Raw genomic sequence first — 1,110,488 nt, 5'->3', positions numbered from 1 at the left:
GGTGGTGTTCCCAGGCCCCTTAAGGGTTAGGGAACATATTTGTGTGTGTCAGTGTGAATGTGTATTTACACATTTGTATTGATTTTATTTTTGTATCTATGGTGATCAAAAATTATGAGTTCACATTGATAATCTCAAATGTAACCCAGTAGTACATGCTGGCTTTTCCATTTCCGTACTTGTTGCTTCTTTCTCTAGCAGTGAAAGCCTTCTCCATGTACCTACTTATTTTCATAGCCCCCCCATATGTCACCCACCTCCTGCCTTCGCTCGGCCACCATCCCCACGTTGGCCCTGCTTAGTGGCTTTGTGACTCGATTTTTTTTTTTAACTTTTCATTTGTTTATTTATTTTAAGAGAGAGCATTATTTTGGGAGGGGCAGAGAAAGGGGGGAGAGAGAGAACCCCAAGCAGGTTCCATGCTGTCAGTGCAGAGCCTGACTCGAGGCTTGATCACCCGAGTGATTGGGGCTTGGGCCACCCAGGCACCCCATTGGACATTTAAGCATGTATTGTAAATATAAACTAATTAAATTGTCTAAAACCTCTTAAAGTGTGATTACAGGTTTAGTATGCCTAATTATTTTGAAACCTTCAAGCTCTTGAAACAGGATGTGAACCATGCTTGATGTATCAAGGGTTTTTGGAGAAACAGAGCCAAGAGGAAATACCAAAGATTTAGTGGAAGATCTGATTGGTTGACTGATTGGCAGACAGGCAGGCAGACAGACTTATGAGGAATTAGCTCACGCAGTTGTGGAAGCTGAGAAGTTCCCCTGTCTGCTGTCTGCAACCTGGAGACCCAGGAGAGCCAATGGTGTGAGAAAGTTGGGTTTTGAAGGCCTGATGACCAGGGGGAGCCGATGGATGATGTGACTCCTAGTCTGAGAGCAGGAGAAGACTGATGTCCCAGCTCAGAAGTCAGGCAGAGAGAGAAAGGGAGTGAAACCTCCCTTCCTCTTTTCTTCTGTTCTGCCAGGACCTCAGTGCCCTCCGCGGATTGGACGAGGTCCCCCACCCTGGGGAGGCTAGCCTGCTGAGCCCACTGACCCAAATGCCACTCTCTTCTGGAAACACTCTCATGGACAAACCCAGAAATAATGTTCAATCTGGGTGCCCTGTGGCCCGGTCGAGTTAACACGCAAAATTGACCATCACACTTGAGTATAGTGATTAACACATTATTAAAAATAACTCCCATATTTCACAAATCAATTTGTGAGCTTTATGTCGAAAACCATTTACTTTGGAAATACTTTCCTACTATTAGGGCTGTATTTAGTTTCATATCCTCCTAGGGAATTCAGTCCTATCTCACTATGTTTCCTGGGCTTTTAATAATCTTACACACAGCCTAGGAGAACAGGAATTCCTCAGACTGACTGAGAGCGCCATCTAAGGACATGGAGCCTGGCTGCATAGTCCAAGCCAATTAAACCACGAGCCCCAGGCCTTGCGTTAAGTCTTTTTATAATTCTTACTTCCTTTGTCATGGGATTTTTAAATATCTTACCATGTATGTTACTTTAATTTTTTGGAACTTGATGTCTTTCCCAGAATTGAAGTTTGTTTATTGATGGATTGATTGATTGCACGAGTAGGGGAGAGGGACAGAGGGGGAGAGAGAGAATCGCAAGCCGGCTTCACACCCATCATAGAGCCCAACGTGGAGCTCCATCCCACAACAGTGAGATCATGACCTGAGCCGAAATCAAGAGTCGGATGCGTAACCGACTGAGCCACCCCGGTGTCCCATCAGAAACGAAGTATTCTTTAATTTTGCATGGCCAGCATTGCCTAATTCATCCTGCTTGTATGAGACATTGATCTTGTCCATTAACATTATTGAAATTCAGATATGTCTTATCAATATCACGTAGGATCCTTGGGATATATTGAGGTTAATTAGTAGGATCATGTTGAGATTTTGTCTATAAAGAATCATCAAGTCTGTGATGAATTCTTTGAGACATCTGACTATTATCTTGGGCGTACTGTTATATCCATGTAAGTTTGTGACTATCTGATCAGTGACTCCTTTTCTTCTTGGTTATTATATGTGACATATGACCACTGATGATGATCAGTCTTAACTTCTTGTACTGCTTTTTCTAGTTTCTTAATCTTTCAGATTTCCTATATTTATTCTTTACTGTATGCATAGCTAGAAATAAGCACATGCCCATGCTTTATGAAAATATATATTCTTAAAACAAAATACTCTCATTGGGGATGTGGAGAAATAGTTACTGTTATATAGACACCTTTGGTGGGAGTGCAAATTGGTAAAGCCAGCTCTAAAACACACATGTCTTCACATCCTCTAGAAGATAATCAAAAAGACAGGTGTTGACTAGGATACTGGTGAGAATATAACATGGTGCAGCCACTTTAGAAAAGTCCAGGAGTTTCATAGAATGTCAAACATAGATCTATCATGACTCCACAGTTCTGCTCCTAAGTATACCCCCAGGGAAACAAAAACATACATCTGTGGGTGCAAAGTCTTGCACGCAGATGTTCACGGCAACGTGATTCATAGTGGCTAAAAAGTGGAAACGTCCAAAATGTCTATCAGCCGGTGAGTGGATAGGCAAATTGGTATATCCCAATGGTGGGATATTATTGAGCAATGAAAAGGAATGAAGTATTGATACATGGATAAAGTACCACATGGATAAACCTCAAAAAAAGCAAGCTAAGTGAAAAAAGGCAAACACCAAGGACCACACAGTGTGTGGTTACATGTATGTGCCATGTCCAGAGTAGATACAGGAAGTGCTGTAGTGGTTGCCTAGGGCGGGGGATGAGCACGATGGGAATGGGGCTGCAAATGGGCATAAGGTTTCTTTTTGGGGGTGAAGGAAATGATTTAAAATAAAATTATGATGGTCGTGTAACTCTTTAAATATACTAATAATCATATTAACATAAATATTCTAATACCCACCCCGAACTTTTAGGGTATGTGAGTAATCCATCAATAAAGCTTTTAAAAGCACACATATCCTGTGACACACAATTACATTTCTAGGAATTTGGCCTTCAGGAATATTCATGTGCACAAGGGTGGTTGGCCATCTGCAGCAATTCTCAGGAAAACAACCCAACTATATAGTTGTAGCTTACTAGATTAAGTATAATACTTCCCTATTTGTGTCTATGGACTATTATTATATTATTGTACATATATGGAAATAAGACTTTGAAGCTATCCTGTTATATATAAAAAAAAGCTGTAGAACAACACATAGTATAATTTCATTTACATGAAAATATTAATATATATTTAATATATATGTATATATAGCAATATGCCCATATATATAGATATAGATATAGATATAGATATATATATATGAATGCTTACAACTAGGACTGGAAGTCTATCGATCATGTCAACAATGGGACAGGGAAGGCAACTGGAATCAGAAGTAAAAGGGGGCATCCATGTTTCACCTGTATATTTTTATATTCAAAAAGTTTTATACAATAAGAATGTGTTCTTGAATCGCTAGTATTTAAAAGGGCATAAGAAGCAAAGAGTTGGAAAATATGTCTACTTCATACAAAATTATCTCTTAAAATTTAAATGCGATTCATTTCATGATTATTTGCATGGAGAGCGTATGTATGGTGAGAGATTACAACAGAATGATTTCAGTGTTCCAAAATAGCAGAGTAAAAGGGAATCCGTTTTAAGAAACTGTCAAGAATCCAATTATTTTAAGCACACAGGCCTATAATTGATGTAGAGGCAAAGAGAAAAAGAGTCCAGTGAAGGAAGAAAGAGAAGCGTAGGCTCCAGAATGGCAGTGAGGAAGCTTTCAGCTCTATGTCGACCCCCAGTGATGGAACAGAGACCTGAGCCATGGCTCCTTGTAAGGGATCCACCTGCAGGCTTCACCATGAAAACAACTTTGCCCTTTAAAATATTTGCCCTGCCACTGGAGTTTTAAGGTACTGTGGTCATAGGATTAACTACATTTTTCCTCCTGTTATTTTTATTGGCCAAGGCCAAGGTGCTTGGGAACGTGAGGAAACGCAGTTCACTAATGAACTTTTAAGGCGCCCTGTGCGCACAGCACCTTCCTGGCCCCTATTCTCTCTTGGATGATGGCGAAACTTCTGTTCACCTCCTCCCTTGACTCCAAATGGGGCCTCCGTCATATTGCTAAGAATACTTCCATGTCTCTTTCTGCTCCTGAATAATGCTCAAGATTTAAGCTTGGAGGAGGAGCTAGCCAAGGACTGAGGAATGGTGACTCTTGGCCTTTGATGGAGGCCTGGTAGAAGCTGGGCTAGAGGTGGGCTGAGGATGGAAGGCACCACAGAGAACACAGGTGGCAGCTGTTGCGACTTTGCCATCGAAACTGGACGTGCACTCCCCTGGGTACCTCCTTGGGCATTTGCAGATGGTTATGTGTTCATTCTAGAGATTCCAGGGGAATGACTGCACCTGTGTCAGGCAGGTGCCAACAAGGAGGGAAGAAGCATGATTAAACCATCACATAACCAGGCGGCCAGAACGTTACACAAGGAACCAGGAACCAGAATCAGGCTTCATAGGGAGCCTCTCTGGAGCTAACAGCCACACCAGGACGTTAACACAGAGAATATTCACTGTGTAACCTCAAATGAGCAAAGACTATTTTCTGGCTACTGTAAATTGGCTTCAGGGTGATGAGTTGGTGCCTTTGTTATCCAGAGATGGTTGTTTTCAGTGTGTGCTCGTTCTTTACATTCCCCTTTCCTTCCTTAATGATTTCAGTGTTTCCTAAAGATAAGCAGCCAGATCAACCAACTAAAATTACTTACTGAATATGTTTAGGAAATATCTTGCTGGGAGGTGATCCCAGCTCTTGAGGGGTTTATAATCTTGTTCAGAGATAAGGCATTGCATAAGACGTAATAAATAATAACAAGCATTAAATAAAATGCCACATCAACACCTACAAGGTAAGAGGCATAGGAGCAAATTAAGAAAATATATACACTAAGTCAGATGGTTTTATTGCTGTGTAGGTGGTCACATAAATGTTCTCTGAGGGAGGCAGTGGAAATGACCAGTTCAGATAATGTTTTTTTTTTTAATTTTTAGTTTTTTAAAATTTATTTTTGAGATAGAGAGTGTGAGTAGGGGAGAGACAGAGAGTGAAGGAGACACAGAATCTGAAGCAGATCCCAGGCTCTGAGCTGTCAGCACAGAGCCCGACTTGCTCCAACCCACAAACCACAAGATCATGACCTGAACTGAAGCTGGAGGCTTAACCGACTGTGCCACCCAGGTGCCCCAGTTCAGATAATGTTTTAAATTAAATGTGAATCTTCTTTATCCTTGATCTTCCCTTCTGCTTCACAGACATTTCTTCCAAAAATAAGACCAGACAGTTTGAAACCTCTGTTTCTTGTGAGTACCAGCAGCGGGAGGGAGATTGTGGAGGGGGGTGATGGCGATCAGCCCACAGTCTCCCCAGTGACAGTAGTATTGCCAGGTAACATCTTTCCTTGTTTCTTTCATTCTTTTTTAAAATTTAATTTATTTAATTAATTTACTTTTTTAAAATTTACATCCAAGTTAGCATATAGTGCGACAATGATTTCAGGAGTAGATTCCTTACCCATTTAGCCCCTCCTCCCTCCCACAACCCCTCCAGTAACCCTCTGTTCTCCAATTTAAGGGTCTCTTATGTTTTGTCTCTCTCCCTGTTTTTATATTATTTTTGTTTTCCTTCCCTTGTGTTCATCTGTTCTGTGTCTTAAAGTTCTCATATGAGTGTCTTCGAAGCCATATGTTATTTGTCTTTCTCTAATTTCACTTAGCATGGTAGCCTCCAGTTCCATCCATGTAGTTGCAAATGGCAAGATTTCATTCTTTTTGATTGATGAGTAATACTCCATTGTATGTATGTACACACACACACACACCACATATTCTTTATCCATTCATCTGTTGATGGACATTTGGGCTCTTTCCATACTTTGGCTATTGTTGATAGTGCTGCTGTAAACACTGGGGTGCATGTGCCCCTTTGAAACAGCATTGGATATTCGTTCCTGCTTTGTCAAAGATTAGTTGGTCATACGTTCTGTGGGTCCGTTTCTGGGTTCTCTATTCTGTTCCATTGATCTGAGTGTCTGTTTCTGTGCCAGTGCCATACTGTCTTGATGATTACAGCTTTGTAATACAGCTTGAAGTCCGGGATTGTGATGCCTCCTGCCTTGTTTTTCTTTTTGAAGATTGCTTTGCTTTGGCTATTCAGGGTCTTTTATGGTTCCATACACATTTTAGGATTGTTTGTTCTAGCTATGTGAAGAATGCTGGTGTGATTTTGATAGGGATGGCATTGAATATGTAGATTGCTTTGGGTAGTATTGACATTTTAACAATATTTGTTCTTCTTAGGAGCATGGAATATTTTTCCATTTTTTCGTGTCTTCCATTTCTTTCATAAACTTTCTATAGTTTTCAGTGTATAGATTTTTCAGCTCTTTGGTTAGATTTATTCCTAGGTATTTTATGGGTTTTGGTGCAATTATAAATGGGATTGATTCCTTGATTTCTATTTCTGTTGCTTCATTGTTGGTGTATAGGAATGCAACGGATGTCTTTGCATTGATTTCATATCCTGCAACTTTGCTGAATTAATGAATCAGTTTTAGAAGTTTTTTGGTGGAATCCTTTGGGTTTTCCATATTGAGTATCATGTCATCTGCAAAGAGTGAAACTTTGACCTCCTCCTGGCCGATTTGGATGCCTTTTATTTCTTCGTGTTGTTTGATTGCTGAGGCTAAGACTTCCAATACTGTGTTGAATAACAGTGGCGAGACTGGACATCCCTGTCTTCTTCCTGGCCTTAGGGGGAATGCTCTCAGTTTTTCCCCATTGAGGATGATATTAGCGTTGGGTCGTTCATATATGGCTTTTATGATCTTGAGGTATGATCCTTCCATCCCTACTCTCTTGAGGGTTTTTGTCAAGAAAGGATGCTGTATTTTGTCAAATGCTTTCTCTGCATCTATTGAGAGGATCATGTGGTTCTTGTCCTTTCTTTTATTAATGTGACGAATCACCTTGATTGTTTTGTAGATATTGAACCAGCCCTGCATCCCAGGTATAAACCCCACTTGGTCGTGGTGAATAATTTTTTTAATGTATTGTTGAATCTGGTTTGCTAGTATTTTGTTGAGGATTTTTGCATCCTTGTTCATCAGGGAAAGTGGTCTGTAGTTCTCCTTTTTAGTAGGGTCTTTGTCTGGTTTTGGAATCAAGGTAATGCTGGCCTCATAGAAAGAGTTTGGAAGTTTTCCTTCCATTTCTATTTTTTGGAACAGCTTCAAGACAATAGGTGCTAACTCTTCTTGAAATGTTTGGTAGAATTCCCCTGGAAAGCCATCTGGCCCTGGACTCTTGTTTTTTGGGAGATTTTTGATTACTAATTCGATTTCTTTACTGGTTTTGGGTCTGTTCAAATTTTCTATTTGTTCCTGTTTCACTTTTGGTAGTTTATATGTTTCTAGGAATGTGTCCATTTCTTCCAGATTGCCCATTTTATTGGCGTATAATTGCTCATAATATTCTCTTATTATTGTTTGTATTTCTGCAGTGCTGGTTGTGATCTCTCCTCTTTCATTCTTGATTTTATTTATTTGGGTCCTTTCCTTTTTCTTTTTGATCAAACTGGCTATGGTTTATCAATTTTGTTAATTCTTTCAAAGAACCAGCTTCTGGTTTCATTGATCTGTTCTACTGTTTTTTGTGGGGGTTTGTTTGTTTGTTTGTTTTTGGTTTCTACAGCATTAATTTCTGCTCTAATCTATATTATTTCCTGTCTTCTGCTGGTTTTAGGTTATATTTGCTGTTCTTTTTCCAGCTCTTTAAGGTATAAGGTTAGGTTGTGTATCAGAGACCTTTTTTCCTTCTTTAGGAAGGCCTGGATTGCTATATACTTTCCTCTTATGACCACCTTTGCTGTGTCCCAGAGATTTTGGGTTGTGGTGTTATCATTTTCATTGACTTCCATGTACTTTCAAATTTCCTCTTTAACTTCTTGGTTAGCCCATTCATTCTTTACTAGGATGTTCTTTAGTCTCCAAGTATTTGTTACCTTTCCCAATTTTTTCTTGTGGTTGATTTCGAGTTTCATAGCGTTGTGGTCTGAAAATATGCTCAGTATGATATTGATCTTTTTGTACTTATTGAGGGCTGATTTGTGTCCTAGTATGTGGTCTATTCTGGAGAACGTTCCATATGCACTGGAGAAGAATGTATATTCTGCTGCTTTAGGATGAAATGTTCATCCGGTCCAGTGTGTCATTCAAAGGCATTGTTTCCTAGTTGATTTTCTGATTAGATGATCTGTCCATTGTTGTAAGTGGGGTGTTGAAGTACCCTACTATTATGGTATTATTATCAGTGGGTCTCTTTATGTTTGTGATTGATTTATATACTTGGGTGCTGCCACATTTGGCACATAAATGTTTACAATTGTTAGGTCTTCTTGGTGGATAGACCCCTTAATTATGATATAATGCCCTTCTTCATCTCTTGTTACAGTCTTTATCTTAAAGTCTAGATTGTCTGATATAAGTATGGCTACTCTGGTTTTCTTTTGTCAACAATTAGCATGATAGATGGTTCTCCATCCCCTTACTTTGAATCTGAAGGTGTCTTTAGGTCTAAAGTGGGTCTCCTGCAAACAGCATATAGATGGATCTTGTTTTCTTATCCATTCTCTTACCCTGTGTCTTTTGATTGGAGCATTTAGTCCATTGACATTTAGAGTGAGTACTGAAAGATATGTATTGCCATTATGTTGCTTGTAGAGTGAGCGTTTCTGGTGGTGTTCTCTGGTCCTTTCTAGTCTTTGTTGCTTTTGGCATCTATCTATCTATCTATCTATCTATCTATGTATCTATTTATTTATTTATTCATCTTTTCTTCCCTCAAAGAGTACCCCTTAAAATTTCTTGCAGGGCTGGTTTAGTGGTTAAGAACTCCTTTAATTTTTGTTTGCCTGGGAAACTTCTAATCTCTCCTTCTATTTTGAATGACAGCTTTGCTGGATAAAGCATTCTTGGCTGCATATTTTTCTGATTCAGCACACTGAATATATCCCGCCACTCCTTTCTGGCCTGTCAAGTTTCTGTGGATAGGTCTGCTATGAACCTGATCTGTCTTCTCTTGTAGGTTAAGGACTTTTTTCTCCCTTGCTGCTTTCATGATTCTTTCCTTGCCTGAGTATTTTGTGAATTTGACTATGATATGCCTTGTTGATGGTCGGTTTTTGTTGAATCTAATGGGGGTCCTCTGTGCTTCCTGGATTTTGATGCCTGTGTCTTTCCCCAGGTTAGGAAAGTTTTCTGCTATGATTTGCTTACACAACCCTTCTACCCCTATTTCTCTCTCTTTCTCTTCTGGGACCCCTATGATTCTGATGTCGTTCCTTTTAATGAGTCACTGATTTCTCTAATTCTTAAATAATGCTCTTTTGCCTTAGACTCCCTCTTTTTTTCTGCTTCATTATTCTCTATAAGTCTGTCCTCTATATCGCTGATTCTCTGTTATGCTTCATCCATCCTTGCCACCACGGGATCCATCCGTGATTATAGCTCAGTTATAGCATTTTTTATTTCATCCTGACTACCTTTTACTTCTTTTATCTCCTCAGAAAGGTATTCTAATCTATTTTCGACTCCAGCTAGTATTCTTATTGTGATTCTAAATTCTGGTTCAGACATCTTGCTTGTATCTGTGTCGGTTAAGTCCCTGGCTGTCGTTTCTTCCTGCTTTTTCTTTTGGGGTAAATTCCTTTGTTTCATCATTTTGAGGGGAGAAGAAGAATCAATGAGGTAAAAAAAAATTAAAATTAAAGAAGTCAAAATGAAAAAATTAAAATTAAAAAATTAAAAACAACACACACACACATACATACACAAATCAAATAAATGATGCTAGATCCTAGGTGTGTTTTGGTGGTGCTGAAAGGGGCTTGTTAGATTAGAGAAAAAAGGGGGGGGAGGAAATCGTTTGAAAATTTGAAAAAATGAATACACTGAAATACAATAAGATGAAATGATGGAAGTAAAATAGAATTTGAAAATTTTACAAAAATAAAAAATAGAGTAGAAAAATATTAACGAAAAATATTTTTAACAAAAATTGAAAATAAAAATAAATTTTTTTTCTGTATTCAAGAAAAAGAAAACAGAAAAGAAAAAAAAAGAAAGTTGAATAGATGGACCAGCGAACAGACTGAAATACGATTGAAATTACTTCGTTTTCCCCTAGAAGTCCAACTACGAAGCACTTTATAGTCCACAAACTAAGTAGGAGGAAAGACTTGTGTTCCTGAAGCGCGAGGTTGGCCTAGTCTGGCGGGGCTTAGTGTAATGGCTCCGTTCTCCACTAGATGGCGCTGCGAGCCTACTGGGGTGGATTGCTGTGGCGCTTGTTGGTGCGTATGCGCATGTGCGGAATTGGTGAAAAAGGCTTCACCCAGCTATCCTGTCTGTAGTGTTGGAATCCTGTTCTCCCAGATCAGCAATCGCGCACCTGTCCTTTGCCTCCGGCTTCCATCCACTCCCCACTTTTACACCGTCCGTGACCAAGCCCCAGGCGGCACCTCCCTCTTGACTTTTCTCTCAGATGCGGCTGTTTTTCCTGACCCCTTATCTCTGAGGGACTGTGGCTTTGACCCTCTGTGGGAGGGTCTCACCGAGCCATGGCCGGTCCGTCTGCACCCAGGGATGTCCGCGGGACCGTGCTTCTGCCCACGCCCAGAGACTGGTGCCAGCCCGCCCCAGAAAAGGTTCACGCTATTGTGAGCAGCGGTGTTTCAGGGATTGGGGCAAATCACAACACACATCTGGCACCAGGCTTCACCCTTAAGGACCTTGCCCCAGAACCAGCGAATGTGGTTGTTCTCCCGGGTCCACTGGAGCTTTTGCCTTTGAGGGAGCTACACAGCCTCTTCCAGATGTCCTCCCAGCAGGGGAGCCACCTCTCCCCGGGTGGCCCGGAGCCTGGACGTCACGCTGCTCCTGGGGATTCGCCCTTCCCACCAGAGCACCGCCAGGTATCAGATGCAGAGTTTCCGACTCTGCGCTCCCCCTGTTAATAGAGTCTTAATGGGATTTAAACCCTCTCCTTTCTCCCTTTTTAGTTCAGCCCCTGCGGCTGTTTCCACTCTTCTACTTTCTCTCCAGTTGCTTTGGGCGGGGGTGCTTTTCCCGTATTCTCCCCTCCTCCCCAGTCTCCGTCCTCTCTCCGCTTGCAAAAGCTGCTCCCTGCCTTCCGTGGCTTCTCTCTCCCCCAGTTCACGTCTCCGTGCTGCGTACCTGCTGGGTTCTGTGGTTCAGGTTGTGCAGGCTGTTGTGTTAATCCTCAGATCGGTTTTCTAGGTGTGCAGGATGGTTCGTTATTGATGTGGCTGTATTTCACGGACGCGAGACACACACAAAAAGTTCCATGCTGTTCTGCCATCTTGCCTCGTCCTCCTTATTTATTTCCGAAGACCTTCCCGGAGTGCTCGGGGTTAGGCTGTGGGTGCGTTTAGGTCTTCTTTCTTCATGAAATCTGAAGCACCGTGTGGGTCGCTGAGGCATGCTTAATACCCACCACCTGGCAGGCTGGGCCCCCCACCCCCACCCCCCGTACCTGAAGTGGGTCCACAGCATCGAGTGGAGCTCGGGTGACAGGTGCATTTCCTGTCGGAGCTGTTGGTCCCTTTTATCACGAGGTTCCGTGTGGGGGATACAATGCTGAGCAAAATCATGTCCGGTCCCTGCCTTTCTGACAGCCGGGGTGAGTGCTCCGAAGGTCCAGCAGGGCTGCAGGAGCCCAGAAAGCGTGAGTGGGTCCACAGGGTGTGTCCAGCCAACAGATCTAGCCAACCGGAAGCTACCGGACAGTCAGGAAGGCCCGGAGGAGTCTGACTGGTGCGAGTGGGAGTGCAGTGATTGCCCTCGGGCTTCCACATATGTTTCGGAACAAGGGGGCTGAATCTATAATCAGGGCTTAGATAAACCCAAATGTAAGCTATTTATTTACACTTGTCGATAAGCTATTATTAGTCTTCAAAAATAAGTCTCTGTCCTCATCCCCAATACAACTCATTGTGTCTCCGCCCCCTCCTCCTCACTCTCCCTGCAATCTGTCCCTGCTTACTGCAAAGCAAGGCACAAGAGATATCTTGACTGCTGCTCATAAATTATTTAGCCAGGTGAAGTCTTTTTTTGCGAACCTGGAACCTTGAGGCTCTAATGAATCAACTTTCTGTGGTGACTACTTTCTTTACCTTATTTTCTATAATGGCCCACGTTTCTAATGTTTATTTATTTTTTGAGACAGAGAGAAAGAGCATGAACAGAGGAGGGTCAGAGAGAGAGGGAGACACAGAATCTGAAACAGGCTCCAGGCTCTGAGCTGTCAGCACAGAGCCCGATGCGGGGCTCGAACCCATGGACCTCGAGATCACGACCTGGGCCGAAGTCAGATGCTCAACCGGCTGAGCCACCCAGGCGCCCCTAATGGCCCACGTTTCTTATGCAGGATCTGGAGGCCTCTTGCCAATGTTGTATTTAGCCAAGCTGTGCTGGCCTTTTCTGCAGTGTTTAGTTTTCCTCCTATCTTACTCTGCACGTGGTAGCTTTTGCCAACATGTGTGTTCCAGAGAAGACTCATTCCTTCCCGAGGCCACTGTCTCCTCTCCCTAGTGTGTTCTCACACTTCATTTTGTGTCGACTCACATTTATTGAGCACCCACTGTGTGTGCCAGTCAGGATGAAGATCATACGGGACCAGAACACAGTCCCCATTCTTGAGCTTATATTCTTGGGAAGAAGACTCTACCAGTAAACAAGAGAGTCCCCCACATGCAAGGAGACTCCCCTGTGTTGACCTTGATGAGAGTGGCTATGGAAAGTGTAGGAGCCATGAAAATGCACATACATTTTTATAAGTGTGAAGCAAGTTCAAATTCAGGTGTCACAAGGTAGTACCATGGCCTTGTCTGGGTCCCCATAGGAACACAATTATCTGCTTATGTAAGAGCAAAATGCCATGAGCCAAAAGCAACAGCCAACTCCTGGTTCTCTGTGACTTCCTTTCCCCAGCTTGCCACTAATTGTTGGACTAATTCTCACTGGCTGACAGCATGAACCAGGAGGTATTTGGGGCTGGCCGCCTTCACTAGAAGGGCTGTGTGTGTGTGTGTGTGTGTGTGTGTGCGCGTGCGCGTCCGTCCCAGGGGAGGGGCTGCTCTCCATAACCAGTGTTTGATGGAGTTTATACTGGGTGTTGCTTTGAAGTTTCGGAAAAATTGAATGGACTATAGAGTAAGGTTAGGTGTGCAGGCTCTGGTTTAAGTTTTAGCCCCACCACCTTCTAGCTCTGTGATCCTGGGAAAATTAATTCTCTGGCGTAGCACCTCATCTGAAAAATGGGGTAATGAATGTACTTGAGTCCGTGAGTTTCTGTAGCAGTTAAAGGAGATCATCCATGCAAAGTTAACATTAGCGATTGTTACTGTTGCCCTTCTTTGTTTATGTTTGTTATCTGTGTGTTGTGTTGCTGAGGTTTGAGTAAGTGGAGGCTCAGTCATCAGAGACCTATGTGGGGTAGAATTGCTGTGGGGCTGTGTTGCCTACAGAATCAAGATCTGCGGCCAAGGCGACGTTCCTTACAAGACCCTCCTAGGCATAGTAGGATTTCTAGCCATACCTACCTGTCCCGAGTTCCTCCTCTAAAAGCCTCTAGCATTAACCTTTAAAATGCCAAACAGTTTAGATCTGCAAAGTTCCAACATGTCAGTACCTGGGGAGACACAACACATTTAACTACTGCAGAGCAGAGGCCTCTTGGTGCATTCTCAAGCACGGGGAACAGTCAGGACAACCCCTCTTGGCCAGGCCATGAGCAGTCAGGCCTGGGGAGGCTGAGCAGGAGCCCTGAGACGCCAGGAACAGGAGTGTGAACGGAAGTGGGTGGTGTGGATGTAAAGGCACTTGAGGGTTGGAGGCTGGTGTTTGGGGCATAATGCTTGGTGTAGAGTAGGTGCTCAATAAATACTCGCCATGAAACAACAGGACCTGGAGAGAGGCAGCTTGGGTACTGGCTGGCATCGGCTGTCTCTCGTGTGCCCTATGTCAGCCCGGCTCAGCAGATGTCAGGGGCCAGGAAGGAAGGCGGCTGGTAGAATTGCTCGCAGCCACACCTTCTTAACTCAGATGAACCTCTAATTTAAAGGCTTGTAGGAGTTAAGGCTTCCTCTGAGGGGCTGCTTTAGTGATGAGGCAAGACAGCCAAATGAAACCTCTTTCCAGTAGGAAGGTCGGTGACGTCAGGCTTCTGCAACTCGGATTAACTCCTTTTTGCTAGTATATTTTAATGTACAGTATTGAGTGGTTGAGAGGCTTAAATAAAATAAATTCAAGCCCTTGCCTCTGTCTATACAGCCCCTCCAAATAGCAGTCAAGTTGCTCTTACTGTCCTGAAAACAATGCAAGATGCTGCCACCTAGTGTGCGTCAGCAGAACTTTAAAAAATTTTAAATTAGCATTGTACTTCATGAATTCCTTTGTTATTTTTATTATCATTTGCCCTGTTGGGCTCAGATTTTTTTTTTTTTTTCGGAACCTTAATCTGTTCTTGGTCTCAGATGAACCAAATGTAAACCAGTCCCCCCCAGTTCGATATGCCGGGTTTTCCAGCTCCAGTGCTGGAGAGGCAGGGGGTGGGTCACGGAGCCTCCTGATGTTCAGTTTTCCTCATCCGGGAAATGGGCTGACCAGATGTGGCCCGTATTATGAGGCTCGCAGCTTCACCCCCTCGCTCCTCCCAGCCGGGGATCAGCCGTGCAAAAGGCTGCCTTCAGCACTGGATCCCCCGGTGGGCAAGGAAGGGAGGCGCTGCCCGCTGGGAGCTGGCGATGCGGGGAGGAAGTCGACGCGCACGGGAAGTGAGCAGCCACACCTTTCCCCACGTGGACTCATCCAAGGCTCTCTTACTCCATTCTCTGCTCACGTCTTCACCCTTTCATAGTAAGAGTTCTCTCCGGAAACCCGAACCTGAGCATATTACTGCCTTGCTCAGAAATCTCTCTGGCACTAAGAGCGGTCACCCCTTATCTGCGGGGACACGTTCCAGGATCCCTGGTGGGAGTCTGAGACCGCAGACCGTGCAGAGCCCAGTATAAATAGCCTCAGACAGTACCCGGCCTATATATAGGGCTCGGCACTGTCTGAGGCAGGTTCTGTTTTCTATTTCTATTTATGTTCAATGTTTTTTCCTATACACACCTACCTACGATTACGTTTAATTTATAAATTAAGCACAGGAAGAGATGAACAGCAATAATCAGTGATAAAATAGAACAATCATAACAACACGCGGTAATAACACTTCTGTGAATGGGTCTCTCTCCGAATATCGCATGGTGCCGTACTCACCCTTCTTGTGACGATGGGAGATGGCTAAATGCCCACGTGATGAGATGAAGGCTGGAGAGCTGGGGGAGGGACGTAGGCACTGTGACAGCCCGAGGCTCTGCTCGGCCTTCCGACGATTCCGAAGGGAGGCGATCTGCTTTCGGACCTGGTTGACCTGGGGTAACTGAAGCTGCAGAAAGCGAAACCAGAGGTAAGGCGGGGCTGCCGTGCGATCAAAGTGCAATTTCCCTGTGGCGGCAGCTAGCGCTGCAGTCGCACCGGCGGGCTTCGTCCGGCTAGCGGCGGCCTTCTGAAGTAACGGCAGCTGATCTTCACCGTGTGTCCGCTCTTCTGCCTGGTGTGGCATCTGCTAACTTTCGCCGCAGCCCTGTTATTACCCTCCCGTTCGTCTATGGGGAAACTGAGGCAGAGAGAGGCGAAAGAACATGCCTGAGGTCACGCGGTCACGAAACAGCAGCCCCGCCAACTGAAACCCAGGTCCACCTGCCTGGAGAGCCCATGCCCTTAAGTCACTCCTATGTCACACACGCTGCCACGTTACTTCCTGCCTCTGCAGGAATGGAAAGGTGCTTGCTTTTCCATTGCCACCTGGTTGAGTCTCACTCATTGCTCATGACCCGGCTCACATATTCTGGCCACCAGGCTGCTTCTAACATCTGTACTCTGCTCCTGCTCTGCCACCCCCAGCCCTGGAGGGGTCACTGCATGCGTCCTGCCCTCTCCTGCCAGGCAGAGGTCGTGCCTATATCTGCTTCCCTTGATGCAGTGCAAGTATCTTTTTTTTTTAATTATTTATTTACTTATTTTGAGAGAGAGGCAGAGAGCGTGAGTGGAGGAGGGGCAGAGAGAGAGAGACACACAGAATCCAAAGCAGGCTCCAGGCTCTGAGCTGTCCGCACAGAGCTGGACGTGGGGATCGAACCCGTGAACTGTGAGATCGTGACCTCAACTGAAGTTGGATGCTTCACCCACTAAGCCACCCAGGCACCGTTGGGTTTTTGCTAAATTGGAGTAAAGGAACAAACAGCACAGGAGAAAGTGCTCTGAAAATGTAAAATGCCACAAGTCAGCACACACTTTGAAAATTTCTTTATAACATATAAACAGATTTAGAATATAAAATGTTCATTTGTTTCTGAGCACGTTCTTTTTGATTTTAGTCCATATTCTACACCAACTAAGGATTACTTCTACCCTTCTAACCAGGGGTCACTACATGGGGAATTATTCCCATTACTTACTGAGAAAGAGATTTGAAACTGTCCCTATGAAGACCTGGCAGAAAAGCAAGCCTGATCTTCCCTGCAGAGCTTCAAGAAACTTCAGTGAAGTGACTCCTTGGGGGGAAAACCTTGCCAGGAAATGGAAGGGACCTGGCTTGGAGTCAGGTACTTGGTTCTGGCTGGAGCCCTGCCTCTCACTGAGGCAGAATTTCATTAACCTTCTCAGCAGAACGAAGGAGTCTCAACATTATTTCTGAAGTCTCTTGCAGTCCTCTGGTTCCTATGTTCAGGTCTTGGCTGTGCAGCCTCATTACTGAGAGTTACTTAATTGATTTTGAAAATCAATTTCCTTGCCTATAAATTAGAGCTGGTCTAACTTATAGTAAAATTGGAGGCATTGCAGAGAAATATGAATGTTAATTGCTCATGCAGTTTAAAATCTGATAAATGTAGAGAAGAATGGAGGAGCACAGTGTTGCCAGAGTTAAGTTAAAAGGGATGGCTCCCTAACCGTGGCCAGTTTGCTCTTTTTGGGAAGACGAATTAGGTAGATGAAACCTGAAATCTTCTTTCTTTAGGGTGACAAACAGATTTATATCCTCTGTGACATCAGAAACTATGTCTCTCATTCTCTAAAAAAGACTGTCTTCCTCTTCCTTTGGTAGCCACCCCCCTCATTTCTGGGCACATCTGTCTCATGGCTCTTCTGACCTTCCTGTGCAACAATTCCAGACTCAAAGTCTAGCAAGCCCAAGGTTTTCTTTTGCCTGTTCATTTGGTTGCTAATAAAAATTGCTTTATATGAAATAATTTGTAATTATAGGGGAAATATCACCTTAAAAAACCAAAATACTCTTCAATAATATGTGCTTTGAAATTTGTTGTTAAGTTTATTTATTTATTTTGAATGCCTTGCAGGCTCCACACTGTCAGCATGGAGCCCAACGTGGGGCTTGATCCCATGAACTCTGAGATCATGATGTGAGCCGAAATCAAGAGTCAGATGCCTAACTGATTCTCAACAAAGATCACTGTTGATCTTTGATCACTTGGATCGCTGTTGAGTGATCTTTGATTCTCAAAGTAATCTCAATAGGTGTGTGTGTGTGTGTGTGTGTGTGTGTGTACGCGCACGTGCACGTGTGTGTTTGTATAATTCAATAAGTAGACTCAATATTTATATGTAAGAATAAAGAGCCAACTGTAACCAAGGCGAAGAGGTCATCCTAGGATGGCTCTTACCAAGGCAGATACCGAGACAAAGTGTAAACTAGACAGCTGACCCCTGAACAACGCAGGTTTGAACTGCAGAGGTCCACTTATACATGGATTTTTTTGGATACAGTACAGAACTGTAAATGTATTTTCTCTTCCTTAAGATGTTCTTAATGACATTTTCTTTACTCTGGCTTGCTTTATTATAAGAATACAGTATATGATAGATATATCATGTAAAATATTAATCGACTGTTGATGTGACCGGTGAGGCTTCTAGCCAACAGTAGGTTATTAATCATTAAGTTTTTTGGGGAAAAAAAGTTATGCATGGATTTTCAATGATGCCCCTAATCCCTACATTGTTCAAAAGTCAAATGTAATAACTAAGATTGTGTGATTATGTGGTATGGATGTAGAAATTAAAAAAAAAAAAATAGAACAACGGAACAGAATGGGTTCCAAAAAACATATCTGCAACAGATATTGTCATTGGTCATACAAGATAGCTGATTTACAAACCTGGAGGGGGAAGGATTGACATTTTAATAAATGTTGCCGAAACAATTATTTATCCAGGTGGGAAAAATAAAATTGGATTCTACATCATACCATACACAAAAATCAATTCCTGGTGGATTAAAGAACCACAATATGAAAGCAAAAGTTTAAAGCATTTTTAAAAGAATATTTTCAGGACTCTAGAATGGTGACATGTTTCTTAAGACAAAAATTGTAAAAAACATATTTGGGAAATAATAATTGACCAAGGGCTCACATTCAGAATATATAAGGCAATCTTATGAATCAATAAGAAGACATGTGGCGCCTAGGTGGCTCAGTCGGTTAAGCATCTGACTGGCTCAGGTCGTGATCTCATGGTTCGTGGGTTCGGGCCCCACGCTGGGCTCTGTGCTGACGGCTCAAAGACTGCTTCGGATTCTTTGTCTCCCTCTCTCTCTGCTTGCTCTTTGTCTCTCAAAAATATAAACGTTAAAAATAATTTTTTTTAAAAAAAGAAAAGACAAAGAACTCAGAAGAAAATTGCATTAAGGCTGTGAACAAATATTGCACAAATCAAGGAAAATTCAGCTGCCAGAAAACATGAAGGACAGCCAGCCTCCTTAGTAATTATAAATGCAGTTAAAACCATAGTGTTATGCCATTGCACGCATGCTAGGTTTGGAATTTTAAATGACTGACAACATCATGTTTGGCGAGACTGTGGAGCAACCAGAAAACTACTGTATACCAGAGTGGGAGTGAGTTTTGCTGCTGCAGTTTGGAAAACAGAGGCTATTGCTTTGTAACACCGTGCAGGTGCCCACTCTAGGACCTAAGAACTTCACTGGTGTGGACGTGTATTAGTTTTGCAGTGCTGCATAACAAAAACCACCACAAATAGATAGCAGCTTAAAATATCACACACTTAGTAGCTCACCGCTCTGTAGGTCAGGAGTCTGATGGGTCGGGCTGGTTTCTCTGCTTAAAGCTCTCGCGAAGCCAAAGCGAAGGTGTCAGCTGGGCTGGGCTGTTGTCTGGAGTCTTGGGGAAGAATCCACTTCCACGCCCATCGAGGTTGTTGGCAGGATTCAGTTCTCTGTGGTTGTAGCCCTGAGATCTCGTTTCCTGTTTGCCGTCAGCGGTGGGAGGGTCCACTCGCAGGTTTTAGAGCCCTCTTAGAGCACACCATGTCCTGCTTTGAATTTCTCTGACTTTTCCTTCAGCAAGCAGCTGGAGAAAACTCTGCTTTAAACACTTGAAAGGTCCATTTGGTTAGGTTAGTCACCCTGGGGTGACTGCCTTTTGATTAATGCAGAGACAAGTCCTTAGGAACCTTAACTACATATGCAGAATCTCTTTTGTCATGTAACTTAACATAATCACGGGCGTACTATCTCCTGACAGTCCCAGTCTCAGGGAATAGGGTGGGAAATCTTGGGAGGGATTTTTTTTTTTAATGTTTTATTTATTTATTTTGAGACAGATAGGCAGAGTGAGAGGGAGAGAGAGAGACAATCCCAAGCAGGCTGTGGGCTGCCAGCACAGAGCCCGAGCTGGGGCTCGATCTCACCAACCGCGAGATCATGACCTGAGCTGAGATCCAGAGTCTGGACGTTCAACCAACTGAGCGATGCAGGTGTGCCAAGAGGTATTTTAGACTTTTGCCGGCCCCATATGTATCTATGAGAAACTTTCCTGTCCATGGGTACCAGGAGCCAAATACAAAAATGTTCATAATAGCCCCCAAATGAATACATGCCCAATGTGTATTGCCATTGGATGAATAAATTGTGATACAATCATGAGGTGAAATTCTATACAGCAGTAAAAATAAGTGAACTACAAGTACATTCATCAACAGGGACGAGCCTCACCAATGATGCTAGGCAAAAGAATTTTTCACAAAAGAATGCATACAGTGTGGCTCTTTTCATACAAAGTACAGGGGGAGGCAAAACAAGACTATTGTGTGGCAAAAGCTAGTGAATGGTGACGTGCTAAAAGGGAATAAAGGACTCTTAACAAAAATCAGGAAGCAGTCACTTCACATACCTCTCTGGTGGGGAAAAAGGATGCCTCAGGGAGAGGATGCTGGGAGTTTGTAAGTGTTTCTGATGTTCTGATTCGACTTCATAACCTGGGTCATGGTTGTATGAGTGTTTGCTTTATGATTATTTATTGCGTAGGCATGGGTTTTATACACTCTTCCATAGGAGGAAGTATTTCACATTGAATTTCTTTTAAAGGGTGAATTTTCAGTGAAGCCTTATGATTGGTGTTATAAGAAGAGCCTCAGCGATCTAGGAAGTGGACACTAACATGTCTGGGAAGGAGAAGGAGACCAGGGTAGTGCAAAGGAGCCAACCAGGAGGCTTTCCCCAAACGATGGCCCCAAAGGCAAGGATCTCGTTTCATCTCTGAGCAGGGCGTTGTCCGCTGCTCTGTAATCATGTCTCGCCTGTCACCCAGGACTCCCAGTGGGTTCTAGCCACTGCCCGCACACAGTGGCAGAAATGCAGAAATGCAATTTTACTGTTCCAAGGAGAGAGGGGGGACAGTGTGGGCACACCAGTATTGCAGCAAAGGGATTCAGATTAGATTTGCTTCACCTTTTAGTTTTTAAAAATCGATAGCACTGGCAACGCTTGTAATAAATCTGTAGCAAATATACTGGCCTTTGATGTTTGTCATTGCAAACCTAAGACCCCTCATCCCCCTTTCACTGGCCCCCTGTTGTGAGGCTGAGAGAGCAGTGCAAGCACTTCCTTCTAGGAAAGTTCACTTGGAATTTTCTGGAAACACCAGATCCCTATAAAAATGAAACAAACAGAAGTGAAGGGGAGGAAGGCCATGCCTAACAATTGCTTATTACCCTCTCTTTATCCATTGTAATTTCTTTTCGCCCTAACATCTATTTCCATGTCTCAGTTAAGTGTTCAAGAGACTTTTCTGCCTACAAGAGCAATGAGGCACTGGACCATGTGGCCATTCAAAGTTGGAGCCTCCTTTGTTCTTTGAAGGTGAACTTTGGATGTTCCCAGTAGAAATGTGGCAAAGGGCCCTCAGTGTACATCATTTGGGGAGATAAAATCCATGTGGCAACGTCTTAATTCAGTCAGTGCCATGCATAAAGGAACTCAGGTCATGATCTCCAGGTTCATGGGATCGAGCCCCACGTTGGGTTCCATGCTGACAGTGCAGAGCCTGCTTGGGATTCTTTCTCTCTCTCTCTCTTTCTCTGTCTCTCCCCTGCTTACGCTCTTTCTCTCTCAAAATAAGTAAATAAACCTTTTGTTTTTTTCAAAGACAGACTTGTTTTCCAGCTTGCCATTCTGTGAATTTTGAATGAAAAAGAAAAAAAAAGTAACAATTTTCTATTGCACCAAGCACGGAGGTCGTAAAAACCCTTCGCTTGAGTTTATGGTACTAAGATCTTCAGGGCTCAGGATTCTGAGTCGTTTCTGTATCAGAAATGAAAAGTGGAGTTGTGCTAGTTAATGCGGAGCAGCACAGCACATATCTTTCCCCCTAAAATGGGTTTATTAAATGAAATGCAAATATAGTGGGTGAGTGGGGATGGCCTATGAAGGTAATGTAAAGACATGTCCTGTACTGCTAGGCTCCAAAACCTTGCATTAGGTCCGAAGAGTATTAAACCTCGAAACTTCCCCTTGATGGTTGTAAAAGCAGATTCCCGTGTCATGAGGAAAAAACAAGCAAGCAAGCAAGCAAACAAGCGCCTGCCTATAGAGGTCACTCATCACATTTCAACCATAGATTTCCTTAATAAACACAGGAAAATCAGAATTTAAGCCAATGAACAGTCAGTGTGAAATATATATGTATTTCCTGCCTGGCTCCTGCCTCCCGCTGAGGGCTGTGGCTCCTCTTGGGCTGCCTGAGCACCTCTTTGGCCTCTCAAACATCCAAGTGCCCAGGAATCAATACCTGTGCTGCTCCACAGAGCCCACGGGACCAAGGTCCAATTGCATCAGTAAGTAAACTTCCTAGAATATATGGCAGGTGAGCCTTATCCCCTGCCCCCTCCCTCCCTCCTCTCCTTCCTTTCCTTCATTTCCTTCCTTCTCTCATGCTCTTGCTTTTTGTTTTTTAATTTTTTTTAATGTTTATTTCTGAGAGAGAGAGAGATAGTACAAGCAGGGAAGGGGCAGAGAGAGGGAGACACAGAATCCAAAACAGGCTCCAGGCTCTGAGCTGCCAGCATGAAGCCCGATGAGGGGCTTGAACTCGTGCACTGCGAGATCATGACCTGATCCCAAGTCGGACGCCCAACCGACCGAGCCACCCAGGCGTCCCATTTCATGCTCCTGTTTTGATTCATAAAGACAAGAGTGTTGTGGCCAAATCTTCTGAATCTTGATTCTACAAGCATTTGATAAAAACGCCACCTCAGCCTAGAAAATCACCTGTCATCTTTTGCATGACATGTGCCAGTCACAGCTTCCCCTTTTATTGGAAAATGGCTTCAAGCCAGCTAGAGGTTCAGGGAGCACGCCGCAGTGAATGTGACCATGCGAGGGCATTTCACGCCTGAGTGAAGTGCTGGGCAGCCCGGAGGCTGTGGGAGGTCATAGTTTTCCAAGTACGAAGATCTAGACTCAAATCCTGCTTCATTTCTGCATTCACTTCACAAACATTTGAGTGTCTGCTCTGGGCCAGGTTCTGATCAGAGAGGGAGGGAAGAAGGCTCACTGGCTGCATACTCTAGGAACTTTACTCACTGATGCAGTTGGATCTTGGTCCCATGGGCTCTGTGGAGCAGCACAGGTATTGACATATCGGTAGACAGACAAATTCTTTGTCTTTATGGAGCTTGCAAACTAGCAGAGGGAGCGTGTAATAGACAAAGCGAGTAAATTCCCGTACTTTGTTATTGTTGATTCTGGGAAATACAGAGTTTCCCTTAAGCAGTTCTGAAGTTGAGATGCCTTCTACAATCACTGGTACGCTGGAATTTCTGTTGGCCAGGCAGCTCTCCCTTTACGTATTTGTCATTGCCTGTGAATGTGCAAGCCCGTGGATAGCTGTTCATATGGTTACTACTTCAGTTCAGGTATGCATGTTGTTTGTATGTGTAGGACTTAATGCACCATTTAAAATGTCTTCAGGGGGTCACCTGGGTGGCTCAGTTGGTTAAGCATCAGACTTCAGCTCAGGTTTCACCATTCATGGGTTCAAGCCCCACATCGGGCTCTGTGCTGACAGCTCAGAGCCTGGAGCCTGCTTCGGGTTCTGTGTCTTTGTCTCTCTCTCCTCCTCCCACACTTGTACTCTGTCTCTCTCTCTCAATAAACAAACAAACAAACAAACAAACAAAGACATTAAAATGTCTTCAGGGGCACCTGGGTGGCCCGGTCAGTCAGTTAAGCGTCTGACTTCAGCTCAGGTCATGATCTCACGGTTTGTGGGTTCGAGCCCCATGTCGGGCTCGCTGCTGTCAGCCTGTCAGCATGGAGCCTACTTTGGATCTCCCCTCTTTCTCTGCCCCTCCCTTGCTTGCGCTCTCTCTCAAAAAATAAAACATTATAAAGATAAAATAAAAGTATAAAATAAATAAAATAACATAAAATGTCTTCAAAAAAGATTCTATGATAATTGTGCATTAAAACAAAATGTTATCATGCACCCAGAAAGGTGTGAACACCAAGAAGCAAATACTCATTCTTGGAGAATGATCACAATTTCATATTTTCTAATAAACAACCAGCAGTGTTTTGACACAATAAGAAAGTGGGGGGGTACCCCCAAGTGGAAGAAGCTGTGTCCCATCTTATTAGTGAGCTATATTTGCAGAAGGATGGGCTGTCACATGCCAAGGAATTCAACCAAAGGCAGGAAAAGTCTCGTAAAACCTCTAAATTGCTAAAGGAAACTTGAGAGTTTTGACCTCACGTTAAGGCCATGACTCACTGGTAAGTCTTAATGGCACACAACATATAGTGTGCCCTGAAATTCATGCTGCCTCAGCTGAAATAAGATATTTTGTGTGTCAGATGCGTCGTGCAGGAGAGGACAACAGGGGGTGATGCAGGGAGTGGTGTGCAGGTTTCAGTGGTGTGGATGTGCTCGCTGAGAAGCTGGCCTTTGAACCAAGACCTGGAGCTCAAAAGAGCCTTGCTTCCTTCCAGCGGAGGACTGTGCCGGGAAGAACAACTGAAAAAGCAAACTTACTTAAGGCTATACTCCAGCCAAACTCGAAATAATTTAAGGCTCTCGCTGGCATGTAAGCTCTACGAAAGACAGAGACATTGTCCCCTTGTTATCACTAGATCTCCGTGTAGCGTGTGTCCGAGGCATTCAGTATTTGTGGATTAAGTGAATAAACTCACCAAAGGGAAAGAAATGCTACCGTGACCAGTGAAACTATTAATACTTGACGTTACATTTAAATAATAGCTGTTAATGTAGTTGTGAGGTTTAACACTGTTGTAGTCTGAATATTTGTGTCTCCCCAGATTCATATATGGGAACCCCAATGCCCAAGGGGGATGGGATCAGCAGGTGGGGCCACGGGGAGCACTCATGGATGGGATTAGTGCCCTTGTAAGGAGACCCCACTCAGCTTTCTATGTTTTTCTGCCACGTGAGGCAGACAAAAGTGTGCAACCCAGAGGAGGGCCCTCACGTGGCTGTGCACACACTCTCCTCGGACTTTCAGTAGGTGAACGGGTAAATAAACTGTGGTGCATCCACACAGTGTAATATTATGCAGTGCTAAAGAGAAATGACCTATCGAGCCATGAGAAGACACAGAAGAAACTGAACATGCATGTTCCCAAGTGAAGGAAGCCATCTGAAAAGTCTACCTACCTTATCATTCCCACTATATCACATTCTGGGAATGGCAGACTATGGAGAGAGTGAAGGATCGGTAGTTGCCGGAGGTTGGCACGGTGTCGGAAGGGATGAACAGGCAGAGCACAGAGGATATTTAGGCAGCGAAACTACTCTAAGGACACTGCAGTGGTGGATTCATGTCATTATACGTTTGTCCAGACCCACAGAGCACAATATACCACGGGTGACCTTGAGGTAAACTAATAATGCGTCAATGTGGGTCCATCCATTGTCACAAATGCCCCACTCTGGTGGGTTACGCTGATGATGGGGGAGGCTGCGTATGTGTGGGGGCAGGGGGCATATGGGAACTCTCTGAACGTAACCCTCAATTTTCCTGTGACACTGAAACTGCTCTAAAAAAATAAAGTCTATTTGGGGCACCTGGGTGCCTCAGTCAGTTTGAGTGTGTGACTCTTGATCTCAGTTCAGGTCACGATCTCACAGTTCATGAGATTGAGCCCCACGTCAGGCTCCACACTAACAGCATGGAGCCTGCTTGGGATTCTCTCTCTCTCTCTCTCTCTCTCTCTCTCTGCCCCTCTCCTGCTCATGCGCGCTCTCTCTCTCAAAATAAAATAAACTTAAAAAAAAGTCTATTAGAAATAAAGGAAAAAACAGTACAGAAAAGGCCTACCAATAATATTTATAATATTAAAACTAAAAGTCCACATGATTTCAACAAAGCTTAAGGGCCAGGGGCCAGTAAGACCAGGAGGACGTAGGGGTGCCCGGGTGGCTCAGTCGGTTGAGCTTCTGACTCTTGATTTGGGTTCCCCTCACGATCTCATGGTTCATGAGTTTGAACCAGGCCTTGGGCTCTGTGCTGACAGTGTGGAGCTTGCTTCTCTCTCCCTCTCTCTCTCTCTCTCCCCCTCCCCCATTTTCTTTTCTCTCAAAATAAATAAATAAACTTTAAAAAGAAGATGAGGGAGTATAAGCAGTTGTGAACATCTCATCTTGTTTGAGTAGAAGAGAGAGGTTATAAACACTATTCAATTATTGATGTTGCTAGAAAAATGCGGGTTGAGTTAGTTAAAAATTGAAGTAAAGCTAGTGGAATAGAAACAGAATGTAGAACTTCAAAGAAAAGTACAGAAAAGAATAAAGGAAAACTTAATGAATCCAGTGTATGTTAGGAAAGTAAAAGGAAAATACTGGGAAAATATAAATTGAAAACACAACCGGCAGGCAAGAATAGCATGACCCCTCCTAGCAGGGCAAAGGCGAATTCCCCCGTTAAGGGAGACGGACAGGCCAGTCCTGGGTGTGGTGAGGGAAGAGGAGGGGACTGCAGGGGACATCCCTTAGGGCTCCTCCTCGGGAGCGGGTGCTGGCAGGGGGACGCTCTGGGGGTGAGACCCCTTCATCTGAGAAAGCTTGCAGGTAGCAAAGGAAGGGAGTTTGCAAAACCTGGTTCATCCCTTCCCAGCGCCCGCCCCCCTCCCCCACTTCCCAACACCCACCCCGCCCCTTGGGAGGTGTCCGGATGTTGCTAGTGGTGGGAAATCCGGAAGGCCTTAACTCACGGAAGCAAAGACATTATCATCACCTTTCCCTCCTGTGCACGGTGTAACGCACACGGCTCCCCCTTGGGGACCGCATACTCTGGCTCGCTGGTCCCCCATCGATGTTGGTATTCTGTCCAGCAAATCCTCCCTCGCCCGGCGAGCTGTGGGCCCTGCGTGAAGCTGACGGTGTGGACCCGGCGCCCGTACAATCACAGCAGTGTTTCTGTCTATCCCCCGCCAAATGTCCCTTTGGCACCGTCTTGTCCCGGGCAGCTCTGAGCTGGAGGACTTTGCGGGGCTGTGTTGGGGAAGGGCTTCTGCTTCTCAACCAGGCTTCGCTCTGCAGGTGCTGACTCACGGTCCCTCAGCCCGGATTTGTTTTTCCGTCGGTCCTGCCCCATCTGCCCCACACCTCTCCACAGTGCTCCCAAAGTTTCTGGCCTGCTGATGGTCCGCTTGGCTATTTCCCAGCACTCTGTTCTTTGCTAATTTTTATGCCCTCTGGTCATTTCAGTGGGAGTTTGAGAGGAAGGGGATGTGAATGGCCATCTGAAGATGTAAGTTACAGTTGCAAAACGCAACCTTGTTATATGGAGTGTATTCTGCTTACTTTGAGGGTGGCAGCACTCAGTGGGGTGTACCAAGTCTGGTACAATATGTTTGTTAAGAAACAAAGCCCAGTCTTGTGAGCACACCAACCGTGCTTCCCCAGGGCCTTTGCATAACTCTTCCCTCTGCTGGGCTGACCTTTCCACCACGTGCTTGCATAGCTTATTTCCTCTTCATTCACTTCTCTGCTCAGATATGCCCTCCTTGGAGAGACAGTTTCTGAGTACTTTTATCCTCTCTCTCCTTCCTTGCTTTATTTTTACCCTCTGTCTCATTCCTTGCTTTATTTTTATTTCTTAGCACTTATCGCTCCTTGACATAGTATATATTTATCTGTTTGCTTTTGCCTTTCCTGTCAATAGGTATAAACTCCAAAAGGGCAGGGGCTTTGTTTACCAACTTCTCTATCCCTAGCATCCAGAACAGTACCTGGCACACGGACGTACTCCATCCACATTTGTGAATATAAGGATCTGTGATCCTGGAGGAGGGCAACTAGTCCATCTGGGTTGGCTGGACCGCAGTCCCCACTTCCCTTTCTGTAATATCACATTCACACAACAGCTTGCCTTATAGTTTTAGTAGTTTTTCATTTCTGGATAAAAAAAGTATCTTGCATTTCACTGCATAATAATACATCGACATTGTGGTTAACAAATCAGCCCTCTGTGACACTGAGTTACAGAGCCCAGAGATGTCACCATGTCAGAGGTCTAAACCCTGCCGCCAGTCTTCCTGGTGTCTGTGGTGTCCCTCTGAGTATAACCTTTTGTCTGTGAGCACGTAGCTCGGATCTGCCAGCTGGACAATCAGTCAGAGATAATAAGGCGATATAGCAGTTCCCAATGGCTATGTTTGGCTGGTTCTGTCCTCGGCCGACATGATTTTATTAATACCAGCCATCACTCTTTACCATTCTATTATTTTCCAGTGTGATTAATGGTGAGACTATGGATGAAAGGAGCTTTACAATAGTAAATGATTATTTAAGTTATGCTTTGACTACCTCCAGCTGCCTGTTCAAGTGGAAACCGACTGTTCAAGGTGGAAGGTAATTGCTAGATGTAGAATTTAAGTACCAAGAAGTGTTCAAGTAGGAAGGAAGGTCCTAAAGAGGGCTGTGCATTGTGGCACACGGCAGGCTGGCCTTCCAGGACAGCAGTCAGCCATCCTGCCAGCAACCTGCAGGCACCACAGTCCTCCAGGAGAGAGACATAAGCCAGGAACAATAATCGTTGTGAAGGAGGAAGGAGGGAGCAGAAGAGGCAGAGAGGAGGAATAAAGAAGAAATTGTTTTGGTTGGGAAGTAATAGAATATCATCACAGAATTTTGCTCTCTGACCTCAGTATAAGCACTTCTATCCAGAACGCTTATCGAGGAGGGCAAGAATCGGTCCTCACTTTTCTATTGACTTCTGGAGGTAATACAGAAACCAGTGGAAGTGCTCAGATGTTGTCAGAATTGCTCTGGACATCTTCAGCCTGGAAGCAGCATTTCAGGACACAGATAGCAGACACCGAGAGGCTTCCAGTTGTGACGGGAAGCTGGTACTGAGGGAGAGAAGTGATAAACATGCGGATGGCTTCTCCCAGAATTCCTCCTTTTTCCATTAGTAATTCAGAGTCTTGGGTTAATGTCAAGAAGCCAGAGTCTGCCCTGGCTCTCAGAATGACTTCCAGGATATGTTATTGATCTCTAATGATGCCATATTGGAGCCAAATAGGGCTATAGGTTAAGACTAGCTTAGGGGCAACTGGGTGGCTCAGTTGGTTAAGCATCTGACTTTGGCTCAGGTCATGGTCTCACAGTTTGTGTGCTGACAGCTCAGAGCCTGGAGCCTGCTTCAGATTCTGTGTCTCCCTCTCTCTCTTTCCCTCCTCCACTTGCACTTTGTTTCTCTCTCTCTTTCTCAAAAATAAATAAACATTTAAAAAAAAAAAAGACTAACTTAAAGGGTAGTTTTAATGAAAGCTCTGTTACAGGAAAATCCCACCTCTCATTGGAACAGTCCATAATTCCCTCTTGGTTGATCGCCCCCTGTTGGCACCAAAACCAGATGTGATGTTAACAGATGGGCTATCATCAGGGAGGATGGAAAGATTCCCACAATACAAGTTTTGCCTGCAGTTCAGCCTTAACGTTGCCTTCTTACATTCTTCTGGTTTGTGCTCAGCCTATTCAGACGGGTAACACTCCACCCCCAGCCCTTAACGCTTTCCAGACTGCGTTTAACATGTTGGCAACAAAGATACTCCTTGAATCCTCCCCCACCGTGTCTAGTGGCAATATCTGAGGAAAATAACGCAATTACATAGATTTTAGCAAAAGGGGTACATCATCAACAAGGGGCCTTGATTAATGACTAAAAAAGGGGAAGACTGTACATGGTTAAAAACATGGACTTGGGAATCCCAAAAATCCAAGAGTTCCTACCTACTTGGTGGCATTGTGAATTTTAGCTAATTACCTGGTTTCAGCAAACTTCAGTTTCTTTATCTGTGAAATGGGAGCCTCTGTCATGTGGGTTCTCAGATAAAGGTTCTCAGTGCCAGGCCTTGCATATTCTAAATGCACAATAAATAATTGCATTTACAATCACTGCCATTGCCATTAATTCCAGAGAATAATGGAAAGAAATTTTAGCCTAAACAAAGTTGACTGGAAATCTTCTCTGGCCAAATTCCCCAAAATCGAATTGAAGAATCCCTGAACAGGTTGTAATTGTGATCAATGCAAACTGGGCGATCTTGTGTCCCCCCAATCCATCTTTCATACAGTCTCCAGTTTTTATTTAAACAGTGAAAATCTTACCACGGAGACCTCTGGAAAAAGGTCTCCAGATCTCTCCATGGGGCCCTCTGTATTGGTCCCCCTGTAATTCTGTAGTTCTCACTTGCCTTTAAGAGAGACCGCAGACTCCTGAGCGGATTCTGATCACACGGAGCCATTTGTAGTGGTGCCTGTAGATGCCGGGCTTCCCCCAGAGTGGCCCCCTCTTCCTCCCTCCCTGCCTTTGTCCACTTCCGGCACCACCATTCATCATTCAGGTACAACCCATAGGTGACCCCCTCTGAATCCTTGGCTCAGACCCGGCCATTCGTTCCCTCCATTGTGCTGGAGCCCTGGGCGTAGCTCTCTGGTGGCATGTATTTCATGGGTTAGTGGGTGGTGGCCTTCCTGTCTCCTTCCCCCACAAGACTATGAGTTTCTGAGGCGTTCAGGCCATGTCTTGCTTGCCTTGGAGGCCTCTGTGCAGGACCTAGTGCCCAATAACAGAAGATGCTCAGCAAGGTAGTGGAGTGAAACAACGAATGACAACCAGTGGCAAGCGGGATGGGCTTCCCGTCGATCTTGACGCGCTAGCTAGAAGCGCTGCCATTTTTTAATACGGTTCAGTCCTAGGTGCCATGTGCCCCCTTGCCCTGATTATCTGTTGGTCCCTGAGACAGAGACTATATCTTCCCTCTCTGTAGTTTGGAGCCCGATCGAGTGCCTGGAACATGGGATTTATTCCATAAATGTTTTTTGAGCATATAAGTGAAAGATATGCACTTAATATTCATTTGGGACTTACTTGCTATTGGTATTTTTGTTGACTTCTTAGGTCTTAGACTTCTCGAAATCACTTTTAGTTTCAATCCCAGGCATGAAGATTTAATAGGCCCTTAATAAATAGCATTTGGTTGCTTAAGGCTTTCCTTAATATTGTATGTTACCACTTATATTCTGTCACTATTACATTTCTTAAAATTATCCCGGAAGTGAAAGACAAACGCTTCTATTAAACCTTTAAAGCCAGGCTTGCCCCGAGAAACAGTATTGTGATAATCCTAGATAAATAGATAAATCCGCAAGTAGTCCTGCTGGGTAGCAGAAAAGTAGCTCAACACTAGAGGTCCCTCTCTGCATATGATCCAGTGGCCCTTCCCAGGATCCTTGCCAACTTCGGTGGCTTCTGGCTTGGAACAAAAAGTGAGGAGCAGAGGAAATTTGAACCAGTAAATTCTTTGTGGCATCGCAAATTAGATCTTACACATCAGGCCTGCGTTGCCGAGGCTCTGGCGGACCCACAAGAAAAGTACTATTTTCTGCCCCCAAATCCTAGGCCCAGTTTAATTTTATTCTATTTATATCTGGCTCTTGAATTAGCCATGTGACTTTATTCAGCTCTTTTTATCTCATCCCCATCTGGGAGGCAATCTGGGTTTGGTTGCTAGTTTTACACTGAATTATCACGGTGGCATATAAGGAAGGAACGGTGTTCCCCCGTCCCTCATAGTGGCAAATGACAAAACTAGGACAGTGTGATAACGACTTGGGCATCCTTACTCAAGGGAAAACATGGATGGAGGAGAATGGAACCTCACAAGCGGTAGCACACTCTTCCCGGTAACCGTATCCATTCTCCCCTTTGAGAGTATTGATCTTCCCGAGGGATTGTGGACAAGAGCAAGTTTTAGAGTCTTAGAAGAGGCAATGTGGAAACAGGGCATGATAGACTAGGAGGTCAGGGATTTCCTCTTAAGGTAGCAGAAGGTGGCCAGCAGAAGGTGAGCTAGCTAAAGCTATCATAGAGGATTGTGATTGGTGTGCATCAGCTGTCCTTGACAGCTGTTTTCTGTAAGCCAGGCTCACTTGGGTTTAGATTTGCCATGTGGGCCAGGCCACTGGGGTGGCCTCCATTTTGTGGGGTCCAGTATATGAAATGAACTGTATCAATTCCCCCCTTTGAGAGTCTTGGTCAAAATTTAAGATATTAGTGCCGCTCTGAGCTATCACTTTTTGTTGATGTTGGAGTCGGGTTGGATCCCCAACTGGAAATAATGGGTTCGGATATCAAGGTCTCTGTCCTTTAAGTGACCATTTTCTTCATCTTGTTTTTGGCATTCTAGGTGAAGGGAGATCATTTGTCTGGTCACCAGTGGCTGCACATATGCATATAAAACTTTTGAGAGAACACAGCGTATCAGGGAGACTATTCAAATGACCATAAAGAGGATAATAGCCAATGTTTGGAGGGTATTCTGAAGCCACAGTGCCTGTGACCCAAACTAACTTAGATCAAAGAAAGGCCCCTGTTGAAGGAGTCGCTTTTGGGTTTTTTTTGTTTTTTTTTAATTTTTTTTTTTTTTAACATTTATTTATTTTTGAGACAGAGAGAGACAGAGCATGAATGTAGAGGGTCAGAGAGAGGGAGACACAGAATCCGAAACAGGCTCCAGGCTCTGAGCTGTCAGCACAGAGCCTGACGCGGGGCTCGAACTCACGGACCACGAGATCATGACCCGAGCCGAAGTCGGCCGCTCAACCGACTGAGCCACCCAGGCGCCCCCGAAGTAGTCGCTTTTGTAAGCCAAACGGCCTGTCCAGTGATCTCATTTAGTGGACTCTCAACCTCCCCAGATGTGTCACTCCAAGTGCAGTCAGACGTGTTGGCCACAGCACAGACACCCCTTTGCTCAGCTACAAGACAGTCAAAGGCTATCCTATTGTCAAAGACAACTCTGGCCAGAGAGTTTAGGGATTTTTGTTGGACACCTATTACTGCAGCAAGAGATTCCACAATACCTTCAAGAGTTAAGGAGAGGTTCCTACTCATAGCCTCATAGATACTTACTCTGAGCCAGGGTAGTAGGGATCTGCCAAAGGAAGTGATTTTTGAACCATGAATGCCTCCTGGCAGTTCCCATTTGAGTCTGTGAAATGGGTTGAGAAGTGTAAGCCCATCACGAAGGTTTGGTTGTGGACCAACCTTCCAACCATTTCCATCTATTTAAACATCGAGCTGCCCATCAATGGGAGGTAGGGGGGAGATAGTCCTCCACAGATAAAGGTAAGCCCAGGAGGAGCACAGTGCCTAAAAGTGTCCCATGGTGGAGGCTGTTGAAACAGCGGAGTGCATGGCAACCAGCCGACGCTCTGAACTGGAAAGATTACAGGCCCTGGAGGCAAGTCCGATCGAAGGGTCTATAGGCCACAAGACGGCATTGTACCAGTTTCTCTTTCTGTTACAGAGACGGGATGGGAAGTTTCTCAAGTTCGGAGTTTTTAACTGGAAGCAGGGGCATTCACTTACAGGGGACAGGGTTGGGGGGTCTGACACTATAGAGAGTGGGCTTGGTGTGGACCGGGAAAACAGCCATTGGAAATCAGACAAAAGTGTGTAACAGGCAGAACAACAGGATCACCAGCATTATGGACTGACCGGGGTGTTTGGTGGCAAACCCATCAAGCAGATAGGTTTCCCCCTCTCTGTGAGCTCCAGAAATGTGGATGACAGCATTAATTTTCCAGGTGGTAGAAGGAGAAAGAACAGCAAAGCAGATACCAAAAGGAGAAGGGGTTTTGTGATGAGAGGGGAAGGGACCAGGATTCTTGTTCTAATGTCTTGGGTGGAAGGAGGCTACTTTGTGATTCCAGTGGATTCTCATCCTAGTGAGCCTGATTTTGAGGTCCCCTCCAGTGTTTGCACCAGACCCGGTGTCACGTGGGGCTTCTTCAGCTGCGAAATATGTACCTAAGTTTCAACGTCTTGTAATTTGGCAGGGAGTCAGGGCTCAGGAGCTCTTGGTAGCGTTCTTTCCATGAATGTCACTTTTGCAAAAGCATTACAGTGAAACAGTAACTGTCTGTAAATGACAAATGGCTTAAAAATGCCCATGGTTAAAAATCTGAGGGAGATGGGGCACATGGGTGTCTCGGTCGGTTAAGTGGCCAACTCTTGATTTAGGCTCAGGTCATGATCTCATGATTCGTGAGATTGAGTCCTGCATCAGGCTCTAGGCTGACAGCATGGAGCCTGCTTGAGATTCTCTCTCTTCCTGTCTCTCTGCCCTTCCTACACACACACTCTCTCTCAAAAGAAATAAATACGCTTAAAAAAAGGTAAACTTTATTAAAAAAAATCTGAGGGAATTCATTTGATAAGGAAGTATAGTTATTTCTGTGGCATAAAATAATTTAGGGTAATAGTTGGACAGTAAGAATATTGACAAATTTCTAGACTTTAACCAATTTTTGGAATACCCATATTAGGAACATATATCCAAACACATGTAACCTAAAGTTTATCATCACTTCTTATTTGACAATGCTACCAATGAAATTTAACATACCAAATAAATTTAATTAGTTTGACATCTCTCCTTTACAAGGTGAGAGGCAAATCCTTTGACATTTTCCAGGGACTCTCTGGGATATCTCAAAGTTACTTTGAGGTCGAAAGACTCCGTTCAGAATTTGGTTTGGCGAAGCTATCAAATGGCAGAAGGTTTGAACATTTGACTAAATAGGATCACAGATCATTAGAAAGTAATACTTAATTGCCTATTTAATCAAAGTGACAGTAGAAGATGTTAGAGGCAAATGCAGAAGGTTACGTAGTGATGAACAAAACTCAGCTCCTTTAATATTGAGAAGATTGGATTTTGTTAAGTAATCCCACCTAAGAAAGACAATATGAAGCCCAGTCAATTATTTTGCTAAGACACAAAATCTTTGTTGTCCAAGTAGATTACTCAAAAGGTTAAAAAAAAAAAAAAACTTTCACAATCTCTTATGCAGAACAGACTAATAGTTCAATAGTTCAATAATTCAAGAACTTTGTCCTTTTAACAGAGAGAAAACCAAATTCTAATTTTGTTCCAGTGTACTTTTTATATTAAACTCGTTTTTAAAAACTTAAATAAATCCATTCCAACCTTAGCCAGCTTAGCCACACCTAGCATTCCTTTCCCAAGATTCCTTTCTCATAAATACTTTACAGTTTATTTTTAATATCCATTCAAGTTTGTCTTCATTTTCCCCTCTTTCTCATTCTGGATCAGTAATTTTACTTTAGCACAAAATTACTCTCTTTTCCCCTTAACAAAAAACACATACCCATACGTCAGACATTTTCTTACCAAAAACACATCTTACTTTCCTTGCATAAAGTTGCTAACTTTATTTTTTCTAGTAGTTTTAATTACATATATTGATGAGAATTCTTAACCCTTAGAATCATTAATTTCTAGTGAAAACCAGAAAGTAAGCACTTATAGACTGTCAAACTACAATTCTGTTTATTGGCAAATTGATATATATATAATTTCTAGAAGTACATTCTTGTAGTAAATTTTTCAATGTGGCATAAAACATGTTTATGAATAGACTCAAATATCTTTAGTTCCTCTGTAAAAGGAAACCAAAAAGTGGATAAACCTATGTTTTGTAATTAATGTTTCAGTATTTTATCTTATGTGGAAATCATCTAGATATTCAATGAATATTCATTATTTAACTTATTTCAGTATAGAGGTGCCCGGGTGGCTCAGTCGGTTAAGCGTCCAACTTCAGCTCAGGTCACGATCTTGGTGTTCGTGAGTTTGAACCCCACATTGGGCTCTGTGCTGACAGCTCAGAGCCTGGAGCCTGCTTCAGATTCTGTGTCTCCCTCTCTTTCTGCCCCATCCCTGCTCAGGCTCTGTCTCTCTCTGTCTCTCTCAAAAATAAACAAACATTAAAAAAATTTTTTTAATGAATTCATTTCAGTATAACTTTAAGGTTTCAAGTTACCATATTTTTAAAGTAGACATCCCAAGAGCGTAATTATTGCTGAAAAGTTTATAAACTTTGTATCTTACTTATATCTATTTGATTTACTTGTTCTTAACAGTTATGTTTAGATTACTCATGAAAGACTCATGAGACATTAAACAGCTAAACACTTTAACTCATCTTTCTTGCTGACAAATTTTGTAACAGAGATAACATGAACTTATTTGATTGTTAGTTAACCTACAATAAAAGTATCATGCAGGATTATATTTAATATTGATAGCTCTAAAGACATGCCTGTTTTAATTAAACTAACAAACTAGCTCTTATTTACTGAAGATTATACTAGACCATGTGAACTTGAACATTGGCATTAGTTTCTACATTTCTAAGAGTATACTTGATTTTTTTTTTTTTAAGTAGGCTTCATGCCCACCGTGGAGCCCAACGTGGGGCTTGAACTCATGACTCTGAGACCAAGACCTGAGCTTAACTGACTAAGCCACCCTGGTGCCCTGAGTGTATACTTAATTTATATAAATGTTTAATTTCTTTAAGCTAATCAAATAGAATTCTTTGCAAATTAACTTTGACGATAGCGGGTAGAAGAAAAATCACATGTTTATAACATACATACATAGACATACATAAGTAGGCAAATGAAAATAGATCTGATAGCCTTGTTTTAAATTTTTAACCCTGAGACAGGTACGATAATGTAAAACTCACTAATTTATAAAACAACGGTTGGATCCAAATTGTGTTCCTAGCAAATAGAATAAATTAAGCTTATTTGCTCAGATGGCTTCAACTTTATAAGGATTTTTCATTTGCCAAGTTTCCAAATTGCCTTTTCCTTTTCTTCTCTTTTTTCCTTCCCATAAGAATTACCTCCCTGAAGTTTGCATTTCAAAAAGATGGTCCTCAGTTCCTGAAGAAAACTGGGTAGAAGATTTACATCTCAAAGGCACAGGGAAATAACACTAGCCCCTCCAAGAAGGATTTTGTTTCCTAAACTCAGAATTTTATAACATCTCCAAGCCTTTAGAGATGAATTGGGGAGGTTTTGGGATTGGTAAAAAGCATAGGTGGGCTCAAAATGAGCTGAATTTTAATCTTAAGGTGATGCAGTAAGATAAGGACAGTTATTTTTAATTTCTCAGGATTGAGTTGTTATCTGAGTGACATCACAGGTGGACCCACCGACTCCACATTTAATCTTTAGTTTGCTTCTTTATATCAGAGAGAAGATCTTCAAGTAAGATGGAGATCAAAACATTACTATGTTCTCGATTTAGAGCTGTTTGTCTTTGGAATGTTGTTTTCGTTTTGTTTTGTTTTTTGTTTTTTCTTTTTTTTTCCTTCTGGGTGAGTACATAGCTTAATTTAGCTTAGGGGAAGAAGATGTAAAAAAAGTTCCTATTAGGCTCTGATTATCAGCTTTCAATCTGGCCAATTTCTGACCATAGAGCTATTTAAAAATCCTTTCAAATATCTTGTCAGGTTTCACCCAAAACAAATGTCAATATTTCTGGCAGTATTGAACAACCCCTTGGATGCAAGAGGCATCCTCAGAGAGGGTGCACAAGTTCGTACCTTCTCGAGATCCAGAGACGCTGCCCAAGATCACCTGAAGAAAGAAAGATTTAGACAATTCCCCCAAGAACCAGAAAGAGTTGAGAGGACGCCAGCCACAAATGGAGAAAAATCCACATTTCTGTTTGGCCAAATCTAGCCGCAGGCGGGCTGTGACCCACATTTTTGTCTGGTCTTATATTTGGAGCCCCCAACGTGATGTTTGCCAAGCCAAGTTCTCAGGACACAACACGAGACAAACCAGAAGGCAACAGTGTTCCTGGGAGAGAAAGGATCAATAGCCAGTGGGTCTGAATTTGGAAGGGAAGGGATGTGAAATTTTACCTTCCTCTTCACTGGGTACAGCAGAGGTTTGAGAGAGCTGGCTCTCGTAAGGATTCTCACCCTTTGCCCACTTCTGCCAGTTTTCCCAGGATCTTGCCTATAGGGTGTGGAGCAAGTGGGGGGTAGAGCGGAGAGTGTGGCCCTGGTATCTACCAGAATTTGGCAAGGTTTTCCATTAATTTTAATTTGAGTTTCCCCTTGGCTGTGTAAGGGAATAACTGGTAGCAGTTAAAAGAGAATCCCTTGGAGTCCTCTCAGTCTGAGAAGGGCTCTTATGGGGCCCCTCCATTGAGTGTAGATATGGGGTGCCTGTAAGACCACTAACTGGGCGGACTTCTAACTACAGTCATGTATCTCTGCAGAGTAGAAAGACAGTTGAGATAGAGGATTAGTAGTCTGTAAGTACTCAGGCAAAGGAGGATAAAGGGGGGTTGGGAGTCACATCGGCCCTATGGTCTTTGGTTTTAGATACCTCTTGTGTCTTTAATTTTTCATTAGCTTTTTGCAATGAGTTTTTCCATGAAGCTATTTTGGAATTTTGAAGCCTTTTGGAAACTTCTTCATGCCAATTAAAATAGGTACCCCATTCTGTTGTTGATTTGGGAACAATTTGTAATTTTTCCCCAGTACTTAAGGGGCCACTTCCCCCCATACAAAACTAATCACAGCAAAATTTTACATTCTTCCATCAAATTAAAAAGGTAATCAAGGTCATGTTTCAGGCCATGAAAAATAATGTAAAGACCTAATTTAGGATTTGACAACCTGAGAGGATTTTACTCTGTATCCAATGTCTCCTTTTATAGATAGGGAAATTGAGCCCCAGGGTGGTTCAACGGATTCTCTAAGTCCATATAGTCAACTGGGTTAGAAGGCTTCAAAGGATAGAACTAAGATCAAAATTAAGAACTAGGTCTCCTGGTCTCTAGGAAATTGCTCTACACTGAGAAAGAATGACTTGACAGCTATTTGTGTGGATTCTTTTATAGATTCAGATTCTTTCTGAACCAAGTTTCTTTCTACTATTTTCAGCAAAAGATAAAGTTTTTTATTTTATTTTTTAATGTTTGTTTATTTATTTATTTATTTATTTATAATGTTTATTTTTGGGAGATAGAGCAACAGAATGGGGGAGGGGCAGAGGGAAGGGAGACACAGAACCTGAAACAGGCTCCAGGCTCTGAGCCCATCAGCACGGAGCCCCACATGGGGCTCGAACCCACAAAGCGCAGGCTTATGACCCGGGCCGAAGTCGGATCCTCAATGGATAAGTTTTTTAAATCACTGGCCACTCTCTGATTCATTCTCTCTGTCTCAGCATCACTATTAAGAAAATTTTTATTTTAATTTGAAAACATCCCTAAGCTAAGTAGAATTATTTAAGAGAATAAGTTACATTAATTTCATTGGTATTCTTGAAAAAAGGTAGAAAACCTTTTTAGTGAATAAAGTGACGATGTAAACCGATGAGGCACTGGACAATGTCAGTGTCAAAATAAAAGACAAATATACAGATGGAAAGAGAAGAAAAGAGAGAAAAAAGAAAGCAGAATAGAAATCTCACAGAATATTTTATTTCTCATTTTTGAAAAATGTTTGGAGGAAAATTTTAAGAAAGTAGAGTGAAATGAATCAATCTATAAAGCAGGAAACAACCAAAAACCGAGCAGTATTTTGACTTCAACCCACTCAGACCAGCGGGGCCAGAATGTCTTTATTGCCAAAAAGCAGCTGGTGTCTGAGTATAACCACCACTGCCCTTTTTAAAAAATTGGGGTATAATTGACATATAATATTGTATTAATTTCGGGTGTACAACATAGTTATTCAGTATTTGGATACACAGCAAAATTATCACCACAATACATCTACTTAGCATCTGTCATCATACATAGTTACAAAAAATTTTTTTTCTAATGGGAACTTTTAAGATCTCTTTTAGGAACTTTCGAACATGCGATACAGTATTATTAACTATTGTTGCCATGCTGTACATTACATGCCCATCACTTACTTATTTTATAACTGGGAAGTTTGTACCCTTCACCCATTCCATCCCTGATTCCTGCCTCTGGCAGCCAGTGATCTGTTCTCTGTGTTTATGAACTTGTTTTTTCTTTTTCTTTTTTTTAAGATTCTACTTATAAGGGAGATCATATGGTATTTGTCTGACTTATTTCATTTAGCATAATACCTTCAAGGTCCATTCATGTTGTTGCAAATGGCAAAATCTCATTCTCTTTTTATGGCTAAATAATATTCAATATATATTGAATAATATTTATATATTATGTAATATTCAAAATACTGTGTAAATATACCGCATTTTCTTTATCCACTTATCCACTGATGGACACTTAAGTTATTTCCATGTTTGGCTATCATAAATAATGCTGCAGTGAACATGGGGGTGCATATATCTTTTTGACTTGGTGTTTTTGTTTTCTTTGCATAAATACCCAGAAGTGAAATTGCTGGGTCGTATGGTAATTCTATTTTTAATTTGTTGAGGCACCTCCATACTGTTTCCATAGTGGCTGCACCAATTTACATCCCCACCAGCAGTGCATAAGGGTTTACCCTTCTCTACATCCTTGCCAACACTTATTTCTTGTCTTTTTGAGAACAGCCATTCTAACAGGTGTGAGGTGATACCTCATTGTGGTTTTGATTTGCATTTCCTTGATGGTCATCTTTTCAAATGCCTGATGGCCATCTGGATGTTTTGTTTTTGTTTCATTTTGTTCTTTTGAATAACATCTATTCAGATCTTCTCATTTAAAAAAAATTTTTTTTAATATTCGTTTGAGAGAGAGAGAAAGACAGAGTGCGACTGGGGGAGGTGCAGAGAGAGAGGGAGACACAGAATCCGAAGCAGGCTCCAGGCTCTGAGCTGTCAGCACAGAGCCCAATGTGGGGCGTGAACCCACGGACCATGAGATCATGACCTGAGCTGAAGTCAGATGCTTAACCAACTGAGCTTCCCAGGTGCCCCTCTTCTGCCCATTTTTATTGGGATTATTTATTTTTTTAATATTGAGTTGTATGGTTTCTTTATATATTTTAGATATTAACCCTTATCAGATGTATGATTTGCAAATATTTCCTCCCATTCAGTAGGTTTTAAATGTACTTCTGAAATGAACGTGTCTAATTAGAACATTCCGCATAATAGCCATTATAATTCTGCTAAGATTTTGCATTTTGTAGATCTGTACAACTTCCAGGACCACAGTTCTTAGACATAAAATAAGCAGTTGTGCTCAAAGGTGACACATTTAATTCTTTGAAACTTGGGGACCTCATTTCTTTAGCCAAGCCTTGGGTCTGTTGGAGCCAAATTAATACATAAGGGGATGTGCCCTTGAGTTAGGGATTTTGTGGTGTTTTAGAGTGTACCCTGTTGCACAAAGACTTTCTTGAGATTGGCGGGTAACCTACTGTCAATGTAACCCATTTCATGAGCAATTTATTCTAGCACAGAGACCTTAAAGTTAGGTGGCAAACACTCTAACAGCTTTTAAGTTGTTGACCCATGCCCACCAATTCTGCAGCTGTGGCTGTCAGACTCCCATGAGCAATAGATCTATTATTTCTTTCACAAGAAGATTTCTTTATAGTGGTGGATGCCCTCGTGGCTATTAATAGTCCTGACTTAGGCCTACTTAGATTTTGACATGGTCAAAAATGTCTAGATTTCTCCTCTAAATTTATTTCTCCAAGTCCCCCAACAGTTTATGCTGTGATCTTAGCCTCAAGTCTCTGTGAGTCCTCTGATGGCTGCCATCTTGTTTTCTTAGACCGAGGGGTATCCATGATTTTCCGTGTTGAAAGAATCCTCTCTAATTCAACTAGATTTACTGTTTGTGGCTGCCTGCGCACAGTTTCTGAGATCTGTGAGGACCTCTTGAAGGCATTTACCTGGTAGATGAGATTCAACACAAACCCAATGTTGTGAGTTCACTACATCTCACCTGGAAAATCTGGAGTTGGAAGGATTAAGACAAACTCAAGGAGCTCAGAATACAAATTAAACAGAGCTCGATCTGAGAGAAGCTTTTGGGAGATCCTGGAAAGCAGCCTAAAAGGCAGAGAATCAAAAGGGCTTTGTAGGTGCCTTCACCTGTATCTAAGAGCGGTCCCTGGGAACTTCAGCAGCCGTTTCTGAGTCCCATCTTGTCACCAAAACTGTCCAGTGACAAGACTAAGACAATTAGTAATGAGTTTGATGTCCTTTATTCAAGGCAAAACAGTCCATGGATGGGGGAGTACAGTGCCTCACGAACAACAGAACATGCTTGCTGAGGGATTCGGGGCAAGAACAAGTCGTATGAAGTGTTAGGAAAGGGCGTGACAGGCTAGCAGGTCCTATCTTCTACAGCAAGGTGAGCTAGCCAAAAGCTGAGTCACAGGAGTGAGACTGGTGTATGTTAGCTTTCCTTGACAGGTGTTTCCCATAAGTGAAAGCTGACTTAGGTTTAGGTTTGTGATGTGAGCCAGCCCACTTGGGTGGCGGGTGAGGGAAGGAAAGCTCCATTTTGTGGGTCCCGACATACAAGTTAACTTTCTTAGACAGGAAGGATATAGGAATAAACTCAAGGGTTGCCAGGGTCTCATAGCTCAGGCTGTGCCTTATCCAGGGCTGGTTTCACACCTTAAGAGTCAGGGCTCCTCACAGCCATGGAACACTTCATTATTAAAAAAAAAATGTTGTTTGAAATGTTTATTCATTTTTGAGAAGGGGGGGGGGATGGGTAGGGGCAGAGAGAGAGGGAGACACAGATTCTGAAGGAGGCTCCAGGCTCCGAGTTGTCAGCACAGAACCTGACAAGGGGCTCGAACCTACGAACCGTGAGATCGGGGCCTGAGCCGAAGTCAGACGCTTAACTGACTGAGCCACCCAACTGCCCCTGCACCTTCCTTACTGACATACAACTGTATGTGCTGCAGAGGAGAATCAAGGAAAGAATCCTTATTCTTTCCACCAAGGATCAATGACTCATAACAAGAAACCCGTAGAGGAGCACACGAAAAGGATAAACACTGCTTTGAAACGACGGACACGTTGGAACTTACGTTATAAAGACTAGAAAGACGACTTTCAAGGAAAGAAGAAAATTAAGTTTCAGGTTTTTGCCTCAGTGCTGATGGAGTCAGTAAGGAAGAGAAGGCAAAGGTGAAGAAGGAAGGGTTCCCTGGAGCCTCCTTGTTGCTAAAGCAAACACAGCTTTTTCGGGACTGACTTTGTATGATCTCCCAGTTGCACCACTGCAGGCCTGGGAAAGAGGCCACCCCCTTCTCTATCTGTACCACAAGGGGCCTTCACCCCCCTTTCCCTGTGTGCACCTGCCCCTTGGCACTGTGTCCCCGGTGATGCACACGGGCAGCGCGGGCTACCCTGTAGAGCCCAGAACTGGGGAAGAAGTTAGTGGCAGCCCTTCATGTGGGCTCTGGGCAATCTGATCATGGAATTCTGGGGCCTAGAAGTTGCGAGGAGCTATGGTCGCTGATGGGGTGATATCCTCTCAGCCTTGTGGTCCCCTGTCTCAGGGCCTGGACCCTGACTGTCCAGGTCTAAAGGTGATCTCAAGGTCTCCATTCTTTTCTGGTTCTACGTTCAGTGCTCCCTGACCTCAAGCCTTCCCGACTCAGGGCCAGGGAATATCCCATGACTGATCTAACCACATCCGGTGGCTGAGTTCTTAAAGATTTTTGCCAAATCCGGTGGCTTTGGGCTTGGCATGATATGTGTCACTAAGGAAATACAAACCAGCAAATATTTGGTCAAGGCGAGCTTTCTTCTGATGGAGAGTTGAGAAGGGGTGGGAAGTGTTAGAAAATTATACAACTTTTCAATGCAATTCTGTATCCAGGCAAAACTCATTTTACTGCACTTTGCAGATGTAGCGGCAAGGGAGGGTCACCCCAAGATGAGCCACTTTGGCATGAAGGTTATTTTGAGTTAAAAAGCAATCAAAACCCAACAGAGTCAGGAAAAACTCTTCCCCTCTTCCCCCACAACTGCCTAAAAACAATTTAGAGGACCTGCTCCGGGAAGAGAGCGATCACCATAGATAGCGACATTTTGATAGAAACCAGGTATGCTGGACAGGGAGAAGCCTAGCATGGCCGCTGATCTAAGTTCTCTCTTTGTCCCATGGGTTGTGAGTGGCCCAGCAAACATTCGTTTGCCAAACACTTGCTCTTTTTCAACTACCTATGAATTGCATTTCTTCCCTTTAAAGTCCCAGGCCCCTATTTCCTTCCCCTTAGATCAGAATAGCTTACATATCTCGTTTTACCTGTCTTTGAAATTTCCAGGTCTGTGTGGATTGTGGATTCCCTGAATGTATACTATTTTTTTTAAGTTTATTTATTTATTTTGAGGAGGGAGTGAAGGGCAGAGAAAGAGAGAGAGAGAGAGAGAGAGAGACAGACGGAGAAAGACAAGGGGACAGAGGATCCAGAAGGGGTTCTACATTGACAACAGCAAGCCCAATGCAGAATCCCAAGCAGGTTCCGTGCTGTCAGCGCGGATCCTGACACGGGGCTTGAACCCACCAATGGTGAGATCTGAGCCAAAATCAAGAGTTGGATGTTTCACCGACTGAGCCACCCAGGAGCTACCCACCCCACCCCCCAGCCCCGCACTCCTTTGTGCCTTATGTATGCTATTAAATTTGATTTTCTTCTGTTAATCTGTGCCAATTTGATTCTTAGTCCAGCTAGAAGGACCTTGAAGGGGGACAGGAATTTTTGCTCCCTGACACAGATTCTGTGTTCTTTCACAAACGGAAGTTTTGTGGCATTGTGCAACCCTGCATTGTGCAATTTTATTGGTGCCATTTTCCCAACAGTATTTGCTCTATTTGTGTCTCTGTGTCACATTTTAGTAATTCTCACAACATTTCAAACTTTTTCATGATTACACTTGTTATGGTGATCTGTGATTAGTGATTACTAATCCTTCACTGAAAGCTTGGATGATGGCTAACATTTTTTTAACAATATTTTGGACATTAAGGTACGTGCATTCTTTTTTTAGACACAGTGCTATCGCACAATTAATAAACTACAGTATAGTGTAAACATAAATTTTTTTATGCACTGGAAAAGCAAAAACTTCATTTGACTTTCTTTATTGCGACACTTGCTTTACCGGGGTGGTCTGGAACCGAACCCGCGGCGTCTCTGAGGTGTGCCAGTATATCACCAGTGCCCTGGCTTGTTCCAGAGGGATTCTTGACACTTTCAAACCAGGCTACATCAAGAGAATGCTGAGGGTCTGCAAGTGGAATTTAGAACCCCCTTGAAGCCAAACCCCTTTGCCTGGAGTGTGGCCAACCAAATTACAAAGGGTCAGGGTGGGGGTGACGCCACAGACACAGCCTCTCATTGGGAATGACGTTACATTTCTGACGCCTTAGTTTCAAAGGCTGTGTGTCAGATTATAGACGTGTTAGTTTGCCACCCTGGAATTCTGCTTGGGGTCTTGGCAGAGTCTCTTAGCTGGCTGTGACCTGGCCACAAACTGGGAGGAAGTTAATGTGTTTCACATGTTATTGGCAACCCTGGGCCCTCCTACAGTAGTGAAATAACTCAGGAAATTCTTTTGCTGACTCCTTACTGTTTTTTTTTTTCCCTACAGAGACACAACTCAGGGGCCTCTGTGATTTCCAAATCAATGAGCAAGAACACCTGTGAATTGCTAATGGCTTGAAACTTTGGGGAAAGAAAGCTCCAAATGTGACAGTGGCATTCTGATTAATTTAGGGAGGGGAAAGGTGCAACCTTGGATCCAGAACGAGCTGGATTTTCCCAGCATCTTGTACCTTGTTTGGTTATGAACACGTACAACCTCCTATGAGGTGCGCAGATTCTGAAATGGAATCCAATTAACCTTTTGCAGAGTTTCAGCTAGGAGGCTGTAAAGCACATTTGTTTCCCCTAATTCTGCTGTTGTCATGATGCTAATCGATGATAGCACATTGAGGGACCTAACAGTCATTGCGTTTTTATAGTCTGGCAATTAACTTCTCCATTTTCCTGCAGGCTGGAAGGCTGGAATCCCAAGGCAGGGTTCTCCCTCACAGCTTCCCTTGCTTCTGAGCTGTGTGTTTGGCAGGTGCTGGAAAAGCCCACCATACTCTCCCCTCACTGGGATTATAGCAGAGCAACAATTAAGCCTCAGTAAGAAGAATGTTGGCTTCAAAACATTACAAACTCTTTTTATATGGAATGCTTATATTTTGGAATCATAGAGCCTCTACTGTGCCGGTAATTTGAAAATTAGTATTTCTAGGGCTCCTGGGTGGCTCAGTTGGTTGAGTGTCTGACTTTTGATTTTGGCTCACGTCATGATCTCAGAGTGGTAGGATCGAGCCCCACGTCTGGCTCAAGGTTGAACATGAAGGCTGCTTCGGATTCTCTGTTTCCCTTTGCCCCTCCCCCACTCGTGCACACACTGTCTCTCTCTCTCTCTCTCTCTCTCTCTTTCTCTTTCTAAAATTAAAAAAAAATCACTTCTGAGAGATTAGGGTATTCTGGTTATAAATTGCTATGTTGCAAATTACGCCAAAAACTTTAGTAGCTTAAAACAAAAATATTCATGTATCACCACTGTACTGGTGTGCTGGGCAGCCATAACAAAGTACTGCAGACTGGTGGGTGAAACGAAGACATTTTTTTTATGTGTGTGGTTCTTGAGGCTGGAAGTCAGAGATCAAGGCGTAGGCAGGGTTGGTTTCTTCTGAGGCTCCTCTCCCTGGCTCTTCAGTGGCCATCTTCTCCCTGTATCCTCACATGGCCAGTCTCCTCTCCACTTGTCAATGTCTTAATCTCCTCTCCTTATAAGGACACTAGTCATACTGGATTAGGGTCCACCACAATGGCCTCATGTTAACTTAATTACCTCTTTAAAGGCCCTGTCTCCAAATACAGGCATATTCTTTTTTTTTTTTTTAATGTTTATTTTTGAGAGGGAAAGAGAGAGAGAGAGAGAGAGACAGCATGAGCCGGGGAGAGGCAGAGAGAGAGGGAGACATAGAATCTGAAGCAGGCTTCAGGCTCTGAGCTGTCAGCACAGAGCCTGACATGGGGCTCAAACTCATGAACCGCAAGACCATGACCTGAGCCAAAGTTGGACACAACTGGCTGAGGCACCAGATGCCCCAAAATACAGGCATATTTTCAGGTACTGGGATTTGGGGATTCCACCTGTGAATTTGGGGAGAACACAATTTAGCCTGTAACAGTCATGCGTCTACCATTTGGACATAAGTCAGTAGAGACGACTCATTTGTGCTCCACAACATCTGGGGCATCAGCAGGGATGACTAGAACAGCTGAGGCCGTCCAGGATCTCTCTCTTCATTGGCTCTCTCCCTATGTGCCTTTCCATTACTGGCTGCTTCAGGATGGCTGACTCCTTACTTACTTGCTGGGTCTGGGATTCAAGAAATTGAGGGAGAAGATGCTGCGAGACCTTTTACAACCCGGTCTTAGAGGTCATTGTTAGTACTCCTTTAGTCAAGGGGGTCACACAGGGCCAGCTCCAATTCAGCATGAGAAGGGTTTGGTAAGCATGTGAATACTGGGAGGTCTGAATCATTGGGATGCCGTCTTGGAGGCTGGCTCCCACGGGAAAGAATATGGGTCTAACACACAGAGCTGAAAGGAGGGTAGACTCTTGGGACAGACAAGATGATCATGAGTCCGGTCATGGCAAAGGGAGAAGGGAGAGATTTGAGGAATGTTTTAGAATTAAAATTGAGGGGCGCCTGGGTGGCTCAGTTGGTTAAGTGTCCAACTCTTGATTTGGGGTCAGGTCATGATCTCAGGGTCATGAGATTGAGCCCTGTGTGCTTGGGATTCTTTCTCTCCTTCTCTCTCTGCCCCTCCCTTCCCCTCCCTTGCTCTCTCTCTCTCTCTCAAAACAAATGACTAAACTTAAAAAAAAAAAGCATTTTTCAAAAAAAAATGTACAGGGCTTTGCCACTGGCTTGAGTATGAGTGTGTGTGTGTGTGTGTGTGTGTGTTGGGGGACATCATATCAACAAAATCTCCATGGAACACTTGGGGCCAGATTGGTCTCAATCTTTAAATTACCCTAGGACCCCAGAGATCTCTAGCTATGGAGAAAAGAACCTTAGTGCTGTGACAATGACCCCTTGGTAGGGTTTTCAGGAGGATTAAATGAGGCTTATTTCATTCCTATGAAGGGCCTGATAGCTGGTAAGTGATAAACTGAAGTTCATTTCTTTCCCTTTATGGTCTTATGATAATTTATGGTCTTAAAAATTTTTCTTAAAAAAATAAGGTTTTAAAAATAGTAATTCCACTTCCTTAGTAATTTCAGAAAGTTTATTTCTGGCTTAGGCAGTTTCTAACTCTGTGTAATAGATGAACCAAGGCACTATAGTTTAGCAGGGTGTCAAGCCAACAGTCACCCCAAAGGTATTTGAAAACCAACTTGTGAAAAATCTTTCCATGATTATAGCAACTGTATTTTTTTTTTTTTTTAGTTGGCTGGGAAACAAGTCCCAAGAAAGTGCATAAAATGGTTCCCAGAGAAACGATAAAATCCATAGGGAAAGACGTCAAGAGGCTATTCTTCCGACTTGCCCACAAAAAAGAATAAACACTATGGTCTGCCCTGAATCCAAAGCACAGCTTTTGGAAAATAAAGATTTATGATCTGGGTATAAATGGTGATGAATCACTTGGCGATACATGTTTTCTGGCACAACCTGTCAAAAGTAACGAGCCGTAGTCTGTTCCAGAGTTCATCTGTTTGTAAGTGTTCCCTGTAAAATATGGAAGAGAGTGGAACACAATTTGTCTGAGTCTTTGTGCGACTCTCGTCCAATTACTGCACTTCTGTCCCTGTCACCAGTAAAAATAAATGGGCTGATAATTACAGCCTCAGATAGTCTCATAGCCTGCATTTCCCTGAGCTTCACCAGCCTGTGTGTCTAATGGGGTCACATTATAAGGCATAACTCAGATTTTATTATGTCCTACCGATGCCCCCTTGCCCCTCTGCTCCCCCCGCCCACACTGACCTCCATTTCAGTGCAAGGTTCTCCCCTTCTCCCTGGGGTGTGCCATACTTGCCCTTGGATTAAGTCTGCTCCTTGGATACCGTCTCTGTTCTGGGCATGCAGTGTCCTCCTGGGTGCATCTGAGGTCCTACTATTTTTGCTGGGCATTATGGTCTTCCTTTGTTACCATCACATCTTTTCCTGGGTACTGCCCCTAATTCCTGGGACCCTCCTGGTGCCAAAGCTGTGTGGTGGTCTGTGGCAAGACAGGCTAGAACCAACACCTCTCTCTTTGTTATTGTGTGGGGTGTGTGTGTGTGTGTGTGTGTGTGTGTCTTTAATCTATAATGCTTGCAACATAAAGGTTTACAAAGATATTAATGAAAAAGGCTATCTGGTTTGACTTGTAGCCTTCTTTCTCCCTCAGACCCAAGTAAGAGCCAGTGTGCCCCTCCTAGAACCCTTGCTTTCCATGCCTGGCTCCTTCTCCCCCCACCCCCCACTCCAGAATGAATTCTCTCCCGGGAAACGCTTCAGTACCCAGTGCAAATAGTGAGTCTGTCTTGCCAGGTCACCATATAGGTTCAACAAATATAAACCCCAGATCAAGCTGGGACTTGCATACATTTTCTTTTTAATGAAATATTTGTAGTTCTTTTGTGAAGGTTTTCATGGTTACCCATGAATCCCTTCTTGGGAGGTGGAGGAAGGAGCCATGTGAAAAGTGGGGCACTATAGCACTTCTCCAGGCTGGCTCCCAGGGCGTGCTTGACCATTTCGTGAGACCTTGACCCTGGCTACGTTGCTCTGTCTGTCCAATAGGTAGTGGACACCACTCGTTCTCTTTGATTTCTAACTGGCTCTGTTAGCAATGCTGTGTCCTAGGAAAGCCACTGTGAACAATCACAGGTATGACATTCCTGCTGGCTGTTCGGAGGAACAATGAGGACAGAAGGATGCCTGTTTGGCATATTCTGATTTTTATTGCTTCTATTTTTAAAAGAATATTAGTGTTTATTATTTTTTTTGAGAGAGAGAGGGAGAGAGAGAGGGAGAGAGAGAACAAGCATGCGGCACAAGTAGAGGAGGGGCAGGGAGCAAGGGAGACACAGAATCTGAAGCAGGCTCCAAGCTGTCAGCACAGAGCCCGACATGGGGCTTGAAATCAGGAACTGCAAGATCATGACCTGAGCCAAAGTTGGAGGCTTAACTGACTGAGCCACCCAGGCGCCCCTGATTTTTAATGCTTTTAAATCAATTTTGTTTACGTATCTAACTTCAGATAATGGATAATGGTCCTTTTTTTTTTTTTTTTTTTTTTTTTTTTTTTTTTTAATTATGAATAGGGAAATTGAGAAAAAAAAAATCCAGGAAGTTAAGAAAAACCTCTGAGCCCTTCCAGGGCGTCTTTCTCCTAATCTTCAGTGACCTGCCCTGGAAATGAACTTGCAGCAGGGCTTGAAAATGGAGAAGACGTTAGTACCAAAGCAGACCGATGCTCCCTTCTAAAGTTTGGGCCCCATTCCAGGGTTTCAGCACACATGGTCTGTCTTCTTCCAGGATGACTTCATGACATACTGTTGATTTTCACGAGCCATGAAGGACACCAGTCCAGGTCACAGATGGCTGGTCCTAGTGAGTCACACTTGCAGTTCCAAAGATCTCTCTCTGAGAGCATGATTGATGGGAGCTTAGGGAAGACGGCACTTAACCTTTCCAGAGGTGACCATGGAGCCACTCAACTGAGCTGAGATTAAAAAAAAAAATCTCATGAACCACGTTACAATAGCAGTAACAGGGATTTGAAAAAATAAGTACCCAGAATCCCAATATACCAATAAATAGCTATTTTATTTTTTCTGTGTTTACCTAAAGTATAAGAAGCAAAAAAAAAAAAAAAAAGTATTAAAAAGAAGGGGAAGGCTTTGAGTGAATGTACAAAATTGACTAAATATACATGTAAAGAGAGCTACTTGGGTAAAAGCTATAGTTGCTATTGGATACCCCTAATTTATTAAAAAGGCTTTAAAAAGCCAAAATGGGAGAAAGCTGTATTATTTTCACATATCCTGCCTGAGTTCCCTTTTGTCTAAGAGGAAGAGGTATCTGAATGCCTTTTATTTTTAAAAGAAACCAATCAGTTTATTGCTTGTTAAGAACTTTTTACTAATGATAAAAGTAATATACACTATGGCAGAAAATCAGTAAAAATAATAAGAAAGTAAAAATCACTAGTGATTTCACCACTAGGGACAATAGCTGTATTTTGTTTATTATTTTTTTAATAGTGTCTTCTCTGTGCATGTATGTGTACTTTAGAAACTGAATTTGGTTGGTCATGCTCTCCTGACAATGTTTATTTCTGCTATTTTTACTTACTGTTATATGTACAGTGTCTCTTCAGTGCCATTAAATATTACTTGAGGGCATCATGTTAAATGGCTGTATCAGCATCCATCCCAGAGACTTCTATCACTGAACATTTGATCCAACGTTTTTCATAATCACTTCAGTGAACAAGTTTGTACATTGACCTTTGCTTGGATTTCAGGAAAATTCCTTAGGGAAGATGCTTAGAAAACATCCTGCCATTAGCATGAACAGTGACATTCTTTGTTTCATACTTTTTATTATCGTTTTGGTGGTTATTTTAGGTTTTACAACATAATCTTTGACTTCTCAAAGCCTAATTAATATTTGGTGATTTTACCTTTCTTTGGGTAAGACAAGGTCCTTATAACACTTTCCAGCTTATAGGTGATCATGGTATCCTATATGAATTCTCTATTTTCTATCCCACAAAACTTTTTTTGGGTTTATAACTTGTCAAAAGTTACTCATATTTACTCACAGATTTACCCTTCTCTTAAAAAAAACTTTTTTTAATGTCTATTTTTGAAGGAGAGAGATACAGAGTGTGGGGGGGGGGGTGGTCGGCAGAGAGAGAAGGAGACATAGAATCTGAAGCAGGCTCCGGGCTCCAAGCTGTCAGCACAGAACCCGATGCAGGGTTTGAACTCACAAACCACGAGATCATGACCTAAGCTGAAATCGGACGCTTAACCGACCAAGCCACCCAGGCGTCCCAGATTTACCCTTTTCAACCTGCCTCATTTCTTCCTACACCAGTGAACTTTATCTGGGATAACTTTTCTTCTACCTGGAGAACACTCTCGGTGTCTCTCATAGTGCGTGCCTGCTCGGGGTGAGTTCTCTGCTTTTTTTTGCAGGGAAATGTCTTTCTTCCCCTTATCAATGGATGCTTCCACTGGACAGAGTTGGGAGCTCTTTCATTTCTTTATTTTCTACCTTACTTTTCTTTTTCTTTCCCGTCTAATTATTGCTCCTTTAAAGATAATTTGCCCTTCTTTTCAGACTGATTTTAAGATTTTAATTTTTATATAGTGTTTTAAAGTAGTTTTACTAATATGTACCCAGGCAAGTGTTTCTTCCTTCCTTCCATCCTCTTGTTTGGAATTTGCAGGGCTTGAAATTTGTGGCCCCATATCTTTTATTAGTTTGAGACAGTTTTACCCAAGTATTTCTTCTCTCCATTTTCTTTCCAATCTCATTCTGAGACTCCACTTACATGGCTATAGACCATTACCCAGCAACCTGTATGTTTCCTACCTGTGTTTTTTTTTCTTCCTGTATTTTTTGTCCTTCTCTGTGTTTCATTCTGGAACTTTTGTTGTCAGCTACGTGTAATTTGTTAATTCTTGCTTCACCTACCCCATCTGCTGTTACATTCTCTGAGTTTTCAATTTAAGTTATTGCAGGTTTTAATTCTTTAATTTTAATTTTTTCCTTTTACATTTCAAACAGTTTTGCCTTCTCTGTTGAAATTCTCAGTCTTGTTTCTCCCCTTGAAAGGTTTTATCCTAAAGTCTGTGTCTGGTAACTCCAGTGTCTAGAATCCTGTAGGTCTGCTTCTCTTGTTTGTTGTTTCTGCTCATTTTTATTCATGTTGCCTCATCATTATCTGTGCTGGGTTATTTCTGATTGTGAATTTAGACTTGTTCGCAGAAATACTGTGAGGCCAAGAGGGATTGTATCTTTCTTTGCCACTAGGATGGGTGACATGAACCATCTGAGAGTTTCTCCATATGATTTCAGGGATTGGGATCGTTCAGATGACTCAAAGGGCCTCCTGTGTCTCCACATTATTTTGCTCTGAAGCTGGAGCCTTTTACAGCCCTGACCCAAGAGAGGGCATTCACCAGGACATCCCTGTTGTCAGACTCTGGATCCCAGCCCTTTTTCTCCGTCAAAAGCAATGCTCAGTCTTCCAGTGATGGCCATAGAAGTTGGCAAATACTTCTAGGGGAAATCAGCCCTAAATACCAGCTGATGTCCCTGGACCTCTACCCTCTCCCAGGTCCTGTCCCAGTAATTCCTCACTCTCTTGTCACCTCCCTTTTCTCCCACAAGGCCAAGAGCAGAGTTGGGAGGGCCCCGATGGGTCCCTCTGCCTCCTTTGAAACCCAGAACAGCAGCTGGGGAGGACATTGCAGACAAATCGGTGACACCACCATCACCCCAGCGCCAAGACAGAAAATCCATTTCATTACCTACCTGAAATAACTTCCCTTCTTTCATTCTGAATTTCAAGTGTTATTGTTGGGGTTTTGTTTTCTGCCTTAAAATTAAACCCAGTGAAATGCCATTCTTGATGACAGTATCTTGATGCTTATGTCTTTGGCAGATCTGCTTTAAGTGGGAAGGGAAATTTCTGGTAGGGCTTGGGTCCTTTTTCATCCTCGTATTTCTTGAAGAAGGTGTATCAGATAACAACCCAGGATAGCAAAAACGGAAAGTGTGAGGCCAAAGCCAGCCATCTCCCTGGCTGATCCCAGTTCTGATGCGTTCCAGATCCTCAAAATACCATGGCTTTATTTTCCCCCATGCCTATCAGCCAAGTCTGACCTTCAGATTGACAGAGAAAATAAGCATACTCTCAGGAAGGGAATGATGTCAGCTCGGTCTTTGTTGCTTTTCATCCCTGGGGGGCGGGATGCACAGCACATTTCCCAGGAAACCACCCTGGTGCTATCTTAGCCACAGTCTCACAAGCTTTACAAATGTTAGGGCCCGAGAGTGCAGGATTGCTCACGACTTCAGGGTAGGCACGACCTGACTTCTCTCACTCGTGCTTGACAAAATCTCAGGCTGTCAATGGGAATGAAAAGAAGAAAGTAAAAGTTAGAGCGACCGCATTTTGTACTCTGCTTCCTTTTCTTTAACGACATTTATCCAGCTAGAAATGACCAAGGGGGAGCTGGGAGCTTGCGGAGCTGGGCGGAGAGGCCTGGCCACACTGGGGAAGGCCTGTGTGATGACGTCTGAGGAGCCCCATTGCTCTGCTCAGAACTTTGCTCCCCGTGCCACCTGGCACATTGGTTCCTGGCCTGTGGCGAGTGCCTGACAGGAGGGGAGTTGGCAGCGTGGGGTGCCCTGTGCAGGGTGGATTTTGTCCTCATCCTTTGGGGATGGAGACAGAGGGTCACAGCGGAGCTTTTCCAATGGTGCTCTTCATTCCTCTGCTTCTAGACCCAGGAGCCTTTCCCATGTTCTGGTTTCTATCTTGTTCTCCACTAGTCCCTAACTAATGGTTAGCTGACTTAAGTGTAATCCCAGATCTACTATAAGTGTCATCTCCGTCCAGCCCCCAGCCTCTGGGATTTGCCCGCAGGAAGGTGCAGCCATGCGGCCTCTACGATGTGGCAGACACGTGCTATATGCTGGGGGTACGTGAGTGAGCAAGACGCTCCCTACTTGTACGTTCTAGTGGGAGAGATGGACGAGTGAGGGATATATGAAGGCTACAGGAAGTACTCTTAGGACACATAGTGTTCTCACGGGAGACGGAGTCATGGAAGACTGGCACTTTCTACAGGGAGCTCAGGCGGGGCTCTCTGATAAGGCCACGTGTGAGCAGAGACCTGAGGGGAATGGGGGAGCAGAGATCGTGGGCATATATGCAGGGAGGGTGTTCTCGGTGAGGACCCGAGGCCAGACCTTGCCTGGGGACCGGAGGCCCTACGGGGAAGCAGGTGGGGCTGGAGCAGGATGGGTGTGGTCGTGTGGGAGCCAGGGTTATGGGGGTCAGATGGCGCCGGGCCCTGAGGGCCGCGGTAAGGAATCTGAATTTTACCCTGCCAGATGGAGAGCCTTGGGAGGGCCTTCGGCAGGGCAGTGACAGGATCCAGGGTGTTAAGCCGGCTCACCACGTCTGATGGCTGGAGAAGGCACCAGTGGGCAAGAGGAGCAGCAGGGACACCGGTTGGGAGATTATCCCAGCAGTTCGGTGGCTCCAGCGTTCTGGGGATCAGCATCCAGTGATCTTCCCTGCTAGTCCTCATGACTGTAATTTTTTCTTGTTTGAATCCTGCCTCTCTTTGATTCTCTGGGGACTGGCCCCTCCAGGTCTCTGTGCCTGGACACTGATTTCATACCTTACCTGGAGCCACAGGGCTTCCTTTTCTTACTCATCCCTCCTCCCCACCCCAGGGAGGGGGCCTGTCCTTGGAGCCCTGGCCTGTGGCATCAGGTTCTTCCTGCTTCTCTGTGCCAAGAACTGTGCAAGAACCTGGCGATTCCGAGCTGGACAGGACAGACATGAAGCCCGTCCACAGAGGGTTATAGTCTCACAGGGGAGACACAACATCAAAACATCAAGGAAACTAACAAATACACAGCTGAAACCAATGAACACCTTAATTATATGTTTATGAATATTTAAGTCCTGTGAAAAACCAAAGAGACATGAGAGGGTGAGTATATTAGTCAAGGTTCGCCCAAGAACATATATATATAATGTATTTCTGTAGTATAATATACTGTATTATAATCATAATATTATATCATATAAATATATTATATGAATGCCTTATATTATATAAACAATATATAATATATTATGTATAATATATAAATATTATATTATATATGATATTCTATTTAAAATTTTTTTTAATGTTTATTTACTTTTGAGAGACATAGAGAGACAGAGTGCCAGCAGGGGAGGGGCAGAGAGAGAGGGAGACACAGAATCCAAAGCAGGCTCCAGGCTCTGAGCTGTCAGCACAGAGCCCGATGCAGGGCTCGAATCCATAGACTGTGAGATCTTGACCTGAGCCACCCAGGTGCCCCTATGTATAATATTCTATATATATGTTATATATGAAGGGAGGGAGGAGAGAGGGAGAGAGAGAACGTATTTATGCCTTTCATATATATGTTAGATATAGATGTATAATATATATACTATTGAGAGAGAGATTGTCAGGAATTGGGTCATGGGATTATAGAGGCTAGCAAATCCAGAATCCACAGAGCAGGTCAGCATGCTGGAAACTCAGGCAGGATTCCTATGTTACAGTCTTGTGTCAGAATTCTTTCTTTTCTGGAGATCCTCAGTCTTTGCTCTTAAGGGCTTCAACTGATTAGATGAGGCTCACCACACCAGGGAGAGTAATTTGCTTTACTTAAAGTTAATTGATTGCTAATGTTACTCGTATCTAAAAAAAATACCGTCACAGCAACATCTAGACAGGCGATGGACCAAATAGCTAGGCACCATACCCTAGCCAAGCTGACACATAAAATGGACTTATGTGGGGGCTGACTTTAGTAAAGGAGACTTATTTTAGACAAGGTGAGTGTGGAAGCTTTCTGTGAGGAGAGGACATTTATATGTGGATTAAAAGAATGAGGAGGATGTAACCATGTGAAGGAACGGGAGAAAGTCCCCAGGGAGGGGAAGTCATGTGCACGGGTCTTGAGGCAGAGAACCTGGCGTGTGCAGAGCAGTGGAAGCAAATCTGGACAGTGATGAGAGGACGGAAGCAGAGTTGGAGAGAGAGATGGGGGCCAGGGGCTCACTTGTGCAGGCTCTTGTAGTCCTGGGTAAGGGGTCTAGATTTCATTCCAAGTACATAGGGAACCTAGTGTGAGGTTTTAAGCATAGGAATACTGTGCTCTTACTTAATTTTGAGAGATTCCATCTTTCTACTCTTTGGAGAGTGGCGTGGGTGGGGAGGGCTGTGATTTGGGTGAGGTGAGTGAGGGGCCTGCCTCAGGTGCAAAACGTAAGGAGGTACAAAAAGCTCAGTCATCAGGATAAATGATATTTTGATGCAATAATTTCAAAACTCAAAATTAATGCCCCCCAAAACCCAGGATGTGCAATGTATACAAATTGTAATTTTTTTAATGTTTATTTTTGAAGAGAGAGAGTGCAAGCAGGGAAGGAGCAGACAGGGAGACAGAGGATCCAAAGCAGGTTCTGTGCTGACCGCAGAGAGCCTGATGTGGGGCTCATACTCACAAACCGTGAGATCGTGACCTAAGTCGGATGCTTAACCGACTGAGCCACCCAGGCGCCCCACAAATTTTAAGTAAAGATAGGATCCAACGGTGCCACCCTGAGCCATACTGAGGCCTGAGGCAAAAGGGAAAACGTTGCTCTGATATACATGTTTATATATATATATATTTTTTTTTTAATTTTTTAATATATTTTTTAATGATTAGGTTTTCAGGACATTATAGCAGTTGCAAAATGTTGAGAAGTGGGCAAGTGGGTGTGCTAAAACTCACATGATTATTTTAGATAGAAATATTTGGAAAATTTGGAAAAAAAGATATCAATATATCTTTTCTAAAATTTAACATTCACGGAACACTCTTTAAAAGTCACTTTCTCCCATTTGGTGTCGCTTACAACTCCCGACAGAAAAGAAAATGAACAAAGAAGTAGATTTGGAAAATACTACAGATGTGTTCACTTCCAATATATCTAGAAAGCTAAAACGATAATAAATTCTGTTTGGGATAGAAGTAAAATAGTTAAACTTTAAATAGCATTGCAAGTTTTAATTCCTCTAACTTTCCAGTGTTTCAATATTTTCAACTACATTAATGTTCTGATAAACATTACTATTGACACTTTTCCATAAAAACCTGTGGATAGAGGTGAACATTTTTCCTTCTGCCCTGACTTCCAGTATAACTTCGTGTGGCTGTTATGTTATGTCTTTATTTATAATTCTTGTATTTTGTTCCTCATGAATACATGTGATTTTTAAAAAATGTTTATTTATTTTGAGAGAGAGAGAGAGAGAGAGAGAGCACGGGGGAGGGGCAGAGAGAGATAGAGGGAGAGAGAGAATCCCAAGTAGGCTTCACATTGTCAGCACACAGGCCGACACGGGGCTCGATCCCACGAACCGTGATCATGACCTAAGCCAAAATCAAGAGTCAGACTCTCAACTGACTAAGCCACCAGATTTTTAAAAACTGTTGCACTGAAATAGAATTTATCCTGATCCCTGCATTTTTCAGTATGTTTCGCATCCAAGGTGAGCACCTGCCTCACCTAATTTGGACCCTTATGGGGAGTGGGGTGGTCAGTGAGAGCCTCCTGTACAGCCCAGGTGAGGGGGGTGGTGGCTTGGGCCTGGTGGTGGAGGTGGAATTGGAGAACAATCTGAAAAGTGTAAATGAGTATAACCACGTGGACAGCAGTGTTATGGTTCCTTGTTGCTCTAAGGATAATCATTTGCTGGTTCTTACTCTGCCTTCCTTGGCCATGTGGAGTCAGGATGTAATTTTCCTCTAGCGGTATAGTTTTCCAAAGCCGTATTTCAACATCACATACTCCTAGGCCAACGTTTTACATCAGCAATTTTCTTTTAACACTTTGGACATTGGAGTAAGAAGGAAATATATTCTATAGGCAGTTCTGTTTCACAGTCAGGCTCTGCAGACTGAATAAATGTGGCACCAAAAGCAGCTGACCATAATCACATGAAGGAAATAGTACCTTCCCTTCAAGAGACCCGTGCGATGAATAAACCAATGTGGCCTCTGCGGCCTTACGGGACCGTCTCCCATCTGAGACTCACAGATGTGGATGGAAACTCAGCCCATGGTGACTGCTATGAGCATCTGATGAGTGATTTTTATTAAGTCTTCTAAATTTTAAATAGTGACAGGTGTAGGGGGTATAATAATGATACTCTGAGCATAGTTCCTATGGATATGATGATTCTGGCATGGATGGGGGAATCTTCCAGTGATGGTTTTTTTTTTTCTGAATGTCTCATTAATTTTCTTTCTTTCATTTCCTTTTTAATTTTTTTTAAGGAAGCTTATTCTAGTTTAAACGATATTCTCCCAAGGAAAGAGCATGTGCAAATTATCTTTTGTTAGAAGTAAAAGGGCATGTCATGAATGCTTTTCCACTGTAGGGTTTCGAAGAATACATTCACTCTTCTGGACAGAGAAATAATTGACTCTGAATTAATTATGCAATGAAGATTAAAATGTAATTTTCATAGCCGGGGTCCTCTGGGTACTTTACCTTTCCATCACAGGTGAGGCAAAACTGCTGGGTTTTCCTTCTCTCTGAGGTACCACGTATCGATATGGGCCATGTGTCAAATCTAAGAGGAGATCCCATTTGGGGGGCACAATGGCAGTCATCAAAGTGACAGTGACCGTATTTTTTTTATTTTTCTACACTCACTTGGGATCTAGTTTTGGAGCTAATGACCATAAACACCCCAACTGTTGTGTCTTAGGAGAACTGGTGACGTTAAACGCCTCTCTTTATTGCATTCATTCAATATGTGTCATGTGCCCACATGTGCCCTCTGTGGTGCTAGAGCTGAAGGTGTAACACTGAAAGGAATGTTTTGTTAAACACCTGTGGATTTAAAGCCTTACGGTGTATGTTTTGAGTGGTCAGTCAGACTGTGCCTTGTAGGGAGAATCCTTGGTTTCCAGATGGCAGAGAGGTCCCTGTCTTAGTCAGCTCAGGCTATTATAACAAAATACCACAGATTGGGAGGCTTCAGAAACAGACAGTTTTTCCTCATCGCTCTGGAGGCTAGACATCCAAGGTCAGTGTGTGGGCAGATGTAGTTGGCGAAGGCCTGTAGATGGTCACCATCTTGTATGCCGCATGCTCACATGACCTCTTCTTTGTGTGTGAGGAGAGAGGGAAATCCTCTTCTCATAGGGACATTTACCCCATCATGGGGGCCTCACCCTTGTGACCACATCTAAACGTATTTTCTCCCAAAGACCCCAGTTCCAAATACCGTCACCCTGGGAGTTAGGGCTTCTACCTATGAATTTGATGGGACACAAGCATTCAGTTCACAACATTTCCCTTGAAGAAGGAACCAGCCCAGGAAGTGCTGCTCGAAGGGAGGTATGTCTGATCCCTGCCTGATCTCAGAGGAACCTGAGGAACGAAGGGGGAATTGTGTGGGCAAACCCCTTCCTCCTTCTGTCCCTCAGATTCTCCACCCTGAGCAGGCCTGTTGACAATTCTCTCCACAAAGTGAGGAGATTTAGTCGCGGGCATGCTCCCCAGGCCCAGGCTTGCTGGTGGCTAGAGTTTTCTCCACCCTCATTTAGCTGGGGTGCATTGGGCCACTCTGTGATCTGAGGTGCCCTGTCAGCTACTCACTAATTTCCCCCATACTTCCTTTCAATTCCAGCTTACCATGTCTTTGCTCATAAAGCCTTTTACTTTTTTAAGTTTATTTATTTTTTAAGTTTATTTATTTATTTTGAGAGACACAGAGAGAGAGAGAGAGAGAGAGAGAGAGAGAGAGAGAGAGAGAGAGAAAGCAGGGGAGGGGCAGAGAGAGAGGGAGGGAGAATCCCAAGGGGGCTCCGCACTGTCAGTGAAGAAGCCAATGTGGGGCTTGAACCCACAAACTGCGAGATCACGACCTGAGCTGAAATCAAGAGTCAGACACTTAACTGACTGAGTCACCCAGGCTCCCCATGCCTCTCAGCCTCTTTCCTTAGTCTTCCTAAAACGGAAAGAGGCCATGCCATAGCCCACGTGACCAGCACCCTTTAGAAGAAGAGTGGGATCCTTGCTTTCTCTCAGGAGCCGTCCTGCTTGCTCCATCACCAGAGGCTTCCAAAGAGCATCTCAAGGCACCTGGGTGGCTCAGTTGGTTAAGTGTTCAACTCTTGGTTTCAGCTCTGGTCATGATCTCATGGTTCATGACTTCGAGCCCTGAGTCAGGCTCCACTCTGACATCATGGAACCTACTTGGGATTCTCTTTCTCCCTCTCTCTCTCTGCCCCTCACCTGCTCACTCTCAAAATAAATCAATAAACGTTAAAAATAGCAACAGAAAACCAAAGAGTGTCTCTATTGTGAATGAGGAATGCCCGAAGGAGGAGTTTCAGATGTTGGAACTCCCATGGATAGAATTCAAATCCCAGCTAATGGGATGGCCTCAGGCAGGTCATTTAACACTCTGAACCTCATTTTTCTCTTTTTGTAAAGCAGAGAAAATAGAATCTACCAGGATGAATTGTTTTTAGGATGTAAGATTATAATCTCTGTGAGATGTAGGTATAGACGCACACATACTTCCCCTAGAGGCAATGAATTAGTATTCACTAATTCAGAGGTCAGGTGACTTTCTAGAGCATACCCACTCTGAATAACCAGTATTGACTGTAAACCAAAATGCTGAGCTGGCCTGGAGATTGGTTAGCTGACCTCTCTCAACCTGGAAGGGTGTGCCTTCCAGGCAAGGAAGCTAAAGCCACAAGTCCTCGACATGTGACTTTAAAAAGCTCCTTTGTCCTTGTCCTGCTGGGTGGGCTGGGCCCTCCATGTCTGAGGGGGAGACTCTGCTGGACGAGCCAGGCAGGACTGGTCCACTTGGAGGCTCACAAAGACTTGTTCCTTCCTGAAACAGATTTCCCACACAGCTCTTCCAGGGAGGTCTCAGCTGAATCAAAAGGACCCATTTCTATTCATGTGGTTGGGATATCAGATCCAGAAACTCCTCTGCATTTGGCTTTCTCTTCTGTTTCCTTTACTGGAATGAAGTGTGATTGAGCATTAAATATCACAGTATGTGCGTATGCACCTATTTGTGTATCTCTTTGTGTGTGTGTGTGTGTGTGTGTGTGTGTGTGTTCACGTATGTGGGTACGTGTATGTGCTTGAGGGATTATGTGTACATGCATGTACACATATTATGTGTATGTGCGTGTGCATGCATTAATGTGTGACCCATGTATGCATGTGTTTTCTTGCACGTATGCACACATGTGTATTTGTGTGTGTTTATGTGTTTTTGTATGTCTCGTGTATGTGTGCATGTGTGAGTATGCGTGTGCCTGTGTGTACGTGTGTGCGCGTATGTGTACTGGAGGTTGAGTGTTAAGATTCAAGGCAGGGGAAGGCAACCAGCGCAAGTAGTGAATTTAAAGGTGGCAGAGAGACAAGTGACATGAATTTCTGCAGCGAGGCAGCTTCCGGGGCTGGAATGAACTTGAAAGATGTCAACATCCTTTCCTAGCTCAGCGTTTGAACCACAGCCCAGGTGGCGTCTTCAGCATGATCAAAGGGAGACAGACACCCCCCTCCCTTTTATCGTTCCTCTTCTCTCCTCCTCCTGAGCCTCTCCCTGTCCTGCCTGCTTCCTCCCCTGTCGTCCCCTCTCTCACCCAGCCCGTGACTAGATCTCTCTGTCAATTACTATGGCTTTAAAGCCAGCTCCTGTCACACGTCCCTGCACCCGTGCCCAGCCTCACTGACCTATTCCAGTCGAGAGCAGAACGTTCACTCACCCCCCGCAAGCCGGTGGGGGTCGTGGGCCAGCAGCACCAGCCTCCCTCGTCCTTCCCAAGGCTCTGGGAGCCGTCACTCAAAGCTCCGACACGGGAGGAGGTGGCGGCCATAAGGTACCACGAGCGAACGAACACATTCAGCATCCGTGAAGGAAAGCATCCTCCAATGCGGGGACACCTGCTTCCACACCCCAGTGTGAAAAGACATATGGGGCGTCCTGCTTTCACGTTCATTCGCCCGGTGTAAACACTGCAGACTGGCTATGAGAGGGTCCAGGGCTTAGGTGCCACGTGGGGGAGTGGGGAAGGTAGCTCTGCTCCCTCAATACTCGTTCATTCGCTGGTTTGTTTGTTCACGGTGGATAATCACGGAGTGCCCACTCTGCCAGGCACCGCTCCAGGTGGTCAGACCCTGGACTCTGCCCTGACTCAGCCACCCAGCCTTGAAGATAGTGACTGCGTGTTTGGGAACAACAGAACATCATAACATTTGGGACCCGATTCCCAGGAGATCCCCCGACTTAGGCCTCCCCCTCACTTTCAGCAACCTTCAAGGTCAGGAGGAGTCTCCAGGTGTGGCCATCGGTCCCCCTTTGTCAGGGCAGGGACGGAGCTAACAGTCCCCAAATCCTCTACACTCCAGCCAGGGTCGCTCAACTTCTATTGGACTTGTTAACACTTTGCAAGACTTTAATGCACAAAGAGTTCTGGGGCTTGCTTTATTTTGTTTTTAAAGATTACTTTTTCAGCTTCAGATCTGGAAGGAGACTTGTACATACGTTTCTAACCCTGAAGCAATGTCTAACCTATGGCAACTCACTTGCCTTGGTTTGGCCTCACTGTTTTACCCGGGGGATAGGGGGAACAATAATTGGGAATAGCTTACATAGCTATCCCTTTATATATTCAAAATAATTTATATACAGTATGCCATTACATATACATTTCCTTTTTCTCGTGGTTGTAGAAACAACGGACAAAATAGTTATTGCTGTTTCTGGAAGAAAGAGTTCAGAGCACGTCTAAATGGATGGTTTCTGTGTAATGACAGAGTAGGCTATAAGGATATATTTTTTTTTTCCATAGCACACATTATTGAAAAAGAAGTCTGTATACATTTGGGTCTTCAGCATATCAATAATTAAAGAGGATCATCAAATAAATATTGCAGCCATCTCCCCTTTCCCCTCTTTCTTTCCACATGGGCACCCTGACATTTGTGCTATAGGAATGGCTGACAAATCTGTTTGCTGTTGAGAAATAAACTGCTTTTCCAACCCAAAGGGGCGCCCACACAGGGTCTGCTCTTATAAGGAGACGTAAAATATATATTTTGATTAAAAGAAAATGTCAACGAGGGGAAATATTGGGCTTTTCTCCTGCCTGCAGCCAAGAGCCCTAAAGCCAAGGTTGAGACTATGAGAAATTAAAAGTTGTCTACAGAAAAAGCCCCAAGCCCCATAGCACTTTGTAACAAAATGTTCTCAAGGTAGGCTTGGTACAGAAGTGAAACTTTTCTGATCCATCTAAATTCCATGGCTATTCATTTCCTCCTTCATTTCAAAAAATACTTTTGTTTGCTAATTTAAAAGTTATTGTGATGGGGCACCTGGGTGGCTCAGTCAGTTGAGTGTCCAACTTCAGCTCAGGTCATGATCTCATGGTTCACAAATTCGAGTCCCTCATCAGGCTCTGTGCTGACAACTCAGAGTCTGGAGCCTGCTTCGGATTCTGTCTTCCACTCTCTCCCCCTCCCTGCTGGTGCTCTGTCTCTCTTTCTCCCAAAAATAAATAAACGTTAAAAAAATAAAATAAAAAGTGTGATATAGTTTAAACATAAAAAAGATTTTCTGTATCCATGTTTAAGATATGAAGGATGATTAATAACTATATACCCATCGTCCAGTTTGAGAATATTATGAGAACTCGGGGTGCCTGGGTGGCTCAGTCAATTAAGCATCTGATTTCAGCTCAGATCATGATCTCGTGCTTTGTGGGTTTGAACCCCACATCAGGCTCTGTGGTGACAGCTCAGAGTGTGGAGCCTGCTTTGGATTCTGTGTCTCCCTCTTTATGCCCCTCCCCTGATCACACTCTGTGCATCTCTCTCTCTTTCTGAAAAATATATAAACATAAAAAAAAATTTTTTTAAAGGAGCATTATGAGAACTCTATGATCATATTCCTCTGTGTTAGCCCCTAGCAATAAATACTATTTTAATGTTTGTGTTCACCATTCCCTTGCTTTTGATTACAGTTTTACTAAGTATGAATCCCTAGACTGAATGGCTTCATTTTTGTATTTTTGACCGTTTTATGAATAGTATCCTACTGCTTTCATTCTTTGGTGACTGCCTTTTTTGCATTTCATGTTTCATAGATGCATTCTTTAAAAAAACTTATTTATGTATGTAATTGTAATTAGTTAATTTTAACTGGTCTATATTCCATAGAATGAAGGGGCCACCATTTATTTACCCATTTTCCTTTGGAAGGACATTGATTCTAGTTTCTTTGTTTTGTTGTGTGCATTTGAATTACAAATAGCGCTATTAGGAGCATTCTTGACCAGGCTCCCTGGTGCTCCCGTGCCAGAGTTTCTCTAGAGTAGATTGTCTAGGAGTAGAATTAATCACAGGAGCATACAGCGTGTGCCTCTCCAGCTTTAGCGAATAATGTCAAATTGCCTCCCAAAATATAACAATTTACACCCTAGCAGGGTATAAAAGTTTCCATTGCTCTCCAAACCTGCCAACACTTGATATTCTGTAACTTTAAAAATGTTTGGTTGGGGTGTGTGTGTGTGTGTGTGTGTGTAATACATTGGTATTCATGTTGTTTCTATTTATATTTCCTAGGTTACTATTTAAGTTGAGTACTTTTGCATGCTCAAGCATTGATCGTTTCTGTTTTCATTACTGGGAAAATGTTCTTAATTTTGTCCATGTTTCTGTCCTCTCTTTGTTAATATTGTGTCACTTCTTTATAGATGCTGTTATATAGTTTACATAGTTCTTTTTAAAAATTTTTTTAATGTTTATTTTTGAGAGAGAGAGAGAGCGCGCGCGCGCAAGTGTGAGTGGGGGAGGGCAGAGAAAGAGAGGGAAACACAGAATCCAAAGCAGGCTCCAGGCTCTGAGCTGTCAGCACAGAGCCCGACGTGGGGCTCAAACCCGCCAGACATGAGATCATGACCTGAGTTGAAGTAGGACCCTTAACTGACTGAGCCACCCAGGTGCCCCTATATAGTTCTTTTATAGATGCTGAGCACTAATTGTCAGTTATACTGCATATCCTCTGGCTTGTGGTTTGATGTTTAATATCTTTAGACTGTTGTTTGATAAAGAGATCATCTTAATTAGAATGTCAGCATTGTCAGTGTTCATTTTATGGTTTGTCCTTTTTGCATATTGAGCCAGAATGCCTTCCCTGCCTAAAGCTATGGAACTGTGTTCATTACAGTTAATTCTCTATTCTACCTGGGATTAATTTTTCTGTATATTGTGAAGAATAGGTCAAATGTTATTCCCTAAATGGATAACAGATGTTCTACCACCATTTTTGAATAATCCGTTTTGTTTCCATGATCTGCAATAGCATGTCTAGGCTTTTATATATATATATATGTACATACATATATATATATGTGTGTGTGTGTGTGTGTGTATGTATACACACACATATATACACATATATATAATTTTTATATATTTAATTAATATATAATTAAATGATATATAATTATTACATATAATATAAATTAATATTTAATTAATAATATATATTATTGGTTCATGCAAACTCTTCTATTATCTACCTCTCTTCCCGCCACCCTTTCTGTTTTTCTGTTATTTTTACTTCTATTTCCCCACTCCCATTTGCCTCATTTTCTCATAGGCAACCTTTCTAAACAACATAATGTGTATCCTTTTGCTTTTGTTTTGCACATGTACTTATCACATTGCATGTGTGCACCATGGGCTTTATTGAGCTGTGATTTATATATAATAAAAATTCACCTATTTTAAGTGTATACTTAGATGAGTCTTCGCAAATGTATATAAGCATGAACTACCACCACATTCAAGATACAAAATGTTTCTAGCACTCCAAAAAGTTCCTCCATGGGTCTTTGTACTCAATTCCTCCCCTCCTCCCCAGCCTCTGGCAGCTGCTGATCTGCTGTCTCTATATTTTTTTCTAGAACTAAATATAAATGGAGTAATATTATAGTCTTGAGTATCTGAGCTTTTTGTACTTTGCATGATGCTCTCAGGATTTCCCCATGTTGTTGTATGGCTCAGTAGTTCATGCCTTTTCACTGCTGAGCAGGATTTCATTGTATGGATACATCACTATTTGTTCCTTAACACCATGACGGATGTCTGAGTTGTCTCCAATCTGGGAGGCTATTGTGAATGAAATAGCTATCAACATTGTATACGAGACTTTGTGTGGAATGCATTGTCATGTTTTAGGTGAATAGCTAGAAGGAGGTTTTCTAGGTTGTATGACAGGTGTATATTTACCTTAATTAAACCCTGTCAACCGTGTTTTCCAAAGTGGGTATGTAAAGTGATTTCTCAACAGCAAAGAATGAGAATTTCAGGTTGTCTGCATCCTCACCAGTAAAAATATTGTCAGTTTTTAAAGATTTTTGCCATTCTAATGGCCATGTTGTGGTACCTTCTTGTGTTTTAATTTGCATTTCCTCAATGACTTGAGATGTAGAACATTTTTCCCCCTCTTTGGGCTGTTGGCCATTCTTAAGGCTGTGAAGTATTTGTTCTCATCTTTTGCCTATATTGTTTTTTACTAGTTGATTTTTCTCATTGCATTGTAAAAGTTCATTATATATTCCATTAAAAGTCCTTTATCGGATATATTTTTTGCATATATTTATTTTCTCCAGGATATGACTTGCCTTTTTATTTTCTAATAGTGTCTTTTAAAGAGTAAAAATATTAAATTTTGATTTATTGGGGGACCTGGCTGGCTCAGTCAGTAGAATATGTGACTCTTGATCTCAGGGTTGTGAGTTTGAACCCAACACTGGGTGGGTTGGGGAACACTGGGGAAACCTACTTAAAATTAAAAAAAAAATTAACTTATTAAATCAAATTATCCTGTAGTTCTTTGATGGTTTATGTTTCTGTGCCCTACCTGAGAAATCTTTTCATTTTTTTTGACCAAAGTTCACAAATAGGTTTTTCCTATGTTTTCTTCAGTAAGTTTTATACTTGAGATTTTACATTTTGGTCTTTGATTCATTTTGAGTTGTTTTTTTAATGGTATGAAGTTGAGTTTTAGATTCAGCCTACTGGGATTTTGAGTAAGGTATGCTGAAGAATCTCCTGCAGGAGACTGGTACATGATTTTTGTGTTAATTGTAATCTAAATTCCCTCTTGCAGGGGAGACATATCCTAGGTCATTTTGCTTTTTCATTAAGGAGCTGATATTTCACTTCAACTTTCCAATCCTTAAAGTTCAAACAGTGCAAGTAATTTTCACTTTTGAAATGAAAATTTTTTATACTGTAAAGTGCATGGTGAAAGGCTATATAACGATCTTGCATTTTAAGACAAATATTCTTTTATTTCTGTTAAAGCAAATATATAATTATTGTTCCCTCGGCAACTAACTTTAATTTAATTTCACGTTAACCAAACACAGACAGTGAGAAGACAACTCTGTGAAGATCTAATTATAATAATAAATAAAATAATTTATGCAAGGAAAAAAAGAGGATACTTACATTTATTTATTTAGTTAGTTATTTAAATTGTCAATTTTTTTTTAGCTTTATTAAGGTATAGTTTACAAAATTGTAAGATTTTTTAGGTTAAGCCAGCTCTAGTTGGTTTCTCTCTTTACTCACTGAAAGTGTCCTAGAAATGGTCAGGGGAACACTAGTACTTTGTGGAAGGGTAAGGTTGATATTATGTTTCCAGGTAAGTCCAGATAATCGAAAAGGTCCAGGAGTCTGAGGATGATGGAAAAATATAGTAGAAGGCAGAAGCCAAGTGTTATGGGTTGAATGTGTCCCACCCAATTTCATGTGTTGAAGCCTTAACCCCCAATGTAATGGTATTGAGAGGTGGGGCCTTTGGCAATAATTAAGGTTAGATGAGGTCATGAGGATGGGCACCCATGGTGGGTCAGCACTGAGAGAAGGCCACGTGCAGACAGGAGAAAGTTGCTGTCTGTAAGCCCAGATGAGAGCCCTCCCCAGGAACTGAATCAACTTGCACCTTGACCTTGGACTTAACAGCCTCCAGAACTGTGAGAAATAAATGTGTATTTTTTAAGCCACCCCATCTGTGGGATTTGTTATGACAGCCTAACCCGACTAAGACGGCAAGTCATATGCTTTCTGCTCCATTCACTCTACTCAAGCCTGATCAGGGCAGACTCCACCCTGGGGGTTAAGCAAGGCCAGAGGAAGGATGTAGGAGAGACACTGAGCACGAAGGAATAGAACTAAACAGTCTGCACACTCGCTTCCTTTCGACTTTGCCATCTTCTTAGCTTGCCTCTGTAGGTCTAGGCATCACTGCCCTCTCTCTCTCTCTCTCTCTGCCTACTTTTCTCCCTCCTTTCCCCAAGACACAGGTGTACCCCTCCACTCCCCCCACACCACCTACACACACCCATGTGCCCACACTCCCTACACCCCCACAGGCCCCCCCCCATTGCCCTCGTCCCTCCTCCTACATCCCTCCTGCCTCCAACTTTGCCAACATGCCTTCAAATGCAGTAGATTCTGTGGTGATGAAGAAAGTCTCTATTTATGTCCCCTAACTTTATTAAAATATAAAGCAATGAAGATTAGCTCAGACACAGTGTTTACTTCCAACTTAAGTTTTTCTTTGTAGCAACTGATAGACATCCTCAACTTCCCTGACTCGGCTCTCACTTCGAACTTAGAGGGTTTAATGGGACGGTTTAAGTCTAAGGAAGATGTCCCCATGGTGCTCCCGGCCAAATTTGCCTAATTCATTGCTGTTGCTCTGAGGTCAGCCACCAGCTACCAAATCTTGCAAATTTGCAAAGAATTGAAAAAATCTCTGGAGAAGAAAGTCAAGGAAAGTAAACGTGTCCTCCCATGGCCCTTGCTCACTCGATCTGACAAGTGTAGATGATGTTGTTTGAAATACTTTCCAGTCTGCCAAGAAGTGTCCCCTAGTGGAGTCTATGGAGGGAATAAAGTCCTTGAATTGTTACACACTGCTTTGCTATTTATGAAATGGCATAGATTTGAAATGAAAGACTTATTAAGTCATTGGGTCCGCTATGGCAGCACAGGCCTCTTTCTTTCTAGTATTTCATTCAGCCTGCAGTGTTTGGCTATTTTATGTCTATAATTTAAAAAAAAAATTTTTAATGTTTATTTATTTTTGAGAGAGACAGAGACAGAATGCAAGTGGGTTAGGGGAAGAGAGAGAGGGAGACACAGAATCCGAAGCAGGCTCCAGGCTCTGAGCTGTCAGCACAGAGCCTGACATGGGGCTCGAACTCACGAGCTGAGATCATGACCTGAGCCGAAGTCGGATGCTCAGCCGACAGCCACCCAGGAGCCCCTATTTTATGCCTATAATTATAGCAAAGTAGCACAAGGCCTAGGTCAAATCAAATTCATCTTCGGATCTGCGGTACCTATGTTGGTAAAGGCAGCTCATAGATATTTAATGAATGTTTGTTGAATAGAATTAAATCGACATTTTATCTAAAGCCCAGCCTTTGGCATATTGAATTTTTCTAGTTTGCTTATTGAATGAACATTTGTTATCTGCGATACCTGAAGCACTGGTTACTTATTTCTTGATAATTCTTTGATATACGCACAAAAACAGATTCATCCATCTTCACAAATAAATACAATGAAACACATGGTACAATGGAATTCTTAACAACCAACCTCATGCTGCCTAGCTAAAAAAAAAAAAAAAAATAGCATCAACTCTCTTTTAAAAATGAGCGAGAACTGTGTGTAAAGAATGTAAAACAGATTCTGTTTTGTTTCTTTTTTCATTTGAAAGCAAGTCTTAATAGACACCACAGGCAAACAAAAAAGACTAATGAGAAACTGAAAACTACAGAACTTATAAAATGTTCTTTGTGATATGACCAATCTTACAGAAAAACAGGAAAGATATAAACGGCTCCTATAAATGGGGAGAGTGAAATAACTAAGGGGCTTACCTTTCGTGCTGTACATTACTGCTCAATTTTTCATCGACAGGATAAAAAATTTTTTTTTTCAAAAACAAATACATAAACTTATGCTGTGTGCAGACTATTTTTAAAGACATGCTTATGGGTAATGCCTGCATTTACCTTCTATGATTCTCCAAAACCGTTCTTACAAGGGATTGTTATAAGGTGACTTCTCTGTGCCCAAGTTGTTACTTTGTGTATTTGTTGCTCTCTGGAAATGACGAGGGAAGAATAGAGAATAAGGAGTATGATAAAATTAAACATTGCAGAAGCAGGGCACCTGGGTGGTTCAGTCGGTTGAGCGTCCAACTCTTGATTTCAGCTCAGGTCATGATCCCACGGTCATGGGACTGAGCCCCATGTTATTGGGCTCTACTGAACGTGAAGCCTGCTTAAGATTCTCTTTCTCTCTCTCTCTGTCCCTCACCCCCACTCACACTCTCTCTCTCTCTAAAATTAAAGAAAACATTTTAAGAAATTGCAGAAGCAGAGATTTTCCCACATGTTAAGCATCCCAGAGCTATTTGGCATTCCTTGCTGTTGTCATAAAACGGTGCTATCAGTTTTAAAGAGAATTCCTTTCCTTGCGTCAATGGCTTTCCTCAGAGTCCCTGAAGGAAAAGCACAAGGTCCTGAAGAACCATAAGCTTTCCCAGAACTGCTTTCCTTTTTGCTAATTCGAACCCGGTTGGTTTCACCTGCAACTTCAGTTCTTTTCACTCTTGCTATGCCGCCATTTGAAATCCTTGGTGATACCTGGTGCCATCACTTGATTATAGTTAACAGTGCTTGGGAAATTCAAATCCTTAAATCATCAGCTCATGTCATGCTTCATTATCAATCTGAGTTTGCACTGAATATTCTTCCGTCTTATTTTCATTTGCAATAAGAAATGTGAAGGGAGAAAACATCTCAGTGCATCACCACCCTGCAGGGCTGGCTTCACGGCCACGCTCCCCATAGTTCTTTTAATGCTCTCTTTTGCCATCTTGAAACTCTTCATGCTTATTGAACAAGGGACTCGCGTGTTTATTTTACTCTGAGCTCCTCAAATGATGGAGCTGATCCTGTCACCAGCTGCCCTGATCTGTTTCTCAGAGAAGCAGAAAGCTGGAATTAAGTGAAACACTCTAAAATGCACTCCCTCAATGAGGCTGAGAACACAGTGGATTTTGCTCTGTTTGTTCATATTTGCTGAACACAGCATCTTGGCGGGAATCCCAATTCTTCCAGGGAAATGGAAGTAGGGGTCCTCCAAGCCGTTGGTTATTATTCCTTAAAATGTACTTGAAGTCTAGCATGTGTTGCCAGCAGCATGAAAGGCAAAAACAGAGTTGCATATGAACACAGGGTGGTACAGGAGGAGACTGGTGTTGTTCATGCTGCCATACTTTTGCCAGACATTTGGCTACTCTAGAGCACAGAGTACGGCCAACTATTTTAATGCACTTTGTGTTAAACTGTGATATTAAAGTCAAGTCAATCCGTGTTTCTGAGTCATTTATTCCTAACTCATTGAAATATTATTCTTAAGGCCCTTTGAAGTCTAGAAAAACCTCAGAAGTTCACAGATGCATTCTCAACTCCTTTTTGCTAACATTAAAAATAGAAAATTGAGATTAGAGAGAAAGGCACACTTGGGTGCTGTTGGTGGAAATGCAAACCAGTGCAGCCACTGTGGAAAACAGTATGGAGGTTCTTCAAAAAGTTGAAAATAGAACTATCTTATGATGCAAGTATCACACTACTGGGTATTTATCCAAAGAATACAGGAGCCCTATTTCAAAGGGATGCATGCACCCCGATGTTCATATCAGCATTATTTACGAGAGCCAAGATATGGAAGCAGCCCAAGTGTCCATCGATCAATAAACAGATAACAAAGATGTGGTATACATACATATACAATGGAATATTATTCAGCCATAAAAAAATGAAATCTTGCCATTTGCAACAACATGGATGGAACTAGAGGGTATAACGCTAAGCAAAATCAGTCAGTCAAAGACAAATACCACATGATTTCACTCATATGTGGAATTTAAGAAACAAAACAAATGGAAAAAATAAAAGACAGACAGAGAGAGAGAAAGAGAGGAGAGAGGACAGAGAGAGAGGGAGAGAGAAATCAAGAAACAGACTCCTAATTGGAGAGAACAAACTGAAGGTTACCAGAGGGGAGGTGGGGGGTGGGGAATGGGTGAAGTAGGTGATGGGGATTGGCGCACTTGTGATGAGCGCCAGGTAATGTGTGGAAGTGCTGAGTTATTATATTGTACATCTGAAGCGAATATAACACTGTATGTTAATAGACTGGAATTAAAACTTAGAAGAAATACAAAAATAAAAAATTGAAGATTATGCCATATAACTGAAAATAAGAAGTTGTGGAATGTGGTTTGGGACTCAAAAAGTGGCCAAGTGTTTTCAGTTAACCAGGGTATCTGACTTCATGCTCTCCTGCTTTCACCTCCAGCACAAACTCTGTCACTTCCTGCAAAAACATGGCCACTCTCTTTAGCTCTGGCTGACTTGCACTGCATGTAAACCAAGATAACCCAGTCACCTCCTCCAGGACTGCCTTTTGTCATAGAGCATAGTTCTCAATGATGGATCTAAATAGAATTATATCTGGTCTCAGATGATCAGATGCCACAGGAAGTATGCATTTCATTTCTGTCTCTGGATTTTTGGTGACCTTGGGTGGGTCTTCACTCTTGTAGGACCTTGAGTCTCAAGAGTAGACTTAAATGTTCCTCCATCCAAACTGCCACCAAGATTGCCATCTGCTCTTTGATTCCCATTTTGGTTCCCATCGTGCACACATCTGAACCACAAGCACCACTCTCTGCAATTCAGTGGAGGTGCTGTTGATGGTATGACGTGGCCCAGCTATTGTAACATAGAGATGACAGTATTTTCCTTTGAAACCATGGTGTGGGTGTAAACACCAAAGGGTACGTTTGCAGATGTCTTATACATGTTTATATCCCCTCACGCTTCTTAGCATAGTTCCTTACCACAGAAAACTCTCTCATTTTACATTTCCGGTACGAATACAATGCTTTTAATATCGTGAGTAGAAACTCAGATGAACTTCTAGTGGTGATTTCTAAGTACGTGCCAGAAAAAATTTGAAAACCCTTTTGCGATCCTCAACACTATGGCAAAATTTTCTGCTAAACAGAAGTAGGTCGAATAATCAAAAGGAGTCTAAAATAAAACTTTATAATTTCCTCCAGAATGGAAGCCCCCGGAGAACAGGGCTATTTGTCCGTTTTGATCGCTGATGTGATCTATCAGCTTGATGGGTACTCGAGAAAAATTTGTTGAATGACTGTCATTAGGAATGGATGGGGGACACTTAGAGAAGCCGTGACTTCTCCGCAAGGATGAAAGCTACGCTTCACTACCTACCTTAATCCCTTTTTGCCCTCATCCCAGTTAAAAAAAGAAATCCTCAAAGGAAAAAATCTCCCTCTGCTGCAGATGACTAGAAGCAGGTCAAAGTGGTCTCTGGACCAAGCACATAATAGCTTTGGAAAATGTTACAATTATTAATGAAACATAACTATTTGAATCATAATTATTTATAGGAAAGTGCAGTAAAGAAGGGATTGAGGCTTTGGAAATATATTTTGTTTTTCACCAGGGCCCAGTTATGTTTTTCTGATACATGTCCACTCATGTCTGAATTAGCCTACTTCATACTTTGTACCAAGATGGACACTGGTCCCTGAAGCAACATACAAACACTTTCATGTAATTGACGTGGCTTTGGAGATGAGATTTCTTTCAACCTTTTGGTTGCAGCTCCATTCTCAGCCTTTTCATTTATTTTCCCAAATAGGAGGTTTTAAAATCCAGAAAAAATTACAGGACTGTTAAGAGCTCAACTGGAGCATAACTGGAAGCCTGGGTGACTCATTTGGTTAAGCATGAGCCTCTCGATCTCTGCTTAGGTCATGATTTCATGTTTGTGTGTTCAAGCTCTGCATCGAGCTCTGCACTGACAGTGCAGAGCCTGCTTGGGATTCTTTCTCCATCTCCCCCTCCCCTCTGCTCATGCTCACATTCTCTCTCTAAAAAAATTAAGGAAAAGGCTCTTCCCATTCATTTTCTCTTTTAATGGGTCTCTATGATGTAGTGATAATGAGCCAAGCCCAAGTACTTGTGGCCACCGCTTACTAATTACTTCATTATTCCTGTATGTTTCTTAGAACAGTTTGCAGTTAGGCTGGGCCGTATGACTAGTTCTGGCCAATGGACTGTGTCAGGGCTAGGACAGTCAGGATGATCCCTTTCTTTCCCTAGTACAGTGACCTTGTCCACTGTTGAGATGGCAGCGCCATAAAATAGCAGAATCCTTAATCCCTGAGTCACCAGGTGAAAAAGAGTCCCTGGCAACCTGCAGTGGTCCTTTATTCTGTTAAATCGCCAAGGCTCTGGGCCTCATCTGTTAATGCAGCCAACATTTAAAAAAAGCTTTTTTTTTAATGATAAGTTAGATTTTATTAAAATGTAAAACTGCTTTTGAAAAGACAATGTCAAAAGAATGAGAAGACAAAACACAGATTGGGAGAAAATATTTGCAAAAGGCTTATCTGATGAAGGAATGTTGCCCAAAATATGCAAAGAACTCAACAATAAGAAAACAAAACAAAACAAAAAGACAGTTAAAACATGGGTCAAAGACCTTAACAGACACCTCACCAAAGAAGATACACAGACAGCAAATAGGCATAGGAAAAGATGCTCCACATCACATGTCAGCAGGGAAATGCAAAAATTTTTTTCTTATTTATTTATTTATTTATTGTTTAATTTCCATCTGAGTTAGTTAGCATATGGTGCAACAATGATTTCAGGAGTAGATTCCGTAATGCCCCTTACCCATTTAGCCCATCCCCCGTCCCACAATCCCTCCAGTAACCCTCGTTTGTTCTCCATATTTAAGAGTCTCTTGTGTTTTGTCCCCCTCCCTGTTATATTATTTTTGCTTCCCTTCCCTTATGTTCATCTGTTTTGTCTCTTAAAGTCCTCATATGAGTGAAGTCGTATGATATTTGTCTTTCTCTGACTAATTTCACTTAGCATAATAGCCTCCAGTTCCATCCACATAGTGGCAAATGGCAAGATTTCATTCTTTTTAATTGCCAAATAATACTCCATTGTATATATACCACATCTTCTTTATCCATTCATCCATTGATGAGTGGCCCCTTACATACTTTGGCTATTGTTGATCGTGCTGCTATAAACATGGGGGTGCATGTGTCCCTTCGAAACAGCACACATGTATCCCTTGGATATGCCTAGTAGTGCAATTGCTGGGTCGTAGGGTAGTTCTATTTTTAGTTTTTTTGAGGAACCTCCATACTGTTTTCCAGAGTGGCATCACCAGTTTGAATTCCCACCAACAATGCAAAAGAGATCCTCTTTCTCTGCATCCTCACCAATATCTCTTGTTGCCTGAGTTGTTAATGTTAGCTGTTGTGACAGGTATGAGGTGGTATCTCATTGTGGTTTTGATTTGTATTTGCCTGATGATGAGTGATGTGAGGCATTTTTTCATGTGTCAGTTGGCCATCTGGATGTCTTTGGAGAAATGTCTATTCATGTCTTTTGCACATTTCTTCACTATATTATTTGTTTTTTGGGTGTTGAGTTTGATAAGTTTTTATAGATTTTGGATACTAACCCTTTATCTGATATGTCATTTGCAAATGTCTTCTCCCATTCCGTTGGTTGCCTTTTAGTTTTGCTGATTGTTTCCTTCACTGTGCAGAAGCTTTTTATTCTGATGAGGTCCCAATAGTTCATTTTTGCTTTGGTTTCCCTTGCCTCCAGAGACGTGTTGAGTAAGAAGTTGCTGCAGCTGAGGTCAAAGAGGTTTTTGCCTGCTTTCTTCTCGAGGGTTTTGATGACCTTACATTTAGGTCTTTCATGCATTTTGAGTTTATTTTTGTGTATGGTGTAAGAAAGTGGTCCAGATTCATCATTCTGCAAGTCGCTGTCCAGTTTTCCCAACATCATTTGCTGAAGAGACTGTCTTTATTCCACTGGATATTCTTTCTTGCTTTGTCAAAGATTAGTTGGCCACACGTTTGTGGGTCCATTTCTGGATTCTCTATTCTGTTACATTGATCTGAGTGTCTGTTTTTGTGCCAGTACCATACTGTCTTGATGGTTACAGCTTTGTAATACATCTTGAAGTCTGTGAGTGTGATGCCTCCAACTTCGGTTTTCTTTTTCAAGATTGCTTTGGCTATTCTGGGTCTTTTCTGGTTCCATACAAATTTTAGGATTGTTTGTTCTGGCTCTGTGAAGAATGCTGGTGTGATTTTGATAGCTATTACATTGAATATGTAGATTGCTTTGGGTAATATCAACATTTTAACCATGTTTGTTCTTCCAGTCCAGGAACATGGAATATTTTCCCATTTTTTTGTCTCTTCAGTTTCTTTCATTAGCCTTCTATAGTTTTCAGTGTATAGATTTTTCACCTCTTTGGTTATCCTAGGTATTTTATGGTTTTTGGTGCAGTTATAAATGGGATTGATTCCTTGATTTCTATTTCTGTTGCTTCATTGTTGGTGTATAGGAATGCAACAGATGTATTTGCATTGATTTTATATCCTGCAACTTTGCTGAATTAATGAGTCAGTTCTAGAAGTTTTTTGGTGGAATCTTTTGGGTTTTCCATATTGAGTATCATGTCATCTGCAAAGAGTGAAAGTTTGACCTCCTTCTGGTCAATTTGGATGCCTTTTATTTCTTCGTGTTGTTTGATTGCTGAGGCTAAGACTTCCAATACTATGTTGAATAACAGTGGCGAGACTGGACATCCCTGTCTTCTTCCTGGCCTTAGGGGGAATGCTCTCAGTTTTTCCCCATTGAGGATGATATTAGCGTTGGGTCGTTCATATATGGCTTTTATGATCTTGAGGTATGATCCTTCCATCCCTACTCTCTTGAGGGTTTTTATCAAGAAAGGATGCTATATTTTGTCAAATGCTTTCTCTGCATCTATTGAGAGGATCATGTGGTTCTTGTCCTTTCTTTTATTAATGTGACAAATCACATTGATTATTTTGCAGATATTGAACCAGCCCTGCATCCCAGGTATCAACCCCACTTGGTCGTGGTGAATAACTTTTTTAATGTATTGTTGAATCTGGTTTGCTAGTATTTTGTTGAGGATTTTTGCATCCTTGTTCATCAGGGAAAGTGGTCTGTAGTTCTCCTTTTTAGTAGGGTCTTTGTCTGGTTTTGGAATCAAGGTAATGCTGGCCTCATAGAAAGAGTTTGGAAGTTTTCCTTCCATTTCTATTTTTTGGAACAGCTTCAAGACAATAGGTGCTAACTCTTCTTGAAATGTTTGGTAGAATTCCCCTGGAAAGCCATCTGGCCCTGGACTCTTGTTTTTTTGGGAGATTTTTGATTACTAATTCGATTTCTTTACTGGTTTTGGGTCTGTTCAAATTTTCTATTTGTTCCTGTTTCACTTTTGGTAGTTTATATGTTTCTAGGAATGTGTCCATTTCTTCCAGATTGCCCATTTTATTGGCATATAATTGCTCATAATATTCTCTTATTGTTTGTATTTCTGCAGTGCTGGTTATGATCTCTCCTCTTTCATTCTTGATTTTATTTGTTTGGGTCCTTTCCTTTTTCCTTTTGATCAAACTGGCTATGGTTTATCAATTTTGTTAATTCTTTCAAAGAACCAGCTTCTGGTTTCATTGATCTGTTCTACTGGTTTTTGTTTTGTTTGTTTTGTTTTGTTTTGGTTTGGTTTGGTTTCGATAGCATTAATTTCTGTTCTAATGTTTATTATTTCCTGTCTTCTGCTGGTTTTAGGTTTTATTTGCTGTTCTTTTTCCAGTTCTTTAAGGTGTAAGGTTAGGTTGTGTATCGGAGAACTTCCTTCCTTCTTTAGGAAGGCCTGATTGCTATATACTTCACTCTTATTACCACCTTTGCTGCCTCTGAGAGTTTTTGGGTCGTGGTGTTATCATTTTCATTGGCTTCCATGTATTTTTCAATTTCCTCTTTAACTTCTTGCTTGGCCCATTCATTCATTATAGGATGTTCTTTAGTCTCCAAGTATTTGTTATCTTTCCAAATTTTTTTCTTGTGGTTTATTTCGAGTTTCATAGTGTTGTAGTCTGAAAATATGCATGGTATGATCTCGATCTGTTTGTACTAGTTGAGGGCTGATTTGTGTCTTAGTATGTTATCTATTCTGGAGAATATTTCATGTGCACTCAAGAAGAATGTGTATTCTGCTGCTTTAGGATGAAATGTTTTGAATATATCTCTTAAGTCCATCCGGTCCAGTGTGTCATTCAAAGGCATTGTTTCCTAGTTGATTTTCTGTTTAGATGATCCATCCATTGTTGTAAGTGGGGTGTTGAAGTTCCCTACTATTATGGTATCATTATCAATGAGTTTCTTTATGTTTGTGATTAATTGATTTATATACTTGGGTACTGCCACATTTGGATCATAAATGTTTACAACTGTTCGGTCTTCTTTGCTGATAGACCCCTTAATTATGATATAATGCCCTCTTTGTCTCTTGTTAGAGTCTTTATTGTAAACTCTAGATTGTCTGATATAAGTATGGTTACTCTGGCTTTCTTTTGGCGACCACTAGCATAATAGATGGTTCTCCATCCCCTTATTTTCAGTCTGAAGGTATCTTTAGGTCTAAAATGGGTCTCTTGTAAATGGCATATAGATGGATCTTGTTTTCTTATCCATTCTGTTACCCTGTGTCTTTTGATTGAAGTGTTTAGACCATTGATGTTTAGAGTGAGTACCAAGAGATATGAATTTATTACCATGATGTTGCCGGTAGAGTTGGAGTTTTCTGGTTCTTTCTGTTCTCTGGTCCTTTCTAGTCTTTGTTGTTTTTGGTATTTTTTTTCTTTTTTCTTTTCTCCCCTCAGAAGAGACCCCCATAAAATTTCTTGCAGGGCTGGTTTAGTGGTCATGAACGCCTTTAATTTTTGTTTGCGAAACTTTTTATCTCTCCTATTTTAATGACAGCCTTGCTGGATATGGCATTCTTGGCTGCATATTTTTCTGATTCAGCACATTGAATATATCCTGCCACTCCTTTCTGTCCTGCCAAGTTTCTGTGGGTAGGTCTGCTGTGAACCTGATCTGTCTTCCCTTGTAGGTTAAGGACTTTTTTCTCCCTTGCTGCTTTCACGATTCTTTCCTTGCCTGAGTATTTTGTGAATTTGACTATGATATGCCTCGTTGATGGCCAGGTTTTTTTTAATCTAATGGGAGTCCTCTGTGCTTCCTGGATTTTGATGCCTGTGTCTTTCCCCAGGTTAGGAAAGTTTTCTGCTGTGATTTGCTCACATAAATTTTTGTGCTCCTTTTCTCTCTCTTCATCTTCTGGGACCCCTATGATTCAGATGTTTTTTCCTTTTTAATGAGTCACTGAGTTCTTTAATTCTTAAATTGGTGCTCTTTTGCCTTAGTCTCCCTCTTTTTTTCTGCTTGATTATTCTCCATAATTTTGTCCTCAATATTGCTGAATCGTGCTCTGCCTCATCCATCCTTGCCACCGTGGCATCTATTTGAGATTGCAGCTCAGTTATAGCATTCTTTATTTCATCCTGACTACCTTTTACTTCTTACATCCACAAAAAGGGATTCTAATCTATTTTCAATTCTTATTTCAATTCTTATTATTGTGATTCTAAATTCTGGTTCAGACATCTTGCTAGTATCTGTGTTGATTAAGTCCCTAGCTGTCACTTCTTCTTGTTCTTTCTTTTGGGGTGAATTCCTTCATTTTATCATTTTGGAGGAAGAAAAGGAATTACTAAACTAAAAAAAAATTAAAAAATTAAAAACAACACAAAGAAATAAAATAAAGGATGTTAGATCCTAGGTGTGTTTTGGTCTGGTTGTTGAAAAAAGCTGATAGATTAGAGATAAATGGAAAGATAAGAAAATTAAAAAAAAGAAAAAAGGAAAAAAGGAAACTGTTCGAAAAGTTAAAAAAATTAATACAATAAAATAGAATAAAATTAAATGATGAAAGTAAAATAGAATTTAAAAATTTACAAAAAAGGAAAAAATATAGTAGAAAAAAATTTTAAAAAAGCTTTTTAATAAAAATGGAAAACAATAATAGTCTTTCTCTTTCTGTATTCAAGAGTAAGAAAAGAAATGAAAAAGAAAAAAAAGTTGAATAAAAGGAGCAGCAAACAGAATGAAGTACGATTGAAATTACATCTGGTTTTCTGGAGAAGTCAAACTATGAAGCACTTTATAATCTGTAAACTAAGTAGGAAGAGAGACTTGTATTTGTCAAGAGCGTTGTTGGCACAGTTGGGTGGGGCTTAGTGTAATGGCTCCGTTCTCCACTAGATGGCACTGCTCAGCTTACTGGGGTGGATTGCTGTGGTGCTTGTAGGCGTGTACACCTATGTGCAGGTGGGGTGAAAATGGTGTCACCCAGCTACCCAGTCTCTAGTATTGGAACTGTGTGCTCTCCACGACTGGCAGTTGAGTACCCTTACTTTGTCTCTGGCTTCTTCTCACTCTCTTCTTCTACACTGTCTGTGACCAAGCCATCAGGCTACCAGGTGGCACCTCCCTCCAGAGTTTTATCTCAAACGCAGCTGTGTTTCCCGACCCCTCACTTCTGAGTGATTGTGGCTTTGACCCACTCAGACCTTCTGGGGGAGGGTCTTACCGAGCAATGGCCTGGTGCTTGCCTGCCCCCAGGAACATTCACAGGACCATGCTGCTGCCAATGCCAGAGACTGCAGCTGGGTGCTGGCCCAGCCCAGAAAAAGTTTAGCCATCTTGTAGCAGCAGTGTTTCAGGGTTTATGGAAAATCACAGCACATATCTGGTGCCAGGCTTCCCCCTTAAGGACCTTGTTCCAGTGCCAGAGAATGTGGTTGTTCTCCCAGGTCCGCTGAGAACTTTGCCTGTGGGGTGGCTGCACAGCCTCTACCAGATGTCCTCCCAACAGGGGAGCCTCCTCTCCCCGTGTGCCTTTCCCCATGTCCGGGCCCACCCGGACTTCACTCCGGTCCTGGGGATTCACCCTTCCCACCAGAGCACCACCGGGTATGGAACTGTGGAGTTGCAGACCCTGTGCTCCCCTGTTTATAGAGTCTTAATGGAATTTAAACCCTCTCCTTTCTCCTTTCTCCATTTTTTATTCAGTCCCTGTGGCTGTTTCCACTTTTCCACTTTCTCTCGAGCTGCTTTTCCCGTACTCTCCCCCCATCTCCATCCTCTCTCCACAAGCAAAAACAGCTCCCTGCCCTCTGTGGCTTCTCTCTCCCCCAGTTCACCTCCCCGGGCCGCGTACCTGCCAAGTTCTGTGGTTCAGGTTTTTCAGATTGTTGTGTTAATGCTCAAATTAGTTTTCTAGATGCGCAGGATGGTTTAGTGTGGATCTGGCTGCATTTAAAGGACAAGAGACGTAAAAACAACTTCCCTACTGTTCCGCCATCTTGGCCCCTCAAAAAGGATTTTTTTTAATGTTTATTTATTTTGAGAGAGAGAGAGACAGAGTGTGAGTGGGAGAGGGGCAATGTGAGAGGGAGACTGAATCTGAAGCAGGTTTCAGGCTCTGAGCTGTCAGCACAGAGCCTGATGTGGGGCTTGAACCCATGAACCATGAGATCATAACTTGCGCTGGTCAGACACTCAACTGACTGAGCTACCCAGGCACTCTGATGCAGCCATTAACTCCCTACATGAGTGAAACATCACTACCATGTGAAAGGGGAAGGATTAACCATAGGTTCAAAGTCTGATTGATCTTTTCCTGCCAGTAGAATTCATCACAAGTCTTGAATGTGAACCTATAGGCTTTAAAAACAAAAAACAGAGGGTAAATACCAAAAGAAGTTACAAATATTTGTTTACTCATGTTCACAGCAGCATTATGACAATAGCCAAAAGGTAGAAGCATCCAGGTGTCCACAGATGAATAGATAAACAAAATGTGGTGAATACATACATTCGAGTATTATTCAGCCTGCAAAAGTGGTGGACTTGTGATACAGGCTGTGGTACAGATGAACCTTGTAGACCTTGTGAGACGTGAAATAAGCCAGTCCCAAAAGGAAAAATAGTGAGTCCACGTGTATGAAGTACCTAGAGTGGTCAGATTCACAGAGACAGAATGTAGAATGGGGGTGGCCAGTGGTTGAAGGAGGGAGTTGTTTAACGAGTACAGGGTTACACTTGGGAAGATTAAAAAAACGCTCTGGAGATGAATGGTGGTCATGGTTGTACAACCATTCGGATATGCCTAATGCCACTGACATGTACACCTAAAAAGGTGAAAATAGCACATTTCATGTTAGGTGTATTTACCACAGTTAAGAAAAAATTGAGAGAGGGAAAAAAGAAGAAAGGAGAAGATTATTTAACTTCTGTTCAGGGGAGAGCTCTCTGATTCTTTAACATCTCTGGGCCAGAAAATTCTCACATTTTCTCAACTCCCCTTCCTAGGTTCTCCACGCACTCTTCTCTTGTAATCCTCCTCTCCAAGCCGTCATCTCTATGACTGAGAGGTTTAGGGCTAGCTCGTATCCCCAAGTCCCTGCCTCTCCCACTTGCTTCCATGTGGGAGTCACCCAGCTAGTCGCTGGGTTATTTTTCTGAGAAAATTGTTCTGCAGGCAGTTGTAGATTTGGTGTGTCTGTGAGACGAAGTGAGTTTGGGACCCTCCTAGTCACCACGTTGAAGGGCAGTTAAGTTCTGAGTGAAGGTGCCATTTTATTTTAAGTAGTCTCTACACCCAACGTGGGGCTTGAACTCATGACCCCGAGGTCAAGAGTCCACAGTGCGCTACTGAGCCAGCCAGGTGCCACCTGAAGGTGCCATTTTAAATGGGCCGATCTGAGGGACCTCCAGAGAAGCGGAGTTTCCACACAGCGTGATGAAGGTGAGTGAACCCCTGGTGCTCACCTGGGAGGAGAGCATCCTAGGTGGAAGCAGGAAGGACAAGTGCACAATTCTTTGTTTCTAAACTATATTTCCATTGGGACCACAGTTCTTATGGACATCGTGTTATGAAGCAGTACTTGCTTTTACTTGTCTATCATCTTCTTTTTTTTTTTTAATTTATTTTTGAGAGAGGGAGAGAGAGAGAGAGAGAAAGAGAGAGAGAGAGAGAGAGAGAGAGAGACAGGGAGGGGCAGAGAGAAAGGGAGACACAAAATCTGAAGCAGGCTCCAGGCTCTGAGCTGTTAGCACAGAGTCCGATGAGGGGCTCGAACTCATGAACCGTGAGATCATGACCTGAGCTGAAGTTGGATCCTTAACTGACTGAGTCACCCAGGCATCCCTTGTATAACATCTTCTAACTAGCGCCTGGACCAGCCAGTGCTCACAGTGTCAGCTTTCAGTGATGCTCTGAGCCTTGGTATTCCAGGATGGGCTACAAAGGTGCATTCACCCTATGTTTCTGAGGTCATGAGCTTCCAGGGCTGCTGTTCCTATCCCCCATCCTTAGACCAAGGCCTGTTTTCTTCTTAGTGTCTCTTACTGTGCCCTTTATCAAAGGCTAACTTTACCACCTGCCTGTTGATTTCAGTTGTCATCACCCACGTTCAGTGCAGGATTTTGTACAAGACTAGGAGGATAATATCTTAGGTTTCATTTCCAATCATCATGCCTGATGAAGCAAAGAGCATCACGTTTGCTTTCTGAGATAGATAACTCATATTATTGAGTTGAGTGCTTTGGGGAGGAATTAAAATGATTCTGCTCTTCTTATATTTATTAGCCACCATCTTTATCAGGAATTGTTTCATTGCAATGAATGGGAGCCAATTTATCAAAAGTCAAGATCCATGGGCAGCCTTCTCCTGCCACCCTGGGGTCATTTGGAAATATGTAGAAGACATTTTTTTGTTTGTTTGTTTTTAAAGTAGGCTCCACACCCAGTGTGGAGCCCAACAGGGAGCTTGAACTCATGACCCTGAGGTCAAGACCTGAGCTGAAATCAAGAGTTGGACATTTAATCTACTGAGCCACCCAGGCACCCTGGGGGCACTTTTAATCATCTTATCTCTGTATCTCCTATGGTCCCTGCTTTGTTAACCTTCTTTCTCAGCCAGCCTCCTAGTTTATGCCCTCCATAGCTGCAATAGACTGAATGGGTCCCCACAATATTCATGTGTTGAGACCTAACCTCCAATGCGATGGTATTAGGAGATGAGGTCTTGAGAGGTGATGATTAGGTATTGGGAGATGATGAGGTCATGTGGATGATACCCTTGCATGGAATTAGTGCCCTTGGAAAACAGATAGTAGAGAGCTCCCCTACCCCTTCCAGCACGTGATGTGAGAAGGCTGTCTATGAACCAGTGGCTCTCACCAGACACTGAATCTGCCAGCATCCCTGTCTTAGACTGCCAGCCTCCAGAACTGTGCGAAATGAGTTTCTGTTGTTTGTAAGCTACACAGCCTATAATGTTCTGTGGTAGAAGCCCAAGGCAACTAAGACAGTAACTTTGGTGGGTCTAACTTGACATGAATGTTAGTTCCAACACCATGTGACTGATTCAAGCTCTGTTTGTCAGTTGCACATGCCTTTGTGGTGTGGGAGGAGCTGATGGCCATAGATCAGGTTCTGCCTTTCCCAGTCCAAATGGTGGTGGTGAGTGGAGTGGCATCTTCCAAGCTGCAGTGAGGTAGATTCTTTAAGAAGGGGCTATTGATGGGGAATGAATGGTGGGTGTCTTTGGCTCAGCAACATAAGTCCATGTAGTTCATGGGGACACTTAGTCAATATTAGTAAATTCCAGCTTCAGGTTAAGACATTATCTTGAGCTCATTATTCTTCTAAAGCAACTAAACTAATCCTGCCAGCAGATTAGCATAGAAGTAGAGAAGCTTAACCTGATGTGCTTCCTTTATTTCTGGCCCTTTATGATCATAAAGCAGGTTCAAAGCTGAGTTTTAGTCTTCATTTTGAGTTTTTCTGGGTTTTCACCTAGCTTGGTCAGAATATTAATATTTAACTTATAATGTCAAAGGTAGTCAAATCATAAACTTTAAGAAAATTTTAGAGATAGTGCAGAGTTTTAAAATGGAGATAAGCCACTTACTTTGTAGTGATGCATAAACTCTGGGGCACTGGAGATGTTAATTAATTTTAATAGCTCCAAGGACATTAATTAATATTTATTGAGATCCAGCGAGGTTTATTCAATTTGGTGCAATTTAAAAAACAGTAAAGTTCTTTGCCTCTAATATTTGTTGAATGTTAATCACATGAGACAACTATCATTGCCATCACTGAATTAGGAATAAAAGTAAAACCATTTTTACATAGACAAAAAGTTTTAAATGTCTGTTTTTCTAGTTATTATTCCCTTAAATCAAATTGAAGACTTCAGAAGTGCTTCTAATACAATTAAAATTCTTCTTTCATTGAAATATAGAAAGATAGAGTCAATTGTTACCTTATAGACTTAATGGTAGTCCCTGGTTGTTTTATGAGAAAAATGAAACCTAATGAAGGGGCTAAGTGACGAGTTTTAAGTCACATGGCTAATGGGATATCTTTCCTGATTAGTTTATTCCCTTAATAACTATGCTGTGAGCTTGTTGGATGCTCTCTAGGAAGAGGGGAAAGTTGCTTGGAAAAAGGGCCCATCAGTATTGCAAACTGGAGACAAACAAACTGGTGTTTCCTTAATGAGATGTTTTATGATTCCAAAAACACTGAATGATGATCAACTTTATATATATATATATATATATATATATATATATATATATATATATTGACGGGGAGGGGGCGAAGAGGCAGAGAGAGATGGAAAGAGAAAAGAGAGAGAAATCCCAAGCAGGCTCTAAGGAGCCTGACTTGGGGCTTGAACTCATGAACCTGTGAAATCATGACCTGAGCCAAAGTCAAGAGTTGGACATTTGACCGACTGAGCCATTCAGTTGACCCCAACTTTATATTGTTTTTAAGAAATCTGTTGTAACATATCTAAATGTGCTTGAAAATTTATGTACTGATGTTCTTTTAGGTTTTTATTTTGAATCTTCAAACTGTTTCCCCCCCTCCCCAGAAAAACAAAACAAATTCAAAGTTATCAGGGAATTATCAATCATGTTACGGAGGAACTAGTGGGAAATAGGACCAATATGTAAAAACTAATCAAATCGATAAATAGGTTCAAGAATAAAGGATCCCCCTGAAACAGTAGCAAAGAGTCTTCTGAATGGAGAACAAGGCAGATTTTCACAGAGATCAGAAGCATAATGCTGTAATCATTTACTTTTTTTTTTAAACTGAGGCTATTATAGATATACATAAAATGTAATACTAATCTGAAGCATTCATCTGGATGAATTTTTGTACATATAGTGTGTGTATTTCCATGTAACTACTACCCAGATCAATACCTCCAGCATCAACCAAGATGCCTGTTCCCAGTCTATACTTTATCCCTGCTAAGGAAACTACCATCTGACTGCCAGCATCATTGGAGCATTATATTTCTTAAAGTTTGAAACTAGGAAATTATCATAATTTATTTGCCATTCATTAATTTAATAAATATTTAACGACTATAATAAACTTTACACAGGCATTGGACATCACTGGTGAAAATGACAGACACCATTTCTCATTAGTGTAAATAATGCTGTGATCATTTTTACTGCATTTTGAAAGTCTTTTTTCCCTTAAATTTCATTCCAATTGTGTATCTTTAGGAAAGATATTACATATATCATTTTATATTATCTCTTATAGTTTTAATATGTGATTTGAACTTTAAAAAAATTTTTTTTGAGAGAGATAACCAGAATGAATGGGGAAGAGAGGGCAAGAGGGAAAGAGAGAGAGAGTGAGAGAGAATCTTAAGCAGGCTCCAAGCTCAGTGTGGAGTCCGATGTGGGCCTTGATCCCACAATCTTGTGTTCATGATCTGAGCCAAAATCAAGAGTCAGATTCTCAACCAACTGAACCACGAAGCACCCTTAAAACTTTTTTTTTTTTGAAGTGTAAAGAAGAGAATTATGAGAACAAGAGGATATAACTTTCTTAGTTGACCCACTGGGAACACTGGCTCTCAGGACCAAGCAGCTATAGCACTTTTACCAACTTGGGGCAGCACCTCTTAGTGAAGGTAAAGCGCCCAAACAGAATAAAATGCACGGACCTGTGCATTATGCCCTAAGTTGCTGTGATGCAGGAGAGGGGCCAAGGCCAGCTGTAGGAAGAGGAAGACAGAATGTCCCAGGGGAAATGCATGGGCTCCCGCTGTCTGTAGGTGGAACTAGATCTCCACAGCTGATTTCACTTTTGAAATATATTAGTTGTACTCAGAGGGCAAAATGGGCAGGTGAAACTCTTTTTTAAAATTGAGTATAATTAACATGCAGTGTAATATTAGTTATAGGTGTACAATAGAGTGATTCAACAATTCTATACATTACGCATCTAGTTAAGTGTGCTCTTTAATACCCTTTATCTATTTCACCTGTTCCCTATCTACCTCTCCTCTGGCAACCGCCAGTTTGTTCTCTGTGTTTAAGGGTCTGTTTTTTTTCCCTTTTTTAATTTGTTCTGTTTCTTAAATTCCACATATGAGTGAAATTATATGGTATTTGTCTTTCTTTGACTGACTTACTTCACTTAGTGTTGTACACTCTAGGTCCATCCATGTTATTGCAAATGGCAATATCTCATTTTTTATAGTTGAGTAATATTCCATTGTGTATATATGCCACATCTTCTTTATTATACATCTATGGATGGACACTTGAGTTCTTTCCATATCTTGGCTGATGTAAATAATGCAGAAAGACATAGGGGTGCATATATCTTTTCAAATTAGTGCGTTCATTTTCTTTGGGTAAATACCCAACAGTGGAGTTACTTGTACACTGTTCGGAATGCTAATTAGAGAGTCTTGACTGTTCTATCAGAAGTCTCCCTGCAGTCCCTATATCTAAATGATGACTAAAAGCTTGCTGAGTGTATTTCCCAGAAAGAAACACACTCCAAAGTTTACTTAATTATATGTACTATTCTGTGCCAGTATTCTTGGATATTTCAGCCCTATCATAGGGAGTCAACTTATGACTTTCATACGTGAGAACTGAAGTTAGACACAGTTGTTTTTGGAAAGGGGAAACACACCTTTCAGTTTTTTAAAAACAATTTTGAAAGAGATGTCCACTTTCACTCTTTCTAATAAACAATTGGCACCAGTGAAAGCTAACCAATCTATCTCCATAGGAAATGGCTTGTAGAGAGTGGGGCTTGATCTATATAGATTTATGGGGTCTCCAAAGCAATCAACAGACAGCCATTTACCATTTACCAAAAAGGCTTGGGAAGGAAATAGTAGACAAGTTCACAGACTAATGTCCCAAAGAGCTGTTGAGTTTGCTCTTTTTTCCTTCCTGGAGGGAATGGGAGACTTCCCAGATGAACATTTATTTCAGACAATTAAATACAAGGTCATGATTGACATGTTTTCATGTTTTCTTTCTTGGCTTGACATAGAAAATCTACTGGAATCAGGCTAATTTACAAATGAAGGGGTTGATTTTCCCTTTGGTTTGTGGGCATAATTGTCTCCATTAACTTTAATGGGAGTTTCGGGGCCTGGTCTGAAGGGAGAATGGATGGTTTATAGTGAGTGCCGGCTCTGTGCTATTAAATCCATGGGGAAGAAATGCAGTGTATGTTTCGACACCCAACTTCTATACCGTGAAGAAAATAGAAGCTGTTTGAAAGCATTCACATTTTTCTCTATCAATGCCTTACAAAGAAATGAAATGAAAGCCCAGCGTGCACAAGAGCGATTTTATGTGGCCATTGAAAAGATTAAGGATCATCTTAAAAACATTGCAAACATTTTGTCTGGAGTAATGGGGTTGTGTGCAGCAAATAAATGCACAGCAACAGAAAAGCCCAGCTTCTGCATCTTCTAACCAATGCAAGTTCAGGTTGGCCAATAGAAACTTCCATAAAATTCAGAGAGTGGCAATCTAATCCTCTGAGAAATGAATGTAAGATATTATCAGGGAGGTATTTCACAAAGAGGGTCTCTGTTTCACTCTTTTAAGATTGTGTATCAAGAGTCCTCTAGGCATCTGGACAAGACACTGAATTCACAATTATGACGCCATTAGATTAATGGTATAACCATCACATGGCATTGTGTACTATGTGAAAATGACAAAAGGGCTCTGGGTGAGTGGAACTCTACTCTGGATTTAATTTATTTTCTGAAATGTTAATTGTCTTCTTCAGTGCCTGGCACATAATTGGCACCCAGTAATATTTTTTGAATGAAGAATGAGTGATGGAGTGTTTACAATGCAGAATACAGTGTCTTAATCAAGAGAATCAGATATGGTCCTTGCTGTCAAGAAACCACTGTCTAATAGTTTCACATACACAACTAGCGTGTCCTTTTTTCAGCTCTTATGTGTAATCCAAACACAAGGCTTATTATCTTGACTGCAGTATTTTTTAAAAAGTATAATCCAGGTGTAATGGGAGAAAACAGAAGGAGTGGTGAATTTTGCCTGGGAAGTTTTCATGAAGGAAATACCAGTTGACTTAGGCTCCTGTGATAGGAAAAGGGATGAGCAGAGAATCAGAGATGTGAAGATGCACATCCTTTACAGGGAATAACAAACAATCTAGTATGGACAAAGCTAACTTGGTCTGTGTGGGAGGACAATGGATGGTAGAGGTGCAGTTGTAAAGAATCTTGAATATTATAGGAAGGACTTTGGGTATTTGTCTTTTATTAAATGCTGGAATCGCTGGCTCATTTTTAAAATTTTGCTTTGTTTTTTCAGAGAGAGAGTGCATGTGATCGGGGGAAAGGGAAAGAGAGGAGAGGGGGAGAGAGAGAGAGAGAGAGAGAGAGAGAGAGAGAGAGAGGCAGGCAGAGAATTCCAAGCAGGCTCCATATTTAGCATGGAGTCTGATGGAGGGCTCGATCCCATGACCCCAGGATCAGGACCTGAGCCAACATCAAGAGTTGGACACTCAACTAACTGAGCCACCCAGGTGCCCCGGACTCATTTTTAAAAGAAAATTAGGGTGATGTCATGATTAAGTCTGAATTTTAGAAGGACGACTCTGACGTCAATATAGAGAATATATTGAGAGGGAGAAAAAAAGATTGTAGACAGTGATGTTCATTACAGCGATCATTGTAATTTGATGATAATGAGCAAGAGTAGGGTCAAAGGCAATGGGGCTGGGTCTGCCTAACCATTCATTCACCCTTACACTCCCCCACCTGTCTACCCGCTCATCCTTTGAATCATTTACTCAATCAATAAGTATTTATGAAGGGCTGGAGTCAACACGGGTGCTTCCTTCACAGGCACTTTGTCTCCTTCACTCTCTTAACAAACCTTGATTTCTTTCTGATACTGAGTGGCCATGTGCTTTTGGAGAGACTGAGCTCTTCCTCAGTCCCACGCTATTGATCTTAATTAGTATAAATTATTCATTAATTTATTCAGTATTTATGGAGTACCTTCTAGGTTATAGGTACTGTTTTCAGAACTGGGCATATAACAGTGAGATGAAGAATTATGATTTCTCCAGTTAAGATGCTCACACTCTGTTGCTGGAGACATTTACCATGACTGGAGTACATAAAAATTAACGTTAGTCAGACTTGTTTTTTAAAATTATCTTTTAAATGTTTATTTATCTTTGAGAGACAGAGAGAGACAGCATGAGCAGGGGAGGGGCAGAGAGAGAGGGAGACATAGAACATGAAGCAGGCTCCAGTCCCCTAGCTGTCAGCACAGAGCCTGACGCAGGGCTCAAACTCACAAGCCATGAGATCATGACCTGAGCCGAAGTCGGACACTTAACCGGCTGAGCCACCCAGGCGCCCTACTCCAGTCAGACTTGTAATGCTTATCCATATCTTTTCCTGGGCATACCCACTCTCTTACAGTTAGGCAGGACCAAAGTGACTCATCATTTCTTAGCCAGGATCTCTGAGTTTGTGTGGTGGACCAGTATCCTGCTATTACCTGAGTAGGCTTTGCTTGAGCGGTAAATAAGTTTCTGCTTATACAATAACCAAGATTTTCAGAGTTCATTGTTAGTGTAGCATAACCTAGCCTAACCCCACTGATACAACGATTAATGCTAATATTCAGGTCTGAGTTAAGTGCTGTGGAAGCCCAGAGAAAGGAGAAAATGATTGGGAGTTAGCTGAGCAGGTAGGCAAGCAAGAGGCTTCAATGTAGCAGAACCGTCCTGGGCAAGGCTTGGGGGCTGAAATGGCCTGACAAGTGGGGAGATTACTTTGGCTGGAGGTAGAGTGTGTGGCCTAGAGAACGGCTTTTGTCAGTCCAGGAGTGCAGCTCATTACTGCAGAGTGCCTTCCCAGCATGCTGATTGTGAATGGTGGAAGACAGCAAGAGTCCCCAGTATACAGAGCAAATCAAATGTCAGAGCTTTTACTGAATCATAATAATTAGGGGTAGAATTAAGGGTTTCCTTTCCACTTCAGACTTTCAGCTTTTGCTGCCACTAAATAGCATTGAATGAAGTGATACAACCTATTAGGGTCTTTCACACAACTCCCTTTGGGCCCATGGAGATCCCTTTAGAGAGATTAAACTTTGGAACCAATGGTGTAAACAGGAATTATTCAGGCAGAATTAATAAGAGTGGGCGGATGCCATTTGAGTTGTACATATTTATAGTTTTAAAAAAAAAGGAGACCTAAAAATACCCTTAGAGCAGTGACATGTTTTGTGGCAGATGTAGTTTGATAGTGAGCGACAATTACACCATTCACCAGGCGTAATTATTTTTTAAATGTCTCCTCTATGGCTCATAAACTAATAAAGAAGTACATGCTGTCAGAGAACTTGTTAGACGTCTCAAGAAAACGCATAGGCTAGAAAATACTCTTTAGTTACTTTGCAAAACTAAAGAGAATTTTGCTTTTCCCTCCGTAGTTCTTGACGTTAAAAAAAAAAAACAACCCGGTAAGTAATCAGTGATTTCTTAACACTCAAGACTATAAAGTCTTCTACTTGAAAGCAGGAACGTGCGAGTTGTTTTTATATTTCTCCCAAAGTGTAATGCAAGCCAATACAATAAGTGAGTTTATTCAGTTGCACAACAAATATTTGCCAAGTGCCTACTCAGAGTCGGGCAGTACCCTAAGTGCTAGACGTACAGCGGTCAACAAGCTGGACTCATTGCTGCCTGAAGAAACTTGCATTTGAGTGGAGGAAGAGACTAGAAGCCAACAAATGAATAAATGTAAATAATGTCAGGTGGTGGTCAGGCTACAGAGAAAATAAAGAAGGGGTGGGACATATTGAGGGTTGTTTGCTATATCATGTAGAGTGGTCAGGGAGGGCCTCACCTTGGTAAAGTGACATTTGTTCAGAGACCTGGAGGAAATAAAGACCATGTGGATATCTGGGGAAAGATAGATCCTGGCAGGAGGGGCAGCCACGCAAAGACCTTGAGGTGGGGTGTGCTTGGCATGTCGTAGGAGCAACGAGAAGGCCGGTGTGGCAGGAGGGCAGTGAGCAAGGGGGAGACTGAGTTCAAAGGGATCTTGGGTCATATCCCATAGGACTTGTAGGTCGTGCTAGGGACTTTGGCTTTTGTGCCGAGTGGTCAGGGAAGCCACTGAAGACTCCAGAGGAGTGTGTAGTCTGGCTCTTAAGGGCTGAGTTGTGTCCTCCTGAAATTCATTTGTTAAAGTTCCTAGCCCTCCAGTCACAGAATGTGGCTGTATTTGGAGCTAGGGCCTTTAAAGAGTTAATTTACGTAAAATCACGTTATATGCATGGACCCCGGTTCAAGATGAGTGGTATCCTTACAAGAAGAAGAGATTAGGACACAGATACACACAGAGGAAAGGCGATGTGAAGACACAGGGAGGAGACGGCCATATGCAAGCCAAGGAGAGAGGCCTCAGGGGAAACCAATCCAGCCTGCACCTTGATCTTGGATGTTCTGCCTCCCGAACTTTGAGAAATAAATTCCTGTTGTTTAAGCTCTGTAGATGGTGGTACTTTGTTATGGCAGCCCTGGCAGACTAAAGCACTGACCTTCTTTTTAAAACAGATTATTCTGGGGGTGCCTGGGTGGCTCAGTCAGTAAAGTGTCCGACTTCTGCTCAGGTCATGATCTCGCAGTTTGTGAATTTGAACCTCGCATGGGGCTCTGTGCTGGCAGCTCAGAGCCTGGAGCCTGCTTCAGATTCTATGTCTCCCTCTCTCTCTACCCCTCCCCTGCTCTCTCATTCTCTCTCTCTCAAAAATAAATAAACATAAAAAAAATAAAAAAAAATAAAACAGATCGTCCTGTCCTCTGTGTGAGTACAGAATGTGGGGGGCAAGGGTAAAATCTGGAAGAACAGGTAGATGTTATTTTAATAATCCAGGTGGGATTTGCTGGTGCTCAGTTCTGAGAGGTAGGAATGGAGGAGGTGTGAAATGGTTAGATCTGAAATATATTTTCAAGGCAGAAAGGAGGGAATTTGTTCTTGGCTTAAGTGCTGGGTGTGAGAAGAAGAGAGGAGTCAAGGCTGTGTCCTAGGTTTTGGCCTGAACAACTAGAAAAATGACATTGCTGTTTACTGAGATGGGAAAGACAGAAAGGAGCAGTTTGGGAGGGCGGTGGGGTGATCAGGGAGTATCACTGGGGTGTGTGAGTCTGACAAGTCTATCAGAGAGCCGGTAAATGCATCTTCAGCCAGGTAATGGGAAAGAGAGTTTCAAGAGCCTTTGTCTACTGACCACTCGCTAGGTGATTATACAAGCTCATTGACTAAATGAGTGAATGAATTTGAAGATGAAGATGTTAGCTGTGCTTTTTCTGACTTTGGGAAAAGCATATTACAACTCGGCATTTGAACAAAATGTCAATGCTACTGCAGAGACATTTTGTCGTAAGCTATATTTTTACAAGTTATGTGAAGGCAGCTTAGGGATTCCATTGTAAAGATACGGGCTACATTATTGTCTTGAGGGTATTTTCCAAATGTATTTAAATGAGACATTTAATTTGAATAACAAGACGTTTGATATTCTATAACCTCTCTGGAATAGTTCTTTGTGCTTTCGTCTAATAGGTGTTTAGTCCATCCTGTCCCCTTAGGTCTGTCCACATCGTGGCCTCTAGGAGAAGCCTGGAGAAGTGTTACCCTACACTGACATGGCTAAGAGTGTCCACTTAGTGATTCTACACATCTTTCAGATGATGTGTAGTGTCCTCTAAAGGAGATAGAGCACATTAGGGAAAATTTAAAATTTCATCCAGTGGGCATACTGTGACACCTATAAATATTTGTGAATGTAATTGGTTTTTAGCTGTGACTTCTTCCTTGACACTATTTTCATAACATTTCAAACTTAGAGATAAGTTTCAAGAATAGTGCATGGAATTTCTGAATACCCTTTGCCTGAAATCACTAATTATTTCCAGTTTACCTATTCCCTCTTTGACTCTTTCTCTCTCCATGCATGCACATGTGTACATTTATTTATTTATTTATATTATTTATTTTCTTTATTTAGTATTTATTTATTTTATTTATTTATTTTTTTAGCTATATGAAATTTATTGTCAAATTGGTTTCCATACAACACCCAGTGCTCATCCCAAAAGGTGCCCTCCTTAATACCCATCACCCACCCTCCCCTCCCTCCCACCTCCCATCAACCCTCAGTTTGTTCTCAGTTTTTAAGAGTCTCTTATGCTTTGGCTCTTTCCCACTCTAACCTCTATTTTTTTTTTTCCTTCCCCTCCCCCATGGGTTCCTGTTAAGTTTCTCAGGATCCACATAAGAGTGAAAACATATGGTATCTGTCTTTCTCTGTATGGCTTATTTCACTTAGCATCATACTCTCCAGTTCCATCCACGTTGCTACAAAGGGCCATATTTCATTCTTTCTCATTGCCACGTAGTACTCCATTGTGTATACAAACCACAATTTCTTTATCCATTTATCAGTTGATGGGCATTTAGGCTCTTTCCATAATTTGGCTATTGTTGAAAGTGCTACTATAGACATTGGGGTACATGTGCCCCTATGCATCAGTACTCCTGTATCCCTTGGGTAAATTCCTAGCAGTGTGCAGATTTTTTTAATTACACGAGAAAAAGTTGGAAACACCATCCTCTTTTATCCCTAAATACTTCAGTCTGCATTTCCTTAAAATGTGAATATTCTGTTACATAATCATACATTATCAATATCAGGAAATTTACCATTTATATAATGTTATTTAGTCCATAGTCCAAACATACTCAAATTTTTCATTAGTGGCAATAATGTCCTTTATAACCATTTTCTCCCCCTGGCATGGGATCTGACGATCCAAGGACAAAGATGGCCTTTATTTGTGCTAGCTTCTTTTTCTATAATCTAATAGTTTCTCAGCCTGTCTTTATCTTCTTGATTATGACATTTTTGAAAAATAGAGGTCATTTATTTGATAGAATGTCTATTTGGCTTGTTTCTATCTCTTCATGACTAGATTTGCGTTCTGCATTTCGGCAGGAATAGCACAGAAGTGATGTTGAGACCCTCTTGGTGCATTGTATCAGAAGGCACATGCCTTTTTGTCCCAATTTTGGTGATGGTCATTTTGCTCGCTTGTTAAGGTGAGGTTGCTCCCTTGAATGTTACTTTTGCTCCCTCTGTAGTGAATAAATAATTTCTGGGAGATACCATGAGACTTCTATAAATGTCATGTTTCTCATTAAGCTTTTGCCTACCACTTTTAGTATCTGATGATGAGTTTCTGTCTCCAGGTTGATTAATCTATAGGACATCTATTGAACTAGACATTTATAGGGTTATTACTTTTTAGATCTGCCTGTGGAGTTCAGTGGATCATCACTGAGCATACATGTACTCATGGCTTTCTTTGGTCATAAAGGTCATGATTAATTAAAATGCTCTGGCAAGGTGTCACATCCTGGGAAGTCAAAGGGATCTGTTCTAGCACTCATTTAATATTTGAAGACCGACCATCTTACAGAGTTGACAGTTCTGGATATGTGGAATGTGTATGACGTACATGTACTTCTGGGTAGTACAGAATAAATGTTATAAAGTAAGTCCCTGATATGAGCTTTGTTTTCATTTGCCCTTCCATTCAGAAGTGGAATGAACAACATTCCGTTACTTGAAGGTTTCATTGATGTTTCAGTAAATTAAAGTATTGCATAGCTAAATGTAAAAAGACCATCTTCCAAGCACTTTCAGGAATCTGTATTTCTTATGACAACATGGGAAGTTTATAGATGTCGTCACCCACACATGTCGGATACCGTCCTCCTCCTCTTCCTGTTATGTAAGTTTTGTGTTTTAGGTCACATGCATTGCAATTTTTTCCTCAGTTTTTTCATGATTAGCAACCATGTAATACCTCAAAACCCAAATTAGGGTACAAATTATGTGTTTAACTGATAATCCATACAAAACAGTGAATATCATTGCCCCAAGAGTATTGGATCAATTCACAAACAATGTCACAAATAATAAAATTTGTAAATATTCAGCAAAAGGAAACAAAATACTCAGAGATTCTCAGTTTCCTGTGTATGTCAATGGCTTTCAGGTTACCAGGTTTTCTCAGGTGGCTGTGATACTTATATGTTAATTCTGCCTTGGCATGGAGCCCATCTTACTGGAGTGGTCCTGGCCTAGCCAGGATGTTCACCAAGATCTGGCCCCTTCCCAGCCTCTTTCTAGCCCTCCTAGGTACCCATACAGACTCAGGGGCTTGTGGGAGACATGTGAATAAAAAAAGAACAGAACAAGGATTTGCCACCACGAGTAGTGAGTGCAGTGTGACTGGACACTCTCACCCCGCCATTTGCTAGCGGCTTTCTTCAGGACCCTGTGCTGAGTGAGGCAGAACCGAGTTTCTGTTTGCGCGCTGTCGTGGGTTTCATAAACAAGTCTCAGGCATCACTTCCAGTGAAGAATGTTTTAGATTTTTTTAGAATTTTAGATGTGAATTTTTAGAATTTTAGAATTAGAAATTTAGAAACTTAGAATTTTTAATGTGCTCTTATATTGCAAGACCGAACTCGCAGTCTGTTCAGAGGCAGCAAGCGACAAGTTATTAAACTCTGATTTTTGTTGTGTGTGCTTAAAATGAGGACTCCTAGGTTTCGGTTTCATTTTAGTGGAAGGAATGGGAGTATAGAAACCTAACAGAGCAGGGGAGACTTTCATTATGATGATGGCCCAGAGTTACATCTTTTTGTAGGATGTGAGCCCAGTAAACTTTCAAAGGGAGAAAATACACAGACCTTGAGCTCATGCCGAGATGATCACTTAAGGAACCCCTAATCTCCTTCGTGGGGACTGAATACTCTTGCATCCCCAGCGGCTTTCTTTTCCTTGTGTTCTGTGTTTACCATTCTTTATTTACAGGAGCAGGATATCTAGCACCGCGTGAGTAGATTACTTCTATTGTAGTATTTGGCTTGGTGCTGGGACATTGAGTAGCTCATAAGATGAATATACTCTTTTTACATATGTGTATATAAACCTGGTAACATTTTCAGCAGTGTTCTTGAAGCTTTCAAATGTTCGCTGCTATTTAGAGGAACTAAGAGTTCAATCACACAGTCATTTCTTTATGTAAATTCAGATGAGGCACCTATAGATCCACAGTGAAATCTTCACCCTTTTGGGGAGATAGCTCATGCGGCCGGGGTAGTCTGGCTGCCTCATGTTAGTTGTGCCCACAGGTACTGCTCCCCTTCAATGCTTGTTTATTGAACTAGAGCGGGCTAATAGCCCACTGTTTTATTAAGTGGAAGGGTTTATGGGCAGTTAGACGGTCAATAACATTGACCATTCATAAATCAAATAATTAAGTCAAATGAAGCCCACACAAGGTAAGCTGACACTTAGATAGAAAGTAACTTCCCAAGGGCACTTCACCTGGTACAATTTATTTTGCTAGACTTCAGGTTATTCTGGGTGTAGCTGGGAGTGGTAGTTTTGGTTTGGGGAATGCGTAGTAATACACAGAGCGCAGCCTGAACCTGGCAGTTGTTTTGATTCTCCCACTACTGTGCAATGGCACTGTCGCATTTAGCGAGCTGTTCATTCCCCAAGGGTACTCTACAAGGCTCTTGTGAACCTGCCAGGACTCAGACCGGGAAACTAACGTCACCACACACACCTCACCTTCCTACAGAGATTTATCTGTTCCAAAGAGGAGTTCTCACTGGCTGCTTCCTCTAGGGAAGAGCAGGAAAGTTCTCAGAGCCTTCTCTCAAATGCCCTCCGTGCAAGATCAAGGGGAGGAAATCAGGGAAACAAAAGAACTCCCGTTAAACTAAGTGCCATCTTTAGCTTTAGAAATCGTAATGATAATAATGCTATCATTTGCCATTTACAAAGCACCTGTGAGATGCCAAGCATTGCACCGTAATCTTCGCACACATTGACTCACAAGCTCGAAACAGCCTTATGGGGCAGGTCCTGTCCTCCTTTAACAGATGAACTGGGCTCCGAATATGGAGCAAGAAGGCCGAAATTTAAACCCAGATCAGACTGCCTTCAATAAACATTTAGTTGGAAGAATAAGCCAAGGCCAGATGACCCTGGGGGTGGAGTAAACCAACTTCTCTGTAATACAGATTTCTAGGGCTTATGCCTGAGCTGGGAGTGTGAGTAGGGGATACTGAGCTGTGGAGCTTTGTGGTTCCAACAAGACAATAACGACTACTCATGCAGTGCTTAGTAGGTGCTGGTCGTTATTCTGAGCTCTTGTGTGTATAATTACACAGTGATTGCTCCCCCTGATCCTGTGAGATAGGTACTGTTGTGATCCCTGATGCACTTCCATAGGTAACCAGCAGGCTCCTGAGTGCTCTGAATCTTTTTTTTTTTTAATGTTTATTTTATTTTTGAGAGAGAGAGAGAGAGAGAGAGAGAGAGAGACCGCATAAGCAAGCACGAGCAGGGGAGGGCAGAGAGAGAGAGGGAGACAGAGAACCCAAAGCAGCCTCTGTGCTGACAGCAGACAGCCTGATGTGGCGCTCGAACTTGCGAACCATGAGATCATGACCTGAGCCAAAGTCAGATGCTTAACTGACTGAGCAACCCCGGCGCCCCAGTGCTCTGAGTCTTAATGGCACAGTAGACACACACTGAGATCTGACAGGAGTAAAGACAACAGCTTTTTCTGTTAACAGTCCCTATAAATTCCATTTGTTGTAATATTTTGGGGTCAATGTGTGCATTGTCTGAGAAAACCTGAGACAACTGTCTGGTATATACATTTTGAATTTAACATTTTTCTGTTTTGATTATAAGCACAGTTTTTTATTTTATTTTATTATTTTTTAATTTTTTTTAATGTTAATTTATTTTTGAGAGAGAGAGAAAAAAAGAGAGAAACAGAGCGCAAGTAGGAGAGGGGCAGAGAGAGAGGGAGACACAGAATCGGAAGCAGGCTCCAGTCTCTGAGCTGTCAGCACAGAGCCCAACACGAGACCCGAACTCACGAATCGCGAGATCGTGACTTGAGCCAAAGTTGGACGCTTAGCCAACTGAGCCACCCAGGTGCCCTCAAGCACAATTTTTAAAAAAATAAAGTAATTAAAAAAATTTCTAATCATAAGCTTTTCAACGGGAGGGCACAGAATCTGAGAAAATCCTCACTCTTTGAGTAAGTCAGGTCATTTGGGAGAAATCCAAAGGAAGACATGGCATCTCAAATGTCTGCTCAGCCCTGAAATTACCTGAACAGGGGGAATAATTGCTGTCAGTGGGGATTGTTCCCAGGCCTTTAACTGTAGCAAAGGGAACAGATAGGCACTCCAAATGCTCTTGATTAAAAACTGTGTTTCTGGGGCACCTGGGTGGCTCAGTCGGTTAAGCGTCTGACTTCAGCTCAGGTCACGATCTCGCGGTCCTCGAGTTCGAGCCCCGCGTCGGGCTCTGGACTGATGGCTCAGAGCCTGGAGCCTGCTTCTGATTCTGTGTCTCTCTCTGTCTCTGCCCCTCCCCCGTTCATGCTCTGTCTCTCTCTGTCTCAAAAATAAATAAACGTTAGAAAAAATTAAAAAAAAACAAACAAAAAAAACTGTGTTTCTGAGTTCTGCCATAATCAGAACACACCCACAGGATGTCTGAGGGAGACTCAGAGGCCAGTAGCAGTTCACCTGTCATAGGTGTAATAACCAGGTTATTTATTTACTTAAAATGATGTATAGTTTAGAATAGAACTGTGATGACAAAAAAAAAATCACAAACCTCCATTATCCGAAAACTTCAGATATTCTGAAATCTGTCATAAAATTATTTACAGTTTGTTTTGAATTAGAAAATTCAAATCCACAAGGAGAATACATATTTTTTCATGGTCCATCATCCCCTGACTCTGAAAAAACAAATCTCTGGTTGTTGTTTCGCCATGGTTTTATTTCCAAGGACATCTGTGTTTTTCGGACACAGGCTGGCACCTGCGTGATGGTGTGGCTGATGGCTCTTGCTGGTAAGGAGCCGTCCCGATTTGCTACTCACTCCCGGCGATCTCCCTGCTGAAGGTGGCTCAGCCGAAGGTAGGGTGGGATGGTTGTACCATTTTTGCCCGATGGCCGAAGGGAAACGGAGCGAGAATAACAAATGTGTTGGTACTAAAGATGATTTAATTCCACGAGATAAGCTGCTGCCTGGACAAGTGACACTGCTTCAAGGACAAAGCTAGGACAAACCAGAGCCTGACACTCCACATCCTTCATGGCTGGTTCTCCACCCTCTTGGCTGACACCGGGAATTCTGGCAGTGACAAATTCTTCACCTTGGCTTAACCTCTTTTTGTCTTCATCTCAACTCAAAGCAGTAACTTTCTCGCTTTGTAGCGCAGAGAAGTGGGTTTTCTGGCTAGGAGCGTCTCCACTTAAAGTTTTAGTGTTTTTAGCAAAGAATTTTAGGTGAAAATGTAGCTACGGTTTATATTTTTGTTTTTAGTATCTGTTTTACCTTAAATCTCGTGGGAATATGCTAGGGACATAGGGGTCACCAGAGGGGACGAGACCAAAGGGGCAGACAGAGAGAAGAGAGAGATAGTCACCCACAGGAAGTCAGATGGGTTGAAGACCTTGGATGGGGTGAAGGACAGGGAGGTGAGAAGCATTCACAAGAGTGGTGTAAAGGTAGAAATCAAGGAAATAAGCAACATATGGGAACAACGCGCAGCAAGAAGCCAAATGAGAGGGTCTGGGCTCCAGAAAATTTAGGTCAAGACATTTCTTCCATTTAGTTTTAGAATTTAAAAATAGCAGTAGGTTATTGGTTTTTATTGAAAAAAAAAAACTGGGGGGGGGGGGTACTGTTTACACACACCTGTGACTATTGTCATCATCTCCCTTGCCAATTAACGTAATGAACAAATCTAAATTTTCTGTGATATTTTTAGTCTACAAGCTTGTTCCCTGTGGTGTTGGCATGTTGAGTAACAAATATTTTTGTTTCATAAAGTTCAGCACGGCTATATGAAGAGTGGAAAATATGTTTCCAGTTAAGATGGAAAAGGAGTCCTTGGTCAAATGACTGTTAAAATATAAATAAGAATTGGAATGAAAAAAATCCAGAGAGTGTTGTAAAATGCACTGTGTTGGCTGTGACACTAGTTATGATTTTGATGGCCAGGAAAAAATTACAGTGTTTCCCATGCCATCGAAGGGCTAATATCACAATTTATGGACCATATAACATGTTTTATATAAACTCCTGGGAAATTTAAAAACTATATATAATACCAGGATGATACTTGAGAAAATAAAGCATCTTGTTTTAATTCTCTAAGATGGTTTAAATGTTATTAATGTGTGGGAGTTCACAACTCCCTGACCTTTTCCAACCCTGCTTTTCCGAGGAAGAAAAGGACAAAAGCCACATGCAGAGGTTCCTGTGAAAATATTTCTTGGAGGTGGTGGGAATAGAGACAATTTTTATGGAGGAACAAGGGAACTGGGGGCAGAAAAGGGAGCAGGAGGGGTGAATTCGGTTAGTGTGAAAGAAGAGTGAATCTTGGGAGATTTGGTAGCCTATTAAGAGTTGATGGACTAATTTTTTGACCTGCCTTAAATGTTTGAGAGAAAAACAAGGATAGAAATTCCTATCTGGTTATTCTTCTTTCATTGTGACCCTGATCCAAAGTTATACAGTGAGGGACAGGACTATGTAAGAATTGTTAAATCAAAGTGACAGGAGACTAGCTCTGCTGTAAGCTAGATCCATGTTGGAGGACAAAAGCCCATCGGTTCCATCCTTAATGTATTCAATCTTTATAACAACTGTCTAGTGATGATGCCATTTAATCTCATTTGCAGGCAAGGTACTCAAAACTTAGCAAGGCTGCTTAAGTTAACCAAGTGCTGACAGCTCGTATCCCATACCCCATGTCCAGTGGGCTGACCCCAAGACCTGACACCTTTCCTCCCATCCTAAACAGCCTTTGGGTTCAGGATCGCTTCTCAATTCCTTCCATCTGGGGCCCGATCACAAGTCTCTCCCATGAGATGTTCAGCAGAAAAGGTGAGGGACAAAATGCCAATTTAGGTGTAGCTTTGCTGCGACTGGCTTGTTTGAACTCAAGGGGCTTAAAAATCTCTTGGATCTCCCTAAGCAAAAAAAACCAGACATAAGAATGTTATTATTCTAAGTCTCGCAGGGAGTTTGTGAAGATCCAGAAGTCAAGGCCTGCTATAAAACTGCTCAGGAGAAAAGGACTTAGTAGAGTCACCCAGAATCAGAGTCCTTTCCGTGATCATCCTGAGGTCTTTCTCAGGACCTCAGTAAATGAGTGCCATGGCAAGTCTAGAGTTCACTGGGACCTGGGTTACACTGCTGAGATAGAACTCAAAATCTGAGCTGCACTTCTGCTGTGTGAGAATTGGAGGTGAGAAGCGATAGGGCCAGAAATGCTTTCCCAGGTGTCTACTTAGCAGGTAAGGTTCTTTGAGTTCGCATGATGATTTGTGGACTGGTGTATCAGACTCTGTAGAAGGCACCCTCTCTGAACACAGGTGCATGACTAGATGGAGGCTGGCCACGGACACCTTTGCTAGCCTCCTTTCCCTGGGATAAGTGTCATTGGCAATAATATGGAATTAAATTCTAGACCTTTCGTCAAATACATTCAGAACGCACTCACTTGCCCATATTGATTTCAGAATAATTACACCTCCAGCAGAGGGTGAGCCTCCCAGTGATTCATGTATTGCTTGGAAGGTAGCGATTCTTTTGATGCCAGGAATTACTCAAAACACATCTTAAAATAAGGGAATTCAAAATACTGGACAGTGGGAAGGCCACTGGATCTTGTGTCTTTGTGCTCAGGCAGCTGTGTGGGGGGTAGATGGCCTGTCCTCCCCACAGCCATCTGAGCCTGAGAAACTGGGCAAGTAAAGCCATTCCATCAAGAGAATAATAACAATTTGAAAGAAGCTTCTTTGCTTTTTGTTAGATCCGAGCCATGGCAGATTGGATCCAAAAGAAGGGATGTATCGATTCGAGATTTTCTTCCGCAGTGCGGTGACACGATGAGGGTGACCTCATCTGCTAGACCAGATCCCGGTATCCTAGCAAAAGACAACAAGGCATAACAATAGAACAGCATCCAGGTTGACCCCAGGCTATCAGTGGGTAGTCCTGGGCATTCTGTCCAGGTGAGGGAAAGAGCTCATTTCAGACATAGCGTCCTTTCTTTAAGGCTCTAGAAACTCTCTAAAGGGATACTTCCTCTCCTCGCCCAGAACCTCTAATTCTCCTGCAGGCCGACTTTGTGCCAGATCCTAAGAAGAGAACGTTGACAGGAAATTCAGTGTCTCCTTACATTACCCCTTTATTTAAACATTTAAATGTGTTTCATTTGTTATTGTTGTTGAGTAGTTATTTTTAAGCCAGAATGCGTCTCCATCCTTCCACCATCTATTTTGGGCACCCATGAGACAAGGAGCGCTGTTAGAAATCAGTGCTGTCTGTGGCTTTCTAAATTAGCTTAAGGGATCCAAGAATCCTTATGTGCCCTAAGCGTTGTGAGTTGCCTGGATAATAATGACTTACGTACATATGTGAGATTTATGGATTTTGTTGTAAGAAATCAGATACAAACTTGTTTATAAACATTATTAAATTTATCGTAGCCTTTTGCCTTATTCACTGTGTACTAAGAATATAGTGGTGACCATGTATTTTTTGGAGAACCACAAAGGGATTCTAACGTTGAAAAGGCTGGAAGTTAGTGGAGTAGCAGAGTGAGATTCAGAAGAGCACCCACCTCTCCAGACTTTCTACCACTTTGGTTTCTGAGACTAGAAGCTGTTTCCCTTACAGGAACCATCCAGGAAGGACCATGCCTGGAGTCAAATGACCTGTGTTTGAATTCCGGCTCTACTCTTCTATGCCTAGCTATGCAACCCTGGCAAAGTCTCACCTGTAATATGGGGACAATTATAGGGCTACTTAAAGTATTTATTATAAGGCTTGGAATATAGTTAATATTCAATAAACAATAGCTATTGCTTTTCTTTTTCTTTTGAATATAACAGCTGCAACTTTAAGAAACCAAGGCTGTGTAGTTTCTTTTTTTAAATGTTTGTTTTATTTTTCAGAGAGAGAGAGAGAGAGAGAGAGAGAGAGCCAGACGCAGGGCTTGATCTAATGAACCGTGCAATCATGACCCAAGTCTAAATCAAGAGGTGGAATCTCAACCGACTGAGCCACCCAAGTGCCCCAAGAATGTGCAATTTCAATTTGATCAGACAGAACCCCTGTAGGTGGTCAAGTGCTCTCATGAGGAGGCTTTGATGAGCTCTGTAGTGGGGAGTTCCTTCTGTGGAAGAGGCTGCTTTCCTACAGAGGATAAGATACTAACATGATCCCCAGGAAACAAAGCTGATGGAAATGTTTAGTTTTGTTCTAATTGAACCAACTCAGCCCATATTTATGAGTTTCTTTATTTTTAGGGGCGCCTGGGTGGCTCAGTCTGTTGACCATCCAACTTCAGCTCATGTCACGATCTCATGGTTTGTGGGTTCGAGCCCTGCATCGGGCTCTGTGCTGACAGCTCAGAGCCTGGAGCCTGCTTTGGATTCTGTGTCTCCCTCTCTCTCTGCTCCTCCCCCACTCGCACTCTGTCTCTCTCTCAAAAATAAATAAACATTAAACATTTTTTGAAAAATTACAAAAAGGGTTCTCTTGTTTTTCAAATAAAAAGAAGCCAAACTCTTCCAGATAGACATGCCTGACAGAGTGGGATAACCAAGCAAGGGTAGCATCCAGGCTCCCGTTGGGCTGTCTGCCTGTGTCCTTCGACATTGACGGCAGGTTCTGGAAGACAACCTGGCAGCCCTCGCAGTCCATTAAGACAGCAGATGCAAACACACTCAGAAGCCAACTGCTGCAATCAGGTTAATTTCAGCCTCATCCTGCGGCTGTCCCCTCACAGCCAATGCCAGCTCAACCCAGAACTGTGCAAGGTTAGGTCACGGTAAAGCTCCCGCTAATGGGCATTTCTCAGTAGGGTGTGTGCTAAATAAATGAAAAACTGGGTGTCTGTGTGGCTTCTGCTGGGAATCGAGCTTGCCGGCCCATCAGCAGGAGATGAAAGCAGGGTAGAGCACACATAATGGGAGACAAACGCACAGAAGTGGAGTCGGGTGACAGAAGTCTTCGGACTTGATCTGTGTTCATTTCCTAGAAGATCAGATTGTTTCAGGAACAGCGGACTTAATTGGGTTCTGTGACTGAACTTTTTATGAAGCAATAAGGTTTATTTGTATTTTGCCATGGTGACAGCAGTGTGGCCATGTGGAGAAACAGGCAGACGGAATCAAGTGATTCAGCGACCCAGTAACAACTCAAGTTGGAGTTTAGATCATCTGTCCTTACCTTTGCTCTCTGTACTCTCTTTTGCCTACTTGTGGACCCAAGTGTGTACTTAAGATTGAGAAAATTTGCTGTTAGCCATGCTGTGTGTGTGTGTGTGTGTGTGATTCAGAGTAAAAAATAAACTTTGGGAAAATGAAAGAATTGAAGGCTGCCATCGTTCTGGTAATAGCTTTTCTACTACTGGAAATGTGCTTTTTCTCTCTCACCATTAAATTTCTGATGATTGTGGTCCTCTGATAGGCAGGTCCTCCTGTTTACCGTGGTGGTGCCCCTCCTTCTCTTCCTTCTTTTCCTGGTGCCCAAGTCAGGGTAGCCCAACACTTAGCTGTGTGCACCTGCTCTTTGCCGGGCATGTGGCAGAGCTTTGGGCACGGGAGACAAATGTCTGGTCCTTGCCCATAAAGACTCCAAAGTCTAGGAGTGTAGGCTTGCCACCCCCAGAGGGAAATGGCACAGCAAACAGAGCGGGAGAATCTCAAGCCCATGTTCTTTGCTCTGCGGTTCTTACCTAGCCTGTACCCTAGGCTCATCTGGGCTCATGGATGGGTACGAAAGGTGAACAGAAGCTTGTTTAATTGCACATTTTTAGGAATGATGATTTAAATAGCAGTGCTGCCCTTGATGAAGAGCCTGGGCACTGAAATTAGCATAGACAGAACTGGAATGCTGATGTTGCCATTAAGCGCTGCGTGACCTTGCAGAATGCACCTTACGCTCTCTGAGCATCAATTTTTATATATGTCCAAACAAGCGAATAATACCTACTTTGTCATGCTGTTGAATGACAAAGTGACTAGCACATAGTAGGCACTTAATAAATGGTAGCTGCTGTTATTTTCTAGTTATGTGTGCTCGTGGCCGAGTTCGTTAATGTCTGTGAAGGGTAGGACTGCAGTACTGGGGGGAGAGGATAGCACGGACAGGTGACACAGGAGCCATGGATGGCTGCCCAGGAATCACGGTGGGTGTGAGGAGGTGGGGGACACTGACAACATCTTTGCTTTGGCAGCAGCTGAGTTTTCTCCTATGGGAAGGAAATGGCATGTTCAGCCAGCCAGACAACCAAGCTGCTACCATCAGAGAGCCTTTGAAACAGAGCTTTGCAAATGTGTTCCATGCAGCCTGAAGTAATGAGATTCATGCTTCTTCAGTGGTAATCCTCTACTAGACAGCATTTTAAATCTTTTCCTATTTGGTGCATAGAACCGAGGCCCAGGATATACATATTTCCAAGTGTCATTTTTAATTTAATGCATGATTGAATGTATTACCACTGGCACAGCTAAATGGTTAAACTAGAATCCATCAATTTGTCCTGAACTGTTGACATGCAGGGTAATGCTACGGTTAAATTAAATTTAAATATAAGAATGAGAGGCAGCTTGGTTTCCTGGCAATCCTAGGGCTTTGTCAGTGAGGCCTGGCTGCAGCGGAAGAAGGACATTTTAAAATATGAGGTACATTTCTCCCCTCCCCTCCGTATGGCTTGGAAAATTGCTGATTCTTTTGCATTTCTGGTTATTTTCCCTGAGTGGCAAAGCAGACCAGGTGTCCAGATTCTGGCAGGAGGGCATTGTGCAAATGTAAAAGCAAATCACTGTTAATAGGAAAAACCTGGTTTGCAAATCATAACATTTCAGAACTAGAACAGATTTGGGAGACCCCCGAATGTCAGAATCAGGGAGATGGGCCAGAGTTTCAGCCTAGCTCAGAGAGGCTGGGAAGCCTGCCCAAGGACATCTGAGATGAGAACCAGGCCCTCCAACTCAGAGAGAATGTTCTCTCCCTGGCATTTCTTTATACTTGATACAAAGATGTGGCCGAGTGTCCTCTGTTGCTCACTTCTGTGAGAACTTGGGCAAGTGAGTGAACCACTCTGAGCTCAGTTTGCTTGTCTGTATAATGGAGACAATATCACCAGCTACCTCATAGGATTGTCGAGAAGACTAAATGAATTCTAGGTGTGAAATGGTTCAATCAGTGACTGGTACTTGATAAGAGCTCAATAAGTATAAACTATTCTGTTCTGTTGTACTAATAAAAATAACTTTTATTATTGACTCAACATTTTCTCTAATTGTTTTTCCAGGATTGGGGACTCCCTAGCCACCAAGGGTAGCCCGTAGTTCTGTAGCCTGGGTTCTCCCATGTTCTCTTTGAAATATTTAAGGTAGCCTGTGCTATCTTTTTTTTTTTTAATTTTTAATGTTTATTTAATTTTGAAAGAGAGAGAGAGAGAGAGAGAGACAGAGACAGAGTGTGAGTGGGAGAGGGGCAGAGAAAGAGAGGGAGACACGGAATTGGAAGCAGGCTCCAGGCTCTGAGCTGGCAGCACAGAGCCTGACACAGTTTCAAACCCACAGACTGCAAGATCATGATCTGAGCTGAAGTTGGACACTTTATCGACTGAGCCACCCAGGCGCCCCGGCCTGTGCCATCTTAAATTAGTCTCTTAGGGCTGTCCTAAGAAATTACAGCAAAGTTGGTGGGTTAAAACAACAGACATTTATTCACTGATAGTTCTGGAAGCTAGGAGGGAGGCTGTGCTCCCTCTGAAGGCTCCTTCCTTGCCTCTTCCATTTTCTGGTGGTTCCAAAATTCCTTGGTTTGTTCCCACATCACTCCAAACTCTCTTTCCATCTTCTCATGGCCTTCTGTTCTCCATGTGACTGTCCTGTGTATATCTCTTATAAAGACATTTGTCATTGGATTTAGGACCTACCTGGATAACCCAGGACTTATTTCCTCTGTGATTTTATTGTGACATGCTCAGCTTAATTATGTCTGCACAAACCCTTTTTCCCAAATAAGGTCATATTCACGTTCACAATTCTAGAACATGGACATAACCTTTTGGGGGCCACCATTCAACTGGTTGGGGTAATATCTGGGCACTGGAAATGGAACAAAGCTGGAAGAGATTCAACCCATAGACTTGACTTTGATTGAACTTTGTACTAACCCACCATAGTCTCTGGTACTTAAAGGGATGGAAAATGGTAGAAAGAGAGAGATGATGTGATTGGAAAAACTTCACTTGACTGATCAAAATGAAACATGTATTGTGACTGGTAAATAAGTTGGGCCCTCATTCATTCATTTATTCATTCAGCAAACATGAATTGATGACATACCTAGTCCCCAGCTTTATTGTGTGCCATATGCCAGAGGTAGAGAGTTTAAAAAAGACAATGTTTCTGTCCTTGTGGAGCCATTAGTCTGGAGAGGAATAGATATAAAATTTAAAAATTATAAAACAACATAATGAGTCCAAAGCTTGAGCTGTTTTCAAAGTATTATAAGTTTAGAGAGGGGTGGGGTGGGGGTAGAGAAAAGAGAAGGGTTGAGTGGTTATGTCCTTTCAGGCTTCCTGAGGGAAGTGACAGTGAGTCAAATCTCAATGAAGGAATCAAGTTGAACACAAAAGGTTCATGAGCAACCAACTGCATGAGCAAAGGCACAGGGGCAAGTCAACAAATATAGGGACCTAGAGTCAATACAGGCTCCTTGCAGTACAGAGAGGGAGACGGGGAGAGTTCACGGAGTCCCCAGAGTAAGGAGGGCAGATTATGAAGAGCCTTGCTCTGCTAATTATAGAGCATGATGCTTATCCTATAGGATATCCTTGAGGGTTCTTGACTATTATAAGCAATGTAGAGTCAGACTTACTTTGTACAGGACGCTCTTGACTATTGCAGAAGAGACTGAATGGAGGGAGCAAGAATGGGGGCAGGAGATCAGACAAGGGGGATTTTGTAGAAACTCAGTCAAAAGATAATGAAGACCTGAATTTATCTACTAAATACTGTGAGGAAAAAGTATATTTAAAAATTGCCTTCCATATCTCCAGCCTGGGTGACAGGAATAATGGTGGTGGCACCGAATGGATGAGGGGTAGAGAGAAGAGCAGATTTTGACAGGAAGATCCTGATTTCTGCTGGGGATGTCCACATATAGGACATTCAGGTTGAAGGAGCCAGGTGAAAACAAACATGAGTTGGAAACATGAGTTTGGGGCTTGGGGAGAGAACTAAGGTGGTGATAATAGCTTTGTGAGTTACTAACATCTATATTCCTTTCTGAGAACTGCTGTAACAAAGAACCATAACCTGGGTGACTTAAAACAACTGAAATTTATTCTTTCATGGTTCTGGAGGCTAGGACCCCCAAATCATCAGGATTGGTTCCTACCAAAATCTCTAGAGAGAACTTGTTCTATGCTTCTATGCTAGCTTCTGGTGTTTACCTACAATCTGTGGTGTCCCCTGGCTTGTAGAATCATCCCTTCAATCTCCCTCTCATGGCCTTCTCCTCTACATCTGTATCTGTTTCTTATCCTTCCGTTATAAGGACACCAGTCATATAGGATTTAAGCCTCTCCCACCCCAACTCCCTATGATCTCATCTTAACGAATCACCTCTGCAAAGATGCTATTTCCAAATAAGCTCACACAATGGGAGTAGATTAAATCATTTGAAGATAAGAGCAAGTTGAAGACAAAACACCTACTTTTGTCATTGAAGTATAAAATATTATGTTAGTTTCAGGTATACAGCATATTGTTTTGACCTTTGTAGATGCTGCATAATGATCAGACCAGTAAGTCTAGTTACCATCTGTCACCATACAAAGTCAATACAATATTATTGACTATTTTCTCTATTGTATACATTACATTCCCATGACATCTTCATTTTATACCTGGAAATTTCTACTTCTTGATCCCCTTCACCCATTTCACACTTTACCTCCCACAACCTTTCTCCCTTCTGACAACCACAATCTGTTTCCTGTACATCTGGGTTTTATTTTGTTTTGCTTGTTTTGTTTTTTAGGTCACGAGCATAACGAAAAACATGTGGTATGTGTCTTTCTGTCTGACTTATTTCAACTAGCATGGTACCCACAAGATCCATCCATATTGTCACAAATGGCAAGATTGCATTCTTTTTTATGGCTGAGTAGAATTCCATTGCATGTGAGTGTGTGTGTGTGTGTGTGTGTGTGTGTGTGTGTGTGTATTGCATCTTTTTATCCATTCATCTACTGATAGACACAGGTTGTGTCCATATTTTGGCTATTGCAAATAATGTAGCAGTGAACATGAGGGTGCATATATCTTGTCCAATAAGGGTTTTCATTTCCTTGGGGTAGATACCCAGAAGTGGAATAGCTGGATTATATGGTAGTTCTATTTTTAACTTGTTGAGAAATCTCCATACTGTTTTTCCCAGTGGCTGCACCAATTTACATTCCCACCAACAGTGACAACTGTTGAGTATGGAATATCTTTCAACTTATTTGTATTGTGTTCAATTTCTTTCATCAATATCTTGATAGTTTTCAGGGTACAGGTTTTTACCTTCTTGGCTAAATTTATTCCTAAGTATTTTATTCTTTTTGATGCAAATGTAGATGGAATTGTTTTCTTAATTTCTCTTTCTGATAATTCATTGTTAGCATATAGAAATGAAACAGATTTGTGTATATTAATTTTGTATCCTGAAACTTTACTGAATTCACTTATTCTAACAGTTTTGTGTGTGTGTGTAGAGTCTTTAGGGTTTTCTATATATAGTATCATACCATCTGCAAATAGTGAAAAGTTTTATCTCTTCCTTTCTAATTTGGATGGCTTTATTTTTTTTGTCTTGCTTAATTTCTGTGGCTAGGACTTCTAATAGTATACTGAATAAAAGTGGGGAGAGTGGGCATCGTTTTCTTATCTGATCTTAGAGAAAATACTTTTAGCTTTTCACCATTGAGTATGATATTAGCTATGTGTTATATATGGCCTTTATTAAGTTGAGGTACATTCCTTCTCTATCCACTTTGTTAAGGGTTTTTTTTTTTAAATCAAAAATCGATGTTGATTTTTGGCAAATGCTCTTTTTTCATGCATTGAGATAATTATATGACTTTCGTCTTTTATTTATTAATGTGGTATATCATGTTGATTGATTTGTGGCCATTGAACCATCATTGCATCCCTGGAATGAATCCCACTTAATCCTGGTGTATGATCTTTTTAAAGTACTGTTGAATTAAATTTGCTAATATTTGGTTGAGGATTTTTACATCTATGTTAATCAAGGACATTAACCTGTAATTTTCTTTTCTGTAATATCTGTGTTTAGTTCTGGTGTTGGGTTAATTCTATCCTTGTAAAATTAGGTTAGAAGCAAGATCTCCCATCAGTTTTTGTTTTTGTTTTTGTTTTTGTTTTTTTTGCAAGAGTTTGAGAAGAATAGGTATTAAATCTTTTTTGAATGTTTGGTAGAATTCACCAGTGAAGCCATCTGGTCCTTGACTTTTATTTGTTGGGAGTTTTTGATGACTGATTCAATCTCCTTACTAGTAATCGGTCCATTCAGATTTTCTACATTGTCTCCCTTAATCCATGGTTTTGCTGTCCACAGTTTTAGTTCCTGCAGTCAACCACATTCCAGAAGCAGATGATCCTCCCTCTGATGTCAAAAGGTCAGTAGTAGCTTAATGCTATGTCACGATGCCTGTGTCTTTCACCTCACTTCATCTCATCACATAGGCATTTTGTCTTCTCACATCATTACAAAAAGAAGAGTGAGTACAGTAAATAAGGTATTTTCAGACAGAGATCACATTCACATAACTTTTATAATCGTATGTTGTTATAATTGTCCTATTTTATTATTATTGTTGTTAATCTCTTACTGTGCCTAATTTATCAGTTAAACTTTATCATAGGTTTGTATGTATAGGAAAAAAAATAGTACAGATAGGGTTCGGTACTACCTGTGGTTTTAGGCATCCACTGGGGGTCTTGGAACATATATTCCTGTTGTGCGGGCAGAGGAGCCTGCGAATGACAGAAATAGAGTCAGAGGACTGAACTGGGAGAAGATGTATAGTAAGAGTCAAAATGGAGAGTTCTGGAGGAGGAGGATGTGAGTGGGTATTGACAAGCTTCTTAGTGAACAGGGCTGTCCTTTGGAACTGTTAACTGAGGGGAAAGGAAGTGAGCCAACAAGTAAAGGACTGATTGGCCGAGCTAAGGACCTTCTTCAGGTGTAGATCATGAGAAGGCAGACACACTGTCCAATCTTCATTCTTCCTAACTGTTACCCTTTGTGCTTAGAAGCAGAGAAGGTAGAGCATGGTACCTATGCAAGGATGAGGGTTTGGCGGGGAAGTAGGCAAGAGGCGCTGGGTGAAGAAGAACTGAGTGAAAGAGAGAAGAGCTCAGGTGACCAACCATAGAGTTGAGACCAGTAGAGAGGAAGTGAGACTTGGAGGCACTGATAGACTGGGGAGAGAAAGGCAGCAGTTGATTAGATTATGCAAGGTAGCACACAGTGCCTAAATATGGGTGCTAAATAGCTATTAACAGTAACTTTAATTTTCTCATTTCAACCAAGGTAACAGCATTTCACAAGTTCTCCATCAACCCCATGTTGATGAAAGTGAAACATGTAAGCTGAGTGAAGGTGTTGTGGGTCAAGAATTGTGGCTAAACGGAAATTTAGTGGGATAGGAAAATGCATGAGTCCACAGGATTATTGATGGCTCATAAAACCTTTCTTGACCTTATCCAAAGTCACACTGATAATCAGCGGTGGAGCAGGGGCTAGAACCAGGGCAACATTGATGTCAGTCACTGTGACTCCCATATGTAATCCATTACCAAAACCTGATGACTCTCACTTCTCAGTGCACCTTGTCACCCATCTTGTCTTTTCCTTTCTACCACCTCTACCTTACCTCACAACCTCATCATCTTGTGCTAGACTTGAGTGGGAAATGTCTAGGTGCTGTCCACAGCTCAGTCCCCTCTGTCCCTGATTTTGTTTCATAAGCCATAGAATCAAGGAGTTTCCAGACAATAATATGGGACTTCCAATGGGTCAGAATGTCTCTATAGACTCTATACCTTTCCCCTGTTGAAAATGCTTTGTGACTCCCCATTTTCTACAAGGCCTTTGCTATCTGACCCTCCTCACTTTATTCTCCTACAAATTGTTCTTTATGACTGGACTGGCCAAGTGGTTCCTTACCAGCTTGAAATCGCTCTCATTGCCTTCTTGCACACCAGAATTCTCTACTTGTCTCCAGCTCTACTTATTCTACACATTTTCAAGTCCCAACTTATGTTCTGTGTCCTTCGTGAATTCTTCTTGTGTGATTTCAGCCTTCCACTGGCTTTGTTTCTTCTGATGTCCTTTGGCTTCTATTAACTGTACTGTTCATGAGGCATATTTCAAAGATTTGTCTTATCATTATTATTATTATTTTGCATTTCTTTTACATTCTGCCAGATTGAAAAATTCTTGGGGAAGCAGCTTGGTGTGGTGGATGGTTCTGGAGAGAGAGTGAGATAACCTGTGTTATAAATCTAGTTTTGTTAAGTTGGTAAGTTGGTAACTGTGATTTTGAGGTAACCATAGAGCATTTATTGTTGTTTCTGTGTATTGTAGGACTTAAACTCATCTCTCCTGCCTTCATCACAAGCTTTCTGAGATCAGATGAGGTAGTGCGTGGGAATGTGCTGCTCTGGTAAAGTCCCTTCACTTGTTAGGACTGAATAAGTGACTGGAACTTCATTCAGAAATTCCCCTTTTGGTAATTATCAAGTAAGTGAGAGCCGGGGGTGGGAGGCCATTATTTTTGATGTGGCTCATAACACAATAGTTGGCCAAGTGAAGTTAAGCCCAGAATACATCCATAAGGATGGTCTGTTTTAAAGTTTTAAAAGAAAATGGACTCAGATGTGTTTATTACTAACTTTCTTTCACGTGTTTGCCTGGTACCAGCTGCTACAAACAAAGTAACCCCCACTTACATATCTTACATAAAGAAAGGAAGCTTCATGTTTTCATGAAAATGAACCAAACGTTTTTCATCGAACCTCCTTCAGGACTCTCCTACGAGAAAGTCCCCTCATTGCATGGGGCAAGACATGGTGCTAAATCCTCTCGTTTTTGTACTGTTTGAATTTGTATCTTAATTTCTTTTGAAGCCCAGACTCGATGGGTGGAGGCAAAAGAAAGGTGGGCTCCATCCACAGCAGCGACATCAGATACAGCCGGCTGGCCGGCCTTGCCAGCCTCGCTCAGCCTGCTGTAGGCAGTGTTCCACAGCAGGGGAGGTGGCTGTCCAGCTCCTGGCATGACATCATCAGCTGTGCAGCTGTGAGCCTGGCACATCATCGCGTGAGCTTGGTGGTAGACCGCCAGCCACTGAATTAGAACAGCTGCTGATTGGGATGGAGAGCCCAGCAGATGGGTCAGTTAAGCCTGCTGCTTGTGGTCATAGTGTCATTTTTATCACTGTCTTGTTGATGCAGATTTAAGTACTCAAGTGATTCCTTCCTTCCTTCCTTCCTTCCTGACCCCTGGCCTTGAAGATGACAACCACATTTTGTAAGACCTCAACACTTTTCTTTTTACAGTCACTTTCCCCAGGCCCGTGCTTTCTTTCCACTCTTCTCCAAAAAGGGAGGGAACCATTGACGTCATCAGTTCTGCGACTGATTATGCCATGATTAGAATCCAGGAAACTTAGGAAGCTGATTTTTCTTGCTGTCCTTCTTCTATGATGCCAGAACTTGGAGCCTTCGGGATCTTAGAGGGAACTTCAAAGCTGATGTAACTAATAACACTGTGAGTTGGCTGGTGAGGGAAATGGATACCAGACAAGTCAACATGAGGATGATAGAGTATGGGGCCTCCTGAAGCGTGGTGCCAGAGTCACCAGGATGTCCATTCCTGGCCACCATATATCAAGGACTCCTGAAATTTGACCAGCAAAGGATCATTCTTTTAACCTAAACCTGTTCTTTTATCAAAGAGCAAGGGCACCTGGTGGGGGGTGACCAGTTCATCTGCTTTCAGGCATGTCTACCTAAATGTGCATGAGTTTATCCGATCACTTCCTGAGATTGGATTTTGTTGGAAGGATGAAAGAGGGAAAACGATAGCATGAGACATCTGAGTCGTGTGAGGAATGAGGAGAAGGGACATCGATAAGAGAGGGTAAAGAGAAGGAGGCTAAGTTCATATACATTGCTAGGCTTGGCACTGTGAATGAACAGAATGATGGAAAATCAGGACATTTTGATGGAAAATGATCATCAGAATACTGGTCTCCTGGAGAGAGACAGGAAGCCATCCAGCCAACACAGCAGTATATTGATTGGGTTCCAGGGATCCTTTCTTACACGATTTTCTTCTGAGGGTAAAACACAGCCTGATACTTTTCAATATATTTTCCTTTTCCCTACTATCCCTGCACTGCCCAACAAAGCATTCCCTAGATCATTGCTGGACACTTAGCCTCCTTCCTCAGCTCTCCTGATGCCACATGAAAGTCAAGCAAGACTTTTCCAGAAAGTCATGCTATGCAGGTTAATTAGTGGAAAATACAATGTTGCAGCTCTTTTTAAAATAGCAGGTACAAACTGTTCTAGAGCCCTTAGGGTGTAAATATCATGTCTCCATTGTTTCCTCAAATTAAATTAAAACTAGCCTGTGGAAAAAAAAGATCAACTTAAAATTGCATTATTTCAGTCTTGGTTAAAACTAGAAGACATAGAAATAAAGTTGTAAGAATAAGAAATAAGGTTGTGATGGCTTTGATGGGGTCAAAACTTGAAATGGAATGAACTTTATTGATAAAACTGGTTCAAGAATTCAAAGTGCAGGGCTAAGCAATTCCATTTCTCAGCAAGATAAGAAAGATTGAATCAAGCAATGCTTATATTTGGTGGTTCTTAAAATACAATGGACCAATGACCCTCAGTCAAGGGAAGAAATCTTGTCTTTTAGTTTAAATTTTCACATGCTCTGACTCTTGTAGATATAAAGATGATTCTTCCTAAATTTTGATGAATGAAGGGCATAGACTCCTTTAGGTGAGATCTGGCTTTTCCTTCAGAGATTATTTATTTTTGGATCATTATTATCCAAGGTTGAAACCTAAAATCATCAGCCTGCATAAACTTCAAAGTTGAAAGATAATTGTTAAAGGAAACTTGGTTTGTTCCTTTAAACTTATAAACTCTGTCATAGGAAATTTCACTTAATCACTAGTAACTAAACTTCTCTGGTTTTACCAGCCACAATAATATAAACTACGTAAGTTCTCTTGCTGGTCAGAAAAACATTTCAGGGGCTCCTGGGTGTCTCAGTTGGTTGGGCGTCCAACTTTGGCTCAGGTCATGATCTCACGGTTGGTGAGTTCGAGCCCCACATCGGGCTCTGTGCTGACAGCTCAGAGCCTGGAGCCTGCCTTGGATGTTGTGTCTCCCTATCTCTCTGTTCCTACTCCACTTGCACTCTGTCTTCCTCTGTCTCAAAAATAAATAAAGATTTTAAAAAAAAAGGAAAACATTTCAGAATCGACCTCCTTGAATCCAGAATTTCCTCCTTGAGAGGCAACTGTATAAGTAAAATAATATCTTGTTTATGTCCACAATCATAAATGCTCATTATTTCACAGGTAGCCTGTCACCCCAAGACAGGTGGGAAGTCTAGACTTTCTTGGGGGTACTCCTCTCTCCTGGATGATAGGAGGATATAGGAGAGTTTACATGGTTTAAGATGAGGACTGTCAAACTTTGCTCTTAAGCTTACATGAAAGTACTCTATTTATAGGATGCATTCTACCAATCAGAACCCAAGACACTGATACCTGGTTTTATGACTGCCATCGAGCAGACGTGGGTGACTAAGGAGATGCATATACTTCCTGTTAAATCAGACACAACAGCCTCACTGAAACCCAGTGAGTTTAATATTTGCGGATAGGTCTATTGTCTGTCTACATCCAACTGGAACTCTGATTGATTTTACTCAGAATACAGCAGGAAGTCAAGGTTACATGATGAATATAGGGCATTTGCTATAATCAGCTAACATCTTTAGGACTACCATGTTCTAGACCTTTTAGCATAAATATAGCCTAGTAAATAGTGTGTATGTGTGCTGGTGTGGAATGAATTCCTTCGAGGACTCCTGTGGTCCTCGGGACTCAATGTCATTTATACGGTGCGGTGTGCATCCTGAATTCTTGACCAATACCCATCAGGCTTACTAAACCCAAAAGTGATCATTGCTAGAAGCTGATATCTTAATTTCCCTGATGAATCCAGTTCAGCAAAACATATCAAGATAGCCTTTGCTTACCCTGAGCTGCTGAAGATACACTAAATTGGAGAAGTATGCATTTGACAAACATTGAAGTTGAGTTTTTGACTCACCACCCTCACCTGAGGCTTCTTATTGAAACATGTCAAGGTCAGTGACCTGAACCAACCAGCCCACCAAATTCTGTTAACATTTTTTGGATCCCATGGTCTAGGACTAGGGGTTTGTGCTCTATCTTTTCACACAAAGTGCTTCCCTATTTGAAGAAACCTCGTAAATCATCCCCCCTTTAATGAAATGCTATTGATTTATTCATTTATTCATTCAGTTCTTTATTTATAAAAGAAATAATGCCTACACTATTCTTGGCTGTTAGTACAGAGTTGGTTGACATATATTTTTTAAGCTCTAGGGATACAGGATGAGAAAAATAGACATGTTTTCAGTCTCACAGAACTCACAGTCTAGTAGGAAGGACAGACATTAAGTACATAATGGCAGCTAATTAAATGCATGATTACTGGTAGGTAAAATGCCCTAAGGAAGAACCGGAGTGCTCTGGGATCATCTAGCAGGGAGACTGGAGTCAGGGAAAGTTTCCTTGAGGAAGTTTAACCTGAAATAGGATGGAACCCTCTGTATATCAGTATGTAGCCTGGATGCTGGTTTTACTGGGTGTAAAAGCAGACGTGCCTGGAACCCTGACTCTTGTTACTATGCCCTCGTGGCCTCATAGTCGGCCATAACACTGTTTCGCTTGGCATTTCGGGAGCCAGTCATTCCAAGGGACATACGTGAAACTATGAGGCTAGAAGGAAATCTTACAGGCTTTCTTCAACTTTGAATCATGACCATTATGGATTTTTTTTATCCCCAAGTATCCTAAGTTTCCGAACAGGTCAATGAATTAATGAGGAATCTTCCTTTCTACCCTAAGGCAATTCAGGTTTCTGCTCCTATAGCCGTCTGAGGGGGGACATGAAACAAGAATGGGTTTTATTAACAACAGCTTCTGCTCAACAGCTCCCTCTGTGAACACAGTCCACACATCCTTCCTGTGCCAGCCAGGGATCCTTGGGGTCTCCTCCATCTACTTCTGAGTGCCTACCAGGGCTCTTTTCTGATGATCTTGGAGTGATCCCCTCGCTTTGCTTGCTGGGTGGTCTCTTAACTGTTAGAAGGTGGAGGAAGGTCAGTAATGTATCTCCCAGACTGAGAGGGCACTTTAATACTGAAAAACAAAACAAGCTACTCCATGCCATGTACATGGTTTTATTCAGGTTAACTTATTGACAGAGATGGGCAGACAGACGATCCAGACTGTACTACACAGCTATTCTCTGCCCAGTCTGGACCTTAATCCCCAGCTTTTATGGAGTGAGGGGCATGGTTGGTGGGGCCACAGGATAGTTATCTAAAGTGGCACCATCTATATGCTAGAGGGGAGAACACGATGGTGGACCAGAGATGGAGTCAGTGTTGCCAGCACTCCTACATTTAACCGTGTTGATGCTTTTGCTAGGTATAGTGCTAGGTGGTGCCTCAATATTTTGATGTCAACTTGGGTCTATGTTTTCCTGTTTTGTTGAAATACAGCAACCATGTGCTTTGGGCTCCTGACAGCACCCATGCTTGTAGTATTCATTCCTTTGAGTCAGGTTCCAGTGTACCCCAATCAACCCGCCACGCCTCCAGAAATCGGATGACTCTCCTGGAAGAGAAAGAACAAAGAAGGAGAGTAAATGATGCCACCTGGTGCTGCCCACGGTGGGTCCCTTTCCCACCATTGTGCTCCTAACGTGTACTTCATGAGTGGCAACGTGAATTCTTTAGTTTGGAGAAAGGGGATCAACCCAAGTGAGGGAACATCATGTCTCTGAATTCAACGCAGACAATTTGGAGGAGGAGGGGCCCAGTCTATTACACCCAAGTTTAAAATTTCCAAAGCTCTGTGTGGGAGCTGCTGTTATAAATCCTGCTATCTGTTAATGGGATTTGAGCCTGAAACGCCCACATGCTGCTTTGAAATTTTCCTCCATCTGTTCATTTCTGCAAAGCTTATTTATTTATTTAGGACAAGAGAAGTGGCCTACTAATGCCGCCAGCAGAACAATTGGGATTGTAGATCTGAGGAGAAAATAAGCTGTTTGCTGAGGGCTTTTTTGACATGTATCTTCTTACGCCCACTCCTCTGGTGTCTTTGGGCGAGAAGGTTCTGGTAGAAGTGGAGTAGATGAGTGGTAGACATCACCGTTGGTGCCTTGTCTGTCCTCAACGTGGCAATTCCTGGAGATTAGCTGTGTGGTGTCAACATGGTCACTGGGAAGTGTGGTAAATGGGTTTTAGATCACAACACTGCGTGGATTGAGAAGTTATGGGCGAGAGCTGTCCAAGCGGCCTTGGAAAAGAAGATCAAAGAAATACCTGAGAGTCTCATTTATGAATTGACCCAACTTAGACCTGGTGCGGGAAGGACTTTGTTTTTTAATTTGCCTTTGGGAAATTTCACCATCAGTGTTGGCTTTTCTTTTAAATTCAACTCCTGGAGTTTTTCTCTCCTCTCTTTTTTAGTTATGACTGCACCTAGGGGGCTTCCCTTCCCTTTCATGCCAGGTGGGATTTTGGCCCTGATTTCCACTCACAGCCTTTTTGGCCCACCTCTCAAGCTATTGCAGACAAAATGAGGCCAAAACTTCCATGATCTTGGCCCTTTCTCTCAGTTGTCTGCTCCTCTTGGCTGTGACACTTCTATAGACCCAGTGTTCTTTTCAGAAACAAGTGGATAACTAAGTCTTGTACCTATTTCATAATTATAACAATCTTCTTGGATGTGTTTTTCCTTTAGCAGATGTTTACTGAGTGCCCAATATGAACCAGGCACCTTGGGGATACAGAAGCAAAAATATGGACAAGGTTTTTGCTCCCAAAGAGCTATGGTTGGATAGGAGAAACCTATATTAAACAAGGAAATAGACAAACACACATAATTTACTATTGTGGACAGTATTGTTAAAAAAAGTGAAGAGAAGGATTAAGAGTAGGGGGCCTGGTTGAAAGGGGTGGACTTCCCTGAAGAGGTGACTTTCTCTCATGGAAGGACTTCATTTCTCCGTTCGTGTTACATTGGGACTGCACTTCCATTCAGGACAGGATTGAGGATTAAAACAGGCCTCGTCTCTATTAAAACCCAGTTTGGGCGGGTATTGCTTTCCATCCACATCACCTTTGGTGCTTGATTGCTGAGATCAGGATACTACAAAACATCCAGAGGAAATTTTTTTTTAACATCGTGTTTTCAGTGTCCGAGCAACTCATTCGGAAAGCGTCAGATTCACAGTTTTACGTGTCAGCCTTTGTGCGGAGGTAACAAGGTCCTGGGGGAGGCAGTAGGGTAGGTAGAAAGATGGGAGGAAGACATTGCTGGCAGTTAAGGGCCCAAGCAGCCAGCAGAGAATCTTCCTCCTCCATTTCTTCAGGAAATCCCAGCGGCCCCGTGGGGAGGTTGGGGAGGAGGACTGATGTAGAGGAGAACGTGTGGTAGTAACCGGCTGGCAGGTCTCCCATGGAAAGCTTTGAGATCCACTCCTCAGAAACCCCGGGCTTAGATGAGCATTTCCCCAAGACTCTGCAAAGAGGGACAAGTGTCCATTAGGAGATAAAGTGCTGCCATATTGACCACTTGTATTTCCCTCAAGTTCCCAGGCGATGCTGATGCTGGTGATCCTGCGAGCCACCCCCATCTCTCTCCTTGTTTCTCTCCCTGGTCCCTGTCTGCTTCCCTCAAATTTCTCATTTCTCATATGAACACTTATTTTCACCCACACTTCTTATCACTGTTTCCTCTTTTCTGTAATTCTCCCTGGTCCCAGCCTTCAGCTCAGCTCAGACTTTGGTCCTTGCTGAAATCAGTGAAACACAAGGTCAATATTGTCCTCGCTTTCCCCTAACACAGATATGCCATCTGGGACTTGGGAGAGCAAATAGGGCTACCCCCTATCTAGAAAAGGTATCCTTTTTTCTGGGATCATTCACGGTCCACATCAGGATTGTGTCAGCCTTACAGTTTTTCCATTGCTTAAGGTGTTTTCCTTTTCATTAATAGTTTTGACTTAGACTGGTTATGAAACAGAACTGGGTACTATCTACATGGGCACACATTTCTAATGGAGTCCCATTACAGATACCTATACTTTGGTACACCTCTTTTGGATTTGTTTGACAAATAATCTGGGAAACTCAAGAAAGGATATAGAAACAATGATCTATGCATTTAGTTTGGATTGTGTAGCTGGATTACAGTATAAACGGTGGCACAGAATGGTGTGGTCTGCAATGCAAGTCACATGTGTGATTCAAAAATTTCTAGTAATGACATTTACAGAAGTACAGGGGCACCTGGGTAGCTCAGTTGGTTAAGCATCTGACTTCGGCTCAGGTCATGATCCCACGGTTTGTGGGTTCAAGCCCCACATTGGGCTCTGTGCTGGCAGCTTGGAGCCTTGAGCCTGCTTCGGATTCTGTGTCTCCCTCTCTCTCTCTCTCCCTCTCTCTCTGCTCCTCCGCTCATGCTCTCTCTCCCTGTCTCTCAAAAATGAGTAAACATTAAAAAAAAAATTAAAAAAAAGAAGTACAAAGAAGTGTGTACAATTAGTCTTGAAGGTATATTAAATTTACATCTAAAATATTATCATTTCTACCTGTAATCAATATAAAAATTATTGAGATATTTACTTTTTTCCCCCTATACTAAATCTTTGAAATCCAGTGTGCATTTCATACTTACCACATATTTCATTCTGGACCAACCCCATTTCAAGCACCCCATCACCGCATGTGGTTAGTGGCTTCTGACTTTGCACAGAGTATTGTTCTCGATTTCTTCTTTGGCTTCCCGGATTTAAATAATGTCATTTTAAAATTAAAAGTCTTTCAATGCTGTTTAGCCCAAATCCCCCCCCCCCTTTTTTTTTCTTTTTTTTACAGACAAGAGATTGAGTCTGGGAGAGATAAGGTGAGTTGCCAGAGGGTGTACAGTGAGCTAGAGACCAAGTGGGCTCTGAGCCCATGTCTCCTGCTCCCCCCGCTGGGGCTCTTTCCAGACTACGCTCCATCCCTGGGGTGCGGTGACTCATGAAACTCGTCTAGACGAGGAATAGGCCAAACTTTGCAAATGCTGCATTCTGTGCTCTGCCTCTGCCTTGAGATTAAATCAGTCTCACATCCTTTTGTTGACTGCCTCCTACATGCTAGGCACTGAGAATGCAGATACACGTGTGGACAAATTCAGTGTGAGGGGGACAGACAGCTGGGTCACGAGCTGCAGCATTATGAAACAGCGTGTTAAATGGTTCGCCGTTAAGGGATGACCATCAAGGAGAGGACTGGTGAAGACACGTTCTGTAAAATGGCATGAGTGCAGAGGAGAGTCTGACAGAAGGGACAAGTGCCACTGACATCTAGGCTGGAATTGAGACCTTTGTTCATTCGTGCAGGTTGTGCTATTGTGTCCTGCTGTATGAGGCAGCGGGAACTAGGGTAACAATCCAGACGCACAGTTTGCATATCTAGTGGGAGAGACATGCCAACATCACTGTGTTAAAATGAATAAATAAATTACAAAATGCAAAAAGAGGACGAGAAACAACACGGTGATCCAGAGAATGGTGGAGGGGTAAAGCTTTCTGTCGTTGGGACAGAGAATACCCCTGAGAATAAAGATTAGTGTTTTAACCATAAGAGGAATACTCCAGATTATGTAATGGCTCAGAGACTTTTTTTTTTTATTCATTCACATAAAATCCAAATGATTTAATCGGCAGGTGACTCTTCCCTGCAGTGATTCAGGGACCCTGGCCCCTTCCATCTTGTGGCTCCTCAGTTTTCAACACAGCTGTCAGAGGTCACCGTGCTCCTCTGCAGTGTGGTTTCCTCAGAGGGGGTGGTAAGCCCGTAAATGATGGCTGCTTTTTGTGCCCTCCATCATCTGACACATCTAACTGCAAGGGAGGCTGGGAGGTAAAGTCTCCCTCTGCCCCCCAGAGGAAGGTGAAGCAGCTTGCTGAACCTCTAGCAAGTTTCCACCATGGATTCAAAGGAATAGAAGAACTTATAGCTGCAAAGAATTGTGGGAAGAACATTCTTGACAGAAGAAAAGACACGTGCAAAGACTCTGAGGCGAGAAAGAGCTCGGCATGTTTGAGGAGCTGAAATAAGAATGGAGTGGCTGAAGCATGGGGAGCAGGGAGAGAGTGGTGTGAGAGAGTGGTGAAGAAATGGGCAGAGGTCCAATTAGGAGAGGATGTCAGGTTTAAAACTTTTTATTGTGATGAAATATTCATGATGTCAAATTTATCATTTTAACCATTTTTAAGTATACAGTTTGGTGGCATGAAGTACACTCACATTGTTGTGCAGCCATCACCACCATCTATCTCTGGAACTTTCTCATCTTCCCACACCGAGACTCTATCCATTAAGCACTAGCTCCCCATTCCTCCTCCCAAGTTCTGGTAACCACTGGTTTACCTTCTTTATTTATGAATGTGACTACTTTAGGAAACTTGCATAAGAGGAATCATGCGGTATTTGTCCTTTTGTGTCTGGCTTGTTACACTCAGCATGATGTCTTCAGGGTTAATCTGTGTTGTACTGTGTATCAGGATTTCATTCCTTTTTACAAATGAGTAATATTCCATTACGTGCATATACCACATTTTGTTTATCCATTTCTCATCTGTCAACGGATATTTGAGTTGTTTCCACCTTTTTGTTCGATGCTGCTTTGAACAGTGGTGTTACCAATATGTGTCTGCATCCCTGCTTTCAATTATTGTGGGTGTATATTATGAATAATTGGTGGGTCATATTGTAATCCCATGTTTAATTTTTTGAGGAACCACCATACTGTTTTCCATAATGGCTGTACCATTTGATATTCTCACCAGCAATGTACAAACGGTCCAATTTCTCGCCAACATTTACAATGTGTTTTTTTTTTTAAATAATAGTAACCATAGTAATGGGTGTGGAGTGGTATCGTACCATGGTTCTGATTTGCATTTCTCTAATGATTAGTGACATTGAGTATCTTTTCACATGCTTATTGACCATTTGTGTATATTCTCTGGAGAAATGTCTATTTATCTCCCTGGCTAATTTCTTTTTCTTTTTTAATGTTTATTTGTTTTTGAGAGATGGAGAGAGACTGAGCATGAGCAGGGCAGGGGCAAAGGGGGAGGGAGACACAGAATCTGAAGCAGGCTCCAGGCTCTGAGCCGTCAGCACAGAGCCCGACGCAGGGCTCGAACTCACGAACCGTGAGATCATGACCTGAGCCGGAGTCAGATGCTTAACCCACTGAGCCACCCAGGCGCCCCCTCCCCCCTTGCTGATTTTTGAACTGGGTTGTTTTGTTATTGTTGAGGATTTGAGGATTTTATTCTAAGTGCAGTAGGAAGGCATTGTGGGTATCAAGCAAGGAGTGACATTTTAGGAAGAACCTACGCCTTACTCGGGGCGATCGTGTGACATTCTTCAGCAGCATTGGCTCCTGGGTCCAGAAGTGGTGTGGGTGGATGCTGATGACATCATTAACCGCAAAAGTCCCTGTTCACTATGAGCTAAAAATGTAGTGTGACTAGAGCAGAAGGCCTGGGTTCTGTCTTTCCTCCCACAAACTTCGGCAGTGGCCTATATTTTCATGCCGCTCCCGTGGTGTCCCATATTTCCCATATGCTGAGGCTGGAATGGGGTGGGGGTGGGTCTGAGACAGCTCTGAGCCTGTGAAAGGCGATTTAATTTCCAGGGCCCCTTTGGTCCCTGTGATTCTTAAAGGACCCGACAAGGGCAGGCCAACTAGTACAGGCAGTAAGAAGTGGTTGCTGTGATATGGCAGAAATGCCGGTTCCTTGGGAAGCTGGTGACACTGTGAATTCATTGCACACCAGCCCGACAGGAACAGCTGGGTAGGGGTAAGAGATCAGTGAGGGGGAAGCAATAGGGTTTCTGCTCTCCTGAGAGCCAGTTCCCCTCACCTCCCGATGCAACTGCACTTTTATACAGCCTGATACATGCAAGTCAGAACGCGACATTAGACTTAACATGGCACTTGACAATTTTACATGCTTTTTACACGTTTTGTTCTTCTCATATGCTCCTGTTTACCCACTAAGGCAGCGGTTCTCAAACTTCAGTGCGTCAGAAGCACCTGGAGGGCCTGGTAAAATCTAGAGGGCCCGGCCCAATCCCCCAAAACTTCCGAGGCAGCGGGACCGAAGCGGGTGCAAGAATTCACATTTCCAGCAAGTTCCCAGGAGACGCGGCTCCCGCTGCTCATCTGGGCCTGTTCTTTGAGAGTCTCTGCACGAAGACACTAAGCGCAGCTCTTCAGGGTCATGGAGCAAGCTGATACAGAGTTCTTAAAATAGCATTAATTGTAGCTGCTGCTCGCTGTGGCCTGGGAATAGACTGCCTACCCCCTTTTGCAAGCTTTTTGTCTACAGACTATGGTATGGCAGGGTGTGCGTGTGAACCCAGACATGTGAGCCCATGACCTCTGGGGATTCGTTAAAGGCCACTGCTGTTTTGTGCAGAAGCAGCAGCTGAAAAGTCCCTGGTCCTGATGTGGCTGGGAGACAAATCATTCTTTCTATTGTTTTGTGTGATCACAAAGAAAAAGAATATTGTCTCTGTTACTCAGGAGCACATGGCAATTCAATAACGCCCATAAACACCTTGATTTCCTGCATACAACTCATTAAAAGTATTAATTGAATGTCTATTTTATGTTCACTTTGTTTTATGTGCTGGAGATACAGCAGTGAACAAAACAAAGTCCCTGATGACGTGGGACCTTTTTTTCTAGTGGCAGGGATAAGAAATAAACAAAAAGAAAGTTAAATATGGTGTATGTCCAATGGCAATAGAGGCTATGAAGGAAAGAAGTAGACTGGAGATAGGGTGTAGTGGGAGTGAGAGAACTTGCCATTTGTGTGTGTGTGTGTGTGTGTGCACACTATGGTCAGGGAGACATCTCTGAGAAGGTGGCATTTGGGCATAGATTTGAAGGAAGTAAGGGAGTGAGCCATGTGGAAATCTGGAGGAAGAAGGAACGGCATGTGCAAAGGCCCTGAGGTAGAGCACCCATGGTATTTCAAAGAAGAGCTAAGAAGCCAGTGTGGCCGGTGTGAAGAGAGAGAAATTCAGAGGTAACCAGGGTCAGATCGTGTAGGACCGTGTAAGCCGTCATAAAGATTGTGGTGAGGGGCGTGTCATTGGAGGGTTTTGAGCAGACGAGGGGCACAGTAGGATCTATACATTAAAAGGCTCTTCATGTCTGCTGAATGGAGCGTGCTCAGTAGTGGAGTGGCGGGGGAAGCAGGAAGGCCAGTCAGGGTGCAGTTTCAGTAACTAAGGCAAGGGCGATGGTCAAGTGCATCCGAATGCAGAGGTGAAGGTGGCGACGAATAGTGGTGTTCTGACGGAAGAGCCAACAGGATTTACTCATTTAGATGTGAGGCGGGAGAGACAGGACCACGCCTGACCGCAGGTGTTTTGGCTGGAGCCACACGGTTGCGTTCACTGTGACGGGACATCTGCAGAAGCAGCAGGCCTGTGGTTTAGCGGTGTGCCCAGGAGAAAGAGGAAACGGCAGAAGAAAAGGAAAACAAGATGGAATACGAAAGAAAACCACCCAAATCCTACGACCTGAGCAGAGCTGCTATTTTTATTTTTTCATGATTTTTTTTTTCCATTTCACAGTCCATATCCATGTCTAGTTTACAAATAGGAATAGCTAACATTATCGGGTGGTTAATATAGGACAGGCACCGTAAGAGGCATTTCTGTGGCATTATCTCATTGAATCCCCACAACACCCCGGAATCAAGGTAACAGACACCTGACAACTTGAGCAACACCCTGCTTACTAGTAAGCCAGGGAACTGGACTTTCACGCAGACTCCAACCCCCCCTGGTATATTACAATAAAATATTGTATATAATACGTCTTGCATCCTGTCTCTTGTACCGAGGGAATGCTTCACCTTCTGCGATATTCCTGTGTACTTTCAGGGATTGCTTTCCCTGGAATGTCGGAAATAATTAAGCTAAAGATCACCAGGGAAAAATGTGTAGCTCACAGTGAGATTTGCTGACGATGAGGCCGGGGGGGTTGCTCCGGGGGGGGGTCCAAGGAGGACCTCATCACACAAATGAAGTGGGGAGGTTATAATAAGACTTGGGGAAATGGTAGGATTCAGCTAAAATTCAAGCAACACGGGGTTTTGATGGGCTCAAAGCAAAGTAGGACTGTGGGTAAAGAAATTCACATCAGCCTGGGCTGAGGTGCAGACTCAGGCCTGTTTCCTCAGAAACTACAGGGTTAAGAGAACCGTAGAATGTTGTTGTATCCAAAAACCCCCATCGGAAGCTTGAGGGGAGCTCGAGGCTGTCTTCGGTGCGCTCATGGGGGAGTCCCCCTCCCCTAATGCCAGTCCTGCCACAGTGAGGGTCTCCCAGGATGCACACATGGGGGGAGCAGGTTTCTAGGGAACACACATGTTTTTCTTGCAGTTAAATAGCATCACGTTGGGAAGGTTCACCTGCTGTAGAATTGATGAGCCCAGCATGGGGATCCGGTGCCTTTCATCACTGAAGGCAGGCTTCCGAGTAGTGGTTTGGAGAGCTTGAGCAGTGGTGTTTTCGACCCAAGCAGGGAGCGGGGGAGGTCTCCAGATGGGGCACATGCTTTAAGTAACTGAGGGGCTCCAGCCAGAGCTACGGGGCCGACCTAATAACCAAGGGGAGGAATCCCGTCCTCCTGCGCTCCGTAGTCCTGTGGCTCATTTACTGAGTACGCTTCTTACTGAGGCTTTCCTCCTGCCAGACCCTGTGGAAGCCCCCCGGGGAGACAGGGGATTCAAATACAGACTTGCCCTCCAGACACATCACGGAATGGGGCAGACAGGTAAGAAAACACGCAATTTAAATAAAATGCACAATGGAAGCAACCAGAAAACACCTTCAGCAGCATTATGTTGAGGAACCACCGGACATCAGAGAAGGAAGGGGACTTAGCCCAGATTGAAAGGTTGGTACACTGGGGCGCCTGGGTGGCTCGGTCGGTTAAACGTCCGACTCTTGGTTTCGGCTCAGGTCATGAGCTTGCGGTTCGTGGGTTTGAGCCCCACATTGGGCTCTGTGCTGATGGCGCAGAACCTGCTTGGGATTCTCTCCCTCTCTGATGCTCCCCTGCTTGTGCCATGTCTCACTCAAATAAGTACACTTGCAAAAAAAAAAAAAGGTTGGTAACAGTCACAAGATGGGGTTTGGATGGAGGCTTTAGGGACACAAGGGAGTGAGGGGCAGAGCAAATGGAGTGGCTCAGGTGGGTTGTGTGGCCAGAAAACAGGCTGGATAACTGAGCAGGGGCTGCCTGAGAAAGACTGGGGCAGCCAGCAGCACTCATCACACTGTCGTCCTTGAAGACAGGGCCGTCTCTGATTCCTCCTTAACATCCACTGCACCTCGCTCGACACCTGACTGAGGTGAGGGAAGAGGTGTCCTTTGTCCTTTAGGAAGGTAATTCTGGATGCACATGGATGAGGTACGAGAGGCAGGGTGGACAGCCGGGTGAAGGCTAGGGAGAGCCTGCATCAGGGACGGGGCAGAAATGAGCGCGTCAGAAAGCACAGGTGAGGGGGGGAGAGGGGCCGCTGGGAACCTTGTGAGGTAGGAGCCAAAGAGTGGGGTAGGAGCCCCAAACCGTAAGAGGGCAGCACATGCTGCGTCCCCGGGGAGCCACAAGGAGACGCTCCAGTCTGCCCAGGTCAAGGCCGGTTCAGGGAGATAGAGCCCATTTTAGGGGTGTTTTCTGTTTTGTGGGGCTTGTCCCTGTGACTTGGTAGGAGAGCTCATTTCACGTTGCCACTTTGGCTGTAAGTGGGGATGCCCATCTGGGGTGTGACGGATGCTCTCCTGGGGCCTCCCGGGGCCATGAAGGGGGGCCAAGTGGTATATAATTAATAACTGTTAATGGCTCTGTTATAACGTACCCTCAATAGTAAACCGTCCCATTTATCTTCACTGCGTGAATAAAACACCATTTAATGAGATACTAGGAGAATTTATTGAAAGAAATGCCCACCATGTAGTGTGAGGAGGAAGAACAAAAGACCTGGGTGCGTTTTTGTTTGTTTGTTTGTTTGTTTTAGGTGCCTGACATCACTCACTCAACAAATAATTATCGAGCACCTACTGTGAGCCAGGCACCGTGCTAGGCATGGATAGAGCAGTAAAGGAGGGAAACAGGACTCCCTCTGACGGAGTAGACACTGGGTACAGGAGGCAGGCCACCAATAAGTCACAAACAAGCCAGGTAATCCGTGAAGAGCACGGATTAACAGGGCAACGTGATGTAGCATGTCACCCGGGGTGGCCGGGACAGGCCTTTCTGATAAGGTGATGCTGTGCCCAGAACAGTGAGCCGTGGTCCACTGGCAAAGAACCAGTGGAAGAGGAGAGCCTGGGAGGATAGGGGTTTGTGCTGGAGCAGGGCAGAAAGCGGGGACATCGGACAGGAGGCAGGCTCGGATCGCAGAGCCCTCCACACGCTCGTGAATGTTAGCTTTATTCTTGCAGCGCCTGGGGGCCACCGAAGGGGGAAAGCAGAAGAGAGAGCTGGTTTGCACTGTTAGAACATTGCTGTCTCACTGAGGGGAGAATGCACTTAAGGAAGGTGGGAATCAGAACAGGGGGCTCAGTGGGGAGGAAGAGGCCGTTGTTCAGAGCAGACGGGTTGGTGGCTTGCATTAGGCTGGTAGTCACGATGCCGGGGGGAATGGATGAGGCTGGGACATGTTCTCGAGGCAGAGTTGACCGGGCTTGTTGCTGAATTTAGTGTGCAGTTTGGGGTAAAGAGGGGCCCGGGAATAACCCCCCCACCCCACCCTGAGGTTGAGCTTAAGTAGGTTTGAGTGGAGGGTATGGCATTTCCTACAACGGGACATCTGGGTAAGGCTCAGATACTCATTGTGCCATGTAGAACGACTGAAGTCTGAGAGGCCCCTGGGCTGTCCAGGTGGAGACATCCAAGGGGCAAAGCTGGGCTGTGAGCCTGTTGCCCAGAAGCGAGGTGTGGGGTAGGAATTGGAGGGCCCCTGTCTGTAGATGGTTTCATTCAGACTATAGGACTGAACAGGAATGCGTCACGGGGAGAGGCTCGGAGAAGAGGATCCCTCCAAAGGACCAGTCACTCAGGTAGGAGGGGAATCCTGGGCAGACAGCACTCAAAAAGGCCTGAAAAGAAAGGACTTCCGGAAGGAGAGGATCGAACGTGCTGACACAGCCAGTCAGAGTGGGTGCTGAGACTGAGCCGGGGATTTGCAACCTGATGGTTGGGGACCCGGACTTAAGTGTGCGGAACTTTAGCTCTGGCATCCCTTGCTTGGAGAATGCAGGAAATGGCTGACCTTGGAGAACTTTTATTGCATTTCACATGGATAGTGGCACTTCAAGCTTCCCGGGGCCACGGATCAGATGAATGTAAATAGTTCGGTAACCACGACTGTGGTAGGAGCTGGGGAGTGGCTGGCTATCCATATTGTGAAACAGACCTAGGCTTTTACCATCAATTCCGTCCTTTCTCTAAACTTGGGTCAGAGCAGACAGCAAAATCTGAACTCAGACTGGGTTCCAGAGATCTAGTCCAAATAACCGTTCAGATCGGACTATTAATTTGGCTCGTATCCCGGAACCTTCAGAGGAAGGCAGTTGGGAAGTTCCCTGGTGTTCTAGGCTTCAGGCAACTTTGATCTGGAATATCATCAGAGCCCATAGAATCATCATCTTTTTATTTTAGTGTTTATTTTTGAGAGACAGTGAGTGGGGGCGGGTGTGGAGAGAGGGAGACAGAATCCCAAGGAGGCTCTGAGCTGTCAGCCCAGAGCCTGATGCAGGACTCGAGATCGTGAACCGTGAGATCACAACCTGAGCTGAAATCAACAGTCGGACGCTGAACCGACTGAGCCACCCAGGTGCCCCACATTTATTTATTTTTGAGACAGAGAGCATGAACAGGGGAGGGTCAGAGAAAGAGGGAGACACAGAATCTGAAACAGGCTCCAGGCTCTGAGCTGTCAGCACAGAGCCCAACGCAGGGCTCGAACCCACAGACGGTCCGCAAGATCATGACCTGAGCCAAAGTCGGACGCTTAACAGACTGAGCCACCCAGGTGCCCCCAGCCTTGCACTTTCTAGAAAAACCATGCAGTGATCAGCATCGAAGGCACACAAAATAATATATGTATGCATATTTTACATGAGCATGAGCGCATAGACCGTATGTATCTCTACCCCTGTGTGTGTATATAGAAGTATATTTATATATCTAAATGTATTTCATTATATAATGTGTATTGTTTGTGACAGTATCAGCAGTTAGGTCACCATGGAAATGAAATGTTTCATAAGTGACTGTCATCTGGGCCTTGATGCACATTACAAGCCAAGTAGGACAGAATGGTACAAGTAGCCGGAGAGGAAAATGTCCCCTGTGTTTGCTCACTAAGGCCACAGCACTCAAGTTTACGGGTTTAAGGCTTATTTGTGGCAGAGTTGGAGGCACTGACTCTCTTGACATCTTTTTTTTTTTAATGTTTATTTTTGAGATAGTATGAGCAGGGGAGGGGCAGAGAGAGAGGGAGACACGGAATCCAAAGCAGGCTCCAGGCTCTGAGCTGTCAGCACAGAGCCCGACACGGAGCTCGAACTCACAGACAATGAGATCATGACTTGAGCCGAGGTTGGACACTCAACTGACTGAGCCACCCAGGCGCCCCTCTTCTTAGGTCCTTCTAGACCTCAACACATGTTTGTCTTTGGTCTTTTTATGACCTTGGACACGCTACTAAATATATATATGCTCCCTGACGACCAGCTTTTGTCAGGAGGGTGTTTGAGCTGGGGTGTCTGTGCTCGTTCGAATGGGAGATGGGGGCTCTGGGCTCACAGACGGTATATGTTGGGCAAATGCTGGTGGACGTGGGCCACAGCCTCGCCCCAGCACGTTTGCTGAGGTCCAGAGAGGCAGCTCCCGTCCCTTCGCACCCAGGGACCCCAATCCACGGATGGCCCAGCAATGTGACGTGCTGAGATGTGTTCAGAGCTCCCGGAGTGGCATGTGTGGCTGCATTGAACGTTTCCACAAAAGTGCCTCCAGTGTGGGGACTTTGTCATTTTGTCTGTAGCTCTGCTAAAAAGCTTTGTACTGGTACGAACCCCAGGCAGAAATGGCCTTTTTTTGTAAATGCCAAGAAAATCACTGGGTTCAGATGCACTGTGTTTGTAAAAAGAGCAAAGCCAGAGTGAGTTTTCACACCTGGTGCTTCCTGTGGTCCACTGTGAGTGTGACATATCATTCCACTGACAGTGATCTCATCTGCCCCGGCTGTCTTGATGGTCTGTTTCCTTAGAAAAGATGCTTTTTTTCAATGCACAGAAGATAACCTTCTTTAGGCTTGGCTTTCTTTTTCTTTTTCTTTCTTTCTTTCTTTCTTTCTTTCTTTCCTTTCTTTCTTTCTTTCCTTTCTTTCCTTTCTTTCTTTCCTTTCTTTCCTTTCTTTCCTTTCTTTCTTTTCTTTCTTTTCTTTCTTTCTTTCTTTTCTTTCTTTTCTTTCCTTTCTTTTCTTTCTTTTCTTTCTTTTCTTTCTTTTCTTTCTTTCCTTTCTTTCTTTCCTTTCTTTCCTCTTTCTTTCTTTCTTTCTTTCTTCCTTTCTTTCCTTTCTTTCTCTTTCTTTTCTTTCTTTTCTCTTTCTTTCCTTTCTTTGTTTCTTTCTTTTCTTTCTTTCTTTCTTTTCTTTCTTTCTTTTCTTCCTTTTCTTTTCTTCTCTTTCTTTTTCTTTCTCTTTCTTTCTTTATTTCTTTCTTCCTTTTCTTCCTTTTCTTCCTTTTCTTTCTTTTCTTTCTCTTCTTTCTTTGACAGGCTTCCGACAATGGCCTTGGGAGGTGCAAAGAGTTGTGATAATCACATAAATTTTGAACAGCAATCTGTGGCTGGCAGGGGCTGGGACGGGGGGGCTCCAGAGGGAGAGATGATCGGAGAGCTGCCCGGAAGTGTGTGTGCCTAGCGGAGGGGGCAGGTGAATGAACAGCTGGTGACAACACATTGTACTTGTAGCCACAGGAGGGGAAAGTACCGGATGTGTGGCGCTCAGAGGAGCGGCTGCTAGTTGTTGACGTGGGGTTGGTGGGATGTCAAAGACAGGAGAGGAGTGACCCGTGCTTAAAGGCCCTGATTGGTCATTCTGTGACAGACGGTGCTTAGCGTGCTACCAAAGTCTTTCTTCCTTTCTCCTGTCTCCCATCTTTGCTTAGCACATGGCCTCTTGGAATAAATGATATTACCCCTCCTCCTCTGCGAATGAATCCATGTGAGTGAGTCCTGGCCGATGGGATATAAGTGGAAGTGATGTGTGAAACTTCCAGGAAGTTTCCCTCCTTCAAGGGAGGGGGTGTGTCTTTTTCTTCCTTTCCTTCTTCCTGATGGCTGGGATGCAAATACAATGGCTAGACTCTGGCATCCATCTTGGACCCGATGGAAAACACATGTGTAAGTGAGCAGAGCAGTGAGACTTAAGTGCCTATGTTTATGTAAGGGAGAAATAAGTTTATGATGTAGTATAAGTCACAACAAGAATTTTTTGTTCTGGGGCCCCTGAGTGGCTCAATCGGTTAAGCATCTGACTCTTGGTTTCGGCTCAGGTCATGATCTCACCGTTGGTAAGTTTGAGCCCCGTTTCAGGCTCTGTACTGACAGTGCAGAGCCTGCTTGGGATTCTCTCTCTCTCTGCCCCCCTCCTGCTTATGTGCGTTCCCTCTCTCTCTCTCTCTCTCTCTCTCTCTCTCTCTCTCAAAAATAAATAAATACTAGAAAAAAAGAGGGTGTTTTTTTTTTTGTTGCTGTTCCACACAGGCAAATCCAATACCAGTTAATTTGGGTTTTACGTTTTCACTGTGTGTTATCCTCAGTGGTTTGGGACTGTGTTTCTCAATATCTAACTTCTCTTGACCAGCCCTATCTCAAGCTAGGAACCCCGAGGTTAGCCTGTGAATATTTCCAGTCTGCGCAATGGTTTTGAGTGGATATCTCTGTATCCTTCCTGTCTGTTTGGTACAAGGTTTTGGTTTTGGAATCATCAAAAACCCACTCGTTCAGCCTTGGTATCATGTGTTTCAATCAAGCCCATATTACAGAATGGCTGAAAGTGACCAGCTCTGTGACATCAGATAAGCTATTGGTTCTCAGTAAGTCCCACTTTCCCATCTTTAAGATGAGGAAACTCGTAGTCCCTTCTTCACAGCCTGTTGAGAGGATCGCCCGACAATATGTAGGAAGAGCAAATAGCATCCTTCTTGGCAGTTGTAACTGCCCACTAAGTATTGACTGCTCTTGTGTGTCTGGTCTTTCGTTCTTGAGGGTCTCCCAGCACATGTGAAACATCGGCTCATCAGTATGCACATCCTCCCCTCCAAAAGTCATGTGAGTGAATTATGTTTACCTTCTCTATTTATAGGTATGGAGAAGTAAAATTGTATTTGCCGCAGAGCACAGACAGAAGCAGAAATCAGATCTAGTTTTGTCCCCAGATTAAAGATAACACATGTGAAACGATTTTGCTAGTTGTGCAGAGATTTGTGAGGGAAAGACTTTGGTATGATTTCCTTTTCCTTGTTTGCCCTGAAGGCCAATAGGCCAGCGTCAAAGCACTTGCCTCTTACCTCTTATGTTAATGCTACTGCCTATCTTTTCCCCATCCTCGGATGATGGAAGCATTGTTCCCCACCCCCACCCCTACCCCCCTTCCCCCCCCCCCCCCCCGCCACCGCCTGGCTACTGTCACCTCCAGACACTGAGCTCCCATCCGGTGCCTCTCCTTACCTGCCGCCCCCAGAATTGGTGCCGCAAAAGGGGATTTGGCATTTACTCTCATCGGCAGGAAGAGTGAGATGAGTTTAAAGTATTCGTTACGTGATGACAGGGCGGCTCCTGGATGCACGTGTCTCACAGCTGACAGGCAGGCTACCAGAATGGCCTGGAAGGCGCATGTGGGATTTTGCGTGCCTTGCCCCTGAATTTAGGGCAACTATGGATGCAGACTGGGGGTCCTGGAGTGCGGCTGCCTGGAGTTAAACTCTGGCTCTGCGCTTTCCTCCTGTGCGAATTTGGGCGTTGCTTAACCTCATCTGCAAACGGGGGTGACAGCGCTGCCCTGACCTAGAAGATGTGGTGGCAGGACAGGGCTCCACACGACGTTTGCCCTCAGGCCAGCGCCTGACCCTGTAAAACACACGGGCAATGTCGGCTGGGTTGACAAAGTGGTGAATCTTGAGGACAATTCAAGTTCCCCCTTCGCTGAGAGCTTCACCCTCGTTTGACTCTCGGCTGTAATCTGGTGTGCCTCGACCTGCACAGATCTGAACTCCCCAGCTGGATTACCGGCTCTGGAATTTCTTTTTTCTCTCATTTGTCCCAGGAGGTCCTCTGCAGAACCCACCCTGTACCTGTCTCAGCTTTTGCTGCCTAACAAGCTACCCTAAAGCTTGTTGACTTAAAACAATAACTGCTTATTGAGTTCATCACTTTGCAGGCAGGCAACTCACGCTCAGGGAGTCGGGTGATTCTGGTCCAGGCTGGGCTGTGCTGAGCTCATTGGGGTTCACACAGAGCAGGTGCCTAAAGGCAGGGGGACAGGGAGGTTGCAACAGTCTATCACAGTCCCTCAGAGTAGAGTCTTCATAGTTGTTCACTAACTGGGTAGTTACAATGTGGCGCTTGCCTAGCTGAGTAGCTATCTGAAGCCACTCAATCTCTACTTTGTTTTTGGAGGCCAGTGTGCGAGTCAGCTCTCTGCAGCATCACACCTGGCTGCCAGTGTGAAGTATCTCTCCCTCTTGTTGGCTCTACCTAAGAAGAGAAGGTGTATCCCTCTCCTCTTGGAAAATTCTGGGGATCCATGGATCAAAATTCCAGAGGTACTATTCACCCAGAGATACTATTCACATAGTTTTTTGTATGAATGCCCTTCCTTAATTGTGCAGTGCACAGCCTGTGCAACCATATGTGGCAGACCTCAAGCAGAATCTTTCTGGTGGATGTGAAGGTTTCCAACTATAGTGGAGGAGCTAGGTCACCCTATAGTCAAGAGGGAGGGGGAGAGTTTGCATGGGCACAAATTCTTATGTTTTAGGAGGCGGTTGGTGTCTAGGCCTCATCTACGTCACCGATTAACTAAGCAGCATGCACCAAGAGACTCAGTTTGAGTAAGAGTCTGACCCTTTCAGTCATATGTTAATGATACCAGTTAATGCCACTGTAGTTGAAGGGAAGGATTCCTGGAAAGGGAGATTTATCTAAGGCCTATTATGTGCCAGGCACTTTATATATAGGGCATCTCATTTCATCTTTATACCAAAAAGGCTGTGAGATGGGTAGAGTTAGGTCAGTTTTTGCTGAAACGGAAACTGGAATTCAGAGAGGATTGCGTAGATTGCCTGAGGTCACACAGGTGGTCAACAACAGGCCTAGGATTTGAACTCTGGTCTGTCTGGCACCAAAGCCCTTTCCTCTCCGCGGTGCTGTAGCCGAAGCCTGGCAAGTAGCAGTCCGCTTGTCTATGACACCGTCCCTGCGTATTCCCCCCGGCACCTGCAGGGTGCCCACGGGGAACAGCAGTCGTGAACACCAAAACCTGCCAGCCGTGGGGGCCTCCACCATTGGCCAGGGGCTCCGACAGCGTTTCGTAGAAGGAGGAAGGAGCAGAGCTGACCAGCCAGGCTGGAGGGCAGACCACTGACTGGAAACGGATTCTGTTCAGGGGACACCGGCTGTTTCCTGGACGTGGTAAAACAGGAAATATTTCAACATTAAGGTGTAGGAGTTTGGGCAGGGAAAGATTTGATGACTTCAGAACGGCACTGGAGACTAATCTGAAAACAGCAGATACCTCCATCTGTCCCTCAAATAGTGGACTGAGCTGCATTAAAACGGACTGTGCCGACCGGCCTGGAGGCGGCATTATGTAGATCGGATGAGACCGAGAGTGCTCGGCACCAGATGATGGCTTTTATTTCTATTTATGACTGATGACGAGGGGCTCGGCCTGTTCAGCTCGGTGGCCTGGCTGTGTGGGTGCCACCTCCTGAGGGCTCAGTTGACGGGAAGCAGCTGTCAGTCCTGCCGGAAGGGTCCTCCCCCTTCAGGAAGGGAGGGGAGGAGCCGGAGCGATGAGCCGCCCCATGTGACCTCCGGACACCTGCAGGCCCCCTTTCCTAGTCTGCCCTGGGCTCCAGGAGCCAACTCCCAGCTCCCTACACGGAGGAGGAGAGCGTGGGCAGTCCACAGAGCTCAGGTTTTGACCAGTGCTGCTGAGGCACCAGGACGGCCTCAGGGCTGGGTTTGCAGATGGATTAAACCCCTTCCTGCAGTGTGGTTACAGGGACCTTAGGGGGTCGTACCTGGAGTCCTGAGGACATCTGGTCGCCTGTGTGCAAGAATTGTCACGAGGGCGGTCCCCTCCTTCACCGCTCTCCAGCTAAGGAGCGTCGTGGGGAGAGGGAGCTTGGGGCGGCGAGGAGGGGGTACTTGGTGGTCCTGGGGCAGCAGCCCTTTACCAAGCAGACAATGTAGACACGTGTGATCTTTCCACTGGGCTTGAGCCTGGGCCTTCAGGGTCAGTGCCACACAGGAAGAGCACCCAGGGCACTGGGGAGAGAGAACACACACGGGAAAGGTGAGCTGAGCATTCTAAGAAGAGAGATTCATTACGAGAGCCATAGGGTCGGGTGGGGACTGTGACTGTGGCAGACGCAGACAGTGACGAGGCTGAGGACACAGGTGGGGCAGGCCTTGAGTGCCATCCCAGGGAGCTCCAGGTACTTTCTGTTGGGATGGCCTGCTCTTGCAGGGTTTTAAGTAGCCAGTAATAATGATGGCCTTTTTTTGAGTACTTAACTATGTGCTCTATAATGTACCGTTTCTAGATTTAATTCTGGAAGTCACCTTGTGAGTTAGGAGTCACTCTTCGGTTTTATAACAGAGGAAACCAAAGTACTGGTGTGTTAGCTTTCTATGGTTTCTACAGTCAGTGACCAGAACGGGGATTTGTCTTTAAAACCCATCCGCATAACCAGTTTCCTCTACTACCTCAGGCCGAAAAGGGCTTAGACTAGACCACGATGGATGGGACGTGAAAGAGGACAAGGGTGTAGGCTTTTGTTCCCTGAGCCTGTGCCCGTTCCTTCACAAGGACCTCGTTAAATAAGGACGTGATTGGAGGCAAGGGGCCGGTTAGAAGTCTACTGTGATGGTTCATGTGAGTGAGGAAGTCTTGAATTAGAAGATCATCCGGCCCTCTGGCCAGATTTGAAAGCTGTTGAAAAGGTAAAATTCTTTACCCCTTGATAACTGAGTGTTTAATGAGAGGCGTGTTTTGGTCACAAGTAGGTGTGTGGAAGAACGGAGGAAAAATGTGCAGGTATTCTGCGGTCATGTGTCCAAAGCTCATGGGGCATTTGAGACTACAGATGGAGACTTGGGGTCATCAGACATATGGTTGAAATGTCATGGGTTTCCACGAAGAGGACTAGAAAGGAAAGATCAGCAAGGGAGACCAGGAGAGAGAGTGATGAAGACTGAAGGGGAGAACGTACCGTGAGGACAGGAGAAGCCACCCATGGCTGCCAGAGAGGCAAAGGTTTCCCTTGTGTGATGCTCTCCCGGCCCTGCAGGCTCAGTGGGGCTCTTGGTCGCTCCTTGGGCAACTACCAGGGGTTGAAGGAGAAGAAAATAAGTAGAGAGCATGTGTAACTTATTTTAAGTATCTCATTTGGAAGCCATGCTTGGGGAAATCTGACGTAAACAGCAGTTTCCATGGGTTTCCGCTGACTCATCTGTTTCATCAGGGGGTGGTGTTACATCAAAGATCTTCTAGTTTGAGCTTCCTAAGATTGATGTGCGATACCAGCCTTTGTGGGGAAGCGCGTCTTCAGACTCATATTAATCCATTTGTCACTTAGTGACATTAGATAAGGTGCTAGCAATTCACCCTTCTCCGGGGTCCTTCTTTTGAAGAACATCCTCCCTCAGCTCCATTCTCTTGCCTTCACATTGGCATCTGATGGTGGGGGAAAAGAGCAGGGATGGAAAACACCTAGAACGCCCTGGAGTTAAGGCTTGGATTCAAATTCTGACAAAATTAGTTTGATACTTGCATTATGACCTACTTTCTATCATTATGACCCTTAGCAAACTGTTCAACCTCTCTGTCTCAGTTTCTTTATCTAGAAAACAGACATAATGATAATAACTAGCATTACTATGTAGAAGTCATGTTACACTAATTAGCTGGTGAGTCTTGGCAACAATCCAAGAATTTTTAGTATACGTCCTCTGGAAAAACTATTCTTTTTTTTTTTTTTTTTTTAAGACTTGTTAATTTTTGAGAGAGAGAGAGAGAGACAGAGCACAAGCACGGTAGGGGCAGAGAAAGAGGGAGACACAGAATCCGAAGCAGGCTCCAGGCTCTGAGCTGTCAGCACAGAGCCCGACGCGGGGCTTGGACTCAAACTGTGAGATCACGACCTGAGCTGAAGTCAGACGCTTAACTGGACTGAGTCACCCAGGTGTCCCTATAGAAAACTATTCTTTACAGTGATACTAGGACATATTTGCCTTTTTCAGTATCTTTCTCCCATGAGTATATGGTGAAGTTTTCCAGAAAAGCTCCATGATGTGTAGTATGGCAACTGCCAGAATGCAGCAGCGGGTAGGAGAATTTAGCTGTCTCCTTTTAAGGCAGACATTTAAGAGGTTTTGTAAAAAATGTAAAGCTGTACCACTGTTCTCACTGAAATATATTTGCATTGAAAAATAGAGTCATTGGGATAATAGAAAATTTTCATTATTTTAAATAAATTAATAAGTAGCTATTTTTTAAAAAAACGGTCTCAGTTTGAAGTTCTATGGAAAATATTATGGAAACTCAGTAGCCATTTTAAAAAATTTCTCTGTTTTCAGTTCTATTATGGAAACTCCACATAAACAAAAGCTCTCTGGGGCCCTCAGTTATTTTGAAGGTGTGCAGAGGGGTCCTGCCCTGAAATGAAATGAAAATGTTGGGGAACGTGGGTTGATAGCATAGAATTTGAATGGATGTGTTTGCAGAGTGCTTGGACATTGTCTGGGATATGGCAGCTCTCCAGCCGTAGTAGTAACAGCAGTAATAGTAACAGTAGCAATACTAGTAATAGTAGTAACAGTAGTAACAGTAGCAATGGTAGTAACAGTAGTAATAGTAGCGGTAGTAACACTGGCAACAGTATTAACACTAGTAATACTACCAACACTAGTAATAGTAGTAACAGTAGCAACACAAGTAACAGCAGTAACAGCAACAGCAGCAATGGTAGTAACAGTAGTAATAGTAGCAGTAGTAACACTAGCAACAGTAACACAAGCAACAGTAGTAACAGCAGTAACAGCAACAGCGGTAACAGTAGTGACAGTAGTAGCACAAGCAACAGTAGTAACAGTAGTAACATCAGTAACAGTAGTAACTGTTGTAGTAACACTAACAACAGCAGTAACAGCAATAACAGTAGCAATGGTATTAACAGTAGCAATAGCAGTAACAACAGTAATAGTAACAGTAGCAATAGTAGCAATAGCAGTAACAGTAGTAATAGCAGTAGTAACAGTAGTAACACTAGCAACACTAGTAATAGTAGTAACAGTAGTAGCACAAGCAACAGTAGTAACAGCAGTAACAGCAGTAACAGTCGTAACACTAGCAACAGCAGTAACAGTAGTAACAGTAGCAATGGTAGTGATAGTAGTAATAGTAGCAGTAGTAACACTAGCAACAGTAGTAACACAAGCAACAGCAGTAACAGCAGTAACAGTAGTAACACTAGCAATGGTAGTAACAGTAGTAATAGTAGCAGTAGTAACACTAGTAACAGTAGTAACACAAGCAACACAAGCAACAGCAGTAATAGTAGCAACAGTAGCAACGGTAGTAACAGTAGTGGTAGTAGCAGTAGTAGTAATCGTCGTCGTGGAACCAGGAGCCGCAGCTCTGTGACAGTCACTGTGGTGGGGACTGCTGTTGTGCCGCCATGCTTGTGGTCCGTCACAGCCTGGGTGGGTCCCGACAAAAGAGCAGCAGAGACCCAGCCGTTGCCGAAAGCAGAGCCTCCGACGCGCAATACTTGGGGCTGCCTGGGTCATTCGGGCTCTCCAGAGAAAGAACCGGGACACTATATAGAGATTTGTGCAGAGACACGTCTTATGGGAGCTCGCTCTCATGATTATGGAGGCTGAGCAGTCCCCCAGTCCGCATCTGCAAGCTGGAGGACAAAACATTTGGACAGTAGGAGAGAGTCACGATGTGTTTGTTGTACCAGATGGGGATGCTAGTGAACGTTATTTCTTTAAGAAGATGCAACAGGGGCACCTGGGCGGCTCAGTCAGTGAAGCATCAGACTTCGGTTCAGGTCACGGTCTCGCCGTTCCTGAGTTGGAGCCCCCATCGGGCTCTGTGCCGACAGCTCAGAGCCTGGAGCCTATTTCAAGTTCTGTGTCTCCCTCTTTCTCTGCCCCGCCCCTGCTCATGCTCTGTCTCTCTCTCTCTCTCTCAAAAATAAATAATAAAACATTTAAAAAAAATGAAAAAGAAAATGCAACAGAGGACGATGGAGTCTGCAGAGTTCAGGCTTCGCTGGCAGTGATGAGCCCCTGTGAGCTCCAGATGGCTTTGAACCCAGCCTACAGATGGGGAGGCCAGTCCTGAGGCCCACCTCTGCTGGAGGAAAAGGCTACCCTCCTGGTAGAGTAAACATGCTGTTTGCAAACTGAGTTCCAACTTAACTTCTAGAGGGAAGCTCAGCGCCCACGACCTGACTGTGGCGAACCCCATTTTAAAGCAAACAATCCTTTCGGACAAGTGCCTGTTTCAGGTTTCACGCCCAGTCACGTCACTTGCTGCGAACCCATGGAGAGAAAGGCTTCATTCTTGGAGGCCTGACAGGGGCATGGATTTCAGAGTTGGTTTGTAAAACACTGCTGTAAGTTGCGGGTGGAAGTTGCAAATCAGAACGTGTTGATTTATTCGGTTTCCAGGGGCCTCTTGGTAATGACCGCAATAAAGACAAATCCAATTAGTCGGGTGTGGAAAGGTGGCCACGCGTAGTAAGTTGTGAGAGGGACGATTCAAGAGGAGGTCAGGCCAGTAAGAAGGAGCTGATAAGACGGGAGAGGGGTAATGTCCGTTGCTATGAATGACGGAGAAATTTCGGTCCTAGATGAATGCAAGCTTCGCTGAGACAAACTCTCCCGAATCGGGGGCTGTTTCTCCCTCTGCGCTAGACTGAGAGGCTCCTGAAGGACAGTGGCCAGAACTTTGTCACACTTGTATTCCCCAGACATGGAGTGTAGGAAGTTCTCTGTGACGGTCTGTTTCCTAAACTCAAGTAGGGCTTAACCCATCTCTGAGTTGGTAATAATTTTGAACTTACACAGTAGATGAAAAAAAAAAAAAGTCCAGAAAACACCCGTATGTTCTGGACTCTGATTCACCTATTGGTTGGCACTTGCTTTGTCTGTGCCTCTCTCTGCCCCTCCCCTCCTCTCTGTGTTCATAATATTATTTTTTCCTGAATCATCTGAGAATAGGCTGTTTATGTCACTGCCATGGACCCTTAAATACTTGAGTATGTGTTTGCTAAGAATAAAAATCGTCTCCACAAAACTGTACAGTTGACCTCAGTAGATTTGACATTGATACAATCTTCGCATCTATCCTAGCATCTGTATTCCAATTTTCTCAATTATCCCAATATTGGCCTTTATAGTTCATGCCCCTTCCAATATAGGATCCTGTCTATGATCAAGTGTTGTGTTTATTGTCATGCCTCTTTAGTCTGTTGCATCTAGAACATTTCCACAGCCTTTTTTTTATCCTTTATAACACAGATATATTTTTCTAGAATACAGTCATCACTTCTTCTGGGTTGCTGTGGACATATATTCTAGATATGTGTTTGCCTTTTCTGCCTGTGGTGCCTCACACATTACATTTCTCCAAGGGCTTCCTCAGTGTCTGGTGAACTGTCTTGGGATCTTGAGTAACCTGAGAATGAAGGACCGATTTTATTGCAAAGGAAGTGACCCAGGATCCACTGGTCCTGCTGTCCTGAATCTGCCAGAGACTGCCAGCCCGAATTTTGGTGTGGTCCTTTGAAGTGGCAGCTAAGGTACCAGCCTGGAGATCGCACCCTGCGGGTTTGGGGAGATTTCTTTCAAGATGTAATATGTACTTTGAACCAATGGTTATTATATGATGCTCTGTCCTTGGAAGATAGAATCAGGACTGGATGTAGAATTAGCCCCTCTCTAACTGTCAATCTCCGTGATCTACTGGGGAATTTCCTTCCTAGTCCCACAACTTCAGGCTCTTTTGAGGGTAAGGAGATTCTTCTAGAGCACGCCTGGAAAGGACACCACCAAAACTAAAGGTATGGCTCCCTCCTGGTCATTTGGGGCTCCTCCTGCCAATTGTCCTGCAGGCAAAGGAATTACTGTACAAGTGATCTTGACCATGATTATCAAGAGGAGATAGGGTTGTTCTGACATAAGGAGGCAGGGAAGGGTGTGTCTGGAACCCAGGGGGTTCACCAGGTATCTCTCGGTGCCTCATAAGTGGTGATTACTATAAACAGACAATTGTGACAAGCACAGCCTGACAAAGGCACTGTGCCCAGGGGCTCAGATCCCTGTAGGGATGAAGGCCGGGGCTTCCCCCCTCTCCCCACGCAAGCAGACTCGAGCAGCTGAAATGCTGCCCAAGGATGAGAGGAATCTAGAACAGGTGGTGGAACAGGGAGAAGATGAAAATTAATTTGCTTTGACACCAACTGCGATGATGTTGCCTCTTGTCCCGCTGACCCTCACGTCGAAACCCTCTTTTGTTGTTTTTAATTGTAGGTGGCCACCATCTTAAGGACACCGGCAACTTAACTTGTGGTTTGAGTGGATCTGAATGATGTAAATGCTAGACTGAAGCAGACACTCCTAGTGAAGCCCCCATATCCCTTGGCATTCCTTCATACAGCAAAGGCTGCCTACACGTTCTGTCTGAACTTCTTCCTGGTCTTGGGCACACACTCAGCCTCCTTTCAGGGCAAGGCAGAAATGTCCAAGAATTACTGGGCTGGGGCGGGGGGGTGGGTACCTCTGAACCCATGACAAATGGGAGTTGGTGAGAAAACATTGGCTCTCTTGCCCCTCACTGTCTCTCTGAGTATTTTCTGGAAATAGCTTTGGTTGATCTTAGTCAGAACTTGTTTGATACTGGGTCCTTTATAGCCTTCCTTCCCTTCTCTGTCTCACTTCCCTATTCCTTTATCAGTGTTCCCTGGGCCCACTTGCTAAATATCGCTGACACAGGATCTGCTTCTTGGGACACCCAAATTGGGACACCTGGGATAATGTCTCTAGGCTCTGAAGTCCTCGTGACCATCCAGTTAGGTCCTTCAAGTTTAGGGGCTTTTGCTTGGCAGCATCCGAGAGGGCTATTGAGGGGGAAAAAAAAACTTTTCGGAGGGAATATTTGTAAAGGAAAGTACACGTAGCAAAGTTATTCAGCTCATGAATTGTCCTGAAGTCAACACCTAGATCAAGGTCTAGAGTTATTACTAGCCTCCCAGGAGTGTTTGTTGTGTGTTCAACTTAGTAGATACTCTGAAATGGTTTTCCACATGGCTGTTTGAATTTACATCGTCTTCAGCAGGGTGCAAGGGATTCACTTGCTCAGAGTTGTTGTCACTTCTTAATATTGCCCGTTTTTCTTGCTTTAGCCATTTTGGTGGGTGTGTAATGACAGCACAATGTAGCTTTCATTTGCGTTTCCTGGACATCTAGTGATAGTGAACACTTTCAGTACATTTCTAGCCATTTGGAATTTCTCTTTTGTGAAGCATTGGTATCTAGTCTTTGCCAGCTTTTCTACAAGGTCATCTTTTTCTTTTTTATTTATTTTTCAGAGAGAGATTGAGAGACAGAGACAGAGAGAGAAAGAGAGAGAGAGGGAGACAGAGAATCCCATTCAGGCTCTGCACCACCAGCCAGAGCCCAATGCAGGGCTTGATCTCACAAACCACAAGGTCACGACCTAAGCCAAAAGAATTGGATGCTCAACCAACTGAGCCACCCAGGTGCTCCTTATCTGTCGTTTTCTTACTGATTAGTAAGAATCCTTTATATGTTCTGGAATGAATCATTTGACACAGACATGTATGGGAAATAACTTCTCTCTGTGAATTGTCTTTTACCTCTTTACAAAAACATTTTTTAAAAATTTTTTTTTTAATGTTTGTTTATTTTTGAGACAGAGAGAGACAGAGCATGAATGGGGGAGGGTCAGAGAGAGAGGGAGGCACAGAATCTGAAGCAGGCTCCAGGCTCTGAGCTGTCAGCACAGAGCCCGACGCAGGGCTTGAACTCACGGACCGTGAGATCATGACCTGAGCCGAAGTCGGACGCTTAACCGACTGAGCCACCCAGGCGCCCCTTTACAAAAATTTTTAAAATGTTTATTGTTGAGAGAGAGAGAGAGAGTGCGAGCGAGGGAGGGTCAGAGAGAGAGGGAGACACAGAATCCGAAGCAGGCTCCAGGCTCTGAGCTGTCAGCACAGAGCCAGACACGGGACTCGAACCCGTGAACTGTGAGATCATGACCTGAACCAAGGTCAAATGCTTAACCAACTGAGCCACCCAGGTGTTCTGTCTTTTTACTCTCTAGACAGTAACTTTGATGAGCAGAATTTCTTAATTTTACTACAGCCCAATTTATCAATTCTTCCTTTAGTTTCAGTTTCTTTTGTGTCTTAAGAAATCTTTGCCTGTTTGAGGTCATGAGAATGTTTTCATGGGGCTGTCTATATAAGGCTCTGTCTCGACCTTCTGCCCCATTGGTTGGTTTTTCTATTCTTGGATTTCTTCTATTCTTATGTTATCTTCATTACCATAGCTTTAAATAGGTCTTAATGTCCAGGGGTGGAAGTCGTGAAGCTTTATCTACCTTCTTCAAGATGGCTTTTGCTCTTTTTGGCCTTTTGTATTTACATTAATAATTTTAGGATCAGCTTGTCAGATTCTGAAACAGAAAAGAAAATTCTGGGCTTTTCTTTGGAATTGCATTAAATCTATAGACTCGTTAGGGGAAAAAATGATGTTTATAATATCACGTCCTATAGTTCACGAACATAGCATGCTCCCTGATTCATTTTTCTTTATATTCTCTCAGTATCATAGTTTTTAGTTTTGAGTGTAGAGTTCTTGCATACCATAGGGGGCTTGGGAACGTCTGAGTTGTTTCAAAGGCAACAAAAGGATAAATTGAGACGCTGGACACATTCTACTGAGTGAAAGTTGAAATGTTTTTCAACTCAATTAACTCAGCGGCCACAGACTACACAGCCATTCCAGTAAGGCTTTGGAGTGAAGCGTAATCCTCCCTTAAAAAGGAAAAAGGACCGACGTGGATTAAATTGTGTCCTCTAAAAAGATACGTTGAGGGTCCAGATCTCCTTTACCTGGACGTGGGAGGGTCTGAGAAATGCAGTTTTTGACATTTGAGTCTCTGTGATGCGGGAAGGCGCGAAAGGAAGCAGGACTGAGTGTCGAGCCAGCCAGCTTGTGGCATCTGCTGGGGGGAGGGCGCGTCTTGCCTGCCTCGTGTCAGGAAGAGAAAACCTCCCAGGTCAATTGGGAGAGACCGCATCTCAGCACTTCTCTGGAGTTTCTTGGTTGGCCTATGGTTGAATCCTGCCTACCTCTTACTCCTCGCCCTCTGGTAGTCCTGGGTTTTGAGATTTAACTCTTTCATGCCCTTTGTGAAGGTGGCATTCGTACTCTGGTTTCAAAAGCTCTGACCATGTAAAGTAGCTATTTTCCCGTCCACAGGGGAAGCCACCAGACAGCCGCTTTGTCTGTCTTCCCAACACGTTAGAGGCAGACGGCGGCTCTCGGAACCTCCGGGCACCACTTCTCTTTGCCCTCGCTTTTGTTCTCCCGGTTCTATTCCTGGGACTGGCTGCAGCTCTCAGGATAGCACCACACGCATGGCATTCTGCCTCTACATGTACCTCTGACGGGCGATACGTGTTCCGCTCCCCTGGTGCAGCCGACTGTCGGGCGCTTGTGAAATAGGATCAACAACACATGCTGCTAATTGGCACTGGTACGCACTCACACATCCGTCATGTGTGTGGTCTGGCCACTCCCTCCCAGTATGGCGATCGGGGCCCACGCCTTCCAAGATTATCAGCACAGCCGCTGCCGCCAATGCTGTGTGCATGGCCTCTGGCAATGGGCATCCGTGTGATCTGGTGAGGACCAGGAGAAGGTGGTGGTAGGGCCCAGACCCCGCTGCCATCTTTCCCCGGCTCTTCAGGTGGGAAAATGGCAGAGAAGCTGACCCTGTACTTGGGTTGCTTTGGTGTGAGGTACAGAGGTGGGTTTTCTCGGGCTCTTGTGACTCTTGGCCCCGTGCTGTCCTGAAGAACAACGTGCTTCACCGAAAGCTTGCTCCGATCTTTTCTAAGCTCTCTGCCGGATATAAATTTGCTGCTGCAGCTGCTCAGACCATATTTAATCTTGGGAGAAGGAGGCCCTGGCCCTTGCATCAGACAACAGGGTATGATGGACTGAGTCACACTGGCTATTACTTTCCTGATTCCTCAACCTGAATCGAGGTTACTGTTTGTATCAGTCAGGGTCCTGCAGGAAATAGATGGAATATTCCAGTGGAAAAATTGTAGAGAGTTAATTAAAGGGACTTTTTATCTTATTCAAAATTTTTTAAGTTTATTTATTTCTTTTAAGAGAGAGAGAGCGAGAGCAAGCGAGAGGGAGGCAGAGACAGTGAGAGAGAGAGGCAGAGAGAGAGAATCCCAAGCAGATTCTGCACGGTCAGCTCATGGAGCCCAGTGCAGGGCATGAACTCATGAACCGTGATGTTGTGAGCTGAGCTGAAATCAAGAGTCTGACGCTCAAGCGACTGAGCCACCCGGGCGCCCCTTTTTATACAGTGTATGTGGTACAGGGGTCACAAGAGATGGTGAAGCCCCCTTGGGTGAGTTGGGAGCTATTTTGGCCTCTGAAGGGACAAGGGGAGGGAACCATCTGAGATCCTGGGAAGAACAGTCATAAGGGGAGGGGTCGGTGCAGAGACTCGACCTTCAATTTGGAGACACAGCCGCTCCATGGCCACCGAGCAGGGAGGGACTGGGGAGCCATACCTTGACCTCATTCTTCCTGCCTTGCAACCTTTAACCGCTCATTGACCTAATGCAGCCAGAAACCAGAAGGCAAGGGAATCCATATGCAGCCCACATAGGTTAGCTTTCTGGGGTGTCAGTGAAGGGTGCCAAGTGGATGTGGAGAGATGGAAAGTCACCAGCAGCTATGGTAGAAGTGAATATAGCCCACTCTCTTGGATCTGAGAAATGTCTCATTGCTTTATTTTTCTAAATCAAGAGAAAACTGGCTCAGTATGCCGTTATTACAGTAGGTCACAAAGCAAACATCAGCCATTAGGAGGCTCTCCATATGACAGTGGGTCATAGAAAAATCCTGGCTCTGGGATGCCTCGGTGGCTCATCCTGTTAAACATCCAGCTTCGGCTCGTGATCATGATCACGGCCATGCTGGGATCAACAACACATGCTGCTAATTGGCACTGGTATGCACTCACACATCTGTCATGTGTGTGGTTTGGCCACATGATCATGATCATTTGGGTCATGATCTTGGAGTTTGTAGGTTTGAGCCCCACGTAGGGCTCTGTGCTGACAGCTTGGAGCCTGGAGCCTGCTTCGGATTCTGTGTCTCCCTCTCTGTCTGCCCCTCCCCCAATCATGCTCTGTCTCTCTCCATCACTCAAAAAGAAAGAAATGTTATTATTATTATTTTTTAAATCCTGGCTCTATGTGACTATGGCAAAAACCGGAAGGGGCCTTTTCCTTGGATCACAGGGCCCCATCCGTAGTGGACACCTGTGGTTTTGCCAGCATGCCGCCTTGTTTTAGCAAATAGTCTATTGTGTTTATTTGGGAAATGACTCTCCATCAGAGAGATGGGTGGGATTGTCAACGAACTGTCCTGCTTTTCCTTGGCCAAAGAGCATAGGCATTGAACCCACTGAGCCAATCACGCTCCATGTTCTGGGAGTTTGAATGGGAGGTAAACACTCAACATCTGAACAGAAAATAGGTAGAACGAAAGAGTCCCAATAGTGGAGTCCCACGGAGAATGGATGTTGCTGGTTATCTGCGTACCCCGAACTGCCTTGATTTCTATCCTTCGAGAGACCTGGTTTTTCAGTTTTCTCTTTGATTGTGTGAGACACCCTTTATCTTTTTTTAATCACCAGCGTTGCTTTTGTGGCTCGTGACCAAAGCACCCTGATAGCGACACCATTGTTGCCATGGTTATGTGTGCTACCTGGTGCCTTTGCTGCCCTTGTCTCCAGCCAGTGGCCCTGGGAGAGCTGCAGGGAGCTCCTCCCGGAGGTCTCCCCAGCCACCACTGGCTTGTCCGTAGCTGCAGCTGGTAATGCTGTGGCTTTGACGTCCAGCCTCCCCGCCACCCTGTCTCCAGGGTGCTGCCTGGGGACACAGGGCACATTCCCATCACTTACGCAAGGTGACGTCTTTTGTGCTTTCTCTTCCCCGCCTTCCTTTCTTGGGAAATCAAGACTGAATTGGGGGCAGTTCCCTCTCTTCCAGTCTTTAGAGCTCTTTTCTTTCTGGACAAGTCTCCTCTATTACCTAGGCAACCTTACCCTACATTCTAAATGTACCCTAACCTACATTTAAAAACAAAACAAGTCTGCAGGGTGCCTGGGTGGCTCAGTCGGTCATGATCTTGTGGTTCGTGAGTTCGAGCCCTGCATTGGGCTCATTGCTGTCAACGCAGAGTCTGCTTCTCTCTCTGCCCCTCCCCTGCTTGTGCCCACTCTCTCAATAATAAATAAACATTTTTTTTAATTAAAAAAAATAGGGGCACCTGGGTGTCTCAGTTGGCTAGGCATGTGACTTTGGCTCAAGTCATGATCTCACAGTTAGGGAATTTAAGCCCCGCTTCAGGCTCTGTGCTGACAGCTGGGAGCCTGAAGCCTGCTTCAGATTTGTGTCTTCCTTGCTCTCTACCCCTCCCCCACTCGTGCTCTGTCTCTCTCTCTGTCTCTCAAAAATAAATGAACAATAAAAAAAATTTTTTTTTCAAAATTAAAAAAAAAAATAAACAAGTTTGTTAACTCTTCCCAAATGATAAATCTTGATTTCTAGGGTTCAAACACCTTGGGACTGTGTTCCTAAATGATGGAGTGGTGAGAAAATTCATTATTTTATTGTGGGAAATTGTCAGTACAAAACCAAAAGAATATAAAAAATAGTTCATTTCTCTTTCCTGTAATATTTCTTTCTATATCTTCTGACAGAACGGATCTAAACCTATAGTGCATGTCTATGGGATCTCCTCCCTACCCTTACCCTTTCTTTCTCCCTCCCTCCCTCCCTCCCTCCCTCCCTCTCCATATTTAATTGTCATGAATATAATTTACTAAGCTATCAGGGGTTTCTCTATATGCAAATGAACGATATTCATAATTGAGTATGTCGTTATATATAAACTGTATTTCTCTTGAAACTGCTAGAAAAATGAATGACATAATATCTACAATAAATGGATTCCTACTAATTCACTGGCACTGAACTTCAATGATTTTAGTCAGCATAATTAAGAATACTACTCACTGTTTTTCTCTGACTTCCCTCTTAGTGCCTGTTTGTCATTACTCGTCATCTTACTACAGGGCTTATTACAGTTCCCTCCCCAACCCTTTTTTTTTTAATGTTTTTATTATTATTACTATTATTATTATTATTATTATTATTGATTGAGAGAGAGAGAGACAGAGCACGAGCGGGGGAGGAGCAGAGCAAGAGAGGGGCACAGAATTGGAAGCAGGCTCCAGGCTCTGAGTTGTCAGCACAGAGCCCGACGTGGGGCTTGAACTCACAAGCATGAGATCATGACCTGAGCCGAAGTCAGATGCTTTACCTACTGAGCCACCCAGATGCCCCACCCTCCCCAATCTCTCTCTCTCTGACTAGGTAATCTCTCTCTAGTAAATGTGTGGTTCTTCTATTCTTTTTCATCCCTATCTCACCTCTTGTAAGAACATTTCCAAGCTTGATTGGAATTTTTTCCTTATGTAACATACAGTATACAATTTAATATATACAATATGCAATATAATATATACAATATACAGTAATATATATATACTCTATAAAAATTTAAATACATGTGCACCCTCTCTTCCAATCATGTGTATTTGTTTGCCTATAATCTGTCAATCTCTGTTATGTCCGTGCTTAAGTAGAGAATATGTCCATATGTTAAAACTTCATTATGAATTAGAACCTATTTATATGTAATCAGCAGAAGAAAATGGAAGACAAAACTTTTCTTTGCATTGATTATGCCAATTTGCATTTATTAAACTTCAGACAAATAGCAATAATTTTCTCTGATATGTTTTTTGAAGAAAAGGAATTGAAACCACCATCTATAATAACTTAATGGTAACAGGTTAGGACTCGACATTGACACAAGAATCATGAGAGTACAAAAGGGCGCAATGGCAGAGTAAGCAAAGTTGAGCTAAGAAGAGCTTATTGTCATAAGGAATTAGTAATAATTCTGGTAATCGGGAGACAGAATGGAGAAATTTCTTGAATTGCTGAAAGTTCAAGTTTGTATTGGGAGGAGACAAAGAATACTGTTTTGTGACTTATGGTTATGAATCATAAAATGTCAAATTTTAGTGTAAAAGAGAGAAAATTAGTTACGTTTATGTTTTGTGTCCCAGGAAGCAAAGACTAACTAACGTAAGTTCCTTTGGGGTGTGTGTCCCTCGAGTACCTTTCAAAGGATGCTTATAAATTTATGCATGTCTGCAGAAGTTGATGAGGCCCCCCAGGAGAAGAATTCTAGGTTCAAAAAGTTCTTTTTCATTACACTCAGGCATCACAGAGATTGAAATTCTCTTAGAGGCGATTCTTCTGAATTTCGTGTTGCCCAGTTTTTCATGTGTTTATAAATTTTGCAAGCCTTTGTTGAGTATGAACGTCTTCAGGGAACGGCCGGGGAGCAAACGATGCAGAAGCCTTGGTTCTGCTAAAGGTAAACAGCTTGGTGGGCTCCATAGGCCTGATAACAAATAACTATGGCAAAAGAGGACATGTGCTTCAAGAGGATATAAATGCAGTTGTGATGGAGGGCGGTCAGGGAAGGAATGAGGAGTGCCCAGGGAGAGAACATCCTCAGGGGTCCTGTGGAGGGATCGCCTGTGGAGGGTTATGGCCAACGATGGAATATCGAAGGGTCAGAGGGTCACCAGAGCTTAGGGGACACAGTGTGCTCAGCAGACTTGGCTTAGGATTGATTTTACAGTCACAAATGGAATATAAACTTGTGAACACGCGCCTTGACATTTGAAAGCTGGCCTTCTTGGATGGAGTTTTGTGCGACCTCGCTGTGTTTTCTGGGCCTCTGAGTCCAGGCACAGAGGTGTCATTAGGCAGTCGGACATGTTGAGTTCTCAGCTTGACCCACTGCTTCCCTTTTGCTCTAGGGGCCCCGTCTCTTCCTTTCAGAACTTTTGTGAATTCCGTGCGAGGGTTCCTTCTTGCTGCCCCTGCCTCTTAAACTTGTCCTCATCCTAAAATGTCAGTGCACTGACCACCTAAGACCCTGGGGAAGTCATGCAGCCTTACAGATAGCTTTCATTTCAGGTCATTGGTTCTAATCCCATTGAAGACACTTCAGTCCCTTTTATTTCTGCCCACTGTATGTGCCCTTAGAACTTCCCTGTCACTACAGGAATCCATACCAACAAAAACGGGTGAATCAAAAAAGAAAAATCAGTTATATTATTTATTCCTTAGATGGCCAAAAGTCTACCAGGCCATCAGTAGTTCTGGGCCTTCAGGCCAGTATTTCTTTTTATGTTTGGGTTAAGGAGTTGCATTTGGACCGTGGGAATAAGAAGGGGTCTGCAGCTCAGCACTGGTTACTGCAGCAGCAAAAAGAATGCTGTTTAAATGACCCCAGTACCACCAGGATTGATGACTCAGCGGTCCTGGCTCCTGCCTCCTGTTCAAAGCTGTGACAAGGGACTCCTCCCCGGGCAGTGAGCCAGGACCCCACCTGACTGACAGATGCCCCTTGCCCAGACCTCTCCGCTCCTCTCCCCAGGCAGAGGGGCTGCGGTGTTCCCAGGAAGAAGAAGTTGCACGACCCAGTATGTAAATGAAATTCTTGGAACAGATTTTGGAGACTTGGCAGTCCTGTCTCTTTGCTAAAAGAAATGCTCATCTTCTTTAGAAAGTGTGTGAACCTGGGAGTGACCGTATAGGGCCCTGATGAGCAGATAATTGGGACATAATGAGACTTAACCTGGTCACTTTGATGGAAAATGAGAGAGGTGGATAGATACTATAAAAAATTCATCCGGGGGCGCCTGGGTGGCTTGTCGGTTAAGCGTCCGACTTCGGCTCAGGTCATGATCTCACGGTCTGTGAGTTCGAGCCCCGCGTCGGGCTCTGTGCTGACAGCTCAGAGCCTGGAGCCTGCTTCCGGTTCTGAGTCTCCCTCTCTCTCTGACCCTCCCCTGTTCATGCTCTGTCTCTCTCTGTCTCAAAAATAAATAAAAATGTTAAAAAAAAAAAATTCATCCGTCTTCATCACATTCTATTCACATCCTCAACACCTACCCCCAACAGCTAACTAAATGGACAAAATTCTGGTAACTAAAGTGGAGCTCTCAACATTGATGTATTTTCTCTCATTCTGTGTGAACAAATGGTGTATAGGACCGTTAATATTTAACCTAACTGCATGATGAAGATCGTTTCACCATAATTGGCTGTAGGGGTCTGATATTTACTATCTAGATACTGACCTTTTGGGCATCTGGTAGTTAATGATTTCATGTTGGACATTCTCTGCATTTTTTAAGGGTCTAATTAGGTTGCATGCATGTTTCCATTTGGGAAACCTAACGGAGGAAGGGGGCATTTACTGGACATTGTTTAATTCATTCTCTTAAAGCTCTTCTTCTCGCAAAAGTAGGGTGTGAACCTACTTCCCTCGCCTTCCTGTTGTCTCCTCAGCTGTCTTTTGTTCTGGCCTTGGGGCAGGTTCAGGGTCCCTGAGCCCCTTCTTGTGAACAACCGAGAGGAGGTGCTCAGCAGCTGGTTTCACTACTTCTCAACCAGAAACACAGTATTTAAATTCTATATTAATACTGGACCTGCCCATATGCAGCCATGGGAGAAATCACCAAGATAGGACTTAACGTGGGGAAAAGCAAGTGAGAATAAAGGTAACCATTTCCTAAGACAGTGTGACACTTTAGGAGAAAAGGAGGAGAGCTGCTTTGTACTCTTTCCCCTTGGATTATTTATATTTTTCGGTTAATTTCTATATTACTTGAATGGTTTTGTTTAAAAAAATATTCTGCAATAGAAAATTTCCCTATATTGCACACAGTAATTTATTAACTAGTTCCCCCCTAAGATTTTCAGTCTTCTTTTTCAAACACTTGTAAGTGTTTATTTATTTTGAGAGAGACCTAGAGAGCGGGGAGTGGAGGGGCAGAGACAGAGGGAGAGAGCGAATCCCAAGCAGATCCACACTGTCAGCACAGAGCCTGATGTGGGGCTTGAACTCAAAAGCTGTGAGATCGTGACATGAGCCGAAATCAAGAGTCGGATGCTTAACTGACTGAGCCACCCAGGCGCCCCAATATTTTCATTATTCTTAAGTAAACTTCTTCCTGAGAACTTTCATAGAAATATCATATTTAGTATATTCCTATGAAAATGTAATGTTGCTGTCTTTTTACATCGGTGAATATTCAAAATATGAAAACATTTAAAGAACAAGTCAGTGGTGGTTTGCTCATGGTCATGGAAGCTAGACCTTTGGAAATAACTCCCGAGACTCATTCCCAAACCCCCTTTGCTCCCTCTTTTATGTTAAAACACGTTGCTGGGGAATGTTTGGTTTCAGTTCTCCTGTGGAAAATCAGAAGTCGATCCTGAAAGATACAGACACAGAGAATTGCAGGTTAGGGTTTGTCTTAACTTCGTAGTAACGCTCACTTTATAAACTCAAAATTGTCTCTGCTTGCAGCTCTTGGCTTGACTTTTCTGTCTTGACATTAGCTCAGGGAGAAGGGACAGAGTGCCAAGTGCCTGCTGTGGTTCTGTTCTCAGCTTGTTGACCCGATAGGGCCCAGCCCTGTTAGTTCCCACGGGAAGGTGATGGATTGATCATTTGTTGTCAAGTCGCAGGGATTTTTCCTGCTGGCTGATGCCCTGTTTGCAACTGTGCGCTTAGGGCCAGAGCTCTGTGACCTTTGCGGTTATTACTAGCCTGGCTGACACCTGTTCCCGGTCATATATCTTACAAAGAGATCCTCACTTGTGAAAAAATATTTTTCATTCTGTTTTTTTTTTTTTTAAGTGGGATACATATCTGTTATTTATTTACCATCCCACTTACCAGTGAGAACCAGTGTTGCTATCTTCTTTGTTTGGATTTTTATGAAGGGAGGCTCCTTTCACAAATATAGCCAATGTGGAGTAGGAAGATCATCGTCTAAGTTATTCAAGCCAAAGATTACTTAGATATTTTCACAGAATACAGGAGGAAAAGAATACCTCAATCCACATTACCACGTATCTGTAAAATATCTTACTTGAATTTGAATTTTTACAGACAGGTTTGGAACTCTTTTTAGCATCAATTATGAAAACACATCACAGTAATAATTAATATATTTGCCTATGTTTTAGCCATGTTCACAAATCTCTTTTTTAAGATAAACCTTTTAGGGGAGCCTGGGTGGCTTAGCCGGTTGACCTTCCGACTTCAGCTCAGGTCATGATCTCACGGTCCGTGAGTTCAAGCCCCGCATTGGGCTCTTTGCTGACAGCTCAGAGCCTGGAGCCTGCTTCGGATTCTGTGTCTCCTTCTCTCTCTGCCCCTCCCCTGCTCACGCTCGGTCTCTGTCTCTCTCAAAAGTAAATAAAGATTAAAATATATATATCTTGGGGCGCCTGGGTGGCGCAGTCGGTTAAGCGTCCGACTTCAGCCAGGTCACGATCTCGCGGTCCGTGAGTTCGAGCCCCGCGTCAGGCTCTGGGCTGATGGCTCGGAGCCTGGAGCCTGTTTCCGATTCTGTGTCTCCCTCTCTCTCTGCCCCTCCCCCGTTCATGCTCTGTCTCTCTCTGTCCCAAAAATAAATAAAAAACGTTGAAAAAAAAAATTAAAATATATATATCTTAAATAAATAAATAAAATAAAATTACAAGGCTGTAGGGGCACCGGGGTGGCTCAGTCGGTTAAGTGTCCGACTTTGGTTCAGGTCATGATCTCACGGTCCATGAGTTCAAGCCCCGTGTTGGGCTCTTCGCTGACAGCTCAGAGCCTGGAGTCTGTTTCAGATTCTGTGTCTCTGTCTCTCTCTGACCCTCCCCCATTCATGCTCTGTCTCTCTGTCTCAAAAATAAATAAAAATTTAAAAAAGATTTAAAAAAATGAACCTCTTATTTTTAGGAAAGTTTTAGATTTATAGACAAATGGAGAAGATAGTGCAGAGAATTCTCTTACTGTCCCACATGCAGTTTACCTGTATTATTAATGTCTTACATTAGTGTAGTGCAGTTGCCAAAGTCAATATTGATACATAGTTTTCTTTTTTTAAAAATTTTAACGTTTATTTTTGAGAGAGACAGAGCGAGAGAGCGAGCGAACGAGAGCACAAGCTGGAGAGGGGCAGAGAGAGAAGGAGACCCAGAATCCGAAGCAGGCTCCAGGCTCTGAGCTGTCAGCACAGAGCCCGATGCGGGGCTGGAACTCACAAACCCCGAGATCATGACCTGAGTGGACGTTGGACGCCACCCAGGTGCTTTGATATTGATACATAGTTTTAACTGAGATCCATACTTCATTCAGAGTCCCTTCATTTTTACCTAATGACCCTTTTCTGCTGCAGGCTCTCATTCAGGGAACCACATTACATTTGATTGTCACGTCTTAGGCTCCTTTTGGCTATGAAAAAAATTTTTTTTGGAGACTTCCCTTGTTTTCAGTGACTTTAACAGTTTTGTTTTAAAGAGAGAGAGTATGCAAACAGGGGAGGGGGGCAGAGGGAGAGAGGAACAATCTCTCAAGCAGGCTCCACGCTCAGTGTGGAGCCAGATGTGGGGCTCGATCCCACAACCCTGGGTTCAGAACCTGAGCCAAAATCCAGAGTTGGACGCTGAAGCGACTGAGCCACCCAGGTGCCCCGACTTGAGCAGTTTTAAGGAACACTGGTCAGGTGTTCTTTAGAATGTCCCTCGTGTGGGATTTGTGTAGTGCTTTTCTCATGAGTAGCCTTGAGTTATATAGGTTTTGGGGAGGAAGACCCTTTATTTCAAGCGTCATTTTCATCACATGGTATGAAGGGTGCATTGTATCAGTCTGACTTATCACTGTTGATATTAACCTTGCTCACATGGCTGAGATAGTGTTGGTTAGGCATAGAACTTTTTAAAAATTAATTACTTACTTAAAATCAATGTTATCTTGGTTTTAGGTGCACAACAATATAACGATTCAACAATTCTATACATTACTCAGTGCTCATACAGATAAATGTACTCTTTATCCCCTTCAGCTATTTCACACACCTCCCCCCGACCTCCCCTCTGGCAACCACCAGTTTGTTCTCTGTACTTATGAGTCTGTTGTTGGTTTTTTTTTGTCTTGTTTTTAATCTGTTCACTTATTTTGTTTCTTAAATTCTACATATGAGTGAACTCGTGGTATTTGTGTTTCTTTGACTTATTTTGCTTAGTATTATACTCTCCAAGTCCATCCATGTTGTTGTAAATGGCAAGATTTCATTCTTTTTTGTGGCTGAGTAATAGTCTTGTGTATGTGTGTGTGTGTGTGTGTGTACATTTTCTTTATCCATTGATCTATGGATGGACCCTTGGGTTGCTTCTCTATCTTGGCTATTGTAAACAATGCTGCAATAAATATAGGGTGCTTGTATATTTTTGAATTTCTATATTCATTTTCTTTGGGTTAATACCCAGCAATCAAACTACTGGGTCTTATGGTACTTTTATTTTTAATTTCTGAGGAACCTCCATACTGTTTTCCATAGTGGCTGCACCAGTTTGCATTTCTATCAACATTGCCCAAGAGCTGCTTTTTCGTTACATCCTTGCCAACACTTAATGTTTTATGTTTTTTATTTTACCCATTTTGACAGCTGTAAGGTGATTGTAGTTTTGACTTGCATTTCCCTGATGAGGAGGGATGTTGAACATCTTTTCATGTGTCTGTTGGCCATATGCATTTCTTCTTTGGAGAAACATCTATTCAGGTCTTCTGCCCATTTTCAGTTGGACTACTTGGTTTTATTTGGTGTTGAGGGTTTTTTTTTTTAACATATTTTAGATATTACCCCCTTACCAGATACATCATTTACAAATATCTTTTCCCATTCTGTGAGTTGCCTTTTTGTTTTGTTGATAGTTTCCTTTGCTGGGTAGAGTACTCTTTTAAATGGCAAATTTCCATTGCATATTTGAAAGATGATAAAGAAATTTATTTCTGTGTCCCATGTCAGGAACACTGCTTTTACCTGAAACAAATTATGGCCACCATATTAATCTTGTATAGTGAGAGATTGAATGGACATGGAATGAACCAAAACTACCTAAAATTGATACAATATTTGAATTTCTAACCAGGTTAAGATTTCACTGAATTTTTTAATATTTGCAAGTATAAAAACAGCTCAAAAATATTTCTAAGTATTCTGAGTTCTATAGTATTTTATTCTGCAGTGAACACCAGATTTTTACCACTGAAAGACAAAGTTTAATGTAATTTATTCATTAAAATAGTTGAACACTTCTCTGCGCTGTCATTACAGATACATATGTTAGAATTGGAAGTTACATTCTGCTTCTTACTTGCGGGGCTATTTGTGGGAAATAGTGGGGAATAAGGAAACTGCCAGATGTTGACAAAAGAGTCAGGTAATCAAGGAGGTTAAACGAAATGATAACTCATGGGCTATGTAATATGACTGAACTAAACTGCATAAAACTAGTTGTTGATAACTGCAACTCCCATCAAGTAACCCAGACACATTCATTAATCAATGTTACGTACACAGACAATAAGACGTATTCACAGGGGTCAATTTGAAATATGTCAGCAAAGCACTTTGTCCTCATCTTGGTTATTTTTCATGCTGGCTGAATCATTAGAATTTCCTCTTTGCTCTCTGGTGGATGAACCATTGGTCTGCATCCATGAAAAGGCAGTGAGTTCAGTTGAACAATATATTCGTTATTTTTAGGAATATCCCTAGAGATTAATTTCATTTAATCCTTCAAAGGAGAAATATTTACCAAAATGCATTAACCCTGTGTGGGATGGCAAGCTATATAAAATTACACCTGTCTGATGAAGTCTTTAGTAAAATTCAGTACCGATTCCTAATCAAAGCTCTGAAAACAAAGGAATAAAATTATTCATCCAAACTGTGATTTAAAAAAAACTTCCACTTATTATCATAGGTAAGAATCATACTGAATTTAGATATTTTCAGAGTGATTTATCTTCAAATTGATGCAAAACATAGGTGTGCTTTCATTCAGTACAATTTTTTTTATTGAGCATCTCCTTCCTAATACTGGGGATACAGTAATGGGTAAAACATATAGGAATCTTTGCACTGTGAATCTTATATTTTAGTTTGGTGCTAAGCAGGGTGGAGTGGGAAGGATATGGGTAGGGAGATGAAAAATCAGCACACATAGGTAATGTCAGGTGGTGAAAAGTGCAATGGAGATAGATAAAGCAGGAAAAGGTTAGGGAGCATAGGAGAGGAGGATATGTTTTTTAAATGAGGGAGTCAGGAGAGGCCTCCCTCAGGATCTGAAATTTAAGCAAACACCTGGAGGATATGAGGGGGTGAGAGGTGCAAATACCCAGGGAAGAGATTTCTAGGTATCCACAGCAGCAAGTGCAAAGGCCCTGAGGCAGAAGCATATCCGATATATTTAATGAATAGTAGAGTCTACTATAGCTGGGGAAAAGTTAATGAGCAGAGTAGGTTAGATGGGTAGAAGGGACAGACCATACAGGGCTTTGTGAGAAATATTGGGCCCTTGGAGAGTTTTGAGCAGAGGTGTTAGAATTTCTAACCTAAGTTCTGAGATCACTCTGGCTGCTCTTTGGGGTTGTGATTAGGAGGCCACTGTAATAACAATCCATGTGAGAGAGGATGGTGGAGCAGAGATGTTGAGAAGCAGTGGGATTCTGGAAGTATCTTGAAGGTAGAGTCAGCAGGTTGTGCTGACTGACCAGATGTGGTGTGAATTTCTTTTCATCATCAGCAGCAGGAAGGATGGAGTGGCTGTCACAAGGAATATTTTGTAGAGATTTATATTGTCTTGTCCATGTAATAAAGTACAAAAAAGAAATGAGCTTTAAAGGGAACTCCATTAGGAAACTATGATTATACACCTAGAAGAGCTAAAATAATCAACCAGAAGCTATTAGAGATAATAGAACAGTGGAGAAAAACTGCTGGTCAAAAGATAGAATAACACAAATCAATCCCCTTCTCAAATGCCTTTATTATCTAGCTAAAAATATAATAGTCAAAAGCCTTTTAATTTATGACAGCCACAACATTGAATTATATGTTAATTAAACTTGTGTAAGGGCGTATAGCACCAATCCAAAAAAAAAAAAAAAAACAAAACTACAAAATTGTAATGGTGGAAAAAGGCTTGAATATATAGAAAATCTGTCCTACTCCTGGGTAGGAACAATAAATGTAAGTGGAAATTGTTTCTGGTTTAATTTGCAGTTTTAACACAACTTCAGTTAAGATACCAGTGAGGTCATTGGCATTATACAGAATTCAAAATAATTGATTCTACAGAATACTTGGAAAGAAGACAATAATATTAAAGTGTTAACGAAGGAATAATAACTATCTTGCAAAACAGACTGTTTGAAAAAACAAACTGAGCCAGCGTAACATTGGATTAGAAGGAGATATGTAGACCACTGAAATAAAATAGAGCATGCATAAATAATTTTAAGTACACCTGAAAACATAATATATGGCAAATGAGTATAATAGAATTATAGAGAACCTAATGATTTTAGACAGGCTGCTAGAGTAATTTCATTTCAATGCGGCAAAAACCAAATTTACCTCAAAAAATCAAAACAGAAAATGAAACTATATACAAAGAGATAGTTTATTTATTTAACTGAAGAGGGAAACCATTTTAGATTTTTAAAGAAGTTATGAAGATGGGCAAAGGTATTTAAATAAAATTCAAGCATCTGTACAACTAAAATAAATTACAAATAAAATAGCAAAATAAAGAAAACATTTTTAAGTATTGGCAGAAATGTTCTTTAGAGTTACTGATATTTTTATTTATTATTTAATTATTTAATTAATTAATTAATTTATTTATTTATTTTAAACGTGTATTTATTTGAGAGAGCTCGAGCATGAGCAGTGGGAGAGGCAGAGAGACAGGGAGAGAATCCCATGGGGCTTGAACCCACAAGCCCTGATCCATGACGTGAGCCAGAATGAAGGGTGAGATGCTTAACTGAGTCACCCAGGCACCCCTTTTATTTATTTATTTAAATTCAAGTTAGTTAACATACAGTGTAGTCTTGGTTTCAGGAGTAGAACCCAGTGATTTGTCACTTACAACACCCAGTGCTCATCCCAACAAGTGCCTCCTTAATGCCCGTCACCCATTTAGCCGATCCCCCCACCCACCTCCCCTCCGGCAACCCCCAGTTTGTTCTCTCTATTTAAGAGTCTCTTAGGGTTTACCTCCTTTTCTGATTTTATCTTATTTTTCCTTCTCCTCCCCTATGTTCATCTGTTTTGTTTCTTAAACTCCACGTATGAGTGAAATCAGATATCTGTCTTTCTCTGACTGACTTATTGCACTTAGCATAATACACTCTAGTTCCATCCACGTTGCTGCAAATGATAAGATTTCATTGTTTTTTCATCGCCGAGTTGTATTCCATTACGTATATAAACCACATCTTTATCCATTCATCAGTTGATGGACGTTTGAGCTCTTTCCATAATTTGGCTATTGTTGATAACACTACTATAAACATTGGGGTGCATGTGCCCCTTTGAATCAGCATTTTTGTATCCTTTGAATAAATACCTAGTAGTGCAGTTTCTGTGTCGTAGGGTAGTTCTATTGTTAATTTTTTGAGGCACCTCCATACTGTTTTCCAGAGTCGCTACACCAGTTTGCATTCCCACCAACAGTGCAAAAGGGTTCTCTTTTCTCTGTGACTGATAACTTACAACAACAGATAGAACTTTAATATAGACAATATATAAAGAGCTCGTAAAACAATATTTTTGAAAGTTTTTATTTATTTTTGAGAGAGGTGCGAGAGAGCTGGGGATGGGCAGAGAGAGAGGAAGAGAGAGAATCCCAAGCAGGCTCTGCACCATCAGCATGGAGCTTGATGCAGGGCTTGATCTCACAAACTGCAAGATCATGACCTGAGCTGAAATCCAGAGTCAGACACTTAACCGAATGAGCCACCCAGGCACCTAATAAAAGAATATTTCACTGCAACAGATAGAAATTCAGTATGTGTAATATCTAAAGAGCTTCTAAAATCTCTAAAATTAGCACCAAATCTCAAATAGGCATAGATATGTTTGTGTGTGTGTGTGTGTGTATCTATCTATCTATCTATATATATATATTTATATATAAATTAAATTAGTTCCAAAGTAAATTACACACACATTAAATGATCCCATATCAGAGGGACATGCCAATAAATCTTAAAGTGAAGGTGCCTCATGCAGTAGATAAGACCCTGTCAATGGGTTCATTTCCTCATTGGGTAGTATTTTAGGCAGCATTCAAGTAAGCTTAATTCTAAGAATCTCATGATGGGGATGCTTTTGCATGAAAATAATCTAAGTATTATTATACTTAGTATAGTAGTATGGTAGTTATAGTGTATTACCTGTGATAATAACTGGAAACCAAATAAATGTTCGACACTTGGAGAGTGATGATGTAACCTATAGTTTAGTAATCTTCCGCGAGACTGTGGATTGAGTCTGAGATGGGAAATTAGAAATATATTATCAGAAAAAAAGATCATAGGGAAAAAGAGCCAGAACACAAAATTTTGACCCTGATCCAAATACTAGAAAGCATTTACCTGTGGTTAAAGGTGGAAGAGGCTATCGAGAAAGGTAGTTAAGCTAGGTGAAGGAATTTGGGATTTAATTTACGTAAAAAAAGAATGAGTATAAACACATATATTAATGGATTAATTGGGAGTATTAGGAGGTTCCAGGAAATGTACCCATTGGCCCGTTTCCTGTGGTTTGACTTCCTTAAGCATGTCGCATGTTTCCTTTGGGAACTGGGGTGGGCGGAATCACCTTTATTTTGAGGGTCCTTGGAGTAAAGGAATCCTGGGCATGGGTGAGGCTGGGAAAGGTGACCTAGGCTGCTCTTCTGCATGTGGTAGCATGTGACCTAGAGTTTGGGACAGGATTGGAATGTTGTGGAACTGGACTGCTCAGCAGAAGACAGAGAAACTAGCCAGTTCTATGGATGCAGCTACCCCAGCAAGGATGTGTCAGAGGAAGGCTGCGGGGACCAGGTCCCCTAGGGACAACACAGGATTGCAGTGGACTCGGTGCCCTGCTTTATAGCTGAGGACAGTGTGTCTGCTAGTGAGAGACATCTGTAACCCTGGGTGGGGGGGGCCCCAGGGGAGGTAGCGGTGGATCTACTGTCCACAGGTCTGCTGTGACGACCCAGCAGCTTCCAGGGCTTTGTGTTGTGTGGAGAAACACGGGAGAGGGACGGGAACATGAAGAGCATCTACTGAGATCAAGACCCTCGAAAGAAGGTGCTTTGCGCCCTCCTGAGCCGATTATAGTATCTGTTTCCGCTGCTCCACACTTGCGTGACATTTCTCTGCATTTTCCCCTTTCCTTCCTTCTCATCTCACGGGAATAAGCTCCCCGCTTCCCTGTGAAAAATAACCCCTCCGCCTGGACCCCCTTCCCCACTCCTTTGGTGTTTGTAGAATCCTTCTGTCTTTTCATCTCCTTGCTGGTGTCTTGTTTTGTGCCTTAAGGTACACCCAGGCTCTTCTGCCCTCGCCAGCAACAAAAAACCAACATCTTCTCCCGACCCTAATGGCTCCTCAGGCTGTGCTTTCCTTCTTTAGGTAATAAAGGATTTCTACAAACATTGCTATTTTAGTTATTGAAAGTACAATAGAAGGGGAAGTCAAAAATGTGAAATGGGGAAAAATCACTCAATTCCACCCGCTAATGGAATTTATTTTTTTGGTAAGTATCCTACCATCTGTGAGCCTTAAAAACCAGCTTTTGTGACACAAAGTGAACATAGAATAACCTGCATATATTTAAAGCACACCGTGTGATAAGTTTTGGCACATGTGCACATCCATGAAACCACGACCGTAAGGAAGATGACGGACGTACTCATCACCCCCAGGTCTCCTCGTGCCCCATGGTAAGCCCTTCTTTCTGACTCTTTGACTCACTTTAATGATTTTGAGATTCATCCATGTTGTTGCCTGTGTCGCTAGTTCATGCCTTCTCTTTCAAAAACCCCAGGGTTTTTTTTCCATGCAGTAAGGTATAACTTACATACAATAAAATTCACCTATTTTTAGGTATACAGTTCAGTTAGTTTTAGTAATTACATTTATAGAATAGTGCACCTCATCATCATCACCATCCAGTTCTAGAATATGCTTTGTGCCCATTTGCAGCCACTGTCATACAGGCAGTCACTGATGTACGTTCTGTCTCTAGAGGTTTGCCCTTTTCGGATGTTTCTTATAAATGGAATACAAAATATATGGTCCTCGCATCTGCCCCCCCCCCCCCCCCCCGCCACTTAGCGTAATGTCCCTGAGCTCATCCATGTTGTAATATGTGTCACCAATTCCTTCATTTTAATTGCTGAATAGGATTTCATCATAGGGCTCTACAATTTGTTCAGACATTCGCCCACTGATGGACATTTAAGTTTCCAGGTTTTGACTTATTACAAATAAATCTGCCGTGAACATTCACGTTCAACTCTTTATATGAACCTAGGCTTTCATTTCTCCTAGGACGGCTGGCTCAGGAGGTAGATGTGTGTTTAACTTTATAAGAAACTGCCAAACTGTTTTCCAAAGCACGTGTTCTATTTTATGTTACCGCCAGATCACCACATGCTGCCTAAAACTTGGTGGGGCCAGTCTTTTTAATTGTAGCCGTGTAATAGGTGTGTTGTCTCATTATGATGTTAACTTGAATCTTCCTAATGACTGATGCCAGGCACCTTTTCATATTATTTGCCATACATATATATTCTGTGAAGTGCTTATTCAAATCATTTGCACAGTTTTCATTGGGTTGTGTCCTTAGTATTAAGGATTAAGAAGCTTTTTTTTAAAAAAAGTTTTTAATGTTTATTTTTGAGAGAGAGAGGAAGACAGAGAATGAGTGGGGGAGGGACGAGAGAGAGGGAGACGCAGAATCCGAAGCAGGCTCCAGGCTCTGAGCTGTCAGCACAGAGCCTGACACAGGGCTCGAACTCCCAAACTGTGAGATCATGACCTGAGCTGAAGTTGGGTGCTTAACCGACAGAGCCACCCAGGTGCCCCTAAGAAGCTTTTTATATGTCCTGGCTATAGCACCTGTACCGAACATGCTTTGCCAATATTTGCTGCTATTTAATGTTTTGCTTTTTTTTTTTTTAACATTTATTCATTTTTGAGAGAGAGAGAGAGACAGAGTGCAAACAGGGGAAGGGGCAGAGAGAGAGGGGGACACAGAATCCAAAACAAGCTCCAGGCTCTAGGCTGTCAGCACAGAGCCCCACTCCGGGCTCAAACCCATGGACCATGAGATCATGACCTGAGTCGAAGTGGTATGTTCAACCAACTGAGCCACCCAGTCACCTCCAGTGGGTTGTGTTTTTACTCTCTTAATGGTATCTTCCAAATAGCAGAAGTTTTAATGAAGCCCAGTTTATTGATCTATTCTTCTATCAGTTGTGATGTGGGTGCCACATCTAAGACATTTTTGCTCTACCATAAGTCACAAGGATTTTTCTCTCCCATGTTTTCATCTACTGATCTTAGAGTTTTAGGTCTTGTGATTAGGTCTGTGATATATTTTGAGTTAAATATTGTGTATGGTGCAAGGAATGCATTGAAGTTAATTCTTTTGCGTGTGCATATTCTCTTATCCCACCATCATTTCTTAAAAAGACTATCCTCTCTCCAGCGAATTGCCTTTGCACCTTTGTCAAAAATTAGTTGTCCATCTATGTATGGCTCTCTTTCTGGATTCTCTGTTGGTTTTGTTGAACCACTTGCCTTTCTACTACACTGTTTTTACTACTGTAAGTTGCTAGTAAATCTCTAAGTTAGGCAGAGTTAGTTCTCCAAAGCTGTTTTTCTTTTTCAAAATTATTTTGGCTATTCTGTGTCCTTTGCATTTCCATATCACTTTAGAATTAGCTTGCTGATTTCTGCAATAAAAGTCAGAAGGGACACGGGTTGGAATTCTGTTGAATCTATGAATCAGTTTGGTGAGAATGGACATCTGTTTTTTTGTTGTTTTTTTTTTAAGTTTATTTGTTTTGGAGAGAGAGAACGCACACAGGAGGGGCAGAGAAGGAGGAAGAGAGAGTCTCAATCAGGCTTTGCACTGTCAACATGGAGCCCAACGCGGGGCTTGAACCTGCGAACCATGAGATCATGACCTGAGTTGAAACCAAGAGTTGTACGCTTAACCGACTGAGCCATGCAGGTGCCACCCAGGCGCCATGAGAATGGGTGTCTTAAGAACACTGAGTTTTCTGACCCATAAGCCCCATCTGTCTCTCCATTTAAGTCTTACTCCTGGCAGTGCTTTGTCCTTTTCAGCATACAGTTCTTTTGCATCTTGGTCAGATTTTTCTCTAAGAATTTCGTATGGTCTGATGCTATTGTTAGTTGAACTTTTAATTTAAATGTCTTACTGTTGTTGGCATATAGGAATACCGTAGATTTCTGAATATTGGCCTTGTATCCTTCAACTTGACTCAACTTTCTTATCCTAGTAGCTTGTTCGTAGATTCCGTCAGATTTTCTACACGAAAAATCATGTTGGATGTGAAAAAACCACTTTTTCTTTTCCCATATGAGTAGACTTCCCCCCCCCGCCTTGTCCTATTGGACTGTCTAGAATCTCCCTTACCATGTTGAAGAGAGGTCCTTAGAGTAGATAACTTTGTCTTGTTCCTGATCTTAGGGGGAAAGTGGTCAGTCTTCCACATTAAGTATGGTAATAGCTGTAATTTGTTGTAGGTGATCTTTTTCAAAAATTTTTAAAATACATATATATATATATATATATATATATATATGTATGTATTTTTTTTTTTTTTTTGAGAGAGAGAGAGAGCCCGAGCACAAGTGGGGGAGGGGCAGAGGGAGATGGAGACATAGAATCAGAAGCAGGCTCCAGACTTTGGGCTGTCAGCACAGAGGCCGACAAGGGGCTTGAACTTAGGAACCGTGAGATCATGACATGAGCCAAAGTTGGACACTCAACCAACTGAGCCACCCAGGTGCCCCTGTAGATGCTCTTTATTAGACTGAGAAAGTTTTCTTCTATTCCTAGTTGCTTGAAAGTTTCTAAAAATCAGGAAGAGATGTTGAATTTTGACAACTGCTTTTTATGTGCCTTTTATGTTGATGGTGTGGTTTTTCTTTTTTTAGTTTGTTAATATGGTGAATTCCACTGGTTGTTTTTAGAATATTAAACCAACCATATATTCCTAAGGCCTGGCTGGTCATAGTGCATTACTTTTTTAATATATTGTTGGATTTTATTTTCTATAATTTTTTTGTTTAGAATTTTTGTATTTTCATTCATGGGGGATGATGATCTATAGTTTTCGTTTTTTAATATTCTCTTTGATATTTATGCTGGCTTCATGAAATGAGTTCAGAGACATTTCTTCCTCTTCAGTTTCTCAAAGAATTTATGGAGAATTGGTATGATTTCTTCCTTGAATATTTACTAGGACTCATCACTGAAGCCTCCTGGGGCTGGAGTTTTCTTCATGGGAAGTTTTTCTCCTTCCTTTCCGATCTGTTTTCATTTTATTTACTTTGTATGTCCAAAAAAGTATTTATCTTGCTTTTATTTTTAGAAGATACTTTTGTTGAATGTGGAATCCGAAATGGATGATAGTTTTTCCTTTAAAATTTTGATTAAAAAAATTTTTTTAATGTTTATTTTTGAGAGAGAAAGCGATAGTGTGCACATGGGAGAGGGGCAGAGAGAGAGGGAGACACAGAATCTGAAGCAGGCTCCAGGCTCTGAGCTGTCAGCACAGGTCCCAACGCAGGGCTTGAACTCATGAACTGCGAGATCATGACCTGAGCTGAAGTCAGACGCTTAACCGACTGAGTCAACCAGATGCCCCATCCTTTAAGTTTTTTAAAGGATGTCACTCCACTGTCTTCTGGCTTTCATTCATCCCAGCCAGAAATCTGTTGTCATCCTTATCTTTGTCCCTCTGTGCATGATAGATACATCTGTCTGCCTCTGATTGTTTTCAAATTATTCTCTTTATCACTGATACTGAGCAATTTGTATTTGACGTCCCTTGGTGTAGCTTTCTTCATGCTTAGAATTTGTTCACTATATTATTTGAGGAAATTTTGGTCTTTAATTCTTCCCATATATTTGTGTCTCTCTTCAGGGATACAAGTTACATGGACATTTGGAATAGTTTTTATGTTTTCAAGTTCACTAAGTTTTTCTTCTATAATGTCTAACCTCCATTAATTCCAACAAATGTGGCTTTTCTTTTTCTTTTCAATATTGTAATTTTTAATCTCTGGAAGCTCAGATTAGTTCCTTTTTATATCTTTCCTATCTCTACCTGACTTTTTGAATAATGTATAAAATTATAATAACTTTTAAAATTTTTTAAAAAGTTTTATTTATTTATTTTGAGAGAGAGCATGAGCAGGGGAGGGGTAGGGACAGGGAGAGAGAGAATCCCAAGGAGGCTCTGTACTTCTAGCTCAGAATTCATGAACCACAAGGTCGTGACCTGAGCTGAAATTAACAATTGGACACTTAACCAATTGAGCCACCTAGGTGCCCCTATAATAACTGTTTTAATGTGGTTTTTTCCCCCTGACTCTAAAATCTGTGTTAGTCCTGGGTGATTTTGATTGTTTTGTCACCGTCATCTTCTTCTTTTCATGGAGCACAACACAGGGCTTGAACTCATGACCTTGAGATCAAGACCTGAGCTGAGATCGAGTCGGACACTCAAATGACTGAGCCACCCAGGCGCCCTGAGTGACTTGTCTTCTACTTAGTGGTCATATTTTCCTACTTCTTTCCATACCCAATGATATTTTTTAGGTGCCAGACATTGTAAATTTTACTGTCTTGCATTTTTGTGTTTTGATAAATGTTTTTTTAACATTGTTTTGGAGCACAGTTGAGTTACTTGGAAACAGTTTGATCCTTTCGGGTCTTGATTTTCAAATTTGTTAGGCAGACTTATGGGAGTGATCCATCTAGGGCTAATTATTTCTCACTCCCAAGGCAAGAACCTTCTGAGCATCCCATCTGATGCACCGTGAATCTGTGAGGCTTTCCTGTCTGGCTGGTGTGATCAGGTGCTACTTCTAGCCTTGTGTGAGCCCCAATCACCAACCTTTCTAATTATTTTAGATGGTTCTTTCCCCAACTTTGGACAGTTTCCTCCTGTGCATATGGTGATTAGACCCAACAAAATGCTCAGAGGGGACCTTTTCACAGAGCTCTGATACTCTCTCTCTCTCTCTCTGTACCACTGTCCTCTCTGGTGTTCTGCCCTGTGAATTCTATCCACCTTTGTCTTCCCCTGACTCTCGGTTCTTCTTAATTTAGAGAATACACTTTTAAAAATGCTTTTAAATTAATTAACGAATTATTTTGAGAGAAAGAGCGAGCGAGCAGGGGAGGGGCAGAGAGAGAGGTAGAGAGAATCCCTAGCAGGCTCCAAGCCGTCAGTGCAGAGCCTGACGTGGGGCTCGAACCTACAACCTGCAAGATCCTGACCTCAAGTAAAACCAAGAGTCAGACACTTAACCTGCTGAGCCGCCCGGGCACCTCTGGGAATCTGCTTGATTCTACCTGGGTTTCCTTCTCTGTTCTGTGGCCTGGAAACACTCTGAATTCAATAACCTGGGATTATTGTAAGTCTTATCTTTGTCCTTTGTTGTCCTGTGTCTTGAAAAGTATTGGTTCAGATATTTTGCCCATTTTGTTGTTGTTGTTGTTGTTTTTTTCAGGGTAAACTTTACCCAGTTACTCCATCTTGGTGGAAAGCAAAAGTTCCTTCCTGTTCTCTTAAATACAAATATTTACATGGTTGCCATTAAAGTATATGTATCATTTTATGGTCAAACAAACATTGTAGCTCAGAAAGTTTCCATATTTCCTAAATGGTTTTCCTAATTGCCACTTTAGTAGCTGCGAAATATTTCACAGTGTGCCAAATTTATTTGAGAGCAGTTTATGCATTAAAGAATGATTTATGTTCTACCTCTTTCCAAAAAAGAATTTCAGATGGCTTACTGACAAAAAGGCCTACTAAATAAGACTAATACATTATGAATTAGAAGGGAAAACAAGGTTGAGAAAAACCAAGGAAGTAATAATGCCAACTATGATAATGTGCTGTGGGTATTCTGGCAGCCAAATGTGACAACTGTGATTAGTTCTGTTATTTTCATTATCAGAATGAAAAAGAGACTTCTAGGGAATAACAGTTACAGAATGCCTACTGTGTGCAACTTAACAGAAGGCGAGTTTGATTTTTACCTCACCCTCATGGTATTTGCTCGGGGCGCAGAGTAAATCAATGACACAGTAGACATTCTGGTTCCTAGGAGTCAAATGCCTCAGCAGGGAGCCCGAGGATAACACCAGCCATCACACAGACCACCTCAGGAGGGACAGACACTTTTCTTGTACTGAGTTCTGGTGGAAATTTTGAGTCATCTGGTGATCGTGTCTTCACAACAGCTTCATAGTAAATACAGAGGAAGTTTAATTTTCATTCATTCATTCATTCATTCATTCATTCAGGTACTGGCTTTTGATAGCTGTGACACTGCACTGCCCCTTGGTTGAGCAAGGGATTACGTGTCTTGAGAGGTAACACCAGCCAAGGATGGAATTTCCTTCCTTGGAGGAAAGGACTGCTTGCTGTCCTGCATGCCTCCTTCTATGATCTGGATTGCTTTTGAACAAGGTTTTGAAAAGACCTAGGGAACTCCTATCTCACTTTTTTTTTTTTTTTTTAATTAAGGTACGAGTCTATTTTATGCTAATTAACTCCTTTTCCTCACATGCTGCTCCGTAATCCTTTGCACTTGGACTTCCTTGTCTCTAACTCTACTGAAGGCTCCAGGCATCTTTGTGGAGACACCCTCGTCCCTGGAATCCTGGGGCTCCCTCGTTCTCTGTCAGACGCTTACTTCTCACCAACTCCCTGTGTTCTAGCTGCCTGCCCCCATCCCCGGGTTGCTGTCCTGGCCCCCTTGCTCTGTGTCCTTCACATTTCAGCACCTCCCCTCATGCCCATTGATAGGACTGAGTACCCACTGCTGTCTGAGCTCCGTGCTCAGAGCCGCTGGGTGCACAGAGGCAGCTGACAGTAGGTCTGATGTCGGGTTTCTCACTCTCTAGGGCGGGGATAATAGAGCAAAGTGAATAGCTGTTATATATATATTTAAAAAAAGCAGCAACTTAGAAGTTGTCCAAACAAAACAAATAGAGTACTCAAGTGGAAAATCCAGGGAATATTTCATGGAGGGTATAACTTCAGACATTGGAAAGTGTGTAAGCCTACACACTTTGACCACACTCACTTCATCCACCCCCCAGATTCTCCTGTCCCCTCCCCCCCCACTCCTCCCCCGGATTTAGCTATTTGCTCGGTGGGGCCTACGGGCCGCCACTGAGTTTTCAGCTCCTAGCGCTGCCCGCCCCTGCAGACCTCTCCAGGGTGTGGGCTGCCTTTGGGACAGTCTCTAGAACAGCCGCCGAGGATGGAGCCTCAGAAGCTCCCGTGCCAGCGCCCTGTCTGACTGACCCACCGAGTCTGTGGCGCCTCCTTCCATTTCTGGTCCAGACCCCAGGCCTTTCTGAACTTCCCACGCTTCCGCGTAGTACCAGGCGTTTCTCTGAAGCGCAAGGGACTTCGTGCCCGACGGGGTCAATCTGACCAACAAGACGGAGACAGGAACAGGCTAGCGAGGCCCTCTGTCCCTGACGGAGTGGGCCAAGGCATGCAGCTCCGTGCCCGTCCGAAGCCTTTCCCCCTGACTGCGCAGCTCAGCGGGCAGCACTGTACCTCTGCTCGCCCCTCCGGGCCCTGCCTTCCCTGCTCCTTCTCTCGCCGCCCTGATAGGGCACCTCCCAGTCATGTCTAACCGAGGTCGGCTGCAGACTGTTTTTTCCTAAAGAAGCTGGGCAAAGGTTCAGCATGACGTTTTTTGGGTTTTTTTCTTTTTAAATATAATTTATTGTCAAACTGGCTTCCCTACAACACCCAGTGCTCATCCCAACAAGTGCCCGCCTCCCTGCGCATCACCCACTTCCCCACCCCCCCATCCACCGTCAGTTTGGTCTCTGTATTCAGGAGTCTCTTGTGGTTTGCCTCCCCCCCTCTCTGTTTGTAACTGTTTTTCCCCCTTCCCCTCCCCCAGGGTCTTCTGTTCAGTTTCTCAAGATCCACATGAGCGAAAACATAGGATATCTGTCCTTCTCTGACTGACTTATTTCACTTAGCATAATACCTTCCAGTTCCATCCACGTTGCTTCATGTGGCAGGATTATATTCTTTCCAGCATGAGGTTTTCCAAGCAAAGTAGGGAGAAAGAAAGGCAGTTATGCTGACGCCTGGCACCAGCAGATGAGGTCAAGTCTCCCAGGCCTGCCTGTGCAACCCGGGCGAGTCCTGTACCCCTGGGCCTGCAAAGGCTCCTGCTGGGCCCTCGATGGGCACACCTTCCCCTTCCCACCACACCCACCAGCTGCAGTAGCACAGTATTAATTTCTCCCTGTGCTTTCTGTGTTTTACAAGCTCATGGTCCGTGTAGAATTATAAAACACAGGTCATAAGAAAGACATTCTGCTTATTCCTCAAGTTCCAGCTTAAAAACTGCCATGTTCTTGAAGCCAAAAGTAAACGCTCCCTACTCAGCATGGCCCAGACTGTTTTAAAAACATTTTTAAAATTATTTTTTAAATGTTTTATTTCTTTTTGGAAAGAAATGAGGGAGGAGCAGAGAGAGAGAGCGAGAGCGAGAGAGAGAGAGAGAGAGCGAGAAAGAGAGGATCTGAAGCAGGCTCTGCACTGTCAAGTGAGCCAGATGTCAGGCTCGAACTCATGAACTGTGAGATCATGACCTGAGCTGAAGTCAGATGCTCACTGACTGAGCCATCCAGGTGCCCCCCAAACGAATTGTTTTTAAGTCACTTTCCAGCATTTATCACATATTGTCATGTATCATAGATGATTGTTGGATATCATTGTATCTGTCAGATAAAAAGCTCCTTGAGGGCAGGGGCCATGACTTAGCTTTGCATCTTCTACAAAACTTATCATAGAGTACTGTATACAGTAGGCACTCAGCAGTTATCATTTGAATACATTTAGAAACATACCTGCAAGGTTAAGGGAATGCTATAGATATGTTCTTTAAATTATTGTAATCAAATAACGAATTATTGTAAAAATCAAAAATTCTTTTGTGAAACCCACCAGCAACTCTAGAATATTCCCACAGCTCAGTGCAAGGTCACGTTCACATGACTCCGGTCATGCTGTGAATCTCCAAGCACCTGACAGTACAAAGATTCTCAGAGGTTCCTGAGGTCAAGGGCATTAGAATCCAATCAGACACCATGGAATAAAGCTTTAACCGCATTGGGCCACAGGATAAACGATTAGAGAGGGATCTTCTAATTCATTCAATGAATATTGTTGAGCATTTTGTGATAATGAAATAAATGCTTTTAAAATATGAACGATATAGGGACCACAGATATAGTTGTCCATAGGAACATGTAAAGGTGATGAATTTCCTCCCCCCGGTTTCTTATTTACAAAGTTGGTTTCTCTTACATTTCACAGCGTCCAGTTAATTGCAAGGAATTTTTGGAGTCGTTACAGCAGGTGAGTGAAGGAAGAAATTGAAAGAGAACGTGAAAACTGTTACTAGAAGTATTAGTAATTGCCATGTGTAGATGAATAATTAGACTCCATAAGACATAGAAGCTTGACGTTGCTCATAAAAAAAAAAGTGTTTTAATTTTCTCAAATCTTTGACTCTGAGAAGCCTTTTCAGCCTCTCATTATGTAACAAGACTGGGCAGGCTTCCTTTTTTTTTTTTTTTTTTTTTTTTTGCCATTGACATCTTCCAAGGAAAATGCTGCATGATATGATTTTCAAGGCTAATTTGCCTTATTGTCTTAAGCAGTGTCTCTTACTACAAATTAGCCTCCTGTACCTCTGTGAGCTAGAGAGGCTCCTTCAAAATTCCTAACAGGCAGCCTGGTGGAGAGATGGGAGGGAAAGGAAGGGAGGGAGGAAGGGCGGGAGGAAGGGAGGGAGAGAGGTAGAGGGTGCCTGTCTGCTTCGTACATGTGGTACAGCCTGGGAGATGAGAACGCTAACAGAACAGGCAGTGTAATTACATGTTCCTTGTAAGTATGTTAGCCCCACGGGGAACTAAGCTGGCCAGTCCACTTGGAGAGGGAAAGTAGATTTAAGGATGATGGAGGGGTCATTGCATAACTGACTTATTACTCGGTGGTGATGAGGGCATTTGCTGATCTCCAGTAACTGCCTGGTGCTTTTGGTCAGGCTCGGCTCTCTCACTCCCAGATACTTGATTTTTGCAAAAGGGACACACCTTTCTGCAGGAAGAGAAGATACTGACCAGATTGCAAGCGGTAGGTAGTGACATTCAGCATGTTTATGCAGCAGAATTGCTGAGAGATTGTGGGGTGGGAGTTTGGGGGGGGGGGCTGGTGGTAGTGGTGGTGATCGGGTTGGTTGATTTATCTGCAATAGGGAATATGTTTTATTTTAATTATGAGTTAAGAGTTGCTGCTGCCTAGGCTAAGGGATCAGTTAAAAATTCTGTGTTCCCAGCTTTCATATTTGTGTTTGATGTGGTTTCTGTGCTCATGCAGCTTGGTGAAGCTAGGGAGGGCTCACCTTTAAATAACCTGCAGCTTCCTATTTTCGTTCTTGTTTTTTCTTTTTTTTAAATCCTTAAGCACTGTTCCCACCCTTTCTTCCCAATATCCGCCTGACCGCCCCCCCGCCCTCCGACCCATATGAAATGTGGCCTGTCTTCATTCTGAGCCTTTTGCGCCCTGAGTCTGGATTTCTGGCTGGTTTGCTGTAGGTATTTGTGGATGCTTCGCAGTCACCCAGGGCCCAGGCAAACTGACTGTGCATGGGAATCGGAGACCATGGCTGTGCAGCTGGTGCCCGACTCTGCTCTCAGCCTGCTGATGGTGAGTGCTCCGGGAGGAGGTGGGGCCCGGGCAGCGCCCAGCTCCAGCCTTACCCTCCCGCACCGTGGGCTGCCGCTGCAGTGCTGCAGACATGCTAAAAATCGCTCCGCTTTATCCCGCAGGCTTGTTGCAAATGATTTCTTGGGTGAGAGCATCAGCCATGACAAAGCACTCTCAGGGAAGAGAAGCCCTAGATTTGCCATTTTAGAAACTTGTTGCTTAATGCTATTTTGAGAGAGATGCTTGCAAACAGGTGCTAAGAGCCCCTGGAAATAGATTCCCACCGACGCCTCCCCCTGGCTCCTCAGCATCCTTCCCCCTCCCTCCCCTCCCCTCCCCTCCCCCGCTGCCTTTTGCATCTAAGTTGAGGTGATCCTGTTTGTTGATTTGTTTTTCTGTCATCTCATAGCAACTGTGGAATTTTTTTTGCCCACGGAACAATTGAATAGGATCTTCTTTCTAGGTGCCCACGTGTTTACTCCGATTTCCCCGGGGAAGTGGCCAAGGAGGTTGTCTGTGGCCTTTTTAACACTGGGACTGCAGAGCCACCTCCCAACTGTGACTGCGGGGGAGACTCTGGCAGGCCTTGTCCAGGCCCTTGCCCGCGTGTAGACCACTGACCTCCTTTAAGCCTCTCTGTGATTTCCATCATGTTAAGAAGGCCTCCGCTCTTAGCCTGTCTAAGCAATACAGGGACAGTGGCGTCACCTTGTTTTAACCTGATTGACTTCGGGCTAGGCTCTAGATTCAAGTTTGCTTTCGCTGTCGTGTTGCCCCCCTTCTCCTCGCTGACTAGCTCACATGCCAGGGTAATGCTGACGGAAATAGCCCGCATCAGGCTCCGCGTGTGAATGTTTCTAATAGTTCCGCAGGAGATTTTTACGGACAAAGCCTAAGTGCTTCTGCTGAGTATATTGATCTGTGTTTTCTGACTGAGAGGGGGAAATACAGCTTTGTGAGGCCTGATGAGTTTGTTAAGAGCACTTGGAAGAAGAGCCAGTGGGGAGCCTGCCTCTTGAGCAATGAGCTGGGTCAAGTTAAGAGGGACGGAGATCATGGTTCTTTTTCGCCTCAAATGTCGTTTCGGCCCCAGAGCCATTTGAAACGCCCGGGATCTTCTGCTGACTTCCAATTCCACTGCAAGAGAAGTAGTCAAAAGAATTAAAGTTGTTTTCTGGAGAAATTACCCTGGTCTCCTCTCCCTTCCTTATACTTATATTGTCCAATGATGCTGTATCCGATGATACTGACCATTGATATGTCCAGTGGTCACATACGTGGATGGTTAGGGTCTGAGGATTTCTGACTGTGGCAGGTGACACAGTGGCAGTGTCTCTGAGGACCAAGAGACTCTGGGAAACCGGGGTCTGAGTCATGTGCAAAAAAATAAGGGCACATAGGCTCCTGTTCAGGTAGGCGTGTGCGTATAATCTAGTATTGCTTGACAGAAATAAATCTTGCATTATGTTAAAATAGGGAAGAAATGTGTTCTTAACAATCAGCTGTAGGGAGAGCTGGGCCTGTTTGCCTCCACATTTCTGTCCTGATTTCTTCTCCATGCTTCTGAGCGTTCGGGCGTGCACCTGTTTTACTGGGAGCCCTAAGGAAAAATCCCCTCGGCATGCTGGTCCAGCTGCTTCTGAGACATACGCACTGAGGTTCCGTTCCTGGTGCTCCCAAATATTACGGTTGCTGTCCGGGAGGTCTCCGTGGCTCAGACTTTATCCTCTGTGTCAGCGGCCTCTGCCCTCAGATCTCTCCCTAGTGCTCACCTCCTGCCCAGATTAAAGGATTACATGTGTGTCTCCCTCAGAAGCCGGGGGAAGTGGCTCTTGACATCACAATGGGCCATTAGATTAGAGAACCTTGGAGCACCATGTGTAACCATAGTCAGGGTGTGTTTTCCTGTTCACAACCGGTTCAGGGGGAATTTTCCCCTATGGACTTTGTTCCTTTTTTCATTGTTAAGAAGAAACCTCAACATAATTGCTTCCTAACTATTGCAGGATGAGTCTCAAAATGTATATAAGCAAGTCACTGAGGAAGAGAGGAGGAAAGGAGGCCATTTAGCAGAGTTGCTTTGGCCGTGAGTTCTGGAAGGAAGCTGTAAACATTATTATTTGTTAGCTACTCAAGCAGCCAATCAATTCTCAGTATTTATGGAGTGCCTCTGCTAACTGAGGAGGGTAGCATAGTATAAAGGCCAGAGCTCATAAGCACCCCATCTGGGGGGAGGTCAATATCAGATGGCTTGATGGGAGTTCTGCACTTTCGTGGTATCGAGTCATTGGGCTGCAGGGAACCAGCGGGGAGCGGCGGGGAGCGACTGGCCACACCCCTTGGTTTTGGATAAGGACACAGTCAGAGGTTATACTCGGTGTAGACTCGACATGATTCAGGGCAGAATACATTTATTTGGTTCTGCAAAGTGGCACCAGATCTGGAATTGGAGAGCCCTACGTTCTGTTCCCAGCTGTTCCCCACTCCCTGGGCGGTCCTGGATATGTCGCTTCCTTTTTCTGTGCCTTAGTTGCGTCATTTGCTTTCTGAGGGGGTCATGGTCCTCTGTAGGGTCCCTTTAAGCTCTGTTAAACATAACATAAGACCTCTAGGAATAGCGTCTAGAATAGAGGTCCTTGACGGGCAACTGTAACGCTTTATTCAGCATTATGTCTTAGTTGTACCCTAGGATATGGGCAGTGCTGCTTTTAGATGGTAGAATTTGTTCCCAACCATATGGCTTTTATGCCAGAAGAAGTGTTTTGTGTTATTTACTGGAAGGGGTGATCATTTGCATTTGTTCACACTCTGTTGTCTGGAGACCTACCCCCCACGGGAGCCTGATTTATTCTGCCGGACTAGAGCAGGTGACCTTTGAAAAGTACCAAAGGTGACTTGTCCAAGCTGGTGCTGGGCTTAGAGCCTCTGGAAGGGGTCCTGGGTTGTAAGCATGTGCTGACTGCCTTGAGGTGAGTGCATTTCACTGATTCTTTCAATGAAGAGTTAGTATGGGGGGGGGGGGGTGGTGATGATCATCTATGCCACACGGAGGTCCTCAAACAACGAAGGGTGGACTCAGACAGAGGACAGATACTGGTGGTGAAGACCACATGCCATTGAAAAGCCCACCTCCTTCATTTTTGCAGAAATTTTGGGAAGCAAGAAAAGACACTGTTGGGAGCCTCCAGCAGGATGTCACTAATTATAGAGCAGGAAGCTCTTGGCTATGTGTCATTTGCTGAAATCACATGAGTTTGGGGAACCCTTTAAAGGCTGGAATGCGCTAGGGCCAAGATTTGTTGATCATTTCTCTAATGACAGCGTAGAGACGGATAGCCATGGGGCTACAGAGGTGGTATTAGGATATTTTGGCTCTTAGATTCTGAAAGCTCAGATTACAATATTTTAATGTAAGTTAGCTAGCGAGGCTATAGTGCAAATTACGATTTTCTGCAAAGCATCTTCACCTGTATTATCTCACTTAATCCCGTCAACAATCCTAGTTTTAAGACAAACTTATTTGGTAATCAGAATTTGAGAAACTGTCAATGGTCCCACGACTGAAAGTGATGGGGCAAAGTCTCACGATCAGGGTCCTCTGACTCTCAAGCCAGGGCTGACTTGGATGTCATGTCAAAGGTCGAGAACTTCACCACCAGGATCTTCTAACGCTTTGGATTTAGCCCATCAAGGGCGCCTCGTATCTGAGCCATTCTGCGTTTTTCACATTTTAAGGCGAGTAGTTCTATCGTCTTGTTTATCTGCATTCTTTTCCATATTGCAATTTAAAATAAAAGGTGATACCATACATCTGGCTCAAGACATCTGCTTTGACTCTAGCACAAAAAAATATTTTTATATCCATAAGAGATTTTCCACGTTTTTGAGGTTCCATTTTCTTGCACATTGTTTGTAAGAAAATTGCCAAAAGTCAAGTTTTTGTAATAGGAAAATTAAATATGCAAAAACTTCAATTCGTAAGTCAGAGAAATTAGTGGGTGACTATTCTCAGTGAATGAAAGATGTGAATTAGATTATCTTGAAGAGTCTTTGTATTTCTAAAAATTTGATTTCAGATTTCTGGGATTCTCTTGAACAGACTAGCTCTCTGGTCTGTTTGAATAGATTCTAGCTGATAACCTGCTCTTGTAAAACTTCATCTCTCTAGTTCATTTCATTTTATTATGGATTCGTCTTTCCTCAGACAGTTTCCTCCTTTGGAAATTTTCTTTTTTAATTACCCAACCAATATTTGCTGAGTATCTACTCTGTACAGGGAGAATACAAGCCAGTCCATGGCTTTAGTGAACTTAAAAATTAATTGAAAAGATGTATCACTGACTATTAGAACGGGAAAACTGGTTTAAGTTTAAGTAACATGTTGAAGAATAGAGGAGGGTAAATCTGAGGTGAGAAGACTGAATGAATTAGGGTAGAGTCCAGGCTGTTGGGAGATAGAAAGTAGACTGGCTTGGACAGAGTTCCTAGAGGTGACAAAGGCTTCGGTGGCCAGAAAGGCAGGTTAGGGGTATGACCAAGGTCCTAGTTCTATAACTATAACATAATTTTCCTCTGAATTTGACCTGTGACAAGTCTCTATTTGGAATCTCTAATAGACCATGGATTTTCTGGGGCACCTGGGTGGCTCAGTCGATTAAGTGTCAACTCTTGGTTTCGGCTCAGGTCAGGATCTCATGGTTTGTGAGAGTGAGCGCCGCATTGGGTTCTGTGTGGATAGCATGGAGCCCGCTGGGATTCCCACTCTCCCTCTCTCTTTCTCTGCACCTTCCCTGCTAGTGCCCCCTCTCTCAAAATAAATAAGTAAACTTAAAAAACAAAAAAAAGACCGTGGATTTTCTCCAGATTGCGAAAGGCAAAAGGCATAGGATAAAATTAAAGTCTGTCCTAAGAAATCTTGCTCTTGAGTAATAATAATAATCCTTTTAATTTTCTTTCTTTTTTTTTTAATTTTTTTTAACGTTTATTTATTTTTGAGACAGAGAGAGACAGAGCATGAACAGGGGAGGGACAGAGAGAGAGGGAGACACAGAATCTGAAACAGGCTCCAGGCTCTGAGCTGTCAGCACAGAGCCCGACGCGGGGCTCGAACTCACGGACCGTGAGATCCTGACCTGAGCCGAAGTTGGACGCTTAACCGACCAAGCCACCCGGCGCCCCTCCTGTTAATTTTCAAAGTGCTTTTGTGCCTGTTGTCAGGACAGGTACTGTATCTTTCTATTATATGGTAAAACTAAGATCCAGAGACGCTAAACAGCTTGCCCAAGAAGACTTGGCTAATTGTGATGGTTTCCATAACGTTTAACCAATACATTTGAAAAAGTAATTTGACCCCTTTATAGAAATTTAAAGAATAATAATTACGTGGTAAGAGAGCATAGTCACCTGAAGCACTGTGCACAGAGTGGGGCCATGTAAGCTTGGGGCCCAGGGCAGGGGTCCTAGATATTCAGGTCTATAGTGGGTAGTGTTCTTAGTGTCATTTATCTTTCTGGTTTATTTAAAGTAGGCTGATTGTGGGGGAGCCTGGGTCGCTCAGTCAGTTAAGCGTCCGACGTCACCTCAGGTCATGATCTCACGGTTCGTGGGTTTGAACCCTGTGTCGGGCTTTGTCGAGCTGACAGCTCAGAGCCTGGAGCCTGCTTCAGATTCTGTGTCTCCCTCTCTCTGACCCTCCTCTGCTCACTCTGTCTCTCTCTGTCAAAAATAAATAAGCATTTAAAAAATGAAAATAAAATAGGATGATTATCAAAACATCCCTAGAAAATGTTTCTGTAACATTATATCTAAGTCAGTAGCTAAAATCCTTCTTAAACCCAATTATCCACCTTCTAAAATGGAATTTCCTAATGGGTATGTTTGAAATCTTGACACTAATAATTTTTGTAGTTAGTGTTTAGTGTACAGATTTCTCTCTCTCAGAGGGTGAAATTTAAAATCAATGAGTCATACTGCCTCTCTCAGATAAGTTTTTGCTGACCATATTTTTTATTTCATTTTATGTCTTTCTGGTTTTAAGGGACAGAGTTCACTCACACCAGCATTAAGAAAGAAGGGAAACGTATTGACTGATGAAACGTACTGACTCGTTCCAAGGAGTGAAGTGGTTCCAGGAAAAGCTGGACTGAGGACTTTGGGTGACAGAGTCCAGACCCTGTTTCTCTGTTTCTCTCTATGTCTTTCTAATCTAGCAAAGATTCTACTTTGCTCTGTGTTAACTTTAGGCTCTAGCAGATTCTTTCTCTCAGCAGCTCCGGGATAACTTGTTCACAGAGCTGATGGGCCCAGATAAATAAGTGGGACTTTCCTTATGAGGTCATTTCTCAACATCCATTAGGCCTTGTTGGGTAATAGGTTTTGCCCCTGGCCAATCACTGGTTCTCTGACCAAGCGTGTTGGCGTCTGTGTCTAGACCTGTGGGGAGAAAGGAGTTGGGTCACTTGACTGATAAGTTCACCTGAATCACATGGAGTGAGAATGGCAAGTTCCAGAAGGAGAAGAGCTCTTTTACTAGGAAGGAGGAAGGGGTACTACCAAGGTAAAAACAATACGTACTCATTACAGTGGTCTTTGCAACGTGTGTATCATTATAAGACTCCTATAAAACCAGTTGGGGGTCGGGGAGGGGGTGGGTAAAGCATCAGTGAACCCTAAATCATTGGTTCAGTTTTCCTCAAAAATGAATATAAGTGGAAAAGCCCAATTGTCTAAATAGTTTATGCTTGTTTGAAAAGGTCTCACCATCTGTAAAATGGGATAATAGTAGCTACCGTGTAATACTTGGGATAATTCAATGAGATATGCAGGTAAAGTACTTAGCATTGTTCCTGGATCAAAGTAAATACACAGTAAGTATTAGCAGTTGTTTCTTTACATTAAAATGATATGGAACTACCATCCCCCAAACTCATCTCACTGGACTCCTGCATGAGCCAGAGTCCATCTAAAAGAAGTTGCCCAAGCCTGTCTGCATTCCAGTTTCTGAAATCAGGGACCACGTTGGACAACCAGCCAGTTGTTTTGGAAAACAGATGGACCTAGGATCAGGTGAACTGCTCCTGTCATGAGCAAATTTAAATTTGCATTCCTGTCTTGAATAACTAACAAAATTTTCTTACCCTCTAAGGGAAGATGACTAAAATATGGGCTGCAATATGTTCTCTCTGGCAAATGCAAAATGCATGCCATCCAGGCTTGCTATACATGATTGGGTGGCTATTAGTGGATCTCTGCTAAAAATTAATTGTGTGGCTGCTTTGCAAAGTTTAATAGTCATTTGGAGACCATATGTTACTGGTGCAGGTAGCAGTATTTCACTGAATTCTATGCCAAAATGTGAAGTCACATGGAACATATGGTATTTTGGCCTGGTCATAATCAAAGGTCCTGGAAACGTGATTGACTGAAACCATGGGGTACATACAGAGTTAGAAGACTAAGTTCCAGTGTCAAGGTAATATTGGCCTATAGTAATGAGTGCTTTTTATAACCCTGGATATTGAAATTTTAGTCTCACTTTCCAGACCTGGAGAAGCACTTTCCTGAGCCATAGATCCAGTCCCACTCCCCAAGCAATGTCATGCATGCCCATGGTTTTAACTCTTGTCTGTACATTCACGACCTTCTAATCATGGCTTTGGCTCAGGCCTTGCTCCCAAGTTTCTCATGACTGCCAATCCAGATGCTTATCAGATTGACCCTCCTGTTTGTCCCATGGATGCCTCAAATTGACCTTCCTCCTGGTCTACATGTCTTACTTCCATTGGTGGTAGGACCATTTTGCCTGTCATCCCAGAATTCATTGTTGACTCCTCCTTCTCCCTCATCTACCTTGTTCAGTTATCTCCAGGTTCTTTTGCCTCTGCTCCCTCATTTCTCTGTGATCTGGCCCCTCCTCCCTTATCCCTCCCACTGACTGTCAAGTTTATAATCTCACCCACCTGGGTCTCTGTTTCTACTCTCTTTTCACTATGTCTAATCTTCTGTACATACATTTTCCGGAGTGATATTTATAAAATGATTATGATTTCTCTAGTAATTAGACCTAGGATTTTCTTCTAAAATGAAGGTCTAAAATCCTCTGATTATACTTGATTATACCTGGAATAAAGCTCGAGCTTTTTATTTTTTAATTGAGGTAAAATTGGTATATAACAATATAGAAGTTTCAGATATACAACAATACAACTTGATGTCCGTATGCACTACAAAGTGGTCAAGCTTTATAACAAACCACATTAGTTACTTCAAGCTCCAACCTCTGCCTCCCTGTCCAATCTCACTCCCACTGTTCCCGCCACCACCCCTCAGAATTGGTGCCCTGGCCGTGTTGGGCTCTTCCTGCTCCCCATAAATAACATGCTGGCTCAAGCCTGTGCACCTGTGAGTGTGCTCTTTCCACTACTTGGACTATGGCTCTTTCTACCTTCCTCACTTTTTCTTGTACTTCATTTATATTTATATTTTCTATCATTTCACTTATTGATAACACTGCCATATGATATTTGACTTTTGTATCTGTTTTCCTTAACAGAGTAAGAGTACATCAACAATATGGAGTATTTCTCATCCATTCATCCAACAAATATTTATTGAGTGCCTACTGTCTTTTGGACACTATTTTAACATGAGGGATACGGTGAAGTGAACAAGACAGACAAGGTTTTTGTTGTCCTTGAGCTTACCCAGGGAGAGGTTAAAAAAATAAATACATTGAAAATACATAGAAATATCAGGGAGTGATAATTTCTCTAGAGCAAATTGAAAATGATGGTGGGGAAACCGTGGCTGGGTGATAGCTTTAGAGTGGGTGATCAAGGGAGCCTTCTGAGGAAGCTAAAAGGTGATTGGCAAGAAGAAGGCAGTGGTGGAAAGTTGTGGGCAAGGCATTCCAATCAAGGTAAAAGCCATAGAACCTGAAGGAATTTATCTGGTCCCAACACCTTGCACTGTTCTCCATATATTCAGTGAATTAAAGTATTGATCCATCACTTCTGGCAGTTTAGCACAGGACCAGGCTTTGGGGAGGAAGTTGAGGTGAGGAAAACACACGAGTCTTGTTCCAGAGCTTCTATATCACAAAGAAATACAATTACAGAATACGTTGAGGTAACACCTCACAACCTCGTGAGAGGAAATGGTCCCACCTTATGGGCCACAGTACCAACAGTGCGTGGGAAGGAATTCAGAGAAGTGGTCTGGGAGGGGTAGGGGAGGGCGACCTAGAGATCTAGTTATGACAGGGTCTGTGGAGGAAGAGGACATCAGGCCATTTTGAAGGATGCAGTTTTTTTCCCCCTTTATTGAGATATGATTGACATATACATTGTGTAAGTTTAAGGTGTACAGCATATTGATTTGTTACACTGATATATTGCATTATGATTACCACTTAGCATTAGCTAACACCTCCATCAAGCACATACTTATCATTTTTTTTGTTGTGCTAAGAAAATCTAAAATCTCTCTCAGCAACTTTCAAGTGTATAATACAGCGTCATTAGCTATAGTCACCATGCTGTATATTAGATCTCCAGAACTTACTCATCTTCCAACTATAAGTTTGTACCTTTACCAGTAATCTCCATTTACCCCACCCCCAGCCCCTGATAACTGATACTGTACTATTTTCTGTAGGTTTAGCTTTTAAGACTCCACATTTAAGTGATGCCATACTGTATTTGTCTTTCTCTGTCTGGCTTACTTCACTTAGGGTAATGCTCTCAAGATTCATCCCAGTTGTCATAAATGGCAGAAATTCCTTCTTCCTTGTGGCTGAATAATATTCCAGTGTGCGTGTGTGTGTGTGTGTGTGTGTGTGTGTATCACATCTGCTTTATCCATTCATCCATACACGGAAAGTTAGATCGCCTCGGTCAGCCAATGTCTTAGGTAGGTTGTTGTGGTTAGCCAATGTCTTGGTTATTGTGACTAATGCAGCAATGAACATGAGGATATAGATACCTCTTAGAGATCCTGTTTTCATTTGCTTCAGATAAATTCTTAGAGGTGAGATTGGGGCGTGTTTCTTTTTGATGAGGGAGAGAAGGGACGGAGTATCTTTCTGGGAAAAGAAAAAAGGGATCAGGGAGATTCAGGAGGAGAGGATTATGAACCACTGTGGTAGATGATAGAGATCCCATGAGGGCTGAGGTAGAGGTGGGGAGGAGGGACTGGTAGGAGAGGATTTGCCTTGTGGAGGAGGAGGAGGAAAGCTTTTGGAGCACGTTGGGACCAGATGAGGGAAGACATTGCAGATGCTCCCATGAGCACCTGTATTGGAGCCACAGGCATTTAGGGGCCTGTCTGTGTTCTCGCATGGGGACTGACTTAGCCGGTGTAAGGGTTGGGAAATTTCATTTGGTGGTGGTATGTAGGGGAGACAGGGGAGAGAACACCTATTTAGAATCATATGCTTGGGGGTGCCTGGGTGGCTCAGCTGGTTAAGCGTCCAACTTCAGCTCAAGTAATGATCTCACAGTTCATGAGTTTGAGTCCTGCATTGGGCTCTCTGCTCTCAGCACAGAGCCCACTTTGGATCCTCTGTCTCTCTCTCTCTCTCTCTCTCTCAAAAATAAATAAACATTAAAAATATCAAATGCATGAACTCTGGTGGAGAGTGAAGAGGCAGCATGGTGGTGGCTATGGGAAAAGTGGAACATGGATGAGTTCAAGGGACATTCTGAAGGCAGCATCATCAGGACCATAGGATAGATGGATGGTGGGACCCACGCACAGGGAGCAGTCAGCCAGGACTACAGAGTGTTGGATCTGGAGCTTCACGGAGTGGTGCCAGGAACAACTTCAGAGCCAGAAATACATTTGCAGAAGAAAAGGGCTGCACTTAGCTTAGGACCACCCAGTTGAAGGTGTGGAGGAAATAATGGGATTTCCCAGCAGAGATGGCTGATGGGCAGTTGGATATCGTAGGCACTTAGGTCAGTGATTCGATTCAGAGAGGCAGATCTGGGAATGAGACTAGACGCACAGGAATCCAGAAGAAAGATCGTAGAGGGAAAAGACCAGAAAGCCACACTTGGGCAGGGGGAGATTTAGAAGCCATGATCAGAAAAAGTTCATATTATCTTGTGATACAGGCCACATTTGTACCAGGTCAGTGTTACCTTGACTTTGGCATTAATTTTCCTCACATTAAATGTACCACGTGGTCTAATTGAAGCAACCTCAGAACTTTTTAAAGTTTGTGTATTTTGAGAGAAAGAGAGAAAGTATTAGCACCAGAGGGGCAGAGCGAGAATCCCAAGCAAGCCCCTCACTGCCAGCACAAAACCCGATGCAGGGCTTGAACTCACAAACCACGAGATTATGACCTGAGCCGAAAGCAAGAGTCGGATGCTTAACTGACTGAGCCACCCAAGCGAAGCAGCCTCAGAATATACTAGATGCGGGTTAAATGCAGTTCCATTAGATGACTGCTTCTCCCAGATTGCTGTAGGGCACAGGTGAGCTGAGATTGTGCACATGCCCACTGTCACCACCCCTATGATGCAACCAGACGTATCGCGCGTGTGTGTGTTCTGCTCACTACTTACTGCTACGTAGCAACTACTCCACATTCTGTGACTTAAAACAACCATTCTGTTATGCTCACCAATTCTGTGGGTCACGAGTTCCAACAGGTGGCCGTGGTAATGGCTTATTTTTGCTCTATAATGTCTGGAGCCTCACCTGGGATGAGTGAAAGTCTGGGGTGACTCAACAGCTAAAGTCTGAAATCTCCCGGAGGCATCTCCATTCACTTGTCTGGCACTGGGTGTTGCCATCCGCTGGACCGCAGCTGGTTTTTTGACCACAGCATTCTTGTAGGAAAACTCCACATGACCTGAGTTTCCTCACAACATGGCTGCTTCAAGGTCGCTGGACTGTTTATGTGTAGCTCAGGGCCTCAAATTGAGCATCTAAGCTCACAAGGCGGAAATGTATCACGTTTTGTGAGCTAGCCTCGGAAGTCACATGGACTCACTTCCGCTGCATTTTTTTGGTTACAAACAAGTCACTGAGGCTGCATTGGAAGGGAGAGGATATAGACTCCACCTCTTGGTGAAAGGGAGTTAACATGGTTTGTGACATGTTTAAAACGACCACAACGAGCATTCATTCTATGCAATTTAATTTCGTGGTCTTTGAGGGTCTTAATTACTCACAACTTGGCTATGGAATTTTGCTCAGAGGGAGCATTCCATAACTATTGATGGAATATTACGTTGGTATCAGAAGTCCATTAAAAATTTTTTTTTCCTACTGGCAGGAAGTTACCTTTGAGTTTTTAGATGTTTATCCAAACTCTAAGCATTTAGAGAGTAACACACGTTTAGCATTTCTCTGTTATGCCTTCAAAGAATTCCCAGAGAAGGTATGAATCAGGAACATCTTCATCTGCCTTCTCTGTGACCTCCAAAGTTCTCTGATTTTGTCCCCACTGATGATTGGGACTAATCATAGTAGTAGTTCCCGTAGTGTTGCCTCTTTTCCATGCTTAGTGTTTGAACTCATAATTTGTTTTGTATCTTTATTGCCCATGTGTCAAAGCAAAAGGAGGGACATAGCTTGGTATTAGGACTGAAGTGGTTTCTTTTCTCATGAGGAGTGTGAACATAATTGAGCTGTAATGAACATAGCTGAGGCCATTTTATAGGGATTAATGACAAGGAGAATGTGTTCATGGCCCGAGGCTTAGTCTTCGGTCATTAACCTAGTTGGTCATTAATATTGTCTGGGAATGCTTTATGTTAGGCCATTACAACTACGCCATATGCTGCTGGGATTGGGAACATGAACATTACCTGTATCAAGTGTTATTTGTTTCCTCTCCATTCCCCACGATTACTGAACAAGGCAGCCTTTTTAATACACACTCCAAAGGCATGAAGTACCAAGGGCAGAACAAATTTGAAGCGTCCCTTCCCTCCTCTCCCCTCTTCTTCTTTTTAAAAAAAAATCATTAACGGAGGACTACAATCAGAGAGACGTTATGGTGAGCACTGAGGATCTGTGGGCATATGTGGAAATACCACCTGGTCATTGATCTCAAGAACTTTAGAGTGTAATTGGAAAGGCCATTAGAAAAACAATTCCAATGTAGTGAGATAAATGTTATGACAAAGAAATCATCAATGTGCTATGGAGTTGAGCATAGAACAAGAACCACCACGCGGCACTGATGTTTCAGGTGAGTTTTGAAGGATTAGAGGTGGATAGGTGGATGATGGTGGTGGGGAGTCCCAGGTCCGGGAAAGAGCCTACACAAAGGCAAATGGAAGAGTTGCATGTTCCAACAACTATGTAACATTTTTGAAGGGGGAAGGCAAAAGGGAATGGAGGAGAAGAGGCAAAAATCCTGGCTAGGGGTAGACACAAACTATTTTCTGAATAAATGATAAGGAGTTTGGACTTGACCGTAAATTTTACTAATAGGCATCGATGATTTGAAGCAAAAAATGACACGTTCGGAGTTGAGATGTGGAAATACCGCTCTAGAGGTAATACGGAGAATGGATTCAAAGAAGGGATGACCTGAGGAGAGGAAACCGGGTAGGAAGATACGGAGGTCGGCCAGGCCAGCAGTAACGTGGGCTTGAAGTAGTGGTGAGCCAATGGGAGTGGAGAAAAAGGCAGGGATGAGCAGTTCAAGTGGGAGACAGAGGTGGGTGGTTTGTAATGACTCCCATAATAAGTAAAATGCCTGCTCAAACAGGCTTTATTTAAGATAGGGAAATTCTTTAGTTCATACTGAGTCCAGAGGGGAAGCCAATTCTAGGATCTGCCTCTGGTCCCACATTCACCCTCAGTCCCCTTAAGTCTTTTGGCTCTGTTCTTATCTGTGGGCTATGTCTTCAGGATGGCTTCCCTCACGTGGTCACAAGTTCACTGCCATTGGCAACTTCCTTGTTCAAGCCTGGTGGGGAGAGAAGAGTCTTTCCTTAAAACAGGAACCATGATTTCTTCCTTTATTTTTGAATGGGTCAACTCAGGTCATCTCCATAGGAAAGCCAAGCACTTACTGGCTTAAGCATGAGATCTTGAACTAGTCATTAGCCAAGAGGCATGGAATCACCGTGCTTCGCTTGATGTATCTGCATCTACCACTGAAGCTTGAAATTGGGTCAATTCTTACTACCCCACATAAGAAGGAAGGAAGAAGGGAGTGTGGTTGCTGCACAGACAACCTACATTATCTACAACTGGAGCACAGAAGAGGGCACTCAACCCACTCAGGACAATGGGAAGATGAGGGAGGTCGTTATGTAGATGATAGGTTTCTTTAGAGCGGCAACTGTGTCTCATTCACCATTGATTCTTTAGCTCTTAGCTCAGTGCCTGGCACATAGCAAGTGCTCAGTAAGCATTTGTTGAATGAGTAAAGCCTCCAAGAAGTGGTATCTGAGCTTGAAGATGCAGATCAGGTGACAAAGTAGAGAAAGGGTTTCAGGCAGAGGTCAAAGTATCAGCAAACGTAAAGGACCATGCAATTGCATGATACATTTCAGAAAAGTCAACGAGTTGAGATGCAATAGCAACTAAAATCCAAGACAGGGACAGGCAGAGGCCAAGGTTGGAGAGGTTAGGAAGGACTATACTCTTGCTGAGGAGCTTGAGCCATATCCTATAGATACTGGAAGGTATCTGAACAGTTTTGGGCAAGAGAATGAAATAATCATGCTGTGTTTGTATAGATCACTCTGCCAATGATGTGTAGAAAACGGCTGTAGGAATATGAGTAAGAAATGATGAGATGAGATCATCAGCTGATGAGATTTTAATTTGGCAGGTGACGCAGGGCAGGAGTCAAGGATGACCTCAGATCTTTATGTTGGGAAAGGAAGCAGGTGGCAGTCACAGGGGAAAAACAGATTTAAAAGCAATAATGATAACTTCATTTTGGACAGTTTCATCTCAGGGGCCTGTGAAAACTTCTAGTAGAGGTGTTTAGCCATGGTTGGATGTATGTATGTGAAGTTGGGGGAGATTTCTGGACTGGACATACATATTCAGAGTCATTAGTATGCAGACAACAGAATAAGGGTGAAGGCCACCAGGGGGAGTGTAGACCAGGTGAGGCCATGAGTCATGGATGAGGCAGTGGAAGGATAGGGGATGGAAAGAAAGCCCATGAACGAGGCAAAGAAAGAAAGTCAGAGAGGTGGAAGGAGGTCCAGGAATGTATACTATCTTGAATGATAAGACAGCAGAGAATTTCAAGAAAGAGGAACGATGATCCTGACTCCCAGAAAAATTAAAGAAGTGAAAAGCTGAAAAATCCTCATTAGATTTGCCAGTCAGGAGGGTAGCAGTGACCTTCTGGTGAGATGCCTCATAAATGTGGTAAAATCAGGAGCCAGGTTGCAGTGAACGAAGGCAGAATAGGAGGTGAGCAAGTAAAACAGAGAGGAGAACGTAGGAAAGCAGGAAAGCAGACATCGGGTAGTAGCCGGAGGAGGGGTAGGGAGCAAGGAAGATATCTGGGAGATGGGGAAAGCAGGAGCATTGTTAGAGACTCGAGGAAACACGCTCAGAGAGATTGGAAGGTGAGCACTAGGAGGGGGTGGGAGGGAATGTTGGCCATGCTTCCCCTGCTGGTTCCAAGATGGCTGCCCCAACTCTAAGCTTCACGTCCTTCACTCCTGTGTCCAAAAGCAGAAAGAAACGGAGCAGTAAAGAAAGCTCTCCTTTGTCTCTGTGTTTCTATCAAGGAGGAAAATTTCTCCCAGAAGCTCCCCAGAACACATCCCATTATTTTTAACTGGCCAGAACAGAGTGACTTACATGACATGTTACTGATAGGTTTACTCGGCCCCCGCCCCGACAACCCCTCTCTAGAAAGTCTCCTAAACTGTAGAGGTGGGGGGTCTCAGGACTGCATTTCCCAACCTCGCTGCATGTGACTCAGCTCCTACCAAGCAAGCTCACCAGCACCAGATCGGGGAAGGTGAGGCGACTGATGTGAAGTGGCAGTTGCAGATCAAACATTCTTGCAAGCAAGGTGACACAGTGTTGAGGTTCTCGGGGATGAGCTTTGGCGGAGCTGCTGGCGTTCAGGCTCCAGGGTCAGAGGCAGCGGCTCAGTGACGCCATAGGTTTCGGCTGTAATGGCCTCTGGGTGCACTTCAACATTCACCTTGGTCTGTGGGGAATGGAACCCCTTTCTACTTAGGCTATATTTGGGTGGGTTTTGTTGTCTGCAACAAAGAACCCTGAAAAACACACGAGATCACCCCGGCTGTAAGGGAGGCTAGGGAAGAGAGCGGCTGTCGTTTTTAGGCTCTTGCAATAGAGAAGGTGGCTCAGGGTAATGGCTGCTGTGTAGTGACCCGAAAGAAATGTGCTAACAGTAAGCGTGGATGTAGATGAGTTTGTAAGGAATTCGAATAGACTAGCTGAATGTTTGGTTTGGTACATGAGGTTTTTAGGGGCATACCAAAATATTTAAAATATAACTGTCATTCTCTCGAAGTGGCCTATGTGAACGAGACATTAGTACAAAGCCTAAACCTTTTCACCCTCCTGTCGTTGCTGACAATAGCCTCTGAAACCCCAGTCAGGCTACCAGTCCAAATCCAACGATGACAGTTAGGACACAGGATCCGCGGAACAACAGGGAAGGGAGGAGGGAAGGAATAACCATTGTGTCTTTTTAATAAATACCAGAATCTCAATCATGGGTAATTTTTTTTAAGTTTATTTATTTTGAGAGACAGAGAATGCAGAGGAGGGGTGGAGAGAGAGAGAGAGAGAGAGAGAGAGAGAGAAAATATCCCAGGCTGGCTCTGCACTGTCAATGCGGAGCCCAATGCGGGGCTTGAACTCACAGACCATGGGAGAGTGACCTGAGCCAAAACCAAGAGTCAGATGCTTAACTGACTGGGCCACCCAGGTGCCTCCCCAATCATGGTTATTTGAACAAACCGGCAATATGGCGAAGATGTTTTTGAAGCTCTTGGTAGATACCTAGCCGTGCGATTTTTCATTCCCAATCCTTCCGACCACTAACACCATTTTATTTGCAAATTAATTTTTTTGGCTGGTTTTTAAAAATAGAGATACTTTTACATGTTATATACGTATGTGCTACCCTAGTTCCTTACTCCTTTAGACTCTCGTGTATCCTTCCAGAAATTCTGTATCCATCCTTCCTTGTCATTCCCTATAGTGCTACCTCATCCTTTTTAAAGGTTGTACAATATTATATTGTCTGAACGACTCATAATTGGTTAATCAATCTTCCACTGATGAACATGAGGCTATTTTCAGTGTTCTGTATTTACAAACAGCCCTGCAGTGATCATCCACGTGCCTCCATCATTTTGTAGATGGCTTGAGTATACCATACATAGGATCTATCCCTAGGTAGAGAGTGCTCAATCAAGAGGATGCCATTTACGATTTTTACAGATACTGTTGTATTACTGTCTCCAAAAAGCCATGTTGTAAATTTGTTTTTAAAAATTTTACTTCCTTGGGGGTGCCTGGGTGGCTCAGTCAGTTAAGCATCCGACTTGGTCTCATGTCATGATCTCGCGGTTCGTGGGTTCGAGCCCCGCGTCGGGCTCTGTGCTGACGGCTCAGAGCCTGGAGCCTGCTTCAGATTCCGTGTCTCCCTCTCTCTCTGCCCCTCCCCTGCTCATGCTCTGTCTCTCTCTGTCTCAAAAATACATAAAACATTAAAAAAAAATTCTACTTCCGAAGCTCTAGGAATATAAGAACCAATTCTTATCTGCTGGTAGGGAATAGAAGGATTGGAGGCAAAGTAAACTATTCTCTAAAGGGTATTTAGAGTGTTACTGTATAAACAATTGCAGCATTAAATGTCTGCAAAATTCAAGTGGCAAATGAGCAGTGAATATCAATTACGCATCTGCTGCATTTCAAAGGCAGATGGCCTTTTAATTTTATATCCCAAGAATTATACCCAAATTTCATTCCCTTCTTCAGATTGCTCCCCCCCCTTTTATTTACTTGCACTGAGAAAATGGTTTATTGCGCTTCTCACATATTACATTACTTTTGACGTAAAGCACAAAGAAACCAACTTGTGCGTTTACTAAGTAGACATCTGAGGTTGGGATTTAAACCCAGTTTGTATATATTGAGTCCTCATAATTGTCTAATGCTAAGGAGTGCCATCTAAGAAAACCGTCCCTACTTTCAACGACCTTACAGTCAGATGGAGAAATCAACCTATAAAACTTGAATGGTTAAAGGCCAAATAAAAAAGGAGTATCTAAGTGCTCCGCTGTATAATTGACCTATTCTTTTATGGCAATACAAAACCCCCAGCATGAGAGCTGTCAGGGATTCTAAGAAACGTGGGTGTTGGCTTGGTTTTGAGGGGCAGGAGGGAGAAATAGAAAAGCAGGGGGCAGTTTAAGGTGCCACCATGAACAAATGGAAGTAGGTAAGAACTGGCAGCGGGAGAGCCTGTGGGGGAGACACCTGAAGCAAGGTTGGGTGGAGGGGGGGGCCACGTGACAAAGGGCCATGCCTGGTGGGAAGAGTATAGGAAATAGTGGAAAATGAGCGTGATGTACAGGAAGGAACATTTGCGGGGAGGAAGACAGGTAGTGAGTATACGCCGAAGAGCTCTGTAGAATTGAAAGGGCTCATGCTCCGTGGGCTCTCACATTGGAGGTGAACCCTTCTCAGTGTCCCACATGTAAAACGCCATCTTTCTTATGTTCCCAAGTTTTGTGAATTTATTTAAGTTTGCCCAGTCTTGAGAGCATAAGACAGCTATTTTCCAGGACCTGGACAGATACTCAAGAAACATTTCTTCATGGGCAGTGATGGGAGGAAGGGATTGGAGTTGGAGTGTAGGTGGGGAGCCCAGACAGTATTTCAGGTGCCATTGTAGCAATGCACTGACGGGGACGGAGCTCAGAAATTTCAAAGCCAGTAAGCACCAGTCTTGGTGATCATGAAGAGGGTGAGGGATGAGTCTGTTAAACAGTGCAATAAATATTAGTGGGGGGTCTGCCGTGTTCACACCCCATGCTGGGTGCTATAGGGGAGGAAAAAGCTGATAAGAGATCTCCTTCATTCAGTACAGGGTGGGCAAGTTGAGTGCAAGAAAGGATGAGGCCACATAAGGTGAGAGGCCAGGACAGGTATGAACAAAATGCTGCAGAGGTTCAAAAAGGAAGCATCCTGGCTTGTCGGGGGACTCAGGTTGACATCCGAGGACACGTTGGAGTTCAGCTTGCAGGCTGGAGGAAGAGGGGCTGGGGAGGGGGTGTCCCACCGAGAGATGAGCCAGAGCAAAAGGAAGGATGTGGACACATCACTGGCAAGAGGAATCTATCATTCGGGGACGCTAGATACATGGAGTACAGGGAAAGGTAGGAAATCAGGCCAGAAATCAGTCTTTGAATTCTGGGCTGGAGAGTTGGTTTCAGTAAGACATGAACATTTAAATTTGAGTGTCTGAATTTGTAACACATCACAATCTACTACAGATTCGTGAGCAAGGGAGTTTTACCAGGGTGAGAAGATTGTAGTGAGCCAGTCAGTGGGGAAATGATCACGACGGTTCTGAAAGACAGAAGTAACCTGCGTAGTGAAAGCAGGGTAACCTCTGTTGGGTATGGAACTGGAAAGAAAGGCCAGGGTGTTTGGACTTTCGAATGCCCACCCAGCAATACTCTAAGGACAGTAGATTTTACCCTGCTTTGGAGGTTCTCAGACCTTGAGACGACCTGAGAACCCCGTTGGGTGTTTGTTTAAAATTCAATTTTCAGGGCCTTAACCTCTGAGATTCTAATTCCCTGGATCTGGTGTGGCTCCAGAAATGTGAGATTTTTAGAAACCACTCCAGATGATTGTGTTTTGGGTAGCCCAAGAATCACATACGTTGACAAATTCTCTGTTCCCTAACGTGCTTATCTGTGAACTGGCTGTGGTTTGAATATAGGTTGGCTAAAGCACTTTTTTTTTAAGGAAGAAGGGAATGGAAGAAAAGGCCGGTGTCAGGGGGGAATAATACTGAGTCCTTGAATAGCTCCTCAGGTACATAAAAAGTGCGCATCGGCTGAATGCGTTTTTGCCATTCTTCCAGATGTTAGCTGTGAGAGGACGTCTTCTAGGATAATTGATCTAAGGTCATATTTTCAGTTTATGTGAAAACAATTTATCTGGTTTCTTGAATCCCACACTGATCTTGTCAGTATCCTCTAATTAAGGGGTGGTGGTCTCTTGTCCCTATCCACTGGAATGGCACCGATATTTCGTAACAGTGGTGGCAGTGGTCATGAACACACTTCCCATCAGCACTTGAACGTTTTCAAAGAGTCTGCTCGTTGTTCAACCTGAAAATCAACTTAAAAGAAGAACAGTCACTCCTCAAACATGAAAGATACGTGCAGAGAGAGAGAACCTTTGAATTTAAAAAAAGAGGTAGCAATTTCATATAAAAGCTGAGCTACATTTCCTCCTCAATCTGCTCCTGCATAATTTTATCCTACTTCCTAATTATGGTAACAGAACAAGAAACATCCAGACTGCTGTTCACATTCTCACTACTTTCCTCAAGGAAAAAAAAACAAAAAACAAAAAAACCCACAGTATCTATGCCAGAGAAAGGGAAACAAAGACAGGATGTAAATTTTCTTTGTGTGAGTTATCCTTGGCACATTTCTCTCCTTTCTCTTCCTAAAGTCATTTAAAAGACTGACACTCACGTCCAATTAAAGGGATTTGGATGAGAAACTTGGAGTTTACAGTCGGTTCCAATCAATAGTTCAATTTGTCCATCAATAGACTTTGAAATGCTCTTCAAAAATAGTTGCATTTAACCGTGGCTGAATGATTAGAAAACGAAATTTCATTGAGCAAGATCTCCTTTGTTTGAAAGACTGAGCTTCAGAGCCCTGAAAAATCATTTTTTTCCCTTTATTATTTGTGTCCAAGTCTGTCGATTGGCCAAGGAGAAATTGTCGGATGCATCTTAGATACTCTCTAACACAGGTTTTGCCACTGACTTTCAGCATGTGTTCTGTAAAGAATCCTGTATAGAGAAGTGAGGAATAGGAGTCAGGACTCCCATGAAGAGCTAGGAACCAGAATTAGAGTTAGTTGCAAGATGCAGTTGTGGGCCAATATGTCTTTCTTACCCAGACAGTATGCTCCTAAGTTAAGGCTCCATGAGGACTAATTCTTTATGTTCTCTGGAGTTTGGGAAGGCAAATAAAAGTTGCTAAACAAAAAATGTCCGTGGGATTTCTCCCATATGATCTCCTCATTTTTGAAAGAACCTCTGTAAAGTCACTGGTCCCTGCCACACAAGTTGTCACTCTGGGAAGGGATCACTTTTGTTTGTTCCCTTTGGGTTTTCTTCTCAAGTTATCAATGTAGATGGAACAGGGCAGAGAGGTGTTTTCTCACCTCCACAGGAAGGACAAAGGGTGGGGTGTTTAGTTCTGGCTCTGGAAGGTATGGAGTTAGAAGGAGAAGAAACAGAGGATTAGCATTTGTTCTTGAAGGTAGATCTCAAAAGCACTGTGTAAATGACCCTAGTGACCACCTCAAGCCAGAACAAATGGAAGGTGTCTTATACTCATGTTCTTTTACTTTCCATGGCTCATTTTTGGGGAGAATGATTTCTCGTTGGGGGCCATTTTCCTCGATGGGTATATTAGTTCAGGCTGTCATAACAAAGTATCACAGACTTCGGGGGCTTGGCCGACAGAAATTTATCATTCACACTTCTGGAAGCTCAAAGTCCAAGATCAAAGTGCCAGGCAGTTGGGTTTCTGGTGAGAACTTTGTTCCTGGCTTGCAGATGGTGACTTCTCACTGTGTTGTCCTCACATGGCCGGGAGAGAGGAAGAAGGCTCTTGGAGTCTCCTCTTCTTATACTAATCCCATCAGATTAGGGGCCCACCCTTCCAACCTCATTTCACCGTAATAACTTCCATGGAAGCCCCATCTTCAGAGATAGTCGCTTTGGGGGTTAGGGTCTTGACATATAAATTGGGGAGACATAAGCATTCAGTCCCTAACAACTGGTTAACATAGCCATGCAAGGCCCAACCCCTTTCTGATGTGTTGATTTTTCATCTTTGTAGAATTGTCTCTGATTCGTTGTTGGATTCAAATTTGTAGTTTTTTTGTTTTTTTTTTAAAGCACATTTTGTTTCTACTGACAAATGGATGCAACTGTGGTCTTTTTTTTTTTTTAATTTTTAATGTTTGTGTATTTTTGAGAGACAGAGTATGAGTGGGGGAAGGGCAGAGAGAGAGGAAGACACAGAATCTGAAGCAGGCTCCAGGCTCGGAGCTGTCAGCACAGAGCCTGACGCGGAGCTCAAACTCACAAACCGTGAGATCATGTCCTGAGCTGAAGTCAGACACTTAACTCACGGAGCCACCCAGGTGCTCTGCAAATGTGTTTTTTAAATGTTTATTTATTTATTTTTGAGAGACACTGTGTGTGAACGGGAGAGGGGAAGAGAGAGAGAGAGAGAGAGGGAGAGGGAGAGAAAGAGAGAATCCCAAGCAGGCTCTGTGATGTCAGCTCACAGCCCAACATGGGACTCAATCCCACAAACCTCGAGATGGTTGACCTGAGCTAAAATCAAGAGTCAGATGCTCAACAGACTGAGCCATCCAGGGACCTTATGGATGCAAATATTTTATCAAAGTGAAATGTTAGAAGTCAGAAACTAACAAAGAAAATCAATAAACCATGTTAATGGCTAATAAGTGTTAATGAGTTTGTACCTAATAAAACCATTTTACCTCTTACCAACACAATCACATTTAAGCTGTTTTGTTTTTTCCTGGCTCCTACCTTAGTCATAGGAGTGGGTCTTATTAGAAGTTAAAAATGTTTTCTTCAAAGGGTTATGATTTTGCTAAATGTTGGCCACTCTCCCTGGTTCCCCTACCCTTCTCCATCCTATGCCCCCACCTACACACCCTGAAATTGCTTTGGGTTCAGAGTTTCACATGTATAAAGTACATGACTTTTGAATTATGGATAAATCATTTTGCCTTTTCAAGAGCTGGAGAAATTGAAAATAAAAATTTTAACCAGTGGACCTTAAGCCAGGCAAGACTCTATTGAATGTTTACCGAGTTGTTATCTCTATATTGCTTGTTTTTTGTAACCTGTGCATTCCCCTGTAGGGGCTTAGGTTCAAGTTAGGGATTTATATTAAAAATACTAGAACAGACTCCCTTAACTCTTTTCCATGGAGAAAACGAGCAGATGCCTCTGATCCTGTGTACCCCCATTTTGAAATTCGGAATTGGTTGGGTATTAGCATTGCCTGCTATTATAATGGCCATAACCTTGAAAGGTAATGTTGGATCTTTCTGATTTCGTCTCCATTTACTCAACTGTTTGCTACATTAGAAGCATTAACTGATTACTATTTCTGTCTCCCAGTTAGAGCAGCCACTGGGTTTCACTTGGGTAAACGTTTGCTTTTTTCCCCACAAGGATAGCTCAGTGTCGGGAGCAGATATTTTCCGCCTTCTTTCCCTCTTTTTCATTTTGAACTTGGCTCATTTTAATTTTCACTCTCCTGCTTTAAAACGTGCATTTAATTCCCATCAGGAAAAACCTTTATGTGTCTCATATAACAGTTAACTTTCCACAGTCTCATTCTCTGTGTAACGGTTATGAACCAGATATTTATGAAGGTATAGCTAAGCACCAAAGGGAACCCAGCAGAGAGAACATCTGGCATTCAAGATTCCATGATTACTAAATGTATTACCTTATTACTAGGATTAAACTCTATGAAGACGTTTCCTTGGCATGAGGTGTATGTGAATTCTGATACATGCTACATTGTTATACTCGGGCCATAAATAGTTGTAATAGGTCAAGGTACAAACTTTATTACTTAAATATGCAAACTGCTTTGCTATTTTGCAGCAATTTCCAGGGTGCAGTGTGCTACCTTGGAGTATTTTACTATTAGAGGTAAGTGGGACATATGAATCTCCTTCAGACACATGCATATTTTGGGGAAATGTAAACAATGGAACCTGGTCGATTGATGAAAGAAAAAGAATAGACTCTTCTTCGCTTTTTTTCACACCAACCAAGACTAGCCAGGTGCTGTGTTTAAGTATTTGTAGCTGAAGGAGATACAATATTGCCTTCATTGATTTGAGTTCTCCCAGAAACAGCCCCTGAGGCAAGGTCGGGAGGGCAGGTTGTTTATTTAGGAGGCAATTTGAGGAAATAACTTGCAGGGAAGCTGGGAAAGAAGGCAGGGAAGGAAAGGCAGCCGGAAAGGAAGGCATCCTCAAACCAGTTTCCACAATAGGCATCTGCCACTCAGTGGGGAAACTCTTGGAGGCAGTGTGGAGGGCACTTTAGAATTATCCCAAGGCTGGGAGAGGCAGCTGGGGGTATTGATCTCCTAGTTCTCCATTTGTCAGTGGTGGGGGGCTTCTGGGGTCATTCATTCTTCTGCACTTCTAATATCCTCTGTGGGGAAAGAGCCTTCTCCCGCTGCCGGGCACAAAATCCTTAGGCAGAGGTTTTAAGCAGGTAGCAGTGATGGAGGAGGGGACCTGGTGGGACACGGAGAGTGACTACCACAGTACCCACGAACAGAGCAGGCACTCTGGTAGCTGGACTCGACACGTTCTGAGGCCACAGGAGAAAAATGCCACGTCTCCTTCATTGATGGCAGTCTTCGCCCAGCTGGAAGCTAGGATTCCCACCCGTGAGTGGTAAATAATGAGAGGCTGCCTATAAATGCTGAGAGTGAGATTATCCATTTTTATTAAAGCCACTGCTGTCAACATCACTAATCGTTAAAGAAATGCAGGTCAAAACCACAAGGAGATAAGACCTCGCATTCATTAGAATGGCTACTATTAAAAAAGAAAGACAGAAAATAACAAGTGTTGGAAAGAAAGGAATAATCGGAAGCCTTGCGGGGGGGGGGGGGGGTAAAATGGTGCACCTGCTGTGGGAAACAGTGTGGCGGTTCCCCTAAACACTGAAAACAGAATGACATGTAATCCAGCAATTCCGTTTGTGGGAATATACCCCGAAGAGTTGAAAGCAGGGTCTCGAGGAGATGCTCTCACACTCACGTTCACAACAGCTTATTCACAACAGCCAGAAGGCGGGCGTAACGTAAGTGTTACTGACGGAAGAATGGGCAAACGGAACGCGGTCTGAGCATACAGGGGGACACTAGTCCATTCCCTAAGGAAATTCTAGCATGTGCTCTGACACGGATAAGCCTTGAGGACATTGTGCTATGTGAAATGAGACGAGTATTGTAGTTTGCCACCTCTGTGCAAGGACCTCGAAGAGTCACATTCGTAGAATGATGGCTGCCAGGGGAGGGGGAGGGAAAATGGCTTCTGTTGGCCGCACACCTAGTCCCTCTACCTTTTTACTTTTAAGTCTTAGACCTTCGCATTCTGACTATAAACGCTGCCTGTGTCAGCCCCACACAGTTGAATTCGCTAACTGCCCACGTGTGCAACCTCAGACCTACCCCAGAGTCCTGACCATCCTGAGAAGCGCCTGACGGGTTTCAGTGCTTCTTCCTTCTTGCCCAGGAGGGCTTGGGATCGAGGCACCCTTCCCAGTCCAAGGACCCAGTAGTCAAGTTGCCGTTACTGTGCGCCCACTTCGGGTTTCTCTCCGAGCGCTCCCCGTGTTGCCAGGCCCAAGCATCCACAGTCCACGGACCAACAGCAGCATCAGCACCTGGGAGCTTCCGAGAAATGCAGAGTCTTGGGTCTCACCCTGACCTACCGAGTAGGAATCTGCGTTTCAACAAGAACCCCGCTGATTCCTGTGCCCGCTAACATGTGAGAAGCAGTTGGGTAGACTCTGAGAGCAGTGGTTCTCAACCCCGGTTTTGCGTGAGAATCACAGGGTTGGAGGAAGATTTTAAAACATTGCCAGTACCCTGAGATTCTAATTGTGTTGCCGCGGGGTATTGCGTAATCACGGCTTGACCATTTATTGAATAGTGAATATGTGCTAAGTGCTGTTCTAAGTAGACGTCCGTACGTGTTAAATAATTCAGGCCTCACGAAACCCTATTGTTTATCCGGTACATGCTGGAGGCACGAAGTAATGCAGTAATTTGTTCAAGGTGCCTGGTACAGTTGGGCCTAGAGTCTGACTCCAGAGCCCGTGTTCTTAACCATTATGCTGTTTTTGAATAAAGTCAAAATACAGAGAGGATCTCAGGGAATACATTACATACAGTCAGGTTTTACTCTGTGGCCCCTTTGCTCAATCCAGGTTGACTCTGCATAACATAGAAGTTTGGTTTTTTGATGGTTAAGACTTGTCCCCACCCCTACCCCCTAAGCCAGCTAGTTTGGCCTCTGGTGGCCAAGCCAGAGTAGGCTTCCAGCAAGAAGAAAAATTGGGAGACGATGAGAACCCATGAAGGGGCCTAAGAAGGATCATCAGAAGCCCTTGTGTGAAAGTCAAAGCTTTACCTCCTAGGCGAGCTCTCTTCTCTAGCCGCCTGGCCTCTGAAGCAGCCACCTGGCGGTCTTGTTTCCCTACTTTTGTTGGGAAAACACTCCTGCAAATTACTTTTCTCTCACAAGCCTTTCCTTACAGGCCTCCCTGGATCAGTTGATGCCCTGCTTTTGCTACTTGGTGAATTCTGCCAGCCGATACCCAATCATTCAGGGTTCTACCTCCTACCTCTGCAGGCAATTTCTAGTTGCCATTTTTAAATCATTGGCTCAATTCCTCCCCCTTTTGAATTACCTCATTGATTTTACTGCCCATAAATCTTTTCTGATCCACTGTGAATTTAGCATTTCTAAAGCCCACCCTGATGTTGGAACACATGAAAATGATTTCTTACGGGAAAATAAGAACTATGCATTGAGCGTGGTTGTATCAATTAGTCTTAAGATTGTAGGAAGAAGAAAATATTTTCAAAAGATGATAGGATGCACTAGGCACTGGGTGTTTTTTATAGTAGTCAATATAGTTGAGTGAGAGTGAGGCCTGGGGGTATACACAGAAAACAATTACGGCTACTAAGAGGAGACCTCTGTCTCAAACTCTGCCCTCTGCCTAGGGGACTTTGCCTCTTTGGGCACTTGGGAGAGGGACAGTCCCCACCACAGGCCATCCCAATTCTGACAGGAATTGCAAGTTCAAAGTGTTCCCCAAACGGCACTCGGTTTCGAGAATTCTATAGTAGGACTTAGAGAACTCACTGCAAACTCTTACTTATAGTTCGGGTTTATTTCAGTGAGAGGATAAAGCTGAAGACCAGCCCAGAGAAGACACTCGTAGGGCAGAGGCCAGGAGGAAAGGTACCAGAAGTGGAGCTTCCATTGTGGTCTCCCCTCCCCCCAGCCCCCAACTTTATTGAGCTTTAAAAAATTTTTTTTCACATTTATTTTTGAGAGAGAGAGAGAGAGAGAGAGAGGGAGGGAGGGAGCAGGGGCAGGGGCGAGGCAGAGAGAGAGGGAGACACAGAATCTGAAGCAGGCTCCAGGCTCTGTGCTGTCAGCACAGAACTCAACACAGGGCTCGAACTCATGGACTGCGAGATCAAGACCAGAGCCCAAGGCAGATGCTTAACTGACTGAGCCACTCAGGTGCCCCCCTTTATTGAGATTTAGTCGACAGGTAACATAGCGTAAGTTCAAGGTGTCGATTTGATACCTTTGTATTCATTGCAAAATGATTACCACCATAAAGTTTGCAAACACTAGGGGTGCCTGGGTGGCTCAGTCGGTTAAGCGTCCGACTTCAGCTCAGGTCACGATCTCGCGGTATGTGAGTTCGAGCCCCTTGTCGGGCTCTGTGCTGACTGCTCAGAGCCTGGAGCCTGTTTCAGATTCTGTGTCTCCCTCTCTCTCTGACCCTCCCCCATTCGTGCTCTGTCTCTCTCTATCTCAAAAATAAATAAACGTTAAAAAAAATTAAAAAAAAAAAGTTTGCAAACACTTGTGTCCTTTTGCACCATTACATTTCTTTTCTGTGAGGAGAACATTTAAGATCTAGTCTCTTAGCAACTTTCAAGTGTGTAATACAGTTTTATTAGCTATAAACCCCATGCTGTACATCAGCTCCCCAAAACTTGTTCATCTTGGGACTGGAAGTTTGTACCATTTAACCAACATCCCCCCATTTCTCCCACCTCCCAGCCCCTGGTAACCACCACTCAATTCTGTTTTTCTGAGGATGGTTTTTGTTGATTCCACAAAGTGTAAGTAATATCTTTGTCTGAGTTATCTCACTTAGCGTAATGCCCTTGAGATTCATCCCCCTTGTCTTAAATGGCAAAATTTCCTTCTTTCTCATGGCTGAATAATATTCCTGTGGGTGTGCGTATGAAATATATCTCACATATTCTTTATCCATACGTTCATTAATGGACATTTAGGTTGTTTTCATATCTTGGCCATTGTGATTAACGCTGCCATAAACACAGGAGTGCCAGTATCGCTGGGAGATCCTGACTTCAATTCTTTTGGCTGTATGTCCAGAAGTGTGATTGCTGGATCATGTTCTTTCGTCCTTTCCGTGGAGTTAGGACGGTGTTACTCTCTTGGTGTTGATGTTTGATAATATGCACTGAGTATTGCCAGCTAGGGAAGATCACCTGAGCCGTTGGTCTTGAGAGGTTTTACTGGAGGAGTGCGGTCACATGCTTCCATTGGTTGACCTTTAGTCTCCAATGCTTCCAGAGGTAGAACTAAGAAAGGGTGGCCCATGGCTCCCATCATAATCATACTGTTGGACTGTCCATTGGTCAAAGCCCCCAGGCAAATAAAGGCACTTGTACCAAGCATGACAGTCCAGGACCTGGAGATGACTTCCCAGGAGCCGAGGGCAAAGGCAAGACCGCTCTTTCGGTAAGGGTAATTCTTCACTACACGGCACCTCACCTCCTACCTAACATCCAGGCCTTAGTTTCCCCATCTTTTCTTCAGGGAAGACTTTCCTTCTCCTCAGATTGAGGTATCCTTTTGTTTGATGATCTCATAAACACCTTTTCCTTTATAGTATTTCACACCATGCTTGACGTGAGCAAGTGTCACGTGAGTACCTGTCTTTCTAATCAGATTATACATCCCATGAGGGCAGGAATCAAGCTTGCCTTGGTCCCCAGTACAGGGCCAGCCTTTAGCACAGTGCTGGGCTCTTAAAATGACATGAGAAACAATTAAGTATCGTTTGAGCCTGAGTTAAAAAGAAATGCTTTCAGACTGGCTAAGCACATAACGTGACATAAAGTAATTAAAGGGCTGAAGTTTTATGCAGTGCTTGGCATCGGGCCTGGCAAAGTGGGTGCTGATGTTAGCCCTCCACGCCCCCAAGCCTGCTTTCTCATGAGGAATTGAGAATTGATGGTAGATGGAATAAAGCCGTTCTATTCCAGATGGGAAAGGCCCGGGAAGATCAGGAGGCTGGAGAGACACAGGAATGACCTTGAATATAACTTGGCTAAGGAAATGCTTTCCATTTGGAAAGTCATACTTTCACTGACTCTGGTCAAGGAGGTCTTTCTGGACTAGATATGCAACATGGGTACTAGACCAGTTTCCTCTCTGGATTCTGGGGCAAAATTTGTTCCTCCGAAGATCACTCTAGAACCTTCCCCTTGGGCTTCCTGTTTCTCATGGCTTCCTCTCAGCTCTGCTTTCTAGGGCCGTCCAGTAGAAAGCCCATCTATTCTGTAATGACTTTGCTTTCTTGCTCCGCCCGCCCCCCAGCCTCTCCCTCCCTCAGTGTCCGCCAAACTATGCATATCGAATTCTTCTAATCTTTCCTGACAGATCAATCCTTCTCAGCCCTTAATTATTCATGTGGCTCTCCTCTTCATTCCCTTCAGGCCACTGGCTCTTTTCTGGTGGTTGACAATTCTCGTCTGAGATAGCTCATTTCATTCCCAGGGGGTGGGCATTGTTGCTTATGGCCAGGACCCCCCTCAAAGGACAGAGGAGGTGACGACTAGGGTGTGGGAGGTAAGGCGTGCCGCAGGAGTAGGGGTTAGGATGACCCTCGACTTAAACTCTGGCTCCCACACTTAGTAGCTGTGTGACTTCAGGCAAGTCAGCTATTCGGCTTCCTCAGTTGCAAGGTGGCGTGAAAATAATACTTAGTTTGTGTGGGTTGTTATAAATATTAAGTGAAGTACTGAGCCACAGCAAATGCTTTCTCAGTGGGAGCCTTTATTATTAGCAACAGTGCAAATTTCCCTCCTCTTCCTTACAGGCCCCTGCCCAGTAGCTCCTCCGTTGGCCAGCCATCTGCCCACATTCCTGCCACTAAGTGGGTGTAGTCCTTCAGGATTAGAATTTCCTGCCAGAAGGTCCTGGTGAGAATGTACCCGGAACCAGGCATATGCAGAAAAGAGGAGGCCATTCCTTTCCATGGAAACTGCCAAGAAGTCGTCTCTCACTATGTAACGGATTGAAGATTTCTTAGTTTAGGAGTCTGGTCACCTTGTGCTGGGACTACAGGCATAGCCTCCAGACAGGTCTCCTTACCTCTTCAAGACTGAGATGTCCGTTTCCCCATTTCCCCTGTCCTAGTTTAACCACCGAAAGTCCTGTGACCCAGGAACTCCTTAGTCCTCAGCAAATGGAAACAGCAGGTTATCCCAGAGAGAACCCCCCTTTTCCCAAATACCTTTGATGATGCCACCATAGTATCGATCTCAGAACACCATTCGTCCTTTGAATAACTCAGAGGCTCCGCCTTTTGGTTAGTCTTGGAATTGCACACTTCCCAGTACAGTCCCACCTTGCCGCCATGCCTCCGCTGAATGTCCTCCCCTCCCACACTTTGCTCCCGACCGTGGCTCCTCCATCCATATGCCTTTGTTGGGCGGGTCCTCCCGAATTTCTGCAGTGCTTTTCTCTATAAAGCTCACTAACACAAATCCAAGCGTTTGCAGTGATTTTCCTTAAATTTGGTGCATTTCACTGTTTATGTGATTTGTCTCCTTCATGTAGGCATCTGAGCTTGGGTGTTATGATCTAGTACGGGGTTGGCCTGTATTCCCTTAACCTATCGGTCCCTGTCCACTGTCACCTGCAGGCAAGAGACACACGACAAGATGAAATCAGGAAAATGAGGCCTGAAATAAAACGCGAAGTTTAATGAAGAAATAGAAACCATAAAAATGAGCCGAACAGAAATACTACATCCCATGAAACCTAAAGTGTTTATGGCTTTGTGGAACATCAATTTACTCTTGCAGCCGTTTCACTCTGTCCTGGGGGCGTGAAAACAATCAGATAATATTGTAAGCGACTGAACATGGCTGCGTTCTGATAAAGCTTTACAAAAACAGGTGCTGGGCTGGATTTGGTCGTTGGGCTACCTCAGTTCCTGATCCTGTTTATTTCCCTTAGTTCACAGATGAGGAAACCAGGCAGATAATGTCACTTGCTGGTTTATACAGCACTGATGCCAAGATCTTAGCCTTTCAACTCTTAAGGGCCTGATACAAATACCTCCATTCCATGCTGGCGTTGGCCCCCTTCTGGGGCTGCCTCCCTCCTGGGCTTTAATCCTGTCCTGCTGGATGGAGTGATCTGATTAGAGCTTTAGGAATACGGATGGAAGATAGAGGTGATACGCTTTAGTACAGTGTATGGTAGAGGGATCTTTCTCCCCTGGGTACCCTGTAACACCCGACACCTCTTAGTGCCTTATTTTTTAAGTGTTTTTTTTTTTTTTTTATTAAATCTTTATTTATTTTTGAGAGAGAGAGAGACAGAGTGCAAGCAGGGGAGGATCACAGAAGGCACGGAATCTGAAGCAGGCTCCAGGCTCTGAGCTGCCAGCACAGAGCCTGATGCGGGGCTCGAACTCAAGGACTGCGAGATCACGACCCGAGCCGAAGTCACATGCCCAACCGACCGAGCCACCCAGGCGCCCCACGAGTATGATTTCTTAAAATGGAGGCCTGGGTGATATGCAGATTCTTTATGTCTTCTTGGCCTTTCTAAAAAGAATTTAGAGAAAGAGCATCTGAAAAGCATATGGGGAGCTGGGGTTCTCTGTGTCTGGCAGAACTGTCGTTGGTGGAGTTAAGGGGGAGATGATAAGTAGGTTTTATCTTGTGGGCTGTTTCTGTCCACTGGTTCCTGGATGCCTGCAGCACTGTGATGGGAAGTGCTATGAAGTTGTCTAAGCAAGGAAAGAGGGAGTGAGGGAGGGAGGGGCAGAAGGAGAGAGGGAACTCTGTGATCGACCAGCGATGTCTGCCATGGCGCAGAATGGAAGAAGGGGGTATGCGGGCTCCATGTGTCCACCACTAATTCGGGACAAGAAGATAAGTGGGGAGTGAGAAGTTTCATTAGCCGTCTTCCCCCTTGCTGCTCCTCTCTGGGGCAGGAATGAAGACAACGCTGTAAGGAAGGAAGATGCCATGATGGAGAGATGTCCAACAGGGGGCCGAGGCAGGGACGAGAGTGCGTGTAATTAATGGTAACGCCTCTCCAGAAAGTAAACGAGAAAGTAAACAGAATTCATCATTCATCCTCTTTGGGCAGGAGGCACATGGTCTCCTCCTCATTTGGTTTCCACATGAGCATTTTGTATCAATAAGCCGCCAGAGGTACCAACCCATTTCGTTGGTGTGTCTGAGAGCATCTGAGTGGTACAGACATGGCGGGGAGATGATCTCGCTGAAACCCGAGGGCAGATGGGGGCTGATGACGAAGGTGTGGGGATGAGAACCATGATCTCTGGGAGGACAGCGCCGTAGGCCTGACGAGGCAGGGACAGGAAAGCCTTTCTGAGCAGTTGGCAAGTGGGATGCAGGGGAGCAGTGACTTCCTATTGTGGGTCACAGGGCACGTTGCACACCCCCCGCCCCCATCTTGGAGCAGAGGGTCAAGCATTAGCTCTTTCTCCCGAACACTGGCCCCTGTTTTTGCATCTGCGTGTTCCTGCCTGTGAGCAACCTTGTCAGGTGAGGGCAGGATTTTATTGCTTTGGCTCCAGGTCTCTATAGGAAATATTCTCATCTGCCAAGTGTTCATGACGTTGTATATTCATCACCCACTACTCCCTCTCGGCACCATTTTCCTGGCGGGAGCGGGAGGTGAGGTGTGACCGCAGCAGGTCCACTGCCGTGCCAGGCAACTCAGTTTTGCATCTTCCCTTAGAAAGAGACTTCTTGTCAAGTAATTAAAAGTAGAAATAGTAATTGGAAAAAAAATTTTTAATGAAGTGCTTGGGCAAAGAGAACTGTTACCATGCCACCGCACTTCCAAAAGGATCATTTCCTTTTGTTTATATTTTGACCTAATTTAGACTGTTGTATCCCATTTTTTTCTACCTTTTAAGAAATGTTTATTTATTTTCAGAGAGAGAAAGAGAGAATGTGTGAGCAGAGGAGGGGCAGAGAGAGATGGAGAGAGAGAGAGAATCCCAAGCAGGCCCTGCGTTGTCAGCACAGAGCCCATTGTGGAGCTTGAACTCAGGACCGTGATATCATGACCTGAGCTGAAATCAAGAGTCAGATGTTTGAGCCACCTAGACACCCCAAAATTATTTTATCTCATTTTCCGAAATTATTTTTGAGATAGCTTTTTGAAAGCTATTGAATTTTTGTACATTTTAATATATGCAGAGGCTTTTCATACTGAGCAGTAAATTTTATTCTTTAAAACATGGGGGCGCCTGGGTGGCTCAGTCAGTGACGCGTCCGACTTCGGCTCAGGTCATGATCTCACAGTCCGTGAATTCGAGCCCCGCGTCGGGCTCTGTGCTGACAGCTCAGAGCCTGGAACCTGCTTCACATTCTGTGTCTCCCTCTCTTTCTGCCCCTTCCCTGCTCATGCTCTGTCTCTCTCTGTCTCAAAAATAAATAAACATTAAAAAAAAATAAAAAATAAAAAAAGAATAAAACATGAATTAAACTAGGGGTGCCTGGGTGGCTCAGTGGGTTAATGATTTCAGCTCAGGTCATGATCTTAAGGTTGGTGGGTTCAAGCCCTGTGTCGGGCTCTGTGCTGGCAGCACAGAGCCTGCTTGGAATTCTCTGTCCTTTCTCTGCTCGTCGCCACTCAAGCATGCGCTCTCTCTCTCAAAATAAATAAATAAACGTAAAAAAAACCCAGGAATTAAATGAAGATGTCTGTATCCCTGCCCACCACCTTCCTCTCCCAGACTCCTAAGGGAGAGCTGTGAATTCGTGGCCTCTGTCGCAGCCACATTTTATATGCCCTTCCCGCTCCTCTCTCCCTGGCCCCACTGACAGGGGGAGCCGAGAGTCCAGACACTGCCCGTGACATGTGACTCTGATTGGTCCGCCACAAAACGTGAGCTGGGTGCAGCACATTCCCTGGTCTGGGATTGGGAAGCACGAAGAGGCTGAGGCAGCAGGAGCCGAAACGGAAAGTTCGAGTAACATATGGGGTCAGAGGCACCACGAGGAGCCTCTTCTTTGCACCCGAAAAGCAAAGCAGAAACAAAATCAGCTTATACTTTCTTCTTCTGTTTTCTTTTTTTTTAATCACTTGACTTTCTAGAAAAATCAGAGCTTCCCAGTGAGTGTGAGAGAGAGAGAGAGAGAGAGAGAGAGAGAGAGAGAGAGACAGCGCCTCAGTGGAAGTGAGGTGTTTCAGCAACGAGAATGAATCTTCCTGGTAAACCAGGGCATCGCTCGGAGGCAGGTGTGAAATCCCAGGGCAGATTTCGCACACCTCCTGCTCAGGGCTCGGTCCCTGGGGTATGTGGATGGGGCACGCCATGTTGATGCTGCCCTTTCTTCAACTGTTCCACCCATGTCATTTTGTCCCAGAGCCCGAGTTTATAGAGCCCGACCCTCGTTGGAATTACTGTCTTCAAGAGAGAGAGAATAATTTCATGACCAAAAGTCCTTTGCGTGGGACTCTATTTCCCCATTTGCCAAAAGCAGGGAACCCGGCTCCCCCCACCCCCATGTTGCCAGGGTAGATAGAAGATGAATGTGACGCCCTGAATGATTCAGAGGGCAGATGCGATGCAAATGAAGGACACAATAATAGCCGGGCGCGGCACACCTGCACCCACGGTAACCTTTAGATGGCCTTTTTGGAAATAAGATGAGAGCTGATATTTAATAAGGCTTATGTTTTTGAGAAGATTGTGGGGAGAATCTCGCCTGGCAGATTTAGGCTTTGGTGACCTTTCTATGCCATTACAAATCGTGTCAGCAGGTTAACGCAATGCAGAATGTGTTCACTGTTGTAGAGAAAAAGCCTTTACGTCTTTATTAGACTTTCTTCTTCTTCTTTGAAAGATACTAAAGGCCTCAATTTCACTGGGTTTGTCCTTTTGAATCTGACTGAGTTTGGGGCCAGTGTACGTTACGCATGAGGGAAGCATGGTAATCAGGCCTGCATCAAGGGTCAGTGAACTATGGATTGCAGTACTTTGCAGAGATATTGCATTTACCGCAGAACCAGCGGCATGGCCTTATTATTTTATCTAGCTGATGTAGAGGACACCTAATACATTTTTTTTTTTATTAGTCCCCACTAGGCCATTTGGACATCTGGTTTTCAAAGCCCTGATTTTTAGCATTGCTGAGGGCTTAAACCAAAGCATGCCTATTCCTTTTATTAAAAAGTAGGTATTAGATCATACATGTAAAAGACTACATAAAACACACGTCTAGAGGTGCCTGGGTGGCTCGGTTGGGTGTCTGACTTCGGCTCAGGTCATGATCTCATGGTCTGTGGGTTTGAGTCCTGCGTCAGGCTCTGTGCTGACAGCTCAGAGCCTGGAGCCTGCTTCAGATTCTGTGTCTCCCTCTCTCTCTGCCTCTCCCCAGTTTGTGTTCTCTCTCTCTCAATAATAAATAAATAAAAACTTAAAAAAACGTTTAAAAAACACGCGTCTAGCTTAAAGAAGAAGAATAAAATAAACATCAATGTGTCTACCAGTGCGAGTGGGAAACAAAATGGCAGCATTTGGAAGTCCTGGGTGCCTGTCCTTGACCAGACCCTCTCCCGCCCCACCTGGAGGTATGAACCCGCCTGCACTTTTATGTTATTCGCTCCATGGCTTTCCTTGGTAGTTGTTCTGTGTAGCTATTCCCAAGTATACGTTCATTTTTGCTTACGTTTGAATTTTCTTTAGATGGAATAATCCTGCATGTATTCCTCTCTGACTTTCCTCCTTTTATTAATGTTTGTTTATTTTTGAGGGTGAGAAGGGGCAGAGAGCAAGGGGGACAGAAGATCCAGAGCAGGCTTCGGGCTGACAGCAGAGAGCCCAACGCGGGGCTCGAACTCACAAACCACGAGATCGTGGCCTGAGCCAAAGTCGGAAACTTAACGGACTGGGTGACCCAGGTGCCCCTCTGACTTTCTTCTTTAATTTGAGTTTCCTTCACATTGCTACAATGTTCAATTCCAAACCGGCCACAGTTGATTCATTGGACTGTTGCAGAACACCTCTGGGCCATTTCTGGACTTCAGCCTGTATGACACTGCTGGATGAATATTCTTGAGTATGTTTCCCGGTGCATGCTTGCAAGAGTTTCTGCAGGGAATATATCAAGGAATGGAATTGCTGGGGCTTGGGATAAACACAACATATGTAATGCAAAATGCTTCCCATGAGGTTACGGTAATTTAACCTCTAACCAGCAGTAGATAAGCATTACCTGTTTTTTTTGTTTTTGTTTTTGTTTGTTTGTTTGTTTGTTTGTTTTCTGTATCTTCCTCAACTCTTAGAATTACCAACCTGGTAGTGTGACATGATTTTTATTATTATGCCTTATTGTCAGTGAAATAGGGCATTTTTGTTTGTTGGCTTTTTGCATTTCCTCTTCTGTAAAATGCCTATTGTCTTTTGCACATTTTCTGTCGATTGGCTTTTGCTTCTTACCTTTTGTCAGTTTGTTACATACTCCTAATACTTATCCTTTGTCAGGGCTAAGTGTGATATCTCTTTGGCGGCTGATATTTTCGCTCTTCTTTAGATAATAGCTTTTAGTGAACAGAGATTCTTGATTCTAACGTACTCAAATTTATAAATCTGTTACGTATTCCCCATTGGTGTGCTATTTAAGAACCTAGATGTGCTGTTTCTTCTAAAGGTTTTATCATTTTTCCCTATGGAGTTTAATAAAATCTGTCAGGGGCTTATTTTCGTGTAGCGTGTGAGGAGGGTTTGCAGTTTACTTTCTTTTCATGTGGAATGATGATGTTCCTGCATCATTTATTGAATTGTGTATCCTTTCTCCACCTGTCCTTCAATGCCATTCTGTGATAAATCTCCATATATGCTCAGACATACTTCTGTGCATTCTGTTCCATTCTCTTGGCCTGTTTCACACCAGTGCCAATATCTTACTGTCTAATTACTATATCTTCATGGCAAGTATGATATCTGCAAGACCCGTCCTCCTTCCAAGTTGTTCTTCTGGAACATCCTGGTTGTTCCTGGCCCTTGATGTTTCCACATAACTTGCGGAATCGGCTCCTCTGGTTCCATAAAATATGCCTTTTGGTATTTTCAATAGTATTACATTGAACACTTGGGTCAATTTGGGGAAGATTAACATTTTTACTACTCCAGTCTTCTTATCCATGAATTATTTAGACCTCCATTTATTTAAGTCTCTGAAGTCTTTCATTAAAAATGTCTCATTTTCGGATGGACCCAGAGGGTATAATGCTAAGTGAGATAATCCAGACAGACAAAGACAAATACCGTATGATTTCATTCATATATGGAATTTAGGAAAGAAAATAAAATAAACAAAGAAAAAGACAAATGTGAAGAACACTCTTAAATACAGAGAACAGGCTAGTGGTTGCCAAAGGAAAGGTACGTGGGAAGATGGTTGAAATAAAGAGGAAAAAAGTAAAAAGGAAAAAAAATCTAATTTTCTTTATAAAGCAGCCATACATATTTAGTTAGGTTTATTCCTGAGAAATGTGTACATGTGTGTAACTTCTGAGACGGTAGCTTTAACAAATAGCATTTTAAAATTATTAAATTTAATACATTAAGTTCATCTTTTATTAATCTTTATTAGTCATCGATTAATCATTTATCTGTGGATTCTTTTGAGTTTTATATCAGTGGTAAATGATAGGTTTTTTAAAATTCCAACCTATGTGTGTGTGTGGGGGGCGTGTATAGTGTATATATATATATATGTGTGTGTGTGTGTATTTTTTATTCTTACTGTGTTAATTAACAATTCCAGTAGGAGTAGTTATAGTGGGAATTCTTAGTTTGTTCCTGCTCTTAACAGTGTAACAGAGTATTTTTAACAGTTCACCTTTAAATATTTTATTTCCTAAAGATTTTTGTGTAGGTAAACTTTATTAGGGAAATGAAATTCTTTTTTATTCCAAATTTGCTAATATTATTCTTATCATGAATACATGTCAAATTTTGTAGAATTATTATTATTTTGCATCTATAGAGATGATCAGATAGTATTTATTCTTTAAGTTGTTAATGGTGTGAATTGCATTAGTCCTTCAAGCCAACCTTGCATTCGTGACATGCAACCAAGAAAACATGATGGGTATCCTTTTCAATGCATTGCAGGGTAGTAGAAAGATCTGAACCTTGAGTCAGGAAACTTACATTGAAGTCTCCATCTTGCTTACTTTTTTTTTTTTTTTTAATAATGAAGCCCATGTCTCAATGTTGTTGTTGGCCACCAGATTTTAATTGAATAAACACTAGTTTCCTTCTCATTTTCAGTTTCCTCATTTGTAAAACACTAGAGACTTTATTAAAAATTGTAGATGGTATTACAAATATGTATAATTTGGGGGTGCCTGGGTGGCTCAGTCAGTTAAGCCTCCAACTTCGGCTCAGGTCATAATCTCGCAGCTGTGAGTTTGAGCCCCACATTGGGCTCTGTGCTGACAGCTCAGAGCCTGGATCCTGCTTAAGATTCTGTGTCTGCCTCTCTCTCTGCCCCACCACTGCTCACTCTGTCTCTGTCTCTCTCAAAAATAAATAAACATTAAAAAAAATTAAAAAACCCAAATATGTGTAATTTGTATATCTTATGATTTGTTATATTTTTATTATTCTGAATATTATAATTGCAATATATAATTTGTTATTATTATTATTATTATTATTATTATTATGAATCTATGTCCAGGAGAAAAGCATCTATGTTCTTCATTCTTACTATCTTGATACAAGTTGAAAATAGCAAGAAACTCCCTGATTTAATTTGCATCTTCCTTTTCTTTAAGTCTCAGAGGAAGTAACAGTTGAGTGTAAAAGATCTCAATCTGGGTTTTCTCATTTATTTTTCTTCCCAACTTGCTGTGGATAAATCTCACATTCCTAAAGCATCAATTAATTGTTATGGAGTCAAAACTCAATTTCACTAGTAGTAATAGATACCTTTTATTGTGTTCCTGTGTGCCAGGCACTGCACTAGGAATTTTTCATGTATTTTACACGTTTGGAACCCAAGACCCCAGGGGTTATCATCATTCCCATTTTAAAGATGAGGAAATGAGTTTCAAAGAAGTTGAGTAACTTGCCCAAGATGCTACAAGATGGAACCATGCAAGACTATCCTCCTTCCACACCAACCCGCTATTTTTCTCCATTTATTGGGGTATAATTAAGACAAGGTGATGGCTTGCTTAGACTGTGGAAAGTCCAAGTTCCCAGTGTAAAACTGTATTTATTCCTTCTTGTATGCAAAATTGCAATTTAGATAGAGCAAACCTATCCCCCACTCCTCCCTTCTCCCCCAAACTCTAGGAAAACCATACCAGTATATTCCAAGATGGCTGGAGTTTGACTTTAAGATAAAATTCTGTAATTTCTTTTTGGGAATAATGGGATATCCTACTACTTCACTATTGGGGAGTTGGACTTTGAGCTTTGCTATGAATACCTCTGTACTTACGTACTTGTTTAAACACTTCAGGGCATACATTTCTTGAAAAAAGTAATAGTGAGTATGAAAAGTTTGATGAAGGGTGTGGTTTGGCATAAGTCTTCCTTCTTGGGAACAGCCTTACCATCCCGACTTCTTCACTGGTGAAAGTCATTTCATCTCGAGAATCAGCTACCTCTGAAAATGGAAGATAAACACTTGGCTTCTCCGTGGGAGTATAGGGAGAATTCCTGTGGTTAATTTTTATGGCACTTGGATAAGAGTTATTCTGTCATTTCTGACATTAAGCAATTATCACCTTACCCTGTTTCTCTCAAACCTGAAATTTACCATTCTTCCTAGTTGCCAGGTCTTTGCAAAGGAAACCCCAAGAACTGGCAGCATGGAAAGCCTTAAGAAGGTCGAGAACACTGCTTCATCAGGGTGGGCAGTATGTAGCAAGAGAGGGATAAGGGCATGTATGAAGAGGGACCTTGTTTCCTCATTAATGAAAGGACAAATACTTTGATGACAGTGACTGTCTTATTTATAAAAGTTGTTGGGATCTACCAATAGAATTGGGTCTAAGAAGGGTTCAGTGGGGGTATCCTGCCCCCCTGACCAACAGCTCACTCTTGCGATCCCAGAGGTTGTGAACATTTTTAGTCTCTTTAAACATGCTTATATGTCTAAGAGGAAATATAGTGAAGGTGTTATCAACTAGTATCTTACCAGTTTATTCAATTGTTTTTAAAAGATACATTCAGTAACTACTAAGTGCCATAACCAATGCTAAGATCAGGGGATATAAAAAGGAAGGAATCAGAGCCTTCCCCTTTTAAGACCTTGTAGGCTGGAGCAATACATATAAGAAAGCTGTAATTGTAGCAGTGGGATCACTGTCGATACAAACACACGCACTTTGCATAGAATCACAGAAGAGGGACATCATAATGACCAGGCTATCCCTCGGCAGGGGTGACCTGATGGCCATCTGGGGGCATGAATGGGTGGCAAAGGAGTCATGTCACAGAATAAGATGACAGCAAGAAGAAAGACTGGGATACTGGTAGGTGAAACTAGAAGATAAACTTTGCCTGCTTTGCAATTTTATCACAGAAGAGAACCCTACAGGCAACTTGAAATAGTTTGTGAGACTGAAAACGTGCTGTTCCTCTTGCGTAACAGCAACAGTGGGACCTCCACCATTTCAATTCTTTCACTGTCCCCACCAGTGCCAGCAACCAGCTGTTTGTCCCTTTACAGCCGTTGGCAAACTTCCCATGTGGACTGGGTCACTCCCTCCACCTCCTTTGGCCTCGTCCCCACTTCCAAACCCAGCTGAGGTCTTGATGGGTTCATTCGTGCTCTGAGCAGATTGAACGCTATCCGTGTTCTCTGTGCTGGGGATAGATTGTGGCCTCCATACAGCTCATTTGCAACAATGCAAGTGACTTGGTGGCATTGAGGCAGGCATGCTCCTGACCTTGTGCTGGAAAATGCAGCTGCTTGACTTCCGGGTGCTGTTAGATGCACAGTGTCACTGGGGAGTGGAGAGTTGGGTTTCTCTTTGTGTAGCTCTTTCCCCATCATAAAAATTTTGGTTTTCCTGGCACCTTTTTTTCTCAAGCTGTTACTTAAGAGAGAGCATCATGAATATGAATAATGCAGTTTGAGCACGAATCCTATAATGGCAAGAATCTGAGTTTCTGTGGCTCGTTCAGCCTGGAGATTGGACGATATTGTTCAAGAGCATAGGGCTCCAGCCCGTGATTTCATTTAAGGGATAGTTAGGAAATAGTTGAATGAGGATAAGCCAAGGCTATGATATCCTTTCTTTCTCTTTTTGACTGTTTCACAATGCCGAGAGGAGGAGGGGAGAACTGAGCGTTTGCAATTCCTTTTCTCAGCCAGCCACATACAAGTCCATGTATCGAGTCCAGGGAGAGCCGGGGCTTTGAGGACAATGCCGACGCTTTGAAAAGCAAACTACAGAAGGGCAATTTCTGATCTTAAATTAGCACCCTCAAGTACGAGGAGAATTCTAATGATCCCCTTGCTGGGCTGCACAGTTTTATTTTAGGAACTCTGGAGTCCTTTCACGGATCCACCATTTTGCAGTTTTGATTAGATTTGTAGGAAACTGGTATTTCCAAACCCACAGTATTCAGACCAAAACATCATCATCATTTGATTAGTTTACTGGTTCCTGAGGCAAATGGGGACTGTTTGACTGATTGCCAATCAGCTGGCACTGATCCGTGATCTTAAGCCACGAGATGAGAGTTAGATGACTTTAGAGGAGAAGCTGGTGTTGGAGACACAGAAAGGGAACTTGACTATTTATTGAGCGCACTCAGTGCTGTGACCTATAGTAGGTGCTTGATGGGAAGTGCTTTCTATTATAATCCTGACAGCCTGAAGGTGTATTATTACCCCATTTTACAGATGGCCAAAAAAGTTGAGTAAGTTGGTTAGCGTGTGGTAGAACTAGGGGACAGACCAGTGTCACTCTGTAACTCCCCTTTTTCCACTATACCAAGGCAGAAATGGGACCAACGATATAACCTGGGATCCGCTTCCCATGTGCCACCATGCGTGGGCAGTGTTTCCCTAGTGAAACCTTGTAAAACTACCTTCAGGGTAAAGGGAGAGCCCACCTCAAGGCCTCCCATGTTCTCTGGAGGTGCCCCAGTTGGACCTTGCTGTTCAAACTAATGTTTACCACCCACATCCTTTCTCACGTCTAGAAACGTGGCAGCAGCACAAGTGCGGTGCTTGGAGCCCCAGTGCAACTCTGAACCCAGAAAGGGCTTTGGAAAGACAAGAACGGGGCTCAGACCCAACAATGTGAATGTAGAAACTAGGCAGGTGAGGGGCGCCTGGGTGGTTCAGCCGGTTGAGCGTCCAACTTCAGCTCAGGTAATGATCTCCTGGCTTGTGAGTTCCAGCCCCACGTCGGACTCTGTGCTGACAGCTCAGAGCCTGGAGCCTGCTTCGGCCTCTGTGTCTCCCTCTCTCTCTGCCCCTCTCCTGCTCGTGCTCTGTCTCGCTCAAAATAATTAAACCTTTAAAAAATTAAAAAAAAAAATAAAGAAACTAGGGAGGTGAGGCGGGGGAGCCCCGGTGGGTGGATTCTCTCTGAGGGTCTGCAGTTTGCTTTGTTAACTACTCTAAGTCTGACCCTTGGCTGTAGGTATCCTGTGAAATGGCATCTGTTGTTCTAATGTGGAAAGCCTAATGAATACTAGATTTTGAAATACTTACATTTTAAACCCCATTTTACACTACCTTAGATATTCAGGTTATTAGGAATTTAAAATCAGTACAACGTGTTCCTTCAGCAAATAATTATTGTGCACCTTCTGTATATCAATCAGGTCCCGTGTTGGACCTTGGTAGCAAGATTTCCCAAGGTGTAGTCCCTGCTCTAGAGTACCATCTAGTGGGGTTCTGTAGTAGTACAGAGGAGAGATCCGTTCCCTCCTGTGGGTGGAAGAGAAGACTCCAGAAGAAAAAGCATTTGAGATGGGCTTTCAAGGATGAGTAGGAGTTTTCCAGGAAGAGAAGGGAGGAATGAGGACTGGAGATAAAGTACCATCACACAAGTACATAGAGTAAGTACCAAACAGATACCTATAGCACCATACAAGTTTTGCAGTCACTACACATATTTTATTGCTGAGAGATCCTAACATATTTAACTCTGCAACAGCCTTTTATCATTGGTTTTTTGTTGCTATCTATCCAGTTACCACCATCACTATCTAAAAGTGTTATTTGGGGGATACCTGGGTAGCTCAGTCAGTTAAACATCTGACTCTTGATTTTGGCTCGGGTCATGATCTCATGGTTTGTGAGATTGAGCCTGGCATGAGGCTCTATGCTGACAGCACAGAGCCTGCTTGAGATTTTCTCTCTCTCTCTCTCTCTCTCTCTCTCTCTCTCTCTCTCTCTCTCAAAATAAACAAATAAAATTTTTTTTAGAAATAGAATTGTTATTTGGCATGCCTACATTAGGTTCAAGTAAGTAGAAAGGTGTACAATATTAGCAACTTAGTATTTATTGGGTACCTAATTTGTGCCAGCCTCTGTGGTATGGGTTATGTATACAATCTCTTTCAAAGTTTACAACAATTCTATGAGCTGAGTTATTTTTCTCGTATTTCACAGTTGAGATAGCTAAGATTCAGAGAGGTCAAGGAATATAGTTGGACTTTTCAGGTTTAGACGGGAACTCTTCACTAGCTACTTGACCACGTGCAAGTTACTTAACCCCGCCAAGTATCAGTGTCGTCATCAGAGAATTGGGAGTAATAATTGCATACTTACCAAGGGTTGTGGAGGGATTAATTGACCTTGGCACAATGCTCAATGAAGTATAGCTATTTTTGGTTATTACTACAGAGGTTAAAAAATTTGCCCAGAACTGCTCACTCTTCTGATTCCAAAGCCTATACCTGCCTGTTTTAAAATTAGAGCTCAGATTCAGACCTATGAGGAAGATTCACAAAATAAAGTTGTTGAAACAACACATATCATAAATAAGTGCATGAAGGTCAACATTACATACAGCCAAAAGAATCCCAGTAGTAATGAGGTGGTGAGTAAATGAATGTGAACACAAGCGAAAAGAAATACTTAAGGTTTTGAATACCCATACAGGGGGCCAATCCAAAAAGTTTCTCTTCTTGGATGTTTTTTCTAGTCTATGTGTTTGGTTTTTAAAAAAAATTCAGTCCTTTTCATCTTTACCATGGTTACTATGGATATGTAGGCTAAAGCAATACCGTTAAGTCTGTAATTAGGTGTACTATATAATTTCTTTTATATCTAGTCTTACTTCCTTTCAACAATCAACTTTTTGGCTATTATCAATTTGAGCTCTGCTGCTTTAACAGTCGCAGACTTTGGCAGAAGTCATCCCGATTTGAAGCCATTCGAATTCTGAAATCTTTCTAAGTTAAAGTCAGCTCCTACTTGGAATCCAGATCTGAGGTTGGGAGATGAATCTGAGAACTTTAGTTGGAGGAGAAGCTTGTGAATGACGTTTAGCATGTTCTGCTCTTTGCTGATGATGCTGTTTGATAATCCCTTCAAATTTGTGAGTTTGGGCTGAAGGCTCCCAACTGAAACTCACAAGAGACAATAACATCTTTTGAAAACACAGCTGTAAGTGTCCAGTGGCAATGTTACTTGGACATGAGCTTCCACATCGCCTTCTGAAGAGATGTGCTTTGATGTTAGCTCAAACCCCAAGAAACTGCTCTATCCGGTTGTGGCTAAGGCAAGCTGTGTCTCCTAAGGAAGGGAAGGAGGACCCACCAGTCTGTGTAACAGTTGCTCTTAGAGAGCAGTGGATGGAAGGGAGGAGACCACGTATACAAATTTTTGCTCGGAGGACCCTGATTCTCAGCACCGCTGAGCGATCGATCAAAGGGTGAACCAACTTGTACATATCCCTTTTCAGATGTGTTCTCATCATGTACCTTTCCAGTTATAAATCTGTAAGTGACCTCCCATCGGAGCCCTTCAATTTCTCTATTTCTTTATATAGTTTATTTCTACACTTTGTTCTGGAAACTCCCCATACTTACTTGGATTCTGGTTGCTTCCATTCAACTCCATCTAACATTGGGAGTAACCAGAGAGGATTTTCCTGGAAGCCCATGACAGGGCTGTATTAGAATGCATTAGTTTCCCTGTCTCCCCTACCTTTATTTAATCTGCTGAGTTGTGCTTCCTTATGGCTAAAGCAAAGACGATTACTCATTTTATTAGAGTACTTGTCTGCAGACTACTGAGCCTTCTGGAAGGATAGATGAGTCACAATTGCTAGTTTATCTTGTCTGCAAGCAGGAGAGTTGACTGGGAAGGCCATGAGCTACTTGGGATCAGTGTCTGGATCAAGCCCCAATACCTTTCCAAAGGGCGCTCGCCTGCTTCTGATAAATATCCTCACATATATTGCCTTTAATTTATTGACTAACCTGTCCCTACATGTCCCCATGTGAGTTTCCCATTGTAGGCGTGGGAAGAGGTTGTGCTGGCTTGGAACAGGCAGACGGTCGCATTGCATAAGGTTAAAAATGGATCAGAAAAGGAAGTTAGTGCTTCATGGATACAGAATTTCAGTTGGGAAGACGAAAAAGTTCTGGAGATGTCTACACAACAATGTGAATGCACTTAATGCCACTGAACTGTACACTTAAAAATGATTAAAATGACTGGGCACCTGGGTGGCTCAGTTGGCTGAGCATCCAACTCTTGATTTCAGCTCAGCTCCCCATCTCAGGGTCATGGGATGGAGCCCTGCTTTGGGCACCATGGTGAGCGTGGAGCCTGCTTGAGATTCTCTCTCTCTTCCTCTGTTCCCTCCCCTACTTGCGTGTGTGCTCTCTCTCTCTCAAAACTTTTTTTTTTAATGATTAAAATGGTAAATTTTTTGTTGTATTTTACCATAGTTATATTTGGGCTCCCATAATAAGGTACCACAGACTGAGTGGTGCTTAAAGAACAGAAATTCCTTTTGTCACTGAACTGGAAGCTGGTGATCCAAGACCAAAGTGTGGCAGGGTTGTTTCTCCTCAGGACTCTCTCCTTGGCATATAGATGACTCTCTCCCCCCTTGTTCCTTCTCCAGGTCTTCCCTCTGTGTCTTAATCTCCTCTTCTTAAAAGGATGTCAGCCATACTGAAATAGGGCCCATCCTAATGATGTCGTTGCAATATAATTACCTCCTTAAAGACCTTATCTCCAAATACGGTCCCATTCTGAGGAAATGGAGAGTGGGTTAGGACAACATACGAATTTGAAGGGACGCAGGTGAGCCCATAAGAAAAATAAAATTTTTAAAAAGTAAATTGAACTTGGTTATTAGAAGGAATGCAGGGGTGGGTGGGGAAGGGGGGGGGCAGTGGATCCAAAGCCGGTTCTACACTGACAGCACAGAGCCCAATGCGGTTTCAAACCCACAAACTGGGAGATCGTGACCTGAACCAAAGTCAGACGCTCAAGTGACTGAGCCAACCAGGTGCCCCAGGGAGTCCACAACTTTTAATTACTTACTCAGTGGTTCCCAAATGACACATGATTGCCTTTAATCTTTTTTCAAAATTCACATACCTGGGGACTTTCAGAAGCTTGACACATGGGCCTAGATATTTTTGAAATACCTCCCTGGGAGAAAAATCTGGCACGACAGAAAGGAAGGATGGATCTAGTTGCTTACTTTAATAGCTAAAACTAGAGCTCTTTGTCACTGGAGTCTGTTTAGGAATGATTATTGTATTTAATTTAAAAAAATTGATTTATGTAAATTTGGATCATGTTGTTATACGTGTAAATCACGTAGTGACCTTGGTAGGTCTGAGACACAAGGAATTTCATAATGTGTATGACCAAGTTCAGGGAGGAAAAAAACCGGCCCACCGGCAAGGGGTCTCCATGATCCTTCCCACCAAACGGAGGTGATAGGGAAGGTGCACAGCTCCCTCCTTACCCCTCCTTACCCCTCCCTACCCCTGTCCGCTTTGCCCCACCACCATGTTGCATTCTCAACTCCTGGCAGTATTGTCCTTAAAATATAAATGGCCAATTATGTCCTGCATGGGTCAGATTCTACTCAAGATAGGCAAAGAATTGTCAGGAGCCCTGAGGTGGCATAGTTACTCTACCACTACTTAACATGGTGGTATGGAAAAATGGCACCTCTCTGGGCCTCACTGTCTTCATTTGTGAAGTGTGGGACGTGCACTAGATAGCAAGGGCATGTAGCGGTTATGAGTGTGGGCTTCAGTCAGGCAGACCTGGGTTGGAAGATGATGTCAACTTGAACAAATTACTTTGTTTTTTTACCCTCAATTTCTTCACAATGGGAAAAACAACAGACTGTCTATCTTGGTGGTGTTGTGAGACAAGGCATGTAAACTCTAGCATATCGTAAGCAGGCGCCCATTATTATCATCCACATCTGAGTTCCTGCTCCGAGTTTGGAATGTCCTGGTCTTGTGATTCTAACTCATGTTGGAGGGAATTCTGTCTGATCAGATGTGTAACTGTCCCTCTTGGAAGAAGTACGAGGAAATAACATTATAAGCAGTAAATTCAGATCCTTTGCCTAAGTTTTTTGAAAGTTGAAAAATCCCACTTCCTCAAGGGAATGGTTAACTTGGATGGTGAGTTTGGGTTGAACCTTCCCCCCACTTTCTAAATGCCCACAGACACATGCTGTGATGGGGCCCAGGTCAGGTGGTCAGCACACTCTGTAATGGCTCCAACCCTGCCAGGTGCCCCTGCCTCTGCCTCCCCCCGCCCCCCCCCGCTGATGAACAATGGAAACCAAAGACTATAGGGAAAAGGGAGAGTTATGGCAGCACAGCTGTGATTAGCTGGGGAAAAGAAACCCATACAATTCATCCCGAGAACACAAAATCACATACAAAAGCAGAAAATAAAGATTCCCGCACCACCCCCCCAACTCCATCCCTCTAGCTATCAATGTCCTGTAACATCTATCAGACAGGATGGAATCAATGGCTTTATTTGGCCAACCACAAAGCTCCTTGAACAATAATGACTACACGGCCTCTTCCACATGGTCAGTCGGGAGAACCCCGAGGCCGGGGAGGGCAGGATTCTTTTCCCCTCTTATCCGGAGAAGCTCTTGATGTGTGCCACCACTTTGGGGTTTCATTTCTATTTCTAAGAAAATGGAGTCTGGCCCTACTTATTTCTTTCAAAAAAAGGTTGTAAGAATAAATGTTTTCGAAGCTGTTTGGAGGAATGGCTAACATTCTGTGTGTTCTCGAGTGTTCTGTGAATGTGGGGAGACTGTTGGGTTTTCATGTTGGATTATGGTGACCTTAGACAAGTGTTTTCAAAATATTTGCGGGGGTGGGGGTGGGGAATTACTTTGTGCGCTTGAAGCTGTATTCAGAGCTGAGCCGTAGCCGCCCACTGGGGATTGTGGAGTCTCTTTGGGCGTTGGGGGGAGTAGTGTGGTGGAGGAATTAAATCTTGATTTGGGAGACTATTGGTAAGTTAGAGGAACAGGGGAAAGGGGAAAAGGAAATCTATAAATAAGTTAGTTTGGCCTTCTTTGGTTAAGTCCCTATAAAGAGCGCTTTTAATCTTCATCCCTTGAACTCAGTAACTAATGTGACCCAAGAATGGGGATCCAGCAGGGTAGACCTCTGCTCAGGGGATCCCCAATTTCAAACTCTGAGAGCCTCATGACTCATTTGAAATGTAGGGCCGCAGCCTGTCAAAGAGGTCTCTGCCGTGAGACTATCACAAAAGATGATTGGCATTATGGCAGAGGGCCCTGTTGGTGGAGGCCAGGTGGGCCGACGGGCCAGGTATTTGCTGAGGAACGTGCACTGGGGTGATTGGGTGCCATTGGGAAACTGGCAAGTCATGATATGCTCCCTTGGTGTTGAATTTAAACTGCCAAGTTTGCTACCAAATGGCAGTGTTCATAGAGTGGAACTCAGGCCGCTGTGAAGAAATGACCTTGACAAGTCAGAGAAAGCCTGAGCTTTCCTGTGCCTGGGCCCTGCTGGGCTGGAGCTCCCTTCCCCGCAGGCAGAGAACTTATGACTCAGCCCAGAGTGTCCTCAGTAGGCAGTTTGGCGTGTGGGGAGGGGAGACCAGAAGGGGAACCAAACTGAGAAGATGGTAAGGGCATGCGGGTAGGACGTTCTTCCCCATCTGCCTCTTTTCTGTCTTCTTCCCGGCTCTCAGATTAGAGTCTGACCTTCATTCCTGACGACTGCCACGCCTTCTGAGGCCCTCAGCTGGTCTGGGCAGGCAGGGCATGGTGCCCCAGTGCAGATGAGGGAGCTGTGGCAGGAAGAACGAAGGCGGCAGGCACCCTGCTGACTGCGTCGGAAGGGAAGGTTGAAGCTTAAAACCAGAGAGAAGCATACACACAAACAGAAAAAAAAAAAAAATAAAGCTCTCTCTGGCTCTGGGGATGTGCACATTCTCGCCTCGTCCTCCTGCCCAAGGGAGCCTGTGACGTGGGGGCCAGCCTTCTTCACACGATTTTACACAACTTCAAACTTCGCTGGGCAGGAATGGGAGCCAGAGGCAGGGGGCCAAAGTGGCAAACTGGACCTTGAAAATGGGGCACAGAGTTCCTGAGCTGAAAGGCCAGAAGGCTGGGGCCTTCTCATTGAGCGGTTCTGAAGGGAGCTCTCCTTGAATGGGTTTCCCAAGGGATGGGGAGGAAAGCAAAAGAGGAGGTGAGGTTTGCGCCAAGTGGCTCTTTGTGGGGGTCTTGGGAAGGCTCCTCAGAGGAAGTGTCCAAGTTGAGTCCAACTGGGCCGGATTATAAAGCTGGTCACATTTTACTTCTGTCTCACTATTCTCCAGCTCTCAGGGTGCACAGCATCCTTGGATGGCCGCTGTTTCAGGCACCGTTGGAATACTCACGACACCGAGGCACGAACAGTAGAGCTCCAAGGGTCCTTACAGGTTAACTAATATAAAATACTGGTTTCTGCTGGGGAAAAACTATCCCCTAGAGGTTATGTGACTTGGCTACATACGAGCCAGGGCCAAGGCCAGAGCCAGGGTCTCTTGATATACTCTGCCATTTTGTATTTTTGGAGACCAAGGATGGACTCCTGGTGGGAAAGACAACATTTTACTTAAATACTGAGGTATTAGCATTCAACCATTTATCAATTTATCATTGAATGGCAGTGTGCTTGTCTATAAGAAAAGGCAAAAGCTTCAGAATCCACTGAACCAATTTAAGAAATATCACCTGAGGATCCCCTGGGTAGCTCAGTCAGTTAAGTGTCTTGACTCTTGATTTCGGCTTGGGTCATGATCTCCCACTTTGTGAGACTGAGCCCTGTGTTGGGCTCTGTAGTGACTGCGTGGAGCTTGCTTGGGATTCTCTCTCCCTACCTCTCTCTCTGCCCCTCCCCTGCTCTTGCACGTGCATGTGCACAGTCTCTCTCAAAATAGATAAATAAACATTAAAAAAAAATAACACCTGAAAAGATAAATTGGCTTGATTCTCAGCTCTTGGACATTTTCCTTTTTTCGTTTTGTCCTTTCTATATTCCTCATCTTTGCATCGCCTAACATCTTTGCATAGGCTCAGCATATTCAAATAGCCAACAACCATGTGGTTGCTTATGAAAATACAAGTTGTGTTTGCATATTTTGGCTAAAAAGAAAGGCAATATTGCTGTGCACGCTTCCAATAAATTTTGTCCATTGATGCCATATAACATTGTGCATTTTGATACTTCCCTTGTTAAATTTAAGTGGATTTTATTATCCTTCAGTGGTCTTGAGATAGTCTCTCCTATTGGGAGAGACTGAGATTTTAGAATTAGTATTAACTAGTTTTCAGTCAGTCTAGTTGTCACGACCTGATTGTAAGTCTGGGAGGTCCATGATCCTCAAGAGGTTTCCTTGATAGTCTCCATGTGCCTGGGATGGGGCAGAGAGCCTGGCACCTGGGAAGTCAGACCCACCCTTCCTGGAGACAGGGTAGAATGACTTGGCATCACTTGCTTATCTGTGAAATGAATTCACCCATGTGAAGTGCTTAGAGCTGAGGTCAGTCCTCAAGAATAGTGGTGTTCATAATCTGAAAAGAGATGGGGCGGAAAGGTGGTCCTCAAGTTCCGTCATCCCCTCTAGAAGACTGCTCACCCTTGTGTCTGCTGTGGTCTGAGATGGTGGGCCAGCTGACACTTCCCCTGGCTCTGAATCTAGAGCAGGACACCAGCCCTCCATCCATGCTATCTTCAGGGGCTGCTCCTCATTTATGCACAGGACTCCCCTCTGGTATTTTCTGCATTCGTACCCTGTTTCCTTTCTCTACGGCAATCAGAAGTATCCACAGTTATTTTATAGGAGTTTGTTTCTTCTTCATTTCCCTCACCTTTCTGTTCACTAGACCCTCATGCTGAAAAGCCAGGATGATGTCTTTCTTGTCCATTTTTGTATAACATATTTCAGTACAATGCAAGGGCAATAGTAAGGGCTCTACAACCTTTATTGGATAACTGAATAAATCTCAGATTTTATAGGAGAGTCTGAATCTTGAATCTAGAGATTTTATCAAGGTACCTAGAGTCCCCATTCCCATTCATCCAGAGTACATGGCACCCTTTCTGGAGTTGACTCTCACCACCCTGAGACAAAGGTATATGGAGATTAGGTCACTCCATGACTCTTACCGTTTGTGTCTCGTGTTGGCATTTGGAAGAGACAATGAAAAGGCAGGAATTCCCTTTTGCCTTTCATGTAGGCTCTGTTTTAATTTAAAAGTGTGAGCAGGGAGGACCACTCAGTTCATTCACTCAAAGTCACAAGCTTATATGAGCTGATAAATTTTATATCACCTATTTTACGTTTTCATTTGCAAAAATAATTTTGTTCAATTTTCTGGGAAGCAAGTTTTATAACTAATAGGCAAAGATTGAAAACTTGAACATGGATCAAAAGGATAATAACAGGGAATGCTTAACCTGGAGAACTGGCATTTCTTCATCTGGCTGTGGAATGTCAAATCGTGGTTCTCTACTGTGGCAAAATTGGTGAGTCCATTGCCTGGGAGTCCACTGCCTGCTTTGAAAAAGCAATGGACGGGTGTCTCAGAGCCTAAGATGTCTTTTTGAGTAAAATATTTGCAAGTCACATTGATTAAAATATTAACTTCAAACACCTGGGAAAGTGGCATTCAGGCCCCTTTGTGATGTGTGAGCTTTGAGTGAGTCAACATTATTGACCATCCTAAAGGTAAATCATTCAGGGAAAGACAAATGTAGTGGATTTGAAGTGTCAGTCACTGCAATTGCCATGACTTTAATAGAAATTAGTCGTATTAGACAACCTTGAGGGACCCTGTCTTAGACATACCTTCAAAAAACTCCAGAACTGCAAAATGGCAGAACACTAGTAGAAGCGTTAGAACAGAGGGTGGCTTGGTTGTTCAACCACAGATCACATTCTCTTCTATTTCCAGCCTCCTCTGAGGTCCAGTCAGAGTCATATGACTCTTTCTGGCCAGTGGCTTAGGAGAGGAAGTGACATGTGTCGCTTTCTAGCTGAGATACTTGAGAGCAGGGATGCCTTATTCATGTCTTTCCTCCTGCCTATACCAACCTTGGCAACACTACTTTCCTGATGGCATAGCTACATGATGCGGTAAGGTTAACTGAGCTACACTGGGCTCTGCATGACAAAAGGATAAATCTTTATTTCATTCGTTGTGGGTTTGTTTTTGAGATACCAAGATTTATTAGTTGCCATAGCATAGCTCATCCTAACCTCATCATTATAGTAGGACTCTTTATGACTTTTCTGCCAAGCAGGTTGGGTAAAATAACAAATAAAACATTTTAATTATTAATTACATTTCATTATTATTAAAATTAATTGTAAATGTACTAATTAAGCTAATTCCTACGTAATAACCATAAGAGTTCCACTGGTTAGTAATGCCATGATGTTGGCCACTCTGCAGTTTCCAGAGCATAACAGTTGAATTTTAGCCTAGTTAACCACTTATAAAGAACATTTTAAAGAATGCAGATCGTGTCAGAGAAAATCAGGAAAATGCCTCACTGCCCTCTCAGCTAAAAATTTTTACAGATGTTGATCATTAAATGAAACAATGCGTAAAGCAAAAATATCCCAAATCCATTATTGTAAGATGATGTGACTTTTAAGAATAAAGATGGGAGGCCTGTGTGGCTCAGTTGGTTAAGCGCCAACTTCAGCTCGGTTCATGATCTCGCAGTTTGTGAGTTTGAGCCCCGCATTGGGCTTTGTGTTGACAGCTTACATGGCAAAAAGGACTTTTCAAATATGATGCAGGTTAAGGACCTTGAGATGGAGAGAGTATTCTATATTATCTCCATGGACTCCATCTAACCTCTAATCCTTAGAAGTGGAAAACTTTTCCTGGGTCTGAAAAAGAGATGTGACAACAGAATTGGGTCAGAAAGATGCCTCTTTGCTGGCTGTGAAGGTGGAGGAAAGAAACAGGAGCCAAGAAACTGAAAGCCTCTAGAAACTGGAAAAATCAAGGAAACAGATTCTCACCTAGAGCCCCCAAAAAGGAACACAGCCCTGCCAACAGCTTGATTTTACCCCCTTGAGACCCATGTCAGACTTCTGATCTATGGAACCATAAGGTAATAAACTTGGGCTTTTGAAGTTACTAAGTCTGTAATAATTTATTACAGCAGCAGTAGGAAAGTAATAAAACTGTGGAAGACTTTATTTAAAATAATTTTTTTAATGTTCATTTTTTTGAGAGAGAGAGAGGGAGGGGCAGAGAGCGAGGGAGACACAGAATCGGAAGCAGGCTCCAGGCTCTGAGCTGTCAGCACAAAGCCCGATGCGGGGCTTGAACCCATGAACTGTGAGATCATGACCTGAGCCAAAGTCAGCTGCTTAACCGACTGAGCCACCCAGGTGTCCCAACCATGAAAGACTTTAAATCTCATAAAGCAGCCAGTCTCTAGTCCCACCGAACTATGGTGTGGTTGGCTGCTTCAAACGTGTTCTTTGGTGAGCTTACAATTAATGTGGCGTTAGTGACACTGCCCACCCATTCTTCGGTCCTTCACGAAGAGCCATCACCCTGCCTCAGCCTGGCCCCACTAATGGCATCCACAGAGCCATCGTAGCTTGACTTCACAGCTCAGCATATAACCATCTAAACACAAAGAGAAAGGAGTTTATTTGACATTTCCCCTCTCTTGCTCCCTAATTCTTTTACTCAAACCTTAGTTTTGTTACTGACTACTTGTCCCTTTCTCGCAAGGGACACACTTAGTGGACAACTGTTTCCTCACGGTTGCTTCAAGGATGGGGCTATTTTTAAAGGCAATTGCTATTTCGTTTGGAACTTTTATAAACTGAGGATAAGCACACACTGTGCAGAAACTAAAAAATTAGCCTTGGCTCCCTGGGTGGTTTGACATCACAGGAAATGCTGACTGGCTTTTGTTGGCTGTTGGCTTAGCTTGGGCAGAAATTTCCTCTATCTTGTGCCTGCACATGAATTGCAAATGAAGAGCCACCAAGCTTTGCATTTCCATAGGGATGTCGTGTAGATTCCATAATGCATCAAGTATTTCAGACTTTAAGTGGTTTTCTCCAAATATTAGTTAATCTTCACTAGTTTGTTGAAGCCGTTGGCAGGTAGGTAGCGCATGAAGAACTATAGCAATTTCATCGCTGTATTTTTTTTTTATGAAGATGAATGAAAAAGTAAATGAATCGAGGGAGTCTTACAGTATATTACATTTGCAATGTTTTAGGCCTATTTGCAGAAAATAAATGGATCTAGGGCTGAAGCATTATGGATGAAGAGAGTCCAAAGGTGTCCGCTGATTAGATGAAGACTTCTGCAAAAAGAAATCATGTTCAGTGATCTGTTGCGTGTGGTATTGTGGGCAGTACAGGTGACCTATAACGTCGCGAGCAACTGCCCTTTGCTGCGTGCCGTTTTGATTGACAAGTGTCATGTTTTCTTAATTTCCTGCTATGCCATAAATTGATAGTTATATTTTAGACTTAAAGCACAAAGCCAAACAAATCAAAACACATAGGTAACACAGTAATTATTTTTTCTGTTTTTAGCTGAAAACACACAAGCACATTTAAGCAACAACAATGGTAAAAATGGCACCTTTCTGATCATTTTCTGAAGCACTTTGACACATGCCATCCCATTTGATGTTCCTTTCAGAATTGTGATAATGTAGGTGGAGTAGGTATCATTGTACAAATTACGAAACCCGGACATTATGCCACTGATGAATGGCTAGATATGAGTTGGATACTTAAAACACACACAAACACAAGGATCCTCTATTTCATGTGAGGTTGCATTCTAACATTTGTAAATCTGTTTTTTAGAATCCAGAAGGCATTATTTAGTATAAAATGATCCAGTGTAGTGATTAGGTGTCTAGGCTAGGCCACAAATGACTATTATGTCATGAGGCATTTGAATCTCCATGAGGCTAAGTGACATTCGCCAAGATACACAGCTAATAAACTGACGAGCCAGGATTAAATGTAAATTCTAAAAATGTGTTCATCGGCTCCTATTTATTTATGCCAACGCATACATGATTTATAAACATTGAACCTAAATTATTTGGAGTTTTAAAAGAGGTTATTTGTTAACTTAAATAAACTCCTCATTGGTGGAATTGCCAGACATTGAAAGAAAATGGAGAGAGTAGTCCATTCTCAAAATGAAAAGAGATATTTTGGCCAGAGAGGTTACTTTAAGCGGCTTATGAGGAAGAGGAGGACCTTAAAACTCAACGGAGCTGAGCTTGGGCTATGGCATCTTTGTTTTGTCACTTGACATTGGACAAGTTACTTACTGAGCCTCTGTTTTCCTCATCTTGAAAATGGGTCAATAACATACACTTCCCAGGGATATTATAGGGATGAAATGAGACAATATATGAAGATAAAACTTTGAGCTGTGTTTTTCCTTCTTCTCTTCCTTCTTTTAAACCTCCAAACATGTTCACGAGGACCACAATGCACACAGAGCTCCATTTGTGTGGAAGAGACATGTGTTACATAAAATAATAATTTAAAAAATCTTAAGGTCTTGACTTCTTACCTTTTTTAACCTCTCTTTCTCTCTTCAGCCGTAGACTGGCTTTGTAGAATTCTAGCCAATTATGTCTTCTCTGTGTGCTTTTGTTCTGACTCTGTTCACTACATCTATCTGCCTGCCCCAGGCATCGAGTGTCTCAAATAAAACTTGTTTTGTCAATGCACAGTGCTAGCAACACTAAAACTTAAAAGCTTCTTAGGAATTCCAAAGGAGAAGTAGTTCCGTTCTTGATTACTTCCATGGCACAGAGTGGGAATTCATTATATTTAATACTAGCTAGATGATATAAATTGTATATTGGCTACAACATGAACATTTATACACATCTATTCACCCTAAAATTCTTAGTGTTCCCCAGAGAGTAGTAAAAGGATATAATTTATAATAGTGTAATTAGCTTTTGACAATATTTGCAATTATATTTCTTAGAGTCTCTTCATGATAAGAAAGAAAATAAAGGCAGTTCAACTAATGTGTACCTTCAAGTACAGAAATGATTTTTTTCCTTCCCCATTTTTTCTCTTGTGTGAATGTATTCTATTTATGTCGTTAATCTTTTGAGGAACATAGCCTTAAACGCGTGTGCGCGCGCGCACACACACACACACACACACACACACACACACACACGGAGTTCTTCACTTCAGATGAAGCCAAAATGGGATCATTTCATTCAGTAGTCCAATGGCATTGTACCAGAAAATATTATTAATTCTCTTAAGGCCCCTCCCCAGTCTATCTGACTTCAAGAGAAACTACTTTTGGGACATGATAAGCAGTGGTTTCCCATTTGGGGCTATTTTGTCTCCTACTGATCCCACCCCCTTGACCCCAACAGAGGACATTTGGCAATGTCTGGAGAGACTTTTGCTTGTCACAACTCGGGGGGAGTTGCTGCTGACATCCTCCCAATAGACAAGGATGCTGCTAAAAATGCAACAATGCAGAACTGCCCCTTTAGTGCAAAGGATCAACCTCCAATGTCAATAGTGCCAAGAACCCTGCTCAAAGCCTGCAGCTAATTCAAGTCCCTGGTTCCAGTGACCCAACGGTATTTTTATCGGCCATCTGAAGTTTATCTTCTTTGCTTGCAAGTCTTAAGACTTTTGTTGCAGTAGACATGGGGTGAAATGTCCAGACACACTTGGGTTCTTCTGTATTTTCAGAGCATATCATAACCTCCCGTCCACGTCTCCCTCCCACAAACTGTGGCTGTCTTCCCATTGACATCTTGATCATTCATTCAATTACTATATGTTATAAGGTCTGTTATTCATCATGGTTCGCCTTTCTTGGGGGGTGAATGAATAACTTCTGTTGAGATAATAGGAGAAATAGACATAGGTCAACTCAACAAACTGTCATTATAATGGCTTTGGGGCATTTAGAGACGCCTTTGCCTCAACATGGGTAGAGGGTGCGGGGGTGGGGGCAGCTTCAGGTGGGATTTATGATGAATGATTCTCTTTTTCTTCTTGGCTGCTCTGGCACACACATGTAAAGTCACATTCACAATCTATCTGGTGGGGACTGTTTTGGGGTTTTGATAGGTAGATGTGAAAGAAGCCTGCTTCTTAGAATTCCATAGCCATATCCTATCACTTAGAACGGTCACCAAATCCTTAGTGTCTTGCTAATGGGCCACTCAGGGATTATCAGAAATCACTATCAGATAATCAGCTTTGCTTTTGTACCCCTAGACTGCACTGAGTGTTCAAAAAAAATGTATATTCATATTTATTCTTTCTGGCTTCTCCTTTTCACATATTTGGGTCCTTGTTCCAAAGTTTGTATGATTTATTTAAAAATTTTTCAATGTAATAAGTGATGGGTTTTTCTGAATATAGCATAAATCCAAACCCCCCCGGAACCTTATCGTTAACAAAAGTTTGCCCTTGGAAACTTTAAAAAAAAGATTACTGTGGTCCTACAGCTACACCTAAGGATGAAATATCATCTGATCAGTCAGGCATAACCTTAAACTAAGGACACTGAACGAGAAATCTTTTTAAAGGAAAGTAACAATGAAGATTAATATATCTTGTTATAATTTTTAGCTCACTTTAAAGTTTAGAAATCATAGTGGTTTATGATTATTTTAGGTTAATATGGTTATGGTTATTTTAGGAATATTAGGGATCAGGCGCACCGAACATTTTGTGTGGAGTATGTCATTTACTCCTCACCACCAGCCCATGAAATGTCATAGGGATGAAGAAACTGAAAGCCTGGGGATGTTAAGTGGTTAAGAGGTGATGGAGGGGGGACTGGAACCCAGACCCACCTGCCCAGAATCTGGATTCCTAGCCACATGCTTTCAGAAGCACCATCACACTGGATTACGGAAGGCCTGGCATCAGGAGCACCACCCCCGGCCCCCCAAGATGCATCTAGGTGGCCTCCCTCCTGTTTTCTTCCTGACGTATATCCAACTTATCTCTGCTACCCAGAGCCTTGACATCCATGGTTGAGGCCACAGGCAGTGATGTCTACACTAAGTGGCGCCTTTGATCAATGGGCCTCTAACTCTAACCCTGAGCCTTGCCAAGATTCCCTCTAGTGCTGGCACAGATCTCCTCACAGTTGGACATAGATGCGATGTGGTCCTTAGACCCACAGGGCACCCCTGCCACTGTATCTCCCAAGCATCTCAAGGCACTGAGCCAGCTGAAGGTGGGCCACGAGCTTGATATTTGTTTAAGGTCTTGTGTTTGAGTGTACTCCATTATATGGCCTTGCTTATTTTATTAGAAAATCAATATTTTAAATTACTTACCAGGTAATTTACTTAGCTTCCACCTCCGAATCCTTGACAAGAATGGACACCCTGGGAAGTTGCACAGTGGTTCATCAGAGGTTTCCTACCACTTTAAGTTTTCCTACCCACTAAGGGATGCCTGCTATGCTCTGGGAACCAGGGGGCAGAACGCCCATTTTCTCCAACAGAAGAATCGGCTACAGAGTAAGTTCAGAGCCATTAATGGGCAAAAGTCTCCTTTCTTTTCCAGGACTCAGGATAATGTTGGTGGATTACAGTATTAAGGGGTTAGTTCTTTCTTTGTGCCAATGAAATTTAGAGGATGCAAAAGTTGGAGGTGGGGGAAATACGGAGCAACAGGTATTTCAATTTTACAGGAATTGCCTATATTCAGGTTAAGTAATGTTACAACAAAATGGAAGGGGCATCCACGTTATTTTTTTAAAACTAAGTTAGCACTGAGTGCAGTGTGTGCTGTAATGTTTGAAACATAGAAGCATTCATCTGCTAATTCGATTAATAATTCATTGTTTTGAATGTGCATCGGTCATTTGCAAGAGTCTAGCAATATGTCAGCTATAAGAGAGTAACTTTTTTCCCCCTGGTAATGACTATTTTACGGGGAATTGATCAGTAATTGCATGACACGAAGATCCAGCTCATGTATTTTCCACCCCGATTCAGGGAGCCTCCTGTCGGTGAGAGGCTGGGCTGAAAGGAGACAGGGACAATGCAGCTCGAAGACCTGTGCTCTGCTGTGCATAACAGGAACGACTGCGCTGTGCCCAGGGGCTCCAGGCAGTAGCTTCCTCTCTGCTCAGTTACCCCATCTCTGAACTGGGCATAATAATAATTACCAGCTTCACAGGAGGGCGATGTGGATTAATGAGCTCATCTTGTAAAGTGTTTGGCAGGTGAAAAGTTCCTGAGAGGTGCTGTGATTGTGCTCATTAGTTTCCGTAGATATTCCGGGAGTGAATCTTTAGCAAGGAGACCTGTAATTAATGCAGCAGCTCTTTGTGGCTAGCATGATGCTCACTCAGGAGAGAAGAGCTTGGTGCTATTTTGACCAGTTTCTTCCTGTTGACGTCTGCTGCCTGCTTTTTCCCCGGCTCCGGTCCACCTCCGTGTACCTTCTCTGGGTTGTCTTTCCTGACAGCCGACCTTGCTGCTGGAGTGCCTTAATTAGATTTGAGATTTGCTTATTGTCTCAGTCCGTACAGGCTGCTGTATAACAAAGTACCATAGAGCGGGTGGCTTATAAACAACACATTTATTTCGCACAGTTCAGGAGGCCGGGAGGCCCAACATCAAGACACTGACAGGTTTGTCTGGCAAAGAAAGGTCTTCTAGATTCATAGACGACGTCTTCTCACGTGTCCTTACGTGGCAGAAGTGGTGAGGGAGCTATCCGGGGTCTCTTTTATAAAGGCGCTGGTCCCATTCATGAAGGCGCCATCCACCTTCATTTCTCAAGCAGCTCCCCAAAGGCCACACCTCCTAATACCATCACTTTGGGGGTTAGGTCTCAAGCTGTGAGTTTTGTGGGGACCAAAAGGTTCAGTCTGTAGCCCTTTTCAAGGGTAGGCGTGAGTCACGGTGGACATTAAGTGTCATATAGATCTGCTGATGAGTCTACGGGCCTCCTTGAACATTATTCCCATCCTGCCTACACACAACATAGGAACTCAGCCGCCCCTGGCATCCAAAGGTCCTACCATTGACATTGGTGCTTTCACGTCGGACCCAGCAGCCTCCTCCAGGGCAGTGGGCAGATGGCGTGTGGTACAAGAACAGATTCAGGAGACTCAGAAACCATTGAGGGCAGGGATGACGTTCTGGTGAAGGGTAAGGGAGATTTGCAGTGAACAACCTAGATATTTTGAGGTTCCAAAGCACGTGGAATGGATCCACTTATTTAATTTTTTATTTGTTTGTGAAACAAAGGAAGAAGGTGGAAATGTTGGGTGATTCTTAGCCAGCCTGTCCAGTGGCTTCATGAGTGATTTATGCGGCCTGCCCTCACCTCCTCCCGAACTGGCTAAGGTCAAGGCCGTGTGCTCTGTTTTTGTGCAGGGGCCTTAAATCTGCCAAGGAGCAGCTTTGCTCGGATGGGGCCAGAGTTGGGGTGGGGGAACCAAGCTGGGCCGTGGGGCTGTCAAGCCAACTCCTAAGAGTGGTATCATTGTTCTGCTTTCTCAAATCAAGTCGGCCCAAACTTTATGGCTCTCTGTCCTTTAACACTGCCATTAGAAATGAGCACACGGTCCCCTCCAGGCCATTTGTCCTGCAAGGAACTTTCTGAGCAAGGGTGAGACGGGGCTCCAGGCCAGAGGAACACTGTGCTGATTTATTTACCCCTCTCACTGGCTCTGACTGACAGAATGAGCACAGCGTGGACTGGATTTGCAGCTTCCTTCTTCTATGGCTCGCCCTCTGGTTTTCCTGATGAATTGGAAAGCTATTCAGTATGCCCACTTGTTTAATTAACTAGTGAAGGAAAATGTTCTTTAGGGTAGGGGCTTCCTCACCACAATGCTTATTAGCACACCTGAGATCCTTATTAAATAACACAGTGGTCTGTGGCCCCTCACGACCACCCCTGGGTTTGTGACGTTCTGTCTGTAATTTTTTCCCTGTCACTGGAGCATTACCGTTTGTCTCTCAACCCCTCAAAGAAAGAGAAAAGGCTCATTCCAAATTCTCTCTGCTGCTCACCACCCAGGAGCCTTTTGTGTAGTTTTAAATCCTGAGCTCTGGCGAGGGTCTGAGCAGAACGAGGTGAGGGCACTTTAGCTCTCTGAGGAAAAGCACTCCGCTCCCGCCCCTTTGTGCCTGTCTGGCCCTGCCGACAGCCCCCTACATACTGGCCTTCCAGAGCCTTCTGGATAAGCCTCATTATACTAAATATCATTACTAATATTTATACATAATAATTACTGAGAACTTACGCTGTGCTGGGCACTGAAATTTTAACACAACAATTGAATACAGTAGGTATTATTTTAATCCCATTTTACAGAACCAGAACTCGAAGAATGACACAATTTGCCCAGGGTTGCTTAGTGGTGGGGGCCAGGAGAAGAGATCAGCACAGAAGGTAGGGAGCAGAAAGCAATTTCCCAGCCTCGCTTTTCATAGTGAAGTTTGGAGAAAGCCACGGACTGAGATACGACATGTGTTTTGTGGCTCTGCCGTGTAAAGGTAGATTTTGCCCCAAAGTCTTTCCACGTAGGAATCAAAGACTACTCTTGAAGTTTTGGAAGTGTGGGGAGATAGAGGAAGTATGCTGAGGAACGATAGAAAGAGGTGGCCAGAGAGAGAGAGAAGTAGAGTGGGAACGGCAGGTTGAGGGGGGAATGAAGGTGACGAGGGGAAGAGTGCGAGGGGCTGCCTTTCCCCAGCTGGATTGGAGCCTTTCGGTTACTTTGCTTTGGATACAAGTGGGCAAAAAGAACCCAGCAAACTGAGTTTTAAAAGTTCCTTAGTAACTACATGGATGTTGGGAACAAAGCTCCTTCCTGGCTCTTCCCCTCAGGGTAGAGATGGGAGGGACTCAGGTGCAGAGGCGTTAAATGATTTACCCAAGGCCACACACCCAATGGTCAGCGGAGCTGGGACGAGAGCTCAGGCCTCCCCTCACCGCACAGGGTGGCATTGCGATGGCATGCTCCTTGGAAGGGAAACCATCTAGAAAAGGCAGCTGGCAGGAAGCTGCTTCTCTGACAGCTGTTTCAATGATGGAAGTTGGCAGCTTCGATCCGAGCCCTCGAAAGGGAAGAGGTGAGCATCCCTTGCCCAGGAGGTCATTTTTTTTCAGTTCAGGACTACCTGGATGGGGAGAGAAGAGGGACGCAGTGTCACGGTCAACTTTGCAGCAAAATCCACTCTGGGCACCTACCATAGCATTGTCTAATCACTCTCCAGGCCTGTGACTGGGGATACGTAATCACCAGAAAAGGATTTGCTCTTAAGTGACTGGAATGTCAGACAGGCACTTCGTGGTGCCTTGGGGATGTCTGTTCCCTTCGGGCTTCCAGCCTGTTTTGTTTCTTTTTATTCTTCTACCAAATCTGGAGCTGCTAGATGGAGAATAATATTTACAAAGAAATACCTCCTCTCCATCCCCTGAGATGGGGAAGTCCATGGAGGCAGGGGCTAAGGATGTGGACTTGGAAGTCAGACTCTCTGGGTTTGAACCCTTGCTCTGTCTCTTACCCTGTATCTACTTAACTTCTTTACCTCACTTTTCCAGTCTATAAAAAGGGCATTGGAACAGTAGTACCCCCTGCGATTGTTTGTAAAGATTAAACAAGTCGACATTTCTAAAACATTTCAAATCACGTGACACACAGTCGGGGCTACACAGACACAAGTATTTGTTAAGTAAACAAAAGTAATTAAGAACCACACTCCAAACAGAAATGCAGAGGTGGGGTCAGGAATCAAATATAGGTGACGACTTCATGTGGTTATGACATGGTCTCAGTTCCCTTAGAGAAACTGAGTGTGGCCTGTGTGTTGGTGCCTTAGCCATCAAGATAAATCCATGCTTTTTGACAGTTGGGGTGAGCGATGCAGATAGCGGGGCATATACCCGCCTCAGATTAGTGCGTACCAGTCACCCCTTTTTGATACCCACAGTATGAAGGCACGGGTTTCTACCAGCTTTGCACCTGGAGTTAGCTTCCCTTGATCATGCCTCTAAGACAGGCTGGGAGTTTCTCCAGGGAAGCGTCTCCCATGATCTTACAAACCTATCAGTCCCTCCCTGCTCCCACGTGCCCAAGGCTGCTGACCTCAGAGCTGCTCGGAGCAGCCTCATCCCTGCCCCTGCCCCTCAAGGGAAAGTGAGTCTCCATGCTAAAATAAGTCAGTCCACATAACTTACATCAGTCCTGACAGGCAACAAGTGCTCAGAAACTGCATGCTATTATTAATAATACTAAGACTATGATTTCTGGATGCCTCCCAGGCTTCCACTTTTCAAGGTGCTGTAGCATGGTCAGTTTCTCTGCAGATCTGGAGACAATGGATGCCTCCTGCACAGAAACCATTTATCTTCTGGGCTTGCTATGCCTAGCATTTTATGAAGTTTTTCTTGACTACTTGGGTCTGTTTCTGGCTCAACCCCTCACCCAGACTCTCATTAAGTCTCTGCTGAAAACCTCTCTCTTTTTCCTGACCATATGGGTTCAGACTCAATCCAAGAGGCTGGCCATTGTAACAGCCCCCATTTACTGAGCTCTTACCCTACACCAGGCACTTAAAAATTTTTTTTTTAATGTTTATCCATTTACTTTTGAGACAGAGCACAAGCAGGGGAGGGACACAGATAGAGAGGGAGACACAGAATCCGAAGCAGGCTCCAGGCTCTGAGATGTCAGCACAGAGCCCGACGTGGGGCTTGAACTCACAAACTATGAGATCATGCCCTGAGCTTAAGTCGGACACTTAACTGACTGAGCCACCCAGGTTCCCCTACATCAGGCAATTTTAAGTGCCTGGCAACTTGATATCATTTAATCTGTGCAGTAACCCTATAAGGTTGGATTATTAGCACCTGTTTTACATATGATGAAGCTGAAGCCCAGACAGCATCACTTTCCCATGGTTACCCAACTAACAGATGATGTGGTAAGAATTCAAACCAGCAATCTCCTTCCGGATCCTAGCTCCTCACTAGGACACACACTGATGGGCAACAGATGTCATGCTACCTTCATCAAACTCTGGCCCTCCTTTCCTTCCTACCTTGCCCAATGGTACCAAAAATCCTTTTTCGCTTTTTGGTTCCAAAATGAATCTTTCCCTGTATCTCAAATTGACATAAACATTTACTGGGTTGGGTTCTGTTGGAGGAGTTGGTTACACATTTGGAGCCCCAGCTAGCTATCAAAACTATCTGTTAATAGGGGCCAGTGTCATGAAACATAAACAGTTGATTCAAATGGCAGGGGTCTTTATCCCAGGATTGTGCGAATATCTCTTATATGTTAGCTTTAAAGACTCTGTCACTTGTTCCATATGTATCACTATGTTCTTTTAAGAATGGTCTGGTAATGCTCACTGGTAGTTACTACATATCTGTTAGTAAGGCTTACTAAAGATCTGTTGTTCACTTTTCAATATCTGTTCTCTCGTTTGTTTTCTGCTGATGCCCACATAGGCAAGAGCAATAAAGTTAGCTAAAAGGTGGTCCACAGAATTCTCATTTCATATGTTCATTCATTAAGTCACTCACTAAATATGCATTTAGCCTGTCACATGTAAGGAATCCATAAACAAGCTTATGAGCAAAGGTAATTAGGATAATGTTTCCAAGTATTTAACCAATATGTTTTATGCCCCCTTAAATCATGATTCCGTGTAGCCTCTACTTCCAAGGCTGGGTCATAAGGCGCATTGCCCTAAGGAAGGAAAGGCTGTGGACACTATCTAGAACAAAGAGACCATGGACCACTTTTATGGCTCAAGACTAAGCTCTAGTCTTTCAGTGCCAGGTTTCTACTGACGAGCTGCCATCTTGTATGAGGATTCTCAGCAGATGGTTAAGCATAATGCTTTTAGAGGTCATCTACTTCAACACACTTCTTTTACCAGTGTGAAAACTGAGGCATAGAGAGATGAACGAGATGCCCTGAAAACTTAATGGCAGAACCAAACTTTATCCTACAGCTCTACTTGGAATCCAACATTCTGACTGATTTTCTTTGTTACTTGGGGAGATGTCTAAGTTTTCACCCATACTCATTTAAAAAAAAAAATTGTAATGTATTTTTATGGTCCAGAAACGAGTTTGCTTTGACAAAATCCACGTTTCACTATTGCTGTGTATGTCTCTCAAGAACAAAGGGGAAGTTTGTGAGCATTGCTGCGAATGTTTTCATCGGTTCCACCAATTGATTGGAGGTAGCCTGGGGTGGCCAATTTGAAGCGGTTAAGACCAGCCTGCGCCTTGAATGGTAATCATTCTGGCTTTAGTGTTCTAATCTTAAAAAAATGATTCAACACGGTCATTAAGATGTCAGGCCATGAAAGAAAACCCTCCTTACTTATGATTTAATGAGTATTTAGGACAACCGATAATCCTCTGATTGGATCAGCGTGTGAACCGTGAGCCCAAGAGTACATTTCATGCCTTGTCTATGTTGTTGCAGCTGTTCTGCAGCTTGACCCCTTGACACAGTCACTGTTTGGTGTCAGTATTTGCAGACTGGACAGTCTCCTTCTGCTAGATGGTCTGCTTTGTGGGGACTTAAACTCCTTTATTAGTTTACTCAAAGATACATAGATCTCCATCCAACACTTGGATTGCTCTGAAAGCAAGTGGGAGTCCACATAGTATAGAAAGGAGAGAGAGCAGTAGTTGGAAGTTGGATCATGGGAGGCTGGAATTTAGGGCCTTCCGTGATCTGCTGAGGTCTGCTACATCTTAGACCCCCTTCATTCAGTCCCCTATGTTCCTCTTTCTGCGTGATGTCAGTGACAATATGCCCTTTAAGTCTGGCTTAGCTGCCAAGAGGAAAAAGCATGGCTGCTTTTTTTTCCCCCCATCCATGGACATAAAGATCCTTAGAGATTAATTTTTTCTTGAGAAGCTAGTATTAATTTCCTCAGAGATTTAAGACTGCAAAGAGGTTGATGCATACAGGAAGGAATAAGCTGGAGCCATAGGGCTGGGGCACCGTGGTTGTCATTGTGGTGTCCATTTTATGAGCCACGTGAAAGAGGGATCCCGTGGTGACAGTGATCCCCTGGTGACAATGACCATGGGAAATAAGCAGTCAATAGAGAGTCAGTAGCTGGTCTTAACCGCTTCAAAAGGAAGGTACAATCTACCCTTTGTGCATGTGCGTTCGCGCAATGAAGTTAATTCACATATTTTCCATCTTGTGAATATTTTCTCTGATTAAAAAAAATTGTGGTTTCTGTTAAAAATGTAAACAGAGGAAATTATAAAGGAAAAAATTAAAATGACTTCAGGTTGCAACACCCAGAGATATGAAGATTTTAATGATATTGGCAAATGGCTTCTCTGAAAAGTTTTTCCAATTATATTTCCATTGATTGCTGGAATATGAATGCTTATCTTAGTTTATCAATACCAGCATTAATCTTTAAATTTAAAAAATGCCATTTTATAAATGAGAATTGGCAGGTAAATTATTGTTTTAAACATTATTATTAATTATCAAAAAATTATATATTTTTCAGTTGTGAATGGTTTGTTTACACTTTTGACTTTTTAATTCATTTATCTGTTCTTATTTATTTGTAAGGCCGCTTTATACATTTGGTACATTAACAATTATATATCACTGTTATTGAAAATATTCCACCTTATTCTTTGCCTTTTACTTTTTTTTATGGTTCTGTTCTTTTCCAAAGGGTTACTGAAGTAAAATGAATGTACAGTAAGCTGCACATATTTAAAGTATATATCACCACAGTCAAGATCATGGACATAGCCATCATTCCTAGCAGTTTCCTTGTGCCCCTCACAATTCCTCTCTCAATTCCCTCTCCCTGTCCCCAGTAACATCTGCTCTGCTCTCTATCACTACATCTCCATTTACACTGTCTAGAATTTTCTATAAATGGATTCATACAATATGTCTTTTTTCATACAGCTTCTTGGGCTCAACATAATTATTTGAAATTCATCTATGCTGTTGCATGTATCAATATTTCATCTCCTTTTATTGCTGAGTAGTATTTCACTGTATGATCGGTTATACCACAGTTTACTTGTTTTTTCACCCATGGATGGACCTGTGGGTTGTTTCATGTATTACCTGTATTACAAATATCTACAAAAGCTGCTGGGAACACTTCTGTTCAAGTCTTTGTGTGAACGTATGCTTTCATTTCTCTTAAGTAAATACCTTGGTACAGAATGACTGGGTCACATGCTGGGTGTAGGTGTAACTTTTTAAGAAACTGCCAAGCTTTTCCAAAGTGATTGCAACATTTTACATTGCCATCAGCAATGTAGGAGGGTTCCGGTTGTTCCTTACCACCAGCAGCACTTGGTATGGGCAACCTTTTAAATTTTAGCAATTCTAGTGGATGTGTGGTGATATTTCATTGGGATTTAATTTGACTTTTTCCTAGTAAGTAAGGATACTGAACACCTTTTCATGTGTTTGTTGCCGTTCTTTTCTCTTCCTTGGTGAAATGTCAGTTACGATTATTTGTGGATTTTTTTGTTTGTTCTATTATTGAATTTTGAGAGTCCTTATGTATTTTAGATAAAATCTCTTTGTCATATGTGTTTTGAAAATATTTTCTCTCCAGCCTGTGGCTTGCTTTTTATTTTGTAACATGTTTTTTGAAGAGTATAACTTTTAAATTTTGGTGAAATCAAATTGATTGACTTCTTTTTTAACAATCTGTGCTTTTTGTGTCCTACTTTAGAAACCTTTTACAAACCCATGGTGACTACTATTTTCATCTTTGTTAAGTGGATTTTGAGTTAATTTTCATATATAGTTTAAAGTAAGGGTCAAGTTTTATTTCTTTTTCCACTTGGATATCCAGTATTTCTGGTACCATTTGTTGAAATGGTTTCCTTTTACCCACTGAAAAAGATTTCTTTTTTACCAACATATTAGGGCCCTAAGACTGCCATTAACAAATTACCACAAAATGGTGGCTTAAAACAACACATTTTTTCCTTATGGTTCTAGAAGTTAGAAGTTCAAAATCAAGGTGTTGACAGTGCTATGCTCTCTCTGGAGACTCCAGGGGTGGATCCTTCATTCCTCTTCCTGGCCTCTTCTGGTTGCTGGAAACCCTTAGAGTTCCTTGGCTTGTGGTGGTCAATTTCTTTATCCATATTCACATGGCTGTCTTTCCTGTGTGTGTGTGTGTGTGTGTGTGTGTGTGTGTGTGTGTGTGTGTGTGTGTGTTTTCTCTTCTTATAAGGACACCAGTCATATTGGAGGAGCCACCTTATTCTATATGAACTCATCTTAACATAACTAATTGTGTCTTCAAAGGCCCTATTTCCAAATAAGGTTACTTTTCTGAGGTTTTTGCTAGACTTGACTTTAACTCAGTACCAAATTACTTTGGTATTTTTGCTGAAAATCCATTGACCGTTTTTGTGATTGCACTATACTTTAAAACCCTTGCTCATCTTGAGATCAGTTTAAACATTAACCTCTGTTTTATTCCAGTTTGTTAAATCATTGAACCTTAAAATCTGGAGTAAATTTTCAAATATGGTAGTTGATTGCACTGTAAGTTTCCACCCCCCCCCCCATAACCAGTTTCCTTCCTTCCCCTCTTAGTATTTATTTTGTGTTTTAAATTCTAAAGATACATACATAATGTCATGTAAATGCATATATATGATCACATATACTTAAAAATAGCCATTTTCCACTTGTGAGATAATTCATCTCATACCCTCTTTGATGCTTCCTCTAAGTTTTTGTAAACATATATATGGGGCCACTTTGCTCTATTACTTTTTTTGAGATTTGGGCTAGGCTAATCGTAATGTTACAATTTGCTTTAGTTATTATTAAGGAAGGTCTCTCATTGCTTTAATTTTTCCTGCTTATTCTTCATGATAAACTTCAAAATAATTTGTTCAAAAAGTTTGAAGTCCATTGCAGTTTCTAGTGGCCTAGCATTGTACCAAAACATAATTTTGAGGCGAACTGTCACTTTTTCAATTTTGGTCATCTCATGGAGAAATATGCCTTCTTTTACCTAAGTCTTTGCTATCTTTCATTAAAGCTTTATAGTTTTCCTCATGTGGGTTTCTAGTACATGTTCTTATTAGCATCATTCCTAGATATTTTCCACTTACTGCTTCTTATTATTTGCAGAGCCTTTATTTTTCTTGTTTTATTTTCCTAACCAGTTTCTGCTGATATATAGGCACATAAATACTTTTGGTAAATTTATATTCAATATGGTTGCTTACGAAAACTACTTGTATTAATTCGGTAATTTAAAAAATTACTTTTATCCCCTTTTGGCATCCAGAATTTAAACCCTGTAGGTTTGTTTTTTTTATTTTTCCCTTTTGGCTCCTTCGATGATTGTTTTCTGATGGCTGGACTGAGCTCCTTTTCAGATCTGCAATTTGAGGACAGGTTTGTGTCTTCCGCTCATAACTAGATTCCTATTGTCGGGGGAGTGTTATTCTGCTAGTCTGATTGTCTCCTGCCTTTGCTGCTTTGCTCCCTGAAATTTTCAACATGGTGGTGCATTGAAATGTACAACTTCCTGTAAGCGATACTACCTGGGCTCTTGTGTCCTCACCTGCATCTCCTTTTGGACATCCTACGTTGATGCAGTGTCCCAATACCAGTTTCGATGCCTGATTTGTTTTGCTGAGGATAGCTCTGGCCAGTCATGTGGAAGAGATCTGGTACAAGCACAATTATGCCTACTTTAGGAAGTAGCAATTAGGCAATAGAGAAGACTGCTCAGCTTTCAGCTTATCTCAGAATTATAAATAGAGGAAGCAGACAATGGGAGAAGCAGGAAGAGTCGTCCTCCCAACTTTAGGAGGACGGCTTGGTTCGTTTGCTAACATTTTCATACTCTCTGCAGATAATGGAAATATTTCCTAGATTTTAGCACCAAATCGACGGCCACTTCTAATTTTGAAATGGTCGTAAGCTCTTTTTTTCTTTTCCTATACATAGGTTTCTCAGTGGAAAGCCAGGGAAGCTTGCTTCTTGGGCTCCAAACCAGATGCCATTTTTTAAAAATTGTTTAATGTTATTTATTTTTCAGAGAGAGAGAGAGAGAGAGACAGAGCGTGAGTGGGGGAGGGGCAGAGAGAGAGGGAGACACAGAATCCGAAGCAGGATGCAGGCCCTGAGCTGTCAGCACAGACCCCAACGTGGGGCTCAAACCCACAAACCGTGAGATCATGACCTGAGCCGAAGTCTGACGCTCAACCCACTGAGCCACCCAGGTGCCCCCAGCTGCCATTCTTAATAGAAAGTTAAGAAGTTTGGAGGCAAATGAAGTGAGTCTTTGGAAACTAGTGTTCTATAGATTGGGATCCTCCATCAAGAGGCCTTCATAGAAAAAGGAAAGTTTCTTAAACATTTGTACAAGCCCTTCCTCACCCACCTGCCCTTCCTCCTTGAAACTTAGGCTCTACCATTCTTATAAAATGTATTTGGCACTGTGGAAAAATACAGTTCACAAAGCATTTATTTTATAGCATGTATCAGACAAATAAGGTGACAAGAGCCCTCATATCCTAAAAAAAGGTGCTTACTAAAACTACTTGTATTCTGTAATCTTAAAAATTACGTTTATCCCCTTTTGGCATCCAGAATTTAAACTCTGTTTTTTGTTTGTTTGTTTGTTTGTTTGTTTTGTTTTGTTTTCCTTTTGGCCCCTTTGATGATATTTACAGGAAAACAAGGGCCTGAAACTGGTCCTTCTACCCTAGCCAGATCCCACTTCAAGCCTGTATATGAGAAAGCAGGATTCAGATGGTAAAGGAGTCAGCATTTCTTTGAAGAGAGTTGTCAGGTTGTCCAGTGTTTTCCCTCCTGAGAGGGATGTCCTTCTTCCACCCCAGACCAAGTGAAGGGCACTTCCAAAGAGTCATTTGAAGAGGGTGGGGTTATCTTCTGGGAGAAGAAGCTGACATATCATCCTCATTAAATGCATTCTGAACTGGAAAGACCTGTAGGTGCACCCCAGGTCGTGTATGATGAGTTTTTGGAAGAAATTGACTTTGGTTCCCTGGAGTCAAGGTAGCAGAAAGGTACCATGTTGTTGCATGGATGTTCCTGGAAGAAGGTCTAATGGTGAAATTATGATTAGAGCTCAAAGAAGGGCTGACTGGTGGAAAGTGGTTTCACCAGCACTTAGGGGCAGAAACACTGAATCTTTTCTTGAGTCATTGTGTGCTACAGAAGTCAACAGAGGAGCCTCATCATGAGAGGTTAATGAGAAATTGCATTACCTGAGAAGGGAAACTGTAAGCTGGAGGTGCCTGAAATGGGCCCTCTCAAATGGACCCACAGAAGCATCTGGTGAGAGAGGGAGAAAAACAAAGAGCTGCCCCACTGAGGACACATAGCTAAATTACATTACCAGTCGAGTAAGATTTGGCTTACTTAATCCAGCTCCCCACCCTACCTCCCATCCCATCCTTGGTCCTGTGTGGGTTGAGGGAACAAAGAACAATGAGCAGAGTGATAAGGAAAAGACCACCATTCTCTCTCACCTTCTGCAGGTCAGCGATGTTCAGGTGTTTATTCTGAGCTGGGAAGAAGCTTTTTTTTTTTTAAGAGACAGAGAGAGAGTGTGTGCGTGAGTGTGTGATTTGAGAAGGAGCAAAGGGAGAGGGACAGAGAGAATCTTAAGCAGGCTCCGCAGGGTATAGCTCGACCCCAACTTGGGGCTTGTCTCACAACCATGAGATCATGACCTAAGCCAAAATCAAGAGTCAGATGCTTAACAGACTGAGCCACCCAGGCGCCCTATGAAAGAAGCTTTAAATTGAATGAGAGATTCAAGTGCTTATTGAGGTTCTTCGGACACCAGAAAGAATGCACAAAGCTTCAGATCTGTTCAGGGCTGGGAAAGAGAAATTAGAATTTTTTAAAGGTGGTAGTTTAAAAAATTATTTTCCCATTTTGCACCCTATAAATTCAGTCCATTCTCAATGTTGATTATACTTGTACAAAAATCTATATGAAAAGGTAAAGTTGTGTTGAAATTCTTTGCCTAATTGCTGAAAAAATATTGGGGTTGAACCTGGTTTCTTAAGTTCTTAGAAGAGATGCCCACTATTTATCTTGAATGTTCCTTGCTTTCATGTTTTGCAGGAATGATTAATAACAATGCCAACCCAGTTTCTCAGTCTTCAGTAGTAATAACGTTGACCAGAGCATAGGCAAAGACAATGAAAAAATTTTAACATGAGCTGAATCTCTGCTCTAATAAGAGAAAACATACCTGTGTCTTTTTTTTTTTATTTTTTTTTTAACGTTTATTTATTTTTGAGACAGAGACAGAGCATGAACAGGGGAGGGGCAGAGAGAGAGGGAGACACAGAATCTGAAACAGGCTCCAGGCTCTGAGCTGTCAGCACAGAGCCCGACGCGGGGCTCGAACTCGCGGACCGCGAGATCATGACCTGAGCCGAAGTCGGACGCTTAACCGACCAAGCCACCCAGGCGCCCCTACCTGTGTCTTTTAGAGATGAGCATATCTTTTCCTGGCCCATAAGTGTTGTCAAAGGAGTCTATTTGACTTAGAGCTCTTCAGATTTATATTTGGTTTTAATAAAAATTATGGGTAGTAAAAGATTAATAAGGTAAGAACCCATGAGTCAACACAGATATAAATAAAGGAATAAACAAGTAAGTGAGGAAGCAGGGAATGGGTTTTCCTTATAGTAGGATGCTAACTAATAAATGTAAAATAGGTTAAGGAATTAGAAAAACACCATCTGCCAACCAGGATAGTGTTCATTGGTTTTAGCATCGTGGATCAAAGTTTGAGTAATGAAGGGATATTCATGTAGTCTCAGACTGTACTTTTTGTTACAAACAGTAAAATAGTAACATTAGAGTCACCTGGCAGGCATCGTATTAACCAATGATCAAAGCTAACATTGCCAGAAATGGCACTGGTCAACAGTAGGTCCGCCTGATATCATGCCCTGACATCTCAGCATCACTTATGGAATATTCTTGCCAGACGGTGTAACTTGAATCTCATTTTGAGGAAACAGTGGACAAACTCAAACTGAGGAATATTCTCTAAAATAACTAGCCTTTGTTCTTCAAAAATATCAGTGTCATAAAATACAACAACAACAAAAAGAGTCAGAAACTGTTATAGATTATAGAGACTAAAGAGACATGACAACTGAATTCAGCACATGATCTGGGATCTTCTTTTGGTATAAAGGACGTTATTGGAACAATAGACAAAAGGGAAACGTCAAGATCTGTGGAGTAGATGATAATGTCGCTTCAATGTTCATTGCTCTATTTTGATGATTTCCTGTGGTTATGTAAGAAAATTCCTTGTTTCTTGAAGACACACTGGAGTATTTAGGGATGCATTTTTCTTTAAGTCAGTCTGAAAAAAATATGAAAGAGAAGGCTAAAGCAAATAGGACAAAATGCTAACATCTGAGGAATCTGGAAGAGTTTCTGATCATTCTTTTTTCCTATTCTTGACGCTTTTGTGTAAATCTGAAGTTTTGTCAAAATAAGATATAAAAGAAATAAAAATTAAAAATTACAGGGTATGATACTGATGTCTCATTTTTTTATTATATGTTTTAATAGTCATAATAATAAGCATGTATATATCACTTACTCTTTGCCAGTCACCATTGTAAGTGCCCCCCCACACACACACACACAGTCACTTGATCTTTATCCTATGAACTAGGTGGTATTATTATTCCCATTTCACCAGGAAATTGAGGGACAGTGAGGTTAAATAATCTGCCTATAGTTACATGCCAGTAAATGGTGGAACTGGGGTATGAACTCCCAGGAATATGGATCCAGAGTCCACATAAGAACTCAGTGAATCATATTTCAAAGCTCATTAATACCACCTGGAAGCTCTTTTTGGAAGTTCTATTTGGAGTCTGTATTAGTTATGTAGATAACTAATCCATGTAACACATTACCCCAGAATTGAATGGCTTAAAACATCAGACACTTAATATCTCTCAGTATCTGTTGGTTAGAAGGTCTGGGAGAAGCTCACCTGGATGCCTGTGGTTCAGGATCTCTCAAGAGACTGTAGCTGTTGACTGGGGCTGTGCTCTCATCTGAAGGCTCGACTGGGGGGATGTTTGCTTTCAAGCTCCCTCACTTGGTTTTGGCAGGCCTGGATCCCTCACCACATGGCCTCAACAGATTTTCCTTGTGACATGACAGTTGGATTTCCCCAGAGTAAGGAAAGAGAGAGAGAGAGAGAGAGAGGGGGGGAGAGAGAGAGAGAGAGAGAGAGAGAGAGAGAGAGGGAGGGGGAGAGAGAGAGAGAGAGAGAGAGAGAGAGAGAGAGAGAGAGAGAGAAGATGCTTAAGATAGAAGCCACAATCTTAGAATTGAATCTCAGTTGTGATGTGCCATCACTTCCTCTGGATCCTATTTATTAGAAATAAATCAGTAAGTCCACCCCACTCTTACAGAGAGGGAATTATCCTAGGGAGTAAATACCAAGAGCTGAGAATCATTCAGGGCCATCTTAGATGCTGCCCACCACAGAGTTTACATATGAGTTGTGTACATGTTGTTTTTGTTGTTGTTGTTTGTTCTCGTTGGGCATTATGATCTCTTGAAAGAGGCCAGTTTTTAAATATGGCCAGAAATCATGTGGCAGGGGTGTAGAATGGTAACTTTCTAAAAGGCAGTCTTGTTTCTACCTGGCAATGAATACAAATTGGACCTCTATTACCTTTTTCAGTCATTACTCCATTAGCTCTCCAGGTACTGGACATTACTCCCAGATACCAGCAAGTGACCGGCTGTGACTTTTGGGCCTTCCCCAAAGAGTGCTCATTCCTGTTCTGCTCACTGTGTCCATGTCTTCATCAACATGTCTTTTGCTGGATTAGTGGACTCCCCGAGGCTAGAGAATGTGCCATTTTTGCTAAATCTGTTACTTCCCACCTAGTATATGCCTGAGCCAGGGGCTGAGTTAAAAGAGCACTGGCTAATTCTCTAGGAGAGCTCGCTTGATTTTTGGCCATGGCCGAGGGTCTGACATATGGCCAAGTCATTTGTACACTTAGTTGATTCTGTAAGACAGGCTTTTATACCTGTGCAGTTGTAATAGAGAGACCAAACAGATTTTGGACTTGATAACTTCCCAGGATTACAACCTTAATCTTTCCCCCTTAATTGGAAAATCCTTTGGCAGGGCAACACCTTTGTGAAAGTGGTGTAGGCAACAGTTTATGAACTAAGACACCATTTTCACCCGGGTTTTTCTCTTGTCATTCCATGTGGACACATTTCCTCTCTCTTTGCTGCCTAATTCTCACTGTTGGACTTCTTCTTTTGGAGGAGGCATAATGTTTTGGAGGAGAGGGTATAAAACAGAAAAATGGAAATAAAATAGCCATGAAAAAAAAAGAAATAAAATAGCCATCTCATTTGATTCCATCACCCACTAATTAACCAAGTTAACATGTTGTTCCTTTCAGTCCTCTTTGATGTATATATACTGTTTAAAAAGATGAAACTAGAATCCTATTATACAACTTCTTATTTTTTCCACTATTTCATGAACAGTAAACAAGGCTGTGAGCATCTAGTTAGACACATTGCTCATTGTGGATGTTCAGTGTGTTTCCAAGTTTTTTTCCCTGAAAAGTAATGCTATCACAATTTCCTTAGGCTGAATCATTGTGAATCTTTCTGATTATTTCCTTCAGATGATTTCCTGTAAGTGAAATGATGGGATCAGAGAAAGAAGTGAGAATTGGCATGGATTCTGAAAGCCGCTGGGAATTTCTGGAAGGGGAATTAGCTGCAGAAAGTGGACAGGAGGTCAGGGGCCATACTGGGGAGACCATGGGCAGTGCAGTCGGTGGTTCAACAGATGGCCCCCTAGCCTGCAGTCCCAGCTACATGTTATTCAGACACTAAGTCTTTGATCTTAGCAAAATTACTTTCACTTCCGAACCTGTTTCATGATCTGTAAAATGGGATTAATGATGTTATATAAAATGGACCAAAGGTACAGGGGCTTTTATGAAAATCACCCCTTAGAAAATAAAGCATATCTGGGGTGCCTGGGTGTCTCAGTCTGTTGGGCGTCCGAATTCAGCTCAGGTTATGGTCTCCCGGTTTATGAGTTTGAGTTCCGCATCGGGCTCTGTGCTGACAGCTCAGAGCCTAGAGCCTGCTTCAGATTCTGTGTCTCCCTCCCTCTGTCTGCCCTTCCCCTGCTCACGCTCTGTCCCGCTCTCTCTCAAAAATAAATAAACGTTAAAAAAAGAAAAAGAAAAGAAAGCATATCCACATATTGTAATCCTTACAGAGTGTCTCACATTTTGGGATACTGTCTTGTTTACTTTAACTGAAAAAAGCACGGTGTTGTCTAAAGAAAATACATTGGCCTGACATGAGTTCAATCAGTGCTGGTTTAGGATGCTTACAGAAGCTTCACGACAGAATCAAGAACCAGAAAGAAGGCAAGTGAATCGAACACAGATTTAGCAATCATTTCTGGGAAAATGACCTCCTGAATGCAAATATTGGATCCATTGTAAGCAAACCTTCTGAGGATTCCTGTAAAAGGCACAGAGGTGAATGACTACATTGCAGAGCTCGTGAATAGACACCTAAGGTTTGAATAACTGGAACAACTGTCCTAATGTTATATTAATGGGTATTTGTGGCTTGGGATAAAATTTCCAGTGACAGTGTGCTACATCTCATACAACTGAGATGGAAATGAACGTGACCAGTCGGGAACAAGATGAACTGAAGGACTCCAAATGTGGCTGTAGAGAAAAAGAACACGTTGGTGAATAAATTATGTAATGATTCGTAAGACCAGAAAAAAGCAATATTTCTACAGTAATGTATAATTCAAATATGATGTGAATTTAAATAGGTATGCGCGACTGAATTAATAAATTGAATTTTATAAGTCATATTTATTTTAGCTCCTGTCCTAAGAGTTTATGTAGTTAACTGGATAACAAGTGGTATTCAGAGGGTCTTTTCGTTGGGTAAGATGGGTCTCCTTACATCTGGGCAGTCTTAATTGGTTATCTAACTCGTAACGTTGCGTGAGAATACAAACGTGACCTTGATGAGGTGCTCGGCCCTCTGCCTGGCCCATTGCGCATGCTCATTTAACACCAGCTCACGTTATGGGGGGGGGGTCAGATAGCAGATGCCAACTCTGCACGAGCACCCATAGAGGGGGTGGGGGAGGGGAGACCAGGAAGCAAACTTGACTTACTTTTATCATTTGGTTTAGGGTAAGGTTTCACCATGTACTGTTGCCTGTTTCCAAAAGTAATTGTTTTTTTAAACTCATGAAAATGATGTTTCGTATGGGGACCCAAGAGAGCTTTCTGACTCCAGTGCCTAAGGTGTTGTCCCTGGGCTGATCAGCCTCCATACCTCAGCCCCCCACCCTCCTCCAGCACCACTACTCCTGACCCTATGAGCCTAAGAAAGGCTCATGACTTAACTTCCTCCTCAGGACACAACCTAAGCTCTTGTGCATCGTCTTTGACAAACTTGTCATGAGAATGAGCACAGGGGTTATCATCGTCCTCATGTTACACCTTGGGTGCTATGATGCTAAATCTTTTGTGCAAGATCCTGTAAAACGGTATAAGAGCTAGGAAGGTCTCTGCGTACCAAAGACTGTTCTTCTGGAAAGATAGTATGTATTTAGATGTTAATAAAGTGAGGCAGAGAAATCGTTTCTTTAATCTTTTTTTTTTTCCTGAGAGAGAGAGAGAGACAGAGACAGAGTGTGAGCGGGAGAGAGACAGACAGAGAGGGAGGCACAGAATCCGAAGGAGGCTCCAGGCTCTGAGCTGTCAGCACCTACTGAGCCACTCAGGCATCCCTTGTTTCTTTAATCTTTTTTTTTTTTAAACGTTTATTTATTTTTGGGACAGAGAGAGACAGAGCATGAATGGGGGAGGGGCAGAGAGAAAGGGAGACACAGAATCGGAAGCAGGCTCCAGGCTCTGAGCCATCAGCCCAGAGCCTGACGTGGGGCTCGAACTCACAGACTGCGAGATCGTGACCTGAGCCGAAGTCGGACGCTCAACCGACTGAGCCACCCAGGCGCCCCTCTTGTTTCTTTAATCTTAAGGAGAAAGAACATTAGAGCCACTGAGGGGTTCTAGAAAATGACTCATAATGGTTCTTATTGGTCAAATGAGGCATGAATATTAAAGGAACATTATATTACAGTGAAAGAGAATCATAAGTCTGTGGTGTTTTAGCCTTAACTGCTTCACCTGAAAAATGGAGGCATAATATCTCCTTGCAGGGTCATTGTAGGATTAGAGATTATATATGTAAGGTGCTCAGTTCAGCATCAGGTTGTTTATTTGTTTTTATAGCAAAAATAGCCTAGGCTAAATAAACCACAGTAACACTTTACTTTCCCTTTTAACGGTTTATGACTGCAAATATTTACACCTCATATAGTATGTCTGCCCATACTTCTCACTTTATGCGTGCGTGGAATTTTGTCAGTGTTTGTGTGTCGCGGGAATGGAGGTGAAGTTCAGAGATGGTCATTTTTTTATTTGAGATTTTACTTAAGATTGATGTTTGATGCTACTTTCGTCACTGACCTGATTATACTTAGATTGCAGTCTCAGTACCAACTTTTCCCTTTCCCCCATTAAAAAAGAAAAAACTGTGGTAAAGTGCTCAAAACATGAAATTTACCATCATAACCATTTTTAAGTAATTAGTTCAGTCACATTAATTACATTCACACTGCTGTGCAACCATCACCACCATCCATCTTGTAGGGAAGAAGAATTTTTCCCTTCTTCCATTCTAGGTTCTTTGGCTAGTCTAATAATCAAATTGACATAAGACAGATTAACAGTAGAAAAATACGTTTTTATACCTATGGGAGCCCAGTAAAAATACGAGAGCCAAAGGGCAGATAGGTGATTGAGGCTCATATAACACTCTGAGCCAAGGAAACAGATAGGGGTCTGGGGATATAAAGAGGAGGAAGGCCATTCACAGGAAGCCAGAGGATATGCAGACACGGTTCTTAGGTAAAGCTATCTCTGCTAATAACTTTCTTCCCGGTACAGGACACCCTTCTAATGTAAATTTAGACATGTGAGGGGTAGGAAAAGAGCCTTTCCTGAATCTGCTGGGGTTTGATCGCCTTCAGCTCACAGTAATCCTCATGCCGAAGACGCACATTTCTAGGGCGACAAATTCTTCTCCCCTGCAGTCCCATTTCAGGAAGCAGTGTCTCATTTCAAGAAGCGGTGATGCAGCAGGACTCCCAAAGTTAGGCCTATATTGTGCAAGCGACCAAGTAATTAATAAGAGACGTTTCTATAGGAACAAAAGAAAAACAAAGTTTTGAGTCCCAGGAGCTGCCGGTCGAGATTTCTAGATGTCAGGCTCGAGGCATCTTTAGATGGCATGGGGTCAGGCAGTGGCAATCTGATGGATTTTCCTGGTTTGCAGTTTGAACGTCTCTGGTGATATTTTTGGGTACACCAGTAAAGTTCATGAGTAGCCCATCCAGGAGCAGGTGTGCAGAAGATTGGCTCAAGTGAGCGATTGTGGCTTCAGATTTTCTTTGAGGTTTGTATCACGTCATCTAGCTTCAGTTTACAGGGCTTCAGGAAAAAAAAGTAGTTTTAGTTGTCAGTGATTCCAAGTCAAAGGATTCCTAATCAAATTGGAAATGTTAGTTTGGAGATTTGTAGCTAGATGAGGAAACCAAAAGAATTGAGGATCCAGTCCAGTCTATAGGTAAACAGTAAAACCTCAAACACAATTAAGAGAACTTGAATCTAATATCCATACGTGGGTATTGTAGTTGCTGTTGAAACATTTTTTTCTCTCTATAATCGCCCTCATTCCTACCAGAGACAGCAGAATTAAAACTAATATGTTTACAAAGTAAGCCTAGTTTCTGTAAGTTTGGCCGGATTATTTCTAGAATAATAGAATAGTGATTGCAGCAAGAATAGTGATTGATCATATAGGCTCTTTTAAATCTGCTTTGCTGGAACTTTTCAGAAGGAATCACAAATTGAACTTTTAAAAGTCTCTTGAGGGGCGCCTGGGTGGCTTAGTTGGTTAAACGTCTGACTCTTGATTTCTGCTTAGGTCGTGATCTCACGGTTTGTGAGATGAAGTCCTGCATTGAGCTCTGTGCTGGCAGCATGGAGAGAGGTTCTCTCTCTCTCTCTCTCTCTCTCTCTCTCTGCCCCCTCCCCTCAAAATTAACAAATGAACTTAAAAAGTCTCTCAAGTCTAGGAAGCCAAGCCAGGGAAAGTTGCAGACTTTCCCTGCAACACCTATAGATTTTGGTGAATTCCTCTTTTTTCCGAGACCCACAATATTCTGAGGTTCTTGCACCTGCCAGGAAGTCACCATTCTTACTCACCTTATTCACCTGGTTACGCTGATAGGAATCCTATGAGCAAGTACTAGGATTTATTTTTTCTAAGAGGCTTTATTGGCTGTAAAAAGTCCATCTTAGTTCCTTAAAGTTGTCTGGCATATCTGATTTTATGTACATTACTGTCAGATATAACATACCGGTCATATTATATCAGTGGCAGTGTAACCAATCTTTCCAGTTGTGTCTTGTTACAAGGAGAACAGATTCTTCCTGAACTTATGCAAATAAATATATTGAACTAAGATTACACACTCACTAAGAGTTTCCAAATTCTGTAGGGATCAGGTAGGGAGAAAAATTATTTCATCTTTGTTCACATAAGTACACTTTAACAAATGGCTGTAAGTCATAATTAGCTTCAGAAAAAAAGAGAAAAGTGTTCTTTACATCTGGAAAAACAAAACATTAAAGAACCAGCAACGTTTTAAACAAAAAGTCATAAAAACTATAATCATCATAGTTCATTTGGTCCCATTTAATTAATTCTTGTTGATCTTTCGTTAACAGCTTTATGAATCCAGTTTTTTCATTGGAGCTTCATAAGTTTTTACAGAGTGCAATGGTATGATCTTAAAGTGATCAGAAACCTGTACTTGGAATTCTTTCTTTGAGTCTCACTAAAGATCAAACACTTTTGCAAAAACATCAGAGTAAAGCAATAACTAAATGCTAAAAGACTTAACAATGGCCATGATTAAAGATCTGATGAGAATTCATTATAATATGGCTGACAAGGAAATTTGGTTATTTCTGTAATGTACAACATTTCAAGATAGTAACTAGAATTACAGGGGATAACATTCCAGGACATATCAGGTTTCTAGGCACTTTATACAATTTCTGGAACACTTTTATTAATAACGCTTACCCATACAATATAACCTAAGAATGTTTATCATCATTTATTTGACATTGCTTGCCACATGATTTAACATATCAAATAAGTCCAATTATTGTGTTGTTAGAAGGAGAAAGAACAAATATTTTGCAGTGTTCTAGGGACCCATCTGGCAAATCTCAAAGTTAGTTCCAGGTCAAACAGACTTCATTTAGAATTTGATTTGGGGATGTTTGTCGAATGTCAAAAGGCTTGGATACTTGGCTAAATAAGGATCACAGATGATTATGAGACAATCCTCAGTTATCTATTTAATCAAAGTGGCAATAAAATATTTCAAAGGCAAATACAAAAGGTTACATAGTCATAAGTAAAATCTAGCCCTTTTAATATTGAGAAGACTCAGTTCTTTTAAATAATCAAAGATCAGATGATGTCAACATGAAGCCCAGGAAATTACTTTGGTAAAACACAAAAGTTTTGTTTTCTAGACAGATTACTTAAGAAGTAAAGAAAAATATTTTATAATATATTATTATCAAGGGCAGACCAGTGGTACAAGGAAACTTTGTTCTTTTTGCAGGTGAAAGAAAATTATTATAGTTTTATGTAAGTACGCTACTGATTTTAAAGCCTAATTTTATAACCCTTGTAATACACTCAGTTTTAGCCAACTTGACCACACAGGGTAAGATGCTCTTTTTTCCCAACTTATTTGATTTTTTGCTTTATTTCTACCTTTCCCATTTTGAAATAACAAATTTTACTTTAGGACACATGCGCTTTCTTTTCTCTTAACAAAAATACATTTCCTTATTTCATATCTTTTCTTTGTCTAGAAACATACTTCTATCCCCTTTACATACACAATTCTTTCCCTTACTATTTTTGGTAGCTCTAATCACATATATTAATTGGAATACTTACCCCTTAGAACTGTTACACCAGCATTCTGTAGATTGAAGGTTTATGAATATATCTCATAATTTCTGGAAACACGTTTCTTCATAGCTCCATCCTTTAATGTGGCACAAGACATGCTTACGAATAGACCCAAATTTATCTTTAGTTTTCTGCAATAAGAAGGCCCAAATCCATAAGGCTATGTTCAGTAATTAATGTTTCAGTGTCTTATTTGGAAATGATCTAGATATTCAATGAATTTTGATGGGGTTTGGGGGTGATGGTGAGGGGATTCGGAGCTGACAGCCAAGAAAGAAGTCTTGAAGATGTCTTTGGTGCAAAAAGGTGTTTTTATTAAAGCACTGGGACAGGACCCCCATGGGCAGAAAGAGCTTCACTGGGGTCATGACGGGTAACTGTTCATATATCTTCAGGTTGGGAGGGGGTTAGGGATAGAGTAAATTTCTAAGAAATTTTGGAAGCAAGGTTTCCAGGACCTTGAGGGGCTAGCTGCTGTTAGGAAAATGTCACTTATTACTGTTTAGTAAAACCTCAGTCATGAGACCCTTCACATGTACATCAGGGGCCCATAGAGTTTGGGGCATGATTGCCAGCATATATCTTGGGGGAGTTGAGATAAAGGAAGTCTCCAAAGGAATTTTTATATGTTAAAGTAGACTTACAGGATCCTGGGGGGTGAGGATAATGTTAAGCCAAGATTCCCTTTTGCCCCTAGACAAGTGTCATCATCCAGGCCGCTGAGCTCCTAGAGGGAGGTCACTCTGCCGGTCTCAAGGATTTGCCCGTGGGCTGTAGGCAGTAAGGGAATTTAATGTTTCATTTGCCTTAGTTTCCCATATTACCGTGGCAAGCACTTAAACCCCTTTCCTTTGTTCTTGGGTGGCCAGGAGTGTCCAAGGAATATCACACATATTCCACCTCCTTCATCAAATTTTCTATCTCTTTATTTAACTTAGCGAAACTTTAAGGTTTCAAGTTACCAAAAAGATTTGAGAAACTATTTTAAGTACACATTTCATAAAAACATAATTTGCTAAAAAAGTTTACCTAAAAATTCTTGTCCCACTTACATCTAAATCATGTGCTTGGAACAGTTATATTTCGATTACCCATGAAACTTCATGAGACACGAGACAAAGTCAGCCATCATCCCATTTTGCTGACGGATCCATAAGAGAGATAACATGAAGTTTATTAGCAAACCCAGGTGCTTATGTATCTGAATTATAATCAGTGTTGATAACGCTGAAGGCATACCTATTTTAATTAAACTAACAAACTTCCACCAGCTTTTATTTACCAAAGATTATCCCAGATTGTGTGGATTTGAAAAACATTTGGGTTTATATTTCTGGAAATTTTGGAATATCCAATTCTTATATAAGTACTTATTTGTTTTTAAGCCAATTAAATAGAGCCCTTTTACAAATTAATTTTGGCAAACCGAGACCCCCATAGCCACTGCCTTAACATTTTAGCCATGAGTCAGACGCAACAACACAAAACTCACCAGTTTACAAGAGAATAGTCATATCCAAATTTTATCTTGGCAGTTGGAATAAGTTAAGTTTACCTGTTGAGATGGCCGAAGCCCCATTTCCAAATACTACCCTCCCTCCTTGCTTTTCCCCCTGAAGGAAATAATGTCTCCAAAGTTTGCATTTCAATATTTGTTTTTTAATGTTCTACTTATTTTTGGGAGAGAAAGAGACAGAATACAGGTGGGGGAGGGGCAGAGAGAGAGAGGGAGACACAGAGTCCAAAGCAGGCTCCAGGCTCTGAGCTGTCAGCACAGAGCTCAATGCAGGGTTCAAACACGTGAACCATGAAATCATGACCTGAGCCGAAGTCAGATGCTTAACCAACTGAGCCACCCGGATGCCCCTCCAAAGTTTGTATTTCAAAGAATGGCTCCTTGGTCCTAGAAAAGGGGAGTTTGAAAATCTACATTAAAAAGGCACAGAGAAAGTATCCAAGTTTTCTCCAAGATGTTTTTATAAAGGAACTATTTTCCTTTTATCAGAGGTCTAGAGTGGTTTAAATGTTAGCTTTTTTCTTAGCTTCAGGACAATTCTGTTTTTAATATCCCAGTGTCAACAAGCATGTTTAGATGCATACGTGAAGTTAAGGGGACTGGTGAGGATGGACGAGATCGAATTGCCTCTAGAGTCACATTTCTGGTTTTGTAGAAATTGGTTATTTCCAGTTCCCCCCCACACAAAATTGAGTTGTAGCCCGAACGATATCCAAAGGCTGACTGGCCCATCCGACTACATTTCCTTTAATTTGCTTCTGTATCCCAGGAAGATTTCCAACAAGTATGGAAATTAAAAGATGTGTGTGTGTGTGTGTGTGTGTGTGTGTGTGTTCTAGAACTGTGGGATTTAATGCATTATGTCTTTTTTTTTTTTAAGTTTATTTATTTTTGAGAGAGACAGCAAGAGCATGACAGAGAAGGGGGCAGAGAGAGCGAGGCAGAGGATCTGAAGCAGAGCCCGACACGGGGCTCAAACCCACAGACCATGAGATCATGGCCTGGGCCAAAGTCGGACACCTAACCGACTGAGCTACCCAGGCACCCCTAATGCATATGTCTTTAAAGTATGTATAAAGTGTTTAACAAAATTCTTCTGTTTGAATGTACATTCCGACCTTGGACTAGTTCAGCTTAGGGGGGAACCTCTGCCATGGCTTCTGTTTGCCCCTGAACATGAGCCTCCAGCTTAGAGATCTTTCCTGGTCATTTGTATGAGGGCCTGGGAGAGATTATGGCCCTCTGTTTTCTCTGTGAGAAAACAGGGTTTTTTCAAGGGGGCCGGCTGGCTTACCCGATAACTACCATATACTCATGGATGGGAACAATACCCCTTGATAGCCAATCTAGGTCCCTCTGAGTGGGGTTGTGAATGGCCACTGATCCTTTTAACTCCTAACTTCGGTAGGATCTTCTGAAAGTGGAAGTAAAAAGACTTTATAATTTATAAGATGTGCTGCTGTCCAGGAGGCCTGAGTTCTTTGCAGTGGGGAATCTAAGTAAGATACATCTGCCAGGGACATTGTATAAGAAGGCCTGAAGCTGCCCGAGCCTGATTAGAGAGCCCTGGAAAGTTGGGAGAGTTAAGCAGAACAGCAAAATGAGCCCTACCCCCTGTCTGGGGTGTTTCTGCTAAATTCACTTCCCGACTTACAACATTTACATGAGCACACTGTATACTGTGACACTGGAGATTAGGCTGGAGTGTTCTGTGTAAATCTCACAGGGAAAGGGAAGTTGAAACAGGCAGATGGGGCCAGATTTTGAGAAGAGGAGTTTATCTTGGATTTTAATTTTTTGTTATAAGTCTGATTTCCGTCCTTTCATTTTGCTATCCCTAAGGCTAGCCATTGTATTCCTTTGTGTCCACTTTTTAACTTGGTGTTTCCATAGGTACCAATAGGACAATTGTTCAGGATGGGACTGTCTGATATTTTTTTTAAGTATAGCCAATTCAAAGGATCCATCATCTGGCCATTGATGAGTAACATATTAATCTCAATAGCAACTCAGTCCAATAAGCCTTTTACAGCTTAGCCACAGACATAAGAGTGTCCCAAAAGAAGGTGCAAAAGACACAGTCCCCGTAGGAGCCAGAAAGCTGGCTCCCAAAGATAGTCTAAGAAAGTAAAGCCCTCCTTCTGCCTCCAGTCAGAGTTGCTAATCTGTGACCCTGGGAAGGCATGACTGGGATGGGGCTTTTCTCGTACTAATAAAACAACGAAGATTGAGATGACATAAGGCCCTTATGGACCAGGACCCCCTATGACAAGTTCCCCCGAGAGCTGGCATGGTGAACCAGAGAGAATTGTGCTTGGAACTTCACGTAGTTGAAGCCCAGGTGTACAAATATCTGATCAGGTCCTTGCTTTCGATTCTTTTGGGTGTATAGATCCTTAAGGAGAATTGCTGGAGCCTATGGTCTTTCTATTTTTAATTTTTTGAGGAGGTGAAGTATTGTTTGCAATATTGCGTGCCACTTCACCTTCCCACCGACAATGTCCCTTTTACTCTTTGCTCCCTGGCTGGCCTCTCCATGAAGGGCTTGGGAACATTAGTTGCTTTTCTCACATTATCGTACAAAGGACAGGGTCCCCTCTTGCATCCCGTCTATCACAACTTAATTTGGCATTTATTGCCTCTTTATCCTTGTTTTACTTGGTAATTTTGTTCAGAGGTCATGGGCTAGAGGCTTAGGTGTAAATCCTTAAAAAGGACACGTGAACATACAAGTTATCCTTTGTACATCTTTACTGGACTTTTGTCATTTTTTTATTACCGTTAATATACTACCTGTACCTATGGGCTATCTATCACTGAATTTCTCCAACATCCTTAGCAAGGACACGTCATAAATATTTGCAAAAGCTAATATAGAAATGCAGCCCCTTAGAGATTTGTGGGAGTAAAATTAATCTGGGGAATGTATTTGATGTTTGGTTAGTGTCTGATTCTTAGGTGTACTAGATGTGTCTGACTACATGCTGTTATACTGGAATAAAAACGCTTGGGCAGTATAGTGAAATCTACAGATGGTCTCCTCCACCCGGTCCGCTCCCCATGACTCCGAATGATAATAAATATCACCAGTGGAGTTCCTCCCCCGTTTTCTCAGTATGATCTGTCCCTTTCGCTTTTGAAACGGTGGCGGTTTTCTCCACATCTCTTAGGTCCCCAAACCTGAGGGGGTTTTAATTTCCTAAGATTGTGTGTTTAGCCTGTGAGGAGAGGTACAGATGCCTTAAGGAGTAAGAGAACAGATAAAGCAACAAGTTCTCCAGGGTTCTTTCTGATCGTCCCTTCTAGAGTCAGGCTCTTCTCCACCAGCATTGTCTTGGCATGTGGCAGCCCCCTCCTACCTGTGTGCTTACTAGCATTCCAAGACAAGCAGCGTGGTGTTGAAGCAAGCTTAGGGAGCCAAAGACTTTCCAACTATGGCCTTGCTTCCTAAGTCAGCCAGAATCCTACATGGGTGCTCCCGGAGTCCTCAGGAAGCCGTCTTCCCATCGAAATGGGCAGAGATGCACCTACAAGTGGCAGTAGCTCTGTGATTTTATTTTATTTTTGCAATTTCTGTTCCTCATACCACCCCTGTTTAATTCTCCATTGATTTTTTTTTTGAAAGGAGAAACAAATCCCCTCCAGTACTCTGTAGAAGGCGATTACGATCACTGCTGAGGAATAAAGTAATTTTAATGTAAATCATATAAACTCTGAATGTAAGTATCTGAACTGATAGGGTCCTTCAAACCATTGCAATTTTTTTGTATTTCCACTCTTGGGAATGGAAGACTTTTTAAAAACCGAGACTTAAAAACAAACTCATCATTGCAATCTCTCTTATGCTAAGTAGGAATCTTAATTATCGTTGAATAATTAGCCTCGCCTAAATCTAAAGGTTATCCTAAAACCGCTGACAGTAGCAAAAAGCCTAGTAGTTCTTTTGAATGACAGGTTCAGATAGTTCCAACTGAGTCGCTATGGAGTTGTTCGGTACAAAGAGCTCAGGTCAAAGGAGAGTTTTGTTTGATATATTCTTTTTTCTCTGAATGGGGACTGACTGCCTATTTTATAAATATGGTGACATGGAATTAAAGTTTATATTATCTGGCCGTTTTATTATAGGCTGCTTTTAATATAGGCTCTTTTTTAGGGCTCTTTTATCATATACTTTGAAAGCACATCTTTTGGTGGGAGATATTCTGTGCTAATTAAACCAGCAGAAATCTATGTAGACTGAATTAATAGCCAATGAAACTGGGGTAACTGCTTCTTCATTTGCAAAATGCTGAGCCATTAGGAGGATCAATCAGTAGGGGGTGGTGTAATCCACAAACACAGACATGCATCTGAATGCAGAGTTGTTCCTTTTTTTTTTTTTTTTTCCATTTTGAAATGCATTAAGAGAAAAAAGCATCCCAGTGGGGGCTTAATAAAGGACTTTTTTCTTCTTTTTTTACCTTTTATTTTTATACCAGGCTTCACAGTTTGGACACCACTGTGAAGTCAACATTGTGAATATTAAGCAGGAAAGGGAATGAGGCCAAGCTGTTACCTGGTTGTAAGAATCAGATACGAACCTTTTTTCCATTGCCTGTGTGGAAGGTGTGATATGCTCAGAATGACCATTTTGATCTTGTTAAATCGGCAAATTTAGTAATAATGGTTAAGTCTTATGCAAGCACGAGGGGGGTTATAACTGGTATGGATTTATGATGGGGTTCTAATCTCCAGGGCATAAACTTGAATCTCCCTCAGGAGACCAAAGCTGTCCTGTTGCCCGGCATTAAACTAAACACGCTGGTGTTGCCCCTAACAACAGTTGCTAGGAGACCTTTGCCAGCATGTGGAGGGGAGGGAATCACTGCTGATCATGGCACTATTTATCATCATACACCAGCAGTCTTGTTTAGGGAAAGGCCTGACACACACTGACTGTGCCACATGATAGAAATATCATACACACGCTGGGAACGGAAAGCATCTGGAAAAGGTCTGAGAAATCAGACATAGTTGTCGTGCGACTGATATCTCATCCTGTGTGGTTTCTGACTGTGACTGCCAACACGGCATCAGTTGTATGACAGTATTAGATTTACTGTGTGACCATCCTGCCTCTGCTGGGGGAGGCTTGGAAGGGATGGGGAGGGGGAGTGGGCAAGAAATCATGACGATATTGTTGCTCTGTCCGTATTAGGATTGTAACTCTGGTAAAAATCAACACCTACCCTATATTATCAGTGGACAGCCCAAGTAAGGATATATTTGGAGCCTTCTCTAAATCATGACATGATTTGATTTATAGATCATCAAATATCTCATGATGTAACTCACTTTCTGAGGCGCAAAGGGCCCCTACTCCAGACTAGTTCCTCGTGTGAAGGTATTACATGCATTCTAGCACGGCACCACTGTTCATGGAACGGATGAGCTCGACCCAATCAGAGCCCGAGCGGGTGTTCCCAGGAAAGCACGCCACTCTTTGAGTTGAGCGACTGCTTGGAACATCATCTTTTTTTTCTATTCTCTATCCCTGTGGCCAGTCTGTGCAATCACAGCTTGGGCTGGGATTCATGTGGTTGGAGTAGTTACACTGCAGACCAATAGAAACCTGCCTGACCCCACCCACCCTACTTTTATCAGCTTTAAAGGAGCAATTCTCAACAAGACTTTTTCTTTTCCTTTTTTCCAATTAAAAAGCCATTTTTAATGATAGCACATTAAGGTGGTGCATACATTTATTAATGCCTGTAGTGTTCCACTACCAAATAGCATCCCTGCTCTCGAGGCTTCAACTCTTAAATGATCCAGCAATGTTACCACCAACGAAAAGAAAAAAAAAGCATCTCCCAGAGATTTTTCTATGAATGTGCCAGATAATTAAAATGACAGTAGCTTCAGGGTGAAATGTTGTACCTGCCTTCCTGTGTTCTCAGTGTTAGAATCGCATTTTTGAAGACATTTTTATAGGTCACCAGCAGAGAAGAGTAGAAATAAATCAGTGAATAAAAAAAGTACATTTTGCTCAGAAAAGAAGAGGGGAAAAGCTATAGATATATAAAAGGTCCTTTGGCAAAGTGATGGGTGAGAGTATGTTATTATTTCCCCATGGAAGAAATAAAGTGGGTGATGATCTGACTTTGGGACAGACTATCACGTAGTGTTCCAAGCCTCCGGCTCTGGCTCTGGGATCAGACCTGAATTCATTTACTGTCGCTCCTTCTTGTTGCTGAACCACTTTGGGCAAGTTGTATGTATGTATGTATGTATGTATGTATGTATGTATGTATGTAAAAAATTTTTTTTGAAGCTTATTCATTTTTGAGAGAGAGAGAGAGATACAGAGTGTGAGTGGGGTAGGGGCAGAGAGAGAGGGAGGCACAGAATTCCAAGCGGGCTCCAGGCTCTAAGTGGTTAGCACAGAGCCTGACACAGGGCTTGACTTCACAAATTGCAAGATCGTGACCTGAGCCCAAGTCGGACACTTAACCGACTGAGCCACCCAGGCACCCTGGGCAAGTGTTTAAATTTAGATGAGCTCTCTTTTCTCCCATAAATTTAGGATAATAGTTATGTATTACATGCATACAATATACAAACACGATTAGATGGCACAAGGTATGAAAGGCCTTCAGTACAATGCCTGACACATGGCAAATTTGCAATAGATGACAGCCTTATTTTCTGCTGTAAATTCCTGGGAAAGAAGATCTTAAGGCAGAACTCTAGAAGGAAGAATTGAGTGTTATTTGCATGCGGGGAGTGGTGATTCCTGCTCACCTGTCCCATTAAAGACACTCGGCTGAAAGGCAGGTGTCCACGGCACAGACCTACCCCAGGATGCTGGAACGACACGGCCGGAGAACGGAATGAACGCTCCTAAAGCAGATGAAACCAAGGCCACATCTGCCCCACTGCTAGGAGAAGCTCAGAGGGACCCTCACCAGTAACCTTAGCAGAGCCTCATGGTGTCCGATGCTCACAGACCCAGAGCAGATAATGGATTCCCAGAAGGGACCGGCAGTGGTCAACATAATGAATAGCATTTGCCCAACACGGTATCCTTTTTGATCCCAGCAACAGCCCTCTGTCACACAGAGGGCTGGGACTCTTTCCTTCCTCTTTCTCTCCAGAGAGAAATTGATCCTCAAAATCTGTGACTTGTCCCTGATTAAATGGGTCAACCTAAAAACTATAAGGCACAGGGCCTCATGCGTGTCTTCTGCCCTCAAATCCCACATCCTAGAGTAGAGTCTTGACTTACTGGGGCAATGCTTGTGCCCATATCCCTGTGTCTCATCGGCCTTCAGTGCAGCTGTGGGGACAGTGCCTACATATGCCCATAAACTCACTTTAAGCACAAAACTTTGTTTTCTCTCTGTTTCAACCTGTAGGATTTCCCCCAGAAGCCTCCTGACCTTGACCTGACCTTGAAGTAGGAAAAGTAACACCCTTGGAGGCCACCCTCAAGGAATGGAGGTGGGAGTCAGTGGATAGATGCCCCAGGTTCTGGTCTCTAAGAGGACAGTTTTGGGAGACACTCTACTAGGCTCCTCAGAGGGTCCCCCATGAGCCTGAGCTGTTCTTTCCATAGTGGTAATCAGCTTAATCATAAACATTGGGTTTTTTTGTTGTTGTTGGTTTGTTTTGTTGCTTTTGTTTTTTGGTTGTTGTTTGTTTTGTTTTGTTTTGTTTTTTGCTTTTTACTTTCCTTCCTTCTGTTTCACTTGCCTGCCCTCTCACTGCTAATTCTTAAGATTTCCTCTCAGATAAATTGCTCATACCTTGTATTCAGGGAAAACCCAAGCTAAGAAAGCTTTGTAGTCCTATAACAAAAGAAGCTCTCACACCAACAGAAAGCTTTAAAAAATTGTTTTTAACTTAATTTATTCATTAAAAATAAATATTTTTGAGAGATAGAGTGTAAACGGGGGGGGGGGGGGAGGGAGGGCAGAGAGAGAGGGAGACACAGAATCCCAAGCAGGCTCCAGGCTCTGAGCTGTCAGCACAGAGCCCAACGTGGGACTCGAACCCATGGACCATGAGATCATGACCTGAGCCGAAGTTGGACACTAAACTGACTGAGCCACCCAGGTGCCCCTCACCATAGAGCTTTTGTAACCAGGAAGGACAAAAGTCATATCCTTAGGAAGGTGCCAGTTTAACATTCAAAGCTGCTCATTTTGTAAATTTGAGGAAAATGAAAAAAATCTTATTAGAATTCAAAATTCCACTGGGCAAAAGGAAGACTGGTTTTTGCTGTGGTTGTTAAATGGGTTTGTCTTCCGTGGAACCAAGTGGCCTGGGTCCTCTTGGATTTGCTGTCCCCTAACTGCGGGCCTGTCCAAATGCAGGATGTCCTGGAACACTGCTCAGGGCCCTTTTGGCTTCCATACAGTCCATTCCTTTTCCTGGGTTCACGCAGAATGGGAAAGATCTTCACCCACCCACCCTACCCCACCCCTGAAATCCCACCACAGAGCTCTGTGTGGAAGGCCAACAAGGGCCAGCGGAGGATCAGGGAAGGCTGAGCCCCCAGATCCGGGCACCTCCCCCTGGCTGGGCTCTCCATCATCACTCATATGGGATGCACATGGGATGTAGGCTTGGAACTTCCAGGTTTGAGGGGCACCTGGGTGGCTCAGTCGGCTGGGCGTCCGACGTCGGCTCAGGTCATCATCTCACGGTTCGTGAGTTCAAGCCCCACCCTGGGCTCTGCACTGACAGCTCAGAGCCTGGAGCCTGCTTCGGATTCTGTGTCTCCCTCTCTCTCTGCCCCTCCCCTGCTCACTCTGTCTCTCAAAAATAAATAAACATTAAAAACATTTAAAAAAAAAGAACTTCTGGGTTTGAGTTCAGGCTCTTTTTCCCATCTGCTGTGTGGATGTGAGCAAGCCTCTTAGGCTCTCCGGGCCTCGGGTCCTCATTTGTGAAAAAGGAGCTATGGTCATAAAGATGGGTGTGTATACCCTCTGGGATTGTTGCAGGCGCAAAGCTGGATACGTACGGAGGAACGTGCACAGAAAACCAAAGGGAATGAAACAAGTGTTAGTTATTAATTTTTAGGAGGTGGGGAGGATGGATGGGAGAAACAGGGCAGAGAGGTACAAGAGTCCCGCTCGCTAAGTAACTTCCGCCCCCTCAGGCTGCTGCTCCTTCCACCTGACCAATCCCATCCCCCCTCTGCCTCCAGCCCGCCTCTGCCTGGCACACTCCTCTTTTCCTTCAGGTCTTGGCCTAAAGGTCACTTCCTCCAGGAAGCCCGCGCTGACTTCTCCTCCCCTAAGACTCGGACGGGTGCCGCTGTGCCCTTGTGCTGCCCTGCACTTGACCTGTCACAGCCCTTCCTTGCGTGTGGTTTGTCTGCGTTCTCTACAGAGCGCCATGACGACAGTGTCTCCAACCACAGCATCTCGGTACCTGCCCCGGTGCTCAGCACGCAGCATGCTCAAAACCGGGGATACACGACTAGCTTGAGAGTGGACGCGCTCTTTTCATCACACCCTAGTTGAGGTTTCGGAGACCCAAAATAGCTGGTCTGAGTCACCGTAACCTTGTTAGTAATTAAATACTACAGTTACCAAATTACCAGAAAGCAAAACCCACTGGGTGGAATATTTCTCTAGTAGAGGAACATGTCACTTATTTATGTGTGAGCATTAGAGTTCTTAACTAGTTAAGTTCAGGATGAGGAGCTCCAGCCTTTCCCAAAAGCTGAGGAAGCCCTAAATTGTGCATTCCTGGAGGTTTGACGTGCGGTGTAAACACTGCCTCTCAAAAACATGTCAATATACGAAACAAATGCCATCAACAATTTATCAATGTGCTAAGTAGTAAACTTTAAAAAGTAAGTTCCCGCTCCCTCTAATTCACTAGGCGGAAGGAATATTTTTTCTTTATTTAGTGCAAAAGGCACAATTAGCATTATGAAAGGGAATGATGGAATCTTGAGGAATTTTGGTGGCTATGTCCTATGCATCTTCTAAAAATATCTGAAAACTTAAATTTGGAATTATTATGACTCTCTACTTAGCATCTAAATCTTTTCACGGATTCTCTTCAGGGCAAACCACACTGAGCGCAGTTATAGCACGGTAGCCAAGCTCTGCGGTGATTTAACACACACGGATGGTCTCTTGTCACTTTCACCGTAGCTCCTCTCACTGTGTGCATTTGCTATGTACTGCTCCTAATGACGGAAGGACACCTCGTGGTCTTTGCCGCCCAGTGAAGTAACACGGAGTAAGAAAGGTGTGAGGTGAGTCATTGAGGCAGTTGATGTCACATTATGGTCGGTGGGTATCGCTAAAGCCTGGGAAGGCTCCAAGTTTTAAATGGGTCAGGGCTCCACTCCTATGCTCATTGCAACACTGTTCACAATGGCGGAGATGTAGAAACAATCCAAATGTCCATTGACAGAAGGCTGGATGAAGAAAATGTAGTATGTGTGTGTACATATGTACATGTGTACATACACACACACACACACACACACACACACACACACACACAGTGGAGTATTATTCAGCCATAAAAAGGAAGGAAGTTCTGCAAGGTGCAACAACGTGGATGAGCTTTGAGGATATCATGCTAAGTGAAATAAGCCGGTCACAGAAAGACAAATACTGCATGATTCCACTTAAACAAGGTGTCTAACGTAGTCGAATCCGTAGCCTCAGTGGTGGAATTGTGTTCCCCATTGCTGGGGGGATGGAGAAATGAGTTGCCAATCAACCAGTATGGTTTCAGTCAAGCAAGATAAAAAAAGCTCTAGAATAAAATAGAGTTTAAAAACAAACAATCCTACCTCATGGTAGGCTCCAGATACGAAGCGTTGTAGTAATACTTGGGATTTGCAATTCCCTGTGGTCCTTCTTTATTTTCTTTACCAAGACAGAGAAGCAGGTTTAGAAGAGTAAGGAGGGTATCCGATCAAGAGCTCTGTGTTGGTTTAAGATGCCTGTTAGACTTCCAAGTGGCAATTATGCACGTAGTCAGATGTATGAGCCCAGCTTAGGAGAAAGGTCTGAAGTGGATAAAAATATTTGGGTGATCATCAGCACATCCATGCCATCCAGAGCATAGCCTGGGGGCAGTAGTCTAGGGAAGGTAGCTCGTGAAGAAAGGAGGCTCAGCCAGGCACTCCAGCATTCAGCGTTAGCTAGGTATTTCTGGTGCGTCTGCCCCCTGAAACAACTCTGCGTAGCAGGAGAGCCCCCCTCAGAACTCAGGGTTCCTCTTCAGTGTGGGAAGAGGCCAAGGTGTTCCCAAGCACAGTAACCTCAGTACCTAAAGGTTAGTCACCCACCACGAACCAGACACAATAATTCTGCTGCCGCGGGACACTTTGCTACAAAGATCACTCCCAGGCCCAGCAGGCATGGTGTTTCCTCAGTCCTCTCCTGAGTTTGCTCCTGGAAAGAGGAGCCTCTGAAGGATTGCTTCTACTTCACCTCTGTCAGAATACCGTGGCCACTGCAGGAGGTGGCCGGTGGCTGTCCTCTGCCTCTATCCCAGCCCCTGCCACTGCCTATTTGCTCTGCTTCCGCTTGGAATTTCCCTCAGAGATCCATGACAGCCGGGTGACCCCCTCATCCCAATTTGCCTGGAAATTCCCACCTTATAGGGAACCCCTTCAGTCCAGGACAAACTGGGACTGTTGGTCACCCTAACTGGAAGGAAATCCGGGAAATAATTACCATCCTCTAAGCAATTCTTAGGTAGCTGCATCCCTGGCTAGGACCTAAGCCGTGGACTTCAGGGTTCCTCCCTGCTTTCCAGCCTCTCCTTGTAAGAGGTCTCTCCCCTCTGCCCCCAACCCCACTCACTCTCCCACCCCTCAGGACTCTGGAGCTCTCGCCTTGTCTGTCTCTTCGACAGCAGGCTGGCCCAGGGTGGGGAAGGTAGCTGAAGAAGTCTATCCCGGACCCCACTAGCTACTCCCTTATTCTTCTGCAGACTTTCCGAATTGTTAAGCATCATCTGTTCTGAATGTCTGCCTCTTGGATTGTTCGTCTCTTGGTTGGTTGGCTATCATCTGAGCTCCTGGCCCATTTAGTGGAATGTCCCACCTGGTGTGTAAGACAGGGTCCCACTGCCCAGGATGGAAGCAAAGTAGGGACCGATGTTTCCTCTCCTTGCTCTTTGGCAGCTAGGGGCAGGCGTGTGACCCAGACCTGGCCACCCGCTGTCCCTGCCTGCTTCTTTGCATCTGCAGAGTCAAGGCACCAACACAGGGACAGTCAGAGGTTGTCGGGGGTGCTTCGGGCTTCGGAGGCGGCATCAGGCATGCGGGGTTATGGGGCCGGCTGTCCTAACTGACCGACTGTGGGAGACCTTGGCTGCCTCCTCTGCTACACCCGTAGCTCTTGCGCGTTCTCTGACTCTGGTCCTCCACGCCCCCCTCTCAGTTCAGCGCACTCCCCGTATCTTTCCAGTAATGCTTTTTTTTTTGGCTAGAATCACCTAGAATTGCTTCCTTGGGTGACAACCATGACCTCTCACTGATGCTTCTGAGAAACTGAGGCCACATTTTACCGATGGGTGTTCTGCCCAGGAGAAAAAAATGTTCCCCTGAAGATCTATCAACAGAGGGGGGAGGCTCAGAGTGGAATGGGACTAAGGAAAAGGGTTCTCCTTTGCTCCTCTACCATCAGATCGAAGGCAAGTAGAGCAGGAAGACCTTTCCTTTTAGAAAATCTAAAGAATACAAAAGAAAGATTCAGGGAGACCTTGTGGAAGATAGGCACACACGAGACTAGGTGGCCTTCTTTCTGTTTTACCTCCTTTCTGGCTCTATGGGATTCTGGGTGAGACTCAGATACTCTCTCTTTTGTCCTGAGCTGTTGGGTCTTTAAGGGTGAAAGGTTAGCTTTGCAGCCTGATTCTCGGAAGAGACAGGGGTGACTATAGTTTGGAACAAGGACTACAATCTGTGCTCATGCTATAGAGTGCTTGCACATTCACCCAGAATCATTTCTTTTCCTACCAGATGGCAAACCCAGCACATGGTCCCAAGGGCAGAATATATCCTGCCGCACTCTGGGATTCCCCGTTCACTTCTGTGATCTTTGCCACAACACGGCAGTCCCAGGCGGACCAGACAGTGGTTGGGAGGAAGCTTCCCTATGGCACAGTGGCTGAGCCCATCACACACGTGTTTACAGGCGTAGGAAACATTCAGTAACAAAACCCCACGGAAGAAACAAACGTGCAGGTGTTGACGTTGGTGTGGAAGACGTGTTACGGTGTGGGACAGGAAGTAGCTGTAAAGTAAAGCACTTCCTGGCAATGCAGAGATGGGCGTGTATGGGAAGATGGGGTTGGTGCCAAAAGACAGCTTCTGCTGCCCAGAAATCCCTCCCACGGAAGCCGTGTAGACCCAGAAAATGGCACTGCGGCGAGCACGCCCTCAGGTGGACGGACTGCCGAGGGGAATACACCTCCCACTCCTGCGTGTGTTTCTACAGTAGCGAAGGGAGAAAGAGAAAACAGAGCTGCAAAAGGACAGTGGATGAAGGTAAATGCTTTAAGCCTGAGCTTGGAGCTGGTTTGGCAAGATGCTGAATATTCCCTAAAATCCATGGGCTCTGCGTGAAACACAGAAATTAAACCCAACGTGGAGCCGTGAGGGCCATTAGCAAATGTGGGACCATGGAGGCTGCAAAATTTGATCGTGAAAGAAGATATGGGGCACCTGGGTGGCTCAGTCGGTTAAGCGTCCACCTTCGGCTCAGGTCATGATCTCACAGTTTGTGAGTCTGAGCCCTGCATCAGACTGTCCGCTGTCACCACAGAGCACATTTCAGATCCTCTGTCTCCCTCTCAGCCCTTCCCCCTCTCTCAAGCCCTCTCTCGTTCTCTCTCTCTCTCTCTCAAACATAAACATTAAAAAAAACAAAAAAGATGATGTAAATGCCCAGTGTGGAGACATTTCCCTGGCTGCTCTTGGCTGACAGTTCAGGCTGTCTTAATAAGAAAGTAGTAGTCTTAAGGTTGCCTGGGTGGCTCAGTCAGTTAAGTGTCAGACTTCAGCTCAGGTCATGATCTCCCCGCTGTGAGTTCGAGCCCCACTTTGGGCTCTGAGCTGTCAGCACAGAGCCTGGAGCCTGCTTCAGATCCTGTGTCTCCCTCTCTCTCTCTGTCCCTCCCTCACTCGCACTCTGTCTCTCTCTCAAAAAAAATTTTTTTTAATTTTTTAAAAAATAAAAAAAAAAGCAGTGGTCTTTAGCATCAAGGTTCAGTTACTGAGTTCTGTTTCTAGAACAAGATGAGGGCCCTTTTGACTGTGGTGCACATCCTACGCTCACAGTCTATAGCCACACAGACCTGCCTTGGCATCAAAGGTGCCTCCAGAATGCCCGAGCCCAGCCCCCAGGGGCTCCTTTCCAGGCCAGTAGGTCTGAGACAGGCTCAGACACGGGCTCGTTGCCGCCTGTGAGGGATTCCCTCGTGCCTAATTCGCATTAGCCCTGAGCTTGCTCCGAAAGCTCCAGAGGACCAGGCGACAGGAGGAAATCGCTGATAAGAATTTTATGTGAACACAGGTAAAACACAACCAGTCTCTGATGTTTTGATCAGGGGGACGAGCTGCCTCAGAACTTACAGACGTTTTACCAGGGACAGACACAAACCCACCCAGAAACCTAGGATTGCGGTGGTTTGCTCCAACCAGTGCTGAATTTTCCCCCCTCTCTGAAGTCCTAGCAAACAGGCAATCAATATACTAGACGCGTATCTTCAGAGATGCTGTGTCAAGGGCTCAGATGAGAAAGATGCATTTCATTTATCCGCTTGTCTGTTTCTGAGCACAGCGAGGGCACCAAGTGCTCCGTGCTTAGTCTCAGGAGGGAATCCTGTAGATTTCGCTGCCATGAGCTTGGGATTTCTTTCTCAAGACTTACTTTCAACAACATCTTTCCAGCCTTTAAATGTTGAACTAAAACCTGAAATGGGTTCTGATTCTGACTTGAGCTCTTCAAATTGCAAAACCAATCAACTGCCCGAGTGTGCGGCGATTTGCGGCTCCCTCTGCCTCTGCCTGTGTCAAGCTCCCTCTTTTGTAAGGAAAGCAAAGCCAGTGGGTCTCCTCCAGCTGTTTTCATTCCCCTCTAGTCTGTTCTTGTGAATTTGCAAAGCTCTTGCCTCCTGCCCTGAACTGACTAGGGTCACAAAAGTGCCCATGACAATCGTGTGTTATGTGAGGGGAATGCCGTGAAATCAGATGGTTTTGAGGACGGATATTTAGAGGCTTTGTTGGACGTAGAAGACTCATACTAGCAGTAACAACCATTTCCTGAGTGCTTGCTCTCATTGTCCCAATCATCTTTCTTTAGATTACCTTTAATTCACAATTATCCTGTGAGGTAGGTATTATCCCCGTTTTACAGAGAAGGAAACTGAGTCTCAGAGAGGTTAAGAAAATGGCAGAGGATTGCCTGACTAGTACGTGTCAGAACTGGGTTGGATTGCCGATGTGGCTTATCACCAAGCCTGTGTTTTTTTTTCCTCCTCTTCCAATCTATCCATACAACTCACAATTATGACCTGGGTTTAGGAGTGCCAGTACTCACTCTTATAAATAGAAATAATAGTAGCCACAACAGAAACAACAGTAATAATAACTAATATTTATTGAGCACCAATGGATGCCAGGACCTTTGTGATTTATATCCAGGGTTTATTCCTGATTTATGAACAGAGAGACTAAGTCCTAGAACAGCTAAGGAAATTTGCTTGAGGACAGATTATCGTTGGTGGAACTGAGTGTTAGACCCCGGTCTACAGAACGCAGATTTGAAGTTCTTAACCATTTCTTGGCGAGGACAGCAGGCAAAAGAGTCCCTACATTCGGTGTTTGTGTCCCATGATGCCTGGAAGAAGAGGGCCCCGCGTTTCTAGTTTATCAAATGAGCAATGGTAATGGACCTTCTGTGGATTATACAGATCTCCTTGTCTTTGCTTGTGCTTATTCAGGGTTGGGTACACCCTGCTGCCATCAGAAAGTCGGGCAGTGACTGTATTTACAAGAAACTCCCTGAGCACGTGGGATCTGAAACCTGTCTGACAATTAGATCAGCCTGTCTCTGTAGACGGCGGTAGAATGAAGCAAATTGGATTTTCCACCAATTCTCAAAGGGCACGAACTCAACTTTTATAGTTCATAGGACAATTCAAGTCTTGATAGGGGGCAGAATGACCCCATGTAGGGAGGACAGGCGAGCCAGATGGTAAGAGAGTTCAGTTCTGTTTCGACGTGGGAGCTCTGGGGAGTTGGAATCTTAGTTTTGTGCTTTAGATAGAACCCGCTGACATTCAGTCACTTGGTTTTTTGAAATAACAATGTGTGTGTTTGTGTATGTGTGTATTTAGCATTTACTAGGACAGCCCTATGTTGTTGGCCTGAGAAAAACAAGATATTTGAATTCAGTTTATAAGAATATATCAGTTTCTCTGGTTGCCATATTTCCATACCTGATTTTAATTTTGAAAACAGTACCACTTAGGGGCGCCTGGGTGGCTCAATTGGTTAAGCATCCAACTCAGGTCCTGATCTAATGGTTCGTGGGATCGAGCCCCATGTCAGGCTTTGTGCTGACAACAGGGAGCCTGCTCGGGATTTTGTCTCTCCCTTTCTCTCTGCCGCTCCCACATGCATACTTTCCGTCTCTCTCTCTCAAAATATATAAATAAACTGTTTGAAAAATGGTAGCACCTAAAGAAGTGCAGTATTTCTAAAATTTTTTTAATGTTTATTTATTTTTGAGAGAGAGAGATACAGAGCGTGAGCAGGGGATGGGCAGAGAGAGAGGGAGACAGAATCTGAAGCAGGCTCCAGGCTCCGAGCTGCCAGCACAGAGCCCGACATGAGGCTTGAACCCATGGACCGTGAGATCATGACCTGAGCCAAAGTCAGCTGCTTAACCCCTTAACAGATGGAGCCACCCAGGTTCCCCTAAAGAAGTGCAATATTTCAAATAGCACAAGTTTAAACGGTGGTGTAGACACGTGCATGCAACCCCTCACCCCCACATCCACTGATGTAACCAACTTGGCTTTAATATGTTTAAAACCTGTGTTGATGCTTCTGCAGTGAGTCTTTATTACCTCTATTAGAACTCACCTTTCTGAATATGCATTTAAATTTGAGTCGTGTTCATCAAAAGATGACGAAGTAATTTTATCCTGGAAGTAAATCTAGTCTACCCTCCCCTCATTAAAAAGGTTCATTTTTATCATTAAGACCATTTCCCCAACGTTGCTAATATGCAGGAGAACAAAGACAAGGAAAATCCACGTGAATAGTGCCTGTATTGGGCTGTGGGGTGTATTTTCATGCTCCTGTTACATGCTTATGTTAAACTGATGCTGTGGCATACTCAGCACTTGAAACTGAATCATAAAGCAATCTCAGGCAATCTGATAAGGGAGTTCTAGAAACCAGACCTGCATTCCTCTCCAGATTTCTGCTTTTGAACTGTGAGGATTTGAGCATAATGTATCTTAATATAAGCAATTATTTGGATATATTTCTCAATGACTAAAACAACAACAACAACCCCCCCCCCAACTCAGACATTAGTGTTTCGTATTAATTAATCTAAGACCTAACCTGCTTTAACTTCATTACTCCCAACACCTGAAGTCCCTGTCTGCTTGATCACAGGTTGACTCAAACGTGTCTCATTGTTTGCTTTATGGCAAAAGTCTGTGTCTTACGAATCTGAGTTACTATCATCCCTTTGTTTTTAAACCCCATTTTCTCAAACAAATCTCATTCGTATTTTGGACCATAGCTGTTTATTTTCCCCTAAGAAAGCAGAGTTAGGAACACACTGTTTGTCATCTATAAAATGAAAAGTTTGTAAACTGGTTTATGAGTAGGTGACCATATAATTAATCATCGGAAGCAGTGTGCTTGTAAGAATGACCAGGAATGTCAATAATAATTATGCTTGGAACAATAGGCTTAAACTGGGCAGTCCCAATCAAATGGGGACATATGGTCACTGCACCCATGTGAGCATATTGTCACGTATACTGTCTGTGAGGATATAAATGGGATTTGAATTACTAGGCCTGGAGTTTTGCAACTGAAACCACAGAAGTCTTCCAACCTTATTGTCTACTTTGAATCTAAATTGATTCAATTAAAATCTGATCTGACTAAAATTTTTGGTCAGAAAGCTTTGTTAGAAAAAAAGAGTTGTTATTTTCTTTTTTAAATATTTTTTAATCTTTGTTTTTGAGGGGGGGGGTGGGGCAGAGAGAGAGGGAGACACAGAACCCGAAGCAGGCTCCAGGCTCTGAGCTGTCAGCACAGAGCCCGACGTGGGGCTCGAACTCATCAACCGTGAGATCGTGACCTGAGCCAAAGTTGCACGCTCAACCGACCGAGCCACCCAGTCGCCCCAGAAAGTTGTTACTTTCAACAAATATCTGGCAATGCTCTTTAATACCTTGCTATCAGCCAGGAATGTGCGAGGCACTCCAGGGATGCAATCGTGTGCCAAGTAAGTGGAGTCAAGCCCATCAGGAAGTTTATAGTCTGTGGAGAATGTGGACGAATACGTGGACCATTTCAGTACTTTATGATTAGTGAAGGAAGGAGGTCGTGAGAATACGCAAGGAGGACGCTTCCCACAGCCGTGGTATGAGGAATAGCCAAGCACAGAGCTAATGGATGTGCAGAAGTTAAAAGGGTGGAAGAGAGGAGCCAAGTGTTCTAGGCTGGGGGGAGAGCGTGTTCAAAGGCCAGGAGATGAGAGAAAAATAGAGGCAGAGATGGACCACTCTTGCTGGGTTCGCAGCCCCGGGTAGGGAGCAGTCTGGCAGTGAGGCTGGGTAAGAGGTCCCAGACCTTAAAAGTCCTTAAAAACTCCGATAGGGAATTTTAACTTTATACCGAGGGCAAGGGCAGCACCACTGAAGAGCCTTAAAGGCAATAATAGCGAGTGCTTTAGAGAAAGACCTCTCAGTCTAGGGGTGAGGAGTAGATTAGGGGTCTGGGTTGGGGGAGCAGGAGGGCAGGAAAGCAAACCGGGGCGCCTAGAAGAGAGCAGTGGCAGTGATGGAGAGTTGCTTAGGGTCCGCAGGACTGGGCAACAGCTTTGAGGTGGGGACAGGGAATTAGGATTTTCTTATGGGTTGAATTATCTTCCCCTTAAATTCATATGTGAAATCCTAACCCATGATGTTCTTATACAGGGGGGAAGTTTGGACACAGGCATAGAGGAGGGACAGTGAAGACACAGGGAAAAGACTGTCCTTATGAGCTAGGGAGAGAGGCCTGAGACACACGCTTCCCTAGAAGCCCTCAGAAGGAGCCAACCCTGCCCGCACCTTGGTCATGGACTTAGAGCCTCCAGAACTTTGACACAATACGTTTCTGTTGTTTAAGCCACCTGGTTGGGCTACTTTCTGTGTCGCAGCTGCCCTAGGCAGCCCATACAGATGGCTACTCGGGTTTTAAGCTTGAATACGTGGGTACTTCTCTCTAAGTGGTTTTAAGCAAGAACAAAGAGGCAGAAGCCCACCGTGGCGGATGGTAGTGACTCAGTGTTGACATGTTGGCTTTGGGGCAGTTGTCGGATCTCCGTGCCGAGAGCTCCAGCTGGCCACTGAACGATCAAGGCTCAGGAGAGACAGCAGAAACGGAGTTCCAGGTTCAAGAGTCATTGCGTGTAGGCAGGAACTGGCACCTTGGGGGTGTATGTCAGGGAAAACCTGGGAGGGGGGTGAACTGAAAGTAAGCCCTACCGTCACCTTGGTTCTGGACACTTCCCCACACATCAAGTAGATGAGAAAGGCTCTGTTATGTGTTGCTTTAAAATATTTGCTTGCAGGAGGGTGCCTGGGTGGCTCAGTCGGTTGAGCGTCTGACTTCGGCTCAGGTCATGATCTTACAGTTGGTGAGTTCGAGCCCCATGTCGGGCTCTGTGCTGACAGCTCAGATTCTGTGTCCCCCCACCCCCTCTCTGCCCCTCCCCCACTCATGTTCTGTCTCTCTGTTTCTCAAAAAATTAATAAACATTAAAAAATTTACAATATTTGCTTGTGGGAATTACCACACATAGAGTTTGTAGCAAGATTGGGATATCAAGTAGGCTAGCCTTGGCTACCCCTCAGGTTAAGGAATTACCCCCTTTAGGACTGTCCCAGAACAGACCAGAAATTCTGACTCAAACTCACAAAGCTTAGAGAGACCACAGCTAGCCCTCAAATACCCAATGATTAATTTATAATAAATAGAACTGGCAGATGGAACAGATATGCCCTCTGCCTAACCAGCCTCTTCTATCATTTACAAAACCGCTACAGTGGGAAACAAATTCTCAGAAGGTTGTTTGGTAGCACGGACTCAGAACAAGGGGGTTAGTTTAATGATTTTAATTAATAATGAGGTCAGGTTCCAGTTGCCTGATGTGGGGCTCCCCATAATCAAGAAGGGATGGTCGGCTGGTCTGCAGCCCATGCACCCCCAGCCACATCCGCTGGCTGCCCTCCACCCTGGACAGTGCTTGGGGGGCCAACTTTCATTTCTACAACTTCCCCAGCTTCCATACATGATCCACCCCATTTTCATGAACACACGATTTGTCTTTGGAATATGAATATCTCCGATCAGATTAAACACCCTAGGACCGACTCACTTTCTTTGAAATAACCGTGCATCTCTTTGCTTTCATCCATCACATGTTAATTTTAAAGTTTCTTTCCCCTTGTTTCTACATGCTTGGCCATGGGGGGTGGGAGTAGGGGTTGGAGATGAGAACTTGCTGTGGCTCTCATTTAAAATTTGTTTAGGGACACCTGGGTGGCTCGGTTAAGCGTCCAACTTGAGCTCGGGTCATGATCTCATGGTTCGTGGGTTCCAGACCCGCACCCAGTCCCACGTCTGGCTCAGGCTGATAGCTGGAAGCTTGAAACCTGCTTCGGATTCTATGTCTCCCTCTCTCTCTCTGCCTCTCCCCTGCTTACGCTCTTTTTCTGTCTCTCAAAAATAAACATTGAAAACAAAATTTTTAAAAATTTTTTAACGGTTATTTATTTTTGAGAGAGAGAGAGAGAGAGAGAAATGTCCCACGCAGGCTCCACACTGTCAGCACAGAGCCCCATGTGAGGCCTGAACCCATGAACCATGAAATCATGACCTGAGCAGAAATCAAAAGTCGGACGCTTAACTGACTGGGCCCCCTGGGTGCCCCTCTCATTTAAATTTTTTAAGTAGGTATGGACATAATAGTTTCAGAACAATGATTTTGGTAATGATTATTTCAGGATAAATGTTTTTCAGCAAATTTTTGTAGGAGTCAATTTGTGAAGTATTATTAACTGTTTTGTATGTAATGGTTCACTCTTCTCTCTAATTCTAACAAGAAAGCCAAGCTTCTCTGGAGTCAGCTGACTCTCTTACTATGGGGGCACCTCTGCTTTTAGGATTTTTTATAATTCAGATGATATGGTATCATGATGGGGAGGGCAGCGCACATTTATTTGAGGTTTGTTGTTTGATTTCTTTGAGACCTTTTGAATACTTTCCCTTCACTTAAATATTTTTTTACATTTATTTATTTTTGAGAGACAGAGAGAGAGCACAGCTGTGGGAGGAGCAGAGTGAGAATGAGACACAGAATCTGAAGCAGGCTCCAGGCTCTGAGCTGTCGGCACAGAGCCCGATGTGGGGCTTGAACCCATGAACCGTGAGATCATGACCTGAGCCGAAGTCGGGTGCTAAACCGACTGAGCCACCCAGGCACCCCTCTGGTGTTCTTTTTAAATGTTTATTTATGTTTGAGAGAGAGAGAGAGAGATTAATCGGTTCTCTCCTGTTAACACAGTCTGTCATCCAAAGTCGTATGTTCTACAGAGATAAACACGAATCTCTTTTACGCATCCTCTCTTTTGTCTTTAGCTGCTTCTCGATGGTGATCTGGGTGGGGCCCTGGATGGGCGAACCTGAGAGTTGGGATTTATCCAGGCAGGTTTGCTTGCACGATGCAGCTCTTCGCAGGAAAAAAAGATTTCAAAATGTAGTCAGGGTGCAATTTGCAGTCAAAAATGTTTCCTCTGACATATGTGAACCGGCATTTGCATTGGCTACACCCCCAAATCCTCCTTATTGGTCTGAGTAGGGGTGGAGATGAGGGCAGAAAGACCAAGTGAAATGAAACACAGTCCTGTTCCCAAAGGGCCCCCGATCTGCTGGGGAGGCGGACATGTATGCAGCAGTCGCACGGTGGCGGGTGTTCTCAGAGAGCCGTAAGATGTTGCAGAAGAATGAGGGTGTGTTGAGAAGCCCATTGGATGATGGGGCAGTAGGCGTGGGCCACACATTCGGAAACCAGGACCTTGATTTCATAAGACATTGCTCTTTCTGTGGAGTTGGCTTTCTGCACACTTTGGGGGAGCCATGGATTGGAAAGAGAAGGGCGATCCCTTTCCATCAGAGGGACCAGAGCAGGAATGCAATGGCGACACTTCTTGAGCAGAACAATGGATAGTGGATGTCACCTGAGTACAGTGCCAGCTTTCCACAGGGAGCAACCTGCGGGGGTGTGGGACCAAGCCCCCCTGCTGTATGTGATCAGTCTTAGAGAAGAATCACCTAAAATCTTTTCAGCGAGCCCCTTAGCAGGAATGAGTTAATGGCGGGGAGGGAGTCCATGGCACAGGTGCCTGGGGGGTTGAAGAGGAGAGTTCAACAACGGGGAGTTAGACGGTTGCCACGGTGTCCCCTCCTGGCCACACCCGCCTCTGTCCATAGCTCACATTTGTCTCTTATCAACATTTCTCCAAGAACCCCAAAGAAAATGCATTGGAACCAATGGCAGTGGAGTCTTGTCTTCCAGAGAGCAACTCCTCCCAGAGGCGAGCATGGATGTGGGCTCCAGCCTCAGTTTACAGGAAAGACAAAAGTGTCTCCTCACGCTTCACAGTGGGGGCCCAAGTATCTCTTCTACCCGTGGAGAAAAGGAGGTGTTTAGGACAGGGTGTTATGCTGACCTTACTGAGCAGGTGGCTGGATCCCCTGGGAAATGTGAGGCATCACTTCATCTCAGAGGAAGTGAAAATCCCCAGACCAATGGTTCCCGCTAGTTTATTAACTCTGAAGCCCCATTGCAGTCCCCAACAGCCAGCGGTGCCACCTGGAAGCAATACTGTTTATCTTCTCAAAATGCTTTCACCCCAGTGATGAACCTCTTCTACTCCCAGACGTACCTATTTCAATATCACGGTCTAATTCTGCAGTGGGGGCTGGAGGGTGGGTGGGGCATAGCACAAGTTGAATGGGAAGGGGTCACTTGTGATGAGCATCACATTTTGACGTCACTGTAAGAAGGCTCTTCTAATTTTCAAGTATCTGTTCTCTTAATTTTTTTTGATGTTTATTTATTTTGTGGGGGGGGGAGGGGCAGCAAGAAGGAGACACAGAATCCAAAGGAGGTTCCAGGCTCTGAGCTGTCAGCACAGAGTCCGACACGGAGCTCGAAGTCATGAACCGTGGGATCGTGACCTGAGCCGAAGTCGGATGCTTAACCGACTGAGCCACCCAGGCGCCCCTCTGTTCCCACTCTTGATTCAGAATATCTGCTGTTGCAGATGACTTAGTTTCTCTCTTCTCCCTCTACTCAAATCAGATTCTCCTATCTTCTCTCCAGAGATATTCCTGATTATTTGGCAACCGGACAACCATTGCATACCTTTTTAGGTGTGTAAGTTGAAGTAGGTATTTTGCATGCCAGGGAGCACCCAGCAAAGCTGTGCTCACGCTGAATAATGAGACCTTTGCTAAGTGCAGCTTACTGAGATTTGTTGATAATTATTCTACGCTGCTAGAAAAGAACCCAAACACACAGGAGTTTCGAATGATTTCACAGCTGATTTATATGCACAAAGAATAATTAGCATCATGTAATTTTCCTTGCCAGATTGCCAGATTGATTCTCGTTTGAATATCGAAAGATACGTCATTTAAAAATAATTTCATACTTCACTGATGAACTAAAATTGAGACATTGGGCACACATGGTTTGGTATATGTTAGGGGGCAAGGCAACAATCATTCTCTCTCTCAGGAAGCAGGGACAGCAAAACCCACAAAAAGTAATTACCTACCTTGGAGAGAAACAGCCATCGTTTCCAAGCCTGTTGTCTTGCAACATGAGCCTGGGCCTCACTACTCAGGGGCTAACTGGGTCCCCTCCAGTATTACAGAGGAGTTCGGAAATAACACCATGACATCAAGACTCCACAAATTAAGGAAGACAGATACGGTGAGGGTTTTCCACTCATCTTTTTCAGGGTGAACAATTGTATTTTTAATTTTTTACGTTTATTTATTTTGAGAGAGAGGAAGAGAGAGAATCCCAAGCAGGATCCATGCTGTCTGTGCAGAGCCCCGTGCAGGGCTCCAACTCACCAACCTGGGGGTCATGACCTGAGCCAAAATCAGGAGTCGGATGCTTAACCAACTGAGCCACCCAGGTGCCCCAGGGGTGAATGACTTTAGGGCCACAGCCAACTGACTTGGTTTTGAAGAAAGGAGGGTGTTGGGAGTCAGGTGCACGGATCATGCTGTCCAGGGCCTGCCCTGTGCCCACACGGCACTTTCTCTGTGGCATTCCGTTGAATTCCCCGGGCCTTCTCGTCCACAGTTCTCCAGACTTTGAAAGGCCTCCACTGCCACCAAAATACCCGACTTGGGTCCCCGCTGGTGAGCCCCCCAATCCTATGCTTAAGCAGTTAGCCCTGACTGCCCAGGCCAGGCCCTGAGCCAAGCCCCCACAGCGGTGACGGTCTAGTCAAGAGTATAGAAGGCCCCACGGGTCGGCAGGGCCTCACCAGAACCACGGTCTGGGACCAGCTTCGCCTCGGCTCTGTTCCATCCGGGAACCTGGTCAGTACCTTGCTTCCACACTGCCTGAGTCTTGCCACCATTGGCTGCACGATCCCTTGTCTTTCAGGAGGGCTGTCCTCAGCTTTCCTGCCCCTCGCTCCAGTCCGTGTCCAGGATTTTCAGGACCAGGTGGTCATCAAGGACAGCAGCTATGCCGGCTAGAAAAGCTGTCTCTTGCTTCACAGATGGTCTCTGTGGTGAGGTTCATAACAGATCACATAAAAATTTATTCCAAGAATTCCTACATTTCACCTCCTGTCTTGAAATAAAGGGAAAAGTACTTTTATTGCTCTCAACTGCAGGCGCTTGCATATTAGGAAGGACCGCTGTGACTAATCTAAAAAATTCAGGCTCTGGCCCAAACTGGATTTCCTCCTCCTGCACTCAGGGGTTGCTCCTGAAAAGAGTGCTTGCCCACTTTCTGTCAGCACTTCAGAAGTTCTCAGAGCCCCTGTCCGAATATTCCATTTGGCTTAGCAGCTTGCTCCTTGGGTCTTAAAACACAAAACAGAATGGTTAGTGGAGGCAGTCAGGATTCCATGGGGTGGCACAAATCAGTAGAAGGAGCAAAAATTTGTAGCATGAGACTTGACAGAACCCTGGGTTGGCCATGACCTACTCCTGTGGTCTCAGATAGATGTCTTACCATCTTTGGGCCACAATTTCCTCAGTGACTAAGAAGAGTGATATCCAAATACAAATAGGACTAGTAATACCTACTTTGCAGATTTAGTGGAAGGATTAGAATGTGCCGGTGTGTAATATGTGCTCGGTAAATATTTGTAAAATATGGTGGATTAGCAAATTTCACACACATCCTTGGGGATATATGTTCCAGGACATGCAGGGCCTCATCACAAGCATTGGGCAGAGAGGACAGAGAGGTGTCCTTGAACAGTGAAGAATGGTTCCTCCCACAAAGGGCGTCCCCACCCTGTCCCAGCCCAAGGTGCCCCCGGTCACTAAGAGAACACACCTTAGTACCCAGACAATGCCAAACAGCCTTTGGGATGTCTTTATTATTCTGTTTCTCATTCTCTCTCTCTTTTGGAAGTAGTGTCTATGTGCATCATGGGACTTGAATTTATAACTCAGATCACGAGTCACATGCTCTACCAACTGAGCCAGCCAAGCACCCCTGTTTCTAGTTCTCTTGGTCACATGGTCTGAGCCCCATACATCTGGCTTTCTCTTGCTTTCTTTTCCACTCCTTCTCACCTTCTATTTTCCTGCCCCCTTTCTTATTCTCCTTTCCATCATGAGCAACTCCATAGCTAAGATTCATCTTAATCCAGCCCTATGACCTATCACAACTCGGGTCGATTGTGTGAGATGGCGTGAGATTCTGTATACAAAAGAAGTCTAAAATCTTATACAAATGTAAAGAATTATGATCTTGGTGGTGGGGATAATGCCTGTAATGATGACCAAAACCCAGGGGGTTAATCCTGAGGATGGTGACTCCGCAGTTTTGAGTTCTAATCTGGGACAGTTAATGAACTCTGAAAGCGACTCTGCCTACTGGGTGAAAGAAAAAATTAGCCCAATAATCAATTAAATTCTCTGTTGGTGTGAAAGAGCATGTGGAGAAAAAGAGGACCAGTGTACGTAATGTTTAGGAAAGTCTCCAATTGTATTTCACACCAGTTCAACAAGCGGAATCATCATGGAGTTGGGAAATGATTGGATGTAGATTGCAGAAGAAAGAGAGACAGTAGGGATAAATGATCCTGATTTTGGAGGACTCCCTGTGTGTCCACAAAGCACCTTTTCGAGAATTTTCAAAAGGTGGTCCTTCCTGCAGGTGGAGGGAGTCTGTCCCAGGAGAGGGGGCCTGGCCCGCAGAGAGCAGTTGGAGTTCAGCCCCAAGGCCACTGGGACCAGGCACTCTCCTGCAGACCACCACCCGGCCGTCCTGCTGGGGGCTCCAGAGTGGGAGTCACGGGGTCCTCTACTGAGGGGCATTTGAGACGATTTTGTTTTAAATCTATTAAAATAATCTGAGCTCCTGTTGAAGGCCTGTTTCCTAGGCTACAGATGGGGGACTTGGGGCGCCTGGGTGGCTCACTCGGTTAAGCATCCGACTCTTGGTTTTGGCTCAGGTCATAATCTCACTCCCTGCATCAGGCTCTGCACTAACAGCACAGAGCCTCCTTGGGATTCTCTCTCTCCCTCTCTTTCTCTGCCCCTCCTGTGTGTTCTCTCTCTCTCTCAAAATAAATAAATAAACGTAAAAAAATAAAATAAAATCGTCTGTTAAAGAGAGTGTATATTCCTTTTGAAAACTTATCCTGTATAGCAAAATGTTGAATCAGAAAAGAAGCATACACCCAGCATGATGACAGAAAAGTGAGGCAGTGAAGGAAACACTCGAGTAAATCATGTGGACCACATCTCAGGAAGAGATGAGCACACTCCCGTGATCCTGGCAGCCAGTCATGTCTCAGACACACTACAGTCACCTAGGAAATTTATGGGAAAGAACTAAAGGGAGGATGGGAAGTTGGAAAAAGGGGAAAATTGGAGAATGGGGGTCACGACTAATTGTGAATGCCACTTCCTTGAAAGCCACACTCACCTTGTCCTCCCCATAGTGAAGTTAAGAGTTCATGTTGGCAACTGATTTTATTTTTTGGAGGTTCGGGTGTCAGCTGTTTAAGGATCTGATCCCTGTCTCCGGGATATCATAATCTCACCATAGAGTGGGACTTGTGGGCGAAGAGGTGACAGGTGCAAGACTGACAGTTTGCATCTTCTTTGAAAAACTTGAAGCATCCTCTTCCTATGACCAAAGATATTTATTTTTTTATTAAATTTTTTTCAATGTTTATTTATCTTTGAAAGAGAGAGAGAGAGAGAGTGCTAGTGGAGGAGGGGCAGAGAGAGAGGGAGACACAGAATCCAAAGCAGACTCCAGGCTCCGAGCTGTCAGCACAGACCCCGACACGGGGCTCGAACCCACGAGCCATGAGATCGTGACCTGAGCTGAAGTTGGACGTTTAACCGACTGAGCTGCCCAAACACCCCTGACCAAAGATACTTAAAAAGAAAGAAAAAAAAAAAAAAAGCCCATTCGAATTTTGAGCAAACCCAGGCAATATCCCTACTTGGAATTGGGAGTGAGATTCCTGTGGCATTGATCTGGAGAAGATTAAAGAAACAAGGAAAGAGCCCTAAAATGTTGGGGTGTTTAGGAAGAGAGGAGAGAAAATCGAACTGCATTTGATTATGTTTGGAATTGATTCCATCGCGAATGGTAGTAAGGACGGGATGAGTGCTTTTTCAGCAAATCTCACCATCCCGGAAGGAATTTTGAATAACCACATTGTATGGGAAGCTGGTGGGCTTTCCTAAACCCAAACCTAAGAGTTCAAGTCCAAAAGCGGCAAACATGGTCTCAGATGTCACCGTCAGAAAGCATGGTTGAACTTCTTTTCCTGATGGGGATTGCAATGTTAGCAAAACAGGATTTTAAAAAGGAAAACAAATCAAAGCATTTTTTTTTTTTCTTCCAAGAAGAAAATGGAATGGCCTGCTCAGGAGCGTAAGGCTTTCTAGCAGAGGATACAAGGCAGCTGGGAGGCATGGAAAGTAGCAGCGAGGCTCCCATGACTAACTTCTTAAAAAGTGTGAAATGGTTCATTTCACAGTAGGCTTTCCTCGTTCTTTGGTAAAACTTGGTGGATTTCCCGACTGATTTGTTAATACAGACTTTCACTCACATGTTTGTACTATTCTTTCAAGCTTTCCACCCAAGCTCTTCAAATAGAACCTCTAAGAAAAGCTTTCAACCTGAGTGGGAGAAACAGCTGAATACCTTGCCGTAGTATCCTGTGGGGAATTGTATTATTATACTCAATTTTATTAAATCTTCTTTTCTTTCCATGTAATGCTCATTTTCTCCAAAAGAGGGAAAGCAAAAGGAGAAACACTGTCTGAAAATCACTTTTGTACTTTTGGTTTACGAAGTTAAAAAAATTACCATAAAAAAAAGAGAATCGTTCTTTAATGCAGGGGCTAAGATTAGGCATTCTATAGTCTGAATAATTATATTCTGCTGTTAAATTAACTTTTGAACAATGCTCTGCAATTCAAGCAACAGAAGGCCAAGAAACCAAATTGCACATTATTTCATTTTTTATGAGTAAGAAATATAGGTCCCTTTCAAACCTGAGTAGTTCATATTGATGGCTTTAATTATTTTAGGGCCTGGCTTGTTTTTCCCTTAAGTGTACACATGGAATTTAAAATAACTTTTGAGTCCCCGAAGGTTATTTATTTTCCACGAATTTTTCCATTAACATTAAGACATTGGCTTTAGAGTTGATGGCATCTACCTTTTTCCAACCTGACTGGCTGCTATCATGACATGTCAACTGTCCAACTGTTGGCATTTTTAAACTTCACACTGTTTTGTCTTTAATCTAATTAAATGGCCCAGTTCACCATGCTTGCCCTAATTCAGCCACAATAACAAACTGCAAAAAATTGGGATAGTGTGCTTTTCATTACATGCCTGTTAACTTTACTGGTGTGATTCAATCGTACAAATTATGATATTAATGTGTAAATTAGCAAGGGGCTATTACTTAGGTAATTCTTTGTTTACACTTAGGCACAGTACAAGGAAGATTTTTAAAAATCACAGTTGGTTTCCTTCCTTTCTGTTTCTCCCAGAATGCTACAGTTTTTGTTCTGTCCGGCTGGTACGATGACAATGGACTTGCAGACCAGGGGAAAGATGTCAAGTAGAAGGTTATCTGTGGGCCGTGGAACTCTGAACATCAAAAATCAATGAAATAGTGATTGAGAGTCTAGGGAGACCCTACCTCTAAGAAATGCACACTCTTTAGAGAAATATGATAGAAATGGGGATGTTGGAAATAATTGGAATAAATTATTAGTTGGAATAAATAAATATAAATAAATAGGAGATGGAGATATTAGAAATATGATAGAAATGGAGATAATGGAAATAATAATGCTGTATGAGATAATGTATATTAAGCACTAAGTTACAAATATTTTGAGTTCAAAAGTGACAAGTTATAAAATTTTGGAGCTAGCGGGAAATTTAGGCCTTCTGAGTCCCGCTCCCTTATTTTGCAGAGAAAAAACCGAGGTCCAGAAAGGGCAAATGATTTGTCTAGGGTCACTCAGCTTACACGTAGCAGAGTGGAAGCTAGATTCAGTGTCCACTAACTTCCCGCCCAGCCCCTTAGGTACCATCACTGCCCCCCCCCCCCGTCATCTCCAAAGGGCAATCAGGGAACACTTCATAGCAGACATGGGTTTGAATCACACTTTAAAAACCCCAATTCAGGGCCTCTCAGTAGAGTTGTGCAGGTTGGGAACTGCACATCTCTAGCAGGTGCCAGCCATTCCCATAGGCTCTGATGACCACCTCCCGGAGAGGAAGACATAAGGCAGGATTTATAGAGGCAGAGAACATGAAGTGGTGGTGGGTTGGGGTGCTTTGACTCCTTCTGGCTCTCCTGTTCCCTGGGTGTGTTTCTGTTTGAGTCGACCACCTTAGCCCCAGGACACCCCTCAGGGAGGTCAGGTTGGATCTGTAAGGCATCACTTCAAGGATGGGCACTTCAGGAATCCTTGGCATCACTAAAACCTCCACTAGGGCTTGAGTACTGGTTCTATTGTCTGTGTGATCTTAGGGAAGTTACTTAACCTCTCTGAGCTCAAAGATAATGGTAGCACCTACCTAACAGGATTCTTGTGAACCTTAAATGAGAGCATGTTTATAAAGCAATTATCAGAGCACTTGGTCTGTAGAAAGTGACTTGGTTCATTCCAGCTGCCATAACAGAAATACCACTGGCTGGGGGGCGTAAACAGCAGTCACTTTTCACTAGTTCTGAAGGCTGGCGAGACCAAGATCAAGGCACCGGTAGATTCAGCTTCTGGTCCATGAACAGATGTCTTCTCCTGAGTCCTGATATAGCTGAAGGGAAGGGGGCGCTCTGTGCAGTCTCTTTTATAAGAGCACTAATCCCATCACTGAGGGCTCTATCTTCTTCACCTCCCAAAAGTTTCACCTCCTAACACCATCACCTTGGGGATGAGGTTTCAATGTGAATTTGGGGTGGAGGGTTGGGGTATACAAACACTGAGTCTGTAACAGTGAGTATGTTCACTATTTTAAACACTAGGGTTCTAATCCACCCTGAGATTGTACATCCAGCCCTTGGTTTGCCCTGAGCAATCCCTCTGAGGACGCTGAGGCCGTGGGGGAAATCAACTCCACTTTCTTCCTCGAGGCAACAAAGTCAAAGGCATGTATCTGGGCCATCTTGAAAAACACACTCATGAGCAAAGCCTTCTGGCATCTCTCCCTCGGTGACCATAAAGCACTGTGCATTGATTCAAGGAGCATTAAGACCATTCCAGTTTTCAAATTTTGAAACACCTTCTCTAAAAACAGCTCACCGTGTTGCCCATGACAAGCGTCTGTCACAAAATTCCCAAGAATCATTCTGCTCTCCTACTCTGGTTTCAAAGCATCTGCATGTGCTGTAAGGGCACACAGATATATTTCTCTTCCTGGTCTCCAGCGTCCAGAGTAGAAGATCTGGCTGAGCTGGCAGCTTGGCATCACAGGGACTAAATGATTTTCAGTATCAGGAGTGCAGATCTGTGCTTCCATTAAGGGGGAAATACAATCACTGGATGCTGGGATCTCAGAGCAGACATCTGATACAGCCCCGTCTTCTCTGATAAGGTGGCATTGTGGGTGTGGGGGGCATTTAGGCGAAGCTACAAGGACAGCTGGGGCCAGCCCATCTCTCACTAGAAGCAGGAGGGTCTAGAGACACTAAAGGGTAACAACGCACTGTCGCTTATAATTAATATTCTCCCAAAGGCATTCCTTCCTGGGCTGCTAATTCAAAGACCTCTGCGCCTCTGAATTTTGGTGTGGGCACTGCTGAGTGCTCCTTGTTAGTGGGGGTCCCCTAGGGAAGGCGAGGGGGTGATATACTTCAGAGAAGGGCCCACCCCCTTTCTCCTCCTGCAGGAGAAGGGCCAATTTGGAGCTGTCCTGGGGCACTTCTTCAGCCCAGACAAAGACTTACTGTCTGGAAGCTTTCAAAGGGGATGTCTATTTATATCCTAGGTGTCATTTTGGAGCTTGATTCTGCTTACTTATACCACACGGGTTTCCACTAGAGATGAGGAAAATCCCACAGTCTGTTTCTCCGTGCTAAGCATCACTGAGATACAGAAGTGAGGCTTTTAGGCACTTTAAATTTAAATCTCTCCCATGGCAGTCTGTCTACAACTTCCATTAGGAAATTGGATTATAATATGTCCTAATGTCTGACAGTTTTTCATTCACTTAATCTGACTCATTCTTGTGGTTCTTACTTAAGTGTTAAATCCCAGCTCTAAACACTTTGTGGTTTGGGGAACACCAAAATTCATTATGATCCAGCCTGGCCCATCCAGACACTCAGTTGTCATTTGCTCTCTCTAGGGGACAGTTGGTAAATCTTCAGGGGGACCCAAGATAAGTAAAATACAATCTTTGCCTCCACAGAACTTATCGTGGCAGGGGAGAGAAGGGGGATTTAAGAGAAAAAGTCAGTAATCCTTTATAAGTAATCTGCATAATTTGGTCTGGTTATTTCTGGAGCACTGTAGAAATATCTATGAACCTTGGTTTCCTTGTCTGTGAAATGGAGACTGATGACTTACGGGGCTCTTGTAATAACACAGTAACTAAGAACATAGTGATTAAGAGGGGTAGCCCCCAACCAGACTGTGTCAGTTTGAATCCCAGATTTGCCACGTGGATCTAGCTGGTCTGAATACTAGTTCTGGAACTCCGAGTGAGTTATCTTACTTCTCCAAGCTTCTTTGTTCCCTCCCCTGTCCAGTAGGGTTTATGACAGTACCTGCCTCTGGGTTGTTTAAACAAAAGATTAAACGACCAAAGTACTCAGAGTAGATTTGGCACAATGTAAGCTGCTGCTGAAAATTAGCTATTGATATTATTCATGTTCTCACACATTACAAATTAATTTATTTCAAAAGGACTGATGAGCCAGGGAAGTGTGGCTGGAATAGGAACCCAGTTCTTCTTTTTTTAAAAAAATAATTATTTATTTTTGAGAGAGAGAGAGAGAGAGAGAGAGAGAGCGAGCGCATGAGCAGGGCAGGGGCAGAGAGAGGGAGAGGGAGACACAGAATCTGAAGCAGGCTCCAGTCTCTGAGCTGTCAGTGCTGTGGGGCTTGAACCCACGGACTATGACTCAAACCCCAGGCCAAAGTTGGATGCTTAACCAACTGAGCCACCAAGGCACCCCAGGAACCCAGTTCTTCCAAGATAAAATTCCTGTTTTTCTCTCCCCTATATAATAACACTTCCCTAGAATATGAATAACAATACTTCAAGACCCAACATAAGTCCTCTCCATGCTGTTGGAGATCTACAGACTTGCTGAGGAGCTGGGACCCTGACTTCACCATCCACATTTCTCTCACACTTAAGTCAGCACATGGTGAATGCTCAGTAAATGGTAGTTAAGGACACTGCTGCTGAATATGAACACATAATAAGGAGGCAGGACATCCCCTGGCATGTTCAGGGGTGAAAATTCAGCATGTCTGGAGTTTAGGGGCTGTATTTGCTAAGACGAGAACAGATTTTCACAAGCTTGGTGTCTTAAATTTATTCTCTCATGGGTCTGGAGGCCAGAGTATGAAACTGTAGGGGAGGAAAAAGTTTTTCTTCCACCCTGTTAGGTTTCCTCCACCCTGTAAATTAAAGTAGCAAAAGTCACATTAACATAACAATTTTATTCGATATTAACATTTTAACATTTATGTGTATGCCGGGGTCTCATAGAAAAGGAAATGAAAACCCATAAAAGGGGGTTAGGCCTGAAAGCTTGTATACTACTTTAACAAAGAATGATAAATTTGTGAAGAAATGACAGGACGAAGGAGAAGTGTTTAGGATCTTAAGGGGCAGTAATTGTGAGAAAGTAAATATATGGAGAGAAACTAATGGAAGATAAGGATTATTTATTTATAAGGTGTGTGTGAAGATTCAAGTTGGTGCTATCTTCAGTGATAAGAGTTGTCTCCTATTCCTGGTACAGGGGAGAGGAAGGAGGACACCTCCACAACGGGAAATTTATACTCTACTCTTATGCAGAAGGAGGGGAAGAGTAGAGAGCTTTTCCTGCATCTGCAATTTCTTGATTGCCTCCAGCTCAAAATAGTCTGTATGCCAAAGTGGTATATTTTGGAGGAACATAGTTTGATCCCATTCAGAACCAAGTTGTGTGCAAGCTTGGTTCCTCTTGGATGTTCAAGGGACACATCCTTCCTTGACTCTTCCAGCTTATGGTGGCTCCGTGTTCTCCTTGGCCTGGGACCACATCAGTCCAGTCTCTGACTCTGTCTTCACATGGCTTCCTCCTCTGTGCGTCTTCTCCCTCACTCTTCTCTTACAAGGACACTTGTCATTGGATTCAGGGTCCACTCTAAGCCAGGATCATCTCCTCTGAAAATGTTGAACTTCATTATATCTGCAAAGACTCTTTTTCCAAATAAGGACACATTCACAGTTTCCAGGTAGACATACCTTTTGAGGGACCACCATTCAACCCACTGCAAGAGTGTTAAAAGGCACCAAGGAATCGGGGCACCTGGGTGGCTCAGTTGGTTAAGTGTCTGACTTCAGCTCAGGTCATAACCTCATGGTTTGTGGGTTCAAGCCCCATGTTGGGCTCTGTGCTGACAGCTCAGAGCATGGAGCCCGTTTTGGATTCTGTGTCTCCCTTTGTCTCTGCCCCTCCATGGCTCACTCTCTCTCTCTTAAAAATGAATAAACATTAAAAAAATTTTTTAGAGGCACCAAGGGATCAAATTATTATGGAAAATAATTTGCTTTCTTTTTTTATTGAAGTATAATTGACATACAATGTTATATTAGTTTCAGGTGTATGACATAGTGATTAAATGATTCTATACGTCATTCTATACTCACCATGATAAGGGTAGTTACCATTTGTCAGTAAACAATGTTATGACAACATTATTGATTATATTCTCTATGCTGTACTTTTCATCCTTGTGATTTATTTATTTTATAACTGGAAGTTTGTACCTCTTAATTCCCTTCACCTATGTCAGCCCCCCATCCCTCTGCCCCCACTGCTCTGGCAACCACCAGTTCTCTGTATTTATGATTCGGTTTCTGTTTTGTATTTGTTTTGTTTTTTAGATTCCACTTATAAGTGAAATCATATGGCATTTGTCTTTTTCTTTCTGACTTATTTTACTTAGTATAATACCCTCTACATCCATCATATTGTCACAAATGGCAAGATCTCACTCTTTTTTATGGCTGGGTAATATTCCATTGTGTATGTATGTATTATGTATGTATGTACACACACACACACACACACACACACACACACACTCCACATCTTTATCCATTCATCTATCCATGGACATGGGTTGTTTCCATATAGTGGCTATCGTAAATAATGCTGCAATAAACATAGGGGTGTATATATATTTTTGATTTAGTGTTTTCATTTTCTTTGGGTAAATACCCAGTAGTAGAATAACTGGATTATATAGTATTTCTATTTTTAATTTTTTGAGGAATCTCCATACTGTTTTCCACAGTGACTGCACCAATTTACATTCCCACCAACAGTCCACGAGAGTTCCTTTTCCTCACCAAAGCTTTTTATTTCTTGTCTTTTTGATACTTGCCATTCTGACAGGTGTGGGGTGATTGTTAAGGTTTTGATTTGCATTTCCTTGATGAGTGATGTTGAGCATTTTTTCATGTATGTGTTGACCATCTGTATGTCTTCCTAAGAAAAATGTCTATTTAGGCCCTCTGGTTATTTTTTTAATTGGCTTATATTGTTGTTTTCTGTTGAATTGCAAAGTCCTTACATATTTTGGATATTAACTTCGTAGCAGATATATCATTTGCAAGTATCTTCTCCCATTCACTAGGCTGTCTTTTTGTTTTGTTGATAGTTTCCTTCGCTGTCCAAAGCTTTTTATTTTGGTGTAGTCCCAATTGTTTATTGTTGCTTTTGTTTCACTTGTCTAAGGAGACATATCTAGAAAAATATCACTAAGGCTGATGTCCATGAGGTTACTGCCTATGTTTTCAGTTAGGAGTCTTAGGATTTCAGGTCTCACATTTAGGTCCTTAATCCATTTTGAGTTTAATATTGTGTATGGTGTACAAAAGTGGTCCAGTTTCATTTTTTTACATGTAGCTGCCCAGTTTTCCCAGCACCATTTATTGAAGAGACTGTCTGTTCCCTGTTAAGCATTCTTGTCTTTGTTGTAGATTAATGGACTATAGAAGTGTGGGTTTATTTCTGGGTTCTCTATCCTGTTCCATTGATCTATGTTGTCTATTTTTGGACCAGTACTGTCCTGTTTGGATTACTATAGCTTTGTAGTATGTCTTGAGATATGAGATTGTGATACCTCCAGCTTTGTTCTTTCTCAAGATTGCTTTGGCTATTCAAAGTCATTTGAGCTTCTATACAAATTTTTGGATTATTTGTTCCAGTTTTGTAAAAAATAGTGCTGGTATTTTGGTAGAGATCATGATGAATCTGTAGATTGCTTTGAGTAGTATGGACATTTTAATAATTTTCGTTTTTCCAATCCATGAGCATGATATATTTTTCCATTTGTTGGTATTATCTTCAATTTCTCTTATCAATATTTTATAGTTTTCAGAGTACATGTCTTTCATCTCCTTGGTTAAATGTATTCCTAGGTAGTTTATTCTTTTTGATGCAATTATAAATGAGATAAATTTCTTAACTTCTCCTTCTGTTATTTTGTTATTACTATATATAAATACAACAAAGTTTTGTACATTAATTTTGTATCCTGCAGCTTTACTGAACTTTTTATTCTAATAGCTTTTAGGTGGAGTCTTTAGAGTTTTCTATATACTGTATCATGTCATCTGCAAATAGTGTCAGTTTTACTTTTTCCTTACCCATTTGCATGCCCTTTCTTTCTTCCTTTCCTTCCTTCCCCTCCCTCCACTGCCCCTTCCTTCCTTCTTTCCTTCCTTCCTTCCTTCCTTCCTTCCTTCCTTCCTTGTCTGAATGCAGTCGCTATGATTTCCATTATTATGTTGAATAAAAGTGGCAAGTGTAGACATCCTTGTTTTGTTCCTGATTGAGGATGATGTTAGGTGTGGGTTTGTCATATATACCCTTATGATGTTGAGGTACATTCCCTCTAAACCCATTTTGTTGAAAGTTTTTAAAATGAATGTATGTTGAATCTTGCCAAATGCTTTTTCTGCATCTGTTGAGATGATCATATGGTTTTTACCCTTCATTTTATTAATGTGATATATCACATTGATTGATTTGCAGATATTGACTTATCATTCTATCTCTGGAATAAATCCCACTTGGTCATGGTAAATGATCCCTTTAATGTAATGTCAAATTTTATTTACTAATATGTTGTTGAGGATTTTTGCATCTGTGTTTATCAGGGATATTAGCCTATAGTTTGCTTTGCTTGTAGTTTCTTTATCTGGTTTTGCTACCAGGCTAAAGCTGGCCTTGTAGAATGAAGTTCAAAAGATTTCCTTCATCTTATATTTTTTGGAATAATTTGAGGAGAATAGGTATTAAATCTTTAAATATTTGGTAGAATTTACTCGTGAATCCACCTGGTCCTGGTCTTCTGTTCATTGGGAGTTTTTTGATTACCAGTTCAATTTTGTTACTAGTAATTTGTCTGTACACATTTCTATTTCTTCCCAATTCAGTTTTGGAAGATTTTGTGTTTCTAGAAATGTATCCAGTTTTTCTAGGTTGTCCAGTTAGTTTGCATGTATTTTTAATAGTATTCTCTTACAATCTTTTGTATTTCTGTGGTGTCAGTTGTTACTTCTTTTCTTTCATTTCTGGTTTTATTTATTTGAGTCCTCTTTTTTCCTTGATGAGTCTGGCTAAAGGCTTATCAATTTTGGCTACCTTTCCAAATAACTATCTATTGGTTTCATTGATTTTTTTCTATTGTCTTTTTAGGCTCTGTTTTATTTATTTCTGCTCTGATCTTTATTATTTCCTTCCTTCTACTAACTTGGGCTTTATTTCTTCTTCTTTTGTTAGTTACTTTAGGCAGGATATGAAATTGTTTATTTGAGACTTTTTTTGTTTCTCGAGGTGGGCCCATATTGCTATAATCTCCCTGTTTAGAACTGCTTTTGCTGTGTCCCAAAGATTTTGGACCACTATGTTTTCATTTTAATTTGTCTCCATATTTTTTTTAAATTTCTTCTTTGATTTCTTTATTGGCCCATTGTCTGTTTAGGACCATGTTATTTAGCATCCACATAGTTGTGATTTTCCAGCTTCCTTTTTGTATTTCTTTATTCTCTGTATATCATATCTAATAATAATTATATTAATGTATATTAATAAAACACATTATATAATATATATTACACACATATGTAATCCAACTCTTGTTGGATTGTTCTCTTTACCATTATGTAATGCCCTTCTTTGATTCATGTTACATTCTTTGTCTTAACATCTGTTTTGTCTGATACAAGTACTGCCACCCCAGCTTTCTTTCTCTCTCTCTCTCTCTCTCTCTTTTTTGCTTCCTTTTGCATAGAATATCTTTTCCATCCTTCACCTTCAGTCTAAATGTGTCTTTAGGTCTGAAGTGAGTCTCTTGTAAGCAGCATATAGATGAGTCTTGTTTTTTTAATCCATTCAGTCACCTGTGTCTTTTGATTGGCACATGTAGACCATTTACATTTAAAGTAATTACTGAGGGAAGCCTAGGTGGCTCACGTTGGTTAAGCATCTGGCTCTTGACTTCAATTCCGGCCATGATCTCACAGTTGATGAGTTCAAGCCCCACATCGGGCTTTACATTGGCACTGTGGGACCTTCTTGGGATTCTCTCTCTCTCCCTCTCTCTCTCTGTCCCTCCCCTGCTCATGTGCTGTCTTTCTCTCTCTCTCAAAATAAACTTAAAAAAAATAATTACTGATAGGTTTTTGTATTCTTCTCTCTTTCTTTTTTCTTCTCTATCTCTCTTTCCTTGTGATTGATGACTTTTAGTGTTATGCTTGGATCAAATAATTTGCCTTTAATGTAATTACCTGTGAGGTTAGCAAGTGACTACTTTGTACATGTACAAGAAGTGCCTCCTGCCTAACTTCTTCTCCCACCCACCCCTCACAGAACTTCCATGAGGGAATCCCCCACTCCAGAGTGTCAAGAATATTGAACATTGACCATTCTAAATATTGAAGACCTCAGGATGGGGAAGGTGGGAGAAATGCAACTTGTTGGTACACATTACCCTTTACTATCTCACTAACACGGATCTTCCAAAGATCTAGGAACAGGGGACAGGACAGAAGAATGTGAACAGAAAGAGGCCAGCGTCCCAATCTGTGCCTTTTCTGAGTAGGACATTTCACTGAATCAGAGATGAGCATTGTTACAGGAAAACATATGTTAATAATATTAAACATAGAAAATTTATCAGGTCCTTACTATGCCTGGGATTTCTTTTGAGCACTTAATCCTTTTCACAATCCTTTGATGTAGGTATTATTATTATCCCCGTTTTATACATAAAGAAATAGACCCAGAAAGGTTAAGTCACTATACAAGGTCACACAGTCACAACTAGTAAAGGCAGAATCGAAGTCCAGAAGGTCTGGGTTCAGAGTCTGTGCTCTTACCCAAAATAACAAGTAATAACTTTAATAAAAGGTACACAATAGCCCCTCCTCCACCACCACCTGCAAACACAACCTTTAAGCCTGGGATCTGGGCATTGAGTCCATTTTTCCTATATTCACCCACCCAGGTCTTAATCCTGCATTCCGTGAAGTCCTACTATGGAAGTATCAACACAAAAGGTACAAGTGGGTCATTTGTAATCCTTTCTCACATACTGGAGGATGACCAATGGAGATAAATAGCTTTGCTTTCTGTGGGCTCGATAGGTAGGGACTGAATAAGAACTGCAACTTTAGTCTGACGTTTCACGCAGTTTTTTCAGCTAAAGAGATATTCATGTGGCCTCATATATTAAGTCATTTGTTTTTGCATCCTTTTTTTTTTTTTCCTTTAAGAAGATCTTAAATTTTTACCGTTGAGAGCTGGGAGGTCATAGGGCGGTGTCCCTATTTCTAAAGGGAGAGCCTGGGGCCACAAGTGGCAGCTGACCACAGTCACAGTTCCGTTCCCTGCAGATGGCCCAGAATCTCCTGCCCCCATGATGGGGGAGAGAGGGCGAGGGTTCGGCCACCAGCACAGGCACTGGCTCGCAGAGCAGTTGCTGCTGTTCATGGTGCTGATACAGGGTCCTGAGGTCTTCTCCTCAGCTTCCTAGTTCTTTGAATTAGGGGGATCTGGGGCTGCTGGGGAAGGTGCTGCAGCAGAGGGTGGGGCGGTCAAGCCACTGACTCTTTTTCCATCCACCCTGGGAGAACTTAGTATTTTAACCCCAATTTGGCAGATTCTCTACGTGCTGGCTGAATGTCAGCCCTACCCTGGGCCTCAGTTTTCTACTTGTAAGAGGAACATTCTGGATTCAGGGATGACCAGGGTCGTTCTGGCCCCTATATTCCAGCCTGTAGGCCTGATGGGCCCACTGGGAAAACAGAGGCTGGGGTAGGAGAAGGGGGAGAGGCAAGCGAGTATCACAGAGGCACCCCTTCTCCAGCCCCCCGGTGGGATGTATCAGAACGAGCTGTAGGCTGTCAGGCTGTTGGGATTAACTAGCATCCGTGCAGCAGGTAAAGTGACAGTGAACAAGCGTGAACACGAATGGGTGTGTGTGCGGGTCCATGAGCATGTTAATGAAATTCTCTGGTATGGGGTGACATTCCTGATCAGAGACCCAAGGTAGGCCAAGAGCCATGGACAGCCTGATCAGATTTTCTTCCTTCAGCAGCTATGGCCAGAACCCTCACCTGTGACCTCTCCAATATAGCATGTGGTATTTCAACAAGTATTTTATTATATTACAGTGAGGTTCATACTATCTTCTTCAGACTACAAATGTAATATATGCTCATTTTGTAACCCTGGAAATGCAAACAGTTTAAAGAAGGAAATAAGAAAGGAAGGAAATAAAAATCACTAGTAATCTCATTGTCTACTGATACTCTGTGTATTGCTAACTAGATTCTCGCTCGTGTGTGTGTGTGTGTGTGTGTGTTTGTGAGAATGTGTGTTTTGCCACATATAATGATGATAGCTAACATATATGGCTCTCCTGCCTGTGTTAAACACTGTGCTAAGAATTTACAGGGTTGTTTCATTGAACCCTTATAGAAAACCTAAGGTGAAAAGGCACCATAATTAATAGCAGTTTACAGGTAAGGAGACTGGGGCCTCCAGTGAGTTCACATTTCATATGCAGGTTTATATTATATTATATATTATACATGTTATTATGTTAATATAACATGTATATAATATATATTCTTTTCTATCCTGTTATCTTACCTACTATAATGTATATTCCATTATGTAACATAGTAACATGAGCAGCTTTCATGATATTAAGTTTTCTTTAAAAGCCTGATCTTTAATGGTTTCATAACATTCCAGAGTGTACATATATGGTTCATGTCACCAAATCTCTCTTGAACATTTTTGGTCCCCTCTCTAGCTTTCAGCATCAAAAGTAACACCGTCATGAACATCCCGGCACATAACTTTTGGTGGGATGTCTGACTGGTTCTTTAGTTCCCCCAAAATAAAACATATTAGGTCAAAGGTTGGGAGCCATTTTAAAACCATTGATTGGTCTGGATGAAATTGCCTCCTAGAAATATTGGACCATTTTGCATTCCCATCAGTGGAACATGAATCTGTTGATCTTACCTCCGGTGTTTTATGCAATTTAAAGATTTTTATTTCTCCTTTTAATGATTGGGTTTCAAACTGAGGGTTGATGGGGGGTGGGGGCCCAGGGGTGGCAGGGAAAATGGGTGATGGGCACTGAGGAGGGCACTTGTTGGGATGAGCACTGGGTGTTGTATGTGAGCGATGAATCATGGGAATCTACTCCCAAAGCCAAGACTACACTGTATACACTGTATGTTAGCTAACTTGACAATAAATTATATTTTAAAAAAATAATAAAATAAAATAACATTGATTTTTAAGAAAAAAAATAAAGATTGGGTCTTGAAATAGCTCTTTAATAAGAAACATTTGGGCTTACAAATAAGAGACAGAAAAAAGAAACAGGGATTAAAGGGGGGGGGGCAACCAAGCATGCAGTTGTTGAAAATCTATTAAAATTCAAACCACAGGCCTCTAGTACGGAGGAAACAGCTGCAATCTTTTTCGTTTTAAACATACATGGTGGGTTCTCCTTTTAATTCCTTTTTCCCCCAATTTAAATGCTGGATGGTTGTCAGTATGTTGCTGGGAGGGAAGAAAAAATGTGAACTTCCCTGTTGAGAAGGTTATGAGAACGTGTGTGTGTGTGTGTGTGTGTGTGTGTGTGTGTGTGTGTGTGCATGCACACAAGTCTGTTAGATTGTTCTGAATATTTCGCCTCGAGAATAGTCAAACAACCACTCAATTGCTGGGCTTCTGTTAGCAGTAGCTAGACATGCTGTACCTCAAATAGAGAAGCAGACTGATCACTGTCACAAGGGCTGCTCTCTGGGAAAACCAGCCGAGAGCCAGCTTTTATCTGTCTGAACCCACTCCCTCCAGATTACAGTATAAATCGTGGCAAGGGGCAGCTGGGTGGCTCAGTTGGTTAAGCTTCTGACTCTTGATTTTGGCTCAGGTCATGATCTCACGGTGCATTGAGTTTGAGCCCCGCATCCGGCTCTGCACTGACAGCACGGAGGCTGCTTGGGATTCTCTCTCTCTCTGCCCCTCCCCTGCTCACATGCACACACGCTCTCTCTCTCTCTCAAAAAAAAAAAAATTGTGGCAGGAAATAAGAGTCTGAAGGAGTGACAAGTTCTGGGGTTAGTCATTTGCATCGTTAATAATCTCAGAGTAGATCCAAGCCATGCAGACCAGACCAGATGTGACACACGGCTGTCTCCCAGGGAAGGGTGCTGGAGGCTCGGTGGCCCCCAGTACTCGCTCATTACTCTTACCCTGTGTATCCTTGGCATTATCTTTGTTGCACTTCCAAGACTGGAAGTGTGAACCCTCCAACCACTAAGCGTTAGCTGGTGCTTGTGCCTGGAGCCTGGGCCCTTTCCCGGAGGAGCGGTCTGCCTGTGTTTCATGTCTGGGGGGGTTGGAACTAGCTCACGTGATTAAGGAGTCTGCACACTCCCATGATCCGCGTCTGGATACCCAGGAAAGCCGGTGGTGCGATTCAGGTCGAGTCTAAGGGCCTGATGGGAGCTGATGGTGTAACTCCCTCTTCAAGGGCAGAAGGTGAGATGAGATGCCCCAGCTCATGCAGGGAGGCAGGGAAAAGAGGGGTGAATGCTTCCTTCCTCCACCTTCGGTTCTCTTCAGGCCCCGGATGGATTGGATGAAGCCCACTCACACTGGGGAGGGTCACCTGCTTGCCTGACTTCACCCATTCAAAGGCCAGTCTCATTTGCAGACGCCTTCACGGACACATCCCGCAGCAACGTGTAGTCAGGGCACCCCAAGACCTAGTCAGGTTGACGCACACTAGTAGCCATCACGGTGACTGTGGGAAGCCGCTACAAAGATCAGGAAGAGAGGTTTCCCTTTTGTGTCCCACAAAACAGAGGCCTCATAGCCTGCAGGACTGAACAGTTTCTACGTAACCTGAGTCACCTAAGCCCCGAGGCTCTTCTGGCATCTGAGCCCACATCGGTAGGAATATCAGGAACTCTACCAGGAAGCAGGTAGAGCCAATCCTCGGAGGGTCAGAAAGCTCATAGGAATCGAATAAATTGCGTTCTGGGAGGGGAGCCCCGTTTCCTGGAGGACTTTCTGCGGTGATGGGCACGTTGTCTCCACACTGGCTAGTCTGGTAGCCGCTCGTCACGTGTGGCTGTTGAGTACCTAAAATGTGGCTGGTGCATCTGAGCAGCTGAATCCTTGATTTTATTTCATCTTGACTAATTTTAATAGAAACGGTCACCCGTGGCTGTTGGCTGCCACGTTGGGTAGCACAGAGGTTGCAAACAATGAAAAAAGCTTTTTAGTTTTATGGCTAACCACGTTGAAAGCCCGAATCCTGTATTCAGAAAACTTTCGACTTATACAGTCGCAAGGAAGTAGGTGTTGCCATCTATTCAAAAAAGAAGAACCAGGGGAGCAGGACTGAAATAGAACGGCTGAGTCTGAGACACATCACAGGGGTGGAGAGACGGTCATGAGTTTGTTTGAAATGCAGCCGGGTCTGCGTCACTGTCTGTGCTTTGCTGGGGCATTTATTCCCTTCCTTCCTGGTTTTAAAGCAGTTATTTTGGTGGTTCAGTGCTTTCGTGTTCAATAGACTTGATTTTTCACACAGCTGGGTTATCTCGGGCATGAAAGCTCTCTGCCTAATCTTCTCGATTTCTCCCTGTTCATCCCAGCTGCACAGATGTGAGCGTGACGTTTTCATCTTTCTCTCCAGGCGCTGATCAAGTATGACAGTTTCTGTGATGTGCCCACACAAATATAAAAATGCAACTTTATGAAGGAAAAAGAAGGCCCCGTAAAAGGAACCCAAAGGCCCCAGATGTGGTTTATCTTCCCTGTTCCTTGGCCAAGTGGGGCCTCGTTGACTCATTTTACAGTTGGGGGGAAAAGGTTGAACCCTGACTCTGGCAGCTCATCTTGATGTAAGATCATTTAGCATTTCCACTCTTACCTGAAGCCTCAGTTTCCTAATGAATCGTTATTTCCGGATGGACTTAGTGATGTCTTCCCAGGAACCTCCGTTTCCTCTTTCCAGTAATTTTTCAAAGCAAAGGCACCTGGTTACACGAGAGAGTTGACTATCTAAAGTGTAACACTCGTTTCCCCGTTGCCAACAAGAGATTTTCCATCCACTTCTCCTCCCGGTAAATGCAAACACAGAAGAAAGGGGAAAATTGCAAAGGTTTCTAACGATGGTGGAACAGAGCCAAATGGCAAGTTGATAGACGAGGCATGTGACGCCTGTGGGAAGCCCTTACTGGTTCACAATCCAAATGATCAAGACTGTAAGGAAATAGAAGTAAATGAGCTGAGTCAATATCTGTTCTTTATGTGACTGAAGAGTGGAAGGGACCACTTGGTGTTGTTACTGTTGATTCACTAATACCATCGCTTCTAGGGTCTAGATTCTTTCCAGAATCCGGTGTTATCTTGAGTCAGATGTTTATTGGGTGCCCCCTGTTGTGCGTGTGATATTGCAAAAACATTCTGTGCCAACCGCAGGAACACAGGCCTGTGTACTATAATTAGGCTCATTTTAGGAGAGCCCATCCCTACCAGATTTTGAGACAGAAAATGAGAAAATAGTGATGTCACTTGCCAGCTTCTTTTACATGACGTCACATATTCAAACCCCTGGTTGTTCGATTCGTTTTAAAAATGTTTACGTGCCGCAGCACAAACTTAAATTTTTAAAAAGGGAGGAAATGGCGTTAAAAGGAAAGCAAGGGACGTGACGCCTGGTGGTTCAGTCAGTTCAGCGTCTGACTCTTGTTTTCAGCTCAGGTCATGATCTCATGGAGATCTTGAGTTGGAGCCCTGCCTTCAGCATGGAGCCTGCTTGGGATTCTCTCTCTCCCTCTCTCTCTCTCTCTCTCTCTCTCTCTCTCTGCCCCTCCCCTGCTCACTCTCTCTCAAATAAATAAACTTTAAAAAATTAAAAAAAAAAAAAAAGGAAAGCAAGGGAGATGACATGTGAATGTTTAGCATGCCACCACCCTTCCACAGGCTTGGAAGTGTCAGGCCCAGATTTGGCTCTAAACTATCCAGTGGCCACTGCAAAGTGAGACATACCCGGTCATAAGCTGCACAGTGAGTGTATGGTCAGAACCCACCGGGTGCTTGGGATGAGGACAGCTGTCATCACACAGACACGTCAGAGCACATTCCTCTGCCTTCGCGCGTCCGAGGGGCACCGCCGCCCTCTGCTTCCTCACCAAAGTCGGGCCCTGGACCGCCACGAAGTCCGCTCCCGGCTGTCCGCTCCCGCCCACCACTGCCTTGTGTCCAGCCACTGACCTGGTTTCCAAAGTCCAGTGGCTCCCCCTGGATTTCAAAAACAGCAGGTCCCCCTACGCGGAGCAGTTAGGGTGAGGTGTCGGGAAACAAGCCTGTTGCAGTAATGCCCTGTGACACCGTGTGGAGAGAATCGCAGCTCTGGGGGCGGGTGGGTCTTGGTCAGGGGCCCCCTCGTTTCTCAGCGTGGTTTCAGGAGCAGCTGAAGAGAAAAACGGCAGCTTCCTCGCTTTGGTGAGAAGCTTCCCTCCTCTAGGACCACACTTTTTGCCGGACATTATGATAAATAAAAAAAAACTTTTTTAAGGCTTATTCATTTTTCAGAGACAGAGAGAGACAGAGCAAGAGCAGGGGAGGGGTAAAGGGAGGCAGACACAGGATCTGAAGCAGGCTCCAGGCTCTGAGCTGTCAGCACAGAGCCCGATGCGGGGCTTGGACCCCTGACCCGTGAGATCATGACAGAGTCAGATGCTTAACCGAATGGGCCATCCAGGCGCCCCAAAAAATAAATTTTAAGGGAGTGGAAATGAAAGGTAATCGAAGGGGTGGGCACGATGAGGATAACTCAAACTGTCAGCCTCTGAGATGCCTGTACGATTTCCTCCCCCAAGCCCGATCCCAAAGCCTTCCCTCCAGAAGAAAATGTGCTTTTCATATGCTAATAAATATATCAGTCCTGGTCCACTCAGAGGACAGAACCCAGGCCACTTATTCTACCAGTGAGAATTTGATATAAAGAATTAACTGGGTAGCTCAGAGGGCAAAGAGGGGAAATCAAGAGATCGAAGAGGACGCAGTTACCTCTCCCTGGGCAGGGGGCCAAGAGAGGAGCTGGGATCACTGAGTCTGAGAAGGTTGGAGGCAGAGCCCTATGGAGCTGAAACTTAGACCTCTAAGCGGGGGGGCCCTGTGGTGCCAGGACATCTGGGCGCCAGGACCTCCATCCCTGTGGAGCGGGCACTGGTGTCTCTGAGCTTGTCATCACAAGGCTCCTTCCGCCGGTGCTGGAAAGCCTGGAAAGCAGATTCAGCTACTCCTGTTGTTAGACCCAAACGCTGTGGCAGGTGGACCCAGCCGGGCTGCAGTGATGTAGACAGGACAAGAGGCAGACAGTAAGAAATGAGTCCTTCTCCCCCTCCCCCTTTGCAGGCTTTCTCTGGTGGCTGCTGCACTCAGAGCCCCACAGAGAAGTGGAGGGCCAGGCTGGACTGGGAACTAGCCCAAGCATCAGGAAGAAGTGTCTGGAAGGGTGGGTTTGAAACTGAGAAACAAGAGGTTAATTACTGGCCTGGTGAATCGTACAGATTTTATTGAGGGGTCGGTCTGTGGTTCTGAGAGGGGACTTAGATTGTAGACTGGTCAGCACCGAGTGATTTCTTTCCACCAGGATCAATCCCCTGGAAATCTCTCTGTCCTTCCACCAGTCCTTCTCCCTGACCCCTTCTACAGCTGCCTCTTCTTTTTAGAGCGAGCCGCACCGAGTTACCTGCTCGCAGATCTTACCTCCCCCTCACCATTGCTCTGTAAATAAAAATGATCATTGGGGCGCCTGGGTGGCTCAGTCGGTTGAGCGTCCAACTTCAGCTCAGGTCATGATCTTGCGGTTTGTGAGTTTGAGCCCCGGGTCGGGCTCTGTGCTGACAGCTCAGAGCCTGGAGCCTGCTTCCGATTATGTGTCTCCCCCTCTCTCTCTGCCCCTCCCCTGCTCATGCTCTGGCTCTCTCTGTCTCAAAATTAAAGAAAACATTAAAAAAAATTTTTTTAAATGATCATTCTCTTGGGGCGCCTGGGTGGCTTAGTCGGTTAAGCGTCCGACTTCAGCTTCAGGTCATGATCTCACAGTTCACGAGTTTGAGCCCCGATCAGGCTCTGTGCTGACAGCTCAGAGCCTGGAGCCTGCTTCCGATTCTGTGTCTCCCTCTCTGTTCCTCCCCCGCTCATGCTCGCTCGCTCGCTCTCTCAGAAATAAATAAACATTAAAAAAAAATTTTTTAAGTGATCATTCTCTCCCCTAGAAGGCGGAAGAAGTTTACACAATATATTTTTTCTGTCAAAAATAGTGTCTTTTCTTCACATCATTGAAAGATAATAAAGAGTGAAAAGTTAAGGTTAAAATTTAAAAAAATTGGAATGAGATAAGAGTAAATTAAAAGAAACAAGACTACAAGAATAGAGAATTGTCTGAAATAAGAAAATTAGTGAAATAAGCCAGACAAGCGCAAATACTGGGTGGTCTCATTTACATGTGGGAGTAAAAAAAAGAAAAACACATAGGAGTCAAACTCAGAGAAACAGAGTAGAAAAGTGGTTGCCAGGGGGTGGGGGAGATAGAAGGAGTAAAAGGGGACACAGCCTTTCTGCTGTAAGATGAATTAGGTCTTGAGGAGCCCGTGTCAAGCAGGGTGACTGTCATTGGTAAGACTAGGTTAGGGGCCCCCGGGTGGTTCAGTCGGTAGCATCTTGATTTCAGGTCAGGTAATGATCTCATTGTTCGTGAGTTCGAGCCTCTCATCAGGCTCTCTGCTGTCAGCATGGAGCCCACTTCGGATCTGCTGTCCCCCTCTCTCTCTGTTCCTTCCTCATTCATATTCTCTCTCTGTCTCTCTCAAAAATAAGCTAAAAAAATAGTTTGGGACTATTTGTTTCTCAAAGCTTGTGTACCCGATATGCTCATTTTCTAGGGTTAGTAAACTATAGACACTCAGGCATCAGCCTGAAGTCGCCATTTTAGTTTACATGTATTACAAATACCTTTAAAGCAGGACCATGGCCCTAGACAGGTATGGGCCCTGGGGGGCACCCCTACTTTCTCTGTTCTACTCAGCATCACTTGCTGCTTCTCTCACTGCAAAATACTAAAAATATAAAAATAAAGCAATGTAATGCTATAAACTAATAATAATATAAACCTTGCCATAACTAGGCTGTGTATCCTACTTGCCCTGAATAGTGTTGGTTTCACTTTTGCTCCATTATTATAGTGTCTCCTTTCACCCTTAAAAATTATCATAACACAATAGCCATAACACAACAAATGGGGTCCTAATTTGTCCATTGTATAAAATACGAGGTTCCTTAGTTGTGAGGTTAACGAATCGAACAAGGGAGCGGCCAGACGGCAGGGAGCTTCTGAGTTGGGCTCTTGGGCCCAGTCTTGTTGTGGCGCCACCTGGTGGCAGATTTCTGAATTGACTTAAATGTCCATGGGGACCATTCTGGGTCTTGCTGAGACCATTAATGGCCGAGACCATTAATGACAGTAGCAGCCATGCTAGGATCCTCCCATTAGTTGGTTTCCAAGTCATGGCGACTGGGCTGGCAAACTGCTGAGATCGCATCAACTCACCCTCCACAGGATTGCCTGCCTTTGCTGTCTGGCCTTGTCGTCCCTCGACATCATGCCTCCCCTAGACAAGAACGTCGCCCACCCCATTTAGGCAATTAGAGCTGGACACGGAGGATGGGGGCGAATTGCCTCCCACTTGGTATTTGAGTTCAAGTTATCATAGTTAGCATTGCTAATCACAATAATAGTTCACATGTGTTGAGGGATTTCTCTGGGTCAGCAATTTACATTAAGAAAGGCATTTCTAATCAAACACCAAATAAAGACAGGCAGAAGTCACTGTAGGCTCTACTGTGCCACATATCTGCCAACTCCACTGAGGTCAATGTCTCTACGTATCTATGATGTATTTTATGAGATATTATTTTGGTTTGCACATGATTTCCTTTTGTTCTTTTATAAAAATAGAGCCTTCAGATTTTGGTTTAAATTGAATTTTAGCTTTTGATTCAAAACTTCCACGTTTGTCATGTGCCCCAGAGCACAAAATAGGTGCATTTTAGTGTTTGACAACTTATCTAGAACTCTGAAAGTTTGGGCTATTGGGTCCATGGCTGAAGGCCAGTCCGGTAGGTGACTCTGGGATCAGTTCTTGGAGGGTAGGTCATATTTGAATAGGTCAAGTCTGAGTTGATGTTAATTTCTGGTTGACCCCAGAATCTCAGTTGACCCCAGTTATCCCCGGTTTCTACTAATGAGACCCCTGCCATATTTCCCTTAGGTTTGTGCATGTGCCTCGTGTGTGTGTGTGTGTGTGTGTGTGTGTACATGCGGGTGCATATGCTCGCTCGTTGGCATGCTGGAAGGGTTTTAACATTAGAGTCAGAACATGTTTTTGCAGTTTCTGCCATTTTGATTGACTTGTATTCCTTGGGAAAGTCTTCATTGAATCTCTGCCTCTCCACTGATCTTTCACACAAAGCTAATAAAGAAACAAAGTAGCTGCTCCCTGATTATGCTGAATGAAAAATTTTGGTGTTGCAAAGTGGAAAATAACAACTTGGTTCCGATTCTTGGTTTGTATGTGTTGAATGTGGGCACCAGAACCTATGACAGTGTAGACGATGGCTGCCTTCCTCTGGGTCACTTGTCCTGGGCTATACATGTGTTAGAGGGTGTACCTAATCCCAGGAGCTGCTACTTTATTTTTATAATTGGATACACCCTCAGAAAATACTATCAGCTCCCTCCCTGGCAGTTGTGTAAGGAATTGACTGGCCCCAGCTTGAATCTGCCCGCAACAGAGGAACCCCTGGAGATCACGCGGCCGGAAGAGTCAGACTCCATGTTTAAAACTGAGCAAGTTTATTTATTACCTGAGGAGAGAACAGAATAAATGGGGAACCTTAGGGAAATAATTTTTACAGGTAGTTTTCAGTCTGTAACTGCAGCCCTGAGCCCCTCTGCTATTTACTGATGGTAACTGATTTTTTATGCAAGGGAGCACAGGGGAGACGTTTTACTTTTGTGAGAAAGATTTACTATCTCACAAAGAGAGGCTTCTCTCCTAGGTATGTTTTTCTTTTCAAATCTCACTGAACTGCTGGGCCAGATTTTGAAGATTTGGTTTCCTGGTCTTGCTCTGTTTCTAATTTACTGGATTATAATAGGCAATATCCTTAACCCCTCTGGGTTTTTCCACTCAGGCAAAAATAAAAATTAGGACATCTAGCCTACATAAAAAGGGATGTCAAGGGAATATGGTAGATTATTTTTGATGTTTGGAAGAAATAAATAACAGATACTACTAATAATTCTCATCGCTCTATTTAAACCTGCCCTGAGAATAAGAATTGCTATTTCACTCTTAGGGAATGAAGGAAAAATAAAACTAGGCAGAGAGACGGCTGTTTAATGCTTTGGAAGCATCTAAAGAAGAGATGGGATACTCCTCTTCAAAACCAGATATGGTTGGGGCACCTGGGTGTCGTCTTAGTTGTTGAAGTGTCAGACTCTTGATTTTGGCTCAGGCCGTGATCTCATGGCCGTGAGATCGAGCCCCATGTTGGGTTCTGTGCTCACAGTGCGGAGGCTGCTTGAGATTCTCTATCTCCCCGCCCCCCTCGCCCCTCCCCAGTTTACCCACGTGTGCACTCTCACTCAAAAAATAAAAATTAAAAAATAAGAGAAATAAAAAGTTCCTAAAAGTAAGAACCCTCCTTGTTTTTTTTCCACCATCCCTCCCACATTGCCCAGCCCAACTCTGTGGGGAGAAAAAGAGCTCAATATGTGGTCGATGAATGAATGAAGAAGGGTGGAGATGGATGAAACACTGAAGAAACAAGTGGATATTAGGGAATCATCTCCGTGCTTTGTTGTTTGTTTGTTTTGTCATAGCATTTTGCATGGTAGGAAATCTGGAAAATGGAGATAAACATGAAAATGACAATCATAATCACAGAGGATCCCATTGTAAATATTTTGGCACATTTCCTTCTGTTTTTCAGACACATATGGAGAGAGACACATACACTCATACACAGACACACACAAACACACACATATGTGTTTGTATATAAATCTATAGCATCATTTTTATAACTTGACGTCATATTATGCAGTTGTGATTAACTGTTTCTTCAGTGAATAGCCTATCGTGAACACTTTCTCAGATAAAATGTTGTTTAAAAGTTGATTGCGTGTACCTTGATAGAATTACATTTTCTTACAGATTGGACCTTTAAATTTTCGCTATGAAAATAATTTCGTAATAATTTCTTTGAATATAAATATGCTATCTTGGGCGACTTTCTCAGGGTAATTTCTATACATCAAAGGGAAGGTCATTCTTGAAGCTTTGGTTGAGTTTGCCACACATTCATTGACCTCTTGTATTTCTCTTTTTACCTACTCGTGGCCTCTGCTTACAGGTGCCTGTGTTCCTGGAGGAGATGAAACCTGTCACTCTTTTTTTTAAAATTTTTTTTAATGTTTATTTATTTTTGACACAAACAGAGAGAGAGAGAGAGAGAGAGAGAGAGAGCGAGCATGACAGGGAGGGGCAGAGAGAGAGGGAGACACAGGATCCAAAGCAGGCTCCAGGCTCTGAGCTGTCAGCACAGAGACCGACGCGGGGCTTGAACCCATGAACCGCGAGATCATGACCTGAGCCCAAGTCGGACACTCAGCCGACTGAGCCACCCAGGCGCCCCAAAACCTGTCACTCTTGTCAGGAAGCACACATAGCCAGTTCTGTCCCCCGGATACCTGCTAGGGGATAGGATGGGTCAGAGAGCAGCTTGAGAAATCTACATAAGATTTTCCGGGGTTCTCAATATTTTCCAGCTTAAATGTGGCTGTTGGTTCAGTCTTGTTGAGAATAATTGGGGGGTTCCTCAAAAAGTGAAGCGTAGAATTACCCTAGGACCCTGCAATTCCACGCTCCGATATATACTCCCCAAAACTGAAAACAGGTATTCCAACAAATATATACACATGCATATTTATAGCAGCACTGTTTACCGTAATCAAAAGCCAGAAACAACTCACATGTCAACTGCTGATTGGATAAACAAATTATGGTATATACATATCATGGATACCATTCATAAAAAGGAATAGAGTGCCAATGCATGCTGCAATGTGGATGAACATCAAAAACATTTTGTGGGGCGCCTGGGTGGCTCAGTCGGTTAAGCAACTGGCTCTTGATTTCAGCTCAGGTCATGATCTCACAGTTTTTGAGACTGAGCCCTGCATTGGGCTCTGGACTGACAGTGCAGAGCCTGCTTAGGATTCTTTCTCTCTCTTTCTCTCTCTGCCTCTCCCTTATTCATGCACATGCTCGCTCACTTGCGCTCTCTCTCTCTCTCTCTTTCAAAATAAATAAGCCTAAAAAAATAAAGATTGCTTTAAAAAATTTTTGTTATGACAAAGAAGCTAGATGGAAAAGGGTCACATGTCACATGGTCCCATTTATATGAAATGCCAGGGTGAGTGACTTTTTCGAGACAGAACGTAGAATGGTACTTGCCGGGGGCTAGAGGTATAGGGGAGCAGCTGCTTACTGGGTACAACATTTCCTTTTTTTTATTTTAATGGTTAGGAATCCCCTTTTTCTTTATGTCTAGGCTTAAAGGAAAAGAAATTAATAAGCGCTGATGAGGTCACAACTGTTATGCTGTGTTTTCCCATGACTGTAATTTTTCAATATAGGACTTGTTTTTTTATTGAGATATAATTGACGTATAACATTATGTTAGTTTCGGGTATGCAACGTAACGATTCGGTATTTTTATGTATTGCGAAATGATCACAATCAGTTCAGTTAACATCCCTCCCATGTAGTTACAGCCTTTTTTCTCTTGGGATGAGAACTTTGAAGAGCTACTCTCTTGGCCACTTTCGAATATGCAGTGCGGTTTTATTGACCATGGTCACCACGTTGTACATGACATCCTCATGACTTACTTATTTTATAGCTGGAAGTTAGTGCCTTTGACCCTTTTCATCCATTTCACTCACCTCTCCCCCCTCCCCCACCCCCCAACTCTAGCAGCCACCCATCTGTTGTCTGTATCTGTGAGTTTGGCTTTGTTTATTGTTTGTGTAGAAGTAAGATCCTGCGGTATTTATCTTTCTCTGTCTGACTTATTTCACTTAGCATAATGCCCTCTAGGTCCATCCGTGTTGTCGCAAATAGCAAGATACCATGTTTTCTGTACCCCTTCATCCACCGATGGACACTTAGCTTGTTCCCATGGCGTCTCGGCTATTAGAAATGACGCTGCAGTGAATACGGGAGGGCAGATCCCTTTTCAAGTTAGTGTTTTCATTTTCCTTGGATACATATCCATAAGTGGAATTGCTACAGCACGTGGTGTTTCTATTTTTAATTTGGTGAGGAACCTCCGTACTGTTTTCCACGGTTAGTCGCCCTCATTTACATTCCCACCAGTGCACGAGGGTTTCTCTTTTTCCCAATTCTTGCCTTGCTATTTCTTGTCTTTTTAATAACAGCCATTCTAGTAGGTAGGAGGTGACATCTTGTTGTGGCTTTGATTTGCATTTTTGTGATGATTAGTGATGTTGAGCACCTTTTCACGTTATGTGTTGGCCATTTGTGTGTCTTCCTTGGGAAAAATGTCTACTTCGATCCTCTGCCCATTTCTTAATCAATTTTGGTTATTGAGTTGCACCATTTTCTTTTATGGTGACGACAGTTTTGGAACTAGAGAACAGTGGTGACTGCACAACATTATGAATGTACGAAACGTCACTGAACTGTTCCCTTTAAAATGGTTCATTTTATGTTATGTGAATTTCACCTCAATAAGAAGAAGGAAATCTAAATGGCGAGATGCGGCATTATGCACATACCTAAATGATCCTGGATCAGTCTAACAGCAAACTGTGAGGTTGGGGCACGTGGCAGGGGTGGAGGTGAGGGTTGAGCAGGAGGATGGACTCGTGTGTGAAATGGGAGTAATCGTTCCTTTGTGAATAATGGGAAAGGATGTTTGTAAAGGTCCATATCCTGAAAGTAATTTTCTTCCTGTAAAAATTCAGGGTCTTCAGTGTTTCCCCTTACCCACCCAACACACACACACACACACACACACACACACACACTGTACCACACACGCACACACGCACACACGCACACGTGTCTTTGCATGACCAGAGAGGGCAGGAGCCTTCCCTGGGCATCAGCAGATGATTTTACAGAGTGCGTGATGGAGGGCATGAACTTCCCCGGGGTCTGTACATGTTTGTGCTTTACCAACGTGTATAGCTAGTCATATAAATCTAACTCATAAAAATTCTATTTCTTAGAGTGTCATCTTCAAGGCGTAGAGGAAGAGTGGGAATTTCCATAGCGTGTGCATATCCACCTTTACATGGGGGAAATTTCAGATAAGTATGGGACATGGGCAGGGGACATTCCACGTGTTCAACATCCACAACAGAAAAATTGGGGAACAGAACAAAGAGGCCCCGGAAAGCAGCAATACATTTCCCTCAGTCTCACCAAACTGAGAAATGTGCCAGTGGCTTCGTAAGAGGAGTCTGGGGTTGACAGCACAACTTCATAGCAATATTTCTAAGCATACATGTTTGTTCAAAAAACTATGCGGGGCGCCTGGGTGGCTCATTTGGTTGAGCGCTGGACTTCGGCTCAGGTCATGATCTCACAGTTCGTGAGTTTGAGCCCCGCGTTGGGCTCTGTGCTGGCAGCTCAGAGCCTGGAGCCGGCTTCAGATTCTGTGTCTCCCTCTCTCTCTGCCTCTCTCCTGCTCGTGCTCTCTCTCTCTCTCTCAAATAAATAAATAAACATTAAAAAAAACATGAATAGCAATCTAACTATGACTACATCAGTATGTCATTTCACATATGTCTATAGTATATATACATGTATGTGTACTTTTTAGTTTATTGCTTATGTGCTATACTTAAGAAAATTGATTAACAAGGTTTCTACTGTTCATTCCGTGGTATTCAGGGTTTTTTCCCCCACGAATCCTATGCCTTTATAAAGCCTCAGGTTTAAAGAAGCTCTTGAATTATTGCTGACCAGGCAAACTAGATACACAGAGATCTAGGTGACAATTTCTGACGAGCAGTACCCACGCGCAATGGTATCTAAGCAAGAACTATCTTCTATCACTCTTGCCCTGCATAAATTACCCTGTGAGGTCACCCACTCTGTCTTTCACTGTTTGGTCTCTGCCCCTGTCTCTGATTCTGCCTATTTGGAAAATCCCAAGCCACATCTCTGGGGAGCCATAAGGTTTCCCCCCACGCATTCTCCTCTTTAACTTATGTGTCTCTGCATTCTTATAGCACTGCTGGTGTCTGCTACATCTTGTCCCATGTCATAGGCCATCTTCTACTTATTATGACTTCTCGTTTCTTCCCTGCCCAACAAATTTGTATGCTTTTTGAAGACTCACCTGGGTCTGGTTCTGCACGCATCCCTATGCATTCACTCCCTCAGTGGTTATGTCAAAGTTGGAACATGATAAGAGACCTATGCAAGTTAAATGGCAAGGCACGGTGCCATTTTTGTTTCTTGGGAGTTTGGTGTCTCATTGATAACAGAAGGTCTGCAGACCTGGAACAGTTAAGTAAAAGTACCAGTAAGGGCTCTCTCATTGCCCCACAGCATAGTTATCGATGCAAGGCACATCCCTTGGTGCATTATTCTTGATTGGCTGGTTGATTGACTGAGAGCCAACCTTTCAGGAAAAACCAAGGTAGAGTACAGTCCATTGGTTTGTAGACAATAGAAACATGTTTAAAAATCACCTGAAGCAAGAGCGTGTTCTTCGCCAGGTAACGATCGCCAGAAATTGTATTCAAACGCCAAACAAAATTAGCCATGGTTGCCCCAGAGTAGAATTTCTGAACACAGTATTTAACTTGACCTAGATATTGACAAGGGCACAATGCAGTCCGTGAAGTAGGAATCAACAAATCAGGCTGTTACTCTTTCTCTCTTTTTGTGGCATTGCTCTCTGTGCAAATATGTTTCGCTCACATTGCTCCATACAGCCCTGGCAAGTGCAGTGTTTTTTTTTTTGGGGGGGGGGCAGATTATAGTTGTAGTAGTGAATAAATAAATCATCCTCTGGAAGAGTCTGGTGACCCCTGGAAGAAAAAGGTGACTCAAAAATGCTGAAACGCTCTTTCTAGGAATTCATTATGCTTTTAAATTCAGTAACGCAATGGCAGAGACGTCAGTTCCTGGAAATTCACAGATGAAAGTCACACCTTGGTAGTGCCACGCTCACCAATGTGCTGGAGCTTATCTAATACTGTGGAGAAAACAAGAAGGCATTTCTTTGGAGAGGTTTAAAGAAGGGAAGAAAATAAATAAGTCTAAGAGAGCCTGAAACTCTCTTAAGCAAAGGGGTTCAAAGGAGAAGGCTCTTAACAGAAACCCGAAGGTGTGAAGAGGCTGGTGCTGGGTGAACAAAATAGATGTGGAGGACACTTGTCACACAACAGTGTACTAACTTAACAGCTTTCCTTGAGCAGAATTTGTATTTCCCGACTCTATATTCAGAATTTCCCTTTTTCTTTCTTCTAAGCTAACTAGGTTATAAGAGTCGTCTTTCACGGCCGATTAAGCTCTTTTAACCTCTTTAAACAAGATAAACAATGTATTAGTGAGCATGTGTGTGCGTGTAGACACATATATCCAAAATGTGGAGTATACAGAGTTAAACCAAATACTGTTAGCAATTCTCCTAGGGGAAAGTGGAAATGACATACCTACGATTCCAGATCCGGAAAAAGATTTTACACAAAGCCTGGAAAAGTCAGTAAATGGGGATCACCTTGAATGATAAGGGGATGGCAACCTGAGAGATAATCACCAGGGAAGCAGCCGTGCCCCTCTGGCTGGGACTCAGAACAGTTCATTATTAGCAGCTAAGGCTTAAAGTGTGATCGGTTAAAACCAGTGGGGATTAAGACCTAGATGACGTTTCCACTAGGGAAATGAAACATACAACTAGGGAGAGTCTGGTGGAAGAGGAGATAGGCAGCCAATGAGAATATAATTTTAATTATAGAGTCAAGAGAAAATAAGATACACGACTGAAGCGACATCTAGGAAATAATGTGTATAAAGAGCTGCACTCTCTCTTAAGGAGACGGCACATTTCCTAGAAGAAAAAAAAAATTCCCGTCAGTTGAACTGAAAAATCCCATCTAAATATGAAAGCGGGGAATGTATTCTGAAGCTGGAAATACTCATCAGTGTGTTAAATGTCACACATTCTAAAAATATGAGGTAGATTTCAACAGCCCTGTGGTTAAAGGCTGATGATTGGAATTTTGCTTTTATGATGCCATAGCAATTCAGATGGTCCTTAGGTTTCCATAGCAACAGCCTGATGCTACTTTTTGTTCTGTGTAGTCACATGATGCCTCATGTACTGCTGCATAGGAAGCATAGAGAAGCAGTTGGTTGTATTTTCTAATTAGTGACACAGAGACCAGGGGCCACGATGAAGGACTTCCATTCCCATTGGTTCTGAGCCTTACAAACAAGAGCCATCTTGTGACTGTTTTTTTCCTGCCAGTTGGCCCTTCTACTTGCCTTGAGGAGCCACAGCTCTATGTCAACAGTATTATTGTTTCAGGAATTGCATATCCATCTGGATAAAAGTCCCTTCTCCTACGTGTGATGCCCAATTGTCTTAGAAGTTGCCACCAATATATGAGTGGTGGTCATTAGCCATGAAAAGTGTACCATTTTCACCCTAGGTGAGTGGCAGCCTAGCCCACGAGAGCCAGGCCATAATAGTGTGTCATGAAAGGCTGTCACTGTAGTGATCTGTACCTCATTTTTACCATCTGTGAAAGCGGAGTGATGACCAAAGTGATGACCCTTTTCTTACTCAAAAGGTACTATCTATAAAACATTTAGACAAGTTTTGGGGCACTTGAGTGGATCAGTTGGTTGAGTTTCCGACTCTTGATTTTGGCTCAGGTCATGATCCCAGTGTTGTGGGATTGAGCCCCGCAATGGGCTCCATGCTAAGCATGAAGTCTGCTTAGGATTCTCTCTCTCTCTCTCTCTCTCTCTCTCTCTCTCTCTCTCTTTCTTCTTCTTCTTCTTCTTCTTCTTCTTCTTCTTCTTCTTCTTCTTCTTCTTCTTCCCCCCCCTCTCTCTCCATCCCTTCCCCCTAAAATAAAATTTTAAAAATTTAGACAAGTTTTTTCAAACCTGTTTGGAAGGTGTTGTCATATCAAGAGAACCCCAGCTGCCCTGGGTTTATGTATGAGAAGTATCAAGGTGCTACGTGGCCTCACTTAGAATCAGAGAGAACACCACGAAGCTTGCAAGCATTAAGTAATACAGATAGAAATCTCTCCAGAGCTCTCATTAAACTTATAAGTGTTTTCTTACTGAGGCCGACTTAAGTTCCCAACATTTGTACTACCGTTCTCAGTACTGAGCATCAGGTTAAGATCCATCTAAACTAACCTTGATGTTGGCTGTTTTTCAGTGGGCATTGGAAATTTATGGGTTCTAGGCCTAAGTGATGACAGCAACATTTGTTATCCTGGCAGAATCAATTCATTCCTTTATATTATTTTTTCTTTATATGGGAGGACATTCATAAAAGAACCAAAAAAATGGTACCTTGTATAAGAAGGTAGCCAATAAATACATGTTCACCTTCCTCCTCTTATCCCTTTCTTCATCTAAAATTCTTGCATTTCTGGAATTTTGCTGCGTGGTGGTTAAAAGGTGAGCCAGTGATGTAAGCATGTTTGGAGCTAAGGACCACATTCTGGTGATGCCACAGTATCATCAATGTGAGGGATTAAGCTCTTACTATCTATGGGACAGGATGCTATACATACTGATGGAAACACAGAGCTCTGATAGCCTGTGCTTGAGGGTTACAATGAGGTAAAGGTTACAAGATAACAATAAAAGATAACCTAAACTAGATGTCCAATAGCCATTACAGAAGAGAAGCGGATTGGATTGAGGAGGAGAAGCTTCTTGTAGGAAGAGGAGTAGATGTGGACTTTGAAAGGAGCATTTAATATTTATGGAGTACTTACAAAGTTGTGGGTATTGGGCTCTTTATCACTTGATATCATTGATTAAAGGGGAAATTCTTGATATGGGAGTAAATGTGGGAAGGTGGGGGGCACCCGGGTGGCTCAGTCCATTAAGTGTCTGACTCTTGATTTAGGCTCAGGTCATGATCTCATGGTTTGTGAGATTGAGCCCTGCATTGGGCTCTGTGCTGACAGTGTAGAGCCTGCTTAGGATTCTCTCTCTCCCTCTCCCTCAACATAAATAAACATTTATAACAATGTGGGAAGGTGGGAATGGTAGCTTCCAAGTGGGAATAATTGAACAATGTGTTTGGCAGGAGGGGAGGTAAGTAGGAAAAAGGGTGGTGGATGCCTCTGAAAGCCAAATTAAGGAGTTTGGACTTCACTGTCATGTAGTGGGGAGCCATTGTACATTTCTTAGTAGGGACTGCTATGCACGCAATTGTACAGTTTAAGAAAGAAACACTGGCCAAAGCAACCAAGAGACCACTGACACAGCCCAGGCATCAGGCGGTGGGAACTTGGCACATGAGGAGAGGCAGCAGACAAGGATGTGGATAACATTGGCCGTAAGAATTAGTACTGTTGATGACAGTGTTTGGAAAGTCTGGAGAGGGATCTCATTTGGGAGAAAGAAGGTGCTGGGATGTATAATATTTGAGGGAACTACAAGCATATGGGGGTATCTTTCCTGGAAGGTATTAGACATGAAAACTCGCATTATGGGATACATATCTCCTCACCTTCCTTGTGGGCAAATGGGGAGCCCGTGACCATACAGCCCATGAGGCCAATGGCACACATCATCCTCCCTCTTCAAGCAGTAGAGAGATTGGCCACCACCAGAAACTACTTTCTGCCTCCTTACTGGACAGAATCATACCTGGCTTTCATTTTCCAGCCAGTGCCCTAGGGGAATGCATCATATGTTTCGATTTAGCTCCCTTTCTCTTTGTTTTACCTTTCTTTTTTCCTAGCAAATTATGGACTCAAATAAAAACCAAGTTGTCTATTGCTAACCCCCAAATAGGTCATTCAGCAAGTGTTCTTGACTACTTCCTAGTAATGGGCCCAAGTCCCCTCCAACTCTACTGCCCACCACACTTGGCTGGCCTTTTCCCCACATACGCTGAGGGTGAGCAGAGAAATGGTTGGATGCAGGTCAAAGCAGATGTCTACGGAGAGTTTCCAGGTCATTCTATCAGCATTTGTTAGCCTGGTCTAAACAAAATACCTTTATTTACAAAGGGCATATAATAGACAGTATGTTGGAGTAAGAGGAGTATCGGATTTTTTCTAAGGACTTGTGTAATCTAAAGAGATTCACTGAGCTCCCTGGGACTCAATACCCATCTGTGAAATGAGTGGATAAAACACTTGATATAGAATTCCATTCCAGTATCCTTTGCTTTTATATCATGGAGTTAGGCTTACCATGCCTTTGAGAAGTAGCATCATTGTATTAATAGAATATAAGCTGTTTCTTTTTTGTAAATTAGTCTTTGAGGGTAAAACTTTCATCCAGGGCCACCTTGACCAGGTGAAGGCCACAGCTCCCTTTCTGCATCCTCTGGTCAAAACTCCTGGGCTCAACCCAACAGCTGCAGCCTCAGGCTGAATAACCCTTTCCTCTCTTAGGAGGCTATGAATATCATTAAGAGGAAAGAAGATGCACGGTCTATTCCTGTGGGTCACACGTGGGTGACATTGAATAAAAGAGCAGCAGGGTTTTCAGACCATCGTGTTTCCTTACATGATCACGTGGGCCCAGCGCACACTCCTACCTACTCCACTGCTCCATTGACCATGGATTCTGTGCAGCCAGTGCTCTGACTGACCTCCTATCCTTACCATTGACCCAGGTAACTCTGCTCTGGCTTTACTTTTGCCCGTTGCTGTTTTGGAGCCACTGCTGAGGCTATCTGTGCCTCACTGCTGTTCCTATCCTGTCCCACTCCATACAGAACCTGGCCAGTCCTGCTGCTGCTGGGTCTAGCCCAGCTCAGCCCGTGACTTCCAAGACTAGGCTGGATTTCACCTCCCTGTTGTTTTGACTGGTACCAGCGTTCTCTCCTGTCAGCCACCACCACATCCCTCTAGAACTGCCTTGCTGTCATGTGGCCACTGGAGATACTCCATGTGGCTGCCAAGTCCTGGTTCTGCTGCCAGTCATACGCACGTCCAACTCTGGTTCCAGGGCCACCCTATCACTCTTCTGGCAAGCGTATTACGGATATGTGCTGCAACATCAATGCCATACCTATGTGGCTATGATTACCTTCACCTATAATGCTGTTACCCTTGTACCTTCTTACGCATGAGGTACGTTCCCTCTGCATACATGGAGCCTTTTTTTTTTTTTTTTTTTTGTCCTGCCACAATAGGTCCTTGAGGTTTTAGTGTTCTAGTTCTGTTTTGGTAGACTTAACCCTAAGTCCTCAGGAGGGTCAGGAAGGCTGCACATAGTGCTGGGGCTTGCCAGGGTTTTGGATTTTTGCTTTCGTTGTGGGGTTCTGATCTTTAGTACCTCTCCTTCTGCTGAGGATGATCCCTCTTTCCCCAAGAACACCCTACAGATGTTGAGGTTAAGTCACAAGCATCTCTCATGTGGATGTCTAGAACTAAATGAAAAAATGAAAAGAATCCATCTCTAAGTCCTTCTTCCAGGGTCTCCCAGGAAGCAAGAGCCTTACGCAAACAGCATCTTCTAGGCTTCTTGAAACAGACATGCAGATTCGACCCCATAGTGGCTTTGGGCTACACCATATCATACACATCATAGGAAAAGGTGGGTGGAATGTTCTTGCAGAGATAACTGCCTAAGAAAGACCTGTCCAGACATAGACTCTGGCAAAGGATGGCCAAAATGTGTAATAGGCCCAGGTTGTTTAACAAAGAAGAAGTGAAATCAAGGTCCAGCGACCCAGATTCAAAGCATTCCTCTCTCCTGGGCATTGTTTTCTTTCATTCCAAGCTCTCTGGTTGTGTAACTATGTAAACATATTCAGACATGAAAGGGAGACACCCCACACTACTTTAGTGGTCATGTTTGTTTGTGCTCCACTATGCCCGCAGAGTTACATCCTGGCCATCCATGCATGAGGATACAGCCAGGAAAGCCAGCATTTCCTTTAAAAAAAAATGTGGCTTTACTCACCAAACTTCTCTCCTCTCTATTCTGACACATAGCCTGTGTGCCATACATCTGAGTTTCTTTGGACAGAAGCTTCAGGAGATATTTATTTCCTTGAGGTGAAAAAAAAGTTGTGTCTTGTCCAGCCTGGGCCTGTGCTTCTATGAATATTCAGACTGTCCCTTGGGAGCTGGGCACGGTGCCTTGCACCGAGATCTTGAATCTTTGTTGAGCAAATGAATGCACTTAAATTGGAAAGAAAATACCATTTTTTTCAGGAAGGTTTTGGAACATGTGGGAACTAGTGATTTTCCCATTTTACATTTAATGGACTAGAAAGCTGGCCTTGAGAAGCCAGGAAAGATCATCAAGATCATTCCATAAGCTAGATAGAGAAAATGAGTTCAGGTAGAAGAGTTTTGACGATCTGCTCCATTTCCTTTCCCTTGACCATGGCTGGGTGATCATTCCGTGACCACGCTTGGAAACCATAGCAAAGTTTTCAAGCAAAATCTTTTTTTCTGCAGCTGTGTTTCATACCTCAACATTTCTCTTGGTTCGTGTGATTAATTGCCATTATGTTTAAAGTCAATACTGTTCGCATTCAGAATTTGGTTTCTCAGGTGCAGGCAGAGGTTCTGAATCAGAAAAATCATGTTTTATTAGAATTGAGGCAGAAATATTCCTCACGTCTGATTGATCCAAAAGTCAATGACTTTGTGACCTCGGGCACTGGTGCCTCTTTTTCCATTTGTGAGAAAAAAACAGTTCTGCTTCTAAGGCACATACTTGGATATCAAGGTTAAGATATCGTTTGCAAAACAGAGCATGCTTCCAGGTTTTTGGATAAAAGAGGCCCATCAGTATCTACCATTAACTTCATGATTTTAACACAAAGAAATTGAGGTGAGCAATTATTTTCCTTTGTGCCTCAGGTCAAAACTGGCCAATGAAATTTAAGATGCAGAATTAATCTGAAAAACCCCTCAGAGCTATGAAAATAATGCACGTGGAGGCACATTTATTGTTTGAAAGGTCACATTCTCAACATAATTCCACTATTAAGTAATCCCACTACTGTCAATTAAAGAGACAAGCAAGTACGGTTCAGGTAGGCGCACTTCAACTTGCGATATTAGATAACTTAAAAGAATGAGGCTTCGTAATATAAAAGAACTTCCCGTGGAATTTTAATAAATTAACATGCAACTTTTCATAAGAACACTGACAGTATAAAGTGAATTATGCCTATTACTTGTGCATGTTGTGTAGATTTTTTTCAAAGGAGGAAAGGTATAAATTAAGTTTTAAATTAAGAAAAATAGCGTCAGAGATCATACAACCTGGAGATTGTTATCAGCACTCTGCACACCTCAGAGTTCTTACCTCTGCCCTCACATATCATGCTACTTTCAGCCCCCAGATTTCCTTGGCATGTGTTTCTTTCTTGGCCTGAAATCCACTCTTCAATCCCATACTTCAGCACGCCCATCCCGCCATCTTAATGGCCCCAACATAGTGATCTTCTCTAGATAGCCATGAAGCCACAAGAGTAGCCCCCTCTAGGAAGCCTTAATCCAGAATGCCGGGTGAATTGTACTTCCTCCCACCTTTGGTTCCACTTTGTGGTCCAACCCTCTGTGCTAGTTCTCCCTCCCCAAATTGGGATTTTCATCTCCAATCCTTGGAATTTTTCAAGAGCCATCACCCACATTCATTACCTTTGTAACAACCTCAGGGCAGAGCCTCTGACTGGGCCTGACATCCAGTGGGTTCTTTCTATAGACTGAATGTTTGTGTCCCCCTAAATTCATATATTGAAACCTAATCCTCAGTGTGATAGTATTGGGAGGTGGGTCTTTGGAAGGTGATTAGGTCATGAGAGTGGAGTCTTCATGATGGGATTAGTGTCCTTAAAAAGGCCCCAAAGAGCTTCCTTTCCCTTTCTGCCATGTGAGGAGACCGGGAGAAGGAGGCTGTCTGTGGACCTGGAAACAGGTCTTCACCAGACACTGAATCTGTTGATGCCTTGATCTTGGACTTCCCGGCCTCCAGAACTGTAAGAAATAAATGTCTGTTGTTTATAAGCCCCCCAGCCTATGGCATTTCTGTTATAGCAGACTGAATGGACCGAGACATTTCTTAACACATATGTGTGGCTTGAAAGAACCCCACAGCACCCCAGTGCCAAGCCTAGATGAGCTCAGTGGTTAATGATGTGCTTTTAGGATATAAGATGGAGAGGGTTATACAAGATGACCACAATCACACCCCCAGCTTGCAGGATTGGCCCTTTAGAGAAAAAAGCTCTCCTTCTGTTTACACAGCTTCAGGATTCCAGCAAGTCTCAGAAGCAGAAACTGCTTGGATTCCCATCTCTTTGGATCGCTGTCATTCTTATCCCATCCAAACGCACGCTTCGATAAACAATTGCAAGCCAGTTTTTGAAAGGGACTTGTCTGAGGCCTGACCTTCCTGAACATTTTGAGGGAGATCTCAAGAAAAAAATGTTCCCCGTTCATGACACCCTTTAGCGCCGTACTGCCTTATTTCCAGCAGAAACAGGAGACCTTATAAAATGCTAACTGAATGCCCTCTTTGAGGGAAGGTGGGTGGAGAGGATTAGAGGAGCATCCGAGCGATTCCGGCTCTACAGGGATGGGAAGGAAGGAAAGTGCCAGCAGCTTCCTCAGCGCTTCTGCCTGCATGCTCCTCTCAGCTTTTTCCTTGTCTCTGCTCCCAGAGGTCTCCTAAGCAAACACTGGAGTAATGATCTGAGGCCAGGGCAGCTGTTGGTTGCCTCCCTCTTCACAAAAGCGCTTAAACCAGAAACCCTGAAAGCAAGCAAGCAATGGAAATACCTCTTTCCAAACCCTTTGCAGAGTAATGTCACTCTGTTCCTCATACTTCTTCATAAAACACAGGGGTAGGTAGAGACCCATTTCCAGCTCAAGCATGCACAATAATGCAAAAAAAGAGGCAGGTTTGTTCTTCCCACCATACAGCACTTTTTCAGAAAGACAAGAGCTGCTAAGGAAGTCTCCCAGGGCTAGAATCCAATTAACTGCTGTACTGATTGCTGATAACTTTAGGCAATCACTTGTGCTTTAGAAAATGGGACAGAGAATCTGAAAGATCATAAAGACAAGATGACTGATCAACCAAGACATAGAACCTAACACCACTCTTTCCCCTAGTCGTCCACCATTTTCGAATGAAAATAAGGGAAGAAGAAACATGGGGAATGAAATGCCGTAGGTCTTATACTTGGTGTTTTGTAACATGAAAGTGCCAGTCTGTATGTCTGGAAGCTCAGATTCTGATGTGGAGCTCTGGGAAATACTTGAATAACCATTAAGTATTTCCATCACTCTACATGACTTGCTCTCAGAGCTGCAGTAGAGTAGGAAATCTTGACATAGGTGGAGTTCTAAGTCTTCCTGTGTCAGGTTCTGGTTCCTGTGTGACCACTTAGGAACTCTGGTCTTGGATTAGTTATGATATCCATTAGTTGCATAACAAACATACCGCCGGGTGCCACACAGTGGTAGATGTTGGGTGTTCAAAAGTTTGCAGTTTTACTGATCTATCCTGGGCTCAGCTGATGTTGGCTGAGCTTGCTCCCAAGTCTGTAGGTTGGATTTCTTTCATCCTCCTCCAGGAATCAGCAGGACATAATTCCTATGTCCTACCCAGGAACATCTTTAAGCTTCTGTTTGTACCATATTTGTTAACATCCACTCCATCAGTCAAGGGAAGTCACATAGCCATACCCAGAGAAAAGTGAGAAAAAGAGTGCATGACCAAGTCTGAATGGCAAGTGGACAGATGACAAAATGCATGAATAACTGAGGCTACATGATGCAACCTACCACAACACTAATTCTCTCAATCTCAGTTCTTGCATCTGTTAGATGGGAATAATAATATTATTATAATAACATATCATAACATACCTTTGAAAATGAAATGAGATGGCGCTTTAAAGGTCAAGGCTGGAACAAAGCTGGTGCTCAGCAAACATTATTTTCTTCCTATTCATCTCCCTACTCTTGCAAAATGGAAATTAATACCTGCCACACACACCTAACAGAATTATTGTGAAGTTTTAAAAAGATAACACATGTGAGCGCCCTTTCAAAAATGCCAGTCACTGTAAAATCTCTGTTTTACAATAACGTATAGAATGCTTATCCTTACACAGGTAAAACATAAATTCAAGCGCTTAGAAATTAAATCACAACTTTCATTGAGCACTTTAGTTTAGCGTGTAGTAAGCGAAAATTTTCTCCGGAATCTGTTTTGGCAGTTAAAGTATGAAGCAAAACCAATACATGTGGCTCAAGGTGAGGGGCAGAGGCCAGGGGGGGTTGAAAGCAGGAGGAGATTTATAGCCTCAGCTAAATAACTCCCTTAGTGCTGCCCAAGATACCTGGAACCAATCCAGGAATAAGGTCTTTTCTATCCTTTATCACCCCAAAGCTTAAGTCTTAATGAAGATGTTTCCCAGTAGGAACTCAAGAGTGATGAGTCACAGAGGAAAAGACCTAAGTGGTTGTCAGGTCACAATCCTCTTACCTTAATGAATCGAAAACCATTTATGAAGCAAGGCAACCCAATCCTCAGATAATGAACCTTAATTGTGCAACTGGCTGTGGTCCCCAGAGACTACAAGGGGCCTAAAGAAATTAACCTTGAAGATGGTGAAGATGTGAGGAAGAAAGGGTCACTGTTTTCATGCAGGAGAGATGGGAAATCTGAGCCTCTGACCACGTCCTATCTAATGGCCTTTGTGACATTTCCAAGTGCTCCTGGTCTAGAGAGGTTTATTATAAAGGTCATCCATCCATCCATCCATCCATCCATTTCTCCTCTCCTTTTTTTGAACATCAAAATGGGGAAGAAGAATGGCTCAAATGCAAGGAGATTTGCTAAAAGAGGTTGCTTGGAACAGGGACACTCCCTCTGTAAGTCAGAAGCCCTCACCACCCAGTGGGAATTTGCTGAGTTGGATTGCAGCTAAGACTCCCTTTCCTTGTGGTACACACTTAATTGATATTTCACCAGTTTCTATATATTTGATATTCATTGACTTTTTCTTCCAAGGCTGAGTTAATCCCAGATTGTAAATTCTGCCCTTTTTGAAGCTGAAGGAACTCTCTTAAAACGTGAAGTTGCAAGCAGAGAGCACCCCTACATAAGGGAACCTGGGATGTAGAGCGGTGAATGGGGTTTCCTGTTTCTGACTGTTTTGGCAACAGTGATCATTCTCCATGGTGTTAGGACACCTAATGATCCGATGATTATTTTCATTGACACGGTACATCTGTTGCCTAAATTAGAGTATTTCATAAGCCCTCCTGCAACTACCACCTCTCCTCCTGCCCCCTCCCATCGCTAAATAAGTCTAACTACTTTAGGTGTAAGACATGGAGTGCTCAGTAGGTAAAGGACTTGGAGATGCTAGTAACAAATTTACTGGCACATTCCACTTTACAAATAGCTTTAATAAATACAAGACTTGTGCTTGATAAGTGTCTTCCATGGTACCTGGCTTGAGACGGGTGGCCAATGAATATTGGTTCTGTGAACAAGTCAATGAATGAGATACAGAAAGTTAACACGATGGCCTAAAATAATACACTTTCAAATGCTTAATTTGAAGCCCCTGACTAATAAAGAATAGAGGATGAAATATGCATTTAAGTCTTTGTATGTTGGTGGAGATGAGAAGGAAATAGCATTCTCACTATGTGTGGCCTCATGGAGCTAAATACAGGTCCATTGTGTGCAAATTAACCAAAGCTTCTGCAAAATAGCCAGAAGAATGGTACCTCCTTCATAGGAGGAGCTAATCCATGAAAATCTCTGAGTGCAGTGCCTGGGACAAGGCACCTGTTGCCACCTTCATCTTGATCATCACCATCAGCATCATTTCAAGATCCTAATATGATCCTGAATCCTGTTGATTCCCAGGGGGTTGCTTTAGTCAGGGACCTTGCAGACCACTATAAAAACACGATGAACAAACCCAGACTCCAGGGGCTGGGGGACTGGAATGTAAACAACCAGAAAAGCTAAACCTTCCTTATATGGTGTGATGATCTAGGATATTCGCAATTCCTTGCTAAAGGCCCTTCCCCTAGCTTTGGAAAGTAGTTTTGGTTCCAGAAGCTATGTTTAGAGTTTGTCAGAAAACAACCAGTCTTACACATGTAATTAGTCTGATTTTTTTTTTTAACCTTGACACCATCCCAGTCTGTTCTACCCCTATAACTAAAGTTTAGGGTCAGACTGACAAGCAGCAGGGGGTGATCCGTTGTGCCACAGACAAAAAAAGGTCAAGGAGAAAACTCTAGAGGAGTGATTCTGATTGATAATTCTGGTGAGAGGGTCTCTGGGACTAGGAAGGGACAAAGACCAGAATAGAATGGCTCAGGAAAGAGTTGCCAAAAGTAAAAAGCAAGTAACAGATATATCTTGTTCAAATCAGGACCAATCAAACAGGATGAAACCTGAACGTGGTATGTGGGATGAGTGATGTCTCTACAACGGCCAGGGTAAAAAGCCTGTCCGAATATCTGGGGCTAGTAAGTCAGGCAGAGGAGGAATGATACCTTGAACATACAAAGAGTGATTTCCTCCCCCAACCCCAAAATAAAGCCTTTGAGAAGATGGAGGGAGGGCTGAGGAAGAGGAAAGGAAATAAAATTAAAGATGGCAGTGAAGGAATGTAATTCTTGTGAATAAATTAGTTTTTAGTCGCCTCAAAGAAAGTTGATAATGGGTACCCAGTTAGGAAGAGGGCCAAAAGAAAGCAAAGCTCTAGGGGAAGGGACAGTCTCCTAGTAGGGTTTGCAATCCTCTAGAGAAACACAATATCATGGGTAGAGGTTGAAGTAAAAAATGAGATGACAGATGAAAGGGCTTGGTGAGTTGGTTGAGTTTTGTAGCAAACAGAATATAAGGGCATGGGGGTAAGAGCTTTCTCTACCTTACTCTCCACTCTATAACCTGAAACTAAAACCTCCTGGCACACAGTAGGTGCATTATATCTCCTTATTGAATGATTGAATGAATAAAACAAAAGACTAAGGGACCCCACACACTAGGATACTGTGTAAGAAAACGTCATGGTTAAGCCAATAGCAAGAGATAACGAGGTCCAGAGGCCCCCAGAAATGGCAAAGATATTTTATATAAAGACAGAGTATTACTTTCAGTAGGTTGGAGCCATTGAGGATTTGTCAGGACGTTAAGACTCTGGTCAGAGGAGGTAAGCGCCTGGTTAAGTATGAATGAGGCTGTAGACATGCACCTAAGATAATAGGGGGAAAACGTTAAGAATAGAGAACTGGGGACTAGCCAAGGAAATGAATCAGTGCAATGTAGTTGGTGTAGAAGCTGAAGTTCCTTAGATACAGATGAATGAACTGGAAAAAAACTTGAGGTAATCAAGGATTAAGAACTAGAGTAATGGACCATCCTAGGACACCATCTGGAGAACCAGCATAGATGGCCCCATCTTCAAGACGTCTTGGGAGTCATGGCAGATAGAGAGAGGGACAAGTGCCATCCAAGGAACAAAGGACACAGGATGTCAGCCTTAAATATCATCGGTGAGTTCACGTATGGTCTGTGTGTGTCACATTATATAATGTGAAATCCCTTATAATGGTATAGATGTTCTTAGCTACAATTAAGGAGTCACCTGCTGAAGTAGAGATGTTGAACTATTTTCATATAGAAAACTCCTTAAACATAAGAAAGTTCAAAAAAAAAATCTGTTTTCAACTTCATTATGCCCTGACCCAAGTCTTTGCAGTATTTTCTCACTGGCTACTTTTTACAAGTGACTGGCAATGCCGAATGAGAGAGTCAATCCTGGTTTATCTGGAGTCCTGGAGAGCTACACGTGCTTATTATTTTATGCTCCGCTGTTAGGCACTGAGTCTATAAATCAGTGTTGAAACTTTTCCTAAGAAGAGGCTTTGCTTATATGCTCTTAAACATCTGGTCAGACAGGAAAAAAAAATCCAGTTAACTATCCAGATGCTGTGTCAACAACTGGGCTAAACAAATGAGCATTTAGAAATATCCGAGAGGTGAGATTTCTTTTTCAGCTTTCAGAAAAACAGCTGAGTAATGGTGACACCTGGATCCACTGCTCTCAGGGTCCTGTTCCTTAAAAGAGAAATGAATGGAGAACCAAAGCAGTGCCTTCAGCTGTCCGCTCTAGAGAGAGCGACTGCACAGCTGAGCTCGGGAGCCCAGGATGCCCGGGCAGAGCTCAGCCCCCCTCGCCTCCTTTCCTGGGTGAGCCGCCCCTGTGGTTTGGTTCAGATCACTTTTCTTGGCTCAAATGTGGTACCTAAGACAGGGATCATTTGTCAAGTGAGCACGGTACACAGAGAGCTCTAGGCAGATTATGGAAAGAGAGGGAGGAAAGGGAGGGAGGAGAGAGCTCGGGAGAGAGAGAAGCAAGAGAGGGAAGAGGGCGAGGAAGCGAGCGGGCTGCTCTAGGAACAGCGCTTTCCAGGCACTGGAGATTCAAGTTAGACAGGGTGACGGTGCAGAGGCACCGCCCGGGAGAGGGGAGAGACCAGGACTCCCCGCATGGCTCTTTTCGTGTGGGATGCTTAAGGACAGCACACACACAGAGTAACTTGGAGAGGACAGCAACTGGCATGAGAATTCCGCCAAAATGGAAGGGCTCCTGTCTCCGATGAGGACCAAGGTAAGGAGAGTGAATCTCGATTTCTTTTGATTCTGCTTGGATGTTGGAAAAAAAAAAAAAAAAAAAGGCAGCTGAGGTGCCCGGAGCCTCTGTGAATGGGAGGCTCACTGAGCTTTTGTCTTCTTTCACAACTAGGCTGGATCTCTGAAAGAATAGGCTAGCCTCAAAGGCAGTGGGAAGGGGAAAGCAGGGGGGAGAGAACCATCTGTCAGTGCGGACAATGGGAATCCTGGTAAATGAGTTCCCCTCTCGCTTGATTAGACAGCCATATTTTAGCAGGATTTCCAATCACTCTTCTTGGAGGCTGTGCAGCCCCGGGAGCTGTTCGTTGCAGGAAGTACCAATTTCTCTGGCGGCATTGCTGTGTGTAGCAGGAGGAGTAACACGTTTAAAGCAGAGCGTGCCCAGCTCTTACTGGAAATACCCTCTTTCCTCCTCCTCTTCTTCAGAGCAAGAGGGTCAGGGAATCCTCTGTGGAAAGTAGGTTAATGCATTCTGGAAGCCAGTGTGTTCTCGGAGAGCTCCCAGACCTGCAGAAAAGAGCCCAGAGCACCGGACTCGCCTGACATCTTGGTCAGAACTTGGTACTGTAACATTTAAGGGTGCACCCAGGGAGCTGCTTACAATCTCCTGGAGGCTCTGGGAACTTGTTCTCCTTGGCTGGAGTTTGCTTTTTCAGTCGAGATGCCTTGGAGCTGGGGCTTTCCATTAAAAGCTCAGATGATGGGGAGTCTGTGTGGTATTTGCTGCATCCACAGAGAACTCTACATGGGTGGGCCAAAAGTTCTAAATAACGCTAAAAATAGTACTTTCTTTATTCAGAAATTTCCAAAAATATCAGGGGGAAATTGGCTATATAACCACACAGAATAGTTACAGCCAATAGAGTAAGGCTTTGATTTACCTCATCTCTTTGATGCGCCGTTCAGTGGTTCCAACACAAATAGACTCTTTTGTTGAGCAGGTTTTTTTCCTGCTAGTTAATGAGCACGACCACGAAGTCATAAGGGAATGTTAAAACTAGGGTCTCAAGCATGAAAGCATCCCATCCTTTGGGAGAATTCGTGATCTCCCAGTTGTCTGATAGTCACTCATTAGAAGGATCACCCCAAGAGAGTTTGTTACCAGAGGTTCTAATTCCAGCCCTCCGGCTGGCTGGCTGGCTGTCTGATCTCTGGTGAGATCCCCTCAGTGACCTGTTTGCACTCCCTGAGCATGTAGCCGAGTCGTGATGGGTGCAGGCAGCATGTCTCAATCCAAGGGGCCGTGGAAACGGCGGGTACCAGTTCATTTATCTTCTGCCGCTGCAAAGAGAATGGCAAATGGCGCCCTTTATTGACAGGGTAGGGTATGGATGCCTTAGGGGATGGCGTGATAATCTGTTTATTCGGCTAGCTTTTGAAATTGCTGCCTCAGACCTTCTGTCCTGGTATCGTGCAGTTTCATGCTCCCATCAGATCAGTGGATCTGAGCTCATAACCTTAGGTGAGTACAACTCTGCTAGACTTGGAAGGCAGGTCCCTATGCAAATGAATAGGACCCAGACACTGTATAAATCACACTGTGGGCCCATGAAAATGGCATGCTGTGATAGCGGAAAAATAGATATCAGGGGTCAGACTGCTCGTATATTATATTTATCATTTAATTCACATCGCAGCTTGTTCCTTAACTGTCACGTCACCCAATGAACAATGAAACTATGGGGGTTTGGGTCCCACCAAACTTCAAACATAAAATCTCTCCATAGCAAACTGAGTCTCATTCAAACCCTTTAATTTTTAGACTTCAAGCTGTGTGTGTGTGTGTGTGTGTGTGTGTGTGTGTGTGTGTGTGTTAAATTGTTTCTGTGGATTCTTCTTTAATCTCCTTATTTCTGACGCTGGAAATTTATATTTCCATATTGAAGATTCAAGTTACACTTGAATTTGGTCACCTACAGAATCATCATACTTAGGAAACAAGACCTGACTGTGAAATAAGATCCCTCGGTGAGACTCGGCTTTAGTTTCTAAATTGTTATGTCCTGTGTTGTTGAAGTTACCCAACGTTTCTCAAAAATTTACCCAAAGACTTATATCAGTGGCAATGTGTTGTCATTTTTAAACCTTATCCCACATTATGCCTCATTAAGCCTATTCTGGAATATTCTCCCCCTTTCGTAAGGCTTCAGCTTGAAGTTTCTGATTTCAGGGTATCATGATGGGCTGGACAAAGAAAGCCTCCCAGAGCTAAATTTTGCCGTGTTGTGGGGACTTAATAACTTACTGACAGTTTAAAGCAAGTGTTGAGGTAAATTGGACATCATGCAGTAATTTCATTATGCCATGTAATAGACTTAACCAGTCTAAATCATGGGTGCTTAATGCATTTTTATCTGGGGATTTGCATAATTGGTACATAAATATGCATGAGATTAACTGGAAGTGGCAAAACGGGGTGGAAAAATGTTCACGAGTGTGAAAATTAAGGCAGTTGCAGAGGGGGCACCTGGGCACACGCCGTCTCCTGGGTGGTGGCCACACTTGACGTACCTAGAGACAGACAGGACGGCAGCTGGCCTCCGCATGGCCCAGGCCGTGTGTTGTCAGTGATACACGGGCTGAGCGTAGCTTTTGGCTCTCGGCTGGATTCGCTTGGGCACACTACTTATTCTTTCTTTTATATATAATGCAACGTAGAGAGTCTCTAGGCTGATGGATATACTTCTGACTGGCCTCCTGGCAGGCCGTGACACAGGCCTCAGGATTCTAACCATAACAAATGATGTTTGCAGAGGCAGGGGGAAAGAAAAAGAAAAAAAAGAGAGAGAGAGAGAGAGTCGCTGATTGAGTCATTTCTCCTAGGAGGGTAAAGGAAAGAATTTGATAATTAATCATTCTTTGGGCACGTTTTAAAACGTGTCCTTTTCTGATTCGAGTTTTAATCCTCCAACCTTCATGATTCTCTTTAATCCTCCGTGCATTGCCTCCAAGTGCACGAGGCCGCCAAAACCATTGCCCTCATTTTCGGCCCCTCGCGAATCCTGCTTGCCAGTGCCTACTGGGGCATCGGCAGTGAGCGCCCAGCTTGGGCCACGTGCGGTCAAGACGAGTCTGTACTTTGCACGGAGTAGGTTCTGGGTCAGCCGCAGCATCAGGTGCGAATTTATCCTTCTCCACCACACTGCAAGAAGAGAGGGAGGAGGGGGGGGCCGAGGACGTCTCGGTTGGACGTCCATCTTTTTATCTTTCCGTTTTCTTGAGATATGATTGACATGCAGCACTGTACCAGGTTAAGGTATACAACGCCACATGAGTTTATTTAACATCCATCTCCTCCTGTAGTTACCAAAAAAAAAAAAAAAAAAAAAAAGTCTCTTTCCTTGTGGTGAGAACTTTTAGGATTTACGCTCTTAGCAGCTTTCAAATATACCACATGGGAGAGTTAGCTGCGGTCACCACGCATACCTTCCGTCGTAGGACCACCTGATGTTACAGCCGGAAGTTTGCACCTTTTGACCACCTGTCTCCAGTTCCCTCACCCTCGCCCCCATCCTCGCCTCTGGCAACCATAAACGTGATCCCTTTCATTAGGAGTGTGGTTTTTTGGTTCGTTTTTAACTTTTTAGACTCTGCGTGTAAATGAGATCATGCAGGATTTGTCTTTCTCTTTCTGACTTCTTTTCACTTAGCATAATGTCCTCCAAGTCCATCCATGTTGTTGTAAATGCTAGGATCTTCTTGGTTTTTAATCAAATGCTGCCACAGGAAATGGTGAGTGGACCTGAAGTAACCTCTCTAGCAAGGCTGCAGTGTTAAATTTACCAAGTTTAACTTGACAACTCAGTAACCATTGTGTGTGCTGACTAGGCTTTTTAGTATACTGTGATACTATTGTCTTTAATATCTGCTGTCCATTTACGATTAGCTAACTCTCCAGAGAAGATGCTTTTCTTTAAATTGTTAAAAAAATTTTTTTTGCTGTTTATTTTTATTTTTGAGAGAGAGAGAGAGAGACGGCGAGCATGAATAGGGGAGGGGCAGAGAGAATCCAAAGCAGGCTCCAGGCTCTGAGCTGTCAGCACAGAGCCAGATGCGGGGCTTGAACTCACGAACCGCGAGATTATGACCTGATCTCGGCAAAGTTGAATGTCCAACTGACTGAGCCACCCAGGCGCCCCCGGATAAGATGCTTTTTATCTGTCCAAGCTTCCCTTATTTCTGCTGCAAAGACATTGTGTCATTAATTGCATGGCAGTGACCTTTTCTGAAGGAATGACTTCAGATTTGTGGCATAAAGTAGTTTTTCTAAAGGAAGTCTTTCTAAAAGGATCATCCCTTAAAAAAAATTTTTTTTTAATGTTTATTTTTGAGAGAGAGAGAGACAGAGACAGAGACTGTGCATGAGAGGAGGAGGGGCAGAGAGCGAGGGAGACACAGACTCTGAAGCAGCTTCTAGGCTCTGAGCCGTGATCACAGAGCCCGATGTGGGGCTCGAACCCATGAAACGTGAAACCATGACTGGAGCCAAAGTCGGATGCTTAACCAACTGAGCCATCCAGGCAGCCCAGGATCATCCTTTGTTCATGAAAGGGACATTTCCAGGGAAATGAAAGCCGAGAGAATAAAGGATGAGCATTTGGCATGAACATCAGAATAGTGTCCTGTGGGTCCAGCTCTCATGTACTCACAGTAAGTGCCACACGTAGCTACAATCAGTTCAAGATTTATCCTTCTTCACCCTACTGCAATTTTGGAAGTACATTCGATATAGATGTAAGATGTAAAAATTCTAAAATTACAGACAATATAGATAGCAAAAGAAAGAATCAAAAGAGTATAATCATTTGTTTTCTGGTTCCTTAAGCCAATTATCAGACAGTACCTGAAACCCTTAAAGTCGCTTAGAATTATGCTAAATCTGCTTGAAATTTTGCCAGGACTCCATGGAGAGTACTGCCTGAAATGATCCACTGGGTTCTATCTACTTGATACGTGGATTCTGATAAAATATTGGACTCTCCCTTTCACAGAGCTCTGTGAACTAGAAATCATTAAGGCCTCCAGAATGGTAGCACCTGAGCAGGGAAGACTAAGGAGGGCTTGACAATTACTTTCAAACACATTAAATATCCACAAGATTATTCACGGGCTAATGACAGGCTATCCTTTATCTTAATGGAGGCTTAAATAAGAGGAAACCTTCAGGAGCTGGTGCATGACAGGTTTAGATTAAATTCAATGCACCGTTTCTTGACATCAAAATGTTTTCCTGAGGAAGGTTGATATGGTTTCTAATCTGGAGACCTCTGAGACGGCTAAGGATGATCCAACTTCAGAAGCCAGAAGCCTTTTAAGACATCCCATGTTTTTATGGCGCCATGAATTTTTACCATAAAGCCAATAACCAGAAATAGGTTTATGAGACACGCATCAGATTACTTTACAAAGAGCTACTGTAATGCATTTATTGAACCACTGACCTCAGTTGCATACAAACAGGAAACAACTTGATTCATTTTCAAACAACCCCTTGCAAGGCATCTGTGAACCGTGCCAAGGAAGGTAGGGACTATAGGACCATTTGTTTGGTGAGTCTGGAAAAGGAGATGTGCGAGGCACCATAGCCTTGTTTGAATCAGACTACAGACTGCGCAGGTTCAAACCCTAGCTCTGTCACTTCCTAGGGTATAACTTTTCTGGGCCTCAGTTTCTTCACGTGTAAAATGGCATACAATAATAGGATTTCTATTAAGTGTTGTTGCAAGAAGTAAGTGTGTTAATGCCTGTGAGGTCTTGGCACACCACAATAAAAGTTAGCTATTACTAGTATGAATGTATGAGCAAATACATAAATGGATATATGCAGAAATATAAGTTGAATGACAAATGTTTGGAATGAATTGTCATAGTCATGAGTCCAAGTAGGGAAGGCAGGCCATCTGTCTTCAAGATGATGCTGTTAGCTGAGACACAGAGAGAGAGCTCCTCCTCCTGCAAGACCCCTGTGAAGTTGGGTCCTCACCTGTCCAGGTGCAGACTCAGCTCAGAATAAAACAGATGCCTCTGTAGCATGAATCAGCTCTCATTATAATAAAGCCTTTCATGACAAATAATTATGGTAGGTAGAAGGTTTAGAAGAAAGGATTATAGACTCAGCCTAAGCCAAAGATTTCCTCTCCAGGACCTTAAGAAAATTACTTTTCTCTTTTGGTCCTTGGTTTGGCCATCTCTTAACTGACCTCTTAGTAAAAGAACAATCTTCCTTTGGTGCTTTGGGTCTTGCAAAGTTGAATATACATCATCTCATGTGATCTTCACTATCATAGTTATAATCTACCTGGGAGAAGAGGACCTGGAAAAGGCACAGGCACCAGGGTGCCTCTTCTTGGCTTCTCCAGATGGAACAGCTCATACATTGTCCAACAATGAAAGTTTGGGCCTCTAAGACTAGGCATGGGTAAGTTCAGGATGCAAGGCTTGTTCCACACCCCAGCAGATAGATAAAAGAACCGGGAACAGACCACAAGTGCCAGCCTGGCCACTGTTGGGCTTTCAAAGCCATGGTTGGTTCAAAGCCCTTTCTGTCATGTGTCAAGAAAAAATTCTGTTGACCTAGAAGATTTTATGAAGTCATGTTGAAAGCCGTCTGGATGGCCCTGTGGAATGAGAAGATACATGGGCCACTGGCTTCATCAAAGGGACCCCAGGTGGCCACTCCCAGGGGCTGGGAGGCCAAGCTGTACTTACAGGGGGAGATACTCAGTTAGTAAAAAGAAGATGGATGAGAGTCCCTAAGCCACCGACCTCATGTTGTATAATTAAAAACGGATAGGAGTGTGGTGAGTGAAGCATAACATGACTGAGGGAGGGGAGGGAAGGACGTGAGGATTTTCGAGGATTTCCGATGGCTAAAAAAATTGAGGAGTTGATTAATTCGTGGTAATTCCCTTCATGCTCTGGTCAGATCTGTTTGCTACATCCCAAGCAGGGGAGGAAGAGAACTCTGAGCAGCCAAGCTGTTGGGAAGGGAAAAGTCATCACAGCAGTTCTTCTATCTCATTTACTTTTTCATCCAGTGGGGATTTATTAACTGCTCATATCGAGTGTCAGGCAATAAATGCTTCCTTCTGTCACCGTTGTACAAACACAAGGAAAAGTGTTGAAGGGTCCACAAATAAGACAAAGCAACCCAATCACTTTCTCTTGAAAACAAGGTGGGAGTGCACACTCTAGAAGCTACAAGCAGGAGAAAATGATTTTTCCAAAGGCCACATTCCTTTTCACTAAATGTGATGCTTTTAATACAAGAAGATGATAGCAATTGGGTAAATTAACTCCGCATTGATATTCAGAGGGAATTACCTTAATGGTAATAACTGAGTGTCTTCAAAGGGATAAAAATGCCTGAAGGAGGACCCTATTTAGTCTTGGAAGGTCTACTTTATCTTAAACAAAGAGCATGAACTCGGACATATTTCCTAAATGGGAAACCAAAGTGTAGTCATTTCTCCTCAGATTTCAAAATAAAACACTGTACTTAACACTAGGGAAGCCAGTTTAGGAAACTATAGGAAACTATGAAATTATATAAAGACCAAAGTCCTTATTCCGACAATTAACTTTGAGAACTAAAATAACCCCAAGGACTTTCTACGATTCTGTAGTCTCTACAAATTTTTGGTGAAAGATTCGTATTTAGTGCACATGCATGTGCACACTCACACATGGAGTGTGTGTGTGTGTGTGTGTGTGTGTGTGTGTGTGTGCATGTTTGTGTAGCTGTCATTCACTTCCAAAATCGATGCTTCTGAAGTTGATTCCAATACCAGTGTATGTGATAGGAACAGCACAGGATTTAGATATTACCCTACAACCTATAAAGCAAGTCTTTACTTTATAGGTTGAGTAAAGCATGAATACTTCTCAGATAGAGCTCTTGGGCAGGTTTCTCATTGGTAGATTGGAAAGAGATGAACATTTACTCTGAATTGCTTTGTTTTCAATTTGGGGAATAAGTAAAACAATGAAGCCTGGTATGTGCCTACGACATGCCTAGAATATGCTAAGGAGTGAAGGTTATTTAGGTTCTAGAACTCAGTGTTGGCCAGTCGAAATAGAATTCAAATCACAATGGGAGCCACATGTATAATTTTAATTTTTCTAGTAGCCACATTGAAAAAGTTAAGAGACACTGGCATATGTAATTTTAATAATATATTTTATGTAGCCAAATGTATCCATTATTATCATCTCCTCACGTAATCAATATAAAAAATATGAATGAGATATTCTATGTTCTTTTTTTTTTTCAAACTGTCTTCAAAGTCTGGTGTGCATGTTGCCCTTACAACATGTCTCAATTCAGACTGGCCACATTTCAAGTGCTCAGTAGAAACACATGGTTAAAAAATTAAAAAAATAAAAAATAAAAAAATAAAGGGGTGCCTGGGTGGCTCAGTCGGTTAGGCATCTGGCTTCAGCTCAGGTCATGATCTCACGGTCCGTGAGTTCGAGCCCCGTGTCGGGCTCTGTGCTGACAGCTCAGAGCCTGGAGCCTGTTTCAGATTCTGTGTCTCCCTCTCTCTCTGCCCCTCCCCTGTTCATGCTCTGTCTCTCTGTCTCAAAAATAAATAAAGGTTAAAAAAAATTTAAAAAAAAAAAAAAAAAAAGAAACACATGGTTAGTTGGCTGCCATGTTAGATAGGCCAGCTCTACCTGACTTATTGGTACAACCAAAGAAGCCATAAAGCTGGGATTTGTCTAATACTGGTAAATTGCTATCACTCTCCTAATAGCTTATTTTGACCATGTAGTCTCTCCCCAGTGCTATTTTGTAGTTGGATTTTGGCACAGCCCGGGACCTCTGGTACAAGCACATTTGGTCAGATGAATACCCCGAGCGCTTTGACCTCTGCAGTGAAAGCTGATGATCACACACAAAGAATGAATTAGCTCAGTGCTTCCATTGTGCAGGAGAGACACAGGGTCAGGTCAGAGGGCACATGTGGATACAGGGGAACGGAGCAGTTCTAAGCAGTTAACTTGGTTGTTTTCCACACTTTCTTCCCAGTCAATTTAACACTGGTTTTGAGTGTTTCTCAATCTCTCTCTCTCTTCCATTCCACGTATTGTTTCAGAGCTTTTTCTCCTTTAGTTGCATTCCCGTAGGGATTTTCTGAACCAGTTGCTGCAGATACCAAGGCACTCTGTGTAAAGGTATTGTGAGCTGAGGGAGCATTTCCTTCCACTCTCCTTGGATAACAAGGTCCAAGTTCTTGGCCTTGCTGACCACTGTTATGTGAGGCCTCCACACTCTCCACCCCTGGCCTACACCTCTCTCAAGTTTCATGGCTACACACCTGAGTCCCTGTTGGCTTTTGTTGTTGTGTTCAACAGCCCCTGTTATAAGAGGAGATATATCCCTCTGGGATATATCCCAGAGACGTATTTAACTTACTCTAAGCCTGGACTCCTTGTTATGCCCCAGAAGCTACTCCTCTTTCTGGATCCATTAACTCACTGAGTGACAGACCCCTCTCTCCAGGCCCACATCAGACACCTGGGTCTCTGCACCCCTCCCCTTGTCCCTGACTCTTCATATGTCTTCAGTTTCCATGTCATGTTATTTCCTCTCTTCACCCTATCTTGTGCCTTCCCCTTCCCCTTCCCCTTCCCCTTCCCCTTCCCCTTCATCCGCATGATCACAGTGTTGGTGCAAGTGGCCATCTTCGGACTGGATTCTTCCCATAATCTCCTGGCTGGGCCTCTGGTCTCCCAGCAAGACTCACCCCCTCCAATCCATCAACTCATGGCTGATAGAGCCCCTGTTCCAAAACACAAACCTAGTCATGTAATTTTGCTTTGCAGAATTCTCCCCTAGCCGCTCTCATTGCCAGAGAAGAAAGTTCTACCCTTAGTATGACGCTCAGGTCCTTCTTGATTGGTCCCTGCCTCCCAATTCCATCTCTGCTGCTACCACCACCTTCTGGGATGTTATGCTCTAGCGTTACTGATGCTTCATCAACAACCCATGGCTTGCCTGGCCTCTGTGCCTTTGGATGTCCTGCGTATTGCATCTGGATTCTGCTCTCCTCCTTCTCTGCCTGGAAATTCCATAGTCTCTAAGAGCTGATTGTCTCTTCTTCCATGAATCCTTCCCTGACCTGAGGGGCAGACTCATGTCTCTTTTTCCTGTGTCTCCACTGCCACGTCCATTACCTCCTGTACACACGTTGCACCTGCTACAACAGATCATTCACACAGCGTTCACTGGATGACTGTTCAAAAGGCAAAACCATCATCTAAGGATTAAGCCCTTAGGCTTGTCCCATGTAAATGGCAAGTTTGGCTTAATGCAGAGTTAACATTTCATTCATTAAATATTGGCCTCATGTCCTGTGCATGCCACGCCATAGAAGACTAATATTCATCTACAGATGTGTGGGTTCCGGTTGCATAGGATCAAGTGGCCTTCACCTCAGCCAGAGCACCAGGGCTCACCTGTAGCAGGAGTTGTGTGTAGATGCTGGTGTTGGCTGGGCTTCAGAATGATAGGGACGATGATGTCATCTGCTGAGTTCCAGCCACTGTGATTAGTGCACGGATTAAGTGTTTTCATCTCCATTGTAATGCTGAGAAAACTGAGGGTCAAAAAAAGTCAGGTAACTTTCCCAGGGAAGTTCCGCGGCCACAAAGGGGATAAAGGCAGGGTCTGAACCCTTGTTTGGCCAAATATCTCACACTCCCTCCTTTTACTACACCAAATGCCTCCCAAATTTATCCTGTGGTTTTGGTATTCTGATTATGATATACAGATGCCAAAGTTCCTCTGGAAGAGGAATGAAGGATGGGCCAGATGGCAGTAGGTTTTAGGTTCCACTGGGATGCAGAGGTAGACAAGGAGCCATGGAGAAGGCCCAAAGACTCTACGCAAGACCCATGTCCCACAGTGTTGGAACAGTTGTCATATGCTCCCTTATGACATGAGTGTGATGTATGGAAACTCTTTCAAGAACCCCAGGGGAGTTTTTTTTTTCCAACTTGGTTTTAGATTCAGTTTAGACTTTGCTATAGCTTTCAGACCTGAACCCCAAGGCTCCCAAAGGGTGGTAAGTTCTGTCAGATGAAAATATACATGTTCCTTCGCTCTGCTCCTGGGAGCCTTTTCTCTATCAAACAAATGAACCGCCGAGAACAATCAAAGCAACTCCTTTAACATGGGCACATTTGCTTCAAGAAAAACACTTATCCAGATTGCTGCAAAGTTTCTTTTACTTTCCAGACTAATGTTTTCACATAGAGAGCCTTGATAGAATAACAAGAGGGTAAATAAGCCTTTTTGATGGAGAAAGCCAATGAGGTCATCAGGCAAGTCTTGAGCTCAGGTTTACAAGCTTTGTTCCAGGCATGTCTAGGAGTCTATGGAAGCTTCAAAGTTTCCATTAAAGTTTTTTCCAAGCAGAGTTGTGTTTTATGTGAGATGACTGATTCATTAAGATGTTTTCTTTATCATGACTTATTTCACGTACACAAAAACACATAAAGAATACAGACCGATATATATATATGTGTGTATATATATGTGTGTGTGTGTGTATATATGTGTGTGTATATATGTGTGTGTGGGTATATATGTATATATGTTATATGTGTTTGTGTGTGTGTATATATATGTATATATGTTTTATGTGTGTATATATGTATATGTGTGTATATATATGTATATGTGTATATACATATATATATATATATATATATATATATATATGTATATACACATCAGTCAGTGTAAGAAATAAAACTGCTGATGGAGTTGAAGCCCCTGTGTACCTTCCACAATCACACCCCCCACTTCCCTCCCAGAGGTAGTATCTATCCTGAATTTATCATCTCATACTCTTCTTTATATTTTTATTACAAATATTTTGTGCCTGTGTGTTTGTATTCTAAGTGTATGAATCTTCTGCACTAGTTCTTCTCACTCATCAGTTTGTGTGGGGTGGGGGAGGGGGGAGCATCACCAGCATGAATGTACATAGTTGTAGTTCATGCATTTTCCTCCCAGGGGAATTGCTTGAGCACAACAGAGCATTAATATACTGTCAGTCATATATCTGTCCTCTTGTGGGTAAACATCTCTCTCTCTCTCTCTCTCTCTCTTCAATCATTACAAACAATATTGCCGTGTCCATTCTTATACATGTCTCCTCTTAGACGTGTTTCCCCAGAGTCTCCACCTGGGAGGGGGACAGCTGGACTGTGAGGTGTGAGCCTCCTGACATTGACCAAATTGCTCTCCAGGGACCATGACTATTAAAACTTGTCTTACTTCCCTGTGCTACAATTCTGTGTTCTGTGGTATATGTATCTGTGCACAATTAAGGATGCCAGAAAATGAGCAGTGTGAGTGTCCTGTCTACACGCAGAGCATTTATTACACTTGTATCGCATCCTGAGAATGAAAGTAAGAGTGAATTTGGTCACTTCCTTCCAAAACCTCTGTTCACTATCGTTCCACTCAAACGTGTACTTACTTTTTTTTTTCAGTTTATTTTGAGAGAGGGCACCCAAGTGGAGGAGGGGCAGAGAGAGAGAGAGAGAGAGAGAGAGAGAGAGAGAAAGGGAGAGAGAGAATCCCAAGCTGGCTCCGTGCTGTAAGCACAGAGTCCAATACAGAACTTGATCTCACAACCATGAGATCATGCCCTGAGCTGAGACCGAGAGTCTGACATTTAACCGACTAGGCCACCCAGGTGCCACAAACACATACTTTCAGTATCATTCCAATGTCTCAGCGTCTTCCCTGATGCTCACTGCATTATCGAGATGCTCATGACATCGATATATGTCATTAATTGATGTATTAATTAATTAATGGATGGCATCCATCAACATGGCTGGATAAGGGATCACCTGATTTTATTTTCCTCATGCAAACTTCATAAAACCATAAGAAAGCCTCTTAGACTATTACTAAAACCAAGCCCACATCTTTTAAGGCTGTCACACAAAGGAGAATCTCCACGTGGAAAGGGACGGCAGCTAATTCCTCGAGCTTCCCTTCCCTTCCCTTGTGGTCTTCCTTCCGTGGGATCATTCATGATTATTGCTACCACTACTAGGCTGGCCTCAGGGACAATATTCCTAGTACTGTTTCTCAGGGGGCCTTTATAAGAATTTTTATTTTGTGGTTTTAACACAATAATCTTCAAAACACAAAGGGTAGGAGAGAAGTGTGCAGCATCTGATGACCACCTCACAGCTGGGCACTGGTCCATGATTGTACTGTCCACCATAGTTCTTTCAGGCTAATGAGGGAAGAGCAGAGATTTACTTTGTAATAAATGATGTGGTTCTGACAAATGTAGGCCAAGGGCATCACCTTGGATTATTAAAGTTTGTGCAGAGGTTTGAGCCGGAAGAAAACGATAGGAGAAGTGACTCCTTATCCAGCACGTGATAATATAGGCATGCCACACTCAAAAGAACCTACTGTATGGGAGTCAGAAACGTATTCAGTTTAGTGTCAGTAAAAAAAAAAGAGAAGACATATATATCTATATATACACGTACATACATATCATCAGATTACACACACACACACACACACACATCAGGTTAAATCAATTGTGTTCATTTTGATTTTTCACATATGTATATATTTAATTTACAAATTTGATTTAATAGTTATGTAAGAACTTGAGCACAAATGGATTTTTTTTTCTGGCTGTACACATTTAAGTAAGTAAAATTACAGTAAAAATAAGTTAGGCCAGCACTCGAAGCCTGGGAGTAGGCTGCCCTCGAAAGAGGTCCACACATTTCTGAAGTGAAATCAAGCCTCGCGGTACAGCTGAGACCCAGCTGGCATCGTCCCATCTGACTTTCTGAAGTCTCAGTGACGGCAAAGGGAGGCAGACAGAATTGCAATGGTGATCTCTATTAGGAGGGGTGATTTTTCCATCTCCAGCTTCCGGCCCTCCTGCGGTCTACTCTTTGCCCCTCTCTTTCTCAGAGGCCCTCCTTCTTCACCGCCCTGCCCTTCTTACAGAGCTGATAGAAGCTCTTGACATCCGTACCCTAGTGCTTGAGGTCAAGAGAGAACGTGTCTGCCCTGCCTATCTGGGGTCATTTCCTGTTTCAGTCAGGCTCCAGTCAAGAATTTCAAACACAGATCATTTCAGACAGGGAATCGGTGACCCAGGTGCTGGGAGAGCTAAGAGACCCAGCAGGGGGGTTGGTGAAGTGACAGCAGGAACTCACTGTCCCCCAGAAGGCTGTAGGGACACAGGAGGGAGTGGGGGTTACCTGCCATCTGTCAGGAGTCAGCCTCACAGCAGGGACTTCCTGGCAGGGGCTGAGCTCCTGGAGGAAGTGACAGCCCCCAAGGGAGGCAGCACTACAGGAAGCAGAGAGAAAGGTGTCTTCCTCCAGCCTTTCCTCACCACTTCCCACTGGGAAAGCAAACAAGCCTGGGAATGTACTTCCCTATGACACGGAGCTAGTGGAAGGGGAGAGAAACTCGAACGTGAAGTCATGCCCCCCAAACTCTGTTTTCATGTCTAATGACCCTCCACTCCTCTCAGATGACTAACGCTGGGAACCACCTTTATGAATGACCACCTTCTACACGCTGACGTGGCCTCACCCTGTGGAAGGAAAGGCAAATGGGATTCCTGTTCTGTATCAGTTCCGAGTGGTTGCTGTGGCTGCCTGAAGCCCTGTGTTGAAGTTCCTGTGACTCCATCTGTGTGTGTGTAAGGTTAATTTTATTGAATGTGTGTGTGTGTGTGTGTGTGTGTGTACTTAATTTACAATGAAAAGTATGATGATTTGATTAAGAATGTCTGCCATGAGTGCAGAAGGTGAGGACCAACACTCACATGTGGTCCATACCATCCCTGTCTTCTGGCTTCATCAGAAAAGTCTTTCAGGAGACACATACAAGGGGCACCTGGGTGGCTCAGTCAGCTAAGCGTCCGACTTCGGCTCAGGTCATGATTTCGCGGTTCGTGGGTTCGAGCCCCAATTCTGTGTCTCCCTCTCTCTCTCTCTGCTCCTCCCCAACTTGTACTCTGTCTCTTTCTTTCTCTCTCTCTCTCTCTCTCAAAAATAAACATTTTAAAAAAAGGACACGCATACAAACATTAGCATCTTTGTAGCACATGCGAATCTCAGTCTATCTACAAACAGGTGTGAGAGAATGTCTATTTCTCTATTCCTTAAATGGAGTTAATTTGAGCCTAAGTCTTCACCCCTCTGGATGGGTGGGGATTTCAGTCTCGATCTCATTACTCTTCTCATGCAGTGCCTGGAAAATGGGTACAGACCTTGCCATTCCCATCCATCGTGACACCACTGACTGTTCACTGTCAAGCCTGCATGGGAGAAGTGGAATCTATCTGCTTTCCTTCCTTGTGTGGGGCCCAGAAATCTTTGCCACGGTCTGGACCTTTAGTGCTCAAGGTCCAGCATTCCCAGCAGGCCCTTGCTAACATTTTTCCCTTGGATCACGTCTCCTTCCTGGGGCTGTGCCAGAGAGTAGGGTAAAGATCTCTATTGCTCATGGAGCATGGAACCACCTGACCTTTACCCCTTCCCAGACTGGATTCCCTCTTCTCTCCATTCTCAAATGCAGATGATGCTTAATAAAGGGGGTCCAGAAGGAGAACCTTTGTCCTCAGGTGTCCCCTTGATAGACACAACCCAGATGCTAGCCAGATACCATCTTTAGACTTCTCTAATGAGAGTACATGAATATATCCTGGTTTAGCTACATATTGATTTATTTTCTGGCAAGTCCTAGTGCATTGAGAGACAGCATAAATGCATTGCATAGCCTTCCCTTCATACTGCTCCAAGTCCCACCCCATCTCTGATCCCCACTGGGATTCCCGACAACAGCTTTTCAGTGAGCTTGGTTTGAGGAACTTCTGCCTTTGGCCTGGGGTGGAAACATTCCTTCAGTGAGGAGCACAAGGGCCTTCTGCCTTTCTAGCGAAGGAAAGGAACATACGAGAAAAGAAATGAATTAAACACGTCCAAAAATTAGCCTATAGCATTTCCAAGAAATGCACCCTGGGGGTGGAAGGAGGGGTGGGCTATTCTCACTACAGATTGAAGGTTCTGTTCCTTCAATCAGACATTGGTTCTCCTGCAGTGGACACAAGATGTATGCTACCAAATAAACTACCAGAGCCACCCCTGGAGCTTAGGACTGGGAAGTCGAGGTATTTCAGTAACCTCAGTCTTAGTCCTCTGAGCAGCCTGTAAAATCCCTGCGCCTGTGACAAATCCTATACTTAGGATACTAGGTATGATTCTACACTGAGACTTGTCTAAAAAAAGCCCATAGTCTGCAATTACATTTTTTTTCCCCATGAATGAGTATGAAATCAGTGGAGTAATTTGTAGAGTAATTTTTAAAAGTGCTGATGTAGTTTCACCTTGTTTCACTAGCTCAAGCTTATTAGGAGAGGAGGTGGGGAGGAAAATGGAAATGCGTAGTGTGGGGTCCTGGCTGTGAGCACATCTCCTAGGAAACCACCTGTGATAGAGTGCCATAGCTCTCCGAGGCATGAGATGTAAGAGGGTGAATATGTGCGGGGAAAGGAAAAAAGAAATCGTTGGCTGAGCCCCCCAGTCTTTAATTAATAAAGAAAATGTTCTTGGCGAAAGCTTTTGGAGCTGTCGATGAGGCCAAAGCAGGGGTAGGGTGGAAGGAGTAAAAACAGGTCTGCTGGCTGGACATGAATACAGCCTTGCCCCATTCACATGCAATAAATTAAGCAAGTGTACAAATGAACTAGGAATGTGTCTGCTTCAGCTCTGCAGTGTAAATGAAAATCCCAGCCTAGTTATCCTCTGACAATAAAGCTGATACTACTCGCTGTCATTAGGTCACAGGTGTTGGTTTTTACCAGTGGAGGCCATGTATTAAATGTTTTGGGAGCCTCTGCTCCTCATCTACTTCTTTTTATGGTCAACGGTATGGACCTAGGACCTCAATGAAAGAGAGCTGGCTAGGATGGGATGTCGCTTGGGGACTGGAAGCATGTAAGCTAACCATCTGCACATGCCTTCTTCCTCTGCCATTCCTGAGGGTAGGAAACGGAGCTGACTCCATATTTAAGGTGATGAGGGGGAATATTTAAAAGACACGTAGATTAAACCCACTGGATATTTTTGTGCCTCTGGCATAATTAATATTGAAATACTACGCATCTTATGGGAGGCATCCAGTTGCCTGATGAATATTGCGCCTTATTTTTCGATTGAAATTCTTCTGGGATGTGAGTTTTCTGTGAAAGCAATGGTCTGTGAAAGAGCACATTTAAGCTATAAACACGTGCAGCTTGGCAAGTTTTAAGAACTTAGCTTTTGACCTGCTCATGATGTTTATGGGTTTCTAGAATCATCCTTATCCATGTTTTGTCTTTCTGTGCTTTGGTGTGTGATTTAGGTTTATTTTCAGTGATATGTATGTAATCCCATATTATAGCTTGGTTGTAATTACAAGCATGTGAGCATTTGCGTATGTCTGGCTATGTATGTGAGAAGTAACTCTTCTCTCAACTCTTAGTGTAAAACTCTAATAATGTAGGAAACACATTAACACTGTAAGATCTTGACCCAGATCTTAGTCAAACATTCCCGGATCTATAAGTCCTCACAGAAACAGGGGAGCGCAGGGTTATTTTCCTTATTTCTTAAATTTTTTTTTCTTTTTTTTCCCCCCTTACTTCTTAAAAAAAAAAAAAAAGAAAAAGGTTTCCTCTTGATTCTTAACCTCTCTGAGCATGTCTCCTTTGTCCATTCATTGTTTGTAAAGGAAAATTCCCGGTTGAGGCCATGGTTAACTCTTGACCGTGAGCTTTGGTCAACTATGTTGAAAGATGGTAATTTCTATAAAACAATCATGACGTGTAAACTTGCGGAGCTCATTGAGGAAGGGAAGTTACAATCTTTTATTTTCTTCAATTATCTGACTACATCTCCCGGACTCCAGAATGGTAAACATTGCATGTATGCTCATCAAATGCATGGTGGTCTGAGTTTCTTCAACACCTTCTCTATAACATTGTGCCACTAGCATAATACACATTTATATAAGGTGTACTTCTTAAGGGAATGATAATACCCAATGTGATTGAGAGCATGCACTGTTCCAGATAGGGTTTCTGAGAACTTATTATAATTAAATTTTATTTAAACACCTTGAGGAAGGAATTATTTAGGCCATCGGCTCCTTTACAGACCAGAAAACAGACACAGAAAAATTAAGTAACTGTCCCAAGATTACATGGGAGGAGCCAGAATGTGAACCCAGACAATGTGGGTAAAGAGCCCACAATGTTAGCACTGAGCTCTGGCTCTCTGGTCTGGACATGTGGTTTGGCCCCAACATCTCCAAATGGCCAAATGACTTACTTCTGGAACACAATGACACCCCCACCCCCCATCCCCTGCTCCAGAAGTTGGCCCTAGACTGTCTCACCCCCTACCTGTCCTATAGACTCTCACCTACCCTGGCTCATAAGTCATCCTTCAGCCACAGGTTGGCATGAGGAAAGACAAATTTGTATCTTTTCCAAAGATAGTAAGTCCCAGGGCTCCCGAATGTGCAAAATCCAGGCCATCTTTCAATGAAATGGCCTATTTGGCATTTTGTTTATTTATTTATAATTTATACCTGTGTCCAAAAAGGTGTTGAAGCCACTTACAATAAAGACATGTGCACACGTGCTTATGAAATAAACACAGAAATTGCAAACCTGAAAAGGTTCTGAAGCAAATAAGTGATTATATTTACTGTGATTTAGCATTATCTTTAGCTCTTACCCTCTGATTTGCCCTAACGGATCACCGAACCACATATTCATTTTCAACTCATCAATGTACTCATTTTTTCCTGGCCATGTGCCTGGCCAGTGTGAGGTGTTCCAGGTGATTCAAAAATGTTTAAGACAAGGCCGGATGCTGACGTTCAGCCTCAGGGAAAGTCGGGCACGCAGGCAGGTAGCTGGCGACTAGATTACATCTAACACAGTGTCTTACTGTGTCATAAATGGTATCAGTAAGCGTTCTGCAAGGTTAAGGACCAGTCAATGTGGGCCAGCTACTCCCTAGATTTTTAGGATTCTCAGGTATAGTGACCCCATCATCATATGTGGATAATGGCCATGATAGGAGTCAACAGCGGTACTGAATAGGGCGCTGATCATATGTAAGACATTGTTTTGCTGTGTGTTGCATTGAATTGCAATGTATCCTGAGGTTACTGGACTCACAGATCTTAAGAAATGCGCATCCTGACTCCTTTCCACACTTTGTAGGAATCTTTCTCTCCCTGTATCATTGCTGTCACGTGATTGTCTAGCCGCCACAGTCAACATAGTACCTTTACACCCTCCTTATTATCAACTCGGTCCTTACAACAGCTCTCAGACATAGGTCCCGCGCCTAGCCACATTCCTGAGAGGAGGCAACTGAGGCACAAAAGCTGAGGGGCTAGGTCACGCCACCAGATAGCAGAGCTCTTAACCACCACACCTGTTGAGATGATTGTCTTGTTTCTACATCTTATTGTTGGGAAAATATTCTCAGTTTTGTCTGAAATCTGCTTTCAAGTGCCCCAAAGCCACTGATCCTATTTTATTAGACTCCGTACAGAATAAGCCCACTCTTATTCCAAAATGAAAATGCTACTAATCCCGTGTCAGAGACCTTAAGTCCTTGCCTCTACGGAAGGTGAACACAATCCCCAGTGTTTTGGATCAGTTTTTGTCTCTCAGGGCAGCATAGTGACAGACGGAGAGCCTGTGTTCTGGGCCCAGGCAGCAGAAGTTCAAATCCCAGTTCTGCCAACCATCAGCTTTGTGACCCTGGGTATGTTACCTGACCTCTCTGTGTTTCAGTTTCCACACATGGTAGGAGTAAAGACACATTTTGCAGATACAATTGCTAAACTAATAAACTACTAAACTAGTAACTGGATCTGAAAAATAGCCTTGTCGTAACGTACTAATCACTTGTGTACGTAAAAGAGGGCCTAACACAAGACAAGTGGGTGTCATTATTGCTGGCACCCTCCCCCTGAACCTGGGGGACAATGTCTCAGAGCAGTGCTCAGAACTGGACACAGTCCCTCCGTGACCTGTAAATAGAATTCATTTTTTAACTCCAGGAACATTAGTTAATTGTATACATTATCTTGATCTAAAGAAGAGAATGATGAGTTGGATCTGGGGGAGGTTAATTAAGTGACTCTTCCGAAGCAACTCAGTAAATCAGTGATAGAATTAGATTCGAATCCTAGTTCCCCATGGCTTTCTTGCTTACTGAGAATTTCGGTTCTATGGTTGCCATCCTCTTCCAAAGCGTGATCTTTATGCTTCTTCCTGTTGTTTTTGGACACACATATTTGCTGTCTTTCTGTTTCAGTGTAAGCTTATATCTGTCCACGGTGAACACCATTCCCCAAGTCACCCCAGAAATGAACCTTGCGGGGACCTTGGGTTCCCTCCCCTTCTCTGCCACCAAAATCCAACCAACCACCAGCAGTTTCTCCAGGCCTCAGTAAAATGAAGGAACAACCCTGCATGGTTCAAAGAAACTTTTAGGGTCAGACGGTAGTTAAAACAGTAAATACATGTTTTTATTAAGACCTAAGGCAATAGGGGAAAAGAGACTCAGGGAAAATGGAACTGGGCTCCATTCTGAATATGGTGCGGGCAAGTGAGGATCGAGAGCCAAGGGGCAGGGTGGGGGTCAGTGGGTGGGAAATTACTAAGAGAAGGTACAGGCATGGGGGGCCAGGGTTATCAGACATCACCTGGGGGTGGAGAGGGATGAGAAATTTGATCAGATATGGAGGGTGGGGATTCTGTCTAAACCAGCTTGACCGGATTCTTGCTCCCTCCAACTGGGCGATGCAGACACCATGCAGGGTGATGTCCTCCACAGAGGGCATGAAGACCCACCCTGGATGTCAAGGCCTAGAGGAGGGTGACTGCAGTTTAGTCAAGTACAACGTCTATGTTAGTTTCCATGTCTGAGTCTTCATCCGGCCATTCCTGCCTCTTGTACCCGTCTCCTCTGCCATTTCACCAGCTCATTCTGTGTTCTTCACTACTTAGCCCTGGAGCCAAACACAAGAGGAAACAGTCTGTAGGTTTTTCTCTTTCTGAAGCCACAACCTGTTCCACCCACGGCTTGGGAAACCGACCTCCCTTTTTCAGGCTCATAGGTGGCCATTCTATCCACTGGAACAAATTCCCACATGGCGCCCCAGCATGATGATACCCTTTGAGTGACACACATGCACTGATGACATTACCAAACTTATGATAATGCCGCCGACAGCAGAGAGAAAAAATGCTGTAAAGACACATTTATTGCCACTGGGGTGGTTTAGAGCAGAAACCCATCAGGGTTTTGTGCTTTTCAATTTGGAGAATGTAAATTGTGTATGATGCGGAGCAAAGATAATTGTCTGTGCTGTTTAAAAGATTCACCTGAACACACAATAAATTTAAAAAAAAAAACACAGACAGGAACAAGAGAAATAAGAAAGAATTCATGGGGTTATTAGACACCTGCTTCCCCTCTTCCCTCCTCCCCTCCCTGCCTCAGAACCAGCTCACAGGGGAGAGCCCGACCCTTCTCTCCAAAGGAAGGCACTGGTGACCATGACTGATTGTGCTGTAGCTCCCAGGAGCAGTGCTGGTTTGCATCTTAACACAACCTCAAGTCAAATGAATGAACTTCCAAGGAGGAAGTTTTGAGTATCAGCCAGCACATGGGGAGGACTAGAGGGTGGGGGGGGAGGACTTGAGTCCTCCCCAGGGGCATGTAGGGACCTCCTCCTCCACTCAGTTATGTTGTTCCACATTTCAGCATCTTTTTAATGTGGGGCCTTTTATTCCAGCTCTTTTAAACCCTCACTCTTTGTCCTCATTTACCAAAAGTGATACATATGTTCCATCTTCGTGCACCATTTTTATTACACCAACAACAAGACCTTGGCAGTTAGATACAGCAGGCAGACCCACGGTCAGATATCTATAATGCTTGGGCTGTTATTCTACCCACTGAAATACTCTCTGGCTTGAAGAGCTTCTGACCCTGTTCTCAGTTTCCCTCATCTGTAAAGGTGGCTGTTGGATTACATCATCTCTCAAAGTCTCTGGCAGGTTTGGAAAGTCCCGGATGCTAGTTACGATTCAAACATTAGTTTGGGGGAGGGGAACATATTGTATGCAAACTCTTCAAACCCGTATCCTAGAATCAGATTTCCAGTGAAGGATGCATTTCCTCCTTCTGCTTCTTTCAATTCTCTTAGGGTATATGATGGGTTTTTGACAGTATTTGTACTCTGAGAAGCAGTCACCATGAGATGACAGCTTCTGAAGGGTCAGCATTTTACGAGGTCACATTTTCTGCTTAAATTGCTTGACAGTTTCCCTTAATAGCAGAGAGTATACTCCACTTAGGAAACCTGTGCTCAACAATTTAGAGAATGTCACCAGAACATGTATATAAATGATGCACACACTTGAATAACCAGTATTGCATAACAGAGAGGAAGCCTCCTCCAGGGGTTAAAGATGAGAAAGTTGGAAGTTTCTGACAAAAAAAAAAAATCTTTTCTGTTAGTTGCACCTTTGTTTAAAAAAATATTTTTTCGGTTTCTAGTACTCTCTTCATCTATAATAGGGCTTTTATCACATATTAGCGATCCTAGTAAAAGCATTCACTTGAACCCTGCTTTAAAAAAAAAAGTTTATTTATTTTGACAGAGAGAGAGCACGAGGGGAGGGGAGGGGCAGAGAGAGAGGGAGAGAGAAGATCCCAAGCAGGCTCTGTGCTGTCAGCATGGAGCCTGATGTAGAGATCGAATGCACGAACCGTGAGATCATGACCTGAGCTGAGATCAAGAGTCAGAGGCTTAACCATCTGAGTCACCCAGGCGCCCCTCGAACCCTGCTTTTTGCCTGGACCTTCCTTTGTGACGATAGAGCCTATTACTGCCAATACGTATTTTGTGATGTTTCAAGGGAAGTGAGATTTTTCACTCAACCAATCTTTATTCAATTCAGTCACTATGTCAGGCATCAGAGGGTCCAGAGACACAAGAAGCTGGAAATATTGTGGGTCCACACACCCACCAAACTCTAAAGCACAAAGACCACATGGTGAGAAAAAGGTAGAGAGAGAAGAAAGTAGAAGCAAGCAAACTCAGTGTGAAAGTGGAGAGGAGGGAAGGAATTAATCTTGCCTGTGGGTGAGAGGAGTAGGAGGAAGGCTGGGAGGATCACAGGTGAGGCTTCACAGGAAAGGTAACCTCAGAGGTGTTCCTTCATGGAGAAAGGGCATTTCACTAAGTAGATGGGACAAGGATAGAGGTGTGGAGGAAAGGATTATGAGTAAGAGGAGCAGCTCACGTGTTAGAGTTCTCCAAGGAAACAGAACCAGTAGGATGTGTGTGTGTATGTGTGTGTGTGTGTGTGTGTACTATATATATGCATATATATGCATATAGTATATGCATATACTATATATATATATGCATATATATAGTACACACACACACACATATATACTTTTATAGATAGATAGATAGATAGATAGATAGATAGATAAAGGGATTTATTATAAGGAATTGGCTTGTCCAATTATGGAGGCTGACAAGTCCCAAGATCTGTAAGGTGAGTCAGCAAGCTGGAGACCCAGGAGAGCCAATGGTGTAGTTCTAGCTCAAGTCTGAAGGTCTGAGAACCAGGAGATTCAGTGCTGTAAGTTCTAGGCCAAAGGCTGGCAGGCTTGGGACTCAGGAATTGCCACTGTTCCAGTTGCAGGGGAAAAAGCTGATGTCCCAATCGTAAGGGAGTCAACCAGGAAGAATTTCCTCTCCTTCCAGGGAATGTCAGCCCTTTGTTCTAGTCAGGTTTTCAACTGATTGGATAAGGCCCACCCACATTCAGGAGAGCAATCTGCCTTACTCAGTCTACCAATTTTAATGTTCATTTCATCCAAAAACACTCTCGCAGACACACTCAGGATAATATTTGACCAAATATCTGGGCACCCCATGGACCAGTCAAGTTGACACATAAAATTAACCATCACAGACTGGGCAAAGGCAGAGCAGTGAGTAAATGTTCAGCATGTTTCGGGATGAGTCCCTCGAGGGAGAACACTGGGTGATGGTTGGTTTTACAGGAAGAAATGGGAGATAAAGTTGATAGCACAGGGTCCTATGGTAAAAGGGCTTGGGTGCCCTGCCCTCTGGGCCTCTTTTTCTTACTTATAACATGATGATAAAAATGCTTACCTCACAGCCGCGGTGAGAATGCATGCGTTACCTGAAGTGGTTTGTGCGACAGTTGGCACCTACTTGGTGGTCACTAGATATTCATACCTTCCCTTGTGTCTTCTAAGGGAGACTGTTAAAGGCTCCTCTTCTGCCCATCCCTAGGCCTCCAGGCTCCTGATCAAATATCAGATGACCACTGCCTCTTAAGCTCAGAAAACATGTCCAGACTCCGTCTCTTTGACATTTTCCGTCTCCCTGGAGCATGTCTTCTTGCCAGTGCCCGCTCCCTTTCGGACGGATGCTTCTTTGGGACAGTCACGGCTTCTCCCATTGCCCTTTGTAAGTTGTGGCTCTGTTGTCATTGGGCAAGTGCCGGCCAGTGTCATTTTGCCCGATCCTGGCCCCAGGAAAACCACACCCCAAGCCAGACCTACCACTGGGCCTCTGCTCTCTCTGAGAGGGATCGTGACAAACTACCTACCTCACCGAGGAGCTCAGGCCTTCCTCTATGGAAAATGGGAGAACTGAAGGATGATGAGTAGCTCCATGGCATGATTATATATTTATATTTAATGAGGGTGAGGTTTCCCATAAATGTTTGAGGAACAGGAGAGAGATGAACCCACAGCAAGGTAAGGTCTAAGGAGAAAACTCTGGGGCCACCAGCACTTTTTCCTTCAGAAAAGGAACCCAGAATAAATGCACAGAGAGAAGAGGAACCAGGGGTGGTACTGAGGAAGGAAGGGAAGAAAGAGTTTTAAGGCGAGGGGGGTGATGCCCGGCTTCAGAGGTCAAGTATAAAGGAGACATAAAATTTTCATCTCTCAGGTCCCCCTAAAAGATAATGGGGAAGTTAATGCCCATCTCAGCAGGTTGTGGTGGGTATTAAATAACATTTACAAAGCGCTCCGAACACACCCTGACACAGGGTAGCTTCTTATATCCTTGTTGAAAAGTTCTTGATGCTATTCTGGAGCTTTGGATGTAGGTATCCTTCAAAATATAGAGGCAAACAATTTAATATGAATAATAAGGAAAATAAATAATATATTTGTAAAAAGCTATCTTTCCGTCATAGGGTGTCATAGTTTTTTCAGCAGTGTGTGAGCACATACAAGGAGTGAAGCACATATAGCCTGTGTAGGAAAGTCACAGAGATTACTATTTGAGGGGTTTCCGGAAGGGCTGAATCAACACCGATGGCCAAGAACAAGAATGACAATGTGTCTTGTGAGAAACATATGTTTGATAGAATTTATTAACTTTCTTGGTCAGTAGAGGTAAGAGTAATGCCTAGTCCATAGCTTCAGCGACCTTTAATATGTACCATTTAAGAAACAGAATGATAGTTGACTTGGACACATACTCTGGGGAGCAAGTGATGCTTTTACGGTGCTGCTTATTTCATGACCATGTATCTCCAACTTCCTAGTATTGTTACCTTTGCACTTTGCCAATTTTCAAACAACCATTGTCTTTATTTGACGTAACTATCTATTCCTGTTTCTGCTATTTGTGTATAATAATATATAAACAGGGTGATTATAAAAATGTCTAACAACCAATAGGATATAGGTATTTGCTACTCAGAATGATTGCTGGTTTTCTTTTAAATGTTTAACTCTTTATTTGAGAGAAAGAGAGAGAGAGAGAGAGCTGGGGAGGGGCAGAGAGAGAGAGGAGAGAGAGAATACCAAGCAGGCTCCACACTGCTGGTGCAGAGCCTGATGTGGGCCTCGAACTCATGAACCGTGAGATCATGACCTGAGCTGAAATGAAGAGTCGGATGCTTACCAACTGAGCCACTCAGGTGCCCCAGAATGATTGCTGTTCATAGTATTGGAGCAGATCCCAGAGGCCCCAGGCATCTGGATCACAGGAAGGTTCAGAGGTCCCAGAGCAGAGGCAGAGTGGTTCCACAGTCCAGGCTAAGAACACAAGGACACTATGGCAGTTCAGGCTCTGGGGCTCAAGGTCATGGCTTGGGAAGTGTGTCAGTATTTTAACAACCAGTATAGCCGTGGTGGTTGTACTAGCTGAATATCATGGATGCTAGTAGGTAGGTTGAAATTACTAGGTCTCCAATTTTCTACTGGTTGATCCTCTCAGTAGCATTGGGAATTTAGGAAAGCAAGCTGAATTTATTTATTTTGCTAGTATTGCCATCAAACATTGACTGCATTACTGGAAATAGACCATTACGTTAGGGAGAAGATGAGCCCCTTAAAAAACTATAGAGATTCTTTTCTACTGGACATAGTTGTATTCAGCTGCTTTGTCCTACCTGCCATATTATGAAATCTTGGAGATCAAAGGCGCATACATCTTGGTCACCTCAGTGTTTTAAACATCTAACACGGAGCTAGGCACATAGACAGTGATCAACAAAAGTTTGGGAATGAATGAACAAGCTTGGTTTTGATTCCTTCAGGCTCCAGAGCTAGTTGAAAACTTGATGAGCCGTTTTCCATTCCCTTCAAGTAAGTATGTTTGACCCCTTTTAGTCTTTTGGCTTCCCTGCCAGGATGCTGAGGTGGCCTTTGTGCATAACAACTAGCTTCTTCTTGGGAAGAGCTTGCCCACACTTGCTTACCAGTGCAGAGTGCAGAGTGGCTTTCTTCAAAGTATTTTGGAGTGTGCCCAGCCCCAAAGTGCGTCCCAGAGAAAAAGCACTTGGGGCTTAAATAATTCCATCTCATAAGAGAAGGAAAAGAGACAGGTATGCAAATGTGATCAGACAGAATTAAAATTAAATTAAAGAATGGAGAGAGGGGCAGCAGGGCATCCTTGCATATTCAGAGGTGAGAAAAAAATACATAAGCAATTGGCAGCTAATGAGAAGAGAGATGATCAAGGCTAGGCAAGGAAGCCAGGGGTAAGGAGGTGCAGGGAACAGGGAACCACATCTCAGAGGTGTTTATCTTCAGTGGAAGCAGATTTTCCTGGGCTACGCAGCATGAATTTTTATCACGCCTCTCTATTCATCTCTCCTCAACTTCAATCAGTTCACTCCTATTAGGCAAACAACTTCTTGATGTCGAAATCAGCGTGCACTGCTAGCTCTCCAGTCGCGAGGCAAAATTCAAAGGGTGGCAGTTTCACTGGGAGAGGAAGAAAGAGAGAAAGACACCAGACCAACTCAAAGCTTCCGTTCAGCCAAACCCAACATCTTTTTGTCACTTTTCATCGCTTCAAAACCCACACATTCCCAGACAGAATCAAAAACCCGGCTCGAACGGCTCACCGTTCCTGCATGTAGACTGTGAATCTCATTTCAGAGTTGGAATGCATCCTTCCACCGGGGAGGGGGAGATGTTCCTGCAGCAGAAGATGATTGATTTTTAATGACTTAGGGTCCAAATTATACCTGTTCTCTTCCCGTGAAAGGGAAACAAAACTGAAGTAGTGAGACCCTCCCTGTAGGAGGCACCTGATGAAAATTCGCCCATGTCTGCTGGCTTTTGGGAGCTCAGGATAGCAAGGCCCTCCGTGACTTCACCTGATGACGCAGCTCTTGTTGCGCTGCCATAATGGGCAAGTGCGGATAGTTGAGGGGGCAGGAGAGTGACACCAATCACGACCTATTGCCTGGCAGGGAGGTGGACGAGACATGCGTCCCCCTGGAATTTTGCTGTGATTCAGCATTGTTTCACTTAGCGGTGCCTCATTGTCTCTCAATCTCACACTCCTGCAAAATGCCTGGTGCTAATTATGAATGCTAGAAACCCACCATTTCCTAGGGATTAATTAACAATGAGATGATAGGGAAGTCTTGAGTAGCCTGGCTAGAGAGGGCAGTGAGAGGGTCAGGGCCGACCTTGATAACTAAGGAATCAGAGTTGAGGGAAGGGGTGCAGGGACCCAGGGTATAGTCATAATGACTTACCATTTGGAATTTATCCCTTGGCCCCATACCTCTGAGAACTTGAAAAGGTGAATCTGAAAGCCAAATTTTCAGTTTAATACTGATATACAGAGTGCTTGTTTTCTTATTTTGCAAAAACAAATTTCCATGGAAATAGAGTGGCAGATTACCTTTATAGCCTCTAGTTAAAAAAAAAAAAAAAAAAAAAGCCCCTCCTGTGCTGACAGCATAGAGCCTGCTTGGGATTCTCTCTCTCCCTCCCTCTCTGGCCCTCCCCCGCTCCCTCTCTCTCTCTCTCTCCCTCTCTTTCAAAATAAATAATAATTTTAAATAATAGCACCTCAAATCTTCTCTATTTCCTTTTTACACAATTGTCAAAGGTAACGTGTTCTGGGCATTGCCACCACAGGGTTTGTGACTGTTTTCTCTAACCTTAGTTGAGTCCTCAGCCTCAGTTGGCCTCCTAGTTTTTCTTTGATCTCCCTCGTCAGCAGCCAGACAGCGTGCACTCTTTCCCTCACCGCCTAAATCTCCAGCATTATCTCCAACCCGTTCATCTTTCCATCCACGTGATGGTCCATCCGCCCATCTCTTCATGCTTTCCAAGTGTCATCCCAAAGACATGTCAAGACATCTTATGAAACACGTGTCTTATAACAGAAAAGGAACAAAGAAAGACAAAGAGAAAATGCCAAAAGGAAGCCCAACATGAAGTGGCCCAGCCATGGCCATCAGACTCTCCCTACGTGACCCATGGTCCTATTTCTTGTTGAGATGGCCAAGCATCTAGAGACTGCTGCCCCGGTGTGAGAGGCACAAATGCTTTGAAAACATATGGCCAGATACCCTCACCCTTTGTACATTCTCAAACATTGCTTTGTCACCTAGAATTAAACTGTTCCATTATTGACTTATTTTCATACACTGGCTTTATACTTAAAAGCCTATGGACTCTCAAAAAGTGGCATTTTCTTGGCCCCAAATAACATCGTCCCCAGGACCCCTTGGCAAGACCTCCTCTTTTCCTGCTAACTTGACATCGGTTGACTCTGCAGTAGGTATGCTGAATCAAAATCACTTATATCAGCAGCGCCGTTCCTTCCACGGCCAGAATCTTGAACCACATCTTCTCAAGTTTGGTAAGAATGAACTTACTCAAATTTCAGTGACTTTTTCACCCATTTACTCTGTTCTCACCGATCAAGGCATGAGCATTAAAGAGGCTCTTTATAAATTAGCTAACCAGGGTGGTTGCCCTGTATTTAGACGTCTAATGGTACAAGAAAATACTTGTACATTGTTGAATCTTCTTGAGACGATGATCGGAGCTCAACTCCTGTTCAGTAGGTCACATCAGGGCGAGACTGTGCCTGGGGCAGAATAAAGCCAGTTTCCCTCCATCCATAAGGAAGACTCACAGAGAGCAGGACTGGGCTGGCAGTCGGTGCGCCTCACTTGGGGCTTCCCACAACGGGGCCCCCTTATGGTCGGGCCTACGACTGAGCCCCACGACGGCTGTGACGGCTCTGGTGTGTCCTTCTCCTCGGCTCACCAGGCAGCCACTGCCCGCCCACCTGCCAGGTGCAGAGAAAACTCCCCACATCAAATGGAAGGTTTTAGAAGAGAGGAATGGCGGGTGGTGGGAAAGACTCAAAACCCGGCTGCCTGCGATCAGGCTGCTACGACACAATGATCACAGAAGGGGAAGTTTGAACAACACACATTTATTTCTCACAGTTCTTGACGCTGGGAGGACTCCAGTCAAGGTGCGGGCAGAGTCAGTGTCATGGTGAGTCAACTGCCTTCTCATTATGTCCTCACATGGCCTCTCCTTAGCTCCTGCATGCAAAGGAGGAAGGAGGGAGGAAGGCAGAGGAATGAGGTGGAATTTTGTGTCTCTTCCTCTTTTTATAAGGACATCGATTCCCATCACAGGGGTCCTAGCCTCGTGACCTCACTTCACCTTACCCTAACCATCTCCCCAAAGGCCCATCTCCAAATACCATTCAACATAGGAATTTGAGGGAGATGCAAACATTCAGCCGAGCGCACCAGCTTTGTCCTCCCTCCTTTCTGTGACGAGAGCCTCAGAAACTTCCCGAGCGCCCGTGGGGAGGCTCGTAGCAAACAGGGTCCAGAGTGGCCGGCCACAACCACAGCACGGTCAAAGACATTATGAGGGGAACACTGCCTGCTGGCAGTTCCCGTGAACCCTTGACAACCTCCACTAGCCACAGCACACTTGCTCCGTCCTCCTTTTCCCTCAATATTTCTCGGTCTATTTGGTTGACAACTTGAAATGCGTGGCTCTCTGGGAGCCCTCCCCCGCCCCGACTGTGTGTTTGAGTTTTATGCCCCATTGGTCAGGGATACAAAATTGGAAATTGCCTGTGTGCCTGCAGACCAGAGGGTCACTGCCAGAGAAGCGGGGGGGGGGGGGGGTCTTCCGCCGGGAGAATGGAGGCGGGGTGTTTTGATCGAGAGTGAAGGGGTCATTTCAGGGGAGAAAGGGATAGGACAGAGGTCTGTGGTTTCAATGGCCCTGCTCCCAGCCCTCGCGGCATTTTGCAGACCTTGCTGAGGAGGAAGAATGAGCCCTCCTGGCTCAGTAAAGTGCAGAAAAGGATCCCATCCATCTCGTGGTGCTGCGTCTTGTTTGCCTCTATCTCCTGAGCCAAGATTTTCCAGTGCATTCTTATCGGCGCCCAGATTTCTTGTAATGGACTGACAATGGATCAGGAACTTCAGATGAAAGTCTTAGACATCTGTTACGGGAGCCAAAGCAGCCACACAACTGAGCCACAGACACTTAACTAAGTGACGCTGTCTGTTCACTTGATGCTTTGGATCCGTGTCCTTTCAAACAGTCACACTTAACTGGATTGCATCCCCAAGGCTGAGTTGTGAGCCAGCGTGACCCAGGAAAGACACCAGACAGAGGAGGCAGTGGGGCGTCTGGGGGACGGTACTTTGGGCTAATTGGCCCAACAGCCAGAGGTCAGCTCTCCTTCTCGGCTTTCAACTTCGACCGGCTCTGGAAGTCCCGCGGTGCCTCCACGTCACCTGAGCCTCTCGTCTCTCTGGTGGTTTTGTCAGTTCTGGTGTTCCGGGTGTGGCACAATTAGAGGAGAAATTTGTGAACTCTGCAATTCACTGTTTCCTTTGTTCTAGCAAAAGTGTAATTTGGGGATGTGCGTGGGCAACTTGCATAGTACAGCCGCGGGTAGGTGCTTATGGTGTAACAGGGCCAATTAGAGGAGAGCCGTGGACCTGGTACGCAAGAATTTAAGGCTCCCTGGCACGGGTGACCTTTTCTAAAGGAGCCAGTGCTGCCCTTTCATCAGGTGCCAGGCGTACAGACCGAGGCGAGATTCCAGCACGGTGAATCACACCTGGATGGGAGCTGCAGCCCCAGCCTGGGTCACAAGTTGAATGGCCCACTGGGGAATTTAGAAATCAGAATTTAAAATTTAGAATTAATCCCAGGCCACACAGGCTTCAGGACCTAGCAGGAGCCGGAAGTTAGGGGTTTCGAGATAAATGTATAGAAAGCCTTATTTCCGATGTCAAATAAATACACACATATTAACAAACGTGTGTGTGCGGATAGGTAGCAATGCCTCTGTCTAAGCTGTGCAGCTCATATTCAATATTCAGATGTGTGATCGTCGCACCGCTTTTCCAGTGCGAATGAGAAACAAGAGTCGTGTGTTAGTCGTGCATCTGATAGTATCACCTGCAAGCGTTCACAGACCAAACATTGCAGCAAACCCCAAGGAGGAAACGTGGAACTATTGACTGTGGCACGTGTCACAGAGAGAGGACTCTGGTTTAATGGAGCAAAGAAGGCCTCTGAATATAGCAAAGACACAAATGGGAGGTATCTGGGGGGGGCAGGGCAGAAAGAAATGTTAGCGACAGCAAAACGTCATGTGCATCTGTGGCCGTCGCCCGGGGCACGGGGGAGAAGACGACTAAGGCTTGAGAGCAAGCAGGGCAGGTCCACGAGCCCCGAAGCAGCCTGAATGCAGTGGTTGGAGCCCAGCCCAGGGAGGTTGGCAGTGAGGACAAAGCACCCCCCCCCATCCCCGGGAGCCACGAGAACCGAGAAGGCGAGCTGCAACATGGAAGGAGCTAGACGGAAAGTCTCTCCAAAGCTTCAGCCACAGAAAAGCCAGCTTCCAGGTGCCCGCAAGATGGAAAATCTGGCAGCATTGTTGCAAAGACGTTTGCCAACTTCAAATATCAACCACTGACTTCCTGTTGTTTAATGTTAATTAAAGCTGTTAATATCACCCACCGGTAGAGACTTCCTGTCTTCTATTTCAGATATTTGCCAGGAGGGCTGACAGAAGAGGTAACAGGAAGAGGGCAGTCGGGCAGCACTACACAGGGTCGACTATACAGGGAGATCCACACGTGGCTCCACCCGCAGACGTGTTAGAAGTGGCCCCCCCTCCCAGGCTGGTAGTGTGCCGATGCCTCTGTTTCCAGGGGCCTGGCCTCCTGCCCAGCAGATGGGTCGCCTGGGAACCTCCTTCCTAGCAGGGCGCTGTCTACAGTCAGCCTTTTGTCCTGAGTGCTGATTCCACTCTGGTATTGACCCTCTCTGTGCCCTCAAGCTAGCTTTTAAATTTCTGGTTCTAAATTGTGTTCTACAGTTCACACACATGGAGGAATAATAATGGCATTGTTGGAAACCAGCCGTGATTTTTAATCAGGGAGCAACCCAGAGGTTCTCGGAGGAACTGTTTTCGTTTGTTGGTTTTCTCCCGATTGAAATCAAATGATCAAAGAAAAAAAAAAATGCCTCTATACTTTGGTTTCCTTTGAGTCATTAACTGGATATACCATGATAAGATGCTTCACCAACCATTCGCAGTGGTGGCAAAAGAGAGAGTGGGATGGGGCTGCTATCGGTGGAAAGTCCAGCCCCATCAGGCACGGCCCGGGTTTGCAGAGGCCAGGCCAAGGGGGGAGGGAACTTGGTGTCGTGGGGGGTGGGGAGCAGGGGGCGCGGTGCACCTTCGGACGAAGCTTACTTTTCTCAGCTAGAAAATGAGCAGTGTAGCTTCCATTCATGTACCAGTCACTTCTCACATCTGATCTTTATCCACTGCTCACGGTCCAGTGACGAGGAATGCAGGGCAGGTGAGAAATGAGGCCAAGAGGGCGTTGGGTCACACTGGAGATGGGGTCAGGCCAGGAGTGGTGGAGACCGTGCCAGCCACGGACGTAGGGATGATGATGATGATGACGGTAGTAATTAACATGCATGTAGTCCTTGACCATCCCCAGAGCCACTGCCTGCCTTTTTCTCATCACAAACTGGAGGACTCATCTGCAGTAATGTTTGGGACACTGAGTTGGGAGGCAGAATACCTTAGGGGCTGGATTGGCTCAGCTACGATATGCAGAGCCGGGTACAAACCAGCAAATTTATTTTATTTTCACAGGGAAAACATACCACAATTGGCATCAGATTCGAGCGCCTGGGATCTGGGGGGAGACGACGATGATGCACATGGCCCTTGCCTTCCATAACATCACATTTAAGCAGAGGGAAGAATCACACGTGCCTATAACCCCCAAGAAAGCGAGAGACGAGAAATGACAGGAAACCTGACCCAGTGCATAGTAGGGAGGCCGGAGGGAGCAGAGATGGCTAGGGGTAATTGAGGAAGGCTTTCGGAGGTGGAATTTGAATCAGTTTGGGGATGGATGGGTTGGATTTCAATAGGAGGTGGACGACAGTTATTCTGGGGAGAGAAAATGCCTTGAGCAAAGGCAGAGAAGAGAAAAACATGAGCCAGTGGAGGGAATCATGGGTGACCCAGGTAGGAGCTGGCAGAGGGCATGGGAAAGTGGGTTCGGAGTAAAGGCTGAAAAGGGAGGCAGTTGGTCCAATTGCAAAGGGTCTTGGAGACGGAGGCAGATGCTATTATTATCCTATTTTACAGATGAGAAAACTGAGGCAGAGAGAGGACACCGTCCTAAAGCCAGGAAATGAATCTGCGTGGCCTGGCTGTGGAAGCCATCCTCAAACGCACATACTAGGGCTCTTATCCGGGTGCTGGAAAACCCTTCCTTGTCGTTAGCTTCCCCAGAGCGTGGTGAGGTCTCCTCTTTACCTCACAGGGTGGTGAGCTCAGTATCTGCTTTTGGCTGCAGCAGACCCCAACCCAAGTGGGCTTAAACAAAGAGGAAGGTATAACCTCACAAAACAAGAAGCCCAAAAGTTAGACAAGAGCCGTCACTGGTAAATGCAGCAGCTCAACAGTAATTTGGAGACCTAGGGTTTCCCTTCACTCCACTCATGGGCCACCCTCTCGGGTCAGCTTTACCCCCTGCCTCGTTACCTTCTCAGTCTCAGCTCAAGCGCCCCCTATTCAGGGCAGCCTTTCTGACGCTCTCCCGGCCGAGGCAACACTGCTTCCCTAGGCTCCTCCTATGTGTGCACATGGGTCTCCTCCCGGTCGCCCAGCTGCCCTTTCCCTTATTATCGGATCCTTTCAGCCCTCCTGGTTCAACCCCAGGCTCTGTGAGGGAAGGAGCTCTGTGGATTTTTGTTCACTCTTGTGTCCCTAGTGCCTGCCACTTAAATACTTGTCAGGTGAACAAATGATAGCTTTGTGTACTGCTTCGGAACTCACGAACTACAGTAAATATATAATATGGCAAATGACGAATTACGAGTTATTCTCCTACGGTGCCTTTTCCCTGAGGCAAATTGCTATTGGTTTCTTCCCCAAGAAAGCTTTCTCCTTGGGGCGCCTGGGTGGCTCAGTCAGATAAGCGCCTGACTCCAGATTTTGGTTCAGGTTACGATCTCATGGTTCATGAGTTCGGGCCTCGCATAAGGCTCTGTGCTCCCAGTGCAGAGCCCACTTGGGATCTTCTGTCTCCCTCTCTCTCTGCCCCTCCCCGGCTGTCTCCCTCTCTCTCTCAAAAATAAATAAACATAAAAAAAAGAAAAAAGCTTTCTCCTCTTTCCCCTTCCTGTAAAACCCACATTTTGTTCAGACATCTGAGCAACCCCCTGTTCTAGAGAGAGATTGTGATTATTCCACCACCGTGTGGCAATTGCGGTTGGCCCAGGGGGGCCCATGGCCTCAGCTGCCCAAGCAGACCAAAGGAGAGGACATATTCTCGTAGGTGAACAAGGCTATTGGTTGCCCCAGCAGCTGGTGACCATCTTGTAGCCAATGTCGTGCTAGCAGGTTTGGAAAAAATAGGGAGATATTTAGTGGGTAAAAGTGAACAGGATTCAATGATGTTTAGGGACATCGGATGAGCAAGAAGACAGTCTTAGGGAAGAATTCTCATTTCCCAGCTCGGACCTCTGGCTGGCGGCCCCAGTCATCGTGATGGAAAACGTTGGACAAACTGAGAGCCGTTCAGACCAGACTTTCACGCAACGCATGAAAGTGTGCCTGGTTGTGCGTGAGATTGCATTCCCCGTGGCAAGTGATTGTTGTGTCCCTAATAAGTGGTAGATAAATAATTCGGTGGATTTAACTGGCCTGCAGCATTTGTGAAGATCAGATAGTCTCACTTTGGTGGGGAAGTTGCCTTCTACCCTCGGAGCCGACAAAGCCTGCCTCGCCAGTAACCCTTGCTCCTGATCATGCCTCCGGTGGCTGCCTGTTTAAAGAGTTCATCCAGCAAGCTTCTTCAAAATGCATTTGAATCTTTGCAAGCCTCGGGCTGTTGGGCAGGGTGATGGCATCTCTGAGTGTCCTGGAAGGAGGGGACTTGTTACCCTTTTGTCTTTGAAAGGTAGGGGCATCTGCTCCCGCCATCCTGGTTAATAGGTTTCCAATTATTTGGGCAGATCTAAAATAATATTCCAGAGGCAGTGAAGAAGCAGCTGGGCGACATTACTTGTAATTGTTTAATATTGTTATCACATGTGCTTACAAGAAAAGCGAGGCAACCGGCCATCAATCAAGGGAGGGAATATTCATAGATGGTGATCACGGTGCCCGCGTTGGAATGTCATGGCAACCGTCCCGCGGTCCCGGGCTTGATTACTTCCTGCTGCAGCCCTGGTCGGAGCTGCGTTGCTTCATTAACTTTACTTTCTTCAACCTCATTTGTAAGAGGAAAGCTGGAAACAGCCCCACATCGGGCTTCATGCTCCCCTGCTCTGAAAATCTGATGTTACAAAACAAGCCGCGTTTCTTCTCTTCCTCTCTCTCCTTCTAATATGGTCTCTAATTGTATTCAGAGTCTCACAGGTCCTACTGTGACCACCAGGGAAGGACTCACCCAGAGGCGACAGAGAATTATACCCTCTCCACACCTGCCGTTTCACGGGTGGGGAAAAAGGGAGCCAGGACAGGAACATGCTGGTATTGGATAGAGTCCTGTTGGTGATCAGGTACCCCTGGGTTCAATCCTGCTCAGGTTGCTTACTGCCTCTTAGGACATTTGACTCCACCTGAGACTCCGTGTTCTCCTCTGCGAAATGGGGATGTTACCGCCCACCTTGCTGGGCTTTGGTGGGAACCACAGATCAAGCAACCATCACGGTACCTGGCACAGAGCAGGTGTTCAGCACGTATACATTGTAATAATTACCATATCTAAAGTCACAAAAGGAGTTTTCAGAGAAGTTGGAACTTAGATTCTGTCTCTCCGGAGTCTGATCTGACTAGACCACACTGCTCTGCTTGAGTAAAGAGGCCTCGGAGTCTCTTGGGTGAGGGCATTTGTAATATCTGCTCAGGACACAGTTTTACCATGAAACTCCAGAGACTGGCTTTGTCCGGGTCGCTGGGGGATACCGGTGTGGGTTGGTGGTCTTTGGGTCAAATATTTGCCCGATACCCCGCCCCCGCCGTGGCATTTGATAGAACCTCCATGCCCTCCTAAGGCACACTGGCAGAGTAAATGGGTTGTATGGCAAGTTGCAAATCAAATGGCCAGTCTGAAAGTCAACAGGGCCACCTAACACAAGCAAACGTCAGTGAGCGCTGAGCATGAGGAGGAGAAAACATGCCACACGAGGTGTAGGAACAACGACAGATACTTAAACTTCAGCCCCCAACAGCCTAGCGGCCTCTTCTGGAGCAGAGCTGGGGGTCCGGGGCAAGCCTACGCTCGTGGCGGCGCCCACGAACAGGGTGCCACAGACCCACCGCTGCTCCGCAGACCAGAGACGCTGCAGCCCCAGCTGCCTGCCTGCTGCGGGGGACAGGGCAAGAGCAATGCTGAAATCTGCCCCAGGTCAAGGGTGCTTTTACTCGATTTTAGCATTAGCTACCGTTGAATCGTGCAATGCTTTCTCTGCATTTTCTCATTGAATGCCGCAGCCTCCCTATGAAGCAGGAATGGTTATTTCCATTCGGCAAATGGAGACCACGAAGGTTAGAGACTAGGTCAAGTAATCTGCCCAGGAACAGAGCTGGTAGGTAGATGAGTGAGGATCGGAACCCGGTCTCTCTCCCTCTGAAGTCCACACGCGCACGTGCTAATCATGTAACAGCAGCAGCTACCCCTGACAGAGACCCATCCTGTGCCAGGAACACACTTTGCACGCATTAACATAGTGCTTATGACCACCTTATAAGGCAGATACCATTATGAGCATCGGCTCCATTTAGCGGATGAGGAAACGGAGGCACCAGGAAGTCAATTTGCTCAAGTTTGCGCAGCGAATGAACGGCAGAGCCAGGCTTCAAAGTCGGCGGAAATGGCTCCCAAGTGCACAGTTAGCCATGGAGCTAGTGGCTGTCACCACGTGGTCCCTGGAACTGCGGCGTGAACCTCCCCTCGGAACTTGTTGGAAATGCCGAGTCCCGTCGTCCCCCCAGAATACCCGGAATGAAGGCACCGAGCGGGCTAGCCTTGCCCTGTCACATCTGGTATTCTCTCTGGGGAGCGTGAGATGGTAGCTGAACCAAATTCTTGCTCTTCAGAGTGTGGTCTGTGAACAGACCCCTTGCGGGCTTGTTAGAGCTGCAGACTCTCCCAGACCTCCCGAGTCCGAATCCGTGCTTTCCTCAGACCCCCACATGATGTGTGGGATGTCATCATGGGGATGTCCCACGGCTTCCAAGATAGGGGGAGGGAGGAAAGTGACCTTCCCCAGTGTCAGATGAAGGGGCATCAGCCAGGAGACACAGTCCTTGGAGAAGAGGTGTGGATCCACTAAGGTACCAGTAGCTGCTGTGACAGATAAACTAAGTTTCCATGACATGACGTCCTGGGCACTTACTTCTGGTTCGTGTAAAATCAGATGAGTGGGGAGGGCTCTGCGCCCCCGGCGAACCAGAAGTGATGTCTGTTACTTCCCCCTCACCCTCCGCGGCCACCTCTACCTGCAAGGGAAGGTGGAAAACGTGGCCTCGCTGTGGGCTCAGGAAAACCGTTCGGTGACTCCACCACCGCTCCCTGGAAACTTTTAGCTCTCAGCCGTTCGTTTATCCACTCAACATAATACTGAATAACGAATTAGAGTCATGTATTCACCCATTCATTCTTTTCTTCACTCAACAAGCATTTGTTAATGCCTGATATGTGGAGGAACTTGGAGCAAAAGGGGGAGTAAAATTGTTCCTCTTCACAAAGGAGCCCCATGTCCAGAGGGGAGGATGAGCAGGGCGGTGACTGGAGACTGTGGGTTATTAATACGCAGCAGGGCTCTGAGAACGTAGGAGAGGGAATGAGCATCAGGTAGGGACATCAGGGAAGGCTTCCTGGAGGAAGTAACCCTGACCTGAGCTTAGACAGACGGGAGGAATAAAGCAGGCAGAGTGCAGTTGGAAACCTCGAGCCTGCAGAGCAAGCCCTTGCATGAGGTGGCAAGGGGTTTTCGTTCGGGAGGCAAAGATACCATCCGGCTGAGGGCTGGGATCAGAGCACGATAAGGGATAGGCAGGAATACAATTCAAAGTGGCTCAGTGGCCCGTCTCCTGGGACATGGGGGGAAAGTGGACCCATGGTCTGGCCCGTGCTTGGAAAGAAAGGATGCAGATAGTTCTGTCCACACACGTGCATGGTGCCCAGGCGCCTAGAAGATAATACACACCTTCCCGTGAGTTCCTCACTGAGATGCCCGTCATAACCCTGCAAGAATGGAGGCGCAAGCTGCTTTAAATTACCCCGCATTTTATATTCCTGGAACAGCTGTCACCTGCCTTGCCCCGGGGACCTCATTACCTAAAGAGGGATATGCAGATTTCACGCTTCCTCCGAACCTTGGGTAGTGCTGGGCTTTCTGAAAAGCCGGAAGCTATACCCTCCACCAAACTGTCAGCCCAAAATATGTCCCTTAGAAGGGCCGTGGGACAGGGAACAAAGTTCTGTCCTTCATAATTAAGGCGTGATTAATAACTTAATCAGAACAGAGAGCGGCCCACGCGATGTCGCCTCCCCTCATTTGTTGGGCGACGAACCCCCATTAATCACAGGACGTGCCGAATGTAAAAGAGACAGGTTGATTTGAAGCCTAGCGTTGGGGTAACCTCGCCACCACTCCCTGATCTGCTTCAGAAGCGCTGCCGATATATCGCAACAAGCATCACTGTCACTGGCCCAGCCTCTTCCTGAAGAGCATTTTGGGCAAGGGAATGCAAAATCTGCGTGTCAGGGAAGCGTGCTCCGCCCCACCTCCTCCCCCTGTGGGTCCTGAAAACTGCTTCACAGCAAATGCACCAGCGAGGAAGTTCCCCGGGGTGCAGTCCCACCCAAGGGACCTGGAGCCCTGCCCTCGCTGACAACTGTCCCCCGCAGAGTGCAGGTGCTACCACTGCAGGATCAAGTCTTGTTGCAAAGGATCTTCCCTTCCTCTCCGAAAGACAAAGACGGTCCTGCAGAGAAGCCTGTAACCTTGGTGTCAGCGGGGGTGAGAATGAGCCCTCCTCTGCCACATCTGTCACAGCCCTCACGGCCTTGCCCTGGCTGCTGGCAGTCAGCACCTGTGTCCCTGAGCCCTCTCACGGCCACCTCCCTGAGCAGCACGCCCAACTGGAAACCAAGACCTCCTGCAACAAAAGACCACTCAGTCGGCTGGGGTACTTAGTTCCTTGCTACAGAAACACATCCGCAAGAAGGAAGTTTGTTAAAAGCGAGGTCACTCAGGAGGTTGGTGAATTTCCAGAGAACCCAGCCAGAGGATCGCTGGGTTTCAGGGTTACGGGAAAGAAGCCCCAAATCCCACCACCAGACGAGTCCCTTGAGGGGACCGCTGCCTTCCCACCAAGCCCGGATCCTGCAGCTTGCACCCCAGATGTGCTAACCCTGGGTACCACACATCCTCCCTAGGTTTCCCCAGGGCCACACACTCTGCCACTGTGGTGCCCCTAGGGATGCCTCTTGGTGCCCAGGACTCCTCGACCCCAGCGCCTGACTCCAGGTCGGAGGTCCCTGCACATGCCCAGGTCCGGGGCCCACACCCGACAACAGGAGGCTGGGAAGGCCAGTGAGTGCCATGGATTTTCAGCTTGTGTAGTGGGAAATTACCTCTGGCCCACCAAGACTCATCCGGTGGGCTTGCCCCAAACAGGAAGGAGGTTAGTTGTTGGGCTTTTTCTCTTTCATGCTTCTGTGGGGTGAAATGAGGCTTAAACATATCAACACTGGGGTGGCTTATAACATTATCCACAACAGGCAGTTAATGCTGTCAGATTCTGACAATGGGCCCATTGTCCAACCCTCCAGCCACCTCCCCAAAGTCTTAGCTTGTACACATCTGCGGTCCTTCCTCCTGCCTCCCTGCTAACAGGCGCTGGTGGCCTCCAACGCTCTGGGCGTTCCGAGGAAGAAGGACCTAGGAGTTTTGATTCTATTTGACTCACGGTGCAAGTTCTTTTGGTTCCTTTTCTCTTTGCAGTCTCTCTACTTTTTTGGTTTGCTGCCCCAAAAGGGCCTTATCTCTCTCAAGATCACCACTTATAGCATCACGTAGACTATATCGAGGGCCAATAATTTCTTGGATGCGTGTTAAAATTCACGTTCCTGGGTCCTAGATCCAGAGATTGTGGTGTAGCAGGTGCTCAAAGTTTAAGTGCTTAGAGAATTCGCTAGCTCTCCTTATGCTGTCATCTCACAAGGAACTGCACTCACCACTAACTGCTTGAGTATTTGGGGCACCTGTCCTCACCCCAGATTCTAGACAGATCACACATCCGCAGCCAAGGAAACGCATCGCAGCTGTCCTAGACTTCCGGGTTACCCTCATGTGCTCCCGTGAGTCACAAGGATGTTGGGGATGAGTCAAGGTCTCCACGGCATCCATAGGTGTTCGCACGATTCTCAGATAGCCGCTACCTCCTCAAACTCTCCTGTATTTCCTTCTATCCTCCCCTTCTCCAGGATGACCAGCCTGTCTTGCTTTCCGTTAACTTCAGCCTTTACTTGGCAATGCTGGCTTCTTGACGGGATCTCCTTTCTCTGGCCCCACTGGGTAGAAGGGAGGTGCTCATTGCCTGATGCCCTGAGAACATGGAGCTCAACCAAGTAGGCTGCTTAAATTCTAAGTTAGAGTCTCAGACACCCAGAGTCACTGCAGCCCCCGTGGCATGAGAAGAAGTTCCCATCACCTTCAGAAAATGGGACTTCTGCTTCCTCAGGTGTGGGGGCAGTGGCCCCCACGATAAGGAAGCCAGCGGACTGTCACTGGGACAATGTCATAAAAAGATTCATCTTCATAGCTAGGGCTACCTCCTTTGAGCGTAAGCGTCTTTCATTCATTCGTTCAGCCAATATGGCTTACGGGCCTTCTGTGTGCAAGGCCCTGTTCAGGCCCTGCCTTATAATGGACTCATGACTTCTCTTGGGGTGCCGGAAAGGAGCCCACGTGAGTCTAGGCCTTGTAAGAAGCAGATGCCAAGACCGAGTTTACACAGCAAGGATTTTATTAGGGGAATTACCCGCATGAAAGGAGATAGGGAGAAACTGCGAGAGACTGAGAGAGCCCTTCTCCAAAGGCCAAGTAAGTCTGACCTTGAGTGAAGGGGAGGGCACGCAGTGGTCTGAATGTTTGTGTCCCCCCTCCCCCTGTTCAAAATTCATATGCTAAAATTCTCCCTGTGTAAGGATAGTAGAAGGTGGAGCCTTTGGGAGGTAATTGAGTCAAGAGGGTAGAGCCCTCATGTATGGGATTAGTACCTTATAAATGAGGCTCCTGAGTGACCCCCAGCCCCGTCCACCATGTGGGACTACAAGGAGAAGTCCGTGACCCAGAAGAGGCTCTTCACCCGGCCATGCTGGCATCCTGATCTCAGGCTTTCAGCCCCCAAAACTGTGAGACGAAAACATCTGCCGTTCAGTTTGGGTGGAAGCATCCTGAACTGTTTTGCAGACATGCAGTGCCTAAGCCACGGTGAGCACTGGTGCCCAGACTGGCCGTAAGAGAGTACAGCGTCACCCAGCAACGGGTCCCTGTTACTGTCTGCACTGCACTCGGTCACTGGGGGGGAACAGCCTGCACGAGGTGAGGCCTCAGCGCATGCGCAGCAAGGGACTTCGACGGCCCAGCAGACGGCCCCCCATCATCTGTGCTCTTGGCTGTAGGGGGTCTGCCGGGCGCACTCTCCTGACGGCCCCAGGGCCATGCTTTTAACCAAAACCAGAATGAGGAAGGGAGCCCGAGGAAACTTTGGCATGAAGTCGGATCTAATGAGAGAGCAATTGCATCCACGTTCCTGAGGTGGCTTAGGTCGGCTTGGCCAATAGCCACTACCTACCTTCTAAAGACCGGGAATAATTTACGGCAGGTGGCTATAAACCGTGCCAGGCGCTGGTCTGAGTTCACCCTCATATTTATGGGGGAAGGGTGAGCTGGACAAATGTTTTTAGGAGATGGCCTTTGTTTACTGCTTGTTTACAAGGCTGCAGTAAATGGGGCTTTTTCACGGTGAGGAAGCTGGGTTCGAGGACCCCCAGGCTTCCTTCTGTCTCAGGATCCCGCCATCTGAGGCTCCCTTTTACCCATCTGCCACTGGGGCTTCTCACAGCATCACAGCGGTGTGGATCCCGTTATTGGGGTAATTCTCAACATGAGCTTTCAGCGGAGATAGAACACACAGGGGTGTAACTCCTGATGAAGTGTGTTCAGCCCGCCGGTTCCAGCGGGTCCAATTTGATCTTGACAGAGACACGGACATGCAAAAACCACCCACGATGTGCATCCTTACCTTGAATCTGAGGCGAAAAGCAAGCTGTCACGGCAGTGTTTTGGGTCTTCCTAATGGATGCCGCACACGTTTCTGGGGTGAAACATGTCCCTGCTTTCCTGTGTCGGCTCTGCTTCCTAATAGGACAGAGCAATGAGGCAGGGCATGAAATTTTCATAACCAACCCCTGCATTTACATGCACGAAAGCAGTGCTCGCCTGGGGAGACAAACAGCCAAGTCTCCGAGATCTAAAGTGATTCTGAATACTGGTGCCGTTTTCCTGGTGCTTTGAAATCGATAAGTGCGGATAACATTCACAAAATAATTTCTTCAGTCTTTCATTCGAAGATATTTATTGAGTGTCTGTTGTGGGCAAGGTATTTCCTTTTTTTTTTTTTTTAAGAGACTATGGTATAGCCAGAGATGCCGATAGACAGTGGGCTGGGGTTCGGGGGAATTTTATATCGATTTCTGTGGGTGTGGTAGAGGAGAGAAAAGTCATAGAAGCAACACCTTAGTCTGCGGTAGGAGGACTGGAAGGTTCATCACAGTACATCTAACTAGGTAAAACAGTAATTATTTGTGATTTTTCCTACGTAGTTTGTGGCTTTATGAGGGCTGCGAGGTAAGCTACAAACAGACCGATCAAAAACGGGTTGGGACCTTTGTATATGCAGCGATCAAGGCGCAGCCAGCTACGCCCAGGCCTGCGTGTGCCGTTCGGCACAGCGGCCACTCACACGCGCGGCTGAGGTACACTGCAAAGTGCTTCATCTGAACTAAGGGGCTTTAAGTAAAAACTGCACCCTGGATTTCCAGACGGAGCTGCTGTAGACTATAAGCCTCCCGGAGACAGGTTCTCATACTGTAGCCCCAGAACCCAGCACGATTCCTGGGACGTGCAAGGTGGTCTAAGATGTTTGCCGGGTGGGTGAGTGCATGAGTCAAGTACACGTCAAGACTGTCACAGGCAGGTAGGTAGGTGATTATTTATCATCTCCCTCTGCACCCACTCGTTCTCCTTCCGTAGTTCCTTCGTGCCTTCTGACCAGTGCTTTCAGAGGTCTTCCTAAGGCATCAGTGTGCAGATGACATCACAGGTCCTGTGCTAATCGTGGCAGCTTCCAGGGGGCGCTGGTAAGCCCAGACGGCGGCCAGTGGATCTGTGGCATTCAGAGACTCTCTGAAGGGGCCTTGACTCTGTATATTCAGATTTCCCTCCCCGCTTTCTTACCTCTTATATTTCTCAAAAATTTTAGTCGACGCAAAGAAGTATGTGGTTATCCTTTCTTCCAGCTGATAGTTCTATGACCGTTGTTCCCGCTTGGAAACATTCCTCTGGCTGCTCCCTCGTGGTCCGTGGTCATTCCTTCTGCTCTTTGTGGATCTGTTTCCCTAAAGAACAGGTTATAAATAGATAAGGACTAAGGAAACAAAAATGGGCTGTTTAGAATTGCATCTAAAAATAAGAATAAACCAGTTCCAAGCGAGGGCTTGAGGAGTCCCCCTGTAGACAGTCTTTGGAGCACGGATTTAGGCTACTTCTGTTGGTTATTATCACTAGTCCCCGGCTGTGTTTGAGGTGTGTGTGTTTCCAGAGAAGTGAGCTCTGAAAAGTGAGGTTAAGGAGTATCCAGGATAATGCCATATGTGGAAAGTTACAAGCAACTGGGGCAAGGTCAAGATAGTACTTGGCCGGGGAACTCAGATTTACCCAACCACACCTCCAAATGAGCATCTCTAGGAAAAGATATGCACAGAGAGCCAAGGACAAAGAAGGAATATGTCACTGCCAGTGGGGCTGTGCTCTCCTGTCCCACTGCAGAGCTCTAGTAAGCTGAGTCACCTGCCTCAGAGGACTCTTGTACTCAAGCCAGGCTGCTGTGAGTGGTGTCGGACGGAAGCCAGTCCGGAAAATGCTCTCAAAATCTGACCTCCATCTTGGAGAGCGGGACCCGGCTTGTGGCAGCCCAGAGCTCACGCACAGAGAGAAGAGCCGAAGCAAAGAAAGAGGGAGAAAGGGGAGCAAATCTCCCCAAGGCTGAGGGGAGCTGAATCTTTGTTAGGACACACAGTAGGCAATGGGCAGGGGTTAACTTTCAGAGAAGCCACGGGGACAAGACAACATGTCCCAAGGACACCATACCCAAGCATGCTGTACCTTTGAAGGCACCGCCTGCTGAGACTGTAGCCCAGTCCACACTCTGGAGTCTGGCTAACCCATAGTAGCCCTCAGCATCCTTGGAGATAGGATGAGTTGGGGGCTATGTGGGGTACAGAAGAACAGACCTTCTTGACCCCAGAGGTCAAGGACGTCTGACTCCCAGACTATTCAGCTAAGAAAGAAGGGTGATTTCTTCAATTATAGAAACCTGCTGAAAAAGAAGAAAAACTAGCATATATATATATTTATATATATTATATATATTATATATATATTAGAAATATATATTAGAATATATATTCGAATAATATATATTAGAATATATATTAGAAATTAGAATTTCTAATGAGGGCTTTACTAATTAGTCTTTGATTTGGATCATTTGAAGGAAAGGCAACAAATGATTTCTGAAAATGGGTTTCTTACGTATAGTTGTATTTTTTTTTAAAAAGGCACATATTTTTAAAGGAACATTTTATTCAATAATGATGGCAAATGGGATGAAAATCAATGCACCTCCCTCACAGCACCCTTTGAGCTGGTTTTCCCTGAACGTATCGCCGAACATAAGTGTCATTAAAAGGGCTAAGTACAAATCTATACGGATATGCGAGCTCCTCTCCCCCTCCGCCTCCCCTCCGCCACGACAGGCCATCCATGGCCGCCCTCTTGGTGTGTATTTCACAATTAGCACGCACTTACACAGACCCACTACTTAATAACCCCTTTGTATGTCTCCCTAGTTACAATAATTACACCCATTGAATGAAGGTGGAGAAAGAAGGTGCAAAATAGGATGTCCTTTTGGATTTGGAAAGAAGTAAAGTTTAATCATTTCCTTCCTGTAAGCCTAACCCAAAGTATAGCGATGGTGCAGTCCCAGGACAGTCACAGTTATCTCTTCAAGGCCATCTCATTCGTTTGACGTTGACTGAGAAGAAACGCAGACATGGCCACAACTAGACCACGGCAAAGGTTCTTAACGTCCCTGTCTTCCACCCTTTTCCCTGCACTAATCCATCACAAACACCTGACAGATTAATTCTGCTAAAATGCCACATTAATCATGTTATTCCTGTTCGCCGATCTTCCTAGCTCCTAATTACTTAGATAATTAAATTCAAGAACAGATTTGGCTTGCCCCAAGCCCTCCCCCACAGGGCCCACATCCTCCTATCCGGCCTTGGTCTCAGGCACCTCCATGGCTGTCCCCTTCCTTCTGACAAAACCGTCTGCTTAGCGTTTCTCAGATAATTCATGAGCTTTCCCACACAGAGCATTTGCTCACGCCGGTCCCCAGGCCACAAACCTCTTACATCATTCTCTCTGCCTTTTCAAATCCTAGCCTTCCTTCCTGCCTTCAGTAATCGTTGAACACCTACAGTGTGTCAGGGGCTTCGTGGCAGCCCCGGTCTCAGCTCTGCCTGCCTGCAGGACGTCCTCCTTCCCCAGAGCACAGAGCGATTCACTTTTAGTCATCAACCTGCCAATTAGCTGTAGAACCCTGAGACAATCTCTTATGCCACTACTATAAACCGTCTGTGTCCATTTAGGCTGCTGTAACAGAACACAAGCACCTGGGCAGCTTATAAACAACAGAAAGTTACTCCTCACAGTCCTGGAGGCTGGGAGTCCAAGATCAAAGTGCAGGCAGATTTGGCATCTGGTGAGGACCCTCTTCCTGGCTCATACACAGCCGTCTTTCTGCTGTGTCCCCAAGTGGCTGGAGTGCGGGCAGGGGAGCTCTCAGGGATCTCTTTTACAAGGTCACTCATCTCATTCATGAGGGCTCCACCTGTATGACTTAATCACCTCCAGAGGCCCACCTCCGCGTGCCATCACTGTAAGGTTAGGATCTAATGTGTGAATTTGGGGGGGAAGCAAATATTCACTCTACAACATACACCTGATTTTTTTTATTGTGTTTACCTCTCTCTCAATGAGATTTCCATTTTCTCAGTGCAAGGATCATGCCTTATTCTTTTTGGTACCTGACGTAATGGCTTTGCCTGTGGTAGATACCTACCATGCTCAGTAAAGATGTCTTCTACGGATGACCTAATTAATTAATAGATCGATTTTATTAGTAATCTCTATACTCTGATATTTCCTATAGTAGACCCAAACATAGCCTTTCAAGCTTAGGGATCCATTCAGGGAAGGGGCAGCCATGCTTTGTAAGTAACCCTTGTCTTGGAGGAAAGGCTATGTAAACCAGAGCAGTCCCTGAGCTGGACATCGGACACGTGTGCATTTCCTAGCTATCCCATGGCAACAACAAAATCACGAGCCAGATCACGGCGTGGTATATCCTATCATCATTCTCAATGGATCCACGCCTCAGGGAACCCCACAGCCTAGAGGCCTGTGATCTTGTTAAAACAGAAGTAAATAAGAGTTAAAATATTGCTTCTGCACCTGGAGGATATTATGCTCAGTGAAATAACGCAGTCGCCAAAAGACAAATACTATACGATTTCTCGTACCTGAGGTTGCCAGAATAGTCAAACTCACAGAGACAGAGAGTAGAATGGTGGCCGCCAGGGAGGCCGTGGGACAGAGAAATGGGGACTTGGTGTTTAACGTGTATGGAGTTTCAGGTTTGCAAGATAAAAATAGTTCTAGGGATTGGTCGCACAACAATGTGAATGTACTTAACACTACTGAACTGTATATTTAAAAACAGGATGGCAAATTTTATGGTATGTGTATTTTACCACAATTTTTTTTTTAATTAACCATCAAACAGAAAAAAGTAACTGCTTATGAGAATTCTAAGATGTATGTTTGGCAGATTAAAATCATTGCAACAATGGCAAAAAAATTTTTTTCCTATGTATTGATTTTCAGAATAACAGAGATTCATAGGTGTTTTTCAAAATAACTGAGAAATCTGCTTCGGTGTAGTTCAGGTAACTGATGAGCCCTTCCTTGGAAGGTCTTCCAACCTTGCCTTAAAAAAAAATAGATGCACATTTCAGTTGTCCAGAATGTATATTTCTGTTTTCTCTTCTTGAATAATAAAAAAGAGGGGAACCTTACAGATCACTTTACAGTTTATAAAATCTCTCACATTTGCTGTTCTCAAAGATAAGAATGTCACTGACATCTTCACCACCTCGTTTCCATGTTTGATCATGGGCGAAGGACATTTTTCTCTTCCTTTCAAGTGAATTACTTCCATTCTTTTTATAAAGCCATTTCTTCTTATTTGGCCTTTTAAGCTAGGTTGAAAAATCTTAGCAGCCTTCTCATAAAATCCTTCTTATACATTTGAAAGCAATGTTTGTGCATAGTTGTTTTTATTTTTCTTTACCACATCTACTTTCTTTTTAATGTTTATTTATTTATTTTGAGACAGAGTGGGGGGGGCGGGGGGAGGGGCAGGGGGAGGGGCAGAGAGAGAGAGGAAGAGAGAGAGAATCCCAACCAGGCTCCATGCTGACAGCCCCACCACATCTACCTTTGATGAGACTTTCAGTGGCTCATGGGTTGAACACTTAAGCATAGAAGAGAGGCCATTTGTAAGAATTTACAATAGTGAAGGGCCACCCGGGTGGCTCAATCGTTGAGCATCCAACTCTCGATTTCAGCTCAGGTCATGATCTCGCGGTTTGTGGGTTCAAGCCTTGCCTTGGACTCTGTGCCGTCAGTGTGGAGCCTGCCTGAGATTCTCCCTCTCCCTCTCTTTCTGCTCCTCCCCTGCTCAAGCTGTCTCTCTCTCTCTCCTTCTGAAAATGAGTGAATAAACACTGAAAACTTTTAAAGAGAAAGAATTAAAAACAGTGAAGACCTCTATGTACCTCCATGAGCAATTTACACCACTTGTCGAGGAATCTTGCTACAAGTTTTTCTGGCGGCTTAGACACAAGAGGAAACACACTCGGTTATGTGTTCTGTTTTCCAGCAACAGAACGTGTTCAATTTTAAGTGAACTTGAAAACAGTAACGGGACACCTCCTGGTTTTACTTTCTCTAGAAGAGTCGAGTATAATTCCATCTGCCTTTCCTTATAAATACTAATTTCCCGGGGCGCCTGGGTGGCGCAGTCGGTTAAGCGTCCGACTTCAGCCAGGTCACGATCTCACGGTCCGTGAGTTCGAGCCCCGCGTCGGGCTCTGGGCTGATGGCTCGGAGCCTGGAGCTTGTTTCCAATTCTGTGTCTCCCTCTCTCTCTGTCCCTCCCCCATTCATGCTCTGTCTCTCTCTGTCCCAAAAATAAAATAAACGTTGAAAAAAAAAATTAAAAATAAATAAATAAATAAATAAATAAATAAATACTAATTTCCCATCCTTTTGTTAAGTCCTTCTCCTCATTTACAGATCTTCCACTTTGTTTGCAACTTCCATAACACAGTGAGCCCAACTAGACATTATGCCCTTATGCCCTGCTAATGAGTTGACTGGATGAAAGAATCAATGAATGAATCCTTCCCGGCCTGTGCAGGGTGTAATATCTTACCCATTGTTATGGCCTCCAAGGTGTTTTCTGAGATGCTTTTACTGAGCTAGCATTTTCTCAGCCCATATTTCCTATTCAATTCAGAAAGGACATGAATACCTACTAGTCTGGAGGCTGTGAAGCTTGAAGCATCTTGCACTTGGTAGAAATATAAATTGGTGCCACCACTATAGAAACGGTATGGAATTCCTTCAAAAAATAAACATAGAACTACCTACCTTTCACCCAGCAATCCCCCTTCTGGGTACGCATCCGAAAAAGATGAATTCGCTTTCTCAAGAAGTTATCTGCACCCCCCATGTTCATTGCATTAATCACAGTAGCCAAGACGCGGAAACAACCTAGTGTCCACTGAGGGGCGAATGGATAAAGAAGTCGTGGTGTAGACACACGACGGAATACTATTCAGCAGTGACAAAAAGGAGAGCCTGCCATTTGTAACAACACGAACGGAACTTCAGGGAGCTATGCCAAGTGAAATAAGCCGGAGAAAGGCAAATCCTGTATGATTTCCCTCTTACGTAGATTCTAAAAATGTCGAATTCATAGCAACAGAGAAGAATGGCGGTTCCCAGAGGCTTGGGGTGGGGTAAGGGGATGTTACAGGGAACAAATTTCCAGTTATAAGATGACTAAGTCCTGGGGATTCCATGTATAGCATGGTGACTATGGTTAACAATATATATTATATACTTGACGCTTGCAATGAGAGTAGGGCATCCATGTTGTTACCATAACGACAAAACAGGAACTACGTGATGTAAAGGGTAAGCCATATATATATATGTGTGTGTGTGTGTGTGTGTGTGTGTGTGTGTGTGTGTGTATTTAGTGGCAAACATTTTGCAGTACATAAGTGTATCAAATCATCCCACTGTACATCTTAAACTTACATGATGTTATATGTCAGCTATATCTCAATAGAGCTGGAAAAAAAATTGTTTTAAAAGAAGACCCAAGGTGGGGCACCTGGGTGGCTCAGTCACTTAAGCGTCTGACTCTCGATTTTGGCTCAGGTCATGATGTTGCAGTTTGTGAGATGGAGCCCCACATCAGGCTCTGCACTGGCAGCACAGAGCCTGCTTGGGATTCTCTCTCTGCCCCTCCCCTGCTTGCATGCATGAGCGCTCTCTCTCTCTCTCAAAAATAAATAAACATTTTTAAAAAGGAGGCCCAAGGAAAAGAGGTAACTGTAAAAACGCTCTTAAGAACACTCTTAGCTCTTAGTATGCCCCATTTCTCATGGGCCAGGCTCAGTGGGGGGTAAGTGGGACATTCAAGCTGAGACTGTGAAGATGAGAGGGAGTGAGCCATGTGAAGATCCGGAACGATGGGAGGAACACCCCACGGGGAGGGCGCCAGAAGTTATGGGGAAGGGCTTGGTATCACCGAGGTCAGGTCCGTTAAACCCTAAGAATGCTTGGTCGTCCTCCCTCGAGATGTAATCTAAGGACACCTTTCTCAGCCCTGCTCCTACAGCATATGCAACTTGGAGAATTTTTAAAGATCGCTGTTCTGATAGGATGGTGTGAGATTATTTTGTTTTACTGTTCACAGGAGAGAAGCAGACAGTGAGAGCCAGAGTAGTAAGCTGAACCACATGGACTTGCCAGCTTCATGGGTCAGCAGAGGTTGGCTAAAGGCAGTTTCAAATGCTCTGACCTCATCATTCTCAGTATTGAGACCGGCCCGTGGCCCAAGAGTGGTCAGAGAAAGTCTCTTGGCTTTATATCTCCTTTCACTCTTCTGCACATGCCAGATTGGGGTACCTGCACAGACTTGGGCCCTGGGCCGGGAGAAGAAGGAAAGGAAGAAGGAAGAAAGGAAGGATGGGAGGGAGGAAGGAAGGAAGGAAGGAAAATAAATAGCTGTTTACCTGTTAACCATTCCAATGAAAATCCTGGCCCAAAGAGTGGTCAGACATGGTAAGCCTCCCCCCTCCCCACCCCTGCCCAGAGGTGATGCCTTAATTTATCAATTGTGTACTAACTGGAACCTGACATTGGAAAGACACTAATTATAGCAGTTAGGTTGGCATTCAGCTGCCTATAATAGAAAAGTAAGGTCTGCCAGGGTTACTAATAGTGGCTTAAACGGGACAGATCTTTATTTCTTTTTCGTGAAACATCCATCTGCACGTGGGGAATCCAGGACTGGCTTGCAGGCTCCATGGTCAGCAGGGACCCAGGCCTCTTGTATTTCACTGTCCCATCATCCTCACCGCATCACCTCATGACCCAAAAAGCGTCCTTGAGATTGAAGCATCCCCTCTGTATTCCCAACTGCTGTAAGGGAGAAGAGGGAGAAGGCCGTCGGAGAAGACTGTCCTTGGCATCCCACTAGGTGGCAAAGCATAGTCACAGAACATACCTGCATGAGAATGCCTTTGCCTGCCCTTTTGGATGGGCTCCTTTGCTGGTCTGACTAGGTGGCAAAGCATAGTCACAGAACATACCTGCATGAGAATGCCTTTGCCTGCCCTTTTGGATGGGCTCCTTTGCTGGTCTGACTAAAATGCACCTTTGTCAGAAAGGCAGAAAGCATGTTGGGGTCAACACTGCATTTTCCAACCCTTCTGGGGTGGATCCCGCTGTTGGCCAAATCACCTGCATAAAGGAGAAGCGGATGTTATTTTTTTTTTTAATTTTTTTTTCCAACGTTTTTTATTTATTTTTGGGACAGAGAGAGACAGAGCATGAACGGGGGAGGGGCAGAGAGAGAGGGAGACACAGAATTGGAAACAGGCTCCAGGCTCCGAGCCATCAGCCCAGAGCCTGACGCGGGGCTCGAACTCACAGACCGCGAGATCGTGACCTGGCTGAAGTCGGACGCTTAACCGACTGCGCCACCCAGGCGCCCCAGAGAAGCGGATGTTATAAATGCAGATATACAAGACACCTGAAGAGAACAAAGAGTAAATCCTAGCATGCCCCACACCCTAACTTTTTTTAAAAAGCTCTTGATTTTCTCGAGGCTGGGTTTGGAATTTTAGAAAATAAGGCTTCAGGAAAATAAGGACAAGTTGCCCCGTGTGAAACCTCCGTGCACATAATCATTGTACCGGCTATAATTGGGAGCTAATTTCATATTTCCCGCATATCATATTGGAAAATTGAGCTGTCAGATCTATTTAAGGGCTACATGCTGAATGGGAACACCCAAGCCCCACTCTCTCCAAGAATTCAATTCTGCAAAACGTTTTCTGTCTCTTTCTAAGACTTAACAATATTGTACTAGAAGCCAAATCCAATTGAGTAAGCTTTTGAAGTTCAGGTATCTGGTGTGTATAAAATTTAGAAAACTTACAGCAGACAGTGTAGCTGAGGGAAATCTTCTCTGAGGCATCCTTTTCCATGTAAGTCTCTTAATTTCCAAGGTTTTTAAAGCTGTGGATTGTAATACGGTAGGCTGATGTCTTAAGCATTATGTGAGGTTCAACTGGGTCTTGATAATCCTTGGTCAGGGTGCCCTGACATACCCATGGAATCAAATCTTGGTTAATAAGAAATGAGTAGGGAATGATTCAGCCTTTCTCTCTCGAGAGATTAAACAACATGCTGTGAATGTTTATTACTGAAGCCTAGTGCAGGACCTTCGGTCTGTCACTCATCAAAGCATCTTCCACTTGGTGGACTGCCCCACCTGTGTTCTTTCCCCATTGCTTTTTCTGAGCTCTTTTGCATTTCCCCCCCCCAAATATGCTTAACTGGGGGAAACCTGCATCTTCTGTTCCCTAAAAACGTGTGAGTACATGGATTGGTCCATCCAGTAAAAGCAGCTTGATTTTCTCATTCATTCTAGAAATAGTTGAGAGATGATGGTCATCCAGTATCTGGTGGGAGATATGCTTTAAATAAGATAAAATGACCTTGATGAAGAAGGGAAGAGGAAGAGAATATACTTCTGTGATTTGCTCTGTGAATAGTTTGTGGACATTATTCTCAGGGAGAGTGTGCTGTGCTGTGTTCGCTTTAGAGGTCAGGCTTAAGTCTTGCAAGTAGAAATTCTCAAGCAAGGGGATTGCAGCCATGCTGAGCAGGTGCAGATATGAATAGGACATCAAGTGGGAAAAATGCCTCCCTGGTGTCCCCTGAACCCCTTCACCTGAAGTCCTTTCCCCTTCAATCCCTGGTCACTATTTCCTGTCTTAACCTGTCTCAAAATGATCTGCTGAAACCAATTCACACCTCACTTGGAATCAAGTGTAAATGGATTTCATTGGAGTTTCAGTCACCGGTAAGGATCTGAGGAACGATCTTTTGAGTAGCTGATTGCATAGGCCTTTATTTTTACCTTCTCATAAGACTAACTGTGTGGCAAGTGACTTTGAAGAAAAAACCTGGGAAGCGTTTCAGCAAGATTAATGATTGCAGGCCCATTCCCCTGATTTCATTGCCCCCAAGAAGTATCAAGGTGGGAAGTTCTGGGCGAGCCTATAGCCTGCCAGAGATCTCGCGTGGCCAACAGGATTATAAAATCACCAGTGAGAAGCAATCTAGCTTCACCAAGCTGTCACCTAGCCCAGAGGTTTTCGACCATTTTGGCTTTTAAGTGGAATATTTTTTAACAGTAACGTTACGGGGATTCTTACTATGTGAAACATTAAGCAGATCTGGCAGAGCGGTGTTTAAATTTTTTTAACGTATATTTATTTTTGAGAGAGAGAGAGAAAGAGAGAGAGGGCATGAGTGGGGGAGGGGAAGAGAGAGAGACCAATATGTAAAATCTGAAGCAGCCTCCAGGCTGTAAGTTGTCAGCACAGAGCCTGGCGCTGGGCTCCAACTCAAAAACCATAAGATCGTGAACTGAGCCGAAGTCGGAAGCTTGACCGACTAAGCCACCCCAGCAACCCTAGCAGAGCTGTTTTAGTAGAAACCTGGGTGGATATCAGGGGGGTGGGGGAGGGAGAAGGAAAGTCAGAAGCTCTTGCAGGAACCCCTAGAATTTGGGGTCAAGAGTCTAAACCCCACTGCCCTGTCCGGATCACATAATGAAGATCCAGAAACTTGAGCTCTGAGATGCTTAAAGACTTGCCCAAAGTTACACGGCCCACAGGGTATCTAGGTGGCTCAGTCGGTCCAACATCCAACTCTTAATTTCGGCTCAAGTCATGGTCCCAGGGTCAGGGGACTGAGACCTGTGTGGGGGCGCCATGCTGATTATGGAGCCTGCTTAAGATTTTCTCTGTCCCTCTGCCCCTTCCCCGCTATCGCATGCGCATTTCATCTGTCTCTCTCTCTCTCTCTCTAAAATAAAAAAAATTAATTAAAAAATAAAAGTTATATAGCCCAGAGTTAAAAAACCAGATCCAACACCCCACACTTGTACTTCAGAGTTCTATAATAATGTACAAATGACTGATTCTCCCTTAGAAATTTATTTTTTTTCTGATTTTTAGAAAGTCTGTAAAGTGTAGAATCAATCAAAGAAAAAAAATATGCTCTATTTCCAGCAAAAAAAATCTTCAAAAATTTCAACTTCAAAATCTTAGAGAGATTTAGATCTTTCTCATGTTGATTCAAAACTGTGGCAGATCATGAGACCCAGTAAGTATTTGAAATCAAACATCCCAGATCTTAGGTGGTCACTGCATATAGAAAAAGTGAGTTATTTCATTTATTCTGATTTTTAGGGAGGCAAAATATATGGTAGGGCAGTCTTCTTAAAATATCTTGTCCTGAAACCTCCCCATCTCAGGTTCCCCAAACCCAGACCCAGCCTGTCCTTGCAGATAATGACAGAACGATCTGGAAATACGTGCAGCAGGGAATTTTGGTCAGCATTTCTCCCCAAGTGTCCAGCATTTCTCACAAGCTCTGGCCACACCTGAAGGTTTCTAATGAATTTTCGGAAGCTCCAATACGGATGTTACTTCAAACAAAAAAGTGATGGCAAATGAAGTGTTTCCCTTGCCACATGCATTAAGTGGTTTTAAATTCATGAGTTCAGATGAAAGGCTGAGCTGACTGTAAAACAAGGACCCAAGGCTGGCACCTGTGGGGTGATAACCTGAGAGTCTGCGTAAATGGCAGCGATGGGGAATTGAAGGGAGAGCCAGACAATGGATGGAGGAGAAGCTGGCTTGCCTTGGCTCAAATCAGGCTCTGTCACTTAAAAGTTACATACTTTCTCTGACCTTGACCATGCCCTATCTACAAAAGAGGGCTAATAAAAAGTATACCAATCTTTTGAACATTTTTGAAGTACATACATCTACATCACCTAAAGCAGGGCCTGACGCATCGTGTAATATTAGCTATTTTGATCATAATTGTTATGCAACTTTCTGATTTTTACCCTCTTTTGCCTCTGACGTCTCTACTGGCCCTGCCCTGTAAATTTAGACTATACAGACTGTTTTACTGGATGCCATCTGGAAGACCAAGGGAAAGCTGAACCATCGATGTGGGTTTGGGGCTTAAGCCAAAAGTCAGGTCACGAATCTGACATGAATGGAGCATGACACTTCATGGAGCTAGAGCGAGGTACCCCCTGAAACACAGATCTAAGTAAGAAAGGGCAGAGAACTTCCCAAGGAGGAAAAAATGGCTTCCATTTACCAGATAGAGTGTGCTGGATACTGGATGCTTAACTCTGCTGAGTACAATGCATCTGTTCTTTCATGTGATGCTTCAACAATGCAGGTTTTCAGATGAAGGAAGCAAGGTTTAGAGATGTTACACAACTAGTCCGAGGTCACACAGCTGGTGGGAGGCAGAGTTCAACTCCAGGGCTCATATTCATGCCCACTGTGCCCTACTGCCCAGCAGAAGACAAGCCACACTGGGGGCCAGAACATGCGCAGAAGTCTTAGACGTTTTGTACATTGAACAAAAGTGTTCAGATGGATATGAGAGATGCAAATAGGGCGTGGGGCTGGATCAGGGAGATCAAATTCAGAAGCTTCAGATTCTTGAAGACCAAATTCAGAAGTTTTTACTTTATTAGTCAAGCGAAGGGAGCCATGGAGATCTTTTGGATATTGGAGAGAGTGATATGATTTGCATTTTTAAGAACATTACTAGTGGCAGCTTTGGGCGATAGATTTATTGGAGCAGAGATAGAAGTCAGGAGCCAAAGGTAACCAGTTTAAAGACTATCCATTGTGGGTTTCCTGCACTAGGAAAATGGGAATAGAAAAGAAATTTTATATATGTAATGAAATATCTAAAATATAATATATCCATAGTTTTTTCAATCAAGGGCACTGACTTTGAGATTGTATAGTTCAAAGTTGGAATCTCCGTTCTGTTGTGTATTAATTGGTTAGCCTTGGACATTAACCTTCTTCCTTTGTAAAGCAGAGATAATGATTGCCTTAGCTAGTTCGAGCTGCTGTAACAAAATACCATAGACTGAGTGGCTTATAAACAACAGAGATTTCTCCCAGTTCTGGAGCCTGGAGGTCTAAGATCAGAATGTCAGCACAGTTGGGTTCTAGTGAGAAGCCCCCTCCATGATACAGACTGCCAACTTCTCGTTCATCCTTTCATGGCAGAGAGAGGGCGTGCGAGCTCTCTGGGATCCCTTTGATAACATCACAAATCCCACTCATAAAGATTCTACCCTTGTGATCTAATTACTTCCCAAAGGTCCCACCTCCTAATACCATCTACTTGGGGGTTAGGATTTCAAATACATGAATTTGGGGGGAATACAAACATTCAATTCATTGCAGTGGTATTATCTTAAAGCATATTATAAAAATGAAGACTAATTATAGAGATGAATCACAAAGAGATGAATCACAAAGGAATTATAATAGAGTTGCCTAGCCCATAGTTAGTGCTCAATAAATAGTAGCTGCTTCATTGTCTTTATAATAATTAATGTTCCTTACTGCCTTAGTCCTTCCTGTCAACCAGAGAACAGAAGACTGCAGAGAATCAGAATGGAGGAGTTTTTGAAATTTCATTAGGCTCTCTTTTAAACAATTAAGATTTTTCCAAAGTTGCATTCCTAACATTTCTTCTAACCCATAAAGAATCTGTGGTAGGTACCATGGTGTGTTGCTAATGACCTCCACTGGATGAGTGGTAAATTGTGTGTTGCTGTTATGTTTCTGTTTCACTACCTATTTGGCTCAGACCAATGTGTCCCCCCTGGGTCCCCAATCCCTGGGCAGCAGAATCCAGACCTGCCTCTTTTCATGGGCAGAGTGAGTCCCACACAAAATGAGTTGCTTAAAACTTATTCTCTTTAAGTGAATTATCTTTTGTTACTTTGGAGGGAAATGTCTAATATTTAAGAGCTTATTTGAAAAGTTGGGTTAAAAAGTAATTTTTCCCAGAGTGCCCAGAAGATTTCTAAGTCAACTCCCTACATACATCTAGTGGGATTTGGAGATCACAGAGGCCCTCTACGTAATTGCTGCTAGGAAAAGAACTAATTAAGGATTGGCACTATTTTTTCCCCAAGAACAGGATGGTGTGGGTTATTTTTACAGCGACTCTCAATTGGACACAGATGATCCAAATTCACGGCAGTGCTAGAGTGTTCTAGTTTGTCATTTTTACTCCCCAAATCTTCCTGTTCTCTTGGTTTTATTGATCCATGGAGAACTGGTGCTCTGGCCATTGCATTCGTGTACTTTGATCTTGCCCTGTGATGGGACCACCAACCTCTGGAAGACGTCCAGTGTTATTAAGCTCTAGAAAAGTTGGTTATTGTTTGGAAAGCAGGTTAGCTATGCTTAATTATGTGCCACACCATGTATGGGCTAACACCTACAGATGTGGTCTTCGTTTCATTCCTTCGTATTAAATAAGGATTTGATCCACCAGGTAGGATAGGAACGATGAAATGGAGAAATGGATCCAGTGAACAACACTGGCCCATAGACTGCAAAGTACTAACATTGAGATTATGTTTACAAGTGCGTATGTAAGATAACTCAACCTGAGTGCCTCCTGCAATACATTTAGGCTCTTTAGACATCGCTCTGTTAATAGCTTATGTCCCCACGGACAGTGTAAGCATTCCGTTTCAATTGACCGTTGTAATTACAATACAAATATCATCAAATCAGTGAATGGCCCCATGCCAAATGATCTCGCCATTTTTTTCAGTGGGGCAAATCCCTTTAAGTGTGAAGTGGTGGCTGCCAGGAAGCACTCAGTTACAGGTGGAATCTTTAAAATGTGAACCAGTTCCTAGGGAGACAAGATTTTCTCTGGAGGACGCCTGGGGAACGGATGTCATGAGCTGCATGGTCAGCGATCACCTAAGTGAACACATAAATCTGGAAGTTTCATGTTGGTCTCATTTAATTCTTAAACCCATTGGGTTCTTTTTCTTAGTTTCTGAGCCAAACAGCCTTACTCTCTTGTCAACTATCATAGTCATTAAAACTCACCCTTCAGGGGCACCTGAGTGGCTCCGTTGGTTAAGCATCTGGCTCTTGGTTTCAGCTCAGGTCATGATCTCACAGTTCGTGGGTTCTGTGCTGACAGTGACAATGTGGAGCCTGCTTGAGATTCTCTCTCTCTCTCTCTCTCTCTCTCTCTCTGCCCCTCCCCTGCTAGTTCTCTCTCTCTCTGTCTCAAAATAAACATTTTTTAATAAAAAAATAAAACTCGCCCTTCAGAGACATCGTACAAGACAATAAATGACTCAGTGTCATTATCCCATTAGTGTTCACATACATACATGCATGCACATGCACGCGCAAGCACACATATACAACCATGCACACCCACGTGCACGTATACACACACACACACACGTGCACACACACACACTCCAATGGCAGTATCCACTGCAGTTCTTTAGTGTTTCTTTCCAGGGACCAGCACAGGTGTTACTCCCTGAACCTGAGCAACCCACTTCTCCTGCATGTACGCAGACACTGGGCAGGGCTGAAGGCTCCCACATAGAGAGCAACCAGGTAGATTCAGAAAGAGGAGGCATATTTCCAGGATGGCCAGATGGGGCCATGCAGCGCTCAGTACGTCAGCCCCGTGCCCGCCTCTCTCCTGCCGTCTTGTGTGTGGAGTGATGGAGGAAGAAGCGCCGACTGAGTCTGGGTTTGGGGCGTAGGAGGTTACCCTGGCCTGCTCTCGATTCACGAGATCACAGCCTCCGTGTTCCCAGTGAGGGAAGGCTGGCCGAAGACAGAGTTGAGGATGGGGGGAAGCTGCACATGATGACATTTCCATTCTCATCACATCTCCTTCACTTCTGTGATCGTCCCCCCAGGGGGCCTCGTTCACAAAGTTTCAATGCCTCATTTGCCCACTGGAGCTTCTGCACAGACATCCAAAACCCCTTTTCCTACACCCAGCACCTAACATCTGCACGGGGTGGGCAGCGCCACATGCCCTGCATTTGGGGTCAACCAAGGGGCAATCAAAGGAACAGATTGATTCTGTCCGAGCCAGACTGTCCTGATCAGAAGCCCTGTGTTGTCATGGCTTGCTGACTTCAACCCGCACTTTTCAGAAGCCTCCACTGGACCGTTCATTTATGTGTTCTCCTCTGGTGGGTTGACTTCATTACCTCAGCCGTGGCCACTTGGCAAGAGCCTTCACCTTCGTACTCCAATACGCATTAAAATCTGCACTAGAAGGCCCCCCATAAAGCCGTTTCCTTTCCAGCCTTGGTTTCTTTCCCTTGTAAATTCACTAGGTGGCAGTGAGCAGGAGGGAAAAGAGGACAGCTCTTGAAAGGCATTCAGAGGCAAGTGCAGTTGAACATTCCAGGATATCGAACAGCGAATTAATCCCTCCTCGATCTGTGGGCTCAGTTGCACCTTCCTAATAACTAACTGCAGCTTAAGGAAACACCTTGTTTTCACTAAATGATGAAATGCAAGATTTATTGTCACACCTCCTCCGAACGCTCTGCCGATCACTTCTATCCTGGTTGTATTCGTCATATTGTCGAAACCAGAGACATTTTATTATTGGCTATAAACATATTTCCTCTGCAGAAAATAGTGGTTACAACCAGGTCCTACTCATTCAGACCCAACTTTGTGTGTGTGTGTGTGTGTGTGTGTGTGTGTGTGTGTGTAAGTGTGAGTGAGTGGGTGCATGAGTGGATCCGTCTCATGATGACTTCAAAGAGTAACTGTCATTGTTTTTGATTAATTTCTCTCTATAAATGTCATCTCCCTTTCTCAATCAAGAAGGACCCTCCTTCCACCCTTTTAAACCCAGGGTCACTTTTCTAAGCAGGTAAAGCCTGGGGTCTACACGGCCTCTGCTTTGGGAAGACTCTAAAACTTCAAATTTATGAAAGGACACTAAAATCTGAGTGCCTATGCTGTCAATTAGTTTATTTATATGCTGCCTGGTTTTTAACCTAAATGCACTTTGTTCAGAGGGGAGGAAAACAGTTGTAGTAGTCAAGTGAAAAAGGTAAATCAAGTTCTGTAAACTGCTGAGTCTTGCCTGCAGCTGAGAGTTGACCTCGCGGGGATCAGGAGTGCAGACGCTGTCACATCGTCACGTTGCCCTCCCCCCCTTCCCCACTTCTCCCCGTCCACGGTGCGTCCCGGGCCCTGGCCCCAGGACCTTAATGGACGTGGTGCCAGGAGCTCTGTTTCCAGCAAACACTCTTGGACACAGCGACAACGTGTCCGTCATGTTGTGCTTCGAACGCTGATCTCATACTCCAGCTCTCAGGGCTGGAGTCTCTCAGAGCTGGAGGGCTCCAGCTCTCAGTCTCTCCTGACTTCTGGCTTCCTCTCCAAACAAGGGTCTCTGCCATTCCCTAGACCTGAGCCCCCGTCCTGGTAACCGGTTGACACCCTCTGGTCCCACCTTGCTCTTGCCAGATACCCTCCAAGGTAAAGTGCTGCCGTTGTAGCCCAGCTGGTCCCAGGACCCCACTGTCTGATAACAGACTCCCTCCCCCATGCCAGCTGCACACCTCTGATTGCTCAATATTGTTCGTGGACCCCAGTAGCGTCCTCCACTGAGCTGTTGAGGAACCACACGATTCCACATTGAACTAGGAACAGTGAGGGTCATCATTAAAAACTCTAGCTTTGCTGAGGTTTGCACTCAACGACACATACTGTGAGCTAGGCTCCAAGCTGGGTGGAAGAGAGACAGTGGACGTAAGACACGGTCCCTGTCATCGGAGAGCTAGAGCCGGCCTGCCGAGTCTGTTCCCATCCTGCCCACGTTTGCAGGAAGATGCTTTCCTGGGCCTCAGTCCCTCCCAGTCCCGTTGGAGAAAACTGGACTGTGACTGGCTGTGCCTGAGGTCATCAAACTGTCCAGTATCACCTGCAGGTAAAACTCTCTCAGCAGCTGTCCACGGGCAGGTTGGAGCCACCTTGTCAACGCGATCAAGAATCACAGTGCTGAATATTCAGCTAGCCTCTGTCTTCCTGGGTCTGCACAGACTACTGCCCCAATAGCAAATACAACACGGAACACACATGAGGGACCTGTGTGTCTTGGGGTGTGAAACTGTGGGCCAAGTTCTGCCTGATTAACTTGCTGTAAGACAGATGAATGTGTCAGTATAAAATCACCCTGCCTTAGCTTTTAATTGTGGAGGAGATCAAGAGATCCCGACGTGGTGGCGAGCAGAAGACAGGCTCTCCCCTGCTAGAAAAGGAAATCGTCTGAGGGTGAGTTTACTGGTGCAGGGGACAGCTGTCCCTCCTAGAAGAGCTGTGCTCCCGATCCTGTGTTAATTATCTTGTAAGTGAGTGTGAATAACAATGGCGATTCCAGATGGGGACTTAAAGACACGCGTTGAATATCTTAGCGATACGGTAGCTGGAAAGCAAATAAGTAGAGGCCAAGTTCCTCTTCAGCTACTGAGAGAGTTTGATCTGAAACCGAGACGGGACACTTTGATGACCTCATTGGAATGAGGTAGACATAGAAAAATCTCCCAATAGGGGAACTACGGCTGGAAAAATCAGCTCAGGAAAAGATGCTCTTCAGAAAAAAAAAAAAAAAAAGAAAGAAAAAATCTTAACATGCACAGTGCGATGTTTTCATGCAGCTGTTTTCTCTTTCAAGTTATGGTAGCATTTTTTTTGAACGCCATATGCAAGATACCTTTTCTAGTGGATACTATGTATGTACATACATACACATCAGCTGATTGTTTTTTTTTTTAATTTTTTTTAATATTTATTTTTGAGAGAGAGACAGACCGAATGTGAGCAGGGGAGGGGCAGAGAGAGAGGGAGACACAGAATCTGAAGCAGGCTCCAGCCTCTGAGCTGTCAGCACAGAGCCCGACCCGGGACTCGAACTCATGAACCGGAAGACCATGACCTGAGCCAAACTCGGATGCTTAACCGACTGAGCCCCTTGGGAGCCCCTGACTGCTTTTGAATGCATTTTTAAAAGATGAAATTACTTAAGAAATTAAGTATGTAAGGATATCCTTTTAAGAAGACTTTTAGGAGTCCAAACTTCTTCCCTCATTTTCTGGAAGTCTCATGCCTCAAAATTCTGATACATTTGGTGTCATTTCATGTTTTGCTAATCTATGTGGTCAGAACCCAAGGGTGGTGATTTCCTTGTTACTTAATTTGGGTACTTCTCTTTAGTAAAACTGGGAACTCAAGGATTTAAAACAATGACAAAATGATTTATTGCAAAGGTACCGAACCCATGCTATAAAGAAAAACTTGGCATAGTTCGTAAAGTTACAAATACAGAAAAAAACAAAAAACCCAATACCCAAGCCTGATTGAAGTATGACTCCGGCATTAACTAATAACCTACTTTCTGGGCAGTTGGTGAAGACTTTAGCACAGAGTGGCTGGGTTGGCGCATCCTGATTTGGGCCCTGACCCCCTCTCCTTGGCCTGATTCTACATTTCCTGCCCAGGTCTTGCTCCTCGCAAAGTAGCCCCTTGCTGATGCCCGTTATCATGCTGATTGCGGCGTCCTCAGGCTCTCTCTCTGCAAGTCTGCAGTGCCCAGCACAAAATTCCCTAATTAGGCTCCTGATAATCTCACCACTTCCTTTGCTGTTTCCACTTCCTGTCATATCTGTGCGGCACAGAGTACCCGAGGTATGAATTTTGTGCGCTCTGTGAACATAGCGCATTTTCTCTCCTGGGTGACGGTGGGCCCTCAGGCCTCCGGGACTTCAGACAGGAGCAAGAATACCTCCTCGATGGCGTGCCCCCTGGAAGAGCTGTCTGTTACTACTCGAGAGGCTTCTCCTTTATAGTTATTTCTGGGCCCCTGCTATAAACACGCCCCCAGCAGCCATCTGTGCCCGCAGCCGAGTTTTACTATTTATGCTCGCTGTTTGGGTTTTACAATCACAGTTCTGCCATCCATTCTAGAGCCATTTCGACTGTTCCCCTCTCGCCTAGAGAATGGCAGCCCTCCTCTGTCAGGACAGAGCAAGATTTATTCCAGTTCCATGAAAAATCTGTGCAATTTATACCAAGCAGTCAGGAGCTTGTTGGCTCATGAGGTTTAATCCTGGGCTCCTAAAGAGGACGGATGGAACAAAACAAGGTCTGGAAATTACCTGAACATCTGCGCTGTCCGTGAGTGAGCTCCGGCCCCGTGGAGCTGGGCCAGTCCCCTCCCAGAAATCCAAACTGTGCGCGATGGCACCTCTCAAGAGGCCAAGTAGATATTTTCCCACAAGTGAAAAATTTCCAGTAAAACTATCGCCTGGTTTTTCTTTGTTTTGTTTTTTACTTTTTAAACCTGCAGAGGATAAACTCTTTTCAGTCCATCATAAAAAAAGTGTTGTGAGGCCAAGACCCTAATGAGATAATCACCACAAAAGCTGCTGCCGAAATGAACGTGTTTGGAAACTTATGGAAAACATAAAATGGGGCTGGCCCTGTTCCCAGCTTACCGGCTGGAAGGTTGGGGGGAGAGGGTCTTTGTTTTCTCTGTAAGAGGTGACAGTTCAGCGTTGGAGCAGCCATGCTTTCCGGGAACCGGGCTGATACGTGCGCGCATGGGGCTGTCCGGCCGGTCCGATGGGGAGAAAAACGAGTAACAGGTGGGGAGTCGGCCCGTGGCAGTCACACCGCTCGCTCTTCTCTCCCCGTGGACACAGAGCCTCCAGAGAGCCATTGCCAAGGGCCTGTGGGAAAAATAGGTAGAGTTGGGAACAACCTTTGTGACAGTAAAACCAGCTGGGGAAGTAAATGGACTTCAAATGCTGGGGACTTTCCAAGAAAGAGGCTTTGAAGTTGCTGGTCGAGAGCCACCGGCTCCCTCATAAATGAGCTTTATCTTATAGGCTTTTCCCAACACCTCCCAGCTTCACCCCTGCCCTCCCTTTTTGCCCTTTCCAGACAAGCGAGGAGACTCATCATCAGAGCCCGGCCCCCCTCCTCACTCCTGGACCCACGTCCCCTGCTTTCCCGCATCCCCACTGTGCGAACCGGCACTGTGACCCACCCTCCCTCTGCCTCCATTTCCTCGTGTACAAAACTGAGTTCCCGGTTGGGCTTCCCAGAAGCAGACCCTGAACCAAGGATCCTAGTGAGAGTGATTAATTAAGGAAGTGCTCCCAGGAAAACCTAGCAAGGAGTAGGTAAGCAGGATGGGTAGGCGTAGAAGACGATTGAGGGTTAGACTTCAAGTGGAGTCCCCGCTTCAGCCTGACCCTCCGGGGAGCTCTGGAGTGTAAATTGCATCTCTGAGCTCACCCTCTGTTGAGGAAAGGGATCCAGGCCTGCGTACCCTGGCAGCATTCGGATCATTGCAACGGTGGCAGGGTGGACTTAAATTTCTGCGCACCTCTGGCTCTCTCTCTCTTTGGCAAAACAACTCTGGCAGCCCGAGGGCAACCCTCTGAAGCAGACAGCGGGTGCCAGCTGTTAGCAGCAAAGCCCACAGAGGCTGGGTGTGGGCACCAGCAGAGGGGTCTGCTACGCTGGGGACGATAGTACCTATTTCATAGGGTTGATGTGAGGATTGAGTGAGTGGATTCCTATAAAGTGCCGACCTGGAACTTTCCACATAGCAAATGCTCGGTAACTGTTTCCTTTTTGGCCAATGAGCATCACGTCTGTTATTCCTCGGCTTCCCACCCAGCGTGTTGGGAACGGGGTCACTCCTCTCTGTGGTTTTACACGTGCTGGTTTCCGTGGCAGCTTTCACAGTGATTAGCTCACACGCTCATAGGACCACTCCTCAGTGGGGCAATACCAGTGGGTAGATGAGTCAAAGCCTGGACAATGGGGAATCTCTTGATGACAGAATGAGCAACCAAAAGGACCAGAGGAGCTGGAGCAGTGGGTGAGCCCAAGAGAGAAAAGCTAACCACCCGGGTGTGTAGGAAACTGGGGAAAAGGCACAGAAGACTTAGCCAAAAATACACTCCCCTTGAGCCAACACACAGCTCAAACTATCAAGAACATGATACAGACTTTAGCTCCCCTCCTGGAACTATAATTTTTTGAACTCTATAAGCAGCAGTGCTGTCTGAGTCCAAGCTCACTCAGCCATCTCTGGAGTCATGAGCAGTTCCTGTCACTGCCCTCCAGGAGAAGCATGGGCAATCTGGAATGTGTACTTAGATCAGAGGGCATTGAAGGGACCAGCAGTGGTTAGCCAGGCAAGAAAAGTCGAGGCAGGAAAACATCTTCAAATATTCAGAAAACTGTCGTATGAAAGAAGACGTAAAGCTAAGAAGAGAAGGGCTAATGAGAGGAAATTACGTGGACATTCTTTGTGAACTTTCCTTCCGTCACTGTGTTCCAAAGACCACCTGAACTCCTGGAGGGCTTGTCAGGACAGGGCTCTTCCCATCACACAGGATACTGGTGCCAATGCAAATGATCGATAGAGGGGACTCCAATGTGCAAGGAAGACCCCATCCTTCCCCTGACTTTCAAGAGCCATCATGCTTATCAAGGGTCAACAAGGAATAGATATATAGATGATAGGTAGTCAGACTGATACGTATATGGATAAACATATAGATAGGCAGGCAGATAGATGATGATAGATACATACATATGTACATAGATAATAAAGAGACAGATGGATAGATGCACAGACAGAAAGATGGATGGATGGATGGATGGACGGATGGATGGATGTAGGACACAGGGTCCAATACATGGAAATAAATACCAAAAAAAGTTCTACTGGAATTAGCCTTGCTTTGGGAAGACAAATGAGTGGAAACTTAGCTATACCTTTCATAAGCTTTAGAGCTAGTCATGGCATGCTTCCTAGAGGCAGAATAGATGGGTGAGCTCTGGGCTTAGAGAGATGTATGAGCAGGTGGGAGGCAATGTCCTGAATGTCAAGGCCATGTTTGGTTTACACATGTTTGTTTTGGGTTCTACTTTACAATTATCCTTCCAGATACCATGAAAGTAAAGGAATCCACTTCTGTCTCTTGTGAGTGACAGGCAGCCCCTACCAGCATTTACTGTTTACCATCCAACAGAAGCCACTGCATCACGAGCCTTCGATGGGAATTTGCTTAGTCTCCTTTCTGTTTCCTCTTCTGTTTAACAACGTAGCACACACAGCACTGTTGTTTAGATTAATTATCGATTGCGAATTACTTTGAAATCTATGCTGCATATAGGCTCTTTAAATCACAGTCATCTTCCAAGTTAGAAGGTTTGCTTCAACTCAGAAGGTTTGCTTTTCTCTCTGGATTCCACCAGGACCTACAGCACCGACAAAGTCATTACGCCTTCTCGAGTCGAAGAGCTTCTGCCTCACACACAGAATTGCTGTGAAAATGAGAAAGAAATTGTGGAAATGCTTGAGAAAGATAGTGATAATGAGTAACGTCACATGACAGGTCATATGCTGACACTTTACCCGTATCTCTTTTCTTCCGCACCTCAGCCCCCCAAGTCAAAGGCCATCAATAGCACATCGTATAAATCAGTGCCTGTGCTCTCACACAGCACATGCCACACACCCACTCCCCACTAAGTGGCCACCTTGTCCCAGTTGGGATGAGAACTTTCCCAACGGTCCCACTAAAAGTCCCAAGTCCTGGGAATGCTTCGCAGTTCCGGGCAAACTGGGATGTTTGGTCATCGCCCGTGCACGTGTATGCACACACATACACACATCCTACTAGTATAATGTGCCATGCAATTCCAGCATTCTGTAGTTGGGGGGACCTCAAGATGACCCAAGAAAGCAGGAAGCTGGGGTGGAGGGCCGTGGAATCGTTTATCCTGCTGGGTAGTGCTGGATGCAGGCCCAGGGAGCTTCTAAAGTCAGAAGACCAAGAATCAGTCCACTCAGGGGTGTTTCTTTACACCATGGTGACCACTCATAATTCTAAGAAAATATACATCATATAAATAAACTCATAGGGGTTTTACACATAAAAGATTGTCAAGATAGGCTTTTGCTGCAACTGTTGGCTGGTTATGGAGGGCCACAAACTGTGCCCACAATAGGACCTGAAAAAATGGCAAATCCGTTAGGTCAGGGTTGGAAACAGCCATTTCCCCTTCGGCTGAAGGGGAAGGGGAGGCAGTTTATGATAAAATACTTTTTAGCCCAAACAGATTCTCGCAAATTTCCATCAGTGGGAAATAGCCGTATTTTCCATTTGTAGAAAGTATGATGAAAATCATTAAAAAGTAAACTATGAAGAGGGACGCCTGGGTGGCTCAGTAGGTTGAGCAGCCAATTCTTGGTTTCTGCTCAGGTCATGATCTCACGGTTCGAAAGTTTGAGCCCCGTGTCAGGCTCCGTCCTGACAATGCTGAGCATGCTTGGGATTCTGTCTCTCCCTCTCTCTGCCCCTCCACTGCTCACTCTGTCTCTCCCTCAAAAATAAATAAACCAACTTTAAAAAAAAAAAAGGTAAATTATGAAGAATTTTTTAAAATAATTTTTTCTAAACTTTGTTTAGAATACATAAAAATTGATTTAAATATTTTGTACTGGCAAAGTTGAGGTTTATATTAGTGAATCTGAAGCACCATCAGAAGCTGAATTATCAAAGATTCATCAAATGTTCAGTCCACCAAGGCAGGAAAAGCAACCTGGCACATTTGAAAGATTTTTTTTTTTTTTTCTAGCATGGTGGAAACGAAAATGAGCCTTCTGTCTAACCTTTAGTTAAACAGATAATTAAATTAACCAGTACACTATAATCCCCAAGCTACCTAATTAGTTTTATATCTAAGGAGTTAAATAGAAACGTGTATCACTTTCATTTATTTTATATGTATACTGAATTATACATTTACTAGAGAAATATATATCTAGAGTGAAAATACATGCCTTTAAATATGACAGAGGTTTCTTAAAAGACATAGATATGCAAGGATTATTGCCAATCACATTAAAGTTGAAAGCAGAGGATTTTGAAAAAAAAAAAAAAAAAAAAAAAAAAGGTTTCAATGCTAATCCAAAAAAAAAAAAGCCAGAGTCCACGCATGCCTGCTACAGTATGAAAAAGATTCAGATCCTCACAGCTGTGAATTGAATTGATAATTCCTCCTGCTGAAAGAAACGGTTAATGCAAATCCCTCCAAGTTCATGAATCACATTGGGGACCAGGCAGATGGTCCATCCCCAAAATCACGACCGCACCAATCTCACCGAGAGGAGGTTTTCACAGGACAGGGAGCGCAAACGAACAGATGGGAAGATAGCCACCCCCAAGTTCCCACCCTGTTCTGCAGGCTGAGCTCTCTGGCTGGTGTGGGGCGGTGCCCAATGTGTGAGATGGTCTTCCTTTCCCAGCATACCCATGGGCATTGGGTTGCAAGGCAATCTCACCAAATATGAGCTGCTGAGACGTCTGTGATCTCTCCGCGGCAGAAAGAATTTATAAGGGAGCATATATTCCCTGTGGCATCAGAGCCTCACCCAGGGGAGGTCAGGAAATTGTACCAGGACCGTTGGTTGGAGAAAACAAGAACTGTTAAAAGCCATGCTTCATATAGAACTAACTGGAATCCAAAGAGCCTCCTGGGTCCGTATACCCCATCTCTGGTAACCCCACCCCCTACGAGACGGAGGTTCACAGCAGCATTTACGTTGAGAAGACAGAGACTTAGAGGTAATAACTCACACAAAGTTGCACAGCTAATAAATAGTTTGAATTCAACCACTTTTCCATCTCCATACACTTAGCCACTGTCCTATAATGGCGTGAGGTAACCTATGATGTGAGGAGGTTTTCGGAGCACGCGACCAATGCTTTTGTACAAACAGATGGGGGAGTGATTCCCTTAAGACAAAGGAGGAGAATTGATTCTGCTTTTTAGTTTAAGGAGGCATTTCGAAATGTACCTGGGATCTTGTTTTCATTCAGGTTCAGGGAGGCCAACTTTGGGAGATCATTGCCATTGAAAAGGAACTTTGTGACTCACAATTCCCCAGAGGAGAGGGCATTGGGCACCATGCAGGGCCACCCAGGAAAGCACCAAGGTTGGCCAGGAGGCAGAAGGAGCCAGGAGAAAGCATGAGCCAAAGCCTTTATTGTGGTTTTTCACAGAAAACAACAGACAAGTCAGGGTTAGCAGTTGAACAGGTTTAGGATTGAACACTAACTAATTTGGGGCGGATTCTGGGCAATGGAGGTGATCCCCAGTTGTCCTCTGCCTGGCCCCAGGCTGATTTAGGGTAGGGGGAGAGTGTGCTCGCCAGCAGGAACCTGATAAAAGGAGGCGGCTAGGGGTGTGGACTTTGAACTGATCCGTTTACCTACCGAGGTGTACCCGCAGGCCAATCGCTTGCTATCTCTAGGAATTAGCTCATCCTGGGAGAAGCAGTCTGTCCTCATAGCCACAAGGCACCAAGACGTCAAAACTTCATCAGCGGGGCGCCTGAGTGGCTCAGTTAGTTGAGCGTCCAACTCTTCATTTCAGCTCAGGTCACCATCGCACAGTTCATGAGCTCGAGCCCCATGTCGGGCTCTGTGCTGACAGCACGGAGCCTGCTTGGGATTCTCTCTCTGTCTCTGTGTCTCTCAAATTAAATATTAAAAAATCGTAAGACGTACGAAATAAAAAATACGACTATTACGAGGGAACACCTAAAAAACCTTCTGTGCCTGTACCTTTTTTCTTTTCCCGCATGACAGCAGAAGCAGCAGTTATGGCTACAGACATTTTACGGGACAGTTTTAACGTTGTCAACGCACACTGTGTATGCACTGTCTACAAGTCCATGAGGTCTGAAACATGGGCCCCCGGACTGCTTTTCTCTGGGCATAACCTCTTGTAAATGAGGCTTTATTAGCTCCAAGGCTTGACTCATGGAAATATTTCTTTAGCAACATGGTGATCTGCTTCTTTACCGGTAAAGTTTTCTTTACCTTCCATTTCAGCTGGGCAAAGTGGGGGGGGGGGGGGGAGGAGGAGATACTTAACACAGTTATTGATGTCATAGTGTGGGCTTATACTGAGTTTTCATTTTATTTATGTCTTTTGCAATTACCTGCCTGCTTTGCTGCCTCAAGCAAAGAAATTGTGGCTAAGAAAGGAATCTCCTCGAAATGTCTCCTCGTCCACTGGTGAGCACAAAATGGTAGCAGTAATGCGGGCAATCAGAGACACTGTGCTACTCCTCTGTGACTTCCTAGCTTAGCTCTCCCCCCCTGGTTTGTCCCCAGACGGAAGCCATGTCTGGAGGGGCCGCTTTGTTGGCCTTCTCCTCATGTGGAGGTGCCCGGGGACCCAGTTCCTTTTATGCAAAGACAGAACCCAATGGACACCATCGCAGCCCGTCACACTCCACTCTCGCTCCTTATTCGCCCTTTTGTAGAGGCTGATGGCTGAACACAAGCGCTCTGTAGCATAACAGTTGGCTCCATACCTTACCAACTCAGGGACCAGAGCTGGTCACCTAATCTCTCTGTGCTTCCAAGAGATTTTTTCCTCATCTCTGGGATGCAATGACCTACTAGATAAGTTGGTAAGAGGAAAGAATTAAATAACTATTCCAGGGACAGAGTAAGGGCTCAAAATATCAGCTGCTATTAACGATCTTTCAAACAGCCTTGTGTATATAGTGGGCTGTATATTCAGCCCACTAATGTGTGAGAGCCCCACCCTAGAGTGTAGGGTTGCACGGTGGTTGGGATAGGGACTTTGCAGACAGACACATGCAACTTCAAATTTTCGCCTTATGTCTTAGACAGATATGATGCAGAACAAGTTACTGGCTTTAGCTTCTGAGAACCAAGTAAATTGAAATATTAATATCTCTCTTGTTCAACAAATATTTATCAGTCATGCTATATGCAAGATATCCTGCTAGGTTCTGGGATATAATAGTGAACATTCTTGACAAATCTATTTGTTTCCATCTTTGTCAGAACTTTGCAGGTGGCTGTAGTAAATTCACAACCAAACCGACCCAAATTAGTGACTACCTGTCATGATCATTGGTAGGTCTGAAAATGCCCTGGGAGAGGAGACTTGAAGAGTTAGCTTTTGGGCTGCTAAGCTACTCCATCTGTATTTTAACAGTGCCCATAAAGACCAAGTCAAATGCACTTGAGTTGCAGATGCCTCTGCCTCACCCAGCCTTAGCCCCACCTCTCTGCAGCTTGGGTCACAGTGAAATAAATGCCAGAGCAGTGAGCCATAGGCTGTACCTCTTAGCCCAAGAGATAGTGCGGCATGGAGGAAGGAGCATTGTGGGTTAGAGTAACTAACCCAGCTCTGCCACCAACTAGTCAATAACAGTGGACATGGTACTCAAACTCCTTAAGCTATAGAACCCCATTCTGTACGGTAAGGATGTTGGATTCAAAGGACTCTATAATCTTTTCCAATTTGAGTGGCTCATGAGAAATCTATTCCAAATGCCACTAGGAGTTCTAGTCCCTCCTTGAACAAGCAGTTTCCAGGATCCCCCACTGCCTCCCCACCCTTTATCTCCCACCCTCCAAGTCTATAGGGCTTCTATAATCACTCTTGGGAAAGAAAGGCTAACTTCTGTAGGAAACCTCTTAAACACTGGCTATCAGTAGAGATTGCACATCTTTTGGAGAATCCGTGCCTGGAAGATTAATAAAAATATGCTGGATTGCATCTGTGTTTTTAACAATTAGTAGAAAATCTTTCCAACGTGTGGTCGGAAATAAGATGGATATGCCTTAGTGAAAATTACGTGTTGAATGGTCTAGGGCAGTTGCACCAACATGAGCGGAGCCAGGTGACCAGCCCTGGAAGTTTGAGCCTGCCACACTAAGCTAGTTGTGTCACCCCAAACAAGTTACCCGTCCTCTCTAAGCCCGAGGAGAATGATGCTTGCCTCCTAAGAGTACGGTAGGGATTGAAATCAATAAAGAATGTCTAGCATGTGGCACACTGCCTTGCATGGTAGAAAACACCCTGTATACAGTAGTCACTTACTGTGATTATTATCGTATTATTGCATTTATAGTCTCCATGACATAGAGCTTGCTATTGAACGTTTGCTCCTTTTATCCTCAGTCAGCCCCCATAGGGTCTGCAGAGCTGGTATTAGCATTTTTAGATGAGAAATCACTTGCTGGTCAGCCATGGTTCCCACCCAATTCTGCTTCAGAGGCCCTCAAAAGCTTTGCTGTCTGTTCTTCACCCGAGCTATCCAGCTGGGCGAGCACCCGGGCCCCCGGGGAGGCACATCAGCCTTCATCCAGGTGCCTACCACAGTAAGCTGACAAATGTCTCGTGGCCTAATTTCTGTCTTGTTATTGGCCCTTCCACCTTCCACGAACACACACGTACAGAAGGAAGTCGATATCAGAAATGGCCCTTCAGGGGCACCTGGGTGGCCCAGTCCATTAAGCATCCGACTTTGGCTCAGGTCATGAGCTCATGGTTCGTGGCTTCGAGCCCCGCATCAGGCTCTGTGCTGAGCGCTCAGAGCCTGGAGCCTGCTTCTGCTTCTGTGTCTCCCTCTTTCTGCCCCTCTCCCACTCACCCTTGTCTCTCTCTATCGCTCAGAAATAAACATTAAAAAAAATTTTAATAAAAAAAAAAAGGAATGGCAGTTCAGCACAGACCAAAAATTGACTACTGTGGTTTTACGAGTCATGGAGAGTTTATTAAAAATTTAATTGACAGCTAAAAAGAACTCTGACTAGGAGAAGCCCATAAACTTAATGGCATTTATTAATTTATGGGCTATTATTATAAAATGAGTGATCATGCTATAAAAGCAGCGAAGTGCTGTGATTTTGTTAGGATGACGCTGCCTGTCTCCCCTTCCAGAGATAACGACTCACCCTCACCCGCGTCTGAGCCTTAGGCTCCACACTTCAGATGAAGTGCCTCTTTCTCCAAGCCTCTCTTTGACTCGTCACATCTATCTCCTTGAGATCAGCCCCTCATGCTGATGACTAAGCCTGGCAAATGATCAGAAAGACCACATAAGGGGCTGAAGGGGTCCCGACTAAGGATCCTCAGGTCCTTTTCCAAACTCAGCCTCTTGCCGACAGGACGTGCCCTCTCCAGGCTTCGGTTTCTTCACTTGCAAAATGAGGGCCTTGCACACGTTGCTTCCTGTGGCCTTTAATCATCGCAAGCCATGCCCCCCGATCCAAAAGGTCTCTGGTCCAGCAGAGTGTTGGCTAACAACCCCCAGCCCAGGGGGGGGACTCATCACCTTGGCCCTGGTGCCAACATGGCAGGAGGAAAGGGCGAGGCACCAACACAGGACACCCCCTGCTTGTCAAATTTCTGTTCCCATGAGGCCCAAGAGGGTGTGAACTACTGAAGGGCTTAGGACATTGTGGGGGGAGGTGCCTTTCTAGACTAATCCATGCATAGGAACTAGTTCCCGTGTCCACAGGCTGGGAAAATATGGAGGAAAAGAGAGGGGAACGCAGAACATCATAAAAGCCTCAGTTGGTATGTAAGGACCAAATTAAAGAATGTGAAAGTGGCAACAAAAGGGGATTATTTGGAAATAAATGTCTCTCCCTGGGACGGTGCAGGGGAAGGAGGCAATATTCAAGTTGCAACACGAATATCACAGAGTATCACACCATCTCGCTGAGTGTCATAGGTGTTCAAGGGACCAAAGGATGCACAGAAGCAAGCTTGTTGCTCTCTGGCCAGTAAATATGTTGTCTCAAGGCTCTGTGTATTTCACCCACTTCATTACATAGCATTACTATTTCGGCTTGGTTACCTGAAAAGTAGTGCCGGATGTTAAAAAAAAAAAAAAAAGGTGATGGAACTGGGAACCATAATTTTCATTAATGGAAATACTAGAAACCACTTTCATTTTTACCTCATTTACTTTCCTTGCATTTTTGAGTTATAAATATGCCTCACGCGGTCGGAATGCTTCCTGGACTCTGACCCCCATTTTAAGTGCTTCCGAGGCACTGGGTGTGCAGTCTTCATGTTGACCTCATAGGGTGTTTGCTCTCATCATCACCAGTGTGCAGACGGGGCAGGTGAAACACAGGAAGTTTCCCTCCATAGGTGGCGAGGGGCAGAGTTGGAACTTGAACCACCTATGAGGATCCACCCTTAACCTCTGTGCCACATGAGGGCTGTAGTGCTTGATTGCTGGGGTCAATGAGAAGGAAACTGAGGGGTCTTTTCCTGGCCCTCCAGGATGACGAAATTCTTCAAGACCTAGAGGCAGTCTTCCTTCCTCGTTCCTGGGAAGCCTTCTTAGGACTCATCCAGAATACGGAGCTTTAAGAAGCAGCCAGCCAGAAGAGGCTGAATGCCAACCCGCCCATCTCCACGGAGGGGGATGACAGCTCAGAGTCGCAAGAGGTTGATGTGGTGGAACAGGAGACGCGGGTTGGGAGGCAGAAGACCTGAGTTTGACTTCTCCTGTCTTTGGACTTTGAGTAACTCACGTAACTTGTTCGAGCATCAGTTTCTTTATCCATCAGTTAGGGGTCACAACCCCCACCGCGCCCTAACACAGAACGTGGCTGTGAGGGTCCTGTGAGAAAACACGTCAAACACCGTAAAATGCAGCATGTCTCAAAGAGCACTTTGCGCATAATAGGTGCTCAATGAATGATGAGTGAGGCAGTTTCCACTCCGGCCTTAGGTCACCCAAGGCATTGCCTGTATGTCCTCTGCAGGGGGAGAAAAGGCAGCTTTCTAAAGTGTGCCACTGTAAATGAGCCCCATTGCCCCTGACTAAATGTAAGACACATGTAAGATTCCACATACAGTAGGAAGACTTCTCAGAGCCCGGGTTTTAAAGCCTTGAACTTGTTCTCACAGCCTATCAAGGTCATTCCCACACCATTTGGTTTGGTTTGGGGGCTGTCTTGCCTGAAGACAAGGGACAAAGCAGAGTGACCCTCTGGCTCCTTTCTATCCTCGGGATTCCAAAAAAAGACCCCGAGAATGCTACAGACGGGGCTGTTATTTCCTCAGGGTCCTGCGAAGCAAACAAGATGAACCTCTGGCTCCTGTTTATGGGAATTATTCACTCAAGGAAGTGGTCCCCTGCAATGAGAATGCTGTCTGCCTCTGAAATCTAATGACAAGGGTCATTAATCCTCGAAGCCAGAGTGATTGTCAGGTGGATTGGGGCTGTCACCATCGTGTTATATTTTGCACAACTGGGTTCATTTTATACGCCCTTCCGCCCCTTCCCCCTTCCCTACCCTACTCCCTGATCACATGTGGGCGAGGGCACAGGTGCACACTCAGCCACGTGACACGTGTATCACCTCCAACCAGCGACAGGACTATGTGAGATATTGTCCCTCCATGAGAACGGACTATTTCTGGGCATTTCAGGAGATAAAATCTATTATGTAATTTTAAAATCCTCTGACCAGTAGACGTAAACCTCAACTCAAACAGGTCTGCTTCGCCTTGTGTTTGCTTCTAAAACTTCAGGCGCTCATCAAACCTTCAGAAGTGCTTGCTCCAAATGGATCGCTCCCCGCGAGGTGCGCACCAAACTCCCGTGTTGCAAAGAACCTCTCCGAATTGACCTGCGTGACCTCCTAATAGCAGGGAGAGGAAAAGGCTCCCCATTCAGGTGGAAGGGGTTGCAGAAATTGACATTTTGCCAATACGAATCATCATCACTGCAAATCCTTCGGGCGCGGCTTGGAGTTTACAAAGCACCTTCACATGCATTATCCCCTCCGAGCCTCATAACAACCGGGAGAGGTCAGTGGACGAGGCATGAATATCACGATTACGATTACTATCCTCACGTGACAAATGAGGAAGTCAAAGCTCAGAGGTCACAGCCATCCAGAGGCGGAGGAAAAGCCTGCCTTCCAGCCGACCAGGGTCACATCTTCTGCCCCAGTAAGTGAGAAGAGTCTGGAATAGGAACAACAGTTTGGGGCCCGGAGTACAGCTCGTGCAGCATATGTTTCAAGTCTCATGGACCGTCCTCGGACGCAGCACAATTTTCGCTCCGTTGCAGTGCCGACCTAAGCGCATGGCAGAACCTGGGATTCCCGGCGTCTCCTCGCTTCTCTCCGTGTTTGAATGACACTGGCCCTCGTGGGAGCTGCGAAGTGCTCCTAGACCCAGGCTGCTCGGCGAGAGGGTCGAATGTGGAACTGCCTTTTCCGCAAGCCCGGGGTTGCTTCCCGCCCCCTGCGCAGGGCATACCTCCTCGCTCAGCCCCTGCATCTCACCGTCACTCTTGGTGCCCCCTCTGCTCCCTTACCTGAGCGCACAGGGAGGACAGGGCCCGCATGGTCTTCAGCTTTGCATTCCAGGGCGAGTTGTCACGTTCCGGGAATGTGTGTGGAATGGACGCGCGGAGAAATGAATGAAGTGATTAATTCTGAAGGGGAAAGTACAGACAAGTGTGGGCAAAGTCAAGCTGGTGGATTTTAGCCATGTTGATGCTTTATCTCCCCCCAGACAAACAGTGATGTGTTTCCAGCCCTCCACCTTTTGGCTTAAGAAGCCTGGCGATAACAAAGCAAACCCCAGCACGTTTCTTTCCTTGGCCGTGCTCAAGACGTCCCAGGTCCTTAGTAAGCATGCGGGTAGACTGGGAGGGAGTGGCAGGGATTCATAGGCAGCTTTCCATGACACAGCTGCTGGGTTAGACCCACACTGGGTGGATGGCTGTGCCTGGTGGGCTGGCCTCACAGTCATCGGCTCAGCAGTGGCAGATGGTCTCAAGACCAGGTAGCCGCGCAGCTAAAGTCAGATTCTTCTAATAAGTATTAGTGCCCTCCTGTGGTTAGAGATAGGTGGTGTATGAAAAGGAAAACAAGTCTGAGGCCAAATCCTGCCCAACGTGCATTTATCAGCAAACAGACACAAACACACAGACACACAGCCTTTCCCTGTAAGTTGGGGGAGTCCCACTCTCTGTCTTTATAACAATACAAGAGCATCGCTAATGCAGGCTTGTTATCTAATAAAATATAAATATATATCTAACGGCATCTGTATGTATTAATTTATTTACTGGAATATATATATCCAATATATATTCCATTAAACATTAATATATATGTGCACACATACTACCTACACGCACATGCACACACACAAATGTATATAGACGATATTTAAGAATTCGCATCACACAGGGGCGCCTGGGTGGCTCCGTCGGTCGAGCGTCCGACTTCGGCTCAGGTCATGATCTCACAGTTCGTGGGTTCGAGCCCCACATGGGGCTCTGTGCTGACAGCTCGGAGCCCGGAGCCTGTTTCAGAGTCTGCGTCTCCCTCTCTCTCTGCCCCTCCCCGCTCACGCTCTCTGTCTCAAAGATAAATAAACATTAAAAAAAATTTTTTTTTAATTAGAAAAATAAAAAAAAGAATTTGCATCATACATACCCGGTGAAGCTTCACTCATTCCTAGAGAAAATATTTCAGCCCACGTTGGGCTAAAATCTACTTTTTCACTGTTGGTTTAGAGAAGCAACGCGCTGTACCAGGAGGAGCGATGGCATTGGAAGCAGTAGACACGGGTTCCGATTCTGTCTCTGTTCTTTGTTTTTGGTTTGTGTGTGTGTGTGGGGGGGGGGGTTGTTTGTTGGTTTCTCTGTGGTTTTTGTTTCTTGGGTGTTTTTGTTTTTGAGAGGGGGGAGGGGCAGAGAGAGCGGGAGAGAGAGACTCCCAAGCAGGCTCTGCACCCAGCAGGGAGCCGGACACAGGATTCCATCTCACAACCATGAGATGGTGACCTGGGCTGAAGTCAAGAGATGGTGGCCTGACCGAGCCACCCAGGCCCTCCCCTCCGCCCCCATCTCTATGCTTAGTGGCTCGGGAAAACTACATAAACTCTTTAGGCCTTTCTTAACTTGAAAAATAGAATTAATAATAAGTAACGCATGGTGTTGTTCAATCTGATAATGGACGTAAAAGTATTTAATATGTGCCTCGATTGATTAGGTGCAAAGGAAATAACGTTTCTTCCCCTTCTTGCCTCCCCTCTTCCCAGTATGGTAAAATAATCACACGAGCAAGATTTCATGAGGACATAAAGTACTTACTGGAGAGGAGAAAACATTTTTGAGAGTTGTAGACCATTTATTGTTTGCTTGCAAATGCGAGCGTGGTTTAAATAAGCCACATCTAGTCCCTGCTGATGACCTTGCAGAACCTTTTCTTGGCCGTGTTATAGTAGCTAGAAGTCGGCTCTGGTTACTGTAGCTTTTTTGCCTTTTATTAAGGGCATCTTTCTCTGACTATCTTCTATGGAATATGCAGACTGTCACCTAATTCTGGAGACTCTCCTCTACCTGTCTGCAGGATTTGTTATAGTATAAGCTTCTATAGGATCCAGAGTAAGCCAGCTAAGTCCCTAGAAGTCAAGACCTGCAAGCTTTTCTCTTACACAGCCTTCCATTCCCTGTCCCAGGTGGTTACCCAGAGCCTACCAGTGTTTCCTCCATAAAACCCCCTCCTGCCTGCCCTGGGTGGGTCTCCTCCGCTCCCCCGATGCGGTCCCTCCAAACCAGCTGTGTGTAACTGCATGTAAGCGGACGGACTCATTCTCGGGTGCTTCCCCAGAATCTGTAGGGACTGAATACATTTCTAAGGGGAAGGAACTGGTTTTATAACCAAACGTGTATGCAGATCAATCCAACCCCTTGCTGGCTGAGCATTTCCTCTCCTGTGTGTTCATTAGGCATGGACTCAGAAAGCATTACTTTCCAGGGGCAGTGTATCGGGACACAGAAATGCTGTCTCTCCACACAGCACTTTATAGCTCTCGCAATGGCTGTGATGTCTTCTCAGCTATTGGTTTTGGTTGCCTTTGCTTTTTCTCATCTGTTTATATCTAACATTCCAGCCATGAGACAGCTGATGATTCGTTTTGTTGAAGACCCAGGTCTTACACATTTGCACTGCCTGGATCTGATCCTCGGTTCCTGGACACATGGAAGATTGGAGCACAGAAACTAGGTCAAAGGGCAGTTGGCACACCCTTGAGACACATGCCCTCCCTACCCCCTTTCACTGCACCCTGTTTTGCTCTTTCCACTGAGGCCCTGTTCTGTGACCTGTACCCTCGTGATTCACCTTGACCGCATTCTGCTAATCACCTAAGTATGATGATGCCATGGTACTAACTACCCAAAATGTAAAAGGGACTTTTTCATGACCCAGCTTGTACAGGGCAGCTTTCAGTCTTCCAGAATCTGAGTTTTCAGGGACTGCAACTTGCCCAGTTGGGTGGTTCTAACAGCATCATGAAGCACCCAAGAAGATGGCTTACTCCTTTCCCTGAACTTCCCCTTGCTCCACCTCCTCCTCCAATGGCCCTTGGGCAAGACAAGACACCACCAACCGCATTCGCCTTCATGCAAGATCTTTCCCATCATGGATACCAGCCATGGAATATCTGACCTCAGGCCCCAGTTATATATTGACTTGGAGAGAATACTCAAGGTCCTTTGTGTTTAGTTTGAGTCACACAACCTCAAAACCAACCATGCAAAGATGGTGGGCAAGTCAAGTGAATCGCCCGGGAACTTGAAGAATGTTACATTTCTTGCAAAGAACCCAATGGGTTTAGTTTCTTCGTTCTTAGAACACCTCCTTTTATACCAAGATGCTTTCAGACTTTATCCCATCAATCTTCTGACAGCCCTTCCCTCAGTTCCAGTAGGCATATCACCCCCATTCCCAGTCTATTAAATGAAATGTAAGAAGTATACCAATCAGCAAGATCCCCAAGCAAGGCAAATAAATAGAAGGTACTGCCTAGTACCAACATCTGAGCCAAGAAATGGGGGCACCCTTGAGTGGCCTGGGCAGCTGGTGTGGGTGCAGATAACAGAGTGTCCTCAAAGAGCAGGCATCGTCCTTGTTTCTTTTCTCTTTGTCTAATACTATGCTATTTTTCTTTAGTCGTTTTTCCCTTTGGCGCTTTCTTTCTTTCCCTTCACATAAATTATAAACATATGTATATATTTTCCTAGTAATCCGTATCCCTAGCTATACTTTCCCAAGACTTGCACTGAAGAAACAACTCTCATAAGTGGGAGGTGCAGGGTTGGGGAAGGGTGGAAAAGCTATTTTCCAGAAGCATGTTTTATTACTTTCATGACTCAAATATCTCCATCTCACCTCATTTTCCTTTAAGGGTAAATATGTAACAAACTGAGACACACTGATACGGGGTCTCAGTGAGGAATGAGTACAGACAAAAAGCTTATTAGCGTAGTTTCCTCTCTTCTAAAAAATAACTGATAAGTGATCCTTTGTGATGATGGCTGTGGGGTTGCTTCTCGTGCTGTCGAACGCCTACTTCTTGCCGAAAATTAGAGCTTCGCAGATCTGGGACAGCAAATGTGGATGATTGCAGGATGGGGTAACAGTACCGAGGCTCAGAGTATACTCAGCTTTAGAAAGCCAGAGGTGACTTCAACTCACAGAATTTAAATCTTAAAAATATTTGAGAGTTTTCATTTTCCAAAGAATGCTTACAACTTAGAAGAGTTAGGGTTATGTGAATTCTACATGATGCCAAAAATTACATAGCCACAGTTATTATATTTGGCTCATTCTTCCTAGTGCCTCCCTCACTGGGCACTCTGTGGACATTACCCTGTACGTCTGACTTCCCAAGGCCCAGTATCTCCTTAACCCAAATTGCCTTGCCTCTTCTTATCTACTTGACCATCATACTCTTGTTGTTCAGCTGATCTCAACTAGATATCCCAAAGAAATTTGTCTTATTAAACATTCATTGTAGAGAATGAATGGTCAGTTGACTCAGAACTTCCCAAGAGAATTTTCATTTTGTGGAGGAAGTTGTTGGCATAAGCCAGTGTCTGATGGGTAGAATTTCAGGTGTAAACATCCGCTTTTATTTAGAAGTTATTAGATGTTGGTCACAGTCTTTTGTGCTTTGTGGCAAAGCCACAAAACTAAGAGAAGCAGCCTTGCTTGGGAGAGGAGTTCTTCCCGGCACCCTGTTTCCCCCTTCTTCCTCTCATCCCAGCCACCAGCTCCCAGTGGACCCATCCAGTGTCCACCCCAGTGTCCATCATCTCCTGGTACTCTCCCTGGACCTGGCACCCCAGTGTCCCCATCTCTCGGTGCTCTCACCCAGTCTTACCCTCCTTCACTCAGTGCTTGAAGAAGTGCTAATCTCCCCACACATGTGTTTGGTCATCTTCTCCGCCCCATTACCACCCATATCCTAAGGCACCAAGGGCACCCAAGTTCCAGTCATCTTACCTCCTAACAACAGAGTTTAGGGGCAGTAATAACTTGGGTGTTACATTTTGTTTCCTCTGATAATAGAGAACTACTGGATCATTTACAAAGAAAATTTTTCCATTGAAATATGTTTCATGTAATTTGTCCTAAACCAAAGTTTTCTTCTGTGTTTTGGTAACATGGGCGTGATGTATGAAGGGTGAACTTAACTTTCAGCTAAAAAAGCAGGATTTACACAGTGGCCAGTGTTAATATGAACTTTGTTTAAAGGTCATCTGCATTAAATAGACTTCCTCCCCAGCCAACTCAGATGTCAGCCTGATGTAATTTTGGTCTCTTAGAGAGTTGGTTTCCTTTCTGAATGTGGCATGGAGTACACATGTTTCAGGGGGCACTAAATCAGCCCTGGATTTATATTTGCCCTTGACTGGCTTCTGAGAACCTGAGGTCTAAATGTTCTCACCTGTGGAATGGCCACAGGGAGCAGCAGAAAGGCACATCAAGAAACTGAGGAAGACACAAATGTCCGGGGATCCTTTCCTTAGAAAGGAGTATTTGCTCTGGTATATCAGTGACCTTAGCCTATGCCTTTTTTTCTAGAGAATAATTACTAAAGATTCGCTGGTATGGATCTTGTCTTGCAACTCTTCAGTTGCCTTTGATTAGATGCATCACTCTTGGTCTGGAATCCTGGCGCTTCCTTTTAAGAAGTGGAGGAAACTTCCTTGGGCAGCGCATCTAACTCATTGATCTTAAAGCGTACCCTGCTCCCTAATCCTGCGGATTCAGTATCAGTACGAGCTGCCCGTGTTTGCAGAAACCATATCTGCATTTGTTCATTGTGGCATCCTCAGTGCCTCGCAGTGTCTAGTACACAGCAGGCATTCAATAGACAGTTGTTGAATAAGTGAATGAACCCAGATCCAGCACTACAACAGGGATAGCAGTTCAAAGGCACTTCAGAGCCCTGGGGTAGACGAGTCGTCCGGTGCTTCGGAAGCCTCACGTGAATAGCACTCTGTTACCAGGTCCATTCTTGCTTATACTGAAGACCGGATCTTCACTTCTCTGCCTCTCTTCAAGACGTTCCCTCTTTGACCACATGTTGTACTTCCATCCCATTCTTCTCCAATGAGCCGCTCTTCTATAATGCTAACAAAATGTTGGTAGAAGATAGAGACTGGAGGTGGGGGGGGGGGGCGGGGAACAAATAAAATGAGAGATTAAGAATGAGGAATGTAGTTTATAGCTGTCACTTTCAAGTCTCACTTCTTTGAACTGGAACTTCTGTTGCAAGATGGATTTTATCTTCCAAAATTCCAGAAAGGTTGCTTGGGGGAGGAGGTGATGGAAAGGAGGTGGATGCTGGCTCGCCCATCCTGGGGGTCTGGCCAAGGTGGAGGGTCCCCAGGGAGAAGCAAGGCGTGGGACGCATCCCCATGCTCAGAAGCAGGTGGGGAATGCCGAGGGGAGTTCCCAGAGCTGAGGGAAAGAAACTGAGCAGTTCAGCTCGACATGAGAAGTGAGGGGAAGAAAAGTCCAGATGAACTGTGTTGTGCGTGAGAGTCACCCTTCAATAACACCTAAGATGAAGACCTGTTTGTCCCGCAAGGCTGATGACTGTCAATTGGTATTGAACAGTCTCGCCCTAGAGGCAGTCCAGTGATACTTGATTAAGATTATTCTCAAAGGAGCCAAAGATAGACAGCAAAAGTTAGAAGGGAAAACAAAGGGCCAGGACAATCCTCTCTAAAATCTGTAATTCCTAAATATTCGGTTTCACGGGCCATGAAAATATTAAAAAGTTTTTTGAAGCTAACTTAAATTTTGCCAAGGGAAGTCACTGGGGCACAGGTGGCAGTGGGGGTGGGGGGGGGGCTACCCTACATTAACATGACCATAACAATAGTGTTAAACACCAACAAATTAGAAAATACATGCCTTTAAGATGAAAGGCAATTTTTAACATCGAATACATTTTTAGCTATGTGGAAACTCCCTTACACCTGTTCTTATTTTTCACATTTCATCACGGGCCAATGAAAATTCTTCATGGCTCCCAAGACCAGTGTTTTTGAACAGCTGCCCCAAGGTTCCAAGGCATACAGGCTCTCCTGAACCCTGAGGAAATTTAAGAACTCTCTCCCAAGAAAACACATATATGCACACGAGCTTTTGCAGAGAACTTCAGGGAGTCGTCTCTAAACTAAGCACTTGTGCCCCAGAGAACCCATTACACTAATAGAGATCAGTCATTTGAATTACACGTACCACGGCCAATGGTTTTTGCAATCTTATCTTAATTTCATAGCAGCACATACCAAGGCATGGCAGTTCAATAACTTACAGTCTCTTACCGTGTGAATTAGTAGCAGACCAAGGAATAAAACTCACATGACCTCAGTTCAACATTGACTTAGCCAAACTACCTCACACTCTGAGAATACAACAGAGTAAGCAAATGACATTTCCCCAACAGTACTGAAAAGCAAATCAGCAAATCTACTTCCCTACTACCCTGGAGGCAGGAATAGGGAGTGGGAGTAGAGGTTGGGGGGGAAGAAGGTAATTGGAAACAGCGACAATAGAGAGAACAAAAGCCTAGCGCATTGACATGAGAGACTAATATACCCACAGATCATTCGGGATATTTTTAAGAGGGAGAACAGAGTAAATAAGACAGCTTCCTTCATCTCGCTTAGCCTGGGAGGGGGGGCGGAATCCAGGAAATAATTTCAATTAGCCCTAATAAAATTAACATTCTAATATGTAAAAATCCTGAGTTCAGCTGCTACCCAGCAGGCTATGATAATGTGTGCGTGAGAATTTTGAACTCACACATATGGAAGTGATATCAAATGTAAGGTATTTTTGTTTCTGTACCATGTAATTCTTTTCAATTTTCAATGGTAAAGAAAGGACAAGCCCCCTCCCACCCTCCGTAACCATTTTTAGATCCCAAGATTAAGAACTCCAAGTACAGCTACTTAGCACAGCTCAAAGTCAGCTCTCAATATATACATAATGAATAAGATACAGTAATACAGAAATGTACTAGATTATATATAAATGTATGGATATGTAAAACTATAAACATATTCGAATTAATCAAATTTTTGCCGAACTACATTTTTCTGTATCACACTTGAATGATAAAGTCACAGGAAAACAAATAAATATTGGAGATCTGATATGTATTATTTGTTCTTGATCATAACCGGTTCGCTCTCTCAAACATTTCGCTCAGATAGTTGGCCTAGAATCAACCGGGAAAAACCATCAGGGAAATGACACGCGGTTCCTTCCACTGACACCAGCAGAAACTTCACTCCTCCCTGGGGCCCGAACGTGGAAAAAGTACACTTTATAATACCTGAAACTCCTGCTGGGGTGTTCATGACTACCTTCAGTACCTCCTCTCTGAAAGACGATCCTAGAAAGCACATTGCTTAATGTATTAGAGTGAGTTTCTAATGGTAGAATTTCAGATGACATGACACCTGGTCAGGGCATATTTGTAGTGGAAGGAAACTGTCCCAGTACAAGTTAAATCTTGCTTTGTTAGTTATGAGTTTTGATACCTAGAATTGGCCCCAGCCCCGCTACCACTATGACTAGTAGTGAGTTGACTCTGTGTCTATACACGTGGGCGTGTGTTCATGCCGATGTTACTAATAAGGCAGCGGGCCAGGGAGCTGATACATTTGTGTTACTTCCTATTTCTGCTTTCGTAAACAGGCTGATTTTCCCATGGTTACCTTTTGTTCTTTCTGTCTTGTTTTATAGAGTTTTAGTTTCTCTTTTTCTACCCTCTCCTGGTGATTATTGTTTAAAAATGTACGAACTTCCATGAGAGATGTACTGAGATTTTCTATGTGATTTACTATATCACACGTTTTTGTATGGGTTCCTGAAAAGAATTAATCCCCTGGTTGATTAATTAATTAGTTAATTCCCAGGTTAATTCCCTGAAGGATAGGAGGTTAGATGTACATCTGTTTGTACCGCTCTATGATCGTCAACATCCTTCCATGGTATTATTTGGTTTTGCCTATTTGATCATAGGCTGAAAGATGTGCATTTAAGTGTCTTATAACAACAACAATCCTGTTTCTCCCAATTTCTCTTCGTATTTTCAATGGTTTTTGCTTTATGTATTTTTATGCTGGGTTATTTACTACATAAACTTTCTTCACACTAGTTGTCATTGTGGATTCTGTGTCATTCGCCAATATACTTTGTTCTTCTTAGTCTTTTGTGAGCTTTTTTGCCATGACTTCAGCGTGCAGCACACAGACACCGGCTGTACCTCTGAATCCCTCAGATGGTGGTTGCTCCCTATTGTACTTCTGTGCGCTTTTCGTATCGTTCTTTCTACACTTCTGACACACATACGTGTAATTTTTATCCTCTTTACTCATCCTCTATCTCCAGATCCAGAGCCTTCTCCTGTTTCTTTACCAGATACCAAGTGCCTACCTGAGCTACAATCAGCCAGTTTCCTGATCTTAAGGCACTCAGGAAATAGACACGCACTTACCCATACCCTGAGCACACAGGTGGGTTCCCCAGTTGCCTTCAGCGGAGGAGGTATGTGGCTTTGGCTCAACTGTCCTTGCAGGGAGGCCAGTCCCCCATTCTGATCTCCAATAAGAGCAGCAGTTTGAGGTGCAAGAAATCCCACCCAATTCCTAATGGAGCTCTCCTGTACCAAGTTGGGTCTCCTCCTCAGTTGCCCGGGTCTCTGCAACTCTGAATCGGTACGGTATTTCTGAACATTCTCTTCTTATGTATGTCTACCAGTCTCCACCCATCATGCTTCGTGTCCAAAGGCGACACCTCCCAGAAGGCACTGAACCGTCACCAGTCTCTGTCCCTGTCCCAACCTCCCTCAACACGTACACACGTGTCCCACATTCCTTCCACTTCACATTTCTGCCTTTGCTATTTCCTAGAAGTCCTAGGATGCTTATGCCAGTATAATTATGTTAGGGACAATTAAGGGCTAGGACTCTGGTCACCTTTAAATTATTCCATGTAGAAGAGAGTACTCTAGTCCTTTTCATGCTCTATCCAGGCCCTGAGTCTGAGCCAGGCGGACATACAAATAAGGAGGAATGATGTGTTCCTATCTTTTTTTCATGGGGGTAGGGCCTCTTCGTTTCATAAAAGTAAGCGTGGCTAGGCTACTGTTTAGTTTTTCTTAATTCCAACAGCCTTTCTGATAGTGGAAATTTCTTCCAGATTCTGTTTCTTCATGTTTCTGCTTGGGGTACTTGAGGGAGTTCTTATATTCTGTGACTTACATATTTCAGTGGGAAATGGAGATAGAGGCTGCACAGAGGTCTCCACTCAGACAGTACTTCAAATGTGAACTAGAAAAACGAAGTTCAACTGAATGAGGCAAGGCCACTATTCTCCATGTGCCTCCTTCTGTTATTGGTAGAACATCAATAAAAAAATAAACAATGAATTAGTGATGCATGTGAACAAGGACCCTATGAGCCAAAATCATGGGTCTAGGGCTGAGCACACTCTCTCTACCACTGAAATTAGGCAGTGCTATGAAAATGCTTAGAAATGGTGTGGCTAAGCATCTGACTCTTGGTTTCGGCTCATGATCTCACGGTTTGGTGGGTTCGAGTCCCGCCGAGGGATTCTCTCTCTTTCTTTCTCCCTCTCTCTACACCCCTCCCCCACATGCATTGTCTTTGTCTCTCTCAAAATAAATAAACAAACCTAAAAAAAAAAAACGGTATGGTATCAGGCAAATGTTGGTGGCTTCATTACCATATGTTATTATCAACACAGTTTTGCCATCTAAAATTGCCTCAGCGGCTCCGTCCATGAATGATCCATTTCTTTGGTGTTCAAAAAAAAAGCGTAATATCCTGATCCCTGAAGTTCATCAGAGCACCACAGTGACGGGCACCAGGAAAGTGCCTTTAAAAGTTCATGCAGAAGCAATCATAGTTTCCCCTAGAAGAAGCATTTATTGTTTTCCAAAGGCTAAAAGCAAAGCCTTCCCCTCCGGTGGCCATGGCAATGTCGGGTGCAGGAATCAGGCACTCAGAAGGCAGCCTTCACAGGACGCTGTTTTACAATAAGGATTTCTGGGAAGGCTGGAAGTGGCCGACACGGCATGTAATTTACAAGCACTATGAAAGGGAAAGTGGAACTGTGAACACTTGCATTCTTTCCTGGAGGCTGTAGTGAGGGAAAACACCAATATAAAAATAAGCTATTTTTAGGGCCTCAATATCTCAGCTCTGTGAATGCTTCTGAGTCATATTTTATGAGGAAGACACACTCAGTACTGTTGGGCCACCGCTCCCATCCAGCTGGAGGGATTAAGTGGCATTCCATTGTTGAACACTTCCCAGCAAAATTGCCAGTGAGCCTCTGATTGCAAAATCTTTACCCCTCGTATTGACTTAAGCAGCGGAAAGAACATGACTTGATTTTTTCAAATCCCTGGTTGATACACTGCTGATCTTAAGCTTTCGAATCAGTCGTTTCCCCCCAAAGTCCTGTGGAAGCTGTACAATTTCTATTTCTGATTCTTAATGATTCTTAATTGTTTTAGTGAGCTAAAAACCTGTGGGGCAATTTTTCAATGACACATATATAGCAAGTAGACTTACTTCTCGTGTTTTGACTATAGTGTCTTTTGTACTGAGACAGATAGGAAATTCTAAGTCGTTTGGAATGCACCGGCAGGAGAATGCATCCCAGCTGGGAGTCAGCTCAATTCACACACAAGATTGTGTGGTTTAAAGCGGCGATCCCCTGTTTACCCTAGTTCGATTGGATAATGGCCAGGTAATTATTAAGATATAACTACCTGCTCAGCATTTGGTTGAAGCCTGGTAAGTTTCAAAAGAACAGTTAAGGAGTTTACTGCTAAATTAAGGATATGCAATTAAAGCATATAACATAAGCCTTTTTTTTTTTTTAAGAGAAAAAGGAGCCTAGCGGAAAGAATTTTGGCTTTTGTTATCTTTAATTTTGGGTATGTTACTAGAACTTTCTGAGCCTCAGTTGCCATATCTATAAAATCTCCCAAGATAATGTAATCAACCTAACAGTGTCGTTGAAAGAATAACTTTATAAATTACATATTGAATCTCTGACTCAGTTTGATGAGGCAAATCAGGACTAAAGCCAGAAGAAGCATCTGGATCTTGCCTCTGCTTTGAAGAGTCAGAGATTGACTTTTGTCAATTCCCAGAGTAAATGAGGCTGGAGACATGAGCACATGATAATCACAGCACCCAGGAGACTGAGGTGGGCACCAAGGTGCTGTTAATTTTAATGCATTTTTATAATTTTATTTATTTTTATTTTTTTAACATTCATTTTTGAGAGAGAGACAGACAGAGCATGAGTGGGGGGAGGGGCAGAGAGAGGGAGACACAGAATCCGAAACAGGCTCCAGGCTCTGAGCTGCCAGCCCAGTGCCTGTTGCCGGGCTCGAACTCATGAACTGCAAGCTCATGCATGACCTGAGCCGAGGTCAGATGCTTAACCGACTGAGCCACCAGACGCCCCTGCATTTTTATAATTTTAGATTGATTACTTGGAATGGAAAAATAAGTTCAAAAACAAGTACATCTGCCAAATAAGTACGTTGTCTCCTTCGTATGTGTGAAGCTCTTAAAATCGTGTCTGGCATGTGGTAAGTGCTTCGTTAAATAATAACTAAGACGTAAGTTATCAAAAGAAGTTATATGTAATTAATTAAAGTTATCATAAGAAGCACTTTATAATTAAAGTTATCGTAAGAAGCACTTTCCAAGAAACAGGAAACATACGATGCCTGAAAGATCAGCACATTATGCCCCTGTAGACAAAACCACTGGGGATTAAAACAAGGAAGCTGGAGTAAGAAACTAAGGACCATGGCAGTGAGTTAGTGGACACTGTAGAGTGCCCACCCATAACCCAAATACCTGCCCTACATTTTTCTTAACATCCTGTTCAGGTACCCGCCACCCAGGAAAAGCCAAACCAGCCTCAGTTCTGATGGAAGATGTAGTTGGGCTAGAGCAACATTACCCTTATCGTAAGCAGCTTAGTCCCAGTGCAGCGGAGGGAATGTGGCTAATGGGATAAGAGGGAACTCTACTGGGATGCTGGAGGAGGACTTGCCTCCCTTCTTCCTCTGGATGGTGTCTTTCTTGCCTCCACGCTGAGCAGGAAGCCCGCACTGCAGACAGCAGAGAAGAAAGATGAAGAACGCTGGGTCTCTGATGAGTCAGTCACACCGCAAGTCCACTCTGACGCAGGACTTGAGTTAGGCGAGATAATCATTGCCTCACTACTTAGAGATGAGGATTCTGTAACTTGCGGCTGAAGGCACCCAAACAGAAACAGAGGACACCCGCTTTGATGGACGCACCATCTCACAAGAGGAAGCCTTGCCAGTGAGACCAGAAGTATTTGAAGTTCCTTGGCCGCAATTACAATGCCTTATCCTTATCCCCCGCCCCCCGCCGCGCCCCCCGTCTTAGGGACAGCCTTGCCATTGGTAAAAAAATACTTGAAGTCCAATGGCTGACACTCACTTTCCCAGCAGCATTGGTCTATCAGACTCTGCCTGTGTTTGCTCTGGGAGAGTCATTTTCTATGCCTCCATGGCTTAACAACCCTACCCTCACCCTCAGTTTGGTGAATATCCTTCTACACATCTCCTTAATCAGACACACATTACCTTAAATCAATGATATCTTCCCTATATATGCTCTTTTGTAACCTGATTTTCTCCCTGAATAATATGTCTCGAATAACATTTTTTGTATGTAAATATAGATCCGCATCATCTCTTTTTGGCTGTGTAAAAGTGAGCTATTTAGTTGTGTATTTAACTAGTTTCTCTTTGAAGGGCATTTAAGTGGTTTCTGAGTTTCTCATTGCTTATAGAATGTTGTATGTACATCTCTTTGTACTTGTCTAGTGATGCTTTGGGATGAAGATCTAGAAATTACAGTTTGGGTTCAAAGCATATAGACAGGATTCATTTTATCAGGATTCTTTCAGTTACAAAATGTAGGAGAGCCAATTAAAGAAGTAAAAACATAAGGAATTGAGTAAGTTACCTGACACCAAGTTTGGCAGTTGGGACATTCTAGGGGTAAGAGAATAACTCGGCAATGTCACCACAATACAAATTTTTCCGTCTCGTTCATCTGGTACCTTCAATGTATTGGCCCAGTTCTCAAGCTTATCCCTCATGGTTACAAAATGGCATCAGGGTTCCAGGCATCACACGACAATACCGGTACGAAAAAGCGGGGTATTTCCTCCCGTACATTCCTTTTTATCACAAGGACACTGTTTCCCAGCAGCTCCGAGCAAATCCCCTCTTGTATCCCATAGCCAGAATTGGCTGGACACCTAATGTGTTAGCTAAGAAAAGTCTAGGGATAAGGAGGATACTGACAACATAGTCTCTGGAAAGATTGTATCCACTATATTGTCACCAACAGTGCCTGTTTTCCGCCTTTTGTCAATCTGATAATACATAAAAAAAAGATACTTTGTTTTTATATTAATTTATCTGCTTATTGAACATCTCCTCGTATATTTACTGGCTATTTTGGGCTCTTTTATGAAACTGCCTGATTATATCCTCTGCCTTTTGTTCAGATGTTTTTTCCTATTGGTTTGTAGTGCTCTGGGTACATTAGGAAAAGTAAGTCCTGTGCATTAGAATCTTCGATGCCTGCTAATTGTTCTACTAATGGGCTATCTGCCTATTAACATTATTTCCAGTGAATTTGGCCATACAGAATTTTTAATTTTTACGTAGTCAAATTTATCGAGTTTTCCTTTATGGTTTCTGGCTTTGTTATTAAGCTTGGAAGTCCATGCCGACTCAAAGATCAAAACACATTCACCTGTGTTTTCTTTTACTATTTCTTCTTTTAAGTGGCTAGCCATCTGTCCCAGCAAACACTGAGTAAGTAATTCATCTTCTCCCCGCTAACTGGAGAATGCCATCTTTATAACATGCTAATTCCCACACGAAAACTATTTGTATACACCAGTATTTAAAATGAAGCATTCGGGGACGCCTGGGTGGCTCAGTCCCTTGAGCGTCCGACTTCGGCTCAGCTCATGATCTCACGGTTCATGAGTTCGAGCTCACAGCTCAGAGCCAGCAGCCTGCTTCCGATTCTGTGTCGCCCTCTCTCTCTGTTCCTACCCCGCTCGCACTCTGTCTCTCGCTCTCAAAAATAAAGATTAAAAAAAATTTTTTAATGAAGCATTCAGCCAACATTTACTGTTTTTTTTTTCACAACCAGTAAAAGCACCTTGCTTGTGGTTGAAAGTAGAAACAGAGATGAATTAGACCCAGTGTTTGTCTATAATCATGCACATGCCTATTACTGAAAAGTACAGGTACTAGACCAAGAGTGATTGGTTTGATTCCCAAGTTGTCCACTTATAAAAAGCTGTGACCTCATAGGACCTTGAGCACAAGACTTGGGTAAGCCCCATTGCCTCAGTTTTCTCTTGTGCAAAATAGGATAATAATAATAATAGTACCTATTCTCATAGAATTGATGTCATAGTTGAGTGAGTTCATGTAAAATGCTCGGAGTCTGGCACAGAGGGAGGGCATAATAATGCTTAAACTTGGAGGGAGGGTATCATAGGGTTAAAGGTATAGACTTTGGAACCACACTGCATAGGTTGGAATCCTTCTCCCAACACTTACCAACTGGGTAAACTTGGGCTACTAACTTAACCTCGCCATGCCTAGAGTTGCTGTAACTATTAAACAGATTGATACATATAAAGTCTTTAGGGTGGTGCCTGACTCGTAGTAAGTGCAAAATACGTTAAAGCTATTTTTAGCATCCATGGGATATCCTCACTGGATCTCAGACCGTTTCAGATCCTGACAATAGACAAAGGATGGAAAACAATTTTGGGGTGCTCGCGGGGACCTTCCATTCTTGAACCACCCAACTGAATAAAGAGAGGGATAGCTTCCAAGAAATTCCGCCTCTAGCTTCTCCATTGTTGTTTTGAAGCAGTGCATTGGAACTCTAGACGAAACAATAGCCACATGGTTTCATCTACAAACATTAGACTCTGCAATGACTTTCAGAAAACATAATTATATTTCGACCAGGTTTGCTCTTTCTGTCCTGATATGATTTGAAATAAGCTCTTCGCTTTTTCCTTGTTTTTTTAACCATAATGATCGGAAAGTTGATATGCATTGCATTTTGGTTTTTGCTTCCTCCTCAATTATATCCAAATCCATCATTATTGCCTTGACTACAAGAAATATTTTTAGTTTGACCGGGGCATTTTTTCCACTGCTCCCACCCACCTTCTAAAGCAAGGGTAGGCATTATACATGATGATGGCAATCTCAAACTCCACATGTGGCCTCTGAGTGCTGCACGTTGCGTTTGGATCTGTGGCTTAGCTGGTGGGCGGGTATAAATGTGCGCCGCCAGGCCGGTCCCTGGAGACTCTGCATTTGCAGAGAGCTCTGTGGCATGTGGCTTCACCAAAAGGCTGCATGCTGTCCTTGAAGACCGTCATGCTGAGAGGTCTGCCGTTTTCCAGCCAGGCTGTACCCTTCTGGTCATGTGGGGGCGTAGAGAAAGGACCAAGAGAATCTATGCGATGCTCACCTAGATTGGGTTCTCAGTCAACACTGGATGTCTATATTTATCCTTTTGAGGAAATGTAATCATTTTTTCCCTCCAGTTTCAACTATGCTATAGGAAATGGAAAGTCCTGGATATGAATAGCAACATAGAATGTCAAAAAAAAATTACTCTTCGCATGTTTTCTCACTCAGACTCTTCTTTTTCTGCCAATGTTTTATCGATCCAGTTCGACAATGGAACGTAAATGATAAATGGGGAAAAGATTCTTAAGATGAGAAATGAAGATTTCAAAGAGTGCATTTCAAACTGCATTCATCTATGTGCAATTTGTCCTTTAAAAAAGAGCAAAATGTATGTTAAGTTCACACTTCAGATTGACCCTAAGCCAGTGAATTCTATGTGATGGGTGAATTCAGTATGAACATAGCCAAATCTGTCTTTCTCATCCCTGGGGCTTGAGAAAAGAAGAAGAAGCAGCTAGAATTTGGGGACAGGGTGTGTTTGGAAAAAGGAACCTACCCTACCTCTCCCTTCAACCAAGCTCATTTGTCTTCTCTTCCATCCATCAATGGAACCAGAAAATACACCCATTTACACTGAGCTTAACTTAAGACCTAAACAAAGGTGAACGGATGGTTTCATTTGTAACTAGATAGTACTTCCGTGATCAAATACTCTTTTATTTCTGGGTGAGTTTATTTTTTTAATAAACTATCAAGCAAACCGACACAGTCAAGGGAACTTGACTTTAATTCTAAAAACTTTAATGCGTCAAATGAGAGCAAGAGTATAAATAAACACAGTGGGAAAGGGGTCCTTTGGTTTCAAACTTGCCTTGTTTCAGACAAGACCACATACCTTGTCTTTTGTGTTGTTAGATTCATGCCTCCCTTTCCTTGAAATTTCTCAAATTAAAGAAATCGTACCAAATAGCCCCAGAGCCTGACATTTATTATTTTCTCGTGCTTGTCAACATGACATAGTCTCATAAATCCAGCTTGAAGGTGGAGATGACATGTGAGGGAGATACTATATTCAGATGATGCCAAGGAGGAAAAAAACAAAAGCAAAAACCAAACTGTCTTTCGTTGCTTTCATTTAATTAAGAACTTCACTGTACTCCTTGGAATCTGAAAAGTAAAGCACCAGTATGTTTTCTGCTTATGTTGCCTCATGTGAGAAGCAAATACCCTAAGAGTCTAGGGTCCATATGGATAATAGTACATTGTGTAACTTCCACGGACTCCAAAGCAAAATGCATTAATTGCCAAGCGCTTTGAGGCCTCTTCCCCTAAGCCTGACTGAAGAAGATTCTTAGGTTTCTATTGTCTGCTGCTTCTCCAATATGGCAAGCCCAAAGAGAGGCAGAACGTGTCAGTCTACCTATGGCTTCCAGGTTTTGTGACGAAACGTCAACTGCCAGACCTGGCAGGGCTACGTAGAACCATAAAAAACTCACTTGCTACTGGGGGAAAGGTTGGGAACTGTTGACTCTTTTCCCAAATATCCCCTACACGACACCTTTTCTTTCTCTGTTGAGTGCATGAGGGGCAGAAAGCAAGGGCTCAGGAAGGCAAGAACACAAGTTCTTTTCTCTCCCTAGAGGAGACAAAGAAGCAGCAGCAAAGAGCTTAGCTTGCATGTGAAATGCATGAGTATTTGTGGCTGAATGAACGGGCCCGCAGATGGTGGGGAGGTCTCCCAGGGAATGTGGGTTTGGATAGGGTGTATGATGTGTGAGTAGCAGCTTAGAAAGCCAATCCTGAATTAATGACGCCATGCACACGGCGGGGGGTGGGGGGGTTGGGGGGGGAGGTCTGGGGAATTGGTAATTGGGACAGAGACTGGTACTGCAGAAATGCTGGGATAAAATATTTTTGATTTTTATTTTTTCCATTTAAAAGAAACTAATGAGTTTGGCATGTAAAAGCTGAAAGGAACAAGTCTCTTCAGAATGAAAGCAGGCATTATTTACAGTCTTTTTAATCCTTCAGTTGTTGTATCAGAAGCTTTGTGACAAAGCGAATAATCTGGGGATCATTGAGTGCCTGCTGTGTATACACAATTCAGGATTTTAGGTCTTGGGTGTGGGTGTGGGTGTGGCTGGAACAGCATAGGGATGGAGGGGATAGGAAAGTCAGGAGAAAGGGAATACAGCCCTTTCTCTCTATTAGAGAATCTCTAAGATTCTTAGAAAATCTTATTGTCTAGATGGGAACACAGATCATACAGACCTCAAGATAAACGTTGCATCTGCCAAGAACAGGGCCACTAATGCCTATTCATGATGCAACCTGATAACTTGAGTTTCTCGCATCTTCCTTGGAAGGAAATGGAGCACTGATGTATTAATTCATTTATTAGCAAAGTGAGCGTGGTTGACTTGCTGGGGACAGAGGATCAGATGGTACTTTTGTGGCCAGAGGTGAGTTTTTCTCTGGAGTCAATCAGTACTCTTGTTCCTTACCTTCCTGGGAAGAGGCAGAAATTGAAGACACAGCCAAGTGGACTTTGAGATGACGGTTAGAGGGAAATACTCCCTCTCATGGGATCCAAGAAGGTTGTTTTTCCGGACAATGAAGGCTGGAGAGAACTGGGCAGCCTCCCTCACACGTTGAAGACTATCCAGACACTGGGTGGGACGCTGGCTGTGTAGCCGACTCCAGGATGGGTCTACACTTGTAGAGCAATTTTAAGTCTTTCTTTGGGCTGTTGCTGAATCTTCAACAAGAACTTACAGGAGTTTAAGCTTTGTCTCAGTTGTGGTTTGGGAAATTAGGGCAAAGTGTGTCTCCATTCTTAGGACAGAGTTATACAGGCAAGAGAGAGCAGCGTCCCCTGTCTCAAAGCTAGAATTAGGGTAGCAGTGGCTAGACCAGGAGAGACCATTTCTCCACGGCCACCAGGAACAGAGGAGACGGCAGGAGCATAGCAGTTGATAGAAGGGCCAAAGCCTAGGGACCAGAGCCGTTTGCCCCAGAGCGAACTGAAGACCTGTGCTTCAGGAAGTGCTCACAAACAGCAGCGGTCTTTTTGATGGAGGCAGGCTGATTGCATAATAATTTGGGTATCAAAAGCAAATGTAACCTTGCTTAGAATTCAAAGGTGGTGAATCCTAGGCTGTGGGGGTGGAAAACCAACAACTTAAAAGTAAGCACTCAAAGACTGAATGCTATGTCCCCCCGCCCCCCCGAATTCATATGCTGAAACTCTACCCCCCAATATGATGGGATTAGGAGGTAGGGCCTTTGGGAGGGAATTGGGGCTAAATGAGGTTATGAGGGTATCTCCCTTATGAAGGGGATTGGTGCCCTCATGAGTCACAAGAGCACTGGCTTCCCCCGTCTTCTCTCTGCCATGCAAAGATCTAAGGAGAAGGCTGCATCTGGATGAGAGCCCTCGCTGGAACTGTCATCCTGGCACCCTGATCTCAGACTTCCCTGCCTCCAGAGCTGTGCAATAATTTTCTCTTGTTTTAAGCCATCCAGTCTACTGTATTTGTGTTATAACAACCGAAAGAGACTAAGACTAAGACTGGAAGAGACTAAGACACTAAGACTAACTAGAAGAAAGGAGTTGCCTGTGTTGGATGAGGATAGTAAGCTGAGGATCATGGGAAAGGTACATTTGAAGTAGAATTTTAGGGACATAAGGGACATGGAAAAGAAGAGCATTCCAATTTCCAGCCAGGGGGAGATTTTCAGGGCTGAGCTCTGCTGATAACAAAGCCATATGATTTACATGATTTCCAGGCTGTGCAAGGTGCTTCCTGCATAGTCTTGGCCCCAAGATCCTCACATTTCACAGGGTGTCACTCAGGCAGGTCCAGAATTACTCACAGTGATCTGGTCCTCCTTGAATACAGCTCCTCAGCTGTACTCTGCTATCAGTGGCCATGGGTCTCTGTTTGCCACCGTGGAGAGAGATAGAGTTCCGTGACCTCCTTTCCCTCATAGCTGTTATTAGCCTGAGAGAGAAACCAAAAATCAAAGAATCCAAAAACAGTCTTCATGTGATTCCTCCTCCACAGTCTCTACAGGAATCCTTCAAAACGTTTCCCCCATGTACTTTGGGAGTGGCCAAGGGAGAGGTTTAAGTTGTGCGTATTAGTTTCCGAAAGCTGTCGTGACAAATCCCCACGGGGTGGGTGGCTTAAAACAGCAGAACTGTCTCTCTCATGGTTCTGAAGCCTGGAAGTCCAAACCCAAGGTGTCATCAGGGTTCTTTCCGGTGGCTCTGAGGGAGAGTCTGTCCCGTGCCTCCCTCCCTCCGAGCCCCTGATGGTGACCAGAAATGCTCGGTGCTCCTTGGTTTGTAGATCTCTCCAGTCTCAACCGCCATCATCACATGGCCTGTTCCCCTCTGCGTGTCTGTCTCTGAGCCTTTCTTCTCTTCTTACAGGGACACCAGCCATGTTGGATTAAGGGCTCACCCTAGCGTGACCTCATCTTAACTAAATACATCTGTAACAACTCTATTTCCAAATAAGCTCTTATTCTGAAGTCCCAAGGACATGACTCGGGTGGGAGGCACTAGTCAATGTGCAAGTGAAATGTTTCTCTCGGCAACTACCTGGCGACTCTTTCCTTCCCGCCCTGCTCTGGGCCCTCTCCCTGGAGAAATTGGAATGCCAAGGCCGCCGAGGCTTCACCAAGCTGCCGCTGCCCTGTGCCAACCCACACCCCCCCGTGCATCCACTGAAAGTTTTGGTGCCACTCCCCTCCCACAGTGCCAAGCCCCGCTGTGAGAAAGCATCTCTGGCTGATCCCCAGGCTGGTGTCAACCAAGGAAGTTTGAGGAAAACTGCCTTTTGAGTTCTGACTCCCTTTCATTCCCAGCTTCCCACTCTGGGACCCAAGCAGGAGTCTTTGGGATAGAGGCACCAGGGCAGGCTGAGCAGCAGACTTGCTATCCTCACACTTGGCCCACCCTCCCAATGCTAGACCTCAATCTTGTGTAGCACTTGACTCTCTCCTTCTCTAGAGCTGGTGGCAAGAGGTACCCACTCAGGGACACCGGGCAGGGCTACGCTGTGGATCCTCCCAAACGTGTTCAGATAGGGCTGAGTCCTCACAGGGACACACAAGACACAGTTGAGATAATACGGCCACCGAGTAGGCACATATGACCTCGTCATGGGACTGCAGAGATAAGGATGGGTGTGTGATGTTCAGCAAGGAGAATCCTTCCAGAGTGGGACAGATGAAGATTCAGGTCAAAAAGAGAACAAGAGGGGCACCTGGGTGGCTCAGTCGGTTGAGCATCTGACTTCGGCTCAGGCCACGATCTCGCAGTCTGTGAGTTCGAGCCCCGCGTCGGGCTCTGTGCTGACGGCTCAGAGTCTAGAGCCTGCTTCAGATGGATTCTGTGTCTCCTTCTCTCTCTACCCCTCCCCGGCTTGTGCTCTCTCTCTCTCTCTCTCAAAAATAAATAAACAGTAAAAAATAAATAAATAAAAAGAGAGAAAGAGAGGACACCTGGACACAAGAGCTTTGAGTCAGACCAATACTTCTCAACTCTTGATTCTCAAACACCGGCTAGGTGTCCAAAAACTCAATTCAATTCTGCCACTAACTTCCTGGAGTTAGTGTCAGATCCCACAAGTTAAAGTCCTCAGTCCTATAGACGGCCCTCACCTCAGGTACCAGTCACGGGCCCCACGCCTTCCATATTTCTGCCCAACTGGCTATAAACCAAGGGGTCATATGATGCCCTCCTCAAGTTCGATAATTTGCTACAACAACTCATAGAACTCAGAAAAACACTTTGCCATGTCTACTGGTTTATTACAAAGGATGTAACTCAAGAACAGCCAAATGGAAGAGGTGCATAGTGTAAGGCTTGGGAGAGAGAGAATACAGGTCGGTACCCACCCAGCACCTGGAGGTGTTGGCCAGCCCAGAAGCTCACTGAACCCCACTGTTGAACCGTTTAGCAAGGTTTCATTATGTAGCCATGATTGCAACTAAATCACTCGCCTTTGTGACTGAACTCAATCTTCAGCCCGTCTCCCCTCCCCAGAGGTCAGGGGGCGGGGCTTAAAGTTCCTTCCCTTCTAGTGGGGCTTGAACTTTCTGGAGATCAGCCCCTTCCTTTAGCTGTAGGGTCCTCAGACCCTCCTCCCCAGTGAATCATTTCGTCAGCATACAAAAGAGTACAAAGGTCGTAGAAGCTCTGTGTCAGGAAGCAAGGACTAAAACCAAATATTTATCTTTTTATTATACCACAATACTAATTTATATTTTCTTATGTCCCTGACGATACTTCGATCATTTCTGTTAGTGTGCCAAACGTCTGAGCCTTAGTTTCATCATCCATAAAAGAGTAGGATAGTACCCGCCTCACAGGGCTCTTGGAGGAATTAAATAAGTTAATTCATAACTTATGAATAAGTTAAGTGCTCAGGGCAGCAGCGCCTGGCACAAGGGCACATCAGTGCATGACAGCACTTTCTGCTGAATGTGCCTTTCATACATGTTCTGAGTGTTTTACGTGCATTAATTCATCTCATCTTCACCGCAACTCGGTGGGATGCATACCCTTAATTCCACTTTACGGGTGAGAAAACTGAGGCAGAGAGGAGTTGTAAAGTGGTGCCTGACACTAAGCAGTTTGTAAGTGGTGAAGACACAGCCTATGCTCAAAACCAGGACTCTTTGGTGGCACCTGCACGGCTCAGTCGGTTAAGCCTCAGACTTTGGCTCAGGTCATGATCTCAGGGCTCATGAGTTCAAGCCCCATGTCAGGCTCTATGCTGACAGCTCAGAGCCTGGAGACTGCTTCGGATTCTTTGTCTCCCTCTCTGTCTGCCCCTTCTCTGCTCATTCTCTCTCTCTCTCTCTGAAAAAATAAATAATAGACATTAAAAAAAATAAAACCGGGACTCTTTTGTCTCCATATAGTAGGTGCTCAGTAAACCCTTGTTGGCATGAGAGTCTGGGCTACACAGAGGTGTGCTGAGCATGTGGAAGGACAACTGTGAAACCATGGCCAATGCACAAGAGCAAAATACGTCCTTGTGTTTGACAAAATCGTTGGCCCAACTTAATTTATTTTTTTAAGTTTATTTTATTTTTTTGAGAGAGAGAGAGAGAGAGAGTGCATGTGTGCACACATGCAGATTGGGGAGGAGCAGAGAGAGAGAGAGAGAGAGAGAGAGAGAATCACAAGCAGGCTCCATGGTATCAGCACCCAGCTGGATGCAGGACTCTAGCCCATGAACCATGAGACCATGACCTGAGCCAAAACCAAGAGCTGGATGCCTAGCCGACAGAGCCATCCAGATGCTCCAACAAGGCCCAACTTAAAAAAAAAAAAAAAGGAAAAAGATAAATCCAACAACCTCGAAGGAAACCTGAGAGGAAAAAAGATTTAGACCACTACGAATTATGAGGAGTGGAAGGAAATAGTTTGACCTCTTTCGTAATGCTCCAACAACCGCACTGGGGGATCTAGTTGTAAAAAGTCCACCTTTGGTTCTTAAAGTTCTAGAATGCTTGCCAGCACGTTTCTTCCACTTCCTGTCCTCACCTTAGTTTGAAGACTCTGTCCTGGGTGAAACTACACACTTCACCATAAACTGCTTACTTATAAGGACAGTTATCTCCTCACCCCAAACTCTCCAGTGCACATCTGTGATTCTAAACAGCTTAACTGCTCCATTTACTATCTTTAAACTTCTGTACTTGAAAGAAGTACGAGAAAGGTCTCAGGTACAAATGAAACCAGCACATCAGTCCATCAGGAATGCAGCCCTGGGCAAGACAGACACTTCTTTCTCAGAGAGACCAGCTTCTTTTCCCAGGATTCTGTGAGCCCCAGGTCGTTCCCCCATGTAAACCCTGGGAGCCATGGTCGTCTGCTTTTTGAAGCAGAAGGGGGGTTTCCACATTCTTGGAGGAAAGGATTTTGTTGTTCAGGTCAGCTCCTGTCACCTGTCTGAGCGTACTTGAAAAAGTGGAGGTACACTGAATGGAAATATGCAGGTGTAACCGAACTAATGTGAGTTTGCTCCTTTAGTGAATCAAAGATAGAAACTCTACGAGGTGAGTTGTGACACAAAGGAAACTTTATTTGCAGCAAATATGGAAATCACGGGGAATAACTTCCAAAGCTGTGACTCCTTGAGCAAGGGTGAATGGAGTCCTTCTCTTCAGAGTCAGGAGGACTATTCAAATAGGGAAGATTTGCATCGTATGTACAGGCGGGTCTAAGATCATGCATGTGCCTTATGGAAACATGCCTATACATACGTTGTATGTTATGTAAATGAGGTTTGTGCTCTTCCTTGGGTGGAGATTTTAGTGTCTAATGAGGTAAAGGTAATTGTCAGTCATTCCAGAGGTCACTCCATGGTCCATCATGCAGGTGTGAGTCAGGGGGTTAGCTCAAGCTGGTCTGAGGTGGTCTGGGCCATGAGAGTTGGGCAGTTGTTATTGCTCGAGGGGTAGTTTCAATTTCCATCATGGGATATTATACCCATAGGGTCCTTTGCCCGAGTTAGGAGACAAGCTGGAAAAGAGAGCTTAAGGGAGATTGTGGGACAAAGGTTGGTGGGTCCAAGCAGGTGAGCAGTAAAACTCAGGTCTTGGGGTCTAGCTGGTGACACAGGGCCAGAAGGAGAGAAATGTTTTTGTCTTCATAACAACCAGAGAGTCCCGTTCTGTGAACAAAAATTACTCTTGTTTTTATCACTGTAAAACTCGGCCATAATGTAATAAGTGGGGAGTTCCCCAAAAAGCCAGTCATGCAAAATGAGAGGATTGTGCTATTAAGAGGCAAACGCCAGGAATAAGGCGGTCTCAAAGCTCACCAGCCACACTGTCCCAAGTTCGTGCTTCACCATCCAAATCCATTCCAGTCCCAGCCGTGCTGGCTCTGGCTTGAATGTCTACAGGGAGCTTTCCAGTCCTGTAGCTGGCTGGGACTTTCAGGAAAGCGGCAGCCATCCTAGTCATATCTTGGTAGGCAGGTTCATTCTTTATGCTGATCCAAGGCCATGGGCTACTGACTCGTGTCCAGCCATACCCTCTTCCTCAGTTTCCCCTAACTTCCTCCTCTTCTGTGAGATCTCTACTTCCCTCCTTCCCATTATCTCAGGATCTTAGTGAGAAAGAAAACAGAAATAATGTCTATCGTTTATAGAGTGACTACGTGGTAAACTGTGTGCTAAATGCCTTATACATTTTTCATTAAGTGGTCAACACAGCTCTATGTGGTGTCTACTGTTGTCCCCACTGGTGGAGAAGGAAGCTGAGGGTTGACTTCAGGGGTCTGTCACGGGCCCCACAGTGGGAGGCAGCAATGCCCCATTTCTAACTGTTTTGCATCACTCTAGAGCCTCTTTCAAGTTCATGCAGCTACCTTGCCACTCACTGGTATTAAAAGCCCAGAACCACATTCCCCTGTACTTCTTGGACTTGGAAATTCCTCAAAGGGGACATTTCTAAGACGGAAAGTACTTTTCATCCCTAAAGTTTCACGTTTCATGTTATAGTCAGTTTTTCTTTCTGTGTTGTTGGGCACTAACACAGCAGGGTTCTTCTTTAGGTTTTCAGGGCACAGCCAGGAGAGGAGTAGACAAGAGTGTTTAAATTCACTTCCCCACTGGGGCACCTGGGTGGCTCAGTTGGTTGAACATCCGACTTTGGCTCAGGTCATGCTCTCCCAGTTCGGGAGTTCAAGCCCCACATCAGGCTCTGAGCTGTCAGCTCAGAGCCTGGAGCCTGCTTCAGATTCTCTGTCTCCCTCTCTCTCTCTGCCCCTCTCCCACTCGTGCTCTGTATCTCTATCTCTCTCAAAATTAAATAAACATTAAAAAATTTAAAAAAATTCGCTTCCCCATGAACTGATAATCAGCTGATTAAAGACTGAGTCTGAAAGATGATGCAGAGTTCACATCAACCCCCTTGACTGTCTGGCGTCTGAAATGACTGAAGCTGACCACACTCCAGTTTGAAAGGCTGAAATTCAAACTCTTTCTTTCCTGTACATATATTGACCCACATTTTATTTACAGTCTTTGAGGCTTCCCAGTCCTCTTGAAGCCAAGGCTTCTCAAGGGAAAGATCCCTGAAAGATGACCAACATTGAATCAACAACCTTTAAAGGGAGATGCTCCAAAAGCCTTCAAGTGGTCAATCTTAGACCCAGGCAGTGGTTACAGTGTGACTCTAGCTTTAAGATCCTCTTTCCTTCCCAACCATTTGCAAAGCCAGTGCCATGTGAGTCACCTCGGGCTTGGGCTCCAGAAGACAACTTGCCCCTTTGTCCTAGATGGATGGGATGTCTAGCTGTGGGCCAACTTCTGGTGTGGTCTGCAGTGTGCCAAGTCTGGACCTTCTGCATCCTGCAGACCCATTTAGCTGCCACTCCAGAAATCTCCACAAAGGCCAATTCTTATAGAGCTCCTTGAGGGTAAATGTTACATTCCCATCAAACGACAAGAAAAATAGCCAGTAGATGAGCATATAAAGAACTTCTTTTACCTCCAAGACAGTGATACCGCTTGGGGACTTGGCTGTGAGATGCTGGTCTACCACAGCCAAAGCGCATCAGCATCTGTGGGCAACCTACCCTCCCAAGGAACTAAGGAGCTCTTCTTCCCATTGTTTCCACGAGGCAAGGGCAACAATAAAAACAAGATTGCAAAGGATGAAGAAGCCGAAACAAAACAATTTGCAATGACACAGTTCCACCATGAAGAATCTATTCCCTACTCAATGGATCCTGTTTAATGGAATTAAAATGTTAATGTAAGTCATCAAAATTCTGTTCATATCAAGACATCACTATGCCTCACAGATGGTTGTCCCACAATATTCTGAGAGTGATGTTGGAGATGGAAGTCCAACCACTACATCTCTTGACAAATTGGAAGGAATATGGATAGCCTAGTCCCAGGATGTAACTCCACAGTCTATGAAGACATCGCTCTTTCCCTTCTCCAGATAATCTCCAGCAGGCAACCCTGATGAACGTGCTTCACGACAGTGGCAGTTACCACTTTGTGGGATTTCCCTCATTAGGGCAGCCACAAAATCACCCCCTTCCCCAGTGTTCAGGCTGCTCTGGGGCAAAAGCAGACAGGATACTGAAATTCCGTTCATTAAAGCATTCTAGCTGTGAGCACGAAGGTCAGGGCCTGATCGTGGCCCTGAGCAAAGGGAAATGATTACCTCTCTCAAGTCAGGAATCAGAAAGGCTGGGGGGCCAGGAATAAGATCACCAGAGAAACCAGTAAGGCTGAAAATGACCTCCACCTTGGCATTAACGAGTAGTAGAATAGTTCTGCCTTGTGTTTTCTTAAAAATTAAGCCCTATGGACTCCATTGATCTGGGAAAACACTTTTTTCAAAAAAAGTTACAAAACAGCTCTGTATGTTGCCCTGTGTCTTTTCATTTTTATTTTTTGTTGTTACTTTTATTTTATTTTTTTTAATATGAAATTTATTGTCAAATTGGTTTCCATACAACACTCAGCGCTCATCCCAACAGGTGCCCTGTGTCTTTTTAATAGTATGTTAAGGAGCGCCTGGGTGGCACAGTTGGTTAAGAGTCTGACTTTGGCTCAGGTCATGGTCTCACTGTCTGTGAGTTCAAGCCCCACATTGGGCTCTGTGCTGACAGCTCAGAGCCTGGAGCCCGCTTCGGATTCTGGGTCTCCCTGTCTCTCTGCCCCTCCCCTACTCATGCTCTGTCTCTCTCTCAAAAATAAAGAAACATTAAAAAAAAATAATAGGCTCAAAACATTCCTTTAGCCAAACAGAGAAGAAGAAAATAGTGCCTCTGTAGTCCATTCACAAGCTTTCACCCCACAGTTTTATGTGGAGGAAAGTGTTACAACTCCCAATCAGTGCAATGACTATAGAGCAGTAGAGATCGTAAAGTCTGATTGTGTCTTAAGCAAATATTTTAATTATTTCAACAAATGTGTCAAGGAAAGTGAATTATAATTTGTGTGCATGCCAGGATATGTCAGAGCTAGTGATCCAAAAGATGTACAGTATTCAGTTAGTGAACTTGAAAGTATGTTTCAGCGATCCAATTAGCTAAATAGCATTTTTTTATATTTATGCCATAAACATTTCATAATACATTTGTTTAAAATACAGGAATCACCATAAGACAAGAAAAATGCAATCTGTATATAACAGAGGTGCTAACTGTGGATGTTAACAAAGGGAACAGGGGCCCCTTGGTGGCTCAGTCTGTTAAGTGTCTGACTCTTGGTTTCAGCTCAGGTTATGATCTCATGGTTTGTGGGATCGAGCCCCATATCGGGCTCTGCACTGATAGCATGGAGCCTGCTTGGGATTCTCTCTCTCCCTCTCTCTCTGCCTCGCCCCTGCTCACACTCATGCATATTATCTCTCTCTCTCTCTCTCTCTCAAAATAAATAAAATTTTTAAAAAGAGGGAATACACACACCTCACTGAGGAATGCTTTATGAAGATAGTGGCATTTGAATGCCTTGAAAAAGTAGCACAATTTCTACAGGAGGAAGTCAAAGGGAGAAGTCCCATCAGATGTTGTGCACATGGCGTGGAAAAGGCAGGTGGGTGCTGGGAAGAGAGGAAGCTACAGATTCTGTAGCAGAACTCACATGAAGTTATAACGGCAGGACTGACTGGTAAAGGCATCACTTAAATTAACCTAGATTAATCACTTAAATTAACCTAGTACACACGAGGGAGGCATTGAAAATCCTGGAACAGAGATGTATCATGGTTAAAAGCAGTATTTTATGAAGGCTGCGGTGGCGGCTTTATTTCTTTACTAAGACCGTCATAACAAAGTACATAACTGGGTGGCTTCAGACAACACAAATTTATCCTCCGACACTTGTGGAGGCTGGAGGTCTCTGAAATCCGGGTATCGGCAAGGCCGTGCTCCCTCTGAAGGCTCTTGGGGGAAATCTGTCGTGTGGCTCTCTTGTGGCTGCTGTTTGTTGGCAAATGTTCAGTATTCCTGAGCTTGGACACACCACTCCAATCTCTGTCTCTGCCTTCTCAAGTGTGACAATGTCTCCCTGTCAAATTTGCTTCTTCTAATAAGGACACCAATGGTATTGGATTTAGGTCTCGCCTACTACGGGATGATTTTGACTTGACTCACGTCTGTAATGACTCTGTCTCCAAATGAGGTCACATTCACAGGAACCTGGTGGACATGAACTTGAGGGGGGACACGACTCAACACAGTCAAGTAGCCAAAAGTAGGAAGAATTAGCATGGGAAGAGACTTGTGATAGTGAGATCAGTGAGGAGCTCAACGCAGCTGATGAAACCACGAAGGCCCAAGATGGTAACAACACTGGAGACGGAGACTGGAGATGGTTTGGTTGGGTGACCTATTGGAAACGGGGAGGAGGGAAGTTCTAGGCGACCCAGAGATGGGGGACTGGGGACCTGAGTGAGTGGTGGTACCATCAACCCAAATAACCAGGCAGAAAGCCGCAGGCAGTTGAGTGAGAAATTAGTTAGATGTTATGTTTTATTAGGTAATTCTGGCAAAAGATGTAGCCATCTGTGGCTGTCCAGGCAGCTGTGTGTTCGAGGCTGGAGGGCTGGACAGGAGTTCAAGTGAGGAGTGGGGATTTAGGAACGACGCAGCAGAAAGAGGTAGAGAAACTGTCATCAGAGTGGGTAAAATCCCAGGTGGTGAGGGGACGTGTAGGGAAGGCAGATGATGGAACTGGGAGAACAGCTCGACTGCACCTCAGACGGGAAGACAGGGATGCAGGAGACAATGGGAGACTTCAGGAAGCCAGTGGGCAGGAACTGAGGTGGAAGAGGGAAGGAAAAAATAGTTGTGTGGATAAAGCTCGTGATTTAAGCCTTTGCTAAAATATAAACGTATGTTCTAGGGCAATTCCTTTGAATATTAACTTTTATCCCCACAGCAGAGCAAATTTTAGAATTTCTTCGCAAAATAACATGGAATGGGGTGCCTGGGTGGCTCAGTTGGTTGGGCGTCTGACTCTTGACCTTGGCTCAGGTTATGATCTCACCTTGAGTTTTAGCCCCGCATCAGGCTCTGTGATGACAGCTCAGAGCCTGGAGCCCGCTTGGGATTCTGTCTCCCTCTCTCTCTGCCCCTCCCCTCTGCGCACACTCTCTCTCTCTCTCTCTCTCAATAATAAGTAAACATTAAAAAAAATTTTTTTAAGAAAACATTCTTTTTAATACATAGATAACATGGTAACACGTTCAAGTAGAAGTATCCTTTTTCAAAAACTTTTCTGGGGCACCTGGGTGGCTCGTCAGCCAAGCCTCTGACACTTGATTTCAGCTCAGGTTGTGAGCTCACAGTTCATGGGGTTGAGCCTCACATGGGACTCTGCACCAACAGTGTGGAGCCTGCTTAGGATTCTCTCTCTCTTTCTCTCTCTCTCTGCCCCTCTGCTCTCTCAAAATAAATAAATAAACTTTTAAAAAATAAATAAAAAGGGGTGCTTGGGTGGTTCATTCAGTTGAGCATCCGACTCTTGGTTTCGGCTCAGATCATTGATCTCGGTCTCATGAGCCAAAGCCCCACATTGGGCTCTGTGTTGACAGTGCAGATCCTACCTGGAATTCTCTCTCTCCCCCTCTCTCTCTCTACCTCATGCTCACACTGTCTCTGTGTGTCTCTCTCAAAATTAATAAATAAACATAATAATAAATAAATACATATATAAATACAAAAATCAATCAATCAATCAATCAATAAAGGTTTTCCGAGTCTTATCCTGTCTCTATACATTTAAGATTTTCAGTGCTTTCGAACTCTATGTAAATATAACCACACTATGCGTACCATTTTGTGTCTAGCTTCCGTCACTCAAAAATAAAAGATTTACCCATGTTCTTGAATGCAACAGAGGTTAATTCATTTTTATTGATATATTTTATTCCAATATATGATTCTTCGACGTGAATAAACTATGTATTTTTCTCTTCGGCCTCTGATGGGCATCTGGATTGTTTTCACTCTGGAGCGATTATGGATAACACTGTTGTGAAAATCCCCGGGCATATCTTTTGGTGCCCACGTGGACATGTTTCTTTTGCGTGCATGCCTAGATATGGAACGTATTTGCAAATGTTCCTAATTTTACATCTTGTGTAACAAAATAACTCAGGTGTGAACACTATGCTGTGTTTCCCTTGGGGTGCAGAAAACTAATTGATAAACGGACAGAAGGACTTTGAATTAGTCCAAATTGTAAGGATGGAACTTTGATCTGTAAATAAAATGTTGGAATTTTGGAAGTGCTACAACACAGCAGGGCTTCTCGAAGAATGTCATAAGAAGAAAGGCTTTTTGGAAACCGTCGTAAGGAAGCTGTTAGGCTCTGAAGAATTTGAAGGACAGAAAGAGCTCTGTTTCATTTGGAGAAAGAAGAAGTGTTCTAATTGCCCAATTTCAGCATGAAAACAAAACAAAACAAAAAAAGGAATCGAGTATAACTCCACAGACGCCATGACTTTTTCAAAGCACTGCAAGTTGCTGTTCGAAAAGCTTAATTATGATAAAATAAGTCATTTTGCTTCTTCGCAAGGGAGTCATATAATTCTTTTAATTAAGAGGAAGCAAAACAGTGATTCCACTCTGAATGCCTGGTGCATGCTTCTTCGAAGCCCAGAGAAGTGTGTTTCTACAGGCTTGTTGGTAAGACACCTTGCCATTCCTGCCCCCTCAACTCTGGGCATTTCTGTGTCAGCCACCTTCCCGTCAGCACCTCGTTACAGGAAACACCTGCGCGAGGAAGACGGAACGCTGTGGCCACCGCAGGGCTGAACTCCGTCTCCCGCTGACCTCAGTCAGTGCCTGGGAAGACGCACATTTGCGGAGAGCGAAAGGAGACGCCTGAGTTCATGTGTGGTGTCTGAGGAGTCCGCAGTCCTCTTAACCAAGGATGAAAGCAAGATCAGGGACCTGGAGATAGAATTTCTGGACCCGGGGCCACTGGATCCGCGCTGGCCTTAGGCAGACAGGCCAACTGAGGCCAAGGCCCGGAGGCTGTTCCCTTGACCCCAGTCTCACATGAATGTTACACTCCTCCCCCAACTTCAAGAATTACATCACTGTATGTTCTTTGCTCCAACACTCACTTCAACTAAATTCCTTTGGTACCATTATTGAATCTCTCCATGACACAATGGAGAAGCTCTTAAGAGCATCTTGTAAATGGGAACCAGATATTTTCCAGTAAACCCGCCCCCCACCACACACACTTTTTAACCAGCTCTGCTTCCTCACGAGAGCTCTCTCTGTTTCGTTCAATAGAAGAATGATTTTCCCTCAGTGACAGGGGACACGTGATTGCTCACAAATCTAGAATATCGTACACACACAGGCCCAGTGTCTGGTCGTATCATGGATTCTGGGGCCAGGAGACTTGAGCTCACGTCCAGACTGCACCACTGAACTGCTGCGTGACTGTGACTGAGTGACTTAACCGCTCTGTTCCTGATTTTCCCCATCTGTGAAATGGGACGGAAAAATGATAGCTACCTGGTGAGGCTACTGTAGGAATTAAATAAGTTCATATCTGTAAGGCATTTGAAATAGTGCCTGGTGCAGAGACTAGATGAGTGATAGGGAGGGAAGGAGATACACAGATAACAGATGATAGATAAGCAAGGGAGCAAACAGTAACATCTTCCTTAGAAATTAGAAATGCGGGGGCGCCTGGGTGGCTCAGTCAGTTAAGCATCCAACTTCAGCTCAGGTCATGATCTTGCGGTTTGTGAGTTCAAGCCCTGCGTCGGGCTCTGTGCTCATGGCTCAGAGCCTGAAGCCTGCTTCGGATTCTGTGTCTCCCTCTCTCTCTGCCCCTCCCCTGTTCACGCTCTGTCTCTCAACAGACATTTAAAAAAACTTAAAAAAAAAAAAAAAAGAAATTAGAAATGCAAATTCTTAATTGTGAAAGACCTGCTTCACCTGTCATATATACAATTTCGACCCCCTTGTGAGAAAAAGGATATTATTAAACAACAAGAGCAGTAAGTGGTCTAAATGCAGGTCATATTCTATAAACTAGCCTCACGATTCACGAGTCTACACATTTCCAGCCACAGGATTAACAGCTCAGTGCTTGCAGTATTATGACAAAAATCACAACAGCCTCAATGCAAATTCAATAGAAAACAAGGTTGGTAGATATTGAATGTGCTTAAATGAAGTTAAATGAATTAAATTAACTATTTTGTTTGTTGGCCTCTATTCTCAAATGATTTCTTTCATATCCAAGAAATCAGCGGTGTCGACACTGCCCCTTTCAAAAATGCTCAAGAAATGGTATCCTGAAGGTCAGTATTATTATCGTTTTGTGCAAACACAGCTCATAACCTTGAGAGTAAGTGGAAACCTAAGCAGAGATTAGTGACGGAGTAAAATAGAGACCCATCATAAATTTAGTGAGGCAGTAGGATGAGCCTTGCCAATAAAAGTCACAGGTAACAAGTCTGTGCAACAAAGTCACGGGCAACCTGCAGCCGTGCTTCGAGGTGTTGACGCTCATATATCTTGGCACACAGTGGAAATTCTGAGGACCTTTATTGCCTACACTGCTGATCCTCTATGAGATTAGCTTCAGAGTTTGGTAGATTTGAAATTGAGTGGCTGACAACTGATATCAATTTTGTACAGTCCACATCTGATCAGGTGTCATGGTCCAAAGTCTGTCAAGATTCAACCTTTCCACTGCTTTGATATCCCTTCTCAAGGCCGAAGAGGACTATTTGGATGAATTACCCTTTGTTCTTGCTTAGTGTGGTTTTAATTTTCATTCACCCTAACAGGTGTGTTTTGGCGTATGTCATCCAGAGATGCATAAGGGAACCATTAATAGAGATTCTCTTAAATTGCCTTTGAATGTGGACTTCAGTGGGTAGATGGGTCGAACATCTTGTTGGTAATCATTAGTGTATGCCCATTACTGGAATGTTTATGAGACACAGCTGGACCCATTTGGATCGATGAAGCCTGGGTTTAAAACAGGGAATTAGTATTAGGGCATTGGTGTGAACAATATTTTCACTTACTAACGGAGATTTTAAGTTGAAATAAAATGTGATGCCGTTTTTCACATTACAAGATTCACGTCACCCCTGTGGCTGAGGGTGTCAGGAATCAGGCACTCTCTATTTTGTGGGAATATAAATTGGTACAAACTCTATAGAGAATAAAATTTACGGTATCGGTTTTATAAAAAATGTATATGACCTTCGAGCCAGCAATTCCACTTCTAGGAGTCTATCTTACATATATGTTGGCATGTGGGCAAACTGCATGTTCGCGTTGCCTTAGCAACCATTCAAATACCCATCAATAGGGAATAGGTTAAATGAAACCTTCCAGACAATGAAGTACTATTTACAGTTGTGAATATTTGTGGTATTTATTACATATATACATATCACATACCCAAATGGTAATATTTTGTGCCTGAATCTGATTGGAACATCTGCAGAAATAATAAAGGTGGTTGCCTCTAGTAGGAACTGAGTGGCCATAAGTCAGAGGTATAAAAGAGACTATTTATCGGTACTCTCCTGTTAGTTTGTAATGTTGTATCATCTGCGTATACTACCTATTCAAAACCACTAACAAAATGAGTTTCCAAAAAGAGGGTCTCGTTCTGTAGAGAGAAACCAGGGTGCTCCTTCTTAGGCGCTTGCTTAGAGAAAAGTCTTCATCAAGGTGAGGCTTGTAGCTCCCAGAGAACCTTGCTGGTTCCAGAATAAGCCTGCAAGGATGTGTGTTGATCAAGAAGTGAAATAAGCATTACTCTCCTCTCCCTTGGTCTGGCTTCATCCCTTCTCCACGCCTCTCAGAGTGAAGGCAGAGTGTTCATTTAGGCTTTCCCGTCTGCCTCCCCGGTGTTATTTTCAATGGTAAGAGAGTTGGGGAGGGGTAAGTCACATGGTTCTGCCTCCCATGATTCGCCATCAGCTCACTCCTGAGTGTCTTCGGTCTGTTTTAGTGGCAAGTATTAGTGAGAATACCCTGAAAACTAGGGATAAAATGACAGGCATAGAGCTGAATTGCAGCTGAGGACCCTCCCCTTCTGTGGTTCCAGGCTCCAGTCCCTGATCTGCACAGGCCTGAAATAAAGTCCCTGTGGCACAGCAGAAAATACACACAGACAACAGACATCCAGCTGACTTCCATTTTAAAATTTGAGATGATATCTCTTCCGTTTTTGCTGTGTGTTGAAATGTCTTTTCTTTAATATAATCATGTTGACAGCAGATGATAATTGGCTTGGGATTTTTTTAACATTTATTTATTTTGAGAGAGAGAAAGAGAGCCTGTGCACGTGCACATGCGGGCATGTGCACGAGTAGGGGGAGAGGCAGAGAGAGTGGGAGAGAGAGAATCCCAAGCAGGCTCCGCATTGACAACGCAGAGCCCGGTGTGGGGCTCAAACTCATGATCCATGAGATCATGACCTGAGCCGAAATCAAGAGTCAACACTTAACCCACTAAGTTAATTGGCTTGTTTTTGTTACTTTTTTTATTTTTTAATGCCCCAACTTAGTATATTGACAACCCTAGCTTGGTCCTCCCAATATTTAACTTGATGTGCAAATTGTACTGTTCCATAATGCCCAACATCTAGAAACCTTTGTCTAGTCTCTGCCTGGAATTGGACCCATGCGGAAACTGAGCCAAAGAGGCTGAGATCCTAAAGTATAGAGACTGGGGACCCCAGTGTCACTCCTGCCTCAGCTGTGCTGGGACAGCCTCCCTGTGCAGGAAGAAGTATAGACTTGACATTGAGAATACCTCCCTGCCCTCACTGTGCCTCTTACTTCCAGTTCCAACCAGCCAGCCCGCTGGTCGCCACATGGAAACCTAGTTACAGCAAATCCTGGCTTATCCAATGGGATAAGCTCTTAGGTCATTCACTCTCCATCTTAAGCCAAAGGTCCTCATGTAAAAAGTGAGAGAAGCAATATTAATTATGGAGGCAGCCCTACTAACTTGGGATAAGTCGTGTAGCAAGTGGAAATTTTCATATTTATGTATCATAGTTAATACACAGTTTACTCAACAGAGCAACTGCTACTCAAGTTTCCATACTTTAATGCCTTGTTGTCTTGATGTGACCCGTGGGCTTTTCCCCATACCATTTTTAGGAAAAGAGTTCACTCCACTCTTATCAGTGCACAGTGTAGCATGAAATGGGATTCAGAAGAGAAGTAGACTCTAAGACACCTGGATGTTTTGGACTCCTTTCTGAGGCTCAGGAAGATCGATGAAGAGTTCCTCCATCCACCTGCCTTAGCCAGCTCATCTCCCTATTACGAAATCACCCCAGGAACTTTAGTTTTTGCAGAAATGTCAGAGAACCCGTGAAGAAACAAACCCTCTTCTCTTCAAGGGTGTCTGAGTGAGGATGTCAGAGCCTGGTCTCTGGAGCAGTCCTGCCACTGAGAGATAAATTCAGGTCATTTTACCTCCTTCTCTTGTCTGGTTCAGCACTCTAGCTAACCTTGATTAGAGCTGTAAGGTGTGGATAGAGGCCACCCAAAGCCCAGCATCCATCCCCTTCCGAGTACCTCTAACAAAAATATATGTCTTGTTTTGTGGAAGCTTCATTTTTCTCCATGATGGGACTATATTAATCGCATGAGAGTACAAGGTCAACGGCCATCCTGTCATTGCTATTCCTTGGCCAGCTGTACCAGGAACACTCTTCCAAGTTCTGGAGATGATGTGTGGAAAACACAGGGTCCTGCCAAAGGACGGATGGAGTCCAGCCAGGAGCCAGCCTCTCCGGATTCTGATGACCTATGAACTCCCAGAGAGCCTCACTTGTGTGATGCTAGCCTGCCACAGCTGGCTGAGTGCCCATTTCCTCTGCGGCTTGAGTAAGGCCAGGACATGCACAATACAGCAGGTGGATTCTGATGAGCACCTGGGAAAAGTAAAAATGCAAAGTCAAGCCCAAGTGCCATAGACCCCTGGCCTGTCCGCAGTGGAGAGCCCTAGGATCCAAATGGAAAAATGTTCAAGTTACACTAGATAGCTCCTGCTAATCAGGGACATAATATCTCAAGAATATGCTGGAGATGAGGAGACATGCAGTTCCATCCCAGGCCTGTCTGGTAGCAATTACAGCCGCTCAAATCACTCTTGAGTTGGTCTGGAACGAGAGGCTGCTAAGTTACTAAGACTGATCAGAATGTGCATGAATCCCAGACACTGTTCTCTTCTGCTCAAACACACACAGCTGCGTTTCCTTACTTCCAGATTTCTCCTCTCTCCTGTTATCACTGTCAAGCCCAGGGAGGCTGTCCTCCAACAACAGACGAGGGCGGGGAGGTGGTGGGAGGCAGACCACCACACCGACATCTTGGGGAGCAGGCTGATGTCAGTTTGGGTTTGGTCTGTTGAATCTCCAGTGAGTACGTTCACCACGTTTCCTGGAGTAGTGGCATCATACAAAGACATTTACGTGCAGTGCTCTGTGTTATTTCTTTATCGATTACTTTCATCCTATTGCTTGTTTACATAGCAGAGTTGCGTTGGTATTTTTTAAATAACGTGTAGGTAGGTTATAGTATCCATGATTTCACTTGAGGGCAGTAAGGGACATTATACAAGAGTCATAACAAAAGGCCATTGACTGAAAGCATTAAGAGTCATTCATCATTCTAGGGCAACACAAGAAAGGCTTTTGGGGAGAGAAAACCCAGTCCAAGTCAGAGTTACTTAAAATGGACAGTGGTTCTCCCTGGGATATTCTCTTACCACCAGCAGACTCACTTGTTTGGGCAATGACATAACCGAGCCAACTTCTCATTCACGTAATATCTGTAACGGTAGTGTCTTCGTGTGTTCAGGCGGCTTTAACAATATACCACAGACTGGTAGCTTCTGAGCAACAGAAATTTACTTCTCATGGTTCTAGAGGCTTCTAGAGGATGTCCGAGGTCAAGGCGCTGGCCAGTTCAGCCCCTAGTGAGGACCCATTTCCTGCTTCATAGTCTTCTCACTTCTTGGTTTATAGACAACCTTCTTCTAGCTCTGACCTCATATGGCGGAAGGAACGGGCGAGGGAGCTCTCTGGGGAGAGAGCTGTGAGTTTGGGGAGGACATAAACACTCAGTCCCTAGCAACTAGTATCTCATGGGCCCTGTGCTCACAGCTTCTCATTCCAGACAAGGAATGCATGGAAGGCATGGAAGTCTTTAAATCCTGTGCAACTTTCACAGAGGAGAAACGGTCATTGAAAACATCCATAAAAGATTTGGGAGAATGTGGTAAAGATCTGTGTCTCCAAAACTGCCTCTGAACCCCAGAAAGTGAGGTGGCTGAGAGAACACAGATGGAGTCGCTGAGGGGGTTGCTTTGGCGTCTCCCCGATGTGCCCCACTGGCGCTGATTTCCGAACCTCCTCAAGCTTCTGTTACTCCAAGTTGTAGAGCAAGTGACAGGTGGCAAGACTGAGCGATCAAGCGAGTCATTATGTGTTTCTCTGCATCATAAACCCAAGGCACTCCTGCATGTGCCTGACACGAATTTCACTGCCTGTTCGTTTTGAAAGTCTTCAAATTCATCGTTGTGACCAGGCAGGGGATGCGGGTGGGGGGAGACGGGCAGATTGGGGTTGGGGGGGGGGGGAGGGGGAGACAGATGTAGAGGAATAGAGCCTTTGTACTTGTCAGGCTGTCAAAATCGAAAATGCATTGTGAACGGGGAAGACAAGGTTGGTTGTGTTAACCGTCTGACGCCAACACGGGAAGGATGAACAGACCCTGAGAGCGTGGTCTGCTGATACCATTGCCCTGAGCCACTGCTGTGCCAGCCTGCCAGGGGCCCTATAGAGACAAACCTTTAAATTAACACGTCTGTCCTCCGAGAGACAGCTCGAGGAGACAGGCGAGCCTTTGTAACTAGACCCAGACAGGCAGCTGTCTGTAGGGCCATCAAGAGAGTCTCGTTTACTTAAACAAGCACAATCTCTTTAAAAATCCTCTTTTTCTGGTTTTAAGGTGAGGCAGAAGCTTGACAGAGAAGTACATCGATAAAGACATTGATATGAGTCACATTTACACATGTTGTCGGGGGTTTTTTGCCCTAGAAACTGGGTGTGTGGGACACAATTGAGTGATCAAAATAAAAGCCCGTGATTTTGCTTTTAAGAAAATCTTAGTAATTAATTCATTGTTGGACCAAATTTCTGCTTAGATTCACCAGTCGAGGCACTAAAATGGTGTCTACGTTGTCTCAGTGACCAATTCTGATCAACCGGATGGGGGTCTGATCTACTCCTTTGTGCCTGACCTTTAAATGAAATGGTTTTACTGAATAGAAAATCATTGCTCTAGGGTGGAGAGAGGGACCTTCCCGGAAAAACATTTTTGCCTATTCAATTACCTATTGCCTTGGGCTTGCTCGTCATTGTATGTAATAGATTGTTTGATATGAATTGGACTGTGATCTGGTTGAACCACAGCGCTCGCCTCCATAGAGACTCATGCTTTTGAAGTAGACAATTTGTTTTCAGGGCTGCAGAAAACACGGTACTCTCTAGAAAGATGGTTTGCCCACAGCTCCCCTGGGGAGTCTGAGGGGTGCCTATCTACGTGACTGTACAAGGAATTCGGCCAAATTCCCACTTTCCAAAAACTTTCCCTTTATTGACTTCTATCACCAAAATGTTGAGCCCTGCTTGGTGGGGGGGGGGGGGTTTCATAGACAGGGGGGAAGAAGATGGTCACTGAAGATTCAAACTGAAAGAAACTCGAAATTTACAACCCTATGCACCAAAGTTTTTATTCAAGTGGCAGAACAAATTCTAGCATTTGCCTCCCATATCAGGTGTATTGCTGACTCCTTGTTCTTACTTGGGGAGCCCCGGGACAGTGGTGCATGTCAGGTCCTTCTCAGGTGGCCAAGAAGCTTTGATCAACTGCTCAAGGTATTTTTTTTTTTCCAAATGAGATTTGTACCATCCAAGGCATGTCTGTGGGATGGTGTCATAATCCTGTGTTGAGAATCTTGAGATCTTGGTTGCCACCTTGTCAAATGCAATTCGGTCTTTGGGCTCAGACCCCTAGCATCCATCACTGCCCCCGGCCGTGCCCCTACCACTTATTGCTATAAATCCATCTGAAGGGGTACTCTATACCTCACTTATTCTTGCCCTTGCCTTTCCCATAGGGTGGGGGTGACACTCTTTTTTCTCCCTTTATCACCGAGCTCTCCTGCACATTCAAGTCCCAGAATAAGTGCACCTGACAAGGAAGTATACTCTTCTCTCATAGCCTCAGAAAAGAATAGTATAGAATTACGCCAGCACATCTCGCCGTGTCTTCTCAAGACTCTAAGGTCTTGAAGAGAGAACTGTGTCTTTATCTTCCTACCAGCACTAGCACTCATCACCCCACTCTCTGGCCCTGGTGCTGATTAAGTGTTCGTAGAAAGGATGCGTGAATAAATGAACACATAAATGTTCAGAGTTGATATTAGCATCAGTAAAACTCCATCATTAACAAAAATACATCTTATATAGAGAGACTATAGTTGCTTCAAAAAATCTCCCCTTCAGGTACCAAAGCCATCCTTCACCAGCTTCTCATAAGCATTGACACTAGTGAACTTGCCTTATAAGCACCGTATGAACAGTCCCCCGGCCCACCCACCTGAAGAGTGGTGTGGTCCTCTGTGTCTAGAATACCCACCTACCCCACATGGCTGATATCATCCACTAACGCTGGAACTCATAATAATTGTCTCTTACGGGTGATATCCACAACCCGATACCGATTTCCTTATTCCCTTCGTGCTAACTCCCTTTTGGTCAATTTCTCCTCTTTGAAACTGTGAAAGTGATTTGTTCCTAAAATCAGGGTATTCTCAACAAATCCTCCTCAGAGCCCTCGTTCAAGAATACTAACCACTCACATGGCTCAAACTAAGCACAGCTTCTTGTCCCTGAAGTCTGCTGTTTATATTCTTGAGAAGCCACTGCCTGCTCCTTAAAAAACATGTAAACTCATCACTGGGGCTGGGAGACTGCCTGCCTTGAGTGAAAAACATTAACTGCTCTCCATTGGTTGATCCCTTGTCCATGTCAGGAAGAAAATTAATGAAAGAAGCAAGTATACCTTTTACAAAATTCCAGATATTCGAAACACTTTGCCCAAATTCCATTCATAAAGAGGGGGGCTACAGAAAACCTGACCTTGAAAGCTCTCCTGTGATTGCTGGGAGACCAGACCGTACTGCATGTATGTCTACACCTGTCTTCCCCAATGGTCTCCTGGTCATATAGCTGATTGTTTGCCCAGTGCTCTCACCTGGTGAGAGAAGGCACCTAGCCTTTTTTAGTATTTTCCGGACGGCCATAGTTTTAACAAAAGATGGCAGCTCCATGGCAAGAAGTCAGCTTGTGCTGAGTCTTTGTTGCTGACATTGGTTGCTCTACTCACTGTACCAGTTGCAGACATGGTAAACACATTAGCTGATAGGAAGTTCTGTGAATACGAGTTCACCCATCCGGGAAATATATTTTCTGTACATTCTTGGCTATTGGAGCCATTCATCACAGCATTGCCTCCCCCTCCCTGGTGCCGTTGCCTAAACAGAGATGCCAGTCATGAAGTCACTCGAATTCCTCCATGAAAGACCCCAAAACAGAATTGAAACCATAACTCAGAGAACATTTATGTACAATTTATGACCAACTGTCAAGCTAAACTACTGACAGATTCCAAATCCGCTTTAGAAATAGTATGATGCTTTTTATCAACTTTTTTCCTTTGTCCTTTACTTTGTAGTTGCTTTGTTTAAATGTTAAATGCTGACTCAAGGGGGTCTGTATCTCCTTTGGGAAAATGGAAATTCATGGAAAGATACTAAATTGGAGAGTTTCGATTGTTCCCACTTGAGACCAGAGCTCTGCCAACAGAAAGTGGGGAAAGTTTTATTGTAGAGCAGAGACTTCTTGTAATTCCTCAACTTCACCCGGGGCACCCTCTTCTCTGCCGTCAGTATTGACTGTTAAGTGGTCACATTCTGTGTGGAGTCAGAGACTAGACTCGCCATGGATCATTCGGCTTGTTTAGGGAACAGGACAGAACTCACTTGCAGACCAAGGCTGTCTGGGTTAGGACGTCACAGCAGGAATGGCCACTAAAGAGTTGACAGCCAAGTGTTCCTGAGAGATTTTCCCAGGCCTGAAAAATTGTCCAAACCAGGAGTCTTTCTTAGGATATAAGATTTCAGCCTTATAAGGGAAAGAAATTCTTACATAGGCTACAACATAGATGAACCTTGAAGACATGCTAAGTGAAAGAAGCCAGACAAAAAGGACTGGGTACAAACTACGTACTGTATAATCTCACTTATATGAGGTACTGAGAGTAGTCAAATCCATAGAGACGGAAAATGGAGTGGTGGGTGCCAGGGGCTGGGAAGAAGGGGGGTGACGGCGATTTGTCTAATGGGCACAGAGTTTCAGTTTTGTAAGATGAGATCGGAGACTGGTCCTACAGCAATGTGAAGGCACTTAACAGTATTAAACTTTACACATGAATGCAGTGAAGATGGTGAATTTTACGTTATGTGTGTTTTGCCACAATGTTAAAATCTTTTAGGCAAGAAAAAAAAAATGTCAGACTTTGAAGGCCAAAATGGAGAAATGACATTTGCAAGATATAGTGGATGTTCTTTACTGGCAGAAGCTTGAGGAGTTGACACAAGAGATTAAATTTTTTTCCTTGATGTTTATCTACTCTTGCAAGAGAGGGGGTGGGGAGGACAGAGGACGGGGGAGAGTGTAAGGATCTAATAATATTCTGAGGAAAAATTTAGTACCCCCACAACTTTCGTTTCCTTGTTTTTCACAAGACTATGTGCTTTTCTGTCGTCGTGTACAGAACAAGGTCTGATGGGTTTTTCACAAAGAACTATTGATGGCGTGTCTGTGTGAATTGCCCCAGCATTGGTCACAGCCAACTTCTGTGGGACCCACTGCCCCCGCTCTACAATACACTCCAGTGTGCTTGGCCATTTATGAAAGGTCAGAAATGAACTGAGAAATGGGCTAGAGTCAAAAACATGTGGCCCTATAAATATCAGAGTCAGACGGCTTCCTCCATTCTCCCGCTGCTGCCTGGCATCATCCCCCTGGCGCCTTCTCTTTCACCCATTTTTGGGGTTTCACGCAGCACCTCACACCAGGAAGCTTGCGAAGAGCAGGCGGTGGCTGGATTCTTTACCTGGTGACATCACTTTGCACCCAGGGTGGTCCCCTCGTGCCATTAGTGCAGCCTTTTTCTTTTTAACCCTTAAGGATCTCTGGCTACGGAGCTCCATCGGCGCGGTCTGCGATGCTCTGTTCCGCGTCCCACTAGTGCCCATTCCGCCTGTGCCTAAATTTGACACCGGCCGTGTTTTCTGAGCTGAGGAGTGTGCAGGTTGGGGCCACCCCCGAGGCCTGAGCGCAAATCGGAGCGTTCGTTATGACTCTAGCCGCCAAACTGGAAGACTTTGAAGTGACGCTGGAGCACCTGCTCATGGATGTGTTTGTAAGTAAAGGCTTCCATTTATTCCGCACAATGGGTCCTCCTCTGCCACCCCCAGCGTCTTTACGACTCTGTCCCTGCTGCTGAATAGGATTCTATTCCACAGTTGTCCAGTTCTCACACAGCGTCTTTATTTCTCGCTCGTGTGCCTCGGGGGAAGAAAACCATAAAGTGGCTAAATTTGCCTGAGTGGCGCGGAATGGTCTGTATGGATGACATAGCGGAGAAATGGCTTCTCAGGACAAGTAATGTCCAGACGTCTGAATGAATGGGCTGAAGGAATAGAAAACACCTGCCCAAAGACACAGAAGCAGCCACAGTAGGTACTCCCGGGGAGACTTAGATGTGTTTGTGAAGTGGAGTGATCATTCCAGAAAACAAAGGAGAGGGTGGGCTCAACATACTGTATTTTTCCCATGGAGCGTGCAGAGGGTGGGAGAGAGAGAAAACATCACTCTGTACAGAGCACCGGTGTCTCAATCTTGTCCACTCTCCTAGGGATTAGGTTACTAAGACTTCCTCAGGAATTGATTTTATGGGATAAGGCTGTTTGAGTGACTGGTTTTTTTAAAGCAGCAGCAGCTGACAAGGATACTTCTATTCCTGTGATGGTTTTAGAAACACAATCTTTGAAAGCCCCCATCATCCGTAGCAACCTAAACATCATTTCTACCCCAAACCAACCACGGTCATTCTTACTCTTTTCTCGGGGTTTTCTGTTGGTGATAGGTCTGTTTTGTATTACTGATGGGGGCGTAGGGAGCTACAGACTGTGTGAAGCATGCAGGGGGTAATACAGCTGAAAGAAAAGTGTTCTCCTTCCAAGAACAACACTGGCGCTCCCCTGGGAAAGGCGGTGGTGGTACATTTTGAGGACCAGCCAGTCTGTGTCTCGAATCTGGAAAAGGCTGTGGGGGGTTGGCCCTTTCACTATACATCACTAAGTCCCTTTCAGGAACCTCACAGGGAATGGTGTGTTTTGGCAGACGTGAGAGTCTGGGGTTTCTTTTCTTTATTAATTTATAATCTGTCATCTAATTGAGGCAACATTATACTGGCAGGATTCCCGAAGGGAATCACCCTTTGCAGGCTGGATACTGGGGTCCCAATACCTCGCATTCATTCTGACTAGAGGATCAGGAAGTTATGCCTTCAGGAGGAATGTGTCAAGAAAGGAGAGCGACCTTCTGGATTTCCAGTGACGGGAGGTTCATGGCCAGCATCGCTATTTTCTGAAGTATACATAGAGACTGAGCCGCAGGATGGGAAGTTTCTTTGACAGCTGATACCCTCTGCCCAACCACCATGGTCTGCCATGGTCAGGTGGCTGTAGGGTCTTGTCTGGGGGATGGTCTGTGTGTGGCATACCAAAGGGTGAGTGTGAGCTTGGTCACCTCAGGGAAAAATTAAGCAAGAAGTTGTTTTATTTAAACACCACCAAGTCGTTAATGTAGTCCCTTTCTGTCCTTAGCTGCCCCTCCCCCCAACACACACACGCTTTTCCAATTACTTCCAATAATCTTGTTTGCACGTTCCTAGATATACTCTCCCCTAGAAGGGAACGGGATCACATACTCCACCCTTTTCTGTAAATACAACCCTTAATTTCATGGGCCCAGTTTAGGTCCTTAGTACCTCTCGCTTGGACTAACCATCTAATTATTCTCCTGTATCTATTATTTCCCTCCAGTTCATCCTATCACTATCATCTCCAGATCAGCCTCTGTATACTCTATTTTATTAATTGCTGAAAAATATTGTTCAGACTAATTTGAGGTTCACAGCAAAATTGAGCAGAAAGTAAAGAGATTTCCCCTGTACTCCGGTTCCCGAACACTCACAACATCCCACACTACAGCGATATGTTTATCACCATCAAGGAACCTATACTGACACATCATTGTCACTCAGTAGTTTACATTGTGGCTCACTATTGGTGCTATACATTCTGTGGGTTGACTATGGGTGACTAACATATGACATGTATCCACCATTGCAGAATCATGTAAGATGGCTTCACTGCCCTAGAAATCCACTTTGCTCCATTGATCCCTCCCCCCTCCCTCCTGCCTGGCAACCACTGATCTCTTTACTGTCTCCTTTCCTATTTTGCCTTTTCCAGAATTCCATATAATTAGGCTCATACAGTATGTGGCCTTTTCAGATTGGTTTCTTTCATTTAACGATACGCATGTAAGTTTCCTCCGAGCCTTCTCGTGGCTTGATAGCTCATTTCTTTTTAGTGCTTAATAATAGGCTGTTGTTTGGATGTGCCAACATTTATTTATTCAGTAACCTACTGAAGATATCTTGGTTGCTTCCAAGTTTTAGCAATTAGGAATAAATGGCTATAAACATCTGTGTGTAGGTTTTTGTGTGGACATAGGTTTCAATTCATTTGAGTAAACACCAAGGAGTTCAATTCCTGGATTGTATGGTAAGTGTTTAGTTTTGCAAGAAATGACCAAAGTATCTTCCAAAGTGGTTATGCTATTTTGCCTTCCCATCGGCAATTAACAAGCGCTCCCGTTGCTCCGTATCCTTGCCAGCATTTGGTGTCATCAGTGTTTTGGATTTGGGCCATTCTAATAGATGTGTAGTGGTATTTCATTGTTGTCTTAACTTGCCATCGCTCAATGACATATCACATGAACATCTTTTTCATACGCTTACTTTCCATCTGTATATCTTCTTTGGTGATGTGTGTTAAGGTCTTTGGTCCACTTTTTAAACCGGTTGTTTGTTTCCTCATAGCTGAGTTTTAAGAGTTCTTTGTCTCTCTGGGATATCAGTCACCTGTCAGATACATCTTTTACAAATATTTTCTCCCAGTCTATGGCTCTTCTCATTCTCCTGGCAGTTCTTTGCAGAGTAGTTTTTCATTTTCATGAAGTCCAGCTCATCAATTATGTCTTTCATGGATCTTGCCTTGGTGTTATGTCTAAAAAGGTATCACCACATCCAAGGTCATCTAGATCTTGTAGGAGTTTTATTGTTTTGTGTTTTACATTTAAGTCTGCAATCCATTTTGAGTTAATTTTTGTAAACGCTATCAAGTCTGATGTCTAGATTCTTTTTTTTTTTTTTTTTTTTTTGGCATGTGAATGTTCAGTTGTTCCAGAACTGATTGTTTGAAAGATTGTTTTTCTCCATTGTACTACCTTTTCTCCTTTGCCAAAGATCAGTTTATTTTATTTATGTAGGTTTGTTTCTGGGCTCTCTATTCTGTTTCATTGATCTATTTATCTATTCTTGCACCAGTACCATACTGTCTTAATTAAAGTAGCTTTATAGTAAGTCTTGGAAGTTAAGTGGTATCAGCTTTCTCCAACATTTTTACCATCAATATTGAATTAATTAATCTGGATCTTTTACCTCTCCATATAAGCTTCAGAATCAGTTTGTTCATATCTACAAAATAACTTGCTGGGATTTTGACTGAGATTGTGTTAATCTATAGACAAATTTGAGAAAAACTGACATTTAGATAATATCAAGTCTTCCCATCCATGGACATGGAATTTTTCTCCAATTATTTAGATCTTCTTTGATATCTTTCATCAAAGTTTTCTCATGTTCCTCATATAGATTTTGTGCATATTTTGTTAGAACTTTCTATACCTAAATAGTTCACTTTGGGAGTGCTAATGTAAATGGTAACATATTTTTAATTTCAAATTGCACTTGTTCATTGCCGTATATAGGAAAGCAACTGACTTTTGTATATTAACCTTGTATTATATAACCTTTCTATAATCACTTACTAGTTCCAGGAGTATTTTTGTTAATTTTTTCAGATTTTCTATATTAACAATCATGTCATCTGTGAACCAAGACAGCTTTATATGTTGTATGTTCTTTCTCAATCTGTATACATTTTATTTCTTTTTCTTGTCTTATTGCATTAACTAGGATCCCAATATGGTATCGGAAAGCAATGATGAGAAAGACATCATTGCCTTGTTCCTGATCTTAATGGGGAAACTCCCAAGTTTCTCACCATTAAGTATGGTGTTTAGCTGAAGGCTTTTTGAGGATATCCTTAAGTTGGGAAAGTTCTCTGTTTCCCAGATTATTGAGAGCTTTTATCATGAATGGGTGTTGGATTTTGTCAAATATTTTCTCTACATCTATTGATATGATTGTGTGAGTTTTCTTCTTTAGGATTTTTTTCATTGCATTTTTGTTTCATTAGTTGATTTTTAATGTTGAAACAACCTTGTATACCTGGAACAAATCTCACTTTTTATCCTTTTTATACATTGTTGTACTCAATTTGCTAATATTTTGTTGAGAATTTTTGCATCTGTGTTCATGACATATATCAGTCTGTAGTTTTCTAGTAATGTGTTTGTCTGGTTTTGATATTAGAGCAATGCTGACCTCATAAAATGAATTAGGAAGTATTTACTTCTGTCTTCTGGAAAATATTGTGGAAGATAAGTATAATTTCTTCCATAAATGTTTCACAGAGTTTAGCATTGTACCTATCTGGGCCTAGGGCTTTCTGTTTTGCAAAGTTATCGATTATTGGTTCTGTTTCTTCTTATGTGAGTTTTGGCAGATTGTCTTTCAAGGAATGGATCCGTTTCATTTGGGTTATCAAATTTGTGGGCACAGAGTTGTTCATAGTGTTCATTTATTATCTTTTTAATGTCCAAAGGATGTCTCCTCTCTCACATCTGATGGTAGTAATTTGTGTCTTCTCTCTTTTTTTTAATTATCCTAGCTAAACATTTATTGCTTTTATTGATCTTTTCAAAGGACCAGCTTTTGATTTTATTGACTTTCGCTATTAATATCCTGTTTTTACTTTCATTGATTTTTTGCTCTAATTTTTATTTTTTTTCCTTCTGCTTACTTTAGATTCAATTTGCTCTTCTTTTTTCTACATTCCTTAATGGGAAGCTTGTATTACTGATTTTTAGATTTCTCTTCTAATTTATGCATTTAATGCTATAAATTTCCCACTGAGAACTTCTTTCACTGCACTCCACAAATTTGATAAGCTGTGTTTTCAGTTTCATTTAGTTCAAAAAACTTTTAAAAATTTCTTTCTAGATTTCTTATGCGATCCATGTGTTATTTAGAACTATGGTGTTTAATATTCAAGTATAATCTATCTTTTTTGTTATTGATTTCTAGTTTAATTCCATTGTGGTCGGAGAGAAGACATCATATGACTTTTAATCTTTTAAATTTGTTAAGATGTGTTTTATGTCTCAGGAAATGGTTTATCTTGGTGAAAGGTCCATGTGAGCTTGAGAAGAATATGTATTCTGCTTTTGTTGGATGAAATAGTCTATAGATGTCCATCATATTCAGTTGTTTGATGGTGTTGTTGAGTTCAACTTTGTCCTTACTGAATTTGGGCCTGCCGGATCTGTCCATTTCTGACAGGACAATATTGACATGTCCAACTATACTAATAGCTTTATCTTTTTCTTCTTGCAGTTCTATCAGTTTTTGTCTCACATATTGTGACACTCTGTTATTAGGAGCATATATGTTAAGAATTGTTATGTCTTCTTGGAGAATTGGCCCATTTATCATTATGTAATACCCCCTTTATTCCTGATAGTTTTACTTGAAGTCTGCTGAGTCTGAAATTAATATAGCTATTCCTATTTTCTTTTGATTAGTATTGGCATAGTATACCTTTCTCCATCCCTTTGCTTTCTACCTATATGTGTCTTTGGGTTTCTTATAGAAAACATGTAGTTTGGTCCTGTGTTTTGATCCACTCTGATAATATCTGTCTTTTAAGCTGTATATTTGGACTATTGACATTTAAAGTGATCATTGATATTGTTAGATTAACATTTAATTATATTTGTTACTATGTTCTTATCATCAAGCTCAGAGATTTTTTCTTCATCTGTGTCCAGTATACTAATAAACCTATCAAGTCACTCTTCTTTTCTCTCACAGTTCCTGATCTCTAGAATTTCTTTTGAATCCTTAGAATTCCCATCTCTCTGTTTTCATGTCCATCTGTTCTTCCATATTGCCAACTTTTTCCGTTAAAGCCCTTAGGATATAAATTTTACTTGATTGTTTTTTTAGTTCCTGGTCTAATAATTCAAATTCCTGCCATATCTCACTCTGTTTTTCATGCCTGTTCAGTCTCTTCAAATTGGTTTTTTTTTTTTTTTGCCTTTTAGTATGCCTTGTAATTTCAAGGTGGACATGATGTATTGTATGAAAGGAACTATGGGAAATAGGCCTTTAGTAATGTGGTGGTAAGGTATGGGAGGAGAGGCATTGTATAGTCCCTTGCTCGTTCTCAGTCTTTTAGTGAGCCTTCGGGACTTCATTTTCACCTGTGTTTTTCAAGTTTTTTTTCCTCCCCTAGGTGAGACAGGATAGGTGGAGGGGCTGAAGTTGGGCTTTTTCCTTCCCTCACTTGGAAACCTAGCACCAGCTGCAGTTGTGTATTTCCCTTCCCCAGTAGGCTCCCCAGGCAGGCTTCCCTTCCCCATTGTTTAGGCTTTCATAAAATAGTTTCTCCTGAGGGCAAGCCTTGTTAAGAAGGACAGGATCCTCTGATGTATTTCCATTTATACATCCCTAGAGAATATTGAAAATGAGCTTTAAAGTTGCATGAGCTTGGGTCTCAGTCCCAGCTCAGCGCCACTTCCTACTTGTGTGACTGTCAGCAGGCTGGCAAGCATTTAATCTTTCTGAGCTTTGATTTCCTTATCAATAAAATGTAGCTAATTCTACCCAGTTTACAGGATCATAGTGAAGATCTCAAAGAGGTAATTTAGAGCAAGTGCCCAGGGCCATGCCTGATGCAAAGGAGGTGCTCATGGGTTAATCCGCATCTTCCCTTTGCCTTCCCCTATAAAGGCATCTGTTTCAATCCCCAAAGTGCAATAAGTCATTTTCTGTTTCTTTACTCCTATGTTCACTCTTACCACTCCCACCCAACACTCTCCCTGGAATTATCAGGGGTTTTGGTTCTGTGGAAGCACAGCATTTACTCCTGGCCTTGACTTCATCAATCTGTGGCCATTTCTCCTGACTTCTCCCAAAATGGCAAGAGGTACCCAGTCCTGAGCTCTGCAGCCAACAGGGGCGTGGAGCCCTGGGGACAGGCTTCTTCTGCTTTCCAGCAGGGTTTTCCTGGGTAGGGCCTCTGAGCAAGCTAACTCTGGGCTGCCTTTCCAGAACCACCTCCCAGGAGAGAACCAGAAAAAAGTGTCCAACATCCCATAGGGCTTGAGGACTTGTCATTCATAGGTCACTGACTCTCCTCTCAGCACTGCTAAGGAATATAGGCTTTCTCATGTGAGTCTAATTGTCTAGAAAAAATATTTGCATCACAGTCCCATCAGCCTTAGGTTTCCTCTGTTGCTCATAGTATGCTCATCAGGATGTCATCCCACTATCTGAAGAACAGCTGTTTCCAGATTGACACTTCCTTTCCAGGATTACAAAGGGCCACTGGGGGATTTTGTGGGAATGCAAGGCTTCTGCAAGATACGATAAAAGGGACATATCAGACCTGGTGTTTCATAATTAGTTGTCACCACTCTGGGGCTCCTGTAGCCGCTACAGTGCTGTTGGGTTCACGAGAGGAAATAACATACATGAGTGTGTACATGAGTGTATTCATGCAAACACACACACACAATATCACAGCAAAGTGAAGAACACAGAAGGTCCAGTCAAAGTGCATGAATGCCTCTCCAGGAGAATCTCCAGAATTTGTGGCAATGCCCTTACTGATGTATTTGTCTTCCTTCCTTTTGTCCATGTGTCCTCATCTTGTTTCAAAGGATTTAAGGTTCTTTTCAAGGTGGTTTGGAGGCTTCTCATTCAGTAGCCATTTCCATAGCAGATCCATAGACCAAGAGCTCTGAAACGTACACCGAAGGAAAGGAAAACGGAGGAAATCAAGCAGGTCTCCTGAAACATTACTTGTCAGATCGAATAACCCAGTATCAAGGCTCGAATCTGTCCATCCAGAAGGAGGCCAGGCGGCTCCAGCTCTCCCTTCTGCTGCCAGAGAGCTGCACACACTTTCTCAAGGCCATCAGTGACCCCATAATGCCACCCACTGCTCCCAGTCCTTGTCTGTTCACACTGCCCGGAACATTGCTCCTCTGTTTACAATTCAGTTCTCATTTTTATCAAAATGATGCATGTGCATGGCAATGTTCACAACATTTTAAAGGTGAAGAGGGACTAGAAGGCTTATAAAGAAAAACACCAGGCTTCAGACCCTTTCTCCCCATCTCCGGGTCCTCTCCCCAGGGACATCCTTTGTAAGATGAGGCTTCCTCCACATCCCTACAAATACTTATCTCTCTCCGTCCACCTTTACCAATATATCTATACCACGGTTTAAATCAAAATTCAGTTTTATTACGATGGCCAATGTATTGTTTACACTGGAGAAATGGTGTGTATTATGATCACATCTCCTGGATTTTACAACTTTCTGTTTTTCCAGGTGGCAGTAATTGCCTTGTTTCATTGTTTGCTTGATTTTCTGTGCACCTATGAGTCATTTTTCTCTAAGATCTTTAATCTTTAAGGAGCTTTGTATCTGCTCTCAATTTGGTGCACTCATCAGATACTCAATCCATGCGTTGTTTTTTTTTTTTTTGAGACCTCCTTCCGGGGCTCCTCCGTGCTCCTGCCCCTCTTGGGCGAGCTCCTCTCTGAGTCCCTAGCACGACTGTGTTCTTGGGGCTCCTCTTGTCATTATTCTGAGAAACCCCTCTGTCAGCTCTCCTAGGATTCATTCTCCTTTACTTGGAATTCAAATACCACCACCACCCCCCACCCCCGCCTTGCAGGCTTAACTTTCTTTTACCGGAGACTATCTTCCAGTAAACTCTTGAGAAGAGGTGTGTGAGAAGTATATTTTGTGTTCTTGAATGCCTGCCCTCACACTTAACTAATAACTTGACTAGTGGTTACTTGTCTGCAGTTGAAATCCAAAGCAACATTTCTAGGTTCGACTCCCCTCTTACGTTCCAGGTCAAAATGTTTGGTCACCAGGAGCTCTGTGTGTCCAGAACTACTCATTATCATCTCCCCAAACCTGGTCCTCCTTCTGGGTACTTGGCTAATAGGACCATCCTTCCTCTACTCCATCATGATAGAGGATCACTGTACCATTTATTTTTCCCCAGTATCTTGTATTCAGCCTCGCACTGCTGTCCTGGTTCTGGGCTCCATCCCCTCTCACTTGGATGATGGCAATAACCTTGCAACTGTTCTCTTGGCTTCTGATACACCTGGGCTCTCCATCCTACCACTCAGCCTTTACCACTCAAGCTCAAGAAGTTCAGGCTAGATGGTGTCACTTCCTTGCAAGAAGTAGCTTGTAATGACTCCTGTTGCTCATGGATAAGTTCTAAAATATATTTTTCTATAATCTGCATGTCAGAATCCGGCTCTACTGTCATTTCTTACCGCCTTTATTCCCACACGTGATTCCACTATGTCACTTAATTTTCACACGTCTATTATCTGCATTCGTGCTATCAAGGTTTAGAATTCAAAGAGAATGGAGTACGCCAAGTACAGTAACAGTGAGAGTCCCCTATGCATCTTCGTTCACATCTTAGCACGTGTCCGTGGTAGGTATTTTGCCCATTCTGGCCTTGATCATCTACTGTGTATCCCTTTTGCATTTTGACCTATGGGATGTTAGGAACCATCTAGGACACGCTCAAGATAAACCCTATGCTTATGATGGGAGGTTTCTCAGCACCCATCTTTAAACAGATCAAGTGCTTTCCTTTCCCACGTTGGTAAAATACAGACCAGGTGGGTTATCCCAGAGAACCATGGGCAATTGGGCACCTGCCCTTGGGAGTGACACTGTCCTGGGCACAGGACAGAAAGCAATCTGACGACCCCAAAGAAAGCCACCGTCCTTTGCAACACCAGAGGGATTACTTAAAACAAGGTAACCATTCTCCTATTAAAGAAAATCATGTTAAACTTCTCCTGGAAAAAAAGGTAGCATGGAAATTAGTAGCAGATTTAAAAGTTGATCATTTGCCACCCAATGCTTATCTAAGACACCTGAAATTTGAGAGCTGCGCCTCGTAAAAATCAAAAGCCAACATCCATTGACTCTGTTTAGAGGTGTACTATATATATTCAGCTAATCCTGGGTCGTCAATACCATAGATAAGAACATTATTTATTTTGCCATTCTGGGTGCAATTACACAGTTTACCCTGTGCAAACGGCACTTCATAAAAATGGCGAATCAATGCTAGTTATCAAAATCCATCCACATGGATGGATAGCCCATGAAAAAGAGCTTTGCAAAACGGTCTCGCAAGCCAATCCACACAGCCAGCCCCACACGGGTCAGCTTATTACCCAATTAATCACACAGGCATCCTGGCAATCTTATCGATTCTTCAGGACCTGGACATGACATCACTTCGAATAGCACATGCAATAAGCCATTACCACCATGCAGAATAGCCATTATCCCAGGCTACAGCCATTGATTGCCTGACTTAGCCTCATGCTGGGAAGGGCAAGTGGAGCTCTGATGGGGGCAAATCATATCCAGGGCAGATGTGAAGGACTTTTATGTGGAGGAATGAAATTCGTCTGCTGCTTGCAAGCTGGATCTCTGCCTGCTCCCTCCTTCTCTGGGTGAAGAGTTGAATAATCCCGCCAGCAGGCTGATGAGCTGGCATTTGGTGCCCATGAAGCAAAGGGCGCTAAGACAGAATCTAGACTAATCCTCCGCACAGGCCGTTCGTATTTTCTACTTGACATTCCCTACAGCTTGATCATTGCCATCAAGATTGAGTGAGATTCTCGGATCCCTGATTAGCACATGAGGTTTCCAAGCAGCAAATGCTGTATTTTCTCCCCTACCCTGGAAGAATGTAAGGTCTGGGTTCCTTTGTGACCAGATGTGTATTTTTGAGTGGATGGGGAATGGGGTTGGGGGGGGTCTTCTTCTGGGCAAATTAATTCTCTACTCCTAGTTACCCCAATGAAACCTACCGAACAGGGCATTCTCAAAGGAGCCTCTTTACCACCCAGTGTATGTGGCTAAACTGTGTGACCTTTAAGGAATTCAGATGGATGAAACATGTATGTCCTAGGAAAATATGTATGAAGAGGCAGAGAGGTAGATGGTGAGATCCAGGGAGGCTGTTATGTTGAAGCAACAGGAAACAGTGTACCAAAGTGAGAGTGGAAATTGTGTGTGTGTGTGTGTGTGTGTGTGTGTGTGTGTGTGTATGTGTGTACCATTTCCAAAGAACTTGGACAGATCGCATTTTATCCTATTGGGTAGCTCTTCAGCAAACTTCCAGGTTTCACTATGAATACCTCATCACAGGGGGGAACTAAGCGTGAGGAACAAAAACAAATGCTTCCAGAAAGCAGAAGTTCCCTTGTGTCCTCCCTTCTTGGAGCAGCACCTGATCCATAGCAGGCATCTAGCAGAGTCCAGCAGTTAATGAACCCCGAAGCCTCTTTCGGTGTGACCTGGGCCAGGTGACTTCATGTCTCTGGGCCTCAGTGTCTTCATCTTCATGTAGGGAAAAGGCAAAGTGCCCATTTGACACGACGTTACGAGAATTAAAGAATTAATACATCTAAAAGCTTTTAGAATGGTGCCTGCGGCAGACTGTGCCTTGAAACGGGGTTGCCATTATTCTATTCGACCCTCAGTAAAATAAGTGCTAAATGAATGATGCAGCGTAAGCAATAGAAGGATGTTTTAAAAATTGGTTTAGACGGGGGCAAAGCCAATATCGTAGAGCTTGGCGTGGAATACAAGGAGAGCACAGACAATGTCATATCAGAAGCAATTAGTAGACTCATCCTGGCCCACCAGACCTCTACCAGTAACAGTGATTAGGAGCCAAACTGAACAATTCGGTTCAAATTCCTTTTATTTTCTTTGCCTGGCTGGTCATGGAGGCAGACTATTCAATAAAGCCCAGAATGTAGCCTAAATAGGCAAGGGAAGTTAGAGACAGACAGAGGGGAAGGAAGGAGGGAGGGAAGGAAAGAAGGAAGGAGGGAGGGAGGGAGGGAGGAAGGGAGGAAGGAAGGGAGGGAGGGAGGGAGGGAGGGAGGGAGGGAGGTTGGAAGGAAGGAAGGAAGGGAGAGGGAGGAAGGAAGGAAGGAAGGAAGGAAGGAAGGAAGAGAGAGAGGGAGGAAGGAAGAGAGGAAGGAAGAGAGAGGGAGGAAGGAAGGAAGGAAGGAAGGAAGGAAGGAAGGAAGGAAGAGAGAGAGGGAGGAAGGAAGAGAGGAAGGGAGAGGGAGGAAGGAAGGAAGGAAGGAAGGAAGGAAGGAAGGAAGGAAGGAAGGAAGGAAGAGAGAGAGGGAAGAAGGAAGAGAAGAAGGAAGAGAGAGGGAGGAAGGAAGGAAGGAAGGAAGGAAGGAAGGAAGGAAGGGAGAGAGGGAGGAAGGAAGAGAGGAAGGAAGAGAGAGGGAGGAAGGAAGAGAGGAAGGAAGGAAGGAAGGAAGGAAGGAAGGAAGGAAGGAAGGAAGGAGGGAAGAGAGAGAGGGAGGAAGGAAGAGAGGAAGGAAGAGAGAGGGAGGAAGGAAGGAAGGAAGGAAGGAAGGAAGGAAGGAAGGAAGGAAAGAAGGAAGGAAGGGAGAGAGAGAGGGAGGAAGGAAGGAAGGAAGAGAGGAAGGAAGAGAGAGGGAGGAAGGAAGGAAGGAAGGAAGGAAGGGGGAAGGAAGGAAGAAGGGAGGGAAGGAGGGAAAGGCAAGAAGCAAAGAAAATTTTATCTGCCCACCCCCCTGGCTACAATTGTCCCTACAGTTTCCTCCAGATGCCACACGAGGAAGAAGAGACTGTCCAAAAATGGACACTGCCAATAGTGTCCTGCATCAGGCCAAACCTGCATTAAAACCAAGAGGCCCCTCAACCATCCTCCCTGTGTGACCTGTGAATAGTCTCACCGGCCTTGGCCCTTTGAGGTCTGGTGATAACTGTGTTGCTTGATATCTTCCTCCTGCTCTTGGGGTATTAGGTTTCATATTTGGCCTAAATTCCGGCCTCTTTTCAAACAGAAAATTATGGATGTGGGTAGCACTTCTGTTCGCGTCACCTCAGCCATAGCTTACTCTAATAAGACGTGACATGAATGACCCAGGTTGGCTGAGTCAGGAGCTAACGGGAATGGTGACGGAACATTGAAGAAAGACAGGGCTTCCCTCCCAAACTCCTCTCACCCCGGCTCCAGGAATGTTCCAGATTGCTGAGGAATTCTTCGTGTGTGTCTTTGGCTCAGTCTCATCCCGGTTATCCTCCCACCTGGTTTGCATGACAGCAATTAACCCCAAACTTCGTTCAAAGCCAGTGTTCCCTCTCCCGGCTCAGGGCTACCGTGGGTTCCTCGTCCCTGTCCCTCCGCACGAGCCCTGCTCACCGAGCTGCCTCTACTGCATCCGTAGTCTCTCTGTGGGACTGGCCTGGCCTCTAAACCCAGCTCTTGTCCTGTGGACGGAGTCCCTGGTGGGGTCTTTGAAGACCCTGCCTCCTTCACGCTGCGGTTCCCTGGTGTAAGTGACGTGTTTCTTCCACTTAGTCGTTTAAGATCTCCTCTTTCCCTGGCCTCCCTCTTGTTCTCTGCCCCTTCCCCATGGCCGCTGGGCTGATCCGTGAGTGGCCATGGCGCCCACGCGCACACCCAGCCGGTGGAGTCTCCCCCTCTTCCACGGCTGCCTCCCACTATCTCCGTGTTGTCGAATGCTTTCTCTCCGACAGGCCGTTATCCCCAAGCCCCCCGCCCCCCGTTCCCACCCCCCCCCCGCTATCGGTGACCAAGAACACCCATTTGATCTGATACATCTTACGTTGGCGTGTCAAGACCATTGATTTTCCAGAAATATGGTTCAATCGATCCCCATGCATTTTCATTCCAGAGTTTGAATGTAAACAATTCTCACTGAGATGAGGAGGAAGTGTTCAAAATAAACAAACAAAACCCCACTCCACCCGCCTTCAGTGCTCTGCTCCAAGAGGCATCCAAAGCAGGGGCTTCAGAGGCTCTAGAACAGAAGTGTGTCTTCTCCACCCCACGTCCCCGGGTTCACTGACACCGCACCCCCATGGCATCCTCCCCATCTGTCCCGTGGGCCATCACCCTGAGCCCCGGATGTGCGGGGAAACTCCGTGCCCGCCATCCTGGCAAAAACGTGCTTTCTCCAAGTCGTGTGCTATTCGAAACGTTCTCCCCTTGCTTTTCTGTTTTCTTTTAGTTACTCCTTATTCACCATGTCCCAGTCCTTTGGTCCCCCGTCTCTGGTCTCAGTGCCGATCCTGGTTTACCCTCAGATCTCTTCCTTCTCTTTCCGTCCCCCACCCCTATGGCTGTTTCCAAGGCTCCCTGTCAACTGTCATCAGCGCATGGAGGCTGGGGAGGGTAGGCTGGAATGGAGGAGGGGAGGACCAGGGCCTTCCCTACTCCACCTTGGCCCGTGGCTCTAGCAGTGATCAGGTCTCACCCAGTGGGTCCACAGGGTTCCAGCCTCTGCAAGGTGACCCTGGCCCTGGTGCTGGTAATCTGGCTCGTCCCTTTACCCCCAGGCCGGGGACTGTGTTGGCTCCCACTGGGCTACCTGCACAGCCCCTGTGAGCTTCTGTGCTGCTCCTTGCTGCTCACCAAGGGACCAGAGACTCGAGAACTGCTCCTTCAAATGCCATTTCCTGTACTTAAATTCTCTCTCTTTCTTTTTTTAATGTTTATTTACTTTTGAGGGAGAGAGAGAGAGAGAGAGAGAGAGAGAGAGAGCATGCGTGCATGGGAGGGGCAGAGAGGGGAACAGAGGATCTGAAGCAGGCTCTGCTCTAACTACAGCGAGCCCAATGCGGGGCTCGAACCCACGAACCGCGAGATCATGACCTGAGCCGAAGTCAGAGGCTTCACCAACTGAGCCACCGAGGTGCCCCTAAATTCTCTCTTTTTCAAAGACAGGGAATTTTCCCTTATCTCTCTTGGGTCCCGTGGATATATCTCCTTTTTGAATTTCTAACCTGCTATAATCTAATAGAGTCCTCGTGTTATGTGAGAGTGTAATGGATCAAGTCAGGCCCTGATACGAAACAGCTTGACTCTGGTTTCATCTTCTGTCTGACAGTTCTAGCTGTGTTACATTGGTTAAGTTATCAAACCTCTCTGAGCCCCAGTTTCATCACCTGTGAAATATGGACCGTGAAGCTCATTTCTGCCATCGAGATAGCCTTGAGTAACCTAGGCTAGGCACTCAGTAAATGTGAGTTCCCCTCACCCCTCCTAAAGTGGTCCTATCTGCAAAGGTACGAGTGCACATCCCTTCCTGGGAAACATATTTGTGTTTTAACAATGGCTTTCTGAAATTAAATGCTTTCGTCTCAGCAGTTAGTTCTAAATGTATAAATCTTAACTCCCCACAGCAAAACTATCAGCTTGTATTTTTGGACAAGCTGACCTTTGAGAGCCTTCAGATCTGTCTGTGAAGGTGGCTAGTTACTCTGTGGGGGCTGGGGAAAGCTCCGGAGACACCTCCTCGTCCCCATCAGCTGGGAGAAGGCCCTGGGGCTGATATGGGAAAGGATCCTGCACCTCGCCCCCCTGGGGGGTAGAGCGTATGGGGCTCAAATGTGTGGGAGTCTGGCTTAGGGTTATTTTTTTTCCATTAACATTCTCTTCTATATGTATTTTAACCTTAATCAAATGCATATGTTTTTGTTTTATTTGCACTTAGCTCATCAAAGTGTCCTTTATGATCTGAACTATGCCATGAGGCCTTAACTCGTCAGCGAAACACTCATTAATACCCCTGGGAAACAGGAAGTTGCATTTAGTCAAATATAAATAAATTCAGCTCCCAGGGGCTTCACCCGGCCTGGGTCAGGAGAGAGACAGTGACTTCTCTCTCAGCTGTTCTGATCCAGCGCCCCCCCCCCTTCCCTGGCCCCCCACTCAAACTGCGCTGGAAGGAAGACATCCCGGGACTCTGGACAGATAAGTGTTTTTGAAAATGTGCCTGTCCTTCATTCAAAACCCTTACGTCGTCCAGTGTGGTTTTATCAAGGAAACCGGATGCCTTTGGCCAAATAATTGGATACCATTCCGGATTTATTTCCATCCCCAGATAGTTTGAAGCCAGGTTTGAAACCAGGCAGTGCAGGAAGGAGGTGAGAAAGAGGGAAAAAGGTAAATCTAAACCACCTCCTTGCAGGAGCCGCTCCGCAAGCCGGGCTGAGTAACTTCCTTCCCGTCTCTCCTCCTCGCTCGCCTTCTCTCTCACCCTTTCCCTGGCTCTCCGATGCACATATGGAACCCATTACGAACAAAGCCCGATTGTTGTATATTTGGAATTTCCCACATCAACTTGATGCTTTCTTTAACTGCCTCTTAATGCGTGTCTGCGCTGGGTGACCAGGCCCTGCTTCCGTCGGTCCCACCCCGCCCCCACGAGCACCCACCTCGGAGAGGCTTTCCTGGTTCATTTTCCAGCCGTGTAAACCTTTGCTCCTTCGCCTTGCACCCCACCCCACTTCCTATTAGAGTCTTTGAATAAACAGAACTTTCTTTTCCATGGTTTGCAATAAACTGGCCCGCAGAGAATAAATAAAAGCCAGATCCCAAAGCACGTAAGTGATATCAGGCTAACACCAAAAAGCATGGATTACTACAAAGGAAATGGCATCCCTTTCTGAAAACCCAGCACAGAGAGGACCAGTGGATGTAGAAATATATTAACAACAAGAAAACAAAAAGACCTCCAATTCAGGAAGCCCCTGACTTGTTTTTATTTATCGTTAATTTTTCTGCTGGAGAAATAAGCAGATTTGGCGGAGGGTGGGGGGCAGGGAGCAGAGAAAGGTAGCCATAGATGAAGAATATATCAATTACAAAATATTACAGAAAAGTTAACATTTTAGATCACGTGTACCATCCTTCATAGGGTTGTCTGATCTGGAATCATACGCTGTTATCAGAAAAGAATAGGAAATATGAGGGATGAATCTGAATCTAGTCCTTTTCAGAGCCTTGTAAAATCGAACCTAACTGCTTCATGTTAACTGGCATGCGTAAAAATAAATGTCCTCTGACACAAACATTTAAACGAAGACGTGCCAAACGCGAGTCTGTCTGGTGTATTTGATTTGATTCATCGGAACCATATGATACCAACATTTTTTCCTTCACTCACACTCTATCTTTGCGGACTACATCCACATATATAATTAATTGCACTCCCACGTTTATTTTCTATGCATTGGAAAGCGAGAGAGAAAAACCAGATATGCACATCTGATGCTCAGGGTCATATGTGTAATTTACGACTGTGAAGAGGGATTCCCCAAGTCCCCAGTGCGTTATGTCACTGGTCTGCAAACATTTTTCCTGTGCTCGGAAAAGAGTGAAATCAGAATGCAGGATTTCACATTAATCTCCGCACCAGATGGTGATATTCCAAATAGTCTTTTTAGGGGGAGCATGTGACCTACTGTACGGCCGAGGGGCTTTGGAGTCACGTGATGGAATGAATACTACGTCTGATGGAGCTTTGATTAGACCACTGACCTGGTTACCGTCCGTAGCCACGAGAAGCAAAGTTGACATTTCTGGATCACTCTCCCCAGAGGCGTCGCTTGCCAACTTCTGGGACATGCAGTCTCACCGAGGGGACTGACAGGCAGGGACAGACAAGAGGCAGCTAAATCCGCGCTGCTGAAGTCAGGCTGAAGTTACAGAACTTGGGCTATTTTTCTGCTCCCCCATCCCCCCGCCTCCCTACGAACCACATCTTGACTCATACAGTCAAAAGAAAAAGCTCTTTTGGTTATTTGATATTTGGGAAACCTCCAGGAGACCATAACTTAGTTTTGAGGAAGCCTTGTCTCTCACTTTGCTGGGAGCACACACACTCACACACACACACACACACACACACACACACACACACACACACACACACACTTGCTCACACGGCTCCAACACCATGGTGGTTCAGGCTGCAGTGGCTCCGAATAGATCTCAAAGACTTTTACTGAAAATTCCGTATGGATCTCTGAGAAGACGCAGCGTGGAGAGGGTAAGCAACGTGGCGGGCGGCTTGTTTTGCATCGAGCAATTGCTCCAAAGAAAGGGAGATGTTTGTTTGCATTGTACACAACATCCCTTCTGGTAGCCCTATTTTCCTGAAAATTCTGAATTCCTGGGAAGGTAGAACACTCTATGATGTGTAAATTTTTTTCTTAACAGGTAACTGATGAGAAATTTGCAGTAAATCTGTGCTGTGCATGGGGGGGAGGTGCTGTCAGAGATGAGATAGGAGGGAAAGAGATGGGGTGGGGACTGACTGCCCTTTGGGATGGGGAGAGAAGAAGTGAGCTCCTGGGGAGAAGAGCAGGGGCTACAAACAGATCCATTAGTCGCACAGCTGCAAATTTCCTCTGTGGGGTGACGGAGTCTTCAAAGGAGGCGCTGATGATGTTAAGGAGCTTTGATGCCTGGAGGGTTTGAATTATGCCCCCCCACCCCCATTGATGCAAACCGTCCTCTGTCGCGTTGTTGTTGTTTCAAATACCTCGCCATCATTTTGGATTTTTTTTTAATACTACGGATTTCGGCTCAAAACTACTCTGTTAATTTTCTGAAACATGCTTACTTTATGGTAGCCCCTGGCAGAGATGATCCTGTAAAATAATAAGGATTTGTCCTTCTTTGGAGTGACTAATGCAGTGTGGGGGATGACTAAAGTTAACGCAAAGCTAGCTGTCCTCGGGATGTTGGGCTCGGTGCAGGGACAAAATGCCTACATCCCTGCAGGGGGTGGAATGCTTTGTGGGTTTTGGAAACCCAGAAGCTCCTGTTGGAATCATGGCATTCCTCTCCATGAGCTGTGGAGTCTATTTAGATGTCCTAGACTAAAGTGCAGTGGAAAAGCCATAAGGCAAATAGCATCACAAAAGCTCTCTTGAGAGATAAGCAACCTGCTGTATCTTACGAAGAGGAACAGGGTTGAATTCGAGGAACTTGTTCTGGCTGGAATGCTTACAACTCAGTGATTTTCTTTTTTCGTTTAAGGGAAACGCAGTTGAAGCGTTAAAAAAATATATGAGGGTCTATCTAGACTTTCAGGTGGACTTGATTTCCTGACTCGTGATGAGTTGCGTTCTTTCTGCCATTTGAGTACTGATGAAAAAAACCCTTCACTTCCTATTCTGGTTGTGTGTAGGTCTTTATTTTGAGACATATCTCTTGTGTCACTCTTGTGTCAATAACAGAGTCACCAGCTAATATACAGTCAGTGCCTCCTGTATGCTCCCTTCTATCCCAATAGCTCTAGAACCTAAGATTAATAGTTACGGCTTATACTGAATATGATTTTAGGTTCTGTGGAAAATATTTTGACTTTTACGATAAGTCGATGTAAGATGTTCTGTTCACAACCAATCATTTAGAAATGCGAATTGTGCACCCTGGAGTTGTAGAACCTGGTCACAGTAAGGAGAGAGTTATCTGGGCATGGGCACAAAAAAAAAAATCCATAGTAACCTGGAAACTTCTATTTAACCATTTAACCATTAGAATCTCCAGATGGATGCTTGATAGATCATGGGTGGTTAATAAATCCGAACGTATGTAGTTACCACTTCTGTTATTCACTGTTTACCAATTTAAGAAAAACCGACAGACTATGAACATAGCATCATACATAAAACATGGTCGTATGTGTTGGTACGTACTTACATTCAAAACACACAGACCTATTTTCCACTTGTGGGCCCATACCAGTGACGCGATCTTAGATCTGCAAGCTGCTGGGCCTGCAGGAGAAGCAGACACCTCACCGGACCATCAGGTAGCCTATTCGTCTTGGTTGCTAGATGTGAAGAAACGGGGCCGTCACCATGGCTCACAGGAAGAGAGCCCTTGCACTCCTTATGAGCCCCCCCGTGTCACCCTCCCCTGTAAGGGAGAATGACACTGATTGCAATGTATGGCGAATGTGTGAATTCCAACCGGACGTTTTACCCTGTTGTCGACTTTACGACCGTTTTCAGAATCGGAGTCAAACATTTATGTAAAAGGAGGGCAGGAAAAGTGAGAAATGGCATCTGCTGTTAAGGGCAGACACTGGGGACCAGCACTCTTTTCAGGGGACGCCTTGACTTAAAAGCAACAGCACCTTTCCCAGGTCTACCAGCCGCCTAGAGGGTGACAGGCATTCAGGTGGGTTTCCATTGCCTTGTGATGCGCAATGATCTTAAGGCCTCGCAAGCCTGTTCCGTCTTTACTCCAGTGCATTTTTATATTCGTTACTTCGTAGTGTGATCCTGAGTTGCTGGGGAGGCACAGAGAATGGGGGTCATTGCCCTTGTCCTGTAGGAGCAGGGAAGCCGTGACATAGAGAGGTTTAATCTTCTGCCCAGGAACATACAGTCAACCACAGAGTAGGTCCCATGTCTAGGGACGCAGTATCTTCTGTCCCTGCCATTGGGTTCTCGTCCCTTTACCTTTGCTCTCTGGGGGAGCCTCAACATTGCAGCCTGGCCCTGAGCAAAGGGTGATCACCAACCTGTCACCAGTACTTTGCATGAAAGGGAATATAGTAGACTCATAGGCAGGGAGAATAGTTCGTGATCCCCGGGGCCGGCTGTATGCACAATTACACAGTTGCTTCTGTTTTCCAACAGGAAGCATTTTTTTGGAAAACAAAATGCACCTTTGAACTGTGCTATCTAGACATGCATCAAATCCTGATTTCCAAAGCACTCACTCGGGCCAGGAGCCCATCACCGTGCTAGGCAGGGCAGGAAAAACATCAGAAATATAAGATGCTTTGCTTGGTAAGACAGGGGAGATTTGGGATCCGGGTTTATATAAACAAAAGAGTTACAAGCTTTGACGTCACAGGGCACTCATTTAGCTACAAAACAAGATATGAAGACAAATTAGGTGCTACAGGAAGCAGCCAGGTGGGGTGAAAGGGCAGGGCTGGCAGTCACACGGTCCCCAAAACTGAGAGCCTCATCTGTTGCTAATTGTGTGACCTTGGCCGTGTGACCAGGCTTTCTCCACATTCTTAGTTTCTACATCCGCAGTATCCACCCTTGAGGGCAGTTATTAAGGATTACAGATAATTGCCTTATGTAAGGACCTAACACAATAACCTCACATATAGAAATCCATCATTAATGATAGGGTATTTTTTTTTAAGTTTATTTATTTTGAGAGCAAGAGAACCAGAGGGGGAGGGGCAGAGAGAGAGGGAGACAGAGGATCCCAAGCAGGCTCTAAGCTGACAGCAGATGGGGCGCCTGGGTGGCTCAGTCGGTGAAGCGTCCGACTTCGGCTCAGGTCACAATCTCACGGTCCGTGAGTTCGAGCCCCGTGTCGGGCTCTGTGCTGACAGCTCAGAGCCTGGAGCCTTCTTCGGATTCTGTGTCTCCCCCTCTCTCTGAACCTCTCCCGTTCATGCTCTGTCTCTCTCTGTCTCAAAAATAAATAAACATTAAAAAAAAATTTTTTAAGCTGACAGCAGAGAGCCCGATGTGGGGCTCCCACTCACGAACCATGAAATCATACCCCAATGATAGGGTATTTTTAAAGTTTGCTTATCTTTGAGTGGAGGAACAGTGGCTTGTATTTTTAATAACTGGTGACCTTTACACACACACACAGTCTTGCGCACAACTTGCTATTATCTGGAGAAGTCCTTTAAGGATAGTCACTCAATAAAGCCAAGACAGACAGTATTTCCTGGTGATAACTTGCCCTGGACTCCCAATTTTAGGCAAGACACATAGAAAACAGAATGTTTCCAATTCGCTGCATGCAAACACCAAGTACCTAAACTTGTACAAGCCCGTATCCCTCTATAGGGTCTCTTCCTTCCAGGGCCGGATGTTGTGACTCCAGAGGTAAAAATGAACTTCATGGAAAATTCTAATGAGTGTTAAGAGTGTCGCATGTAAATGAGTGAAGGGAACAGCAGATGTGGACCTTTCTCCTGGGAGTTTGCCTTGGAGAGGGGACAATGTTTTTATGAACCTACTATGACCCTACACTATGAGAAAATGGTTTCATGTCAGAGATTACCTTTCCTTCTAGTTCCAAACCCCAAGAATAAGTCGGCTAAAGCTTTCTGTGGCCGGGCCCGAGCTGTCTCAGGGTGTGCATTTATTACGGATGCTCACCTTCCCATTGATTTATCTTCTCTACCGCTCAGCCCCACATATCCTGAGAAGGAGGGACATCTCTGTTCTCCTGGGTGTCTCAACACCTCAAATTCAACATGTCCAAAATGCAATTGGTCATCTTACAATCCTGCTCCCCCTCCAGTCCACCGGCTACCAAGACACCCGGAGCAGAATCCAGGCACCCTCCCTGCCACTTCCCTTCCCTGGGCTCAGGCCACTGTCATCTTTCACTTTCAAACAGTTGCCATTCTTATGCCCCCCAAGTCCGCGTTCTGTGTTACAGCAGTGTGATCTTTCTAAAACATAGGCTTGGTCAAGTCACTGGTTTACTTAAAACCCTTAAGTGGTTCCCTACTTCAAGATAAGTACTTAGATAAATGCCTCAATGTAATGACAAGGCTTTCATGGTTAGGACCCCACCGCCCTCCCCAGCCTCAGCTCTTCCCCTAATTGACCCTGAGCAAGTTAGACTCCAACCACACTGAACATATCTGTGGTCCCCCCAACTACCATGAGCTCCCTTGCCTCAGGGCCTTTGCACATGCTTTGGTCTGCCTGACACACACTGCCTCCTCCCTCTACCTCCTTAACTTCCAAGTCATATCCTTCGGTCTAAAAGTAACACACTTAGGAAGGCTTTTCAGAAACCCTGCCCCTTCCCCAAGTCTGAATAAGTACTCTTGGCTTTGGGCTCCCCCAGCCCTCTGCATTTTCCTCATAGCACCCCAGATCACACTGCATTGGATGCCCCTGTTTCCATCTTATTTCCATGATGTCAAATCTCCACACGATGATGAGCTCCCCGACGCAGGGAGCACATCTTGGCCTCTGGTTCACAAAACAAGTGTGATATTCACTAGATGAGCAAATAAATGAAATCTGAAAGCTCTTACAAACTTCCCTCAGTGAGAAAATTTGGGAGGAAGAGAAGAATTAAGATGTAAACAGAAACAGCCTCCTTTTTCACATGACGTTACCCCAAGCCCAATTATTGCTGATGGGAAGTGTGTTCACTCTTACATGTTGACAGAAACTAAGGAGACAAATGCTCTAAACTCTAAGAGTAGAACAAAGCGTGTGTGTAAACAACTGACCAGACTCATCTCGCATGTCTCTTCGCAGAGTAATGTAAATTTGACATTTTTATTGGTGAGGGGGGAAAAAAAAGAAACAAGAAAGCATTCTCTTCTACCACAATTATTTGAATATTTAAGTAAAAGGATTTTTTTTTTTTTTTTTTTTTTTTTTTTTGGCTCGGAAAGACTGAAATGGTGTGATATTTCTGGAGCAGTATTTTTAACACGGTATAAATTAAACCTCTTCGCACCCACATTATTCATTATTTGATGTGTTATTTCAGGTTGACGTATTGCCAGTCTATTATTTTGCAAACCATTACATTATCGCAGCTGCTAAGCTGCATAACTTAAGAATTCAGAATACAACAGAGTGTCTGTAGTCCAGCGTGTGGTGCTTACGTTCTGAATGTATTCATGCAGGGAAGTGCGAGACTTTACCAGAAACACATATAGCAGACGGCTTTTAGTGGATATTTATTACCATTGAAAGCAGACAGCCAAGAAACTGTTCAGACACATCAGTGTATTCACACATATTATTATCCAACCCCTCATCCTGCATAAAGGTTTTGTTCTTTCTATAAATATACGCCTCTTTGGAGAAGAACACGGCCTCTGGGGGACTCCAATGCCCTGGTTCACAGGTGGCGTTAAAGGCCATTTTCCCCATATTGGCTAGTCCCGTGCCATTTTAAGTGACCCCCAACTTGGTGAACCGATGTGTGTTTTATTTCTTACAGTAGCTTATGTCCAGTTAAACCCATGACTTCACGTCTTGGCCAGGATGAGCTCGCACCGTGGAAAGGCTGTCCTTCCTGGTACCAATCTGGAGGTTTTATTCCTTGGGCTAGTGTGGAAAACAGGACAGGAAACCTCGATACAAATGGTCGGGACCCCCTGGAGCTTCATCTTACACCAAATGGCATTATCCCAGCTGAACATGAAACCAAGCGATGGTATCTCTCTCTAGACCGCGTGCCTCCAAGTCCTGACTCTTTCTCAGGACTCTCTCTCCCCGATGTCGTGGGTCAAATGCCATGATGACTCATCCTAAAACGGCACTTTTCAACCTTGGTTTCACATGGGAAGCTTCCGAGGAGCTTTAAAAAGTCCCAATGCCCAGGCTGTCCCCCAGATCAGCGCTTATCAGAATCTCTAGAGAGGGGTCCCGGCATCGGTATTTAAGCCCCAGGAAATTCTAATGTACAGCCACATTGAAGTAAGATTATGGACAACATGGGTCGTCCGAGTAAGGTGGAGCTTAAGGAAGTTAGCTAGTTTCTATGCTTTCTGGTGTCTTCATGTGAAAAAAATAATAGAGTTGATTGTGTTGGACTTTTACTCAAAAGTGCTATTCTCAACGGGGAAAAAAAATCATTTAAACCCTTTGCGAGTTGGGTCCATCTTGCTGGGACATCTTGGGCAGCGCTCAGCACTTTGAGGCCGCTTTCTGGGTAATTAAACACAACCTTCTGAAGTCACAGTGGCTAGTTTCATGCAGGACTTCCAGACAATTTAGAGATCAGAAACACCCCATCCAGCTAGCCCTGCAGAACTACCCTCCCCCCCCAAAACGGAGCACAGACAAAGCCCCCTCCGAGTTTTCCAACCTGCTGTATTGCAGCTATGTCCACAAAATCAGTCATGTAGTCTCAGAACACTTTCTGTAGGTGTTTTGAAAACAGATCTCTTACAAATTGCACTAGCAAAGCGAATACTATCCACCTGTGTGACAGAAGAGCTTCTTGGAACACACAGTTACAAACAGTGAGCTTTTATTTGTATTGATTCATCAATGCACCTCTGAGAACACTGTTATCTTATGTGTATAAAACAATGTGGAAGACGTTATGGCCCTGGGTCTTTGTTTTCTTACCTGGGAGTGGAGAAGCCACATCAGTGGATTTTTCTTTCTTTCTTTCTTTCTTTTTTTTCTTTTCCTTTCTGGTGGCTCAGTAGCTAACTGCTTCAAAGGACTTGGTCAGTTTTTCTACTAAGCTCCAGAACCTAGAACAGTGCCTGGCGTGTATATTGGACAAATAAACATTACTTGAATGCCTGTGACATAAAAAGAATGTCTTCATGGTCAGACACTCAGACCTTGAATCAAATAGAATTGTCACCCAAAGGATAGGGTTGCAAAGTGCCTGCCTTTGTTATGCAGATGAACATTTGTGTCATTGTTAGCCCTAAAAAATGCCAAGGTCACATTTCCACATGGATAATGCTTCCAAAGGGTCCCTCTCTATTACCTCTATTGGAACATGAATCAGGAAAACCAATAAGTCTTAAAAGTATATTGATCGTTTCTGGAAAATTCGGTCTGAGGTCAATCAAATCAGTCTCAAAATCCAACCACCCCAAGGAATGGAATGCCTAGGATCTGACCCACTGTTTATTAATTCCACAGATTTTTATTTAGTACCTACTACGTGCCAGGCAGAGGTCTAGACCCAGGGGATATAGCAAAGTCTCGTAAGTGATGTGAAGTCTTCTAAGAGAAAATAGAGCAGTATAAAAAGTGAGGGGAGATGGGGGTGCTGCATTTTTATGTGCTGTGGCTCTCGGTAAAGATGTTTGAGAAGAGACATGCGGGAGAGCGGAGGGGAGCCATAGAGCCCTCTGGGGAAGGAATGTGCCTGGTGAGAGAAACCACCAGTAACACAAGACGTGCAATGCCAGGGCATCCTTGATGGGCTGGGAAACTGGTAAGGCTGGGGGTCAGGGGACAGCAGGAGCCGGAGCAGAGTGAGGGGAGAGGGTACCTGGAACAGAGCCGTGGTCAGGAAGTGTTAGGAGCCCCGGTGACAGAGGGCCGTGTGGGCCATGATAAGGACTTGGGGGTTTTACTCTGAGTGTAGCAGAAGAAGACCAGTGGTTTGGGGACCAAAGAATGACACTAGCTGGTATGTTTTGAAGGAATAGTAGGCTGATAGAGAACTGGGTGGCTCATTAGGGCAGTAGTGCAATAATCCTGACAAGAGATGGTGATGGTTTAGACCAGAAGATACTCTGCCGGTGATGAGCAATAAGAAATGAACGGATTCTGGATTTACCTGGAAGGTAGGGCTGTCAGGATTGGCTGATGGATCAGGGAGAGAGTGAGGAAGGAAGACAGGGGTCAAGACTGACCCCTGAGCAGCTGTAGCCTGGAGTTGACCCTAATGTTGGAGACATTGCCAAGGGGCTGAATGGGAGTGACAGCAGAGGTGAGGGAGACCCGAGAGCTCCCTTTGGATGAGGTGAACTTGAGATGATTCACATTCAAATGGAAGACATTAAGAATATAAGTTTCATGGGCAAGTGAGAGCTCCGGGCTACAGAGGAAAACCAGGCTCCCTGAGGCTGGCTTGTCCAGGCTCGTGAGTGCTGGTTGTGCACACGTCTCTTCCCACCTCTCCAGGCAGTGGTGACATGTGGCAGCTTGAGAGGAGTCCCTAAGTGGGAGAACTGCACCAGGAAAATCAGCAAACGCTACACATCTGGGCTTCTTTTTCTTCTAGAAAAACATCCACTGGTGGATGGTGTCTCAAGTCACAGAACCAGTAGCTGAAACCTGGGAAACGGGTTCCTACTCGACGTCCCCTCCCCCCGCTTAAACCACTATATCAGGAAAGGGGAGCTGTGCTTGTCCCTTACAGCTTGTCCCGCCAAAAAAAAAAAAAAAAAGAAGGTGAAAAATGTCAATACCTTTTGTTGGTCACCTGTGTCAAAAGCTTGCCCCTCTACCTCAAAGCTTTAGCTTCCCTGGGATCTAGCCGAAGAAAACTTCTTTTCTGTTGTTTTGCTTTGCCTCGGAAATTTTTTTTTTTTTTACAAGCCATGGATTGATGTAATCATGTGTCAGGGCCTCATAACACAGCCAAGTCCCAGAATATATTTAGAAAGTATAGTTTAGGGTCGAGCCAGCCACCAAATGGCCGGAATGAGCAAGTTCTCGTATGAACTCTGAATTTAGGGCCTCCAACCTGGTCTGTATAAAGCAGATGGATCTGAACTGAACTGGCAGAAATCATGTCTCTGACACCAGGGTTCTATTTCACTGAGTTTTCGCGGTGTCCTCGTAGAAGAAAATCGTACTCTTATCTCCCGGTTGGCTCGAAGGAAAGTAACAGCCACTAGCCATCTGCACATAGTCCTTCATGCAGATCCCATGAGTGTTCACCCAGTCCCCACATAGAGTCCCCTTCCCCATCCCTCCCATTCTCCCCTTCTAGGAGGCACATCCAATTTGAACGAGTGAAAGAACGGTTTTTACAGCAGACGTGTGGTGGGTCCCTCCCACTGTTCTCGGCTGACGGTGGTGAATAAGGCTGTTTTGTTTCTGGAGCGGAACTGGTGGGCCTGGGTGTGGATAAACTCAGTTGCCAGGGGCCCTGAGCATGCTTTCCCCGGACACATGCAGTAACACCCCTGCTTTCACAGGGCTGCATTGCGTGGCCAAGTCCCTCCATGTAGGCAGCAATGTGGGTACCAGGTCCTAGTACCCCTGTTGTTAAGATGTCAACCTAGTACTGAAGGAGAGCGAGCCCTTCATCCTGCTGGGCCCCAGCTCTGAGTTTTCAAATAGTGGAGCGTTCAGGGAGAGGAGTACAAAGGAAAAAAAAAAATCTCCTGGAAACACTCAGTGATTTGAACCCAGCAGCACAGAGCGATATACTCACACGATTGCCTTCAACAGCAGCTGTGCAATCTCTCCCAGGGACCAGTGCCCACAGGGCAGAAGCCAGGCTCCCCAGGCCATGTGCAATCCCATTCAACTTCACCTCCAGGGGACGATACCAATGTCCTGTGGCATTTGGTTCAATCACAGAGTCCATTCTCAGAGCATCTTAACTGCCCTTTACTTCTAAAACCGTCCTTTTAGATGTGTGTTCTGCGGTCCCCTCTGGACAGTACTGAACCAACATGCCGAACAGCAAATGGAAGTATCTTTGAGACCTTGTGGCTTCCTTTTTTTCCTTCAATGAAATGGCCTTAAGGTGGCATGAGAGAAACATGTGTAATGCACAGGCCAAGACTTTTCCTGTCCATTCTGAGACTCACCAATCAGAGAGTGGTTATTTTCAACAGCCAGTGTCTATTTCTGATGGTACCCTTGGGACGTAATCCTTCCGTTAATCCTGGAATGCCTCTTTCACATCCACTGTCCTCTAAAATAAGGCCCCATCCAGGCAACTGCAGATACCAGCCAGGCAGGCGAATAAATGTAGCACAACGAGGAAAGTTGTGCCCTAGCAAATGGGGCCAGTATTACGTAGCTCTGCTCGGGGAGACTGGGGTTGCTGGTCCTGTATCTTCTGACCTTTCCATAAAAATCTTTGTGCAGTTTTCTTCTAAGCAAGGGAGAGTGTGTGTGTGTGAGTGAGAGAGAGAGAGAGAGATAAAATATCTCAATTTTTAAAGAAAGTTTATTTATTTATTTTGAGACAGAGAGGGAGAACAGGGGAAGGGCAGAGAGAGAGAGAGAGAGAGAGAGAGAGAGAGAGAATCCCAAGCAGGCTCCACACTGTCAGTGTAGAACGGACACGGGGCTGAGTTTCATGAACGGAAAGATCATGACCTGAGCCGAGATCAAGAGTCAGAGGCTTAACCAACTGAGCCACCCACACGCCCCTGAAATATCTCAATTTTTATATGCTGGCAACGAAGCCAAGCTTAAAGAAAAACAATGCATGCCAAACGAAGCACATTTGTGGCCTACATTTGGCCCACAAGATGCCAGTTTTCGATTTCTCCAATAAGATGAGTGCCACCCCAACCTACATATCTATGCATTCTCTCTCCCCAGTCTTCAATTTCATAAAAAGGAGACATCTCAATACAAAAAAAAAAAAAATTAATCTTGGAATAGATCGTCAGGCCTTCCAGCTGGCATCATAGTCCTACTGCTAAATCGGAATTCCTTTAAAAAAGAAAAAAGAAAAAAGAAAAGAAACTCTTGACAGGTTAAATGCAAATTCTAAAAAGCATTTCAATAAACCGAATGCCTGTCTCCAGCTACAGGAAGTAGGAAGACAGCCTCCTCTTTGCTGAGAGCAATAATTTTAGTACCCGGCACGGGGAACAGAACTTGAAAACAACGGAAGCTATAGTTCAGTTATTGCCTGAGAGGCCAGCTGAGCATCAGCCACGTTCTTCTGCTTTTGGCAGATGTTCCCCCACGTTAAAGTGAACCAGGTCGAACAATTTCATCCAACGAAGCAATCACTCCACCACCGAGAGGCACAGTTTGCTGCTAACTCCTATTTACAGACCAGCGGTCTATGGTCCCGCTCAGAACCAGCCACATGAGAACCAAAGTGAGCTTCTTTTATGATCAAGGTGGTTGACTGGGAACAGCCCAACTCAAACCTTTTCGTTCTAAATCACCTCTTTCATGCTCGATGGAAGGGAATTCTGGGGTCTCGGCCAAGTCCTCGAGCAAGAGCCTGAACGGAGTCACAGCCCCTTTCCTGATGAAAGCATTGGCTCTTTCCATTGGAAGCCTTGATCTTCCCAGGTGGAAGAGGGCTCCAGCTGGGGGAGGATACAGGTCACACCTTGTCCCTGTCCCTTCTGAAGAGCGCCCTCCCTTGTCCTGTTTGCAGCAGAGATGTGTCTCTTTCATTTTAATCTCAGAATATCTGTATTTCTGCCTCTTCCCTGAAATGGCAAGGGAACTGACTGCCTTCTAGCACCAGGCCAAAGGCTTCCCAGGGACATCCGATGCGCAGGAGACAGAGATCAATGTACATGTTAGCTATTCATTACTTTAATTCCTTTATGCTATATCTTTAGGAAGTTAAGTAATCAAAGATCAATATACCCAGACCACATTTTCTCAACTGCCTGCAGAGAGTATTTTTTGAGAGACAGAGAATGTGTACGTGTGAGAGTGAGTTAGGGAGGGTCAGAGGGAGAGAGAGAGAATCCCAAGCAGGCTCCACATTCAGCACAGAGCCCGACACGGGGGCTCGATCCCACGACCCTGGGATCATGGCCTCAGCTGAAATCAAGAGTTGGACGTTCAACCGACTGAGCCACCAGGTATCCCCGCAGAGAATATTTTGAGTTCAGATTTAGTTCCTCTTTACTGAGGACTGATGTTTGCATCCTCTTTTTTAGATCAGCAGCAACCCATTCTGGGCCTGAACCCGGGCCAAGTGATGACGTGGGTCTCAGGCAGGAGGTGGAGTAGAGTGGCCAGGAGTTACAGAATATACAGTCAGAGCCAGATAATAGAGTTTGCTGGTGGCCGTGGTCTCTGAAACGAGCCCCACAGACAGGTTAATGGGGCACGTGTCTGAAAGTGTTTGAGCTGGGAAATGTTGGAATGAAGCCGTCAGATGGAGACCAGAGAAATTAGAGATGTAGATTGAAAGCAGAAGCTAGCTAAGCAGGAGCTGCAGGTAGCCCTTCTATAGCTGTGGTGTGCCTGGGCCCAGGGCGATGGGGCCAAGGGACCACCTCGATCAGAAAGCCAACAGCGTGCCTGGGCCCAGGGCGATGGGGCCAAGAGACCACCTTGATCAGAAAGCCAACAGCATGCCTGGGCCCAGGGCGACGGGGCCAAGGGACCACCTCGATCAGAAAGCCAACATCACGCCTGGGCACAGGGCAACGGGGCCAAGGAACCACCCTGATCAGAAAGCCAACAAAAGAAACATGGGGGATAATGCTTCTAAGCCTTTTTCAAAATGACAGTTAAAGATACTGTTCCTGGGGCACCTGGGTGGCTCAGTCAGTGGGGCGGCTGACTTTGGCTCAGGTCGTGATCTCACAGCTCATGAGTTCGAGCCCCACGTCGGGCTCGGAGCCTGGAGCCTGCTTCAGATCCTGTGTCTCCCTCTCTGCACCTCCCTCTCTCTCTCTCAAAAATAAGTAAACATTAAAAAAATTTTGTTTTAAATGAAGATACCGTTCCTTATGTTTTTCAGGATCCCCCATATAAATTCTACCCTATTCATTCCTCTTAGGAGATGACAAGTATTATGTGAATGATTCACTGTGCTTACCTTTTTCACTTTTGCTGCCAGGTAACCCAATGGGGTAGCTCATTCCAGATGCCTTCTCCCCTTGACCGCATCCTTTTAAGCAGTTCTTTGGGGTCTTTTTCCTATTCTATATTATTCTTCATTTCCTAGTTTACCCCTACGTTCCATGTCTTTATTTACATGCCTCTATTGTTCGCCCCCGCCAAGCAGCATAGAATCCTGGAAGTTTCCCTCCTGTTTGTGTTCCTTTCTCAAAGGGAAACCAACACAATGGAAACACAGTCCACTGAGAGTGAAAAAATAGAACAAAGTCTGCTACTCCCCTTCCCTTGGCAGAACTAATGATCCCGACAGGTGTATGAGAAATGCTTTAAAGGTAAGCTGAGACATGGGAACATCGTGCTCTGAACAAGGCAGCTCTTTTTCCCAGAAGGGAGCGAATTCACTCGGAACGTTCAGCCCTGACAAAACAGAGCTGATCCATTTCACCCCATTGTGTGTTGTGTGTACACGGTGACTTCACGCACCCCCTTGGTGGCAGTTGAAGGGGTGTTCTTGGGGAGAACAGAGAATACGCTATAGATGGCTATCCCCCGTGGAGGGTCAGAAGGTGCGAGTTCCCACTGGGAATCTCCGTGTCTGATGCCCACCCTTCCCTACGAGCCACGACTGCGCCTGACAATGACTTTTCTCTGGAGTGCTAACTCCCTGTGCGAAGGGCCAAAAAAGAGGCAGTTTCTGCTTTGCCGTTCCCACCAGGATGTTGGAAGCCTCTGTGTTTGTCCTTTTCACCCTACACCTCTTTTTTCTTTCTCTTTCTAAATTTTGCTGTCAGTGCACTCCACTGTAAACTATCAGATGCACAAATAACAATAGCTTCCTGGGAAAGATTCATTGCTACAGGCGATGGGTCCGTGCCAGGAAGAATAGTAAAGCCAAGAACGCTGCTTTAGGGAAACCACAGCATTCGGATAGCAGTTTCGGGATAATTGTTCGATTCCATTAGGGATTCAGAGTCCTAATCTACCGCAGAACCTGGCTCCAGGATCTCCTCCGGGGGAATGTTGAGCCCCATGCATTTCCACGTACCTTGGCTTTCTTGTTTTGTTTCACGTTTAAGGACAGTCAATTACCAGAACCTAGTCTCGGATCTTGCAGTTCATGGGAAGAAAGATGGTAATAAAAGCTGAGAGACAACCAGGTTTCACTGGTGGGTCAGGTTCACTCTGAGAGGAAGAAAGAACACATGCCCAAATGCTGGGATCCTGAGAATCTCTGCCCTTGAGATAGAAGATGTCCCTGCTCTGGGGGTTGTCCGCTTTGCCAGGCTGCCGGATCTCCCGTTGCTCAGCTAAGTGTCGAGGAAGAAAGGTCTCGCTCCCTGATTGCTCAGATTTAAGGCCAAGTGTCCTTCCTTCCATTCTGCAGTGAATTAAGCGGGTCAGCCGGGGTCAAGGAGCAAATATCAAGTGACACATTCTCCTCCCTCCTTCCCCAGCACATCCCCAGACACGGCCCTCTGGGAACCAGAGGAAGGAAATGCACTGACCGGATAGACGCGCCGGCCAGGCCCCTGGGGAAGGAGGGGAGAGCGCCTCCTTCTATGGGTTTCCAGGCACTACGTACATGATCCTCACCCTCACCCACCTCTCCACCTCGATCTCAGGTCTCCAAGAAAATGACTAGGAGCAAAGTCAGACAGAAAGTTGCTGAGACCCAGGAGACTTTGACCTCATAGACAACGATGTAAAGGGTATTTCTGCAATGAGCAGGTGTTCATGTGAACCCCCATTTCACAGAAGAGGAGAACAGAACAGAGAGATGAAAACATTGGCCCAGGGTCACACAGCCAGCAGTGGCAGATCCGGGATTCGAATCTAGAAATCTCTGATGAGGAAATCCGAATGGGGGGCCTAAACTAGATGGAGACTCTTAGGGACCAAGCCGCTGAGAAAAGTGCCCTTGAGGGAGGAACCAGGATTACCAGATTTCGGCAAATGAAAATACAGGATGCTCTGTTCAGTCTGAATTTCAACCCATTGTTCTTTAAGTATGTCTCATGTTGTTTGCCTGAAATTCAAATGTAACTGGGTGTCCTGTATTTTCATGTGGCAGTCCTAACTATAGAAGACACTTCCATTTTTCTGTCCTTTTCTTTCTTGTCTCCCTCTCATATTAGGTTTGTTCATCCCCCTGCTTTCCTTGATTTCTCCTCCTGGGTCCTTCTGTGGAATTTTTGGAGCTCAACTTCTGCACATAATCTTGCTTTAAAATCAGTTGTTGGGGCGCCTGGGTGGCTCAGTCGGTTGAGCGTCCAACTTTGGCTCAGGTCATGATCTCGGGGTTCATGAGTTCGAGCCCCGCATCGGGCTCTGTGCTTGACAGCTCGGAGCCTGGAGCCTACTTCGGATTCTGCGTCTCCCTCTCTCTCTCTCTCTCTGCCCCTCCCCTGCTCACACTCTATCAATCTCTCTCTCTAAAAAGTAAATAAACATTTAAAAACATTTTAAATCAGTTGTCTATGATCCTCTGATATGGCTTAAGCACCCATAATATGCCAGGGCTCACATGTCCAGAAGACTCCAAGTGGGGGTCTGTGCTCTCTAAGCCAGTAGGGGTTAGGGTAACCACCCTGGGAGTCTTTGCCGCCCCCAGAGAGGCAGAAGCAGCCTCCGCCCAGAGGTGGGGTGGGGGGAGGTGCCACCAGGGCACAGGGGGAGACTTAGATCCCTCACCCCTGCCTCACCAGAGCAATGTTAACCTATTTCCGACGTTTCTACCCACTGTGCTCGGTTCTAGGCTCTTGTGTTCTAAGGCAGGGCTTCTCACACTTCAGCGTATGAGGGATTACCTGGGAATCTTGCCACACGCAGAGTCCCATCCTGCAGGTCTGGGGCAGGGCCTGAGAATCTGCATTTCTAACACGCTCCATGCAGGACACTTTGAGTAACAAGATCCTCAAGTGTCTTAATCGATGCGCACGGACATAGATTATTCTCCTTTCTCTTCTTTAGTTCAGGTGTCATCTATCACCTATCTGTCTCCTTAACTGTTCCCATGCCTATCTATTACCTTTGCCGTGACCATTTGGTACAAACACATGGGCAAGACTAGCGAGTGTCCAGCCTGCTCAACAGGAAATGAAATTCTCCCGGTGCAGGAGGTTGTAAGAGACAAAGGAAGGAACATAGCGAGTTGAGATGTCCCTTGCCAAAAAGCATTCCTTCCTTGTACATGGTGGACACTTAAAACACAATCCCCTCTGAAATAGTCTCTCCTTCCTTAACATCCTCCCAAGGTCAAAGAGTCCGCGATGAGAATCTCACATTTGCCAAATTTGGAAGCCCTACAGACCTGAGACGGTCTTAGGTCTTAAAAAATCTGTAACCCTCGCATGACCAAAAGGGAACGTTTCTGGGTTGTGCGTGATCCCAAAAAAGCCCTCTGCACAGATGGAAGCCAGATCATGGCCTTTAGGTCGGAAAGAGAGTAATTCACTCCCCTCTCTGTTTTGTACAAGTAGTAAATAAAAGTAAGTAGGCCTGAGACACCAGCCTTTATCTATTGTCTGATTGGATATTTTTCATTTTCTATCATATCTCAATGTTTGCTTTCTATTAAATTTAGAGCTCCTTAAAAAAAAAAAATCAAGTGTTTCTTTTTCAGCCACAGATGATATCGAGTGTTCCTGCCTTGGAGTGATTTAATTATTTTCCCTCTTCCTTTACAGCTGTAGCCTCGTTAATTGTAGGTGGGAAGCAAACTCTGAAATCGTTTGACTTTCTGCTTTGCTTAGAAATCTTGCTCGATTAAATTGTAGGATATCCTCCTTCACAGGAAGTCGGGTTCCGAGATCAGCAACATTTGTGTTGTTTGTGCTTTGAGATAGAGAAGATCAGGCATGTCGCCTGCGGTTTCCTCGCGGGCAGGGGAGGGTGGAGAGAGAGGGCAGATGGACAAGAAATAGACAAGAAAATGACCCGAATATGACTCACTCATTTCTAAAACAAGAGTCGAAATGCTCTTTGTTGACTGCAGATCGTAACCTCTGAACGTTCTGGCCTCCCAGCCACAAGGACAAAGGAGCGAGTGATTCAGGGTCTCAGTATGGCTGCTTCATCCCTGCCTTTGGGGAACCCAAGTACTGAAAAGATCACATCGCTAAGAAATCCTTTTAATTTAGAAACAAACACGCGTTCCTAATACCCCGGCTTTTCGAGTCAGTACGCGGTCCTCGGGATGGGAGGAAAAATTCTTTTACCAAAACATTTCTTTTAACTATTTCATTATTCTTTCAGGGAAGGATGGGAGAGGAGTAGTTGGGTGGACGGTCCTTAAGTGTTGATTTTCCATCGTGTGTGGGGAAAAGGTCATTTATGAGCCCCTGCCAGGGACCGGCTGCTCCACGGGAATGTTCCTTCCCGCAAGGGTTGGAGGCGAGTACAGGGCTTTTGAAGAGGCTGTGGGAGAATGCAGACATAAACAGTCGACACAGTGACTTGCACACCTACCCTCCGTTTCGCTCAAGCACCGTAAATGTGAGAATTGAGGGCCGTTGCGGGCCTAGATGAGTGGCTCTCAAAGTGTGGCCGCAGCCTTACCAGTGACTGTTAGAAATGCAGGCGCCCAGGGGAACCTGGGGGGCTTCGTTGGTTAAGCGTCCGACTTCGGTTCAGGGCATGACCTCCTGGTTCAGGGGTTCAAGCCCCCCGTGGGGCCCTGGGCTGACAGCTCAGAGCCTGAAGCCTGCTTTCCATTCTGTGTCTCCCTCTCTCTGCCCCTCCCCTGCTCATGCTCTGTCTCTCAAAAATAAACAAACATTTAAAAAGTTAAAAAAAGAAAAGAAGGAAAGAAACAAAGAAACAAACAGAGATGCCCAGGCCTTAACCCCATCTACTGAAGTCAAAAACTGGGGTGAGGCCCTGAGATCTGTGTTTTAACAAACCCTCCGGGTCATTCTGATGCGGGCTAACATGTGAGAGCCAGTAACTGCATGACAAAGGCACTCGTGTCTGCAGGACAGAGACCTCAGAGCCGCGCTGGGAGTTAGAACCCCTGGCATGCTTTTTTAAAAATAGCAATACCAAGTCCCTCCCCCAGACCGCTAAAAATGGAATCCTTAAGGGTGGGGCCCCAGTAAAAACATTGCCTAAAAGCTTCCCTGGTGACTCTTAATGAGCATCCAGGGTTGACCACCATTGTTAGCTAGTGGGAAAGGAGGGACCGGGTAGGAGAGGGCGCTAACTCAGCTGAAATGCTGATTCCCCGGGAAGGGGTGCCTGCAGTCTATAGGATCTCCAAAGTCGCCATGCCAGGCAACGGAGATGTCCAAAGCCCCCGGTGGCTTTGTTGTCATCCATGGGCACCATGGGGCTGGGGAGGGGCTTCACTGAGAGCTGGTGGGCAGCATCCCGTCACATGCCTCCTCTCAAACCCCCCACCCCAGCTACAGGTGTGAAAACTGCCACCCTTCGCTCCTCAAGCGGCACTGATGGTGACTGGCGGAGTGCCAGGAGCCGACCTGCCCCGGGGGCAGAGTCTACTGGCTCTGAAGCCTGGCTCCCGAGGGCTTAGGGGGTGCCAGGGACCCACACGTACCCGGGTCGGGGTTATTTCTTCCTAACCCCCGGGGCCAAACCCGTGGGTTCATGCCCTTGACCCTGACTTGCGTCTGCTTTCCCACAAACGCTGGAAGCTGCTAGCGCTGGGGTCCTAACGCCCTGCCTTGCCCGTCCTAACCCTGCTCCCGGTTGGGGGCCCTTCTTCAACTCAGGAAGGGTCCCGATGGCTCACTGTCTGGTAGCTTTCCACGCCCTAACGCCTGACCCTACCTCACACCCACTAACCTAGGTTCAGGGTAATTTATATGTGGCCACAGCCTCAAGCAGCCTGTAGCCACTCACCCCCAAACACCCGAGACCAGTGTGGTTTGCTCAGCACGTACCAGCCATTCCTGATCTCCTTCCCTGCCCCCAGCCGTCAGCAGAGGAACCTGCCTGCCTGTCCACGTAAGGCCCCATGGGCCACGACAGGAAGAGTGGCCAGAGCTGTGTGTCCAGGAGGGGAGAACTGTGAGGGCCATGCAAGGTGCCTTAGCACCAAATGACACGGGCTAGACTTCAGAGCTGGGTCCTAGGTCCAGCCCAGGAATGAGGATACAAGCCCAGCGGATGCTGTAAATGTCAGGGCTAGGCGAGGCTCCCGCGTGCAGAGAAGCATAGGTTTACCGCGGGGCCACCTAACGAGCAGGATTCACCGGGACAAACAAACCCTAGATGTCAGCAGCTGGGCGTCTGTCTGTGGGCAAACTCCTGGCCTGCCTCAGGAAAGTTCCTGCCTAGGAACTGGACAGGGCAGAAGCAGTAAGTGGAAAAGATTAAATAGGGGGGCGGCACCTGGGTGGCCTGGTCGGTTAAGCATCCGACTCTTGATTTCCACCCAGGTCATGGTCTTGCGGTCGTGAGATCGAGCCCCACGTCGGGCTCTGCGCTGAGTGTGGAGCCTGCTTGGGATTCTCTCTCTCCCTCTGCCCGTCTCCCCTACTCGCACTCGCTCTCTCGCTCTCTCTCAAATTAAAAAAAAGAGAGAAAAAGAAAAAGGAAAAAGGGTAACAGCATGGAATGGAATGACAGTTCCTCAAAAAATGAAACATAGAATCACCACATGACCCAGCCATTCCACTTCTGGGTAAACACCCAAAAGAAACGAAAGCAGAAACTCAGTCACGGGTTTGCACACCCGTGTTCACAGAAGCACTATTTCAGAACAACCAAAAGGTGGAAACAACCATCATGTCCATTGACGGATGAACGGATAAACAAAACGTGGCGTGTCCATACAGTGAAATATTATTCAGCCTTAAAAAGGAGGCAAATTCTGGGGCACGTGGGTGGCTCAGTGGGTTCAGCATCCAACTCTTAATCTCTGCTCAGGTCTTGATCCCACAGTTTGTGAGTTGGAGCCCCACAGGGTGGGGTGGGGTGGTTGGTGCTGACAGTATAGAGCCTGCTTGGGATACTCTCTCTCCTTCTCTCTCTGCCCCTCCCCTGCTCACTGTCTCTCTCTTTCTCTCTCTCTCTCTCTCAAAATAAATAAACTTTAAAAAAAAGAAAAAGGAAGCAAGTTCTGACACTTGCTACAACAGGAGTGAACCTTGAAGACACTAGGCTAAGCGAAATCAGCCCAACATGAAAAGACAAATACTGTGTCTCCGCTCATACGAGGCACCCAGAGCAAATTCAGGGACAGCAAATAGAATGGTGGGTGCCAGGAGCTGGGGGTGGGAAGAAGGGAGAGTCGGCATTTAAAGGGTTCAGGGGGTTAGTTTTGCAAAATGGAAGGAGCCCCGTTTGACCATAATAATACGATACCATAATAAAACGACCAATAAATGTCTGAGATGTGGAGGCTGGGCGGTGTGCAACCCCACAGGTAAATGCTTCCATGCATCACACCGGAAGTGAGGAGGGGGTTATCAGCCGGGGCCTGCGCTCTGAACACATGTTCAGTTTCACAAAACCTCTGCCCCGCCGGCTGCTCTGGTCTTCGCGTTTTGAGCTCCGTGCTGAGTTCTGGTGGAGGACGCGGAGTGCTCCCCAGAGAGAGTGCCTAAGGCCCCTTAATTGTGGTCAGACTCACCAAGGAGAGCTCAGCCCTGCCTGTTACCGGTGCTTAATTAACGAGAAGCCCGGTCCCAGCTGCCGTACAATGAGGCTGTTGTCTTGGGTTTATTAAGAGACACTAACAGAAGGCGCTGAGCTCTCGCACGTCCCCTCCCAGCTGAATCTTAAATGATCACCTCTGTTTTATGCATGGGGGGGGGGGAATAACCAATACCCGGATCCAATTCCCTTCTTCTCTAGTGGAAATTTACCCCAAATTCTAAGGCACCAAGAGTTTTTCTTTTTGAAAAGGAGGAAAAAAAAAAAATTCATCGCGTTATAGTGTTCATGACAAACCAATGAAGTCTACGCTAGTTTTCCTTACAGATTTTCAGATGCTTTCATGGCCTGCGTGGGTGTAGTTACATTTCTTCTCTTGAATCGTTAAAAGGCGTTACGTTTCTTTTCGCCGGCGGCTTCCCTGGTTCACCAATTGGAGGCTTGCTGAGGGAGGAAAAGGAACTCTTACGCAAAATTCAGGGTCACCCCGAGCTCTGGGTTCAGTAAATATTGCCCTTAGACGGTCCAAGATTGGCAGGACATCAAAGAGATCCAAACAGAGCATTTTAAATGGTTGATACAAGTACCTGGCAGCCTCTCCCTCCTTCCTCACCTGTACACCTGCACTTTGGGTCCGGCCTGCTTTGCTCTCCTTCAGTGTTCCATCCAGCCACGAGCCACGCCCCCCACACACCCGCCGGCTTGCCTTGCTGCATATCTTTTGGTTTGCTCTCTCTCCGTGTAGTTTCTGGCCTCCTGGTCCACTCCAACTCTGGATTCATTATTCACAGACATTTTGATTAAATCCTGGATGACTCTATCTGTGACCACTGTCCTGATTTCCTAGCCATGATTAGACTAGACCTCAAACATCCCCAGTGTAGCTCTTCGTTTTTCCCAAGCTCTGTTGCTAATTCCTAACCCACCTCTACTCTCCTCGGTCAGCCACGGAGGCAGAAAAGATCGTGCTACCTATAGTCAGGCTGCTTTAAATGGTTCCAGAAAGTAGCCCTCCATGTGAACACTTTTATCTCTAAGAGATCTTAACGAGAAAAGTAGACTATTAAATTCTTCCATGGTAGTGGAGGCAACTTACCACGTCGATAAGTTTATTATCCTAAAACATACCTAACTTTGAATATATATCAAAGGATTTGCCTTTTGGCTCCCTTGGAATGTGTAATACCAAAGTCGAATGGATGGATTAATCCAGTCCCCACTGACCAACTCAAGTAAAGAACTCATGGTTGCTTTTTGCTTTGTTTTACGCATTTTGGGATTTTCTGTCATTGTTATGGATGCTTTTCCGTGAGAGAACTTTTCTTAACTGTAGCAAATGGGATGGACTGGTATAAAAGGGATTTTCTGCCACCGTCGTGTTAGAATATGGTCTCTAGAATCAGGCGTAGCTCTAGGCTTGTTGAAGTCCTGACCTCCGGACTCAGTGATACTGATGACACAGAGCACTGGGGTTGGGACAATGTGGTGGTCAGCAGACAGTCTCCCAGCTGGGTTCTTGGCATTGCCAGACATCTTTTGCATCTCTGCTTTCTTGTCCCCACTCCCCTCCCCGCCCCCCACCGGAGAAAAGCATTCTAAGGAAGTGAGAGAAAAATGTAGCTTTCAAAATGGCTTCCCAAAGTCGTTAGCTCACCAAAATTGCCTCTGACCCACAAGAGCTGCATTGACCCCACCTACATTAGGAAGACCATTTCATTCCCATTCATCAAGCCTCCCGCATTGTCTTTGTCATAGTGTGTCATGTCTTCATTACTGAGTAAGAAAGGGGACGGAGGCGTGCCCCGATATGCCTGCTCCTTGAGAAGCCACGACAAGCATAACAGAACTTCCTGTCAGGGAAATTCATCTACTGGGTAGACTTTAGGAAGGCATGTCACCCAAGAGCAGCAGGAAAAGCCACAAGCCCACGCTTTTCTCTAAAATACACGTTTTCATTCATTCCATAGTCATTACATTTGTATTAAGTTCAAGTGCTAAGGACTTTCTAAAAAGATTGCCAAATGAGAAGGAATTTTAGAGAGGAAATGGACTTTACTGGAAATGAACAACACATTTTCTTAAAAAGCTCCTAATATAAGTAACGCAGTATTATAAACAATGCAATAGCCACAATTGTGTCAAGGGCTAGGATGAATGTAAGCCCTAGGTAAAAACTAAGTGTTCTTACCCTGGTTTACCTCTTAATCAGTTTTACTTGCCTTCCTTTGTGTCTAGTTAACTTCCTCCCTGCTCGCTCATCCTCCAACCTCTTCACACCTCTAGACACAAGTTTTCTAGTGTCTTCCCTGTTCCCACGTGGAGGGATAGTGTTGATGATCTGTCAACAACCGTCCTATGAGAATTAACATGTCTTCTTCTGTGAGAGGACACAGAAGTGGTTCTCAAGCAGGCACACCCTCCTTTTGGTGGGACCAGGATCCCCAACCTTATAACTTCACCCCCGACCGGCCCCAAACCTGTGTTCTTCCGAGTGGTTCTTGACTCCTAAGCAAAGCAAAGCGTCTGTTGTCTCGTTTGGTTTTGTTTTGTTCCCGGAAAGCCATGACCTCATAAACACATGCTTGCAAAATATATGCTCAAAAATCATCCTTGGCCACTAAGTTCATGGAAACCAAATAATAAGAGATCAAGAAAAGAGGAGCTGAGAGCATTTCATTTCTCATTCAGGGCCTGGACTGATGGAATTCAGACGGCCCTGATTGTATTTCTGTTGGGGGCCTGGCATGTATATGAGAACTTGCTTTCGTGACCACAGTAATTGATGGGATGACATCACTTTTCGGGCCTCGGGACCACTTGTAGAATGGTTGGTGGAGCGTGAAGGGGAGTATTCTAAACATAGCTCTTGGCATACTGCTCTGGAAGTGCCTGAGCCAGAGGGCAGCTCCTGTCTCTCGTCTACTTTCCCAGGGACGCAAAATATTTTTATACACACGGCCAAGAGTTTTTTAAAAAAAATTATTCTCCCAAATGAACGGGGTGAGCTCCCTCGCTTTTATATAAATGGGCCTCTTGGGTTCTCAGGTTGAGGAATGATGCAGCGATGACTCTTTGTCAGAGCTGGGACATCTTCCAGACCCAAATATGGGATCAAATATGTTAGCGAGCGGCCCTGAAACGCCCCTCGATTTCAAAACACTGTTTGGGTTTGGGTTTAGCACATCACCCACTCGCTTAACCATACAAGTGCTATTTCTAAATATCCTTTTCCCAAAGAGCTGGCGCTGGGATGAGAGAGAGACAAATGGGAACATCCAATAGGGCTTGGACTTTTGCCCTGATGGTGGGCGTGAGAGGGTCAGGATCGGAAGGAAGGCAAGGTGGAGGGAGCGGTCTCAGGAGGAGGAGGGAATTCTGGGCTTTCTGGTGTCTTCCGCCCCCGTTTCCCCAGAGTCCCTCTGCGGGCTTGGTCAGGGGGGCTGGCAGCCAGCCCCTGAGAGACACCCTTCCCACGTGCTCCTGCCCTACCTGCCCTCAAAGTCATGTCACAGAATGTGATTAGGAAAGCAAGAGCATGACCACCTCATACCCACTAGGTTGGATCTAGTCACAAAGACAGGCAGCAAGATGGCTGGTGAGGATGTGGAAAAACTAGAGCCTTCCAGCACCGCTGGAGGGAATGCAAGACGGTGGGGCCACTGTTGAAAACAGCTTGGCGGTTCCTCGGAAGGTTACGCACAGAGTTGCCATATGATCCCGCAATTCCACGCCTAGGGTGTCTGCCCGAGAGAACCGAAAAACATACATCTCCACGGACACATGTGCGTGAGTGTCCACGGTGCTCTGTGTGCCCAATAGCACACAAGTGGGAACGACCGAAATGCCCCCCCACCGCCGTGGGTGAATGGACGAATAATATGTGTGTGAGCTGTCTGTACAATGGAACTGTATTCACCAAGAGAGAGAAGGGAACTGTGGAACGTGCTTCAGCGTGAATGAACCTTGAATGCATTATGCTAAGTGAAAGAAGCCGGTCGTAGAGATCGCGCTTCTAGAACATTTTCGGGAAGAGGCTGGGGATGGGAGGGAGGAGTGAGGAGTGGTAGTGCTAGCTCACGGGTACTGGCTTTCGTTTTGGGGTGATGAGAAAGTTCTAAAATTCGAGGGTGGCAATGGTTGCACGGCCCTGGGAATACACTAAAAAAAACCATTGAGTTGTACAGCTTACATGGGTGGCGAGTGTGGACATACATTACATCTTAACAAAGTGTCGTGTTTTTTAAGAATACCAACAAAGAAGTAGGGGCCGCCTTCGTTTACAGAATAAAGCTCTGCCCCAGACCAGTTTTTCGGTTCACACATGGGGATTTAATAACAAAAGCATTCGGTGGAAGGAAAGAACAAAATGTGCAACAAATTTAAGCCTAAGTTTGAGTGCCGTGTTGGAAGCCAGGAGGCGAACGGAGAATTAAAATGCCAGCTAGTAGCGGAGAACTGAAATGGCCCACACGTGGCACAGAGATGTTAATTGCAAAACCCAAAAGAAAATCGGCTTTCTGTGCAACCTGGAAGTATGGTGGATGAGTGTGTCTAAACATCCCCCAGCTTCCCCCTCACTGTTGCAGACTCGTTTATTTTCCAACACCTCCTGGGGCACCTGGGTGGCTCTGTCGGTCAAGCGTCTGACTCACGGTTCTGGCTCAGGTCGTGATCTCGCTGCTTCCTGGGTCCAAGCCCCACGGCAGGCTCCACGCTCTCTCTCTCTCCCTCCCTCTCTGCCCCTCCCCCAATCACGCCGTCTCTGTCTCTTTCAAAATAAATAAAGAAACTTAAGAATAAATTAAATTACAAAAAACCTTATTTTCTAGCACCTTCTCAGGTTCACTTTGGAGTCCGTTGTCCATTGATCCTTGCTCTTCCAAGAGAACGGATCTGCTCAGAGTAAGGCCTTAATTCTGGTTGAAATGTCTTGGTATTGGAGCTCCACTGGACCGGGCTTTGATGTGGGAGAAACTACCCTTGACCTTCAAATTCTGTCAGTAAGATACAACAAAACGCTTCCAAGATAATCTTTTTAAAAAGCGGTGTCTGGGGGCGCCTGGGTGGCTCAGTCGGTTGAGCGTCCGACTTCGGCTCAGGTCACGATCTTGCGGTCCATGAGTTCGAGCCCCGCGTCAGGCTCTGGGCTGATGGCCCAGAGCCTGGAGCCTTCTTCCGATTCTGTGTCTCCCTCTCTCTCTGCCCCTCCCCCGTTCATGCTCTGTCTCTCTCTGTCTCAAAAATAAAATTGAAAAATGTTAAAAAAAAATTAAAAAAAAAAAAAAAAGCGGTGTCTGTGCCTCCCAGCAGCTGACTTTGACCTGACACAGAGCGTTGGACTTCTCCGGTCAATCCGACGGCTGACATTTTCTAAAATAGGTGGCAGCAAATAATCACTGAATAATTAAGACGGGTTCCATTGGAATTCATTTCTGAATACATTTCTTGGGCTGCTATAGATATGTTTCTTCGTGTGCACGCAAGTTCCTGTATCTCTAATGTGTTTGTGGATTTTGTTCCTAATTGTGCCGCGTATTACTTTCAACTTAGAGTTTTTGCGAGTTCTTCTCAAGGCGGTAATTGTGTCCGAAAATATCTCTAGAGTCAGGCAAAGGCATTTATGGCTTTGCAAAGAATTCCTCTGTCTTTGCGAATACAGCGAACGAGAGTCTGAAAGCAGGGACGGAAACTCCTGGACGCAGGGATGGTGATGAACGGCTGAACCAGGTGGGAGCAGCTGGGAGGGATGGGGGAGACATCGAGGTCAGTGCCCTGCGGTGGCCCCGTGTGTGGTGCAAGGGCCCCACCTGCCTCTCCTGCCTTCGCCCTGGACGGGAACTCCCGGCTTCACCACGCCCGCCTCCTTCCCACGGTCAGCACCTGATTTAGAGCTTCCAGCCTCGGTCCCTTCCCAAATATGGAACCACAGGACCAAGGCTTTGGCTTTCGCTTGTGATGTCCCCCAAGGGCGTACAAGAGGCCAACACTCAGCAGCTAACCCAATCCTGCCAACTGACTCAATCCTCAGACTCTTTCCACCCCAAACATTAGCAAAAAGTCTCCTGAAAGGAGGGGTGATTCTGTAGTCGCTCTTAATGACATCTTCCTGGGATCTCAGATGCTGTTCCTCACCCCGTAGACACACACCCACGACGACACTGACCGATCATTCTTTAAAGTTCTGTGAGTAACTGTCTAAGTGGTAAACTGCCCAGGAAACCCCGACTTTCTATTATTTTCAAAGAAAGAATAAAGAACGTGGTTAAAAAGAGGTGGAGTCAGCAGGACAAACGCAGTTTCCTCTTTTGACTGGTGAGCCCTGAGGTCAGGTCCCTGGCCGGTCATGATATTCACGTGGTCTGGGCAGGTGACTGCCACCCTCTGCACTATAATTTTCTGCTACAGATGCACACGCAGACACACAAACAGAAGGACACACAGATATACATACACACGTGGACACACAGACATGCACACAGAGGCAGACACATTTGTATCTAATTGCTCTGAGCATTCGTTCGAGATCCTTTTAAAAGCACGGGGCTCCGCGGTCAATGGCGACGGTGCTATTTGCCCGCACAGCCTCTCAGAGGCCGTTGGGGAAGCTGCCTGGCAAAGTCTGAATTATCGACCTCAAATCTAGGGCAGAAGCAGATACAGCTGAAGACACCAGGCCAGCGACAGGGGTCAGCGTCCCCCACCAGCACATCTGCTGAAATTACCAGGCTCCACAGAGGACATCTCCGTCCTCTGAGTGAGAAAGATTTCAGGCCAGTTTAAGTCTCGCCGTTCTCAGGCATTAATATGTTTTTATCCAGGCATGTTTTTAAAAGCTCATTATGGCACCTTTGTACTTCAAAGATTCCCAGACCATAAGCTAAATATATATTTAACTTGAAAAAAATGTTTAAAGTCGCATTGTTTAATCACAGAGCAAAACAGTGCCTTTAAAACTGTCCCTATCTATTCCATAATTACATGCTTTGGATAAGAGCCTGGTTCACAGCCAAAACCCCCAGAGGATGGAGAGTATGAGCTTAGGGACAGGCAAACGCTAACTATGATGTCGTTTGCCTTTGTTTTTTCTTGAGAATTCCAAGGTGGTTAACTAATGTTAATGGAGCAATCATTTTCCACATACTATTTGATTTTTAGTTTTGCTTTTTTCTCTTTCTTTTTCTTTCCTCCTCCCTTTCTCTCTCTCTCCCTCTCTCTCTCAATAAAACAATCTCTGCTGATGGACTGTTGGTAGAAAAACAAGATTCCTTAGTCAGTATCCCCTCACCTTTGACGACGGGGTACGTGAAAATGAAGGAATAATACACAGGAATGAGGGGCGCCTGGGTGGCTCAGTCGGTTAAGCGTCTGACTTCAGGTCAGGTCATGATCTCACAGTCCGCGAGTTCGAGCCCCACGTCGGGCTCTGTGCTGACAGCTCAGAGCCTGGAGCCTGCTTCGGATACTGGGTCTCCCTCTCTCTCTCTGCCCCTCCCCCACTCATGCTCTGTTTCTCCCTGTCTCAACAATAGATAGGCCTAAAAAATTTTCTTAAAAATACAGGAATCAAATCATGCATAATGTTTTACCCTAGAACCATTACTCGTAGGAAGATGATGAAACTCATCAAAGAAGAGTTTAAATGAAAATGCTCTTCACGTATTAATTAAACGAATGAATGCATCTATCCCTAACCAAAGGAAAAGGGATTAAGAGAAGATGATTTAGACAAACACCAACTTTGAAATGATCACAAGAGGTTCGTATGATCAGGGCTAGGTGTGTCCTTGATTTACGTGATCATGGTAAGTGCTAAAAAAAAAAAAAAAATTAAAACCAGCTTCATGACACAGCCTGTGTTATCCACTCTAAGTATATCATCTCATTTAATCCTCACAACAACCCCGTGGGCTCAGTATGATGCTCATCTTACAGATAAAGAAATAAGTCAGAGAAGTTAATTAACTTGTCTAAGGTCACACAGTAAGCGGTAGGGCCAAATTCAAACTCAAGTACATCCGACTCCAGGATGGTCCAGTAGGTTAGTGAGCTGAGCTTGACTACTTTTCTGATGACATTTAAGTTTTGAATTAAAGAGACAAGATAATCAATCAGTTAATCAATGGAAAGAATGTACAGGAGGAAAATGTGCCTTGGTGGCCACCACGGTTCTTCGGGGCCATGCAATCAAAATTGTGTCAAGACTAAACATGCCTCTTTTCTTGTGTTGTGACTCAGTCTTCCCCTACACCTTGTCTGCCCTCCCCACTTTGGATCTCACCTTTTGGCCTATAACCTATTGAATTAGGGTACAGATGCCCTTCTGAAACAAGGCTAAAAATGATCCAAACTCAAAAAACTTAATCAACATGGCAAGTAGCTGTACCCTGTTTAAGTGGATGCCTTTCCTCCGGCTAAGGTCTTCGTAGGGCTTATCTAACGCGTGGTAGTGTCGCAGGAACATTGGCAGAAAATGACCCGTTACGGGGAGAAATGAGATATGTTGACTTTGCCTCCTTTATCTACTTTCCTCCAAAATCACAGATGTTGATATTAAATCTGATAGATAAGTTTTCTTACAGCCCTTTTAATCCTAATGTAAACTTGGGAAATTGCCAAAGAAAATGCCTGGGTTTTTGCCAAGTGCCCACAGAAGGCGCAATCTCTCCAGTGTTGATGTAAAACTGGACATTTTGCTTCGCCAATGCAGACGCTCTTTGGTTCTCTGAGTTTTAAAGAGTTAAGAGAATAGATGGAATGCCTTGGGAATGTTGGCAGGGGAGACCCGAGCTCTTTCTCCTTTGCTTCTCTGCTTCTCACCCTGGACGGAATCTCGAAACCACGAGAGCACGGGGATGACTCTGGGCTTACGCCGTTCCCTACTTTCTGGTTTGACCTGCCCCCAAACCTGGCTCTACGTCCCCAGCGGCCCACGGACAGGGAGGGATGGCGTGCGATTATCTGCAGGGTGAGGCCTATTTTTACCTTGTCCCTGGTGAGTTCCCAGAGCCAGGGAGAAAACGTTTCGATTTATGAGCCATTTGCTAATCCTTGAGGGAAAACAGTCCCTGCAGATTAGTGAGAGTAGAGGGAAGGTAGGAGGAGAGGAGATTGGGGCAGAGGAAGCAAGAGTTATTTTGACTGCATTTTTCCCTTGCCTGATTAAATCTCGGTGACATTTGAACTTTGCTTTGCTAAAAGAACACAGCCCTGGATGTGGGGGCCTGGGACCAGAGGGGTAAAGGCGGGGCCTGGGGCTGGCATGGCTGGAGGGCCGCTTGGCTCAGAGGACCTGCTATGTAGCCGGGGCCGTCTGGTTCGGGGCCTGACTTCCCAAGCGCTGAGGACGTGTCGAGGGGGACACCTTCGGGTCCTGCAGCTGATGCTGAAGCCATGGTGCATCTCCAGGGCCGTCTACCAGGTGGGACCGGAAGCTCCTCTCACGTTTCTTTGCAGCCGAAGAAATCAGTGGGGGATGGTGGGGAAGGGGTATAAGCTGCTGTCACGTTTTTAGGACCGTAAAGTGTGTTGTAATAATGGGGGCTCGGCTAACATTAATGGAACACCGTCTTCCAGAAGCCAGGCACCGTGAGGTGCTTTGTAAGCGGTTCAGTTTTCCAAACAGCCTGATGTAGTAGGTACTTCGGTCACCATTTTGAGATGAGGTTATTGAAATTCAGAGGTTACTGTTAGTAGATGACAGAGTCCTGTGATTTTTTTTAAGTTTATTTTAAAGTTTATTGATGTATTTATTTTGAGAGAGAGAGAGAGCAAGAGAGAGAGAGAAAGGAAGGGGCAGAGAGAATCCCAAGCAGGCCCTGCACGGTCAGTGCAGAGCCCGACCTGGGGCTCAATCTCATGATCCGTGAGACAACGATCTGAGCCGAAACCAAGAGTCGGATGTTTAACCAACTGAGCCGCCCAGGCACCCCCAGAATCCTGTGATTTAAAGCAAGGTTTTTCCGGCTGTAAAGACAAGAATGCCCTTTCTATGAGTTCATGTTCCTCTTACCCAAGAGATGCTGTTTTTCTCAAAAGATGTGTATCTCTGTGTGTGTGTCTGTGTGTATGTCTGTGTGTGTGTGTGTATGTGTGTGCATCTGGGTGTTGGGGGTGGTGACCAGCTGGTAGGGAGCATGTGGCCGTGGGACAGGAGGCAAGGAGGGAAGAACACCGAGGAACGGTACTGAGTCTCTCTCCTCACCTCCCCGCCCTGTGGTAGCTTCCCCAGCAGCTTCCAAAGCCAGACATCCATAAACAGCCTCTGTTTCTCAAGACAGAGTGTCTTCTGCAGGAGGGTGGCCCTCTGAGTCCACTGGCCAGAGATGCAGAGCCCTTCACAGGGAGATGACAGGGTCTGCTTTCCTCATCTGTCCACCCAGACTGGTGCCATTAAGCCAAAGTCCCCACTTGCTACGGGGACTTCCTCAGCCCAGACTGGGAGGAAGGACGCAGACCCACTGGCGGGGGGGGGGGGCGCAAAGGCAGAGTGGCAAGGGGGAGCTTTTCCCCTGACTGTTTCTTGAAAAGGCAATGATACACGAGCTCTACCTCCATTGACGGTTTTCACAACCTAGTTTCCCTCACTAAGCCGACTTGAGTGGTTTTGCCGTCTCCGTCAGCTGGCTCATCACACCCCTCGGCACCAAGGACACACAGCTGGCCTTTGTATTTTTAGGTGTCACTTGGTGGCATATAATCCCTTAATGAGCTGCAATGGCCAAGCAGTGCAGGGCCGGGTGGCCACCCCTCCCCCCCCCCCCCCCCATGGAATGTCTGGACTCACTGAAGGGACGACTCCTTGCAAGACGTGCCCAGGAGCCCTGTGTTGACTTCACAGAGGGGACACAGCCCTCCAGGATTCTCACCCTTGGTTCTTCGTCACCCCATTGGCCAACGGTCTGAAGACGGTTCAGGCGGAAATGAGGTCTCTTTCCAGAATGCTTGTGTTTGAAGGGCCCATACCCGGACTTTTACTACAGGCGGCAAATCTATCTGTAATAGATCATGAAAGAAACTTGAGAGCGAATCTGCGAATCTGACAGCAATCTGAGAAATGTATGTGGCATTTCCAAATGATGAGTTGTGAATCTGAAAGAAGGCTGGGAAAAGGAAGCAGTCACGTGGGTGGTTTGTCCATCTGAAGCTTTTCCTGAACCCCCGGTTGGCGTTTGGTAGAATTCCCGAGTCAGGAAAGTTCCGTCTTCTTAGTTGTTGCTCTGATTGCACGTGAGTTTGGGGGTCCTGGTTCCCCACCTCCATCTCCCACTTTACCTCTTGTCTGTCTTCTCTTGTGTCTCATCGAGTTACATAAAAACTAAGACTCTCGGGGCGCCTGGGTGGCTCAGTCAGTGAAGCGTCCAACTTCGGCTCAGGTCGTGATCTCGTAGTTTGTGGGTTCGAGCCCCACCTCGAGCTCTGTGCTGACAGCTCAGAGCCCGGAGCCTGCTTCGGCTTCTCTGTCTCCCTCTCTCTCTGGCCCTCCCCTGCTCGCGCTCTGTCTCTCTCTGTCTCTCGATAAGAAATAAACGTTAAAAAAACATTTTTTTAAAAAACCAAGACTCGAAATCAAGTAAGTAAGCTAGCTCCCCTTCAGGGGGCTTCTCCAGGACTTGCCTTAACATTGTAAGTGGCCTGAAGGGAACATTGCATTATTGGCCACCAGGCCCGGAAAAGCAAATTGCCCCCCCGATCCACCTCAGTTCCGTTCACCAGATACTTCGTGTTTATGTGCCCGCCCCCTGTCTCTGGCTGAGCCGGGCTGGTCGGCCCAGGGGCAGACGCCTGTAGCCCTCACGGCCTCGTCCACGGCCGGCAGGTAGTGCCCACAGGTGCAGCCGGGAAGCCGCCGCTGAGGGGAGAGCCAGGAATGCTGGCCTAAACCAGTTCACTGACCCCGGGGGCCAAGTTGGCCAGTTCGCAGCCTGCGGGGCCAAGGTGCGGGGGAGGGCTGCCCAAAGCCGAAAGCGGCTGGCCGGACCAGGGATGGTCTGAGTAGTTCCAGAGCGGACATGCCGTCCCCTGGCGGCTTTACCTGCTCCCAACCCCCACTCACGCTGGCAAGCAGGATTGGCTTGAAGGGACATTTAACACCAAAGACTGGCATGTCCTCGAGAGCTCACAGTCTCCTGGGGAAGAGTTGAGAAAGCAAATAATTGCATTTCGACTAGTAGAGTCTTCAAGGGAAGAGAAGGGAGAAACTAACTTTGGTCAGGGAAGACGTTACCAGAAAACCTTGTCTCTGTCCTAGCCTTTGCTTCCCGCCGTATAGAGAGGGGGTGGCAGTTCAAAGCGGTGCCCGGATTGAGTGAGAGCACGTTTGCAGAAGGGAGGGGTACACACGAAAGCATGTACGAGGGGGACAGACTGTTTTTCAATATACTGTATTCCTTCTGGTCTTTATCCTGGGAAAAATTCATCACGAGTGCCTTTATGTATTAGGGATAAGGGGTGACTAATGGCCATTCCTTTATGTTTTGTTTAGTTAACCGGGGAAAACTACGTGTTCTCCTCTATTCACACACTGCTTCCACACTCAGGGCACTTCGGGCATCAGGTGTGGGGTTTTCCACACCAAGCAACTGGGGTGCAGACTGGAGCACAGGTGCCCCAGGTTAGGAGCTCAGACCCACAAGAGCTCCCCCCCATGAGACACCAGTCGCAAGTAGTAGGTCCCCCGTTACCCACGACTTCTGTCCCACTCGGCTACAAATCAGAGGTTCCCCTGACCCCATTCTTGGACGCCATCATTGCTAGAACAGCTCACAGAACTCAGAGAAACACTTCTTACGTTTACCAGTTTATTATATGAGAAAAGACGTGACAAAGGATATAGATGGACAGCCAGATGAAGAGATAACGCAGGGCGGGATCTGGGAGGATCCTGGGCTCCTGTCCCCTTGGAGTTTGGGTTGTACCACCTTCCCGGCAGCTAGCTGTGTTCGCCAGCCTGGAAGCTCTCTGAACCCAGTACTTTGGGGACGTTTATGGAGGCTTCATCATGAAGGCATGATCAAGTATCAACGCCATTTCCAGCCCCTCTCCCCTTCCTGGAGGACGGAGGGTGGGGCCGAAAATTCCAAGCTTCTATTTATGGCTTGGTCTTTCTGGTGACCAGCCCCCATCCGGGAGCCCACCCAGAGGCGCCTCATTAAAACAAAAGACGGCCGCTACCACCCAGGAAATTCCAACGGATTTAGGAGCTCTGTGTCAGGAACCAGGGTCAAAGACCAACTATTAGATCAGAAGATGTTCCTTGCACTCTAATCACTTAGGAAAATTACAAGGGTTTTAGGAGGTCTGTGGCAGGAACAAGGCGCGGAGACCAATATATATATATATTTTTCTATTGTTTCATGGCCATGGTTTCATGGCTCACAGTCTCCCCATTGGCTAAAGTGATGGCTTTCAATCTCTGAGTGACCTTTAGATTCAACTGGGAAGATTTTCGTTTCTTTTCTTTTCTTTTTTACTAAAAAAATTTTTTTTTAAGTTTATTCATTTTGAGAGAGACAGAGAGAGCGAGCGGGGGAGGGGCAGAGAGCGAGGGAGAGAGAGCTCCCAAGCAGGCTCCACACTGTCAGCGGCGAGCCAGATGTGGGGCTCGAACCCACACACCGTGAGAGGGTGACCCGAGCCAAAGGAAGGAAGATCACAGCACATGACAAATGTCGGAAAGCTGGCAAATACCGTAAGCATCACGAAATCCAGAGAAATGGCACGTCCACTAACGAACTGCCTGATACCTCTCTGTCTTCCTTCTTTGCCCTGCACCTTCCGACTGCCCAGTCTTTGCTCTCTTTTTCACGAGGCAGTAAGTCTGTCTTCCTCCAGCACGGCTGATCACAATGGGTCCCTTCATCACTGCTGGGTTACAAAGGTTTCTTTCTGGGCCATAACTCATTGTTGGAAAGAGTGTGCAAGTTTTTCGGACGGCCGTCAAATTTGGAAAGCCTTCTGCCAAGCTTCCTTTCCATAGGATCTGTTACCAAACATACTTGTTGCTTATAGTAAAAGCACACGCGTGTGCCCTCGAAACACAGGAATGGTGGGAAAATTCGATTATCTTCTACTTCTTCTGATAAGGAAAAAAAAATTATAGGATGCCTTTGTAATCGTGTATATTGTATAGTATGGACATACTCCTGCCGGGGGGGGACATCTTCCACTTTTATTAGGGGTTATGAGAAACTAACTCTTCACTTATAATATTACCGGTCTGAGGGTCGGAAGGTTTCTCAACAGACTAGCTTCTGTCTCCTAGCATTTTTTGTTTGTGTGCTGTTGTTTTGTTTTTTGAGAAAGAGAGCACCCATGGGGAGAGGGAGAGACACAATCTTAAGCAGGCTCCACACTCAGTGAGGAGCCCCGCACGGGGCTTCATCTCATGACCCTAGGATCATGACCTGAGAGGAAATCAAGCGTTGGACGCTCAACCGACTGAGCCACCCAGCCACTCCTGACTTCTAGCATTTTAAATATTATTTCTCCCGTGTGGACGGAGTTCACATACCTCATAGCCAAGTGCTGTAACATGTAGTAACATCCACATAAGGTCTCTCTCTGGACTGATGTGGACAACGCAAGGCATCGGCACCCAGGGGTCAGGAACCTGGCCGGAATCCTTTTCTACACCGGTACCTCTCACCTCTATCTTTTCATAGCTAGAAATGAGTGTGGAAAGAGCCATGAGTCATAGCTGATGACGATGAAAATAGCTTGCTTGTGCAAAGACGGGTGTGTGCACATATTGCTAGGAATAGTCCTGGTGACCTGGGAGAGACCCCAGGAAGTGAAGAGCCCTGGAGTCTAAGCTTCACGACGAATGCCCTTCTGTGCCCTCCCAGCCACCTCCCATTCCCCCCTGGTCATGCAGTATGAATTATAGGAAAAATAAAATAAATAAGACCAACAACCTGAATTATTACCATGCCATAAATTGCTTCTGGCCCCAGAGATGTGGATCACATATGCAAGGCATATGTGAGCCTGTTTTAGATTGTGATTTGATTTTTCTAAGTTGGATGTCATCGGTTTTTAGAAATGTTTTTATCTTTTTATTTTTGGTCTATTTGCAGAAACTGCACCCTTCATGACGGCTGTCAGCTCTGTTTCTGCTTTTTATTTTCTAAGGCCCGCCGAACAAAGCACAAAAGCAGCAACATACCTGGTCCTCCTGATTTGGGGATAGAAGCTGCGTCAGAGAAAGCAGGACTAGGAAAATGGCCCAGGGCACATTCCCACCTTCCTGCGAGAAGTGTGGTCTGTTCCATGGTTTTCACATCACCCGTGTTCACCCATCACCACTGCTTCTGGGAGGAAATAGGGACCAGTGGCCCTAGTGACCACCCAAGTGCCAGGAATCGGGGAAGAGTCCTTTTTAAATTACGTGTTCCAGTTCCATCTCCCCACCCCCCACCGCCCCCCAGCTCTTTGTGGCTGAGAGCCGGGGCCACAAGGCTCCGGACACACACACACACACACACACACACACACACACACACACCGTGGTTAGCGAGCTAATCCATGCGAGGGCCCTACCATCCTGGGATAGCACTAGTGGTCAGAGAGAGAGGTTCCTGTATTTTCTTCCTGGTACAGATTGTGTTTCTGAAGCTGAGAGGTTCTAGAAATTGAACACTTTGAAGGTTCTACTTTGTCATCTGTCTGCATGATTAGTTATGGTGATGTCAGTGCTACATTCTCCTAATAACGAGCAAGTCCTCCAAAATGAGATTGGGGTTCCAGTGATTCATTCGTATCTTCTGAAACAACTAATACAACCAATCTGGGGCCAGTGGATCTTGCCATGATTCCGGCAAACGTTTCCACATGTGGAAAGTGAGGCTTTGATTCTCAATTTGCTATTTTTGCTTTTCCCCTTTCATCATTGTGTTATGGCAATGTATGTTTTCAAAGGGCTGTGCCCTTTGTATTATTTAATGCCTACATATGGCGTGGGGCTTAGCCTTTCCTCCAGTGATCTATAACATGTGTTATGGGTAAAGGAGGAAAAAAAAAAAAAAGGCTCGCACCAAGAAGAACAATTAGCTAATTTATCATATGCCTTTCTAACTTCTGTCAGATCTGCACATTTGTGTGTTTTAACCTTTTCTGCCACTCTTTGGCTGGTGTCTTGTCAGTAAAGGATGACGTGTTTGCATTTCCACCGGTGCCTGAATGTCACGCACCCCGTCTTTTGCAACGGTTCGTTCTTATATGGACACGGAAGCACGTCTTCGCAATCAGACCAGGAGCAAAACTCCCTTTCTTGCGTTTTCCAATGTTTCTTTGATGTGGACAGTGTTTGCAAAGAATGTAAGAGCTCAGTTTTCACTTTGTTCTTAAAATATTTTTCGAGTCTGACACGGGGTGTGTTTTCATCGTCCTGGAAGGCATTTTCTTTGGTTCCAGTGAGAAAGTAATACTTTGGAGGTTTAAAAAGCTGTCGGTTACAACATCAAGCCTGTCTCCCTTTGGGTCAGTTCCTTCTAACACATGCGAATCTACTTTCAAAGCTCTGTGGGAATCAACTCAGAATTTCAGCTTTGGACCAATCTCAGACTCCCTTTGGAGGAGCTCCTAAATCCTACTTAGGTAAGGCCTGCAGATAGTAATCCCACTGAATGGGGAATAGCCTGTTTTCCCTTGAATCGTACATTTGTTTGGGTGTCTCTTGCGTTTGGGGCTCATGGGGTCCATGGGGGATCCAATTTCTCTGCCATTGCCATGAAAAAAAAAAATGACATTGAACTATATGGAGAGTTTTTGCCTAACATCCTCACAATGTCCTGTTCTTCCCAAACTGGTATCTTTTCAAGATCTCATCAATTGAGAGAGAATTGCTCACACTTCTTCAAGAAAACTACGCATGCTTATCTTTTTATAGTTTACCCAGTACTTTCAAAAAAAATTGTTTTAATGTTTTTATTTATTTTTGAAGGAGAGGGAGAGAGACAGAGCATGAGCAGAGGAGGAGCAGAGAGAGAGGGAGACATAGAATGGGAAGCAGGCTCCAGGCTCTGAGCTGTCAGCCCAGAGCCCGATGCGGGGCTCGAACTCACGAACCGTGAGATCATGACCTGAGCCGAAGTCGGACGCTCAACCGACTGAGCCACCTGGGTGCCCCTTACCCAGTATTTTCAAATGCTCTCCCTTCTTTTTGATTCTCCACACCACTGGGAGGTGTCATAAGTAAGGCTTATAAGTAAGGCCCAGGGAAGCTTGTGGCTGGCCTCCTGTAGGGAAGGATCTCAGAAGCGATGCTAGATGTTTGCTCTGGGGCGATGCCCCGCTATACAAATTTGGGTTGATTCTGAGTAGTCTCTTCAACAGAGTCGGTTGGTATTCCGAGTTACATTTCTAGCTTTTACAGCGATTCTGGGTATGGCGTATGTCTGCCTCAGCTTCCCTAATAATTAAGTACAGATTCGCTCATTCACTGATGTGTCTGCTCATTCCTCTAACAAATAATGAGCGAGCACCTACTATGCGTTAAGCATTGGCTGTGTTCTGGAGACGGGATGGTGAAAAAAACCAAACATGACTCCATATTCTTATAAAGGTTACGTTCCAACGGTGGAGATCTGACATTCGCTCCTCCACTAGTGCTAATACAATAATTATACAAACTCACGTGAATTTACAATCATGGGTCAACGCTGTGAGGACAAGGTACCTGGTGGTCTAAGAGGGTACACCACAGGGGAACTTGGCTGTTCTCAGTTGTTCAGGAAGTGTTCTTGAAGAGGCAACACGGGAGCAGAGATCTTAGAGACAAGTGGGGTTAACGAGGCAAAGGGGTAAGAGGGGGAAATCACACTAGGCATGTGCAGGAATCACATTACCTACTGACCCAGAGTTGCTGCAGCAGACAGGAGGGCAAGGATACTGGATTTGTGATGCTTAACGATCACGTGCCCTTATTTAATAAGTGCAACGTGTTCTGTTATCATTTACAATCGGGGTGACTGTGCTGCTGGACCAGTGTGGTCACTGGATGCTTTTCACTAAGCGTTGTCCTACCCCACCCCTGGACCTTCTGAAAACCAGCTGGCCTATTTGGGGAGCCTCACCAACCAGCCTCAGCTGGAAATTTGCTTCTGTCTCAAGGGTATGAGCTCATTCCCACACCAGATGGGTTCCCAGTAAATGATTGTGCAATCTGATCATTTTCATGTCATGCCGACTCCCTTTGGAAGATGGAAACAGGGTACGTGGTCCCTATCATGTAAGTTAGAGGAGAATTTCCTCGATACGATAGCACACCCTGCAGATTGAGAGAAAACATACCCTTTAGAACTATGTGGCCGTTCTTCCATTAATAATAACATAACTGTGAACAACTGATTCGTTTTTATCATAGGGCACATCAGTGAAAGTAACTTGGGCTTCTGCAACAGATGCCTTGGAAATCTAAGGGACTTAACATGACAGAAATTTATTTCTCACTCACAGTTAAGTCCGACAATGTTCCGGTTGGTAGACAGCCTTCCATGGGATCACTCAGGGTCATCTTGTGACTTTGACCTCCTCTAGCAGCCCAGTGGTCTATTCATTTGCCAGAAGAAGACGGAGAAGGGAAACTCCCATCACGCTTTTTTGTGCGTCAGATGTGGCAATGGTGGTCCTCCCTTGTGTTCGCATCCCGTTGGCCGGAACAGTCACATGACCTCCCAACAGGGATACTGGCAAGAACAGGTGGGTGGGCAGCTGGCCCACCTATCACAGAGGGTCAGCTTAGCCTGGGTGAAGGCCGTGTCCCCTGGAGTCAGTGAATTAGGCTTTAAGTCCCAATTTTCAGACCAAGTCCCCTCTATAAAACAGAAATAAAAACTCCTGAATGAGACATTATATATAAAATACTTAGACCCTGCCTGATACATTGTAAGAGCTCAATAAATATTCAACCATTATTATCAGTGCATTCGTCTCCTACACAATAAAAGCAAAATTAAAGATATCCCATCATTTCGTATCATCTCGTCTGAGAAGTGAGTAGGGATGTAAAACAATCTTTCTTAATTTTTCGAAGAAGGAAAACAAAATCCTCGATTTCCGAAGTATGTTTAGGATAGTTGTTCGTGAGTTTCCTTTAAGTTTCTAGGGGAAGTTAAAGGAAGTCTTTTGACAGACAGTTCTGTTAGGAAATAAGCTGATGCAACCCAAGCTTATAAGGAGGCAGTTTGGTGTTTTAGGTTAGCAGATGCTGCTGGGGACTCGGAGCTGAATGGAAGTCACAGGGTAGTGGTTCCTAGGTATCTGAAGGGGCCTCTGTTCTCTCCTCCCTGGGGAGCCTGGATCGAAGCTCAGGGGCTGCCGTCTCCCACCCCACTTGGCTTTGTTTGTGTTTCCCTAAGGGAGCATTATGGTTGTGATTTCCCTGTTCTGGGGCAGCCGCTGTGGCTTTTCCACAGCGTCTACTGGTCTGGGCCAAATAACCTGCTGTTTGTTTTCTCTCTTGGCCAAGAGCTCAGGGCACCCCCAAGCATTTTCTGAGCAAGAGGAAATGCTTGTTGTATTCCACCCAGGGGGCAAATTGTAGCTGATACCTCTTTTGAGGGCTCTGATCCAGGCATGCCAGCACACAGGGCACAAAATGCCAGCTCTCGCTGTGTGCCGGGAGGGGGGGGGTGGGGTCGGAATGGGGACGTGGATGAGGTTGGTGTGGCCTCCTTGAAGCAACTGATGTTATATTTGGTTGGCCTCCCACGCCCATGAAGCCTTAGGTAAAGCCTTGGAAAAATGGGCTCAGCTATTGCCACGCAAGCCGGCCTTCCTCTAAAAGGTCTCTCTCTGCAGGATGTTCAGAGCATATCACCTGGTCACATCAGATCTTAAAAGAAAAAAAAAAGTCACAGCTTCTGAATTTTGATAGACCTCATTAGACTATTGCAGGGAGGAAGTTGCCGAGAGGGGATTCTGAGAATTCCAGCCAAAGCTGTCTAATAAAATTCCCATATTTAATCCACTCTAGGGAGTAAAATACCTGGAATGCTAGGGAATCTTGTTAAGGTAGTCTAGAGCAAGCCCTTCGGCTCTGCCAAGGCTATATCTTAACCACCCGAGGGAACTACTTGTCTAGACTGGTTACAACTATAAAAAGTAAACTAAATTAAAGGCGTTTCTTTGGTTCTAAGTCCTTTATGTACACATTAATTCTCCTAAGAATCCCGTGAGGTGGCCACTCTGATGACCGCATTTCACAGATAAGAAATGGAGCTTAGGTCACCCAGTGCAAGGTCACCTAGCTCGTGACCAGATTTGCACCGGCTCTCTCTCCATCACTGGGTTTAGTAATTACAAAATACACCAGTTCACATACACAGTGTCAACCACGTTCCAGCAGGAGGTCCTTCCTCGTGCCCACCTTTGTCCCTCGCCGCCGTTTCAGTGTCGACTCTGACCTCCGTCGTGACGAATTTCCGGTCGGCATGGCAGCGGCATATTTGGTAATCCTTAAGACCCAGTTTTTTGGGGTTGCCTTTCTCTCTCTTCTAAAAGTACCTGTCTGCAGTTTCTTTGTGGTGTTAGGGATTGAAGGATAAAAACAGTTCTTTCCCACCACCCCTGCCCCCAAAAATCCCTGTGAAATACCCAACTTCCACCTTTACGCTTAGATTCTATTGCTTGGTCTAAGAGGTTCTTGGTGATGATAGTTGACATTGATTTAGAGCTGCACATCTCACGTATCTATGTCGAATTCTCAAGGCAACCAAGCGAGGGAGGTACCATTATTGTCCAATGAGATGCACGAGGAAGCTTCAAGCCAGGATCAAGATCAAGCAGCTGGGGAGTTGTGGGGCCAAGATTTAAACCCAGGCAGTTTGAGTTCAGAGCTCGGGGTGTGAAGCACTCGGCAGTGTGGTCTACACGTGGATCCAGTATGAGAGTCTGCTGCCTGTAGTGCTCTTTGCAGGGAACCTCACATTGTCTCTTTCTTCCTTCTGTTTTAGTTGCCTGCTTACTATTTCCAGGGCCCTGTGAATCACAGATTCACATTGTATCATTGTTTCGGTCAATCAAGTATTTCTTGTCGGGGCTGGCGGCAAGGTAGTGGACCGCTAATGGGACCCTACAGCTCCAGGGCTGAATCTCAGTTCAGCCACCAGTTAGTTCTGTGGTCATTAACTAGTTAATGAACTTCAGTTCCCTCCCCTGTAAAGTAAGCATACACAAGACCCCAAAAATGTTGTAATGAGGGACAAATTGCATCGGACAGCTCTTAGCCTTGTTCTGGTGGACAATAAGCATTCAATAAAAGGTGCTGTTAACATTGCTGTTTTACGTTTCAATCCACAAACGTGCATTGAGTCCCATGCCCTCGGTGTGCTGAGATTGAGGGAGAGACACAAAAGAGTAGGAGAAGATATTTGCTGCAACTTGCAACTGGGTAAATCGGTTGGGCAAGCGGGGAAGAGGTAACTGGCAATGCGTGGCAGGAGGCGAAAGAGGCCACGAGAAGGTCAGAGGGCACACATTGTTGGATTTCAGAGGGGCTCAGAGCAGGATTCAAGGAGGAAGGTGAAGAAAAGACAGGATGTATCTGGCTGCAGTTTAGGGGAGGGTTTCCAAACAGGAAAACGGTGCAAGCAAAGGGAAGGAAATATACAATATATCCACAGTTACCATATATGATCAACCTTCTCAGTGGCTTGTAGTAGGGGTGGGGGTGGGAAGGGGGGCAAATAGGAATGAATGGAATGTGGAACTGAAAGCAGAGAAAAGCTCATGCTTTTCTCAACCCTATGAATTAATGTTGCAGCCAGAAATAACACCAGGGTTTCCCAATTCTCAGCCAGATTCTCCAAAGGAGACACTGTGCGTTCCCAGCAAAGGAGGGCTTGCACAACCTCCTTTTTCTTTGGACTCTGCTTGTGAGAAAGTAGAAACCGAAAAGCAGCGGTGGGATCCATAACCATCAATAGTGGGGCAGTAGAGCCTGTCACAGTTACCTGCTTCTTTGTTTGATCTTTCAGCTTCAAGACAGACTGGCCTTTGCACACACACACCTGCACAGAGTCAGAGCCCTCCGCTCAAGAGGGCTGGTCTTGTCGTTTACAAACTGTCTGGGTTACCCTCTGGTTCAGGGTCTGCTGACTCTTTTCACAACTTTCCAAGCCAGCGATTGAACAAGAATGTTCTGGACACGCACTCGGTTCTCAGGCCCGGAGGAGGTGCCCAGTGTGGAGGCGGGAGGGAGGATCACAACCGAATGTAGAACTCTTGGTGAATCTCAGTTTCCAAAAATGCTCAAGATCTCCTGTTTTCTGCCCCTCCCAGGCATGTGCCGAGGGCCAAGACTCGGGAGGAGTTCGCTTGTTTTTTTTTTTTTTGTCATCCGACCCTGTGCTGTTCTCCAAGTTGCTCAGGCTCGTCACAAATTCATGTCCATTCATTTGCGTCTTAAAACTCACTGCCAAATCAGTTCACGATTTTCTGCGCCGCTGGGAAAAGTACAGAGTCATACATTCACAATTATTTTCTTTTTCCTAGCCAGTAATTTTATTTTTTCCCCGTTTTATTGAGATATAATTAACATACAGCACTATATCAGTTGAAGATGTATACCATCGTGATTTGACTTCTATATATTGTGAGAGGATTCCCACAGTAAGTTTGGTTAATAGCCATCATCTCACAGATACGAAAGAAGGAAGGAAGCACAAAGCAGGCAGGCAGGCAGGCAGGAAGGAAGGAAGGAAGGAAGGAAGGAAAAAGAAGGAGAAGAAAGGGAGAGGAGAGGGGAGGGCAAGGGAGGGGAGATGAGGCAAGGCGAGGCGAGGCGAGAGAAGGGAGGAAGGAAGGGAAGAGAGGAGAAAGAAGGAAAAAAATGTTTTTTCCTTCTTGGGATTTATTCTCTTAACCACTTTTCTATATACCATATAGCAGTGTTAGCTGTAGTCCCCAGGTTGTACACTAAATCTCCAGGACTGATTCATCTTATAACTGGAAGTTTGTACCTTTTGACCATCTTCCTCCAATTCCCCCGCCCCCTACCCGCTGCCTCCGGTAACCGCAAGTCTGAACTGTTTTTCTATGAGTTTGCTTTTTGTGTGGTTTGGTTTTGATTCCTCATATAAGCGAGATCATACAGCACGTGTCTTTCTCTGTCTGACCTATGTCACTTAGCATGATGCTCTCGGCGTCCATCCGCGTTGTCAAAAGAGGCAAGATTTCCTTCTTTTTTATGGTTGCATAATATTCCATTGTGTGTGTATGCTAGGACTTCTTTATTCGTTTATCCATTGATGGCCAATCAGATTGTTTTCACGCCTTGACTGTTGTAAATAACACTGCAAGGAACATGGGGCGTGCGGCTGGTAATTTTTTTTTTAATTTTTTTTTTTAACGTTTATTTATTTTTGAGACAGAGAAAGACAGAGCATGAACAGGGGAGGGGCAGAGAGAGAGGGAGACACAGAATCTGAAACAGGCCCCAGGCTCTGATCTGTCAGCACAGAGCCCGACGCGGGGCTCGAACTCACGGACCGTGAGATCATGACCCAAGCCGAAGTCAGACGCTTAACTGACCAAGCCACCCAGGCGCCCTGCGGCTGGTAATTTTAGATCAGCATCACGGTGCATCTGAGATGAGCAGGGACTTTGGGATCAGACTGATCCAGGGTCACATTACCTGTCTCCACCAAATACAGGTGCACCATGCACCTGTTGCATGAATCTGGCAAGCTATTTAGTCGTCCTGAGCCTCAGTTTCCTCTTCTATAAAATGGAAGCAGGTTGAAAATCACTGTCTGATACGATTGTTTTGAGAATAAGATAGCCTACCCAAAGCACTCGGCACAGTGCAGAGGACATACAAGGTGCTCAGTAAACGGTAGCAGGTTCATCACCAGTTCTTCCTTCATCATTTAAGCACGCCCGAAAATGTGGCCTTGCTTGGAAGGCCCTGTGCAGCAGCTTTGGACAGAAATTTGAAAGCAATTAACTACAAACCACCTTGATATGTTTCACACGCATTACCAATTTCAAACCAAGAGTGGGGGGAGCCTGGCAAAGAGAGAAACGTTCTGCGCGCATGTGTGAGAACAACGTCCTTCTCCCCCACCTGGCACTGACTACTGGCCAATCCACGACCACACCGCCATCCCCTGAGCTGCCGTCGTGACCCAACCCCCTCCTTCCCCTCCCCTGCGTTTTTCCGGAGGGCTGGGTATCTCCACATATGGAACCCAGTTTCTCTATGGGCCCTTTAATACGCTAGAAATTCCAGAACAACGTAGACCCCGGCAGGGCACGGGCTCCACGTTGGCAAATCGGGCACCACCTCTGGCATTGCAATGTGTTTCGAACCAAGGAAGGAGCTGCAGCCCCAGATTTCGAGGGTTAGCTCCTCGCCCTGCGCAAACACCCGTGGACTGGTAACAGCACTCCTCTGCAGAACGCAGAGAAGTTGAGCCGCAGAGAACCTTCTCCACCCCGGCTGTAATGTCAGCCTCACCAGCCTCCAGATCCTTCTCTGTGCATTTATACCTCCGTAACTTGGGTTAAGAGTACGATGGATCGATCCCCCCTTAAATGGCATTTAAGAGCAGAATTATTAAAACAGGGTTGGAGGACTACCTCACACGATTGAATATGATGTACGCTTTGTTACGATCCTGTGGCACTTGATAAATGGGGTCTGTCCAAGAAAGAAAATTGTGTCCGTGGCTCAAAGAATTAAAGTCCATGTCCTTTATTAGAAGAACATTCAAATCGCTTTCAAAGACAATTGGCTGATTCTTTCTAGCCTACCAATGGCCCGAAGGATCGCGAATTAAAAGGGGTACGACGGGGTCAGGTTTGTATGCAGACCCTGCATTTCACGCAGGCACTCTGAGAGGGGTCAGCGCAGGGTTTAGACGGAAGCCTGCAGGTCTGTGATGTATCCTCCAGGTGCTACCGTGGAGGGGCTTTGCTGGTGACCCCAACAGTCCCGTCGGCTGCCAGCAGGTGGGGCTGAGGAAATGTCGCCCTGAGACGGCGAAGCCAGCATCCCGAAGGGCTGCGGTAGTTCTGGGGCCATATCGCTCGTGCCACGTCCCTTCCCCGTGACTTGAACCGCCAACGCCACTGAGCCCTGTCGGAAACTCGGATTAGAAAGGGGACTCTCCTTTTATTGTTTGCTGTGCAAACACAGCCCAAAGCAAAAAAGAAGCGGCAGACCTGGGTGGAGAACTGTACACGGGGCACAACTGGGGCTGTTTCTTCCATGACATCCTGGCACGGTGCCGGGTCATTCGTTCTGCTTCTCTTTTGTTTATGTGTAGAAAGCATGAGGGCTGGCCGCTGCCCTGTGATGATTCTCTGTAAAGTGAGCCTGTGTGATTATGATGGGCAGAGTTCTTCAATTTTACAAAGGGTGGAAACAGTTGATACGGCCAGGTCATGACAGCAAGCAGGTCTTTCGATCCCGGGGGGCATCGTGCCGTGGCTCCCCTTAGGATAACAGAGGAAATGTTGGAAATGTTACGGGAGGGTGTTCACGAGGTAACGGCATGCGGGAACAAAAGCAGGATACGTAAGTACTCAGATAAAGCAACCCCCCTCCACGAGGGACAGAACATCTGCATGTTCAAAGAGTCAGGTGGAAGGTGCCGTTATCACCCAGGTGGACACTTTGGAGGTACAAATGTCTCCACTTTGTTCTGGAGACATTATATATAATCTTCACAAGAGCCCTACTGGGCAGGGACTGTTACCACCATTTCTATCTTCTGCGGGAAGGCACTGAAGCTTTACAGTTCATGTAATTTGCAACTGTCCCTCAGCAGAAAGTGATAGAGCCAGATTTGAGCCATGCGTGGCAGGTGCTTCTGGAACTCATGCCCTTCGCCACCACGCTGTATTAGAGCAGTTATTTCTGGGCAGTAGAAATACAGGTACATTTTTTTTAATGTTTATTTACTTTTGAGAGAGAGTGACAGAGCACGAGTGGGGGAGGAGCGGAGAAAGGGGGAGACACAGAACCCAAAGCAGGCTCCAGGCTCCGAGCTGTCAGCGCAGAGCCCAACGCTGGGCTCGAACTCACGAACCACGAGATCGTGACCTGAGCCGAAGTTGGACGCTCAACCGACTGAGCCCCCCAGGTGCCCCAAAATACAGATACATTTTAAGATCCTTTCACTTTTATGTGTTTTCCAATTTTGCTCTTTTTTTTGAGAGAGAGAGAGTGCAGGTGGGCACATACATGCCAGCAGGGGAGGGGCAGCGGGAGAGACAGAGAGAGAGAGAGAGACAGAGAATCCGAAGCAGATTCCATGCCCGGCCCAGAGCCGGATGCGGGGCTTGATCCCACAACCCTGTGATCATGACCTGAGCTGAAGTCAAGAGTCAGGCGCTCAACCAACTGAGCCACCCAAGTGCCCTCCAATTTTACTTTTGACAATGAGCATATGATACCTGCAAAATAAAAGAAATAAAAAATAAAAAGAAAGAGGGGGTGAAAAGCCATATATGTTGTGGGGGAAAATCATGTTTCCTTCATCTTGGAGATGCCCGTTAAACCAGATTTAATTGGCCCTGAAACAAGGCACTTCTAACTCAAGGTGAAAAATCTTAAAGAACATCTTAAGAAAAGAATTCCCACACTTGGAAACTCAAAGGGAACAGTCTCACCTACCACTTCTCTGCAAGATTTTAGGTCATAATTCCTGGCCATCTTCAGTGTTCTTGTTGACCAGCACCCCCCGCCCCCAGCCTGGCCCTGACCCTTCCTCCGGGCCCTCCGCCCCTCCTTCTCCCACATCTCCCGGCAGTTTTCTCTGTAAAAACTCCCGCTGCTCTCTTCGTTGTGTTTCCCCTCTGAGGTTTCCTCTGGGCCTGCCCTCAAGCTCCAACCTTCCCATCTATCCCCAAAGCAAGCTGTCACAAGCTGCTGCGGTCCCGAGGTGGTACACTAACTCTCTCCCTCCTTGCCCACCAATGGGCGGGTGTGACGTCCATCCCTGGAGCATCCGCACCGCCCCCTTCCGTAAGTCCTCGCGATCTTGGCCTCTGCCCTTACTGCCCCGCTTCCCTCAGAAGCCACCAGTGGCCACTCACCTGTCACAGCCGGTCCCAGTTTCCCAACCTCCTCCATGTCTCTCTAGCTTTGATCGGCCTCCCACTCGGAGGCGCCCAGCACCCTTGGCCCCTCTCTCCCTGTGCTGTCCTACTCTTCTCCCTTCTCAGCTTCCCTTGCTGGTTTCTTTTGCTCCTCATTCCACCCTAAATGGATAAACCCCAAGTTCCACTCTCAGTCTTGTTCTCTTCTCTCTGTATCCAGTTAACCCTTGAATAACATGAATTTGAACTGCGGGGGTCAGTTTACGTGTGGATTTTTCTTTTTCAAGGAATACAGTACTCTCAATGTATTTTCTCTGTCTTATGATTTTCTTAACATTTTCTTTTCTGTAGCTTTATTTCGTTGTAAGAATACAGTAGATAATACAGGTGACACAGAGAATAGCTGTTAATCGACTGTTTATGTTATCAGTAAGCCTTCCCGTCAACGGTAGGCTATTGGTAAAGTTTTGGGGGAGTCCAGAGTTATACACGGATTTTTGACTGTGTGAGAGGTTGACACCCCTAACTTCTGCATTGTTCAAGGGCTAACTGTACCGCCTTTGAATCTCAGTATGTCTTGAGCATCGGCATGTTTACCAGCAGAGTTTATTCACAACACCCAAATATATATGGGCGTTTCCATTCTATTGGAAAGAGAGACAATAACCAAACAAATAAGTAAGGTAAGGTCATCAGGAGGGACTTCCTGACATAAGGACATCCGAGCTGCGACCCAAACGATGAAAAAGAAATGAGGCAAGCAAAGTTTTAGAGGAAGGACAGAGTGCAGAGGAAAGAGCAAGTGCAAAGGTCCTGAGGCAGAAACAAACGTGCCCTGCTCTAGGAAGAAAACAGCAAGGCTAGAGGGTGGTGAGCAAAGGGGAAAGTACAAGAAAGAGTAGATGGTAAGGTAGATTTCTCCATGAAATGTTAAATTCCTACATCCTTCGGCAATTCTCTTATCATTATTATTCTGTCTTGGAATGGCATTATTTACATAATGTCTTATAGCTCCTACTGTAGCCCTCTCAAGTGGAAAGATCAGATCTTACCTGTTCTCCTATCCCCCCCGGCACTAGGTAAACCCAGTACTGAATTAGCTGAATTGTAGCGAAGGAGGTAAGAGAAGACAGAAATGCAATGTGTTAAGCAACAGTCTCTCCCCAAGTTAAAAACCAGTCTTTGAGTCACTAATCAAAATGATGCCAGAAATAACATCACACTGAAACATCACTCAAAGTTAGCCAGAACCACGACGGCAAGTGTCCCTTTCTCTTCTGTCTCCGCCTGCCTGGGAATTCAGCATTCCCCCAAAGCCGCTCATCGGGGACAAGATTTTAGGGCGTGTGCATGTTTTCCACCTCCACAGGACCAGCTGTGGGTGGAGGAGAATTCCTCACACAGGATAAGGTCACACGGCGTCCACCCCGAAGATTTTCCTGGGGAAATGGTCTGCACGTTGCAAAGTCAACACCACCGCTCATTAAAGGAACGTTGTCTGAGAGGCCGCGATCTGTCACGGGGAGGGTTGACTCTTGATCTTATTTCACACATGCCACCGAGAAAAGCACCCAGATGTGGATGTCAGCGCTCTGTAGCCGTCGCTTCTGAAACAAAACGCCGAGAAACCTCAGTGGTTTAGAGGGTGCAGCCTGGACTCGGAAAATCTGGTGTGAAAGGAAAGCACTCGGGCTTCTCCTCTGCCCTCAGTGGGTCCACACTGCTGCCCTTCCGATACCAGGTGTGTGACACGCGAAGCAAATCTGTGCCACCAGCTGAGTGACAGTTTAGCTGGTTCTGAGTTGTCTGCCTGGAGATAGTGTCAGATCCCACAGGTTGAAGGCTCAGTCCTACGAGACCACCCCTCACCCCTGCTTCAGAAGTCAGCTTCCAGTCGCGGCAGTCACCTCTGCTTCTGACCAACCGGCTGTAGATCAGAGGTTCCCGGCAGCCCCTCCTCAGGTTCCATTAATCTGCTAGAGCAGCTCACAGAACTCAGAGAAACGTTTCACTTCGTAGATCACTGGCTTACTATAAACGGATGTGACTCAGGGCGCCTGGGTGGCTCAGTCGGTTGAGCGTCCAGCTTCGGCTCAGGTCATGATCTCACCGTTCCCACGTTTGAGCCCCGCGTCGGGCTCTGTGCTGGCAGCTCAGAGTCTGTCGCCTGCTTTGGATTCTGTGTCTCCCTCTCTGTCTCTGCCCCTCCCCCACTCGTGCTCTGTCTCTTTCTCTCCCAAAAATAAATAAACATTAAAAAAAAAATTTTTTTATAAAAGGATATAACTCAGGGATGACAGCTGGATAGAAGAGATGCATAGGGCGAGGCGTGGGGAAAGGGGAGAGGGTGTCCATACTCTCTGGGTACACCATTCTCCCCGAATCCCCACGTGTTCACCAACCCGAAGCTCTCAAAACCTTTTGGGTGTTTTCGGGAGGTTTCATTACAGAGGCGTGTTGATTAAATCACTGGCCATCGGAGACTGATTTCAACCTCCAGCTTCTCTTCTGGCCCTGGAGGGATGGGGGCGAGCCTGGGAAGTTTCTCCCCTGTAATCACATGGTTGGTGCTCTTGGCTACTGCCCCCAACCTTAGGGACTTTCCAAAAGTCACTCCATTAACGTAAAGTCAGATGTGATTGGAAAAGGTTTGTTATGAAGAACGAGAGACACCTTTTCCCACTTTTTCCACTTAGGAAATGCCTACGGTTTTAGGAGCCCTGTGCCAGGAACAGGGACGAAAGCCAAATATACATTTCTTATTATAAATCATAGTATCGCACCTCGGTTTAGTTATCAGCTTGGTAACATTTGTTAGCTGTCACTTACCCAACGCTGGGCCTCAGCGTCCTTATCTACAAAATAGAGATTTGTGCAATCTATCTAATAGGGTTGGTGTGAGAATCGCAAGTTTGTGAAATTGCTTTGTATATCCTAAAAGGCCTTAGAAAATTGAAGTATGTTTGAAGTTTTGAGAAATCTTGGCAGCATCGATTCTGGTCCTCATTTTGCAAAGCAGCAACCACAAAATATTCCCAGAGTTCCTTTTGATTGAGTCTAGCCCCTAGATGTGAGCTCCTAGGACCCATGCTGCATTTTCCAAACCAGACGGATGAGCACACAAAGAAAACTCAACTTGAGGTCATATGCTAATTCCCATGTGAGCAGAATTGCTGCGTAAGTAAGCAAACCCGCACCTAAAAAAATTAAGTTTTAGAAAATACAAGCAGAAAGCCTCTCATTTAGAGCATATAATAGCTCTTCTCATAACCTGCCCCGTACCAGGGCCAACAGCTTTTACCCTGGGCCCCGTGGCAGACCTGCCTTTCCTGAGTTAATCGATCTGGAACTCGAAAGGCCTTTGAGAGTGGCTACATAGTGATGGGAGATCATTTGATTCCAGGTTTGGGATTGTATTTCTTCAATGTAAGATTGAACTAGTCCTAAAAATGAGCAAATTCCAGTTCCCAATGCCCGGCAAATAGCCATACTTTAGGGTATGCATCTACGGCAAATGTCCTAAGGTGTTTGATCAAATAAATTCTTTGTATTTCAACTTTTTTTTTTTAAGTTTGTTTATTTTGGAAGAGAGAGAAAGAGCACGAGCAGGGAAGGGGCAGAGAGAGGGGGAGAGAGAGAGAATCTCAAGCAGGCTCCTCTCTGTCAGTACAGAGCCCCACGTGGGGCTCAAACCCATGAACCATGAGACCATGATCTGAGCCAAAACCAAGAGTTGGACGCTTAACCAACCGAGCCACCAGATGCCCTGTGTTTTAACTTTTAAAAATCGTCTCTTTCCATAGGCTTATCAATTCTGCTGGTACCTTCTCCCCATCTCCACCGCCTGCCATCTTGTTCAGACCTTTTTCCCTCAGCCTGTACCTTTGAACTACCTGCTCATTTTGCCCCAAACTCCTTCTCCCACATTCATCCTACTGCTCTCACCTTCAGTTTGTCTCACCCATCACTGGTTATGGCCCTTGTCTGCTCAAGTATTAGTACCTTTAGTGATTCCTGTCTGCCTATTTCAGGGCCAAGCATTTTAGCAGCCAAACACTCTTTTTTTTTTTTTTTTAATGTGGAATCATATGCTAAACTCCCAATGTATAAAACAGTTTTGAAGAATGACATTTCAACTGCATCACCAGACAGCGTTGGTCTGTGACAAGGCCATTCAATGGGAATGATATTTGGTTGCACGCTAACGAGAAAGCCCCGGAACATTCTCATAAGTACCTTGCACCTGAGTGCGTGTGCACAGGCCTGACTACTTGAAAAGGCCAGTCCAGAGTTACCCTTGTTGACCCTCGATGGCATGAAGAATAATCTACCCAGGGAGGCGTTTCTGAAAATCCTGAACAGACCCAAAGTGCCAAGATGGACAATGACTGACTAAACACACCGCTCATTTGGCAGATCATCTACTTGGCCGGTCCTTCCATATGCAATTTTTGGAAGGCTTTATCTTTTTAGAGCACTTTTAGGTTTACCACAAAATTGACAGGAAGCTACAGAGAGAGCCCATATACCTCTGCCCTTCTCGTCATTGACATCCCCACCAGATGGTACATCTGTTCCCAAAGGTCAAGGCACGCGGCACATCACGATCCCCCAAAGTCCACAGTTCACCTTAGGGTTCCCCCTCGGCGTTGTACGTTGTGTTTATTATCTCCAGAGTCTTGCTTGCCGTAGCCCTTTACCTATGACCACGACAGGCTGTCCCTGCTGATTTTGAACCCACTGATTACTTTTACTGCCTGACTGGGAGGAGGGTATAAGAGAAGAGAAGTGGAAGTTGGAGGGTGTGAAAGAAAAGACGAGAAAAAAGAAAGGTCGGATCCAATTCCCGCAGTAAAGTGCCTGCGATGATGATTCAGAAGTGAATCATCGGCCTCTAGAGTTTGTAGAGTGACACGACAGACCTGAAAATGCGTTCGGTGAGTGACAGACACATCTAGACACATCTGTGTGATTAGGACAATTGCATGAGGTACATAAACAAGTGACCATTACACAGGAGCACCCTGAAATCTTTGCTGTGGTTAGAAAACCACTTTCCTCTCCTGAGAACCACCCCAACCCCTGACTCCTGACAAGAGAGAGCAGGGGATTCTGGGTAACCAGCACATGTCAGCTGCCCGGTTCCAGGCTCAGACCTTCAGCGCATCAGATACGGTCTTCTGCGTTCAGGGAAGGGCCCACCTAGAAAGTTTGTTCTTATACCTCTGAGGTTCAGGAAGGATTTGTGGGCCTGTGATTTCCCTGGCCGCCCCTCCTCCATTCTCCCCACCCTGCCCCCCCCCCCCCCACCTCCATGGTCAGGCATGCTGGCTTAGGCAGGGTTAGAAGCAAACAGAGTTAGGAGTACATCGGATCCTTTCTCTGGCCCTGTTCCGTCCCAACTCACAGTTGTGGGGCCCAAAATGATCTGCACCCGGCAGTCCTACTTTTCACCCCCTTTAATCACTTAGCACTGTTGGCCTGAGAGAGGAGAAGGTAAATCCTAGAGGCTGTGTGATTTATGGCTTTGGTTTCAGCCAGATAAAGGGGAACCTGGAATGTCTGACCCTGGCCTGGTCTGGCTTCTTTCTCAAAACCTGGAGTAATGAGCAAGGAAATAATGAGCAAAGAAATAATGAGCAAGGAAAGATCTAGTTACTGATGATAGAACTGGATGGGGGGGGGGGGGGTGGGAAACGACAGCCAAATGCACAGTTCCCCTCCCTGTTTAAATGTTGGGGGGAGGGGCGAGACTTCCAGGGGCGACCCTGGCTATGGAGTCGGGAGACCTTCATGAAATGACGTGTCACACGAGGCACGTCGAGTCTCCCGGCTCAGTGTATATAACGCACTGTCGGAGAGGCGGAAACCGGTTCAAATTTGAACCTCCGCAGAGCCCTGCCTGGAAGATTTGCAGACAGCGGTGCCCGTGAGACAGCTCAAACTTTACGACTACATATTTAAGCATTTATGAGACTTGAACTGGGTTCCATTAAAATGAAAGGGGAGGGGCAATGAAAAAAAAAAAAATCCTGAGACTTCCAGCAAGGCTAATTAGCCCCAAATGTTTCGTAAAGGATTTGATAGCATTCTGGTTTTAAGCTCCTTTCCCAGGTCTGCTGTAGGAGGGAAAGGGAAGAAAGAAACCTATTAAAAATTCACCAGTGCTTTTAAAAAACAAACAAAAAAATGGCCTGACCAAATCAAGCAGCCGGATCTACGTTTGAGAGGAAACTAACCACACAGACCTCATCATCCCAAGGCAACAGATAAACATTTTACTGAAGAGAAAGTATTTAAGAGATGGGCTTGTCAGTTTTCACCAGACCCACCTGAGAAGTGGCTTTCTTTTACTCCCTTATCTACCTCACTCCGCACCTTGCCTGTTGGTTCTAAGTTTGGTGTTAGCACACACAGCCTGGGGCCTCCCCAGCCCCCCTCACGAGGCATATGGGGATACCCATATCTCAGTAGGGGTTTTCTGTCTAATGCTGGGGAAAACACCTTGAACATTAAGCAGACCAAATAGCGTCACGCTCTGTCAGACCCTAAGGGGTGTGTGGTCCCATCCCATAAAAGATCCCCAAGAATAAACAGACCACCCTGGTGGTTTCAACGCTCACCTGACTGAAGGGAGGTCCTGGACGGATGGCCTCTTCTGGTCTCTCCAGCCCTTTAGTTCTCTTTCGTTTTATTGTCTTTAGGTGAGTTCTCACGTATGGCCCAAGTCATTTATGACCAGACCCCCTCACTGCCAGAGGGAATGTGCTTTCTTCCCACCTTAGCAGGACCCCCCTGCTCCAGCCCATTCTGAGGCAGACTTCCAATGGTGGTTTAACCCAGAAATGCCAACCTCCTTCCGTATCAGGCATTTTTAAACACAGATGGTCGGCTTTTGTATTCTCCAAAAAGAATGCAAATAATTGGATTTATGGTTATGCATAAAACATTACTTTTGACGTAGGTCCATTTCCCACCAAATGAACTATATTGATCAAGAGCGATGGTTGGCTTTTGTGCCCTTCTTCCGGACGTTTTGCCATGTGAAAAAAAGCGCAGTTATTAACAAGTATTAGAGAAATTTTCCATATGAAACATATAACCCATAGTTTTAGAATGACTGAACAGCCTTTTACAATTCATGAAATTCACCACCCCCCCTCCCGGTATGATCAGATATTTTATGACATAAACCACAACACATCTTGTTTCTTTCAAGGAAGAGAAGAGCAGGAGACACAGCTTTCTTAACCACTTCTTTGCCATCTGGGAAGAAGGTAGTTTTTGCACAAAATTTAGAGATCTTCGTAAAATTGGTGTGAAACTATTCATTCACACCTTTTCTAGGCATCTTGGTCAGAAACATTCAAACCATATGTCTTGGTCCGTTCGAGCTGCTATAACCAAATACCATAGCCTAAGTAGCTTACTAACAACAGAAATTTACTTCTCACACTTCTGGAGGCCGGGAAGTCCAAGATCAAGATGTCTGCGGATTCAATTTAGTGTCTGGTGAGAGCCACCTTCCTGGCTCATAGAACACTTCTGTCCTGTTCTGTTCCATAGAACACTGTGTCCTCACACAGTGGAAGGCCCAAGGAGGCTCTCTGGGATCTCTTCCAGAACAGTCCTAATCCCATTCTGGAGGATTCCACCCTCATGACCTAATCAGCCCCCAAAGGCCCCACCTCCAACACCATGATCACCTTAGGGATTAGGTTTTAATGTATGAATTTGGGGGGCGGGGGACACAGGCACTGTCCACTGTCCACTCTTCTAATAACAGAAATCCAGGCCAGCTTTCAGCCATCCCTGCGAAGTCTCGGTAGCCTTAGCTACAAGATCTTTTTTCAGGTGCCTTCGGGATGGACTTGCCCTTCAGACTAGAAGGCTACCTTTGTTCACAGAGTTCGTAGAATGAGTCTGCTTTCCCGCGAGGAGCGCAGGGCTCCAGCTTTGCAACAACGGTGTCACAGGAGTCAAGAGAGCCCCGGGAACGAAAGGGACAACTCATTAGTGCCTTTAATGAGCCTTCCCCAGTTTCATTTGTGGCCACATCAGAAACTTTCTGAATCATTTCCCCTGTCACGGAGCAGTTTTCAAAGAGGGCCACACACACACATCAGAAAGGATAGGGTTCCTCCATCACAGAGATGTCATGATGAAAATTTACCACCACCCAGAACGGAGGTCACACTGTTGGCCTGGAGATCCCAGGCCCCTGCCTTTTGCTCTGCAGGCTCCACGGACAGCTCACCTGAGCAGCGAGCTAAGGGTGCGTACTGGGCAAGCTGGGCCCCCACCTGGCCTTCCTGTGACCTCTCTGGTCTCTATCTTGAGTACAGGGTTTCTGGTGGGCCTGGAACAGGGTCTGGTGTCTACAGGGGACCCCCTTGAGCAGCAAGCTAGAGTCATGGCTCTGGAAGACTTCAACCCTTTATTGGCATCACCATTGGTCTGCCTCATGTGGGAACCTCTCAGAAACAGGGAGATTCTAGGCCAGGGAAAAACTGATCCTACCAGTATATTAGAAGAGGGCGCGCTCTATTCCAGGAGCCATGAGGAGGTTGTGGACACCTTCCCTCAAAGGACAAATCTTTGCTACAGTTCTACCAACTTGAGCTTCTAGGTAACAGAGAAGCTCCTCTAGGTAACCTGTCAAGAGTCCATCACCTGAAATTCTTCCCTCATCCTATAGTTTAATTTTGTTTTGGTTTTTGAGCCTTCATATTCTTAATATGCCATTTTTTTTTTTTTGAGAAAGCAAGGCTATATGTTTCCTTTTCCACCCATACTCTGTATTCAATAAAATTGGGCTCCTTCGAATCCCACGGTTCTTGGACACTGGAATTTCAAGTCTTTGGTCTCCTTCCCCATCGTACCCGTGGGTCCATCTTGCTCCCTCATTTTGTAGTCAGTGGCGGTGTAGAATAGAGGACCGTTCACAACTTGGCCACTGGCTGGCTGTGTAATCATTGACACACTTAACCACTGTGGCCCACAGCTGCCCTGAGCTATAACCTTCCATGAGTCTGTGGATAAGGTACCCAGGTCAGGCTCTTGGGGAGGTAAAATGGATAGTCCCCCTCAGGACTCTCTTCTCCCATGGCACCTGTCGGACCCTTCCCCTGTCTGCATTCTGTTCCCATCACTGCTCACGTCACCCTCCATCCCTCAGTCCCTCTTATCCACCGGATCAGAGAGTTAATACGGTGTGAAGAGGCAGAGATTGAGCCCTTCCTCCTCCAGACCCACGGCATCAAGACTGAGAAAGAGAAATGTTCCCAGGCCAATAAATGGACATTTCACAGAAATCTAATTTTAACACAAGGACATAATTTTTTTTAAGGAACAAGACATGATGACATATATGGCACCATATTAAATTTAAAGACTCCTATCTTTTGACTGTGAAATCAATGTTACCCTGAAGGACGCCCTTTCTTGGAAATGGACCAGTAGGAGCGATCCCACATTCTTCCCCCTTCCAACTACAGCAGTTTGCAATATTCTTAAATGGACATCTAGGGAAGGCTGGGAGGGCTGGCTTTGGTCACAGGACTTGAAGAAGCTGGCTGCCCATGGGAAGAGTCCACCCATGACCTTGGCCTCAATTGACACAGCTCTGAGTGAAACAGTGTCGGACTCTCCAGGGAAGGAAGGCTATTGCACAAACTCCTTTAGTTTCATCAAGCAAACAGGAGTGGTAGTAACATCTCTCTCTTTCTAACTCATCGGGCCGAATGGCTTGCAGTGGACAGGACTTCAGCAGGGATCAGGTTGCTTTCCCATATTTATTTCAAAGAGCTGCCTTGTTTGCTTTTTATTTAACGCTTTGGAAATTAACACGTTGATGAATCGGAACAAGCGTGTCACCCTCTACAATTTACAAAGTACTTCAACTCACTGTCAGGGACATTGGACCTTCTTTCCCAACCAAGATGATGAGACGGCAGAAGCTTTTTGCTGCCCAGATGGGAAATCTGATTGAACATGGGCTCTATATCAGCTTCCCTCGTGGCCATCCTGTTGCAAAGACATGTGCACATTTGGAAGTTGTCAGGCAAGACAGTCACTTTGCAGCCCCCATAGATTATTCTTGTTGTTCTTGACTCCACAAAGCCCTCGGAGTTGTGTTCCATTCTGTATTTAGTCATGCCTGCTATGAAATTAGGAATACTTTTATACTGTTGGCATTTGACACATAGGCATTTTTCTGGAGAGGAAAAAAAAACGTTCACGCTCTCCCACATTCATGTTGGGAAAGTACAACTCGCCCCAAATGTGGCCATTTCTAAAGTCAGAGCCAGGGACTAACCAGCCAGAAGTTTGCATTAGAGATAAATCACACTCATTATGCCGGGGAAACCTATCAAAAGGCTGACAGTTAAGCTGGCCAAGCCAAAATGGTTCCCGAAAAATTCGAATTCCCAGATAATGAATTACAGCTTTTACCTGATGGAAAATAGAGACGAATCAGGTTGGTAATCTCATGATAAAATAGAAAATAAGTCCAAAATGTAACTCAAATCATGTGGTTAATAATTGTCAAAACCTCCAGTGATCTCCAGGGCGGTTGCTCTCCCTAATCTCACTCTACGTTGATTAATCCCACGAGACTCTGAACAATTGGAACCATACAGTCCACACTGGGGTTGAATTCCCCACAGCTGTTCCAGGGGGCTTGCCTTCTCGCACGGGCTACCACCTACTCCTAATCCGCGGTTTCTCAATCCTGGCACTATGGGCATTTTGGTCCGGATCATTCCTTGTGGCAGAGGCTGTTAGGAGCAAACAGGGCCTCTGGCCCTTACCCGCCAGATGCCACAGCCCCTGTCAAGTTGTAGAAATTAGAAATGTCTCCAGAGGGGCGCCTGGGTGGCTCAGTCAGTTGAGCTTCCGACCTCGGCTCGGGTCGTGATCTCACGGTTCGCGGGTTCGAGCCCCACGTTGGGCTCTGTGCTGACAGCTCAGAGCCTGGAGCCTGCTTCGGATTCTGTGTGTGTGTCTCTCTCTCTCTCTGTCTCTCTCCAAAATAAGTAAATATTTAAAAAAGTGTTTTTAAGTCTCTAGATTTTGCCAGATGTCCCCTGGAGGGGAAGGGCAATATCTTGCCCCTCCCCCCACACACTCCCTGTTGAGAGTCACTGTTAACTCCGCTGCAGCCAGTACAAAACTTGGCCAAGACTTAACCTAAACTCGTGCCGTCTGAATATGTTATCATGATTTATTGAGACTTTCTTTTTTTTGTTAGTTTTTCTTAAAGTTTATTTATTTTGAGAGACAGCGCGCACGAGCAGGGGAGGAACAGCTAGAAAGGGAGAGAGAGAGAGAGAGAGAAAATCCCAGGAAGCTCTGTATTGTCAGCACAGTGCCCGATAAGGGGCTTGACTTGAGATCATGGCTTGAGCTGAAATCATGAGTCAGATGCTTCACCAACTGAGCCACCCAGGCGCCCCTCATTTGTTGAGACTTTCTAAGAACAGAGCAAAAAGTGGTACCTTAAAACCACAACAGGAGTGATTTTTGAACACAAGGAAAACTTGCTAATACGGAGGGTAGTTGCTGACGACATATATTCAGTGCTGCTCTGAAAATCTTTAAAAATTAGATTAGAAGGCCTTCTGAAGTGGGTGGCTGAGGCAGGGACAGGTAAACAGAATGGAATTTCCTTAAAGCCTGTTTTCAAACTTTTTGTTCGGTTTCTTTCTCATTTAATAGAAACTCATGTGAGTAGACAAGACTATGAAGGAAAAGGAAATTAGTTCACAAGAGGCTTTTTTTCCCTTCTTTAACTGACAAACGAGGCACACAAGGGGAAAAAAAGAATGTGCTTCAATGGACAACAGTGGAGAATAAAATTGAGAGATTAGTGGATTGTTCATAACATAATATAATGGTTACAATTAAGAGATTTGCCTACTGATAAATGTTCCAGAACACGCGTGGCCCTAACTGTTTGCGCAAGAAGCGGTTCCTTAGACTCTCCTTTGTTCAAGCCTTCCCTTTCACTGGAAATGGATTCACAGATTGAAGAGCTTTTTAAATTTTAATTTTGAGTCCCCTTTTTTCCCATCCCGTTTTATTAATCTTCATCATAAATATTAATTTACGAACACCGATGCCCACAGGGCCTTGGGATATGGCTCACACGAGATAATGAATATCGCTACCACACTTAACCAAAAAGCAGCATTGAGTGTAAAAGAGCCTGACAGTTTGCTGGTCAACTCCAAGCAGGTCTAAACTCAAAGCCACTGCCTTGCCCGTGACCACAAGTAAAGGAACAACACCCTAAATACAAGCAGGACATTGAAAGGCTCGGCACTGGATTGTGGGGGAGGGGTCGTAGTGTTGGCTTTCGTTGTTGAAAGCGTGAACGTGACGTTGTCCTTCAGTGTATCGGCCAACTATTGTTTTACCTCTTCCCTTTCTGCTTCACTTCGTGCATTCTCCACGGGGTCAATTATTTCAGATCTTGCTGGAAGCTCCTCTGTGATCAGAGGAGGAACTCCTTTACAACCCGCCTGAGGTCTGCTGTTATCAAAATGAGTGTCATTCTTTCCTCTCTCCAAAGACCGTGTCGCTTCTGGGAATGGCAGGCATTTGATGCTTTCCAAAGAGTGAGGGGGGTTAGTCGCCAAAAGGTTTGCAAACGTATCACCCCTGGAGGGCTTTCTCAGCTTCTCTTTTGCTGGCAGGAGTCTTCCCCTCTCACTGAGAACCAAGGCCTCTTTCAGCTGGTCCCGCCAAAAATGCTGTCGGTGCCTGTCTCGTCACTGGCGACAGGGACCTCGGCAGTGTTTATTAAACGGATCAGATACAGCACAAAGCAACGTCAAAACAATTCATTTCAGCGAAAAAGCTTCGTTAACACACGAGCGTGCTGCTTAAGTGATGAAAGCATAGCAACATGAGAAAGGTTCTTTTTTGTTATTCAAAGTAGAACGTAGACTCTTAGATCTTTGGGACTCAAAGCAACCCGTGCATCTTGGGCTCATCCCCTCACTTGCAAGGGAGAGCCAGCCCAGTCTACCCAATGAACCCCACTGGGGCCTCAGACTCTAGCTCTGGGCCCTTCTTGCCATCCCACCACCCCTTGGTGATTTCAAACGGTGACTACCGTCTTGCCTGAACTAAGGAATCCCGAAACTCTTGACTTTCCACTAGGCTCGTACGCTGATCCCTCCATGACGCTTTCCTGGATGGATGTGTGCACCTGCCTTATGGTTCCTTGTGTGTAGCACCTTCAGGAAAGGAATTACAGCCATCTCCTTATGTTTTGTTCACAACGTCTGACCCAGCGGCTTGAACAAAGGAGAGTCTAAGGAACTTCTTCTTGTGCGAACACATTTCCCCTCATTCGCACAAATCTTCCATGGTGGGTCACAGGGGCAGAGAAGAGGGAAACGTCTTTGTCAGAACAACCTGGTGCCAGGGGAAGCATGTGGATCCCAGCGGCAGACAGACTTGGGCTCGAGTCGTGTTTTTTCCACTGAAAAGATGCATACCTTTAGGGACTTCGTGGTCCTTCCTGAGCCTCGGTTTCTGGTCTGTAAGAAGGACAGCAGTAGCTAAGCAGCTGTGGCTGGTGTGAGAATCACCAACCAGGAGATCCGTGGCAGGATGGCAATATAGCTCCTGGCGGGACAGGGAGCTGCCGGAAGGGTAGCTGGGAGGGCTCCCAGTCACTCGTGTCCACTGACTGGACCTTGCTCTGCCTCAGCACTGGAAAATAAATATCAGAGATGATAAACTGGCTTCTACCCATTCTGTACAAAATATGGCACCCTTTTTTTTTTAATATTTATTTTGTTTATTTTTGAGAGAGAGAGAGTGCAAGCAGGGGAGGGGCAGAGGCAGAGGGAGACAGAGAATCCAAAGCAGGCCCCACACTGCGAGGGCAGACCCCCACACAGGACTCGAACTCACTAACCGTGAGATCGTGAGCGAAGCCTAACCAACTGAGCCACCCAGGCGACCCCAAAATATGGCACACTTTATATAAAACTATTCTACTTAGCACCCTGTTTGTGGATCGCCCTGGGATTTTCTTGAATATCATCGATTGCCAGGCATCCCTCCTGGTCTTCAATTTCCTCAGAATCTGATAGTAAATTTCTTACAAGTTAACTGTCCCGTGGTCCACTTTTGGTTTACCCGGAAGGAAACAGAACTACTATTTAACATTCTAAGCTGATGTGATGTAAAAATGTTCTGTAAGTATAGAGGCACCTGGGTGGCTCAGTCGGGTAAGCGTCTTAACTTCGGCTCAGGTCATGATCTCACGGTTTGTGGGTTCAAGCCCCACGTCGGCTCAGGTCATGATCTCATGGTCTGTGAGTTCGAGCCCCACGTCAGGCTCTGTGCTGACAGCTCAGAGCCTGGAGCCTGCGTCAGATTCTCTGCGTCTCCCTCTCTGCTCCTCCCCCACTCACGCTCTGTCTCTCTCTCTCTCTCAAAAATAAATACACATTAAAAAAAAATTTTTTTAATGTTCTCCAAGTATTGACAGCAAAGCGGCTGACCGTTTTATTTCAGCAAGAGTGTAGTGGGAAGCATTTACTCCAAGAAAGCGTCAGTATTTACCGACACAGATGCAAGTGGGATTGCCCACAAAGTGTGTTTCCCTCTGTCATTGGTCAATGCACATTAAAGATCAGTCAACGTCTCCAATTAAAAAAAAAAAAAAAAAAAGTTTTAAAGCAGCTGGCAGGGACACTTTTAAAACCCTGTTCTTCCAGCTTTAAAATCAATCCTGATTATCCAGCAATTAAATGAATAAAGTGGCCCCCTGCATCTTTGTGGAGGGAAAGAATTCAGACTTTTCTCCAAATTCTGATGTCCTCATGTTGAAACAAATAAGTTCTCTCTGTTCTTTCTGCTGGCTAACACGATTAGAAACTAGATCGCTACACCCTGCTAGAATCTGTTCCTTGTTGTAGCAGTCATTAGATTTAGATATACTAAAATAAAATAAATGCATCCCTCAAACTAAGCTCTTCCCAGCCTTCCTCGGGCCCCCTTTGACATTTCTCACCTCCCTCGATTTTGTCATCGTCAATGGTTTTCAGGCATAAAACTCCTATATTTTTTCCAAAGTGTGAAAATTTAATTAACCTCACATACAGGTGCTTGCCAAATCCTGTAGTGCTTTTTTTGATCACGTCTTTTTAGATCTTCATTCATAACGGTTTTTAATGTCTCTTTACAACCCTGGATGATTCTGGCTGTTGCTATTTTCTGCATAATAGTTATCGAGCTGTCAAGGATGCAGTATTTCCCCACACAGTTGCACTGGTGATGTTTCTATATTTTGCTCAGTTACTCCCAGGGTTGGGCTTGCCTGATGGTCCACAGAAATGAGCTTCTCCTCCCCATCTGCTTCTCCACCTGCCTCTGCCTCCTTCACCACCTCATCTGTTGCCCAGGTCCTTGGGGATGCCAGATCCTTTCTACCCGGGCCCCAAGTGCCACCAGGGAAACAGACACAGGAGACGGGCAACATACATTGGCCGTGATAAATGAAAATATCAGCCAACAACAAAACTTCTCCTTACATTGAAAACCTGGAAGGGTTTAAAAATTTAAATGTGGACCAATCAGACTTTCAGAAATAATCTGACTTTAAAAAATAGGGGAACATCTGGTTCCTGTGCTCTGCATTAGTGCCTCCCAGTTATGTCTGGAGTATGACTTGTAGGATGTGTATAATTTAGAAGCCCCTCGCTCTTCTAAATGTAGTCAAAATGGTTTTTTAATTACAGCAAATAAAATCAATTACTTTCTTTTTGAGTATTGCAATCTGTATGCCACTACCATTTTATGTGTGGTTCTTACTTTCTTCAGATAGGCTGTAAGTTCTTTAGAACAGTCCTTTCTAAAAATACATGGTGGGCTTGGATGAATATATGTTCAGATGAGCCAAAAGTGATACCCAACAGTTAAGGGAGCCAATGCAATCTTAAGCCTTGTTCCTAGAAACACGGGGACCAACCAGCTCACAGGAGGGATGAATCAGACAGAGCCACCAGTTCAGCAAAGCTTTAAGAACCTGTAGTTTGCCTGGAAGAGGCTTTCAGGTGATGAAGTTTCTGGAAACCACGAGAATCAGAAAAAACAGAGATGTTTAACTTGAAGAAGAGAAGATATAAGGAGGACAGGATCGATTCTTATTAGTTGCAATGAATGTCTTCATTCAACTTGCAGTGAACAAACATGTACTGAGCACCTTCTGTGTGCCCAGGAAAAGAACCAAAGGCAACAGGAGAGGGACCAGGTTGGTGCTTTTACCAAACTTAGAGTTTGTTGGGGGAAACCCACCAAAAAGGTTTTCCAAAGGGGCAATCTAGTTTGAGTTAGGGACCACATGTCTACAGTTCTACGGGGAGAAGAGGCCATTTGCCTCATTTTTTAAGCCGAGATAGAATTGACATACAGCATGTCAGTTTCAGGTATACAACGTAATGATTCTAATCTGTATATATTGCAGAATAACCACCACAATGAGTCTGGCGAACACCCCTCACCACATATACCACATTTTCTTTATCCTTTCATATGTCAGTGGACATTCAAGTAGTTTCCATATCTTGGCTGTTGCAAATAACGCTTCGGTGAATCAGGGGGGTGCGGACACCTATTTTAGTCAGCGTTTTCCTTTTCTTTGAATAAATACCTAGAAGTGGAATAGCTGGATCTACAAATAGGTCTATTTGTAATTTTTTGAAGACTCTCCATACCGTTTTCCATAGTGGCTGTGCCAATTTGCATCCCTACCAACGGTGCACAAGGGTTTGCCTCATGGTTTCTTGACTCTGGGTCTTTATGTTTCTGTGTCACTGCTTTTTTTTTTTTTTTCTCCCTCAAGCACAGGCAGTTATATCAGGTGAGAGATGTGTGGTGATGGAGGCATGATGGGGGCTTTAGAAGCACAGGAAAAGGAGCGTCCCCACCAACACCCCCAGGGAACCATGTGGCAAAGTCTAGGCTCTGAAACGTGAGGGGGGGGCGGAGGAATTAATCAGTAAGCAAGGTCATCGTCAAGGATCCTAAGGGTGCAACAATGCACAGAAGTGGGGAGGGAGAATGGATTTGGTCAGTCCTGGGATGAGGCTCGCAGTTGGATCCTGAAGGGCCACGTGGAGACAAGAGGTTGTATGAAAGTCCCGGAGTGTGAGGTCAAGTGCTCCGGATTCTGGTCCTGCCTTGGCTGTGATTGAGCTGTGGGGCCGGAGCCACTCCCCAGCCTGCCCAGAGTCAGCCCCCTTTGCTGGCAACACGTCGATGAACTGAATTCTCTCCAACCCCCTCTCCCCGCTGACCTCTGCAAGGCCCCATCACACCTTGGGTCCAAGGTAAAAATTTTAGAAGGGTTTCCCAGGACAGTATTATTCAGGTGAGGACTACAGCTCTGGGGTTCTGTGGCAATCAAAGGGCCCATTTTCCTTATTATTAACTCTGCACTGTGACGTCTCTAGTTAAGTGTTCTTTCGCTCAAACAGCATTATCCCCTAAAGCTGCAGTCCCCTTAGCTGCCTCTTTCCCCCCCCCACCCCAGCCCTTTTGGAAATGTCTGGCAGTGCATCTCTTTGCTTGTGACTGGATTGTAGAGTAGATTAGGGAGAATCGTCTTGTACCCCATAGGAACACACCATCCCTCGCTGAAAAACAGTCCACAGGCAGCTTCACCAGCCTCCACAGGCACCAGCTGGCTTCCTCTTCTCATTCTTTGGAAGGCTCACATCGGACAAGTGACCCCTGTGGCTTATCTAGCATAGACCAGCATTATCCGACACTTAACGGAACAGTCGGATCGTGGCAGAAGCCTACACTCTTGTCACTCAGCACCTCTTTATTACAGTTCTCAGCCAGCGCTGCCCAAGCCTCCAGATCCGGCGGCCTGTCTTTGATTGAGGCAGGCTAGAACGAGTACCGGAGGTGGCCCCTTGGCCACCCGACTTAGCCTCCTGGAATTTCAGCTGGAAGGCCTCCATCAACACGTAGTTCTGTGCTTGATGTCTCAAGTCCTCCCCGTCTTCTTACTAGGTCTGAGATACTTCACTGTCTTCCGAAACTCTTCTTCCCAGGTATTCAAAATGTTTGTCTTGGGGTAAAAGAAAACCAAAACGGATTAATTCCCCCTGTACGTCCTGGCGTGGAATAGTAGTAATTATAGTCATTATGGCTAATATGCATTGCAGGCTTATTAGGTACCAGGCCCTGGTCTGTGTGGTTTTCATGGAATATCTCATGGAATCCTCACGACAGCCTCATGAGGTAGATGTTGTCCCCATTTAATAGATGAGAAAACCAAGGCACAGAGTATTTAACTTAATTTGCCCCATCATACAGCCAGTATGTAGCATGGCCAAGACTCAAACCCGCAAAGGCTGACCCCGGATCTTGCCACTGTCCTAAACCTTACTGCCAATTTATTTATTTAAAAAAATTTTTTTCTTTATTGTTTCTTTATTTTTGAGAGAGACAGAGAGACAGAGCACGAGCAGGGGAGGGGCGGGGAGAGAGGGAGACACAGAATCCGAAGCAGGCTCCAGGCTCCGAGCCGTCCGCACAGAGCCCGACTCGGGGCTGGAACCCACGAACCGTGAAATCGTGACCTGAGTCGAAGTCGGACGCTTAACCGCCGGAGTCACCCAGGCGCCCGAACCTTACAGCCAATTTAAATATTATAGGTTTGTGTAAATTCCCACTTGGGAGTGAACGCCGTAGTGCCCATATCCTCCAGCTTGGGGGAGCTCTGCTCTTCTCCCCTCTCTTTGTTGAGGCGACAGACGCAGGCTAAGTGCCAGCTGTTATGTCACCTGTCCCAGGCCCCCTTTCCAAAGGAGACTGCAGTTTTCACGTTCGTCAAGTGCCCTTCAATCTGGAATTGGCACTTCTTCCCTCCAGACTTGGCCTCTGCAAACCTTGAAGGGGCATCGCTCCTGTGACCGGGCGACTGCAGACGTGGGCGGGCTCCCCCCGAGGGCCTCCAGGGTGGACGCCTGTCCCCGGAGCTAGGGATGGTCTTCGGCAAGCGCCCGTCGTGGAGAACGCGTGAGGAAGTCCGTCAGACCGGCTGCTGATCCTTCCGAATGGAAGAGAACAAAACTGGACAAACCGTAAAGCGTGGGCTGTCACTGTCACTGTCTGATCACGGCCAATCTACATGTTGTACGTCAAGCGGCAGAAGGAAGAGAAGGAGCCCAGGCAGGGCCAGCTGCTCTCGGACCAATCTCTAACCTGCCACCGAGTGCTCGATCACGTTTGGAACAAACCAGAGGCTCGATTACAACTTCCGTGCGCCGTTCCTGCGAGTGGCCCTCCGACCTCTCGTCATTTTGTGGCACGTGTCTGAAGAGGCAGGAGGAAGGGAAAGTGGACAAAGTCCTTCATGACTTGTACCCCCTCGGTGCCGGCTGAGTGTCCAGTTGGCTCTTCATGCCTGGGTGGACTGAACGGTGATGGTGCGTCCTCCCCAGAAGTCCCCCCTCTGAGGACTCCAACATGGCCTCAGGGTGGCCTTGGCCAGCCTCAGTGCTGGGGAAATCACAGAACAGCCTATTCAGGGGAATATACAATCCCCATTTATCACTGAACGTAAAAACAAATGAATTGGAGCCACTAAAAAAAAACAAAAACAAAAGCAAAACCAAAAAACAAAAAACAAACAAAAACACTGCTAATGTTCTAGGAACAGTCTTCATTTTTTTAATTCCACAAGTTAAAAAATGAAAGGGGGGGGGGCATCTAGATCATCTGCCTCGACCCAAGATAGAAACGCCAATTCCAATACATGGACAAATAGTTTGATTTTCATTGATTAGAATTCACAGTTCAAGATTTTTTTCCCCTCTAAGTAGAAGAGAAAAACTCAGTTGTGAAAGCAGCTTACTTGTGAAAGCCGTACTTGTATATGTTAAGTATAACCCTCCTTCTCCTTCCAGCTGAACTTCTACTTTTTAAAATAGATCACTGAGCGATAATTTTAAATCCCGAATAAAATTCAGTCGAATTCTTAAAATGGACTCTAAAAACGATGCCAGGCAAAAAAAAAAAAAAAAGAATTTCATCTCTTAGGATCTCCGCCTTAACGCACATGTTCCCAAAGGACTTAAGTTTCTTGAATTTCAAGCACTGCCAACTACTTTAAAATTTAAAGATCAAATGGTGTTCACTTTCCATATGTTGTTATGAAATTACAGGCTTCTTTTTTGTACTGACAATCTGGCCACATGGATAGAATTTATAGTCTCTGCATTATGATCGTGTTACCTTCACTTTTAAAAGAAGACCGCCAAATGGAAATAACTACACTCTCTCTTCCTGATCCTTTCCTGCTGCGGAGGACATTTCTTGGCTGTGTTTAAATTATGTCGCTGCTCCCCGTAGAGGAGATAAAAAGAAGAACCCAACTGAACCCCACTGAAATTCAAAGTTTTTACTTTTTGAGTGATAGGAGAAAACTCAGATACCAGCATATGATTCAGTATGCTGTAAAAATTCAAGCGGAAAGTCACGGGCAGACACAAATTTAGGGTAAGGTTAGTGTTATGGTCTGAATGTTCGAGTTTCCCTCAAAATTCTTTCATGGAGACCTAGGTTCCCAGAGTGATGGTACTAGAAGGTGGGGTTTGGGGGAGGTGTTAGGTCATCAGGGGGGAAACCCTTGTGAACAGGATTAGTGCCCTCATCAAAGGGACCCCAGGAAGTTCCCAGCCCCTTCTGCCATGTGAGGGCGCAGCGAGAAGTTGGCTGCCCGCAGCCCGGAAGATGGGTCTCACCAGGACCCAACTATGTGGGCAGCCTGATCTTGGACTTCTGGTCTCCAGAACTGTGAGAAGTAAGTTTCTGTTGTTTGTAAGCCACTCAGTCTGTGATATCCTGTTATTATCCTGTGTTAGTCCTGAATGGGCTAAGATGTCCAAGTTCTAGGAAAATTTTCCACTTGGTCTTTCTGAGTAGACGGTTTTTATACGCTGGGAGGAAAACATTGACATTGGGCTTAAATCTAAATAGAAATCTTCGAGATGTATGTTGCACTCTGGACTTGGGATAATTTTACCAAGTTACCTTCTTTGGAAAGGCGGAAGACCCAGTAAGTGGGAATCAAGATAGAAATTCCCGGAGTGACCCTGGGGCAGCTATTTATTTCTCCGCTCCAAAAGCATCAGTGGTGGTGCCTCTGGGCGTCTTTATTCCCTTCATTCTGTGTGTCCTTGTACATTCTGACACTGAGCACATTTTTTCCATTTGCCCATGTAAGGAAACTGCCCAAGTAGATGAGGACACTCATTGGGCTCTGAGCGAGATAGTCCTCCCCTCTTCCTGCTGCAGTCAAAACTGTGTCAACAGCGATCGGTGGGCCACAGAGGAAATACCGTGCTTTATGATGGTGTTTGGAAGAGATACACTAAGAAACCTACAAATATTCAGGCTTCTGATCTTTACCTTTCACTTCGGGATTGCTGGCTGATTTTTGCCACTGCCATTGTGTTGTCTTTTTTTGTTTTTTTAATTTCCTGTGGACTAAAAGTGCTTTGGGTATTGCCTTGGCATTAATGAAGACCCATCACGAAAAGGAGCCGCCTATTAGATCACATTCACCCCACCCTTTCCCTGCGTCCTAAGCGGTCCACACAGCATTATTCCCTACAGTAAAATCTCAAGTATCTGGACCAGTCTGGCTGCACGTGACCTCAAGAAGGGGGTTTTCCCTGGCTCCCTGGGGATCTGTGTTCACAATGTGCCCGTGCAGGTTCAACATTTCCCAATACAGCCTCACTTTCTCCTCTGGTCTTTTCTTCGCATAATTCACAGTTAATGTCCAATACCAAAAGCAGAAACAGATCAAAACTGAATATATTCCATTACCATGGTTTTCAGATCTCTGTAGCATGAGGTAAAGGAAACCTTTCTATGAACAAACAAACACGCACACACAAACGTTTCATGACAATGGACCATTTCATTATACCGCACTGAAAATGTGTTTGAATAAAGACAGAGAAGCTATAAGCTAAAAAAAAAAACCAAAACAAAACATTGACATTCTTCCTCTTGTTCAAATTAAATTTCCAGGAAAATGGTCTGAATAAACAAGAGTGGGAAGCGATCAGATCAATGAGATTGAGTTATGAACAAAAATAAACATATAACTGCTTCTGACTGACTGTAAAAATTGCCATTAGAAGAAATTCTTCATGTGGTGTCTGTACTTCTCTCTCTCTCTCTTAGCCCAGTGGTCCCATCCAAGCCCCATCACTGGCTCAGTGGCTGACTCTAAATCCTGACCAGTGATGAGGTTGGTCCCAGCCACCCCAGCCATCTCTCCAAGTGGCCACAGAGCCTTGCCAGTTGCTCACCAGGCAGCCCGTGTCCCATGAAGAAATACTCCCACTGCGTTCCCTATTAAGTCATTCTCTTAATAAATGGCTCTTGACAACCCAGTCTGTTCTGGATGCTCCTCGAACACTGGGGATAAAGCAGCGAACAAAACATGCCTGTACTCTCTCCTGAAGTTCCATTTGGAAAGGGCCCCGGGTAGATAGAAAATAAATCAATATTGTGTCAGATGATGGGTAATGCCATAAAGAAAACGAAGGCAGTCTAGGGGGATAGAGAGTAAAGGCTGGGGAAGGAATTTTATTTACACTGGGTCATCAAGAATCTCTCCTCTGAGAGAAGTCCTATGTTACCCAAGAGCTATGTTTGGGGAAGAGAGTTCCAGGCAGAGGTAATGCAAGGCGATGGCCTGGAGATGGGAGCATAGCTAGTCCAGTGCCTGCAAGGAAGGGACGGAGAGAGAGGAAAGTGGGGAGAGAGGCACCAGAGCCCAGAGAAGGTATTCCGAATGCTGGTATTTGTATTTAGGCTGGTGTATGCACTTCAGATTTCCCTCTTCATTAGCTGGGAAGTCAAGGAGGGATTTGAACTGTGGCATAATATGATCTGATTATGGTTTTAATGTTTATTTATTTTTATTCATTTATTTGATTTTTTTTAATGTTTATTTATTTTTGAGAGAGAGAGAGAGAGAGAGAGAGAGAAAGCATGAGTGGGGAGGGGCAGAGAGAGAGGGAGACACAAAATCTGAAGCAGTCTCCAGGCTCCTAGCTGTCAGCACAGAGCCCAAAGTGGGGGTCAAACTCACGGACCGCGAGATCATGACCTGAGCCAAAGTCAGATGCTTAACCGACTGAGCCACCCAGGCGCCCCTGATCTGGTCATGATTTTATAGGGTTGCTGTGATGGCTGCCTGGACGAGAATCCCAAGTTGTTTTCAGTCATTTCCTGACTGGCCCAAACAGAAAGCATGTTCCTTAGATTTGCGAAGAATACAAAGCAGGGAAAATAATAGAATCCAGATCTAAAAGCATTTCTTCTTGGGGCGCCTGGGTGGCTCAGTCAGTTGAGCGTCCGACTTCGGCTCAGGTCATGATCTCATGGTTCATGGGTTCGAGCCCCGCATCGGGCTCTGTGCTGACAGCTCAGAGCCTGGAGCCTGCTTCAGATTCTGTGTCTGTCTCTCTTTGCCCCTGCCCTGCTCGTGCACCATCTCTCTTAAATATAAACAAACATTTTTTAAAAATAAATGAATAAAAACATTTCTTCTCTCTGACAGCCCAGCTAAATGGCAGTGCCCACTGCAAAGCCTTCCTTGTGAATACAATTTCTTTAAAATCAATGAATTCTGGAGAACTCTTTCAGGACCAATTAGTGCCCATAAGATGAAACAAATTCAAAATCAGCTGCTTATGCATAAGATGGACAAGATCTACCTGTACAGCAGTTCAGATGGCAAAAAAAAATCTGATTTTTAGCAGACCTTGAACTCAGTATGAGGTGTGATATACTTGCTTTAGCGAAAAAAAAATACATTCTTACAGTCTAAGCAGGTTGGGACGTTGGCTGATGAGATCCAAAGCACGCCATGGGGTGTGTGATGTGGAACTAACACACCTGGTCTGGATTTGCATGCATGTGTGTGTGTCTGCGTTTGTGTGTGTGCATGAGTGTGCGCGTGCGAGCATCTTCTCTTTCCTCAGAATTAGGGCCTGGCCAGCCCGCAGAGCCCAAATCTGTAGCCATGGCACCGATAGTTTGGAAGCAGAACGTCCACATTCAGGAACACCTGTCTGGCGGCTGGGTGCATTGAGTTCCTTCAGATTTTAACTTGGCCTTGGGCTTTACTAATGCCCGAAGAAGAAAGCCATGTATTTACATGTGCACCGTATTTATGTCTATTTCCATCTGTTAACATGTACATCTCGTCTCCCCCGAGGTGAAAGCGAAGCCCTGATTTGGTTAAATATCACCTTCAAGGAAACGTGTGTGGATGCTTCCGAAATTCAAACAGGTGGACATTTTTCATAAAACTGCCCCTGGAAATCTTCACTCCAGTTGACCTCCCACTCTAGGGCCTTACACCAGGCTATTTATTTTGTGCCCAAGGCATTTATTCCCTGTTATTTCTCTCGAGAAAATACGTGGTTACCCTAGGTCGCCATTATAGATGGAGTGCATTTCTTTCCTCCCATTTTCTCACTTTTTACGAGCATAATTTAACCAAAGAATGAACTACTCACAGTTGGTTCTAATACTGAATAGCAAATCAGTCCTGCTGTTTGAATACAGACTATTTATTGCTGACAAATACTGTAGTTTGAAGAAGTCATAAATAGACAGACATGGCAGAAATAGTCAACGTTTCTGTCACATGTCTCATTGTAATGATTCAGGTTGACTATGTCCCAGAGAGAGGAGAAAAAAATTACAAAGCACTGACCTTGTTGGTTTCTAAATAATTTTTACCTGGCCTCGTGTGATTCTAATTGTATCTCATACTTTGGCGATTTGGTGGGAACTTGTCATTAGAGTAATAAAACAGGAATCGTCCTCACTTCTTTGAGTCTATGTAGGAGGAAAATGAGGGCTTTCTATTTTCCAAGCAGAGCATTCTTACCTTATGGATAGAAAGTGATCTTCTCTCATCCCACAAAATAGGCAACCGTCTCCATACCCCTTGTACTAACTTGTGTGTGACACAATGCAAGTCACTTACACTCTCTGGGATTTATTTTCTTCTATTAAATAAAAGGGTTAGACCACATAGACACAAACACATTTTCTGGCTTTGTAAGATTCTTTAATATTCGTTATAATACACGGGTGACATCGATCTTTTTTGTTGTTGTTTTAAGTTTATTTATTTTTGAGAGACATAGAGCCAGCTCAGGTCGGGGAGGGACAGAGATAGAGAGAGGGAGACAGAGAATCCCAAGCAGGCTCCACACCGTCAGCACAGAGCCTGATGCGGGGCTCGAACTCACGAAACTGTGAGATCACGACCTGAGCAGAAACCAACAGACACGTAACTGACTGAGCCACACCCAGGAGCCCCTGTACTGACCTTGATCTTAAAGACCCACCTGCTTGCTTTCGTGGTACCTTAGTTGTGTGTTCTATGCATACCACCAGCGTCAGAGGTAGACAGATGAATTGCCACTGTCTCATCAGTGGTAGACAGATGAATTGTCACTGTCTTACGCAGTGGGAGCCTACTACAACAAAATGCCACAGAATCGGTGGATTAAACACTGGACATTTATTCTCACAGGTCTGGAGGTGGGGAAGTCAGAGATCAAGGTGCTGGCAGATTTTGTTGGTCTCCTGGCTTACAGGTGGCTGGTAAGGCAGAGACAGCTCTGGTGTCTCTTCTTATAAGGACGCTAATCCCATCATGGGGGTCCTGCCTTCATGACCTCACCTAAACCTAATCTCCTCCCAAAGGCGCCACCTCCTAAAACTGACACCTTGAGGGCTCGAGCTTCAGTACACGAATGGGGTGAGGGGCGGAGGGAGGGGGGATACACAGTTCAGCCCATATAAGAACTTATCAAACGTTCTTTACTGCTCTGCTATTAAAGCACCTGTACTTACCTGGTCCCATTCTAAAAGCTCCAGGGGGATTAAAAAGATAAGAAGAGAGCTATGCATTGAATATAAAAGTGGGCTCCCAGGCCCCAACAAAAAAAAAAAACATGTGCAAAAAAAACCCAAAACAAAACAAAACAAAACTTTGGAATAATAATGAAGGGCACTTGGCTGAAACAGAATGCTCTCATGGGAGAACCCAAGGTTGAATTTCTGACTTCCCCCCCGAATGTGAGGGAAATACTTAGGTATGGTGGTTTTTTCACTACACATCTATGCTATTAAAATTCATGTTCTGAGAATGTGTTCAAATGTGATGCAACCAGAGGATATATCGTATTGTAGATTCCTCTGTCCTGTAAAGAAATCCTATAATCACCTTGAAGGTCTGCATTCTGGATGAAAGAGTTCAATGCTCTCTAAAGAGTCAGGCAGGAGTGGGTTGGGGGGGGGGCGGGCAGGGTATGAGGGAGGCTTTGCAGGCGTGAAACCTCACCTTAGCCTTGAGGACAAGCATTGCAGGGATTGTCCTAACAATGCCTAAACGTTTGGACGGAAAGGATCGCATTCTGGCAATGGCTACAGTTTTGCTTCTGTCACAAAAATCCCTGAGTGTTAGAGAAATGCTAACAGGCCTGATCGTCTTTTGTCTCTGTCTAAGTGGTTTCATAAAGATTTGGTAAAATTGTGTAGTTGCTTTAAGTCTTGAAGGCTTTCTTCAGTTGGTGTGGACTCTTTACTGCTTCACAAGTCCTGCTCCCTCTCAGAGAGAGAGAGGACAGAGGTGGGACAGTGGGGGGAAGTTTCTAGAGTCTTCATTGGCTTCTTTCATGGTCCCTATCGTGTTTTATAAGTCAGGCCGGATGTTCACGTAGGAGCAGAGTTTCGATCCAAAGTTTTAAAAAATTACTTGGGATTTCAAAACAGGTATTCTTCCGCTGAATTGTGACTTTTTTTTAACGTCTTTGGCGCTTTTTTTCGTGCGTCTATGGGTCGTTGTGAGCATTTTCCATACTCTAAATCCAGTGGTAATGTGTTATTCTTTGAAATATGTGTACCACAAACATGTTTCTAAAAGTTCTGAGCTGTTTCTAAGTTTTCTTTCCGTCTTGGACCCTGCCTTTCAAACCGTTCGTTCCGTCACTGCCCAGAAATAAAGTGGGGCATACAGTTGGAAAATACAGGCGTCTAGTTACTTATTAAGTCATTAGTACAATGATGAATGAACATCTTCCCACACCCAGCTGCAGGATACCCAAAGTCACAGACAACTGGTCCACTTAAAAGGCAGCACATTAGGGGCGCCTGGGTGGCTCAGCTGGTTAAGTGTCCGACTTCTATTGGGCTCAGGTCATGATCTCACCGTGTGTGAGATGGAACCCCATGTCCGGCTCTTGCAGGCAGCACGGAACCTGCTTGGGATTCTCTCTCTGCCCCTCCCCTTCGTGCATGCACGCACACGCTCTCTGTCTTGAAATAAATAAACAAAAAAAAAGTCATCACATTAGACCAGGGATTTTCTTTTTAACCCTTTCTGCTGAGGGTCTTTCTTGCACCTCAACCACACTCACTAGGGTTATCTTTTAAACCATATAGCTACAGTAATTGCCCTATTTTAGAAGCGAGTACAGAAAAGACCAGAGAATATAGTGTCTTCCCCTCAGCATCCAACCAGCTGTCACTCTGGGAATTAAAACCTCTCAGATCTACAAAGAAGCCACTAAATGCAAAGATGTCTGTAAATGGGCTGTAAAGACATCATATAGAATGATCCCTGGGAATTAGGGGGAAAATGTCATCTCAACATGTATTTGAAATCTTTTTTTTTTTTCTACAAAACCCATTTTGCTTTCTTTTACAGTATTCTTGATTATTATTCATGACCCGCACTTAGCATGGTTCCTTCATTGTCTACCCCCAGATCAGTTAAGTAGGGGCACCTGGCTGACTCAGTCAGACTCTTGATCTCGGGGTTGTCGGTCTGAGCCCCACGTTGGGTATAGAGATTACTTAAAAAACTAATAAAATATTTTTTTAAAGCGATTAAGTGAGTAAAAAAAGAGATGACTAAACCACTCTTTTTTTTTTTAACGTTTACTTATTTTTGAGACAGAGAGAGACAGAGCATGAACGGGGGAGGGTCAGAGAGAGAGGGAGACACAGAATCGGAAGCAGGCTCCAGGCTCTGAGCCATCAGCCCACAGCCCGACGCGGGGCTCGAACCCACGGACCGCGAGATCGTGACCTGAGCCGAAGTCGGACGCTTAACCGACTGAGCCACCCAGGCGCCCCTAAACCACTCTTAAATCCTACTTCCAAAGCTCAAGTTCCTAAAACTATCATCTTGTGACAGCTTATTCGTGATATCAGAGCTGGGGGGTGGCGTAGGGGTTATTTAGACTAGAAATATAATCTGACCTTCATTCATTCAACAAGAATGTATTGAGCCTCATACGTGCCAGGCATTGTTCAAGGCTCTGGGATACAACAGAGAACAAAGCAGACGAAAACCATGTCTTCGTGGAAATCACCTAATGTGGGGAAACAGCCAATGGGCGAATAAGGAAAATACACGTCGTGTTAGGAAGTGAGAAGTACAAAGGAGAGAAACCCGTGATGGGTAAAAGAACATGTTGTGGGCAATTTTACACAAGAGATCTCCTTTTTAAGAGCATGGCAGTTGAATTCCCCCCCATTGGAAAGGCTCTGTTGACTAGAGTCATAGGAACCACTTTTTGCGATGGGTTAGAGTTCACTATGGACTTCCATACACGGACCTGATTTGAACGTGTCTGCAGCCCTGTGAGATCTCCCGAGTGCCCACTTCATTGATGATAAAACTGAGGGACGGAAGAACTTAACCGTCTGCGCAGTGAGCAGCCTTGTCTGGCACTGGCTGGGATCGCTCGTCCTCTCCGCCCGGCCATGTGGACAGAGTGTCCGTCCCCGTTACTCCTGGACGAGGGGGATAAGGAAGCCTGCGATGGGGTGTTTGTGTACTCCTCAGAGATGCTGTTTCACAGAATTTGACATTTACAGTTTCTGGGTTCGGTTTGTTTTCTCCCTAGGGGGAATATCATTAAAGGAAATCTGTAAAGAGTATTAATATACAACAAGAGAACAGAGTTGGGTAAAACTGAAAACTCTCCCCACAATCTGGGCATAACCCTCCTCCCCCGTCCTGTACTTATAAATCTTCAGGGGCACCTGGGTGGCTCAGATGGCTGAGCCTCCGACTCTTACTTGCAACTTGGGTCATGATCCCAGGGTCATGGGATCGAGCCCCGTGTTGGGTTCCATGCTGAGCATTGAGCCTACTTGGGATTCTCTCCCTCTCCCTCTGCCACCCTCCCTTGCTTGTGCGCTCTCTCTCTCTCTCTGAAATAAAACATTCGATTAAATTTTAAAATATAATAAAATCAATAAATCTTGCACGACACACTAGCTGGGAGCTGCTGTCCCTGCCGCGTCTGGTGCTGTATACGCTTGTCAACTGGGCCATCGCCCGACGTGTTAGTCGTCACACTGAAGCTGCATCCTGACGATCCGAGTCCGCGTCAGGAAGTACGAGCCACCCCTGCTATCCCAGAAACTTTTTTAGTTTCGTTCATAAATTAAGTTCTGAGAGCCAAAATGCCAGTAAGCCCACAGAGACCTTTTCTTTTTTTCCCCTACCTAGAGTTTATCCAAGTATAAAACCTCCAAGTAAATCTGTCAAGCACAGAGCTTTCAGGTTAAACGTGCTCATCCACTGTTTACGTAAAAGCCGTGAGATCACGGCCTGGTTTTTGTTGTTGTTGTTGTTACCGTTGTTTGAAAATGAGGGGAATAGGTTTTTCTTCGTCTCCTAAAGACAAGCAAGTGGACAAAAAAGAAAGAATAGTCAACAAACATTTACTGAAAATCTGGTATCGTTTTCATAAGGTGCTGACTCAAAACTGGAGAAAAGTGGGGATTTGGGAAGCAGATGAAGGATAGGATTCTAGTCCTCTGCTCATGGAAGGAGTGAGCAAGTTACTTAGCCCTTGAACCTCAGGTTCCTCTTCTATAAAATGGGCATAAGACCTGCTCAGAAATATCATTATCGGGACTAAATGAGCTATAAACCGTTTTATGTCTGGCACTTAGTGTCCATAGATGACACTATTATGGGGCTAGTAGGGGCCAAATGCACCTCTGCTGGCCCTTCCCTTGGGGGCATAAAGGCCTTGACTTGGGCCACGAGCCACAAAACCCAGAGTGGGGTGGGCAGAGCTGCCCCCCAGGAGCCCGTGTGAAGCCACAGGAGCAGTGAGGCAGAGGGGCTGGATGGAGGCAGTGAGGCACCGTCCGGAAACCCAAGAGAGAAGGCAGAAAAGAAAACCAGAGCGAACGGTCACCGGCGGTGACCAGGCAGATTGGAGTAGGCAGTTCAGAGGGCAGAGCGGGGACGGGCTTCCCGAAAGAGTCCACAGGAGGAGGGGGACGGGATAAAGCTTCATCAGGGAGCCCGGGGCTCACGTATGAATGGGTCAAGCCGGTCAGGCAGCCACAGAGGGTGGGCACACGCTTCTGTTTTGGAGAGATTTGCGTTTCTAGTTTACTTGCAGCCCGCACCATTCCAGATACGGGTTACCTCTTAAAGTCCATGCTTCAGCGGTGCTCAGGTTCGGACAATGTTGAATACAAATTCCTAGTGCTGGGAACCCCCAGTGCCCGAGCCAGCCGCCCAACTGGAGCTCTTGGTTGCTGGGGTCTTACTCCCAGACTCCGAGGTCCAGAGGGATGGCAGGAGTCCAGCGACCCCCGTCCAGGGGCAGGGGGTCCTACCACTCCTGTTCACAGAGGGTGCCCAGCCTCTGCAGGGACCCTTCTGGTAACGGGACACTGGCCCACCACTCATGAGGAAGCCATCCCCTGGATTAGCAACGCTGAGTCGTCCCTAGGGTCACTGTAAAGTCTGTCCCCTCCTCAGCCCTCAACACACAGGACCTCCCCGAGAACTGCCCTCCAGAAAGCTGCCTCCCACCCACCTTCCTTCTCCTGGAGCTGTCCCTTCTGGGACCAAACGTCACCACCCCTTCAACCAGTGAAGTTGACCCTGAGGGCTTCTCCGTCCTGATGGCTCTCCTCTTGACATGGTGAAATTTGCAAACATTCATCTTAAAACGTAGCCCGTGGAACTGAACACAGCAATTCATTTATGTTCTGAATGTATCAGTCCCGTGAACACCCTTGTCAAGAACACTGTGATTTATTTTGAATGCTAATATCGCACAGCTTTGGGGTCCGCCACATGACATTTTAGGCTCCCGCTAAGCCTGTTGTCAAAATTCAGGTGCACGCATACAGAGAATTTGGGGGGATCTGTTTTGTTCACTAACTGTATCCATAGTCCTAAAAATAGTGTCTGTCCCCTGGTGGCTCAGTCGGTTGAGCATCGGACTTCGGCTCAGGTCACGATCTCGTGGTTCGTGGGTTCGAGCCCTGTGTCGGGCTCCGGGCTGACGGCTCAGAGCCTGGAGCCTGCTTCGGGTTCTGTGTCTCCCTCTCTCTCTGCCCCTCTCCCGCTCATGCCCTGTCTCTCCCTCTTTCAGAAATAAACATTAAAGAAATTAAAATTAAATTAAAATAAAAATAGTGTCTGACTGGTAAGATCTCAGTAAATGTTTGTTAGGTGAAGCAACGGGGATCGTGTACTTGAGAAGATTGTATCCAGACTTTTTGTTAGGATGATAGAATCCTCCAGTACCAATGATCCTAAAGGCAGAAAAGACCAAAGACATGAACCAGAGCCTGGGAACAGTCGGGATGTTTTGGGGTTGTTTTTTTTTTAAAGTTTATTTATTTATTTTTGAGAGGGGGCGGGGATGAGCTGGGGAGGTACAGACAGAGAGAGGGAAATACAGAATCAAAAGCAGGCTCCAGGCTCTGAGCTGTCAGCAGAGAGCCCAACACGGGGCTCAAACTCGCAAACCGTGAGATCATGACCTGAGCCGAAGTTGGGCACTGAACCAACTGAGCCACTCAGGAGCCCCCAGAATGCTTATTATTCACACACCTTGTGATTCACCCACGAAGGTGTGCAATTCAGTGATTTTTAGTATACTCAAGGAATAATGCAACTCTTACCATCATCAGTTTTAGAACATTTTTGTCGTTCCCAAAAAGAAACCCTGTAGCCTTTAAGTATCACCCTCCCCACCCCACGATAGCCCCATCACCTTAACCCTCAGCGACCACTAGTTTATTTTCTTTATAGGTAGATTTATCTATTTCAGACATTTCGCATAAATGGAATCCTACAATATGTCATCTTTTGTAACCAATTTCTTTCATTCAGCATAATGTGTTCAAGGCTCATCCGTGCTGTATCATAGATCAGTCCTTAATTCCTTTTTTTTTTTTTTTGCCCTTTTGTCCTTACTTTATTTTTTTATTGAAATAAAATTAACATACAATGTTATATTAGTTTCAGGTGTACAACGCACTGATTCGACAATTTTTTATATTATTCAGTGATCGCCGTTAAGTGTAGTCGCTCTCACCATACGATGTTATTACAATAGTGTTGACTCTGCCCATTGCTGTACTTTTCATCTCTGTCACTTATTTTATAACTGAAAGTATGTACTCCTTAATCCTTTTATCTATTTTGGCCATCCTCCCTACCCACTTCCCCTCTGGCAACTACCAGGTTTTTTCTCTGTATTTAAGAGTATGCTTAGTTTTGGGGGAAAAAATTTAGAAAAAAAATGGGGGGCTTCTGGGAGGCTCAGTCAGTTAAGTGTCTGACTCTTGGTTTCAGTTCAGGTCATGATCTCACGGTTTGTGGTACCGAGTTCCACATCAGGCCTTGTGATGATAGCATAGAGCCTGCTTGGGATTCTCTCCCTCCCTCTCTCTGTCCCTTCCCTGTTGACCCACATGCTCTCTCTTTCTCTCTCTTTCCAAATAAACTTAAACAAAAATTTAAGAGTCTGCTTATTTTGGGGGTGTGTATCTGTCTATTTGTTCACTTGCTTTTTAGATTCAACATATAAGTGAAATCAGATGGTATTTATCTTTCTCTGACTGGCCTATTTCATTTAGCATAATACCCTCTAGGTCCATCCATGTTGTTGCAAATAGCAAGATTTCATTCTTTTTTGTGGCTGAGTAATATTCCAGTGTGTGTGTGTGTGTGTGTGTGCCACATCTTCGGTAGCCATTCGTCAATTGACCGACACTTGGGCTGCTTCTGCATCTTGGCTCTTGTAAATAATGCTGCCATAAACACAAGGAGGTATGTATCTTTTTGAATTAGTGCTTTCCTTTTCTTTGGATAAACACCCAGTATTGGAATTACTAGATACTATTGTATCTCTCTTTTTAGTTTTTTAAGGAACCTGTTTCCTGAAGTGGCTACACCAATCTACAATTGTGGACAAAGTTTCCATATTCGCCACATCCTTGCCAACCCTAGTTATTTCTTGTCTTTCTTATAGGAGCCATTCTGACAGGTGTGAGGTGACATCTCATTGTGGTTTTGACTTGCATTTCCCTGATAATTTAGTGATGTCGGGCATTGTTTCCTGTGTCTGTTGGCCATCTTTATGTCTTTGAAAAAACATCGATTCAGATAGTCTGCCCATCTTATAATCAGATTTTTTTTTTGGTGTTGAGTTGTGTCAGTTTATATACATACATACGCACATGCATATGCTAACCCCTTATCAGATCTACCATTTGCAAATGTCTTTTCCCATTCGGTAGGTTGCCTTTTTGTTTTGCTGATTGTTTCCTTCATTGTGCAACAACTTTCATTTCCCTTGTCTGAGGCCATAGATCTGTAAATATGTTGCAAAGGCTGATGTCCGAGAGATTACTGCCTATGTTTTCTTTTAGGAGTTTTATGGTTTCAGGTGTCACATTGGGTCTTTAAACCATTTTGAGTTATTTTGTGTACGGTGTGAGAAGGTGGTCCAGTTTTCATTCTTTCACGTGTAGCTGTCCAGTCCTTAATTCCTTCCAATGGCTGAATAATATTCCACAGTATGGGTGGACCACAATTTGTTTATCCATCCATTCACCGGTTGAGGGACATTTAGGTTATTTCCACTTTTGCCTATTATGACTAATGTTGCTGTGAACGTTCACAGGCAAGTTTTTGTGTGATGTATGTTTTCATTTCTCTTGGATATACACCTAAGAGTGAGTCATATGGTCACTCTTTGATTCACACTGGGGATATATCAGACTGGTTTCCAAAGTAGCCACACCATTTTACGTTCCCACCAGCAACGTGCGAGGGTTCCAATTTCTCCCCGTTCTCAACAACACTGGTTATTGAAGGATGCTTCTTTCTAGTCTCATTGCTTGTCTCACATTCCTTAAAAATGTTGCATTCCTTTCCAGGATATAAAGCCTCTGTTTGCTGAATTTAAATTATTTACCATCAGGAAAAAAATACAGGAAAATCGAAAATGGAAAGTATTTAAATTGTGCCTATCCATCTTGGAAAAATGAACTGTGTTAAAGAAAAGTGAAGAAAACTAAAGCTGTCAGTTTCCGGGTCCAGAGAGTTTCCCTTCTTTGTTTTGGTGCCTTAGCATTTTGAGGACACAGATGTGCATACATATGCGGGTATAGAAAGAGCAACAATTTCTCACCTGCTTTACGTGCTATGCCAGCATAATCCCTAACGATTCCCTGGGATGCTACCAAACTATGGAGCGATTTTTTGCCTTCGGCATATGGAGGTGTCAAAAAAAATGCATCTTCTTGCAGATGGGAGTGTCTCTGGTCCAGTAGTCAATCTCTTAAATTCTTGGCTACTTAAGGCTTTCAGTGAAGATGAGTGTATTCTTCTTTATTTTACCCTCATCTTGATGGCTTTCATAACAGGAAACGAATTTACGATTACAAAAGGCTTATTGTTCCCCATCAACTCTTTGCATTCATTTGTAGAACTTCCTTTTTGTAGAAGGAATCTTACCATGTGCAGGAAAAAACATTCATAGCTTTGCTTAGTACTGGCCAAGACCTCCTCCTTTTTAGTTGAAAAATAATAACCTTAAGGTGGTTTTCCTTCAAAATTTGTATGATGGCCTTTTCAATGTCACTGCAGTAGTGATGGGTTTGTGCAATTTTTGTTTTCCTTACACGAGAGATACCAGGTTTTAGGAGTGTTTTCACATCCACAATAAGTAACCCATCTTGAAAAAATTTTTTTAAATGTTTATTTATTTTCGAAGGAGAGAGACACAGAGTAAGAGTGGGAGAGGGGCAGAGAGAGAGGGAGACACAGAATCCAAAGCAGGCTCCAGGCTCTGAGCTGTCAGGACAGAGCGCTACGCAGGGCTCAAACCCACAAACCATGAGATCATGACCTGAGTTGAAGTCAGACACCCAACCGACCGGGCCATTCAGCCGCCCCGCAACTAACCCATCTTTTAAATAAGGACATCTGACACCTTTCAGATGAACGATTACTGTTATGAACTCAACTAGCTATAATTCACTGGTGGGTATTTTATGTTTCCACACTGGTTTTTAACTATTGCTGCAAAATTAAAAATACTGGGTTTTCAAAGAGAAAGGGAGAGAGAGGTAGCAAGCAAGAGAACACAGGGGAAATGGGGATTTTGATACATTGGTGATGGGAATGAAAATTAGTTCCATCGTTTTGAAGAGAAGTTTGGCAATACCTGGTAAAGACCCCTCCCCTACAAAAGCAATACCATTCCCAAGTGTTTACCCTAAAGAAGTTCTCAGACAGGTGCTAAGGTGATGTACGTGATCTTTAGATTCTTTCATTTATCCATCATCCAGCAGATATTCACTGAGCATATACTGGGTCCTATGTACTATTCTAGGGATGACAGATACAACAGAGGGCAAAACAAACAAAAATTCTACCTTCAGGGGGGCTTCTGTTCTAGAGGAGGAGGATGTGAAATAAGCCAAGTAAGTGAGGAAAACATGGCAGGAAAATTGGTGATAAGTGCTATGGGGAAAAATAAAACAAAGAGATTAGGAAGCACTGGGAGGGGATTAAAAACATTAATGGGATGGACAGAGACAGCCTCATGACAATTGGGGCTGCTTGATTCAGCAAATAAAAATACAAGACACACACACACACACCCCCTCCTTAAACTTGAATTTCAGATAATGAGTGAATTTTCTTTGAGAATAATAAGCATGTCCCACACAATATTCGGGACATTTCTTATATCACACACACTTACTCACTGTTTACCTGAAGTTCCAATTTAACTGGATGTCCCGTATTTTCTCTGGCAATCCCAGTGACCGTTGGATAAAACTCTGAAGGAATGAGGGAGTTAATTGTGAGGATGTTGTTGAATGAGTAACTGGGAAGCAACCGTGTGAGGCAGAAGAACCAGCAAGAGTGAAGGTCCTGGCCCACTGTGACAGTGAGCCCTTAGTAGTTTGCTCCTCAGGAAGAGAGAGAGAAGTAATTTGGGGTCTATATTTGTACAATAGAGTCAAATGGATGGACTAAATCTAAATGTGTCAATGTTGATAAATCTCAACAACATTGTGTTGCATGGAAAATAAGCTGTGAAAGAATAAATCTGTTTGGTTGCACTTCTGTAAGGTTTGAAGACACACAGACTAGTATATACTGTTCATGGCTGCATTCGTTTCACCATCAAAGGACAAACCAATCGCGGAATGATATACGGCAGCTTTAGGGGAGCCTCAGCCTCTGGGGAGGGGAAGAGAAAAATTGAGAGGTGTGGCTTTCTCTCTCCCTCTCTCCTTCCCTTCCTCCCTCCCCCTTCTCTCCTTCCCTCTCTTTCAGTAGGAAAGTCAGTCTGCATTTGGAACAACGTGGGTGGACCTTGAGGGCATTATGCTAAGTGAGATAAATCGGATAAAGACAAATACTGTATGATATCTCTCATACCTGGAATCTAAAGAACCCAAACTCACAAAAACCGAGTGGACGGGTGATTATCAGAGTCTGGCAGGTAGGAGAAGAGGGCACCAACTTGCAATTCGTAAGCAAGTAAGTTCTGGAGATCTAAGACACGGCGTAGTGATTACAGTCAACAATATCGTATTATAAATGTCAAAGTTGCTAAGAGACTAGATCTCAACTATTTTCACCACAAAAAAGAATAATAATAATAATTATGTGACACGATAGAGGCGTTACGGTGGTAATCCAATTGCAAAAATATAAAAATATATAAATACAAATATAAAAAAATACAAAAGTATATAAAATGATTTGTTGTATCAAATCAACACATTGTACACCTCCAACCTACACAGTGTTACACATCAATTATATCTCAATAAAAAAATAGAAAGGCTAAAGCACAGAGGGCCAAATGTTCAGTCTTACTGGTAGTTATTCAGTACTCTAATACATTTTCTGTACTTTCCTGAATGCTCCTGTGTTTTATTAGTTAACATACTTTCTGAAGAAGGACAGCAAAATCCAAAGAAAAAGAATTCCAGGTACCTTTGTATTATGAGGAACCCAGTAGAGTAGGAAGTAACTTATGAGCGTTTCAATATATGATCTAGCAACAACCTTGTGCAGGTGCCAGTAGGTGAGAAATACTGATGTGCTGTGCTCATTATCTAGTGTGAGAAGCTAGATGTCCCACAAATTCACTGGGAGCCCTGAGGCTTGCCAGGAGCTCCTGAGCACCTGTTTCCTCATCCGTGCAGCCAAAGTGCTTCCAGAAGCCTAGGACCCTCAGAGCGTTACTGTGAATAACGAGTAAGACCACAGCCAGGCAGGCACGGAAAGTGTTCCAGGAGGGACCGGGCAGGGCATTTTGTTTCGGTCTAATCTGGAACCCCCACCGGACTTGCCATTGAACTGGAGATCGAACAAGCTTACGAAATTCTTCTTACATAAAATGAAATTGAATTTAGATTCCTAAGACGCAAATAAAATTGGGGAGGCTCTGTGTCGCTTCAGCATTGCTGAGTGACCTGGGGCTTCAAGGGTCTGAGCAGGCAGAAGGAGCCAGAAGTTCACATGTGGGTGTTGATATGCTATTCCCCACATCTGAGGACGAAATGGAGGGACGCTCCAGGAGTAAATGCTGTGTCCGGTCATCATTCCTACGGGCATCCATTTAAAGCAAACCATACACCCTCAGTAGGTGACCAAAGTTGCGGGCCACTGAAATGAACTTGAATCCTTCTTAGGTTAGTCACAGATGAGCAAGGTGAACATTCTACCAGGAGAGGGCACGCAGGGTACCCAGAGGAAAGGAATGGAATTCAGGACACAGTTATTTAGGGCAAGAACATTTCCTCTGATTTATTTACAGGGCTTAGCTCACCTGGGATCTCATTAAAGCTCACCACACTTAGGTAGAGGGCTCAAACCGAGAATCAACATCTAACGTGGTGGGCAAAGGGGCGTTATACAGACACGAAAGCTGCCAGATTTCATGCTCTTAGATGACGCAGAGAAAGCAAGTAAGAATACTAATAGCATATGTTTTATTAAACACATGCTCTGTGCCGAAAATTTCACATACATTATGCAGTGCGACCTTCGTAGCAGACCTATGAGGGGGAACCTGAGAGTTTAGAACTCGTTAGCCTAAGGCCACACAACTAGTAAGTTGTCGATTTGCAGTTCAAATCCACGCCGTGTAGTGCCACCGTCTACACTCCTAACCCCAACCCTGCTGCTCTCAGCATCTTTGGGTGGGAAAGTGGATCATAACTCCAGTCCCAACTTGCTAGGTGGACAGATAAGGAAGCCCCTGCCCAAAGACTCAGACTGACCTGTTCCAAGCCCTACCGGGATGGGGAGCAGAATCGGAGACGTGATTGTATGAACCGCAAGGATCATGGTGAAAATAGATTCCTTACGTAGCTGTTGTAAAAGTACATACCAAGAGTCATGTCGGGTTGGCAAACTGGGAGCCGACAGTGACTCAGTTATGCCCCATCATTGGACTTGGTCCCACTGGAGAACGAATACCTCCATGCGTCTGCAGAGCTCTGCTTGGGTGCGGACGATTTTGATGGCCAGGGTCAGCGCGGCGTGGCGATCAGCAAAATGTCACATTGCTGAATGTTGTCGTCGGTGCTTCCTGCTTCCCTTTCCTTCCTCCCCTCCATCCATCCACCCCTCCAGAAAGCAGTCCCGAGACGCTTCTTCCTGGGAGCCCTTCAATGAGCAATTTCTGCTTTTGCTCGAAATTAAGCCTCAGTGGACAGAATACACTGGAGGCCTTGGAGACAGACTCAGATTCACATCTGCCTCTTTCTGGGTGTGGACTTCTGGCAAGTTACTCAATGTATCCGAGCCTCGAGTTCTGGCTCTGTACAATGGGATTTAACAATACCCACTGTGCCGTGTTACCGCAAGGACTGTAGAGGATGTGTGTGACGTGCCCGGCACCACTCAGTAAACGAGAGCGGTGATGACAGTAATGGCGAGGATGGGCACCTGGTCCCAGGTGAGGTGATAACCGTGTGCGAGGGAATTTTTTTTTTTTTTAATTTTTTATGTTTATTTTTGAGAGAGAGAGAGAGAGAGCACAAGTGGGGGGGGGGGGAGTAGAGAGAGAGGGAGACACAGGATCCGAAGCAGACTCCAGGCTCTGAGCGGTCAGCACAGAGCCCGACGCGGGTCTCGAACCCGCGCATCGTGAGATCATGACCTGAGCCGAAGTCGGACGCTTAACCGACTGAGCCACCCAGGTGCCACAAGGGAATTTTCTGGGTAAAGGGCCCAGGGGGGCATCCTCTGAAGATCCGAACGATACTTTCCTTTCTCTCCACCGTGTCTCCTCGCTTGTACCCCCCTTAAGACCAAAATTGTCCTTAGACATCCTGGCTCCTCCTCAGGACCAGCTGTTCAGACCATAATGTTTATTTGCTTTGTTTTGGAATTTTGAGCGGCAGAAAGCAGTAGGAATGGGGCAAAGACCTGGGAGATCTTCTGAAGAACACAGCCCCCCACCTCCCCCCCCCCCACCCCCCAGAGGGTCAAAGAGTGTGAAGGAAGAGCGTTGGGCTTCCACCAGCCAAAACCAGAGCAATTTAGACCGAGTGGACACTCAAAGGAGAGATGGAAGGACAACCATCGTAAGAGAGAAATGACATGTGCTGGATTAGTGTTTTTATTAGGCCTCCACAGACACAGGGTTCTTTAGAACATATCACAGGTGTTCCACAAAAGCTGGGCTTGGATGTTGGCCCCGGGCTCACGTGTGGGAGGCCGAGCCTACTTACGGTTTCAGACTGGCCATCATTTAGGCCGCCTTGAGGAAGACAACGGTATGGAATCGCTGATCCACACCGGTCAAACGCTGTTTTCTACCATCACAGGCTCTTCTCCTGTTTTTTAGATTAGCAGGGTGGATTTAATTATAAAAACCTATTGGGCAATTATCACAATGCTTGGCCAAAGGAAAGCGATAAAGCAAAATTAAACACACCCTGTTCAGATTAATACATGTAGGCAACCCGGAGTGAAATACAGTTCGTGAAACAAAAACAGAGACAGCATTGCCGTGATGTCTGCCTGTGAAGAATCCCCAGCAGGGTGACAAACACAGGCATGTGCGGAAATGTAGATGATGAAGTGTTATGTACGCGCAGATACAAGTAGGCTCTCCTGGGGCAAGGGAGCGGGGCCTCGGCGAAGGCTCCCTGCAAAGCGAGTGTGGAAGACTGAGGGGTGGCAGGTGAAGGGAGGGGAGGGAGGCCTTCTGTGCACAGGTGCAGCAGGACCAAAACGGGGACCTGAGCAAGTGCTTCTCAGGGGTGGGACGTGGCGAGCAGGGGAGAGTGAGTGGGGGGGCTGCACAGGCAGGAGGGGGTGGTCAGCGAAAGGAAGACAGGGAGGTGGCCTCCCGCGTCCCAGCCCCAACCAGTGCCTACGATGAAGACATACCAAGTCAGGAGCTGTACCCCTGGTGTTTTACCCCTGGTGGGAAAGCAGATTTTTTCACAATGGAACAATTCCAGTTTGATTAGGGAGGTAACCAGTTAGGAAGGGTATCCGTCAGAACTAAATTCTTACATCCACAATTCCACGTCTGACAATGTTCATTCATTCATTTTATTCATTCCTTCAACGAATGTTTATTGAGCATTTAATACGGGCCAGGGACTGTTCTGGGCTCAGAAGAGTCAGCAATAAACAAAACAGATGTAAATCCCTGGTCTCCTGGGAGGGTCAGGTAATAAACAAAGCATGTAGGTGAATAAGTTGTATATAGTCTTGTTAGAAGGTGATAAGGACAATAGAGAAAAATATAACAGGGAAGGGATCAGGGGGAGGGGCAGGAGCAGGAGAGCCAATGGGAGGAGTGGTTGTTTTTAAGGAAGATGGGCATACATCACCGTCATTTGGAGCATTTAAAGAATTGAGTGAGGGGCTCCTGGGTGGCTCCGTCAGGTAACCGTCAGACTTCGGCTCAGGTCATGACCTCATGGTTTGTGGGTTCCAGACCCACACCAGACTCCGTGCTGACAGCTCAGAGCCTGGAGCCGCCTTCAGATTCTGTGTCTCCCTCTCTCTGCCCTCCCCTGCTCATGCTTTATCTCTCTTTCTCCAAAATAAATAAACATTAAAATATAAATTAGAAAATAAAGAAGTGAGTGACACAGTTATAAAAAACAAAAACTTCTATTCCTCTCTACTGAAAAGAAAAGATGGTCAGGAAAGATCTCACTAATAAGGTAACATTTGAGCAAGGATCTGAAAAAGATGCTGGTTTAATTCCTCCTGATATCTGGGGAAGTGCATTCCAGGCAGAGGGAAGTGCAAAGACCCTGGGGCTAGAGAGCCTGAAGAGTAGGGACTACAGCCTGGAGGCTGGGAAGCCTGGAGCAAAGTCAAGGCCCAAATGGAATAGTGGTATCCATTCAGTTTACCAGCAGAATTAACAACCCGGGAATTCATTAGAAATGCAAATACTTACATCCCCACCCCCACCCCCCCCCCCCCCCCACACACACACACAGGCGTATAAATCCGAAACTCTGGGGGGAAACTGAGACCAAGCATCCAGGTGATCCTGATGCCGGTGTAAGTCTGAGAACCACTATCTCAGAGCTGGGTCCAGAGCCGTCTTGTTTCCCCACTTTCCTGGACAATCTTCCTAGATGATCCCATCAATTTCCATAGCTTTCAATGCTCTCTATGTATAGGCATTGTCAGCTTTCTTTGTTTTCCAGACGCATTTCTCTCTTTATGTGTATCAAATCTAGTTGCGTGTGTCCAATCCTCATTTCAACAAATAGCCTAACCAGCTTCTACCTGGTTTCTATTTGGTGAGCCAGAACTCTAGAAACTTGCTACACCGAACTCCCCAAATTCATAACGTGAATTCTGACGATTCTCTGCCCTGCTAATTTGGGGGCAGGTCAGATTTGGTTTTGGTGGCAGAAGAAATCATCGTATCACCAGCATGACCGCCTCCAGCCCCATCCCAACTCTAAGAAACCGACTTGCCTTCTTCTCCCTGGGACACGGGGGCCTGTGTTCTCATAAATCCCGGGCCTCTTCCTCCCACACCAACTCATCATTTCAATACGTTCTTATTGCTTGCCTGAGAGATTGATTGATTGATGTCACCCGCACAGAAGCCGCCACACTATTAGAAGTTACGACTGAACATACAACGCGTGCTGAACTTTTTTCCCACTCAATCTCACAAATATTTCTGTCCTGACTACCTTTTGTGATGAGGCAATGGGCCTCGTTATTATGACAATAGATTACAAGGATTGAGTTCCTGCTGACGGACACTGGCTTCGGGCACCATAAGGAATCCGATGTCTCCAAGGACCTGACCATTAGCAGGTTGAGATGAGTGAGCGTTAAATACGCCAACTGTGAAGTCAGGAGACTGTGTCCTACTTATCAGGTGCGGGACCTGAGGTGGGTTATAAAACCTCTCTGTGCCTTAATTTCCTTTGTCCTAAATGGGGTTGACAATAGTACCAACCTCATAGGGACTGTGAGAAGATTAAATGAGTTATATGTGAAGCGCATAATCAGTTCTGGGGCTTGGTATGTGCCAACAAAGTGGTAACTATGGTTATTAATACCCATTTCTGAGTAAATACACAGAAAGGGTTTGGCGAGAGAGCTAACCTATGTACTTGAGCGTGCTGCTAATGTATACCGGGTTTATACTGTGGCACTCACTGCAATACATTTGCTCCCAGGACTTCACAATTACAATTAGCTTGTGATGTTTTGATTGATTCTCGTCCGTGTTTCAGAGAGAATTGCCCTGGGTTTTTGTTGCCGTGAGTTAAGGCAGTCAAAACCGTGTTTCCCAACCAGGAAAAAAATAATAAGCAATAATCTAATGTAACGAGAACATAACAAGATTATAAAACATAGCTATTAAAAATGATATCGCTATTTAAAAAAAAAATAACGAAATAAAACACAGCCAGTAGATGATGTCTTCGTGTCCCCCAGGGAAACATGGTTTTCAGTACTTGTTGTCAAAGCCATGAGAGGAGATGGAATTCCTTTGGGTTGAAGTGGTTCAGAATTGGCCTTTAATTGACCTGGGATGGAGGAGAAAAGAGGATTGGGTATAAAAATAAAACAGGGTTCCCTTAAAATCAGTCAAGCATTTTGGGGCGCCTGGGTGGCTCAGTTGGTTAAGTGTCCAACTTTGGCTCAGGTCATGATCTCATGGTTCACGGGTTCGAGCCCAGCGTCGGGCTCTGTGCTGACAGCTCAGAGCCCAGAGCCTGCTTCAGATTCTGTCTGTCTGTCTCTCTCTGTCCCTCCCCCATTTGTACTGTCTCTCTCAAAAATAAATAAGCAGTAAAAAAAATTTTTTTAATCAGTCAAGCACTTTAACCTGCCCCAGAGGGGTCTTGCTCTATCCTTAAAGTCTGGTTGGAGTATGAAAGGAAAAGGCACCAGTGCTATTCTCTGGAAATATACAAATGAAATGTAAGTCTTTGTCCATATGGGCAGGTTAGGAACTAATATAGAGGTACATACTACCCTCATTTCCAGGTGCCATCCAGCTCCGACTGTGATTCAATCCATAATTAATAGTGTATGTAAAGTAAGCTGGCAGCCTTGTTCATTGCGATCTCCAATATATAGGTGGGAGTTAAACATGAAAGATAAGGGCTCTGAGCCACAAAAGAATGACTTTGGGTTCAAATCTGATTAACAGAGCTGCTTCAGCAAGTTACTCAACCTTTTTAACCCCCCAGGTGCCTCATCTGTAGAAGGGGAATAAAAATAACTTTCACCTCATAGGAATCTTGGGATGATCAAATTTATGAATGCTTGGAAAGTTCATGGCACTGTGCCTGGCACAGAGTACGTATTTGTAATAATGTAAGATATCGTTATCGGTTGTATGGTTTTGAAAATCCTCAGCATGTGTCGAACCCATACTCTTCATAAGGCTGGAGATAGATATCGTGAGGCCTGTTGTAAAGGTGAAGAAATGGGCACCAAAGAGTTAAGAGACTCATTCAAGGTCCCAATGGGCCTTTGAAGCTGGAGCCCAGGGCTATCCATGTTCCTGGAAGGGATTACGTAACCCAGGCTGAGACCCACTCTCGGACTCAGACACTTGGTGTTTGTCCCCAGCGAGGCAGTTACACAAAGGTAGGGGTGGGGGCCATCTTTCTTCGCCAGCAGTGGTAGTCCGGCCAAGATGCTAGCTGAAGAACCTTCTGCTAATGGCCTGCATACTGCCCAGAACTTGTTTAGGAAAGCTGTGACTTCAGATCCCAGAGTTAAGAACCTGGTACTTTTCACTCACGTAGCAGCTTTAATTTTTGCTCTGCAACGTTGGGCATAAAAAACATCACATTAATTTACTTCTCTAAACCCGATGAAATCTGACTACATCCCCCACTCACGTCGGTGGCAGGAATTCACTCCTTTCCTCTCCCCAGCTCACGTTGTACCTTAAACCAGGAAAGGGTCTCTTGTTTATCAATCCAACATAGTTGCCACAGATCCATTTTAAAGGTCCATTTTAAAACCAAAGGCTCCATCCCTCCGGCGGGGCAAACCCCAGACCCTTTACTGTGCCAAAGATTCACCTCTTAGAACTTAGTACCCCCACCCATTGTCCACATGCTGCCCCGTCAGATGTCTGGCGCCCTCTTGAGGCACTACATAGACATCGCACGGGCCTCTCCATAAATACAGATGTCACTCCTTTCCCTCTTCTGGGGGTAATACCACCCATCTCCACCCCCCATTTCCAAGCCTCGGAGCACCTCTCCGCTCTTTGAGAAGTTGGCTCTTTTCAAAATGAGCCTCCCTAACTCTGTTTAAGAGGCAAGGGGAACCCCAGATATTCAAGTCGCAAAATCCTGCTTGCCCTCCGGAGGGACAAAAGGAAATGTATTTCTCCTTCTTTCTGAATCTTCTCCAGCAGTGAAAGGAAACACAAAAGAAAATGTCCAGAAACCAGCCAGCCACGTTTCTTTTTCTTCTTTTCAAATTAGACTCTTCAAAAAGTATTAAACTCAGGCTGAAAATGGAAACACTGTATTCTTTCATCAAGACTGCATGTTAGGGCTGGCTGATGCCTCAACACTTTGCAAAGATCCTTTGATTCTTTATGCCTTTGCAAGTAACTGCCTGAATTCTTGGTGGCGGCATCAGCTGTGCTTTGGAAAACAAACCATTACGGAATTCTGACTGGCAAAGCTGGTCATCCATCAACTCCAAGGATCACCACTGGTGAAACAGAGGATACATTACCTTCACATTGCCATTAACTTCCAGATGATTTAAGTTTGAATTTTATCTCATTCATCAAGTTTTACCATGGCCTGTTTCTCTCGGGACTTAAATTCTTCAAATAAAAGTTTTCTTCCTTAAATGTGTATCCATTCTTAGTCTGGGCCCCAAACATATAAGGCATGGTGGGTAAAGAGATCCAGAGTGAGAATAAAACACACGAAGACCCTCCCGGGACTTATGCTTAAACAGACCCTGTCCTAGGTGTTTTACAGACATTGATTCATTTGGTGCTCAGAACAACCTTTATTATCCTCATTTCATAGATGAGAAAATAGGCACAGAGAGGTTATGAAACTTGCCTGAGGCTACACAGCTAGCAGGTGGCCAAGGCAAGATCCAAGCCCAGGCAGTCTGAGCTCTTAACACAGAGCTCTCTCTCTACACATTGTGGTTAAGTGCTAAGAAGAAAATAAACAGAATAATGATACAAAGGCTACCTGGTGGGTCCAGTGCGGGCGGACGGGGCGGTGGGGTGGGTGGTGATCAGAAAAGGTTATCTAGGAGGCAGCAGCGTTTGAACTAAAACCTAAAGGATGGCAAGGAGCCAGCTATGCAAAGAGTGGGGCTGGGAGAGTGGATGAGTATTTCCAGCAGAAGGAACAAGAAATGCAAAAGCCAAGGGAAGAAAGAATCTTCCAGGAGTAGGGGCGCTTGAGTGCGCTTGTTCGGTTAAGCATCCCACTCTTGGTTTCGGCTCAGGCCGTGATCTCCCGGTTCATGGGTTCAAGCCCCATGTCCAGATCCACGCTAACAGCATAGAGCCTGCTTGGGATTCTCTCTCTTCCCCCTCTCTCTGGCCCTCCCCCACTCGCACACTCTCTCTCTTTCAAAATAAATAAATAAACTTAAAAGAGGAGAATCTTTCAAGGGCAGAAATGTGGCCCTGTGTGGCAAAGCACAGGGTGGGGCGGGGGCAGGAGAATAACGTGATAACGTGATGGTTTCAGTAGCAATGAGAAGCCACCGACATGCTTATTCACAGAGATTATGACCTGATCTGAGATGTTTTGGAGGTCACTGGTTGCCAGGTAACAAAGGGAGAATCTGAAACAGAGGGTATGTGCAGGAGGGTTATATAGCTGAGGGTAGAGGGTGAGATGGCCCCTGGTGGGGTCTGGTGGTGAGAGATACGGCCAGATGGATCAGGAGGGCCCGGTGCTTGCGACATTCTGGCCATCTGAAGAAGTGTAGACTCTATCCCTAAGAACCAGGGAAGCCCTGAACGGGCTGAAGCAAAGAAGTCCTGTGATCAGATCCGAGTTCTAGGGGGAGTTGAGCTGGTGTGGAGAATGCATTTGAGGGACAAGAGGGCAGGCCAGTCAGGAGGCTGCAGAGACCTCCCAGTGGAAGGCGACGGGGACCGATGAGGCTGGGCCCGGGGTTATTCATTTGGCAAAGATTAACATCACCAGGCATTGTTGGAACAAGTCAGACAAGGGCTGCTCTCAAGGACCTTTCCAGAGCCATTTATGAGGGCAGGCTTAGTGATAACTTGAAGGTAAGGAAGGAGAGAAAGAAAGGAGTTAAAGACCCCTCTCTCCCTGTTTCTGGCTTGTGCTGGGAGGAGGGAAGCTCTGTAGTTAAGACGGGGAATTTGGAAAGAGGATTTGCCAGAGACAAGTGCAGTTCAGGATATATTAACAACTCCCCTGGCCAAGGTGGAAAAGCATCAGGTAGATAGTAGAAACAATCCAACGACTCTTTCTAAGGATGGGAACTAAATACCCCAAGAGAAGGGTCTGAACACCTCCTCTGTCATCCGTTCACTAGCCGGTGCAGTCAAAACAGATCAGCACTGGAAATACTCTTCCAAAGAAATAGCTTTCCCTCTGAGAGTGCCAACTGCATTATGAAAGAATTGGGCTTTGCATTAAAACTGTCTTCAAGGACTCCCAAAGTACAGAAACATCCCATTCAAATATGGCCTCCCCTGACTCAGATTCAGAAAATCAAGTCAAGTCCCGCGGTCAGGAGATGTGACCACAACAGGCTGAAACAAGTTAGGTATTCTTTATCACAGGCTCACCTTTTTCTCCAATGCTACCTGTATACAGAGATTCCCTTCTGTTGACCGAAGCCAACACCTCCCAAACTGCCAGAAATTTTCGCCTGAGATCTTTAGAGAATCTATGAACTGTGTCTGGAAAGACTTAACTTTCAATTCTTGGGATGATGGAATATGCAATGTTTCTTTTTATTTCGAATGTTTAAGTCTTTGCTCCTGCTGCTATCATGGAAATAATGGTGCCAGATCTAATAGGTCCTTCAGTGATGGTGGAAAGGGAAGCAATCTCTCCCTTGAAGGAGGGAGGGATGGATGGATAGAGGCTGGGGGTGGATGGATGGAGGGAAGGAGGGAGGGAGGGAGGGATGGAGGGAGGGAAGGAGGGATGGATGGAAGGATGGATGGAGGGAGGGACGCAGGGAGAGATGTTGGGATTTCAAGCGATGACTGAGTTCTAGAGAAAGATTTTACCCCTGAGACAAGCGGGCTTTCCCACCCACAATAAGCGGGTGCTCTTGTCTGCCTCTCCCTTTATTTTATAATCAAACCATGTTTTGACAATTCGTGAAAAAAATGTGTCTAGGGCAAATTGAGCTGCTGAAGCAGTAAACATTTAGACATATAATGTGAATTGAGTTATTGTTCTCGGTAGGGATATTCCCTGAGTTTGTTTCTCTTTTTTTGGAAAGACAACGCGCCAGCCCGTTGCCCTCCCCCAGGTCTCTTGAAATGCAGGTCTCCCTTTCCCTGGTAATTGTTGCGAATCCTTGACAATAGCCCCCAAGACGAGGTTATCTCGCAGCAACTTCCATTTCCAAAGAGTTGAGGGAGATAACAATTGGACGACGCGGAGGGCTAAGCGCCGCACCTTCAGCCCAGTGCGGCCCAGGTGGCCTCCGCCGGCGGCTCCCAGGGTAGGAGGGGGCTTCCCGCGGTGGATCTGCTGGGGTTTGTCGGGGAGGCGGGGGGCCCTCCGTTTCGGCATCCCTGCGCTGCCTCTCGCACGCCTGGCTCCGCACGGCCTCTCCCGGGTTGCGGCCGCATTCGGGACCTAACTTCGTCCCGGCCGCGCGCGCAGCGGCGAGGGGACGCGGGGCTCGGCCGGCTCCCGGGGCGAGCGCAGGGGCGCGGGCGCTCATTGTTGTCCGGACGCGGGCGGCGCGGGACTCGCCCGGGCCCGCCCTCCGCACCTCCCCGCGGCCCGCCTGCCCTCGCCGGCCGCGCCGGGGCGGGGGGCCGGGGTGGGGGTGGGGGTGGGGGCCGTGGGGGGCGTGGCGCGGGGCGTGGAGGCGGGCAGGGCGCCCCGCAGCATGCGGCGGGCCGGGCGCGGGCGGGGGGCGGGCCGGCGGCGGTGCGCCCTGGCGCGCGGCCAGGCTCGGCGCGAGAGGCGCGAGCGGGCGATGGGCTGACGGCGGACCCGCGGCGGGGGCGGGGCGGCGGGGGCCGGGGCGGAGGCGGCGGCGGCGGGGGCGGCGGGGGCGCGCCGGGACCCGGCGGGGCGGCTGCGGGCGCCGCGGAGGAGGCGGAGGCGCCGGGCGCGGATGCCGCCGGCTAGGCCACGGGCCTGCGCACCCGGGGCGAATGGGACGCCGGTTCCGGTGGATCCGCCGCTGCAAACCTCGAGTTCCTGGGCTCCGGGCGAAGCGCAGCAAATAAAAGGTAACGTGTCTTTGTTTCCCAGCCGCGACTGCCGGGAGGGATTCTGCAGCGCCTCGGTGTCCGTTTTTAAATGCTGGGGCCGGTGAAAGGGACATGACACTTCTTCCCTGGGAGCGTGGAGTCTCTGAGGTCGCGGATGTGACATTTTTTTCAATGCACACCCCACGTGCGGCACCTACCACACTCCCTTCTGCTGCCGGCCCCCTCCCCCCATACACTTTCTCCGGCATCTCCACCTTACGCTGTCTGAATTTACCCGGGGAGAAAGGAAAGGACGTTGCTGTAAGCAGACCTGGGTGGGATTTTTTTTTTTTTTTTTTTTAAAGGAAACCCGTTTTTATGGAAGTGACAGGGGAGTCCTGTGCTTGGGGTGCCCGAGGGTGGCAGGAGGCGGGCAGATGAGCGTGCTGAAATTGACTGCCCTTTTCCATTCCAAATGGCTGCAGCAAGTTTGATGCATAGAGAAAGGGGGAGGAGAACTGGAGGAAACCTTCTTTAGGACGCGGTCGTTTATAAACGACCAAACGGCATTGCCTCGGTAGTGCAGACAGATGCCCGGACGGACGTCGGTCCCTGTCGCGTTTGGGAGAGGTGAACCAGTCCTGCGCTTTGAAAGCGGTGTGGGCAGGAACTCGGTGCCTTTCTCCAGTAGCTCGTTAGCAGAGTAACCGCTCAGCAGATTCAAGCAAATTCTGCAAAATTTCCGAGGGATGGCCCTTCTAATAATAGCTCTGGCGGTGGTTTCCTAATAGACACTCATTCTGAATGATGCGGCCATGCCAGGCTGCCGGAAGCTCAGCTTGCTGAGAACGGCGACCCGACGCCGGTGAAGGACTCCCTGACCCCACCATGAATGGATGAGGCGCTTTCTCCCCTATGAATGGAACATCCCAACAGAGGCCACTACCGCTGCTCTGGCTTCTTTCCCTTTGAGTCCTCGCAGCTTCTCATGAAAGGGATTCTCAGAGCACCTCAGACAGGCACGTTTCTAAACCTGAGCTCTTCCGTGGTGACGGCCTCTTCGGTGTTGGAGGGTCACCGAGGTATTTTTAGACACCTGGTCAGGCCGAGTTGATCTGCGTTCACCTGATTGGGCTTTAGGCAGCCGCTTGCACAGCCCTTCCTGCTCAGCATCCAAGTCTTGTGCTTTCCCAGCCGGAGAGCCAGGAGCGAACTTCTGACTTCATCCAGGGAAGCCACGGCCGACCCCGGGGAAGTACCTCGGGGATGGGATGCAAAAAAATACCTCATATTCACTGGCACTTAGCTCTGTGTGCCATCTTGAAAACGTGCGACAAAGTGGGCGTTAGGGAGACAGGGAGGACCCACGCGTCACTGTTTTGTTTCTGGTCTTTGCATCACTTCGTGTTCCTTCGTAGCATTTGACCCCATTTCTGTGGAGTCTGATTTGGCCCCGGCCAGTAGCCCAAACCTTCGGATCAGCAGAAATCCGATTTTGAGTCTCCAGGTGCCGCGCATCTCCTGCAACCCAGAGTGATCAGGGGATGAGCCACTTCTGTTGGCCGATGGAACCATTCCGCCGCAAATGAAATCTGGATTTATTTAAGGCACAACGGAAATGAGGGTCATGCAACAAATAGATTGGAATCCATTTGGTCCTGAGAGGTTAAAGCGCTACAGTCAATTTAATTGGAAGCGATATTTGGACGTGCTTTGAAATCAATAGTATACTGTCCTGCCCGTGAACAGAATGTTGCACCCTGAGAACTTGGAAAGAAGTTTCACCTGACGGGCAAAAAGTTGTGTGGGCGGGAGTAACCCTTTAGAAAAGAAAGAGAAAGACGGTTTCAGTTCCTCTTGTGTCAAAGGGAAGCACAGTTTGTAGAAGTGAGGATCAGAAAATCCCTGCACCCTCTTTTGTTCTGGCCAAGCGTGTGTTATCAGCCGCTGCTGTTGCCGTCTTCTCTTTGGCGCTCGTCTTGAACTAATTTTATTAATAAGGCTTGTTATTTATGGTGCGGGGCCTCTCTGTCATGTGTAGGTGCTATTGCCGAGTCCCCCGATGGCCTGGCAGGTGGCTGGTGCCATTAGCATTATCCTGTGGTTGGGGAAACTGAGACCCCTTGAGGTTCAGGGAGTCGCTGATTTCATAACCCGCGAGGCATGCATGGCAGGCATGTACAGTGCTCTGTGTGGGGGGAACAGCAAGGTTACAGCCTCAGGTCGAAGAAAAAGCCAAAAGGAATGAGTCCTTGCCTGGGTTCTGGAACTTGGGAAAAGGCTGGATAGACTAGTGGGTGTGCCAGCGTTTGTGCGGGAAGGGGCTCTCTCGGCAGCCTGGCTGAGTGGAGGGAAAGGTGTGGCTGGTCTGTGATGAGATAGATGAAGGGTCCAGGAAACCTTGCACTTGAGGGGACCTGTCGGGGACCCGTGGCTTTAGTAAGTGTGGGGCAGGTGAGACCTCCTTCACGGGAGATCACTCTGGACTTCCCTGCATCTGCGTTCCAACTTGGGTTCTCGTTCTTGACGCACGCGTGTGGGTGAGTAGATAGAACACTTACTTACACTTCTGCTCACGTGCTGTGTGCTTATCTGTTCTAAGGGTTGCGTTTAGCCTGACACACGGAATGACTGAAAAAGCGAGGGGGCACTTTCCAGCCTAAAGCTTTGTTCTTAGATAATTTTGCGTACGTAAATACTTATCATTTATTTTAAAAGAAGGATCAGTACAGGGGCGCCTGGGGTGGCTCAGTCAGTGGAGCATCCGACTCTCGATTTCGGCTCAGGTCATGATCTCACGGTTTGTGGGTTCGAGCCCTGCATTAGGCTCTGCTCGGACAGTGTGGAGCCTGCTTGAGGTTGTCTCTCTCTCCCTTTCTCTCTGCCCCTCCCCTGCTCGTGCTCTCTATAAACAAATAAATCAGAAGGAACAGTGCGGCTTCTGGAGCATTTCTAGTTTAATAGGTCAAAATGAGAAATAGACCTGATCGTAGTTAAATAGCTCTTGAAGTTATTTTAATTCACTCTGTGTACAGTATCAGAATGGATAAGTCTGGATTCAGGGATGGCTTTCATTTCCATCTTTAATCTCTTAGAGGTCACCCAATGTGTCAATAAAAGTTGTGGCAGAAATTCTCTCTTTAGGTTTATGCATAGCGGAAGATCCCAGCACCTCGATGAGAAGTGGTTTCTGAGACCTTACGGGGACATAAGCCCTTGGGATAAAGATCTTCCAATGGTTATTCAGCCTGACTTCCAAAAACTGGATTCCCCTTGAGCCAGAGATGCTGCAGGCTCCCATTCCCTCGCGACCTCCCCGGGACGCTGTGGGTATCTGTTTACTCCACCCTCCTGCTTCGATTCTTTGCCGCCCATTTCCATTTCCCTCTGAAATGTGACGAATGGAACAAAAGAGGACATTGGAGTTGAAGGGAGAAAAAGTCACCGCATCATTCCACTGCTTGCACAGGATACAGAGGTACTTGGACTTGTCCTACAATAAGCACAAGCAGAGACTTGAATCGGGGAAACCTGGCCACTGTCGGGGAATGGTGGGATTTGCGTCTTTTACCTGGTGGTGTTCTCTTGAGCGCTAATCAGACCCCAGTACCCTGCTGGTATTTTCTGTTTTTGTTTTTCCCAAGACCTCTGATCTCAGAGGCTGGTTCAGTAGCTGTTGGAGCTCTGGGCTTCAGGCTCCCCTGCTGCACATGCAGACTTGCTGGTTTCAGTACTCTGTCCTGCAAGAAGTTTTTGAATCAGCATAAATCCGGCTTATCAAACATTCTCTCCCCAGCAGTTTCCTTCTGGTTCCCTAAATCCATCATTTCCCACCCTTTCCTCTGTCCCGAGAGATCAGCGTGTCTTTCTCTTATAAGGAATGATTCAACCACACCCTTACATTTATGGCAGTCGGTTCCACCACTAAAAGCACCATCTTAAAAATACCCATCATTATGCCTCTCGTCCTCTCACATGAGCAGAGCGGTGGCCTCTTTGAATGAACTGCACTAATGCCTATTTGGGGTACTAGAGAGGGAGTATGTCTGTGTGTGTGTGTGTGTGTGTGTGTGTGTGTGTGTGTGTTCAGTTCTTAATTGTATCAGTGGAAATTAGGTATTTTCCCCCAAAGAGAAATGCTCTTCTCTTTGAAGATGGAAATGACTACCAAGAATAAAGACCATGGTTATTGGAAAGAATGTGAAGAATATAAAGGAATAGGGGATCTGGTTCAGCTCAGTGGCCTCGTTAACTACCAAATAATAATCAAGGAAAATAACCAAATAAAAATCAAGGTGGTAGCCCCGTTGGGAACTGCGTGAGTACATACAGGCAGAGCTAAGTCTCATTTGGACGTGCGTTATCTAGGATCTAGCATGTTAGGCAGGCAGGTCTCTATCTGTGGTGGTTTCTCGTTTTTTGTTTTAAACTCTGGCCATTCCATGATGCAGTACAAGAAGAAACTAGTCCGCGGTCGAGATTATCTGTCCATGCACACTCGTCCCCCTGAACTCTGACGACATTCACACGTGTTTTCTGGTTTCCCTCTTATTAGCAGTCATTTGCCTGTCCATGGTTACTGTATACTTTATGTTCACATATGCTCATGGTGTTTAAGTCCCTGATCATCATGGGCACTCAGTGGGTCCTCCTGGAGTAAGTAAATCACTGAGGGAATTTATCATACTGTGCTCCCACACGGAGACAGTTAGGCATCCTTAGAAACCTAGAAAGCCCGCTGGTCTAAAGTGAAATGTACCCTGTTGGGTCATCCTGTGTCTAACCGTGTCTTAGTCTGCACCGTAGTGTGGCCCCTCTTTCACAGTTGGTAATGCCTTACCAACCTTAGGGCTAGAAGTCTTGGTACTGATGCAAAACCCTAAACCTTTTAATGATAATTTTCACTTCAAATGAGCCAGAAGCTCTCCCCCCCAAACCTCAGGCTATAACTCCATAGTTTCCATCAAAACTAGCCTGTTCTGGTGACTCAGTCTCCTTTACACGGCTTTCGCCTTTCTTTGTCCTTGCTGTATGAGGAATGCATGAAAAAAAAAAGCGTGTAATGGGGAATTAGATTGATAATGCATGACAGCGAATGGAAATGATGGTCGGAGCCTTGCCAGGCTGTGCCATTCATAACCATAAAATGCACAATTATGCTCTCACCACATGCCTGTGAACAAGTATATAGATGCAACAAACCCAAACTAGGAAACCAAATAGTGTGGAACCATCTGGAGCTGGGCAGTCTACCTACAGACCGAGCTGGGGAATGCAGTGCTCACTTACCCATCTCTCCGCTCCCACTGGATGCCCCCTCCCCCCCCAAGTATCAGATACTCATTTCTCCGTGGCTCAGAGACAGAGAGAGCGCGCATGCGCAGAAGAGAGGGGAGGGTAAGGACAAGAACCAGAGTGGAACTGAACACAGTGGAGAGCAGTGTTCTGCATTCTCAATCCCCTTTTATTGGGATGGTTGAGTGTTTTGTAACAGAGTAACTACAGAGTGACCAGTACCACAGATGTAGCCTGGAGGTCCCGGCCTGAGGGCAGAGGCCTCGAACCCTGCAACCCAGCAGGGGCTGACGTCACCCTGAATGTGCAGGGCAGGCTGTGAACCAGGCACGTGTGAGATTTGGGGCTTATCAGTCAGGTCAAAGATTTCAGAGAGATGGAGTTCTAGGAATGAGAAGGGGCATATCGATTCCTTGAACAGATGAGGAGGTGTTTCCAGATACTCAGGGACCCTGTGAAGGCCTCAGTTACAGTGCTAAGACTAGAGGCCCCGTCGCCTGACAAGGATTTAGACGATGCACGATGCACGGAGGCATGGTGGCCAGAGAGAGGAACCGTGGCGTTATCCAGCGTGGCTGTGACTTCTGGTTCTGCCACCTGCTAGCCATGAGGCCTTGGGTGAATGACTGAATCTCTCTGAGCTGCAGTTTTCTTACTGACGAGAAAAGTTACATTCAGAGGAACCCGTGAAACAGTATCTATGAAACGACCAGCACAAAAATATGACTCTCTTAAGAGAAGTGATTTTGTCTTTGTATCCTTCCCCCTGCTCGCCCCGCCCCCGCCCCCGCCCCAGTTTGACTTGCTTGTATCACTGGAAGGTCCTAGAACAGTTAATATGGTGAGGGTTGGTTGGGGGAGGGGAAGGAAGAGAAGAGGGATGATTCTTCCTTTACACCAAAAAGCAGAAAGCGGATTTGAATTCTTCAGTTTTCAAAAATGATCGGAAAGGGCTTTTATCTTGAGAAAGAAAACTAGGAGAATCAAAACAAGAATTACAAAGGTTATGTCAGTCGGTGGTAATGCCGTCTTTTTCTACACAACAAAGGCAAAAATCCGGATCACTGTGTGATGTTCTTTGATTACTTCCCATTCATTGCCATTAATTAGGAAGATTTTCAGCTGCTGTTTACTTATTGATGTAGCACTCAGGTAATTAATGCAGGGCGTTAATGGCAGAAAGAAGCCTAGAACCTGAGGTGTACTAGATGCTGGTGGGAGTTTTTCTCTCGGCACCCACAACCCCAGGACTCTGCAAATACGGGGAGTTCCTCCGTAGCCTGAGAAATCAACATACCAATTTGCATAATACCCATCAGAAATTATTTAAGCACTTAATAACCTTCTTGGTGTTACATAAAATAAATCAGAATGAGAGATGGTCCATCTTCTGGAGACAGATTAAACAGGCAGCAGAATAAGAGCATTAAATAAATATAGAAACAAGGGAGGTATTATTTATAGAACATTATAGCCAGATCCAGGACAAGGATATATTTTAGGTGAACCCTCAGGGGCAGCTTATGGGAATAGTTTGCCTGGACAAGGTGGAGTGAGCCAGAAAACAGGCTGGCATTTGTTTGTGGTTCCTTCTTTCTTTGTGGTGGAAAATAGGGATTCTGTAACCCACCACAATTTAGTGTGTCGCCATCCTGTTCCTAAGGTTGTAACTTAGTCGATAGAGGTTTTGTGCCTCTTTAGACACAGAGATCTAGAACTTCAAACTTGGGAGAGATATGCAAATACTCAAAGAATAATATCCAAAACCATAGTGTTTTGTTTTGTTTCTTCTACAGCTAGACTCTTCTTTTCTTCTTGCCACCATAACTGACCACACTCTTAGGGAACTGACAAAACCCGACTGAAAAATCCCGTAAGCTGTAAGGTGTTTTTAAAAAATTGTTTTTAATGTTTATTTAATTTTCAGAGGGAGAGAGAGAGAGGTAGCAAGTAGGGGAGGGCCAGAGAGAGAGGGAGACAGAGAATCCGAAGCAGGCTTCAGGCTCCGAGCTGTCGGCACAGAGCCTGACATGGGGCTTGAACTCATGAACCGCGAGATCACGACCTGAGCCGAAGTTGGATGCTTAACCGACTGAGCCACCCAGGCGCCCCTAAACTGTCAGTTTTATACTATTGTTTTCATTTGTTGAACGGAGATAGAGAAAAGTCGGTGTTTGAGCCCACGTGCTTATTTGCATGTAGCACAGGTGGACGCGAGCGAGGACACTTATGTCCCTGCCGTTTCCCTGCTGATGAGTAAGCGAGGAGGCAGACAGCACACGGCACTTGCTCCTGCCCTTGTCCTGAGACCCTCACTGAGACGCTGATTCTCCCTTTGGCTGTTGATCAATTTCCCCTAAATCTGACTCCTTAAAGGAGCTTCCAGAGTTCGCGAAGGCCTTGCTCAGTTTCCCCTCTTACCGGTGGTTGTTGGACCACCAGTCTCTGCCTCTTCCTCCGAGGCTCGGCAACCATTGTCCTGTGATAGATGAGTCACTAGTCTGCCTCACTCTTCCTCTTTGATGCATTACTAGTATTAAGCTCTTCAAGCCTTTACAGTAAATTTCTCCAGCGCCTTGCTCAGCTGTTTCCTCCCCAGATTCTTTTGGGGTGAGGTGCCCACTTGTAGTTCAGCGTCTCCCCTTTTGTTCCTGGGTTATCACAAGATTGTCACAGCATACCCCTTCCCCACCTTCCTAGCTTGGTGCATGTGTGCCTGTGTCTGCAGCACCCACACATCACCTCCCCACCCTTGTTGCCCCCTCCCGCCTGCATTTCCTTTAAACCACAGGGCTTCGCATGGACCAGAAGGACCCGCCACAGCCTGGAAGCTCCTTGTTTCTTAAACTTCTGTTCTTTTTTTTTTTTTAATGCGTATTTTTTTTAAATTTTTTTTTTCTTAATGTTTTTATTTATTTTTGAGACAGAGAGAGACAGAGCATGAGCAGGGAAGGGGCAGAGAGAGAGGGAGACACAGAATCGGAAGCAGGCTCCAGGCTCTGAGCCATCAGCACAGAGCCCGATGCGGGGCTCGAACTCACGGACCGCGAGATCGTGACCTGAGTTGAAGTCGGACGCTCAACCGACTGAGCCACCCGGGTGCCCCAATGCGTATTTATTTTTGAGAAAGAGAGCGTGAGCTGAGGAGGGGCAGAGAGAGAGGGAGACACAGAATCCGAAGCAGGCTCCAGGCTCCGAGCTGTCAGCACAGAGCCCGACACGGGGCTTGAACTCACGAACCGTGAGATCACGACCTGAGCCGAAGCCGAATGCTCAACCGACTGGGCCACCCAGGCACCCCTCTTAAACTTCTGTTCTTACGCTAACTCTCACGCACTGTGTCAGTCTGGTTGGGCTGCCAGAAAAATACCGTAGACTGGGTGGCTTATAAACTACAGACATTTATTTCCTATAGTTCTGGAGCCACAGGAGTGTCTGAGGGAGGCATTCTAGGCAGGTGTGGGAGCTCGTCAAAGGCCCCGGGAGGAAAGAGTGACATGGAGGGAACAGTAAGGAGATGACTGTTGAAGAGCAGACTGAGTGAATGAGACAGAGTCGGAATCACGTGGGGCCTCGAAAGCTTGCGACCAGGGGCAGGGGGCATCGGAGAGTGCAGATCTGGGGAGCACCATGGCCCCACCTGGGCTGCACAGGGATAGTTTTGTGGTGCTGTGTGGGGACCAGACTGCGAGGCCAAGCAGAGGTGACACAGGAGGTGCCAGATGAGTGGCAGTTACAAGAATCAGGCAGGTGATAAATGATGATGAAGTGTTCAGTGTCTGGGTATTTTAGAGGGAACCAACGACATTTTCTGGTGGGTTGGGGGTAGGATGTGGGATGCAAGACAGAAGTCCACTACTGGGGCCCAAGGAACAGAGCTTGGTGCTGGAGTTGCTGGTACATGATAGGGGAAAGCCGTGGATGGGGGTGGGTTGGGGAGGAGGATAGGTCAGCAGTCCTGTTTGGCACACGCGGAGTTTGAGGTGCCTTCCAGATCGCCACAGGGCGACATTGAGTGGGTAGGTTTATACAGAATCCTAGATAAGCCTGCGGAAGGAGGAAGCCCGGTGACGTGGGGCTCAGCCACCTAGAGATGAGGTGAGATGATGCCAGGCCTCAGTCCTGAATAAGACGAGATCTGAGGAAAAACCATAAGCACCGAACTTCAAAAGAAAAGAATGTAAGTTCTAAAAAATGAAGTAATTCCTTAAGGTGTGAAGAACTCTGTTATGGTGTGTTGCTTCAGCTGGAATTCTCCACATCCTCCTGAGGGTCTGTCTCTTTTTTGATGTGTGAGAGGAGTATCTCTAACCCTCACACTGTAATCACATTTATTGATGGGCCGCGGGCATGCAATAAACACACATTTAAAGGGTCCTATTGGATAAGGTTTTGTTTTTGTTTTTTGTTTTTGTTCTGTTTTTTAACTTTTTTAATGTTTATTTATTTTTGGAAGAGAGAGACAGAGACAGAGCATGAGCAAGGGAGAGGCAGAGAGCGAGGGAGACACAGAATCCGAAGCAGGCTCCAGGCTCCGAGCGGTCAGCACAGAGCCCGACGCGGGGCTCGAACTCACGAACCGCGGTATCATGACCTGAGCCGAAGTCACATGCTTAACCGACTGAGCCACCCAGGTGCCCCATCTTTTTTAACTTTTTAAATTTATTTTGACAGAGAGAGAGTGTGTGTATGCACAAGCGGAGAAGGGGCAGAGAGAGAGAGAATCCCAAGCAGGCTCTGTGCTGTCAGCATGGAGCCCAATGTGGGGCTCGATCCCATGATCCATGAGATCCTGGTCTGAACCGAAATCAAGAGTCGGGTGCTTAACCGGCTGTGCCCCCACCTTGTTTGATAAGTTTTGTCATATGAAGCCATCACCATGATCCAGAATTGTAATTCCCTGCTTCCAGTCAGTCACGTTTACTGAGACTCTTGTGTTTAAAGCTCCATGCTAGGAAGTGTGAAGGATCTAAGATGTGATCGCTCCCCCTGCCTCCTGTATTTGTTCTGTTGTAGCATCCAGACTCCCTACACAGTTCTCCAATCACAAACTCATTTCAAGGCCTTTTCTAAAGTGTTTGCTGAAAGTACACTCAAGTTTGGTGTCCAGAGGGTTTGAAATGACGTATGTAGGCCACTTGACCTACCGGGACTGCTGGTTAAATCAGGAAAGAGGAACGATCAGGAGCCCTGCATCTTTTAATCCGTTGTGATACAGGCAAAAAACATGTCCCTCGTTCCTTCTTTCGTGGAAGCCGCCCAAACAGCAGGCTCGGCTCCGTCCTTATTTTCTGTGCGTAGTCAACACAATAATTACCTCCTGCCGAAAGCCTTGAGAAATTGTTTCTGTGTCCAATTAGAACTTTTGATTTGACTAGCAGATACACATAACGTCTTTACTTCTGTAACTACTCACTAATGATATGCACCCTGGATATTTTTAGATCTACCATTTGCCAAACGGCCATTGCATTTTAAGGTATTGCATTTCCTGTGACAGCTTTTCCACTGAGAGACTTGTGGGACCGTGGGTGAAAAGGAAGGGGGGGGGTGCGGAATTCCTCTTTGGTTTTGGAATCCTCTCCCTCCCTCCCCCGCCCCCCCTTCCCTTCCTTTCCCGGCCTTACGCCCACCCCCAGTTTTAAATGGGGAAGAAGTGCAGTGGTTCTGGAAACTGGTCCTGTGCACGGTGCTGGGGCAGCAGAATGAGGAGCCCCACGAGCAGGTCTCCAGCGGGGTCTGGGGTGGTTCGTGGGGCAGCCAGGCAGTGTTGAAACCTCTGACAAGATGAACGGAGGAAGGGAGCCGCCAGTGCAGCTGGAGCGAGTGCGAGGAGTCTCTGCCAGGCGTCTCCAGCACAGTCCTTTCCAGACAAGTCCGTTATGTAAATATCCAGGCCGCAGCCTCCAGCCCGGATCGCTTGCCCGGTCGAGATGTCAAAGGTAGCTGCAAAAACTTCCCTGAATGCAAGCAGAGCTCCTCAGCTCTCCCCTCACTCAGCTCTTTATTGGGGCATCTGGGCAGGCAGGGGGGTGTGGGGGGGGGTGGTGGTGGTGAAGGCTTGCTGTTATCTCCGGGAGCTGGGACCCTCCCCCCCGCCGCGGGACTGTGGCTTTCCAGACGGGGTCATCCACGGCCTTTCAATGTGCTCTGCTGCGATGCTCCCGCAATTTTGGTCTGATCTAAGCATGAATCTCAAAAGGGCCGGCTGTTGGGCTGGAATGCTTCCTTCCAAGCCCGGAGGACTTGACATCTGAGCCCTGGGCCCCTGGACTCAAGCACGACAGGTGCTCAAGTGGCTGCTTCGTGTCCCCTGCAGGTTCTGTGAAAACAGGTGGCCATGTCCCTTTCTTAGGTGGCCTTCTCCCCCTGTGCTGCAAGAGTCCCCTAAGAGGGGAATTCCAAAGACCTAAGAATAGAATTGCAGTGTCTTACAGGTGGTCTCCAAATCGTGCTTCCGTCCCCTACATCCCCGGGGATAACGGAGAGCTTGCGTGTCATTAACAAAGGGCATTGTTTAAGCGAAGGAAAACCCGCCTCCAAATTGTGTGGCAAGACGCCCCAGCTACCGGTGATGGCCACGGTCATTTGACACGTGGCCCTATAGCTCATACGTGCTGCAAAGAGTGCGTGTATTCCTCAGCCTGGGTTCTGGGCTATGTGTCTACAGAACAGGCAAATCAAAACTGGTCTCACTGAAGGCAGATAGTATCTGTATTTGGGGGTTGCCCTTGAAATACATAAGGATATATGTTGTGTGAATATATGTTTAGGAATTCGTGTAAAAATAGGTGCTGAGCCCCTGTTCGGACAGTGTTGTCATTCTGTGTCAGACGTATAATATCATTTTAATGTCAACAGAATGTGTACGGTAAAAATGTGATTCGTAAGACCCATAGTTGTAAATCGTGTTGTCTCATCCTGCTAGTCACAGTATAATCACAATAAGGAAAAATTGGGGAAAAAAAATCTGTAATTTAAAATGACAGATTGAATTAGATGTTAGAGCATGTAGGCAAATTCATCATGTTACCAAGAAAACGTTGTTGAAGTTCTTGGTCACCAAGTGCATGGATACAAAACCAGGCATGTAGCCCCTGCACACAGCCTTGTATTTTAAACACAGGACATTGGCCTGCACGTTTGCACGAAGGAAATGGGTAGGAAAAAAAGCAGAGTGTGTTTGTGCCTGCCAGTCGGTAGCGTGGTTTTTCAGAAAACTCGTGAAGCAGGGAGTGGATGTTGCCAATATTTGGTTCATCGAATGTAATATTGTGGCAGGAAGTGTTATAATACATGAGTTATCGGAACAAATTTTCTTTTTAAATTCTTGTCTGTAGGTGTGCACAGATACCCATGACATACCCTAGGGTGTTTCTGTCCCACCTCCCCCCCCCCCCCCCCCCCCCCGGAGGTCAGTAATCCTGTCTACAACGTCCCTGGCTAAAGGTCTTCTGGCCCCTTCCTGATCACATGCGGTGATGACGGGGCCACCCATTCCATTTTGAGCAATGACAGTCTGTTTGAAAGTTCTTCCTTCTGTTGAATTCAGATGTGTCTTCTGGAACTTTTCTGCTCATTGATTCCATTTCTGCCCACCCAAGCAAAGTTCTTCAGCCTCCTCACTAAATCATTAAATTGAATCATCATATTAGCATGAAATCATTAAATTAGCAAGTCCCTACATCCAGGCATGCCCCGTTGAATTTATACCTGGTTTTGTGTGTTTTTTTTTTTTTTTTTAGGGTTTCTTCATTTTTCAGAGAGAGAGAGAGAGAGAGACAAAGCATGAGTGGGGGAGGGGCAGAGAGAGCGGGAGACAGAATCTGAAGCAGGCTCCAGGCTCTGAGCTGTCTGCACAGGGCCCAGTGTGGGGCTCAAACTTATGAACCAGCAGATCATGACCTGAGCCGAAGTCAGACACTTAACCGACTGAGCCCCCCAGGCGCCCCGAATTTATACCTGTTGTCTCCATGGAATCGACACCCTCCCTCTTCCCTCACTACCATGTCTTGGCCTGGACCATAGATTATAGTGCAGCCTTTCCACTAGAATCTTTGTCGTATAGGCTGGCATTTAGTTTTCCTGAGAAGACCTCATTTCCAGATCTTTACCCAATCTGGTTACTATTCTTTGCCTTGCTCTGCTTTCCTTCGTTTCCCATGTAAAATATGGTGCCCACAATGAACGTAGGTTCCCAGAAATGGCTTAACCGTGGTGGCGTGTGGGAGGGTCTAATTCCATTACTCGGGATGCTGTGCTTCTAGCATGTGAACTGAGAATCAGACCCCCAAGCTGTGAATGATGCGATCCCAGCTGTTTTAGATTTTGAAGGTACCATCTACACCTCCCTGTCAGCTGTAAATTTGGTCAGCACACTTTCTTCGTCCGGTTGTAAGTCATGGGGGGGTGATGCAGATATTGAGAAAGACAGCCGATACCTAGGATTTCCTTACCGTTTTCCAAGCGCATGTGTATCTTCTGCAGCACTGAGTCTCAACACTGCAGATTCCCTCATTTCTGCGTCAGTTAGGGTTAAATCGATTTGAACACGATGTTCAGTGGCTCCTTACTATTTCATCAGTGATGGAGCCACCCTCAGGCCATTGAGGATATGGTTGCTCCTCCCTTTTGTCAGCATAAATAAATGGCTTTCTCCTCTCTCCCTGTGCACCCACCACTCTCTGCTTTCACCTCTTCTGCACGGTCCACGTTTCTAGAATGCACCCCCTTATCTCCCATTCCAGGCCTCCTGACATCAGGCTGCCTCTGCCAGACGTCCCGTTGCTCACATGTTACTTGCTCACCTGAGTATTGCCCAGTCCCCCCCAGATGGGAGTGACGGTCCCTCCCAACCTGTGCCCAGAACATCTGACGCCCACCCTGTTGTCACACAGATTACACCGTACTCACCGGTGAACTGCGGTATTTCCTCGTGGGACAGAGAAGCTCAATAAACATAGGAACAAAATCGTGTGCATCATCATATATCTAATAAGATGCCCTGCACATAATTCTGTACCATAAACACTGGCTGAATGAACACAAGCTGTGGTAGACATTATCCCACATCACCCTTTAACCCTGCCCCTCTTATCTCATGAGCATGGGTCACTAGATTACTCTCCAGCTTCCTGGAGAAGGAGACACATCCCTTCTCTAGAAGAGAAATTACCCAGCCATAGCATATGAACTCTTTAGCCGTGGGCAGCTTAATTTTCTTTCCCATAGGGTACTAGTAACCTTCCCGTTACGTTGTAATTATCTACTAATGAAATAATTTTATCTTTAATATATTAACCCCTCATTATAGTTGCCATCACCCTCTCCCCAAAGTTTGCAGTTGCTTTTTCTTTCTCTCTCTCTTTCTTTCTTGCTTTCTTTTACATTTATTTATTTAAAAAAAAATTTTTTTTTTAACGTTTATTTATTTTTGAGACAGAGAGAGACAGAGCATGAACGGGGGAGGGTCAGAGAGAGAGGGAGACACAGAATCGGAAGCAGGCTCCAGGCTCTGAGCCATCAGCCCAGAGCCCGACGCGGGGCTCGAACCCACGGACTGCGAGATTGTGACCCGAGCTGAAGTCGGACGCTCAACCGACTGAGCCACCCAGGCGCCCCTACATTTATTTATTTTTGAGAGACAGAGAGAGACAGTGTGAGCAGGGTTGGGGCAGAGAGAGAGGGAGACATAGAATCAGAAGCAGGATCCAGGCTCCGAGCTTTCAGCACAGAGCCCGACGCGGGGCTCGAACCCACGAACCGTGAGATCATGACCTGAGCCGAAGTCGGACGCTTAACCGACCGAGTCACCCAGGTGCCCCATTGCGGTTGCTTTTTCTTTTGCTCAGGGTGTTTGCGAAGTAAAATTACTTCTCTTTTTTTAAATGACGTGTTTTAGTCTAATATATACATTTTTCCCTTGGAGCTCACGCATTGCTTTCATGCTCAGAAAGCCCTCGTAAATAAATCACCTATTTTTAACATTACCTTTATGAACCACGTAGAATTTATTTCAGGGCCAGAAGTGCAGTTAGTTTATGTTGTATTAGCTAGCCCCACCATTTCCCTCCTTGCTTGAGAAGGTTGAAACGAACCCAGAACTGGGTAGTAAGTCGTTGAGCGGCTCGTCTTGGCACAAAAATCCATTGGCTGCAGACCATGAAAACACTACTTTCCCCCCTCGTCTTGCTTTCAACGTATCTTTGAAGGCTCTTTGATTGTTCTTAGGCTTTCCTTCTTTCGCATGTCAACTTGGGTTCCCCGCCTCTGTCCGTTTGTGACACACTGAAAATATTCCTCCTGTTTGTACAGGATATAAAGTCGCCCTGCGCCCCCTTGACACATTGTATATGTTGTACCCAAATCTCGGGAGTTCTCTTTGTGGATACGTTGTGTTCTTTGGATGTCTCCATCTTCACGCTTTCCTCCAATTTCATTTTTATGTCATGAAATTGTTACTTGTTAAGTCTCCATTCTACATCCTTTTAGCTCCACAGAGTCAACCTTTTCGTTGTTGTTTTTCTGAACTTTCAAAAACTGTTTTCCTCGTGTCCGGGGTCCCTGTCTGACTCCTCGACCCTCCTTTTCTACTGTAAAGATTCTAAGTACAGTCATCAAAGTGAAAGAAGTATAGTTATTTGACTCTTGCTTTGGGAGAAGCATCTCCATTCTACCCCAAGACTCCACCACTAAGATAACAAGAGCCAAATGCAACATGACACAGAACACCTGTGATTTTCTTGGCGTCTGTCCTTAACTTACGGTGGGATGTTAGCTGGGTAGGTAGGTTCTTACTGCTTCTTTGCATCTTTTGTTTCTTCGGGGTTAATACCTTGCTCGGCCGCATAGAGAGGACGTCTGCATGGACACCTGTGCTGGGAATGGTGCATAAGAGTAACACCCTGCACCTGCCCAGAGAAACAGATGCAAGAACCTTCGTCTCCTCCGTGAACGCTGCAGACTGCGGCCTGGCGGTGTGTGTTGTCCAGCCAGTATTGAAGCACGTGTCGTGGGCTGACTTTCCCGAACGTCCTTTTTTAGGCCAACTCCAGAGTTCCTCATGTCAGCTCTCCCGTTGGCGATTGCCAGCTAGCGCAGGATGGCTGTGGGAGACGCTTCCGCTGGGGAGAAGGACTGGCCATCCAGGGCCCCTGTCTGGATGAAGTGCCCCCTCCACATATAGCCAGGGCCGCCACAGAGCTCTGCTCAGCGCAGGGGACAGCTGTCCACGCCAGTATCCTAACCCACCCTGCCGAGTATCAAACTTCTTATGTGAGTGGACAGAAAGCCTCAGCCTCACCTGGGCCATCCTGGAGTTGGGTGGGGAGGTTCACTGTGTCCTGCTCAGAGAGGCCTCGCATTTCCCTACTGGAAACTTCTAAAGGCCATACTGATGGAGAGTCTCCTACGCCCCAAGCATTAGGAATGACCTGCATTAACTTAGTTATTCCTCACAGCAGCCCCTCGGGGGTGGCATCATGACTGTCTCGGTCACGTCGAGGGAATGAGACACGGGCTGGTTCAGTGACACACAGCGGGTCGCCCCCGGCTCGCCTGTGGTGAAGCCGGCATAAAACACAAACCCACTCAGTCAGGCTCCGAGCCAGCCTCCTGTCCTCCGTGAGCCCCGGGGAGCAGATCGGGCAGGGCGACGGGGGGGGGGGGGTGGGGACGGGACACGGTGCCTCAGGCCTGGGGCAGTGGCCGGACGGGGCGGGCGAGGGGAAAGCATGAGCGTCCGCAGAGCTGGGTCTGGAAGAATGAGCAAAAGCCAATGTCCGTCTCTCCCTCCAGCCAGGGGTCACTGGTAAGAAGTGTGACTGTGGCTCTTTGTCATCGCGGTGTCTTGGCAGCTGGCTCAGCCCGGGACCCCCAGCTCCTTTCCTCTGTCGGGAGTAGGCTCTGGACCCTTCCCGCCCCCTCTGCAAATACTAACAGGAATGACAGTAATCTCACAGCCCAGGGCGGGTAGGATCAAGTCTCCGTGTGTGCGCGGGGCGTCCGGGACCCTGGGTCTGGCAGAAAGCACCAGCCTGCAGACAGTCCGCTTACTGCTCTCGAGGCATCGGTGGGAGGGGAACGCAGAAAGGCCTGCTGCCCTCCGGGACGCCGGATGCCTCCCCTGCGCCAAAGGTAACCGAAGCCAGCTTTCCGCCCTGCTCGCCAGCTGGGGACCTGCAGTGCAGGGCCTAACCGTGGGGCCCGTGCATTCCGGGCTCCCGGTGTCCGTCTCCTCCTGACCGTCTATCAGAGGGGTTGGCCTCAGACAGACGAGGGGGATGGTCTGTCCCGCTCTGGCCCGTCGGTCGTGCCTATGGGACCTTGTCTTTCCAAGTCTGCGACGTACCGGCCTCCACGTCAGTAGCTTGTCCTCCAATTGCAGTGTTTTGTTGGAAGGTGGAAAGAGTACCCTTCCCTCTTCCCTTGCTTCCCTCCTCCCTCCCTCCCCCTTCCCTCCTCCCTCTTTTCCTCCTCCCCCTTCCCTCCTCCCTCTTTTCCTCCTCCCCCTTCCCTCCCTCCTCCCCTCCCCCCTCCTTCCCTCCCCCTTCCCTCCTCCCTCCTTCCCTCCTCTCTTTCCCTCCCCCCTCCTTCCCTCCCTCCTTCCCTCCTTCCTCTTTCCCTCCCTCCTCCCCTCCTCCCCCTTTCCCTCCCTCCTTCCCTCCTCCCTCTTTCCCTCCCCCCTCCTTCCCTCCCTCCTCCCCTCCTCCCTCTTTCCCTCCCTTCTTCCTTCCTCCCTCTCTCCCTCTCCCCTCCTTTCCTCCCCCTTCCCTCCTCCCTCCTTCCCTCCTCTCTCCTTCCCTCCCCCCTCTTTCCCTCCCTCCTTCCCTCCTTCCTCTTTCCCTCCCTCCTTTCCTCCTCCCTCTCTCCCTCCCCCCTCCTTCCCTCCCCTTCCCTCCTCCATCTTTCTCTCCTCCCTCCTTCCCTCCCCCCTCCTTCCCTCCCTCCTTCCCTCCTCCCTCCTTCCTTCCCTCCTCCCTCCCTCCTTCTCCACAGCCCACAGCTTCACTCTGGGTCAGAGTTCCTCTTCACCGGGATCACCAAGCCCAGCAGTGGAGCTTCCTGGCTGCCCTCACTGCTTAACTGTCTGGGTCCACTTCCTCGTCTTCTAAACGTCAGACCCAGAGAACATTAGTGCTTCCTGAGCCTCTGCCCTGCAGCACCACCTGGGGAGAATGGGGATGGCTTGTCCTGTAGGACTTGTGGCTCCATCACACGCGACGCTGGTCCTCTGGGTGGCAGAGTCCGGGTTAGCACTGTCTACCCCAGAGCAGCGAGCAGTTAGCACCGTCTACCCCAGAGCAGCGAGCGGCTGCCCTCAAGCCCTAAGCGCACCCACAGCACTATGACTTGTTTTCCCGCGGAGAAAACCCCATTCCTTTTGCTGAAGGCAGAAGCAGGATCTGAGCAACTGTGGCCTTAAAACAGGCTTTACAGGGATGCCTGGGGGCTCAGTCGGTTAAGTGTCTGACTTCAGCTCAGGTCATGATCTCACGGTTCATGAGTTCGAGCCCCACGTCAGGCTCTGTGCTGTCGACTTAGAGCCTGCTTCAGACCCTCTCTGCTCTCCCTCTGCCCCTGCCCCATTCGTGCTTGCTCTCTCTCTCAAAATAAATAAACATTAAAAAAAAAAAGACTCTTAAAAAACATGCTTTACAGATGACCTCTGGTAAAGCATTGGACCAGCTTGTGCCCTCATCAAATGCAAACGTGTGGGAGGTTGAGCTTTGAAGAATGCAAGGCTAGTGCAGCTTTCATAATCCGTCGCATTGCCATGTGAATTTGTTTGTAATAGAGCCCCTCGCTAATCACTTTCATCTGGGTTTTAGAGGTTACAACTGGATTCTGCAGCCAAGAGTCTCAAGGACACGCCTGTGTGTGTCTTTCTCTTCAGTCCACCTTGTGGTCAAGGCGGAGATGAAACAGTTTGCCAGAGGACAGGGGGCAAAACAGGGACAAGGTCATTCTCTCTGAATCAGACTTCTGGTGTTTGTCACCTTGTGTCTCCTTCCACTGCTGTGTTATTTTAATATGATGTCACTTAAAGACAGAAAAGGTAGGTTTGAGATGGGGGAGAGGAGATTATGGATGATAAAACTGGGCAAAATACCCTTAATCTTTAAAGATTATGGGCAGAGGCTCCCCAGGCCTGTTTTGATATTATAATATTACATTATAACAATTAATTGTCTCTGGCATTTCTATGCTACAGGTTAAGTGTGAGCATCAGCAAATGTATGCATATTTTCCACAAATTTTAGTTTGCCTGAAGTCCTCTCTGTCTGTGTGTTGGCGGTGAGCTGCGTTTCTTGAGGCCGCCGTGAAAGTATCGCCTTCGTTCGTCTCTTGGAGGTGACAGTGTTGGGATCGTTGAGATTTTGTGATCCTGTGACTTTCTGGCACCTGAGCCGGGTCGCTGGGGCTTCGTCAGTCTGAGAGGAAGCTCTCAGAGGAACGAGGGAGGGATGTGACGTGTGGAGCTGACCCCAAGAGCAGACGCTCCAACAGTGAGTTGTGCTGGGACATTGTAGTCATGTCTCTGGAATTTCCTTCTGAGCCACAGACGGGCCCAGGTCAAAGGGCGGATTGTGAGGTGTTGGGTAGCACACCCCGCCATGTGGCAGCCTTGGGATGCTCTGTGGTCTAACGGACCAGGCTAGGACAGGAGGCTTGTCTCTGTGTTGGGGCCTTGGCTTGCATGCTTTTGAAATCCGAATTTTCTACATGATGATAAAAATTTAAAGGATAGGATTTCAGGATTTTGGAGGGGGGAGGAGTATTGATAACTTTCCTAAATGAAGATGTTTTGGAAATGTGAATTCTTCACTTTATACAATCCTAGTCTTTAATATTTCTTTTTTTTTTTTAAATGTTTATTCATTTTGAGAAAGAGCGAGAGAGAGCATGAGCAGGGGAGGACCAGAGAGCGAGGGAGACACAGAATCCGAAGCAGGCTCCAAGCTCTGAGCTGTCAGTACAGAGCCCAACATGGGGCTCGAACCCACGGACCGTGAGATCATGACCTGAGCCGAAGTCGGAGGCTTAACTGACTGAGCCACCCAGGCGCCCTGAGTCTTTAATATTTCTCATTTTATTGTCTGAGAAAGTCACTGTCTCTAAAACGAATAGGAGTCGCAACACGATAACTTACTGGGCCCAGAGACCAACCAAGTGGGCGTGTGGAAGCAAGGTTCAAAGGTATTTTTGCCGGCTGTGAATGCTGCCTCCCCTCCCCTGTGCCCACCCACCCCTCACCCCGGGTGCCTCAGGATCAGTCTCGCTATAAATGTGCCTCAGGAAATGTAAAGGTCACACGTGCTAATGAAATGCTTTTTAGTTTTTATTTTTGAAAGCCACGTGCATTTCCAAGCTCAGAATCAGTGACCCCTGTAACCATTTGTACACCTGCATTAGGTTTCTATGAAAATGTCATAAACAGTGGAACTCGGGTTATTTCTTTAATTTTTTTTTAATGTTTATTTTTGAGACATTAAGAGAGCATGAGCGGGGGAGAGGTAGAGAAAGAGGGAGACACAGAATCGGAAACAGGCTCCAGGCTCCGAGCGCTCAGCACAGAGCCCGACGCGGGGCTCGAACTCAAAGACCGCGAGATCATGACCTGAGCCCAAGTCCGACGCTCAACCGACCGAGCCACCCAGGCGCCCCGAACTCGGGTTATTTCTTCAGAGCGCTTCCTCCGTTCGTGTGTACCATAGTGCGTAAATTATTTGGCAAGGGACAAAAACAGGAGAGGGAGGAGGGAGAGCAGGAGGGAGTGAGAGGGAAAGGTGATGTGTAGAGAAAAGAGTCATAATGCGAAGCCTAGTAACTTCTGGTCGCCATTTTTTTTTAATTCCACCTGCAGAGAGAGGATGTATTGGGTTGTTCGTCTTCAGTATTCCGACCCACCCGTGTGACAATTACAATTCTCATTTGTAAACTCATGAATCTGATTCGATACGTTAAAAAACACGGGCAATCTAAAACCGATTCGTTGAGAAAGAAGCTTCTCAGGATCCATTTCCTCTGGCTGACCTCAAACACCGTGATTTTGTTTTTCTAGATAAAGTTTCTTGTTTTTACATTTGTTTTAACGGAAAAAAAAAAAAGTCAGTCATATTTGGATGGTTTGGGAGGGAACTTCCCATAAGCCTATTACCCTAGCACACCAACTATTTTTATTTTGGCCTCCCGATTCCTGTCCACACGCGCGATGATTTTATAGGCTGCCTTTAAACTACACATATTGTTTCATTTTCGGCTCTGCTCACCTAAGCTGGCGTCGTAAATGCACGTCTCTGTTTATGCACAGTCTTCCTGATTCCGTGTGTGTCTTAACCGCAGAGTTGGATCAACCGCGTGGACACCGGCTTCCAAAGTAACGCTTTTCTATATATCCTTGAGCATCACGGTGCATTTGGCAGGCCTCTGCTTGGTGTAGAATTGTATTGTGGCAAGACGATTTATGTTGGGGTAACGGCCAGCTGACATCTACAAGAAGCCGTGTTCTCCGAAAGGATTTCCTCGGAGAGGGACGCCAAGGCTCCCAATTGTGTCTGAGCAGCTGAAAATGAAAACAAGCAAAGCACTATTATTTTACAATTGTTCAGTTTCAAAAGAAAACTTGAGTAGGCCTGGCAAGGCAGACAAAGCTGCAGATGTCCACTCTTTCCCGCACACGCCCAGGATGGTGAACCTTTTCTGAACTGATGAGAGCAGGACGGGCCCGTCTTCCTTCAGTCCGGAACAACAAACCGTCCCCCTTTTGAGGGAAAAAAAAAAAAAAAAAAAAAAAAAAAGCCCCATCAGCGCCATCAAAAGACAGGCATACTTTCAAAACCATGATGATTCAAAGTTGGGTTTCTGTTTGGACTCAGTTCTCTGGGCTGCATTCCCCGCCTGCCCCTACCGCCCAGGGACATTTTGCCTTCCCAAAGGGAGGCAGCGTGTAAATTCCCTGGTAACACAGGGTGCGTGGTCATAAATTCCGCAGGCCTGAAAATGGAGGCTCTTTGGAAGAGAAGAATGAATTTGGAAAAATTCAGTAGAGCGTCACCTCTTCAGGGGTAGTTAATTCCTTCAACTGCTGAGCCGATAAGGTGAGATTCTTTAACGGAATGAGGATTTTATCTTTCAGATAAAAATGAGAGCCGCACAGTAAAACTTTTATGTGTGGGTGTGAGCTCAGTGTCGCGTCACATTTTGTGTGCTTCGAAATAATTCTGAGAAAATGATATACGGCCTCTTTGGTGTTGCGATTAAACCTTCATTTGAGGGGAGCCTGGGTGGCTCAGTCAGTTGAGCGTCTGAGTCTTGATTTCTTTTCACGTCATGATCTCAGGGTTGTGGGATCGAGCCCCTCGTGGGGCTCCGTGCTGTGCGTGGAGCCTAGTGAAGATTCTCTCCCTCCCTTTCCCTTTGCACCTCTCCCATGCTTGTGCTTTCTCTCTCTCTCTAAAAAACAAGAAAGAAAACAAACAAAAAAACCACCTTTATTTGATATCTTGGCGATTCCAATTTCCCTCTGTTTGTATCAGTTTTGTTGAAATGTGGATAAGTAAGTCAAGAACGTGTTTATGTCCTTAGCTTTTATGATAAAACAAAGCTCCAAACGTTGTGTTTTAGGGACACCCGGCTAGCTCAGTTGGCTGAGCATCTGACTCTTGGTTTCAGCTCAAGTCATGATCTCACAGTTTATGAGTTTGAGCCCCCACATCGGGCTCGGTGTTGACAGCAAGGGGCCTGCTTGGGATTCTCTGTCTCCCTATCCCTCTGCCCCTCCCCTGCTCTCTTTCTCTTTCTGAAAAATAAATAACCATTAAAAAAACACTTTGTGTTCTGAAGATTCTATAGGGACAGGCAGGTTTCCTTTATAAAAATTCTCCTGTGTCCCCCACCCTTCAGAGAATTTTCTGAAACCTATAATGTCTTTAAAGGAATTTCAAAATAATGTGCTGGACGGTTGTGCACTTTTTCTTCCTTGAACCTCCTCTGTGCTAACCTTGGGTTCTTTCTATTAAGAACTGAATTGCTGGGACTTTGTACCTTTTGACATTTGGACCCACTTCACCAATTCCCCCCAACCTCCTGACACCCCTCCCCCCCAGCTCTACAACTACCAGTAGGTTCTCTGTGTTCATGAATTTGGTTTTTTCTTTCTTTTTTGTTTGTTTGTGTAAATTCCATATATAAGTGAGGTCGTTTGTCTTTCTCCGACTTATTTCACTTAGCCTGATGCCCTCAATGTCCATCCGTATTGTCACAAATGGCAAGATTTCCTTCTTTCTTCTAGCTGAACGATACTCCGCTGAATATACGTACCACGTGTTCTTTATCCATTTATCCACCAGTGGACACGTAGGTTGCTTCTGTGTCTTCTCTGCTGTAAATAATGATGCAGGGAGCAGGGGGATACATTTATCTTCTCGAATTCGTGTTCTCATCTTCTCTGGATAAATACCCAGAAGTGGAATGACTGTATCGTGGGGTAGTTCTATTTTTAATTTTTTGAGGAACCTCCATACTGTTTTCCACAGGGGCTGCACCAGCCTGCGTTCCCACCAGCCATCCACGAAGGTTCCCTCTTCTCTACATCGTCATCAACCCTTGTTGTTCCTTGTCTTTTTGATACTAGTCACTCTAACAGGTGTGAAGGGTATCTCACTGTGGTTGTGATTTGTATTTCCCTGACGATGAGTGATGTTGGGCATCTTACCATGTGTCTGCTGGCCATGTGTAGGTCTTCTTTGGAAAAATGCCCCTTCAGACCCTCTGCCCATTTTATAATAGGATTGTTTGCAGTTTTGCTGCTGAGTCCTAAGAGTTCTTTATATATTAACACCTTGCCAGATATGTGACTGGCAAGTAATTGTCTTCCACTCAGCAGGTTGACTTTTCATTTGGTTGATGGTTTCCTTTGCTGGGCAGAGGCTTTTTATTACGATGTAGTCCCATTTGTCTATTTTTTGAAGCTAATGGGTTTTTAAAAATGAAGTCAGCCAGCTGGGATGCCTACTGTGTGCAGTTAGTGGTTTCTAATGGGATTGGAGCCCATCCTCCTTTTAAGGCGATTCACACCTAACGTTAAGAGTTCCAAGAACGAATAAGGACTTTTCACAGAGCCACCTCATGCCCATAGCTGCCTGCTTTGGCTCTTATGTGCAAAATGGCAAACCTCTGGACTGAAGTTCTCCTCCGTTTGTACCGTCCTTTAACCTCTGTTGGAGTGCTTATGGGCGTGTGAAATTTCTCGTGATGATTTTTCTAAGAGCTGGGGACTGCTGAGGCATTACTGTAACTCCCATTCAAGAGACTTTATTTGGGCCCCATGCAGGCAGAGCCTGTTGTTTTGGTTAAGATCCCATAACTAAGGAAATCTGACTTGATGGTAGCTTGGTGGGTGAGGAAGTCACCCTCCTTCTGGCGAAGGAGACTTTTCTCATGGGAGTACAAACCAGTTTGGGACATGCTGATGGTTAGAGAATAATCCCTGTTGAGCCAGAAGATGCTATCTCTCCCATCTTTCCTGGAGAAAGCACTCTTGAGAAGGGACCACGATAGCTGTGCAGGGAGATAAGGCCAGGCCTGCCCTTGGGTCTGCATGAAACGGCTGCTCACTGGGCAAAAACAAGGTGGCTTCAGCGGGGGCTGCAGAGTCCTATACAAATACGAGGGCTTGGAAGGACCCTGCTGGGTCTTCTGGTCCAGACAATGGTGTTGGAACTTGCTTTTACCCATTGTAACAGCCAGTAGGTATGTTTCTGGGAATTCTGCGTGCCAGGGGTAAAACATAGCCATTATTGACATTAAATTGTATAAATTTAGAGTCAAGTATGTTATATTAAAAACAAAGGTAATAAATACTCAAAACCCGTCACTAATGGATGGGAAATTTCCTGTTATTTGACCAGACTTCACTACCATCCGTGCTCCTGGAATTATTTAAGTCTACTGTGGGTGTGGGAAATACCATCCGTGTTGTGTGGACAGTAACTGGAGATCAAACACCGTGAAGATATCTGGAGTGCAGAGAGATAAGTTTTGGTTAGAGCGGTGGCCCGCTGACATCTAGAAGGAGCCTCATTCTTCAAAGGATTTCCTTTGAGAGGGATGCCAGGGCTCTAGCAGATGCTACAAATTAAGGCTTCTTCCTTCCAGAAAGCCAGTTATTAAAGCTCTGGTGGCACTCCATTTGTATCAGCCCAGTCGCTTTTGTATAGGAGATGGGCTGCAGAGACGAATGGACCCGGGGGGCCAGGACCCGGCGTGGGTCTCCTCTTGCTTGCCTGGATGCTCTTTCTGTTACGGGGCCGGTGGTGATAGTTGTGAAAGGCACAAGGGTCGGGGGTCAGGCTTAGCTGTGAGCATTTAGCCTCCCACGTTCTTCTATCACAGGTGAAAGCAGTGTAGGGACTAGGATACTAAACGATTATCCTGTGGAGAAAGAAGCTTCACAGACATCAAAGCCAGTTGCGTGTGGGGTGGTCGTCTGCTCCCGTGTGCTCGGTAAGGGGGACTGTCAGGGGGACAGGAGAGGTGGCAGAGACGGGATATTGAAATCTGCCCCTGATGCGTGGTGATACAATTACTGAACGGAAGAATGATTAAAGCGCGGAACACTTCTCACCACCTGGTATCAGGTTGTGAATGTATTTGCTAATTTATTTTATATCTCCCCCGTAAGAACGTAAGCTCCATGAGGGCAGGGACCTTGTCTTGGGTGCTCTTGGACACCCAGCTCCCAGGATAGTGCCTGGCACATAGAAAGTGCTCCCTGAGTGGTTTTAAAGGAAGGAAGGAACCCCTCCTGCCACTTCTGCAAGATTTGCCCAGAGCGCTGTGCCTGGTGTGGTCCAGCATAGGGCGCCTATTAACCATCTGTCAGGCTGTTAGACTCTCAGTGACCATCGTTTGTCTTTCTTCGTAGATGACGGAGGGCCGTCGATGTCAAGTACATCTTCTGGATGACAGGAAGCTGGAACTCTTAGTACAGGTAAGTGGCTCTTGGCCAACGTTCTGAACTTCTTCCGGGCTGATGTGGTTCAGTCTCCGATTCAGCCGATGGGTGGGGGAATATGTAAACGGGTTTTATTTTAGTTTTTAACACAATTTATTGTCACGTTAGCTAACACACAGCATGTACAGTGTGCTCTTGGCTTCGGGACGAGATTCCTGTGGTTCGTCGCTTATATGCGACACCCAGTGCTCATCCTAACGAGTGCCCTCCTCGATGCTCGTCACCCATTTGTTTTTTTAAAAAAAATTTTTTTTAACGTTTATTTATTTTTGAGACAGAGAGAGACAGAGCATGAACGGGGGAGGGTCAGAGAGAGGGAGACACAGAATCCGAAACAGGCTCCAGGCCCCCAGCTGTCAGCACAGAGCCCGACGTGGGGCTTGAACTCACGAACCGCGAGATCATGACCTGAGCCGAAGTCGGACGCTCAACCGACTGAGCCACCCAGGCGCCCCAGATGCCCGTCATCCATTTATAAACGGGTTTTAAATCGGTATCTCAGAGCGTCTGAGAGAGGGATGGCGCACCGTGGTATTTTTGTGTGTGAGTGCTATTTTCGTTCGTTCTATTTCTTTGTACACCACGCCTCAGGCATTCAAGGCCAGATGTATATCTGACCTCCTGTTGCACGTCTCTAGAAAAGGAAATTCCACAACTGCCATTAGCTGTTTGTACTTGAAGGAGTTCGCTGTAATATAACACAAATAAGTCTCGCGGCTGCTAAAACAGATTTGGTCGTCTTCCCGGCTCAGAGAGGGATAGGGAACCATTGGCTGTTTTCAAGTTAAGCTTTTGTAGGTGTGGGGGAAGAGAAGCATTCTCCTGGCTCTGTCTTCCCCCCAAGGGCCAAGTCACCTCCCTCCCGTGGGTCAACATCACATCACCCTGGAACATCTATGTGTCCCTTGACCCGCAGGAAATCAATCACTCCATCTCCAAACTGAGCACACATCAGGGTCCGAGAAGTCAGAGCAGTATTAGAATCAGAGACCCCGGTCTTGTTAAGCTTACTGTTGAAAAAAAAAAAAAATCACTGTTTCACTGAGAACCCTAAAGACTCGTGAAGCTGCCCAACTTGATTTAAAGAACTTACATCTGTTGTTCGACTCCCAACTTTTGTCACTGTATGCAGTCGACATTCTCAGATGTCTGTCAGACTCTCAGGGCAGTGCTCCTCATTACCCAGAACGTTTTGCCGAATAAGCTGTAGTTCGTCAGTACGTTGAAATGGTACCTGCATGCCCTCCATGGAAACTGGTTCTGTTGCAATGGAAGATTCACGTACAAATACCCTTACCTCATGCTCCCCCGTAAGTCCCACTTGGATTTGGAAATGTTCCGGTTGCTAACTTAAAGGAATTAATGCTTTAAAAAAAAATTTTTTTTTATATTTATTTATTTTTGAGAGAAAGAGAGAGACAGACAGAATGTGAACAGGGGAGGGGCAGAGAGAGAGGGAGACACAGAATCTGAAGCAGGCTCCAGGCTCTGAGCTGGCAGCACAGAGCCCCATGCGGGGCTTGAACCTGTGAACTATGAGATCATGACCTGAGCTGAAGTCGGACACTTAACCGACTGAGCCACTCAGGTGCCCCTAATACTGTTTTTTTTTTAATGTTTATTCAATTTTGAGAGACTGAGACAGAGCGCGACTGGGGGAGGGGCAGAGAGAGGGAGACAGAATCCGAAGCAGGCTCCAGGCTCTGAGCTGTCAGCACAGAGCCCGATGCGGGGCTCAAACCCACAAGCTGTGAGATCATGACCTGAGCCGAAGTAGGACACTCAACCAACTGAGCCACTCCGATGCCCCAAGGAATTAATACTTTTAATTAGATTTAAATTATAAAGGCATTACAAACGCAATGTAGGAAACATAGAAAATAGGAAAAAGCTCATAATCACCGCACACTAATTCCCCTATTAGTCTCATTTCAGCAAATTCCTTTCCAGCATTTTTTGTAGTTCTATTTCTTGCAAGGTTGTCATCATAGTGTGTGTAGTTCTGTATATTTTATTTTTCCACCTAACGTCTTTCACTGGCATTTTCCAGGTTGCTATAAGTTTTCATCTTTGTTAATATTAACAGAAATTCCAGAAATGGATATACCATCATTACCTAAACCTTCACTCATTTGGGTACGTTTAAGGTTTTCTGTTTGTTTGTTTTATGGTTTTTCCGCTGTTACCGGCAAATGCCGTCATTAATTTACCCGTGTGTATAGAGCTGTCCCGTGTTTGGGATTATGTCCTAGGCTAGATTCCAAGATTTATGGCCTTATTAAAAGTCAGACTTGTGGTTTGGATGTGGGGGGTGAGGTGAGCCAGCATACAGGAAGTGTAAAGTGAGTTAGATCTCCTCCGTTAGCAAAATCACTAACAAAGTATTTGGAGCTTTCAACTATTAAGAATCAGCAGGAAGAATTTGTAGGGGAGTGGCCTTGTGTTTTTTAGATGCTTTTTTTTTTTTTAAATCAGCGTTTAGAGGTGTGGAAAACAGCCACTGTCTGAAACAGGAAATGAGGCCTCAAGTGGCAGTGAAGTTATGATCTGTTGGCCAGCCTGCCCTGGGAGGATGTAAACCAGGGCACTGGAAGTGAACTTGAGTCACAGAAAAGGTATTTAGTTACTGCTGTGCACAGTTTAGGATGGGCCATCCTGAGCCCTTCACAATCCAGATGGTGAGAAGTTACACTCTGCCCGTCCCCTTGGGAACACAACGTCACATGTTACTTCCTCTGGCTAGAACTCTCCCTCCCACGCCCGCACCCCTGTGCCCTGCTGGTTTCTGTTAAGCCTCCAGTTCACGGCTTAGAAGATACTTTTCCCCCAACCTCTTGGCCCTACCCCCTGCCCCCCTCCAAGTCTTGTTCTTGGCTGTGCCTCCTCCCCTGTGGGTCCCCTCTTCGAGCACTGCCACAATTCAGTGTCACAGCTCGCGGTCATGGCCTGTTTACTCTGTTGCCCAGAGCCGCCCACAGTTTGAGGGCTGAGTCCGTGTCAAGATCGCTGTGTATCCCCAGCACCCAGCAGAAATGCCACCGAACAGATCCTTGTGGAATGAAAGAATGGGCTAATCCTAAAATGCCCTGGTATTATTTCCCCAAAGGACTTTTTGGCATAGAACCAATGGCTTGGCAGAGGATTTAGTTTAGCACACACACAAAAAAACTATACATAAAAAAAAAAAAAAGGAAGTGGGCAAACACCAAGTTAAATATGACTTTTCTTTCTCTTCCACAAAGTTCTCTTGCTCAGGGTTATGTTCTTTTGACAAAATCCTTTCTAAAGGGAATCCCGTATTGTTGAGTTCGTTTGGACCCACGCTAAGTTTTTGGTAGAATAAAACACTTGGATCCCATAATTCTCTTTTTGATACTGCTAACTCCACAGAGTGATGCCCTTGCAGACTCCTTTCTACTTCAGTCACCCAAGTACATTGAGGGCCGAAGGGTTTGGTGTTGTTGGTTTGAAGACCAGTTTCAGAGTGTTTGTGACAAGGCTCAGATGAGGAAATGGCCCTTCTCAGTCTTGTGACCTGGAGTTGCGGGGCTGGGGAGGGGCGAGTGTTGCCGGCAACATGTACCCTCCAGGGTCTGTTAGATGGAGAGGCAGGTGTGGGGGAAATGTTTATCCCCCACGGGGAAGCATGTGCAGGTTTACACAAGAGCGGCTGGTCGAGTAAAATCAGTAGGTAGCGGCAGAGATGGGAGGTCTGGTTTTTCAGCCACTGTTAGAGATGCACGAAGGCTACATCTCACAGAACTTCAACGGCACGAGAGAAGCGTTAAACGACGTGGAACCAACAACGAACAAGACCTGCGTCCGACCAGAAGGATTCTGATAACCGGGCACCCTCACAGATCATTTCCTGCAGCGTTGAGGACCTGGCCCCTGTGACGATAGCATTTCCCTTCTTTGGGTTATAACAAAATGGCCATAATCCCAACATTTAATGCTTCTTCTAAAGCCCTTTTGGGGGGCGCCTGGGTGGCTCAGTCGGTTGAGCGTCCAACTTTGGCTCAGGTCATGATCTCACAGTCTGTGAGTTCGAGCCCCGCATCGGGCTCTGTGCTGATGGCTCAGAGCCTGGAGCCTGCTTCCGATTCTGTGTCTTCCTCTCTCTCTGCCCCTCCCCCGTTCATGCTCTGTCTCTCTCTGTCTCAAAAATAAATAAAACGTTAAAAAAAAAAAAAATAAAGCCCTTTTGGGATTACTGAGCAGAATCTGTGCTGCCAAATCCCTGATTGCCCTGAGTAAATCCCTCAGTACCCGTACAGGCGAAAGGGCAAAGGTCCGGAGTGCACACGCTCGGATTTAATGTTTGAAAGGTGCATCTTGAAATCCATGGCCAGCGGCCCCCACAACATTACCGTGTGACTCCGTAAGTCCTTAAATTCCACTTAAGGACAGCTGGAACGATGATGTGGGCTTTCAAGAGACAAAGCCAAGCCTCCAACCTTGGTCGTCGTTGTGTGACAGGTTTCCAGCCAGATCACCCTCCCGTCCAACCTGGAGACCCTGTCATTTGCTCTGTCAGCCAAAATTGTTTCAACCAGTTAGAAATGTAGTCGGAAAAGCCTGCGTCAGAATGAGGGAGGCCGCCCTCAAATATGTCTCTCTATCAGCCTCTTCCTGATCCTTCTGTAGCCAGATAAGAGGGTGTCACGAGTGTTTTGTATTAAAGTAACATTCTCAAATCCTATCTCCAGGTGGTTATTCCTTTAAAATTACTTTCTTCATTTTTTTATTCTGCCTAGGTAGGGGAGCATTTTGAAAGCAAAGAAAGGGAACTGTGCTTTAGCCTTAGCGAGAATCATTTAAATAAGACCCAGGAGAATTTCCTGACAGTGAGGGTCAATAGATGGGGGACTGGAAGCGGTTAATAAGGAAGATTCCGGATTCTTTCTCTTGCGTTTCTTAAAAATAGAATAGATTTTCACTAGATTGGAATGGCTGAGGTGTGGCCGTGCCTTATTAGGTTCTCCTGAGGCTTAGGACATGACGCGGCTGCCTGTCCTACAGGAAGGCAGGCCGGGACAAGAACAACAGACACGTGCCTCGTACTTGTCTCTGGGCTGTGCCCAGCGCTGTAGATGAGTCGAAGTTATGCTCTGTTGGCTGCAATTCTTCCCTCGGATGGTAGAGCTTTACGAATCGGATTCCTCTCCAGCCCCACGACCCTGCCGCCGTGAACCCCTCTTTGTGTTCTGTTCAGGAAGCTGCCCCGGGATGTCAGGCGACATTCCAGGATTGCCGTGTCTCTCCCTCTGACCCAGTCTCTCGGGAGCCTTGGGCGGCACTTTGCTGACCATCCACTTCTGTTAAAATAGAGGAACAGAGTGTCCTGTGACTCTGAGAAGTGGAGCCCGTTGTTGTTTTTCTTTTTTTTTTTTTTCCAGGAGAATGAAAGATAGTAGCTGGGTTCTGGTTGTACATTACACGGTGTCCCCAGTTCTGAGAAAGCTGGTGGGACAGAAACATCAGGAAGGATCTAAAGCTGTGCTGTGTAGTGAATGCAGTGTTCGAAATGTGGGCGGCCCAAACCGAGATGTGGTGTAAAATACACACCAGATTTGGAAGGCTTCGTGTGGAAACCAAAGGAGAAAAGTGAAAAAATCTTATTAATGGTTTTTATATTGATGATTCCATGTTGAAAATGAACTATTTGGGGGGCGCCTGGGTGGCTCATTCGGTTAAGCATCTGACTTCAGCTCAGGTCACGATCTCACGGTTCACGGGTTTGAGCCCCGGGTCAGGCTCTGTGCTGACAGCTCGGAGCCTGGAGTCTGCTTCCGATTCTGTGTCTCCCTCTCTCTCTGACCCTCCCCCACTTGCTCTTTCTCTCTCTCTCTCAAAAATAAATAAACATTAAAAAAAAATGAACTACTTGGGGGTATCTTAATTAGGTTAGAGAAAATATGTAATTAAAGTTAATCAAACCTTGTTTAATAGGACTCCTAAAAAAATCTTATTTCATACTGGCTTCACATTTGTGGCTGACATGGTATTTCTGTTGGACAGGGTACCGCTAAAGGATAGAGAGAAGATCATTAGAGAGAAGATTGTGGGCACAATCAAATTGTTTAGGGCTGCCCAGATTTCATACTGGATGTCCTCCCCAGGAATGAGCACATTTTACAGTTCCTTTTGGGGTATCACTGGGGCACATCTCATTTAATTTTTATATTGACTGTGTATTGATTTTTTTAATGTTTGTTTTCGAGAGAGAGAGATAGAGTGTCAGTGGGGGAGAGGCAGAGAGAGAGGGAGACATCGGGCTCGAACTCACGAACGGCGAGATCGTGACCTGAGCTGAAGTCAGACGCTTAACCGACCAAGCCACCCAGGGGCCCCTATGCTGACTGTGTGAAGCCAGCACTAACTCAGCTAATAAGGAAACAGAAATTCAGGAAGGTTAATTAATTCACTTGAGGTCATGTAGTCATGCATACAGCTTGAGCACAGCTCTTCTGATGCTACATCCTGTTTTCGTTTCATTGCGCTGTGAGAAGTCTACATAATACAGACCTGGGACACGGTATAGTTCACCTGTAACGTGGCCGCTATGCTGGCCCCCAGCAGCAGCATCAGAAACAACTGGAATTATCGCTTCTCGGCCTTTTGCCTAAGATCAAGTGTAGAAACAACTGGAATTAAAGGCTTCAGCCCCCATCCCAAGTCTAGAACCGAAGATGGGCTTCCCCGGGTCGTTTCATTTCTGTGAGCTAAGTTCCTAGTCTGTCTGGTGGAGATCTGAGCATGTGACACATGTAGTCCAGGATTTCCACATCAGGCATCAGCCTCGGGGTATCAGGTGTGGAAGGGACAAGCAGCAGTGGATTAAACCTTCTCATCATTTTTCTCCTGACAAATCACGCTGGTGATATTCCCGCTTAGAAGTTGAGTAAGTTAATATGGGCCCTGAGTAAAACAGCACAGAGGGTAAAGGAAATATCCCGGCCGATAATAAGCTTAAAAAAAAAACCATACAACATCTGGTACCCCACTAGAGCTGCAAAGAACAGACAAACAGACTTGGGTTCTCTATGTGTGTGCACACCCCCACGTACACACCCTCACACTGCATTCTCAGCCCCGTCTGTGGTTAAGGATGTTCTTCTGTTAAAAAAAAAAAAAAATGCAAGGGACAGTTTTCTACCAAGCAAACCAGGAATTCCCCCAAAGCACGTGTTGCCAAGAGAAGGGAGAAAAAATAGAGAGTTGAATCCATATCTGCTCAGCTGAGAAGGGTGGTCCGATTTGCTTGCTGGCCCGTGCACTGAAGCATGAAGCGGCATGCCATCTGCTCCTGTCTGGGCCGAATTCACCAGGAGGTATAGTCTCAGCCAGGAGTGGGAAGCCATGTGCAGGAGCTGCAAGCCGACTGAGGGCCTCAGTGTTAGAAACCTTCTGTCCGGGACCTCCCAGACCACCAGGCCACCTCAAAAAAAAAAAAAAAACAAGAGCCAGAAGGGTGTCGATCAGCACAGCTTCGGCTGACCTCACACTTCACCACGATTGCCATCCTCATTTATTAGTCTCGTCTTTGCAGAACCGGGTACTCTACCAAATGAGCCAAACAGATGTGTTTCCAGCCCCCGGGGGGTGGCTGGTAATAGGTAACATTTTAAAGGCACATGATGAAGCAAATTGATGTTAAGGTATAGACGAGAGGCAGAGACCGCAGGCTGAGTCTGCATGTAATCAGAAGTTCATTTCATTGCACGGAGGAAGAAATAGCCCGTAAAACATACCCTTGGGGGACACACCCAGCTAAGAGTCTCCCTCTGGGCAATAACTGAGAAACTGGTGAGCTGGGCTCCGGTTGAGAACAAAAGAGACTCTCCCGTCTCCCTGAGGGGCAGTGATGGAGGGAGGAGTGTCAAGATCGGGCAGATTGATGCAATCATCCGGGGACCCCGCCCCCAACACACTGGCGCACGCGGCTCCTGGACCAGACAGCTCAGCCAGGCACTGGGTAAGAAGAGGTCGTCTGGGGCTGTCGGGGTCCAGGCTCTTGTTGCCAGGCAACAACCCCTTTGCTCCCCTCCCCCACTTCCTCCAACACCCCCACCCCCATTCTCCCTTGATGCTAATTTCAAATAGTTTTAAAAAGTGTTCGCGGGAACCGTTTGAAATGGCCGATTTGGGGCCGACTTTGTTCTACACAAAGGACAGTTTCCTGTGGTTCACCCCAAATGGGATGGAGAATAAGGAAAGGGACAGGAAGGCAGTGCTTCTCCATGCCTTCCAGGAATGACCCTCCAGAAAGTTGATTTTATGTTTTTGCTTTGGTGTCACTGCCGAGTTATTTTCTTTGTTTTCCTCGATCCCTTTACAAAATCATTTTCCACGTATTCTCCAAAGTAGCCCAGTTGGAGTGTAGGCAGATAAGGAACCTCAGGAGATAGCTTGTCCACCCTGGGCTCCTAGTTTTGCCTCTCTGCTCCCGAGGGATACGAAGGGTGGGGCTGAGGTTGGGGGGGATTGAAACTTACCACACAACCCAGCTCAGCAAAATGGGAGTGGTTTTGTTTGCAGGGGGTGGGGAAGACACGCATAAAAACACGCATATGTGCACACACCCCTCAGAACAGTGTGGCCAACGAGAAAACCGGCCATCTGGAAGCGATGGCGTCACAGGAATCTGGGAATTAGCAAATCTGGGTGTTTTTTGTTTTTCATCCATAACTCACAGATTGGTGTTTGGCACATTGCTCAGTTCAAATACTTGCTCATTTGGTAAACCTCAGTTGTTCATCTGCTACTGTGCTGTGGAGATCCGAGCGCCTCCCTTTGGGACACGAGGTCAAGTCTAGAGGCAAGACATTATTCAGGCCGTAGGACTTTTTACAAACCCGGGGTTGGGGGTTCCTCTTCCCGAAAGGGGCTACCTCCTGTACTGGGGACAGCCGCCTCCTGGTGCACCTGTACCGGCCGCACCCTGTCCTCCCTCGTTGAGGAGCCCAGATCTGCTCTTTCTGGTGGCTCAAAAAGCCATCCGTTCATTCTGTTTGAATTCCTCTGTTGGCCCCTGCCAGCCTTCTGTAATCGGACGTGTCCTTCCTACAAGGGCAGTATATTAAAGTCGTGGAGAGTGTGGTTCTGCCCCTCGCTGCCCCCTCTCTGGGTGTGCCCGAGGGGGTCATAGTTGCGAGTCTCCGCCCAGCAGAGCGGGCGTCCTGAATTTTACAGTTGTGTGGAATTAGAACTATGGACGTAGACAGAACCAACCACATGACCCCACAGTAGTCCTTAAAACCAGTGGTTCGCAAACATCTCTTACTTGCAGAATCTTCCGTCCAGTCCGTATAGGTGGAGAAGGTCTGGATCCCACCTGCTGTCCATCATCTCTTATAGTTAGACTGACCCAAGGGGTGTCCATAGACCCTTCAGGGCTTGGAAATCACTCTTCTAGGTAGAAAGCAGATGACAGAAAATAGAACTCTTCTTTGGGCTTTATGCAAATGAATGCATTCCTGAACAGTTAAATGTAAATCAAATTTTAATTACATAAACATCTTTCGAATGCTAGGAGAAACTTCATAGCTTAGTGATTAATCATCACATTAGCTCGTTGAGCACTTTCTTTCTATACCAGACTCTGTTCTCAGTGCTTTATGTATGCTGAGTCATCAGCTCGTAGTCCCCTTCACGACTCAAGGGGGTGGGTGACTGTCACCGTTCTCATTTTGCAGATGAAGAAATGTAGGCACAGAGAAGTTAAGTAACTTGTTCAAAGTGGCACAGCTAGTGAACAGTAGAGATCTGACTCAAAGTCAGGCCCTGTGACTCCAAGGAAGAGCCGGTTCAGTGTTTTGGGAGCACAGGCTTTGGAGCCAGACGGCCTGGCTTCACATCCTGACCAAAATTCGAACTCGGCCCAGGCCGTGAGGTTCCTGACTCCACATCTCAGGAGCTCCATAACCTTGGCCAATTGCACAAGCTCTGTGAACTTCGGTTTCTTCATCTGTGACCTGGGAAGGATAATGGCCTTCAGTCTTCCTGCTGTAAGGGGATCTGTAAATTGATCCTGTTGGTATCATAGCGTTGTGGTTGGGAATCAAAGATTAGAACATGGAAAATGCTTAGAAGACTTCCTGGCACCTCATAGGCACTGTGTGAGCCTGGCAACAGGTGCCCAGGCTAGACCACTTAGTCGCTATGGTCACCTGGACAAGCCACGTGCCTCTGCTAGCTCATCGGTAAAATGGGAACATTGACCACCTCAGCCTTTTGGGGAAATGCTGCAGAATTGCCTGTGTTGTTATTCCTAATACTTTGGTGTTCATTACGACGCTGTGCAGGGCTCTGCGGTGTATTTGTAGAGTTCAGTGCAAGTTTATGTGACCGCGATGGGTTGACTGTCTATCAGATGTCTTAGCTGCTCCATCTTCCAGGCTCCCCTGCACATCATCCCCTGATGTTTTTCATAAACACTGGTTAGCAGTGTTGATCCTTCCAATGTCACACGTAACTCACGACAAGGTCAGATGAGGGCAGGCAGGATGTATATGGACGTGCATTCATGCAGAGTACAGATAACCATCTAGCTCCGTGAATGCGGTTTGGACCTCCGATTATGTCAAAGCATGCTCATCACTTAGCGTTCTTGGACAGAAGATAGAAAAAAATGTTTTTGATGGTTGCAGCCCAGTATCGTAGAAGTGACCCTATCCTTAGAGCTTTACGTTAAAATGACACTGAAGCACAATTATATACGGATGGATCATATTGGCCGTGATATGTGGGAAGGTAAAACCAGAGGGCAAATTCTTTCCTTTGTAAACAAGTTAGTGATTGGTTTCCCAGCACATTACAAACTCAGCTACTCACAAGTTCACATATTAATTCTTGCTTCCCCGTTAGGGGTTGTATCCTTTACAGAGATTGTGGCCTGCTAGCCAGATTTTGGAGTGCACAGTGAGACAGATGCTTTGGGGCATTTAGATGTATTCGGGGCGACTCTGTGAGGCTCAGAAGAACACGTCCCCTCCCCACTGCTGGATCCGAGCAATCTTTGATGATACTTGGGCGAACCTTATGGCTCCGGAAATGCCTGACTGTCAGTTCAAAATGGGTCAGCATTTTCTTCTATAAGGGAAGAAGATTTCAAAATCCCAGGCAGAGTCCTTTGAGGGAGGCAATAGATCAGGACAATGATTCTTTCAATTTTAAATTGTTGATAGAGCCTAAGATATATTACAACATTAAAGTGAGCCATGTGTCGGTATTATAAAAATCTTTTGTTAGCCTTCCTTTACTGTAGCCTTCCTTCCTTACAATAGCGTTCGTGATTTATAAAATGACAGAAAATATCATTGCACTTACACAAAGTTATGTTAGAACTGCCCTGATCCTGCAGATTACCTCGATTTTCCATATCATTTCACCACATGTCTGCAAGAGCCAGAGAGATATGGGGAAACCACTGCCTTCTCACCTGCCTTTTTTTTTTAACGTTTATTTATTTTGAGAGAGAGAGGGGGAGAGAGAGAGAAGAGGCACAAGCGGGGGAGAGGAAGGGAGAGAGGGTGAGAGAATCCCAAGCAAGCTCCACACTGTCAGCACAGAGTCCAATGCAGGGTCTGGACTCACACTCACAAACCCTGAGATCACGACCTGAGCCAAAACCAAGAATCTGATGCTCAACCCAATGAGCCACCCAGGTGCCCCATCACCCCCCCTTTTGATGATTAATAAAACGGTTTCTGTACTAGTGAACACTGTCATATCAGAATGCCTTCAGCATTTGGTTGGCTCTGTCAGATACATATGCACCTACACACTTGTGTGTGCACACACACTCACAGTGTGTAAATATTAGGGAATAGCACTGCCACGTAACCCTAGGTCAGCAGCAGTGTCGTCTCCAAGTGTCCCTAAGCATGAAGAGGGGTGCCTGGATGGCTCAGTCAATTAAGGGTTCGACTTCGGCTCAGGTCATGATCTCGCAGTCTGTGGGTTCGAGCCCCGCGTTGGGCTCTGTGCTGACAGCTCAGAGCCTGGAGCCTGCTTCCAATTCTGTGTCTCCCTCTCTCTCTGCCCCTCCCCTGCTCATGCTCTGGCTCTCAAAAATAAATAAACATTAAAAAAAAAAAGCATGAAGAAAAATCCTAATCATCCCATTCATCTTCACTTTGGGTGAGTGCAGTAAAGTTACATGCAGTCACTTCTGGGGAAAATCTGCAGGCTCCTTGATTTGCGTCCCGCCCAGCCATGGTTACACGGGTCACAGACTGGCTGCCGCATCTTTAGACAACAGTGTTGGAAAGCAGGAAAGGGTGTTGCTCTTCTCATTAACTCTTTTTCTCATGGGGGAAGAACCTTCCCAGATGGCCTTCCCTGTCCCTCACTTCTGTGTTTCACCCCAGACCACAGTTGGTTCATTCTGCTGCCTGGACCAGTCACTGATGGCAGGGGTAGGATTCATGTGATTGGCTTAATTAACTCAGTGACTCTCCCAGTGTGGTCCCAGATTGGCAGCATCAGCATCCATCAAGAACATGTTAGAAAGACAACTTCTCAGGCTCCACGGCGAACAGAGCCAGAATCTGATCCACTGTGGTCAGCCCCTGGAGCTTTCCCAGCACACTGTATTTTGAGGCAGTATTTTTTTCTTTTTTAGCTTTTTTTTTTTAACATTTATTCATTTTGCAGAGACAGAGACAGAGCACAAGGTGGGGAGGGGCACAGGCAGAAAGGGAGACACAGGATCTGAACCCAAGTTCCAGGCTCTGAGCCATCAGCACAGAGCCTGACACGGGGCTCGAACTCACGAACCGCGGGATCGTGACCTGAGCCGAAGTCAGATGCTCAACCAACTGAGCCACTCAGGTGCCCCTGAGGCAGTAATATTGAGACTCATTTTTCTGGAGCTTTCCTCTGTGGCTCACAGCTAGGGCCCCTGTGATGCAGTAGTTCCCTGACTTTGGCATTTAAGGGATCAGAAACTTTAAAGATAAAGGAAAAGTAGGGCTGGAAGGTTGTTTTTTTTTGCCAAATAAGGGTATTAAAAAATATCACACACTGCTTTTACCTTCACTGGTATAGATTAAAACACACACACACACACACACACACACACACACACACACCAAAAAGAATGGGAGGGGCACCTGGGTGGCTCAGTCGGTTAGGCGTCCGACTTCGGCTCAGGTCATGATCTCATGGTCCGTGAGTTCGAGCCCCGCATCGGGCTCTGTGCTGACAGCTCAGAGCCTGAAACCTGTTTCAGATTCTGTGTCTCCCTCTCTGTGACCTTCCCCGTTCATGCTCTATCTCTCTCTGTCTCAAAAATAAACGTTTTAAAAAAAAAAAAAAAAGAATGGGAAAGCAGAATTTAAAAAAACAGTCTTTTAGATAGGATACATTTAAATTTATGAAAAGTTTACATGTATGAATCTTATGTTTTATGTTGTGCCACTGACTTATGGACAGGATGTGCAGGGGCTTAGGAGGCAGCGATGTGATAAAGCTCATACTTTGGATAAAATCAGATCCAGGTTGAAATCCTGGCTCTCTTTTCTCATATGGATGGTATGTGGCTTGGAAAATATTTACCTGTATCAATTTCAGCTTTCTCATTGCTAAAATGGGAATTATAATAACTACCTAGCAGGACTGTAATGAGAAATGCGGATAATAGCAAGTACCCTCGTCATGGGTGCTCCATAAGTGGTGGCTGCTTTCGTCGGAAAGTTGACCAACGTTGAACAGAGGAACAAATGAATGAATAGCTATCAAATTAAAACTTCTCCTTTCTTCCATTTACGGCCTCTGTCCTCACTTACTTGTGACCGAAGGAACAACCAAATTATTTTTCAGTGAATCCAATGGTATTCAACTAGCTGATACTCAGAAAAAGAGAAGGAGGAACATAGGAATGAGGCATAGGCTCACTGAGGATTCTTCTTGGGGTAGTTATTTGAATTCCTGAAATTCAGCCGACCTTTGGGTTCGTTGCCCATTGGCCTCCAAACACCCCTGTCTACATATGTTCAACTGCACAATGATAGCCCAAGCCTTTGGTTGTGAAATCGCAAGGCGACACAGCACCACATGCCAAGGGAATGGATATGAGTGGATGGGGTGCAGCTTTAGCACAGACCGCACATTCCCAACGAGATGCCCTCTCTCCAGGGGCCAGCTGCAAGTTCAAGGATCCCCACTTCTGACCAGCTGGCCGCAAGTTTGGGAGTTCTCGTGACCCCCCCCCCAGTTTGATAATTCACTAGACTGACTCACAAAACTCAGGAAAGCATGATCGTCATGGTTATGCAGTTTTGGCATAAAGAGTACAAACCCAGACCCACCACTGAAGAGACACGAAGGGTGAGTGAGGTCTGGAAGGGTCCCAAATGCACAGCATCCGTGCTCTCTCCCCATGGATGCACCACCCTCCTGGCACATCGATGTGCTTACCAACCAGGAAGCTCCACCAAGCCTCAATATACAGAGTTTTAAATTAGGGTTTCATTACTAGACATTTTTTTTTTTTTTACTGAAATATACTTGGCATACAACACTGTGTAAGTCTAAGGTATACAAGGTATTGATTTGATAGACTTACATAATTGCAGTACGATGACCACTGTAGTGTTACCTAACACCTCTGTCACATCACAGACTTACCATGTCCTTTTTGGGTGTCTGATGAGAATATTTAGGGTCCCCGCACTTAGCGGTAGATTTTTGAAGTATATAATACAATATTATTTACTCTAGTCATCATGCTGTATATTAGATGCCCGGAACTTACTCATCTTCTGGTTGTAAGTTGTTATCTTTTAACAACGTCTTCCCCAGGACCCCTACTCTGCAGCTTCTGTTAACCACTGTTTTGTTTGTTTCTATGAATTTGGCTTTTTTTAGACTCTCCATGAAAGTGAGAACATACAATATTTGTCTTTGTCTGGCTTTTCTTACTTAGCATAATGCCCTCAAGATCTACCCACACTATTGCAAATGGCCGGATTTCCTACTTATTCACAACTGAGTCCTATTTTATTGCATATATAAACATCTTCTTTATCCGTTCATCCATTGACCAACACTTAGGTTGTTTCCATGTCTTAGTTATTGTGAATACTGCTGTCATAAACATGGTAGTGCAGATACTTCTTTAATACCCTGTTTTCATTTCCTTTGGATATGTACTCAGGAATGGGATTGCTGGATCAGACAGGAGTTCAATTTTTAATTTTTGGAGGCACCTCCATGCTGTTTTCCACAGTGGCTTTACGGTCCCACCAACAGTTACATAAACATAGTTGGCTGAATCATTGGCCATGTGATTGAACCCAGTGTCTAGGGGGTGACTAGCCCCAGTCTGAGTCATCTCACTAGCATAGTCAGGTGTGATCCAGGGGCTTGTGAGTATCAAAGACACTCCCATTACTCGGGGAAATTCCAAGGATATAGAGTCTACCTCCCAGGAATCAGGAATAAAATAGTTAACACAGCTGGCATCCACAATCTGAAGGCTTGTTCTGAGACCGTCGAAACAAGACAGAGTTAAGGTATGAAGTCTCTACTGCCCCCACCCATGAACTTTGGCATCAGAACACTTTTTCACTGTGTAACTCTGTTAGTTGCTGAGGCTGCCATAATGAAATACCCATAGGTTGGGTGCCTTAAATGATAGGAATTTATTTTTTCCCAGCTCTGGAGGCAGGATTGGTTTTTCCTAAGATCTCTCTCCTTGGCTTGCAGATGGCCATCTTTGTTTTTCCTCACATGGCGTTTTCTCTGTGTGAGTGCCTCCTTGCTGTCTCTTCCTCTTCTTTTTTTAATGTTTATTTATTTTTGAGAGAGAAAGACAGTCAGACAGTCTGTGAGCAGGGGCGGGACAGAGAGAGAGAGAGAGAGAGAGAGAGAGAGAGAGAGGGAGACACAGAATGTGAAGCAGGCTCCAGGCTCTGAGCTGTCAGGGCAGAGCCTGACGCAGGGCTGAAACCCATGAACCGTGAGATCATGACCTGAGCCGAAGTCGGACTCTGAACCCACTGAGCCACCCAGGCGTCCCATGTTACTTCCTCTTCTTATAAGGACCCCATTCCTGCTGGATTAGGGCCCCACCCTTACGATTTCATTTAAATGTAATTCACCTCTTTAAAGACAATCAACGTTGAGGATGAGGGCTTCAACATAGAAATCTGGGAGACAGAATTCAGTTCAAAACGGTGATTTTGACCTCTTTAAGCCTTGGAATCCAAATTTTTTTTTTTAGGGAAATAAGTGAAAAGAAAATAAAAGGTGATGATTCTTTCTTCGAAGGGCAGTTGTGAGGCATGAACGCCGTGGAGTGTGGACAGCTGCCCACCACAGCCGTCCTGAGGGGCTACAGCAGGCCTGATGTCATCGTTCCTACAGGGACACCCTGGTGTGGTGCCTGGGACGAAACCCTGGTTTGTCCCCTGCGAAGGGAATGTTTCATGAGGCTGGTTCTCTCTTGCTGGTTCTTGTTCTCAGGCTGGGCGTTTCCCAGAGGGAGTCGGAGCTGGCTCAGCCCATGCCAGCTGGGACCTGACCCATTGCTCTGGTGACTGTGTCTGCTACTTCCTGATCTCAGTCACCGTAAAACATGTGCGATTGCTCCTGCACCTCCCTTCCGGTCCTTCCCCTTGCGGGCCGGGGCACCGTATGCCGGGAGCCGTGATGGCCTGGGTTTGATGAGCGTTGAGCCAGCTGCTTTGACACTGCCATCTGGGAAAGCACACGTACCTTAATCTTGACCCCCGTGTTCTATTCGCTTAAAGGACAAAGAAAAGAGAAGACTGCTAACCGTGCCCAAAGCCAGATTATCTGGGACCTCACTGCAAACCTTAGAGCTTTTCGCCTACATCTACAGACTTCCTCAGATTCATCTCAGTGGGCATTTTAGGACAGGAAGCCTGGTGGCTGAGATTACCACGGAGGAGGGTCATTTAAAAGGTATTTCCTCAGAACTATAATTTCCTTAGTCTCCTGTCCAGATGGATAACTACATAACGTGGTGACCTCTCCTCAAAATGCCTTTAGGACTGTTTTCTTGCAGTCGGGCCCTAAAGTTACCTACGTTAATCGTTGTGTTTATGTGTTACGTCGGTAGATGGCTTCATTCGGTGTCATGGGCAGGGTCAGTATTTTGGATGGTATAGTAAGGAAAATAGACACTGTCTCCATCCCCCGGGAGACGTGAAGACTATAACGTAGAGAATATCATCCCAGTACCATCAGATATGCAGAAAACAATTCAGAGAGGAAACAGCACGACAAACCAGGAAGCGAAGCAGGAAGAGAGGGGTTTAGGAGAGCAGACCACAATGGTACCCTGCAATTCAGAGAGGTTTCCCCTGATGGTTTCAAGAGTGGGGTGAGCAGACAGGTCCTGCCCTGTCTTTCACAGAAAGGATGAGTTCCGGCGGCCTGCAGCCTGCTTTCCTCGTCCACCCCTCTTTAAAGGTGCTCCCTCGGTGGGTTATTGTGGAGGCTGGAGACAAATTCGTGACCGCTCCGGTGTTGTCATACCATGAGGCAGAGTGGAGAGTGAGGAAGCGGACGGAAGACGCCCGGCGGCTCTGTGACCAGAGTCCCATCGAGTGCCGCGGACACCTAGCGGAAGAGGGTAGGGTGCGGATTTGAAGGGAAGACGGCAGGAAGTCACGGTCGCGCCACACTCATCGCGTCTTACTGGCAAACGCAGGGTTACAGTGTCGGAGCGGGAGCACCAGGTAGGTGAACGTGTATGTTATGCCATCGTCGGGGGTGACGCTGAAGAACATTGCCCAAGAAGATAAAAAATCAGAAGCTGCCTGTTTTGACCTACTGTTGGACAAAGCCCTGTGGCTGAAAACGTGACCCTCTGATCCTTTGTAACTGTCCACATTCCCCACTGCTGGCATTCTGATCTGTGGAAATCTCTGAACAGTGTCATTACACAAGGTCAAGAATCTTGGCTGGGATTCTTGGATTCTTGGTGTGCGACATGGGGAAGCAGTGATTCAGAGCCCAGTCGGGACTCCAGAATCCGAGTGTCAGGGCCCTTGGTCCCTGCTGGGCTCAGCCCAGTGTGCTTCCAGAGAAGTTTCTTTCTAGCTCAGTGGCCATATTAAGGGAGAGAGAAAGGAGGCAGGTTGGTTGGTCTAAACTTGTATTTCTGACTTTGGATGGCCCTTTCAAAAGCCCACCCTCATGAGGAAACCATTCCCTGAACTGGCATTCCCAAAGATGGGCTCCATGGAACACGAGGCCCAGAAGTTCTCTGTGAGGAGAGGGTTCTGTGTCTGTAAGTATGAGACATGCCTTACAGTGCCTTCCCGTCTGAGATATGGGCACATTTGCCTGTGGAGGCTGGTGGTTAGCTGGTCTTCCCAGGACTTTGTGTCTAACATGCTGGGAAATGCTACATCTGTCCTGTCTCAGCGTCAGCAGGTGCTGATGTGATGCTCTGAACAAGACCCTTGGGGGGGCGCCTGGGTGGCTCAGTCGGTTGAGCGTCCGACTTCGGCTCAGGTCATGATCTCACGGTCTGTGAGTTCGAGCCCCGCATCGGGCTCTGTGCTGATGGCTCAGAGCCTGGAGCCTGCTTCCGATTCTGTGTCTCCCTCTCTCTCTGCCCCTTCCCTGCTCATGCTCTGTCTCTCTCTGTCTCAAAAATAAATAAAAAAACATTAAGAAAAAAAAAATTTGAACAAGACCCTTGGCCTTTCCCTGCCTCAGTTTTCCCCACAAAAAAAAAAAAAAAAAAAAAAAATGTTGACTTCTCTACTACCTTTTTTCCCTTCCCCAGAAGCTATCAAGATCAAGGAAATGACAAAAAGCTGTCTTGAACCCTTTAGGAAGACAGGGCCACGAAAATGTCAGGTGAATGTCATAAGCGTTTCCCTCCAAGAAATATGAAATATAAGGCCTTATATATAAGAAATACAAGACCCGTTCCTTAAAGAAAAATTCTTAATTTTCCACTGAGCTGTGTAGTGCCAGCCCGTCGTTGAATCAATAAATAAAAATAATAACAATACATAAAGTATGTAACTGTATATAACATTGTGCGTATTTATATGCCAGGCACACTACTAGATACACTTGCGTGTTTTTAATGATTCTTTATGACAACTCTGGGAACAACTGTTCTTTTTTTTTTCTTTCTTTAAGTTTTTACTTGTTTATTTGAGAGAGAGAGAACGAGCAGGGGAGGGGCAGAGAGAGTGAGAGGGGGGGAACAGAGGATCCAAAGCGGGCTCCACCCTGACAGCAGAGAGCCCGATGTGGGGCTCAGACTCACGAACCGTGAGATCATGACCGGAGCCAAGGTCGGACGCTCAACCGACCGCGCCACCCAGGCGCCCCGGGGACAGCTGTTCTGATCTCTGTTCCAGTGTTGGGGAAACTGAGTCACAAAGAGTTAAGCAAATTGCTGAAAGTCACACAGCTTCAGGAAGGGAGGAACGGCTTGTCTGGCACCAGAGCCCTGCTCTCACTCATTATATTTGCTGCCGTGCCGAGCGAGTGCCTTTGGACAAGAGAGAGACCGTGTGTTTCTTTTGAGTGCGTTCCGATGACCTCCACCTCAGGCCTCCTTGCAGCCTGACTCTTTGGTCTGAGACAGACCATGCTGTGACTGTCGGTGCTCTGTGCACATGGCCATCACAGAAAAAGATCTGATTGCCTGTGGGTCCCTTTGCCAAAGCGGGACTAAGGAAAAAAGCTGAGCAGACAAGAATTTGAGAGGTAAGAGTGAGGTCTGTGTAGTCGAGAGGAGAAATGTTAACCCTGTCGGTTTAAAAAGCCATTTGGCTCTCCCTGGAGCTCATTTAAACCCCCCTCCTCCCCTTAATAGCCTTCCTGCAAGTATGTCGTGCGTTAACTTGGGCCCGTCTCTAGTCCCCGTTCACCTCCTGTGGCCCCGTTCCTTTCTCTGGTGATGTTCTTTGTAACCCTGAAGACTGTTCTCCGGACCAGAAATTTCAGGCCCATCAATTCAGTCTTCTGTATGCCCTGGGGGATGAAGTCCGTCTTTTCAGAAGTTTTCTTTTCCATGTCGAGCTTTCAAATTCTGGTACCCTCTGACTCCTCAAAACTGAATGCTTGGAGGAGCTGAAAGGAGCCTCGGGGGCAAGGGGTTTGATGGCTCCCCATTTTTCTTGCTGGAGACGAGGACGGCAGATTGAGCTCACGTCTGCAGGCAGAGTTATATTTTAAGGAAGACTAAACTAATTTGCGTCCGGAGACTGGTTTCTTCAGACAGTTGGCTCTGTGACCTCAACGCTTGGTGTTTTTCAGTCCAGCTTCCACATCCTCAGTGAGGAGAACTTCCTCCTGATGTGCGTCCACTTTGGGTTTGACGTGTAAGCACCCAGGGCCCGTGTTTGGGTCCGAGCATCTGGCCGAAAAATCCCCAGAACCGGGGGCCTGGAGGTCGGGGCTGGGGGAGGGACTGTTCACCGTGGTTAACTTTTGCCATGAATCGTGTATCATCTTTCTGTTTAAAAGTGAGGTCTGTAAGTATCTTTAACGGCTTTATTGAGGCATAAGGGAACATGTATCAAAATGCACATACTTAAAGTGCATAATCTGATTATTTTGACATACGTATACATTCTTGGAACCACAGCCAACAGTATGTCTCCCTTGGGCCCACCCAACACCCACAGGCACTCAGTAGCCCTTCTTTTTTTTTTTTTAATTTTTTTTCATGTTCATTTATTTTTGAGAGAGAGAGAGAGAATGGGAGCAGGAGAGGGGCAGAGAGAGAGGGAGACACAGAATTCGAGGCAGGCTCCAGGCTCTGAGCTGACAGTCCAGAGCCCGACGTGGGGCTCGAACTCACCGTGAGATCATGACCCAAGCCGAAGCCGGCTGCTTAACCGCTGAGCCCCCCCGGGTGGCCCAGTAGCCCTTCCTGATGTAGCTGTTGGCCCCCAGCCCCCACAGTGCAGTCCCTGGATGGCTGGGCCAGCAGTCTGTCACAGGCTGCTCGTGAGCTCTTTGGAAACCACGTTAGGAATTTTTAGGGGCTCTGTGAAGGAAAGGGAAGCCTTTTTTTTTTTTTTTTGTTCACACCTTTCCCCCAGACTGTGAGCCAGGCTGTTCTGGGTCATGAATGCGACACGGGGCACTGGCGTGGTCTTGAGAAGTGTGTGGGGACTCGGAGGTGAGGAGTGAACCATTGCTCACTTGGAATCTGGGTTCTAGAACACACTCAGCACAGGGGAGGGTTTCACTTCTTCCTTGGCGCTGAGCCAGGAAGACGGGCAGGAAGAGTCCTAGGATTGGGGCATTTCAGCAGGAACCAAACCTAAAATAAAGGCTGAAGGAGAGCACAGACAGTGAGGGGCGGGGTGGGGGGTAGGGGGGTGTTGGGGGGTGGACATGAGAGCAAATGTCAGTGTAAGAATCTGAGCTGCTGTTTACTGGATCCCTCCACCTGTCCCCACTCGTGCCGTCCAGGTGTACAGACAAGAAAAAAAATAAAAATTACCAAGGTTCTGTTAGTTGGGGTTTTTTTTGAGGAGGGGGGAGGGGCAGAGCGAGAGGGAGAGAATCCCAAGCAGGCCCCACATTCAGCACAGAGCCGAACGCAGGGCTCAATCCCAGAAGCCTGAGATGATGACCTGAGCAGAAATCAAGTGTTGGACGCGTGACCGACTGAGCCACCCAGGCGCCCCATCAAGGTTCTGTTACTTTTAAAATGTTGAGTTATGAAACTTTTATTCCAGACAGACCCACCTTATTCGTGCCTCTGACACACAAGGCCGTTGTCTGAAATCCAATCCTAAAAGGTTATGCCCCGCGTTGGAGAGCTTGAACATCCTTCTTCATGAATTGAGTGCGATGCACGAAAAGTCCTTAGAGCTTTGTTCACGTTCTGTGGTTTTGTTGACAGACGTCAGCCAAGTCATGTATATAACCTTAGCCTCGTGCCACGTACCCTTTCTGTTACGGGCCCTGGCATCTCACTCTGTGCGGATTCTCTAAATTTGCTCCTGTGGCTTGCCGTTCGATTGTCAGGGTTGTGATCTATTCACAGAGAAACGGGTAAAAGTAAACTGAGAGTCAGATCTTCTGCCCAGGTCTGTGTAATTAAAATTGAAAGACAGGGGCGCCTGGGTGGCTCAGTCTGTCAAGTGTCCAACTCTTGGTTTTGACTCAGGTCATGACCTCGTGGTTCATGAGTTCAAGACCCACATCAGGCTCTGTGCTGACAGCTCAGAGCCTGGAGCCTGCTTCAGATTTTGTGGCTCCCTCTCTCACTCCGCGTCCCGTGCTCATGCTCTGTCTCTCTCTGTCTCAAAAATAAACATTAAAAAAAAAATTAAAATTGAAAGACAAACAGGGCCCGTGGGTGGCTCAGTTGGTTGAGTGCCCGACTTCGGCTCAGGTCATGATCTCGTAGTTCATGAGTTCAAGCCCCACATCGAGCTCTCAGCTGTCAGCGCAGAGCCCGCTTCAGATCCTCCGTCCCCCTCTCTCTCTGCCCCTCCCCCACTTGCACTCTCTCAAAAATAAATTTTAAAAAACATTGAAAGAGTCTGGTATGCACAAAGAACTAGCAAGGTATGCTTCTTCGAGTGACACCAGTTCAGGCCAGGAGGAAATGGGATTTTCGTTTTCAGATTCAGTTTCAACAGCATAAGATAAGGGAATCCGTTGTTCTTAACGTATCACGAGCTACAAAGAAAGTCAGACCCTGAAGGTCAGATTCTTGGTGGGAATTAGTGTGTTTTCTGCACAACTGGACTTTCATGTTTATTGAGAATCTTTCTTTCTTACGTTTTTACTACGTTGTGGCTGTGAAATGTTGGCGTGAAGGATGAGGCAGTAGAAAAGGAATAACTGATAGAATTCTGAATTAACGGTATGGAAAACGACCTCCGGGTGTGCCTGCTTCACCCCCCCTTCTTTAGGCCTTACCACCACCACCCCCCCCCCAGTTTTAAAACAACGCAGGTTTAATTTTCCTTCCAATATACTTGACCGCTTGTCTAACACGTACAGAGTTTCGTTGTCACTGAATGAAAAGAGTTCTGGAGATCGGGTGCATGACATTGTGAATGTACCCGACACTTAAAAACGGGTGAGATTGTAGATTTTGTGGTGTGTGTTACCGCAGTAAAAACGGAAAGAGTTCACGGGCTTCTTGGAAAGCATTTGGGTAGTCCCAGCCTTCCCGGTGAGGGAATTCTTAGGGCGTGTGTTAATTCTCTCCGCAGAATTTCGTATCACCGCCTCTTCAGGGGAAAGAAGAAAGAAAGAGGAGCTTAATACCACCTGTGAAACACGCTTTCCTAAGCACTAATAATAGGCTTAAAGAGCGACCCCGAGTCACATTCTCTGGCCCTCTTGATACTCAAAAACAGAGCAGGAGGTGGTGGTTCCCCAGAGGCTCTGAGGCCCTATGGTTGGTGTTCGGACCATCTTTCCTCCAGACCTGCCCCCTTAGAGTGGCCAGATCAGCCGACTGCCCTGAGGGTGCTCCCTGGAGAAAGACCGGAGATCCACAGGAGAGCTCTGCCTCTCCTGTGGTTGAACCAACTCCCAGGAAAGCAGAGTGGCCAGGAGGAGCTTCTAGAACAGGGGAGGTCAGGAAAGTTGGGGTCAGAAGCTTCTCCCTTCTCTGCTTCCTCTGTTCATGCTTCCTCTCCCTCCAGAAAGCACAACGGATTCTTCGTGGGTTCTGCTTAGGGTAGTGCCCTCTGGCTTTCTGGAATGTTCTACCAGCCGGAACCTCAGACCTTGGCCATGGCATACCACCCGGCCTACTGGTCGCCGAGATAGATTGCTAGGGCATTTAGGGTACCCCCCAGGGCATTAAATTACAGCTTCTCATTGGAATGGAAGTAGAGATGTCTTAAACATTCCCCACCGACAGGAAGCGGTATCATACTGTGCTTGAGACGGCTCAGCAGTCTTTCTGCCGGGTTTGAACTTGGACTCTGCCCTTTGCTGGCTCTGTGATCTGGGGTGATCCGTCTAGCTGTGGTGCCTCAGTCTCTGGGACAGTTCTGTTTTTCTTCAGTTCCTCATAATTGTAGTGATCACATCTGATCGTGTCGTGCCCCTAAACCTGTAGAATCAAATCCCAACCTGTGATAGGGCTCAGGGGTCCATTTTCTTCCCTTGTAGGCCCCTCCTGTGTGGGCCCTACACACCTACAGTACGTTATCGTTCACCCAACCAGCCTTTGTGGAATTATGTCAGGCCTGCTTCTGCGATAGCCCTAACACATTGTGTTACGCGTAGTGGGTGGTTCTTTGGGTTTTGCTTAATTACTTCTTCCCCACAAACAGCACCAGAAGTGCAGAGCTCTGGCCTCATGGTTAGATGTGTGAGATCTAGACTTTGCCTGCCTGGGTTTGCAGCCCCAGGTACCACATGATGGCCATGTGACCTTTGCTATAGGAATAACAGTAACCATAGCGCTTGTCTCTTGGGGTTGTTGAGATTAACTGCAATAATGTGTTTATCACCGAGCACTTCTGATGACCGTATTAGATGCCAGATGCCCTTCTAAGGCTTTACCCGTTATCAGGCTCTTGACCGTCATGACAGGAGGATGAATAGTGCTGTTATTTATCAGTGAGGTTCATTGAACTTGCCCGAAGCCCCAAAGCTCCGGAATCGGGGCTCTCAATCACGCGGCCTGTGGCGGGGGCCCCACAAGTGTTGGGAGCTGGGTTCTGTTTGCCTGTGAGCTCCTGTCGCAAACTGCCCAGCACACAGCAGGTGCTCCATGGACACTACCGCCACATCAGGGGAGCATATATGTGAAGGCAGCCTATAACCTGAAAGGTGTCAGAATTCGGATAACACCACAGATCAGCTCCCGCCCCCGACTCAGTGTTTCTGCCCTGAGAATCACAATCCCAGTTGCACATAAGAATCAGCTGGTTCCTGGGCTCCTCCTAGACCCAGTCAGCCTGCCTCTCGGGTGGGGCTCAGGTGGCTCTGGCTTTTCAGGCTTCCCCGGAGGGCCTCATGTGCAGCCGGGGCTGGAAATGTCTAATTTAGAACAACATCCCAGGTGACATTTCTGCCCACACCTCCTGCTTCCCGTTCTGGAGCCTCCAACTGTGAACAAAGCACCAGGTTCTGTTTGGGGGACAGATTTGTGGGGAGTACGATGGAAAGCCCTTGAGGGCATTTTAATCAAGTAGTTTGAAAGGCCTGCCTGGGATGTATCCTCAAAGGGAGCCGTCGAAAGTGTGCAGGGAGGGAGTGCAGGCAGCCGAGTGGGAGAACTGGTTCCCCTCACCTGCACTAGATGTAAATCAGGGCAAGGCTTTGTTTTTGCTTTTGCTCTGTTTTATTTTTCCTTCCACTCTCCGAGGAAGTGAAAGTCTTGAAGATTATGAACCAAGAGGAGACTTCTCTCGGGCTCAGCCAGGAAGGTCCTGATAGCGGGCTTGGTGAATTCTGTGCATCCATGCAGACGCGGGGACCCTCCCGTGTACCTCAGCCCCGGTGAACACCCGTGTGTTTCCTGGGCATGACAGCTCCTACCCAAAGGAGGCTAACCTGAAATGAGATGTTGACAGAAGTTGGGGTGTGGCAGGAGAACTGCAGAGAGAAGTTAGCAGGCATTCTGTCATAACCACGTGTCGAGGACTGACTGACCTTTGGCACATACTGTCTTCTTCCAACTTTACAACATTCATAAGACCAGTGGTGTTAAACCCATTCTACAGAAAGGAAGCTAAAAGCTCTGAGAAATTAAGCCACTTGGCCGCGATCCCTCAACAGTTCACAAGCCACGATTCCAATCCAGGTGTCTGACCCCAGTCCCCTCCTGTGTATTAACCTGGGTGATCCTGGGTCCGTAAGGCGCCGGTCGATGCCCAGGACTCCAGCTGGCAGCTCGTGGGGCCAGTGTCGTCCAGGGGAGCTCTACTGAGGGGCAGAGAAATCATGTCTGTCTAAAAACCCGGCAGAGACTGAACACGAGGGTCTCACCTTTCTCCTGCGTTTGTGTCCAGCTGAGACATGTCATGTGGAAGGATGTAGGTCTGGATTAATTTTTAAAAATGAAAAGTCATGATACCGAGGTCAAGTGTGCATGCACATGTGCGCATACGCACACACTCATACTCCGTACGACCCTGAACATGAACTCACGGGGTGAGACGCTCCTTCTGGCCTCTTATAAGGCGTTAGATGGAACAGCTGGGGTTGTGTTCATGCAGAGCCTCATGCTGGTCCTGCGGGGACAGGAATAGGTGAAATGCAGAAGTGGGAAGCCACCTGCGTATCCCAAACCCTCTGCTCTTCGAACCACGGAATTACGTGGCCAGCAGAGTCGGGACAAGCTCCTGAAACCCTGCTCTCAACCCAGGACTCATTCTACTACAGCATGACTTTAGAGAGGCTCTGGGAGGAAGATACGTTATATTTGCATTATCTTTTTTTCCACCTCCTACTGCTGCCAAGTCGAATCCTTGATTTCTTCGGTGGAGACTTTCAGGGAGGCTTTGAAAGGCAGCAGCACAGACAACAAAACCTCCTTTGTGCTGGTGACCTGGGCCGTCGTCTGACCCTTCCCTCCTACAAGTGAAGGAAAGGGGGTCCAGGAGTGACAGCTCCCTGCCCAGAGGGCACCCTGCCTAGCAACCAGTGACACTTGTCGCTACGGGGTCACAGCCCGTGATGATTTCTCTCTCTCCGGACTGACAAGCTATTATGAACGTAAAGCGTATTGACTGTGCTCTGGGAAGGAGAATGTGAGGACGAGCTGGAGGGGCGCATGGGCAGAACCCCAGATGAGCCAGTGCTGGGCCCAGACACCAGCGACGGGAGGGGTCGGAGGGTCCCCCGCCCCACACGTGCATCATCTCACAGCAGTCTTCAAGTGAGACGTTGCAGATGGCCCTGCCAGGCCGCTGATTTACTTTGATGAAACGATTTTGACATGAAGAGACAGGCAGGTGACAAAATCAGGCTGGGATGTGCGCCTTCGTCCTGGCTTTCTTCATTCCCTCTGCCAGACCTCCCCCATTTGCTGAGCTCTACTTAGAAAGGGTGCTTGGTGCTGACAGGTCCCTAAGCTGGACCTTCTCTGGAAGAGCCCTCATGAACTAGTAGAGACCCCAGCAATTGTTGGTGCCCCTGACTTTGGCATGCACTTGAATTTGGTGGGCATTAGAACCAGGAGAAGAGATAAGCTCACCCAAGCCCCTGTGGCGATTGAGGGGGCGTTGACCTGGGAATAGAGCCCAGGGGAATGCTGGTTTTTTATCAGTCTGAAGACTTCTGTCACTGGAGCCCTGTATCCCTGCCTCACTGTTCACTCATTCATGGGTTCTTTTTTCTTTTTAAAAAAAAATTTTTTTTTAACGTTTATTTTTGAGACAGAGAGAGACAGAGCGTGAACAGGGGAGGGGCAGAGAGAGAGGGAGACACAGAATCTGAAACAGGCTCCAGGCTCTGAGCTGTCAGCACAGAGCCCGACGCGGGGCTTGAACTCATGGACCACGAGATCATGACCTGAGCCGAAGTCGGACGCTTAACCGATCAAGCCACCCAGGTGCCCCAATGGATTCTTGAATCCATCCATGGATGGATGAACCACATGAACTCCGTCCACTGCCCACTTGGGCCAAACGTAATAGAAATGAACATACGACACCGTTCTTGCTCCCAAGGTGTGGTCATTCTTGGAAAGAAAGAGACTGTGAACAATAAGAATGTCGTGGGGCAAGTGCGTCACGAGAGGCGTGTGTACCTCCGCGAGTTGCACCAGCCATGGAGATGCCAGGGCACCAGACAGACACCAGACAGGGGGGTGAGCTGAAGGCAGCTGTCTGCACAGGGGTCACTGCACAGGGTCCCGAATGAGAGGCGGTTTGGGTCGTGGAGAAGGCACAAGAGGCATGGAGGCTGTGGGAGCAGATGTGCAGGGGTGAGCCCGGACGTAAAGAGCAGAAAGCTGCTGGGGGCAAAGAGACCCCCTTCTCCCTCCCGCTCTCCCACCTACCCTTCTGGTGGTGGGGCCTCCCCTGGGTCATCTCCTCGGGGCGTGCCTATAGACCCGCCCAAGAGGAAGGGTGGACCCAGGCCATTCCCTGCCTCCTGGCCGACTGCCAGCCCCTCCAGTCCATCCCGCTCAGATCCAAGGGCACTTGGCTCCGTTCACCTGCTTTCACTTTTTTGAATGTGATTTTTTGAACATGATTCCTTCCTCTCGTCTTATCGGTCTGCAGGAGGCTGTTTTGCTTTGCCTGAATTGGGACTGACTTCACCGTTCTTATGTGGCTTGGCTGTAGAACCGAGACAGAATGTCCATGCCAGACTGCTCACGTCTGACATAAGCGTGGGTTTAAAACCTAATAAAATATGGCCTCCAAAATTTCTGGCCACGTTCTCTTAGGAAAATGTCTAAGACCGCTCCCCAGAATATACCATCCGGTTTTGAGAAACGGTCTTAACGTCTGCTCCAAGCAGCAAAAATGGTGCCTAACGTCTGCGTCCTGGGCTTTGTCAGGGGCTAGCGTATGAAACATCTCACATGAGCTATGTCTCTTTCGTTCCTGGAAACTAGGTAGAGGACACGTTATCTCCTGGCCCTCACGCATGGAATCGTATGACAGGTTCCTTCTCTGATGCACCTTCCAGGAAAGGGAGTGTGCGGGCACTTAGCCTGCCCCCTCAGCCTGCTAACGAACTTACCTGTGTAGCCTGGTACGTACAGTCTGTGACGGTGGCAGGAATTAGTTTATCTCCCGTGTCCGACCCTCCCGTGGCCTCTGTCTTACAATATGTTCTTAATCCCCCTATTTTAGGCCATTTAAAATGTTATAAGCCTCCTCCAAATCTGGAAGTGGTCGGGGGCGGGAATGGCAAATCATAAGATAATATTTTTGATCCGAGAAGGAGGATATTACGAACGCACACTTTTTCTCTGGACCCTGCGGCACATCGTCTGTTCTCATCCGCTTAATTAGCATGATGAGGGGAGGGGGGGCGGGGCCTTTGGCATCGTTGCCGTCCGACTTTAATGAAACCGCTCTTCGGGAATAAGCATTTTTCAGCAAAGTTGATCTTCCCTCCTTCGCCTCCCGGGACACCGGTACCTGCATGTCTCCGTCACTCCTACCCCACCCAGGGAGAGTGCCTTTCTAATCATACTGGAAATGACGTCCCCAGCAGAGCGCGGTGTATCTCCCCAGCATGTACCTGCCAGCAGTTTGCAGGAGAAACGGGGGAAGGATCCACAGGGAGGAGGCTCGGGGAACTTCCAAATTAAAATGCTGACAAACATTGGCAGGCCAGTGACATGTCTCCGGGCATCTCCCTGGAGCCGGAGCGAGGCTCCTGTCTCTTGTAGCTGGTAACTGAAGGGGCGGGAGGCAGGGACAGGTGTGAGCAGGTAAGGTCCTCCAGGACATGGAGGCGGGGGCTGTTACTGAGCAGACCCCCGGGAGCGGAGAAGGCATGCTGTTGAGGGCAAGTCTGCCCAAACAAGTTGAATTCCAAGGGAGGTCATCTGCTTTCTGTTCTACTCACTGCGTAGTGATGATGGTCCAGTCATGGCTCCTGAGATAGAGGATATGACGGCTCAATCCAGAGAGGGTTGAGATTCTGATCAGAGTGGGTCCTTGGCAAAGCAGTGAGAGGCTCTGTGATTTTTATGGGGACTCAGTTACTGATCAAAGGAGAAAAGGGGAGCCTACTTGTATCGAGCACCTTCCACGCACCAGGCACTGTATGAATGATCCGGTATTGATTCTCACAACAACTCCAAGCCTCGATATTGTTGTCCCAGGGTCTCAAAGCAACAGTAAAGGTTGAGCAGCATACACACCGGGTAGAATTGTCTTTCCGAGCCCTGTGGCCTGACTCTAAGTCCACGGCTCAGATTTCACAAAGGAACACGTGAACCTTACATCGTCACGAACTCCCCACTCCCACCACTGTCACACTAGAACGCAGGCCACATTGTTTGAACACCAGCCACGCTCCAAGCAGAGGACGCCTCTTCTCTGCATTACACTGGAAAGGTTTGCAGATCAACCTACCGATCCGTGCAAATGGCTCCACCTTTACTACTGCTCTCTGCTCTGTGGCCACACGGTGCCTTCGCAAGGATGCTCCTAAGAGCTCCTAGCTGCCGCTGACCATAAAATTGACGGAGGGAATGACTGAGGCTGGCCTGAAGCATCGTGGCCCCCGTACGTTCCACACAGAGCCCGTTTCAAAGATGCAGTTTCAAGATGCTCTTGAACAGTGTTCTTCTCCACTCTTCCCTGAGCACCAAGCAAAGAGAATGGGTCAGCGTGCCATGCCTCGAAGACCTCCAGTTTGAATGGGTCCTGGGGCCATTTCACCGACTGGAAAAGGAACTAATCTTCCGGTTTGATCCTGGAGAACACACTTCAGCTCCCAGTGAGTGTATGAGCAGTTCACATCCGAAATCGTGATGTATTACTCACTGGAGGACCAGACAGGGTTATAATGGGGTTGCAGAGCAGGGTTTTTTTTGTTTGTTTTTTGTTTGTTTGTTTTTTTGGGTTTTTTTTACAGGAGCAAATTAGAAGTGGTAGACGTGATGCCTGTGGAAGGGGAAGCTTGAATCCCGGGAACCTCAGCGTCCCCATCTTTGCTAGAAATATCTCAGAATTGACTTGGCAGCCTTATCCGATGGAACCACGTTGACTGTTGTGTGTCTGTGCTTTCGCCTCAGCGAAACAGTTATTATTTCATTAATGCAAAGAGGCTGCCGAGGAGAGCCACCCTGCAAGGGTGGCAGTGTCCTTGTGACATTGCCGTGAGCGGGCTAGCGTCTGGGGGCTACTGTGTTAATCAGCAGGCTCTCCCTAATGAACACCTGCCCGCCCGCCCAGGGTCCCAGGGGGGGCAGATCCTGAATAAAGCAGGCTCCCCAGCCGGCTGGCGAAAGCACTTTGCATTTCTGGAGGAGCAGTAATTATGTACGCCTGTCAAAGCCTTCCCATTGGGCATCATTCAAATGCACGGATGAGAAAACCTCTGCGTCCCAGGCTGATACCGACCCCAACTTTTCTGAACCTGAGATCAAGCTGTATCTTAGCAAAATGTGGGAAGAAGCCATGTGGAAATAAGAGGAAGAGAACAAGGGGCTCCAGTAGCATAGTAGAAAGAATAGTCTTCAGGAATTGCACAGGAACCCAGAAGGGCTGTCCCCGGGAGTCCCCGTCTCTAGGCTAAATGGCAAAGTCTGTCTGTCGGCAGGAGAGAGGACGGGGAGGAGGGGGAGGGAAGCCATTCAAGGAGCCGGTTGTGAGATTGTGACCGTAGCTGGTGTCAGGGAGTAAGTCCGTAGGAGGAAGAGGTGCACTGAAATAGGGATGAGGAGTACAGACACGACACATCTCTTCTTGGGCTTACGAGTCACGTTGCCAAAGTACGCATCGTGGCATCCTGTCGAAACCGGGCGACTCTGTCGCATCCGAGCACGTGGCATCTGGCCCCACGTCACCCAGCACAGCCACACACAGTCTCTGCCCGGCGGTCCTGTGCTTGAGAGAGCTGGCGGGTGTCATCCTGTCCTGTGGTCTGCTTCCCTGCGAGGCTGCCGTAACACTCAACTACGAGACCCTTTTGTGTATCCCAGTCTGCCGGTGAGAAACCTTTATTAGGCACCTGCTGAGTGTCAGGCACTGTGCTAGGTTGCAGGGCTGTGATTTCCTAAAACCTGATCCCTGCCCTCCAGGAACTTACGGTCAGGCAAAATCCTATTGCATCTAGAAAAAGCAGCTTCAGTCCCCTCCTGATTGCACTGTTTATGTTACTTGCTGGATCTGTACCCAGTCTTTAAAGCCAAAGCTTTGGAGTCACTCCCAGACTCACGCCTTTCCTATGCCCTGTTGCCCTTGGGGGGGTTATGACTTTGGGCATGCTAACACTCATAAGCCCCCGTGTCCTCATTCAGAAACCACTGCAGGATTGTTTTGAAGATTGAATTGGACAATATAAGTGCAGCTTGCAGCCCAGAACCCAGCAGGAGGAGGCCTGCAGAAAATGATGGTGCTGACGAACAGGGTAGGGGGTGGGGAGCAGCAGGAGGGAGAGCCGGGGAGAGGCCAGGAAACCTGGACCTTAGCAGAATGTTTGCAAATGACCGCCTTCTGCCTGCCGGGACAGCCCTTGTCACTTTTGTGCTTCCTGCTCCAGAACTTTGTGGCCCTTTCTCAAATAACCCGCATGGTCCCTGCTTACACAGAACCAGAGAAGGGCCCAGGGGCTGCGGTGGGTGCTCGGACCCCAGCCCTACCTGCGCTGGCAGTTAAGGGACCTCCCTCGTCCTTGCAGGTCCGCACCCGCTGCGCCTTCGTTTCCTCCCCTGGAAGTTAAGTGGGTGCTTGGTCTGCCCGGCTCTTTATAGGATCGAGCATTCCAGGGTGATCTTGCTGTTCGGCTAAGTTCTGCCAGTCACTAGTGTGTGTTTGCCAGTTACTTCTGCAACCCCCCCCCCCCAGCTCCCTCCTGCATCAGGCATGCTCTCCCCAGGCTTCTGGTGAGAGTTGACCCATCAGTTTGTGTAAAGCACCTAGTACAGCTGTGGGACAGGGGCCACACCCGTAAACAGAAGCGCCTAATGGTGGCCGTGGCCACTGTCGGCCATTCCTCAGCTGCAAATGCAGCGGTTTGTCTCGGGTCCTCTGGCCGGATGGGGACTTCTCCATAGAGATGCTCTCTCTGGCAGGACCAACTTAACTTCGGGACCCCTGCTACCTATCCCATGGGCCTGGAAAGCCCCAGAACCCATGCTTCTTCACATCAGCCTGCAGAGAGGAGGTGGCCTCCATTTGCCCCCGTCACAGACCCCAGGGCCATGCTCAGAGGGCAGGAAGGAAGCCGGCCTCCCCAGCTAATCAGCCGGAGCATCTAGAGGGTGGCCGGGAAGGGGAGGGCCGCCAGACCCTTGTCCCCGTGCAGAATGACCTCATTCTTTCTCTCCATCACCGGTGCCCCCTCCCCAGGAATAATGGGCAGCCGATGAGCACTGGCCCTGCTTATTACAGAGCCCCCAGGGGCAGGGGGAGGGCAAGAGACAGGCTCCCAGCTGCTGGGGAAACACAGTAACAGGCAGGGCTTCAAAGAGGCTGCAGACTCAGACGTCTGTGTTTGGAGCTGCCCTTCTGCACCCCTCCCTCCCTCTAGGTTTCCAGAGAACTTGGAAAGAAAGGGCAGAGTGACTGCATTTCTTCCCGCACCTTCTGCCGCCTGCCCAGCCATGGCCACTGCCGGGCAGGGAATCGCTGTTTCATGGGGGCCCGGCCAGCAATGCTGCCGGCCACCCAGTGGTCCCTGTGCACAAAGCACGAGAAGTGGATTGTCCTAAATGGCCTTGGGGAGGAAAGCAAGGGAGGGGTCAGTCTTGGGGCCCTACAGCCTTGGTTGCCCCCCAAGCACAGATGGGAGCCGTGTGATGTTTTCATTCTTCTTAATGCAATTAATTCAGAAGTGGCAATTCCCTTGATTTAGGATCTATGCGATGCCCCCATGACAGGCAAGGGCTTGAGGGGAGAGTCCCCTGAGTTGAAACCCACTGTGCCATTGACTGACCCAGGGGCGGCTCTGAGACAGAGGCTTCCCCACCTGGACTTGTGGGTATGGCTTCCTTGCCTGGAAAGTCAACACTATTATAAAGAGAGAACTCAGATACTAATCAAAGATCCCTTTTACTCAAGCCTCAACCAGCCACCCGGGGTAGAGTTTCCTGCTGTCGGGAACTGTATGTCAGGCACTATGGGGGATACCAGATTTTTGGGGTTTCAGTCTGAGCATGTGTGTTAGTTTCTTAAGGCTGCCATCACAAACCACCCACAGACTCGGTGGCTTAAAATCGGAGAAGCAGGCATCTGGGTGGCTCGGTCGGTTGAGAGTCCAACTCCTGATTTTGCCTCAGGTCATGATCTCACTGTTCTGGAGTTCGAGCCCTGTGCTGGGCTCGACAGCACAGTGCCTGCTTGGGATTCTCCCTCTCAAAATAAACAAACTCGAAAACAAATTACAGAAACACACTCTCCCTCCCTCTCTGCGTGTCCCTCCCCCACCCGTGCGCGCTCGCTCAAAATAAACAAACCGCAGGGAAGAAATTACAGGGACATGTTCTCTTGCAGTTCTGGAAGGCAGAGCTGAAGTCAGTCTGTTGGCCAGGCTGTGCCTTCCTCCAGAGGCTTGAGGGGAAAACCCGTTCCTTGCATCTCCAACCTGCTGGTGGTTTCCAGCCTTCCTTGACACGTGGCTTTGTCACTCCAGTCTTGCCTTCTCCACGTGACCGTCTATGGTGTGTGTGTCCCTGTGTCAAAACTCCCTCTGCCTCTGCCCTAGAAGGATCCATGTCATTCATTCAGGGTCACCTGGATAATCCAGGATAAACTTTCCCTCTCGGGAGTCTTACATCTTTTGGGATGTAGGGTAATACGTGTTCCCAGAGATTAGGGGGCGGGCGTACCTTTTGCGGGCCACCCTTCTGCCCGTTGTAGGGTGCAACAAATCCCGTCACACAAAATCCACTGCGTTCACACGGGGTTATTGACAACAGCCAAAACATGGAGGCAGCCCAAGTGTCCATCAACACGTGAATGGACAAGCAAAACGTGGCCTCTCCGTATGGTGGAATGTTACTTCGCCTTGAGAAGGAAGGATATTCTGCCACCTGCTATAACAGGGATGAACCTTGAGGATATTATGCTAAGGAAGAAAAGCCAGGCACAAAAGGATAAATACCGTAAAATCACCCCTATATGAGGAACCTAGAGGAGTCAGACGGGAGCGATGGAAAACAGAATGGTGGTTGCAAGGGGCTAGGGGAGGAGGGGTGGGGAGTTGTTGTTTAATGGGAACAGAGTTTCTGTTTGCTAGAGGAAGATGTTGTGGAGATGGGTTGTGTAACAGTATGCCTGATATATTGTACGTGTCCGATACGTTCACCTACTCATTATGCTTCACAGTGTTGAACTGGATACCTACAAGCTGTGAAGATGGTCGGTTTTATGAGTATTCTCCCACAATTGGAAAGTTTTCAAATTACATTAAATTCACCGCAGCACGAGAGCCTGCATGCCAAGGGTGATTGAGGTATGCCTGGCAAATGTTACAGAAATCCGGAGGGAAAAGAGACCGTTTGGCGGTGGTGTGGTCAGGGAGGGCCTCCTGGAAGAAGCGGGCCTTGAACAGGATAAATTTACATGGGGAGGGGGAGGAGAGAGGATGGTGTGGGCAAAAGTTTAGGAAGTCAAAATGAGATTGGCGTTTCCCTTACACCAATACAAAAAGATTGAACAGAAGTGAGTTCTTTTGTAGGGAACTGGGTAGAGTGAGTTTGCATAGATAAATTGGATCTAGAGTCAAAGGGTGGCCTGAAATACCAGGCTGGCATTCAGCAACTGACACCATTTAGAAGGTTATTATAATAATTCACAGGTGAGGTAATGAGGGTCTGAAATAATAATGAACATATAGGACACTCACTTGGTGCCAGGCACTGCCTACGCACTTTGTGTAGATCGAAGTGAACTCATTTAATCCTCAGAACAGTCCTGGGACGTGGGTACAGTCACCATCCCCATTTTGCAGCTGAGGAAACTGAGGCACAGAGAGGTTAGGTAACTTAGAAACTGACTGGATTTGAGAGATCAAGGTGGGGGTACAGAATGGCTGTAAAGCTTTGCAGAATAGGTGGATAGACCTTGAGAAGGTTGGGTGGTTTTTTTAGAGAAGAAAGAAACTACTTTTAATAATGACATCAAGGTGAATGTTTTAAGGCAGGAATCCAGTTCCTGGATCTTGCTGGTGATTTTATTTTATTTATTTTTATTTTTTTATTTTTTTATTTAAAAAAAATTTTTTTTATGTTTTATTTATTTTTGAGACAGAGAGAGACAGAGCATGAACGGAGGAGGGTCAAAGAGAGAGGGAGACACAGAATCTGAAGCAGGCTCCAGGCTCTGAGCTGTCAGCATAGAGCTGGACGCGGGGCTCAAACTCACGGACCGTGAGATCATGACCTGAGCCCAAGTCGGACGCTCAACCGACTGAGCCACCCAGGCGCCCCTTGCTGGTGATTTTAGAGATGAAGATACGCTCAGAGAGATTGTAGTTTGTCCGCGAGCATCTGTCTGGGATGTAGTCGAGCATCTGTCTGGGATGTAGTCGTGTTGAGTTTAAAGAGACAGTATGATATGTGAGCGATGGTGAAATATTGTGGGGAAAATCGGAGAGGAGACAGGGTACCACCGATCATCCAATTCCTCTCTCTGGGTTGTGCCAGGGTGGCTCACAGAGGTCACCTGGAAGGATCATCGTCTTGGGGACATGCCTACAGCACTTCAGAGCCCTGTGTCCGCAGGAAGTGTTCTTTGATCGTGTCCCGCGTTGGAAGGTGGACCAGTCATTAGGCAGGGCTCATTCTGGAAGCCCCCATGTGCCGGGTCTGAGCACATTTGCCACCGGAATAGTCCAGAGCCCTGCAGAACTCAGATCGGGGTGGCAGAGTGAGACCACAATGCCAAAGAGCTACCCTGCCCTTTCCCCTGAAGAATGTGACCAAAACCCAGGCTTCTAAGCCCCAGAAAGGCCATCTTGCTAACATCATGAGCAGCTCCATCAGGCAGCACATTTTGAGAGGGACATTTACAAAGAGGTTCCATTTGTCATGCATAAGGAGGAATAAAAACGTAGAAGGACAAATGAAAAAAGAACCTGAGGAAAAAAAGAAACTGCAAAGGGGGAAGCTCTCGAGTGAGCATAGTTAATTACAGACTGGGAGGAAGCCAGACTTAAATGCACTGACCTCATCAGGCCAGGACAGCCCAGTGACCCAGAGTGGCCGGCTTCTGACCTGACATGCGCACAGCTTGCCTGGTATGTCCTGTAGGGCTCGACTGGGCCACCGGCTGCCTTTCTGTCTTCGCTCCCCGCCTGGCCCCTGCAAAGCCCCACGAATGTTTACAGCGCAAGTAACCAGCAAAGTGCAATCAGCAAGGCTTCTGTAAACATCCCTTCCAAGTACATCATGGCCCAAAGCTTTGTGCTTACCCAGCAACTTTCTCTAAACGAGTTTAAGAAATGTTCGGAACCATGTAGCACATTAATCATCATGGTGTCGAGGTGGGATATTGTCTCAGGTTGCAAGATCAGGAAATCACAGAGCTGAAGCCTTAAGTGGTTTTTAAACCAACCATACAGAGAATTAGAGAGTAATTGATACGCTGCCTGAATCAATCAGGGTAGGCCAGGTTATGCTGGGATGACACACAGCCCCAGACATCACAGGGGCTTAACGGTGCGGTTTGTTTCCCGCTCACACTACACATCCATCAGGCCCGTGGGGCCGGAGTCTTCCTTCTCACCGATGCGGCACCTTCCCGCGGCCGTGTCGCCGGCCACCGTGACAGCGGAGGAAGAGAGTGTGGCTTCCACAGGAGCCTCAGATTCAGGAGCTGTCCCCTCCGCATCTTCTGGGATCTGTTATCCTCCCCTTCAGGGCCTTTATTTCCCTGTTCGTAAACTGTGGCTAATAAATTTAGGCTTTTCACGGAGCATGGCACATAGGACCTCTGATAGCCTTTGTATGAAAGTAACGGGACTCACCCTTTTCACGTTTTAAACAAGATACGCATACGGTTCTTTAAAAGAGGTAGTTGGAGGCAATAGAGGTTATCCTGGTGGTGCGGCTAGAGCTCAGAGCCTTGTGGTTGCCTTCAGTTTACGACTCGCCGAGAAAATTCGTTTTCTTACTGCGGACAGGGTTGTGGTTACAGGGTAAATCACAGGGCTGTGTCACCACAGAGCAGCCACAAGTCCGTCACGAGGCTCCTAGGATGGCATCCATTACTCTGGTGATTTCTTCAGCATGTCAAGTCCGTTCTTAAGCTCTGCCGACTCAGAAACATGATGGTTCATCCTCGGGGGAAGATTCCCATTACCCGAGTTCAAAGTACCGACGTGTAAATCCATAGTGTGAGTGTACTGGCTTCAGGTGAGTGATATCACCCTCACCCACACAGGGCCCTCAGGGCACAGGGGCCTTTGACTTCTCACCCAAGAACTGAGTCAGCAGAGGCAAGATGGCAGAGACGTGATGCACGTGGCCCTTGGGTCTGGCCCGACTTTGTCTGGAATCCTGGCTTTGCTGTGAGACCCAGGACGGCCTGCCTGATCTCTCCAAGTCTCAGGATCTCCATTGGCAAAAGGAATGATAGACTCTTATGCTAGATGGTAAGGCGGTCATATGGGAGAGTTACTCAGCACCATATCTAGGACTCAGCATTGCCTCAGTGAATTCTTCAGAAGGAGTGGCGTTAGAAAGAGAGTTACATGGATGAGCATTTCATATGGTCAGCTAGAGTTCCAGGCCTCCACGTCCGCCGTGTAAACGGCCTTACTTCCGGGGCCTCAATATGCAAGGCCTGTCGGCTAAGACCACGTTTCCTTCCCCCTGCATTCCCCTCCCCACACACACCTTCCACTCACCCCGCCCCTTCCATAGAACGATTACTATGCTTAATCACGTTCTAGAAAAAACTATACCAGCCCTGAGAGTAATTCTTTCGCTTCCTGGGTAAGTTTCCGTGTCTCTGATCAGTTCCGTTGAGATGTTGGCTTTAACGTTTAACTCTCAAAGGGAAGGAACTACTACTCCTGTCATTTCCAAGTTTGGGCCAGAAACCTCCCCATAACCCCCAAGAACCCACAGTAATCACCCCATATTGTAAGACCAGTGTGACCCAGCGTGCTCACCTCTCCCACCTCTGTCCCACTCACAACACTTGACTTTAAGTGACTTTTGCCACTTAGAAAAAACTCGGATCCATTCTGAGTGCAAAGAGATTTCTCACCAGTCAGGATGCTTTTCCATATGTGACACGGGCTTCACAGGCATCCCGAAAGATTATCAAAAATGTTGTGAGCATTAGCAGGCGTCATAGAAATCCCGTGACTGCTTTGAAAGGAATGGCAGTCATTTGGACAGATAAAGTATGGCGCCCAGCAATTTAAAAATCCGCCGTAGTATCTTCCAAATTCAGGCATGGCCTGTGCATCACATGCTCTGTATCTGGGTGGCCGGGGACCCCCTGGTGCTGGCAACGGCCTGTACCTTCACGAGCCCTGTCATTCCCAGGCGCTTTCGTCGGTAAATTGATGGTCACTGAGGCCCAGAGGCTGCCACCCTGTGAGCCCAGGAGGGAGACAGCAAAGGGAAACCATCTGCTTTGGCTCTTTGAAATGCACAGCAGCTCATACTCTGTGCCCCTGATAAGCACCCCTTATCGGCAGGTGCTGGGTGCTACTCATTTCTCTGTGCCCTGCAGGATTGGTTAGTGCCCGGCTCATGTGAGATGGTCAGTACGTTTGCCGAATTAAAGGAAGTGTACCTGTATTAGTCAGTTTGGGCTGCCGTAACAAAACACCACAGACTGGGGGAGCTTAAACAACAGAAATTTATTTTCTCACACTCTGGAGGCTGGAAGTTCGAGACCAGGGTGACAACCTGGTTGAGTTCTCATGAGGGCTCTCTTTGTGGCTTGTAGACAGCCACCTTGGCCGCCTTGGCCCTGTGTCCTCACGTGGTGGGGAGGGAGAGCGAGAGCAGTCTCTCTGATGTCTCTTCTCATGAGGTCTCTGATCCCATTCATGACCGTCCCACCCTCATGACTTCATCTAACCCTAGTTACACTCCCAGAGGGGCCACCCCCAGATACCACCACAGTGGGAATTAGAACTTCCACATATGAATTCGGTACAGTTCATAGCAACACTCAAAAAGTGAAACAAGAAGGCGCTTGGGTGGCTCAGTCGGTTAGGTGTCCGACTCTTGATTTTGGCTCAGGTCATGATCTCGCTGTTTGTGGGATTAGGGTCCATGTCAGGCTCTGCACTGATGCAGCCTGCTTGGGATTCTCTCTGTCATTCTCTCTCTGCCCCACCCTCCCCCTTCTCCCTCTCTCTTTCAAAATAAACTTTCTTTAAAAAGTGAAATAAGAGCTGAAACTGTCACGTGACTCTTAATTGACATGTCCCTTGTGCACTCTCCTAACAGAGAAACTCAGCCGAGTAACCAGTAGAGTGGAAAATATACTCGGGAAGCTGTATCGATGGGCATAAATGCCCACACGTGTATACACACAAAGAAAAAAACACAAGGTTTTCTCTTCTGGAATCTTTGGTTTCACTCTGATTGGAGACCCAGCATGTATGGTTGGAGTGCAGTAATTGTCAGAAGGACCATGGCTTTGCAGATACCTGATCTGGAAGCTGATTTAGAAATAACTACTCCCATTAGCCACATGTCTCCTTCAGATGGCCTTTCCCTCCTCTGCCCCCACCTCACAGCCTGGCGCTCTGAGGTCATCTTGACCCCAGTTGACCAAGGGGAACGATGTATTGACCATACAGCATCTACAGTATTTTCATGCCGAAAGTTCTGGCATGCTCTTTTGGATTGGCAGAGATGTTTATTTATTTGAGAGAGAGGTACCAAGCAGGGGAAGGGGCAGAGATGGGGGGAGAGAGAACCCCAAGCAGGCTCCGTGCTGTCAGCGCAGAGCCAGATGCAAAGCTCGAACTCTGAAACTGTGAGGTCATGACCTGAACTGAAACCAAGAGTCGGTGCTTAATCGACTGAATCACCCAGGAGCCCCAGTTGACAGAGATGTTTAAAAAAGAGTTTATGATAAATAACACTCTCATCTAAAGACTTCTCCTTTGGAAAGGCAGCTGGAGGGTGAGTTTGTAATTTTTCTTCAATTCTACTGCCCAGGTTCTTTGACCTTAATTTTAACATTCCTGGAGGGAGGGTACTTTTATTGTTTGGATTTAAAACTGTGGAGCTTAGGGGCGCCTGGGTGGCTCAGTCGGTTGAGCGTCCGACTTCGGCTCAGGTCATGATCTCACGGTCTGTGAGTTTGAGCCCTGCATCCAGCTCTGTGCTGACAGCTTGGAGCCTGGAGCCTGCTTCAGGTTCAGTCTCCTTCTCCCTCTGCCCCTTCCCATGCTCTCTCTCTCTCTCTCTCTCTCTCAAAAATAAATAAAACCTTTAAAAAATCACTTGCATTGATGTCCTTGAGCTTTGAGACATTCCATTTAAAAAATTACATCAACCTGAGATTGTGTGTCTGAGGATGAGTCACCTCTACTCACTCGTCCCTTTTCCATCTCATTCTCCCTCCAGCCCAAGCTTTTGGCCAAGGAGCTCCTGGACCTCGTGGCATCGCACTTCAACCTGAAGGAAAAGGAATACTTCGGAATAGCCTTCACAGATGAGACGTAAGTGCTACCCCAAGCCCTCGGATCCTACAGGGAAAGTCCCAGCTGTCAACAGCGGAATCTGCTTGCAGGCCGCTTGGGTCCCGCGGTATGGGGTCAGTCCAAGTTCATCATCCAAATTTCAAAGACCTTGTGATCATGCCTGGAACGGCCAAAGGATATAATTAGGGTGATGCTAATATAAAATTATTAGGTAAACTAGTTCTCACAGTCAAGCAGGTTCGTGTTCAGAACTGAATTGTGTATTTTTTCTAAAGTGGATTCGAATGGGTTTGTTTCCTATTAAAGTTAAATGAAAACTTCTGGAAATTAAATATTTTCTCTCCAGTGTTAGAGTAACAATAACAGGAAATGAATTTGATGATAAATTCAAATGAAAAGTATCTGTGCGTTTCACTGTCTCGGCTGAAGTCGAATATAAAAATCGAAAATTCGTATCATCCCTCTGGTGAAAAGTACATTTGTTTTCAGTGGTTTTCAATTTGGCTCTGTAAAGTGGCATTTTGCAACACAAGTAAGAAATATCTTTACTAAAATTTCAATTTCCTTCTTTTTTTTTTTTAATTTTTTTTTTTAACGTTTATTTATTTTTGGGACAGAGAGAGACAGAGCATGAATGGGGGAGGGTCACAGAGAGAGGGAGACACAGAATCTGAAACAGGCTCCAGGCTCTGAGCTGTCAGCACAGAGCCCGACGCGGGGCTCGAACTCACGGACTGCGAGATCATGACCTGAGCCGAAGTCGGACGCTTAACCGACCGAGCCACCCAGGTGCCCCTCAATTTCCTTCTTAATGTACTCTTTGCAAAAGAGAGTACCGGCACAGATTCCTAGAGAAGATGCAAAAAAGGAAATGGTTCATGATCTTCTTCCCCTTTGTGTACACACACACACACACACACACACTCTCTCTCTCCTCCGAATATTTGGAATTACAGAGATGATTTCCTAGAATACTGGCAGATAAGGGTTAGGTGAGTCACTGGACAAGACAGTACAGGGAAGGCCAGGCCCCACCAATCAAGATGGTGCCATCAAGGCCAGACAAGTTCAGAAGCCGGGACAGGAGGCGCCCACATTGGGATGAGCATAGGTCGTCAGCTGTATCTGCACATGGGTACATTTAGCCTCAGGAGCTGGCCATCTGATTTATTACCTGAATCGGACAGCGTGAGTCAAAGGGCACATAAACTAGGACCATCTTGGACTGAACTGGAACATTTGCCTTCCACACTGGCAGCATTTCAGGCAGAGGTGTGAGTAGGTTGCAGGCGTGGGGAGCAGAGCCACACGGTCCTCAGGAAAGCCGGGCGGAGCCAGGTCAGCCTGTCTCCTGGAGCCCGTAGGGAACTGAGCAGGAAGGAAAGCCGGAGTGTTAGTCCTGGTCTAGAATGATCACTGGGCCTGGAAGTAGAACCAGTAAGCACGGCTGGGAGCTGGAGGGTTCTGGTGGGAAGGAGCCAGCCCGGTAAGAAAACAAATCCTTTAAAACAAATACACCGAGAGCGTCCACTTTCACAAATGCAGATGTTTTCTGCCCCTTTTCCTGAGAATCACTGTGAAACCCTCTAAATTGCTTTTCATGCATTTCACTAATTAGAAGGAAACCAGAAGTTCCAATTAATCATATCCCATTGTTCACGTTGCCCAAGTATGTTTACTCTTGTTAAAACATCCGTGAACTCTCCATGAGTCCCAATTAGACTTCCCTTTTGAATAAACAAGAATCATAGAATGAGCATGTCGTGCCAGGCCAACGAGGAGGAAATACTCCTGTTGAATGTTGCACATCACTGCCTGAACAGCACGGGCTGGAAGGAAGGTAGAAAGTCACCCTCCTCCCGAGAGAGAGGACAGCACAAAGCCGCACGGTGCCGAAAGGACAGTGGGATCAAACAGGGCAGTGCACTTGGCCTATCAAACGGCCTGTCTGTCGTGGGACTTCGCGTTCCTGGTTCTCTGGGCTGCCCAGGAAAGCGTGAGTGTGCCCCTGCGTGTGTAAGTGTGAGGCCAGGCTGGCAGAAAGCGTCCTGCTCCCCTTGAGTGATGGGATCGGAGGCAGTCCTGGGGAGGATGTGAGCCATCCTCTGGCATGGGCAAGGGAGAGCGTAGCTGTCACCATCCCCTTCACCCGAGGCCGGGTAGGAGGGCCCATCCAGCGAGTGTAGGAGTGGGAGGCAGCTGGCAGGAGCTCGGTGGGCGAGGACCGCGGCTGCCAGGTGGGCCTGACTCACTGGGAGTCGGCCAGTGCCAGGGGCCCCATGAAAATCAAGAACAGGGGCCCCCAAGGGACCGGGACAAGGAGACAGAAACAAAAGAATAGCCATGACTCAGGGCATAGTCAGCTGTGGCCTGGCAACACCTGGGGCCAACAGATGGCAGCTGATGTCCTCATTCATTATCGGAACTTTTGTCCTTTTTCCTGGTAGGAAAGAGGTCAGCTACCACCAGAACGTAGTGCCTGTGGCTGAGACCCGGCCTCGTTGGTGGTCATATGAGGTCATATGCCTCACTCTGGGTGCTTCCAGACTAACACAGGCTCTTTAATAAAGTGTGTGTCTGAATTGTGGGTGTGTACTCTGATGTGGAGTGTGTGTGCGCACACGCGTGTGTGTGTGTGTGTGTGAGAGAGAGAGAGAAAGATTTATGCAGGTGCACACTGTGTCTCTTATAACAAAATGAAATTGAAGTTTTATCTTTTATTACAGCCCATGGTATACTCCGTGGGTTTGCATATTTCCTAATGCAAACCCAGCAAGACTAACATTTGGAAAGTGCTTATGAGCCATAAAGTTCTGTACCCAGTGCAAGGTACCACGGGCCCTATCATGATTCCTTACGGTAGAATATATGACTTGTAGGTCGTATGTTGCCCCTGAGCCCTTTAAATTTTTTTTTTAACGTTTTTTATTTATTTTTGAGACAGAGAGAGACAGAGCATGAAGGGGGGAGGGGCAGAGAGAGAAGGAGACACAGAATCGGAAGCAGGTTCCAGGCTCTGAGCCATCAGCCCAGAGCCCGACGCGGGGCTCGAACTCAAGGACCGCGAGATCGTGACCTGAGCTGAATTCGGACGCTTAACCGACTGAGCCACCCAGGCGCCCCAAGCCCTTTAATATTAACTGCCGTTGATGACATTTTGTAGGATCTGGATGGGGCTGGAGAAGAGCTACATAAAAGCAAAATGAAGACAGGAGATTGGAAGTTTCTCTAAGCTTTTCTCACACCATAAGTTGTATCCTTTAATAAGGTGCCTAAGTCCACAGGGCACGACTTTGTGCCAACAGATATTTAATATTGTCAGCTAATCCGCACTTGTGCAGTGTTAGCACTAGCTTCGCCTTGTCCTCTTCTAATCCAACTCCAACTTTTTTATTTTGAAAGAATTAGGCTCATAAGAGTTGGCAAAGTTAGCACAGAGTTCCCGTATACCCCTCACCCAGCTTCCCCAAATGTTAATAGCTTACCAACTGTGTTACATTTCTCAAAACAGAGAGATTACCATTGGTGCTAGTTTACTATTGTTATTGGTACTAAACTATAGACTTCATTTAAATTTTACCAGTTTGCACCAATGCCCTTTTTTCTTTCTGTTCCAGGACCCAGTCGCATTTAGTCCCCTTTTATTTTATTTTACTATTTGTTTGTTTGTTTGTTTGTTTGTTTGTTTGTTTGTTTGTTTTAAGGAGGCTCCACACCTAGGATGGAGCCTAATGTGGGGCTTGAACTCACGACCCCGAGATCAAGACCTGAGATCAAGAGTCAGGTGCTTAAACGACTGAGCCACCCAGGCGTGCCTCCCCCGCCCCCAACACACCTTTTATTTATTTATTTTTTATTTTTTATTTTTTTTAACGTTTATTTATTTTTGAGACAGAGAGAGACAGAGCATGAATGGGGGAGGGTCAGAGAGAGGGAGACACAGAATCGGAAACAGGCTCCAGGCTCCGAGCGGTCAGCACAGAGCCCGACGCGGGGCTTGAACTCACGGACCGTGAGATCATGACCTGAGCCGAAGTCGGCCGCTTAACCGACTGAGCCACCCAAGCGCCCCCACACCTTTTATTTTTTAATGACTATCACAAAGAGTTATCCATGGTCATCTGTAAATGGCCTGAATGCTGGTGATCCAAACAATGACATTTTGGCAGCCTTTAAAACATTCTGAAACAACCTAAGAGCCCAGCCTCAATTTGGTCTTAAAATAATTATGTTTTGCTAGAGTCACAGTTCTCAGCTTTAACTGCACACTGGCGCCTAACAGGACATTTTATAAAATCCCGGTGCCTGGCCCCCACCCCACCCCCATATTCTGATTTAATTGGTCCGGCTGTGGCCTAGGCATCAAGATCTTTCAAAGCTCTGCCATTGATTATTTAAAGTTGCCAAGTTTGAAAACCCCTGTTCTAGAAAGACAGGAAAGTTGGTGTGAATTTTCTCTGCTTCCTCCTATTATCCAAGAAGAGAAGCCGAGTTCACTCACGCTTTGAATATCTGGGGCCACATATGACCAATTATGTCATGAAACACGCCAGGGACCTACACAATTACAGGCTCCCTCCGTCCCGGGGAGACTCGGGAAACCTAACGTTTAAGAATAAACTCATTCAGATGTAGTGTTTCCATGAGCACGTATGGTATAACTGAAATGTTCATTTATCAGTCATTGGCGCCATCATTTCAGGAATGTTCTTTATACATTTTATTTTTGACTTATTTCCTTGCTGTTTTAACACCCAAGTTTTGTTTGGTGTTTTGTTTTTGCTTTCAGAGCCCGTGGTTCTGGGTTACATAATTTAAATCAGTAAAGCCGTGTTTTTTAGTTATCTGATCTGTTTTCCATCAGCATTTTGTTTCCTCTGTTTGGGTTCCTTTTTATAGAAAAATAGTCTTGTTGATGCATAATTGGTATACAAAGAACTATACATATTTCACGCGTGCAATTCTGTGATTTTGGACTTATGCCAACATCCTTACCACCCAAGTGTTTAATTTTTTTGGTTAACTTTTACATTGTAAATTGGTGACAGAGGATCCCATCATCAAAAGCTCCAAATAACTTTTATCCTAGGGATGCCTGGCTGGCTCAGTAGTTAGAGCCTGTGACTCATGATCTCGGGTTCGTGAGTTCAAGCCCCACAGTGAGCACAGTGCATACTTACAAAAACGATACTATATTTTAAAAAACAACTTTTAGCCTCTTTCACAGAAATGGTCAAGCATACCCCAAGCTGAAGGAATGATTTTCAGAGTATATTTAAATTTGAATTTGAATCTCCTCTGATAAATATTAAGAATGGTGTGTCAGATGCAGTAAATGAGTGTTCGTGTCCTGAAAACCTTGAGGTAGTATTTAGGAAGCTGAGGGGGAAGGAAACGTGTTTTTAGTCATCATTGCACATTTTAAGAGCCAGGTACGGCTAGAATGTATTTTCACATACCAATTAAGAAAATGACTAGTTCTCAGCCTCTTATTTAATCACAGACCCCCTTTGAAATTTGTTAACAAGTTACATTCCATTGCCTCCACCAAAGTTTATACACATAATAATTTATGCTTAAATTTTAGAGGGTTCACAGACACCATGAAGCCAGAATCCTAGCATAAGAACCAATTAAGGATTTTTTTTAACAACATGCTGTGTTTCAATTGATCACATCATTGATTGGTACTGTTTGCAGAGTCTGATTTGCCCAAATAATTTAGGTCTAAAGCGTCCGACTGGAAATGCATCGGTGGTCTCAGTGCTGGGACAGTGGGGAGACTCCTGTGCTCTGTGGTGTCCTTGAGTTCTTACTGTTGTTACTGACATTGGCGGAGGCATCTGAGAAGGGTCTAGCTGATGAGCATTCGCTCTCAAGCTTATCTACAATTTTAAAATAGAGGGGACGCCTGGGTGGCTCAGTCGGTTAGGTGTCCAACTTCAGCTCGGGTCATGATCTCGCGGTTCATGAGTTCGAGCCCCACGTCAGGGTCTGTGCTGATAGCCCAGAGCCTGGAGCCTGCTTCAGATTCTCTCTCTCTCTCTCTCTCTCTCTCTCTCTCTCTGCCCCTCCCCAACTTGTTCTCTGTCTCTGTCTCTCTCTTTCTAAATAAAATAATCATAAAAATAAAGCAGGAAAGCAGCTTTCCAATTGCAGGAAGATACAGCTCTGGGAAAGTAATTTTAGAAATCGGTTTGCAAATTCCCATTCGTTAAATGCTCTGTCCCAGGAGACTGGGGAGAAAAATCAGTGCCAGGACTTCTGTGCTTGGGTCGTAACTGCTCCTCCTGGGAACCTGCATTCAGTGCTCATCACTACCTTGGCGATAGCCCGTGTAGACATCAGACATATGGCAAACCACACTACCTTCTATTTAGTGACCAGAGAAGGGCTTTAGGACTCTTGCTGTGTGCAGCTGAGTTAAATAAAAAAGAATGGGGCGATCTGAGGAGGACTTAGGGATCCATGCTTCCTCCTGACCTTTTCATTCCCAGTGTGAGCTCTATGGTGGAGCTCAGATCCTGGAGGTAGGCGAACAGTAAATTCAACTGTGGAGACTGTTTAGGGCAGGAGCAATAGTCTATACGTGGATGGCAGTCTCACACCGACAACCATATTGATCGATGGGGCATATGTGACGCTGACGTAGTCGTTCTTTAACCGGTGTTTGTTTAGCATCCACTGTTAAGCACTGGAAATACAGAAATGACTAGCCTTGACCTCTTGTAGGGCTTGTATTTTTAGTTTAGGAGGTAAATAATCACATATAATGTAGGAGGTGCTATAAAAGAAAATTTGGAACAGACTTAAGAGAACATAGTATAGCAAACACTTCCTCCATAAATAAAAAAAAAAAAAATCAAACCCATAAAGTCAGGGACTGAACAGCTCATTATTTACTCATCTGTTTTTCTTGATGTGCATCTTAATTTCCCTCTCTCTCTCTCTCTCTCTCTCTCTCACACACACACACACACACACACACTCACTCACACACTTGAAGGCCACTGCTTGAGAGTTTCTAGCTAAACCACTCGCCCTGAGCTGTCCTCGATGAGAACACATATTTCCAACAAAGGATACGAACTAGCTCAACATTCTTCCGTTTGAAGAGAGCTCTGCCCACTCCCCCCCATCCAGTGAGGTCTGTAAGAATTTCATGCTCTTGCCGTTGGCCTTCTTTGGAAGCTCATCCCATGGGAGATGACCTGTCTACAATAAAGACCTCCCAAAGGCACAGCATATTGTTCTTCCTGGGGGTCCAAAAAGCCATCAGCTCAGAGGGACTTTTCACACACCTCCACCCTCCGGTAGCACTGTATAAACAAAGCCCTCCTTAGGGCCTTCTCTATTGAAGGTGTCAACCCTCCTACCAAAAATCCATTTGTATTATATGTAGAAGCTAAGAGCAGTGTGTTAAATGAATGCACCCAATTTCCGTTGCCCGGAAGCCGTTGCATATTTATTACTGACCCAACGGTTTGACCTTCTGCCACCGTAAACCAAATGAGTGTTATCTTGCTCAGCTTTAAAGATAGTTATCAGCCAAGCAGTAACATAAATACTCTGAGTGTCTGCTGGGCATTTTATTTTTTTATTTTTTTGCTTTGTTATTGGTAAATGCTCTGATGCGCATTCCCAAATGAAAAATCAATGGGAATAATGAAAACCAAGCTATCAGACATCTCTTAATTAAACTGAATAGAGAAAATGGTCCTTTGACCTATTTGTTCCCCATCCCACCCTGACTTCAAGAGAAAAGAAATATTTGAGGAAGGGACTTGGTGCCGAGACGGTGGGGTGTCACCTAGGCAGTGAAACGTCCTGCACGGTGAGGAGTCCTCGGTACTGGTGGCTGTAGCAGATGTGACTTTGAACCAAATACGAGAGCAGAAGATATGTTCACAAACCCAAAATGGCGGCCTGGAGTTTCCAGTTTACGTTTTAATCTGTCTTTTAGCTTCTGCCCAGATATCAGGCAGTTATCATAAGGGACCTTGGATGAGTCACCTGTCCCTTTAGTCTTGCCTTTGTAAGCAGCTTGCAGCGAGGAGATTTTTGCAGGCCCTTAGAATGGAGTGGGCCGGCTTTCTTCCACCTAGGGTCCCAGGGCTCCGGGTGCGGGGACCTCCACCTGTCCGTGGTTATCAGAACTCCGCATGTGTGTGCGTCAGGCCACACATCCCTCAGTTGTGGGTTGAGGAGTTCAAGTAGAAGAAGTGGAGAAAAGGAGTTCATTTTTCCTCAGAGGCTGGCTATTCAATTTGGGTGGATTCTGGCCTTCTCGTTCTCTCTGCTTCCTGACCGTTTTCTTACTTTCTAGCTATTCAGTTGCTTGGTAACTGCGAAATCAATATATGGCTGCAAAGAAAGGAATTTCCAATTAAATAAACCGCCATTCTTTAAAAAAATATTTAAGGGGCGCCTGGGTGGCTCAGTCGGTTAAGCGTCCGACTTCAGCTCAGGTCACGATCTCGCAGTCCGTGAGTTCGAGCCCCGTGTCGGGCTCTGGGCTGATGGCTCGGAGCCTGGAGCCTGCTTCCGATTCTGTGTCTCCCTCTCTCTGCCCCCCCCCCCCCCGTTCATGCTCTGTCTCTCTCTGTCTCAAAAATAAAACGTTAAAAAAAAAAAATTAAAAAAAATATTTAATGTGAGGCCGCCTGGGTGGCTCAGTCAGTTAAGTGTCTTGACTCTTGGTTTGGGCTCAGGTCATGATCTCATGGTTTGTGGGTTCAAGCCCCCTATCGGGGGCCCCATGCTCTCAGCACAGAGCCTGCTTGGGATTCTCTCTCCCTCCCTCTCCCCCCTGCCCCCCGCCTTGTGCACTTGCTCTCTTGTTCAAAATAAATAAACTTAAAAAAATGTAATGGGAGGAATGAAATTAGAGAGGGAATCTCTTCCTCAGTTGTCTTCTCTTAACACAGATGAAGAAGGGCAGGTAGCAGCCTCAAGAGTCGTGTCCACGTAACACCCGCGTCTGTGTCTCCTCGTGGACGGTGTCCCCACTTGGGGGCTCTTCACCGGGTGAATCCCTCATTCCCCCTGAGACCCGAGTCGAATCCCCGGCAGCCCGTGTGGTCAGTAATGTTGGGCCATTGGGCTGGGCTGTGGATTGGTCTTGTGAGTGTCCTTGTTTAAAAAGATGGCTCCTGCCAGACCCTCGATCACAGATTGTTGTCAGGCAAGAGATTAAAATTTAACTCTGCCTGGGCGGCGGGTGGATCGCTCTTCTCATTTTTCTCAGATTCTCTGGTAGTCTGGCATCCATACGTTCCAGAGCCAAACAGCCAAAGCTGTTGGCACCTCCCCTGTGACCCAGAGCCCAGCCCTGTGAACCAGCTTCTTTATAGAACTCTCGCACGCCGAGCCAGGACTGTCCCTGCCCTTAATTAGTTCAGGGCCCGGGACCAGACGGCTGGGGACAGCCCCGATGCCTCAGAGCCTGCCAGGATCATTGAAACCAGCCAACCCGAAGCCATTCCCCCTGCCCTGTCTTGCCTTTCCCATGGAAACCCCACTAAGGCTCTGAGTTCTCCTTATTCCTTGTCTGCCTCGTAACCAACATGGGGGCCTCCCCCCCCCCCCCGTGGGCCTGCGTGGCCTGGTGTGCCTCTCATTGCCAGGGGAGCTCTGGATAACATTCAGCTTGGTTTTCAGCGGCGTTGACCTCTGCGTTGCCTCTAGGTCACCTTCGTAAACTGAGTTGCAGGCACAAACCCATTTCGGTGGCAGTCATCCCATCGAGGAGCACCTGCCTTTGAGCACCTAATACTTGTCAGACACTGTGCTAGGTGGTGGGGATGACTTTTTTTTTTAAGGGTTGAAAACTTACCCCTTAGAGGTAAGGTTTATATATTTTACATGATTGCATAAGAGTGTGCTGAATGCTTTGTAGATGACATGAACAGAACCCTGGAGAAGTTTGAAAGAAACCCCAGATTGAAGCAACGAAGGGAGACTTCTCTGAAAGACCGGAACTCAGCCTTGAACAGTGGCTAGTGTTTGGATAATGAGGATGGAGAGACTATTCCAATGAGGAGAAACAGCATGATGAGAGTCATAGTATAGAGCATGCATATAGCATGTGTTTGCAGGAGACTGAGCCTAAAGAGAAGATTCTGGGAGATTTTAGACACTTTCAGAGGCAGGAAGAGAGTGGCTGGAACTTATGAACCAATTATTAGGGGTAATATTTGTGTTAACACCTTCTGCTGATCACACACACACTTCTACCTTATGAGGTAGGTCTCTGTTTTTCAGATTTAAAAGGCCTGTTGGGAGACAGTATACTCAGAGAAAGTTCCGTGGGGTGAGGAAAATACAGCAGCTTGTATGCCCGGGATGGGTGCTCCAGAGGGGAGCTCAGCTCAGGCTGGTGTGTGGTGTGGGAAGGTGGGTCAAGGAAGGTTTTCGGGGGAGGACACAGGAAGGCTGGGTCTTGAAGGGTGGGTCAGCCTTCACTTGGTGAGGAAGGAGGGGAAGGACATTCTACAGAGGAAGCAATATGAGCTAAGGCACAGAGGTTTGAAACAACATGGCCCCGTGGGGCATTATCTGCATCTCAGGTATGACCTTGGCACCCAGGCCCTCTGTTTCCAGATCCCATGTTCTAGTCGGATGGGAATTTATTCCACCTTTCTGGAAGAAGTCGATCCAGTCATTTGGTTTCGGAAACTTCCCCCCCCCCCACCCCCCGCCCCGTTATTTTCTGTCCTTACTCAGAGAAGAGTAACCAAAACCGAAAGGTAAAGGTAATGGGAAAAAAAGAAAATGTTTTTCTAGGTGGAGATCCTTAGGAGGGAAAAGAGCCAGAGTTCCCCAGGTGGACGCTCTTCAGAAGCAGATTCCAATGCCCTCTCTCGAGCCACGGCCATGGGCTTCATTGAGAGAGGGATTTTGTGCAAAAGGTGCAGCCTGAATGAAGTCTTCAAATGGAGGTGGAAACCTCTGGCGTGTTGCCCGCCTTGCATTTGTTGGAAGCAAGCAGAAGCTTGGAAGAGCGAGCCTTTTAATACCCTGAGTCAGGCAACGTTTGTCTCACTTTATGCACGTAGTGAGTCCAGCCTTTCACACATGGGCGTGTATCATAAACGTGTTCCACAGCATCAGGCACCTTGAGGAGGTTTTGTGTATCAGTTGGGTCTATTCAACACGAGCTTCCTGAGTAACTGTGATTATAGGGCGCTGTCCTGCAGGCTGGTACACTGAGATTGGGTCATGAGAGGGGAGGAGAAGGTGGACCTCTCTGCTCATACGTGCTCTGTGGCTTTGCCTCACTCTGCAAAGCCCACTGTCCTCAGCGGGGCCTCCCAGGCCCTTCCCTCATCCCTTTCTACTCACAGGACCCCAACACGTCAGATTTCTTCCCACCTCAGGGCCTTTGCATGTGCTGGCCGCACTGCTTGGAACATGATTCCTCTTCTCTTCACTAAGTTGAGTCTTACTGTTTTTCAAATCTCACTGAAACGCCAGGCAGTGCTTCTAAGATCCCAGACTCCATCAGGTCCTTACATGTTCTCGTTACTCATGATCCTTGTACCGTAGGTGTTGGGTCCTAATACCATCCCGATTAGTAATTCTGCAATTAATCGGAACAGTGGTTGTCTGTCTCCCTACGAGAATATAATCGTGAGGGGAATAGGGATCATGTCTATTTGGTTCACTGCTGCATCTGCAGATCCTTTTTCAGAGAAGGTGATTAATTAATATTTACAAAAAGGAAGAAGAAAGGGAGAGAGAGAGAGAAGGAAGAAGCACACAAGCGACTCCATTTGTGTGTCATCAGATGTCTCTGTGGTTCGCTGTTTAAAATGGCTTTAACGAGGTATAATTGACATGCAATAAACACACGTTAAAGAATACAGTTTGATAAGTTTTGACATGTGGCTGCACCCATGAAACCATCACATCAAGATAGTGAACATGTCCGTCATTCCCAAAAGTTTCCTCTTGCCCCCCTAAGAGCCCTCCCTCCCACCTCCCGGGCAACCAGCGATGCACCGTCTGTCACTGGAGATCGGTTTGCACCTCCTGGGGTTTTATAAAGACATAAAATCCTTTTATGTGGCTTCTTCCACCCAGCGTCATTATTTTGAGATTCATCCATGCTGCTGTACGTCAATAGCTCACTGTCTTTATTGGGGCAGAGTATTCCTTTCTGTAACTATGTGATGCTCATTCCCCTGTTGGTTTACATTTGGGTTATTCCCAGTTTTGAGCTGTTGCACGTAAAGTGTCTGTAAATCTGTCTGTGAAGGTCTTGGCGTGGGTATAGCTTTCCTTTTTCTCAGGTAAATACCTAGGATCAGAATGTCATATGGTGGGTGTAAGTTTCATTTCTTTTTAAAGCTTATTTAATAATTTTTGGAGAGACAGCGTGAGCAGGGGAGAGGCAGAGAGAGAGGGAAAGAGAATCCCAAGCAGGCTCCGTGCTGTCAGCACAGAGCCCGATGTGGGGCTTGAACGTGAAACCACTAGATCATGACCTGCACCGAAACCGAGAGTCAGAGGCTTAACTCACTGAGCCTCCCAGGCACCCCTCATTTTTAAAGAAATGGTCTGTGATTCACTTCTCACCCCGTTCTACTTCTAGCAAGATATTGTGAAGTTTGCTCACGTTTTCTAAAGTGGGTTTTGAGTCCTTCGGGAAAGGAAGCACTGAGGAGTGTGGTGGTGTTACATAAGGGAATTCAGAATGAAAGAGAGACAGACAGAGAGAGAATGATTACATCTTCATTTCAGCACCAGCGAGGAAATGGATAGCCGGTCGCGAACCCCGACTTTCTGATTGCCATTCCCCTCCTTCATGTCACACAGTATCTGCCGCTGACTCAGTACTTCCCAGATAATTCCTGAAGGTTCTCCAAATATTGAAAACTTGGGAGGGAGGTGAAGGTCTGCGTTGATCTGTGATCCGGCCGTTCTAAGGCACACACACCTGTGTCACAAGAAGTTTCTGCAGACTCCAAAGTCCTAACCAATTTGTCTCTCTCCTCCTCAGGGGACACTTAAACTGGCTTCAACTAGATCGAAGAGTATTGGAACACGACTTTCCCAAAAAGTCGGGACCAGTGGTTTTGTACTTCTGTGTCAGGTAGGTGTTCATCCCCAACCTTTTGCTTCTTTTTTTCTTTGTCCAGAAAAGTCTGGGAGAGCAACATGGTTACAAGAAAGGGGAATCAAGTCCTGGTCCATTGCCAACGACAGAGGTCCCAGTATAGCTGCATTCCCAGGAGACGTGACCACAGGGCATGAGTGTCCAAGGCATGTCAGTGTCTGTGCACGAACACACGTGTTTGTGCTCTTGTGCTAAGATGCTTGTGTGGAATGAAGATAAGAGCCTTTTTTTTTTTTTTTTTGCTTTTTTTTTGTGGGGGAGGAGGCATATATCTTAAACAAAACTGAGCCTCCTATAAGAACACACCCTTAGATTATTATTGTTTTTGGCGGTAGTCATTTGGAGCGACATCACAAATGTCTGTCTCTTCTTTCCTTTTATCACATGTGGCACCTGGCCTCTTGAAACTTGCCTAGTTTATCCCAAGTAGGAATAGTTGAAATGCAGCCGCTCAGTGCCTTCCCTGGGAAGGGAAGATACGGCCTGATAAATTACCAGAAACAATGGGCATTTTCTGTTCGCTAATCTGTTGTAAGTTTTATTTGGGGACTGCGGAGAATATAATTTGCTTCTCATGGTTAACATTTGCAAACGTCTTTTTTTGAGACAGACAGAGAAGGCACAGGTGAGCAAGGCCAAAGAGAGAGAGGGAAAGAGAATCCCACGAGGGGCAGAGAGAGCAGAGAGAGAGAGAGAGAGAGAGAAGCAGGGTTCATGCTCCCCCGAAGTGGGGCTTGAGCTCACCTGATGCGGGCTTGAACCCACGAACAGTGAGATCATGACCTGAGCTGAAGTAGGACGCTTAACTGACCAAGCCTTCTGGGCACCCCAACGTTTGCAAATGTCTTAGGAGGTCAGCTGGACTTCTCACCTTCATTTGCAGAAGGAATTGGCAAGTCAGAGAGGGGGCCTTGTCACAGGTTCAAGGGCAGAGCCGGGATCTAAGCGTCCAAATCCAGCAGGAGCACCCAGTCCTTGGAGCCACCAGGCAGTTTCTGTGCAGAACCTTCATTGCATATAACTGCAGAGGCATTTGATCTCGAATGTCTCCATCTTCCAGTGAATACTTAACCGTACTGCCCAGTACATCTACCCCGTTCTTGTAAAATACGTTCACAGAAGTTCAAGAGCAGGACACAAACGGTTCGCGGTTCAGTTCTTCCTCAAGAGCATGGTCAGGGATGCCCTTTCAGACATAGGTCTCCCGATACTGCAGAAGACATCGGAGAGCCTAAAGAAGAGTTAAAGGGCCCGTTTAACAGGCGGGAATATGTATCTTTACCTCAGTGGGGGGAGCACGTTTAAACTTGGGTTTAATGCCCTTTTCATTTGCTTAATAGCTGCAAACATACCACAGCTGATCTTGGCCGTTTCCATTACTGATGGGCGTGCTCTGGATGTCACAGTCTATTTGATGGTGGCCCACGTTTTCTCAGATAAATGGAAGAGTAACAGTAACAGTGCCACCAAAAGGGGAGGCAGCATCAGGCAAAGCTCAGTTGAATTTAAGCGTTTCATTCACCTGTAATCGAAGGTGGGTGAGTACCCTGGCCATATATCAGGATCTCTCCTCCTTTCCGCCGCTTTTCCCCAACATTAACCAGGAAGAGAGAATCCTGGGCTGGTTGCATATAGCTCTTTTTTGGAAGGGTCTGTCATGAGCTGAGTTATCGGTGGGTTTGGGGAACTGATCCTTGGGGGAGAGCTTGGGGCGCCATGAGATTGCCCAGGTGACACGTTTGTCACTGAGGATACCTGGGCTCTCCAGGCTGACTTCTGTCTGTGAAACCAGCTGCACACAGGAGAGCCACGGAGGTAGATTCCGTGCTAACCCTACGGAGAACCAAGAATGGACCCATCTTCCTACTTGACCGCAGCAGGCACCTCGCAGAACACTCCCAGGAAAAAGCTCTCCAAGTCCCCATTTAGGGACAGACCCCCAGCAGGATGCTGCCCACAAGCTGAGCTCCTTCTACGGCTCATCACAAAAGCTTCTCTTTGTGGAGAGCCTCCACTGTCTATGTCCAGGTACTTCTTGGCCACCCGAGGGCTTCAAACTCAGCAGGTCCAAAGCCAAACTCATCATCTTGATCTCCCCAGGCCTTCCGTGGTGCCTCGCAGCTGTGACATCATCTTCCATTCAGTTAAAGCCTATAGGCTTTAACCTTGAAGTCTTTCCTGTTCCTCAAATTCTTCGGTGCGTTAATCCCCCACTGCTGCTTCTGTCCCCCATCCTGTCCTCTCCTCTTTATTACCCGAACTCAGTCCCCCATTGCCTGTCGCTCGAACTATTGCAGCCACCTCCCGGGGTGGCTGTCACCTTGGCACCAGTCCCAGAAGATCCTGGCTCCCCGACCCCGCCATCCGGAGGCCCCACTTTTCCGCTAGCTCAGCAACATAGCAGCAAAACACCAACAGTCTGTTTCCTCCAAGAGAGGAGGCGGGGTTCCCTCCTGCAGGTGAATTGCGCATTTATACTTGAATGCCTGGGAAGGATTCCCAGCTTAGGACTCGGTGCCTTTCCAGGGGTGCCCACAGGCTATCTTCTCCAAAGGAGTGATATGAAAAATTATCCTCATAAAAGACTCAGACCTTGGACTATGCCGGAGTCCATAAAGGGGCTCATGTCCAGCTGGGCGATTTCCCTGTGTGCTCGCACTGACCTTTCTCAACAAGAGTGCGCCCGCCGGAGCCCCAACCGTCAGTACGCGTCAGTACGCGTGCATGCCTGCGAGCGATCTCTCCAGCCACTCCTGGCCTTTCTCCTTTTGTTTAAACATCTATTGATTACATCTCTAGAATACGTCTTCCGTCAGCCTTCATGGAAAAGAATAAAAGCACCCAATAAAAGACCACGGAAAAGTAAGCCAAGATTTAGGAATTCATCCAGTGGAAATATTAACCCTGCACCACTGGGGATCTCAGTTTGGGCCGCCATCCCAGCATGGCTTATTATTTGGCAATTATATGTTCTTTTGCTGTAATGCATATTTAAAACATCTGTGAGAGAAAGGGTGGAATTATCACCTCCGTTCAACCGATTGTGAAAACTGAGACCCAAATGGATTAAATAACGTGAATTTGAACTCCGAGGATTCTGCTTCATCCTCTGAGCATGTCCTCCTGGCAGGGCCTGAAGCTGGTGTCCTGCTGCTATAGGGTCTCAGAATGGCAGGACAGAGGACTAAGAATCCGCCTTCATTGACCCGCGATTTAGCCTAGAAAGGACCTCGACCCTTGTCCTCCTCCGTCAGATCGCCGGGAGTGCTGATCACCGGGGCTTCTGAGCCTTAATAATTACCTAAGAAGGAAAAAGGTCAGAGGGAGGGGAAGTGTCCATTATTAAACACCCATGCGTTATTCCGGATGACGGTACATCTTCACAGCCCATGAGTGTTATTACTCCTAAAGACGGGGAGGTAGGGTTCAACGTGCTGATTCTCCCTCCCAACATGGCTGGTCAGTTATCAGCTCTGTGCACTTAGGTCTGACTCCAAACCTGGGCCCCTCCCCCCCACACCACGCTGCCTCTCTCTCCACACGGGAGAAGCAACTCCGTGATTGCTTATCAGAGAGTCTATCAGGGCCACAGGCCCCGGGGTCAGGATCAATGACCTTGGTCCACCTCGAATTCCACACTTGGCTGGGGCTTCAGAACCAGGGTCCATCTGCACAGATGGCGTCCGAGCTGGACTCACCCCCACGGGGTGAGAGGGTGCAGGGAGCAGCCCTGACATTGCGGACCTAGCCCTGCTGAACTCCCGAGTGTCCGTGGCAGGGTGACGGGAGGACGTCGGCCAGTAGCGGGTCGGTGGTGGGCTGGAATCTCCACATTGACGGAGGAAGGGGCATCGTAGACGGTAAAACAGGAGTTTACCGAAGCTGAGATGTGTGCCCTTCGGCCCGCTTGAGAAACTCCTGCCATTTGCTCACCAGGGCGAGCTCCCGGGGGAAGGCGTTCTGTCCTGCACTGTGCTCTTTCCTCCCCTGTAAAGAGGACGCCACAGTCCCAGTGGCACCCTGAGCCGCATCGCTGTGGGGCCAGGAGGGCCAAAACCCACTCTCATTCCAGCTGCGGAGAGGGAGTGAGCTTCCCCCCTTGGGGACGCCGTGCCGCACGCCGACCGTTGGCAGTGGGTTCAGTTACTGGGGCACGGATGCCCACCCGGCACTTACTCTGTCGTGGGCGCTGTCTTAGGAGCTGAGGGTAGAGTGATGAGCGAAGCAGACAAGCCCCTCCCCTCGTGCACCTGCACGGCGATTTCCCCACATGCCCAGGCCCTCGCCGCCCTGCCTGTCCTCATCCCTGCCAGTTCAGCCCAAACCCTGTTATGCACCACTGCAACCTCTCCCTCGCCCGGGACCTCCCTTTGCTGCTGGTCACGTGCGCGCGCACACACGCACGCACGCACGCCCTCGTGTGCACACACACATACACACGCACGGAGCGGGGGGATCGGTTCAGTCCCGTATGTCTTTTATCTCTACCCCTGAGCTGCTGAGTGTGGTCTGGGGAGGGGGACCACACACCTGCAAGTTGGTGCAAGATTGCTTGTGACCAGCCTCACACAGACCGGCGCTGTTTCTGTCACTTGTGCCTGCGCAGGGCCCTCTACGTTGCCCTCTATGGCTTTTCCTCTTGCCACAGACTCCAACCCAGAAGCTCGCCCCTTGGCTCCAAGAAGGCGACTTGGCCTGTGATTTTGTGGAGGAAACGAAAGCCGGCCCAAGGGAGCTTCGTCGGCTTCCTGCCCCTTACTTGTACCCGCCATCTTTGCGGCCTCCTTCCTCACCCACTGCGGACGTGCTCCCGCACGTGCACCCCCTCGGAGGAAGACGGACCCTTATCCCAGCATCCGAGGCCGGCAGGTCCGCATGTGCTCCAGTTCTGGCCCCTTCCCATGACCTTGACTCTCGCCCCTGACAAAATACCCTCCCCGACTTGCATCCTCCGTCAGCGACGGCCCCCTTACTTCCACTCCTGTCCACAGCAGAGGTCTGGAAGGATAGGTCTGCCCTTGTCTGCTGTGTCCACGTCCACTGGCTTCTCGGCTGGTGGCTCCCACCGCCATGGTCACTGGGAGGTGTCTAGGCCCCCAGATTCCATGGGCGCTCCTCTGCCTGAATCGATGACGTCTTCATCTGTGTGACCCCAAACTCACTCCTCTTTCCGTGGCACCTCCTCATCTGCGTAATGGGCTTCACTGACACCCGGCGGGAAACTCCTCACTCTCACTGGTGTCCTTGCCTTCCTTTATTCACAAATTCCTCTCACTTCTGTGTCTTAAATAGGTCTCGTACCCACCACTAAACCTCTCCTGGTGGCAGCCCCTTCCAGTCTCCTATGCATTACCACTGAATATCTTTCCAGAATTCTCATCTGACTCCCTACTCAGAATTTTCCTAGCCTCCCGTTATCATGCTGCTGTCATTCAACAATGTCAACAATGTCATATTCAACATTCAACTACAGACCAGTGGTTAGGACCGTGAGACAAGCTCCGCAGATTTGAGAACAATGAGCCTCTGACCGTATTCACCAGGCAAGCTTAAGAAATAGGCCAAGAAAAGTTCTAGGAAAAATATCCCTACACTTCCAGGGAAATCTCCCTGTATTTTTGTGGGAACACGTTTGTGCTCAGAATGATTACTCCGTGTTTGGGCTGTTTTTTTTTAATTGTGTATTTTTCACCCGAGCGTCCCTGCAACTCCGATCATCCACGCTGTTTGTAGGAAAATAAACCGAGGTTAGGTTTGTCTCCTCAAACCGAGTTTCACAAACAATAAACTGAACTGAGCACAAAAAGAGAGAGAGAGAGAGAGAGATGATCCCAGGAAGCTTGAATCTGGGAGAGGGGATTTTACAGCCAAGTTTATGGCCTGATGGTTGGTGTCTTTCCTGGCTGGTTGAGACAAGCAACTCCTGTTTCTTGTCACCATGGTAACAATGACGGTATGGATCTAAAATGAGGTGCCTGCTAAGCAGAACTTGCTAGATCAGGTCTTTAAGGAAGCGCCCCCCTCCCTCCCCGCCCCAGTTGAGATTTTAGACCTCTTCAGATCCTAAATATCAGAGATATTTGGCCCCAGAAACTCACAACAGTATCAATTATCCTTTTCATTATGATGGCTCCTTTTTGCCACTAAAAGTCAGCGTTCCAAATGTGACATTTGTGTGTGCGTTAGGAAGTGAAATGAGTGGTCCATTTAACTAACACTTGCTGTAAATATTCGGTGATTCCCAAGTGCCAAAGGGAGAATGTGAGAGGGAAGAGGAGGAGCTGGGGGTGGGGGGGGGGGGCAGGCAGAGGAGGAAACCTGACTGAGATCCTGTGGTTGGACCCCATTCAAGCCGCCACGGTCTGAGGCGTCCACACGTTACAGGGGACAAGACTCCCCAAGGCTTCAGAACCTCTTGATTATTGTGTGTGCCCAAACACAGAATAGCATAGCACACATTTATCCTAGTTCAGACCCTCTGATGAAACAGCTCAGGTCGGCATCTTCTGGGCCAGGTTGGGTGTGATGTTGCTTATGGAATTCGGGGAACAGACTCCTCAAAGGTTGGCCCTTTGACTCAAAAAAAAAAAAAGACCTAAGATTCAGTACTGCTAAATGTGCTGAAGAACACGTTTTCATGTGTAAGTTTTATTATTACTCAGATACAGTGAGGCCGGCACATCAGGGGTAGAGGAAGGAAGACGGCCATTGGAAAGATAGTTTGCTGTTCACAGTTCCCAACAGGGGGGAGCAGGCCACACCAGACAGGGCTGCAGGGCCGCACAGGGAGACCTAGCGCTGGTCAGGAGGCAGATGGAGTTGGGGGGGTGTGGGCAAGAGCCTTTGTTTTGTGGTTTCTCCAGGAAGGAATGGGTGAGGCAGGGTAGGCAGGTTTAGCAGTGGCTACTTGGAATAATTTCAGTGGGCTTTGGGGCCTGAGGGCTGTCCAGAGTTGTCTGGCCCTGGCCCTGGGGTGATTAGGGCAGGAACTTAGTGCCCTGGGGTGTGAGCACCCCACAGAGGAGCAGGAAGGGTGTGTGAGCTCGGATTGGTCTGAAAGGTGAGCTCGCATCTCTAGGAACCGGTCAACCCCGGGAGGGGCTGTCCCTCCAGAGCCACCAAGGTCCCAGAAGTCTGAGCACCAAAAACCCATGGTTAATACAGAGCCAGGCTTGGAATTGTCTGCGGAGACCCTGTCAAATCTACAAGAAAGCCTTCAGTTCCCTGGGTTTACCCAGAGACCCGGAATTTTCTTTGTGAACCAGGTCTTGAACGAAGCACCCCCCCCCCCACCCCAACTCCCCGCACTGGTAGTTAAAGAAATGCAACATCGCCACCTACCGCCAGAAAGGAGGCTCTCTCCTGAAAATCAAAAGGAACAGAACTGGTTTAAAAAAAAAAAAAAAATCCCTACTTTGTACCCAAACCATCAGTGTTTCCTGCTTCCCCAGAAGTTTCTTCTCCCTGTGCTCCCGCAGTTTGCCCTGAGCCTGGATTGAGATGTCCGAGGTCTGTTTTTCTCTGGGCATTTTGACTCGCAAGGCTTCCCTAGCACAGATGGCAAGTTCAGGATGAGTCAAATATCCAGGGTTACAGAATAATAATATGACAGGCCCGGGGCTCACAGTGCTTTCCAGCCTGTTTCTCGGTGATAAAGGTTAACAGGAAGCTGCTTTCCAGTTTCTGTCAAGAGGAGGTGGTTTATTTTCCTCATCTCAGAGTATATCGTTATTTCCTCTGCCTTCCTGCCCCTTGTACAGCCAGACAGCGGAGAACTCGGCACAAACGAATGCTGTCGCAGAGAACAGGATTGGCCCTCTCCTCTCCACTTTCCGTTGTTAGAGAGAGCGGGGTGGGGGGGAGCATTGTGTTTTTCTCATACACTCTTGAGGAGAAAATTGTCGGGGTTGGGGGGGGGTAGTCAGTGAATGTCTTCACTCCTTAGTTCTCAAGAATTAAAACAAAAGCAATAAAGACATAAGGCATTTTGTCGGAAATTACGTTCTTTCAGACCCCATAGATTTAGACTCACAATTATTACGGCCGGTCTAAGGTCACTCACTGTCAGACTCAAGAAACCTCTGCTGTTGTTCTGACTTTAAGATTCAAGGTGATCAGCAGCTTGCTTGTACAACTTCCCATGTTGTCAGTGAGCAAAGGGCAGAGGGGCAAGGCCTGGGGTGGAATGTCAGTGCCCCCCGGGGGCGGGGGGTGGATTTCCGGACGCCCAGGAATTGGTTATTTCTGAGGGCCTTCATTGTTCGTTGCCCAGCTCACTGTCCCGTCCTGGAAACTCCACTCATCTGCGAGTGGGGAGAAGTGAACTTGAAGGCAGGGTCTTTGGCCCACACTTACTTACTAAGCCCCTGTGTGTGTGCCAGGAGATGCAAAAAAAAAAACCGAGTGGGACTGGGGCCTGGCTCTCCAGGAGGCAGTAGTAGCCTAGAAAGAAGACGCCCGAGGGAACAGAAAAGTGTGGCCTGCGGCAGCACCACGAGCAGAGGTGGAGCCCTTCCCCGAGGGCGTCTTCGGAGTCCCTGAAAACAAGGTGTTCTGGAGTGAGGGCAGAAGGGAGCAGGGGTGGGTTGGGGTGTGGAGGGTGGTGCTTTCTGGGGTGAGAGCGGGTAGTGTGAACAAAACAAGATTTTTCTGTAATGTGCCATGCCTGCAAATTGGCCTCCCTCCCTTCCTCCCCTCTCCCTTTCCTTCCTTCCTTCCTTTCTTCTAATTTTGGTGTTGACCCTTCACAACAAATGTAGATTTTTTTTTTTTTATTAAATCAAATTTAACTTATTTTGCTTTAAGACTTAGAGTTTGTGGGACGCCTGAGTGGCTCAATCAGTTGAACGTCCAGACTCTTGATGTCAGCTCTGGTCATGATCCGGGGGTCGTGGGTTCGAGCCCCACATCGGGCTCTGTGCTCAGTGTGGAGCCTGCTTGGGATTCTATCTGTCTCTCCCTCTGCCCCTCTCCCCTGATTGCACGCATGTGCTCTCTCTCTGAAATAAAAATAAAATAAAATAAAATAAAATAAAATAAAATAAAATAAAATAAAATAAAATAAAATAAAATAAAATAAAATAAAAATAAATAAAATTTAAGAAAGACTTAGAGTTTGCTGCTTCAAGTCTCTGCTAGTGGAGAAGCAAAAGTTTGCCTTCCTCCCAGGCCGCAGCAGACCCTTTGCTGAGACCTCCATGACCTCAAATACCTGCTCCAAAAGCAGGAGGCAAGGTGCTTTCTTTTTTTTTTTTTTTCTTTTTTTCCCTCTTCTTCTTCTTTTTTTTTTTTCTTTCAGGGAGAGAGCAGGTGGTAGAGACCCACCAGCCTCCTCATTCCCAGGCTTTGCAAGAATGGGGGCCATACTGTCATCTCCAAACATTTTATAGACTCTCACTTGGTGGTCATCGTGTTAATACTGATTGAACGTATCCGCTAATATCAGGAGTTACTCTGGAATCACTCACAAACCAAAGTGATCGGCCTGGTGTTAATCATGGCAGCCTCTGCATGTGTTGGAAAAACGGTAGAAGGCATTATTAGTCTACAGACAAGGGGTTGCCAACTGGTGGGCTGTGGGCTCGTCCTTGCCTAGGGATGGGTTTTGTTTGCCTCGTACGGTGTTGGTTTGTTCTTTTGGCTGTTGTGGGAATCTGGAGGAGTTTCCAGCATCTGACCGAGGTAGACTTCTTGGGTGGAGAACCACTGACTGGGTCCTGCTATCTTCCATCACAGTCTGGAACACAGAAGCCCAGAGAGATTATGGGATCTGCCCTAAATCCTACAGTGCTGGGCCCAGGCCACTGGTCTCTTGATTTCCTCCCCAGGTTTCTTTCCATCACATTGTAACGCTGTTCTCGAACGTAGCACTTGTCTCCTCCTTTTGCCTTCTGCCATCTCGGGGTAGCCCCTGTTTCCAGGAGGCAAGGATCCAGTGCCCCACAGGAGCGGTCACCCCCACGCGGGGCCTGTTCCCCTGCAAGGCTCTGCATTCTATCCCCCGCCTCCGTGACCACAACAGCTATTCCCTGCACGCAGCTGGTCCTGAGACAGATACAAGTGCCTTATCTAACTAAGTAATTTAATGCACTCCAAAGTCGATGTGTAAAGGTGTAGTAAATGTATAAATAATTTCAGCATGTTTCATCGTGAAAAAAATCTATAAGCTTCATCTGGATAAAAATTCAATCTCATTTGGCTTAATGTGCATTAACATCAGAGTGTTCCCAACCCTTGCCTCAGCTCTCGGGATACACAGAAATCAAACCACACCTCACTGCCTTTGGGGAGACATAGTGTAACCATTTCAGAGAGAGGTAGGGCCCCCCTTCTTCAACTGAGCAGAAGAAATTATCTTTAAGAAATCCAACTCAACAGTGATTAGCACAAAAAAAAATATGTTGAAAACAATATTTTTTAATTGATTTTTAAAAATTATTTTAGAGAGAGAGAGAGATCGCATGGAGAGGAGAGGGGCAGGCGGGTAGAGGGAGAGAGAGAGAATTGTAAGCAGATTCCACGCTCAGTGTGGAGCCCGATGCAGAGCTCAGTCCCATGACCCTGGGATCATGACCTGAACCGAAATCAAGAGTCAGATGCTCAACCGACTGAGCCACCCAGGTGCCCTGAAAACAAACAATATTATTTAAAAAATTGGAAAGCAGGTCAGGAAAAAGAAAGTAGATGGTCAGATTTAATCTGTACTCTCGGAAGCTGATGGCTGTCCCAGGTCCTTGAACCATGGTGAAGGTTGGCAGACATAGCTGTCCTAATGTGCCAGAAGGGGGCTTGAAACACTCTGCTTTCTTTCAGAAAGGAACCATGGGAAAACTGATCACACCTTTTTCTTTTCCATAGGGATTGGGAGTTTTGGTCCTCACATCCAATCCTGTAGCTCAGAAAAGAGTCGATCTCAGTTGCTGCTTCTGTGGTTCACTTGCAGTCTTGTCTTTCAGGTTCTACATAGAAAGCATCTCGTACCTAAAGGATAATGCCACCATTGAGCTCTTCTTCCTGAATGCTAAGTCCTGTATCTACAAGGTAAGAACTTTTTCTTCCCGTTCAGCTTCCCCCTGAAATCCGAGAGTAGCGTTTGGAACTGGCAATCCCAAGTTGCTGCCCCGATGTGATTGTATTGATTAGTAGACGTAATTTATAAGTGACTTAGTATAAATAAATGAGAACGTCATGGAAGTAATACTATCTGTTTAATAACGGGACTCCTCCGGATCCTGTCACTCTTTGGCTCCTTGGAGGTGTGCCTTCGTCCCTCAACCTGGCAACTGAGACAAAGGGGAGACGTGGACGGGGAGGGCAGATGCACAGGGTCCACGCGGATCGGTCTCTGAAGGATGAGTGGGCTGCTTATAACCAAATGCATGCGTATTGACCGTTTTTAGATGTTCTGGCAACATCTCTCAGTGATGCAATTTGCATCAATCGGCACTTTAGGCTGCACAGATTTTTTTTTAAGGATGCTAAAATACACATAAAATTCATCGTTGTAATTACTGGTAAGTATACAGTTCAGTGATATTAAGTCCACTTACAGTGCCGTGCAACCATCGCCTCCATCCGTCTCCAGAACTCTTTGCATCTTGCAAAACTGAAACGCCGTCCCCACTAAACGCTCACTCCCCGATCTACCCATCCCCCCAGCCCCTGGCCATCACCATCCTACTTTCTGCCTCTATGAATTGGACTACTCTAGGGACGTCACGTAAGAGGATCCTATAGAGTTTGTTCTTCTGTGACTGGTGCATTTCACTCAGCAGTAGGACCTCAAGGTTTATCCACATTATAGTACAGGTCAGAATTCCCTTTCTTTCTAAGGCTGAATGATATTCCGTTGTACGTATAGACCACATATTGTTTATCCATTCATCCGTCAATGGACACTTGGGTCGCTTACACACCTTTGGGCTATTGTGTTTAATGCTGCTGTGAACATGGGCCTGTAAATATCTCTTCAAGTCCCTGCTTTTAGTTTTTTCGGGTGTGTACCCAAAAGTGGAACTGCTGGATCACATGGTCATTGTACGTTTCATTTTTTGAGGAGCTGCCATATTGTTTTCCACAGTGACGGCACCATTTGTACTCCCACCGACAGTGCATAAAGGTCCCAGTATCTCCACATCCTCACCAACACTTGTTGTTTTGTGGGGGGGGTTTAATAATAGCCACCCTGCTGGGTGTTAGCCAGTATCTCATTGCGATTTTGATTTGCATTTCCCTAATGATTCCCTAAAGATGCTGAGCATCTTTTCAGATGCTTGTTGGCCATTTGTACATCTTCTTTAGAAACATGGCTATTCAAGGGACAATTCTTTCTTTGTAATATTGTTTTCTAATTTTTTTTTAAGTTTATTTGTTCTTGAGAGAGACAGAGCATGAGTGGGGGAGGGGCAGAGAGAGAGGGGGAGACACAGAATCCGAAGCGGGCTCCGAGCTGTCAGCACGGAGCCCAATGCAGGTGAGATCATGACTTGAGCCGAAGTCGGATGCTTAACCAACTGAGCCACCCAGGCGCCAGTCAGGAGACAGTTCTTAACTGGGTAGGACAGTCCCTCGCCCTGCATCAAGTTCACATGCTTGTAGTGTTTCCTTTCATTGGATAACCCCAAATGCCCACACACATTTCTAGCACACACCCCCTCCCTCGGGAAGGAGGCTTGCAGAACACCTTGAGAGCCTCTCCTGGGAGAACGTATTTGAACACTCACACTGGTGCTCATGAAGGAAGCCTTCAGGGCACCACCTCAGGCCAGCCCATTAACCACCACAGAGAAAGCTGATATTTGAGAATATCACACCATGGCATGCTGGGTGCTGAGGGCTTTCTGTAAGTTGTGCGGCTGAACCTTCACAACACTTTGAGGCAAATACTACTTTCTATCCAGGTTTTCCCTGTGAGGAAGGTGAGGCACAGGGAAGTTAGGAGATTCGCCCGAGGTCGCGTATCTGCCAAATGGCAACATTGGCTGGGGGGCCCGAAGCTGGCAGCCTGACTCCAGATCGTGGGGCTCAACCGCTGGGCTGCCCTGAGCCCCAGAGGGCAGGCTCTCCCGAGAGTGGAGAATGCCCTAGCAGCCACAGAGAACTTCAAAGCTAAGTGCACTCATCGTAAAGTGCTCAGTGGCCGTCCTCAGAGAAGTCTGAGGAGATCCTACCGCCTGTGTTTTCATGTCTAACCAAACCCTATCTGGGGGGATTGCAACAACTCGCTGAACATTAAAACACACACACACAGACACACACACACACACACAAGTTGGATTGGTATATCAGCCATCCGTTTTTCTTCTAGAAATACGTCAGCACGTTCATTGCACAGAATAGTCCCTCTAAATGCAGGTGTCCACAGTGATGGAGGGCCTGGTAAGGATCAAATTCAGTCGTGTGAAAGGACCTCACTTGGTGACAGTTGCTGAGCCAGGACTTAAACTGGCTCAAGCCCAGACCGCTCGGACTACAGTATTTGGGGGTTTCGCTGAATGGAGGAAAAAGACACTAACCGCAGGTCCAGGAACTTGCAAATTCCTTCCTTTCTCTAAGCCCGTTTTCTCATTAAAGCGTGGAAATAATAATACCGGCCTCAGGTAGCTTACAGACTGAGAGAGTCTCTGAGGGTTTTTGTTGAATGAACGGGAAGGCCCTTGGAGAAAGTTCAGGAATAAAAAGTTGAGCATTGTCCACCAGGTGGCACCCTGGGGCAGTGAATGTCTGGACGCGCCAGTCCCCCGAACTGATTTCCTCAGTTCAACCCGGCGGGAAAATTGGCCCCAGACCGTGCTTGTACAGACACCTGGGTAAAGGTGAGAAAGTTTCTCTCTCGCAGGTGTTCGATTCAGTCCAGATACAGATGCTTAGCTGGAGCAGAAGGCTGCATTGCTTATGAATACCATGCTGCTCGAAGACTCTGGGTTCAATGGAAAATAGAACAGGAGACCAAATCCCCAGGTTCTTCAGGTGGGGTTAACAGTGCAGCCACGTTTGGGGCCAAGGCACCCACAGCGTCCCCCAGCCTATCGCCTGGGCGGCTCTCTGCCATCCAGAACCCCAGCTATCTCTTCTCAGGATCCGGACTGGAGCCTGGCTTCCCTGAAGTTTCTATCAGAGACCAAGTAGGGTCACAAGACCGCCTGTCTCCCTCCCGTCCATCAGAAATAACATTTTCGTTTGCAGAAATTGGCACTTCGGGCTTATTTATTTGATCTTTTTTAAATGTTTATTTATTCTTGAGACAGAGACAGAGCGTGAACAGGGGAGGGGCAGAGAGAGAGGGAGACACAGAATCCGAGGCAGGTTCCAGGCTCCGAGCTGTCAGCACAGTGCCCGTCATGGGGCTCGAACCCACGAACCGTGAGATCATGACCTGAGCCCAAGTCAGACGCTCAACCGACTGAACCACCCAGGCGCCCCCCACTTGGGGCTTATTTGAAATGTTCACACGTATCATCTTACGTGAGCCTCCTGGGTGAGATAGACCCAGAATCTTTAGCTTTCCGGAGAAAGAAACTGATGTCCGGGAGGTTAAGCGACTTACTCAAGGACCAAGGACCGGAAGTGGTGGAACAGACAGGCGGCCAGTTTTGCACACTTGTAACTATGCAAACGCGGGGGGAAGGCCCCGCACAGAGTGTCATTGGGAGTTGCGATCTGGAGCCCCGCACGCCTGGGTTCCCGTCCTAGCTGCGCCCCGCAGTGAATGCAGTGAACGTGCGCACCTTCTGTGGCGTCCCCAGGCTGAATTCTCCTCTCTGGTTGAACAAGAACATTAAAGGCCCCTACCCACCCCCTTGTTGGGAAGCCGAAGCGAGACGAAGCTGGAGTGTAGTTGGTTAGCACTGGGCCAGGCACGTGATGAGCTAGCTAGCTCCCGCTGTGGTAGCACTGTTCACTTGAACCCAGACGCGGGTTGTTCATCTTGGCTGAGAGTTTCTGTGTGCCCCTCGACGCCGCCTCTGGCACTTTGGAGGCCTGGAGGAGCCCGGAGGGCAGTGCCAGATGCTGATAGACATAGTGCGATGCTGATAGACGGGGGCTTCGGTTTACCCAGCGCAAGATTGGTATTACCTCCCTCCCTGTCTCTTAGGGAATGATCCCTGCAGGGTACCAGAAATCTCAATTGTTCAGATAAATAAACCTGGAGCCTGCCTTGGATTCTGTCCTCTCTCTCTCTCTGTCTCTCTCTCTCTCTGCCCCTCCCCCACTCACATTCTGTCTCTGTCTCTCAAGAAATAAAAAATGTTAAAAAAAAATTGAAAGTCAAGTGGCTTTAAATTTTTTTTTAACGTTTATTTATTTTTGAGAGACAGAGACAGATAGAGCACGAGCAGGGGAGGGGCAGAGAGAGAGGGAGACACAGAATCTGAAACAGGCTCCAGGCTCTGAGCTGTCAGCACAGAGCCCCGACGCGGGGCTCGAACCCACAAACCGTGAGATCATGACCTGAGCTGAAGTCGGACGCCCAACCGACTGGCTTTGAATGGCTTTAAATAAGAGACGTATTATGAAAAAAAGCCCACCACCTTCAACAATTTTAGCCGTTCCTTCTGTTTTTGTGCCTATGTCTAAGTAAGTTGGCACGAGGCATTATTCCTTGATTTATCCATTTTGGATTTATTGAATTCCAATTGGGACAGGTGAAGATTAAGGTGTCGTATACAACCACCCACACTTTCCCATTCCCCATTTTCCCAAAATGGCGGTAAGCACAGCTCTGGGTAAAAGCTACAGCCGTTAGCATTACATTATTATGACTAATCCAGGTAGCGTTCTATGGTTGTGATTCCCTTTTTTAGACAACCACTTGTCTTACCTAAAGGTAATAACTGCCTTGCTATTACTTGTTTAGTTTCTATGTACCCATCATTTTTTTTCCCAAGAGCTCCTCCGGATTCCCGATGCATGCCCACATTAATTTCCAAGCGCTTCGGGTGATTCATCCATTCCTCTCTTGAGTTGGGTTTTTGCTGTTGCTTCCTGGGACCTCCCTGTCACCTTCCATCCTCTGACTCCAGTCTGGACCTGGCCTCATCCACAGCCCCCAGCACAGGACCCCCTTACCCATCCTGTCTGTTCGCCACTCAGCTCTGGAGTGGGTCCTCTGTTTCCTGGATCCCAAGTCTTCCTGTGTTTTCTTTTATGCCACTGTTTCACTGGAGAACATCCTCCAGTAAATCCAGGGAAAGTGCATATAGGAAGTACAATGTTTGGGTCCTCGCGTATCTGGGAAAGTCTCTCTTCTAATGTTATATCTGACTGATAGTTTGAGTGGATATGGAAATGAACACATCTCTCAGAATATCAAAGGTGTTGCTTCAGAGTTTGCTCTGGGGAAGTCTGCTGTGCTATACGTTGTATGTGGACCCTCTCCCTCTCCCACCATCACCAATGGTATCTTTTAGGATTGCCTCTTTATTCCTCTTCCTCCGAAATTTTAGGATGTCATGCCCTGAAATGGGTCCTTGTAAATCCACGATGCTGTGTATTCGATGGGCACTTTTAGTCTGGAGACTGGCATTCTTTAATTCTGGGAGATTTTTCTGTGTTATTTTTTTTGATGGTGTCTCCTCTTTTCTCTGTGCTCTCCTTGTGGAACTCTTGCTCATTAGATGCTGGGCAAAGCCTCCTGCTTTGATACCTTGCAGCTCTTATTTTCCATCTCTGTCTTTTTATTCTACTTTCTAGAAGATTTGATCAGTATTATCTTGAGCCTCTATTGGCTTTTTAACTTTTGATACTATGTTTCTAATTTCTAAGACTTCATATTATCTGATCTTTATATATATATATTTTTTAATTATATTAATTATATATAATTATTAATATATATATATTATTATATTTTATTATATTATCCTTTACTATTCTTGAACTCCTTTTGTTTCAACGTCAATTATGCATATTCTGTGACGTTTCTGTTTCTTTTTAGTTCTTCCCCCCCCCCCCGCCCCCCCATGTATTTACTTTGGTCTCTGTCTTTCATATTGGAGACTTTCTTCGTTGACTGTTGGTCGTGGTCCGTCCATCTGTAGGTAAGAGTGAGGAACCCAGGTGGAGGTGGTCCGCTGGTGGATGTCCCTGTGGAGTGATCCAGTGGCAGACTGGTTCTTTGAGTAGGAAGCCTGAATGGCAGCGTTTGGATGACCTTTCTCATGGCTCCTTATTCTCTCCAGGGGAGAATCTTCCCACTTCCTGTCTGAGTACTCATCCTCTACTTCCTGTCTGGTCTCTACTTCCTGTCTGGTCCTCCACTTCCTGCCTGGGTGTGTCCCCCACCTCCAGGATCGGGGAGAAAACACCTCCAGTTGGGGTACAGATTCCCTTCTGATCCTGGCACTTTGGGTGGACCTCATTCCAGCTTCCTGTGCGTCTTCTCCAGAGAACAAACCTCTGATCTCTTTAATAGCAGAAAAGTGAGGAAAGGTGTTTTGTTTTGTTTTGTTCTGTTTGTCATTTTCCCCAAATTAGGAGCCCCACCTTCCTGCCTTCCATCCTTTCTTCACCGGGAGGCCGACAGCCTGACCCTGTGGGTTTCTCTCTCACTTCCTTTTGCTTTGCACTTTACGGTCCCCCTATTTTCTACAAAAATAGCAGGAAAATACAGTCAGAATCAATCCGAGTAGCAGAGGATTAAAATATGGTCATGAGAGAGCAGGGTTCTAATTGTGAACTTTAAGGGGAACAGGAGGAGGTACAGAGCGGGGGTCCCTGACACCCCACATAGCCACATGCTTCAGCAGCATTTCTCATGTGTTTTAAGTCGCCACGATTACAGGTGGATGATGGAAAGGAAATTTATGACCAGGGGATAGATAAAACTCACTTACAAATGTGTGCCTTTTTTTGTGGAAAACTCCCATGGGAAGTCTACCCTTGATGTTGTGTGGAAAATCACACAGGAAAGCAGAGCTCTCCTGCCAAGCTTTCTTTCCAGTCTTCTCTCTCTTTGGATGTGGCTTCCTCTGCCAAACCGAAGAGGCCCATCGACCAGCCCCACGGGAGACAGTGGACTTGTCATACCCAATGGGAGTGATGGGGTGGATGCGGATTCTGATCTCAGCTTTTGCCCCGCCTTCAGGCTGCAGGATAGAATCCTGCCTTCTCTCCACTGCTGAAGGGAAATTGCTGTCAAGAGGTCATCACCACAATAATTTTTGAAAGTCTTGCCGGCCACAAGTGCTAGGACACAAAACGTCAGCGTCTTTTTTAATTTTTAAAAAAGGATTCCGATTGATAATACGGGATTGACTATCCACTCTTAAATATGATTGTCACACCGAAGTGCTTGTTCTCAACCCTTATCTTGTCCGCCAGTGATCGCTAAAGAAGCAACCCATCGTCTGTATCTAAAGGTGGGCTGCAGTGGGACTCTTTGGGCTGGAGGACAAATTGGCACGAGCATTCTTCAGAGTGAATTTTTATGGTCACCTTCCATGACTGTCACTAAACTAGGCACATACACAATGCTCAGTAAATTGTTTTTCATCAGTTACTTTCCAATCCCAGGGAGCAAGGATTTGCATAGCTCCTGTGAAATGGTCAAGTCTGGTGCCTACGTGTACCCACTGAGAGCGGATCATGTCTAAAGAAACTTAAAATTCCTGCTCTATGTGGGCTGCCGGTCTTGCCCCGCCTTCTTCCCTGAGCTGTCCACATAGGTTTGGGAGGTTCACAAGTTATTAAAATTTAAATAATCATCCTTGGGGTGCCTTTGCTATGTAGGGCTAAACACCATCACTCTTGTTGAAATTGAAGTAAGTGGTCTTTATCCAAGATCTTCAAAGAGCTTTGCTAATGAACAGATCGTATCATCTTGTCTGAAGATGAGAGAAACAAAGCCCGCAGTCAGGCCCCACAGGACAAAGGAAGCAACATAAATATTAGTCTCAGACTTACAGAATCCCAGCCCCTCCTTGTCTTTTCACTTGATGATTGTAGGTTTAGTGTGTATATTCCTATGACAGGGGGTGGAAGGAAAGAAGGACAGAGAGGGACTTTTCATTTTCAATTCTAGTGACAAATTTCACTCTGGCTCACCATCTTGGTGGTTCTCGTGACCTCTAAGAGAGAGACTCCCCGGGGTCACAATACGGGCCAGAAGCAGAAGGAATCACTGTGCCACAGAGTCAGAGCACGGTGGCCCAGCATGAATGGCCCATACGCCAGTGGGTCATTAGCCAAACAGGAGGGAACTTGACTGATGAAAAACTGGCAAAGGGCTAAGGAAGACGGTTGTGCAAGACCACGTCAGTCCCTTCCTGCACCCCAGCCCCTGTTTGCCTGGGGCGTCATCATGCAGCCATTATGAGTTGTGCAATGAGCCGGGGTGCTTACACAGGCACAGGGAGGCCGGATGTGGCATCGGGTCGGGACCACTTGGGTGATAGACACACACATGGAGACACATTTGCATAATGTTCTCTCCTCGTTAGAAAAATACGTCTTACTAAAGATTCCCGTGAATGCCGAACAACGCTGAAGGACAGAGGCAGCGTTGTGGGGGTCAGATTGTAAGCACCAGTGAGCCCCAATAAATCCTACAGACAGACAGGATATTTGTAGTGTGTCTAAATCACCCTCCATTTCCTCACCAAACTCAGTAAAATAATTGGAAAAGAAGTCATTAGCCCCCTTCTACGGAGGAAAACGAAACGGGAGGAGACCCAGTGATTTATTCAGTGTCCCGGAGCTGATGGGGGTGGGGGGTTGGAACTAGAACCTGGAACTTTCTAGTGAGAGTAGAAGTGATCTTAAGGAGGGTGGCAAGAACCAAAATCCTCAGCCATTTTGTGGTGAGGAGAGAGGTGGTAGTGGTGGGCGAGCTCTGCAGATTGTTCTGGATGGACCTGGCATGGATCGTCCTCCCTGAAATCTTATCAGCCTCCCATATGGTTGTTAGCCACGTTTTCTGTTATATTGAGTGTATTAATCTCACGCGAAAGTTGGAATTTCTGTCATTGCCGACGACGGAGGAATGCTTTTCGTTAAGATCCGGGGTTGTGTAAAGACCGCCACCAAGTCCCTTGGAGCACGGGGGTCATGAAGAGGTCCTCCAGTTCTCGGCACTTTTGGAGAACCTCACACCTGCCGCCCGGGGTTCTCGTGGGGCTATTTACTTGGAACTCTTGGAGACCCACAGATGGAAATCTTTCTGAGAATATTGTTAACCGTGACGCTGCTGATACATGACCCCGGGCCTCTTCCTTGAGCTCCTGAGTCACCTGGGATAAAACAATGCGGAGTGGGAGGAAGCGGGCCATCCTCCCCAACCCTGCTCTGAGCACACACGCGCACACCTGCGGGCGGTCACGTTTTGTCTTTCCGGGGCATTCTTCAAAAGATCAGAGAAAGCCGAACACGTTATTCAGTAGTAGGTGAAGCAGGTGCCCTCCTCCTTTCCCCTGTCGTCCTCTTCTAGGGAAAACCCTGCACCCCAGGAGAGTGTGTGGTTTTCGCCTGCCCTCTCTGTGGTCTCATTCAGTTTATTTTCTCTGCCTGAGCAGAAAGATCCCACCTCTGGAGTGCCAAAGAAAGACCTTTCTCTGCCTTCTCTACCCTTCTTCCCCCTACAGGTACATTTTCATTTAGCGGATGAGTCACATCATGAACTAAAAGCTTGTGTTCACACTTAAAAGGGCTGTTCCTGATGGCTGGTTTTGAGTCGCACGCTAGACAAGCCTCTCCTCGAATGTTAACGATTAGCCCACCATCGACCATTAGCTGCAACACGGGTGTAAATGTTTGACAGGAGAGCACACAGAGCGTGCGGGGGCCAGCGCCCGTGAGCGTGCAGGAAGTCAGTCGGTGGGAATGGAAAGGAACGTAGCGCATGTGGAAGCGGTCCACTGTGGAAACCCTGGACAGTGTTTCTGTTAAATCATTTGTACATTGTTAAATGATTTACATTCTGATGGGATCTGGTAATCCCAGAACGGCAATTCCACACATTCCTCTGTATCCCGACCCTGACAGTCTATATCAATTACAGCGGCCGTAAAGCTCTCTCAGCTGGTTAAGCATAAAGAATTATTGTGCCCGATCCTTCCATATGGTCTCCTTGGTTCTCTTAGCCCACACTTGTAAGGTCGTTCGGTGGCAAATATTATTATCCGTCTTTGAAATCACTAAGCCTTTTGAAAGAGCCCAAATAAAATCCCTCCCTCAAAAGATACAGGCTTGCTTGAGCGCATTGTTTTGAATTCCAGGGTCCAGTTGTGGACCACAAAAGAAACTCATTAGAAAATCCATGAATCAGAGTTCGGTTTATAATTCAAGTGAAAAATAACTCTAGTTTTGGCTAACTTCAGTGATAGATATGGTTCCAAGAATTTGTTGGCTGACACCGAGTCCTTACTTTTTTTCAGTCGAAATGTAATTGGCACATAATATAGTATTAGTTTCACGTGTACAACATAATGGCCCGATATTTGTACATTACCATCCGTCCACATAGACATTTATTTCCTTGTGTTGAGAAGTTCCAAGATCTGCTTCTCTTAGCAACCTTCAAATATACAGTAACTATACCTCTTAGCAACCTTCAAATCTACAATGACTATAGTCACAATGCTGTACATTATATCCTCAGGACTTATTCTATAAACTGAAAGCTTTTACTTTTTGGCCGCTTTCACCCTTCCCCCCCCCCCCCGCCCCCACCGCCCGCAACAACCAGTCTGTTCTCTGTATCTATGAATTTGAATTTTCTTTCTTTCTTTTATATTCTGTGTATCAGCACTATCATTCCGTACTTGTCTTTCTCTGTCTGACTTACCTCACTTAGCATAATGCCCTCAAGATCTATCTATATTGTGACAAATGGCAAGATTTCATTCTTTTTTATGGCTGAGTAATATTCCATTACACACACACACACACACACACACACACACACACACATACATACCACACTTTTTTTTTCAAAATTTTATTTAAATTCTAGTTAGTAAATAAATAAAATAAATTTCTAGTTAGTTAACATATAGTGTAACACTGGTTTCAAGGGCAGAACTTAGTGATTCGTCACTTACATACAATGCCCAGTGCTTATACAAGGTTTTCTTTATCCATTCACCCATTGATGGACACAGGCTGTGTCCATGTTTACAACTGGCTGGTGTAAATAGCACGGCAGCGAACAAGGCGTGCAGACATCTTTTTGACTTGGTTTCATTTCCCTTGGACCAGTCGCCAGAAGTGGAATTTCTGGATCACATGATCTGCGATAGTTCTATTTTTAAATTTTTGAGGAACCTTCATTCTGTTTTCCACAGTGGCTGTACCAGTTTATGCTTACCCCCCCCCCCCCCCCCCCAGTGCACGAGGGTTCCCTCTTCTCCACCTGCTCTCCAACACGTGCTATTTCTTGTCTTTTTAATGGTAGCCATTCTGACAAGCACCAGCTGATACCTCCCGAGTCCCTGTTGACTTGGGGGCACTCACGCACTCAGGGAGGTCCCTTGCCGGACAAGAGGTTGGGGGATTGTTTCTGGTCTCTTCACGGCCACTAAGGCCTTGTGACTTGGGGAGAGTCCCTTGACATTTCTGGATTTCTGTTCTCAGTGAAAGCAAAGGACTGGGCTTGGAGACGACGGATGTTTATTACCTTGACCATAGTGATGGGGTCACAATGTTTGCATACGTCCAACGTCATCAAATTGTGTGCATTAAATGTGCAATTTTTTCTGTGTATCAGTTACACCTCAAAAAGCTGCTTAGAAAATGGATATGAACTATATGCATATTGAAAAATACATATATGAGATTTTTTTCAAAAACCAAGGACAGGTTTATACACTTTTAAGACCATATCCTTAGATCATGATTAAATATTTAGGGGAAGAAGTAATAGGAAAGAAGCGTTTTTAAACTTAGACTCTGTGGCAGTGCTGACCAGTAGAACTTTCTACAAGGAGAAAAGTGGTCCGTACCTGCTCTGACCCCATGGTAGCCAGCTGCTGCATCGAACTGTTGAGTGCATAAAAGCAATGAAGGCATTGCAATGAGAAACTGTATTTTTAATTTTTATTTAACTTTAATTTAAAGAGTCACAATCCCATTATGACTTTTTTCTTTTCCATAAAGCCTTACTCCTGGTCCCAAAGTCAAGTTCACCAAGAAATCACCATTGGTTATCAAGTAACCTTACGCCACTGATGAATCAGATTCACAGATTTGTAACATTTCCCTAATTTCTCATCAAGATTTAAAGCTTTGAGGTGACTGGGGAGATCCAGGACCACTGGGGTCTGCCTCTGGCTAAAAGCTGCGAATAGAATGTCGGGAATCATTTAGGGCCAAGTAATTCGGCACAGAGATATTCTCTGAGCGTTTGAGATTCTGGGAAACAGCTGAGAAAAAAGAGAGCGGGTCTTTTTTTAGGAGATGTCCTACAGAAATCCTGTTAAAGGACCAAACTTACCTTTCTTTTTGGTTTGTCCCTCTAGGAGCTGATCGATGTTGACAGTGAAGTGGTGTTTGAATTAGCCTCCTATATTTTACAGGTGAGTTGTCCTGTCCTCATCTGGCTGTCCCAGAGCCATACGCAGTAGAGACGGGAGTAAGATTGAGCACACCCAGCAGGCTGCCATATTCACTACCTATTTGTCATCTTAATTATTTATGACACTAATAGGAAGGAGCTACACCATGGCAGTCAATAGAGGCTTCTGGCATTCCAGAATTTTAAGACAGGGTCTCTCTGCAAAGGAAAATTGTGTGTATCACTTGAGCCTGGGGGAAACAAGGATCATTCAGTAACTCCATTTTCTTCAGGGTTAGCGCCCTCCCCCACTCTGGAGAAAGCCCAGTAAATAGCAAGATTTAACTGCCAAGAGAATCATTGCACATCCTATGGAAAGACAAGGAAAGGACAGGCCTTTCACTTATGGGTGAAAGAGGTATTAATGAAAATCGGCAGCAATGACAGTTTTAGTAACGCTGGCAAGATGAATTAGCAGAACAGCATTCATTTATTTCTTCCACAAAGATTTCTTAAACAACTGTTATATTCAAGATTCCTTGAAGGTTCCATGGCCCCTCCTTAGGATGACCAGGAAAGAGCCCACAATACAAAACAAGTAACATAAGACACTAAGCAGTTCTACCCAGACACATGTTCAGATCCGGAATCCTTAATCCAGAAAAAGGTAGACCAGGGTCCAGAGGTAGAAACTTGCATTTTGTTGTTATGAATCACTTTCTTTGTATATAACTTTCTAAAGTTTAATTTTGTGTCTCATATTCATGTGGCAAATGCATGGTCCTTTCCCCATCGTAGTAAGCTGAGCTTACTCAGTAGAGGAGTGGTCATGACTGTGGAATGTATTTAAAAGTCTGGAACACTGTACAGGAATGTTTCATTGACGTTGAATTTTTTCTTCTACAGGAGGCAAAGGGAGATTTTTCTAGGTGAGTTTACAAAAGGGTTTGTTTTCTTAATGTGCTCTGTTAATCTTTATTAAAAGAAACTATTCTTTCTATACTTTGTAGGAGGGCAGTGCTTTAATGTTAGATATTAACGAGGAGTGCCTGGATGGCTCAGTCGGTTGAGTGTCCGACTTCGGCTCAGGTCATGATTTTGCAGTTCGTGAGTTTGAGCCCGGTGTCGGGCTCTGTGCTGACAGCTCAGAGCCTGGAGCCTACTTCGGATTCTGTGTCTCCCTCTCTCTCTGCCCCTCCCCTGCTCACGCTCTGTCTCTCTCTCAAAAGTAAATAAATGTTAAACAAAATTATTTAAAAAATTAAAAAATATATATATATATATATATATTAATGATGAGAGCCACCTCTCAACTTGTCAATTAAAACAGACATATCGGGCAGAGGAAACATAGTAACAGCAAGGAGGATATTCTGTACTAAATGAAAAGCCTAGAGATCACTAAAGCAGAGATCAGCACCCACTGTCACACATGGCCACTAGTGAAGTCTGTCAGCTGGAACGTAGAGCCTGAAGTCACCACTCTGGTGTGAACAGGGCTTTAGATTATCCCGCAATGTGGACATTTTTTCTCTCTCTCCATTTTAGTCTCCTGCTCCTCCAAAGGACGAGATGCTATCCCATAGGGAGATTTCCTTCATGAAAGTATCTCGGTTCCCCACTTCTACTTTTCTTCCCTCTCTAGATATTCCATTGGAGAGAATGTAAACACTTAACCACCGGGGACACTGTGCACTGGTTATTAACTTGTGGAACTGCCAGCTTCTCAGTGCCGTTCATTTCCTGAAGCTTTGCCCATTGACCAGCGTGGTTGAATCGCCTCTCATTTTCTCATGATCGTTAGTGGAGCCCTCAGAGTAGGGAGTTGTGGACATCCACCAACGGGACTGTCTGCTCAAAGACAGACATTATTCCAGGCAGTCTGCTTTCTTGAACTCCCCGAGAGACGTCTGGGATAGCCCATATTTTAGAATCAAGGTCTAAATGTACAAGAAAACAGAGTGTCTGGGCATAGCATTCTGACTCATCAATAGGAAATAAGCAAAATTGGTATTAAAATTAAGAAACACTGGGGCGCCTGGGTGGCTCAGTCAGTTGAGCGTCCGACTTCGGCTCAGGTCATGATCTCACAGTTTGTGAGTTCGAGCTCCACGTCGGGCTCTATGCTGACAGCTCAGAGCCTGGAGCCTGCTTTGGATTCTGTATCTCCCTCTCTGTTTGCCCCTCCCCTGCTTGCACTCTGTCTCTCTCTCTCTTTCAAAAATAAATAAACATTAAATTTTTTTTTGTTTTTAAATCTTTATTGGAAGATTTTAACATCTGGGTTGTCTGAGTGGCTCAGTTGGTTGAGTATCCATCCACCTTCGGCTCAGGTCATGATCTCACGGTCCGTGAGTTTGAGCGCCACGCTGGGCTCCGTGCTGACAGCTCAGAGCCTGGAGCCTGCTTCACATTCCGTGTCTCCCTCTCTATGCCCCTCCCCTGCTCCCCCCTGCCTCTCTCTCTCAAATATAGATAAACATTTAAAAAATTTTTTTAAAGAAACACAAATCCTGACTCTACTCCATGATGGGACTTGTATGTTTTCTCATGCTTTGGCGGATTTGATCTAAACTACTTCAGTTGGTGGCTTACCTGTACTTGTCTCGATTTGTCAAGTTCATGCGGCCTGGTTTGTGAAGCCTTCGCTGTTTTCTCTTTGGTCTCCATGTGCATCTCTAAAGCTTTCTAACAAAGCCTGAGGTGTATGTTCTCGTTCCGATATCTCAGCAAAAGCAAAAAACCTAGTCTATGATTTAAAACAAGGGTCAGTTTGGGGTGCCTGGGTGGCTCAGTCAGTTAAGCGTCTGACTTCAGCTCAGGTCACGATCTCGCAGTCCGTGGGTTCAAGCCCCACGTCGGGCTCTGTGCTGGCAGCTCAGAGCCTGGAGCCTGCTTCCGATTCTGTGTCTCCCTCTCTCTCTGCCCCTCCCCTGTTCGTGCTTTTTCTCTCTCTGTCTCTCAAAAATAAGTAAATGTTAAAAAAAAGGTGGGGGGCGGTAAGCCAACATTTCTGTAAAGGGCCAGATGGTAACTAATCTTGGGTTTTGCAGGCCATAGAGTATCTGCTATAATTACTCAGCTCTCCCTTTGTAAGTGCAAAAGAAGCCGTAGACAGCAGGTAAATAAAGGAGTATAGCAGTGTTCCAATAAAACTTTATTTATAGACTTGGAAATTTGAATTTTGTATACATTTTCTTGTATCCTGAAATACTGTTCTTTTGAATTGTTTGTTTTCTAACCATTTAAAGAATATAAAAGCCATTCTTAGCTCATGGGCCATACAAAAACCAGCAGAGGGCTGGTGGGTTGCAGTGTGCTTACCCCTGATTCTAAAATTAGTCCCTTCAGCCCAGTTTGAATATTTGCATAAGGAGACTTCCAGGCCCCTTGTGTTTAGGCTTCCCAAGTTCTTGCTATAAAGCAGAGGTAGTCAATTTTTTTTTTTTTTAAACTAAGGCTTTTTTACAGCCTTAGCAGGAGACCTTAAACATTATAGGTGGCCAGTAACCATTCAGTGAATTTGTTGAATGAAACATTTTGAGGATATAGAAACTATGTTTGGTGGTTTTTTTGTTGTTGTTGTTGTTTTGGGGGTTTTTTGTTTTTTGTTTTTTTGTTTTTTGGTTTTTTTTTGCAGTTATTACTTTTTTATGCCCTTCATTTGGTATTAGAATTTGGGGGTTTTGATAAATGCAGCTTTATATCTTACAAACACTTCTGATCCCTTGAAAAATAGTTTAACAACCCCAGGTGCAATCGATTCTCCAAAGATACTCTTCCCCCCTTTTCTTTGACCAGCCCCGAACTCCGCTGTAGATATTATTTATTTTTGAGAGTACCCTGACAGGATGGAACGTGAACTGTGAAGTCGTCTGACCCCACAGATCCTGGGAACGTTTGGCCTCAGGGATTGCCAGGGAGGAGGAAGTTGTAGGCCTGGCCTCCCAGTAATTCATGGTCCCTTAATGAGCCTGTGGAATGCTACCTCGTGGGGCTCAGAGAAACAAAGGATCCTGGTTTAGCTTCATTTGTCAAAGTGCTGCCTCTTGGTTTGTTTGTCCCCAGCTGTCTGGGGAGAGAAACAGCCTTCACGGGAGGGAGAGGTCAGACACCTTATCCCAAAGGTCACTCTATGTGCCAGGGTAGACCTCCCGTCGCGGAAGGTGGAGGTGATCTGTTCCGTGCGGTGCCCTAATCAACACCTGTCATCTGCAGCAGGCCCACGGTCTGTGCGCAAGAGTGACCTGGCGTTTTGGAATAAGAGAAGGTCATTCTAAATTCCTTGTTGGTGCCTTTTCCCATCTATACCCAGGGAAATCCCCAAAGCATTAACGTTGAGCACATTTAGTTTGGTGGCTGAACATTAGGCGTTTTAGGTGTCCTAGTCTGAGAAGTTTAGTATTGTAGAGTTACGTTCGGCCCATTAATAATAATTCATGCAGGACTGTGCATTAAGTTCTGTGCATTATATTTAACTGAAAGGCTTTGACTTGTATACATACCCGTCAATAGAATCTGTTTTCCTGAACAGCATCAATAAAATGAGAGGTCTGCTTCGATCGCACAGAACACTGCGGCATGGTCCAGGGCTTAAGTCTAGGATATTCTAGAATCTAGAGGATTAAAGAACCTTTTTAACTAACGGTCGCCCACAAAAGACAAAGTAACCTTTTCATAGCCAGAGGGTACCGAATCGAACTTCCTGAAAGGCTGTTTTGCTCCAGATGTGACTGTTCTGTAGATTTACATGTCAGGGAACATACACAACTACATTTGAGTGGAATGAATATTACACATCTAAAAATTATGGGAGCAGTTTCCTTGAAGTATAAGGACAAGGGAGAAGTCAAAAGTACTAAGGTACTTTACCAGAAGGAGAACTGTATACGGACAACAGGGAATCATAATTCTTCTTCCTCCTGCCCCTCCCAGGCTCTTCTGTTTCTGCTTTTGGACTCAGTCTTGCCCAGCAGACCCCTGAAGGCTTATTCTTCCCAAGCTCCCTTTTCTTTCCCGTGAATGGAAATGCTCACTTTATCTTCTTGGACTTTACCATGGGATGTCGGGTTGAGCGTTGCTGAGAAGAAATGGCTGGGGTACATAGAGATCGATAAGAAGTATTGTCCGGGGCAGGAAGAAATCTATGTCGTAGTCTAACATATTGTGGACAGATTTGTGAGCCCTCATTAAAGGTTTGGGAAATAGCCTTATCGAAAAATAATATTTTCGCACTTGTATTATTTTCCTTAGCACAGCACGATAATCGTTCTTCACTTCCTGGTGTCTGTGTGTGTACAAAAATGGATGTCCTTCCACAATCAGGAAATGTAGAGTTGGCATTTCTGCTTAAAAACAATCGAATAGCCTAAGACCTGCTATCCTTGCCAGCTCTAGAGGCAAATATTAGGTTGAAAAGGATCAACACAGTTTAAAAACAAAAAGTTCTCATTTGATCGTCCCTCCTGGACACTCGTCAGCTAACACGCATTTTCCGTGATTTATCCATACTTTATGCATCAGAAACACTGCAGGGGCTTGAGTGCTGAACACTGACATTTCCTATTTTAAAAATTTAAAGGGAAAAGCCTTGGGTTGTTATAGAAAAAAATAATATTCTCTTCCTCGAAAAGGTCAGTGCAGGAGCACCTCGTTTAATCAACTGAACAGGATAGCCAAATTGTATGGTTACATTGTAATTCAATTTTTTTTAATGTGTTATTTAGTTTTGAGAGAGAGAGAGAGACAGAGTACACGTGGGGGAGGGGCAGAGAGAGAGGGAGACGCAGAATCCGAAGCAGGCTCTGGGCTCGGAGCTGTCGGCACAGAGCCCGACGTGGGACTCGAACTCACAAGCTGTTGAGATCATGACCTGAGTCAAAGTTGGACGCTTCGCCGACTGAGCCTCCCAGGCGCCCCAGTTACATATTAATGTCACAGAAGACTTATTGCTACATTGCACACAAGAACTTGATTTTTCGTGTTTTTCGCTAAGGGGACCTTAACTGAAAACCCTCATAGCCAGTCTCTCTTCCTGATGTTGAGAATCACTTCACACTTTACTTTCTGTCAACCCTTTTGATACTCTCAAGAAGGGTGCCACCAAAAGAGGGGAAAAAAATCATTTTAAACTTTTTGCCAAATCAGTGAACTGATTTAAAAAAAAAATGTTTTATGCCAAACAGCACACATAAATGCCTGAGTCACACTACCTTTGGTATAAAGAACCACCCAAACATTAACAGGGACCAGTAAAAAACATCTGTTCTATAGAATTTTTTCGTTAACAGGATTTAACTGAAACCAGATCAGTAAAGCTCTGTTACTCTGGGCCGTCCCTTGGGCCCTGGAAATATCTTTGTTATAGAGGACCGGATGCACTGACGCTAATCATTAAAACAGGATTCTACCAGCAAAACATTTCTCAGGACCAGTAAGCAAACAGCACCTGAAAAAGACTGATGTTAAGAGCATTTCATGTAAAGGTCCATGGGCCACGTGGTGCTTACCTGTTCAGAAACTGTCATGTGCCTGAGAGGCAGGGGAAGGAAAACCTACATCTGCAGGCTCTGTCTGTTCCAAAATAAACACAGCGGCCACAGAAAAAGAAGTGACGCTGTGATTGAGTACTTAGGGTTCAGTTTATATGACATCTGCACAAACTTAAACACAGGTCCAAGTGAGAGACTGTTAGCCCAGCGGAGTTCAGTGGTATGTAAGAAATTTTGCTGTGTCCTGATTTATCAACCTGCAGGTTTCTAATTCTATCTCTTAAAATAATAATAATAATTATTATTTAATGCTTTTTGAAATGGAGTGAGGGAGGGAGGGGCAGAGAGTGAGGGGGAGAGAGAGAATCTCAAGCAGGCTCCATACTGCCCAGTGCAGAGCCCGATATGGGGCTCGAACTCATGAAACTGTGAGATCATGACCTGAGCCGAAACCAAGAGTCAGACACTTAACCGACTGAGCCACCCAGGGTGCCCCGTTTCCTACAACTTTTTAATTGGTGTCTTGAAAGAAACTAGTTGGCGGTGATCGTATAGTAAGCAAAATAGATTTGCTGAGAGTTTTAGGTAGACTAAGAAATACTCAGACAGTGGGGTTTGGAATAGTGAACATTTAGAATAGAACTGATATCTTTACCAGTTTGAATTGTATCTTTAATACCCCAGATTGCGAATGTCCCTGTTGGAAACTTAGTAGAAAAGTCCTCTGTTAAGCTTAAAACACATCTGTCAGCCCAAAGGAGAGTTTTTGTGGGAATAATTTAAATGTATGTAATTCTCGTATGTTATTTCACACACAAAAAGAGAGAGGGAGAGAGAGAGAGAGAGAGAAGGGGTATGTGATGGTTTTCCCATGATTTAAGAAAGGACTTTGAGCGAGAAGCAGCTGGAATATTTCACGCCCGCAAGACCTTTTGAAAAGGAACAAAATCTGTGAAAATTTGAAACAAAATGTTCAAGTGGAAAAGTTATAAATTGTTACATAAATCGTTGTTTTATGCACAAAATTCCATTTTCCTGAGCTTTTCAAGTGTGTAAATCACATTTTCGGAGCATAGGAAAATATTCAGACAGGGGATTTTGTAGGACGATATCCTTCAAGTCCTATGGGAATCGTTTAGCTATAAAGTAAGGAGGAGATTTTGTATTATGACAGCTGCCTCTCTTGTGAAGCATTTATTTAATAGCAATATGGTATTTCGAGTTGACCTTGTGAATAACGGAAAGGCTCGTGGCTATAACACTATGTCAGTTTTTCAAAATTAAGATTCCCAGTCTAAGGGAGATGTAGAAAGTTAATCAGTTGCTGCTGCTTGTTTCATTTGCGTGTAATTACTGTCTCGATTGTAGACTTCTAAAATGTTTAAAAACTTGTTTCGAATTTTGCAAGTTCCCAACTATGTTAGAAACTCACAAAACGTTTTGCATCACCCTAGGAAGCCAAACTCACTCGTCAAGGAAGAAGTCTGTACTCAGATAAATTGGTAGTTAGCATCAGAAAATAAAGGCACACAATTCATAAATGTTGGCAATTTTCCCCCTCCATGGAGGGTAGCCAGTTTATCCATGATCCAAACCCAGAATCCAGAATCCCATGCTGGAGAAGTCTCAGCGGGTCCTCAGGTTGCCAGTGTCTGCGAATGTTCACACAACGATAGGAGAAGTGTTACAGGCAACATCCCAGCTACTAGCTTTTCCAGCCCTCCCTACGCACTTTTAAAAAAAGCATGTGATTGGGAGAAAATAGGCAAGCACCTCATTTTCTTTGTTGTAACCAGAACTTGAACTTGGTTCAAACAAACAAACAAACAAAAAAAAAAAAAAAAAAAGGGAGGAAGGAAAAGGAAAGAAATTGTTTCCTGCGTGGTTTTTAAAGATCAGCAAAGAAGAAAAAAAATATACAACTTGCCTTATTAATCTTAGAGTTTTCTAGATTCATTGTACCATTGAATAAAGTCGTACAGATCCACGGTGTAGGTCTGAAGCTTTAGGGTGTCGGCGATGTTTCTGAATTCTGAAATGTGTAGATTTTAGACGGGGGCAATTCAGGGTGTTCCTGAACACCGTGATAGTGTCTGGGGCACTATCCTGGAACCTAACCTCTTACTGTGCCTGCACCAGAACATGGATATTTGCACCAAGTGGGGCAGAGAAAGGTCCAATGTTGCCTCCTATAAAAAGGTTAGGATTGCCACCAAGGGTGTTACAGAGATGTCTGTTTCTTAGAGCTTTTTGGATTTGGGAATTACGGATAATGAGGACCTGTAGGGCTCTTTTACTTAGTAAATCCCTCTCCCTGGGGAACTTGACCTTCACGATAGCCTTATAAAACACGGAGGCATTAGTGTTAGTGAAAAGGCATCACGTTGCCTCGCCTGAATTGCAGGACAATGCTCCTTGCTGGTTTGACTTTCTGGGCTTAGCGCTCTTTTGTGTTTTAGTGCCGTGTGCATCGAAACCACTGGGTTCAGGAAGAATTCTGCCGCACTAAGCATTTTCTCTGTGTCCCAGATTTGTCCTGCAAATTATGGACATCTCATTGAACCTAAGGAGAATCTTCTGAAAAAGTATTTCCTCGTTTTTTTAAAGGGAAACAAACCCATGTGGATTTTGCTAATCCTCTGATCAAATTTGATTTTTGCTTCCTTCGCTTTATGGTGTCTTGGTTAAATCTGTTGTTGCTGTTATTTGCAGCAAATTCCTTGTTTGATATATTGCTAGAAATCTTAGAATGTGTTCTTAGTAGATCATTTGAACGTCCCAGATATAAGCAGTGTAGGTGGTAGGAAAGAGACACATCATCTCAAAAATCCCCGTAAATCAAAGACCAGAGCCACACTGAGAGTCCACTTCCCAAAAGTTTGGAATAAAATCTGGTGAATGTTAAAAATGGGAAGACTTCGGGTTGATTCGCAGTGTAGCAAATGACTCTCCAAGGGGCCTTTTTTCTTTTTCTAAAAATGGAACATGAACCATTTTAGGCTGTCTTATACATCGGCATTTATCAAGTGCACTGAACTCTGGGGGGAAAATGTCTGAGTCGATGACCCTGAAAGAGGAAACTGGGGACTTCTAGGACGTTCATTAGGTCGTAGCTTCCCACGCCTCTGGAGATGCAGCGACCGGGTCTGCCATCAGGGCAGCCGTCCGATACGTGGCCACAGAGTGGGGCCAGATCATTTCGCTGGGCTGACCACCTCTAAGTTAGCACAGATGTTTACAGACAGCAGAAAGGCAAATAAAACATTTCTACATAGCTGTCCTGTGGGAAGGATTAAGAGCCATGGATCCCTTCCAGAATGTAATGGATTTGGATGGGCTTCACGCCTTCGTGATTTCTTGTTGTATTTGTCCGTGTGACCTTGCCCTGGGGGAGAGCTGGAGAAGCCACGGCAGGCTCCCGCCAGGAAATCAAGCCTGCGATGGTCATCGGGGAAACTTGTTTGCCAACAAACTAGTGTTTGATGCGTAAGACGATCCCTTCCTCCTTTACCTTCCTCCTTCCCCAAATATACTCTAAATGTGATGAGTGTGAGAAAACCCAAACTCCAGCTTCAGCTGAATTTGCTCCCCCCGCGGCTTCGGCCAGCACAAGTTCATCCCACAAGAGTGAGTAGCTTTTGATAGGTAAGGTGCCGCTGATGATCAGTGAATCGCAGCCCTGTTCTCAGGGTGCCTGTGGTGAAACAGGGGAGGCGAGATCCAGAAATTCATCCCCGCGGGCTCTCAGGTGTTCGGTGAACTGAGTATTTGCTTGAACGATGCCTTAATAGGATGCGAGTAAAAATTCCAAACCCTGCTTGGGAACTGAATTTTCCCAAACACAGGGGGCTCACCCATTTGAAAACCCCCAGTGGCTGGCCGTTGCCTACTGGGTACGTGTGAACTCCATGAAAATGATACTCCTATTTTTTTTCTCCACCCAGGCCCTGCCCCAAAGCTGCTGCTTCCACCAGAACTCACAGGGGCTCTCTTTCCTCTGAGCTATCGAATGCGTTGTTTGAATCAACGTGATCGACTACTGCCCTTAATCAGTAATCTTTCTGTTTGTGCTCATGCCGCCCTGCTAACTCGCGAGCACCTTTTGGATAAAGACTGTGCCTTATCTTTTTTGGAGCCCCCTACACTGTTTTCCCATCTAGCAGGGGCTCCCCAAATACCTTCAACTTTTTAACGATTAATTGATAAATCCTTGCCTTACCACGTAGGTGACAGCAGCTGTAGTGCTTGGTTTTGTTGAATCATATGGTAACACGTTGAGCTGTTCTTCTGGTCGGCTGTTCAGAAACACCACTGACACCATTTCTCAGACCACTTGGAAAGCACCCTGAGAGCAGCTTGTCCCCACCCAGTCCCCCCCCCCCCCCCCCCCCGTGTGTTTGTCTGTCACCACATAAATGAACCGAACCGAAAGTCCTGGAATGGTTTGCCCACTGACACTTGGTATGCAAAGGGTAGCTGCTGTGATCCGTTGCCCGGGGCAGCATTTCCGGGAGGGTGGGTTCTCCCAAAGGGCACATCCTCCAGTCTGCGGCGTGGATGTCGGGGTGTCTGCTGTCCAGCTGCCTCAGGAGCTCCCCATCTGTGACTGTGCTGCCCTTCTGTCCTTCCTTCACATGTACTTCCTGAGCTCCTGTCTCCTTGCTGTCTTGGTGTTATCGCTCAGCCTCCCAGGGGCCAGCATCTGCCTTGCTCTGTGCGAGGAGCACAGAAGCTGCTACTGTGGCCTTGGTTAGAACTGTGGACCAAGGCAGGCTCCACGGGGTGAGCCCTTGCCAGCGGGGCAGGGGCCGTGAGCCACTCTAAAGGCCAAAGCCATCCCAAGGAGGAGGCCAGTAATTGCCTCTGGAGGTGAAGAGTGCGTGCGGACCCCAGTGCCCTGGCCCAGCGGGGATGCAGGTCTGTTGAGGGTGCAGAGAGGAGTCAAGCCTCAGAAGAAGCCTGGTTACAACTAGGGGAGTTTTAAGTGTCCTTCTAACCTGACAACATGGGAGCTGGGGGGGGTGGGGGGGTGGGGACAGAATTTCTGGTGCCGGGACCTGCGTCTAGGATCAGATAATCCACTTCCCACTCTTGGAGTCATTTCCGGGTTTTGTCAAAAGCAAGAGTCATTTCTTTCTTTTTCTTTCTTTCTTTCTTTCTTTCTTTCTTTCTTTCTTTCTTTCTTTCATTCTTTCTTTTTTTTTATCTTTATTTATTTTGGAGAGAGGGAGAGAGAAACGAGCAGGGGAGGGGCACAGAGAGAGGGAGACAGGGGATCTGAAGCCGACTCCACACTGACAGCAGCGAGCCGATGCTGGGGCTCGAACTCAAGAACTGTGCAATCGTGACCCGAGCCAAAGCCTGATGCTTAACCAACTGAGCCACCCAGGTGGCCCAAAAGCAGAAGGTTTTTTTTTTTTTCTCATATTTTGGACAACAGTCTCCAGTGTGCAGACGATCCGAGCAGAGAAAACCAGCATTGTGTGTTCTTGAGGGAAACAGCTCTCAAGGAGAAGCAGTCAGGTTGCCTGTTGGGGCCCCCAGAGCCCGTGATGGGACCCCAGGAGCTTCTCCCACGGACACTGGCGACCCTTCTCTTCCCAGATTCGTGCTGCTCAGGGGCCCTGGGCGTGTGCCCCGCTCCACGTACGGGCCATCTGTGAGCACGATGCCCTGTCCTGTTCTGTGCCCCAGAGGAGAGGCCTTCTGGGCTCTGCACCTCGTGTGTTCTCTTTCCTCTATATTAAATCAATCAATTAAAAGGGAGCACCCCTTCCTACCCCCCTCCCCCGTCCAGTTTTCATTAAAAGGGAACAGATGTGGGGTCTCGGCTGAGGCCCCTGGGGCGGGGCGGGGTGGATCACACAGTGCGGTGGTTTTCTCGGAGGGTGAACCATTCCTTGGCATTGCCTGTGTGCCCTCCCTGTCTTCCAGCAATGAGGTGGTGAGGAGTGACTTAAAGAAGCTGCCGGCGCTCCCCACTCAAGCCCTGAAGGAGCACCCCTCCCTGGCCTACTGGTAAGCTGCACCCCCCTCAGCGCACCCATCAGGAGCGAGCCCTCCCGGGGCACTAGGGGCCGGGGCACCAGGACCCCAGCCGGCCCCACTCCAACTTGTAGAAGCGGCTTAGGTCTTGGCCAGACCATTTTCAGCATGTATTTAAGTGGCATGGTTTGCCATTTTCTATTTTCTTTCTCTTAAAAAAAAAACCATCTAAAATTTCACTTTGGATGCTTTGCCTCCTTGGAGACCCTTTCATGTGCTGCTCGAGTTTCATTCTGGAATCCCTGTCATTTGATGACAGGATGTGTGAGGTTTGGAGATGTGGGAGAACTGCGGGGTTTTTTTGCTTTTTTTTTTTCATTTGCAGAAGAGAGAGATTGATTCTTTGATTTTCCCACAATGTTTCTTATCTCCTGATTTGGCCGCCATGGAACATTACACCCTAGTTCATCCGTCAGGCCCCGGATCACTGATTCCGAACAAAACAGGCGAGCGAAAGGGTCCTGGATTGTGGTTCTGGTCACGATCGGGTGGGGCCTGTGTCCCCGGGTGGCCCTCACCACCGACCCAGGAGGAGTGCACTGCCATGGCCCTCGTGTTCCTTCTGAGTCCTTTGCAATAAGCAATGAGTGCTTTTATTAACAACAACAACAAAAGCAGTAATAATAAAACAAAAGTCGCAGGTCAGTCCTGATAAACTGTAACATGCGACGCTTGTAAACACCTCTTGAATCTGCTTTGTGCAACGTCTGGATTGCTAACATTTCGTCTCGTCTGGACACTTTTGCAGGCAGCACACTAGTGGCTCAGTTATTCAGGTGGCTCCCAGAGATTCCAATGGCTGGGTTAGGGAGGGTGGCGATGCACACGGCATTAGCGGGTTCAACTCTGGGCCACAGGTCGTTTCTCCTCAAGAGACCAAGCGATGGGGCAGTGGGAGCAGAAATGAGACGCTGAGTCCCAGGGGCAGAGAGCCCCCCTGCCCCCGGGGCGCTGGCACGCCCCGTCCCCCACCATCTCGTCTCTCTGAGCTGGTTTTTTGCCGCACGTCCTGCACAAACATAGAGGTGGATACATAGTGGCTTTATAGAATCCTAACCTGCCCCCCCAGGGACAGAATCTGTCTCACCTGCAGACTCACCCGTTCGCGTGTCCGCTCCCACGCCTGCCAGCTTGGCGGCCTGTACCTGTGCACACCAACAGACGACGCTCCTGTCCCCTCGCTCATGGAGCCGTGCCGCCCTCTCCCCGGTCCCCTGTGTCCCCTGGGCCTCATCGTCCGTGTCCCCCTCCCCCACCAGCTGTTCATATTGGGGAAACCAATGGTGAAAGAGTTAGAGACACGAGAATATAGTTCTGGAGACCAGTAGTTCCTGCACGAAGGGGATGAATTTGCCAGGTGGGGGCTGGGTTTTCTGGGGTCAGAGTTGCTTTTAATCTAAACCGTCCCTCAGCGACCTCCTCATTCATTTGTTTCCCGGCATGTCCACCCTATGCTTACCAGCTCCTTCTCAGTCTCTGTGTGTGTGTCTCTCTCTCGTGATCTCCACAGTCTGTTCCACGCCCACATGTTACTTCCAATACAGAAATGTCTTCCTTCATGTCGCGCTCGTCTTTTGTGTTCATATGAACAGCTTCGTCTTTACCGACACCCCTCCAATCTCTGGGGCCCGGCCAGCGCTTTCCCTGGACCTCACTTGGACCCAGTGGCACCCGTGCCCCTGTGTGTACTCACGGGGAAGGCACGGAACGGAGGAAGTGAGATTTTTGAAACAGGTGCCCTCAGGGAGCACAGCCCAGCCTATGCACAGACACGCCAGCCGCATGGCCCATCTTGTTGGTGCATTGCCGAAAAAATGCCTTATTCACTGCAGTTGGCTGGTTGAAGTCGGTCTCTATATTCCAACCTACTCATTTGGATTTCTAAAAAGCAAAGACTTCAGGAAGGGATAAATGCTGTTCATGCTTCGTAGACCGGAGACAGACTTGCGTGTCCGTAGACTTTCCTCGGCCACAGCATCATCACGCGTCCCTACGATTAACCATGACCCCTTGTCGGTGGAAGAGACTTTCACTCGCTCTGACACCACAGTCTGTCGGGTCGCCCACAGCCTCACGTTGCCCTGATCGTCCCTGAAGGGCGACGGATATTTGCCCTTCTTCCAGGCTCTCCCGCTCTCGCTAGACTTCACGGATGCGGCAGACAACCCTTAGGCTGGACTAAGCCATAGGGAGCCCGTCCACACTAGTCGGGAAAGGCATCACAGCTTAGAGAGCAAAGCCGTGGGGTTTAGAATCCCAGCCACGTCTCTGAATAGCACGGGAAGCTTCAGTTACTTCTCTGCCGCCTCAATTTCCCACCCATAAAGCGGAATTAACCATACCTACTGGATCCAGACTGTAAACAAGAGCAGAAGTAAGAAGTCACATAATGCAATTAGCATGTAGTGAAAGGTACATCATAATGCTGAGTGATCGTGCAGTAATGCTTTCTGCTAATTTTCCCCAAGCATGTAACCGGCTTGGACTTCTATTCCATGGGATCTCCCTATCGGGGGACAGGTGACGCAGACGGTTAGAATTACGCGCCCAGGGCCATAGAACAGAGCAGTAGCAGGGCCCTGACCTGGATTCTCTCAAGGGCCTGGCTTGCAAATGCTGGACAACACCCCCCCCCCCCCCGGCCGAACCACCCCTACAGGGTATGCAGGGGCATCTATCTTTACTCCAAAATCACTGACCAGTGCAGGCGATGGCTCCTGCAAGACAGGGAACCATATCTCCATCCCTGTGGGTTTTCTGGGCTGCTGCCTGCAGAGAGATGATCTCCCAGAATGACGTGGCTAGGCACAGTCGGCCGGAATCATCTGTCTTCCTCCTCTGTGTAACACAGTGTCCTCCAAATAGTGTTTTGGGATTCTGTGGCTGGTGCCTTTTTTACAGTTATCCCACTGATAACTCCGTACCAGAGATCCAGGGTAGCTGGGAAACTGTCCACAGAGCCAGTGCACTTGGGCTATCTGTAAATTCCAGAGGAAGGAGGAGGGGGGCAGGGAGCTGAGTGGGTTCTCAGTCAGCATGGCGCGTGCTGGGTCCATGGTGTTTCAGAGCGGGGAGAGCTGGGGAAGGAGAAGCTGCATACCGTGGTCTCACAGATGGCCTGGGTCATCAGGAGGTACAGAGAAACGAGGGGTGGCAGATTCCTGCAGCTGTCAAGCCCCGAGAAGCCATTTAGTTGGCAAACAGCTGAACAGCTGCCTGACGGCGTTTCTGACTTTAACCAGTGTTTGTCTAAGCCTCGACTGTGTTCGCAGCTACAGCCCTACGTTGATTTTTATCTCGCCTTCGCTGCCCGGGGACCTTCTCTCCCCAAACTGGGAAGGAAATTGGCTCCTGTCGCCCCTGAGTTGCTTACCCCTGGATCCACAGGTTGACCTCACAGAATTCGAAACCCTGTGCTAGGAAACACGCCCAACCCAGCCGCTGATTGAGGGGGTGGGCAGGGAGAGAGAAGAGCAGACCCTGAAGGTCTCGCTCTGAAGGTCTGGTGAGGTGGGGGGGCCAGCCCGAACACGACGCTGCTGGAGACTTCGCTCAGGAGAAGGGCTCTGTCACACTCAAAGCAGAGGGGTTGTCTGGGAGCCAAGGAGAAAGGGGCATCTGCCCCTCTCTGAACAGGTGTCCAGGAACCACCGAAACGACTCTCCAGCCAAAGGAAGCCTCCTTGGAGCTAGCCAGTTCCTATTTGGGGTGTTTAGAAAAGTGCTTTCTTGTCAAGTCAGGTAATCTTCACGTACGCCAGATTTCGGAATACTAAAATGAAGAGAGACCCGTTGAAGATTCAGAGAGCGATCGGAAAGTCAATAAATTACCCCCACTTGGTAGTTAGTGAACATACAGAACACATGGCCCTCAGAAATGGCCTTTCTTTTTTTCCTAAAGAAAAAAAACAAAAAGTTGGCAAATAAGGCTTTAGATCAACTCTGGAATACCAAATTCATAATAAATAATGAAGGCCAACCAAGGAGGTCTTGAGGGTTCATCCCTCCTTCATTGCCTCCTGTCATGAAGCCCACGGGCCTGGGGTGAGAAAGGGGTGGGGAGAAAGAGGAGGAATGAGGCTCCTGGCGGTGTGGCCAGGTCACGGAGGCCGGGTCTTTTGGACTTGACTCCTCTGCAGGTGGGATGTGCTTTCCCTGTGACTCCCCAGGTTGGCTCTGTGCTTCAGCCGCCATGGCTGTCTGGGCACCAGAGTCCCTTCTCAGAGAGTCCCTTCGTGCCCCCCACCCTGTCAAAGAGGGGTTTGGCTGGCGGGTGTCTCCCAAGGCACAAGCCAGTCTCTTGCTGTTTTAGAGCTTAGATTTCAGGACATCGTGGCGTTCCCATCTCACTTCTGGTAGCTGCCTCATTGTTTCCCAGGGCTTCTCTGGGCCTTGGATTGCCTCATGGATTGTGTTAGCCAGGCCCAAATTCCAGAACTTTCCATCCTCCTTGGGAGCCCTCAACGCTGACCACTAATTCATGATAGGGAAGACGTGGGCATTCTATTGAGGTCAGCGCCTGCCCTCCCCTGTGAGGCCGTGTGCAGACAGGATCCAGGGGATGCAGAGGACGAGGAAGATGCGGGCATTCTGCCACAGCGTCCCCCCTGATCCCCAGCCAGCCGGCCTCTTCTTGTCCCCGGCTCTGTGTCCCTCTCCAGGGAGACACATGCTCACTGCTTCTTCCTCATCTGCCATGGTAGCATTTCTTGCAGGGAGCTGACCCCAAGTAAAGCTGTAGCCCAAAACACCTCACTTAGGCTGAGTTCAGAAATGCCACTTCAGGACAAATCCTTTCTCCAGGAGCTTTTGGCTCCTTGGAACTTCTCAGGACATTGCTCAGGTTCGGAAGAAGGTTCTCCGTCAGCAGGGTGCTGACCGTTGACCTAGGGACCGTATGTAACACCGTCTTTGTGTTGCAATTCTAGTGAGGACCGAGTCATTGAGCACTACAAGAAACTGAACGGCCAGACCAGAGGTCAAGCAATTGTAAAGTAAGTGGCCTCTCCCAGTGCCCACGAGGCTGTGTTTGTGTGTGTTCATACAGCATGTGGCAGGGTTGTTCAGTTCTGTTCGCAAAGACACAGAACTCCCGGGGGGGGCGACGAGGGTTCAGTTTCAATTTTCAGGTAAATAATCACTCTGAGAGCTTTGTCACGCGCACACATAAATATGTCTCTGATTCCAGACCTGCCGAATAACCACCTGTGTGTGTGTGTGTGTGTGTGTGTGTGTGTGTGTGTGTTCGTGTTCTCTCTTCCCAGCTACATGAGCATCGTGGAGTCTCTCCCAACCTACGGGGTTCACTATTATGCAGTGAAAGTAAGTACCAAGCCTGCCCTAAAAAAAACCAGAAACACTTCTCAGTTTTCCCTTTTTAATCTTACTGAAGATTTTGGGGGGTGGGGACGGATAGGCATGATAGAGGACTTGCTCGAGATGATTGTGTGCTGAGGAGGGTTGGGGCGCTGGAACATTCCCCCCACGTCGGAAGACTTGATGCAGTCACTTACCAAAACTCATGTTCTCTTATGCAAAGTGGGTATAATGAGTCCCTTCTTCCTTTGATTCTCAGAAGAATCCTGGGACGTCAGGACCGCAGAGCCTCTCAGTAGGACGATTCCCTCTGAAGGCAGTGAACTGTGGAGAACAAAAACCTTAAGCAGAATCAGCAATGTTTTTCTTGGTGGTCAAATGCCACACAGGCAATTTTGGAGGAGGAGGGCCGGCATTAGAGGCTGACAAATTAAGCTCATGGCTGTTTAAGAAGACAAGATGTGTCTTCTTAAATGTTGTGATGGCAAGTCCCATGGAACATGAACCCTGTGCTCAATTTTTCTTGATTTTACCGTAATGCTCCAGACTGGGATCCCTTCCTTGAAATAATAGATAATGACATGCCCATGTGCCCTTATCTGTGGTGAGACAGGATAATTTCCCTTCTTTAATTGACCCCAACATGGAAAGATTAAGTCCTTGCCCAAAGTCCAGCTGAAATGAAAACATTTCTGAATGCTAGACAGTTCAACCAGCCAACCTGAGATTCGCTTGCCCGTGTTTCCATCCAGCTGTATTTTTAATTCCCTTGGACTAGAACGTACTCTCTGCTACATTTATCTTTGTGTCACTCATTGCGGCTCGCACAGCACTTTGTATGTTTCGTTGCCTGTATCTTCCGCTAAAGTGCAGCCTTCCAATGGCCAGGACAGTGTGTTGCATTCCTTTTTTCATTCCTGGAGCCCTGTAAGTGCCTGGCACATAATAGATACTCGGTAAATATTGACTAAATAAGTGTTTATTGAGAATTGAATTGGGTAGTTGCATGTCCCCCTTCCGTGATGGGAATGAATGTTGGAACTGTATTTGCGGAGCCCGGTTATGAGGCACACGCGGGAACCCCAGTCCTACCCAGCAGCTCAGCTGAGGTCTTTTTTTTAATGTTTATTTATGTTTGAGAGACGCAGAGAGAGAGGGGGACACAGAATCCAAAGCAGGCTCCAGGCTCCGAGCTGTCAGCACAGAGCCCGACGCGGGGCTCCCACTCACGAACTGTGAGATTATGATGTGGTCCCAAGTCAGATGCTTCACCGACTGTCAGCTCAGGATCTTTTAAAGCCTGGAATGGTTAAATTCTTCCTGATGTCCTACCAAAGCTCTCCCCACCGAGGGAAGCCTTAATCCCTCTTCTCCATCATTTATGGAACTCTTAGAACTGTCCCAGCCATTCCTGCCCAGAAGTTCTCAAGCCTGAGCTGTAAGTCTGTCATGAGGAGTGTCCCCTGGCCTTTTTAGCGTCTCCTGTCCCACTCGAGGAAGGTGAATCCACTGTGGAGACCAGCTCTCTATGAGGTGGCACCTTGAGATGTGCCCATTGAAGTCAGCGGGCAGTCGGCTCCCCCAAGGGAAATTGGACACTTTATGATATGACCTGAGGCTCAAAATTCCCCGCGCTGGCTGCCAGCGTTCCACACACAGCCAGTGAGGGTTGTAGAGTCTACATCCCCTTCACCATCTGGTTACCATAAAGGAAATCTTGGGGTCCAACAATAGTTGTTACAAGACGCATTTCATAGAAACTCCTCTCCATTGTGGGAATATTCTGTGGGGACGTGCAGCAAAGGGGGCTGTGCCCAAGAATAGGGATAAGAAATCCCCTGGACTAGGCTCTCTCATCTGCTGTGTGTTCATAATTTGAGCTCACCTCCATCGCTCATACTGAAAATAGAGATTCTGAAATTCACCCCTCCGGCCCCCCCGACGAAAGTCTGTTGGAAGACTGTCTGTTGGACAGACAGACATCTGTTGGAAGACAGATGTTAGACTGCCGAGAGAGATTGTCATGGATAGAGTGGATGTCTCTGCGCAGGGACGTCATCCAGTCTTTTACTTGCGTAAACCCGTGTCCCATCTCTTCGTCAGCCCTGGAGTTTGACAGTAAGGGAGCCCGTGATACATATATGCTTTCTGCCTTACAATAAAACTTCGGGAACGTGCTTTTCTGCAGTTTGCGAGAGACCAGAAACAGACCTTGTGATTTCCAGAGTGCCGGAAGTGCTTGTGTGTTGGCCTCTTGGGACCTCCAGGCTGAAGCCAGGGCTCTCCTCCTCAGGTGGAGACAGAGCACACGTATCCACGCAAGCCCAAACGACTGTATCGAGCCCCACCAGTCGGTGGCCTCCCGATTTCACAGCTGCCGTATTCTCTGGTGTGGTGACACCCAAAGCTGTGGTGGCACTGAGTCCCCTCCTGTGTCGCTCTCAGAGACTGATGTAAGACACAGAGACACTTTCCAGGGACAGAGCTTTTTTTTATACCTTTAAAGGACTATCTTAGGAAATTACATACCCTGAAACTTCTAAAAATTCAAAACATGTTTCTCTGCCCTTTTATCTTTGTGCTTACCTTCAAATAACTCATGAGGATTTAAAAACCATGAAGCCAATTTCGAGTTGTCGAGACAATGGGGGTCCGCGGTTATTAGCAGGTGCGGCAGTTAGGACAAATCTAGGGGAAGGCTGCTGGGGATGCCCTGTGTCAGCTCCTAGCTTTCAGGACCTTTAGTTAACAGCTCAGACCCCTCCTCCTTGGATGTAGGATCACACTTTACAATCCGGTGGCAAGGGATCTCTATTAAAGGAGTGAGCAGAGGGGGTTGGTGTTTCTGATTCGGTTCCCAGAAGGTCTGGGCCTTGATTTTGCTACTTTGTCCAAGATGGCACGAGTCACACAATCCAGCTGATCTCTTAAGGGGAGCAGGACTGCAGGGTGGCCCCCGCCCACCCTGCACTGCCATTGGTCTGATGGAGGGCTGGGGGGTGGGCCCTGAGTAGAGCAGGACCAACCGTTTGCTTTGATTTCTTGGTCGTTAAAATTGGAGGAATCTTGGGGTGCCTGGATGGCTCAGTCGGTTGAGCATCCGACTTTGGCTCAAGTCATGATCTCACGGTCCATGGGTTCGAGCCCCATTTCAGGCTCTGTGCTGACAGCTCAGAGCCTGGAGCCCCCTTCGGATTCTGTGTCTCCTTCTCTCTATGCCCCCACTCCCCACTGTCTGTCTCTTTCTCTTTCACTCTCTCTCTCAAAAATAAACATTAATTTTTTTTTTTAAATTGGAGGAATCTTAAATGCGTGCTACTGAGTGCAAGAAGCCAAGCCGAAGGCTGCATACTATATGATTCCAACTAGATGACATTCTGGAAGAGGCAAAACTGGCTTCCAGAACCTGGGAGGGGGGAGAAGAAGGGGTGAAGAGGCAGTACAGAGGATTTTTGGGGCAGTGAGGCTACCACTGTGTATATTATCATCATGGTAGATACATATCATTATGCATTTGTCCAAACTCACAGAGTTCACCACCAAGAATGAACTCTAATGTAAACTCTGGACTTTGGGTAACCATGATGTATCCGTGTAGGTTCGTCAAGGTGTAATGAATGTTCCCCTCCGGTGGGGGAGGTTGATAGTGGGGGAGGTTCTGCATGTGGGGGGGGTGGGAGGGTATGGGGAACCTCTGTACTTACCTCTCCATTTTGCTGTGAACCTCAGACTTCTCTAAAAACAATTAAATCTTAAAAAAAAAGTTTTTTAGAGGAGTCCCCTTCTGTGGTGTTCATGGTCCCTTCTAGCTGTGACAGCCGATGACCATTTCTCTGCTCAGAAGGTCGTTTTATGAGAATGCTCAGCATCTCTCGGATTCTCTTGAAACCCAAAGCCTTACAAGAAGGACAAAGAACAAGCCTTCGCTACCTACTCATAAAGGGGGAAGCACCACAGCGTGCTGCTGGCTGGGAACAGAGCTGGGTCCCCACCCCAGGGCATTCTCCAGGGCACTGGTTCACATAACTGAGCACAGTCTGATGAGGGGGCACATCTGTTAAGTGAAAAGTAGGAGGTGGGCTCCATCCATCTCAAGGGATTTACGTTTTCCTTTGTCATCGGACGAGCCCAGAGGCCTTCTCTCCATCCCTGTGTGTGTTCTCTGGCCCTGTATTTACCTATACTCCTTTCGATGTCCTAGGACAAGCAGGGGATACCGTGGTGGCTGGGACTGAGCTACAAAGGAATCTTCCAGTATGACTACCACGATAAAGTGAAGCCGAGGAAGGTAAGCATGGTCTCCTCTGTGGGTGTCCGGCTCTCAGAAGTGAGTAAAAATATTACACGATGCAGTCTCAGGGCCTCCAGGTTTACCAATCCCCAGCTAATTGGAGTGTATACAAATTACTCCACAGTAATCCAGTCTGAGTTCCCGGGTAAATATTTTTTTTCCCGGTCACTAGGGAAACCTGAGCTGTTATAATTATTTAAGGTAAGGAGACTGGCCCAGCTCTCCCAAAGCAGATTGGCAAAAGGGCTTTGAAGGACTGTCCTATTTGTTAATTTCCTAGTGGGGGGGGGGGGGCGGGGGCTTCGTGTACTTGGGAAAGGGAGAGAACATCTCTCTTTAATCTTAAGGCCAATCGGAGCTTTTACAAAGCTGCTTTATGTGTTTCTTTGTGTTTTTTGTTTTGTTTTGTTTGTTTTAAACATTTTAATGTTTATTTTTGAGAAAGAAAGAAAGAGCATGAGCAGGGGAGGGGCAGAGAGAGAGGGAGACACAGAATGTGAAGCAAGCTCCAGGCTCTGAGCTGTCAGCACAGAGCCTGACACAGGGCTCAAGCTCACGAGCCGTGGGATCATGACCTGAGCCGAAGTCGGACACTTAACCGACTGAGCTACCCAGACGCCCCTTGTTTTGTTTTGTTTTGTTTTGTTTTGTTTTGTTTTGTTTTGTTTTGTTTTGGATGCTGGGGAGCTAAAAGAAGAAATTGTAAGTCAAAACAGGGTGAAAAATAAAGAAGAGTTAGAGGCATTCCTGCAAATCCAGTAAATATTTTATGGCATATTAGAAGTGATCAGAAATCTGGAAAAAATAAGGTCATCTGCCAAAAAACAAGGGAAGCAGGACAGGGTCTGCAGAGTCATTGTAAATACAAAACAGAGTGTTTGAAAGGGGCACAGTGCTTGAATTTTCTCTGTTTTCATTTACACACATTTTTCAGACCAGAACAAATTGAAAAATTATAATGGAAAAATATCTCTGGGCCAGAGCTGTCATTCAGATCCTCTGGCAGAGAATAATGGAGAGACGGTTTGCAGTTCAAACCCCGAAATACATATTAAAAGTCTATCAAAACCACACTTGCTTTAGGAGGGAGAAAGTAGTATTCGTCCATTATGTCATTCCAGATTGCTTTCCAAGCTTCTTTATCCACGAATAGGACTGAAATCCATACTGTGTATCCAAGCTTATCATAGACTATCCGCTGAACATCTGCCCTTAGCCAGCTTCTTTATTAAAATGATAGGGAAAAAAAAAAAATGGCCCCATGCTGGGGAGGATTTTCACTCAATTGATCAGTAAGTCAGTCAAGTTCAAAGAAAAGATCGAGAGCCAGTGAGGGGGGACTTCTCCCTCGGGGACAATTCAGTAGGAACCTGCCTGTCCAGGGGCACACTGTTTCGTGGCTAAATCCAAAACCTCTTGGGTTTCTCCTTAAACCCTGCAAGGCATGAATTAGACCCCGAGTTATTTTTACTCTGTGTTTTCCTCGGTCACGGGGTCTATGCTTCTTCCACACTGTCTGTTTCTTCCTGTTTTCCCTCTGCCCCTTTTCCACATGGCCTTTTGTAAGCTTCTTTGTTTTTTTTTTCTTCTTGCATTCACTTTTCCCTCCCTCTCTCTTTTGACATCCCTCGTCCTCTCCTTTCAACCTGCCTGGCCTTTTTTTCCTGCTCACAAGAGCCATGAACCCTCCTAGATCCTTGGACAAACCCTGGTCACGATCCCTCGGGCCTTTGATCACCTACACTGGTGGAAGATCCAAGCCAATGTGCACCGCAGAGAGTGACCAGGGTTTGTCAAAATGCAGCAGTTGAATTCTCCTTTCCCTGTGCGCATCGGAAAGACAGGCTCACAAGCATTCATCGGCGTTCAGGTTTTAATTTATTAATATGCTTACGCCTGCTTTATTTCTCTAATTGAGATACTCATGAAGATTGCGGAATTAATGGGATAGCACTTGACAGATCGGGGCACCGTGTCCCTGGTGCACCCACCATGTCCCAGACGCTCCGTAAATTGTAACTATCCCTGTCGGACTGTGCAGCAGGCTTCAGGATCAGGAGAAGTACATGCCATGGGGGCGGGGGGGGGGGGGGGGGGTGGGGGGAGGGCGGGCGGTGATCAGCCATTGAATGAGAGAATTTACTCTCGTGTTATGCAGGTCAGCCAAAGAAAAATGTTAAAGGGTCGGTAAATTTATTCAGGGTATTGGCTGTACTCAGACTGAGTTGTTATGGGAAACGACTGATGCTTCCGTGGCCTCTGAGGACAGAGTTGGGATTCTTGAGTCTCCTGCTAATTGAAGGGCAAGCCAAGCCATCGGAGTCCCCATGCACCATTCATTCGCTCAGAAAAACGTTTGTTGCGTACTTGCTCTGTGCCCAGCAGAGGGGACAGTGCTGAGGTTTGTCATGCGTCCAAGGCCTGGCCGGGCCCCTCGGGGAGCAAGGCGGGTGATAATTGCGCCGTTGGTGTTCCCAAGTGCTCGAAGAGAGGGTCGGTGAGGGCATTAAAGGAGTCAGGCCGTATAGGAGTCTCGCTGTCTTAGAATCATCGCTCTGGTAGCGTGTGCACGAGGGGCTGGAGAAAATCAGGACCGGAGTCGCAAACCTGGGGTATCCTCGCAGGAGCCTGGGCCAGAGCTGGCGGGGGGGCGCAGGCTTGGCTTTAGTCATAGGGGTGGAGAGGGGGACACAGAAGAGATGGTGAGAAGGTAGGTGGGACTGACCAGTTGTAGGAGGCGCGAGGGTGGCGGTCGGAACAGGGGAATCCGAGATGGGCCCCAGCCAGAGTGGGGCCTGTGAGAGGACGTAAGGAGGGCAGTGTGGGACATGCAGCGTTGGAGGTGTGATGGCACATCTGGGGTGCTGCTGGGGGTTCGGTTGGAGCTCCAGAGTGTCAGGAATTTCCCAAGCATAACTGACCCACAGACCGAACGGGCAGAGGAAAGGGACAGACCCTTGGCACGCTGTGAGCAGACCTCCGTTCCCCAACCATGCGTGACCTTCCCTGTGAGACGGAGGTGGGCCCCGAACCTTACGTGATTTGGGGAGCCCTCTCTAAGATGTTAATGTGCAGTCTGAACGTGAAATAAGAACGGTCCTCTGCAAGGCCCGTTGACAGGAAGAGAGGCCTGCGTTTCGTTAGCCTGACGAGCGTCCGTATCTGCAAAGACGTGGGGTGAGGTCTGCAGGGAAACCTGACCCAAGCCGGAGCCGTGGTTGGGGCCCGGCAGCAGGGGCAGGCATCAAATGCCCAGAGTCTGTCTCCAGGGCTCCAGGCCCGTGATTCTTGGTCTCAGTCGAATACTGGAAACTGACACGAAACTGTCTGAACATGCATGGGCCACAGTCACCCTGTTGCACTGCCCCCCGCCTCTGACCCTCCCGTTGCCCATCTAGAAGGCCTCGCAGACCGGTCCTACATGCAGCTGGAGTTGAGGACCAGCACGGCCATCTGGGCTTCCTTTCCGAGCTTGGGGACGGTCGGCCCGGCCCCGCAGGTGTATCTGGCAGTGAGGCAGTGAGCTGCGGTGCCCCGAGGCACAGGTGCCAGGCTGGGCCAGCTCCCCGCGAGGGCGGCCCTCCAGCAGCACCGCTACTCTTGTTCAGGGGCCAGGCGCAGCACCGCCGCGGTGGGCCCCCAACACCACTCAGGAACCCCTCCCTCTCATCTGGAGGCCCTTCTGCAACACCGGCTGTAGCTTCAGCCCAGGCAGGGGCCCTGCCTGACACTCTGACCCAGTTCCAGCAGCCGTGTCACATGGAACCAGCGTTCTGGAAGCCAACATTCAAGTAGAGGCAGTGACGGGGTGAGCCTGCTGCCTTTCCCCACGTTCACTCCAGGAGGGCCTGGAGGCATCCTGGGCTCTGCATCAGCACAGCCAGCGGCGCTCAGCAGCCGTCCTGCGAGAATCCACTCAAGCGTTTCCATATGATCCACCAAAAAAAAAAAATTAAAAGGCCGGGAGCCCTAGCTGATTGCTGCCCAGAAATGGGCAGGACCCTAGCTTGTTCCAGGGTGTGCCTGGTTGGGTGCACTTTGCCATTCTGGTTGGCACTCTGAAGCCCCAGTGGCTTTGGGGGATGTGAAGCACGGGTTACCTCCCAGGTGGAGTAGAGAGAACGTTTTGGTCCTTGCCTAGTCACACGCTCCTACCTGCTCCCCGCACTTTCTAAACAGATGGGCTCCAGCTTGCAGAAGAAGCTGCTGCTGTTTGTCAGAAGAAAACCAGCTTCTTTGTCCTCCGGGCACACGTGTCGGGAAGAGGTAGACACGTGGGGACACCCGAAAACCATGTTTTGGCTTTTGTCTACGTTCAGAAGCTCAAGGCCAACTTCAGAAATGTTTCAGAACTACATGTGCAGAAAAATAGCGCGCACTCCCCCAAAAAAGCTCAAAAAAATCAAAATGGAACTAAATCAAAATAGAAATTTATAATTCATTCATGTGCCCCAGAACATGGACCTTTGCTTGCATATATGAGTTTGGTTTTTTTTAATTTTTTTTTTAACGTTTATTTATTTTTGAGACAGAGAGAGACAAAGCATGAACGGGGGAGGGGCAGAGAGAGAGGGAGACACAGAATCGGAAGCGGGCTCCAGGCTCTGAGCCATCAGCCCAGAGCCCGACGCGGGGCTCGAACTCACGGACTGCGAGATCGTGACCTGAGCTGCAGTCGGACGCTTCACCGACTGAGCCACCCAGGCACCCCATTTTTTTTAATGTTTATTTTTGAAAAAGAGAGCATGAGTAGGGAAGGCAGAGAGAAAGAGGGAGGCAGAGAATCCCAGGCAGGCTCTGCAGTGTCAGCACAGAGCCCAGTGCAGGGCTTGAACCCACACACCTTGAGATCGTGACCTGGGCCAAAATCATGAGTCGGACATTTAACAGTCTGAGCCACTCAGGCGCCCCTGTTATAAGCTCTTAAATATCCTGCCACCAGCTCTCATCAAATCCTTCCGTTCCTCCCGTTCACCCACTGACGAGTTCCCTCTCACCCTGGGACTGCCTCCCCACTCCTGAACCCCGAGATGTTTTTACTAAAATACCGTGTCACACTTTGCAACCTCCCTCTCGGCTCCCTCAGCTCACCTGTCTTGCTTCCACCGCTGTGGTTGGACAGCTTGTGCGCACAGTTGAGAACGTAGCCCGCGAGTTCGGGAGCAGCAGCATCCACGCGTCTGACTTTGTGGGTTTGGCACTGGTGAGAAGAGGGGAAGGAGGGTCACGGCAGTCGGAAAATAAAATCTTGCAGCTGCCGAGATGATGCTATCCCATTTTCTCCTAGCTACCACATCCCATGGTAGCGTGCGTGTGCTTGTGTGCGAGGGGAGACCTGCCTGGCCTAAGTAAGAGGTTCTCGATTTCCGAAGTGGCCGTCCTGCCGGCCTCAGGGAATAATGCAACCTTGTCGGCTCGGCACTGGGGCACCCGGGGTGAATCTCGAGCTTCATCTTAGTTTGCGTTTATGGCCAAAGAGACGTGAGCTGAGTTCCAGCGGCGCAAAGGGACTGTGGGTGGTGATGTGCCACGCCGCGGATCAGCTGCCCCGTGGCTTTCAGACACCTGCACCGGCACAGGCAAGAGGTTTTCCTCTTTCCTCCTTGGGAACGTTGGAATGAAAATTAAACGACAGATTTGAGGAGGCATTGGTTATGAACACTGGCAGAAGCAGCATCACGCCGGGCAGAGATGCTCAGGCTGGATGAAACCTGTCACGTAGGGTTCTGTCTTTTAGAGGAGGACCTTGCATTCCTTAGAGCAAAGCCGAGAAAGTCCGAAAGCTGGAGCTCTGGGACAATGTGTCCCTTCCCTGAAGCGTGAGGACCAGAGGTGTTGGGACGTGATCCCACGCTCAGGACTCTGCTCCCACCAGGGCCACACTGAGCCACTCAGGAACTGCCACACCGCTGCAGTTTGCACTCTGAAGACCTGTGGACGCTCTGGCCCCGTGGAAGCATCAGAAGCCATCGTAAATTACAGGAGAAAAGGCTTTCCGAACGGGGCGCCAAGAAGGTGCAAGTGATCCCTCCTGAGGGCTGAGGCTGTAAGCGTTAGGGGACAAAGAGTACGAAACACGTGACTCCAAAAACCTCCCTAGAAAGAGTCTGCAATATCTGTTAATCATCCTGTATGGCTGCAGCCCACTGGCCAGCCCCCATCTACTGAAATCCACCCCCCGGGGAGGAATGCCAGTGAGCTCCTTATTACATACTCAGCAGACAGCATTTACTTATTTATTTGATATGCAATTAGGGGCACCTTTATGTACACTTAGGCGCACAATTAGGAGCACTGCAGGGTCCCCTCTGAGACATTAGGAGAAGGAACCAGAGTCAGTGGTCTGCCCCTGTCCCCCTGGGCAGGCGTGTGGCTTCCTGTGGTTCCCGAGAGCATTTCGGAAGCAGGGGCTTTAGCTCAGGGAATTGATGCATTACTGTCACCTCCCCAGATTAGTAAAGATTTTTGATGATGAGACAGGAAGAGAAAATAATATTTACAGGAAATATTCCATTAACTATGAACTGCATCCCAGCGGAGTCAGCCGGCTTCAATTATTCAGTACTAAGCACTCCATTAAGTGCCCTGCCGACTTACTGTTCCGCTTCTGTTTGGACGCACTTGACTCGTTGTCGGGCTGCTGAGCCCTCTGCCTTGGCAGGCCGTGGGTGGGCACCTCCCTCATTCCACTGTCAGGATCCCTCTTGGAAACCACACCCTGTGCACCGCCCCCGGGGCAGGGCGGGTGGAGGGAGAACCCCACTTGATGCACTGAGCGTTCTTAGCATTTTGCCGCCTTTGCTCTTTCACACTGTTGGGTCAGAGGGCCCCCGCCGGTTGCCCCCCTCCAGTCCACAGATCTCCCTCCATGCAGGCCCAGAAGGGTGCAGGGGCTGTGGGTGACAGACGCCGGCCACGGGTCAGCAAGAGGGGCCTGAGAGGGGAAATGGGGGTGGGGGTGAGTTAGCATCTTTAAGTCCCCAAGAAAAAGGGGGAAAGAAAGCAATTACAGTGTAAGAAAGTTGAGATGCCCTTCCCAGAACATCCGTACGAGATGTCCTGTTCCCAAAGCACCATTACTGGGTGTGGCTGAATTCTCTGTCTGGAATGGGAATCCCAGGCTCTCCTCCTGTACAAGAATTGCAGTCACCAGAAAGCACCGCGCTTTAGAACGTCAGTAGAGGGTGTGAAGTCTGAAATCCTCCCCCAAAAATGGTCCCCCTTTGAGAAGTGCCTCTTGTGGGCCCGGCACTGCTCTGGGCCCTACACATGTCACGGCGAACCAAAGAGGCCTTGCTCTCACGGAGCTTACAGCCCAGCGGGGAAGAGGGTGAGGAGATGGTGTTAAGTCCGTCTACAATATATGGCATCAGAGTATTCAGTTCTAGGAGGACAAGAAGTCAGAGCAAGGAAGAGTGGAGGAATGGATGGTCAGGAGTGGTCTCTCCAAGGAGGCGACGTTCCCTGTAGGAGGTGGCACATCAAACCCCTGGGAAGCAGGGGAGAATCCGCAGGAAGTACTTCCAGGATTAAGGCCAGTGGGGAAGGGGAAGGAGCACGCAGAGAGGGGAGCTGAGCTAGGAGGCAGTGGGAGGAAGCTCTGTAGCTTGGGGAGGAGCCCTCAGAGCCCTCACCAGGGGACCGGGGGCGGAGGCTAAGCCCCAGCATCCACCAGTCACTAGATGTAAGTGACCCACAGAGAAGGGGTCCTGGACTTGGGCGAGGTGGCTCCCACAGCGGAGGGCGATTCCGGGAGAGGGGGTAAGTTCTACAGTCCCAGAGGGAGAGGCCGCTCCGTATGGCACTGTGGCTTTTTTTGTTTTTAATATTTATTTTTGAGAGAGAGTGTGTATGAACGGGAGAGGGGCAGAGAGAGAGGAGAGAGCCAGAATCCCAAGCAGGCTCTGCACGGTCAGCACAGAGCCCGACAAGGGGCTCGAACTCATGAACTGCGAGATCATGACCTGAGCCGAAGTCGGACGCTTAACCCACTGAGCTCCAGGCACCCCAGCCCTGTAGCTTTTACAGCATGGTTCTCAGAGCATGGCCGTGGACCAGCAGCATCCACATCACCTGGGGACATGATCAAAATGCACACTCCACGTCTCCCCTGGAGACGTGGGGACTCAGACCCTCAGAGGCTGGGACTCGCGTTGTTTTCACAAGCCCTCAAGAGGTTCGGATGCCGCACGTGGTTTGCAGACCACTGCTCTACAGACAGGTCACAGGGAACTTTCTTTGTGATTCTACCTCGTGGTTAGTTGTGAAGATAGTCTCGTCAGAGTTAAAGTCAAACTCCGCCCTGGGGCAGCTCTACTTCAAAAAAAAAAAAAAAAATCTTTGTAAGCCAGTGGTCCACAGCAAATCTCAAAATCTCCACCAACAAAGAATGTGGATGCTATTAATTCACTCACGCCCAGCATTTTCAGGGAAGTTGTGTGGCCACCCATTCGCCGTGTGCCTCTCTTTTTATGTCCGTGAGATGGAGACTTGGAACCAGGAGCCCTCGTCTGATTTTCTCCATCTTGAACGTTTCCATCTCAGAGTTTTATTTTCTGTCTCAAAACGCTGTTGCCCTTGACATAGCGAATATCGTTCGTCTCTTTTATGCTGAGCAGGAGAGCCAGAATTGCCGGGAAGAGAAAACAGTATCTCTTTGTTAAGAGGACGGATTTTTTTTTCTTGGTCGTTGGATCTGGGAACCCAAGGTCCTTCCGTTCCCACAAGTGCCGTGAAGGCCGTTCTGGAACCTCGTCCTGAGTTATCCAAAACGCCAAGGACACCAATCTGTATCTTGTGGCATTCTTGTTAAAACTGTCCCCACAATATTCACGCTGCCGTCAGACTGTCACTTTTAAAGAAGAGGAGGTCTGGGAGCAGAAGATGAAAGCACTGTGCCATCCAGGTGGATAATCCTCAGACAGAAGCTGTCATGGGAGAGCAGTTTCTCTGCAGAGGGGCAGAAGGAGAGAAATGTAGTCATTCCTTTAGGAGACGCAGGTGCAAATCTCTCCTGGGGTGATCTGCTTGGAGGTACCTCTTGGAGGGGGGTGCACTTGGCCCCGAAGGTCCCACCCGAAGGGCCCTGGGGTACTGGTTTCAGGGATTAGCCTCCAGGCCTGGCCTAACCCTTTGGTGCCACATTCCTGTGCCACCTCCTACCCTCATCTGTAGTGGTAAGATATCTGGTCTGATGGTCATGACCCCTCAGTCCTAATTCCAGCACTGCACCACAAGTCATTTCCCTGGGCCTACGCTGCCTCAGCAGCAAGGCAGTTGATACAGACGATCAGGACTCTTGAGGTGGAGACAACCTAGAAACAGTTAAGGAGAGTGAAACAAGAGGCACCCTCATTGTAAAGCCCCAAAGGAGCAACTAATAAAAGGAGAAATGAAAAAGAACATTTGCTCAAAAAAGTGGTAGAGGGAGAAAATGTCCATTTAAAAAAAAAAATTTTTTAATGTTTATTTATTTTTGAGAGAGAAAGAGACAGAGAGAGAGAGACACCGAACATGAGCACGGGAGGGGCAGACAGAGGAGACACAGAATCGGAAGCAGGATCCAGGCTCTGAGCTGTCAGCACAGAGCCTGACATGGGGCTTGAACCCACAAACTGCGAGATCATGACCTGAGCCAAAGTCTGATGCCCAGCGGACTGAGCCACCCAAGAGCCCCTAAAAAAATTTTTTCAATGTTTATTTTTGAGAGAGAGAGAGAGAGACAGAGACAGAGCACGAGCAGGGGAGGGGCAGAGAGAGAGAAGAAACACAGAATCGGAAGCAGGCTCCAGGCTCGGAGCTGTCAGCACAGAGCCTAACCTGGGGCTTGAACCAACAAGCTGTGAGATCATGACCTGAGCCGAAGTCGGACGCTAAGCGGACTGAGCTACCGAGGCGCTGAAAGTGCCCATTTCTAAGCAGGTGAACCCCTAGCTGTCTTTGACTGTTGTCTGGTTTGGACAGAGCCTGAGGTGGATCTGATGAGATGAGCTGTTCTCCCTCCGTGACACGCCCGTCCCTTTTGTGATGCGTGAGTTCTCCTAGGGCTCAGTTACTTCCCACAGCAGTGCCCGGTCTCAGGCTTCTTGTCCTCCTGAAGCGGGCGGGCACGTGTGACAGCACAAGGGAGGCCATATCAACCGCCAGGTTGATGGCATGGAGAGTAGGGTCAAACACAACCATTAGGTATTTAAAACACGCAAATAAACGCCCAGCTAGACAGGCCAGAGTCCCCTTGAGGCTGACCGGCTTCTAAATAAGTCACAGATTCCCATTATTCAGGGAGCCCCACTGACCTTGGATGCAACTTGAAGAAGCAAATTAAGACCAAACACTGTTGTCGGACCCCAGACCTCTGCAGAGGGACATCCGGTAACCCCACCCACCCCAAAAGGAGCCATGATCCAGTAGTGACTTGGGAACAGATTTGGTTTCTCTGGCTTCAAACCCAAAGACTTTGCTAGTCTAACAAGAACATTGACCGCCTGGGTCTCAAAAGGCCGATCTCTGTTATCTCACACAGTTTTCTAAAAACGGGTCCTTCCCGGGGCGCCTGGCTGGCTCAGTCGGTTAAGAATTCGACTTCAGTTCACGTCATGATCTCGTAGTTGACGAGTTTGAGCCCTGCGTCGGGCTCTGTGCTGACAGCTCGGAGCCTGAAGCCTGCTTCAGATTCTGTGTCTCCCTCTGTCTCTGCCCCTCCCCAACTCACGTTCTGTCTCTCTCTCTGTTAAAAATAAATAGACATTAAAAAAATTTTAACAAAAATAATAAATAAATAAATAAATAAATAAATAAATAAATATGGGTTCCTTCCCTAGATAAAAACCGGGACAGTCCTGTAACTTGTCTGATCACTCCCAAGAAATAAATAAATACAAAGTCTCACGGTCACGTTGAATAGCAAAATTAACTCTATGAAGTAATTAGAGTCCTAATACCCAAAGCTCCAAACCTGACTTCAAGTTAAATCTTCTCCCCTCTCCCGCTCACCTGGCCATCCTGCTCCTCGTCGTCTTGATTTCTTGAGCAGGAAGGAGCCAGTCAGCAGTTTGGGGTTCCCCCAACTTGAGGGGGCTCCCGTCAAGTTCTCCCGGCGACCCTAGTGAGCACGGTCTCCAATAAGTTTGCTGCAGGCACCCTCCACTTCCCTCCCCAGGTAGCGGGGAGGCTCACAACACCTCTCTCTCCCCCTAAATTCCTCCCTCAGTTTCCACCTTGCCAGACATTTTATACCGCAATTGAGGGTGAGGGGTTTGGGGGTTATCTCAACTATGAGGCTTAAAAATTTTTTAATTGTTTTAACTGCGATAAAATACACACAGAATTTACCACCGGAACCATTCGTACGTGTCCAGTTTGTTGGTATTAAGTATATCACATGGTTGTACAGCCAATCTCCAGAACTTTTTCACGCCTGAAACTCTGTCTCCCCTCTAAACAACCACCTGCACATGCACACGCTCCCCCCTCACCCCCAGCCCCTGGGACCCAGGGTTCTGCTTTGTGTTTCTGTGAGTTGGACGGCTCTGGGAACTTTGTGGAAGTAGAATCATCGAGTATTTGTATTTCTGTGACCATGGGGTTTTAGTATCAAAACCAGGACGCTTCAGACAGTGGAAGATGGCCCTCGTGAGCAGTCACACCATGACATCAGACCGACCAGGTCTGTCGCAGCAAAGCAAGGTGTGTGCTGGCCCGTCGAGTCTGTTCTTTACCTGTTTTTTGGCCTCTATTCCTGGGTGGTCTGCTTACTACCCATTGGTCTCAGCCAATGTTTCCACTTTCATATTCCGTACACGGTTCTGCCCACGGAGCACAGTTCATCACAAACTTGTGTTGAGCCAACTTGGGGAGACTCCAGAGAGCCCTGGCCAGTGAAATCCTGGACCATTTAACCACCCAGTTCTTTCCAGCATCACCAGCAGGTGTTTCTGACGGCTACATGAGGCTTTACGAGTCTCCTCACCAATTCCTGTAATCGTTCTAGGAAGTATTTCCTGCCATCAGATGTGGCCCATGGACTCCCCCCGGACGACAGCAGACTTAGCCTCCTTGTGCTGAATGTTCCTGTTTCGGCCTTTTATTAGGAGGGCAAAGAGCCAAAGGGGCTGTGGATGCCCGTCTCTCCAGGCCTCTTGTTCGCCTGGAAACCAAAACCCAGCCCTTCGCGGTGATAGGCATTAGGGGCCCCAGCTGAGAGAATTGCCCCTACGTGCGTGCACACATGTAGATCTTTAAGTACAGCCTTGACTTTATGCTTGCAGCTGTGGGGTGTGAAAACCCATAAAAAAAACAGATCACTAACCAGATTTCTCACCAGCCTGCTCCGGGAAAGACTACAGGTCACCCAGCAGTGGAGGAGAACATTCCCCCGGAGATGCCTCCACCCAGAGCTGTCAGGCAAGGGGAGATCAGGTATCATCCTTAGAGGCCAACACAGCAGATCCGAGGGGAGGGGCCTGGTCAGAGGACCTTCCAACGGGTGAGGGATGCGTTATAGGGTGAAGGAACACCACTAGGGGGGTGTGTTGAGGGGGCTTTTATCCTGGATGCCTGGCTCCTTTCGAGCAATGGCTCCTTTCAAGTAGTTAGTTGTAACTAAAGAGCGTCTTGTGATTCACGGTTAACCCAGGCCAAGATTTGCTAGTCAGGAGCACGGGCGAACCCCCGGGGAGCTCTCGGTGGCTGCCCATCTCTTCCCCCAAGCCCTGGGCACCCTCAGCCTGCTTTCGGTCTCTGGATTTGCCTCTTCCAGACATTTCATGTGAGTAGAATCCTAGAATCTGTGTTCTTGGAGTCTGGCTTCATCCACTTAGAAGGTTGGCCAAGGCCATTCCTGTTGTCGCCTGAATCGGGACTTTGTTCCTCTTTGGCTGAAGACTATCCCATTGTCTTCTGAGGCTTCCTTCAACATTTCCTGCATTCATTTAGCAAACCCACACCCACAAGTGGTGCCTTTGGGTCTTTGCATCTGCTCTATTCCCTCATAAGGCGTATGGCTTTGCCCCCAGTTTCCTCCTGAAAAGACTCAGCTGTCCCTTCAGCGATGCTTTCCCCAACCACCTTATCGACGGTGGCAACCCATGTCCTATCTTCTGTTTGTCCTTGGAACCTGTTTTCCTTTGACTTCCTAACTGCATGGTTTTCTTAGGTAGTTGCCTGCCTGCCCCCTGTCCCACAAAAATGTATGGATTCTCTTATATACCTACGTACCTAGATCTGCTGCTTAGCACAGTGCCTGACACACAGTAGATACTCCATAAGTAGCTGCGACATGAATAAAAACAGCTGAATATTATAGCTTGTGTGGCACCACCAGTTGTGAGGCTGTCTCCACGTGGACGTGTGCAGTGGCCACAAGGATAAGTACGTCGCTCCTGTAAGGAAGGGTTTGAGCGTTCCGGTGAGAGTGAGCCCTTTATAAGCAAGGGGAAGGGAGGCAGGAGGCCCCGGCGCTTTTCACAGCGCAGGTTTGTTGTTGGGAAGATGAAAAGCATAAAAAGTTCTTTCCATCTGGACCGTCCCTTGATTTTTTTATTTTTATTTTTATTTTTATTTTTGTCTCTTGGACCAAAAAGAGCCACAAAGCTAACAGTCACTGGACATCAGGAGTGCCGTCGCTGGGGTGCTGCGGGCCGTGGTACAGCACTGGCTAGTCTGGACACCTTTTCTTTCTCCGAAGCAGGAAGCGTTAGGCTGGGAAACCCTGCTTGTCGGCTCCAGTCACCGTGTTTTTGCCTTGGGAAACCTATCAGGTGGTTTGTGCTGAGCCAGGCACAAATGAGGGAGCTCGGGGAGATTTTGTCTTTGTGAACAAGCATGATTCTAAGGGGAAACCCAGGTTAGCCTCACCTTCCTGAAACTGTGAGCCTGTGGAACACCCAATGCCGGCACAGCCAGAAAGAACCGCGTGGCGAGGCCCTCACCCCCAGCTCCCTGGGGCTCCGTGTGAGCCCTGCCCCGCGTGAAGCCTCCCGAAGAGCCTGAAGCCAGTTGAGGCACTTTGTAGGCAGAAGGACCTATGGGAGTCCCTCCAGGTCTGGAGAATTCCAGCTTGGGACCATAGACTTCCCCCCACCCCCAACCCCGTTCCCTGTGGGATAGAGTTTAGTTCAGACCATGGCTGCCAGAAGGCTGTGGTTCCTGGGCTGTGGCTCTTGGGCTGGCCCCCAGTACCACTTCCCTGTTGGCATATCCCTTGCAGCTGAGAGATTTACTCGTTAACCCCCGCCGGGGTTCTTCATGATGTGGACGTTGACTGAATTTTGTGAGGTGGATAAGCATTCAGATACCAGCTCCCATCATTGATCACCTGTGTGACTTCAAGAAAGTGACTTAACCTCTCTGAACCTTGCTGCCATAATGCCTACTTCCTAAGCTCTTTTCTCAGCAGATCATTGTTGAGTGCCTAGTACCCCCTGGGAATTGCTGTAGGTGCCAGGAAAGTAACTTCAGGAGGCTCCTAGTCTGGTAGGGAGGACCTTTAAGTGAAAAAAAAAAAAAACAGTTGAAGTACAGGATGGTCATTGCCTTGGCAGAAGTACATATGTGGATGTCCGGGGGAACTAGCCCAGGCTGGGGGTGGGGAGAGCTCTGGGAAGAAAGCCTGGATTACAGCAGGCTGCTGAGTCCAAGTATGGGTTTCCTCCTCTCCTCCCCACCCTTACTCCCCCAAATTTACAGTTGTCCAAACTGACCTGTCCAATCCAAGGAAGAGGGTAGAAAAGCAGAGTTGTAAATAGGACCAGTCCTTCTGGAAACATCCTCTCTTCCCCCTTCTTTCTGGGAAGGAACAGTGTGGCACGGAAACAAAACCTCTCCAGCAAGAAGATCCAGAGGGAGAGGTCCCCAAAGTCCAGCAGGGCCCCAGCTGCAGGGATGGCCACCCAGGGGAGGGGCCGGGCCACCCAGGGGAGGGGCCGGACCCCCCAGCAGACAGTCTGAAGTGGGGCAGTCCCGGCCTCCCCACCTCTGCTGGCTGCCATCCCCCCTGCAAGGGCAGCCAGCAAGACCACAAGTATTCTCTGCTGCAGCCTGGCTTGAGAAGCAGGCTGCCAGCCCCCTGGTCTGGTGCCCATCGGCCGAAGCTCTAAGACCCTTGGAGCCGGGAGCGCCCGGAGCTCACACCTGAGGTCCTAGCAGCAGGCGGCCAGCCTCTCCCATGGCACCCACAGAAACCACAGGTCTGCGAGACCTTGCTCCCAGGGGACCGGCCAATTCTTGAGGCACTAGGTGTTTTAAAGTCTACACAAGCTGCTCTTAAGTAATTATTCCCAAAGAACCCTTGCTGCCTTACTAATTTCTTTTGTTTTTTACGGTAGAGGATTGTCCTGTTAGGTTTTTTTGTTTTGTTTTAAGCTTGATTAAACCAGGTTTTAGCGAGGAGTCTATACCTGTTTTTCTATGGAGAGCTGCTTGCCAACCTGTTCACCATCCTGTCCTCGTCTTCCTCGGAGTCGGATGGCCTCCACCAGAGAAACGAGGTGTTACGGTGATGCTGTGCCCCTGGACAGAGCCACCAGCCATAAAGGATGGATAACTGCCACCCTTCTCCTCCCTCCCCAAAATGAAAACTACAGGTTTTCCCCCAAAGTCTGCTCTCCAAAGTAATCCAAACAAAAACCCTTCACAGCGGTCCAAAGAGGGAAATCCTTGCCATTCCGGGTGAAAACGGCCCATCATAATTTTCCCTCCAGATGTGCTAAATGTCTCCAATTAGTTCCCTCTGTGAAGAATCCCATGGACGTAAGTCATGGCAGGTGTGAGGAGCCTTGAAGGTTGTTTCACTTTTTTTGAGTTTTCATTTTAATTGCAGGTAGCACAATGGAGTATTAGTTTAGGGTATGCAGTATGGTAATTCAGCACTTTGACAGATCACCCTGGGCTCACTGGGACAGATGTGCTCCTGAATCTCCACCTCCTATTTAATCCAACCTCCCCTCCGACCCCCACCCTCAGCCTTGAAGGTTTCTGTAAAGGAAAGCCTGGAGCTCGCAAGGTCGAGCTGCACAAAACTGGACCACAGTGTTCACTACTTTAAAAAAAAAAGAAAAAAAGGCAAAGCTAGACCCAGATAGCTGGCCTGGCCAGCTTCTCCATTCAGGACTAACCTTTGTGCATTCCCCAGAGGCACTCTGAGGAGGGAGGAGCTTACCTCAGGAGGTCAAGGACAAGGGAAAGACCCTTTCAGCTTCTCTTTAAAAGTTCCTACATTTGCCATACTTCGTGGTAAGATCTTTCTGTAAGGAAGACCAAAGTCCCCGCAAAAAAATAGAGATGCCCTCCAGGGAGAACAATAAAAGGAAATGAAGTCCAGTGGGGGTGGGGGGAGGGAGGGAGGGAGGGAGGGAGTAAAAGTGACGTGTTTCTCTGGGCCTGTGAAGTACTTCTTGACCCTCTATCTCTTTTGCCCAAGTGATGATTCTGAAGCCAAAGGAAGCTAAGAGGTTTCTGATGGGTTAAAGAGAGGTCATCCATTAAAGGGTCAAGGCCTGGTGCTCTGAGCATCTGTCGCTGAATTAACCAAATCAATTTAGAGCTTGTGTAGTCTGACAGCAAGGAGTAGGCAGCCAGCCTGAGCAACATCTTGATTCCATTAGGTCTGGCTGCTGAGAAAAATTAGCCATTGTTTTCCTTGCTGGGTATGTGGCCCTTTGGGGAGAAAATAGATGCCAGGGAGCCCTCCTTCGGTGCAGGTAACAAAGGACCTACTCCTCTTCACTTGGTAAGCTAATTATCTGTGAACGTGGCTTGCCTATTTTGGGGGGGTCTGATTTGCTTCCCAGCATAGCCCATTCAGTGTTATACTGAGCGGTATTAGAGTAGGATGCTTTCTTCCCAGGGTTAATGTTGGGAGATGAGAGATTGTAGTAGGTGAACGGTCAACGCTGACTCTGGTCAGAATTGCAGTGGACCTGGGTGGGAATTGGCTGGTTAATAATTGGAGCCAAGGAGCCCTAAGGGAACAGCCAACATCAACTGAAATGCAATGAACAAGAGCCCAGGTTAGGCTTACGCTTGCATTGGGGAAAATCCAAGTAAGACAAACATCGTTAAGAATGCCCATGGTACCATAGTAGCCATATTTTTTGAAAAACTATGTAACCTGTACTTGGGGCTAATAGGTGTCCTGGTGTGTAAATGGTGGAGGGGAGAGAACATCATGATAGCTGCTATTTTTTGAGTGCCATGTGCTGGGCACCATTTTAAGCACTTTATATCTATTAATACAACAGCTCTATGGGGAAAAAAAAAAGCTTGTTAGTCATAGTATTTGAAAGATGAGAAAACTAAGACCCAAAGAAATTACATTAGCGGAATGTGCAACCAGTAAGTGGTGGACCGTGTGGCTTTGAAAACCATTCTTTTAATCAGTATTATTCTGGATGGTCTCCTAGAACTAGGAAGTGTTTAAGACCAGCAATTTTATTTTTAAGCTCCAACAAGGGGCAGGATGAGTGACACTCCTTGGATTTCCAGTGCTGGCCTTCAACACATGCCTAAGGATGTAGGAATGCCCATGCGTGCGCATACACGCCTCCTTTTACGGAAAAGGAGCCTAAGATGCAGGGGTGTATATAGAGTCAAGATGATCACCGAGGCCTCTTGACTTCCAAGCCAGAGTCCCTGCCCCTAAAAGTGATGAACTGAAACAAAGTAGACCCCACTATTTCAAAGATTGGAAAGGGGGTAGGGATTAGATGTGACCTACAGCCCCAGGGACTTGCTTCTTTCTTCTTTATCAAGTAAAATATATTGAATGCTTATGCAACTGCTGGTAGAAAAAAAATAAATCCTGGCATATGGTGTCAACCCACGAAGTTGGGAGTGACAGCCCTGTTTCTAGAAGGTGAACACTGCAGAAATGAAACAAGGAAGTGAGTTTTCTAATTCGTATGTTTCGTTCTGAGCTTGGAGATTATTCCTGGCTATGAGTCTAATTCTTTTTATAAGAGCACTCTTTGCTGGTGTTTGGAAAGCATACAGGATCTTGAGGTTGCCAGGGGCCTTTGAAGAAGCAGTCCTTCCCTTACCCATTGGCTTTGCAACAATTTGTTCTCGCTCATCGTCAGGCCTTCGTGGTAGGTTAGAAAGGCCCTAGGACAGCCCAGTCACGGGATGGGTCCCAACATCAGTTACTTATTTAACCTCTGCCAATTCCCTGACCTCCCTCCACGGGGTTTGCTCTATCTGTGGAAGGAGGAGCCTGGACCAGATGGCTGCTGGGATTCTGTATATTACCCACCCCCCACCCCCCAGAAGCAGCAGGAAGTTACTCAGAGGTCATGATGAGGCTTGGTGACTCAGCCTCAGGGACAGGAGGAAGATAGGCTCCCTGAAGTCCTCGTCAAGAATCAGAGCCACTAAAGCAAGCTTCCTGTTCGGCCTTTATTTCCGCATCATTCCAAGAGCTTGCCCACCACCCCGTGTGCTGTTCCGGCACTCAGTGAACACGTGTCCCCACCGTACCTTCCCCCACTCACAAGGAACATGGCATGGGGGCGGACATTAGCCCTTTTCTGCCTTGACCTTCAGCGATACACAGGATGTGGGAATCCCTCAGACCAGCTAATAGGATCCAGCTACCCAGGTCGGCTCATTAAGTGTGTATAGTGCAACCTCTTGCTCAAACACGGTTATTTATTAGCCACTCGTGTTTGCTCTCCGTTAATGTGTCCCATCTCCTGTTTCCCCCATTACAATAGCGGGGTCCAGAAAGTGGACGTGGAGGACCCATGGTCCCTTGGGAATCCCATGTCTGGCTCAAAATCGACCAGTCGACATGTAGTACCAGCCACGTTTCCCCACCGTGGTGACAGATCCTGTCTCCGACCACTTCTGGACCGTTTTTCTAAGTTCTGGTTTTCAGGACAAGCCCCGTTATTGCTGCTGTTCTTAATCATGCTTCTTGTCGTTGGTTAGTCCTTACTTGGAAGCCTCAAAGCACTGAGGCATCTCTGTACAGAAATCCAGAAGAATCCAGGTCTCTAAGAGGAGAAAGTAATACTTGTTATCGTTTACAGCAGAAAAGGGAACGAAAAGCCATTGTGTAGAACTAGAAAGATTTGGTTTTGTACTTTCTCCTTACAGTGACGTGGCTGCTCATTTGTAAAAATAATTCTCATAAAGTTAACCAGCCATTAGTGAGTAAAAGCTCTTCCCGCTAATTGGTGGGTCCGTGTGGAAAGGAGCACAGAGTAATGGGCCAGGTGCCCTTGACTCGGGTTTCTGGTTCCCTCACTGACTTGCTGTGTGGCCTGAGGCAGTTCCCCTAATTTCTCTGGGCCTCCCTTTCCCCAAGAAGTAAATCTCGGGCTCATTCTTCTTGGGGAATGCTAAAAGATCAAAGAAGGCATGTTTGTAGAACTTGAAAGATGCCCAGATGAGGTACCTTAGAGAGGCCTTGATTTAATATGTATTAATTTATAAATCCTTTGATTATTGATAAACCAGCATGCTAGCTTTTAATTAGCTGCGTGGGCCTAATTGGCCGTAGAAGTCCTGCAAAACCCTAAGGGAACTAGCTAAGCCGTAATGATCGTCCCGTGTGTGTGACGCGTCTGTATGTGGATTTGCAAAGCACATTGACAGCTGTAACTGGTAGCTGGGTTATGATGGCTGCACCAAGCCAGAGAGGCTCTCCTCCTGAAGTGACACGGACGATCTGGGGCTGCCTCCAAAACCAGCACATTGGAGTCCGGTGCACCCTGTTGACAAAGAGGAGGCAAGGTCGAGCATCTTCTGTCTGCTTGCTGCTGGTACTCCGGGAGCCTTAGCGTAGAGGGTTTAGCAGGCTGGCCTCGAAGCTGCGGGGCACAGGGGCCTGGGGCCAGAAACGCCCAGCCCTCCCTGAAGGGACGGTGCATTTACAGCAAGCGATGTTGGCCCTAGTGGCCAGCATCTGCCTGAATGCACAGGGGAGACGTTTAGCTGCCCTCATACCCTGGCCCCCAACCCTTCCTATGTGCCGTGCATGAGATGAAAAAGTCCAGGCTCGTCTTTCCACACGAGCACCTCCTTTACGGTTCCCGGGACCCTGCTAGTGTCCCAGTGCTATTCGGTCCTAAAAAAAAAGCTGCATTCATTCAACTCCCTCTCACCCTCCCTTCCCAGAGATTCGTTTGCAAACACACTCTCTGCTTAGAGCCGACCTCAGGGAAAACTTCTGCTCTGCCCCCTGTTAGGAGATGTCTACAAATGTCCAGCATCCTAGAGAGATGCTGGGGCCAGGCTACCAGGGTCAGCAGGGGGACAGAGGGACCCCATCCAAGCCCGGAGGGTTACGTTTGGGCCAGTTGGCAGCATGGACAGAGGCAAGGCCCTCCACAACAGCAGTGTCTGGAAGCATCTCTGGGGAGGCTCTGTTTGCCTTCTGCTTCTCAAGGAGTGGGAGCGAGGAGGGAACCAGAGCCTCCAAGCATCGGCTCTGGGGTTTGCCACCCAGTGGAAAGGGGCTTCAACTGAAAGGGCTGGGTAGGGTGTTCAAAAGCACCAAGTTTGCTTTCTTTTCTCTTGACCATGAGGAGAAAGCCCCTGGAGGTCTGCCCGTCCGATGCACGGTGGGCACGTTGCCCCCAAGGGCTGTCCAGGACAGAGCCTGTGGCTCGAGCACCAGCCAGGACTCAAGACTGGGACCAGCGATACGATCTGCAGGGCCCCTTGATCAAAATCTAGTGAGACTGAGCAGAACGTCACATCAAGCACAGGGCCCTTCTATGCGCGTATCACGCACGCATGAAGCCAGCCGTGGCCAAGGTGGGTGCAGTGCAGGAGTCGGGGGTCCCCCTTAGCGAACCGCCCTCTGTCATCCGCCCCAGTTTTCAGAGGAGAGGGATGAGAGAAGGGGACGGGGGAGAATTCTGTACACTTCCTCAAAGCTTTCCAGCATGTGAATAACCACATTTTATTTCCTGACGCCCCCGTGTCAGCTCTGGAGTTAGGAAATTTAAGAAGAAAATTATTTTGGTTATTCTCTGTTACTTGCCAGGAGTCGAGAGAACTAAAAGCACTGAGGGACTCTCACTAAGGTCTAAGTTCTCGGAGCACTTTGTGCCCACACCGTGCCAAGGATCTGTTGTCTCTACCTTAGAGGGGGATTATGGCCATTTTACAGACGGGGAAACTGAGGCTAAAGGAAATGCTGTCATTTGCGTAGGGTCAGACGGCTTGGACGTAGGGGCCCCCGTATTCATACAGATGCACTCAGACCCCAGGTGTGTATGCCTGGCCACTTTGTCCTGTGTCCTAGCTCCAGATCAGGAGGTCCGTGTCCGGGATCTGTGAGTTCTGGTGCTTTTGAATCCTCTGGCTAAGTTCAGGCAGTGTGTCTATAAATGTCGAACAACGGGAAGGCAGGGGGAGGGTGGGCAGAGAGGAACTTCAGGTGTTTCGCCGAGCTTGTTAGCAGAGCATCCAATAGCAGAGTGAGACTCAGATCTGTGACTTGAATAATGGGCTCTACTCAGGTGCCTTTTCCTCTGTGACCTCACGCAAAGCGGTCTGAGCTAAGGTAGGGCTCTGGGTCACTTGCTTTCCTTGAAATGTCTCTCTACTCGCTTGAACTGACACTAAAGGAAAAAGAAGTACGGTTTTCCTTGGGCTTCAGAGTGAAATGTTCTTTGAGCTGTGGACCAAAGAGTAGTAAGAGGAGAGGCCCTCCTCCCTATTGTGCACACAAAATAATGGTACAGTTCGGCAGTGCAGGTCGTGGAGAGAAAAGAATGCGGCCATTCTAGAAACCTTTTTTTTTTTTTCCCCAGCCCAGTCTGACAAAGGGGTGGAGTCCTTTGGCCAAGCCCTGACTAGCTGGCATGTCTGGGGAGGCAGGGCTGAGGGAGCACTGGGAAATTGCTGTCACATTTTTAAGGAGGAGAAAATGTGAGCAGGTCAGGGAGCATCAGGAGCCCCGGCTCAGACTCAGAGGACGCTAGGTAGAGGATGAGACCCTAAAAAACCTAGGCCTCCAGGCATCGGGCAAAGGGACGACCCCAGGGAGGAATCAGCCACTCCCAGGATTCCTGATCTACCCTTCTGTGGGCCAAATCCACTCAACTTCTAAGTGTATAGAAGCAGCTGCAGTAGAGGCATCGAATGTAAGCATAACGTAAATATAAATGCGTGTGCGCGTAACTTTAACCTCTTGTGACACGGTCCACCGTTCGCTTTTTCTCCTGATGAAAGGAACGCCTTCCAGAGCAGTGCTGCCCTAATTACTCCCAGACCCTGTAGTCCGCTGCTTAGTTAACAGGGCCCCCTCCTCTCCGGTGGAAGGAGTCGGAGTCGTGCCCGCCAGGGCCTGAGGGCAGCGGCGGGCGCTCTCTCCCTCCCACTTTTCAAAACTGCCCTAACTGTACTTGGCCTCTCCCTTGGCCGTGGCCGAGGGCCGCTGGCTGCAAGCCTCCCGCCGGCAGTGGGACTCTGGAGTTTCTTTGTGCCGCGGGAAGAAGCAGGGGCTTGACAGGCTCGTCTCCTTATCTCGAGTCGAGTCGCCTACCCCTGAAATAAGGTTCCAGCGGCCCCCGCCCTTCGCAGAGAAGCTTCCCGGAGCCGACTCACCAGGGCGAGTCCGAGCTCTTACACATTAGTGGGCAGGAAGTGGAGTCCCGATGGGAGGCTGGGAATTTGACCGCCTTCCCATTTCAGCACTGGAGGGAGAAGGCTCAGCTCGGCGCCGCGCGCAGATGGCCCCCGCTCCCCTGTGAGAGCTCCCCTGCTCTCCCTCCGCAGCCCTCCCTCCCAGCGCTCACGCTCGGCCCCCCTCCCCGTGGAGGGAAAAGTCTGCGGGCGCCGGAAGGGTCGCGGATCCCGCAACAAAGGGCAAAGCAGAGGGGAACAACTTGAAAAGAACTTGTTTTGTTCCTGTTAAGAAACCTGCAGGAAAATCCACACCCACGTTAACCGCTTTTGAATTGGAGAGCAGCCTCTGTGTGTGTGTGTGTGTGTGTGTGTGTGCGCGCGCGCGCGTGCGTGCGAGCGTGTGGGGGTGTGTAGCAAGAGACGGAGGAGGTGCAAACTGTGTGGTCTCAGCGTTGATAAGGAAGCTGCCAGCTGTAGAAGTTCAGCAAAGAGAGGACTACCGCCCGCCCAGAGCCAACTGCTTCTGAACGTAAACCGCATTGTTTTCTGTCCAGATCTTCCAATGGAGGCAGTTGGAAAACCTGTATTTCAGAGAAAAGAAGTTTTCCGTGGAAGTTCATGACCCCCGCAGGTAAGCTAGAAAAGTCCTTTCCTTCCGGGAGCGCGTGGTGCACCCGGTGTGTTATTGACCTGACGATTTTTGTGCTGTCATTGTTCATTTGGGGGAGGGGGGGAGGGGACGGTTGACCGCGGGGAGTATCGTCACAGCTGACAGTGAAGCTTTGTTTTGTGCTCAACGTGTTGATAGATGCGGTGCATTCGAGTGTGCGTTGGGTGTGCGTGCGCACGCGTGAGAGAAATTGGCAGTTGCGTGATCGTGGCACCTGGCTGCACGTGTGCGGTGTGCATACGTGTGGAGTTGTCTGTGCTCGTGCCGGGGCGTTTTAGGGAAGGTGGGTGACACTCGGTAACACGCACCACATTAAACGGGGCAGTGGGCTGGGTCCTTCTAGAGAGGTCTTGCCGAAGGAAGAGGGGCTAGATGGCTCATTCAGAGCTTCTGAGAGTGTTTCTGGGAAGATAGCACCAAAAGGGATTTGTACCCAAGGGAGCTGTGTTCATTGACTCCACGAGCTGTGGTTTCAGGGTGTCACTGTGGTGGGTGGATGTGAAAGAAACACAGTTCTGTTTCTCCCCACCCCACATTGTGTCCCATGGAGCACCAGTGGAGAAAAATCAGTGCTCTCAAAGTCAGATGCCAAACAATAGGGTCCCCGTTTGGAATGCAGCAAGCCCCCGCGTGGAAGGTTCTCGGGCAGCACGTACCGGCCGCTCTTCCTCTCTTTGTCTGCTGGCAGTGTTGGGCTTCGAGGCAGCCCAGAATTCCCCAAAAACAGGCCTGACACCCAAGGATAAATTGCTTTTAATAGGTCCCAAGATGGGTTTACAAGAAGGGGTCTCCAGGAAGACGGTGGGAAGGTCAGACTCTGTAAAGGTGCAAACTGGGCTTTTGGGCACCAGCGATAGCTACCCCAGCCTTGGCCAGCCAAAGAGGGGTTGGCCCCGGCTCCACTCGCACATGGCTTCTGAGCACCCAAAACAGGCCACTTTGCGCCCAGACGGCTCTCAGAACGAGACGCTGCCACCCCCCCCCCCCCCACACACACACACCACACACCCACACCCAAGTCAGAGGGCTGAGCTTGTGCTGTGTCTCAGCCCCTGCCACCAGCGATAACCCAGCAGGGGGAACATGCCTCTCCGCCCCCACCGTGTAATCTGCCTGAAGCAGCCACTCCCTCGGAGGGAAGCAGCTCAGCCCATGCCCCCACCTTCTCCATGAGACCGGCAGATGGAGAACATCTTAGCCAGTCTGCACAGTCAGGTGATGCGAAGTGTCCCCCGGACCCTGCCTCTGCCGAGCAGGCCACGTGGGGGAGGGACAGACGCTGAGAACAGGCCTCCCCCCCAAGAAGGAACTCGCTGCTGCTTTTCCGGGCGAACTGTATCAGACCAGTCTTAGGTTCTCTCCCCCCTCACCCTTCTGTGTCTGAAAAGAGTGAACCGAATGTTGCCACAATGGGTCCCATGCAGAGAGGGGCTGTCCGACAGGACGAAAACTAGGGACTGGGTCATCTAAGGGGCTGTGCACACTGTCCGTGCCTGTCCTCTGTTGGGAATTTTGCTAACTCACGCACCTCGGACACATCTGTGCGTGTGTGTTCTCCCTGCCTGTCACCCTGTCCGTGATACAATACTAAATTCCCCTCCCTTTCCTAAGGCCCAAGATAGAGCAAAGGGTCCAAACCTCACACATAATTATCATGGGCTTTTAGCCTGTTTCAGACATTCTGGGCTACAGAAAGAGGTCCTTGGCCCTGAGACAGTGTCCAGAGAGGTTAGCACGGCTGGGGAGAAAGGCAAGAGAACTGGGTATTTCTTATGGGCAGGCACTGTTCTAAAGACTTGGACACATTATCTCATAGTGTCCTCACTGTAAACCCAGGAAATGGGTATTGCTAGTTTCCTGTTGTGCCTGTGGTAAACTGAGGCACAAAAGAAACAAAATATAACCTGGTCTAGGTTACAAAAAGCCGGTAAGTGGTGGAGGAAGGACTTGAACCCGGGGAGTCTGGCTCTAAGACTCCCAGGCGTTACCACTCCGCTCTATACAAAATACTGGCAATTGAGTGCTGAATGGCACAGGCTGTAAATACTGAGAGTGGAGAAGCCAGCCTGGTCAGGAGAGGTTCTGAGCTGAACCTCTCAGGTTCTTAAGAGAGAGGAGGGAAGGGAGGCATTGGAAGCAGGAGTGTGATCACCTCTCCCGGAGAGAAACAGCCGTCCTCCACCCTAGAGGCAGGCAAGGAGGGGGTGGCCAGGGAGGTGTCTATGCTGATGTCAGAGTTGGAAATCCAAGCTGACTGCAGCTTTAAGGACCCCTTTTCCAGATGGACACCAGTGCAAACGTAGGGGATTGCCATGGGTTGTTAGCTACTGGGTTTCATGGCAGAGCAAAGGCTCTCAGCCGCCTCCTGCCTCCTAGGACAGCAAATGGTCTTCCCAGGGCCCACAGGGCGCTCCTTATCTTAAATGCCTCACCCACTGCTGTTGCCACAGGTATTTGGAGCAGGGAACAGGAGTCTGATGCACTCTGCATTGAGGCGGTCGCAGCCAGGAAGGGAGCCAGAGGTGAAGGGTTGGGATGGCAAGTAAGGAAAAGAATCCTGCGGTGAAGAGGGTGGGACCCAGACAGGGACCGGGGATCACCCCAGGCAGAGGGCGCGTCCTGAGTCGATGGGCCCAGCGTGGACCACAGAAGGGGACGCACGATGTGTGCTCCCGGACACGCACCCCCAGCTCGATACCCACATTGGTTCTCTGGTTCTTGGCAAATATTCCGTTTCTAAGGTTTAGGCAAAACAGAAAAGTCAGTGTGGTGGGAAGAGCCTGAAGGGAGAGATGCGGAGAAGAGATATGTTAATGATGGAGCAGGAGAAAACTCAGGGTCTGATGTGCTGTTTGTACAGCACCTCCCAGACCTGGCGAGCCTCCTGGACCCTTCCTCCCCTGCCTTCCCTGAAACACACGCGCATTTGGCCCCTGCCACTCTCGTGCTTGCACTCAGACGTGCCTCCAGCCCCTCATCCTTTCTAACTCCGCTTTTCTGGGAGAAAGGATCGTACCGGGTCCCAGGAGCAGCCATTGGCATAGAAGCCGAAGTGGAAGCTTCCCATCATGGTTTCTTCTTATTTCTACAGGGATCTGTGGGGCATTCCTCCCCACTCTGTCACCGGCTCCTTTTCCGTGATAGGAGCAGCTCTAAATTGTCTTGCAGGGAAAATCTTCCAAATTAGACACCTTAAGCTTGAGAACACGCTTTTTTCTTATGTGCACGTGGGGAACCCCAGGCCCCACCCCAGCACCTTGCCTTGCACACACCCACACACACACGTGCATGCAAACACATGTTCTCAGATTTCATTTGCCAAACCATCTGCCTAAGGGACACACTTCACTGAAAGCATCCTATAACCCTTTTTTTTTTTCCTCCCTACACCATTGATGTGAATTCCTTTGGGACCCATGTTTCCCACTCTTGTTTTGTTTTGTTTTGGTTTGGTTTTTTTAGTGTTTATTTTGAGAGAGAAAGAGAGCGCAGGGGAGGGGCAGGGAGAGAGAGGGACAGAGGATCCAAAACTGGCTCTGTGTTGACAGCAGAGAGCCTGGTGGGGGGACTCGAACTTATGAACCGTGAGATCATGACCTGAGCCCAAATTGGACGCTTAACCGACTAAGCCATCCGTGCGCCCCTCGTGTTTTATTTTTAAAGTGTAATTGCCTCTGTCTACTCCATACACAGATAGGCCCTATGTCCTACGTAAACGTGTGTGGAGGGGGGTAGTGGAGAAGATTGGCTCGACTCCATTCTGCCTTCCCTCTCCTGATTCTGTATACCCTGTCTGCCCTGTGAATAAATTTGAGATTGATAACCACTCTCTCAAGGAACACGGAGTTAGAGCAGTGTAAGAAGTCTGGACTCCTTCGGGACTTCCCACAGGCTGTGGCCTGTGGTGGTGGTGATTAGAACAGGATTGACTTATCCTTCACCATAGGCAGCATTGCCTGCTGTTTACTAAAGGACATTGTCAAAGGCTCTTCCTGTTCCTGAAGTTTGTCTTGGCCCAGTGCCAAGAGCTGAAGCTCAAAAAGGACCATCCAGTGACCTAGAATGACCCATCTTATCCCAGACAAGACAGAAGCTTGAATGGATTCTGAACCCTAAGGAGCCAGTAAATCAAAAGATTAGCATTATTCGTGATAGCCAAAATATGGACATAACCTAAGTGTTCATTGAGGGATGAAAGGATACAGAAATTGTGGTGTGTGTATAAATACAACGGAATATTATTCAGCCACGGGAAAGAATGGAGCCCTGCCATTTGCAACAATGTGGATATACCTGGAGGACATTATGTTCAAGTGAAATAAGCCAGACACAGAAAGGAAAGAACTGGGTGATCTCACGAATATGTGGAATCCCAAAAGTCAAATAGTAGGGGCTCCTGGGTGGCTCAGTGGGTTGAATGTCCCACTGAGCTCAGGTCCTGATCTCACGGTTCGTGAGTTCGAGCCCCGTGTCAGGCTTGCTGCTGTCAGTGCAGAGCCCGCTTCAGATCCTCTGTCCTCTCTCTTCTCTGCTTTACCCCTGCTCATGCTCTCTCTCTCAAACATGAATAAACATTAAAAAAAAAAAAAAAGTGGAAGCATAGACTGGAAGGGTGGTTACCTGGGCCAGGGAAGAGAGGAAGTAGGGAGTGTCGGTCAGAGGTACAAAGCTGCAGTTGGGTAGGACAAATAAGCCTACAGATCTAAGGTAGAGCACGAGGACTGTAGTTAATGATGTGCACTGAATATTGGACGTGAGCTAAGAGTAGATCTCCAGTGCTCTTGTGACACAACTATGTGAAGAACGATCATTAGCTTGACCGTAGGAATCATTTCACTGTGTATATCAAATCCTGTTGTACACCTTATATATATACAATTTTGATTACATTGAAAAGCTGGACTTTGCTATCTAGTTTCCTAAGTGTGTGTGTGTGTGTGTGTGTGTGTGTGTGTGTGTGTGTGTGTGTGTACATGCTGGCATGTGTGTTCATATGTCCCCTTTATGCCAGGGGGTTTAGTTCCCACGGGGTTCTTGGTAAAAGCTGTCAACGGATCAGTGGAGTCCCTCATCATAAACATGCCTGAACCTTCTGATTCTTGCTGTCACAGGGCTTCAGTGACCAGGAGGACGTTTGGACACAGTGGCATTGCGGTACATACATGGTACGCATGTCCAGCATTGATCAAGTCCATCTGGGCTATGGCCATTAGCCAGCACCAGTTCTATCTGGACAGAAAGCAGAGTAAGGTAAGTCAGGGACTGGGAGGCACTTTGCAAAGACCAGACCTTTCTACCAAGAGGGAAGCTTGCCTGAGGGTTGCACTAGGGCCTGAGTCTGGGTCTCCTAATTTAGGGCTCAAGAATTCAACGGGTGGGGGCGGCACCGTGTCCCCCGCCCCGAGAGGTGCACAGGTACAGACCTGCCTTGCAGAGTTACAGGAGGGAGGAAGGAGACAGGCTCTTCCAGAGGGTACGTCCCGTGCCGTGGTCAGGGGCTCTGGCCCTTTACTGCAGCCAGGTAGGGCCCTTTTGAGGAATTCCAAGCGTGCTTTCGAACTTCAGAAACCTCTCCTAGGAACGAGCTGTCAAGCCCTTTATGGTGTTTCAACAGTGGCATATTGTTTCCTTTTTGAGAGAGAGAGAGAAAAAAAAAAAAACAACCCGTTTGCAATTAATAGACACCATCTAACTGTTTAGGATAATTGCTGTGAAAACCCTCCAGGCTTTTCCAACTGCCAGTTCCTTTTTTTTAAAAAAAAAAAAAAAAAAAAAAGAACTGGAAACATGAAAAAAAAAACCACCCAGCCATTTCCCTAAAGTAGACCTGGAGCCTCAGGCCTTGGTAAACAGCCATCCTCCGAGGGAGGTTTGACCCAGCCCCAGTGCGGACACACAGGTGCATTTTCTGGCGGGTGGGAGAGTGACGTCTCCTTGGTTCACACACAGCTTCTGTCAACACTCGGCCCCCTCTTCCTCTACCGCCTCTGCCTGTCATGCTGCCTTGCCTTCCCTCCACAAGCCATTCTCCTTCATTAGCCCTCTGGTCAAGAGCCCCATCTAGGTCTTGCCCCTTTCCAGAATCCTGCTGGCTTGGCAGAGGCGATGCAGAACTATCGAGGGAGATCCAGCCTTGGCACCTGGGACGTTTTGTCCCATCATGTGGGTCTTCAGTGGGTGTGGAGGTGGCCGGACTCTGGCCTTACTGGGCCCAAGATTCAGCAGATCGGAGCCCTCTTGGATCCTGACGGCTTCCTCTTCTGTCTTACTTCCTGTCTGGGTGGCGTTGTTCTTTCCCTGGCGTGGGCTGAGGAGTAGCCGGAGAGACCTGGGGCCAAGTGGGAGGGAGGAGAAAGATAGTAAGAAAATAGGAGAAAAGGAAACAATCTCTCAGCTCATAAATCAGTTTCAAATCAGGGCCCTTCCTGCCAGGCTGTCACTTTGTCCTTCATAACACGTTTTTCTCCTCTGCGAAGTCTTCCTGGCCCCTTTTTTGGTCATTTTCTGGGGTGAATGGGCACAGAGTAGAGTGTTTTTTGTTGTTGTTAGGCATAATGGGAGCATTCCACAGCTTTCCTGGTGATGATGGACATTGGCACAGGGATTTGAAGCCCAATTAGATCAAAAGAAACCGGGCCAAAGCATTTTGACTCATGCTTTAGCTTGAGACAGTGGGTGGGTGTCCGCATTATGCCCTCTGGTTGCAAGAGTTAGAGGTCAGAACCTTAAAACATTGATTCCATCCTCTGCGTTGTTCGGGAATGGGTGGTGAGGGGTGGACACCTTGGCAACCCTCCTGAACCCCACCACTGATGCCTCTTGGGGGCAGACCCCCCACACACACCAGTAGCACAATTTTGAAAGGAGAAAGGACAAAGTGTATTTCACCCTGAGGTTAGTACATTAGCTGTTTGAGTTGTTCTACCCTGTGCTGGTTTTTTGCATTGAGGGTCTCTTGAGTAACTCAAGAAGCAGGTTCTTTTTTTTTTCTTTTTTCTTTTTTTAATGTTTATTTATTTTGAGAGAGAGGGAGTGCACACCTGAGCAGGGAAGGGGCAGAGAGAGAATCCCAAGCAGGCTCTGCACAGTCAGTACAGAGCCCAGCACGGGGCTCGATCCCCCGAATGGAGAGATCATGACCTGAGCTGAAATCAAGAGTCAGACGCTTAAACAACTGAACCCCCCCCCACGAGGTGCCCCAAGAGGCCGGTTCTTAGGGTTCTTCATCCCCCCTGTCAAAGATGGTCTTCCTCTGCAGTTGGAGAAGACTTCTTTGCCAGGCTAACAGGTCAGCCCTCTGAAGCAACCAGTAAACTGGAAAAAGTTAGTCTCAAAGTTCATTTATCAGCAGCAAGTATCCTTTAAAAGGCCAAACCAGGTGCCCACGCAATAGGGAAATTTCAGCTGTCCATCTCAGTGACCCCTGGGGGACGGAAGGAAGTACACGTTGGCCCGGGAGCGGGAGAACTTTCCCCCCAGTCAGCTCTGCTTGTTCACAGATGCTCCAGAGCCCTCCCGTTTCTCGTAGGAACCAAGTCCTCAACCCACAGTGGCAGGTGAGGAATAAACTCCACAAGGAGGTCCAGGGACTCCATTTCCAGATCTCTGACCCTAGGCAAGTGTCTCACTGTACCTGCTTTGCCTCCCCGATGAGAGATCAAGGAAGGAAATTACTCACAGAGATTATTGATTGGCCCCATGACACAATGTGTGTGAAACCACTTTTGGAGATCGGTATTTTTATCATTATCATCGTTAATCCAACACAGTATCCCCTGGCCAACACTTGTGTAAAGGTTAAATTCTCTAAAAGTTTCCCAGATTAAATCAGAGATGATAAAATTCCCCTCCGGAATTACACCACCTTTCATTTCTGGGATGCCGTTCTCTGTACAAGGGTGATGTGATCCATCCCCGGTGGGCAGAACGATCTCCGGTGAGTGACGGCTGACACGCCTGGGACGAGTTTCCAAATATTTCTGAGCAGCTCGTGTTGGCTGGCACACTGGCCATTGCTTCACACCCTAGTGAGTCGGGCCAGGCCAGCCAATCCTTTCTCCGAAGTGCTTCTGCAAAGCCCAGGCCTCCCAAGTGATGCTTATCAGCCCCAGAGACAAGCGTGGTCTAGTGGTTTGAGTCAGCAGGGGAGGGTGGCCAAGAAGTCTCCGGTTCTTCCCTGGTGCTGGTATTTTCTTCTTTCAGGATCCTTGTGCAAATCATGTAAGAACATCTCTCGCACGTGCACACACACACATGCTCCCTCTATCTCCAGAGACGGCCCAGAAAGAGCCCATGTTGCTTGGTTTCGTACGGCTCATTCAGAATGAGAGGCTGTACAGGGACCAGCCACACCTGGTAACTTCTGTGTGCCGACCCCCAAGATGAGGAATGTTGTCCTTTCTGGATCCTGGCAACCTCTGAAGCCCAGAGCTGAGGACTGCCTTGTAGATATCAGAGGAAGATACTTGAAAGTTCAGATTGTGGAGCGTAAACATTAGACCCTATGCCTCTGAACTCCAAGCAGGGACTCGTCAAGTTGCCCTCTAGTCCAGACATGGTTCCTCCTCCTCAGTCGTTGGGTTTTGTTTTTTTCTTTTTTTTTTTTCTTTAATTTTTTTTTTAACATTTATTTAAAAAAAATTTTTTTTTAATGTTTATTTATTTTTGAGACAGAGACAGAGCATGAACAGGGGAGGGGCAGAGAGAGAGGGAGACACAGAATCTGAAACAGGCTTCAGGCTCTGAGCGGTCAGCACAGAGCCTGACGTGGGGCTCGAACTCACGGACCATGAGATCATGACCCGAACCAAAGTCGGACGCTTAACCGACCGAGCACCCAGGCGCCCCAACATTTATTTATTTTTGAGACAGGGAGAGACAGCATGAACGGGGGAGGGTCAGAGAGACAGGGAGACACAGAATCTGAAACAGGCTCCAGGCTCTGAGCCGTCAGCACAGAGCCTGACACGGGGCTCGAACTCACGGACCGAGATCATGACCTGAGCCGAAGTCGGATGCTTAACCGACTGAGCCACCCAGGTGCCCCAAGAGTTTTGTTTTTTTCTAATGTGTCCTCTGTTCTTCATTCCATCTAGATCAAAAGCAGGGTGAAAGCTTGGTAGGGGACCATTAAACCTTGCTCGTGGGATATCAGTAATAAAACTTGGTGGGGCAAGGCCCCCAAAGTAGGATGCCCAGAATTTTGGAGGCTCTTCCGGGATGTCCCAAAGACTTGACTTTGCCAGAATACAATCTCCCAATCCGTACTCCTTCCTCTTAGTGTGTGCTCTCTCCACTGGGTCTGTTTAGTCATTGTGATATTTCCATTCAGAGAGAAGCCAATAATTTGCTAAAGCTTCTAAGAATCTGATCTCCCTTGGGAAAGGATATCTGTTGCTCCCTTTTCCATATTTTGGTTTTTGCCTCTAACACTGATCAGTGGCAGGATTGGAAGTGGGTGGGGATAGGTCGGGCGTGTGGTTAATGAGATCCCCCAAATCCCAGGTTGAGCCATCAATCTCCCCTCATTTAGCAAATTGCCTCCAGGTCATGATTTGTATCCCATTCCTATTTCCATTCCAGTGGCCTTTATGTGTATTATCTAATTGAGTCCTTATCACAACTCCACCGCATGGGTTTTAAGAGCTTCATTTTATAAACAGGGATCTGAGCCTCAGCCAGGTTGAAGATCATGGTCAAACAATGGTTACCTGGCCAGGGCCAAGATTCCAGTCCAGATCTTTCTGACTTGAGACTCTGGGCCCCTTCGCATCATGCTGAGTTGGTCCGCGTCTCCGTGAGTCATTACATAACTGGAAGCGTCCTCGGCTCTTTTTATTAAAGCGTGGGCGTTCGTGGAGAGGGCTGCTAAAGACGGTGATGGGTGTGCTTCCTCGGCTTGCTCAGAGGGTGAAGCTCAACCAAATACACCCTGTGGGCATGCCTGCCTTGTCCATGTGAAGTGAAAGGTGCTTCCTGCTTCTGCTGCAGGCCGGAGCACTGCGGGGTCCCGGTGGCCGCGATTAGGTCATCAGCAAGGAGGCCCTGACCTGAGGGAGGTGGCCTGGTTCTGAATGCGGGGACAAGAGTTGAGGTCAGAAAGGAGACCTCAGTCAAGGAAGGACCGATGGGATGATGCTTCATACCTGGCAAACAGCAAGACTCCTGCGTTTCCTTGGTCCCTCAGACTCTCCTCTCCTAACAAGAGGAAAGCGCTCGGCTCTCGGAAGGCATGGACGTCTGTGTCCGCATCAGTGTGGAGGCCAGAGGAAGGGCGAAGGCACGGGGTGATAGCCTTTGCTGGACAGCGCAGGGGACTCGGGTAGAGAATGTCAATAAGGAAGAACGGACGATGTCTACCGACCCCTCCACGGCCCCCACATCTGCCTCTGCTGGCTTCTCCTGTTGGGGGACAGACTTGGTCTCACACGGAGGGGGTGGTTGGGCAAATGCACGTTAAATGACTGAAAAACCAAGTTCCAAACCGAGTTCGAAAACCATCGGCTTACGTGCTATAGCCGATGCCGTGGAAAGAAACCTCAGCACACGTATGGGTTCTCCCAGCATTGATAGTGTTTTTGTTAGGCTCGTGCTGTGAGCAAAGCATGTTGCTTGAGGTACTATCACAACAACTGATTTCCTGAAGAAGGAAAAAAAAAGGTCAAACACGTGTAGAAAATGCACACCCCATTTTCACTGACCGCAGGCAGTAGCTAAAAAAGGCAGTTTAAATGAAAAACAGTTACTTTTAGGAATGTAATTATGATTACAGACTTCTCTTCTAATTATTCCAACCTGTTACGTTTAGCCAAGTCGGGCCAATTAATAAGCACAGTGGAGTGGAGTGTTAACTAAAATCTAGACTTTGGAGAGGAGAGTTAGGTATCTCGTGGTTCGTGGGTTCGAGCCCCGCGTCGGGCTCTGTGCTGACAGCTCGGAGCCCGGAGCCTGCTTCCGATTCTGTGTCTCCCTCTCTCTCAGCCCCTCCCCCGCTCACGCTTTGTCTCACTCTGTTTCTCAAAAATAAATGTAAAAAAGAATCTTTTTTTTTTTTTTTTTAAATAAACACAGAATGAAGTCAGTACTCTTTTATTGAGAGCTGGGTTCCAGGGCACGGCCTCAGGCAGCCTTCACGTGCCTGCCGTCCTTTGTCCCTAACAGAACCTGCAAAGGCGGGCGGTGTTCGTCCCATTGTATAAGCTGGGAATAAAGAGGTTTGGTGAGATTAAGGAGCGTTCCCCGCACAGGACTCTGACCGGGTCTGTGTGGCGTCAAAGCCCCTGCACTAGGCACTGCACGGCACAGCCCGTGGAAGACAGAGCTTGGGAAACGTCATCCCTCGTGTCCGCTCTAGAGCCACCTCACGCGGGGAGCGTCAGTGGTGGGGGATGGGGCCGAGGAACACAAACGTTAAGAATGCTGGAAGCCAGGAAACGAGTCCCTGTGCTACCTTTCGGGACCCCAAGCCGGCGAGCGGTAGCCGTTCTCCACCAGAGGTGAACGCCTCTTCACGGCCCGGTTGTCTTTTCCATTCTAGTCTAAAATCCATGCCGCGCGCAGCCTGAGCGAGATCGCCATCGACCTGACCGAGACCGGCACGCTGAAGACCTCCAAGCTGGCCAACATGGGGAGCAAAGGGAAGATCATCAGCGGCAGCAGCGGGAGCCTCCTGTCATCAGGTACGGCAGGGCCTCTCGGGGAGCGTGGAGGAGGCTCGCCCAAGCGCGGCGCCCGGCCCAGCGAGGCTCCGGGCAAGGCCGGCCAGTGGCAGCCGCGGAGGAGGCAGCTTGGCAGGCTCCCCGGGAGCTGGCTCCGGTTGTGAGACCGAGGTTTTGAGCCAAACGGGAATCTGAGAAAACCGCCCAGAGTGCCAGAGGGTGGGGGGAGATCCGAAGCAGCAGAACCAGGCAGCGTGGGAAGGACCGTCGGCCGCAGAAGCCTCTTGAGCACCCTCCAGAGCCTTCTGAATGCCGATGGCCGAGGGTCAGGAGCGTCAAGTCCAAGGACGGGGTGGGGCGTGCTTGTGTGCCCTTAAAGGAGAATTCTACCAAGGAGGGGGGCTGAAGGCAGGCTGGTGGTGCTGAGCGACCCTCCGCCCTGCTCTCAGGCGAACTCCTCAGGACTCTGGAAGGCCAGAAACTCCAGGCCTTCGGAGAGTCTTGCTGTCACAGAATGCCACGTAGTGTCGAGCCCCTTTTGCAAGTGGGAGTCCCGGGGTCTGATTCCAAGTGTGCTTCTAAGAGCCCTGGGCAAGTCATTTTGTCATTGGATGCAAGAGGGACAGACTGGCTCTGTGCGTGAATTCAGACCGGCTGATGGCCAGAGTAGGGACGCCATTGGCCGCGGTGACAGGAAGAGGCGGAGGTTTGCGGAGCACAGGAAGCGGGAGGGAGGGGGTCGTTGTTCGGAGACGTTGAATGCAGGTCACTCCCCAGGCCACAGGATCAAAGCCTGATTGTTCTTGGGGACAGCGTTCTCTTGCCTCGGAGCCTCGAAGGAGAGCAACAAGTCTTTCCCCTCCCTCATCTTCCAGAGTCAATTTTTCTTTCTTTCTTCCTTCCTTTTTTTTTTTCCTTTGAGATTTCTCCCTGCCCTAACATTCTAGGAGTTGTCTGTAAATATTGCGTCCCTAGTGTCGCCTCTGTCCTAGTGCATCCCTCTCTCCTTGATGCCCACCCCCACTGATGCTGTTTACCGAGCCCGCCCCCTGCCCCCCCGCCCCCCCGCTCCCCCGCACCGTGCCCAGTACTGCTGTCCCTCCGTCACCCTCAGCCATAACTTCTCTGCTGCTCTTGCTTCCTCGGAACCCTGCTGATGGGGACGCCAGCCGGAGCTCATGGGTTCACAGAGGCATCCTGCCTGCCCACATCTCGGCTCCTCCCTCCATCAGCTTTGTCTAGATTCTTCTCCCCCTCGCCACAGTTCCCCTTTACTATACCTTCCCCTGTCGTTATTTCGTTGTTTGTCTTTGCACGTGGTGCTTCCAGGGTTGTAAAAGACTGGAAGTGAAGATCGTCTCAAAGAGAAACAAATAAGAATGAGCCATGAAAAGCGATGTCCTTCTAAGAACCAACTCCTTGGTTCACCAGGGTCTTTCCACAGCCCCGTCTAAGGACTGCACACAACAGCAGTAAGAGGAAACGGAGAAGGGCAAGAAGCTGAAGGGGTCTGGGCGGCCTCCAGGCCGGCAGAGTCCAGTCAGAGCCTTGACCCGGAGGACCAGGGGGAGGATGTGCCCCTCCCGGACCGAGAGGCCCGTTTACTGAGGGGCTGATGGAGCTTCAGCTCAGGGGCCCGCGCTGGCCAGGCCTTTCAGAGGGTTTGGGAGGGCCCAGCCACGTGTCCTCATGGCATGTGGTTTTGTGAACATAGAACGTTTTGCATTCTTTTTTTTTTTTATCTTGAAGTGCAGTCCACGTAGGTGTTATGTTAGTTTCAGGTATGTAACGTGGCGATTTCACCATCTCTCGTGCTCACCTCAAGTGTAGCTACCAGCTGTCACCATGCAGCTCTGTTAAGGTGTCACTGACTGTATTCTCTAAGCTGTACCTTTCTTCCCTGTGACTTACTCATTCCATCCCTGGGAGCCTGTGTCTCCCACCCTCCTTCTCCCATTTTGCCCTTCCCCCTCCCCTCTGACAATCACCAGTTCTCTGTATTAATGGGTCTGTTTCTTTCTTTCTTTCTTTCTTTCTTTCTTTCTTTCTTTCTTTCTTTCTTTTTTTGTAATGTTCATTTATTTTTGAGAGAGAGAGACAGAGCATGAGCAGGGGAGGGGCAGAGAGAGAGGGAGACACAGAATCCGAAGCAGGTTCCAGGCTCTGAGCTGTCAGCCCAGAGCCAGACGAGGGGCTCAGACTCACAGACATGAGATCATGACCTGAGCTGAAGTCAGAGGCTTAACTTCCTGAGCCACCCAGGGGCCCCTCAGTCTGTTTCTGCTTGTTGTTTGTTTATTCATTTGTTTGGTAGATTCCACGAAGAAGTGAAATCATACGGTATTTGTCTTTCTCTGTCTGATTTCTTTCACTTACCATAATACCCAGGTCCATCCATGTTGTTGTAAAGGGCAAGATCTCATTCTTTTTTATGGCTGAGTAATATTCCGTTGTGTGATGTACACACACACACACACACACACACACACACACACACACCCCACATCTTCTGTATCCGTCTTATCAATCCTAAGTGTCTTCTATTAGTGGGCACCTAGGTTCTTCCATATCTCGGCTGTTGTAAATAATTGCATTATTTTCCGTAAATCCACTAAAATTATATAAGCTTCATGCCCCACAAAGCCTGGCTCTACTTCTGCCACCATAGGTTTACCATAAACCCCTCCCTGCCTCAGATTCTTCTAAATGTTTTCAGCAGTACAGCGAGGCAAATGACCATAATTTCTGAGGCCTTCAGCTTTACAGTGAAAGCTGTAGAAAATGCTGCTGTCTCGTATCTAAGAGAAGGTCCTACAAAACCTGAGACCCACATCTCAAATTATGGCCACTCTCAAGCCCCTGCTGAGTGGCAAAGGGCAGAGCCATAGTCAGCTCCTGTGTTTGTGCTCTAGACCCTTCTAACCCCTGGTAAAATCCAGAGTCTCTGCTTTGAGCCTGGATTTATCTGCCCACGGTCGTCCTCATCCAGCCACAGATGAGCCCCACCCATCCCTCAGGCTTCGTGAGGTGTGCATCCCTGTGTGGCTTCTTAGCCATTTGGAAAGCCGGGTACTGTGCAAATTTGGCACGGTTCTATCCAGAAGGACAGTGGATTCTTCCAGCTCAGTTCTCAAACTTCGACGTGCATCAGAACCACGTGGAGGGCAGTTCAAACACAGATAGCTGAGCTCCCGTCCCAGGGTGTCTGATTCTGTAGGTCAGGGGTGAGCCTGAGAATTTGTATTTATAACAAATCCCTAAGAGATGCCGATGCGGCTGGTCTGGGGACCACACGTTGAGAGCCACTCTTCCTGCTGAAGAAGAGATAGAAGCCTGAGGTGACGGTGTGGCTTTGGAACACAGAACCCAGGTATCCCCGCTTTCGGACCTGTGTCTTGGGCCGTCTTCTCTGGCCGCTCATATCTGTGAGCCTGTGGGGGCACCACGGCAGTAACGTAATCGCAGCCACAGATCAGGTTGCGTCCGGGAGCCCCAAATCTCCTGACGTAGTACTGACATCACTCCGTTATCAGCAGATGAGATCCAGATTTTGCAGATGAGAAAGCAATTCAGCTGTGTCCCTGCCACCAGCATAATAGAACAAAATAGTACAGTAGCAAATAAAGCATCTTTACCCCAAGATACAAAAGTGACTTTCAAATGTATGATAACTTCATGTCAGGGAGTCTACTTGGGAGCTCCTGACGCAAAGACCTCGCCCTCCCCACTTGCAGAGGGACTCCGTTCCTGGGCACTGACTCCTCTGCCCTTTCCCTGCCCGCCCTCTGCCGCACCGCTGTGCAAGGGGAAGGTGGGAGAGGAAGAGACCGGGAGGTATGAGCCGTGCCCCAGGACCAGATCAGGCAGCGCGTCAAACTCTGCCCAGCCCTGCCAGCTGGAGCCTGAAGAAGTGTGCTTGATGTCATGCTGAGGCTGAGGGTCCGTGGGGACACCTCCCTCCCGTGACTTAAGAAGACAGTGGAGGGAGAGACTCCAAAAAGGAAAGAATATAGGCCATGAGTTAACAAAGGGAATTTCTGGTGTCCACAGATCTGGTCATCGTTTCCCCCTGGGGTTGCTGATCGCTGCCCCTCTGTCTTGTGCGGGAAGAGATGCCCTCAAGCTGACACCAGCCCTCAGCAGCCCCACCTGGAAGGGGGTGTTTCCCGTCACCCACAGTGAGGGCGTCCAGCCCTTGGCTTAAAAAACTCCACAGCCGGGGGGCGCCTGGGTGGCTCAGTCGGTTAAGTATCTGAGTCTTGGTCTCAACTCAGGTCATGATCTCATGGTTCATGGGTTCGAGCCCCGGGTCAGGCTCTGTACTGACAGTGCAGAGCCTGCTTGGGATTCTGTCTCTGCCCCTCCCCGACTTGGATTCCCGCCTGCTCTCTCTTTGTCTTCCAAAAACTCCCGGCTGGCTAGTTTCCCACTAGCTTCTTTTTGTCCTTCAGTGACCTCTTGCCTGTTTCTCGAGAACTCCTTAGAAATGTGTTCCCCCAGATGGATGGGGCCTTGCTCCTGTAGGACAGCCCTGATTTTAAACACTCTTTTTATTACACTTGCCAGACACTACATTCTACTTCTCATTTAGAAAATACGATGTGTCTAATAAATATTCCTTAAAAACATTTTGAGAACTGAGTCCTCATTTGAAAATCCTTTTTTCTACTTCTAGCTCAGGGCCTGACATCCAGTAGGTACTCCAAACACGATTCAAAAAAAAATGTTTGTAACATTACATTTCCATGACTTATAACTAGAAACACGTACCTTCTGAACCCCAGCCTCTGGCAACCACCAATCTGCTCTCTGTATCTATGAGATTCAGTTCTGGGTTTTTTGTGGTGGTGTTTTTTTTTTAAGTTCCACATATAAGTGAGATTATACGATACTTGTTTCTGTGACATACTCCACCTAACTCAGTGCCCTCAAGGTCCATCTGGGTTATCCCAAAAAAGTGAGATTTCGTTCTTTAAGGCTGAATAATATTCCATTGTACGGATATGCCACATCTTCTTGATCCCTTCATGGATGGGTTGTTGCCATATTTTGTTGCAAGTAATGCTGCCGTGGATGTAGGGATATGTCTATCTTTTTGAGTTAGTGTTTTCATTCTCTCCAGATAAATACCCAGTACTGGGATTACCGGATCATATGGTAGCTCTATTTTTAAATTTTGGAAGAACCTCCATACTGTTCCCCACAGTGACTGCACCCGTTGGCATTGCCACCAACAGTGCACGAGAGTTCCTTTTTTTCCACAGTTGCCAACACTGGTTGTTTCTTGTCCTTTTGACTCTGGCCGTTGTGACAGGTGTGAGGTGATATCTCACTGTGGTTTTGATTTGCGTTCCCTGGCGACGAGTGACGTTGAGTATCTTTTCATGTGTTTGTCGGCCGTTTGCATGTCTTTGGGAAAATGTCTGTTCGGATCCTCTGCCCATTTGTGAATTGGGTTGTGTGGGTTCTTTGCTGGTGAGTTGTAGGAGTTCTTTATGTATTTTGGATATTAATCCCTTATCAGTTATATGACTTGCAAATATCTTCCCCCATTCAGGAGGTTGCCTTTTTGTTGTGTTGATGGTTTCCTTTACTGTGCAAAAGCTTTTTAGTTTGCTGTAATCCCCCTTGTTCATTTTTACTTCGGGTACCTTTGATTTTGGCATTAGGTCCAAAAAATCATTGCCAAAACCAGTGTCAGTGGTATAGGATTATTGAAATTAAAATCTGAAAAATAGTAGTAAAAATCTTGCATGTGGTCCATTTTAAGGATCATCTATGTTCCTTTTTTAAAAAGTTTTTTAATGTTTATTCATTTTGGGGAGACCGCACGTGAGCGGGGGAGGGGCAGAGAGCGAGGGAGACACAGAATCCGAAGCAGGCTCCGGGCTCTGAGCTGTCAGCACAGAGCCTGACGCGGGGCTCAAACCCATGAACTTTGAGATCGTGACCTGTGCCGAAGTCAGATGTTTAACCGACTGAGCCACCCAGGAGCCCCTGAGGATCATCTGTGTTCCTGGAGCTCATGGTTTCTTGGGCCTTGCCTAGAACTGTCACATACCCGCCACTGATACTCTCCTTCGGAATGTACTGTATCACTTTTATCTACTGGCCTCAGACCTTGAAAATTAAATTTGTCAAATATTGTTCATCCTTGCTGTCTTCTATCCACTGTTTCACTCTTATCTATGCCCAAATTGTGGTGTAGCTGACCCTTGTAACACTGTAATATTGTTGTGGGATGAGCTCTTTCTTTAGCTCCCAAACCTTGCTTGGTGCAATGCACAACACTTAGAAAGCTAGAGCCCCTCTCCTCAAAGTGTTTCATACTGTTTATTGATGTTAACAGAGAAAATATTTCCAAGCTGTTGGTAACTTTGAAGGCTGTTTTCCTATTTAAAGGCATGTAAATACCTTTAAAATTACTGACGTCCAGTACTTGGCATCTGAGGTATGAGTTGCTAAAGAAACAAAGCCGTGTCGTTGCTATTTATTAAAGAAGTTGGAAGTCTACATTTGCTAATGCCCTGAGCCACAGGGCTAGCATTAAAAAAAAAAAAAGGTCCACGTAGTTGGAATGATTTATTAAGGCTTAGTGCTAAGCCCCCCACCCCAAATTCTTCAGTGATGATACATAGGACTCTCTCACATAAGACCTATAGGCCCCTGTCCCCAGGAGAGACCCTTAGAGGTAGTGAACCATCCAAGCCCAGGAGGCAAGACCTGTGTTGGAATAAAAGGAATATACGTGTTAGGACACCGAATGCAGTTCACACTGTAGGAAGGTTATAGAACCCATATCCCAAATTCATTTGCAGAAAGGCCCCGGGGACCAGGCTCAAAAAGGATGTGAGGACCCTTGTCCCCAGAATACATCAGCTGAGAGATGGTGAGGTCTTCGCAGAGTCCCCCTGCAAGAAGGGATGTCGAGGCAGCTCAGGCTGCCAAGCCAGGCCGACAGACCGTCTCCCCCTGCCCTCCACGAGCCGGGTGCCATCTTGGCCTCGTCACATGCCGTGCGTGGCTGGACGCTGCGTAAACCCCCTGCCTGACTGCTGCGGGCACTCTTCACTCCGTCCTGGCGGAGCCTGCGGGTTCCCTCCAGATTCGCCAACACCTCTCCTCCATTGCTTTGGCTCATTGGTGCTTCAGGTACCTCGTTTGCAGAGGCTCAGACAGAGTTACAGAGGACAACTATGAATTCAAACCACTCGGTTATGATGTTTTCAGAGTTCAAAAAAAAAAAAAAGCGCCTGGCATCTTTTTTGCGGGACTTCAAAGGGGTTTGTTCCTCTCTTCCCTTCCCCCATTTCTTGGTATCTCAGAAAAGATTGGAGAGGGACAGAACATGTAGTAACCAAACAAAAAACAAAGAAAACAACAGCTGTACTTGTCCTGGTAGCTGAACACGCACAGCCTTTCCATAGCTCGTCCAAAAGTGGGAGAGCGCGGAGGCTTGTCCTAAGCATTGTTCGCACGACTTGCCAGCACGGAACAATTCTGATGTCAGTGGGGCATGTAGGGGCTAAGGGAGACCTGGTTTTGCCCTCAACCTTTTTTTTTTTTTTTTTTTTTAAGAGAAAGAGAGAGGATATGCTGTGCACAAGGTGGGGGAGGGGCAGAGTGAGAAGGAGACCCAGAATCCAAAGCAGGCTCCAGGCTCTGAGCTGTCACCACAGATCCCAACATGGGGCTCGAACTCACAAACCGTGAGCTCATGACCTGAGATGAAGTCAGACATTCAACCACTTGAGCCACCCAGGCGCCCCGTGCTCTCAGCCTTTAAAAAAAGGGTTTTTTTAAATATTTATTTATTTTTGAGAGGGACAGAGTGTGAGTGGGGGAGACAGAGAGAGAGAGAGAGAGAGGGAGACACAGCATCCCAGACAGGCTCCAGGTTCTGAGCTGTCAGCACAGAGCCTAACGTGGGGCTTGAACTCATGAACCGTGAGATCATGACCTGATCGGAAGTCAGATGCTTAACTGACAGAGCCGCTCGGGCGACGCTCAGCCTTTTCAAAGAAAATGGTGCACAGCTTGCTTGGGAAATACCTTGTGTTCTGCAGGCCCACGTGGCTTGTCTCATTAACCACCCGGACAAAAAGATGGTACTGTGTGTCCCCTCTGAGATGAAACAAGGAGACTGGCACTGGCTTCTTGACTGAAAATCCAGGGGCATAAGCCGCGCGTTTGCTACAAAAGGATGTGCTGTGTCTATAAATAGGAGCCGGGCTGGGTGATTCATGAGTTGGCGGTTGAGTCCTCTTTGTCGTTGTGATCAGCAGGATTGCGAAGCATGTGGCGAGGGATCTTTGGTTTAAACAAACAGCACCGGGGCAAACCCTGCCGCCTGCGATCATGCCCCAGCTCTGACACTCGCCGTTCTGGGGGAAAACATGTGCAAAGCGCCGGGCCCTCGCTTTGCCTGGGATCCGTCCACAGGCATGACTCACCCGTTCTCACATTCTCATTCTCTGAGTGCTGGCACTTCCTTCCATTGTCAGGAAGTTTATTAATAACTAATGTAACAATGAGGATGCCAGCTATCTGACATCTCTCCCTACAGAGAGCTGATCTGATAGGCGTCAGCCAGCTTTACGGTCACGGCTGTATTCAGGTCAACACACATTGCCTCGCGCCGGTACAAATCACATTGTCTTTTGGTTTGTGTGGGGTTTTTTTTTTCTTGTTTGTTTTCTTCCTTTCTTTCTTGTTCTCACTCTGTCTCCTCCCTGTGTCTCTCTCCAGCCTCTTAAAGTTCTCTGGTAGCAGCTCCCTGCCTCCTTTTGGAGGATTCCAGGGGCTTTAATTTGGGTCATAACCTCCGTGCTCTGCAGGCGGGCACAGCCACACAGGCCCTGCCTGAGGACTGGGGTTCTGCCAGGGTGTGCCCACGCCGGACCGGGCAACCAGTGAGGGGTGACACCTGTCCTGTGGGATGGCTGTGTCTGGGCTTTGCTTGAGCGGGATGGGCCGGAGTCAAAGCTGAGAAAGGAGGGAGACCGGTTGTCCCTTTCTGCCCGCCTGTTAGGGGAAAAGAGCCTGAGTAAGTCATTTACAGTGATCTCTTTCTGCCCTTGGGTATTAGTACCAAAAGAATAGTAAAGAGTAAAGAGACCCAGAGCAGAGTAAGCACGTATAACCTAAGCAAGCTCCTCTCCAGCGCTGAAATTTTAAACATTGGAAAATAAATATCCCTGTGGTCCCTCATAGACATCGCTGCGTTCCCATTGAGCCCAGCGCTTTCGATGCCGCCGCGGAATTAGAGTCTGGGAGCTGGAAAGATCAAGCCCCTCATTTCACAATATAAGAGAAAGGGGGAACCATGTGAATTACCCATAAACAGTAGTTTGAAATGGATATCGAACTTAATATTTTTATTAGATACTGCTGCTAATTTTTATAGTCAACTATTCAGCCCCCCCCCCCCATTATATTTGTCCTCTCTACCCATTGTCGAAAGTGCCACTGAGCAGTGAAACGGCCACACGGTAAAACTCTCAAAGAGATCCCTACCGGCCACCCAGGTGCTTCCATTTCACTACTCGTTCAGGTGGACTATAATTGCTGAGCCCGATGAGAAGTTGTCCGGGCATATGTTTTTCACATTAAAAATCCCATTTAATTCTTGGAGATGGTCTCCAGAGATCACACGTTTAACCCGAAAAATCTGCAGTGCGACAGCATTTCCCACGGCCTCTCAGGACATCTTTTGTGTCAGGAACTCCTAACTGAGGACTCAAAAGGAAAATGCCTGTCTGTTCATCACGAGGAAGAGTTGAGACCTCTCCCTCATATTTGTTCCCGAGGTGTCAGCCAAAACTTTGCCTTGCAGCTTTTAACAGATCGGCTGGGAATACGCTTCTTCGTTTTCTTTTTCCTTGAAGACTGAAACAAGACAGATTGTCCTTTCCTTCCCTTCCTTTTAGGATAACAGATTTCTTTCTTCCTGGGGGGACTGTTTCAAATTTCCCCTCTTTTCAAAGAGGAAAGCACCCCTTCTGTCTCCCGAGATCAGGGGGCTCTTAGTCAGGATCCCATCTGTGTAAAAAAGAGATGAGCCACAGTTCCTGACAATGTTCTTCAGGGGATGGTTACTCACATCCGGTGCCGAGTGGCCCAGGGTCTTTGGAAAGATTGGAGCAAATTCTCCATCGCAGCTGAACGAGGATATCCGTGCATGTGTTTGCCGGCTGGAGGGGAGCTGGCGTTCCCCGCCCCCACATCCTGCCCCAGGCAACTGGCTGCCCACCGGGTGAGGTGTCCCCCGGCTGGAAAGTAAGAAAGTGATGGAGGCTGTTCCTCCAGAGCCGTGGGACAGGTTTTTACCACATCTCTGCCGGGAACGTCTGCGGCACTGGTCCCATGGTATCAGTAAGGCCCTCAGAAGATTCCCAGATAGGCACCAAAAGCGACTTTCTGGCCTTGAACGCATCAGGCAGGTTCTCTGGCTGTGGCTGGATGGATAGGAATGGTCCTCTGTGAGGTCCGGTTTTTCCCTCTTCCCCCACCTAAATTCCTAAATTATTAGTGACCTGTTTCTATCAAAATTCTTTGGATTCAGGTTGAAACATAATAGTAAAAGAGCCAAGGGGCGCCTGGGTGGCTCAGTCAGTTAAGCGTCCGGCTTGGGTTCAGGTCATGATCTCGCGGTTTTGGAGTTCGAGCGCCGCGTCGGGCTCTGGGCTGACAGCTCGGAGCCTGGAGCCTGCTTCGGATTCTGGGTCTCCTTCTCTCTCTGCCCCTCCCCCACTTGTGCTCTGTCTCTATCAAAAGTAAACAAGCATAAAATAAAATAAAATAAAAAATAATAAATAGCCCAACCCAAAAGATTGTGTTTTCAGTCTAGTCTCCTGCAAACACACAGTTGACAGCAATAACCAGGAAGGCTCCCTGGGGTGCTGATCTGATTCGCTGGCAATGGAGCACAGAGAGCATTTCCGCTGATTAGACTGGAGGTGATAGCTTCCTTGGTGGATTACCTAGTTGGCCCTGAGGTGAGGGCTCCCTCCCCATATGCTGTTCCCTCTCTCCTTCAGGTGGCCTTGCTGATCTCCGGCCTCTTCCTCGTAGGCAGCTTTTCACCACCCACCCCACCCCGTGCTCTCTGAGGGTCGGGCCTCAGGTAACATCGAATCACCTGTCTCCTCCACCACCACCCCCCCCTTGCTCACCGATGCTTGTTCTCCGGTGGCTCATCCGAAGAACCCCTCGGCTCCTTCTCCCCCTTCCTGCGGCCTGCGTTTTAATCCATGCGGGATGTGGAAAGAGTCTAGGGGTGAGAGGCAGATATGATTGCGCACCACACGGTTCTCCTACTGCAGCAGCCCAGCAGTGACCGAGACAGAAAGTTCCTGCGCCCCTACCGTTTCCTTCCGGGTGTGAGGCGGACCAAACAGAGCCACCCAGCTGGAATCCCAGCCCTGCCTCTCTATGTCCTAGTGACCCCTTCTGCGAAAACGGGGATGATGTTTTGGTGAGGGTTGTGTGAACTGTAGCACAGGGGAAACTTCTGTCAGGAGTCTGTGAAAAGCCACTCCCTCCCTGGTTCCCTCCCCACCCCTCACCCCCACCCCCCAGTGTCCTGATGGACAGGGCAGTGGTAGTACCTGCCTCCCACCAGCCTTGCCCGCCTCTTGCCTACCCGCTAACTAGCCTTCCTCTTGTCCAATTGGCGTGCCAACTCCCCGTGAAGGCCAGGAATACTGTTGAGTACAAAAACTAATGCTCTTGTAGCATCTGTTGTGTTCTAAGCTCTCTCAGCATGTCTGAGGCATTCTCTCATTGGTTCCCCCCAACTTGTGAAGAAGGTCCCCTTTCCGTTCCTGTATCTTAGGGGAGGAATCGGAGGCTGAGAGGCCTTGTGTCACGTTGCCAAGGCCCGGCAGCTAGTGCGTCGCAGAGCTGGGACACAAGCCCAGACCTGCTGACTCACCCACTGGTTTGTAGACTTGCGTCTTCTTCTACTTCTGTCTTCTGAGTGTGTTTTCTGAAGAATATTCACCTCACCCCTTCCAGAAGCGTGGTGCTGCTTCAAACTTTGGACAACCGGGTGTTAACGAATTACTGGTCTCTTTCAAAACACACTCCCATCGCCGCCGCTTTCTTTTTTGCTCCCGTACGGATTCATCATGTGTGTGGACAGCCCTTTCCAAGTAGCACTTGGCTACTGTTTTGTCGACCCATAAAGTTTGAAACCTTGCTCTTCTCGGATGGTTCCAACCACCCTCCTGCTTCATTGATCCCAAAGATGGCTCTGAGTAACTGCTTTTTTAGCATCCAAACTTATACACGTGTGCTGTGGTCTGTTGATGAGATGGAGAGGTAACCGGGCCCTTTCAGCGCTGGTTGATAATTAGACGTTCCCTTCCAGTAACTGAGCGTGGGACCAGAGTTGGCCTAGTGTTTGTCTTATCCGGAGGTGGGGCTGGTCAAGAGGAGGGAGGTTGACACTGTGTGTAAGGTTACTTTTGTAACAATTGAGGAAAGGACTGAAGGAGACAAGAGGGAGGTACTTAAGTAAGCTGTTTGTTAAGTAATAAATTCCCCGTGTTTGGAGCCATCTTGGAGGTTGGTTAGTTGGCCATCTTCTGGATGGGGACATGATGGCTCCAAGAAGTTAGTGACCCCGAGGTCTGACACCATTTCATAGCAGACACGTGATGGAAACCCAGGTCCTTCCTTGTCCATCACTGCTCTTCTGAAAGATAGCAGCTTTACTTCTTTATAGCTTCCAAAAGGCGAAACTAGCAACCTCAGAGTGATCCATGTGCAAGGGCGCATGGGTGTTCAGATAACCAGCAATGGGTAAATCATAGCAACAGAGAACTTCTGTATCTTTCATCAGGTCAATGATTTCTCCATCTAGAATCATTCTTTATTCATGAACCTTTCTGTTGTAAGACTCCCATTGACCTCCCGAGGCCCTTCCCTGATTGAATTTCTTCCTTTCTTCCAGAGTCATTCTCTGTCACTTGAGGAGAGTAAGAGTGAATCCGTGAATCCCTCCCCATTCGAGGCTCTCTTGCTGGCCTCCCTCGTATGTGTCCCCCATGACAGGGAATGCCCAAGGGCACCTGTGGAGGGGGTAAGAAGCCCCTCGGCATCACAGAGACCTGGGGCTTCTTCTCCTGATGCCCCTGAGCTTCCCTCTGTGGTACTGTTACTTGGGTACCCTTGCCGCCGGGCACTTGGCCACTTCTTCTTGTGGTGGCCATGTTTGCCTGGTTCCGGGTAACAGCCCCACAGGCTCAGAACCCTTCCCGAAGGGTTTCCTTTAAAGAAACATGCCTTGGGAGCCTCTTTTCAAATGCATAAGACAGACAAATACAGAACTCCCTGGCCCAAGGAGCCTCGAGTGGGGCCTCTGAACCCCGGAATCTCCTTGACCTTGTTCCCACCCCCATGTGCAATGGCTCCAGAAGCATAATTTGCAGACTCAGGGGCTCAAGACACAGTTTGAAAATACTGCCTTTGTATGCTGAATTGCAGAGTGAGGTCTTTTCTTGAGCAAGAAGGAGGAGGTAGTTTCAATGGTCTCTTTCTTTCTAGTTCTACTGTGTGTTTCACTCCTGTTAAATCTACCCGAGATCTTGACGACTTACCTTTTCCAGGCAGTGATAAGTGCTGTATGTGCGTGGTCATCTCGGTTAGTCTTTACAACAGATTAAGGAGGGCGGGTCATTTGCCCAAGGTCGCACAACTCATGAGTGGTTTAGAGCCCATCAAAGCCAGATCTGTTTTACTGTCTACTCACCATCCAGTTACTGCTAAAAAAAAAAAAAATCTGCATGGCCAGTCCAGGGCCAGCTCAGTTACTTTGTAAAACTTTTACTTGGTATAGTCCTCATAAGGCAGTTTTCAGAAAAAAGGCAGGAAACAGAGCCAGCCAGTGTTGGTGGTTTCAGATAAAGATAAGGGCCTCTTGAGCCATCCACTCTGTCTTATGTGGGTTTGGTATTTGGACTAATTATAATAAATAATAATAATTTAAGTGGCGCTAATGAGCCCTGTAATTCAGCACCAAAGCTGGAGAGACCAGATCATCCAAACATGTTGTACTTTGTCTCCCAGAGTCCAACGTTCCTGTGATTTCTGCCATCCTTGGACACACTGAATCCTCAGACTTAATAAATCATCATTTCCTATCGAGGGGTTAGGCAGGGGTGAAAGGGAAAACAGTGAATTTTTCACTGGAGCTAGAAATCCTTTAATCTCATTGGGTCCAGGTTTCCCCAGGCCTGTTTTTTTATTTTTTACATTTATTTATTCTTGAGAGACAGAGACAGAGCGTGAGCCGGGGAGGGGCAGAGAGAGGGAGACACAGAATCCGAGGCAGGCTCCAGGCTCTGAGCTGTCAGCACAGAGCCTGACGCGGGGCTCAAACCCATGAACCGTGAGATCACGACCTGAGCCCAAGCCGGACGCTTAACCGACTGAGCCACCCAGGCGCCCCAGGCCTGTTTTTTTTTAAATCTGAAGTCTGACTTCTTCCCAACCTTTACTTCACATCGTTACTAACGCTTTAGATGATGGAGCAGAGGGAAGCCCATTAGGTGTCCGTCCCTGTGTCTTCCATTTTGATTGGTGACTGTCGCCACGAGAACCAGATCAAGATGCCGGGCGACTGAGCTGTGCTTCCTTGGATGGGTGTACCCTAGAGGTAGCTGAGTACTGACGAGCGCAGGGTAATTGACCTACAGAGGTAAGAAAACCTGAGCCGTATCAGAAGGGGAGACTGCGGTATTGTCCCAGCGATGTGTTGCGTGAGTGTAACAGCTTAATGTCTGACAACCATGAGGAAATGGGAGCCTTAGTAAGATTCAAGGCTCTTTGTTTGGGTTTCCAATCGAACTTGGAGTCGTGCAACTGAGCATGACGAAACCTGGGGAAGAGCTGCAAAAATTACTGAAAGTTTGGAAGGCAGGTTCTATAACTTGTAGGTGCTCACAGGTACGAGTTCTCTTTACCAGGCTGAACTGCACTTTAATTATAGCATCCAAGTTTATGGCTGATGACATTTATGTGTGTGTTTGTTCCAGCTCATATGTATTAGCTACTGTGGAGGCATAAAGGTGGTACGTTCCTGCCGTGAGAGATCGTCTCTATTTCAAGCTACGATGGGGTGGGGGAGAAAAGTAAAAAGCCCAAGTTGGAGTCAAAATGTACTTAGCCATGAGACTTTTCGAGTATTAGGGTTATGGGAATCTACCTGCATGGTAACTGAGGGGTAACCGAGGGGGTAAAAATGGGGTTTCTTGCTGAAAGACTAAGTAAGAAAGTAGAATAGTCTATTTAGAGGGATGATGTGAGTATAGCAGAGCTTTGTGACACAAAGGCATGAAAGACCTTTCTAGACTCAGGATTCTGAGACGCTTTCTTTACCCTTGGAAGAGAACAGTTGAGTCTAGCGATAGCAGTTGCGTTGTTCTCACATCTGTCATCTGATCGCTGAATTATCCCAAAATGTTCCATATGGAAATACAATCCCTACCCACCTCTCCCCATAAAATCCCGCTGGAACTTTTACTGGGATTGCAAAGATTGTCTTGTTTAATTCCTGGAGCACTGACACCTGTACATCAGGCTTCCAATCCATGACCATGGTAGACCTCTTCATCGTTCCTCCGCAGGGTAGAGTTTCGCTGTAGAGATCTCGCACATCTTTCACTAGACTTACCCCTAGGTATTCGGCGTTGTTTGATGCTCTCGCAAATGGCGTCGTCATCCAAGCCCCTGGAGCGCGTACCTGATAACACCTGTCCGTCTCTGTGAGCATGAGAAGCAAAGTAATTATGAGCTTCTCCGTTCCCAGGGCGTCGGTGGGCCTTGTTGGAACCCACCAAGGTAGAAATGCAGAATAGCTTCACTGCTGGAAACCCGCTTCAGAATGCAAAGACTGTGGCCCGGAAAGTGTTTTTTTGGTCCAACCTACATTCCTCCGGTTGGCATGCTAGCTTATTTTCCTTTCGAGTTTGGTTCACAGTTTGCCTTCCACCAAGATTTCATATCTAGCTGTCTGCTGCTTGAATCGTCACGCAGATACTTCCACCCTGCGTGGTAAAATACGTATAACTTTCATCAGGAGGGATTGTGCTCGTGATCCAGTGTTACGTTAAAAAATATATAATGAAAATCAAATTTTATTCCTAAAACCTATGCACTGAGATAAAAAGGTCAAAAGAAAAAAAGCGTAACGGTGGTTATCTCTGGGGGACTTACTTACAGACTACTTTTGTACGTGTCTCGATTTTCAAGTTTTTTATGACCAACATGCAACCTCTTTGAACTTTTTAAAGGGAAAAAAGGAAATTAAAGGTGTGTATTCAAATGACTGGCTTGGACTGAACGTCCCCCTTCACTGTGTAAAGGCTATCAGAACACGCTAGTGAATTAAGACAGGTATATACCACGTATCTTGAGATAATCAAGAAAGAGAAACTTCTTTTTCAGGGGTGTAAATTTCCCTGCCAGTCCTCTGGGCAGCTGTAAACTCCACTGAGGGCCAAGAATTGGCTCCTCGCACCTGGGACTCGGCAACACCTGTTTTATGTCCCCCTCCCATGATTCCTGGGCGAGACCCGCCTCCCCAGTATGGGCTCCAGGGAGGTTCTCCGCGGTCCAGATGTGTCTCCCCCTTCCGCCGCTCTACTAACCCCGCTGTTTATTGACAGGTTCTCAGGAATCCGATAGCTCTCAGTCGGCCAAGAAAGACATGCTGGCCGCCTTGAAGTCCAGGCAGGAAGCTCTGGAAGAAACTCTCCGCCAGCGGCTGGAGGAACTGAAAAAGCTCTGCCTTCGAGAAGCTGTAAGCAGTTCACGTTTTGTGCGTGTGTGTCCTCCTCTGTCCTCACAGAGTTAGAAAAAGCAAAGCTGGGGATCACACGGACAGCATAAGAGGGAGGCGGGACCTCTCCTGGACCCCAGATGGGGGACACTCACAGCCCCGCCAGTGCTCTGTGACGAACAGGAGTGGGCCTTAATGAACCACTAGGACAGCAATTAAAGTGGCTCTGCCCGAATCCTAAAGGGGACCCCACTGGAACCCAAATGACCGTAATGGCAGTCCCGTGTAAGTACTCGCTGCACCATAGTGTATAAGGCGTCTCCTCCTGTGATACCCCCTCAATGGAGAGACTGGCTTGCCACCATGTAACTAAAATTTTTGTGCCTGAGTTTATGGCCATGGTGGCGCTTGTTTGTCTTGATTATATTTCACATTTATCTTGGGAAATCCTATTGAGAGACCTCGGTGGAGATCAGCAAGGAAACCAAGGTTTCACTTGATAGACGATCCCCTTTAAAACTCATGATCTGGTGTTTCTTTCACTTTTTCTTTAAATGAAGTCTTAGCCTGGTGAGATTTTTAAATTGTACGGAAAGCAATGCTTCCTCAAGCCTCTATACACCAGGCTCGAGTTTCCTTGGGATTTTGGCCCTGTGCCCACCCCCACCCCCCCACTGTCTGTATTTGTTTAACATTTATTTATTTTTGAGAGAGAGAGACCACGGGTCGGGGAGGGGGCAGAGAGAGGGAGACCCAGGATTCGAAGCAGGCTCCGGGCTTCGAGCTGTCAGCACAGAGCCTGACACGGAGCTCGAATCCACGAACCGTGAGATCATGACCTGAGCCGAAGTCGAACGCTTACCCAACTGAGCCACCCGGGCACCCCAGAAAAGTTGGTTGTTTAATTCATTACTGTGCGGGGCGGGGGGGCGTACGCACACACATGGATGCGGGCACCCTGGGGAGGGCGACCGTGCTCGGCTTAACCTTATACGAAGAGCTCTGTTGGTGAAACAGTTCGGAATGGGAAGCAAAAGAGGTTCCTGAGCTGACGAGTGTCCTCCCCTCCCCTCCCAGCCCCAGTGCCTTGTCGCAGGAAGAGTGAAACAAGGGGCTATAGAATGAGATCGCATTACTTTTCATCTTGGCTTAATTGCGCTCTGGCTTGATTTAAACCCGAGCCTGCTCGAAGCCGACCCACATGAGCACAAATCCACTGCAAAGCTTTGGAAAGCAGCCGGCCCGGCCAGGGGATCTGCTCCCTGATAGTCTTAGCATTAGCTACCTTTTTATAGAGACTGTGCTGAAAGCAATGAAAAAATATGGGCTTGGGTGTCTGTCTGCATTTAATAATTTGTAAAGCCTTGTTTTGTTTTTAGTAAAGGAAACGTCCCTAAACCCAGCAGGGAATCAGCATCCGAAAATTGGAGAAGCCTGTCAGGGCAAGGTTAGCATGCATTATAAAGGTCTCCCTGTCTCTCTTAAAATAAAAGCAAAATAAGGGAAACCGAGCTCCCGCTTCTTAGAGTGTCGACACCAGCAAACAAGTTGGGTGGAAGAAATAACCTCTCAGGAAACAGATTGCTTCTGTGCTTGCTCAGCCAGTCTCCCGACTCCCCCGCAGCGAAGGGGCGGGAGAACTTTCTCAGTAACTGCCCCGCTCTTTGTCTGTGTCACACACACCACACACCCTCAGCTCCATCTCGAGGAGCCCCGTTTGTCCGCTGGGGCGCCAGGCGGCCCGAATGCCGTGCGGTGCGGCAGGATGTAAGCAACGTAAGAGCAGAAGGAACCAGGCCGACCCCTCCACGAGAGCTCAGCTCGTTAAAGCGCCCCTGCCCCGTGCGGGTCTGGTTCCATGTGAAATCAGACGAGTCGTGGAGAATGGAGGGCTTGACTCAAACGCCTTCAAGGGGATGGTGGGAAATCAGTAGCCTCATTTTTGAATCCAGTTTGGTGCAAAACCACAGACACTTCGGGGTTCTAAGTCAAATGGCCAGGTTAAATCACGTTCCCCTCCTTTTTCTAAGTTTCGAGGTAAAAAAACGAAAGTCCTAAGAATATAAAACCCCCAGTGTATTGTGTTATTTATAGACAGGCTTTTAGGGAAGCAGATAAAAATGTTGCAGAATAAACACAAAACTACTTTGGAGACATTTGAACTACGTTCCCTGTTTTAGAAAACAGGGAAGAAAATCGCAGAGCATTTCATACTCAGTAGTTGGCCATTATGTTGTGAAACGCGTACAGTGAGGAGTTAAAAGTCCAAGAGTTCATTTCCTGGTCACCTGAACACAGAAGGAAAGAGACCCAGGAGAGGGAGCTGCCTGTGCTTATACATTCACACACACACACACACACCCTAGTCGCACACACACCCCAGTGCATCCACATCCACAGCCTAGTGCACACACACACCCAGTGCACACACATACACTCCAAAGTATGCACACACACATATAGCGGTGGGGAAAGGCCAGATCAGTCCTCCTATAGAAAGTGGGTCCAGACGCCTGGGTGGCTCAGTCGATTGAGCATCCGACTTCGGCTCAGGTCATGATCTCGCGGTCCGTGAGTTCGAGCCCCGCGTCGGGCTCTGGGCTGACAGCTCAGAGCCTGGAGCCTGTTTCAGATTCTGTGTCTCCCTCTCTCTCTCTGCCCGTCCCCTGCTCATGGTCCCTCTCTCAAAAGAAACATTATTTAAAAATTAAAAAAAAAAAAAGGTGGGTCAACACCTGGGGTCCCACGTCTGGGGCTGTCCCACCCGCCGGCCACTCGTACTGGGCTGCTTGCACAAAAGCTCTTTGTGCAGACGGACCGCCGAGCTCTTCTTATCAGAGCGGCCCCTGGAGTCTCTGTGCCCTGTAGACATGGACAGACGACTGGCAACCCGGGGCTGGGCTCTGCCTGGAAGCGGACCCTGTGCAGTGGAGATGCACAGTGGCCGTCCCACGTTCCCCTGGTCCCTGGAAGTGACCCCGTGCTGTTGATACCCTGGCACTACCAGTGGAGTAGCCACTGACTCAAATCTGATCTTTATTCCCAGACGTCATCCCTACAATGGAGCCTAGTTCTAATCCTGAATCATCCACAGACCTCAGCGTCAGCCAGGATCATTGTCACTGTGGTGACCTGTCAACTAAATTCAGTGTCCTCATACTCACACAATTAGATTTCTAGAGCTGAGAACACACAACAGATCTCTTTTAATGCCCTTGACAGTAACATAGATTAAAGTTTCAGTTTCTATTGAAACTCTGGAAATCTGTTTCTATTGATTTTTTGGTTTTGGTTTTGGTTTGTTTGGGTTTGTTTTGGGGTTTTTTGTTTTTTGGTTTTTTTTTTTTTTTTTAGAGAAAGTGCGAGCGGGGGAGGGCCAGAGGTGGGGGGTGGCGGGGAGAGAGAGAATCCCAATGCAGAGCCCGAAGCTGGTCTTGAGCCCATGGCGCTGGGATCATGACCTGAGCCAAAATCAAGAGTTGGATGCTCAACCGACTGAGCCGCCCAGGCACCCCAAAGCACATAGGTTCTGTAAAGAAAGGACTGTTCTTACACTTTTTCTGAGACATGAAATTGCGTTTCAGGAGCTCTTAGGTGCGTCACTAAAGGCGACTGTTTCGAATCTGTGCGCGGAATCTGTGCACCACAGTGTGCGTGTGTGTGCACACGTGCATCCTGGAACTCAAGCGCGTGCCTTCCTCTGATTTCTCTTCTCTCTCCTGCTCTTGCACGTACGCAGGAGTTGACAGGCAAACTGCCCATTGAGTATCCCTTGGACCCGGGGGAGGAACCACCCATCGTTCGCAGAAGAATCGGGACGGCCTTCAAACTGGATGAACAGAAAATCCTGCCCAAAGGAGAGGTGTGTCCTTTATGTTGTTGGATTCTGCTACGTCAGCCATATTTGTCCCCCGTGTTAGGGCTTCCAGACTTTCTGTCACCGTTTCTTCATTCTCCCTGATGCCAGATGCCTTTTCCCTTTTGCTCCGGGGTGTCTCACCTTTTAAGCTAGCTGGTTAGTCAGTGAGGGGCTCCCCTCCCTAGGATTAGTTACCTTGCTCCTCTGTGAACGGGGAGCCAAGTGCGTGGCTGCCTGCTGTGTGAACAGGGAAGCCAGGTGTGCTCCCAGGGGAGACAGAGGCAGGACGGAGCTGGGGACGGGAGAGCTCTTCCTTCCTAGAATAACTCTGTGCATGTTCGTGCCAACTTGGGGGTACTTCCTTTTACTGATTCTGGGCTGATCTATGCAGGGACAGGTAAGGAAGACAGGGCACCACGCGGACTTCTCAGTAAGCATTTTGATTTCTGCGGAAGTTGTGTGTGGAACATGATCGGCCTGTCACAAGTGGCTACGTTAAGCTTGGGAGAACATCCCAGCAGCACACACGTGGGCCTGTCTTTTTAAGGACTTCCCGACCCTTTGTTACTGGGAGCCCAGCACAGTGTGGAAGAAAACCAGCAGAGAAGCAAACGGGTGCAGGCACCCCGTTGTCGGAGGGAAAGACAGTGGGGTCTGCCCTTGGTGGCCTTAACTTCACCTTGCTGCAAAAAGTGCTACCAGACTTTCAGCAAGATGCTGGGCCCTCCTAATGTCACTCGTCTGCTTTTAGGGGACCCACTGAAGCTTTGCTTTTTCATCCTCTTTGGCACTAAACGTTGGTGGGGGGCTGGGGCTGGAGAGGTCAGGACTGGGGAGGGGGGCGGGGGGAGGGTCTTGGGTCTCCCCCCGGTTAATAAGCTATCCAGCCTCAGACCAAGAGAGATTCAAGGCCAGGCAAACCTTTAGGCCTCAAGGCCATGTCCAGGAAATGTCTTCCCAGATTTATTCTGAATGAAGCTACTGATGAAAATGCTCTTGAACAGAGGGCTTAAAAGAACAGGCATCAAATCCAATGGAGGAGGGAATGCCACGTATGTGTTTAAATGCACAGACTCTAAAAAGTGATTGGGGGGAGCTCACATTCTTGTGTCACACCCGCGGTGGGTGAGTGTGAGGGTGAATCCCGAGGGGACGCGAGTGCCCTGCAGCCGCCAGCAGGGGATCAGCCTGAGATTGGCACTGGCGGGTCCCCGGGGGGACTGGTGGACACATCAGAAGCTTCATCCACATCACAAGCTGCTCTTCCAGAAGATGAACTTCCCAATCCTTACATCTCTGAGCCTGAGAAACACTTAACTTGCTACTTAACCCCTGCTTAATCGTGCTCAGCGACCAAGAGTTGCTGAGCAGAGAGGAAACAGTGGAGGTGCATGGCTGTGGGTGGGCCCTGGATTTTATCGGGGTCAGGACGGGGGTGAGGGTGGGTGGGATTCAGGAGACCACCTGGTTGGGCATTTTTCAAATCCGGCTGTCGGCAGGATTGCCTGAGGAACTGCCATGCCCTTAGGCCGGACAGACGCCTGGCACTAAACTTACAAGAGCAGACCCCACCTTAGCGAGTGCACCGTTGTTCTTCCCGCAGCCCCGAGGGCCTTCTCACCAGTGGCTCCCTCACACTGTCCAGGAAGAGAGGACTGTCCTTTCCTGAGAAGCTCATGTGCAGCCCTGTCTTCCTTACCTGTCCCTGCAGAGATCAGTCCAGAATCAGTGAAAGGAAGTACCCCCAAGTTGGCACGAACATGCACAGAGCTATTCTAGGAAGCGAAGAGCTCTCCCACCCCCAGCTCCGTCCTGCCTCTGTCTCTCCTGGGAACATATTTGGCTTCCCTGTTCACGCAGCAGGCAGCCACGCACTTGGCTCCCCGTTCACACAGCAGGCTGCCATCTGGACAGGCAGCGCCGCGGCTCTGTGCTCGTCTCTGCTGAAGGGGCGAGAGCGCGTCCTGGGCTCCCACACTGGGGCGGGTCTGGGGCCAGGGCTCTCCTAACCACCCGGGAGCAGCTGCTAGCAGGAGTTACCCGCACAGAACAGCCTTTGTCCTCGGGCGACTTGTTTGTTTCAAGACCCCGGGCGGGAATCCATTTCCATATTCTTCTCCCTCCGGGGAACAAGTGCAGCCAGCCCTGGAAGGAACCGGAAGGAGTTTATCAATCTCCTGAACAGCTCTGTGTAATCTTCACCTCCTCCTCCCTCCTGGGCCCCACTCCCCTCAACAGGAAATGAATCCGGCTAAGAGTTCTGTGTTGGATGGAGGCTGTCGGCCCGGTGCGTGCCTCCCACAGGCGAGCCTTTTTTATCCGGCCCTGAGCTGGAGAGATCTGTCCATCCCGACAGACGTGGTGATGGGTTCCCACGTGATTAGGTCGCTTCCTGTCACGTTTTTGCAAGGGTGGGGATCGCCTGGGGCCTCCCTGGGCCTCGCGGGCAGGTACTTGAACACCCCTCTGCTCGAGCAGCGGAGAGGCGGCGGGGAGCACGCCATCCCCGTTCAGCTGCTGCGTCCGCCAGGCTGTTTTCTGGCAGCCACAGCCGGCAGGCCAGAGGGAGGTGCCCCAGGGGAGGAAGGAGAGCGCCCCGAAGCAGGGCTGCTGCGCCCCCCTGTCCGCGCCTCCCAGCCCAGAGCTGCTGAGAACAAGCAGGTGTGGGCACGGCCGGAGCTGGCACGAAGGGCTTCCGAGAGAGATCCCGGTGAGCGGGGTACGTCCCAGCCCAGAGGGCTCAAAATACGAGAGACAGAGGGCACGAGTGCGAGGATGGGGAGTCACACACATGTGAGCTCCTGTTGGTGAACCCACTGCACCCCCAGCCCGGGATGGTGAGAAGCGCCAACCAGACTCCGAATTTCCACGAGGGCTTGGTGTCCGCGAACCTTGCAGTGGGGATGGTGGTAACCAAGGCAGGTGGCCCCCCGCCTGCGGCAGGGGAATCTGCTTCTCAATGATGCCACCAGTATAGAGACCGACACTTGTCTCCTAAATGTAACGGGAGCCAAGAGTCTCGAAAGTGGGGGTGCCCTGGGCACTAGCTGCCAGAGGTTTTAGGAGAAGGGCCATTGCAGGGTCAGGCGAGGTTGGGGCTAGGCCCTGGGCCTTGCTGATTTCCTAGGATGCGTGTCTCCCAAAGAGTAGGGCTCGCTGGCCCTGGGGCAGGGGTGGGGAGGCGGGGTCCCCCTGCCCCGCGTCCCACTGAGTGTAAGCCCGTGTCTCCCTCCCACAGGAGGCCGAGCTGGAACGCCTGGAACGGGAATTTGCCATTCAATCCCAGATTACGGAGGCCGCCCGCCGCCTCGCCAGTGACCCCAACGTCAGCAAAAAACTGAAGAAACAAAGGAAAACCTCTTATCTGAATGCACTGAGGAAGCTGCAGGAGATCGAGAATGCCATCAACGAGAACCGCATCAAGTCTGGGAAGAAACCCACGCAGAGGGCTTCGCTGATCATCGCCGGTCAGTGCTAACTAAGCCCGCTCCCCACAGGGGCCCCTGGCACCAGCACCAGCCCCGAGAGCGGGTCCACAGCTGGCTCCCTGCATGACCTGCGCAAGCTGTTTAACCCCCCGTGCCTTATTTTTGGTCCATAAAGTGAAGCTCATAAGGCCCGGTAACCAGATAGGAACAACACAGCGTGTTCAGGTCCACACAAGAGGATCCCACAAACCGAGCCGTCCGGATCCCTGTCCGCTGTGCCCTGGGAGAGCCAGCGGCCGTGAGCTACATGCTCTCATCGGCCCTCACCGGGAGCTAGGCTCAGCTAACCGTGCCTGCCCAGGTTCTGATGTCCTCGGGGACCTGATCACCCTGCCCGTGTCTGGAAGGAAAGAGGGTGGCTGGGGTCCGCTGCGAGCCAGCACCCCCGCCGAGCCTGTGTCCTCCACAGACGGGCTGTCTCCAAGGGCCCCCCTGTCCCAAAGCCGAACCCCGGGAGGACTGGGCCACCCCACTCTGATTGTCTAGAGTCCTGAGGTCACGACTCCTGGTCAGGAGGGTTTAGAAGCTCGGGTGATTACATTTGGCAAATGCTAGAAAGAACCCCCCCCCCCAAATCCACCCACGGCCGTCGAGTCCCCCAAACTGTTTTAATCCTTCTTTCCTATGTCAGCAAACTCTTTGAAACCTACGTCAGATACTCCTTCATGGTTTACGCATGTTGAAAACACTTCTTCGGGAAGATAGAAAGTGGGATAGAGGTGACCAGGGGCTGGAGGGGGAGGCGGAATGGGGAGTTAGTGTTTCATGGGTACAGGTTTTGTTAGGAAAAATGAAAAAGTTCAAGGGATGTTGATGGTTGCACAGTAGTGTAAGTATACTTAACGGCACTGACCTGTTCAGCTAAAAACGGTTAAAACAGTACATTTTACGGCGTGTATGTTTTACCACAATTACATACGTATAAATCATATGTACTTATAACATACGTAGAGCACAATTGTGTAACCTTAAAATGTGGGCAAACGAGGGAAGCAAGGCTCTACCAGGGCCTCTGCCCCCCAGTTGCCCCCATCCCACCAAACAATACAGATAAAATAACTTGGTAGTTTAGAAAAACAAGAGACCGTAAAAAAAAAAAAAAATCCTTTCTTCTAGGAAATTTGGAATAACCATCTTTCCCCATCCTGCCCTGTTGGCCTTGGCCAAGACTTTGTCACTTGCTTGCCCACGTCTTAACAGAGCTGCAGTCAGCCAGCCTTTCTCCGTCTGAGGCCTCTGTGAGACCTCCTTGGGGAGGCCCAGCTCTGCGGAAACCTCCAGCACGGTCACCAGAGCCAAGTTTGGGAGGGGTACCACAGGGACAGACCTGTCACTGGTCGGCCCCAGAAGAGCCTGGTTTCCCGGCCTGCCCGGCGCGGGCGGTTCTGTGAGCGCTGACAACAGAATTCACATTTAAACAAGTATCTGTCCCAGCGGCGCATGGTCCCATGCAAATTTGCAGCCATTGTTTTTAAGTGCTCAAGAATGTACTTTATTTTGCCACCGCCTCAGAATGTTTCTGCCACACTTGAATTAGAGGAATAATTACAGTTCTTCTTAGTTCCTTAGTCTGGTGTTTTATTTCTTTTCTTTCTGGTTTTTTTTTTTTTTTTTTAACATTTTCCGAGAGCAAGAGAGGCAGAGCATGAGTGGGGGAGGGGCAGGGAAAGGGGGAGACACAGAATCGGAAGCAGGCTCAGGCTCCGAGCTGTCAGCACAGAGCTTGACCCGGGGCTCAAACCCACGAACCGTGAGATCATGACCTGAGCCAAACTCAGACGTTTAATTGACTGAGCCACACAGGCACCCCTGGTGTTTTATTTCAAGAGCTAAAACACTAAACTTGGAACTTCAGACTGGGACCTTTGCTCGTTTTGAACAGAGCAACTCCAGACAAACCACTCCCCCTCGGTGGCCTCAGTTTCCCCAGATGTTAAGAGGGGAGGACTATTTTACTGGCTCCCTCTTGGGCACGTTCTCATGGTTAACTAGCACCTATAAAAATAGGCTTTGGAGAGATAGAAGCTATAGTTAGCAGCCTGCGTTCACCACTAACGACTTAAGAAGTTTACGGAGAAGACATTTATTGTCACAAGACCAAAGCCAAGTCCTTAACCTAGTTTCGCGTGTACCAAATACATAGCAGTTCACTGCCTTTGGCTGGGTTGGAACGCGCCCTGAGATCGGGCCGGGACAACGATGTGGCTTAACCAGGCCGGGCAGCCTTTATCCTGGATATTAAGCTGCTCGGCACGGCAGGGTCCAGTGAAACGAGTGCAGATGCGCAAAGACTGGCACATCGCGGTGTCAGGAGCGAGGGATGAGCTAATGACCCACCCCAGGGACTGTCAAAGGAAATGCCAAACAGCATTTTGATTGTACTCCGTGTGTTCTCTCTGATTAGAAAGAGGAGGATGTGGCACGGTCCCAAACGTATGATTTTTACAAGGAGGTCTTTGTCTCAGGGATGGGCTGAACTCATAGACTCTTGCTCTCTCTCTTCTCAGATGGAAATATTGCCAGTGAAGACAGCTCCCTCTCGGATGCCCTTGTGCTAGAGGATGGTAGGTTGTCCGTTTCCTGCTTCAGAACTCGGACACAGATTAACGGGGATTAGGCTGTATGCAGTCTGGCACAGCCCAGTGGGAAGACCAGAGCCAGGCTGAGGTGACAGCAGGGTGCCCCGCCAGTCCCTGGTTCGCAGCACTCACCCATTTGGGGGTAGGTGGGCGCCGCGTCAGCTCGGGTCTGTGGGAACTTCGGTATTTCCCATGGCCCAGAGGTAGGAGGTGAGGTCCATGAACGGTGTTCTCTGTTTTATAGTTGACAAAACCGCGTTTAAAAAAATCTTTTTTAGTGTCTATTTTTGAGAGCGAGGTAGGGAAGCGCAGAGAGAGGGAGACAGCAGCCGAAGCGGGCTCCACGCTGACAGCAGAGAGCCTGATGCGGGGCTGGAACTCACAGAACCGTGAGATGATGACTGAGCCCAAGTTGAATGCTTGACCAACAGAGCCACCCAGGCGCCCCACAGTTTTAACTGAACACCATGTGCAGTTTCCTTTTGAGTATTCATAGTTTCTGGAGGAAAGACATGGTCTTTGGTTGGATCATAAGTCTAAGATTGAAGCCCACTAGGAAAGCCTGGGAGTAGCAGGAAGAAAAACCTTCCATACCTTCCTGAGAAATCTTGAAAACCAAAGAGAAGATGTCCCTTTAGATTCCTGGTCAGGCCTTGAAATTGTCTTCCTGTTTGCCATTGACCTCTGAAAACCCAGCGGTTATCAGGATATTTTCTTGGGAAATTCTTAGAAAAACAGAACTGATCCCCCACGCCCACACCACCACCACACACAGGGGTAGAAAGAATTCGAGGCATGGGACCATCTCTGAGAATGTTCCCGCGGGTTTAAATCAAAACTTGGGAGGCGAGGACATTGACGATATGGAAATCTATTAAGTGCCAGTTAATTTTTCTGCCCTTTAGGAGAACCTCTGGTGGGCAGTGCTGAGTGGCTGTTGAGACAGAAAACCTTAAAAGGTCTGCCCGACACATAGTCATGATGGGAATTGCAAGGATGAAAATAATTGCTATTGATGTGGGGAAAGGCTGGCAGGTTATTTACCCAATGGTCTTGGCCCTGCTGTTAGCAATCAGGTCATAATATTTTTATCGTCAGCATCGTTCTGCGGGTGGGGAGGAAGCCAGGCTGCGGGGGAGCAGGGAGAGGGGCTTTGAGTACGAGCGATCCGGCCCTGGTTTTGGCCTCTGTGGACTTCAGTCTCTCCAGGCGAGGGAACAACAATTGAGCGAGATTCCTTTGTAAGAGAAGAGTTGGGGGAGGTACGTGTTGTTGTTGGCTAACGTGGGTGCATGGATGGCGACTAGTTTCCTCCTGTGTTCCGGACCCCCTAAGGGGCATCATCGCCTCAGTTGGACCATTGCAGACTTGCCCCTCCTAGGGGCTCTTTGCTTTACTGATTTGAGGGGCGGGCGCATAATAGATGCTGGGTTTCAAGTTTGGGGGATGGAGAATTAGGCTTTGGATAAGAATACGAATTGTAAATGGACTGCGGGGCCAAGTGAAAGGTGGTTGGAGCTTTTGGGGTTTGCTTCTGTGTATTTTTTCCCTTCAGACCCGGCCCTCTGCCTTCACAATGAGCACTGAGTTTCCCCCCCCTCCCCCCCTGCTCACTGCTGTTCCCTCACCCCCCGAGTTGTCCACCCTGATTATCTTCCTTAACCCCTGCCTCGTCTCTCTCCCAGCCTTGCCCACTCGGAACCCTGACAGTTGACTAGCTCTCACACAGGATTTTCATCCTGACCCCTCCGTGCTTAGGAAGTTCCAGAGCCTTCCTAGGGCTTTCAGACCACATTCCCCACTCAGCCTGGAATCAAAGAAAAGCAGAGAGAGTAGATCCCTAGAACCGCCAACAGATAATGACGCGCAACATACATAACTTTCTTTCATTTTTTTTTTCCTAACAAGTATTTATTGAGCATCATTCCAGGCACTGAGGTGATAGAAGCAAACACAACAGAACCCTCCTGGAGCTGAAACTCCCCCAGACCAAATTAGACGCTTAAGGTCTATTGAATGAAAACTTTACAACATGTTAATGACTATGTTTTGCTCTTTGGTATGAAGCAATCATTTGCTGTTGGGATTTATTGGCACTCAGGCTTCACTCCATCTGTAGCTAATCAAAAGTGAAACTTCTCTCCCCATTGAAGGCTGCTGCTTGAAGTTTAGGTTTGGTTCATTCTGGTTTGACTTGTCTCGGCAACTGGGGAAGCCATGGGGTGCGCTCGTTGCCTGTCTGGATTGTGGGGGGCGGGGGTGGAATGTGGTCATTGAGCAGACGCCTGTCTGGATTGCGGGGGGGGGGGGGGGGCAGCTGTGGGTGGGGGTGGGGGGATCTGTCTGGGTCGGTGGGAGGGACCCTTGCTCAGTTCGTCTCTCTCCATCTCTGTGCAGAAGACTCTCAGGTCACCAGCACACTGTCCCCCTTACAGTCTCCTCACAAGGGACTCCCTCCTCGACCACCGTCACACAACAGGCCCCCTCCTCCCCAGTCCCTGGAGGGACTCCGGCAGATGCACTATCACGGCAGCGACTACGACAAATCCCCCATAAAGCCCAAAATGTGGAGTGAGTCCTCTTTAGATGAGCCTTACGAGAAGGTCAAGAAACGTTCCTCCCACGGCCATTCCAGGTGAGCTGGGTCGGGGAGATCACATGAGCTCACGGGAAAAAACAAAGGGCTGTCCCAAATAGCACCCACAAGTTTCAGAATCCACACCAGCTCATTCCCTCCCTCCTGGGGCGGCCTTAAAACAGTGCTGCGCTCACAGCGCCCTCTGCTGCTGACCCTGTCAAGGTGCAGATCGGTCGTGCAAAAGGGAATGGGCGTTTGGGGCTCACAGTGTCTGGGCAGATGGTCTTAATGTTGTGAAATGACACGGAAATTAACGAGGGAGGCTTAGGCAGCGTCCTTCTGAAAAGGCAAGAGAGAGTCTACTCCCAGGAATCCCAAAGTGGTTCAGAACCCTACAGCATCATCCAACAGGATTCCAGGGCCAGACAGCTGTAATCTTAGCCGTGCATTATCAGCTCATTACTCAGCTGATACTGCAGAGAGATTTTTGGAAGGCATTTTGGTCTGTTTCTCTGTTTTTCTCATTTCCTTTAATTACACCCTTTAAAGCTCCCAGTGGCTGTCCAGACAGGTAAATATTTGTCCGCTGGAAAACAGAAACTGTGGTTGAGGGCAGGGACTTCACAGAACAGTCCACTGCCTGTTATGCACAAGGCTGATGAGGGTTTCTTTCTTTCTTTCTTTCTTTTTTTTTTTTTTTTTTTGAAGATTTTTATTTTCTAAGTAATCTCTCCATCCACCCGGGGGGCTTGAACTCACAACCCTGAGATCAAGAGTCGCATGCTCTTCTGACTGAGCCAGCCAGGCGCCCCCACTAGGGTCTTGGTTTCACACTGTGGTGCAGGTCGGGGCTGAGGACCCCCACCCACAACTGGGGCGAAGGCTGAGAGCCAGAATAGGAATCGGGGGGGGGGGGGGCGGGCAGACCCGGGCGAGCTTTCCCGACACCCAGGCTGGGGTCCGCGGCCAGGCAGCTCCCCGGGAAGAGGTGCGGTCGTGTGTGGCGGTGACCAGCCTGGTATCCTCTGATTTGCAGCAGTCACAAGCGATTCCCCAGCACGGGCAGCTGTGCAGAAGCAGGCGGGGGCAGTAGCTCCCTCCAGAACAGCCCCATCCGCAGCCTCCCTCACTGGAACTCCCAGTCCAGCATGCCGTCCACACCAGACCTGCGGGTCCGGAGTCCCCACTATGTTCATTCCACGAGGTGAGTGTACCAGGCCTTTGGGCCACCTCCGTCCCTAGACCAGACCTCCTTTTGTTAACCTGGGCGATTCCCCCCCCCATACTGGCCCAAAGAACCGGTAAACTGGGGTCAGGCCGGAACCAGTGAGGCAGGTTCTCGTTAATGCAAAGCGGGATGAAAAATCCGGGACGGCAGCAGTGAGCCCCCGTTAGCTACGAGACCCATTTGTATCCCCGGGTCTACGTCCGGGAGTCACCTGGGAAATCTCCAGGCTTCTGGAAACAGTGGGCATGGAGGGAGTTTCCTCTTTTTTTTAAATTTTTTAAAAGTTTGTTTATTTAAGCAATCTCTACACCGAAAGTGGGGCTCGAACTCACGACCCCGAGATGGAGAGCCACATGCTCTACCGACTGAGGCATCCAGACGCCTCACGGAGGGAGCTTTCCTAATCAAAATGGAGGCAGGAGAGGCTATCCAGATCAGCAGGGAACATGCTGGAAACGGAACGACCTTGCACTGATAGGGGGTGATATTTATTCTCTAGTCTTCATGTGTCTTCCCGCTGAGGCCTGGACTTTTTAATGTCTCAGGGTGTAAATTCATTGAAGAGGAAAAGGAACTGGCAGAAGTGAAGCGTGACTCACTCCTGCATTTTCTGAGAAGAGGCACAACCAAAGCCATCATTCGATTTGATCAAATTGCGTAGGGATTTGCCTACGCACTGACTGCGTAGGGACTGTGGCTCCAAGGAAGGATTTATATAGGATAAGTTGGAGCTCGCCAGGCAAGACTGATGCATTCTTTCAGGCAGCATACTTGTCACTTGCCTGTATGCACCAGGTATCACCGTAGGGACAGAGCAGTGAGCGAAACAGACCACACTCCAGCTCTCAACGGACTGACGTTTTAGTAGGGGAGAGTGGCAAGAAAGAAAAAGGTCTGTCCCGTGGTGATACGCGCTAAGAAAAATGGACAGGGGGCTACATAGTGAAAGGCAAGAGTGACCATTAAGTGAAAGCATCAGGGCAGTTCTCTCTAATAAGGTGACATTTGCGTAGAGACCTGAATGGATGGGGCAGCCAGTTCTGAGGATACATCCGAGAAGGGCAAGGTCGGAGCCCCAGGGCGAGGCCTGCACTTAGCATGTCCCCTGGGGGCTAGAACGGCCGGAGCAGATGACCGAGACCGTGGAGAGGAAAGTGAGGCCTGAGCCCCAAAGAGCCGCTCGGTGGGGACTTCACGTTCTACCCTGAGTGGCAGAACAGGAACTCACCTCCTCCTGTACTTGGCCAGTGGGGCCGCCCTGAATGTCACATGTGTCCTAGCATCGTCCGCCCCTGTGACACTGATGGGTGTTTACAGCGTGGACTCATAAGCAGAGTGGATCATAGACAAAGTAGTGGCAAGCGGAGTGTGTGCAGCCGTCAGGTTTAAGTGTTAGCTGCTCCCGCCGCCCAGTTGAGGGTTCCGGGCGAGTGGGAACCTACGTGGGTTTCCTAACAGTATCTGGTTGAACCCTGTGAAGTGCGCTAAGTCCGCCTTTCTCTTGCTCTTCAAAGAGAGGGCATTTCATCTGATGGCACGGATTCTCCTGGTTCTCTTTGCATCTATAGAATCCTATTGCGCCATTAAAAAAAAAAAAAAAAAAAAAAAAAGCCAGGCCATTAGGGTGCTTTCTAGAGGCCACCTTTCTGTGGGCGCCGTCCGCTGTCCCGCCCCCGCGCATACTCGAGCATCCAGTCGGGGGGATCTGCGGTCCCTCCGGCCCCTTGGCTTCGCCCGGCGGGACTCCCAGGGCCACCCTGCTCCCGCCCAGCGCTCCTAGGTGCGGTTCGCTGGCGGCTCTGGACGGCGGGTTCTGTCCTTGCCTGCGCCCACCCCGTCCCCCCAGGCGCCCCTCCCCGGGGCACCCCCACCCACCCGCCCGCCCGCCCGCCGTCTCCCCGCAGGTCGGTGGACCTCAGCCCCACGCGGCTGCACAGCCTCGCCCTGCACTTTAGGCACCGGAGCTCCAGCTTGGAGTCCCAGGGCAAGCTCCTGGGCTCGGAGAACGACACGGGGAGCCCCGACTTCTACACCCCGCGGACTCGTAGCAGCAACGGCTCCGACCCCATGGACGACTGCTCCTCCTGCACCAGCCACTCGAGCTCGGAGCACTACTACCCGGCGCAGATGAACGCCAACTACTCCACGCTGGCCGAGGACTCGCCGTCGAAGGCGCGCGCGCGGCAGCGGCAGCGGCAGCGGGCGGCGGGCGCGCTGGGCGCCGCGAACTCGGGCAGCATGCCCAACCTGGCGGCGCGCGGCGGCGGTGCGCACGGCGTCTACCTGCACAGCCAGAGCCAGCCCAGCTCGCAGTACCGCATCAAGGAGTACCCGCTGTACATCGAGGGCGGCGCCACGCCCGTGGTGGTGCGCAGCCTGGAGAGCGACCAGGAGGGCCACTACAGCGTCAAGGCGCAGTTCAAGACGTCCAACTCGTACACGGCGGGCGGCCTGTTCCGGGAGAGCTGGCGCGGCGGCGACGAGGGCGACGCGGGCCGCCTGACGCCGTCGCGCTCGCAGATCCTGCGGACTCCGTCGCTGGGCCGCGAGGGCGCCCACGACAAGGGCGCGGGCCGCGCCGCCGTCTCGGACGAGCTGCGCCTGTGGTACCAGCGCTCCACGGCCTCGCACAAGGAGCACAGCCGCCTGTCGCACACCAGCTCCACCTCCTCGGACAGCGGCTCCCAGTACAGCACCTCCTCCCAGAGCACCTTCGTGGCGCACAGCAGGGTCACCAGGATGCCCCAGATGTGCAAGGCCACGTCAGGTGAGCGGGGCGGGGGTGGGGGGGACCTCCGGACATTCTGAGATCGTTCGTTCCAGAAACCTGGGCTGTCAGACGGCTGAGACTGGGGGCCTTCGGGTCCCCTCTCCTTCACGCGCTCCCGCCCCAGCCCTGGCTTTGGGGGACAGAGATCTCAGAGCCGGTGGGGGGGAGGGGGCAGCGCCTCCGACCCTCCCCAGCGGGCTGGGCCAAGTCGCCCTCGGTTCAGCATCCTAGGTAAAGATGCGAACCCTGCCTCTTGCCGCTTCTTGTAAGGACAGACATCAGAGAAGCCCAGTGCTGACGTGGCTCCGGGTTTGTTCCAGTCAAAGGTGCACCTTTACCCTGGTGAAGAGACACTAGTACGTTGCAGACCCGAGTGGCCCCTTCCAGGGCGACACTTGTTCCGGGCAGGGCCTTGCGTCCTGGAGCCTTGGAACTGGGCCGTGTCCCCTGGGTGGGACCGACTGGTGTGGGGAGAGGGGAAGGGGGGGTTAAAGTCCCAACTGCTCCTGGGTTCCCATGTCAGGGATGTTAGGAGGTGACCAAAAGAATTTTTATAAAGTGCTTTCAATACCTCGATACTACGCCTTTAAAGCTTTCATAATTAGGCTTTTTTCCTTGTACTCAGCATTGAGCAGTGCCAGACCATAAAAAAGTAAAAACGGAAAACACCACCCTTTGCTTCAGAAGCTAGTAGCTTCTCTGGGAAAGAACAGCGGTGACAGCCACCCCCAGTGCCCAGCAGTGACCTCACGGCTCGCAGCACGCTCGGGCCGGGGCTTGGGGGGCGGGGGGGGGGGTGGGGAGCAGGCAGGAGGCTCTGCTTAGACAGACTACAGGGAAAGAAAAGGGAGGCAGCTGAGACATAATAAAATGATTTTTTAAAATAGAAGAATAAAATGAGAGTGATCAGCACACAGAAGGGATTCCAAGTCAGGATCTGACTTGTGATGGGAAAGAGTTAAGTAAGGATAAAGATCGGGAAGGACAGAAAATGGGGTTCACCTTTGGGGAACAGGGGGGGATTCTTGGGCCTTGGAATGAATGGGACAAAGAGGAGGGACCGGCCGGCTGCCTGGGTGCACCAGGCCTCACGGCTCCCGCATTCTATGCCCCGTGTCCCCAGTGACTCATTCGTTTATTATGGCGGCACATTGGCCAAATGACAGGTTCCAGAGAGGAGAACAAAAGTGATTCAGGCAATCATGAAAGAAACCATGGGCTTGGAGGTCCTAGAACCTTCTCCGTGTTCCTCCTTCATCTATAAAAAAAGCCCAGTGAAACTCGCCCGGGACTTCGCAGGAGGGTTTGGAGAAAGAACGAATGAGTGCGTTGCTCGCATCATTTAAAAAACATGAGCCTCTGTAACTGTTCAGAGCACTAGCGGTCTGCCAGGAACAAGGAACCAGGAGTGTTTCCCTTCTGTCAAAACTGTAGCACTTGCCTGGTGATGAGGTAACTCTTTGAGAACATATTTTAGAAGTTCTAAACGTATTTCGAAGGTCTAAGAAGCTGTATCTGAAGTTTAATGAGAAAGATACTTTGGAGAAGACCGAATTGGCCAAAAGTCAGGGGGGGAAGGGGATCGCCCCCACTGTGACCCTGCCACGGGGTCATACCCAGCATCTCTGGAAAGAAGCTCCTTCACTGGACCTGTCTGACCCCCCCTTTTCTGCATCACCCCTCCGCAGCTGCCTTACCTCAAAGCCAGAGAAGCTCAACGCCGTCGAGTGAAATTGGAGTGACGCCCCCAAGCAGTCCCCACCACATCCTAACCTGGCAGACTGGGTGAGTCCCCTGTTCAGACCTTCTGCCCCCTTCTTCCAGCCTCTAGAATGATCAGTTTTCCTCATCAGTTAGGAAGGATGTCCTAAACACAAGATCCTCGTTGCCGGAAGGGTGTACCCACCAAAAACGTGAGCATGTGTTCCTGGGAAACCCCTTCCTTCCCAAAGCAGCTGCGTGGACGCTGTTACCTCCCACCTGGCTCCTTTCCGTCCCTGTCCGTGTAGACGGGCCAGTTCTCTGGGCTCTCTTTTCACCCTGGCGGTGGTCCCAGGAACGTGGGGCAGGTGGGTGCCGGAAGTCAAACGGCACTCCTTTGGGCAGAATTCCACGCGGCGTTTGATTTGTGTTCAGATTCTATCAGGCGGACTTCAGGGGGCGGGGCAGGAAGGGGAGAGGGGACTTGAGCTACTCTTGCTTCTCGCCCTGCCCCCACCTTAGAATCAGGACACATCTGAAGGAAAAGGGCCTGAGGCTCCGAGCCCTTCTCTGTCCTGGCTCCAGCTGCTTGCTCTTAACCCACAAACCAAGGGGATCAGGTGCAGGTTCCCTGAGATCTTTAAGAAGTGACGCACAGCAAAGTAATGAAACCAAAATTCCGTTCCTTTTATAGCTGCCAGCGTAGGCATAGAGCATTCTAGTCTCGTGGACGGTTAGACGTTCTGACCCCTGACGTCCAGCAGATACACGTAAATCGCTTTCCTCACGATCCCTGCCTCTTCTGTTGGTCCTCACACGTCCCCTCGGACTGGCTGTTAGGTTCTGTCCGCGCCCGCTGGGTCAAGGGGTGAGGGATCCCTCGATCGGGCTCTATTCAGTTTCTAGTTTGCTGGAGGGCCCATGGGGAAGCCTGGAAAAAGTTGACGGCCGTCTGGGAGTTGAATCATAGGACAACAGGACCAGAACGGGCTCCACTGGCTGCATTCGGGCTCCCGTGCCTGGCAGACGTTTTTGTCTCTGTAAATTTCTCCGGGGTGACTTTAAACCAGGCTTTACGGGGCCTTAGTATTTGACAGAAGGGAAAGGGGAGCTGATGTGTGTTGAGTGCCTGCGGTGTACTCAAAGGCTGGGAGCTTTTTCTGACATTTATAAGTTTCATGTATTCTTCACCGCAACCTTGCGAGGGAAAGAGCCGATCTCTTAGTTGTATTGATGAGGCTTAGAGAGAGTAGGTGCTCTGCCCGGAGTCCCACAGCTGAACGAAGCTGCATTCTCTGGCCTCTGGAATCCTGTCCTCTTCCACCGGCCAGGGGTCCTGAGAGTGCTGCCCTCGGACCGGCAGCTCGAGCATGTGTGGTTTGGGATCTTGTTACAAATGCAGACGCTCCGGCCCATCCATGACTTACTAAATGAGACAAGGGGGGGTGGGGTGGGGTGGGCAGGGCATTGTGTTTTAACAAGGCCTCCAGGGGATTCTGATGTCTGCTCAAGTCTGACAGTCCCTCAACTATAGCCCATGATGCCTCTTCCTCCTTTTGAGTCAGGAGAACCCATAGTCCCAACCACAGTGATCTGTGTCCACTCCCATTTCTTGGTCTTCGGGGTGGCAGCTACCCTCTCCGTCCTTATTACAGGTCGTTATGACCCTCCCTCCCATGCCATCCACAGGTCAGGTCCATCACACGTGGTCGGGCAGCTACTGCAAGGCCTCAGGCCCGAGAGTGGCACGGAGATTAATTCATAGGAGAAAGTACGTCAGACCTTGTGTTATCTTGGTATCTCCGGTGGCCAAGCCATTTCACCCAAATAAGGAACTTCCCATTTCAGGGTCTTTGTCGGGATGGTCCACATTTTCTGAATCCCGCCCAGTCTCCTCTAATCTGATTATTATATGACTGTTATTTGCGGGAGGGCAGGCCTGAAAGGAGTGAACGCCCTTGAGCTGGCCTCGAACCCCACCTGTGTTCCACCACAAAGAGCTAGTGAGGAGGCTGGACAAATTGGAAACCAAGCTGTTTGGGTCCTTGAAGTAAACGTTTATCAGATTGAGGAGGTGGACGGTCGTAAACAACCAGCAACTGTTCTCTGTGATGTGATAGGAAAATGAGAAATGGGTACAAAGTGCCAAAGCCCGCCTTCCGAACAAAACCAAAGAGGAGGCCTTTGAGTCACTCTTGGGGCTTGAAAGTTCTGCGTGAATTCTGTTATTTGTCACTAACGCTTGGGTGTATAGTCGACTGATCTTTGCAATGTATTAATAAGCTACTAATCATGTCTGTGTCAGTTCCTCTCTTTAACATGACCTCTCTTCTCTTCCTTCTTCTGCTTTCCTTTGTTCAGAGAAGCAACAGAAAACTCACCCATTATGGATGGGTCTGAGTCTCCAACTCACCAAAGCACTGATGACTAGAGGTATTGTAAGGGGGTGTTCGGTTCTCCCCGCCCTCCCCCTCTCCCCCCCGCTGCTCACGAGTGTGTGATCTCACATGTGCTGCATGTGTCGCCCTTGTCCACATTGTAATTTCCAGAAGCAGCTTCTGAATGGTGTGGAAGGCGTTATTCTTATGTGGAAGGCGTTATTCTTATGTCTTATTTCTAGATACCTGGGGAACTCTATATGTTTTGACATGAGATGTTAGACATTCCCACTGCTACTTCCCAGAAAAGACCCCACTGTGTGTCATAGCCCTTCCCAGACTCTGTGTACGCAGATACTTGCAGAAGCTTTTACTGGTGTCATGGTCAATGTCCAGGAAAAGAGGAGCGCCCTACAGTTTACACGGCAAAGCACCAAAACCAGACTGAGTTGATCCAGTCACCTGCACGTCACCCCTGCTTTCATCCTGCATTCCTGAGGGACAGATGTATACTCGGCCACATGGCCTGCTGTCCAAAATGTCCCTAGATAAGCATCACGTTCCTCACTACTTGGGAGCTCGTTGGAAATCTGGACTCCTGGGCCTACTGAATTTGAGTCTGCATTTCAACGAGACCCCTGGGTCAATCCAAGGCACATTCCAATTTGCACAGCACTGCCATGGTGGCCATAAAACCCGTGCTACCTTGTCTGGGTCCGGTTACCAGGGACCAGAATCTAACTGGCAGACAAGACGTTGAAATTTAAATAGCATTGCAAGGGTCAACTAAAAAGATAAGGATACCATTCAGAAGTGGATAAAAAGTTGTAAGCTTATGTAACCAGAAAATTAAAATCCTATGTTCCAGGAACCATGCTGGAGGCCAGAGTTCCAAGGGGAGGGGAGGACCCTGGCTCCAGGGCCATACCTCTTGAACCTGGCCTCCACCTCCACGGCCTGGGGTGGAGGGACCTGGAGAAGGGCCATTGCAGGGGCAAAAACACAGATGCATGAACAAGCAGGGCGTTTGTTTGGTAAATACCATGTTGCTGTAGATAAGGAGCCAGACTTCCACCTAAAAGGTAAGGTAGCATGAGGTAAGGAACAGTTCCGAGGTGGCAGATAGGGGATTAGGAAAACAGGGGCTTAGCCTTGGAGAGGGAGATGGTGTTAAGAAAGCAAACAACATTCCTCTGAGGCAATCTGAAAGATTCTGTTGGCTTTATTCATCAATTTATGAATGAAGCAGCCTCTTGTCTAGCAGAAGAAAGGAGCTCAGAGGAACTAGGCAAAATGAGACTTTTATAGCCAGGAGGGAGAGGGAACAAGGAGGCTACACTAGACAAAAATCGGTTGGATATGGCCAAGTCACTTTCCTTTAGGGAATGGCAGGGGTCTGTCAGGCAGACGCCCTGACTGGTTTAAGATTCCATTTCTGAGAGAGCCGAAGTTCGGTGACGTGGACCTTAGCGTGAGTGACTCCATTTGGGGCCTATTTTCTTGTTTTCAACATGTCCCTCCTTTTGATCCGATTCTCAGCCTGAGAGATGGGATCCCAACTTAAGGCATTAGGGCCGCTTCCCTCTAAAGCTCGGGAGTTCTCGTGGTCTTTTGCCAAATGTCTGTGTGGTATTTGCGGGTCATGACATCAGGTTCGTTCTTTCCGTTGGTCATTCTCTTTGTTCCTTTTCTGAAGTTCTGTTCTTAGGGGGATTATTTGCTAGGTGGTTAATGGCTGCGAACATGGATTGAAACCTTTTGAGGAAAAAAAAAAAAGGTAGAGAGAGGACTGTCATTATAGCAGGATCGTGCCCACTGTCTAGAGTGCGCATTTAAAAAAAAATTTTTAACGTTTATTTTTGAGAGAGAGTGCACGTGAGTGGGGGAGAGAGAGAGCAGGACACAGAATCCAAAGCAGGCTCCAGGCTCTGAGCTGTCAGCACAGAGCCCGACGCGGGGCTCGAACTCACAAACTGTGAGATCATGACCCCAGCAGAAGTCGGACGCTTAACCAACGGAGCCCCCCTAGGCGCCCCTCGAGTGCACTTTGGAGCCGTGGTCCCCAAGACCCAAACCAAAGGAAGACCCCACTGAAGGAGTCGCTTTCTTAAGTCAGCTGGCTTGTGTAGTGATCTGGTGTAGCCGCGTGTCAGCTCCCCCAGAAGCATCTATCCCAGTGCAGCAAGTGCTGGTGGCCATGGGGCCACCCTCATGTTGCTCAGCTAAACGATAATCAGGGGCTACCTTAGCATCAAGAACGACTTCGGCAGAGAGCATAGGAATTACTGGTAGGCGGCTCTTGCTTTAGCGACGGATTCTGCAACATCTTCAGGAGTGCAGGAGAGGTTCCTGATTGTAGCCTCATTTGCTCTCACTCCTGTCTAGGGGGGTTTCTGTCAAGGGAAGCAAACTTTGAATATGAATCCTTCATGCTAATGCTTATTTAAGTCTAAGGCTTGGGACTCCCAAGAGCACCACCACGGAGGCCAGTAAAACTTGAGGGGCTGTAGACCCCACAGGTGGTTTTATTTGGTTACCCTTCCCTTGTGTCCCTGTCTTTGGATAGAGCCTGGATGCAAAGTCCCCTGGGTCATAGGTTCTTAACCGGGGACTGTGACGTGACGGAGAAGGGGCTGGGTTTGGCCCGGAGAAACCGAAGCAGTGGGAGTGAGGCAGAAGTCTGTGACGGGCAGAACTATGGGATCACAAGCACCATGGGAAATCCAGTCTTTTGGAGGTTAGATCACCTTTCTCTCTACAGTGGCCTGAGCTATGTGAACAAGCACATTACCTTTTCAGGGCAGGGCAAGGAAAATGGTGGACAAAATCTTGGAAGACCCTTCAGGGAGTAAGACTTAGGTAAAAGATGATCAGAAAGCAAACGAGGAAAGAAACTTTCTTACCCCCCCATCTTGGGAAGAAGCAGTCGACCTCTCTTGCTGGTCCATTTGAGTTTGAGGTCTCCGGCTTTTGTACTGGACCCAAAGTCAGATGGAGCCTTCCTCAGTTGTGACATAGGCACCCCAGGTTCAACACCTTCTAATTTGGCAGGAATGTCAGCGGTCCAGAGTTCTTGGTAGGGTTCTTTCCATGCGTTTCAGTTTTGCAGAATCATCAGAGTAAAACAATCAAGGGTCTGTAAATGACAAAATGCTAAAGTTCCGATTGTAGTTCACTATAACGGAATTGATGAGGAAATCTGGTTACTTCTGTGATACACACAATTTAAAGATAATAACTAGATGTCTGAATAATATTATACCAGGCCATATCAGATTTCTAGACACTTCATACAATTTTAGACTGTTTATACTAATAATATGATCCATACAAATAATCTAATAAGGTTTTTATCACGTATTTGACAATGCTTCCCATGTAGTTTAACACAGCAAATAAACCTAATTAGTATAGCATCTTTTTTTAAGGTAAGAGAGAAATCCTTTGGGATTTCCCAGGGACACTCTAGGAAAATCTCAAATTTCTAGGGAAATCTCAAAGTTACCTTAAGGTCAGGAAGACACCCTTGAGAATGTGGTTACGAGAAACTGTCTAAATATCAACAGGTTTGAACACAGGACTAAATAGGATCACAGATCATTATGAAAGAATACTTCATTAACATCCTGTCACTTTGGTTAGGTAGATGAAGGCAAATAGACAAAGTGACAGAGTTGTGAACAAAACGTAGCTCTTTTACTAGTGAGAAGACTGGGTTTTCTTATGTAATGGACGACTTCATAAAGACCACATGAAGCACGATAAATTATTTTGCTACAACACAAAATCTTGGCTGTCCAGGCCGATTACTTGAAGGGTAAATCTTTTACAGTTGCTTATCAAAATCAGACCAAATGTCCAAGAAGACTTAGTCCTTTCAAGAGAAAACCAAATTCTGTTTTTGCACCCGTGTGCTTTGGATGATAAAACGCATTGGGGCACGGGGTTGGCTGGGTCAGGTGAGTGTCTGACTTCAGCTCAGGTCATGATCTCGCGGTTCAGGAGTTCAAACCCCGCATCACGCTGTGTGCTGACAGCTTGGAGCCTGCTGCGGATTCTGTGTGTGTGTCTCGCTCTCTGCCCCTCCCCCACTTGCACTCTGTCTCTCTCCCTCTCAAAAATTAACATTTAAAAAAAACCCCTCGGGGCGCCTGGGTGGCGCAGTCGGTTAAGCGTCCGACTTCAGCCAGGTCACGATCTCGCAGTCTGTGAGTTCGAGCCCCGTGTCAGGCTCTGGGCTGATGGCTCGGAGCCTGGAGCCTGTTTCCGATTCTGTGTCTCCCTCTCTCTCTGCCCCTCCCCCGTTCATGCTCTGTCTCTCTCTGTCCCAAAAATAAATTAAAAAAAAAAAAAAACCCTCATTAAAAAACTTAAATCCATTCCCATCTTAGCCAACTTGACCACATATCAAATTCCCTTTGCAAGATTCCTTTTCCACAAACCACCTACCAATTTTTTAGATCCATTCAGATTTTGTTCCATGGAACAAAAAATTGGTAGGTGGTTTGTAGAAAAAAGAATCTTGGGAAGTAATTTGAGAATGTGGTCAAGTTGGCTAAGAGCAACCAGTCATTTTGCTTCACTTGCCTACTTTTCATCCACACTTGTTTCTTTTTATTATTTATAAGTAATTTTAATTACATGTATTGATGAGAATTCTTAACCCTTAGAATTCTTCATTTCTAGTAAAAACTATTAGCAATCGTGAATGGTCTCTTACACTAACGTTCTGTAGATTTGCAAACTTACAAATACACTTCATGATTTCTAGAAGTAAATTCTTCTTCATAGTAAACTTTTCCATATGGCCTGAAACAGGTGTACTAATAGGCCCAAATATCTTTATGGCCTCTGTAAAAAGTGGATAAATCTGTGTCCAGTAATGAACACTTTAGTATTTTATTTGGAAATGAGTCAGTGAAAGTCCATCCTTAACTTAGCTCACTATAAACTTTCAGGCTTCAAGTGACCAAAAAGATTTTGCAAACTTAAGAGAGAAAGAGAGCACAGGGGAGAGGGACAGGAGGAGAAAGCGAGAATCTCCAGCAGGATCTGTGCCTGGAATGGAGCCCGACACAGGACTCTATCTCATGACAGTGAGGTCACGACCTGAGCCAAAATCATGTGTCACATGCTCAAGCAACTGAGCCACCTGGTGACCCCTGGAGACTATTTCTTAAGCAGACTGACCCATAAGCATAACTATTGTTGAAAAGTTCATTTATGAACCTTTATCATCCTTCTGTTTAATTTTCTTGTTCTTAATTTTTAGATTACTCCTATTGTCTCATGAGCATTAGACAGCTGACTGTCATCTTAAATGATCTTTTTGTGGCCAATTCCGTAATAGACAACATGAGCTTATTTGACTTTTAGTTAACCTAGGAAGTAAAGGAGTATTGTATTTCACACTGGTAATTCTAAAGACATGCCTATTGTAATGAAACTAAGCAACTGAAATTAGCTTTCATTTCCCGAAGATTACCCTAGACCACGTGAACTTGAGAAACATTTGGGCTAGCATTTATTCTTCTTAGAGTGTACCTCATCTGTATAGCCCTTGTTTGTCTTTGAGCCAAATAAATAGAGCTCTTGACCAATTCATTTTGTCAGTACCATCCAGAGGCAGAGAAGATCCCACGTGTATCACAGGCACACATACACTTACAAGATCATGGACACAGATACAAAGATCTTAGAACTTGTGTGTGAAATTTTTAGCCACGAGACAGGTGAAATACTGTAAAACTCACCCATTTATAAGAGGATCACATTCACATCATGCTTCTGGTAAAAGGGTGAGTCAAGGGGACTTCAACTTTTCACTGATACTTGTGAAGACAACATTTTCCACCTTGGAGAACACCACTCTCCCACAGTTTTTCCCTTCTGATGAGAACAACTTTGATTCCTAGAGAAAACCAAACACAACACTTCCATCTCTACGGCACAGAGAAAGAACACAAGTTCGGTGAAGAAGGAATATTGTTACCCTAAGGCCAGAATTTTACAATACCCACAAGCCTTTTGAGATGGATAAGGGGAGGTTTGGGGATTGGTGAGAATGATAGGTGGGCTTTGAATTGCTTCCATTTGAATTGCTACATTTCTGTTCTTGCAAAGACTTGAGTTGCAAGACAACAGGTGTTTGTTTTTAACATTTATTTTTGAGGGACAGCACGAGTAGGGAGGGGCAGAGACAGACAGAGAATCCCAGCTAGGCTCCATGCCGTCAGCACAGAGTCCAATGTGGGGCTTGAACTCACGAACTGTGAGATCGTGACCTGCGCCAAAATCAATAGTCAGACACTTAACAATCTGAGCCACCCAGGCACCCCAAGACAACAGTTTTTAATTTCTCAGAATTGGGTTGCAGCCTGAGTGACATCACAGTCTCACCCACCCATCCTGTTATGTTATATTCAGCTTCTTTATCTCAGGGAGATCTTTCTCTAAGATGGAAATCATTAGGTTTCTACTAATTTAGAGCTGCTGATCTTTGTGATGGTCTTCTTTCCCTCTGGGTACGTAGTTCCATTTAGTCTAGGGGGGAAGATCTAAAAGAAAGTTTCTGTCAGGCTCTGAATGTCAGCTTCCAATGTAACCAACATCTGACCACAGAGCTATTTTACAAATCCTTTCCTATGTCCTGTCCAGTTTCAGGTGGGACACTCAATATTCCTGGCAGTATGAACCCATGGATGCAAAGGCATCCTCAAAGAGGGTGCAAAGCATACTCCCCTCCTGAGAGATGCACAGCCATTCCCAAAGACGGCCAAAAGGAATACAGGTGTCCCTGGGGAGTAATAGGTCTAGATAAGGCAAGGAAGGGAATATGAAATTTCACAGTCGTCTCTCAAATGGGCACAGCAGAGACTGAGGAAAGGTGCCTCTGGTGAGGATCCCCACCCTTTGCCCGCTTCTGCCACTTCACCAGGACCGCCCCTGCAGGGTCCTCCTAAGCAAGCAGAGCGTACAGCCCTGGTGGCTACCAGAACAGGGCAAGGCTTTCCATAAATTTCAATTTTAGTTTCCCATTGGCTGTTTAATAGGTAGCAGGTTCCCAGAAAAGCCCTGAGTTCTGTCAGCTCTGAGAAGGACTCGTACAGAGGCCCACGTTTGAGGCCAGTAACTGGGCAGACTTTTGGCTATGGTCATGTAGTCCCTTCCGAGCAGAAAGGCAGTTCAGAGGTTTAGCGGACCACGAGTCCTCCAAGGCACAGGAGGGTGGGGGGAAGCATTAAGAGTCACATCAATCTTTAGACTCAGAAGGACCAGTGACTGCACCTTGGTCCAGGAAAATTCCCAAGTGGCACAGAATTTTCCTAATGGGGTTTGAGTGATGCTGTTAGTCTTTTCTACTAGTCCCAGAGGTTGAGGACGATACGGCAAAGCCGCCTCTGAGGTGGAGAAAGGACTACGTGGCCAGGGAAAGGACTTCCAAGGTCACTGTGCAAAACAGGGGGAGGCGCCACATGTAGGGATGATGTCTGCATATAATTTTTTTGCTACAAAACTGGCAGTTTGTTGACAAAAAAAGCTTCTACCCAGTGAAAAACATCTAGACTGTGACCAATATGTATCTGTTCACTTGTTCTTAATGATTATGTTTATGTTAGTCATGAAAATTTCTCAAGACCTTAAACAGCTGGCCAACATCTCAAGCTATCTTTCTGGCTAACAAATTTTGTAACAGAGATGACACGAATTTAAATAACTAGTAAACACGGGTAGAATAAAAGTTGTTTCCTACATTATATTTAATGCTGATAACTCTGAAGACATTACTATTTTAATTAAACCTACAAACCTGAGCCTTTATTTACTGAGGATTTATCCTAGGTCACATGAACTTGGAAAATATGTGTGTTGTTTTTCTATTTGTGACAGTTTTAGAATACGTCATTTAATAAGTACTTCTCTTTAAGCAAATTAATTAAAACTCTTTTACAAATTAAGTTTAGCAATACCGCCCAGAGCCAGAAAAATGTCACGCATTTACAACATCGATCCCTAGACACATAGATGGATAGAGATCCTAATCGCTTTTGTTTTAAATTTTAGCCACGAGACAAGTATGATCATGCAAAAGTCATTCGTTACTAACAGAACAGTTGGAATAATTTCAGGTTACCTGCTCAGACAGCCAAAGCATCTGTAGCAAAGACATTTCAGATGTTCATTGGCCTAAGTTCCAAACAGCTTTCCGCCCCCCACCCCAACCCCTGTCTGATACAAATGACCTCCCTGAAGTTTGCATTTCAAAGAGAGGACCTATCAGCGAAGTTCCTGCAAGTAGAACATTCCCAAGAAGAGCTTTGTTTCTTAAATCCAGATCTCTTAAAATACCTGCAGGCCTTTTGAAATGAATAGAGAAGGTGTGGAAATTGGTAAAAATGGTAAGTGGGATTTGCATTGCTACTACAGCTACCTTTGTTCTGATCAAGACTTGATTTGTTCTAAGACAGGGACCCCTGTTTTTAATTCCTCAGGAAAGTGGGTTGCAACACAGGCCAACCCACCCATCCAGCTACATTATCTTTGGTTTGCTTCTTTATATCAAGGAAATCTTCAACTAGCATGGAAATTAAATGATTCATAATGTTCTACATTTACACCTTTGTCTCTGGCTTGTTCTAGTAATGCTTCAGAATGTTTTTCTTTACCTCTGGGTACATAGTTTAATTTTGGCCTAGAGGGGAAAGTTCCCAAAGAAATCGCCATTAGGCTCTGATGGCGACTATGCGCTTTCAGTTTGGCCAACTTCTGACCATAGAGCTACTTAAAATCGTATCTTGTCAGGTTTGAGCTCAAACCATAAATATTCCTGGTAGTATGGGACAACACCGTGGACACACAAGGTGTCCTCAGAGAGGGCACAAAGAACACTACTCTCGAGATCTGGAGCCACTCCCAAAGATGACCAGAACAAAGACCGCCCATTCCCAAGCACTGGCAGTAAGCATTGGAACCCCAACCGGAAATGGAGTTCAACCGGCATTTCTGCCTGACCACACACTGGGGTTCCCAACGCGGTGGTTGCCAAGCCAAGCCCCCAGGACACAGGAAGGCAACAGCTGCCCCTGGGAGGGAAAGGGTCAGTAAGCTGTGGGTCTGGAATTGGGAAGGAAGGGACGTGAACTCTTACCTTCCTCTCTTGAGTGGGCCACGGTAACTTGGGAGAGCAAACTCAGGTCAGGATTCTCACCCTTCTTTTTCCAGGATTCCCATCTGTGGGCTCTGGAGCAAGTGGGGTTCAAAGTACAGAGTGTAACTTGTGCATCTGCCAGAACTTGACAAGGGGTCCCTTTAATTTTAGTTTCCCCTTAGCTGTTCCAGGAATGACTGGTAGTGGTTACAAGAGAATCCCTCAGAATCCCGTCAATCCTGTGAGGGGCCTGTGTGGGGGCCCTCCTCTGACACACTGGTGTGAGTGTGGTCATGTAGTCTCTTCCGGGTGGAAAGACCATTCAGACAGAGGATTAATACTCTGAGGATTCGGGTGTAGAGGTGGAGAAAGGGGAGTTCCAGGAGTCCTGGCAGTCATATGGTCTCATTTTAGGTACCTCTTGGGTCTTTAACTTTCCATTACCCTTTTGCAATCAATCTTCCAATGAAGCAGTTTGGGGATCTTGAAGCCTTCTGGAGGCTTCTGCATGCTGACTGAAATAGGTAACCCGTTCTGTCTGTTTCATTTGGGAACCCTTGCGTTCAAGTGCACTTCTTAAATGAGGGAACTTGTCTAACTGGAACATTCCTTGTAATGACCACTGCAATTCCAAATTGTCTCCAATACTGCCGGTCCGTGTGCATGAGAGACCGTAACTTTTTTTTTTTTTTAGCATAAAACCACTGGGGTTTTGGGGTGAGGGTCACCCTTAGAGCATTGAGATGCCTGGGATCCCATCTTTAGAGTCTTCCCAAGAGCGCCGAATACTTAGGGCGCGGACTTGGGTTTTGTTTGACAGTGTGCCTTTCGTGGGAAACGTCCTCTTCACGGAGGACAGCCTTTGCCCTACTTGTCTGACCTATGACCTGGTGTCCCTTGTTGCACGGAATCGTCTCGTGGGTGGCAAGCGAGCTGCTGTGAAACTTGCTCGTCTGTCCACGCCTTATCCTTACACAGTGGTCTTGTACTTTGGAGAAGGCGGTCTCTCCTGGCAGCGTCCGTGGTCCAACAGTAAGTTCACTGGCTTGAGGACAGGAGCCATTCCGGGCAGACGTTCACTATGCCGGAGAGAAGTCTCAGTCTCCCGTAAATCGGGCCCTTCCAGGAAATCGGTCCAGTGTTCAGTTCCCTTCTCCTGAGGACACAGGCATGAGCTTCTCCGTGTCATTTCCTCCGGTTTCATTTTAGGCAGTCCTTTCACACAACAGCCCTGGTGATTCTGGCTTGCTTTATGAACATCCTGCCATCTTTGTAGTCACGTACAGCTTCTGGGACCCACTTCTTAGACATAAAAGCAGTTGTGCCGGGAGGGGGCACACTCAATTCTTTGGAACCGGAGGATCTCATTTCGTCGCCTGAGCCTTAGGTTTGTCAGAGACAAGTTGATAGTTAAGAGGGACGTACCGCTGGGCTGGGAATCTTGGGGTGTTCCACCGTGTACCTCACTGGGTGCAAATTTTCTTGAGGTTGGCGGGTGACCTAGTGTCCATCTAGCCCATTCCGTAACCAGCTTATAACGGTCGAGTTGGGTGGCCACGCGCTCTAACAGCTTTTAGGTGCCCACCGACTTTCCAGCTCTGGTTTCTGAGCTGCCCATTAACAACAGATTTATTATTCCTTTACCTCATGTGCACGCTCACAGACCCGCAGTGAGCAAGGAGAGGATACTGCGGACTGGCCGTGACAAGGCTTTACGTGCGCACCACCCGTGGTTCCCAGCGCACAACTGTGGACGGAACGAGCGCACGTCAACGGTGGGCGCTGCGGGCTAGCCGAGGGCTGGGGACTCAGGTTCCAGGTGGAACCACCTGCCAGCTCAGGCTGAGCGGCTAGGCCCTGGACTGGGGTTGCAGAGTAAGCAAGGGCTGAGGACTCGCCCGGCGCCTCCTGGGAGTCCAAACCGAATGTTACCGCTGGACCGGGCAGCCGATTCGATGGGGAGCTTAAGGCCAAGAGGGCAGAGCTCAAAACCGAGAGGTACTTACCCAGGGCCCTCAGAGATGGTGACAAAGAGAACTCAAGGGGTTTGCAGGTACCACGGTCTCTGTTTCTTGTCCCCGAAGCTGGCTGAAGTCCTCTTTGGATCCCACGGCCGCCACCAAACTGTCAACCAAAATTCAACTAAATTTTACATTTTAAATTTTAAAGCTTGTTGACTTTACTCAGTCAAGTTGCATCCACACTCCTTGAGGAACTAAAGACAAGCATCCCCCGTCTTACAAACCCAGGCTCTACAGGAACAGTAACACAGCTCTGGAAACAGTTCACAGCCCACCCCATCGTTTCTTACCAATCCCCAAACCCCCCTATTCATCTCCAAAAGCTTTGCAGATATTTCAAAAGATCAGGATTTAAGAAACAAAATCCTTCTTGGAGAAACTTGCCTTCTTCCCCTGTGTCTTTGAGATGGAAATGCTCTGTCTGGTCTCCTCCTGGAACTATCCCGAAGCCCAGTTCCTTGACGTGCAAACTTCAGGGAGGTCATTCTTGCCAGGAGCAAAGAGCTAGGGGGGAGGCTCCTTAGGATTAAGGCAAATGTCTTCTCTCTGGCTGGCTGAGCAGGTAACCTGAATTTATTCCAACTTCCAGAAACACAGCTTGGATCCAGCTGTTCTTTTAGAAACGGATGCGTTTTACAGGCTCATGCTGGTCTCGTGCTTCTGGGCAACAGGGAGCTGGAGCTTTCTGGTTCTCTAGCTCCCCTTCTGCTTCCTGCTCCCACCAAGAACTGCCTTCTCAGGAGGAAACCCATCCTCCGGGTGTGAGGGCCACGTGGCCTGGCTTGGGCCTCTGCCCTGCTTTGAACCATGACATTGGTGGGTAGATTCGACTTGGCCCGCTTGCCCACCCTGGGGAGAGTGGAGGGCACCACCAGGACGAATGTTAGGGAGGGACCGTCCCCCCAAAAAACACTATATGCCCCCTGTGGGCCACTGTATGCCACCTTTTCCCGGAAACACTTTCTCAGTCCCTCAGGCACCATGGCAAGAGTCAGTGTTGTCAGCTTGGGGAGGGAGTTTGCAGGATGGGTGCGATCGAGTTAGCCCTTTACCACTTAAATGTCGGAACAGATCTCCGTGGCCAGCATCTTATGGGCCTGGATGGCACTTTTGCTTCTGAAAGCAGCATTAACCCCACTGTATTTCAGGCTTTCCAGGCCCAGGACTCCCATTAAAGGCCACAGTGAGCCACAGATGCTTTGAGTTTTCCAACTTTCATGGTATGTTTGTTTTTTTTAAGTTGGTTTCTTTTGAGAGAGAGCAGAGGAGAGGCGGAGAGAGGGAGGGAGAGAATCCCAAGCAGGCTCCCCACAGCCCTCCTCAAGACCCTATCTCTCAAACCATGAGATCACGACCTGAGCCAAAATCAAGTGTCGAATGCTTAACCCACTGAGCCACCCAGGTGCCCCTTTCAGTGTTTCAAAAGCCTGATGACAAACATTTACAAAATCCGCAATGCCTTCAGCTCTTTATTCCTAGAGAGGTCAGTGAATTGAACAGAAAAATGGGTTCAACTGTTGATTCTTACAAACTGGCTCATGGGGCTGCTCTTTAAACTCACTGTTCCCTGTACCATGTTGGATTAGGGTCTCTTCACACATCCCCACCCATAAAGCAGCACCAGCAGCAGGGGAGGAAATCAGCTTCCGCCACACATGCAGAATCCTCGTGGTGTTTCCAAAGAGAGATTTCTACCCTAAGATGGGGTGTCAGCCTCGAAAATCCAGCAGTAAAAACACAGAGCTACTAACCGGGCATCACAGACCAACATCATTCACAGGAATGTGGCTTCAGCAGCTGGAGGGTCAAGGCCCACAGTTCCATCCCTGTAGGAGTCCGTACAAACATCTCAGAAGGTACTACGAGTTACGCTAAGAAAAAGGAAAGAGCACACAGGCGACACCAGGCCGCTTTGTGTCATTTCTGAACAGAGTACAGAGTTGAGCCATGCCAGCCAGCACTGGGCGGGTGGGTGGGGGTTGAGTAGAGGCCTTCACCTTCTCAGGCTGCAGGGGCTGTTCCCAGTTGCTGAGCCAGCCTCTGGGCACCTGCCTAGCAATGCTACCCCTTGGCCATGTTCATGGACATGAAGTTTGACCTTTATCTTGCCCCGAAGGAGCCAGTTTGGGATGAGAGAGGGGCTATTTTTCCCAGAAATGATTATTGGCTTTAGTATATCTGTGTAACTATATGTAAAAATTACTTCTCAACGTACATGACAACTTTTTAAGAAGTGTTTTGTTTTCAGTTTAGTTGCCTATATGTTTCCCAAGCATTTTGATAATCAGAAAACAATGCATGTTACTTAAACAGCACCGACGGGGAACACCTGGGTGGCTCAGTCGGTCAGGCGTCCAGTGCTTGGTTCCAGCTCAGGTCATGATCTCCCCGTTGGTAGGACAGGATTGAGCCCAGCGTCGGGCCCTGCGCTGGCAGGACGGAGCCTGTTTGGGATTCTCTGTCTCTGCCCTTCCCCCGCTTGCACGGTCTCTCTCTGAAAATAAAAAGTAAAGAGCACTGATTCAAAGACTAAACCACTTTCAAAATACCACGTGTTTCACGATCGGGAAGCCTGACATTTTGAACGTGCTTCTCCGATAGAATAAAAACCCATGGTCACGCCTGAGGCCTCCTGGAGCAGAACCGAAGCAGCTGTGCTGCGGGAGGAAGAATCCCGTGGAATCCAGCTCTGGGGAGCTTTGGAAGCTCCCACGGCGCAGGCTCGCCCCTAGACCCGCTAAACCGGCATCTTGAGGGCAGGACCCGAACAGGAGTACCCTTGAGAGTTCCCAGGTGATTCTGGCACGCAGCCCAGTTTCAGAACCACTGCTTCCATTTTGCTCCATCACGGGCGTTCAAGGCTTCGGTCTCCTCGGTGTGCATTTTTTCCCCCATTTGTGAGCACCTCGTCCATACTCGGCACCGAATTAGGCCCAGTTCCTCATGCACAGGGAGGACTACCCATCAGGATCAGCCCCCGCCGAACTGAGCACGAACTCCTGAACCCCTAAACCTCGCTCTCCCCTAACCACCCCCTCTCCTTGCCTTCCCTGCAGGAGCTACGCTGATAGCTGTTTCCTGGATTCCTCCCTCTATCCAGAACTAGCCGACGTCCAGTGGTACGGGCAGGAAAAAGCCAAGCCCGGGACCCTCGTGTGAGCCAGCCGGCCTCAATCTGACCGCCTCAACGCCATTCAGAGATCACCTCACTGCCTCTCATTTGCCTTACCCAGACGCACTGTCACCCTGCACCAGCTTCGGCCCTCAGCACTTTTTTTCTCCCGTCTCCGCATTCCCTTCACCCTCAAAAACCTGACTGAGGAGACATTCTGGAAGGTTCCGGTCCCACTGTGTGTCCTCTGGCTCTCTTGCCCACGGAGAGCCAGGCGCCAATCCTCAACGGCACCTTGGTGGCTTCCCCCTGCCGTGACAGCCCCCAGGCCGGGAGCCATCAGGGAAGGTAGCGGACATCAAACTCCTGTGGACAGGTGGCATTGGAAGAGAACAGGAAAGGGGACTCGAGTACAGGGTGATCCAGAAAGACGATGAAGCTACGGTCGGCCTGCACTCAGTGAAGAGGATGCCTCGCTCGCTCGCGCGGGGGGAATATGGGACTCCGTTGACACTTGAAATAGTCCCGGGGGGTGGGGGGGAGGGGGGGAGGGGGGAGTGGCTGTCGGGGGAGGGGGAGAATGAAAAAGGAAGCTTAACATGTCAGAGATGCATCCGAGGATCACAATCAGTTCTATGCTGCCAAAGATTAAAAAAAAAAAAAAAAAAAAAAAAAAAAATTAAAAATAAAAAAACAAAAAAGAGGGGCCAAGGGGAAGACATTCTTTCTGCAGTGAAACCTTTTAAATTCTCAACGGCTCCTACTCATCACAAGTGCAAGCCCACCACACGTCAATGGTTTCCCCCTCTCTATCCCTCTCTCCCACGTCCCACCCACTGTCTCAGGCCAGAGCCCGGAGAGCTAACCCAGCTGCTGCCCCAGATCCCTGGGAGTGTGGACGGGGAGGAGCAGGTCCGCCTGGTCTGGGCGGGGGCGGGGCTTCCCGTCCGAGCCCACCACACAAAGCTGCTTTTCTTTTGGGATCTGTAGGAAAGGGAAGGTGGTGATCGCCAAGCGCTTCTCTCTCATTAAAACCACCAGTAAAAGAGTGTCCTGTTTTGCACAAGGTGTTTCGTTTTTCTTTTTTACGGGAAACCAAGGGAAAAGCACAGACCCATCCATTCGAGTGTTCTAACCCTTGTGGCTCATTTTCTATTTGTTAGCACTTGTGTGACAAAGAGCTCAGATCCGACTTCGACTTCCCTCGGCACCCGGCTACCAACGTGTCACTTATTCAAAGAACCCAACTATGCCCTTAGATTTTTATCCCGTGTCTCTCAGCTCAGGCAGAGCAGGGGTGGGGGGGAGAAGGGGGAGAAAGTCCCTGCTCCCAGAGGGCCCGTACGCCTACAGCCTCGTCAGCTACCTTGATGTACCCACATTCGTCTGCAGACACCAAGAGAGGAAGAAAGAAGAGCGAAAAAAGGTGTGTGGGAGCTGCACGTTTACATGTGTTTTGAGCTCTGCTTAATACACAACCGGAAAGCCATCTATCTTCAAAGGCCTCAAAAATACTTTTATAATAATGAGCGCACACTCTTCGTTGGGTTATTCCAAATGGCACAAACACGGTCTCCACAGAGGGGGTACGCTGTGCTTACTGGCACAGGTGGGGGGGGGGGGGGCGGGGGAGGGGACGCTTTTTCTCACTTGTAATGACTTCCTATTGCAAAGGCATTTTGACAGCCAGGGACAGGAGCCGGGGTGGGGTAATTTTGTGGGCAAACAGAACCACAGTTAGCTTTAGCGTAAAAAGAAAAATCTTTGGTTTTTTTTAATGTATGTGTAATCCGAGAGTAACGAGGCTCTACCAGACCAGGAGGGTAGGATGGACACTACAATGAATTCAGTGGCAGTGCTCTCCTTCTGCTGTAGCTTGGAAAGCACTGTGGGGTCCCACTGAGGCTGGGACCGCTCTGGGCAACTGAGGGCCCGGTGTCCCCTCTCCGTGCACACCAGCTCTGTGGTGATAACAGCTGGAGAAAGGGACATCCTCACAAAACCTCTGGGGAAACCCTGCAGGAGAAACAAAATTGGTTCCAATGCCATGAAGTGATCGTGGGGAGGGAGGGGACGGGGTTTTCGTTGCCCTTATTTTGATGATCAATCAGAGCTACAGCCCGCAGGTTTTCTTCCTTCCCCATTCAGAATATTCTGCACCGGGCCATCTTTCTTTCTCTCCAGTGACACACAGATAATCAAACTGAACTGTGTGCAGCAGGGCAAGTCAAGAGAGAAACCGAGGAGGTGACAAGGTTACGTGGCTGCGGGGTGACCACGTACCGTAGTTTCAAATCTGGTCTGACGTCCATCGGATCACGCTTTGAGCCCAGTTGGGTTTATGAGGAATGAGAGACGAAAATTCTTCCTCAACGCTTGGGTTTTGGATTCAGGAGGCAGCGAGGAATGGGGTGGGAGGGAAATCCAGTTCAAACAAACACCATTATAGTCTGGTAGTAAAGACGGAGATTAAGTCAAACAGGTTTTACTGTTGAGCTGCGTTCAGTTACTACAAAATGTACATACTGTTAGTCCTTTGAGACCGACATGATTCATGACCAGTGTGGTGGGAAACAATAGCTATTTTGTCCAAGCACTTGCAAGCTCTTCCCAGATCCCGATTTCTTTAAAACAAAGTAAGATGGAGTATAAAGCCCCTGGTCTGATATAAGCCCCTACTGGATTCTTGGGACACGTGTAAGAAATTGCCTGTTTAGCCTGAAGACTGTTGGGAACACCTACATCAGACTTTGTTGTGAGACAGGTGGATTTTTTTTGTTTTGTTTTATTATATGCAGGTGAGTGTTGAAACTGTTAAAATCCCGATTTGTTTTCATTCAGTGTTAGTTCTAAATATAGCAAACCCCCCTCCAGGTGCTATCAGATGACCAGTTACTGCTTAGTTAACTAGGTGTAAAGTTTTACATATACATTAATGTCAATAGTTTATTACACGTTGTGTAAAATGGACTCTAGTTTAATAATGGGGAGAAAGGATTAGGTTGCTCCTGAAACTGACTGTAGAGCATGTAAAATGATTTTACTGGATTCTGTTCAACTGTAATCAATGAAAAGGATGTATGTTGTAGACAAAGTTGCAGAATTAAAAAGAAATCTGCTTTTAATTTATTCTTTTTGTATTAAGAATTTGTATAGTACCTTTACATTTTGCAGAACAGTGTTGTCAACACTTATTAAAGCATTTTCAAAATGAAAAGATCTTGGCTGCCTCTCGGAGATTTTGTTTCTAACCGGTCCGTGCTTCAACAGGCTCCGGGAATCTGTAATTCAGGTGCCTTTGTCCTCCTCGGATTTTTTTTTTCTTTTAAGTCAATCTAAAGCTGATAGATACCCTCACGGTCTTGCTAGATACAGAAGAGCTCAGTTTGTGTCGTAGAGGCTAAGTCTCCGTTTCTCTAATTGCCTTGTTAATTATACAAAGACGACATATTCTCAGTGATGTGCTCCTACCACCAAAAAGGATTAGACGTTAGAGGTCAGTCTCTGGCAGGATGCTTGCTACGTTAGCATGTGTCTCACTGTTCCTTACAAGTAGTCACCCATACGCAGCATGTGCCGGGCCTGGGTCCTGTCCCCACAGAATGGCGGAACCAACGCTGAGGCAATCCGGACTTTGGGCCATCCTTAGTCTCTCTGTGGTCCCTGGGTCTGTGGAGGAGGCACAGGACCCATCGGGGAGGCAGGCAGGATGCTCAGGCTCTTCACCAGCACTGCTGTTGGCCCTGCACTCACACCACAGCTCTCGCTCTGTCACCACCATCTACATCACGTCACCGATGCAGCAGCCAGTTGGGCCCGCAGGCGCAAAGAGCCAGCCCCCTGCTGAAGGACAAAATGGCAACTGGCCGACTTTCGTAGAGACCGCACTGCCCTTGCATCCCTGGTCCCCTGACCCGATGTGCGTCTCTTCACCAGCAGGAGACTAAGCCCGGAGGCCAAGAACACCTCCTGGACGGAAAGCTCTTGCTGAAGCATTTGCCACCAGAGCGAGCTAACGCCTGCCAGAAATGAACAATCCCCAGAGGAGGCGAGTGAAGCACGTCAGAGGTGAGCCCATGAGGACATTTTACACTTCCTAAGCCTTTCCTTGGGAAAGCAACCAGGGCCTGTATATCTCAAGATAATCATCACTAACGTCAAACAAACAAACGGAGGTATTCTGTAAGTCTTTTACATGTACACAGGTCACGGCTCGGGAAATAAATTCAGCATCTCGTCATTCAGCTCTGACCATCCCACGAAAGCAACTGGCACGCAGGAAGACAGGACTTGAACATTTCTTTTCCTGCTTCTCCCCACCTTTTACACCACACACGCGCACACTCCCCTTTCACAGTGCTAACAAAGCAATTCCAAACAGCTATTATGTTGGTTACTAGAACACAAACATCCACAAATCCCAGTAGAAAGCATTAAAAATAGCCAGGGCTGCGGCCGCTTCCTCCCAAAATACTAGTTCAAAAAAGCTCACGCCTAAGATTCTCTCTAAAGCGAGCGTCGGAGAACCACCGGTGAAGGCGAGCAGAGGCCCTTCACTGCACGTCGGGGAGGAATCCAGCTCTTCTCCAGCTCACACGCACACAGATGAGACACAGGCACACAAGCACTGCGCGAGGGGAAACGAGGTAGCCCAGCAGTAAGCAGACGGAAGGAAGAGTTGAAAAGGAGTCCAGAGGAGGAGAAATCGAGGTGTGTCTAACGGGATCTCCCTGCCGGCCTGGTCCGAGGGGCCGGCCGGTGGAAGACGCAGCAGAGAAGGGGGGAAACCCTGCTCCCCCTCTTGGCCTTGCGCGAAGGCCGAGCCCAGCCCAGCCACTGCCTCTTCAGATAGGACCTGAAAGGCCTGGCTTGCAACGCAGGAGACTAACCAGTGAGTTGACAGAACTCATACATTTATAGTTGCACCAAGATTTTCTTTTTTTTTTTTTAATCAGAAACCCATTTTTTTCTCCATCAACTATTATCCCTACAACCAAGTGAGTTCCTTTGGACTTTCATTCATTCATCCGTTTTCTATGAAACCCGCTGCCATCAACCTTCTGTTTCCCCCACTCAACCAAAACCACTCCTGTCGAGGTCAAGGACGACTCCCTACAGTCCCAAATGCAGAGGTTAATTCCTGTCGAGGTCAAGGACGGCTCCCACAGTGCCAAATACAACGGTTAATTCTCTGTTCTCATCTTACATGACTTACCGGCTACACGACACAGTGGGTCCCCTCGCATCCTTCTCTGGAATGCCAGCACACGGCGTCCTCCCGGGTTTTCCTGCTCACGACAGTCAGTCGGGGCTCCTGTTTCCAACCTCCTCGGTAGTTTTCATCTCCCTGGCGCCCCGGCATCAGCCCGTCGCGGCTCTGTTCTCTCCCCTTCACCGTCCCCCACTCTTCCGGTAGCTGGCCTCTGCTCTCACGGTTTTAAGTGTCGTGTAGGGGCTGACGACACCTGTGTTTATCGCCGTGTCCCCGAGCTTGGACATCTTCCTGTCAACGTCTCCACCTGGAGATGATCTAACATGCTAGCATGGCCAGAGCTCACGCTCTGATCTTCCCCCTCCAAACCTGCTCCACCGTCTCCTTCCTCGGCTCAGCCACGGGCAACTCCAACCGTCCAGGGCTCAGGCAAAAATCTTGGGATCATCCAAAAGTCTTGCAATCACCCCTGGAGGACCATCCGCTCATTCCTTCTCACCTCCCGTCTGCAGCAAACCAGAGGTGTGGAATCCCTGGCCCGCAGAGATTTCTATTCTATGGTGAGTGGAGGGAGGGAGAAAATAAAAAGTACATTCTAGAACACACCAGAAGGTGCTAATAAGAAAGCAGGCTCGGTCAGTGGTAGCTACCACTCAGGGCAGGGAAACAAAGGTGGGGGAAGGTTAAGACCTAGAAGCATGAAGGAGGTGCTCTGTGGAGCAGGGAGTCAACCCTTCAAGGAGAGGACCCAGTCGGCGCCCCAGGCACCTGGCGGGACCCGCAGAACCGGGATTCAGGCCCCAGAAGAGGCGGCACAAGCCTACCTCTCCGAGTGATCTCCGAGTGCTGGTTCTCCAAGTGTGGAAAACTGCCAAACGGAACCATTCCTCCTTCAGCAATTAGGTGGCCCTGCTCATGCTCTGTCTCTCTCTCTCAAAAATAAACATTAAAAAAAATTATTAAAAAACTGGATAAAGGACAAAAAGCCACAAGTACCTTTTAGGCCCACGTGGGCATAATGTGAGTCCCAGACTCATAATGGGAATCAAAGCTGATTTTGCCCCAAATAACGAAGTCACAAGCCTGTACCTTCTCAAGTATCTTTCACATCAGTAACAAGTATTTAGGACTTTTCCCTCTCAAAGCCGTTTGTTACTCTAACAAAGACCTGGGGATAAACACCAGAGAGAGACAAGAGCTAGATGCTTCCGTCTAATAAGCCGGGTGACAGAATTGTCCCTCTGGGCCAGAAGCACTCCTCTGGGTCTCCAGCACCCGGTGGTCTCTGAACTGCCTTTAACATCAGTTGGATTAAGGACTTTTCTGCAGCTGAGATGACCCGGGCCCATATCCACAGACTCACGCACAGGAACACGGGTGCATTTCTGTCTTACCAGGATGTGGCAAAGCCTCACCTTACTGCAGCTCAGGCAGGCACACCCCTAGAGCACCGTCACATACCTGCCACAAGTCTTGATTTTGTAAGCCAAGAAATCTGAGTAATGTCTGTATTTCTTAGGGGCTGAATTCAGCAACATATGTGGGAACACCCTAAACCGGGAAATTACCCCATACTCCTCTCATAAAACAAGAGGCCACAAGGAAGACCGCTGTGATGCATAACTGTGTCAACGTGGCCGGTACACAGGGTGCCCAGATGTCTGGTTCAACATTATTCTGGATGCAGGCACCTGGGTGGCTCAGTCAGTTAAGTGTCTGACTCTTGGTTTCAGCTCAGGTCATTATCTCATGGTTTCGTGACTTTGAGCCCCTCCTCAGGCTCCACACTCGACTTGGGATTCTGTCTCCCTCTCTCTCTGCCCCTCTAGCACGCGCGCTGTCTCTCAAAATAAATAAACTTGGGGGGAAAAAAAACACATTATTCTGGAGGAGATTAATGTCTGAATCACTGGACTCAGTAAAGCAGATGGCTCCTCGCAGTGTGGGGGGGCCTTGTCCAATCAGTTGAAGGCATGGGGAGCACGCTCACACATGCTCCCTCTCTCAGCCCCACTTGTTGAACTAGGGTATTGGTCTTCTCCTTTCGTCAGACTAGAACTTACACCATTGGCTTTCCAGGGTCTCAAGCATCTGGACTCAGACTGGAATTTCTACCATCAGCTCTCCCAGGTCTCTAGCTGCAGACAGCCAATCATGGAACTTTTCAGCCTGCGTAAATATAAATAGATCTCCATCTCCTATCGGTCTTTCTCTGGACAACCTAAGAAAGCAGCCCAAGGCTTATACATTGACCCCACGACACCACCCACGACCAACTCTGCCATTTTTAGCACCTATCTCTCATCGTCATGATTGCAGGACAGTGAAAAGCCTCTGAGACTCAGGAGCACTTTCCAGAAAGGAATACAGGATGGGCAGAAGATGTCTGCCGGCTAAGTCTGTTTCTTTCTCTTAGAAAAGCAACAGCTTTCCTGGAATTCCCACCCAACAGACCTCTCCTACATGGGCTACTGGCAGAACATGTCACATAACCAACCCTAATTTCAAAGAGTCATAAATCAGCAAGTAGCTTTAATTATGCACACTGCAGCTCTCAACAAATGAAGCTTCTATTAGCAGAGAGAGGAGAATGAGAGCAGGCTAAGCAACCCGCAGTGTCTACACCACACATAGACGCATCTTAACTTGCACAGCAAAGGAAAAGAACAATAGCCAAGTCTTAAATAATAATCTAATAAAACTAAAGTTTAACAAAAATACAAAAACTCACTAGATTTCCTCTCTCTCAAATCCTATACTCTTCAGGCACACCAATATGATGACATCATCCATCAAGAGAAAAAATTACAAGATGACTGACACATATGATTTATATAAAATCTGGCAAAGACAGCCAACAAAGATTATGTTAACATCTGAGCTAGTTATAAAATTATTTCCCCTTCGCATAAAAAGTAACCCAGCACAGAGGCAAGCCACAGAGTGGGAGAAGTATCTGTAATACATAAATCTAACAAAGGACTCATAGCCAGAACAAAGAAATGGAAATCAGTAAGAAAAAGGCAGGCAATTCAATAGAAGAAATGGACAAAAGTAAAATCTGGAAAGAAAACTTCACAAAAGAGAATATCCAAATGGCCAGTAAGCACGTAAAAATGATGCTCAGCTTTATCTGTCATCAGGGAAATGCAAATTAAAGCCACAATACAATACCATTTTAATCCACCAGAAGGGCTAAAACAAGCATGACAGGATATATCATGTGTAGCCAGGATGTGGAGGACCTGGAACTTTCAAATCCTGCTCGTGGGAGTGTCAAGGGTACAAGTCCTTTGGAAAATTCCTTGACAGTATCCTGTACAACTGAGTATGTACATATGTCCCAGACATTTCACACCGTGGTGTATACCCATATTCACCAAAAGATGCATACCCAATATTCATACAACAATTAGAACCAACTCAAATGTCTAACAACAGTAAAATAGATAAATCATGGGATGTAGCAATGAGAATGAACAAACCAGAACCATACACAATGAGAATGAGGATTAGAAACTGTAAGAAACAGGGGCACCTGGGTGGCTCAGTTGGTTAAGCATCCAACTCTTTTTTCAATTTATTTTTGAGAGAGAGAGAGAGTGCGCACACGAGAGAGGGAGACACAGAATCCAAAGCAGGCTCCAGGCTCTGAGCTGTCAGCACTGAACCCGACACAGGGCTCGAACCCACGAACCACAAAATCATGACCGAAGTAAAAGTCGGACACTTAACCCAGGGAGCCACCCCGGCGCCCCAAGCATCAAACTCTTTTGATTTCAGCTCAGGTCCTGATCTCACAGTCTGTGGGATCAAGCCCCACATCAGATTGAACACTGACATCACAGAGACTCCTTGGGATCCTCTCTCACCCTCTCTCTCTTCCCCTCCTCAGCTCACACACATGCTGCGTCTCTCAAATATTAAAAAAAAAAAAGAGAGAAATCAAACATAAAGTAAGTCAAATATACTGAGTCCATTTATAGATGAGCAAATTAACAAACAGGCAAAACTAACCAATGTGGGGAATGACTGCTAATGGGTATAGAGTTTCTTCTGGGGGTGACGGAATGTTCTGAACTTAGATTAGTGATGGCCCCATATCTCTGAACATTCTAAATCCACCATATACTTTAAATTTTAAGGTATGTATATTATGTAGCAGTAGAGGTTTTGTTTTGTTTTGCTGTAATGATGTTAGACGCTAGGACCATGGTAGGACTAGACGGGGGCATGAGATTTCTGGGGTGTTAATAACATAATCTTTCCTGACTTAGGTGCTAATTACTTTGGGAGATGCTCACATTGAAAGACTTACCATGATATGGTACTCTCTTGATTTGTACCTTTTTCTCTGTGTTATACTTTGCTTAAAATTTTACATTAAAAGAAATGCAATCTAGCCCTACCTGAGCCTAGGGAAATAATCTTTAAAGGGCTGAGCAGCAACGGAAACAATCAATAAAACTAAAAGGCAACCAACGGATTGGGAGAAGATATTTGCAAATGACATATCAGTTAAAGGGTTAGTATCCAAAATCTATCAAGAACTTATCAAACTCAACACCCAAAAAACAAATAATCCAGTGAAGAAAGGGACAGAAGATATGAACAGACACTTTTCCAAAGAAGACATCCAGATGGCCAACAGGCACATGAAAAGATGCTCAATGTCACTCCTCATCAGGGAAATACAAATCAAAACCACACTGAGATACCACCTCACACCTGTCACAATGGCTAAAATTAACGATCGAGGAAACAACAGATGTTGGTGGGGATGTGGAGAAAGGGGAACCCTTTTGCACTATTGGTGGGAATGCAAACTGGTGCAGCCTCTCTGGAAAGCTGTATGGAGGTTCCTCAAGAAGTTAAAAATACACCTACCCTACAACCCAGCAACTGCACTACTAGGAATTTATCCAAGGGATACAAAAATGCTAATTTGAAGGGGCACATGCACCCCAATGTTTAGAGCAGTGCTATCAGCAATAGCCAAGGGGCACCTGGGTGGCTCAGTGAAGCATCTGACTCTTGGTTTCAGCTCAGTTCATGATCCTACTTTCCTGCGTTCAAGCCCCAAGTCAGGCTCCATGCTGAGGTGCAGAGCCTGCTGGAGATTCTCTCCCTCTCTCTCTCCCTCTCTCTTCCCCTCCCCCACTCACACTGTCTCTCTCAAAATAAACTTAAATAAATAAAATAACCAAAATATGGAAAGAGCTCAAATGTCCATTGGTGAATGGAAAAAAATGTGTTCTATACACACACACACATGTATATACGTACACACACACACACACACACACACACACACACACGTATATACGTACACACACACACACACTGGAATATTACTCAGTGATCAAAAAGAATGAAATCTCGCCATTTGCAACGTGGATGGAACTAGATGGTATTACACTAAGCGAAAGTAGTCAGAGAAAGACAAATCATCATATGATTTCACTCACATGTGGAATTTAAGAAACAAAACAGATAAACGCAGGGGAAGGGAAGGAAAAATAAGATAAAAACAGAGAACAGGGAGGCAAACCCTAAGAGACTCTTAAATACAGAGAACAACCTGAGGGTTGCTGGAGGGGAGGTGGGTGGGAGGATGGGCTAAATGGGTGATGGGGATTAAGAGGAGGGCACTTGTCGGGATGAGCACTGGGTTTTATAGGTAAGTGATGAATCACTGGGTTCTATTCCAGAAACCAATACTACACTGTATGTTAACTAACTTGAATTTAAATTAAAAATAAAGGGCTAAGCAAACCCTCAACAGATATTTGATGCATACTAGACTCCGCATCTTTCTCTACCCCAACCCCACCTCTGGGTTCTCAGTTATTTTATACCTTGTTTAATCTTGCTTTACACAACTGACAGCCAGCATAAGGTGGTCATCTATCCACACTGCAATCATATGCAGTGTTGTGGTTTTTCTCCCCTTGGTGGACAGACTCTTCATTTGAAATCTAAGAATTACCGCTTCAGAAGGATTTAGCATTTAAAAGGTTCTAAATTCTATGCTTCACATTAACCTTGAACGCAGAGTGTGATCTCTACACCTCCATATTTAAAAACTTTTAAATTTTCCTAAATATGTTTAATAATGTATTGTTATTATGTTAAACTAGGATAACTATGCTCTTAAATCCAAATTATCTATACATGAGCAGTTCTGGGTTAAAACACTTTTTAAAATTAGAGTCCCTTTGCTCTGAATTCATCTGCCAGCTCATTTTCTTCCTTAACTGATACTTCCTTTTAATCGGTGGTTTTCAAACTGCCAGTCACAAGGCATTATTAATGGGTTTGTCAACCAGTTTAGGGTCACCACCACCATGTTTTTAAAAGAAATACAAGAGAAGACTCTGTAAGTGCTTTTGTTTCAATTATTTATGCATTTAGGTACCTATGTGCTTGTACGGTTTACTCTGAGTGGTGGTCGGGAAAGTTCCAAGTTTTAACTGTCCTACCTCACAGGACAACAGAAACTCTAAGGCAGGCTCAGACTGCAACGCTCATGGTTGGCAATTTCTCCCAAGCGCTTAAGGAAGAGCAGTTGGAGAGGAAAGGCACTTTGGTTTGGGCGAGCTGTCAACCTGGGAGTTCAGAAAGGCACGGGGGCTGGGGGGGGGGGGGGGGCGGGCTGTGCGAATGACACTCGCCCACTGCCGGCACAAGCTTGGTGAACGCTTCTGATCAGGGTCACTGACAATACTCAAAAAGGAGCTCCAAACTTCTTAGCTGCTCTCCACGGTGAAAGTTCGTGCCAAGCCTGAATGCTGTGAGGAAAAGCCGAGAAGGCTATTATTTCAAAGCTGGTGCCTGAAAGTGGGGAGGAGAGACTCCACAAAACCAAGCGGCCTGCTTCAATAGAGTAATCACGATGGATTATTAGTTCAAGCAAGTTGTACAAAGGACCCTGGAGTTCACAATGGAGAAAAATAAGTAAGTCATCAAAGCTTTTATAGTAGACTGTTTTTGGTAAATGTAAGAAACATTTTTTTTTTTTAATGAGCATGGCTCCGAAATCTTGAATGGGTCAGCTCACACCGCATGGCTGCCGCCAGCCGCACTGCAGTCCCCCTGGATATTCCCCACCACCAGAACTTATTTTTAAATTTCAAAAGACTTTAAGGACACCGTTAACCACCGAAGTACTGGCGTGTGGTTATAATTCAGCCAATCGAGCTGCGCAGTCTGTGATGAAAACCAGTTGCCATAACAGTGTTCCCATAGCGACCCTCGGGGACCGGCGCTGGCTCCTGACGCTCTGGACAGCTGGAAACTCTTACATAAATATGCCGTGAGAAAGTGCTTATAGTTCAAGACTCGCGGTATGATTCCATACCGTGCATTTCTAGTCCGCAAGGGGCTTCATGGGAGTATCCCAGGGGAGGCACATCTTCAAGATTCAAAGGAAAGAGCCACACTGAAACTTAACGCTCCCCTTTCACTCGAACTGCCCCCCAAAGTTCTCCCACCTTCCACCTTCTATGTTAAGAAGCATTAAAAGGGGTGACTGTGTGGCTGAAAAGGAGCCAGTGATTGGAATCCCCGAATTCAAATCTACCAAAGACTCCGAAACACTTTGCTGTGGTCTTTTCTAAGCTGCTTCCTCTCAGAATAAATTATTCCTTTCTTTCAAATAAAAAGACAGTTGTATTTCTAAAGTATTTACTGAGGTCAAAACCCAAGGCAACCTGAAGTGTGAGAGCAGGTCCAGAAGCCACCAGAAGGAAGCACTTAACGCTAAGAAGCCCTGCCATCAATCCTGTTTCCTATTCCTCCAAATTCCCACTGAGTTCAGAGCCTGCAGCAAATCCCTAAGCTCTGTGACCAGGGACAGCTGCCTTCGTAGCCCTGGTCTCTTGGGGCCTCCCCCTTCTTCTTTGGAGATCTGGACCATCCTCATTCTCTCTCAATCATGTTTGGCCTCAACTTTATTTTCCTAACTTTCCCCAAAGCCCGAAAGCAGAGCCCTGCCACAGGCTCTGTGTTGCAATGCTGAAAAACACCGCTTGGTCTTTACAGTTGGCAAGAACATTCCCAAGAAACGCAGTAATACTTCTGAGAGAAAGCCAGCATTTTATTAAATTTGAATCCAGAGAGACAGAACTCCTTTGACAGGAATCTAGGCCGGCAATAATGAGGAAAGGGAAAGAACAGTTACTTCAGGACTGTGATTGATTTTTAAAGGATGCCTTTATCGTTTTAAAAACAGCTAAAACCAGAATATGTAGTATCTGAACTAAAACTTTCATGATTTGGAGAACGCGGGAGGTCACTATTCTATAGAGCCACATGATTATTTGCACTTAACCAGAAGACCTTTAATTTCAGGGAAATGGAAAACTTTTCTATGAACCTGCTTCCCTCTACCCAAGCCCAAAATGGTTAACATTCACGGGACTGTAGAATGTCACCATTTTTTTTTTCAAGCCTTCTACCCATACTGATCAATTTTAGAAGGTACTGGTGTCACATAATAGTTTCTTCCTTACGAGGAAATATTAGCAGCAAATGGGAAGACAACGTGAAATTAACGAACTACCGTGCTGTGGCCTGACGTGAATAAAGAAAAGTAATCTGGGGAGTGTTCATGCAACACTATTTATCAACAGGCCCTACCCAACACGATACAACTGAAGTCTAGACTAGCGTCCTATGTTTTGAGAGTCTGTCTCTCATCTGCTCTAGAGTAAGCTCCCGTAAGTTCTAATTAATCTGATCATAAGAAATGGTTTCCAAAGTGGGGAGTGGGGTAGGGAGTAAGCCTGATTCAGTCAGGGCAGTGGGCTTCAGCCCCCCGTGCAAAAATCCAGCAGACACGATCAGATAGGCACGGCTATACGCTGGCGACCAGGAGTGACTTTCAAGCCTTCCCAAAGGGGCCAGAGGAGGGGACGGCGCATCTGTGTGCATCTACACGCTTCTACTGCTCCGCCGACCCTGGCTCCTACCGCATCCTCCCACCTTTCAACTGAGCACCCGCGGAAGGTGGGCGCGGTCCCAGAGCCCGGACGGAGGCCTGAGCCACAGAACCTTAACGAACGTGTCCGCTACGAAGGCTGCCGCTGCCACCACCACCGCTATGCCGCCACCCTTCTGTGAGCACACGCGGCCTCTCAACGCAGGCCTCGCGAAAGCTACTCTGGCTACACGCTAACGACCAGGACGCAACGACCAATATTCACGAAGGTCTCATTCGCCAGGCAGTGCGCTAAGCATTTTATTTCACTTGAACACAACGGCGCTCCGAGGTATACACTACGCTTAGTAACTACCACTGCAGACAGGGAAAATGAGGCTGAGAACATGAAGTTACTCGCCCACGGTGGCGCGCTCGGGGGGGCGGAGCGCTGGAATCTCCAGCTTGGAAGTTGTGGCTTGGGAGCCCCCACCTGGCTGCCGTCCGATGGCGCCACTCCACCAAGTCAGGTGTGTTCCCCTCACCCACCTTCCTCCGGGAACGGAGTCCTCTCGACTGCCCCGGCATAGCCATTCATCACCATGATCTGGGTAGGACACCGTGAGCTTCAGAAGTCCTCATCTGAGGAAAGTCAGACCCGTGACCTAGGACTCGGGCAGTAACAAGGGTCCCAGAATCCCGCTCCTCTGCCGGGCAGCTGGCAGCTGGGAGCCGCAGTCCACCGCGGGCCCGGGGACGGTGACACGGGCAGGCAGGCCTATTCTGGGAAGAACCAGGGGCATCAAAATGTCCCCATCCTTGGCTGGCTTGACAATCCATTTCCCCACCTTGAACCTTGATGCACTGGGTTTATGTAATTTAAACTCCTGTTGGGATACCATCTTTTTCAAACTTCTATTTCCTATTAATTCTATCTGTCCCAAGTGATGACGAACATTAAGATTTACACTCCTTACGAGGCAAAAGCCTTGAATGCCAGAAAACAACACTCCACAGTGATAACATTTACATTCAAATTCTACTGCAAGATGGCAAAAGTTCAGCAACATTTAAGGACTATAAAGTTTCATTAAATGGTTCCATATTTTCATTGAAATATACAAAAATATCTTTTATAAATACTACATAAAAGACAATGTGAAAATTACCATATTTTACAGAAATAATTAAGTCCATCCTCAAATGTTCCTTTATAATCACCTGCCAACTCTCAGGTTTAGAGGGGAAAAGTCATTTTAAACCCCCTTCTGTGACAGTTGTCTACACATTTAAATTACGAGGAAAAGTCTTTAGAACTTAATTTTTTGATTAAAGTAAATGACACAAAAATCAGTTTGCAGCCAGATGTGATATGAGAGCCAACGCTGTTTCTTAAAACCAAGAGGACTGCATTAGGTAGAACTCAAACTCAAGAAACTCCTCATTCCTGTTGGTAATTCCAGAAGTCTGTCCCACGTTCACTTCAGTTTCTAGTCACTTATACGCCACACACAGATTTCACAGCGCATTGTACTCCACACATTTTGATGGATCTGTAGGGAAGTGCTTCTGGCAGATGGTCATTAACCTCTTCAAACCCTAAGCAAATAAGGAAAATAAGGACTGGTTATGAACTAGTATTCTTAATTGCCCTTCTCAGTACCCACTGGTTTACCAGTGTCTCCACTCCAGTGTAGCAGCCCCCAGCAAGACCACTCAGATGCACACACAGAGAAATGTTTGCTCACGTGCACCCAAGAGAAGCACAACACCTTCACAACAGACCTGCTCGTAGTAACAACAGAGCGCTGGAAACCCAAATGTCCGCAAGAGGAGAATGTGTGAATACGGTCTAGTATGGCCACCAAAGGAACATGTGACAACGTAAAAATGAGCTAGCTAGAATTCCAGCAGGTTCCACCGCAGAGGTAAGCCCAGCTCAAGCACCCCCTGTACGTACTGAGACAGCAGCTCTCCTTTGTATCTAACAAGTCCTGCGTGTATGTACATTCCTTGTGACAAATGAGAAAAGAGTCACAAATCATCTTCTGTGCTGCCTGAGGGAACTGTGTCGATGAGGGATTCTGATTGAGAACAACTGATACACATACACCTTAGAAACAACGCTGAATATGAAAAGCAAGCAGCAAATCTACGTAAGTATAATGTCATTTTAATGAAACTGAAAAACTGTTAAACAAAAGGTACTGCTTATAAATATACACAGAGCGTGGTGGAATTACTTTTGAAAAAGCAAGGCAACAACAAACAAATTCAGGGTAACAATTACTTCTGGGGTAGAGGAGGGAAACAGAGTCAACGATCTAGTTCTTAAGCTAGGAATAAGGCCTTTAGATATTATTTATTTCATAACTTATGTATTACATGTATTCTTTTGTGTATACCAAATATTACATGATAAAAGTATTTAAGATTTTTTTTTTAGAGAGAGAGTGAGAAGTGGGGGAGAAGAGAGGGAGAGGGAGAAAGGGAGAGGGAGAGAGAATCTTAAGCAGTCTCCACACACAGCATGGAGCCCAACATGGGGCTCGATCCCATGACCCTGAGGTCATGACCCGAGCTGAAACCAAGAGTCAGACACTCAACCAACTGAGCTATGCAGGCACGCCGATAAAAACATTCTAATATCATCAAAAAAACAGAATACAAATCCCACACATGACTCGGCCGACAGAATACAAATCCCACACATGACTCGGCCGATCCTTCGGAATTCAGCAGAGGTACTCCTGCACTGACCCTGTTCTGGCATCGGCTACCATGCTTTGATTCTCTTCAGGCCACTACAATACACAGAATTGTCAGGACCTCACAAATGTCAAGTGCCTTCTATCTCTTCTGCAGTTAGGCCAGTTCTCAACCAGCCAGTAACTCTGCAGTGACTTTAAATGGATGACAAGAACTGTCACTATTAAATTTGATTTGGTCTCTTTCAGCTCATCTTTCAATCTGTGATCTTTCAACATCCTTGGCTGGCATCTGGTTTTTAGTCATTCTTCTTAGCTTTCTCATCCTCCACTGAGCAATCACTAAGTCATGACCCAAGTTCACACACAGCAGAGGGACAAGAACAGAAACCTGCAACATGCCACGATAGACCTCTCCAGTGTCCGGAACAATTCCGGGAAGAGCTTTGCAAACCAGCAATGAATCCTATTAACTCTTTCACCTACCAGTCTATAAACTTCCTTGCTTACAAGGAGGTGCTCTGTCCAATGTTTTATTGAATTCTATATATAAACCACCACCACCAAGAATAGCAGTGCTTAATTTTAATGACTCACAAGGCAACTTTGGGCACAAATTATGTTAAGGTTTCTCACCCTGGGTTCACAAGAACTGAAACCACCCAGTTCCTACCACACTGACAAGAACAATGAGATCCTATCACAGGCCAAAGGCAGACTATGGTCAGAGCTCTATCGATACTGAATATGGAAGTGTATACAGCACACTGCCTGATACTTAACTAGTTTTCTCTCAGGATTCATTTTCTTTCCTCAAAATGATATGATGAAATATCATCAGCTCTCACAACGAGACAGGGCTTCACGGCTAGCAGGAAAAGCCATGTGTGGCTATCATCACACAACACAATCACAACAGGGCGTCCCTGGCAGTCTGAGGAGAAAGGGCAAAACAGTGCCTAGAAACGTACGGTGATGTAAGAGGGCTCTAAAACATCAAGCATTTAGAACTCTTACTCTGTAATCACGTAAGTATGCAAACAAAGTTCAAGCTCAGGGACATCACCAAAAGCAAAGCGAAACAAGCAATAACAACAAAAAGTCCCTGCAAAATCTCTTCAGGGCCACAGTAACTAGACAACACCAATCAATAGAACTCCCTTCTATGAACTGAACTATAATCGATCAGATGCAACATCAGAGACTCATGACTTTCAAACATTTTACTCAAGGTCCTTCTGTAGATTCAAAGAGCGTCCACATTCTGGGACTTAAAAACCAGGAGTCTGGAAGGTTATCTTTCAGCCAATATCCAAGACGGCACCTGCAGGCGGTGCACAGACAGACCATGTAATTCGCTCTGTTCCGCGTTTACGTCTTCTCATTGTTGTCCCCTGTGCTAACCAGGTATTTGCTTTAGGCTAAAGACCATTCCCTCTCACAGTCCAGCTTCTCCTGCTGGGAATTCTCATCATGTGTGTGCAGAATTGTGATTTGTAGCTATGGAAATAGATGTGATAGCACTAATCTGGCATCTTAACTTTTCCGAACAAATAGGTGAGAAGAGAGAAGGCTAAGAAAGAACACCCTGATGAAATCCAAATAGTCTCAGTCAGCCACGAAACATGGCAAGAATTATTATGAGCAAATGAAAGGCAGACTGGTGTCAGGACTGCTGGAGGTAGTTTTTCTTGTCAGAAATGGAAACTTGGCTGTTTGCTCCTTATAGAAGATATTTGTGATGCTTATTTAACCCCACTAAACAGATTCTAGGATTTAAAAATAAATACCAGTATCCTGTCTGAAATCTTAGCTGCCACAAGGTTGTGAAATTCAACAGTGTGAGTCATAAATAGTTACCACGAAACATTACAATATATTTTTGCAATAGGGATTGATAGGATGCAGCACAAATTTTTAAAGGGGTGTAATGTCAGGACAGCATATGGTTATTTTCCAAATGGAAACAAATCTTTTCAACCAGATCCCTCAGGATTTCAGTTTCAAATTACCTGAGGATGCTTAAGCCAGTAAGACAATGAGCTGCTTACTTTAGCTTACTGCAAAGAGCTTCTTAAAAACTGGTGCTATTAAATATCATTTTTATTTCCATGTAAGCAATACATATATTTAATAAATCTTTTTTCAGTACCGACAGGGTGCCAAGCACTGTTCCAGGCTGAGAGAACACAGGGAACAAAGCAGAAAAAAATCCCACACATTGAGATTATATTCCAATGAGGGAACGCAGACAAGAAACAAAACGAATATGTAGACCACCTCATGTGAGATTATGATAAATGCTCTGGAGAAAAACAAAGCAGGGAAGAGGTGTGTGTGCATATGGGGCGTGGCCAGAAGGACTCTGGCTTTAACTCCATATGAACTGGGGAACCACCGCAGAGCTATGAGCAAGACAGCGCCATAATCCGATTCATACTTTAATGGATCACTCTGGGTGCTGTGCAGATACTGAAGAGGGGCAAAGATACGGGGCGCCTGGCTGGCTCAGTCAGTGGAGCATGCAGCTCTTGATCTCAGGGTCGTGAGTTCGAGCCTTGTGTTGGGTGTAGAGGTTACTTAAAAATAAAATCTTAAAAGGAAAAAAAGGGGAAGGGCAAGGGTAGGAGCTCCGAGCCCAGGCAGGAGACGCTGCAATAATCCAAACAAGAGACGTCGGTGGCTGACCCCAGGTGGCAGCAGTGACGGTGGTGAGAAGGGAACAGACTGCAGATACACTGTGAATGTAGAACCATCAAGGTTTGCCGGCACACAGGATATGGACTAAGCAATAACTCCTTGTTTTGTATATATATCATTATTTTCTTAAAGTCACATATTACTTAAATAATGGCAGTCCTCTGCCTCACCCTTTCCAATCCCCCCATTCCAGCACCCCAGAGATAATCATTTCAAATCTCTTAAGTGTTTCTTTCGGTATTTACTGCCATCTTTCTAAACACTATACTGACAGTGCTTGACTTTTTCTGTCTGTACGGTTAATCCTTAAACCACACCCACTGGCCCCTCACAGACAGACAGACAGACAGACACACACACACACACACACACAGACACACACACACACACACACACACACACACACACACACACACACACACACTTTCTCTTTCCTATCTTCCCCAAATACAATTACTAGTGAATGCAATATTCAGGATTTACTGCAGATGTCTACCCAAATGTTGTTCAAAGCAGAGCCACAGAGTATACTATGACAGTATGTCCTTTCCTATCTTTCCCTATCTTTTTGCTTGTTTATGTAGGTATCACCATTTCACTCTTCCACAGTGAAACTACACTCAAAATGGCTGAACACAACAGGTAATACATCTGTTCCATTTTTCTCCTGGAGCCCTCTAGGTGTTCCAACCTAGAACAAATGAATTCCAGATCTCTTTGCACCGTGACCATCCTAGAGCATGCCTTCCCCTTCACCCGGGCAGTTCCTTCCACCCCAATCCTGTGCTGGATCTGGTTTCCTGGATCTTTTTTATCTCCCTCCCTCATCTTGGTGGAGCACATCCTCAAGCAGAGGCAATCCAACACAGTGGAGTGAGGATTACCCACGTTCAAACCCGAACTCCAACACTTACTAGCTGTGTGGCCTTGGGAACTGACTTCTCCATGGCCCCGTTTCCCCACTTGTAAAACAGAAATTATCCCATCAACCTCATATTATTGCTCTCAAGTGAAGTGAAGCACACAGTAGGTACTAAATAAATGTTAGTTATAATGATTCCAAGGAAGGGTATTTGAGAGGTCACATTTTTAAAACATTCTGAGACTCGTCTGAAAATTTCTTCAGCCCATCTTCACACTTAATTGCCAGTTTAGACAGGAATACGACTGAGTTGAAAACTATTTTCCTTCTGTTACCCAGGTATTATTTCACGGTCTCCCAGCTTCCAGTACTGCTAATGAGAAGGGCAACAGCTTTTTAATTCCCGAATCTTTGTAAACCACCTGTTTCTTTTCTCCAGAAGCGTTTAAAGTCTTTTCTTTATCGTTAGCCTTCCAGGGTTCTACTGTGTTAGGCCCTGATGGGAGATCTTTCCTATTCATTTGCTATTATTCAGATTTCTCTGAATTTCTCTGTTCACTTTTTCCTGGAACCTGAATAGTGTGATCCTCTAGACTGATTCCCTTGTTCTCTTATCCTTCTCTTTTAACTTTTACGTTTCTCCTGTAATGTTTGATTTCTAAGAGGTCATTCTGATTCTGACTTTTCTTTGTGGCATAATCTTACTTCATGGTTACAGCCTTACCTAAAGATATTAATTAAGCTTTTAATTGAAGGGTTTTTGTTTTTGTTTTCTCCTGTTCTTTATACTATAGCTCTATCTCTGAATTCCTTTTTTTCTATGTGTTTCTATGTGTTTTCTAATTTGGTCTCTTTCACACTGTAAACTTTCTCTAAATGTCTGAAGGTCCTTGATAAACATTTGTATTTATGAACAAGGCACTGGAGAGCTAAGGGAAAGTCCCTGAATGGGCAGGGCTGGTCAAGAACAGAACTTCATGTGGGTACAATACGGCAGCAATCTCGTTTTGTCACTGGAGAAATACTAAATGTTAGTGTTTTCTCTGTTCTCTTGAGTCAGTTCACAGAGAAGAATCCTCTAAATTCCTGAGCAGGCTTCCAGCATCACAGGAACCCAGGGAGAGGAGGAACTGCAGGTCTCATCTGTTAATACAGAGGCTTTCACTTCAGCATTCTGTTTTCACCATGGCAGGTCAACCTTCCTGAATAGTACAAATCCCTCAGAAGGTTAACTTGTCTTCTGCTAGAGGAGAAGGGCAGTAGGGCCCACGTGGGTAAGGCAGAAGGAACCTCTGGATTACATATCCTAATTCTCAGCCACTATTCCTCGTTTTTAGCCCCATCCCATTGACTGGACTTTTAGAAGTGCCAAAGAGCCCCACATCTTGACCTTTCCAGATTCTACAGTTTGTATTAATGGCTCTTTAATAACTTCCCCCCCCCCCCAAAAAATTCAACCAAACTGTTTTTTTTTTTTAAATCAGTATGTTTCTAGGAAAATATCTACACAAATTAATGGACTGTACACTTATAAATGATTAATATAGTAAATTTTATGTATATTTCACAATGTTTAAAAAATCTAATTAAAGCATTATAGAATATTATACATAAAGTATAAAAATACCAAATATAGAGGCATCTGGGAGGCTCAGTCTGTTGTGGGTCCAACTCCAGCTCGGGTCAAGATCTCACAGTTTGTGAGTTCGAGCCCCATATCAGGCTTGCTGCTGTCAACACAGAGCCCGCTTCAGATTCTCTGTCCCCTCTCTCTCTGCCCCTCCCCCGCTCATTCATACTCTCTCTCTCTCTCTCTCAAAACGAAATAAAACATTAAATATATATATATATATATATACACACACACACACACACATATATATACATACACACACACACACACACACACACACACACCCAATATAGGTACAGTGTGGAGTACCTGCATGTGATACAGGATATGAATCCTGCAAAATGAAAGTTTACACCCAGATAAATCAATGAACGATTATTATATCAATGTGCATCCACTAAAAAATTAGCAATTTTTTTATCGCAGAAAATAATAATTTTCTAAAACCAAACCAAACTACAATCACAATTCTTTAGCTGGATTTGCCTTTTCTTTTACAAAACTCTCATTAGTTACTAGGACTTAATGTCGCTGCTTTTAAGTAATCTTTGTACGATGTACAGAGAAGACACTTCATGAAATTATTCTGTCCCTGTCACTATTCTACGCTATAAGAACAAAGCCTTGAAAATGAAAGCACAGAGCCACTTCGTGATACAGCCCGAGAATGTCAAGAGTAAGGGATGAGTGCCATTTTCCACCTAGCTACTTAAAATTCTAGCAACGAACTGCCCAAGTTCTAATAAAGGAAAGAATTTACATGAGAAAATTAAGTTAAAAACGAATCCTGACTTCGGACTGAAGGAATACTCATTTGACCTCAAGTGTGATGTTCAAAGAAATGTGTACTTAATGATTAAAAGTTAATCTCTACAATTTCAAGTAACACCCATAGTTAAGCATAAAAAAACCAATCCTTCAAAAACTGTTTACCGGAATTCTTTTCACACGAGAACACCATTAAAATTGCATTCATCTAAATAACTCATGCTAGCCTTTTAAGTAACTCATCTGGATCTCACTACTTGGGATGATGAAAAGTCCCACTGCAAGTGCTGAAAGTATAAAAATTTCCAGTATCTGCAGAACTCAATGGAACTTTAGAGACAAGTGGTAACCTGGGACTGACTCACTGTGCCTTTATAGTTTACAGTAAGAACAGAGCTGCTCTCATTCTCACCTGTCTGGATGCTTCTTTTCTGGAAGAGAACGTATTTCCAGTTCACAGGCTCATTCATCATTTCACAGAAAGTGACAACGAAGTACAATGACCAGTGATAATCCCATTCTGAAAACAGCATTTGCCCGCTTAGCTAAGTTAGGTGAAAATTTATACCAAAGGACCGATTTGGGCAAAGATTTCCTTTATTTGATTACCAGGCTTTCAGGAGACGAGGCAATCTGACTTTTTTTCATGCATGTAGTTAAGAAACAGACGATGTAATACCCCAAGTTAAATATTTGTTATCAGTGAAGCTGCCAGTTGAAACGAAACACACACAGCTTAGATCAGCATTCCCCAAAATGTGTTTCTACTGAACACTGGCATTCTATGATATTAAAAGGTGATGTGTATGATTGATAAATGCTAGCCATATTTTTCTCTAAAAATGTAATACAGCAGAGAGTACTACATGGGTAAACAGTTTGTTATCATGAGGTAACTTGCCTTTAAGAAACGGTTTAGCACAGCCAAGAACACCAGGAGGTAGCATGAAGCCACACGGCCCACAAGTGTGACGTATAATTTGCACAGGGATGCACAGGGAATGTTTAGCAGCTAACCGTGATACTGTATATTCGACATACAGATCAAGTTGTGCCACTCAGTGCAGTAATGCAAGTTTCTGCTATACCATTTTCGGCAACACATGATTATAAATTCACAAATATTCCATGAACAAATAAATCTGGCAAATCCTAGTGTAGGCGAAACATACCCAGAACCTGAAATATAGATTGGACTAATTGACAGAAAATGTTGACATGATGTCTTTACTAGGGAATTTACTAATCTGGATTACTGACAACAACTCACCAGAGAAGATTACAGGACATTTGCCTTTCATAACAGTGAAACCTCATGAAAAGTATTTGGAAGGAGTATTATTCCTTCATCATCTAATCACCAAAGAAATCTGTGTTATAATACAGTACACAGATCAATTAATCTACATGTATTCGGGACACTATCATCAGGAAACAAAGAGCACGATCAAACTTGAACATGTGATGGCAGTAATTCCAACAATTTTGCAAAGGCATGGGCAGGACTTGGGCCCAACAAGAGACAGCAGAGTGTCCCCGAACTAGCACTACTGGGAAGCTGTAGCCAGCCTGCGCTCTGAAGGGGCAAGAAGGACTGTAGTTACCGAAACCCAGAAGTAACTGTATGGAGATGGCCTCCTGAGAGAAGACATGGCCTTGGGGAGGGGGTGCCATCAGCCCTCACTGACCCCACAGGGAGGAAGCCAGGGACATCAATACTTCTGACCTGTTCTTCTCCCACCTACAAAATGCCTTCAAGCCTCTCTCACTACCAACCCAACGGAAGCCAAAAAGCAAGGGAGACTGTCAATGTCACTGACAAAAGCCAGGTTTCTGGGCCACAGGCCAAGGCGAGGAAACACGGCAAGTGAGCCTGCAGAGCAGAGCCGCCTGATGACAATTTCAGCCTTTCTTCCTTCTCTTCTTTACGGACAAGCATGCCCAAGATATGAACCTTTTCAAGAGAGGTCTTTAAATGACTGAATTATAAGGTCTCTAAATAACCAAGAGCCTCCTATAATCTGTATACAAGAAGCTTTACTCAAATCTGGGCCAAAGGTTACATCTGCATTTGGCAGAACAAACAAAGTTCTTGAAGTTACTACCACCAATTTGAATCTAACCTCAGATTTGAGACCAGCTAATAAACTATACAACTTTTCTTTGATCTGCACGGTGAAAACACCCTCCCTGTGGTGCGTTTAATTTTTGTGAGCAAGAGAACACTTCAAACAACTTTCGCAGTTTAAATTCTATAGAGGTTTGCAGAAAACCCAAAGATGAAATCCCGGTACTATAAAATAGCCTCCTGAATTGTTTTCAGCCATACTTCCTAACACACATATTTCTCACCAGGATGTCTAAATACAAAAATAATTTTTCCATACATCCAAGATTCCATTACATGATGTCCAAAAACAGGCAAAGTTAACCGATAGTAACACAAGTCCGAAAAATGGTCACTTCTGATGGGAAGAGAATTTGGGCTGGGAAAAGGCATGAACAAACTTTTGGGGTCCCACTAGAAACATTCTGTATCTCCACCTTTTTCTCCTGTCTAGATAAAAAATTACATATATCAGGAATCACTGGACTGTACAATTAAGTTTGGTACACCTCACGCATTTAGGTTTATCATAGCTCAGTTTAAAAAGAAATACTGGGCCTATTAAATGACTTCCACAATTACCTACTCAGCAAATACCTTAACACAGAATATGTCTGGGCTAGGTAGTCACCAGAGGTCGGCAAACTACGGTCCGCAGGCCACCCGTTTCTTTCCCACTACAGCCTGCAGGGTTCAACAGTTCCAATGGAGACCTAGGAAATGCAAAGCCTAAAATATTTACTATCTTTTAATATGAAGTTTGTCAACCCCTGACTTTAATATACTTAATGTATCCCTTTTTTAAGGATAGTCCATTAAAAAAACAAAAAAGATATTCTAAATCAACCCCACCTCAACACCAAAGTAACAAGGAGGGAGATTCAAAAGACAGCTTAGCAAACCAGTCAGCTCATCACAATCAAGAATTTCATAAAACTCTGCCACTGGGGGTTGGGGGGGACGGGCAGCATTCTTTGGCCTCGAGCTGTTTAGCACCATAGGTTTATTTTAAGACATCAAAAATCAGCATTTTTGTTTGTCCAAACACAATGCTAACTTTTTAAATTTGGTGCCAATATTTTAAAAAATAGAAGCACACAATATCTTGGAAAAAAAATAAGATCTTTGGCACATATAAAAAATTAATTAAAAAGAGAGGAAGATGGAACACTGACCCATATTCCTCCAAGGGAACCGTGAGTTGAAGGGACTCCAGCGGCACCGGGGGCGAGCATCGGCTGACACCTCACACTACCTTGCACCGTCCCCTGCCATGTCAGAGTCGAGACAAAATGAAACAATGCTTCTATCTGTGTCCTTATGAAAAGTAGGAGAACAAATGTCAGAGGGTCAGGTGTTTAACACTCAGCTCACTTACTACCTGTCATGGGCATGTGGGTTTGCAACCTTAGGTTTAAGCAGTGGCCTCAAGGGAAATGACAGAGAAGAATCAAAGACATCAAAGGGCCAAAAGGGCAAGAGCTGGGGCACCTGGGTGGCTCAGTCGAGTGTCCAACGTCAGCTCAGGTCACAACCTCATGGTCTGTGAATTCAAGCCCTGCATCGGGCTCACTGCTATCAGGGCAGAGCCCGCGTCGAATGCTTTATCCCCCTCTCTCTTTGCCCTCCCCCACTTATTCTCTCTCTCGAAAATAAACATTTGGGGCACCTGGGTGGCTCAGTCCATTAAGCATCTGACTCCTGGTTTCAGCTCAGGTCATGATCTCAGGGTTCATGGTCCCAAGCCCCACACTGGGCTCTGCGCTGACAGTGTGGAGCCTGCTTGGGATTCTCTCTCTCTCTCTCTCTCTCTCTCTCTCTCTCTCTGCTCCTCCCCTGCTTGCTTGCTCTCTCTTAAAGTAAATAAACTTTAAAAAAATGAATAAACATTAGGGAAAAAAGAGCAAAAGTTAACTTGATGCTTGCAAACATCAAGTGGTAGGGATCTCCCTCACATCTTCCCAGTGGCTCTACTCCTGTCTCAGGGCAATTGTGCCTGTTAAAAAGCTTCTCTGTACTATTTTTTGCAACTTCTTGTGAGTCTATCTGTAATTATTTCAAAATAAAAGTTCAATAAAAAGAGAACTATTGTTTCCTTACACTCATTAGAAAGGTCCTCCTTCCTTCCTATACCTTACCCGGTCCTAAACTACAGGCCAAGTTTACTCCCCATCCCACCAGAGAGCTCCTCTATTATCCACAGCTCTTGTGCTCAGATCCCCTCCAACGGTCTCCTTCAAGGAGTAAAAAAGGAACATTTTCACATCTCTTGTCCCATATGGTATTCATTCAGGCAGCAGATATTTATTGAGCACCCATGAATGAGGTACTGTTCTAGATCGGGTATATAACAGAGAACTATGTTCTTGACTTCTGGAACCTATGCTACATTATGTCTAATGATGAAATACAAGCTATCATTACACTTTGTAGCAGTCATATTATACTACTCGTTCAATTGCACATACAGCCTACTAAATTCCCCAATCCTTTCTCGTATACATTGCTCAGATTGTATACTCAAGCAACTAGGTCATTGGATCCAGATTTTTTTATGGTCATCCTTGTTCAATATTATTTTTTTAGAATCTGTTTTCTTCAGTCTTTCAAGAACTTCTGGAATGCCAACATCTTCTCCACCTTAACACACACCCTACTCTTTGTTTCTTGCTGTCCATAAATCCAATAAATAAACCTCTCAGTATAGTCAACCAAACCAGTCATTAAAATGTTTAACAGGACAGTTTGAGGTGACTAAGACCCCATGACATCTCACCAGCATCCACCCGACAGACATGGATCTATTCAGTACTCCACGGCTTCCCACACTCAACCAGCTAGGTAGGAATGCACCTGACTGTATTACCATATTTACATCTGTCCACAACAATATTATCGGGTTTAAGTCAGACACCTTCCTGAAGTTCTCAGTATGTTTACCAATTTTCCCTAATCATCTTGGGGAAAAAAAGAAGGATTTTTTAAATGGGAAGGGAACAATTAAAAACGAAGACCAAAGGAAGGGGAAAAGGTCATTATATAGCTTCCAAAAATAAATCAGAAATCTTAAAAACTACTAGATGGATTTTAGGGAGAAAATCAGTTTGTGGGGAAGTAGAAATGACACCACTGCTGAAAAACAAAATACTGCCTTTGAGACAATTTATGTAGTTATACACACTATGGCTCTGGCTATGGTACAGTTGAACACAATTAACACATTTAACAACTGGAAATTTTTTTATTGTTAAAGCCAAATGACTTTTTCTCCCCCAAATAAAAGCTTTTTGCCTTCAATACAGTCACTGGTTATTATTAAAAAATGGAAAGGTCTTTGAATTTCAACAAGTATTTTTGGACTCTATAAATTCTACAATTCATATTAGGGAGTCAGGTTGAACTCCTATCTGAAAATGCTAATATATATGAATAAGGCATAAAGCATGACACACAAGTTAATCTTTAGCACTTGGAACTGAAATCACATAGCAAGATAATTCATGAATATGGTAATAATTGTTCCCTGGCACAAAATCTGAAAGCACGTTATGCATTTTAAGTGGATTTTACATTTTAAGTGAACTTCCCCAGTATCATCTTCAAGCTTCAGAAGTAACATCCGGCATAAGTCATTATACAGACACAATCTGGGACTTTTGACAATTTGGCAAAAGCTGCGTAACAGTTGACTTTTTTCCCCACTAAGAAAAAAAGTTTTGCCCAACAATAATGCAAACAAGTTTATATGAGGCATATAGGACTGTACGAAAATAAACTATCAACATTTGAGACCTGTTTCTGTCTAAATGTTACTGAAAAATAATTACATTCATTAGGCCCAAATTTTTACTATTCATTCCTTCTTTTTAACCCTGTAGATGTTAAATCTAGCTGGGAAGTGACAAAATGAGATTTACTGCTAAACAGTCTAAATTTGTCCTTCTTCACTAAACTCCCAAAACCAAATGAAGCAGCATTATTTCAGTGCTATGGTAATTAAAGTACAACCCCTCACCCTGTCTTGCGTTATGTATGAAACTTACAAGGGCTCCATTTTATGCAGTGAAGAGGTCTTAAATACAAGTACTTAGGAAAAGCGGCCTTGTGTCCTACTGTGCTATGTCCAATTTGCTACAATTCTTCTCCTGCTCTCAAAATTTACGATTTGGGAATCGGAGCATGTTAACCTCCAGAGCAATTTCATTCCCTCCCAACTGCTTACCTGAATATATTTCCGCTGTGTTTCATCGTTTAAAACATGTGCAACGTGCTTAGAAAAGATCTTTTCTCTACCAGTTCTGGCATGGATACCAACCATAGTGACCCCTATGGGCCAAGGGGCATTTCCAATGGCCATCTGAAGATAAGCATCATTAGCCTAAAAAGAAAGAGATCAGAAAAGCAAAAATACTGGGTTGGTCCATATTTTTAAAGTATTTCACAGCCCTTTATGACATAATCTTCATCCATCTCCTGAGCATGTTGAAAGTATTACCATTCCCATTATTCAAACAAAAGAAATTCAAATATGAGGTGACCGATTGCCCTTCCCAGGACCACAAATGTCCTGGAAAAACAGAAACCAAAGCTAATCCTGTGAGTAAAAAGACAAACATGCCTTTGCAACCTTTGTGCACTGGAAATTAATACATTTCAGATCTGGAATTACCAGGTAGGTTTTTTGATGCACTGACACCAACTCCAGTTTGAGTCACCTTTAGACCCAGTCTTCTCCACAGGTGGTCACAAAGAAGACAGAGGTTAAGTGGTTTTTCATAATCCAACCCGCAACTGTATCCACTCCCTGCACAGCAGCACAGACCTCTGAATGCAGTGGGGGCTCTGTGAGCTGGGACTATCACACAGGGTCCACAGCAGATGGATAAACAGAGATTAAATACTAACCCTCGAGTCGAATAGTTTAAGGATGAGATCGTTTCACTTTGGCCCCTCAGAACCTCCCACCTGCCAAGAACCTTAAAATAAAAGCTACAAAACGTAAAGACAGAAACCAATGAAGACAAATGGCTCTTTTTCTAAACCAAGCCCAGCTACCTGTGAGGGGAAAAAAAGGAGAAAACCAAAAGAGAAATCAAGTAAATTCTACAAGACCCCGAGGGTTTCAGAGACGCTTACCGTCAGGTCTCAAAGATATTCTAATTTTATAAATCCAATACCTATGTGTATGATATGTAGAGCTGATTAAAAAAAAAAAAAAATTAGCCTACCAACAGACTAACTAGAAGTTCATTTTCTACCCTAAATTTGAATTTGCTCTACTCAGTAGTTTTAGAAAGCTTAATTTTTAAAAGCCCATTACATACTTATATCACTGATTCTGAATTGTACAAATTTTAACACTGGGTATTAACTGATAGAATTTCCAGTATTTGATTACCCCAAATTTCTAAAGAAAATTGTCCAAATAGGTTATTCAAGTTTCTTGGTTCTTCTGCGCTCTACGCAAAATGAACTTTCACCTGATTCGCAAATATGCAAATGCAAAAAGTAACAAGAGGGAAGGCACGCTCACTAGTAGACAAGTGATTTCTTCCCGAAGGGATGGTGACCTCATCTACCCATTCCGAGGCAACTGTCCTTAGTAAGCACCATGCAACTAACAGAAACTATCCAAGAATAAAATTGATAGACATAAAACACAAAAACATTTCCTTCGATGAAACTAGCCGGCTCTCCAACAGAAGGAGTAAAATCACTACTGGAGCCTCATCAGCATGAGGCTGCAGCACCCACAGGTGCCAGCCGGCCCTGTGTTTGGGAAGAGATGGTCAGAGCACAGGCGTAAGCCCGGTCGTTGCCACTTGTCTGGCAGAGCCCCACCTACTGCTCTGGAACAGCCGCTGGAACCGTCACGCTGAAATTCCCTACTCCCACACTCAGGAGGCACCGCCATGAGAAGCTTCCGCTTCAGACTCTGCTTATGGCCCAGATGCAGGGGCACTCATCCAATCCCCACTACCGGTACAGCAGGCCGCTCTCTTTGTGCTCCCCTCCGCCAGCTGACAGCCTTCCACTTGCCTTTCTGAAGTCGGCTCCAGGAACTCCGGGCCACAAGAGCGCTTTCTCCCTGTCGCCACCTCCTAGAGCCCATTCAGGAGGAAAGACACCGGGACAAGGGGTAAAGTCGTCCCTAACAAGGGGTCTGCTATTGTTGCTGTTCTGAAATGGGAGAGATGAATTCTGGCGGCCTTACTTGGAACATTTTCTCATAGAAGTATAAAGGGTGGTTAAATTCCATTGTATCATTAGTACAATACTTTAGCTATATTACGGATTAAGTAGGCTTTTATAGCTGGCCTGGGAAACTAATCTACATAACATTGTTTCTATGGGAAAATTTGTTCCAAGCCATAATCTTGAACAATCTTTGAAATCCAATCCCATTCATGAAATGAACACTGCCTATATCCAGTTCATGCTCCGAAGAATCTTTACACCTACCTTAAAAATGACTAAAAAACCAGTGTAGTCAGAAAGTTTATTATCAATGTCTAAAAATAAAGCTGACAATACATTAGAGAATAAAAGATTTTGTCACTATTAATTCATTTCACGTTTACTCACATTTACTCTTAAAGCTCCTATGTAAAATACTCCCACGCTAAATAAACATAATCCACACACACAACCTAGACAGGCTCATACCGTGATTTTGATGCACAGCATGGTAACGTACCTTTACATATTCTCTCTGCAACATGAACTTAATAATATCTGTTATGGATTCTTTAATATCAGCAGGAAGATTCTGGAAAAGAAAAAACATCATCACTATTTTTGGAAGCTACTGTGTATAGTTCAAGATTGCATTTACTCTTTACAGATTGTTTTTTTAAAAATCAGTTAATAGAAGCATTTTCCAAGGAACCTTACCCTTTTCCGAAGCTTTCTGAAAAGGGGTCTGAGATAGGACTCAGTCTGTTTTTGAGTGGCACTGTTCAGTTTACCCTGCACACTGCGCTTCACGTAATCTTCTCTGGCATTCAGTTCTTTAGCCCAGACACCAAGGAGAAACTGTAGAAAGAATGGGCAAATTTAGACTACAATGCCACCCAGTGGTTCAAAAAGTTTAAATGTTCTCTAAAATACGGAACAACATATTACCATCTTTAGAGTATATTTCTTGACTAATTAAAATATCCTCAATTACCGTTTAATTAATGAATTATTTCTGTGTATTGTGCCAGGTATGTTTTGCAGTGCCTCTGGCAAGTCACAAACTTCCCTGTTCCCTGTGTGTGTGTGTGTGTGTGTGTGTATTATATATATTCCTAATTCAACGATAATTTCTCTCAAAAAAAAAAAAAAACAACTATCATATCTCACAGAAATATCTCGACAGAAATAAACTTTTATTCGTATTTCTATTATATAAAATTGAACCCACCGAGACTTATTTGCCATAATGGCATATGTGCTATGATACTTAATCAATCTCCCAAATATGTTGGCGCAGCACATGCACATCCCAGAGATACTGCGGGTTTGGTTGCAGACCATCACATTAATAAAGCAAATATCGCAAGAGCCCAATGAATTTTTTTAGTTTTCTAGTGCATATAGAAGTTCTGTTTACACTATAATGTAGTCTCTTAAGCGTACAACAGCATTATGTCTAAAAAACAATGTATGTGGCTTCATTTAAACATACTTTATTGCTAAAACATGCTAACCATCATCTGTGCTTTCACATCCTAATCACTGATCACAATTCACCATCACAAATGTAATAATGATGAAAAAGTTTGAAATATTGCAAGCATCACCAAAATGTGACACAGAGACACAAAGTAAACCAACGCTCCTGGGAAAAAACGATGCCAGTACACTGGCTCGAAGCACAGCTGTCACAGACCCATCAATTTGTAAAATAAACCAACACGCCAAAACGCATTATCTGCAAAGCACAATAAAGCCAAGCACTATAACATGGGGTATGCCTCTGTTTGGACTTTCTACTTTTGCAGGAAAGAGGAGATTCAATTAAATATTCCCACTAAACCACCTGACTGAAGGAGAAGGAAGGAAAAAGAAAATAAATCAACTATGACTCATCCCCCCTCCCCTCTCCCAGCCCTGGAAAGCAGGCCTAGTGCCCCTTGGGTTTAAATGCAAAGAGCACCCTTTCTAGAGGTAGATAACCAGGGAAGGTGGAGGAAGACGTACCACCCCAGGGGCATCACCAATGCTCAACCTCCGTCCGGAGAGGAGAGGTGGTCACTCCAGAGGAAATTCCAGCTCACGCCAGCTCCCAAGCCCTACCTAATTCCATGCCATCTCAACAGACTGAGAATCCTGATGACTAATACACTGTATTTAAACAGTAAACACAAGTAAAAGCACTTCTCGTGTTTAAATCTCTTGGCATGAACATGGTTTGTGAATAAGTGCTAAAATGAATCTGACATTTGCACACACGCTACCTACCCCAGGAAAGCAAGAAATCCCACGGCCAGAGACGGATGGAGCTAACCATAGCGGGAATACGCAGCTATCTGCAGAACTGAGAAAACCAGCAGTCTCTGAAAGGCTGCTGATGTGTTTGCTTTTTTGTCCACTGCCAAGGTCTTCCCACCTCCTTCCTCTCCTTACTGCCATCACCACTCGTAAGAGCTTCTGGAACAAGCCCCTCACTGCACTCCCTCCTGGAGTGTTTTAAAAAATTTTAAACTCCCCGAACTTCTCGTTCGTTCCACCGCTGTGATTCTTTTCTGTGTGTTTACGATAAGTCAGTTTTAAAGTGCCACAGTGCAAGTACACGTACATCCCCTCAGACTAACCTCTCTACCCAAGTGCACGGCAGTGTTGGAAACCAGGTACCTACAAAACACGTTTAACGAGGGATTCCCTCTCCAGTCCTTGACCCTTGAATACGGTCCAAAAATTAAAGAACAGTTCGTAACCAACCCACACGTCCTTCTTTCGTAGCCCAAAAACACGTACCTTAAGGAATTTGGTAATGATGTCCATGTCTTTATGATCATCCCCTTTTCCTAAAGACTCTCCCAATGCCTGCAGAAAACAGAATGCTTCCGGTCATTCGTAAAGAGCAACGACAGAATACGTGTTATCAACGTGAGTTGAACACGGATCTTTACTACAGAAACTAACTGCTGTTTAAAAAAAAAAAAAAAACAACTAAGGAATTTCTAGATAAAAAACAAAACTTGCTTTCAGCTCAGATCATGATCTCATGGTTCGTGAGATCGAGCCCTGTGTCAGGCTCTGTGCCGCTTGGGATTCTCTCTCTCCGCCCCTCTCGTGCACACACACACTCTCTCAAAATAAACTTAAAAAAACGAAAAAGAAAATACACCTTGCCATTTAAATTTAGAGAGTAGGCCATCTTTTATGAACCGAAAGACAAAAGATGGGGCTTTGAGGACTACTAATGGAACGGAGATTTCTTTTTAGGAAAACAATGTTCTAGAATTAGATTGTGATGATGGTTCCATCAACCTGCGAATATACTAAAAATCAGTGAACTGAATATTTTAGATGGGTAAGCTGTATAATAAGTGATTATCATAATAAAGCTATTTCAGAAAAAAACAAGCTCAGAACTGGTTCCTCACACTAATTTTTTCTGTCAGATTTAGGGTGCATAGATAAGTGAGGGGGAGAAAGACAGGACACAATTACCAGAACTATGATCTTACTCATGCAGAGTGCAGCCAAGAATGAAAGGAAACAGAAAAATAACAGAAAAAAACAGTTCGTGTTTTATTAAGCAGTTAAAGCTTTAAACTAAGCCATAATTTTAGCTTGAGCTAGATATTTAGATAGTACGACACTGCTTTTTAATTAAGATTACACGTATCACACCATATTCATCACAGTGGCAAAAATGAGAAAGCAAGATACTGCCAAGTGCTGGCAGGGATGTGGAAACAAAGGGCACACACACACTGCTGATGCGGGTGTAGACCGGTATGGGCGTTCTAGGGAGCAGCCTGACAGTACTAGACAAGTGAAACATTTCTAACCCAGCAACCCTGCCTCTGAGTTCACAGGGGTATGTGCAAGACTGCTCCTCACAAAGCTGTCTGTGGTACTAGGGAGCCGGAGCAAGCCAGCTCTCAGGAGGAAGCAAAAAGTACAAGGCAGTGAATGCCACCGAGTACGAAATGCTACGCAGCAGTTAATTCAAAGGTTTAGATATACGTGCAACATCAAGGATGGATCTTAAAAACACTTCTAAGTGGGAAAAGAAGAGTAAAAAAAAAATTAGTTTCACAGTAAAGTATCATTTATAAGTATTCAAAACACAGGCATACACAACACTACTGGCTTTACAAGACCATCAACAGATACAAGGATGCGTGTCAAACATAGCCAAATGATTACTTTTGGAGGCAGGAAGTAGGATAATGTGAGTGGACATTGAGGAAAAAGGGAGTGATAAGTAAAAGCATGAAATTTCAAATGGGCCTTTGTGCCCCGAAGTGAGCAACCCGATGACCTCAGGAATCTTCTCCAGGGAATGGAAGGTATGCCAGGGAATGAAGACAGGTGGGCGTAGAGATTACCTCTAACTCCTCGATTGTGGTGTTTTCTTCATGAACTTTCAAGTCATTCTGTGTGTCTTCCTCTCCAGGTTCCTGGCCACCAACAAGCTCATTGAGGTATTGCTGGTCGATCTTATCCAAAGCTGCTTTCAGATCATTTCTCAATCCCTGAGAAGGGTGAAAAATTACACCTCCTATGAAATCTCACTGGTATTTCACTTTTGATTCTTCACTAAGTCCAAGTCATTTTCTTCCTCCACAAGTAGTTAAGAGCTTAGTAAAATTAGGGACTCAAGTAAGATTTCAATTTATTACACAGCTATCATCGGTGTCCAAAGTTAATTATCATGAACATATTTAAATATGAAAGAATGTATGCACAACAGCTCCCCTGGTCAGAAAAATAAAGTGTATGTGTGACAAATGCAAATGAGAATACTCACAAATGCTTTAATTTTCTAGTGAGGTCTAGTGAAAGTGAGCCCTCAACCCATTTTTCCAGTTGACTTAAAATGTCTAGCCTTACCACAACTATTCTGAATTCCTGTAACATTCAGCAATGTCAACTAGTATCTCATCTATATCCTGGGCTTTTACTAGGTTTCTAATAAATCAGCAAATTCCACATTCTATTCACATCCAGTTTGTGACCACTTGATAAAAACAGAAGCCTTAAAGCTGGACCCAATACCTTACACCACACATAAAAATTCAAAACAGGAGTGCCCGGGGTGGCTCAGTAAGTTAAGCATCTCACTTCAGCTCAGGTCACAATCCCATGGTTCGTGAGTTCGAGCCCTGTGTTGGGCTCTGTGCTGACAGCGCAGAGCCTGGAGCCTGCTTCAGATTCTGTGTCTCCTTTTCTCTCTGTCTTCCCCCATTCACACTCTGTCTCTCTCAAAAGTAAACATTAAAAAAAAAATTAACTCGAGACGGATCGAAGATGGGAATGCAAGCTGGTGCAGCCACTCTGGAAAACAGCATGGAGGTTCCTCAGAAAACTAAAAATAGAACTACCCTACGACCCAGCAATTGCACTACTAGGCATTTATCCAAGGGATACAGGTGTGCTGTTTCAAAGGGACACATGCACCCCAATTTTATAGTAGCACTATCGACAACAGCCAAAGTATGGAAAGAGGCAAATGTCCATCGATGGATGAATGGATAAAGATGTGGTGTGTGTGTGTGTGGGTGTGTGTGTGTGTGTGTGTGTGTGTGTATTTATATATATGTACAATGGAGTATTACTCGGCAACCAAAAAGAATGAAATCTTGCCATTTACAACTACAAAGACGGAACTGGAGGGTATTATACTAAGTGATATTAGTCAGAGAAAGACAAAAATCATGACTTCACTCCTATGAGGACTTTAAGAGACAAAACAGAGGAACATAAGGGAAGGGAAACAAAAATAATATAAAAACAGGGAGGGGGACAAAACAGAAGAGACTCATAAATATGGAGAACAAACTAAGGGTTATGGGAGGGGTTTGGGGGGGGGTTGCTAAACGGGTAAGGGGCACTAAGGAATCTACTCCTGAAATCATTGTTGCACTATATGCTAACTAATTTGGATGCAAATTTAAAAAAATAAAACAAGTTAAAATTTAAAAAAAAATGATAAAACTCTTAAAACACACACACAAATGGATCCAAGACATAAATGTAATAGTTAAAACTGTAAAACTCTTGTAAGACAACACATGGGAAAAGCTTCATGATACTGGATTTGGCAATCATCCCTTGGATACAACACCAAAAGCACAGGCCAAAAAAAAAAAAAAAATAGGTACACTGGACTTCATCAAACATGAAAACTTTTCTGCAAAGATACTATCACCAGAGTGAAAAGATAACCCATGGAATGGGAGAAGTACTTGTAAATTACTAATATGATAATGACTAATATCCAAAATATATCAAGAACTCCTACAAATTAACAACAACAAACCCTACCTCATTAAAAATGGGCAAAGGTCTTAAATAGAAGACTACATCCAAAAAAATAAAAATAAATTAAAAAAGAAGACCACACACAAAAGGCCAATAAGCAAACAAGAAGATGTTTAACATTACTACTCATTAGGGAAATGCGAATCAAAACCACAGTAAAATAACACTTCAACCCGACAGAACGGCTATGATCAAAAATAACAGTAAGCATTAAGTACTGGCCAGGATGTGGAACGATGGAACCCTTCGTTGCTGGAAATGTAAAATGGTGCAGCTGCTGTGGAAAATGGTATGGCGAGAACCTCAGAAAGTGACACATACCCACGCCAAGACACATTCTAATTAAAATGTCTAAAGGTAAAGAAAGGCAAGGAGAGAATGTTAAAAGCGGCAAAAGAAAAACCACCTGCTGTGTATAAAGGAACCCCCATAAGACTATTGGCAGACTTTTTAGCAGGTTTGCAGAACAAAGGGGGTGGCACGATATATTCGAAGTGCCAGAAGGAAAAACTTCCAAACAAGAATACTCTACCAGGAAGTTATCATTCAGAATTGCAGAAAGAGTCTTGCAGACAAGCAAAACTAAAGAAGTTCATCACCTCTGGACCAGCCTTACAAGGAATGTTAAGGGGCCTTCTTTAAGCAGAAAAGAGTGCTAATTAGTAACACCGTACGAAAGTATAAATCTCACTGAAATAGGTAAATATATGTATTATAAAGGTAGTAGATCACTTTACAAAGCTAGTAGGAAGATTTCAAGACAAAAGCAGTAAAACTGTAACTACAAGAATTAAAGGATTTACAAGGTAAGAACATGTAAAATATGACATCAAAAAACCTAAGACGTGGCAGACAGTAGTAAAAATGTAAAGCTTTAAAATTCAATCACACTTAAGTTGTTATCAGCTTAAAATAGTCTTGCAGTTAGTGCACAAGGATGTGGTGCCACAGCACAGGGACTACAGTTAATACCACACTGCATATTTAAATGATTTACTTATGTTTGAGAGAGAAAGAGCATGAGCAGGAGAAGGGCAGAGAGAAAGGAAGACAGAGGATCCAAAGTAGGCTCCGAGATGTCAGCACAGAGTTCGATATGGGTATCGAACTCAAGAACTGTGAGCCCATGACCTGAGCCAAAGTCGGACGCTTAACCGACTGAGCCACCCAGGGGCCCCTGGTATTGCATATTTAAAAGTTGTCAAGAGTAGAGCTTGAAAGTCCTCAACACAAGAAAAACATTTTTCACTATGTATGGTGACAGATATTAACCAGACTTACTGCGGTGATCATTTTACAATATACACAAATATCAAATCACTAAGCTGTATACCTGAAACTAATACATCCATTATACCTCAATTTGTTTTAAAAAATGTACTAATAGACTCTGTAGCATCTGGGACAAGCTTGAGCAAGATTAAAATACAACAGGTTGGGGACACCCTGCGTGGCTCAGAGAGTTAAGCGTCCAACTCTTGTTTTTGGCTCAGGTCATAATCTCATGGTTTGTGAATTCAAGCCCCGCTGTCATCACAGAGCATGCTTGGGATTCTCTCTCCCTTCCTCTCTCTCTCTGCCCCTCCCCTCCCCTTCCCTGCTCGTGCTCACTCTCTCAGAATAAACATTTAAAAAAAATTTTTTTAAATACAGCAGGTTGTAATAAATACTAATAACTAGAAAAATTTTCAAGTAATTAAGTATGACTAGTAGAAAAATTAAATCACATAATAATTTCATAGTTCACATTAATATTTTAATACTATCTTCAAACAAGGAAGGAGACTCTGGATATAGAAGAGAAATAAATATTGGTGAAATGAAGCATCACAAAAACCAGTCTAAGACTTTAAGGTTTTGTTTTAGAGACAGAAGGTGCACATACAGACAAGAAGAGGGGAGAGGGACAGAGGGATAGACAATGTCAAGCCAGCTCCACACTCAGCATGGAGCCTGATGCGGGGCTCGATCCCACGACCCTGGGATCATGACCTGAGCCAGAATCAAGAGTTGGATGCTCAGCCAACTGAGCCACCCAGGTGCCCCTAAGTTAAGGTTTTCCAAAGGACTGAAAATTTTAAAAAGATTGTTGTGAACATTAAACAAAACTGAAGAAAATTTTTAAATTCATTTATGCTTGAAAAGAAAAAAGTTAAACACAGAATCGCTACATAATCCACCAATCCCACATCTGGGTATGTACACAGAAGTGAAAGCAGGAACCTGAACAGATATTTGTAAACCTATGTTCAAAGCCAGCGGCAGTATTCACTGCCAAAAGTGAGAAACAACTCAAATGTCCACTGTAGCCGAATGGATAAAAACAATGGGATCCATACACGCAACACAGTATTACTCAGCCTTAAAAAGGAAGGAAATTTGGACACATCCTACCACGTGGAAGGACCTTTAAGATACCATGTAGTTGGGAGGTCAGTCCAGGGATCCTTCACATGACCACAGTCGACCCTCATCTGACTGCAACCCCATGCAAGAACACAAGCAAATAACTGCCCAGTGTACCCCCAAACTACAGAATTGTGAGATATCATTAATTAAGTTACTAAGTTTCAGGATGGTTTGTTAGTCATATAGGACCAAGAAAGATTTTACAATAATAAACTGTCGGAAGCTACTAAGTTTTGGGGTGATCTGTTACATAGCCATAGGTCACCCCAGCTATCCCTCAGTAACTGACAGAGCAGATTAGTTAGTAAGGCCACAGAAGAGCTGAACAATACTACCATTGGGTAACTGACATTTACCCAAGCGTATAAAATGCAGTCTTTTCAAAAGTCCATGGAATATTCACCAAGACAACCCATATGCTTATCAGAGCCCTATGTGTAAGAGCTAACAACACTATTAACCTTTTAGACAAAATACAGAAGCGTATCTCTCCAAAACCGTGGGATAGGCAAATATTTCTTAAGCAAAACACCAAAAGCAGCAACCATAAAAAAGAAGTGGATTCCATCCAAATTTGAAACTTCTGCCCATCAAAAGACACCATGAAGAGAATAGGTAAGCCAAAAACTAGCAGAAAAGAGTCATAAAACATGTATCTGTATATCTGACAAAGGACTTGTATTCAGGAATATATAAAGAACTCCTAGAATTCAAAAGTAAGAAGGCCAGCAACCTAATTAAAACATGAACAAAAGATTTTTACACATACTGCACAGAGAAATATACGGGCTGTAAGTCTATGAAAAGATGTTCATTACCTTTAGTTACCAGGGAGCTATAAATAGAACCACAATTAAATACTGAAATACTACTACACCTACAAGAGAATGGTTACGATTTAAAACACTTACAATAAAAAAGGCTGAGGACATTTGGAAATACTTGGCATTTCTAAAGAACTTAATCATACATTTACTCTTACTATTCAGCCCTTCTACTTCAGGTATTTACCAAGAGATGTAACCTTTATTTACTCAGGAGAAATAACACAGACCCAAAAAAGACTTGTGCAGGTGCCTGGGTGGCTCAGTTGAGTAAGTGTCCGACTTTTGATCTCGGCTCAGGTCATGATGTCAGTTCATGGGACTGAGCCCCACACTGCTCAGCGCTGAGCCTGCCTGGGATGCTCTCTTTTTCTGTCTGTGCCCCTCCCCCACTTGGGCGCGCAAGCGTGCTCTCTCAAAAAAAAAAAACGAAAAAAAGACTAGTCAGAGCAGTTTTATTCTTAATAGCCCAAAGTTGGACACAAACGGTGGCATATTCAGACAAATGAAGATCATCACCAATGACAACTACTGATTTCTGCAGTAACAACGACGAATCTAAAAACTATGCTCAGAGTAAGAAGCCAGACATGCTCTCATGACTCCATCTACATGACATACTCGAACAAGCAAAATTAACCTACTGTGACAGAATTTTCAAAGGTGGTTGTGCACACATGGAGGAGATGGAATAGGAGGACTGGCTAAGAAGGGGCACTAGGTGACTTTCCTGTGTGAGAAAAACACTGTGCATCTTCATAAGGGTGGTGGTTACATGCTTACATGAATTCGTCAAAATGCACTGAACTGTATGCTTAAGATAGGTGCCGTTAATTAAGACAGGTGCTTTTAATTAAATTAGACGGGTGCTTTTTAAAAAATTAAACGTTAAAGATTTACTTCAGCAGCAGTAATCTGGCAACTTCATTGTTCCATTTTTGCCTAGAACAACGCAAGTGCTCAAACCCCATACTATTCTAGTTTATGTGGTACAGTGATATTCTCCGAGTTTTGTCCTGACTTCTTACCTTGTTAACTTCCGGTGTGAGGATCTCTATTTTTCTTAAACGCTGAAATGCATCATAATCAGTTTCTCCAAATAGTCTGATTGGTTCTCCTCTTTCTCTCAATCTTCGGATAACCTAGTAAAAAAATCAGTAATAATAGTAATCCCTATGTTTTTAGTAATAATAATTCCTCCTTTAGGTTACCAAATACATTATTTCAAAATTGAAATAGAAAAAGTCAGTTGTCCTTATTTTTTCTTCAATTTTCGGTGAACAGATCTAGTGAGTTACTGTCACATCTGAAAATCTCTAACGTGTTTTGCGTACTTTGGCTGTTTCGGCAAAGGCTCCATCTGGATAACAGAATACATAAGAAAAGCATGAAGATGGGAGGGAGTGGTAACTTTTAAATACAGAAGGAAAATAAAGTCTAGAGTCATCCAAGAACTCACTGACCAGAGCCTGGAGTCAGCACTGTAATGCTACATTAAAAACCAAAAACTTACCCTCAGAAGAGATGGGAGTTAGGATCAGGGCGGGGCACCGGTAAGGCTTTTGAGGGGCTGGAAATACTCTTTCTCGACCTGGGTGATCGTTACCTGGGGTTTTTTTTGTCATTACCCATTATATTGCACACGCATGTTTTATACACTCTTTGTATCCATGTTGCATCTCATAAGAAAAAAATAAATTTTAATTGTGAAAAATAAAGGTTGATCCAAAATTGTTCTCAAGTAACAAGAAAGAATTTTATCTGGAAACATAAATAGTGGCACAGAAACCACTGGTAGGGCTCCCACTGAATTAACCAAAGCTTCGTATTAAAAAGATGCTGAAGAGGCCATCCAATGCTATCTCCAATCAAGGCAGACATGACTTCCAAAACACCTCTGCCAGGCCCGTCGGGCAAATGCCAGGGATCACACCTCGTCATGAAACAGGCCGTCCCAATTTTGGACACATACTTTCACATATGTTTTACTTCTCAAAATAAACTAAAACCTCCCTCCCTCAGAATTCTACCAATATGCCTTAGTTCTACTTTATGCAACCACAAGAACACTAAATTCTTTTCCAAAATTACAGCTACTGTCAATGGATTTTTTTTTTCTTTTGTGTCCCCAATATTCTTCTCTCGGGGCTAGGTATTCCAAGTTCCTTTCACCTAATTTTCACATGACAGCTTTTAGAGTCAGATCATCCTTTCCTCTGTAAGTTTCCTTTCGTTCAAAGTTCATTTTTGTTTTGTATCGCTCTATATAGTTTGAATTCTTTTTTTAAAATTTTTTTTTTTTTTCAACATTTATTTTATTTTTGGGACAGAGAGAGACAGAGCATGAACGGGGGAGGCACAGAGAGAGAGGGAGACACAGAATCGGAAACAGGCTCCAGGCTCCGAGCCATCAGCCCAGAGCCCGACGCGGGGCTCAAACTCACGGACCGTGAGATCGTGACCTGGCTGAAGCCGGACGCTTAACCGACTGCGCCACCCAGGCGCCCCATAGTTTGAATTCTTTATGTCACATGACTTTCTTGAGATTTTTTTGTTGTTGTTTTTGGCTTTTTAAGAAAAAGAACAGTTGGTCCTGACTAGAGTCTAAAAAGCACTGTAGCTGAGAGCACAAAGTAGCATAACCTGTCTACAGAGCCTGGCGGTCCTATGTACCCCAAGTCGTAGAAACATTCAGTCTTTACTCAACAGACTGCAGAAACCATGCTTCTCACAAATCTTCCAAAAGAAATAACCATACGTTAGCATGCACGCAATGCCATCTGTAGAAGGATGCTCATCTTAGTATGATTTCTAAGAGGGATGTGCTAAAGCAATCTAAAGGACCATTACTATTTGGTTTTTATTTATTTATTTTTTATTTAAAAAAAATTTTTTTTTTTTTTTACGTTTATTTTTAAGACAGAGAGAGACAGAGCATGAATGGGGGAGGGGCAGACAGAGAGGGAGACACAGAATCGGAAGCAGGCTCCAGGCTCTGAGCCATCAGCCCAGAGCCTGACGCGGGGACCGAACTCATGGTCTGTGAGATCATGACCTGAGCTGAAGTCAGACGCTTAACCGACCGAGCCACCCAGGCGCCCCACTATTTGGTTTTTAAAAGAATAATTGGCTTTAAAAATATTATGGGAAATTATGTAGTCATAAAAAATTATACAGATCTCTGTGTTTTGACCTATTAAGACATATTCAGAGGAAGTTATAAAACGGTATTTTTAAAACAATTTAGGGGTGCCTGGGTGGCTCAGTCGGTGAAGTACCTGACTCCTGATTTCGGCTCAGGTCATGATCTCATGGTTCATGAGATCGAGCCCCACGTCAGGCTCTGCACCATTAGCGCAGGCTAGGAGTCTCTCTCTCCCTTTCTCTCTGTTCCTCTCCTGCTTGCACTCTCCTCCCCTCTCTCCAAATAAATAAACATTTAAAAAACTAAAAATAAATAAAGTAAAATAATTTAGACAAGTAACTTAAGGATAATTACTTAGAATATATACACTTATTTAGAACAATGTGTTTAGTTTCTAAAGTTTAGAAACATATTCTTTTAAAAGTTCAAGAATAACAAGAAAAGCAAAGATTTAGAACTTCATGAATACTGCACAGTATTTTAATCCAGTAGGTCACGTTATGTAGGCAATAATGACATAAAACTTACTGGAAAGAAATGGAAATAAATGCAAATGCTGTGGAGGTTTTTCTTTTTTTCATGAAACACTCATACATAAACTTACCTCTTGCCTAGAAAGAGTCATGGGTAACTTTTCCTCTGCAAGTTCAAGTTCTAACACAGGATTCGAAGAAGTTAATGGTTTCTGGTTCTCCTCTTTTGGCTGTATCTATATTAATAGCCAAAAGAAATCAAATTCAGCTTTTACAGTATAATACAGTTAGTACTGATCATTCTATGCATTAACTGCTCATGGAAATTAAACAGGTTTTAAATATTGGAGGTTTCCTAAATGTTCCACTGAGGAACTCCTAATAAATGTGCCTGCATTTGAGAACTCATCAAACTTCGCCGTCTCAGGGACACAGCCAGCAAGCACACACACAAGGAGATAGCACCCTTGCTACTGAAAAGCGACAGATGTATAATGATTTCTAAAATCTAAAACTTACAAGGGCTAAAATTTAGGCTCGTTTCTCCCTAGACTCGAAACAAGTTAAACTCTTTTCTTAAAAACCATCAACTTGCTTCTCCTCTTTGAGAAAATCACCTCATAGGGTTGTTTGATCCTTGTTCTGGGTTTTAATGAAATAAACAAACAAAAAAAAAGTGTTTTCTAAGAAATCTGTGAAGCCTCAAGCTCCTGCTTTTTCCTACCCCCCTTTTTGAAAGGGGGGATTCCAAGAGCACCGAGACCACTGCTGGACGTGTGGAAATACTCCCAAAGCTACACACAATGTGCCAACAGACCGAGCTCTGAACCTTGGGGGGAAATAACAGCACAACAGCACCAACCAGAGAGACAGCACCTTTCTCCTCATACCCCACCCCGCACCCCCGCTCCCAAGAATGGACATTCTTGTATGTATGAACCTGCGGGGTGGGGCGGGAGGGATCTTTTCACGTACTGAGTCTGCTGTCCAGCTCACAGTTTAGGAAAATTAAGTTCAACAATTCGTAAGCCCCAAGGTGTAGTCTGTAAAAAGATACTGAAACATGGTTTCCCACCTGATCATAGGACTAATTTCAAATGCCGAAAGATTAAAAAAAAAAAAAAAAAAAAAAAATAGAAGGCCAACATTAAAGAAATACTCACATTCCGTTAAGAAGGCTATAATGGTTAAAAATGATATCATTTCTGATTCTATGGTTCATGGCTAACTGTTATGTTAATGTTAACAGTGCTGACAGAAAACTGAGGTACAAAAATCAACTCCTGTATTTTCACAAACGAAATCGGCATCAAGCCTTAAAAATGGAACCTAGTTTTCCTAAGAGAATGGAAGTGAGACATGCTGCATTTTCATTACTACCAAAAAGGAAATATTAAACACGATTTAGAAAGAAAAGCCTGTGCTTTCTCTTTAAGCATAAAAACAGGCATTTCTCCAAAACTCTCGGGATGACAAGCACTCTTAATTACAGAACGCCAGTTACGTTCTGTCCGCTGGACCCAATGCCACCAGCAGTGTCTCTACGGTAGTTCCTCTGCTTTAGTGCTTTTCTCTACAGAAGCTAAAAGTACTGACCTATAACTGAAGCAATGTAAGCAAAGCAAAACCGCCTGGTTTTAATTCTTTTCCTACTTGACCAAAACGTTGAAAAGGTTCAAATTTAGGCATCTGGGAAAGCAACAAGTCAGCAGACTAAATCCATGGTAAACGATTCTCATTCCAGACCAAGTGTGAGTTAGACAACAATGGACAAGAAAAGATGAGAATTCTTCTGTCCTGGTATCCATTCGCTGGCTATTTACATAAAATGTATTTTATTTTTCCTAAGCTAGAAGCGAGTGAAATCCATACATTTATGGAAAATATCAAAATAAAAATGCAAACTTCTGTATTTTAGACATCCATGAGAAACATAAAACTACATTTCCAATACCTGCCCCCTGCCCACACTACGAAATAAAACCAAATGCATATACATACCATTCGCATTCCTCATGCTTCCTTTCAGAAATGCTATGCCAGATAAATTGATCTCCAGACTTTCCCCATTACATGCACAAGAGTATTATATTATACACATGGTTCACAAGCAAAAAGTTACTGTCAAATTTAGGATTTGGCACAAGTATTTCAACACAATTTCTCGGTCTTGTTTAAGAAAGTATTAAACTAGATACAGTCTTCTTTTAAAATGATTTAAACCTCAACTTCACCTCATAACATTTAACCCCTCCCAATAAAAACCCCAGTATGTTATTCAACTAGAAGAGTTGGATAGGATGATAATAGGGTAACCTCAAGGACACTTTGAGTCATGCCTCTAAAATAGACAGTCTTCCAGGCCACTCATTCGTTTCTAATATTTCTATACATTCTCTACACACTAGACCTTATCACACAAAAGCACAGTGTTACACGGCATTCTGCCTCAGGCAGAGGTACTTGGGGCCAAAAGGAACTATTAACAATGCAAACATAAAAACAATGGCTTAAAATATTCCAGTGAAAGTGGGGAAACACCACAAGGTGCTACCACCTCGGTTGTGGTCGAATGAGTAAAATGTTTTGAAACCCTTTAAAATGGACTTTTATTGGGAGAGGTGGGGGGAGGAGCTGGTGGTTGGTGGAGATGAAGATGAGGCGGAATCAGACCCAAAAAATTCAAAGAAACAAAATTCAAGCTTTGATCTCAAGCCACTTCATGCTGTCCACAAAAGCCAAACCATTCCAAGCCAGAAGGCATGCATGTATTTGCCTGAATTCAAGATTTAAAAAAAAAGAAAGAAAAAAGAAAAAAACTCCTACCTCTCCCGATGGCTTCTCATTTATAGGCTAACGTATAACATTGATAAATTGAACAGAGATCAATAATTTTGTCACTTTAACAACAGCTATATAAATTTAAACTCAGAAATATACGACTTAACACAAAAGCAGAGAGCCCTACCTTGTAGCCACATCTTTCAAAATACGCTTCCTCTTCTTTTTTGGCAAGTTCACTACGCTTGAAATACTTTTTATTTTCCTATTGAAGAAAGAAATAGGTTAATAGGTCCCTGGGTAAAATTTCATGTTCCGTAGGCAACCTACCAACACTTGAGTTTATCAAGAGCATGGTAAAGCCGGGTATATTATACTGAATCCCTCAACATGCCATCTGTCTTCTATCTGCTCTAAGTATGAAGTCTTTTTCTTGCAGTATCATTTTAACAGGCATATCCAGCAAAGAGAAGAAACCAACAATATTTTCCAAACGTTCACGTTGTTTTCATTTAATTCCCCAATGTTTAGGTTCAATGATAATTTCTACAAATGAATTCATTAGGAACTACAAAAAATAGGATGCTTTAATTATTTTCTTCCAACAGAAACAATCAAAGATTATGGTTAACTGTTATCTGACATCTTAACTGCCATTACCCAGAGAGCTCCTAGGGTGTGTCCAAAATCTTTTTGTCACTTGGAATCTTTGTGTACCAATTAATTATATTTGTACTGATCAACTCTTAAAATCATATTAATTCTTAATCTAGACATAAAATGGTGTGAGTCTTTATTAGCAATTAGCAAGATCGTTTAAAGTTATTTGTTTTATATGATTCAATGTTATGAAACCAGCTCTAAGTCTGTAGGAGAAAAAAAAAGTTAGTTCTTTGTATACTACATACAAAATCATTCTTGCTGTTAAATCTACATTCCCTAATTTGGACGTTGTTCCGTCTACAGTTGTGCCATTTGGATATTATTCCAGTAATGATTTAGCTCAAATAAAGATACTGCCCTACTTTATTAGTAGTAATTATAAGGGTACCTCAATGGTACCTCCATACATGTATTTCAGTACCTCATAGTTCCCAAGCTCATTCACTCCGGCCACGATCATGGATGCCAGGACCATGACAAGAAAGGTTGATGGTGAACAACGGGCAGATTAGACTGCTACACTTGAATGCCCTGATCAAGCCTGGCATCAGGAAAACATTGTGTGTCTCCCCTGTGATACACACAGGAAGTATACAGCACATCTACTAAGTATTCTTGCCAAAAAGCTGCAAGTGAATCTAACCATTTAGGTCTAATTTACAGTTTATTAGAAACGTAGGGAATAGGGAAATAAGCGAAACACCATCACTGGGAAGCAAATACTGGGACGTTTATCAAGGTAGCCAGTTTTTCTAACAAGTTACTGGCATAAAAAATGGGGGAGAGGGGCGCCTGGGTGGCTCGGTCGGTTAAGCATCCGACTTCAGCTCAGGTCACGATCTCGCAGTCCATGAGTTCGAGCCCCACGTCGGGCTCTGGGCTGATGGCTCAGAGCCTGGAGCCTGCTTCCAATTCTGTGTCTCCCTCTCTCTCTGCCCCTCCCCCGTTCATGCTCTGTCTCTCTCTGTCTCAAAAATAAATAAAACGTTGAAAAAAAATTAAAAAAAAAAAATGGGGGAGAATGAAAATGTTCTTGATTAAAAGAAACCAAGAGTCGTAGTTAACAAAGTTAACAAGCAAGTGAATTCTGTGTGGATCTGATTTGAACAAACCAACTGTAAAAATGTCTACGTACATATTTTAATTCAACTGGGAACATTTGAACGTGAGAGGATATTAATGGTATTAAGGACCCAAATGTAATTTTGTTGGGTGTGATCCTATCTTGTTTATAAAAGAACACGAGACAAGGATAGATGGAGGTTCATCCTATAATTCTATTTTTGTGTATGTTTAGAATCCTCAGGATCAACAGTTTTGTTAAAGTTCATTAGCTCAACGAACATTTACTGACTCATCACCACAAACGAACAGCTTTACAGATGCAAAGCTGAAGGTTATGACCTGGGGTAAGGAACTGATTGCATCATCCAAATATCAAAGCTACCCTGAGAAAGGTGGGAGCAAAATAATACTAATCCCAGTTTAGAGGTGAGAGAGCAGAGAGTTGGAAAGGGCAGGTGACATCCCCACAACTTACTGAGCCTTGTAAGTAACACGCACAACTAGAACTCAGGTCCTTAAAGTCTCTGAACGGATCCAGTATTGCAAGCTACAGTTCTTCACTCCCCAAATCTGATCTCAGCATCAATTGTTTCTTATGACCACGTAGCATGAACTGTCATATGTCACGTAAACAAGCTGACAAGCACATACTCGTATCCTCTCAGAAGAAGTAAAGGACTCTCCAAGCCTCAGTCTGTGGTCCAATCTTTACAGTATCTTTTACTACCACATCTCAATTCCTGTTGACTATACCCAACAAAATCTTAGCCTAGAGTATCAATTGTCCAAAGGTAGTTCATGGACCTCTAGAGGTCCTAAAGACCTTGTCAGGGGTTCTAAAAGGTCAAACACATTATCGTAATAATACTAAGAGGTTATGTGCTCCATTTTCACTGTGCTCACACTTTCACTTTCACTGATGGTACAAAAGCCAAGGTGAGGAAAGCCACTGGAACCTCAGCATAAATAAAAATTATTTTTATTTACATCTCAGAGTTCACCGTCTTCTTCCCAGCAAGCACATGCAGAAAAAATAAAAACACCACTGTCTATTCAGAAACTTTTTTAAAAAAAGATTTTATTTTTAAGTAAGCTCTCCACCCAACATGGGGCTCGAACTCACAACCCCAAAAGTTCCATGCTCCACCGACTGAGCCAGCCAGGCACTCCTCTTCAATATCACGATACAGTACAATTCCACTAAATCTCAACCCCTGAGTATTAACATCTTTTTACATTTGGTAGGATGAAATCAAACATACAAGCAGTTCTGCTACATAATGAACTATGATAGCTGTCTCCTATTTGGCAGACATTTTCTCAAAACCGAACAAAGCAAGCCCATTACTGAAAGGAAAAGAGTAATATTTGTTGCCAATGATGAAATTCCATCCTTCAAGCAAAGATCAGAATGGTGGTAAACTTGCAGCCACCACTGTGAACTTGATGGTTTCCCAATGCTAAAAGGTTTTTCTGGTCAATCAGTGGTGATATGTATCATTTCAAGAACATAACATGTAGAAGACCTATGTAGCTCAGCAAACCATGACAGTACAAAATCAACAAGTTTCAAGATTATGCATAGGCAAAAGATCTACAAGCAGAATAGTTCAGAAAAGATCTGGAAAATAGATCAACAGACTGTAATATACAAAAAAGTTCATTGATGGGCACCTGGCTGGCTCATTGGTGGAGTGTGCACCTCTTGATCTCAGGGTTCTAACTTCAAGCCCCAACTTGGGTATAGAGATTATTTATAAATAAAATCTTAAAAAAAAAAAAAAAGTTCACTGATATGGATCAGAATCCAAACTCTGATCTTTAAGAAACTTACCGTTTGTGTAGTTTTGGTACAGCATCAAAGAATATCCACAATTATCTGAAAGGCTATTAAAATACTACACCTTTTCCAAATACCTGTTTGAGGATGAAGTTTCTTCATATACTTGAACAAAAACAACACGTCACTACAGGCTGAATGGAGAAACGGGACAACTCACCTGCCTTCTAATATGCCAGGGATTAAAGAGAATTGCAAAACTTTAAAATGACATCAATCTTCTCGCTAAATTTCTTTGTTTCACAATACAGTTTCCACACAAACATTTATGTTAACACACATGGGCTAATTATCGTATAAAATACAAGTAAATATAGAATATATTTTTAACTTTCCCAGTTTTAATTTCTAAGAGAGTAATTATCAATAAACATACCCTACGTAAACAAAAAGCTCTCCAGAGCCAACGGTTAAGCACACAAAGGGGTCCTGATATCAAGAAGTGACAATCCGGGGCCTAGTAGAACCCCCTTGCTGGCCTTCTCCATGCCTGCACCCAGGGTGCTGGGCAACGTTGGGAAACCACTTGGGCCTCAATGCCACCCACGGATCTATTTAGTTTTTTTCTCCAATATATTCTCTACACTGACCAGTACATATTCTCCCCTCGCTTAAACCTCTTCTCCCATCCTCTCTCCCCTTATTTTCAGCAAATGACTAAGCCACTCTGTTACAGAGAAGACGGAAGCCATGGAACAGGAAGTCCGCCCAGCACCAAGCCTTTCTTCCCTTCGGAAGCAAAGAGGAAGTCTTCCTCCTGCCTAAGGCCAGTCCCTTCCAGCTGCACCCCGCTTCTCAACTCCTCCCGCCTTCCTCAGGGACTTCTCATCACCCATTACTATTTTCTCTTCAGCATCTGCACCTTTTCCCTCTGCCATTACCACTTAAATATGCTCAAGACTCCAACCGTAAATATTCCTTGCTCTGCACGAGGTAGGATGCTAAGCGTCATTTACAACAGAACTACACGAACATGTTTTCTCTCCTCTGTATCCACGTCCTCACTTCCAGTTCTCTTTGCAGCCCTGCCACAACTTGGCCTCTGTTCTTACTGCTCCAGTGAAAAATCCTGAGGTCATCAACAATGTCCACAGTGCAAATGCAAAGAATCTCCTGCGACTGATCTTAGGCAGACTGATCTTCAGTTCAACTGCTAGCTCCTCCTTCAATAGCTACCCTCTGGGCTGTCAGATGACTTTTCTTATTTCTTCCTCATTTACTCATTTGTTCAGATTTTCTAATTCTTGTATTTTTAATATTATCTTTTAGTCACTTCACTTAGATTTTTCAATTTATTAAAACATATTAAGGCATTACTCTCCCTAATGATTTTATTTCCAGCATCTTCCATCTTAGTAACGGCAGTTTCTCCCTTTACTATTTCAAAATTTTGTCCAGTTCTGTTAAACAAGTTTTAAACATTAAGTTGATTTTATATTGTGATAAATGAAAAAAATCAAGTGCAGAAGAGTAGATCTACTATGCTACATTATATTTAAGAAGAGGAAGAAAGACTATACACCCACTTGGATCCTTTTCCACGTGTGTTTCACATGCATGAATGTTAGCTGCTGCGGAGGAGGGGAATTGGGCGGCCTGGAGACGAGGGTTAGAAGGAAACTTTATTGTACTCTTCAGTAGGTCTGGAATTTTGAATCATTTGAATGAATTATTAATGATAAAATTGTTAAATTTGCTTTTCATTTTAGAATTATAATGAGAAAAATAAAAATATTTTGCTTGGTACTACATGACCCTTTATTTCATGACATCAAAGGGTGTCTAAAACAAAAGGTTCCCTACCATGTTTCAAATGTCATCTTTAGATACCTTATATTTAGTAAAACAGAAGAGTTTAAAAGAGCAACTAAAACTTCTCTAATTGTAAAACATTGTTTTATAAAGCACACTGAAAATACACTTTGAAATACAAAGTAAAGTGCTGGGGACACACTGATGACAATTTAAATTGTACAGCATTAAAACTTGAGAATCAGTGATTCAGCCCCTTTACAGGTAACTCAGGCGGGTTAGACGACTTGCCCAAAGTTACAGAGCTATCGAGAAACGTGGCCACGATCAGATTTTAGGGCTTGTTCACTCATTTCACAAATCTGCTTTCCTTTCTAACTGTAGTCACAATTCTCAAGCTCTAAGTTTGTTGAATTCACTACAGAATGAATAAAGACCTACAAACACAAAAGTCTAAATAAAAGTGGGTGGTACACATTTTAAGACAGCATATGGACTGATGGTTAAATTTCTTTAGATTCTCTCCTAAAGCACCTTTTTTTTTTCCAGCACCTAACCTTTCTCCCTGATTTTAAAGACAACCTGCAAAGGGTATACAAAAGTACTTCTCCTTTTTAAGTCAGAACCTAATTCCTACATGCTGCTTTACAAATGTTATTCTTGGACTCTACGTTGTACTTTCTGTATGATAAAACTGAGGTCCATAGGTCTAAAGTGCAGAAGTGTATCTACTGTACCACCTGAAATGTCTGCCAACACTAATAAAGGAAAATCAAAATTTAAAACATTCACCCATGACTGTCAGCATTTCATTAATTTAGAATCATCATTCCTCAATCATGTTAAGGTTTTTAGTGTTTAGATAAATGAGACAAACATCATCAAGAGTTGTAAAAAAAACACACTGGAAAGCCAACAAATATAAATATACAGCCTGAATATGCAAAGATACTATACATGAGATCAAAGTATGTGGCAAGGTTAACACCTTGCTGAATTATGAAAATAAGCCTTAAAATCCCTCAAGTAATATACCATATGGGAGGATACACACACACACACAATTTAAAGAGACACAATGCTACATCAATGGATAGATCATCCAGATAGAAAAAAATAATAAGGAAACAATGCCTTAAATGACATGTTAGAATAGACAGACTTAACAGATGCATGCAGAATATTCCATCCAAAGGCAGCAGAAGGGGGTTGCTTGGGTGGCTCAGTCGGTTAAGTGTCAGACTTAGGCTCAGGTCAGGATCTCACAGTTTGTGGGTTCAAGCCCCATGTCGGGCTCTGTGCTGACAGCCCAGAGCCTGGAGCCTGCTTGGGATGCTGTGTCTCCCTCTCTCTGCCCCTCCCCTGCTCATGCTCTGTCTCTCTCTCTTTTTCACCTTCAAAAATATATAAACATTAAAAAAGGAAAGAAAAAAGCAGCAGAACAGACATTCTTCTCAAGTGCACATGGAACATTCTCCAGGACAAAGCATGAGTGAGGCCACAAATCAAGTCTTGATAAATTTAAGAATGAAATCGCATCAACCATCTCTTCCAACCACTATGATATGAAACTAGACATCAATTACAAAAGGAAAACATGTTACTGAACAATGAGTCAATGAAACCAAAGGAGAAATCAAAAAACACCTTCAAATAAATAAAAATCGAAGCACAACTTACCAAAATGTATGGGATGCACCAAAAGTAGTTCTAAGAGGGGAACTCCTATCAATAAATGCTTACCTCAGAAAACAAGAAAAATCTCAAAACCTAACTTCACACCTCAAGTACTGAGAAAAAGAACAAATGAAGCCCAAAGTTTGTAGAGGGAAGGAATTAACGAATACCAGAGCAAAAATAAATGAACTCAATTAAAAAGAGATCAATTAAACTCAGAGCTGTTTTGGGTTTTGGGTTTTTGTTTTGTTTTGGGTTTTTTTGTTTTTTGGTTTTTGTTTTCTGGAAATTGACAAACCTTCAGCTACATTTATCAAGTAAAAAAAAAAAGTGCTCAAATAAAATCATAAATGAAAGAAGAGACATTACAATGATACCACAGAAACACAAAATATCCTAAGAGACTACTATGAATAATTATACACCAACAAACTGGACAACCTAGAAGAAATGGGTAAATTCCTAGAAATCTACAACTTTCCAAGTCTGAATTATGAAGGAATAGAAAATTTCAAATTACTAGTAAGGAGACTGAATCAGTAATCCAAGTCCTCCCAAAAAACAAAACTCCAGGACAAGATGGCTTCACTGGTGAATCCTACCAAACAGTCAAAGAACTGAACTCATCCTTCACAAACACTTCCAAAAAAAAAAAAAAAAAAATAGAGCAGGAAACATTTCCAAACTCATTTTAAGGCCAACATTACCCTGATACCAAAATCACACAATGATCCCACAAGGAAAGAAAACTACTGGCTAGTATTCCTGATGCATATAGATGAAAAAAATCTCAACAAAGTATTAATGAACGGAATTCAACAGTTTATTAAAAGAATCATACACCATGACAAGTGGGATTTATTTCAGGGATGCAAGGCTCATTCAATGTCCACAAATCAATGTGATATACCACATTAACAAAATGGAGGGAAAAAATCTTATGACCATCTCAATAGATGCAGAAAAAGCATTTGACAAAACTCAACATCCATTTATGATAAAAACTGTCCAAGTGGTATAGCGGGAACATACCAACATAAAAAGGGCAAATATGACAAGTCCACACATAACATCATATTCAGTGGTAAAAAGTTGAAAGCTTTTCCTTTAAGGTCAGGAACAAGACGAGGATGTCAACTCTCACCACTTTCATTCAACATAGTATTAGAAGTCGTAGCCACAGCAACCCATCCAAGCAAATTCCAAAATGAAGAGGTAAAACCGTCAATATTTGCTGATGACATATTATTCATAGAAAACCCCTAAAGACTGCACCAAAAAGATGTCAGAAGTGAATTCAGTATAAATTCAGTAAACCTGCAGGATACAAAAATCAATGTACAAAAATTGCCGTTTCTATGCACTAATAACAAAGTATGAGAAAGAGGAATTAAGAAAACAATCCCATTTACAACAACATCAAAATGAATAAACTACCTAAGAATAAATTTAACCAAGGAGGTAAATAAAAGGGCTGTACACTGAAAACTCTTAAGACAGTGATGAAAGAAACTGAAGACACAAATAAATGCAAAGATGGTCCGTGCCCCTGGACTGCAGGAACTAGTTACAGGTATATGTCGTTTCATTGACCTTCACTTTATTGCATTTCACGAATACCCCATCTTTTACAAACTGAAGATCTGTGGCAACCCTCCATTGAGCAAGTCTATTGGCACCATTTGTTCAACGGCATTTGTGTACTTTGTGTCTGTGCCCTATTTTGCTAATTCTAGCAATATTTCAAACTTTTTCATTTTTATTATTTTTGCTATGGTATCTGAGATCAGTGATTACAACTCACCAAAAGTGTAGATGCTGGTTAGCATATTTTACCAATAAAATATTTTTAAGTTAAGTTTTATTTTCATAGACCTAATACTACTGCACATTTAATAGTACAGTGCAAACATAATTTTGATATGCACTGAAAAACCAAAAACCTCATCTGACTCACTTTATTCCAATATTTGCTTTATTGCAGTGGTCTGGAACAAAACCCGCAAAAGCTCCAAGGTATGCCTGTACTGTGAATATGTCCCTACTATTCAAAGCAATCTATAAATTCAATCCAATCCCTATCAAAATTCCAACGGCATTTTTCACAAAAATAGAACAATCCTAAACTTTGTATGGAACCCCAAAAGACCCCAACAGCTAACATAATTTTGATAAAGAACAAAGCAGGAGGCATCAAGCACCTGCATCTAGAACTATGATACAAAGCTATAGTAATCCAGACAGTATGGGAGTAGCATAAAAACAGACACATAGATGAATGCAAAATAGAGAGCCCTGAAATAAATCCATGCATGTAAAACTCATTAACGTACAAGGGAGCCAAACATTTACAGGAAAAGGTTGTCTGTTCAAAAAATGGTGCTGGGAAAACTGGACTGCCACATGCCAAAGAATTTACACTACAATCTTAAACCATACACAAAAAGTAATTCAAAGTAGATTAAAGAGTTGAATTTATGACCTAGAAAACTCCTAGAAGAAAACACCAGCAGTAAACTCTTTGACATCGGTCTTGATGAGTTTTTCGGTCCGACTCCAAAACCAAAGACAACAAAAGCGAAACTAGCAAGCGAGACTACAAAGCTTCTCAAAGCTACAAAGACTACAAAGACGACAAAGCTTCTGCCAAGTAACAAAACCATCAACAAAAAGACAATCCACAAAATAAAAGGTATTTGCAAATCACATACATGATAAAGGGTTAATATCCAAAATATACAACGAACCCATACAACTAAATAGCATAAAAAGAAATAATCCAACTTTGAAAAAGAGCAGAGGGTCTGAATAGACATTCTTCCAAAGAAGATGTACAGATGGACAACAGATACATGAAAAAAATGCTAATCAACATCACTCATCATCAGGGAAATGCAAACCAAAGCCAGGAGATAGCACCTCACACCTGTCAGAATGCTATTATCAAAAAAAGACAAGAAATAACAAGTGCTGGTGAGGATGTGGGGAAAAAGGAACCCTTGTGCACTGTTGGCGGGAACGTATACTGGTACAGCCACTGTGGAAAATGGTGTGGAGGCTCCTCCAAAACTTACAAAGAGAAGCACCATATCATTCAGCAACTGCACTTCTGGGTATTTATCCCAAGAAAATGAAAACACTATTTTGAAAAGATATATGCACCCTCATATTCATTTTAGCAATATTTTCGATAGCCAAGGTATGGAAAAAACTTGTCCATCGATAAATGAATAGATTAAAAAATCTCTCTCTCTCTCTCTCTCTCTCTCTCACACACACACACACACACACACACACACACAAAATGGAGTATTATTCAGCCATAAAAAATAAAATCCTGACTTTTACAACAACATGGATGGATCCCAAGGGTATTACACTAAGTGAAGTAAGTTAGAAGAAAGATAACGTATAATCTCACTTATATGAGGAATTTTAACAATAAACCAAACTCATAGGTACACAGAGGCAGAGGTTGAGAGGTTAGGGGGCTTGGGTGACAATCAAAAGGTACAAACTTCCAGTTATAAAATAATCAACTCAAAGAGATATAATGTACAGCATAGTGACTATAGTTAATAATACTGTATTACAGGGGTACCTGGGTGGCTCAGTCAGTTAAGCACCCGACACTTGATTTTGGCTTAGGTCATGATCTCACAGTTCGTGGGTTCAAGGCTGCATCAGGCTCCACATCAGTGGCATGGAGCTTGCTTGAGATTCTCTCCCTCTCTCGCTGGCCCTCCCCCACTTGTACACTCACACACTCACACTCTCTCTCTCTCTCAAAATAAATAAATAAAAATACTGTATTATGTATTTGAAAATTGATGAAAGTAAATCTTAGAAGTCCTCATCAAAAGGGGGGAAAAAAAAAAGACACAACACTTTTCAAAATGAAAGAACTATGAAGTGGTAACGAATCCCTGTTGGCTGTATTTTACCACTGATAACATCCCAAGCAGAAATCTACACAAAAATATGCTTTGCACAGATGAAATGTTTCATAATTATATATACTATAAAACATTAAATTTTATAAAACTGTATGCAAGAAATAACACCCAATCTAACAGAACCTCTTTAAAAAACAAAAGTTAAACATCCTACTCCATGACCCAATCATCCCACTCCTTGGCCTTTTCTTAAGAGAAATGAAAGCATATGTCCATATAGAAGCCCATACACCAGTGTTCATAGTAGCTCTATTTTAACAGCCCAAAACTGCCAACAACTCTAAGGTCTTCCAATAGTTTAATGAATAAACAAACCGGGTATACCCATTCAATGGTGGAATGTTGTTCAGTGTAAAAAATAATTAAGTACCAATACACAGAACCACAAGAATGAATCTCAAGATTAGGCTGAATGAAAGAAGATAAACAAGACCGAAAACATACTGAATGATTGCATTCACGCAAGACTCTAGAAAATGGCAGCTAATTTAAAGTAAGAGAAAGCAGATCAGTGGGTGCCTGTGAGCAGGGTGGTTTTGGGGTGCAGGGAGGGGCAGGAAGGCAGGATGACCAGGAGGCAAAAAGAAACTCTGGGGTGAGATGGGCATGTTTACTATCTTCACTGGGGTGAAAGTTTCACAGGTGTATACTCATGTCAAAATGCACCCAACTGTATACTCTGGTTTACTGTATGTCAATTACACCTCAATAAAGCTGCTCCAAAATAAAGTATCACAGCCAGAGACTAAGAAGAGGAGGAGGAAGGGGAAGAGGAGGAGGAAAAAAGGAAAAAGAAAAACTAGTAGTACTGATGGTAGTTTTTACCTTGCCAGACCTTAAAACTCACCATAAAGCTATAGGAATCAAAAGACTGTGGGGGCGCCTGGGTGGCTCGGTCGGTTGAGCGTCCGACTTCAGCTCAGGTCATGATCTCACGGTCCACGAGTTGGAGCCCTGCATCAGGCTCCCCGAGGACAGCTCAGTGCCTGGAGCCTGCTTCGCATTCTGTGTCTCCCCCTCTCTCTGCCCCTTCCCTGCTCATGCTCAGTGTCTCTCTGTCTCTCAGTAATAAATAAATGTTTAAAAAAAAAAAAAAAAAAAAAAAAAAAAAGACTGTGTGGCACTGGCCTAAGGATCAACAGAGAGTTTACATGAACAGAAGTGAGCACCCAGAATGGAGCCACACAACACAATTATTTGATTTCTGAAGACACTAAAACCATCCAAAGGGAAACTTATTTTCAGTAAATGGTGTGGGACTGGATACCCACAGGGAATGCAGCAAACCACACCTCTATCTCACACACAAAAAAACGGATTCAGAATTGTTTAGAACTCTGTTTATTAAATAAAAACAAAGCTTTTAAAACCTAGGAGAATACCTTACGCTCTTGAGTAAAAGCCTAGGGTGACTGGAGCGTACAATGGAAGTATGCTGAACTTTTAAGAAACTGCCCAGCTTTTTTCCACGTGACTGTACTCGTTTACATTCCCAGGCAGAACAACACAGACCACGACACACACGCAAAAAACTGATAAATTGGGCTTTATCAAAATTAAAAGCCCCTGCTCATCAAAAACACTGTTAAGAAAATGAATTAAAAGCCCATAGTCTTGGAGAAAATATTCACAAAACATATCTGACAAAGGCCTGGCATCCATGATATATGAAGAATTCCTTCAACACAGTAAGAAAAAAAAAAAAAAAAGCCCATCAACCCAATTAAAAAATATGCAAGCAATTCTAACACTTTAGAAAAGGGATAGAAATGGTCAAAAAACACACGAGAAGTACTTAAAATCATTATCAGACAGATGCAGATTAAAGCCACCCTGCGGTGTCTAGACACATCCTCCAGAATTGCTGGACGTAAGAAGACAGATAACACAAACTGCTGACCAGAACAGAGGGCATCTGAACGGTCTTTGCTGGTGGATGGAAAACATGGTCCAAGCACTTTGGAAAAACGACTGGTGGCTTTTCAGAAAAACACAGACTTACTCTACGACCTAGCAATCCCACTCCCCGGCATCTTCCTAAGAGGAATGAAAACCCATGACTTCTACATGAAGTTTCGCAGCTGCTTTCATCCTAAGAGCAAAATCGTGGAAACAGCTCCAGTGCCAACATCAGAGGAACTGGGTCTATTTATACAACGGAATACTATTCAGCAGAAAGAGGCAAACAACTCAAAACGTTATGGTTAAAGACAGTGGAACACAGAAGAGCACACAGTATGATTCCACTTACGTGAAGTTCTAAAGCAGGAAGCACTACCCAATGGTGGAAAGAAATCTGAAGGGTGGTGGCTTCTGTGGGCCCAGGGCATGACGGGAAGATGCAACGAGGTAGTATTCTGTGTCTTGATACAGAGGGCATTACACAGGCATGGGCACGTGTCAAAATGCATTGATTCGTGTATTTCTTAATATATGAATTTGTGCATACACACAAAAAGAATAAATAATGAACTCTGGTTAATGATAAGCACACCAAATTGTTTAGGGGTAAAGTGTACCAATGTCTGCAACTTAACGTGAAATATATTAAGATCGTTAAATTGTTTTCATTGCCCCATCTGCAGCTGAAAAACGCGTGTCTATATAGTTCCAGAAGAGCTACCTCATCTTTGGTCGCTTCATGCGGTGTCCCAACTTTTCAGGGTTAATCTGTGATGGCTGAAATAATAAATACTTAGCTTCTGAGTGCCCCTTCATCAAACTGTGGACACACTACTAAAATAGCCAATCACTGAATCTAAAAAGCTGACTGCTACAAGCCCTCTAAAGTAGTTTCTGAAATGTCAGATGAATTAATGAATGGACAATTACATGGTAAAGCAAATACAGTAAAATGTTAATGCAGGTTTCACTGTGGAATCTAGGTGGTAGCCATGAGTGTTTACTGTGCAATTATTTTTGAGTTTTCTGTCCATTTGAAAATTTTCATAGTAAAATGTTGGAAAAAGAATCTACTCTAAAGATGTCAAAATATGGTTGCTATCAACGTGACAGCAAAATCCCTACCGCACTGTTTTTGAGCTACACTTTAAATAAAAAAAAAACAAACAAAAAAAAACAAACAAAAAAAAAAACACCTTCAAAGGCTACTCACTGACCATTAAATAGAAGCTGAAGAGAATTATAGAAAACTACTACAAAGAAAAGGATAAGTAACCATAAAGCCAAGTTCAAAGCAGTGAAAAAATGCAAAAAGGTTCAGTAGGGCCGAAACGACCTGGGGCTGGGGTGTAATGGGCACAGATTTTCACCAGCACAGAAATTACTAGTTTTTTTTGGGGGGGGGGGGGCGTGGGGGTGGGGTTGTTTGTTTTTTAAGATTTTATTGTTAAGTAATCTCTACACCCAACCTAAGACTCAAATCCACATCCCCGAGACCAAGATCCGCATGCCTCACCCACCAAGCCAGCCGGGCGCCCCACTAATTCGTAACCTTTTTAAGTCCAAGATGCTTCGAGTACTATCATCAACAGGAGGAGAGGCAGAGGGGCTTATGTAGAAAGGAGCCGGGTCAAAAGTGTCACGTGCTGTTGAGGTCAGGAAAACGTGGAGGGCACTACCGTCCCTGATTAGAATAGATTCAGTATAGTTGTGGGGGCAGGAACCAGTCTGCATCATGTCAAGGAGAGTGTAGGAATTACAATTCATTTTAAGAAGCTTGGTTATAAAAAAAAAAAAAAAAACAACCCCAAAAACAAAAAAAAACCTTTTTCTTAAAGATGGAAGAGACATCAGGATGTTTCAGTGCTGGTGGGAATAAGTCAGCAGACTAAAGGCACAGGAAGAAACGGGACGTGACATTAAGGTCCACGATGCTAAAAAACAGGACCTGGGATCCAGTGTGCAGGTGGGAGGTCGGACCCAAGTCTTAACTGGTGCTGCATCCATTTTAACAGGAGAAAAGGTGAGGAATATCTTGCCTGGTGGCTTATTTTCTGTGAAATTGAATGTATGTTCCTTACAGGATCAAGCATTACTTTTTCTTTAATTCTCTGTGGCAGAGTATAATGTCACACATAGAGAAAACATTCAATAATATATATGGGGGGGGTGGGGGTGGGGAACAAAGCCAGAAGTCTACACAAAGCCCATGTTCATAACTACAACTAAAACTGCTGCAAAGTGTTTTCCACATAAATGAAGCTCTGTGTTAAATCAAGATGCACCAGAGGCACCTGGGTCAGTTAAGCATCCACCTTCAGCTCAGGTCGTGATGTCGCGGTTCATGAGTTCAAGCCCTGAGTCAGGCTCTGTGCTGACAGCTCAGAGCCTAGAGCCTGGAGCCTGTTTCGGATTCTTTGTCTTCCTCTCTCTCTCTGCACTACGCCTCCCCTGCCCACACTCTGTCTCCCTCAAAAGTAAATTACTAAAAAAAAAAAAAAAAAAAATTTAATCAAGACTCACCAACACCAGGACTCCAAAGCACGGGCATTAGAGCCACGCAGGGCCTACGCTTACCTCTGAGTAGTCACAGCAGGCAGAACATGTAGGACAGGTGATAGGAGGCTGTTTTTTGGAGTTTCTCTAACCTAACAAAGAGGCACTCACAGGAAGCATTTACTATTTCAACTATCAGACTAACAATAAAAACCTGCAACATCACTTGAAATGACCAAACTGAGACGCCTCTTCTGGAAGAACAATGTAGCACAGACAGGTGTTTTCCAGCTACAGATAAGGTAATGGAAACAATTCACTGATCCCCAACCAGTATTTTTTTTTTTAAATCAAACAGAACGAATTAAAATAAAACACATGATAGAATCACACCTAGGGGCACCTGGGTGGCTCAGTCAGTTAAGTGTCTGACTCTTGGTTTTAGCTCAAGTCATGATCTCACGGTTTGTGAGTTTGAGCCCCACATTGGGCTCTGTGCGGACAGCCTGGCACCTGCTTGGGATTTTCTCTCTCTCAAAATAAAAAAAATAAACTTTAAAAAAAATTTAAAAAATAAATCACATGCAGTTAAGGTAAGAAGCGTTTTCATGAAACTTTTTCCAAATACGTATCACAGCAAAATACAAAAATGTCTTACTGTGACTGGGGCCGTGAAAAATGTGAAAACTACTGTGGGACACTAGGATGCAGAAAGATAACAACTATAAATCAACAGGTTCTATATAAAATTATATAGCTGCATATCAAAAAAGAATGCAATCTTGCCATTTGTGACAACACGGATAGATCTAGAAGGTACTACACTAGTTGAAATCAGAGAAAGACAAATACCATATGATCTCACTTGTATGTGGAACCTAAAAAAATAAAAGCAACAGACAAAACAGAGACTAATAAATACAGAGAACTGGTGATTGCGGAGGCGGTGAGGATGAGCAGAGAAGGAGACTAAGAGATACAAACGTCCGGTTATAAGACTGGTAAGAAATGGAGATAAAAAGTACAGCACTGGGAATATAGTCAATCGTATTTCCTAATGTATATTTTTGAGAGAGAGAGATAAAACACCAGCGGGGAAGGGGCAGAGAGGGAGACAGAGAATGCGAAGCAGGGTCCAGGCTGTCCGCACAGAGCGGGATGCGGGGCTTGAACTCACGAACTGTGAGATCATAACCTGAGCCAAGGCCAGAGGCTCAACCGACTGAGCCACCCAGGCGCCCCGGGGTCAGTAATATTTGAACACCTTTGTATGGTGACAGATGTTAACTACACTTACTGCGATGGCATTTCCTAACGTTTGTCGTTGCCGAATCTGTTATACACCTGAAACTAATATAATTTTGTACGTCAACTAAACTTCAGTAAAAAAGAAAAACTTCTCAGTTTTGACTTCTAATGCGGTAAACATCGATAAACACGTAACCAAAAGCCCTTCGTGATCCTCAACAATTTGGAAACGTGTAAAGGGTTCTCGAGGCCCACGGCTTTGAGAACAGCTGGTCTAGTTAGTTACGCAACAAAGCAACGAAGATCAAGTTAAGGAAGTAATTTTCCTCGTTCTCCCGTTATTCCACTGTCTCGCCCACATCGCTTTTAGCCGTCCCATCGGCGAAGAGCTGGACAACAGACTTTTGTTATGCGTTGGGAGGAGGAGGCTGGGGAAGGTAATAAAAACCCAGGTTTTAGTAGCAAGACGGAGTCAAAGATTTTTATTAAATAATTCTGGACCTGCCCTTTCTCTGTTCCAGCTGGGCACAAGAACTGGGGCACGTTCGCAGAACTCGGACAGATCAGAGTGGACAGAAGGGGCAGATACGGAAGCTTTGAGGAATAAGGCGCAGCTGGGGGGAAATTTGCCAAAATGTGGGGGGTGTGCTGCAACTCCCCACTTCCTCAGTCACCCCAGGGAGGTGTCGAGGGGTGGGTCTAAAGGGGCCGCTCCGGGGTACTGGCGGGCTCTCGTTAAGCTCCATCCCCACCAGGACCCCTTTACCGCCCCGCCCCCCCCCCCCCCCCCCCACGCGTCTTCGATCGCCAAAGCCCCACGACCCCCAAGGATCCTCACCACCAGCAGGTTCCTGTCCTCCACCAGCTGCCGCTTCCGGAGGATCTCCGATTTCAGAACGTCCATCTCGCTGCCCGGGTTTACGCTCGAGCTTCCCTCTCCAGCTCCTCCGTCCGAGCCTCGCTCGGCCAGGCGCCGCGAACCAACACAAACAAGCTCAAACGCCGGAGGACGACTGACAGGAACCGCTTCCGGCGGAAGCTGAGGTGAGCGAGAGGACGGAAGGAAGCGCTCCAGGGCCCCTGTTGTTGACGAAGCCGCTTGGATTTGCACCCCCTGGCGGCGCCCTCCGGAAGCGCGCCTGCCGTTTATGCTAGTAGATAGAATTGAAAGCGGGCTGAAACCCGAGTCGTGGCGCATTTTTAATGAGAAGTTATCACACCTGCTTGTACCTGCTAGTTCAGGTGCAAAAGCCTCCTCGTAGAACACTTCAATTAAGTTAACTAGGGCCAGATCTCACTCATTATACCAGAAGTTCACATCAGAGTTCCAAGTTACCTGCTCACCAATATGAATGCACTAGAGTGGGAAAAACCTGAACAATACAATTAGCTCATAAGTACAGAATAAAGGGGCAGGGTTCATTGCCAGCCCGTTAAATTTCCTGTAAAGTTAAGCAACTACATCCATTGAAGTCGTTTTGGAAGTAAATGTCTCTTCTTCCTCAGTTCTAGATTGCTTACGTACCTTGGTCATAATTGAACATTTACCCTAAGCTAACTCAGATCATTTTTATGGTCATGTGTTCAGCAATCAAGATTTTCAGTGATATGATTGGAGATGTAATAAGAAATAGTTGCGTGTTTTTTAAGTCCAACCCAAGAAGAAAAATTAAATTGTGGAAAAAAATTATATCTAAGATTTTAATTTTATGTTTATAATTTTTTGATGTTTTATTTTTATTTTTGAGACCTGAACCAAAGTTGGATGCTTAACCGACTTCGCCACCCAGGCACCCATAAGGTTTTAATTTAAAAAGACCCTAAGAATTGTTTACAAAGCATTTATCTTTGGTTCTACGCCATTGAAGTTGTTTTTGAAATTCTAGTTAAGTCATAACTGAAAATATTTGACATGTTAGTTTTTCCTACTCAAAAAGGAAAGAAATATCATTCAGTTCCATCAATCGATACTAGGTAAGATGATTTATCAAAAAAAAAGATGGTAAAGAATTGTTCAATCAGTTTACAAAGTTTTGTATACATGTTTATGTTGGTTTTACCAGAAATAGATCGACAATAGGAAGTTAACTGACTCTCTGACCTAAGAGGCTTTGCTAATTTTTAGGGCTTTTAAAAGCTTAAAATATTTTACAGAAAAAGGGTCCTTGAACTAATAAACATGACAACACTCTTATATGGATATCTATTTCCTGAGTCACTTTTAATTCACTAAGCAAATAATTTGTTAGCACTTTCCTGTTTTAGGGATTATTATACAAAAATCTGAATGAAGGACAGAGATGACCGTAACAGTAACGGAAGTTGACAGCAAAGGGTTAGCTGGCCAATAGGAGACAGTTAAGTGTTAAACCAGAGAAAAAACTAGCTACCATAAACAGGCTTTTACATTTCAGACTTTCACTGATTTTGATGTTTCTGTAAACATGTGCACTACATCCTGATAAAAGCTTGAGATGGAACAGTGAGAGATGTGTACTTGAACAAGCAAACTGACAAGTAAGCTTTTTGGGGCGCCCTGTTGGCTCAGTCAGTTAAGTGTCTGACTTTGGCTTAGGTCATGATCGCACAGCTTGTGGGTTTGAGCCCCATGGGGGGCTCTGTGCTGACAGCTCAGAGCCTACAGCCTGCTTCAGATTCTGTGTCTCCCTCTCTCTCTGCCCCTCCCCTGCTAATGCTCTGTCTCTCTTTCTCTCAACAATAAATAAATAAACATGAAAAAAAAAATTTAAAAGCTGACAAGTAAGATTTTCAATAGAGAAGGGAAAAAAAGACTCTAAGGGAGAACATGTCCATTTTCAGAATATGCATCCCGTTCCATAATGGCAGTTATTTAAAAAGTGAAATATTAGAAGCAACCCAAATATCTTAAACAGGGGAATGGTTAAATAAGTTGTAGTTCACATACACAATGCAATAATATGGAACATTAAAAACCAGGTTTCACAAAACATTCATTTATATGAGAATGCTTGTGATATAATGCTTTGTAAAAAAAAAAAAGTAAACTAATAAAACTAGAAATATAGCATATGGTCTCTTTTTGGATAGAAAAGCATATAAACCCAGAAAAAAATGACTGGAAGGAAACATATCAAAATGTCAGGTTGTTATGAGTCAAGAGTAACCTCTGGTGATTCTTCTTTTCTTCTTCATGCCATAATTTGACACAAATTCCATAATGTGGAGAAAATATCCAGAGAGCAGTCATATTTTAATTATTGACATTCATTACACATTTTTCTAGCGTATCTACTTTAGAAATTATGTATGATAAATGGTAAATAATACCATTGAAAGAAAGCAAAGGCCTGGACAAAAAAAACATTTATTTAAATCTTCATAATTGTGTAAATCTTCATAAATCTTCCTAAGTGTCTTCTGTGAGCTCTGCACTGCGATCTCGAGGTCGTGAATTCAAGCCCTACGTTGTGTGTAGGTATTACTAAAAAAATAAATAAAATAAAACTTAGAAAAGGAAGAAAGGAAACACTGGTCATTGTCTATGGGAAGAGATAGTCAAAACCAACATAAGATGGATGAGACTATTGCTCTGGTGGAATAACTCTATCAAAAAAAAGATTATTTGTCATTTCTAAGGGTGGAAGAAATACCAAAGTAATCAGAATGACCTGGGGTTTTTTGTTGCTGTCCTAACGGATAGAATGTAACTTTTTAAAAAGCTACCTAATCTAGGGGTAGCTGGGTGGCTCAGTTGGTTGGGCATCCAACTTTGGCCCAGGTCATGATCTCACGGTTTGTGGGTTCAAGCCCCGCATCGGGCTCTGTGCTGACAGCTCAGAGCCTGGGGCCTGCTTCGGGTTCTGTGTCTCCCTCTCTCTCTGCCCCTCCCCTGCTCATGCTCTGTCCTCTGTCACTCAGAAACAAAAAACAAACAAACAACAACAAAAAAGCATTAAAATATTTAAAAATAAATAAATAAAATATCAACCAGCATTCATGTCAGAGCTAGACTCGCTCATCCTTTATACCCACAGACTGGCTGGGGAGACAAGAGTTCTACAGAAATCAATGAAAGCATTCGGTGAGATTCAACGGGCTATAGGGGCTTTACAATAAGAGTGCTGTATAGCTCATCATTACCTAAAATTGTGTCCTCCGCATCCCCTAGATCAGTAAAAATTACATGAATACATGTGCACACTTCTCTTCCTCCAGAGAGACAATTTTGAAGCATTCACCAGCACAGTACGGGCCATCATCCACGTCCTACAGGGGCGTGGCTAAACTGTTTAGCAAAGAAAGCTGTGATATCAAGAAGGAAGAGTAAAATAGATTTGCAAAAAGACCCGTGAATGACAGATAGTGGAAAACAGTCCCTGAGACCCTCTGGAGTTCCAATTCTCTACTAGAATTCTTCCACAAGTCCAGCTTGCTCCTCCATACCAAAACAAACAAACACTACTGAATCCTTATACCGTATTTCTACCCTGCAAAGGTGCACTTTCTTCACATTTCACGTTTCTGAATTCAGGATGTATCTTACAAGCAATGTGTTTGTAGTGAGTGCTGTGGTGCTCTACCCAGAAACTCTCTTCAGGGCCAAGGCACCTGTCGCCCATCTGCTGGAAATAGGGGGCGCACAGCTACAGCCCACCCCCCACCCCCGTGCACAGCCCGGGGCTATGGGGCTCAGCCAAGGCTCCAGGCCCTCCCAGCAGGGCGTCCATACCCAAAGACCGAGCAACCCACGGACACGGAGATTCCAAGGCCCAGCTCGGTTGCCTCGCTTTAGAGTATCTCAAAGGGTCCTTCTCACTGCAGAGCTCTCGATGGGGTCACAGGAGATCTGCCAAACGCTGCTCGTTCCCTCCCAGCTGCATCTCCAAGAACAGTCTCTGGGAAACCACGAACACTTGTATGCGGAAGAAAGAAATGCGTTGATCCGTAGGCACAGGTATTTTGGTTCATTTGTTAGGAGACTATTAACCCAGCATTCCAGTTTTTACAGGAGTCATTTTCATAAATATGGTTAGCCAGCCACTGCAGAGCCTGACCCAAACCTGGCAACACAAGCAAACCTGAATTTCAGGATGCTAAAGTTTAGGAGGAAGGGCTGAGATCCTGACTGGGCTACGAATACCCACGGCGCTGTGAAGCCCAGGCTGGGAGACCCGCTGGCAGTGCCCACGGATGTCTCTGTCTCGAATTCGTGCCGAGATCACACCAGAGGGCACAGTCCATACACCCCATCAGCCCCCTTCCCTTCTTCCCGGTTGCTTCTCGTCCGCTGTGCTCTCCCGGCGTATTCTCTTCGTACTGTTTCCTTAGTGGGGTGCGGGCAACAAATGAAATAGAGAGAGGGCTGAGGAGAAAAAAAATTCAAGACCAGGAATAAGAAAGGAGAATTAACCTAGGGTACAAAAAACACTGAAGGAAATATGAGAAATTCCACCTGCGACACAATGGTAATAAATCCAAAAACCCAAAAGATACAATTTCTCAACAAAAACTTGAGCTACCAAATTTGTTCTGCCCAAAGTAGAAAACAGAAATAAGCAATTGCAGCGGAGAGAAAGAAAAGGGGATTATGGATTCCCCATTCAAAAAGCACTAGAACCAGGGCGCCGGGGCGGCTCAGTCGGTTAAGCGTCCGACTTTGGCTCAGGTCATGATCTCACATTCGTGGGTTCGAGCCCCACATCGGGCTCTGTGCTGACAGCTCAGGGCCCGGAGCCCATTTCAGATTCTGTGTCTCCCTTTCTCTCTGCCCCTCCCCCACTCGTGCTCTGTCTCTCTCTCTCTCTCTCTCTCTCAAAAATAAAAACATTTTGAGGAGGGCACTTGTTGGGATGAGCACTGGGTGTTGTATGTAAGGGATGAACCACAGGAATCTGCCCCCAAAACCAAGAGCACACTGTATACACTGTATGTTAGCCGATTTGACAATAAATTATATTTAAAAAATAATAAAAACATTAAAAAAATTTTTTTTAATTTAAAAAGCACCAAATCCTGATGTGTCCGTTGCATATGATCTTTAAAGAACAGAAATTCAAATTTTCTGGCTCAGAGCCCCTCTCTATTCTTAAAAATTCTTGAGGACCTCAGAAAGGCTTTGTTTACATAAGTTAGAACTATCAATACCATACTAGAGATTAAAACATGAAAAAAAAACTCATTGAAAAAGGTGACATATTCATATAAATCATTTTGTGAAAAATATTTTCAAAAAATTTAAAGTGAAGAATGGTATCTTTTACATTATTGTACATCCCCTTTTTTTTTTTAGAGACAGAGAGAGCAGGGGAGAGGCAGCGGGAGAGACAGAGAAAGAGAGAGAGAGAGAGAGAGAGAGAGAGAGAGAATCCCAAGCAGGCTTCACACCGGCATGGAGCCCGCCAGGGAGGAGCCCAAAGCAGGGCATGATCCCACGACCATGACATCACAACCTGAGCCAAAACCAAGAGTCAGACTGTCAATCAACTGAGCCACCTGGCGCCCCTCCTTTTTTTTTTTTTTTTTTTTTTTTTTAGTGTCAGCCTCTTTGATGTCAGGCCTAAGTAAAAAAAGAAATCCAGATTCTCCTATCTGCTTCTGCATTCAATCTGTTATAATATCTTATTTTATTCGAACTACATGAAGAAAGTCTGTTCTCACACAGATATGTAGGTGGAAACGTGAATATCTTTATTATTTTTTTTTAAGTAAGCTCTACACCCAACGTGGGGTTTGAACTCACGACCTCCGGATCAAGAGACACATGCTCTACTGACTGAGCCAGCCAGGTACCCCAAGAAGAGTGTCTTTATCAGATAATTGTGGACATTCTTCTTTGATGGTACACCCAAACACGACAAGTGGTAGTTTTCTGTTTTTTTTTTTTTTTAATGTTTATCCATTTTTGTGACAGAGAGAGAGAGAGAGAGAGAGCACAAGCAGGGGAGGGGAGGAGAGAAGGAGAGGGAAACACAGAATGTGAAGCAGGCTCCAGGCTCTGAGCTGTGGGTACAGAGTGCGCTCACGAACCCCGAGTCATAACCTGAGCCAAAATCAGATGCTCAACCGACTGAGCCACCCAGACACCCTGACAGGTGGTAGTTTTCCAAAAGTTAGTTGCAGTGGGGAATTCATCAAAAACCATATTGGTAAACTTTTCATACTCCTTTACATTAAAATCCATTGGCCCATCTTGAAGTTTGAATGTATCTTTTAGTTGCGCATAATTTTGTAACATCATGCATTGGTCATTTGGAAAATATTAGTTCACTGATTCATGTGAATCTTCCAAATGTTGACACTCTTTACTACACAATATTTTTAAAACCACATCCATTAATATCACCCCTCCATCTCATCAGAAAAGCCTTTTAATTATTGGGAAGCTATTAAGCTCATGGTGGCAGACACAATTTACTAATTGCAAAATGCTAATTTTTACTGAAAGCTCATATTTTATCACTAGCAACAAATATTGCCCTTTGTTTTCTCTAGGCGACAGGCTCACTTTGTTGATTTGCAAGAAAACATCTGCCAAATATCCAAATCTGAATACCCAAATCTGAATAACTGTATTTGACCATTGGTTATTCTTTTTTTTTTTTAATTTTTTCAATCTTTATTTATTTTTGAGAGAGAGAGAGAGACAGAGTGAGAGTGGGGGAGGGGCAGAGAGAGAGAGGGAGACACAGAATCTGAAGCAGACTCCAGGCTCTGAGCTGTTAGCACAGAGCCCGATGCGGGCCTCGAACCCACAAACGGCGAGATCATGACCTGAGCTGAAATCAAGTCAGACACTTAACCAACTGAGCCACCCAGGTGCCCCTTTTTAAGAACATTTTTAAGTGAAACGGACTTCTGTGTGTGTGACCACATGGGGATGTAGAATATGACTCCCTGTGCAATTTAATGACCTCATTCGATTCCTACCAACACACCAGCAAACTCGCTATTGCCTTTGTAAATTCAGCGCCAATGTCAACTTTTGAAAGGTAATATATAAATTCCATGTTTCACTTATAATTTTCACAGAGCAGGGTTTCATAATGGGAGATAATTATCTTAAAGATCACGTGGAAATAGACGTTTCCAATAATGGTGACGAAAATGGTGAAAAAGTGTAGGAGATCGTTGCTTTGGGCCTGAAGAACTTACTGCTCTAGGGACTGCTGTCCCACCATAAACAACTAGAAAAGCAGTTGTAAACTAAACTGTTTTTCAGACATTGGACAACAGACTACAATCAGGCTCTGATTCCTAAGAGAAGGAAAACAAATGAGGTGAGCCCAGCCCTGGATTATTACCTGGAGACAGTTTCCAGGATACAGCACAGGTACAGGAAACCTAAACAGGGCCAAGTTGTCTCACTGAGATCAGGAAAAAGTGCTGGCAGATTGAGGAAGCTACATTTGTGGGGCAGAGCACCAGAGACGAGAGAGGTGTCCAGGGGGAGAGCTCGAGAGATCTGCAGAGGGGACCCTTCAAATCATTGGCAGATCAAATCCTGATCTGCGTATGTTTGGATTTAAAAAAAGATTTTTTTTAATGTTTACTTTTAGAGAGAGAGAGTGTGTGAGTGGGGGAGCCGAGAGAAAGGGAGACACAGAATCCAAAGCAGGCTCCAGGCTCTGAGCCGTCAGCCCAAATCCCAATGTGGGGCTCGAACTCACAGAGTAGGAGATCATGACCTAATCCGCAGTCAGACGCTTAACCAACCGAGCCACCCAGGTGCCCCTGCTCTGCATACGTTTGGATGAAACTCCCAAGACTGAGTAAGAACCACCATAAAGCAGTGGGCCATGCAATGCCCAGAGTCTACACAGGAATGGACATTTTCCAGACACAGAATAAAATCTTCAGAAAGGAATCACCCAAGTTGTGTGCCTAAATTATCCTAGACTGAAGACTGCTTTGATTCACCCTAACACAGAAGAAAAGGAAGCCTCAAAAGGATCGCACTAATTCTAAGTAACTTAACTGCCCGTCAGATCACAGGCTTGTATTTTTGAAGGAATACAACAAAATCCCACACCCAACAGCATAAAAATCCAGCGTCCTGAGATCCAAACACAATTGCCAGACATGCAGAAAACATAATCCATATCCAGGAGAAAAACCAATCAATATAAAATCACCTAGAAATGACAGAGATGATGAAATGGGAGAGCTTCTAAACCAGCAATTATAAATATCTTCTAGATACTCAAGAATCCAGAGGAAAACATAAACATAATAAAAAGAGAAATGGAAGAAAACAAGACCCAAATGGAACTTCTAGAGATGAAAAACACAATATCTTAAATTAACAAAAAAGTATACACAGCATGAGTGACCAGTAGAACAATATCAAGCAGTCTAGCGTATCTGTAATTGGGGCCTCAGGAAGTCACAGTTGGGGGGGGGGTGGATATTTCAAGAAACAATGGGCAGAATGTTTCTAAATTTGATGAAGACTAGAAATCACACAGATCCAAGAAGCTCATGAACCCAGGAGAAAACCACACCAAAGCCCAACATAATCAAGTGAGACACAGCGATAAAGGAATATTTTAAAGCTGCCCTCCCAGAAGTCATTACATAAAGAGCAAAGAAAAGAATGACTGCAGAGTTCCTGTTAGAAATCACACAAGCTAGAAGACAAAGGAACAACATTTTTAAAGTATTGAAGGAAAAAACTGTCAGCCTAGAATTCTACACTCAGCAACAGTATCCATTAAAAATGGAAATGAACTAAAGATTATTTTTCGACAAAAAAAAAATGTTGAAAAGATTTATCAGCAAGCCTGCACTACAAGAAATGCTGAAGTTCTTCAAATGGAAGAAAAATAAAGCAAAAGAACTAAGAATAGTACAGAAATGCTGAACATGTGGATAAAATATAAAAGATGTTTCCTAATTTTTTAACATCTCTAAAAAAAAAAAGGCAACAGAGAAACAAAAGCAAAAATGAACTACGGGGACCTCATCAAGATAAAAAAAGTTTCTGCACAGTGAAGGAAACAATCAACAAACCTAAAAGGCAACTGACGGAATGGGAGAAGATATTTGCAAATGACATATCTGATAAAGGATTAGTATCCAAAATCTATAAAGAACTCATCAAACTCAACACCCCAAAAATAAATTATCCAGTTAAGAAATGGGCAGAAGACATGAAGAGACATTTTTCCAAAGAAGACATCCCGAAGGCTAACAGACACATGAAAAGATGCTCAACTCATCATCAGGAAAATATAAATCAAAACCATGTTGAGATACCACCTCCCACCTGTCAGAATGGCTAAAATGAACAACACAATAAATAGCAAGTGTTGGCGAGGATGCAGAAAAAGGGGAACCTTCTTGCTCTGTTGGTGGGAATGCAAACTGGTGCAGCCACTCTGGAGAACAGTATGGAAGTTTGTCAGAAAGTTAAAATAGAGCTACCCTACGATCCAGCAATTGCACTACTGGGTACTTATCCAACGGATACAAAAATGCTGATTCAAAGAGGTACATGCACCCCAATGTTTACAGTAGCATTATCAACAATGGCCAAACTGTGGAAAGAGCCCAAATGTCCATTGACTGATGAATGGATAAAGAAGATGTGGTGTATATATATATATATATATATATATATATATATATATATAGGAATATTACTCAGCCACCAAAAAGAATGAATGCTTGCCATTTGCAATGACATGGATGGAGCTAGAGTGTATTATGCTAAACAAAACAAGTCAGTCAGAGAAAGACAAATACCATACGATTTCACTCATACGCGGAATTTAAGAAACAAAACAGATGAACATATGGGAGGGGGGGAAAGAAAAAGAAAAAAGAAAGAGGGAAACAAACCACAAGAGACTCTTAAAGGTAGAGAACAAACGGAGGGTGGCTGGAGGGAGGGAGGTGGGGAATGGTCTAGGTGGGTGATGGGTATTAGGAGGACACTTGTTATCATGAGCACTGGGTACTGTATGTAAGTGATGAATCACTGAATTCTACTCCAGAAACCAATGTTGCATTGTATGTTATCTACCTAGAATATAAATGAAAATCTGAAAAGAAAATAAATAAGTAAAAGAAAGGCAACAAACTATTTACATCAATAATTGCATTAAATATAAATTGCCTAAACAGCATACTTGAAAAGTAGAGATTTTCAGGTGGACTTAAAAAAAACCCCAAGGCCCAATTATATGATGTCCACAAGAATCCTAGTTTAAGTATAAAAACACAAATAAGTTAAAGGTGAAAGGATACATGCATGCCACCACTAATAAAAAGAAATTGGGAATGGCTATATTAACATCAGACAAAGTGAACTTTGGAATAGGGAATATTATTAAGGAGAAAGAAGGATATTTTATAATGATAAAGATGTTGAAGTATTGAGACGACATGCAATCCTAAATGTACATGTATCTAATAACATAGCATCAAAATACATAAGCAAAAACTGTTAGAATTGAAAAGTAAACAAGTCAACAATTATAGGTAGAGATTTCCCTATATTACTATCAGTAATTGATAGAATAAGTGGACAGAAAATCAGTACGAATACAAGAGGCTTGAACATTACCCAACTAACATGAGCCAATCAAAATTTAGAGGATGCTGTAGCCTGAACTTCAGAATGCATACATGCTCTTTTACTTAATTTTTCACGTGAGCTCTACACCCAACATGGGGCTTGAACTCATGGCCCTGAGATCAAGAGTCACACGCTCTACCAAGAGAGCCAGATAGATACCCCTATACACGTGCTCTTTTAAAGTCCAATTGGAATATGCACTAAGACAGATCATATTCTGGGACATTAAACATGTCTCAATAAATTCAAAACAATTAAAACCATACAATGTATATTTTCTGATAACAAACTAAAGTAGGAATCAGTAACAGAAAAATAACTAGCAAAATCCCCAAATAACGGAAATTAAATACACTTATAAATAACTCATAGAGTCAGAGAAGAAATCACAAGTGAAATTAGAAAGTATTTCAGGGGCGCTGGGGAGGCTCAGTTGGTTAAGCATCCGACTTCGCCTCAGGTCACAATCTCACAGTCTGTGAGCTCGAGCCTCACATCAGGCCCCGCACCGACAGCTCAGAGCCTGGAGCCCACTTCAGATTCTATGTCTCCCTCTCTCTCTGCCCCTCCCCACTCATTCTCTGTCTCTCTCTCAAAAATAAAATGAAAACATACAAAAAAAAATTTTTTAAGTATTTCAAACTGAATGAAAATGAAAACACAAGACATAAAAATGCAGAAATCTGCAGGCCTTGACAGATTCACTGGAGAAGTTACCAAATATTTAAAGAAGCATTATCACAAATTTGGGACAGTTTCTGCCAGAAATGGAAAAGGAAGGAATGCTTCCCACCTCATTTTATGAGGCCAGCATTCCCCTGATACCAAAACCAAAGACAGTACAGAAAAAGAAAATAATAAACCAGTATCTCTCATAAACTTCAGACACAAAATTCCTTAACAAAAGTTGGTAAATGGAACTCAACAATGTGTAAAAAGAATCACATACCTTAATGAAGTGCTATGTAAGGCTGTGTTTCAACATCCAGGAATCAATCAATGTAATCCACCATACCAATCAGCTAAAGAAGAAAAAGCATGTGACTTAATTGACAAAGAGAAAAAAAGCATTTGACAAAATCCAACACCCAAAGCCAAAAGACAGCAAACTTGGAAAAAGAGCATTTACCAAAAACTACAGCTAATATCATATTAAATGGCGAAAGACTGAATGGTTCCCCATTCGGTTGGAGAAAGAACCCAAATGTATGCCAACTAATAAACGGATAAATAAATTGTGGTACAATCCATTCAAAGGAGTACTATTCTGCAATAAAAAAGGAACAAATAGCTAAGACAAGCAACAACATGCAAAAGTTATAAAACATTGTGCTAGGTGAAATATCCTGGACACAAAATATGATAATACTGCATGATTCCATCCACATGAATTTTTAAATTTTTTTTTAATGTTTACTTATTTTTGAGAGGGAGAGAGACAGAGCATGAGTGTGGGAGGGGCAGAGAGAGAGGGAGACACAGAATCGGAAGCAGGCTCCAGGCTCTGAGCCATCAGCCCAGAGCCCGATGCGGGGCTCGAACTCAAGGACCGCGAGATCGTGACCTGAGCTGAAGTCGGACGCTTAACAGGCTGAGCCACCCAGGTGCCCATGCACATGAATTCTTAAACAGTTAAAACAATAGTGATAGAAAGCAGGTCAGTGATTGCCAGGAGCTGGGGTTTGGGCTGACAATTGAATACAAAGGGGCAGGAAGAAATTTCTGGAGGTGGGGGCGGGGGGGGGGGGGGAGGATGGAAATATTACATATCATGAAAAGGTAGAAGAGACACTTCTAGAACCTCCCTAAACTCCCTATCATCTGATATATTCCACACTCCGACCGCACTTAACAAGCACTACCATTCTTTTCTCTTGTCTGAATCACCACACCCAAAAGTATACACACTTCACCAGTATTTGGAGGAAGGCCCTATTTGTGACAATAGCTGCTACAGTCCACAGCACCCAAAAGGAGGGACAAACATTGTGAGTTGGCAATGGCAGTGGTCATGAGAAAAGCTGGCTACAAACAGCCCCCAAGTGTTAGAAAAATCTATCAAGACACATTTATATGCTGTATTTCATCAATTTTAAGATGCTCTTTTTTTAATATACATACACATTTTAACTTCTCTGAAACAGGGACGCATCACCTTTCAGTTCCTGACACCATGCCATTAAAATTGGGTGTGCTTCTTTTTCTTAGTGGTAGATTTCTTGTAATGGTGAACCTGAGAGTTGACGGCTTCCACAGTGTCCATAAACTGCAGAATGGCTGGGCAGCGGACGCACAGGGTTCTGCTGTGGCTGACAAGGGTAAGATAGCAGAGATGGGAGCCACGGCAGAATCAAGACTGGAAGCCACGTCCTGGGCCGGAGTCTCCATGTCACGTATGGAATCATCAGCCCTGTCGCCGCCTATTTCTGTCCCCGGTTAAGGCCAAGGGGGATACCCTGGCAGACGGTGCCAACAGACTTCGGAACAGGAAGTCACTACTAGGAGTGGCTGGAAGAGATAGTGGTCGGGCAAGGTAACAAGAGCAGGTCGCCTCTCCAGCAGGTGGCATCACAAACAGAAAAGACAGATACAATGGACTTGGGCCTGGCTTACTCAAGGAAGAGCGGGGTCAGCTAAGTGCACTGTGAAATTCAGTTAACTAAGGACCTTGTTACTGTGCTGCTAGTGGACTAGGGAACAGAGGCTCAGTACTTTAATTACTGAATCCTTCTGGACTTCAATTTCTTCATCTGGAAAATGGGGAATAATAGTAATACCTACCTGAAAGAATTAGTGTGTTGGTTCAAAAGAGTTAAAGGCTAAAAACAGGGCCAGGCATATGTAAGTACTCAATGCTTTTACGTTACCATTATGGTCATTTTCGTAAATATTTTATTTTTTTTGAAAGAGAGAGAGAGAGTAAGGTAGGGGCAGAAAGAGAAGGAGAGAGAGAATCCCAAACAGGCTCCTCACTGCCAAGGCAGCGCCCGATGTGGGGCTCAAACTCACAAACTGTGAAATCATGACCTGAGCTGAAATCAAGAGTCAGATACTTAACTGATTGAGACACCCAGGTGCCCCTCCATAACTATCTGAAAATGCATCCATTCACTTATTCATTCTTTCAACATTTGTTTAGCAGTTAGGATGCTAAAATCTGAAGAGTGTCTTGTTCGCTACTGTTCGTTATGTCTTATTAATTCATTTAGCGATGGCCGGTAGCAAATGCCAATTCCTCCTGATTCTTACCGATCTTCCTCAATATATTTATTTCTGTTTCGTCCTCCTGCCAGTCAGGCAACTGATCGAACACAGGGCCAGAGGTTTTTACTCTTTACATTAAAACCAATACTACTGACTCATCATAAAATATACAGTGTCAACAATGACTTAGAAAGATACTTAAGACTGAAGAAAGAAAAATCGAAAATGGCTTTGTCACATAAGGAGGTGTGCCTGTAGGTCAGTCAGTTGCAAAATAAAAATAATACTTCACTGGCAAAGATTTGGAGAGAAACAAATGAGATGATGGATGTCAAAAGGCATAAACTTATTATGATGAATAGACTCTTAATCATAATAGGTTTTTGTTATCCAAAGTAACATATACTCCTGAAACTGATGTTATTTGTCAATTATATCTCATTTTTAAATTCTATTTATTTATTCAAATTTAAATCCAAGTTAGTTAACATATAGTATAACACTGATTTCAGGAATAGAAATCATTTAGTGATTCATTACTTACATATAACACCCAATGCTCACCTCCTTAATGCCTCTCACCCATTTAGCCCATCTCCCTGGATAAAATGTAGTGATTAAATGTATTTACTTAGTAACTTCCTACTAAAAAGTCCCCATGTTTAATTTTCCAAATTCCTGAGAGAAACAAGGGACAGAAACGATATATTACCCTGAGTTTATATACGAGTTGTTACTGTATTGATGACATTGTCCAAGATGTATAAATGGGCACTCATGCTAAATCTAGAATCTGTACTTCCTATTTCCCAAATTTGTGTTTCTCCCCTTGGATACTATGCCTCTCAACCTTTCAGAAGAAAAAGACATACACAAATACTAGAGGTTTCTCAATCCTGGCTGCTCATTAGAATCATCTGGAAGCTTCAGAAAAACACTAATGCCCAGGCTTGACCCCAGACCCATTACATCAGAATCTCTGAATGTGGGGTCCAGACATCGGTCATTCTAAGAGTTTCCCAAGGGATTCTTACGTGTATCCAATGTTGAGAATCACTAGTAAAGAATTAAATATCAGCTATGCAATTTGAAAAGCACATGTGTACCCTTTCCAATGTCAGCTTTTCTCCTGAAACGGTTCTGTTGAGTACGTATTCCATACAAGGCATAGCACTAAGTGTTGACTGTCATGGCATCCTTTTTTCTGGATCCCCATACCCTTTATTTGTACTTTTCTTGTGGCTAATAGTCGGCCTTGGTGTAGTTATTTTTGTACTTATTTAAACCATCTTTTAGAATATCCCTTTCTTGGGGTGCCTGCCTGGTTCTGTTGGAAGAGCATGTGGCTCTTGGTCTTGGGGTCATGAGTTCGAGCCCCACGTTGGGTATAGAGATTACTAAAAAAACTAATAAACTTTAGAATATCCCTTTCTTGAAGAGAAGAACTATGACAGTGCCCTTTAATGGGAGTCCTCTGCTAGGTGTTTTAGTTGCCCACTCTTATCATTTCACCTTGGAATGGCCCTGTATCTCACCATCGCAGCCCTCACTCCTGCCATGTACCTCCTCTCTGACTATCACACCTATTTTCTTTTCCTGTATTCGGCTCTCACCTCTACATACTTTACTTTTGTTCTCATGCAATTCAAGTTTATGTATTTATTTTGAGAGAGAACACAAGCAGACAGGGGCAGAGAGAGAGAGAGAGAGAGAGAGAGAGAGAGAGGGAGAACCCCAAGCAGGCTCCATGCTGTCAGCACAGAGGCTAACACGGGCTCAATCCCACAAACGATGAGATCATGACCTGAACTGAAATCAAGAGTTGGACACTTAAGCAACTGAGCCACCCAGGCACCCCCATTTGTCTTCATTCTTTCAAATGTTTTATCCCCCAAATGTTGCTTGAACAGACCTACTATTCTTCCTCTCCCTCCATAGCTCTTCCCTGGCATTTTTACCCTTTTCCACTTCCTCATCCCCTCTCCCTATCACTTAACCACCTGTCTTCTAAATTCCCTCTAGGGGGTATTAACCCTATTCAAAGGTATCTGTTGCCCATGGAATGGATTTGGGGTGCTCAGGAGCATTGCTTCTGGTCATTTCTGGTGAGGTGCTCAATTAACACTAGAACAATGAAAAGTATAGCAGCTGGCGGAGGAGAACCTAATCATTCCATACTGGGCAGGCGGGGTGGAGGACAGGTAGAATGTTAAGTAGAAGAGGTAAGCCAAGAGCTTATTCATGGATCCAGCAAATTCATGGATCCAGCCAAGAGGAAACCAGTTAGAGTCAGGGACAGATAGAGAAGTAACATAGGTAACAAAGTGCAGAGATCAGAGTCCATGAGCAAGACAGTCAGATGAATATATTATTTACAGCTTCCTAGTTGCTCTTCACACTTCTTTTTGCTGTACTGTCTTAAAGTGTTCACACTTGAATGGTTTCTGACTCTGCTCTCTATAAACCTTGCCCATGAGGGTTACTAGATTGGGGCTTTGCAGGGTAAAAGGGGTGAAAATGGCTATAAAACTATAGTCCTTACAGTAGGGTGGTAGACTGATATGTTAATTTCTTACGTGCGGTTCCTATTAACAGGGCTAGGGTGAAAATACCTGCCATGAGACGGTAATGTCAGGTGTTATGGGGGGAGGACTGAGCCAGGCAAAAGTGTTGACTCAGAGAGGTAGAAGCAGAGGTAATCCTAAGGGTAAGCGAAAGTTGTTGTAAAGAGAAACAAGAAGTTCATGCCCATAAGCCAAGCATGAGTTCAGAGGGACAAGTATATGCCTATAAACAGGAGGTAGGGCAAGGGATCAAGAGCCAAAGGCATTAGAAATATTTTCCTCAAGCAGACTGCAATCATGAAATAATATTTGGCATTCTAAGCTGTGCACAATGCGTCAGAGTAGAAATTCATTTACATTGAGAATTGGACTCATGTGTTAGGGGTGCCTGGCCAGTTTAAGGACACAAAGTCAGGTTAATCTCTTCCAAAAGGTCCCTTCCATCAAACAGGATAGGCCCAGAGCTGCCCATCTGGGTATTCTTGATGGAAATGGAGTTGCTCTCTGGGGTGTGTAGGAATATCCTTTGAGCATCCTTCAATCTGAGCCCTTCCTACTGGGCCAAAGTTGGAACTATTCTTGGAATAGTTCTTGAACTATTCTACATCATCCTCACTAATCACTTCTTTGGGGGTCCATGTACAATTGCTGGGATGAGTCTTTCGGAGTATGGAATAGAGAACAGGTGCTAAAATTGGAGGCAGAAATGTATAAATAGGGGAACTGAATATGGGAGGCAACCAGAGTTATGAACTTTGTCGTTACAAAGGGGTCCAGACTCTATGACAAGGACAGATGAGGAGGGCAGTAGAAGGACAGGCAGGACATCTCCCATCTGAATCATTCACCTTGCTATTTGGTAGTTATTGACTATGGCCTTTATTATAATGTCCCTTGTGATGCTAGAGGGTGTCCTGTAGGCTGAGCAGCCTGAGCTACTACATAGATTTGACCAGTAGCTGGGCTCACAGAGGTTCAGGATAATAGCCGGAAGAGGTGGTGGTAAAGCAATAAATACCACCAAAGGGGGCATTCAGGGGAGATGTGTTCAGAGAGCTATTATATATAAATTCAGAGGTTATTTGTGGACTACTCACTTATCTGTTCATCTTTGCCACCACTAAGGTGTACAAAGAGTGCCACCTCCACAGCCTCCTCTGGAAATTATTATCCTCAATAAATTCTGTAGCTGCCTAAGAATATCTGGGCACTAGAGCATGGTGACTTCCAAACAGTCCCAGGAGAGTCATTAATGCAGATGGTATTTTAGAGCCCATTGTGTCAAAAGACATAAGGTTTTTGAGCACAGTCCTGCCCTGACCTCCCCTGAATGGAGGATGTGGGGGTTACAGGATCCATTCAGGGGCCAAGGCCCTTCTCCCTCAGCAGCAACTTGGTAAAGTTGAGTGATGGCTCAACTTGGCCTTGCTTCAACAACCCTCCCATCTCCAAAGGTCAGTAACATCACCCTCTGAGCAAACGAAGACATGGCACGATTATGTAACTTGCCCACAGTCCCACAGCTATGAGCAGAGGACCTAGAATTTGAACCCATTTCTGCCTTACGTCAAAGTGCATGATCTTACCAACTAAGTTAGCACCGCCTCAAGGTAGAAAGCCCAGCTATGCTAGAAATCAATATAAATCCAATTATTTCCAGTAAACAGGTATTTCTTGAAGTGCCTGGAAAAAGATGCTTTTGTTGTTGTTGCTTCTTTGTTTTTATTTTTCATCAATGGCCAAACCTGCTTTTGGTAACGAAACGATGACTTTCTCAAAGTGGCTGGCTTTATCCTCACTCAAGGCTCATTCCAGGACGTAGGAGACAGGAGAACACCAATAAATGTGTCAAAATAATCATTTAAATCAGAGAAAGAATTAGTCTCAGTAGGAGGCTGGAATCCCAGAATCTTTAAAACTAATATAACCATGTTATAGAAATTTGGAAAACAGAGAAAATGAAAGCATACATAAATCCACCTCTACCACAATCATTGTTACCATTTCATACAACTTTTACACATATTTTATATGCATATTCAGATTTTGTAATAATTGTGTGCACATTTTATACCCTGCATAATTAACATAAAACGTTATATTAGTTTCAGGTGTACGATAGACTGATTCAACAATTCTATACATTACTCAGTCCTCGTAAAGGGAGCTCTTAACCCCCTTCACTTTTTTCACCCATCCCTCCACCCACCTCCCCTCTGGTAACCCTCAGTTTGTTCTACTACATTCTCTGGTTTGTCTCTTTTTTGCGGTTCATTTGTTTGGTTTCTTAAATTCCACGTGAGTGGAATCATATGGTATTTGTCTTTCTCGGACTGACTTCTTTCACTTAGCATCATACCTTCTAGCTCCATCCATGCTGCTGCAAATGGCAAGATCTCATTCTTTTTTATAGCTGAGTAGTATTTATTGTGTATATGTACCACATCTTCTTTATCCATTCACCTATTGATGGACGCGTGGGCTGCTTCTATAATTTGGCTGCTGTAAATAATGCAATAAACATAGAGGTACAAATACCTTTTCAAATTAGTGTTTTGTGATTCTTAGGGGAAGTACCTAGTAGTGGAATTGCTGGATCACATGGTAATGTTCTTCTTTTCTTTTTTTATATTTTATTTGTTTTTGAGACAGAGAGAGCATGAGCAGGGGAGGGGCAGAGAGAGAGAGAAGGGGAGAGAGAGTCTAAAGTGGGCTCTGTGCTGACAGCAGTGAGCCTGATGGAGGGCTCAAACTCATGAACCATGAGATCATGACCTACGCCAAAGTCAGATGCTCAACCAACTGAGCCACCCAGGTGCCCTGGTAATTCTATTTTTCATTTTTTGAGGAACCTCCATATTGTTTTCCACAGTGGCTCTACCCTGCATTTCCAGGATCCTGCCTTTTTTTCTTTAATATTTCATCATATGCACTTTTCCATTTTGATTAATAACCTTCCTAACAATTTAGTTAGTTAGCTTTGTAACATTTCATTAAGCGGGCTATAACAAAATTTCCCCAAATCATTTCCTATTGTTGGATATTTAGGTCATTGCAAGTTTTTGCTATTATAAATTATTCTGCAGTGAACATCTTTATGCAAATAAAATTTTATTGGCATAGAGTGTTTAGATTCTTTACTTCTTCTTATATTCACTACCACTCTATGCCACTTAAGCCTCACATTCCTCAATTAATAGGTTAACATGTTAGCCAGTTTCCCCTTCTTCCAATCTATCCTGAGTAACGCTAAGAGATTAAATTCCCTAAAATACCATTTTCATCATGTCACTTTCTTACTTAAGAATCTGTATTTGCCTGTCTTCCATGTGGTGTGATTGGATTACTGTATTAGAACCCCTTACAGACCAAAATGTGAGGCGTGTTGGGCCCCCAAAGGCTAACCAGAAGAAACCAGGAAATTAACTGGAGACGATGGGACTAGATTCACGATGTATCAACACAGGAACAATACTGGGTCCCTAAACGCATGTCAGTGTCCACTGCAGCGAGGAAAACTTGGGTCCAGTTAAAGTTGGACCCACTCAGAAGATCTTACTCAGTAAGGACACGGCACTGATGGTCACCGAGGGGTGGTAACACACACAGTCAAGTGGAACCAGAAATCAAAGTTCAAAAGAGGTTTATCCAGGTTGAACCAGACTTAGTGGAGTGAGCAGAGTCAGACACTCTGGGGCATAGGAACCAGCATACATTGGGCAGGGGATCAGAGCCCAGCCAAATAGGTCTTGGTTTGTGGCATGGTTCCAGAAGTACCAGATTACTAGAGTGCAAACAAGGAACCAGGGGAGAATCCCAGTTGTATAAACCGGGCCCTTGTAAGGGACGGTAGGGAAGGCTGTGCCTGCAAGAAGCAGGCAGGCTTGTGGGCAATCAGGTTTGGCGGGGGGGGGGGGGGGGGGGGGGGGGGGATCACCGCATTAGATGTCTGGTTGACAGCAGCAGACTGCATCTGGAACTAGGGGACCTGGGCTCTTAACGTACCACCCGTGGACTGAGAAAATCTATTACCAGACTGTGAAGACTTAGCCTGCCGTTGCAAGCGCCGACCATCCACAGCTGGCAGAGACTGACCTCCAGAAAGCGACTCCAACCAAAACCCAAATAAGTAAAAACACATACCTGTGTACAGATAACCGATGCATATGTATGGTACAATCCGCTAACCTTTTAGCACTCCTCTCTTTTGGCCTGAAGGCATTATCGTTGTTTAAAAGGCACTACAATGCCCTATCCACTTCACGTCAACAACACCTTAACATAAATTGCCTATTTTTCCACACATTAAGAATTAGCTGGAAGCCGATTTGGGTTGCGGGCAAGAAGGAGGCAAGAGGAATTCAGAGCTGGCACTGGACTATTAGCCATTGTATTGGCCAGAGCGGTTCTCCAAAGAAGCAGAACAGCAGCCTAAATAAATACACAGAGAGATTTACTTTCAGGAAATGGCTCATGGAGGCTGGCAAGTCCAAAAGCTGCAGGCAGGCCAACAGGCTGGACCCCGGGAAGACCTGATGCTGCAGTCGATGCAAAGGCAGCCTGGAGGTAGAATCTGGGGAACCTCAGCCAGTCTCTCTTAAGGCCCCCATCTGATTGGATGAGGCCCAAACATTACGGAGGGCACCTGCTTTACTCAAAACTCTGCTGACTTAAATGCTAGTCTCACGAAACAAACCACCTCTAAACTGGTGCTGGACCAAACGACTGGGTGCCATGGCCCGGCCGATCTAAAATGAATTGTTACAGCCCCTGAAACAAATCCAGGCCACTCAACTCCTGAGTATGGGAGAAAGATAAGTGCATCTTCTCCCAATTATTCCAAGATTACGTGACCAGCCCCCAATTTCTCATTCTTATGTTTAAGTACTTATTTGTCATGGATCCTAAATACAACCCTCCTCTTGTGGAGTCCGGTCAGCTCTGCCTCTTTCTTGCTCGCTGGCACTCATCCCTAGATCACGGCCACTCCTGCTGCCACGAATCCCAATTTCTCGGCCTATGCAGACCCCTCACTTCCTTCAAGAACAAGTTCACGACGGTGCTTCTCTCCCAGGATTTCTGTCACATGTGCGCTCAGACCTCAGGTGGCATTTCCCCTCTGACTAAATCTGAAAGAAAAGATATAATCAGGCATCAAAAAAAAAAAAAAAAAGCCATGGAAGAATGAAATATGGAGCTAGGATTGTTCCCTCTACATATTAGCTAATCTGAAAGGCTAGCTGCGCAAGGAAATGCATTTGAGAGAGCCATTCTCCGCCTCTTCACGACACGGCAGCATCTTTCCAAGGTCAACGACACTCACATACAGCTGAGTCCTGCTTCTTTTAAACTCTTCAGTGTTGTATCAGCCAAATTAAGAACAGGTAATAATATAGAGTTGATTTTTTTACCGAGGTAAAGTTTACTTGCCGTTGAACGTATAGATCTTAAGTGCGTGATGAAATGAGCTCCCATGAATCCACACACGTGTGTAAACACCCCTTCTGTCACTACAGCTCTTTCCTCATGGACTTGGCTTTTTAAATAGCCTCTCTTTTCTTTCTCTTTCTTTTTTGTAAATAATAGACTGGGGCGCCTGGCTGGTTCATGAAGTAGAGCATGTGACTCTTGATCTAGCAGTCGGGACTCCATGTTGGGTGTAGTTTACTTAAACGGACAAAACAAAACTATATTTTATATATATAAATATACATGACATATACATAAAACTATATTTGGACAATATTTTATGACATATATATGAAAGTATATTATATATATATAAATACATGTGATATATATTTATATTTATATATTTGTTATATTTATATTTATTTATATGTATATTATTTATATTTATTATATTTATTTATACGTATATATTATATTGTTTATTATATTTATATATATACCTATAAATATATGACATTCTTTTTTTTGATCTGCAGTCAAGGCTCCATGTTGAGTGTAATTTACTTAAAAAAAACAAAACTCTCTCTCTCTCTCTCTCTCTCTCTCTCTATATATATATATATATATATATGAGACATTCTTTCTTGGAGCAGTTTTAGGTTTACAGAAAAATGAGCGGAAAGCACATAATTCCTAGATACCTTCTCTTCCCCACCTGGTTTCCCCCCATTATTAACATTCTGCATTGGTAGAGTGCATTTGCCAGAACTGATGAGCCAATATTGATACATTATGATTATCTGAAGTCCAAATGTACAGTCGGGCTCACACTTTGTGTTGTATATTCTGTGGGTTTTGACAAACGTATGATGGCATGTATCCACCGTTACAGTATCATAGTTTCACTGTCCTAAGAATCCCTTGTGTTCCACCTCTTCCTCCCTCCCTCCCACCTTCTGGTCCCTGGAAACAACTGGTATTGTTCTCTCCATAGTTTTGCCTTTCCAAGACTGTTGCATGTTTGGAATCACTCACTGTGAAGCTTTTTCAGACTGGCTTCTTTCAGTTTTCAGTCTTTCAGTCTTTCAGATTGGCAACATACAGTTACATTTCCTCCATGTCTTTTCATGGCTTGATAGCTCATGAGTTTTTCATCACTGACTAATATTCCATTGTCTGGACGTACCACAGTCTATTTATCCATTCCCTCAGTGAAGGACATCTTGTTTGCCTCCAAGTTTTGGCAATTTTGAATAAAGCTTCTATAAACATTTGCGTGCAGATTTTTGTGTGAATGGTAAATTTTCAACTCATTTGAGAAAATACCAAGGAACATGACTTGCTGAATCATATGGTAAGGTTTTGTAAAAAATACAAACCAAGCAAGCAAACAAAAATAAAAAGCAAAAAAGAGCTGCTAAATTGTCTTCCAAACTCACTGTATCGTTTTGTTTTCCCACCAACAATGAATGAGTTCCCCTTGCTCCACATACTCAGTAGCATTTGGTGTTGTCAGTGTTTTGGATTTTGGCCATTCTAACAGATGTATAGTAGTATCTCGTTGTTGTCTTAATTTGCAGTACTTTTCTATATATGATGTTCAACACCTCTTCATATAATCATTGGCCATTTCTATATCTTCTTTGGTAATGTGACTGTTCAGATCTTTTGTTCATTAAAAAAAAATTGAGTTGTTTTCTTATTGTTGACTTTTAAGAGTTTTTTATATATTGTGGATATCAGTCCATTATCAGATATACACTTTGCAAAGATTTTCCTCTCAATTTCTGGATTATTTCATTCTCTGAACAGTGTCCTTTGCAGAGCAGAAGTTTTTAAAATTTTAATGAAGTCCCACTTATCAGTTTTTTCTTTCATGGATCATGCTTTTGATGCTTTATCTGAAAAGTCATCACCAAAACCAAAGTCACTTAGATTTTCTATTTTATCTTCTAGGAGTTTTGTATATTCAGGCTTATGTTTATTTTGAGTTACTTTTTGTGAAAGCTGTATAGATTCATTTTTTTGCATGTGGATATCCAGCTGTTCCAGCACCATTTGGCGAAAAGACTATTATTTTTCCATTAAGTTGCCTTTTGCTCCTTTATGGAAGAGGACTTGACTATTTTTGTGTGGGTCTATTTCTGGGCTCTCTATTCTTGGATTAGGATTGCATTCGATCTATAAATCAAGTTAGAAAGAATTGACCTCTTGACATATTGAGCCTTCCTACCCATGTGCATGGAATATCTCTCCATAACTTAGATCTGCTTTGGTCTCTATCTCAATGTTGGTGTTAATGTAAATGGTATTAAGTTTTTAATTTTAAATTCCACTTGCTTGTTGCTGGTACATAAAGAGGCAATTGGCTTTTGTCAGGTAACCTTGCATCCTGCAACCTTGCTATGACCAATTGCAGGTATCTTTTTGTTGTTGTTGATTCTTTGGGATTTTCTACAAAGACGGTCATGTCATCTGCAAACAAAGACTATTTTATTTCTTCCTTCTTAGTCTGTTTATGTTTTCCCCCTTTTCTTGTCTTATTTCATTAGATATGACTTCAAGCATGACGTTGAATAGGAGTGTTGAGACAGTACATTCCAGTCACGTTCCCAATCAAGTGGGAAAGTACTTTGTTTCTCATCATTAAGTATGATGTTAACTGTAGGTTTTTTTAAATAGACATTTCTTTATCAACTTAAGGAAATTTCCCCCCATTCCTAGTTTTTTGAGAGTTTATACCATGAATAAGGGTCAGATTTTGTCAATTTATTTTTCCGAAACTATTGATATGATCATATGATTTTTCTTCTTTAGCCCATTGACGTGATGGATTACATTAATTGATTTCAAATGTTTAACTAGCCTTGTATAATTGGAACAAATCCCACTTGGTTGTGGTGTATAATTTTTTATGCATTGTTTGATTTGATTTGCTAATATTTTGTCAAGGGGGAATTGATTTTTGAGCAGCAGTAAAACACATTACTTTATAAAAATCCACACGGGTTTGTACAGAAAAAAAAATTTTTTTACATCCTTTGCATAGCAGAATGATTAAATAGTCATGCTAATTGGGACTATAGATTCAAGAATATAAAGTAACAGGACTGGGTTAAAAAATGACATCTAGGTATCTTTTGTATTTGTCTCCTCTCCCCATCTGCGGTCTCTCTCTCCAGTTGTCATACCCTACCCTGCACTTTCTACAGCTCCAAATCATACTACCTTTTAGGAAAGCACGGAAGGATTTCCAGTTTTTCATGGTAGATTAAACTAAAGATCAAATTAAAGTATTTTTACCTGCTGACTCCTGAAACCAAACAAAAATGATAGTAAAGAATTTAAAAATGCAAAACCACAAAAAGGGACAAAGAGAGACAGAGAGAGAGAAAGAGATTGGGAAAAGGAAGGAAACAACAGATAAGTATTATCAATGAAATTTTGGAAAATGGAAAACAGATGGTGGAGTGGAGATTTTCCTAGCAGACAGGAGAAAGCTTAAGAAAACCCAACCAGGCTTGTCGGCAATAGCATGCCAACAGGAAGCAATCTGATTCACCTAAAAGAACCCTGGGAAGGCCTGGACAGTAGAGGCCCCAAATAAGACAGAAAGTGGATGTGACAATGGGATTAAAGTGTCTATAGACAGTCTCTCCCATACTTCAAAAAGTTGGGTACTCTTTACCAGCCCACAGAAAGGGTGAGAAGTTTAACCCTACACTCTGGACACGGACACTAAACATTGTAGAGGAAGGCGGTGAAGAACTGTCCCTGAAACATTTTTGCAATAAAGTCTGCATGGTAAATGGTATCATCCAAGGTCCTCTTTCCCACTGTCATCTCCCAAGCTTCTGCCACCAACCACCACTGCACCACACCAGCACCCCTCACCCACCCCTATTCTCCTGGAGAAATGTGCAGAAACATTTGCATTTGGTGGTTGTCCAATAAAACAACTTTGTGCCTGTCAATTATCCTACAGTGAAGCCCGCCAGACAACAAGCCCTACTCATACACATTAAACTTTTTAATTATTTTTTTAATCTCTTATTTCTATAGGTAAAAGGACAGCCCATGATCACTAGTTGAGGATCTCCTCTAATGTCCTTTTCCAAGATTGCTTTAAATATCTTAGGTCCTTTGCAATTCTACCTAAATATAATTGGCTACTCAATTTCCACACACACACACACACACACACACACACACAGCCTGGTGGGACTGAAATCAATTTGGGGAAGAGTAATATATTGGCAATATTGGGTCTTCCAATTCTTCAGCATGGTATCTGCCTGCATTTCTTGAGATATTTTCGTTTGTTTTTGTTTTTTTTTTCCTCAAAGGTATTTTGTAGTTTCCAGGATAGGCGTTTTGGATATCTTTTGCTAAATTCTTCTTAAATGTTGTAAATTTGACATTACTGTAAATGGAATTTAAAATTTTCATTTCCGGGGCAACTGGGTGGCTGAGTCGGTTGAGTGTCCGACTCTTGATTTCGGCTCGGGTCATGATCTCACATTCCGAAAGTTTGAGCTCCGCTTTTGGCTCTGCACTGACAGTGTGGAGCCTGCTTGGGATTCTCTCTCTCCCTCTCTATCTCTCTCTGCCTCTCTCCTGATCACTCTCTCCTCTCTCTCAAAAATAAATAAACCTTAAAAAAATTAGTTTTAATTTCATTTCCAATTGTTTGCTGCTAGTATATAAAATTAAAATTGATTTTTGTATATTAAATTTATATATATAATATATATATAAATTATATTGTAACCTTGCTAAATTCTTATCTTTTTTTGTGGATTCCTTAGGATTGTCTATGTAAACAGTCTACAGTTTAGACTGATACACCTGTGTAACCCACACTCCATCAAGACGTAGAACATCTACGTACCCCAGAAATATCCCCAGTATCCCTTACCAGTTAATCCCAGCACTGTCAGAGGCAGTAACTGTTCTGAGTTTTTTCCATCATAGATTAGTTCTCCCTCCTCTAAAACTTCATATAAATGGAATCATGCATTATGTACTCTAATTTTGTTCACTCAGCATAATGTTCTATGTAATTGACCCATACTGTTACATGTATAAATAGTACATTTTGGGGCACCCATGTTGCTAAGTCAGTTAAGCATCCAACCTCAGCTCGGGTCAAGATCTCCTAGTTCATGAGTTCGAGCCTCACATTGGGCTTTCTGCTCTCAGTGCAGAGCCCACTTCAGATCCTCTGGTTCTCCCCCCCCCCCGCCCCTCCCCTGCTTGCACTCTCTCTCAAAAGTAGACATAAAATTTTTTTTTTCAACGTTTTTTTTTGTTTTGTTTTGTTTTTGGGACAGAGAGAGACAGAGCATGAACGGGGGAGGGGCAGAGAGAGAGGGAGACACAGAATCGGAAACAGGCTCCAGGCTCCGAGCCATCAGCCCAGAGCCCGACACGGGGCTCGAACTCATGGACCGCGAGATCGTGACCTGGCTGAAGTCGGACGCTTAACCGACTGCGCCACCCAGGCGCCCCACTTAAAATTTTTTTTAAATAGTACATTTTGATTACTGAGTAACACTACATTATATGATTATATAAAAAATTTTTTAATTTATTTTGAGAGCGAGAGTACAAGTGGGGAAGGGGCAGAGAGAGAGAGGCAGAGAGAAAGAATCGTAAGCAGGCTGAGCACTGTCAGCACAGAGCCCAATGCGGGGCTCGAACTCACTTGAACTGTGAGATCATGACCTGAGCCAAAGTCAGATGCTTAACCGACTGAGCCACCCAGGGGCCCCTAAATCAAAATTTTTAAATCCATTTTCCTACTGATAGATATTTTGTTCCAGATTTTGGCTATTAGGAAGACAGCTGCTGTAAGTATTCCCATCCAAGTATCCACGTGGGCATACATTTTCATTTCTCTTGGGTACATACCTAGGAGAGGCACTGCTAGCTCCAAGGAAGGGCAAGTTTATAAGAAACTACCAAAGCTTTCCCAAAGTGATTTTGTAATTTTACATTACACTAGCAATTTATGAGCATTCTGGTGGCTTCGTATCCTGCTCTCGACATTTCTATCATCCTTTTGTATTTATTTTAGCCATTCTAACGATATCTTGTGGGTTTTCTTCCTCAGTGGGTATTTGTTTATTTTGGAAACAATCTCAAACTTACAGAACAGTTGTGGGTACAGTGCGAAGTACTTCCACCCCCCCCCCAAACCAGCTGAGAGAAGTTGCTAACATCCTGTTAATACTTTAGTGTCTATTTCCTAAAGATAAGGATATTCTCCTGCATAATCACAACACCATCATCAAAGTGAGGAAATTAACATTAACACCTTACTACCATTTAATCCTTCTACCTCATTTAAGTTTCACCAATTGCTCTAGTAACAATCTTAATAGCAAAAGGAGCCGGACCAGGCTAATACATTGCATTTATTTGTCACTTTTCTTTTGTTTCCTTCTATCTGGAATAGTTCCTTGGTCTTTTCGTGACCTTGACAATTCTAAAGATTAACAGAACAGTTATTTTGTACTATGTCCTTCAATTTGTCTGATGTTTCTTTGTGATTAGACTCAGCTTACGAATCTTTGGCAGGAGTTCTCACAGAAGCGATGTTTTGTGTGTTCTTCTCATTGTGTTCTAGAAGGTGGTTCTGATTTCAATTTGTCCTGTTACTAGTGATGTTGTTTGGCTCATTTGATTAAGAGGGTGTTTGCCAGGCTTCTCCACTATCAAGTTACTTTTTCCCTTTGTAATCAATAAGTGCTTTACAAGGGGGTAATTTAAGACTAGGTAGGTGTGTTTATCATCTAACTTGCAATTTATTCACATATTTACTTAGAGTGGATGTGGACTCATGGATTCTTGTTTTATTCAGCGGCTTACAGTTTGTTACCATTATTTACTTTGAAGTCATATTCTTCCAGATTTCACCAGTGAGAGCCCAGTCAAACCAGATTCTGCAGCCTTTGACAGATCCCCATCATTCCTTGGGGACTTCCTTACTTTGGGGCACAAAATGTTCCAGGCTTATCCTGTACATTCCCTACCCCAGTCCTCAAGTCAGTCACTTCTCCAAAAAGCCATTCAGACATTTACATTGAGAAGGGTTTTCAGAAATCAAGATTGGACCTCGAAATATGCTCTTGGTTGATGCTTTCAAACCTTGTCGGTGGTCACAGCTAGAAATCATATGGTTGTGTGCATCTACGGATATCTACGGATATCCACATAAATAGAGAGATTCACGGACATAAACACAGGTATGTATGTATATACATACATACGCATATTACATCCATATTTATGTATTTACTTATATGAGTAATTCCAAGACCACTGGTTCATTCTTGCTTCTACCTTTGTAACTCCCTTCTCTGACAATAAGAAAACGAGCCGCCATTATCACTAATATACATTTTTCCCGTTTGTTTTCTATTTGTCCACTTCATTCTTTTTTCCTCCCTTCTTGCCTTCTTTCGGGTGATCTGAATACTTTATAGCATTCCATTTTGATTTCTCTGTTGGCTTTTTAACTGTATATCTTTCATAATTTTGGTGGTTACTCCAAAGGCTTCGATATGCCTCTTTAACTTATCCCAAGCTACTTAGAGTTTATATTGTTCTACTTCACACAAAATACAGTAACCTTCTAATATTATAGTTTTATTTACCCTTCTCCCAACTTTGGGAGATTTTTGCCGTATCTATTACATCTACTTATGTTACAAACCCAATACAGTGTTATAGGTTGTATTGTACAATCACATGATTTTTTCAAGAAATTAAGAAAATGTGTACGTGGCACAGCTGGCTGCTGGCTCAGTTGGTGGAGCACGCGACTCTTGATCTCAGGGTTTTGTGTTCGAGCCCCACTTTGGGTATAGAGATTACTTAAAAATAAAATCTAAAAAAAAGGGAAGAAACTGTGTACCTTCCCTTATATTCATCCAAATATTTACTACTTCCCGTGCTTTTCATTCTTCCCCTTGCGCCCAGGTTATTGTCTGGTGTGATTCATCTCCCACTGGAAGAATTTCTTCAGTCCTTCTTATAGCACAACATACACATTCTTAGCGTTCGTCCGCCTGAAAATATCTTTATTTTTCTTCATTTTTGAAAGACAATTTTGCGGCATATAGAATGCTGGGTTGACGGTTCTACTTATTTCGGCACTTAAAGGTATTATTCAGTTGTTGTCATGGGTTGGGTTTCCGAGGAGGTAGGCTCTGAGCTGAAATTTAGCCAGCAGAATGCTTACTAAGGAGTCCCCTGGGTATCAAAACCTGTAAGAAGGAGAAGGAAGCGAGAGTAGTCAGAAGGAAAAACTGAGCTGTGATGCACATCCTCTGACAGCCTCGACCGATGCCCCGGGGGAGCTAGAACAAGAATGGCCCTTCAGATTTGTCTTGCACTGGGCCAAGATGGTCAGCTCGGGCACTAATCGATCAATCGCTGGCTATAGGTCTCCCAGGAAAAAGCAAGATCTTAAGCGAGTCAGGGCTCTACAGTTGAGGCAACCTTGAAAGGGGCTGAAAACTGAAGGTACTCCGCTGACGCCACTCCTCTCAACTGGGGCAATCCTTCCACTGATGTGATCTGGGTGTGCTGCTTCTGATGAGAAGTCTGCCATCACTTGTCTTATTGTTTCTCTTCAAGTGATACACAGGCTTTTTTTTTTCTCCAGGCTCTTGTCTCTTTATCTTTGGATTCCAACAGCCTGTCATGTGCCTAATGTTATTTGTTGTTTTTTGTTTGGTTGGTTTTGTATTTATTCTGCTTGTGGTCCACGCACCTTGGACCCATTAGTGTTTTTACTAAATCGGTAAGTTTTCAGCCATTATTTCTTCCAAATTTTTTCTTCAAAATTTTTTCCTCCCTATTCTCTTGGTTCCTTCTAGTATTCCAAATCACCTGTATTAGATTGCTTATATTATCAGAAACTATAGCTCTCTAAGAACCTACTCGCATTTCTTCTTTTCTCCCTTTTCTTGAATTTGGATAATTCCCATTTACCTGCTTTCAAATTCATGGACTCTTGTGCAATCTCCAATATGCCATTAAGCAAAGCTAGTAAATGTTTCATTTTAGTTGCCGTTTTTTTCCACCTAGAATTTTCATTTGAGTCGGCTATAGACTGAATGTTTGTGTCTCTCCCCCCACTCACATGTTGAAAACTTAACCCCAAATGTGACAGTGTTAGGAGGTGGTGCCTCTGGGAGTTAACGAGGTCATGAGGTGGAGTCTCTGTGAATGGGATTAGTGCCCCCCCATTAGTGCCCCTCTTGTAAAAGAGGCCCTGGAGAGTGCCCTTATTCCTTCTGCCATGCGAGTACACAGTGAGAAGATGGCCACCTAGGAACCAGTTAGCAGAACGTCACCAGAGACCAAATCTGTTGGTGCCTTGATCTTGGACTTCCCAGACTTCCAAAACTGTGAGCAATCAATGTTTACTGAAGCCACTCAGTCTATGGTGTTTTTGTTACAGCAGCCTAAACAGAGTAAAATGGGAGCTTTTCATTCCTTCTATTTTGCTGCTGTTTCTCCATCTGTTCATTCATTAAGACTATGTTTTCCTATAAGTCCTTGAGCATATCTATAATAGCTGCTTTAAAGTTTCTGTCTACTAAGGACCACTGAAGGTTCGGTTTTCTCTGATTGTTTTTTCCTTCTTCTTGCATATGGGTCATATTTTCCTATCTCTTTGTACATTTGGGCATTTTTACTGTACACTAGACATTAAGAATTATACATTGTAGACATCTGTGATTCTGTTATATTGCTCAGAAGAGTGTGATTTTTCTTCTAGTAAGGAATTAAATTGGCTAGACTCAAACTCCTAGGTCTGTCTCCTCTGTTTTGGGTGTAAGCTGAAATCTTTGCTCAATTCTTCCCGTTCCTAATGGTCACTTTTTCTCTGTACTCTATGTGGTCTCTCCCACTGATGCATATTTCAGTGGCTGGACATGAATTTGAGAAGAGTTTATATGCAAATTTGGGGGTGTACCACCTCCATGACCTCCTCTTTTCTAGGATTCCCCTTCTAGCTGCCCAGCTACTCTTCCAGTCCTGAATTCTATACTCTGACACTAGTATTCAGTAATTCAGCTGAATTATTCAGTAATACAACTTCATTCTGAGCCACCTAATGGATTGGTGAACAACTCTGAATATAAACTGCAAAGCCAAAAGTCACATTTGTGTAGTTCCCATATTTTAAGGGCAGACTCCTCTCCAATATCCACCTGCTTTTAGTTCCTGCTGAATGTCCTCAGATAGTTGGTTTTTAATATTCCCATCCAGACTCTATCATGCTCGCCTGTAGGAAGATTATCCTGACCAAGCTACCCTGCCATTACTAGAAGTCAAATTTCCTCCATATTACCATTGTGCTCCATACTGAAATCATATCTAAATCCTGATTTGTCTTATGTCAGTGCTGTAATTCATTTCCCTTGCATCAGTGCTATGCTTAGGAAGGGTCACATATCAGTCCAGAAAACAGAAGTTCCTCTTTGCAGTCTAGCTATAAATGACTTTAATACAGAGAATTGGTGGCTTATCCCCACCACCACCCCCCACAAAAAAAAATGTCTCTAGGAGTATCACACCTGTTCACAATTCTGGCTGCAACTGACTGAAGAATAATGATTTCTCCATCATTTTGTCTCAAGGATGCCTCTCATGAATACGCTCTAGGCTGGAACCATACAATAAAGAGGAATGTAGCGCCTGGCTTCTCTCCAAAGCAAAGGAGACCATAGAAGGGGTGGCGGTAATGCCAAGCTGACCAAAGATAATCCAACACGGGGCATATGACCCAAATTATCCAAAAGCATGGGAGGGGCAGAGAGCTTTGGAGCTTCTGGAAAAAAATTTATTTGCTGATAAACAAAAACGAAAACAAGAACACCACACACACACACACACACACACACACACACACACAAAGACTCACCAGAAGAATAGTGCCTCTTCTTACATTGGATTTTCTTTCATGTGACTGTTGTAATAGAAGCATTGATCTCGTGATCATGATGAGAAGCCAACTGAGATGGAAGCAAACATGGTGTCTGAAGCCTGTCGAGTCTGGATTTCCTGTTGTGAGAATCAGTGGTATTATTTAAGTCATTTTCAATTGGTTTATTTTGTTACTTTCCACAGACATAGTACCTTATTTAGAACATAGAGGTAAATCCCAGAAGAAACCACTTAAAGGGGGGAAAGTGGTAGCCTTTAAGGAGTAAGACTGGAGGTAATGAGATGTGGTACTGTGCACATTGGTTTTTATTCTATGCCTTGTGCTATTTTACATTGTAAATAAGATATATACACTACTTGGATAAAAAATTAATTAGAAAAGAGTCAATCTGACAACTCCTCTCCATCTCCACATCACAGTTTTCTTGATTAACTCTGGTCCTAGCACAAAAGGAAATGGCGGCTAAATTCGACAGTTCTCCCTTGCTCCTTTTTTTAAAGTTTTTTTTTTTTTCCTTTTGAGAGAGAGAGAGAGCTGGAGAGGGACAGAGACAGAGGGAGAGAGAGAATCTTAAGCAGGGCTTAAGAGGGTCTCACAACTGTGATTACATGACCTGAGCCGAAATCAAGAGTCAGATGCTTGGCGCGCCTGGGTGGCTCAGTCAGTTAAGCCTCTGACTCTTGATCTTGGCTCAGGTCATGATCTCACAGTTGTGGGATGAAACCCCGTGTTGGGCTCTACACTGATAGCATAGTGCCTGCTTGGAATTCTCTCTCTCCTCTCTCTCTGCCCCTCCCCTGCAAACATGTGCTCTCTCTGTCTCTCTGTCTCTCTCAGAATAAATTTAAACAAAAAAGAAAAAAGAAGAGTTGGATGCTCAACCTACTGAGCCACCCAGGCACCCACCCCTCTTCCTTGCTCTCATTTCAGGCAATCATAAATTCTAGCTGCCTACTGAAGAGCGTCCTGAGTGAACAAGATCCTCATACCCCTCAATCTACTATTTGTCACCAAAATAATTGTTCTGAAGGACAAATATGATCACGTACCTCTCCTGCTTACAATCCTTAACTGGCTTCATAGTGTCTCTACAGGCTAAAATCCAAATTCCGTAATATGGCATCCAAGACTCTTGCTGATCTGGCCCCTAAAACTCCCTCATGTATATATTCTAGCTATTTTTAAATCTTGCTTTTCTCCACACTCAGATCTCCATTCTGTTGGCATTTCTTTGATTTGGAACACCCTTCCTAAAGAATCCATTTTCAGTTACCTGTTCTGTAAAGATCTCTTACTCCTCTAGTTCTCCTACAGTCTCTTCTTCAACATGTGTTGTAAATGCCTATTGCCTCCATCAGCACAAATTATATTACAACTCAAAAACCACTTACTAGAAAGTCTAAAATCCAGAAATCCAGAAATCTCTTAAAAGGGAAATATTTTTTGGAAACCCATTTGGTGACAGAACCTGAATTGAACTATTTATATTTATAATCTCAATTTAGGGGTGCCTGGGTGGCTCAGTCAGTTGGGCGTCTGACTTCGGCCCAGGTCATGATCTCACGGTTCGTGGGTTTGAGCCCCACATCAGGCTCTGTGCTGACAGCTCAGGGCCTGGAGCCTGCTGTGAATTCTGTGTCTCCCTCTCTCTCTGCCCCTTCCCTACTCACACTCTGTCACCTTCTGTCTCTCAAAAATAAATAAACATTGAAAAAAATTTTTAAATAATCTCAGTTTAGTCCACTTTAATATTCATTCATTTTGTTGCAGAACTATTCATGGGTTTCATTGCACAGTGAAGCCTCAGACAGCACTGATAATGGTCTGGAACACAGGGTACACACACCTAGAGTATATGCACCATTCCAAAAATGGCTACTGCAGCATTTCTCATCTCAGAAGTTATTCTAGAACTTTCACTACTTATCAAGAAGGGAAGTCTATTTCCTCTCCCCCTTGAAAATGGGAGTTTTTAAGAATAAAAGTGGTGGAAGTGACATGGCTTGACTTCCAAGGCTAGGTCATCAAAGGTGATATGGCTTCTGCCTATTTTCCCTTCTCCCCAAAATGCTTGCCCTTTGAACTCAGCCACCATGTTGTGAGGAAGCTCAGCCACAGTGAAGCCAACCGAAACTGTTCTAGCCCACAACCCCAGCCAGGGTCTCAACCACCAGCCATTATTAACCACCAACCAGCATCAACTATCAGACATGAGAGGGTAGTTGACGCCTGTCCTCAGCACTCAAGTGCCCCCCACTGTTGGCTGAATGGAGCAAAGATCAGCTGATGCCAAGCCTTGAATGCCAAGGCTTGATTCATGCCAAGCCATGAATCTAAATGTAGATTCATGAGAAAGACAAACATTTTTGTTGTTTTAAGGCACAAAATTTTGGGTAATGTTCTACAGCTATAGTGACTGGCCTCTTATCCTATTTACTTTGTGAAAATGTGAAATATTCTGAATTCTAAAACCCATCAAAGGTTTCAGATAATATCTGCATACTAAAATCATGCTTGTATATCTTTTTCTCTATAGAAATAGAAGTTCTTTGAGGACAAGAACAAAGTTTTCTTCTCGGAGCTACCATTTAAGATAGGGTAGGTCCTCATGGCGTGTCTACTGAATTAATGTTGAATGAATAGATGAATGAACAAATAAAGTAACACAGTTGCAAACAAATGATTATTTTGAGATAGTTTTTCAGTAGACTACTCTTTTATTCAACACAATCCATTGCTCAAAAATAACTTAGAATACCTTATTTTTTATAATTATTTTCAGTTTACGAGCTATACGAAAAGCGTCATCAATTTTCCTATCTTGTTTTTATCCAGAAGTGTTATCTATTATCATTACATGTTTTATCCATCAAGGCATGTTCCAAATAATCCTTGGCTGTTTCCAGAAGTCAAATACATCGTTAAGGATGAAGACTTTCCATCACTGAAGATATTCGAAGTAACTTGACAAAACTCTGAAGGTTATGCCGCAACAGGAGATCCCAATGGTTTTGAACAATGCAATGTTCAAATGTAATGCAATCTGAGACAACGACGCACAGATGCAAAGACTGTAGCATCCGTATCGACAACTTTGGGAGGAAAAAAAAACATTAATTTGGAATGTAACTTCTACCCTGCATGACAAAAATAAAAGTGTATTTATCTCACGATCCTATGTCACATGTATGTCATGTCACACATGTATGTAACTATGTGAGGGAAAGGGAGGAAGGTAGAGAGAAAATCCATAACGTCATAAAGACATGAATAGACAACGTCAATTTGTGTTTTAGTGTTCCTGTTGGGAATAACCATTTTAGCTCTTCCCGGGGAATGTTGTAATGATGAAATAAGTGAGGTACTAGTTTTACAGTTTTGCTGCCAAAATAGGTGTCTGATTGGAATTTAATGGATCCTTACTGCCCTGCTTTTTCCTTCTGCCTCGTGTTGTGTAAATTGCGTAAGCTAGGTTGCATGTAGGTGTATTTCAGGATAATTCCCACCCAGAGGAACTCTCTGAGAAAGTAAGAGTCATTAGATAAATATAATATTAACCACGGTCTCTCAAAAAATGCCAAGAGGGTGACGAATCCTACGACACACAGCACAGCTTCCTGAAAATCTTTTCTTTCTCCTCTCTGGTATCTCACAGAGCCGGGCAAGAACACTGCCTCCAGACCTCCTTTCCATCTAAAATCCCCCCTTTTTGCTCTTTCCCCTATGACCCCTTCCACACACATACCCCTCTGTTCTTTTTCTGCCTACCACTCTTATCTTCTCTATCTGTTCTTTTCTCACCATACTGCTTCCTGAGATCAAATGAACTGGCCTTGGCTGCATTTGATTCCCTTTCTCATGCATTAACCTGGTCCTGTGCAATCCTAGGACCAGGGACACAGCACAGGTAAAAAGAAAACTCTCTTTTTCAAGGTGAGGAAGGGGAGAAGAGGCTGTGAATCCTGAAATATGAATTTTTTCCTTGTCATACCGATGTCTTACAAGCAGAATTCCATTTCACTAAATAGCAGTCATGTGATGAGTGATCTCAACCAGATAAACTGTCAGGACAGCATAAAGTACAACATGACCTGACTATAGACTCTAGATGAACAGTTCAAGGACCACATATTCACTGGTATATACTGCTGCAGGCCCGCTGGGGTCTGGATAACTCGGTATTGATTTAAATGGATGCGTAAACAGTGTCATAAGAAGCTACCTCATCCCTGGAGCTACATTATTCCTGGGGTCCCTCCCCTTTTACCTGATACCTAAGTACCACTTTTCTAGGTTTAAAAGGGAGTTGAAAGCCCCAGAAACTGCCAAAGACCTGATAATGAAAGTCAAGTATCCATTCCTATATCCCTACTCCCTCTCCCTCTCTTTGGACTCTGAACCCCAGAAGAAACACTGGGGATTGGAGGGTAGAGAAACTGCAAAGCAGAAATTCCCATGTATGATAAGGTGGCCAAATAAAATACAGTACACTGGGGGCACCTGGGTGGCTCAGTCGGTTAAGCATCCGATTTCGGCTCGGGTCATGATCTCACGGTTTGTGAGTCTGAGCCCCACGTCAGGCTCTGTACTGACAGCTCAGAGCCTGGAGCCTGTTTCAGATTCTGTGTCTCCCTTTCTCTGCCCCTCCCCTACTCACACTGTCTCTCTCTCTCTCTCTCTCAAAAATAAGTAAGTTAAAAAAAATTTTAATACAGTACACTGAATTAAGTCTGAATTTCACATAAAGAACAAATAATTACTTAGTATAAATATGTCCCAAATATTTCATGGGGTATACTTACACTTGAAAAAAAAAGTATTCATTCTTTATGTGAAGTTCAAATTTAACTGGGTGGTCCTGTTTGACTTTTCTCTGGAGATCTGGTAACCCTAATTTAGGACAATCAGTGAGGAGAATATCAACCACAAGTGAATATCTTAGGCTTAAAAATGAGAATTCTTAGGTATACACTTTCTCTTGAATTGCCCACTAAAAATGTACCTAAAACATCAGAATATTAAAAAAGGTGGGGGGGTAGGAGGAAAGGCAGTCTCTGAAAACAGCAGGATCAGGCAGAGGCAATCTGGAGTAGTAAGATGCTTAAGTAGCTGGAAATGTTTTGTTGATGTACTAGACATAGAAACCAAGTCAGCTTGTCCTCACAGCATACACGATGCTGTAGCCAGGTAACAATTTATTTGTCAGCTCAGCTTGCACAGAGGAGTGCACAGCCTTTTCTCCGTTTCTGGAAGGGAGATGGGAATTTCAAGGCAAATTGCTTGCGGGAACATTTTCGTTTAAAAATCTGAAAGAAATCTGCATTACCGAACTGAGAAGACAAATAGATCAAAGACACTATGGTAAAAGAGAACCATGCTGACCTGGAAAACTGAGGGGTGAAGGGTAGGCGTCAATCAAAGTGCTCAAAAGCTCATGATGTTTTTGTCTTGAAAAACGCTAATGTAGACCGAGTCGAAAAGTGAAGACTTTCAGTGATAAACACTGTCTAAACTGGCTTATTCTCACGTGCCTACCTTCAGTCCTGCTCATCCTCTTAAGAAAAGGAAAAGGAGTCTCAGACTAATTCTTCAGAGACTGAAACTATTGCAGCATGGGGGTGGGTCATTACTTTCAAAGCAAACATGGAATATATTTACATCTTATTTAAAAGGTAATTAAAAACAACTTCAATCAAATTAGTAAAAATTACTAGAATTGTATCCATAGATTTACATCTTATTTAAAATGTCATTATCAATGACTTCAATGAAATTAGTAAAAATTACTAGAGTTGTATAATGTATTTACATGGATTATTAATTACTAACAATCAAATTATGAAACCAGAAGATGTACCAGATCACTTAAGTTTTATAGCTGACATCAAATTTTACTTGTCTTGCTTTGCTTTTTTAAAAACTACATTTCCCCCAAAAGACAGATCTCATTCAAGCATTCTTCTTTTTTTTTTTATACAATGTTTTAAAATGTTTGTGTATTTATTTATTTATTTGAGAGAGAGCAAGAGGGAGGGAGAGGCAGAGAGACACAGACAGAGAGAATCCCAAGCAGATTCCGCACTGTTATAAATTATTTTTTAATGTTTATTCAGTTTTGAGAGACAGAGAGAGACAGAGCATGAGCAGGGAAGGGGCAGAGACAGAGGGAGACACAGAATCCAAAGCAGGCTCCAGGCTCTGAGCTGTCAGCACAGAGCCCGACATGGGGCTTGAACTCACAAACTGTGAGATCGTGACCCGAGCCAAAGTCAGACGCTCAACCAACTGAGCCACCCAGGCGCCCCAATTCCACACTGTTAGTGCAGAGACCCACACAGGGCTCAAACTCACAAACCATGAGATCATGACCTGAGCCAAAACCAAGAGTCAGATACTTAACCAACTGAGCCACCTAGGCACCCCTCATGCAAGCATTCTTAACAAAGTTTTAACAATCCAGGATTCTGCAGAGGCAATGAAAGACCCTTGGTTGGCCCCATCGGGCTGGACTGGGTCTGTGCTAGTTCAAGACAGCAGCAGCCCAGGAGGTGGGGAGTACAGAACCTCTTCCTGTGCCTGTACAGTGGGGGACTCATGGGGGATGGGGTCAAGGAGATTCAGCCCATGTGACAGCAGAGCTTCCGGGAGAACAGAGCAGGGGAACAAGGAGAGAGAAGCCCTTCAGTGTGTGAAACAGGATGAGGCTCAAGTGAAGGCTTAGACAGCAACAGGTGTCTCCTCTAAGGAAGCCTAAAACATGCTATTCACGACTGAAAACTTACGCTGAAATACGACTTAAGAGTTGTGATGGTTAATTTTATGTGTCAACCTGACTGGGACATGGGGAGCTCAAAGTAAATGTTATTTCTGGGTGCATCTGTGAGGGTGTTTGCAACGAGATTAGCAGGTGAGTTGGTGGCCCCAGTAAAGCAGACCGCCCTCCCCAATATGGGTGAGCATTACCCCAACCATTCAAGGTCCAAAGAAAACAAAAAGGCAGAGGAAGGAGGAATTCTCCCCTTTTGCTTCCTCCCTGCCTGCCTGAGCTGGGACATCAGTGCCCTCCTGCCCTTGGACTGAGATGGACACCATTAGCCCATCTGGTTCTCCAGCCTTCAGACTCGGACTGAACTACACCACTGGCCTTCCTGAGTGTCAACCTTGCAGAATCAGATTTTGGGACTCCTTACCACCTGCAATCATGTGAGCCAATTCCCTAAAGGAATCTCTTTATCTATCTATATCTATATCTATATCTATATCTATATCTATATCTATATTATTTATATCTATATCTATCTCCCATCGATTCTGTTTCTCTGGAGAAACTTGATTAATGGGAGAGTAAAAACAAGGCCATTAAATAATCACAGGGGGAAATAAACTTATTCCCACTCAACCTGGTGATCTCTTCCTGCACACCCCTTCTCCCCAGCCCCTCATCACTCACCTGTCTGAATTCCATTTCCCATTGAGCATTCGCTGTTTTAGAAGTGATGGCCCATGTAAAGACAGCAGCTCTTTTGAGGAGCCTGGGTGGCTCAGTCGGTTACGCTTCTGACTCCGGCTCAGGTCATGATCTCGTGGTTCATAAGTTCAAGCCCCACATCCGGTTCTGCGCTGACAGCTCGGAGCCTGGAGCCTGCTTCAGATTCTGTATCTCCCTCTCTCTCTGCCCCTCCCCTGCTCATGCTCTGTCTCTGTTTCTGTCTCTCTCTCTCTCTCTCTCTCTCTCTCAAAGACAAATAAACATTAAAAAATGAAAAAGACAGCAGCTGTTTCTCATTTTAGCAGCTTACCAAACTGTACTCTCACTAAAGGCAGGAGCAGTCTCCCAGAGATCTTGATTTCCTATGGAGCCTAAAACCCAGAAGGGCTTTGCACATAAGGAGGAGTTTCAGGGAATTAACGAATGCAGTCTCCAAACTGCTAACATTCAAAAATGCTCATTAGTATTGTATTATTAACCTCAAAAACAAAACACCACCAAATCACAGAGAGAGCATCCTGCCTTTCTGGTTCTCTCCCTCAGAGAATGAGGCTGAGCACAAGGTCAGGGGAGTGTAGGGCAAATGGCGGCCTCCCGAGCTATGGGCCTGGCACCCTTTACCAGCCTTAAATTAGCCATAAGAAAATGGTTGACAGTCCTGTCAGCATGCCATACACTTTGGTGAAAAGAACAAATGAAATAATATTGAAAAAATACATCTCCCTCTTCTCTACAATTGTTCATTTGATCTTTATCCCAAACCTACTTTGACAAGATTAACCAAACACTGAAAGCTGAAGGTACGAGACACGCAAAAGCCTATTAGGTTATCTAGTCCATTTTTTAGGCCACATGTACAGTTACGTGTTCCCTATAGAAATATTTTCGAGAACTTTGTCTGCCCCTTTCCCAGTAGACTTCTCTGGATGTTTTAAAGTCTTTCCCGAGGAGCGTGTTCTAGTTAGGCACATCTTAAGACACCTGACAGTTTTTCTGAAGCTTCTATTTCAATTTGTCTTATTTAAATTTTGCCCCATTGCTCCTACTTAGGCCCTTTTCCCGTCACCATATTGTAGATAGTTTTCATATTCCTTTTTAGGCGTAATTTAACCATGCTTCACACATTAACTTGAGTAGACAGTATATGGTATAAATTACACAAAACAGCGATGTGTGAAGACATTCTGTGGTGAATAAATTAAAGCATTAATTTCAGACATATCAAACTAACACTTTTTAAATTTGTGGTTCCTATAATTTTCAGACCTGTTTCTGAAGTCTCTGCGGCAGGGGAATTAAATGGAAGAGATTAGTCCAAAACTTTTACTTTCAATTCATAGGTTGGAGAGCAGCCATTCCCATGAATATTCAAAAGAGAAAAGATTTTTTTTTAAAGGATTTAACACAGAGCGGCGCCTGGGTGGCTCTGTCGGTTAAGCGTCCGACTCTTGATTTTGGCTCAGGTCATGATCTCACAGTTGGTGAGTTCGAGCCCCGCAGCGGGCTCTATGCTGCCTTGGCCTCTCTCTCCCTCCCTGTCTGCCCCTCCCCTACTCGTGCTCTCTCTCTCTCTCTCTCTCAAAATAAGTAAATAAACTTTAAAAAAATGTGTTAAAATTTTCTAAAAAAAAAAAAAAAAAGAACCTAACACAGAGGGCTTACTCAGATTTAAGGAGATGTTGCCATTCAGACATAAAGTGAAAAAGACGGGGTTCAGCAACTCACCAGACATCATCACCACCAGTCTGGCAGGTAAGAGAGAACTGAGGGAGAGGGCTTCGTTGCCCACAGAGTGTTTGTGAAACTTGGTACGACGAGCCTGAATGGACTGAAGAAGGGCGCCTGTCTTCGGTATGGAGAGAAGATTGGCACAAAGAACCCAACTCACATTTAACCCAAAACTGTCCCGGCACAGGCTTTCCTGGGCTCCTCGGGTTTCTAGTTTCTACAAATGATACGGAACTGAAGAATGGACCAGGGACTGGCACCAAACCACATACGCACACAATTCCTCTCGAGGAGTGAGACTTGAGAAGAATAATCGAGTTGGTCCCTGTTCCCGGTTTTAATTTTCACCGAGTGTTTACCACTTGGACCGTAGTTTTATTTAGTTTGCTTACTGCCTGTCGTCTCCAGCCCCCACCTAGCAATCTAAGCTCCACGCGGACAGAAACCTTTGGTTGTGCCTTGTCTGCATCTATATCCCCAGTGCCTAGGACACTGCCTGACCCACGGCAGGCAGTTAAGTATCGGATCAAGGAAGTCGCTGATTTGGCACCGATTTCTTCATTCACAGAGTCAGACAGAAAAATAGCACGCATATGTCCCTGCTGAAAAAGCTCCAGCAAAAAAAAAAAAAAAAAAAAAAAAAAATTGTTCTACTATGGGAAGAAGTTTTTAAAATTCTTGGAGGTAGGCTTTGAGACAGTGTTATTCCTTAAAATATAAACTAGGAAGTATCTCAAATCTGACCAGCCTCAAACTAAAGGGGAGGCCCTGTGAGGGCAGGGGCCGCGTCGTCTTTGTCCCTCCGTGTGAGCTCATGACTCGGACCTGAGAAATAAGATCCAGTAGGAACAACTGACCGAGGCTGTGCCAGCCGCTCGTCTGAGCGCTCGCCCGCGTGAATTCACTACTTTCTACGATAATTCTATGCGGGGGGCACAACGATTCCCCCCAGCTCCCAGGTGAAGAACATACATTGTAAGGGAGTAAATAACCGCCCGTTATCAATGTTTGGTTTCTCAGCTCCAGACCCACCCTCCTTTGCCCGGCTTTGTGAGCTGGGACTGGCCGAATGTTAGGCAGCAGCCCCAGGATGGTCCTCCCTGACAGGCCCTGGCCCTCCGTGTTTGTTGGGCAGCAAGGGAAACCAGAAGCCAGCTTTGGGCGAGTCCCCAGCTGTACCCCGGGGCCACACCGTCCTCACAGAGAGCTGCTTCTGCAGAATGGCGCTACCTTCTGGAAAGTCCTTTCCCACCAGCGGGCTGCATGTTCCCGAGGTCCCCGCGGCTTCTCTGGAGAGGACTGACTCCCGGCCCGGTCCTCAGTTCCTTTATTGTCCCCTCTCCTCAGCCAAGGTGTGGTGGGTGCACCTTGTGGATCCCTTACACGCCTTTTACTCCTTTAAGTAGCTAACCTCCTTCCACTACTTAACAATTCTTTAGGTTCAGTTGTGCCTGGATAGAGCGCTGGGACGGTACTCTATTATTTCAGACCCCAAAGAGCTCCAGATTGTACCACGGGGAAGCGATCAGGCTGGGCTTCAAACGCAGCAAGTCTGAAACTAGAGGACACACTCCAAACTCTGATACTACACTGTCTCCAATTTGGGGAGAGAATCCAGGTTAACTCCGCCCACAGCCCAGACACCTCTGAGGATGCAGATATGAGAACCGCAGTTACAAGGGCCAGACACCGAATCACGTCTCCTCTGGTACGACACGGATTAACACTACACGACCCTAAATCTTAATAGCTCAAAACCCTTTTACATGCAGAATTCCACGACTAGACAACTCTGTAGAGTTGAAAAGGCATATGTTATTGTTCTCATAGGTAAAGAAACTGAGGCCCACAGACAGTAAAATTTTGCACAAGTGGTCACACTCAAGTCTTCCAGCTCCCAGCCAGAACTTTGCCTATAATGTCACTATCTTACCTTGGGGTTTCGTTACACTGGAGTCAGTTTGACTGTGAGACTGAATGGTGGATCTCCAAAAGATCCGTGTCCAAACCCTTGAGGCCTGTGAACATAACCTTATATGAAAAAGGGATCTTTGCAGATATGATTACATTAAGGGGAGATAGGGAGTTATCCTGGAAAATCAGGGTGGCCCCTAAATGCCATCATAAGAGTCCTTAGAAAAGAGAGGTAGAGAGAGACTTCACACACACAGAGGAGAAAAGGTTGTGAAGCCAAAGGCAGAGATGGGAATGATGTGGCCACAAGTCAACGAATGCAAGTAGCCTCCAGAAGCTGGAAGAGGAAAGGCACAGAAAGCGGCAATGAACAGATTCTCCTCTAGAGACTCTGTAGGGAACACAGCCCTGATGACACCTTGACCATAGCCCAGAATTACTGATGCCCAACTCCTGGCCTCCAGAGAGACCAAATTCTACTGTGTTAAGTCACCAAGTTTGTTGTAATGTCTTACAGCAGCCTCAGGAAATTAATATACTGACAAATTCAAGTTTAAAAAAAGTTTATACAGATAGAAAATATCTAAACATGACATAAAGTTTTATGAAATTAGCTTCATTAAAAATGAAGGATGTTAAGACCATTGAGAATGAAAACACGAGCTACATAGAAACATAAGATCTTCCAAAACTGAATAAGGGAGAAATAGAAAAATCTGAATAGCTCAATTACTAGTAATGAAATTGAACTGGTAACCACAAAACTCTCAAGAGACAAAAGTCCAGGACCAGCTGTTTTCACAGATAAATTTAAAGAAGACTGAATTCCTATGCTCTTCAAACTATTCCAAAAAATAGGAGGGGAAGGAAAGCTTCCAAATACATTCTACAAGGCCAGCATTACCCTGATACCCAAACCCAAAGACACTAGAAAAAAGAAAACCATAGGCCAATATCCCTGATGAACATAGATGCAAAAATCTTCAACAAAATATTACCAAACTACATTCAACAATACTTTAAGAGGATTATTCACCATGTTCAAGTGGAATTTATTCTGGGGATGCAAGGATGGTTAAGTGCGTGTAAGTCAATCAACCTGACATTCTACATTTTAAAAAGTGAAGGACAAAAATCATATGATCATCATGATGGATGTGGAAAAGCAATCTGACAAAATTCAACATCCATTTATGATGAAAATGCTCAAAAAGTGGATTCCAAGGGAACGTTGAATCATTATGCTGAGGCCGTATTTGAAAAACTCACAGCTAACATCATACTCAACGTTAAAACCTTTAAGATACAGAACAAGACAAGAATGTCCATTCCCTTCACTTTTATTCGACATAGTACTGGAGGTCCTAACCACAGCAATTAAACAAGAAAAATAAAAAGACATCAGAATTGGTAAAGAAGAAGTTAAACAGCACTATTTGCAGATGACGTTATACTGTACATATAAAACCCTAAAGACTCCACCAAAAAACTATTCAAAACAATAAATAAATTCCATAGTTGCAGGATACAAAACCGATATACAAAAATAGGTTGTGTTTCTATACACTAATAACAAAGTAGCAGAAAGAGAAATTACAAAAATAATTCCATTTATAATTATATCAAACAGAATAAAATACCTAGGGACAAACTTAATGAAGGAAAAATGAGGAAAGATTTGTATTTTGAAAACTACAAAACACTGATGAAAGAAACTACAGACGACACAAACAAATGGAAAGATAGTCCATGCTCATGGATGGGAAGAATTAATATAGTTCAAATGTCCCTAAGCAATCTACAGATTCAATGCAATCCCTATCAAAATACCAATAGCATTTTTTCACAGAATTAGAACAAATAATACTAAAACTCGTGTGGAACCACAAAAGATTCCAAATGGCCAAAGCAATCTTAACGACAAAGCTGGGTTATCACAATCCCAGATTTTAAGAAATACTACAAAGCTGTCATAATCAAAGCTGTAAGGTACTGGCATAAAAACAGACACATAGATCAAGAGAACAGAACAGAGAGCCCAGAAACAAACCCATGCTTTTATGGTCAATTAATCTATGACAAAGAAGGAAGAATATATAACAAGGAAAAGACAGTCTCTGCACAAAACGGTGTTGGGAAAACCGGACAGCTACATACAAAAGATTGAAACTGGACCACTTTCTTGCACCATATGCAAAATAAACTCAAAATGGATTAAAGACCTAAATGTGAGACCTGAGACCAGAGACTCCTAGAAGAAAACATAGGCAGTAATCTTTTTGGCATTGGCCTTAGCAATGTTTTTCTAGATAGATCTCCCCAGGCAAGGAAAACAAAAGCAAAATTAAATTATTGATACTATACTAAAATAAAAAGTTTTTGCACAGCAAAGGAAACCATCTATCAAACGGTCTGTAACATACTGAATGGGAGAAAATATCTGCAAATGATATATCTAATAAGGGGTTAATATCCAAAATACGTGAAGAATTTATACAACTCAACACCAAATAATAATAATAGTAATAATAATAGTAATAATCCAATTTAAAAATGGGCACAGGAACTGAATAGACATTTTTCCAAAGAAGTCATCCAGATGGCCAACAGACACATGAAAAGATGCCCATCATCACTCACCATCAGGGAAATGCAAATCAAAACCACAACATGGTATCACTTAACACCGGTCAGAATGGTCAGAATCAAAAACAGAAATGGGACGCTTGGGTGGCTCAGTGGGTTGAGCACCCAACTCTTGATTTTGGTTCCAGTTATGATCCCAGGGTTGTGGGACAGAGCCCCGCATCAGGTTCATGCTGAACATGGAGTCTGCTTGAGATTCTCTCTCTCTCTCTCTCTCTCTCTCTCTCTCTCTCGAAGAAGAAGAAGAAGAAGAAGAAGAAGAAAGAGAGAGAGAGAGAAGAAATAACAAGTGTTGGCGAGGATGTGGAAAAAAAGGAACCCTCATGAACCATTTGTGGGAATGTAAATTGGTGCAGTGTGGAAAATGGCATGGAGGTTCCTAAGAACATTAAAAATAGAATTACCATATAATCCAATAATTCCACTACTGGGGTATTCACCCAAAGAAAATGAAAGTAATAATTTGAAAGGACATATGCACCCCTACGCCTATTGCAGCATTTACAACAGCCAAGATACAGAGGCAACCCAGGTGTCCATCCACAGACGAAAGGATAAAGAAGATGTGGTATAGATATACAACGGAGTATTACTCGGCCATAAAAAATTGAGATCTTGCCATTTACAATAACATAGATGGATCTAGATGGTATAATGCTAAGTGAAATAAGTCAGTCAGAGAAAGACAAATAGCATATAATTTCACTCATATATGGAATTTAAAAAACAAAACAAACAGGGGCACCTGGGTGGCTCAGCCGGTTAAGCATGGACTCTTGATTTAGACTCAAGTCATGATCTCACAGGTCATGGGATTAAGCTCCACGTCAGGCTCTGTGCTGACAGCGTGGAGCCTGCTTGGGATTCTCTCTCTCCCTCTCCCTCTCTGCACCCCACCTCTCTCTCCCAAAATAAGTACACTTAAAAAAAACTATTTTAAAACAAAACAGAGGGGGGAAAAGCAACAAATAAAAGAACAGAATCTTAAAAACAGAACAAATTGGTGGCTGCCAGAGGAGGGATGGGTCGGGGAAAAGATGAAACAGATAAAAGGGATTAAGAGCCCACTTATCTTGACGCACACTGAGTAATGTACAGAATTGTTAAATCATCATACTGTACACCGGAAACTGATGGAACACTGCACGTCAATATACTTCAGTTAAAAAAAGAAAAAAAATGTACAATATCCATTAACAGAATGGGTGAAAAATATTCTGGTAGGTTTATACACGGCAATGGAAGACAGAACTGCCACTATACCCAATATGAATGAATCTCGCAGATATAAAGTTGACCAAAAGAAACCTGAGCCAAGATAGCATACACTACGATTCCATCTACATGAAGTTCAAGAACAGGTACAAATTGAGCTGTGGTTTTGGAACTGTGGTTTCCCGGGGGGCAGGGGTTATCTGCAGGGAGGGACCACAGGGAGCATGCTGGTGGGCTGGAAATATTCTGTATCTTAATCTGGGGCAGGGAATTTACATGGATGTATATCAAAATAAAAGAAACTGATTGAGGTGTATGCTTCAGATTTATATTCTTTACTGCATATAAGTTAGATCTCAAAAAAAAAAAGAACATTAAATATTTATTTTAAAGAAATGACAGAAATGTAGCAAGGTTAATGCACCACATTCAAGATTGTCAGAAAACCAGTATACCATCCCCAAGTTGCACTAAAAATTAGTCTTAGGATTTTCCTCATTTGCAAAATTGGAATAGTAGTATCTACCAACCTCATATAGCAATTCAGAGAATTAGGCAATGTATAAATATCTTTGCACTCCTATAAGAGAAGTCCTATATAAATATAAGGTAGTATTTGTGGAGTGTTCTAAGATCTCATTTTCACTTAAGTAATCTCTTAGAGATACTTCTTCCTTTCCTTTAAAATACAATAACTAGGGGTGCCTGGATGGCTCAGTCGGTTAAGCGTCTGACTTCAGGTCATGATCTCACGGTTCACGAGTTCAAGCCCCACATCGGGCTCGGTGCTGACAGCTCAGAGTCTGGAGCCTGCATTGGATTCTCTGTCTCTCTGTCTCTCTGTCTCTCTCTCAAAAATAAAGCACTAAAAAAAAAAATAAATAAATAAGTAGAAGAATAAAATAAAATGTAATAACTAAAACCCATAAAGTAAATGAAAGATGAACGATGAGTTAGGCCAAAAACAAATTGATAAATTGGGACCAAAGCAGGGTTGCCCATTCTTTCCATGACCTTCCTGATGGGGAATTGTCATGAAACTGAAAAGTCAATATTTATCTTTATTAAAGCTTCCTGAAAGATTCCAGAATCTACCTAGGATAGGATTTTCAATTCCAGACACTCCAAGCAAAGATTTATAAAGTTTTAAATCCAATAATACCATCCTGCTTATCTCCTTTTTTGAAAGTTATTAATAAAACAAACAATGTTTGGATATAATCATCATCTGTATGGATATAAATAGCATGGTTCAAATCATAGTTCCTCTAAATCAGAGCTGTCCAGTGAGGTAGCCACTAGCCACATGTGGCTATTGAGCACTTGAAATTTGGCTAATTTGAATTGATCTGCCCTCCAAGTATAATATACACACCATTTTCAAAATTTTGTACCAAAAAAAGAACGTAAAATATCTCATTAATGTTTATATTGATTACATGTCAAAATGGTATTATTTTTAATGCACTGGGTTAAAGAAAATAGATTACAATGAATTTAACCTGTTTATTTTTAGTATTTTTAATATGGCTAATAGAAAACTTTAAATTCTATGTAAGGCTTGCATTATATTTCTATTGGACAGCAGGGATCTAAAGAAAGATGTAAATTTTCATCTCAACACAGAGTTTTCGAAAGGGTTTTAAGAATTAGGATTAAGACTGCTTAAATGTTTTCCGGCCAAACTACCTGTCTTTGTCAAAGATTATAATCTATGTTTAATCTTTATAATCAACTGAGTTTTAGGATGGTTTTATGAGGTTTGGCCTCCATGAAGTCACAGAACATTTACTGGTTTTCCGTGAACCTTAAATAATACATAAACCTGCAGTTCTAAAACGTTTGGGGGCTTTGTACCGTTGAGGCAGAGAAAGGACCTTAACAGATCTCCAACATGACTTTCCAGGATACCCTAACCCAAAAGCTATATTCAATCAAGCAAAAATGATACTGCTATGAATTGAATTGTGTTCTCCCAAATTCATAGGCCGAAGCCCTACCCCCCAATATGATGGTACTTAGAGGGCAGGACTTTGGGAGGTAATTAGGTTTAGATGAGGTCATGAGGACAGGGTACCGATGATGGGATTAGAGTCCTTATAAGAAGAAGAAGAGGGGCGCCCGGGTGGCTCAGTTGGTTGGGTGATCAACTCTGGATTTCGGCTCAGGTCGTGATCTCACAGTTCATGAGCTGGAGGCAGAGTCTGGCTCCATGCTGGTGGCGTGGAGCCTGCCTGGGATTCTCTGTCTCCCTCTCCCTCTCTCTCTGCCTCTCTCCTGCTTGCACTCTCTCTCTTCCTCTCAAAAAAAATAAACATAAAAAAAAAAGAAGAGGAAGAGACCAGAATTCTCTCTCTCTCTCTCTCTGCAACAGGGAGGACACTGAGAAGGCAGCCATGTACAAGCCAGGAAGAGAGCTCCCACCAGGAACCGAGCCTGCCAGACCTTCATCTGGGACTTGTAATCTTCAGAACAGTGAGAAAATAAATTGTGATTCACAGTCAACTGTATTTTGTTATGGAAGCTCAAGCAAACTAACACAGAGACCTACTGCTTAAAGCAATCTTTTTTATTAAATGTCATCATTAAGCTTTACCTATATACATTTTGCTATGTAAAGCATGGTGATTTGCACCCTGTGATGAATAAGAATAAAAAAGTATTGATTTTCTCTAGACGTTAACAGGACAGGTCTGACCTCTGGCCTCTGTAGACCACTCACTCACAGACCATCTTTGTTGAGCCAGGAGAAAGGGGTCAAGGAAAATGATTGTTATTTAAAAACATTATTACTTTAAAAAATTTCATCCTTGATTATATTGAAAATATTTTCTTCAGTAAACGGAATTTATATTTCCATTCTAACCGAAAATGCAAAGTTGTTCATCTCTCCCCTAGGGATTTGCTTCTTGGTGGCACTTTCAATGGTCTCACCACAGTTTGAGCATAATAAAATCTCATTTTATGCTCCAAGGCAGGAAGCATCCTAAAAGCTCCTCAACCAGTATAGTACACAACCTTGTGGCTTTTGGACTAACATTTAGACTTCACAGGGGCGCCTGTGTGGCTCAGTTGTTTAAGTGTTCGACTTTAGCTCAGGTCATGATCTCACAGTTCGCGGGCTCAAGTCCCTCATCGGGCTCTGCACTGACAGCAGGGAGCCTGCTTCAGATCTCCTTCACTCTGTGCTTGCACTCTGGCTCTCTTTCTCTCAAAAATAAATGAACATAAACATTTTTTAATAATTTATAAATAATAGACATCACAAAAAAGAAAGGAAACAAAATGGTGTGCTTGTTTCCTTAGAAACATTCAAAACATCTTCAGATGTTTTCTTTTTACTTTTTCTGTTTTACTTTTTTACTGTTTTCTTTTAACTTTTTTTTTAATGTTTAACTTTGAGAGTGAGAGACAAAGTGTGAGTGGGGGAGGGGCAGAGAGCGAGGGAGACATAGAATCCGAAGCAGGCTCCAGGCTCCTAGCTGTCAGCACAGAGCCTGCTGTGGGGCTCGAACCCACGGCCCACGAGATCATGACCTGAGCCAAAGTCAGACACTTAACAGACTCAGCCACCCAGGTGCTCCTACTGCCTGTTGTAAAGAAAGAAAGAGGAGGGGGGAAGTGGAAGAGAACCAAATAGCACAGTTGATTTAATCCCTGTTATCACTTTAACCTCTTTTGCCACCTTTTGGAGCTCCAATGGGTCCAAGTACTCCAAGAAAACTCCACAAAATTTTGTTTGTCCTACACATATTCTCTGGGAAAAGGACCCTGAGCTTTGAACATAATCTCCAAGGAGGCAGTGACCAAAATAGGTTAAGAACTTCTGTTTAAGAGTTTACTTTGGTGAACTGCATGAACATTTCTCCTTGAACCTGGCCAGGTATAACCAGCCGCCTCACTTGATGCATACCACCTAAGACCTCAGAATGTGTACCAGGCCCTGCTTCCACTATTTAATAATGACCTTGTGCCTTGGTTTTGTTTCCTGGTGTGTGTATGCTAGCTGCCTCCAACTTCTCCCTTCCTCCAAGTTGTCCTATTCTGTGTATCCCAGCTAAATAAGAGTGGACCCAGATGGCTGTCTCCTTATCTGAGAGAGACCCCAGGGTGAAACTTGTCATATTTAGCAACATACCCTTTTCTCATACTCCTCTCCACTCTTTTGGGGCCATCTGAATTTGCCACGGTGCTGGATGGGTCGTCCGTTTCTCTATTCTCTTTTTATTTAGGTCTAGGAACCATCAGTTTGGTGAGGCACCTTCAAGGACGTCAGATCGCAGTCCTGTACCGCCATTCCCACGTGGTGTAAAATTCTCTTGCATTCCCACCCTAAGGATGTTGTGAGAAAGAAATGGCGTGCTCTTAGCTCCCCAGAGAAGATTATATAAAAGTAATAAAAGCATTCTGTTGCTGTCGATTCTTTTGGCACGATCACACCAAGTCGCAGAGTCCCCTGCACCTGCCTTGACCATTCCTTGCCTAAGAGTCAGCAGAGACACAAGCACCCACTGACGTTGCGCCCCTCACTCCGTCCACCCTCTCCAAGCCCCACATTCCAAGTTGTCTCCTTGAATATAACTCCGGATCTTCCTACAAACCCCTTTGTACTGATGTAAAGAATTGAAGCTCACTCTCTCCTGTACTCTTCTCACCGGTAAATTCTCAGATCTCTTCGTTTCCTTGCAGAGCGCAGAGGGGTAAGTTGTGTATGCGTGTGTGTGTGTGTGTGTGTGTGTGTGTGTGTGTGTGTGAGCGCGTGTGTGTGTGTGTGTGTATGTGTGTGTGTGTGTTTCCTAAAACTTGCATAGAGCCCATGAGTGTGGCTCTCCGACCTCCTGGATCTCAAGGCAAGGAGTGGGCTCGCCGGAGGGTCCCCGACACCCCGCACAGCAAGCTCGGCCCCGGGGGGGCGGCGGCGGCGAGAGGCAGACGAGCTCGGGGCCGAGAGCCGGGCCCCGAACAGCGGCGCCCCGACCCCCCGACCCCCCGTGCCAGGCAGGGCCCGCCGTCCCCGCGGGAAGGCCGGCCGGCCGGGCCGAGGGCGCTGCGCCGCGGCCTCCGGCTCCTCCTCGGGGCGCCGCGCGGCCAGGCCGGTGGGTGGCGGCGGCCGGGGCCCCCGGGGATGGCGGCGGCCGCGCTCCACCAGCAGGTGGCCCCGGGGTCCCGGCGGCGCCGCCTCCTCCCCGGCGCCCCTCCTCCCGCGGGGGCGGTCAGCGCCCCGACCCGGCTCGCACCCCGCCGCCGCCGCCGCCGCCCTCGGCCCGCCCGCCGCGTCCCCGGGGCCGCGCTCGCCGCCGCCGCCGCCGCCGCCGCGTCCGGAGCAGCGCCCAGGCCGGCCCGCGGCCAGCGCGCAGGGCGCCGGCAGCACCCGGCCCGCCGCGCCGCGCCCTCCCCGCCCCCAACTCGCTCCCCAACGGAAAGTTCGGCTCCGGCTGCGCGAGGCACAGAGCCCGGGAATGAGAAGGGGTCGGGGGGCGTGCTGAGGGGACCGGGCGGCGGCGGCGGCCAGGCGGGGGCAACTTCTCCCGGGAAAGCGCCTCCTGCCGACCCCGCGAGCCGCAGCCCCCGAGTGGGCTCGAGGTGGTTTTTCCCTTGCCTCTGCCTCCCCCTGCGGATTCAAGACGCGGACCTTGGTCCTGGCGCTCCCGCTGCCGGGTGACAAGAGCCAGCGCCGCCGCCGCCGCCGCCGCCTCGGCCGCCGCTCCCTCCGCCCGCCGGCCGCCCCCCGGCCGCAGCCCCTGCCTCCTGCCTCCTGCCAGCACCATGGAGTTCTCCGAGAGGAAGAGGAGCAGGAAATCCCAGAGCTTCAAACTGGTGAGCCGAGGTAAGCGGCGGGCCGCGCCGGGCCGGGCGGGGGGCGTGCGGGCGGCGGAGGGAGGACTTGGCGCCGCGTAAACAGCCCCGCGCCCGGCCCGCCGCCCCGCGCCGCGGCCGCGCGTCCCACTCCGGGGGTCCGGGCTTCCGGGACCCCCGAGTCCCCTCCCGCGGTGGAGGGGGGGCCGCGGCCGCACACGCCGCGCGGCGGGCAAAGTTGTGCGGGGGGGAGGCAGGATGCTATTCAGCGTAAACAAGTCGGAGGGCACATCAGGAAATTAGCAAACAATGACACTTGGGGAGCCGAGAGCCTTCTTTGGTATTCCACTCCTGTGGCTAGGTTGGGGGGTGGGGGAGAGCTGCCGCTCCGTCAGGCCGTGCACACACGAATCCCGACCAATGGTTGTGGGTTTGCTTTTTCTCCCCCCAAACAGAAGCAAAAAAGGTGGTGGTTCTGTTAAGAACCAGAAAGAAGCTCATGAGGTGCACGAGCCCAAAATGAGAATTGCTGACCTCCGGCGTCTTTTCTAGAGACGTTATTTGGGTTGGAAAGGTGTTTTGGAATAGATCACTTATCGGTCAGAAAAGTATCCTTAAAAAAAAAAAAAAAATCCAGCCGGTTCCTGGCGATTTAACAGGTGTACATCACGGTCTTCGGGCTTAGGAATGTTTTATGGGGGAAGGGGAAAGTTGAGTCGTCTTGTCTGTGTTCAGTTACTTGTCAGAGCCTTCATTTTCCTGATAGGACTTTTTGAAAAACGCTGAGAACTTAAGAGCGGACATAAAAATATGTCTATCCAAATGCATTGTGTCGCCTTAAATTAGAGGCAGGTGACTTTTTTCGTCCTAATGTCCCGGGTCCCGATATTGAGTTGAGAACCACCTTGCTTAAATAATCGTCTTTGAATCAACTTGAGGTCAAAAGCAAACCACAGAACCTGTCCCCTTTTTCCTCTGTTGTTTTATCTAGCACTGGCATCAGAGTAGAGAGAGCACTGGCATCAGAGTAGAGAGAGCAAGGCGACCAACCTGGGGAAGTCACATGTGAGCTGATGAACGTTAGAGGGCAATTCCAAGTAACAGAGCTTTTCAAGCTAAGCTGAGCTACCTGTGATGTAGATTCAATAAAGCCTGTTTTCGGCAAGCCTGAAAATGGTTTGATTGTGGACATTTTGAAGATCGCCTCATACCTGTTTTCCCTGATTTAGTTCGGATACTGCTTCATGAAAGAGGCCTGGCATAGTTTTACGTATTCAAAATATTTGGCTCGTCCCTCTGTTTCCGTGTTGATTACTCAGTCATTTGTACTTTAAAAATCTCCATATGTGACCGGCCTGTTGGTTTATTGATTCATTCGGGAAGGTAGGCTGCTTTCCTTATTTATGACCTCAGGGAACTTAACTACTCTATCTGAAAAGTGAGAGTGGTTTTGTAGACCTTGTCCTGTCAGGTCTCAAGCCACCAAAGAAAACAAAACAAAAAAGGAATAGCTTTTAAGAAGGAACCTCTATTTTCTTACCTAGACGATCCTACTTTTCAGAAATAGACCATTGGCAAGTACAGGAGCCTCTGTAGAAAAGAAAGAAGCTCTTAACGTACGGTATTTTAAAGTTTGCCTGACGAAGCAAGTTTTTCTTTTTCCTTTTTTTTTCTTTCTTTAAATTATGGGTCTGATTCTTCTCTCTGCTCTGCAGGTGCATTTTTAGAAAATAAACTATTGCATATTAAAGTGCCATAGCTGAATGCAAAAGATTCACTTGTGTGAAAGATGAGAATCTTGCTTTCTTATCTAAGCTATACTATGTTTGAAATAACAAATCAGTTTTTTCGTGTGTGCTTTCCTGTAAGCTGCTTAAAGGCTGGTATTTTTCTGGGTAAACTGAGAAAACAGAGTGTCGGGTTACCCTGAAGCATGCTGTTGATATACTGTACTCATGGAAATGGGTTGTGGAGATAATTTTGGAATCACCCCCGCCCTCCCGGCCTATGATTGGGCAAGGTTTTTCTTTTCCTTATAAACATGCTTGTCATTTGAAAGAAAAGAGGCCTAGTAATTGGCATCTGTGGGCCAAATTTACTGGGAAAACTATGTGATCAGCAAAGCCGTTTTCTAAAGTCAAAGTAATAGGTCAAGTTTGCGTACTTTTCAGAGTAAGCAAAGTTTTAGAGATTACTAAAGACCATGAATTCCGTGACTAACCGAGTTCTTGGAAATTATGTTTATAAATTAAAGTATAGATTATACATCTTCTCTATAACGAGAGTCTAGTCTTTATTGCTTATTCATATCTTGCTCGTCATTAGAATTGTAATTTTTGGTTGTTTTCTCATCCCAGATTATCACCATGAGGTATATAAGATCTCAGAATTCAGCAACGATGTTAATGGGGAGGCCAAAGAGACACAACCCATTTATTTAGGTAGGTTCCTATGTCAATTAATTTCTCAGCAAAACAGTGTGGCCATTTGCAATTAGGGGGAAGGGAAAAAAAAAAAGATTGTGCCAGAACGGGAAATGTCTGCCATTGCTTAATGTATGACATTCTTTTCAAGACCTTTTATTTTACAGATTGCCAATATATCCCTTATTAACATTGCTAAAAGTTGTAATTTCAGACATAAATGTTTATTAGTGTCTACACACAGTGCTAATTATCGCTCACTCCCAGAGCCAGATGCTGACTGAGCAGTTTTGTCGCTCTGTGCTCACCCCATTTCCATTGCATATTCGCTGGCATGCTTCACTGGCAATAGTTTGTGTAATTGGGGTATTACATCTTTGACATCTGGATAACAGAAATTCAATTTCCAGGAAGCCGCTATTTGTTTGGTTTTGCTTCTGCCTTGGGTGGGATAGAGGATTAATATGCTGTCTTATTATAATGTCCCTTCACCTCTGTGGCCTGGTTGCTAATCCTGCCATGACAAAATTAAATTAAATCTACAGTCAAAAAAGCGTAAGGAACATCAAAGTGCGATTGTCCGCCCAACCACCTCTTGAGAGCTCCAGCTCTCCCCTTCCTGGATTTGTGGGCATTTCACACCAATGTTTTTGGTCAGAGAGACTAGCCATGCTTTGTCTTTGCCATCCTCATTGCCAGCTCACCTCAGGGTCAAACGGAGCCAAAGCAGCGCCTGTGAGACCCATCGGACGAGTGTAGCCGCCTGGTGAATGAGCAGGTAGTCCAAAACATTGCCACTCTTTCCAAGTGCAGCGTTTGCTACAGATACCATACGTGAAGGACCTGGCATGTGCGGCTTGTCAGTTGCAGACCACGAACCAAAAATTAAACAACTTCAGATTTTGCCACTAAGAGTGCAGTCCCCCTTAAGTAAGAGCGGAGAGCAAATGGTGGCTTGTGGCTTCAGCCTTGCCCATCGCGAACACCTTCACCACCCCAGAAGTAGGTTGAGAGCGGGTGCCGCACAAGAAGGGAGCAGAAAGTGGGAGACCGTCGGGGCGAGAGTGATGAAAAGCCGAGGCCAGACTTGCCAGACCTCTGGTGAGAATTGAGAGCAGAAGGAAGTAGGATTGCTGTTCAGACCCAGTGTGAGGGGTACTGAAAAGCCGAACAACGTGAAAGCCAGATGGCGTAGTATTCTGTCACTGAGATCTCTCTTTTTTTGCTTTGAGGAAGAGAAAGGGTGGGTTGCCAAAGGACTGAGAAATCAAATGGATACTTGATGGAGGTAAAATAGGAGGGGAGTATCAGCACGTCTTACATATGCAACCACTGAAGGTGCCTAGATCTTTCCATCCTGGGGGAGAATATTACTGAGGCCAGCAACTACACTCACCACCTGTTCACTGTTAAGAGGACTAAAAACCAAAAAGTTAATAGTCAAGTGAAATTCTGTGACCCAGAAGGAGAATATTCTTGGATTGTACTCTCTTTAGTTCCTTAAACTTAATGAGTTGGAATTCTGTACTTTCCATTCCCTAACCTTATTGGTTGGAATTCTGTATCTAAGTACCACTCGACTTAGCCATTTGAAATGAGGAGTTTGCCTATTAGTAGAAAATCTACATTTATCGTCAAAATGTAACATCATGTCCTTGGTTCAGTTAACGTCCAACAAAGCAGGCCTTTTTCCCCCTTTGTGCTGTGTATTTGGAAAACAGTAATTCTGGGTGTGAGAAAGTGGGGGATGAAGAAGAGGAAGATGCGAGTGGTCAGAATTCGGTAAACAGTACACTCTTGAAGGGGGCAGACATCGCTGCTTTCATTTTTCCCAGCTCGAGTCCAGGAAGATAAGAGAACATCAGCGAAAGACCAGGGTGGGGATCAGCTTTCCAAGTTACCGGGCAAGAAGGCCTCAGACATCAAGAGACAAAAGTTTGAACAGTGGAAACGTGTGCCTGGGTGACTTCTCAATCTTTCGCTCATCCTGCGAAAAGTGTGATATGGTTCCCAAAGACCAATTTTATTTTGTGATCTCTGGGTCCATTTTTTTTTTTTAAAGTGGAAAAGCAAATGAGAGCGATTGGAAATAGTTGCCGACAGCTTATGAACTTAAGAATTTGGTTGTTGATGATGTTATAAGACATAGGCATTAGGAGTTTGTAGGTACTCCTCTCAAAACATAGCTTTATATCATGTTTGTTTTTGTAAATTGCTAGAGTCTATCCGTAACACTACTCGCTAGGGTGCAGATTTCTGTGTGAAGTTTCTGACGCCCAAGGGAGTTTGTTAGCAGGACAGCAGAAGAACTGTTTCACCTATAATGCAGTCCTAAAACGTGGCCCCGAGATGCTGTGTAGGATTTTCTGTGTTCAGACGTAGGTATAATCCCTAGGGCTATCTGCACCTATAAGATTAAAGTTCATATCTCCGGGAAGGGGAGCGCTCCAAGTTTTGGCAGAGTTCCCACATGAAATCTATTTCCCTGGAATATATTCAGGCTGTTGACTAAGGAAGCCCACGAGTGAGGCAGGGTAGCTCACTGGTGTGGATGGCTTGGCTGAGTGCTTTGCGACTCACACACACAGTATCAATGTGATAATAGGGCCAGACGAGGGTATTTTGCCCTGTGGACATTGATGTGGCCCAGCTGGCTGCGGTGGGCCTACAATAAAAATTTGAGCACCTGTTTGGAGAGGAACAGCAACTCGTTTTAATCAGTCCAACAGATGTCTTTTTTAAGAAAATACTGTGCACTCAGCACTTTTCTGGAACAGGGGTGGGAAATGGATAGGACCAAGACATTTGGGGAGATAGGACAAATTGAGAACACCATCAAGGAGCAGTATTCAATAATAATAACAGTTTGGACGCTTTGTGCGTGCACCAGTGTTGTGTTGAGTACCTCACATGAATTTTCTCATTTACTTCTCACGGCAAATCTGCCAGAGTCGTGATCATCCCTGTTTTGTACAGGAGACTTAGGTGTTTGATAGCCTGTCAGAGGCCTCTCAAGTAGCAAGTACCATAGCCGGGATCCCAGTGCACATCTCCGTGTGCTGGAAACACCCCACCGCATGCCTCTCTGTGTGAACGATGATTCATTGACAAATGTGATCCGTTAGGGCAACGAGCAAAAGCAGCGTTGGAAGGGACGGATCAAACGCAAGGTCAAGCGGAGAGCTCTGGAAGGGCTGGACCTTGAACTTGCGGAAGATTTGGATAGGCAGAGGGGAGGTGAAGAAGGGGCTAAGTGTCACAAGACCCAGACGTTAAGTGAAGGTCACACATGTAGTTTAAAAAGTGTTTTCACATCTGTCATCCTGTGGTTTTTACAGTAGTCCTGTGAGGTCACTGGGGCACATGTTCTTAACTCCCATTACCTAGAGGAGGGAACTGAGGCCCAGAGTGAAGTGACTTGCTCATAAATAGTGGAACCTGGCAGAAACCCACGTCTTCTGTCCAAAGATTTCCCTCTGTCGTGTTGGGCCAGACAATTCAAGGATTATCAGGAGACCTTAGCTGGTAGCAAAGCACTTTTAGCAAGTATTTTAATGAGACAGTGAGTTTATTACTCATAGCTTTAAAGGAAACATTTAATGAAATCTCTTTTTATACATTGGATTTTCTTTTGGATTTACCATTATAATATATAAATTTGAAACATGTCTGTTTTTCAGGTGTTCACTCTCTTTCATTTATTCATTCAACAAATATTTATTGAGCTCCAATTGTGGGGTCAGGCCCTGGCCCTCTTGGTCCTCTTCTGGTTCTTTTCTTTGTTTTTTTTTTTTGTTTGTTTGTTTTTTGTTTTTTTGTTGTTGTTGTTGTTGTTCTTGTTCCTTTTGACACTAAGTTATACAGCTTTCAGAAGATGAACCACAGGGTATAGTAGCCATGCCAGATGAGCACGGTCAAGATCTCTGAATTTTTTAAATGTTTATTTTATTTATTTTGAGAGAGAGAGAGTGAGCAAGCAGGGGAGGGGCAGAGAGAGAGGGACAGAATTCCAAGCTCACAGCACAGAGCCTGACACGGGGCTCAAACTCATGAACTGTGAGATCATGACCTGAGCCAAAATCAAGTCAGACACTTAACCGACTGAGCCACCCAGGTGCCCCTGAGATCTCTGAATTTTTAAATCTTTTTTTCAGTGACTTTGTTGATAACAGCTGCCCCCACCAGGGTCCCCAGTCTTTTCAAAGGTGACACACTCGAACAATCCCTACCCACTTTTCCAGGTTAGGGAGTTAGCCTCTAATGACAATGGGAGTCGTTAGAGCCCTGGAGAAGTGAGCAGGTGCATGTGTGAAATGGGGGGGGGGGGCCGGCCTGGGTCCCACCTGGGTCCTGTTTCTTTCCAACAGGGAGGGGGGCCCCGATGTTTACCTCACCTGTGGCTAGAGTTGCATGAGTGAGAAACAACCTCAAATGAAATGAAGGGCCCAGCGGACCTGAGTGTTTCTTGGGGTTAGAAATAGAGCCGATAACAGCAGGTATCATTTTCGGAGAGGCTGCTGCGTGCAGGGCACTATGCTAAGAACTTGGCGTGTAATCGCAGGGTGCCATGCAACATGCCCCACGTCTGCGGGACTCCACACAGCTTTTAGGGTGCCCTTGCCACCACGTGTAAGTGGTTTCTAAGGCTTCCTACAGCACTAAAAGTAGATCTGCTTATCCTTATCCTGTAGGTGCACAAACGGCTTCACAAATCCAAGCAAAGTCAAAGCCGAGAGAGCCTCTGAGGCTCTTGACCACCGACGGCTCCCTTGAATATGAGCGCACGTGTGAGTGTGCTTCTGTACCCATAGGCGCAGCGGTAGACCGCTTCGATGCTACTCGCTGCCTAAAGATCGGGAGGCGTCTGCAGTCAGGCCCGTCACACTCTTGGATTGGTCATTTAGCCGACATCACAACCACAGTGTGAGGCAGGTGTTCCATCCGTCATTCAGACAGGAAGCCGAGCTCGGAGGTGAAAGTGACTCACGCGAGGTTATACCGTAGTTAGTAGTTGAGCGTGCTTTAAAACCCGGGTTCCTGATGTCCAGCTCTGCCCTCTCTCGCCACGTGGGGGCTGCCTGCGGTTCTGCCTACCTGTGCCGTTCTGCCCACACGGGCTCATCTTAGTGTGTGACTGCTCATCCTCTCCCCGCCACCCCCCCGCCACCGACAGAGTGGGGCTCAAGACATGAGAGGGGGCACCGTCGGTAGAAGGGAGGGGTGGGCAGAGCCTGGGACCCGCTTGGGAAGAAAGGAAGTAAACTTGGTTGAACATCTGCTGTACGCTGGGCACTTTCCCAAACTGGAGAAGTATTGTTATTTCCATTTTTAAATGAAAAATACAGGCCTTTGGAAATGTCAGTTTGCTCAAGGTCAGAGAGTTCGCAGACGAGAGCTTGGCCGTGGACCCGGCTCCCGCGGTATTTCTGCTCTGCGGTGTGGTCTCTGAGAAAGCCGGGGCCCCTCGCCTCCTCCTTCTGCTGTTCGCTCTCTGCTTCTAGCTCACCTTTCCAGTCTTTTCTCCCTCTTCTTCCTACTGAAAACTTTGGCCTGCGTCAGACTGGTCTCTTAGCATTAACTTCCTGGGGCGCCTTTCCCTGTCTGTGTGTGGGCTCTTCACCATCCCTTCCCTTCCAGGCCCTCCCACGTGTTAGCCCGTTTCCAGACCCCATCTATCACCAGCCTATCGCCTATCGGTTTCTGAAGCCCAATTCCAACATTACCTAGGCCTGGAGGCCTTCTCAGTTCGTATAGCACAATAGAGAGAACTCAGGTTTGAAGTCAGAAAACCTTGGTTTGAATCTCAGGCTAACGGTTAATAGCACCTTGCACGAAACTCTTGAGAGGCTTTCTTTCTCTTCCATAGTTGAATAGGAATGTTGGCCCTGGCTTCCCCAGCAGGCTCCCCTTCAGCATCTTGGAAATCCTATATGATAAAACACTTTTTCAGAGTAGAAAATGCTGTATTCTTATTTTTATTATCCCCTTCTCCTGAAATAGAAGTTCTGTTCTTCTGAACACCTTAGCACTAAATAATAACGTCATCTAGCATTTGCCACGTACTGCCTAATACTCGTTTTGTACACAGCTTTATGGCGCTCCAGGTCAACCTGCAGACACCCCTGTCGCCCCCAAACCTGAACAGTTACCACACTGAATTGTGGTTGTTTATTCGCACTGTCTCTCCTCATGTAAGTTGTAAGATGACAGAGCAAGGGTGACCTGGATTCTTTTTTGTATCCTTCGAAGCACCCAGCACGGTGTTGTGTTCATAATAGGAACCCAGATGACAGGTACTCAAGTATCTAAACGTGTGAGTATGTTGGACAATGTCGTACAGAACTCTGAAGACTTGCTTTAAAATATATCACTGTGGGGGCGCCAAGAGTGGTTAAGCATCCGACTCTTGATATTGGCTCAGGTCGTGATCTCATGGTTTGTGAGATCGAGCCCTGAGTCGAGCTCTGTGCTGACAGCAAGGAGCCTGCTTGGGATTCTCTCTTTCCCTCTCTTTGCCCCTCCTCCGCTCATGTTTGCTCATGCTCTCTTTCTCTCTCTTATTTATTCAAAAGAAATAAGTAAACTTTAAAATATATATACACACACCACACTGTTGAGATTTTGGAGACATTTAGCGAGCCAAACTAAAATATTCTTCATTTAACCAGAAGAATCTTTTATCATACATTAAAGCAGCACGGAAACTTGGGACTTCTGATGTTGATGTGTGAGATAGAACTTGAAATCTTTTTGTTTTCCTTCACATCTAGAAAAGACCAAAAAGGAGAGGACCTCACCTAGGAAAGCCAGCGACATGTTAAAAACCAAAACTGAAAAATAGTATATGCTCTGCTGGCTCGGTATTGTGCCGTAACGTGGGCACAGCTTTCTAGAGGCGCTTGAGATAGTATTGACCTGCTTATCAACTGACTTTGGCAGGTCTGGTTGTCCAGCTCTGTGGGAAGCAAGTTTACCGACCTAAGTTTCAGAAAAATAGCAAGCTGTGCATTCAGCAACAGGCTTGTCCCGCTATGAGGGAACACTCAAGCCGGGCCTGCTCCCCTAGGCCCGTGTCTTGAGAAAAAGTTGCCTCTTTCCGTTTCCCATCAAGACTTGGTGTGGTTCAGGAGTGAGCGAAATGCGTGATACGTTTTGATGGTTTGCTGTTCCTACTCTGATCATGACCAAATCATTAAAAAAAAAACCACACACACAAAACAAAAAACCCTCCACGAAGGGCAGACTCTAAGGAGATGTATTAACAATTTAGCCTCTCTGGTTCCCATGGGAATATGGATTTTTACTTTTGGAAGAGAATAACATGGCTATCTATAAGATAAAATAAAGATTTTGGAACAGTGTGTTTTGCATCTCCAAGTTAAAAATAGACCTAGGACATTTACAAAGCAACTCTGTTATTCTTACAAGTCACAGATTACTGGAGAGAACGCCACCTAGACTGGAATGTGCGTGCAGAAGCAGGGGGTGGTGGGCCAGGAGGGAGCAGACTCCCACGCCAGCAGGGATTCGCCCAGGGGCCCACGCCGGCAGGGATTCGCCCAGGGGCCCCGTGCGGCTCCAGGGCCTGCCTGCCTGAACCTCTTCACCGTCTGTGGCTTCCTAGTTAGGACTGAGACTCCTAGGCCTGACGGATGAGACTTTGCACGAACTGCCACCTGCCTCCTTGGGGCTCGCGGCTGAGGCTTTCCTTCCACCTCCCAGGCTTCGGCCACGCCACACCACTTTTGTCCGTGCAGCAGGATTCTGTCCTTGCCTTTGAGGCCAGGCACTTAGTCACCCGGGTGGCTGCACATACCACCTCCTCTGCTTGGAATTTCATACTTGGACCATCCTCCCTCTTCTGTCCGTGGCTCTCTCTTATCCCTGAAGACTCCCAAGTGGATGCAGCTTCCTCCAGGCAGCCTTCCCTGATTCCCCTCACCTCTCCTTCCACAGCATCCAGGGCTGGGTGCTATCACAGCAAAGCCAGTTTGCTTTTCTCTCTCTCTCTCTCTCTCTCTCTCTCTCTCTCCCCGCACTAGGGTGTAAACTCCCTGAGAATCATCTCTGTGTCCCCACTGCCCAGCCCCACGATGGTCACATAAGTACATGCTCAGGGAGTGAATAAGATGTCCACTTTAAATTCAAAATAAAGTGGGGGCGCCTGGGTGGCTCACTCGGTTGAGTGTCCGACTTCGGCTCAGGTCATGATCTTGCAGTCTCTGAGTTTGAGCCCCACGTTGGGCTCTGTGCTGACAGCTCAGAGCCTGGAGCCTGCTTCGGATTCTGTGTCTCCCTCTCTCTCTGCCTCTCTCCCACTCATGCTCTGTCTCTCTCTCTCTCTCTCTCTCTCTCTCTCAAAAATAAACACTAAAAAAAAATTTTTTTTAAAGAAATAAATAAAGTGGTGGAATCAGCCATTTTGAAACTTTATTACCCAACTCTTTTACCTCTGAGTCCTGCCCTGGCTTCAAAGGGTGAACATTTACACAATCTTCTTCGTACCTAACTGGACCTCACATACCAGGCGTAAAATTTGTCAGCACTGACTATCGAAGCTATATTTTTCATTTGTTTTTTTTTCTTTTTTATTAGGTTAATGGCAGGTCCCCCTCTTCAAGTTTAACCCCAAAAGAGGATGCACCACTGTGCCTTTGTGTGTATTCCAGCCCCTGGCCTCCAGGGCCTTGCATATAACACCGCGCTGTGTGGGCATCTCTGGATACGGCCGCACATGGGCCTGGCGTCTGCCCTTCTGGGCTCTGCCGGGAACGGTGTTTGCCACCCGGGCTGTTTGAGCCTTCATTGCTCAAGTCTCATCTTGAATTCCTGCAGGCAAGGCTCCATTCACCGTGTTCCTGGTGCCCGGTACCTGACACGGAGTAGATTCACAACAACTATTTCTGAATAAATGAAGGAGTCCCATGTTTGGAACATGTTAAAAGTGTAGTTATCATCTGATGTGAGCGGGACAGTCTGTTGAGGGGAGACCGTCTTCTTGTGCAGGACTGTCCCACATGTTACAAGAGGTCTGAGTGTGGGCGGCACAAATGTACATGGATGTCAGGAGCAACCCCCCCCCCAGCCCTTGTGACCATCAGAAATGCCCCCTGCACATGTGAGTTACAGCATCGTCTTCTGCAGTCCACAGTTGTGGGGTCAGTTAGCTTTGAGCCGAGAAAAACGATTGCATTGCTATAGGCTGGACACCCTTCCCTCCCCAGCTGTCTCCCAGATGCCCTTGTGAAGGGGCAGAAACGAGGGGTTGGGGTGGACCCAGCCAGCCACATCACCATACCCAGAGCGAGCACATCCATTCACGGCCAGGTTCCTGAGCCTCCTTTCTATGCAAAGGACAGCTTCTTACATGCATACTCGATCATATATTTTAAAATCATTAAGAAGTTTAGACAGATTTCCTTTCAGCATTGCAGACAATGAGTATCCTTGTAAATAAGAATCCATAAAATTGTTTTCTTAGTTTTGCATTTTTTTTCAAGCACGTACAAATATACTATACCATTTGAACTGCAAGGGTTTTACAATGTTTTTTTTACTCAGAAATCAAATTTTATATCTGAAAGGTTAATGGAGAAAACTAATTATGCGATCTGGTAACCAAATGTGTGATGAGACATTTGTCTCTGTAATTAACAGCAAGGAACTTTTATAGTTTCATAAAATCGAATGGTACATGGAGTGTTCTGTGAGCATTTGTTTGGATGAGGTGTCCAACACAGAGATGTTTATGGATGATATAAAGTTGAACTGAAATGTAATGCAGGTGTCTGTACATCTCACGGCATTTCTCATTGTTGAAATGGAAGCCGGAAGATTAATAACTTTACTTTGTCATGATAAAATAAGTAATGTGTTCTTGGAACAGTGGTACGGTACATAAGTTACTCAGTAATTCCAAGAATTTATTCTGTTCCAGGAATAATATCCTTAACAATTTATTTTTACAGAAAAAGTTGATGCCACATAATAGCCTCTGAAGTTGCTTGTATGGCTAATGGAATTATATCTCAAATATGACTTTACACCTCCAGAGAAAATGTAAAGAACCCCACAAAAATGCAAGGTTAAGGTACAAGCTAAAAGTTAAAAAGTCAGGAGATGCAAAAGTTAAGGTTCTTCCGTTAACGTTAACTCATTCTCATTGCACATATATAATTTTTTCAATTACTAGCAAGACTTTAATGGGTCCCTTAATAAGCCTTGTGTGAAATACGGTTGGAAAGTAGTTGTTGCAGGTGTGTTTGCCTTAACCACTCTACAGGAGAGAGCCTGGGGCCTTGAGCAACACAGATGGGCCCAGAGCTGATTCGTCTTCCTCTGGTCTACTTTGGTCATGTGGGCAAGCAACTTACTCTCATCCTTTGCTAAATGGGGGAAATGAGTCGCTGTCTGTCATCTCTGGTGAGCTAGGAAGACGATGAGGATGAGATATGTGCCTTTGGGAAAGCTTTCAGAAGAAGGCACGATTGAATTTAGGCACCAAGTGTTTGCCTCTGTTTGCCAGCCCTACACCATGGAAACGAGAATCTCTTTCCAGGATGTCACAGATTTGGTTTACGTCTTACCCATCGTCAGTAGTGTTTTTTCAGCCTTCCTCAACTGTAGTGTTTTTTCAGCCTATCCCAACTTCTTGGCATAACTGATGCTTAGAATTTACTGAATTCTTGTATTTGTTTTGTAAGTCTTTATCGAGTAGCCATTAGGGCCAGGCTAAGAGATTTTAAAGCTCAGGAGGTAGCGACCAGGGGGATGAAGGGTTCTATGGGAACATAAAGAGGGGCCTCACCAGGCCCGGGGGGGGTTAGAGACTATGATCCTTGAGGAGATGACATTTCAGTAGGAGATGGGGCTGAGGAGGTATGAAGGCCAGGAAGTGAGTGCTTCCAGACTTTCCTTCCAGCTAAAGCAGAGGGCCTCTGGCTTTCCATTACACCCACCAGCTGGGTTGGTATTTAATTGTCCTGAAGTGAGGCCTGGGCACTGGTCCTTTTAGAAAGTTGTCTAATGTGCATGCAGCCACACCCAAGAGCCACCAGTTTAGAATAAGGGGGGTGGGGGGAGTAGGGAACATGGCAAGGGATAAGGTGGAGAAGTGGGCAAGGAAGGCCAGATGCAGAGCCGGGCTGCATCGGAGGTGGTTGGCATTCCACGGAGCTGTGTCACGTGATGAGGTTTGTGTGTTTGGAGATCGCCCTGGCTTCGGGGTGAAGAGGGTTTGGAGGGAGGGGCGCAACACTGGAGGCTTTTGGCAGTAGCCCCATCAAGTGATAATGGAAGCGGGGGGCGGGCGGTGGGTGTGGAGAGAAATGAGAGGGTTCAGAAGTGATTTGGAAGTCACAATAATCAGGACTGTATGATTAATTGGCTTTGGGAGGGCGAGGAGAGAGAGGAGCCCCAACTTTCTGGCTTGTACAGCAGGGTGGATGCTGTTAGTGAGGCTCAGGGATGGTCATCATTAAATACAGTTTGGGGGCATGATACTAAGGTTGCTTTTGAAATGCGCAAGTGGGGCTATTGGGTATGTGGGTCTGGAGCCCTGAAGTGGGAGCAGGGCTGGCGTCCTCACATACAGATGGTCACTGGGGCCAGGAGAGAGGATCGGGGGACCCAGAAGGTGTGTGGGGAGTGAGAAGGCTGTTCGGGCAGCATCCTGAAAACGTTCGACATTTAAGGCAGTGCTTTTCACACCAGTTGTTGTGACCTGTAAATGGGTCAGGAGATCAATTTAGCAGATTGTCACCCGCATGAGCAATAGTGGTAATAATAATAATAACAAAGACAGAGTGGAAAAGAAAATGTCAGAATGCATTGCATGCAGGAAGGATAAATTCGTGAAACTTTTTAGTTATATATGTAGTATACGTGTGTGTGTGTGTGTGTGTGTGTGTGTGTGTGTGTGTGTGTGTGTGTGAAATCGTCATGAAAAATATATTTCTTGCTGTGAACTATGGTCAAAAAAGTTTGGAACCCATTGACCTAAGCTGCGTTTGTCTTACCCCTAGAGAGTTGTCTTTAGTCTGACTCAGGAAAGACTGCCAGTCTCTAAGTGCTTTTGGACCCAGAGTTATCAGAGTTCCCTGAAATCCTTGGAAGAAAAAGGTGCTATGAATGTGACCCATTCTTCATTGTCAGTAACACTATTTACATTGAAGATGAAACTGTACAATGGCATGTATATTTAACTTGGAATATATTTTTAAATGTATTTATTTTGAGAGAGAGAGAGCACGAATAGGGGAGGGGCAGAGAGAGAGAGAGACAGAGAGAATCCCAATCCCTGACATGGGGCTTGATCCCACGAACCATGAGATCATGACCTGACCGAAATCAAGAGTCGACGCTCAACCACCTGAGCCACCCAGGCGCCCTTAACTTGGAAAATTTAAAAATTTTAAATGGCTGAAGAAATGTAATACAGCGAGTACTTAATCAAGTTCATATTTAGCTGATCCAAGATGTAGATATGCAAATTAACAGCTCAGTTAGGGGAGATTTGCACCTCTGTATAGCATTCTTCTAGAAGTTTTCTGTGCAGGAGAGCAGAGGGTCAGCATTTCAAGTTATAACGAGAAGGATCGTCTCTTTCCAGGCAGTGAGTTATGAACATTTTCTCTCTTACTGAATGAAGACAAGACGTTGGTTATACTACCAGAGGCATATGGGAGCTGCTCTTAACCTACAGTCTTGTATTTTACCTATGTGAATTACCAGCATTCGAAGACTTTTGCTATGTGTTTCACAGAATCATGAACGTAAATAAATTCTTACTTCATGTCTTCTAAGTGTTGATATGTGGCTTTGGTAGAACTAACAGGATTCACGTGAACCATGCTGCCAAAGTAAAAAGAAATATCTGAGCCTTATTAGTTAGAAACAGCGCAACTAAGTTGGAATCCGCGGATCGTTTGGGGCCGTGATTTCACTGTTTCTACCACGTGTGTTAACATAGCTGGGTGGTTAAGATGCCAGCTGGTTCAGACAGCACGGAGTGTGTGTCCTGACCGCTTCCTGGATACCACGCAGCTGGACTGTTGTGTGAATGGCCTGCGTCCTGCCCGTCAGCCCGTTCCTTGAGCGCCTCCGGAGAGTAGCTCGAGGACCTTGGAGCCTGACCCACCTGGTGTAACTCTCCAGTCTCAAAGTCCCTGTTTCCTCCTGGGTGGAATGTGTTCAGCAGCATTTGAACCTCTTAGTTTGTTATCAGGATTAAAAATTGGCAGAGCGTTTGCCAGAGGGCCTGGTACATAGTGAGTGCTCTGTAAATGGTGGCTGTAACACTTTTACCCCTGCCTGCTGCCAAATTACTTTTTAAAAAAAACACGCGTCTTGGGGTGCCTGGCTGGCTCAGACGGAAGAGCACGGGACTGTTGATCTCGGGGCTCGTGAGCTGGAACCCCGCGTCAGGTATAGAGATTACTTAAATAAATAAATAAACTTAAAGAATAAAAACATTAAAAATAAATAAATACATAAAATAATAAAAACAAAAAATGCACGGCTTCTACGAGCTTCAACAGAAGGTAATCTTAGGCCTGTACACCAAGGGTTGCAAAACAGACCACACCCAGCACCGTCTTTCCTTTGACTTGCTGTCACTGCTCTCCCTAGCCACCTATCTATCACTCGTTCCCGTCCAACTTCGTCTTTCCTGGGTGACATTACAGAAGATGTTTTTGCGTCCAGTGCCACAGGGAGAAGATTGTACATAATTCTTTTAGGTCATCTTTTTCTTCCAAAAAAAAAATAATTTTTTTTGTTTTTTTTTTTTTTTAAGTTTTATTTATTTATATTTTGAGAGAGAGAGAGAGCACGAGCGAACGCAGGGGAGGGGCAGAGAGAGGGAGGGAGGGAGGGAGGGAGAGAGAGAGAGAGAGAGAGAGAGAGAGAGAGAGAGAATTCCAAGCAGGCTCCACCCCCAGCACAGAACCCAGTGAGGGGCTCCATCTCACAATCGTGAGACCGTGTCCTGAGCTGAAATCAAGAGGCAGACGCTTAACGGACTGCGCCGCCCAGTTGCCCCTCAGAACCACTCTTAAAGTTAAAATTTATAAAGGTGCAAATGAGGTATAAAGTAAAAAGGAAAGCATCCTGTCCCTTTCATACTCTCCAGTAACAACCATTGTTAACAATAGAGGGGTGTGTGTGTGTGGGTGTGTGTGTGTATTACAATGAAAGAAATATGGGATCGTGCTATGTAATATAAGGCTTTGTAACTTTTTTACATAACTGAGTCCCCATTTATTCCACAAGAATCGAGTGGCTAGTTTGAGGCAGGCAGTAGACCCTAGTTGTAAAGTAGTGAAGGAAGTCACTGTGATGTCAGCCATCATGAGTTTACAGTTTGTCTGGCAAGTAACCTCTAAATGACTATAAAAGGGTCATTTCATTCTTTATAGATACGTAAACATACACCATAATTTCATTATACCAACATGCCATGATTCATTTATCTAGTACTCCATTGATAAATGTTTGGACTGTTCCCAGCGTTTCACCAGTAGGATGCTGCTGCAGTGAATAGCTTTGTACTTGTGTCCTTGGTACTTGTTGGGATGTCTCTGTAGGATAAATTCCTGGAAGCTGAATTGCTGGACTTCCCTCCAGAAAAAGGTCCCTACCAACAGCATATGAGAGTGACTGTAACTCTATCCCTTCACCAAAAAAATGGGTTTTATGAATCTATAGCCTTTGCCAAATTAATAGACAAATAATTTCGCAGTATTTAATTTCCATTATACTAATAATTATGGAGATAAAGGAATTTAAACTATTTCTCTTGTGAATTACATGTTCGTGTCCTTTGCCTTGTTTTTTATTCTTAGTATTTGTCTTCCTCGTTGATTCACAAGACCTCTCCCTTGTATTTGGGATTTTAACTCTTTGGCTCAGTTACTCTTGAACATTGCTTAGAGTGGTGGCTTCTGACCTACTCACTTCATGATGGCTAGAATTACTTATCCAAGGAATATTCAGTTGGGCAGCCACGTTATATTTATTATAAAATTTTATTTTCCGTGATATAGGAACATTCGGGGAGAAAGAAGCAGGCCCACTCTTTGAATTGGTCGAGGAACTTCAGCTTTGTTACATATCACTGTTTCATGGAAAACCTTTGTTGACTTCCTGTCATTTGCAGGATAAAGTAAAAGCATCCAAGGCCCTTCTGTTGTTCACTCTACCCACTCAGTGCCTTAGCTCCAAGTTAGCTTATTTACCATTGCCCATTGTGTTTTTCTCTGCCTTTAGACTTGGTTCAATGCTTTTCCAACTCTTTTCTCTTCCCAAAAGTGCCCGTGGAAATGCTGGTCATCTTTAACTGACCACCTCACATCTCACCGTCTTCGTGAAACTGGCCATAATCCTCTCAGTTTAAAATGATCTCTTCCTTTCAGGGCACCTGGGTGGCTCAGTCAGCTAAGTGTCTGACTCTTGATTTTGGCTCAGGTCATGATTTTGCAGTCTGTGAGTTCAAGCCCCACATAGGGCTCTGGGATGATGTTGTGGAACCTGCTTGAGATTCATATTCTCTCTCTCTCTCTCTGAAAGAAATAAACATTAAAAAAATCTCTTCCTCCCAATTCCTGAACACTTGTCATTTACACAACATGCAAGGCATTTATCACACATCCTCTTGATTTTGTCTGTTTTGTCAGTTCAGTCACAGACACTATAGATGTACTCCTAGAAAGTGTAGCTGGGACCATTCAAAAGCCTGACTGAAAAAGCTAAGCCCTTTGCCTTCTGTAATGGGCCAGCCGCTCCTCCCGCTGGCCAGTGCATTTTCAACTGCAGACCGTAACTGGGACCCGGTGGTGTTCCACGGGCTGTGGGAATCTGCACATCTTGGTGGGTGGAGAGCAAAGTATAACACTGGCATTTATTTTTTAAGGTAAAACATGAAGACATCAAAGAAGATTGTTCCCTTGGGGACTTTGCCCTCAAACTGCTTGTAGGTGTTTATTCTCCTTGTAGGTGTTCTCTGAGGACACCTTTGAGAAGCAGCTTGACAGCCCATTTTTTACAGCTTTCCAATGGATTCTGTTTTTTTGAAGTATGGTTGACATACAACATTATGTTAGTTTCAGGTGTACCACCATAGCGAGCTGACAACTGGGTACGTGACTCAGGGTTCACCCTGGTAAGCGTAGTCCCCATCTGTCACCCGACAGTATTATTGACTCTATTCCCTAGGCTGTACTTTCACGACCGGACGGTTGTACCTCTTTTGTTATGTTGATTTATTTTTGAGAGAGAGACAAAGACAGAGAGAGTGGGGGAGGGGCAGAGAGAGGAGGCTCCAAAGCGGGCTCTGCGATGCAGGGCTCGAACTCGCCAGCGGAGGGATCATGACCTGAGCCAAAGTCCAGACGCTTAACTGACTGAGCCACCCAGGTGCCCCTGGATGTTTGTACCTCTTAATCCCCTTTACCTGTGTCTCCCAACTCCCCTCCTCTCTGGCAACCACCAGTTCTGTGTGTTTAAGAGTGTGTTTCAGTTTTGTTTGTGTTATATGTGTCCCACATAGAAGTGAAATCATGTGCTATCTATCTTTCTCTGACTTCTTTCACTTAACATGATACCCTCTGGGTCCATCCGTGTTGATGCCAACAGCACGATCTCATTCTTTTTTATGGCCCATTTTGAATCTCGAGTCCTTGATTCATTTCCTGGTGTGTCTTTGCTCGTTTGGCCTTTAATAGGCGTCTCGAGCTCTTTTTGCTTTGAAGGCCTATTGTCCAGCTCAGATCCATGGCATTCTCTCTTGGTGCTTGTCCTGGCCTCACATGCTCAGCCTTGGACAGAAAGAGCTCCAGCCTCCCACCCTGGCAGCAGGTGTTTGCACTGGGTAAGCCTGCCATTCATCAGCAGAGGGACATCATACCCTTAGAACTGCCCGTACAGTCCTATGTCTCCACTGCTGGACTGTGCACTCCTCAAGGGGAGAGACTGTAGCTTATACTTCTCTTCCTCTTTTTACGCACACAGTGTCTCATATTCAGTAGTACAATAAATATTTATTGAATGGATGAATGAACCTGATGTTATCTAAACAGACTTGAAAGGAACTCAGTTGCCCTTTAAATGAGAATGCTCTGTATACACTGAGCTGCTAAATTATTTTCCACCTGTAACTTCCAGTTTAACAGGGTCCTCGAACCTGTGCCAACATGTGCACAGTTGAGATACTTCTTATCATAGTATTTGATTCAACCAGTTACATGATTCTGTAGCCACTCTTTGCCTCTTTCCATCTTGGTGGCATTTAGAATATGTTGTGTGCTGCCCTTGGAGTTCCTGAATGCACTCCAGGGACTGGCTCAGGAATGTGGGTTCTGGCACACTCTCCTCCACACGCTTTGCCCTGCTTTATTTATTGGGGTTTCGCTGAAGGTTGCATTAGAGAAAAGGACGCCCTTGGAAACCAGTTCCCTGTTCTATAAACTAATGCATTTTCAGACCATTTTTGCTGAGTTAGAATCTCAGCCTTGCGTGTCCCTTGTAAACATGGCTCTTGTCCCTGAGGGTGGCCAGGTGGGACCTTGATAGCATCTGCACGTCAGTATGGCCTTGGGAGGAGGGTGCCAACCTCAGGCCTCAGAGCACAGAGTCTGCTTCACATTCCTTCACTCTGAGCCCCGTTCGTCGAGAGCTGTAGTGCTGGCGGGAAGGACCCTGTCCCCACTTCCTGCTCTTTTCTTTCTGTCACCGCCGTCATCTTGCCGGCGGTGGGCGCGTCTTTTCTACCACATGGCTGCGTGCTGCTTCTACTAGGATTTGAGAGGAGATGTTTAGACTGTCTAGTACAAAGCCTGACCCCCTTAGTATTTCTCAACCGATGCCCTCAACTTTTTCCTACTTTAACATGTCGTTACCTGAAAAACGCAAAGCATTGTTTGAAAGCATTCTTCTTTGTAAGTATATTCAACGCCGTGCAACCACCACCACTGTTTCCAGAACTTTTTCGTCATCCCAGAGAGAAAAGTATTCTTGTCACTGCCGGGGCACGTGTTCTCGGACGCTGCTCTGCTGTGTTGTTGGTGTTTACGGACTGACTGCGGGGGTCCTTTAAGACCATGTGTTGCCCAGTCTCCTGGGATGAAGAACTGTGTCCCTCCCCCACACCGACCCATAGTAGAGGTGAAGACCAGTCACCCAGTAACCATAACCTTATTTCTCGGTGAAACACCCAACTTGTGTAGCCTGTCCTCGTCCCTTGAATCTTTCCTGTTGACTTTTCACGATTTCCTAAAGATTCTCGACGGCCTCTTTAAAACAGTACAGAACTGGACACGATACTGTAATGAAAGTTGACCGGTACTGAATACGGTGGGAAAAGTGCCCCTCGGTTCGGTTCGTGAAGATTCTGTCCTGTTGCGGCACGTGACCGGGTGTGGCACCTTGGCGGTGGACTGGATGTTGGGGGGGGTGGCGGGGTGGGTTGGAGGTGACTCAGTTCTGACCAAGGCGACTGCCACTTGCCCCGTGGTAGGGAGCCCAGGAAGGATGGGGTGACCCACTTTGCTGGCTCAGAAACAAATGAGCTCAGGGTTCTTTTAATGTTGAAAGGGGACGGGGGGGAGGGGGGGTTGCACCCTTCGCACACTAGGTTGATAGGAAATCTGGCATCTGTGTGTAGGGTGTCCTTCTAGCCCCTGACTTGTTAGTGATCCCCAGGGGCTTACCCAGTCCAGAGGGCCAACTACTGCCAGTAGTAGAACGGTTCTGGGGTCAGCTTCATGTACCACGGGGCTGCAGCCCCGCTTGCCTGCTTATTATCTGGATCTTCTTTGTCAGAACTAGGCTCATTATAACCTGACTCCGCAGCAACCTTTTTCTCTAACTCTGCCCGGCGTTAGTATCCATCAGTCACCCAAGCCAGAAACCGTGGCTTTATCTTTCACGCACCCTTCTTGTTCACCACCCTCGCCCCTGGCCCCACATCCAGTCCCTCACCAGGTCTGTCTGGTGAAGTTCCGTAAGTGTCTCTCTCCAGCCGCACCCCCTCAGTCCTTCCCCCAGCCTTTAGCAACGACACTGTTACTGGTTTTCTCTCCCCACACCACAGCTCACCACAGTTTTGCCAGAATTGTTTTTCTAATAGATAGCTCTGTGTTGAAAGAGATAATGAATCTAAAATTGCCCAGAGTAATAGCCCAGTATCTCCAGTGTAAAATTATTCTTCCTTCGCCTGGCATGTGTGGCCCATAATGGGATGACCTCAGTGTCCATTTCAGCTCCATCACCTGTCCTTCCCCACAGAGAACTTGAACTCCTGGCACACAGAACTGCTGTTCAGGAAGAAGGGGGAAGATGCCAGAGCTCTGTGACATCAACCCAAACAACAGTGAGCTTTCTCCTGGGGCCGGAAGCGTGACATTTTGGGGAGCCACCATCCCCAGCCCCAAGGGAATGGGGAAGGACCAGCTTTCACCCGGGGGCTACAGGGAAAGCAGGACCCTCAGGGAAGGTCTTTAGCTATAGGAGGAAGCAGGGTCATCGAACAGTAGGGCACTTTGCGCCCTGGCATCCCGGGGTGCACAGTTAACAGTTTGGAGTCAGCCAACAGTCCAAGAAAAACAAGGATCATTTTTCAGTACAGCCAATCGATCCAAAGGGATTTGGGTAAAAAATGTTGACACATTTGGACAGGGGCTACCTTTACCTTTGAATTTGTACCGGATGATCTTTATACCTCTTGAGCCCATAAGGTGTTTGCTAAATGCTTGTTGAGCAATTTTATTCTACTTTTTCACTCCACTCTATTAACACGCTGTTTGCTTATAACCTTAATATTACATTTAATTCTACCGGATTCATTCTGGTTTGGATAAGCCATTTCTTGCATTCACTTAAGAAAGTTTTGTGGAGGGGCGCCGGCCGGGGTGGCTCAGTCAGTTGAGTGTCCTACTCTTGATCTTGGCTCAGGTCATGATCTCATGGTTTGTGAGATCAAGCCCCACACCAGGTTCTGCACTGACAGCATGGAGCTTGCTTGGGATTCTCTCTCTCCTGCTCTCTCTCTCCCTCTCTGCCCCTCTGCAGTGCACTTACTCTTTCAAAATAAATAAACTTAAAAAAACAGTTTTATGGAATACCTATTCTACATCGACACCAGTACATTTGTAGGGCAAAGATACGATTGTTTCATGAATCTTCGTAGTAAGACATTTCTAGATAGACCTGACATGTTCACGTACAGTCTCTCGCTATATGTTTATATATTACCATCTTTTTCTTTTATCATCCCAGACCGTGATGGTCTGTGTTGTATATCCTTAGTTAAGAGGATATACAAGTTAAGAGAGTTCTGGCCAAGTTAAGAGAGTTCATGTATGAGGACTTACTCTGTATGTATTATTGTGCATATTGTGCATGTATCTGTATGTGTTATGTAAAGACACATGATCTGGTAGAGTCTTGAAATTTAGCCAAAGATAGAATTCAGCCTGCAGTTGTAGACCTGTCCAGACTCAAAAGAATTTCAGTTAAGGCTGTTTTACCTTTTAGTAAGATTTCTTTTTGTTTGTCTTTCCTAAAAACGTTCAGCCTCTTGGAGTTGAGTGTAAGTAAAGACATAGATTTGGAAAGAAATCAGGAAATGGCACACAGTTCCTTATAGAATCGTGCTCTGGAACTAGCCTGTGGCTCCTGGGAGCTTCCTTTCCCCGGCATTATACATGGAAAAGACGCTGACTGATTCCAACTGGAAGGACAAGTAGACGTCAACTAACACTTCCAATCTCAATCTTATACACTTCCCACCATTTCAAGTCAAAGAACTGCATGCACCCCCTCAATTAAAAAAAAAGAACAAAAAACAGTGGGCCCCATGTGAGGACAGAAGAAGCCCGCCGGTTCTGAGAAGGGTATTTGTGACCTCAGAGGCATCAGATACTCTGTGAACATCCCACATCGCCCCTCGGCGCTGCTGTGCGTCCCCCTTCAGACCTTCCTTTTGTGGTTCAGGAGGCCAAAGTCGGGGGGCCCGTGGGTGACTTGTCTCCTGTTAAGCAGCAGGTCAGTCCAGCTGAGGGGAGTCCAGCCCGGGCCTGTCCGCTGGACCACACCAGCATCCGCTGCTTGAGCCTCCACCGGCTCGTCCCGCTTGCCCGTGTTGGGCACCCGCTCCATCCCAGTGTAGGCGCGCTCACCCAGCTTCTTATGCCATCCCTGCGTTTGGCCTTCAGGTCTCATTTCTGACCCTCTGCTCCATCCGCCCCCAACGTGCAAGGCAGCGTTTCCCCTCTCTCTGCCGAAGCCCATCGTCGCCTGCAGGTGCAATGAGGCTTCAGGACTCTTCCCCAGGGGGGATGGTCAGGGCTGCTCCCTGCTTCATTGGCCAAAGGAGGGACAGTTCCCAGTGGTTACCCTGAGACCGTTTGCACACGTCAGGTTGTCCTCTAGGGATGCCCAGCCCGTCTCCTCTGAAAGCCTCTTAGGTCACCCCTTCCTCCACCTTCCCCAGTCTCTCCACTGTCCTCTCGTTGACTTTTACAGCTCTGACTTCTGCACCTGACTGTCTTCTGTGCTTTAGAAGGACACCGTGCACCGTGTCCTGAGTGAGGTCAGTCGGGTCTGCCTTGGCCTCCTTCGCAGCACCGTGATTTCCTCCTTGGGCCCTGCCAGCTCCTGATTTGTCATTTGGTCGGGTTTTGTTTTGACTTTGGAAGACATGTTTCTAAACGTTTGCTGGGACAGCCCACACCCAGAGGCACCCTTTAAAGTCTCACCTCTTCCCCCGGACTCACCCTGCGGCATAAGCTTCTGGTCCTCCACACAAACATAGAACGTATGTGAAACTCAAAATCGAATGTTCATTCTGGTAATTTTCAGAACCGAGAAACTAAGGTTGCAACAAAGCAGATTTGCTTTTAGAAACTTCCAGAATCCTGTGACTTTCTTTCTCCCCCTAAAGACAGCACTTGATCGTCATAGAGCTCCGTCTCCAGAGCAGAGGTGGAAGCTTTGAAAAGACAGCATCCCTTTTGCTTCAAGTGTCAGGGTCTGTGTGGAGAAGTAAGCTGGCACCGACTCAAGACCCAGGCAGAACGCGGCCGAGTCGGCGCGGCTCTCGCCCGGGCGCCAGGAGGGAGGGGAGTGGCAGCCACCAGCATTGCCAGCTACGATCAGTGTGCTGCAGCCTGTGATGCGTGCACGACTTCCCTGCTCTAGAAAATGGAGGATAAAAACCCCACAGGAAAGAAGCTTCTTGCCCAGATGGTGCTGTTCACTGGCCAGGAAAGTTACGTGTTTGGGTGCTGACACTGACACCAGTTTGCCTGTACGTTTCCTTCCGAATTCCTCCGGGAGCCCTTCAGACACACCCTGCTCCCTGCACATCCTGAGGAGGTCACAAGTTTTGCTGGCTCTGCATTATTTAAATTGTGCTTAGTCATCCATTCCCATAAAATCTGGAGTATCACTTAGTGTTTCGGTATTGTAATTTTCACAGGTGTTTGATGTGAAAAGAGTCTTATTACAAATGAAAATATTTCTCCTCTCCTCTCCTCAAGCATATACCAACACATAACAATACTGTAAATTTGGAAATCTGTGTCATTTCTGTGTTCACCCATGTTGGATATCAAAGGCAGAATTAATATTTTTATTACCTTTTTGAAAATTGGGGATTATTTCAAAACAGTATGTAAAAGTTTCTTTATAGTCAGTAATGTATCCATACATTAATTAGCTAAATACCTAACCGGGCAACACAAAAATACCTAGATTCATTGTGTAGTTACTAATTCTACAGAGAAACCTGGCTTATATGATGCTAAGTGCATTAAAACATCATTTATATTAAATGTGCTGTATTTATTTGCAGGAGCTATGTAGAAAAAGCCTTTTCTTTTTATCATAGTTTAAATTTCAAGCATTTAATAGAGTGACTGTGAGAGGCTTTTAACACCCAGATTAGAGGGGGAAAAAAATCCTGGTATAAGACTTTTATTTTAACACCCAGATTAGAGGTAAAAAAAAAATCCCCTTTTCTCAGTCTTTGTGAAGATACCAGCTGATGCACAGTTTAGTAAGATAAGATGTTCAAAAAAGCTCCTAATAACATCCCGTAATGTCATTATTTACAGAAAATATTTTACGTCTGTATAATTTGAGAGTTATCTTTAAATAATATTTATTAAGTACCCCTAGTGCAGTACAGAGATACCTTAGTTCAAAAAAAAAAAATCCCCTTATGGAAAAGGAATCTTACTTAATGTAAAGGTTCTGGAGGTCTGTTGCACAACAGTGCAAATAGCGTTAACTGAATGGTGCCCTTAAAAACAGTTAAGATGGTAAATTTTATGTTACGTGTTTTTTAACCACAGTGAAAAAAACAACAACAAAGGTGAGGTGGGGTTCTCTTGTGCACGTAGTTACAAAGTGGAGGTGGCAGTGGTCTGGGCAGGTCCGTCCAGGGAGACATAGTTCCAGGGGCGTCTCCCCACCGTGAGTCGGAGCCAGAGAAAGACAAAGCCCTCCTCCCATGTTTTGGATGTGTCTGTGCTCCTGCATTGTCATGTCTGAAGGTGATGCCCCCACTGACAGTGTCTTACTGGAGTGTGACCCTGCCAATGGTGCTAGCCATTTTCTTGCCTTTAATTTTTATAGATTAAGTTTCTAGAAGCTTGCATCTGGACTCAGTAATCATTCCCATTTCCAAAGAAGGGGCGTGGTTTTTTTTAGTAGTGGATTATTTTTTCTGCTCATGCACAGTGATCTCTTTGGCCCTGTTTCCATTAGGAAACGAAAGCATGGAAATTAAAAAACAAATTACAGGAATGAGAAGATTACTGAATGACAGCACTGGGAGGATCTATCAGCGTGTCGGCAAGGAAGGAGAAAAATTAAAAGAAGAACCCCAGGATTTGGATTCAGTCTGGCCTCCGCGTTTGAACTCCACTGCTGAGGCCCCCCAGAGCCTCCACCCTTCTTCACGTGGTGCGTGGAATGAGTTACCACCCTCCAGCGGGCAGTTCTCAGGGCAGTATGGCACCCGCTCTAGAACCTTCCAGAGTCAGCCCCACACCACTGGGAGCTCCAACGGTATGGTTTATCAGACATTGAGAATGCTCGGGGCCAGGGGCGGGGAGAGGGCTGTCCAAATGTTTTATATTTCTAAATATTCATCGTGGGTTTTTTTTTTTTTTTAAGTGTATTTATTTTGAGAGAGAGCGTGTGCGCATGCGTGCAGAAGCAGAAGAGGAATAGAGAGAATCCCAAGCAGGCTCCATGCTGTCAGCACAGAGCTAGCTGGACACAGGGCTTGATCTCATGAACCGTGGGATCTTGACCTGAGCCAAAATCAAGAGTAAGATGCTTAACCAACTGAGCCACCCAGGTGCCCCAACATATTCAGCATGGTTTTTGAGTTCAGTACATTAAAGCCTCCCCTAGTCACCTGCCTTAGCTGAGTTACACTAAGAGAGTAAAAACTGGAATTGAGAAATAAGAGAGACTGAGGCTTTATATTAGAAGTGACGGTTTCTTCGTAGAGATTTTAGCTCCTCGAGAGGTGAAAGCTATCATTTGCCAACATACAGATATTATTGCCATGAAAGACAAACATTAGGGCAGAAGGCGCTCACTTTGTCATCAAAAGAAGCTTCTGTTCGTATGGTATGTCATTAATACATCCTCTTGCTTTATTCGCTTTTCTGCATTGTCAGAAGAAGGGGGTGGGAGACACCTGTCCCAGCATCCTAGTGACTAGTGATACCTTTGCTTTAACCTCACATCCCAGTAACTGAACCGGATGATCCATGTCGTAAGACTTGCTTCAATTAGGGCTGAAAATTACCCTTTTAGAGTTGCATTTCCTTAATTTAAGTTCCTAATTGTTCAGGGGAAAAAAATGGCAATTTTTCCCTTAAGGGAAAAGAATTGATATTTTTCTGGACGTGTTAACTTTCCATCCGGTTACTTGCCCCATAAATTACGTACGGATGCGCAGATCTGTAGTCTTCGCAAAGAGAACAAGGAAAAAGCAAGACTGCATTTTCAGTTTCCTTGAAAAGTTAAGGATTTTTCTCCCACGTTCACTATTCCTTCAAGAAGAAGAGAATTGTTTTGATTTTTTTTAACACAATTTGCAGTAACCAGTTCAGGCATAAAAAGCCATCCCGAGACACTGCCGATGAGGGACCCCAAGAGATGTATGGCATCTTCTCTTTCTCTCAATATTGCATAAGCCAGGATCAGGTTCACCTGCTGGCACGCTTCCAGGTTAGGGGACATGGCTCTTGAAAGACTCCTCCATGAAAATGAAAAGTCAGTTCTCCTTAAAATTAGAAAATGATTTATAACAAGCTGGAAACGGTTGGTTTTGTCCTCTAAAAATGATAAAGACAGCGCTGAGAATAGTGACTAGGAATATTCTCTAAGGCCCTCCTAATTTGACTGCCGTGGAAGAAACAGTAAGAGAAACAGAACACCCTTAGGTGTGTATGAGGCTAAATAAACGCCACATCAGTAAGTTGTGGGTGAACGGCGTTCTGTTTTCCAGTCCACAGCAGGCATGGTGGATTCACTCTGGAAAATGTTATTAACGTTAAAAGTTACAAACCTAAGTTCCCCCAGGTTGGTTTGAAAATAGATTTTTGCGTTTGTCGTTGGCATTATTTCCAGTAGAAACCCATCACATAGAACTGTGACTACTTAGAATTCCATTGAAATTATTTGCAGTTTTAAAGCTGTAACGTCTCAGTTTGCTACAACTTTGGATGTAAATAATTGCATTCCTCCAGGCATTAAGTTATCCGTATGTATGTCATGGTTTTGCCGTGAAATTTTTTTTACAGCGTCCACAAATAATGCATACAGTGGGACTAAAATTACCTGTAGTGTATGATAACAGGTATAATTGGATCAGTGCCTTAGAACTTTCCCCCTGCACCTCCGACAGCAGTCACAGTGGTCGGATTGGACACAGATGCTGGAGGGCACGCTGCGGAAAGAGCAACTTTCCAAATGTTCCATCGTGTTCCAAGGACAATGGGACAACCTGTGTTTACCTAAATAGGATCGTTTTATTAAGGAAAAGATAACTAAATTTAAACAGAGATAAAGAGAGTAAAGTGAAGGAAATGTAGGATAGGGGAATGGAAAAAAAGGTGCATGAAGATTGAGCTGGAGAACAGCCAGCAGCCCAACACCCTATAACCCACCAAGTTCAAATACGTCCTCCCATAGACACCCTGCTCCCCTGGCTTTTCCCCGCCCCACGCATACCACCCCCAGAGAGTACTCTCACAGTTTTAATGTGGTGACAGTTCCTAACTTGGGAAAACGTGCTTAATACTACAAAACTATTTTTAATAGTTTGACACATTTAATTTTTTTTTAATGTTTATTCATTTTTGAGAGAGAGAGAGAGAGCACGAGCGGGGAGGGGCAGAGAGAGGGGGAGACACAGAATCAGAAGCAGCCTCCAGGCTCCCAGCTGTCAGCACAGAGCCTGACGCGGGGCTCAAACCCGTGAACCGTGAGATCATGAAATGAGCTAAAGTTGGCCGCTCAACCCCAGGCACCCCATAGACACATTTAATTTTTAAGGTGAACGTTTATAACATGCAGCGACCAGGGTTTTTTTTGGAAGGCTTGTTCTCAGAGCTGGTGTTTCTGTGCAACATAGTGTGTGTTTCTAGTGAATTTTTATGGGGGTGTGACCTGAGATGCACTGGTTTGGCACTAGGGAGGCCTGCCCACAGCGCATCGTGGGCGCACAGTCAGGCAGACTCCACCTCCCGCCCCATGAGCCGCCAGGCACCTTACAGTGCAGAAGCCTGGATAATTTAGGTAAAGTCAGACCCCAGCATTTAGGTGGTAACAGTTATTGGATACGTTTTCCTTACATGCTTCAAAATGCTGTCAATATGCCTTCTTTTTTTCTTCTTTCTTTTTTTTTTTAATAATTTATTTTCAAATTGGTTTCCATACCACACCCAGCGCTCATCCCAGCAGGTGCCCTCCTCCATGCCCATCACCCCCTTTCCCCTCCCTCCCACCCCCCCCCATCAACCCTCAGTATGTTCTCAGTATTTTTTCCTCTTTATAATTTTGGTGTTGACATTCGGAGTATGCCCTTCTTTTCTTTGATGCTCAGGAGAACTTCCAGCAGTGAATTCGTCAGGTGGATCAAACTGCTGTACTTGTAACTGCCAGTCAACGTTGCAGGCCATCCTCCAAGAACTCAGGACCATGCGGAAATTAATGCAAATCCAAGCAGGTACGGAGACCGGGCCTCGGGTGGAACCCCCGGATTTGTCGTGCGTATCTGACATCTTCCGTCAGGATGTTTGTTTTGTTTTTGGCGGTCAGCGCTTCCCGCCTCGCTGTCTCGCCATGATTTTCCAAGTGTCCGTCTTCTCGGCTTTTTCTACAACGCATTTTTCCTTTAGCAAATCTAGCAGATTTGTTACTGCTGACCGTGCTACTCACGTGCCGATGGACGTGTGCTCCACATCGTTCATGCCCTCGTCTCCTAGGACTCCACAAGTGTCAGTTATTTGAATTTTCAAACAGTCGTACTTGAAGAGGGGCATCATTCTCCAGCTCCCTTCCCTACTGTGAGTCGACAAGGATGTTCACATCAGGAAAGAAAGTGAGGCTGACTCACCTTCACCTCCTGAAGTGCTCTGTGTGGGTGGGGGCTGTGTGCTGGTCGGCAACCCCCACGCCCGTCCCGCCCCATCTGGGGCCGCTGTGTGACAGTAGGGAAGCCACGCACTGTTGTCTAAGGGCCGGGGGCGGGGGTGGGGGCCCTCTCGGGAGCGTGGGCTCTCCTGGCCGAGACATTTAGGAGCATGAGCCCTCTGAGCTCCCGCCTGTGGCTTGTCTCCTGGATAAATATTCAGGATGTGGAAGCTCAGGGACCCCTCACGTCTCGTCTTCTTTATTTACGTGACGCCTCTCTTGTTGTCACAGTGAGTCCGCAGGGTGGGGTCCGAGTCCCAGCTCTCCTCGGGAAGCTGTGTAACCTCTCTGCGCTCCGATTTCTCATGTGTAGCTGGAGCATTAATACCTAACTCACAGGATTGTTTTCCAAATAGAAGGGGTTGGTAAATGCAATGAGCTCTGTAAGGGACCATCCAGGCTCTGGTGTTGTTCTAGAGACCAGGAGCCGTTCATCTCGAAGGCTGGGGCATCATGACAGCAGCTGCCGTTTCTAATCTCCACACATGGGGGCGGGGGGCGCGGAACTTTTTTGTCACAGGTACAGAAAATAATAAATCATTTCACGAAGGCCTCCTCTGGTGAGGGAAAACTCCTTGAGCAGGTAATAGCACAGTCGTATGTGACCAGCATCCCCACCCCTCCCCTGTAAAGAGATTCGGGAACGTCATGGCTCAGAAATCGTACCTGGTGCCATTTAGTGAATTCTAGTAAAATTTGAATATTCAATGATGTGGTTTTGATATAAAAAGCTTAATACTTAAACACACCCATCACCCAAGAGCACATGAAAGTAAGGTTTGCAAAAGGCCGTCTGAAAAGCAACATCTAATTTCATGTGCTGAATTTGGTTTTAGCCCAAGGAAAGAATAAGCATTTTGGTCAGGCCAGTGAGCATGCAACTCCCCCTGTTCTTCCACGGTAACCCATCTTCTCCTTGACCCGGCAGAAGGTACCATCTCCCAAGTAAGGAGCTCAGAAAGAAAGGTTCCTTCATGATGGACAGGTTCTTTTCTCAGAGGAAGAGTGTATTAGCACTTACGAAAATATGCATATGAAACCATAATGATTTATTTTGTTACTTAAGCTCCTTACTACTGAGATGGCAAACTGCAAATTGCAACCATCTAAATCCTCGACGGAAGCCCTTTTGGAATCTATTAGGTAAATGCCACTTTGTCACTGTGTTTCCCTTTCTGAACGTCTGTAGGTGAGGGAGGTAAGCAATGCCAGAGCTGTAGGATAGCAGAAAGGATAAACTATTACTCTTTAATTTCCGTAAACTTAAGAATTTGTGTAGTGTGGGTAGATCTACTTAAGATTTATTGCCTATAAAACTTAGACTTAAATTATATTTAGAAAGTTTTGCCTTTACTTTAGGGAGAAAGGGCAAGGAATAAGATGAAGCGATACGATCTGGATACAAGAGACTGTGTCTAGACTTGCAAACGGAGAAGAAAAACTCAGATAGTGCCTGTGTTAAACCAAAAGCACTTTCACTTTTAATGTAGAATAGTGAGTCTTCTTCTTACTATTATTATTATTTTGCTTCCATTGTCCATTTAACCTTGGGCATGGAGGCCTAGCCTTGGGTGAAAATCTGGAGAACAGAGAAAAGTTCTCTACTCAGGCTTGCACAGTGGATCACTTGAGAAGCTCAAAAAAAAAAAAAAAAAAAAAAAAAAAAAAACAACAACAACTCAGTGCCGGGGAACCACCCCTGCAAATTCCAATTCACTTAGTCTGGGATGAGGCTGCGAGGCACTGACTTTTTTTAAAAGCTCCCGGCTAACTCTAACATGCAGCCAAGGTCAAGTGCCAATGAATTAGACTAATTACTATACAGGTGGTTAAAAGCCTTTTCAGTGCTCCTATACAAGGCAAGTATTTTGTTTCTTGTTATTTTATTTTTTTAAGTAATCTCTACACCCAACGTGGGGCTTGAATTTACAACCCCGGGTTTACAAGTGGCACCCTCCACCGACTCAGCCAGCCAGGCACCCCAAGTAGTTAGTTTCTGATGCTAATAAATTTCTTGCCAGTCTGGGAAATGCAAATACCAAGTTCAAAGTATAAATATCCTTTATTTGCAAACTGATAGGAGATGATCCATATTTATGCGCATTTAAAGATCTTTAGTTTTCATTCAGCTTATTTCTGTAAAAAGGCAGGCATATCCTATGATCGTATTTAGTAAGCCATATTGATACATGAAGATTTAAATAATGATGCCGTATTTTTCTATTACACTTCCCATCCGAATATTCTTAAGTGGTTCACGAACACCACTTGCCAAAGTACATCTGTGAAAACTGGAATTATCATCCTTGGTTTCCTTAAGTGTATGTTCAGTACTAGTACTTGGTCCTTGCTCAGTGCTCTTCGTCTCCAGAACTCCACCTGGATTTTCTGGATTTTACTAGTCTTCTTGACTTGCGCAGGATTGTATCATTCCTATTTTGTAGCTACCTGAAACCCAGGTATGGCGTGGAGCCCGGTCAGAAGCCAGTGGTGTGGTGCCGTGGAGGTAGCTGCGTGCGGACGGCACTGGTTCGTGAGGAAGGGGCAACTGGCCCCGATAAATGACCAGCGGGCTTTTGCCCGCGTGCTTCCTGGTCATCCCAGACTGATTCTTTGATAAATGATCATCATCGCTCAGCCCTGGTCAGTTGCGGTGCCTGTAGACTGCTCACAGCTGAGGAGCTTTCCCTCGGAGGACGATCGGAATATTCCTGAGTTGGGCTTACCTCAAGTTCTGAATTCCCGCTTATATAAAAATGTCCTGCGACCGGTCAAATCACGCTCAGGTGTTTTGCTACAGCTCAGAATGCCCTTTCTTCCACGGAAACAGGGGCAGCAGTCACTGTGGCCCACCAGCGGCAGGGACACAGTTTTATCTGAGCTGCTTTTCCGCGTGTCGAACTTTAAAGTGCTCCAGAGACATCATTTGGTGACCTACAGGCCCCACGGGGGATGGACTTTGGTCTGCCTTCTGGACTGAACTCCATTTCGGTCTCAGTGTTCTGGGCCGTGTAGACAGAGGGGTGATCACTTTTCCTCAGTGAGACTCAGGTGTCTGAAGCCCATTTCTTGTTTGTTCTTCACAGCTGGAGCCCAAAACAGACAACAACCCCCCATTTCCCTCATGTGCTCCCAGCGAACCGCTGCCTCGCGCAAGAGAAATAAAAAGAAAAAAGTGCCCCCGAAGACTGTCGAGCCTCTGCCCGTGAAACAGAAGGCCGGCGTGTTGGGAACCGAGAAGCCAGCCGTGGCCTCTGAGCAGTCTGGTCCCCCGGCGGCCGAGCACCCGTCCCCCGGGGACAGCCGCGTCCTCGGATTCGGCATTGTCCTGGAATCGCCGGCCTCAGATGTAAGTCGATGTTTTCTGGCTGCTGACACGAATGTGACATAACTTTCAGGATTTTGCCGTATGAATACACTTTCCCCTCAACTCATCTGGGCCCAGAAAACTAGAGAAACTTGCAAAAAGACGCGTGGGAAAGAGGAAAGGACGACTGTTAATCATTTCCTCGCCTAGAATTTCCTCTCCCGAAAATCTTCTACCTTATTTATTTGAACGGGTTTCCGTTCTTTGTCGCTGAGAGAAGGAGGGTGATGGAGTAAATAACCTGCTCACTAATTTCTTTACCAGTTTTAATTCTGAAGTGGCCGTTTTCAATTTCCTCAGTGCAGAGAGCTACAAGAACATAATTAAATCCTTTGTAAATGGGCATACGTGAACAGAACCTTACAGATAAGGTCACACCTTTCTAGAAACACAAACTAATAATAAAAAAAGAGCAGGAGTGCTAATTCTATTTTATAGAGGCAAACCACACTGCTAATTAGGTGGTAACCGCCATGCCATTTACTCCGTGTAATGATAGGTTAATGCTCTGCAAAGGTTTTTCTATTTTAATACCCTAGCCAGAAAGTTGTTGTGGTCCCAGATGTTGGATGACATCTAAGATACCCATCTTGCTGTGGCTTGCCATTTCGTATCCACGTGACCATAAACGAATTTCTTTAAGAACGTGCCGTCTTTGCAACCGCAAACTCTTCTCACAGTATCTTTATCTACGTACGTTGATGCGAACCCCATCTCGTTGGGGGAGTTCTTAAAATAAACAAGAGGGAGTGATCTATTATTATCAGATTGCATAGGATGAGAATCCTGCCGAGAACACCCACAGGCCTATATGGGATTGGAGTTTGGCCCTACCTTTTAAACTTTAAATAAAAAATAACTGCTATTTTCTTTTTTAAAAAGCCCTCCCTTTCAAATCGCAGAAAGTTTGCTAGCACGTTTCCACACTGGGTCTTTAATAAATGGAGGAGACTTTTTTAGACTAGAAAACCATTTGAACTTATCCAATCCTTGGTGTTAAAGGGGTTTTCACTTTTTATCTTTGAACACATGTTGAAATGTTCTTCTAGACTCGAAACTTAGCTTTAAAAAAGTCATTAATGATGATAACGTTCTACCCCAGGCGAGTCAGCTGATTTGTTTATATCAAATGATTATTGCCACGAAGGCCCTGGTGTCAGAACCCAGGTAAATCATATATTTGGAAACAGGTAAATTATTCTAAAACACAAAGTACATTGAACCTTAAGCAGTGTTCATAATACTTATTTATTTATTTTTTTTTGTATTTTGTAAGCATTCTTTTCAGATAGAAATTAATATATCAGGAGCAATCATTTGGGTTGTATAAATCATCTCCTAAATGGACCAATTTAATGCTAATAACTAAACTTTCTCCTTTATTTTTAAGCTCCAAATACACTTCAGAGATAAGTTTAAGAAGATCTGATTAAGGCCTTATGTACATTAATGAAGTAGAATAGAATTGTTCTTATCTTTACCAATATCAGCATAATTTTGTTTACATGCCCAATAAAAATAATTCGCTTTTCATTCATGATTATTTTTGCTAACAAGAGCTGTTCAGTTTAACAAAGCACATTTGGAATTGTCCCTGAAAACTCAGTTAGGTGCTGATTATCTTTGACTGAAGAATAACATGCTTCTAAAAGCAAAAAATACAGAGAGATAATGATCTTTGCATTATCCAACTGATAGGCCATTTGATTCATCTGTTCAACGGAAAGTGTAACCACACCTAGAGGACCGTGCAGTGAATCCCATCATTGGATAAGGAAGTTTTGTCCACAGATTGTGTTCACCAGCATTAGTGAGTCTAGCTTCTGAAGTCCCTGGGCAGGGCAGGGCAGGCCAGGGGGGTTGTGGGGGGGTAAGGGTGAGTGGATCGACTCCCTCAGGTGATGGAACCATCGATTTAAAGGCCTCCAAATTTAGGTGCCCTTCTAGTGTTTTATTATTTCTTAGCCAGGGTCCTTTTAAATTTTGGCAGAAGTCCAGAGGAGAAAACAGAAAATATATAATAATCTTGTAGGAATTACTGTCTAAAATGGACTTGAGAAAATGTACTACCACAGGATATATATGAGCAGATGGAAACTCTGTATTTGTGCATTTGAAGATGGGCCCTGGGAAATACCCAGCATTGGGAGTGGGAAGATTAGGTCCAAAACTGTAGGACTGGGCAAGTGGTCCAGTGCTGCTAGAACAGCTGTCTGGCCAGCATCAGTTGCCAACGATGATGATAAAAAGGTAGGATGGGGCCAGGTAGTGAAAGCCCTAAATATGCCATGCCAGTGCCCTTGACCTACCTTCATCTTGTGGGTGCTAGGGAGCCACAGCAAGTTTCAGGGAGAGGACTAATCACACTTGTGTCTTTAAAGAGTGGAAAGGGGAACTGCCTTGTGGGTGATAGATAGATGGAGAGAAGGTAGTAGAGACAGAGAGACCAGAAGGAAGACAAGTACCAGCAGTCAGGCATGGGAGGGTCTACATGAGCCGTGAGCCTGAAGAAAGAGAAATGGGGCACTTAGGAAGTCCCCACACAGAGGACGTGGTGGCTCAGAAGACACCCCCCACATTTCTCTCTTGGAAAACCAGGTGCGTTGCTGGGTGGCGGCAGCTTCTTTAACTGAGGCAGGGAGAGCAAGGGCAGAAGCAGCCTTCAGTTCTGGATGGGAAGTACAAGTTTGCTACCGCAAAGCGGTCAGTAGATGTTTGGAGCACAGGAGAAAGATTAGAGCTAGAAGCACCGAGAAAAGGACACGTAAAACCTAGGCTCCCGTTGCTTTGTAACGTGTAAACATTCACATTAATTCTAATTCACGGTGTAGTAAGTTATCTGCCTTGCACCGTGACTTTTAGCGTCGCTGCCACACAAATTCACGGAGGGCCCGTGCAGGGCCTTGCGGGCAGACCACCCGCCACCCGAGCCATCATGGCCGCCCCTACTCAGATGTGGAAAAACACTGAGCTCCCATCACAACCAGCTGCACCATCGCCTGCGAAGCGTTCACACTAGACAATGGAGGGCACTCGAGAAACCCCTCCCACAGAGCCTGGCACGTAGCGGGGACTCAATACACGAGAGCTAGTCCGCCACTGACAAAACGTCTTCATTTGCATTGAGCACAATATTCACAATAAACTTTCAGAACTTAAGGCCTAGGACTCCGTTTTCGTCAGAAGCCTCCCTTCAGTTTAACCCCCGTTTCCCCTCCCACAGCCCCCAGGCCCCAACATAATTTGGGCAGTTCTCTTTCATAGAACCTTCTAAACTAGTTTGTAACTATTCACGTGATTCCCCCTCCATCTACCCCGGTCTCTCCAGGGCAGGGACCATATGATAATAGTATTTCTGTGCCACCCTGTGCTAAATAATGTGCCTCTGAGGCAGCGTTACTGTCCTCGTGCTGTCGACGAGGACCCTGTGGCCTAAAGTGCTTGCATAGCCTGCTCAGGGTCACAGCCAGAAAGGTGAGCTGGTCCTCACACCCGCGCGTGTAGTTGCCCTTACCCACCGCGTGACAGACTCGGGTGCCCGCTCTAGCTCAGTTCCTGCACGTGACCAACACTCAGGAACCAGTCACGGGATGATGGCTGTATGAGGAGAACTGAAAGGTTGGAGCATGGCAGTTTACTCTGTTTACTTGGAAGGTTCTGGAGGAGAAGTTAATGGTGAAGAATGCAAACTCTGACGTCAGGCTGCCTGAGCCAGAAGCTTAGCCGTGTAACCCCTCACCTCAGTTTTTCTCTCCATAAAATGAGAATAATGATAAGAAAGAAAGAACCTCCTAGAACTGGTCTGCTGGAGGAGTTAACTGAAGTAATCTGTGTGAAGCAGTTAGAATAGATCCTGGTCCACATAAACCCTCAATAAATATTGGTTCTTTTTTTAGACTTCAGCAGTCCTAGTAAGTACCTTATAGGGACAAACATAAATGTTAAATAAAACTTAAGTGTACATATGAATGAACAAATACCCATGGGTAACTAGTGAGTATAAAAAAGAGAGTGGCCAGAAATATTTCCACTTTGGGCAGTATTGTTTGACCCATTTAAAACTAGCACATTAAATTAAATAAAACCCAGGCCTCAGTGACACGGAAGCAAAAGCGGGAACCCCAAACCCAGAACCATATTTCACATTTAAATCCAGTATTCCCTTCTTTCTCCATATGCTCACAACCCGAGTAGTCTACCGGCACTCGGACGAGGCGGCTGGGGAGTTTTTGCCATCACCGTTCTTTCTGACCTGGTTGGAAATAGTGATTTGGTTTTTTCTGGGTAGATACACCCGGCCCACGCTTGTTTCATTGTCATTGCTTTTTTGTTTGGCTTGTTTCTTGGCTTTAGTGAAACACTCTGATCAGTTTTTAAAAATAGATTTATGACAATTTTTAAGAGTAGAAAACCTTTTTCTCTTTGTTAGGATTACTGTGAATATTTCCCAGTAATCCTAGATGACACAAATTTAGAAGTTATCAGAAGATAAATCTATGGTGACCCATCAACTGAAGATTAGTTCACTGATGTTTGTAGTATGTCATTTTTCTTCCTTTTTCTTTTTCAATGTTTATTTATTTTTGAGAGAGGACGAGCAGGGGCAGGGAAGGCAGAGAGGGGATAGAGGATCTGAAGCAGACGCTGTGCTGACAGCAGCCAGCCCAATGCGGGGCTCAAACTCACGAACTGGGAGATTATGACCTGAACTAAAGTTGGACGCTCAACCGACTGAGCCACCCAGGTTCCCGAGTATGTCATTCTTCTTAAAATAACTAATATTAAATGTACTGCTGCTTTCCACAGAAGTAGCTTCTGAAATCAGAACCTGTTCTCTTAACACCTTCTTAGCCCAATAAATACGTAATCCACTGGGAAACAGTAAAGCGGGCAATCAGTCAAGCAAGCACCTGTTTATTCCTTCATTGACTCATTGAACTTGAAGCAGCATATGCTTCAGAGTGTAGGTTCTGGTACAGACTGCTTGGGGTCAGATCCTTACTTCATCACTAGTTGGCTGGATAACCTTAAACAAGTTACCTAACCTCGTAACCTCTCCAAGCGTTGGTTTTTGCATCTGCAAATAGTAATAATAGTCATACGGGGACTCTCCTGTCCCCTCCTCAATAGGGATAATAAAATAGTCACTCCATAGGGTGAGGACGAAATGAGAAAAGCCACTTCATGCATGTTAGCCCAGGGCCTGGCACACGGTAAGTAGCGAATAAATGTTCCTTGTCATCCCCATTTTCCGGGGTGCACCGAGATGAATGCAGGAGCCATCGCCCTGCAAGGAGCTTAGGGAGGGAGACGTGTACACAGTGAGGACACTGTACTGGGACACGGGCTCTAGGAGTGGCTGTCAGAAGACCACAGGGGAGCCGGGAACAGCGGGAGCTGCCCGCGGCCTGGAGGGTCAAGGACAGGCTCTCAGAGGTGGACATCTTCTTGGAGCAGCAGTCTCACTGGAGTTGGGTGGAAGAATCTAGACAGTAGTGGCCGCGATCTTCCATCTTATGCATCTGGGCTCAAATATCTTGAGCATAAATCAGGCCGTAGTGCTCAGTCGTTAATTCACTGCCCGAGGAAGGAGAAGCTTAAAAACATCTCTGAAACACTTTGCACTTATCTTATTACGCAAGAGCACGGAGAAATTTCAAGGGTCCAAATCGTGTTGTATTTTCTAAAATTAAACGCTTAGGGGTGCCTGAGTGGCTCAGTCAGTTAAGCATCTGACTTCGGCTCTGGTCATGATCTCGCGGTTCGTGAATTTGAGCCCCGCGTCGGGCTCTGTGCTGATAGCACAGAACCCACTTCAGATCCTCTGTCCCCCTCTCTCTCTGCCCCTCCCCTGCTCTCTCTCTCTTTCAGAAATAAACATTAAAAAGAGAGAGAGAGAGACAGGCGCCTGGGTGGCTCAGTTGGTTAAGCGTCCGACTGTGGCTCAGGTCATGATCTCACGGTTCATGAGTTCGAACCCCACATCGGGCTCTGTGCTGACAGTTCAGAGCCTGGAGCCTGCTTCTGATTCTGTGTCTGCCTCTCTCTCTGCCTCTCCCCTGCTACTGTTCTGTCTCTCTTTCTCGCAAAAATAAATAAACATGAAAAAAAAAGTCTTTTAAAATTAAGCACTTAGTTCTACCAAAATTTTATCAAATAAAAAATCTACAAAGGATTGGCCCTTTAATGACTTCCTCTAATTTTTATCTGATTCACCCTTAAATATGTGCCAGTATGTAGCTTACACATACTTTGTGATAGAACTTCTGCCCGAGCATTTTTTACTTAATACAGAGCATCTACCTTACAGTACAGTTCTGTTCATAGTACATCCAATGTAGAGCCTCATCAACACGGATTCTCAGCTCCAGGTAGACCAACTAGACCAAGCCTGCCCTCCCATCCAGGGTATTCTCATGGGTTCCCAGCTCACTGGCCGTGCTCTGGGCATTGCATTTAATAAATAGTAACAGTGCTTCCTGCCAAATCTCCCTGGAGCAGACCTGTGTTCTAGGAAATGATTTCAGTTTTTCTCAAATAGAAGAAGATCGTGTTTGTGAGCACAATAAAATCACTTAGGAGGGGGTTTTGGTGGCTTTTTTAAATTTCGTCTCGTGAACTAAAGCTCATTTTCCTAGAAATACATCTGACGTGCTGCAAAGTAAATAGCAAACAATAATAAAGGATCATTGTACACGAAAGTATTACGAGCAGAAAGACTTAACCTCACGATCTTTCAGCCATCTTATAAATTCCGTTATGTGCATTGAGCCCCAAATCAGTTAGGATTCCACAGAATCCTGACTCTTCATCCACGTTTTTTTTTCCTTGAGCCAGTCATAAACTTAACTAGTTAGCCAGTTGAGTATACAAACTACTGTATGTAATTTATTACTTTTCAGTTGAAAACCTGAGACTAATGTCCAATATGAATACTCATACAGTTCTTTTTACTTCTTTAACCGATGACCACATGTAGCTAGCTATAAACATGTTTTACTGTCATTCGGCATTGTTAATACCTGATGTAAAATAGCCTATATCAGAAATGTTGCCTCTGTGATTACTTGACATGATCTCTTTAAAATTGTTTTACATATTTTCCTTTAGATTATACAGGGGAATCACATGATATCCTCATAGGGACTGAGGGGGAAATCTCTTGATTTACCTGGTTAGGGGATTCCCCCACTCAAACTAGACCTTGACCCCAACTTCTACTAAGCAAAGGGAGGCCACAACTGAAATGCAAAGAGAAACAAGAGAGTTAACGTCCACAGGCCCGGGTCCATGAACATTTTCAAGAGTCATTATGACTACATGTAGTTTTTGCCTTCAGAACTTTACCCAGTGCAAGATATGATGCCACTAGATAAGGAAAATGCAACATTTGATAGGCTATTGTGCTAAGTAGCTGCGGTCCTGAAAATAAGCAAGACGTCCACGAAAATCCAAATTTACAGTGCGAATTCAGACTCCTAACTCTTAAAGTGATGCCTCCAAGTGTCATAAATTCTGCCCCATCCTTTGGATGTCATCATTTAAAGATCATATGACTTCAGGAATCAACAGAATCTGTAAATTAGCGTATTAGCCATCTGTCTTCGCTGGAGTCAAATAGCGATTCTGTCAGAGGATGCCTAGTTTGTAAAATGATAATTCATTTGGAAGAGTGTGGCTCCTAGCATAGCCATCATTAGTAAGCAGAGAGGTCTCGTTTACAGTAGCGCCAGTCAACAAAAAGAAGGGGTTCGATGATACAATGGAGTTTTAGCCTGTTTTTAAAAATATATGCACAACGTTGTCGATCGTTACGTGGTAGTAAGACACTGTCACTGTATTTATAAAATGGAGATCAAAAAATTTCATAGTGAAAGTTTGAGATTAGTTTTCTTCATGTCTCAGAAAAGAAAGCTACCCTCTCTTTTTAAGCAATCAGTTTGCTGCTTTGCGGCACCTTGTAAGACATAGCATTAGCACCCGTTACTACGAAATCTGCATATGAGAAAGGACAGAACAGGGGCACCTGGGTGGCATATGAGAAAGGACCGGACAGGCAGGAAGGGGGCAAAGGTTAGTCACCTCTGCTCCTGCCTCTGCTCTTACTGCCTCAACTGGTAAAACTGACTCCTTTGTAAGAGGCTCATAACTGGGTGAGCTCACGTTCCTTGATCTGGAGAGAACACTTCAAAATAACAATGTTTGTCCGTCAGTAGAAAGCGGACCAGGACATGCTGACAGCTTCTGCATTAGGACAGCCTCTCAGAAATCAAGATACTGTTATCCGCTAGTGAATCTCTGGGCTCCACAGAAACCTCCAGATACTTAGTTTTAGGAGTCGCAGCAAATGCTAGAAACAGTAACTGCGTCTCATAAAATGCTATCCCGTCCCTTCCTCGATGATGCCCATCCCTCACCCCTCACCCCGAGGCAGACGTTCACCCACACTTCCTGTGTTTTGGGATAAAAGGTCTCTAAATCAGTATTATTTTCAAATGGATGAATTTTGAGTGAATTCTTACACAGTGTTTTGTTTACTCTGTATTCTGACAAATAGCTATTGGGCAGTGACTGGGCGTTTGGCACCGTGAATACAAACAAGCACACATTCTGATGAGAAGCACAAACTGCCAAGCAAATAAATGCAGTGTGGAAAGTGCCGGAAACACAGTTCATAGACAAGGCTGAGTATGTGAAGGAAGGAGGGCTCATTTCGCTTGATGGCTAGTTCAGGTCACTATTCCTCAACCCGGGTCAAGTCCTCCAGGGTGAGTCCAAGGGCAAGTTCTGGGAGTCTCAGGTCAGGTGGCTGAGCTTTAAGCACCTGTTGAATGGTTTCCCAAGTTCAACAGAGATAGATGAACGAGTTCAGTTGGTGTTTCCCCCTTTTGACTCCTGAAAATTTGAAAGCTTCAATACCACCCTAGCCCCTCAGATAGCTGCTTCTGTAAAGGAAATTGGGACTCTTTTTTTTTTTTTAAATGGCTTGTAAATGATACATAGGAGCACAGAGCAAAAATCTGAGATCAATTCATTTAGAATAAGGTCTAAATGCAGCCAGCCATAGGATATGCAGAGCAAAACTCTGGTTATGAATAAAAACTTCCCCTTAGATTATGATGATAAAAGTCTCTCAATGTGATATTTCCACATTGAATCATTCAACAAACCTGCATTGAGCATCAGGTGGTGTGACAGCTTCTTTTCTAGGAGTTGGCGGTGTAGCCTCTGGCTCCCAGCCACACACCCCCCCCCCCCCACACACACACACACACTTTTACCAGCTGCAAGACCCAAAACTCAGCAATCAGTCTAACGCCACTGCCCTTACGGTGATATTTACCAAGCATCCAGGGACTAAAAGTTGAAAGGCAAAGTGAGGCAGAGAAATGAGACAACCTTGTGGATAATCCAGTCGAGAATTGCATTTGGAAAAGGCAGGACCCAAACTTCCCACGTCATCAGAATCATTTGCAGCCTCCTCTGGACCCTCTTTACTCCGACTGTAGTGTGTTAGGCATTCTGGGAAGCACGAGGCCAAACAAAAGTGATAATTCCTATTCTCCAGGAGAAAAACTAATCCCGGATCCTCGTGTTTGTAATATGGTTTTAAAAATCCAAAGGAGTGCTGGGCTTGCAAAGTGATTAAGTATGGTTATCCAAGAACAAGCTTTTGTAACACATCTTAGAACCAATGAGATGTTCTTCTGACTTTTTTCCTAATCAAAGTTTACCAAGTGCATCTCATCATGTTACTGTTTTAGAGTTATCATTATAATCAACAGCAGATGACTTAATAGCTTAGATTATGACTAATGAACTTCTGCCCATTCAACAAGAACTTATTGAGTATTTACGATGTGCCAGGCCTGAGCGATACAGAGTCTGACTTACAGGCATCAGGAAGGGCCACAGTCTGATACCTAATTATATGGTATAATAAATACACCCATAAATAGCAGTGACAAAGAGTGGATGGCCACCTCCACGGGAAGGCATTTATTCTAAATGTTCGCTGGGCTGCCGAATGAAAAGACAAGCTATCCGCGTCCACGAGTGCTGACAGACAAGATATTACTGTCTGAGCGTATTTCACACTACTTAAAGTCCAAGTTGAAAGGCGCCTTCCAAGTCTCCTGCTTCAACATCCCAATCGGAAAATCCCTGATGGGGAAGCAATGTGACCAGAGCATCGGTTTTCCAGTGGCGCTCTGAGACACAGCTTCAGATTCTCCTCCCAAAAGTAGCGGCGAGAGGTGGAATTGAATTACCTTGGGTACCTGCTCGTTGTTTTTATTTATTTTATGGGTTAGTTTACATAAGGTTTCACTGGAGGAAAAAAAAATACAGTTCCACAGCTGGAAACCACTGGCATGGGCCTGTGGGGCAGTCCGATGTTTGTGTCCGTACGCAAATGAGATGATTTAATGTTGGGGAAAGTAATCTGGAAAGTGTAATGCACTGAGCACGTTTAAATTATTTTTAAGTCATTTGGTTACCATCTCTTGGGACCGTAGTGCCTTCACTTAAAAAAGGAGGGTGTTCCACCCAGAAATTTCCCATCCCGTGTAGCTTTACAATTACAGGAGTTTGTGATTGTCCTCTTTCTCTTGACTGTTTTCGGAGCCAAGAATGCATTTTCAGCGTGCTCCTCTCCGTTGCTTTCGAAGAGACTTAATGCTGGAATTAGAGCATCGTATTTTGTAATAACTAGTCACTGGTTTTATAAGTCGCAACTACTGGCACACAAAAGCCAAAACCATATCGTACGCAGGGTATGGGCTCTTCAGTAGCTAGTGATGTTTTTCTGTTGCACATATGCCCAAAGGCGCATGCTTCAAATGTTGCTTTTAATGAAATATTTATGTTCTTTTTGGTAGCCAGAAGTGCAACTTGCTGAAGGCTTTGATGTGTTCATGCCTAAATCACAGCTGGACTCTATATTGTCAAACTACACTCGCTCAGGAAGCCTTCTGTTTAGAAAGCTGGTGTGTGCGTTTTTCGACGACAAGACTTTGGCTAACTCCTTACCCAACGGGAAGAGGAAAAGAGGACTCAACGACAACCGGAAAGGACTAGACCAAAATATTGTGGGTGCAATAAAAGGTTGGTCTGCATCATTTCATTTTATGGGTTCTTGGTTGAGCTTTGCCTTCTTTTCATAAAGACGCAGCTGAAATTGTACTCAGCTAACTGGAAGCGAATTGAATTTGCCCTTGGCAGTTTTCACCCACTGGTGTGGCTTTCCGGTATGACCTCTGACACTCACCACCCCAAGTATCACTAGAATTTGGTATTTCAAGGGTGATGTTGGCTTGTTAAAAATCATTTCAGAGCCAGTTTGATCTGCAGAACCCAAAAGAAGTGTTTTTCTTCATCGTCTCTTAACATGAAAGTATCTTTCTTCGTAGTAGTTTCTAACTAAGAACTTCACCAGAATATGATTTTGACCTAAATTGTTAGTTATAAATAAGAATAAGGCTCTGATGCTTTTTTGAAAACAGTTCTCTCCAAAGTTTGGAAGTTGCTTTATGAGGTCATTGCTTGTAAAGACTATTTATTTATTTCATTTTTTTTTTCCCAATAAGGCTCAGTGAGGAAGTTTTAACAAACATTAACATTTTTTTAATGTTTTATTTATTTTTGAGAGACAGAGCATGAGCAGGGGAGGGAAGGAGGGGCGGACAGAGGATCCGAAGTGGACTCTGCACGGACAGGAGCGAGCCGATGTTGGGCTCGAACTCATGAACCGCAAGACCATGACCTGAGTTGAAGCTGGATGCTCAACCGACTAGGCCACCCAGGCGCCCTTCTAAAGATACTTTAAATGTCAATGACCCCACTCTGAAGGCAGATCCCGTGTACCTCCACACATCCCTGGCCTGCTCTGCTCCCTCTGGTTGTGTATGCAGTCATGCCAGCTACATGCAGAGAAAACCATGAGTCTCCCCGCCCCCCCTTAGCGCTCATGAACAGGTGCCTGAATTCCACTGCGTCACAGCAGCCAGGCAGGTGCAAGTATGAGTTCATTTACATCCAGTTCCACATCATAGACCTATTTCTTAACTTTAAAATGTCCGTGGATAGGACTCTGATAAATGTAATTTCAAGTAATAGAAATATTTAAATGTTATTTTTTTTAATGTAAATGAATTCTCAAATATGAACACAGCTACCATGAAAGTGGAATTTGAGGATCAGGCCTTAATTTACACTGGAATCACTGATAAGGATTCTTCACTGCTCAGTCCCGGCCTCGCGTGGCTTGTGGGCAGGGACTGGACCCAGAGAGCCTTCCTGCCTCACTTCTGCTTCCTGTTATCTTGCAAAATGAGTAAATGAATTTAATAGCGCTTTAAGGATACTTGGAAACCCACAATTAACTTTACAAAATATTGTGATTTTTTTCTAAACAGTTAGCAAGTACCAAACAGCCTTTGTTGGTGGCCAGAAGGACGTAAGCCTTCAGTAACAGAAAATTTATCATCCTCCAACAGAGTTTTTTCACTTAAAGTGACAGTTGAGTTGTATGAAATAAGAAAAGCTACAGAGACATTACAATCCCTGTCATTTCTGAAAAGGATGATTCAGCCTGAAGTGACACTAAAAACAAGATTACTGAGTTTGAAGAATGGTCAGTGACGTAACTGAGACCAGCTAAAGTTGAGAAGGGTCTCATTTCCATTTAATATGTTTGGAGCCTTCTAGAAACACGAGGGTCAGGCTGATGACGCTTTTTAGGCTGAAGCTTTTAAACAAGTTGAAATGTAGCTAGGAATTGTTTTAATTTCCTTCTTTTCAGGACAGTGTATTAACAGTATGCAAGTATTTGGAAATGAGGGAACTGTAAATGACAGTAGAGGAGTTACCTTTATACTAGATGGTAATGAAACATGTCATTACAAGTAGAGTGATAGGGGTTGCTTCTGCCATTTTCAGTGGAGACTGGACATCATACAATAGTTTGAAAAAGTGTATTGCACAGAGAAATAGAGAACATGCCTTAATTTTCTTCACAGCCCTACTCTTTAGCTAGAAGTAAAAATGGTAACAAGGTGGGCCATCTGGGTGGCTCAGTCGGTTAAGCGACCGACTTCAGCTCAGGTCATGATCTTGAGGTTCGTGAGCTCGAGACCTGCATCAGGCTCTGTGCTGACAGCTCAGAGCCTGGAGCCCGCTTCGGATTCTGTGCCTCCCTCTCTCTCTGCCCCTTCCCTGCTCATGCTCATTCCTCCCCTCTCTCTTTTTCTCTTTCTCTCAAAAATAAATAAACATTTTTAAAAAAGGATAATAAGGCTTCTGCTCCTCATACTCAATAAAGCAGATTATTCAAATCAAAGACCTTAGGTTTTCCATACACTGTTTTGTTGAATTAAATCTGGCATTAAAATTCTATTAAAACAACAAAAACACTTTAAAATGGACAGAAACCCAACCATAAGCCACCAACTTAAGTCAACAAATACTGTATATTCACTTGTTTCCTTGTAGGATTTACTCATAAACATATGTTTTGATCTAGACTTTCCCCCTGGGTACAAAAATAGTACATGCTTGTAAAAAACCCAAACCATAAAAACGTATAGAAAGCTAAAAGGCCTCCATAGTCCCACTCTTCAGAACTTACTGCATACATTCCTACACTCTTTTTTTTTTTTCCTAAAATCTTTATTCACAATATGGGTATGGTATCCGATTTGTCTTTCTTAACAAGGACATTCTGTTTATACTGGTCAGCCAACATCTTTACCTGATTTATTCTGATAATTTCTTGTAAGCATCTTGAGGACAAGCTGTAATCTTAAATATGTTTGATTACCTTTTGTGCTTCACTGAGAGCTTTACATATAGTAGGGTTTCCATCAGTACATGTTGGGTGAGTTTTTATTTTTTATCTTGACTTTGGCCCTAATTCATTGACCTAATAGTTCTGGTACTAAATACCCATCCTTATGTCTTCTCCGAACCAATCTGAAATGATAGATATCAAAAATGTTATAAATTTCTCCCAGTTTTAATAAAATGCCAATGAAAGCAAAAAAAAAAGGGGGGGGGAACCAAAGTTCAGTATAAATTTGGGTACAACTCTCTTGATTCTTTGATACTTTTTTCCTTAATTTCCTTAATTCCTTTGATATTTTTTTCCTTTAGCTGCAAGTTTATTAACCCACATATTACGATATAAAGTGGTTTTTGAAAGCAGCTAGTAATTGAAGGTTACTCTACCCGGTTTTTCTTGCTACTTATTGGTAGAGATAAAAGGGGAAATTTACTTCCCCCAGCCCAAGTCTTTTGAATCTGAGTAATCTGGGCAAGTGATAAAATGGTTTCTTTGTACACAATAGCAGCAAAGCTACTCATGTTACCGTTGGTGTCTGCCACTTAATTAAAAAAAAAATTTTTTTTTAATGTTTATTTTTTAGAGAGAGAGTCAGAGCGTGAGCAGGGGAGGGGCAGAGAGAGAGGGAGACACAGAATCCGAAGCAGGCTCCAGGCCCTGAGCTGTCAGCACAGAGCCTGATGAGGGACTCGAGCTCACAAACCATGAGATCACGACCTGAGTCGGACACCCAACTGACTGAGCCACCCAGGTGCCCCTACCACATACTTTAACAAAATTTTATAGATATGAAGTATTGTCTTTCTTCCTCTATCCTTTAGGGGATAGTGCACCAATACTGTATTAGTTTCAAAAGTCCTGCAACTCGCAATATACAAGACTAGTCAATTTTATAAAATATTAGAACTAAAAATAACAGCAGATGCTGACTTTGTTTCAAATGAAGTGACTATGTTGGTTAAAACAGCAGTGGAGGGGGGGGAGACAAACAAAAATCTGTAAAACACTTATAATAAGAACAGAAATGGACTGAAGAAGAATCTATTGTGGGATTATTAACAAAGCTCTTTGTAGTGATAATTAATATTCCCCCTGACAGTATCTTGAAAATAAAACATAAGCCTCTTTGTAGAGATCACATTTTTGACATATTTTCCTCTGTTTTATGGTAGTTAACACTTTCTGGTAATTCATTAGAAATTCATTTATAAATATGATGCAAGGTATTGATGATGAAAGGGTCTTTAATGAGAAACAGTCACCTGAGCACTTTGAGTCTAACTCTGGAAAGAAGCAACTTACGATCTGATTAAGTGGAGCCTTAGATTTTAGTGCCAAGGATGGTTTAGTATCTTGAATTTAATTCAGAAGTGATTTCATGACCAGGATGTAGAATGGAGGTCAGTACCCAGGTATGCTGTCCTCACTTCGTGCTACACCTGCTCAAGACCAGCTAATTCTTGATATCAGATGCCAGGAAACCATGCGGTGTGCCTTAGTGAGAGTTATTTGAATACTGATACTATCCTCGGATCTGGTGCTCTTCAGAAGACATAGTTGCAGTGAAGCAATTTGTAATAATTTTTTAAATGTTTACCTATTTTTGAAAGAGAGAGAGACACAGTGAAAGCGGGGGGTGGGGGGGGGTGCAGAAAGAGAGGGAGACACAGAATCCCAAGCAGGCTCCAGGCTCCGAGTTGTCATCCCAGAGCCCGACGTGGGGCTCGAACCCATGAACCGCGAGATCATGATCCGGGCCCAAGTTGGACACTTAACTGACTGAGCCACCCAGGCGCCCCGCAGTGGAGCGGTTTTTAGAACCTGGGTTAGGGTTTTTAATTCAGCTTCATAGTGATTAGTTGAGAAAGTTTTATTACTATCAAACTCTGCTAGATTCTTGAATCTTCTTGCATTCAAAGGAAATGATGTGCACCTGTCAAGTGAAAGACCTGGTCGACTGCTTACTTAGTTTACTTTGTTTACTCCGTGCAACCCCCGTGTGCAGCCCAAACTGTGGCTCCCCTGGAGGGTAGTCAGTGCCGATGGTCCGCTGGGGTCAGAACCTCCCTGCGAAGGAAGGGAGCTCTTGGTTGGTGCTCCTCCAGAAACTGAACTGTGCCTCTAACAGGGTTAGAGAGCCCGACCACAGTCGGCATCACCCCCTCAGAGGCTCTGGCCAGCCGACCACCAAAAGCTCGCGTCTTATTCCAGCAACTCTGGGGACCTGTGGGGTCTGTGTGAGTCCTGTCACAATACTTTCACCTTCCGTTTTTATTGTACGTCGTCACCATTCTGCTTTCAGTTTGACCTCACAGGGATGTAAATTAATTTGGTTGGGGTAGAATTTACGTCCACTCTATCATTCATTTCTTGACAGTAAGTTGTGTGTATCCTGAGAACTTTCTGTAAGACCAGGGAGGGAACGTCGGCTTGGGCTTGAATATCCTAACAGCGCTGGTGATGTGCTCTTCATTTACACGAGAGGAAACTGAGGCTGTGAGAAGTCAAGTCAGCTTCCTTAACTTAAAGATACACAGGAAGTGGTAGGGCCGAGATTTAACCCCAGGCCTGTCTGGCTCCAAAGCCACTGTTTAGCACAGCTCATTGCTTTGGAGTATCTGGGAGGAAAAAAAAAGGTATCCCAACTTCAAATTTCCATCTCAAAATGCATCATTTTGAATTCTTTATAAATTCCCCTAGGAAAGTCACCATACTAATCATCTAAAACAACTCAGTCACTGTGTACGCAAAGCACATTCAGAGTGAATTTCTGGGTAAAAGGGTAGCTTTACCTCAATTTACTCTCTAGCTTCTAGGCAGGTCTTCCCCGGAAGCTAGTGATCGTCGGTCCCATCATGCTAGGGAGGAGAACAGAAGTGTGATCCCTTCCCCAAGGAAAAGAGTCACGGCTCAGACTCTTGCAGCATGCAGGACCACAAAGAAAGAGCTTGAAAGTCACGCTGCACGTAAGTAATTTTTCAAAGTTGCCTGTAAATTAAATTTTAGCTGCACTGTTTGGCAGTTGAAACCAACTGATGAATGCTTTAATTCAGGAATCCTTTTGGAAGATAAATCATCGTTTGTTAATTTATCTGTTCGTATTTTGACATATCAGATCAGCTTAAAACAGGATACGCTGCATAATGTATAACAGCAAAATAATACGTAACAAGTCTATAATTCTCTCACACACACAGCCCGTCTCTCAGCTTTGTGACTCTTACACAGTTGTTGATTATTTTTCCCCACTCTTTATGGAGGCCCCGTGACAAGTAGGTGGTATTGAATCTTAGCCATTCTATGTGTAGAGCCCTGTACGTTCAACCCCTTCCATGGCGGGTCTCGTATTTTAGCGTGCATCAGGATTACCTGAAGTGTCGGTTCAAAATTCAGATTTCTGGGTCCCATCCTCGGAGACTGATTCAGTAGGTGTAGGGCAGTCCCAGGAATCTGCCTTTGAACCAGGCAGATGGTTTGACACGACCCTTGGAGAATCCGAGCCATCGAGCTCCTGATGCTGATGGCCGATTCTATCATACGACAGCCCTCCTGGGAAACCGTCTCCTTCCTCTGTTCCTTAAGAACAGCCCTTTTTCTGAAGGCTGCCCCGCTCGTCTCCTGGAACAAGCGAGACGATAGTGCGTGTCGACGCCTCTCATCCTTTTAAACCTCTGGGGTTCGACGTTATTCGTGCCGGCTGTGCTGTGCAAGGTCCTCGTTTCAGACATGCCTGTGGTACCTCACCAGGACTTCCCTGAAAAACTGCCTAGTTTACTAAGGCGGGCGAAAGGCCTTTCCAGACTTCAGCACGACTCGAACATCTGGATCCCAGAACAAATGCTGTATAGTTTTCCCTATTAAAGGCTTGAAGAAGGCGTGGCCTCCCTTGTGGGCAAGTTCCCGGCCAGTCTCCTGGGCCGCAAGTTTAGAGCACTTACTTCACCAGCTTCTTCACCAAACAGTGTGACACCAAAAAACATCGTCCTTGCTGCTTCTCCACGCCTGGATAAGTCATGAGAACAACCAAAACCTTCTCAGTATCATTGACCTCGCAAACGCAGAAATCATCAGCAGGCGTGAAAGCTCTGTTAACGGCCCCCACCTTGGTGCCCACCCGCTGCGAGCCAGGAACGTGTGATTTACGGCTGAGTAAGGCATGGCCTCTGACCTTCAGACACGTCAGCAGTGAGCCACGCACACGGAACTGTCCCCCAAGGCAGAATAAAATGAGCGTCAGAGTGCCCGTTCCTGAATGGAGGGAGAAAGCACAGAGGACGGACAGCCATGGAAGAGAAGGCCTCGCACAATAGGTGACTCTGAACCAGACTTCACAGGATGGGAAGTGTGTCCCGTGCAAAGGGATGAAAAAGTTGACTACAGAATAGGTTTAATGAAGTTTACGTTAAATAAAACATGGGTGAAAGCCTTCCACCTCCAGAACTGTTTGAAGTCTGTTCAAGTTGATGGGCCTTGAGTCCTCACCAACCTGTTTGTTTACCTGGAAGCATTTAACTGCGTGAATATAAATATAAACGCCAGTGAAATGGGCCCCGGATGAACGCCAGTTTACCCCCTGGTGGGGGGGGGGGGGGGGTTTCAAGCAGAAGCTGCTTTTTAAAGCTTCTTCCTGAGCTTCCGAAGGCAACATCCCGGACCTGATGAAGCAGAATTTGGGGGGTTGGGGCCACAGCAAGTCAAAAGTCTGTTCCTACTTTGTCCCTGGACTTCCATAAGCTCAAAAAGGAATCTCACCCTCCTCAAAATTACACATCATTTTGCTTGCCACGTGAGGCACAAATAGAGGTGTGGGGAGATCTGTTAAGAAGGTCACGGCTTTTGGGGTCTTTATCCAGCCTCTCACGTAATGGGCAGGAACCAGTTGTAGGTTAACTTGCAGGGATTCAGCTCTGACTCCCAGTCACCGGAATTCTTACAAAACCTGCGTTTTAACACCCCTGCTGGGGTTGACAAAGACAGCCTCCTGTCAAGAGAGATCAGTTTCTGTAGCACAAACGGGGCCACTCCAGTGTCATTGTGGGTTGCACAGGGTTACAGGTACCCCCTTCCCGTTGTTGACATTGTCGACTTGCGTACTTATTATGACAGTTTTCTGGCAGATTCAAGTAAGAATGTCGCAAGGAAGGGGTGCCTTCCCGGTTTGCACAGTGGCACCATATGGGCCAGCCAGGGCCCCGGAAATAGAAAGCAGTGTTTTCTGTATAGCCCATCTCCTTTTTCCGTGGATCCCGCAACAGATTGGCTGATCTCAAACGCCTCCCCACCCCTCCCGCCAGCGTCACAATGTAATGCCACATTTCTGTTTTCTTTCCCATCGTGGGGAAGCAGAATTGCATAAGAAGTCCAGAATTGGTGAAATTATGGTCCTCATCACTTTTCTCCTGGACCTATAGTTGGTGCCCATAATCTGGCAAATGTTTCAGTTCAGTTCCATGAATGGTCATTGACGATCTCATATGAGATATGCCTCAAAAATCTGAGAGATGCAGGAATTGATACTCACTTGAATTCCCGCCGTAGAAGTGCGTATGCAAATGATCATGGAATGCATACAGTCCCTGCAGTATTGTGGACTGATGGTAAGCCCACCCAAAAAACAAACAAACCAACAAAGGAAAAGAAAAAAACTAAGAATAAGTCAGCTTCCATTAAGAAAACCCCTTGAAAATCCATCGACCTTCACTTAAAATTGAACCGAGCGCTGTCATCGATTTTGCCTGCCTTTAAGACATCTTTGTATAAAAGCAAGCGTGGCTGTGTCTATCCCGTTAAAAGCGCCCTTAGAAGAGAAAGGTGTTGCCTCTTGGAAGCAGCCCAGTCTTCCCAGGGGCTGCACCCCTACACTCAAGTCTCCCGTTACACTGTGTTTCCAGGCTCTGTCTTTCCTGCATCTGGCTCTTGGTTCGATTCTGATGCTTCTCTATGGCCGGCTCCTGGTATTTCTCAGAACCTTAGCCTCCCCTCCTCAACACCTTCCTTTGATCACCGAGTAAGTCCAGTATTCCTTAAGTACCTCCCACCGCACCTCTTCCTCACCACCCACACCATCAGCCTAGCCATGTGCAGCTCAGTGAGGGCCGCTCCTCATTAGAAATGTGCACAGAAGTCAGGAGCGAGTGAGGCCGGAGACGGTGGGGACTAAGACACACAGAACATTCCAGCTCAATCGCAGGGCTTAGGGCCCGGCCTGGCCTTTTTTTGAAAGAGTCACGTGTGCCCCTCCTACCCCCACAGCCTGAACGGTGGCACAGGGCTTCTAACAGAACTCCCCGGAGGTGCCTACATTCTGCTTGCTACCTCTGAAAGCTCGGAATCCTCATCAGTGCCTTTTTGCCTTTGCCGCTAATCCCCCTCCTAACCCAGCCCTGCCGGTTCTTTTTGTCCTTGCTCCCTCGCCCCTGGTCTTCCGCTCCTCTGACGCCCTCCTAATCCAGCTGGGCATCACCTCGTCCTTGACGCTCTGCAAAAACCTCTGTAAATATCCTTCCCGCCCTGCGTTTCCCCCTCGAGTGCATGCTGTATTAGGATGTGACCAAGTAACACCTTGTAAAACAAAATTTCCTGACGTTTCCCCACCCAGCCCCTCTTTGCCCATGACGTCAAGTGCAAACTCCGGCCATTTCCAGACTCGCCATCACTGGGTTTCTCTCTCCTTGCAACTACATGTCTGAGTGCTCCCTCCCACCAGGTGACCAGCCCAGTGCTGGCGCTGTTTCTCACGCATCCCGTCCTCCTTGTGGACCGTGAGTTACGCTGTGTTCCCAGGTCTGCGATGCTCTGCTCCTTCTCTCTGAACGAATCCAGCTCTTCACGGTCTAGCCACCTCGCATGACCTCTACCGCGAGATTTTCTCCAGGTCCCAGCCTGCACTGATTTCTGTTTTCCCTGCATTCCTAGAGCACACGTTACCAAGGCTTAACCCTTCACTTTGCTACTCGTGGCTTATGTGGAAGATGACAGGGTCATTTGTTTCCCAAACCATGACACTTTGGAGAGTGAAAATGGTCCTCTTAACCATTTCACCGGGAAAGCGGGCATTTTGAACCGTCCTGAACAAATCAGGATACGCGGTCATCCTATTTATGTTTGGGCATCTTGTCTCCTCAACAAGACCGCAAGCCCCTGTGGGGCAGAGACCATGTTCTGTATTTGCTCTGCATATGCCTTGTCACATGAAACAGTGCCACTCACATAATTAACGATGAATGAATATAGGAAGAAAGGAAAGAGAGACAGAAGGAATGAGGCGGTCAATTTCTCTTCACTGAAAAACGTGGCTTCTTAAAAATGTAAATACAACTCCACTACATCGGATGGACACAGGGCACGAATAATGGGATAACGACACAGCTTCTCCATGACGACTCGGAGGAGGGCAGCTGAAATCAAAGAAGGCAGAATATAAGTCTGAAGGTGCGAAGAAACACCAACAGAGAAATCGAGTGGTACCCAGCAGTCGGCCAGATTGCATCAAGGTGATCCCGGATATTACACCCAGTTTGGACAGGGGAGGCTCTGAAAACTCTTGATTGTTGCTGAATGTCCTAGAGCAGCCTCCACGGTAGGTAATGTGGAGAGGCTAGTGGGTCACGCTTCCATTCACACCGGAGAGTAATTCTCTTCCAAACGTTAAGTATAATAATGGTATTACGGGACCATGATTTGAATAAACCCAATAATGGAAGCCATAAGCAGGCCTGGTAAGCCATTTCCTGCTTTGGCCATCTCAAGACTTCTTGATACCTAAGGATGCTTATCCATCCATGTGGTTTTTTGGCCCTCAGCATCATGGCACCGTGGCGCCTCAAGGACAGTATCAGAGAGAACTCTGAGAACTTTTATTTCGACAGCCTCAAAATATGAGCTCCCAACTCTCCTATGACTGACCTCAATGAGGAGGGAGTTGTCACCATTAAAACACAACAGAAAACAAAAGCCTCGCTCTGAGGCATCGGGCCAGTCCTGACACCCAGTGTCGTCACCCTGAGGTCACACCGCCACACGACAGCCATGGGGGGAGGGGCAGGGATGGTGGCAAGTGGGTTGACCTGGTGACCGAATCCTCATAGGCGAGACCCTGTCGCTGCCACTGCCCTCCTAGCTCCTTGCTCTTGTCTTCATACCTCGGCCGTCCCTGAGTGGTAGTGAGGGACAGAATGGTACCTGAACTTCTGGAATGTGCCCTAACGGACTCTAGGACTGTGAGTGCAGCTTCCAGCCTTACTGCTCAGGGCGTGAACTCTGGACTTCATGGAGTGACTTTGAAAGTGCCTACTGCAGGGAACCCAAGCTTTAAAAACAGAGAGGCGAACTCAGTACTTTCTCCTCATCGTGGACAAAGATGTCTACACAGAGCGGACAGACACAGAAGTGCTGTGAGCGGCCGAGCTCAGGCAGAGGGAGCACTGGTGTCCGTGTGGCCCTTCTGCCACTTGCCTGACTCTTTGAACGGATGATCCTCTCGGCTCTGATCTGTAAAATAAGTGACTTCTATATTTCCAAGATGCCTTCCAAGTAGCATTTCTATAAATCTGTGATTCTGAAACATTCTTCTTTGCCCAGAAAAGGGAGTAAATAGTAAAACACCATGACATCAGAACTTGTTATTATCCAGACCTTAATATCTCGCAGATATAATTTATTCCGTTGAAATATAGCAAACATGTTAAACAAACATGTGCTGTAGCAGCAAGCCAGGGGAAAGTGTTAATCATATTTCCCACCAAGCCGTATTATAAATGAGCCCTGCTGAGGGCTCTCTTAAGTCGAAGTAAATTTAAAATTAACTTTGTTTAATTTGAGAAACCACTCAAGGCACTTTCTTGTAGACAGAGATGCCATTGTAGCAAAAGGAAGACAAGAGTATTGTTCTTTTCCGCCAGACCGCCGTGGCCTCAAATCTTTGAGAACCGCTGTGATTAAACAAGATTGCTCAGACCTCAAAGTCCCACCAGTTGGGGGGTACTGAAAAGGAGCCTTGTGGGTGTAGATTTACTCCTGATTCTGCCATGAAGGTCTTGAAACATGACCTCTCGGAAAGAAAAGGTGGGGATTGGCTAATTTTTAAAGTTTCTCCCAGTTCAGAAATTCCATGCTTCCGTAATCTTAGTCCAGATTCTCAGAAGCAAACCTAGAGAATTAAATAAATATAACTGGGAATCAATTTTCTGGATAGGTAGGGCCCTTTCCATTACAACAACCAACTGAAAATCACGGCCCCGCACAGGGATCCGCACTAGGGGACCAACAATTTGATGGTCAGCATGGTCAGGTTTCACTCTCCTCGACCAGCTGACTGCCCTACAGTCTCTGGCATAGATAATTCGGTAGGATATTCTCATTTCATCAATAAACACGTTATTGTTGGCCTCACTGTATTTTCTTCATGTGTGAGTTAAAGATTTCGTTTTTAGGCACTTTAGTTGATGGACTGTGCTAAATCTCATTGTTAAATGAAATCCTAAATGAACTTTGAGGGCTCAGGGTCATCTCAAGACCTGTGGCCGTTTACCGAAGGAATTCTTGACTTCTTTCAAGTTAAGTCACAGACCAGAGCAAAATGATTCTCAGGTTTATTCTGTCACCAACTGCTGCCTGACCTGTGCCGGCCACGCACGAGACAGCCGTGATCTCTGCCCCTGCCGAGCGCGGCATCTCGGTGATCGCTAAGCGTTGTTATTTTGAAAACCACGGGTTAACGAACTCGGGGCAGGGGGGGTGGGGTGGCTTGCCTGGGAAGGTCACATCTCAGCCAAGACCTGGGGGGTGATGGACTGATGCTTTTAGGCAGGCAAGCTGAAGCCTTCTCCCGGCTGACCCTGAGGGAGAGCGGATGGAAGCAGTGGATTGAGGTCCGGTCAGGATTGATGTCACGGCATTGTCCTGGGAGAAACTTTCTGATTCCTTCATAGGCTGGCATTTGTCCCCGTTAGCAGAAGTGGGAATAATAGTATTCCTCTTCATCGTGAATGTGTTGAAGACATTTTCCAAGATTCATTTTCTCTCCACCTTCCCACCGAGATTAAAAACAGATGTTATATTTAGTTCGCACCCACCTTCTTTATTTTTTTAAAAAATCAAAACGTTCTGCCTTCTATATCCTGTCTGTCTTCCTCCCGCTCCAAGTAACCTGAAGTTGGTGTGAATCTGTCCCATTTATGTTTTTCTATGTTATTGCCTAGGTGTGTGTCCGGAAATCCCATTGACTATGGTCTTATGAATTTATGAACCTACATACACAGCCTCATACTGTACTTTTGCAAATTTGTGTCCTTTTTTTCCCCAAGATTTATCCATCTCGGTATATTATGAATCTCATTTTTTCATCTTAACTGCAAAACCATACAAAGAAAGCAATTTTTTTCTCCAGTTTTCTATTCTACTAAAGGACAGTTAGGGTGGTTCTTGTGCACAGTTGCCTATGGCAACAGTCACCTTTGTGTTTCCTGTGGCTCATGTAGGAGTTTCTCCAGGGGACACGCAGGGAGCGGAATGGAGTCACAGCGTATGAGCAACTTCAGCCTCGTTAAGTGTTGTCAGATGGCTCTCTGACGTGACATATCATTTATATATCCATCAGCAACGTAAAAGAGATCCTATTTTTCCTCATTCTTGCCCACACGTGGTGTTAACAAACTTGAATTTGTCCCAGTCTCAAATGGCGCCTCAGTGGTGGATTCCCTGATTATTAATAAGGTTGACCATCATTTCATATTTACTACCGTTTGGTTATTTGCCTCTGTGAATGTCCATCCTTTGCCTGTTTTTTCCATTAGGCTGTTGTATTCTTATTGACTTCTGTGAATTCTTTTGTCGGTTGCCTGTGTTACAGATGTTTGTTTTCTCTTACTTCCTAGCCTGTGAAAACTTTGCGTGTGACCTCTTCAGTCACACCAAAGTTTCGATTTAACAGCCAGATGGACTGCTTTGTGCTTTGTGGTTTCTTCTGTGCCCGTTTTAAGAAACTCTCCCGACCATAATAGAATGGTATTCTCTGCTGCTTTGTCCCAGCCCAAGTTTTATCTTTTATATTCAGATCTTTTTCATCCACTTGGAATTTACTTTTGCCTAAAACGTGAGGGAAGGATTTAATTTGCTTTTCTCCCTGGGCAGTCAGTCATTTTAACCTCATCCTCTTCGTTCACACGAATTGTCAACCCCTCTCAGTCGTACACTGAGCTCACGCTTTACCTGTTTGCACTGGGTCTTTTGTCTGCCTCTGAGCCTGCGCTACCCAGCTTTCATTCATCTAGCACTGCGCGAGCTCTTAGTATCTTACAGCTCCTGGCCTCCCTCCCTGTGTCCCCTCCCGCCCTTCCCCTCTGCTTCCGCTGGGTGTTTGGAGCTCTTCCTCCTCGGCTACAGCCTGTAGCAATTCTTTGAATGAGGGTCTCTGTGGTGTATCATTTCAGTTTCTGTTCTGGACGTTTCTTTGTGGCACCCTCAGTATCGAAGGACGTGGAGTCTAGGGGGATAATCTGTTCTGGACTGAGGGTTGTTTCTGCAGGGCAACTTGAAAACCTGCCACCGTCTTCCAGATTTTGTTGCTGTTGTGGGTCTGCTCTGAGTCCGTTGTTCTTTTATAGATAAACCGTCCTATCTGCCTGGCTGCTTTCAAGACCTCTTTGCTTTCCGTATTCTCTGTTTTCTTTCTAGCTGTATATTTTTACTAATTTGCTGGGTTGTCTAATTTGTCATCGTAAGAGCAGGGTTCGGTGGTCATTTACGTGTAATCGACGGTGGGCTAAGAATCAGGCTCTACTCCAGGGGGTAAAAAATGCTCTCTTTGGGAAGGCTCTTTTGGTCTCAAAACACAGTGTTACTATCGCTGCCTTAGGAAGAAGCTGTTTTGTGAGCCTGCAGGATAGAAACAGCCTGCCTGCACGCTGCCTGCCTTCCTCCCAGGTGACACTCACTCTCTGACTCCTTTCTGCAGTCTGCTTCGTCCTCCTCCTTACTGGCTTCCTCTGCCCGGTTTCTGTCGCCTCCCCACTGCCACAATTCCGGTTTGCAAGGTGTGTCAGGGCCACTCAATACCAGGAGGTCTCGGCTTTGCCTACTATTGTAAAGCCCTCATCCTCTCATTGTTTGCTGTTCTGAGGAGCTCAGCCTTTTGTGCAGTCTGCAGCTTAGCCTTAGGTCAGGTGCCCATCGCTGCTGTGGTCAGGCTGTGCTGCGGAGGGCACAGGTACGAAACATCCCTGCCCAGTTCGGCAGCGGGGGCTGGGGTGGGCCGTTTCCCACAGGCGTCCTTGAGCTTGGCCAGCCCCACACCATCCAGCTGCCTTTGGTTCAACTCAGACCTTCTGCGTAGTTTTTCGTTCCAACATCTTGATTCCAAGAAGTGAGAGTACTGGGTTGTGACATCAAATGCTTCAGATACTGGAAAGACAACCCCTCCCCCCTTTACACATTAATTAGCTGCATCATAGCTTATCCATCAGGCCCTTGTAGGTCTGGTTATCGTGAGCTGGTTTCTCGGGCGTGAACCCCTGGGTGGTCAGGTTCAAATCAGAGTTTGAACCTGCACGGCAGAGAGCCAGTCCCTAGGCCAGGAACACCTGCCCCAAGATATGGAGCATCGGCCCACCCCACACCATCAGCCAGCCCTTCTTCTAGCTCTTTCCCTTTCCCTCCTAGTACCTGAACTTCTACACTTCTTGTGACTTTAATAAATCACAATGGGTTTGGAATGGGTAGCAAGCCCATGACTTGTGGATTTCAGCTGTCCCATGAATTTGGTAACTGAAGCACCATAATATCATCAAAGGAAAGATACTCTATTAGAGTCCTAGTGGGCCAGAGTCATCAGTCTCCAAGCCAAAAATACCTGTAGACCCATCCTACCCAAGGCCCAGTCTCCTTCTCCCTTCCTTGCTTCAGGCCAGCCGGCCCCTTTGGTCTAGAAGGGAGGTGATCTCACAACCCACCTGGCCCTCTGCCCTGCTGTCCACTGTGCTTCTGTTTTGGGCAAATGAAAGTGAGACAGCGTTCGCAGGGAAGCCTGAACTTAGCTATTGATTTGCTTATATTTAGAATTCAGTCGTTACTCTCTTACAAGATCTGTGTGCTCATATATAACTTTAAAGTAAAAATTAAATAATTCAGGGTGCCTGGGTGGCTCAGTCGGTTAAGCATCCAACTTCTGCTCAGGCCATGATCTCACGGGTCGTGGGTTCGAGCCCCACATCAGGCTCTGTGCCAACAACCCAGAGCCTGGAGCCTGCTTCGAGTTCTGTGTCTCCCCCTCTCTCTCTGCCCCTCCCCTGCTGATGCTCTGTGTGTGTGTCTCTCTCTCTCAAAAATGAATAAACATTAAAAAATTAAAAAAAAAAAAAAGAAAGAGCAAAAACAAAATTTTAATTTATGCACAAAACAATCCCTATGAGCCGTGAGGTCTGGGGCCGGTTTTTTAACCTGCCTGCACCTTGATTGTGTCTATAATGCAGGATTGAAAATACCTGCACCATCAGGTTACAGCAAACATTAAATGAGATAGATGTGTAAAGTGCTTAGCTCGTGGGAAGCTTCACAGAATAAAGAATAAAGGAAAGAGGACTGTGCCGGAAGGTGCCGGTGGCCTTCCAGCGGCTCCCAGGTGAGCAGGGGGAATGTGCACAGCCTGCAGGGAAACCTAGTCTCCTCCGCCTGAGGGCTGGTCCCAGCGCTCCCACTCCTCGGCCCGGCCCCAGGACCCTCCTGCAGGGAGCTCTCTTTCTCACCCTTGTCCCCGGCCCCTCTCACGCTCTGGGAGATTGGCGGCGCCCGCGAGGCCCCGGCCTTCAGTTTTGCTTGACGTCCACCTTGATTTCCGCTTGTCCGTTTGACCATAACTTAGAACTGCGTCATCAGAGCAGAGGTTGGGCTCTCACTGCCGGCCAGGTGTAGCCTGGGTAGAAGGCTCCACAGCGACATTAAAGCTCCGTAGGTCCCCTCTTGCTTCTCAAAGTGTGCGATCCAGTGACTTCCTTCAAAAAGCCACACCATATTCTGTTTCTCCCAGCAAAGGGAGCCAGAAGAATCCAAATTAAGGGTCCTCTAGGAACCATTGTGTGAACAGATAGCTGTTTGGGGAACGCGGCCAATCCCCTCTGTTCTCAGCATGTCACATTCAGACACACTATATACCGCCTGTTCATTGATGATTGCATTAAATGCCGCGTTCCCAGGGAAGGATCTGCTCAGCCACCACTAGCTTATTCATTATTTATATACAATTAAAGGGCACGCTTCGAATGAACACGAGCATATGAGAAAAGCCATTCTTCATGTACACATCAGATTGAACATTTGTCATTTCCCTAGTGACTTAACGTACTCTTTGTACCTTGGGACCTCAAATTATATTAAGCACCGGAGATGCTTTAACTCTTTTATTTAGTTTAATTGTTGGCCTTAGTCCGCTTGTTGGGATTATTTGGACTTGTTTAAAATTAGCCCTTGCTTCTCCTTAATATATTAGAATGGAAGAAGAGGGAAATTTCTTTTTAGTACCTATTGCATTCTAAGGATGAATGCAAATTGTTCTATGATTCTTAATGACCCACTATTAACATAGTAGGAAACCCAGTGCATTAATGCAATGCCTCTTTTCACATCATTACTCCTAATGGAACTGTTACCAGGATAATAGCTTGACCTTTCGCTACAGATTCAGACAGCAAAATATATTCTGCTTACTCGATACCTCTATTCACATAGCATATTGAGCATTTTCAGATCAATACAATGACAATCTTTTGGCCTTGTTCTAAGGTCTCATCTGCACAAGTTACACAGTATAGGATTGTATCTTCGGTAGACAGATTCAAGTTAAAAGTCTCTTTTAAGTTTGAATGTAATCCATAAAACAGAATGTCAGTAATACAGTGGAAATATTTGTTTATATAGGTATTTTTTGAGAAGCCTAGTGCTGTGCCTTCAAAGGTCTCAGACACAGACCTGGGAGACAGAGACCTCTCTGGCTTCTTTTTATTGTACCCAGATAAATTTTGATTTTTTTAATGTTTATTTATTTTTGAGAGAGAGAGACAGACAGACAGACAGAGCTCTAGTGGGGGAGGGACAGAGAAAGAGGGACACACAGAATCCGAAGCAGGCTCCGGGCTCTGAGCTATCAGTACAGAGCCCAACGCGGGGCTTGAACCCATGAACCGCGAGATCACAACCTGAGCCAAAGTCGGACACCTAACCGACTGAGCCACCCAGGCACCCCTGTACCTGGATAAATTTTAACTGGAAAAAGAAAAAAAAAATAGCCAGAAATTGTTGCCATTTTAGCGGGTGACGGTATTTGCGCCCGAGATTAGATTGGAAAGATCTGCTGAGAAGCCCCTCACAGAATGGGAGAAAACATTCCAGAGCCTTCCCTTTGGTTCTCCTAAACTTGGTTGTTGACATTGACATATGTGGTTGCTGGGAGTCATTCTGCATAATCCACATCAACTTTGCAATTTGGAACCACTGCTTTCTAGTGTGTGCTAATTTGGATGCATGGATCTCGCAATCTAAGAAAAGAGGGGTTACTATGGAAATGAATTGTACAAATAATATTACAGGGGGGAGATGTTTACCTGGTAAGATGATATGTAAGACCATTTTTGTGGTACACATTTTCATATAAACTAATAGCATGCTAAATGCAATTAATTATTCTCTTCTGTTTGTTAAAATAGGACTTTGAGAACCTTTTGGCAACTCTCTGGTTAGGAAATGTTACTGTGGGCATCTGGATGTGATACAACCTTGTTTCTTTAACTGTATTCTATGAATTTAAAACTTCCTACTAATGCAGATAGGCGTTTCTTCCCCAATTAGTCTAAATTCATGAGCTCTTGTAATCGCTGCCATTAGAAACCAAACTGGAAAATGTGCTTGTTCATCAAATATTTATTGACTTCTTGCTCAGTACGGGACACTGTGGTCAGTGCTCTGAGGGAGACCAGATTAATGAAGACCTTTGAAGTGGTCTACAGTCTGGCAGAGGAGATTCAAGATCACACCTACCTCGGGGATATCGCGTCCCCTGCATCCCTCCCGAGGGGAGACCGCCTGCTCGCCCACGTTCACATGCCATGTACTGGGGAGCCTGGGGGATACTCCCCCCGACCCCTGACCCTTAGTTCTACTTCCCAGTCATCACCCTTCCTCTGCACAGCTGGGGCTGGGGTGGACCCTGTCCATCAAGGCTCTTATCACAGCTACGTGCCTTCCTCTGGCTCTCAAGTCCCGCTGGCACCTTGAGTGGCTTCACTGTGCCCATGAAAGATCCGCCTGGCCTTCCAGCCACATCATGCCCGGCCCTCATCCACGGTGACCACACCTTAGCGCTCTCCTACAGAGCTCCACTGCTGATGCTTTCTACTCCAGCCTGACACTCTCAATTGCCCTTACTCTGTCACCTCCTTGCCAACCCCACTGCTAGGCCATTCCCCGATCCCCAGAGATTTCTCCAAGTGTGTGAGCCTCTTTCTGGCTTTCCTTCCTTCCCAGATTTGTGTAGGGAGGCAGGGAGCGAAGAAAGCAGAGGTAATTAATTGCAGCTGACCTCTTCCAGCGCTTTGTATCCTTGTCCTTCTGCCAGAACTGTCCAGCAGAGTCCTACCCTGGGCCGGTCCTGCCATCCGGTGGTACCACACCCAGCTCAGAGCTTCGAGGTGCCACAGGATCGTAGCCTGCTCTTGTGCTTGGCGTCCTGACATCCTCAGTCGGCTGCCTTCCTATTCTTCTTATTATCAGAGGCAATTCCGGACCTTCCCCACGCTCTCCGTACCCCTCACTGTGGAGCCACTGAGTCTCGGGAGTGATTGGCCCAGCCTGTGCCACTTCTAAATCTACCCCATTCCCCATCCCGTCCGGGCTCAGAGGGGGCATCTTCTTCCTGTTCAAGGACAGCCTCCACTTCTGGACCCCACCACCTCAGCCGTGGTTCCCGTGACTGCCTCCTGCCTTCCCCAGATTGCTGGCTGCTTCCCTCAGCCTGTAAACCAGGCCCGTGTCTCCCCAGCCTGCAGCCCTTCCCCAGCTTCCCCTCCAACCCCTCATCTCTTCCTTCCCCCACGGAACCTGGGTTTTTCTGGAATGCCATCTGTGGCCACCCTGCCGCTCCCTCGAGGGCCTCCCGTGACACTGTGAGAACCGCCCTGCCCAAGCTTCTCTTGCACCTCAGACGGTTGTCTGTTGTCCTTTTTAGCACCATTCGCCCTTCTTTACGAGACCTCACTTCCGGTTCCCCCAACTTGGCCCTCAGAAGCCAAGCTTGTGCGTTCATCTCCTTCCAGCTGGGGTTCCCTCTGGCCCTGTACTCGGCCCACCCAGTGCTGTTCCGTTGCTGTGTTCTCACTGGCCAACGTTCTTTCTTGTTGCCTCAATCACCACATAGAAATATGTGCCTCCCGGGGCGCCTGGGTGGCTCAGTTGGCTGAGTGTCCGACTTCAGCTCAGGTCATGATCTCATGGTCTGTGGGTTCGAGCCCCACGCCGGGCTCTGTGCTGACAGCTCGGAGCCTGGAGCCTGCTTCGGATTCTGTGTCTCCCTCTCTCTCTGCCCCTCCCCAGCTCATGCTCTCTGTCTCAAAATGAATAAAAAATTTAAAAAAGAAAAAGAATCATGTGCCTCCCAGGCCCGTATCTTCTGCCTGGACCCCTTCCCCGAATCCTGTCCCCCCCATGGGTGCTCCGCCAACACCCCAAATCAGCATGGCCCAAACCAAACCCAGTCCAGCCCGCCTTGCCCCTCAGACATTCCCTTGCTCCCATATTCACCAGGTCATAGGATTCCCCAGAAACGCCAGTTCTAGATACCATTCCAGTCACCTGCCGCCTTCACTCACGCTGCCCTAACACAGAGGACAGCAGTGGCTTCCTGCAGGGAGCCCCTGCCTGCTTCCACTCCCAGACCTAGACCCCCCCACTGCCCCTCTTCACCACGTCCTCCACGACTGGATGGACTACCCTTGTGTATGGGCTTCTTCCTTCTTTCACATGATTTCCTGATGCTAAGTTCCTAGGAGCAAGATTCTCAGGTATCAAGCCCCTCGTTCTGTATTGACCACCTCATTTCCCAGAAGGGTTCTGCCATTTATGCCAACAGTAATGTTTGAATGTGCCGGGTCCCCACCATTTTAGCAGTGTTATTAGCTTAACATTCATTGTGGTTCTAATTTAGTAGAGACAAAGTGTGTTTTGCAGTCCTTTGGTTTATCTGTTTTCTGAACATCTTTCCTAGATACACTTTGTTCATCTGTAGAGACTTTTGAAGTTGCTCTTTTATTTGAACAAACTCTTTTGGGGCAGGGGGTAGATATTGAACCTTTTTGGTCGTATTTAGCACAACGAGCTTTTCTCGTTCTAAGGAAATGTTTCTTTTTCATCCAATAGAAATGTTACAGTTTTGGGACACCTGGGTGGCTCACTCAGTTGAGCATCTGACTTGGGCTCAGGTCATGATCTCATAGTTCATGAGTTTGAGCCCCGCGTCGGGCTCTGTGCTGACAGCTCAGAGCCTGGAACCTGCCTCGGATTCTATGTCTCCCTCTCTCTGCCCCTCCCCTGCTCGCACACTCTCTCTCTCTCAAAAATAAATAAACTTAAAAAAAATTAGCTTTATATAATTGAATCTGTCAACATTTTCCTTGGTCATTTCTTTTTTTAAAAAGAAACCTTTAAAGCTTTAAAACTACCAGTACTTTAAATACCAAGAAGGCAATGTGAGTGTAGGTCTTGTCCTTACAGACAGCAGGTAGCAAAGATGGGGTGTGAAGGCGCTCAGAAGTAGAGGGAGTCAGAAAGGTCCACAGCAGCTCTGAGATGGGCAACCGCACACGGTGTAGCTTTCATAAAGCCATTGTCCTGTCTCCCTCTCGTCCTGTCACACGATTCTCTCCATAGTTCCCTCTGTGCTTACCAGGTAGCTCTCCTAGGTGCTGGCACAGCACGCAAGAGGCTGATTCAAAGTACAAATGGGGACTTTCATTAAGACACACCTGCACAGGGGCGTCTGGGTGGCTCAGTCGATTAAACTCCCGACTCCTGGTTTGGGCTCAGGTCATGATCTCACTGTGAGTTCAAGCCCCGTGCTGGGCTCTGCACCTGCTTGGGATTCTCCCTCCCTCTCTCTCTCTGTCTCAAAATAAATAAATTTAAGAAGACACAACTGCATTATTATTGAGTACTGATTTAGTAGGAATCACCACGAGAACACCATCTTTCCGTGTAATCTTGCATGAGATTAGATTTAACAACAGTAATAATACATTTGCTGAATTTTTTCATGGGGCCAGTGGACCCATAGGAAGCATTTTCTTCTCTGCCCATAAGACACATATACGCAAGTGGAAAGAGCTTCTATTTTATAGCTGGTTTCGTTCCGAAGCACAGTTCACTGTATATGAGCAGGGCCCCTGCCAACCTCCGTCTTTACCAAAGGAATGTAATGTGGGGATTGAAGCCATACACTACGGAACTGACGTCTTCTAGAAATACGCCTTTTTTTTTTTTTTTTTAATTCTCGGGATATATTCCCATTTCAGATCTGCATGTTTTTTTATTTGCTGAAGTATTTAACACTATTTCACATTTTCTTTCAGTCTTCACAGAAAAATACTGTACCGCTAATCATGTGGATAAACTTCCTGGCCCGAGAGACTGGGTACAGATTCTACAGGATCAAATTAAACTGGCCAGAAGAAGGTTAAAAAGAGGCTCAGGTATGAATAAGCCGTGAGAAAATAATTGCCAAAGCCCTCAATTGAAATCTTGGACGTTGTAAAATACAACTCTTTGCTCTAGGGTATTTTCACCGTCTTTTTGTCTTTTGAAGGAAAAGCTCTACCTAATGTGCTGTGGTTTCTATTTTAAAGTCTTAGGCAAATGAATTTGGAAATTCACCTGAAGATTAAATAGTAAAAATTCTGTCAGACCATTTAATTTTAACAGTATAAACGAAGAAGATGGCTAATCTTATTTTGTGGCTTTATGTGTCTTATCTGTGAAACTGGGTCTCTCTGGTGTGTCTTCCTTCTGTTTGCTATTGACTTTTGTTTGTTTGGATCTGCATGACTTTCATAAAAAATACCAGTTGCTTAAGGTAACAAAAATAACAATAACCCTCCTATCAGAAACACCACAGGAAACAGATTAAGTCAAGTGTGTATTTTTCAAATCTGGCTTTGGGGATTCTGAGATTATTTTAGTTGAATTATGACTATTTGGATTTGGTCATTTGAGGCCTCAAATGACAGCCAATTTACCAGTGAAGAATCCCCTTGAGGCCATTTTTTTGCCATCATGTAAGAATAATCATCTCTAGGAGGCCACAAACCTCTAGATACTATTTTTAAAATAAGCAATAGGCACCTGGGTGGCTCAGTCAGTTAAGCGTCTGACTCTTGATTTCGGCTCAGGTCATTATCACAGTTCGTGAGTTCGAGTGCGGAGTCGGCTTGAGATTCTCTCTCTCTCTCTGCCTCTCTCTGCACTCCCCCCCCTCCCCTGTCTCAAAATACTTCTCTCGGAATAAAAAATAAATACAGCAAACAATTCTGATCAAACCTCAGGACACCCGGCCTGCTAAGAGCCTCCGTGTTTCTGTAGCTGGAGAACGCCCAGTTTCGGAGACGGGCTCCAGACAGGGACTGTCATACATCTGGCTGGTACAGAGGCCCAGAGAACAGCAGCACAGATGCGTGGGCCTGTGTCTCTACCAGATCCTTTATGTGAACTCACAGTGTACTAGAGCAGTGAGCGGCCTGAGTCAGCGAGCGCCCTGGGGGAGAGCTCCCGGCACAGGCTGGGAGCGCCCTCGAGGCTGCAAGACTTGGCCGCAAGGGACCAAGGGCATCTTCACTGTGAAAAACCTTACAGCTCGCTTCTGTAAAGTAGCCATCAGGACTTCACATATTTAGCTGTAGAGGATTTTTTTTTTAATCTTCCCTTCCTCTTTTTTTTTTTTTTTTAACCGTTTGCTTCCTTTTGTACTAATTGATGCTCTTTATAAAGAGCAGTGGACTACTGCTCCTTGTCATTGGTGGAAACATATTGGGTAGCCTGCGGGCAGCAAGGTGAAGCGGAGTCCAGAGACCTGGCTCTGCAGTCTCTCTGCTCTTTACCAGCCCCAGACCTCCACCGGACCTTGCCCGGAGGCAAGTCACGCCACCCATCCAGTCCTCTGTGTCCCTCTCACGACACAGACAGAAAAATAAAGTCTGCTTCACCGTTGTCATGAGGTTCCAGATCTGTCATACGTGAATGTCTTCATAAACAAAATGAGCATGCCCTCTGAAAACGTCTGTATTGGTGCTCGGCGGCACCGGGAGCCTCCCCGTGTCCCAGGTCAGAGGGCCGAGCGCCCCCTCTGTGCCCGGCGGGGGCCCCCCCTCTGCTCCTGTTGTCCCAGCATAACTGCTACTGATGCCTCTTCACCCACAGAGGTTTTGGGGCTTGGGTGATAAATCATCCCCTCCCCCTCCCCCCAGCTCTCTCCATTTCTCTGCCTTCTTTTTTGTAATCTACAAATCATTGCAAATAAATGCAGTGAGGTACACTGGGGAGAACAGGTCTGAATTCCCAGCTCCCGTCTGCCATTTACAAATTCCTGGGACCTTCTCTGAGCCTCAGGCTTTCCATATATATAACAAGGCTAATACCTACCCTCTTGGGTGTTTTCAGTGTCAGAATCAGACAATGTAAGTTTTGCCACTAATATAGAGCTGACGCCCCCTTTTATTATGTAAGCCTCCTTAGACTTCAGTCTCCAGGAAAGGGTTGGGGGGTGAAAGCCTTGTTTTACAGTTGAATGACAGGTGTTACAAAGATAACTGCCCAGTAGATACACAGCAACTAACCCCTTACTGAGCCCTGATGCCATGTTGGGTGCTGTGTTCTCCTCAATTTTATATCCCAAATCAAATGTTATTTGTTAAGCCTGAATGGTGTCTTTGCTAGTAAGTATTAAGTTGGTGTTGTGTTGCCTAAAATCTGCCTTGGCGATCTTGCCTGTTTGGGTACGGAAGAGCTTTGTTTACCTGTTGATTTGCCAGGGGAAATGGTTGAAGCCCAAGACACAAAGACGCTAAATAGGCAGGCCTGGAAGAAATCAAAAATTTGCCATAGTGATGAGACCTGAATTTAATACTCCGTGAGCCCAAAAGAGAGGAAAAGGGCCAAAGGACCCCAAGAACCAGCCACTCGACTTCCTTTGGGTTCTTCCACACACCGGTCCCAGTGATGCCGCAAACTTGTAGCCGGAGGTCGGCTCGCATATTCCTGCACCCCTGCCTAGGGTCCACAGCAGCTGCCTGGTGTCGGCCTGCTCCACAGGGTGGAATGTGAAACATGCCTGGAACAACTTGGGAGCTTGAGGGAAAAGAAGTGTACAAATCCAGAGTACGGAGTCTACTGGTTCAGGTACCGCAGGGTCAGCTCGGAGAAAGGAAGAGGGCTTTGGGCTCCAGAACACGTGCCTCTCGCTGAGGAGATGATTACAAGTCCCTAGGGGACCTGAAAAGTCTAAGTTTGAAGAGAAACCTCTGAAGGGAGAAGACATGAAAAGTAGAGAGAATACTGAGTATATATGGAGTGCACCGTGGAAGGCTGGTCTCAGACACACAGAAACAGCCTTCCTGGTGTTAAAAGGAAAACCAGAGGCCCAAAATGGAGACTCTTGTGCTAGGTCATATCACCAGACTGCACTTTCAACCTCCTCCCGAAATGTAGTTTGAACTGGTCATTGAGGAATCTTCTGTTTGTCCCAGAGGAAGGTGGCCTTAGCCGAAATAATCTTTTTTTCTGTTGATGACTTCCTTGTCCCATCTTCTAAAACCTTTCAGTCTGCTGGAGCTCCCTTCTGCTTGCCGGAGGGGACGCTGCCTGATTCATGAATCACTTGGTAAAGCTAACTCGATCTTCACATTTACCCAGTTGAATTGTTTTTAACGCTGGAAATGGGCCACATGACTAAAATGGGAAGTTTGGCTTAAATTTTGTTTCCTCTTTGTGAGGTATTCTGGAAACCTCTTTGACGTATAGTTTCTATACCATGCTTTTTTTTTTTTTTTGAAGTTTATTTATTTTGAGACAGAGAGAATGAGAACAAGCAAGGGAGGGCAGAGAGAGGGGGACAGAGGATCTGAAGCGGGCTCTGTGCTGACAGCAGAGAGCCCGATACGAGGCTTGAACTCATGAACCGTGAGGTCGTGACCTGAGCCAAAGTCAGGAGTTGGATTCTTAACGGACTGAGCCACCCAGGTACCCCTATACCATTCATTTTTTAACAAAGAGAGGGAAAGATCCATGTATAAAAGCTGGTTGGAAAAAAAGTTAATCCTGATATAAATTTGTGTTTAATAAATTAACAACAACTGTGTTTCCTCATACTCTTATCTTTTATACATAACCACACCTTTTTTTTGTTTTTCCTACTGCTAGATGCAGAGACCAATTACTGTGAGCTCTGGAATCCATTCCCTTCCATGCTTCCCCCCAGTGAACACACGTGCACACAGTGGGGACGTCCCTCCACATTCCTGGTTCTCTTTCCCACCGACTGGCCACTGAACACATTTCTTAACCATCCAGCATTTGTATTAGTAATTCACATGACACACACATCTCACACACACGTGCCTGTCTGTGCCCAGCGGGATCCCAACCGTAGACCCTTCCCTTCCTGCGGGAGCGCCCTGGTCTTTGGTCATCATCGTATTCGATTCGGGACATTTTCACATCTGACCACTGATCTGCCTAGATATTTGTGATTGGTGCCTTGGCACTTCTCCTCTGCCTTTTCGGCAGGTTCCTTGTGCATCTGAGAAGGCGGAGGTGGCTGGAGGAGAAAAGTAGCCCTGAAGTACAGACCCAGCTAGACCAGATGTCAGCCTATCAGCAGTGACCGGCCACATAGGCTCTATCGCCTGATTTTGTCAAATTCTATTACACTAAAGTCTCCTCAAGCCGCTTCAAAGTGGGACCCTTGCAGATTGAGACTAGAGCCACTCGCCTTTCCTTCCTGAGGCTGATAGGAACGGAGAGGCAGACATCAATGACGTTGCTCCCTCTCGTGTTTTTTGTCTTGATTACTCAGTCCAAACGATAACAACAAACAGTGTCTCATAGATGTTCCCACAGCTTCAACCTTATTTATCATATTTGGCTCAATTCCTGGAATTAGGGACAGACGCTAACTGGGCAAGCTAATCAACTCAGTGCTCGAGGAAGCCCAAACTGCCTCTAGGAAGAAGTGCTCCATACAGATTTGAGAGGTTGTTGTGCAAACCCAAAGAGAAATTCATTTGGGGCTCCCATCACATGTAATAATTTTTTTCTGTAACTGGAATGATTCCTTTCCCGGTGTGGATTTTTATCATTTTCATTACATTATTTCCTCAGAGCTGAAATCACAATTTTTTATTTGTGTTAGATCTAAGAGTAAAACTGTCACTGCTATTAAATTTTTATTGGACTTGCTCAATCTTTTCTAAATTTCACAACTTGACTGTCACCGGGGAAGAAAGACCGTGAGCTTGTGGTTACAGACAGATGTTATAATTAAATTTCAGTAACACAGCCACGTTCTTCATCCGTGACACTTGGCCCCGTGCGTGCAGCTAACGTACACTAATTTACATATAATAATTTGTCTGTTTTTCGGACGCATATGTTCTGTTTTTGCTAAAGCCCAGAATTGCATAGGCCTGGGTTATGAAAGTGGGGATAACGGAGTTACAAAGGGAAGGGCTTTGTTATAACTACATAGAAAGTCATTTTACGTGTAAAGTAGAGAAAGTTACTGAAGTAGAAAATGAACTAGAAGTTGAAGATTTAAAAAAAAAAAAAAAGCTCATAGGGATGCATAGGGACGTACATTTGGATTATTAACAGCAAAGAGGGAGATTAAGAGCCCAGGCGTGGACCTGACTCACAGCCGGGATGGTGTCACTCGCTGTATTCCCTTAGTCTCTCTCTCTCTTTTTTTTTTTAAGTTTATTTATTGTTTTTCATAATCTCTATACCCAGCGTGGGGCTCGAACCCACAACCCCGAGAAGCAGAGTCGCACGCCCCACCAAGCCAGCCGGGCGCTCCAGATTACCTTAGCCTCTTAGCCTCTCTGTCCCAGTTCTGTTTGCTCAAATGGGCATAAAAACAACTCCCCCCCCCACCCCTTTGTAGGGTTTTCTAAGAGTTAAATGACGCGATGTACGTAAATTGCTCAGTAAACGGTAAACATCTAATAAACGGTGGTGGCAGTCGTTGCTATTATTATTACTGAAGACTTTTTAAAATCCTAGACAACTCATCCAGAGAGGAACGCTGTTAACATTTTAGTATGTCCTGTACTTCATCGATAAGCCTATTTTAAAGTGTTTAATCTTTTCCATCTGTCCTAGCGCTTGAGTCGAATGTCTTACGTTATTAAATATTCACCTACAACATCATTTTAGAGGGGAAGAGTAGACACGCTTCTCCAGCCCAAGCTGGTCTTGACTGTGGTGTCTCCGCTGGGCATTTTCTTTGCGGTGGACGTAGCAGGTCAGCAGACAATCGTGTGCAGCAATCTGAGGACAAGGTGTTAGAGAACGAACTGGAGTCGAAATCTTTGAACGTCTCTGACCCCCTGATTGTGTTCAAAGCCACAGCGATAAAAACAGGGGCATGGTATTCGCTTCCCACCAACTCAGCATCACAGCCCGGTGGCACAGGGCAGCCCCACGTGGCTGGCCCCACGCGCGCGTGTGCCGCGGCGGGAAGGTGGCCGGGAGAGGAAGCCAGCCCCGGGATGGAGGGAGCAGTCGCCGAAATTCTCCACTTGGCCGTAACGAAATGTTCTGACCTGTCCACAGCATCTGCCCAGAGAGACTGACGGGCCCCATTGGTTATCAGGAGACAAACGAGCGCTTTCTTTTTTACATGTAGCGGAAGGTTTTCTCTAAGGATCTGCCTTTGGAAAACCCTTAAGGAGATTAAAACACAGCAGACGTGAGCAAAGGTTTGCATTTTGAAACAGAGACGTGACAAAGCTTTTGAAGATACACTTATTCCTTCTGACTTTCTCTATGACTAAATTGATGCCAATTTCCAGTCATCTCCGAGGAAGGGCTGATTCTCAGGATTTCCTGAGCCTCGCTCGCGGGGATGGTTAGGGTGGTTCTGGGGATGACCGGGGAAAATTCTGCCACAGCGATTCACCGACCTCTGTGCCTTTGATGATCATGTTTGAACAATTCACCCCGGATTCTGGGCGAAGATTTTAAGTCCACGCAAACAAGTGAAAATGAACTGAAATCGTCAATGATTGATAGAATAAGGTCACAAGATAGCAAAAAAAAAAAAAAAAAAAAAAAAAAGTAATGCAGGAGCAAACCTCCTATCATTATCTTAAAACAATGTTTGATTTAAATAATGGTACTAAAATCTGTAACGCGAACCAACAGATGCCGAAAAGGGGAAAGAAAGTTGAGCGTATGCATACTGGAATTCTTTAATTGTATTACTGTATTCCGTAAAATCAACGCGCTCCCCGAAACTGACGAGATTTGTGTTTTCTGTTTGCCACCAGCAGAGGCAGCGGATGGTGATGAGAGACTGGACGGCATCTCTCTACCGCCAACAGGTAAAACACATTTCCATTTCCAACACCCGCTGGAAAATACAGCCCCTGAAAACACTGGCATTGAAAATGTGCGTAACGTCAGAGGTGCAGAGGCTTGAGCAGACTGCTCCTGGCCCCGGCCCTAGGAATCAGAGCTTCTCAGTGCCTTGTGCTCAGAGATAGTTTTACATTGAGTATGAAAAGCTCTTTTGCCTCACGCCCTGTCTCCTAGTCTCAAAAACCTCAGAACAGCAAGCCCTAAGACCTTGGTGTCACAACACGTGCCTCCCCAAACCTGCTGCCGTTGAAAGTACTTTAACAGGAAATGATATTTCTTTTTAGAACAAGGATCACCAGTTCTGTGGTGAAATTCATGTCCGTTCTGTCCCCGTCCACTGCCCCCACCCCAAAAGGGTTTTGAGAGGCAGTCAGTCATTGCTCTTCTTATAACGGACACCTGACGAATACGGGTGTTTTAAGCGAGTGACTGAAGAAGCCAGTCCGTCTAGCACGGGTGCACATTCCTAGAACCCAAACCAGATCAGCCGCATAGAACATGGTAAGCCATAGACATAATTCCAGGTTCCCATCCTTTGTGACCCTGGCTGGCCTCCTGCCTCTGTGTTGGTTCCTCCCCGAGAGCCCAAGAGACGGGATCTGATCAGTTTGCCAGATGATAATTTATTCCCTCAGTAGTTGTGGGGGCTCTTTATTGACTGCCCTCACGAGACTACCTGGAGATTCTCTGCCCACCAAACCCGGACACCCCCAAAAAACCCTCTAAGTGAAAATGCTCAATTCCAGATGTGGGGTGGCAAGTTTTAAATAAAATTCGGCAAAACTCAGTACAGTAGCCAGTCTGTGTAGGAACTCGGCTAGGTCACCTGTTCCTTGATGGCACTTGTCCCGGGATGGCAAGGAAAGCAGAGCTCGCAGGTAGGACAGACACGGGTGAGTGAGCCTCAGAACGATGAGAAAGCTCAACCCTGCAAACGATGCAGAACCTTCTCGGTCACCGCGTAGCTAAGCAACAGATCGATGGACAAACAAATGAAATGAGCCGCCTGGTGCAAAAAGGACCTGCTTATATCAAGTTCTTCCCATACACGGCCATCTCCTTGTTGGGCCCTGTTTCCACATTTATGAATTAAGATAATTGAATTGCATGATCTCTATTGTTCCTTCCCATCGTGTCCTCGTCTGTCAGGACAACTCGGGTTAGCCTTGTTCTTATCACACCTGGCCCCCTCCCGGCAGATGCAGGAAATTTACTACCAGTAACGAAATTGTGCATTTCGGGAGGCAGACTTCCTCCCCCGGCTGCCCCAGCCCCACTGGCCCCGGGGCATTTGGGCTGCCCGTCCTCACTGTCTTCTGACACCCTGGACTTTTGCTGTTATTGAAAGTACTACTATAACCACTTGAAACCCATTCCCCTTGAAATAATACCTTTGCATTTTCCTGTCCGAAGATGGAGGCAGAGAGATGTTTCAGATGAGGAAATTGAACACGGGATGGTAGAACCACCTCATGGAACTGAAAAGAATGTCAAGGAATCTGAGAAAGAAGGAACGTTAGAGATCATCTAGTCCCATCCCTTCTTTTTATCCAGTCCTTTTATTTTACAGGTAAAAAAGCCTGAGGCCCAGAAACACTAAATGACTTTCTCAAGGTCTCACAGCTGGTTGGTGGCTGGGCCGGAGCCCAGGCCTCTCGACTTCCAGCCATTACACCGCATAGCTTTCTCATACCTAAGCCAAAGCCAGCTTTTCTCCGCATGTTTCTTAAAGACCCTAAGAGCTGATGGATGTACTAATCCCTTTAGGATTCCATTCCAGTGTCTGTCTTCACCGTTAGAATGTCCGCCGTTAAGTCTGCCCGAAAACCTCCTGCAGTTTAAACTCAATGAATGACTGGAGTCAGTGATGAGACTAGCGTGTCTTGATGGGCCCTAAAGTAAAACCCCGGGTCTGGGCAGCGTCTTTGAACACAGCGCCACTCCGGACCCTTCCCTTGCGTGTGCCCTAACGCGGCTGCCCCAGAGGTGAAGTGCACCCTTCTTGCACGTGTGAGACTCCCCGGCCAGACTTTCCCGATCTGCTCCATCTGAGCTGGCAGCGGTCGGTCCTGTTTCTAAAGATCTAACAACGCCTTTATTACCTTCTTAAGGTCTTTTTCCTCTTCCCAAACCCACGTGTGTTGGGGAGGGGCGGGGAGAGGGGCGTAAATCCTTAAGCGTTTGCAAGAAGCGGGATTCAGCAAGTCAGGGGGACAGTCAGGCAGTCCAGGGACATTCGCATCCATCCATTACAGGCAAGCAGCCTTCTGTCTGTCTAGCTTCCACAAGAGCGCCTACGGCTTTTGCAGCGGAAAAATGTAGTTTCTTCGTTTCTTTGCCCTCACACCCCTGCCGGTAAGTGCGTGTGGGCAGCTCGCAGGAACCCACGCTGTTGGGTCCTGGGCACAAACGCCCGCCCTCGGGGAGCAACCCCCCCCCCCCGTCCCGGGCGGCAGGCCGGGTGTTGGAGGGCGCTCTGGCAACCGCGAGAAAGCGCCCGGGACGGGCGAACACTTTGTGTTGGGGGAAAAAAAAAAATCAGCAAAGAGCAAGTGAAATCGAGCAGTGCTTTCTAAAATTTACAAAGGGGGCTTCTCATTTGGAAATAGGGTAGAGCAAGCCCCCCACCCCCCCAGCCCGAGCCCAGCGGTGTTTGTCTCGAATTGGCAGTCTTTTACATACTTTCAAAGAAGTAACAAAAGTACAAGGAAGAAAACAGAAATTAACTTTACCACTCAGAGACGACCATTACTGGGTGTTTTCCCCCAGACTTTTCTCTGAATTTATTTATTTACACAGTTGGAGATCAAATAGATAAAATTTTGTTTTCTGGGTGGTTTTGTTTTTTTTTTTTTTTTAACCTAACGAGCATTTTCCATTTTTCACAAATCTTCATACACGGTACCTTAATAGCTGCATCATGATCTCTGTTACAGGTAAACTGTATTTTGTGTAGCCATTGTCTCTTCCTGGACAATATGTGGACATACTCCAGTAGTAACACACATTCACGGACTTCCCTGTAAAAGTTATCATTACAAATTTCTAAAACGGCTCGCGTAGCACAACTAACTAAAGCCTTGGCCGAGAACTTAGGGATTTAAATATGAAACAGAGGCTTCCTCGGGGCGCCTGGGTGGCTCCGTCAGTTAAGCCTCCGACTTCGGCTCAGGTCACGATCTCACGGTTCCCGAGTTCCAGCCCCGCGTCGGGCTCTGTGCTGACCGCTCCGAGCCTGGAGCCTGGAGCCTGCTTCGGATGCTGTGTCTCCCTCTCTCTCTGCCTCTCCCCTGCTCGTGCTCTGTCTCTGTCTCCCAAAAAGCGACTAAACATTAAAAACAGAAAAAGAAACCGAGGCTTCCTCGGCCAGGTTCTCTCCCCACCTGGCGCCCTCGCCTCTAGCCCCGTCACAGAAAACTGTGCAGCTCTTCTTTGGAGAAGTGCCCCCCCTCTCGTTGTCTTGTCTGTGTCGTAGGTAGTGTATTTGACACCAGGAGAGAAAACACGGAAGACACAGAGCCAGATGTCACTGCCCAGACTTCCCTTTTAGTGACAGTGTCCGTGAGCACACGTGACTCTTCCGTTTGAGTCCCCTCAAAGATCCACGTAGCATTTCAGGTTACTTCCTGCCGAGTGTGGGTGTTCTGTGACTCTTTCCCGTCATACCTGAAAAGTTGTCACCTACTCGCTTTGTAGTATGTGATCATCAAGCCTCCAATTTGCCCTAAGAGTTTTAGAAATCGTTTTTGAGAGTTGACTCACGCATTCCCTCTTAGAAGCCCAGCGTATGATCCAGTCAGTTCACTGTTCACTAAAAAGCAGTCCTCTCTTCTCTGTTCTTTTCCTCATAAGCTCAAGGTGAATATAGAGAGTTCTGACGTGTATTTATTTTAACGTGCATTGCGTAGACGCAGCCTACAGGAGAAGAGCTCTTCTCGGCACTGAGGGAGCAGTTGGGAAGGCCAACGTCAATTAGGCCTTCAGCGGCCCGGAAGATGAAACCGTTGATTGGGGAGATAAGCTAGCTCTGCCCTATTAGACAAAATCATCTGTGACATCAGTTCCTCCAAAAATAGCCACTTGTAACTGAATAAGCGCAAATGAGCTATGAATTCCTAGGGAAGAAAAACCTTTCGCGTGGGTCGTATCAACACAGTGACAAAATGACTAGTTAAAAGGCGAGACGCTCGGGGCACCTGAGTGGCCCAGTCGGTTAAGTGTCCGACTTGGGCTCAGGTCACGATCTCACGGTTCGTGGGTTCGAGCCCCGCGTCGGGCTCGGGGCTGACAGCTCGGAGCCTGGAGCCTGCTTTGGATTCTGGGTCTCCCTCTCTCTCTCTCTCTCTGCCCCTCCCCCGCTCGTGCTCTGTCTCTCAAAAATAAACATTAAAAAAAAAAAAATGAAAAGGCAAGAAACTCAAAGTAACCGGTGACTGACATGATACGTAACAACTGTTTTCACAGATGGCCTAAACTGAGCCGTCGGTGTCTTGGCGTGGCGTGGCAGCCAGCCACAAATGTCCTTAAAATTACATAGTTCATTTTCCCGGTACACTTGCTTTCCGCGTCATATGAAACCGACATACGAAAATATGGGTTTATACTAAAGCGCTATCTTGCCATGTGGGTATCTGTGGTACAGAAATATTTACCTCCAGGTTCCCTTCTCCAAAAAGATGGTGACTCTAAGCCGTTTTCCTCACAAACACTGCGTGTAGACCTCATTCACTGTATAAAGCCAACTCCCGTGAAATCTTTAGCACCTGACCCGGAGGCCAAATAGTTGGCTGGAAAGAAACTTGGACGGTAGAAATGCCAAAGCAGAGGGGGAGAAATCGTTGTGCTGACCCTTACCTACCTTTGCCTAGCACTGGAACCAAGTCAGAGGGGGAGAGCTCAGAGTTACTGTAGAGGCGCCCTGTCCGAGGCACTTGCGCCCCATCGCGCTGAACCTGAGCCAGGAGGGGGTCCCGGGCCGAGTCGGTGGTCCACTGACGACCAGCTCATCAACCGGAGGGAGATGGTTGGAGGCGTCCCTGAAATGTGATGACACTGCTTCTCGGTGCGGCTTGTGGACTCAGCCCAACCGCTAGACAGCTCCCTCTCCCGTCTGTGCGTCTCCTGTCTTATTCCTGAGGCGGGGAGGAAGGTCCCGAGAAACCGTTGCCACCACATCCTAGGGTTATTAGCCTTTTACGTTTTAGGCCGGTGAGCAGCCCCTTCCCTGAGACCAGTCCTAATGGAACACGGCACACCAGGGCTCTTGTTTTCCTGCAGCTTAGGTTTGGGAATTTGTCCTCTGCCCCTCGGAAGGAAATACTGCTCAAGGGAACTGGAAAGATTAATTAGTGACCTTTCCACTCTATTACAGTTAGATGAGTGCGTTGCTAATGCAGGTAGAAACATTTACCTTACAACTGTGGGATCTGTTAATTATACATCGTGAACCTTCCAAAGCCCTTCCTTCCAAGACGGGGCGACAGCTTGGAGTTTTCGATACTTGAGGAGGAGTAGGGATTGTTCAGCTCACAAATACGTGCAGTGCGTCCACAGATTGGAGCCACGTACTCACAAAACCGCACCAGTGAAATCCCATTTTGTGCACTCGAATTGTGTTTGTGTTTACTTACTGTGACTACTGTTCAGACTTTATTCAGAAATCCTTTTTATAGGCTTTCTTAGTAAAAAGAAAAATTCCATATCTACGGATAATGTCTCAGTCTTCTGTATATATGTTTTATTAATATGTAAATATTTAGATTTTTTAAAAATTACTATGTTCTTTAAAAAAAAATTCAACACAAGGCTAGTTGTGAAAATGGTGTATAATGTTGTGTTGTGATATCAATTCCCAAGATGCTCTTTATGTCCGTTCCAGAAGAATACAATAAATTACTTTAATCGAACATGCCTGTGTTCCGTGCCTGTGTCCCAGTCCTGTGTTTATGGAGTCAGTGCTAACCACTAATTAAAAGGTATTTATTAATACTCTGGTGGTCTTACACAGAAAGTTGTATCTCCTTAGGAAGTTAATTTTTTAAAAATAAAGAAACAAACTAGATAGCCATCAGGAAGAGCGGCTTCAAATCGAGAAAGTCGCAGGCGCCCCCTGGGAGTCAGATCACTGTCTGCCTCAACTCCCACAGTAACACTTGAGCATTAAGCGCTGATAGAATTGAAGCCTAATTTTAAATGAATTAGGTAGCTTTATAATCTTCACTTAAAAGGTTAAGCCCCGCTTCTATGGAAACAACACATCAGAAGGACAAATCAATCTTCTTCAATGCAAAGTGGCTGGTAAAACGTCATTGCCTTAGTCCCCTCTCTGAACACGGGAGGGCGCTGCTTCTCACTGGGCGCCCGCCCCACCCCCACCCCGCAGGCATTCCCAGCACTGACCCTTCCCCCCCCCCCCCCCGCCGCCGCCCCCCCTGCCTGGAGCACCCCTGGCCTGGAACACTTTCGGCTGGTCGGCCGGTTCTCTGGGGGCCTCGCTTGGGAAGGCCTGAGCTGTTCCCGCTTCAGGAGAAAGCCGCCGGACGGCTGGGGAGGAGGCCGCGCGGTGAGGTGCTCCCAAAAGGCCAGGACGCCCTCGATCCCACGTTCGGGCGTCATCCAACTGACAGCCCTAAAGGGCTCCCTCCAGTGCAGCGTGAGGGGGCCCGGGGTACCACAGGAGGCCGCACCGGAAGGGGGCTGTCCTGTCCCCCGAGACCAGAGCCGTGTCCCCTCCCGCAGGCCCAGCCTCAGCCGTTTCTTGAACACCCACTGCGGCAGGTGCCGTGTCGGGTCAGTCTGGCAGGAAAGAGAGGAAAAGAGTGGAGAGGTTGTGTAGACCATCCCAAGAAACTGGGAGGACCGGGGGTTGGGGGACCACTGAGGCACCCTCAGAGGTCTTGATCTCTGAATGGTCATCATATGAATGATTCACCATATGATCATCATCGTATGATGATTCATCATGTGAATGTACTGACCTGTCTGGCAGAAGCAGGGGCATTACTGGACAGGGGCCAGCCTGAAGCAAGGCGTCCCATCAAGAAGCTGTTGGAATAGCCAAGGCTACTTACTTCTTTAGAGGACGGAACCCCAAATGCCCAAGCATGAGAAAGGGAACCAAGGGGACTTGGTGACTCTCTGGCTTGGGCTGCAGAGGAGAGTGCAGCTGTAAGAAGGGGAGGGGGCTCGGGCTGGGGAGCCCCAGGGTGTTGTGTGCGCCCAGGGAGGGAGCACGGGGAGGGGCCGCTCAAAGAATGGCAGTCGAGTTCAGGTACAGATGTTACTCCGTTCGTTCATTCACGTGTCTCTTGGACACTGAGGGTGTGGCTGGTGCTGTTCTAGGGGCCGGTAGAGCAGTGAGCCACGGGCCCTGGGGCATGGGGCTCGCCAGGACCGTCACAAGGTGTGAGCCCTGAGAAAACGGCTGCGCAGAAGGTGCAGAGTGTTCCAGAGCTGTAGAAGGGAACTTAATCTCAGACCAGGGGCTTTGCCCCAGGCGAGAGGCAATCAAGATTTGAAGCACCATCCATTCAGCAGAATTCGAGTCTCAGCTCAGCACGTACCACCCTCTGACATTGTCTTGCTTAATGACATGGCTGTTTACTGTCTACTTTCCACTGGCATCTAAGCCTCGTGAGGCCAGGGGTCTTATCTGTAAGGCCATTAAGATTTCAGACCCTGGTGAAAACACTGTCAGGACATCCCTGTCCCCGAGCAAGAGTGGACTGTGACAGGCGAGGGGTGTCAGGTACTGCCCTCTCCCTTCTTCTGTCCCTTAGTCTTAGATCATGAGCCCTTCCTCCGTCCCGCTATCGACACTCTTCATAAACGGCGGAGAAATTGCATCAACAGGTCCGCACAAGACATGCTGCTCGGGGGCCCGTGCGAATTTGGTAGCTCTAATGATGCGGAACAACACTTTGAATTTACACAAATCAACAGTGCCTGTACTTTGTAACCTCCCAAGTACGACACTGATCATCCCCCTAAATTATATATACACGCATTTATACATCTATGTGTGTATTTATTCTTTCTATTTTGTAATCAGTGAGGTTAAAAGAACATAAAGGAATCATTATGAAAAAGCCAAGCAACAGTCTAGGAATGAGGCCCGGGCGGGACAGTACGCCGATGTCACAAACAGATTTGATACTTAAGGGCCTTTTCAATTGCTTTTTTTTTTTTTTCTTTTTGGCCATTTTTATCTGCTAATGCTGAGAAATTGAGGGACATTTTAAACCTAAATTCTGAAACTCAGCTACTTTAGATAATTCCTTTAAAATACACCCAGGCACCTGGGTGGCTCAGTCGGTAAAGCGGCCGACTTCAGCTCAGGTCATGATCTTGCGGTCCGTGAGTTCGAGCCCCACGTCGGGCTCTGTGCTGACAGCTCAGAGCCTGGAGCCTGTTTCAGATTCTGTGTCTCCCTCTCTCTCTGACCCTCCCCTGTTCATGCTTTGTCTCTCTCTGTCTCAAAAATAAATAAATGTTTAAAAAAATAAAATAAAATAAAATACTTTCCAAACATGAAGCTGATGGGAGCACGCACAGTGGAGAAACTGCTCAGACACTAGCTGTCTCGACTTCTGGTTGTTCCTACTCCCCACCACGATGCCGTAACAGATTCAGAAAGTGGAGGGCCCTCGATGTGAATATGGAGTGAAAATCAATTTTACAAAGGAAATTGAGCGTCCTAAATTGGTTCAATGAAGTGGTGGACCAAATGCATATTCTGGTAGAAAAACTACTTGCTGCTGTACTCTCGCAATGCAGAGAAAGAGAGAATACGTTACAGCGGACGGCACTTTCTCCATCTGTTACTGAATTAAACGTCCTCCAAAAGAGATGTGTTTCTAACCACCGGATAAGGGAAATCAGGAGCGACTCAATTAACAACTCCCGCGCTGACCCCGTCCCCCCTTGCAATGAATGCTGTGACACTGCGTGGTCCCCGAGGGAGGTATTTCACTGTATGAAGCTATGCCGCCTCCTTCCCCTCCTCTCCCCGACTCTCCCTGTAACACAGACCTACAGCTGTGGGCAGCCTTGACCCTCGTGGCGAAGGTTTTGTGTCTATGGTTCGCGTCAAATGCTGTTCGCCCATGTTTGTCCTACCCGCTCCGTTGTGTGGGTGTTCCTTGGGGGGCGACACCCACAGCTGGTCTTTCCCTCACCGTGTCCTCATGAGACCAGCTCCCAGTGGAGGTGGAGTGGGCGTATTTTAACATCGGGCTGACCCCCTAGACACTGGCTGCTGCCCGTATTAAGTGACAAGAGCCTTGGTCACGCCTTGGCTACTGTAACAACACACAACTTTCGAAAACGAACAAACTCTCAAAGACCAAGAAACGACTTTTGATTGGAAAGTACCCAGTGACTTTGGAGGTGGGAAGGAGGAGGTGGTGAAAGTTGACAAAATTAGTCTGAATTCATTGGACAGATTGAACGCAGGAGAGCCAAGAAATGCTTTGGAAACTGAGAGAGATTTACTCCCTTCCCCTCGTTCCCTCATTTAAACATATAAAACTTCAGAAATTGCAGCTGTAGTTTAGATCAATAAAATATTATGGGAATTTAAGGAAAATCTCGCCTAGATCGACATACAGCATATATTAAGGGTAGTAACAAAAAGGCCTAAATATAAAGTGGTTCAAATGACATGCAGATGTTTTTCTCTAACTCATCACAGCCCAGAAGCGGGTGGGTGGTCCACAGTGTTGGTTGGTAGCTCTGCTCCATGAGGTCATCCAGAAACCCAGTCCTATCCTTCTGCACCCCCTAGGAGACATCCACATCCATGAGGTCAACCATGTTAATGTGGTTCACCAGCATAGGTTTCTATTGGAGCCTATGGAATGGTGGGGAAAAGTTGGTGGAGGGAAACGATGTCCTGAAGAAAATGTGATCTTGGGCGTGTATCTCTTCTACTACTGCAGAGAATTACTGGGGGCAATTAGCTGTTGGTTCTACCAGTGCCATTTTACTTGGTGGGAAAGGAAAAATGATCCAGTAAATCGTGTCGAGGACAACTGGCCAGCCATTTGTAAAAACAAAATTGACAAAATGCATCATAGCCCTAAATGTAAAAGCTAACACTATGCAACTCTAAGAAGAAAACAGAGAAGTAGATCTTCATATTCTTGGGTCAAGCAATGGTTTCTTGGATAGGACACCAAAAGCACAAGCGACAGAAGTGGATAAGTGGAACATCGTAGAATGAAGCGCTTTCTTTTAAAGTTTCTATTTACTTATTTAGAGAGAGAGAGAGAGCATGCATGGTGGAGTGGGGGTTGGGGGGGGGGAGAGAATCCCAAGCAGGTTCCACACGGACAGTGCAGAGCCCAACATGGAGCTCAGTCTCACAAACCGTGAGATCATGACCTGAGTCAAAATCAAGTCAGATGCTTAACTGACTGAGCCACCCAGGAGCCCCGAGATGAAACATTTTTGTGCTGCAAAGAAAACCAAAAGACAACTCACAGAAGGGACGAACAGATTTGCAAAACATAGATCTGATAAAGAATTGGTATCTAGAATATATAAAAAGTTTCACAACTCAAAAATAAAAAGATAACCCAATTTAAAAATGGGCAAAAGATTTGAACAGACTTCTCGAAAGATATATAAATGGCCAATAGGCTGATAAGCATATGAAAAGATGCTCAACATCACAGTCATTAGGGAAATGCAAATCAAAACCACTTCACACCCACAGAGAAGGCTGTAATCAAATGACAGACAACAGAAGTGTTGTATGAATGTGGAGAAATTGGACCCCTGAAACATTGCTCGTGGGAATGTAAAATGGTGCAGGCTCCTTGGAAAACAGATTGGCAATTCCTCCACAAGTTAAACATAGAGTTACTGTAAGACCTAGAATATACCCAAGAGAACTGAAAACATGTGCACACAAAGACTTCTACATGAACATTCAGTATATAGCACATGAATTTTATGGAGGTGAATTCTATCCCAATAAAGATGTTGTTAACAACTAGTAATAAAATCAGACCCTCCTACCTTTGTATGTGGCAATTGATTCCAGATACTTCAAGGATTTAAGCAAAACAAATAATAAAAATACTAGGCAATTTTAAATTAATAGTTATCTAAGCTTGAGGAAAGGATTTCCCAAACATGAAGATCCTAGTAAAATCATAGTTTCAAAGTTTTGCAAAATTTAATAGCAAATGACAAACATGAGAAAAATATTTGCAGAATAAATGGTTTTTAAGAAAGACGATACTTACCGCATGCCCAACTCTTATAAATCAAATAGCCAATAAATATTAAAATGCTGAAATTGGGGCGCCTGGGTGGCCCAGTCAGTTAAGCGTCTGACTCTTGATTTCTGCTCCGGTCATGATCTCCTGGTTCATGGGATCAAGCCCCATGCTGAGCTGACAGCATGGATCCAGCCTGAGATTCTCTCTCTCCCTCTCTCTGCCCCCACCCCTGCTCGTGCTTATGTGCTTGCTGTCTCTCTCTCAAGATAAATTTCTTAAAATGCTAAAATTAGACCAAGAAAAAAAAAACAAACCAGGAAAGGCATATTACAAGAGTAGTCTGAAATATTGTAGTTATTCATACAGTTGAGAGAATTTGAAAGAAAAGTAGCAGGAGTGTTTCTGGTATTGAAAGGAACTTAGACACCACTAATAGACATGTTAATTAGTACAGTATTTCTGAGGGCGGTTGGCAACATAAATCAAATTGGTTTAAAACCTTTGACCCAGCAATTCTGCTTGAAGGAACTGTTCTGAAAGCAATAAAGATTCGCCCAAAGATCGAGCCACAGAGCCACAGGGTGTTCATCACACATAGTTAAAATAAACCAACCAACAGAAAGAAACAATTTGCAGTGTCCGACAGGAGTTTAAATTCCAATACACCCTTAAGACGGAATACTACGCAGCCAGTTTAAATGTTGTGCCTGGAGATCCACAGTCAATCAGTGGAAAGAGTGCAGGTCCCAGAACAATAGGTACCGTAGGAGCTCCTTTTCTCTTTTTGAAAACACAAACTCATAGGAAAAAAGTCTAAGAGAACACACATCGAAGTGTTGGTGACAGTTGGCTCTGGACGTTGAGATTACAGGTGCTTCAAAATGTTCTTCCTGTGGTTTACCTAAAATAATTTTCCTTTAGGGAACATGCTGCTTTTGCGATGAGAAGGGAGATTATTTTAAAGATTTTTTTTTTTTTTTTTTAGTAGTGTAGAATAGTTAAGGCCCCAGAGGAATGTTAGTGGCGAATCACCGTCAAACAGTACGTTCGGCCTGATCATACGTCTTAATTTCAGAGACACAGTTATAAGGTTAGAACTAACAGTAGCTGTGAGTAACTACAAACACAGACAAGTTGCAGCATTTCCAAAATATGTATGTCTACAGCTACCAACAGCTTTAAAAAGATGCAGACGAGGGCGCCTGGGCGGCTCAGTCGGTTGAGCGTCTGACTCTTGGTTTCTGCTCAGGTCATGATCTCGCAGTCGTGAGACTAAGCCCCGTGTCGGGCTCTGTGCTGCCAGCGTGGAGCTTGCTTGGGATTCTCTCTCTGTCTGCCCCTCCCTTGCGTGCGCGCTCTCTCTCTCTCTCTCTCTCAAAATAAATACAAAAGATCAAAAGGTACAGATGATGTGTTATTGTCAGCCTACTCACATTTTGAAAAAGAAGTATTTATACACATGGACAGGAAAGAGAAGTTTTTACAGTGGTTATCTCTGGGTGATAGAATTGTATGTGATTTTAAGAAATTATTTGTGTATGTTTTCCAAAGTACACAGGTATCTTTTTCTAAAAGGAAAATAAAGGTAAAGAAAGAAAAGGCCCAGTGGTCTACGTATCTGTGAATATGTCCTGCCTGCCCCTCGGATACTGTTAGGAATACCTGAAATATCACTGTAGCCTCTTGGAATACAGGCCTCTGAAATGTCACCTAAGCTCCAGTGAAAACTTCAACTCGTTACTCCAACAATATGTACGTTGAACCTACTTACTGGACTCTGGACGTTAATGCTCTCCTTTGAAAGGAAAAAGAGAAAAACCTGCTCAACGGCGTAACAGGAAAAGGTATCCTCTCGGTAGCTTGAGAGGAAACTAGAGACGATGCTTTATAAAAAATGTATTAGCTGCCAGACAACGAGAAGCCCATCTGAGGTGTAAGTGCATCTGACACATCAGTTCAAAAACAATACCATGCGGGCCATTGGGATTTGGAGAATGGCTACCTAAGAAAAATGAAACACGGGGTGCGTTGCCGTAGCAATCGAGGCCAAGAACTTCAGCGGTTGAGGCCATGAGAGTCTGTTGTCTCGTAGGGCTCTTACTCGTCTGTGCAGTTTTGCGCTCACCTAACGGATTTGTGGCTGTCAAGTCCCCGTGTAGCACCGGCTAATACCTCCCGCACACGGTGCGTGCTGGGCACTGTTGTGATGCTTTGCAAGAACAGCTTCACTCGTGTAATCCACAAAACCGTCCTACGAAGTAGATACTATCATTATCCCCACTTAACAGATGAAAAAAAGTGAGATCATTTGTTTCAGCTCACAGAACTAAGGACTAGGTTTGGTCAAGATCTGAAACACAGTGAGGTGCCTGGGTGGCTCAGTCGGTTCAGCATCTGACCTGATGACGTTCAGGTCATGATCTCGCGGTTCCTGCGCTCGAGCCCCGCGTCGGGCCCTGTGCTGACGGTGCGGAGCCCGGAGCCCGCTTCGGATTCTGTGTCTCCTTCTCTCTCTGCCACTCCCCCACTCACGCTCTGTCTCTCTGTCTCTCAAAAATAAATAAACTTAAAAAAAAAGTAACACAGGACTGTGACTCTGACTCCCACACTCAGGTGCAGGAAGCATTCAGAATAACCCCAATGAGATGGGCTTATATGATGTGCCTTTCCAATGCTTTTTTTTTTTTTTTAACATTTATTTATTTTGAGAGAGAAAGAGAATGCACACACGAGTGGGGTGGGGTGCGGGGGGAGGGAGAGAGAGAGGGAGAGAAAGAGAGAGGGCATGAGCAGGAGAGAGGGCAGAGAGAGGAGAGAGAGAGAATCCTAAGTGGGCTCTGCACTGTCAGCACAGAGCCTGATGTGAGGCTCAGACCCACGAATCGTTCAATCACAACCGGAGTCAAAACCCAGAGTTGGACGCTTAACCGACCCAGGTGCCCCTAGCGCCCGTGCTTCTAAGCCCTTTGCTTTAAGATGAGCTTCCATGTGAAGGTGTTGGATATTTGTTATGTGTCAGGCCTTAAGTGTTTCACTTGAATCGTTTCGTCTGAAATACCCCCGACATCCTGCCAGCAAAGAGGCTGAGAAGTGGCCGGTGCCTCCAGCCGCCAACAGGTTCTTTATTAAAAAGTTTCCAAGAGAACACAGCAGACAGAGTGGCTCAAAGAAAGAGGTTTGCGACCAGAGCGACCAGGGTCTCAATACTGGATCTGCCATTTACTCAGCTCTGGTATCTTTCTGTCCCTCGTTTCCTCCCTCTCTCCACTGTCCATCCGTCCACACGGGGATTAGCGGAGACTAAATGGAAGTCAAACCATCTCCAGAACGAGGGAAGTCACTGGAGTCGCGGAGAACCCCCTACTCTGGCAGGGAGAGGTTTCCCGCAGGTGACAGGGCTGGGGGAGCCAGAAGGAGGTGATGCCTAAACACCGTCCTCAACATGCGAACTCCCCAGGCCGGCGGCACGGATGACGCCTGGGAACCTGTCAGCCACGCAGCATCTCCCAGAGCGGCCCCGGGCTCCGGGTGGGGCCCAGGTGCTCTTTACGAAGTCCTGCAGACCCTCCTGCCACACGCTGGAGGTTGGGAGCCCCTGGAGCCCCCGGGACACACGGTAGGCCCCCACCCTCAGAGCTGAGGTGGATCACCTGCAACTTGTGAGCCACGAGACCCATGTGTGAACTCGCTCCCCTGACGGATCGGAGCCGATTCGAAGCTTCCCCTGCGAGAGCGTCACATCTGACTGGAGACGAGTGGGTGGCGTTACGGAAGCGACTAGAAGTGCCAAGTCTCCAAGAGGCCGCGGAGGGGGCGCGAGGTGGGAACACGGACAGTGGGGTGCCGCGAGGGGGCAAGGCTGAAACCCAGCCCCTTCTCTTTGGGCTGTTGAGACCGCGGCCCCCAGAGGGCTACAGGGGGGACTGACACACCAGAACTCACCTCCTTGGGCCACACGCTCGGCCTGTCCCTTGCTTCCCTGGGTCCCTGTCAGCCAGCAGGTTCCCCCCCTTCCCTCCCCTCACACGGCCGCCCTGGCACTCTGCCCGCCAGAATGACCGACGTCATGTCCCAGGAGGTCCGGCAGCACCAGCCTGAGAAAATCCGAAGACCACGAGTCCCAAGAGACCCGAAGCCAGCCAACAACTGCGCACTGGGCACCTACTGTACAGAGGGCCCCGCACCAGGAAGAGAGACAAAAAGAACCTCCGCGTGGTCACTGCCTGCAAAGGGTCGGTAACGAGACAAAACATAAACCCCCACAACTACAGAGGTAATTCAAGCTCCGGACTGTACATCCCAAGACACCACGTGGCGTTTGGGCCACAAGGCGGTACCAGTCAACCAAATTAGCGGTTCCGAGGGTGGAGATGGGGTTGGACGTCTTTGTGGAGGAAGAGGGACCTGAGCTGAGGCCAGGGGAGGAGTACGTGCACGGGCAGGGAGCGGGGACGGCAGTCACACCAGCAAAGCCGCCGGTCGGAGAAGGCTCGGCGGGACAAAGGGCAGCATTCAGGGAGCTTAGCAGTCTGTTACGTTGGGGCGCCCGGGTGCCTCCATCGATTGAGCGTCCGACTCTTGATTTCAGCTCGGGTCGTGATCCCAGGGTTGTGGGATCGAGCCCCGAGCCAGGCTCCTCCGCGCTGAGTGTGGAGCCTGCTTCGGATTCCCTCTCTTCCCCTCTCTCTCCCTCTGGCCCTCCTTCCCTGCTTGTTTGCACGCTCTCTCAAAAAAGGAGGAGGAGGAGGAGGAGAAGTCTGTCCTGTCGGAGGGCAGAGAGTCTGGCAACAGTTGGAAGTGTATGTAGAGGCACGGAAGATAAAGCTTGGAGCCAAATGGTCAAAAACCTTGGCAAATTTATTCTATAGGCTACGGTTTCCCAATGTATGTGTTTCTCAGAATATTCTCCTTGCAGAATTTTAATAGACGTCATGGGACTAAACGGGTTCCACTGGGGGGAGTGTCGCCACACCAACAAGCAATTCTTGGGACACGAGCTGCAGGCCCTACGACTCATCAGTTCTGACACTTTCTATCCCGATAGCATCGGAGCCAGAGTAAGAGCTCAGTCCTACAAGACTGCTCCCCACACCCCCCACTCACCCCTCCTTCCGACGACAGTCACAAGCCCAGGTTGTCACCCACACTTCTGACTGCCTGCTGTAATTGAGGGTCCCGTGACCCCCTCCTCAGGTTTGGTTAATTGGCTTGAGGGGCTCACAGAACTCAGCATCATTTTACTTACTAGATGACCAATTTATTATAAAAGGATAGGACTCAGGACGGGCCAGAGGGAGGAGACGCAGAGGCCAGGAGCCTCCGCGCTCTCTGAGCGCACCACTCTCCCCCAGCCTCCATTTGTTCACCCACCCGGGAGCCCTCTGTATCACCCCCTTTTGGGTTTTCATGGAGGCCTCATTGCACAGGCACAGCTGATTAACTCATTGGCCATTGGTGATTGAACTCAATCTCCAGCTCCTGGCCCTTCACCCAAAGTGGTGGTGGCCGGGGGTGGGGGTAAGGGTGGGTTCTCCTGCCAACCAGCCCTAACTTTAGGTGGGGTCTGAAAGTCACCTCCTTAACATAACAAATGACACCTTTGTTGCTCTCATCATTTAGGAAATTCCAAGGGCTGGGGAACTTCTGTGCCAGAAACAAGACCAAATCTGTATCTCTTAGTATAAATCACAGGATCACAGGACGAGACAGCTTCGCAACCTCGTAGTCTTAGACATTTGCACTGTTTCACAGGTATCTTACCTGCAGGACCTCTTGAATTGTGACTCTTTTAGAAGGAGACGGATGTGGCGTTTTCCAAACTTGCTTCAATTCGGAACCCTCTTCTGGGGGCTAGCGCTCTGGGCGAGAAACTCGGTTTGTAGATTCCTGGGGGCGGGCCCGTTCCTGCCGTGCTCTCCCGAGAAGCTTGTGTAAGAACAAGGCCTGGGAGGTCTGCCCCAGGCGAGCCCGATGTGTAATCAAGCTTGGGAGAGGCTGGTTTCCTTTGTTGCCCCTGAATTCTAAGGTGCCAATGGTGAGGGGAAGAGAAAGGTGGGAGAAAGGTGAAGGAAGGATGAAGAAACCCCGGGGCTTGGATCTGGAGGTGCTGGTGGGAAAAGGGGCGCTGAGGGGGAGGGGGCACCCACGGACGGAGGGGGTGGGAGGAGGGACACTGAGTGGGCACAGAGGTGAAAGGGTCAGGAACAGAACAGAGATGGGAAGGAAAAACCTCACTTGGTAGTATAAACAACCTTAACACCTGTGGAGGGGCTCATGGTCTACAAAGAATCTTCCGGAATACCAGCTCCATCTTCCTTACAATCCCATGAGGTGGGCGGTCAAATTATCCCCATTTTTCTTGGCTTAAGGAAATCAAGGCTAGGCAGAGTGGACAGGGGCTGTCCCGTATCCAGCTCCTGTTCGCATCCCTAAGACCTGCTAGCTCCTGGAAGGCCACACTGCCTGCTGCCTTTCCCAGGCTGGCTCCTCCTTCCGGCTTGTTGGGAAAGCTGCCACATGTCTCTCCTCACATCCCTTTTCTGTCTGAATCAGCCAAAGTACATTTTCCGTAACTTCCAGGAAGCCTGACTTGAATCAGAAAGGTTAAGTGTGGGCATGAACTCGTCTCTCAAGATTCAGAGCTCCGCCCATCTTCTGCTGTTCCAGGCTGTGGCATCGAAAAGTTTAATGAGTTCGATTTTAGTCCTACGATAACGTCGCTGATGAATATCCAGTGGGAATTTCCAGTAGGCATTTGGAGACGCAGGACGAGTACATGGGATAAAAGTCAAGGTAGAAATATGGATTTTGGAATCAGTGCCATTGAAATCATAGGTGTCAATGGAGCATCTCATAACACAGGGCAGGTTGTGACGGCAAGCATTCCAAGTACCCTGATGATCCGAGGAACAGTTTGAAAGTCCTCCTGAAGAAGAGCTTTGGAAAGAGAAGGAACATGACGAGAAATGTGGAAATGCCAGGCATTGGGGGACACTGAGAGATAGAAGCCGCCGATGGTTCGAGGCAGTTTCCTAAGAGGATAGTAATATAAAACGTTCACTCGGCAGCATGCGCTGTATGATCCCATTTTATTATTTTTTTAAATGTTTATTTATTTTTGAGAGAGAGAACATGAGTGGGGAAGGAGCAGAGAGAGAGAGCGAGAGAGAGAGAGAGAGAGACACAGAATCCAAAGCAGGCTCCAGGCTCTGAGCGGTCAGTGCAGAGCCCGATGCAGGGCTCGAACCCACGAACCGTGAGATCATGACCTGAACTGAAGTCGGATGCCCAACAGATTGAGCCGCTCAGGTGCCCCCCATTTTATTTTTTATGTATATTTGCATAAGTCTGATGGATCTACATCAAAATATTTGCAGTGATTATCTCTGGATGCTGCAATTTTTGTTACCTTCTGACACATTAAGCATTCATCAGTTTTTTTCCCAGATAAAATTCATATACCATAGGGGTGCCTGGGTGGCTCGGTTGGTTGAACATCTGACTTTGGCTCAGGTCATGATCTTGAGATCTGTGAGTTTGAGCCCCGTGTCGGGCTCTCTGCTGACAGCTCAGAGCCTGGAGCCTGCTTCCCATTCTGTGTTTCCCTCTCTCTCTCTCTGCACCTCCCCTGCTTGCATTCTCTCTCTCAAAAATAAATAAACATTAACAAAAATTCATATACTATAAAACTAACCATTTTAAAGTGTACAATTCAGTGAGTGTTAGTATATTCACGAAATCATACAACCATCACTACCTGATTCCAGAAAATTTTTATCACTCCAAAAAGACACCCTGTACCCATTAGCAGTCACACCCGTTACTGCTCCCTGACCCAACCTAGGTAACCACTAATACCTCTGTCTCCACGCATTCGCCTGTTCTGGATATTTCAAATAAACGGAGTCATCCATGGTGACTAGACTTACTGGGGTAGTCATTTCAGAACATATGCAAAGAGTGTGTCACTCACTATGTTATATACCTGAAATGAACAACATTGTATAAAAAATCAGAAGAGGGGCACCTGGCTGGCTCAGTCAGAAGAGCATACGGCTCTTGATCTCTGGGTCGTGAGTTTGAGCCCCACACTGGGTGCAGAGATAACTTAAAAAACAAATAACTTTTTAAAAAGAAAAGAAAATGCAATTTGTAAGTGATAAATGCTTTTCAATCAATTTTTTTTAATGGAATTATCCAAGAGGTAGCCTTCGTGACACATGGCTTCTTTCACTTGGTATAGTGTTTTGATGGTTTATCCACATTGTAGCGTGTGTCAGTGTTATTGCTGCTTTTTGCCAAATAACATTCCATTGCATGGCCGTGCCACATTTTGTTTATCCATTCATTAGCCAATGGTGATACCTAAGCTGTTTCCATCTTTTGGCTGTCGTGACTCGGCAACGAACACTGGTATACACGTTTTGTACAGATGCGTGTTGTTAATTCCCTGGGTGTATATGCAATCAGGAGTGGAACTGCTGGGCCAGATAGTAACTCCGTGTTTAACTTTCAAGGAACCACCAGTTTTCCAAGGGGTCCGCACCCTTTAACCTCCCCGCCAGCAACACACGAGGGCTCTGGGTTCTCCACAGGCTTGCTAACCCGTGTTAACACCCCTTCTTAAAACCGACATGGCACAGGTGTTAAGGAGGCCCGAGACCTACTTCTATTTTTTTTTCAACATACTTAATCCTTTTTGTAATTTTTCTGCAGATGAAATATAAATAAGAGATTCTCTGTAATAATAAGGATACAAAAGCTGACATTTATTAGATTCTTAACTCTGGACGGGCTCCTGTAGTACTGTGTGTTTTATTGCTTTGAATATTTGCAGAAAACCCTGAGTTTCCAACCTACTGTACAGATGCAGACGAGGTACAGAAGTTACCTAATGAGCATTATTACAACACTGCCCCAAAGCCAAAATTCTTAATCACCAACTGTGACATCCAAGACCCCGCCTCTCCTTGGGGCGCCTGGGGGGCTCGGTCAGTTGAGCGTCTGACTCCTGGTTTCCGCTCAGGTCATGATCTCATGGTTCGTGAGTTCGAGCCCTGCATCGGGTTCTGTCCTGACGGTGTGGAGCCTGCTTGGGATTCTCTCTCTGCCTGTCTCTCTGCCCCTCCCTTGCTCATTCTCTCTCTCAAAAAATAAAAAATAATAATTTGTAAATCCGCCTCTCCCTTCTGCTGAATTGTTCTGGCTGTTCACCCAAAGAACAGTTTCAATAAGCCACCGTGTGTCATCCATATATTTTCCCACTGGAAAAAAAAAAAAATCTTTCTCGAGATGATTTTTCACAAGTCAGCCAGGTACAATTTATCATACTCTGAATGCTAACAAATTCTGGGGATGCAAAACCTATAGCATACATATAAATAATTTGACTCAGCAGTGTAAACATTAATTCAATGCTTTTTTTTTTTTTTTTTAAATGAACAACCTTGTTTCTCTGAGTTGTTGTGATACTTCTCTCCTTCTGGGTTTTTTATTAGCTCACTGGTGCCAATAGGAATGGGTTCGAAAACTGATTAGCCCCGAGGAAGATTCTGTAATCAAATAAATCTGAAGTAAGGCATGCTTTCAATTTTGTTTAGAGGGGAGATATTTTTCCCCACTATGCTTTGTTTCCCAAAGAAAGCTTCGTATCTTTTGTGTTCGAAAACACGTCCGCTTCTGTGATTTCAAAGGACAGGAGAACAAATTCTGTTTGTAACTGGCCAATTTCAGCTCCTGAGAAAGACTGTGGAGGAAGTGTATGTGAATAAGATCTGAATAGAGCATATTATTAGATCTCAAAGAGAATCAATAGAATCTAATGTAGTTTTCCTTGCATTGCATCAATAAAGCAAGGTTGTTAGGAAGGCATTACAATCTTGTCTTCTCTCGTTGGTTTGAAAGCTTGTCTTTTCTGTTGTGGTGGTTGATTTGCCCCCGGGTCGTCTGTCCCGAGGACTAATTTGTTTGGTTTTGTAATGCATCATCGCTGCCAGCGTCACTGAAGGCTCAGAACACCTAGGGAGATAAATAGATGTTATTTTTATTATCTGTGCTTTATAAATACATTTTAACTTGGAAAGATTACACGGTCGAAGTCCCACATTCAGCCGCGTCAGAAGGCCGCACCACAAGAGTTCTACGCTGAGCCTTAATCTGCTTACAATCAGGCTGAACCTGGGGGGATCGTAGGCTCACCCCCCATTTCACTGCAGGTGAAATTTCTTTCCTCACGGCTGTGGCGGCTAGAAATCTGCAGTCAAGGTGTGGGCAGAGCTGGTTCCTTCTGAGGCCGGGAGGGAAGGGTCGGTGAGGAAGGAAAATTCTGTTGTTTACACCACTCATCCTGTGGGGTCTTGTAAGGGCCTCCCCAGCAAACGACCACGACTGCAGGGCTGTCGCCGCCGCGTTACTGATGATGAATCAGAGACCCCTGGTCTCCCGACAGCCCAGTGCCCCCAGGGTCGTGCCTGCGAGGCTTACGGAGCTACAGCCCAGAGAGCACAGACATCCCAGCTGTCTGGTGCTCCCGAGCCCCATGCTGAGCTTGGACACCATGGAGGAACAGAGGGAACCCGCGTCCCTCTCCTCTTTGGTCAGCAAATCTTAATGAAAGACTTGACACTTGGTCAACTGGTCGGAGGCTGAGGTGAGCTTTCTCTCTCCAGCGGCCTTGCCAGGAGAGTTTCTCCTGGGAAACCTTCACTCGTGTTCAGATTCCCAGCCCCTCTGTTCTGACATCCAGTGCTTTTGGGAAAGAGGGCCCCTTGGCTCTCGTAAAGCAGTCTGCTCTGTCCCCTTGGGAGGAGTCCCGCCTCTTCACTGGGATCCCATCTCGGGTCTCTGTCTCTGGAAGTGGCAGAGTCCCACTGACGTGGGGGCTGACAGACTATCCCACGGGGCTCCCGACGGTACCGTTCAAAGGGCGGTCTGTGCAGGAGGCCCCGACAGGCTGGGTTACTGCTCCCCAAGATGAATACAGAAGGTGACAGTGAGCATTCAGCAGCATCCACACCAACTCAACAGCAATGCTGTCAGTGGGATCTAATAAAAACAAAAAAGAAAGAAAGAAATGAGCTTGTATTTCATGTCTTTTTTATACAATAATTTCATTTTTCTCATCACACATCATCCCCCATTGCGAATAAGAAAACTTTGCCACGGATAGTTTAAGAAGCTCAGCCCAGAGGTCGGCGTAAGCGACTGAGGAGGCATAAAGGTAATGGTGAGGCACAGAGAGCAGTTAAAGACTGAAGCCCTGACCTTCAACTTGATGGTGCTTGGAGGTGGGGCCTTTGGGAGGGAATCAGGTTTAGATGAGGTCATGAGGGTGGGGCACCCATGATGGGATTAGTGTCCCTGTCAGAGGAAAAGCCACCAGATCTCTTGCTCTCTCTGCCAAGTGAGGACACAGTAAGGTGTCTGTCTGCAAGCCAGGAAAACCCTCACCAGGAACTGCATGGGCCAGCACCTTGACTGATCTGAGACTTCTGGCCTCCACAACTGTGAGAAGGAAGTGGCTTCTTCTGTCACAGTGTGTGTTGTGACAGCCCCAACCGACCGAGACCCAGGCTCTGCTACTGACAGCCCAAGTCGCCGTGGCTCAGGCCGGCTCCTGCTGTCTGGGGCCACCCCAGCGGTAGCGTGTCTTCTCTCGGGTCTTTGTCAGAAATGGCCTGGGTTCCCAGGCCACGGCACGACAAAGCCACGTCCGAAGGACACAACCCCGCCCATACAGGTGCTGTGTGTGAAGGCAGGTCCCAGGGCACATCCCACCCCAGTCCCTTCCTACTGCCTGATGGGGAGGCCACACCTCACCCTCATGCCCCCTCGTGTGAGGCCACACGACAGATTTCTGTCTCCAGAAGGAAGGGCTGGCGGCTCAGGATCCCATAAAGCTGGTCCCACCTCAAGGCAAGGCTTCCTCCAGGAAGCTCATCGACTCCTTCCTTGGCAACTAAAAGCTTCCTTTAAGCTCCATACTGCAATAGTTTCCTCCTCTTTGACAGAAATGGTAAGTTCCATTTTTCTACATTTGTAAAAAAAAACTTGTATCAAGAAAAAGGCGATCTTGATATAACGCAACCTGCACAAGACTTATTTTTCTAGTTTTAGAAAAAAAGGTCCAGATGTTTTAACGTTGATGAACAGCCATCCCAACCTTTCACAACAGGCCTGAGCCTGCAGCTTTAGTCATTCGTTTCTCAATTATCTTGGGAGAAGTAGGTCAGGGAAGAAAGCAGGCCCAGGAGGCCGGGGGGTGCAGGAAAGGAAGACAGGAGATGGCCCTGCCATGAACTGAAGTGACCTTGGGCAGGTGCATGCACCCCACAAGGGCTGGGAGCACTGGGACCCCATACTTCTGGATGCAGTTGCTTTCGACAGCGCCCCCGCCCTGTCCTTTAGGTGACCAGACGAGCAGCCACGCGGTCTGGACCGAGCCTCCCCTCCGCCCCCTTCACTCTCCAGGCCGGCCTGGTGGAAGGAAAGCAGCCAGAAGATAAGCTGCAGAGAGAAAGCCAGGGGAGCAGTGGCTTCGGGCCCCTGCAGTTCTCTCAACAGGGTCTCTGTAGCGGCTCGGTGCACACAGCTGACACCCCGACCACTTCTCCTTCCTGCCCAGAAAGTAACTGTGTCAGCCTCCTGCTCCTCCCACCCTTCTTCCTTCCTGCCCTGTGCTGGCTCCTGCTGCCTCGGTCCCCTCCCCTGCATCCCTGCACACTCCCCTGCCTCAGGCCCCCCCCACCCCCGTTCTCCTGCCACCCACCCCCGATCCTGTGACAAAGCCTCGATATTTCCACAGCATTCACAGTGGACAGAGCATGTTCATCCGATCCTAACAGATTCACTGGCTTCTGAACAAAAGTCACCAGATCTGGGGTGCTGTGATTCTTACCCCCGCCTCCCCTACCTGCCCGGTGCCGCTGTAAGCAGAAAGCCTGCCCGCGGACAGTGGCTGGGGATGTCAGGACTTGATGTGCACACATGACCTCCTGTGAGCCCGGCAAACCCTGAGAGGCAGGTGGTAGTTCCTTTTTTTTTTTTTTTTAAATTTGAGAGAGAAAGAGGGAGAGAGGGACAAAGGGATGGGGAGAGAGAGAGAGAAACAGAGAGAGAGAGAGGCAGAATCCCAAGCAGACTCCATGCTCAGTACAGGAGCCCGACACAGGGCTCAATCCCCCGACCCTGGAATCACGACCTGAGCTGAAACCAAGAGTTGGACGAGCAACCGATTGAGCCACCCAGACGCCCCTATAGCTCCTTTTTCATAAACATGAAAAGTGAGGCTCACTTAGATACCTGGAGGCACAGTGGGTGCCCTGGTGTGGCAACTGGTCTTGAAAAGAAACTTGGTCACGTGCTGACTCCGGGGCGGTGCAGAGCCGGTAAAAGGCAGAGGTGGGCTCAGCCGTGCCCCTGTGCTGCGCTAAAGCCCCTCTCCTCCACTAGGCACCCCTGCTCTGGCCTGTGCCCTTCCCCTGCAGTGGTGTGGGCTCGAGGATGCCCAAGCAGTTAGGGGACCTGGAATATCGTCGGCGGGGGGAGGGAGCAGACTCTGAGCCTCTGCAATGGCCCAGCGGAAGGGGAGCGGACAGACCTGGACGCGGCTGCTGGGTACCTGGGGTGGTTCTGCCCCTGGGAACTGTGGGGGCTGTCAGTTTGGACTGGGTTGGGTTAGGCCAGTAATTTGGGTCTGGATGCTTGGCGGGGTCAAGGACGCTGGAGGTCAGCCCTGCCCCAAATGCCAACAGGGTCCCGTGAAGAATCACTGAGCCCCTTCAGCTGGCTGCTTCTTTCGCATTCGCTCCCTCACTGCTGTCTTGACACTGGCCCGGAGGACAATATCCAGTGCTTCTGGGGTCCACTGGCTGCTTTTAGGCTGCGGGAAGAGCAGGGCATTCAGAAACCCGTGACCGGGCCTCTCTGCGCTCGGGGCTTTTAATCTCCTTAATTGAAATTGATTGGTCTCTTGGGAGGTAGCTCTGCATTGGCCCTGAGCTTCAGCATGTGATCAACTTTTGCTTCTTTCTTTTAAAGACCAGTTGACACACCAGGGCATCTAATCTTATCCCAGAATCCCGGGCCCCTTTCCAGACGAGGAGCAAAACCAGAAACAAGCACACTTACAAAAACAGCTCAGGAAATAAAAGCGCCTGATAAAAATAAGGGGAGAATATTCTTGTCCCATTGTGGCTGAGCGTTATACAAAAGGCCAGTCAAAACCCCATTACCAAGGAAAGATGTAATCACACGGGGAAGGAGCCATGGCGGGCGGGGGCGGCTTGCCTTCTGAAGCTCACGAGATAAACAGGCCGGGCTGGAGCGTATCTAAGAACCAGCTGCAAAATAGATAAATGGGAAGAAAAGTGAAAGCCCTTCTTAAGTTAAAAGAAAACCAAACATTGAGAGAATTGTTTGAGCATCCAGACTTGCATTCATCCCGACGTGCAACAGTCACCCCAAAGTGGCTGGGGCTGGTTTACAAACTGGTTTGGCAGGTCATAGCTCTTGGCGAAGCCTCCGATAGGGCCCCTTACTGACCAGGCTGATCGCATAGCCTGGAAATATCCCCCTGGGGGCTCTCCTGTACCTCCTGTGGGTCATTTCACCAACTGGACGCTAGGCTTGAAAGAGGCCGTGTTGAGGAGGCTCGGGCCACTTCATGGCTCGCAAGCCCTCGGCTCTGTCCCTGCAATAGCGGCATGGAGTGGCAGCAGACACAAGAAGTACCTCAGAGGTAAGGGAACCCAGCAGTGACAAGTAATCATTACGAGTAACAGACTCATTCTAAGAACATCTTGCTGCCTGGCCTTGTGAAGATAAGGTTTAAGGGGATCAGGATATGCCAGCCCAAAACATACTACCTTGGCAGAAGGATTATTTTAAGCTGAAGGCATCTGAGACTCAAAAAAACGCAGAAAGAATTCTCTTCCCTCTTTTCCGCCCAAAAGCAGGACATCAACTTCCCTTTGTGAAAGTGTCTCCATCTCCCACACTAGGAAGAAAGTGACTCTTGCCACCAAGAGAGTCCTCACTGAGATGAGTCTGTGTAAACAGACCTTACTAAAAAAAACCTTCATCTTCCCCTACGTAGCCTAGTCATTTCGTAGCGTGTGGTTCCTTAAAGCACAAACCTCCTTTCCTTTGAAAGAGATGGTATACAAGCCCCCAAGTCAAGTCTAATGACCCGAGTTTCACTTATTTTTCTGTGAGCTCCTGTCCAAGTAAGATATGAATACAATTTGTATTCCTTTTCTCCTGTTTGTCTGTTTTTTGTTGGCCAAATTTGCAGGCCTCCAGGCACTGAACCTAAGGGGGTAGAAGAAAAGTTTTTCCTCCCCGACAATGTCAAGACATCCCGATTTAAAAAGCAGAGATCTAGCTTGTTTGCTGGAGAAGCTCCATTTTCAAATAAATTCAAGTTGAAAGTGGCCCTTTGTCTCCATTTTCCCTAGCTGCAGGAATGGGACTTAAGGATCAAGGAGGGGTGAGCTCTATAAAAATGAAAGCCGAGTCTGTCCCAGTCGTCATGGAACTAGTGTCTACGGGTGCCTAGCACATAGCAGGCCCTCAACCCATCAGTGGAAGAATGGATACTGGCTGAAATTTCCAAAAATGGGATTGGAGCAAATGCATAGTGTGGAAGGTAAAACTGTAGTTTATTGAATATGGGCTCCCATATTCAATAGAAGAATTGGCAATAGGAGAGTCACTTCTTGCAGTCGTGATGGTGTCTTTGAGTGGGGCAGATGAAGTCAGGATATTCCCCACTTAAGGTGAGCGTTTCAGTGTCCAGTGGATTAGGATTGAATAAGGCTCACGACAGAAAAGTTCAGGATTGTGGGCACGGCAAGGTGTGTTCACAGTCATTCACTGCTATCTTTCGAAGCGAAGCCGGTTTAAGCGGGTTTGGGGAAGTTCCTCAAACAATAGTTGGTTGCAACTTTTATCTTCCTGGGCGAGCGTTTCTAGAACAGTAAAATGATATTGGCGAAGACAGTGGAATCAAGTCTTTAGTGAAGACTGCATAGTAGTCTACGTCGTAGCCACGTTGATGTAGATGTAAGCAAACTATGTGGGAGTTGGTCTCAGTCCTCAAGCTGAAGACGTAGATAAACCATTCTCCTTCCACAGTATGACATAAACAGACAAGTAAGCCCTGTTTGTTCAGAGGCTCTGAGATAGGTGTGGTGGCTAATTTCTGGCTATAGAGGGCTGACCCACCCAAGGGAGAGGTAATTCGCGTGTGTCTTCGACCTTGATATCCACTGAAATAGCCCTGAGAGAGGACCAGCTACAGGACTGGAAGAGCCCAGAGCGAAACGCAAATGCAGGGCCCCTTGTTCAAAAACGACGGATGTCAAAGAGTTTGACAGCTCCTCACAAAGCTAAACGTAGAATTCCCGCACGACCCAGCAATACTACCCAAAGAACTGAAAATGGGGACTCGAACACGTATCTGCACACCCACGCTCAAGGCAGCATTATTCGCAAAAGCCGAAAAGTGGAAACAAGCCAAGTGTCCATCAAGAGAGGAATGGATCAACAAAACGTGGTGTGCATACATACAATGGAATAGGACTCATCCATAAATAGGAATAAAGTTCGGGGTGCCAGTCAGTTAAGTGTGCAACTCTTGATTTCGGCTCAGATCAGGATCTCACAGTTTGAGAGTTTGAGAACTGAGTCAGCCTCTGTGCGGACAGCATGGAGTCTGCTTGAGATTCCCACCCCCCCCCCCACCGCCCCCCTCTAGCCCATCTCCCTCTCTCAAAAATAAATAATTTTTTTTAAAAAGGAGTAAAGTTTTGACACAGACTACAACATGGATGAACCCTTAAAACATTATATTAAGAGAAATAACCTGACACAAAAGAACAAATATTGTATGATTCTGCTTACATGAAATATCCACAACAGGCAAATTCACAGAGACAGAAATCACATGAGAGGTAATCAGGGGCTGAAGGGAGAGGGGAATGAAGGGTTATTACTTAATGGTTTTAGAGTTTATCTGGGGTGAAGAAAAACCTTTGGAAATAGATAGTGGGGGTAGTTGCACAATATTGTGAATGTAATTAATGCCACTAGATTGCACACTTTAAAATAGCCAATGTGTACACACACACACACACACACACACACACACACACACACAGGAATATTACTCAGCCATGAAAAAGAACAAAATCCTGACATTTGCAACATGGATGGATCTAGAAAGTATGATGCTGAGGCACCTGGGTGACTCAGTCACTTAGGTGTCCGACTTCAGATCAGGTTATGATATCACAGTTCATGGGTTTAAGCCCCGTGTTGGCCTCTGTGCTGATAGCTTGGAGCCTGGAGCCTGGTTCAGATTCTGTGCCTCCCTCTCTCTCTCTGCCCCTCCCCTGCTCACACTCTCTCTCTCTCTCTTAAAAATAAACATTAAAAAAAAAAAGGAAGAGGGTATGATGCTAAGTTAAATAGGTCAGTCAGAGGAGACAAATACCATATGATTTCACTCATATGTGGAATTTAAGAAACAAAACAAACGGGGGCGCCTGGGTGGCTCAGTCAGTTAAGCGTGGACTCTTGATTTCAACTCAGGTCATGGTCTCATAGTTGTGAGATCGAGCCCTGCATCAGGCTCTGCACAGTGTGGGATTCTCTCTCTCTCTGCTCCTCCCCTGCTTGCACTCCCTCTCAAAGTAAATAAACATATAAAAAAAAGACACAAAGAAAAAATGACACAAACAAATAGCGCGCCTATTAAATATAGAGAACAGACTGGTGGTTACCAGTGGAGATACGTGTGGGGGGGGGGGGGGGGGGGGGGGGAGGGCGATGGGTGAAACAGATGAAGGGGATTAAGAGTACACTTTCCACGATGAGCACCGGGTAGTGTATGGAAGTGTTGAATCACTATATTGCACACCTGAAACTAACATAACACTGTATGTTAACTCTACTGGAATTTTTTTAAATGGCAAATTTTATGGTACGTTTCATTTTTAATTATGGCATAATGCTATGTTATATACATTTTACAAGAGAAAATTTATTGGGGCACCTGGCTGGCTCAGTTGGAGGAACATGCAAGTCTTGATCTTGGGCTGGTTGAGTTCAAGCCCCAAGTTGGGTGTAGAGATAATGTAAAAATTAAATCTTAAAACAAAACTGATTAAATGAGAAAAATTAAGAAATTCAACAAGGCAGCAACAGAGCATTAATCAAGGGCAGGACCCCTCCGTGCACAGGGTTCTGTGTGAAACCAGGCCTGCTTGCGAGGACAGAGACCGGCCAGTTTAGGTGGCGTGCCCCATTCTAGAGACCAGGAGTGCTACATCTGGGTCACAGAAGACTTACTGAAACTGCCCGGTGTCCAGAATCCACTCAGTGTTCAACACGGCTGGTAAAAATCGAGAGCCCTCCCTTCCCCACTGCTACCTGTGCTCTCCCTGGCCTTCTAAAGGTTAAGTACAAGATCTAGGTTCAAAGCTCAGGAGACTTTGCAATGTCAGCCCCGGAGGTGACAATGTTTATGGGATGTTTTTCTCCCCATCAGTTGCGTTACTTTAACCGGCTGGTACTGTTTGCGGGGCAGACATGTGTAGCCGGGGGGCAGAGGGAGCAGGAATCTGAGTCCCTTGGCTGATAATTAGGGGAGCAGTCAGTACCCACACTTCCTCACCTGGCATTCACTGAGCACGCTCCCTCCCATTTCTTCTGTTCTTCCCTTGCTGCAAACTGTCTCCCTTACCTCTCCGGGACTTCCTTTCACTCCCTAGTGTGCTTGGCGACTGGTAGGTGGGGCTTACTGGAGTCCTCAAGCAGGGCACAGAGGGGATGGAGATGGGAGGTTACAGACCAACCCATGTAGCCAAGAAGGATCTCGGGCCTTGTTGTCCAATCCAAGCCAAGGCTACAAACCGCATACATGAGCGGCGACAGAAAGGTGAGCCAGGCGTGGCTCTGCCCCAAGAAACCTAATGAAAGACAGATGGCTCGCCACCTTTGCCACACATGCCTTAGATATCGAGCCCTTGATCTGGGGTTTACTGAGCAGAAAGAACGCCCTTCTTTTGAGCCAAGCCAAACATGGGCACTCACAAGGTGAGCTTTCTGAGCCCTGAAGCCATCTCTTGTAATACCTGCTCACTGGTGGCCTTAAGCTCTTCTGCCTCTGAGTGGCCACTCGCCAGGAGGGTGGGGACTCTGCCTCCTGGCAAAGGACAGGCCCCAAACAAGACATTTCACATTCAAGTCATAAATAGTTGTCTGGCTCTGACCCTGCCTGCCACTGTAGGATAGCCCAGCCACCACAAAGGCCTCTCATCCTTTCTGGGACATCTCGTGGGTATCTGTGTGTCCTCTCACAGCCAGATGGCATGCACTACCTTCTCCAACCCGAACTCTGCTTCCCTATAAGGATAGGTGCTACCCCAACCTCTGAAGGCCTGAAGGCCCCAGCAAGGTGCCTCACCCTGGTCCTGTCTCCTGGCCACATGTCTACAGTCAAGCAGGAGCTGCTTTGTAATACCCAGGACATTGACACGGCCCACCTGTCTCTCTTCGCATTCTCCCTCAAGAAGAGAGAGCCCGATATCATCATCACCTACCAGCGTCAGTGCTGGGCCGCCGTGTGGGTTTCCAAGCACCCTAAATTCTCTGAGGAGTGTCCAGGAGGATGATGTGAGGCCCTGCTGTGCTGAAAATTGCCCTTCAGGGTTGGTGCCAGGCCTAGGACCCGCCCCACCAGCCCCACAGGCAGATCCACACGAGGCCTGAATCCTGGAGACTTTGGAGTTTGGTCTGCAGGTCTTGACACATAGTGTAGGGTCAGGAGCGTCACAGCAGGGGAAGAGCAATACACTTCAAGTCTCCCTTGCCTTCTCCTCTGAGAGAATACCTAAGTTTTAGCATCAGAGGGATGAACCTGGTTTGGGAGATTAGAGCATAAAACTACACAATGTTCTAGTACCTTCGTTGGGGGTTTTAGGGCCAAACCACTATTCTCTCCATCATATATTGAACAGACCTGCTTTTTCTAATATTTGTTCTTAAATCAAAAGACACTAACTGCCTTTGGAAAACGTTCTGAAACAGCCCCTCCAATAGAGGGGGACCTCCACCGCCATACCCTGCTTTCACAACCCCAGCACTACCATTCACAAGAGCCTTCCTTTACAAAAAACGTACCCTTAATAAATAGTAAGAGTTAACATTTACTGAACATGTTCTATGTGCCAGGCATGGTCACGTGATCTCATCTGATCCTTACAACAACTCTAATAGAGAAGTATTATTATTATCTCCTCCACTTTACAAATGAGGTACATGTTCAGGGATATTAAGCGACTTCCCCAATTATCACAGAGCTTGTTTGTCGAGGGGCCAAGATGTTTATTTCTCTACATGCTGTCAGGGTCCACACCCCAGTTGCAATCAGAGGAACCGTTCGGCAGGCTTCAAACATGGTAACGATGACAGCCAGTATCTAAGTATCTATTACCTGCCAGATTCTTTATATATTCTCTTTCATTTGACCACTTGGCATGATACGTATTTATCCCCATTTTACAGATGAGGATCTTGTGGCTCAGACACTGAGCAATATTGTGACCCTCTGGGGGAGTCACTGACAAGCTGGGCTCTGGAGTCCCACTGCCGGGCTCTATTCTTTAACTCCCCCTACTTACTAGCTGTGTGACCTCGGGCAAGTTGATTTTTTTTTTTTTTAAGTAGGCTCCATGCCCGGTATGGGTTCAAACTCATGTCTCTGAGATCAAGACCTGAGCTGAGATTAAGAGTCAGGTGCTGACCCAACCGAGTCACCCAGGCACCCCTGACTTCAGTCGAGTTATCTGATCTCTCTAAACCCTCATTTTGCCATCTGTACAATAAAACATTGGTAGTACTTATAGGATTCCTACAAGTTAGTACATATCAACTGTCCTTACTACATAGTCAGAAGTCAGCAAAGGCAATCTACTATTATTACTCCAAAGCCCATAGTTTTGTTTTGTCTTTTTTCCCACTAGACCGTTCTGTCTCCCAATTTGACTGAGAGATAGGAACACATCACGCATTAAAATAAACAAGATTCTTGGGGTGCCTGGGTGGCTCAGATAGTTAAGGGTCCAACTATTGATTTCGGCTCAGGTCAAGATCTCAGGGTCATGAGATAAAGCCCCAAATTGGGCTCTCTCTCTCTCTGCCCCTCCCCTGCTCGCACTCATGGGAGCGGAGCATTCTCGCTCAAAATAAATAAACATTTAAAAAGAATAAACAAGATTCTTTCACAGCAGAGATGCAAAATACTTAGACCAAGGAAGAGAACAAAGACCCAAACACACCTATTTGACAGCTCTCCCCGAATATTCTCAGAGCAGTGGAGCCAATGAAATGAAGGCCCAGGAAAAGCAAGGCTCATTTAAACCTCTCCTTTTTCCACCGCATCTTCTTCCTTTCCTTCCTCACCAGGTTCTGAAGGGTAAATTCATCTTTTTTGGTCTTGGAAGGGCAAATTTGCTGTAAATACCCACACTCATTGCAGCTTTATAGGTTAGTTCCTTGTTTGGTATAGGGAGAAGGATCTAGAAGTCAAAGTCTGAAGATGTGGAGATTTCTCACCGAGCTTTCATCTACGTGACCAGGCACAAGTGCGCTAATCCCGGAGTTTCAATTTCATCACCTGTGGAGAATAATAAATGTAAGGATCAAATTAATAATGTGTGTGAAGATGTAAGATGTATTGCAAACTGTAAATCCCTCTGCATGGGACAAATTGTGTGCCTTTCCCCAGCTGACAGGACTCTTGGGTCTTGGCTTTTCGAGCGATCACACTCAGGAGAGGTGACTGCAAGCTTCCTGAACCTATTCGCTAAAAAGCTATCCAGAATGCCGCCTTCCTTGGGCAGGCTGGGGTTAGGGGAAGGCGGCAGTGAGACGCTCCCTGCTGACTAAGTGTTTAGCAGCAGCAGAGCGTGGGAAGGAGAGAACTAAATGGGGCATCGCAGAGGATGGGGGTGGGGGGAAGAACCCTACTAAATAATTCGTTTAGAACAGGGGCACCTGGATGGTTCAGGTCATCGCGCGGTTCGTGAATTCCAGCTCCATGTCGGGCTCTGTACTGACAGCTCAGAGCCTGGACCCTGCTTGGGATTCTGTGTCTCCCTCTATCCGCTCCTCCCGAGCTCACACACACACACACTCTCTCTCTCTCTCAAAAAAAAAATAAATAAAAACAACCTCAAAACACAGCCCATTGTGCTCTGGGGTTAGATTCCAGAACAAGTTGGGTACCACACTGAGTCTGAAACAAATTTCTCAGGCTTAGGAACTAGATCCTACTTTGGGGAGACTGGAGAGCTCGTGGAGAATGGATTCAGTGACAACATTTGTTTTTTGACACATTATCTCCGATCTTAGGTGAAGGGTGAGGGCCAAAGACACATATGGCTGTGAAAATGCCCCAATAAGCCTCCTCCGGAGCTGCAAGCAGGGGCTTCGGAGCAGAAAAACCTGGCACTTAGCACCTCCTCCCGGGAGCCACAGCCTCAGCCAACAGAGCTACCGCCAATGGCGGATCAGCCGGGTTGTTTGGGCCCTCGGTTCACACCGCGTGCCTACACGGCAGTGGAGCCGTGGGCGGAGAAGCGTGTATGCGAGAGCCGCTCTTGCCGCCACGGCCGGAGGGACAGTGCTGGCAGGACAGGCCCAAGGACGCAAAAGAGGACAGGACGACCCGGGGGGGGGGGGGGCCGAAAGAGGACGCGATGCTCCAGGACCCCGAAAGGGTCAACCTCAGGCCCGCTTGCGGCCGCGCGTTCGGCCGCCGGCGTCTTTGCGACGAGCATCTTTGCAGCCGGCTCGGCCGTAAAGCAAACGTGCCGTGAAAGACAGAGTCACCGAAAATCGAACGGGTCTTTCGTTCAAAAGAACTTCATGAAACATGAACCTGTGTAACAAAATTAAGAAGACTTCATTGCAAAATACAAAATATTTGAACACATTTAACATGTGTAGATTCACGCCAATCCTGGGCAAATAACGGATTTTATTTTGTGGACTGTACCTAAGCACTTGCCTTCGAAGTCTTTCCTTCAAACTATTATATTTGGGGTTTTTTTTGTTTGTTTTCTTTTTTCTCTTTTCTTTTCGTTTTCTTTCTCTCCTTCCTTCTTTTCTTGCTTGCTTTCTTCTCTCTCTCTCTCTCGGTTTTTTTTTTTTTCTTTTTTTTGGTATGTTGATTCATTTCCCAGTTTGTCGGCACACTGTTTTCTTCTTTTGCTAAAATGTCTTTCTTCATTAAGAGCAGTATCGGTTTCCAAATACTAGAATGCATGTTTGTACCTGAGCTTTGGATTGCATTGTGAAAGCCTCTACGCTGGTGTTTGTTCTCGGCATATTGTCACACGTCCACTGATAACTGGTCCAAAGTTCTATGGGAAATGTGGGTTCAAAACTTCACAGCATTGTGTAGACCCTTATGAGGGCCAAGATTTATATACCATAAAAATGGGAGTACTGTGTCAATGAAGAAATAAAACCAGTTGATGAAACCAACAAACTATAAAACCAGTTGTTGTTTTTTTTGTCTTTTATAGAAAACTGACTTACAGTCAATTAGTTATACAGCAAAAATGTTTGCAACAAAGATGCTTATGGGGAAACTACCTAGAACCACCAAAGGCCTCCCACACCATACCTTTCCACAAAGTCACCATCATGCTCCTCTCAAAAACTCAGGAACACAAACAGTCCATGAAAATGGTCACCAACCCAGCTGTCAGACTGGTTAAGTACATTAGACTCTGCACCTGGAACACTGATCTACTCTCCCTCTGAAAGGCACCGAAGAGGAAAAGGAAGCCTGTACAATCCCTTAAGTTACACATGTCAGCCAGTCATACAGAGCAAACACACTCCTGGCCTGAATCATAAAGGCAAAACCAAGCGTGCAATTCTTACCAGCCTATCCGTGTAAATGGCCACTAGCCAGCCAAAGTTTTCAGGCACCATGGACTAGCTCTCATAGCCTGCTGTTACTACATTATCATTGCCATAGCCTTGAGCACCTACAGAGAACTGCATACAGTTAAGGCTTGGGATGCTACCCCAAGCCGTACTTAGGGAAGGTGCAAAAACCAGAAAGCTACAGAGCCCTTCTTAAATAAGCAGGTGATCAATATCTTTCAACGTCCAGAATTGAACTCCATGGAATAGGTCCCAACTTCCAGGATTTCTGATCTCTGGGTAACAATACCTTCCACCTTTTTGCTCTCCCAGCCCTTCCAACAGCTTTAAGACTTAATTCTCTGTGTTAAATCCCTCTTTGTTTGAAATACCTAAAGTGATTTCTGGTTTTTCTGGCCATACGTACTGGTGAATCTTCGATATTTTTTTTTCTTTTGTACATTTTTTCTTTCGGATATTTGTGTCCATACCCAAGTTTTCGTGTTTGGGTCCCTGTCCTTTGTCCATGGAGTGATTCTTCAACAAGATCTTGCGTGTTTACTTTGTTGGCTGTCAATATTTCTACGACCTTCTCAACGTTGGCAAAATTTGATGATGGTCCCTAATCGGGGGTCTATGCTACAGCAAAACAACCTTAAAACCCTGAGCGGACCCAATCCCTTCCTCTGGGAACACCTCCAGGTTCCAGGGAACCTTTTGTTCCACTGGGTCATTAACAAAAAGGTCTGCCACAGCAGGACTCTGCCCCTGTTGATGGGAGCTATGCATAACTAATGAAGAGGAAAATTGCTAGCAAAACAGGCTGATCAGTCTCAACATGTTTCTAATAACTTCTACATTTTCTGATCCTCATTTCCCTATATATCTTCTTTCCTTCCTAAATGAATACTACAAATCCTCTTCGGCTCACTAATATTTTCCAGTCTGTATTTTCTCTTCCTTTCTTTCCCATCTTATGGTACTTTGTTTTGTAGAGGATTTTCCCAGGTTCTTGGTCACATTGTACACATTTTAAACGCCAGTCTCCCTGGTCTCTAGTTGTGGACGTTAAGATGTCATAGATACCCAGTAACCTGGAAGATTAAAGAGCAGACTTTATCGGGGCACCTAGGTGGCTCAGTCGGTTGAGCATCTGACTCTTGATTTCAGCTCAGGTCATGACCCCACAGTCATGGGATCGAGCCCCATGTTGGGCTCTGTGCTGAGCATGAAGCCTGCGTAAGATTCTCTCTCTCTCTCTCTCTCTCTCTCTCTCTCTCTCTCTCACCCTCTCCTCCTCCCACACCTCTCTCTCAAATTAAAAAATAAATAAATAAAAATTTTTTAAAAAGAGTAGACTTTGTCTTGTAGTACTGAAAATACCCCAAGTGATAGGTACTAGATTTGTTTCACATCCTTCCGTAACGTTTGGAGGAGGTTGTTACTTGTCCAAAGTCACAGAGATTGTAGGAGACAGAGTCAGGATTTGAACCCAGATCTTTCTGATGGCACAGCGACTAGCATCATTCAGAGGTGGAGCCTCTAATAGTGACAAGGGGAGCCCGCAAAGTCTTCCCAGAGGCAGGAGTAAATGCCAAAGAACTGTAGAAAGCCAAGACAAACATAAACAAAAGCACTCAATTTTAAAATCCAGCAATCACTTCTTGGCCTTTTGGCTAAGATCAAGTGTGGTATCTGTTGTCATCAGTTTAAAATCCAGCAAAATTCTATCTCTACTCTGTCAGTATGAGGTACCTCTTGGATGAAGATTTCATTAAGTGTTTCTTAGCAACTCTAGAAGCACTATCATGAAACCAGCCGGTTCAGAAGTGTCTCTCAGAGTTCATGTCTCCTGCATCACACATACATGTGGGATACAGTCATATGAACAAGGAAAAAGGTGTGACGGGACCCAAAGAGAAGTGAGAGCCAATAGGATGATAGGACACTGGGAGATAATTAGTTCCACTTTTATATACCCCTTGCTATAACAAGCATGTATTACTTTAGCATTTGAAAGGCATCAAATAAAAAAAAGTTTAAGGTCACCTGGGTGGCTCAGCTTCCGACTCTTGACTTTGGCTCAGGTCGTGATCTCATGGTTGGGGAGTTCAAACCCCGCATCGGGCTCTGCGCTGTTAGCGCAAGCCTGCTTGGGATTCTGTCTCCCTCTCTCTCTCTGCCCCTTCCCTGCTTGCTTTCTATCTCTCTCTCAAAATAAGTAAAAAAATAAACTTAAAAATTTAAGAGCTTGTGTCAAATACTATGCATTTCTCAAAACCCACTTAATTTTCTCCTTCCTGTATACACGAGAGAACTACATTTCCCAGCCTCCAGCCTCCCGGGCACTTAGGGTGGGGTGATGTAACTGGGTTCTGCCTGAACGGATGTGGGCAGAAGTGATATATACCACTTCCATATCATAATATTCCCTAGGTCATCAACCACACTCACATTTCCTCTTCCATGGCAAACTTGGAGGACATATGTTTAAGATGACACCATGGCAAGATAAATGAAGCCTAGATCCCTGAGTCAATTATTGGAGGAGAGCCATTTGACCTCCATTAAACAACGACCTATTCTATTAAACCACTAAGATCTGTGGTCTGCTTGTTACCGCACCGCTCCCTGCCTATCCTGACTAATAACATGCTCCTCCACGCCAGGAATTTTCAGTGACCCGTGAAGTTCTGAGAGAGCCTCTTAGCTACTTCACACATAGAAAGAGGCTTTCTGTGCTTTTGCTAACTGGATTTTTTCAGATTCTAAGTCTGTGTGGGGACATATTTCTGAATATAGTCCCTTTCTCTTCTTCAATCTCTGAATTACCTCCTCATTCTCACTTTGTTGTGGTGTGTTTGTTCCAAAGGGAAATAAATCAAGGGCTTATCGGAAAGGAAATAGTACACGCACTTTACATTCTTGTTTAAACAAGACCTGAAAGGGAAGGAAATTTTATGACATTTTCTTCTCCTTGGGGACCAGTCTGCATTTTACTACCCTAATATTTACTTATTGTTATAGTAAAACCTTAGATAAACCATCAGGGGCTGAGCTCTTCTAGACAGACAAATGTTTCAAAGAACTAAAGTTTATACATTTAGGCAATAAAGTGCTGTTGACTTTTAGATGTTTTGAAGAAAATATTTATGAAGCATATTAAATGAAGGATGGTGGCATGTTCTACCTTTTCCAGGAGGTTCAGGATTAACCCAAGCTCTGTGACTGTTCCACAGTTCCTTGAGGAACTTGTATATGTAGTTACCTCCGCCCAGAACAGTCCTTCCCTTCCTTTGTTTACTTAAATTCTCCTCATCTTTTGGATGTCAGCTCAAAGACCATTCCCCTCAGGCACAATTATATAAATTTACCAAAATTCATCCAACTATTCACTTAAAACAGCTGAATTTGTGGTGTGTAAATTATACCTCACTATAGCTATGTTTAAAAAGCCAACAATGCTGTCAAGGAGGTAAAGCATAAACCTCCCCTTTAACTGTGGGCTACAGAGTGACTTCCTTCCAAAGACTCCAGTATGGAAAGAGAAAGAGGGAAGAGAAGTACCCCAATGCTGGAGAAATCTGACAAGAACTACGTTGGCCAAGTGATCAAGGTCAACATCAACAATTATCAGTCATGTCGACAGTATATACCCTTGATATGATGTGGTGAATATAGCACCTTACCTCTGTGGTCTTCCTCCCAGACACCATAACCCCGGTCTAACCATGAGAAAAATCCCATGCATCCATGGAACTAGCTAGAACTCCTCAAAACTGTCAAGGTTATCAAAAACAAGAAAAGTCTAAGGAACTTTTACAACCAAGAGGAGCCTAAGCGAGATATGACATAGGAACATGATGTGATATCCTGGATGGGATCCTGAGACAGAAAAAGAGCATTAGGTACAAATTAAGGAAATGTCAATACAGCGTGGACTTTAGTTAATAACAATATATCAATATTGGTTCATGACATGTGACAAATGTACCACAGTCATGGAAGATGTTAATAACAGGGGAAACTGGATGCGGAACAGCTGAGAACTGTCTGTACTATCTTCACGATTTCTCTGTAAATCTAAAACTGTTCTGAAAAATAAAGTTAACTTAATTCACATTAAAAAAAATTCCCCAGCCCCCCAACCAGTTCAAGTCCCCTTACTGTACATTCATATAGCAATCTAGAAAATTAACTAAATGAATGAATGAATTTATCACCATATGTGATTAGGTTTGTGCATTTTGCTCACTGTTGTATCCTGGGAACAAGGTTAGGGGCTGGTTCTTGATAGGTGTCTAGTAATAAACATAAAGTAAGGAATATAAAAATGTAAGTTCTGGGGCGTCTGGGTGGCTCAGGTGGTTAAGCATCCGACTTCGGGTCAGGTCATGATCTCACAGTTCATGAGCTCGAGCCCTGCGTTGGGCTCTGTGCTGACAGCTCAGAGCCTGGAGCCTGCTTCTGATTCTGTGTCTCCCCCTCTCTCTGCCCTTCCCCTGTTCATGCTCTGTCTCTCTCTCTCTTAAAAATAAATAAACATTAAAAAAAAAAAAGAGTAAGTTCCGTGGCAATAGGATTTGTCTGTTTTGTTGTCTCCTGGATCCTCATCACCTGGAGAGCACCTGGCCCACTGTAGACACTCAGCAAGGACAACTCCCACCCCAGGGTGAGCCAGGGAATCTTCTCCCCAGTGGTTTGAGTTTGGGATAAAGATGCTTTAGTTCAGACTAATACAGTCTATTACGTGCTGATGGCAGTAACATTTGTCACCAGATGAACAGAGGCTTAGGGGATTGGTCTATAAAGAATCAAGCCAAGCACTTGGGAGGCTCAGTTGGTTAAGCATCTGTGTTTTGGTTTTTTAATTTACATCCAAGTTAGTCAGCATATAGTGTAATGATGATCTCAGGAGTAGAATCCAATGATTCATCCCCTACATATAACACCCAGTGCTCATCCCAAGTGTCCTCCTTAATGCCTCTTCCCCATTTAGCCCATCCTCCTCCCACAATCCCTCCAGCAACCCTCAGTTTGTTCTCTATATCTAAGAGTCTCTTATGTTTTGTCTCCCCCTTGTTTTTATTTGCTTCCCTTCCCTTCTGTTCATTTGTTTTGTACCTCAAATTCCACATATGAGTGAAGTCATATATTTGTCTCTCTCTGCTGACTTATTTCACTTAGCATAACACGCTCTAGTTCCACCCACATAGTTGCAAATGGCAAGATTTCATCCTTTTTGATTGCCGAGTAATACTCCATTGTGTGTGTGTATATCTCACATCTTCTTTATCCATTCATCCGTCGATAGACATTTGGGTTCTTTCCATACTTTGGCTATTGTCAATAGTGCTGCTATAAACATGGGGGTGCATGTGTCCCTTCGAAACAGCACACCTGCATGCCTTGGATAAATACCTTGTAGTGCAATGGCTGGGTCGTTGGGTAGTTCTATTTTTAATTTTTTGAGGAACCTCCATACTGTTTTCCAGAGCGGCGGCACCAGTCTGCATTCCCACCAGCAAAGGCATCTGACCCTTGATTTTGGGTCGCGTCATGATCTTTAGGTTCCTGCATCTAGGTGGGCGCTGCACTGCCAGATAGGAGCTTGCTTGGGATTCTCTCTCTCCCTCTTTCTCTGCTCCTCCCCCACTCACGCTCTCTCTCAAAATAAATTAATTCATTAAAAAAAAAAAAAGAATTGGGGCACTTGGGTGGTTCAGTCTGTTAAGCGACCGACTTTGGCTCAGGTCATGATCTCATGGTTCATGAGTTCAAGCCCACATTGGGTTCTCTGCTGTCAGCACAGAGCCCATTTCAAGTCCTCTATCCCACCCCCCTCTTGCTGCCCCTCCCCTGCTCACACTCTCTCTCTCAAAAATAAATAAACATTAAAAAAAAAAAAAGAATCAAGCCAAGACTCAGCATGAAGGAGAAGGAAAGACAAGAAAGAGAGCAAGAGGGCCACCAAGGTTCCTACCAGGGCTGTCCTTTCCAATTCCAGTAAATTCCTGGGCCACGGTGTCCCGGGAGACCCTCCTGTCACGTATAGTCCAATAAGCCCTTACCATCAGATCTTGCTCCTTAGGGATAACTTCACCAAAACCTTATCTGTGTCCTATTTTTCTAGCCTGTGTTTCTGTGGTGAAAGATGTTGAATCAAAGTAACGGAGGGAAATATCACCTGTCGTACGATGAAGAGAGAGAAAAAGATAACAGGAAGCAGACACGGGGATAAGAAAGGGAAAGTGGAGGCTGTAAAAAGGAAAGCAGATCGATCACAACAGCCAAGATACAGAAGCGGCCCGAGTGTCCACGAATAGATGCATGGATAAAGGTGTGGCGTATGTCTGTGATGGAATATTACTCAGCCAGAAACAAGAAATGAGATCTTGCCATTTGCAACAACATGGAGGGAGCTAGAGTGTATCAGGCTAAGTGAAATAAGTCAGAGAAAGACAAATACCATATGATTTCACTTACATGCAGAATTTAATAAAAAAATATATAAACAAAGGAAACTAAAGACAAACTGATGGCTGCCAGAGGGGAGGTGGGTGGAGGGGTGGGCGAAATAGGTGAAGGGGGTTGAGAGTGTTGAAACTACACACCTGAAACTAACAGAACACTGTATGTTGATGCTACTTCAAGTTAACAAAAAAGGAAAGCAGAGGAAGACCTAGAACTACTTGGAAAGGACCTAACAAGTACTTGCCTAACAAGTAAGACAGTGGATTCAAAGTGTAGTGGATTCATTCATTCATTCAGCAAATAGGTACTGAGCACCCACTAGGGGTTAGGAACACAGCACTCAACAAAACTACGGGACTTGCTGCCCAAAAGAGCTATTAGAGACTGTTGAGTGCTTACACAACAACTTAAACCAGAAAGAGACAGAGACAGAGACAGAGATAAAGTCACTTCATATTAGTTGGTCAGGGGAGGCTTCCTTTAGAAGGTGACATTAGGGGCGCCTGGGGGGTCCAGCTGGTTAAGTGTCAGACTTCAGCTCAGGACTCACGGTTCACCGGTTCAAGCCCCGCGTGGGGCTCTGTGCTGACGGCTCGGAGCCTGGAGCCTGTTTCAGATTCTGTGTCTCCCTCTCTCTCTGCCCCTCTCCCTCTGCCTCCCCCTCCTTCCCTCCCTCCCTCTCTCTCTGTCAAAAATAGAGAAACATTTTTTTTTAATTTTTTTTTAACGTTTATTTTTTTTTGAGACAGAGAGACAGAGCATGAACGGGGGAGGGTCACAGAGAGAGGGAGACACAGAATCTGAAACAGGCTCCAGGCTCTGAGCTGTCAGCACAGAGCCCGACGCAGGGCTCGAACCCACGGACCGTGAGATCATGACCTGAGCCGAAGTCAGACGCTTAACCGACTGAGCCACCCAGGCGCCCCAAGAAACATTTTTTTTAATGTATAAAAAGGGTGACATTAAATTGATATCTGAAGGACAAGAAAGCTCTAGAAGCAGGAAGGTAGTGTAGCGTGTGGGGGCGTGTGGGGGCGTGTGGGGGCAATGATCTAGACAAGGAAGAACCAGTGCGCCAAGGCTGAAGGGAAGTGTTCTCAAGAATATGACGTTTGCCCTCCAGGGAATGTTTGGCCACGTCTAGACTTTTTGGTAGTCACAACACGGTGGCAGGGAGCAGTCCTACTGGCATCTGATGGGTTAGAAGCCAGGGATGCAAATTAACATCCTATAGTTTGCACAGGACAAACCCTTAGGCAAAGAACTATCCAAAATGTCAATAGTGCCGAGGTTGAGAAACCCTGCCCTGAGGCCATCAAAGGCTTGGCACCTTCCTCACGTAGAAAGCAGGACATGGTGCCTGGAGAAACAACAGAAGAGGGGGCAGGGCTGTGAAGAAGTTCGGGAAGCAGGGGGAGGCTGTCAGCACGCACCCTTGCACGCCAAGGCGAGGAGCCGCCATCTTGTTCTAACTGTGGCAAGGAGCCCACGGGTGTTCTGAAACCGGGCAGTTCACATGGACTTATTTGTTGGTGGAAACAACCACTCTGGCTCTTATGTGGAATGTGGTGGACGGAGCAAATGTGAGTAAAGGAGACCACCTGGGGGGTTTGACAGTAGAGAGAGGAGGTGGCAGGTTGGACGTGGGTCATGGCAGTAGAGATAGAGAAGCAGCGAACTGAGCCTTATTTTAGAGGTGGGACCTGTGGGTCCCGGTGACAAAGTGAATGTGGAAGGTGAGGGAAACAGGAATCAAGGATCCATCGAAGGCAGGGCCAGCGACACAGGTGCCTGACTGGTGCAATGCCCGTCCCCACGTTGGGCTGGCAGTGACCTCGGTGGAGGGCTCTCGGCCACCCTGGATCCGGGTACTGAGCACATCCCAGCCTAGAGGGTGCCAGCCCTTCCAGGCAGCAGGGGATGGGGCGACAGACCCAGGGGAAGCTGGGGCTCCATGCCTTCATTTTGCACTGGGTCTGGCAAATTATGAAGCCGGCCCTGCTTGAAGGTTTCCAGCTTGAGTAACTACATGCTTCATTACTGCCATCTACCAAAACGGGGTGGGGTAAAAGTTTAGTCTGGGGCTTGTTTAATCTCAAGATGCCTGTGAGACATCTCACTGACAAGATCACGTAGGCAATTGTGTCTCTACAGCTCGGAAAAGACATAAAGCTATAGACATGAAGCCGGAATTTGTCAGCCTGTAGTATATAAAACCATGAGAATGATGTTGCAGCCGGTATGAAAAACAGTATGGCGGTTCCTCAGAAAAATTGCACATAGAATCACTACATGATTCAGCAGTTCCGTTTCTGGATATACACCCAAAAGTGAAAGCAGGAACTCAAACAGACATTTGTACATGCGTGTTCACAGCAGCAGTATTCACAATAGCCAAAAGGTGGACACAACCCAAGGGTCCATTGATAGATGAATGCATAAACAAAGTGTGGTGCGTGTGTGTGTGCGTGTGTGTGTGTGTATAAGGGAATATTACTTGGCCTTAAAAAGGAAGGAAAACTCTGACACCTGCTACAACACGACTGAACTTTGAAGACATTATGTTAAGTGAAAAAAGCCAGTCACAAAAGGACAAACATTGTATGACTCCACTTACACGAAGAAACAAGAGTAGTCAAACTCTCAAACTCATAGGATGGTAGTTACCAGAGGCTGGGAGAAGAAGAGGGTGGGGAGCTAGTATTTAATGCAGACAGAGTTTCCATTTGGGAAGGATCAAAACTTCTGTGATGGTGGTGGTGATGGCTGTGTAACAATGTGAATATACTTAATGTCATTGAAACGTACACTTAAAAATGTTTAAAATGGTAAATTGTAGGGGCGCCTGGGTGGCTCAGTCGGTTAAGCGTCCGACTTCGGCTCAGGTCACGATCTCGCGGTCCGTGAGTTTGAGCCCCGCATCGGGCTCTGTGCTGACTGCTCAGAGCCTCGAGCTTGTTTCGGATTCTGTGTCTCCCTCTCTCTCTGACCCTCCCCCGTTCATGCTTTGTCTCTCTCTGTCTTAAAAATAAATAAACGTTAAAAAAAAATTCTTAAAAATAAAATAAAATAAAATAAAATGGTAAATCGTGTTATGTATAGTTCATCACAATAAAAAAAGAACTTGATTATTATTATTTATTGAGTGTTTCCTATACACCCAGCACTAATCTAGGTCTTTTCATTGTTTAAAACTCATATAACCCTCATAACAATCTTTAAAGTAGATGCAATAGGTAGGCAGTAATCTCTTGGACATTGGCCTTACCAAGATATTTATGGGTCTGTCTCCTCAGGCAAGGGAAACAAAAGCAAAAAATAAAGTTCCGGGACTACGCTGAAATAAAAAGCTTTTGCACAGCAAAGGACATCATCAACGAAACAAAAAGGCAACCTGGTGAATGGGCGAAGGTATTTGCGAATGACATATCCGATAAGGAGTTAACATCCAAAACATATAAAGAACTTACACAACTCAACACCAAAACAAAACAAAACAAAACAAAACAACCAATGAAAAAATGGGCAGTGGAGGGGCGCCTGGGTGGCTCAGTTGGTTGATCCATCCTGACTCTTGATTTCGGCTCAGCTCATGATCTCACAGTTTCGTGGGTTCGAGCTCCGTGTCCGGCTCTGTGCTGACAGCGCAGAGCCTGCTTAAGATTCTCCCTCTCTCTCTGCCCCTCCCCTTCTTGCAATCTCTGTCTCTCATAATAAATAAACATAAAGAAAAGGGGGGGGAGTGGATTTGAATAGACATTTTTCCAAAGAAGACATCCAGACGGCCAGCAGATGCATGAAAAGATGCTCAACATCCCTCATCATCAGGAAAATGCAAATCAAATCCACACTGAGATATCACCTCACACCTGTCAGAATGGCTAATATCAAAAAGACAAGAAATAGGGGCACCTGGGCAGCTTAGTCAGTTAAGCGTCTGGCTTTGGCTCCAGTCACCATCCCATGGTTTGTGAGTTAGAGCCCCACGTCAGGTCCTCCTCTGTCATCGCAGAGCCCACTTCGGATCCTCTGTCTTCCTCTCTCTCTGCCCCTCCCATTCCCTTGCTCGTGCGTGCACTCTCTCTCTCTCAAAAATAAAATATATTTTTTTAAAAGACAAGAAATAACAAGTACCGGTAAGGATGTTGAGAAAAGGGAATGCTAGTGCGCTGTCAGTGGAAATGTAATTGTTGCAGCATCATTTACAAATTTACAACAGGCAAGATCTGGCAGCCACCCAAGTGTCCACCAATAGATAAATGGATAAGGAAGATGCGGTATATCACCGCAATGGAATATTACTCGGCCGCAGAAAAGAATCTTGCCATGTGTGACAACAAGGATGAACCTGGAGGGTGTCATGCTAAGTGAAATATGTCAGATAAAGAAAGCCACCTCTGGGACACAACAAAAGCGGTCATAACAGGAAAGTATATAGCAATCCAGGCCTTCCTAGAGAAGGAAGAAAGATCTCAGATACACAACCTAAACTTACGCCTTAAGGAGCTGGAAAAAGAACAGCAAATAAACCCCAAATCAGCAGAAGACAGGAAATAATAAAGATTCGAGCAGAAATTAATGCTATCGAAACCAAAAAAAAACAGTAGAACAGATCAATGAAACCAGAAACTGGTCCTTTGAAAGAATTAACAAAATTGATAAGCCACTAACCAGTCTGATCAAAAAGAAAAAGGAAAGGACCCAAATAAATAAAATCAAGAATGAAAGAGGACAGATCACAACCAACACAGCAGAAATAAAAACAATAATAAGAGAATATTGTGAGCAATTATATGCCAATAAAATGGGCAATCTGGAAGAAATGGACAAATTCCTAGAAACATATACACTACCAAAACTCAAACAGGAAGAAATAAAAATTTGAACAGACCCATAACCAGTAAGGAAATTGAATTAGTAATCAAAAATCTGCCAAAAAACAAGAGTCCAGGACCAGATAGCTTTCCAGGGGAATTCTACCAAACATTTAAGGAAGACTTAACACCTATTCTCTTGAAGCTGTTCCAAAATATAGAAATGGAAGGAAAACTTCCAAACTCTTTCTATGAAGCCAGCATTACCTTAATTCCAAAACCAGACAGAGACCCTACTAAAAAGGAGAACTATAGACCAATTTCCCTGATGAACATGGATGCAAAAATCCTCAACAAGATATTAGCCAACCGGATCCAACAGTACATTAAAAAAATTATTCACCATGACCAAGCAGGATTTATACCTGGGATGCACAGTTGGTTCAATATCCGCAAAACAATTAACGTGATTCATCACATCAATAAAAGAAAGGACAAGAACCATATGATCCTCTCAGTAGATGCAGAGAAAGCATTTGACAAAATACAGCATCCTTTCTTGATAAAAACCCTCAAGAAAGTAGAGATAGAAGGAGCATACCTTGAAATCATAAAAGCCATATATGAACAACCCAACACTAATATCATCCTCAATGGGGAAAAACTGAGAACTTTCCCCCTAAGGTCAGGAACAAGACAGGGATGTCCAGTCTCACCACTGTTATTCAACATAGTATTGGAAGCCTTAGCCTCTGCAATCAGACAACACAAAGAAATAAAAGGCATCCAAATCGGCCAGGAGGAGGTCAAACTTTCACTCTTTGCAGATGACATGATATTCTATATGGAAAGCCCAAAAGATTCCACCAAAAAACTGCTAGAATTGATTCATGAATTCAGCAAAGTTGAAGGATATAAAATCAACGCACAAATATCAGTTGCATTCCTATACACCAACAATGAAGCGACAGAGAAATCGAGGAATCTATCCCATTTACAGTTGCACAAAAAACCATATAATACCTAGGAATAAATCTAACCAAAGAGGTGAAAAATCTATACACTGAAAACTATAGAAAGCTGATGAAAGAAATTGAAGACGACACAAAAAATGGAAGAATATTCCATGCTCCTGGATAGGAAGAACAAATATTGTTAAAATGTCGATAGTACCCAAAGCAATCTACATATTCAATGCAATCCCTATCAAAGTAACACCAGCATTCTTCACATTCTATTCTTCACAGAGCTAGAACAAATAATCCTAAAATTTGTATGGAACCAGAAAAGAGCCTGAATAGCCAAAGCAATCCTGAAAAAGAAAACCAAAGTAGGAGGCATCACAATCCTGGACTTTAAGCTGTATTACAAAGCTGTAATCATCAAGACAGTATGGTACTGGCACAAGAACAGACACTCAGATCAATGGAATAGAATAGAGAACCCAGAAATGGACCCACAAACATATGGCCAACTAATCTTTGACAAAGCAGGAAAGAACATCCAATGGAATAAAGACAGTCTCTACAGCAAGTGGTGCTGGGAAAACTGGACAGTGACAGGCAGAAGAATGAACCTGGACCACTTTCTTACACCACACACAAAAATAAACTCAAAATGGATGAAAGACCTCAATGTAAGACAGGAAGCCATCAAAATCCTCGAGAAGAAAGCAGACAAAAATCTCTTTGATCTTTGCCACAGCAACTTCTTACTCAACACGTCTCCAGAGGCAAGGGAAACAGAAGCAAAAATGAACTACTGGGACCTCATCAAAATAAAAAGCTTCTGCACAGCAAGGGAAACAATCAGCAAAACTAAAAGGCAACCGACAGAATGGAAGAAGATATTTGCAAATGTCATATCAGATAAAGGGTTAGTATCCAAAATCTATAAAGAACTTATCAAACTCAACACCCAAAAAACAAATAATCCATTGAAAAAATGGGCAAAAGACATGAATAGACTCTTCTCCAAAGAAGCCATCCAGATGGCCAACCGACACATGAAAAAATGCTCAATATCACTCATCATCAGGGAAATACAAATCAAAACCACAATGAAATACCACCTTCCACCTGTCAGAATGGCTCACATTAACAACTCAGGCAACAACAGAGGTTGCCGAGGATGCGGAGAAGAGGAGCTCTTTTGCACTGCTGGTGGGAATGCAAGCTGGTGCAGCCACTCTGGAAAAGAGTATGGAGGTTCCTCAAAAAACTAAAAATAGAACTACCCTATGACCCAGCAATGGCACTACTAGGCATTTATCCACGGGATACAGGTGTGCTGTTTCAAAGGGACACATGCACCCCCTTGTTTATAGCAGCACTATCAACAATAGCCAAAGTATGGAAACAGCTCTAATGTCCATCAACAGATGAATGGATAAAGAAGATGTGGGGTATATATATATACACACACACACACACACACACACACACACACACACACAATGGAGTATTACTCGGCAATCAAAAAGAATAAAATCTTGCCATTTGCAGCGTGGATGGAATTGGAGGATATAATGCTAAGTGAAATTAGTCAGTCAGAGAAAGACAAAAATCATATGACTTCATTCATATGAGGACTTTAAGAGACAAAACAGATGAGCATAAGGGAAGGGAAACAAAAATAATATCAAAACAGGGAGGGGGACAAAACAGAAGAGACTCATGAATATGGAGAACAAACTGAGGGTTACAGGACAGATTGTGGGAGGGGGGATGGGCTAAATGGTTAAGGGGCACTAAGGAATCTACTCCTGAAATCATTGTTGCACTATAAGCTAACTAATTTGGATGTGAATTTAAAAAAATAAAAAATTAAATTAAAAAATATATATTTAAAAAAATAATAATTTTTCTCTCTAAAAAAATAAAATAAAATAAAGTCAAATACTGGGGCGCCTGGCTGCCTTAGTCGGTTGAGCGTCCGACTTCAGCTCAGGTCATGATTTCGCGGTCCAGGAGTTCAAGCCCAGCGTTGGGCTCTGTGCTGACAGCTCAGAGCCTGGAGCCTGCTTTGGATTCTGTGTCTCCCTCTCTCTCTGATCCTCCCCTGCTCACACTCTGTCTCTCTCTCAAAAACAAATAAAGATTAAAAAAAAATTTTTTTTTAAAAGAAAGCCAAATACCATTTGATTTCACTCATCTGTGGAATCTAAAAACAAAACAAATGAACAACAACAAACCAGAAGCAGAGTCAAAACTACAGAGAACAGGTAAAAAAAAAAAAAAAAAAGAAAGAAAGTAGGTACAATATTACCAGCCCCACTCTACAAGCAAGAAAACTTATGACCAGAGTAGTTAAGTAACAGGCCTAAGCTCACACAGCTTCCAACCTGCCGGGTTCGGATTTGGATTCAGGCAGTCTGCTAGCAGAACCGAAAAAAAAATTTTTTTTTAACCTACTGTACTACCTATCAATGGAGATCATGTCATATACTACAAAAAACACATTTCACAATTTAAAAAAAAAAGAAATTTTTAAAATTTAAGGTTGATTAATAGCTCACGGGCGGCTAGGTCCTGGCCTTCCAGCACAGTCTAATCTGGCTGCCCAGTGCAGAGTCAACCAGCAAAGGAAGGGAGGGGGACAATTACGAGTGACAAATCATTTCATCACCTTTGAAAAAACTGCTCTGTGACCAGAGACATCTCCTGGAAATACTGACAGGAGGGTGTCCTGCTGTGTGTGAAAAGGTCAGGATGGCCCAGAGCCAGCCCACAAGGCCGGGGGTGGGGGGGCAGTGCCCCAATCCCAGGACAAGTAGACCCAGGGGGGTAGGTTTGCAATTCCTTGGTGTTCACGGAAAGTGGTCACTGTGCTATTTTTAGGTTGCTCCATTAAGTTATCAATGACATTTCTCAGACAGAAGCCATGCCAAAGCCACGGACATTCCAGGCCTGCAGCTGGGAAAACGCAGGGGTTGGACCAAGGTGGTCAGAAGTTCTAATTTACCAAGTGACGTTAGAGCCGGCTGGCAGGGGGAAGGTGCAAACCACAATGTGGATTCCATTTAGACCTCAGAATTCCCACACTCAGAATCCCATCCCAATCTTGGCTCAGGTCAGGATCTCAGAGTTTGTGAGCTCGAGCCCCGGGTCCGGCTCTGTGCTGACAAGTGTGGAGCCGCTTGGGATTCTATATCTCCCTCTCTCTCTCTCAAAACAAATAAATAAACTTAAAAGAAAGGAAGGAAGGAAGAGAGAGGGAAGAAAGAAGGAAGGAAGGAGGAAGGAAGAGAGAGGGAGGAAGGAAGGAAGGAAGGAAGGAAGGAAGGAAGGAAAGAAGGAAGGAAGGAAGGAAAGAAGGAAGGAGGGAAGGAAGGAAGGAAGGAAGGAAGGAAGGAAGGAAGGAAGGAAAGAAGGAAGGAAGGAAGGAAGGAGGGAAAGAAGGAAGGAAGGAAGGAAGGAAGGAAGGAAGGAAGGAAGGAAAGAAGGAAGGAGGGAAGGAAGGAAGGAGGGAAGGAAGGAAGGAAGGAAGGGGGAGGAAAGAAGGAAGGAAGGAAGGAAGGAAGGAAAGAAGGAAGGAAGGAAAGAAGGAAGGAAGGAAGGAAGGAAAGAAGGAAGGAAGGAAAGAAGGAAGGAGGGAAGGAAGGAAGGAAAGAAGGAAGGAAAGAAGGAAGGAAGGAAAGAAGGAAGGAAAGAAGGAAGGAAGTAAGGAAGGAAGGAAGGAAGGAAAGAAGGAAGGAGGGAAGGAAGGAAGGAAAGAAGGAAGGAAGGAAAGAAGGAAGGAAAGAAGGAAGGAGGGAAGGAAGGAAGGAAGGAAGGAAGGAAGGAAGGAAGGAAGGAAAGAAGGAAGGAGGGAAGGAAGGAAGGAAGGAAGGAAAGAAGGAAGGAGGGAAGGAAGGAAGGAAGGAAGGAAGGAAGGAAGGAAGGAAGGAAAGAAGGAAGGAAAGAAGGAAGGAAAGAAGGAAGGAAGGAAAGAAGGAAGGAGGGAAGGAAGGAAGGAAGGAAGGAAGGAAGGAAGGAAGGAAGGAAGTGGGAGGAAGGAAGGAAGGAAGGAAAGAAGGAAGGAATGTAAGGAGGGAGGGAGGGAGGGAGGGAGGGAGACATTCCCAGCTGTCAGGAATCCACAGGCCAGTTCTGGCTCCGGGCAGGCTGGGTCACTAAAGTGGACGAGAAAGAGGACAGGGCCAAATGACAGGACGCAAAAGGCCTCCCTCGCTCAGGTCCTAGTCCTCTGAGCGAGCCGAGCAGCCCGCGAGGTGTTGAGGGCAGAAGGCAGCGGGGCGTCCCCACCCGAATGACCTGGTCGGGTCAGGGAGGCCCAGGCAGAGGCAGGCCCCACAGCACTGAGAAGGCAGACCCCTTCCTCAGCCTCCTGTTGGGTATGAACCCCAACTCGTCCCCAAGGCAGAATTTAACTGGATCGATCACCGTTGCCTATGAAGTACTCCTTACCTTTTGGGCCCCTTTCTGTGCCAGGAAGGCCTCTGGCTCCAGTTATACAAGCTGGGTCAGATGTCCTGGGTGGGCAAGTGCGTGAGGTAAGTGACACCCGCTCCCAGCGAGAGAAAAGGACTGCGGATATGGAGCCCTGCAAGAGGAAATCCGAGGAGGGCAGTTTCAGTCCAGTTTGAAAAACAGGGGCGCCTGGGTGGCTCAGTGTGCCGAGCCTCTGACTTCGGCTCAGGTCGTGATCTCGCAGTTTGTGGGTTCGAGCCCCACATCGGGCTCCCTGTCGCCAGCGCAGAGCCTGCTTCAGATTCTCCGTGTCTCTCTCTCTCTCTGCCCCTTCCCCACGTGTGCGCTGTCTCTCAAAAATAAATATTTTTTTTAAAAAACCCAGCCAGTCCATATCATCTTGCTTTACTGTCTCTAAGCACAGAGCCTTAGGCTGGTCACCTTGGTCATACCGGGGTCATACTGGTCACCCACCTGCCCACCCTGGCACGTACCCTTCTTCCTACCCCCAACTACTCCATAACTGTTTCTGTCCTGAGGTGTCTGGGATCCTCAAAAGATGGACACAAACACATTTTTAATGGATGTGTGTGCGCAGTCCCAGTGCCTCCGTAACAACATAGCACAGCTGGGGCGGCTTACCCAACCCAAATGTATTTCTTTCCTCACAGTTCTGGGGGCTGGAAGCCCAAGATCAAGGAGCAGGCAGTGCCGGTTTCTCCCCGCTTGACTCGCGGAGGGCTGCCTCCCATTGTGTCCTTGGCTGGTCTTCCCTCTCCATGTGTCTGTGTTAGTCGGTCTGGGCGCCATAACAGAATATCACAAAGCAGGTGGCTTGTAAATACCAGCAGCTATTGATCACGGTTCTGGAGGCTGAAGTCGCAGATCAAGACACTAACAGACTCAGTGACTGGTGAGGACCCACCTCCTGGTTCCCTGTGTCCTCACATGGTGGCAGGGGTGAGGGAGTGCCGCAGGTCTCCTATAATGGCACCAATCCCAAATTTAGGAGGATACTCGTTGGGGTGAGCACTGGGTGTTGTAAGCAGGGGATGACTCCCTGGATTCCACTCCTGAAATCATTATTGCACGATATGCTGACTCACTTGGATGTAAATTAAAAAAAAAAAAAAAAAAAGAGTGAATGACAATCCTGTTAGTATAATGAGGTTATGGTTTTCTCCATTTTCTATTTTTTGTTACTGACTACATTCTTTTTACAATACAAAGATCAAAGTTGTATAAAAAGAGAGAGACTCTTAAAGAGGACAAACTGAGGGCTGATGGAAGGAGGTGGGTGGGGGGGGGGGATGGGCTAGATGGATGAGAGTCATTAGAAGGGCACTTGTGAAGATGAGCACGGGGTGTTGTAGGCAAGTGATGAATTACTGAAACCAAATCACTACCCCTGAAACCAATATTGCTCTATATGTTAACTAAGTAGAACTTAAATAAAAATTTGAAAAAACAGAAAATAAGGGCACCAATCCCATTCATGAGGGCGCTTGATCTAATCACATCCCATAAGTCCCCACCTGCGAACAGCAACACCTTGGGGGTTAGGATATAAGACTTTTCGGGGAACACACACATTCAACCCATAGCAGTGTCTGTGTCCTAATCTCTTGTTATTTTATTTTATTTTATTTTCTATGTATTTATTTTTTGAGGGAGAGAAAGGGAGGGGCAGAGGGAGAGAGAGAGAGAGAGAAAGTCCCAATAGGGCCCCATGCCCAGCTCAGTGTCTGAGACGCGCCTTGATCTCATGACCATGAGGTCGTGACCTGAGCCGAAATCAAGAGTAGATGCTTAACTGATGGAGCCACGTAGGTGCCCCCTAATCTCTCCTTATAAGGACACCAATCCCACCCATATCTCCAAATCTCTTCTTCAAAGCCCTTTCTCCAAAGACAATCACCCTCTCAGGGATGGGGGGATTAGGGCATCGACATATGAACCTGGAGGTGCGGGACGCAATCCAGCCCATCACACTACGTGACGGCCCGGGAGTTTCTGCTGCACACAGCGTTAACCCAAGTCCGATCAGTAATGATGTGTTTACGGGGCGCCTGGGTGGCTCAGTCGGTTAAGCGTCCGACTTCGGCTCAGGTCATGATCTCACAGCTTGTGAGTTCCCACCCCACGTCGGGCTCTGTGCGGACAGCTCAGGGCCTGGAGCCTCTTCCGATTCTGTGTCTTTCTCTCTCTCTCTGGGCACCCCCCCCCCCACTCTGTCTCTAAATAAATAAACATTAAAAAAAATTAAATAGTGATGTGTTTAACTTATCGGAAATAGCTCAGTTTTTAGCAAAGTAGGTAGAGAATCTGCATCGTTTTGTTATCTCCCTTTTTTAAAAATTTTTTAAACGTTTATTTATTTTTTGAGAGACAGAGAGAGACAGAGCATGAACGGGGGAGGGTCAGAGAGAGAGGGAGACACAGAATCCGAAGCAGGCTCCAGGCTCCGAGCTGTCAGCACAGAGTCCGATGCGGGGCTTCAACTCACGGACCGCGAGATCGTGACCTGAGCCGAAGTCAGACGCTTAACCGACTGAGCCACCCAGGCGCCCCTCTTCATTTCTATTCTCACTGCTTGCAACAGTATTTGTTGGCTATGGTTTTCTCCTAAAAATTTTTTTTAATACTCTGGCTGTACGATCCATCCCCGAAGCAAGGCTGATATCAAACAACAACCTGCACGTTACCATCATCTGTAGCAACAAGCAAGATGGCGAGCAAGAGAATCCAGCCTCCAAGGGTACTGTTGACCTCCATCGTCCACAATCCCACCACGCAGAAAAGGCTGTATTCCCTTACTGCTCTTGTTCTTTCCATCAGGATTTCATGTTGTTGAGAGCGTCCTTTATACTGAAATCACAGTCTTGCTTTTTTTGATTACAGTTTATTATACGCTTTTCCCCAAATTAAAAAAGATCCACTGACATGTTGAATGGTTGCATAACAGAACATGGCGTTTCATGCCACAATTCACTCAACCATTTCCAGTTGTTGGACATTTAGGTTGCTTCTAGGTTGTACTGTGTCAGTACAGAGCCTGATGCAGGGCTTGATCTCACGAACCTTGAGATCATGACCGGAGACGAGATCAAGAGCCAGATGCTTAACTGACTGAGCCACCCGGGCACCCCAGGATGTTTCCAGTTTTTAACAAATACAAATAATGCGGCCGATCATCTTTGGCATACACCCTTGCCTGCATTTCTGATGATTTCTTTCGACTACGTTCGTATAAGTGAAATTACTGTATCCACCATGCACACATTTGTCCCCAAGGCTCTTGGAACACAGGAAAACAGCTGTCTTTCGAAGTCTGCGATGTCATGGGTCAGGGAATAACTTGTCGGGCCCTCCCCTGATGCTAATCCAACATTCGGTCCTACGTTCTTGCCAGGGAACCTTCACCGTCTTCCCACCTCTCCAGCCAAGTGCAATTAGGAGCTCCCGTAAATACGGGGTGCTGTGATAGGTATGGGGCAAAGCATTTGCTAGGAGGGAAAAGGTGAGGAGGGGCACAGAAATACTGGTGTTCGTGAAGCACGGCTCCCCCCCAGGGCTCAAAGGTTTTCAGACATAAGGTCAGAGGTCTGTGATTTTTCTTTCATACCTGAACAGAAGCCATACTTGCTGGTGGGTATTTGTGTATTCACTGTGTTCCTGTTTTCTTGATAATCCCTAAAATGGCTTTTATATTTGGGACTTCTGATTCATGCAGAAGACAAAAAGCCCCAAACTGAGTCTACTTATCTCTTCCCCTTAAGACTCACAGGAGGAAAAGAGGAAGGACAGTTAGTCCCATTTTGAGAGCAAACAGAGAAACTAAGTAACCCACCCAGCACGGGGTGCCCCGGCCACGGTGGTATCAGGGCAGAAGCCCTGTAAGTGGAATCAGGACCTACAGTGGAATCAGGTCCTACACACACCAGGCAGGCTGCTTTCTTTCAACGTTGCCTGCTTTCACCTTTTTGCATGAGTACGTTCACAATTCTGACGTTGTAGACATTTTTTCTTTTTGAAAAGAATCGTAACAGAATAATGGCTCCCCCAAAGGTGTTCACATCCTATCATCAAAACCTGCAATTAAATTACCACACGTGGTGGGGCGCCTGGGTGGCTCAGTCGGTTGAGCGACTGTCTCCGGCTCAGGTCATGATCTCGCAGTTCATGGGTTCGAGCCCCACGTCGGGCTCTGTGCTGACAGCTCAGAGCCTGGAGCCTGCATCGGATTCTGTGTCTCCCTCTGTCTCTGCCCTTCCCTGTCTGTGCTCTCTCTCTCAAAAAAATGAATTAAGTGTTTAAAAAAAAAGGTATTTTTAAAAAATTTACCTGATGTGGCAAAAGCGATACACTTTGGAGATATGATTACATTAAGGATCTTGAGATGGGCAGATTATCCTGGATTATTAGGTATAATCACAGGGATCCTTATAAGAGGGAGGCAAAACTTCTGTGCATCAAAGGACACCATCAAAACAGTGAAAAGACAACCCAAGAATGGGAGAAAATATCTGCAAATCAAATGTCTGATATGGGATTAAAATTCAGAATATGTAAAGAACTCTTACAACTCAACAACGAAAAGACAAACAGCTCCAATAGTACATGGGCAAAGGACTTGAATGGACATTTCTCCAAAGAAGATATGCAGACATCTAACAAGCACAGGAAAGGATGGTCCACGTCATTAGTCTTTAGGGAAAAACACAACCACAATGAGATACCACTTCACGCCCACTAGGATACCTGTGATCAACAGGACAGTACCAAATGTTAGCAAGGATGTGGAGGGACCGGAACCCATGTACTCTGCTGGTGGGACCATAAAATGATGTAGCTGCCAAGGAAAACAGTTCGGCAGCTCCTCAAAAATCTAAGCATAGTGGGGCGCCTGGGTGGTTCAGTTGGTTAAGCGTCTGACCCTTGGTTTCGGCTCAGGTCATGATCTCCCGGTTTGTGAGTTCAATCCCTGCGTCAGGCTCTGCACTGACAGCACGGAGCCTGCTTGGGATTCTCTCTCTTCCTCTCTCTCTGCCCCTCCCTGGCTCGTGCTCTCTCCCTCTCTCAAAATAAATAAATAAACATTAGAAAAAAAAAAAAAAACTGGGACGCCTGGGTGGCTCAGTCAGTTAAGCGTCTGACTTCAGCTCAGGTCATGAGCTCACATGAGGTCATGAGGTCACACTCTGTGAGTTCGAGCCCCGCGTCGGGCTCTGTGCTGACAGCTCAGAGCGTGGAGCCTGCTTCAGATTCTGTGTCTCCCCCTCTCTCTGCCCTTCCCCTGCTCATGCTCTGTCTCTCTCTGTCTCAAAAATAAATAAAAACATTAAAAAAAAAAAAAAAACCTAAACATAGGGGCCTCTGGCTGGCTCAGTCTATAGAGCATGTGACTTTTGATCTCAGTGTCCTGAGTTCAAGCCCCACGTTGGGTATGGAATGTGGAGCCTAGTTTAAAAAAAATCTAAACATAGAATTTTCACCTAATCCCAGAATCCTACTCCTAGGTGTATGTATATACACATACATATAATATATATATACTATATAATAGTATATATATATACTAATATACTACAGTATATATATATACTATAATATAGTATATATATATACTATATACTATATATACTATATATACTATATATACTATATATATTAATATACTATATATACTAATATACTATATTAGTATATTATATACTATATATAGTATATTAGTATATAGCATATACTATATACTAATATACTATATATAGCATATATATACTATATATACATACTATATATACTACATATATAGTATATATATATAGTATGTATATATAGTATATATGTATATATATAGTATACTATATATATACATATATACTATATATAATATACTATATATATACTATACTATATATATAGTATACTATATATAGTATATATATATACTATATATACTATATTATATATATTATATATATATAGTATAGTATATATACTATATATAGTATATATAACATAGTATATATAACATAGTATATATATAGTATATATATACAGTGTATATATATATATATATATATTTATATATACAGTGTATATATATATATAGGGTGCCCAAAAGAATGAAAAACAAAAACAGGAACTATATTAGTATATTATATTATATTATAATATAATATTAGTATAATATATTATAGTATATTATATACTATATATAGTATATTAGTATATAGCATATACTATATGAATGAAAAACAAAAACAGGAACTATATTAGTATATTATATACTATATATAGTATATTAGTATATAGCATATACTATATACTAATATACTATATATAGCATATATATACTATATATACATACTATATACTACATATATAGTATATATATATAGTATGTATATATAGTATATATGTATATATATAGTATACTATATATATACATATATACTATATATAGTATACTATATATATACTATACTATATATATAGTATACTATATATAGTATATATATATACTATATATACTATATTATATATATTATATATATATATAGTATAGTATATATACTATATATAGTATATATAACATAGTATATATAACATAGTATATATATAGTATATATATACAGTGTATATATATATATATATATTTATATATACAGTGTATATATATATATAGGGTGCCCAAAAGAATGAAAAACAAAAACAGGAACTGAAACAGATACTGATACTCCAGTATTCACAGCAACATTATTCACAACAGCCAAACAATGGAAACAACCCAAGGGTCCATCAACAGACAAAAGGATAAAGAAATGTGGTGTGTGTATATGTATATGGAATATATATATGTATATATGTATATATGGAATGGAATATTACTCAGCCATAAAAGGAATGAAGTTCTAGAACATGCTCGACTTGGATGAAGCTTGAGGACATACCGCATGACTCCACGTACACGAAGTATGTAGAAGGGCAAACGCATAGAGGCGGCCACCATCAGCTGGGGGAGGAGGGAATAGGGGTTATTGCTCAACATGTACACAGCTTCTACTTGTGGAATGAAGGGTTTTGGAAAGAGTGGTCACTGTACTACCTTGGGAACGTAACTCACGCCACTGAGAAGTACACTTTAAAAAATGGTTAAGTGATACGTTTTACATGATATATATATTCGATGACAACGGAGGGGCACCTGGGTGCCTTAGTTGGTTGAGCGTCCAACCTCAGCTCAGGTCACGATCTCACGGTTCGTGAGTTTGAGCCCCACGTCGGGTTCTGTGCTGACAGCGCGGAGCCTGGAGCCCGCTTCGGATTCTGTGTCTCCCTCTCTCTCCGCCCCTCCTTTGCTCACGCTGTCTCTCTCTCTCTCTTCCTCTCTCTCTCAAAAAAAAAAAAAAATTTAAAGAAAACAAATTTTAAATGACAATGGAAATAAAGAGGGAGGCAAGAGGGTCAGTCAGGAAAAAGAGAAGTGAGGACAGAAGCGGAGACTGAAGCAATGTGCTCTGAGAAGGAGGAAGGGACCGGGAGTCAGGGAATGTGGGCAGCCTCTAGAAGCTGGAAGAGGTAAGAAACCAGATTCTCCTCCGGAGCTTCTGGAAGGAAGCAACCCTGATGATGTCTGGATTTCAGCCCCCGAGGGCTCCTTTCGGACTCCTGACCTCCAGGACTGGAAGATAATAAATCTGTGTTGCTTTGAGCCACCAGGCCTGTGGCGATTTGTTATGGCAGCAACAGGAAACAAATGCATGGACGTAAACCCTTATTCTTGTGTTACAGTTCACTAACCACAATACAATAATTCACTGCATAGTTGATCCACTCAACTTTTTTTCTTAAGTTTATTTATTTATTTTGAGAGACAGAGAGAGAGAGAGAGAGAGAGAGCTCGCTCATGAGTGGGAGCAGGGGAGGGGCAGAGAGAGAGAGAGAGGGGAAGAGGGAACCCCAAGCAGGCTCCACACTGTCAGCGCAGAGCCCGATGTCGGCTCGAATTCATGAGCTGTGACATCATGACCTGAGCCCAGAGCAAGAGCCAGATGCTTAACCAGCTGAGCCACCCAGGCGCCCCCCGACTCATGTGACTTCTAAATTCCACAGCACTAGAGTATGGGTCCAGGGCTGACAGCTGGCAGGGGGACCCACTCTGTGCTTGACCAGCGTGTCATCAGTGAGTCAGTCAGTGGTGTCCTCTTACGAAAAGGTAGGTTGTGGAATGGATTCAATTGATGATATCCCAAAGACAATTCTCCCTATGAACGCAACACTAAAAACTCATGCATGTTTGAACTGTAGAGTTTATGGAAATTACGCTTGCATTAGGGCCCACATTCCCGTGTCCACGGCCTCCCGTGTCTTGTCCTTCTCCTGGCTCCGGGCCCAACCTCCTACCGCACTGTTCCCCTGAGGGCCGGAACCGGGTCTTCTTAAGCTTGGCACCCCTAGCCCAGAATTAACATTTTCATCCTTGTATCTACTCATGGAATCTACTGGGCGGGGAGATAATGTGCTGAAGAGTATCTCGAGAGATGGAAAAAAACAGGATGCCCGGAGAACGTCTACATCTGAACAAGTGACACGTAGTGATCGAACAGCAGGAAGTGCCGAGAACCTACAGAACATTACTCTCTGGCCCCGGCATCTGTCTCCAACATCTCATCTTATGGTGTTTCTCCCATAACACGGCCTACAGCTGGTTTCAATTCCTCTTATTTTCTATGCTGAATTCCAGAGCGGCCTCTTATCCACTTATCGCCTTTACCTGACTTGGCTCTCTGAGCTCTCTAACTGCTAATCAAGTTACAGACGGGTGCCGCAGGCTCCGAGCCAGGGGCTGCAGACGACCTTCCCGCGGTGGCCCTGGGCGGGCATCAGGGCTCTGCTGGTGGGGTCTGTCAACCATTATCCTCACTGAGACAGAGCCTCGAGGCTGGGCCACCGGGACCCATGGTGGAGGCTGTGCATTCCGACGATCCTGGAGGTGCTCTTTTTAATTGTGGTGACAGACACGTAAAAACCGAGGAGGAGTGGAAACCAGGTGGGACCCCAGCTGCCCAAGGCATTATTTGCCACTCTGCCAAACCACATCTTCCCAAGAGCTATCTGATTAGCCTTCGGTTTGTAACACTCTGCCTACACACTAAGGTAAATAAAGACACACCTGTCCTTTCAACCTTCCTGTTCTCCCCATGAAATTCACTCAGCGTACACGGTGGATCAGGAAACGACAAACCAAAGAGAACTTTGTAAAAAACAAAACAAAACGGAACCAAATTAGGCAAGGGCGCCTGGGTGGCTCCGTGAGTTAAGCATCCGACTCTTAGTTTTGGCTCACGGTTCATGGGATTGATCCCCACATCAGGCTCTGCGCTGACAGCACAGAGACTGCTTGGAATTCTCTCTCTCTCACAAAATAAATAAATTTTTTAAAAATCTTAAAAAAAAAACTATGTAGAATGTGAAAAGAAGTCTAAACCCTCCAACTTGATAGAACACTTCTCCAGATCACTTTATTTTTTCTACTTACCGGAGTGTATTTTACTGCAAATAATTTAGCAAACGGAGAAAAATACAAAGAAAAAAACAAACTATCTGTAATGCTTCCATCATGAGATAACCACTATCCTTTCTCCAGCATCCTCTATACTCTTACCCTGCCTCGTATTTGTTCACAGTTCTGTTTTATTATAATAATAACATATTGTCACCACCACTACTTTCTGTCTGACAACCTCAGAGGAATGTAAATGCCACGAACACAGGAAATCTGTCTCCCCGAAGTAGAGTTGAGCAGGTTGGACATAATGGAGGGTCAAGGGCCTGAGGGCACTAAGGAGCAAGGGCAACATTAAGGCACTCGAGTGGGCGGTTAACTGGGTCCCCACCTCTCCCCACTCCTCATCCTCAGGTTTGCCTTGCCTTAAAAAAATTTTGACAGCATCTGAAATGACCTATTCCAACACGCCTTCACTTTACGCCTACGTTTTCCTGACTGCCCATCCAAGCCGTCACCTTTCTTCTCAGAAACAAGCGTCCTCCTTCCTTCCCATGGCTCCTCCTTCCGTGTGCTCATGCTCCTGATGGCGCCCCTTCCAACCTCCCCAGGGTTCCACTTCACCAGTTCTCTCCCTTCTCTGCTCACGTCTTCAGTCTTTCCAGATTCATTCATTCCTTCCCTGTTTTTATGACTGTCCCCAAAGTCCCCAATTCTAAAAACAACCCTCCTTCCCAGTCCCGCTACCCAGCCCGTCTCGCCTTCTCTTCACACCAATCCGCTCGTATGACTGGTTTACACCCGTTGTCTCCATGCCCTACCCACCTACTCCTTCCTTAATCCAGCTCGCCCCCTCCACCCCAAGACTGCCAATGGCCTTTCAGTCGCTCTGTCTGAAGCCTTCACTCAGCTCATACTTCTCCACCCCTGTAGCCTCTTACACAGTCAACTGCCATTGTCAAGGGCACAACTGCCAACAAGTGCCATCTCCCTGACACTCCTTCCTGCCCTCTCTCTCCCCCTCCATACACCCTACACGCCGATGACAAATTAACCGTTCTAAGGCACAGCTGTGTTATGTCAGATTAACTTAATTTCTTTCTTTCTTGAAAAACTTTTTTTAAATCTTAATTTTTGAGAGAGAGAGGGAGAGAGAGAGAGAAAGAGGGGGAGCAACAGAGAGAGACGGAGACACAGGATCCATGGAGGCTCCAGGCCCTGCGCTGTCAGCACAGAGCCCGACGCGGGGCTCGAACTCACATCCATGAGTTCATGACCTGAACCAAAGTTGGACGCTCAACCAACTGAACCACCCAGGTGCCCCAATTTAATTTCTTTCTACAGCTACCCCAGTAAATTAGAAAAAAGTATTAAACTCACCGAGTCAGGACTTTAGCAAGACATTAAATAAGTCCCTCTCTCATCATCCTCGGAGAGAAGGTCGAGAGTGTGGGCTAAAACAGAACACGGAAGCTTTTCAGCAGAAGACCTTTCATAGATGCGGACAGAGTGAGAGTTCGACGGCTTCACCCACGATCAACTGCGGTCAAGTGGGCATCACAACGCCATTGTCAGCAGTGTCAGCTGCATTTGAAGGCAGCGAGTGCTAAGGAATGTCCTGCACACTAACCACGACTTGTTGTCTCATCTCTCTTGTTCCTTCTAAACAGATGTAGCTTTGGTGCACCGATGGCCATGGTGAGGCATGGTGGAGCCATACTTCAGACCATCATGTACTCAGACCCACCGACCCAAACTGGGAGAAGCTACCGGTAGGCAGTACCCAAGGTCTCCAGCGCCCGGCCTGCCTCGTCAGTTCCTGTTCTCCTAACTCATTCTTTCCTGTCCAGCATCTTGTCCTCTGACTGCTGAACCCTCCTCTCCTTCTGCCGGGGTGCCATCCCTAGACGCGGGCTTGCTTGAGACCAGATTCGCGTGCTTACTTTATCATTATAACATCACGAGCACGCGGGAAGGGCCCTGTTTCCAGGGAGGAGAGCGCCGGCACCATTGAGTGTCCCTTATGCCGTCTCCTCCATTCATTCAGCCCAACGGCATTCTCAGTGGGCTCATTGTCATGTAGCCAAAAATGCCATCACTGCGGCCACCTCCTCATCACCGTATCTGTTCCTCCACCAAGTCTCGGCGGCCTGTAACAGGCCTTAACTTTACCCACTTAACACATTCTGTTTCTACTAACCAACCCCCAAATTCCCCTTCTCCAGAGCAATATATTTCTCCTGCTCAGTTCCATTCAACAAGATCATTAAGGATTTTCAGTGTAGGTAAAACTAATCTATCCTGGCAAAGGGTATCCATTAAAATGTAAATGAGCAAGGAGGAGAAATCTATGACTGATTTTAAAGTTATAAAATCTGACCTCTGCTCATCCTTGGTGGGAATGATCACTGGGGACAGCAGGTTTTAACCCCTCTTAATCACTTTGGACTTAAGAAAATCACACTTAGGGACAGCCTGTTTGCAAGTAGAAGGGTATCAGTATGATTAAATGGATTAGTAACTGGTTGAACAACTTTACTTAGAGATACGGGTTAGCAGACCCATTTCAATCTCAAACAGGGTCTTTACTGTTTGTTTAGTTTCCATTTTTGCCCTGTTCATGCCTCGCCAGCTGTGAAGACGTGAGAAAATCAGCGTTAAAGATTTTTTTTTAATGTTTATTTCTTTTTGGCAGAGAGAAAGAGAGAGAAAGAGATTCAGAGAGACAGAGAGAGAGAATCCCAAATAGGCTCCATGCTTAGCATGGGGCTCGATGTGGGCCTCGATCCCACAACCATGAGATCATGACTGAGCCAAAATCAAGAGTTGGACACTCAACTCACTGAGCCACCCTGGCACCCCTAAACATTATTTTTAAGCAACAATCAGGGTTCTTATACAAATATAAAATAGACATGTGTCCATCAATTAACTATTCATTAATTGGTCACAGAGGCAGTGAAATATTACAAAATGTTACCGGTTCAAGCAGTACCCAAAGAATAGACACACATAAAAGCAATTAGAAATGGTGAAATAAATTTGCTACTAGATGTAAGATTGGCAGCCTCTTTCACGGGGTGGAAATCAATCACACGTCCACCGGACAAAATTCATTTCTGTTTCTCGGTGGACAAGATTTGCATTGCGATGGGCTTTCTATAACTCACAGTCGCAAAATAGTTTAGTCGAAAACAGTGAAAGGCACAGACCTCTGTCAAAGCAGGCAACCCGGAAGAATCTGCCAGATAACGCCCAGCAATCCCTTCAAAGAAACTCAGTCATTGTTTTGCCCATTTCAAGGCCTTTGACAATTGTTCCCAACAATAAGAGGAAACGTCATCATGAAGCAATCTGAGGCTTTGTACAGGGCCAAGTGCAAGCAGAGTGGAAAGGGTTGTAGCTCAGCAGGAGGGCATGTGGGAATGGCTTAGGAATTTCCATCGGTATTATATTCAGGGGCGCCTGGGTGGCTCCGTGGATTGAGCGTCCGACTTCGGCTCAGGTCATGATCTCACAGTTCATGAGTTCGAGCCCCGCGTCGGGCTCTGTGCTGACAGCTCGGAGCCTGGAGCCTGCTTCCGATTCTGTGTCTCCCTCTCTTTCTCTGCCCCTCCCCTGCTCATGGTCTGTTTCTCTCGGTCTCTCAAAAATAATTAAACGTTAAAAAAAATTTTTTTTTGATAAATCAGTATTCTATTCAGTCTGATGAGGCTGCCTACAAAAATCTTAGTTTGTTTCTTGTGTTTGTTCTTTTTTTTTTTCTTCCAATTCAGTCATTGTCTGTAGAATGATAGAATGGAGAGGCTTAACTCTGGTCAGGTGAAATCACACAAGTGGGTTCTGTGTACCACACTTTACAAGGATCAGAGTTAGAATGGGAAAAGAGGGGCACCTTGGTGGCTCAGTCGGTTAACTGCCCAGTTTCAGCTCAGGTCACAATTGGTGAGTCTGAGCCGCACCATTGGGCTCTCTGCTGTCAGCCTGCTTCAGATTCTCTGTTCCCCTGCCCCCTCTGCCCCTCCCCTGCCCGTTCTCTCTCTCTCACAAGAAACAAAAACTTAAAAAAAAAAAAAAAAAGAAAGGTAAAAAAATGAGGAGTGGGGGGAAGAAACCAGCGATATTCCGTCTGAAGAAAAGGCTGTCCTCACATAAGACAAATGTGGAAAGAGGCTTAAGGAAAACCTTCCTAAATGGGAACCAGATTCGTGATGACAGTGACCATATCGGTCAACGTTTATTGAGCTTCATTCTACGGGAACCCCTGAGCTGAGTGCTTTGTAAGTATCATCTCATTTAACGCACACGGCAGTGAGAAAGCAAGAGCCAAGCCCGCACTAGGCACAGAGAGGTCAAACTCGGCGTGAAAGCAAAGGCCTTTACGTCTTCTTTCAGCTCTGAGATTACACGCTTCAGGGTCACTCTGCCGCTCGAAGGCCTTCGGTGGGTCCTAATGGCTACTCTAGTTGAGTACGAATTTCTCAGCCTGCTAACAAAGGCTTTTCACAGGATGGCCCAAAGTATCCTCTCCAGATTGGTGACCCCAGTACTACCCCATTCTCACCAAACATACCAGACCCAGCGGTGCAACCAACTCTTATAAGTCAACTGCCCAGCCTCTAACTTCTCCTCCTGCTACCTCCCCCGCAAAGTCTTTCCAGTATGTTCCAGTATGTTCTTTCCTTCCTCAGCCACCATCTCCCTCCCTAAAATAGCACCACGTGCTGGCAAGATTATAGAAGGCCTCAAACACCTGGACAAGAAGTGCATTTATGGATTCTTGACCAGGAAAGTGACTTCCCTACATGATTCTCTCCTAATACTCCCATATGCATTTTCTTGTATTTATTCTTTCGTATGTATTTTTAAAAAATATGCTCATACAGGGGCGCCTGGGTGGATCTGACTCTTCATTTCCGGTCAGGTCATGATCTCACGGTGTGCGGGTTCCAGCCCTGCATCAGGCTCCACGCTGATGGTGCGGATCCTGCTTGGGATTCTCTCTCCCTCTCTCTCTCTCTCTGCCCCTCCCCCATTCATACTCTTTCTCAAAACTAAACATTAACATTTTTTTTAATTAATAAATTTAAAAAAAAAATAGATCACTCCAAAAAAAAAATTCACACTTGAAACGCTCTCTAACACAGTACTGTTAACCCTCCTGTACACAGGTTAGACACGTGGCCTGAACAAAACTTCCTCATCAAAACTAATCTTTCTGTGGTTCACACTGGGCAACACAACCACCATATGAAACCAAGGGTGGAAAAACACTGATTAATTGCTTCAGGGATGCATGTGCCATATTCCCAAGAATCTTCTTTTCTCTTCTTCTGTTGCCGGATTTTCTCTCCATTTCTGTAGAGGTTTTCTTTTAGACGCTGCCAAGATTGTTAATGAATCGGTTCACTCTCATTCTTTCCTTCCAATAGCTTCACCAACAGGGGCTCCATCTTTGGACCTGGAAGAAGCCCAGAGGGGCCACAGACTGGAAATCATGGTTCCCTTCCCTAGACCATGTCAATTCCACGGCATCCTCAAATTTTACTAAACTGCGGATGATGTGGTTACATCCTGCCCTGTCCGTTCCCTGCAGCGACCTTACGTGGAGAACGTACATTCATTTCTAATGACTCAAAAAAACGAGGCAACCATTCAAAAGGTGCAAAAGGGTGTACCTCCCTGCCCTGGTCCCTAGGTTTCCTACACACAGGCTACCGGTTTCTTGCAGCTCATGGACTGTAAATATCATTTGCCAATTCAAATAAGAAAGGTCTGTGTAAATGGTTTATTGTGCCTTCTGGCTTTAAGCTACTTGGAAGAAAATTCACCCATTCAGTTCAGCAAACCTGAAATGCTACTTCCCCTTCAGCCTCAACAGAGAGCCTTTCCTGCCCCCTCCCTAGCCTGTATCAGGTGATTTTCCTTCACGCCCATGACACCAAGTCCTCACCCCCTTGTCCATTCTGTGTATCAAACACAGTAGAAATAACCTGTCTGTTTCTCACCTCAGGGCAGGGACCAGCACAGTACCTGGCACGCAGAATGCATTCAGGAAACATTTGCTGAAACTAAGTATTACCAGAATACCTACATGTATTCTGAATTATTCATTAAATCCTGGGAACGGGGTGGGGGGGGAGGGGAGGGGCGGCGGGGTGGGGGGCCCGCCTGGGTGGGTCGGGGGTTAAGCACCCGACTCTTGACTTCAGCCCGGGTCATGTTCTCACAGTTCGTGGATTCGAGCCCCGCATCGGGCTCTGCGTTGACAGAAGCCTGCTTGGGATCCTCTCTCCCTCTCCCTGCCCCTCCCCAGCTCATTCTCTCTCTCGCTCTCCAAATAAATAAATAAACTTTAAAACAACAACAATAAAAAAAAAAAAAACTAAAAAAAAAAAAGTCCTGGGAACAGAAGGGTAAATAAAGCATAGTATCTACCCTAACCTTCCTGGCACCTTCGTATAATTTACCTGGTAACACAAACAGTATTTCTCATTTGCATAATCTGTTCCTCCTCTTAGTGTTACTAGTGTTCTAGAGTCTCCTTTTGTTGCCAAAACGTGGCCTGCAATCCCCATTAGGCTGCACTGGCCGGAGTGTCAAAGGCTAGAGATTTTACCTCGAGTTGCCATTTTTTCTCTCTTCAGAGTGGCGTCTGAAGGACTCCAGGGCCAACTACTGAATTAGCTGCTGAGAGCGCACCCCCCCTATTGTTAAAACTTCACTCAAAAAGTTGCATGCAGGGGCGCCTGGATGACTCGGTTGGTTAGGTGTCCAACTTCGGCTCAGGTCGTGATCTCACGGTTCGTGGGTTCGAGCCCTGCGTCAGGCTCTGTGCTGACAGCTCAGAGCCTGGAACCTGCTTTGGATTCTGTGTCTCCCTCTCTCTGTCCCTCCCCTGCTCATGCTCTCTCTCGCTCTCTCTCTCTCAAAAATAAATAAACATAAAAAAAAAAAACTTGCATGCAGTTTACAAATAATGTCTTGACATACCCCCAGAAGCAGCACCGTGTGTGGGCGCTCTGGCGTGTCGGAGCAGGAAAGTTGGTAAAGAGTTTCCGAGAAGTCCCATCTGGGTCTCCTGCCAGCCCCCGGCCCTCGGGCAGGCTGGCCAAGGGCTCTGAGCCTCTCCCGCGTGACAGGGACGGTTGAGGCTCCCCACACCGTCATCGTGGGGCTCCTGGAAGCTACGGAATGCACATGTCCCATATGCTGTCTGACACATGCCGAGAGGAGTCGTGACCCCTGCACTAAGATGACAGTTTTGATACCTGTCATTGATAAAACAACTTTTTAAAGTTTATTTATCTTGAGATAGAGCACATATGCGTGCAGGAGAGGGACAGAGAGGGAGAGAGAGACAATCCCAAGTGGCGACGAGGGGCTCGAACCCACAAACCGTGAGATCATGACCGGAGATGAAATCAAGAGTTGGACGCTAGACCGACTGAGCCACCCAGGTGCCCCTAAATTATTTGAAAATCTAAAGCTATCTTAACCACCAAATCCCACTTAAGTAAAATGGAGCATGTGCTCAGTGTAATGGCCTTGAGCAAATCACCTTATCCCAACAGTATTTTTCTCATGCCCAAAATGATGAGGTTGGGCTAAAAAGTCTATAGGCTCCCAAGAGACAAAATAAACACATGTGGTGGGTGACCTTGATTGGACTGATGTTAAAACAAATAAACAACAAAAACAAAAACACATATCAGCGTTGCTGATATGACTGTCCATTAGATCCTATGGAATTAGTACTGGTTTTCTTAGGTAGGATAATGGTTTTGCCGGCTAGTAGGGGAATGTTGTTACTCCTAGGAAATACACACTGAAGTATCATGTCTGCAAATGTTTCAGAAAAAGAATATTTGAGCGTGTGGGGGCATGCATGTGTGTGCGTGTGTGTGTACAGAGAAAGAGATCGGGAGAAATAGAGCAAATACATCGTGCTTTTAAAAAATATATCCCTGAATTCACTTTTGGCTGTCATTTCCAATTTTTAAGAATGCATCAAAACCCCATGACCAAATATTGAAAATTACTATTTTGACTTCCTCCCCTTCCCTCCATGGTCCTTCAGGCTTCAGGCTTTCATTAGGACCTGCCTCACCTCTCCTTTTTAGATTTTATTTTTAGTGTGTGTGTGTGTGTGTGTGTGTGTGTGTGTGTGTGTGTGTGTGTGTCTCCCCATGTGATCTCCCACACTCCTCATTTACAAAGATTCCCCTCCCTCTTCCTCGCTGTCAATATCTCCCTGTAGATTTGTCTCCCGTCCTGGGCAGTAATTTAACTCCCTGATTCGCCCTGCCTACTCCGCACTTACTACCTCTCCATCTTTTTCATTATCTCCTACCGCCCCAGACTCCGTGGAAGGAGGGGGGTCCCCGGAAGGGGGGGGGCCGCGGGGAACGCAGTCCTACCTCCTTGCCTTCCTTTGTTCCACAGGGCCCTCTGCACGCCTTTTCTAATCAAGCGCGGTTTCCTGTAAAACGGAAGTGTGTGTTCACACATTTGTGTACACGTGCACGCGTATATCTGTGCAGTGCATGCATGTTTACGCGTACACATCTAGCACTTACACATTTTTTTTTGTTAACCACAGCAGAAAAAAATGGCAAGGCCACGGCAGAAGGAAATTTTCTCTCCAGGACTGGAAAAATGGAGCCTGCCTGCCTCCAGCCCACCGTCCTCTCCAGCCTGGTCTTTTTTTAGGAGCTAATTTGGTTGATGAAGCGCTTCGAGAGAAGCAAGCCTGGCCCGCCTCAATCGGCTTACCTGAGGCGGCCCGCCTGCCAGCTGCAAGCACACACCTCCCTGCAGAGCTCCGAGCTCCGGCTCAGGGCCGCTCTCCTCCCCTCACCCCTGCCCCGCCCCGCCCCGCCCCGGGCCACGCCCAGGGCTGCCTGTCAGTTCACCTTCTCTCTGGTTCACAGAAGCCTTGAACGATAATCCTCTTTTATTTGCCTGAACTTCTGAACTCCTCCAGCGTCTTTTTACCTCCGGTCTTTGGCAGTCGGCCTTGGATTCCTTCATGTGCCCTTGGCCTGGCTGAAACTTTTGCCCACCGAGAGTAAGAATGACCAGTGTTCACTGATTCTCGCTTCTGGCCACCATGGCAGGCCACGCAGCAGAGTTCGTTCCCCGTTTTGGCTCCTTCCTTTGTAGCTGACCAGACTTTTCCTATCCGTGTTTGCACTCCTGATCGCGTGTTCTTTGTTTGTTTGTTTGTTTGTTTCCCTCTCTGCACTGTGGCCTTCACGTGTGAGCCTGGCCGGGGGAAGGGAGCGGGCACCTCCACCTCCAGTCTGACCCTGGGCAAACTGACTGCAGAGACATTCGTTTGCCCACCTCATCGAAGGACTACCCTGCAGCCGGCACAGCCCAGCCGGTGAGCCTCGGGCTCTCCAGGAACGGGTCACCTGGCTCAGCTCTCAAACGGGGAAGGACGGTCCCACCATCTCCCCACCACGTGCAGCTGTCCGTTCCTCTGTCCGCAGCTGGGTTTCGCTCCTATTTTACTCGGCTGGCCCAGCAGTGGTTTGCTAGCCAGAGTAAAACAGCAACGTTCTGTAACCACGTTATTTCTCATTTGAGACGCAAAAGCGTCTGTTCCTTGGCCTGCCTGGTATGACACAATGGAAAAGTTAAATCAGAAGCTCCCGTTGTGATCCCTAAATATTTCTTTCAAGTTTTCGTGTTTCAGTAGCGTTGACACACAACGTGACATTCATTTCAGGTGAACGCCACGGTGATTCATCTTCTCTATACGTTACCCGAGTGTTTTTAAAGATGAGTCACGAGTTACCCTTCTCCGGAGGCTCAACAACACTTACTCCAAGAGACTAAATTTCACCAACATGTCTTTTGGGATTACAGTCAAGAGACTTTGTAATCTACATTCTCTAAACAAAATTCCTGCCTTGGAATATTTTTCAGATGACAAACATCCTTTCTAAATGACTGGGTGGTCAGTTCTTTTCAAATCAGCCAACAGTTTGTGTTCAGTCCCTCTTACCGTTGGTGAGTTGCCTTTTTTATTATGGAAAATGACAGGAACTAACAACATTACCACTTTATGGTATGCCTCTGACCCTTGGCAGCAAAGATAGGTCTTCCTCTCTGCTTCCAAGCCCCCCTTACCATCTGACTGTTTCTACTCCCCCCTCCATTCTGAGTCTGTGACCAAAACTCATCAGAAGAGAGCTATTCGCTGCTAATTCTGGTTACCATGTCCTTATTCAATCAGTCAACACATATTTACCAAACAATTCTACTGGACAGCCATCACAAAAATAGCTTTGGTAAATTCCTACCGGGCCAAGGCATTGAATCAAGCTGGGAAGAGACACCCTCATCTCCAATGACAAAATGCAGAGCACCCTTCAGGGTCCTCCACCCATGTTGTTCAGGGCACAGTGAGAGGGAGGAAAAACTTTCCTCTACACTCTTAGGTTATGCTGTCAAGGGCCTGCAAATTAAACTAACAAAAGCTACACTGACAGAGAAGACACACAGGCTTATTAATATATTCTTTCACGGGAACTCACAGAAAGAGGTTCAACTCAAAGAGACAGTTAGACTTGGGGGCTTCTATCACATTTTAACAAAGGAAAAGGGGTTCAGGCTTCAAGGGATGGATGATAAATTGTAGGGAAGTGACTAGGGTATATATGGGGGAACGAATAGAAGGTGAGAGTTATTCTAGTAACATCTGTTTATGCAGACTCATCTCGTGCTGACTGTCTCTGGTGATAAGTTGCTCTCCTCTTCCTGGTACAAGAGCAGACACTGTCACAAAAGGAAATTTATGCCCTGCTTTTAGATAAGGGAGAGGCCAGAGAACTCTTCCTGCATTTTGTTGATCCTCAATTGCCTTCAACTCAAAAGAATCCTTGTACCAAAACAGCATATTTTGGAGCGGCGTATCCGGATCTCCTTCGATGGCATCACCGATATGTGTAAGCAGTAGTGACATTTTCTCCTGCCACCTTCCCATGGGGAGTGCTGGATTTTTTTTCATTGAAACATAATTAACACGTAATATTAAATTAGTTTCAGGTGTTTAACGTAGTGGCTCAACAATTATATACATTACAAAATGCTGACCACAGTAGTGCATCATGGCAGTCAGAATGGCAAGTATCCAAAAGACAAGACAAAACAAGTGTTGGCGGGGATGCTGAGAAAAGGGGACCCTCGTGCACTCTTGGTGGGAATGTAAATTGGTCCGACCACCACGGACAGCAGTATGAAGTTTCCAGAACAACAAAACAAAACAAAAAAAACCTAAGGAACGCCTGCCCGTGCGGCCCCATCGGTTAAGCATCGGACTCTTGGTTGCCACTCGGGTCATGATCTCAGTCTGTGAGTTCGAGCCCCGCGTCGGGCTCTGTGCTGACAGCTCGGAGCCTGGAGCCTGTTTCAGATTCCGTGTCTCCCTCTCTCTCTGCCCCTCCCCCACTCGTGCTCTCTGTCTCTCTCTCTCTCTTCCTCTCTCTCAAAAATAAACGTTAAGGGGCGCCTGGGTGGCGTGGTCGGTTAAGCGTCCGACTTCGGCTCAGGTCATGATCTCACAGTCCGTGAGTTCGAGCCCCGTGTCGGGCTCTGTGCTGACAGCTCGGAGCCTGGAGCCTGTTTCCGATTCTGTGTTTCCCTCTCTCTCTGCCCCTCCCCTGTTCATGCTCTGTCTCTCTCTGTCTCAAAGATAAATAAACGTTAAAAAAAATTTAAAAAAAAAATAAATAAACGTTAAATCAATAGATAGATAGATAGATAAATAAATAAATAAATAAATAAAAATGGGGCATTAAAAAAACCTGAAAATAGAAGTACCATACCATCCAGTAATTTCACTGCCGGACATCTACCTCAAGAAAATAAAAACACTAATCCAGAAAGAGACAGGCACCCCTCCGTTTACTGCAGCACTGTTTACAATAACCAAGATATGGGCGCAACGCAGGCGTCCGTCCACAGATGAAAGGATAAGGAAGATGCCATGTGCAGCTACGATGGAATATCCCTCGGCCGTAAAAAAGAATGAGATCTTGCCATTTGCGACAGCGTGGATGGACACAGAGGGTATTATGCTAAGTGAAACAAGCCAGACAAAGAAAGACAAACAGCCTTTGATTTCACTCCTAAGTGGGAAGTGCTTTTTTATTATCGGTCGTCTTTTTCAATGGAGTAAACTGTGGCTTTGAGAGGTTCGTACTTCCCCTTCTCAAAGGACTCAATTCAACTATCTCATGCGATTCGACGACCTCCACCTTCTTCCCTACCCACTTCGGGCATGCCACGGCTTGAAAAAATCTGTTCTGCCCCTTCCCTTCCCAATGAGGGCCCCCTGTTCTCCCACTATCCCTGAGAAAGAGTAAAAGACACGTAAGGAGAAAATCAGAGGAAGCCCAACTTTTGCAGCCGGTCACGAGAACCTTGGCTCGCCCAGACCCCTGTGTCCCGGGGGTTCACCCACAAGCTAGCTCGTGTGACCGGCTCCTGTGCGAGGTCTCAAGCATTCCTCGGAATCTAAGCCCCTTCCTCACTGCCCCGAGCGGGTGCCCCTCATGAGGGTCCAGCTGGCCTCCCGCATACACAGAAAGTTTTCCCCAAAGCTGGGGGGCGCCTGGGCGGCTCAGTCAGTTAAGTGTCCAACTTTAGCTCAGGTCACGGTCTCCCGGTTTGTGAGCTCGAGCCCCGCGTCGGGCACTCTGCTGTCAGCACAGAGGCTGCTTCAGATCCTCAGTCCTGTCCTCTCTCTCTCTCTCTCTCTCCCTCTCTCTCTGCCCCTCCTCCCCTCAAAAAAATTACATTTAAATTTAAAAAAATAAAGAAGTGTGCCCCAAATGTTCCCATGTGAAGAAATTTGAGCCCTCGTGGACAGAAGTGAACTAAGGGCCCACTTTTTGGAATCACACATTTTTAGAGCGGGGATAGCCTTAGGGAAGAATATTCCTTCCCACCGTGACTGCAGGCGTGGGAGGCCGGGGGGTAGGCCGACTTCACAACAGCAGTGCATGTGTGACGAGCCTCAAGCAGGAATCACATTCACTCAGAGGCTTCCGTCATATTTATCTATCTTCTCCTGCCAATAATCCCTGATAGTGCCCAGATGTCATGGTGTTGTTTGAGTGGAATTAAATTGGAACGGCTTCCATTATCTGATTAATTAGAGTCGGCTTTGACTACAGGGACTAATAGGTCCGATCCTATTAGTGCAGCCTTTGCACCCGGCAGGCTGTGGTTACATAACACAGGCGAAGGGCTGGTAGAGACTGTTGGTCTGTTTCTGGATAGTCCCCGCCTTTAATTTTGCTTAAAAAAAAAAAAAAAAAAAAAATTAGCAGGGCAGCACGGTGGAATATTATTCAGCCACGAAAAGGAGTGGGGACCTGATACATCCTACCCCATGGATGAACCGGAAAACATTATGCCACGTGGAACGAAGTCAGATACAAAAGGTCACACGTTGTGTGACTCCCATCTACAGGAAGTGTTCGGAATAGGGGAACCCAGAGAGGAGGCCAGTAGATGGGTGCTTGCCAGGGGCTGAGGGAGTGGGGGAACGGAGTGACTGCTTAATGGGTGTGGGGTTTCTTTCTGGGGCGATGAAAATGTTTTGGAATGAGGGGTGACTGAATTGTTTACTTTAAAACAGTTAGCATTATGTTCCATGAATCTTCCTTTGGTTAAAATACATAGAGAGAGGGGTGCCCGGGTGGCGAACTCAGTTAAAAGTCCGACTCTTGATTTTGGCTCTGGGCATGATCTCACGGTTCATGAGTTCGAGCCCCACATCAGGCTCTCTGCTGTCAGCGCGTAGCCTGCTTCAGATCCTCTCTCCCTCTCTCTCTCTCCCTCTGCCCGCCCCCCCCCCCCCGCTCACAATCTCTCTCTCTCTCTCTCAAAACTAAATAAAAATTCAAAAAAAAAAATCTTAAAAAAAAAAATACATAGAGACACAGACAGACCAGACACTGAAAGAGGAAGCAAGAGCCCATCTCCAGGTCGGATGGATCACATTTAGCCTGCAATCCGCATGCCCGAAGTTGGGAGTCTACGCCCACATCCACAGGCTTTTACTGAGGAGGGGTGTGAGGGCTGAAGAGTATATATCCCAGCCAGGGTCATACAATCGAGCTTAGAGCCCTGGCTTCCCAATTTCAGGGCTGGTCCCCTTTGCACCACTTGAACCAGAAGAATAATTGTCTCAGTCCTTGAGGTCGTCTTCAGTAAGTGCTTATTGAGGGCTTGCTACATGCCAGGGGCTACAACCCAGGACGCTTGAGATCATGGTTCGCTCAACCGGCCCTCGTCTCCCCACCATACGGCTATCACACTGGCCCCGGTAACAACGTGTTCTCATTTTGATCTGCAATTATTGTGTTATCTCTTCAGCAGCTCCAAGTGGCTTACAATTTGAAACTGTTGCCATATGGTTTAAAAGCGTTTTGTGTGCATGTGTGGTTTTTTTTTTTTTTTTAAGTTTATTTATTTTTGAGACAAAGAGAGAGAGCATGAACGGGGGAGGGTCAGAGAAAGGGAGACAGAATCTGAAACAGGACCAGGCTCCGAGATGTCAGCACAGAGCCCGACGCGGGGCTCGAACCCACGGACCGCGAGATCATGACCTGAGCCGAAGTCGGACGCCTAATTGACTGAGCCACCCAGGCGCCCCGCGTGTGTATTTTTTTTTTTTAATAATCGGGAGACAAGAGTAAACACACACATTTTGGACAAAAATGTAAAGTTTACAGGATCACAAAACGTTACATAAAGTGGCTCTAAACTCAGAGCCGGTCAGCAGATGACGTTCAGGGCAAGGCCACAAATATTAACCGAGAACCCACAGTGTCCAAGGCCTCCGCCCAAGGTAGCATGGAGGAAAAGATGACCCTGTCCCCCCGGGGGTGACATTCTCAGGGAGGGTGTGGGAACAGAAGAGCACAGAGTGTAGTAAGTGTGCAAATAAAAACTGGAAACACAGTCCCACTGAGGGCGGTGGGACTTCATGAGGCCCTTTGCGGGGGGGGCCGTGTTTGAGACGGGTGGGAGGACCAGAAGACCTCCGGGAGGAGGATGATCGATGTGGGGGACGGGACAGCCTGGTGCAGGGCAGCACCTCCAGTCCGCACTGGGAAAGACTGCACTTGAGCGGAACTCTACGGGGGGGTGCCAAGTGGTATTTTCAGTCTCGACTTGAGTTCTAGTCCACTTTCTGGTCGGTCCTGTACCATACTTGTCAGCCCCGAAGCAATGCCACTGTGCATGTAGATACACACAGGGGCCGCCGGGCTTCGGGCAACACGGGTTTGCAGTGCACGGGTCCTCTCATGCGGATTTTTTTTCCAATAAATACAGTGCAGTACTCTAAAGCAATTTTCTCTGCCTTATGATTTTCTTTTTTTTTTTTTAAGTGTATTTATTTGTTTGGAGAGAGAAAGAGCTCGCACGCAAGTGGGGGAGGCACAGAGAGAGGGAGAGAGAGAATCCCAAGAAGGCTCCACACTGCCAGCGCAGAGCCTGATGCTGGGCTCGAACCCACAAACCGTGAGCTCATGACCTGAGCCGGAGTCGGTTGCCTGACCGACTGAGCCACCCAGGTGCCCCCGTCTTATGATTTTCTTCGTGTCATTTTCTTTTCTCTGGCTTACTTTATCGTAAGAATACGGTATCTAATACACATAACCCACAAAGTATGTGATAATTCGTTATTTAGGATATTGGTAAGGCTTCCGATCATCAGTAGGGTGTTAGCAGTTAAGTTGTGAGGGAGTCAAAAGTTATACACAGATTTCTGACTGTCAAAACCATCACCTACAGCGACGTTCAAGGGTTACCCGTACTAAGGTACCTAAGTGACCACTGGCCTGTGATCTAGTGTTTTCTAACACACAGGTAGTTCAGGTGCTTCCCCTGCTCCTCAAAATCTTTGCTGACTTGATGCTATCGCTTACGTGATTTTGACTGAAGGACCAGACTGTCATCCTATAATTAAAGCCAAGGTCTAAAACGTCAAGTACTCTACGAGAGGGTGACGTCGCTTAAAAACATCCTAAACACAGGCAACCGCATAAAATATAGATAACTCAGGCTTCCCCAAAAGTAAAAACTCTCCTGCTTCAAAGGATGCCATCAGAAAAGCGAAAAGGTAATTCGGAGAACGGGAAGAAGGATCTGCAAATCTTGTATCTGATAAGGGTCTAGCATCCAGAATACACGAAGAACTCTTAACACAACAGTGAGAAGGCCAATAACCCAACGGAGACATGAGCAATAGATGTGAAGAGACCTCTCTCCAAAGACGATGTTTCAACGCGATAAACACACGAAAAGACGCTCTACGACAGGAGTCGGGACGGAAACGCAAGGGACAACCGTGGAGGAGATACGACCTCCCACTCATGAGGTAGCCCGTAACCCAACGACAGACAGCACCCAGGGTTGGTAAAGCTGGGGAGGAGCTGGTACTCTCATACATCGTTGGTGGAAACGTAAAACGGAGCGGCCCCTTTGGAGAGCGGTTCCGCGCAAAGTTCAACACAGTGTTCCCATATGACCCAGAAATTCCACACCAAAGTATATAACCAAGAGAAATGAAAACACACGTCCATACAGCAACCTGTCCAGAAAGAAATGTTCACAACAGCAAGGGGAGTGACAGCTAACGGGCACAGAGTTTCTTTCTGGGGTGATGAAAATATTCTTGAACTACCTAGGGTTGAGGGTGGTACAATCTTGGAATATACAAAAAAAGCACCTTAAAGAATTGAATTTTAAGATACGTGTATTATATCTAAAAAGAATGGGGCACCTGGGTGGCTCAGTCCGTTAAGTGTCTGACTTCGGCTCAGGTCGTGATCTCACGGTTCATGGGTTCAAGCCCTGCGTCCGGCTCTGTGCTGACAGCTCGGAGCCTGGAGCCTGCTTTGGATTCTGTGTTTCCTTCTCTCTCTGCCCCTACCCCGCTCATGCTCTATCTCACTCTCTCAAAAATAAATAAATGTAATAAAAATTTTTTTTTTTTAAGGAAAAGGGGTGCCTGGGTGGCTCAGTCAGTTAAGCCTCTGACTTCGGCTCAGGTCATGATCTCAAGGTTTGTGAGGTCGAGCCCCGAGTCGGGCTCCGTGCTGACAGCTCGGTGCCTGGAGCCTGCTTTGGATGCTGTGTCTCCTTCTCTCTCTGCCCCTCTCGGCTTGTACGCTGTCTCTCTCTCAAAAATAAATAACCATTAGGGGCGCCTGGGTGGCGCAGTCGGTTAAGCGGCCGACTTCAGCCAGGTCACGATCTCGCGGTCCGTGAGTTCGAGCCCCGCGTCGGGCTCTGGGCTGATGGCTCGGAGCCTGGAGCCTGTTTCCGATTCTGTGTCTCCCTCTCTCTCTGCCCCTCCCCCGTTCATGCTCTGTCTCTCTCTGTCCCAAAAATAAATAAAAAACGTTGAAAAAAAAAATTAAAAAAAAAAAAATAAATAACCATTAAAAAAATTTTTCAAAGAAAAAAAATCCTAAGGTATAAATGACGTTTATCAATTTCTGAGAGCAAACTTTAACCGGGAGGAGGGAGTAAGGCTGGAAGAGCAGGGCGTCACAGAAGCCCCAGCTGGGCCCGGCCAAGGGCATCGGGGGTACTTTGCCGGAACCTACTCTCCCTCTTTCACTGCGGGCCATTTTTTTGCAGCCCACCTTTCTGCTCTCACTATAGAAGGAAAGTAACTTCACCCACACGAGAGTAACCAAAACCAACGTTCTTTGCTGTAAAAGTTGTTTGCGACACCGAAAAACAGACAAGTGACTTTCAAAAAGTGCAATCAGCAAAATATGGATGTGTTTTTCTCAACAGCTAAGAGAGGGAAAGGATAATGAGAAATCCTGGCTTCAGGAAGTGCTCACTTGCCAAAAAAATTATCGAAAGCATGTGGTCCCAACTCAGTTGCCTGGATCTACGCGCAAGTCACAAGATGACGGAGTTAAGCGGTGCGTGTTTGCATAAAACAGGTTCCCCCCCACCCCGAGCCTGGCAGATGTTTGCTGCTTTCCAAGAGGGGCAACCGAGAGCCCACTAGAGAAAGGAACTCGGGAAGTCAGTGCTTAAGGAGCATCCTTGGGAGATCTGCGGGCTTGGATCAGGTGTCGGAATAATTCCACGCCTTCTTTCACAACAAAAGGAGATCCCCATTCAGTAACCCTAGAGGAGGATTTGGCTCTTAAATTGTTAACAGACCGTGGATCAAGCCAAGTACCCAAGAAGGAAAAGCAAATATCCTTTGGATGAGTTTCGAGGTAGGTTTGACGTTCTCTGAAAAGACTCACGGTCTCTGATTACACTGCCATGTTCCTCCCACACAATATCCTGAGCAATCACAGAAAGGCTTAGAGAAGATCTTTCTTTTTTTTCCAGTTTATTTATTTATTTTGAGAGAGAGAGAGAGAGAGAGAGAGAGAGAGCAAGTAGGGGAGGGGCAGACAGAGAAGGAGAGAAAGAATCCCAAGCAGGCTCCTTGCTGTCAGCACAGAGCCCAACGCGGGGCTTGAACTCAGGAACCGTGAGATCATGACCTGAGCTGAAGTTGGACGTTTGACCGACTGAGCCACCCCGGCATCCCTAGAGAAGGTCTTTTGACTTGTGACCACGGCTCATGGTCCAATTACGCAGCGCCAATAAAGAACCACATCGATTAATAGGTGGGATCGAAAAATGTTTTTACAGAGCCACGTGAGAGGAAGTATTACGAGCAGGTCAGGAGGGGACCAAAGGCTTCAAGTTTGTCACTTTTTCTGTCTGGGGGAACCTGACCCACAGATGAGACAACGTGGGGGCGGTCGAGATGGGGACAGAAGAGAAGGTCAGCACGCACACACGGTGAAAAGTTTAGGTACCAGAAAACTGGGAAGAGATGGGGAATTTTAGCTCTGTCTTGCTAAAGACTTTGAGAAGTAGTTGCTGTTGCTACACATGATTTGCAGATTAAAAAAAAAAAAAAATGCCCAATACTCACAGCCTCAACCTGTAGACACACAGAAGCAGAAAAACCACAAGATTAAACTAGAATCCCCAGCAGCAAACAAACACAAGACCATACTGCCTCCTGGCCGCGACCACAAGCACCTGGCCTGATCTCTGCCTGGGGTATTATGGGAAATCCAGTTACCAGCAAAGAGTTTTTCATCTTAATTTAAGTCATTGGCACTTCAGTCTTTTCCTAGACAGGCTGTCTTCTAAGATCTTGGCTTTTAAATTAACCTAAATGTGCCTTGGATTCTTTTCCATTATTTTCCCTGTAACTTCTCCGTGATGTTTCAGGTTTCACTTAGGATTCCCTCTAGACACGGGTTCTCTGAATCCGAGTTGTCCAATATAGTAGCTGCTGGCTAATCCAAAGTGAGATGTGCTCGAGGTGTAAAATACCCCATGTCAAAGACTAAGTACGATCCTTTAATTTTTAAACTATTGGTTACACATTGAAGTGCTTCTGAGTATATTGGGTTCAATAAAATATATTACTAAAATTAAGTTCACCTGTGGGGCACCTGGGTGGCTCAGTTGGTTAAGCATCCAGCTTCGGCCCGGGTCATGATCTCACGGTTTCTGAGTTCGAGTCCTGCATCAGGCTCTCTGCTGTCCGCACAAAGCCTGCTTCGGATTCTCTGTCCCCCCTCTCCCTGCCCCTTCTCCATTCACATGCACGCTCTCTCTCTCAAAAATAATTTAAAATTTTTTTAATTAATTTAAAATTTTTTGAATTAATTTCATCCGTTCCTTTTTACTTTTTTTTTAAAAAAAGTTTATTTATCTATTTATTTATTTGGGGGGGGGGGGCACACACAAGCAGGGGAGAGGCAGAGAGAGAGGGATAGAGAATCCCAAGCAGGCTCCGTGCTGTCAGCACCGAGCCTGATGCGGGGCTCGAACTCATGACGTGTGAGATCAAGAGCCCTCGTGAGATCATGAGAAGTGTGAGATTTACTTTTTTTAATGTGGCTTGCTAGTAAATGTAAAACTGCACCTGTGGCTCATATTCTGCTTCTACCGGACAGAGCTGCCCCGAGTTTTTAGTACTCGAAAGCGCATTATGAATCCCCAAGACCCTGTAGCAGGCACGGTTTCCCAACACATACATGACCACACAGCCATTTTTCACATAACGTATTGCTCTAGTTACGTACGTATTCGCCCTCCTGATTTCCCATGTTTTCATACCCATAGGTGGAAGTTTGCTGAGATGCTTATTTTCGTTACAGCTACGGCACCGGAGATCCACCAGGAGTCTTTCCGGAACTTTACGATTTCTGTCTATGGTGAATCACATACCAGTTTCCATTTGCAGAAATGACGACTAGACTCCCTTGCAAGAAAGCTGTGCGCTTTTCAGATTTCAGGGCCAAGGCAGAGCACCCCCACATCATGTGATGCTTTGAAGATGTTTGGCTGTTAGTTAATTGCTACCTTTTTCAGGATACAGAGAAGGGAATAGAAGGCCAGAACTGAAAGCTCCTCTTTCCCTGGGCAACCGGGAGCCAGACACAGAACGTTAGGTTGTGCTGCCCCCTACTGGCCACAATGAGACACTGCACAAAACCCACAGGTCGGAAAATCAATTGTAATTCAGAGCTTCATCGATGCTCTTTTTCAAGGAGGAAAAGTCCCTTTTAAATATATCTGCAGTCCCCGGATTAAAAAACACCATTCTAAACCATGCAAATGAAGAAGTTCAAACAGCGACCAAGGCTTATAGCTCCATTCTTATAGAAAAACATACTCCTGCCCTGGTTTCTGTGAAACTGAAGTTACTTCTCTACTTTGTCCCATATATACCTTTCTGTTCACCTCCCCCACCCCCCACCCCACCCCCCAAAATAGGGGAGGACGTCTGTGCCTGGTCTCAGCATCCCTTCGCTGACGGGTTCCAGTATCACCTTCTCCCTAAACTGCCCACCACTACCCATGCAACTCTTCCCAAGCTGACTCAGTCTCTCTGTCCCTCGGCAAGCACACCGCCCCGTCCTCAGCTCTGTTGCCTTGTTTATAGGTGTCTCTCTCACCCTCTAGACCTCCAGCAATTTGAGGACAGACCACGGCTCAGATATTGTTGAATAATACACTTACTTTATATCACTTGAATTTGAAAATGTGCTCAGCATTTTTAAAGTCTTCGACATGACGGAGATGTCTGACTAAAAAGGTTTATGACCTAATAAGACATATATGTAAACTGGAATACCAGATGGAATGTGAGAGATGAATGGCAGGTTACAGAAGCTGATAAAACCCTCTACTAGGTGAACACAAAGGAAGAAGCCATTGCCTCTAGCTGGAGAAGGAGGAAACGGCATTGGAGACTGATCTGAAACGATAAGCTGTGTGTGGGGACAGGTGGGGGACGGGGGTGGAGTTGTAACACATGGAAACTCTTCCAGACAGAAGAAATACAAATAGAAATGCAATTAAAATAAAATAACATTTAAAATAAAGTTTAAAATGAAATAAAATAAAAGTTAAAATAAAACCCAACACAATAAAAATAGAATAGAATAGAATAAAATAAAATAAAATAAAATAAAATAAAATAAAATAAATAAGATAAAACGAAACACAAGCCTCGGAGACAGGAAAGCGTGAGTGTCTTCTATGATCAAGTACTGCTGTTTCTCCTGAGTCTGTGGTGCTTTCACAGGAAAAGGAAGGGCAGATGGGGCCAGGTCTCTGAGGGTCTTAAAAGCCAAGCTAAGGAGGATGGAAGGATATTTTGACCAGGCAGGAGCTGGTGGGGAGGGGGAGTGCCGGTGGAGCACAGAACCCCTGTACCCAGTTTTCCAGCAGTATCCCACTTTTCTGTGGGAGCTGTAACACATCTGGGAAACTTCTGGATGGACACCTCCCTGGTTCAGATGGGGTGTGGGAAGGAGGCAGCGTTCCCTTCATTACACAAGAGATGCTATGGTTGCTGAGTCTGCCCACGCACCAGAATCACCCGGAGGGCTCATCAAAGCACAGACCGCTGAGCCCCAGCGCCCCCCGCCCCCAACCACATACACCAGGACATACCAGGTCTGGGGCTGGTTCCCCCACAATTGCATTTCCGGTAAGTTCCCTAGTGAGATCAGCCTTTGAAAACCATCGTCCAAGGACATCTCTAGAGGGAAAACGTTATGTATAGAGCCATTGCTCGTTCAAAACGAAGTACCCAGCACCTAGCAAAGTGCCTGAGACATAAAATGCCCTCCAGAAATACAGAGATAAGAGCTTTTAATGAACAACTGCACAGCCAGATAGCGTGTCAGATAAAGCCCCACGTTAAGTGCATTCATAGGGAGGGATTGCTCCTATTTTCAGACAGAACAGTACCCAGATTAATGCCCCCACCTCATTTTCCTCCTCTCACCCTCCCAGAGGCCATTGTGTCTTAGATCTGGTGTGATTCTTCTCATCCTTTCTTCATGTATTTACGATAGACATATAGATAGATAGATAGATAGATGTCAATATATATGTAGATATATATAATATATCTATATATCTATATATTATATATATCTCAGTAAGTATTTAATGTTGTTAAATGTCATGAATGCATCGCTTAATGCATTCCATGATGTACTTGTTCTTCGTTATGGGGGTTTTTGTTGTGGAAAAATACATGTAACATACAATTTACTACTAAACCATTTTTAAGTGTATGGGTCAGAGGCATTAACTACATTTACCCTGTTGTGCAAACACCTCCACCAACCATCTCCAGAGTTTTATTTCATCTTTCTGAAACAAAACCCTTAACATTGTTTCAAGATACCTTGGTGTTAATCCAGTCAGAACTGTTTTCATCACTTTAACTGCTATATAGTATTCCATGATCCAGTATGCAAGAGTTATTTTTCCACTCCCTTTTTGATGGAAATTTAGCTTATTTCCAACTTTTGGCTCTTACAAATACCCTTGCATGTGTCTCTCTGTGCATACACCCACCTAGGACAGGAATTTACGAGGCAGGAGATAATATGCACCTTCAACTTTACTACAGAGTGTCCAATTCTCTCCAAAATGGCTTTACTAATTTCTGTTCCTGCAGATCACGATCCCAGAAGACCCATCTCTCCCACATGCCTGACCACATGTGGTCTTGCTAATTTTTACCAATGTAGTGGCTATAAAATACTATCTTGTTTCCATTTGCATTCTCATCACTGGTGAAGCTGAACATCTTATCATGTGTTAGCAACTCAGATCTCCTCTTCTGTGAATTCCCCATTCAGACCTTTACCATTTTTTTTTGTTTGATTTTTTTCTTCTTATTGATTTCTATGAGTTCTTTACATATTCTGGAAAGTGTTCCTTTGGTGATTACTAGTTACAAATATGTACTCCCAGTCCGTGGCTAGTCTTTAACTTGGTTTAAGTATTTTTTTTTTTATTATTAAACAAATATCTTAAGTATTAATATAGCCAAACGTACTGCTTTTCCTTTCTGATATGTGCTTTTTGTCTTGTTTAAGAAATCCTTGGGGCGCCTGGGTGGCTCAGTCGGTTAAGCGGCCGACTTCAGCTCAGGTCATGATCTCGTGGTCCGTGAGTTCGAGCCCCGCGTCAGCTGACAGCTCAGAGCCTGGAGCCTATTTCAGATTCTGTGTCTCCCTCTCTCTGACCCTCCCCCATTCATGCTCTGTCTCTCTCTGTCTCAAAAATAAATAAACATTAAAAAAAAATTAAAAAAGAAATCCTTCTTGGGGCGCGTGGGTGGCCCAGTCAGTTAAGCATCCGACTTCGGCTCAGGTCATGATCTCACAGTTCATGGGTTCAATCCCCACATTGGGCTTTGTGCTGACAGCTCAGAGACTGGAGCCTGAGATTCTGTGGCTCCCTGTCTCTTCCCCTCTCCTGCTCAAGCTCTGTCTCTCTCTCAAGAATAAATAAACATGAACAAAAAAGGAAGAAGGAGAAGAAGAAGGAGGAGGAGGAGGAGGAGGAGGAGGAGGAGAAGAAGAAGAAAAAGAAAAAGAAAGAAAGAAAGAAAGAAAGAAAGAAAGAAAGAAAGAAAGAAATCCTTCTTGGGGCACCTGGCTGCTTTGTCAGTAGAACACGCACTCTTGATCTTGGGGTTGTGAGTTCGAGCCCCACAATGGGTATAGAGATTACTTAAAAATAAAATCTTAAAAAAAAAAAAAAGAAATCCTTCTTGCTCAGAGGACATAAACTCATACTTTCTTTTATAAGCACAAAGATCGGGGCGCCTGGGTGGCTTGGTCGGTTAAGCGTCCGACTTCGGCTCAGGTCATGATCTCACAGTCCGTGAGTTCGAGCCCCGCGTCGGGCTCTGTGCTGACAGCTCAGAGCCTGGAGCCTGTTTCAGATTCTGTGTCTCCCTCTCTCTGACCCTCCCCCGTTCATGCTCTGTCTCTCTCTGTCTCAAAAATAAATAAACGTGAAAAAAAAAATTAAAAATAAGCACAAAGATCTACTTTTCCTCAATAAAACCTCTAATAATCTTGCAACTTACACAATTATATTGCATTGATTTTGTGTGTATGTACCAAAAGCATTGATTTATTAAATATATACATTTCAGTTCTACCACTTCTACCTACAATTTTTAACATTTTTAAATTTCTTTCTTTCTTTTTTTTTAAGTTTATTTTTGAGAGAGAGAGAGTGTGTGAGCAGGAGAGGGGCAGAGAGAGAGGGGAACAGAGGATCCACAGCGGGCCCTGCGCTGACAGCAGAGAGCCCGGTGCGGGGTTCAAACCCATGAACCGTGAGATCATGACCTGAGTTGAAGTCAGATGCTCAACCGACTGAGGCACCCAGGCGCCCCAGCATTATTTTTTAAGTTAATTAATAATTTTTTAAGTTAAAACTCAAGCAATGGAAGACACACCGGCCTCTATGCTCTCTTGACTTCTTCGGGTCTCTGGGATTCCTCTTCACAATTCAAGAGTGAGGACAAGAGTATCTGGCACTGTGGGATGGGCCATAGTGTGAGCAGTAACTGGGCTTGATGTGTGGGACATGGACTGTGGACATTTCCAGAAATTTCAGAGAGGAAGGCATCGCAAAAGGCAGGACTTCCTTTATCAGCTGGGCGGGGTTTCGACATTGAGTCTGGATAATAATGGGGCTGCTGAGGGGCGCCTGGGTGGCTCAGTCATTATGGCGCCGACTTCAGCTCCCGTCATGATTTCACGGTTCATGAGTTCAAGCCCTGCGTCCAGCTCTGTGCTGACAGTGCAAAGTCTGCTTGGGATTCTCTCTCTCTTTCTCTTTCTGCCCCCTCCTCTGCTCTCTCCCTCTCACACACAATAAATGAACATTAAACAAGCAAGATCCCAACAGATATGGTGTGTGGTGAAACCCTCCTTCCTCCTTGTAGAGGTCACTTGTCAAGTATAGACATTTGCCGTGTCTTGACTGTAGGAGGGAGAGTAAGAGGGCTCTGTTCTCTTCCCTTTCGGATAAGGGCACTAACCGCATCGTGGGGCCCCACGCTCCTGACCTCATCCCAACCAAATTAAGGCCCTCCCAAAGGCCCCACCTCCTTCAACCATCACATGGGGGTGAACCTTGAGAGGTAACAAAGATCCAGTCCATAGCCAGAGACCGCTGAGAGTCACCCAGGCAGACACAAGGTGAATTTACAAAGAACCAGTCGAGAAACACAGAAGGGAACAGGTCTGAGTAGTATGCAGAGAAGCAGGACCCACTGGGAGCCAGACCAAGCGGAGGAAATTGCCACTAACAAACTGTCAGGGACGCATCTCCCCTTTCAAACGAATCCCAGGATCCCCAGGCCCATTCATGCTCATCCAGTACAACCAGCCCTCCGCTCGCCAAGCATCGAAGTGGAAACAGTCCCGCTCTCTCTCTTTGAAGATCAGAATACCACGAAGGACCGAGGACTGACTCTGCTCAGAGAAACTCTAGCCAAGGAGGGCCAAACCTGAGCAACATCCAAAACCAGACATGGTCCCTGTGTTCCAGATGTGGGTGCTCTGAGGGAGGTAAAATAAAAACAACGTTTGCGTCCGCCGTCATTTATTAATCATTCTTCGTCCTGTACCCTGTGTGTCTAATTTCTCGTCTGGAGGCCCCGAAGCCACGTCAAAGCCATGCCCACTCCAGGGCATATGCCCAGCACAGTGCTGACACAGAGTGCCAGATAAGGATCCGTCAGGTAGAAGGAACTCAAATTGTAATTGTTTTCCCAAGCAGCTTCTGACCAGAGGAGATAATTAAGGAAGATAGTGCATTTGGGGGCCCAGGGTAAAGTCCACCATGGGTTGAGCACTGGGGACAAAGACTGTGAACAAATAGCCACTCCTCTGCTTGGAGAACAATGGATTCTAGTTCGCTTAGGACTTAGCTCGGGAGCCGATGTTAACTGCACAAATTCTGAGAACAGGTAATAGACAGTAAACCTGACACACACAGCCACACATGCATGCCTCCTCGACTTGGTTTTTCCACATCTCCCCCTTCCTCTCCTGCCCCCACCAGATACGCGGGAGCATCTGGCTTCTAAGAACCAGGATTCATTACAATATGATCATGAGTGGAAAGAGGAGAGCCAGTTACATGTAATTCAGAAAAATGGGAAAGGATGTGCCCCAACCAAGGTAATCAAGACTCTTCTTTTATTACATTGCAGACCCCTGCAGGACAGAAAGCTGGAGGTGCTGGAAATGGTTGGGATCGCCTAGTTTTTTTTTTTTTTTTTCCTTACGTACCGTCTACACCCAACGTGGGACTCCGACTCAACCCAGAGAGCATGAGTCCCATGCTCCACTGACTGAGCCAGCCAGGCACCCCAAGAGCAGCTTTTCTTTTTCTTTCTTTTTTTTTAATGCTTATTTATGTATTTTGATGGGGGGTGGGAAGAGAAAGAGAGAGGGAGAGAGTCCCAAACACGCTCCACGACATGGGGTTCGATCCTACAACCCTGGGAGAATGACCTGAGCTGAAATCAAGAGTTGAATGCTCAACTGACTGAGCCACTCAGGCACCCCAGAGTGGCTTTTCTTAAAAGAGAGAATTGAATGTTCAGGGCATCTCGGTGGCTCAGTCAGTTGAGCATCTGACTTCGGCTCGGGTCATGATCTCATGGTCTGTGAGTTCGAGCCCCATGTCGGGCTCTGTGCTGACAGCTCGGAACCTGGAGCCTTCTTTGGATTCTCTGTCTCCCTCTCTCTCTCTCTGCCCCTCTCCCGCTCGTGCTCTGTCTCTTTCTGTCTCAAAAATAAATAAATGTTAAAAAATTAAAAAAAAAAGAGAATTGAATGTTTGAAGGACTGGATAAGTAATCAAGAGAGGATGGCTATCAAGGTCTTGGGATTTAGGACGGGGTGGAGGGGGAGGTCTATGCATTTTTTGAAATTATATGCAAAACATCACTCATTTGAATCAGTGGAGACAGGAAGGGTGAAGGATGGAAAACGCAATAAAAGAAAAGAAATGATTTCCCCTCCCCCCAGTGTTATTTTTTATCTCTCATGCATCAAAAGGCAAAGGGAAAAACTTAATGATTCTGCAGCCTTAGATACTCACTGGGTGCAAACAATAAAATCTTCACTTTACAGCACCAAATTAATCACCTTCGTGCTCGGGAAAAACAGGATTTGCAGGGGAAAATACCATGGCATGGTGTGATCTTATGGAATGTGGCTACCTTTGGGAGGCACAGAGACAGAATTTTGTAAACTGCCTTATTGTTAATTGCATTTCAGTGGAGAGTGCCCCCTGACACAGGGCACAGTGTTTCTGTCCATCTCCGTCAGATAAATGCCCCCGTGTGTTAGTGCATAGACTGAGTCAGAATCCATCCTGCCACCAATCTGCCACCTCGAAATGGTTCCACGAGCCTTCCTGAGTCCGACCACAGAGCCACACACAATGTGGGCGGGTAGGGTGCCGTGGGGAGGAGGTCTCAGAAGGAGTCCCCAGCTTGGTGGGGACAGCCGTGTGACGCAGGAGACCCAGGGAGAGCTCTGGAGGAGGCTTCTTAACTTGGGCTGACTCTATTAAGCATCCTTCATTTAGAAGTAATCGATTCACTGTTTCTGAAATCAAACACACAAGTGCCAATGCCGTGACTTAAATTTCTTCTGACCTTTTATTTCTTGCCAAAAAAAACTTGGCTTTTACCGCAGATTGTAAAAGACCACTGATGACAGTGAATGATGATTATTGAAATTACTGTAGCAGTAATGAGTTGATGGAATAATAAAGTACTCCCCGTATCCCAACTTTCTCCTCCAAATTGAAATTCTGTTCTCCCATAGCACTCGCTGCCATATTACTCAATTTTGGGGTCAGAGACCCCTCTGAGGAGCTGGTGAAGGCCAGGAATGCTTTTCCCAGAAATGCACGAGCAGACACAAATTTGCCCATAAATTCAGAAAGCTCATAGATTCCCCTTCCAAAAACAAACAACAGTTCGGAGACCTCCACCTAGCACTTGGTATCACAGCAATTCGTTCATCGGGATCTTGACCTGTTCTTAGGGTCCCAGAGCACAGTGCCTGTAAACTAGTAATCTTGCTCAATGGTAAGACTTACTGTTAACCTGACTTTTTAAGGCAAGAATGGTGGAATGAGAGAGAGGATATTCAGAAGTAGAGAGAATACATATTTATGTTGTGCAAGAAAAAATATTTTACTGGTCTTTCAGCTATATCCATTTTTTATTGGGATTGGATCGCTAGGAAATTTCATAGCGTGAGGGAAAAGAGCCAGTTTCTTTTATACAGATGGGGATCCAGAGACTAAGCCCTTGGGAGAATTGATCTGGAAAGATGTGTAGTTATAAGAATGAGCCTAGACAGGGGCCTGGGGGAAGACAGAGGGGACCCCCAAAAGATCAAGATGCAGCCTAAAAGTCTGTCTTAAGGGGGCTTGTTCCTTTCCAGAATCCACCCACCGGGCAATACTGGCTGCAAGCGTACCCACCATGAGTGATTCCGGGCACAGATTCCATGTCGCTTTCCTACACCTGCTAAGGCCTCATCTTGCCTTCCTAGGTTCTCTGGCCCTCCTGGGGTCCTACCTCTAGATAGAGGTTAAGGGACAAGATCTCAGGCATCTTTGCCACCTCAACCCTGGTCCAGTAGACAGCTGGACCTTTCACTGAAGCCTCATCTGTGAGGGGACAATGCCGAGGGCCCCACTTGGGGTGGGGGCAGAGATGCCGGAAAGCAAACCCATCCTGCCATTTACTGGGTAGCATGAGAAGCTAGCGCCCCTCCTCATTCACTTGCCAACCACTTACTGAGTGGCTCCATCTGCGAATGTGGACTCGGAGAAGAGGGCCTGGGTTCAAATCCAAGTCCTCTAACTTTCTGCCTCTGTGACCTTGGGCAAGTTACTTACCGTCTCTGTGCCTTGATCTCCTCATCTACAAAATGGGGATAATAATGGTACCTGCTTCAGAGGGTTGTCATGAGAACTGAGTTAGTCATGCAGAGCGCCAAGAGGAAGGCAGGCAGCCGGCAAGCAAATTTAAGCGTCAGTTGTTTTAACTGAGTCAAACACACACGGAACTTGGGAGTCTAGCGAGGAAAGCAGCAACTGTGGTATAAGCCACCGCCCAAACTTAACTCCCAGAGTGTCGTGCTCGCTTCCTCTCCTGCCTCCATCCGTGCCAGAATTCCTCTCCTGCTCCCTGCAGTCAGGATCTTATTCTACCAGTTACCCTCCTCATTCTCATATCCACAGTCTCTTCTGCTTTGCTTCGGCTCACACACCCGTCCAAAGATTTTCAGGCTCTGAAACCCAAACCTCTCCTCTCGCCTCTCAAGGAAATGCCCTGTATCTTCCCCTGCTACAACGTGCGTCTTGAAAGAGGCGTCTACACTCGCAGTCTCCCCAGCACACTACTCCCGCCTCTGATTCTGGCCCTTGTATGTAAGAATCTCCCCCCAAGGCCACCAGGGACCTCTTAAATCCAGTATGTATTTTTAGTCCTTATCTCACCTTGACTTCCTGTAGCACTGTACAATGTCGACTCCTCCTACCTTCTTAAAATTCTTCGTCCTCCAACTAATTCCTCCACCATTCTTCTGCCATTCCTGCCACAAGCCAGGGAATGTGCTAGGTACTGGGAGGCAAACATACTCAAGACAGTCTCCCACAAGGAACTCAGGCTTTGCGGGAGGGGAGGGAGATTAGGTATACGGAATAATTGCAAATCAGCAGGATAGGTTCCAAGATGAGGACCAGAATGGGTTATCTGGCAGGGCTGTGTTCCTTCTGGAGGCTCTAGGGGAAAATCAATTTCCTTGCCTTTTGCAGCTTCTAGAAGCTTGTGGCCCCAGACCACTCTGACCCCAGAGGTTGCATTGGTCCATCCAGATAATCCAGGACAGTCTCCTCATCAAAAAAAAAAATCCTTAACTAAATCACATCTGCAAAGTCCTTTTTTTGCCACGTAAGGAAACATATTTACGGGTGATTAGGATAGGACATCTTTGGGGGCCATGATTCTGCCTACTGAAGATGGGGTAGTCGTTCCCCCTCGAGTAGCCAGAGAACTGGCGAGAGAGAAGACTCCTGGAGCAGAATCTTACAGGTTTAGCTCCCATTGGCCAGACGGGGGGACAAGGTGGTCCAAAAAGGAATGGCGCTTGTTGGGAGGTGATGTGGAGAAAGAAAAGGTGAGGCTGGTGGTCTGCAACCACTCGACCACTCCGGCTGCACAGCTGAATAGAAGAGAGTTCCTTCTGGAAACCAGATGAGGGAGAAAAAGTATAAGCTGGATTACCAAGGGTTCTGATTTTTTTTATATATATAACCATAGTAAAGAATCTGAAATTTACCTGAAATGTACTTGACCCATGATATTACTTTAACCTGGGCTATTGTTTCTTTAATTTTTTCTTGACTCATTTTTTGGTCCTAAAGAATAATGTCCATGAAATCATGGGTTTTCTATGTTGGTTACATCTTTCCAAAGTGTTTACATAACTGTAAAAATAAAATGTTCTTGGGGCGCCTGGGTGGCTCAGTCGGTTGGGCATCCGACTTCGGCTCAGGTCATGATCTCGCAGTTTCTGGGTTCAAGCCCCGCATCAGGCTCTGTGCTGACAGCTTGGAGCCTGCAGCCTGCAGCCTGCTTCAGATTCTGTGTCTCCTTCTCTCTGTCCCTTCCCCGCTCGCTCGCTCTCTCTCACACAAATAAAATAAACATTAAACATTTTTTAAATAAGAAAAATAAAATGTTCCTATATGTACCACTTAAAATCATCCATGCACACCCATGAACGAATTCCCTACTTGGGGAAACAGAGCCAGAGGCAATCAATGCAAACCGCCTAAACGTTCTAGGCAGGGAAAGCACGCGGTCAGGTTTGCCTTTGATAAATACCATTGGGCAGCCTTAATCACTTTGGACTGAACGGAAACAAGTGAAACTTATAACAAAAAGATCATAAAGTAGCATACTTCCACACTAGTCAGGGTAAGAGATGAGAAAATGGACTAAGGTATCAGGGGAGGGCTGGATACGAGCAGTGCAAGGAGGTTGGAAATGCTGGATAATAGTGAAGACTGGAAAAGGGGGATTGGAGACAGCAGCTGGGGTCCCAGCATGTACGACACCACGGACAATTGCCCACTCACTAAGAGAGTAAATAAGGGAGACAGTCAATGGGCTGTGGCAGGATTGGGAGGAAATGGTTATTTTGGCCTGGACCTGCCGAATGTGGGGTGTTCTGGAACATTCATGTACGGGCTTGAATGCCCATGTCTGGGGCCACACAGATCGGGGCAGTTTCCAAAGCACCGCTGTCCAGGAGGAATACACTGTCAGCCCCCCATGCTATTTTCCGTGGCCAAGTGGCCACATTAAGACAAGTAAAAAGAGGGGCAGCTGGGTGGCTCGGTTGGTTGAGCATCCAAGTCGAGACTGAGTCCCGCATTGGGCTCTGTGCTGACAGTGCAGAGCCTGCTTGGGATTCTCTCTGCCCCTCTCTCTGCCCCTCCCCTGCTCATGCACACGCAGGAGCAACATAAAGAAACATTTTTTAAAAAACAAGTATAAAGGAGCGGATGAAATTAATAACGTGTTTAATATACCCCAACATATGTGGATTATTATATTTCAAAACGGAGCAGTATAAAATCTACTGAGATGTTTTACATTCTTTTTCTCGTTTTAAGTCTTCAAAATCCGGTGCAGTTTTTTACACTGAGAGGACATCTCAATCCGGACGTGCCAAGCGCTGAGTAGCGACCACGAGAGGTGGCTGCTATATTGTATGACACAGCTCAGGAGCCATGTGCAACATAAGAAGAGCATGAGAAGGATGTCAGGACAAACTGGATGAACATCAGCGTGGGGTGTAAAGGGCAAGAAAGAGGCACCAAAAAAGATTAATGGGGGTTGGGGGGGCGGGGAGCCTGGCTGGAAGTTGGAAGGGCATTCGAGTCTTGACCTCAGGGGTATGAGTTGGAGCCTCACGCTGGGTGTAGAGATTACTTAAATAAAAAAACTTAGGGGTACCTGGTGGCTCAGTTGATGAAGCGCCCGACTCCTGCTCAGGTCGTGATTTCGCGGTTTGTGTGTTCAAGCCCCACGTTGGGCTCTGTGCTGAAAGCTCGGAGTTTGGAACCTACTTTGAATTCTGTCTCTGTCTCTCTCTCTCTCTCTCTCTCTCTCTCTCTCTCTCTCTCTCTCTCTCAAAACTAAAATAAACATCTAAAAAAAAAAATAAACAACTTAGGGGCGCCTGGGTGGCTCAGCCGGTTGAGCGTCCAGCTCTTGGTTTCAGCTCAGGTCATGATCTCGCAGTTCACGAGTTCGGGTCCCGAGTTGGCCTCTGCACTGACTGTCGGGTACCTGCTTGGAATTTTTCTCTCTCCCTCTCTCTCTCTCTCTCTGCCCCTCTCCCTGCCTCCCTCTCTCTCTCTCAAAATAAGTAAATAAACATTAAAAAAAAAAAACTTAGGGGCGCCTGGGTGGCGCAGTCGGTTAAGCGTCCGACTTCAGCCAGGTCACGATCTCGCGGTCCGTGAGTTCGAGCCCCGCGTCAGGCTCTGGGCTGATGGCTCGGAGCCTGGAGCCTGTTTCCGATTCTGTGTCTCCTTCTCTCTCTGCCCCTCCCCCGTTCATGCTCTGTCTCTCTCTGTCCCAAAAATAAAAAATAAAAAACGTTGAAAAAAAAAAAAAAACTTAAAAAAAGAGGGGATCCTAGGTGGCTCAGTCGGTTAAGCGTCCGACTTTGGCTCAGGTCGTAGTCTCCCGGTTCATGGGTTCGAGCCCTGCTTTGGGCTCTGTGCTGACAGCTTGGAGCCTGGAGCCTGCTTTAGATTCTGTGTCTCCCTCTCTCTCTCTGGCCCTCCCCTACTAGTGCTCTCTCTCTTTCAAAAATAAATCAATGTTAAAATAAATAATACATAAATAAGCAAACAAATAAAAACTTAAAAAACAAATGATTAAGAAGTAGCCAAAGAGGTTAGGAGGAGAATGAGGGAAGAGCTAACTAACATCAACCCCCTGAGAATTTCAAGAAGAAAAGGGCTATAATGGCCTCAAACGCTGCAGGGACACCCTCAGCGCCAGGCACGTAGACTCCAGGCTTAGCCCCAGTTTGAACCCTGGCTTGACCGCTTACGGCTGGGTGCCGTGGCAGTGACTATGGATGCCATCTGTGCCCAGCCCACCTCAGAGTCCCCCTGTAGCTTCATAGACAGCATCCAGCCCACGAACATCATGCCCCCTCAGTCACCTGCCTGCCCCACACTGCGGGCTGCTTCTTCAAGCTACAGGGGACTCACTGCCCCCAGGGACAACCCTTAGCCGATGAGGGAGGAGAGTCCCTGGAGAAATGTCTCTGCCTCCCCATCTCCCAGTGGTGTGATTTTAAGAGAGTGTTTTGGGGGCACCTGGGTGGCTCAGTTAAGTGACTTCAGTTCAGGTCATGATCTCACGGTTCGTGGGTTCGGGCTCTGTGCTGACAGCTCAGAGCTGGATTCTGTGTCTCCCTCTCTCTCTGCCCCTCCCCTGCTCACGCTCTGCCTCTCTCTCAAAAATAAATAAACATTAAAATAAAAAGAAGAGGGTGTATTTGTTTTCTATTGCTGCTGTCACAAATTACCACTAATTTTGCGAACACACACACACATTTGTGATCTCACAGTTCGGGGGATGAGTTTGACACGGACCTTACTGGGCAAAGATCAGAGTGCCCGCTGGGGGGGGCTTTCCTTTCTGGAGACTGTCTCCTGGCCTTTTCCAGCTGCCAGAAGGCTCCTGTCTTCCCTGATTTGTGGCCCCTTCCTCCATCATCATTCCTGACAGCACTGGGCTGAATCCTTGCCACACTGCCAATGTCTCTGGGTCTCTCGATTCTTTCTTCCACTTTTAAGGACCTGTAATTACACTGGGCCCACGCGGGTAATCCAGGGTAACCCCCTTAAGGTCAAACTTAGTTCCATCTGCAGCCTGGTAACACAACATGCTTACAGTTTCCAGGGACGGGACACAGACATCTTTGGGGTCCGGGGCATTGGTCTGCCTACCAGAGGGGGTTCCATACAGTTTCCCGGATAGATGCCAACAAGGCTGAGCCCACGGGGGTAACCCGCTCGCTTACATTCTTTGTGGCTTTCTCCCTTCCCTCATTCTGACCACTTCTTGACTTGTGCTTCCCGGGAGGACCTTCCAAATAAACTCCCTTCCCCCAAATCCTCGTCTCGAGATCTGCCTCAGAGGAACCTCAAGTAAGACAGTGATCTTAGGGAAGTTACTCAATCAGTCTGAGCCCCGCTTTCCTCCACCGTGAAGGGTATATCTCAGTACCTAGCTCACAAGGCTGTTGGGAGAATTCTAAGAGATGATATTCGTTAAAGTCTGTATGGTGTGTGTAGCAAGTCCTCAACTTGGAGGGGGGCAGCTGGTGCACAGAGAGGGGCCGGCCTTGGACAGAGAGATAGTCCTCCCTCTGAGACGCTGACGGTCAGAGGGGTGGGGTGGGGACAGTGTGGGAAAGCCGGAGGGTTTCTTCTATGGGCCTCTGTTTTCTTTCTTTCTTTTTCTTTCTATTTATTTGAGAGAGAGAGAAAGAGAGAGCAAGCAAGGGAGGGCAGAGAGAAAGAGGGAGAGAGAGAATCCCAAGCAGGCTCCACACTGCCAGTGCAGAGCCCGACGTGGGGTTTGATCTCCTGAACCACGAGATGATGACCTGAGCAGAAACTAAGAGTCAGACGCTTAACCGACTGAACCACCCAGACGCCCCATCCATTTCCTTCTTGAGCTGCATCTGCTTCTGAGGGCTGAACAGCACAGGACTGACTTTGGGGAGAACAATGAACATTTGGAATAGCATAGAGATTTCTGAGCTGTCGGGAAAGCCCGGTTGGCACCAGAGATCATACATCGGTCACAGCACGACCTCTGAGCTCTGAGTTTTCTCCATGTGGTGAAATGGGTGGCGGGGGGGGGGGGGGGAGACGGTGGATGGAAGGGACGTAAGGCTGGACGTTTGCAGGTAGATATGGTCAAAGAAGGGCGGTGCAGGAGACAAGGTTGGGGAGCTTGTTGAAGACTCCAGCCTGGATGGAAGGGCAAAGGGCCACTTTGAGAGACTGGTGGCCCCCCTGTGGTGGAAGTGTGGGTGTAAAGAGACGGGAAGGCGACAGGAGATAGGATGTCAGTGCTTAACATCTCCAGGGAGGAGACAGTTTATGGTGCAGACAGAGGAGTGAACGTAAAAGTCATTAGATCTGAGGTACCCATCACCTACCAGGTCTTAGTCATGACTGGAGAGTCCTCCCACCTGCCACCACCCCCCACCCCTCCCCCCACCCAGGACAAATCAGGGGTCACTCTTGAAAGGGCAAGATTCCAACAAGGTAGGGGAGGGACTACCCCGGCAATAGATGGTGGTTAACGCTGGATAGCAAACACCCAAAGTGAGAAAGTCAGGACAGAAGGAAAGTAACGTGACTGGAGCTGCTTTGGAGGTAACAGAATGTGGGAGGAGGAACAGGCAGCCTCCTGTCCCTCTGGGTTTCCGAGAGAAAGCAGAATCCTTTAGGGCAGTGTCCCCCACAGCATCCACAGCACCAGGGGAGCCCATTAAAAGCAAGGATTCTTGGAGCGCCTGGGTGGCTCAGTGGGTTAATAAGCGTCCAACTTTTGATTTCGGCACAGGTCATGATCCCAGGGTTGTGGGATCGAGTCCCATGCTGAGCATGGACCCTGCTTAAGATTCTTTCTCTCCTTCTGCCCCTCCCCCACAAATAAAAACAAACAAACAAATAAATAAAAGCATGGATTCTTAGTACTCCTCCCCCCCCCCCCAGCATATATCCTCGACCAGCTGTATTAGTGGCCTGGGGCTGCTGTAACAAAGACCACAAATGGCTCTAATGAAGGGCCTTCCTTGCTTCTGGGAGTCAGAAGCAATCCTTGGCGTTCGTTGGTTTGAAGCTGTCTCACTCCAATCTCCGTCCCAGTCTTCACATGGCCTTTTTCCAGCGTCTTTGTCCCCAAATCTCCCTTTCCTCATAAATCATTGGGTTAAGGGCCCACCCTAATCTACCACGACCTCATCTTAACTTGATGACATCTGCAAAGACCTTTCCAAATAATGCCACATTCACAGGTACCAGAAGTCAGGACTTCAATACATCTTCTGGGGCGGGGGACACAATGATTAAAGAAAATAACGGTTTGTGACATGTGTTGAACATGGTAAGGCAGACTTTATTCAGGACCACTGCAACAGAATTTTGCAGTGAGGGAGAGAGATTGGGCTCAACTCTGAATATAGCATGGGCAAGAGGGAATTTAGAGCCAAGGAGCAGGGTGGGACTCTGTAGGTGGAAAATTAGGAAGAGGAAATAACAGGGGTGGGGGTGGGGGGATTCCGGCTAAACCGACCTAACAGGATTCTTGCTAAAGGCAGGATGATCAGACATCACCTGGGGGATGGGGAACCTGATCAGATATTGGACGGGGGGCACGGATATTGCTAAAACTGGATTTTACAAGGAAGTACACAGCTGAGCCTAGAAAGTTCAGGAGCCTGACTAAAGTTTGGCCGAGCAAAGAATTTTTGTCATAACTCAACCCATCGTGCCAGCTAGATACAATCTTTGGGGGCAGGGCTGGTAAATACGTATTTTTTAAGGGTCCACGGGGTAAAGGAACCTAGGACAACCATCTTTCAGTTGGCATCAGCAGGACCTGAAAACTCAGGGAAGATGGTCCTCTGATGGCTCCGCTGGGGAAGACTCAGACAAAGGCTGGTGGGAGAAAAGCTGGCTGGGGGAAGCACAGAGAACCCTGCATTTAGGACAGAGAAGGAGGGTGGAGAGATCCAGTGGATCGTCTGGCCCCAAGGCTGGAGACCGACTCCACACGAATGAAGGCATCCGTAGCTCAGTCAAGAGTCTACCGCCTGTGCTCAGAAGAATTTGATTCCAGTTGTTGAGGAGCTGCTGAGAGCTCCAAACCCAGGGGCTGGGGGTGCTGGAGGAGGAAGGAGCAGGTTTTGAGGATGCTGGCCTCCCACAGACTCGGCACGGATCAGCTTCTGGCTCCGCCAGCCATTCCACAAGGAAGCCCCGCAGGGCTCTGTCCAAGGTCTCTTTCACTTTCCTCCACAATTCTCCTTCCCGGTTAATCCCACCTCTTTCCGAGGCTAGAAACCCCATTTACATGCTGATGGTCCCACATTTGCATCTCAAACTCAGAGCCCACCCCCACCCCAAGCGCCAGCCCTTGTGCGACCCATTGCATTCAGCCTAGACTATCTGGCAGGTGCCTGAAATTTCACATTTTCAAAGCCAAACTCGCCCCTACACTTGTTTGCCTTCCCATAGTTTCCATTTCAGTTGGCATCACTACCCACCCAGACCCCCCCAAACTAGAAATCTGGGCGTCATCTTATGCTTCTTCCTCCAACCACACACGAAATCACCTCCACTCCTCTCTTTTGTCCACATTCCCGCTGCTTCATTTCAAATACCCTCAACTCCATGCTCGACTACTACAATTACCTGCTAATTACAGATGTGGCCCCGTTTTCCCCTCCAGGAGTCGGCATCCTCCCAGATGAGGTGCAGCCTTTTCTACAAGCTCAACTTGTAAAAAAAACAAATCTGACAAACTCTGCTGACTACGGCACAAATGCCAAACTCCTCAGCATGACACATGATCTTCATGTAGGGCCCCACTCACCTTGCCCCTAACCCCCCAAATTGTTTTTTCTAGTTGTGACTTTGACTAAAACAAAAAATTAAAAACGCACAAACAAAACCCAAACCCCACAACGATTCACAAAATCAATCTTAAAAGGGAGGGGATGCGGGGACTAAAGGTATCTGCATCCTCCGTTCCCGGGTCTGGAGGTCTGGGGTGTGTATACAGGCGTCTTCCCAGGTGATGCAGATGCGGATCCAGGTTTGCCAACCACAGGGCCGTGCCATTCTTAAAAAAAAAGAAAAGAAAAGAAAAGAAAAGAAAAAAAAATCCAACAATTCACATCAGAGAATCCGGGCTACTATGTTTTTCCCTAACTTCCTGTAGAGGCACACAGAAAAAAACCACCGCGCAGAAAAGCCTGCATCAGCCGGTCGGCTTCGTTGCATCACTTCTGCCTCCTCACCAAGATTGACACCCCGAGGAATTGTCCGGCAGAAATTTTAAGAATGAAAAAGGGCATCTGCAGAGCCCGCAGATCTGACCCGCAACATAAAGCACCTTTCGGTTACCAAAAACATTCCTGCCCCCAAAACCCAGTTAGAAAATGCCGAACCACCCGAGGAAAGTTTCGTCGGCATTCCTCCACACTCCTCGGTTTTGAGGGAAGCCCTAAAAGACGTAGTGTTAGGAAAGCATTTTGCTTTACTTTCATCGGCAGTGCCTCCGAGAGTTGAAAACCCGAAGAAAGCACTTTCGCAAGCTGAAGCTGTCCTATCAGTGTTAATTCAAACACACACAGTATTAGGCTGCCATGTTTACTTGAACATGTGAAGAGCAAACAATGTAACTGAGGAACCTTGAGCTCGGACTCCCTCCCAAGCACGTTGAACATTCAAGAAACTTTGCCAGGACGTCTGCACATCCAGTGAGGCTCACGTTAACTCCTGAGCCAGGCTAAGACAATAGAAGGGAGAGACGACACAAGTCACTATGAATCAGACGCGCCGATTATGTTTTTAAATCTTCCCTCGCAGCAGAGGCGGCTTTTCCTCTGCTCCTACTCTTTTTGAAACTGTTTCCACGGTCATTGTCTCCCAGTTCGAAACGACGGCGGCGCTCGGGGAGCAGGTACAGCGTCCCGCAGGGTGTAGCGCGGTGGAGCCCGGCCAGGTTTTGGAAAACATTCCCGGCCCTTCCGGCGGGTCGAGGAAAAGTAGGTGGCCCGGGCGCCAAAGGCTGCTGCCAATGCAACTCGCAACTTTTGAAATCAATCCTTTTTGCATCATGCAACGGATGCCACCGCTCCTCGGGTTTGCAACCCCCCACCCCTCCCCCGAGACCAATCATTGCCGCGCTCGGGCCTGCACATCGCCCCCGCCCCCTTCCCGGGCCGCACGCAGCCACCGAGACGCTCCGGCCGCGGCCCGCCGCCTCTTAAAGGGCGGTAGCCGGCCCTTAAAGGCCCCTCGCGCGCGGCGCACGGCGGAGCGCGGCGGCCCGGTTCCCGGCAGGGGCCCGCCGAGCCAGGCCGAGCCCCCGCGGCGCCCAGGCGCGGCCCGGGCCCTCCCGCCCTCCGCGCCGCCGCCGCCGGGAGCGGCATTTTTATTCAGGCGACGCTTAAGGGAGCCCGGCCGCGCCCGGTGCATTGTGGGAGCGCCGGAGTCCCGTTTTCGGGAGGAGGAGGAGGGCGCAAAGCGAACCGGTAAGCGCCTGGCTTGGGGAGGGGGGGGCGCGACGCCAGGCTTAAAGGGGAATATTCGTCCGCAGGCCCATGGCGGCCGTGCAGATCCCCCTCCGGGCCGCCCGGGCCCGCCGGGAGCCGCGCACGGCCGGCGCTCTCCAGCGCTGCCTGGAGAGGGGCAGAGCCAGGGCTTGGTGGGGCCGCTTTAAAAAAGAAGCACCGCCCGCGCCGCCGCCGCCGCCGCCGCCGCGCGGAGCCGGGGAAGGAGGGAGGGAGGAGAGGGCGGGGGAGGAGTGGAGGGGGAGGGCGGCGGCGGCGACGCAGGGGTTAATTTTTTCGCCCGCCGACATTTTTGTGCGGCGGCGGCGGCGGCCCGCGCGCGCGGCGGGAGAACCCAGCCCGGTCCCCGGGCGCGGCGCGCGGCGCCTCCGGGGCCCTCCCCGCCCCCACGCGCGCGCCCTCCGGCCCGCGGGCGCCGCCTGACCCTGGGCGCCCCGACCGGGCCGGCCCCGCGGGCCGGGGTCCCGCCGCGCTCGCGCTCGCGCCCGCCCCGCCGCGGCCGGTTGGCCGTGCGCGCCTCGCGCCTTCCCTGCGGTTCCCGCCGCCGCCGCCGCCTCCGCCGCCGCCGGGGAGATCGGGCTGGCATGGCCCAGCCGGCGGCGCCGCCGCGCTGCCTCCGCCCGGACGCGGCCAGCCCGCCGCGCCGCGCCGCACAAAGAGCCCAGGCCGGGTCTGCCTTTAAAGGCGGCAGCCTGAGATTTAAGGTGTCCCCGCGTGCCGGCCTCGGCGCTCCGGCTGCCTCCTGGACGCGTGCTGCATGGAGAGAGCCCGGTCCCCGCGCGCCGGGCCTGGAGCCCACCCCATTGTTTCTTTGCTGGGCTTAAGGGCTTGGGGGTAGGGAGGTAGGTATGGGGCTGCGGCTGCACCCTCTCCCGTCCCCGCTTACCGTGCTCCCCGAGCTGTGCGGCCCGCTTGGCGCTCTCGGTGAAAAAAAAAAAATTCAAAGGTGGCCGAGAAGGAAAGGGTTAACCGTTGTCTTTAAATATTCATATCATTGTTTTAAAGGTGTAAACATGCAGCTTTGGGGTTGGAGTTGAAGCTCTCTTATTATGCAAATTTACTCCCCCCCATTAATTACGATTTCCCCGAGTACATCTCCCCCCACCCCCCATTTTCTCACACCCACCCTCCAGAACCTGTAAGTTTGCAAGGTTTGGATGTGAGTGTGATGTGTATCCCTCGTTCCATTTGGAATTTTAAAACTTCAGAGTGCTTTTGGACTTAAGGTGTTTTAGACATTTTTCTTCTTAAAAATCAGGGAAGACAGAAGTTATGTTTGAAAGATGGTTAGTCCCCCCAGTTCCCCGCCTCTTTTTTGGGGGGTGGGGGTTAGGCTTGGAGGTAGGAAAATAACTGGATGCCTCGTGAGTTGGATTTTTTTTTTTTCTCCTGGTAGGAGTGAGGCGGTGTTAAATGCGAGGCGTTTTGTGAGGAAAGGACTGTTTTGTTCCAAACTCTAGCAAGTCAAAGTGCTATTGGACTTTTCCTAACTCTAAAATGGCTTCAGAATTCCCCTCTAGGTAATTTCCTTTGCTCTCCTGCCACCCTTCTCTTGGATGGGTTGTTTTCTTGGAATATTTGAAGATTTACTCCTGTTCAGTTGTACGTTACAAACTGAAATGATTGCTCACCCCAAAGATGTTTTTGTAAAGACAGTTTGGATTACCGCCCAAACTCAGGCTTTCTGAGATTTATTTATTTGTTTTGTGTGTGAGAGAGGGAGATTAATTTTAAATGAGTGATGTGGTTGCCAGGGGATAGAAAACTCTATAAATGGGAATCATGTTCTTCATCGTAAATTTTATAGGGGAAACTGACCCTGAAATTTGGGGTGTCTGTAATTCTATGCCCAGTAAAGTATCAATCTGGAGGTTCATAAACCTTGGGAGTGCATGTAAGATTCTGGTTGCACCTCTGAGACTTCGGACTTAGATGGGCTTGCTCTAGAAACTTCCAGTGGTACCAAGTACGTTAATGCTAGGGATTTCGTACAGTGTGATTTTTTTTCGTTTTAGTTCTGCAACGAAGCGGTAACGACCAGGAGCAAGCATATTTTCTCAATGATGTGTGGGTACTGGTTCGTTGGGTGGGATGTTTGCTTTCTAGGAAAGAGCACTGCATTAAAACGTTAGAAAACTTTCCACCGCTCTCTTGGAGAAAATTAATCTTGGTGTGTTAAACAGCTGTTCCACTTTTCTTTCAAGTTCTGTTCTTTAGTGAGGCTTCCTTAGTTTTGGATCACGTTGTCCTTCTGGCTCAGAATGAAAACATGCTTTTTTCTAAAAGTGAATTGAGCATCACGAAGAATTTCATCAAATGCGTTTCCGTCAGCATCCTTTTCCTGCAGCGTGTCTAATGGGCATTTTATTTTTCTGTGGGGGACAGCAGAAGATGTTAAAAGGTTTTCTAGAGAAGTCACTTTAGCCAAGACTTCTTGATTTCTAAACCGTAGTGCTTCTAGGCTGACAGATGAAGTGACTAGAAGTTTTCTCATGATGTTGGCCGCCAGAAGAGCCTATGAGACTTACTGCTCAAGATGGCCTTGTGTCATGTGCCAGCTGGCCCGTAGTGCCTTCTTCAGGGGAGGCGTCCTGGCTGCCCGTCAGAGCCACAGTTACAGCAACACAGACCTCAGACCTTCCCTAGAAGATGTCTGATGGTACAGTCAATTTCTTAAATGAGTTCTTCGGGCTTCTGCATCACTATAGTGAACTGTTGTGGCCTCAAATCGGCATATCCCTGGTCTGGATGATTTCAACTCTTTCCATGCTTGGCACCGTCTTGTATTCACTTGATTCTTAGCAGAATACTGGTGAGCATTCTTGTAATGGTGTCTTTGTGTTTTGGTGATGCCTAGGTGGATCTGTAAAGAAACCAGGCGGCTAGGAGCGGGAGGGGAGGAGCCCAGCTGTGAGGTGTGTGTGCCCAAGAACCATGTCTACGCGGGAGTCCTTTAACCCGGAAAGTTATGAATTGGACAAGAGCTTCCGGCTAACCAGATTCACTGAACTCAAGGGCACTGGCTGCAAAGTGCCCCAAGATGTCCTGCAGAAACTGCTGGAATCCTTACAAGAGAACCACTTCCAAGAAGATGAGCAATTTCTGGGAGCAGTGATGCCAAGACTTGGTACGTGAGCCCTTCTTCCCTTTATACTTCCCCAAGTACAGCGTCTTGGCTGCAGTTGTAGTCAGTGGGTCAAAAGCCAAATTTCTGTCCTCCCATGTTGCCTTCTTCTTTTTTTTTTTTTAAATCTAATTTCTGCGAGGATCCAAAGAGCAAAGCAGTGATAGCTATGACATTATTGTAGCTTATTTGGAGGAAATACTTGAAAAGCATCAAGGAATGTGCTGTAGCCATTTTTTTAAGCTATTAAGTGTGCAATTGAGACAATTCTGTTACAGTAAAAGTGTTTCTTGCTAAATCGAATTTTGTAGTTAGCTGAGGGTTAAGCAGAAACTCCTTTATGCCTCTGTCCTAAAACTTTCCTTAAAATGCCTGCGTTCTCTTCTCTGCCTTAGGAAAGAAAGGTGTGTCTGTGCGTCATTGTGCGGTGCTTTGGGGGCAGTGGCTGGGTTGGGGAGGAATGGGGGTTCCTTTGCAATATGCACTGTTTGCCGAGCTCCTGTGGGGAGGAGGGAGAAGACTGAAGCTGTGCTTGACCCTGGGACGTCATCTGGCATCGAGAGCGTGGTTTTCCTTCTTTACTAAATTCCTTTTTTAGTGGTTTGCCTCTTCCCAAACACAGAGCTCAGAAAGAAATTCTAGGCCGTTGGAAATTGTTAGCTTTTATCATGTGGTGCGTTAAGGACGTGGCGAAACACCGTGATCGCTTTGCCTTTTGAGTGTTTGGCACGTATTCCAGGAGTTTGGGTGCTTGGTAGTCGTGGTATTCGACTTGATCAGCTTTCTTACAGAAGGTTTTCATTTCGTTCACTCTCACCCGTTGTCTTATTGTGTAGTTCTGTCCTCCAACCCGAGATCCTCCTTTCTTCCCCAAAGAATATATCAAAGCCGAGCTGCTTTGGTGGGGAGAGAGGAAAACTCACACCCCACACTCTAGGGGCCGCGGGGTAGCTCCCAGGAAGGAGTTCAGTGCGAAAACCACTGTCGTCTGGCTGGTGTGGAAGCCGGGAGAAATACCACGGGAGTGAGCTGGATCGGCTGTCGACATACTTGTCAGGCAGTAAGAATATACCGAGAAAGCTGTCAGATAACGTGGTCGAGAAAGACGCTGCCAAATGGGCAAAAAGAGATGCGATAAAAACCTTACGTGTAAAGTCGTAATACCTCTTTCTGACTTCCCTGCGGACCTCGCTGAGCATGCCATGCGCGGGGAAGCATTTTGAAAATGGGTCACATCATTCGCTCCTTCCCTCAGCCCCGTGATGCCGGGGAAGGTCGAGTAAGTCATTCCGTGTCACTCGGTGAGGGTCAGGACCTGGAGTCCGCGTCCTCTGATTCCTCCGCCCACCGTACTGTTTGCCCTCGGGTCTCTGAGACCAGCGTGTTTGAAGTGAGGAGAGGGGCTGCACCAGCTGCAACCTAGCAGTGGCAACGGGGACAGATGTCAGCAGCAAGGGGAGAGGTAGAAAAATCTGTTACCAGAACACGGTAGCAAAGGAGTCTAGTCACACAGGGCTCTTGAGAAGTCATTGGAAGCCGTGACCCTTTCCCAGAAAAATGCACACCCGCAAAATGTAGCGTTCACGGTGTTCTCTAGGGGTACATGGACCCCAGGTTGCAAACAAAGGGACGCTGAAGAAAGCATAGTGTTAGAACCTTGTACAGAAGTGACATATCCAGATAGCCACAGCTTTGCTTTGGAATTGGATGTAGATTCGTATCCTGACAACAGTCACTTACTTGTCACTAATGGTAATCTGTGCACGGTCTTACCTTCTGAGTGACAGTTTCCCAGTCTGTAAGATGAACTGTTTCTAATTGTTGGAAGTACCAGAAATTATTTGTGTGTGTATATGTACCATGTGTATCTGTTTCTAAATTTTTTTTAATGTTTTGTTTATTTTTGAGGAGAGAGAGAGCACGAGCAAGAGTGAGGGAGAGGGAGACACAGAATCCGAAGCAGGCTCCAGGCTCCGATCTGTCAGCACAGAGCCCGATGTGGGGCTCAAACTCACAGACTGTGAGATCATGCCTGAGCCGAAGTTGGTAGCTTATCCAACTGAGCCACCTAGGCACCCGTATCTGTTTCCAAGCTAGAGTGTGCTACCTCCCGGGTTCTAAGATGTAACAGTTGTTAAATGTACACATGTTTATTTAGATGTATTCTAACTAAAGAAATGTTAAAATCAGTGCTTCTTGCCTGGTACTTACGAGCTATCGAGTATTGATCACCATCACTGGTGGTGACGGTGTGATCATTGGGTTATTTTTTCTTGACGGCTTCAGTCTTGCTGAGAGCTTAGAATTCTCCAGCATCCACTGATAATTAAATCTGCACCGCTCATTCTGGTATTTGAGGCTTCCTCCACTCTGTGGCAATTTCCTCTGTTACCGTTTGCCCTCTCCCTGGACTGTCCCTCTCTCCCCCAATCACCACGGACCGGACTGGTGCTGTCCAAAAGAAATGTGATGTGAGCCACATGTATAATTTCAAATTTCTGAATCTTTAAAACAGAGAGCGTCAGAAGAAATTAATTCTAACATATTCGATTTAACCTAATGCATTGTATCTAAAAAACATCATGTAAATATAGTTGATCTGAAACGTTACTAATGAAATGTTGGGTTTTTTGGTACACAGGCTCAAGAGTCACCACTCAGAATGCTCTGATGCTGCATATAAGTAGAAATAAGTTCTTCACGAATCTTATTTATTTATTTATTTATTTATTTATTTATTTGTAATGTTTATATACTTTTGAGAGTGAGAAAGACAGAGTGTGAGCAGGGGAGGAGCAGAGAGAGGGGGAGAGACAGAATCCGAAGCAGGCTCCAGGCTCTTAGCTGTCAGCATGGGAGCAGGACACGGGCTCGAACCCACAAACCACCAGACCACGACCTGAGCCAGAGTCAGATGATGCTCAACTGACTGAGCCACCCAGGGGCCCCTCAAATGTATTTAATTCAAATTTAGGATTAGCCACATTAGAAACATTGAAAGCTAACATTCAGCAGCTGCATTCATTCTATTTCAGGAGTCCTGTAGTTTACATGAAAACCCCAAAGAAAACAGTGTTTCACTCTTTTCTAAAGCAAATAGTAACATTCTCAGAATAACCTGTTGTTGGCGTTACCAATTTAGGGAGACTCAATATGAGTTAAATTGTGGTTCTTCACCTTGGCACTTACCTGCTCAACAGCCGCCCTCGGGTGAAATTGCCGGGGATGAATTTCCGTGCATTTCCCTGCGCGGTCTGACCTCCCGCTGGGGATCACTCACTACCTGGGCAGCCTGCTCCATTGTCACAGATCTGTGAGACTTGCCATCCAGACACTGCTTTGCAGAAAATCAGCCCGTCTTCACAAAGCCTGTGACTTTTTATTAAACCTGATTTTGTTTTTGCATTCGTAATAAGGGGTCAAGGCCAGGGGAAGTAAGGTGCCCTGTGAGTCGGCCTCTGTTGGGTATTTTGCCGTTGTGGATCTGGGTTAGCTGTGCCTCAGCAGTGTTGCTCAAGCAAAACATGAAAGGTACTGGTGTGTTCACTTCAGCATGATACAGACAGGACTTGTTCTCCTTCCGTTTGGAATTCTGATTTGGAATTCTGAATTGCGAGAGTGCCTGCTGTGCGCCTGTGTCCTTTGCTGTTTCATCCTGACTCTCCCTCTGCCTTCGGCTGTTCGCCACAAAGTTGAAATAATCCCAGAGGTCTGGAGGGCATCCTTTGGAGAGACGCATGGAAAGCACTCGGTATTCAGCTTACTTGGTGGGAAGGCCAGTCTGAATTTGAGAACACCTGCATTACAGGTGATTTTCAAAGAAAGGTAGCCTACGGCAGCCCAGTCTTCATCATTTCTAAACTGATTTGAGTAAAAGGGAATTATTTCTAATTAGATCATCAATTGTCCATGTTATCTTTCTAAACATTTAGATACAATTTTTTTTTTATTTTTTTGAGAGAGACCGGGAAAGAGCCCCTAGAAACAATTCTTAATAAATTGAAATGTTTCCTACAGGCCTGTTTAGCAAAGTATTTTTCCCTGTTCATAATGTAAGTTAGTAAAGGTGACATTTACAAGTTTTCCACAAGAGGAATATCATGAAATATTAAAGTTTCCTCTTAAAAAATGCTTCCGGGAACCTACGTAACAGATCACCTAGGTACCACAGAGTATGTACTTGCTTGACTGGAAGCAATGAATCTGAATACCTGTTCCGGTGACAAGTTGACAGCAGCGTGCCTGATGTGGGGCTCGAGCTCACGAACCACGCAATCATGACCCGAGCCAAAGTTGGATGCTCAACCGACTGAGCCACCCAGGTGCCCCGTAACTTTTTTTTTTTTATGTGTGTAAAAGATTTTACAGATTTTCTGTTGGGGAAAATAGAATAATTGCCTGAAGATCGGTTCAGAAAGCACCTATAGATAAGACAACCCAAGTTGTACTTACACTTTCTCGTCTTTAAGGAAATTCTCTGTGGTGCCAGTCACATGATACAGTAATACGAAGGGGAAATTTCCATTTGAAGCATCGTTAAAGTCTAAAAATTGTACCGTGTAGAAGTTGAGTCTTCATGACTAACGAATTTTATTCTCACTTTCTATCTTAAGCTAGTTATGTTTCACGTTTATTTCAGTTAATGCTACTTGATAGGAAACATATTGCTTTATTGGCAGGGTGCAGTGTTCCTCAAGTGTCGTGCACACAACTGTTCGTCTTCACAACACCAGTGGTAGGAAATGAAACGGCTTTTCCTTTTGGTTTTTGGGTGATGGTAACTTTCATCTTTGCAGGCATTGGAATGGATACTTGTGTCATTCCTTTGAGGCACGGCGGTCTTTCTTTGGTTCAGACCACGGATTACATTTATCCTATCGTCGATGACCCTTACATGATGGTGAGTTTGACCCTGGTGCGTTTTTACATCTGGGACTGCTTGTTGGTCGGGTTTGGGGCTGTGGCTGGGGATTTTGTTTTTGTCACACCCAACTTGTTCTCGTCCCGCCCTGCCCTGACTTCTGCACGTGGAGCCAGCGGATCTGTGCCCTGCTCACACTTGGTACCTTGCGGAAGGCAGTCACGGCAGACGCGGTGAGCCCTCTGCTGCTCTTGTACCTGATGCACGTCTGCACGAACACCTGTTGTCTCAGCATGTGTGTTGACTGACATGTTTGTGGTTTCCTTCTTTCTCTCTCTCTTTGACCGTTGTCAGCTCCACACTCCTGTGTTTCAGGCTTAGAGGTGTTAACCATACTCTGTAGCGGGACTGATCCTAGATGTTTCCTTCCGGAAGTAAACAGCTTAGCATCTCACCACAGTTAAGCTTCTTGACCATTCATTCTGATTCTGGTCACCATCCACCTCGGTGTGTTAGCTGCCACTGTGTAGAAAACATGTCCGAACTGCTGCGTTGAAGTTTCTAGCTGCTGATCGTGGCCTGCCTAGATATATTTTCCATTTGTTCTGTGCACGGTTACGCCAGCAACCCCTTGGTCTAACCAACTTTAACCCCCTACCCTACCAGACAAGGAGCCGATGAAGCGACTGGGAACGTCCCATTGTTAGGAAATGGTCCTCCCTGTGTGTCATGGGCACTGGGATCAAGCCTCACACATAGGGACCTAGGCTGTGAGACAGCTAAGTGCGGGGAGGAGGAAGACCACCTCTCAGGTGCCAGCGACACGCATACAATTTACTAGAAACCTGGTCTGGCCTCTGCATGTGTCTTCTCTCGAGCAGTAATCCTGAGCCTGACCTGCACCACACCCCAGGCGCCACCAGAGGCAGAGGTTCTAGAACCGGAATCCATCCTTTATCCAGCATGTCTTAAAAGCCCGTGAGAGGGCCCAGGACAGAAGGGACGGAAAATTGCTGCATTTCTACACCCCCAAGGTGCAAAACACCTGTGGCCCTTGCTGGTGCTGCTTCTAAGCTCACTGCTGATCGGCCAGGAAGTTGTCAGGAAACCTCAACAAGCCATGAACCAGCTGCTGGAAATAATCCTTGGGGGTTTGATTGTCCTTATGTCAGAAGAAAAATTTGTTATTTTTCTCCTTCACTGTCTAGAAGTGACAACTTAACATTTATGTTATTTTATTTTATTTTTAATTTTATTTCTAAGTCATCTCTACACCCAACGTGGGGATCAAACTCACAATTTTGAGATCAAGAGTTGCATGCTCTACTGACTGAGCCAGCCAGGTGCCTCGACAACTTCTCTTTAATAAATCTCCAGTGGTGATAAAAGAACAAAATCTTACCACATTTATTTTGAAACATTTTGAAGTCCCTTATTAAATAATATAGCTCGCTGGAAACACTTTTTATTTTCTTTAGAAAACAATCTGACTTCGAGCTTGGATGGTTGGGGTTTTTTTTGTTTTTTTTGTCTCTTCTATTTTTTGATTTCTCAACCAAGATGTTTTTCCTGTTTATCTTCTAGAGCCTTGAAAAGAAGCTACCAAAATTTCTCCCTCCCTGTATTATAAAAAAAACCGTCTTCTCTGTAACCAGTAAAGTCAACATATTTTTAGCGTCTGTTTAGGATACATGGCCGTTTCCAAGATTGCTTTAGGACTGTTTTCAAACTTTCTCCTTCTATAGTTCTCCTCCCAGAACCATCCGCTCCAGCCTCGCTCACCCCAGCGTGTGCCCCCAACCCCCATTCCCCATCTATGTAAATTGCAGATTTCTCCCAATATCTTAGAACGGGAAAGAACATGGAAATTACTGCTGCAGGAATGTGTGAGAAAGACTGAAGGAACGACCTCGTGGCTCTGTGACTGAATGCAGGACACAGAGAACGGGGACCACATCCCTGGAAAGTCCCCGAGTTCTGGGACGTGCCCTGTAGGCACACACGGAAAGTCCCCTACTTGTCCTTGCTCACGCCTCCCCTCTCTTCCAGGGCAGGATAGCATGTGCCAATGTCCTCAGCGACCTCTACGCGATGGGGGTCACGGAATGTGACAATATGCTGATGCTCCTTGGAATCAGTAATAAGATGACGGACAGGGTAAGTAGTATGTCGTCTCAGGGGCGTCACTTGACCGGGTAGCCCTGCGTCCCTCATCTGTAAAGCGAGGCGGCCAGGCAGTGCAGCTTTCCTACTCTTGTCGGGCTCCCTGTTTAGTTTTTGGCAGCTGTCCGTGAATTAAAATAGAGAGTCTGGCCTATTCTTCTTTTCGTTTCCACCACCTGCTTCCCGTTCTGTCTTCCAGGTAGACTGAAGCCAAGACAGTCATGTTTGTTTGCTTTGATAAAGTCTAGGCCACAGTAATAGCACCTCCGTGCCAGGTGTGTGGACCGGGCCCGCCCTGCAGACCCCCGGCTTGTGGCACGGAGGCTGGCCGCCTTCCTCTGCTTGCTGCTTGGGTCGCTGATGTGGATGGTGAAGAGACGGGTGTCGTGTGTGTTCATGGTTCACTCAGCAGTGTCTGTGGCCTTGCTGCCAGTGCCTGTTGGTTGACACAGAGAGGATTTCCATTTAGATCATTTTTGTTCCCCAAAAGAAGTCTTGCCCTGCCTATTTGCAGTAAAGCCCCCACAACATGCACTTGGGTCATGACTTTAACAGGCTCTGGAGAAGGGCATGTGGATGCGTATTAAGCTAGCTCTAGAGTTCTTTTTTTTTTTTTTCCTTTTTTTTAAAATTAATTAAAAAAATTTTTTTTTTTTTTAAGCTAGTCTTGGAATTCTTGGGAACCATGTAAGTTGCTGGCTCAGATTTAGGGCAGACCTGTGTATCCAGTCATTCTAGTTTTTAATTCTCTGTTATCTGGGCTTCATTCACATTGTAACCTAGAACAACTTCTAACTTTCGATAAAATGGTTACAATGTCAACTGTTCCGTATTTCTTTCTGTTATTCCCTGCCCCATCTGTAAGCTTCCAGGACTTCCTTCAGGGCTTTACAATCTTTTATTATGTAAAAAAAAATTTTTTTTAATGTTTTTATTTATTTTTGAGAGAGAGAGAGAGACAGAGTGCAGCGGGGGAGGGGCAGAGAGAGAGAGGGAGACACAGAATCTGAACAGGCTCCACACTCTGAGCTGTCAGCACAGAGCCCGACTCGGGGCTCACACTTGGGAACTACGAAATCATGACCTGAGGCAAAGTCGGGCACGTAACTGACTGAGCCACCCAGGTGCCCCTGCAATCTTTTGTTAAAACTACAAGAGTGGATTCTCTTTCCTGCGTTTTGAACTGAATTATGTGACTTTTAATTTGTGTTCTTTTAAACCCTAGGAAAGGGATAAAGTGATGCCCCTAATTATACAGGGTTTTAAAGACGCAGCCGAGGAGGCAGGGACGTCTGTGACGGGGGGCCAGACGGTGTTAAACCCCTGGATCGTTTTGGGAGGAGTGGCTACCACCGTCTGCCAGCCCAACGAATTTATCATGTAAGTTGATTTTTGTTTCGTGTCTCCTGACCTGCTTCCCCCTTTTTCATTTTTTGGCAAAGATTTGTTGAGATGCTCATTCGCATCACATACAATCCACACATTTAGAGTACACAAAGCAGTGATCTTCGGTTTATTCACAGAGGTACGCATCCGTCACCAGAGTTGAGCTAGGACGTTTTGTCACCCGGCTGGAAACCTGCCCTCCTTCAATGTCCGTCACATTGCCCCTGCTCCCCTTCTGCCTTCTGTGACTTCACATAATATTAGTGTGATGGTTTTAGGGTTCATCATTTTGTAGCATGCATCAGTGCTTTATTCCTGTTTATTAAAAATTCTGGATTTTTTAAAATACGTATTTCTTTAAGTAATCTCTGCACCCGACCTGGGGCTCTAACTTGCGACCCCGAGATCAAGAGTCACTCACTCTTGTGACTGAGCCAGCCAGACACCCCCTAGATTTTATTCATTAAGGTACAATTTATTTAACAAAATTTCATACCACATAAAATTAAACTTTTTTAAAGTATGCACTTCGTTGGTTTTTCACATTCACAAGGTTGTGCGTCCATCACTGCTGTCCAATACCAGAACGTTTTGGTCGCCCCCGAAAGAAACCCTGTATCTATTAGTGGTCACTGTCAATTCCCTCCCACCCCCCCGTCCTGGAAACCAGTAATGTACTTTCCTTTTTGTGAATTTGCCCATTTTAGACATTGGTGTGTTCACAGTTGATGGATGTGTTAACGAATGATGTTGCTGTGAACTTTTGCGTGGACGTACATTCCCTGTCCCACGGGTATATACCTAAGAACTACTGGGTCCTGTGGTAACTGTGTATCGTGGGAGAACGTCCGTGTCCTCACCAGTCCTGGTTCTTGTCTGCATGTTTGATGGCAGCCGTCCTAGCGGGTGGGAGGTGACACAGCCCTGAGTGAAATGGGCATTTCCTCGGTAGTAATAACGCAAGCATCTTTTCCTGTGTTTTCTGGCCTTTTCTGGATCTTGGGAAAGATTCTCTCCCCTTCTCTCTTTTAAAAAATTTTTTTTTTTTTAACGTTTATTTATTTTTGAGACAGAGAGGGACAGAGCATGAACGGGGGAGGGGCAGAGAGAGAGGGAGACATAGAATCGGAAGCAGGCTCCAGGCTCTGAGCCATCAGCACAGAGCCCGATGCGGGCTCGAACTCACGAACCGCGAGATCATGACCTGAGCCCAAGTCGGACACTTAACCGACTGAGCCACCCAGGCGCCCCTCTTTCTCTCTCTTTTTGAAAGATTCTCTCTTAATACAAGTTGTTAACTTTTCACATTTGACGTCTTGTTAAGAAAAGCCACCGTGCCCCATTTTCTGAAGGATTCGAAACTCCATTCGTTTACCCTTTTTTATGAGTAAATACTATGAGGCACTGTGTCCGCACGGTTCAGAATTCAAAAGATCCAGAAAGATCTACAATGCAGAGTCCCTCCCCCATTCCTTGTCACCAGTTTCCCTTCCTGGACTGGGCAACCACTTTTTCCAATTTTTAACCAATTTACTGTGGACATTTAGATTATTTTCAATTATTTTGACATTATAAATAGTACTTCGGTGCGTACCCTTGCACACCGATCGTTTTGCATGAGTGTGGCTCTCGGTAAGAAATATTTCATAGTAGAATTGCTGGGTCCAGTGTGTGTGCAGAGTATCTGCACTGGGTGTCTCCAGGCTGCCCTTCAGAGAGGCTCTGGCAGCAGCGAATGAGAAGGCCACGTGTTGGTAACAGACCTCTTGTTCTTTGCCAGTCACTTTGGTGGCCTAAACCTTACTTCTTCGTGAGTAAAGTTGAGCGTGTTTTTCATATATTCGTGTCTTTTGCCCGGTTTTTGATTGTTTGGAGCTCCTTTTAGACACATTATCTGACAGCTTTTGTGCGAAGGGTCTTGCCTTTTACTTACATCAGAGTTTCGTTTTCCTCTCTTTTATGTGGGCGGTTCTCAAACTTGCCACATAGAGAGGACAGAAGACCCTGAAAGTCTATCTGCCTCACACATTTCAGCTTTTTGGTAGAAAAAGCACTTAGCAATTGCAACAATTAGAAAGGAAAAATAATAAAACAAGCTTCGGTGGATTTTTTTTTGGTCAACAGTATGTACGTTTAGCTTGTAAAATAGGAATGAGCGTATACACATGATTATATTTCATAAGATAGTGCCCGTAAACTTAAAAATGACCTGTCAGTTTTATTGCATGTAACTTGTTGATAGTAATTTTTATGGGTTACACATAACCTGTGATGTGCAAGACCGTATAAGCATTGAGGTGTGGTTGAGTCAGAGCTGAAGACTTTCATGTCTTAAGGTCTAGTTTTTGGAAAATGAGTTTCTTGTAAACTGTTAATAGAGTTAACATTTTTCAAACCTAACAGCGGATAGAGACATAGGATGAGTCGGGGAGTTATTTGTTGACTTGAAGTCTGTGCCCCGGGCGTTGTAATTGACGTGGGTGAGGGAATGCGTCATCTGCCATTGGAGGGTAGAGCAGCTGGGTGGCCAGGAAGACACAGGTGCCTCCTGTAGTGATGATGCAGCATAATAGGAGTGTGGCTTGGGGATCGGTCCTCGTGTTGTCAGTGTTTGCCTTCCCTCTTTGAGGGGGAACCGCCAGCGACGCTGGGGTGGCTCAGTCCGTTATGCGTCGGACTCTTGATTTCAGCTCAGGTCATGATCTCACGGTTTGTGAGTTTAAGCCCTGCATCGGGTTCCATGCTGACAGCACAGAGCCTGCTGGGCTCTCTCTTTCCGCCCCTCCCCCGCTCGCTCACGTGTGTGTGTGTGTGTGTGTGTGTGTGTGTGTGTGTATGCTCTCACTCTCTAGATAAACTTAGAGAGAGAGAAGTTTATACATTAAAAAAAAACAAAAACAGACCAGGAACAACCAAGGATTCTGTCTGGGGCCGGGTAGGAAACTTACTGTTGAACAGTCTGAGTTTGAGAACTTTGCTGAAATCGCCTAAACGTTAGACTCGCAGATTTGAGCCACATCCCACTGCGTCTCTACCTCGTAAGTGCTTGTGAAAAACAGCCCTGGTGTCAGAAGTCTGGTTGCCCCAGAACCACGGTGGGTCTGTACTGAGAATCTTCGCACACAAGCGGGGCTGAGGGCTAAGTGATTTGCTTCTTCAGACGCTTCTCGGGGGTGGGGGGACCTGTGGGTGATGGCACGCTCCTCAGTTCTGTCAGTGCTTCTGGTCCAGCGGCAGCCTCAGCACTAAGCTGGAAGGTTCTCCTCCGCTGATGGTGTTTGGCTTAAATTTAAGTAAGCACAGACAGTTTTTACCAGCCTCTTCTTGCTCCTGTTGTGCTGATAGTGCGTCTGTCTCTTCTGTGCCCCTGACTGGAACCTGCCTTGTTCTCTTCTCCAGGCCAGATAACGCAGTACCGGGGGACGTGCTTGTGCTGACGAAGCCCCTGGGGACGCAGGTGGCCGTGGCCGTGCACCAGTGGCTGGATATCGTGAGTGAACCGCTGCTTGCCATCGTGGGCGGGGGGCGGGGTAGCAGCACATGTTCGGGGCCGTGGTAGTTTTTGTGGGGGCGGCTGGTTTGGAGACCAGGGCGCTCACCTCGCACATCCGATCGGTTGCGCATCTCCCTGGTCTGGCACCGGAGTTCGCTTCTCGAGAAGGGGTGTCTGGTCCAGAGCGAGCACCACGTCTCGTCCGGAAGTAAGCTCGTCCCCTTGCACGTGTTTGCACACATCGCAGATCTGCCACACGTCTTCATTCTGTCTTCTCGAAATAGTCGCACTGCCGGGAAGTGTTATCAGCCACATCCTTACAGAAATTCTAGGAACTGTCCGTCGTCCTATGTTAAAGACAGAGTTACGCGTATTAAATGCTTTATCTTTTGTGTCTTAAGCATCACTAACAAAAGGAGAGTGTACAGAAAGTGTAGTGTTTGGGGTAGAAATACGGGCAGTTATTGACAGATTATTTTAGTCTTGAGGTTTCTGGTTGTTTAATTTATTTTATATAAATGAGTTATATTTAGTTATAATTAAATATAGTTATAATAAGTTATAATTATAATGAGTTATAATTAGTAACTCATAACATATTGATAAATATTTATCTCATGGAGGAAGCATCTAGAATATGAAGTTATTTATTCCGAGTCACTTTTCCGCTGAGCTATAATCATACTTCATTTAGGATTTTCTCCTTGCCATAACAATTCAAGAATGAGTCCAGTTGTGGCATAGTCTCACATAACATGATGCTTTTCGTTTCTGCAACTGTCATCTGAACTACCATTCCTGAGAAACAGTTGAACAGGAATAATAATTTTATCAGCCAGGTATATCTTGCTCAATACAGCAGAGTACAGAAAATCTCTAAGCAACATTCTTTAGTTATTTTTCCCTTCCGTCCTGTGATGAGGGGAGGTTTCCCATCAGGTATGATCACCTGTACATCGGATTGGAAAGCCATCACAGGCCAGCAATCCACAGTGACTTTCCATAGGACCACCCAGGTCTGAGTAATTCAACAAGGTTACTGGTAGTAGGTGAGGCAAAGGAGCCTGAAAGATGAAGGGTTTGGGACCCTGCTCCCTACCCCCAATCTGACACCACCTGTCCTTTTTTTAATGCTCAAAATTGAAAAAAGCAAGATGTGAAGGTCATGTAGCAGCCTAATACCCTTTCACGAAGGTCAGAAGCAACCCAAGGGTATATTGTCCTGGCGCCTGTGTGTATGAGAACCCTACTTTGTGTGGCAGGAGAATGAGGTTGTTACCTCTGGGGGAGGACAGGGAGCTGTGGGCCAAGGGAGGATCACAGGGATGGACTTCAGTTACTGCGTTGGGTGGTAGATCGTCGGATATTATTAAAGACAACGAATGCCTGAATGATGGCCGCTGATGGAGCGTAATGGTAGTATGTCATGAACCCACATCGTGATGCTAGATTCTTTGGAAATCAGACTGTGGAAAAAAGGAAGCCTCTTTTCCCCTGACCTTCGTGATCTCCTCTGTGGTCACCCAACGCTGTCCTTGGGGTGCATGCAATCAAAGCTGTTTTCTTTCTCTATTTTTTTTTTAAGTTTATTTTTGAGAGAAAGAGAGAGCAAGTGAGCATGTGAGCATGAATGGGGGAGGGGCAGAGAGAGGGAGACAAAATCCCAAGCCGGCTCCACGCTGTCAGCTCAGAGCCTGATGCGGCTCGATTCCCAAGAACTGTGACACCATGACCTAAGCCAAAACCAAGAGTGGGTCACTGAACTGACTGAGCCACCCAGGCGCCCCGAAGCTGTCTTCGTAGTCTCTTGTCCACCCAGATGGCTTGATGCAGAGTTTAGGTGAAGTCAGTAAAAGTGTAGTTGTATGAAAATGCGAGCCATCAGCTTATTAGAGGAGGTGGGGAGGAGAAGCAGGGGACACCTGGGACTGTGTGCATGCGTGGTGCATCCTGCTGGTTTTCCGTGGCCGGCACACTGCAGGCCTGGACCATGGCAGTTGGGGGTCGAGAACAGAAAAGATCGCACGATTCTCTGTCTGAAGGGGCCCCTGAAACACTAGTCACGAGAGCAAGTTGGAAAACTTACCTTTGTGTACAAATTTAGGTCAGGGAAACCGCCAGAAGATGACAAAGGGAAAAATACACTCTTCTTCAGTGGTTAGAAGATTAATCACATTTTTTCCCTCTCTTTTCCTCCTAACCTCTGTTCCCGTCATTAGCCTGAAAAATGGAATAAGATCAAGCTGGTGGTCACCCAAGAAGATGTCGAGTTGGCATACCAGGAGGCAATGATGAACATGGCCAGGCTCAACAGAACAGGTAAGGGGCGGGATCGGCCAGAAGGCAGACAGTGTAGGCCGTGGGCCATGTACGGTCTCGGCCAGTACTGCAGGCCCGTCTGTGTGTCCCTGGCTTGGGGTCATAGGTCAGTGGCAGGAATCCAGATACTCTGTGCATTCCTGACAGAAATGCATTTTAAACGTGACTTGCATTCGAGAAAACGGATGACCGAGGACTGGGCGAAACATTGCATCGGACGAGGGCGTGAGGGCGCGAAAGCTTTTCCTCCAGCACACTTTCCTCTCTGCGCCTGGGGTCCGGGGCACTGTGGCCCTGCCAGCACCTCTGTCCCCCTCTTGCTTAGATCCCCCCACAGTGACAGCGGTGCCAGGCGCAGAGAAGAGTTGAAGTTATATTTTCTGTCTGTTCCTTCTAGTTCTAAATTTCTGTGATTATGGGCAGTATTGACTTCCTCTGTGCCCCGATTAAATGCAAGTGAAATTTATATAGCATACTTTCGAAAGTATTTGGCTTAGTGGGGTGCCTGAGCGGCTCCGACTGTTGAGTGTCTGACTCGACTGTGGCTCAGGTCATGATCCCGGGGTCGTGGGGTCAAGCCCCGTGTCTGGCTCCACACCGAGCATGGAGCCTGCTTAAGATTGTCTCTGTCTCTCCCGCTGCCCCTTTCCCCTGCTCACGCTTGCACTCTCACTCTCTTAAAAAAAAAAAAAAAAAAAAAGGTATTATTATTTTGAGGTGTTCTCATTGTTGATTCCCACATTTGTGTGTATAAAGGAATAGACATGTCATAATTTTTTTTCTCTACATTTTATTTCTCATCTAGCTTCCTAATACTGATAAAATGTAATAATAGCGGTTACCATTTATTTAGTAATTATTGTGTATCAGGAACTTGACCTACTTTCCTGTTTAATTTTTAGGACAACCTTACAAGGTAGCTACTAACTCATTCAGGGTCACACAGCTAATCAGTGGGGACCTAGGATTTGAAACTACTGCTTGTAATGCTTGTAGTATTATGGTCTGTTCCTTTCTGAACAATTTAGTAAGAAATTGAGGCTATTTCACAGTCTCGATGCATGGTAATTGAGTGAATGTTTTGGTACTAAGTTTTAAAAGCAGATTAAAATAAAATAGGAAAGGGGCACCTGGGTGGCTCAGTCGGTTAAGTGTCCGACTTTGGCTCAGGTCATGATCTCATGGTTTGTGAGTTCGAGCCCCGTGTCGGGCTCTGTGCAGGCCTGGAGCCTGCTTTGGATTCTGTCTGTCTGTCTCTCTGTCTCTCTCTCTCTCTGCCCCTCTTCTGCTCATGCTCTGTCTCTTGTCCCTCTTTGTCTCTCAAAAACAAATAAATGGTAAAAAAAAAAAAAAAAAAAGGAAAAAAGAAAAAAAAATTAATAAAATAAACCAGGAAAGTTCCAGAAGCAGAATTCTCCTTCCTGAAAGCAGCAAGGCTTGCTGAGGGAATTACTTCTCATAGAGTTGAAGCATCATATTCTTCCCTTTTCCTGCCTTTCATATGCAGATAGAAAACACCAGGCATATTGCATAATTAAGAAGGAAGCTCTTCTCGTGAGTCTTTGAAGTCCTAACCTCTGATGTGCCAGAGGAACTGTTTCTAGAAAAGCATCTGTGCAGATGATTTGGAAGCAAACCAGCATTTAGAACATCAGCTCCAAGAGGGCAGAGTTTTGTTTGTTTTGTTTGCCGTGGTGTCCCCAGCGCGGAGAAGAACGCGGGGCACACTGTGGGTACTCGTTACATCGAATGAGCTAACTTTGCCACCTGCTAGCTTTCTTTTTGGTACTTCATGGATATTTTCCTTTTCATAATTCTGTGAATTGGATCCTATTTCTCCCCTTTGGCCGAAAGGAAGTACGTAAGTACAGGCAGATGCTGTTCTCAAACCCATATCTGTCTGTCTCCAAAATTGCTTTCTCCAGTACCACAAATTCCATCAACGTAAGGCAGTGATGGAAATTTAGACAGTTTTTTTCTGGAAATACCGGTGTTCTTTCTCCTCATTAATTGCATGCTGTAAGGACGTGGGTTGTGGGGCATCCTGTCCGGGAACTTGGAAGATGAAATTGAAAAACGTTTTCCTTACAAAAGTCACTCTTCATTCGGTTCTTCAAGTTCCCTGAGCAAGCAGTCAGAAACAGATTTGAACATACTGTCTTTGTCCTCTCCCCTCAATCCTTCAGTTTCCCCCAAATGACTGCACCAAACGGATATGATACTTAAGCCAATGAACTCTTCAGTTATTGAAAAAAGAAGAAATGGTAGGGCTGACCAGGGGATCTTAAAAGAGCTTTTCCGACACTCTGAATCACTTCACAATGTGACAATATGGGGCGCCTGAGTGGCTCGACCAGTTAAGTGTCCAACTCTTGATTTCGGCCGAGGTCATGATCTCATGGTTCCTGAAATGGAGCCTGCACTTGGGATTCTCTCTCTGCCCCTCCCCAGCTCGCATGCATGGGCGTACTCTCTCTTTCTCTCTGTCTTAAAAATTGATAAACTTGGGGCACCTGGGTGGCTCAGTTGGCTGAACATCCAACTTTGGATCAGGTCATTATCTCGCAGTTCGTGAGTCTGAGCCCTGCATTGGGCTCTGTGCTGACAGCTCACAGTCCGCTTTGGATGCTCTGTCCCCCTCCCTCTCTCTGCTCCTTCCCTGCTCATTCTCTCTCTCTCCCTCCCTCCCTCCCTCTCTCCCTCCCTCCCTCCCTCCCTCCCTCTCTCTCCCTCTCTCTCTCTCCCTCCCCCCCTCCCCCTCTCTCTCTCTCAAAGATAACCATTTAAATAAATAAATAATCTAACTTACAAAACTGTGAAAACAGATTATTTTTTTCCAACATTTGCCATTCTCCCCTTCCTTAAATTACAATTTTTTATGAGATGTTGGGGCACCTGGGTGGCTCAGTGGATTGAGCATCTGACTTTGGCTCAGTTCATGATCTCGCAGTTAGTGAGTTTGAGCCCCACATCAGGCTCTTAGCTGTCAGCACAGAGCCTGCTTCAGATCCTCTCTGTCCCTCTGATCTGTGCCCCTACTTCGTTCATGAGCGTGTGTGCACACTCACACACACACACACACACACACACACACACACACACACACAGGCTTTCTCTCAAAAATAAACATTAAAAAAAATTTTATGAGATGTCCAGTTGATGCAAAAGAATTCTATGAAATATGTGCAGGGCTTAAGAGAACAACACCCATGTACCCACCGTCTCGTACGAGAAACAACGTGGTCTTGGAAGCCCAGAGGTGTCCCTCCCACATTCTGCTCCTGGATTCCTGTGCAGGAGCAGCTCCTGCCCTGAGTCCCATGTTTATTCTCATGTATTTTGCTTTTGTTATTATTATTATTATTATTATTAATCTTAGAGCAAGAGAGGGAGAGAGAATCTTAAGCAGGCTTCATGCTCAGTGCAGAGCCCGACTCGGGGCTAAATCCCATAACCCTGGGATCATGATCAAAATCAAGAGTCACATGTCCAACTGACTGAGCCACCCAGGCACCCCCTCATGTATTTTAAAATCTTTTTATCACAAAGACTTGTAGCTTTAAGCAGTTAGTTGGGTTTTTTCATTTTTTGCTTCACCGAATCATACCTCTTCTCTTTTTCTTGCTGTCTTGTGCACATTTAACACTCCTGAGTGTTATTCCTGGTGTATGTAGTTGTACTTAATTCATTTTCATCGCTGTACGATTGTCCACTCTGTCGCTGACTTACCCTGACTGCTGCTAGTGGGCATTCGGGTTCCTGCAGAGAACTTCCTCAGCCCGGGCTTCTGGTCCATACGTGTAAGAGGTCAGTGCTGCCTTGGCGTTTCTAGATGGTGCTCGTAGCTTCTGAGGGTGCTTGTACGCCACGGTTCATAATGACCTGCCACATTTAAATTTTTTCTGTAATATATTTTTCCATTTATTTTGTATGTATTTTTTACTATAAAAAAATGATATGCTCATTATAGAAGTTGTTAGAAAATGAAAAAAGGAGAGAAGAAACATCGTCCCGGGTCCCACCACCCAAGACAGCTTTTGTTAATATATTTATGTTTTCTTGCAGGGTTTTTTTCTATCATTGGTTGGTGGTTTACTGTTTTATTGTTCATGTTTTCAACTAGTGGTTGTCATACATTTCACTTGTATTTGGAATGTGTTTTTATTTACTTAACATTACCGAATTCTTTTTTTCCCACATTATCTCATCATAGAACACATAATTTTTAATGCCTTGGATGATCTACCAGAAATATAACATAATTAATTTACCTTTTGCCCACTCGTGAATTTGCGGGGAGTAGGGGGGTCAAATTTTTCCATAATTAGTTGTCTGTGTTCCAGGAATATTTCTTTGGCTCTATTCCAAAGTCAAATTGTAATTATTTAATTCTTTGTCCTCAGTTGCTCTCCTCACTTACAACCAAGACTTCGTTTGTGTTTCTCTGTTCATGTGTCAAACTGTTTAAGGAGTCTTTCTCCTTTTTTCTTTTTTCTTTTTTGGTCCTTCAAATTAAATCATTAAACAGTAAGAAAGTGATTTTTACAGATTTTTATTTGTATGCTTTTTCAGTTTGCTTGTATTTGATCATTTAAGATTCCCAGTCCTTACTTTTTGTACATTGTTGGGAGGAATACAATATGGCAGAAGCTTATGGAGGAGCATTTGGTCATACCTAGCAAAATTACATGTACATTTATTTTGACTCCACGGTCCTGCCTCTGTGACCTATGGAATGACGTGTGTGCAAGGCTATTATTCATTGAAGCCCGTTTGCAATTTCAAATGGAGGAAACAACTCAAATGTCCATCAGTAGGTTACTGAGTGATGTAGTCTGTGTGCTTACCATGGAATACTGTACAGCCACTAAAAGGACTGAAAGGTCTTTATTCTTGGAAGCTACCTCTTTTTTTGACTTGTCTGATAGAGGAGCGCCTGGGTGGCTCAGTCAGTTGGGCGTCCAGCTTCGGCTCAGGTCATGATCTCACGGTTCGTGGGTTTGAGCCCCGCATCGGGCTCTGTGCTGACAGCTCGGAGCCTGGAGCCTCCTTCGGATTCTGTGTGTGTGTCTCTCTCTCTCTGTCCCTCCCCCACTCACGCTCTGTGTCTCTCTCAAAGATAAACAAACATTAAAAACATTGAAAAAAAATTGCCTAATATATATCAAGTTAAGGAGTCACAAAACCGCGTGGGGAAGAATTATTTCAAATCACTCTGAGCCTGGTATTTTCAATGTACAGCCTCAGGACAAAAACCCACAAAGATGTGTCATTGTATTCAGTGGGTTTGTGTTGATGAAAATATTGGTATGGTATGATAAAATAAGTAAGTATAGTTGGGAACAAATTTTAAGAATAAAAAGAAATAAGTCCAAAGAAGCAGAGTTATAAACTGTAATCTTGGGGCACCTGGTGGCTCAGTCAGTTAAGCGTTCAACTTGATTTGGCTCAGGTCATGATCTCACAGTTTGTGAGTTTGAGCCCCGTGTCAGGCTCTGTGCTGACAGCGCAGATCCTGCTTGGGATTCTCTCTCCCTCTTTCTCGGCCCCTCCCCCACTAGTTCGTGTTTTCTCTCTCTCTCTCTCTCTCTCTCTCAAAATAAATAAACATTAAAAATAAACTATAATCTTTACTTTGGAATTAACAGTATGAACTCAGGATGTTGTTTTTTTTCCCCTAAAAATACTTATTTCCAAGCCAATTGAAAAGGCCTAGGAGCAGGGATAACCCAATAGTAATGAACTCCTAGTGCCCAGATTGTGATCTGAAAATTAACATTTCCCATGAAAAAGTGCCAGGACTCCTTGGGGAAATGCCTGATTTCAACTCTGGGAAAGGAAATGCAGAAGATAAGCTCGGGACCTCCTGTGCCTGAAAGTAATGGAGCCCTCAACAGCTAATGGGGTCCTGTCACTGCACCAGAACTGGAAGAGCTGACCCCACCAGTCAGACTGGAAAGGGGGCAGTTTGAATATCAAAAGGAAGAGTGACGGAAGTCAGCTGAAGCATATCAAGCGTCTAAAAACCAAGGAAATCATAATGAGAGTTGAAACTTCTTGCCCACCTTTGGAAGTTGCTAGAGCACCAACCATGCATTATGAAAATAAAGGATTCAGTCACACATTTTACCTTTCTTATACGGGTGGTATTTGGGGAAATCCAAATAAATTGTTTTTTAAATTCTTTAGAAGAGTCACTTCTAATAAATGCTGGAAGAATGAATCACACATTTGCCATTTTTGCTGCGCCCTTGATTTAACGAACCTCAGCAAACATCAGTGGCTGCTAAAAACCATTAGGTGAAAGGTTCGTGGGGAGGTGATAAATGCCCCCCACCCCCCCATCAGAGAAACTGAACTTGAATCTCATCATGCCTTGGACCTGGCTACCAATACGGTAGAACCTGTCATCATCAGGGAAGACGGCCAAATCCAGAATGCAGGAACTTCCACAGAAAAAGTGACTCTGTCTCCACAACAAACAAATGGCAAGGGGGAGAAAAAGAGGAAACTCTTAAATATTAAGAGGTTTAGGAGAAATCTGTTAACGTGCAATATTGTGTTGGAATGATAATGGTATTGTAGTTAAATTTTTTAAAACCTTTTATTTATGTTTTTAAAAAATTGTTAACATTTATTTTTTTGGGAGGGAGAGAGGGAGCATGAGTAGGCGAAGGGCAGAGCAAGGCCTGAGAGGATCCCAAGCAGGCTCCACGCTATCAGCACAGAGCCCAGTGCAGGGCTTAATCCCACAAACTGAGATTGTGACTTGAGCAGAAATCGGGAGTCAGAAATGTGTAACCTACTGAGCCAGCCAGGGAACCCCCTTTTTTTTAAATCTTTTAGAATTACATACTGAAGGGGCGCCTGGGTGGCTCGGTCGGTTAAGCGTCCGACTTCGGCTTGGGTCATGATCTCGCGGTCCGTGAGTTCGAGCCCCGCGTCGGGCTCTGTGCTGACAGCTCGGAGCCTGGAGCCTGTTTCAGATTCTGTGTCTCCCTCTCTCTCTGCCCCTCCCCTGTTCACGCTCTGTGTCTCTCTCTGTCTCAAAAATAAATAAACGCTAAAAAAAAAATAAAAAATAAAAAAAAAAAGAATTACATACTGAAATGTTTACAGGTGAGGTAGTATGACTGGGGTTTGCTTTAAAGTTACCCACCCCACCCATATCCCCCAACGAGTAGGCAGGAATAGGTAAGACCCCAGCAGAAAGGTGGTAGTGGTTGAAGCTGGGTTTTGTTGGCTGCACAGGAAGGAGTTCATCGTGATTCATTGAAATTCCCATAGTAAAATTCGCAACAGTAATTCCCTATGCAGGGACAAAATGGTGATCAGTAAAAATGGAACCCTGATTACTGACTGGGGTTCACTGTGTCCTCTGAGCTCATCCAAGATGGCACTGGGAAGAGCTGCTAAACTGCACGTCTTTGCTTATGTTAAATGTCATTGGCTGCCTGCTGCCCTGCCCTGCCCAGGCGTGTTAATAGAATGGATGTCTAGTTGCTTAACCACCGTGATGGACTAGAAACTCTCTCCACCTCTGTTGTTGCGAATGCGCTTAGGTAAAAGAGATCTTTGTCTAAAAAGAAAATGTAGGGGCGCCTGGGTGGCGCAGTCGGTTAAGCGTCCGACTTCAGCCAGGTCACGATCTCGCGGTCTGTGAGTTCGAGCCCCGCGTCAGGCTCTGGGCTGATGGCTCGGAGCCTGGAGCCTGTTTCCAATTCTGTGTGTCTCCCTCTCTCTCTGCCCCTCCCCCGTTCATGCTCTGTCTCTCTCTGTCCCAAAAATAAATAAAAAACGTTGAAAAAAAAATAAAAAAAAAAAAAAATAAAAAGAAAATGTACCAAAAAACACATTCACTCCAGAGTACTCCTGTAAACATGGAGTGTATTTCATGTCATGAGAAGCATTTAACTTTTAAAAATTAGACCTTCAGTTACTCCCCCCCAAATGAACTACTTCAGTATGAATCTCACAAAGGACGTGCACGCTGTGTATGAGGAAAACTATAAAACTGATGACAGAAGTCAAAGAAGATACAAAGAAATGGAGAAGTGTTCCAGGTACAGAGATAGAAAGACTCTATCATCGAGGTGTCAGGCCTTCCCAACTTGATGTGTGAATGGAACTCAGCGCAATGCAGTCCCATTCGTAATCCTAGGCAGTTATTTTGTGGATATTGACGAACCGATTCTGAGTTTGGATGGAAGAGCAGAAGACCCCTGGGACAGCCGACACAGTGCTGAAGGGGAGCATTTGGAGGACTGACACCACCCAGCTTCAAGACGGTGTAGTTACAGTGGTCACCGCAGTGTGATGCCGGTAATGGTGGACGAGGACATCAGTGGGACAGAAGGCAGAGGCCAGAAATGGGCCCAAACGTATATCGTTTGATCTTTGGCAAAGGAGAAGGGACAATTCAGTGGAGAAAGGATCATCTTTTCAACAGAACGTACTGGAACGGCTGGACATTTACAGGCAGGAAGTGAACCTAACCTAGACACAGATCTTTTTATAAAAGTCAACTCAGTCAGTTGAGCATCCAACTCTTGATTCCGGCTCAGGTCATGATCTCACGGTTTGTGGGATCGAGCCCCTCATGAGGTTTTGTGTTGACAGCGTGGAGCCTGCTTGGGATTCTCTCTCCTCTGCTCTTCCTCTGCTCATGCTCCCTCTCTCTCTCAAAATAAATAAACATGTTTAAAATATAAAATGAGCTATCAAGCCATAAAAGGCATGGTGGAAACTCAAAAGCATATTTCTGAGTGAGAAGACCATCTGAAAAGACCAGATACTCTTACGATTCCAAATCTAGCATTCTGGAAAAGGCAAAACTATGGAGACGGTAAAAAGAGCAGTGGTTGTCAGGAGCTGGGGGAGGGGTGGGATGAACAGGTGGAGCACAGGATTTTTAGGGCAGTGAAACTACTCTGTGTGATACTGATGATGGATACATGTCAGACATGGGTGAACACATCCACTACAACATCAAGAGTGAGCCCCAAGGTGAATGAACTTCAGTTCATAATAATGTGTCAGTAACAGCTCATCACGTGTATCAAATGTATCACCAATGCCAGATGTTAATAAGAGGAGGGGGGCAGGGAGTATATAGGAAACTCCTGTACTTTCTGCTCACTTTTCTCCAAACCTATAAGTACTTTGAAACTTTTTTTTTTTAATTCAAAAATTAACCTTAGTTTAGGCAATGCACTTACAGTGAGAATGCCTTGAATTTAGGTCCATCTTAAGTCTTGTTGACTTGAGGATGGTGTAGGCTGGTTTGCCTTTTGTTGAGCTAGCAATTCTTTGTTTGTTCACTGGAGAATTACTGCGGACTGAAGCTGCTGATAGTTCTAAATGGTTCAAGTAGGATAAGAAATCACCTCTCAGGGGCACCCGGGGGCTCAGTCGGTTAAGCGTCCGACTTTGGCTCAGGTCATGATCTCCCAGTCTGTGAGGTCGAGCCCTATGTCAGGCTCTGTGCTGACTGCTCAGAGCCTGGAGCCTGCTACGGATTCTCCATCTCCCTCCCTTTCAAAAATAAACAAGCATTTTTTTAAAAAATGGGTGTTTTTGACAGATTACTTTTTCATTATCCCAGTATGTCATTGCCCTGACGAATTAGGAATTTTGAGATCAAAGTTTGTTTAAAATTTTGAGATGAGGTGGGTTTTTTTCTCCTCAGTCTTCATTTATTTCACCAGGTAATAAATGGGTCCTCTGTCCTCTCTTAGCTGCAGGTCTCATGCACACGTTCAATGCCCACGCTGCCACTGACATCACGGGCTTTGGAATTTTGGGCCACGCGCAGAACCTGGCCAAGCAGCAGAGGAATGAGGTGTCCTTTGTGATTCACAACCTTCCCGTCCTGGCCAAGATGGCTGCCGTGAGCAAGGCCTGTGGAAACATGTTCGGCCTCATGCATGGGACCTGCCCGGAGACATCAGGTACAAGGATCCTGGGCCCAGATCTGAGGACTAAGCTAGTGAGGCTAATGGAAATTTCTCTGACAAGGAAGCAGCCAGGTACTTGAGCATGACCCCAAACTGTGTGAGGTCAGTGCTGGTAGATAACCTTGGCCTTCTTAGCACGAATGTTCTCAGGCCCCACGGGTGCCCTGCCATTCTGTGTGTGATAGAGAGCAGTGTTAAATTTCAGTGTTTCTGTTTGGTGACAGGATGGAAGGAAGGGAGAATATGGGGAAAAGGAGTCATTACTCAGCTTTCATTGGAAACTTAGCATTTGAATTAACTGTGATACCTATAGGTTACAGTGAACAGGTTATGTTTTTTCCTTGAAGAAAAAGTCTAAAATTGCAATTTCGGGAATGAGATAGTATATTGTGTGTCCATAGTGCCCCTTAACTTGACTCTTGCGTTTCATCCCCATATAGCCTCTGTCTTTTTTCGGCTTTTGTTATTTCTGTTTTCTTGCTAACTCAGGAGTTACTCTGACAACAGGGTCAGATCATCTGGGGATTTAAAAATACCCATGTGTACGGGTCCCGGGGGTGTTCAGTTAAGCATCTGACTCAGTTTTGGCTCAGGTCGTGATCATACAATTCATGGGTTTGAGCCCCACATCAGCCTCTGCACTGACAGTGTGGAGCCTGCTTGAGATATTCTCTCTCTCTCTCTCTCTCTCTCTCTCTCTCTCCCTCCCTCCCTCCCTCCCTCCCTCTCTCTCTCTCTCTCTCCCTCCCTCCCTCCCTCCCTCCCTCCCTCCCTCCCTCCTCTCCCTCCCTCCCTCCCTCCCTCCCTCCCTCCCTCTCCCTCTCCCTCCCTCCCTCCCTCCCTCCCTCCCTCCCTCCCTCCCTCTCTCCCTCCCTCCCTCCCTCTCTCTCTCCCTCCCTCCCTCCCTCCCTCCCTCCCTCTCTCTCTCTCTCCCTCCCTCCCTCCCTCCCTCTCTCTCTCTCTCTCTCCCTCCCTCCCTCCCTCCCTCCCTCTCTCTCTCCCTCCCTCCCTCCCTCCCTCCCTCTCTCTCTCTCTCTCTCCCTCCCTCCCTCCCTCCCTCCCTCCCTCTCTCTCTCTCTCCCCCCCCCCACCCCTTTCCCTCTGTTTGCTCCTCTCTCTCTTTCTCAAAATAAATAAACAAAAACTTAAAAAACAAAAAAATACCAGTGGTTAGACCTGACCCCCAGGAAGCCTGATTAGCCCAGAGGATTCTGGGGTGCGGCCAGAGGCAAGGACCCCAAAGCCCTGCCCCAAGTCCGCTCTGTAAGAGGGCTTGCAATTCGCTGGTAGGCCTCCCACAGCCTCTGTAGAGGACCCTTCAATTTCCTGTCCTTAAAAAAACAACAAAAAACTTAAATCCGCTTTCTAGAAAAAAATTCCAAGAGGACAACTAAACTGTTGGTTCAATGTCTGCCCAGAATGGTGCCTGCCACCCAGTGGGCCACTGATGCCACCTGGTGGGCCTGGAGTAAGTGTTGAGTGAATTAATGAATATTACCGGCAAATTCCGTTTGTTTCCTTCATTCAAAATTGAGAAGTTTTTACTTTTTTGCAAAAGTATAGATACATATTTTTTCCTGGTTGTGTTAGTTCCACTTACAAATACATAAAATTTTCTGCCTGAGCTACTGACCTATATTTGATGAAGCTTTTTGTAACATATTTTATGTTTTTTCTGTTTTGAAGAGGACAGAGCCAGATACTCTGAGGCCTACACCTCTTCCTGATCTTAAGTTTTAAGTTAAAAAGAAAAGTATATAAAAAAAACCCTTTTTATAAAATGAGGAATCCACGTAGATAAGTCAAAAAGGAAAAGTCTTTCGGTTTTAAGTATTTCTTTCAGCGAAGCAAGAAAAAAGTAGCTCCCACGTATGTTATTGAGGCCTTAGACACCTTACTCCTGTTAAATGAGTCCCACCTAGCTCATTTTCACTGTTTAAATAAAGTTTGTTGTGTGCTTTTTTTTTTTTAACGTTTTTATTTATTTTTGAGACAGAGACAGAGCATGAATGGGGGAGGGGCAGAGAGAGAGGGAGACACAGAATCGGAAGCAGGCTCCAGGCTTTGAGCCATCAGCCCAGAGCCCAACGAGGGGCTGGAACTCACAGACTGTGAGATCGTGACCTGAGCCGAAGTCGGACGCTTAACCGACTGAGCCACCCAGGCGCCCCAGTTGTGTGCTTTTTAACATAGTAGCTTACCAAGAAGTCACTAATTGCTCTGCAGTTTAATCTGTGGGATTCTCAATTGACTGGAAAGGGCAGCTCTTGTAGAGACAGAAAAGAGTTGTTGGCCGAACCGCCCTCTGGGCGGAAGCGAGGTGGAAACACTGTAGCAGAGAAACTGCTCACCAGGAATCCCAGCTGACGATAATTTTCTTTTTTTCCCTTTGCCAGGAGGCCTCCTAATCTGTTTACCGAGAGAGCAAGCAGCTCGATTCTGTGCAGAGATAAAGTCTCCCAAATACGGGGAAGGTCACCAAGCATGGATTATTGGGATCGTAGAGAAGGGCAACCGCACAGCCAGAATCATAGACAAGCCCCGGATCATCGAAGTCGCACCACAGGTGGCCACTCAGAACGTGAACCCCACCCCGGGGGCCACCTCTTAATCTAGACCCAACTAGCTATTTGGTTTTGTTTTTAAATAGATCTATTTCCTTTTTCATCATTTCAATTAAAGACTATAAACAACAACAAAAATCTCATTGTGTCTACACATCTGGTGACCTTAGGTCGATTTGTGAGTGGATGCAATTAATAAAATAAAATCCATTGCCTTTTTTTCCTGTTACATTAACTGAAGATGCACCTAATCTTGAGGCAGCTTCTGAGTTGAGAATTATATTGTTATCCAATACTGTTGATTCATTTTGAATCTTTAGACACTTATCTCTTGCCGCATAGGCTCTTTTTAAAGGTGCTTTCACGTAGCACAGACATTACCAGTCGTGGGGTCAGATAGCAGTTGGTGTCTTTTCATTTTGTGTGTATTTATCGTTCCCGGTCTGGTCTTTTTTTAAAGTGTCTTGAATGGGATTCTGGAAAGATGGAATTGGTAAGTGACACAATGGTAGCCCGGTAGTGAGAGGGTCGCGTGATTCCTTCCAGTCTTTCCTTTGTAAAGCCCGGTGTCCTCATTCGAGAACATCTCTTTGACCCAGGACATTTTCCCAATAGCGCATTCAGTTAAACGAGGCAAGTGCTGAACTCTGCATGGAAAGCACTTTGAAGACAAGAAAGAAATCTAATTTCTTTTTTTGTAGCCTTCCTAATATTTGCAGTAATACCATTAACTGTTTTCTTTTATCGACAGCAAAAAAAGATACTTTTTGCGATGTAACTAGATGTTCTATAGTGCAACAAGGAATTGCCCCCCGAAAGGGGGTTCGTGTATAATACTCATTTACAATTCAATATATAAGTAACTACACAAATAATTTTTAAATATAATCCATAATAAAGACTGTTCTGTGGATGGTAGTGTTTAATACATTTTATATTTTGTATAGTGATTCAGGCCTCTTGTTTTCTTAAAATCAGCAGTTATTTAGCCTAATTCTCAGCATTATTTTGTCCTTGGTGCCAGTCCATTTTTGTGCACGCTTTTTGTGATCTGTGTTAAAAATCTGCATTGCCAACATCGCAGCTCGAACTTAAACTTGTTATTCAAATAAATATTTAATTTTTTTTTTAATGCTCTTGTATAATCAGATGCCCCCTTTAGTATTATTTTAGAAGCGTTGGGAGGGTTTTGGCTAAAAGTACAATTTATCGGGGAAAACTAGATTTTAGTTTTATAAAACTTTTAAGTCTTTCACGGGACCTATATTTTCTTGAATTAAATTTTGTAGTTCTAGAACAAATAGGCGATCCAAAAAGGTGTTTCTCTGTGTTACTTAAAAACAGAGGCTTCCTTCTGTCTTAACCCACCAAACAGTAAGGAGGGGATCGCTGTCATTAAGCACACGAGTGCTCCGGTGGCTCAAGTGTCTGCCTAAGAGAATAAAGCACCCCCGTCCCTGCGAGTTTCTGAATGCCTCCTGCTTGCAGGCACCAAAGCCGTGAGAACAGACCCTCCTCTTGCCAAAGGAAACCAGCCCTCGGGAGAGGACGCCCCCGGAAGAGGCCTCACCGCGGATGCGCCCTCCACCAGGAGCCAGAGGGCCGCTGCTGCGCGGGCGTGACTGGAACTCAAGCCATACGTGCGGGTGTGCGGGACCCCAGGGGCCGCTCCGGAACTGACATTGATGGGACGTTTTGTAGGCATTTATACAGATGTTGGTCCCCAAAAGCTACAAACCAGTGGTCTGCAAAATAAAATGTGTTGGAAACCTCTGAGTAAGGTGAACATGCTGTTGAGCTTTTTTTTTTTTTTTTTTTTTCTGACAACACCAGTGATGACTAAATCTGAATTCTTTTTAATGTTGATCATGCCTTGAATGCTGATGATTTCCTTGGTGGCGGGCCTACTGAGAGGAAGTGAGCTAAGCGGATTATGCACCTGAGGAGATCTTCGTGAAGATTCACGTTTAGAAAAAGTGCTGGGGACAAGGAGGTCCGTGTAATTCACGTGATCTCGAGGAGGAAGGACTGGTAAAAGGTGGGGTTTCCCAGAGAACATTCCAGATGACCTGCTTTAAGATCACTTGGGGATGCTTGTCACACGCCCTGCCCCTGACCGGCAGAATCCGGATTCTGGTGGACTAGGGAATCTGTAACAGGCACCCCAAGCGGCCGAATGCAGGGAGGTTAGATGTAAAGGGGTGTCGCAGAGGGCTGGGAGAGGACAAGGAAGGAAGGAAGGAGCTGCTTTCACAATAGGCTTTTAAAGGAATTTTTCTCCCAAATTATGCTCACTCTGATTATTGCCATCTGGGGCCAGCAAAACCCAAACCAACCCAAGTGTTTTGAAATTTCCTTGAAGGATCAAGTGATTGAATATTTGGCTTAGTAAAATCTGTGTAAATACCTTCAAATTTGGTGAATAGTTAACACGCAGACAATAATTTGGCTTCGTGGTGGCACTTTAACACTTCACACTGATCTTGGTGCAGTGATTTATTTTCTTTAAATCCTACGGCGCAGTTGCATCCAAAAATACAGCTTGTGAAAATACACAGAATTTTTTCATACAGCCTGGAGAGGCTGGGCCCTGGTGAGGTCAGTTACTCCTCGAGGCGACAGGCGTCACTTGCCAAGGAATATCAAAGCCTCGCTTGTTGTTTGCACAGGCTGTGTTGAAACATTTACTGTAATTCTGTCCAGGAGGAGAAACTGAAATATTGTGTAAGCAATATGTACTTTTTGGCTAAATGTTTTTTAAATCACTTAGTATATTGTAGTCTCCAAGTTCTGCATGCCTTATGATGAATAAACGCGAGTGTTTTAAGTTGTTCTGATTTTAGATGTATGAGACTGCAGTTTCCGTCTGAATTTAGTGTTGCCTTTAAAAGAGTTCTATCGGAATTCTAAGTTTTACAGTCTTGCTCTGTAAAGAGAGACCAGAGTAGCTATATGATACTATACTTTTTTTTTATTTTCAGAAGTAATAAAGCAAGCATAGATAATGATGCTTCAGATACTTAAATGTCTTGTGTGTGCGTGTGTGTGTGTGTAGACAGAGAGAGATTGATCTACCGCCTTAAGTTTTTCATTTCCCACACTCAGCACCCTTTTTCTCTAGATGAAGTCGTGGTTACATAGACAATATAACTTAGTTTCAACAGTAATTTGTAGCTTTTCTCATTAAATGCCTGCATATGAGTGGTGCGATTTGAAAAAATTTTTTAGTGTTTGTTTTTGAGAGAGAGAGAGTGAGCAGGGAAGGGGCAGAGAGAGACGGAGACAGAATCCGAAGCAGGCTCCAGCCTCTGAGCTGTCAGCACACAGCCTGACGTGGGGCTTGAACTCCCAAGCCGTGGGGATCATGATTTGGGCCAATATCAGACGCTCAACTGAGAGAGCCACCCACGTGCCCCATAAGCAATGCAATTTTTAAACATCCCGGGGTCCACATGGAAAACCAA

At 45.4% G+C, this 1,110,488-nt stretch overlaps 5 protein-coding genes, 7 long non-coding RNA genes and 1 pseudogene across 44 annotated transcripts; 5 read left to right on the top strand and 8 right to left on the bottom strand.

Annotated features, from left to right (window-relative positions):
• Positions 1–137,254: 137,254 nt before the first annotated feature.
• On the bottom strand, positions 137,255–174,612 carry LOC122240507. Its single transcript, XM_042993658.1, has 6 exons — positions 174,479–174,612; positions 174,222–174,345; positions 151,528–151,650; positions 140,480–140,590; positions 139,286–139,532; positions 137,255–138,662 (listed from the first exon to the last, which is right to left on the bottom strand). Exons 1-6 carry the CDS (start codon positions 174,610–174,612, stop codon positions 138,271–138,273), a joined length of 1,131 nt encoding a protein of 376 aa, XP_042849592.1. The 3' UTR covers positions 137,255–138,270.
• Positions 169,650–784,300, top strand: FRMD4A (FERM domain containing 4A). 6 transcript variants are annotated; one of them, XM_042991088.1, is made up of 25 exons: positions 169,650–169,672; positions 176,264–176,305; positions 177,547–177,658; positions 597,173–597,238; positions 638,397–638,491; positions 651,477–651,569; positions 662,549–662,633; positions 675,047–675,103; positions 675,988–676,010; positions 687,507–687,590; positions 692,545–692,610; positions 692,881–692,938; positions 697,134–697,220; positions 720,356–720,432; positions 725,583–725,721; positions 732,008–732,149; positions 748,802–748,935; positions 752,654–752,776; positions 756,012–756,240; positions 758,769–758,825; positions 761,238–761,475; positions 762,455–762,622; positions 764,551–765,413; positions 767,105–767,201; positions 783,721–784,300. In XM_042991088.1, exons 3-25 carry the CDS (start codon positions 177,557–177,559, stop codon positions 783,821–783,823), a joined length of 3,186 nt encoding a protein of 1,061 aa, XP_042847022.1. In that variant the 5' UTR covers positions 169,650–169,672; positions 176,264–176,305; positions 177,547–177,556; the 3' UTR covers positions 783,824–784,300. The 6 variants fall into 6 exon arrangements, with proteins under 6 accessions (XP_042847022.1, XP_042847021.1, XP_042847024.1 ...); XM_042991087.1 differs by lacking the exon at positions 169,650–169,672 and adding an exon at positions 176,997–177,085 and having other exon boundaries at positions 175,859–176,305; XM_042991090.1 differs by lacking the exons at positions 169,650–169,672; positions 176,264–176,305 and adding exons at positions 176,548–177,085; positions 769,479–769,550 and having other exon boundaries at positions 783,721–783,805.
• LOC122240221 lies at positions 178,552–180,373 on the bottom strand. The gene is made up of 2 exons (XR_006219633.1): positions 178,910–180,373; positions 178,552–178,795 (listed from the first exon to the last, which is right to left on the bottom strand). It is a non-coding gene; the product is annotated as an uncharacterized LOC122240221 (long non-coding RNA).
• Positions 257,414–267,584, bottom strand: LOC122240222. The gene is made up of 3 exons (XR_006219634.1): positions 266,891–267,584; positions 260,780–260,925; positions 257,414–258,219 (listed from the first exon to the last, which is right to left on the bottom strand). It is a non-coding gene; the product is annotated as an uncharacterized LOC122240222 (long non-coding RNA).
• LOC122240224 lies at positions 320,629–324,011 on the top strand. The gene is made up of 2 exons (XR_006219636.1): positions 320,629–321,102; positions 323,914–324,011. It is a non-coding gene; the product is annotated as an uncharacterized LOC122240224 (long non-coding RNA).
• LOC122240223 lies at positions 702,115–706,640 on the bottom strand. The gene is made up of 3 exons (XR_006219635.1): positions 706,386–706,640; positions 705,638–706,172; positions 702,115–702,423 (listed from the first exon to the last, which is right to left on the bottom strand). It is a non-coding gene; the product is annotated as an uncharacterized LOC122240223 (long non-coding RNA).
• On the bottom strand, positions 770,722–795,616 carry LOC107179559. 2 transcript variants are annotated; one of them, XR_006219631.1, is made up of 10 exons: positions 794,847–795,616; positions 791,052–791,157; positions 789,813–789,920; positions 788,992–789,543; positions 780,650–780,767; positions 778,644–778,735; positions 775,249–775,406; positions 772,399–772,631; positions 771,740–771,888; positions 770,722–771,250 (listed from the first exon to the last, which is right to left on the bottom strand). It is a non-coding gene; the product is annotated as an uncharacterized LOC107179559 (long non-coding RNA). The 2 variants fall into 2 exon arrangements; XR_006219632.1 differs by lacking the exons at positions 788,992–789,543; positions 789,813–789,920; positions 791,052–791,157.
• A 1,449-nt stretch (positions 795,617–797,065) lies between these two features.
• Positions 797,066–848,487, bottom strand: PRPF18 (pre-mRNA processing factor 18). 4 transcript variants are annotated; one of them, XM_007081238.2, is made up of 10 exons: positions 848,242–848,485; positions 830,992–831,069; positions 828,155–828,259; positions 825,434–825,547; positions 819,237–819,383; positions 817,651–817,719; positions 815,581–815,721; positions 815,384–815,455; positions 812,909–813,064; positions 797,066–799,507 (listed from the first exon to the last, which is right to left on the bottom strand). In XM_007081238.2, exons 1-10 carry the CDS (start codon positions 848,305–848,307, stop codon positions 799,427–799,429), a joined length of 1,029 nt encoding a protein of 342 aa, XP_007081300.2. In that variant the 5' UTR covers positions 848,308–848,485; the 3' UTR covers positions 797,066–799,426. The 4 variants fall into 4 exon arrangements, with proteins under 4 accessions (XP_007081300.2, XP_042847029.1, XP_042847030.1 ...); XM_042991095.1 differs by lacking the exon at positions 848,242–848,485 and adding an exon at positions 844,009–844,278 and having other exon boundaries at positions 798,923–799,507; XM_042991096.1 differs by lacking the exon at positions 848,242–848,485 and adding an exon at positions 835,899–836,287 and having other exon boundaries at positions 798,923–799,507.
• Positions 848,488–850,464: 1,977 nt separating this feature from the next.
• On the bottom strand, positions 850,465–902,117 carry LOC102960811. Of its 8 annotated transcripts, none has more exons than XR_006219624.1 (9): positions 900,739–901,058; positions 900,243–900,436; positions 883,871–884,204; positions 881,089–881,228; positions 878,065–878,416; positions 869,620–869,860; positions 859,913–859,985; positions 851,526–852,747; positions 850,465–850,866 (listed from the first exon to the last, which is right to left on the bottom strand). It is a non-coding gene; the product is annotated as an uncharacterized LOC102960811 (long non-coding RNA). The 8 variants fall into 8 exon arrangements; XR_006219628.1 differs by lacking the exon at positions 850,465–850,866 and having other exon boundaries at positions 851,305–851,687; positions 852,115–852,747; XR_006219629.1 differs by lacking the exons at positions 850,465–850,866; positions 900,739–901,058 and adding an exon at positions 901,870–902,117 and having other exon boundaries at positions 851,305–852,747.
• BEND7 (BEN domain containing 7) lies at positions 901,803–979,097 on the top strand. Of its 9 annotated transcripts, XM_042991077.1 has the most exons (10): positions 901,803–901,931; positions 904,258–904,341; positions 928,090–928,392; positions 931,451–931,573; positions 935,127–935,389; positions 946,288–946,513; positions 968,852–968,971; positions 975,818–975,871; positions 978,164–978,263; positions 978,845–979,097. In XM_042991077.1, exons 1-10 carry the CDS (start codon positions 901,871–901,873, stop codon positions 978,846–978,848), a joined length of 1,338 nt encoding a protein of 445 aa, XP_042847011.1. In that variant the 5' UTR covers positions 901,803–901,870; the 3' UTR covers positions 978,849–979,097. The 9 variants fall into 9 exon arrangements, with proteins under 9 accessions (XP_042847011.1, XP_042847018.1, XP_042847012.1 ...); XM_042991084.1 differs by lacking the exon at positions 978,845–979,097 and having other exon boundaries at positions 928,090–928,287; positions 978,164–978,345; XM_042991078.1 differs by lacking the exon at positions 978,845–979,097 and having other exon boundaries at positions 975,821–975,871; positions 978,164–978,345.
• Positions 979,098–996,244: 17,147 nt separating this feature from the next.
• LOC102959016 lies at positions 996,245–1,078,383 on the bottom strand. 5 transcript variants are annotated; one of them, XR_006219621.1, is made up of 6 exons: positions 1,078,045–1,078,383; positions 1,027,776–1,027,911; positions 1,008,755–1,008,815; positions 1,001,368–1,001,475; positions 998,051–998,179; positions 996,245–997,153 (listed from the first exon to the last, which is right to left on the bottom strand). It is a non-coding gene; the product is annotated as an uncharacterized LOC102959016 (long non-coding RNA). The 5 variants fall into 5 exon arrangements; XR_006219618.1 differs by lacking the exons at positions 1,027,776–1,027,911; positions 1,078,045–1,078,383 and adding exons at positions 1,045,710–1,045,771; positions 1,046,065–1,046,141; XR_006219620.1 differs by lacking the exon at positions 1,078,045–1,078,383 and adding an exon at positions 1,038,670–1,038,811.
• LOC122240710 lies at positions 1,012,736–1,012,899 on the top strand (annotated as a pseudogene).
• On the top strand, positions 1,077,014–1,108,800 carry SEPHS1 (selenophosphate synthetase 1). Of its 5 annotated transcripts, none has more exons than XM_007081228.2 (10): positions 1,077,733–1,078,000; positions 1,080,016–1,080,285; positions 1,085,079–1,085,182; positions 1,087,193–1,087,300; positions 1,088,532–1,088,686; positions 1,092,092–1,092,182; positions 1,094,405–1,094,504; positions 1,104,242–1,104,454; positions 1,106,857–1,107,026; positions 1,108,513–1,108,800. In XM_007081228.2, exons 2-10 carry the CDS (start codon positions 1,080,093–1,080,095, stop codon positions 1,108,525–1,108,527), a joined length of 1,149 nt encoding a protein of 382 aa, XP_007081290.1. In that variant the 5' UTR covers positions 1,077,733–1,078,000; positions 1,080,016–1,080,092; the 3' UTR covers positions 1,108,528–1,108,800. The 5 variants fall into 5 exon arrangements, with proteins under 5 accessions (XP_042847007.1, XP_007081290.1, XP_042847008.1 ...); XM_042991074.1 differs by adding an exon at positions 1,078,555–1,078,678 and having other exon boundaries at positions 1,106,857–1,108,800; XM_042991073.1 differs by lacking the exon at positions 1,077,733–1,078,000 and adding an exon at positions 1,077,014–1,077,119 and having other exon boundaries at positions 1,106,857–1,108,800.
• The last annotated feature ends 1,688 nt before the right edge of the window (positions 1,108,801–1,110,488 follow it).

The sequence above is a fragment of the Panthera tigris genome, chromosome B4 (genome assembly GCF_018350195.1).
Source record: "Panthera tigris isolate Pti1 chromosome B4, P.tigris_Pti1_mat1.1, whole genome shotgun sequence".
In the NCBI taxonomy this organism is placed as follows: domain Eukaryota; kingdom Metazoa; phylum Chordata; class Mammalia; order Carnivora; family Felidae; genus Panthera; species Panthera tigris.
This window is presented reverse-complemented; position numbering and strand designations above follow the sequence as displayed.

What these genes read in the sequence shown, in the direction of transcription:
- SEPHS1 (XM_042991073.1), top strand. Translation starts at nt 1,080,093, where the DNA reads ATGTCTACGCGGGAGTCCTTTAACCCGGAAAGTTATGAATTGGACAAG. An exon ending in AGCAGTGATGCCAAGACTTG is followed by an intron (nt 1,080,286 to 1,085,078) that starts GTACGTGAGCCC and finishes TCATCTTTGCAG; the next exon opens with GCATTGGAATGGATACTTGT. An exon ending in TGCACCAGTGGCTGGATATC is followed by an intron (nt 1,092,183 to 1,094,404) that starts GTGAGTGAACCG and finishes TCCCGTCATTAG; the next exon opens with CCTGAAAAATGGAATAAGAT.
- BEND7 (XM_042991077.1), top strand. Translation starts at nt 901,871, where the DNA reads ATGGAGTTCTCCGAGAGGAAGAGGAGCAGGAAATCCCAGAGCTTCAAA. An exon ending in GACACAACCCATTTATTTAG is followed by an intron (nt 904,342 to 928,089) that starts GTAGGTTCCTAT and finishes TGTTTCCATTAG; the next exon opens with GAAACGAAAGCATGGAAATT. An exon ending in AAGGTTAAAAAGAGGCTCAG is followed by an intron (nt 968,972 to 975,817) that starts GTATGAATAAGC and finishes GTTTGCCACCAG; the next exon opens with CAGAGGCAGCGGATGGTGAT.
- PRPF18 (XM_042991095.1), bottom strand. Translation starts at nt 844,137, where the DNA reads ATGCCCTCTGTATCAAGACACAGAATACTACCTCGTTGCATCTTCCCG. An exon ending in TTCCTGCTTTAGAACTTCAC is followed by an intron (nt 831,070 to 844,008) that starts GTAAGTGGAATC and finishes TTTCTTCAATAG; the next exon opens with GAAAATAAAAAGTATTTCAA. An exon ending in TCATTACCAAATTCCTTAAG is followed by an intron (nt 815,722 to 817,650) that starts GTACGTGTTTTT and finishes TTCTTTCTACAG; the next exon opens with TTTCTCCTTGGTGTCTGGGC.
- FRMD4A (XM_042991088.1), top strand. Translation starts at nt 177,557, where the DNA reads ATGCTTCGCAGTCACCCAGGGCCCAGGCAAACTGACTGTGCATGGGAA. An exon ending in TTCACTATTATGCAGTGAAA is followed by an intron (nt 692,939 to 697,133) that starts GTAAGTACCAAG and finishes TCGATGTCCTAG; the next exon opens with GACAAGCAGGGGATACCGTG. An exon ending in CACTATGTTCATTCCACGAG is followed by an intron (nt 762,623 to 764,550) that starts GTGAGTGTACCA and finishes GTCTCCCCGCAG; the next exon opens with GTCGGTGGACCTCAGCCCCA.
- LOC122240507 (XM_042993658.1), bottom strand. Translation starts at nt 174,612, where the DNA reads ATGCTGAACCTTTGCCCAGCTTCTTTAGGAAAAAACAGTCTGCAGCCG. An exon ending in TGGCTTCTCCTGTCCTCACG is followed by an intron (nt 139,533 to 140,479) that starts GTACGTTCTCCC and finishes CTCTCTCCCCAG; the next exon opens with TGCCCTGGGTGCTCTTCCTG. An exon ending in AGATGTCCTCAGGACTCCAG is followed by an intron (nt 138,663 to 139,285) that starts GTACGACCCCCT and finishes TACCACGTCCAG; the next exon opens with GAAACAGCCGGTGTCCCCTG.